We start from the raw sequence: 1,153,433 nt of genomic DNA on the forward strand, positions 1-1,153,433 counted from the left end.
GGGAGGCCGTCTTAAAATTCAGTTAGTGCTAAAGCATTTCTGTACCCTGATGAAGTAGAGTAGAGAGTGGAGGCGGGGGTGGGGGAGGGCATTCTTGAAATCCATCCTAAAAGTCTTGTTGAGATAGGACTTGGCAGCATTTCAGAAGTGACCTGCTAGGACTCTGTCATTGGAGCTGTCCTCCCCCACGGCACACATCGCCTGAGAGCCAGGGGAACCAGAAATACAAGCTCAGAAGTATACAGGGTGCCTCAAAATTTAAAACTTCTCTGCATCAGACACAACACAGTGAAGTGCAACCTGTGGGATGGGAGCAAATGTTCGCAAGCCGTATCTGAGGGATTCATATCCAGAATATATAAAGAACTCCTACAAGTCAACAGTACAACACAGACAACCCCATTGAAAACTGAACAAAACAGACCCTTGTTCAAAGAAGATACACGAATGGAAATAAGCACATGAAAAGATGCTCAAAGTCAGTAATCATCAGGGAGATGCAAATCTCAGCCACAGTGAAATACTACCTCACACCCACGAGGGTGACCGCTATAAAAAAAAAAAAACAAACGGTAAAATTAAAGAAAAAACCCAAACCCGCAAAATAACAAGTGTCGGTAAGAACTCTCGTGCACTGTTGCTAGAAATGTTGGCTGGTACAGCTGCCATGGAAAACAGTGTGGCGATTCCTCAAAAAATTGAACAGAGAATTATCACATGATCCAGCAATTCCACTTCTGGGTCTACACTCCAAAGAGCTGAAAGCAGGGACTCAAAGAGATATCTGTACACGCACCTTCACAGAAGCACTATTCACAATAGCCCAGGGCCGGAAGAAAGTCGGAAGCCCACGAATGGATGAATAAACAAAGTGTGGTGTATACATGCAACGAAACACCACTCAGCCTTCAGAAGGAAGGAAATTCTGACACGTGCTGCAGCACGGATGAACCTTGAGGACGTGATGTTAAGTAAAAGAAGCCACAAGACACATACTGTGTAATCCCACTTAACGTGAGTAGCCAGGGGCTGGGAGGAGGGGCGGTGGGGAGTCACTGTGTAATGGGCACAGCTTCGAGTTGGAAAGATGAAAATCTGGAGATGGAGGGTGGTGATGACTGCACAACAGTGCAAAGTATACAACGATGCACACTACACCACCGAGCTGTGTACTTTAAAGCGGTTAAAATGGTGACTTTATTTTTTTTTTAATTTTTTTTAATGTTTATTTATTTTTGAGACCGAGAGGGACAGAGCATGAACGGGGGAGGGGCAGAGAGAGAGGGAGACACAGAATCTGAAACAGGCTCCAGGCTCTGAGCGGTCAGCACAGAGCCCGACGCGGGGCTCGAACTCACGGACTGCGAGATTGTGACCTGAGCCGAAGTCGGCCGCTTAACCGACTGAGCCACCCAGGCGCCCCAATGGTAACTTTATATTTTTGGTATTTACCACATTTAAAACTAGTGATTGAGAAATGCCAATCAAGCTGGGCTGCTTCCCCCCCCCCCCCACCCCCCTTAGGCAGTTCATTCTGGAAAAAAATGGTTAGGAGAACTGTGGAAGGAAAAGAATAATTTATAGACAAATGTTTCACATCTCAGGGTTTCCTAAGAAATGTCAGTGACGCAAACTTTAATACCCGTATTTTGTTTTCAAGTTCTTCTCTGGGGAAAGAAGGAAATAAATATTGGCCAGATCTCAGTCACCTCAAAGACTTGCTGAGATACTCTCTGCCATGTCACAACCTACCAGTCTTCCAATGATGTAAGGAGATCGCTTCCCAAAACAAAGAAGATCAGCATCATTTTGCAGCTACAGACGTGAAAGAGACGCTATACAATATGATGATTGCTCAGTGGTCTCTGGGTGCTGCTAAAACATTTAAAGCTTGCAATTTTTGCCCAGCGATAGACGAGCCAAAGGTGCCCTGTAAGAGGGCTTTGAAAGACATTCACCCTGATGTCTCAGGCTGGTTCCCTCTGCACTGAAAGGTACAGAAACAGACCCAGCGTGAGGCTGACTCTGAAGTTGAGGGCGCTGTGTCGGGGGAAGTATCCGCCTAACTTTCCTGAGCACCCGACCGGAGGGCCAGTTCCGACTCCCAGAGTGAGTCCTGCCTTCTAACGCTTCCTCCACCTCTAACCTTGCAGGTTTGCTTCACCTCTGTGGGGCCTTAATGCACTTATGCCAAATTGGAAAAATAATGAAACGCCAGTGGGCCACGGTGTGTTTGGCCACACTGGTCCCACGTTTCTATCTGCCAATTCACTCACTCAGCAAAGTACGGTGGGGGTGAGAATTCTGTGTCAGGTGCTCTTGTGGGTGCTGGGATGTAGCAGAGGTGAGGCAGCCTGTGCTTAAGTCAACAGATCAATAGGATCATTACAGAAAATGATAAAGGCTACGAATAAAGCAGGGTCGGAGGATAGAGACTGATGGTGGCAAGTGGGGACGATGCTATCTTTGTAGAATGTCCCAGTTTGCCACAGGCCACACCGTGCCATATTGCCCCACTCACTACAGTCATTTACTGCCACCTTCTTGGCAGTTGGGGGCATCTGAGGTTGTGGGCTCTGCAATAAAATGGGGGAAAATATCATCAAGAATTTAAATTAGGGGCAGGGGAAATATAAAAAAGAATAGAATGACAAGGCCCAAAGAAATAGGAAGCAGGTATGGATGCCACACGAGCCTACATGATTGGTACTGTTGAGCATCAGATTTAACGCTGAGCTTCCTGGAACTCAGAGCCAAGGGAGATATATTCAATGACATCATTCTCATTTTCAGAAAGACAGAGAAATATTCCTTTCTGGGTACAAAACCTTTGTCACCTGAACTTGGAATAGAAATCGATCCTGTTAGGCTTTCTAAAGGGACCTCTGAGTGATAAAGTAAGCCACAGTCTCACCAACACAGGCACAAAATTAGGGTATTTTCCACCGTTTCAGCCATTCATCCAAAACACAATTATGAAGGCACTAACATAAGCACGAAAGATGCAAAAATGCCTGTTTGTTTTTGTTTTGCCTTAGTGTCCACAGATAACGGACAAGGGCATACCTCATCTAAACTAAACTCGATGAAGGTTGTAGGAGAGGTCAGGCTAACGCCATGCAGACCCCTTGTTCTGGCTGATCTCAATTCACAGAGTGTTCAGCAGAATGAGCAGAATGCCTGTCACTCAAACTGTCTTCCTTCCATAAATCTGTCTTCTCTCAGCTGGTGAGACAGAATTAACAGCTCTTCGGGACATTTCTACTCTTAATACTAAAGGGCAATTTCTGTGGCCTTTTCGACCTTTTGATGGAAGTAAGTAAAATCTCCTTCCCTTTTCTGCGATAGCCCGGTGGGGAAACATGGATGGTTATGCACACTGACTCCTTAATGCGGAGAACAGCCCATCTAAGGGAAGAAAATTCCTAAATCCATTTGCTCTCTGGACAAGAAGACTCTGCCACATTCCTGGGCTGGCAGGAGATCTAGCCTGTTTTCTGGAATGTTCCTAGGGAGCTTTTTCATGGCGCTAGGGTCCAAAGTCTTATTAGAGTTCCCTTGCCAAAGGAGGCCAAGGGCTTCTTTGTGTTAGCTCCACTGTGAATCCCCAAGAGCAGAAGCTATCTGTACCTTTAAATGCATCTCCTGCCCGGTGAGAAAACACACAGGCAGAAATGCAGTTGAGTCAAATTTTCTGTCCTTATTTTTTGGGCCAGATGCCGCCTGGCTGAGTCCTTATCACCTGGATTATCTCTTGGCTCACTGGCGATTTTGTGGGCTCACTCTCCCGCACTTGGCAAAGAATCGGGGTGTTGTCTGAGGGCCAGAACCAAAACATTACTTCTCCCCCCACTCTTTTGAAAACCGAGAAGAGCCTTTTGACTGCCGGTTGTAATCCTTACCCAGACTTCCTCCACTCCATTACCACACCTCTCTGTACTCTGATTAAATATCCCTTTTGAGCCAACCTCACAGAACTGGTTCTCTGGGTTTGCAACAATGACCTTCCAGAAACACCCTGAGCTCAGTCTGGCACGAGCCTCACAGCCTCTGCTTGGCCGTCTGGCAATGAAGCCCTCTGGTGCTGAAGTAACCGACCCTACCTGAGATGTTATCTAAGTCACTGGACACGGGGCCCTGCTCCATCCTGGGACGGGAGAGCCCTAGAGTTCCCAAGGACTTGCTGTGTGAGTCCCAGTTAGCGCTGTGTTTTCTGACAAAGCTCATTGTGTAAATTTCTTTGCACAGACTGTAAACAAATATACACACATTCACAAATACCTCAATATATGACACAGTTTTAACTCAACTCCCTTTTCATTCATTTCTGTCATCACTGCAATGAAGCACAAAACACAGTGAGTTCAACATATCCATCAGGTTTTGTTTCTGAGGGGTGAGGGTTATCATTAAGGCTTTTAGAGGCAATGTCTTTTCACAGACTAACGAAAACTTGTCACCAACTGGCACTGAGTGGTTAAGAAAGACACCTGACAAGGTGCTCTGTGTCCAACTGGGGCTCAGTTCATGAAGGGATAATAACCACAGCCACTTTGGGCCAGCCACTGTCGAACCCTACATGGCCTGGCTTGTTTCATAATTCTAAAAAATACTAAGGGTCTTCCATTTTTCAGGTGGAGACACTGAGGTTTAGAGAGATTAGGTAGATTGCCCAGTCACCATGCAGTAGGACGGGGTTTAAAAGCAGAACTCCTGGAGGGAGAAGAGAAGGGGGAGAAAGGCCGTGAGAGCATGAGAGGCCTTGGGCAACCTGTTCCTCCCATCCTCTCACGCTTCCGGACCAAAGCTCTATGTGGGTATTGCAGCACTCATCTGCTTAATGAACAAAGAACCGCTTTCCCAGAACCTGTGTCAGTTGTTTTCTCTGTCCATTCTGGTGGACACCTGGGGAAATCATCAAGACCAAGGTTTCTCAGCCTCACCGACACTGACGTTTGGGGCCGGATAATTCTTGGTTGTGGGGAGCTGTCTTGTGCACTGTAGGATCGACAGCAGCATCCCTGGCTTCAACCCACCGAAGGCCAGTAAGAGCTCCCAAGTTCTGACCATCAAAAATGTCTGCAAATGACTCCAGAAGTTCCGTGGAGGCCAAGACCACCCCCTACAGAGAACCACGGCACTAGGTGCAACCAGCCGTGAAAGGAGATTGAGGTTCCTCAGAAACGATGGTGAACAAGCCCAGAGGGTGGGAGCTTCTGTGTGCGTGCCTGGGAGGTCTCTGGGATCCTTCGAGTGAAGCACGCCGCTCATAGCACAGTTCTGACTCAGACGAAGTGGGAAAGGCCAAGACTCTACCAGCCCGAAGGAAGCCTTTGGTCCCAAAGGCTCTCAAGTGGGTTGAGCAAGGGGTCCCTCCAAAGGGCCCTAAAGGGCCATGATTGGCGTTCCCCATGTTACCATCATGGCAGGAAATGGTTGTATACCTGGGAAATGGTCCTTTCTTATAGAGCCATCTCTGTAGCATTCATTTAGCCCCAAGCATAAGTGGGTATACCGAGGTGTATCAGAAGTCCTCCAACGTGGTGCTGGTCTTGCGTGGCCTATCATAAGATGGCCAGTGGCCAGGAGAGCCCTTTATCTTAGTCCCCACATCAGGCCTCAAATGTAAAATCTTGACATCAGGGTCACCTGGGTGGCTCTGTTGGTTGAGTGTCCGACTTCGGCTCAGGTCATGATCCCACAGTTCGCGAGTACAAGCCCCACATTGGGCTTGCTTCTGTCAGCCCAGAGCCTCCTTTGGATCCTTTGTGCCCCTCTCTCTGCCCCTGCCCTGCTTGCTCTCTCTCTCAAAAATAAATAAACATTGGGGCGCCTGGGTGGCGCAGTCGGTTAAGCGTCCGACTTCAGCCAGGTCACGATCTCGCGGTCCGTGAGTTCGAGCCCCGCGTCAGGCTCTGTGCTGACAGCTTGGAGCCTGGAGCCTGTTTCCGATTCTGTGTCTCCCTCTCTCTCTGCCCCTCCCCCGTTCATGCTCTGTCTCTCTCTGTCCCAAAAATAAATAAAAAAACGTTGAAAAAATAAATAAATAAATAAATAAACATTAAAAACCTTTTTTTAAAAAATCTTGACATCATCTCCAGTGTTATACTCATGCTGAATTTTCACATATGGTCAAAAGCACTAATGTGTTCAATATATACATTTAAAATATACCATGCTTTTCATATGTCTATTTTGAAATTTATTTCATTTTTAATATCCCAAGAGCCTCCAAAAGTAGATGTGGGCTAGGCCTGTCTGGATTTCTGGCAAGACCTGCTTTCATCATTATAAGGCAGAATACGGCACGTAAAGAGTATTATCTCTAGGGGCTAGAAGGCCCTGAGCCCCCAAATTGTTCCCCACATGCTCTGATTAGTGCTGAAAATTCTATGAAATTTTTCTTTGCAGTGTCTTACATTCCAGGATAATTCTTGAAATAAAAAATATCCCTGGGAAAAATTGTATAATGACCTCTCCAAACGCAATCATGAGAAAATAGACAAGCCAATTTAAGAAAGGCTCAAAAGATTTGAACAGTCACTTAGCCAAAAGAAGATATACAGATAACAAGTAAATACATGGAAAAGAAGCTCAACATCATTAGTCATTAGGAAAAAGCAAATTAAAACCAGAATGAGATATCATTCCGTATCTGTTAGAATGGCTTAGCCTTAAAAAAAGACTGACCTTAGCAAATGTTGGTAAGGGTATGTAGGAATCGGAACTGCTAATGGGATGGTGAAACAGTACAACCACTTTGGAAAACACATTGGCAGTTTCATAAAAAGATAAGTGTAGGGGTGTCTGGGCGACTCAGTCGGTTAAGTGTCCAACTCTTGGTTTTGGCTCTGGTCGTGATCTTGCGGTTTGTGAGTTTGAGCCCCGCGTTGGGCTCTGCACTGACAGTGCAAAGACTTTTTGGGATTCTCCCTCTCCCCCACTCCTCCTTGCCCCTCCCCCACTCACGCGTTCTCGCTCTCACAATAAACTTTAAAAAAAAAATGCTTCAAAAACTTAAAAAAAATTTAGATGTCCACCTACCATTTCATCGAGCCATTGCGCCCTTAAGCATTTACCCAAGAGACATGAAAGCTTATACCCATACAAAGATGTGTGCACATACCTTCCTAGTAGTTCTTTTTGTAATCGGCCCAAACTAGAAACAACCCAAATGCCCATCAACAGGTGCATGAAGAGACAGGCAGTGGTACGTCCACCCAGTGGAATGCCATCCAGCAGTAAAAACAAATGAGCTGTTGATACACACAACATAAATGAATCTCAAAATTATTGAGGCTGAGTGGGAAAGGCCTGACAAAACAGAATACATACTGCCCGACTCCACCTGCATAGAATTCTAGAAAAGGCAACTAATCTATAGTTACAGACAGCAGATCCAGGCTTGCCTGGGGACGGAGATGGAGGGGGAAGTGAGAGGGAGAGATTAACAAGGGGCACGAGGAACCCTCTGGGGGTGATGGACGCGTCCATTAGCTCAGTTGTGGTGATATTTGTATGGCCGTCTCATCTCCAGATGCCGAAATTGATCAGACTGGACACACGAAATATGGGCATTAGGAAGGAGCCCTGGAGATAGGGAGCTGTGTGGGGCACCGAGGCACGGTCATCGGTTAGACGCACTTGGGTGGTTTCTCCACTTGCTTCTCATTGGCCTGAGCACAGAGGTTGTAGTCATTGCTCTTCAGCACTGCCTGGATGGTGTTACTGGAGTGAAGTGTGAGAAACTCCTAACGCAGCAACTTATGGGTGGGTGAAGCCCAGCCGTGGCACCCTCTCGTACAGCCTGAAGGGCACCTCTTATCTGGGTAAGCCCTCTTGGAGCCAGAAGAGATTAGACCAAAATACACTGGATATAATCGCATGGCAAAATCCCTTCTTCTTAGAGAGCAGAGAAGAGAGAGTGCCTCCCCACACAGAACCGAGAAAGCGACAGAGCGGCTTGGATCCCCTCCAGTGTATTCAGGCCAAAAAACTGAGCAGGATCCCAGTGTGCATTGAGGCAATCAACTGTGCGTGCACACACAGCAACAGCGGCCCCCCGAGCGAGCCGCCTCTGAGGCCGGGGTCTGCAGGTGCAACTCCAATTAGAGCAGCCGGCCTTCCAGCACCTTTTCATATCGAACAACGGCTGGGCCTCAGCCCCCGCCAGGGATTGAGGAAGGCCCCGGAAGGACTGCCGACCAGACTGGGGAAAACAAAGACCGTCCAAATAAAGGCAGCTCATGCGAGTCAGACCTGAAACCCTAGCTTCATTTCTGAAACCTCTTGTGAGAATCAGCCCATGCACAATTTTGTGGAGAATCAGCCACTGTCCACAAGGACACAAACTGTCGTCCAAGATCATCCACTTCCTCTGTAAGTTAATGTGAGGAGTTCTGTTTTGCAGACCAGCCAGGCGCAGTGTTTCCATAATGGCACCATCTCCTTGGTCGCTCCCAAGGTTGACAACAGCTCCCCCTAAACGCACGGATTTTTCAGGACGACAGATGCAAGGTGGTCCCTCTGTAACTGGTGGCTCTTCATCATTTATATTACATCAAGGCTTAAAACAAAAGACTCGGACTCTTAATTTTAGCAAGGAGGTGTGCCTTCAACCTGCTTGCCAATACCCTATCTTCAGCAGAAAAACACTAAGATCACAGACTCATTTTCTCCATCCCCCTCTTCCTCCTCCCCTTCCACCCCCCTCCTCCTCGTCTCCCTCCTCAGGTTTCTTTTATTGACTTTTTAAAGAGGAGGGTAGAAAGGTCGAGAAGCTTATACAGAGTTCTGTGTTCCTCTAGAATCAAGTGAGCTTATTCCACAGCCAAGGAAACACTCCGAGGACAAGGAAATCCTGCAGGCATCACCCCCTGGGGGGCTTCCTGGGCTGCTCTGCCCCCCACCACCACCCTCTGTCTGGGGCTGCCTCCTCCCTTCCTGACAGTCTTTATGGTTTGTAACACAAAGCTCTAAAGAAGTGCCAACAATTAGAAATGTTAACAAAATAATGTTAAAAACCCCTATCTTCTCACCACTGCTGTCATACTATTGTTCTGTGTTTCCCTCCAGATCTTGTCATTGGGCATCCTTTTTTTTTTTTTAAGTGTTTATTTATGTATTTTGAAAGAGACACATGCTCCATGAGCATGAGTAGGGGAGGGGCAGAGAGAGAGGGAGAGAAAGAGAATCAATCCCAAGCAGGCTCTGCACTATCAGCAGAGAGTCCGATGCAGGGCTTGAACCCACGAACCGTGAGATTGTGACCTGACCCAAAATCGAGAGCTGGATGCTTACCCATCTGAGTCACCCAAGCACCCCGGGCATACTTTTTTGCCTACTTAATATGTGTGTGTGTATTTACATATATGCATTTATGTGTGGGTATGTATATGTATATATATGCATGTACATATACAGGTACGTATATATATGTGTATATACACACACATAAATGCATATATATAAAACTCCTGATTATTCCTGTAACTTGACCTCTCCACGGGACTCACGGCCATGAGATGTGAATAGTGGGAAAGTTAGCAAGAGAAGAAATAGTCCTATTGACGGTTTAACATGCAAAACAGTCAATTCCCATTAGTGAATACTAAGCACTCACAGGGGAAATACAGAGTTAGGTTCCTGTGAGCCTCTGGTTGAAACGGTCTCATCAATGGATCAATCCATAACCTTGTTTTATGTGTGTTTCTGTATAAAGACATCTTATTTAATATGTATTGTGTACTTATTAACATTGAATTCATGGCCAGCGGCCCAAGTAACACGTGCTTCTGTATAAAGACATCTTATTTAATATGTATTGTGTACTTATTAACATTGAACTCATGGCCAGCGGCCCAAGTAACACGTGCCTGAATGAACTGTATCTAACACACCTGCATTCTCTGTAAAGGCACAGCACAGCCTTCTCGTGCATAGGACCCTGGACGGCACATCTGAACGACATTCGGGTACCAAATGTTAAATACCAAAAGCCCCAAGAAAAGTCACAAAAATGCGAAAAATGTGGCACTAACTAGACCATAAAAAGGACACTTGTTTCAGTACAAGTGCTGAAATAAGCACTTTGTTTGACCTCAGCTGGTAACTCATATTTTCGCTGTCTTCAAATGACTGTGACCACGCAATGAGCGTTGATTTGGGGGTCGCAGATGAATTTCAGTGCATAGGTGCATTTGCAAATATGGAATTCAGGAAGAATGAGCATTGACTGTACCTACGTGATATCAATGCCGCATATTGGGAAGACAGAGGTGGTTGGCCCTTCCTACTTCCCTTTGAAAAAAAAATCGGTCATTTCTTGCGAAAAGTGCTCTCGTGATGACTGCCACCTATCATGACAGATCCTTTCCTTCTAAAGTGGCACTTTTAGGAGTACCTGGTAAGAACCTTCTATCTTGGTTCCAAGATGATCTGCAAAACCGTAGGTGTGTTTGCACGGAGCCCATTCAGGTGGAAGGTCAGGAGGTCTGAGTGCGAGTGGGGTTTCACGCTTCAGTCTCCGGGAGCAGCCTGACCTTGAGTAAGGCTTATGTTCCCTCATCTGCAGAAGGGAAAGTCCATAGCTCATTGGTTCCAAGCACTCATTCTTTCACATTTTTAACGTATCTAAATGGTCTCTTTGCTTTATCGCTGATGATGTGTTGTGGTTTCATTGGCAGCACTGTTTTCTTTCTGGGTGGTTCATCAAATAAAGGTGCATATTTCCACCCTTTGGCATCTTAGAAGTGATGAACTACAGTAATAAGGGTACCTACTTCCGGGTATTGTACGGATTGAGCAATGCTACAATGTCACAGGTGGTTGTGAAAAAAGTGTACATGGCAGGACAGCCATGGTGCAACCACTCGCAAACTAGGGAATTATTATCATGACTGGGAGTGTTTCCTTGCTCCTGGAATAGGTCAATCTCTTTACTTTTGCAGTTCCTCAGGAAATTTCATAAAAGTTGTACCATGGCTCTCTATGACCCTGATTACATTTTTCATGCGATGGTGATACAAACAGATTGGTTTGGGGGGGGGGGGGCGTCATTACATTTTTTGTCATTGGAAATAGATTCCAAAAAGAGTCTGAGAACTACCGCCCTGAGGAAAGCAAAACACAAGTTTCATGGAGGCTGGAGGGGTCCTTGTTCCATGTTTATAATATGGCAGCTGTGGGGTTGTATGTGATCCAATGATGGGGATTGTCTCGCTTGCATCACGAGGTTTTTGACAGTACAGGTTGGACTTCCTCTCATTAAACGGCTTTGGCATATGTTCTGTCCTTTCAGTAGTAAAAGGAAAGTGAAACCCTTGAGGCAATAATTCAGTCCTAAGTTCTTTTTTTTTTTTTAATTTTTAAAAAATGTTTATTTTTTGAGACAGAGACAGAGACAGAGATAGAGCGCAAGCAGGGGAGGTGCGGGGGGTGGTGGGTGGGGGGTGTGTACAGAATCCAAAACAGGCTCCAGGCTCCGAGCTGTCAGCACAGAGCCCCACGTGGGGCTCGAATTCACAAACTGAGATCATGACCTGAGTCGAAGTCAGATGCTTAACCGACTGAGCCACCCAGGCGCCCCAGTCCTAAATTCATAATATAACCCAAGATTCTTCCGTCTGATCATCCACAGCATCACTTCAATTGCTCTTTTCGTGAGGGAGGGAGGTTACCTAGATTCTGTGTACAAGCAAAAGCTTATAATATCTTCACTTCAAAAAGATGCTTTAAATGTGGATTTTGACCACGTTTCCTTGGATATGTTTGTTTGTTCCTTGAGGCAAAGGGTCAATATAAATCCGAGAAATCTGTCTGGAGTCTGGATAGGGGCCTATGATGGGAACAGCTAATTGGGTATTAGGGCTGAACGCCTGCCTCCCTGACAGCAAAACACGGACATGCTTTATCTGCTGTCCTCTTGCCAAACTCCTAGCAAAATAAGTGAGTAAATGGAAGAGGGTAGAAAACCAGGATCCATCAAGCTGCTTCTATGTGCCTTTTGTCAGGTGCTTGTGTAGAAGTGTTTCAACACACCTAAATATGGGCGCTATCATTTCCAGTTTGCTGTTATCAGCACCTCACACACCAAGGTGAAATAATTTGTTTAGGTCACAGGAGTAAGGAACAGAATCACCTGAACACCCAAGTCTTGCCTCAAAGCCCTGTTCGTTCTATTCTAAGGGGCCAGTCAATGCCTCAGAGATGCTGTTACCATTGCTCTGCCGTCCACTTTTCCCGTGATCTTTGAGAGGAACTGCAAAACCGGCTACTTTATTCACACTGTTGTCTTCTTACCACAGTGACACGCATCGACAGGTACTTGCTAATGTATTTTTGGGGGGACAATGAAGCTTTGTTTCCCCTCAAGCCAGGGAAGGATACATCCCTTCGGCTTCACCATGCCTCCTCCCTTACAAAAATAAAAAGAAAGAAAGAGAAAAAGTAATGGATGGGCGGTCTCAGTGAGACTGCTCTTTGATTTCCATTCTGAATAGCAGGTATTGTGCTCAGTAATGATTACTTTTGGGGTGCTGGCCAATAAAGATTAGTATCTCCTTTTCTTTTTTTAAAAATTTTTTTAACTGTGTATTTATTTTTGAGGCAGAGACAGAGCATGAACGGGGGAGGGGCAGAGAGAGAGGGAGACACAGAATCGGAAGCAGGCTCCAGGCTCCGAGCCATCAGCCCAGAGCCGGATGCGGGGCTCGAACTTACGGACCGTGAGATCGTGACCTGAACTGAAGTCGGACGCTTAACCGACTGAGCCACCCAGGCGCCCCCATAGTATCTCTTTTTCTTAAATGTAGTGCTGGAACACGGATATTTTAATTGACCTGCCCAGACTCACGCAGGAATTAGCAGTGGAGCCAAAAGTGGGGCCCAATACTCTAGTTCCCCTTCATTGGCCCGTCAGCCCACACTGCCGTCTTATGCACACTTAATAAATATTTACAGCTTTACATAGCTTCCCAGCCACAGTTAGGACAAGAAGTACTTGCATATATATGTGTACATGCATGTGAAACAGATGTGAGAAATGAAAAAGTGAATGAAATGGACACAACACCCCTGATAGTTAAAGCACTAGACTAAAACCAGGGAGACCCAAGATTTAGGACTTCTACTTTGTTTTCTCAGTCTCTTGGTTGTTCTTTAATGCTCTGGGCGGAGAGTACAACCCGATCTAAAGGGCTGTGGCCACTTAGAAGCACACCCGTGAGAAAGGAGGAGGAAAATGCTCACGCTGACAACTCTCCCGAGTTTCTGATGCTCTGAAACACCCTGTCCTGGAAAAAGTCGTAAAAGCCTGCTACAAGTAGGCTTGTTTTTAATGCAAGATCAATAGAATATTGATCAAATCATGCCCCCGCTTCCCGGTAGACGTGTTTCATATTAAATCATATATAACGTACGCCAAGATATTGCCTCTGTTTCTCTTTATGATGATATTGTAATAATTGAATGGACTCGGTCTATTCTAAATTTTTTTTTTTTTTAACGTTTATTTATTTTTGAGACAGAGAGAGACAGAGCATGAACGGGGGAGGGACAGAGAGAGGGAGACACAGAATCTGAAACAGGCTCCAGGCTCTGAGCTGTCAGCACAGAGCCCGACGCGGGGCTCGAACTCACGGACCGCGAGATCGTGACCTGAGCCGAAGTCGGCCGCTTAACCGACTGAGCCACCCAGGCGCCCCTGGACTCGGTCTATTCTAAATCACACATATTCTTTAATATAAGATACTTGAGGAAGGAAAACACCTACCTAAATGGAAATTTATATTTCTTAAGCAAGTAAATTCTTTAAACATTGTAGTGAGTTATGTAAAATGACAGCAATTCAGACTTACTAGAGAAAAAGAGGGGCTTCATTGGCTCGCAAAACTCAGGAAGCCCAGAGTGGGGACCCAGCTCAAACAATGTTGGTGCCCTCTTTCTCTCCCCACTTCTGGCCTCTGCCCTCTTCTGCTGTATACTGTATTGCCAGCATTCTTTCCGCATGCCCTCCCACCCCAAGTGACTAGAAAGATTGATGGCAGGCCTCAAGCTCACTGCTTGTTTTCAGAAAGGTGGAGGGCTCTACCTTTCTCCCTCCTATTCCAGAATGCTAGTGAACAATTCTGATCGACCTGATAAATCAGCCACCCCTTGGACCGATCCCTGTGACCAGAGAAGGGTGGACTATGACCAGCAGGGCTGGGTCTCGCGCCCACCCTTCCTGCAGGGGTGTAGTAGTGAGTCAATTGGGCAATGACGGGCTATGGTTACAACCCCGCTAGGACCAGGGAGTGTAGAAGGAGGTCCCCAGAGGGAAGGGCATACCAATGCCAGAAGAAGGATAGAAAAATGAGCCAGGCAGACAAGAAAGTATTAATTAGCTCAGCCTGTCTCACTGGGCTTAGGATAACAATGGTTATTGTAAAAATCTAGTTGAGCGGCTAGTATTGGGTGCTCAAGGCCAAGGTATGACTTTCAGATTTCCCACCATCTTCAATGTAGAATGTTACCGTGACACATATTGTGATTTACAATATACTCCATGCCCTACTGAGTTACTTTGCAATGGTTTCAATGTTATTAACAAGAACATTGATAACTAACTACATTGCTCTCAGTCGGTTTCTGCACAGGGTTCCAGTGTTTCCCACATAATATTTTATGAATTCTAGGAGGCCCCATGTGAAGTAGCTGGCACATGTTTTGCTTTATAGCCTTTCTGGTGATGGAGAAACTGGACCCTAAGGAGGTTATGCAACCTCCCCAAAGTCCCATGACCAGTTTGTGGCTGAGCCAGTAAACTCTTGCCTCATGTCCCAACTGTGGGGATCAGCTCCCCTCTGGTCCACCATTTGGCCCAGATGAGGAAGATTGATGGTGATGAGGGTTCTTATGTCAAGTACTAGTGTGATTGGTTTTTAATGGTCATTATTTTCACCTTACAAGGAAAATAGCATATCCTTCTCTGGCTAAACGTTGTTTTAGTAAAAGCCACAAAGCAGCCCCCGGAGTCCTGTTTACAGAACTGAGCCCAACCTAACTCTGCTGAGCTGGCAAAAACTGATAACCTCACTCCGGCTTCCAGCTTCCCTGGCCCTGGTCCACAGAACGAGGATCTGTGTTTCTGGGTATTGCTATGCATCTTTCTTCATTTATCATGGCTGGGGGAACTGAAAAGCAGTGCAGAAAACAAAGAAAAGAGATGAAAACCCTGGGGAAAGGAGATGGTAAAAAGAATATATAAAAGGGGAGAAAGAGAAAGGAGAGACTAGGAAAACTGTAATGCACAGATGACCAAAGAGAACAGCGGAGAAATAAGTTCGGAGGAAGGTGGAGCCACAGTTCCAGGAGGCAAGGGAAGCGGACGTTAGCGAATCTCTATCATGTGCCATGGACATTCACACCCATTCTCTTATACTTGTGACCTCCTTGCAAGCGATGTGTGGCCACCCCACGTTATATAGAGAAGGAAACAAAGGATCATGCGAATTGATGGGTTCATGCAGCTAAGAAGTGATAAAGTTGAGGATGAACCCAGATATGGCTGACATTCTTTCCACCCCACATTCCCATCATCCACATACTGTGTAATCACTACTTGTCTTAGGACAGGTTATTTAGAAGCAGAGCCTGAGACAAGGATTCTTGTACTTCCTGAGGAAGTGTTCTCAGGAGAAGGGGAGTGAGGGAAGTGGGGGAGGGCAGGGGAAAACCCTAAGCAGGGATATGACTCAATTACTCCAGCTTTAGCTGGTCCAGCAAGGAACATGCATGCCCTTCAGAATGCATCCCATCCCAAGGCAGGGGAGTCAGACTTCGGCACCCCTGCCAATCAGTCATGATCTGTGGGCCATCCCTCTCGGCCAGGGTGGATGTGAGACATGTAACATCTCAAGGGAGTGGCTGTTTAGAAGAAGGCAGGTCTCTGGAGGAGGAGGTGGCTGTATGCCTTTAACTGTTGGAAGATGGGTAGACAGCCCAAGCAAGGCAATCTGCACCAGGGCAACAATATCTTCTCTGCATTCTGCTACCAGTCTCCGACTGTGCAAGGGAAGAGAGAAGGGACATTCAGAAGAGAAGTAACCACTGCCCTCGTGGTCACTGAAGAGCCCGTTCTGAGTGCCAGTGTCAGTTCTGAAGGCCCGGCCCCCATGGTAGCTGGTCTCACAGTCAATCTGCAGGCAGCAGACCTCACACACCCGGAGGTTTCTGTGATAATGTGGTCCTATATCTGCCCCCAAGCCATATTGCTCCCTTCAACGGCCCCCTGCCTCCCCACCAGGTCAAGGTTCAATGGTTTCTGAAAATCAGAGGACCCAGGATCCTTGACGTCCCCTTCACCACATTCATATAGTTGTCACCAACTCTCTCTCCACATTCTTCTTTGCTTTTCTCCAGCAGATATTTTTTAATGTTTATTTATTTTTGAGAGAGAGACAGAGACAGAGACAGAGTGCAAGTGGGGGAGGGGCAGAGAGAGAGGGAGACACAGAATCCCAAGCAGGCTCCAGGCTTCAAGTTGTCAGCACAGAGCCTGACGCGGGGCTCGAACTCATGGACCATGAGATCATGACCTGAGCCGAAGTCGGACGCTTAACTGACTGAGCCAACCAGGCGCCCCTCTCCAGCAGATTTTATCTTAAAATTTCAAACACATAACTACAGAATCTCACTAAGCCAAAAATTCTCGAGGACTTTTAAAAATACATGTATCAATGCCAAGGCTCCCTCTGCCTCCCGGGAGATTCTGAATCTATTAACTTGGGATTTCTTTGAAGTCCCTGGGTGATTCTGACTGCAGCCAGGATTGAGAATCACTATACCAGGCATTCCTCAGTCACTTTGGGCCTGTGTGCTAGAATCACGTAGAGCATTTAAAAAAATACCCACGCTCAAATCCCATCCCCCAGAAATTCTGATCTGTTGGGTCACAGTAGGTATCCGACATGAAGGGTTTTTTAACGCTCCCCAGATACTTTTCACACGTAGCCAAGGTGGGGAAACACTGGCTTGGGGATTTATTCAAATTGTTCCATGGGGAAGCATGCCAGGATAGGGAGATTTGGAACTGTGTTGGGATCAGAGTCCTGTTCAAAGGACCAGAAGCCTCCAGGGACAGTAGCAGTAGAGGCGAAAGGAGAGATGCTCACTATTAATTTGACAATGAGCAGTCAGTTGGATCACATTTGCCGCCGAATGTAAAGTAGATCCTACATTTTTCAGGGATCTTTGTTTCTTCAGGTGTTCCTCGGCATCTCTCTGCTGGAGATCTGCTAAGCAGCTTCTCCCACAACTGGTGAGTGGAAAAGGAGATCACTGTGCCTGAGATTCAACCCAGAATTAATTTACCCAGTTAAGACAGCTCGGGTATTATCCTATCCCACTCCTGATCCTCGCCCTACAATTGTGTCCTATAAAGTCAACTGCAAACACTAAATTAGCATATACTGAACTATGGCTCCTAGGGGACACATAGGGTTAAGCTCCCTGCTAGCTTCTGGTCACATTTTCAGCAAACAATCAATATACAACCTTGTTTCATATGTGTTTCTGTTTTCAGACACCTTATTTAAATATATATCATTGAACCATTAACATTGAACCCATGGCTAACGCACTATCACTCATGCCTGAACAAAGCTTATCCAAGACGCTGATGTTCTCTGTAAGGCACATCACAGCTTCCTTGTCCTTAGGGACACTAGAGAGCACTTCACAATGCTTAGGGGCCATTTTAGACAGGAAATTACCAACAGAAAGCACAAAAACTGTGGCACTAAATAGACCATGAAAAGGACACTTGTTGAGCTGAAACAGGAAGGAAGATATAGCTGAACATGTGCATGAAAGAGTGTTCAAATACCACAGATACTGAGATCGGGTTGCAAATAAATTTTAGCAAGTAGGGAAATTCACAACTATGGGATCCACAAATAATGAGGATTGACTATATAAGCATCCAGTTCTGAGTGACAAGATGTTTTCACACCTTACTATTAATTTAAAAGCCTCTGTTTTAAGCTAGCGCTCCTGAAATACTATATAGTCAATTACATTAAAAAAAAAAAACAAAAAAAACAAAACTACAGTGCTGCTACCCCACTTTTTTTTTTTTTTTTAGCCAAGTAACTATTTTCATGGGAAAATATTTGTTTCCAAAAATAATTGAAGATTTTTTATTTGTTTGTCACCAGGACCAATGGAACATAATAGACAAAATCAGACTAGGTGCATTATGTAGATTCTTGCTTTTCAGTAGAATGTGGTTTGGAGGAATGACAGAAATAGACATATTTATGGTCTTTATCTTGGATACACAGAGAGGGGCTTCTTTTTCTTTTTTTCAAAAATGGTATCATCCAGGGGCGCCTGGGTGGCTCAGTCGGTTAAGCGTCCGACTTCAGCTCAGGTCATGATCTCGCGGTCCGTGAGTTCAAGCCCCGCATCAGGCTCTGTGCTGACCGCTCAGAGCCTGGAGCCTGTTTCAGATTCTGTGTCTCCCTCTCTCTCTGACCCTCCCCCGCTCATGCTCTGTCTCTCTCTGTCTCAAAAATAAATAAACGTTAAAAAAAAAAAATGGTATCATCCATTTAAAAAATTAAGCAAGGTGTGCCTATAATGTAAAACAAAACAAAACAAAACAAATAGCTCTGTTCAAGCCAGGGGTGTGGCCTCAGGGCTGTCTAGCTGAGATGTGCTGGGAAGAGTCACAGACTATTACCACTCTGATCAACCCACGGATTAAGCAAACATGGTGAATGGGTGTCTTTTCTCCCAGCTCCCAGGTCTGAGCCTCTCTCCTACCTACCGTCAAGCTTTGTTACTACACCCCTAGGGCAAATAACTTGGCTGCTGGTTCAGAGCACCCTTGGGCAGGGTTGCAGCCTATGTGCTGACAAACCATTAGGAAGGGAGACTTTGTCTTTTACAACACACTTTCTTTCCAGATCTTAGAGGGAACCCATGCTTTGGCACAGCCTGGGACATTTCTGAAAGGGCCAAAACAAGGGCGGAAGGAGCCAGGGAGCTCTCGGCACTGAAAGCCTACTCCTCTCTAGAGTTGGCATGAATTTGGTCTGTCTCTTGGTGGGGAGGACCTTGTGGCCCTCATTCTGGCTTCTGCTAAGGACAGTTTCTGGTCCTATTTTTGTTTGTGGATGCACCGAGGGAGGGCTAGAGGCAAGGAGGAGGGGGCTTTGCCCACACCCCCATTTCAAGTAGCCCCTTAGTCAGCCCAAAGAAACATTCTGTACCTGCGTGCTTTCCATGTGGATACAGCTTTAAGAAAAGTCTTCTGTTTGTCCCCATTCTTCGGGCTCCATGGCTGTCCTCAAGCTTTGCCTAACAGAAATCCTGGAGATGATCCTGTTACCAGTGAGTTTAATTTTCACTCCCACTTGACAAGAATAGCCTCAAGTTGGAGTGTTATAAATTGATAGCCATGGTCTGTCTTCGTTGCTTCCTAAATGCAGTTTCCCTCAGAGACTTGTCAGGTCAGAATGATATAAACCACAGGTCCACTTGACCTGAGCTGAGCGCTCCCACTGAACACCCATCCTGGAATAATCCTGTGGGAAGTGCAGGGGGGGAGGACTGGCTCACGAGGAGGGTGCAGGACTTCTCGACAGAAGCACCTCCAGATCCTTGAGAGAAGGAGCAAAGGCAGCGGAGGCTTAACAGGTTCTGGTTCCACTCAAAGCATGAAATCTGAACAGATTATGGCAACCATCCTCAGAGGTGCGCTAACTCAAGACTGACCTACCCATAAGCACATTTAAAGAAGCGAAATCAATTACCGCACGTCCGTGCATTCATTCAACCATTGTTTGGCTTTTTTTATATTTAAATTGTATTTTCTTTAGCATGGGAGAATCCAGTTTGGGATTATTTCATTTATCATTTATTGGAGTCGGGGTGCATCAATTCAAAGCAGAAAATCTTGTGTTGTTGATCTGTGATTATTACTTTCAACATAAGCGGTCACTGTTAGAAGGAGTTTTCATGGAAATGCTAATATGAGAGGCAACCCAAGTTATTTGGAAGGGAATTAAACTTTCAACAAGATTGCTCAACTCTGTTGGAACCTGGTTTTTTCAATTTATTTTTAATTTATTTTAATTTTTTTATTCTTTTATGAAATTTATTGTCAAATTGGTTTCCATACAAGACCCAGTGCTCATCCCAACAGGTGCCTGCCTCAATGCCCATCACCCACTTTCCTCTCCCCCCCACCTCCCATCAACCCTCAGTTTATTCTCAATATTTAAGAGTCTCTTATGGTTTGCTTCCTTCCCTCTCTGTAACTTTTTTCCCCCCTTCTCCCCGCCCCTGGTCTTCTGTTGAGTTTCTCAGGATCCACATGTGGGTGAAAATGTATGGTATCTGTCTTTCTCTGCCTGACTTATCTTACTAGCATTACACTCTCCAGTTCCATCCACATTGCTACAAATGGCCAGATTTCATTCTTTCTCATTGCCAAGTAGTATTCCATTGTATATATAAACCACATCTTCTTTATCCATTCGTCAGTTGATGGACATTTAGGCTCTTGCCATAATTTGGCTATTGTTGACAGTGCTGCTGTAAACATTGGGGTACAAGTGCCCCTATGCATCAGCACTCCTGTATCCCTTGCATAAATTCCTAGCAGTGCTTGGCACAAAAACAGACACATAGACCAATGGAATAGAATAGAGACTCCAGGGGTGCCTGGGTGGCTCAGTCGGTTGAGCGTCCGACTTCAGCTCAGGTCATGATCTCGTCGTCCATGAGTTCAGCCCCACATCAGGCTCTGTGCTGACAGCTCAGTCTGGAGCCTATTTGGGATTCTGTATCTCCCATTCTCTCTGCCCCTTCCCTGCTCACGCTCTCTCTTTGTCTCTGAAAAATGAATAAACCTTAAAAATTAAAAAAAAAAAAAAAAAAAAAGAATAGAGACTCCAGAATTGGACCCACAAATGTATAGCCAACTAGGCTTTCACAAAGCAGGAAAGACTATCCAATGGAAAAAAGACAGTCTCTTTAACAAATGGTGTTGGGAGAACTAGACAGCAACATGCAGAAGAATGAAACTAGACCACTTTCTTACACCATTCACAAAAATAAACTCAAAATGGATGAAGGACCTGAATGTGAGACTGGAACCTGTTAATGTAACAGGTTAGGGCTTTTCTTATAAATGTTAATGAGCCGTTTACATGGGAAAGGATGATAAATATATCTGCAGGACTCCTCTGGACCATCAAGGACCATGATAAGAGAGTCAGGAGGATGGGGAAGCTCCTGCATAATCAAAAATTCCAAACCTGATGTCCTTCACAGCATTCAGGGAAGTCTTATTACACGAGTAAAATCTTCCTTCTCCCTGAAGACACCACTGGCCTGTGAGACAAAACCAGACACAGAGCTTCAACTCTTCCCTACCAAAACCATCTTAAACCCAGTGAGCGTACATGGGGCATTTGTAGCTGATTTCAAGAGCTCCCGTTGGAGGTTGTGGTGATCCTACATCCCACTCTCGTCTAACCAAAGTAGCCTCAGATCCTTGGCCAATCTTTATATAGTGTTTTTTGTTTGTTTGTTTTTGTTTTTTGGGTTTTTTTTTTGGTTTTGTTTATTTTTTTTTAATTTTATGTATGTATGTATGTATGTATCGTCAAAGATGTCTGAAGAATGAAGGCTCAGTCTTCCAGACCACTTGCTATTCTTCTAGCTTCACTTTCCATTTCAGACTCTTGGCAAAGATGAGTGTATGGTATGTTTTTCATTAGATTTCAAAAGTAAAATTAATACTCGAGTCTTTGGCTTTTATGACTCTCAAGCTCTTTTCTGAAGTCCTTAAGAAACCTTGGAGCATTCTTTGGATCAGAATGAGCTGAAGAAGAGCTTGTTTCCTGTCCTTGGTTTGTCGATTTATGATGAAAAGAATGTAAAGACGGGACTTTTTTTTTTTTAATGTTTATTTATTTTTGAGACAGAGAGAGACAGAGCATGAGTGGGGGAGGGGCAGAGAGAGAGGCAGACACAGAATCCGAAGCAGGCTCCAGGCTCCGAGCTGTCAGCACAGAGCCTGACGCGGGCTTGAACTCACGAACCATGAGATCATGGCCTGGGCCGAGGTCAGACACTTAACAGACTGAGCCACCCAGGCGCCCCAAGATGGGACTTTTAACTGAGAAGACATACGATTCTCTCTTTTGGCTAGCTCCCAATTTTGTCAACTGTCCACGTGGCTTCTGGTTCCCTTCCAATCTGATCTCCACGTCGAGGCTGGGTGATCTTTGCAAAATGCTGTTATGCCTAGCACCTAATGTTGTCCCTGGCTCAAAGCATGTTCCACAAAGATTTGGTGAAACAAATGAATGCGGAAATGAATACTAGCTTTCAGGTAGCTAATCTCTACTTATTTTTAAAAAGCTTTTTGAGTTATAATTCACATCTCAAAAAATTCACCCTTCTAAAGGGTAGACTGCACCGTCTTTTAGTATATTTGCAAGGTTGTGCCATCATCACCAGCATCAAATTTCAGAACACCTCCATCACCCCGAAATGGAACCCCAGAACCAGTCGCAGTCCCCATTTCCCTGCTGCTCAGCCCCCGAAAACTACTAATCTGTCTTCTATCTTTATGGGTGGGCCTATTCTGGACATTTCTTTTTAAAGGACCATATGATATGTGGCCTTTTGGGTCATATGTCTTTCATATAACATAATGTTGTCAAGGTTCATTCATTTTGTAGCACAGATCAGTACTTCATTCTTTTGTGTTGGAGAATAATATTCCATTTTGTGCATATACACCAGACCGTTAATCCATTCATCAGTTCATGGAAATTTAAGTTATTTCTTTTTTTTTTTTTTTTGGCTATTAATTAGAAAGCTGCTATGAACTCCTGTGCAAAGTATAGACATATATTTTGTATAGACATATATTCTCTTGGGAATACATATACCTAGGAGCAGAATTGCTAGGTCATATGGTAACTCTGTTGAACATTTTGAGGAACTACCAAACTAAACAATGGCTGCACTATTTTACAAACTCAACAATAGACAACGGTTCCAATTTCTTTCCGTCCTCACCAGCACGTTTTGTCTGTTCGTCGGCTTGCTAACGTGGTTTTGTTTATTTAAAAAAATTTTTTTTTTTTACCATTTCCACAGTTCAGTGGCATTAAGTACATCAACTAGTTGTACAGCCATCACCACCATCCCTCTCCAGAACTTATTTATCTCCCCAAACTGAAATTATTTATTCATTAAATAGAACCTTTCCATTCCTCCTTCCCTCAGCCTCTGAAAACCACCATTGCACATGCTATCTCTGTGAATTTGACTACCCTAGAGACCTCACCTACGTGGAACCACACAGGATTTGGGTTTTTGTGACTGGCTTACTTCACAGAGCATAATATCTTCGAGGTTCATCCATATGATAGCATGTGTCAGAACGTCCTTTTGAAGGGTGAATAATATTCCATTGCATGACTATGCCGCATTCAGTTTATCCATTCATCCATTTATGGACACGTGGGTTGCTTCCACCTTTTGGGGATTGTGAACGATGCTATGCACCTGAGTGTACAAATGCCTGTTTGAGTCCTGATTGCAATTCTTCTACAAATATACCCAGAAGTGGATTTCCTGGACCGTATAGTAATTCGATGTTTAATTGTTTTGAGGGACTGCCATACTGTTTTCCACCGCAGCTGTACCATTGGACATTCCCATCACCAAGGCTTCTAATTTTGCCCCATCCCAAGCAATCCTAGTTATTTTGTTTCGTAAAAAGAATAACCATCTAAATTGATGTGAAGTGATACCTCATTGTGGACCAACATCTGTATTGTCTTTTTTATTTTAGCTATCCTAGTGGGTACGAAGTGGTTTATCATGGTTTTGGTTTGACTTTCTTCTAATAATAATGTGAACATCTTTTCCTGTGCTGTTGACCATTTATAGATTTTCTTTGGAGAAGTGTCTATCCAAATCGTTTGCCCAGTGTTTCTTTTATTGTTTGTCTTTTTACTGTTGAGTTGTAAGAACTCTTTGCATATTCTAAATACAAGTCCCCTATCTAATACATGAGTTGCCAATATTTTCTCACATGGGTGTCTTTTCATTTCCTTGATGGCGTCCTTTACACAGAGACAGAGGGAAACAGAGCATGAGTTTTTAGTTTTTAGTTTTGATGAAGACCCATTTATTTTTTTCCTTTGTTGCCTTTACTTTTTGTGTCATTTCTATGGAACTATTGGCCTAATGCAAGGTCAGGAAGATTGACTGTTATGTTTTCTTCTAAGAGTTTTATAGCTTTTGCTCTTACATTTAGGCGGATTCTTTTTCTATTGAGATATAATTAACATAGGGGAGCCTGGGTGGCTCAGTTGATGAAGCATCCAACTTCAGCTCAGGTCATGATCTCACAGTCTGTGAGTTTTAGCCCCTTGTTGGGCTCTATGCTGACAGCTCAGAGCCTGGAGCCTGCTTCCGATTCTGTGTCTCCCTCTCTCTCTGCCCCTCCCCCACTCATGCTCTATCCCTCTCAAAAATAAATAAACATTTTTTTTAATTTAGAACTATAATTAACATATAACATTATATTAATTTAGGTATATAACATAATGATTTGATATGTATGTATATTGTAAAATGATTACCAGAATAAGTTTCATTAACATGTATCACTGCTCACAGTTATATATTTTTTTCTTATAATAAGTACTTTTAAGATCTACTCTCTTAGCAACTTTTGAATATATAATGCAGTATTATTAACTGTAGTCATGCCCGTGATCCATTTTGAGTTAATTTTTATATATGGTATGCCTATACTTTTAAAAAATATTAGTCTAAAAATATCTCAGTCTTTATAAAAACAATTAAATATATTCATTACTCTGCAAAAGAGGGCAGTTGCTGCAGTGTTGAGCAGTTTCCTTAACCAAAGTCATTTTCTTATGAATTCTTTAAAAATATGCAAGAATGTTCATATGTAGAAAAAAGTTCTTCTCTTTAGCCATACATAGATTGTATTTATAAATTCAGAAGATGTTTGAATATTTTATTTACCCAATCATTTAGTAAATTTTTGTGTCTAACGTGTACATGTAGCTCTCCAAGAAGTGGATAGTCTTCAGAGTGAAACAGTATAGAAACGTCAAGGTGAAGGACAACTAGGAGAGGCCTTTGGGCCTTAGATCATAAGTGCCCTGTGAGAGTAAAACTCCAGCAGACTGGGAGGGTGGCAGTGAGGGCTATGAAGTCACCGCTAAGAAGCTGTATATTATAGAAAGGACAAAAATGGGATAATTATTAAAAGGTACAAAAGAAGAAGAAATTACCCAATATAAGGGACACCTGAGCAGGTGTGCACTGAGAAGAGATAACTGATAAGGAGAGCCCGAAGAAGCCAAGAGAAGGAGGGACTGAGCCCAGTCCTCAGGGGCAAGCACAAGGGACCGCATGACTTAATTGATCAATGCAAGATTGTGGTTTAAACTAGAGAAGTTCAAAACCTTCAAAACTGGAGCTCCACGTGCAGACGGACCCAGATTTAAATTCTGGCTTTGCTTCTTAGCAGCTGTGCAGTCCTGGGCAAGCTGTGTAACCCGTCTATCCTTCACTGCCCTCTTCCATAAAGTGGCATCAGTAATAGACCCACCTCATCAGGTAGTTTGAGTGAGGATTACACGAGCACTACCCGTAAATCTCTTGGTAGTTACAAATTCTCAGGAGCTCTAACAAAAGTAAAACACATCCATAGTACTGCAACTGAGAACTCAATCGGTTACAGTTGTGTTCCATTGTAACCCTCTTCCTACCACTTGGTCTTGGGAAATACCTGAGAAGCCCATATGGTTTGTATGAGAATTGTTGGTGACTTCTCTTCCTCCTGTTATGCGGAGTTGAAGCTCTTTCCTCTCCCATCCTCTGGTGTAAAATGCATGAAATTAGCATGCCTTTTAGCGCAGCCATTCACATTGGCGATCCTGAATGATGACATTAGCACACCCATTTTGAAATCTCCAGCTCTGAGCTAGGATAAGTGATTGAAGCTCCAGATGACTGAATATCTCCATACAATGTTTTCCTAATCTCTGGGTAATAAAAGGACAAGATGTTTCCATCTTTCTTGTGCAACCGAATTCACTCTGGGCAAAACTCATTAACGCTCCCCTCCCAAAGAATATTTTACAACCAAGAGAGACAACACGGTGAAAGAAAACGCTGCTGACTTCCAGCTCTATCGGTTAGCTTTTAAACCCCTGTGACACAGACAATGATGAGCCACCTTTCCGGTGACATAGACGTCAGCCTCACTCCCATACCCGAGTCTCTCCGGCAGTGCTGGGTTTTCCCCGGGAAATACAAGCAAATGTGACTGGTGGCTTGTTTTCCTCAGAATGTTTTTCTTTTACACTTAAACCTTCTCCCTCTCATGAGCTTCCGTTTTTGTGTTCTTTACTGTATCCTGTTGTAATAAGAGGATTTTGTTTTTATACCGATTTGGAAAACTTCCTTCCTGGCATTCAGATTCTCGCTTCAGATGTCAGACTGAGAGATAATGGTCCATTGCTAGCCCTGGGGTCGGGGGATGGCGGAGGAACAAGGACAACTGTAGTCTCCATGGGCCGATCAGGTTGACACGCTTCGTGTGTGAGAGGGGCCCAGTGTGCACCAACACTGCCGCACTGTTCACGTTCACGACACCGGGGCATTAACATGCAAGGCTGGTATTTTGAAAATTGTCAGTCTTTTCTAATCTACGCACTCTTTGAAATGTCAGGAGGTTTTCTAAAGAACTTAACCACTCGGAACAAGGTTGGATTTATTGCGAATGCCAACTCTTGTGCTCAAAACCCGCCATTCCTGGCTTACGACGTACCTACGGCTTTCTGAAGCAGATTCCATTCAATAGCTGCCTTCTTGTGAAAAACTGCAAATATACAATAAGTAACGTTTTTAAGAATACCCAGGCAAAGAGGGGAAAACATATAAGTGAGTGTAACTCGCCTGTAAAAGCGATTCTGAAAACCTTATTACCCTCCAGAGCCCCATTTGAATAAAACCCTAATTTCCAAAACTTGCCTACATACCGACAAATAGTAGAATTCTAGTGGTTAAAAAGATCTCTGGTGGGGCCGTGGGGAGACCTATGGGATTGCTTTGTCCAACTCCCTCATTTATTAGTGAGGAGACAGAGCCCAAGGATGTGAAAGGAGAGGCCCAAAGCAAGGTAGCAAGGAACTGAATTTAGCACCCAGCTCTCAACCCGGTGCTCATTTCACGTCACTTCCTTCTGTCTTCTGAGGTGAGATCTGGTAAATAAAATATAACGAGAAACCATAATGTAATTCTTTTTTTTTTTTAGAGAGAGAATGTGAGGGAGGGGCAGAGAGAGAAAGAAAGAGAGAATCCCAAGCAGCCTCCACACCCAGTGTGGAGACCAACGCAGGGCTCTAGTCCACAACCCTGAGATCATGACCCAAGCTGAAATCAAGAGTTGGACACTCAACCCGCTGAGCTACCCAAGTGCCCCAATATAAACTTTTTAAAAGTAGAAACTAGATCTTTTTAACCTCTAGCCATTTCCCCATCCCCCCCCCCTCCCTGCTTTCCCTAGCTCTGTCTGATTCTTGCAGGTACCAGTGAGACTGACCAGTGTCTAGAATCGTGTGATGTAGTATCTACCGTGGGTAATTGGCACATCTCATTCGTCCACACAGTGTTCTATCAAACGAGCATCGACTAGACATCCATTACATGCAGGGTAGCAAGTAGGTCCTGAAGCCCTGCAAATTATATAGTAAAATGAAACAGTCTCCCCGTCCTTAAGAAGCTCATGAACTAGTACTGCAGACAAACAGGTAAAAAAAAAAAAAAAACAACCCTCAGCCAGCGTGCTGTCTTGAAAGGATGTCCAACTTCTCCGGGGGGGGGGGGGGGGGGGTGCAGAGAAGGCCAAGGAGGGAAGGGCATTCTGGGCAGAGGGTACTACGTAGAGAATATAATTTGGCAGTTTGGGAGAATTGCGAGGTCCTTCACAGTAGCTGAAGCCAGGCTTCTGAAACTTTAACATGCATACAAATCACAGAGGGCTCTTGTTAAGATGCAGACTCGGGTTGTGCGGGTCAGGAGTGAGCTCTGAGATTCTGCAATGGTAGCAAGCTCCCAAGTGATTTCAATGTACTCCACGGCCCCTACTCTGAGTAGCGAGTTGCTAAAGAAGAGATAAAGATGGGGTCATAAGCAGGAGCCGGTGAATAGTGTTCTGAAGGTGATGCTATAGAATTTGGATTCTCTCTAAAAAAGAACAGGGGTAACAACGATGCTTGGATAACTTGAAACTGACGTTGGCTTCCTAAGTTTATCGGAAGCTTGAAAGTCATTCCCACCAGACAGCTTTCTCACCATCCCTGGGCAGAGCATCACATGCATATCTTAGTGTAGAGCCTGTTGCCCTGGAAGGTAATGCTGATTCACCCATCTATCTATCAGATTCCCTTGACTTTAAGCACTGGGAGACCAGTTATGTCTTTTTCGCACTGAATCCTCAAACTGTATGCACCCCACACCTACCGCTGTACCTGACCTATACAACCTTTTTCCATAAACCTTGGTCACACGATATCTTCGTTCTAGATCAGTGATTTTCAAATGTTAGCGTGTGTCCCAATCACCTGGATGGCTTTTTAAGGCAGATTGCTGGATCCCACGCCCACGGTTTGTGATTCCGTACGTCTGGGATGGAGATTGAGAGTTTGCAGTTACAACATGCTCCCAGGTGACGCAGATGCCACTGGTCTGGGGACCACACTTTGAGAACCACTGGTCTAGAAGAATCACTGGTTACTTCCTACGAAGTGGTGTTAACAAAAGAGATAAAGTAAGTGAACGACAAAAAGCATGTCCTCGAAGCTGTGGAATCGTGGGCAAATTAGTTAACCTCTCCAGGCCTCAGAGTGCCCATGCACAATGAAAATGATGATAGCACCTACCCCCTAGAGCCAATGTGAGGGGTCCTACTGAGCGAATGGACAGAAAACACGCAGGAGTTGCAAATACGTATTAATTATCACTGCAAAAGGAACACAACTCACTTGCTCATAGAACAGAGAGAAGAAAACAAAACAGCTTCTTAACAAAGCCACGGTATGTTTCTTTACAAGTAAACTTGGCAAAGGTAAGCTTAATCCCCAATCCTTTAAATCTGTAGGAATGTCATAGCCCCTGCTGCATTTTTTGTATCCACAGTTTTTATACGTTCTTCATCGGTGAAAACACTAGCTGATCCCTGGGTTTGTTCAGAAGTTTTACACTTCACACCCCTTGGGATGGCTATAATAAAAAAGACAATGATAACAAATGTTGGAGAAATTGGAACCTTTGTCTATCGCTGGTGGGAACGTAAAATGGTGCCACCACTTGAGAAAACAGTTGGGCAGTTCCTGTCAAACGTGGAGTTCCCATATACCTGGCACGTCCAGGTATACCCCCTGGAGAATTGAAAATGTGTGTTCTTACAAAAACTTTTACATGAATGTTCATAGCAGCCTGGCTTATAGTGGCCAAAATGTGGAAAGAACCCAAAGGCTTGTCGGTTGATGAAGAGCTAAAGAGAATGTGGTATATATCCATACAGTGGAACAGCCCTCAACCATAAGAAGGAAGGACTGATCCGATGTCTGGTACAAAGGCCACATGTTGTATGACTCCATTTATAAAAAGATGTCCAAAATAGGCAAATCCATAATCCACAGGCAGATTAGTGGTCTTGCCAGAGCTGGGGAAAAAGGGAAATAGAGAGTGACTGATAATGGGATGGGATTTCTTCTGGAGATGATGAACATGTTCCAGAATTAGATGATAGTGATACACGTACAGTCTTGTGAATATACTAAACACCACTGAACTTTACGTTTTAAAAGGTGAATATCATAGTTTGTGAATTATATCTCAATGTAAAAAAAAATTTAAGACCCTAGAATCCTACTTGGTGAGAATAACATTTTCATCTTAGGGTTGTACTATCTAATAAGGTAGCCACTGGCCACATGGGGCTTTTGAGCTCATGAAGTGTCGTTAGTCCAAAGTGAGCTTTGCTATAAGTGAAAATACAGACTAGAACTCAAAGACTTAGTTTAAAAAGAAAAAAAAAAAAAGGACATACCTAAATACATAATTACATTTTTGATATTGAAATGAATATATTTTGAATATATTTGGTTAAATAAAATATAATGTTAAAATTAACTTACCTATTTACTTTTTAATTTTAATTTTATTTTTTAGATTTATTTATTGTACTTTTACTTTTTTAGATGTACTTTTACTTTTTTCTAGAAAATTTAAAATTCTGTATGTGACTCACATTATCTTTCCACTGGCCAGCTCTGCCTTCAAGTTCACCCACAGCAGGTTGGTGTCTTTGCAGAGGCACGTGAAAGTGTTTGCATCTGGAGGTTAGTGAATCTGAAGCTGGTCCTTTTCCTTTACATAAAGGGCTTTGTCCCAGGGACTTGATTAGCTCTGTTTCATTAGCATGACTCAACACATGTACACAGGGCAATTCAATGGATGTTTCCAGTTTTTGTTCTTTGAGTAGAAGGCCACCTGCAAAAACAGAACCTTGTTATCTCAAAGAACAAGGTTCTGGGCCATTATTATTTTAGAAAGTACTTTTTGTGTCTCTTGCTAATGAACTACACAGCAAATCATCTGAAAAAGGAATTTTTTAAGGCATCATTTCTTTCCTGCTCCCAGTGACTTATTTCCAAGACTCAAGTTCTGTGTCAAAATACTCTTAGCCTTCATGTGCGTTTCTAGATATAAGTGAAAACAGATCATAGGAATTCTCCTCAAAGGGAAATTGGTTTTAAATGAACTGAACACAAGTATTTATTTAGTAGGCGCAGTAGTTAAGAGCAAAATATTTAAGTAGTGTAGGACTGTCCATCATTGAGCAAGTTAAGTAAGCTGATTGCTTTTTAAAAAATCATAGTATCTTTTTATTATGAAAATAATGTATGTTATTTTGAAAAATTCCAAAACCACCAAACAACAGAAGTAAATAACCAGCACTCCTAATCGCACAGCCAGAGACAATCATTGTTAATACGTAAATGTCTGTCCCTCCCTTGGAAAAAATGGCCTTGAGGAGTCAAAATTATTCTATATAGAGTAAAGCTGACAAAAAATGTTGTTGTTGACTATTGGATGACACATAGTAGAACGTTTATTTTTCAACCAATCAAAAACAATTCTATTGGCATTCTGAATTTTCAGAAGAAAACTCCAGTTTGTATAGGTCTGGTATATAACATCCCTGTGTTACAATTTTGTGGCTGAGCTAAATGTAAGCCTTCGGTCCTTACTTCAGTAAAACAAGAAAGATATTTACACTGCACATGTAGAAGATATGGGTGGGCCTATCTCTGTACACCTTTTTTTCTATTCACCAACAAGACTATATAAAAATATTTACTGCTTTCCTATAGGTTCATGTGTGTGGTGTTGTGTCCACGTCATGAGACAGAAGGATGGATTATTCACTGGAGTTTTTATGGACCCACATTCAAGTGTTTCCCCAGCTGTGTTTACAGCTTTGGGTTTCTAAGCCTCTTGAGAAGTAATCAGTTTTGATTATCTTAAATCCCAAAGTAAATTTTCTTTTTTTTGGAGATTATTCTAGTTGCTAACACAGGTTAGCCTGGCCCATTAAACCATCTTTTAGTGCCATGACCTTCAAAAAGAAGGTTGTGGTTTTGCTTCGAGGAGAAAGGACGATTTGAAATATGACTCAGATTCTTCCTTGTAAGAGGTGAGGTCTCAAAACTCCTTTGCTTTTTTTTTTTTTTAAGTCTTGTCCTACTCTTTTGTCACTTCATTGAAGAAGTCTGGTCTCTTTAAAATAGTGTTAAGGACTTGTAGAGCCAAGATTCTTATAGGATATTGTTTTTTGTTAATTGACAGGTTTATGACTTTCTGTGTACAAGCACAGACATATATTATGCTCTCAGTAATAACTTGGTTCTTGGCTAATGACAAGTACAAGTGATATCTAAAAGTTTTGGAGATTATAACTCATTGGTGATTCCTTGTTAGGTAACTTTTACAAATGGTTGTGTTTAAAGGGTCCTTAGTTTAAACCTTAGCTAAATATTCCTTAGCTATAACCATATAATTAGCCACATTAAGAGCCAGAGCATTTGCTAAGAGCTAAGGCTCTGCCTTTTAACTGTCAGCTTGGATAGAACAGATAACACATCTGTGCCTCAGTTTCCTTACGGGTATGACAGATAACTAATTAAATTAGGTCAATTCATAGGAAGTGAATGGCATAAATACTGGCATATGGATAGGGTGTCAGTAAACGTTAGCTGGTGCTCCTGTCACCCCTGCCACGAATGGATCCGTGCCACTACACTCCTTCTTGACCAGCACCCCCGGGAGCTTCCACCCCCTGGAGAGATGCTCTCCGCTTCCAGGCTGGGATCTTTGGGAACGACCTATTGTTTGGAAAAGCGAGGCAACAAGGGTATATCTGCAGGGCCGGCCAGGGAAGCCAAACCGACCAGACATTTGTTTTGTGACACGTGCAAGTACTAAGAAAACGAGGTGAAAGCAGGATCAGGTATCCCACGAGATACTTCATTTGCTCAACATATGCTGATCTCCCCCTGGCCATCCGGTGCTTTCTGGCTGCGGGGTCCTGAAGACTAGACAGAAGATCCAGCGCGTGCACAGTCTTGTCTTCGGGGAACTTTTTTTTTTTTTTTTCAATATATGAAATTTATTGTCAAATTGGTTTCCATACAACACCCAGTGCTCATCCCAAAAGGTGCCCTCCTCAATACCCATCACCCACCCTCCCCTCCCTCCCACCCCCCATCAACCCACCTTCTGGGAACTTTTTAAAGTGGGTAGTACTTGGGAATTACTTGCGTCCACGTGGGGAATGTGTTTTCCGAGATTTCTCAGGAAAAAAAATAGAAAAGGAGTCTCATTATACACAGAAAAGAGAAAGATAGATACTGAATTAAAAGGTCCAAGCCTCTGTATTAATCGACTATTACTGTGGGATGAACCACTCCAAAACCCAGTGACTAAACCAACCACCAATTGTTATTTGTCATAATTCTGGAGGTTGGCTGACCTATTTCTCTGCCGGTTCTGTCTGGGATCCATCGTGAGACTGCCTTCCGCTGGAAGGTCCAACAGCCCCACTCCTGTATCTGGGAGTTGGTGCTGGCTAAAGGCAAAAGGCTCTTTTCCTCCCAAGGTCTCTTGCTCACCAGTAGGCTGCCCTGAGCTTCTTTACAGCACGGCTGCCTCAGCGTCCGAGAGGGCAAGAGAGGAAGCTGCAAAGCCTCTCAGTGTCCAGTCTCTGGAACTCCCACAGAGTCCTCCGCCAGCCCAGGCAGATTCCCAGGGGTGGGCAAACGGTCCCCTACTTCAGTTCACTACTGCTGCGTTAAAATATATATGTATATAATAGCTTAGGGGTGCCTGGGTGGCTCAGTTGGTTGAGTGTCCAACTCTTGATTTCAGCTCAGGTCATGACCCCAGGGTGATGGGATCGAGCCCCACATTGGACTCCATGCTTAACATGGAGCCTGCTTAAGATTCTCTCTCTCTCTGTCTCTGTCTCTCTCTCTCTCTCTGTTTCTCTCTCTCTGTCTCTGTTTCTCTCTCTCTCTGCCCCCTGCCCTTCTCCTGCATCCAGCTCCCACTCTAAAAAATATAGAGCTTAAAAGAATCTTTTTAAAATTTCTCCATAATTCATTGGGGGCCATCATCGTACTAATCTCCCACAGCCTATTTACCACTCTTTAAATTGTGACATTTTCTCTGTGGTGGCATCTTTATCCCTCCTCTTTCCTTCTGCAGTTACTCAGTTTGAAGTGTCTGTGATTTGAGGAAAAAGGAAAACTGCATTTCTGTCTCACTCTCAGAGTTCAAAAACAGATGAATGAACTTAGGAAGGGCTCCAAAAGTCATCTTGGGATAAGATGAAGAGAGTACATGTTTTAGGAGAGAAAAGGAGCCAGATTCTGAGGCGGGACCACACCCCTCGAGCCTTCCCCGCACCTGGAGTTTCCTTTGAAGTGAAGGAAATTGCTGTACCACAAGGAGGCTGAAGGAGGCCGACAGATGTGAGCATGAAATGTAAGACCAGTAAACGTTCTATAAACACAAGGAGGCGAGGGACTCATGAGCAGTAAACAGCGTGGCTGACTAAAGGTATCTCAAGTTAGTGTTCTTCTTCTATTTACCTCATACCGGATCCTGAGGAAGTTCACAATGTAGACAAGGCTATAATTCCAAGATGGATGACCTAAAGAATTGGTCATTTCCCCAGGTACCCATGGTGGAACCCTTCACCTTCTGCCTGGAATTGTGTGATCCTCCTTACTTAGAAAGGTAACCTGGCAGTCAAGAATGGAAGTGTGGACAAGAAGGAACAGAGGTAGAAACACCTTCATTACTAGAAGGATGATGGAGACTTTGTGAGTGCTATTTCTGAGAGGAAACACTCTGTCATAGCAGAGGAAGTCTTAGAATTAAATATGGGAATCCCAGAATCAGAAAATCTTTCCTGGAGAATGTGTTGGTGCAGGGGTACAAATGGAATAGCAAATTTGTATTTGGCCAGATGAGTGCTTTGTGTCCAATAGCACACATTCATACATTTTCACAAACAAATGTATGTGATTCAGTTCAATCATAGGTACAAGTGTGTGGTCATGTGTGGGTGGTCTTTGTGTTTGTTTTCTCCTTTTTGGCTTGGTGCTTCCTTTTCCCTTCCACACATGTTAATTCCCAATCCACCCACCTACCCAGATAACCCATATAAATAGTCTAATGTGTATCTTTCCTATTTTACCAATGGCTATGCAACCATATACATATGCACACACACGTACACACCCAAGTGCTTTCTGATAATCATTTGTTTTATAAAAATAAAACCATAGTACACATTTTTTTGGTCTGCATTGTAGTTTACTCAGTCCATAACATGTTCTGAAGTTCTTCCTGTACATTCTTTGTGATGGCTATATTATTCCATCCTATGGATATCCCATAGTTCAGTCAACCATTCCCTGTTGCTGGAAACACACAAATAATTTGCAAAAAAAACCAAAAACAAAAAAAAAAAAAAAAAAAAAAACCCCGAATTTTAAACACCTAAAATAACCCCTCGTTTACCAAAAGAGTGCCTTTCTATGAATCCTTTAGTTCTGGCGATTTCATTTCTGTGGGAGAGGTTCCCAGGAAAAGAACTGTTGACCCAAAGAATATATGTATTTTCAATTTTCATACCACCATACTGCTTCCCCGAGAGGCTGTAACATTTTTCATTCCATTCACACTGCATGAAGTGTTTCCTTTCTTATAGTGCCTCCAAACGATAAGCATTGTAGATCTTTTAAATTTTAGACAATCTGATATCTCAGATTAGTTAGTTTAATTTGCATTCCCTTCACTTGTGGGAAATTTGAGGACATTTCCGTGTTTCTTGGCATTCGGATTTGCTTTTCTGTGTATTGCCCATTCATATTCTTCACCCATTTTCCTATTGGTTTGTTCTTGTCTCTCTTGTCAAATTATAATAAATCTTTGTAAATTATAAAAATTAAATATATTATCTGCATTATATATATTTCTGCAAATCTGTCATGGTCAATGATATTTTTATGACACCTTTGCCTTAAAAAATATATTTTTTATAGTTAAATATGTCCATCTTTTCTCTTGTACCTTTTGACTTCTCAGTTTTTATCAGGAAAGTTTTCCTGTACAATATAGTACATATAATCTACTAGACTTTCTTGCAAGAGTTTTGCTTTATCTTTGGGGCACCTGGGTGGCTCAGCTGGTTAAATGTCTGATTTCGGCTCGGGTCATGATCTCATAGTTTGTGGGCTCAAGCTCCATGTCCGGCTCTGTGCTGACAGCTCAGAGCCTGGAGCCTGCTTCAGATTCTGTGTCTCCCTCTCTCTCTCCCCCTCCCCCACTCATGCTCTGTCTCTCTCTCTCTCAATAATAAATAAACGTTAAAATTTTTTTTTTTAAGTTTGCTTTAACTTTATATTTTTCATTCATATATTTGTATTATGTCCTTGGAGGTGCCATAAAATTTGGATCCAGTAAGGTTCCAACTTGAATATAATGGCTTTATAGAGGGTTCAAATAACTGGTGAAGAAGTCCCCTGCCCCACCCCCATTTTTCCGAAATTATTTGTCTTGCCTTTGGTATTTATTTTTCTCTAGAAACTTTAGGATCACTTTATCCAATTGCCAAAACAAACAAACAAGAAATACCCACATCATTGAAATTTGGGGGAATTTTTATGGTATTGAGTCTTCTCATCTAAGAATTTGGTACATCTTTCTTTCCATTTCTTCACTTCTCCTTTTACGTATTTTAGTATGAACTTGTTGTTTATTTCCTTTTTTGTTATATCTATTTCTAAGTATTTCACAGGGGTTTCCTTTTCAATGTTTTAAATGGATTTCTTCCATTCCTATTCTTATTGCCAGAGTAAAGAAAAGCTACAGAATTTTTTTTCTTTTTGCATATTTTTTATATCCATCTACTTTACCAAATTCTCTTCTTAATTCTGGGAGATTTTTACTAGATTCCTTTGGGTTTTCTAGGTTTACAATCATGTCATCTGCAACAAATAGATCATTTTTCCTCTTCTTTGCCAATGTTTTTTCCAGTTTTAAAATTTGTTGCCATAAAGTTTCATATTCTATTCTCTTTTAATACTTTCAGTCACTTTAATCTTTCTACTTCTTGATCTTTTATAATTTTGCTTTTTATTCATTTTAAAAATCAAAACTTGTTTAGCAAATGTATGCATTTTTAATATAACAAGATTTTAAATTTATTTACCTATTTTACTGCTTTTTTCTTTCCACTTCATTAATTTAAGATTTTAACTTTATTAATCACTCTATTGTTTTTTTCTTTTTTTGCTAATTTTTTTTCTGTCTTTTTAATTTTTATTTGAGAGAGAGAGAGAGAGAGCGAGAGGCCATGAGTGGGGAAGAGGGATAGAGGAGAAAAAGAAAATCCCAAGCAGGATCCACACTGTCAGCACAGAGCCCGATCAGGGGCCCAATCCCATGACCCTGGGATCATGACCTGAGCTGAAATCAAGCTCAACCAACTGAGCCACCCAGAAGCCTCTTTTTTTTTTGCTAATTTCTTAGAATGTGGTTTTAGTTTCTTTATCTCTCATCTTCATTATTTCACAAGGACAGATTTTGACTATAACATTTTTGATACAATCTTTGTAGTGTCTTAGAGCATATTATAAAGTTCTCTTTTTTTGTAGCTTTCAAAATGATCAGTGATTTCTCTTGATTTCTTCTTTGAACCAAATTATTTTCTAAGTATCTCTTAATTTCCAAGTAGTCAACTTTTTTGGTCATTTTAAAATATTTTTTTTTCTTAGTGAATTAGGATCAGATCACATAACCTATAACATTTTTACTCTTTAAATTTGCTGAAGTTTTCTTTGTAGCCAGGTATAAATGTTTATGAATGTTCTACAAACATATGAAAATTCTCTTTACCAGGAATGTAGGGTTTCATCCAATTATGGTGTTGGGAGGCAGCATGGCATGGAGGTTAAAAGCAAAGACTTCAGAGAAAAATATGTCTACCTCCAAATCTTTACATTACATACGACCTTGAGCATATCTATAAGAGGTGAATCATAATAGTGTCTACCTCATAGAGTTCTTATGGGAATTACATTATTTCATATTTATAAAGTGTTTAGAATAGAAATTAGAACATAGCAAATGCCATATAATTAGTTGTTATATTAATAAAAAATACTTAGACAATTCATTTGTGTCCTTATCGCTTTGTTTCTGCAGAATTACCCAACACAGTCCAAAGAGATTTACCCAGTGAATATAAGTTTTTTTGGTGTTTTTGAAGGTGGCTTGTGGGTTAAAACATTACTCTGGTGCACTTTTATTTTTTATTAAATCTTAAAATGTAATACTTCTTTAGTCTTTTATAAAAACTATGTATTTTCAATGCTCACCTTACTTTCTTGGATTTTTCTTATCTTTACTACTTATTTATTTTTGACACTTGACCACACTTAAATTAAAAACTTTGCCCTTTCAGGATGCTTGGGTGGCTCAGTTGGTTAAGCACCCTACTCTTGGTTTCGGCTCAGGTCATGATCTCACAGTGTCATGATTTCAAGCCCCATGTCGGGCTCTGCCCTGGCAGGGTGGAGCCTGCTTGGGATTCCCTCTCTCTCCCTCCCTCTTTTTCTGCCCCTCCCCCACTGGCACTGTCTCTGTTTCTCTCAAAATAAACTTAATTTTTTTTTTCTTTGCCCTTTCATAAACTGAATTCCAATCTTGTTTTTCCTTAACAGGTTGCCTTTCCCTGCACATAGCACATAAAGAATCATTCTTGTTATACTTTAGAATGCTAGATTTTCTTCAGGGTATTTTGTGCCAGATAAAGGAGCCTACGAAATCAGATTGGATTAGAGGTGTGCTCCCGGAATGGCGTTAAGTGTACCAACCTCCACAGTCCATTTATTTTTACCATTTCTAGTGCCTTTCATTTTTTTATGTGTAAATCCAGCTTTCTGTCCCCTATCATATTCCTTCTGCCTAAAGAAATTTCCTTTAAGACTTCTTATAGTTCATGTCTATTGGTAATGAATACTTTCAATCGTGGTGTATCTGAAAAAGTCTTCATTTCTCTTCATACTTGAAAAAACTTTTTCACTCGGTATAGAAATTTGGGTTTACAATATTTCCTTTTCAGTACTTTAGAGATGCTCCCTCGTACTCTTCAGCTTTCATAGTTTCTGATGAGAAGTCTGCTAACATTCTTATCTTCTTTCCCGTCTTTCTCCCATCTTCTATCCTGCCCCAGTCTTTCTCATGAGTACCTGCTGTGGTCTGTGGAGAAGAGCCTGTGAGTGAGTGCGAATCTTCCTTTTATCTCTGACTCCCAGGATTTCTAGACTTTCATGATAGCCCACACTTGACTCTAGAAATTCTTTACAGGGACGCATGGGTGGCTCAGTAGGTTAAGCGGCTGACTGCAGCTCAGGTCATGATCTCGCAGTTTGTGAGTTCGATCTCTGCATGGGGCTCTGTGCCGACAGCTCTGTGTCTCCCTCTCTCTGCTCCTCCTCTACTCACCCTCTCTTTCTCTGTCTCTCTCTTTCTCTCTCTCTCAAAAATAAATAAATTTTTAAAAGAAATTCTTTACAAATTTTAGCTGGAGTTTTCTTACCTGCTTTTATGCAAAATCTGTCTTCCTTCCATACTTGGCTTCACATTAGCTAGTACTCATATTACATTTCTCCTCGGAGGTGCCTATTTTTTGCTTAGATTTCAGGCTAGTTGGTTTCCCTACAACCTCAAGTCTTGAATGGACCCCAGAAAAACTATAATTTTATAGATTATCCTGCTTTTATTTTTCGTAGGGTGTGAGTGATGCTCTTTCCAGATTTTTACATTGTAAGAGAAATCCGTTTACTGAGATTTTTAAGTTTAATTCACAAATGTTTAATCTATAAATCTAGCAAAAACAAAAAGCAGTTCCTTCTTAGGGTACTTTTGTAAATGAATTTATTAAATGCCTTTAAAATCTTCAACTACGGGTGCCTGGGTGGCTCGGTTAGTTAAATGTCTGACTCGATTTCTACTCAGGTCTTGATCTCACAGTTGATGAGTTTGAGCCCCATGTCAGGCTCTGTGCTGATGATGCAGAGCCTGCTTGGGATTCCCTGTCTCCCTCTCTCTATGCCCCTCCCCTGCTTGTGGGCACTCTCTCTCTCTCAAAATAAATAGGCATTTTTTAAAAGAATTAAAAAAAAGAAGAAAGTCTATGGGAGCAAACAATAAACAATACACATAATAAATAAACAATCAAGGGGCGCCTGGGTGGCTCAGTCGGTTAAGCGGCCGACTTCGGCTCAGGTCATGATCTCGCGGTCTGTGGGTTCGAGCCCCGCGTCGGGCTCTGTGCTGACCGCTCAGAGCCTGCAGCCCGTTTCAGATTCTGTGTCTCCCTCTCTCTGACCCTCCCCCGTTCATGCTCTGTCTGTCTCTGTCTCAAAAATAAAAAATAAATAAATAAACAATCAACAGAGCAATTTAGAAATACTAAATGCCATGGAATAAAATAAAAATGGAGCAGGGTATGTAGGATCAAGAGTGTAAGGGGAGGTTTGCAACTGTACATAGAATGGTTACGAAAGGCCCCACTGAGAAAACGGCATTTGAGTAAAAATCAAAGGAGGGACAGAGCTGGCCATGTGGACATCTGGAGGAAGAGTATTCCAGGGCAGAAAGAATAGCTAATGTCAAGTTGTAGGATAGAGTCATGCTTAGCGTGTACAAGGGAAAGCAAGGAAGCCAGTGTAGCTGGAGTGGGGTAAAGGGGAAAGTAATAGATGAGGGCTGAGAATTGTTGTGGATTGGGCAATATGGATGTCATTGGCTGAATATGCACAGTTTTGGAGAAATGGGAAGGAAATGCCATGTTCTTCGTTCAGCACAGTGGTGGATATACTTAATTCCGTTACTTCTCTCTAATTTTTTTAATTTTTTTTTTTACGTTTTTTTACACTTTTTCTTTTTCCTAATTTTCAAAAGTTTGACCATTCTCAGAGGCAAGATACCTCCAGTCTGAATTTCTTGAGTTTTCTGGTCTCTAGCCTCGTCTCATTTCTGCCTCTACCTGCTACAAGGAGAGGCGGGGAATTTCAGCTATTTTTTCCAGTAGGCCCTGGGCACGGAAAGAGGAAAAGGGCTGTGTGTGATTTGGGGCCACTGTGGCAGTCTGGGCAGGAAACAGGTGTCATTGTCATTAGAGGTCATCAAAACAGCTTACTGAAGGGGCCACTCGGAAGGTGTGCACAGTGATGGTGCGGTACTCCATGCAAGTGAGAGAGTGTGTTTCAGTGGCAGGGGTGGAACCATTACCACATAGGAGAATAAAAGCAATGACTTAGAACTCTGAGGGTTTGTGCCCTACGTTGGAAAATCAACCACTACATTAATCTGGGAGGGGAGTTTAAATGCACATAAGATAGCATGTCACTGCCTTTGGAATCCTCTGCATTCATAGCGTTGTCTTTTTTGGTTTCCGGTCCCTGCATCCTTATTTTCTTGGACGGGAAGATTACAACCTGCCATCCTCACCCAAGAAGTTCAACCCACCCTAGACATGAGAACAAATCTTTAATCTTGGAGAATTTACTTTCTAGTTCATTAGAGGAAAGACAGGTTAATCTGTCTCAGACTTTGGATTGCTATTCGTAATGCACTTTTGGTTACAAAAAAAAAAAAAAAAAAAAATCCAGGTAGCCTAAGTATATTCCAGATATCAGGTGTGCCCCCTTGCACATGGAGATTTAGTTAAACGTGGTCTGAATCCCAGTACCACTGCCTGTGAGAATTCAGCCCTCACCACCATCTCCATGGGTTCCCGGGTCACTTTCTCTTGTTTCTTCCTGCCTCCACACTCCCACATGGGCACAGGCTGTGCCAGTTCTGCTTCTTGTCTATCTGGCCGTTAAGTCTAGATTTTTCACCAGTCTCCCCAAATATGCTCATTACTTCAGCATTTTGTGAGGATAGAAACTTTAATGACAGGTCACTTTTCACTGTCTCAGTTCATTTTACCTTCAATTACCTTTCCTGTTTAAGGAGGACGTACAGTGCTTATGAAAAAAAGAACAAATAGGAAGTGCACCAGATTTAGTTGCTAGGATATTTTTAGTGGGGCAAGGGGAAAAGAGTAATATACTTTCTTTTCTAGGAAGAATAGAACAAAAGCGACTTTGAATATGGGCATACCATCAGTTTCATAAACCTCCCTCCAACAAATCCACAGAACAATAAATAAATTCTGGCAGTTCCCTTTGTTTCATAGTTCTCATCTATGAGAATTTTTTTTAAGTTTTATTTATTTATTTTAACAGAGAGAGAGAGAGCATGAGCAGGGGAGGGGCAGAGAGAGAGAGAGAGAGAAGGAGAGAGAGAGAATCCTAAGCAGGCTGTGTGCTGTCAGCACATAGCCCGATGCAAGGCTGGATCTCATGAACTGGGAGATCATGACCTGAGCCAAAGCCAAGAGTCAGACACTTCATGGACAGAGCCACCCAGGCGCCCCTCTATGAGAATTGCTAATATATATGAGAGTCCTATGTTGCAATGAAAAGGCCATCAGAAATAAATTTTTCCATTTGTGAAACCATAGCCAAATATTCCAGCCAATATGATAGCTTGTATAACTTGGGGTCATTTTCAAAATATTTGACAATCAGTACAGGACAGGCATCGACCAGCAATAGACCAGACCAGTTGGACGAGGTGTCAGGAGTCAATACCTAGTACAGCCCCGTGGTAAATACCAGCTGAATATCTACCTTCACTACAACCCAACAGCAACTTTGCTAATTCACATCATTTTGTTCCCAGATGTTCCTTTTCTCTTTCCATTCCCAAACCAAACTTTGTTCATCACTTATGCAACAAAGACATTGTTAAACTTCTTCATGTGCCCTCCCAACATTTCTCAGCTCCTGTCCCATTGTTGCCCCCGTAGGTATTATCCCTAATAAAGTCCATGTTTCATCATACCTTGGCATCTGTTTCTCCCAGGACCCAGACAAACCCTCTAATGGTTGTATCAAAATCACAGACAGCAGAGCTCACTTGTTACATCTGGATTTATCCCTGGGTCACTGCAGAGGTTGATTTCATTTCCATTACTTTTGGTATGTACCTTGGCAGATTCTGAGTTTATTTCTCACTTTATCCCTCTTTCCATCAACCAGCAAAATCCTAAGACTTCCTGATGAGGATCTACTTTTGCTCTTCCATAAAATCTCATGGGATCATTTCCAGGGGAGAACAATGGTAGGAACACAAGTCAGCCATTTAAGCAGGGGTAAAGAGGGTGGATGGTGTATGGACTCTATAGAATGGGGAGATTTGGGGGAGAGGGCATGGGGGACAGGGAGAAATAATGATAATCAGTCTAGAGAGTTTGGCTTTGAGAAGACTGACACTTGGGACTAACCCACTGGCGACCCCTGGCATGTGGTTCCTGATTTCTTTATCCTGGAGGAGATGCCACCTTGAAATGGGCTGAAGGTAGGCCAGGAACGTCACGAATCTTCTTCTGACTTCAAGTTCAAAGGAGTTAGTGCGTGCAGCAGGCCCTAGGGGCAGAGATGAGGAAGGGACATCCCATCACCACTGCTGTCCCTCTGCCCAAACTTCCCAACTCCATGACGTTGAAGAACGAGCATCTCACAGTACCTGGCTTACTGCCATTCTCACGCTGTAGTCACAGCTGTGAGTTTAATGGGCAGAAGGAACATGAACAGTGTTGATCCAGGTGCAGCCAGATCACCTGGAAGGACTGGCCACCCTGGGGAGACACTTCAGTGAGAGTCACCCAACACGGGGGTGTGAGTATGCCTGTGGCACAACATGTCAAAGCTGCACATCCAGTCCACCTCCTGGGGCAACTCAGAGAAAGTGGGATTGGACTGGAAGGGTGGCCTCTCCTCTTGCCAGATGGACCGCACCACTCCAGGGGGACAACCTGAACTGGAAGAACCAGCCTGGCCACCCTGAGCTGATGGCCAGCACTGATATCGACAAAGCCTCAAATTAAGACGGTACAAACAGGGAACTTGGCAATCTGGGGCCTCTATTACCCAGACCAGTTAATAACGCTGCTTCTGGCTCTGAACTCTTCATAAATGTTCAGTGGACTGACATGAAGGGATCTGAATACAAAATGCAGGCCTCTTCTCAGCCGTTCTCACATCCCAGCAGGAATGATTTCCTGCTGCCTCACCTGTACCTTGGCCCCTGGCTTGCAGTCGAGTCAACATTTCCAACTCAGGATCGGTTGAGCTACTCAGTAATGGAGGGCTCCAGGAAAGGTCTGTGATGATAACTACACACCCCCCCCCACCCCCCAGTCTTGCAGTTGGCAAAGGACAGGTGGTCAAAGTATTCATTACTCAGTGATCATCTACACTTTGGACGGGAAGGACAGCTTCCGCACTGACTTTGGGAGGAGATGGCTGCTCCTGGGGCAGAGTTCCCGGAACTGGACCTGAAGAACCCTCCCTCCACATAGCCCAAACCCGTGTCCACTGCCCTGCTTCGCTGTGGCTTCATGACCACCAGGAGGTCTACCCTTGTTTAGTCTAAGCAGCTTGTCATGGAGAAGTGACAGGTAGCCATGGAATTCAGCTCTAAGAAAGACCTGAAAAGGCACCCATCCAGATTCATCATCCACCCTGAAAAGGAGTATCTTCACCTGCTCAGGATTCAAGAAAAGTCAAAGGAACTTTCCTTTGCTATTAGCCAGAATCTGACTGAGAGGCCATCTCCTCGTTGATGGTGAGTGGTCTTCATGATATTCTCTTTCTTATATTCTTTGACTTAGGAGAAGTAAAGGACAGGCTTCTTGGCAGTGATCCCCATTTTTGAGGACCTGCCCTTTCTTGGACAGAAGTGAAAGTTCACTGAGAAGGAAAACACAGCCCCACCTAGAAAGTTGGCTTCCTCTATACTTCTCGCACCAAGGAGGCCAGCAACGTGATCCCCCTCTCGATTTTGCCTTTTCCACTCCATCTCACTGGGACATTTTTGTGGGTGTGTCTGTAAGTCATTGTAAGTTACTAGTTATTATGAATTTTCTACTCCCTCCGGAAAAAGTTTGAAGAAGTCAGGCTCTTAGGCCTAAACAAGGCTCTCAGGCCTGAACTCTATAATACAGCAGAAAAGATAGCAAATATAATGGAGAGTTGTGGGGAGGAAAATGCTAATTTGTTCTCCACTGAGGACTGACAGCACAGAAAATAGAATTAAATGGGAATTTAGATATGTGACACTTAAAAAGCTTATGAGGTTTGAGGTGGGGATCTTTAAAAATGGTTTACTGAAGTAAGCCGACTCCACTTTCAAGGAATTTCAATTCTACTGATGTGAATATCTACAGATGTTTCTGTCGCCTGTAAAGAACGGGCCTTTTTCAAATTCTGCCCAAGGTGCCAGCAATTCTGACAGTGGGCGGGAAACCCAGAGGCCACATTTGAGAATTAGTCTTTCTACCCTCTCGGAGAACCCGCCCCTACAATGTGAAATTTGTAAAGCTGTAAGAGGCCACGAGTTCTCTGGGGTAACATACATAGACTCTAGAAGCAGGCTAGGCTCCCTTTCTTGTGGACTCACTTCTCTGCATGGCCCTACAGAGCTAAGGGCCACCACGAGGCTGTGTGGGCACCCGGGAAGACTATGAACCCTAAAATCAAGAGGAACTGCACTCCAGTGTTGGCTCTGCCATTTATTAGCTGGGCAAACTGGAGCAGGTACTTTTTAACTGGGAGCCTCTAGATGAGAAGAAAAAGCCTACCCCCTCCTTCGTCCAAGTGCCCCTGCGCTACTCCTCTGTTATGGTGATTCCCACCTTTAGTTGTTTAATCACTGGCCTTAAACTCTACTTCTCCTTTGATTATGAGTTCCTGAAAATACTCTTGTTCTCCTTGACCTTGCCTCACATATTAATGGTGTTTCATAAGTTTGCTGAAGAAGCGAGTGAAAGAATTAATGAGTGAACAAGGAATGTCTAGACTGTAGCATTATTGTAAAATTGAAATGGAATACAATCAGCTCCCTGTCCAAAGTCAACAGGCCTAGACTCCTGGGAAAGGAAGGGAAACCTCAAGATTTAATTTGATGTGAATTCCTCCATCCTCTCGTCCTTTCCTTATTTTAGATTCAACTTTTATTTATTTTTTTTAATTTTTTTTTTGTTTTTAATGTTTATTTATTTTTGAGACAGAGAGAGACAGCATGAACGGGGGAGGGTCAGAGAGAGAGGGAGACACAGAATCCGAAGCAGGCTCCAGGCTCTGAGCTGTCAGCACAGAGCCCGACTCGGGGCTCGAACCCACAGACCGTGAGATCACGACTTGAGCCGAAGTCGGAGGCTCAACTAACTGAGCCACCCAGGCGCCCCTCAACTTTTATTTTTAATGTTTATTTATTTTTGAAAGAGAGAGAGAGAGGGTGAGTGGGGGAGGAGACAGAAAAGGAGACACAGAATCCGAAGCAGGCTCCAGGCTCTGGGCTGTCAGCACAGAGCCCAACACGGGGCTTGAACCCACAGACTGCGAGAGCATGACCTGAGCTGAAGTTGGACACTTAACCGACTGAGCCACCCAGGCGCCCTGTCTTAGATTCTTGTTTAGTTCTTTGAACTAATATTTATCACAGGCATTGGGCAATGGGCTGAGGCCTGGGCATCTATGAAAAGCCATGTTCCCTACTTGGCTGTCTAGAGAGGAGAGAGTCTTTAAGAACTGACAATCAGTGACAGAACCGCTGAAGTAGAGTGTGTGGTAAGCACAAGGCAGGCACAGATATCCACTCAGGGAGGTCACAGAAGTTTCTGTGAAGGAGATGGCATTTGAGCTGAGCCCTATGGATGGAGGAGGAGTTTCCCAGGCTGAGGGAGGAGTAACACCTGAGTCTCGGGTCTGCCTGTCATCATTTGGGCATGTCGCACAAGTTACGTCACCTTCCAGAGACTCAGTTTCTTCATCTGTTAAGTAGAGTCAGCTCATGGGATTTCTGCCAGGAATCTGTGAGAGAACACAGACAGCGTGCATACCATCCATCCAGGCAATGGCAAATGAACAATGACTGTTAGATGGCCTCGCAGGGGTGAGAGCCTAGACGTGAGAGACCTTGGTTGTTAAGGGAACCACAAGCAAGTTTTGGGGGTATGCAAGGAGAACCGCCGTAAACAGTGCCTCTTTCCAAACTCGGGTCTGGGATAATCTGGAAAATATTCAAAAGAATAATGATGGAGGCAAAAATATCACCTTTTATTTTTTTTTTTTAATTTTTTTTTTTTTTAACATTTATTTGTTTTTGAGACAGAGAGAGACAGAGCATGAACAGGGGAGGGGCAGAGAGAGAGGGAGACACAGAATCTGAAACAGGCTCCAGGCCCTGAGCTGTCAGCACAGAGCCCGACGCGCTCAAACCCACGGACCGTGAGATCATGACCTGAGCCGAAGTCGGACGCTTAACCGACCAAGCCACCCAGGCGCCCCAAAAATATCACCTTTTAAATGGTAGTGGCTAAATTGGAGAACACCCGGGACAAGGGAAAACAGAGCTTGAAGACACCCGGACCAGGCAGACCTGGGAGTGGCGGTTTCTCAAACAGAAGGCCGGCCAGAGAAAACTCAGAGCACGGCAGCGCAGCACAGGGAAAGTCTGCCTTGCTCCCAACACAGAAAAGGGAGGAGCAAAGCCGAGGTTACCTGGTTGTTCTTTCCCGTATTTCCAGTCGGGGACTCCCAGAGGCAGAGGGGGGAAAAGTGTGGAGCTAGTCAGGGCCTGCTTTGGAAACCACTTTCCCGTGGAAGTGGGGGTGTGAGGGAGTGCTCCCCTCTGACACAGAGTTACTCGGGCCTGGGGTCTGGGAGGTGGATGGTGTTCTGCGGATGGAAAAGATAAGAAAGATCTTGACGAGTTTTGATAGGCAGGCAGGGGCCAGATCGTGAAAAACCTCAAGTGCCAGGCAAGGCGAATAAGCTGAAGGTGGGGTGACCACCAAGAGGGAAGGGAGAGACACTGAGCAGAAGTGTCAAGCTTAGTGACCAGGACAGCAGGACATATCTAAATAGTGGGTCTAGGCTTCATGCTTATAGGAGGAGGGAAGGTGGTGCCATGGTCCTGCCAGGTCACCAGGAAGTCGAAGAGGCTGGCAAGGAAGTTGAATCTGGGCCAGATAAGCTTGAAGTAAAACCTAGGGAGCAGGTATTCTTGGGCAGCCTCCAGGAAGCAGGGATCACAATCAGTGCAGAGAAGAAAGTGAAGTTTGAATAAGGGAGTGAAAAACCTGGAGGGTTGAGAATAGCATTCTCTGATTTTTTGAAATGGAAGATTTGGGGGTGATAAGAAGATCCAACGGGTAGCCCTCAGAAAGGGTAGCCTAAGAGGAGTCGAGGTCAATGTCCTTATAGTTGAGGGGGTCAAGGATGCTGGAGGGGTCATCTACAGTGCCATGAAAGCCCTCAGAATGAAGCCAAAGTTAGCAAAGAGAAGAGACATTTTCCATTTTCCATTTTCCATATATGGTACTAGGTCAATCATTAGAGCTGTGTATGAAGGAACCAGTAAAGAAACAAAGACATGATAGCCTCCAAAATAGTAATAATCATCACCCAAAAATGGAGTAACCCACCTGGTTTATGCAGGGGTGGAGTCATATACACATAAAGATATTTACAGTTCCGGAATATAGGCCTTGTGATAATTATAGTTGTGTATATGTGCTGAAGCAGAGTATGCTGGCCACAAATATGTGCCAAGTTCACAAAATACGTGCCACATCCAATACCTGATGCACTACCTCTCCCCCAAATAGCACGCAAAGCAGAGAAATGTCTGCTCCTAACCTGTAGATCCATAGCGTGTCCTAGAAGCTCATCTGCCAACCAGGCAATACACAGGCTGTGAGTTTGTGGGAGAACCAGAATCTCTTGCACATACACAGAACCAGATGGCATCTATCACATCAGCTGATAGTTGTGATTATTACTATTATTTTCCATAATTGCCCTTGTGGGATCTGCTTATTTGCATCATGCTAAGCACTTGTAATTAGCCAATGAAAGATTTGGGGCTAAGCTAGTTTAAAAAAAAAAAAAAAAAAAAACCTGAGGCCAATTTGATGGAATGTATACAGCAATTCCATCTCATAATGCTGAGCACTTTCAGCCAAAGAAGCTTTTTCTAGAGATGTGTTTATTAAAATCAGATGGGATATGTTTTTGTTGTGGCATTTAGTCATCTTAGACAACTCTACAAATATGCCATGAGAAAAAAAAGGAAGCAAACAGGGGCAAAGTAATTCTGACGAATCACGAGGCATGGTCTTAGCAATGGGTCCATTGCCAGGAGGAATCCTTGAGGATGCCAACCTTCATTGTGTTGATCTAGAAGGAAAGAGCTTTGAAAACAGACCTCCTTTCCCCCCTTAGATTTCCCTGTCAAGACACATAAAAGAATTCAAACTAATCAAAAAGCCCAAGTGAGCTGGCTGGTTAACTAGGACAGGCCCAACCTTGAGTTCAGAGGGATTTCTAATGTGTTCCACCTGCCCTTCCAGACAAAGATGTTTACGGGCTATAACGACTGCAAAGGAGACGTGCTTCTAAAGAGAAAGAAGACCATAAAGTAGCCAAAATGGCACATCCTGGAAGTTTAGCTCAACACTGAAACCATTGTCACTCTTTATTTTTTCTAGATAAGTGTACTCTTGATCCCCTTTATCTATTTCATCCCCTTCACCCGCCCCCCCCCCCCCCCACTCCCCACATACACACCTACCTTCTGGCAACCTTCAGTTCGTTCTATGTATTCAAGAGTCTGTCTTCTGGTTCGTCTCTTAAAACATTGTCACTCTTGATAAATTACCCTGTGCATAAGATGCTGAATTTCTTTCTTCCTTTTTTTTTTTTTTTTCAATTAAAAAAGCTGTTTATTCATCATGAGAATAGTAGCCAGCAATACCATGGAGACCAGAAGCAGTCAGCCCTCGAGGGGCTTCATAATCTGGTCCTACAGTACCCATCCAAACTTAGCATGTGATGGATCCTCTTCCCCTGCTTCCACCTGCTCCCCCACCACACCTTCCTCCCCACCACACACAGGCTGTGATCATTCCTGCCTCCATCTACACGGCCACCCTGTTTAGAACTGTGTGCCCTTCTCACCATCTCACCAGATCCTTCAAGGTTCAATACGTTCTCCATGAAATCTTCCCTGATGGCAGCAGCCAACACCATTCTTTTCCTTTCCTGACTGTCTTGCCGTCTTCTGTGAAACTAGGCATAGAAATTACATTGTCCTTGGACTTACATCTTGAAGATTCTAAGGTTACCTCTCAGCTCGAGGGCACCATGGCCCTTTAGCAAGGACTAGAGACTACTCCGTATGGTATGGGGGAGAAGAATGGAGCAGTGTGCATCTGGTATTTGCCAACCCAGGTCTCCATCATCCGTCATGGCGGTGGTGGTATTGGAACTTAATTTTACATGGTCTCATATTACCCAATGGCATGTTGTTCCTTCCATGTTCTTAGGGCTGCCCTGATAAGATTTTCAGATTTTATTTATTTATTTAAAAAAAAAATTTTTTTTTTAATGTTTATTTATTTTTGAGACAGAGAGAGACAGAGAATGAACGAGGGAGGGTCAGAGAAAGAGGGAGACACAGAATCCGAAGCAGGCTCCAGGCTCTGAGCTGTCAGCACAGAGCCCAATGCAGGGCTTGAACTCACAGACGGTGAGATCATGACCTGAGCCGAAGTCGGACGCTTAACCGACTGAGCCACCCAGGTGCCCCGATTTTCAGATTTTAAAGGCACTGACTGTTGAAGTTATAGAGAGAAATAACCATAAAAGGTGCCATAGACTTACAACTGATCGTTCTAAAGGGATCCATCAAGTTGATCTTCCATTCTCCAGTTGATTTGACGGGCTTCGAAAAGATGATTTCATACTTCAAAAGTACGATTTCATGGATTTCCTGGTGCGTTTCGCATAACTGTATGTAGAAATACATGCACGTGTGTATATGTTCTATGCGTATATACTGTACGTATAAACCAGATTAGTAATTCATCTGTAACTGAAGACACTCCTTCCCAGAAACTACACTCCCCCAGGGCTACTTCCACAAGATACTTCCTTCTGAATAGGGAACGGGTGAGAAGCTTCATTAGTGTCCACGAAGTTGCCCCATGAGCATGAAATTAGAAACTTTCCTCCCCTTCTTTCCGCTGGTTAAAACTGCTCTGGGCCTGCTGCTTGCAGGCTGGTCCGTCCTTAAGTAACTTCTCAGCCTTTCTATATGCCTGGGTTTCCCCAGCTTTGAATGCACATAGCACCTAACTTAAAGGGTTGTTGTAAAAAAAATACTTAGAACAGTAAGTAGCACCCGCTAAGTGCCTACTCAATGTTAGTTTCTTACGTTTCTGATTTATATCTTTTCCACAACACTTTAGAAATGTCATTTCCTGAATAATGCAACGACAGCCCCAATGGAATAATGAAACCCATATTGATTTTTTTTTTTTTGTAACCGTGAGAGATTATTCTAAATCCAGGAGTACCAAGATGCCTCTTACTTGGGATGGCTAATTGTGTGAAATTCATCTACTTTTGTCTCTTTCTCTTCGTGTATACACCATACTAGGGTGTGAACTCCACTCCTGCTTCAACTCTTGTTCTTAATGTTTATTCATCAGGCCATATATGTAGATGGCCGAGTGTATGTGACTATAGCAAGGGAAGCCCCATAGCCTGGGAGCCTTTGGATAAAGCTTTGTGCCTGATCACTTCCTACCAATTCTTTTCCCCTGCAACTCCCCCACCAAAACCAAAACAAAACAAACAAACAAAAAAAAACTGTGATTCTGCCCTCCGAGGACAGATTTGGTGGCCCTAGAAAAAAAAGGTGAGGCATGACTGACACACAGGAAAGGCAGGTAGCTTCAAGACTGCCAGAGGCTCGGCCTTCTAGATGACTCATGGGGTTGGCCACTCGCCCTGCCCTTCTCAGGGACAAGGGGACACCCTGTCAAAGTGAAGGAGAAGTCTTTCTTTTGTTGTTTCTCAGTTGAGTCTCAGCTGGCGGACCAGGTCTTTTCCTGAAAGACCTAAGTGGCGGAAAAGTGTTTGCAGAGTTGTTTTGTTGTTAATACGACAGGGGAGGCCACGCCTACCTTAGTTTCTATTGGATAAAAATGTGAGTGGGGATTTTTTATTTTTTTTTATTTATTTTTTTTTTTTAAGGCTTTTCATTCTCTTCAAAGCGCACCCAGCTCCCAGGTGGGGAAGGTGTAACACAGCAGTCTGGGATGGCTGGGGGAGGGTGGCCAGGGAAGTATCCAGAGTCTGCTCTGTACCTCAGGCACTTAACTAGAATTTCTCCTCCTTCCCTGGCTGATCATTTTACAAGGTATTGAATGACCGGCTGCACTCAGTTAAAGTGGAGGCCAAGAGAGCAGAATCAAGACCTCCTTCCCTCCCTCCTCCCTCCTCCCTCCTCCCCCTCTCCTCGATTCCTCTTCCTCCACCCCTCCCCCAGTCAGGACGCCAACCTACCCATCGCAGGACCTACCGAAACCCGCTAAAGTAGTCCAATGTTAGAATGTGTGGAACCAAAGCGTTTCCAGTATCAGAAGAGAGACACAGAATGGGGGGGGGGGGCAGGGCAGGGAGGGATAGGAATTTCAACACTTTTTTCTTAAGGGGTGGGGGGAGGAGGAAATGTCTCTGCCATCTCTTGGAGTGAGGACGGACAGTATCCCCAGGTAGCACTCCAGAGAGTGAATAAATTGTTGAGAGATGCTGGATGGGGACCACAGACATATAGGACGTTTAAATACAATGAAGGGAGTTGTTTACAATCTTCTGGAAGATGCCAAAGCGTTTAACAGTCAGTCCTAATAGCTCCCAGCTGCGGCTGTGGTGCTGGCGGAGCTGAGCTGTGGAGTTACTATCTTTTCCTGCTGGAAAAACTGAAGCAACACAGCGACTTGCCCAGGGTCACACACCAGGCTTGGGACAGAAATAATCCTGACTCCTTCTTCCTGGCTGTAACCGGCAGACAAAGCCACCTTATTACTGTACTATCATTCAAATCTGAATCATTTAAATTGTTCCTAATTGCAGGCCTACAAGTGAAGTGTCAACTCCATGTGACTAAGACGCCAGGCAAGCCGAGGTAGGAATGACCTTGAAGTTTTACAAACTCCTGAATAAGGGCTTAAAACGCTGCCCTCCCACTGGGGCGGGGGTAGGGAAAAAGCATTTGAAAACGTGACCTTGAAAATGCCAACAAATATCATATTAAGATTTTTTTTGAATTTGAAGGGATGCCTGGGTGGCTCAGTCAATTAAGTGTCCCAACTTCGGTTCTGGTCATGATCTCATCATTCGTGAGTTTGAGCCCAGCGTCGGGCTCTGTCCCGACAGCCAGAGCCCGGAGCCTGCTTCGGATTCTGTGTCTCCCTCTCTCTGCCCCTTCTCCGCTTGCACTCTGTGTGTGTGTGTGTGTGTGTGTGTGTGTGTGTGTGTCTCTCTCTCTCTCTCTCTCTCAAATAAAGTGACATTTAAAAAATTTTTAAAAAGATGTATCTGGAGAGTCACCTCCAATTTTTTTAAAATTAGAACACAGAAACACGTGGGATTCAAATGGATGCCATTCAAAAAGGCATTTGAGGGTGACTCTCAAATATTTTCCAAAAAGTCAGTCTTCACACTCTTCTTTTTATGCCCACGAATTTACTGTCTTGATTTGGTGGTTCAGTGTCTTTTTTAAGTCTTTTAGGGACAGCTACTTGGGACGGGGTGGGAGGAGGGGGCCGAGGAAACAACCAGGCTTTTAAGTTCCAATCTGTCCACGGGGCTGGACACGTGCCGTGCTCAGGAAAGAAAGTAAATTCCAACCGGCAAATTGCTCTAACTGATTCATTTGTCCGAACCGAGACGCCACCTACCTGCTCACAGGTATTCAGGTAAATGACAGGTGGGCGGGACCTATTGACTGTTTCAGTAGCTAAGGTCCCAGCAATGTTTTATCTGTGAGGCTCCCTGTGATGTCACACATTTCCTGCTCTCAACCAACCAATGCCTTCCTCCTTCCTTTAGGCACCTGTACGCTGAGGTTGAGCCTGGTCACTGCTCAGGCAGCCCCACGAGCTGCTGGATTCACCCACAAGGCATGGAAACTTTGGGGCTGCTGCTGCTTTGAGAGCCCCAGACACACACTTGAAAAGGTGAGTTGAAACTCTCCATTTTTCTCCTTTGACGTTCAGCCCCATGGCCCCTGAGGGATCTGAATGAGGAATTTGAATGAAAAAAATACATAAGCTGAATGGCTTAGCTCTGAGTTTGTCCCACAGGGAGAAGCCCTTTTGAGAGGGAAGAGCAGAGAGATGCCTTTGACATTTTGGTTGCACAGGAAAATTCTCCCAGGCCAGATATTTAATCCTTTTTGTTTCTCTTAATCATTAAGCCAGCCTCTGCTTGTCTGGGAAGTTGATCTGATTTTTTTTTTTTTTTTTTTTTAAACCCTGCAGTGGAGACTTTTTTGAAACTGAACTCAAAGGTTCAGACCTGTCCGGCCCGTTTAATGGGGGTTGGGAGGCCAGTGCCGACTGAATTCACGGTTGCCTTATTTTTGCCTTACTTTCTGCATTTGTCTCCCCAGAGGTAATTTCCATCTGAACCTAACATGTCCCCCCCACCACCAGAAGTCTGTTTCTCAGGTGAATCTTGCTGCCCCCCTCAGAAGCCCTGGACTCCTTTTCCTTCCTCTTTCTTCTCTAAAAACTTCTTCTGTTTTCTTTGTTCTTTGTTGACGCTCTTAAAATCCACTTTGCAGTCTGGATTAGAATTGTTTACATCCAGACCTGGCCTGGCTGCCTGCTGACCTTTGATTTAAAGAAAAGATCATTTCCTCAGTGCTTACAAGAATGTAACTTCAGGTCTGATCTTTAATTGTTGTTGTTGGTTTTTTTTAATCCTTCCACTTTTTTCCCCCTTTAACAGCAAATCTTTATTTAATATTTTTAATAGCAAATATATGGAGGAGATTGTTCTCCCTGGGACCTGACTTTTTTTTTTTTTTTTTTTTGAAGAAATTTTACTCCTAGGATCCATTTTTGTTTTCTTACTCCTGATCCCACAGCCTATACTCCTTCTGTTCTTGACAGCCCAAGAGCCCCACTCTACATCCAGCAGAGAAAGGAAAATATATCCCGTTTTCCTGCTGAGCTGAGCTGGAAAACATGGAGGGGAGAAATCAGCCTGTGAGGGGACCTTTCATTCTGGATTCCTTCATGGCTGCTTTTCTGAGATTTCAGTCAGCCAGTACCTTTGCAAAGGAATAGCCTGTTAGGGGTTATGCTCATATTCACCCCCCCGAAATTCAAAGTGCATGTCAATTCTCCAGAAGTCGAAATTGAAACAAGCTGAGAAGAGTTTTGTCGGACCGCTGCTTCTCACTACTGACATTCTGCCCTGGCCTTGTTGCCACTTTCTCGCTTATTCGGTGGAGGCTTGTACTGTTCTTGAACTGACCTTCGTGGGTTCTTTTCCCGAGTGGTATGTCTGGATGGTGGTACCTTACCTGTGTGTTTTCTCACTTGATTCGGAGCTTTGTCAGCAGAGGACAGAAAAAGAGCTCTCAGGTCCTGAATCTTCTGGAACAAAATATGTCTTTAACGTCAGAAACCTCTCCACGAGACGCGTTCCTTCTGGATTACCATGGTCTGTTAGATCTTTGCACCGTAATTTATGATTAAGTACCCCATTTCATCACTACATGTCAGGGTCTCTGGCTACTAAAGGAACAAAGCTGTGGGTGCCATGCCCCCAGATATAAGAAAGGAAAGAAATTACAGAGGCTGGAATTCAGAGTCAGGTTATCTAGACTGCAGTTGGCCTCTTGGATAATTTGTGCACAAATATTGTCCGAAGGGATCAACGCCCCACGGTGGCTCCCTACGTGTGGTAACTTCATCTCTTGGTTCAAGTGGCAATAAGACCTGTCTGGAAAACATACGGTGTCTCTCCACTTACATCCTTGAGCAAGTGACTTAGCCGCTCAGGCCCTCAAGTGTCTTCATCGGTAAAACAGGAGCTAATCCCTGTGATACGAAGTGATCATGAGAAGTAGTTGAGGTAACAGAGAGAGAGAGGGTCATGTGGCCAGTGTCTAGGGCCACGTGGGTGCCAAACAAAGGCAAGATCCCTCTTGAAGGCATTCTCCTGGGTGCTTGACAGAGATAGTCTGACCCTAGCAAGATAAGAGATCTTCCGTGGCCGACGTCGTTAGAAACTCTGATGGTTCTTGTAATGGTTATTAATTGTACATAATTAACTCCAACGTTAACAGTTCAGAGAAAGAAAACAGGCAGGAGGCAGGAGGACACTACTTCAACCATGTCATACAAGCTGGGGCAATCTGGTCTCTGCCAGCTCCCGGACATGCTTAGGAGCCGCCGGCCGCTGCTGTTCCTCCGGCCTTTCCCGCCTCAAAGCTGTTGCTGCACCACAGACCCAGCAAACGTGGTTCTCCGCAGGCCTGCGGGGGACATGTCCTGTTGTCGTTTGCTGTAATCTGACTTGGCAGGCAGCCCTTTCTGCTTTCCACTGTGCTCTCTCCAGGGCAGACTGGGTGCTTGGTTTCCTCCAATCTTGCTGATAAACACCCTCCGCCTCTGTGCCTCGCCACCCGGGGCGGGGGGAGGGAGGGGGGTCGGGGCCGTCCGGAGGGAGGAGGAAACCGGTTTGGAGCCTGCACTGCCCTGGGGAAGGGGGCTTGGGGATCCCTTGGATATGATTGCCTCACTAATGGATTATCCTGTACCCTTCGATGACCTTTAGTCATTGCTTAAGAGGCTCCCGGGCCTTCTCTAGATCTCACCCTATCCTGAAAAGCTAAGGCAGGTTTTCTTCATTCACGAGCAAGGTAACCGCCTAGCGGATGGAGGACGGGTTCATAACCTTGACCTTACTACTGGTGTGCTTCTGGGATCCTGGGGGAAAGCCTCAACTTCCCTGCCCATCAGTTTCCTTATTTACCTTTCCCCAAAAAGGGATGCTAACATAGTATACCTCACGAGTGGCCGGGTCCTCTAGCAGAAGCTAGGGGGGCAGCATACCTCGGTAAATCAGACCGACTGCAGGGGAGTGGGTGATGCCTCACCGGGAAATGCTCCTCTTGGGTAGTTCTTGGTGGAACAGAGCTACTGCTTTAGAATAGTGGTTTGGCCTCTGCCATCAGGTTGCCTGGGTTCAAAACCCAGCTCTACCTTATACTAGCCGGCTGGGGGGGGGGGGGGGGGCTGGGACAGGTTATTTAACCCCGCTTTACCTCAGCTGGAAAATAGGCTTCTTATGAAGAAGAAACAACTGAAATGTGTAAACTCTTGGAATTCTACCTGCACAATGTGAGCTATTGCTAGTAGTGGGTTTTTTTTTTTTAATTTTTTCAGTTTATTTATTTATTTTGAGAGAAAGAGAAGAAAGGGAGAGAGAAGGAGTGAGAGCGAGAATGCCAAGCAGACTGCACTGTCAGCCCAGGGCCCAAGGCAGAACTCGAGTTCATGAACTGTGAGATCATGACCTGAGCCAAAATCAAGAGTTGGACGCTTAATGGACTGAGCCACCCAGACAACCCCCTCCCCTGAATACTGTTTTTTAAAAGGAAAGTAGAATCAGATCTGGGTTCGAGGCCTGGTTCCACCAAGTAATTACTAGGCACTCAGTACCTCTTTGTCTTATGTACCAAACCCCATGCTATTGTGAAGAATAACTGACATGGTTTCGTGTAAAATGCCTGATGTATAATATAGCAGGTGCCCAATAAATGGTAACTCTTGTTCTATTATTACAGGCATATATCTCTTGTTATATTATACACAGGCATATATCTCTTGTTATATTATATACAGGCCTATATCTCTTGTTATATTATACACAGGCATATATCTCTTGTTATACACAGGCATATATCTCTTGTTATATTATATACAAGCCTATATCTCTTGTTATACACGGGCATATATCTCTTGTTATATACAGGCCTATATCTCTTGTTATACACGGGCATATATCTCTTGTTATATACAGGCCTATATCTCTTGTTATACACGGGCATATATCTCTTGTTATATTATATACAGGCCTATATCTCTTGTTATACACGGGCATATATCTCTTGTTATATGATACACAGGCATATCTCTCTTGTTATATTATACACAGGCATATATCTCTTGTTATATGATACACAGGCATACTTAGCTTTATTGCATTTTGCAGATATTGCATTTTTTACAAATTACAGGGTCGTGGCAAGCCTCCCTCCAGCAAGTTTTTCGGTGCCGTTTTTCCAACAGCATTTATTCCCTTCATGTTGCTGTGTCACATTTTGGTAATTCTCACAGTATTTCAGACTTTTCATCACTATCGGATTTGTTATGGTGATCTGTGATCAATGATTACGACTCACTGGAAGCTCAGATGACAGCATTATTTAGCAGTAAAGTTTTTTATTTTGAGAGAGAGAGGGAGAGCACAGGTGCATGCAAGCGTGAGTGGGGGAGGGGCAGAGAGAAAGGGAGAGAGAATACGGAGCAGGCTCCACAATGTCAGTGCAGAGCCCCACGTGGGGCTCGATCCCACAAACCGTGAGATCACGACCTGAGCAGAAATCAAGAGTCAGAAGCTTAACTGACTGAGCCACCCAGGAGCCCCTAGCAATAAAGTATTTTTAAATTAAGGTATATACATCATTTTTTTTTTTTTTTAGACATAATGCTATTGCACACTTAATAGACTGTGGTGTAGTGCAAACATAACTCCTATATGCACTGGGAAACCAAAAAATTCATTTGACTCGCTTTATTACAATATTTGCTTTATTGCGATACTCGCTTTTTTGTGGTGGTCTGGAACGGAACCCACACTGTCTCCCAGGTGTGCCCGTGTGGAAAACAATTATTATGTTGGCTAAAGTTAGACTTCTTGGGTCGTGCTACAGTTTGGACATAATAACGTTGGAAACAGTAGTAAGTTGAGGGCCAAAGGCTCTTTGAGAAAAACAGATTTCCCGAAAGCCCCCTCCCTCCCCGAAGGTTTGGAAAGAAAACCTGTTAACAAAGATTATCTTGTTTATCTTGGAGCTCCAGGGTAGGGTGGCTGCCCGTTGAAATGCCTGGTCTTTTGCAGACCTGTGGCAGTAGGACTCTGTGAGGTAAATAAACAATGGATTCTCCTGGAGCAGTGATTCCTAGCTTCCTGGCCTCTGGTGTCTCCCTACTGGATGTGAATTCCTCACCTGGAGTGCAGAAAATAGGGTCTGCTGGGATTCTGACTTCTTGAAAGGCCATGTAAAATGCCTGCCAAGAGAGCACGTACAAGGGAGGCTCTGAAATGTGTCTGCCTCATCACGTCAGTATTCATGGAGCTCATCTATTCACGGATCTCCTGGTGATGACACAGAACTATGCCTGATATTTACGTGCTGGCATCGTGTAGACTCACTTTTATGTGGGTGGCATATTTATGGTCCTCTGACAGTGCCTCTAAACTATCAAGGGCTTTTCAAAACTATCTGGAAGGAAGACCACATCTCTCTTCCTGGGTTAATGGGATTTAGCTATCTGCTCTCCCCAGGGACTAAGGGTCAACATGAAAACCATGCAAGTTGGTAAGTATAAAACGTGCACTTAGCTGAAATCAGAAACAGAAAATGTTGGTCGCCTCCTGTGAACCTCTTACATTCACCATTTCCTCTAATCTCATTTTGTTCCGAGTGAACAATGACACCATAGTGACCTATTGCTTAGTTATCTGGAGACACACAGCTCATCAATATAAGAAAGAATTTTCTTAAGAATTAGAGCTGTCCAAAAATCCAGGAGGTTGCCTTTTGGGGTACTGAGATCTCCGTCACTGATGGTGATCGTTTTTTGGTGCATTTGTTTACTTGGCATATTTATATGTGCCTGGTGTGTGTTGCTAAAAGAATGAATGAATACCAGAGAGAATTCGTGTTTCTTCAGCAGATCCTATATTCATCTCTAAAGTGAAGGTTATCGTTGATCTCGTAGCATTACTCCAACAATTAAGTGAGAAAATACATGTAAAGCACCCAGCACAGTATCTTGCATCTAGTGAACTACTCATTACGTAGTAATAATGATTATGTTGTATTTTCTACCGTATTCTAAAAAGGAGGGGGAAGAAGCGAATCCTGCTTCAGGTAGGGAGTAGACAAGATGGCCTCCAGATTTGAGATTTGTAGTTTTTATGAGAATCCCTTCATTTCTATCCTTTTCATCCCTGATCTTCTTCCTCTGCCTTTCTAAAAGAAAGGCGCTTGCTCGTGGGAGCCATGCTCTTTGACATAGTAGGTTAACCAGTACACTTTTAACCGTGGCAGTAGGTACTGTCCCAGTTAACCAGGGATGTTGTTGTTGTTGTTGTTGTTATTGTTCTGTTTTGTTTTTTACATCATTCATTTGTGCCTTGGAATGTGTGGATTCAAATTCCACCATGATTTTCCAGTGACTCTTATTTGCTTCTTATGTTTGATGCGTTTGTCACAGGCACACAAAAGACTTCACCAACAGCAGAATGGAAACTCTCCAAGAATTTTCTTTAATAGCCTCTTGGCACAGCGCATGGCAACAGCACTGCATGATGGTGAGGTGGAAACATGCCATTGCTATCTGGGAGATGATTTGCATAGCTGGCTTATGACTGCGTTTGTCAGTCACGTGGCCTTTTTTGACTAGAACGCTGCACGTTTTGGCTCCTGCGTTAATACATGAGTCACCTCGTGTTTTCAAACTCCTCATTAAGTATTGTTGTTATGTGTGTACTATGTTTTCTACAACACACACAAACTCAGCTATTCCATCTGTAGTCTTGGGGCCCTGGCAAATTTGGTGTAATTGTCATCGCAGAAGACATCAGTATTCCAGCTTAGTAGTGGATTGAAAGAAGTTGTTACATTTTTATACTAGGGCAGAACTGCCATCCCTAAGCACAGAGCGGTCTAGGGGCGTCCGGGTGGCTCAGTCAGTTGAGCATCTGACTTCAGCTCAGGTCATGATCTCACGTTTCGTGAGTTCGAGCCCCGCGATGGGCTCAGTGCTGACAGCTCAGAGCCTGGAGCCTGCTTCAGATTCTGTGTCTCCCTCTCCCTCTGCCCCTCCCCTGATCTCACTCTGTCTCTCTCTCTCTCAATAATAAATAAACGTTAAGAAAAAAGAAAAAAGAATGGAGCAGTCTAAATGGCTGCCATCCCAGCCTATTTTCCATTTCCTTAAGCTACAGAGAGAAGTGTTGGTGTGGATCTTTGGGGATATTTCCCTCAGTCCTGGGAGAATGCCCCTAGAAATACATAGCCTTCTGGGTTACTTTCCCAAGGCTGCTGTAACAAATCACCATAAACCCGGTGGCTTAAAACAACAAAATTTATTCTCTTGCATTTCTGCATTCAGAAGTTTGAAATGAAGGTATTGGCAGAAACTCACTTCCTCAAAAGGCTTCAGGGAAGAATCCTCCCTTGCTTCTTCCAGCTTCTGGTACCTCCAGGCATTCCAAGGCCTGTGGCTGCATAACCGTGATCTCTGCCTCTGTCTTCCTATCACCGTCTCCTGTGTGTGTTCTCTTCATCTGTGTCTTATGAAGACACTTGTCATAGGATTTAAGGTAATTTAGATAATCCAGGATGATCTCATCTCAAGGTTCTTAACTTAATGACATCTTCAAAGACCTTTATTTAATTAAAGTCATATTCAAAGCTTTTGCAGGTTAGGACAGGGCCATATCTTTTGGGGGGGGGGAGCCATCATTCTACCTGCTATACCCCCTAACTGGCACTTACATATGCAGGCTCCTCCCACTACTCATGGAGTGATTCCCTGTCTGTGTGGAGGCTGAAATATTGGTCATTAAATAGGTAAGGAGAGTTAGAATTGACACCACTTACCACCATTTATTTCTACGTTCAAGGCACAGTAGTGTTTTATGTTTTAAAGACCTATTGAGTGTTTTTGGTCAATAGCCTGATGTATCTACAAAAGCAAATCAGCAACGGCTGTCCTCCATTGCTTTTAAAGACAAGTAGTATCCTGGTTAAGAAACAACCGCTCCACTGAACCACTAAACCACAACTGGATAAGTGTCCACTTCCCGCTGTCATGTTTTCAAAGGGACTTTAACAAACTAGCGAGTACCCTGGGCAGACCCTTTACCCTGGGTCGACCCCCCAGGAAGACAACGGAAAGAACCAGAGACAAAAAGGAGACAGGAGAGAAACCACCCATCCTCTCTTTAATTCGGGGTGGCTGCCATGTTTAGAGGGAGTGACTGTGATCTGTGTCACACGGCAAGGTCAAGGTAACAAAAGGAAAGCAATCGGCTGTTGGGAAGCTGATGAGCTCCCCATCACTGTAGGTGTTTCGGGCAGAAGCTGGTAGGCCAGCTCACAGCCACGTTGTAAAGAGGATTCCTATACTTGGGGAGAAGCTAAGATTCTTACCCAACTCAAAGTCCTGTGATTTCTTCAAAGGTAATTCTAAAATCTCAGAGACAGATCATCATGTGACCAAACACTAGCATGTGTATTTCTCTTCCTCGACTGGGGGATTTGCTCACGTTCTTCCCCTACCTTGATTTCCTCCCACTTGTCCATATACCATGAAGCTTTGATGATGTGCCCTGAGGCCCAACTATTCCATGAACTTTCCTGGCCATTCCGGGTCACATTATACTGTTCTCTTGTCTCTTTGTCTCCAAAACTTGTCCCTGGCTCCTATTTGGGGGGGGATCATACCCCTTGCCATACTCAATATGTTCTTTTTTTGCAGTGCTTTTGAATTTTTCTTCTATATGTAAGCTCCATTTTTCTAATTAGACTTACACTCGCTGAGGATAACATTGAATTCCCTATGGTGTAGCAGGATTCTCCCACAGAGAGTCGGGACGCTGAGGCTTTTCTTTCCAGGAAACAACTTTATTCCTGCCGGCACCGCTCCATTGGGTTCGTGCCCGAAGAACTGAGCCCTGAACGCCACATGGCATAGTTTTTTATATATTTTCTGTTTCTTTGTCTCCCATAATGGTAACATACAAACATGTAGTCTGATTAACTGGTCGCATGACACAGGGTCCTGAGGGATGTTGTCACATACGTGTATAACCAGGTGGCCTTGAGGTGTTTTTTCCTTTTGCTTTCCTTAGGGAGGGGAACCCTACCACAGTGGGAGCTCCCCCAGAATCTAAGACAAATGCCAGGCATATAATAGGTGATCAACGAACATACATAGAATTGAAAAACAGCAGAAACAATGGTGAGAATTCAAATATCTTCCTTCACCTTGTCTTTCACTCTGTAAAACTTGGTTATCTGTTTTAATTTTTTTTTTTTTTAACGTTTATTTATTTTTGACACAGAGAGAGACAGAGCATGAACGGGGGAGGGTCAGAGAGAGGGAGACACAGAATTGAAACAGGCTCCAGGCTCTGAGCTGTCAGCACAGAGCCCGACGCGGGGCTCAAACTCACAGACCGCGAGATCGTGACCTGAGCCGAAGTCGGACGCCCAACCGACTGAGCCACCCAGGCGCCCCATGGTTATCTGTTTTAAAAAAAATCCCGAATATGTTTTTCAGCCTTGGGTGGAAGAATGTCAGCTTGCTTCCCCACATTTCTCCTCTGAAATTATCTCTTCCCAGGATCCTATGGCGCTTCTTTGCATGAACAGAACCCTTGGTTAACACAAAATACTCTGCCTTCATTTTTGTTGTTGGCAGGGGGTCAGCTCCATCTCACCATGTTGATAGACCAGGAAACGAAAGGACATCTTTTCTGGGACAGAGTTCTTACAAAGAAACCCAAGTATGAAAGGGGTGCCATGACACCCAGGGGAAAAACAGTAAATCTTTAGTCAAGGGAGACAAAGCTCTTCTCCAACCAGCTTGTAAAAATCTTCCCTGGGCTTCTAGAACTTGTATCTGATTGGCTAGCCACTTGGGACGCTTTTCACTTAACTGCTTTTCTTGTTCTTCCCACTTCCTGACTATCTACATTCTCAGTCATTGACTCCAGACATGGTCTCCTTTTAGTTCAATTCTCCTTTAATTTCCTGAAGATATTTCGACCTCTTTAAAGACCACTTTATATATTTGTCCTTTCTAGTGGTGGCAACACTATCTTTCAGTGGCAAGTATCTTTCAGTGATCCAATTAATGAATTGCTTGCTCCCTCTTGGGGATCGTTGATTTAGATATTAAGTAGATTCAGAACCAACCCTGACCTTTGCAACAGTCCATAAGCACCTGCCTTCTTTGTGTTCTCTCTCCTTTTCCTCTGCAAGGTATATGACTCCCCTGCCTCCTCAGCCCCCACTTCAAACCCTCGTAAGTTAAAAGACAGTTTTTATTTCATGTGTGACCGTTTTAATTCAGGTCACTAAAGCACTTAATTCCTCCCTATTACTGATGTGTCTGTAAGCTAAGGAATAGCCCACGGAGCATTCGTCCATCCTCTTAGTTCACAGTTGGTATTTATAAAAAAATTGATGGCACGTTATTGCTATCTCCAAGTTGCACACAGTTTATCTATAAAGTGTAATTATAAATGTACTTTGTTTAATAGACAAAGAGCTTGCCCTAACTTTGACAATTGCTTTCCCTCCAATAATCTAATTTAGGAGTTCCAGCCAGTGCCAGGGCAATGGTTAGACAAATACGCCCACAGATAATTGTTTAGAAAGAGAATGAGGCCATCGACGTGAAGAATTTACCAGCACTATTCCATTTGATTCCCACATGAGTTTATTTCTGGTGTCCACAGTCCAGGATGAGGTTCCTGAATGACTGTGATCTCTGTGCTGAGGTGTGGCCTCAGTGACCAGTGTGAACCAAGTTCTGAACCAGCCTGCATAGCTTCATCCAAATTGCAAAGCATCATCAACGATGAAACACCTTCAGCTCAGTTTCTAGAACCTAAAAGTTACTTCAGAAATCATCTGGTATAGGGGTTCTCAGTCCTTATGTGTTTTTTTTTTTAATTTTTATTTATTTTGAGAGAGAGAGCGAGAGCGTGCGTGAGCGGGGGAGGGGCACAGAAAGAGGGAGACACAGAATCTGAAGCAGTCTCCAGGCTCTGAGCTGTCGGCACAGAGCCCAACGCGGGGCTCGAACTCGGGAACAGTGAGATCATGACCTAGGCCAAAGTCAGATGCTTAACCAACCAAGCCCCCCAGGCGCCCCCTCAGTCTTTATGTGTTTGTGTAAAACATTAGGGTTCGGGGAAGGGATTAGGAGATTTTGAAAAAAACATGAAATAAGCCAGCAAAAATTAGGAAGCAAACACAGCGAGGGTAAGGCAGAGCCCCACGCTGTTTACATAGTGGTGGTGGCCTTGCTGGAGAGACTGTTTGTGTCACTTGACTGATAGGCACTCGAAACAGTGCTCTTTCGGGATCCAGTCATCCAGTGATCATTTTGGGGCCTGGCTTCAGATTACACTTTTTTCTTCTTGTTTGAAATCTTCCTCCTTTGTATGAGCCCTCAGTGACTGCTCAGCTAACGGTGCCAGGTGACTAGGACACCACCTCAGACACTTTTCCTTTTCTGGTACTTGTGCACCAGAAGTTCTTTTCGCTTTTCTTTTCTCTTTTCTTTTCTTTTCTTTTCTCTCTTCTCTTCTCTTTCCTTTCTTCTTTCTTCCTTCCTTTCTTCTTCCTTCCTTCCTTCCTTCCTTCCTTCCTTCCTTCCTTCCTTTCTTTCCTTTCTGAGGATCATCCAGAGCTTTAGGACTTTCAGTTCATCTCATGGCCCTTCCATTGGCTGCCCATGGCCTGTCGCTTTTTTAACTTTTTCATTTATTACTGAATATCAGTGACAGTTAATCGATGTTGTGTTCTGGATGGGAAAAAAAAATTGTCTCCGATTTGCCATTTGTTTAAATGGTTTCCATGTCTCTTTTCTCGTGTTCATTTTGTCAGTACATTCTAGATCACCATTTATCAAAATATAGGAATGCTTATAAACAAATGGGAGACTCCCAAACCTCAAATACCACTCATTCTTGGGATTGGGTTATACACTGAGGATTCCAATACCAAACTGTTTAGCCACGGAGGAATTTCTGTTTATATAAATCCACCTAATACCACTAAATATCTTTGCATTTTCTAAACTGTGTCCCTAGCTGCTACTTTTATACTTTATTACCCTGGATTTTTTTTTTTTTTTTTTTCCTTCTCGGTGCTCAAGAATTGCTAATAGCTTTCTCCAGGCCTCAGGGCGGTGTCTCAGTCTTGCAGCAGGGCAGATCAGCAATGACAGCAATGGCCTTCTACTGCCACCAAGAAAGCAGACACAGTCCTAGGCTCTGAGTGCCGTTACTCCATTCCACTATATCCTAGAGTTTGGGGGCTCATTCTACCCATACCTCGTAGGAGGGACACTGAATAATCTGGAAAGTTGCAGAGGATGGTCAGCTTCGCAGAGTATATGGAAACTTGAAGGAATGCCACATAGCCCAAGGCCGCTGGCCCCGGGGGAGGAAAAAGGTGTCATCCAACAATTAAAGGACTTAAGGAATTTGATATATTCTAAGTAGCTCCCGGGATACATCTGGCACCCATGGAGGGGTTGGTGAGTTCTAGAGAGGGATTTTTTTTTTCTTTTTAGAGAGGCGAATTTTTGCTCTGTATATGGACTGTCCCCCCTAGTAGTTAGAGCTCTCCAAAGCAGGATGATCTATTTTATAAGGTAATAAAGGCCTGTTTCATTTAGGGAGCTTCTCTCAAGGCTCCCTTTCAACACCAAGAATCTATGGCTCAATGTTTCGTCTTTCTCAAGGTTAAGGTCCCGATGTGGGGCACGCTGCCATGGACTATAAGATGAATTCTTTTTGATAATATGAAGTCCCATTACTATTGTTGTAAAAGTGTGACTCATGCAGCCATCCAGGAGAAGCTCTGGAGTCAAGTCTTGTCCTTGGAGTGAGAAGAAACTGTGACATTGTCAGCGCAGCCTGCCAAGGGATATGGTTATCCATTGCCTTTCCAGTGCAGTATATGGTTTATCAAGGTCACCTTGGGTAACCACCTTTTATAAAGCCAGCGTGCATTTAAAGGAGAATTAGCAGAATAGTAGCACACCAGGGACTCCATTGTTCTGGTAGGTTATTTCATGCAGACAATTTTCCGTTTCCAAACAGGTTGTACCCCAAGGGCTGTTCTTAAGACTATTGGATTTTTAGTGCAGGTGACCGTATACATATGACCTCTAACGACCTTCTTTGCTTGCAGACAGCGCCGACTCACTTTGCTCTGGAATGCATCTCTGTTGTCAGCCACCGAAGTTTTAGAATTTGAAAGTTAGGTCGAAGAACTTCTGTACAAGTGTCGGGCATGACCACAAAGTGGCGGAAGAAAGGAAGCAGGGATTAAGGAGAGAGATGGAGATTTTGAGTTTTCCTGGCACTTTTCACCACTGCGTTGGTAGGCCACCTGTATGTCTAAAAGTCATCTTGGGCCTCTATTGCACCCCAAATCACAGGAAAGACAGAAAAGATGGTTCCTAAGCCACCATAGGGGTCTACTGAGGAAGTGTAAGATTTTCATCCCCACTCCTACCCAGCCCCCCATATACACCCAAGGAGGAAATCTACTTCCCTTCTCTTTCTCCAAACTGCAAAAACGCCAGGGCCAGAAGTGCCGAGGGCTGGTACACTCGATAACAGATGGACTCAGCTAACAAGCCCTCTCGCTGACATTTGGAAGGAAAAATCGTTTACCTTTCAAGCCTTAATGATCTTTGATCATTTCTTCTCAGTTCATGTCTTAAAAACATGATACATCATACAGGTTTATAAGATGTAAACTGGAAACAAGAAACCTTGCATAAATAATGTTCATGGTATTTTTTTATTTTTAAAAATTTGTTTAAGTCTATTTTGAGAGAGACGGGGGCAGCACAAGTGGGGGAGGGGCAGAGACAGAGGGTGAGAGAGAGGATCCCAAGCAGGCTCCACACTGTCAGCTCAGAGCCCAAGGCAGGGCTTGAACCCATGAAGCCATGAGATTATGACCTGAGCCAAAACCAAGAGTCAGACACTCAACCAACTGAGCCACCCAGGTGCCCATTAATCATAATTTTTCTTTTTTTTTTTTTTAAGTGTATTTATTTTTGAGAGAGAAAGAGAAAGAGGGGACAGGGGAGGGGAAGATAGAGGGAGAGAGGACAGAAAAATCCCCGGCAGGCTCTGCACCATCGGCTCAGAGCCCAAGGTGAGGCTCAAACCCATGAACCGTGAGATCATGACCTGAGCCGAAACCACGAACGGGACACTTGACCAACTGAACCATCCAAGCACCCCATTAGTCACATTTTTAAAAGCCTACCTAGTTCTTTCTTTAGAGCCCAGACTGCTTTTTTGCTTTTTTTGGCCAATTATCTCATAATCTGTGTCTATTCATATAGGCTTTATTTAGTCTAAAGCAAAGTTGGAAAATACCAACAGCAGTGTTTACGCTAATATTATGTTAAGGATCTGGTGTACTCGTATGGGCAAGTGCCAGGGAATTCAAATTTCTCTCAGAAAAACAGGAAAGGAAAGAAAAAAGAATTGGGGCTGGAGCTAGAACCTTGCCGGTTTTGTTTACCTGTTCCATTCATTTAGTGTCCACCATTTTGGCACTCAGTAAAGTCAAAGAATATTTTTAATCAGAGCCTTGGAAAAACCTATTCGCAATGGTCCTAAAGAGATTTTTAAACCCAATTTCCTGGGGCTCTTCTATTTGCTTAGTTGCATTCCAAGGAAGTCATGATGATGGGGCTGGGGGGAGATGCGTGGCCACAATGTAGCAAAATAGGAACAGAAACTAGAATCAGCACCATTTCTTGGTTTGTTTCTTTTTTGGTGTAACTGGCAAGTTACTTACATGTCACACACTTCAGCTTCCTCATCTGTTAAATGAAAACAAACAAAGGGCACCTGGGTGGCTCAGTCAGTCCAGCATCAGACTACGGCTCTGGTCATGCTCTTGCGGTCTGTGAGTTCAAGCTCTGCGTCGGGCTCTGTGCTGACAGCTTGGAGCCTGGCACCTGCTTCAGATTCTGTGTCTCCCTCTCTCTCTGCCCCTCCCCTGCTCATGCTCTGTGTCTCTCTCTCTGTCAAAAATAAACACTAAAACAGAATTTTTTTTTAAATGAAAACGAACAAAACCGAACAACCCTGGGGATTTGTGTGGATTAAATAACATACTGTATATAAGGCCACCAAGTACAGTGCCGGGCACATGGTAAATGCTCAAAACTTGTCAGAAAGCAAAGAAAAAAAGATTCTCCCAAAAGCCAACTGCCCAAAACAAAGCAAAACCCTCTGCTTTATTAGCACAGAATCCTCTGTGCTGAAACTCTGTTTCTGAAAGAGATTTTATAGTATCGATCTGGTGGCTTGCTTTTTTTTTGTTTTTGTTTTTTTGTTTTTAAGCTAGGGCTCTTCTACCAATAAGGAAATTGATGTGTCAGAGACATAAAAATGGAGCTGGGACTGGGTGGGGTGGAGAAGTGGGCAAATCTCTACCCCACCTGCCTTCCTTCCGTCCCTCCCATGGAAGGCTCTCAGGCACCTGCCACTTTCTAGAACACAGTCTGAAAACCAAACATCTGGTCCAGTCACACCATTTCACCCATAAAGGCATGGCCCAGAAATGGGAAGCTGTTTTTTCAGTGGTAAGACCAGAGCGACAGCTGCATTCCTATCACTTTTCAGTATAGCACAGGGAGGAGGAATGGAGAGGACCCAAACACGTGGGAAGATTTGACAAAACTCTTGTCAAAGTTCAAAATATGTGAACTTTTTTTTTTTTTCCTCTAGTGGATGATAATCTTTCGGGTGGCCCGTTTCCGTTTTCATGTTTATTTTTGGACTGTTTTTCATGCCACTTAAAGCATTTCCTGTGTGGTTCCAGTACCTTCTATCAGCCTGAGGACGAATAGCAACTGTGTATGTTTCCATGAAATTTGACTAGAAACCACTTCACCCCCTTCTGCACTCTCTACCTTAGTCTTCTGTGTTCTCTTTTGATGCTAAATCAAATGCTATGATCTAAGTGTTTTCACATTCAGGGCATTTTATTTCAACCTTCTGACCAGAGTGTTCTTTCAGGCACATTAGCACAGGACAGAAATGTAAACACGAAGCTGACCCACTGAAAGCTTGAAGTCCATGTATTTTCTTTTGGAGATAAGGCTGTACTCCTACAAACAACCTTGGACTTAATTTGGAAAAGAAAAAAGATACAACACAGTTTATGACTCTGGTGTGCCATATTTCCAAATGCAGCTAGTTTCCTGTTAGGTTACTCATGTGTCTTTATGTCTTGTGGAACGCTTGATGTCTTTTCGTTTACTTCCCAAAATGAAGAATGTTGAAGGGGGTTGGGGGAGGGTGCAGGATTTTTATTTTTATTTTTTATTTTTTTTTATTTATTTTATTTTTTTTTTAAGTTTATTTATTTTTGAGACAGAGAGAGACAAAGCATGAACGGGGGAGGGTCAGAGAGAGGGAGACACAGAATCTGAAACAGGCTCCAGGCTCTGAGCTGTCAGCACAGAGCCCGACGCGGGGCTCGAACTCACGGACCGTGAGATCATGACCTGAGCCGAAGCCGGCCGCTTAACCGACTGAGCCACCCAGGCGCCCCGATTTTTAAGTAGGCTTCACGGCCAGCGCAGAGCCCAACGCGGGGCCTGAACTCAGGACCCTGAGATCAAGACTCAGACGCTTCATTCACTGAACCACAAGGGGACCCCATGGGGTTCTTAATTCTCATGAGAGATGACCCAGGGTCACCTCGCGCACACTTCCGGTTACTTGTGCCGTCTGTGTCCCCTGGACTGGTGACCCCACGAGAGCAGCAGTGTGTTTTTAAAGCTCTCTTGAAGGTCTCCTCCACACCCAGCTTACTACCTAGCTCAGAGCTGGCGCTCAAAAAACATTTATGGAATGATTCCAAGAGACATCCTAGATGTTAATCGGGAACGTTAAAAACTCCATCATTTAGACACCTATACGAGAGGAAAATCCATAGTGTGATAGTATTCTGCTTTGAAATATATATATGATTAAATAAAAGAGTACTGTTAAAATGAAACAAAAAGACCCCTTGTAGGAACTATAGCTTTCAATTTCTAGGTCAAGGGAGCTAGACTGGAATGAATGCAGTAACAAATGCATGTAAAAATAGTAACTAATATTGGGGCACCTGGGTGGCTGAGTCGGTTAAGTGTCAGACCGCGGCTCGGGTCGTGATTCAAGCCCCGTGGGTTCAAGCCCGGCGTAGGGCTCTGTGCTGACAGCTCAGAGCCTGGAGCCTACTTTGGATTCTGTGTCTCCCTCTCTCTCTCTGCCTCTCCCCCAGTCGTCTCTCAAAAATGAATAAAAGTCAACAAATTAAAAAAAAAATAGTAGCTAATATTGACTGAGCATGTACTATATTCCAGATATGATGCTGAGAGCTCTCTGTCGCGTATCTTGTGCAATCCTCACAATAGTCCTATGAGGCCGGCTACTGTTATCCTCATTTTCCAGCTATGGATTAAATGGCTGGCCCACAGCGGTGGTGGGATTTGAACCCAGGCGGTACAGCTGGAGAGCCCGCATAACTGCCAAATGCCCGATTGAATGAATGAAATGCATATGGAGGGAAACATGCTCTCACCACAGTAAAAACGCTACAGACTCCCCAGTTCTCGGTTCTTCTGACGAGAGTTGAAGGCTCTGATGTCCTACCTTCTCTGAGTATTAGAGAAAGTTGGGAGGAAAGATAAGAAAAAGCCATTAGAGTGTTCACTGTTTTTCTTCTTGTCCCGATCTGACAGAGCAACTTCTAAATCTCTAATTTATAGTCTATATAATTTATGGTCTAATTTAATTTTACTAACAATTTATATCTCTGGGGATTTCCCGGATAGTCCCCGATGGTTTTTACCACCCAGCGCGAGGATGTTAAAGGCCAACGTTATTCCCACCAGGATGGATGGTAAACTGAGGCATAAGGAGGCCAAGTCACTTGCCCAAGGTCATGTCAGTCACCAGAGGGGGCAGTGAGCCCTGGCCTTCTGAATCCCAGCTCAGTCCCCCGCCCGCGGGCGGCAGGGTGTCAAGTCCATTGCTTAGTCTCCAGTCTCATGGAAACGAAGATCAGCTGTCTTGTTCTCTTTTAGGTCTGTGGATGGCTCCTGGAAGATCGTGATTTTCTCCGGAGGAAATACTGTTGCCCTGGGCTGGTTTCCTGCCATACTGTCTCCCTAGTTGACCATGAGCCAGCCAGACCCTGCCTGTCCCCCTGACCCCAGCTCTGCACCCCTGTGTGTGGTGTGTGGCCAAGCCCACTCCCCTGAGGAAAACCACTTCTACACCTACGCAGAAGATGTGGACGATGACCTCGTGTGCCACATCTGCCTGCAGGCTTTGCTGGACCCTCTGGACACTCCCTGTGGACACACCTATTGCACGCTCTGCCTCACCAGCTTCCTGGTGGAGAAGGACTTCTGCCCCGTGGATCGTAAGCCTGTGGTGCTGCAGCACTGCAAGAAGTCCAGCATCCTGGTCAACAAGCTTCTCAACAAGCTGCTGGTGACCTGCCCGTTCCCGGAGTACTGCACCGAGGTCCTGCAGCGCTGTGATCTCGAGCAGCACTTTCAGACAAGGTAGGGCCTCCCTGGTTGGCCGGCTCCGAGCCGCCCGCCCTCCCTCCCGGGGGCAGCTGGCCTCACCTGCCTCCCAAGAGCAGGGCCGTCCTTGGGGCCGGGTGCTCCGCAAGATGCCGTTTCTCTGTCTTCTTTTTTTGCAGCCAGGGCAAGCATCCGCTCAAAGGAAACCTTTTAGGTGTTTATAACCGTGGTTCAGGGTGAGAGAACAGCCTGTGATAGAGTTGGGGTGTGCAGGTGTGTGTGTGTGTGGTGGGGGCGGGGGGAGGGGGGGAATGTTTTCTCGTGGTAACATATGCATGACATTCGCCATTTTAACCAGTTTTAAGAGTACGGTTCAGTGGTATTTAAGTGCATTCACACAGTTGTGCAGCCATCACCACAATCCATTACCAGAACTTTGCTCACCTTCCAGAATCAAAACCGTACCTATTAACCCCAGATTCGCCATTCCCTCCTGTCCGGCCCCTGATGACCACCATGCTGCTTTCTGTCTCGATGAATCTGACTGCTCTGGGAGCCTAAGAGAAGAGGAATCGTACGATATTTGTCCTTTTGTGGACTGGCTTGTTTCATATGGGCGCGTTCTGAAATGTCAGAGATCCTGGAAAGGTCTGATGAGCAGCTTTCTCTGAGGCTCATGGCCCCCAGAAGATTTCCTGATGGGCATTGCTTACCTTTTCACATCAGAAAAAAAATGTCTCCCAGTTTGGTCCATGATTCTTAAGATTTCTTCTGTATGGGAATTGACAAAGCCCACTGTTCTTTAAGGAGATGTGAGGTATTGCCAACTGACTTTTAAAAGGAGAAACGTACAGGGGCACCTGGGTGGCTCAGTCGGTTAAGCGTCCGACTTGGGCTCGGGTCATGATCTCGTGGTCTGTGAGTTCAAGCCCTGCATCAGGCTCTGTGCTGCCAGCTCAGAGCCTGGAGCCTGCTTTGCATTCTGTGTCTCCCTCTCTCTCTGCCCCTCCCCTGCTCACGCTCTCTCTCTCTCTCTCTCTCTCTCTCTCAAAAATGAATAAACATTGAAAAAAATAAGAATATTAAGGAGAAATGTAGGAAACTTCTGTCTTCCGGAGAATTTCTGCTAAATTTTCAGCCAGGGTACACACCGGTGGCAGACCAATGGTGTGACCACCCCTGCTGGTGGCGAGCAACAGGTCCACTCCACTTATCTGCCTCTCATTTTGTCCACTTACATTGTCACATTCCTGGGCATTCCTGTGCGGATGGCCTCAGGGCAGCCCCGGGTCTTGCTCCGCAATGAGGTGCTCAGAACATTTCAGGTGGTTACGGGAGGATGAACAGTAATACCACAATTATTTTGTACAAGGAAATTTGGAAGCTGGTGTTTATCTTGGTTCCTTGGTCATGACGAGGGCAAGAGGTAGGTGCCGGTGTTTTTTTCTAAAGGTCACATACTTGAGGTTGTGAATCTGAGTGTTTTTCAGGACAGGCAGATTCTCTAACATAGAAGTTTGCATCGAGGGGGGCACCTGGGTGGCTCAGTCGGTTAAGCGTTCGACTTCAGCTCAGATCATGATCTCGCGGTTTGTGAGTTCGAGCCCCGTGTCAGGCTCTGTGCTGACAGCTCCTGGATCCCGCTTTGGATTCTGTGTCTCCCTCTCTCTCTGCCCCTCCCTGCTCGCTCTCTCTCTCTCTCTCTCTCTCAAAAATAAATAAACATTAAAAAAAAAAAAGTTTGCATCCAGGGCAATGGCCTGGGTGTGATGCTTAGCATTTGGTTTCCGTGGTAATTATGTCAGCAAACTCGCTTTTCTTCCCAACACGTTGAGTGAAAGACATCTAACTCGGGTTTGCGGGTTGCCTCTGACCCTCTGTTGTTGCCATCTATTGTTGTTGCCTCTGTGGTTGGCATCTGAACTAGGGTGCCCTTCTCATTGCCCAGAAGGAGGTGTGGCCAGAGGAGAAGAGGGTGCGGGGGTCTATTTGTGGCCTTTGCTGGAAGTTTGACCTGGGGAGGAGAGGCCCTGTCTGGAGGGAAGGGGTCTGGGATAGGTCAAAGTGAGGCAGATGCTGACAGATGCTGGCACAGAGTCAGGGGCCAAGGCTGGGGCCATACTGGCTGAGGGAGGTGAGAAGCGGTGGAGAAAGGGGAGAGCTCCCTCTACACATCACATTCCCATGCTCCCGACATTTGCACCCCTTACCTTTGTGTTTGAGAGCTGTATGAGTTTCCTATCGCTGCTGTAACAAGTGATCACCAACCCAGGGGCTTCAAGCCATGCGAATGTCTTATCTTAAGGTTCTGAGAGCCAGAAGTCCAGTGAGAGGTGCATTGGACTGACATCAGGTCAGAGAGGGCCAATTCTCTCTGGTTCTAGGAGAGAATCCCCTCCCTTTTGCCTAGCTTCTGGAGGCTGCCTGCCTTCCCTGACCTGTGGCCTCATTCCCTACCTTCAAAGCCAGCAGTGTAGAATCTTCCAGTCTCTCTGCCTGCCTGTCTCTGCCTTTCGTCTCTTTCTCTCTCTCTCCGTGTCTCTTTCTTTCTGTCGATCTCTTTGTCTCTCTCTCTCTCTGTCTCTCCCTTTCTCTCTCACCCCTCTCCCTCTTTCTCCCTTTCTCCCTTTCTCTCTTTCTTTCTTTTCCTTTCTTTCTTTTCTTTCTTTCTTTCTTTCTTTCTTTCTTTCTTTCTTTCTTTCTCCCTTTCCCTCTCTCTCCCTCTTTCTTGCTTGCTTGCTTGCTTGCTTGCTTTCTGCCTCTCTCTCTCTCCCCCTGTCTCCTCTTTCTGTCTGTCTGTCTGCCTGTCTGCCTCTCGCTCCTCTGCTTCCATCATCACATCTCCCTCTGTGGCTTTGGCCTTCCTGCCTCCCTCTTCCAAGGACACTTGGCGACTACATTGGGCCCAGTTGGATAATCTACAATCATTTCTTCACCTGAAGATCCTTAAGTTAGTCAAATCTACAAAGTCCCTTTTGCCATGTTAAGGTAACATATCCCCGGGTTCTGAGGATTGGGAGACGGCCGTCTGTGGGGAGAGGCCTTGTTCTGCTCCCCACGGGGGCTCCACAGGGGAGGGGTAAGAGAGTGGAGAGAGAAGGAAGGAAATGGAGGTGGTCTCTTGAAGGAACATGAACACACAGCAGCTCTTCCTCACCTCCTCATCAAGAACTGGTTTCGGGCCAAGAGTACCCCCAAAACACTGGGTGAGATGGCGTATGGATGGGAGGGTGAGTTCACAACAGAAGTGGGGCAGCAGAAGGGCTGGGAAGGGGCAGGTGGGTCCTACGGGGCCTCCGGGAGCCCCTCAGCTTCCCAGACTGGGAATGGCCTTCACCTGCCCACACAGGCCGTGTGACCCCCACACCACAAGAAGCCCAGGAAAAGGTCTGGACGAACCCTCGGCCGATAATGCTATGCACAGTTGGAAAACAACAGGAGGAAAGAACGCAAAACTAATTGAAATCACCTCTTCACACGGAGGCCTCAGAGTTTTTCACAGGCAGCCATCTGCAGCTCCCTGGGGAGAGGAAAACTCCCACGTGAGGGAGGTGAGGGCCTCAACACCCGTTCTTGATCTTCCCCCACACGTCGGCTCTCTAAGTAGGTTGAAACCAACGTTTCCAAAAATATGTTGTATATATTAGTCATCAAATGCTTAATATACACTTCCGCCCCTCCCGCCCTCTGGCCGTCTGATTGGCAAGGATTCGAAACTTGGAGCTAATCCAGGACTTGACTCTGGAGCCCTGTTAGGCGTTGGGCCAGCAACTGGGCTAGTGGACTATCTCTTCCTCTCCTCAGAAGGGATATTAAGATTAAGTCATTACTACTCTGGAGTCCTCCCCCTTTTTTAAAATTTTTTTAGTATATGTGCTGCCGAAGCGAGCACTTTAAAATTTTTTTAATGTTTATTTATTTTTGAGAGAGACAGACAGACAGAGTGCGAGCCAGGGAGGGGCAGAGAGAGAGGGAGACCAGAATCGGAAGCAGGCTCCAGGCTCTGAGCTGGCAGCACAGAGCCCCACGCGGGGCTCAAACTCACAAACCATGAGATCATGACCTGCGCCGCAATGGGACGCTTAACCCGCTGAGCCACCCAGGCGCCCCTGGAGTCCCTTCAATTGGGAAAAACCAAGAGGTGACCAGGAAGCAAATGTTTTCCTTATATATCCATAGGAGACCTCCAGGTTGGTGGCTGTAGCTGCTTCACCCATTGGTCCTAGAAGATAGCTTTGCTTATCAATTTTGCATCTCAATTTCAAGATTTCACATGCAATGAGTTTTAAAAAAATATTATTTGGCCTGTGGCGTTGTAATGAATATGAACGAGGCAGGCTCAGATCCTACCTCGTACGGAGAACTTAACCATAAATCTGGCTGAGGATTGCCGTATGACAGATGTGGACCCACACATTCCCTACCAGCGGGTCCCAGTATGCTAACAGTCCCAGGCTTCATGGGCGAATCCAGACTTAGGTTTCTCTACCTACAAAATGGGCATTTATTTCAATTAGCTCCTTGAACACAAAGCTCTTCAGAAATGAGTCACATTTAGAATGTCACCCATTGTCCCTCCAGAAAAGAAGATATGGTAGAGAAATACTTCCAAATACTTCCCCTCCCCCCCCCCCCACCCGAGCTGAGGTCTCTGTTCATGACCTGTCCAGAGGACGACTAATATTAGCAGGTGACCTGAGTCAGGAATGCAGGCAGGCAGCATCATGTCTTTAAACAAACGCTGCCTGTTTTCTCCAAAATTCGTGTCCTTTGTAAACATTATTATCCAGCCGCTTCAGACCCCGAGTTGAATGTAAATCCTTAAGCAAAACATTTCGGATTGACTGTGGTTGTACACGGTTGCCTGCACCAGTAACTCCTTGGACAGCTGTTCCTGACTTCAGACGAGAGGGTTCTTCCATGAGAGTAAGCCCGAACCTGTGAGCTAATGTCTGGAATCTTCGGGCTAATTCCGTTGACCTCTGTCCTCTTAGACGCTTGCAGACTCCCCTCGCATGGGTCTGCTGCAAAGAATTCCCCCGCGGGTGATATAGGCTTATGTTGAGTCAAGAGACAGCCTTCCTAACCAAGGACATTGACAGTGGATGTGGTAGAGGTGATGCAGGGGCCAGTCCACTGCGTCTCTCTTGACCTGGATCAGTGATGGGGTGTGTGGGAATATAGCTGTTACTTCCTTGATGCTCGGTGGGTGTCATCTTAGGCTCCAGACCACATCTTCCTTGTGTAATATCGTCATCTGCATGCATCATATTTATCAACGATCCACTGTAGGACAGGCCCGGAATGAGAGAAAAATCTATACACACCGTGATTTCTGCCTTAGGAAATGACCCTTTAAGAGTAGAGAAGTCGAAACCACACACACACACACACACACACACACATTGAATTGTTTCAATTGTTTCACGGGATAAGTGCCTCTGGCCTTTAGCTTCCTTCTTATGGAAGATAATAACAATGGGAGATAAGAAAGCTGACCCTACTGGCAGGAACAAAGAGATCATTGTTGGATGTTTTGAAAACAGCCCTGCATGAAAATGCATATTTGGCCCAAGACTCACCTGACTGAAGGCTCCCTGGGTTTATTGTTGTTGCTTTTGTTGTCGTTTTTAATTAAATTTGCACCCAGAGTCCTGGAGTTTCTTCTCCAAAGACCAACCCTGCAGGTTCTCTTGACCTTTCCTCCTCTCAGGTGGCTCTTTTCTGTAGTTTGCCCGTGGAGCGTGCACACAGTGACTGTCTGTAGTGTCCAGAAGATGGTGCTGCTGGAGGGAAGGTCTAGGGGAGTCTTACCCTACGGAAAGATGGGGAGGTTACGAGTCTCGTTGGTCATGTCAGCCAGGCTTGACCTATTCACCATAACTGTTTTGACATTCATTCTTCAAGTGACATCCTAGTCTTGAACCCAACTGTTGCCTGGCTCCTACCTGGCTGAGAGCTGCTCTCTTCACTCTCCCGGGCATGGAAGAAATGAGGCAATTGTCCTGCATTGCTCCCTGAGGGACCCATTGCTTTTCCATTACGCTCCAAGCAATCTGCTAAAGAAACAACATTCTCCTGGGCGCTCGTGCCCAGAAATCTTCTTTACATATTTCCTTTATTCCTGGACATTTATTATCTCTCTGTACAAACACTTGACCCCTCCCGTGGCTCTTGGCATGTTTGAAGTCCTGAGATCCTTTTGTTTTGTTTTGCTGCTTTGCCTCTGATCAACAAAGGTTGGTCCCAAAGTTGACTCTGTAACCATGTTCAATTTTATGTCATTCAGTATTTATTGAGCATCTATTGTGTTCTAGGCACTATGGTGAGACTATAATAGAGAACAAGACCAGTAGACTTCTGCCTTCAAGCAGTTCCTGGTTTAGTGAAGAGAAAAGAGACAAGAAAACAGGAGCTTATGGGTGATATCTGAGATGACATTTAAGGATAACTTAGCTGGGCAAAGGGGACAAAGATTAGGGTTAGGGCTATTTACTGGCAAGGTAGCTACAGAATATGGCCATTTGAAGGTGAGATTTCATCTGCGGGGGGTTGTATTAGGATTGTAGCTAATGGCAGGTATCAGAAAATTGAAGTTACATTGGTTTCACTTTGTAAAAGTTTTATTTTTCTTATATAACAGAAACTATGGGTGTATGAAGTCCATGATTTGTATGATGTTATCGTGATGCCATCAATAATCCAGGCTCTTTCGGCTTTGGGGATTAGCTTTCAGCCTCAACTTGTCACCTCTTGGTTCCCAAATGGCTGCCTAATCGCCAACATCATATCCAAGTTCCAGGCAGAAATAACCAGCTAGGAAGAACCAGGCAGGGAGGGCAAATTGACAATATGCATACTGAGACTTTTCCTTTAAAAAGCTTTCTGGGATGCCTCACCCAGTAATTTCTGCTTATGCCTCATTAGCCAGTATTGTGTTGTATGGCCACCCATCTGTGAGACAGGCTAACGTGCATTACCACCGTGAGCTAAATGTAGGCTCCGTGAAAAGGAAGAAGAGAAGGTGAGATACTGGATAGGCAACCAGCAGTTTTTGCAGTAGTGACATAGACAACCTCAAAAAACAATTCCTTTGTTTTTATATTGCATTCCTTTCCATTAATGGATTTTATTCTCTTGAAATGCAAGGAGGTAAAAGGGCAGACATCCTTCTTTTGTCATAGAGACTTGGAGGAACAATCTGACATGTCCAAAGTTATCAGAAATACAATCTAGCACACTATGAAACCCACAGCATTTATTATTTTCCAGGCTGTTTAGGAGCTGTGATCTATACAGCAGATCCCGGGCACTCCAGAAAAGCATGTCCCAGGACTCTGTGAAACTCCATATTCAGGAACAGACTGTAACATTTCATGCCCCTAATAGTGCAGAAGGGAAGAAAGGACGAGAAGAACAAAGCCTCTGGGAGGTGGGCGCTGAGCTGCCGGCAAGGCTCATTCACTGCTCTTAGTGGTTATTAATAACAATTTTTATAACAATAGCTAACGCTCATTGAGCCCTTTGTTCTTTATAGGCATTATCTCATTCCACCTTCATAACAGCACTATGAGTTAAGCACTATTGTTATTGTCTTTCTTTTACAGAGGAAGATAGAGCGGTTCAGAGAGGTTGAACAACATGCCCAGTGTCACACAGCCATCATGTGGCAGAGCTAGGGTTCAAAGTCATCTGTTTGACTCCAGGAACTAAATGCCAAACCTAACTTCCGTTTTACTGCTATTTCATGGTACTTCCTTCTCACCAGCCCTGACTCACTCTTGCATACCAGACTGACAGGGAATTGAATTCAAATTAGAGTCTCAACAAAACTATAAAGTAATACAGGTCCTGCTTTACTGATATTGCTTATCTCTGATCTCAACTGTAGCAGTTAAGCCTGTACATTCGAAGGATCTACCGTATGTAAACTCTTTCAGTCCTGCCTCAGGTAAATGCACCTTCTCTGAGGCCAAACCCCGCTTACTACATAGCTCATTGCACTTGGTCTCATTCCGCAGACTTTTCCCTGGTCTCTTTCCCGTCGAGTCTAGTTTGCTGTAATTGCTTGGTTGCGTTAGTGGAACAATCCTTTTAAGCCGTGTCTGTTAAGATTTAGGCCTTGAGTTGCAAGGTCCACATGGATTTTAGACTTCTTGAAGATGGGGTAGAAGGAGAGGAGTCCCGGGGGCTTCTGGCACATCATGGGGCTTAGGCATGCTAGAAGTCCTGTGAAGACTGATAGCATAGGCTGGAATCACAGATCTTAAAGCTGGAAGCAATGATGTCCAGCGCCTGCTGGACCCAGCAGGTAAGGCATGAATAGAGCTCCATTTCAGAGATGACGTAGCTGAGGCTCGGGAGCTTCAATGAAATGCCCAGGGTCCTACGACTAGCATCAGAGCTTAGTTCTGCCACTCGGGGGAGGAGGAGGAACGGAGTGACTTCTTTCGTGGCGGAACAGGAATTTGTGCATCATTTGGACAGAATCTTACGTCTGTCTATCAAGGCTCTTTATTCTCAAAGAGAACGACGCAGTCTATTCTTGTAAAGGGCCAGTTGTCCAAATTAGTGGAGAAGCCATCACTTTGCTTACATCTGCCAGTGTAGTCAGGACAGGGATAGGTAAAATATCTGCCTATTCTAAATATGCATCGAGACGTGGAGTTGGTTCATAATTAACCCTCGTCTGTCTCAATGTCTGAAGACTCACTTGGAGCTCAGATCCCCAGGCTGTGTTCCAAGGATGCTGATTTCTTACAGTGTCTTCCTCTAGCAGACTGTGGGACAGCTTTTGATGATTTGCGCATCCACACCGCGGGGTCTGACTGTGCCATGCTCCTGCCCTCTTCCAACACAGTTCAGCTTCCAGCCCATCTGCTCCCGGCCGGTGATGTAAACGTACCAGCTGCTTCCCAAGAACCAGTCGGCATCCTGCAGGAGGGGCAGGTCCCTTTCCCGGGCATCAGCCTGCTTGCTCTCAGCCTGAGCCCTCTTGCCAACCATGGTGGGTCCCTCCAGTCTCCTATCTCCCCATCCGAGAAGCAGAGGGCACGATCCTCTTACGAGCCCATGATTTATCAGCGTGGCTCCATCTAAGGGCTCCAAATCAGGTGCCATTGTGGGGATATGGCAAGGTTTGTTTAAGGGAACTGAGCTGGGCTGGGCCCCTGCAGCGGACAGAGAGAAGGTGGCCAGGAAGAAAGCAGCACCCTGCTCGGAAAATGAAGGCGCTTCTGCTGCTGGTCCTGCCGTGGCTCAGCCCTGCCAACTACATTGATAATGTGGGCAATCTGCACTTCCTGTACTCAGAACTGTGAGTCCCTCTATAACGCTGCCTGCCTGTGTCTGTGTGTTGGGGCTGTTGGGGGTGGAACCGGAGTCAGTTCCCTGGCTGGGGTGTCTGCTTAGAGGAGTCAGCCCCACAGGAGCTAGATGCACTTGGACAAAGCACCCTGCCAGCAGTCTGAAGCTGCATGCTTAGGTCTGTGACTTAACAAAAAAACACCATCTTCCTGATGCAATGCTTTCCCAGCAAGGCATATTTTTTCCTGCTTCTATGCCAACCCTGCCCTTTTTTTTTTTTTTTTTTTGGTACTCTACTTTTTCTCGATAGATGTGTCTTCTCTTCCTTCCGTAAATAGAACCAAAGAGCAATTACGAACCGAGCTTGCGGGCACAAATCTGCAGCCTGTCAGGCATTTCTAATTGGGAGAAGACAACTCCCTCTATTCAGACAATCAGCCTTCATACCTGCAAACACAGATAGCATCAGTACAGCAGACAGATAACCCTAAATGGAAAAAATATGCATCCATCCTATTTTTGGTTTTGACCCTTTTCAAACGTATGGGCGAGCAGAAAGAACTGTGCAGCGAGCTCCCATAACTCCGTCACCTCGGTCTCGTGATTACTATTTTGCCACATTTGCTTCACTTCGTTTATTTTTGTTGTTATTGAAGTGGCCTGGAGTAGACTGCAGTCATGACATTTCGCCACCAAATACTTCACTGTGCATCTCTGAAAAATAGACGTTTTCCTATATGACCCATGTCCATTTTGTAAGAGGAAATCATTCATGCATCCAAACTCTCCAGTGACAATTTTCTGGCTCCTCTTGTTAGTAAGCTTTAAAAGAGTATTGCAGGTAGGGTGCCTGGGTGGCTCAGTTGGTTAAGCGTCCGACTTCGGCTCAGGTCATGATCTCACGGTTCGTGGGTTCAAGCCCCACGTCGGGCTCTGTGCTGACGGCTCGGAGCCCGGAGCCTGCTTCGGATTCTGTGTCTCCCTCTCTCTCTCTCTGACCCTACCGTGCTCATGCTCTGTCTCTCTCTCTCTCTCCAAAATAAATAAACATCAAAAAAAATTTAAAAAAAAACCAAGAGTATTGCAGGTGAATGTGAACAGCCTCTAGCAAACATATAAAAAGTGCTGTGGTGTGTGCCTCAGTGTTTGGAGCATTTACAAAAATGTATTCTTCTGGGGGCACCTGGGTGGCTTAGTCGGTTGAGCGTCTGACTTGGGCTCAGGTCATGATCTTGCGGTTCGTGAGTTCAAGCCCCACGTTGGGCTCTCTGCTGTCAGTGCAGAGCCTGCTTTAAGTCCTTTGTCTCCCTCTCTCTCTGCCCCACCCCCTGCTTGCGCTCTCTCTCTCTCTCAAAAATAAATAAAACATTAAAAAAAAAAAAAAAGAGGGGCACCTGGGTGGATCAGTCAGTTAAACATCCGACTTCGGCTCAGGTCATGATCTCATGGTTCATGGGTTTGAGCCCAGCATCAGGCTCTGGGCTGACAGCTTGGAGCCTGGAGCCTGCTTCAGATTCTGTCTACCTCTCTCCCTTCTCTGCCCCAGCTTGCTTGTTCTCTCTCTCTCTCTCTCTCTCTCTTTCTGTCAAAAATAAATAAACATTAAAAAAAATTAAAACAAACCAAAAAAAGAATTCATAGAGCCCAGACTAGAAAGCTCAGCTAGTCATATTTAGGTAGAAGTAACCTTGCCCCCCAAATGTGTACGGTAATAATCAGGGTCTGTTTTATAATTAGCCAGACTAACCAATTTGTATAGCATAGCAGATACTCAACAAATTCTTAATAGAGGAGAGAACAAATGACCTAGGTCCGTGGAGGCAGATGATGCATCCTGAGGACCCTGCATTTCAGGGTTAGCTGGGCCCATCCTTTTGGAATGTAAGCCCTGTCCTCCTTAGATGCGAAGGTTCAGTGGGGAAATATCAGGCTTAAGCCTGCATGGTGAGCATCTCTGGGGTAATAATGGCATGTGGACATTTTCTAGAAAAATATGCAACAGCGGGGCTACTTGGGATTGTGGCAAGTCTCCTCCCTGGATGGTGTCTCTGAAATCCAGTGCCCAAGCGCTCCTCCCCACCCTCGCCGCCCCCACCTGCTATCCTTGTTGGTTACTGTGTTCATTTCCTGGGGCTGTGGGGACAGTGACCGCAGATTTGTAAGTTAAGACAACAGAGGTCTATTCTCTCACAGTTCTGGGGGCCAGAGGCTTGAAATCAAGGTGTCGACAGGACCACACTCCCTATGAAGGCTGTAAGGGAGAATCCTCCTTTGCCCCTTCCGGGTCCTGGTGACCCCTTTCTTGGCTTGTGGCCTCGTAACTCCAATCTCTGCCTTTGTCTTCAAGTGACCTTCCATGTGTGTCCTTTCCAGTTCCCTTGTCTTTCCCTCCTCTTACAAGGATGCTTCTTATTGGGTTTAGGGCCCACCTGCATAATCCAGGATGATCTCATCTCGAGATCTTTAACTGATCTTTTTCTAAATAAGGTGAATGTTCACAGGTTCCAGGTGCACATCAGTGAGGGACCACCACTCAACCCCACTGCAGGTGCTCCTGAGGAGGCTTTCCACCAAGTTACTTTCAGTTTTGCAGCCTAATTAAAGGAAGGCTCTTCCTACTGGCTTATCAGTTTTCTTTCCTACAAGTACGTGCATCAAGGTAAATTTTCTGTTGAATAACTGGACACAAGTTCCACAACGTGAAGCAATCGAGGAAGCCTAATGCCAGGAAATTGCCAAGACGGTGTTCCCAGACTAATTTGCTGGAACTTTCTGGAAGTTTCCAGTCGCTGGGGATGATGATTTATGAGAGAATTCTATGTAGCTGTTAGCTGGCACTAGTGTGATAATGAACTAATCAGGAAATTAGTGACACATTTCAGGTGCTGTGGCAGTGCTTTGAGCAATACAGGTGGTAAGAAATGAGGCAGGGTACCCACCCTCAAGGAGCTGACAATTCAGTTGAGATGATGAAATTTATACACATAAGAAATATTAACAATGATTCAAGGCAACAGGGGCTATGTCATTAAAAAGTAAGGTAGGGAGTAAGTTGAGAGGAGGTGGAGGTCGCCCATTTCCGTGAAATTGGTCAGGGAATACAACTCGGGGAGTTGGGGGTTTGAGCTGGATTTTTGAAGTAGTTAGGGAAGGATTAAGCAGCAACGTGGATGGAAAGAGAAAGCATTTCAGGCAGAGTAAATGGCACTGCAGAAAGGTTGCAAGGTGGCTGTGGTTGTCACCAATAAATAGGACTCCTGGGCCCCTTCACTGTTCGTGGAAGGTGGGGGGCATGGGGTGGTGGCTGCATGTTCTTGAGGTGAAAAGACGCTTCTCTCACTACCACAGGCCGCTGGGATCTTGAAGGCAGGCTGTGCTGGGTGGATTCACTGGAAAGCACTGGGAAGCCAGGCTTCCTCCTGCTACCCTTGTCTGGGCTTGACCTGTGTTCCCGCACTTCCAGCTGCAGAGGCCCTCCCGGATTGGCCAGGGCTCTCTCAGTCTGAGTCCTGCTCCCTCAGAACCCAGCTGGAAACTTGGATCTAATCCAGTAAACAGTGTCGATTACAGCATGTGGCCCTGAGGGTCGCAAACTCAAATGCCTACAGGAACCAGGCAGGAGTTATGTAAACATGTGACTCATTCATGTATAAGACAGAAGGAAGGGGTGAGACCTCTGATCAACTGCAGTGTGTGTGTGTGTGTGTGTGTGTGTGTGTGTGTGTATAATTTGAATGTTTTTAGACACTATAATAAAATATATATTATTATACATATGTATATAATATAGCATATATCATAGTATATGTTTTTACTATATTATATACAATACATATTATATACGTATAATGTCTACAAGTATTCTAATTCAATTTAAAACAAAATAAAACAAAAACACTTGGTCGAGCCCAGCAGGTCACTTCTGCCTGCCCAGTTTGGCCTTGAAGTCAACAGTTTATGACCCTGAGCAGCTCCATCTTTAAACATGTCCATGGTCACCTATTGCCTTGACCCAGAGGACAGCGAATTCCACAGAAGAAGCCCCAAACCAGGGCATGTGATGTGGAATCCCAGTCCACGGGTCAGGGGCAGGGCGTGTAGGATGGTTCTCAGGCCCTGCAGAGGGCACAGCATGACATTGAAGGGCATACACGGGCACTGCAAAACACACTCCTGACAAACTGCACCGCCTTCCTGCAGCAAAAACATCCACTTTGGGGCTTGCAGGCCAAAGAGCATCTTAAATCCCTTCCAGCTGGGCATTCCGGGCACTCAAGTGAAGATTGTCGCCCTTAGTCTTGGGCGGCACTCATTGCGCCCTTGGTCCAGCTCTTCGAGTTCCCCTTCCCCAAGAGCCCTCACCTTCACACTTCCGCCAACTCTCTGAATTGCCTAGACCCCGAAGTGAATGTAGGAAATAGACTCTAACCCTCAGGCATGAGCATCGATACGGCCTTCTCACCTTTCCGGGCCTAAGTGCAGCCCCACACGTGGGGAGACGTAGGTGAAGTCTTAAGAGCAGCGTCAGTTCTGAGCACCGCTCACGTGAGAGCCGAGGGCTGTTTTTTTTAAAATGCATGGGCTCTAAAACCTGCAAAAACAAAAACATTTGGCAGGGGGCATCTGTTTCCATTCTTACGCTCCACAGGTGACCCTCTTCATGCTGAACACGCGCCTCAGGTGATCCTTGTGGCCACTACAGTACACGCAAGCGCTCTTAGCTCCCCACCTTCCCCTGTGGAGAACCAGCCCTCCACTCTCCGGGTCTGCTCCCTATCTCCGGCAGCTTTCCTGTCTGTCTCCTCTACCTGGTGAGTCCTCAGAGGGAGAGCTTGAGAGGTGTTCATTTCTGCACGCTTCAGGCTTCCGTGAAGCTGAGTGACGTGAATTTGGTTCTTATCCTGGCCAATTCCTAAATACGGCAAGGCCTGACGAAGGATGACCCTGGTTTGGCTTCCGTGGAAGGGAGTATCGATGCAAGACAGCCTCACCCCAGGTGTTGCACAAAGCGGAGCCGTGCTGGCATAACAGAAATGGACACCGCTCTGGTCATTGGTCTCCCGTGGCTGCTGTAACATTTCTCTACATATTTCGTTTGGCAAGAATCCCAGGAAGAAACCTTAGGCTCCGGTGGGTGGTGAGATGTAGTTTATGATACATGCCCAACTCTCAAAAGCCGTTTACAGAAAACACCTTTACAACTTGTAGCTCCTGTCACCCTCAGAAATACTTCCTACTGGCACGTCCTGGGGGTGGCGGGTGTGGTGTTCGTGCCCTTGGTGTTAAGTCTGGGTGCGTCTTGAGTCCTACTTTTCAAAGCAGGAAACTGCCCTCTGTTTTAGGGATGCGGTTACCAGTAAGGCAGGTAGGCATGGTCACTGCAGGCTAGTGCTGCTGCCATAGCGGTGTGACTTCTCAGGAAGTCAGGAAATGTTGGCACTCTTTTTAGCGCATGTAAGAGGATTTGGGGTGTGTATGTGGCATATCTGTGAACGGTGTTTGTGCCAGCATCTGGAGGGTGAAACTCCACTCTGACCCATGATGGAGATAGCAGTTCTAAGCAGGAAAAGTTTATTCCCCCTGGGGTTCTGTGCTTGGGAAATTAAGGTGAGCGACTCTGATCCCGTAACTTGAACCATGTAGGGCTATGGACAGATGAGGTCTCCTGGGGAAGCTGCCAGGAGCAGCAGGAGTTTTAAGGAGCCTTGTGTGCATCCTTCCTGGGCAGTGGGGTAGGGCCTGGCATTCAGAGATGGAGAACACCCACCAAATGTCTTAAGTCCAAGGACTCTAACCACCCACCACCTCCCTAGCAGAACTTTCTCAAGCCAACCTGTGAAACACACTCCTGACAAACTGTACCGCCTTCCTGCAGCAAAAACATCCACTTTGGGGCTTGCAGGCCAAAGAGCATCTTAAATCCCTCCCAGCTGGGCATTCTGGGCACTTAAGTGAAGACCTTTCGCCTTAATCTTGGACGGCACTCATTTGGCCCTTGGTCCAGCTCCTCGAGTTCCCTTTCTCTAGGTCAAGGCTATGCAGAGGCCCTGGCCTTAGTAACTTCTCTTCTCCCTGCTGACTTCAGCTAGACATGGGCTGGGTATTGGGCCCTGAGCCGCAGAGCTGGGGAGAGCATCCTCTTCTAAAGCTGTGTACCACGTGGAGCTCTGCATGAGGTCCATCTATATGGTTGCAGTCAGAGTCTTTCTTGCAAGAGTGAGGAGGGAGGGGAGCATACGGGGATTACCTCAGCCCCCATTTCCTCTGCACTTAGCTGTGTTAACTACTCCCAACACTTTCCAAGTTTAAACCAACGGAGTGAGCTTTATGGATTTGCCAGTAAACACTTTCCAAGTTGAGTCTCCAAGTATTTGCTGGTTTTTCTTCAGAACGGAAAAGGAAAAAAAAAATATTGCTGATCTCTGGATTTTTCTTGTCCTGTGTTTTGAGAATCTGAAGTCAAGTTTGGATTAGACCTGGAAGGAAGGAGGTGGGGTTTACAGAGGAAATGGAGTGAGATCGAGAAGTTCCTATTCCAAGGGAGAGGAACAACATCCAATGTGAGGGAGCAAAGCCAGGGCCCATTCGGGTTCAATGACTCTCCATGTCTTTTGAAGCATTACAGTTTAGCACATGTTTAATAGAACACTTTTCCTTAAATCTACAAGTGTGTGTATTTGGAAGGAAATTGAAGCTGCATGTTCCTGGTTCCTTTACACTTAACTCCTCAAAATGTTGCTTTGTAACTGTTCTTTGATGTCCAAATTTCACAGGGATCCTACCTAATGGTCTTATTTTGTTCTCATTGAGAATCAGCAAATTCTCTTTTGCCAGCAGTAAAGCAACTCCAGTCCCAAACCATGCGCTCTCTGGTCTAAAATGCGAACCCTGGGAGTTTCAAGATCTCACTCTAATGCTTGGCAAATTGTGCTTGCCTTTCTTTGGGTCACATGTCAGGTCCATGACCAGCAAAGTGAGGGTTTCTTTCACCTCAGGACTCCTTGATTGCTTCATGCTTGGTTGATTTTTACTTTCTTCATTTTAACTTCCAATGAAAACCTCAAAGCAAACACAGAAAAGTATAATGAATCCCCATGTACCCTATTCCCCATCTTAAATAATAAGTCAAGGGTATCTTGTTTCACCTGTATCCTTGAGTTGTTTTGAAGCAAATCACAAACACCATATTTGTAGACCTTTTAGTATTTCTCTCCAAAGGGTAAAGCTTCTTAACCGTAACACTAATATCACACGAGAAACCATCAGTTTGTTCATTAATATCAAATATCCAGGAAGCTCAAATTTCCCCCATTTGTCTGTCTTTTCGTCTTACAGGCTGTTTGAATCATGAGCTAAATAAGGTCTACACATTGCAATTGGTTGCCCTGTCTCTTAATCCCCCGCCCCTTCCACCTCCATCAACATAAAAAGGAGTTCTTGAAATAAAATTTGAAGAAGATAGCTTTGGCAAACTCCTAGTACTAGGTAGTAGCTGGAAAAAGAGAAAAGGTAATTAATTTACTATCAGGTTGAAAGGAAATGTAAAGGCAAGATCCGAGGCAATCTTTCACCGAAATGAGTGGTTTTTTGATAATCTTGTCACCCAGAGCTTTGAGGTGAATTTAAAGAGCATGGAGTATCTTCTCCCCAGGGTGACAATCTTACAACTTCTTGATCACAGACTTTTATCAATGAAGAAATGTGTCCATATGCCCATCTGATGTATAATTGTCTGCTTACCCCTGGATTACTGTATTCTACCCGTTAGAAACCCTAACACAAACACTGGTAAAGGATTTACTACATAAGAATTCTCTTAAATCCTCCCACATTCCTTATGGGTATCTGCACTCGGGAGACCACGGCAGAGTTACAGGCTCTCGGGCCTTGTTGGCATTAGAACACCACCCCTTCAAAGTAAACAGAGTAAATTGCCCACTGCCAGTCTGTGGGATTGGCCTTGGAAGGAATAGGGCAGGAAATGGCCCGTTCTTGCAGGCCAATGAAAACTTGTGGGCCAAAGAACCAGACCTCTTTTCTTCGTCATCTTTCCCGTTTTGGGGCCATCACTTCTTTGTGTGGCCCATGTGGACTCGACTCTCCCAGCTTCCTCCACTCTCAACCATACCTGCTTTCATAAACCTCAAGAGCAGAGCTTGGGGCTGGGGTGTGGGGGGTGGCCAGGGTTGTGAAACCTGAAGGATTTAAGAGTTTGAGGAGTCTTCTTTTTAAGACACACGCATGAATTCATACTGGCTAGGTCTCCAGTCAAGTCCTGGGAAGGCTTCTGCATGCCTTGGGGTGTAATCATCAGTCTTACAGTAACCCCCCTCCCTGTATGAACAAAGACATCCAGTCTGTGTGCCCCCATTTCTCTGTTTCCATATAGAACCAACTCTTGGAATTCTGGTGCCCGCTTTTCTTGTGTCTAACTCTTCTGTGTCCAGAGTTAAGAGTTTTGCAAATGCTCCATGGGCCAAGGAGGTACCTGTGGCCACTTCTCCATCCTCTTCTTCATTAGCCTCTCTACCTAGAGTGAGAGAAGGAGAAGGTGGGGCCCCAAGACAATGACTGAGTCCCTTCATCTTCCTGAGAACCATAGCCAAACGGGCCACCACTGGAAGGTCAGAGGTGAGAGAACTTGGGGACTAAAGGCAAGTGCTTTGGAGTCAGGCTGACTCAGGTTCCTATTCTGTCTCTTCCAGCTGGGCAACCTTCGGCAAATTACTTTAGCCTCTCTGAGCTTTCCTCATCTATAAATGGGGATAATAAACCCTACCTCACAGGTTGTAGTAAGTATTGAATGAGATTGTATAAAGCATGTATGCAGTTCCTGGTACATGGCAAACCCTTAAATTATAGGTTTTATTAATAGTAGTCATAAGAGCGTACTTTATCAATTCTAAAATAGTTAATATTCTGAGAGCAGGCTGCGTCTTCTCGATGGTGCCGTACAAAGATAACGGGCAGTATTTTTCTTGGTAATCTGTCAAATAATGGTGCACCTACAGTAGAGATGGAGTCTTTGATTTAATGAAATTTGATAGTAAAACCCCATCTACAGTGAGCACAGATGGGCTGAAATCAAGAAAATGGAATTGCTAAAACCACGCAGTCCCTTTTCTCTTCTCTCCCTCACTGGAGAGGCTGGTGGGTGACTTGGCTGAGCTGAGAAAGCATGTCCGGTGTCTCAGGGTGAAGCCTGGGAGAGGACTGAGCCATTTGTTGGTGGATGAGAGCCACTCCTCCTTTGGGCGGGTCCTTTACCGCACCCCCTTCTCTCTACTGTCTCCCACTCTTCTTCCTGGTGTCTCCCTCAGCCACTTAGCGCCCTTGCTTGTTACCTTGATGCCACGGCTCCTACTTCCTTCCCGTTTCCTGTCCATCTTCCCCCTTCCCCACTGTGAAGAGGAAGGCCTAATCCAGCATGTCACTCGGCTGGTAGAGTCTGTGGTCCAGAACCACCCTTTTTTCAGGGCCAAAGGAGGCAACAGAGATGGTCTGGCCCAATCTTCCCATTTTTATGGAAGAAACTGAGGCACAGTAATTTATCTGAATGCCTTGGCCCTGTCAGTAATAAACCATGTAGACCTTGAACATGTCATGACACTTTTGGGGGGAAAATGGTAACTCGCTTATTTTCATGTAGCCTCAGGAAACAATAAAGCTAGATCTAATTAACATTTTAAACTAACTGCTTTGGGCAAAGCAATGGCATCGATGTGCACCTGACCACACACATCGCCTATTAGGGATTGAGTGTCCTCTGAGGGGAGATGACCAGATGGGCATGCTCAGAACGCTCTCCTGGGACTTCCTTGACCAATTTTGTACAAATGCAAACTGGGGCCACTTGATAGCAATAAGGCTTTATATTTGAATAGGGCATTCCAAGGATTTCATTTACAGCGAATGGCAGCAGAGAGGCAGGGCTGAACCCAATCATGAACCAGTTACAAGCTTCAGCTTGCAGTAATTAAAAAGGTAACCTCTGAAGTCCCTTGGATCTGAGTTCAAATACTGCTGCCTCCCTTCCCAGCTATGTAACCTCGGAGGGATGAATTAATTCCCCTCAGCTGGGCTGCAAGTATCTCATCCTTAAATCTGAGCTTTTATTGATAGCACCTACCTGATGGGGTAAGAATGAAATCTACAGATGGAGCACTTATGGACCCCTGGAATATCGCCAAGTGCACTGTAAACACTAGGTGTGGTAATGGTAGGTAATGACCTAATGACCTCATTTGAACTTCACAGTAAATGCGGTAAATCCCCATCTTACTGATGAGAGAACTAAGATCCATTGAGGTTAGGATGTGCCCCTAGAGGATCCAGCCAGCCTGGGACACAGGCATCCTGATTCTAGGACCAGGGCTTTTTTTTTTTCCCCTACCACATGTCCCTTTGTTGCTATGACGATGGTGTTGCTGGGGGTGGGTGTTGAGTTGCTGTGGGTCTTTATGATTCACTAGGGCCAGGTTGGGGGACTGAAATGGATTCTGCACCAAAACAAGTAAGTTGCTCTATAGATGCAATTTTTCTGGGCAAAACATTCATGTAGTTTCTCTGGCTAGCTAAAATTATGCTGAAGATGGAGCTTTCTAGAATGTATGTATTTTTTTCCCACTGAAATAGAAGAGAGCTTAGCCAAAAAACATCGTTGGCCTCCTGAGCTAATCGATGAATGAAGGGGCTGTTGGAGGGATTCTGTGGCGAATGCATCTGTGATAACCCTTTCCTCCAAAATGCTGCAGTTTTTGTAGAAAAACATCTGGGCGACCATCAAAAGTAGAAGCCCTGGGGGTGCCTGGGTGGCTCAGTCGGTTGAGCATCTGGCTCTTGACTTCAGCTCAGGTCATGATCCCACGGTTTGTGGGTTGGGGCTCCGCGTCAGTTTCTGTACTGACAGGGTGGAGCCTGCTTGGGGTTCTCTCTCTCTGTCCCTCCCCCACTCACGTGCTCTGTCTCTCTATCAAATACACTTAAAAAAGTAGAAGTCCCTTCCCCCCCCCCCCCCCCATGACACAAACCCTGTGAGGATCTGAGGGGTATGCAGGTCATGTAGTGTTATGATCATGAACATGGGCTCCACAGCCAGCCAGCCGCTGGTTCGGTCACTTACTAGATGAATGTCCTCAGCTGCTGTAACCTCTCTGAGCTCAGCCTTGTGGTGTTAGTGAGGGCCACCCGAGCTCCTGCGTATGTAGTCTCCGTACTAAGCCTGGCACATGGGCATTGTTGACCGATGTTCGCTATTTTTGCTTCCTCCTTTGCGACTCTACAAGCCAACGTCCTCTTTAGAAAAGAGACCCAAGTGGTATTAGGTGGCGGCGGAGCTGGAAGCTCTTTGCTGACTATCCCTCTTTTGGCCACCTCTGGCTCTATTCAAGAGGGCGGCCCAGCCCCATCAGAGAATTAGAATTCCTTTAACGTCGCAAAAGAACGATTAAACACTTGAGATGCTGACTCTCCATAAAAAGCCTCCAAATACTTATGACCTGTTTCAGAGAATTTAAAACTCTAAATGGCAGCTAGACAGGAATGGTGTCTAGGGCTCAAACATGGAACAAGGGAGGGTAAGTGAGACGAAGAAACAGTGCGCGCTCTAACCTAGGCATTGTTTCTTTCATTACAAAACGGCCAGATGATTTAGGTTATTCTGTGAGAAGTGTGGTCAGTTTGGTTTTTCTTTCAAATCCCTCATCAGCTGCTTTAGTGTCATCAAAGAAAACATGACGACTTCTCCACTTCTCTGTTGGCTTCTTTGTACGTAGATCCATCTTTCCTCTTACTTTCACGGTGGGGTTCGTGGGGTTGGGTTGAGACACGGACCCCAAAGGAGTTCAGTGGTTTGGTTCTCCTTCAGATTCTTTGTCTACTACTTAACAAATGAAGGGTATTTCTATTCATAAAGTCAGTATGTTACAGAAACAGATTGTGTCGTCCAGTAGAAATAAATCCATGTTCTGGAAAAAATCCAGGAAGACCTTTCCCACTCCTTACAATTCTTCCCCTCTGAGTGTTTTATAAGTGATTCCCCACCCCCCCCCAACTAGGCAACTCACTGGTAGATGAATTAGTAAAAAGAAAGCACTTATTCCTGAGGAGTGTATAATTTAATCGGTATTTATCAAGTACCAATGAAACCTGTAGCACGTTCTAAGGCTCTGAGGATCCTGCAGTGAGTGTATATTCCGATGAGAGGGCAATAAACAAGCAAACATCTAGCATATCAGATGAAAATAAGTGGTATGAAGTAAAACAGCATCCCCTGACCCTGGCTTCTACAAGAAGGCTTCTGAGAAGGTGCCATTTGAGCAGAAACTTGAAGGAGGGGGCTGTGAGGGTGCCTGATATCAGAGAGCAGGAGTTTGGACTTGGGGTCCTCTCTGACGACCCCAGATCTCACACGGCCTTGTTCCATGTCTCCTTATGTGGCCTTAACCCCCCTGAGCCTCTGCTGTCTCCTCTGTGGAGCAGAAATGAGGATTCAGACAGCACAGGACTCCCTTGAGTAGTGAGACCCCTGGAAAAGGAGCTGGTGCCTGGCCAGGCTGGGTGAAGGGGAGTTCCTGCCACTTCCGTTTTCACCCTGGCTGGATTATTTCTGAAGGAGGGTCGGGGAGGACTTTCACCTGGTTAAACATTGCTCTGGGTCACACACTCCCAGTATAGTTCTAAAACGCTTTCTAAGTTTCTCCAGCCTGTTCATCTCTGTTTCCAGTAAATTCTGTTCGCAGATGTGTGTAACCTGGGTTTCTTGCTTCCTCTGGTCTTGGGTCTTCTGTGGTGCTCCCCACCTGAGCATCCTCCATAAATTTCATGACACCCTGTCCTGGGTCCTCCGTCAGGGTTTTGAGTCAAGGTATTGGTGGGTCAGAGTATTGAGTCAAGGCAGATTAAGATCCTGTTCTTGGAACACCTCTCCGTAACTGGGCCTAATACCTTGTTTGTTTGGGATTCCCATCCATTTTCAGCCTCCGTTTGGAATCTTTGGACCGGTGGAAAATAAAATCTTTCCCAAGACCCACGCGCATTCAGCTCAGTGCCCTCTTCCCCATACCTTTATGTTCTCAACTATAAAGAGAACCGTACTTAAGTCCTCAAGATCCTCTCCTAAACATGTCTATGGGGCTTTAAATGCAGATCACTCTTTGTTTATCCATCTCTGGTATTCTGACCCTTCTGAATTTTGCTGCCCTGATCTTTATTCCACAACCAACAATGGCCTATATCCTACATGAATCTCTCCCTGCCCTTTCTGTTTTCTTTCTATATCACTATCATATGTTGTTGGTCTTTTTCCAATCTTCTGACATCCCCCTGTGTGCAAGGTAATTTTTCAGAAATAATTATTCACCTCTGCTGCACCATTGTTCGGTAAGCATGTTAGTCAAATTCCCTTATTCCCTGAGGGCATATGTCATCTGGAGCAGCTGATTTATGTATGTTTGTGTTTGCCAAATAGGCCCGTACCTATTTTTTGTCTGAACTTCCGCACGTGAGTTTATAACTCTCGGAATTTCACTTATTCTTATATTTTTAAAGGAGTTTAGCATTTCATGTCTTCACGTTTTTATTTCAGCGTTTGCCTCTTTTAAGAACCTAGTAGATCTGTGTTCTTTCAAGATTCTTGGCCTATGCTTTATGACTCAGGGTGAGCTTACAGATTTTAAAGCTATTGCAGAGTGTTAAGTTCTTTTGTTTCAACTTGTTTTGTTTGGTTTTTCCTCTGAGCTTAATTGATATGGTCCGTTGTCTGGGCATCTTTTCTTGTCTCAGGTATTCAGAATTGTTTGGTGACCCTAAGTTTCTGACATGGCTGAATAGGTGTCCACTTTTTTTTTTTCTTAATTTGATCTAGAGACTGGAATTAAAGAATTATGAACTATAAATTTCAGGGGAAAAAAATAGCAATGGAATATGCTGATCTGCTTTTTAGAAACCACCAAGTCGCTCCTCTTGCCAAAGTGTACAAGTTTCCACTATGTGAATAGTTTGGCACTAATTATTCACTCTTTTCCTCAGGGAAATAATTTTCTTCCACCCAGCCTATCTTCGTAAGATGGCCTTGCCAAATCAACATGATTTTAGAGAACATTTTTCTGAAGTTTATTCAATTGCTATCTGTATCCTGACTTGGTCGATCCCTCCACCCTCCCACTAGAGACTCCTGAAGTCACAGCACACATTCCTGCCACTTATTTTTAGACTATAATCCAACGCCCTTGTTTTACTAAAGACAAATGTTTGACCTCAATAAGCAAGGACATGTAAATCTGTAACCACTCTGTGCCAATGACTACTCCAACAGAAAGCTCTGTTTATAATGCAATAACCCTCGTTCTTAACAAGCTTTACAAGCAATAACCCTTATTCTTAACAAACTTCACGAGCTGGTGTGGCACTTGACTTTGAAGCTGGTATTGAAGTACGTTCAAGTGAAGCCCCATTGTCATTTGGAGCTGTTAGCAAGGACCATGTAGTTACTGTGCCAATTTTATTTTATTCAAGCGGCATTAGATTTGGTATTGATTAGTAACTTGAGCAAAAATGAGCGCTGAAAACTAAATTTCCAGTCTTAACCGCATGGCCATGTCCACCTTTGTCATGGATGCCCCATGCCAGGATGGCAAAAATTAAACTCTGATGGCAGCTGGTTGCAAAGAGGGACCAGCCTTGCTCTGGTGGCCTCCCCCTGCAGCTTACAAGACGCGGGTGCTGTTTTCTGAAAGCAGACTTTGAATCTTAAAACCCGCAGTAAGCAATGTTTTTGATAGCATCCGTTGAGGTCTCCGCCGTCCCAGTATCTGGAGACATATGTATACATTTTCTCTAAAGAGCTCAGAGCAGAAGTTAAACCAGTTGGAACGGAACCATTTTCTGCAGGCGAAAGAATGTATGAATCATAGGCTACGAGAAGAGAAATTCCAAAGTTCTAAAATCTTCAGAGCCATGGGAAGAGGAGGCACTAGGAAACACTGGAGTATTTTGTCAGTACAGACCACTCGGTGGGTGAATCTACATATGATGCCACTCTGTACGGAGGATCAAATCCCTTCCCTACTTCTTGAGGTTTCTGCATGATTAGAGGACCCGAAGGGTAGGAAATCTTGCTGGAGACCTTCTGGGAAGGGAGCAATGGACATTTCTCTAGTCCAGACCCTGGTCTCGGGCATCTGACAGTTCCACTTGGCAGAGGGCCCTTGTGGTCCCCTTGGTACCGGAGGGAGCCCTTGATTTCTGTAAAGCACCAAGGACTCCTTTGATGTTGCAGGATGGCTACATGGCTGATCCAATTTTAGTCAGGAAATCTACCTTATTTAAAGTGTGGCTTTAAAAACCTTTAAGACAGATTAAGCCCTTGGAACGGACCCCACTTTCAGTGGGACTGAGTTGATTTAGTCCTCTTTCTGGACCCCCTTCAACTGCTCGGATGTCCCGGACTTGGCCAGGTGGAACTGTCTGTGCACGGATGGTAATGGGCTGTTTGGCTCGCTCCCTCTGATTACTTCCAGAAGTTGCAGAACATCTTGTCCCCGTTGAGGGTCTTCAGTTACCTTTTTCTTTTTTCTTCCTCTCTACCCCCAAAAGGGCCCTTGTTTCAATGCGTTCACGTCCAGCCTTTCCTGGCCATGAAAATTACGAGACTGGACACTAATGGCCGCTGCATTTTAAATCTGTGTGTAGCGTCCCCAGCGAGCCGCACACCTGCAACTTTGAAGGCTCTTTCAATCACAGCTTTTGAGTCCCAGATGCATCACATGAGATGCGGGCTGTGCGGGGAAGAGTTTTTAACCACACACGTGCCGGGATACGAGGCTTAAGCCATGTGGCAGAAGGAGCAGATTGACTGCCTTTTCTAAAATGTAAAGCCTTCTTCAGATCGATTGGACCTGAGTTGTAATGTAGTGGTTTTCCAGAGCTGAACCCTAATCCATTCAGAAAAGAAACATCAGGGTTCTGATCTCTCACCCCCACCTCCTCCACGCATTCCCCTGGAGTTAGGCGCCTCAAACGCAACACAACTGCATCCGGCTGGCATTCTAGGGCCGGCAGCAGTGTTTTTCTCTCGCTGCCGATCTTGGCCCTTAGGTCTCGAGACTAGGTCCCACTCAACCCAGGGGTTTTGTGGGCAGTGTAGTAGAAAGTACGGATGAGACACAGGCACGGTGGCTTCCCACCCAGGGGCGAGCCAGACACCCACACTTCAGGCTTGTGTTAAGCATGTTCTCTCGCGATGTGTTCCGAGTGCCAGGCTTGGAAGTGGGTTTTCAGTGGCATTTTGCTGGTGGTGGTGGTGGTGGATTCTTAGGAGACCTTTGTATTTAGCCAAGAGCTGATTGAAACCAATTGCCATGAAATTTCTTCACATACTTCGCGTCCTCTGATAGTTCTCGTTCCAACTGAGAGTAATTAGGGAAGCACTTACGAACAGTAGACAAGCCCCACCCAGCCTCAGGAGACTCTGTCCCAGCTCACCCAGGTCACTGACTCCCCCACACCATCATCCCCAAAGAAGGAACTGGAGGCACCAGGTTGTGTGTTTAATGAGAAAGGAGAATGTTGTTCACTGAAAGCTCCCATCACCCACCCCCCCATCCCCCCCATTTTTCAAAGACCTTCTCTTCCTTGGCTGTGTGGTCCTAGGCTTTTGTCAGGTGGAGGGGAATAGTATAAGGGAGGGTGCCCGGGACTGCCCACAGGTGTGGGGCTCAGGCAGATCTGAGAGTCTCTTGAGTCTGACGGCAGAGTGAGTGTTGGGTACAAAGTTGGGTTAGAGAAAACGGAGAGAGGGAGAGGGTGCGTGAATACTAAAGGAAGCTGAAAAGTGACCACTCCTTTGTAACTACTCACTGTGTACGTGTGTTTGTACGTATGAGGCCACTGGCTACCTGTTGATACAAGCACTGCAGTGTGCCTCCCTTTTCTATCCAGGTACAAGGCTGGACATGGGGAGGGCTAGAACTCCGCCCTCGGACAAAAGATTCAGTTGATTAAGAAAGGGCGGACTTCTGGCCATTGTACACCTGTGACTTCAAGGGTGGTGGTTACCGTTTCAAAGCTTTTATAAGCATGCTCGTAATTCCTCCACAGTCTGCTGGCTCTTTGACTCCACTAAAAAGCACCGGGTATTCATGCAAGTTGGCTGCCTTTAAAAAATTATACACCTTGTCTGCCTGTTTTGAGGCAAATCACTTTTTGTTTAAAATTTTTTTAATGTTTTTATTTACTTTTGAGATAGCAGGAGCTGGGGAGGGGCAGAGAGAGAGGGAGACAGGAACCGCAGCAGGCTCCGCACTGTCAGCAGAGAGCCCGATGCGGGGCCCGAACCCATGAGTGATGAGATCGTGACCTGAGCTGACGTTGGACACTTAGCTGGCAGAGCCACCCAGGTGCCCCTAAGGCAAATCACTTTCGACAGGAAAGGCTGTATACTTTGCCCACCACCGCCTTCAAATGTAAAGAAAATAAACCTGGAAGTGAGTCTCTTCACCTCATAACGTGCCAGGATGACAGCTGGTTTGGGATATAAACAAAGCAATAAACAAAATGTAGATTTTCCTAGGAAATCTAAAGCCACGTTGGAGACCGTTCGATTTTGCTACCAACAGTGAAAAGAATGATCCCTTGGTTAGAGTGGAAAGTCTGCATTGATGCTATTAGTTGTGTTCTCACGTCATAAATGCAGCCTACCGCATCTTCTTGGTGTTTTTTAACCAAGTCACTGCATCACTAGGTGTAGAAACAAGCAGAGGAAGAGAACCAGCTACTTCTAGAAAAACAAAGAAGTGATTTTTTTTTTTTTCATGAACACTTTATGCTTCCTCCGTGTAATCAAAGGGTCTCGAGGGGCATTTAGAGCCTTCATCCAAGGAAGCTGTGTCCCAGCAGGATCTGTGGAACTCTTTGTAAATAAGCGATGTGGGAGCAGAGGTGCTGCATTGGGAATGGAGTGGCTCTGAGATCTACCCCCCGAGTTGGTAAATCGGTCCTGCTGAACAAGTTTTTATAAGGCGCATTTGTAGAATCCGCTGTGTTCTTGGACGAAGATTTAGGAGAATGGGGGAAACCTGAGGTCAGGAGCTGGCTGTGGTCCAGGCACCATTCCACTTAGTAACATTTCTAGATACTTGACTGTGACCGTTTTTGTGCTTGCCCTCCACAGGAAGAGTCCCTCAGGGGACAGCTTTGGTGGCTGTGCCCTTTGTGTTGGGATCATCCTCTGAAGGAGGCAAGCAGTGACAATCTCCTCACAGGGTGATAGAAGGCTTCAGTTATGGGAGAAAATCCCTGTTAGGCATTTCCCAAGAGATTCCCACGAGTGTTGGACTTGAACTTGAATATAGGAGGTAGGCTGGACTTGAACTTGAATATAGGAGGTAGGCTGGACTTGAACTTGAATATAGGAGGTACATTCGCAGATGAAGGGCATCCTGTTAATGTGGTTCTCCCTACCCATTTCTTTATGGTTAAATAAGGAAAATCGTGCTACCTTGTTATGTGGAATAACCAAGAAAACCATGATAAGATCGTTACAGGGTGTTGTAAAATGCTTGTTTAAAAATAGGTGCAAAGACTTCAGCTCAGGGGCAAGGGATTGACCCACAGAGCTTACACTGGTGCAGTCCCTGAAAATCTCTCAGAAGTAGTGACCTTGATAAAGTCTAATACTTTGGCATTGGAGCTTCTCCATGTGTAAAATGGGGTAATGGTGCCTTTGTCAGCAGTTATCAGATGCCATGCCAAGTGTAGAAGGTAAAATAGTCCCAGCCCTGTGTGCTTCATGAACGAAGCCAATAGATGAAGGAGGAATAATCAAGGAAATGAAAGCAGGAGGGAAAGAGCATAAAGAGGGGAGATTTTTTAGGGAGTACCTGGCATCCTCATGGCACTGGGTTTGGGGAGCCGATTCAGGATCTGGGACTGATCATTGAGTCGACTCCTCCTTTCTTGGCTCTTGCCCCCTCCCCCCAATTTCTATAAAGAGAGCACCATGGTTCTTGTTATAACTGATAGTAACATTTACCTCTGAGGACATAAATATGGTGTCTGAAAGTTATCTGTGAATAGAGCCGGAAGAAATTAACATTTCGCTCACAAGGCAACAGGCCAATTTATTTTATTAGATTGATTTCTTGCGTGCCCTTGCCGGTAATCAGAATTAAAGATTTCTGTTCTGGATGGAGGGGGCAATATTTCACTTGTAGCTACATCAGGATGCAGGGTTTGTGTCACGGAAATAGCATTTCGGGAGAAAGACCCCGATTGCAACAGAATTTGCAAAAAGGACCAAAAGAATCATGCTCTCACCAACCAAATAACAAAGCCTGGTCTGTTGTTTATGGAGTGTAAATAACCTAATGAAATAGGCTTAGTTTCTAATGGAAACAGCAATATTGGTGAGTATCATGTAACTTGGATGATATCCTTTGTGTTCCTTAAAGTCGAAACCTTTGAGTTATGCAGAAAGAAAATTCTATTTCTCTTCTGACTCAACCATGAGGATTCATTATATTCCAAGATTGACAAACACCTTTTCCATCCATGACTTAATAGAAAACCATTTTCATTTACAGCAGGTTAACACTACTGGTTTCTTACCTTCCACACTGAAGCACAATCTTTTCTTTCCACTATAATGTTTTTAAAGGCCATTTCTTGGTCATTTGCTTAGCAATCCTTACAGCATTGCAGCGAGTTAGGTCAAGCATCGTCATGGGCAAGGACACCGAGGCCCCCAGAGAGAGCAGCCTGGCCAAAGCATATGGCTGATGAGTAGAGACCAAAAGAGCCCAAATCATTTCACTCTTGATATACCACTGTCTTGAGCTCTAGAAGACAGTTGAGATGCTTCTCCTGAACTTTTTCACCTCTTTTTCTAAAGACCGGTTCTCTTAGCCTTCGGTTGCACACCAAGTGGCCAAAAGACAAGGCCTGCTCTCCCCTTTTATCAACTTCTGACACTTAAGGTTGAAGGTCGGACCTTACCCAGAAGCATAGTGCACTTGGAAAAGGCCTTGCGAACACTCTCAAAGAATCCACAAAGTCATGAAGGAAACGATGGGGTGATGGGGGCTGTCCTGTGCTCTGTAAGATGTTTACTAGCCTCCTGGCTCCTACCCACTAGATGCCAAGAGCAACCTCCCCAGCCGTGGCCATCAAAAATACCTTTTAGATATTGTCAAATGTCTCTTGGGAACAAAACTGCCCCTGGTCGAGAATTACTCTTATGGACCCTAATTCCTAAGGGGAGAGTGGGGCCCAGGTTCTATTTTTAATAAGCTGCTCTGGCAAATCTGTTTCCTGTGTGCACTTTATTGGGCCCTTTCCTTTCAATACCCCATGTCCTCCAGCCCCTGCTTCCACAGCCACCTAGAGTATTAAAAGTAAGTCTCATTTCTTCCTTTGCCAGGCTTAACTGTGCAACCCAGAAAGCAATACACTAAATAAACAAAATCCCGCCCTGTGCTCATGAGTGATCCTCTTTGCATCTAGGGAGCATATGTGCTCAATAACAGTCTTTGGGGGAGAATGTTCCTGCTGTTCTTTTATAAGCCGGGAAAGCAATAAATGAGCTCCCCTGCTGGGACTTTTACCCCCAAAGGAAGAAGAGAAGGTCAGTGTAGCAGGCTGCCGGAGGGGGGTGGGTGGAAATGTTGGGAGCAGAGGATGCCTGGCAGCTTTCCATGAGCAAAGGCTGCACCTGAACTTGCCCGCAGTAGGGCATCCTCAGCAGAGACCCACCAGCCTGCAGTCCGGCACAAGCTGGGCACTGGCAAGACTGACTCTGATACCTGTGTTCCAGCATGAATGACGTGGAGGCTTTCGAGAATTCCACTGTTTATTCTGTCCCCTGTGGCCAGAACTTCCTCCCCAAATGGTCTTATCGGGGATATTATTCCCCAGCTGGCATGAGGAAAATTTCCTCCGGGGACTGTCACGGTGCTGTGCTGTGGAAGAGCTGGCCCTTGTGTGGGGATCTTTATGGAAAGCAAACGTTTTGTTTCAAAAGAAGCCTGGTGGCAGTCTGGCAGCTCAAGGGCTTCCGGTCTGTGAGTTTCCTTGGGGCTTTCAGCTCCGGTGGCTGATGGCCTTGTCGCAACAGGTGCTTTCTTGAAGAGGACACTGAATGTGTTCATGGTATTCGTATCCTGCATCCATCCCTTCCCTAAGTCCTTGCACAGTCATATTTAGAAATAACATTGCCTTTGTTTTCTCATTCGAAGACATCCCTGGGTGCTGGGGGTGTCAGCATGTGGCTTGTATATTTCCTCAGCACAGCGGCCAAGCCCTTTAACTCCTTTGCAGCAAAAAGAACAACTGAGACAGAAAGGGGTTTCCAGTCCTCAAAGACACCGCACTGTGTCTGTTCCCTAAACATTCCTGAAGAGAGAGAAATAAATACATCACCAGGATGTTGTGATAGAACAAAGAGCAGCAACACCCGTGTCTGGAAGGACTTGTCCTAAGATCTCTTAGAACTCCAAGCGTTCGTTCTGGTCCAACATCAAGAAAAATGAAGTGCAGAAATTGTGGATCACCAGCAGTTTGGTTCAAACGGATTACAAATGTGGGGCATTTCAGCCTCACGTTTAACCCTTGCTCACGGTTTACACAACAATTAGGAGTTCTTTCACCTCCCTTTACACTGTCTCCGGGCTTATATGTTTACATGGCGGGGAAACATCAGAGCAGGCAAAACCAAACAACCAGCGTCAAGCTAAAATAATTTATACTAAACATTTTTTTTTGAAAACTAAATATTATCCCAGCCACCGTCCGTTCTGTGTGCCTCATCCAGGGGGCTATGGGTATAGAAGGTGAGGTGGAGCCTGTGTCTGAGCCAGGCTGAGCCACAGAATCTTAAGATTTTCTTAGAGCCATTGAAGATGGTCCCATTGAAGCCTCTCACTTTATAGGGGAGATGCCCTGAAACATTACGTGGTTTGCTTAGGAGAAAACAACAAGCTGGTGCAGAAAAAGGGCAGGTGGCATATCTTACTTTCTGACCTCGTTTTCTGCAAATACTAGAATTCTGTTGCCCACAAAGTGTTCCCTACCTCATGTCCACAGAGTTTCCTTGCTGGACAGAAGTGCAGAAGTTCTTGACGGGTGCCAGTTGAGTTTAACTTCTTCGAAGAAAGAGTAAGAAGGCTGAAAGCTCTGTGTGTTGTGATGGGGGGTGGTTGGAGGGGACCATGACCTAGTCCCACAGACTAGGGGGAGTAAATATCAGAAATGTACTTCCTCACAGTTCTGGAGGTAGAAGTCCATGATCAATGTGCAGGCAAGCTTGGTTTCTTCTGAGGGCCATGAGGAAGGGATTTATTCTAGGTTTTTCTCCTTGGCTTATAGATGGCTATCTCCTTTCTGTGGTTCACATGGTCTTGCCTCTGTTCCTTTCTGTGTCCTAATTTTCCTTCCTTATAAGGTCACCAGTCACATTGGATTAGAGACACCTGAGTGACCTCTTTTAACTTCTTAAAAATTTTTTTTTACATTTATTTATTTTTGAGAAACAGAGTGAGACAAAGCATGAGCGGGGGAGGGGCAGAGAGAGAAGGAGACACAGAATCTGAAGCAGGATCCAGGCTCTGAGCAAGCGGTCAGCACAGAGCCCAACGTGGGGCTCGAACCCACAAACTGTGAGAGTGTGACCTGAGCCGAAGTCGGATGCTCAACCCACTAAGCCAACCAGGCGCCCCTAACTTTCCTTCTTCAAAGGTCCTATCTCCACACAGAGTCCTATTCTGAGGTACTGGCGGTTAGAACTTTCACATCAATTTTGGGGGGGTACAACTTAGTCCATACAGCGTATGTACATGCACATTTTTGTGCAAAATAGGAAATGAGAGCAACGGAAGGAGGGAGAGAAAACAAGAACAAGAGTCCCTCAGAGACCTGTCGAGAAGCCGTAAATTCATGCCAAGACCGTGGCAGGAGATTGGAGAAAGAAAAAGTGAGGAAAGAAGAGAAGATGGGGCTTGTACCTGGCCAGATCCTGGGACCCTTAGAACTTCCTGTCCTCGCCCGACGGGGCTTCGGGTCTTCCGAGAGGCCAGGCTGAGGGTTAGGGCATCTTTGTGTGCCCCAGTTTGTTTGGTTTGAAACTAGACTGCCCAGGAGCCCGTTACATAAGGAGAGGGGTTGAAGAGGGCTGGCGCTGGATTGTCTGTCCATCCTGGTAGCCACTAGCTTCACGGGGCCACTACACAGTTGAAACCTGCTGCTTCCGGGCGGAGATGTGCTCCAGCATAAGACATACGGTAGATTCCAAGGATTAAAAAAAAAAAAAAAAAAAAATGTGAATTATCTCCACTTTTGCTCAGATGGTGAAATAGTAATATTTTGGGGGCTGCTGGGTGGCTCAGTCAGTTAAGTGTCCGACTCTTGATTTCGGCTCAGATCCAGATCTCCTGGTTTGTCGGGCTCTGTGCTGACAGGCCGGAGCCTGCTTGGGCTTCTCGGTCTCCCTCGCTCTCTCTGCCCCTCCCCCACCTGTGTGTGCATGCACTCTCAAAACTGAACAAAAATAATAGTAATATTTTATATACTGCGTTAAACTATATTAAAATACCTGCTTTTGAAAATTTACGGAACGTGGTTGCTAGAAAACTTTACTTATTGGCTCTTACTAAACTTCTACTGGACAGCTCTATGCTCTAAACTATGCGTGGAAAAAGATGGGAGGGAGTTAGGCTTGAACTATTTTGAAAGGTTAGAAACTATACAAACGTGTGTGTATATAGATAGACAATTTTTCTATCTTGCATTTATTCATAATCACATTTCTCTTATTTGCTTTTTTTTTTACAAATATGTTTTTAAACATGCAGGGTAGGATTTTGCAAACGTACACAATAGTAGAAGAGTAGAATAACTTTCCCATTTTAACAGTTGCAAACATTTGATAGTTTTACTTCCTCTGCAACCCCACCCCTCCCTTTTTTTGCTGGAATATTCTTAAAATTTTTGGTGTTTATTTATTTTTGACACACAGAGCGAGTGCAGGCGGGGGAGAGGCAGAGAAAAAGGGAGACGCAGAATCTGAAGCAGGATCCAGGCTCTGAGCTGTCAGCACAGAACCTGACGTGGGGCTTGAACTCACGAACCACGAGGTCATGACCTGAGCCAAAGTCCAACGTTTAACTGAGCCACCCAGGCGCTCCTGGAATATTTCTAAAATAAATTCCAGAAATTATGTAATTTTACTCAAATACCTCAACAAAATGTTTTTCATGTACTGCATATTATTCTGACTTTGGCATGTCTTACTCGATTAAACTATTCTCTAGACATAGGGACATTTTTCTTCAACATAAATTTGCAGATTTTCTCTATCGTGAGTAATCTGTGATGAAGATTTTTTTTTTTTTTTTACCATAAATCATTTTTAGGCTGAATTCTTAGATTGAGAATTTCTTATTCAAAGTAGATCTTTTAAAAAAATATTTGATACTAAGGCCAAATTGTTTTCTCAAACATTTATACTCTCATCTGCTTTTGGTCAACATGTTTCATTATAAACCCATCTACCAGCCCTGGATATGATCCCTGCTAATTTGATACATCAAATACTAGGTCAGCGTTGTTTCTTTAATGGTAACATTTCAGGGCGCCTGGGTGGTTCAGTTGGTTAAGTGTCTGACTTTGGCTCAGGTCATGATCTTACAGTTTGTGAGTTTAAGCCCTGTATCGGGCTCTGTGCTGACAGCTCAGAGCCCGGAGCCTGCTTCAGATTCTGTGTCTCCCTCTCTCTCTCTGCCCCTTCCCTGCTTTCAGTCTGTCTCTCTCTCAAAAATAAACATTAAAAAGAGAATTTTAATCATAACATTTCACTTTAATTTACAACTGAGGTGAACAATTTTTTCTTATTTTCTTTTGTCACGTGCATTTCAATATTAGCCATTTTTTGGTGGAACTTTTGGTGATTTTAATATATTTTATATTAAAGAATCTTTTGATTATATATGTTGAAATTGTTCCATTACTCTTTTATTTATTTTGGGGGGTAATGTTTAAAGATACGTTTAAAGATTAATGATTATAATTATATTATAATTAAAGATTAATTAAAGATTAATGTTTAAAGATATATGGAAAGAGGGGAACGTGGGTGGCTCAGTTGGCTGAGCGTCTGACTCTTGATTTCATCTCAGGTCATGATCTCACGGTTCCTGAGATCAAGCCCTGCATCAGGCTCTGTGCTGACAGTGCAGAGCCTATTTGGGATTCTGTCTCTCCCTCTCTCGGCCCCTCCACCCCTTTCCCTTTCTCTCTCTCTCTCTCTCTCTCTCTCTCTCTCTCTCTCTCTCTCTCAAAAATATTTTAGGGGCACCTGGGTGGCTTGGTCGGTTAAGCGTCTGACTTCGGCTCAGGTCATGATCTCACGGTCTGTGAGTTCAAGCCCCGCGTCGGGCTCTGTGCTGACAGCTCAGAGCCTGGAGCCTGTTTCAGATTCTGTGTCTCCCTCTCTCTCTGCCCCTCCCCTGTTCATGCTCTGTCTCTCTCTGTCTCAAAAATAAATAAACGTTAAAAAAAAAAATTTTTTTTTTAAATATTTTAAAAATCTATGGAAAGCCAACCATAAAACACATTTGGAAAATAGGGAGCACAAATATTGTTTCTAACCAGATTGCACTAATACAGCTATTGTTATTTTCCTGTTTTGCATATGAAAGCAGGTATTTTGCATAATTCTAATCAGCTTAGAATATTTGTGGATGGAGTGTTTAATCTTGTTCAAACATATCAACCTTTGCCTCTTACATTTCTTTGAGGTTTGGAAAGTTCTTCAGGCTGAGGTCTGAAAAGCATTTACGTTTTCTTCTAGGCTTTGCAGCATTTTCCACAGCCCCATGTTCATGTCTTTCTTTCTCCATCCTGGAATGAGGGATGCTCTTCCAAGAGCCCTTGTTCGCCCTGGTCAGTGTATGTCCATTACTCTCAGCCCTGGTCACCGTACTTTTGGCAACGAGGCCAATGCTCTCTGAGTCACAGCTCCTGACTAAGTTAGGCCCAGGGCTCTCCCTACCAGGTAATAAGGTCTGTCCAGCAAGGACGCTCCGCCACGCTCTGGTGACAGCTTGTGCAACCAACCCTCCAGCTTCTCACACTCTGGCAGCCCACGGTGGACACCGACCCGTCACATGCCAGCTTGCTCTGCACCCAGCATCTCCCTGCAACTGTCTCTGCCCAGAGCTTCATGCATTACCGAACAACTGTCTCTCTCAGGATACAACGTGCCCGTCCTCCCTTCTCCCTTGACTTTTGTTCTCTCGCTTCTTGGGAATCCCAATCTCCACATGGATGTAAAAATAAGTGAATGTGATAATGGCAGCTTGTTTGTCTCAAAATCGTAGCACCCACAGTACTCTACTTTTCACCAGGAATAACCTCTCTGTACCAGAGAGCAGACAGAGGCACAGGAGACGTGCCTCCTCCACTCCTGGAAGATTCTATAGATTCTGTCCTGTTCCATGAGTCCAGCGTGGAGCAAGGGTAGAGCTGTTGGGTTTCTCAGTTGGCTCCAGTGGCCCTGTCTCCTAGATTGTGTTAGTTCATTGCCTGCCCTTCTAAGTTCTCTTCTCCCCCCTCTGTCTCCCCCCTCTGTCTCCCCCCTCTGTCTCCCCCCTCTGTCTCCCCCCTCTGTCTCCCCCCTCTGTCTCCCCCCTCTGTCTCCCCCCTCTGTCTCCCCCCTCTGTCTCCCCCCTCTGTCTCCCCCCTCTGTCTCCCCCCTCTGTCTCCCCCCTCTGTCTGTCCCGTCTGTCGGGACTCTTTAGGTGCCAATGTCAGTAAACCAGCAAAAACAGAATGGGTCATGAACTGAAACCCCAGGCATCACTGGATCTCGTGCCTTTCTCCCCTGGCTGTTTTTTCATCAGTGATTGCTTCTTCCACAGGCAGCTTCTTGCCACAGTCACGCACAGTCCCAACTCGGATCTGACATGGGTCACGTATGCACTCTGGAACCAAGCCTTTTGACTATGGATATCCTGACTGGCTAGGTTAGCTCATGTGCCTCACCCTCCCCCCCTCTAAGGGAGGCTGTGCCCAGGGCAGGCAAAGGCAGCCGGTCCACTTAGTCTGGGTTTGGTTCACGCTAGTCAATCATGTCCACTCATGGGTTGCTGTGTAGACTGTACTTGATTTTTAAATGTTTTGGCTCTCCTCTCTGGGTGAGTTCACATAATTGATTGGCAGGCCCTGCCACTCTCAAAGGGAACATGCTGAACAGACACAAGAGGTTAGACAATGACTTTTGTGTTCTAAAGAATTTTAGGAGACAGAATGGCAAAGCAATTGAACATGGGTGCTAAGTTTAGATCAACTTAGAAAACATAAAACTTTATTCCCAGGACTTGGCACATAGTGGGCTCAAAATTAATATTTCTTGGGAGGATAAGTGAATGAAAGAAAAAGTGAACTATATTAGACCATAAACATCACTTAATTGTAGGGGGGAGTTTTGCTCATGTAATGGGCTTAGAATCCCTCCACTTCCTCTCTTGATTATTGGGGAACATCTAAATCTGTCAGTGAGGGGTGTCAGCTTTCACAAGAGATCTGTCTTCGCAGAGTCTGGTAGCTGACAGCCCTGGGTGCCCCCTACCCCTGCTGAGGCTCTCTGTTGCACTGTATATTACCCTCCACGATGGATCCGTGGCCATGGGTTTTACCACTGATCCAGTGGGGAATAAGGTTTCAGGCTTACTGAGTAAAGGGAACAATGCTGATGAACGTAAAAACACACGATACGTACAGAGAAGGCCAAGCATTTCCTATGAGTAATGAAGTGTATGGAAGCGAGCGTGCCTCCAAAACAAAGCCAAGAAATGTTCTGGAACTAAGAACCTTTATAATAATTGAGCCAGCACAAGACTTGTGGAAACGGATATTGGGTGTGGGGAATTCATGCAGACCCACTCTCGAAAAAGATTTTGAAGCCATCAGATAGTACCACACCAAGGTAGGAAAACGCATTTAAGTCAACAAATTCCTAAAAGAGAAGAACGTTAGTTATGGTGGATAATTAAATAAGTTATTTTTCTGAGTCACAGGTTCTTTGCACCATGAATCTGGGAATTAGCTAGTCCATTACACATACAGAATTAAAACTATACTCATTCACTGAAATTCTGTCTCGATTTATAAAGATGAAATGAAGTTGACCTTGCTGCTGAGAATATAGAACTGGATTTTTAAATTCCCGATGATGTATTTCAGTTGCTGCTAATGTCTATAAACACACTGGATTTTTTGGGGGGAGGGCCCAGGGAGGGGAGTTGGGGTGCCGAAAGAAGAAACCTTACTGACCCAGTGTGTATTTAGCCCCTAATTCATGCATTCTCTATCCCTTATTTGGCTTTTATTTTTTTCCTTCTTTTTAATTGACGTACAATGTTAGTGTCAGATGTGCAACACAGAGTTTCAACGTACATGTACATTATGAAATGATCACCATGATAAATTTAGCTTCTGAAATCTATACAAAGTTGTTATATGCTGCACATTACAACTGAATGAATTATTTCTTTTATAACTAGCACATTGTATCTTTTAATCCCCTTCCCCTATTTTGTCCTTCCTCCACCCCCTCCCCACTTTTAACTACCAGATTCTTCTCTGAATCTATAAATCTGTTTTTGTTTGTTGTTTTGTTTTTTTTTTTTTTTAGATTTCTCATATAAGTAAAATCATATGGTATTTCTTTTTTTTTTTTTTTTTTTTTTAATTGTTTCACTTAGCATAATAATCCCTAGGTCTATCCATGTTGCCACAATGGCAAGATTTCATTCTTTTTTTATGGCTGAGTAATATTCCATACTGTGTGTGTGTGTGTGTGTGTGTGTGTACATATATATATACCATATCTTCTTTATCTATTCCTATGTTGATATACACTTAGGGTGTCATAGCTTGACTGTTGTAAATAATGCTGTATTAAGATAGGGGTGCATATATTTTTTTGAAATAGTGTTTTTGTTTTGTTTGGATAAATCCCTAGAAATGGAACTCCTGGATCATAGGATAGTTCTATTTTTAATTTTTTGAGGAAACGTCATACGGTCTTCCGTAGTGGCTGCACCATTTCGCATTCCTACCAACAGTGCAAGAGGGTTCCCTTTTCTCTGTATCCTCACTAACACTTGTTATTTCTTATGTTTTTGATTATAGCCACTCTGACTGCTATGAGATGGTATTTCATTGTGGTTTTGATTTGCATCTTCCTGATTAGTGAATTGACCATCTTTTCATGTGTCAGTTGGCCATCTGTATGTCCTTGGAGAAATGTGTATTCAGGTCCTCTGCCCATTTTTAAACTTGGATATTTTTTTGATGTTGAGTTGTTTGTGTTCTTTATCTATTTTGGATACTAATCCCTTGTCAGTTATATTGCTTGAAAATATTTTCTCCCACTCAGTAATTTGCCTTTATGTTTTGTTGATGGCTTCCTTTGGTCTGCAAAAGTTTTTTAGTCTGATTTAGTCTCACTTATTTTTGCTTTTGTTGCCCTTGCCTGAGGAGACAGACCCCAAAAATATGACATCAAAGACTGGCATCAAAGAGTTCACTGACAGGGAACATGGGTGGCTCTGTCAGTTGACCATCTGACTCGATTTCAGCTCAGGTCATGATCCCAGAGTTGTGGACTGAGTCCCACATCAGGTGCCACACTGTGTGTGGAGCCTGCTTCAGATTCTCTCTCTCTTCCTCTGTCCCCACCCCTGCTTGCACATGTGTTCACTCTCTCAAAACAAAAAACAAAACAAAACAAAACACTCACTTCCTGTGTTTTCTTCTAGGAGTTTTATGGTTTAGTCTTACATTTAAACCTTTAACCATTTTGAGTGTATTTTTGTGTATACTATAAGAAAGTGGTCCAGATTCATTCTTTTGCATATTGTTGCTTAGTTTTCCCAGCACCATTTATTGAAGAGACCATCTTTTCCCCATTGTATACTCTTGTCTCCTTTGTCAAAGATTAATTGAATGTAGAAGCTTAGGTCTATTTCTGGGCTATTTTGTTACATTGATCCATGTGTCTATTTTTGTGCCAGTATCATACTGTTTTATTATAGTTTGTAGTATAGTTTGAAATCAGGGAGGGACACCTGGATGGCTCAGTCGGTTAAATGTCCAACTTCAGTTCAGGTCATGATCTCATTGTTCGTGAGTTCAAGCCCCACATCAGGCTGTGTGCTGACAGCTGAGAGCCTGGAGCCTGGTTCGAATTCCGTGTCTCCCTCTCTCTCCCCCTCCCCCACTTGTGCTCTCCCTCTCTCTCCCAAAAATAAATAAACATAAAAAAAAAAAACGTTAAAAAAAAATAAAAAAGGAAATCAGGGAGCCTGAAACCTCCAGCTTTGTTCTTTCTCCAGATCGCTTTTGCTGTTTGAGGTCTTTTGTGGCTTTGAATAAGTTTTAGGATTTGTTCTAGTTCTGTGGGAAAAAAAATGCCATTGTAATTTTGAAGGGGATTGTATGGAAGCTGTAGATTGTTTTGGGTAGTATGAACATTTTAATGATAATAATTCTTCCATGAACACAGACTGTCTTTCCATTAATTTGTGTCTTCTTCAATCTCTTCCATCAGTGTTTTAAAGTTTTCAGAGTACAGGTCTTTCATCTCCTTGGTTAAATTTATTCCCAAATATTTTATTCTTTTTACTGCAATTATAAGTGGTATTATTTTCTTTTTTTTTTTAATTTTTTTTTTAACGTTTATTTATTTTTGAGACAGAGACAGAGCATGAACAGGGGAGGAGCAGAGAGAGAGGGAGACACAGAATCTGAAACAGGCTCCAGGCTCTGAGCTGTCAGCACAGAGCCCGACACGGGGCTTGAACTCACGGACCGTGAGATCATGACCTGAGCCGAAGTCAGACGCTTAACCGACCAAGCCACCCAGGCGCCCCTAAGTGGTATTATTTTCTTAATATATCTGATAGCTTGTTATTAGTGTATAAAAATGCAACAGATTTATGTATATTGATTTTGATTCTTGCAATTTTATTGAATTCACTAGTTCTAATAGTTTTGGGGTGGAGTCTTTAGGGTTTTTTATATATAGTATCATATCATCTGGAAATAGTGACAGCTTTGCTTCTTTTCCAATTTGGATGCCTTTTATTTGTTGTCTGATTGCTTTGGCTAGGATTTCCAATTCAATGTTGCATGAAAGTAGTGAGCATAGGCATCCTTGTCTTGTTCCTGATCTTAAAGGAAAAACGTTCAGCTTTTCACCTTTGAGTATGCTGTTAGCTGTGGGTTGGTCTTATATGGCCTTTATTATATGGAGTTATGTTACCTCCATACCCCCTTTGTTGAAAGTTTTATCGTAAATGGATGTTAAACTTTATCAGATGATTTTTCGGCATCTGAAATTATATAATTTTTACCCTTTGTTATTTTTAACATGTATCACACTGATTGATTTTTGTGGCTATTGAACCATCCTTGCTTCCCTGGAATAAATCCTACTTGATCATAATGTATAATCCTTTTAATGTATCGTTGAATTCAGTTTGCTAATATTTTGAGGATTTTTGCATCTCTGTTCATCAGGGATATTGACCTGCAATTTTGTTGTTGTTGTTGTTATGTCTTTGGTTTTGGTTGTCAGGGTAACGGTGGCTTTGTAGAATGAATTTGAATAGTTTTTTTTTTAATAGTTTGAGAAGAATTAGATATTAACTCTTCTTTAAATATTTCATGATTTTCACCTATAAAGCTCTATGATTCTGGACTTTGGGAGTTTGGTTACTGATTTCATTTCATTCATTGTAATTGGTCTGTTCAGATTTCCTATTTCTTCATTATTTAGTCTTAGAAAATTGCATGTTTCTAGGAATTTATCCATTTCTTCTAGGTTTGTCTTATTTGTTGGCATATAATTGTTCTTTGTAACTCTCATCCTTTGTATATCTGTTGTATCAATTATAACTTCCTTTTTATTTCTAATTTTGCTTATTTGGGCCCTCTTTTTTTGTTTTTCTCAATGAGTCTGCCTAAAACTTTCTCAAGTTTATCTTTTCAAAGACCCAGCTCTTAGTTTCACTGATCTTTTCTGTCATCTTTTTAGTCTCTCTTTCTTCTCTGATCTTTATCTTCTAACTTTTGTCTTTGTTCTTTTTCTAGTTCTTTTAGATGTAAGATTCGATTGTTTGAGATTTTTGTTTCCTGTAGTAGGTCTGTTATCACTATAAACTTCCTTCTTAGACTGTTTCTGCTTCATCCCATAGATTTTGGAACATTGCGTTTCCATTTTTGTCTGTCTGTTACTTTTTTTTTCTTTGATCTCTTCATTTACCCAATGGTTGTTTAGTAGCATGTTGTTTAGCCTCCACGTGTTTGGGTTTTTTTGGTTGTTTTTCCCAGTTTTATTCTTGTAATTGATTTCTAGCTTAAGACTGTTGAGTTGGGAAAAGATGCTTGATATGATTTCAGTCTTTTTAAATTTATTGAGACCTTTTTTGTGGCCTAACATATGATTTATCCTGGATGAAGGATGTTCTATGTGCACTTGAGAAGAATGTGGATTCTGCTGTTTTTGGATAGAATGCTCTGTATATGAAGTCCATCTGGTCTAACGTGTCCTTTAAGGCCAGTGTTTTCTTATTTATTTTCTGTCTAGATGATCTATTCATTGATCTAAGGGAGATGTTAAAGTTCCCTATTAGTATTGCCAATTCTCCCTTTATATCTGTTATTTGCTTTATGCATTTAGGTGTCCTTATGTTGGGAGTGGTATGTGTGTGTATGTGTGTGTATTTACAATTATTATGTCCTTTTGTTAGATTGACACCTTTATTATCACGTAATGCTCGTCTTTTCTCTTGTGGTAGCCTTTGTTTTAAAGTCTATTTTATCTGCTATAAGTGTTGCTACCCCAGTTTTTTGTTTTTGTTTTTTATTGCTTCCATTTGCATGAGATATCTTTTTCCATCCCCTCACTTTGTATGTTTTTTTAGGACTAAACAGAGTCTCTTGTAGGAAGCATATAGATAGGTCTTGTTTTTTATGCATTCAGTCACCTAATGTTTTTTTTTGTTTTGTTTTTTAAAATTTTTTTAAATGTTTGTTTATTTTTGAGACAGAGACAGAGACAGAGTATGAGCAGGGAAGGGGCAGAAAGAGAGGGAGACACAGAATCTGAAGCAGGCTCCAGGCTCCGAGCTGTCAGCACAGAGCCCGACGCGGGGCTCAAACTCACAGACTGTGAGATCATGACCTGAGCCGAAGTCGACGCTTAACCGACTGAGCCACCCAGGCGCCCCACCCAATGGTTTTTTATTAGAGCATTCAGTCCATTTACATTTAAAGTAATTATTGATAGGTATGTATGTATTGCCATTTTGTTTATTATTTTCTGGTAGTTTTGTAGTTCTTTGCTGCTCCTTCCTTCTCTTGCTCTTTTCCCCTGTGACTTGGTGACTTTCCTTAGTGCTATGTAAGAATTTTTTTCTCTTTACTTTCGAAGTATCTGTTCTAGGTATTTGGTTATTGATTACCATAATATTCATATATAATATCCTATGTATATGGGAATTTACGTTGATGGGTGTTTAAGTTATACTATATTTTTTACTATGCTCCCCATGATTTCTGTTTCTGATGTTCTATCTTACGCTTTTTTTACAAGGTGGGCTCCATACTCAGTACAGAGCCAAACATGGGGCTTGAACTCACGACCCTGAGATCATGAGTAAGTTAACTGACTGAGCAACCCGGATGTCCCCATTTTTTTACATCCCTTAACTAATTATTGTAGGTCTAGATGATTTTACCACATTTGTCTTTAAAGTTCATATTAGCTATGTGGGGGTTGATCTACTACTTTTATCATATGTTTACCTTTACCAGTGATTTTCATAATTTTCTTATTTCTACTTATAGCCTGTTCTTTTCCATTTAAAGAAGTCCTTTTAATATTTCTTGTAAGGCCAGTATAGCAATGAACTCCTTTATCTTTTGCTTGTCTGGGTAACTCCCTGTCTTCTTCAGTTCTGAGAAATAAACTTGCTGGGTAGAATACTCTTGATTGTAAGTTTTTTTTCCTTTTGGCACTTAACTATATTGTGCCACCTCTGGCCCTTCTGGCCTGTAAAGTTTCTGCTAAAAAATCAGCTGACAGTCCTTTGGGGATTCCCTTGTATATAACCAGTTTTTCTCTTGCTGTTTTTTAAGATTCTCTTTATCTTTCACTGGTGACACTTTGATTATAATGTGATGTGTGTTGGTGGGAGTCTTTTGGGGTTTATCTTACTTGAGAGACTCTGCTTCTTGGGCTTGGATGTCAGTTTCTTTCACCAGGTTAGGGAAGTTTTCAACCATTATTTCTTCAAATAGATTTTCTGTCCCTTTTTCTCTCTCTTCCAGTGTCTCAGAAATGTTAGTGTGGCTTAGTTGTCCCTTAAACTATTCTTTTTACATTATTTTTGCTGGGGTTCCTGGGTGATTCCATCGGTTACCCTCAGTCTTGATTTGGGTTCAGGTCATAATCTTACGGTTTGTGAAATCAAGCCCCCTATCAGGCTCTGTGCTGATGGTGTGAAGAGCTGCTTGGGATTCTTTCTCTCTCCATGTCCCTCCCTTGCTCGTGTTCGCTCTTTCTCTCTCTCGAAATAAACAAACATGAAAAAAATTATATTTTTTCTTTTTCTGTTTTGATCGTGTGAAACATTAATTGCTGCTATCTTCCAGATCACCAATCCATTCTTCGCCACTTAATCTGGTCTTGCTTCCCTCTAGTGTATTTTTCATTTCAGTTATTGCTTTCTTCAGCTCTGATTCTTTTTTTTTTCTGTCTTTATGTTGAAGTTCTCACTGTATTCATCCATTACTCTCCTGAGTTCAAAGAGCATCTTTATGACCATTACTTTGAACTCTTTATCTGGCACATTGCTTATCTCTGTTTTGTTCTTTTGAGTTTTTGTCTTGTTCTTTACTTGGAACGTTTCCCTCTGTCCCCTCACTTTACCGAATTGTGTTTCCAAATATTAGGTAAATCAGTTACATCTCCCCATCTTAAAGAAGTGGCTCTATGTAGAAGGTGTCCTGTGGGGCCCAGTAGTGCAAAAGCTCCTAGTCACCCAAGCTGGGTGTTCCCAGGGTATCCCCTGTGCAGACTGCATGCACTCTTCTGTGGATGGGCCACAACGGTTATGGGTGCACTAGTGAGCTGGGCTGGCTGAGAGACCCAGTCGTGACTGCTGGTGAGCACAGCTGGCTGTGAGGTCTGGCTGTGACAGTTGTAGGTGCTCTAGTGTGTGGGGATGTCCCCCCAACACCCCCCCCAACCTCCCCATACTGCTTGGAGGGGGCTCCAATGATGGCTGAGGCTGCCTGCCAGGTGTGGTGGGATGGGGATCACTCAGGAGGGGCTCTGGCTGGGGCAGGTGGGTTGAGTACGGTGAGTTCTCAGGGGGACACTGGGGGTGGGACAGGTGTTGCTAGCACAGTAGATAGAGGGCATCAGAAATGGCTCTGCGAGTGCCAACCTAGGTAGAAGGGGAGTTAAAAAGAAAAAAAGTGATGCCCGCCAACACTTCATTCCCCAGAGAATGTTCCGGTAGATCCCTCCCCCTCTGGCACATGCCCTAAAATTAGTCAATGGATCTCCTTCATGTGTACCCCAGGTGCTTTTCAAACTGCTGCCTCTGTGCTGGGACCGGAGTGGTGAGACTGTGCGTGTGCCCTTTGAGGCCAGAGTCTCGGCTTCCTACTAACGTCCGGCTCTCTTGGACCTGAGCGCCACTGGTTTCCAAAGCCACACGTTATGGGGGTTCATCTTCCCGGTGTGGAAGGCTCTTCGTTGCTCAGGGAAGGCCTCTATGGTTTGATAGCCCTCCCGTGCACAGTTAGCTGGGTCTAGGCTATGGTCCTGACTAGACTGCATCTCTGCCCTCCAACCTGTTTCAGTGTGGTGTTTTCTTTATATCCTTGGTTGCGTAAAACAATTTCCTGTGAGTCTTCTCATTTTCAGAGATAGTTGTTCTAAATGTAGTTGTAGTGCTGGCTTGTCTGTCAGAGGAGGTGAGCTCAGGATCTTTCTCCTTGGCCCATCTGGATTCTGCCCCCAGCTGCGTTTCATTTTCTTTCTTTTGTCTTTTCTTTTTTTTCCTTTGTCTTTTCTTTCCTTTCTTTCTTTTCTTTCTTTCTCCCCCCGCCCCACCTCTCTCTTTCTCTCTCTCTTTCCTTATCTCTCTCTCTCTCTCTCTCTCTCTCTCTCTCTTTCTCTTGGTCTCTCTCTTTCTCTCCGTCTCTCTCTCTCTCTCTCTCTCTCTCTCGCTCTCTCGCTCTCTTGGTCTCTCTTTCTCTCGGTCTCTCTCTCTTTCTCTCGGTCTCTGTCTCTGTTTCTGTCTCTCTCTCTCTCTGTCTTTTTCTTTTTCTTTCTTTTTTTTTTTTTAATTATTTTTAGGGAGAGCACAAGTGGGGGAAGTAGAGGGGGACAGAGAATCTGAACCAGGTTCTGCACTGACAGGCTGACAGCAGCGAGCCCGATGTGGGACTCGAACTTGCCAACTGCCAGATGGTGACCTGAGCTGAAGTCAGACGCTCGACCGACTGAGTCACCCACGTGCCCCTAAGTTTCATTTTCTATTACTTTAGAATGATGAGTTATCTAGTTTACAAAGAAGAACTTGCTCTGGATATTAATTTATTCCACAAACATTGGCAGCCTTCTATGGAGCCAGCTGCCGTAGAAGCAAAGATGTTAAGCTGGACCCTTTACTGTTAAAATGCTCACAATTTAACTGGGGACGTTGAGGAATTTCCAACTGAGAAGTGCCAGAAGCTCCAAAGGTTCAAAAGAGAAGGATAATTTTATCCTGGGGCTTACGAAAACCTTTTAAGAAATGACCTTTAAGCTGGATCTTGAAGTGGAGTAGGACTTTGTTGGGCAGAGGAAAGAGGGGAAAGGGAATTTCGAGCAGAGACTAGTGCAGATAGAAAGGCGCAGAGATGGTTGCAATTCCTGTCCTGAGCAGGACAGGTCGGGTGGGGCTGTGATCGCTGAAGCCTGGGGCCGGTTTGTACTGTATCTTTACCAGCTGCTTGGCCAACGCTTTCCATTAGGCTTTAAATTTCATTCTGAAAGTAGTCCTTCTAATATGAACTTGCAGTATTTGGTTTCCCCACTTAGTGCCAGGGATTGGGGGGTTGATTATTGGGTAATTCAGACACAAGAATTCAGGAATATGGAAATCGCTCCCAAGTAGCTGTTGTGTCTTGCTTACATAGCAACCAGTACTCATCGTTTTACATCAACATGTGCAAATTCCCCAAATTGGATTTCTGATATAAACAAGGGGATGAACACTTAAGAATATGTCCAGTGACTGGGTTCTTTGTTTGTTCATGTTACCATTGATTAGAAGAAGTTTCTTGCCCAACAGGACTTAAATTATCCTGGAATCTTTATTAAATTTTTGTTTGTTTCCTAAAAAGTCTCCAAACATGCTATATAATGCTTTTCCTTCAGGCAACTTGCAAACAAATGACCTATATTTTAAAAATCAAATGTCAATAACCAAGCAATTATTTTGATTAAATAATAATTGGATACTGGCAATTTGCACGGTCCAATTTGCAAATTACCCCTTACCCATTTTATTAAATGATAGGGTACAAGCTAACCCTGATCAGGTGGTATTTCCTAAAAATGTGAATGCTAACAAAGAACTTCATTATTTTAACCATCAGATCAGCTTGCCATTGTCTTCCCCCAGACACCCCCTTTCCTGGCATTCCACATACTCTCCCAGAGAGGGAGAAGCTTTCAGCCACAGGATAATAGCATCGCCTACCATGCTTTTTAATTTATTTTTTTTTAACATTTATTTATTTTTGGGAGAGAGAGAGAGCATGAGCAGGGGAGGGGCACAGAGGGCGACAGAATCTGAAATAGGCTCCAGGCTCTGAGCTGTCAGCACAGAGCCCGATTCTGGGCTCAAACCCACAAACCACGAGATCATGACCTGAGCTGAAGTCGGACGCTTAACGCACTGAGCCACCCAGGTGCCCCAACCTGCCATGTTTTTGATTCAAGAAACTTCCTGATTCCATCCATCATTAAGAACTTAAGAACACTGGAGCTTTCTCCATTCATCCGCCTGACTGACTGTTCTCTCCCCATGGTGATGGCCAGGAAACTTTGACTGGGGGTCAGAAATATTTCTGTGATTTGCTGAGGTCAAAACAGAGCTGGAATTGCAGCCAGGAAGTCAAGCATCTTTGTGTGTGTTTCCCTCGATAGGCTAGTTTGGGCTGAAAGCAGGTACTGCAAAAATAGGAGGTGGGAAAAGACGTCTGTTTGACTCTTCTTGGCTTACCAGCTGTATGGTTTTGGGCAAGAGACAGAGCTTTTAATTCATTTTCTTCAGTGTGTAAGAAAGGGGAATCACATCCCACACTGAGTGGCTATGGAAGTTTGAAATGAGCGTGAAAGAAGAGTGAGGGCGTGTGAAGGCCCTGTGGCTGCAAACAGCTCTAAAGCGTAGATTCCTATTTGCGCAACACAGGAGAGCTTTCTGGAAACATCCAAATCCAGCACAGATCCCACCTGTACACCCTAAGAGTCCTTCCACGTGAGACCTTTAGATCACGCATAGATAAGAAGAAAGCACCCCCTTGGCAAGTGGACAGAGCTTCCCCCTCCCAAAGAAAGGGCCCCTTTCTCTTGGCCGTTGTATCCTCTGCTGACACTCAGCTCAGAAAGCAGAGCACTAGCTGAATGTCAGCCCCCTGAACCCTCCGTTGACCCCCTTTGTGCAGGAGCCAAACTGTCCAACTCTGTTTATTTCCCCTAAACCTTATAATCTCCTCAGAAATGCAATTAACTTTCCAGGAATTGGATTGGTCCTAGAAGTAACGTTTACTGATAGAAAGACATGGGCGTAAAGCCAGACAGACATTTTTCATGTTTTGATCTGCCATTTACTAATCGTGTTAGAATGAATGACTTCAAGGAAAAGCATCTTGGTGGTCTTGTTATGTGACCTTGGATGCGTGACTTAGCATCTCTAAATCGGTTTCCTTATCTGTACAATAGAGAACACCCACACGTGCGTCTCCAGAGTTAGTGATGAGTATTAAATGTGAACGATACCATGGATGAAAGGGTAGCATAGGGCTCAATAAATGTTCTTTTCCTGGAGTGCCGTTTCTTCTGCCACTTCCAGATTTGGCTCTTTGGTTATTTCTGGGACAGGAGATCTCACTCTTGATCACTAGCTCTTCAAATCACAATTTCAACAAGATCATGGTTTCAGTGCTAACAAGGTCCGATGAAAACCTTGTTGACTGTCATTTCAAAACAGGGATAAAAACACACTTCAGCTTAAACCTTAGGACTGTTATCAAACCATGTCTTCTCAAAACAAAGCAATACTATTGACATTAAGGGAGTAGACATTAGCCAAATCTGGTTTTCTGGTGGAGCAAAGACCCTTATCCAAAACGGCAGTATTATGTAATCTAATTGATGGTCAATTTAAGAATAGGCTGGCCAGCCGGATTACAATTAAGTTGCTAGAAAAAGTTGTCCTCTGAAAAGCAGTTCTCAGTATCCTAATTAACAAAATCCTCTGCTATAATCGACCAAATCCTCTGTCATCGACAGGCAAGCAGGAAGATGGGGAAACGTGTGTCAATGTATTTTGGGACAATTGGCGGAGTAAAGTGAGGCACTAATTGTTTCGAGAATCTGAAACTGCCTGAATCCACAGTGATTTCTGCAATGTTTTGGGGTCTGTCCTCATTCAAAGAGGCCAAAACTAACCTTCCAAGTTCACCTATGAAGCAGAAAATTAATGGTCTCCTTCTAGTAGACCACTGATGTTATGAGATGTGCATATTTTTATTTGAAAACTCACTGTACCGCTTGAGATCCTAAATCTCAAAGTTCAAAGTATAGGGGTCTTTCTCTATAATAATACTTTTTCTTTGCTAGGAACATAAACCCATGACAAGGTGGGTATTTCCTTGGAAGATTTCTAGAGGGTCCTGTTGTTTAGTCTAGCTGGAGGTCTACTTGATTATTTATCTGCATATTATGACAAAAACTCCTATTATTTACATCTTAATACAAATATAAAATATCTAGAAGAGTTCAGATCCAAAGGATGTTAGCACCAAATTCTATCACATAAAGTTGTAGGTCCTTGCATTTTGTGATAATACTCTGTAGCTTCACTTCTAAATCTCTTGCTTCTATTTTTGGTAGATGGGCAAAAGCTTGATTTGAACAACCTGAAGTCCACATTGTCTTAATAAATCTGGGAGCTCCATTTATTCCCTCTAGAATAATTGGACAGATTAAAATGTTTGACCTCAGTGGTTTCAGTGCAGTTCTTTGGTGATAGATTTTAGTCGTGAATAGGTTGAGTGATAAATTGGATGGTTGGCAAGTGGCCAAAGTTTAAGTTTCATTTATGGGTTTTTTTTTTTCCTATTCCCTTTCTTTGCTTTCTCTTCCCTAGGGATGGTTGAATTCCTAGAGAGGTAAAATGAATAGGAATCAAATGGATTGAAACCCAAAAGGCAACCTTAGAGCCCACAAGTGACAAAAAGTAGGAGCTAGGGCCAGGTTCAGGATTCAGTACGGGTAAGAGGAGTCAAAACTAAACACTGACGTTTTGAAGGGTCAGTAGTAACGACAGAACCTTTAACATGTAGGCAAACCCTAAACTCTGTTTATCAAAAATCACTAAGAACACATGGTGAGCAAAGTAGTACTTTAAGACATTGACTCACCTCAAGGATCTTAGAATCTTAGCATTCATGGTCTGTGAGTGTGTTGGAGAAGCAAGTATGGAAATGAATGATAAAGTAGGGGATGTTATTAAAATTATTTCAATTTTTACATAAAAGTGCCAAGCCAAAATCTATCCAGCTTTATTAAAGATACTTTTGATAAACAGTCATGGTATTTCAGGTAGGACGTAGGCAGAGGATTGTTAACAGTATACAACCTTCCAACTTCCTTCTTCAATGAACTACCAAAATCAGAAATGCTATAAAACCCATGGAATAGGGTAACATTTTTACATAAGTAGTTGGAATCAAGAATTTACTTGTTGAAATCTTCCTGCTTCATTATTCAATAAGTGTTCATCAAGAGCCTCCTATTTACCACACACTCAACATAACTCCCAGTAGAGATTTATCATTTTAGGCTTACAGTTAGAGCTAAAAGAGAATCCAGTAGGTTCTATTTAAAGGTTTTAGCCACTTAAGGTAATAGGAAAAAAAAAAAAAACAAAAAAACTTGAATGGCTTGTTGAAATTCCTAGGAATCCATCATTGTGTTTATTGAAGTGGTATCTCAACTGATCCCTTGAGTTACTTATAAGTTTTGGGAATATTTCATGATCATGTTGGCTAGCCTTTGAGGGGTGGTTTGCCTGGTTATACCTTAATTATATCATGCAAGGAAACAAAACTAATAATTCAACTGCTAGCGTTTCAGATGCAACTTATTTGTGCCTCCTTATGCTACTTATGGTAGCCTCCCACACATACTATGGATAAGCGAATACTGTCCAGGGGAGGAGATGGCAGTGAGTCAATCTCTCCCCTTATCCAAGTCCAGATGATTTCAGCACAGAAAGAAACCCTATGGTACCTCATCCCCTGGGGGGACAACACAACCAAGTTCTACTACCCCAGACTTTATCCTAGACCATTCTCTGCACAGCACTTAAGGAGGGATGAGGGAGAGGACTCAGCTACCCTGCAGACAAGGACACCTGGCCACCCAGCCATCAACGATGAAATGGCTTCAAGAATTCACATGGCAGTGATTGGTCAGTGGGCAGATTGTGCAAAGCAGATTGTGTAATTCAATCAATTAAAATTTGTGAGACAGGAAGGATTGGGCTAGTAGTTCTCAACCGTGGCCACACATTGGGCTTGCCTGGGGAGATTAATGAAAACACCAATGTTTAGTAGACCCACCCCAGAGGTTGATTTAAGGGGTCTGGAGTACCTGATAGGCTGGATTTTAAAAATCTTCTCAGGTCATTCCATCGTTCAGCTAAGGTTGAGAACCACTAGGGGAGTAAGCATGTTGATGCACCAATGGTAGGGTTATTTAACAATCTATCTCAAAAACCTTAAATGTGCATCTACTTGGTCTTGGCCCAGCTATGGAAAAGCAGGACAAAAGCAAATACATACGTACTTGCACGTCTGTGCACTGAAAAGAAATTGGAAGGATAAACCGATTAGCACGAGTTTTAATTGGGGATAGAGTTAAGAGGTTGTTCTCTCTTTTCTCTATTGTCAAAAATATCTTCCATGAACCTCTGTTGTCTTTTGAAATTAAAGACCATTTACATTTGATTCTAGTAACACGAAGAAGCATTTCATGAATGCATCCTGTCTTCACCCCCGTATGCAACACATGATCTCAGGAAGTGTTGATCTAGTCAGAGAAACACATCACTCCGTGTCGATATGTAGTAAAACACTGAGGTCCTGGGGTAAAACTAGTTCCTACTATACTTGTTTGCCTGCCTGTCTTCCTTCTGTGCTAGATTGCTAAGAGGGAAGTCTTACGAGCACCTAGCCTTGTGCCTTACATTTGGTGGACTTAAGCCATCGCTCACATATTTGTGGAACGAATGAATGAGAGAAGAGAGATTCCCCTGACACCTCAATGGAGAAAGTGGGATTAGGGGCAGGTCTTGGGGAAATGAGTTGGATTTGTTTGAACGGCAGCCACTCCAGGTGGGGAGCCAGCTCAAACAAAAACCTGTGGGAGAGGCCCGTGTGACACGAGGAGGGACAGTTTGTAGTGTGCTGGACTGCAGAGAGCCTTGTCTAGAGCAGCGACTGTGCCCAAACAGAGGAATCGAGCAGAGTGATAATCAGAGGGGGGCCTGGAAAGAGAGATGGAGAAAGGAGAGGCTTTCCGTGACCCTAGAAGTAAATAGTAGAGTCCCTCACTTTCCCTTCCTTCCATTTGCATAACACAATTTGGGGGAAAGGAAATCTGATTCACAGGAGAGGAAAGGTGATTTCCTTCCAATATGTTGAAAGGGAAGAGGAAGCTCAATTAGCAAATAGAAACTGGCTGATAAAGTAGAATTTTTGCGTGTGTTTCATGCAAAACGATTTGTCACAAGAGTGCCAAATATCTTTGCATGACACGTTCTCAAACAGAATGAGGGAGAACACACTTCCTCAACATCCGAGTGCCCAGTCGTATGTCCAGGAGGCCTCCTGACACCCAGCTCAGAAGGGGCTCGGAGAAAGTCCAGCATTTCATAGTTTCCCTAAGAACCGGAATGGAATGCACATTGAGGAATGAAGGAAATGCTTTAACATGTCGTCTGGCAATGATTTCCACTCGCATGCCATGCCGTCTTCTCCCGCCCCCACCTGCATGCCAAGCCGTCACCTCTGGACAGGCGCTGGGGTTGTGCAGGCTTCACAAAAACTCGAGGTGTTCAAAAAGACTCCTCGAGCAAGTGGAAAGCTACGCTGCTTTCAAAGCCAGCCTGAAAACCTCACTGGGCAGCAGCGATATTTACAAACCCATACCACTATGAAATCCACCCTTTCCCAGTTACCCTAAAAACATTTCCTAGTCGATCCTGAAATAGAAAGTACAGTTGATCCATAGCCCGCTTTCCCGAAAATGAGAAGCTAACCTTTAGTTAGTTCCAAGTGTTTTAAAGGTAAAGATGATCATTCTGAATGGAACCGAGAATGGCACAGACCAAATGTTAACCAAAAAAGACAACCTCCCCCTTCACCACCACCCCCCCCCCCCGCCACCACACACACACCCTTAATCCATGGACAGAAAGCTCAAATCATCTGTGGCATGAGAACTGTCTGTTCCCTCCCCCAAAGTGTCCAGGAAAACAACTCTGTGACCCCGAAGATGCAGGAGACTCAGGGAATGGATAAACTATTCTGACGTCTCTGTGAGGAATTGACCTGGCATCTGGACTGTGCCCGAGCCCTCAGCCATCCCTCATTAAGCACTGTCAAGTTCACATCTGGCTGTGGCTTTAGAACCCTGAGCATCACCCCAGGGAGCAGCACTGGTATTTATCAGGCACTGCTGGCTATCAGCTGGGCTCCTCCTAACTGAACAGTGGAGTAGATTCTCCTGGTGACTGGAAGCTCTGGAATTTCACGCGGTTTGGACGTGCAAGGTGCTGTACCAAGTCAGCAGTGAGGGTGGCCCTGTGGACCCCCTTCTAAGAGGGTGTCATGTGAGTACGTGCGGGGAGGCACCCGAAACCACAGAAGCCCCACCCAACTCGCTTCTGTTTCTGTGAAATCGTGGCAAAAATCGATGACGAGCGTATTATTTGGAGTCAGAGCTCTGACTTTAGGTTCTGTCTCTGCTACTTGCAGGGTGAGTGGCTCATCCTGGTTTACTTGGGGGGCTCACCTGATTTTAAAACTGGAACCCCCTTATCCCAGGACCCCAGTCAGTCCTAGGCAAACTGGGATCACTGGCCACCTTAGCGACTAACTGCTTAACCATGGGCAAGTGAACTTCTGGATTAAGTTTCCACATTCGCAGCATGGGGATGATACTATTCTCTACCCCATTATGTTGTTGGGAGGGTTGAATGAAAGCGGGTGAAGGGCTTAGGGCTGCCTGGCCCGTGTCAAGGGCTATGTGTTTTAGTTATTCCAAGAATAAAAACTGGACAGCTACAGGGTTTAAATTGACCACACAGGGGCGCCTGGGTGGCTCAGTCGGTTAAGCGTCCGACTTCAGCTCAGGTCACGATCTCGCGGTCCGTGAGTTTGAGCCCCACGTCGGGCTCTGGGCTGATGGCTCAGAGCCTGGAGCCTGCTTCGGATTCTGTGTCTCCTCTCTCTGCCCCTCCCCCGTTCATGCTCTGTCTCTCTCTGTCTCAAAAATAAATAAACGTTAAAAAAATTAAAAAAAAAAAATTGACGACACAATCCCAGACAGAAGAAATATGTTTGACTTTCAGCTCCTTGGTTTACTGCTGTGTCCTCTTGGATAAGTTACTTAACTTCTCTGAGCCTCCTTTTCCCCATTTGTAAAATGGGACAACTATCATCCAGCCGGGGCGGTATCTTGACGGCGTAAGCCACAATACCGTGCCTGGTGAAAAAGACCAAGCACACAACAAATAACCCCCCAGGTGGTTGCTGTTCTGGCTTGCTCTCAGCAGAGAAGATGTGCTCCCAGCCAGCGTGGGCTGCGTGGGTCTGCCTCTTTTCTCCTTCTGGTAGTACCTGCTACCTGCCGGGGATCCATTCCCAAACCCGGAGTGGAAGCCTGAGATTGCTGGTGGTACCAAACCCTCTCTGGGCTGTGTTCTCCTGACATCCATACCTAGGAGGAAGTTTCACTGCTACATCAGGCCCCAGTTAGAGCTCAACAACTGATCATAACAGAATTGAATTGTAACCACCTACTGTCATTTATGTGAATGGCCTCTCAGATTCTTGTACTCCACTCCCCCTTGTTCTTCGTGCGACGATGTCCGATGGCGAAATGCCTCTGGCACCGTGAGGTGAATGGTGTGGGCGTGGTGGCCTAGCATTAGGCCACTGCTAACCTTGTAACTATATGCCGGAAGGGGGGTTCTGCTTCCTGGCTGCAACGACGAGTGCTGTGTCTTTATACTGCACATTTGAATCTGAGTGCCTGGACGAAGGGGCTCTCTCTAGAAAAGGAGTGAATCCCTTAGAGGTGCTCACATACCCTGACAAGATCCTTTTAAGCCTCTGCCTCCTGGGATGCTGGGGGCCACACCTATTCTCAGAAACAACTAGGTCTTTTTAGAGAGGAAGAATGGCAGGGAGACAGCACGTCCAAGGGCATGTGGGGACCACCGTACCTGCTCCCCCCACACGCTAACCCACCGAGAGTACCCTACAGACACGGCCTGTTGATGTGGCGGAAGTGAAGCCATATGGCGACGCGAAGCTCCCTGCTCCTCCTGTCAACTGTAGGCCTGAAGATGACCGCAGGGCCACACTTGCCAGCTCCTGCTGTTTCCATCGGTCATAGCCCGCTCAGCAGCTGACCATGAACGGTATCTGCAATAAAGAATATAAGGTTGTAAATAACCTGCTCCTAAGGTTCCTTGCTTTCTCCCTTCCTCCTACGTTGCCGTCGCTCCGAATCCTCAGCCACCAGGGGGCATGGTATCTTCTAGCACTAGGGTGCATGCCTCAGTTAAAAGTCTTGGGTTAGAATGTCAGTGCCTCTACTTACCAGCTGTGTGACCTTAGGAAAGTTACTTAATCTCTCTGTGCCTTAATTTCTCACTAGCAAATGACGGTGGGGATCTTCCTCACTGACATGACGGGAGGACTACGTGGGCCTACTGGTCCACGGTAGGGATACTGTAGGTGCTGGCTGTGATTATGTTATTCACCTGTGAGTTGAGAATTGAAGCCACAGATGGTCTTCCAGACCTAACGCTGTAAACAAATAGAAAAAATAGAAAAGGAGAGCCATTCACATGAGGTTACAGAATATCTACTTCTCGCCTGCCTCCCCCAAAACAAAAACTGAGCCCGTGCAGAGACTGGACAACTGTTTCTAACGTCTGCAGGCAGTGGGTGATCTCCCCCATAGGTCAGTGTAGGAACATATCAGCATCTTGGGTAAACTGAGTCAAGCGTGCTTGCTTAAGTTGTCGCTCGGGCACGTGTGTTTCCTGAGCCAGTTCTACCTTAAAAGCACCCTGCACCTCTCCCCACTTCCCCGTGCCCAAGAGGCCGGCGTTACAGCTGCCCAAAGCTTGGCCTGCGTTTCCCTGTTGCTTTCCAGTGTGTTTTTAATTTTCCCTTTCTGGTATTCATTAACAAGTGAGGCAGGGGTGGTTGGAATTGCTGGGGACATTTTCCCTAGTGGTTTGGAGGCAGACGAAAGGGACTAATGAGAGGAAGGAGTATGTGGTTGGTGGTGATGTAAGAAGTCCATGGGCTCCCCAGGGTAAGGGCCTTTCAGGCTCAAGTTCATACTCAGGGTCTAAACGAACTCCCAGAGGGTGGGCTTGACCAAATGCTGACCTCTTTTACTTATTAACTGATGTTTACTTCACTCGTGGCTACACAAAAGTGCTAATGACTTTTTTTCACTTATGGTTTCTGATAGCTTTGTGAGCGACCACGTAATTTGACCCCAGGGAACGTGGGTTTTAACTTCAAGGAGGAGAAAAAGTCATCCAAAGAAGGAAAAATGACTTTACCTAGCATTCTTAGACCAAAGAGAGATTATTTAAGAAGCTACGGGTATACTGAAAGAAATACAGAAAATTTCCAGTCTGAATTCAGGAAGGAAGTTCCCTAAGGAAGTCCTGTGCTCAGGACCAGGCTGCCTGAAAACCAGAGGAATCATATTAATAGAAGTTGTGTTACTGTTACTTGAGTCTCTTCCAAGTAACATGATCAGGATTAATTCGCAAGGGTGGGTCCTGCTCGAGGGTGGGCTCAGGGAGCTCAGATGGGACTGTTTTGGAAGCTGATGACTGATGCATTTATTTTTATCTTGAGCACAAAGATTTCTAGTGCTGTGCATTAAGAGGATCATGAAATATTAGTTATCATGTATTTAAAATATACAGCCCGCCTTCTTCGAAGAATAGAAGGCAGCCTGCAACGAATAAAACACATCTGGGCCAGCACAATTAAAAAGTATAAACAGAAAGCATCAAATAAAAGGAGCAAGGAAAAACACAGTGCAGGGCACTATGCTAAGTGAAATAAGTCTGACAAACACAAATACCGTGTGATCTCGCTCACATGTGGAATATTAAAAAATAGAGATAGAACAGATTGGTGGTGGACAGGAGGGGGTGGGTGGGTGTGTTAAATGGACGAAGGGTGTGAAAAGGTGCAAACTTCCAGTTATAAAATAAGCATGGGGATTCACTGTAAAGCATGGGGACTATAGTTAATAATGCCGTATCGCATACTTAAAAGTTGCTCGGAGTAGGTCTTAAAAGTTCTCATTACAAGGGAAGAATTGTAACTGTGTAGGTGATGGAAGTTAGTAGACTTATTATCATTTGATCACTTAGGAGATCATTTTGAAATGCAAACACATATCAAATCATGTACACCTGAAACTAATGCTATTTGTCAATTACACCTCAATAAAACCCATCAAAAGAAAAAAAGCCATCTGGGCTAGCACAATTGAAAGTATGAATAGAAAGCATCTAATGAAAAGAATAAGAAAAAACTGTTGTTCCCCAAATCTCTCGGGCTGCTGACCCAGCCACATCCATGAGAGCTGTTAGCACAGTATTGAAAGCTCATGGTGAACGAGACGAGCCAGACTTTTACTCTCGTGGAATCTGTCTTCTTTGGGGGAGACACGTATTTGGAAAGGAGGCGAGTAAACCTACAAAATAACTTCCAAAGATGTTAAGGTGCCAGGAAGTGAAAGCAGGTGCTGCTGGGAGAGGTGGTCTGTTTTAGATTGACGGGGTCTCTGAGGAGGTGACTTTGAGCCTTCCACTGTCAACTTCGTGCCTCTGGCTCCCTCCTACCCTCTCCTGTGTTGGCATCAGGTCCCTCGCTTGTGGGCATGGTGTAACCCTGGTGGACCTCAACAGTGGTTTATGGACTGGTAGTCAGGCGTCTTGGGTTTTATCCCCAGCTCACTCCTAGCTTCTGCCCTCCTCATTGGTCTCACTTCAGCTCTGCTTTTTTCCCTGTCAGTGTCACTTGGGAGAAAGTCTACATCGAACCCCATGAGGCTGGTACCTGTCATGTACTTGCATCCTTGGGGCCTTTGAAGGTAGCATTTGTATCTAGACTGCTAGATCAATGTCCTTCATTTTTCTAGACTCGTTTCCAAGTTCACCTCTTCTGGGGAACCTTCCCTGATTACCTCCAAGCAGAACGCACGGCCTCATTCCTCTGATCTCTCAGCACTTGGCTTGTACTTCTGTCTCTCTCAGATAACGTGGCCTGATGGTTTTTCTGTTTCCATGTTCCTTTCCTCGGGTGCATACACTGTAGAGGGTGTTTTTGTTTTTGCCTGTTACACAATAATTATGTTAGTTACTGTTTATTGCTACTGTATTCCAGGTCCTGTTAGGCACTTTGCATGAATCTTTAAATCTTACAGTAAACATCATTGTGCCCATTTTATACCTGGGAAATGAGGCTCAGGGATTAAGGAACTTGTTCAAAGTCACGGAACAGGAAGGTAGCAGACCTAGGGTTCCCGCCCATATGTTTTAAACTTGAAAGCCTGGGCTTTTTCCACCTTGCTGTGTCATCTTTCTCAGGAAGGACTCCATGAGTGTTCATTGAATGAAAAAAAAAAAGTATTTTAAAATCAGCCCACTCTACCAGCATAATCCATCAAAGGAAGATGTATGGTAACTATTACTTCTATGTGTGTAATAGTTTTAAAATCCATATCAAATGAGATCCTATTAAAGTTACTAGGGAAAAAGAAAAGAGGAATAAAAAAAATGTCTTCCCTCCTCCCTCTCCTTTTTCGCCTCTTCAGTTGGGATGAGGGGAAGGGAAAGGAACATCATGAGCTTGCTGAGGGAAAAAGACTGGGATGCTATTGCAATCAACCACGATAATTATGTGTTATCAGGGCCACGGGGGTGAGTCCATCCATTCCCAGTTTGATAATTTCAATAAATAGAATGCCAGAAGGGTGACTGTTCAGTTCAACTCAACAAATGTTTGTTGCGTGCCTGCCCTAGGTAATGTACATGCTATTCAGACCTTCCGAGAGGCACCTCGGTAAGCAAGACTTTGTCCCTTTAAAGCCTCTGAAACAAGACTTGCCCAGAGCTAACTGGTCAACCAAGGCTGAGCTAATGTGCCTGGAACATAGGCAGGCGGCGGGGGAGGGGTGGTGATGTGGGAATCCACAAGCTAACTTCCCCCAGCACCAACATGAGTACCAACGAGGAAGTCATCACTCATTGAGGGACCGAGATTTCAGAGTTTGGCTCTATTGGCTGAATTATGCAACTAGACTCTTTCCACCTCCCTTTGGAGCTTGCATTCTGTAAAGAAAAAAAAAAATAATAAGCAGGATGATCCAGAGAAAGCTGCTTTAAATAATAGGGTAGTTATGGGGCGCCTGGGTGGCTCAGTCGGTTAAGCGTCTGACTTCGGCTCAGGTCACGATCTCGCGGTATGTGAGTTCGAGCCCCGCGTCGGGTTCTGTGCTGACTGCTCAGAGCCTGGAACCAGTTTCAGATTCTGTGTCTCCCTCTCTCTCTGACCCTCCCCCGTTCATGCTCTGTCTCTCTCTGTCTCAAAAATAAATAAACGTTAAAAAAAAAAATTAAATAATAGGGTAGTTGGGGAAGGTGGATTTTAATCACAGACCTGAAGATAAAGGAGCAGACCAGGTGGGAATCTGAAGAAAGTGTTCCAGACAGGGGCAACAGGATGCAAAGCAGGAATGTGCTGGGCCTGGTGAGGACCAGCAGGGGGTGAATGAGTGAGGGGTGGGGTAACCGGACAGAGAACACAGGCTCTGTGAGCCATTGCAAGCAACTTACGCAAATAGATGGGGAAGGGAGAAATGTGTAGAAGCAGGGATGCCTCTTAGGAGGCTGTTACGATAACCCAGGCATGGATGGTGGCCGTGGAAGTGACGAGAAGTAGTTGGATTCTGGATATATCTTGTTGGTTGTATTTGGAGTGTTGAGAGAAAGAAAGGAATCGGGGATGGCGCTGAGGGTCTTGGCCTGAACACCAGGAAGATATATGGTGTTGTTCAATAAAACAGGGAAGATGTGGGAAGAGCTGATTTGGCAGGGAACCTTAGGGTGTTTGGATATGTTAAGTCCAAGGTGCCTATGAGATGAGGAGGTGAAAACATGTCGGAAGCAGGTTGATATATGAGCCTGGAGTGCAGGGGGAAGTTCTGGGCTAGAGGCCAGGCCATGGGAGGGGTGAAAGCATAGAACCCCACAGCCTGGATTCAAATCCCAGCTGCACTCGGGGAACCCAGACAAGGCTTCCTTCCCTTCTGGCTTCCACATCCTCATCTGTGAGGAGTGGAGGTGGCCTAGTGAATGTTCCCTTCAACCATTGGGAAGGTTGAAGAAGGCCACGTATGTAGAGCGTAACACAGTACGTAGCAGATCGATAGGTAATAGCGGTCTTCTTTCCAGCCCCCTCCTGGGCTGCCAGACCCTGTAGTGAGCCCAATGACCCACACAGATGAGGCAAGGCCCAGAATGTCGGCCCGAGGAATTGAGACAATCCGATAAGCAGTGGGAAATATTTCTATGGGAAATTTTTTGAGTAAAAAGAAATTGTGTGGGTGAAGTTAGGATGGAGTGGGCGGGGGGGAAAGACTGGTAGGAGGGGGATGGGCCGGGTTTGTTGCAGAACAATGGAGGTACAGGGTCAGGAGGGCCAGGGTGATGGCACAAGAGAGGGAGTACATGTGACTGAGGGCCACCAAGCACCTTGACAAAGGCTGTCTCTGAGGATGCACTGTGGCTTCCTGAGAATCTCGGTGGCCTGTCCAAGGACACAACAGGGAGAGCCTGTCACTATGTCATGGTGACCACGTCTCTTGCAGCAGTCTCCAGGCCTAGCCCCGAGGACCTTGAGCAAAGTTTGAGTCACTCATCCTGTTCAGTGGAGCAGCTGAAGCCTAAGACCCAGCTGTGGGCGGGGGAACTCACTTCCCTCCAGAGCTTTCTGATCTTGGTTCTCCTTGCCTGAAAGAGTGAGTACATCCATTAGGGTTGAATGGCTCCCTTTCCCATTATGTAACGACTTAGGGCAAGTAATTAGCTCTCCCAGGAGTGAAAGGCCAACAGTTGAGAATTCAATGTCTTTCTCCAACTTGGATCAGAAATAGGGCTGGGGCAAATGATGAAAGGGAAGCCCCTTTGAGAGCCATCTCCCCTACGCATGCCAAACACAGACCGTCACTCAAGTGGGGAGAGAGGGAGATTGGGGAGACGGTAAAAGGAGAGCCCTGCCTCAAAGAGGACTGATAAGAGAGAAATGGGTCTGACCTACTGACGTTGACAGGGTTATTATTTTTTTTTATTTCCAGGGGGAGAAATTGTCATCCCTTAAGATACATCTGACCTTCAGATGTATTTTGGCTCACGCAACGTTCGTTAAAGTGGTGAATTTGTTGTCAACTTAAAAAAAAAAAATCAAGAGACTGTACATTTAAAACTGGATTTCAGCTTATGAAGTTTTCACCCCAGCCACACTGGGCTTTTATTTTTTTCTTAAGGTACAGTTGACATAGATTAGTGACGAATTTCCGGTGTACAACATAACGATTTGATATTGTGAAATGATTTCCACAATACGTCTAGTTAACATCTATCTCCTGCATAGTTACAACATGTTACTTTGGAGACGAGAAGTTGTAAGATTTACTCTTACCCACCTTCAACTATGCAATGCATTATTATGAACTATAGTCACCCTGCTGTACATCACATCCCTATGACTTCTTTTATAACGGATATTTGTATCCTTTGATCCCCTTTACCCATTTTACCCACCTCCACATTCCCCTCTCTGGAAACCCCCAATCTGTTTCTATTACTTTTGGGTTCTCTTGTTTTGCTTTTGCTACTGTTGTTTTATTTCTTTTTTTTTTTTTTTTTTTGAGTTTATTTATTTATTTTTGAGAGAGACAGAACAGGAGTGGGGGAGGAGGGAGAGACAGAGACACAAAATCCGAAGCAGGCTCCAGGCTCTGAGCTGTCAGCACAGGACCCAACGTGGGCTTCAAACTCCCCAACCACGAGATCATGACCTAAGCCAAAGTCAGACGCTTAATCTACTGAGCCACCCAGGCCCCCCACTACTGTTGTTTCAGATTCCACAGATCATATGATATTTTTCTTTGACTTACTTCCCTTAGCATAATGCGCTCAAGGTCCATCCATGTCACAAATGGCGAGATATCCTTCGTTTTTCTGGTTCCGTAATATTTTATCATATTGTATATGCCACATTTTCTTTATCCATTCATTCATTGATGGACACTTGTTTCCATATCTTGGCTTTTGTGAATAATGCTGCAGTGAACGTGGGGTGCAGATGTTTTTTGAACTGGTGTTTTTGTTTTCTTCCAAAAAATCCCAGAAGTGAATTGTCGGATCATATGGTATTTCTATTTTAGTTTTTTTGAGGAACCTCAAAACCTAGAGTGCCTGCAGCAACTTACATTCCCACCAACAGCACACAAGGTTACCTTTTCTCCACGTCCTCACCAACACTTCTTTCTTGGTCTTTAATAATAGCCATTCTAACGGGTGTGACATGATATCTCATGATGGTTTTCATTTGCATTTCCCTGATGTTTGGAGATGGTGAGCATATTTTCATGTACCTGTTGGCCATCTGTATATGTTCTTTGGGGAAAAAAAGCCTATCGAAATCTTTGGCCCATTGTTAATTGTTTTCTGTTATTGTATGAATTCTTTCGATGTTTTGGAGATTAACCCTTTATGAGATAATATGATTTGCAAATATCTTCTTTCATTTGGTAGGTGCCTTTTCAATTTGGTGATGGTTTCCTGTGCTGTGCAGCAGCTTGTTAGTTTGAGGTAGTCCCACCAGTCTAGTTTTGTTTTTACTGCCTTTGTTTTCGGTGTCAGACCCAAAAAGTCATCCTCAAGACCAATGCCAAGGAGCTTACTGCTTATGCTTTTTTCTACGAGTTTTATAGTTTCATGTCTTACATTTAAGTCTTTAATCCATTTTTCATTAGTTTTAAGGCTTTTTTTTTAATGTTTATTTTTGAGAGAGAGAGAGAGAGAGCATGAGCAGAGGAAGGGCAGAGAGAAAGAGAGAGAGACAGAGACAGAATCCGAAGCAGGCCCCAAGCTCCAAGCTGTTAGCACAGAGCCCAACGTGGGGTTCGAACTCATGCACCATGAGATCATGACCACAGCCAAAGTCAGACGCTTAACCAACTGAGCCACCCAGGTGCCCCAAGTCTTTAATACGTTTTGAGTTAATTTTGGCATATGGTGTAAGACAGGGGTCCAATTTTATTCTTTTGCATGTGGCTGTCCAGTTTTCCCGGCACCATTTATTGAAGAGACCACCCTTTCTCATCGTATGCTATTGACTCCTTTATCATAAATTGACCACATATGTGTGGGTTTATTTCTGACTCCATGCTGTTTCCTAGATCCACATGTCTGTTTTTATGACAATACTGTACTGTTTTGAAATCGGGCAGCACAAGGTCTCCAGGTTTGTTCTTTCTCGAGATTGCTTTGGCTATTAGAAGTCTCTTGTGGTTGCATACAAATTTTAGGATTGCTTATTCTATTTCTGTGAAAAACGGCATTGGAATTTTGATAGCGATCGCTTTGAATCTAGATTACTTTTAGATATTTTAACAATATTCTTCTAATCCATGAGCACAGAATGTCTTTATTAGCATCTTCTTCAATTTCTTTCATCAATGTTTTACAGTTTTCAATGTATAGGTCTTTTACCAATTTGGTTAAATTTATTCAGAAGTATTTTCTTTCTTTTGATACAATTATAAATGGAATTTTCTCAATGAATTATCAGAAAATGTTCATGTATAGAAACACAACAGAATTCTGCATATTGATTTTGTATCCTGCAACTTTACTGAATTCGTTGCTTAGTTCTAATAGTCTTTTGGTGGAGTCTTTAGGGTTTTCTACAATATCCTGTCATTTGCAAATAGTGACGGGTTTACTTCCTCCTTCCCAATTTGGATGTGCTTTATTTCTTTTTCTTACCCCATTGATCTTAGGCTGGTCTTCCTGAGACCTAGATGAGTGAAGTCCTATGACGGCTGCTGTACCCTTGAAATGGAGCAGAGCTGTTCGCCACGGACCCCAGCTGGCCTGACCTTCCCCATTTCCTCACCTCACTTCGCTAGCATATGAGTTCACAAGTCTCGGTTTAAAGTAGGCTCACACTGGGCAATTAATGAACTTGATGTGAAGAGCAGACTTGATGCTTACCTAGTTCAGAAGTAAACCAAGATAGAACGTGAGGGAAGTTAGATCAAAGGGAGGTTGTGTAGTTAGGCAGACTATTATAATGAGGGCACTGAGGCTCTCTTTCTTACAACTTCTGCTATCACAAGTGGGTAAGTTCCCTGTCAGAAGGTCCACTGCAAAGCAGCTCATGTCTCCTTGTTGGCTGAATTTAGCAGGACACCCCTTTAGAGCCTCTGTGAATTATGTTGGGGCCTATCCTGCTTCAGGTCAACTCTTGTTAGCAGCAAACTCATGGACTCAGGAATTTTTGCAAGAAGGGAGTTCATTTTCTCCCCATGCCCCTGCAAAAAAAAAAAAAAAAAAAAAAAAAAAAAAAAAAAAAAATTCCACGGAACATCCATTGTCCACATTTTTATATTTAGACTGATTTGCCTTTCAGTCAGTTAAGTGTCTAACTCTTGATTTCAGCTCAGGTCATGAGATCAAGTCCCATGTCTGGCTCTGCACTGACAGTGTGGAACCTGCTTGTGATTCTCTCTGCCTCTCTGTCTGTCTGTCTGTCTCTCTCTCTCTCTCTCTCTGTCAAAAATAAATAAACTTACACACACACACTGATTTGCTTCTGCTAACTGATATGGGAGCTCAGGATCCCAACTCCATTATTACCAAAACAATTTGATTTTCAGAGTTCTTTTGAACAGATAGCATATCCAAAATGAGTGATTTGGTTGAAATATGTTTTTTGTTTTTTTTTTTTTTATGTTCCCTGTATTCATCCTTCAAGTTCATGGCCATCACCCATCACCACCTGAGAGTACTTAGTTCTCAGGATAACTAAAAGGGAGAATAAATCCTGCTTGCTTTGAACACAACCCAGGGTTCACCATATGTTCCTGTCCTGGCCAATGCTAATCAGCTCTTCCCCACTCCTCCCCTCTTTTGTCCTTATAAATCAAGAGCCCTCAGTGTTAGTCACCACAAAAGAGATAATTAGTGAGTACAAGCTGCTACCTTCATAGATCATTCCGTGCCTCGGATTCCAGCTAAGCCAAGAAACTGGAACGAGCACCATCACATAATTATGAGTTGCTTTAGCAGAACATTTTTTATACAAGGCTATGAGTCTGAACGTTTAAATCTGGATTCTATACACCGCCCCCTGGCTGTTGTAAGGATAGCTATGATGTGGGGCCAAAGTGAAGTTTACTTACCCATTTTATAAGGTTTTTCTTTCCTAGACTAAAAACTGTCTCTAGAACCCCAAGGATTTGGAACAGCAGGCGTTTCTTAATGTCATAGCCTTCAGATTTGGATATTTTAAATACCTTGACCCTCCACGTGGATGTGGCAGCAAAAGATATCGTCCCTTTGTTCCACTGGGGATATGCTGTATCCCCCCAGAAAGCCATGGCTTGTGCCCTTACCAGCCATTTGTCCAACTGGAAAATTCATTTCATGCTCTGGCAGGACCCATGGTCAAGGGCATTGCTGCCCCAAGAAAAGAAAGACTGTTTCCCGTCCAACTAAATAGTCTAGGAACTTCCTTCCCATGCGTTGCTAACCAAATATCGCTGGCTTGCATAGCAGTGTTCCGCTCATGTATTTATGACTTTGGAGCTGTTCAAATGCATGCTGGCTTTTATTTTTTCCATCACACGGTGGTTCTTCCAATTTTTTAGTTTCCCATATCAACCACTTTGCTATTTTTAAGCAGAACCATTTCAAGCCTGAGTAGCTAATCCGAACAGTGAAACCTTACCAATTCAAGCAGAGAGCTTGTATTCTTCCAGTGAGGGAAAGACTAACATTTAAAACTGGAGGCCTATTTCATTTTCTATAAGATAAGGGTATAGGATTGTATAATCCAAGTTCTTCCTACTAATATTAAAACCACATTTCATCAAATCTAAGATGCCATTGATCATAAGGAACATATTTTCTATACCAACAGTTTTAAAACTTGTCACTGGTTAAATTATTCCAAAACACTTTTAAAGATTTCCCTGCAATGTGTGGACTGGTCCCATCAGACTCCTGTGGCTTTGAAATCCGTTCAGACAAATCTGGTGACCTCTCCTGCCCTCTAGTTGTATCGTTTGGCACGAAATAGGCCAATCCTTTTGAGTGATCTCAGTAAGGAAATGTAACACCACTTTTTATCTCCTTGGGAGTATCTGTGTTTCTGAGCAAATAAAGCATTTGCTGATCTCTTTGCAAGAAAATACAGAATTGCTGTCCTCCTACTAAAGATTAACATTTGCTTCATCAACATCAAACATTTACATGCCGCTGCTCTGTTTTTGAGACTTTTTACGTGTACACTAACTTTCCAGACCAATGCTGAATCCTAATGTAATCTTTTCTAAGACATTTAATGGCAGTGAAATTCAATGGTGTAGTCCCAGGAACGGACACCTGTGACTGTTTGCCACGCTCGGACAATGGCATTTGCATCATGACTGCAGCTTGGCAACAGAAGCTGCATGACCCCTCAATCATCTGTGCATTCTAATCTCGGGAGATGTTAAAGTTTGCAAAAACAGGCATCCTAGAATGGATCCGTTATGGAAGTAGCTACAGTCTATTGATAACTTACTGCATGTCTGGTAGGGTATTAAAATCTGGACAAGACTTAATATTGACCTGACCTCACCACTGCCCCAAATGTATGTCTGGATCAGGAAATTTAACCAGGTTCACAAAATTGCCCCCGACTACACCGGTAAACTTCAGAGCAAGGATTCTGATTCAGACAATAAGCCATCCTATCCACCAGCTGTATTTCTTCCGGCTCTATAAATCGTGTACTCATCAACTGTAGACTGCTGTTTGATTCCATTTACTTTCAAGAACGTGAACCATTGTTCCAAATAAGCACTCAACCTATATTTGTTTAAAATAGTTACTTAAAATAGCTCAACCACGGCGAGCCTGGGTGGCTCAGTTGGTTAAGCGTCCGACTTCAGCTCAGGTCATGATCTCACGGTTTATGAATTTGAGCCCCGCGTTGGGCTCTGTGCTGACAGCTCGGAGCCTGAAGCCTGCTTCGGATTCTGTATCTCCCTCTCTCTCTGCGCCACCCCTGCTCTTGCTCTGTCTCTCTCAAAAACAAAAATTTTTAAAAAGCTCAACCACATAAGATTTTTCTGTAATGAATTGATAAAAATATCTTATAATTAGCATATCCGTTATGAGCAAAATGGCCATTTCTTAAAGGGGCTCCCCCACGTGATTTCTGCCTTCACAACCGCTGTGGGAGCTGATGTGGCCGTCTGCAGCTACTTCTCACCAGAGTGCAAGGAGATAGTTAACTCATCACCATTTTCTGACCAAAACCCCACTTAAGAGCTGGAATGACTTGTTCAGTAGCACATGGGCACACACAGCAAACTATGGACCGAGATCAGCTTATATCTTGGTCTCTTGGCCCTTGGGCCTGCTCCTTTTTTTTTTTTTTTTTTTTTAATTTTTTTTAATATTTGTTTATTTTTGACAAAATAATTGAGAGAGACAGAGCATGAGTGGGGGAGGGGCAGAGAGAGAGGAAAACACAGAATCCGAAGCAGGCTTCAGCCTCTGAGCTGTCAGCACAGAGCCCGACACGGGGCTCGAACTCACAGACCACAAGATCATGACCTGAGCCAAAGTTGGACACTCAACCGACTGAGCCACCCAGGTGCCCTTGGGTCTGCTCTTTAACATGGACGGTGAATGGTTATAGGCAATTACGGCTTTAGTGTTTTTTTAAAGACCTTTAATGTAGTTTTACTTTCCTAATGTTAGAAGACCAGACAACGAATGACATTTTTAGTGGACAGGAGTCCCCAGCCCCTGATGCTGGCTACCAGCCCAGTGGTAGAGAATGGAAGCCGGGAGCCAGCTTGCCTCTAGGGAATAGTGCTGCTAAGCAAATCCCCGTGGCTTTGTGGTGATGGCGATTCTGTTTCCACAGACAGTTAAATACGGAATCTGGGAGGAGCTTTGTATTTATGTTCAGTGCTTTGGGAACCAAACCCAAAAGAAAGGACTGAGTGTGACTAAGGGCTTTCGTGGTCAAAATAAACACCAACAAGAGGGAATTACCAAGTCCAAACAGTTGAGGAGTGCCAACCTCAAGCTCTGGTCTTGTAGATACCATGACCACTATATAAATTTGCATTCCAGGGACTAGTGGAGTGTTTTAAGAGAATGCAAAAAACATCTTTTAAAAGTTGTTTTCTCAAATCACTAATTCACTCGGTTGGTGACTGCATATTGAGTACATACACATGATACAGGGAGGGGGACATAGGAGTGAACAAATCACGTTCTGAGTGTAGCAAGCATGTGTACTTGAAGAGGCCCAGTTGAACAATAAGCAAAGCCGGAGACTTTTCTGACCTCCCGCTGGTTTTGTGACAGCTGTAAAGGCGCTTCCCACTACGGCCTGACCAAAGACAGGAAGAGGCGCTCTCAAGATGGCTTCCCGGATGGCTGTGCGAGCCTCACGGCAACAGCACTCTCCCCAGAAGTCTCTGCAGCTGCCACCGTCTCCTTAATGACAAACGAGCCTGGCCTAGACAACCCTGCCTACGTGTCCACAGCCGAGGATGGTCAGCCAGCAGACGGCCCACTGGACTCTGGCCGGAGCAACCGAACTAGGGGTGAGTCAAATGGGTGGTTTTCTGGGAATGGGCTCCTTGCCTTGAAATCGCCCTCCATGGAATATTTACTGTAGAAGGTTCTAGCAAATTTTTTTTTTTTGTTTTAAGGGGAAATCATTCTGGTAGTTTCAGCAGCAATCCAACGTCCAATTCTCTAAAGTGAAATGAAACCACAAGTACCTCAGATTGTTAAAAATGTGTAATTGGACTTGGTGGAAGGGGCGAAGTTAGGCCTGATGATTCACCACCCCTTCCCATCCTTCTATCCATGCTGCCCAAGAAAAGTGCTTCCACATTCAGTCCAGCCCAGCGAGAAAGAAAAGCAGATTTTTCAACAAGCCATACATAGTTCATGGTAGAAAACAGAGACAGTACAGGGAAGCAAATCCCATGTTCCTACCACCTAGAAGCAATCACTTCATGTTATTGTATATATCTGACCAGACACATACATAAAAGAGGATTTCTGTGAGTGAGTAGCTACTGTTTCTCCCTTCTCACTTGTCCTCAGCACGGCCTTTTGAGCGATCCAGTATCAGGAGCAGATCTTTTAAAAAAATAAATCGAGCTTTGAGTGTTCTTCGAAGGACAAAGAGTGGAAGTGTAGTTGCCAACCAAGCTGACCAGGGCAGAGAAAATTCCGAAGGCACCGCTGCCTCCGAAGGTAAGTGAGCTCCCTGTGAGAGTGGACGTGGTGCTGGGCTTCCAGAATGACTTCAGGGGTGATGACACCTGACCACCACCCGCTTTCTAGGACACCTCCCCTCACGAGGGCATAAAATATTTTTTACCTTGATTAGCTTACTTCTTACATAAGTAACTAAAGGCAGAAGTGATTGTTCTCTTTTCACGGAAGTTGAACACACAGGTTTTGGAACCCTTACCTCCAGGTGCTAGCTTAACACATACAGAACATAATAATTATTAAGTAAAAAGCATTTAGAATAGTGGCTGGCATATAGTAAACACCATGTAAATATTTTATCTTATTGCAGCTATGTATAACGTGTGGTTCTGAGTGTGTTTTTCATGCATTTACTTAATTCTCACAACAAACCTATGAAGTAGCTGCTATTATTACCCCTCTTTTACAGATAAGAAAACTGAGGCACAGGGAGATTACTTAGGGTGTTTAACTTTAAATCCAAACTTGAATGTGGCTCCAGAATCCGGGCAAAGGAAGTTATTGGCTCTTAGATCTTATGTGGTTTTGCCAATATTAGTGAAGCTGAGGAAATACTTCCTATCTTACGTTAGAGCTTTAGAGCAGTCGCAGTAACTTTTCTTTAAAAAATGAAGCTTTCTCATGTTCCAGGTAGTGTGTGCCCTAAGTCATTTAGATGTCGCAATGCTAAGGGACAGGGATTATTATTCTCATTTCACAGATGAAGAAACTGAGACCCAGAGAGTAAACTAGCCCAGAGTCACCCAGCTAGAAAGTGACAGACACAGGAGCTAAACTCAGGTCCTCTGGCTCCAGAACCCACCCATTAACCACTGGGTGAAGTGCCCTCCACTCCTGGGGGGTTGAGAGGTAAATCCCAAGCCACTGTCTTTATCCTGCCTTCAGAGAATCCATGAGCAGTCCTAGAAAATCCCTCTTGTCTCCTTATCACCTCTCCCGCTATGCGCACCTGTACTGGCACATGCACGCACCCATACACACACACCCACACACCCACACACCGACACACACACACACACACACTCTACATCCTCTAACTACTCTGAACTCATTACAGTCCTGCGAATACTGTGTCTTTCTCTCCCTTCCATGCTACTATACAACCTTCACGCCCGCACTCCTTTAGCAGGCATTCTGATTCCTCCTTGCAAGCTGTGCATGGGCTTTGCCTCCTCTTGGAAGCCCTCCCTGACTTCCTCAGTCCCCTTTCCTTTGTGTTCTCCATGCACCTGCATCTTGATTACAGTGGTGTCACCTTTCATTGTAACCGCATCCAGAAGAGCAGGGCTTCTTTTGATGAGTCTTTGTATTCTCAAGATGATGTGCAATATCCAGCACATATGATAGTGTTCACTGAATGTTTGTGCAGTGAAAATGGGATTACAACTTCCCTTCTGCCATTTCTCTCTCTTATTAAAGCATCCTGAGTTCTCCAGGTAAAGTCTTCTCCTGCCTGAATAACACTTTTTTGCATGTTTATAGCAGAAACCTTTTTAATAAGAGATACTATGCGTAAGGTACTGGCCTAGGCTCTGTGATATTATGTAAAGATTACAAAATCCAGTTTCTGGCTTCAAGAGGCTCATTCATAACTGAAAGAAAAGAAAGCATCATGAAGAGTGAGATATAAATAAATGGCAGCGGCAGCCACAGGGAAAAGAGCATCATTTGCAGGTAGGGTGGCAAAATCTGTGTTTAAGGGGCGGTTTATGACCTGGATGGGCACTGGGATCTTGGCTGTGTTAGAAAGTAGCAGAAGCCAAGGTTAAGGCTAGATTAGGAGGGTCTTGAATGCCATTTGGGCGTCTTGATTTGGGGCAGTGAACACACCCGGGAGCTTTTGCAGACTGTTATTGCCGAATCTGTGCTATGATCCAGGAACACGAAGACGGCTGCCATGTGAGGTGTGCAGGGGGCTTAGAGGGGGAGAGAATGGATTTCTTCAGATGCTCCAGGAAGCTATTACCCAGAATGGGATGAGGTGTTAAGACTGAGCAAGCCTGGTAGTGATGTCTTTACAGGACTTGTGAGGCAACAAAACTTTCAAAAATGGCCTTCGAGTCTCACTGCTCCAGCAACTTGTGGCTGGTCTGGTGACCCTCGTGGCGTGACTTATCCATCCTTTTCACGTGGGTAAAGAGGCTCCACTGTTGGTTGGCTGGGTGGCCCTGGCCTGGTTATTTAACGTCTCTGAGCTCCAGCATTCTGTCATCTAAAAACAAGGATAATAATAATCTACTTCATGGGCACCCAGGTGGCTCAGTCAATTAAGCATCCAACTCTTGATTTTGGCTCAGGCCGTGATCTCATGGTTTGTATGTTCAAGCCCCACATCAGGCTCTGTGCTGACTGTGCAGATCCTGCTTGAGATTCTCTGTCCCTCCCCGACTGGCTGAAATATGGCCTTTTGTAGCAACATGGATGGAACTGGAGAGTGTTAGGTGAAGTGAAATAGGTAAAGAAAGACAGATACCATATGTTTTCACTCCTGTGTGGATCCTGAGAAACTTAACAGAAGACCATGGGGGAGGGGAAGAAAAAAAAAAAGGGAGGGACCCAAACCATAAGAGACTCTTAAAAACTGAGAATAAACTGAGGGTTGATGAGGGGGTGGGAGAGGGGGGAAGGTGGATAATGGGCATTGAGGAGGGCACCTGTTGGGATGAGCACTGGGTGTTGTATGGAAACCAATTTGACAATAAATTTAATATTAAAAAAAATAAAAAAAAATTTAAAAAACAAAAACAAAAGCCAAAACAAAAAGTAATAATCTGCTTCATAGGGTTGTTGTAAGGACTAAATGCAAAAAAACATGCACACAACTGGCTGGCTTGTAACACCCTTAGGTGAGGACATAATTTTGAACAACCCTGTTTCATTCCAGACCAGCACAAATTTGGCAGTTGAAAAATTATTTTAACTCTTCAAGGTCACTATGGTCTCATTGGCGTGGTTCTAATTAGCATTATGTACAAAAGTGACTGGGCGTGTCTTTTCAGACTCTCAAATGCCCTGAATAGTCCAGGTTTGGGAAGACAGTTTTTATAAATCGGTTGGGGAAGTGGGGGATGGACAGGGAGGGGGAGGGAAGCATGAATCAGCAACTTGGATGATTTATTTCTAAATCTTTCTTTGTTCGAAGTGGTTTTTTAAAAATCACCATTCCCTGTCCCCAAACCTGTTCCAACAAACGCTTGTGGTAGAACCTATTTAATGTAATCAAAGTAGTTTAAACATCCATTGAACTCAATCACCCAAGTACTTCGAGCACCAAAAACTGACAGATTAAGGCTGTTGCCTGTAGCCTTACAGCAAAGCCAGCCGCTTACATTAAATTACATCCCAGTGGACGTTAAGGACCCCCATTTGCAATGTCTCAGGCTTCCTCTGACTGCTCAATTGCCTTGTTTATCCTATTCTATGCTTCGAAGTAATTTTAATTCTTTCTGTATTGTTCCTGGAGAGTTGAGCCCTTCTTAATGAACTCAGAGTTCATTAGGGAAAATGGACGAAGGTCATGGGTTTTGAAAACGGTGCCTTGTGCAGAACCAGACCTGCAGAGGACTTTCCCAGATGACTTAACGAAGAGAGAATCTTAGGGCAAAGGCAGCTGTCAGCAGCTACGGGAGACAAAAGCGTTTCCGCCCTCCACGTCCAAACTCCAGTAACCCGGGAGGACCTGCTATCAGCAAACTAGGTGTAGGTTGGGCAGTATTTCACGGCGTCCCTTCCACACACTTTTCCCATTAACGGGTCTATATGGCAAGTCCCCCGTGGACCTGTTGTGAATCCCTGGCTCTACAGAAAACCCGAGGGAGGACACAACTGTCTCTGTCGAGCCAGGCAACTAGGGAAGCTCTTGTGTGGGCGCAGTGGTGGTGGGGTGGTGAAGGGACCTGTGAAAGATTTCATACAGAAAGAAGAGCCTTCAGTTAAAAGTTAGAGTCTGAGGCATCCGCCTAGGTCTCTGGGCCTCCTGTTAGCTCCGAATTCAGCTAGATCAGGGACGAGGTTCTGGAAGCCACATCCATCTCTTTGTGGTCATGGATCAGGCTGCTTGACTTCCCTTTATCGACCACAATGTCTGGTAGAGAGGACTGGTAATTCCCTAAGCCTGAAAAAGCAGGGACTTCCAGGCAGAAATCTTCAAAAGGGACAGAGAAGAGCAGGTTCGTTCTGTTGTGTTCGTGGATAAGTGATAAAACTGCAGTTGATTCCATCACGACCCTTCATTCATTTTCATTCACTCCTCCACCCTCGGGAGGCCCTGCCCAATGCTTGCGATCTGTGCACGCAACCACGGAACAGTCAGAAGTGATGTCCTCAAGGATTTTAGAGTCCAGGAGAGGCTGTAAGAAGTGAGCATGGCTAATGAAGGCTCAGTGCTGTGAGAAACAAGTTTCGGGGAGAAATGGGATGTTTAGACAAAACAAGGAAAGTGGGATCGGGGTAGCGTTTAATTGAAAGGGATCATTTCATGCAAGTCTTGAAGAAAAAAGTTGGGCCGAGGCCTAGAATGAAAACCATTCCAAGCAGAGAAACTTATCCTGGCACAGAGGCAGGAAAATGGAAAACATGTATGGGGAACGATGAATAGTTTAGTTTGGCTGAAACCAAAGTTTGGCAAGAAGGAGAGTGGTTGGAAATGTCCGTTGGGTCGGTGTCTTAAGTAAATACTGTCTTTGTCCATTTTAGTCTTTCCAAGGTTGTATCACCTGATTCCAGATGGTGAAATTACGAGCGTCAAGATCAATCGAGTGGATCCCAACGAAAGCCTCTCCATTAGGCTTGTGGGAGGCAGCGAAACCCCACTGGTCCATATCATTATCCAGCACATTTACCGTGATGGGGTGATTGCCAGGGACGGCCGGCTCCTGCCAGGAGACATCATCCTGAAGGTAGAGCCCGTCTGTGGGGCCGTGAAAAGGGCTTAATAAAAATCACTTTGGAGCAAGTAATTGGATGGATGAAATGCTGAATCAATATGGAGCGGCCACTTTCCATATTTATTATGTTGATAGGACTCTTCATCTGAGATTTGTCATTTAATTGAGATAGGTCTTTGTCCCCCTCTGTCTTGTTCTTCTGGTCTGTCCCTCTTTCTGTATATAAGTATCTCTCTGTGTCTCTGTATCATTTTGTCTTTTCCCCTCCACCTTTCATCCCCCCTGCCCCTTCTCTACCTCCTTTCTTCTCTTCTACCTCTCTCCTCCTTTCTGCCCCCTCCTCCTACTTTAAGTAACAATAGCCTAAAATAATATCAAACTGGAGCATATATCTTCTTATATTGTTTTTAGAGCAGATTAATGGAACATTTTGTATTTTATCTAATCACTCCCATTCACACAACCCTCTAAAGTAAATTTCCCGTAGCTTAATGGCCCTCCGTGAGAAAACCCAAAAAGTATTCCTAAGCTATTCCACCAACCCATAGGCATTCCAGGGAAGGCAGGTGATAGAACAGCACACCCTGGGCATTTCTGTCCCCTGAGGCTTGGGTGAGAGGAAGGACGTTAGGGAAGAATGTTGAGAAGAAAAGAAAAGGTCAAGGAAGAGTTGCTTATCAGAAGTCAGACGTGTGGCAGAAGTGACAAGAAAACCCTCCCTGGTCACACATTTCCTGTCTGATGCCCGGATGGGGGTTTCATTCCATTCCTTCTAGGTCATTGAGGGGCGGGCACCTGACACATCATGAGCTATTTCTCTAACAGAAATTCTTATTTTGGGGGTGATAAGAGGTGAAAGAATTTAAAGCAGGTGTCGTTGCAATACTGAAAGTCCCGCTGGTCCCTGAGGTGGAGCACGAGGCGAGGCCCATCCCCCTCCAGAGATGGTCCACGGCGCAGTCAGCGACAGTGCGCGTGGCTCCCCTCCAGCGGAAACTGCTGCCGGTGAGGGTTGTATAATACGCAGTTGTGATTCTTACAGTCTTCAAGTGGCCCTGGCAGGCAAAATGCTGCCAGAACTGTCTAGGAGATAACCCCGGCCTTCTCTCGGCCTGGGTGCGATGGGATGACCAGACGCAGACGTGACAGAGCAGAGCAAGGGCTTTGAGCTCACCTGTGCTTGGACAAAGGTGGTGAGGCTTGTCTGTGCATGAGAGCCCCCCTCCATCCCTGGAGAGGCAGCAAAAAACTGATGACTGTACGTGCAGGAGGGCCTCTTAAAATCTCACGTCACGCCTCCACTAATAATCGACTGCGAGTACGAGAAATCTTACCAAACCATAGACATTCAAGAAGGTTGTCTCTCTTCTGTGGGGCCCCTGTCCTTCAGACACTGCACAGCGGGGTGCCAGAGCGGTGACTACCATTAGGGGCTGTAGCCTCCAGGCTGGGCCTGCTTAGCCAGAGTAATTAAAACCAGAGAGCCCCATGTGGCATCGGCCCTACAGATAATTAACGAGGCACAAATGAGAGGGTTGAGCTTGAGAACATTTAAGTAGCATAATAAAGTGATCCAGCCTTTCAGTAAGAGCCTAGAAACGCAGTCACATCCATTTGTTTGACACTATACAGAGGTTGTTTTTCTCACACACACACACACACACACACACACACACACACACACACAGTGATGGGGCCTGGAAGTTCAAGTTCCAGGATGGAGGCCCCAGGGAGAACAATTCATCTGGAGCTCTTTGGAAAGAAAAGTGTCAGCTCAGTTTGATCTGAAGAGTTTAGTATAATCATTTGAACTTCATGGGAAATGTTCTTCTTTTGCCTTTTCCTACTTTTTCTTCCTTTTTTCTCCACCCTCCTCTCCACCTCCACCCCTTCGGCTGAACACTAAGTTTGGCAAGCAACAGGAATGAGGGTTGGGACTTGTACAGATAAATCCAGGGGCCTGTCCAAGAACGAGCCTGAAGAAAGATGGCGTCCAGCGAGACAGATCTGAACTGGAGGTGCGAGTGATGCTGAAGGAAAGCAGGGTTAGGAGTAATGTTGGAAGGCGGGTGTATGCAGGTATTTGGACAGAGGAGGAGGTGGGAAACCAGAGCAGTCTTTAAGGAAGGATGCTGCTGATGCTGTGGGCCCGGGGCCTTTTAGGAAGTGTTGTGGCAAGTGGAGCTGGTTGATTTGTTCTGACTTCCGGTCTCCCCCTGCCAGGTCAATGGGATGGACATCAGCAACGTTCCTCACAACTACGCCCTTCGCCTCCTGCGGCAGCCCTGTCGCGTGCTGCGGCTCACTGTGCTGCGAGAGCAGAAGTTCCAAAGCAGGAGCAATGGACAGGCACTGGATGCCTATGGACCCCGCGATGACAGTTTCCATGTGATTCTCAACAAAAGCAGCCCTGAGGAGCAGCTTGGAATAAAACTGGTGCGCAGGGTGGATGAGCCCGGGGTTTTCATCTTCAACGTGTTGGATGGTGGGGTAGCAGACCGACATGGTCAGCTGGAGGAGAACGACCGTGTGTTGGCCATCAATGGACATGACCTTCGGTACGGCAGTCCCGAAAGCGCAGCTCATCTGATTCAGGTGAGTCACAGGGCATTGCCAAGATCTCGGCTGGAAACTGCCATCAGGAGTGGTATGCTCATTAACCTGCCCTACCTGCCATGTTACTACCACATGTAACGTGTAGTGCCCCCCTTCCCAGGAATCAAGATTGAAGGGCCAGGTAAGAACATTACTCAAGCAAATGATGTGTCTCAGGTTCATGGACATTCCCTAAGTGTCGCCAACCATGACTGCCTATAAACCAATGACTGCCAACCAATATGACTGCCTGTAAACACTTAGGGTTATGTGCTGCAACCTGACCAGGTGAAGATCACTTAAGGTCATCCTTATAGCCCGTATGTTGTTTGCAGACCGAAGGGTCGTTCAGATACATTCTGGACATACCCAAGTCCTCTAGTTGTACTAACTCCCATGAGAAGCGGTGCCATATGCCCTCCAGGAATCCTGTGGACAGAGACCACTAGGGAATTAGCTAATAATCCCCGTCTCCATGGCTGAGTCCAGCCACTTTGGAAAACCCACGGAACTCAAGTATGAACCTTTAGGAAGGCCTCTCAAAAGAGAGGCAGGCAAGTTATGTTCCCAATAACCTGATGTTGGTTCAAATTAATTCACTTTCCTGACTGGTATACCATCATCAAGCCCCAGCATGTATCCTGTTGGCTCTCCCTGGGTCACCATGGTTTTCTAATGCATGATGAGCTGCCATCTTTATTCTTCGAAGGACAGGCTTTGTTCTGTGCTCTTGTACTCCTAATCCATTTATTTATTTCATTTAGCCAAAACACGTTAAGTTTCTGCTGCTTGCCTAGCCATGCATCAGGTACAGGGAACACAGAGATGATGACCTCTTAGGCTGCTCTCTCAAAGGAGCCCACAGTGTAGTATGGGGGATGGACTTTTTGTAAATAATTCCCATATGGTGTGTTAGTACTATAACGGAGAAATTAATAACAGTGCTGTTTCACGTGAAGGAGAGATTATTGCTTGCATGGGCCTAGGAATTCTTAATAGAGGAGAAGACCTTGAACTGGGGCTTGGACGAATCAGTAGAAGGCCTCTAAGTAGACAAGGAAGGAAGGGTCATTTGAAGGGGATACAACACAAAAGAACATTTCCCGAAAAGCTGGTTAGGAAAAGGGTTAATACCAGGAACATGGAGTACATTAAAAAAAACAGCCATAGACGAGGCAGGAGTGGCAGGCAAGGACCAGACCCTAAGAAGCTCAGACTGTATCCTCAAGGCCATGGGGTGTCATTGGAAGGGTTTAAGAAAGGAGGTGACATGATTTTCTTGATTCCTCTAGAGGCAGTGGAGAGCGGATAGGAGAGGGGACAGATTAGAGGACTTATCTTATGAAGCATTTGCAATTACCTGGCATACCGCGTCAGCTTCTAGTTAGTGACTAAAGTATTAATACTTCAAGAATAGACAGTGAGTCAGCAGTATATATTTGGCTGAACCTTGTACCAAGTTCCACTGAAGATGACAGAAGATTGAGCCTGCTTTCAAGAATTGGTCACCTAAGCACACACTGACCTCCCTACCCGGGGTTCCGGCCATGGACTTCTTCCGGGTGTCGGCAGCTCTCTTCACTGTCGTGTGGAGCATCTTCTGCCTCTTCCTTGGGGAGAAGCAAGTGGTAGATGACACTGTCCTTTTGTACGTGGACAGCATGAGGCAGAAGGGGGCAAGGGGACTCTCCCTCCGTCCCCTGTCCACCGGGAAAGGAAGCACATGTGCTGTCTTGGCCCCCGAGCTGTGGATCTTGGTGGTGTTCCACTTTCAAGGTGATTAACAACCTGATGGATGTTTATCTCCCTAAACAGGGCCTAAGGCCATGGCCTGTGGATCAGGTGGAGAACAGAATCAGAGTGACAGGAGGCATTTCCCTTCTGGAGTTTGTGCCATCTAGTTTCCGAATTCATATGTCCAGCCTCGACTTCTCCTCTGAACGCCACCCTTCTAGAACCGACTGCCTGCTTGGTATCTCCATTTAAAGGCATCTCAAACTTAATGTCTAAAATCAAATCCTTGACTTCTCCCTACTCTATTCCTTGTCAAACCTGCTCTTTCCTCAGCTTTTGCCGGCCTCTAGAAATGGCACCATTTGCCCAGTAATTTGGGCCAGAAGAATCCCTTATTCCCTTCCACGTGCTCTTTCTGTGATCCGTTCCTCACTATGTCCATGGCTCCCATCAGGCAAGCTACCATCAGTGTTCGGTCTCCACCAGAGACCTTCCAACTGGTCTCCTTGCTTCTGCGCCCAATTCTCTACCTCTGCTCTCTACATGGCAGTTAGATGGCCACTTTACAATGTCAGTCCCATCATGTCACTCCTGTGGTCAGCTCTCTGATGCTTCCCAAGACACTTAGATTAAAATTTCCAAGTCTTGGGGTACCTGTGTGGCTCAGTCAATTGACGTCTGGCTCATGATTTTGGCTCAGATCATGATTCCCCAGGGTCCTGGATTGAGTCCCATAAGGGGTTCCATGCTGAGTGTGGAGCCTAACTTAAGTTTCATTTTCTCTCTCTCCCCTTCTCCCCCCTCTCCCCCCCCCACCTCTTTCTCTCCCCCCCACCTCTTTCTCTCCCCCCCTACCTCTTTCTCTCCCCCCCTACCTCTTTCTCTCCCCCCCTACCTCTTTCTCTCCCCCCCACCTCTTTCTCTCCCCCCCACCTCTTTCTCTCCCCCCCACCTCTTTCTCTCCCCCCCACCTCTTTCTCTCCCCCCCTACCTCTTTCTCTCCCCCCACCTCTTTCTCTCCCCCCCACCTCTTTCTCTCCCCCCACCTCTTTCTCTCCCCCCCACCTCTTTCTCTCCCCCCCTACCTCTTTCTCTCCCCCCCTACCTCTTTCTCTCCCCCCCTACCTCTTTCTCTCCCCCCCTACCTCTTTCTCTCCCCCCCTACCTCTTTCTCTCCCCCCCTACCTCTTTCTCTCCCCCCCTACCTCTTTCTCTCCCCCCCACCTCTTTCTCTCCCCCCCACCTCTTTCTCTCCCCCCCACCTCTTTCTCTCCCCCCCACCTCTTTCTCTCCCCCCCACCTCTTTCTCTCCCCCCCTACCTCTTTCTCTCCCCCCCACCTCTTTCTCTCCCCCCCACCTCTTTCTCTCCCCCCCACCTCTTTCTCTCCCCCCCACCTCTTTCTCTCCCCCCCACCTCTTTCTCTCCCCCCCTACCTCTCTCTCTCCCCCCCTACCTCTCTCTCTCCCCCCCTACCTCTCTCTCTCCCCCCCCACCTCTCTCTCTCCCTCCCTCTCTCTTTCTCCCTCCCTCTCTCTTTCTCCCTCCCTCTCTTTCTCCCCCCTCCCCCTCTCTCTTACTCTCCCTCCTTCCCTCTCTCCCTCCCCCTCCCTCTCACCCCCCTCCCTCTCTCTCCCTCTCTTCTTCTGTCTCCCCAGCACATGTGTGTGCGCTCTCTCTCTCTCTCTCAAATAAAATAAAGTATTTTTTAAAATTTTCTAAATCTTAACAACGGCCCACAGAGCCATACATAATCTGGCCTTTAGTTATCCTTCCAAATTAATTTCTTAAGCAAAGTAGAAGATCTCTGGTATTCTCACCCTTGCCCGGCCATCCTCAGTCACATTGCCTTCTTGCTACTACTTCTCAAACATTTCAAGACCTTTTTCACCTCAAAGCTGGCATTCTCGCTCTCCCTCTAACTGGAAGAATCTTCCAAATAACTGTATAACTGCCATGCTTCATTCAGGTGTTTCCTCAGACCTCACCTCAGGGAGGCCTTCACTGACAGGCCCACTTAAAATAGCTTCTCCCACCCCCAGCTCTAGATCCCTTATTTAATCAGCTTTATTTCTTCCCACCAACGAATTATTACCTGTCAACATAGTATAGAAGAATACAATATGGTATCTCAAGCACTTAGAGAAATGCCTGGCAAGAACAGACACTCGATAGTTGTTGAATGGATACATTGAGCCAAGTTCTAAAATTGTAAATATATAGAAGAGCGGATTTATACATTCATCCCATCTCCTAGGGATTTTTCATCAAACCATTTACCGAAGAACAAACACCAAATCAACGTTTACATGCTGTTTGTCCCCAAGATGGAATTTCTACATTTTGTCCTTTTGAATTTGTTCAGTTATTACTGGTGGAGCACCTTCTATGTGCCGAGAGGTGTAGGTTACAGTGGAAAGCGAGACTGACGCAGTTCCTGGCCTTCTAGGGCTTGGAATGTATTCCTATCTCTGATCTCCAATAGAATGAAGTCCACGTTTGGCAGGTGGGTGTAGCCTGTTGTGTCAATGGGTGAGAACAGAAAATAAGACAGTATTTCCGAAAACATTAACCCATGGACAAGGAAGAGCCTTTTTCCTCATCACGAAGAAACTGCACACTAAGCGTGATTTTTTCTTCTTTGAAACTAGACTTTTAGGTGATCGTCAATTTTCGTGCACATTGTGTTTGTCAACTTCCTCTGCAGGTCTGTCTGTGCAGCTCATGTTCTAGAGGTAATCTGCCAACTACACTTGGCAATAGGCAAAAGAAAAACGGTCTTACTCATGCCATTTGGACAAATTTTTGATTACATATGGCATTCTACTTTTGTAGATTAATAGCAGAAGAGGAAAAAATTTTTTCCCTGAGAAATTTATGAAGTAAAATCTTGCTTAACAGGGGGACTTCCTAAAAGAGTCTTCTCACAAAGCCAATGTGCTTTATAAGCAGGGGAAAGGGGAAAAAAAGATCTTTTAAAGGCTTGGGCAAAGCTAGTTGGAAAAGAAATGGAAAAAGTAGAGTGCTGGGAAAACCCAGTTAAGCAATCTCAAGAGTGGATTTTATTTATGTGATACTTGTAACGCACACCAGGCTGGGGAATTAAACGTAATACCCTTCAAAGGTTGAGACTCAAATTACCAAGCGATCCTTAGCTGCATGGCCCTTGTGTATCTACCCCATGAATCATACTTGCCTGAGAAAGAAATTCCCAGACAACATGTCCTGTTGGTCATGTTTTCTCCCACAGTACCACACTTTTGCCTTTTTTCTCCATTATTTCAGGGAAAAGTTATTACAGAGAAGCCACAACTGTTTTAAATTTGACCAACTGACATATGCGGAGTCCTAACCCCCACTTACTCAGCAGCCCCGGGTGCCAGACCCCAGGAGTTAGTCGGCAACTCTAGGAAGAGAAACCCTAAGGACACAGAAGTTTCACGTAGGGAGGAGTTGACTGACTGAACAACAGGACGACTTTATTCCCCCCCCCCCCCGTTGTCAGTTTCGTAATTCTTTGAGCGCCATATCTAGAATAATCGTAGGAAGGAGACAGCTTTGTGAAACTGTCTGGTGTCCTACCTAAAATCTGAGAACCAAGAAATACAGAGCGAAGATTTGAGACCCTGGGAGAAAAAAGAGATCTCGACTTCCCTCACCATGGCGATTCAGCATCTCTCAACCCACCAATCAGTGTGCAAATGGATTAGGCTGACAGATGTACCTATTTTGAGATGCTCTCCTCTATCTGCAATTCTGGAACAGTGAGTTACGAACGTATGTGGGAGATCAAATATATGCAATTCATAAACGAAGTAATTATGGATTTCAAATTTGAGTATTGCTCTCGTGCCTTTTGTTTCTAGGCAACCCCCCCCAGACTTGAGGCAGAAGCTGAAAAACAATTTGAAGCCATTTGTAGAGGTGGTGACACACAGGTTTTCCTTAATACTAATTTCATAATGCACACATGTGTGATTTTTTTTTTCCCTTTGCATGAATTAATATTTAAATGAGAAGTGATTTTATCAAGAACAACCAACAACTAGGCTCTACAGACTTTTAAAAAGAATGTGAGAGGCCTCTGGACAGAGCCAGAAAGCAAATAATGGACTGCTCATATTACCGACATTTGTTCTGAATACGTGATTCCAGCTCGTGCGTTCTGCGTAACTGGGGGAAAAAAAAAAAAAGAGCACTTCTGTCCCTTGAAACCAGGAAGAACTGCCAATGAAATAAGACCTGATAGGTCAATGTGCTTTTTACAGATCAGCACAATACAGCACTAATACAGAATCAAATCCCCATTTCAACATATTTTCTTACCATGGCATTGTAATAAATGTAATACAATGGTTAAAGAATGCGCAGATTTAGTAACAGTCTTCTTGAGCTGAATTCTTAAAGTCCAGATAAGTTTTATATACAGCTCTAAATCTCATGCATTCCTGATAAAGCATGACTTGGTAAACTGTACAGCTTTTCAGCTTTGAATTCTTGGAGTGAATCTCCTACATCGCCACATGCTGCAAATATTAGAGAATCTTGGAACTTTACTGCCCTTTCTCCAACTCCATACCCCCCCACACATGAATTTTTTTTTTTAACACCATGGAACAACATTAACCACGAGAGTAACTTCTAGATACCATAAAAGAGGGGCGCCTGGGTGGCTCAGTCGGTTGAGCATCTGACTTCAGCTCAGGTCATGATCTCGTGGTCTGTGAGTTTGAGCCCTGCATCGGGCTCTGTGCTGATGGCTCAGAGCCTGGAGCCTGCTTCAGATTCTGTGTCTCCCTCTCTCTCTGCCCCTCCCCACTCATGCTCTGTCTCTCTCTGTCAAAAATAAACATACATTTAAAAAAAAAATTAGATACCATAAAAGAAGTGATGTTTGAGGCAAAGGACTTGGGTCATTCTGCCAACTCAGCAAGCAGCAGCCACAAGAACTAAATTCTTATTTTGACCTTGTCGCTGACCTCTGTATGATCCCATGTACACCAGACTGTCGTTAATATCTTAGCGCTTAAAGGAAGTGCTTCTGGCAGCCTAAGGATGAATATGGAGCTATGGTCAAGAGGGAAAAAGAGACCAAATTGCTGTCTCAAATCTCTTTTTCTACCTCGGTCTAGTCCTAAGGTCCTATTTCACCACTTTCCCTCAACCCCTCCTTAATTTTCTTTTTCCTTGGTCAGACTCCTGCTCTTTGCCCACTAAAATAGCTGCTGCCGCCCCCATAGAAGATATTCTTGAAGTCTTCTTTTAAAATTGTGGAGCACCTGGGTGACTCAGTCAGTTGAGCATCTGACCCTTGATTTCAGCTCGGGTCATGATCTCGTGGTTTTGTGGGATCGAGCCCCGCGTCCAGCTCTGCGCTGATGGCGAAGAGCCTGTTTGGGATTCTCTGGCTCCTCCTCTCTCTCTGCCGCTCCCTACGTATGTGTGCACTCTTGCTCTCTCCCCCCAAATAAATACGCATTTTAAAAAAATGCATCAGGCTCTATGCTGCTAACTCTCTTCTGATGCCTCCTGTTGTCTGTATTGCCACGTATGGTCTGTGTGCCATACGTGATCTCAGAGTTAGGTTTCATTGATGTAATGTGTCCCTTAGTGAGGGCATCTTTTAATCCATCATCTTTTAATTAATCAGTAATCTTTTAATTAGTAATAATGAAGACAGACCTCTATGGAGTTCTTGGCTTCATAGGGCACAGAGATAATCGCGTCTGCATATATGACATGGCCAAGTGGGCCCATCATGGAGGTCCTGGGGGCAGCTGGTCCATCAGCAAAAAGACTACTCTGTATTGGATCTTCCAGGTCCAATTCTGCAGATACACGCCCCACTCAGCTTTATTAGAGTGAGTCCAGACTTTGTCAAGCTTTTGAGATGACTTGAAAACATATGAAATATTAAAGAAACTAGAAATACTTGACCTGGAAAGGAAAGGAGCCAAGGGAGAACAGTGAATGTTATCTTCAAATAAGTTTGTTACATGGAAATTGATTTGGGGCTGCCCGAGAGAGCATCACTGGAGCCAATGGGTAAGCAAGAAAATGGTACATTTAGCTCAGCCTGAGGACAGACTTTCTAATTAACGCCAAGTATGGCGCAAGCAGCCTGGGGACGCAGTGAGTTCACTGTCCTTGGAGGCACCGAAGCATGAGATGGGTGACAACGTGACAGGGATTTTGTGGGGGAATTAGAATATGGGTTACAGAGAACGTGTTGGATTAGATGATGCCTGACATCTCTTCTGTATATGTGACTTTTTTAAAATATGAAATGTATTGTCAAATTGGTTTCCTTACAACACCCAGTGCTCATCCCAAAAGGTGCCCTCCTCAATACCCATCACCCACCCTCCCCACTCTCCCACCCTCCCCAGTCTCCCACCCCCCATCAAGCCTCAGTTTATTCTCAGTTTTTAAGAGTGTCTTATGGTTTGCCTCCCTCCCTCCCTTTTTTTTTCCCCCTTCCCCTCCCCCATGGTCTTCTGTTAAGTTTCTCAGGATCCACATAAGAGTGAAAACATATGGTATCTTTCTCTGTATGACTTATTCCACTTTGCATAACACTCTCCAGTTCCACGTTGCTACAGAAGGCTATATTGCATTCTTTCTCATTGCCACGTAGTATTCCATTGTGTATATAAACCACAACTACTTTATCCATTCATCAGTTGATGGACATTTAGGCTCTTTCCATAATTTGGCTATTGTTGAGAGTGCTGCTATAAACATTGGGGTACAAGTGCCCCTATGCATCAGCACTCCTGTATCCCTTGGGTAAATTCCTAGCAGTGCTATATGTGACTTTTTAATTACATGGAACCAGTGGTCCCCAATTTCCCAAGGCATTGTGAGCCCAGGATAGATGAACTGACCATGATACTTGAACAATTGGTGGAAGGGAGCCCAAGAGGGGGCAACCCCAAACGGTATAGAGAGAACCATCCCCACGACTATACGTTGAAACCCAAAGCTAGACTGCCTAACTCTGGGATCCTTGGAAAAGAAGCTGGTGGGGAATGTGGATGCAGGATGAATTATTTTTAAAGAAATTCTCATTAAAATCTTTGTTGATGGAGCACTAAGTACAGGCAAGTTCACGTTATTATAAATGCAACTATAGCTCTCACTTGTCTCTCTAACAAGGGCTGTTTCTCAACACTGCACCCAGCTGCTGCTGAGGCGAGAGCCAGTACAAACACATTAGCCTAGTTTCCACCTCACAACTTCAAACACTGGGAGAGAAAGTGCAGCCAGTAGTCTCCCTGAGAACAATTTGTAAGGTGGCCGGTAAGAGCCACAGATCCAGCCTTGCGGAGAATGTATTTCCAAGCAAATGGATACCAGGCTCGTTTATTGGAGGGTTGTTCCTGCCGGCAACTTAATGCCAAAGTCGACATTTGAAAATCCAGTGAGAAATTTGTGTTTGCAAATGTGAATTAAACAGCTCTTGCAGGCTGCTCCTTGGCATTTTGAATTTTGCCTGGCAAGTTGATTTGATATGAAAAGCTCAGATTTTCTCCATTCTTAGGAGATGCTTAGCACACATGACTGCTCACGTTCACAAAGTGAACGTGATGGCGATGTGCGGGCCAAAGACAAACCCCCTGCTGAGATCCTTCAAAACATTGGACTTTCCCTGGAGATAAAGAGCAAATTTGGGCTCAGCAGTTGGAGTTTTGACTTGAGTGTTTTGCTGCTTATCACTAGGAATTTTTGCTTCAGAAAGTTCCTAGCGATAACCTCATTAGGAAAAGTGAGGCTTACAGGATAAAGAAACATTATTACAAAATACTCTTCCAAGAATTGCATTTAGTTGGCTAATACCACAGTTCTTCATGTCAGCTTGCCGCATTATTGTTTCCTGAGCTTGTTAGTTTTTGTTCTGATGCAAGCTTTTTATGTGATGAGAAATACCAAGGGATTCAAGAGAGGCAAGGAACAGAGGAAAGGTGTAGAAATACTGATTACGTAGACCAGCAAAAGTGATGACTGGGCTTTATGGGAAGGAAAATGAAGAACTTGAACTTGCTTTTTGGGCCTGTTCAGTAGGATTTTTGTAATTTATTTGAGATGAGTCAACTCAACTGGCCCACCATCCACCTTGACGTTCACCATAGCCACATTTAGTGGACTTTAGCAGCTGTTTTTAAAAGTTCATCTGACTTACAGCTACCCAGTTGATGATCCCTAAGTTTCAAGAGAGCCCTGAGAAGAAATGTTTATTAATACAAGCATGCAAAATCATGAAGGTTTGGGCTGGGCAGTGTTGGACAACCGTGGGGATTTCACTGACGAGGTTTTGATTGCTTCAGGTTTTAAAAACAAGGTCCTCCTGGGGCACCTGGGTTGCTCAGTCGGTTAGAGTGTTCGACTTCGGCTCAGGTCATGATCTCACAGTGAGTTCGAGCCCCGCGTCGGGCTCTGTGCTGACAGCTCAGAGCTTGGAGCCTGCATAGGATTCTGTGTTTCCCTCTCTCTGCCCCTCCCCCACTCACATTCTGTCTCTGTCTCTCTCAAAAATAAACGTTAAAAAAAAAAAATTAAAAACAAGGTCCTCCTTCACGACCAGATTTTTCCACAGTCTGGCAGCCATACCTGTAAATGGAGAAGGCAGGCAGGCAATGTCCGTCTCTGCGGAGGTGAAGGGTGGTCAGCGGATGACATGAAGAGAGGAACCCCCAAAACGTACTCCTCTCTCCTTCTCGTGCCCAATCCTAGTCCTTCCTGGGGACCTTTCTAATCCACTCCGGGCCATCAGGGAGCTTTGTTTATCTGCACTTCACAGGGCTAATTAATGTCTCCTCTATCTGCCCCGCGGATCTGGGGTCTCAGTAGTCAGCAATTTGCGAATAACGCTGAATGCTCTCAAGCAGATCTGAAATTCATCTGTGGCACAAATCCAATTTGTAAATTTACGATGTGGAATAGACTCTCCCCAGTAAGCAACGTACTTGCTCTCCGGAATGCTGTGTGCAAGCATCGATGTTGATAGCTGAGGGGAATAGTAGTCAAAACTGGGGATAGCCACATGAAAGATAAAGGCTCAGGGTAAAGGCCCTTAAGCGGGTTGCATTTGCACTATGACTCATCCCTGTATTTCTAAAGTGTTCCTCCTTTCCTGTGCCCAAATGTTGAATTCTGTACATGCGGGATTTCTACTCTTACGTTGGTAGCATTGCCACCACCAACTCTGTTCCTTTTTCTGTCCTGCTCACCTTTGGCCTGGGTTTTAGACTGAGCTGCAACTTTACGCCATATACTCGGTTCTATCTGGAAGGCCCTTCAGACGTGGCTTGTGTGCAAAGGAGCCATCTCTGAAAAATAACCATGTTCGATGATGTCTTTTCAAAAACTGTTGGATGCATCAAACCTTCCCTAGTTTTTCCCTTGAAGTAGGTTTCCTTACCTGATTTAAAGCTAAAGGAAGGGCACCTGGGTGGCTCAGTGGGTTGAGCATCCAACTGTCGGTTTCGTCTCGGGTCATGATCCCAGGGTTGTGGGATCAAGCCCCGAGTCAGGCTCCATGCTGAGTATGGGGTCTGCTTAAGATTCTCCCTCCCCCTCCCCCTCTCTCCCCCATTCATTCTCCCTCCCTCCCTCCCTCCCTCCCCTCTCCTCTCCTCCTCTCCCCATTCTCTCTCTCTTAAACAAAAATTTTAAAAAAGTAAAGGAAATGAGTCTCATGCTCTTGCCAAATTATAAAATGGGCACTGCCATGAGAAATACTAGACACCATTTTTTTTTTTTCCTCTCTAAAAAAAGGTAGAGTAAAATTTGCATCCTGGTAAGCCCCTGGTGCCCAGTGCTTTGGATGGAAGCTCTGAGGGTGGCTAACGTCTGTGTCTTCTTACCCAGGCCAGTGAAAGGCGCGTTCACCTCGTCGTGTCCCGCCAGGTTCGTCTGCAGAGTCCTGACATCTTTCAGGAAGCCGGCTGGGACAGCAACGGGAGCCAGTCCCCGGGGCCGGGGGACAGGAGCAATACTCCCAAGGTGAGCCCCAGCCAGGCTATGTCCACTCCTCCTGCAGGAAGCAATTGCTTGGGAAGGCTGAACACTTTAACATTTCTAAGCGTACTCTCTGGACTTCATCACTTAAACACTGTTTGACTTGCCTTGTGAAACAAAAAGCCCGAGGTCCCATCTTCAAGACCCAGTGAGATAACAGGTGTCTCCCATCCCAACAAGAGAGAAGAAGGTGCAGGCAAGTTTTGAAACCTGATCTTGCAGACTCCATATGGGGACCTAATTTCTAGTCTAAGCCAAAGAGATGTCATGTTTTTCCAACAGTCGCGTTGCTTGAGGACCGTTTTCATTCGTTTTGAAATGAAACAAGAGATTCGCTTGGTTTTTGGTTTTTGAAGTTCCCAATCTGCCTGAAAATTAAAATAACAATTCCCCTGCTAATTTTAGTACGTTCGTTTTTTTGTTTTTTTTGTTTTTTTGTTTTTTTTCAGAAGAACTGGGAAGATCATATATACACTTGGAGTTCATGTAACATTAGGGAGTGGTGGGGAATGGGGCGAATGAGAAAGCATATGCCCTGTGTTGTGGCATTTAAAGTCAGAGAAAAATGTAGGACGATGTGAATGAAGCAGAGTGCACCTACAGGCTGCTTGCGTCCTTCAGGTCAGCAATGTGCAGCTTCTCTTTCAATGAGGTGACTCAGCCCAGTTTGTACTCCTGTCGGTCTCTTCTGTCAGAGGCAATGCCATCACCTCTCCATTTGGGTGGGTATCGAAAGCAACACAAACCTTGCTTAGCCCAAATTCAGAGTCCTATAGCCTTGGGTTGGCATCCTATTGTGATGGCAATGGATTTCTAGCCAGTTCTCCTAAATCTGATTGCATTCAATCACTTGTAATTAAAACAAGTCTATAGGTAGCCTGCTCTTGTTGTAACAGAGATTACGGAGTGCCTGTCTGAGCAATCATATCAGACTATGCTTCAGTTTGGGATAACTCACAAGTCTGGGTTTTTGAGTAATGTATGCAGAAACAATACTCAAAATCTTGACTTCTTTTTTTTTTTTAATTTTTTGTTTGTTTATTTTTGGGTGAGACACAGAGCACAAGCAGGGGAGGGCCAGAGAGAGAGGGAGACACAGAATCCGAAGCAGACTCCAGGCTCTGAGCTGTCAGCACAGAGCCTGACGCCGGGCTTGAACCCACAAACTGTGAGATCGTGACCTGGGCTGAAGTCAGACGCTTAACCGACTGAGCCACCCAGACGCCTCTCAGAATCCTGACTTTTAATAACATAGCCTACAAGGCTACAACCCTCTCTTTCCCCAGCCAGCCAGCCGTACCCCATATATCCATAAATTCCAGGCTTTTTTTTTTTTTTTTTTTTTTTTTTTTTTTTTTTTTACAATAAGCAACCTAGACAGACCAGGTGCCTCCTGCTAACACATTTTATGGGTAAGGGCTTCCTGGTATCTTTTCACTAGTAAATAGCATTAGTGTGTTTAAATTAAGCTAATGGTAAATAAATAAATAAACTAATGGTGTTTACTAATAGAAAACTAGTTTATTAGCTTAGTTAAGGTTTAATCTAATTAACTAATTATAGTTGGGTTACCCAGACCATATTGTAGTCTAGTCATTAAGCCACCAAGAATGAGGCTTCCACCAGCTCTGTGGGTCCGTAGTCCCTTTCACCTAACTGCTACGAATCACGGAAACAACCGAGATGAGCTGATCAAAGTTTTGCTGCAGTCTCTGTCTTGTATTTAATTCCTGGGAAACATACCGAACAAACTGGCCTGGTGGGAAATTATAATAGTCTCATTTTAATTTGCAGGTGTGTCTGCCTTTTGAGATGAGATGCGCGCGTGCACACACACACACGCACACACACACGCACACACACACAGCCTATTTAAAACAATACTAAGACATACGTGGCTCTTCGATTAGTTTTTTTATGATCCTAAGCCTTGCTTTATCTAGGAAACAACATGGGTTTTTAAAGTAGGAGCTTAAATGAGACAAAGCTCAGAGAAGGCAAACCAAGACTCGGGAGACAGAAATGTTTGTAGCCAACTGAAAAGCAAAGATGGAAAGGCATCAGATGGAGGCGCGCAGCTGCCTCTGTGGGACAGGAAAGGGAAAGTGACCAGAAAGAAATCACAGAGGGACTCCACCTGTACTGGAGCACGTATTTCCTACGCTGAGTGGCAAGGTACGTGGGAGGTCATTATGTTCATCCTTATACTTGTTTTTATGTCTAAACTGTTTTAAAGTATTTTTATAGCTGAGTGATGAGTAGACTAGTGCTCACGATGCTTTTCAGCCAGCTTGAATTAGTTCGTACCAAATTATGTTTTCGAACATCAGGGAACATCCTCAGGTCTCTGAAGCAGGGAAGGCGTTTGGGAGAAAACACAGATGGAAAAGAGGATCTCTGTTGTATTTCATTCTCCTTCTCCTCAATGAGGATTAGGCAACTCTGGGTGTGAAGGGTTCGTGGCGGTACTTGTTTTTTTCCATTGTTAACGTGAGTCTCTCTCCCTCTGGTGTGGAAGGCAGATGGCTGTCCAAAATACAAGGGACACGTTTCCTATTTAGGGGGTGCCCAGTCGTGTGTGTTGAGCCCATAGGTGCTTGAAACATCTCTTTGCTCAGTACAGCAAGGCTGTTGGGTAAGCACTGATGACGTGTGGAGGAAGATGCTGCTCTCCAGGAACTTGGATCTAAAAGCATAAATAACCTACCTGTGCAGCCAAGAGAACGTAGGTTTCAGCAGTCAGATCTTATATGTCAGGTCTTTTATTTGACAGGATTGGATTTGAGTTCTCTAGTCAATGAGATAAACCTTTCATTCTTGGGTAACTGATTCTTTCATGTGTTTTTTCTCACAGGCACCTGAAAATTAATAGGTTAATTTTTTTTTTTTTTATCACGTGTTAAAATATTGCCTCTGAAAGCAGAGTAGTGTGGGCAGGGAGACCATGGATTTACTCAGATCTCTTGGGTGTCAGTCCTCAGTTTCCCCCGGCCAGCTGTGCTTCCTTGATCAGAAATTGTTTTAAGGTTGAGTCTCAGTTTTTCTGCCCAAACACATTTAAGTAGATAACCAACTGTATTTCTTTCTTTTTTCCTCAAAGAGTATCTGGCCAATCTGTGCATTGTTCCAAGAATATTTATTCACAACAAAATAATCACAGCCTCACTTTTTATTTATTTATTTATTTATTTATTTATTTATTTATTTATTTATTTATTTTGAGAGAGAGAGACAGAGACAGAGACAGCCAGCCAGCACGGGTGTGGGAGGGGCAGAGAAAGAGAGAGACACAGAATCCCAAGCAGGCTCTGTGTTGTCAGCTGTGGAACCTGATGCGGGGCTTAAACTCATGAACTATGAGATCGTGACCCGCGTCGAAACCAAGATCCAGTCACTTAAGTGACTGAGCCACCCAGGCGCCCACAGCCTCTTAATTTCTATTATCTGGTGTGGCAGGTGAGAAACCATTTCTGGAATCTTTCATGAGATAAGTAAGTTTTCTACTTTCAAATGAATTTAGTGACCCATTTTTTTTTTAACTAAAGGATTCTCAGGTCAAAGGTATATCTTCCATTCCAGATGCATTTCTTCCCATCACAGGGCTGCCCCAATGGGCATGCTTACCCTCTTCATAAATGAAGTTGGGGGAGCTTGAGTGATGACGGTATTACAAGATCAAAAATGCTGTTACTGTTAGAAGTTTAACAATAAAACGTGTTTAAGCTTATTACCTAGAAAGGCAATTATTTGCAATCTTCTGTTCATCTGGGCAAATGTTGTAAATACTGATAAAACCCAGTGTTGGCAGAATTGTGGGAAATCAGCGTTTTCACAAGGTATTGGTGAGATTATAGACGATAGAGCTGTGTCGTATGTATCAAAATGTAAAATGCTCAGGTTCTTTGATTTAGCAGTTGTACTGTTAGGATATTAGACTAAAGAAATATTTACACAAGCGTACGAGATATGTGTTGTCTAAGGATGTTCGCAGTGACACTGTTTAATTTTTCACAAGACTTATAAACAACCAGAATGGTCATCGATGGGGGATATGACATATACACATGATGAAGTACTAGGAAGCTGTTCAAGAATGCAATACAGTGTGTATGTGTGTGTGTATATATATATATATATATATATATATATATATATATATATATATGTTAATTTTTCATGTTCATTTATTTTTGAGGGAGAGAGAGCGTGAGAGGGGAGAGGCAGAGAGAGAGAGGGAGACAGAATCCCAAGCAGGTTCCAGGCTCTGAGCTATCAGCACAGAGCCCAATGCGGAGCTCAAACTCATGAGCCATGAGATCACGACCTGAGCCGTAGTCGGACGCCCAATGAGCCACCCAGGCACCCCTGTGTGTACATATATTTTTTTAATGTGAAAAGAGGTCCTTGTTTTCCAGAGCATTCCATACTGTGTTTTAGTCATCACCTCGGGAGATTGATCAGCTGTCCCAGCAGCATGCCTGGCTTCCATGTGGAAACAATGGAGGAAAGACCTTATTTGTGATTTGGGAGTGAATGTTGTACGACTGTCCCCAAGAATGAGCTGAAGAAACAGAGCAGCCAGTAGGAGTCTCCAGGTTTAGAACTTAGCCCTGAGTTGGGTGCATTTCAGAACTGTCTGCATCTCCAAACAGGGCTCTTTTGAGAGATGTCTGTGATTAAAGGCAGAGACATCCTACATCTCATTGCTTTGTGGACGAGAAAAGTTACATACTGAGAACGGACCTTGAGAGCACCTCCAGATCTACTCTGGAATGCTAGAGCCACTGTGTGCACACTGTTACTTCTCTGTTTTATTTTGAAACTTTGCCCTGAAGAAGGTCCCATTTCCGTTTTGCAACCCGCGTCTGATAACCAGTCTCTTCAAGGTTCTGGGGGTTTAGAGAAACACACAACCCAGACCTTGTAAGCACTAATTGTAACAAATACCTTGCCATAATAATTTGCAATCCCTATTTTAGTGTTTCATCGCTGCCAAAAACAATTTGTGTCAGCCGTAATTTATCACCTGTTTATTCGACAAACACATAGTTACCATCTTGAATATGCCAAATGCTATGTTCAGTGCTAGGGATACAGTCAACAGGCCGTTACTGGATACAATAAGGCCATTAGAACAGAGGTGGGTAATTTTATACCATAGAAAATTGTGAGATAATAAATACACACACAAAAAAAACCCCTAAGCTTATCTTCATAATGACGCATTAAAAATGGACTCATGCATTCAGGCAGTAATTCTATATGATGTTAACCATCAACTTTACAGAAGTTTAATTATCATTCAGTGGATTTGTTGGACAGATAATCTATTCCCAGGTTTCAGAAAATGGAGATGATACAGGAAGGAGCCCCTCACCCATGCTTGATCTGTCCAGTTCCCCTCTCCATGCCCAAAAAACCTCTTTGTTTCCAGAGTTTCTTCATGAAAATGCAAATATTAATACAAATTCTCATTCCTACACCATTTTAAACAAAAGGTAGTGTGCTTACACTGTCTTTTGTACCCTGATTTTTTTTTTTTTTTTTTTTTTTTTTTTTTTTACCAGATGTGTTTTCTAATTTTCTTCCTTTAGATACAACTGTAAACTCTCTCTTGAACCAGAGACTTCTCTGAGGTCTGATCAAGTATTATAAATATTTATTTGCAGGGCACATTCCCGTTTAGTTCCCAAGTCATTGCACAAGCAGGGAGGAGAATACATTTTTAGGAAAGTATGTGTTGAGGGGCACCTGGGTGGCTCAGTCAGTTGAGCTTCTGACTTCAGCTCAGGACATGATCTTGCGGTTCATGAGTTCAAGCCCTGCACCAGGCTCTGGGCTGACAGCTCAGAGCCTGGAGCCTGCTTCAGATTCTGTGTCTCACTGGCTCTCTGCCCCTCCCCTGCTCACACTTTGTCTCTTTATCTCTCTCAAAAATAAATAAACATTAAAAATGTTTTTAAAAAATAAAAGTACATGCTGATCTGTATTCATTGGTAAACAGTGCCCTTGACCAACTCTTACTGCTTTAAGATAACACTGCATGCAGCTTTGACTGTTTTTGGTCTAGAGTTGTTGAATCAAAATCACAGTTCTCTTATTTTTCAAAAGTTGGTCTTCAATGTATGCTATACAATGTTTATGCTATATTTTTACATAATATCATTCAAGGGTAGAACTGCATATTTTTCAGAGATATGTGAAGAGTGAAGATGCCGACTGGGGAGAACCCAGTTATCCATTGAATGGGATATCTATGAAATCCATTATTTTTTTTCTTTAAGGAGTTCTATAATTGACTTCCTCTACCTAAGTTAAACTGAAGACTATTTAATTACAGTTCCTTTTTTCAATTAATTTTTAAATTTCATTTAAATCCAAATTAGTTAACCTACAGTGTAATAATGATTTTCAGGAGTAGAACCCAGTGATTCGTCACTTTCATATAACACCGAGTACTCATCCCAACGAGTGTCCTCCTTAATGCCCATCACCCCTTTAGCCCATCCCTCCACCCACCTCCCCTCCAGCAGCCCTCAGTTTGTTCTCTGAATTTAAAAGCCTCTTATGGTTTGTCTCCCTCTCTGTTTTTATCTTAATTTTGCTCCCTTTCCCTTATGTTTATCTGTTTTGTTTCTTAAATTCCCCATATGAGTAAAATCGTATATTTGTCTTTCTCTGACTTATTTCACTTAGCATAATACACTCTAGTTCCATTCATGTTGTTGCAAATACTTTTTTCTAATTTAGAAAAAAATCCTGATTCTCATGAATGACAAGAGTTTTAGGAAATACTCCCTGCTATCAGGAATGAATGAGTCACTTGGAATATTTGGGATGTAGTTCACTTTGTGTGCTTAATATTTCTGCAGCGGTTTCCAACCTGTTCCTCTTCCTTTTTTTTTTTTTTTTTTTTTTTTTGTTTCCATTTCTATTTGAAATGTAAACTTTCTCTGAGCCTATAGAGTTTGGGATAATGCAACTCTGTTGAGGGTGGAGGCAAAGTGTGGGGGGTCTGAGCGCGTCTTTCTCTGTGAGGGCAAGGACTACCATCCTGTAACTTATCCAGCTTTGGTAGCTTTTGTATGTAGGAAATGCAAACCCGCTTGTGAACAGATATGCCGTGTTTGTTTTTCTGTGCCTTTAGCCCCTCCATCCTGTGGTCACTTGCCACGAGAAGGTGGTAAGTGTCCGAAAAGACCCCAGCGAATCTCTCGGCATGACCGTTGCAGGGGGAGCATCACGTAGGGAATGGGATTTGCCTATCTATGTCATCAGTGTGGAGCCCGGAGGAGTCATAAGCAGAGATGGAAGAATAAAAACAGGTAAAAAGAGACTTAAAGTACCGGGGCAGCAGAGGGTTAAAAATGAATTAGCAGCTTGCTGGGTTAGGGAACTGCTTCCAGAATTAACAAGAGAATGAGACGTTGATCTGCCCAGGACCTCCGTTACCCGTCGATCTTGACTGGTTGGGGTTTAGTTGCTGGACTGGGTTTCACCCCTCTTAGTTTACGTGGGCCGATGTGGGCCCCTTGGCTTGCTAATAAAGTGGGCACCTGCAAACTATGCCAACAAGTGATGGAGAAGTTCTACAGTTATGAGCAAGTGGCCTCGACTAAACGGCATAATTTGGTTCCATTCTTCCTAACTGATTCTTTTGCCGGATTGATCCTGTGATGAACCTATTCATGAATTGTTCCATTTCGTGGGTTGGATGGGAGAAATGCTTTCATGGATTTTGAGCCAATGAATATTTACCATTTACATTATTTACCGTGAAGTAATATTTATCATGAAAGTACCATGCTAGGTTCTTTTCCACTGGTTAAAAAAAAAAAAAAAAAAAAAGTTTCATTATCTAAAAAAATTTTTTTAACGTTTATTTTTGAGACAGAGAGAGACAGAGCGCAAGTAGGGGAGGGACAGGGAGAGTGGGAGACACAGAATCCAAAGCAGGCTCCAGGCTCTGAGCTGTCAGCACAGAGCCCGATGCGGGGCTCAAACTCACAGACTGCGAGCTCATGACCCGAGTTGAAGCGGCACACTCAACCGACTGAGCCACCCAGGCACCCCTAATTATTTTAATCTTATGTGTCCTGGGTTACTCTGAAGGAAGGAAGGTGATGCCAAGTATGTATCTTTAATAATATTGTCAATTCCCACGAAGGGGTAGCTCAGATGGTTGAGCAATTAAGTCGTTGAAGGAGATTCCGATTCAGATCATGTGAAGTTCCTGAAGTACAGCTGTTCAGCCTGAGGAGCCATGGGTGGGGGCGGGGCGGGGGGGGGGGTATGGTAAGGGATTTCTTTGGCCAACCTAACAGTGCTTCTTTTGGGGTCAGGCAGGGCTTGGGCTGGTGGTCAAGCCTTTCCCATCTGTCTCTTCCTATCTTTTTACTCTTGCTATGGTTATTCTGTGTGAAAAAGATGAGAGTCAAAGGAGGCAGGAGATTAGGAGAGAGATCAAAGAATAGAAATTGGAGGTAGGAGAAGTATGTCTTTTGGTTTCTCTTGCTCTTTTGCACCCAAGCACCTGGGTGGAGAGTGATGAGGTCCGCCAAGAAGTGGCTTGTTAGCGAGAGAATGCGAGCAGAGGACTGTGCGGGATGGTGTGTGGAAATGGCCCTGCACATAGTAGGTGCTTAGCAGATGGAAGTTACTATCACCTTTGCAGTGAACCACAATGTTAACTCCTTTCCCCTCTTTAAGAGCATCGCTCCAGCTCGTTTTTCTTAACTGCTGTGTTCTCCTCTGCCAGACCCTTTCAGGGGTGGTCTCTTCTTCAGGCAGTCCACATTTGTTGGGTGCCCACTGCATGCCAGGCTCCATGTGGGTACTTGGAGCTTTTGCCAAATGCTCTCTCTTGTGCTAAAACCAAGAAACAAGAAGTGAAGAAGTAGGTTTTCTTTGATTGAATGGTAAACGAAGCTAATTTATCTACCTGCTTTCCCTTTTTGTTTTTTAAATTTTTTTTTTAATGTTTATTTTATTTTTTGAGACAGAGAGAGACAGAGCATGAGCAGGGAAGGGGCAGAGAGAGAGGGAGGCACAGAATGTGAAGCAGGCTCCAGGCTCTGAGCTGTCAGCACAGAGCCCAACGCGGGGCTCAAACTCACAAACTGTGAGATCGTGACCTGAGCCGAAGTCGGACGCTTAGCCGACTGAGCCACCCAGGTGCCCCTGCTTTTTGTTTTTTAAAGGCAAGAACCAAACACTAACGAGTATGCTTTAGAAACCTCCAAACATAACTTCCCAGAGCCGTGAAACACCCACACGCTAGCCATTTTGCTGTTGGAGAACTCAGCCTCACGTCAGTGCAGGAGGCTAATGACATGGCCCTTCACCCTCCTCACCTCCCCACATCGCAGTCAGCCCCTGCCCCTTTGCACTTTTCTAGAAGTTCCTATTTGTGCTCTCACTAAAGATAGCTTCTGCTTCTCTGGCCATCAGGTGACATTTTGCTAAACGTGAACGGGATTGAACTAACAGAGGTCAGCCGGAGTGAGGCAGTTGCATTATTGAAAAGCACATCCTCCTTGGTGGTCCTGAAAGCTTTGGAAGTCAAAGAATGTGAACCCGAGGAAGCGAGCAGCAGCCCAGCAGCCCTGGACTCCAACCACAATGTAGCCCCGGCCAGAGACTGGTCCCCGTCCTGGATCATGTGGCTGGAATTACCACGGTGAGTCCCAACTTGACATCCTTGCGGAGATGTGGGAGGAAACCGTTGCATTTCCCGGACCACTCTTACTCTCTCGGCACTAGCCACGTTCGTGGCACTAGCATCCTTGTGAGCCCCACGTTTGATTGTGAGACCATTTGAAAGAAGTCTGTCCTCCCTTCTGTTACTGAAAACGCATGCGGAAATCCCAGAGCAGGATAAAAGCCCGGATGTGGAAACATTGTTAGACACTCACGTTGAGGAGCTCCTGGGCTGCTGCCCTTGTATGTTGTATGGCTCATGCAGCAGAGAGAGCTCAGCTGACGGGGGCAGAGGGCTAAAACCCAACCAGGCTCCTCCACTCTGGAACCTTCCCTTACTTTGCTAGTGGAATCCTCAGAACTTGCAGAGGTAAAACCCTTCAGCAGAACATCTTGCGTGTACCCAGATGTTGAAGCATGTGCTGGTTGAGGGGCATGTCTCAAGACTCTCTAGTTCCTACTCTTGTAAAGTTCTAGAAAACTTCAGGGAGCAGCCGGGTTGTCATTTCAGTGAGACGTAACCAGAGCCTTATGTGAAGCCAGTAAATTGTCTCGCACAGACACGTCAGGACAGTTTTTAAGGACATTGTAAATGGCTAGATGCAGAAGTTAAATTCTTGAAGAACAGATAAATTGGGGTTTGCACACCTGCAGCAGAGCACAAACTCTTGACCTTCAAAGGATTGCCTTACAAATTCCAACTGCGTGATGTAAATGTTAAATATTAGAGTCACCGAAGATGAAATGCTGCCGTTGGATTTAATGAATAAAAGTAGGATGTTTGGTTTTAGGACATTTTTCTTGAGGGTGGAGATAGGACGGTCTCTTTGTCTTTTTTTTTTTTTTTTTTTTTTTCAAATTTCAAATGAGGTTTTAAAAAACATCCCTGCCTCAGATACACTGACCTAGATTCCTTTTTGAGCCTTTCCTAGTTGATTATTTTTAAAATAAGGACATTTTTAAACAGTTGAAAATTGAGCATTGAGGCAGTTTGAAAACCTTCAAGCATTTTGGACTGAGCCTGAGTGGAAGAAGAGTTACTAACATTTTTTAATCTTTCTGAAACTGGAGTCTATGAAAGCAGGGTTTTTTTGTTTGTTTTTTGTTTTTGCGTGCTTGAAAGCTATTCATCATCTATCAGAGTTCCTCATTCGTGGTAGACAGGACAAATGCGAGATGCTTTTACTCCAAATATAACCAACCGAGTGGCTTTCTCTCCATTTTTTTGTCACCTGGCCTGAGGCAGCGATTCTCTGCTCCTGCCAGAAGTGGAGTCTGGATTTGGTTCATTTCCTTTAAAAGGAGTAGACAGGAAGTGCGAAATGATGCCAGCACAGACAACGCTGGTCTTCGGTCACCCTGGCGGCCCTTAGTTTCCTTTGGCCCCTCGTCCCCTCACAGTAATATAATCACAGAAGAAATTCTGAGGCACCCAAGGGGAGAAGGGTGCAGGGTGAGTCTCTCATGCCTGTCCCCTCAGATCCACTCCCCTGAGGTCATCACGGTGACCAGTTCCTTGTGTGTTTTTCTAGGAAAAGTCAAAGTCAGGGGTTGGCGAACATTCTCTGCAAAGCGCCGGAGTTGAGGCTTTGAGGGTCACACCATAGGCAGCAACTCCAGGATTGCCCTTCAGCTTTACAACTTATCAGATGCTCTTCAACTCAAGGGGACTCAGAAATCACCAAAGACCTTCTGCTTCGTTTTCTGTTGGCTCCCAGGGCCACACTCCACATCTGGAAGTCTTTCAAAACATGCTCTCATCTGGACCAGTAGGATAGGGGAGAAATGAGTTAATGTGTGTTACTATTCTACAGGCACAGGGTGCTGTGGGAACCCAGAAAAGACTTCGGGGTGAGATAGTGAGAAGAGTAGCAGTATTTTTTGCCAACCTCTTTACTCTTTGGCTTGAACAGAAGATAACTGGACTCTCATATCTACCTCTGCATTCACTCTGTTGCCAGATCACCCATCCTGTGTTCTCTGAGCTTAATAAGCTCATGAGAAAAATGAGAGTTTTTAAAACGGCAAATAATGTCTATTACGATAAAATTATTTTGTGATCTCTGGACTCCCTGAAAGGCAAAAGGAGTTTTTGATCTCCAGACACTTTGAGAACCACCCTTTGGTAGTGTAGGGAGGGGCTCAGCGAAACACTGAGGTCTGCTGAGAAAAGGGGAATCCTTGGAGACTGAGAAGGAACAGCCAGTGTAACAAAATTTTACAGCTTCTTGAGCAACCCAAGACTTCACCATGGTCCTTAACATGGAGTTTATTTTTTAAGGTAACCGTAATTTTCTCACTGGGAGAAAATTACTAAACTCGTTGCTATTTTTTTAAATTATCCAACTCTTCTTCAATGAGCCCTAAATTTAGAGAGTTTCAGAATAGGAAAACTCACATTTATAGAATTTAAAGTCGCTTAATATTTCAAAGGTGAATCCTCAGCATCATTGATCAAAGCCAGCTTCCACATTTCCCAATGGGGACTGAAATCATTTAACTTGAGAAAAAAAATGCCCAGTACTCCTCAGTTCCAACTAACCAAGGTCTGATTTTGAAGGGGTTTACAGTACTGAGTTCTTATGCTACAAAGTTAAACTACTCAACACAAAAGTAAGGAGAGTACTTAGTGAAAAATCTCTCAGTCACATTGCCATCTATGTGAATGCACGGCAGAGTGGTCAGGGGTTTTTGTCTGTTCACTGATACCCCAAGTGCCCAGAATGTGGTACACTCCATAAACATCTGCTAAAAGATGATCCCGATACTTTCTCTCCAGCATCAAAACAAGGGTCTAGGAAAATAGACACAATTCATTCACGTTATGTTGAAACTTTTACACTAGAACAGAATTTTTAGATGGTGAGGTTTATAGCTTGTCCACATGAAATCAAATATTCAATAAAAATTAAAGATCCAAGGTGATACTCCATGAAAAAATCCAGTAGTCAAAGAATGAGAAATACTGTTTCAAGTATTGCTCTAGGAAGGAATGATGGCTGGGAAATGGTAACAGATACTTGCTGATGACCTTGGGTAGGAATCACCAAATTCTTCATCTGCTTTCTCCCCAGTACTGGGCATAGGTAGGAATGTAATGCCGTGGGGTGTCTGGAGAACTGTTACCTGCGTTGTGTATGAGCTAGTCAGTGAACCGCTAAGCAAATGTGGTATCTAACGCGCCACGGATCCTACAGGGTGAATATTTCACACCAGAGGTCTTCCTGTGAAATACAGCAGATGAATATTTTACAATCAAAATATGGTTGTTTTATTAAAATTGTTATTTTTCAGCTATCAGTGAAAGAAATTACTGTAAATTATGTGTGACAACAGATACAACACGAAACAGAGTTGAATTTTACCACTACATTTTAAAGTTATCCACCAAAGTCAAAGCTTATTTTAAGTTGGAATCAGCAACATCATGAAGTCACATTTACACTGATTAGCAAGGTCAGTAACAAATAGAATGACCAACGTCATCACTTAACAAAACCTTTCACATGAGACAGTTTATTGGTTTTCCAAAAGGCAGTTAATATTTTAAGGTACAGCTTATAAACAAAACAATCATATCTTGATTTTTACCAATATGAAAATGCTTTCTTTTAAACCAGTTCCTCAACTGGGGGGTTTTAGTCCAATCCAGTTCCTGACACACAACCTGTCACAACTGTAACACAGTTTGCACTTGCTTTGCACCTGTGTCAACACTGGTCCAGCTGCCACCAAATAGTTCCTTCCCTCTAACCTCTATGAGGATTGCGCCCATTCACAGAAGACCTGTGGCCTCTCCTCCTCCCATTCCTTCTGTACCTTGCTATTCAGTTTACTTTTTCTCCTCCCTTATGAATCATTCTTCTAATCTCTAGAAGTACGTTGATTTCCATTCACTTTATGCCTGCATACTTCTCTATAACCTGTCAAGCATGTAGAACTACATTTAAACTGGTATTATTTCAAGAGTCAAACTTTGGCAAGTTAGGGTTAGGTTTAAATTTTTTTTTCACCGAGATTAATCATTTAAAGGATTTTTGTCTGCATTAAAATTATATCCACAAGTAAATAAAAATATGTCGCTAAGTAGGCTTGAATTGGCTCATCAATAGGGATTTAGGCATTTCCAACTTTTTAATATAAATTGAGACATTGAATCTTTAAGCCAAAAATAGGCTTATTTTTCCCACTAAACATGTAAACAGAACATAATAGTATTTTTTAAGGGGTGTTTAGCAACAGAAAACAGTTCAATTGGAAAAAGCCAGCTAACAGCACAAAAGGTCGCTGGGCTATGACAATTTTGAGTAAGACCCATCCAATGCTAGTCTGAAAAATGCCAATAAAGGGCATGGGAGATGAATCCTAATTATTACTAAGAGTTCAACCGATCTGTGCAGATAAATTGCTTACATTCTATTTCAGGTACCTGTTTAACTGTAAAGATGTCATATTACGAAGAAACACAGCCGGGAGTCTGGGCTTCTGCATTGTAGGAGGTTACGAAGAATACAACGGGGACAAACCTTTTTTTATTAAGTCCATTGTTGAAGGAACACCAGCATACAATGATGGAAGAATTAGGTAATAATGATGGCTTATTTCCAGTGTTTTATATATGCAAAAGCATGGCCCCATTAGAAATATCGCATGTATTACATACCTTGTTTTATTGGTAAGAAAAATTTACATAGCATTTAATTTCTAAGAATTCCCTGGTCCCATACAGCAACTTCCCATACTTTTAGCATCCTTTCTAACAGAAGCTGAATGGAGAGAGTGTGCAGAATTCAAGTGAGGAGGGGGAAAAGCCTTCATTAGAAGGTTTTTTTAGAATTTTATATAATTAAGATTGACAGATGTAGCAAGAGCTAGGACCACCAGATACACTTGCATTAATTAACCTTAGCTACAGACCAAAATGTTAATCATGGGTTGTTTTATGTTTTTTAGATGCGGTGACATTCTTCTGGCTGTCAACGGTAGAAGTACATCAGGAATGATTCATGCTTGCTTGGCAAGGATGCTGAAGGAACTTAAAGGAAAAATTACTCTTACTCTGGTTTCTTGGCCTGGCACTTTTTTATAGAACCAATGATGGGTCGTAGGAAAACAGAAAACCACAAATAAGCTAAGTTGAAACAATATATTTATCTTGTCAATTTTTATATTTAAAGGATAGACTGTAAAAATGTAAACTAATGTCAGGAAAGTGTGATCTGATGAAAGTCCATTACACCTCAGAAAATGTAATTCTCAAAATATAAACATTAGTAATAGTTCTTATTCAGCGTGGAGGATTTCACATTACAACTCTGTTTATATTTTTCTATTCATTAAAAAGCTCTTACATGGCTAATTTGTATGCCCCCACTGAATTCAAATCCTATCATTAAAAATTTGGTATATGCTGAGGTGTGTAAAGTGTACATTATGGACATTTAAAAACCAATTTACAGCCAGAGGATTTTAAAAGTGCACTGGTGAAGAAACTGTTCATCAAATGAGAAATAAATATTTTTCAAATTATAGTTGTCTTTTACTATGTGATATTAAGTTCATTTCTACCACCACTACTTACAGGATCCTAGTAACGGATTCTCTCAAAACCATGTTGTTACCATGACTGACAAATACATCCTAAGGCTTATCCCTAAAAATGCTCACAGACTAGTATAAACCTGTATTCTTAGATTCAATAGGAAATGACTAATGCAAAGCTCTTGTCTTTTCATTCACAATCAGCTAGTAACTATGTAAAAACTCCACGTGCTGCTCAACCAATGAGCCTTGGAAAAAGCATCAAGAAAGGCCAAACCAGCTTGACCCTGGCTCCTGCAGATAGCCGTGAAGCAGTTCAACTTTGTGTCACAGTGACGGGTATCTGTCCACGTGCCTGCTCTAGAAACTACACTTCGGGCAGGTTATTTCAGACACCACCCAAAGGCCTGTAGATTTTACTAATTTGGATATAAAAGTTCCCCATTTAGTTCCACTGAAAACCCATCAAAAAGTTGTGACATCAAGACCGTGTCTTGAGGTCTTCAGCCGCAGCAGTGCTGACAAAGACTGCCCTTAACTTTTGGACTCAGAGGTGCCTGTTGTAGCGCCATCTCTTAAGAGACTGGTATTTGATTAACTCAAGAAAATGATGGCCAAGGTGGAACCCTGACCTTCATCAGATACTGTGTACGTACACAGCTCTTTAAAATTCCCTGCTGAGTGACTCATTCACATTACTTTCTTGGATACAAAGTCATTGCTGTCTTTATTTTTTTTTAAATATTACAAGACAAAGATTTTTAACTTAACATGAAAAATTCACTCTTTTATTTTGAGAAAAAGTTAACTTTTCATACTAACAGAACAAGATTAAAGGTAAATTTCTTAAACATCATCCAGAAAAATAACAAGATTTATGGTACACTTCTGGCCCTGGCAGACACACAAGGCCTTAGCCACGCCTATTCGGCAGGTGCAGCTTCGGTGCTCTCCTGTTCGGGGGCAGGCTCGCTGCCAGCTTCCTTTCCTTCTTTGCTTCTTTTAGATTTTTTGTGCTTGTGTCTCCTGTGACTGTCTCCTTCTTCACTTTCATGGCGACGTCTACTATTACTGAAGGAAAAAAAGGTGTGTTCTTAAGTAGTGAGAAAAAAACCCCACTTTGTCTAGGTAAATTCTAGGTAAATTCTCAATATAATAATGGGTTTTAAACCATTCTTTTTCTCAAGCACATTTTGAGGAGTAATCAGTTTCTGTGATTTTTATACAGATTATATTTACATTACAAGCTCCCCTTCCTGATATTATCCTAGAGTCTCAGAGCCCATATACTTTATTCAGAAAAACTATTACAAATTAGAAATGGAAGCACTAAATCATAAAAGGAAATTATTTCTAGGGTTGACTTCTATGCCTATTTGCCCAAAGAATTTTTTAAGACTATTACTGGTTCACATGCTAAACCAAACCCTCTCCCAACAAGACAATGCATCAAGTCTATGGGTATTAAATGCAGTCTTGTTAGATTTCAAAACCTCTGTTGAGCCTGTAAGAACCAACTGTTTCAACACCCTATTCTTAATCCTCCAACGAGGAACACATATGGTCTACCAGTTATTTGGAAATGTTTAACTTTCCAACGTCACACCAACATCTCTTCGCTTCCAAGTGACTCACTATAAGAGAACAAACCTGCGAGATGACTTGTGTCTGGTGTCCTCCTTCTCTCTGTGTCGTCTCTCTCTGTGTCGTTCTTCTTTCTCTCGACTTGCTCTGTGACGCTCATACCCTCTTTCCGCATACTCCCTGTATCTGTATCGTTCTTCGTCACTGAAATTGGAATAAAAACTTTTCATGACAACTGGACTAATTGAGTCTAAACCAGAAGCCTCCATGTTGTTGTTATTAGCATCTTATACAGAATAGATGCAAAATACATTTGTTGAACTGAGGAAAATGATGCCATTCCCCAATTATTACTAGATCTAATATAAAACAATTACATGTTAAAGGTCCAATTTTGTGCTTTCACAGTTATTGAGTAGAAATTTTATGTAACAATGAGGGTTTTTTTCCCCAAAAAACTGGGAGCAATAACAGATTTAAAATTTCATTGGCTTCATTTTCTTTTGTTCCTTTTAAAATTAACAGCATGTTTGTGTATCTTAGCTTTCCAACCAAAACTCTTATATTTTTAGAATCTCTGTGTGCCTAAGATTTTATAAGTAAAAATACCTGGCTCACAATGGCTACAAGTGGAAAGTAGATGAAAGTGCTTAAGTCCTTCAATCACATGAAGAATACATTCATCTCATGAAGAAGTATGTAAGCCTGAAGAACAGAAGAACATCAAAGCAGCTTCCACAATATCCACACACAATGCAGGCAGAACTGCTTGTGGACACACAGTCTGACATCCCAATTGCTTAATACTGTGGGTACGTGTGTGGCTGGGGACGGGCAGAGTCCCCTGGATGACAGCAAGTGCACACACCTCTGCTGCCGCTCCATTTCCTGACTTTAGCTCGAACAGACTGGTGAAGCTAGGACTCATGGCTAGAGTTGGATGGTAGTCTCTCTTTTTTTTTTAACCTCTCTAGACTGGTCCTCTTTTTGCGTCTTCTCACTTACGGTCTTCCCTCCAGCTTTCTCTTAATCTTTCCAATCTTTTTTTGGTTGTTGTTCACAGAGGTCAACACTTTCTACAACCTATTATCAGTAAACTCCCTTAGAATAAAAGTATCTTCTAGAACACTACACACTAAAGGGCTCTGGTTTCTAGAAAGGTCTAATACAAATTATTAAATCAGTAACTTGCATGACGCATCGAGATGTTAAGGCATATAAGTAAAAGTAATAGGACACAGAATCAGTTAAAAGTATGAGCCACATGAAAGAAAAAGTCAACTTATTACGGTCTCCTACCAAAAGTAATGATTCAGTAGTGCTACAACTAACAACTCCTATTATTGACCAAGTTCTTCCTGCCTGAGATACAGTAAACATTTCAAAAACTTACTAAAAAAAGTATACTGTATGTACCCACATGGATCCACATTTTCTGACCATAAACATATACTCTGTATTTGGACAGTGGAAGCATGGGGCCTGAAATGCAATGCTGCGCTGCATTAAGACGGGAAGTGCAGAACAGACCAAGGACCACATCTTGATCCTGCTACTGACTAAATGTGTGACCCAGGGTAAATTAGTTAACCTCTCTGGACCTGTTTTCTCATCTGTAAAACTGGCAAGTGTCATTTTCAAGGTTGTCGGAGAACTGGCACAACAGTGGGTCCTCAATAAATGGCAGCTAACATGCAGGCTCTCCCCATCTTCAGTTAATTCAGTGCTCAATTTTTTAGAAGCAGAGCCTTTTTCATAAAAGTGACGGACTCTCTTGTAATGTTTCTGAAGGGGAATTACCATGACAAACGATTATCATAAATAGTATCCTCCATAAAAATGAGGCCTTCTTTGTATTGGGTTTACATAAAAATAACTAAGGTCAATTATCGCAATTTGTCATTTGTAACCTTCTTTTCTCTCTCATCCTAACACCAACTCTTGTTAGCTGTGAGGCCCCTAAGATGCTGAAGACAGCCACAGGATGTGGTGACGGAAGATTCGGCCTCACACACAGAACATAATGAGGATCTGTCCTTCCGTCCCCTTCTCTGATAAGCAGCTGTGGCGCAAAGGTTTCTCTAGGCCTGGAAATCATTACAGCTCACTTCAAACACCCTAAAATGACCAGCCTTCTTTCGGGCCCACACTTAAGCGGCCTAAAAAACAGATGTTGAGACTGGTCTATAATTTTCAAAACAATGACCCTGTAATTTGTAAGATAACACACACTACATGCCTTATTTCAAAATGTCAGTCTTTAGGAAAAATGGCCCTTACTTTTATACTTCACTGGGGTTTTCCAGAGAACACTATTCCTGGGATAATCCAGAACACAAAATTCCTCTATCTTTCGCTGCTCTGTCCTTGAACTTTTAGTCAGATTTTGGTAAACACTGACTCCTGACGCCCTACAGCTTACCAATATGAAAATCAAATGTGGTTTAACTATTAACCGTTTTAAGTTTCCATAAAAACTCAGTAACATCTGTGCATGCGTGTATTTGAAACTGAAGAATCAGAGAATTTAGCCTCTATAAATGTATTATTTACACAAAGAATTTATGAACTCTAGCAAAGCAATTCAATTTAGTCTTCTTACGTATATCAAGTTTACATTCAGCACCTTGTGAACATGTACATTCCAGAAATAACTGTGCTATCTCAAATATATCCATTTGAATTACATAAGAAAAAATTCAGCTTCTGGGGCGCCTGGGTGGCTCAGTCAGTTAAGCGTCCGACTTCAACTCAGGTCATGATCTCACATTTTATGAGTTCGATCCCCACATCAGGCTCTGTGCTGACAGCTCAGAGCCTGGAGCCTGCTCCGGATTCTGTGTCTCCCTCTCTCTCTGCCCTCCTCCTGCTCATGCTCTCCCTCTCCCTCTCCCTCTCTCTCTCTCAAATAAACAAAAAAAATTTTTTTAAAAAAGGGAAACAATTCATTGCCTGAAAGTAATGCTCTTGAATTTAACAGAATTACGCACTATGTGGTCAAGGTTAACAGCACATATCCCATCACACTATATTCATACCGAAACACAAAACCTACACACATACTTATGGTATCAACCTTTACTTATTTATACTTAATAAAATGTTATCAGCTCCTACAGTCACTATTAGGAGCTATAGGAAGGAAAAAGATGAATAAATAAAAGATGAATAAATCCTATTATTTCTTATGGCACTTTTTTTTTTTAGGTAACGCTTAAAACTACTAACCCGTCCTAGTCCCCTTGACAACATTACATGCTTAAATCTGTAAGGATAGTGTGTGAGTATTTCTGTATCTTTAGCACATAGCTCTGTTCCTGGCATGTAACAGGGATCAGAAAATGTCAGTTACATGAATGAATGAATCACCTCCACCCACTGATAAAGAAAGTGCATACAGAGTAATAAGAAAAATAAAAAGTAACAGAATTTCTTAACTAATTTCAACACTAAAAAGGATTTTAAGTAATATCTCAACCACTTTTTTCAGTAGCCCGTATAGCTCTCTACCGTTGTCTTAATTTCTTCACACATCCATTTCCTCATCTGCCAAGTCAAAATTTAGATTAGATAATCGCTAAGGACCTTTCTGGAGTAAGAAGTCTATAATTACATGATCACATCTAACAAAACAAATGATGCCTGAATCAAGTATATGCTCACATCCTTAACTGATCTAGCAAAATCAGAAAACTGTCTATGTACATTTATCCCATCCATAAAAATAGCTGGTATAAAAAAAGTTATTTTGACTCATTTCATTCTATATTGTGATGGTACCAAGACTGTATATATATTTTTTTAATGTTTATTTTTGAGAGAGTGTGTGTGTGCATGCATATGCAGGGGGCACAGAAGGGGTGGAGGGACAGAGGATCTGAAGCGGGCTCTGTGCTGACAGTAGACAGTTCCATGCAGGGCTTTAACTCTAAACTGTGAGATCATGACCTGTGCCAAAGTCGGATGCTTAACTGACTAAGCTGCCCAGGCACCCCACCAAGACTGATATTTTAACGAGATGCTAAAATCAATGCTTTCCTAATGATAAAGTTTGATTTTTCTTAATTTCAAAATCTGCCTAGCTAAAACAGAGTTTCACACAACAGCTTTCAAAACTGTCTTTACTATATTCATCTTCCTCCCCTGCAACGTATGGCATTTTATCATTGCATGTTAGGCATTAACTATACAAAGTACTGAGAATACAGAAATGGAAGATGGTGGCCAACACCCTTAGACAGGCTTGCTAAGAAAGACATGCTTTAAAGAAGATACGCTAAATACTTAGAGAGCAAGTGAAGGAAATAATTCCATTTTTGGGGGGATTCAGAAAAGCTCACAGAAGCCAGGAACAACATGAACGAGTATGGAACTATGGGGGATTTCCAAAATACCATCTAGTTCAGCATAGCTAAAACATGGGATATACTGGCTTGAGAGAGAACTGGGTGTTCTAAAATGTAGGAAGGTGTACTGGCCTGGGACCTGTGGATCATTAGGAGAATTCTGAATTATTCTCTAGACCAGCACACGTGCCAGTACCACGTCAGCGTATGAATTCTTTCCAGTGGCACAAAACGTTCTGAGGCATCGACTGCCACCCACAACTTCCAGAAACTTTCCTAAACGTGAACTGCGTAATGATACATACCAGCGGGTAAAGCATCATGCCGCTTATCCAATCTCTTCTCTCACAATCAACTTCCTAGCCCTTTACAAAAGGCATTCCTTTTACCGATTTTACTCTGATACATTGACTCAGGGTGCAAACACAATCATGGCATTAAAAATATCTAATTTAAGGGGTGCCTGGGTGGCTGAGTCGGTGGAGCGTCCGACTTCAGCTCAGGTCGTGATCTCATGTTCTGTGAGTTCAAGCCCTGCGTCGGGCTCTGTGCTGACAGCTAGGAGCCTGGAGCCTGCTTCGGATTCTCTGTCTCCCTCTCTCTGACCCTCCCCCATTCATGATCTTTGTCTCAAAAATAAACATGAAAAATTTTTTTTTAGATATCTAATTTAAAATATTAATGTCAGATCTATTTTATTCAAGGAATAACAAAGCTTCTATAAGGCTTTCAGTCTTCCTATCTGACACATTTTTCTGTCAAGGATAAAATACGGAGTAAGAAATGGGAGTATTCCGTCTTCTGGGATGTCCTAACTTCAGATATACTGTATGTAAAGTAGTGTGGTGGAAGTCATAAACAATTTTCCTTGACCTAGTTAAAACAACAAACAAACAAAATCCATTGAAGTCCCTCTGAAGAAAAGCAAATCAAAAGTGTTGAGGGGCAGCATCTTATACTCATTTAAAGTGAACAAAAAAATGAAATCAGACTTCTTTTCTGATAAAAACTTGTGATTTGGCTGTCAGGATTGATGAGAGCTGTCTTTTACCAATTAAGTTATACGGTAGCTATTTTCCATAAATGGAATGAGGAAAAATTGCAACTCCAAAGTTTGCATGAAAATATTTAACAAAGTCTGTTTTAAAGGCTATCTGCAAAGATGTATTAAAATGAGCAATTCTTTCTGAGCATATTAAGTTTGAAAAGATGCATCTGGGGCGCATAGGTGGCTCAGTTGGTTGGGCCTCCGACTTTGGCTCAGGCCGTGATCTCGCGGTTTGTGAGTTCAAGTCCCGCGTGGGGGCTCTGTGCTGAGAGCTCAGAGCCTGGAGCCTGCTTCGGATTCCATGTCTCCCTCTCTCTCTGCCCTTCTCCCACTTACACTCTGTCTGTCCGTCTCTCTCTCTCTCTCTCGAAATAAATAAACATTGAAAAAATTAAAAAAAAAAAAAAAAGATGCATCTAAAAGAAACTTTAAACGGGTATAACTGGAAGTTTTTTGAGAAGTCTTAGTAAAGCCCTTTTGGTGTTCTTTCATAAATTCTAGTTTTCTCAGTTTAAATTCCTGAATGTACTGGGTTGAATTGTGTCTCCTCCCGCCCCCTGAAAAAGATGAGTTCAAGCCCTAACCCCTATATCTGCGAATGTGACTATTTTGGGAAACAGGGCCTTTGCAGATGTAATTAAGTCAAGGTGAGGTCATACTGGATTTGGTTGCACCCTAATCCAATGACTGATATCCTTATAAACAGAAATTTGGACAGAGACACAGAAGGGAAGATGAGACATGAAGACAGAAACACAAACTGGGGTGACGCATCTCAGAACCAAAAACACCGAGGACTGCTAACAACCACCAGAAATTACAAGAAATGGAACAGATCATTCCTCAGAGCCTATGAAAATGAGGAAGATAGGCTGGCACCTTGGTATCAGACCTGTAGTCTCCAGAACTGCAGAAAGGATACACTGTTGTTGTAGTCCACCAGTGTGTCGGACTTGGTAATGGCAGCCCAAGGAAACAGTTACACTGAGTAACAAGTACTTTCACAAACCAGGAGGTTTCCAATTCTCTGCTTTCAAAAAAGTTGAATAGCTGATAGAGCCGACAGATCCTTAAAAATAATTTTGATGAGGGGCACCTGGGTGCCTGCTGACAGCTCAGAGCCTGGAGCCCGCTTCAGATTCTGTGTCTCCCTCTCTCTCTGCCCCTCCCCTGCTCGTGCTGTCTCTCTCTCTCAAAAATAAATAAACATTAAAAAAAATAATAATAGTTTTGATGACAGGTTACCTATGTAAATCTGGCATATCACTGAATCTACAGGTGCTCAATTAATTAAACGACAGAGCCACAACAAAACTCCATCAATTCTCATTTAAGTATTTTATGTGAACAAGGCTTATATATATATATATATATATATATATATGTGTGTGTGTGTGTGTATATATATATATATAATTTTTTTTTAGAAGAAACATAATTAATGGAAAAGTCTGTTTTTTCCTAGCCACAGTAATATTCACTCATGAATACATATACTTAATTGGGGATGGGTTTTGGAAAGTCCTCCATAACATTAGGGGATGTAGTTCCACTAAATTATTTTCAAAGGTTGCTCTATCTATATATATTTAAATAAGTACTAATTAAAATGAGGGGAAAATTTTTTTAAATACTTAATCTTACAGTCATAAATTTTTTAGACGTTTAAACTTACCATAGGTATGCTGCAAGAAAAATGGATAGAATGATCCATTTTTAAAAACTTATTCAAGAATAAAAATATTTTACAGAGGAATAAAATTCTTTGGGGAAAGTTGCTCAGAAATAAGAGTTCAAACAGAGAAATGTGAAATTTCCAACTGTTAAAAGAGAGTCTGTTACATGCATTTTTACAAAATATGATGACGAGGTTTAGCAAATCACTATAATGCTCTTAACCCACTGGGTATGTTTAAAATTTGAGTGATTTTATTTTAAAATTGTAATGTTTATAATATACTGGAAATTATCTCTTGCCAACTATTTAAACTTAAGATAAAAATCTTAGATGAAAAGATAAAAATATTTTCAAATTCCTTTAAGGAAGAAGTGAACAAATTGAAGATTATTATTTTGCATAATGGAAAGCATCTAGGAATTTAAAAAGCCTTAACACTTTTCATTGGTTATACTAACTACTCTTAAAGCAATCCTTTCCCAAGTGAATTAGATTTTCCATCCTTGCACCAAATATAAATTCTAAAGTGTACATGAAACACATGTGTACGAATTCCTGCACGTTCAACAAACCTGTTAAAAACACTTGGTGTAGGACTGTGATCACGCTCCCGCTCTCTCTCTCTGGTGCGCTCTCTTTCTCTGTCTCGATCGCGGTCTCGCTCCCGGTCTCGGTCTCTGTCTCTATCTCGGTCTTTCTCTCTTCTTGCATAATAGTCCCACTGCTTGCTGGTATCCACAAGACTAGGCCATGAAGGAGCAGAACCAGGAAGGTGGGGAAAGGCAACTAAAGAAAAAGACAAAAACATTTCAAAACAAAAGTTATGGCACTTAAACGAGACAGACAAAACTCTACTGAAAAACAAGACAAAACTCCCACCAAAAATGTTTCATCTATAGATTATAATGGAAACCTAGGTTATAAATAGAAAAGAGAAATAATGCATGGTAAATACCCATAGTTTGGGGTAACATCCAGAAACAAACCTTAAAGCCCTAACATACAAAGACAGGAACCAGAATTAGATACACCACAAACTTTCCAATACTAAAAACATAAACCAGACATCTTCAAAGTGTTGAGAGAAAGTAATGGTCAACCTAGAAAGATATCCTAAACAAAATTAAATCTCAAGAATAAGAATAAAAGACATTCACAGATTCAAAAATGAGCAAAAGTGGGGGCGCCTGGGTGGCTCAGTCGATTAAGCAGCTGACACTTGATTGCGGCTTAGGTCATGATCTCATGTTTCACTGAGTTTGAACCCAGCATCAAGCTCTGCACTCACAGCACGGAGCCGGCTTCAGATCCTCTGTCTTCCTCACTGCCCTTTCCCCTTCACACGCATGCTCTCTCCCTCTCAAAAGTGAATACACGTTAAAAAAAATTTTTTTTTAAATGACCAGAAGTTTTAACAGACTTCACCAAAAGAACTTCTATGAAATATATACATAATACATTCCAAAAATAACCACTAAAATAATAGAAACAAAATGTATAATTTCAAAACACTACAAGGAAAAATAGAATTTAAAAAAATATCTGAAAAACTCAGTTCAAAAAGACCTGGAAAGGATGAGGGTTAGAGAAGACAAGTTTGATCAGTTCAATAATCACAGTAATTCAAGAGACTGAATTCACTAGTTAAACGAAAGAGTTTGATTAGTACTTTGAAAAACTATGAAAACAAAAAAACAAAACCTCTAATATTCTGAACATAAAGGACATAAAAACAACAAAATGGTTGAAAGCAGAAAGATGGGAGGAACAGGAAAATACCAATCCCCCTAATCTCTGTAGCTCTTCAGAAACAGCTAGATTAACAACAAAGCAGACTCACAAAGAAGGATTACCTGGACAGAAAGGGCCACGAAAAGGGAATAGACGATGCATCTCACCAAGAGACAGAACTAAACTTCCAGGTGGCTAACAAACAAGCTTAAATTTTTAGAGAGTAAAATAGCTTGAATATATAGAAATAAAAAAATCCACCTTGATCATGGAAGATTAACACAACTGCTCTCAATTACTGCCAGTATAAGCAGACAAAACAATTTCACTACAGATAATAGAAGATTTGAGCAAAACACTGTTAACAGGCTTGATTTAATGAATATAATAGAATACTGCCCAAAACAGCTAAATAATAATCATTCTTCTCAAGCACATATGAAACACTTATAAAAGTACATTATGTACTTTCATATGTAAAATAGACAACCTAATCTCTATACATTTCAAATTAAAGACATTTCTGAAAATGCAGGGGTAAAAAAAAATAAATTTTAAATCATTTAGGAACTGAACATAAAAATATGACATCAAAAGTATAGGGATGCAAACTGTTCTGGAGAGAAATTTAATCTTAAAAAACATTAGATGCATTAGAAAAGATGGAAGTCTAAAGCTTAAGAACTTAGACACAAACAGAATAATCATACAAAAAGGAGATAATAAAGATAAAGTAGAATAGAAAAGAACCATACAATAAGAAAAAAAACTGAAAGGTGGTTTTTGAAGACTAGACAAAACATAACAATATTCTGACAAGATTAAGAAAAAAAGAGGCCACATAATCAAAACCAAAAAAAACCCACAATTACAGATGTTACAGAGATTAAGAATACAGAGGATATACTTTATACCTATGCATTTAAAAACTTAGCTGAAATGGACTAATTTCAAATGATCAATCAATAATTTACCAAAACGTGACTCAAGAATGGAAAGAAATCTTCACTGCTCCCCTAACTATGAAAGACATTGATCAGTAACTTGAAACCTTCCCAAGAGACTAGATCATTTTTACAGTTGAGTTTTACTAATTTATAAGGTACAGACCATTCTAATGTATAAACTTCAAAGAATAGAAAAAAAAGATTATTCTCTAACTTATCCCACGTGGCTTGTTAATACCCAAACCAGTTAAAGACAATACAAATAAAGAAAAATTATAGGCTAATCTTACATGTGAACACAGATGTCAAAATCCTAAATCAATCAATGTTTATTATTATTTTTTTAAAGATAACTAATCATGACCATGTTAGGTTTATCTTAGCAAATAAACAGTGACTTAATGTTAGAAAAATTTAGAAATTTACCACATTAGCAGATTAGAGAAGAAAAACGGTATGGTTATCTCAGAAAGCATTTGATTAAAACTCAAAATCCATTCAGTTTAAAGGCTCTTGAAAACTTTCCTTGATCTGATATAGGACTCCATCAAAAACCAAATAGCAAAAAAAGCCTGGTAGTAAAAATGTAAAAGCATTTTCCTTAAAAATAAAGGGCGGGGGGGAGGGGGGTTATAAGACAAGAACTCCACTTTCAGTACTCCAACATTATAAAGAGATGCTGGTCAGAACAGTTAAGAACCCTCCCACAAAGCAAACAAACAAACAAAAAACAGGGAGGGAAGCAAGAATCTGAAAAGTAACAAAATCATTATCTGCAGATATGTATTACAGGCTAAAAAGCCTTTATAGACAAATTATACTGAGTTCAACAGATAACTGGCTACAAGATCAATATACATATTGATTACTATATACATACTATATGTATAAATAGAACAAATACCAATCCTATTTCTAAATACAAGCAAATACAAAACAGGAAGTTCGAATGAATATATCACTTAAAACAACAAAAACATTAGATACCAATGACTAAATCTAACCAAAGATGTGCAAAAATTGTGTAAAGATAATTATAGCACTTGACTGAAATGTATTAAAGAACATCTCCATAAATAAAGAGAGTCCTTGTTCGTTGATGGACTCAATGCTGTAAAATACAAATTCCACACAAAATGATCTAAGCATCAATGTAATTCCAATCTAGTTTACAAACAGCAAGGACTCTGGAGCCAGGCTGCCTGGTTTCAGCTCCTGATTCTGCCACTTATTCTGTGGTACCAGGGAAACCACTTAATCTGGCTGTTCTTCAATTACTTCATCCATAAAATGGGAATAGTAACAGTACACCTGCTTTAAAAGCTGTCAGGACTACATGAGTTAACAGCGTTTTGTCTAAAGTAAGCATAATATAAATGTCACTAATCTAAATCTCAAAACAGTTGTTCATGGAACTTCCAAAGCTGATTTCAGAATGGATATGTAAGAGCAATGGCACCAGAATACTTCTGAAGCAGAATAAGTAGGTAGATTTTGCTGAACCAGATAGGAGATTTACTATAAAACTCAGTAATTAAGCTAATGTGGCATTATTAGCAAAGGAGAGTTAGTCAAGTCTAAGAAGCCATGAAACAGATTCAAGCGTACATGGAAACCTGATGGATGGGACATTATAAATCCCTCAAGGAGGATAAACTATTCAACAAATGACACTGGGACAATTATATCATTACCTTATAACACAGGCAAAAATGAACACCAGATGGCTTAAGGACATACATGAAAAACAAAATCTGAAAACATTTTTGGGGAAAAAAACCTTGAGATGGAGAAAGTCACAGTTCAAATGTGAATCCAATTATATTTTTTTAAGTTTATTTATTTGAGCAAGTACAAGCAGGGTAGGGACCGAGAGAGAGGGGAGAGAGAGAATCCCAAGCAGGCTCCACACTGTCAGTGCAGAGCCTGATGCGGTGCTTGAACCTACAAACTGAGATCATGACCTGAGCTGAAACCAAGAGTTGGATGCTTAACCGACAGAAACCACCCAGGCACCCCAAATATGAACCCAATTAAAATGTAGTATGATTTTACAGTTGATGAAGTCTAAGAAAAAAAAAGGTAATTTCAATTTGCCATTGGAACTTTCTCCTTTACAGGGCTTGAGTGTTATAATTATCTCTATACAATATTTTTATAGTCCTAATAATGTAAATATGGTTTATTGTTTAGCTTTCAGAATAAAAAATTTGTCAGGGCACAGACAGTTTGGGTTATAGGACAGAATATAAATGTTCCTAAGCAGAAGTATGGCTGACCAAAGCTGGCAGGCAGAGGGGGAAGAGGTGAAGGCCTGGAAATTTGCCTGGTGATAGGTACTTGATAGTACATGAAACCAAGGACATGTAGATAACAGAAAGAGGTACAAAAATAGTCATAACTTCACTGGTGGGGAAAAGAGAGGGGTAGTGATGGTAAGTGAGCAAAGTACACATCTATCATAAGAGGATGATAACAGATGGTATATAAATCAAGAAATAGAGTGATAAGCTTATATACAAATGCTATGCAGACCATCAGAAGAACTAAAAAGCATCAAAAATGCTGGTCTCTGCAGTTCTTTGATACTTCTCCCAAATACTTTTTAACTGGGTCTTACTTTATAAGCACAATATATTTATTCATTTTGAGAGAGAGTGTGTGTGAATGTGCATGAGCAGGGGAGGGGAGGAGGGAAGGGGGGGGGAGAGAGAGAGAGAGAGAGAGAGAGAGAGAGAGAGACAGACAGACAATCCCAAGCAGGCTCTGTGCTTTTACCGCACAGCCTGACATGGGGCTCAATCCCATGAACCATGAGATCATGACCTGAGCCAAAATTAAGAGTCAGACGCTCAATCGACTGAGCTACCCAGGTGCCATGAGCACATTCTTAATATATTAATATGCACATCAAGAAAAATTAGTAAGCAGTGTTTGAGGATAAATTACAAAATCCTAAAATAAATTAACAAAGGTAAAACAGAATTACCAACATAGAGGAAGATGGATCATCATCTTCATTCCAAAGCTTTGTTTGATTAGGATGAAGAAAACTCCTTTCTTCTCATTAATTTTTGCAATATGCTTTATAACTGTTATTACTAAAGAAGTCCTTCATATTTTAAAAAAATGCTTCTGAGAGAGGTGTTGGGGTTGGAAAGAGTGAAAAGAAAACTCTTGCTAATATACTGATTAAAAATTTGCATGTATTACTTTGAGAAAAAGCTAAATGCTTAATAAATACTAAATAATGAAATCTTCCACAAGGAAACTGTATAGGTAACCTCAAGAATGAAGTCTTACTCCTTCTGATATGGGCTATTCCTCATGTTTATGTGTACGGAAACAAATACACAAGGAATCTCACGAAAAAGAAAATGACAAGTGCCTTAAAAAAAGGTAAAAATAAAATTTTAAATAATTAAACAAGTAATGGGTGCCAAGGCCTTACATATTATGGGCATTGTGCTGAGCCCTTTATGCTCAAACTTTATTTTACAGAGGAGGAAAAGGATTTAGGTTATTTAAGTTATCCCAAGTTACAAGGATAAGATAGATGCAGGACCCACCCCCAGGCTAACTGAAGGGCCTGTGCTTTAACAATCAAGCTACCCTGCCTCAAACTGCAGAAAAGAGAGAGAACTCGGAGCTTGCTGGAGATGGTGGGGATCATCATAAAAATCACAGCTAATATTTGAGGGTTTATTAAATGGTAGGATGAAGGTGCTTTAATGTAGTCTCACTAAGTTTAATAGCTGAAGATCTATGAAAGTCACATAAATAATGAGAGGGAAAAGTAAGACTCCAACCTAAGGAGCAGGACTTCCTGGGAGCCCAGCAAGAACTAATAAACAAACCAACAAACCAATAAAAGGCTGTATAATCACTGAGACAAGTCAACAGAAACAACCACCTTTTGATGTGAATAAAGGGCATACATGTAGTCTGGACAAGGTGGGTCTGAAGGACAGTACAACACCCCGGTACAGATACCTACCTGGTAAATGGATGTAGATGACTGACACTTGACCTACTACCAAGATTTATAACTTCTACTGTGCAAATGCCTTTGGGGGATTTCAATGTTCTCCATCCCCAGTGGTACTACCTGAATACAAGACACCATCATCATTTCTTCCCCGGATTATTCCAGTAGGTTCTTGTTCCCCAAATCAAGCAGCATTTTTGCCATTCCTCCTTCCATCCACCCTACAAATCCACAATTTCCTCACAGTAAGTAGCCAACATGGACCTTTTTCAAATGTAAGTCTAGCAATTTCATAGCTCAGCATAGAATAAATGGCTCCACACAGCCCTCTGAATAAGGTTGAAAATCTATACAGCATGGCTATCACACCTTGCACAACCTCCTATCTCCTCTCTAAACATTCATCATGCAATCTCTACACTCCAGCCACACCAGACTTCTTTCAGTTCATGCCTACCAGGTTCTCTCTCACCCCTATGCCTCTGAACATGATTTCAATCTCAAATAACATTATCTCCCTCTCCACCCCTTCTGGAGTGGGAGACCCCCTCCACTATGCTCCCATAACACCTTCTTCTGTCACCTGGCTGTTCCTCACCAGGCTATAAATTTGATAAGTGTTTATAGCTTACTGTATCCCTAAAATTAGTGCAGTGCATAGCACTTTTAAAATAAATGAATGGATGATCAAGAGATCTAAGCAGAAGGCGGTATCAGAAGCCCCTAGAATGGATTACTTTGCAAAGAGTGAACAGGAAAGAAGACCTAGCCAAAAGATCTAGAAGAAAAAAACAGGGGAAGAGGAGAACAAGGTTAGCTGGATGACCTGAAGCAAGAAACAAAAAGATTATGAACGAAGTTTGAGACAATTTGCTGACAAATCCTAAATCCTTTTAGGAAAAGGCAAGGTACAAATATCCATGCTGTCACCATTTACTAATTTTTAAGAGTACAGTTGATAAAAAATGAAAATTCTTCTGTAAAGTAACCTAGAATGTAAGACATAGTTATTCTTTTAGTTAATATTTTTTAATTGCTCTATAAGATAGTACTTTAAACCATAGAAGTATGTTTTTATTGCTTTAAAAATATTTAAATACTGGTTCAGACTGAATCTGGGCAGCTAAAAATAACACTTACCATTGCCATATGGAAAAGCACGTGCAGAACGACTATCGTAACCAGAGGAATGTCCACTGTTGAAGAAAAATGTATTTTTATGTGTTGCAAATAAGTTCTAAATTTTAACAGTTTGGTGCAAATGCAAAACATCAAGGCAGAATTATGTCTTTCATTTAACTACCATATAATGATAAACCTTAATTCTGTAATTTAACTTTATAATACAAAAACAGGCTTTTAACCTGAAAACATATTAAACCTAATACCCACTTGTAAAAAAAATATAGCTTCCTAGTACTTTTAATGTGAACACAATTCAGCTTGATTCCCAAGATAAAAGAAAACTTTGAGACTAACAGAGTACTTGAGACTTTGCTAAAATTTAATCTTAAAAAAAGAAAACAACAGGTTTTGGGGGCACCTGGGTGGCTCAGTCGGTTAAGCATCCGACTTTGGCCCAGGTCATGATCTCACGGTTTGTGAGTTCGAGCCCCACGTCGGGCTCTGTGCTGACAGCTTGGAGTCTGGAGCCTGCTTCAGATTCTGTGTCTCCCTCTCTTTCTGCCCCTCCCCAGCTCATGCTCGCACTCTGTCTCTGTCAAAAATAAATAAACTTAAACAACAGGTTTTAGGGTGCCTGAGTGGCTCAGTCGATTAAACGTCTGTCTCTTGATTTCAGCTCAGGCCACTGTCTCGAGGTTCATGAGACTGAGTCCTGCAACAGTCTCCATGCTGAACCTGCTTCAGATTCTCTCTCTCCCTCTCTCTCTGCCCCTTCCCCACTTGTACTCTCTCTCAAAAAAAAAAAAAAAAAAAAAAAAAAAGGGTTTTAATGATTCAGAAATTCAGCCCCACTGACAGGATAAACAAATAATACTTTTTAACATTTGTTGATTGAGAAAAATATTTAACAAGGACGTAATAAAATTAAATCCTTATATTCTCACAATTAAGACTGGGCTTTATCATTTCCTTTTTGAAAATTATGCGTGGTTTGATGCTATTGATGTAAAGTTCTCACAATTTTTCTATTAATAGAATTTGGATCATTTTTCAGAAATACACTATTTTCATCAAATTTACTTGGTACTTTAGAGGAAATAGTAATGGCTACCATTTTTTATTGATTTCTATCTGCCAAGAATGTGCTGATTGTTCTATTCACTCGCTGTTTTAATCTTCACAACTCTATCTAAACACCATTTGGCAAAAGGGGAAACTGAGTCTCAAAGAATAGTTATGAACCTTGCCTAGCAGCACAAAACTAGGGAATTCTGAAGCCAAACTCTGAGCCAGATCGGAGACTTCCAAAACCTATATTGTTCAACACCATATTGCCATCTATGTAAATAAATGGCATCTCTGTAAAGAGGTAAATACTCTCTAGTACAGTACTCCTAGTGCTGCAGGGCATAAAAAATAAGGCTACTGCCATGTAGAATGGATCCAATCTTCCTTTGTGAAAGCTGAGTTCCTGCAGGCTCATAAAGAATCGGGCAGCTTTTATTATGGTCCCCATTAAGAACTGTTCTTACTTAATCATAAAACAGACGTGCATTATTCATGATTACTAGTCATCTGTAGACACCACAAAAATGACTACAGCCACGTTTTTACCAATCTAGGAATTTCTTTCATCAGTGTGTCATAAATCAAACCAAGATATTTCAAAATACTATCATTCGGTTTTCTCTGTGCTGTGTTGTTACGGGACTATAGGTCCAACGTCTTACATAAAAGTAGCTAACCCAGATCTAGACTCAGGCACTACTTCATGTTTACAAAATTAAATCTCTGAAAATATCACCAAGATACGTATGTGACTTTTCTGTCAAAAGTCTACAAGTGATAAAAAAGTTTTATACTATCCATACTGATTTACCTTTCTATTGTTGGGATAAGAGATGGAGGTGGAGCGCCTGGTGGAGGAGGAAAACCTGAAACATTCAATCATAAGATAAAAAAAGTTAATAGAAAGTCCATTTAATGTCAAGTATGAAACAAAGTTGCTGCGTATCACTAAATTTCTCTGGGGACATAACGTGCTTCTCTATGTTATAATGGACAGAAAAAATGAAGCTTAAACTTATAAACAGATTTTTTGAGCAAGAAAACTTTAAATGAACAGTCTGGTCTAATACACAGAGCACAAACTGGGAGTCAGGACACCCGGTCATATTTTCAGCACCACACACAGCCCATTTTGTGAGTATGAGAAAGTTAATCTCAATGCCTTACCTTATCCATATATAAACAGTAGTAGTGTTGCCACCAGATATGTTATACTTGAAATACTTTTGAAGAAAAGCAAATAAAATAGCATTTACCTCTTTCAAAAAATATTTTGTTTTAGATGTATAGAAATTTCCTTAAAATTATAATTTTTAAATAAAATCTTACCAGTAAATATATAAATGCTTAAGGCTGAGAACATCCATCATAAAATATGTTTTAGATAGCACGACCCTGAAGAACTATTTTACAAAGAAGGGCACATAATATAGTTTCTGGATTAGTTTGGAAGGAAAATAATTTGTATCTTTATATCATGAGGTCTGCATTCTCAGTAATTCATAATACCTAAATGAAATACCACAGAATATGGCTAAAAGGGACCTTAACAGTTCATCTACTCTGCACTTGCAAGTTCAGATGGTCAATAAAGCATCCCAACAAAAGACTTTAAGATTCTACAACTTATGATACCAATTCCTTCCAAGTTCTAACAACCCTCACTGTCAGGAAATGATCTAAATTACGTGACTTACATCTCTCACACTACAATTCATATGCTGTCCTGAATGACAAGAAGCAATCCATCGTCATATACTCTCTATCGCCCTCTACATATTTGAAAACACTTCCACTAAGCCTCCTTCTTCAGTCATTGATGTAAAAATGAATCCCAGTTCTCTTAACCCTTCTCAAAGTCCATTTAAATCCATTTTCGGCCCTGCTGCAAGTTGTTTCAAATTCACCATGCTCATCTTCACTGCACCCAGTGTCAGGATCTGTAACTTCTCTATTAAACATCTCAGAACTGTGAAGTTTAGCAATTAATGCAGGAAAAAGCCTATCTTATACACCCTTTCAACCACATTTCTTTGTAAACTAGACACACCAATGGCTCCTTTAGATGACTTTTCCTGATAAGCCTTTTTCAGCCACACTGATATACAATCAGTGACTCACTATCCCACAACTACATATGCATACTATCCTCTGCTACCTAAACTTCCACGATTTCTGTTTATCAAGGTCATTGTGAATCCAGACCCACCCTTCCGAGCAATGTCATCTCTTCTTTTTATATTCCTTGGCCTGTAATACTGAACTCAGTAAAACACTTGCTATCACATTTGCATCACACTCCAAAAAAATATTTTTAAAAAGGCAACACTGACAAAGTATCAAAAAACAACCCTTGGTCACATACAAACTATTGATCACACCATTACAACAATCAACAATTTAATGACCACCCTAAGAACAATCATCTGACCAGTTGTCAATCTACCTAATTGTAAGGTTCAGAACGTATTTTCTCAAGATACTGAGTTATGCCAGCAGGGTAAAAAAAATCAGAAACCATGAAAAAGTCAAGATAAATGATCCTTCTCTTCTCTTTGCAGTTGCTTTAGCATATAAAAAATTCATTGGTCTGAAAAAACTTTTTCATACAAATATTTTTTTATATCCCATACTGTTTTCTTCAACAAATTGATATGGTGAGAATTTTCTCAGACTCTCTATTTCTACAAAAAGTGGGTAAGACAGGTATAAGAAAACTAAATATCTTAATCAAAACTGGAATGAAGCAAAGGCAGAGCTGAAAATAGGACCTTGAAATCCCAATAGCCTATTCCATAGTCTAACCACATCGACACTGTCCCTCCTGGAACTGTAAGCTTGAAATTTCATGTTTATTAACAATGATGGAGAAAACATGAAAAAAGTTTTACCTGGAGGTGGTACAGTTATTGGAATACCTAAAAAACAAGTGATGAAATTTAATATAGTAATTGGATTTTATAACCTGTTATGTATTTATGCCATCACCAAAAAAAAAAAACCTTTGAAATAAACCCCTCGCCTCATTTCCTGGCTTATTCGCTCAAAAGAAGCATTCTGTTTTCTTGCAGAGGACCAACAATTCCAGTATAACATCCGACTTCCTGATGAAACCCCAGTCTAACAACTTGGTAACAAGATTTCCCCCACTAGGTGTAATCACAAAGTTAGACATCAGTTAAAAAAGCACACTTGTGCATTTTTTGTGCACAAACATCAAACTCCATGAAATTAACACTAAGTTTGATAATCAACATCTGATCTTGTTATTTTAATAGAAAAATTGATCAACAGGCTCTTTAATACTGTACTTAATATGAGATAACTCTGAAGATGATGAATATTCACTTTAGTAAAGCTTTGTGGGACCTTCAAATGTTGCTGTGGATTGTTTTACTGCTGTTGACAGGATTGGGGAAAGGTTATTATTTCCTTTGATATGTGGGAGTAGAAAAGGGGGATATAGCCAATTCATATAGGTGTGTGTGTGTGTGTGTGTGTGTGTGTGTGTGTGTGTATGTACACACACACACACACACACACACACACACACACCCAGGGCACATTAAGATAAATGTGGACAATTTACTTCTATAGGAGTCAGTATATACTAATCTGAATGACTCTCATTCATTTGCACATTATAAACTTTAAGAAATAAACTATGCATAAATAAACATTCCTAATTTACACTGGTCAAATGTGCCCTTAAATCCTAATGTAAAACTTATGTGGCATACAAATTCTATTTTTTGTATGAAGAATAATGACATTTCTAATTAGGAAAATAGAAAAATTTTTCATGAAAAATTTTATACCATAATTTCAACAGTCAGAATGGTTTACTAAATCCTATCTTAAAAACTGCATCAAAATTCGTCCAAAAGAGGGGGGGGGGGGGGATGTCAAATTCATTAATTAAATGCATGGGGAAAAATAATGAAAACAATCACTTTCAAATGTTTTCTTGTCAATGGAAACATCTGCTAATAATTTAAATTTTTTCTGCACATTTTACCAGAATGAGAGGTTTATATAAAAAAAATCTAAAGGTAGCCAGAGGCTACCTTTAGAAATGGAGAATGAAGCACCTGATTTAACTGCCCACACAATAAAAGGATATGCTAAACTTACAAAACCAACAAGACTGAAAAAGATATATAAAAGACATGTAAGCCGTTATGTTTCGAAAATTGTTAGACCTCCAAATGTCTACTAACTTCATCTACACCTCATGGCAATTCTGGTCCATCCTGAAGTTACCTTGCTGCTTCCTACATTACTAACAGAATCCAGCAAACAATACAAGCTAGCAGAGTCCCAGACACCATACTAAATGGGAAAAGTAAGAAAGGCAGAGCATATTAAGTGTTCTCAATATCCATTATTACCTGATTTTCTTTAGAACAGTATGAAGTCTTCAGAGCACTGTTTAACTTCACTATGTGGCCTAGTTTTTACATTTAACTACATGATTGCTTTCTTAGGGGTATAGTAGTCCCTCCTCAGCCATGCTTTCTAGTCTCAGCCACAGTCAACCACGTCTGGAAGCAGGTGATTCTCCTGACATACTGTCTGAAGGTCAATAGTAGCCTAATGCTATGTATGTCACAGTGCCTATGCCCTTCACCTCACTTCATCTCATGACGCAGGCACTGTATCATCTCACATCATCACGAGAAAGGTAAGCACAATACAGTAAGATATTTTGAGAGGGAGAGATCACATTCAAATAACATTTTACAGTATATTACTACAACTGTTCTACTTTATTATTGTTGTTAATCTCTTGCTGTGTCTAATTTCTATATTAAGCTTTATCACAGGCATGTAAAAGTGGGGAAAAAACACCGAAGATATAGGGTTCAGTACTATCTACCATTTCAGGTACTCACTGGGGGTCCTGGAATATATCCCTTGCAGATAAGGGGACGGCTACTGTATAAGACAAAGAAAAAAACTGTATGCCAACTAGGCAAAGAACTCTGTAATCCTACTAAAACTACTTAAATGGATACATGAGCAACATGCATCACTTTGGCTAACACTCACTACAATGTACTAAAACGTGAATTCATGCAAAATAACTAAGAAATTACTAGTCAGCCCTCTCAAAATTTAGAATTTGAAAACATCAAAGTTGTCAAATTTTCACAAAACATAAAGATAAAAGTTATAAACAAATTATTAATTATGCTATGAAGGTTGTTAAAATTAGTCTTTTTTTCTAATGTTTGAGAGAGAGGGGCGCCTGGGTGGCTCAGTCGGTTAAGTATCTGACTTCAGCTCAGGTCATGATCTCACAGTCCGTGAGTTCGAGCCCCATGTCAGGCTCTGTGCTGACAGCTCAGAGCCTGGAGCGTGCTTCGGATTCTGTGTCTTCCTCTCTCTCTGCCCTTCCCCTGCTTGTGCTCTGTCTCTGTCGGTCTCAAAAATAAATAAAAACATTAAAAAAATCGAATGTTTGAGAGAGAGAGAGAGAGAGAGAGAGAGAGAACACGAGTGGGGGAAGGGTAGCGAGAGAGGGGGACAGAGAATCCTAAGCAGGCTCTGCATTGACAGCAGCAAGCCCAATGTGGGGCTCAAACTCACAAACCATGAGATCATGACCTGAACCAAAATGGGACTCTCAACCGACTGAGCCACTCAGGCGCCCCAAATTACAATCTGCTTTTAATTTTAATCTTTCTATAATAGTATCATAGGGCGGGCTTTTAAACAATCAACTGTAAAGAATTAAGAACAAAAAGAAAAATCATGCCATATCTAGATATAGATATAGATATAGATATAGATATAGATATAGGTCTTTCTAGTCAATATCTACTCATCACAATGTTAGTATGAGAACCAGAAAAGGCCCTTGTGAGACCTCTAAGATATTTCAATGCAAATCTTTATTGGTTAATGTTTACTGAACCAGAACCACAAGGTTGATAAAACACAATACAAATCAATTCTTTGGTGTTATCAGGTATATTTTCAAAATGCAACTACAAAAGTTTAATATGTGATATAATGTTAGGTCAATAGAATTCTCATATAAAAATCACTATTTAGTATTTGACTTTTGATAACAAGAGAAACAGTAAAGAAAGAGATAACTGGCCTCCAAAATTACTGTCCTCATCTTCAACACTCCCACCTTCCTGGCTACACACACACTACCTAAGCAACAGATATGAATTACACAGGCAAGTATTGTGTTTTACTGTTTCCTTTAACTGTAAAATGAGTATGAAAAAAGTTTATTATTTCCCTGGAAAGCCTCGCATAACAGTAATAAAAGTAAGATTTCTAGTACTATAGGCCAAAGCTTTTAGAAAACTAATATTCAAGTTCTAATAGGACTGAGTAGATTAGGTTTTGAAACTTTAGTGACCACCAGAAAAACCTGGAGAGTTTGTTAAAACACAGATTGTTGGGTCTTGCCCCTAGAATTTCTGATTCAGTAGGTCTGCGGTATGGCCAGAGAATTTGCATTCCTATCAAGGAAATGATGATGATGCTGAGCAGAGACCATACTTTGAGAATCAATGCATCAGATCCTAAACTTCTCTATGGATTGCTGCTCAACAGCTCAATATTCAACACACATGAAATAAATTCCATTCCAAATTTTTATGAAACAAACAGAACATGTGACACTTTGAAGTAAAATAATATAGCTGTAGGACAGCCTATACGATCTAGCATCCTCAAAAGAAAGAGAATCGGATATAAGTTTTCCTGTAACGCATACTCTTCCATGTAAAGCATGGGGGTGGGGATCCTGAAATCCTATTTGGGAACTGAAGAAATCGAGACAAAGAAATAGAAAAGCAGCAGCCCTGTGATACTTATTTAAAGGAATTTACTATATTTTTAGTATTCGCACAAAATTAATAGAGGCTCTGTACTCAACAACAATAACAATGAAAACTGTGTATGAACTCATTCTCAATGTAGCCCATCATTATTTTTCTAAGGCAGAAAAAAGTTACATGCTAGATAGCCTGACATGGCTTCTAATGATCCCTGCCTCTTGCTGATTTACGCCTTTTTTTACATTTGGTATTCATACCCTCCCCTGGGTGTGGACTAGATAAATGACTTATTTCTACAAAAAAGATCTAGCAAAAATGACAGGATGTCACTTCTGTGTCTAGGTTAAAAAAGACAGTGACTTCTATTTTGCCGGTATCCTCTACTGTCTTCTCAACATTCATGCTTTCATGAACCAAGTTGCAACATAGGAAATGAAATGAATCTTGATTTCAACAAAGAGGTGACTGATCTTGAAAGAGTAATTTCTCAGTCAAGCCTTTGAGATGACCATCTCAAAGTCTGTGGCAGACTCTGAAGCAGAGACCCAGCTAAGCTGTCCCCACTCCTAACCCACAATAACTATTTAATAATAAATGTATGTTGTTTGAAGCCACTACCTTCTGAAGTGACTTGCTACTCTGCAACAGCTAACCAATATGTATAACTACCTATCATTTCTCTATTAAGTTCAAGTGAAAGAAAAAAAAAAGCATGGCAGAAGTATGCAAATTAGGCTTCCAAGTTCCCACCAACTTCTAAATTTCATTGGCACTATTACGTTACAAACAGATAAATTTGATTATTTTCCTTAACACTCACTGATTTCTACTTCTAAGTCATCAAGCTTGTAAGTAAATTCTGCACAAAGAAACTGAGTACCTAGAGTCAAGGTTTATAAAAATTTTTAAGTATTACCTTCCACACTACATGCTTTTCTATGCATCAGTATTTTTAAGATTATATATACACACAAATTGTCTACCATCTACCCTGTAAGAAAAGAAACAGATGTAGAATACCATACAACTATTTAATGATGAAAGTAAAACAGTTCGTTACAGGGTGCAAAAAAGGATGGAGTAATGTTTTTAAAAATTTGTTAAAAGGTGCTATGGTCACAAAACTTAAAGCAACAAAGTTATCAGTCTACGCCATACCTAAAAGGTAAACAAGACAATTTTATGTTAAGTATAAAGTGAACTATTTTATCCTTATTAGGAATACTTAATCCTCTAATTTATAAAATAATCTAAAGCCTACTGAACACGAAAATCCTACATTAGACAAATAAAAATATCTCTGAATAGAAATGTCAGTATTTTTACAAAGGAACTGGTCTCTATAAGCTCCAATGTAATCACAAAATGATTGGAAGAGTGGCACAAACAAAAGGCAAATATTAAACCATGATTAAATTCTATAAAATGTAGCATCCACAGTACATTCAAAATGTAACTATTATAAAGGGAACACCCATGAGAAAAAAGGACATTCAAAAATCATCATTGTAGAGAAGGTTTTAATATCCATGAAGCTTACATTTAAATTAATTGTGCCAGAAATGTTCAAATGGAAAATAATTACAGATAATTAGCATTATTCCCTATTTTTAGTTCACTGAAAATATTAACCGGCTGTTGGGGGTTTTCTAATATAAAAAAAAAAAACTTAAGAGAAAATGAGTACAGTTCTCAAAAACTTCGAGGAATATATTTTTAAAGGTACTTCTGGAAAAATTATTTTGGGCAAACAGCGTCAGTTAATAGGCAGACTTACTGTATAAGACCAAAAATCTTACAGAACTATAAAAATTAGCCTAATAAACATCATATTCGTAAAACAGCTTCTCAAAATTGTACCTTCTCAAGGGTACAGATAATATTCACCCAGTATAGGCCAAGCTTTTGCCAAAGCAGCAATTCTTCAAGTGCTATCTGGAGATTCCCAGGGGTCTCTACCCTTCTAAGGAATCTGCAAGGTCAAAACTACTCTCATAAAAATACTAAGACGTTATTTGCCATTTTCATGCTCATTCTCTTACAAGTGTCCAATAAAGTTTTCTAGAGGCTACACAATGTGTGAAACCACAGAAAGATTTAAGGCAGAAACAAACAGGAGAATTCAGCTTTTTTCTATTAAGCCACACAGTAATATTTGCAAAAGTATAGAATAAGGCCACTCTTTGCACTAAATGGTTTTTTGTTTTGAAAAAAGTATTTTTCATACAAATGTTGTCTGAATGCTAATATGTAATAGACTTACTAAGAATATTTTTTTAATGATATTTCTCAGTTTTAATTTCTAATACAAAAAACAGATAAACCATGCATAAATAAAAGCTCTTTGGGGGGCTGTATTAAGTTTAAGAGCCACTGTGCTGGAACCAGACTGCTAACAGAAAGCTAATCCAAAATGCAGACCTCAGAAGAAATGCAGCAAGACTCCAGAGGTGAGCTGCCTTTCTCCCTAATTCCCTGTATCATGGCTAACCCAAAATCAAGATATTTAAGGAATTCACACAACCTTTAAGTTCATATAATTCACGGTACTACGTGACTAGTGATACACTAAGGTACTTGACCACAGTCTTTCAGAATGAATTTAGGAAACCCTTCTTAACTGCAGAACCCTATGCGTTTTCAAATCTAGATAAACAGGTAAACCTTATATACAATTTTAAAAGCAGGGATGATTTTTCTCTGTGGTCTGAACTAGTTGGACTACAGTATTTCAGTAAAGCAAAAAGCCTTTTTCAACTTAACAGAATTCTACTCCTGAGAGTTTCAATTGTTCTGAAGACTTACAGAACCATAGTCACATGACCCTTAATTTTGATTAATGTAACAAGAAATTAGTTAAAATGAATCTGCCTTCTTTCAATAAACTCTATTTTCAAAAATGAAGATAAAATAGGATGACACTAAAGTTAATCAACATTTAAAATTTTAAATTAAAAGTCTACAATAAAATGTAATATAGTTTGAACATAGTTTAAAAAAATATTTTACAAACATTAATTAAATTATTTTAAAAACAAGATAAGCCAGACACAGGACAAATACTGTATGATTTCACTTACATAAAGTACCTACAATAGACAAATTCATAGAGAAAGAAAGAAAGAGAGGCTACCAGGAGCTGGGGTAGGAGGTAAGAGTTATTGTCTACTGAGTACAGTTTTGTTATCAATAATGAAGAAGTTTTAGGTATAGACAGTAGCGATGGTTACACAACACAATGTATTTAATGCCAGTGAACCATGCACTTATAAATGGTTAGAATAATAAATACTATGTACATTTTACCACAATAAAAAGTACCATAAAAATCAACTGTACTATATAGCATTAATCCTTCCAATGTTACAATTTTTCTTCCAATAAACAAGTACATCACAAGTATATATTCACTAGACTTAACACAAATCAGGAAACACAAAACAGCAAAACCTCAGTTAACTAGATTTACAAAAAAAAAATCTGGTTCCTCAACCTCCCTAACTTCTCTATCCACAAATATATATGCATGCACTTCAACATGAGGGAAATACAAAAAAAAAAAAAAAAAAAAAAAAAAGAAAGAAAATAATAAAAATTAAAAATTAAAAAAAAAAAGCTTTTCAAAGACATGATATTGAGGTAAATACACACAATGCCATACATAATACAGTTTTCTCGACACAGGTCATGATTCATTTCAACACAGGTAACAAAACAGGCTTTCAAGCAAAACTGCCTACTGGTTCTGCTATTTTCTTTTCTTTTTTTAATTTTTTTTTAATGTTTATTTATTTTTGGGAGAGACAGAGACAGAATGCGAGTGGGTTAGGGGCAGAGAGAGAGGAAGACACAGAATCCAAAGCAGGCTCCAGGCTCCAAGCTGTCAGCACAGAGCCCAACACGGGGCTCAAACCCACGAGCTGTGAGATCATGACCTGAGCCAAAGTCAGTCGCTCAACCGACTGAGCCAACCAGGTACCCCTGGTTCTGCTATTTTCTAGGTACTACTTAAATGCCTTAAACCCCAGTTTCCTCTTCTATAAAATTAGAATAATATCTACTTCAGATGTTGTCAAGAATCATATAGAGTTAATACATGAAATGTGCTCAGAAAAGTGCCATCAATAGTAAATAAGCATTCAAGAAATATTAGCTATTATTAGCTATTACAAGTGACCCTTAAACAACATGGGTTTGAACTGCACAGGTGCACTTACATGTGGATTTTTTTATAGTACAGACCTATAAATTCATTTTCTCTTCTTTATGATGTTAACATATTCTTTTCTCTAGCTTACTTTACTGTAAGAATATAGTACATAATACATATAACATAAAAAAACGTGTTGACTGTTTATGTTATGAGTAAGGCTTCCAGTCAACAATGGGCTATCAGTAGAAGTTTCCAGGAGGTCAAGTTATATGCAGATTTTTGACTGCTTAGGAGGTTGGTGCCGATAACCCCAGTATTATTTAAGAGTCAAATGAATTTCTACTATTACTCCATGAAACCATGAAGCTGTACTAATGCATTTCTGAGAAATGTAACACAATAGAAAGTAGTGGGTGGTTCAATAAAAGTAACAGACTTTCTGAAAGTTAAGATGCTGAATAATCAGTGTTTTCAAGCTACTGTTAGTATGGTAGCAGGAAACCACATTAAATACGTTTTCATGTAAAAAAGCTAGTCCAAATGTCATGACATTCATTTAGGACCAGAGGTCCCTTACATATTTGCTATACTCTCCCATTCAAAACGTTCTCCACTGTTCTTACAAATCAATTGTGGCAAATATTTTATTGTTACTAACAAGGTTTCATGTATGTTTGTTGATGTGTGTTTCAGGAGGGTAGGAGGCAATACACGTTTCCTTCTCTGCTATTTGACAGTAAAAATCCCTTGAATACATGCGACGTCTATCACCTCATCTTTGTTAAGGAGCCCACTTAATGTGATGAGTCATGCCTGGAAACCTCCAAAAACTGACCATAATTTTTTTTCTTCAAACCAAGGCATTTCTGAGAGTGAATAGAAATAGTTATGCTGAAATAAAAGGTATAGAAGTAAGACCCATTCCAGGGAAATCTGGATATACAGTCACCCTATTTATGAAAAAAATCAGCATCTGAAAATATAGGCATTATAAAATGATTACTATCTTTGTCCCATCATATACAGGCCTATAGTCTTTAAAACTTCTGCATTTCAAAACAAATGTTAACAAAGAAAACATTAAAATACGTTTAAAGTTTCAAGGGATAGTTTTTCCTTTCTTCCTTTAGTATTTCTCCAGAAAATCCAAGGTTTCTCTAAAAAAAATGGAGTAATTTTTAAGGCAAACATGAAAAGACTCCTGGGCCACAGGTTTCTTCCATTAACTGCTTTTAATTCTTAAGGTGATCTAAATTACAGTGAGCTCTATAGAATGTACTCTAATCATGTGGTTCTGTGGTAAATGGTAACTGAAAATGTGGCTTTAATCAAGGCCAATATTCAGTTGGTATACATCCATATGTAGCCATACTGTTATTGAAAGCTAGTACCCACTCTGACTGGTAAGTGTCTGACTGTATCAACTGTCAATCTGAAAATCTCTCTGGTGTTATGGATACATAAGCATGTTAACTCAATCAGCTATCTTATTTAAGGAATGTCAAGTATACACAAGATCTTTGTGATTAGCATTGTTGAGAAACACAGGTGGAAATGTGAGCTATGTTCTCTCCCAACAGCTCATGAGCTGGTACAATTAAATAGTAATTCAGATAGTCTCAATTTACAAATATTTGGTTTTAGTATCAATTGGTATCTCCCAGCCACCAGCAAATATACCAGTTAGGTACTGCTTTAACAAGCATCAGAATTCATCTAAATTAGTATTCTTAAATGCTGACAGGACAGCATGGCAATTCTAAGAATAAGCCATCAAAGGAAATCCAGACAGGTGTTTAAAATATGGAAAGCATGTAGCTGAAAATTAACATTACAGGCATACCTCATTTTACTGCACCCACTTTAAGCACTCCGTAGTTACCGTGCTTTTGTTTTTAACAAACTGAAGGCCTGTGGCAACACTGCATCAGCAAGTCTACTAGAGTCCTTTCCCAATAGTGTTTGCACATTTCATGTCTCTGTGTCACATTTAAGGTAACTGTCACAATATTTCAAACTTTTCATTATTTTATTTGTTATGGCCATTTGTGATCAATGATCTTCTGATGTTACTGTTTTAACTGTTTTGGGTCACCACAACCTCAATCACATATAAGATGGCAAACTTAAATGATAAATGTTGTTTGTGTTCTCTCTCTCTCCTTCTCCCCTGAGACACAACAATAATGAAATTAGGCCAGTTAATAGCCCTACAATGGCCTTGAAATGTTCAAGTGAAAGGAAGAGTTATAGGTCTCTCACTTTAAATCAAAAGCTAGAAATGATTAAGCTTAGTGAGGAAGGCATGCCAAAAGCTGATAGGCCTCTTGTGCCAGTCAAGTTGTGAATGCAAAGGAAAAGTTCTTGAAAGAAATTAAAAGTGCTACTCCAGTGAACACACACTGATAAGAAAGCAAACTAGCTTTACTGCCAATATGGAGAAACTCTGAGTGGTCTGGATAGAAGACCAAACCAGCCACAACATTCCCTTAAGCCAAAGGCTAATCCAGGGCAAAGCCCTTATAACTCTCTTCAATTCTGTAAAGGTTGACAGAGGTGAGGAAGCTGCAAGAAAAAAAGTTTAAAGCTACCAGAGGTTGGTTCGTGAGGTTTAAGGAAAGAAGCCATCTCCGTAACGTAAAGTGCAAGGCAAGGCAGCAAGTGCTGATACAGAAGCTGCAGCAAGTTACCCAGAAGGTCTCACTCAGATAATTCATAAAGGTGGCTACACTAAACAGATTTGCAATGCAGATAAAACAGCCTCCTATTAGAAGAAGATGCCATCTGGGACTTTCACAGCTCAAGAAAAGTCAAGGCCTGGCTTCAAAGTTTCAAAGGACAGGCTGACTCTTTTCTTGTCAGGGGCTAATGCAGCTGGTGACTTATGCTCATTTACCATTCTGAAATCCTAGGGCCCTTACGAATTATGCTAAATCCACTCTGCCTGTGCTCTGCCCTAAAGTGGAACAACAAAGCCTGGATGACAGCACATCTGTTGACAACATGGTTTACTGAATATTTTAAGCCACTGTTGAGACTACTGCTCAGAAAAAAAGATTCCTTTCAAAATATTACTGCCCATCGACAATGTGCCTGGTCACTCAAGAGCTCTCTGTTGGAGACACACAAGGAGATTAATGTTTCCATGCCCCATAACAAATATCCATTCTGCAGCCCATGGATCAAGGAGTCATTTGACTTTCAAGTCTTATTACTGAAGAAACACATTTCATAAGCATACAGTGGTCAGAGACCATGATTCCAGTTGTCTGGCAGATCTGGGCAAAGTAAACTGAAAACATTCTGGCAAGGATTCATGATTCGAGATGCCATTAAAAACATTCATCCATGATTCATGGGGAGAGATCCAAATATCAATATGAAGAGGAGTTTGGAAGAAGTTGATTCTGAGCCTCGTGGATGACTGGGAGGGGTTCAGGACTTCAGTGGAGGAAGTCACTGCAGATGTGGTGGAAATAACAAGAGAACTAGAAGGAGAAGTGGGGCCTGACGTTGTGACAGAATTTCTACAATCTCAGGGCAAAACATGAACAGATGAGGGGCTGCTTCTCATGGATGAGCAAAGAAAGTGGTTTCCTGAGATGGAGTCTACTCCTGGTGAAGATGCTGTGAAGTTTGTGGAAATGACAGCAAAGGAGTTAGAATACAGAATATTACATAATCCTAGCTGATAAAAGCAGAAGCAGGGTTTGAAAGGATTGACTCCAAGTTTGAAAGTTCTACTTTGGCTAAGATGCTATCAAACAGCATCACATCCAAAAGAGAAATCACTTGTGAAAGGAACAGTCCACAGATGAGGCAAACTTCATTGCTGTCTTATTGTAAGAAATTGCCACAGCCACCTTAACCTTCAGCCACCACCACCCTGGTTAGTCAGCAGCCTTCAACATCAAAAGACACCAAGATCAGCAAAAAGATTATACTCACTTAACGCTCAGATGATGATAAACATTTTTTTAGCAATAAAGTACTTTTCAGTTAAGGTATGTACACTGAGTTTTAGACATAATGCTATTATTGCACTCTTTAATAGACTATAGCATAGTATAAACATTAACTTGTACATGCACCAAGAAACCCCCCAAAAACATAATTTGATTCATTTTATTGCAGTGGTCTAGAAGTGTAATATCTCCGAGGTAAGCCTGTAAATAAATAACTTAAACAACAGAAAAATAATCAGTGTTACTCTATGGTGTAATGCTATAGATGACCTAAATATTATTAAAAGATACTAATCCTTATAAATAGAAGTTATATGGCAAAGAAATGGAGTAGTTTTATGATTTTGGAAAAAGTCATACTTCCAGATAATGCCAGTGCCTATGAAGAATATCCTACAGAGATTCTAAATATTGTATCAATAAGGTATTTATATTTTCACCATTTTTCATACCACTTACTCTCTCACAATAGCTAGTGTTGACTATATAAACTATATAAAGCAATCTGGGGATATACTGTATTAGCTTAGCAATAAAAAAAAATTCTTTCAAATCACCATTAATACCTAGTAAAATTAAGATTATCAAGCAATATAGCATAAGGACTATTATAATGTACACTGACTATCTTGTAATGTCACTAAATCAAGTGTGTTCAGAATTAACTATTTATACATTTTATCTTTTTCGGTAGACAAAGGACTCATCAATGAATCACTACATCCTCATTCCTTTCCCTTTTCCTTTAGTTAATTCTCACCATATTAAAGACCTAAGAATCCTGGGTCCCATCACAACTTCTGAATGGTTTATGCTCCAAAACAAGAAATTTGTTGAATTTTAGAAACAACGTTGTCTGGAGTAAGCACTTCCAACCTATCCAGTCTTCTCTTTCCTCTATTTCTGAGACAACAGAATCTCTAAAACCAGACACTTTTCATAATTCTTATCCTTTTTTTTTTTTCTTAATTTTTTTTTTTTCAACGTTTTTTATTTATTTTTGGGACAGAGAGAGACAGAGCATGAACGGGGGAGGGGCAGAGAGAGAGGGAGACACAGAATCGGAAACAGGCTCCAGGCTCCGAGCCATCAGCCCAGAGCCTGACGCGGGGCTCGAACTCACGGACCGCGAGATCGTGACCTGGCTGAAGTCGGCCGCTTAACCGACTGCGCCACCCAGGCGCCCCCCCCCCTTTTTTTTTTTTTAATTAATTCTTATCCTTTTTGAAGACAGAAGTGACAATGGAAGGGAATCAAAGTTGTTGTGGCTTTTGGGCCAATTAAACAGTTGATATTTAGAGACCAAAAATGAATACTATAGGGAAGGACTATTCAGACCCTTAATGTGCCTTGGTACTCTTATCAAAACTGGTACCTTAAAACGAGTACAGCTCTCTTGAATTGCCAAGTAACTGAGTGGACGTGGCTCTTTAGTATAAGTTAACTTTATTATTTAGTATAAATTGATATTAACTTATTTATAAATTTAAGAAAACTTTATCTCACATATGTAGTTATAATTATGAGCAGGAGCTAGTTTTTATCATTTACTGCTGGTATTCTCCCTAGGAAGAAAGTAATTATTATCTCAATCAGTCTTGCTGTTTCATCCAAAACTGATTAAGGGGAATAAATACCAGAAGCTTAATGGAAATAAAATAACAAATGCCACTGGATGTAAGGTTGAAAATCTAAAAATCTGGGGATTATTCATGAATTTTTTTCTATTGCCACCGATTACATAAATAATCAAAGTGGCTCAAATATGTTAAAACTAATTTTCTGACTTTTTAAAAGAAGTAAATACCAGGTATCTGGCACCCAGAAGAGGTCTACTAAAAGGAAATCAGGATACAAAAAAACGACCAGGGATTTTCACTTCAATCTCTTCACAGGATATATTTTTTTGAACCTACTCCAATTCTGAAAGTATCTTTAAACCTTTTCAGAACAAGTTAACATGGTTAATGTATACATAAGCTATGTATACAATTAGCAATTTTAGTGATCACTATCATACCTTGGATCACAATTTTCATATCTGTCCAGTCTTCTCTATTAGTATATTCTTTGCTGTGCTGACATAGCACATACAGATTTGTTTTCACTCCGAATCTATTGAAGATTTAACATAAGTTTCCTATCTATTAATTATAATGCAGTGCAATCAGTGAAGACTTTATTTTCAAATATATATTTTAATTATTAGAATTCAAAATAGAAGAAACACTCATGGTTATTTTTCTCTCAAAATCAAATGTCTTATTTACTATTTACCTGGTGGTGGAATCAGAGGTGGAGCAGTGCTGACAGTTGGAGGAGGTGGAAGAAATGGAGGAGGTGGAAGGTGGGTGGGAGGAGCTCCTGGAGGGAAAAATGGAGGTGGTTTGCTAAAATTGTTGTCTACTTCAGTAGCAGATCTTTCAGAAAGGACCTAAAATTAAAATATAGTTAATTTTAAAAACATATCTAAGATTAAAAACTCAGTAAATTTATTTCACTTAAGAAACAAAGTAAAAAGTTTTATTCACATAACACATATTTTGAAGCAAATTTTCCATGTCTGTGATTTATGTGTATGTGTACAGATGTGAGTATATACTCACACACACTATTTAAGATGTCCACATAAAGCCTGGAATAAATGATTAAATCATTACCAAAAAAACTTAGTAAGAATAAAAACATTCTGGGGCGCCTGGGTGGCTCAGTCAATTAAGCGTCCAACTTCAGATCAGGTCATGATCTCATGGTTCATGAATTTGAGCCCCATGTCAGGCTCTGTGCCGACAGATCAGGGCCTGGAGCCTGCTTTGGATTCTGTCTCCCTCTCTCTATGCCCCTCCCCTGCTCACGCCCTCTCTGTCCCTCTCTCTCAAAAATAAGCATTAAAAAAAACTTCAGAAAAGAATAAAAACATTCTCAATGAGAGTATTCATAAATTAAGTACTTTAAATTTTTTTTTTTTTTAACGTTTATTTATTTTTGGGACAGAAAGAGACAGAGCATGAACGGAGGAGGGGCAGAGAGAGAGGGAGACACAGAATCGGAAGCAGGCTCCAGGCTCTGAGCCATCAGCCCAGAGCCTGACGCGGGGCTCGAACTCACGGACTGTGAGATGGTGACCTGAGCTGAAGTCGGATGTTTAACCGACTGAGCCACCCAGGCGCCCCTAAATTAAGTACTTTATAAATATAATGTAATAAGTATTATCTTTGTTACCCAACCAAGTTACTGTACTCGCATTAAGGCAATGTAATCATTAGTCACAGATAGTAGCATTAAGAAATCAACATGGCAACAGAAGAGATCTTCACTGTACCAGGGTCTATCAGCAGGTGGTATGCATTAACAGGGTGCAAATAATAGGCAGCCCGATATATAAATAACTTTTTCATGTGAGCCTTGTAAATTTAAGAACAAGGGTTCATACTTGAAAAGTGGAAGTGTTTACAAAATAGTGATTTGTGTAAAAAGGTAAGGGACAGGCAGCAAACCTACAGGAGTGACACACAGAAATCTGGATTTTTGTCAGGCCTCCCTGAGGGATTCTGATGTGCAAACACATTTAAGAAAACAGCAGAAACAGACAACATAATGTGCTTTTAATGTACACTTCTAAAAATCCTTGCTGGCTGAAGGGTATCTTTTAAACATAATCCCTCTTTTCATTAACTTCTTCATTTTTAAGTATAGCAATTTTTGTAACACTTATGCTGATAAGCTATTTTTTAAAGTAGGGAACAGAATTATTCTAAGAAATCCAGGCATTTTAATGGTGGGGAAAAGAAGAGAGAACTATCTACCAGCTTAGAAATGATTTACCCTCAAGCATGCTAAAAACAAGATTAATTTATTAAAAGTAATGAGGATCAAAACACTTTGACATTTTTTAAAGCACTGATAAAAAGGAAATAATTTTTAAAAACGTATGATCAAGCTAATAGCTGAAAATCTGTTACTAAAGTTCTAACTTGAATTATCCAAGTTACTAATAACTCATCTCCTTTCATTATTTCACTTGAAAACAAAGAAAATCTACTTCCCCCCAAAATGTCACATTTAATAAATTATGTATGTCCGTACAATGAAACTATCATAAAGAAATTTTACATATTTTTAAGAATATGGAAAAATGCAAATGATAATTTTTTTTAAAGGATACACAAAAAAGAATCATAATAGTATATCATAATCTTGCTTGGTGACAAAGAGAAGTAAGTACCAGAGTGTTAAGAGTGGTTATCTTTAGATGCTAGAATTATCGGTAGTTTTATTTCCTTCTTTAAACTTTTCCAATATTTCCCTTTTTTAGTCCAATTAGCCTATATATTATGCTTACAGCAAAAAAAAAAAAAAAAAAAAAAAAAAGAGAAAGAAATCTTACTGAAAAAGATCTAAAGGTAATAACTTCTAAATAGAATAGCTTTTGTAATAAAAGTGATTAATTCCATATTTTAAATCTAAAATACCTAACATATAACATTGCACTATAAATGTATATCGAATAATTAAATTAGAACATGGATGTAATTCTTCAGTTTCAAAATTAATTAATTTTTAAAATACGAAACCTGTATGTTGCTGTTTTCGTTTGCCCGTCGTCTTCCTTCTACTCGGCTAATTGTTATAGTCTGACCAATAACATCGATTGCCCCAGGTAATCTCCTGTAACATAGAAATTGAAATCAATTCAGTTTCACCTAATTAGATGTTTGAAAAATAACACAAATATTAAGTGAGAAATAAAGTCTAAAACCTTTTGCAATGTACTTTATAAAATAAAATCAGAGGATAGTACACATTGAAAAAAACTTCACTAAGTTAATTAGATCTCACTATTTCATACTGTCATAAAGACTAAGCTTTATTTAGTAAGCTGGAACCTATATACCCAATGACGATCATGTTAAATTCACAGATTTTCTTTTAAATTTACTTTTTTAACAGTTTCCAACTGAATTTATCTTTGTGGAACTGAATCAGGTAGCAAATGCTAAGCAAATGGAAATAAAATTTTTTTGGCCACTGTAATTGTAACACGTATCATAGTTCTATTACAGAAACTTAAAAATTCCCCCAGAAGACTTGAAATGAAATAATACTCATTTTGATACACACTGTATTTTCCTTAGTGATTTATTCCAAGCATTAGAAAGCATACAATGGGATCCAGTTTTCCATTTCTGATAACTTGCCTTTAAATAGAAAAAATTAAATATTTAAATGCCTACTCCACCTCCAGTTGTATTTATAATCCATTAAAGAAGTATATGAATACATTAAAAACAGTCTACCAGAAAATGATGCTATAAATTTATCTAGGAAAAGCAAGTAAGTTAAATTTTAAAAAATAAGGTTAAAAGCCATTTAGTTAGTAGTTAAGGATTTTATGAAAGTATATATGCTTAACAAGTTACAGAAATCACTTGTAGGAAGAGGCAATGAACAATGGATGCAAATTAGATGAATTTCTCTTCATCTCTACTTTAGTTCTGAACAATTCTGCCTTTAAAACTTTGTAGAAGTAAAACAACCAAGTACCATGGATCTTTCCACAGTCACAACAGTTAGGTTCCCAAAATGACTAACAGCAGCTACCATTTGCCAAATGTCTACACATCATACCTAAACCTCACAATAAAAGTCTGCACTTACTGAATTACCGTATAATTGTGTTAGAGATGTTAAAGCCAGGGCCCACGGGGAGGTCACTGGCATCAGTAATAACTAAATGGCAAAACTCAACTTTCAAATCTGAGTCTTTCTGATTCCAAAGCCTACATACAGATCCCTTCCCTTGAGCTACACTGCCTTCTAGCAAGATAACTGGCTTTTGAGAAATTTAAGACTTCTGAAAACCAAAACTGGTGAAAGTTTGCCTCAAGGGAACCTTGAGACGCCCCATGATTATGTGCTCACAAAAACAAAGACCCTAGAAACAGTATATAATGGCATCTGAAATGTCTTCAACTACATAGTCAGCTCCTACTTATCATCTTGCCCACTTCGAACTTCTATTCTATATAATTCTAATATAATTTTTAAAAAGTTCAAGCTTTTCTGATTTTATGCCCAGGTCATTGACTTTCCGGATTTCTTCATGATCTCAAGGAGCGAAAGTGATTTTATTTACTTAACTTGTACCCCTTCAATATAGCTGGAAACTATCCTAACATTCACACATTAGAAAAAATCCAAATATCTCAGACATAAAACAAGTATCTCTCCAATTTTTTCCCCTAAAACTTAATTACAAAGCTATGACCACTGTAACTTTGTATCAAAACAGATGCCATCAGCCCTCTAATATCCACACACAACTCAGATTCCAACATCCCAACAGATACAGGTGCATATTCTGAGGCCAGAATTTCCCTTCACCATTTATTGCTACCAAGGCTTCATTGTAAAAATCTTTACCTCTACTATTTCCTTTTCCACTCTTTTCTATTCCCGATTGCTGGATTCTCCCTTCTAAAACTTATTCCACCTGAAGAACAAATTCTCACACGTTTGTTTGGATTTTCAACTTCTCCAAACTGCTGAAGTAGGAAAACTTAAATCTAGATCTAACACTCTAATGTCTTTCTATATACCATGGATTTGTAAAGACTTCTGCTTTCAAAAATTCTGGGACACATGAGAGTACTCACTTCTTAAAGTTTATCTTAAATATGGTCAATCTAATTTTTTCAGCTTTAAGTGAATTACTGAAGATTCAAAATGGCAAATACTAAGTTTCTAAAAACACACGTGGAAAATTAGCCTTAACAAATGTCCATCACTAAAAGAAATCCAGAAAACTACAATTTCTTACACATTATTTCCACAACAATACCTCTTTACCCAGGCATTTTTACCACACAGACTGATATATCTTAGAAATGTGAAGTTTACCATTTTGTTCAGAAATATTTTAGGACAAATGCATAAGCATATACCGAAGTAACAAACAGCACATAATATTTAACAGACATGATTAACTATCCAATGTTATTCTGATGCCACATTATGAAAAAATGACACTGAACTATATTATTCTGAAAATTTTTAATGACACATTTCTATTTCAATGCATAAAAAGATTTAGTAGAGCTTTACTATGAGGATCTATTATAACTTGAGTTTCCACATAGCACAAGTTTATCTTTTTTAACTTTTTTTTAATGTAACTTATTGTCAAATTGGCTAATACACAATGTGTACAGTGTGCTCTTGGTTTTGGGAGTAGATTCCCATGGTTCGTTGCTTACATACAACACCCAGTGCTCATCCCAATAAGTACCCTCCTCAATGCCCATCACCCATTTTCCCCTCTCCCCCACCATCCCCCCCATCAATCCTCAGTTTATTCTCTGTATTTAAGAGTCTTTCATGGTTTGTCTCCCTCCCTCTCTGTTTGTAACTATTTTTTCCCCCTTTCCCTCCCCCACGGTCTTCTGTTAAGTTTCTCCAGATCCACATATGAGTGAAAACATATGGTATCTGTCTTTCTCTGACTGACTTATTTCACTTAGCATAATACCTTCCAGTTCCATCCACGTTGCTACAAATGCCAGATTTCATTCTTTCTCATTGCCAAGTAGTATTCCATTGTATATATAAACCACATCTTCTTTATCCATTTGTCAGCTGATGGGCATTTAGGCTCGTTCCATAATTTGGCTATTGTTGAAAGCGCTGCTTCCACATAGCACAAGTTTAACTGGGCTTACACGTTTGTTCAGTAAGGCAGATAGCTAATATAGCTACCAAGATTCTCTTCTGTGTTGGACTAAACCATATAGCTAAAGAGAGACAGAAACTAACCATGATGGAGATCTGAAGTTTCATTAATCTACAAGCTTAATACAGGCAGTGGATGTTCACAAGAGCCTCTATCTTTCGTGAAAATGAAAATATCTCTGAAATTATAATGGAATTAAATTAAAATTAAAATGGCGTATTTTGATGATTCTGACATAAACTGCTTACAAAGATAAAACAAAATTTTTAAAGTGACAGAATTAGGGCCCAGGGAAGACAAAGAATTAATTATTAATCTTTTGCCACAAATTTATCTCTGAGCTTCTCATTTTTTACCAGCCAAAATAAAGGACATCTTTAATAACAAGTCTTTTAATGTAAGATAAAAACAAAGCATTAACTCTGAAGACTGCTCTTCCCGGTAACAAGAGCACCACCTACAATGTGCTAGGAAGCACTGTTCTAAGCACTTTAGATACATTTACTCTTCACTACTTCCCTATGAAGTAGCAATTATTATTATTATTATTCCCACTTTACAGAAGAGAATAAAGAGAAAAAAAATTTCTCCTGAGTCCATGTTAAGAGAAAGTATGATAGAGTACAGTTTTCAAACTTTTTTGACCCCAAAATATATTTAAGAAACACATTTTACACAGTAATCCAGTAAACACATATAAAAAACTAAAAGCTTCATGAAATAATACTTACACTTATTAAAAAGGAAAGAGTAACATTAAAATCAAATACGAATTATTAGTATTAAATATCACACACACACAAAAAACAATACAAACCCCAGAAATATTTGGTGGTTGAGACCACAAAATTCATTTCACACCCCACTAATGGACTGCAATCTCATGCTGTGAAAAACTGAAATAGGGACAAAGTCTCCAATTACTACAATGAAAACATAAGTGAATTTCACAGAACCGTTTCTCAAAATGTTCCTCAATATCGAGTGAAGCATAACAATGTACGATCCAATAAAAGCAATTCAAATCAGGGAGAGTAAAACCACGTGGTCTGAGTACATAGCCCTTTTGATGCAGGCTTTATCTAAAGATTTAACTGTACTTTTGAGCAAGGGTCCTTACCTAGCATACATGGGATACTGAGGGACCAAGAGGATCCTGAACTTAAATACATGCATGTGTACAAATGCATTTTTCAGTCAAGAGTCCACAGTTTGCAGGAAATTTTCAAAGAGGTTACTGCTTTAAGTACAGAACCACTACTCTAAAAGAATAAATGAATCATGTCCTTGAGAAACCCATGAATGTTGCCTTCTCACAATAGAACTTCTAATAAGAACTGAGGAGCAATAATTCATGAATGCATTCTCTAGGAAAAAACGTAGATGTGACAGTTTCATATTCCCAAGTTAAGACACATGCAGTAGTATGATTGCCTAACTCAGGTCAAACATCTAAAAAGATGGCTATAACAGTTTTGCATGGAAGTTGGTATAACATCTTTTTTATTTTACGAGTTTTTTGTTTTGTTTTAGTTTATTTTGAGAGAGAGAGAGAGAGAGAGAGAGAGAGAGCGAGCAAGCACAGGGGGTGGGGGAGAGACAGGGAGAGAGGGAGAGAGGGAGAGAGGGAGAGAGGGAGAGAGGGAGAGAGGGAGAGAGGGAGAGAGAGAGAGAAAATCCCAAGCTGGCTCCTCACTGTCAGCACAGAGCCTGATGTGGGGCTCAAACTCACAAACCATGAGATCATGACTTGAGCCAAAACCAAGAGTCGGACACATAGCAACGGAGCCAGCCAGGCACCCTGGTATAACATCTTTTAAGCTACTTTAGGAAAGAGAAGCATTGAAAGACATGAGGAATGAATTTAGCCACACAGGATGGGGAAGGGAGGACATTTTAAATGGAGGGAATAACATAAGAGGAAAATAATATTTGCAGGATTCCAATTTCCAATTTTACAAATATACTATCTACCAATCTATATGCAAAAGAAAAAGCATGATATACCTTTGATACTGGTTACCAACAAAAAGACTTTCAAAGAGGCAAAATATAATAAATTAAATGAGACTCACAAAAAAGAAAGTTCTATGAGGTTGTAAAATGCAATGCAAATGTTAGTGCCCATCAAAGCAAACTCTATCATTTTACCTCAAATTCCAAGGTGGTCACTAAACATTTCATTTTAATCTTTATGTCAAGCCAGAATCCGATCTCTCAATCAATGGTTCTCAATGTTTCCTACACATCAGAATCATCCGGGAGTTTTTTTTTTCATTTTTTTTTAATGTTTATTTTTGAGAGAGAGAGAGACAGAGCACGAGTTGGGGAGGGGCAGAGAGAGAGAGGGAGACACAGAATCTGAAGCAGGCTCCAGGTTCTTAGCTGTCAGCAGAGCCCAATGCAGAGCTCGAATCCACGAAATGCAAGATCATGACCTGAGCTGAAGTTAGATGCTTAACTGACTGAGCCACCCAGGCGCCCTTGGGAGCTTTCAAGAATCCCAATGCCCAGAGTACATACCAGACAATTTAATTTCGTCTCTAGGGCTTAAGCATCCATAATTTTTTTGAAGCTCCCTAGGTAATTCCAACACATAGCCAAAGTTGAGGACCACAACTAAAGACATGCCCAAGGAAGACACTTACATTGTATTCTCTCTAGAAAGAATTTATAGTTGATAAAAACCAATACTTATCTCCTTATTACTGAATAAATATAAAGTCGCACTGACCAAGGCCTGATAATTAAAGCAAGACTATCATTTGTTGCATATATATTTTTATACTGATATTGTGAGTTTCGTGGACTCACACAGTACTACTTCAATACTTTTTCCAACCGTTACAAGAATAATCTTCTCTAAAGCATATACAGTTTATGAAGAAAATGTAATCTATTTTTCAAGTGAAGATTAATCAAACATCCTGTGTTGAAAAATAATGTATGTTCAAAATAAAAATTAGAGAATTTAAAACTGTTTTCAGAGCACATAATTTATTGTCTAACAGTACTACAGTGAAAGAGACTACAGTGGGAGCAGAGATGCAAAAGGAACTAACATTATTGGGTGCCCCGCAACAGGTTCTTTTGCAGCCTTAGAAGCCATTTAATACACAAGTACTTGGTATAAGTCCAATTAGTTTCATTTTCACAGCTGTGGAAAAAGGCTCTTTTGTGAGTAAAGTGCCGCACCAAGATTCAGGCTCAGGTATGACTCCAAATTCTACTTCTTCTACTAAGTGTTTTCCATGCTAATTCTCTGGGGACTGAATTCTTAAAACGTTGTTACTTTTCAAGCTATCTTAAAAACAAAGACTTTGAACGCTTAAAGATGAACTACGCTAAACTTTGACTCAGTAGAGCACATAAATGTGTTCATTAGGAAAGCCAAATTTACTCACTTTTGTGCAGAGCTTGAAATAATAAAGCTTTCCCTACCATATTTATGTTTAATTTTATTTTTTAAATGTAGGGAAAGATATTCTACAGGGGATTTTTAAAAATAAAAGCCTTCATATGTCCAATCACATAAACTTACAAGCTACATAATACAAGCAATACACATTCAAAGTGCTCAAATGCCATGAAGGTACAGGTACGTCTTTCCAGTACATTATTTCACCAAGACATAATAAGCAGTGCAAGAACAAATGAAGAGGTCAATCTTAGACTGAATGTCCATTTAACATTCAGTTTTATTGTACATTTTATGTTTGACTATTGTAAGAAGTGCAAGGTTTAAATATTTTAGTAATTCTGCATTAAGCAATTTTTACTTTTCCTCTTTTAAGAGTCTGAATCAGTTAAAAAGCCATGATATGAAAAAACGAGCTAAGACAACCTAGAATATGCAACTACTTACCTAACAGATTTTAATATTATAAAATGAAAACAAAACACACAAACTGGACATTAGGATAAGATTACAGCAATCATCCTTATTGCCAATTTCAATTTTCTGTGTTCATTAAAACTGCTTCATTCTTCTAGCTGGCCTAATAAGTGTCACAAATTTTAATTTATAAAACAAAACTCACACCCAACAAAATGCCCTTGCTACATACAGTTATGAAGACTACTATTAACCAAAGTTGGAAAAATACTGTATTAACAGGAATATATGTGAGATAAGAAGTCCTGAGTCTCCAAATACAGTAACTTATAAAAAGGATTTCAATCATCGTTTAAGTGCTCTTACAAAGAGATTTATGCCATGTTTCAAAAACAAAACAAAGCAAAACACATTCCTCAGTTACACTAACTACAACGGGTAGAATCTCATTTTTTTATCTTATGCTGTAAAGTGTGTGTATGTATGTGTACATATATATACATACACACATACACCATTCAAAAGGAGAGCAGTAGCTTTAACTAGAGTTTTTTTTTCTTTTGAATTTTCAAAGGCACAAAACACGTAGTGAAAATAGTGTCAAATTTCCTATTACCTATATTCCCTAAGACTGATCACAAAGTCAGAATGGGATTTTTCTGTGTTTCCAAAGCATCTTTTATTGGGGGGTGGGGGTGGGCAAGTAAAAGTATAAACACTGAACTGTATTATTTCAGATATGAGAACTATTATTTTCTCTATAAACTACTTATCTTAATAAACCATTATATCAAAAGTACAACTATTTTAAGCAAAACATTCTGTCAAATGACTGATATAAAAGGAATTTTAGATACTAAAGTAGCAAAAGAAACAAAAGCAAAGTTTTAAATTACACTAAAACGAAGTGACTTAACTATATCTATGCCTTTGCTTATGAAAATCAAGCTGCCTGAATTGCAAGTATTAAAAGGCAGAAAACCAGGGATTCTAGCCCTGACTTTGCCTCTTAATTAGCCATAAATTTGGGGAGATTTCCTACTTTCTTAGATCTCCTTTTCCATGTAAACCAGGGACTAGCCAGAAAAAAAGAATTTCATGATTAAAAGGGACCTTCCTGATAACACAGTCTAGCCCTGTCATATTAAAAATGTAGACACAGAGGCCTAGAGATTTTAGGGAACTTTCCTAAATTCACACAGGCACAAAACTAAACCTAATACCCAAATCCAGTACTTATGCCATGAAACTGCTGTTAAGTTTAAGAATACAGCTATTCTTTATATACAAAGATGGCTACTGATTCGTTTCAATAGTACAATGATGAAAATTAAAGCTCTTATCATCTGGCCTTTTGGGGATCAGTAAGCAGACTGCCAAGATTGCTGACCAGGTTAAATAAGTATAAATCTAGAGTTTCTCTATGCACTGTGTGCTATAATAACCAAGTTTGTTATTATACAGAAATTATATTAGCAGCACTCTTCTTACACTATGGGATTTCACAGAAATAGTAAATGTGAAAAGATTCATAGACTCCACGCCACACTGATCAGATCTAACTTTTCTTTATTTAAAGTAACTCTTTTGAAATTTCTACTGGTTCTTCAAGAATGCCAGTTTTAAAAAATAAGACTGGGGCACCAGAGTGGCTCAGTTAAGCATCCGACTCTTGATTTCAGCTCGGGTCATGATCTCACGGTTCATGAGATCAAGCCCTGGGTTGGGCTATGCACTGTCAGCACCTGCTTGGGATTTTTTCTCTCCCTCTCTGCCCACCTGTGCACACACACGCTCTCTCTCTCTCTCTCTCTCAAAATAAACAAACATCAGAAAAAAACTCCTAAGATTAATAACATATAATCCTATGAAAAAGGTCAATAAGCACTTAATAACAGGAAGATATGCAAATTTTCATTCTATAACCTGCAACACATGCAATTGATACTATTCTAAGAATATAGGTAATATATTTCTATCTGCATCAATTACTATACTTACATTTTGGATATTCTTTAAAAAAGTCAAAATATTTTTGACTTTGAGATGAATAGCCACTTTTGAGAATGACTAAGCTTATTCTCTCCTAACAAGAGATCCTATCAAAGCCAAGCTGACTAGAAATTCTTACTATTCATGAAGAATATATAATGGAGTCCCCAAAGAAAAGGAAATCTGAAAAAATAAAAATTTGATTGTTTCCTCCCTTTGCTTTTCTTTTAGGTGTTATGATCAAAGATATCTGACCATAACTTACATATTTAAAAGTTTATAAATGAAAATAACTAAAAGCACATTAAGGTAAGAGCATCAACCTGCCTAGGAAGAAAGTTTAAAATGCTGGAACAACAAAAACCAACAAAATACCACCCCCACACCATTGTTTAAAACTTTAAATAGTAAATGAGGGAGGTATCTAACTCTGTATTTCTAAGTCAAGCAAACTGTAATTGCTCAGATTGATTACTATTGGCAATGCACTGTCATACCCTGACATAACTGCTTCTTACTACATCCCTTCAGATAGATTCCCATTTTACAGGCTCAGAGAGTATGCAGTATCCATCCAAAGGTGCACGCTTTGTAAGTGTAAGATTTAGAATACAGACCAGAATTCTGCAGAGGGGGATCAGGAGTAAAAGCATAGCAACAATAAGGGAAATACTAACACGTCCTAAGACAGCTGGTAGACTCAATGAAATGGCTGCTTTATGCACTATAGTTGAGATAAAACGTTTGGAAAGATTCAATGCAGTTCAATTTTACAGGTTCTAAATACTAGCTCAGAAGGCTAAATTTTATTCAACAAAGAGAAACACCCAGCAATTTTTTAATAGGGTGTGATATGAGAAAGAATTAAACCTGCAGCAGTGGGGAGAAAAAAAACGCTTATTGAGCTATTAGATGGTTCCACGCAATTTATAATGTAGTATAAAAGTCAGAGAGAGAAGAGGGAAGGTGTGAGCTGATGGGGCCTGACTCATGATTTTTAAAACCCTCAATTTCTGTAATAAAAAAGCATAATTGAGGGGGAAAAAATATGGTACAATCCAATCAAAATTTATCATCTTAGTAATAAACAAAACAACACTGATGACCTAAACATCAGGGAGTAGCCAATGTTTAAAAACAGCCTTACCTTAGGTCAGGTGATTCGGCCCTCCCATATCGGTCCTGCCACTTCCCAACGCTGGAATTGGCTTTTCTGGAGGCAGTACTTGTCTGAGACTGAGAGGAGGTGCTGTTTCTGGTGAGATAAATTTTCTATGTTTTTTCTTACATATTGTTGTCTCTGACCCCCCTTGTTCTGTCTTTTTTTTCCTTTTTTTTTGACATGCTTTTTCTAAAGTCCTTTAGCATGTTCCTATCGTATCATTTTCTTCAAGTCTCTGTGGTACTAAAATCACTAGTAGGTATTTAAGTATTAACGTGTTATCAACATTTTAGTAACTCTAGAATATTTTCAGAAATCTTTTTCAAAATAGTATGTCAAAATGCAGAAATAAGAAAAGAACCAAGGGCTTATCAGGTTATTATCAAGAAATAAATTTCTGTGCTTTTATGAGTGACATAAACTTCCACGGTTTCACAAAACCTTATTCAAAACTTTTGAGATTTTTTTTCCCCTACACTCTTCAATAGGTACAAATATTGTTAGTGTAGCAGTTAAAAGTAACACTCTGATGTGTCTTATAAAAACCTACACTAAATAAATGTATTTCATAAAAATTCCATTTCAAAGTAACTTTCAAAATAACATTCTAAAGAAAGTTAATTATATCCCTAGTGCAATACTCCATAGAAAGTTCAGCTATTTACACTCTTGCCAGTCCTTTAAAAGACTAATAAGACACTCTTTCAATAGCAAAGTTTTCTATAGGAAAAAAATGTATGCTTATGTATCTGTTTATTTTTGTAAAAAGAAACAAAGGAAGAATAAACTAGAAACTAGACACAATGAAGTTAATTATTAACAGGAGTGAAAGAAGCAGGGGAAAGAATGTACTTGGGACTCTCTTCAAAGTTTTACATTGGCAAAAAAAAAATGTCAATAAACATGGAGAAAAAGAAAAGCTAATATTGAATACAAACAGAAACAATGAATGTAATACTTTAAGTGATTAATATAACCACTCTAAAGGAAACTTCTGACTATTTTAACTACATACTCTCATCTTAAAAAAAAAAAAAAAAAAAAAAAAAAAGAATTCCAAAGAAATCTTGAATTCTATTTAATAGGTTTGGTTTTTGTAATGGTAAGTGCAGAAGTCCTAATCTGTTCTGAGTGTATTTTAGGATGAAGCGAAGAGTATATATACTGAAATTGTTGGGAAATAGGTTCTCAATGTGGTAAAACAGGGATGTAATCTGGATTAAGGAAAGGGAAGTAGAAACCTGTGATGTCAAATGTGAAGTAAAAGAAGGATGAATGATTAAATTCATACATAAGGCAATTTTATATTGAAATTGGCTGTTTTCTCCCAGCCATGAGTGCGGAAAAAGCCTAGAAACAGTGACACTCCAACAGCAATGAGGATAACTGGTGCCAAGATCTTGGTTTCTAATCATCATTTCCCATTAAAAGTCATCAAGGTGCTTTCAAGTCCCTGGCTGCTCCCAAGGAGGGGCAGAGGAAGTACAAGATAAGCATGGAACATTTGGTAAAGCTAGAAAGTAAAAAAATCCTCAAAAACAAAACAAAACAAAACAAAAAACATGATGGGGACATGTCAAAAGGGCACAGGAGCCACTCTGAAGAGGCTCCCATGAAGCAAGTCTGAAACAATTTGAGCATCGATATGAATTACAGTATATAAGTAGTATATATAGTTTATATACTACATATACAAATAAACCATATTTATAAGCAACAAATACACTCTCTCACATATAAAATAAAAATTAATGAGTCTAGATGATAATAAATAAGTGGAGGAGGTGGGAAAGCCCATTTTTAAAGAAGAATGCCAGCTAATTAATGTAAGAGAAATAACAGAATTAGATAATCAGTATTTTACAGTCATTACAGTAGTAACGGGAAAAAGCAAAAATCAACAATGGGATTTTAAAGTTTGGGAAGTTTAAAAAAGAAACAGGATATTTACCATCTCCTCACATATTATTTATTAAATACAAACAGTAAAAACAATAACTTTGCAGTGCAGAAACCCAAAGAACACCATTACAACTAAGTGATTAAAGTTATCATCTCTAAAAATGGGGAAAATGACATCATGTACCTCAAGGCTGATGCACTGAGGACAGAACATCACATATGTAGTTTCCTTCCCAAAAAAGCAAAACCTGAACCTAATAAAGAGGAAACATCAGGCAAACTCAGATTGAGGGAGATGACTTACAAAACAACCAGACTGCACTCTTCAAAATTCAGAGTCAACAAATACAAAGAATGTCTGAGAAACTGTCTCAGATGATAAAATAATGAGATAAAAGAGTTAATTATAAAGAATGACCCTGGACTGAACCCGAAATCAAGGAAAGAACTGCCATTAAAGACATCATTGAAATAATCAGCAAAATTTATGACTTGTATATTAACATACTGGCTCATTGTAAGATTTTCTCACTTTAAGATTACATAACAGAATGTCCTTGTTCTTAAAAAATGATGTTTACAATTAACAAATGATTCAAAAAGGAAAATATTTTGGGCAAATTATAAAGCAAATATGGCAAAATGTTAATAAATGATAAATTTGGGTGAATAATATTCAATGTTCATGAGTGTTCAGTTTGTGAAAATTTATCAAGCTGTACATTCTTGACATAATATGAAAAATTTTAAAGATATAGGAAAACGTTCTGATATATTAAATATTAACATTTTACTTAAGTATGCCAATTTGCTGGGCAACACAGAAAGTTAGAAACCCAGCATTTCCATTGATAAAGTACAAAGATCCATTTAAAAAAATTCTGTGCAAACATACCAATAGTCATCTACACATTAGTAAGGCAATCGAAGATTTTAAACAAAGGCAATACAGTGGTTAGGTCAGTAAGTAGTACAGCTCATTACTATTTGTTGGGCAGTCTCTATTATGTCTTAAATAGCATTCCTGTCTACTCCCTAAAGTCAGTAAAATTTTACTTTCACACAGGTCCTTCTAATCTCCATAAATACAAAGACCAAAACAGAAAAAAACAAGTATTTATTTTGGGAAATACTTCACAATGAACAAAAGTGTGCTTTTGATCAAGTGAAGAGGAACCCAGAAAACAAACTTTCTTAATGAAAAACAGGTATTGTTCTCTGTATCAAGAAAGTGACAACATTGACATGTTGGGTATGTTTCTATAGGTTATGGTAGCAATTATCCACTTTTTTTGGTAGTAGTGATAGATCGACTAACTTTTCTGTCATTTCTTTACCTTTTTACCGACCCTTTCCTGCCACTATTCTCCATCTCTCCTTCAGTCCATGGCCGTCCATCATTATAATCACTTTCTCAAGGACCCTCTCACCTTCCTTGCACCTTTGTCATATTTGCCTGGTATAACCACAACTCATATTAAATCCCACTCTAGCTAGTCTTCATAAACATACAAATACCTGGCAAGGGCAAGACAAACACATCCAAGCAAGCTGACTACTGGTCTCATTTTAAACACATAACCATCAACTTCAAGAAAAGTTGGAAATGTACAGTCTCTCTCCCTTTGTCAATTTTTTTGCTCTACTAATTCATTCCCACCAGCATATAAAAATGTTGCAATTTTTATCTTGAAAAAAAAAGTCTTCTTTTGACAGCACACTTCCCTCCAAGTACTGGCTACAATCTGACTCATTTCCCCCTAAGTTTATCCACACACCTCTAAATGACTATTTCAGAATTTCTCCTCTTGTCAAACGTTCAACACCCACTTCTACATCCTCACATCCACCAGGTAAGTCAGCATCCTGTGTTGTTGGGAAAAACCGACTCCCATCATTATCTTACCTACCCACCCCCCCTTCTCTCCTGTTATTGAGTGAACTGCCCATCTCCTTTTTAAGGCTAACTGTGCCGCTTCCCTTCCCCCCCCATTATATCCCGTCCCCTCTGATCTTAAGGACATTGTTCTAACAACTGTCCCTTCTTGCTTCTTGAATCATCAACTTCCCCTCTAGTAACTCATTCTCGTAAGTATACAAGCATGCTGTAATTTTCATTTTAGAAAAAAACAGCCTCCTGACCCCACATTTCCCTTCAGATACTGTTCCATTTTTCTGCCCCTCTCAAAAGTAAAAAGAAAAAAATTCTCCAAGAAGTTATACGTATTTTCTCATTCTAATTCCTCTCCTATTCTCTCTTGAATCCATTCCAAAAAGTCTTTTTTCAATCTTCACCTTATACCACTAAAAAGGATCCTGGTCAGGACCAGCAACTTTTATGTTTTAAAATCCAAAAGCCAGGGCGCCTCACTGGCTCTGTCAGTAGGGCATACGACTCTTGATCTTGGGGTTGTGAGGTCAAGTCCCACATTGGGTGTAGAGATTACTTAAAAATAAAATCTTAAAAAAGTAACTAAAATAAAATCCAAAAGTCATCCTCAGCCCTCTTCTTCTTGGCCAATCAGTATTATTTGGTAGTTAATTGTTCTTCTACTTTGAAACTACACTGGGTGTTCTTCCTATGTCAGTAGTAATTCTTCTGTATGGATCTCCTCCTCCCTCATTCTTATTTTTCTGACCTGCAAGGAAATGCCCCAAGGCTCTGTCCCTCTTACCACTTCTTTGGATACTTACCTCTTTTACAATCAAATTCAGTTTCACAACTTCATTTAAATACTACTTAAACACTGATCACTCCCAAATTTCTATCTCCGGCCCATACCTTTTCCCTCTACTGCAGATCCATAGATCTACTTCCTATGCAAATTTTCCACTTATATGTCTAATAGACAACTCAATTTTAGTGTATCCTAAACTGAACTCTTGGTCTTCTCCCTCCAAAAAAAGCATTCCTCTCGTAGTCTCTTCTATTTCAGATGTAAAAGATCTTTTACATCTTTTGAAATGTATCCAATATCTGTCTTCTCCTCACCATCTGCACCACAACCACTTTGTCCAAGTTACCATTATCTCTTGACTAGATCACTGTTACGACCTCTTAACTGGCTTCTCAGCTTCTGCCCTTAATCTCTCTGTAGTCTGATCTTAAATAAAGCAATGAAGACTTACGAAACCTACAGTAGATAATTTCATTCCTCTGCACAAACTCTGACAGTGGCACCCCATTTACTTTACTTATAGGAAAAGCCAAAGCCTGTATAACAGTACGATGCCCTACAAATCTGGCCCAAGGTTGGTAGGTTGGTTGGTTGGTTGGTTGGTTGATGGAGGGGGCAGTCCTGCTACTAATTCCTAAATAGTTTATTAGCAAATATCTATAGAGTATTACTTCTGTATTATTTTTCCAGAATATTTCACATAAATGAAGTCATTTAATATACATAACTACCTTGTGAGGGATGTCTTATTATTATTACATTTTACAGATCAGGAAATGAAAACAAGATTAGGGGATGTGCTCAAGGACACAGAGCTAGTAAGCAATAGAGCCAGAATTTGAACCCCAGAAGTCTGGCTCTAGAGTCCAAGCTCTTCACATCCTTCTCTACTGCAGAACACGATAAACTCAATGAGTAAGAGTGACCTCTTTTAAAATAGGAAAAAAAAAAGCAAAAGAAGACTACATAATAAAGGAATCAGTATTTCTCAGCTATCATAACTTCTTAGCCAAACATTTTATGAGACTGCATTTATTTAAATAATATTTGAAAATGTCCATGACTAATAATTGTTAGGATGAGAAGAGAGTCAAAATCCAAGATGGCTTTGTGACATTTAATTTTGGCTGAAAGTTTCAAGAATCTTTATCTTAAGGCTAAACCACATGTTCCCATATGGGCTCTTCCTGCATTTGTATATTATAAAATATAATCTCTTATAGCAATTCAAAATTGCAGAATAACAAAACCAGAAAACTGTATAAAATAAATTTAAGCAAGTAACGCAAAAGGTAAATGATCTGGCTGAGAACGAGTAACAGCTTGGTGACTGACTTGTTTCAGGCCCAGAGAAATACCTGATTTAAGTCATCTTTACCTAACTCAAAATTAAACTGCTAACATCAAACTTCCTTAGTCTCAGTTTATCCTTTACCATTTTCCTGGTAACAGGCTAACCATTTGTCATGTTTAAATTAAAAGGACATTTGCCAGCACATTTGTTTCTTACAATTGGTACCTCGTGGAACTTAAAGTTAGGTATTATCAAAATAAACCAAAGAAAGAAAAGAAAGTGGTTTTAATTGGAAAGACTGCCCAGGCTGAAATGCCTACCATCTTTTACTAAAATCTGTAAAACACATTTAGGCCAATAGATCTAGACTTAGGAAGTCCAATAATTCTTTATGTAAGAATAATAAGCACAGAAAACAGCAAGACCATTGTTATTGCCATCTCTCCTGAATGTAAGATTGTCTTTTTTACGGACATGTAACTATATACCATGCTTCATTTCTTGCTCACCTAAATGTTTTTTAAATGGGAAGGCACCAAGAAGAGTTTTTCACAAAGAACTCGTTTTGTATTAAAACAACGTGGAATGTTCTTTGACAGAATATTCAGCGCTTTTACATTTTATAGCACTAATACAAGATGAAGATACCAATGCCTTCAATAAATGGAGTTATTAATTGTCTAACTAACCTGCTTGGTGGGAGTCCAGTCTTGAACAAAGAAGGAGGAGAAGTAAACTCAGCTTTTGTAGATGGAAGTGCTGCTTCCTTCTCTGAATTTCCAGTTCGTCCTTGCTGTACCTTAAAAAAAAGGGTTATTAGCTTATTTAATAGAACACTCAAATATACTACAAGTAGTAAAATAAATTTGTAACATCTAATTTTAAATTAAATATGAAGAATGTTTTGTTGCTGAATATTTAATAAAATTACCTTATCTTAGAACAGCATTATGAGAAAGGCACCAAAGATGGATTATGGAATCAAAATGTTCCCAACTATTAACAAGTTCACATTAATGTTACTTAAAAGTCTAGTAAGCTCTAACTCTTTAGTCCTTTCATAAATTCCCTCAAACTGCCACAAATGAGCCCAAGATACATGGTTATGACCCCACATTTCAAAGTTCAAGAAAGGCCTTGAAGAATTTTCCCCTTCTATGTTTACTACCATTCTAAGAAAACAACCAGTGGCCATTTTCGCCATTCTGACCATTTTCTATTCAGACTGTGATTTGCTCCAACATGAGTATTAACAACTTTCCATACCATTTGTTTCCCCATCATCAACAGTACACTCTCCTGCCAGTTCAGCACACTTAAAAGCTTGATGGCTGTTTCCTTAATAACCTCTATTCCCTCCTTTATATTGACTTTCAAATCAGTTATCTACTTACTCCATAATTTCTCCCATATTGAGCCATCCTTTCTACTCCTATCAGATCTTTTGAGTATGGTCCAGTCATACTCCTTTAGACTGGTGAAATTTTTCCTTTATGTTCTTTTGCTTTTATACTCACCTATCTTAAATCATCATTTATTTATTAAATCTAAACAAACTACATTTACCCTACACTTGAAGAACATCACACCATATTTTATGCCCTACTTAAATTCTACTGTACAGTCTAAATTCAGCATCATTCTCTTTCCCCAGGAGACAAAGGCCAAGAAACCCTCAGACACTTTGATATACTCAAACCACTGATTCAATTCCAGAAACTATCTACCTTTCACGTAATCATTACATGAGAAAAAGAATGTATTTGAGTCATTAAAATCAGATCTCTTATTAATACTACAGAACCTAATCCACAATTGGTGTCTTCATACAATTAGGGTTTTACACGGACATTTTACTTGAAAATGAGTTCCACTCATTAAAAAAACTCATTTAAAAGGCCCAGATCCTAATGAGGTATGACTGAGGATCAGCACTAAGACAATGAGGATAGAAAGAAATGGATTTGATAGACACTTGACAGGTAAACTGACAGAATGTGGTGACAAGAGAAATAAAACATGGTTCACTCATCAAACATTAAATATCTATTGTTATCTAAAAATCTTTCACCAGAAGCTGAGATTACAGAGAGAAATAGAACAAAATCTCAGGCCATGGGACAAGACAGACACATAAACAACCAGAGCAATACAATAAATGCTATGAAAAAAGTATCTATGAGATAAAAATGCTATGAGAACACAGAAAAAGAAATGTATTATTCTTCCTGCATGTCAGGAATATTGAGAGTTGACAGTATAGTCTCAACTGTTCCCCTGAGCTCCAGTAATTTATATCCAACATCTTATCTATCTAATAAGCAACCCAAACTTACTGTGGTCAAAACAAAACTACTGATTTCCTACTATCCCCCATTCTGATTCTCCCCAATAGATATGACAATCCTATGTCAGCTGTATCTTTACAATATATACCAAATTCAACCATTTATTATGTCCACCCCTAAAACCCAGGTTAAACTTACCACTTCTCAACTGTTCTACTGAATTGTCTCTGCTTTGACCTTACCTCTAAAAAATCTATCCCCTGTATACAGCCAAGCACTGTTATTAAAAGTGTAAATCACCTCATGTCTCTCTCCTGCTCAAAATTCTCTAATAGTTTCCCAACACAAACAGAATGAAACCTAAATTTCTTATCATGGACTACAAGGATTTATACTGCATGTAGGTTTTATTCAAATCTGTATCCCAATACCTAAAAACAGTGCCTGGAATAAGTGTTCAGTATATATTTTTATTTGACTGACTGGGATTCACCTTAAATGTCACTTCAAAGTCTTTCACAGGACATGGAGTTTTGGCCCAATTATCTAATCAATCACGACTTTTCCCATTAAGTCAGAAAAACCCTAAGATCACAAAGTCTAGGTCTATAATGCTCACCTCCCCTCCCTACTTAAGTCAGAGCTGCTTCCTAACATAGTCAATGCTCAATTAAAAACTGGGGAGGGGAATGGGAAGAGAGTTGAAGAAGTAAAAGAGGAGGGAAAAAAAGAAAGAGCAAAGATAAAAAAAAAGAAAGAGGAAAGATGAAAAATTATTTACAACAGGGGAAAAGACATCAGGAAGACAGTACATTTTTAAACATGTAAAATTTGCTTCCGTTTCCTTAGTTTTCTTTTCTCCTTTATTTCCTTGTAAAATACTCTTACTAATTCTGAAAGTCCTCGCCATTTTAGCAAGTCTCCTAATCAACTTGCATCCACTTGTTTTTCTTCAGATGTTGCACTCAGGGTTACAGATAGAATTTGTTTAACCAGAATGAGATAATTTTTTAATATGACCTAATATTTTAAGAAATGACTATAAGATACTATGACAGGTTCTCTAAACACAAAGTCATGTCAAGTCTTACATATCAAAACAAAAGTTTGACTGAAGTCTGTAACCTTGAGAAGCTCAATATTTACCCAAATTATGCTACCAATGTACCAAAACTTAAATTATTTTATGAAATTTCCTTCAGCTACCCTTCACAGGTTAACCTTCCAAACAAAATATCTAAAAAGAAATTTGTTGTGTGTTACACCCAAATAATGCATCATGCAACTATTTAAAATGTTATCAAAAAACTTTAATAACCTAGAAAAGCATCTGCCACATAAATGTTAAGGTAAAAAAGGAAAAGTAGCAAACCATATAAATTACCAAAATTTTGTTTCAACCCACAAGAACAAAAAGACTGCAAACACAATAAAATTTGGGACTCTGAAAACAGATGAAAAGATAGTAACTGACTGAGCAGAATAAAGAAACCTGAATCCTAAGTCAGCAATAAGAAAATAAAGATACTATGATTCTCATGGCAGAACCCCAAAAGGTTCAGCAACTGGACAACTCCAGTTTCCAGAACATTTGAATCAGGTAAGTATAAACCCTCTAGGCAGGCCACTGGAATCTATTCCCTAAAAAATCAAATCACCACAAAAACAAAAAACAAAACAACCTAAAGATAGTGACGTGTGGGACTATTAAAAAAGCTTAGCCCTACAGAAAAGCCTATAGCAAATTTTATTCATATTCAGAGTTCCCAATCACCTTTTGAGTGGCCCATTCCCTTATGAGTGAATGGCCAAGGACCCACAAACATTTGAGAAAAGTCAGTCAAAGGCCAAAAACAACAAACACACTATGCAGGAAAATAAAACCTAAATGAAACAAACAACGTATCATCAACACAAATATCTTTTGAGAGACAGATGAGAAAAAAATCACTGTATCACTGCATGCATGAACAACAGCAGGACACTAAGGTTAAATACTAAAGAAAAATTTTCTTGAATATTAACAATATAACCACAGAAATGACAGTGAACAGAAGGGTTATAAGGTGGAAAAAATTTCCCAGATAATGGAAGACAAAGAGGTGGAAAGTAAAAGAGAAAAGAAAATTAAAGGACTGGTATAAGAAGTCCGATATTTAATTAAAAAGGAATTTTTAAAAAGGCGGGGGGGGGGGGGGGGGGAGGGCGGTGGTGCCTGGGTGGCTCAGTAGGTTGAGCATCCGACTTTGGCTCAGGTCATGATCTCAAGGTTCGTGAGTCTGAGCCCCACATCGGGCTCTGTGATGACAACTCAGAGCCTGGAGCCTGCTGCAAGTTTTGTGTCTCCTCTCTCTCTCCCTCAAAAATAAACAAACATTAAAAAAAAAATTAAAAAAAAAAAAAAAAAAAAAGGAGTCTGATACTTGAATAGGAGGCCCAGAAGACATTAGAAAGCAGAGAGAAAGTAAAAAACATAATAGAAGAAAATATCCCAGAAATGAAAGATACGTGCTTCCAAATTAAAAGGGTACAAATGAATGCTTGGTATAATGGACAATAACAGACACATAGTTGTGAAATTTCAAAACACAGCTTATATATACACAGAGGAAAAAAAAAATCATCTATGAATGTGTGTGCACATACAGACATAAAAATATTTTAAGAGAAGGTTGTGGTCAATTTTTTTTTCACACATACTATGTAACCCATTCCCACTAGTCACTCTTCCCTTGCCCCTCACTCCGAATTATAAAATTACACAACTGCTTTTATAACCAATTAAGTGACTTTATTTTTCTATTAAACTTCATCTCCTTTCATTTCACTGAAAACAAAAACAAAAATTAAGCCAAAAAAGGGGTCCCTAGGTGGCTCAGTCAGTTAAGTGTCTGACTCTTGATTTTGGCTCAGGTCATGATCTCACAATTCATGGTTCATGGGATTGAGCCCCACTCGGGTTCTGCACTGTTGGCATGGAGCCGGGCTGGGATTCTCTCTCCCTCTCTCTCTGCCCCTCCTCCACTTTCATGTGGTGCTGTCTCTCTCTCTCTCTCTCTCAAATATGAACTTAAACTAACAAGTTCATTTGTACTATTTTATCTACTTGTTGGTTCATTTGTACTTACTTGGTTCATTTGTACTATTTTATCTACTTGTTAATGTTTGAGAATTTACTTAACAAGAAAGTAAAAAAAAAAAAAAAAAACCAACAAAAATTTAAAGGGGCTGGTAGGTTGCTTATTTCTCAGTTGATCAAGGATGAAACAAGTATCTTTGCAGTAGACATGAAAAGAATTTAAATTATGATTCATAAATCTGTCCCCTTTGTTCATTCACTACTTTAAGATCTGGTCCTTATTCATTTCATTTCTACAGTACTGCAAATGCTCTGTATGTGGTCTCTGACTTCCTTTTCTCCTCCTTACATTCTAGAGAACACTTGTAAGTTCTTTTTCTAAAAACCAAATTTGCTCACACTATTCTACTCAAGAACTTTCAAATGGCTTCCTATTGTCTATACAAATGTCTGTAGACTAGTTTCAGATTAAGGTCTTTCCCATCATGGCCCCATTTCTGCCATTTCTAGGCTTCTCTCCTGTAATACCTCTCATCTACCCCAACTCTCCATTCATGCTATCTGGTTTTGCTCATACTGCTCTTTCTGCCTACAATGTTCTACACCCCGTCTTCTAATGAAAACTCACTCATCTTCCGGTTATCATGTTTGAATCCTTCTAGACTCTGTATCATAGGACAACCCACTCTATCCTCTCAACTCCCTACTGCACTTTGATAATACCACTAACATAACATTTCTCACAATATATCATGGTTAGTTCATACGTACACATCGCTTAGACCATGAGCTCCTTAAATACAGAGTCTGTTTTCCCACGGTATCTAGCACAGTGCTGTGCACATTAGAGGTGCTCAGACCTAACGGGAAAATTGGGGAAGTCCTTTTCCTTCTCAATCACCAATCCTTATAACTGTAGTTCAAACAGTGGATTAATGGGTAAGAGCTTAGACTTCCTTTTTTCAACCTTACACTGCTGCCAGAATTGTTACTTATTAGGTCACTTCCAAAATTATATTACTTGTATGTCACTTTCATGCTCACAAACAGGGAATAATTCCTCCAACTCATCCTCCTTGTTTCTAGGCCTTCTAGAATTGAACCACACCTCACAAAGCAATCTCTCTTCTATTCCATTCCGAAAAGAACTCATCCAATCAGGCTAACTTCTTAAATACTACTCTCATCCACTTCTACTCAACTGAGTTTCTTTCTTTGCCCAAGCCATTTCCTCATCCGCAATACTTTTTTGTGTGTGTTCTCCACACTCACAAGGCTCTGATCAAAATGGCATATGCTTTGGGGCACCTGGGTGGCTCAGTCGGTTAAGTGTCCAACTTCAGCTCAGGTGATGATTTCATGGTTCGTGAGTTCCAGCTCCACATCGGGCTCTGTGCTGCCAGAGCAGAGCCCGCTTCAGATCCTGTCTCCCTCTTTTCTTGCTCCTCCCCAACTCGTTCACACGTGCACCCACTCTCCCTCTCAAAAATAAACATTAAAAAAAAAAGCAGGTAACTTTAAAAAATAAATAAAATAAAATGGAATGGCAAATGCTTCTCTAACACTGCATCTTTACCCTTTTAAGAAAACACAGAAACAGAATGGAACTATATATAAACACTTAATGTTAATAATACCTAAGAAATTTGCCTCTGCATATTTGGGATACCAATTACATCCTTATAATATTTTTTGTATTCTCCAGAGTTGCAGGATAGATAATGAAAGACAACTCATACTTTTTCAAGAATAACAGTCCTACAAAAACCTGAACAACGATATTTCTTTATTTAAGGTGACAGCAATTCGTCTGAAATTTAATGTCAAGTAAATTGTGGCCTGAAAATGCCAAACACTCACATATAACCAGTAGTTGCAGATCCTGAGCAACATCAATAAAATATATCCTACAGACCACAATATGCATAAAAAATGTGAGCCATACACATTATTAAAATATACACCCTGTTCCCAAATCAGTATTTCTAACAGATGAATAATATTTAATGCCCATTATCAAGGCAAATAAAACCATGAAAGTATACTCATCAAATTCAAACGCTTATTCCTTTGGAAGCAAATGAATGAGAATGGAACAATGACCTCCCTCCCTCTCATATAACCCAAAGAAACTTCAAAACAATGTTGATAGCCCATACGTATATAAAAAACTCATTCATGGTGACACTTCCAAGAAGAGACCAGCCTCTAGTGCTCACTTCAGCAGCACATATACTTAAAAACAAAACAAAACAAAAAACAGAGAGAACTTGGGGTGCATGGGTGGCTCAGTAGGTTAAGTATCCAACTCAATTTTGGCTCAGGTCGTGATCTCACGGTGGTGAGACTGAGCCCAGAGTCAGGCTCTGTGCTGGGCATGAAGCCTACGTAAGATTCATTCTCTCTCCCTCCTTCTCTCTCAAAAAAAAGAGAGACCAGCCCCTAGGAATTTCTTTTTATTCCTTAGTTTTAGAAGTCTACTGCAAAAAGACAAAGTATACAGAACTTGGCAGATTTACAAAGGCACCTTGTTTTCATTTGTTAGAAAAAAATAAAAAGCACCACTGCAAACTATTTCATCATCAAGACAACTAGCTTTTCTATCTATTCATTGGAATCAAGTACAATATATTCAATCCCTGAAGAAGAGAGCACCAAAAAGAACCGGATGGCCATTTAAAATAGAATAGACATCATCACACACTTTCAAAAGATTTACAGCAGAACAAGAACCAAATACTTACCCAAAGTAGGATGTAAATTAAAATTAAATTCTCTACACAGAACTGTGTCCAGCAGAGCGGCTACATCTGCGGATATAGCACATGTATTGCATAAGGCAGTATTTTGGTGCCAGGGCTGCAGTCCCAAAAGGATCACAGGAAAGTTCCTGCCCACAAAGTTCCCTGAGTACACAACCCAATCTAAAAGCCACTCCCAGTCTTCATTCCAGTGTCGTTCAATACAAGAATCAAGAACTAAGAATTAAGGTAAAGGAAAAAGAGTACACAATCAGGTATTTTAGAGAAAAGGTTGTAGGTTGCTGTGTATTGCAGAAGTATGAAAATACGGTATTATTCTTTGGACTGGGTCTGTGATCATATGGAATGGAGAAGCCAGAATTCAGACTTGATACCCAAGTGGTAATAACAACCTGCAAGTCCCTACCTAAACCTAATCCTTTTAAGTTATTAATTTTACACATCAATGGCTTTATCCTATTCTGTTGAGTCTTTCTTAGAGACTCTCAAAAACGGCCAAGCTTCTTGAGACATCTCAAACTCTAAGACACATTACACCAATGATTTTAGTGTCATAAAGATAATAAGCAGTATGCCATCTTCCTTATCATTTTTTAAAAGAAAATTAGGAAAATAATTTCCCATTCTGATAAAGCATGATCTAAACTGAGAGCTTAGCCTATTGGCATGAACTTTTATGTCCCACAAGCAAACACATACTATAATTCAAAATAAAATCACAACATACAGCAAGAATAGTTTTACTTGGCATTTGTTAGTATAATAGGCTATAAATTCACATGCTTGCAAAGTGGAGATAAAACAACAATCAGCAAATTTGTAAGTCACCAGGAAGCTGAAGATTTGGAAAAAAGGTAGCTATTTCCACTTTAACCTCATCCCTTGAGTAGTGGTATGGGAGCAGACTCAAGAACAAAAAAATGAGAGCAACCAAGGATAATTTACTAAAATTCACCTTAAAAAGATTGAATCTGCCATCTTGGATCTCTGCACCTGGTGTAACTTCCATAGTACAGTCTTCGGCCTAAGTTAAATAACATATTCCCCATTAAGATACCACATAATTTTTAATTGATAGGCCACATAAAGACAAACTAGCTGTAGCTAGTCTGTGACTTGAAACTAAGAACATCAGATAATCATTAATATGAAACTCTGAAAGGGAAGGAAGGGAAAAAAAACAAACATGATAAAAAGAATGAAAATTTTAAACTATCTTATAGCATTTAACCACCTTTATGGGGAAAAAATGATTTATCTGGGGGAGTTTATTTGGGACTGTAGAAAAGGCTGGGGTATTCTGGAATATTTACTAATTACCGTAATTTTATTTGTAGTAGAGGTAACTGGTATAACTTCAAGTCCCATTCGTATCCTCTTTTGTTTTTCACAGTAAGCTTTCCAGGTATCTTCATTAAACCCGTAATTAAAATAATCAGAAAGATCAGCACCTAAAGATAAAACACAGTATTAGTGTATAAATATTTCAATTCTATTTTTATGCAGCATACAAAATATAAACTATAAAAACAAAAATTTAGTGTTCCGTCAGTTTTATCACCCCTTCTAATTTTCCCAATTACTAATATAAAGCAATAGGACTATAAAAATTTTTGATCACAAGTATCTCCTTTAAGCTAGAGAATATTATGCTAAGTGAAATAAGTTAGTCAAAGACAAATACTATATGTCACTCATATGTGGAACTTAAGAAACAAATGATCATGGTGGGGGAACGTATTTCCTTTAGAAATGGTGTCATGATAAAATAATATGCAAATAATAAGATTTAATAATATAGGTCATTTTACTCTTGTAATTAAGACAATAAAAATGACATTAAAAAATACTCTTCTAGTGACTGTTGATACTAAAAATCTTTCGAAACAGATACAGTCCACAGGAATCTTACCGGGTTTACGCCATGGTTTATCTTCAAAGGAATCCAAATCTACCTCCAAGAGTGGAACTCCGTTAATGCTTCCAGGTGCATCAAGGTCCACTCCCTTGACTTTTGTTCCTATTTTATACAATTACAAAATGGTGAAGGAGCTATTATCAGCACAAAACTGAGAGACACCACAGGTAAACAGAAATCATTGACACCTTTTTACCACTGATACCACTAAATATGGCAGAGGTTCCAAACACAGCATTTAGAGTAATATTAGCATAAATAAAAAGCGAGATCAAACTTTATGGAGTAGCTGTAAAATAAACTGGATTGAGAGATTAGGGACTTGTTACTTATAAGGAATTCCTGTACCAATAGGAAGTTGCTAACTTCCATGTTTTAAATCACTTTTTTTGTACTGCCTGTGAGCTAAGAAAAGTCTACTTTTTTAAAGGGCTGTAAAACAAGTAAACCAACCATGTGACAGGAGCCCTGTGACCCACACAGCCTAAATATTTATTATGTAGCCCTTTCCGGAAAAAGTTTGTCCACCTCTATGATGTATGGTGAAAAACTGCTCTTTTTAACTGAGGTATAATACCTCAACTTATGACCTATTCATACATTCGACTTATTTTCCTATTGATACAGCTGCAAATACAAGTTTTACCTGTAGTTCCATAAACTCTTCCCCCTGTTTTGATGTTAAGATTTACAGGTGCTGTACCATAACTCCTAAAAACAAAATAAAAATTATCCTGAGAAATGTAAACAAACAGCAATATATTCAACATGTACAAACTATACACCCACATAGTAACTAAACAGACTAATGACTGACACATTTTAGAAAATGTTCTAAACTAATTTTAAAAGTCTGTCACTTGCTCAATAAGAGAAAAAAATATTTTTTAAAAGTCTCAACTTGCTTTTCATCTGAAAACCTATCAGCCACTAAGTATCTCACTGTAACAAACTTCACAAGAAACGTGGCTAAGAGGAAATCCATCTCTATCACTTTCCTCACCTACAACATAACAGCAATCATGCAAGAATGAAATTTCTCCACTTTGTTCCCGAATCCAGTGACCTCCTTATAGTCCTTCCTACATTTGATATTGTTGATAATTCCTTTTCCAAATATTTACAGAATACTTTTACCCATAAAATGAATTCATTTATATTACACTTAAAAATAAATCTAGGGTGAAAGCAGAACAGTGTTTGGTGGTAGTCAGTGTTTAAGGACTGGGGAAACAAAGGCAAATTTCTAGAATGCTAATAATGTTCCATATCTTGACCTGGGTTGTGGGTTCATGAATGTATACATTTGAAAAAATTATTGAGCTATACTTTTTAAATGTAATATACACATGATAAAGGAAAAAAATACAAAATCTGCAGTCAGACCCCAGGCTCAAATATAAGTTTTGTCAATTATTAGTTGTGTAACCTTGGCTAAGTAACTTAAGACCTCATGGACTTTGTATAAATTTTCTGTAATATGGGTTTACAGACAGTTCCCTAACTTTTCCATATAATGCATTCTTGCATGAGGAGGAAAATCAAATATAATAACAGAGACTTACATAATTAGTAAGACGTAAAATAATAGACAATGTTCTCAATGATATATTTCTCACATAATATTCATGTTATTTAATTTGCTTCTTTACCCTCCCAAGTTCAGGCAACTGGGCTTGTAAAGATTCACTGTTTCTGATCTGCCTAATAAGTTCCATTTTTTTTCCCTCCAATGTACTAAATTTATGAGACTTAGGTTATTTACATTAGCACTATGATTTTTGTTTTCTGCTTAAAAATAAAATGATAAGGAAGCGTAATAAAATATTCAAGTAACTGTATGAAGCTCCACTGCTATAAATGCAAAAAGTATGAAATAGCCCGAATTAAACTGTTACAGTCAGGTGGTGCTACCATTACAATCTTGAAACGCTTCAATCACCTCATTGATATTAATTCCCATAGTAAATGATTAAACACCAACAATACATCAAATATGGCTCTAGGCTAAAGAAAGAGAATGAGGAACTGAACAAATATGCCTCCTGCCCCATGCTGCTTACATTTCAACAATCTAAATTCAGCACAGCAAAAGCACCTTTTGGTTATCTATATATGATGTACAAAAGTTCCAGCTGTTTACAAGTTAAATGCACAAAAATCAAGTACTATCTCTCCATGGTCTTCTTACAGAATTGCTAAAGCATAAAACAAAATAGTATTTATAAAAGGCTTAACCTTAAGTTCAATAAATGAATTTCTTTGCTCCCTACCTAACTACTTTCCCTTCCACATTTGCCTTTAAAACATCACTTTTGTTTTTAAAACTACTAAGGCTTTGTATTCATTGTGTTCAAAGAAGCTTAGCTGTTTGGAAAATTACACTTAAGCTAATATGATACCTTCCATGAGCCTCCCATGAGGTGTCAGGCTTCTCTAGGTGCTAGATCCTACATACTTGGATATCGAAAGGAACTTCAAAATTAATGCATAAAAAAAAATGTGTTTTAACCTACTCCTCCTACATTACCCACACATGCTAATATACGGTAAGGTACTCAATTAAGGGCTCTAAAACCTCTAAGTCATTGAGTCCTTTATCTCACTCTGCATCCACAACCATGTTATTTCTATTTATTATGCACTCAAGTATCTTTTTCCATCCATCCCTATACTACTGCCACTGGCTTAGTCTGCATTATCATCTCATGTGGACAACTCAAATATATCAACCAATTTCTATTTAATCCATCTCAACTACTGCTGCTAGTTATCTTTTCACATAACCTAACCTGCCTATAAACCTTCAAAGGTTCTAATTCCTGCCTATAAACCTGCCTATAAACTTTTAAAGGTTCTAATTCCCTAAAGTGGTTTTAACCATTTTTTCCCATCTATTGTATCCTCCAGCCATGTTCCTCTAAGCCAGGCTTCCACCACATCACAGTAGTGTCCCTGCTAAATCATCAGTCCTCTTCTGTCTCAAGAATCATTCAAACAAGTTCAAATATTACCACCTCTAGGATTTTTTCTTCAATACGTAGGCTTTTTAGCAACTCTCCTCTCAAAGCTTTCAAATCACCTTGTACATTCTATTCTAGCACTTAAACTGCACCGAAAGTATTTGCTCACATGTCTGTCTTCCTCACTATTTCTAATAAGGACTATATTATTACTTTTCATATTCTCATCATCAATTAATGCAGTGCCAAACTTTTTAAAAACTGTTTATTAAATGGATGGATGAATCTCAAAGGTAAGAAACTACTTCTCTATATGACTTAAATTATTCCTACTCTAGGGGCCCTGGGTGGCTCAGTCGGTTGGGCGTCCGACTTCAGCTCAGGTCATGATCTCGTGGTCCCTGAGTTCGAGCCCCGCGTCGGGCTCTGTGCTAACCGCTCAGAGCCTGGAGCCTGTTTCAGATTCTGTGTCTCTCTCTCTCTCTGACCTTCCCCCATTCATGCTCTGTCTCTCTGTCTCAAAAATGAATAAATGTGAAGAAAAAAAAAATTATTCCTACTCTAAATTTTGCTTTCTGGGGAGCCTGGGTGGCTCAGTCGGTTAAGCATCTGACTTCGGCTCAGGTCATGATCTCTCGGTTTGGGAGTCTGAGCCCCTCGTCAGGCTCTGTGCCTGACAGCTCAGAGCCTGGAGCCTGCTTCGCATTCTGTGTCTCCCTCTCTCTCTGCCCCTCCCCTGCTTGCACTTTGTCTCTCTCTCTCAGAAATAAGTAAACATTAAAAAAAAATTTTTAATTTGCTTTCCTTCATACCTTATAGAGAAAATGAACTTCATAACAAAAGTATGTTACCTAAAAAAATGCTATTTTGTACTTTCTAACAGCTTACAATAAATCCATTTAGTATTGTTCCCGGAATACAATCTGCTCTTTAAACTTGCTTCTGAAAATTCTGTGCACAAAATGTTCATCAAACTTCATTTTCTCACAAGATCTTTCAGTTTTCAAGGGACAGATCTTCAAATATCAAGGTTAAGTAAATTCTGTACCCTTCAGAAAGATCTATAAAAGTTACTTTGAAATGCATAAAAAACATAAAAAGTAGATCAACTGAAGAATGGGTGTAAGCATAGACAGATGGAGATATACACATTTACCCATACAAATGATAAAGCAGACCTAGCAAAATGTAAATTGTATAATCCAGATGATGGGTAAAATAACCATATTTCATGAAACTGGAAATTGCTATAAGAAATAAAGTTCAGAAAAAGTACTGTGGGAGTCTATATACATTTAACATTTGATTGCAATTCCTAACAAAAATTTGATATTAATAAAAAAAAAAACACCTCACCATTTGCTTTAATTGTTCTATAGATGCAGATACAAATAATTTTATGTAACAGTATTTACTAAACACAATGATTACAGCGTTCCTTTTGCATAATGCAGATGGCAAAGGCCTATCAGCATTATACAGAAGCCCAACACTACGTGGAGATGGAACACCAATCTACCCCTCATATGAAGAAGTCTCTTCTCAACCCTGCTCCCTAGAGTTTTAAGATTACACAGGCAGTGCTGATAATGTGAAACCGACCACAACAACAACTGAGTTACCTTTAAGCTCCTAAAATAACTGAACAAAATGGCTCTGCTATAGAAATAAAATACTCAAAAGTATTTATGTATATATTGCTTGATTCCAGATAAGGCTGCTTACTGAATTACAGTGTAATTAATGAAAAGTTCTATGTTCCTAATGCATAAGTACCACATTATACATCCAATCTGAAAAAACACAGAAAAAATATGGACTCTTATTCTACCACCATAACAAAATCACATTCTGTACTTTAATATATTCCCTTCCAACTTTTCTGGAAGATTCTTTATGTGCTCAACGAGCTAATGACAGTCGATTCACTTGATCTAGTTTTATAGACTATAAAACTTGACACAACATATTGGCTTAAAAAGCCTACAGGACAATGAACAACTTCAAAAATACATTATGAGGAGCAAAAAGAAACACTTTTGATACCATTTTTACTGGACAATAAATTAAAAACCCAAACACGGTTGTGGATAATATAATGGAAGAACAATGTAGGTGAATACTGTAATTCAAGGTTTTTTAACTCTAACTAAAGAATGTGTAGTATTCAATTCATTTATAAAAACACTTTAATTTCTGAAATCAAAAACAGCTGCTTCCACGTAATTTGCCTAATAAATTAACTTTATCTTTAAGAAAGATTTTCATGGTGAAATCTCTTTTTATCATGATAAAACTGACACAACACTGTATTAATTTTAGGTGTACAATATAATAATTTGATACTATATATTGAAAAATGATTAGTTAACATCCATCACCAGACAGTAATATATTTTTTTTCTTGTGACAAGAACTTTTAAGATCTGCTCTTTTAGAAACTCATGGTGAAATTTTAACAAGAGTTCTTTCATTGCACGGTAAGACGGAAAAATGTAAAAAATATGGAATCAACCATTACTGGTTTGAGATAAGCACACTACCTTGCATTGAGGCACGTAATCGTTAGTTAAAAATAACTTACCCATACTGTGGTGCTCCCGTTTTAATGTCTCCTATAGTGACATGAACATCATCCTCATCGTCATCACTGTCACTATCACTATCATCTTCAGTCTCGGTCACTTTCTATACCAACATAAACAATTACAGAATACATTCAATAATCCATCTCAACACCTAATATGAATAAGTGAAAAAGTAATCATTTTGTGTTTTTTGACGTAGTTTTAGAGAAAAAAAGTTATAATCTCATAGCACTGCTACCTCATTTATAACTTTTGTTTTACATGATAAAATGGGATAAGAATGTGAAATAAAATCTGTTTTCAGCATCTTTTTGTAAATAACACCTCATATATTTTTTCCTGTTATTTATAAATGCTTCTCTGCAAAACAAATCTAAGGCATTGTACTAAAATATCTAGAACATAAATTATAAAAAAAATCGAGTGAGAAATTTTTGGCAAGAATATGAAGAGGATACTGTTAAGAGTCACAGCGTCATGGTTAAAAAGCACCAAATCGTTATGGAGCAGCTCACTTAATTCTTGTTATTCATTTATAGCTAGACGAGGCCCAGGGTGCAAGTGACTGAGGAAATACTTGTTTCTAGGAGTAAAAAGTAGGACCATTTATGAAGGTTGTATTTTGGCTCCAAAAGGCTATTTTGTGGTCAGTCACATAACAGTAAATAAAAAAGTAGATCACCTCAGGCAAAATATTTTTTTTGTATTCAATTCAAGCCTGCAGAGTAAGGATTTCTTTCTTTCTTTTTTATACAGGAACAGAATGTTAAAATATTCGTAAGACCAAGAATACATGTTCAATCCAAAACACATCACTTTTAACAGTGATAACAGAGACTATCACTTATATAAAGAATTGTCTTGCTAAAAATTATGGCACTCAAACTTGTGCTGTGGGACTTAAAGTCTTCCTTCAAAATGAGTCTCATTATAATCTTTAGTTGAGCTACAATCATTCAGTTCCTTGAAAGGATTAAACTTCACGTCTTTGCACATGCTCCATTTCATCTGAAGTCTCTTCCCACTATTCTCATCACTATGTTTTTGATGGCAACAGATGAGGCTGGAGATATAAACGGGGCCAGATCATGCCGGACACTGAAAGTCATCTTAAATTTTTGGCTTTCTTCCTTAGTGAACGGGAAACTACTGATAAAGACTTCACATAGGGAAGTAACTGGACTTCAAAGCCTTGTGTTACCGGTTTAGGTACGCCGTTTTCAGCAGTTTCATCTTCAATTCCAGATGGAGGATTAGCACTATGAATAATAAAGATAAGCACGTAAGTCTGGTATTACTTTTCAGAGGTACAGACAGGATATACTAGTATTCTTAAGCTATGTCTGATAATTTCCTAAAATTACGGTCTCCACTGGATAAGAAAAAGGATGGCAAAAACTGCCTGTGTTATTCCACCATTCCTGCTGCCTTGCATAAAATCCAGACTCAACACTGAAAGTAGAATGGAACTGCCTCTACAATTTTTTAATGATATGAAATTTGCAACTTGACAGTGGGGTATAGTTCAAGTTTTTTAATATTTAAAAAATCTTCATCACACTTAATTTTACTTATCCTAACTCTTTACAACATCCACCATGTGCCAGGGACTACTAAAATTGCCTAAGGCTACAGAATGCACAGTTTCCTCCGTTCCTGCCGCCCGAGGAACTGAAGAACTTTAATATGACCACATTAACTCTACCAGTATTCAGTTAACACACATGCTTCGTTCTGGTTTTGTTTCACCTATCTTATTGGACACACGTTCTTTGTTGCGTGAAAAATACATTTTAGGATTAAAGAAAAGCTTATCTTCCTAGAAGACTATCTTCCAATTTGGTGCCAATAAAGAGCTCCAGACCTAATTCTGATGCATTAAAAAAACCACTTTTTTTTTTTTTTAATGTTTATTTATTTTTGAGACAGAGAATGAGAAGGGGAGGGGCAGAGAGAAGGAGACACATAATTCTTAGCAGGCTCCAGGCTGTCAGGTGTCAGCACAGAGCCCTACACAGGGCTCGAACCCACAAACTGTGAGCTCATGACCTGAGCCAAAGTCGGTCACTTAACCAACTGAGCCACCCAGGCATGGCCAAAACTAATAACTTTTTAAAGTCCAGTTAATACCTGTATTTGCCTTATTAAAGCAAAACTGATAAAAAAATAAACCCCTCTTTTCTCATGAGACTCAAGCATCTGGTCATTAACCATCAAATAAAACTTATAGTATTATAGTGTAACTGGCTTCCTTTTTTTTTAATGATTCATTTATTTTGAGAGAGAGAGAGAACACATGTGCTCACAAGAAGGGAGAGGGGCAGAGAGAGGAGAGAGAGAATCCCAAGCTGGATCTCATAAACCTTGAGATCATGACCTAGGCCAAAATCAAGAGTCGGATGCTTAGCAATCTGAGCCACCCAGGCGCCCCTGTAATTGGTTTCTTATATTTCAATAATTAGAATTTTGATAGTGGGAATTAACCATTAAACTCATTTTACAAATAAAGGCACTGAAGTACAAAGCAACTAACTCACATTTAGTAGGATTTCTGAGAACGATATCCAGATGTTGATATAGCTCAAACCTCTTTTCATTACATTTGTTTATCTCTTCTACGTTTTGTCAAGCAGTTTTATAGAAGTCAATGCAATCTCTATAGTGGTATTTTACAGTAGTACAATCCTCATATAAAGCAAAATAAAGATAATAATTGAAAATTTGAATGTGAAGTTTTCATTGTTTTACTGCTTGACCCAAGAAAATATGTAACTATAATTTTTCAGTACATTTACCTCCTGCTTAAGTAAGTTCCTAGGTAGCCAGAAACAAGTTTAGCATGCTTTTTATGCCATGGAACAGTGTAGTTAGCCAAACCTTGGACTAAACAACATGACAAAATTGGACACAGCATAATACAGTGGTTAAGAAGTTGTAACAATGAACTGGTCACAAAGAAGCTGGGGAGAACTCTAATAGCAAGGACTCTGATCAGTCCAAGCTGAATACCAGAACACGGGTTTGGTGAACATGCCTTACCCAATACTTCTAAAAGTTTTAATTCCCTATCAACATTAAAATGCTACAAATATAAAATTACAAGCTTTTTCTAGAAAAATTAAGCTTTAAGAGTAGAACTTTTCCACAGAGTGAAATAAACTTAATAGCTCTCCAAATAAATTTTTAATAAAGAATATAAAGACATTTTGACAGTAATGCTCAAGGAAGGTAGAGGCTTTCCTCCAATACATTTAATCACGCTAAGGGGCGTCTGGGTGGCTCAGTCAGTTGAGCCTCCAACTTCAGCTCAGGTCATGATCTCACAGCTCGTGAGTTTGTGGCCCACATTGGGCTCTGTGCTGACGGCTCGGAGCCTGGAGTCTGCTTCGGATTCTGTGTCTCCCTCTCTCTCTGCCCCTAACCCACTCACAGTCTGTCTCTGTCTCTCTCAAAAGTAAACAAACATTTAAGAAAAAAAAAAATCACACTGAGTATAAAAAAAATTAAAGGACATTCATTCAATCAAAAAATAGGCTTCAAGGATTGTAACCAAGAACCAATACTAACAAAATTAATGGAATAAAGATTAGCTCATAAAAAAAGGTATTTAATTGTGAATCTGTAGCATTATCCATTGATTCTTCACCAATTAAAAAGCAGTATGAAGAAGTTTTCAATTACTGTCATAACTATAAGCTACACAAATCAACTTTGTCAGTAACTGAGATTAGGGTTAGGAACTGGGTTGGACCAAATTTCAAAACTGAATGATAAAATTTCACATGATATAGCAATGAGTGAAAAAAAAGTCTTCCAATAAAGGGGATATTTTTAAGTGAGGAAATATAATTTCAGCATCCCTTAAGGTAGTTCTATTTCTATGCCTTACTTCTTCCCTTCATTCACTTTTTAACAAGTGCATACGTACCTCCTTTTATCATGCTTGGCTCCATTACACCTCACTTTACTGCACTTGCCAGATAAATTTTTTACAAACTGAGGTTTGTGGCAACACTGTGTCACCTAGCAGTGCAATTTTTCCAATAGCATTCGCTTACCTTGTGTCTCTGTCACATTTTGGTGAGTCTGGTAATATTTTACACTTTTTCACTATTGTATTTAGTATGGTGGTCTGTGATCAGTGCTCCTTGATGTTACTATTATAATTGTTTTGGGGAGCTATGAATCACAACCATTTAAGATGGTGAACTTAATAAATATTTTGTGTGTTCTGACCACTCTACTGACCAACCATCACCTCTTCTTTCTCTCCTGCTCCTTAGGCTGCCTATTCCCTGAACCACAACAATATCCACACTGGGTCAATTTACAACCCTCTAATGGCCTCTAAGTGTCCAAGTGAAAGAGTCCACAGGTCTCTCACTTTATTTCAAAAGCTAGAAATGATTAAGCTTAGTAGGAAGGCATGTCAAAAACCAAAACCTAGGCCTCTGCCACTGGTTGGCAAAGGTGTGAACACAAAAGAAAAATTCTTGAAGAAGATTAAAAGAGCTAAACTCTAGTGAAGCCACGAATGATAAGAAAGTAAAAATACCTTACTGCTGATATAAAGTTTGAGTGGTCTGGGCAGAAGACCAAACCAGTCACAACATTCCCTTAAGCCAAAGGCTAATCCAGGGCAAAGCCCTTATAACTCTCTTCAATTCTGTAAAGGTTGACAGAGGTGAGGAAGCTGCAAGAAAAAAGTTCAAAGCTAACAGAGGTTGGTTCGTGAGGTTTAAGGAAAGAAGCCATCTCTGTAACGTAAAGTGCAAGGCGAGGCAGCAAGTGCTGATACAGAAGCTGCAGCAAGTTACCCAGAAGGTCTCACTCAGATAATTCATAAAGGTGGCTACACTAAACAGATTTGCAATGTAGATAAAACAGCCCCCTATTAGAAGAAGATGCCATCTGGGACTTTCACAGCTCAAGAAAAGTCAAGGCCTGGCTTCAAAGTTTCAAAGGACAGGCTGACTCTTTTCTTGTCAGGGGCTAATGCAGCTGGTGACTTATGCTCATTTACCATTCTGAAATCCTAGGGCCCTTACGAATTATGCTAAATCCACTCTGCCTGTGCTCTGCCCTAAAGTGGAACAACAAAGCCTGGATGACAGCACATCTGTTGACAACATGGTTTACTGAATATTTTAAGCCACTGTTGAGACTACTGCTCAGAAAAAAAATTCCTTTCAAAATATTACTGCCCATCGACAATGTGCCTGGTCACTCAAGAGCTCTCTGTTGGAGACACACAAGGAGATTAATGTTTCCATGCCCCATAAAACAAATATCCATTCTGCAGCCCATGGATCAAGGAGTCATTTGACTTTCAAGTCTTATTACTGAAGAAACACATTTCATAAGCATATAGTTGTTAGAGACCATGATTCCAGTTGTCTGGAAGATCTGGGCAAAATAATCTGAATACATTCTGGCAAGGATTCATAATTCGAGATGCCATTAAAAACATCCATCCTGGGGCGCCTGGGTGGCGCAGTCGGTTAAGCGTCCGACTTCAGCCAGGTCACGATCTCGCGGTCTGTGAGTTCGAGCCCTGCGTCAGGCTCTGGGCTGATGGCTCAGAGCCTGGAGCCTGTTTCCGATTCTGTGTCTCCCTCTCTCTCTGTCCCTCCCCCGTTCATGCTCTGTCTCTCTCTGTCCCAAAAATAAATAAACGTTGGGAAAAAAAAAAAAAAAATCCATCCATTATGAATGGATAAAGAAGATGTAGTGCGTATATACATATATATATGTATATACACACACAACACACACACATACACACACAATGGAGTATTACTCGGCAATCAAACAGAATGAAATCTTGCCATTTGCAACTACGTGGATGGAACTAGAGGGTATTATGCTAAGAGAAATTAGTCAGAGAAAGACAAATATCTTATGACTTAATTCATATGAGGACTTTAAGACACAAAACAGATGGGGGCACCTGGGTGGCTCAGTCAGTTAAGATACGAAACAGATGAACATAAGGGAAGGAAAATAATATAAAAACAGGAATGGGGACAAAACATAAGACACTCTTAAATATGCAGAACAGAGAGTTATTGGAGGGGTTGTGGCAGGGGAGATGGGCTAAATGGGTAAGAGACATTAAGGAATGTACCCCTGAAATCATTGTTGTACTATATGCTAACTAACTTGGATGTAAATTTAAAAAATTAAAAATAAATAAGAAAAAAAAAGAAAAAAAAAACAAAAAACAAAAAAACATTCATCCATTGAATGGATAAGGAAGATATGGTGTATATATACATATATACACAATGTATATATTGTGTGTGTGTATATATATATACATATATATATATACACAACGGAGTATTACTCGACAATCAAAAAGAATGAAATCTTGCCATTTGCAACTACGTGGAAGGAACTAGAGAGTATTATGCTAAGTGAAATTACTCAGAGAAAAGTATATGACTTTACTCATGTGAGAAATTTAAGATACAAAACAGATGAACATAAGGGAAGCAAAAATAATATAAAAACATAAGAAACAAATATATAGAGAACAAAAAGAGGACTACTAGAGGGGTTGGGGGGGGGGGATGGGCTAAATGGGTAAGGGGCATTAAGGAATATACTCCTGAAATCAGTGTTGCACTATATGCTAACTTCGATGTAAATTAAAAAATAAATTTAAAAAAAATCCATCCATGATTCATGGGGAGAGGTCCAAATACCAAATATGAAGAAGAGTTTGGAAGTTGATTCCGAGCCTCGTGGATGACTGGGAGGGGTTCAGGACTTCAGTGGAGGAAGTCACTGCAGACGTGGTGGAAATAACAAGAGAACTAGAATGAGAAGTGGGGCCTGATGATATGACAGAATTACTGCAATCTCAGGACAAAACATGAACAGATGAGGGGCTGCTTCTCATGGATGAGCAAAGAAAGTGGTTTCTTGAGACGGAATCTACTCCTGGTGAAGACGCTGTGAAGATTGTGGAAATGACAGCAAAGGAGTTAGAATATAGAATATTACATAAACTTAGCTGATAAAGCAGCAGCGTCTGAGAGGATTGACTTCAATTTGGAAAGAAGTTCTACTATCAAAATGCTAACAAACAGCATCATGTGCTACCGAGAAGTCGTTCATGAAAGGAAAAGTCCGTGCATGTGGCAGAGGTCATTGTCTTATACTGCCACAGCCACCTCAACCTTCAGCCGCCACCACCCTGATCAGTCAGCAGAGTTCAATTTCAAAGACCCTCCAACCAGCAAAAACGTTATGACTTGCCAAAAGCTCAGATGATGGTTAGGATTTTTTTTTTTTTTTAGCATAAAAATAGTTTTTAATTAAGGTACGTATATTGTCTTTTAGGCATAGTACCATCTCACTTAAGAGACTACAGTATAGTGGCGTCCTGGGTGGCTCAGTCAGTTGAGTGTCCAACTTCCACTCAGGTAATGATCTCGAAGTTTGTGCGTTTGAGTCCTGCATCAGGCTTGCTGCTGTCAGAGCAGAGCCCACTTTGGATCTTCTGTCCCTATCTCTGCCTTCCTCTTTCTCTCTCAAAAAAAAAAAAAAAAAAAAAAAAAAAAAAAAAAAGTTGAAACTATTTTAAAAAAAAGAGAGACAACATTATAAACATAACTTTTATAGGCACCAGGAAACCAAAAAATTCATCTGACTCACTTTATTGGAGTGGTGTGGAACTGAACCCACAGTATCTCCAAGGTATAACCCTGCCAGCTTGAAACAGATTCATATGCACACAAACCATTCGTTTAAAGCAATCAACGGAATGACTTTTCGTATGTTTACAAAATAGTGCAACCATTACAACTACCTAATTCCAGGACATTCTCATCACCCCAAAAAGAAACACTGCGTATATTGATAGTCACTCCCCATTTTCCCGACGTCAGTCCTGCCAACCACTCTATGCATTTACCTATTCTCTACTTTTAATATAAACAGAATCATACCATATGTAGTCCTTGGGGACTGGCTTCTTTAAATTAGCATAATGTTCTCTAGATTCATCCATGTTGTTACAGGTATCAGCACTTCATTTTTCACTGCTATATAGTATTCCACTGTATGAATATACCATATTTTGTCCATCCATTCATCATTTGATGGGCACTTCTATCCATTTTTTGGCTATTATAAATAACGCTATGAACATTCATGTACAAGTTTTTGTGTGGATATGTATCATTTTTCTAAAGCATCTATGTAGAACTGGAATTCTTGGATCATATAGTAACTGTGCTTAGCCTTTTGAGGAACTGCCTGTTCTCCAAAGTAGCCGAACCTTTTTACAGTTCCACGATCAGTGTATGAGAGTTCCAATTTCTGCATGTCCTCACCAACACCTGTTACTTTCTTTTTGAGTACAGCCATCCTAGCAGGTGTAAAATGGTATTTTCTCTACTTTTTAAACCCAAATAATCTTTCAAAGCTCTTTTTTTTAACCATGCCTTCATTATGGGACATCAAGGCATTGATACTACATTTGATCAGTAATGTAAGCATGTCAACGGACTCCCATGTGTGAGTTGTTTCGAAATTTGGAGAAGTTTCAAGCTGCTTTTATGTGTTCTATAAACGATAGTCATGTATTTCTAGTAGTCTAACAAAGGGAATCAATCTTATAACAAATTCATTAAATATCTGACTTTAAATATTTTAAAACATGGAAATGATAACCAAAGTGCACTACACCATCAAAGGTATTGTGAAACTAGTAATTTAAAGGATTCTTTTTTTTTTTATCAAAAACATTTTTTAAAGTTTTTTCTTATTAGTCTAATGGTTATAATCGTATATTCCACTTCTGAACTCACTTAAGAGTACAAAGTACTTAATAGTGAGGAGTATTCAAACCCTTACCTCAAACACTTTGTCCCCTACACTAGCAAATAAACACAGAACTGATTAGGTCCTGAAATAGAAAACTCTAACGGATTCAACGCCTGCGAACTTTAAGTCAGTGTGCTGTAATTAAGCCAAAGACTATGAAATAAATTTGACAATGTGTTGACAGAACCACTGTTACCACACAATCTGCAGAAGTATCGACAACAAGTTCCACTAACCTGGCATTTTCTTCTTCTGGCCTTTCAACTTCATTTTCATCTACCAAAAAAAATACATAAATAAATAAATAAAATTAACAAACAAACCACTCTTAAAGAAACCAGTATTATGAAAATCTGAAGTGATCATCACAAGCACTAACCTAGGTCCTTTGCCAAATCACTGTGCACATGCACGTCCCATGGGCCTATAAGCACATCCAAAGTTAGATCACCTTATAATGACTTAACAAGATATGTCTTTTATGAAAAAAAAAAGACTTTACTTTTATAAAAGTAAGCTTAATTTAAGAGGCATTAAAAATTTCTAGATCTTTGTTAAGGAAACCCTACACATTTACATTCCAAAGAATATTACTAATGCTGAATCTTGCCACCAAAGACAATTTTACAGGTTTGTCAAAGCCACAGCATCAAGGAGCTGCATGGTGCTCAAACGTGCACTTTTACTACACTAAAGAATACATATTTTAGGTAAGGAATAAATAATTAACTTTCAAATCTACTTATCATTAACAGACAAGAGACTGTGACTTAATGAAAAGTTAAAAGATAGATGTCAAGTCCCTTTCAAGAGGGGAGTACAAAGTGCACTGAACCTATTTTGGGGGAAAAAGATATATACGAGATAACTGAAAACTATAAGGCTAAGGGACATGAGATACTTCTAATGATGTGGGTTAAAGAGCAGTCTCTTAAAAAAGAAAAACTTCACCTTAATACAGGAGACATTCGGGGTTTTCTTTATGGGCCATAATGTATTCCATCTCTTTCTCTCTCTCTCTCTTTTAATTAATTATTTTTAAAGCACGACTTTCAGACAAGGAGGTACCCTTGCAGGTGCATTCCATACAAACTGACCATCAAGAAACAAGACGTTAGTTTTACAGCATCAACTTTATTTAGCTATTATTACAGAAAGACTGTTTCTGAAAGAAAGGGGCAGGGAGGGCATCCTACAGCCAAGGGACAAGAACAGACACACCAACAGAGCTCAGAATCGAGATAGAACAGTAGGGGAAAGAGCGCGGAAGCGAGGCGGCCGGGAATCCCCGGCGGGGAGAACCGGGAGACGGGGTCCGGCCCGGTGCCCAGCCCCCGGCCCAGCCCGGCGGCCGCGGGGTGGCTGCGTGATGGGGGCGTGGGCTGGGCGGGAGGAGGCTGGGGGCGGGGAGGCGGGAGCGCGCACGCCGCACTCGGCCTAACTCTCAGGCCGGAGGAGGCTCCGTACCAGAGGCCCCAGGGGCGGCATGAGGGGCCCAGGACGCCGGCCGTTGACGGGCCGGGAGGGCAGGCCTGAGAGAACCCGGGAGTGAGAGAAGGGACAGGAAGTTCCGTACCGCCATAGAGCCACTCTTCCTCCTCATCCCCTCCGGTCCCGCCGCTCAGCTCCGACACTAGGCGCTCGACCTCGCCGGCCGACATGGCCGCCCCGAGCACAACTTAAAGGCGGCGATCAACAGCCCCCTCCAACCCCTTCCCAGCCTCGCTGCCCGGGGGCGCGAGAGGGGCGCGAACCCGCCGGCGAGCAAACGAAGAAAGCGCGAGACTCAAATCCAGGAAAGGCGGCCGCGGCGTTCAGCCTGCAAACAAGACGACTCCGGCGGCGATCCGCCTGCGCAGGCGCAGCAGCAGCACCAGCGCGCGGCGTCTTTAGGAGGCTTCGCTTCCGCGGCGCCGGCCACCTGGACCTGGTTGCGCATGCGCGCCGTGGTTGGCCCCGCCCCTGTGGAATCCCGTTTTGCCTTTTTAGCGTGGCCTTCTCCCCTGGCGTCCTGCGTCGGGGAGGTTTCCCCTCCCCCACCCTTTCCTCTGATAAACTGCCTATGCCGGCCAGCGTACTTTTGTTCCCTTGTCCTTTAACGCTTTCTTTCTCAACTTTTTTGGCTGTGTTTTAATCTTATTAAAGGCCTTGTATCGTTCTTCACATGTTGTATCACTCGACACAGAATTGTTACCTTATCACTCGTTTCTCATTAGAGAGGAAAACAATGCCTACTTTATTGAATATTTAATTTTAACAGCAAACGAAAGCCGAGCTCGTGAATGAATAATGCATTCTCTTTGTTAAAATAGAACATTACACATAAGGTCGAAGACCCCCCTCATCCACTACCGTCCTTTGCACAAGTATCCCTCGTTTTCTGTTTGGTGTGAATCCTCGGATTTTCTATATGTTTACTTCACGTGTATTGTTTTGGTGGAAGAACCTGAGATTAACGAATCTTAAAGGGTGCGATACTGTGTATCATTCTGCGGATTGCTTTTTTTTTTTTTTAATTTTTATGAAGGGTCTTGGAGATCCTTCCCATGTTAGTATACATCAAACTATTTCCATTTTTAAGTGCTTCCCAATATTCCATAGCATGGCTATCACAAAATGTATATAGCTATTTCCCTAGTGGTGTACATTTAGGTTGGTTTCAACTTTTCACTTTAACCACCCTCCCTAAAAACACTACAAACGTTTACAAAAGCCTTGTAAATGACTTCTTGCAGATTTTTACAAGTATTTCTCCAAGATCATAATGTTCAGTTTTTTAGTAAATAATGCCACATCATCAGGCTACTTTGAACACATCTTTTAAGGAGAAGGTCATCTATGATGGGTCGAAATTAGTGTTCTAGTTCTTAACTATAACTACTTAGTTGCATGACCTCAGGTAATTAACCTTTCTTTGCTTCAGTTTTCTCATCTACAAAATGGGAAAGCTGAATTTAATGGTCTCTAAGGTTTCTTTTGGTCCAAAAGTTTTCGAATAGGACACTCCGTTTTCAACAGGAAGTCATTCTAGTTTACAAATCAATCATGGGTTTACTCGCTGTCTGGTCAATAAATATTGTTCTTCATTTAACAATTATTGAATATCTGCTGTTTAAGAACTTGGAAAACAAAAATATGAATAAAGCATAGTCTATGCTCTTAAAATGCTATCAATTTATTAAGAAAGTCAGAAGTGTCTTAATTAGTTCCCCTACAAGGGAAAAAAGATGGATATGCTTTAATAGAAACACAAATGAAATGTTTACATCCCAACAATGCCACACCATCTCCCCTTATTTAAACAAATCATGTGGTTTTAATCTCCCCTTACCTTTGAAGACTCAAAGGCTATTCCCAGTCTCCCTTATCTGTTTAGGATAATCCCTTGCAGTCTTCTAAACTCTGTTGAGGTATCAATGTTGAGGTCAACATTGTGATATCTTTCCTGAATCCCACTTTATTTCCTTCCATTTCTTTGTTCTATAAATATATTTATGGAGGGTCTACCAAGTACCAGAGACTCTTCTAAGCTATGCAGATTCAGCAAGGAGTAAAACAAGGTCCTTCCTCTTGGTGAAGCTTTCATTCTAATGAAGGAAGACAGACAATGAACATATAAATGTACAGCTTTGTCAAGTTGTGATAAGGATTATAAAGAAGACTAAGCAGGATAGGGGGACCTAGAGCAGAGTGATGAAGAGGGATTAGGTGCAATTTTATAATAAGAGATCAGGGAAAGCTATTCTCATAACGTGACATAAGAATAGAGAGCTGAATGGAGGAAAGAAGTAAGCCCTTGTGGACTTCTGGGTGAAGCCCTATCTGACTAAGAGAATAGGAATTGCAAAGGCCCTGAAGCAGAAGTGTGCTTGGTGCATTCAAGGAACCCAAAATGAAATCGAATGGAGGGAGTAAGAAAGAGGATAGAGATGAGATCAGAGTTATTGGAAGGTGGGTAGAGCAGAGCTAATTACACCCTTCTAGACTCTATGCTGCTTCTATGGCATGTGTGTTTCACATCCTATGGTAATTACATCTACCTTCCTAGAACTCTTAACTAGATGAAGTCCTTCCTCAAACAGGGCATCTTCTTACATGCCACTTATTCATGAGATGGTGCCCAGCACTTAGATCTTGGCCTCTACTGACAGTAATGGAATGACAATTTTACAGTCTGCTTGGGAATATCTTAAGGCAGTCACTCATAGTCCTGTCTATTTATTATTCCATGAGTCTATAATGAACTTTGGTGCTTTTATGGAAGAACCAACTGCCTTCTGCCATGGATTGTCTTTCTCCTTTCGGCTACCTAAAATAAGCTTGTCTTTTAAGATGCTACTTAAACTGAACTGAAGAGTTGATGAATAATAACTGAGGCATCAGAATTGCCTTTACAGTGGAGGTAGCATTTCAGCTCAGCTTTGAAAATAAAGATTTTCACAAGCAGAGAAGCCCATAAATCACTAATAACCACTCATAAAAGGCCTCTTCCTTCCTTCCTTTTTATACTGAGTTCCTTGCCTGGATAAGCTTCTTTATCTCCCTACTCACCAGCAGAGTTTAAAGATAGGTAATTTGAAGACATGATATAAACTTAAGACCTCTTCAAACTACAATACTCTATATGTTATGATTATATTTGTTTTCCATCTTATCATTGTGTGTGTCTGTGTATGGGTGTGTGTGTGTGTGTGTGTGTGTGTGTGTGTGTGCAGTTTGTTGGTTCTTAGGAAAAAAAAACCCAAAATAACTAAGCATCAGTTTAAATATATCTCTCTTTGGGAAGTACTGAAAGGGATTGCTTAATAGATGATGATTAAAATGACGGCAAGAGGTAAAAATCAAATAAAAGTGCCTTGCTCAATATCTAGTAGATAGCAAGTACTCGTTAATGTGCTTTGCATGAATATGGCATTTAGGCCTGACTGTGTTATTCACTGCCAACTTTAGTTAAGTCCCTTAAATCTCAATGTTCTTCAGTTTCCTCATCAGTAAATTGATATATTAAAATATCAAATTACACCTGCATCCTGTAAAGCTAACAAAGCTAAAGTGAGGGTTCAAATGTCAATGCATGTGACAAGTTAGAGGCAAGATGGTGGTATGCTATGGTTTAGGCCTTTTGTCCTTTGAACAACCTGAATCACTGCAGATATGTAGAGTGCAGTTTGTTTCTTTCTAGATACTTCCTTTATAGGTACCTCAATGGGGAGTTAAGCACCAATTATCCATCTTCCTCTGCATTCTGACATATTTTAATACTAATTTTTATATTGCTATTTGTTTCTGGAAAATTGTGTCATCTCCTATTCAGCTCTATACTGTTGTGTAAACTGCATGCTCCTTAAGAATGAGAACAATTTTTTTTTATTTCTGTCTTCACCAGATAAGTGCTTAGTAAACCCTTAAGCCAAACATTGATCATCCATGTGGAGGGCTTAGAAATGAGGCAAAAGGAGATATGTTTGATTTTGTGAGGAATAATAATTGCTAATTATGCTGAGCAAAGAAGTACAAATCACATTGAAATAAAGTAAATCTGATTATCTTCAAGCATGCAATTTCAGCAGGAATTCTTTTGACTCCACTGTAATATCTGAGAGCAAGAAATGGATTTTTCCTGGATTCTCTTCTCTTTTCTGTCTACCTTGTCTCCCAAGGTCATTTCCTCCAGTCCCATGACTTTTAATACTGTCTATGTGATATATGTCACTGACAGCCAATGACTCCCAGTTTTGCTTCTGTAGTCTCAACTGGTCCTTGAGCTCACTCTGATGTTTCACTGATGCCTTCCTTGATATTGAGTAAGCATGTCAAACTTATGCCAAAAACAGAACCTGTGAGTTGCCCTCCCAAACCTCTCCTGTCCCACTGCCATACTCTCTTTATCAGTAATCATTATCCAACGTTGTTCCAGCCAAAACTCAACGAATTACCCTTGATTCCTCTCCTTCCCTTACGAATCCCTCTCATACCGAGGAAAACCTGTTAGCAAGGCCCATTAGTTCTTCCTGTAAAATATATCCCAAATCTAATTCCCTCCATCTCCATTGCCACACTGCATTTCGAGTAACACAAACCCTTCAATAGCTTCCTGTTACACAAAAAATCCAAACTTTCAGTATCCAAAAATGCAGTATACAATGATATAGACAATGGAATGTAATCCTGCCTTAGAAAGGAAGAAAATTCTGACTCATATGTTAGATGAACCTTGATGATATTATGCTAAGTGAAATAAGTCAGTCACAAAAAGACAAATACTGTATGATTTCATTTATATAAGATATCTAGAATAGTAAACTTATGGAAATAGAAAGTAGAATTGTGGTTGCCAGTGGGAAGGGGCAATGGGGAGTTCTTGTTTAATGGACATAAAGCTTCAGTTTTGCAAGATAAAACAGTTCTGGAGTCTGGTTTTACAACATTGTGCAAATAATTTACTGAACTGTATACTTAAAAATGGTTAAATGGTAAATTTTATGTATTTTGTCACAATTAAACAAATACATGTCCTGACTGAACTCAGTGAATTTATTCCCCAATCTGCTTCTCTTCTGGTTTTCTGAATCTCAGTGATCACTACTTAGCAGTCATCCAGCCAGGAAACTGGGTGTGAACCTGGAATCCTCCCTCTATCTCATTCTCTTTGTCAATCTTCGTAACATCTTTTTATATACCCCACTCTGTCTAGCCGCTTTGTTGGTATCCTTACCTGTTCTCACCCAGAGTTGTTTCTGTGACTGTTTTCTTTTCTTTTTTTTTTTTTATATGAAATTTATTGTCAAATTGTTTTCCATACAACACCCAGTGCTCATCCCAATGGGTGCCCTCCTCAATACCCATCACCTGCTGTGACTGTTTTCTAAATAATCTCCCTGTCCTAAATCTTATCACTCAAACTGTTTTCCATTTAGAATTCTTTCCCCCCTAAAACTCCAGATGTGAACAAATTATATCCACTCCTAACAACACTTTAACTGTACTCAATTGGCTGCTACTATTTAGAATCAAAAGTAAGACTCACTCTGATCTTGTCCCTTTTTTCTAGTTCCTAGCTCCTGTTTCAGCTTGGGCCTCTCTTCATACAATACACTCCAGCTATACAACACTGTGTGTATTTCCAGAGAATGTGTTGTATGGTTTCATGTCTCTATACCTTTGTCCATGCAGCCTCTGCTTGGGACTGCCAGGAATGCTCCTCCCTATCCTGTCCACCTGGTGAACACCTGGTTTTCTTTGCAGACAACTCAAAACTCATGTCTTATATGCAACTTCTTCTGACCACTTCCTTTTTTCCTTAATGCAATCAAAATTATTTTTCCTCTTTTGTAACTCTTATCCATTAAAAAAAAATTGCTTCTGTAACTGTATTGCATTTGCTTTCTTTACATGTGGGGGTCTTTTTATTTCAGATTCTTTTGAAGGCAAGGCTGTGCCTTATTTCTATTTATATGATCAATGCTTAACACAGTGTCTCAAATATTGTACGTGTCCATTAAAAGTTCATTGACTATATCATTTATTATATGGATATGATTGAACATTTATTGATCATTTAATCAACATTTATTAAAAACATGTTATTTTCTTGCGTTGGATATACCAGGCCTTTAAGTGTATAATGTTGTAGGAAAACAAGATTGTTAAAAGTTACGTCATGATATGGCAAATATTTAGCAGAGGTGAAAATTCTTCATGGATCAAGGAATTTATTTCATTAACCATTGTGCCTTTGTTGCCTAGGTCAGTGATTATACCTAGTAAGTGCTTAACAAATAGTGATTGAATTGAACTGAACTTGTGTAACATTCTGGGCTCAATCTATTGACTTAATTGTGCATGCATACACTGTTCTAGGCAGGGATTAGCTGGGGAGAAATTGAGAAATCATGAAGGATTTGTGCCATTACAAGGAGTCTGGCTGTATCCTATAGGCAACTGGGCCAGACTTGGTAGGACCAGCTTAGTTCATTAGGAAGAAAACTGAATTGGAGGGAAAAGAGATATAAAACTGGGAAATGATGGGGGATCATCGCTAGTGTCCAGTAGAGTGGTGACGGTGGATTAAGCCGGTGATGCCAAGGATGGATGGGCCGAAGGGGCTGGATTCTAGGATTTTTGAAGCAAATCCAGATTTAGTGCCAATGAAATGAGGGAAAGAAGATGGAGAAAGTGAAAACGAGACCAGTAGGTTTCTTATGAGGCTTGAGCGCTATAATGTATGTGACAGCAATCTATTAACTACAAAAATTACACATCACTTGGTTGTTTTCATTTTCTATTGGCGGCTCTGAGTTTAGATGAGCAAACCTGCTTTTAGAGACGTGTAGAGGATCCAAGGAAAATGCCAAATTTCGGATTCGCTTTTATTATCCCAGAGATTTCTCAAGACGCAGGGAAAGGTAACCTGAGCCCAGAGGGAGAGGAGAAGAAAACAGTTTAGTGAGGCCCAGCCCTTCCGAATCACCCAGGAGCCACACAGCCCTGCCCTCTTCTCCCCAGCCCCCACCGTCCTTCCGCAAGTTCTCCGCGCCAGCCAATCACGCTCCGCTACATCATCAATGTGCGCGGACACTGGACAAGTCAGAGGCAGCACCACGTGTACTGTGTTGACTGTCAAAGCCTTCAGGAGCCCAATTCCCGGAAGCTGTGAGTTCTGAAAGAAGTTCCTGCACTCGAGCGCCCGGAGTCTGCGAGCCCCCAACCATGAGCGCCCCGGGCGTGCTGTCCTTTACCCAGCAAGGCTGGGAGCAGGTGCTGGCCAAAGTGAAACGGGCTTTGGTCTACCTGGACGCCGCCTGCGCCGAGAGCCTGCACTGGGGCTGCGGATCCACGCGGCTTCTGGAGGCGGTGGGAGGTCCTGAGTGTCACCTGCGGGAGTTCGAGCCCGCCGCAGTTGGTGGTGGAGCCAAGCAGCCTAAGGCGGTGTTTGTGTTGAGCTGCCTGCTGAAAGGCCGGACCGTGGAGACCCTACGGGATATCATCTGTCGCAGTCACTTCCAGTACTGTGTGGTGGTCACAGCCGTGAACCACGCTGTCCACCTCACCGCTAATCACGTGCCGGCGGCTGCAGCGGCCGAGCTGGAAGGGCAGCAGCCGGTGTTCGAGCAACTGGAGGAGAAGCTGTGTGAGTGGATGGGCAATATGAACTACACCGCCGAGGTGCTGCACGTCCCGTTGTTGCTCGCCCCTGTGGCTCCCCACCTTGCCTTGACTCCAGCCTTTGCTTCCCTTTTTCCACTGCTCCCCCAGGATGTGCATCTCCTTAACAGTGCCCGACCGGACAAGAGGAGACTAGGAAGCCTGAGTGAGGTGGATGCCACGGCCCTGACCCCTGAGCTGTTTCTGCAGATCAGGTGCCTGGTGTCAGGCCTCAGTTCTCTGTGTGAGCATTTGGGGGTGCGGGAGGAGTGTTTTGCCGTAGGTTCCCTCAGTCGGATCATCGCTGCAGATCTGGCTAATTATGCCCCTGCCAAGAACAGGAGGAAGACTGCCACAGGCAGGGCATCAGTGGTCTTTGTGGACAGAACTCTGGATCTCACGGGTAAGTGGGGTTGCTGTGGGTCTTCCTAACCACTCTCCAAAGTTTTGGGACTTTCACTGATTCAGTATATGCTTTATTGACCTCTTACTATATGTCAAGTTGAGGATACAAAGATCAACTAGATGGGTACAGCTCCTGATCCTACAGAGTTTGTCATCTAGAGGGGAATACACACAAGCAAATTAGCAATTACAGTAGTCAATTTGTTAAACGCTGTAACGGGTAAATACATCTTTAACATGCACTGCTTTGTTAAACGCAACTACATCTAGCTAAAGATACTGGGGACATGGAATTATGCTGACATGGAGGAGAACTGTACACCTGGGAACTTTTTAGAAATGTGCAGATGCCAGTATTCACAGTAATGCTTCATAAGACGGCTCTAATTTGTGGGAGAGATGTTGACAGATGAACCAGTGCAAGAGAAACTGTACAATACATGAAATTATCACAGTTTAGTTTTAGGTCTCTTTAAATGAGTGGTAATAAACACTTAAATATCTTGTGATTAAATGCAATTGTATTTAATTGAATATCTTGAGATTAAATGCAATTGTATTTAATTGAATATCTTGAGATTAAATACAGTTGAGACCAACCACAATTGTAGAAAATATTTTCAAATGTTCATTGATTGATTCTTAGCTCTCATTCTATTGAAGATTCGATTGTATTTAATTGGATATCTTGAGATTAAATACAGTTGAGACTAACCACAATTGTAGAAAATATTTTCAAATGTTCATTGATTGATTCTTAGCTCTCATTCTATTGAAGATTTGGTAGGTCATCTCAAATTTTAATAATGTATCAATCATTTATATGTGTAGAGAACAAATGTAACCCTTAAAATAGATGAAGAGAAAACACTTTCTGATAGTGACATGTGCATATTTTCAAAGGTCAACTTTATGATTCTCTAATTAGGTAGATGTAATGTTACTAGTAGTATAGTCTGGCCACACCCAAATTCAGGGAGAATGATCAGGAAACTGACCTTGGCAAGCATTCTTCTGAGTAGATCGGAAAAACAGTGGAATGAAGTTGTAAAAACCACAATAGCTGTATTTGAGTCTTTGACCTTGTAAGATTAATTTTCAGATCATAAAATAGAAAGTAGCTAATGAGAATACTGAGATGTCAGCTTAATTATGTGACCAGAAAAAACAGGTGTCTAGTCTGTCAGTGCGATTTAAGTATAACTGTAACCACCCAGAACTCTTACAAGGATTAAAAAGCACTTGAGGAGTTTATGCTTGTTGAATTTTTGAGCGTATGGTGTATACTGTTTATACTTCTATTTCCTTACGCCCCAAATAGGACAGATTGTTTCACGATGAACTGTCATATAGTTTTGTGCCCCTCCCCCACTGTTCTGACTTCAGTTAGGCAAACTTTAGTGTCCTGGCTGTCCAGCATCATAGCGACAGTTCTGTTAAGTCTTAGGCATCTCTTTCTTGTATATGACTCTTGAAAATATAAGCCATCAGAAAACTTCCATGCATTCCCATCACCAAATGTGGCACATCTGCACCCACATATTTTTCTTTCTTTACTTTGTATTAAAAAGAGAGGTACTGTCTCTGCTGCTATCTAATGACAACTTCTTCACCTTTGCAGACTAGGTCCTTTCCCTTTTCACTTCTCTCAAAGATTTACCTCTGTTACGTACCCTCCCCTATTCCTAGATCATCATTAAAAAAAATCTTTTCTACTGGATTTTTCCAGTCAACTTCTCTCAAAGATTTACCTCTGTTACGTACCCTCCCCTATTCCTAGATCATCATTAAAAAAAAATCTTTTCTACTGGATTTTTCTGGTCAACGTACAAACAGAATGTAGCATCTTTTTTCTCAGCCCCTCATGGTCCTCCAACTTGTTTTATTTCTTGCTCCATTTTACAGCAAACTTGAAAGAGTTGTCTGTACTTGCTGTCTCTACAATCATCTGCTCCAATTTTCCCTTGAGTCCCCTTCAGTTAGGCTCCTTCCCCTCTAATTGCTCCCCCCCCCCCCCCAGTACTTCCCAGCAATTTCAAATCTCCATCAAGATCACTAATGGCCTCCATACTGCCAAATCCAATGTTCAATTATCAGGATTCATTTTACTCCCTCTCAAAGCAGCATTTGACACAGTGGAGTAGAGGACGCAGAGAGTTAAAAATATAAAAAAATATTAAGACATACAAAAGATACACGGATAATATAGTTTATTGTGTAATCCCCTTGAATATGGAAATCTGACATGCCATTTGGTTGCTGACCATCTTCCCACAGCCTTCCATCACACCCTCTGTCAAATCCAAATTCTTTACCATTGTTTTCAAGGCCATTACAAGACCTGCCTGCGCATACCTCTCCTACCTCCTCTCTCATTGATCTCCCTTCACACATTAGTCTCCCACCTCACTGGCTACCTGGCCATCCCTCAACATGCCAAGTATGTCCCAGCCTCAGGGCCTTTGAAGTTAGTTCTTCTGCAGCTCAGCTTGGAATGTTCTTCCTTCACGTATCTACGTGGCTTTCTTGTTGACTTTTTGGAATCTCTGCTCAGATTTCTGCTTCTCAGGCAAGGCTTCCCTGACCACCTTTTTCTAGCTACTCTGTAACCCTAATTGGGATTAGTTTGTTCTTGTGGTCCTAGTAATTTATAAATTAACGTCTTTTTATTTTTATTTTTAATTTTTTTAAATGTTTATTTATTTTTGACAGAGAAAGAGAGACTGTGCATGAGTGGGGGAGGGGCAGAGAGACAGGGGTAGACACAGAATCCGAAGCAGGCTCCAGGCTCTGAGCTGTCAGCACAGAGCCTGATGCGAGGCTCGAATTCACAGACCGCGAGATGATGACCTGAGCCAAAGTCGGACGCTTAACCGACTGAGCCACCCAGGCGCCCCCAAATTAGTCTTTTTAATGGATACCTTTTCAATAATCACTCAAATTGTCTTCCGGATGAACAGATTAATGATTGATTTGTATCAAAGATGTTTCAACATACTCTTATGACCTCCTGTTGGAAATATTCCAGACTGATTTTCAGTTGGTACGTAGCTGTGTTGTCAAACCTGTTTTTTAAACATTAAAATTCTGTACTAGTGAGGAGAGAGAAATCCTCTACTTTTTGGGACTGCAAGTCCCCCACTACTGTTGCCCAGTAGAGAAGAGTGATAGGACCTAGGAGAGTGTGGGAGTGTTGGTGTGGAGACAGCTGGTCCCCCAGAGCTGCTGAGGGTACTGAGACAGCGAGGGGTGGTGGCAGTGATGGCTGTGGGAATGCAACACTTGCCCTCCTCCAAGGTGGTCCCAAACTGAATGGGGTGGTAGGTGGATGGTATTGGTGGCATTATTGTTAGCATGGATGCTCTCTGTCGTTGGTCCAGTCTCTATGGTGTCCAGGAACATACCTGATCACCATGCTCAAATTTTTTCCTGATCTGTCTGGGATGTAACAAGAATAAGGACCTGGGAGTCATGACAATACATTTAATGGAGAAGCTATTACAAGAGTTTGGTGTGGATTCTTACATCAGATTGTGACTTAGATTGGTGCTTTGTTTATCCAGTAATATCTGCAGCATATAAAAGATTACACCAGGGACACCTGGGTGGCTCAGTCGGTTAGGTGTCTGACTTTGGCTCAGGTCATGATCTCGCAGTTTGATGAGTTCAAGCCCCACGTTGGGTTCTGTGCTGACAGCTCAGGGCCTGGAGCCTGCTTCGGATTCCATGTCTCCCTCTCTCTGCCCCTACCCCACTCACGCTCTCTCTCTGTCTCAAAAATAAGTGAACATTAAAAACATTTTTTTTTAAAAGATGATACCAACAATTTCTAAAAATCAAAAGATGATTGGAAATTGTTGGAATGAGTTGAATACTTTGAGTTTCAATTTAAATTACTTGACAGCAGTTTTAATATAGGGATCAAAAGGAAATACATTTTTCAGGGTTTGATTTAGGTGTTAATTTTCATGTACATGTATTTTTTATTAGTTGTTTAATATTTTGGATAACATCCTTGACAATTTACCATTAGAAAATTTATATGCTTATATACCTTCTTAGAATAAATTAGCACTACCAAAAATAACCTCCAATAATTCATAAATACCTGTCATTCTTAACATCTTGCTTACAGTACAGATAAATTTCTTTCTCATCTCTTGTCATCACCTTTGTGGAGAGTAATACTAATTTGCCTAATAGTTGGTATAAACATTTATTGAAGGCCTACTACGTGCCGGTTATTTTTCCAGGTATAGGGAAACAGTGATAAACAAGATAGACAATTTCCTTACTCTCCTGAAGTAGTTAATAAACTCTCCACTGTAGAAACACTGAAATGCAGTAGAAATACAGAAAATTTGTTGTAATTATTTGAGAAGCAAATGGCTGCTGATGTCTGTTTGCTATGATTTTGGCTTACTTTTGCCATGTCTAGACCACCCGGAAGCCTGGGTCCCTGCAGAGTGTGTCAGGCATGTTTGCACAGGGCATCTAAGTACAACATTCTATGGACTGTTCTGGCTTCCAGTTTGTTTCAAAGGAGAATTAAAAAGGTGGATGTGATTTATGAATCCCTAAAAGGTTTGAGTCTGTTTCCTTTCCATTCTTTTGTGGTTCTTAAGACTGACTAGAGTGCTTTGCTGATAATCTTCAAGTTCAAAATCGAAAGACAGGAGGTGGCAGTAAATCTGGGATTTACATTTCCTCTCCTGGTTCAATTCTTCTAAATTTTAGTTTCATGTAAACTTTTAAAATACATCCATTCGATTAAAGATTTACTTCCAATTCAAAGCGTGGCTCTTATTCCTGGGATTATGATACACTGATGCATTTATATTTGTTTTAAGATGTATATATTATTGGGGCACCTGGGTGGCTCAGTCGGTTAAGCGGCCGACTTCGGCTCACGTCACGATCTCGCGGTCCGTGAGTTCGAGCCCCGCGTTGGGCTCTGTGCTGACAGCTCAGAGCCTGGAGCCTGTTTCAGATTCTGTGTCTCCCTCTCTCTCTGCCCCTCCCCTGTTCATGCTCTATCTCTCTCTGTCTCAAAAATAAATAAACGTTAAAAAAAAAATTAAAAAAAAAAAGATGTATATATTATTTGTTAAAGTATTGAAATTTGAGGCTGTTAACAGCTAACATTTGAGAGCATATTACTTTTCTCACCACTCTGCATATCTCAGCTCCTTTGATTTTCACAATAGTTGTTTGAGGTATTATAATTATCCCCACTTTGCAAATGAGGACACAGAGAACTTGAGGAGTCATGTAACTTGCCCAAGATCACACAGTTAGTAAGTGGCAGTCAGGATTTGAACCTTGACAGTTAACTGCAGAGCCTGTGCTCATAACCCATCTCATATTCGTTACTACAGAGAAAAGTTTGGAAACTCTTGTGCTAGATAGTAGAGATGCTGCTGAGAGGGTATCCAGCTAGCAGCTTCAGAGACTGAACACAGTTGTTGGGCTCCGATCCTGCCATCGTGTTCAGAAAAGCGATTTATTCTTTCTTCCCCCAATCTGATTTCCCACAAAATACAAAATAATTGGCGAATATTTTAGAATTCAGAGGATATGGTTTAAAATAAAACACAAGTGTGAGGTATGATTGAGAAGACTTAGAAGACTGATGATGTTGCTGGTGTTAAATGCACCTCAGTATAATAACGTCAAGTTCTGGCTTAAGTGGCTTAGTTGCTGTTTGCTCTTCATTGACCTTTGAGGGTTTTCTCATTTGTGAACAGGGTAAAATGGTGACCTTGAAGTGCTGTTGGAAGGATATGAAATCATTCATTCAATATATAACTAATATAGTGGGTAAGATTAAAAAGTGATAGGATTTCCATTTTGCATAGCATAGCTGGAGAAGGCCTTTCTGAGGATGTGACATTTGAGCAGAGATGGAAAGAAGAGGAGAAGCAAGCTGTGTGGCTGTCTTGTTGTAGAACATAAAGACCCACTGGCAGGTGCAAAGGATCTGAGGTGGGAATATGTTTGACATGTTTGAAGAACAGTAGGAGGTCAGTGTGGATCCCTTCAGCTTGTCCTGCAAACACGGAAGGCTTGTGGTAGGAGATGAAGTTGGAGAGATCGGCAGAAGGAATGCACCGTAGGGCAGAGTAAGGACTTAGTGTAAAAGCCAAAGTATGATAGGAGAATTGGGGAGTTTCGAACTACGATGTGACATGATCAGACTTATGTCATACGGGATCATAAACGGAAGGAGTGAGGGGATTGAGGTAGAGCCTCAATATAAGGCTGCTGCTACTGCTCCCTAGGTTGTATAATAGGCATGAGTGGTTAGGTAGGGTGGTCTTAGCTCTGCCTCTTCCTAGTCGTAGGTCCTTGGGCAAGTGCCCAACTTCTAGGTCTCAGTTTCCTGATCTGTAAAATGAAGATACCCACTCAGGGTCATTGAGAGGGTAAAATAAGTTAACACATCTATCTCCTAAAACAGTGCCTGGTATATATTGGGCAGTGGAAAATGTTTCTTACTTTTAATAATTAATGATATGCATTTAAAATGACTTAAGTTTTATTACTTCAAATATGTGTTTTCTCCCTAAGGCTAAGAACATGAATACAAGAATGAGTTGTCACACATGTAACCCAGAAGAATTCTCTTACCTGACCTCTCACCTGCTACTAAAGGACATGAGAGTTGGTAAGAGCTAGCCATTTGTCAGGAGCTGCATTCTGTCATACCTAGAGAAAAAAACAAAAAGCAGAATAAGTGAGGGGCGCCTGGGTGGCTCAGTCAGTTAAGCGTCCGACTTTGGCTCAGGTCATGATCTCGCGGTTCATGAGTTCGAGCCCCGCATTGGGCTCCGTTCTCACAGCTTGGAGCCTGGAGCCTGCTTTGGATTCTGTGTCTCCCTCTCTCTCTGCTCCTCCCCTTCTTACACTCTGTCTCTGTCTCTCTCTCAAAAATAAATAAACGTTAAAAAAAAAAAGCAGAATAAGTGAGATTTCTATGATGATTCTGCCACATCGCTACAATTTTGGTCACTTAGCAAAGTGTAAAGAATGGTATGGATGATACCTGTTCATTTCATAAATGCTTGTTTAGCAATTTTTTTTTTTTAATTTTTTTTTTCAACGTTTTTTTTTTATTTATTTTTGGGACAGAGAGAGACAGCATGAACGGGGGAGGAGCAGAGAGAGAGGGAGACACAGAATCGGAAACAGGCTCCAGGCTCCGAGCCATCAGCCCAGAGCCTGACGCGGGGCTCGAACTCACGGACCGCAAGATCGTGACCTGGCTGAAGTCGGACGCTTAACCGACTGCGCCACCCAGGCGCCCCTTGTTTAGCAATTTTTATGTGCAGCTTCTGTGCTAGGTGATAGTGACATAAAGCCTCACTACTCAGTATGTCCTGGGGACTTAAAGCCTTAGCTTAACTGAAGCTAATTAAATATGCAGAATCTCAGGCCTCAGCCCACACTTATGAATCAGAATCCGTATTTTAACAGGATCTTTAGGTGATTTGAAAGTGCAGTAAAGTTTGAGAAGTGCTAATGGAAAGATCAGTCAAAGCTATTGTCCATGAGAGACTGAGAACCAAATGAAAATGCCCAAAGCTCAGCAAGTTTAGAGTGAATGACATGTGCCTTCATAAGGTTTAGGTACAAAATTCTCCTTTAAGGGGTCACAATTTCTAGGTCAGTGGTTCTCAATCTGGTTTCACCTTCGAACCACCCCAGAAAGTCTGATTTTTAAAAATGGGTCTTTATAAGAGACTCTTAAAAACAGAATAAACTGAGGGTTGATGGGGGGTGGGAGGGAGGGGAGGGTGGGTGAGGGGTATTGAGGAAAGCACCTGTTGGGATGAGCCCTGGGTGTTGTATGGAAACCAATTTGACAATAAATTTCATATTTAAAAAAAATAAAAATGGGTCTGGTGGGCAGGCTAGAATCAGAATTCTTTTAAAAGCTCCCCACATGTGCAAAGACATAAGAAGGGGCATAGGTTGTTCTGGGAATCCTTTTTGGATCATTTTTTATTAGGGCTTAAGGTGCATGAAGGTTGGGATGAATGAAGGAGTGGTAAAAGATGAGAAAGGGTGATGGGGATAATGAGGAAGGAGGTTAGGGCCATTTTCCAAAAGCCTTAAATTTAATGCTCAGTGAGGAGTCGTAAGAAATTTTTAGGCAGGCAAAGTACAAGCACACATTTCCTGTTGAATGAGTTTTCTGGTGGACATTGTCGGGGATGGATCTATTGATTCCAAAGTGGGAACTGAGAGGTGAGTCAGACTCTGATGGGGTGAGTTTTTTGTTGCTGTTGTTTTGCTTGCTTTTTTCCTAGTCCAGTTTATTAAAGCATAGTTTACATATAGTAATATTCATCAGTTTTAGTGTGTAGTGTTGTCAACAACAGACAGTCGTGAAACCAACACCCACAATCAAGACATTTTGGAGATTGATCAGAAGACCATTATAACATCTTAGGTGAGAAATGATGTGACTTTAAACTGAGTCAATAATGGAAAGAATGAAGAAAGGAGTCATTAAGTATTTAAATGAGAGAATTATCAGCGTGGTGGCTGATATAATGGAGAGAATTAAGAGAAGATATGCCAAGTTTTCTAGCCTGGGCAGTTGCAGAATCCATTCACTGCGATAGGGAAGGTAGGAGAGGATTCAAGTTAGGGGCAGTATAATGAATGTTATGTGATTCTCTTATCCAAGATTTCTGTGTGGGGAAAGGTATTTATTGAATAAACTTGTATATATACTGCCTTATGATTATCCTACCCCCAACCCCTTCCCCGGCAAAATCCTACCTGATAGTATGGAATCCTTGAGTGGGCTTTTGACGGGTATGCAGTATCTAATACACACCCTTTGTACTCGATTTGACTGATGTGAGACGGCCATAGGTAGTGTTAAAAAACAGTGGTGCCAGTAATACTTGTAATAGTAGTATTAGAGATCTGATAACCTAACACCGCTTTCCCCATCCAGATTGTGAGTCAACTGAATATGGGATAAGAAGTTGCCAGATGGAGGTGAAAATACTTGTTTTATTATGGATACAGTAAACATTAAGGAATGCGGCTTCTTATGTCTATGGACAAGTGACTTCCTAATACTGAATCCCAGAATTGAAAGGTTTACCCACACAACAGCAGGACTGAACCAGAGCGAGTCTTTTTCCTTCTTCCCAAGGGCAGAGCCCATCCTAGGAGTAGCAAGTAGAACAGAACCGGAGAGTCCAGGGGAAAAGTGATTGACTAAAGGACGTAAAGCAATTTTGGGAGTCTTACGCGAATTGTTGTCCTTCTACGTAGAAGGGAACGTTAGGAGTAATACATATATTGTTCTTACAAGACAGAACTATAATAAAATACTGAAACATCTCAAAATAATGAAAGAGAGTCACAGATTCTTGAGAAGGAATGATGGGCAATCAGCAAGGAAGTGAGTCTTTGAATATACTAATTCAAAGCGTCCAGTAACTCTATCTCAACCCAAAGGGACAATATGCACAACCTCAAAATATTCTGTTTGTGAGTATGTTAGAAAATGCTATTCTTGCATTTCTATCTTTTTAGCCTCAGTACAGTGTGACTAAGCTCTTGTGAGGGCTCGTATATGTATGTGTATGTGTATATGTATATGTATACGTATATATATTTTATTTTAATTCCAGTATCATTAACATACAGTGTAAATGAGGACGTCTAAATTCTTGCTTCTCACTTTATTCTGTTTGAGTAGAGGCGAGTGAAGATGTTACCTGCCTTATGATAATGATACTAGCATATACATTCACATATGATCCACAGAATAATGCAGGATTGGTATTTTTCTGGTGCTGTTATCTAAACGAGTTTAGCCCTTGAAGCAATTGACTTAACATAGGATTTCAAGTCTTGAGGTTTGAAGATATTTAGGTGTCAGTTGGACCAACTCTGAGTTTATAGCTTGGTAAGATAGTACCACATTTATGGAAGTTGCCTCAGATTACACAGGGAACTAGTGGACTGTGGGACCACTAGAACCCATGCCTCCAATTTCTTTTTCCTACACGCACCCTGGAAAAGATGGCATTGGGAAATAAAACACTCTGTGGCTATACTAGACCACATTGCCGTTGGCCAAAATAACTGGGTTCTGGTTGATTTCCATTCTTCAGCTTTTCAAATCATATTTTTAAATTTCTGTAATAAAGGAAAAATTAAGTTCTCTGAAAATTTAACTGTGATACAAGTCTTTCCATTTTATTCATTTCATAAAAGAAGAATCTGAAGTTATTGTGACATTGAGAGGCCCTGAATTCTTAGTCTTTTTTGGGTCATATAAGTAGCACTAGTTAAATGTAAAAAATGAATCTTGAACCAGAGAACTGAAGCCAGAGATGGAAGAAATTGTATTCAGAAGAGCAGGACAATTGCTTGAAAGCCCATACCTGCTTTATCTGTCATTATCAAGTATGCTAGATATACATATCCTTTTGACTAAATCTAAGAAGCTGAGTGATTATGTCTGTGTAAATTTAACATTTTATTAATTCTCTGATATAATAGTAGAAACAGTAACTGATAGAATGTAAATTATTTTTCCGGTTAGGTAAGTCTCATGGCTCCTTCTAGAAAATATTAGGAAAAAATGATGTTTAGGTACAGTTTATATCAACCAAAATATCCTACTATCCAAAGATAACCTTGTTAAAATGTTGGGGTGTGCGTGTGTGCGTGTGTGTGTGTGTGTGTGTGTGTGTGTAACAACATATTTTTTATTCTTTTTACAATAGGAACGTATATTCACCATGGGAAGTTTAGAGGCTATAATTAGAAGAAAATAAAAATCATAATTTGAGAACTGCTTCAATATATATACCATAATTGTAAAAAAAATTCTATTCTATTCCTTTACTTTTTCTTATTTTTAAATGTTTTATCTATTTATTTTGAGAGAGAGAGAGAGAGAGAGAGCATACAAGTGGGGAAGAGGCAGAGAGAAAGGGAGAGAGAGAATCCCAAGCAGTCTAGGTGTTATCATCCCAGGCCCAATTTGGGACCTGATCTCACAAACCAAACCATGAGATCATGCCCTGAGCCAAAATCAAGAGTCAGATGCTTAACCCATTGAGCCACCCAGGCATCCCTCCCTCCTTTGAATGTTTAAGATGTTAAGACATAATAATTTTAAGCGTATGAATGATACTTTGGCTCTGTAGAAATAACTATCAGGTTTAAAACTTGAGGAAAAATAAGTATGTTGTATTGTGACTTCTCATATTTGGAGAGTTTCAAGAGGGATGGATTAGTTAACAATTTGCAGAGGGTTTAATGTAAAACTTAACAAAGACCCCTGAGTTTGGCGTAGGGGAGGAGTGAGAAGCAGCCAGACTGTAGAGGCTTAAGAAATTGGGGAAGAATGGCAGCATATGTATACCACTTGTGCGTGCCATGTGTCAACAAATAGCAGTTGAAAAATAAGAATAGCTTGGTGCAGGGTTCAGATTTGGGGCACCAAGTTCAAAGAAATACTATTTTAATGATGAGTGGATATTTTCAAAAATTTTTAGTGAGTGATGAGGGAACTAGTGGAGAGAGAAATTCATGATGCTATGAGGTAATCCTAGTATCTCCATTCCAGACTTAAAGATATAATTCACTTAATGACCTCTGACCCCCATTTGGATCTCAGGACATTTATACTCACTAGGCATTCATTCAGCAAGAATTTATTATTAAAAAAAATTTTTTTTAATGTTTATTCATTTTTTTTTTAGAGAGAGACAGAGTGTGAGTGTGGGAGGGGCAGACAGAGAGGGAGACCCTGAATCTGAAGCAGGCTCCAGGCTCTGAGTTGTCAGCACAGAACCCGATGTGGGGCTTGAACCCATGAACTGTGAGATCATGACCTGAGCCAAAGTCGGACGCTTAACCGACTGAGTCACCCAGGTGGCCCTCAGCAAGAATTAAGTGAGCAGCTTGTAAGTCTGAGTGCTAAGGGGACAACCATAAACCTAGATGGCATAAATAAGATATGGTTCCTTCTAAGCCTAATAAATGAATATTCTACAGATGGTACAAGACCTCTTTCCTCTTTACCATTAGAAGTCACCTTAGAAGCACTCATGTTGGCTCTGTCTTAAGTCATTTTTATGGACTTGTTTTTGTTGTTGTTTTTGTTGTTAATAGTGTGGTTTTGGTGGTTTCTGCCTCTTGAGTTTGAATTCTTGCTCTGTATCTTGCAAGTTATATATTCCTGAGCAAGTTACTTAAGCTAAATCTTCTACTCTGTACATGAGCATAATACCCATCTATTAGAGTTATTGTAAGAATTAAGTGGATAATAAATGTATGGTATGAAACCTAATACCTGGTTCATCACAGGCTCTCAGTAAATATTAGCTATTGTGATGAAGATGGTGGTAATGGTGACGAGGATTCCTTGGATTCTTGATTTGTTGTTTTCTACCTAGTTCTGTCCAATTAATGTGATGTGGCAAGAAGAACAGATAGAGGTAGAGACAGAGAGACATTAGGAAACAAGAAGTTGACTGATTTAGAACGGGTGGGATCAAAACAAGACTTGCCAAGTCCTACCCCTTGTTGGAAGGAGGTCACCCAACGAATGATGGCTTTTGGAAAGATAACTTGGTTTCATGGAAAAAATATTACACTGTCTCATTAGTCTTGAATTTCAATTTGAGGTCCTCAGTTATTTGTTATTGAGAGTTAATGGATGTGAAGTACCTAGAACCGTGTGTTGTACGCAGAAAGCACTTTACAAATGCTTGTATCATTACAAACTGTTATCATTCATTCATTTAGTTTTCCCGTGATCTAAGAAATATTTAGCGAGAGCCTGCTAGCTGCCAAGTTGCCTGCTAGACATGCTGGGTACAGGGTGAACTAGATAAAGAGTTGCCATTATGAAGATAAGGTTCTAGCAGAGGGGAGAGTTGCTATTCTTGGTCAGGTCTCTAAGCCCTCTGCGTTGTGAAGTTTTCATCAGTAACATAAAGTTTGGCTCTAAAATCTTACAATAGTATCATCCAATGACACTATTTTCTTGGCTGAATATATGCTGATTATTTATTTATATATTAAATACCTATTGATACCTACTGTATATCGGCACTGTGCTAGCTGCTAGGAATATAGTAGTAGCCAGAGAAGACACAGTGCCTGCCCTCATGGAGCCTTAAGTCCAAAACACAAGGCATGGGTTGACTAGGTAATTGTGAGCTTGATTAGTCTTATGGAGGGCAAAATGCTAGGCTTGTGATTTATGTGACAGAAAGCATATATATGTATGTATGTATATATATGTGTGCGTGTGTGTGTGTGTGTGTGTGTGTTATTCTTGATGGAAGGGCCATTATAGAGCATTAATACAGCTTTTTTTGAGTTTTGTGAGTTTATGTTCTCCATTTTGTGAGTTTATATTTTTGTGAGTTTATATTTTGTTGTCTGCTTAAACAGGAGCAACTGGACATCATGGAGACAACTTGGTAGAGAAGATCATTTCAGTGCTTCCCCAGCTCCCGGGCCACACCAACGATGTGATGGTTAACATGGTAGAGCTTACGGCACTCCAGAATGAAGACAAGAGTCAGAATATGGTTGCGCCAGGCTGTCTTGCACAACCCAAGTAAGATAAACAGGGATTGTTGTTTGTTTGTTTGTTTGTTTGTTTTCCCTCATCCTTCTCTCTCTTCCCCTTTCTTTTTCGCTGAGACCAACTGTTTTTGTAGGAAGGAAACAATGAAGAATTGGACTGGTTGAAAAACTCATAGCGGATAGCCTTGAGAAAAAAGCATTTTTTCCTCTAACCTTGAAATAACCATATCCATTAAACAACACTAAGGCAAAAACTATGGAGGTATCATTTACAGAGGTGTCATTTGGATATAACTGAAGTTTGTTCTGAGGATAGGTTAAGTGAATCAATTTGTACATCTCCATTCCACAGGCAGTTTCACTTGGAAATGAGTCCAGCCTTACTCAATTTCTTTTTCCCAGTGGACTTTTTCACAGGACTCGATAATAGCCCACAAAGCTGTGAAACGGCGCCATGTTTACGCATGTCAACAATATGCTCTCGGACATCAATGACAGAAGTTTCTACTCCTGTGTATGTTTTTCACATGCTGAGAGAAATCAGTAATAGAAGATGGTGTACTTTATGTTATGCAGCGTTTCAAAAACAAAAAAAAAACATTTCTCTAGAAACATGACAATCAAAGGATAACAGTAGTTTTACCTCCTCTACTTTGACCTTCAATAATTCCTATGAGAAAAAAAAAAAAGGTACTAGAAGGTGAAAAAGTGTCTGTGAATCTGTTTCCCTTATTTCTCTGTTTTTAATATTTTTAAAAAAGAGGATCTTGTGCATTATTGTTTGAAATCTTAACAGTAACAGATACATTTGGAATTTCCTATCATATCTGGAATTAATTTTCAGCTCCTGAAGTTTTCAGCTTTTTTTTTTTTTTTTTAGATAATTAATAACATTTATTGGATGCCTGGTGTGTATAGGCCAGTGTGGGAAAAAACAGAAAGTTCTATACCCTGCCTTTTTGTATACTTAAAAAACATAGGCCACATGCCTGCTTTGGCAGTGCGTATACTAACACGTAAGCCTGTGGGCTTGCAGCTATATAAATCCAGAAGAAATTGTGATTGGAAATGTTTTTAGCTGGTCATAGGGCCTATTCAAAAGTTGCTCATTAAGAACTTACTATGAGCCTTGTCTGAAGTAAGTAATAGGAATAACATAAAATAACATAAAATATCATCCTTGCCTTTAGGGGATACGTTCCTTGTTGGGGTAGTCATTTTTTTTTTTTTTAATTTTTTTTTTTTACGTTTATTTATTTTTGAGATAGAGAGAGACAGCATGAACGGGGGAGGGGCAGAGAGAGAGGGAGACACAGAATCGGAAGCAGGCTCCAGGCTCTGAGCCATCAGCCCAGAGCCTGACGCGGGGCTCAAACTCGCGGACCGCGAGATCGTGACCTGAGCTGAAGTCGGACGCTCAACCAACTGAGCCACCCAGGCGCCCCGTTGGGGTAGTCATTTTTACACACAGGCTCAATTAAAAAAAAAAAACAATAGAAATTATGTGAACTCAAGACTCAGGTGTCTGTTACAGATTGTAAATACTACCAAGTATTGGTTCCACACGGTCTTTGTAGATCCATGTGGACCTTGTGGAAGTGGTTTAGTTTGACTTAATTATGTCTTGAAGAATTTAGAGAAAGAGAAGGGCTAACGTGAGCATAGGTTCAGGAACGACAACGGTCAGGGCCTGATGTGGGTGTGAGGAAGGCAGACAGTGTCAGCGGACCACCAGTGCCATCAGCATTAATATTTTCCAGGACTTACCATGCGCCAAGTGCACTTCTGGGTATTTTGGGAAGTCATTTAGCTTTTATAATAACCTAGTGAGGTCGGTGTTGTTATTTCCCCATTTTACAAGTAAGGAAATAGAGGCAAAGAGACCTTGAGTAACATCATTAGCAGGAGGTGGAGCTAGAATTTTGAGCCCAGAATGTTTGGCTTCAGAGCCACAGTCTTGACATCTGGGCTGCCTATGCAGGGGCCAGAGAGGAGCTAGGCTCACGAGTAGATTTAAAGAGACAGAAACAAAAATCAAGTTACTTGATGATTTAATTTGGAGAGTCCTATTCATTCAACATAGCAGTTACACTAAGAATATAATCCATTTTGGCTAATTTGAGCAGAAAAGGAGTTGCAGGGGGTCTAGAACTTGGAAAAAGCCTCTTCAGTGCCTTGACATCAGAGAGACTGACCTTTAACTGTTTTGTCATGAGTCATTCTGTTTAAGATTCAGATTCCAAGGGAAAAGGTGAGATTGACCTCCCTTGGACCTTGTGCCCACCCCTTGCTCAGCGCGGGACTGGGAGTGGTTCACACTGGCTGAGAATTATGCCAACATTGTATGTGGCACGGTGGAAGGGTCGTTCTTCAAAGGAAAATGGAAACATTTATCGAAAGAAGGGGAAAGGGCTATAGGCTAGCAGAAGCAGTAGATGCCGTTGAATATTAATAGCACACACTTATATGGGACTTCCTGGGTAACAGGCATTGTTCTGATCCCTTTATATGTAGCGACTGTCTAATTCTCACAGCCTCTCTGGAGGTGGGTTCTACTACCATCCCCTTTTACAGATTAGGAACATCCTAGGGTGACACACGCAGTTAGAAGTGGTGGGGACTATATTGGAACCCCAGCAGTCCAGCTCTGAAGTCAGTGCTTGCCATTACCCTGTGCTGCCTCCACAGAAGCCTAAAATAACTACAAAAAGATCAAGTGAGCAGCCCAGAGAAGTTTGCGAGGAAAGAGAAGAGGTGAATCCATCATTAATGAGCAGGAAGAAATCAAATTTCTGACAAGTGTCATAGGACAAACGTAAGAATCTCTTAGATCTGAAAGTTATGTTGTGATTACGGACAATTTATTTACCCTTGACTCCTCGGCACTCATTCTATCTCAAGCTTAGTCCAAGGCTTAGACCAAACCAGTCTTAGAACCCCATTTCCCTTGCTGAGAAATGGGGAGGTGGCAAGAGAGAAAGTCTTCTTAGGGCTTCTCGGTCAGGTTTCTTTGCTTCTGATAAGAGACTCAAGAAAGAGACATGCTTTCCCCTCCTCCTCCCACTCCTCCCCCAACTCCTAGGACTCTGACGTAAGTCCTGAAACTGTTGAGGCATTCTGCTGACAACCTGAAGTTGATGCTAACACGTGGAAGGTGGCGTGACCCCAATGTTGCCGAGAAAAGCAGGGATGGGATGCCGTGTCTGGACTTCATATTATGTAGGAGAGTGTACTTCCTTATTGTTTATGCCAAATTGAGTCTCTGTTTTCTGTAACTTGCAACCAAAGGCATCGTGACTGATGTATTTTTTTGGACCTCATTATTTCATCTATAAAATGATGGTGTTGGCCTAAATGACTTCCAAGCCTCTTGGTTTTAAAGCGTTTTTAAAAAAACATTTATTTATTTTTGAGAGAGAAAGAGAACCAGGGAGGGGCAGAGAGAGAGGGGGACAGAGGATTCAAAGCAGGCTTTCTACTTACAGCAGAGAGCGCGACACAGGTCTCGAACTCATGAACCATGAGATCATGACCTCAGCCAAAGTTGGACGCTTAACCAACTAAGGCTCTTGGCTTTAAAATAAAAATGGTTCCAGAGGAAGATGGCGGTGTAGGAGGATGCTGGGCTCACTGTGTTCTGCTGATCACTTAGATTCCACCCACACCTGCCTAAATAACCCAGAAAACCACCAGAAGACTAGCAGAACAGATTCTCTGGAGCCAAGCATAGACGAGAAGCCCACGGAAGAGGGTAGGAATGGCGGAGAGGCGGTGCACGCTACATGGACTGGCGGGATGGAGCTGGGGCAGAGGGGCAGCCCACTGGCAAAGCAGAGCCCCTGAGTCTGGCTGGCAAAAGCAGAGGGGCCGGATGGAGTGTGTTCAGACAGCAAGCGGGACTTAACATCTGGAAGGTTATAAGTTAACAGCTCTGCTCGGAGAGCGGGAGGGCTGGAGGACAACCAGAGGGAGAGTTGTTGAGCCCCAGACAGCGACAGAGCTCAGCTTGGCGGGGAACAAAGGCGCTCGCCAGCGCCATCTCCCTCGCCCATCCCCCAGCCAAAATCCCAAAAGGAACCAGTTCCTGCCAGGTAACTTGCTTGCACCGCGCAAACACCCAACGCTGTGCTTCTGCAGATCCACCCTCCAGATCTGACTCCCTCCCGGTGCCACAGGGCCCCTCCTGAAGTGGATCTCCAAGGGAAAAGCGAGCTGAGCCTGCCCCTCCTGCCCCTGTGCACCTTGCCGATCCACCCCAGCTAATATGCCAGATCCCCAGCACCACAAGCCTGGCAGTGTGCAAGTAGCCCAGACGGGCCACGCCACCCCACAGTGAATCCCGCTCTTAGGAGAGGGGAAGAGAAGGTACACACCAGTCTGACTGTGGCCCCAGCGGTGGGCTGGGGGCAGACATCAGGTCTGACTGCGGCCCCACCCACCAACCCAAGTTATTCAAGACAGCACAGGGGGAGTGCCCTGCAGTTCTGCACCACTCCAGGGACTATCCAAAATGACGAAACGAAGAATTCCCCTCAAAAGAATCTCCAGGAAATAACGACAGCTAACGAACTGATCAAAAAGGATTTAAACAATATAGCAGAAAGTGAATTTAGAATAATAGTCATAAAATTAATCGCTGGGCTTGAAAACAGTATAGAGGACAGCAGAGAATCTATTGCTACAGAGATCAAGGGACTAAGGAACAGCCAGGAGGAGCTAAAAAAGCTATAAATGAGCTGCAAAATAAAATGGAGACAACCACAGCTCGGATTGAAGAGGCAGAGGAGAGAATAGGTGAACTAGAAGATAAAATTATGGAAAAGGAGGAAGCTGAGAAAAAGAGAGATAAAAAAATCCAGGAGTATAGGGGAAAGTTAGAGAACTAAGTGATGCACTAAAGAGAAATAATCTACGCATAATTAGTATTCCACAGGAGGAAGAGAGAGGGAAAGGTGCTGAATGTGTACTTGAAGAAATAATAGCTGAGAACTTCCCTGATCTGGGGAAGGAAAAAGGCATTGAAATCCAAGAGGCACAGAGAACTCCCTTCGGATGTAACTTGAATCGATTGTCTGCACGACATATCATAGTGAAACTGGCAAAATACAAGGATAAAGAGAAAATTCTGAAAGCAGCTAGAGATAAACGTGCTCTAACATATAAAGGGAGACCAATAAGACTCGTGATGGATCTCTCTACTGAAACTTGGCAGGCCAGAAAGGAATGGCAGGAAATCTTCAATGTGATGAACAGAAAAAAATATGCAGCTGAGAATCCTTTATCCAGCAAATCTGTCATTTAGAATAGAAGGAGACATAAAGGTCTTCCCAAACAAACAAAAACTGAAGGAATTCATCACCACTAAACCAGGCCTACAAGAGATCCTAAGGGGGATCCTGTGAGACAAAGTACCAGAGACATCGCTACAAGCATAAAACATACAGACATCACAATGACTCTAAACCCATATCTTTCTATAATAACACTGAATGTAAATGGACTAAATGCGCCAACCAAAAGACATAGGGTATCAGAATGGATAAAAAAACAAGACCCATCTATTTGCTGTCTACAAGAGACTCATTTTAGACCTGAGGACACCTTCAGACTGAAAGTGAGGGGATGGAGAACTATTTATCATGCTACTGGAAGTCAAAAGAGAGCTGGAGTAGCCATACTTATATCAGACAAACTAGACTTTAAATTAAAGGCTGTAACAAGAGATGAAGAAGGGCATTATATAATAATTACAGGGTCTATCCATCAAGAAGAACTAACAATTATAAATGTCTATGTGCCGAATACAGGAGCCCCCAAATATATTAAACAATTACAAACATAAGCAACCTTATTGATAAGAATGTGGTAATTGCAGGGGACTTTAACACCCCACTCACAGCAATGGATAGATCATCTAGACACACGGTCAATAAAGAAACAAGGGGCCTGAATGATACATTGGATCAGATGGACTTGACAGATATATTTAGAACTCTGCATCCCAAAGCAACAGAATATACTTTCTTTTCGAGTGCACATGGAACGTTCTCCAAGATAGATCACATTCTGGGTCACAAAACAGCCCTTCATAAGTATACAAGAATTGAGATCATACCATGCATACTTTCAGACCACAATGCTATGAAGCTTGAAATCAACCACAGGAAAAAGTCTGGAAAATCTCCAAAAGCATGGAGGTTAAAGAACACCATACTAAAGAATGAATGGGTCACCCAGGCAATTAGAGAAGAAATTAAAAAATATATGGAAACAAATGAAAATGAAAATACAACAATCCGAACGCTTTGGGATGCAGCAAAGGCAGTCCTGAGAGGAAAATACATTGCAGTCCAGGCCTATCTCAAGAAACAAGAAAAATCCCAAATACAAAACCTAACAGCACATCTAAAGGAAATAGAAGCAGAACAGCAAAGACTGCCTAAACCCAGCAGAAGAAGAGAAATAATAAAGATTAGAGGAGAAATAAACAATATGGAATCCAAAAAAACTGTAGAGCAGATCAACGAAACAAAGAGTTGGTTTTTTGAAAAAATAAACAAAATTGATAAATCTCTAGCCAGGCTTCTCAAAAAGAAAAGGGAGATGACCCAAATAGATAAAATCATGAATGAAAATGGAATTATTACAACCAATCCCTCAGAGATACAAGCAATTATCAGGGAATACTATGAAAAACTATGTGCCAACAAACTGGACAACCTGGAAGAAATGGACAAATTGCTAAACACCCACACTCTTCCAAAACTCAATCAGGAGGAAATAGAAAGCTTGAACAGACCCATAACCAGCGAAGAAATTGAATCGGTTATCAAAAATCTCCCAACAAATAAGAATCCAGCACCAGATGGCTTCCCAGGGGAGTTCTACCAGACGTTTAAAGCAGAGATAATACCTACCCTTCTCAAGCTATTCCAAGAAATAGAAAGGGAAGGAAAACTTCCAGACTCATTCTATGAAGCCAGTATTACTTTGACTCCTAAACCAGACAGAGACCCAGTAAAAAAAGAGAACTACAGGCCAATATCCCTGATGAATATGGATGCAAAAATTCTCAATAAGATACTAGCAAATCGAATTCAACGGCATATAAAAAGAATTATTCACCATGATCAAGCGGGATTCATTCCTGGGTTGCAGGGCTGGTTCAATATTTGCAAATCAATCAACGTGATACATCACATTAATAAAAGAAAAGATAAGAACCATATGATCCTGTCAATCGATGCAGAAAAGGCCTTTGACAAAATTCAGCAACCTTTCTTAACAAAAACCCTCGAGAAAGTCAGGATAGAAGGAACATACTTAAAGATCATAAAAGCCTTTTATGAAAAGCCCACAGCTAACATCATCCTCAATGGGGAAAAACTGAGAGCTTTTTCCCTGAGATCAGGAACACGCCAGGGATGTCCACTCTCACCGCTGTTGTTTAACATAGTGTTGGAAGTTCTAGCATCAGCAATCAGACAACAAAAGGAAATCAAAGGCATCAAAATTGGCAAAGATGAAATTAAGCTTTCACTTTTTGCAGATGACATGATATTATACATGGAAAATCCAATAGACTCCACCAAAAGTCTGCTAGAACTGATACATGAATTCAGCAAAGTCGCAGGATACAAAATCAATGTATAGAAATCAGTTGCATTCTTATACACTAATAATGAAGCAGGAGAAAGACAAATAAAGAAACTGATCCCATTCACAATTGCACCAAGAAACATAAAATACCTAGGAATAAATCTAACCAAAGATGTAAAAGATCTGTATGCTGGAAACTATAGAAAGCTTATGAAGGAAATTGAAGAAGATATAAAGAAATGGAAAAACATTCCGTGCTCATGGGTTGGAAGAATAAATATTGTCAAAATGTCAATACTACCCAAAGCTATCTACACATTCAATGCAATCCCAATCAAAATTGCACCAGCATTCTTCTCGAAGCTAGAACAAGCAATCCTAAAATTCATATGGAACCACAAAAGGCCCCGAATAGCCAAAGTAATTTTGAAGAAGACCAAAGCAGGAGGCATCACATTCCCAGACTTTAGCCTCTACTACAAAGCTGTAATCATCAAGACAGCATGGTATTGGCACAAAAACAGACACATAGACCAATGGAATAGAGTAGAAACCCCAGAACTAGACCCACAAACGAATGACCAACTAATCTTTGACAAAGCAGGAAAGAACATCCAATGGAAAAAAGACGGTCTCTTTAACAAATGGTGCTGGGAGAACTGGACAGCAACATGCAGAAGATTGAAACTAGACCACTTTCTCACACCATTCACAAAAATAAACTCAAAATGGATAAAGGACCTGAATGTGAGACAGGAAACCATCAAAACCCTAGAGGAGAAAACAGGAAAAGACCTCTCTGACCTCAGCCGTAGCAATTTCTTACTTGACACATCCCCAAAGGCAAGGGAATTAGAATCAAAAATGAACTATTGGGACCTCATGAAGATAAAAAACTTCTGCACAGCAAAGGAAACAACCAACAAAACTAAAAGGCAACCAATGGAATGGGAAAAGATATTTGCAAATGACATATCGGACAAAGAGCTAGTATCCAAAATCTGTAAAGAGCTCTCCAAACTCCACACCCGAAAAACAAATAATCCAGTGAAGAAATGGGCAGAAAACATGAATAGACACTTCTCTAAAGAAGACATCCGGATGGCCAACAGGCACATGAAAAGATGCTCGACGTCGCTCCTCATCAGGGAAATACAAATCAAAACCACACTCAGATATCACCTCACGCCAGTCAGAGTGGCCAGAATGAACAAATCAGGAGACTATAGATGCTGGAGAGGATGTGGAGAAATGGGAACCCTCTTGCACTGTTGGTGGGAATGCAAACTATTGCAGCCACTCTGGAAAACAGTGTGGAGGTTCCTCAAAAAATTAAAAATAGATCTACCCTATGACCCAGCAGTAGCACTGCTGGGAATTTACCCAAGGGATACAGGAGTGCTGATGCGTAGGGGCACCTGTACCCCAATGTTTATAGCAGCACTCTCAACAATAGCCAAATTATGGAAAGAGCCTAAATGTCCATCAACTGATGAATGGATAAAGAAATTGTGGTTTATATACACAATGGAGTACTACGTGGCAATGAGAAAGAATGAAATATGGCCCTTTGTAGCAACGTGGATGGAACTGGAGAGTGTGATGCTAAGTGAAATAAGCCATACAGAGAAAGACAGATATCATGTTTTCACTCTTAAGTGGATCCTGAGAAACTTAACAAGAACCCATGGGGGGAAGGGAAGGGAAAAAAAAAAAAAGAGAGGTTAGAATGGGAGTGAGCCAAAGCATAAGAGACTCTTAAAAAATGAGAACAAACTGAGGGTTGATGGCGGGTGGGAGGGAGGGGAGGACAGCAACATGCATAAGGTTGGGTATTGAAGAGGGCATCTTTTGGGATGAGCACTGCGTGTTGTATGGAAACCAATTTGACAATAAATTTCATGTATTTAAAACTAAACTAAACTAAACTAAACTAAACTAAACTAAAATAAAAATGCTTCCTGAGCCCTTATTGTAACTTAGCTCTGCTTCTGAGCACCTACAACTAAATTCATTCAAATCTGTATTTCCCCCACAACCTGGTCTTTATTTTCACCGGGTGCCTTTTCCTCTTATTTGACTGTGACTGAGTGTTGTCATGGAATATGAGCTTTGAGTACCATCCAAGTATGAGAGTGTGGTCATAAATGTCAAAGGCAGTGATGAGTTTTAGAAGGATCTGAATAAAGAAGAAAGTGTTCATGAGAGCAGGTTTGGTGAAATAGTAAGAGTAGGAGTTAGATTGCATACGGTAAAGAGGTGGTGAGAAAATTATAAGAAATAAAGGTTTGAAGCAATACAGAAAAAAATGGTGGTTTCTTTATAATTTTGGGGATACTGAGAGAACTGTGCTGATTAATATCTTTGCAAAAGAGGAATTGAAATAAATTACAGCTTCTGTCGTATATACTACACTTCCATCAAGATAATAACAAACCACTACTACCTCCTGCACCACCCCCTGGAACTTCTCAGAGAAATGAGTGTGAGGATAAAGAAGTTAGTAGTAAAATGAAAACAGATGGGTGCCTGGCAATAAATAATGTGCCTGCAATGGAATGATCTTTAGAAAGCAAGTCTGCAACTACGATATAATCCTTGATAATCAAAATTTACTGCTAATATAATTTTTATAAAAGGCTGTTTATAATCATAGCAATTAAAGTTGCTGCCAATGCAAACGAGAAATTGATAACTGAAATTCATCATAACTTGGCTTTCTAGTCCTTGTCCGTGGGTCCCTGGATCACGTGGGATATTTTATAAAAGGAGGCAGAATCTTTTCTGTTCTTATGTTTCTCTTACGAAATGGGTATCTATTCTCGGCCCCAGCTCCACTCTCCCTAGGCTGTTACTCTTTCAGTTCCTTATGTCCTTCAGCCGATCCCCAGCTGCATTTGCTATGTCTGTGCTTGTTCTGATTCTGGCCTAACCCAGCACCCACGTTGCTGCTTGGTCCAGTGTCCACTTCTCCCAAAGCTCCTCATATGCCATCAGGTCTTTCTTTCATCTTAGCACTCCTGTTTCCCTTCCCTATTTTACTGTGTTTCTCCTCAGCCCTTTCTAATAAACTTAATTATGTTGTAGTTTTGTATCTTCCTTCCCTAGAGAGCTGGAGAGAAAACTCCCCGCTAGAGAGTTCCCTGAGAGGAGGGAGATTTGTCTGTGTTATTCATTACTCACTGTGATGTCCTTGGTGCCTAGAACAACACTTGGCACTCAAGGGATATATGTTGAAGTGATACAGGCAGGATCCATGCGTGGAGCGAGGCCGCTGAACTAAGAGAGGGTGAAGCCAAACCTGAGCACAGATGAGATTAATTTGCAGATGTATAGACTCTAATTATTGAATGTTTGAAATGCTCTCATTGTGTTAGGAAGCCATCACAAAATTGGCCCCATAATTCTACCTGTGGGACTTCTTTCGTAGATGTATCTGCATACATGTAGAATGATATGTTATATTCACTAATCACTAATTTGTGGTCGCGATGTGAAATGACTGTGCCCTCAGTTCAGTAAATCGTGGGACACCTGTGATGGAATAATATTCAGCTATTAAAAGAGAATGAAGAACTAAGAAGTTGTTGATATACTGATGAGCAGTGGGCTCAGTGACATCTTTCCAATGAAAGAAGCGAGGCGTAGCATGCCTGTTTGCAAAAAAATGGTGAAATATATTCATATTTGCTTTTGATGCACTAAATATATCTGGAAAATGTAGAAGGAACTGATGACATCGTCTTCCTCTGCAGGGCGATGCTGCAGGCTGGGGGCACACTGAGAAGTTAGGGAAGTGAATAAAGATGGAGGAAGGAGGGAGACGTCTGACTACCTGTATCAGTGTGTGTGCTCTGAGTTTTCAGTCCTGTGCATGTATCTCCTATTAAAAATAAATAGAAATTAGATTTACGTAAAAGCTAGATTTGCTTCTTAAGCACCTTAAACAACTTAAGGTGGGATTTTGTGCTCCCAGGAAGGAAAGTAGCTGCTTCCTACCTTGGAACCTCTAAAATGCTTCTTCCCCATTGTCTTCCCTCCCCAACAAACCCTCCTTTCTTTTAAAACTTCTATTAAAACGCCCAAACGCTGCACTGTGATTATTGGTTACATGTCTGTCTCTCCTACCAGATTGTAAATTCCCTGAAGGTAGTAACTGTGCCTGGAACTCTTAAGAGGTTCTAGGAAACTGAATAAAAGGATGAATAAATGACTGAATAAATCTTCATAATCAATTTGAGACCAAGTTTTAAGGTAATGACATAAATCCATGAGAAGCCATATCCACTTGACTTCAGCACTTAAGTCACTGTCTAGCGTTGTTGATTGGTATCTATCTAATCTATCTTATTTCTTCCATTAAGCTTCTTCTTGGTGCTTCTTTCCAAATGTACCTCATTGTCTAGGTCAGTGAGAAGGAAAGAAGACAGCACCAAATGCCTGAATTTTGTCAGGCATTATGCTAGGTGTTTTAAAATGCATCATTTAACTTAATTCTGTTAAATAACACAATTTCAAATGAGTAAATTTTAAAGAACTATGGACTTTATTAATGTATTCATGAACTGGGAGGCCTCAACCTAGCAAGTAGAGGGGAGCTCCAAAGGGCTATAGAAAAGGAAAGGTTTTAAAAGTACAAAGAGAATGGAAAAAAGGACACTGTTAGCAAAGAATCCATTGTTTTGGACAAGGTCTCCCTCCTAAGGGGAACAGGAAGGGTTTACCAGTAAATTTCCTAGTGCTGACCAGATTTCCACATTGACTAGTGAAAGGTTACATTTCTAGGCTGTTGGAACTGCGTTTACGTTAGGTATGAAGTCTTCATTTATCAACTTAGGGCCTCAACCTGAGTGATGCCATTTTGGGCCTCTGGTTTTCCTCTTGACAACTCTAAAAGCAACTCTACAAGGTGGATATTATTCTTTTTTTATTTTTATAGAAGTTTTGAGAAAGAGACTTAAGTAACTTGCCCTAAGCCAAACTTTCCCTAAGTGATTGAATCACGTCATTTAATAAAATTATTTTTTAACTTCAAGGCACATTTCTTTTCTACTATATCATGACTCTGATATATGCTTACTTGAATGAATACATAAACCAATAAATTCATAAAGAGTGGGTATCCTAGTTTATAAAAAGCAATATTTTAAGTCCAGCTTCTGTGTTTTTATTTTGGAGGTGGAAGTTTTTTTTCCTAAGACTACACAGCAATGAAATACATGGAATAGATCTTATAGATAAGAGACAAATGCCACAGTGGTTTCAACTTAAACAACGATAAGCCCGTGTTTTTGTTAACTTTTACACTGTTAGGTAACCTGATGATGATATATGTCAAAGTCACTACACCCACAAAGTCAAAAACAATTGTTAAATCACCTCTTAAGAGTCATACATCTTTCTCTTCCTTCCTGGGTTTCCAAATGCCAATTAAATATTCCTATTAGATACAACATTTTCAGAGGAAAGAAAGGTAATTTTTCCTAGGGCAGAACCAGAAGTACTACCTCTGATTTAAAAAAAAAAAAAAATTTAATGTTTATTTATTTCTGAGACAGAGCACGAGTGGGGGAGGGGCAGAGAGAGAGGGAGACACAGAATCTGAAGCAGGCTCCAGGCTCTGAGCGCTCAGCACAGAGCCCGACGCAGGGCTCGAACTCACAAACTGTGAGATCATGACCTGAGCCAAAGTCCGTTGTTCAACCGACTGAGCCACCCAGGCGCCCCAGTACTACCTCTGATTTTAAATTCACCTATAGATAGAATGACTGAACTTAGATGTGAACATCACATAAGGTATATTTAGTGTTAAGGTGGATGTGGAGAGCCAGCACCCAAGGGTGAAACAGGGTGCTGTCGGAAAAACCACCAGATGCCAAATAGAAGTGAGGCAAGATTTTATTCACAGCCAGGCCAAACCTGACCTCCTGATCTTAAGGAGAAAAGTGCAGAGAATGGCCCCGAACAAAGGTAGCAGTGAGCTTACCTGGATTTTAGCGAGTCAGAATACGTCATTATTTGGTTAACCAATTACAATTTACAGCATTTCATGGTAGCCAATTATATTGTGACACACAGACGTTAGTTTTGGCAGGAACCTATCAATTTAAAGGTCTTTGTCCTAAGAGGGTTTAACATGACCAATCATAGTTAGACATCTGAGATGCCGTAGGGCAATAAGTATGTGACTTTTTACATGTTGGTCTTGCCTAGGCCAGATCTTGGTAGAAGGGGTGGGGGAGCTTTTTTTGCATCCTAAGTTATCTATTTAGCAAGCAGGCTCGGTCACAGAAGCCAGAGAGGGCGGTTAGTAATTTCCGATAACCCTAATAGGGAACTACATAAACCTTTTATCTCAATTATTCATGAAAGGTGAGTTTAAGCTGAACTTATATACAATAAGCTTTCTGATATCTTATAAGCTGACCTATTACAAAGGGGATGTGTGATCACATAGCAGTGTTGTGAATGACCTTGCCACTGGTCCAGGCTGTGGCCATCTTCTCAGCCTGTACCAAAAAACAAGTGACATTAAAAAAAACTGTTTCATGGGGTGCCTGGATGGCTCAGTGGGTGAGCGTCCGACATCGGCTCAGGTCATGATCTCACCGTTTGTGAGTTCGAGCCCCACATCAGGCTCTGTGCTGACCGCTTGCTCAGAGCCTGGAGCCTGCTTCAGATTCTGCATCTCCTTCTCTCTCTGCCCCTCCCTAGCTCACGCTTTGTCTCACTCTGTTTCTCAAAAATAAATAAATGTAAAAAAAAAAAAATTAAGAATAAAACTGTTTCGGGGGGCACCTGGGTGGGTTAGTCGGTTAAGTATCTGACTCTTGATTTCTGCTCAGGCCACAATCTCACTGTCGTGGGTTGAGCCCCATGCCCAGCTCTGTGCTGGGCATGGAGACTGCTTGGTGTCTCTCTCTAAATAAACATTAAAAAAACCAAAACCATTCGGGGCACCTGGCTGGCTCTGTCGACTGGGAAGTGCATTGAGCCAACTTAACAACAACAACAACAACAACAACAACAACAACAACAAAAACCAAACCTGTTCAAATAAACACTGCAGTTTGAGTAGGAGGAAGGCCTACCTCTTCTCAGCATGCAGCTTGCTATATTTAACTTTTTTAGGGGAATTCTGAAGGTCATGTGGTCTCAGTTACAGGTTTAGAAAAAAGAATTAATGAATGATTTGTGGATGGTGGGGTGAAATAAAGCAGGGCTCTTTTCTGAAAATGAAGGGATAAATGTGTCTTCTAACAAATAGTTAAATAGTTTAATATGCCAGAGATAGTTAACTTCTATTTCTTGATAAAGATTTACATTTAATAGTTAGATTTTTTTTTTTTAGAATTCTTCTTTTTTTAATGTATATTAAGAGAAGAGGGTTTGAAGGTAGAAACTCTTTTTCTATAATTGCTCACATATTGCAACTCTGTCATGGTATTTGTTACTTAAGGAATGTGCAGGCAATCTCCAGAATCTTTTTCATATTGAAAAATTTAAAATGGTTTGTGGTCTCTGTGTTGTGAGAACACTGAACTCTGGGTCATTGTGGGTTTGGGATCCATAATTTAAATGGAAACTATGGCTCCTTTAGAAAAAGCTAAGAATTCTCTGAAGTTAGCTACAACAGAAAAGGAGGAATGGAAAGACTCATTACATTTGAATGACAAGTTCCTAATTAGGTTGATGTTAACTCTGCCAAGTAAAAGTCAACAAGTCCAAAAATCTAACTCCTTGTGAGTTAACCAGCCACAGCCTTTATTGGGGTGCTTCTAAATCTTTGGTTTTATAGACTAGAATGTCTTCAGTAGCATGGCAGAATTGTCCCATATTTGTGGCTACAGCTTTTCTCCCCTATTACCTGCTGGTATTTTTGCCTGAGGACTCCTTTGCTTGCTTGCTTGCTTGCTTGCTTTGTTTGTTTCTTTCTTTTTTTAATTTAAATTTTAGTTAACATACAATGCAATATTGGTTTCAGAAATAGAATTCAGTGATTCATCACTTACAGACAACACCCAATGCTCATCACAAGTGCCTTCCTTAATACCCATCACCCGTCTAGCCCATCTCCTACCCACTTCCCTCCATCAACTCTGTTTGTTCTCTGTCATTTAGAGTCACTTGTGGTTTGGTTCCCTTTCTTCTCTTCCCTCCACCACCCCCCCCCCATATGTTCATTTGTTTTGTTTCTTAAATTCCACATATGAGTGAAACCATATGATATTTGTCTTTCTCTGATTGACTTATTTCACTTAGCATAATACATTCTAGCTCCATCCACGCATTGCAAATGACAAGATTTCATTATTTTTGATGGCTGACTAATATTCCGTGTGTGTGTGTGTGTGTGTGTGTGTGTGTGAGACATATTTTTAACAAATATTTATTTTTGAGAGACAGAGAGAGAGAGCGCGTGCATGTGAGTGGGGGAGGGACAGATAGAGGGGGAAACAGAATCCCAAGGAGGGCCCACACGGTCAGCTCAGAGCCTGATGTGGGGCTCGAACTCATGAACTGTGACATGACCTGAGCTGAAGTCAGCAGTCAGATGCTTAACTGACTGAGCCACCCAGGTGCCCCTGTATACCACATCTTTATCTGTTCATCACTCGATAGACATTTGGGCTTTCTCCATAGTTTAGCTATTGTTGATAGTGCTGCTGTAAACATTGGGGTGCATGTACCCCTTCAAATCTGTATTTTGTATCCTTTTACGTCTGCCTTCTAATAACTGTGTCACACTGGGATAATGACTGGTGGTAGGGTGATTGGGATCAACAGGGTAAGGCTAGTTTCCTTTGTTTTAGGAAGAAGAAAATCTGAAGAATGAGATGGTTTTAGCAATAAAGAAGGCATTGTGGGGGTCCAAGGCAGGAGAGATCTGAAATCCAGAAAGTTCAGTGGGGTGAAAATTTAGGAAGCTCATCATGGGTGAAAATATGGAAGTAAATCCTCCGAGCATGTAAATGTGTGTTGTAATTTATTTGCAGTATTTATTAATTGACTACTGTGTGACAGGCACTTGATAAAGACAAGATCCTCATGGAATTTTTTTCTAATGGGGGAGACAACAAACAGATAAGTGGATATATAATGTCAGTCAGGAATAAGTGCTCTGAAGCAAATAAAGCAAGATAAGGGAATCAAGAGTGACTAGGGATTTGGGGTGGTGAGGAGGTGTATGGAGGAGATAGAAAAGATCTTTGGGAGATGTCTTTCAAGCAGAGACTTCAAGGAAGTAAATTATAAGTCTTGTGGATATCTAGGACTGGAACATTCCATCCTAAGGAAAGGACTAGTTGTTCAGAGATAACTTATGTTGTTAATTTGCTTTTCCCTAATGGCTAATTATGTTAAACATCTTTTCCTGTACTTACGTTCCATCTGCATATCCTTTTTTTTTTTTTTTTAACGTTTATTTATTTTGGGGACAGAGAGAGACAGAGCATGAATGGGGGAGAGACAGAAAGAGAGGGAGACACAGAATCAGAAACAGGCTCCAGGCTCTGAGCCATCAGCCCAGAGCCCGACGCGGGGCTCGAACTCACAGACCGCGAGATCGTGACCTGAGCTGAAGTCGGACGCTTAACCGACTGAGCCACCCAGGCACCCCTGCATATCCTTTTTTTTTGACAAGTAACCAAAGTACTATATTTTCCTCTTTATGTGTTTGTATAGCTGATCATATTACATATAATAGTATAATTAATTTAAAACTATAGATTTTTTGTTCTTTCTAAGTTTTTAAACTATAGTTAACATACAATGTAATACTAGTTTCAGGTATAGAATTTAGTGATTTATCATTTACATACAATACGCAGTGCTTATCACAACTGTTCTCCTTAATTCCCATCACTTATTTCAACTGTCCCCCACCCGCCTCCCCTCCAGACCCCAGTAACCCCAGTAACTCTTCTGTAGTTAAGAGTCTGTTTCTTAGTTTGCCTCTCTCTTTTTGTTCCCCACTATGTTCACTTGTTTTGGTTCTTAAACTCCACGTATGAGTGAAATCATATGGTATTTGTCTTTCTCTGACTGACTTATTTTGCTTAGCATAATACTCTCTAGCTCCATCCACATGATTGCAAATAGCAATACTTTATTCTTTTTTATGGCTGAGTAATACGTATATATGTCTGTGTGTGTGTGTACATATGTGTGTGTGTGTATACGTATATGTATATATGTATACCACATCTTCTTTTTCCATTCATCAGTCAGTGGACATTTGGCCTCTTTCCATAATTTGGCTATTGTTGATAATTCTCCTATAAACATCAGGGTGCATGTATCCCTTTGAATTATTTTTGTATCCTTTGGGTAAATACCTACTAGTACAATTGCTGGGTCACAGGGTAGTTCTATTTTTAACTTTTCGAGGAACTTTCATGCTGTTTTCCAGAGTGGCTGCACCAGTTTTCATTCCCACCAATAGTACAAAAGTGTTCCCCTTTCTCCACATCCTCGCCAGTCTGTGTTGTTAATTTTAGCCATTCTGACTGTTGTGAGGTGATACCTCATTGTAGTTTTGATTTGTATTTCCCTGATGATGAGTGAGGTTGAGCATCTTTTTATGTATCTGTTGGCCATTTATGTATCTTCTTTGGAAAAATGTCTATTCATGTCTTCTGCCCATTTTCAAATTGAATTATTTGTTTTTGGGTGTTGGATTTTATAACTTCTTCATATATTTTCGATACTAACACTTTATCAGATGTGTCATTTGCAAATATCTTTTCTCATTCCATTGGCTGCGTTTTAGTTTCGTTGATTGTTTCCTTTGCTGTGCAGAAGCTTTTTATCTTGATGAAGTCCCAATAGTTCATTTTTGCTTTTGTTTCCCTTGCCTGAGTCATGTCTAGTAAGAAGTTGCTGTGGCCAAGGTCAAAGAGATTGCTGCCTGTTTTCTCACCTAGGATTTTGATGGTTTTCTGTCTTACATTTAGGTCTTTCATCCATTTTGAATTTATTTTTGTGTATGGTGAAAAAAGTGGTCCAGTTTCATTCTTTTGCATGTTGCTGTCCAGTTTTCCCAATACCATTTGTTGAAGAGACTGTCTTTTTTTCCATTGGCTATTCTATCCTGCTTTGTTGAAGATTAATGGACCATATAGTTGTGGGTTCATTTCTGGGTTTTGTTTTCTCTTCTGATCTGTTGATCTGTGTGTCTGTTTTTGTGCCAGTACCATATTGTCTTGATCACAACAGCTTTGTAATAGAACTTGAAGTCTGGAATTGTGATGCCTCCAGCTTTGCTTTGCTTTTTCAAGATTGCTTTGACTATTCAGAGTCATTTGTGGTTCCATATAAATTTTAGGATTGTTTGTTCTAGCTCTGTGAAAGATGCTGGTGGTATTTTGATAAGAATTGCATTAAATCTGTAGATTGCTTTGGGTAGTATAGACATTTTAACAATGTTCTTGCTATCCATGAGCATGGAATGTTTTTCCATTTCTCTGTGTCTTCCATTTCTTTGTGTCTTCAGTTTCTTTCATAGTGTTCTATAGTTTTCAGAGTACAGGTCTTTTACCTCTTTGGTTAGATTTATTCCTAGGCAGCTTATGGTTTGAGGCACAATTATAAATGGGATTTATTCCCCAATTTGTGTTTCTGTTGCTTCATTATTAGTGTATAGAGATACAACAGATTTCTGCATGTTGGTTTTACATGCTGCAACTTTACTGAAATTGTGTTATCAATTTTAGCAACGTTTTGGTGGAATCTTTTGGGTTTTCCATTCAGAGTATCATGTCATCTGCAAATAGTGAAAGTTTGACTTCTTCCTTGCCAATTTGGATGCCTTTATTTCTTTTTGTTGTCTGATTGCCGTGGCTAGGACTTCCAGTACTATGTTAAATAACAGTGGTGAGAGTGGACATCCCTGACTTATTCTTGACCATAGAGAAAAAGCTCTCAGGTTTTCCCCATTGAGGATGGTATTACCTGTGGATTTTTTTTTGTCTCTGGCCTTTATTATTTAGAATTATGTCCCTTCTAACCCTACTTTGTTGAGGGTTTTTATCATGAATGGATGTTGAACTTTGTCAAATGCTTTTTCTGCATCGATTGAAAGGATCATCTGGTTCTTATCCTTTCTTTTATTAATGTGATGTATCATGTTGATTGATTTGCAAATATTGAACCACTCCCGCATCCCAGGAATAAATCCCACTTGATTGTGGTGAATGATTTTTTTTTAATGAATTGTTGGTTTTGATTTTCTAGTATTGAGAATTTTTACATCCATGTTCATCAGGGATATTGGCCTATAGTTCTCTTTTTTAGTGGAGTCCTTATCTACTTTTAGAATCAGTAATGCTGGCCTCATAGAATGAATTTAGAAGTTTTCCTTCTATTTCAATTTTTTGGAACAGTTTGAGAAGTCTGGGTAGGGGTTTATCAATTTTATTAATTTTTTCAAAAACCAGCTCCTGGATTCATTAATCTGTTCTATTGTTTTTTTAGTTTCTATATCATTTATTTCTTTAAAAAATTTTTTTTTACATTTATTTATTTTTGAGAGCCAGAGTGAGACAAAGTGAGAGTGGGGGAGGAGCAGAGAGAGAAGGAGACACAGGATCGGAAGCAGGCTCCAGGCTCTGAGCTGTCAGCACAGAGCCCGATGTGGGGCTCGAACCCACAGACTGTGAGATCATGACCTGAGCTGAAGTAGGACACACAACTGACTGAGCCACCCAGGCACCCCTTTGTATCATTTATTTCTGCTCTAATATTTATTATTTCCCTTCTTCTGCTGTGTTTAGGCTTCATTTGTTGTTCTTTTTCTAGCTCCTTTCAGAGTAAGGTTATGTTGTTTGAGATTTTTTCTTGCTTCTTGAGGTGGGCCTGTATTGCCATATACTTCCCTCTTATGCCTGCTTTTGTTTCATCCCAAAGGCTTTGGAGTATCGTGTTTTTGTTTTCATAAGTTTCCATATTTTTAAAAATTTCTTCTTTGATCTTCAAGTTGACCCATTCGTTATTTAGTAGCATGTTGCTTAACCTCCATGTATTTGTGGTCTTTCCAAAGGTTTTCTTGTGGTTGACTTCAAGTTTCATAGCATTATGATCAGAACATATGCAAGGTATGATCTCAATCTTTTTGTACTTGTTGAAACCTGACTTAGTATGTGATCTATTCCGGAGAATGTTCCATGTGGATTGAAAAGAATGTGTATTCTGCTGCTTTAGAATGAAATGTTAATCTATCTGTTAAATCCATCTGTTCCAGCATGTCATTCAAAGCCATTTTTCCTTGTTGATTTTCTGCTTAGATGATCTGTCCGTTGTTGTAAGTATGGTGTTAAAGTCCCCTACTATTATTGTGTTACTATCAATGAGTTCCTTTATGTTATTAATTATTTTATATATTTGGGTGTACTGTGTTGGGGCCATAAATATTTATAATTGTTAGACCTTCTTGTTGATAGTACCCTATATTGTAATACAATGCCCTCCTTCATCTCTTGTTACAGTCTTTAGTTTAAAATCTAGTTTGACTGATATGTAAGTATTGCTAGTCTGGCTCTCTTTCTTTTTTTTTTTTGTTTGGTTTTGTTTTCATTTATGTTTTGAGAGAGAGAGAGAGGGCATGAGCAGGAGAGGGGCAGAGAGAAAGAGGGGACAGAGAATCCGAAGTGGGCTCTGTGCCCAGAGGCTGACAGCAGTGAGCCCAATGTGGGGCTCAAACTCTTGAACCCTGAGATCATAACTTGAGTCAGAGTCAACCGATGGAGTCACCCAGATGCCTCTGGCTTTCTCTTGACGTCCATTTGCATTCTAAATGTTTCTCCTCACTTTTATTCTACATGTCTTTATGTCTAAGATGAGTATATTGTAGACAGCATATAGATGGGTCTTATTTTTTTCTAACACCCTATGTGTTTTGATTGGCACATTTAGTCCATTTATGTTCAGAGGAATTATTGATAGATGTGTGTTTAGTGCCATTTTATTACCTGTTTTGCCATTATTTCTGGAGATTTTCTCAGTTCTTTTCCTGTCTTTGTCACTTTCCACTCAAAGAGTCCCCTTTAATATTTCTTGCAGAGTTGGTTTAGTGATGATGAACTCCTTTAGTTTTGTTTGTCTGGGAAACTCTTTATCTCTCCTCCTATTCTGAATGATATTGCTGGATAGAGTATTCTTGGCTGCAAATTTTTCCCATTCAGCACATTGAATATATCATGCCACTCCCTTGTGGCTTGCCAAGTTTCTGTGGAGAGATCTGCAGCTGGCCTTATGGGTCTCCTGTGTAAGTTAGGGACTTCTTTTGTCTTGCTTCTTTTAGGATTTTTTCTTTATCACTATATTTTGCAAATTTAATTATAATATGTCTTTGTGTTGGCCTGCTTTTGTTGATTTTGATGGGAGTTCTCTGTGACTCCTGGATTTGGATGTCTGTGTCCTCCCCCAAATTAGGGAAGTTTTCAGCTATTATTTCCTTAAATAAATTTTCTGTCCCCTTTTTTTCTTCTGGGACTCCTGTGATATGAATGCTATTACATTTGATGGAGTCACTGAGTTCCCTAAGTCTATTCTTGTGATCCATAATTTTTCTTTCTCTCTTTTGTTCAGCTTCATTATTTGCCATAATTCTATCTTTTCTATCACTTATTCATTCCTCTGTTTCTTTCATCCTTGTGTTCATTATATTCAGTCTGTTTTGAATCTCACTTATTTAATTTTTTCATTTATGACTGTTTTAACTCTTTTATCTTTGTGGTAAGGGTCTCCCTGATGTCTTCCATGCTTTTCTGAAGCCCAGTGAGAATTGAAAATGTTGCTTTAAATCCTCCATCTGTTTCAATTAGATCTCTGGCTATGATGTTATCTTGTTCTTTCATTTGGGATTAATTCTTCTGTCTTGATATTTTGTCTAAGTCTGTGTCTTCTTCTCTGTATTAGAAAAGCCTGTTATGTTTCCTGCTTCTGAGAGTAATGGCTTTATGAAGAAGAAGCTGAATAGTGTCCAGTGTTTACTGTATTTACCTATATATATATATATTTTTTTTTTTTTTTTTAAATATTTTTTTTTTCAACGTTCATTTTATTTTTGGGACAGAGAGAGACAGAGCATGAACGGGGGAGGGACAGAGAGAGAGGGAGACACAGAATCGGAAACAGGCCCCAGGCTCCAAGCCATCAGCCCAGAGCCCGACGCGGGGCTCGAACTCACGAACCGTGAGATCGTGACCTGGCTGAAGTCGGACGCTTAACCGACTGCGCCACCCAGGCGCCCTTACCTATATATTTTTGCTTATTATGTTCTTCCTTCCTGATGTTTCAAGATTTTTTTTTTCTTTTCTTTTTAGAGCTATTCCTTTTGTCATTCTTACAGAATACTAGGTTTTCGAGTGATGAAATCTCTTAGTTTTCACTCATCTGAGAATATTTTTACCTCCCCTCACATTTGATAATATTTTCACTGGATCTAGTATTCTGGGCAAACAGTTCTTTTCTTTCAATACGTGAAAAAGGTGCCACTTTTTTTCTGGCCTCCATGGTTTCTGATGAGAAATCTACTTTCATTTGAATTTTTTCCCACTGAAAATAAGGTATCATTTCTTTCTTACTGCTTTCAAGATACTTCCTTTCTCTTTAGATTTTTGAAGTTTAATTGCAATGTGTCTTGGTGTGGATTTCTTTGGGATTGTGTTATTTGGGGTTCACTCAGCTTATTTATCTGTAGGTTTATATCTTTTGCTATTTGGGAAATTTTTAGCCATTATTTCTCCTAGTACCTTTTCAGCCCCACCCACTTTCTTCTCTTCTGGAGCCAATGATAAGTGTATGAATTTTCTATTGCTACTGTAGCAAATTACCATAAACTTAGTGGTTTTAAAACAATACAGATTTATTCTCTAGTGCTCTGGAGGTCAGAAGTCTAGAATCAGTCTTAAAACCCTAAAATCAAGGTCTTGGCAGTTCTGGTTCATCCTGGACACGACAGGGTAGTTCCTGTTTCTTTCTTTTTACCTTTTTTAAGTTTATTTCTTTATTTTGAGAGAGAGAGAGAGAGAGTGTGTGTGCATGAGCAGGGAAGGAGCAGAGAGAGAGCCAGAGAGAGAGAATCCCAATCAGGCCCCTTGCTGTCAGTATGGAGCCTGATGTGGGGCTCAAACCCATGAACCATGAGATCATGACCTGAGCTGAAAACAAGAGTCAGATAATTAACCAAATGAGCCATCCAGGCTCCCCTAGTTTCTGTTTCTTGCCTCTTTCGGTTTCTAGTGACCGCCTGTAGCCACATGATTCTAATCTTAACCTCCATTATCATGTTGCCTTTTCTTCTGACCCTGACTCCTTTTGTGTCCTTTTATAATGATGCTTATGATTACATTGGACCAACCTGGATGGGTTTTTTGGAGCAAAATTTATGACATTGTGAAATGCACAAATGGAATCATATAGTATGTACTCTTTTGTGTCAGGCTTCATTCATAGCATAATGATTTTGAGATTCACCACATTATTTGATCCCTTTTTAATTCTGAATAGTAATATTCCATTGCATGAATATATCACAGTTTGTTTAGCTATTTTCCTGTTGATAGAAACCTGGTCTCTTTCCAGTTATTTACTATTATGAATAAAATTACCATGAACATCATTGAACAAATGTTTGAGGGAAGATACACTGTCATTTATTTTTCCTTTCAGTGGAATTTCTGGGTTATTCTTTCATTTCAGTGGAATGGCTATGTCTTAGGGTTGGTATATATTTAGTTTAAGAAAACCTACTAGATGGGGGTGCCTGGGTGGCTCAGTCAGTTAAGCATCAGACTCTTGATTTCAGCTCAGGTCATGATCTCACAGTTCATGAGTTCAAGCCCTGCATCAGGCTCTGCACTGATAGTATGGAGCCTGCTTGGGATTCTCTGTCTCCCGCTCTTCCTGCCCCTCCTCTGCTCACAATCTCTTCCTCTCTCTCTCTCTCTCTCTCTCTCAAAAGTAAACATTAAAAAGAAAAACTAAAACCTACTGGATGGTTTTCTAAAGTCGCTGCCCTATTTTACTCTTTCACCAACAATGCATGAGTTCTGATTGATCCACATTCTTGCTAACATTTGGTATTATCCATTGTTATATACTGAATTGTGTCCCCCCCCCCCCCCCCCCCCACTCAAAGTCATGTTTCTCCTCTAATCCCTACTACCTGAAAATGTAACTGTATTTGGAGAAAAGGCCTTTAGGTAATTAAGTTAAAATGAGTCCCTTAGTGTTGGTCTTAATCCAATAAGAGGATTAATCTTATAAAAGGAGAAGATTAAGACTTACTAAGGGACACCTGACACAGAGAAAAGGCCTTGTGAAGACACAATTAGAAGATTGACATCTGCAAGCCAAGTGTAGGGCCTCAGGAGAAACCAGAACTGCTGACACATTGATAGTGGACTTTCAGTCTCCAAAACTGTGAGAAAATTAATTTCTGTTGTTTAAGCCAATGGTCTGTGGTATTTTGTTATGGAAGTCTGAGCAAACTTTTTAAAAAAAATTTCTTTTTAATGTTTATTTATTTTTGAGAGAGAGAGGAGAGAGAGAGATAGACAGATAGGCAGACAGACAGAGCATGGGCAGGGGAGGAACAGAGAGAGAGAGGGAGACACAGAATCCAAAGCAGGCTCCAGGCTCTGAGCTGTCAGCACAAAGCTTGACGTGGGGCTTGAACCCACGAACCGTGGGATCATGACCCAAGCCTGCATCAGACGCCCAGCTGACTGAACCACCCGGGTGCCCCTGAGCAGACTTTTAAATTTTAATTTTAGTCATTCTTTGGTGTGTGAAGTGGTTTCTCACTGAGCTTTGAATTTGCGTTTTCCTCATGACTAATGATACTGAGCACTTTTTCATGTAGTTATTGTGTAGAGAAATTGGAACCCTCATCCGTTGCTAGTAAGAGTATAAAATCATGCTGCAATTGTGAAAAACAGTTTGGGAGTTCCTCAAAAAGTTAAACATAGAGCTAATATATGACTTAGCAATTCTGTTTCTAGATATATCACTGACCCTTGAACAAGGTGGGAGTTAGGGGTACTGACTTCAGCAGTCGGAAATCTGTGTATAAGTTTTGACTCCCCAGAAGCTTAACTACTAAGGGCTTACTGTTGACCAGAAGCCTAACTGATAATATACACAGATTAACACCTATTTTGTATGTTATATATATTATATACTGTATTCTTAGAATCAAGCAAGGTAGAGAAAAGAAAGTATTATTAAGAAAATCATAAGGAAGAGAAAATATATCTACTGTGTGAATATTTACCTAAAAAAAATCCACGTATAGGTGAATTGAGACAAGGGTTAAGAGACATTATATCTTTCTCTTTGCTTCAATAGCTGGCAATGTTGAGTCTGGATCCTAGACTGGAGATGAGACACACCATAGTAAACCTAAAACACGAGTAGAAAATACATCTTTGTTGTTGAGATTTTTGGAGTCCTTTATTACCACAATAAAGGACCGCAAGCCCTTTATTACCTTTATTACCACAATATAACCTAGCTTATCTTGATTGATATATCAGGTAATAAAATCCCAGGATGGTGGAATTTAGGTAACTTTTTTTTCCTTTTATTTTTATGTATTTGAATTCTTTAAAAATAAAATATATAATTTATATATTCAGAAAAAAAAATAAAATTATTTTCGTTGTGGAAAAAATTTTAAAAGTTGAAAAATAATTAGAGGCCATATTTGTTGCTAGTAATCATTCATAAATTGCTAATGATGTTTTTATTGGTAACAATGAACTCATAGAGAGTAGGAACTTTATTTTATGGATTGAATGCATTACCCTCACCACTTCTGAGTTTTAATTATGATTATCTCTATTTATGATTCCAAGTTTTTTTTTATAGTAGTATAACTTTAGAATATCTAGAGTTTAAATTAATTAGTTAATTAATTTTTTCCATTTTTTTTTCTTTTGAGAATAATTTAATTTTTTATTTTTTAAAATTTACATCCAAATTAGTTAGCATCTAGTGCAACAATGATTTCAGGAGTAGATTCCTTAGTGCCCCTTACCCATTTAGCCCATCCCCCCTCCCACAACCCCTCCAGTAACCCTCAGTTTGTTCTCCATAGATATGAGTCTCTTCTGTTTTGTCCCCCTCCCTGTTTTTATATGATTTTTGTTTCCCTTCCCTTATGTTCATCTGTTTTGTCTCTTAAAGTCCTCATACGTGAAGTCATATGATTTTTGTCTTTCTCTGACTAATTTCACTTAGCATAATACCCTCCAGTTCCATCCACATAGTTGCAAATGGCAAGATTTCATTCTTTTTGATTGCCGAGTAATACTCCATTGCATGTATATGTGTGTGTGTGTGTGTGTGTGTGTGTGTGTGTGTACCACATCTTCTTTATCCATTCATCCATCAATGGACATTTGGGCTCTTTCTATACTTTGGCTATTGTTGATAGTGCTGCTATAAACATAGGGGTGCATGTGTCCCTTCAAAACAGCACACCTGTATCCCTTGGATAACTGCCTAGTAGTGCAATTGCTAGGTCATAAGATAGTTCTATTTTTAGTTTTTTAAGGAACCTCCATACTGTTTTCCAGAGCGGCTGCACCAGCTTGCATTCCCATTCATTAATTAATTTTAAGTAATTTCTATACCTAACATGGGACTTGAACTCATCATCCTGAGATCAAGAGTCGCACCCTCTTCTGACTGAGCCAGCCAGGTGCCCCTAGACTATTTAGTTTTCTTAATGACTCAGTTTGTCAAGTATTATTTTTTCCATTTTTCTAAATGATTATGAAATAATATTCTTTGGCAGAAACACTGACCCCCAAATTTAGATGTCTCTTTATTTTTTTTATAACTTAGATATTTTGCTCTTCTGTGAAAGAGCAAAGAATACTTCATAAAGGCTTAGTATGCATTAAGGATTAGCTACCTTACTTATGTACTTGATGTAATCACCCAATCCTTAAAGTGAGTATCATTTTTATGTTAGAAGGGGCAAAACTGAGGCTCATAGAAGTTAGTTACCTTGTTGAAGGTTATAGAACCAATAAGAGTACTCTGTATTTTGAGGTCAGATTCTCATTACAGAACTCATCTTTATTTTTTTTTCCCCCACATTAAAAGCTGCCTCCATATTTGTACTTTATTTACAGAAGGCTGTTGCTTTTTTTTTTTTTTTTTTTTTTTGAGAGAGAGAGAGAGCATGTGTGCAGTTGTGCATTGCGTGTGTGCATGAGCAGGGGAGGAGCAGAGGGAGAAGCAAAGAGAGAATCTTAGGCGGGCTCCATGCCCAGAATGGAACCCAACCTGGGGCTCGATCTCACAGCCAAGAGATCGTGACTTGAGCCAAAATCAGGAGTTGGTTGCTTGACGCATTGAACCACCCAGGTGCCCGGCTGTCATCACTTTTCTTTTTCTGCCAGAATTATGCTTAACTTTTTCTTTTCTTCTTCTGGGACTTTATCACTGAGTACTATTGCATAACTATTCCAATTATGGCTTTTCCAATATTAGAATTAAGTTTGGATAATTGTTTTATGAACCATATTAATTGTGGGATGAGCAAAGGGATTTTCAGAATGCAGCCAAAATCCGTTCATACCCACCCGTAGTCTGTGACTAAATTTCTCCTTTGCTCTGAGGAGCGCAACGTAGTCTCTGAGGGCTTTCCCAATCCAGAGTTTGGCTTTGCTTATTATTTAGGATTTTCTTTGTTTCAAGGATTCCCATGCTTTAAAAAAATGTTAGGCTTCACATGGAAGAAGCCACAGGTCCTCAGAGCATATATTTGATACAAAGATTACCCTGAGCATTTTGAATTTAAATTGTTTCAGCATCTCCCAGCGTAATTTTTAATTTAGGATTAGGGTTGTGAGCATTTAGGTGCTTGGTATTGCTGAGCTTTCTCCTTTCATTTACTTAGTGTTTCCAAACTTTCTTATTTGGAGAGCACCCTATTCATTTAGTGAACATTTTTTTTAATGTTTATTTTATTTTTTTTTGAGAGACAGAAAGGGACAGAGTGTGAGTGGGGGAGGGGCGGAGAGAGAGGGAGACACAGAATCTGAAGCAGGCTCCAGGCTCCGAGCTGTCAGCACAGAGCCTGACAGGGGTCTCTAACTTTCAAACTGCGAGATGGTGACCTGAGCTGAAGTCGGACACTTAAGCGACTGAGCCACCCAGGCGCCCCTCATTTATTGAACTTTGAAAGCTGCTTGAAATTTTTCTTTGAATTGATTGATAACTTCCTAAATTTATTTCAAGTAATTTCAAGCATCCAAAAAAGTTACAAGAATAGTACAAGAAACTTTTTTCCTCCTTGAACCATTTGAGAATAATTTGCTATACCCATCATTTCCTAATACTTTAACATGTATATCGTTCAAAGGGATATATTCCAATGTATCACTCTCAAAAAATTAATATTGATACACTACCACTATCTGATATACAAGTTTGGCCACTTATCTCCATATCCTTTACAAAAGCAAAGGGATATTGCTCAGAATCACACATTATATTTATTTGTCATATCTCTTTCATCTCTTAATCTATGACAGTTTCTTAGACTTCCTTTGAGATTCATGACCTTGATACTTTTGAAGAATACAGGCTGGTCATCTTGTAGAATGTCCCTCAGTTCATATTTGCCTCATGTTTCCTCATGAGTAGATTCAGATTATATGCTTTTGACAAGAATATCAAATAAGTGATACTGTGTTCTCTTCATTGCATCCTATCAGGTGGCACATAATTTAACCTTGTCTACTCATGGTGATAACTTTGATCACTTGAGTGAAGGAGACATTTTGAGATTATGTGAATATGCTTTTCCTCATCAAACATTACCCCAGTGGCTTTAGCATCTATTAGTATTTTTTGGCTAAATTATTTCCATGATGGCTGTTCCTTTTGGGGTACGTTCCAGATACGTTGTACTTGTAATCTCTTCATTTTGGGTTTTTACTCCAAATTCCTATCTCCTTTTCTAACAGTGTGATTTTGGCTGCCGAAATCTAGAAGAAAACCTGAAGATTGCATATTACTCTGTTCCTTAGGTATTGAGCTTTGTGAAGTGGTTTCCACATTTTTGCATTTCATGGAACAGAAAAATTAAACAACAACATAGGGCTTCCTACTCTTTATTAGGTGAGATCTTCTAGTTTTGCTACACAACACACACACACACACACACACACACACGATTATTTATCTTACAATATTGAAAACACTTTAGGTCAAATAACTTAGCTTTATGAGAAAACCTACCTCATCCTTATTCTAAGTAAAAAGTGTGTGCTTGCTGTGCAAACGCAACTTTAAAATAAATCTTTTCTACCCCTAAACAGATGGTGGCCCCTAACCCCTCCTGTGGAAGGAACTATCATATGTCCTGCTCTCCTCAGAGTTGTGTCCCCATTAACACTTCAACACTGTTCTGTATTTCTAAGGTGTCAAGGAAGATGGGAGTTACATGGGAGTTCAGATGGTAAATAGTACGAGCAACACAAATTGACTTTCCACCTGAACCACAACTGAAAGCAAAACTAGTGAGGAATAAAATAAGACTATAATTCTATTAAGAAATCAAGTTTTCCCAATTTAGCATACATTTATATTCTGGAAACAATCACGCAGATTTTCTATCTATATATATGTATGTATAGATAAAATGGTGTCACCAATGGTGAATAGAGTAATAAATTCTGGAATCGCTGTATAATAATAATAGAAGAAAACATTATGCTGATTTTGAAATGACCCTTCTTCACGGAGTGGTGTGGGGAAGTGATAAAGTGACCAGATGAGTTTGCTTCTAGGAGCATCTATAAAACTGTCACTACCTCCTTTTTTTTTTTTTTAATGTTTATTTAAACATGAGCATGAGCGGGGGAGGGGCAGAGAACGAGGGAGACACAGAATCCAAAGCAGGCTCCAGGCTCCAGGCTCCGAGCTGTCAGCACAGAGCCCAACGCGGGGCTCGAACTCACAGACCATGAGATCATGACCTGATCCAAAGTCGGATGCTCAACCAACTGAGCCACCCAGGCGCCTTGTTACTACCTCTTTATCTTAGAGTTTCTTGCCACATGAACCAATCCTTAACTTTTCAAGTCTGGAATTCAAACCAAAACACACAAATGTGGTCCAGCCTGGAGTTCCCCAATGGAGCCAAGTGCTAGCCTTTGGAATGGGTCATGGAAGTAACCTACAGGAACTTGAAGTATATCCTCAGAGTCAGAAAAATGTGCATAGAGGGGATATGTGGTTGTTAAGTAATCTAATTGTGTTAGTAATTTAAAATCCTCATAATTGAGTTGATCTATTTATGCATTTAGGAATCCTTATGAAAAAGTCTTTCCTATGCTTTATTGTTTGCTGTGAAAAAATATGAATAAGTTTGTGTTGATTATGGTATTATGAGTAATGAGCTGGTAGAGATAGGAATGAGAAATGTTTACCTGTGCTGAGATGAAATTCAATTACCTGTACTTATTTTATATGATGGTTAAACAGTTTTGGGGTTATGTTCTGGTCCATTTTTTCCTCCACTTCTATTATGGTCTTTATTTATTTATTGGACATTGGTATTTAAATACTGTTTTCCAATTCTGCAGGATTTTTTTTTAAGTTTCTATTTTAATGACCCAGTGCCCATCATGACAAGTGCACTCTGTAATCCCCATCAGTTCTATTCCATGTTGCAAGAGGTTTCATGGGCCTGTTGCAGTGCTGAATGAAAGCACCTCACAATGAAGGATGAAATGATGAAGTAGAGTATTCGCTGGAAAGAGATGAAGCTTTGATTATATATCAGTTGGAGATTGGTCTTTTATTCCGAGCACTATAAAGCTTGTATTTATCCTGGAATTAAACAGTGTTTTATCCTGGAATTTTTTGTTTGTTTGTTTCCTTAACAGGTGGTTATGATTTCTGCACTGTTAAAGACATTCCAGTACATTTATAATCTGGAAACAATCACACAGATTTTCTATTAGCTGTGAACTGGGACAGAAGGAGCATGCATTTTTAGGACATTTGTTGTTTCCGCATACCAAACCAAGAGTATATAAGTCACAACAAGATTATTATGTTAATGAAAAGTTTGTAACACACAATACATTTATTCATGCTTTTTAAAATGACAGCTTTTTCTTCAGAACAATAAAAACCAAATTTGTATGGTGCTTTATTCTTGTTGAGCAAATAATGAAAATCACTTCTCTGTAGTCTAACGAGTCTATCGTATTAATGACTTGATGGGCGCATACCAGTGACTCTCTCCAAGTATGAACTGCATCAGGGTCTGTATTTTTTCCAATCTACTCTGCTTCTTCCCCCCAAATATACTCCTATGTGATATTTGAATTAAACGTTTTTGAAGTGATCTTACCTCTTTCAGGAATATATTCGATAGTTATGAGGCTGTTCCTTAACAAATGTAACAGCAGATACAAAAGCTCATTGAATCAGTCTCCTCCTTTCAGTTGTGGAACCACAGGAGACTTTCTGTTGATGTGATTTTTTTCAGTGTCCTTGAGCAGCTTCTGGGCAGTTTTCATTTTCTAGTCCTGATTGTGGCATAGTTGCTTTTCCACCAAAACCTCATGTCCTTGAACAAGGTACTTAATGTCTCATAGTCGCAGTTTGCTTCTCTGTAAAAGTGAAGCACACTAGGTGATTTGTAAGGAGCCTTTGATTTGAATTCCTCTTACTTTATGATTTCCATGTGCTGTGCTCAGAAAATAAAGTCCAGAACAGGAATTACACGAAGACAGTGGCTTTGTGTCTGTTTTGTTCACTGCTGTATCCCGTTACCCAAGAATAGGGCCTGTGCATAGTAGGAACTCATACTTGTTGCATAAATGAACAAAAGCCAACATACGAACCTCTAGTAAGAAGAAATGGATGAATTATATCTCCATTAAAATTATATTTTATGTTCACACTTTGAAAGCATTATAGTTTTAGAGTCTAGCTGGGGGTTATTTTTGTAAGACTGGCTGTGTAGGTGTGCAGTGCAAGTAAGAGTACATCTGATTCTAACCCTCCCCTGATAAAATACTTCACTGGCTCTCCATTGCCTTCTGGGTAAAGACTATCACTTTTAACTTGTTTTTGAAAGCCTTCTTAAATCTGTGCTCTGCTGACTTTTCAGCCTTAATCTTGTCTATTTTTTCCTGCTCCCTCCTTCCTTTCCCTTCTATATGTTCACACGCTTGGCTGCAGCTACACTAAACTTCTTTCAGACCCTCAGTCTTCTGCTGTCCCGCCTTTTGATCATCCTACATGTTGCTCTTTCATTCGCCCCACCCCATTGTTAGCTTTGCTTCCAGAGAGGGTACCTTTTATTTCCTGTATCAGCTCATAGTGTATTATCTTAAAATTACTAGTTTAGGGGCGCCTGGGTGGCTCAGTCGGTTGAGCGGCCGACTTCAGCTCAGGTCATGATCTCGTGGTCCGTGAGTTCGAGCCCCACGTCGGGCTCTGTGCTGACAGCTCAGAGCCTGGAGCCTATTTCAGATTCTGTGTCTCCCTCTCTCTGACCCTCCCCTGTTCATGCTCTGTCTCTCTCTGTCTCAAAAATAAATAAATGTTAAAAAAAAAAAAATTACTAGTTTAGGGGCGCCTGGGTGGCTCAGTCGGTTGAGTGTCTGACTTCGGCTCAGGTCATGATCTCACTGTTTGTGAGTTTGAGCCCCGTGTCGGGCTCTGTGCTGACAGCTCGGAGCCTGGAGCCTGCTTTGGATTCTGTGTCTCCCTTTGTCTCCGCCTCTCCCAGCTTGTGCTCTGTGTGTGTCTCTCTCTCTCTCAAAAATAAATAAATGTTAAAAAAAAATTTTTTTTTTTAATTACTAGTTTAATGTCTCTTCTGTCCAACCAGACTTTGGGAGCTTGCTCAGAAAAAGTCTGTGCCTGACCTGTTCACTGTTATACACCACTGCACCTCTAGTGCGCGGCACTGTCTATGGCCCATGAGGTGTTGGTGGTCTGAGTGCGACGCCACCCATGCACCCAGGATGCTAACATTCTGATAAAGCCAGAATGCTTCTGTCCTTCATATCCTGTGACCACTTTCACTCCCAGCTCATGAAAACAAATTCTCTTTAATACTACATAATTCGAGTTAGTGATAAATGTTATAAACAAAATAAAATGCGGCAAGTGGGATTTGGAATAAGAAGTGCCACGTTAGCAGGTGCCTTGGTGACCGGTCATTAAGCATCTGACTTCGGCTCAGGTCATGATCTTATGGTTTGTGAGTTCGAGTCCCGCAACGCATGAGCTCAAGTCCTGCTTCGGGTGAGCACGAGCCCCGCTTGGGGTGAACTCAAGCCCCTCTTGGGGTGAACTCGGGCCGTGTTTGGGGTGGGCACGAGCCCCTCTTCGGGTGAGTTTGAGCCCCACTTTGGGAGAACTCAAGCCCTGCTTCAGGTAAAGCATGAGTCCCGCTTTGGGTGAGCCCTGCTTCTCTTCCTCTCTCTCTCTCTCCCTCTGGCCCCCCTGGGATTCTCTCTCTCTCTGCCCCTTGCTCAATTGCACCCTCTCTCTTTCTCTCAAAAAATGAAAAAACAAAAGGAGTGCCACATTAGCTAGCTAGAGCAGTCAAGGAGTGAACACTTGAGCAGCACCTAGAACAGAACTAGCATTTAGTAGGTGTTCAGTAAATGTTTGTTGAATGAATGAGACCTTATTAGTGAACATCTGGAAGAAAAGGGTTGTAGGCAAAGGAATGGTTGGGAATACGCTTTGACCCATTCAAGTAGCTGAAATCAGGCAGTGTGACTGAAGGCTAACAGACAAAGCTGAGAAGGTGAGAGATGAAGTTGTCGATAAGTAAGGAACTTGGATTTTAGTGTAATGGTAGTGGGAAGCATGGAAGGGTTTTGAGCAGGAGAATGATATGACCTGATGGCTTTGGGAAGTCACTCTAGGCCAAGCCATCCTCAGTTCTTGCTTGGACCGTGTAGCAGCCTCTCACCCAGAACTCAGATTCATTCTCTACAGTGAGTGATCTTTTTATTTACAAAAACAATTTTTTAGGGGCACCTGCGTGGCTCAGTCCGTTAAGCCTCTGACTTCGGCTCAGGTCATGATCTCACGGTTTCATGGGTTTGAGCCCCAACGTTGGCTCCGTGCTGACGGCTCAGAGCCTGGAGCCTGCTTTTGATTCTGTGTCTCCCTCTCTCTCTGCCCCTCCCGCACTCATGCTCTGTCTCTCAAAAATGAATAAACATTTTTTTAACGTTTATTCATTTTTGAGAGGTAGGGGAGGGGCAGAGAGAGAGGGAGACAGAGGATCCGAAGCGGGTTTTGCACTGACAGCAGAGAGCCCTATGTGGGGCTTTAACTCACGAACCTCAAGATCATGACCTGAAACTGAAACGGAGAGTCGGATGCTTAACGGACTGAGCCACCCAGGTGCCCTTATGGTGAGTGATCTTTTAATAACGCAAATGTGATCGGTCAGTTGGTTGCTAAGGACTCTTCAGTTGCCCTTGGAAGAAAGTCTACAATCCTAGTGTGGGTTTACCAGGCCTTGGGTAAGATGCCACTGCAACTGAGGGCAGTGGCATACTAGGTCTTCATGCTCCGTTCATTTCCCTGAAAAGGTCTCATATTCTCCTCTCAGGCCCCCTGCCCATGCTGTTGCTCCTGCCTGGACTGCTGTTGCTCAGGTCTTTAACTGGCCACCTCCCACTCTGCTTTGGGGGCTCCCTATCACATCCTCAGCCACCCTCTGACTGCCACCTCCACACCTAGACCGGGTTAGGTGTTGCACTCTCCCAGAGCCGCCCCCCTGCCCCCCATTCTCTGCTTTGTCACCTCTGCGGGAGCATGCTCAGTTCCAGCCTCCCTGCCAGACGGCTCGCCCCCTGAGGGCAGGGCCCTGGAGGCTGCCTGCAGCTGTGGATGCAGTGCCTTAGTGAGTGCCTGGCCCACAGCAAGAGCTTTTATTCTGAAATAAAGAGCCAGGGAAGGGCTGTTCTCCCGTGCCAAGGGCCTACTTCATATGTCTTTCTGTGTTCAACTGCTTTCTCTTCTATTGAGATGAAGGGTAATGGACTATTTTGTGAGATGTGAGGTAATTGTTTAAAAAAGAGTCAGGAGGACAGATGACTGTTGAAAGCTCTATGAATAATTTAATTAACAACCCTACCTTCAGAGCTCATTACGCTCAGCACGGATGGAAGCCATTATTCCCTGCTGTGGAGAACTATGACTCAGATTGCTCTGCGTTTCAAATTAGTTGAGGATGCTTTGTTGTTGTTGTGATTGTTATTGTTGTGTTTATGTTGGAGCACTCTGACTGTGACTGCAAATCCTGTGAGTAAGCATAACGTGCCCTGCACTCCATGAAGAAGCCATTTCTCTGAGTTTGGTCACAAGATAATGGCGTGCGTTCGCATTTCACCCTTCGTCTCCTAATTGCATGCCTTCCGCTTGCTTGAAGTAGCACCGTGAGTCAACATTGAGCCATCTCTCAAAAATTAATGCTGTCCTCTTTGTATTTTATTTGGTGATGAATATTTCCTGTTAGGTTCTAGCAGACTGCATTTGACATTTTGTACATGCCAAACCGAGGCAGCTTCTAAGATTTCATTCCTAGTCGAGTAATTCTGGTGAATAAAGAGCCAGGAATTAACTGAAAGGAGCGTGTCTTCATGAACAGAAGTCTCCTGACACTTAACGCTAATTCTAGCAGGTTATTGCGGTGTGTCTATTGTTGGCCTGTAGTCTTCCTCAAACATGACAATTTGTCATAACAGTTTCATTTTGAAGGATACAAGATAATCGGCTTAGCAAAAAAAGAGCATACATTTTGTATGTATCCAACTTTTATGTAGTTACTGACAATATTGAAGCTAATTAAATTTCATGGCAATAAAATGGATCTTTTCATAGGACACATGTTCTGCCTTGTGTTGTATATTTCAAGGCATCTATTGAAACAAAATTGTGTTCTGGTAGGTACGATGAAATACAGTTAATCTCATTGGAAAACTTGACTTTAAAAACAGAGAAAAGGGTAGAAATTGTTTAATTCTATAAGTTTTGGGGAATGTTCTTTTGTTGGCTTTTTATTACTATCACTGGATTTGTGAGAAAGGAAAGGATTTTAGTAAAAGAAATAACAGCATGGAATACTCACCCGTCTTTTACTGAGTTTCACAAAGTTAATCAAATTGATACCTATGAACTTGGAGCACCAGAGCATAATGGAAACCATATAAATGTAGCTTGTTAGAAATCCAAGAAATTAGCATTCTAGTTCAAGCCTCTTATTTTACCGAATGGTGTAGGATCATGGTTAGTAAATGGATTTTGGAGTTCACCAGGGCCTGGGTTCAAATTTGCACTCACTGGCTATGTGATTTGGGCAAATTATTTGATCTCCTTAAGAATCTGCTTTCTCACTTATGAAATGAGGCACTGATATTTATCCCGGAGGGTTGTGATTCAATGAGATAATATAGTCATATTGCCTGTGACATAGTGAGTTCTGAGCAAATGAAACTAAGAAAGATTAATTGAATTACCTCAGGTCATGGAAGCAGTCCATAGCACTTTGGTGGCCCCAAGCTCTAAACCTTGCCTCCTTTCTTATTAACAATGGGTGTTAGGCAAGTGGTTTCATTCTGTCTCTGTTTTATCAGGGGTCAAATAGATAGAGGCCATTTTTCCTCTCTTTCCCAAGGATATAATGAAAAGCAAATAAGAGCTAGATTGGAAATAATTCCTTGGGCATTTTAGACTTTAGTGTTTTGTTTGTTTATTTGTTTGTTTTTTTGCCTTTTCAGCTATATAAATGGTATTTATGCAGAATGGTTTAAAATTCAGCAAAGTCTTGGAGGGAAATGGTTAGAGAAAGCTGAATAAAAGTGGAAAGTGGCATCGTGTAGAAGAGTGACTGTCAATGTCTACAGATGACCTACAAGGGGAGTATTATGATATTGTTTATTTTTTTAATTTTTTAATTTTTTTTTAAATATGAAATTTATTGTCAAATTGGTTTCCATACAACACCCAGTGCTCATCCCAATAGGTGCCCTCCTCAATACCCATCACCCACCCTCAAAGAGAGAGAGAGGGAGACACAGAATCTGAAGCAGGCTCCAGGCTCTGAGCTGTCAGCACAGAACCCAATGGGGGGCTTGAACTCACAAACAGTGAGATCGTGACCTGAGCTGAAGTCAGACACTTAACCGACTGAGCCACCCAGGTACCCCTGATATTGTTTAAAACAAAAAGTGGAAAATCCTGACAGTGAGCATTTCCTGCTTCATGAGTTAATATAGATCTACTTATTATACTTCCTTCTTCACTCTGTTTCATTGCATCTTATGTGAGGCGCACACATAAAAGAAGAATAGAAGATATATTAAGGATTAGAAAAGAAAACCAACATGGAAACTTTAAAATTATTGATATTCTATAAAATCAGTTCTCTTTGATGATTTGCATAATACAGGCCTGGCATGGTTTAGTAGGTGGATGACCAAGCTCAGGAGCCAGTTGCCTGGGGGTGAGTCCTGGGTCAGCCACTTACAGGTTGAGTGTACTTAAGTAAGTTGGCTTCTCTGAGACTTTTTAAGTTGGTGTGGCCATCATGGCTTAGCTCAGGGTGTGAGGATCAAATGAGACATAAGAAGTTGTGTTGTAGATTCTGAAATGCTTCTAAAATAGAAAATAGTGGTGGTATTTCAAAGTATTTTTAAATACTGTATTTTACTTGCCTTTCAAAAATCTTCCCTAAGTTAGCCATGAAAAAAGAAATAAGCTGTTTTTGGGTGGGTACGATTATTAAAAGATGTTGTCCAGCTGTTCCTGAACGTAAGACAAAAGACGAAGCAAGACGAGGTAGGTTGATAGACAAGCATAAAGGGTTTAGATTCGGTGTGATGGGACCTAATAGCAGTTTGATTTGTTTGAAGCCATAGTGGTTTTCTCAGGCATATTATAGAATTTTCTTTAGGTGTCTTCGAAATCTAAAAATAGATTTCCACGTGTTTGTGTTGGGTGAGGCAGTGTCTTGATGAAGATGTAATTTACTACGACCTCTAATGTTCACTTCTACCCCAAAGTCGTACATCCGCTTGATAAGTCAGTCTGGAAATATTTATGGAATCTGAACTCCTCATAAAAGTAACAGTTCTCATTTTAAAATATCCCATTGTGTGCATCCTGTAGAATTTCAATATAATTAATGAGGTAAGAAGCTGGCATAGAAGTCATTGCTTAAAAACCTTCCTTCCTCTTAGCCATTCTGATGGGCATGAAGTGATATCTCATTGTCGTTTTGATTTGCATTTCCCTGATGATGAGTGATGTGAAGCATGTTTTCATGTGTCTGTTGGCCATCTGGATGTCTTTTTTGAAAAAACTGTCTACTCATGTCTTCCACCCATTTTTTAAAAAAAGTTTTTTCATGTTTATTTTGAGAGCGAGAGAGAGCGCACAAGCAGGGGAGAGGCGGGGGTGGGGTGCGGGGAAGAGAGAGAATCCTAAGAAGGCTCCACACTGTCAGTGCAGAGCCTGACTTGGGGCTCGAACTCACAAGCTGAGGTCATAACCTGAGCCAAAATCAAGAGTTGGACACTTAGCTGACTGAACCACCCAGGTGCCCCAATCTTCTGCCCATTTTTTTTAATGTTTATTTTTGAGAGAGAGAGAGACAGAGAAAGAGAGAGCGAGCATGGGCAGGGGAGGGGCAGAGAGAGATGGAGACATAGAATCTAGAGCAGGCTCCAGGCTGTGAGCTGTCGGCACAGAGCCTGACGTGGGGCTCGAACTCACAAACTGTGAGATCACAACCTGAGCTGCAGTCAGAGGCTTTACTGACTGAGCCATCCAGGCGCCCCTCTTCTGCCCATTTTTTAACTGGATTATTTGTTTAAATTTTTTTTTTGCTTTTGATAGCTGTAAGTCTTGAAGTAATCTATAGTACAGTTTCTTATTTTATTCTTGCAAATCACAATTCTGTGCATCAATATGTCATATGCGGGAGGATTGCTTGAGTTGGAGTTTTCAGTGTTTGATATGTATCATTATGAATTCTGTATTGTGTACTGTTGATCTTTTCACATTAGAAAATGAAGCTACTGGGGGCACCTGGATGACTCAGTCAGGTAAGTGTCTGACTTTAGCTCAGCTCAGGTAGTGATTTCAGTTTGTGAGTTCAAGCCCCACAATGGGCTCTGTGCTGACAGCTCAGAGCCTGGAGCCCGCTTCAGATTCTGTGTCTCCCTCTCTCTCTGCCCCTCCCCCACTTGTGTTCTGTCTCTGCCTCTCAAAAATAAATAAAACCATTAAAAAATTTGTAAATACATAAATTGAAAAAAGAAAAAAAAAAGAATGAAGCTATTGGCAGTGTTTAGTCATATATGTATGCAAGTAGATAGAAAAGACTAATGCATTTCCCAAATAGGCTTCCTTGTATATCTTATGAGAAAATTCTGACCTTTGATTTTTTAAATTACCATTGCTGTTGCTACCACTGCTATGTTTATTGAGCACTTAGTATGTGTTAGGCATTGTTTCAGGTGCTTTAGATATATTAACACATTCAGTTCTCATAATAGTCTACTGAACATGTGCTATTACCATCCCCAAGTTAACAGAGGAAGAAACATGTACAGAGAGGTTGAGTAACTTCCCAGTGACATAGAGCTAACAAGCAGCAGACCCAGACCCTTTATTGTTTGGTTCCAGAACCCATACTTCTACAGTCCTGCCTACCACTGGTCTGTTCACTGGCCCCTTTGCAATGGCACTCTGTGTATTGTTTAGTCCCTCATCAGGAAAACGGAAAATTTGTACAGTTGGAGAGGATAAATAATTGCGTAAAATACGCTATTATCATTATAGCGTGGATTTCAGTCAACTTCTCTTGACTTACCAAATTTGACATCAGGAATTGATTTCAGGTGAAGCTTCAATAGTGTGAAATAGTCTATTGGATCAATCTTGTGGGCAAATTAGAGCAAGACAGTGATTAACTCGTACGTTCAACTCAGATGCTGACATAGGAGTAAGTGTGTAAACCACCACACAGCAGTCCCAGAGAGACTTGGAGAAGAGGTGAGTGCAGGACATAGAGGGGCTGCCGGTAAGTACAATGTGGTCTTCTTCGGTGCCAGTCATTCAGAGAGCCAACATCAGTTCTCGCGTGTTCCCTTGGTAAACTTAAAATGACCGTGTATGATGGGGGGGTTGGTTGGGTGCACTTAGGAAACTGTTTTGTTTAGGAAGTAAACATTAGAAGCTGTCACACATATCTAGACAATCAGAATTGTTTCTATCAGCAAAACAATTTTCAAGGAAACATGACCTGACTGCATCAGTGTTAGAGATCATGGAAACCTTATGTATTTCTTGTAAAATGTTGCCGTGAAAAAAGCCAGAGAGTACAAGCTCCAAGTGACTTTAGTACGTATAAGCAAATCAGGATTGTATGGAAAAAAAAAAAGACTTCCTGTCATTAAGTGAATTAACTGAATATCTTACAAACCCTTGAACACATTGAATTTTAAGACAATTATCGTTCATCAGCAATAGTAACAACCATCATAATGAATGAACACAACTACTCATATTTATTGTGAATCCTGAAAGTGCTTTCTGTGCATTATCTTTTTTAACCCTTACCACGGCGCCGTGAAGTAGTCACTATGGTTACCTCTGTCTCACAGATGAGAAAACGGAGAAAGAGAGTTACGTGCACTAGATTATACAACCAGCAAGCATTATTCGTTTGCTTATTCAGCATTTATTGAGTAGACCTCCCGTGAGACCTGGCGGTGTTCTTGGTAGTGGGGACTTTGCAATGGGTAAAACAAATCCCCTACTTTCGTAGAAGGACCTTACCTTCTGTGAGGGAGCTAGACAACAAACAGATAAACATGGAAGCCTATGATCAGTCAGATGGTAATAATGATTACATAGGACAGCAAAGCCCAGGAAGGGAGAAAAGGAATACGAGGGTAAGGTGCTGGGATGGGCTCTTTAGTTTTTTATGTGTGTTTTAGTAAAGCAGGGTGGGGAGCTCTCATAAGGCGATATTTCAGCAGACAATGGAAGAGAGAGAGGGATATGTGTAAGAGGAAGACCATTCCTGGCAAAGGAAGAGAAGGGGTCTGTGTGCTTGGACTGCCTGAGGAAGATCCAAGAGGCTGTGTAGCTCTTGGGTGGGTGGGCGAAGGGGAGAACAATCAGAGTTTGGACCCCAATTTGATCAGACCCCAGAGCCCACATTTTAACCACAACACTAATCCAAGGTGACAACCACAGCCTTGACCTAGTGTGATTTTGGAGGCACTCTGTATTAGCAAAGTACACACTCGCATAGAAAAGAGGATGGCAGTGACGTTCTACTCTAGAAGTTGTGTGTAGTGTTGAGAATATGTGAGAAATCCCTGTGGTTTGGGGAGAGGTGCTTTGGAGAACAAAAGGAGGGAACGACCGTGGACCATAAACTTGGGAAACTGGGAGTATCCCTGCTCGGAATACTTTAGTGGTTCTCTCTTGCCTTCAGAGCTTTGGAGAAATGGCGTAGCTTTCCCAAAGCCCCATAGGAAATAGACCTAGTTTTGAATGATGATAAAGACCGTTTTCGTTACTGCCAAGCTATGTTGCACTTTTCAGAATGTGAAATTGACTGCATACTCCTTGACTCCCTGTCACCTACCGAATCATAAGCCTTGGCAGTGAACATGGGGCCCTTGGAGAGTAGCGCCTTCCTCTTCCCCTTTGCCCTTACATCTACTGCCCTCCTCTTGCATGTCAGCATGGAGCAAAACAATACTCTTTAGTGCCACGTACGGGGGACTTTGTACTGAAATGAAATGCCTGTAATATCCTTCTTCCCCTTGTTTTCTTGTTTTGTCATGAAGATATTATATCTCCCTTGAAGACTTCACTATTTTCCTTCCCAGACTGAGTTACAGCTTCTTGCCTTGGCTGCTTTCAGAGCTTATAGATCTCTGTACTTGCTTATCATTTCTCTTGGAAATCATTCTTTGAGTCCCTGTCCTCCTACCCAGGATTAGAGCCCTTGCTCTGTGCTACCAGAAGACTCTATGCAAGCATGGATCTGCCTCTTATCACATTTTGGGGGTATTTTGTGTGTGTGTGTGTGTGTGTGTGTGTAAATATTTGCCTCTTCTTTCAGGCTCTAAAGTCACTGAAAACTTGTGCCTCCTTTTTATCTGTATTGCAACCACTGAGAAGAGCACTTGGCATATAGTTTACAGGCAAATTTAAATTGAACTTAGAATATTGGATGCTGAGTTATAACGATGACAGTTTCGATCAGAGCAAAACAAGCAGAATATGTTGAACAGTGATGGTGGTTCACTCAGAAAAGAATACATAGTAATAAAAACAGTACTATTTAATGAAAGATTATTGTGTGCCAGGTTTTAAAGTCAGTGCTGAAACACATCATTCCATTATTTCAAATGAAATTCAAACTTGAAAGACATACCCTATTAAGTATAACTTTAAAGCTAAATTAATGTCATAAAACCAAACTATAAAAAATACATTCATTTTCAAACTGTTGCTAACTGGACTGTAGGAAGGGTGAGTGGAGCTTTAAGTGGAGGAAAAATGCCCTTGGAAAGGGACAGAAGTCATCTTTGTTATTTTAGACTCAGTTTATAGAACGTTACTACAAATGTGTATACTTGGCTACATGCAGAGATCTTCCGGAAAGAACACTGTACTCATTTATAATTTGGAGGTGGCGTGGTGGGTGAGACAGAGGGCTGTTGGAAAAGTGAGCCCAGATGAGACCCTGCATAATGCAGTGCTTCGTGCTGTATCAATGGTTAATTGTAAAGGCTGCAGAAGTACCAGCCTTAGAACCTAAGGCCCAAAGTGGGCTACTTAAGGCCATGGTTACTTCGCCTAATTCCTGATTTTCATTCAGTAGAAAACCCATTCATTGGGAATTCTATTGAGTAGTTTTTGAACACTAATTCTCATTGCTGATTGCTTTGTGTTCCCCTGGCAAGTATGCTATCTCAAACTGACATGTTTCTAATCACCGAGAAATCATTTTTAGACATGCCTTTAACTTTGGCTTACAAATCATATATATGCTAGTCTAGCAATGTTGAATTACACTCTGAAATATTTTTAAACGCAAACCTCAAACAACTTATCATATGTTTTTCTCACACTTCTCAGCACACTGTAGCTTTGCTTCCCCCACTTTTTTGGGGGGAGGTGGGGGCTTGATTTTATTATGTCCTTCATTTCTCAATATTTTGTGCTGATTAAAATGGATTAGATACGCTTTATTTCGTCTTAATACTTAAAGCCTATCAGTAGGAAAGACTATATTCGTGCTCAGAAGAGATATTTAAGAAGTTATTTTGTTTTCAACTCTTTTCATTATCCAGCAGAAATTTATTCTAAAGCTCTTGTGTGGTTTCGCTGCAGGGACGCGGCCGCCAAAGCCTTGTGGGAAGCCTTACTGAGCACCAAGCACAAAGAGGCAGTGATGGAAGTGCGGAGACATCTAGTGGAAGCAGCAAGCAGAGAAAACCTGCCAATCAAAATGAGTATGGGTAAGCGCTTCCTCTTCTCTGAGGGCAGGAGCCACAGGCTCCAGGAAGTGGATTGAAGCTTGCTCTGAACTGCGGGCCAGCCTAGCCAGCATGGCTTCCCGAGGAGGGCATTCAAGGCATTTGTAAACGGTTGAAAGAGTAGGGAAGGAATATGGACACACTGCCCTCAGGGCTCAGCAACGACCCCTCCTGTTTTAGAGTCAACTTTGGGAACTCCAGGAGAGTCCTTGCTTACAAAGACTAATTCTTCTAGTTTCTTTACTAGATCTGGGGCTATCAAAATTGGTCTGGACCTCCTCCCCTCCATTCTATTCCATTCCTCCCCCTCCCCTAACCCCCCCCCCCCCCAACTCCCTTATTGTGGATGAAGAAAGGGTCTTTTATTGGTTTTCAATTAATGACTGAACTACTGTGCTGAGCAGGGGAGGGGCAGAGAGAGGGAGACAGAGGATCCGAAGCAGTCTCTGTGCTGACAGCAGTGAGCCAGATGTGGGCCTCGAACTCACGAACCCTGAGATCATGACCTGAGCCAAAGTCAGGCGCTCAACTGACTGAGCCACTGAGGCGCCCCAAATTTGTGTTTAAAATGGCTTTTTCCTTTTGATTAAAAAGTCAGAGAACTTGTGTTTTGATCGATTTTAAAAAATGAATTTGATGTTTTACTTATTTTTAAAATTAAATAATTTTATTAATATGGAAATATTTAAAATGGATATTGAATCTGGTTAATAGGTAGAATTTAATTTTGGAAACTTGCAAAAGTTTCTTTCACTATTTTTAAAAATAATGTTTTTCTTGGGGCACCTGGATAACTCAGTTGATGAAGCTTCCGACTTAGTCTCAGGTCATGATCTCATGGTTCTTGAGTTCAAGCCCTGCTTTGGGCTGTGTGCTCATAGCTCAGAGCCTGGAGCCTGCCTCGGATTCTGTTTCTCTCCCTCTCTCTCCCTCTCTCTCTCTCTCTCTCTGTCTCTATCCCCTCCCTCGCTTGTACTCTGTCTCTCTCAAAAATAAATAAACCTTTTTTAAAAATTAAAAAAACTAATGTTTTTCTCTTGTAATCTGCTTTTAGGTATTCAATTAATATTAGTACATTTTATTGGGTGGGAAAATTTTTCTTTGCTGAGATTCATAGTCCAAGTTCTTGATTATTTATGAGTACAAAAATCAAACTACCAAGTTGAAATAGAAGAACAAAATTTTGAAAGTGAAAGAATGTGGATGAAACTAAAAGGAAAAAAGGTACAGGATCATAATAAGAAAAAAAATCATGATTCTGAGTGTGTTAGGTGACTCCATATGAGGGCTTTTTGGAACATAATGATGATAGAAAAATGAAGGTAACTAGTGTTTATTGAGTCAGGTTTTTATCTCTTTCCCTGTGTTAATCTTATTTAATCCTCACAGTAATTCTGCCAGATGGGGACCATCAGTATCCCATTTTCGGATAAGGAAACTGGAATAGAGAAAAACTAAGTTGCTTAAGGCCATATATCTGAGAAAGGTTAGGAGAATTCACATCAGATATTCTGAGATGAGAGGATATGTTTTTTATTTATAAAATCATCCTATTTCCATATAACCAATGCCAGAGGTCTATGTGTTATTTTGGAATAGAAACAAGGTGCTACCTTGAGACTTTGAATTTAACTATTAATTTTCCTCCCTCCTTCTTTCTGCTTCCTTCCTCCCTCTCATCCTCTCTTTCCTTCCTTCCTTCCTTCCTTCCTTCCTTCCTTCCTTCCTTCCTTCCTTCTTTCCACAGTTCTAGATACACATTAATAACAAGTGTATTTACTTTTTGGAGTTCCTTATCCATGAGAATGTTGAAACAGGAACAAATTCATATTGTGAATCAAGAAAAGTAGGATTGCACAAAGGTCTTGGTGATAAGGTTCATTTATATTGCGGTTCGGTGATGTAACCTTACAATGCTATCACAGAGCATAAATCAATTTTTATTGTGCAATATAGGACTCTTGAAAGATCAACACACTTTTCTAGAGGACTATATCTTTTAAAAATAATCAAAGACAAATAAATGTTTTAAAAAGACAGGTAACCCCATAAGGAATTAAAATTCAAATGTTTCAGTTTTTGGTTGACCAAACAAACAAACAAAAAACCCACAAAAAACACCCATAAGCCTCAGATGAAATGATTTGCATTGTCCCAAAATTCCAGAAAAAAAGAAGGAAAGAAATAGATAATGGTTAGCAAATTTTGGTTGTAAGAAGGACCGAAAAGATTGGCCCAAACCACACTTTATTCATGTGCCAACTATAATTTGGTAAAAGCTTAACAGTGTGACTCCCCATTTCTGCTTCATATCAACTAGTCAGAATTTATGCTGAGTCTCATTTTCATATACCAACGGATAGATAAGCATGAACGGTAAGGAAAAGATCTGGAGCTTAAACGTAATAAAACATTGGTATTTGAAAATTCCTTATCATTTAGCTTATCATAAAAAAAAATCAGGGTCTGGTGTCTTACGTGGCTGCAATGCTTTTTCCAGCATCACTTAAAACTATGAAATATGCTTTAAACTATGTACTCTTCTCCCACTCCCTACTGTAAATTCTACCAAAGTATACATTTTTCTGTAATAGAAGCTTCTAGTACTTTTGAAACATTAAACAGAAATTTTAATTCTAGATTGAGGAGTCTCTCGTATTTAAATTCACTGAGAGGGATCCTATGATTGAAGCCTCAGATCTTAAATGTAAAATTTCTCAGTACAAGGTGAGTTCATATTAAAACATTATAAACACCGACAGAAAGAAACATCCTTCTGTTAAAGGAAAAAACGCTTAGTTGCTAAAACAAAGAAAAAATTCATTTTATCATTTCACATATAAACATATGCTGTCTTTCCAAAATCTTATTAAGTTGTCAGTTAGCTAAATAAATGTGTCCCAGAAAAGTGATTTTTGAAACATCGTAAACTGAATTGCATTTTCAAAATGAAAAATGTATCCTGAAAGTACAGAAGAAATAGACTCTAAGAAACCCATTTGTTTGGATACGAAATGACCATTTCCAGAAGAAATGACCAGAATAAGGCTGTCTCCGTTTCTACATTTTGCATTTTAAACGGAGACTCGGTTTCTCTGGAATACGTCTGTGGTTGGAGGACCTTCACCAGTGTGCACTCTTGCTCTCTGCAGAGTGGACGTCCTCCCCAGTGTTTGGCGGGGGGCAGGAAGATCACATTGGAGCTGAAGGAAAACAGATCTCTAGAACATCGTTTTTTCTTTTGAGGTCAGATTTCACGAGAAAGTATTCTACGCTTGATGCCTCTGTGTTTTCATCGTTTTCTTGCTTATTAATGTAGTGCGTCTGGCTTCTGACACTTCCTTGCTAAAAAGTCTCCCAGACCACTAACCATAAGGAGGTTTCCTCTGTCCTCATTCTTCTGGACTTCTTTGCAGCATTCACTGCTAGACTCACCGCTACCTTGTGCGTGTGCCTGTTCTGTGACTGTGATGGGGTGCGAAGTCAGTTATGTCTGGTTCTGCCACCAAAGAGCCAACCTTCAATTTCTATGTCCATAAACATAGGGAAAATATCTATTTCCTAGAATATGGAAGGAGGAAGAAAGCCGTGAGCAGAGTGAAGCTTCTGACCGAAGCAGTGCTGTGTGCTTCAGCTGTAGAAGCTGAAGTCTGAGTGAGTGAATCTACATGGGAACCTAACAGAAGAAGGTTGTTTGATGAGAGGGAAATCAAAGCAAACAAACCCAGTTAGATGATTTTCCCCTTTCTTTCTGGGAAATATGCTTACTCATTCTTTCCAGTTCACTTGTCCTTTTCTAGTCTTTATGCTGAGTGTCTGCCTTTTGATAATGCATTCTTTCTTCGTGCAGAATTCTAAATAGTTTTCCCATGTTCAGCTTAGTTATGAATCCATTGAACTCTGTTCACTCCCCCCAAATCACCTTGCTCGTATTTGGGACTTCCAAGCTTCTGTGGTCACTTTTATAGAAAACTCTCTTGAGCTACGTTTCCAGATGACAGTGTGGGCAGGGTCCGTTATATTGAGCTACTTCTTAATTGACTCTCCTGGTCCTGGGGCACAGTAGTGTCTGGTCCATATACTCATTATGAAGTGGGGTGAGTTCTTTCAACCATTTGTGAGAAGACAGGCCTTTCCCACCTTTACCATCGCAAATGCTCCAGTTCCAAGCCCCAGACAGACAGAGCCCTGGTTTGCTAACGTCCCTCCTACAATGTGATGTCCAGAGCTGAGCACAGATGTCTTAGTCTTTACCTCTGTTTGGACACTAGACTTCTCCTAATGAAGCTCCAAATGAGATTGATGGTTTTTGGTTCCCACCAATGCCACACTATCATGTCCCTCTTTTACCGCATAATAAAACTGGCTTGAGAAAATTTTACTCAAATATACTTTTTTCACCATCGTTGAGAATACTCGCTTCCTTTATTGGTACTGGAGTTCATCCAGTTCTGACTGGATAACAACTATGTTTTGATCATGTTTATATCTTTTACCTTCATTTTGGAGAATTTTATCTGGAATTAAAGGGAACATGCACAGCTGCTGTGTGTGTGTGTGTGTGTGTGTGTGTGTGTGTGTGTGTGTGAAATTGTCAGACTGCACAAAGGATAGGTTAAAACCCAAATAAGACCCTCATACCATGTGATATATGGTAATTTATAAAAGATGAGAAAATCTGGATGCCTCATAGGACACACACACTGATTATTAACTCTCACACATCCTTGTCTTCATATAGAAGCTGTTACCACAATTTGGGGAATGAGGAAGTGAGTTGGTTTGTTTTTTTTTTTTTTTTTTTTAAATTTTTTTTTTCAACGTTTTTTATTTATTTTTGGGACAGAGAGAGACAGAGCATGAACGGGGGAGGGGCAGAGAGAGAGGGAGACACAGAATCGGAAACAGGCTCCAGGCTCCGAGCCATCAGCCCAGAGCCTGACACGGGGCTCGAACTCACGGACCGCGAGATCGTGACCTGGCTGAAGTCGGACGCTTAACCGACTGCGCCACCCAGGCGCCCCATGAGTTGGTTTTTTTTGAATCACTACTTTATTTCAGGTGCCCTAACAGAGTTTTACATAATTTGTTTCATGTAATCCTTTCAATAATCTTACGAATTTGATACTTTTTATTTTACTCCCATTTCACAGGCAAGGAACGCCGAGACCCAAAAAGATGCAGTTTCTTTTCCAGGATTACTGTGCCCGTTGTTGATTTGCTGTCTCTCAGATGTAAACTCACCCCTCCGCTCTGTAACGCTAACGAAGGCAGGGACTCTGCAGACCTCGTTCTGCTCTTCCCGCTGGCTCCCTGCTAGAGAGAGACAGCAAAGCCAGAGGGGATGTCCCTCTGGTCCCTTCCTCTCTGCTTCCTGTGGATTTTCCTGCTGCTTGTCAGGGTCATGCCAGCTCGACTTCACCCCTGCACCGGCAGGGTCTTCCTGTGGTAGCAGCCGAGTCTACTCTGCAGTTCTGCCATCATGTGCAGAAGCAGCTTTATGAGCCCGGGTGCCATTTAGGAGCCTGGGCGCTCCTCCGAGGTGCCAGTCCAGTCGGGGAGAGCCCCGTTCTCAGAGGACTGAGTTTTACTGCAGAGGGTCCTGGTTTCTAAGTTTTGATAATTCCAACCTCTTCCCTTTGTTCCCTCTGCCCAGTAGTGGTATCTCCTTCCAACAATTGCTATGACCATGATACCTTGGAGATTGTATAGTATTGTATTGTATTTTAGAGAGCACGAGTTGGGGAGAGGGGCAGAGGGAGAGAGAGAGAGAGACAGAGAGAGACAGGCCGGGTGGTGGTGGTAGAGAATCTCAAGCAGGCAGAAGCAGGGCTCGATCCTATAACACTGGGCTCATGACCTGAGATGAAATCAGGAATCAAACACTCAACTGACTGAGCCACCCCGGTGCCCGAGTTCTCTTTTTATCCTTTCAGTTACACAGTTAACAATTTGTATGTTAAATTTTCTCTGTTCAGATAACTGCTCTGTTTTCTGCCTTTCTGGGCCCGGACTTATATACTTTTACAGCAAGTAATCCAGGATACAAGCCTGGGTCTGTTGACTTCTGTATCAGGCCTCTTGTGAGATAGAGGACTCAAACTACTGAGGACAGGAGGAGAGCGAGAGGGGAGCGAGAGGGGAGTGGGAAGAGAGCGGGAGGGGAGCGGCTACCAAGCTACAAACACAGAGACGAGTGTGTGGTTCCTGTGCTTAAAACCCTTTGCTTCAAGATAGTGTTCAGACTCCTTACCATGCAGATTATAAAATTCTTCTGCCTTCTGGCTGGATGCTTCCCCCATCATTTCCCATTGCCTTGCCTCCCTTCTCCCCATATTCCAGCAGGAACCTCTGCAGAGCCAGGTCTTTCTTAGCTTTGCCTGAAATATTCTCCTTTGATTGTCCCTGCAGATCCATTTCACACTTCTGTACCGTGCTTCTGGGGGGCTTACCATTTTGGACTGCCTCAGCAGCCTTTCCTGTCCTCTACCTCGCATGTGGAGTCACGGGCGGGAGTTTGAGCGGGTGAGAGGACAGTGTGGTTGAGGTGAGGGTCGCTTATGTCCCTTTACTCTTCCCTCATTGGTTTCCTTGATATTCTTGATCTTCCTTAGCCTGCGTTCTTGCCTTATTTCTCCTGTTCGAGGGTGCCGTCCTTCCTGCCAGGAGCTTGACTAATAGAACCACTCACCTTCCAGTGCACGTGTGTGCGTGCACACGCGCGCACACAGAGTCTCTTTCTTGTCAAAGTCCATCTTATTTTTCATGATCTAATACAGAAGTCACTTGCTCTGCAAAACCATATTTAATCTCCTTCTGCTCTTCTTCCTAAACCCTTCCTTGGCAGGCTGAATTGATTTCCGTGGCTTCTGAGGACCCACAGCTCTTTTTCTTGTTGCACTTACCACAGTGCGTTGCAGTTAGATGTATGGATCTGAAACCTTTGTAGGGAGTGTCCGTGTCATATTCTTCCCTGGCTCTTGAGCTTGGCACATAGCCGGTGGCTTAGGACTTGTGAATGGATTGCTTAATGAGTGTGGATGAGTAACAGAGGGGCAATGACTATTTCTGTCTTCACTTACATGAATTGGTATTTCTTTTTTTCTTTAAGTATTTATTTATTTTTGAGAGAGAGCAAGCATACATGAGAGGGAGAGGGGCAGGGGCGGGGGGACAAAGGATCCAAAGTCGGTTCAGCACTGACAGCAGAGAGCCCGATGTAGGGCTTGAACTCATGAACTGTGAGATCATGACCTGAGCTGAAGTCGGATGCTTAACTGACTGAGCCACCCAGGCGCATCTGCATGAATGTTTCTATTTGTAGATTTCCTTTCTGATAGTTCTTGTTGCTCTTGATGTCTGTGTGCATCTAATCATGTCTTCTTCCTCGGGTTCTTTTCCCTTTGTCACTCTGCTCTTCTGATTATCTTCCTCTTTCTGGTAGTTGTTTTGTGCCTTCTGTTCCTTACGTCTAGTTTCCTAGAAGACTATATATTTTTGTATCCCCTGTTGTACCTTGTACATAGATACTCAGTTAATGATTGCAACTGATCTCAAAGCCTTACCCTACTTCTTTCCCCTTCCCCACCCAAACTGAAACACCCATTCAGTCTCCTGGCTTTTAAAATTCTCATCCAACACTTTTTCCATCATCTCTCTCATCCCCTTCCATCCTCTCTAACACACAACATCTTATATCCCTGTCAGTACTGTTTTTGTTCATATTGTTATTGCAGCAGTTACTAGCAAACCCTGACTAGTTGGACCTGAGAACTCTTATCTATGCTTCTTGGTATTCTCCACACCAAACCAAGACCTTGAACTTACTCTATACCCAATAAATGTTCATGAAATTAATAAGTACATTTTTAAAATTTTTCAAAAATGTTTATTTATTTTTGAGAGACAGAGACAGAGTGTGAGTGAGGGAGGAGCAGAGAGAGAGGGAGACACAGAATCTGAAGCAGGCTCCAGGCTCTGAGCTGTCAGCACAGAGCTTGACATGGGGCTTGAACTCACAAACAGTGAGATCATGACCTGAGCCAAAGCCAGATGCTTACCCGACTGAGCCACCCAGGTGCCCCTTAATAAGTACATTTTTGAATTAATTCTGTTAGTTCAGTTGATGTTTATTATGTATTTATTTAATGGATTGCTTTTTCTATCACTCTCTTGTGGAGTCCAGGAGTGACATTGATTTAGAACATTGGTTCTCAAACTTTTGGTCTCAGGAAGTCCTTTACATTCATTTTAAAAAATTTATTTAATTTTTAGTTAACATATAATGCTATATTAGTTTTAGGAGTGGATTCTGAGAGTAACATTGATTAGAGCATTAGTTCTCAAAACTTTTGGTCTCAGAACCACTTTAAATTCTTAAAAATTGTCTAGGACCCCACAAGCTTTTGTTTATGTGGATTATATCTGTTGTCTCTTTGAAAGGAGAAAACATTGCATTAGAAATTCAAGCAGGGGGGCGCCTGGGTGGCTCAGTCGGTTAAGCATCCGACTTCGGCTCAGGTCATGATCTCACAGTCTGTGGGTTCAAGCCCCGCATCGGGCTCTGTGCTGACAGCTCAGAGCCTGGAGCCTGCTTCCGATTCTGTGTCTCCCTCTCTCTCTGTCCCTCCCCTGCTCATGCTCTGTCTCTCTCTGTCGCAAAAATAAAATAAAAAACATTAAAAAATTAAAAAAAAAATTTAAGAAATTCAAGCAGGGACGACTTTTTAAAATATTTATTTATTAATATAAAAATATGATAAACCTATTATATGTAAACATGAGTCACATTTTTATGAGAAATAACTGTTTTCTAAAACAAAATAATGTAGAGTAGCACTGCTTTACATTTTTGCATACCTGTGAGGTCTGGTTTAATGGAAGACAGCTGCATTCTCATATTTGCTTCTTCAGTTAACCTGTTATGATATGATATTTTGGATGAAATGTTTAAAAATAAAATGGCCTTACACAGATACATAGTTGGAAAAAGGAGGACTATTTTAATACCTTTTAAGAAAATTGAAGATATTCTTCTTTGACGCCAACTTTACAAGAGGCAGTTTCTTAGATTTAATGACATTGTGGAATATGATACCAGATCATGGAATTTTCCATCCTGTTACATTTAAACCCATAGATCTCTCTTGTACATTAAATGGATCTGTTACACATGCATTATTTTATACCACATACAACTTGGAAAATATTTGTTCTCTAAATTATGCATAACTTCCAGATATTGACACATATTACATAATATAAAAAACATACTTGTTGATATCCCCACGGATATCATTAGAAAATGTTTAATTATTTGGAGTGTAGAGATATAGGGGCAGATGCAAGTATTCCAGAATTGTAATTTTCATATGAAAACTTGACCTTTGTCATTGACAAGACAACTGTCATTTTCCTTGGAGTGACAGGCTCACTTCACTCATTTTTTGGGAAAATGTACAAAGAACCAGAGTTTCTCAGTTGTTTCCTCCATAAGAATTATGTGGCGTGAAAACAGTGTCAACTCAAGTAATCACAGCAGTGCTTTTCCTCCAGTCATTCACTGTGTTACAGTTGGTACGAGAAGTGCTTGTCGTATATTTCCCATTTCTTTACACAGGATATTGATGTTTTCTTGAGGGTTGAGATTTGATACAAGTGACCTCTAGTTTTCTCGTGACCATTCTGAAGTGAGACTGACCACTTGTGTATTTTGGCACCACTGCCTGTGTTGGTGCTAAGGCCCCAGCACTTTTACCTACCATTGTTTTTGTACCATGTGTAAACACTGCACAGTAACAAAACAAAGAGCATCTTAGTATTATTATTAAAATAACTGACTTTTTCGGCTACCCGATAGTGTCTCAGGGACCCAGAGGTCTGTGGAACACCTTTGATAACCATAATATGAAAAAATTCCATATTTCCTGGGGTACAAGATTGGCACAGTTTTCTAGAGATCAGTGGAATCATAGCTGGGTGTCAAAATACAAGGAAAGAAAGCTCATTGAAATTTTTTTCTAGATATTATCCAGATCTACAGGTAATAGACAATCATGTTTATTCATTTAAAAGATATTTGTTATCTGCTCATATTATATATTAAGTCTTTGTAGGGAATAAGAAATGTATAAAATATTGTTTTGTCGGGGCACCTGGGTGGCTCAGTCGGTTGAGCGTCCGACTTTGGCACAGGTCATGATCTCACGGTTTGTGAGTTCGAGCCCCATGTTGGGCTCTGTGCAGGCAGCACAGAGCCTGGAGCCTGTTTCAAATTCTGTGTCTCCCTCTCTCTCTGCTCCTCCCTCGCTCATGCTGTGTCTCTCTCTCTCCTTCAAAAAATAAATAAAAAAAACATTAAAAAATTTTTAAAAATACTGTTTTGTCTTCAAATAAGTCATTTAACTTTTCTGAGTCTGTTTTTCTGTCTGCAAGATGGGGGGTTAGCAGATTATCTGCTTATCTGATAATTAGATGATTTATATGAAACATAGCATTTATGAAATTCAAAGTATTCTGTCAAAGAAGGGCATATGATGGAATTATTTATTGTCTCCTGGGCATGTAAGACACATTATAAACATAATGACCAATGGTTATGTAACTGCATATGAAGAGTATTCTACCCAATGTAGAGGTGGAATTATTCTGTCTGAAGGATTTGTTCCCTGATCATTTCAGTTGGAAAATGTGTGGCTAGAGTAATGGTTTTCAGAAGCAAAAGTTGAGATTTGGGATTTAGTTACCTAGTGATTATCTCGAAGCCTAAGTAGTAAATTTCTAAAGGAAATAAAAGGTTGACCAACTAGAGAGAGAAGGTAGAATAGTTGAGAAGGGTGGAGGGCAGAACCCTAAACAATACCTCAGTTTAAGGGTACGAAGCAAATAGAGAATCTTAGAGAAATGGACAGAAAGTTTTCATTGAATTAAAAATAATGCCTGAAAGCTTTTAGGTCATTAAACAAATGCTTCCCTATTACACCTCATGTAACTTGATTTGCCTCTGTTTCTCGGTGTCCCTCATTTGCAAAATGGGAATCTGAATTTTTAGTGTCCCTTCTTCAAGCATCTGCCCTCTGGCCCTATATTTTTAACTTGAATTGGTGCATCTTTTTTCTCTTCTTTTTCCTTCCTCTGCCTCTTTGTCTTCTTCCTCCTTCTCTTCCTCTTCTTCCTTATTTTTATGTTTTCTTCACATAAGGGATCCTCAACAAGAGAATAAGGGCCAGGAGTTTAAAAACCCGAGAATGATATGATGAGAAGGCTCATGGCTACAAGATGGGAGTTTCTTTCCATAGAGGCTTCCCTGAGAGCAGAAATTCCTTTCCAAGTGGGGGTAGACCCACCAAGGAAATGCTCCTTCCCTGGCGGCCTAGAATACTGCCCTCTAGAAAACAGGGGTAGTCTATCTGTTCCCTTCCATGCTTTCTGCTGAGTTTATAAATGTTGATGCAGTGTTTAAGTTAGCCTCAGGAAGGCTGCATTTCCAAGGAAAACCAAACCATAAATGTTTCTGGTGGTTTTATATTTCACTGTTTTGTGTAACTTTTGGGGAAAGCTGTTTATTTCCTATTTGTGACCCCTGGTCCCACAGCAGTTATGCTTTATTCCACACCATCTTGAAAACATATCTTGCAATAAAATTCTAAATTTTGGAATGATTTGATTAAATTGATTTGCCTAATTAAAATGCTCTTTTCACATTAGTTTCTTACTCTATCTTTGTAGTGCCATAGAGCTCAAAATTTGTGTTAACAAGAAACATACGCGATCTAAAGGATAGCCCAGGAAACCTTCAGTATATATAGTGTGATAAAAATGGACATCAATTTCCAGCTGGACTTTATCCAGGTTTCACTATACAGATGGCTGTATATACTGCCCTTCAGATCCTTACGGGAGAAGATTTATAATGTCTTCCCTTTCCCTTCTTTAATAACTTGTTTCAGCGTCTAATGGTCATCACGATCGTGAAGTTTGTTTCTCATTTCTGACTAATCTCTCCACCTGGATGCTGACCATATTTCTTTGCCCTTTGACCTCAACAGAGGTGGGAACCTGGCAGTTATTTTTACTCTTCTGTTTCTTTATCCCTTGAAAGTCAATGCTTCATCCATTGTATAAATCAGTGAGAGTGATAAACTCAAATTTCCCAGACAAAAACACATATCTGTTTATTTTACCTGAGGCATACGTGATTTTATTTCAGAATTAAGAGGCTATTTAAAAAGTAATACTAGCACCTGCTTCTCGAAAATTCAAATCATAATGTACATGAACTAAAAAGTGAAGGTACACCCTCCCTCCCCACTATTGTGCTCTTCAACATAATCTTTGTTCCTAAATTACTTTCTTGCTTTCCAAGCCTTTTTCTATGTAACATGGGTAAGAAAGTAAGTAAATAAATATGAAAAATATTATGAGAAAAATAAAATAAAGAAGCATACTAATCATATGACAATATAGTTTCCCTTGTGATTCTTTTCCCTCATTCTTTAAAAAAAGTTTTTTTTTTAACGTTTATTTACTTTTGAGAGACAGAGAGTGAGCAGAGGAGGAGCAGAGAGAGAGAGAGAGGGAGACACAGAATCTAAAGCAGGCTCCAGGCTCTGGCTGTCAGCACAGAGTCTGAAGCAGGGCTCCAACCCATGAACGGCAAGATCATGACCTGAGCCGAGGTCAGACGCTTAACCAACTGAGCCACCCAAGCACCCCTCTTTTCTCTCATTCTTATTAGTGTTTTGGCTAAAATACCAGAAGGAAACTTAGTCATACAGTTGTGCCTTATTTTATTTTATTTTTTTTAATTTTTTTTTTTTTTGAGACAGAGAGAGCATGAACGGGGCAGGGGCAAAGAGAGAGGGAGACACAGAATTGGAAGCAGGCTCCAGGCTCTGAGCCATCAGCCCAGAGCCCGACGCGGGGCTCGAACTCACGGACCGCGAGATCGTGACCTGAGCTGAAGTCAGACGCTTAACCGACTAAGCCACCCAGGCGCCCCAGTTGTGCCTTATTTTAAACATTACATGTACACTTTAAAAATTATGTAAAATTGTTAAAATTTTAATTAAAAAAATTTTAATGTTTATTTTTTATTTTATTTTTGAGAGAGAGAGAGAAAGAGAGTGAGTGGGCAGGAGTAGGGGAGGGGCAGAGAGAGGGAGACACAGAATCTGAAGCAGGCTTCAGGCTCTGAGCTGTCAGCCCAGGCAGAGCCCAGCGCGGGGCTTGAACTTGTGAACTGTGAGATCATGACCTGAGCTGAAGATGGACGCTTAATCAACGAGCCACCAATGGACGCTTGAGCCACACAGGAGCCCCAATTAAATTGTTAAATTTAAAATGTGTGAAGATATTGCTACACCTAGAAAAGTGTTTCAACGAAAGCTAAATATACACCCACCCAGCAAACACATGGGCATATAGCCAGTAGAAATGAATGCTTACATCCACCAGTGAGTGCTTATGTCTAACATGTGTTAGAATGTTCATAGCATCATTATTTATAATGGCTCCAAACTGTAAAATATAAGCAGAATAGATGAAAAAGCAATCAAAGCAGAATAGATGAAAAAAAAAAAAAAAACCCAGTACAATCATTTAGAGCAATAAAGCACATTTAAAAAAAAAAAAAGATCGAGATTCTGGATAATGTTGAACAAAAGCTAGACACAAAAGAGTACATATGTGTAATTTCATTTATATGAAGTTCAAAAGCAGTTAAAAAAAAAGATCTGTGCTGGTAGAGGCAGAAGTAATGGTCTACCTTTGTGGGATTACTGACTGGATAGGTATACAAAGGAATCTTCTAGAGTGTTGAACATATTCCATACCTTGATCTGAGTGGTGGTTACATGGTAGATATATACGTAAATATCAATTGAACTGTACACTTAATATTTGTATGCTTTACTTTATGTTATATCCTCATTTTCCACCTGTTTTACCTGATGCTCCCGAGCCTGGAGTTGCTGGTGTCTTCTAGGGAGGTGGCTCCCTCTTTGTTGCCCTACCTTTTCATGGCAAAGCCTTTTATGGGTGGCTGAGGTTAGGAGGTTTATTTTTATGGTTTGTTTTGCTCCATCATTTAGTATACTTCCAACCCTCTTTTACCTTCCAGGAATTTATATTTTAGCTAAAATTTTTTTAATATGATAAACATGACAATAGTATAAAAATAGATAAAAATGACTATATATATATATATATATTTATAAAGTTGGAGTTCACTTACAGTTATCATTACTTGAATATTCTCATTTCTGCTGTTTCTCAGTTATAACTAAGTACAGTTATGTCTCCCAGTGGAAAATTTCATTCAGGTTATCTTCTGATTTATATGGATTTATAGCAATATCTTTTTCATAACTAAGGGAATTTGGGTATGAGCTTTCTCTTGGGGTGATGAGAATGCTAAGTGTATAGTGGTGATGGCTGTACAATTCTGCCAAGAACTGCTGAATTGTATATTTTAAGGGTGAATTGTATGGTACGTATCCAAACAAAATTTAGCCAAAGGTTAAACATAAGTCACGAAACTCCCCTAAAATGTAGAAAGAACAGGACATTGAAAAGTTGGTAGAAAAGATAAAAGATATAGAGAACCAATCTAGGAGGTCTAAGAACGATATTTGAAGTTTCAGAAAGAAAGAGACAGCAGAGTATAAGAAATTAGCAAAGGAAGAATGAGACTTTCCCAGATGTGAAGAAAGTCAAACTGAATAGGCCTCCTGAGAAGAAAGTGGAAAGAATAAAAGACTTCTAAACTAGACATAATCACTGTGAGTTCTTAGAGTACAAGAGAATAAGAGCCTGGGGGCCCCCAAATGGAAAAAAAGAATCTCACCTACAAAGGGACAGGAATGAGATTGGCACACATTCTTTATTAGCAACCATGAAAACCAGGATGTAGTGAACAGCACATTATTGGCAACCTAGAATTGCAGACCCAGACAAACTATTATGAAACTCTGAGGGCAAGAAAATGCCTTTTCAGGGACACAAAAACTCTGCTTTCTTCAAAGTTTCCTTTCTGAGGAAGTTACTTGAGGATGTCCAGCAAAACAAGGCAGTATACCAAGAAAGAAAAATCAAGGATTTAATGAAACAGTTCCAACAGAGGAGAGCAATAAAAGCAGTTCCAGGCTGCTGGCTGTGCAGAAAGGCCTAGAAAACAGTCTGCCCATGTTGGAATGGGACCATGAAGGGTTTGACAGTATTGAGGAAGGAAAAAACCGCACAGACTCCAAAGGTAAGAGAGTGTATTTGAGGTTAGAAAACGTTAAAGCTTCGGTGAAGGCAGATAATACCTTATCAGAACAGAGAGAGACAGAGAGAGAGAGGAAGGAAGGAAGGAAGGAAGGAAGGAAGGAAGGAAGGGAGAAAGGGAGGGAGGGAGGGAGGGGAAAAGGAAGAATGGAAGAAAAAAATATGCCATAGAGCATTTTAGGAGCAGAGTATTATATGCATAAGGAAATGTAATCATAGCACTTAATTTGGCTCTGTCAGTAGTAGTTATATAGTTTATAATGATGTAAGCACTATCGATTGATTTTGAACTTTTCTAATGAAACCATAGAAAGAGCACATAAGACTGTGTTATGGCTACAGAAAAAAATATAAATGCCTGTCATCGTGACAAGGTACAAATATAAGTATTGGTGATTTGAAAGATGAAAAGGGGAAATAAGTAAAGGGAAGTGTAAGGGGGGGGTTGACTAATGTCCTCTTTTTAGAACATGGAAAGCTGGAGGCTACCATCTGCAGTTGACAGAACAAAAAAGAAAGTTTTAGTATATAATGTAGGTTACAAAAATAACCAACAGATGGGGGCAAAATGTTTGAAATCTTTTGTCTGCATATAGACTATCTTACAGTCTCTTTGTTGTGTGTTTCTATCCCTTTTTATTTTTTTCTGGCATTCTGATGGAGTAAGGAAGGGATATAAACCTATTTGTTCAGTCTACTCTCTGAGCCTTTTGTATGTTATTTACAAATCTCCTAAAGCATCTTTCACGCACAAGATTCAGGCTGTCTTGTGTTAACTGTTGAATTTTTCTCTGATGGTCCTGCCTACTGACCTATGGTTTCATTTTAGTAGAGCTGTTACCTTTATGTATTGTTGTGGGTGTTTTTGCTATAATGTGTATACATTCCTGGAAAAGTTGTTTTGCAGAATCACATACTAGGAATCAGGATTCATGATAAAAAAAAATACCATTAGCAGAGGCCCATTCAAAAGTCTTTGCAAATTAATAATCCGAGCACTGACAAAACCAGTAGGAATCTTGATAAAATACTAGCATAGATAAAAAAGGTATGCTAAATTTCTATACAAAGGGAAATGTTACAGCATATACAGGACTCTATGTGAACCAGAGAGTTGAAGGTAGCTTACTGGAAGGGGATGTAAAGAGGAGGAGAGGCTGTTTAGTTGTGCCGAAGATTAGGAGAACAGGAAGCACTTCCAAGGCAGGGGCACATGGCCAGGCAGAGCCCAGAGAAGGAGCTGGAAATGCGTGCGCACTGGGTATCATGGTTTGTTTCGTCTTATGGCTTGCAGCGTTCAGCTCCTGCTATTAGGTGGCACAAAATGTTTTTTTAAAAATTTTTTTTTCAACGTTTTTATTTATTTTTGGGACAGAGAGAGACAGAGCATGAACGGGGGAGGGGCAGAGAGAGAGGGAGACACAGAATCAGAAACAGGCTCCAGGCTCCGAGCCATCAGCCCAGAGCCTGACGCGGGGCTCGAACTCACGGACCGCGAGATCATGACCTGGCTGAAGTCGGACGCTTAACCGACTGCGCCACCCAGGCGCCCCACAAAATGTTAAAATAATGAGAAAAAATGACAAATGAACAGATGTGACTTTTGTGTAATACTGAAATTATTCCGTTTGCCAATTGTGTGTGAACAATTAAGTTTTAGCAGGACATACTGTATCTAAATATTTTAATGTACTGTGCCTTTATTATACTAGAAAAATGACTGAAGAAGAGGGAAATGTTATGCTGATTTCTGGGAACGCAAGACTTAAAACACAAAAGTTTGTTTATTCAAATTTCACACACTGGGTTTTCACGAAAATGATGAATAAAAAAACATGCAATGACAGTATTATTATTTCTCATACCAAGAGGTTTTTAAAAAATTTACTAGTAATATGCTGTTTTAGACAAAATTTCTGATGGTAGTTGCTTTCTACCATTAAGACACAGTTCTATGATTAAATCAAGCCCAGCACTGACAGAATAAGATGTGCAGGAAAGATTTACCAGACTTGCATCTAAGTTCGGCCCCATTGCCGCCTTCTTGTCCAGTGGAGAGAATCTGGTGTTCAGGAGTTTCATCCACAGTACCGATGAATGGCAGGAATGCAGTCTGAGACCCTGGAGAATGTTAAAACACTTGAAGGACTGCTATAGGCAAAAGTTGGAGCTAGAGGCTCTGAAGGAGTGAATCTTCAACAGGCATTTTGTTTCGTTTTTCTTACAATCTCTAGTCCTTTATGAGATGGGGCTCTGGGTCTAGGTCAAGGCAACCACCCTAGTAAAAATGATGCCAAACATTTTCTTCTGATGCCTTGTCTTCCAGGTTTGTTTGTTTGTTTGTTTGTTTGTTGCCACTCCAGTTCTCCATAGGTTTTTATTTCATGTAACAGCCAGCTTTTATCTTCATGAATATTGTCATGAACCCACTGATACCAGTGATAAGGTTTTAGCTCCAGTCATAACAGATTTCTCCTCCGACTTTCTGTACACACGTGCACCATTAGAAATTTTGCCTTTTTGCTTCTTCGATTGTTATGTCCTCAGTCTTGGAGAGGCACCCTATTTTGAGCTCACCAATACTTACTGGTGTAACTTTATCTGAGAACTTATTTATGGGGCATTGTAGAATTACAGGATAAACTCTACTAGCAATATGGCCTTGGCCAGATGGCTTAACATCTGCGTCTTTACTTGTGCAATGTAGGTAATAGTTTCAAATTTGCTGTTGTCACCATGTTGTTTTAAGAATCACAAAGGCTTAGGAAAGCTCGCCGTCAACTCTGAAGTTCTGCCCAGTGCAAGGCAGTAGTATTACTGATGACATTCTTCTCATGATTTCACCATTGATAAATTATTGTTTCTCCAGGGAGAGTCACTCCAGGGCAGCTCCTGTCCTATATTCATCTGTTCAAGAACAACCTCAAAGCTTTAGTGAGTCACTGCGGGCTCCTACAGCTTGGGCTGGCCACAGTTCAAACTCTGAAACACCCACAGACTGCCAAATGGGACAACTTTCTGGCTTTTGAAAGACTCCTTCTCCAGGTATGTTGCTATGGGAGTTTCTTGGGATATTAATAGTTAAAATGTTCACTTCTGGGGAAAAACTTGGATTTTTATTGTAGTCTTAATAATAAGTCATATTGTTGACATATGCTCTATATCATATTCTCTAAGAACCTCCAAATTAAAATTACACTAGGAATTTTCCATACCTTTTTTTTTTTTTTTTTTTTTTTTTTTTATAGTGACCTCTTTGGCTTTTCACTCAATATCAAGAATGTCTTTTGAGCATTTGACTAACCTTTGGGAACCTCTTCAACTTTATGCCATTTGGACCTTTCTTGATCTCCATGGCATCTTTATTCAATCCTTGCTGCTTTTCTTGTAGAATATTGCTACTATTTACATTTCTTCTGACACTAATCCTCAGATAACATCTAGCATGTGGTTTAAAATGATGTTTAGTAAAAGATGAGGGAAGGCAAACTACATTTGTGAATGTGGTGAATTTGAAGTGATTTGTATTGGGTCAGGACCTTTTCATGATTGATAAAACTTAAGAAGTTATAAAGCATTTCAAACTTAAATAAAATAATATGACATATCCACATATTCTCCACATAGAATCAGAATAATTTACCATTTTTATGTTTACTTTATATCCTTTTTCATTAAAGAAATAAAACTAGAAATAAAGTTGAAACATTTCTGATACTATTCCCTTCCTTGCTCTGATTCTCCTTTTTGTTTTCCCAGAGGTATTCACAAACTCAATTCCTTGTTTTTATATTTTATTAAATACTTATTTATCCATAAATAATACAGAATTTTGGGCTCTGGCTTTTACTTTTTATGTAAGTAATATTATATTATAAATATTCCTAAACAACTTGTGTTTTCCTCTCAACATCCTACTTTTAAGATAGTTCAAGCTGACATGTATTGATCTAGTTCATTTAAACTATACCATACTATTTGATTGTATGACTATACACACTTTATTTATCCAATTCAAATATTCCATATTTGTATGTGGGCGTGTGCATGTGTGTGTGTGTATGGAGAGGGACAGAGAGAGTGAGAGGAAATTCAGTGGAGAGAGAGAGAGAGAGGGAGAGAGAGAGAGAGGGGGAGGAGAAATAGAGAAAAAAGAATATGGTGAATCTCCCAGGACATGTTTTTTGGTGTACATGTGAAAGAGTTTTTGTAGGATACATACCTTGGAAAGGATGTTAGATTGTTGACCATGCATATTGTTGAGTTCACTGAATATCCCAAAAGCGATCACCAAAGAGTTTGAACTAGTTGACCCTTGCACTAGGCATGGATGACATTTTGTTCCCTTACATAGTGTCCAGTACTCAGTTTTATCAAATTAGAACATTTTTTTTAAATAGTGGAGTCAGTGCTATTTCTTTATGTAAGTTTGCAATTCTCTGACTCCTGATGAGGTTGGACATCTTGTATAGTATTTATTGGCTTTTCAATCTTCCTCTTCTGTCAATTACTCATTCTTTTTTGTTTTTTTGTTTGTTTATTTATTTTGAGAGAGAGAGAGAGAGAGAGAAAGAGCAAAGGAGGGCAGAGAAAGAGGGAGAGAGAATCCCAAGCAGGCTCTGTGCTGCCAGCCCAGAGCTCAACGTGGGGCTTGATCTCATGAAATGTAAGATCATGACCTGCCAATATCAAGAGTCAAACGCCCAACTGAGTGAGCCACCCTGTCAGCCCTCAATTGCCCATTCTTATATTGTGCCCATTTTTATCTATTGGGTAACAGAAAAACTGTCTCATATCATGCAAATACTTCTCCAAGGATGTGGTTTATCTTTTAACTTTAATTCCAGTATATTGTACAGAAGTCTAAAATTTTAATATAATCTAGCTGGTTAATATTATCCTTTATGATTTGTGCTTATTTATGTTTTATATTAGAAACCTATTTATACCCCTAATTTCTAAACATGTTGTTCTATATTTTCCACTAAAAATTTACTTTTGACATGTGAAATTTTAATGCACGTGGAATTTATTTTTGTTTATGGTATCATTCAGATCTTTCTTTTCTTGTTTTGAGAGAGAGAGGGCACAAGTGAGCGAGGGGCAGAGAGAGAGAGAGGGAGAGAGAGAAGTGGGGCTTATTCGGGACTCATGTTTACCCGAAGTGGGGGCACGAGCTCACCCAAAGCAGGGCTCGTGGTCACCCGTAGTGGGACTCAAAGTCATGAGCTGTGAGATCATGACCTGAGCTGAAGTCAGATGCTTAACAACTGAGCCACCCAGGCGCCCCTAACTTTCTTTTCTTCCATATGGATAGTCTAATCTCCCCACATTATTTATGAAATACTCCAAGTACCATAAATTATTTATCTAAGAGTCATTTTCCTCTTTCTCGTGTTGGCAAAGCATCAGTTTTGTTCCAGTGTCTGCTCTTTTCTCATGTGATTCAGGCAAATCCTGATTGGTCTCAGAATACATTGGCATTTTCATTTCCTTACCTGATGATTAGTTTAGCAGCTCAAGCCAAAGATAGGCGAAGGGTAGTCTGCTAGACTACCTACCTAGAAACACTTCTAGGAAACACTTCTAGGAAACACTTCTAGGAAAGGTTTTCTTTTGCCCTGACAGAAGATACATAATTAGGAAACAATTTCCTTTTTCTGCCTCTTGATGTATGTTTGTGACATGAGCAGTTTTGATAATGAAGGGAGCTCACTGAGATCCGAGGAAGACAGAGTCTGGATCTTTGATGACTTTGAACCTTAGCTCAAATATCTTGTTTTGTGATATAATTATTCTTCTCATTGTTTGAGTCATTTAAAAAATGTTGGTTTTCTGTTATTTGGAGCCAAAAGATATTCATCCTTTTCCTACTAATATATGATATGCTAAGACGCCACATAAAAGTGAGCATGTTTCTTACTTTCTAGTCCGTTCCAGGTTAGTCAGTTTATCCATCACAGAATTAATACTACAATGTTTTAAAATCAGTATGTCCAGTTTTATGCTTTTCTTTATAAAAGAGAATTACAAGATTTATTTGTGGGTATTTTAAAGATTTTAATACCATTGTGAGTTGAATTTCTTAAGGTTCAATTTTCTAATTGTTTGTTGCTGGCACACAGGAATACTCTTGACTCTTGCCTGGTGATCACATGTCCAAAAACTTTGCTTTTGCATTATATTTGTTTCTTCCTTTCTACACTGGACACCATTTCTTTCTTAGTGCACTGACCAGATACGAGGATACTGCTCAACAGAGGCAGTGAAAAGAGGTATCTTCGTCTTATTCCTGAGTTTAAAGAAAATGTTCTAAAATTTTACCATTAAATATTATGTTTGCTGAGGTTTTTTTTGTTTTTTGTTTTTTGTTTTTTTTGTTTTTTGTTTTTTTACTTTTTTAAAAATCAGGCTAAGAATGTTCCTTCCTAAACCTAGTTTGCTACGTTGTTGTTTTGTTGCTGTTGTTTTTATCATATGTGAGTGTTGGATTTGATTTAATACAGATTATGAATTTTTTAGATGACTATGTAGGGTTTTCTCACCCTTAATTGTTAACGTGGTAACTTGTAGTCATAATTTTTTAATGTTAAAGAATCATTACTGTGTTCCTGGATAAGTTCAACTTGGTCCTGCCCCACTGCTGGATTTAGTTTGCGAATACTTTACTTAGCTATTTGCACTTATGCTCCTAGGTGAGATTAGCATATGATTTTTCTTTATTGTGGTGCCATTGTCTGGTTTTAAAACAAAGGTTATGGTACTTTTTTAAGAATCAGGATAAGTTTCATTTTTATATTTTCTGGAGCTATTTGTATAAGAAAGGAATAATCAGTTGCTCAACAGGGAGATATCTCTAAAGAACCACCTCCCCATAGCTTTGTTGTTGTTAGATTTAGATTTTTATTTCTGATTTAATCACTTAAATATTTCTAGATCTATTTAATTTCCTGTTTCTTCTTGAGACTTTGGTAGTTGATATTAGCTTAAGTTGGCTATTCATTTGTATTTTCAAATTTATTGGCAGAAATTGATTCATAGACTTCTCTTAAATATTTAAATCTCCTTTGAATATATAGTTATATTCCATTTTTAAATGTCTAGTATTTTATTTTTATTTATTTATTTTTATTTTGCTCACTTTGTTTTTTATTTTAGTGTTAGTGGAATTTTATTAATCATTCTAAAGATCCAGCTATCTGTATCTGCATCTGTCTATCTCATGTATACTCATACCTATAGCTATCTATTAAAGGCCATGAGTTCATACTAACCACAATTCTGATCTAATACCACAGGGTTATTGTAGCTTTTTCCCTTTCCCTGTTTGTAACTTCCCTCTCTGACCATGAAGAACCTGTCTCCCCTTACCCTCAACATATTGAATGACATGATAGATTCCCCCCTTATGTAACCAATTTCCCATTAGAATTGCCGCGCCTCTCACGCCCTCCTCACCTCACCTGGGCTCTGTCTTCCTGCTGCAGGCCATGGCCAAGTCCACATAGATGTTCTCTTTCGCCTCCCACACAGGCAGTCCTCCTGAAGCTGCCACGTGCATGCCCTTCTCGCCTCGCTGGAGCTCTGACATCTTGCCCTGTGCTCCCCCTGCCTCGCCCTCGTGCATGGGTGCCCTCCTCACTCCTCTCAGGCTCCGGGACCCACCAGCAGACCCCACTGCTGCCCGCACGGCACAGACACCTCCTCATTCTGCAGGCTCTGACCCCAGCCAGAATATTGCCTTTGCCACTCCCCTGTTCAGATGATCTCACCTTCCTGCTCAGGCTCTGACATGGTCTTTGGAGACTGCTCTTCTCCAACTTTCAGTGAGTGCTTTTTTTCACCTCCTTTGGTTCTAACAACCTGTAGACTTGTTACTTCCCCCCTGGATCCCTGTATAGTCCTTTAGGCTCTGATAACCTGCTCCAGGCCACTGCTCCAACTCCTTCCCTCCCCACTGCCCTGCCACACAGCTTCCTCACCCTCTGCTGCCCACCACTTATGTCCTCTAAGGTGATTCTCTAGCTCCAAAGTCTAGCAAAAGTGTTTTAACACAAGGCAGAGCAGTTTTCTCCCAGGAATGATCATCTTTCAACTCACTAGAGGTTTCTGAAGAAACTTGATCCAGTATTAATGCTAAGCCATCTTATATTTGTAATTAAGTTTTAGAATCCTGTTCCATATTAGACTGCCTCAGATGTGACCACAGGACTTGGTGTGGTTCTTTCAGCAAGTGGAAAGGAATAAAAACACTGGGGAAAAGAAGTAAGCGTTTAAAATGCAAAAACCCTACTTCTTATCATAATTGCACGTTACCCGGCTAGCACTGTGTTCTCCATCATTTTTGGATCCTTGCATGTTAGTGTTGTAGCAGAGGCAAACTTGTAGACTGGCCGTCATAATTGCTCTTTGTATATGGACATGCTTATTTTATATAGTATACATTTACCCATTAGTGTAACAAGTCCTAATATACGGTGAGCTATCCCTTTTACAGACATTAGTTTGATAGTAGAGCATCTAAGTTTATTTTGAGGACGAAGGCAACTTCTAGCATTTCCCAAAGAGCTTGAGAGCCACTTAGATGCAAATCTCAGTCAGCACGGAGAATTGTTTATTTCTTTGGAGACTCATTTCCACCACTTTCTACCAGGCCTTTGTCACCGGGACCTCAATGTTGACTTTATGGCCTAAGTAACATTATAGACAATCTTGGTTAAGAAAAAGAAATTGGTCCTGGAAATCTATACTTAAATACAGGTTACTGCATTTCCTCTACACTACCATCTTTTGGTTCAGTGGTTTAGGCGATTTTATGACAAATCAGCAACAGATCTGAGTACAATTCATAAGACTTATGTTTGGCTGAGGCTTCTGAAAATGACAGAAAGATCATGTTGTGTGCTCAAAAGAGAAACTTTTTTGAGTGTTGTTGGGGAAAAATCTAATATTTATCAGCAGTGAATATGCTTTTAAAGACCAAAGGAGATAAAACAGCTTCTCAACTCCTTTTCCTCTCCCTTATCTCCAAGGTCCAATATCACAGTCTGTGTTTTAGGTGTTTGGTACATGTGTGCACATTGCCAAATAATTGTTTCTGTTTCAAGTTTCAAATGTAGGAAAGAGCAGATTTAATCTGAACATGGATACATATGTGATTCTATTCATGAATGTATTCACTTGTAAGAGTAGCTTTGCTTTATTTATTTATTTATTTATTTATTTATTTATTTATTTATAATATGAAATTTATTGTGAAATTGGTTTCCATACAACACCCAGTGCTCATCCCAACAGGTGCTCTCCTCAGTAAATTAAAGTACAGATTTACTTATTTTGGATAGTCGTCTACGAAGAAATCTCTTTTTAGAGTGGAGCAAGAGAGATTGATTTCGTCACCTCATCTAATTAAGATCAAATTGCCTACCTCATAGTGTCTGCTATTGTTAGGATTGAATGCAATTATGTACGTACATCACTAAGTACAGTGCTTGACATTTAGTAAACACTCAATAAATAGTAGTTATTTATTCTTTCAGCTGAACCACAAATATTACAAATGCCAATTTATTTTATAAGAGCAATGCCTTCAACATACTCTCGCCTAGACTTTGTTTTTCTAACTTAAAGTTTGTTAAGGAAAAATGAAGTTGTTCCTTAGGACAATGTTACTGCCTTTTTGTATTTACTGTTTGATAATATTTAACAGCATTTTTCTTTAAAGCTAGATGTAAATCCCAGTGTCTCTAATCTGCATGTCTGATGTTTTTGTGCTAATTGTCACAAAGAAAAACTTTATTGACCATAATTTACTGTGGTTATGAAACAGTAGCAAGCTCTGTGGTAGAAGAGGCAGCTGTGTTTATATTTCCTAAAATAATATACTTTATACATATGTGTTACCCATCTCCAGTTATTTCTTTGGGCAGAATTTACATTTCTAAATTAAAATATCACACTTGGAAAGGGAGTTTGAAATCAAATAAAATGAGTTACAAAGCCACTCAAGATAACCCAGGTACATGTTGCTTTAGTCTTAAATTTCACTTGCCTTTGCAGTGAAAAGTAGCTATACCATTTTACTAGTTGTCAAACCAGTTTTTTTATGGGTAGAATGAACTCCTTTTATGAGATACTAAATTTCAGAATATCTCTTCTGTAACAAATCACATTTCCCTTAGCTAAAGAGTATGCCTGCTTGTGCTGTAACAAACTGGGGGTTCACCTTCCCAGTCCTCTAGAGCTTCTGTGAGGTCCCCAGCCATGTGGCGCGGCTTGGAAGTAATGCCTCATTTCAGTTCCATGCCTGACCACACCGACACCCTGGGAGGTCCCGTTTTGTTGTGACTTGTCACTTGCAAAAGTGCTGGTCACATCATTTGGATAAAGAGTGAGGTACGAGGCAGAAAAAGATGATTCCCAAAGCAGTCCTGAGTGCCGTTTACACATTAAGGAGATTTTTCATAGGATTTTTCCTGAGAAGGAAAACTGTGGAGCATGTTTAAAAGAAAACCTCTTATTTCTTTTATACTCGACTCTCAACAGTTCTGACACCAAACATGTAGGACTCCCTACACCAACCAATCCTCCAACTCTAAACACCAACTGGGTGACCTACAGTTCAATCATGACACTAACTAAATGGAGCTAGTGCAGACCCCACAGGTTGTAGGCGCAGTCCCACAAGACTCCCCCCCTTCCCCCCACTTTAGACATCAATTGCAAGTCTGGGCTTCTCATACTTCTGACCAACCGGTTAGATATCAGGTCGCCCATAACCCCTTTCTCGGGCTTGATATTTGGTATAATGGCACACAAAACTCAGGGAAACATTTATTTAACTTGATCAGTTTATTATAAAGGGTATTACAAAGTATATAGGTGAACACTCAGATTAAGAGGTACATAGGGTGAGGTCTGGAAGGGTCTTAAGTGCAGGAGCTTTTGTCCCCATGTGGATGGGATGTGCCACCCTCCCAGCACATGGATGTGTTTACCAAACCAAAAGCTCACTGAACTGTATACTTGAAGTATTTTTATGGAGGCTTCATCATGTAGGCATGATTGATTATTAACTCAGTCTCTAGCCCCTCCCCCTCCCTGGAGAAGAGTGGGTAAGGCTGGAAGTTCCAAGCTTCTACTCATAGCTTGGTCTTTCTGGTGACCAGTCCTCAGGAACTATTCAGGAATCCACTAAGAGTTACCTCATTAGAACAAAAGATGCTCCTATCATCCAGGAAATTGCAAGGGATTTAGGAGTTCTGTGTACCAGGAACCAGGGTCAAAGACCAAATATTAGAACAAATGATGATTCTAGAATTTGTATCGCTCAGGAAAATATAAGGATTTTAGAAGCTGTGTGCCAGGAACTGGGGGCAGAGACTAAATATATAGTTCTTATTATGTCACAGTGTTTTTTACAGTATTACATCAAAATAACTGCAAAGGCAAGTATTAGAGAACAACAACTTTCCCCCATTCCAGATTTCCATGAGGTGGGTCTTTGTAGGCATGCTCTTAGTCTGTCTCTGACCCTTTACATCCTCCTCTCTTGGGAAGAGGACTGTCTTTTCTAGTTGGCAAATTTGGGATGATTGAATGGGCTCAACTCTGCCTTTTCTCCTCTCGAGAGGTGCTCTGTCTGTGGAGAGCACTGTGGTACTCAGCGGTTTCAGCACCAGAATCTGCCTTCTTCTTTCTCCACTCTTCTTACTCCTTAGAGCAAGCTGGCAGCAGGGAGTAGGTGCTCTGCCCTGTGTCTCTATGGGAGGGCTCCCTGGTCAGAGCTTGCCCCTGACCCGGGGGAAAAGGCTGTCTGATTCTGGAGCTCCATAGGAACAAGCCACTTGGCTGACAGACCTAATATTCTATCACCCAGACTGGCCTTTATCACTAAAAAAAGGCATGTTTCGACTCATGCCTTTACTAAGGTCTGCTTTATTTCTCAACTTGTTCAGAAGAGAGGTGTGGTTTTTTTGTTTTTGTTTTTGTTTTTGTTTTTTTTTTTTGGTGGTCCCTTTGGAGAGCCCTACAGTAATCAGTTGTTTTGAATGAAATGTCTTAAATATTTTGGGAGAAGAGTTAAATGGGGATTTATTAGTTATCTCTTTGGACATTTGTATTAAGCAGTTTTGTACCTATAAAGAGATGTAACATAATACATAGGAAAACTTTATTTTTTAATGATTGGGTTGAAAATAACAAAGGTAATTTTCCATTCTGAAAATAAAAGGGGCAGATTTGGTCAGAAGAATACTACCATTTTTCATTGATTCTAAGATGTCAATTTTTCCCCACATTTTAGTATTTCTGAAATTGGGATGCATCCTGAAATTCATGGTATTTCTTAGTTTAATGGCAGTATTGTTTCTTGCTGGAAGTATATAAAATAATGGTATATATTATTTGGTAATAATCGTATATATTATGATCAGTGGTATCTTAGAGTCAATAAAATGGGGCTTTGAAGGTAGGAATTCAGACCTTAGGTTTGACTTGGTGTCTTCCTGACTGCTGTATTGCCCATTGGGTTAAAATAATGTTATTTAAATGGCAGTTTTCCTTCACTGGCCATGACTATGACAAATGCCTTGGCACATGAGGTATTCATTTCACTGTAGCACTTTTCATAAATTGAGGAGGTTTCCCGCCCCGCCCCCCCCCTCCCAGGCCCCCCCCTCCCCCCAGTAAGTTTGTGCCTAGTGCACTATGCTGTGAATACATCGTTACCTCTGGGGTAATCCTGCTGCCATGTAAGAAGTCTAATTGCCCTGAGACCTCCATATTTTTAATGTTTTTTAATGTTTATTTATTTTTGAGAGAGAGAGAGAGACAGAGAGAGAGAGATAGAGACAGACAGGAACGGGGTTGGAGAAAGCATGAGCGGGGGAGGGGCAGAGAGAGAGGGGGGGACAAAGGATCCAATGTGGGCTCTGCGCTGACAGCAGAGGGCCTTATGTGGGGCTAGACCTCATGAGCCATGAGATCACGACCTGAGCCGAAGTTGGATGCCAGACTGAACCATCCAGGCACCCTGAGACCTCCATTTTTGAGATGACAAGGGCTCTTGTAGAATCCCCAACCTTGCCTACCAGCTGTGTGAGGGAGCCATCTTGGATGCCCAGCTCATGGAGCTTTCAGGTGGTTGTAGCTCCAGTGGACATCTGACCACAACCACACAATGTTCCAAAACAGGACTGCTCGAGCAAGCCCTCCTCAAATTCCAGATATGACTCCAATATTGTAATTAAAATAAAGTGTTTAATTCAAGTAGAAAAAAAATTTTTTTTTCTGTGTGGATTCTTGATAGCTTAAGAATGTGTTGACTTAGCTTTGGTCCCTAGAGTGAAATATAACTTGTATAATATTTTAAATATAAAAACACTGCCTTTACATTGCTAAAAATTGTGACAGATTATCTTAATTAAACCCATGATTAGTGTTTTAAATCACTACTGATACATAAAATTTAATTATTGAATTTTCCTACTTTTTACCTATCTTGCATGTAACTCATTTTGATTAAAAACATGTGAGACATTTTATTCACAACTGCTGATTACCCATTATGAACTAACTAAAATTTAGTTAGAACAACCGACCTGAAATTAGTTAATACTATTTAAGAAATACAAACACCAAGAAACACTACTTAGAACAAGCGAAAAAAATAACTCCTGAATACAAAGATTGCATGTTCTCACAACTTTTCTAACCATTTTCTTTGTTTATCCTCCTTTCCCTATAAATAGCTGTAGGGCCTCTTTCTCATGGTTCTGGAGAACCACATTATGGCCACATTATGGCTAACTCCTAAGTATTAATTTCAGTATTAAGTTATAGATCTCCTTTTCCCAGCCACATGCACATGCACATGCACATGTGAACACGTGCATGCGTACACACACACACACACACACACACACACACACACACACACTTCTTCCCTGCATAACAGGTCAAAAAAAGAAAAATAGAGCTGAAGTAACATTGATTCTGGTAAATAGGAAAACTTGGGACTTTAAAATATTAGGGTTTTTTTCCCCCAGCTTTTCTGATGGCTGGTCCAGATCAAAACTTCAATGTCACGTCCTCAGGAAAGCCAAGCCTTCCCTGAGTAGCTCTGTCATCACTTTAGTTTAATTTTGTTTCTCCTTTGCTGATAGTTTTTGTTTACACACTCATTGTCTCCCTTGCTAGACCGTAAGATAAGTGAGACTAGGGACTTTGTTGACCCTGTTTACAGGTATGTTCCAGAATGTACATTCTTCATTTTCATGCTGGCCATAGCAGGCTTACCTGCCTGCCTGTGGGAATTTGAGAAGTTTGTTATAAACATGGAGTTCACTTGCCACAGAATGGCACCTGAATACGAATAACTACTTAAGTCCTTTATGAGAGTTCAGAATGATGCTTTGCATAGACATAGGACTGAAGCTTTTTATGTTAACACCTATTCTGACTTCTTACATAGCACATAGCCACCCAAAATAATGGCTGTCCTTCCCAGTCACCTTTGCAGCTAGGTTCTGGTGAATGAGACACAAGCACAAGTGAGGTGGGCCGCTTTCAGGCTGTGCGCGGAGAGGGTAGGTACACACGCCTCTTACCCTTTCTTCCTGCATGCTGAAATGCAGCCGGGATGGCAGGAGCCAGCGTGGCCATCTTGGGTCGCGAGAGGAAGCTGTGCGTTGGAGATGTTGAAATGAATGATGGGAGGACCATGGTTGGTTTGCTGAAGATGGTGTGAACACTGTACCAGCCCTGGACCACCTACCCGGACTTTACGTCACTGAGAAATACATTGTCTTCCTTGCTAGACTGTAAGATAAGTGAGACTAAGGACTTCGTTGACCTTGTTTACAAGTATGTCCCAGAATGTACACCCTTCATTTTCATGCTTGCCTATCTTGCAAGCCACTATAATTTTGGGTCTTTGTGACAGTAGCTAACCTACATTCTGATTAACATGGTCGTCTCTTGCTGCCGTTTTCATAGCAGTGGTTTGTTCTGTGAGCCTTGAAATTCTGATCGTTTTATGATCTCATGAGAAAGCGGTCAAAGTAATGAATTGTCTCAATGCCTGCACTCTTAAATGTCACCAGTTTCTGGGATATTTGGAAATAGTGTATGGGATTTAGATTACTTAAATGCAGCCATAAATTATTAGAGCTTTAAAATTTTCCAAACAAATTTGCTGAATAAGTCCTAGATGAAAGACATTTGGAATTAAAGAGATCTGAATAGATTAACATGTTGGTCCCTCAGGGGCTCACATGATTAGACTCTTTATTAATTGACAAGACTTCTACCCCCTCGTTCCCCCCACAATTCTGAATGCCTGGGGAGACACTGTAACTAAAACGTCTCTGGTTTTTAGAAATACAAATCATCCCTTCATCACCTTTTCTCTTCTCCCGGGGAAGCCCCTGCCTTCTAGTTCTCTGCCAAGAAAGGTGTCACTCCCCAATGGTGGAGGGAAAATCAGCTGAAAAGACTTTTGCAAAAGAAAATATTCTATTCATTCCATGTAATAACAATCTGTTGAGTCCATGCTGCCTGCTGGGCCGTGAGGTTACCGATGGAAACATTTATGGCTTCTTGCATGTGCACAGTTTATCATGTAATGTCGATTGGCTATCAGTGCCTGAGCACCATTTGTGCCATGGCCGGAGATCTGGGACCAGATGGGATTTTCTAGGCTTGTCTGAATATGTGAGTGCTGAACCTGTAGTATTGCGTCTGTGGAAAAAGTAAGTCCTAGATTCTTCTCAACCAATTTATACATACACTTTTGGAACTGCTGATGAAGACTGGGGGACTGCATAGCAGAGTCTGGACAAGTTATGAATTTGCCTATGGTCTTACTGCTAGCAAGTATTGGAGCCAGGTTAAAACCCAGATCTGATTGAAACCATGGGCTTCACTAGTGTGTATGGCTGGAATATTTGTCCTGGGGCAGAACGTCCGAATAACTATTGGCCGTTTAAATCTTATATTCCACGCATTCTTGTTCCTGGGCATTCAGATCAAAAAGTTTTCAAAAACACAGTAGGATCTACATAGGCCATGAATTAAATCTTCAGTTTATATGCATTTATTTGATAGCTTTGTATGCATTTATTAGATAACTTCATCTGTGAGTACTGAGATCATTAAAATGCAACATTTCCCACTAATTTTTCTTTGATATATCCAGAAATTTGGCAGCCAGCTTGGATTTTCATCTTGAGTTTTACTCCTCAGCAAACCTTTTACTGAAACCTCATGAGACCTATACGTTTCTCCATAAGGATACATAATCTTCATTTCACTTTTCTCCTGCAGAATATTTTATTTTAATGTTGTTGTTCTTCTCTATCACATTAAAGTATTTCTGAATAATAAAAAAGACAAATGGAAAACATAAAAAAAAAATACCATGCATGAATTTCTTGTTTCTTTGCCTAGGGAGGGCACATCGCCAGATTTTGGAGTTAGGTGAATTTGTGCCAACCATCTGATTAGAAAGTGAGAGTCGAATATATGGGCTGAGGAAACTTGCTTTTAAACTGGGCTTGCCTTAGAAGCAATGATATCATATGTTATTCCAGCTGGAAGCTAGAGTTAGGGATCAGGCAAAGTAAGTTGAAGGCTAACAATTTTGGTCCTTAGTGTTCTGTGGGTCTACCAGAAAAGTTTCAAATACGCATTTATGCCAGTGGCCAAAGACACATCTGGGTGGGTCTTTGTTTTATGAAAACCAAGAAGGGTTACAACCATTCTGGTTTGCATGACCAGAAGGGAAATAATCATGATTTGTGCTTCTCTGTGCAGACTGAGGGTTCTGTCCTGAGCCACTCCCTCTCTCTGTTTGTACTATGCTGTCCACCCCAATGCTTGCTGGGATTTTTTTCCCCCTTTTTAAACATCTGGGTTCCTAAGAATGGAAGGCAGTAACACTGTTTAATTGCTTTTCTTTCTTTTTTCTTTTTTTTTTTTTAATGTTAGTCAGCCTTGGAGAAACCAAGTCTTATTTATGCTCATTCACAGGAAATCTTGGGTGTAACTTAAGGGCAGGTCTTTCTGAAGGAATCTTGTACCTAGGTTGGCTGAATATCTAGAGGATCTTAACACTTTACTTTTTTTTTCTTTTAAGTTCATTTATTTATTTTGAGAGAGAGCAAGTGCAAGTGGGGAAGGGGCAGTGAGAGAGGGAGAGGGAGAGAGAAAATCCCAAGTAGGCTCCATGCTGTCAGTATGGAGTCCAATGCGCGGCTCGATCCCATGAACCCCGAGATCATGGCCTGAGCAAAAATCAAGAGTCGGACGCTTAATAGACTGAGCCACCCAGGCACCCCCACTTTACTTCCGACTTAAAGATTCTGAGAGAGCTAGAGGTTAGCTTGACATTAGTGGGTACCTGATACCTGAGAGAAGGCTTGAGCCTGGGTATGGATTTCTCCCGCAACTTCTATTTTTTACCATTCTCAAAGGACTAGATAGGATGAATTATTTATTGAGGGCTTACTTGTTTTTGTTTGTTTGTTTTGTTTTGTTTTTGCCAAAGGGGCTGCTAATCCTCAAAAGTAGGAGAAATATTTGTTCAGGATCTCAGGTTTTTTTCTAGCAAGGGACTCTGTGAGGATTTGGCCAACCTGCGCATCTTGACTAAATGACTGTGCCTTGGTACCCCCTTCTGTTCCTCCCATTCTTTACTTCTGAATCAAGGGACTTAAAGCAGAGCGGGATAGTGCTGAATGGAAGCTGACCAGTCTGTCTCTTTTTCCCCAGAATGGGTTGGCACTGGGAGCAATAAATGCTGAGTGAGGAATGTCACATGATCCAAATATCCTAAAGACATACATTCTTTAGGAGAAGCATTGTATGTGGTTTCCCTCAGCCCTCTTTCCGCAGACTTTTCCAGTAGGGGCAGTGATAGCTTATAACTTGTAGAATAGTGTTGCAGTACCATTTTACAAATATTATAGAAATACTTCTCTCCTAGAGTAATTTATGTCATTTTCTGTCTGTGTAGGAGGAAAAAAAAAAGATCCACAGCTGGCGAATTGCATACTGGTTATACCCTATATTTTTGAAAGGGATATTTCCTAACAGCATGCAGAAACGCTGTTTTTATCTTTTCAATATCTTCATTTTGAGCTCTTTGAAAAGAAACAGTTGAGCAAAACAGAATTGAAAAAAGTCTAAGGGGAAAATACGTGTTAAAAATTGATAAATTATCATCCTGCCACATAGAGCTATTTCTATTATGATCCACTCCTGTGATTTTTAAAAAAAATATTGTGGTTTGACAAGAGTACAAAAGATTCCTTTTTGTACTTAGTCCATGTAGAGTTGGTATAGTCTTTTTTTTTTTTCAGTGAATTATTTTGTTTTGTTTAGTGTTGCTGTTTTGTTTGATATATTACTAAGTATTTTGAAGTTTGTTTTTATTGTACCATTTTGGATCATAATTAAAAAAAATTTTAATGTTTATTTATTTTTGAGAGAGAGAGAGCAGAGAGCACACACATGAGCAAGGGAGGGGCAGAGAGAAGGGGACAGAGGATCCACAGCAGGCTCTGTGCTTAAGCACAGAGCCTGACGCGGGGCTCAAACTCATGAACCGTGAGATCATGACCTGAGCTGAAGTTGGACACTCAACCAACTGAGCCACCCAGGTGCCCCTGGATTCATACTTTTTAAATAGAAAAAAACGAGGAAATAAAACTGGAAAAATTTGGGTTTGGTATTCTTAGTTATTAACTCTTACTGAAAAATACAGAATTTTTCTTCTTTCTTGTTGGATTCATGATACCCATACTTTATAACTGCATTCTTTAACTTTAGTTTTGGTATAAAAACATTATAAAATATAAAAACATTATAAAACTTATACATGTAGAGTATGTTAAGGTGTTTTGGGAGTAGAAGGAAAATACATGCCACTGTAATATATATGTAATGTTGTTAGTTATTATTTTTTAGGTGACTTTTGTTTGATGCTTTTGTTTTCTTTTGCTTATATATATATATATATATATATATATATATATATATATGTGTGTGTGTGTGTATATATATATATATATATATATATATATATATATATTTAAAGATCATAGTCTAAGTGAGAAAAAGAAAAGAAAGAGGTATATTAATAGTTATCCTATAAATAAAAGATTTTAGAGGAAAGCTGCCAATTTAAATATGATAAATACACTAACCAAGGCATACTCCAGAAGCACTCTTCTCTCTACTGACCAGAATAATTCCTAGTGGCACCCACCAGATTTAAATTCTCCTTACGGGGGCCCTTGGGTGGCTCAGTCGTTAAGCATCTGACTTTGGCTCAGGTCATGATCTCACGGTTTGTGAGTTCAAGTCCCACATAGGGTGAGCTTGAGCCCCGCCTCTGGTGAGCCCCACGCTCTCTCTCTGTCTCTCTGTCTCTCTCTCTGCCCCTTGCTCACTTGCGCCCTCTCTCTCAAAAATAAGTGAGTAAATAAATTGTCCTTATGAATAATTAGTATTCTGATTAGGAAAGTGTGTTCACACTTCAGTGTGTTCCTTCTGAGCATGACAAAAGAATAAAGAAAAAAAAGAAAAGAAAATACAGACTAAAGTTTAAAAGCAAAGATACTTCACTTTTGTAGGAATGCTGAGGAAATGACTTCTAGGTGGAGATTATTTCTTAAGCAGCCACCAGATAAAATCCATCCTGCTAGCCAACAATATTTATTGAGCATCTACTACACACCCACACACATTCTTTGGCACCGAGGCTGCATTAGTAAATAAGAAAAACAAGGTCTCTGCGATTGTGGCGCTTAACGTTATACAGTGAGCAGGGAAGCAATAAATAGTTAAATAGTAAGGACTGTGGTCAGCACAAATTTTGAGCACCTATTGGATGTGAAACACCCTATTCAATATTAAAAAGGGCTTTTCAGGTGATAAAGGATGTATGTCTTAACACACGAATGATTTCTTTTTTAGTGTGCCATAGCCCCTCACACATGCATCCGTAATAACGCGTCAGTGACAGCATGGTTCACAGTTATTTGTGTCCCCCTCCGTCTGCCAGAGCTGTGTCTATACTGACAGAGCAGCCTCTTATAATTGATTTATCCATGCTTTCCCTTCCCTTGGAATACACCTGGGGTATAAGAAACAGTGCGTGTTGGTTCAGTGAGTGCGTAGTTCCTTATGGTTAGGTATTTTCATCTGATTTGTCTCAAACTGATCTACACCATACCCACACAAGAGAATAATTCTATGGTAGAAGCATAAAAAGATAAAAGAGTTTAAGTGACTATTTACAGTCAGGAGGAATCTATGTGTTTTTTATGTGCCTGTGAGAGAATCATGGATCATAGGTAACCTTGCTTTAAGAATGCTAATTTGACCTCTGATTTCCCTTGTTGTGAAAGGTCATAGAGGAGGGTACAGCTGATCCTGTCTGTAATTTGATTTAATCTTGTCAAATCTGTGAATCTCACAAGAAACATTTATCGTCTTTCCTTTGCCAAACCACTCCCACTTTGATCTTTCGCTTTGCGAATACCTTCTCAAGTCTGTACAGGATGTTCGGACTGAAGTTATAAGATAGCTGCCCCTCACTGCCATCTCGTCCACCACCACTCAGCTCGGAAGTGCCAGGAGCCAGGCTTGTGTGCTTTATATGCATTGTCTTATTCAAACCTTACAATTCTGGGAACTGTTTTCCAGATGAGGAATCAGAAGCTTGGAGGTTAAGTATCTGCCTAAAGTTACGTATGAATGGCGGAGCCTGGATTCCAACCTGTCTCTGGCTGACCCCAGAGTCTGTGCACTCAATAATTATACACTGACTTAAAAGGCTCATTTGAAAAATAAGTTAAGTAAATGTCATTGTCAAGCTGCGTATTTAGTAGAGAAAAAGCAGCTCTGCTTATTTAGAAGAAAATCACATGCACATCAATTTATCAGGAAATATAGTCAGAGCCATGATTTTTATTTTTTTGCAAAAAGAATTCTTTGCTTTTGCTTTATGAATAAGTAATACAGCTTTGAATGTTTTTCGGGGAGAAGTCTCCTCCAGTACATCTAATTTATTTTATTTGCCACTTTTCAGCCAATAATGCATATAGGAAGAGAGGATTTAGGCTCCCCAGTGCAACACCCAAAGACTGGATGTTCTAGTGTAATGAGGTTTCATCCAAACAACAAACATAGGTACTGAGTTCTTGCAGAGACTTTGTGTTATTGTTATTTGCATTTTCTTCAGAAATCTCAGCCATGGTTGTATATACCAACCATGGACGCTCATTGTTGGGAAGTGCTTTAGCAGTCATCTTTGTAAGAATTCCCTCTATGGCCCATCTTCTCTAGAGACAGCTTGTGTGAGTCTATTTTAGACCCACAGTTCTTTCTACACACTGGGCACACAAATGGATTTTACCATGTGGTTTGAGGGGAAACAGAATCCAGAGAGTGGCCTATTTGCTTTTTTTTTTTTTAACCTCTTTATTTAAAAATTTATATTGGTGTTCCTCATATACAGTGTTCTTTTCTCAAACTGTACTTAACTTTGTCGTCCTTCCGTGGCTGAAATTATAGTTGGTGTTCTTTTTTACAAAATTATTGAGTGGTGATAGGAAGGGTCTTTATTACTGAAGGACAGGGGATGTTCAACAAAGAGGCCAGAAGAGGTGCTCGCAGAGGTCACCCATACCAGCCATTTTTAAAATTCTGGCAGCCGTATGCTCTATTATCTTCTTTAGGAAGACAAAATGGCAGAGAAACATGAGATCTAAGACGTCCTTTACAGCTAGGAGATCTCTGAAATGTAATTCCATCAGGCTTCTGGGTTTTGTTTAGAGTGATTAGGGGTAAATAACCCACAGCAAAATGTAATCACACAACAACTGCACAGAGTGTTAAAAATAATTTAGTTAGTGATAGGTTAGTGATAGTTGTAGGTTGGTTGGTTTGCGGTGGTAGAGGTGACTGTTTTAATGAGATATCTGGCCATAGTGACTTTAATATGCAAATCTGATTATTTAATTGTCCTCTGTGGTTTGCACATGCTGTTTTCTTCAATTGGATCACTCTCGTTACCTATCCAGAATGCTTTCTTTTATCTTGCCTGTCCAAATTAGCTGCCTTTCCCAGATGCTTCCCATCATCTCGCATGATTATCCTTTGTTTTTATTGCCTAATTTAGTTGTTCCTCAGCTTTCTGAATGTGGGGTCCCATGTGTCTTATTCATTGCTGTTTTCCACCTGACATGTATTAGATGTTAAATAAAAATTCTGCTCAACTTACGAGTTTAAAGCAATGTCAATCAGAATTCTAGAATCCTAAAAAAAAATCATTTTTAGAATTTGATGAAGTTATTCTAAAAAATAGCCAATAAAAACCCCAAAACAATAACGTCGAGTGAAAATTTTAAGCCCACATTATGATATTTATCAATATTATGTATCAACATATATCAATTATATATCAGAAATGCTTATGAATATTTTCTAGGGATTTTTTATTTTTGGTTTTGGTTTTTCTATTTACCCTTTTAATTCAGTAATAACCCCCAAACTTCCAATCAAAAATAACTACTAGTAATGTATTACTGCTACAATATAGTTAGGAGACAGGTACAGGTATTTTAGTAACTTAATAAATTTAGTGTATTTAATGTATTAAAAGCAGAGGGAAATGTAGCAGAGGGATTACTGTATTAAAGGGTAAATTAAAATCCAAAAGAAATCTAATATTAATTATTAGTAATATGATTTATCTTGAAATAGGGAAGACCATTCCAGACATAAAAGCCATGGAATCAATCACAAAGGGGGAAAATCAGATATGATAGCAATATGGCTTAGTAGTTAAGAGAAATGACTTTAAGATGATATGGTCCTGGAACTGAATTTTGCCCCCCAACACTTACTGAGTGATCTTAATGGGAACTTATTTACTCATTAAGTCTCAGTTTCTTCATCTGTAAATTAGAGGAGATAATAATAATAATAGGAAGCTCATTAAGCCTTTAGATTATAAAAGCTTATGTAAAGTACCTGCCCTTTGCCAATCACATAGAAAACACAATAGCCATTATTATTACCTTTAAAATTTTTACAGAGGGTGCTGATAAATCAAAATACCTTAAAAGGATGGCAGAATAGCAAAAGTATTGCCATAAAGACAAAGATTGATATACATACAGGACATGTGATGAATCCATTCATATGGATAAGAAAAACATAATTGTTCAACAGACATCGTTAAAAAAAATGTGGCCAAGCCATTTTATAGAGGAAGAATAACGGTGGTTCATAAGATATGAAAAAATGTTCACTTTTCCTTGTCATAAAAAATGTAAACTCAAACTACATTGAGAAGCTGTTATGGAACCAGGCTGGAACGCTCGTGGAAAAACCAAGCGGCACTCGGAGATCTTGGTGGATGGGAGATTTATTTAACACCAGCGGGCTCAGAGGAGACCATTTCTCCAAAGATCTGAGCTCTGAATGAAGGGGGGAAGGGCTATTTATAGTTGCCAGCTTCCATATCTGTGGCGGGTTTTTGTGCGCACGCGGCAAACAGGGCAAGAAGAACCTGGAAGAGGGGTCTCCAAGCTAGAGACCAGAGCTTGTTTTAGTCCCGTTGGCCATCTTATGGTATAAAACTTTATTCATTTTCCCAACAAAGCAATTTACCACTTCAAATTAGCAGAGATTGACAAATGCTAATTTAGTGTTGGGCAGAGCTTAATAGCATGGTCATCAAGACATATTACTGTTGGGAGAATGAATTTTGTCCTAGCACTTTGGCAATATATGACAAGACCCTTGAAAAGGTTTATACTTTGCCGGGGAATGTCACTTCTGATCGATCATAAGCATTAAGAACACAATCAGAGATACTCATATGATTTACTTTGAAAGATGTTCATTACAGTTTTACTTATAATAATGAAAAATTAGGTGCAATATAAATGTTCCACCATAGGAGAATGGTAGAACACAGCATGCAGTCATTTAAGTCAAGTTATTGAAGAATATTTTTAATGAAGTGAAGAAATGTTAATCATGCAATGTTATTAACATTTTAGGTATATGGATGTGAAAATCAAACTGCATTTATAGTATGAACACAACTGTTAAAGAATAACAAGGAAAAAGATGAGAAGTAAAGGGAGGTTAGGTACATAGATAAAATTAGAAAAAAATGTAGGAAAATACACGAAAATGATTGTCATTGTTTCCTCAGAGTAGCGGGTTTTCCAGTTATCTATTGCTGCACAGCAACTTGCTCCAAAACTTAGTGGCTAGGTTATAATTTTGTGTGGCAGGAATTCAAGCAGAGCTCAGCTGGGCAGATCTTCAGCTCCGCGTGGTAGGTGGTGAGGTGACTTGGTGGCAGTCAGCTGGGAGAGGGGCTCATCTAGAGGACCCAAGATGGCATCAGTCATGTCTGGGCCCTGTAGGTGAAAGCTGGAACAGTGGATCCAGTTGCAATGTCCACACAAGGCCTCTCCGGCATGGCCGTCCCAGAGCAGTTAGGCTTTTGAGGTGAAGGCTCGGGTCTCCCAGAGAAAGTGTTCAGAGGACATGGTGGAGGCTGCGAGACTTCTGATTCTTAGAACCTAGCCTCAAGAGTCCCCGAACATAACTAGTATTGACCCGTTGGGGATCAAGGGGAAAGAATTAGACTCCACTCCTCAAGGGGAGGAGAAGCATCCTCTTCTTTAGTCTGCCTCAATTTATAATTTATAACCATCTTTAGTCTGCCTCAATTGGATTGGGTGATTTTTATGTGTTTCTGCACAGTCTGCGAAGTCTGTAATGCAAATGTATTATTCTTTGTACGTTTATAAGAGCTCTTTATATGTAAGCCTTGAATTAGATAGTTTGCATGAAGTACTTAACATTGTGGCTGGCATAAATAAAGCGCTGTGTAAATGTCAGCTGCCATCAGTATTATCTTTATTCCTTTCTCATTAGAATAGAAATGTGTCGGTGGGTTTATTTTCAGTGGCTCATTCAAAAAGGCATTAAAAACGCATAATTTTGCCTGGGAAAGCAAACAAGATTTCATGAGCAGTTAGTTGATACTTAAACTAGGTTTTGAAGGGTGAAAGGGAATCTACCAGCTAGGAAAAGGCAGGAAAGGCTCTCCAAGTAGTCGGAGCTGCATATTCAAAGACGTGAAGTTCAGATAATGCAATGCATGTTGCAGCATCTTTTAGTGTTAGCAGGGTTCAGATATAAGATGCAAATTTGTGGAAAAAGGGCCGAAGCTTGGGGAGCAAGGATTCAATTCAAGAGGTAATGCAGAAACAGAATATACAAGACTTAGTGACTGATTAGCTGTAACAATTCCTTGAGAGTTACTGCAAATAAAATTTATCTGTTCACGAAAGCAATCGTGCTCTCTGCTCCTGATTCAGTTTGCTTCTCTCTTTTAATTTCAACATGAATTGTATGCGAAATGGACAGAATTCAGAACAAGTAATAAACCACACATGGATACATTTCCTTTGAAACCCCCAAAAATAAAGAGTTGGAGAAAATGACTGGCCAAGTTGTATTTCTGGGTTTAAAAATAGAGTGATTTATATGTATCCTTTTTCAGAAAGTCAACAGAACCAAACATTTGTCCGTCATCTCAGAGTGGTTGCTCCTGCCTGTTGAGCTTATTAGCTCCACTCTTACTGTCCCAGGGCTCTCATGTTCGTGTGCCATATGGCCTCCACATCTGGTGACCAGTCCAGGCTCTTTTGGGGAAAAAAACCAAAATTTCCTTTGAGGTACTACATAAATATATTTCTGTAGAATCTGCTACTGCCCACGTCTACAAATATCTGGGTCCCAAATTAAACGCATAAAGCTGAAACGATTACTTTTCAGAGATAACAGTAATGAAATAAGACAGAATACAAATTAGAGCTCGAAGCTCTTTGGCACCGTTTTTTTCTTCCAGCATATTACTTGCATTGATGTCCCTTTGATGTTTTGACATATCTCTGAAATCATGATTAAATATGGTAACCAGAACGAGCACTGACTTATTGTACTGGGCAAGCCATTCGGAATCAATATTATAGAGGAACAAATACGCTATTTGGAATAGCTTTTCTACTTTTAATGAATCTGATTTGTGTTGAAGCTCTAAATCTTATTTTTTTCCCCTCCAGAACTGTCATTAAAGCAGTTATCTCAACAAGTTATTAAACCAAATAAAAACTGTAAATAGAAAAGTAACTTCAAGCTATTATTAGCAAATGTTTATCACTTAATATTTTTAAACTTTATTTTAGACAGATTTCCACTGTCCCGTGGATAAAAATGACAATTAGGTTTTTTGGCAACCACTCATTTCTTCCATCAAAGGTTCAAGAAGGCTGTTGGAGCATGTACATGTGCGATCCTGCGTTAGTGACACAATCAGGATTCTGTGTTTCAACACCAAGGTTTTTATTCTTTTCTTAACTCATTGAGTCATTGTTGCTTCTCTCACTGTTGGAGAACATGATTAAAATTTGTACCGTTTTCCTGTGTTAAAGAAACAAAGCAAGGAAAAAAGGAAGGACATAATCCATGTAAGATGGTTGTATAGGAACAGATTTTCAAAGTGTTAACTGATGTTGTGAAAAGCTGTTTTAGTAATAGGCCTAATGGGAAAACAATGTGGTCAGGAAACTCGGTGATACTGAATTTAACTCTTTCAAAGTAATGTCAGGTACCGGGAACAAAGGAACACAATGAACAAGATCAGTCCCATGTGTTGTTAAACAGTTTTTTGTTTTGTTGTGTTTTGTTCCTCTGCGGCCTCTTGTAGCCTTTCGTGGTGTTGACGGTGATCAGGGCCTGGAGATGTCTCCAGCTGCGATAGAGCTGCTGGGTTTTGCCTGTTCCTCAGCAGTTAATCGCCAGCTTCCAGCAAAGCCATCCTGTCCTCCCTTCCTCTAACCTGTCTCCTGGCAATGCCATTTTAATCTTAATTTTTCTTTTCTAGAGCAATAGTCTTGATTTTGAAGTTCCTGTGAGTAATAAGAAATAAGAAAAAAGTAAACGAGCAATCAACGCAGTCATATTCCAAAAACTGTGGTAAAACTCTGGACAATATCCATTAGTCGTCATTGAAGATAGAGATGGAGAGGCATAAACATTTCAAACTGTGGTACTATTGCTGAGCATAGACAGCTCCTAGCAAGGTCTTTTTAATCCGTTAGATTTGGATTGAATGGGGTTTTGATTTAATTTTACAATTTTTGTTGCAAGGCAACGAACGTCTCAGCAAAAGTAAGAACGCATGGGGTAATTTAGTCTCCATTGACAAAGACTCCTGTGAATGGAAGGACCTGATTTTCAGTCTTTGAAATCCTTTGTCTCTTAGTTTCTTCATCAGTCAAACGGGGATATTTTCTTCTCTCCTTTCCTTGAGGAGATTCTGTGATGGTCAATATTACCTTACTCTCAAGTCTCCAAGGAGAGTTGCTTGATCTTTCCAAGCCCCTTTTTCTCATTTGTGCAACAGGGTGGTTCTGGGCATTAGAAATGAAGGATGCATTGCACTCTGCCCAGTGCCCGCTAGGTCATGGGTCAGAGCAACAAAACAAAACACAAAAAACACTGTTTAACACCACATGGGACTGATTCTGTTCATTGTGTTCCATTGTTCCCGGTCCCTGACATTTGACTGTTGTAGTTACTACTGTCACTTTTGCTCTTCTGCTGTTACTAGTACTCATTACCTTCGTATTTGCCAATTCTTTATCAATACTAGTACTTTCCTAGGCTTAAAATAAGCACTGTGATACAGCTGAGATTCATTTCTAGCACTTTTGGCATTCAAAATTTTGTTTTGCTTTGTTGGAAGGAAAGAGAAGTTAAACATTTCATATATCCCTGCATGTAATTTATATTAGGGTTTAAAATTTTTTTATTTTAGTGAAACATATTTATTTTGGTAGAGAGATTTGCCCTCCCTAGACTCTTAGCAGCAGACTCAATCAGAACTGGGTGGAGTCTCCCGGGTTCTTGTATGTGAAGCCCTGAAGCTGACCTCTGAATCATCAAAGATACCAGTTATGGTTAGCAAGATGTTATTACTGTTTCACTTTATCTAATGTTGTAAAATTGTACATGTGTGTACATTTATATGGTCTTTGAATAATTCATTGCCACATTTAACATAAGACTATTCTGTGTACTTCTGATAAATTGTTAGAATATATTAACATATAGACACACAGCAACTACTGAGTTACTTATGTCAACAAATAATTATTAACAACTGTACTTTATACTGTGTTGCATATTTGAAAGTTGCTAAGGGAATAGAGTTTAAAAGTTTTCATCATAAGAACAAAAATTCTATAGCTATGCATGGTGACAGATATTAACTAGACTTATTGTGGTGATCATTTTACAATTCATACAAATATCAAATCAGTATGTTATACACCTGAAGCTAATATAATGTATGTCACTTATACTTCAATCAAAAACAAACAAACAAACAAACAAACAAACATATACTTACTGAGTGTCTGCTATGTGACTAATAGTCATGCTCCGTGTGGTAGGAATAGATCAGGGAATATTACAAAGTCCCTTCCCTCATAGAACTTACATTCTAGTTAAGAAGACAGAATATGTATATATTAATTATATATATATATTAAGCATGTTGGGGTAATAGCATGTATGATAAGGAGCTTAGAAATTGATCAAGTTGTCAAGCATCTGTTCATTGATCAGTGCCTTTGCTGTAGTGGCCCCTAACTAATTTGAATATTACTATTGTTGGTAAGTGCTCTGATGAAAAAGAAATCGGGGTCATGGGGATAATAAATGGAGGGAGGTGTAGGGGAGCTACCATAGACAGTGTGGTCAGGCTTGGACGTTTCTAAAGATGTGACATTTGAGTGGAAACTTGAATGAAGAGAAGGAGTGAAGCTTGTGGTCATCTGGGGACAGTGTTCTAGGCAGAGGCAGTGGGAGGGGCCAAAACCCTGAGGCAGGTTGGATGACACTGCTGGGGTGTGAGGGTCAGGAAGCAGGGAGATGTGCTCAGAGAGGTGTGCTGGGGAGGGTGGGGGACAGAGTTTGGGGACTTGCAGGCTGTGATAGTGGTGGTGGTAGTAACCGTTATTATCATTAGTTGGTATTTTGGTCTTACTACGTCTTATAATAATGTCAAGCATTGAAAAAAAAAAAACATGGCACTTTTATTTGGATGAATGAGAAGATTTTAAGAATGGTTTGAGGGGCGCCTGGGTGGTGCAGTCGGTTAAGCGTCCGACTTCAGCCAGGTCACGATCTTGCGGTCCGTGAGTTCGAGCCCCGCGTCAGGCTCTGGGCTGATGGCTCGGAGCCTGGAGCCTGTTTCCGATTCTGTGTTTCCCTCTCTCTCTGCCCCTCCCCTGTTCATGCTCTGTCTCTCTCTGTCCCAAAAATAAATAAAAAACTTAAAAAAAAAAAAAAAAAAGAATGGTTTGAAGCCGAGTTCCACTGGTACTCTTACATGCTGCATTATGGGGTTGCACCTCTTAATTTTTGGATTCCCTTTTTGCTTGAACTAGCCTGCAGTTTTGTGTAAAAAAAAAAAGAAAAAAGCTCTTCAAAAGAGCTTTTTTACAGGCCTGACTGAAAGCAGGTAGGCGTAGGCTCCGGAAGAGGTCTCCCTCATTCTGGTTCTAATTTCAGCCCCCTCTTTGTATCAAAGTCAGGTCCCTAAAAAGAAATGAATCTAAGGCAGAGGTTTTTTAGAAATTTTTATTTTGATCCAATGAAGATTTTGGAGTTTTCATTTTGGCACTGTGCATCTCCAAGAGGACTTTTTCCCCCATACATCTGCAGCGATTAGATATAAAGGGATAGTGATCTTAAGTTCTACATTCCATTTATGCTAGAGACTATTATATCTAGAGTCTTCTATGCATTTAGGTTGTCTTCAGGCATTAAACTTTATAAAAAGGTAGTGCTTTTTACACTAAGACAAATAAATCTAGAGTAATCATCATTATTAGGAAGTATTTATGTGTCCCATATGTGTTTACACACACTTCATTTATCATTATTACAGAAGTGTTTCAGTATTTTAACAACTGGAATAGCTGTAGTGATACATACAAGCTGTCTTTGGCCCACTGTCTACCTACACTCAGTTATGCATAGATTTTTTAAAAAATCAACTATATTTGCTAACAGGATAGAAAAAGTAGAATATGCTGGTTAAAAAAATTAGTGATGTTGTCATTGCAAAGAGTTAAGGTTCACCCGTGAAGCAGAATTTGAATGGTTCCATTGATTTCCTTTTAAAAACTGCCATTTCAAGAGAACAAATGATCCCATGTAGCAGTTACATAAAAAACCTACTCAAAAACTGCACGTGTATGTGAGCCATCCTCCTTGTACCTTAATTAGTATTAGTCATTTGTCCATAATTCTTCACCTTCTTTCCCTCCATTGCACGCATGCTCATGTACACACACACACACACACACACACACACACACGCACGCACGTGCAAGTAGCTTTTTGCTTACTTTTGATTTGGATACTCTCTCCAGCCTGTCCTGGACTGTGTTGTTGGTTTGGGAGGTGAGATGGGCAAATACTTGCTCACAGGTGATTGCTTGCACCATGGCAATGTCAACTTGGGCACACTGAAACACCTACCTAAACATTCTTCCCAAATTTTGTATTGCTTTGACTCCTGCAAATCTTGGTCCTTTTGAAGCTATGATATGTGGTTCATTTACCAACTTTGGGGAAGGAAAGGAATACTTGGTTTTGAGGGGCATGTTTCCCCGACAGTAAATTCTGTTAGGTTCTAGAAACTTCTTCCTCACAGGAGGAACAGAAATGCCATAAATGATACTTTAAAATTCAACCAGAGGAAATTTGTCTTGGGAGTATACCATCCATCCAATATAAGGAAACTGAAGGAGGGAAAAAGATAAGTGAAGGTGAAATAGCAATAGAAAGTAGAAAATAACTTCATTAGGCCTAAAATTCAAGCTCTTTAGTTGACACTTTTGGTTTTTTGGTAAGTAGTTTAAACCAGTGAATCTCAAACTTCTTGGTCATAGAGCCCCTTTATATTCTTGGACATTATTATGGACCCCAAGAACTTTTATTTATATAAGTTATACCTATTAATATTAATCATCTTTGAAATTAAACCTGCAAAATTGTGAAAATACTTAATTTGTTAAAAATAATGATGATAAATTCATTGCATGTTAATAGATATGATACATTTGTAAGGAAAAGTATACTTTTCAAAACAGAAACATTTAGTGAGAAGAGTGGCATTGTTTTACATTTTGCAAATCTCTTTAAAACGTCTGGCTTAATAGAAGACAGCTGGACTCTCCTATCTGCTTCTGCATTCAATCTGTTGTCATATCACACATTACATTACTTCTGGAAAACTTCACTGTATGCTCCTGAGAGAATAAGAGTGAAAAAAGGCAAATGATGTCTCAGTATTATTATGAAAATAATTTTGACCCTGTGGATCTGCTGAAAAAGTTCCCCAGGGGTCCCCTGACCGCAGTTTGAGAACTGTTGGCCTCAATACATCTTTCCAGTCACACTCTTGTGTCAACCCCCCATGCAGCCTTTTAGTGTCAATATTTCAGCCTGTTCTCCCCACCCCCGCCTGTTTATTCTCCTAGCTGGTTTAGAGACCAGACTCTTAAGCATTAAGTAGAAGCTATTTAGTACAGGGGAGTATCATCGAAGTGTTCAACTCAAGATATTAAGAAAATAGCCAAAGGGTTAATTGAGAATGAGCGAACCCACTTTCTGACATTAAAACTATAGCTGACGTCTTATCCATGGAGCAGGCCCTGAAGATGATTAAGAAGGCAAATTGAAAAAGCATTTCAAAATAGAGCCATAAAAAAAGACCTACACGCATATCAACATTCTTTCACTTATATATAGTATATCCATTTATCCAACCTTTTGATGTAGTGCCAGATCTCTTCTGGAGTGAGGATTTGCTGATTAGAGCTTCTTAAGACCAAGGACTGTTTTGTTATACTTTTCCTAGTCTTAATACAGTGCCTGATGACAGTAGATATATTCCTGCATGGTTGCTAGTTGAGTGCATAGTGAGAGCATGCATCCATGAATGAGTGAAGTAGAGGCTGTGTAGTGAAATTATGTTCATTATAAATTATCTCTGACCCCATTATTAGCACTCTAGGGAGGTGTAGTCATGTGGACATTCTTAGATTCACAGAGGAACAGACCATTAGTTTTGTGCCTCCACTGGATCCTTAAAGAAGGTCCCCACAGTCCTACCCCAATTCCAGCTTTGAAAGAGTACATTGGGCACAGTTATTAACCAAAAATCTGACTGTTATTCAAAGGGGAAGCCTTGGTGGCTGCCATAACCTCATCTAGAATTTTTTTTTTTTTTTTTTAATCTGCCATGATCAAGGACCTTGTAGGATGCGTTAAGCACTCTTTGGATTGCTGGTATTATGTGGGTACCTATATGGACTTTGACCTCAGAGAGTGAGAGCAGAAAGGCATAGTTTTCGTTGTGTATCCCCTGCTGTGATATAACTTTCATAGGATGACCAACTTACCCTGGTTTGCCTAGGACCTTCCTGGTTTTAGTACTGAATGTCATCCGTTTGGGGATTTCCTTCAGACCAGGCAAACTGGAAATCCAGAGTTGATTTATCGGGTTGGTAACCCTACCTCTACCCTAAATCTGTGGTTTTAGGAAATTAGGGTTTTTAGGAATACAAATATTGAATATGTTACTGTGACAAATTCAAACTGCCTCTGTAGAACACATTTGTAGTAACCTCTCTCTCAGAGTCCCTTAGTTCCCCAAGGCAGACTCCCAAATGGCCAGACTTCTTCTGGTTCGTCTGTTCCACTGGAATCTTTGTTTGCCAAAGATCACAGGAACATTTCCCACTCAATTCATCATTTAACTTGCGATATACTTTTGATAAGATAATTTGTATGACTTTTCCAGGTCTTCCTTATGCTTCATTCTGAAAATGTCCAACTGCCCATTTCTTTGGAATTGTGTCAGGTGGTTATGGCTTTGATTGGGAGGCGAGGCTACTGCCATAGCTTTCGCAGCCATGGCACAGTGTGGTACACGTGGCTTGGAGTCAGGAGACTGAGTCTGCACATTGGCTCTGTGACGAACCCAATGGTGAGGACATTGGATTGGTGATCTGGTTTCACTGAGCCATGCTTTTCTATATAATGGCAGAGATTAGAATGGCAACATCACAGCACTGTTCTGACTGAAGAGGTAGAACTCACAGGAAAACGCATGATATATACTGAATTATTCAATGAATATTTGTAGAACTGTTGCTGATTAAATCTGTCGTGCCCAGTTGTTATTTCAGTGATAAACTAGTTTACTGCTTCTAGTATTGTTTTAATTTTACAACATAATATATGTAAAAAGCAATTATTTCCTGATATAGTTAATACTGACTTTCACACTGCTCAGCCACATTTTTGCTGATCCGTGATCCAAACACTCCTGTTGTTTAAGTTTGACCTTTTCTGGACATTAAGGAGTATTGGTTTTGTCAATACAGCAACTTAGAAAAGCATGAAATGTGAACATTTTTTTTAAATCCTTCCTCTTCCCTTCATAGGAAGGAATTTTTTAGCAAAAATATATTAAGTCTCCAGATTTTGCCAGGTTCGGTGTTAGGCACTGGGAATACATGGGTTAAAGGTTCCTGTCTTTTTGGAAATTTCTATCTATTCACATCCTTTGTTTTACTTATTATAAGTTTTTTGGATATTTAAGGCTTGCAGACAAAGACAATAAAGAACCAATGAAATAAAGTTATGGAGAGGCAAGCGATATGGAAAGAACAAGGCTTTTGGAAGCCCAGAACTTGGATTCATGTACTTTCACCACTTCCTGGCTGTGTGGTTCTGGACACATTACTTTCACTTCACTGAGGCCTTTTTTTTTAATTTGGAGAAACGAAATAAGCGCACTTGTCTGATGTAGTTGTTTGGAGCAAAAATAAATAGTGCATCCACCAGCACTTTATTCATAACTAACACGTTTATCATGTTCTGAGAGCCTTACACTGTTCTAAGTGCCTTACACAGATTAACTCATTTAACTTTCTCAAAAGCCATGAGGTGCAGATGAGGAAACTGAGGTAACAAAAGCTTATGTGACTTGCACAAGAACGTAAAGCTAGTTAATAACGGACTGGTGTTTCGAACTCAGGTAGTCTGGCTCCAAAATCCATGTTCTCAATTACTATGCTATGTTGACCTTCACAGTGCCCTCTTTAAATGTTAATTATCTAGAAAACTTTTTAAAAATTAGAGATGTCTTGAAAGGTGATGTGTTGCCTGAAAAGATTAGTGGACACCTTTTCACCAAAGCTGTTGTAGTTGTGTGAATCTTACAGAGAGAGGGTCAAGATTCATACAGAAGGAGGTCAGGATTCTACGTTGGTAGTTATTTTCTTTACACAGCTTCAAAATGTTCCACTGTCTTCTGGCTTTCATGGATGCTCCTGGAAGTCAGCTGTCAGCCTACTGTCTCCTTTGAAGGTTTTTATTTTGCTTTGTTTGTTCCTGGTTTCTTCAGCTTTGTGTCTACAATTTCGTTGTGATGTCTGTACCTGTGGATTGTTTTGTAATGTGTACTGTTTGGGAATTATTGAGCTTTTTCAATCTAAATATTGACATCTTTTTAATTTGTTCTGGAAAATTTTCAAACATTATCTCATTGAGCATTGTTTCTGTTCCATTCTCTTTTACCTTTCCTTTTGGAATTCTGATTAAATATTTGTTAGGACTTCACATTTTATTTTTTTCCCCTTTCCCTTTTATGTATTTCTATCTCTCTGGGTTGCATTATGAATCATTCTTTGACCTATCTTACAAGTTCAAATTCTCTCTTCAGCCATGTCTAATATGCTATTTAAATGTGTCCACTGAGTTTTTCTTTAGATTACTGTATATATATTTTCAATCTGGAGGTTATATTTAGTTCTTTTTCAGTGGGTTAGGTCACTTTGTATAGTTTTCTATCTTATACAAATACAGTAAACCTTGTCTTTTATTTCCTATGTGTGCAAACATAGTTATTTTATAGTTTGTGTTTAGTAACTCCAATCTATAGTGTTTTTAGGGTCTAACTCATGAGTTTTGATTTCTAATGTTATTATTTTTTACTCTTTACTACCCAATGTATTTGAATAATTATAATTATTTGAGGGATGTTTTTGATGCTTTCCTGCAAAGAGAATCAGATTTGCTTCTACTAGGTACCTGAGAACACTATTCTCTGTAATACTTTAAATTAAAAATCATATATCTAGGATTTTTGGATGACCCAAATTAGTGAATTCAGACTGCCAATTTGGGCAACGACCAGCTTTTGATTATAATTTCTCACTAATATATCTCCCTTCCTGTTCTTTTCACTTATAGTCCTTTGAGGGTAGAGATAGAGTGTTGCATGTTGACTTTTGGTTTCCCCTTACATTCAGTGGGGAGCCTTCTGGGACTCCAACCTTCTCATTAAATGCTCTCTTTGACCACTCCTAGGAGTGGGTTCTGGAATTTGATTTATGTCCCCACTCCCTACAAAACCATCAGATCATAGCTCAGGCATATGCCTAAAGGCAAAAGTGGCTTTTATGCTCTGCTTATATCTTTGGGTTCCCTCTTTCTTAGATTTAGGCTTGCTAAATCTTTTTCATCGGGAGAATTGATCTAAACAAATTATTGGTCCACAACATTCTTCTGGTATAGATGTATTTTCAAATGTTTATTTTGTTGCCTCATTTTACTTTTCATAGTTTTGTGACCTTTAAAAATTTTATATCAAAAAATTAAAAACTCATTTATTCTTGGTTATGTATATAAAAGGAAATGAATATATATTTAGCACATTGTAATTTCTTTTTAAAAATTTTTGAAAATATTTATTTATTTTTGAGAAGAGAGAGAGAGAGAGGGAGAACACACAAATGGACGAGGGGCAGAGGGAGGGAGACAGAGGATCCGAAGCAGGCTCTGCACTGTTAGCTCAGAGCCTGATGTGGGGCTCAAACTCATGAGCTGTGAGATCATGACCTCAGCTAAAATCAAGAGTCTGCGGATTAACTAACTGAGCCACGCAGGTGTACCTTTTTCTTTTCTTGTTTAAGAAAAAATTTTTTAATGTTTATTTTTGAGAGTGGGGGGCAGAGAGGGAGACACAGAATCTGAAGCAGGCTCCAGGCTCTGAGCTGTCAGCACAGAGCCCAATGCAGGGCTCAAACCCATGAACCACCAGATCATGACCTGGGCCAAAATCCAACTGAGCCACCAAGGCGTCCTCCCTTTTTCTGTTTTTATTTTAATTCCAGTTAACCTACAGTGTTATGTTGGTTTCAGGTGTACAGTATAGTAATTCAACAGTTCCATGCATCACCCTGTGTTCATCATAACAAGTACACTCTGTAATCCCTAATATCTATTTAACCCATCCCCTACCTACCTCCCCTTTGGTAACCATCAGATTGTTCTCTATTATTATTTCCTGCTTTGTCTATCTCTTATTTTTCCCTTTGCTTATTTGTTTTGTTTCTTATTTTTTGTAATGCTTATTTATTTTGGGAGAGAGAAGGGGGGGGTGCAGAGAGAGGGGGAGAGAGGATTTCAAGCAGAATCCACACTGTCAGCCTGGTGCCTGACATGGGGCTTAGTATCCCAAATGGAGAGATCATGATCTGAGCCAAAATCAAAAGTCAATGTTTAACCAACTGAGCCACCCAGGCACTTCTGGTTTGTTTCTCAAATTCCACATATGAGAGAAATCGTATGGTATTTGTCTTTCTCTGACTGACTTATTTCACTTAGCATTATACCATCTAGTTCCATTCATGTTGTTGCAAATGGCAAGATTTCATTTTTTTATGGCTGAGTAATGTTCCATTATATATATACACACCACCTCGTTATCCATTCATCAATTGATGGACACTTGGATTGCTTCCATATCTTAGCTAGTGTAAATAATGCTGCTCTAAACATAGGGGTGCCTGTATCCCTTTGAATTAATGTTCTTGTATTCTTTGGGTAAATACCCAGTAGTACAATTGCTGGATCATAAGGTAGTTCTATTTTTAACTTTTTGAGGAGTCTCCATACTGTTTTCCACAGTGGCTGTACCTGTTTGCATTCCTACCAACAGTATGCTAGTGTTTGTTTTTCTTCACATCCTGCCCCAAACCTGTTAATTCTTGAGTTGTTGATTTTAGCCATTCTGCCAGATCTAAGGTGATATCTCGTTGTAGTTTTGATTTGCATTTCCCAGATGATAAGTAATGATGAGCATCTTTTCATGTGTCTGTTGGCCATCTAGATGTCTTCTTTGGAGAAATGTCTGTTCATGTATTTTGCTTATTTTTTAATTGGATTTTTGTTTTTTGGATGTTGAGTTGTATAAGTTCTTTATACATTTTGGATAATAGCCCTTTATCAGATATGTCATTTGCAAATACCTTCTCCCAATCCATAGGTTGCCTTTTGGTTTTGTTGATTGTTTCCTTTCTTTTTATTTTGATGTGGCCCCAATAATTTCTTTTTGCTTTTGTTTCCCTTACACTGTAATTAAATACATTATAAATATTGAGAATCAAAATGTATTTCTTCTTATTTTAATAAAAAAATTATCAAGAATAAATGTTGGAACATTGCTGGCCGCCTTGTTTTATAACTTAAAATATGGAGCAAGCACCTTTTCTATGACTTGGCGATACGTCATCTTCCTTTCTAGGTTTGGATCAACTTCAAACATTTTATCCTTTTCACTCTGAATGTTTTGAATATGTGGTAGTTTCTACATCCCTTCCTCTGGAACATCTTCACCTCCTCATCACAACCACTTTCCTCATTTCCTCATTTACGTGGATGAGTTCACCTTCACTAAGATCCTCTGGCTGCATAAGCAGAATCTCTTGAATGGCAGCAGTGTTAACATTCTCACAGTCAGTTATTTCTCCTATAATGACGTTTGCACCCTGTTTGAATTTCACTTCCAGTGTTACCACTTTTTATTTGCTGCATTTTCTTTTCTCTTTTTCTTTTTGTTGTCTTTCTCTCTTTCTTCCTTTTTTCTTTCTTCCTTCCTTTCTTCCTCCTCCTCCTCCTCCTCCTCTTCCTCCTTCTTCTTCTTCTTTGGCTAATTTCTGTTTTCTGTTATTCATTTTTGTGAAATGTCATGTGAGTTCATCCCTGGGAGATGAGGAGGCAACATAACTATTTTGTTGTCTGTGTGTGAGCCAAATGACAGATGTGTAGTGACCAATCACCAACAGGCTTTGGAAGAAGTGATATGGCTGGTCACTGATCATGATGCGCATCAGTTATTTATGTGGTGATTTGTGCACCTAGGAGCTAACAGTGAAGTTTGTACTTTATAATGTTACTCACAGTTAATATACAAGGTAATGGCAATTTGAGCTATGTTTTGAGGAACTGGTGTTAACAATTAGTGTTAGTAATACCTAGACAAATATCGTTCACAGATGAGCTTTGTAGTAGTGTACTATGATTATGTTAAATTTTTGTGTTCTGGAATTAATAACTTTTTTTATTTGTTAAGTCTGATTTTTACCTATTACTAATTCTTACATATAGTACAATACCTTTCTTTTCTTTTCTTTTCTTTTTTTTGGTTCTGTAATTTTCCATAAGATTAATCGTATCAGAGTCAAGATTTTAAGCAGTGGGCTGTTTGTTTGTTTGTTTGTTTGTTTTAGCCTCATTTGCTTTCTCTCTTAGTATGCCCAGTTCTCATCCTGGGCATCATCATTCTTTGCTGTCCTCCTTTTAATAGCATTTGCTTTTTTTCCAGGAATGAAGTCACTTTTTCTTGGATCTCTTTATATCTCTTTGTTTACTTCCTTGTTATGGTGGAGCACATCCTCCAGTATTTTGTCAGTTAAAAGAATGGTTCAGCAGCAAAAGCATCATGATGACAGCCTTTTAACGTGCTTGTCTCCTGAGTCATGCTGCTCCAGTCTGGATTGCTTGTCATATATGCCTAGTGCACAGTTGTGATCCTAAGTTCTTTATATACCATCAGCAGATTCTCTTCTCTGTTTAGAATCTCCTGTTTTTTCTGTATCCCATGCATTCCTCTGTTTATTTTTTCCCTGTCTTATAGAGTGCTTATTCTAGTAATTTCTTGAGAAGGAGGACATGGGTCATGTATCTTGAGACCTTGAATAGCTGGAATACCTGTGTACTACCCTCCTATTATGTTGATAATAATTGTTATATTGACTAAATATGCAACTTTAGCTTAGCAATTATTTTCTTTTGAAATTTTGAAACTGTTGCTCTATTGTTTTCTTGCTTCAGGTGTTGCTTGTGAGATATTTGAGCCTATTTTGATTCCTAATTCAATGTAACTTTTTTTTTTCTCCATGGAAATGTACACAATCTTATTTTTATTGTCAATATTTGAAGCTTTCACAGTTAATGTGCTATGCTGCAGATCTATTTTGCCTAGTACTCTACTTTGCCTGTCCTTCAGCTCTGGGACATTTTCATGTTTTTTGTTTTTGTTTGTTGTAGGTTTTGGTTATTCCATTTCTCCATTTTTCCATGTTTTCTTTCTGAAATTCATATCATTTGGATGTTTACCTCCCCCCACTCTCCCCTGCTTAACTAGTCTTCTCATTTTTAAATATTTTTTTCTCTTGTTTTCTATTTCTTCTGTGTGTTTGTTTTCTTTTTTGCTCTTCTGGAAGATATTCTCAACTTTATCTTCCAAGCTTTTTATTGAGATTTTTTATTTTTGCTATCATATTTTTAATTTCAAAAGTTCTTTGCATGTTTATTGTGTACATGTGTATCCTCTATATATTATTATTTTAAAAAATAGTATTTTGTTCTTGTTTTATGGATACAATATCTTTTCCCTGCAGGGTTTTTCCACTTTGTTTTTTTTTTAAGGTTTTTTTTTTTTTCTCCATCTTCTATGTTAGAAGCTTTCCTCAGATGTTGCATAATTCCTGATTATAAGGATTAAGAGTAGATGTCTAGGGGCGCCTGGGTGGCGCAGTCGGTTAAGCGTCCGACTTCAGCCAGGTCACGATCTCGCGGTCCGTGAGTTCGAGCCCCGCGTCGGGCTCTGGCCTGATGGCTCGGAGCCTGGAGCCTGTTTCCGATTCTGTGTCTCCCTCTCTCTCTGCCCCTCCCCCGTTCATGCTCTGTCTCTCTCTGTCCCAAAAATAAATAAAAAAAAAAAAAAAAAAAAAAAAAAAAAGAGTAGATGTCTAAAATTTCACATGCTGAACCTATGGTGGGCTTTTAGATTCGAGGTTTACAATAGGTGATCAGATGAATTGTTTGCTGGTGAGCCATCAGAATTAGTATTAGGTTTTTTTCTCTTGTGCTAGAGGTATTCCCCAAAGAGGAATACCTGCATATTCCTATAATTTCCTGCAGAAAATAGAAAAGGTCTGGATGAGAGCCATGTAAAAGAAGGGTTGATGTCTTTGTCTGTTTGGGATGTTTTAACAAAATGCCACACACTGGGCAGCTTGTAAACAACAAAAATTCATTTCCCATAATTCTGGAGGCTGGGAAGTCCAAGATCAGGGTGCCAGCATGGTTACATTCTGGTGAAAGCTTTCTTCCAGGTTCAGAGCCAACATCTGCTGTCTTGTCTGCACACAGTAGAAAGGTGTAGGAACCTTCTGGGGCACACTAAAATCCCATATGTGAAGGCTTACCCTCATGACTTTAGCATCTCCCAAGAGTCTCCTCTCCAAATATCATCATCGCTGGAGGTTAGAATTTCAACATACGAGTTTTGGGGGATCACAAACATTCAGACCATAGCATGTGGGTAGTGTCAGCATCCAGTTTTTGATATACACTCAATTAATTCCCAAGTTTTTGCCAGACAGTCCCTAGATCACAGTTCTGTGTTTTACTCTCTCCGCAGAATAAACCTCCTGTCTCCTGCCAAGGTGAGGTAGGGACAGTTGCTAAGTGATATGGAGTGCTGGAGAGGACTTAGGGATCTAACTACTTCTCAAATAGTTTCAACCCACTTCTTATAAATGTACCCCAGTTTCCCCCCAACTTCAGAGGAAACTTTTGCTGCCATTTCCTGGGCCTTTTATGGTTTCTATGGTGTAAATAGGGTTGTTTCTCTAATTTTCCTCCAGTTAGGATTTGGCTTTCTTAGTTTCTTCTATGTCCATTAACAATTAAACATTGACTTTCAAGTTTCCAAAATTTGTTGCTGTTATTTCCTCTCCAGTTTTCTTTGCATTTGTGGGTTTATTAAAAAGAAAAAAAAAAAACTTTTTCCCCTGTTTTCTTTTTTGAATAATTTTAGTAGGCTTTTGGGAGGTAGCATATTTACATGAATATGAATATAGTCTGCCATCCAAACTATAAGTTCCTTTGATCTTTCTAAAAGTGAAAATACTAATTACAAATCTTCAACTACAATTCCCTGATCTGACTGGAGTCAAATACAAACTAAAGGGAATATCTGACCATACTTTTCTCTTTTAAAAAACTGTTTCTATTATTTATAAATGATAATATTAACTATATTTTTCCAGCAAATACTCAAACTTTACTAAATTTTTTAACTTTTGATTTTGAGAATGGATGTATATGTTTCTAATGAATAACAGGGAAATGTGCACAGAAATGAATGACTGAAGCGAATTCACTGAGTATGTGTTTGTTGTGTGATGACATTAAGTCTGTTAGAAGCTACACATATCATAATATAACTGAAATTTATGCCGTTAAGACAAAATATACTTTTATCTACACTTATCCCTCACAAGTAAATATATAATCAGGATTTTATCTGGACACATTTTGCTGAACCAGAGACTCTGTTTCCTGGAGGAAAACTTCTTTCAGTTATTAGCAGAGCACTTACCCTATGTTTCCAAACTTTCTTATCCCAACTTTCCAAACAGGAAGCCCCAATCTTCTTTCCACATACCGATTATTGCTTTTACCTTAAGGAGAGAAAAAAAAAACCTCTATGATTAGTCACAGAAACAGTGCTTACATTTTCCTTTCAAATATTATTTTATTAGGCTGCTATGGTAATTCTTTTCACTTGTAATCCACTCCAAGAGTTCAAAGTTTTCGAGATTCATGTTCATAACACTTCTTATGTGGGGTGCTTCAAGCTGGCGATGTAGGAAGATCCTGAACTCACCCCCTCCCATGGACACCCCAGATGTACAGCTGCCTATGCAACAGTTCCCTCTGCCAAAGACCTGAAAACTAGCTGAACAGCTCTACTATAACAGAGGATAAAAAGGCCACATTGAGAAGAATAAGAGGCAGAGACATGGTCTTGCCAAAAGGCCCTGGTGTGACAACCCACAATTAGAAGGAATCTCACAAATACAGAGTTTCTTCCTAAGAAGCAAAGGGTTTATGCCCCATGTCAGGCACCCCAAGCCTTGGGACTTGCACTGACTTACGCTAGAGAGATGAGCCTGCAAAATGTCTGGCTCTGAAAATGAACAGGGCTTCCAGGAGACCCAGAGGGCTGTAGAGAACTTAGAAATTCTCCTCTTAAAGGACTCAGGCAGACACTCACTCGCCCTGGGACCCAATGCAAAAACAGCAGTTTGGAAAGCACTTAGACTATGAAGATTAATTTGCTTACCTTCGAGTATCTGCTGGAGAGGCTTCTTGGGACTCTCTCAGGAAATCAAGGTACTGGTGGGTGCCAGTTTTGCACACTCCCACTGCCTTGCTGGCATTGGTAGGTGTGTGCAGTCACAGCTTTCCCCAGCTTTCCCACTAACCTGGGGGTGTGCCCCACCTCTGGGCTCTACTGCTCCCTTGCTGAAGACATCTGGTGTGCCCTAGCCCTGCACTCTCTCACTGCCTTGCTAAGTCAGAGGACACATCTGTCCCTGTGCTGTCCTGCTGCCTTGCCAAAGCTGGCATCTGTGTGCAGTCCATAAGACTCTTAGAAGAAAAACAAGATGGTAAGCTTCTTGACATCATTAGTCTTGGTGATGATTTTTTTTGCATCTGACTCCAAAGGTAAAGGCATCAAAAGCAAAAATAAACAAGTGGGACTACACCAAAATCAAAAGCTTTTGCACAGCAAAGGAACCATCAACAAAACGAAAGGGCAACCTACTGAACAGAAGATATTTGCAAATGATACGCCAGTTAAGGGATTAATATCTGAAATACATAAAGAATTTATATAACTCAACACCAAAACAATAATCTGATTAAAAAATAGGCAGAGGACCTGAGGCTCCTGGGTGGCTCAGTCAATTAAGCATCCGACTTCAGCTCAGGTCATGATCTTGCAGTTCATGAGTTCAAGCCCCGCGTTGGGCTCTCTGCTGGCAGCTCAGAGCCTGGAGCCTGCTTTGGACTCTGTGTCTCCCTCTCTCTCTGTTCCTCTCCACTCACGTTCTGTCTCTATCTCTCTCAAAAATAAATAAACATTAAAAAAAAATAGCTAGAGGACCTCAAGAGGCATTTTTTCAAAGAAGACATACAGATGGCCAAACAGTGTATGAAAAGATGTTCAATATCACTAATCATCAGGGAAATGCATATCAAAACCACAATGAGATATCACCTCACACACGTTGGTATGGCTATTATCAAAAAGACCACAAGTAACAAGTGTTGGCAAGAGCTAGTGTTGTGGAGAAAAGGAAATCCTTATATATTGTTGGTGGGAATAGAAATTTGTGCATCCCCTCTGGGAAACAGTATGGAGGTTCCTTAAAAATTAAAAGTAGAATTACCATATGATTCAGTAATTCCACTTCTAGGTGTTTATTTGAAGAAAAAGAACACTATGTTCACTGTAGCATTATTCAGAATAGTGAATATATGGAAGCAACCTGTGTCCATTGATGGATGAATAAAGAAATGTGGTGTATATATATAATGGGACACTCAACCATACTCAGCCATAAAAAAGAATGAAATCTTTCCATTTGTGACAGCACGGATGGATCTTGAGGATATTATGCTAAGTGAAGTAAGTCAGACAAAGGTCAATACCATATAATTTCACTTATATGTGAAGTCTAAAACCCAAAATGAACAAACAACAAAAGTCATAGGTAAGAGAACAGATTGGTGTTCATCAGGAGAGAGGGGGTTGAGGGGCGTTGGCAAAATGGGTGAAGTTAAGTCAAGAGGTACACATTTCCAGTTATAAAATAAATAAGTCATGGGGATATAATGTACACCATGGTGACTGTTGTCAATAATATTGTATTGCATATTGTATTGCATAATATTGTATTGCATATTTGCTAAGAGTAAATCTTAAAAGTTCTTATAAGAAAAAAGTCTTGTAACTATATAAGTGTGTGTGCATGCGTGTGTGTGTGTGTGTGTGTGTGTGTGTGTGTGTGTGTATCTACTTCTACATCCTACAGTGAGTATTTTGTTGAGGTGAGTGTCGAGTTAGAGAAGTGGAAAGAGGAACAGAAGTTGCTAGGTAGGAATTAGATGAACCTCTATTACAGTGAATCTAGAGTTGACTCAGTTTCTTATACCCTGGTTTAAAGGTTTTACATGCAGAATAGTACCCACTCATGCAAAGAAATATTACATGACTGCAAGTTGTATTTCTGATTTTGGCCAACAATTCAGTTCTATAGACTGAAGTTGTCCCCCTAAAATTTATATGTTAAAGCCCTCAAACCTCCAATATGACGGTATTTGGAGATGGGGCATTTGGGAGATTATTAAGTTTAGAAGAGATCATGAGGGTGGGACCCTCAGGATGGGATTAGTACCCTTATAAGAAAGCAAAACAGAGGGCATGCTGTCTTTCTTTCTGCCACATGGGGACACAATGAAAAGGCAGCCGCATGCAAGCCAGGAAGAGAGTCCTCACCAAAACCCAACTGTGATGACACTCTGATCTTGGACTTCCAGACTTCAGAACTGTGAGAAAATAAAGTTCTGTTGTTTAAGCAGTCTGGTCTATGATATTTTATTATGGCAGTCCAAGCTGATAAGACACTTGGAAAGTCTGTGATTAGTCATATGGGAGATAGCCTGTCTTCGACGCATCCCTACTCTGGAAATATAGCTGGGGATGTTTTCTCACACCAACCAATTCTCCAGTTCTTTACATACCAACTGGTTGTTCAGTCACTCAATTTAGTTCTTCCTCTCTCTACCTGAGATCCCCCAAGTATCCTCAGTCCTACAAGATGCCAATTGCGGGTTTGAGGCCAACCATACTTCTGACCAACGAGCTACAAATAAGAGTTCCCATGATCCCTTTTCAGGTTCAGTAATTTACTAGAATGGCTTATAGAACTTAGTTTCAGTGTGAAAAGCATGTCTCGCTCTTGGCACTATTGCAATAAAGGATTAGAGATTGGTGCACAAAGTGGAAGCAAAAAGCAGCCTTATTAAGGACAGTACACTCTCGCGGTGGGAGAGTGGGCAGGCCCTAAGATGGAAGCCCAACTTCAGGAAGCCCAACTCAGGAAGCCCAACTCAGGAAGCCCAACTTCCCTGAGGCTACAGGGGTCCTTTCCTTTCATATGAGTGGGGTGTTGTGTCTTGGACACAGGTGGTTTCTAATGGTGGCTGCTTCCAATCATTTGGAGACTCCTCCCACAGGTTGGGAGGAGGAATTTTTGACCCTACAAACTTGGTATCAGAACTGTCCTGGCAGCCTTTCTCCATTGGGGCAAGTTGGCTATAACCACAGCGTAAATGCATTATAATGAGTCTAGGGGTTACCCTGAGGCAGACGTGGAAGAGGAGAGCTCCTATTCTGCACCCATGGCTCTTGGCCTCTTAGCCCCAGGGTCTCTGAAGCCACAGTCAGGATGTTGTGCCCTTAGGCTTCTAATGTTTAATGTATTTATCATCATACTTGCCTCTAGCTCCTGCCCAACTGCCTACTCATCATTCCCCACTCAAGGACTTGGGACTCTGTAATCTTTCAGGTCAAGGGATGAAGTTTCCTCAGTTCTTTTGGGTGTTCCTTCCACTGCTCATATCTAGCTTCTACCTAACATTAGGAAAACACTTTATTTACATTTACCAATTTATTATAAAGAATACAACTCGGTAACAGCCAAGTGGAAGAACTGAGAGGGAAGAGCATGAGGGGTTTGGGAGGACACAGAGCTTCTCTGTCTTCTCCAGGGCACTATCCTCCCAGCAGGTTGATGTGTTCACCAACCCAGACACCCATCAAATCATCAAATCTCATTGTTGAAGAATTTTTATAGAGCTTTAATCTCCAGCCCCCTCCCCTTCCCTTAGGACCGTGGGTGGGGCAGAAAGTTCCAACCCTCTTATCCCATGGTCTTTCTGGTGACTAGCCTAAGTCACCTCATTAATATAAACTCAGGTGTGGCCCTATAAAGGGGCTTGTTTTGAATAACCAAAGACATTTTTGTCACCTGGAAAATTCCTAGGGTTGTAGGAGCTCTGTGCCAGGAACCTGGGACAGAGACCAAGTACAATTCTTTATTATACTTCACTTCCCAAAGGTCATACTCTATTGGTTGTGGATCAGCTCCTCATTCATCAGGTGTGTTAAAAAGGAAGGGAGGCATAAAAGCAAGTAAACATTTATGCGGTGTGTCAGGATGCTTTCTGACTATAGGTGACAGAGAAATGGCTTCAAGAATAAGGAAAAATATGCAATTAGGAGAAAAATGCTGTCCCCTTCTCTGCCACAAATGCCAGTTTTCGAGGTGAAATAATGTTTGCCTTTGGAGGAACTGAGCGGTTACATCGGCTTTGCTACAGAATACAGAACTTCAGCCCCTACATACTACTTAAAACAACTTTGGCAGTGATATGTTGGCTGGTGAGAAACTAATTAGAAGATGTGACCATTTTACATACTCTTCAAATGACCCGGAGTTTCCACAGATGTTTCAGGGAAATGCATACCTGGTACTCTTCCATTAGCCAATTACTTTGTTGCAACTGTCACAGGCTCTTTCATACAACAATTATAAAGAATTATGTCCCTACTGGCAACTCAAATGTACACTGTTTAGCTCAATTTGAGGGAAATTTGGTGGTAATTATAGGCCCGGGTTGTTTTTTTTTTTTTTAAGTCGTTAAAGGAAACTGTCACAACAATTGAGAAGACTTTGATGAAAAGGCATAGGCAGACCACATTCTCCAAGAAGCTTACATGTTAGACTCTTGTAGAATCGTGTGTGCACACACACACACTTACACATACCCACACACTCCCTCACACACTCTTACACACTCACACGCAATCTCTCTCTCACACACACACACTTACACCGTAAAACCAAAAAAGCCCAACTCCAAAACGATTTAAAGAGAAATGGAGAAGTAGAGAAAGAGTGAGGAATAAACTATAACATAACTTAAAGTACTGTAATTTTAAGTTTATAGTGTTTAAACATTGATTACATGACTTCTTGCTGGCCTCTTATGATTTTTCAATGATGTTTTGCTTTTTAGGATCTCTTTTTGGACACTTAAAATATTAGCTTATATCACATAAAGGAATCATTTTAATATTGAATTTTTCAGTAGAATTACTAGATTGGAAAAAAATTCTTATTTGAATCCATAGTACCTCACTCTCTTAAAGTAAACCTCTGAGTTGAAATTAAAAACAAGGATAAGCATAAGCACTTATTAAGACTGTGTGAAGCTTGATTCTTTTAAAGTCAAGTAATTATTGTTTTGTTTAGCGACTTTAAGGCTTTCAAGTATTAAAGTTTTAATCACTCAAATTTATAGGATTTAGAGAAAGTCATATGGGTTATCATTATATATGATAAAAAAGATCCCATTATGTGTCTATAGGTTTTATTCTTGGGATCTGGCAAAGAATTTGCTTTTTCCCTCTGCAAACTCCCAAAACATTGTAAGTCATTGGAAGCCAAGCATTCAGTACAAACAGTTTCAGTTTCCATATTTCCTATCAGTCCAGCCAAGAGCCATCCTAAGCAAATGGGAAGAAAAAGTTTATTTCTGGAAAATATGAATAAATTCTTGTACTAGTAAATATTTTCTTACCCCATATTTTGTATATTACCATCAATTAGCATGGGTCACATTGACTTGTGTTATAAACCAGCTCTGCATTTCATTTTAGACCAAGATTAAATATTCATTCATTTTTTTTTTTTTGCCATCTCCCAATATGGTATTATATCTGCAGTAAAAAACATCTGGATATTTGCAGTTGGAGATGTCTTCACGCTTTTGAAATATGACATTCAATAACTAGTTCTCCTTTCACTGTTAAGTAGCCATCAGCATGTCTCAGATATTTGGGTAGGTTTTGCATAAAAAGCATTTGCTTTTTGTATCATTTAAGACATTTTAATATTATAGGTGAGTGGTGCAAAAGCAAGTTGGACTTCAGCGGGAAAAATCTAGAATTTTGTAATAAATTAGGAAATCATGCCAACATCGTTAAACCTTAATGAAGAATAATGATCTTTTCTTCCTCCTCTGGTCAGGCCTTGAGTGTTTCAAGTGTGCGCGTGATGTTCCAATACTGCCCCCTACCGTTAAGATTTCACTTGGCCCTTCCAAAGGAACGTCAAGAAAAAAATAGGAAAACTGAACAGAAGACTTGGGACAATTATGTCTTCTCACATTTGGCATTTTAAGAGCGAATTCTGATGAATAGTTTAGGCCCTTTAAGCACAGAAATTGAGAATAATAGTACAATATATACTTCTGTTTCTCAGTTTGTTTTCTTTTGAATTAATGTCGTTGCCACTCTGTTCCTTTGAGTTAAACAGAGGAAACTTTCCTCCCCTGACATACTTTGAGATGATGGATCTCACTCTGGTTTTGTGAATGTGTTTTTGTTTTAATTAGCACTGGTTTCAAGGAATTTTGCCTCTTTGAAAAAGCACACAGGGTATCTTTGAGGCTGGATAAAGAATGATGCTTTTGTCTATCTTCAGTGTAGCTTTGGTATTTTTAATAATAGGAACGAGTCCGTGGTAAAGTATATCAACTCAACAAATCATATCTTGGAATTCATCCAGTCTTAAATCTAACTGTCTGTAAACAACTTTGTGTTCTTTTGCGTTGAGCAAAACTACAAATTCACATGAACAAAACTTTGGCATAAATAAGATTTAGACTGCCTCTTTTTTGGGGGGGAGGAGGGTTGAAATTTTCTTCCCTTTTTTATGGGTATTGCTTTAACAAAATGATTTTGATGACATTTCTTTTGCCAATGCATATTTTCTGACATTAAAAAACAAATCAAAAAACCACTTATCATATGAATCATTGTTAAAGTCAGCAGTAATCCACTGTGTAAAATCTCCCTGTAAAGACACAGAGGCTGGGGGCTTAAACCTGGAGCACATTAAATTAGTTCCAGTCTCTCGCGAATGGGCTTTGCCTGGCTTGCTTAGGCAGGCAAAACGGAAACAGGCAGTTTATAACAAGAAGTCTGCTTTAAAAACCACGGGGTTCATTGGAGAAAGATTTATATCCCCCACTTATATAAACATTACGAATGTGGACGGCAAGTAGGAGGGAAACCTTTATCGAAATCTCTTGAAGAGGTTTTTCATTGTGAGTAGAATGGACAGCTCGCACTGTTGTTTGAAGACACGCCAGCATTTCGACAATCATCTTTTTCACTGCTTTGCCTGATTAAAATGTAACATTGTGAAGACTAACCAGACCACCTACTTTTAATTTATTTTCATGACGAGACCATGTTGGCATCAAAAGTAGAGCCAACAGACTCTGTGCCCAAGGAGAAAACTGTCATGTCGGCATTAAAGAAAAATAATAAAAGACAATATAATTGTATAAAGTGTTGGTTAAGGGGAATCTAGATGTCAATTTATATCGTCTCCTGATTTAAAATGATTTTTATAGATAAGCGCTATTTTAGATATCATGTTATCTTTAGGGTTATAATAGGACACAGATGAGGCTTGAAATGTTTGTTCCAATAAAATGAGAAAGACTGCAAGGAAAGATTACCATGGGAGATTAGAGTAGCTATTTATTTGATATTTCACATATGGTGATTTCAGGTCCATGAGCTACATTTCTGTTTTCCTCTCATTTGTTTTTACTTCATTTTCAGTAACTTGAAAATTGCCATAGAAGTGTACTTTATTTTGCCCTGAATACGTCTAATGCTTACCAAGACTATCTTTTTCTTTAGACTCGTTAGCAGTAGCCACTATTTGATTGGCCTTAGTCGCAAGAACCGGTTTTTCGGTAGGATTTCTTTAGTCTGTCTAAAACATAGCACGTGTGTTTTTAGCCTCCTTGGCTGGTTCCAAACATAAGGTTATTTCAAATGCACCTTACAAATCAGGACTGACTGTAAGATGTGACATGGTGAAAGCATTTGAAGGACATAACATAAAACCAGGACCTGCAGGAGTGCGGGGGTTAACATCTCCGGGAGCTCTGCCCAGGAGGGCCAGCAAGGGCTATTTGCCCACCAGGCCTATTAGCCATGACTGCAATTAGAGATAAAGGCAGATTTCTGAAAAGGAAGAACATTCATTTGACTTCGCCAGGTGTGCAGAAATGGAAGATGTGATTAGGTGCAACGTAAAATTAGCTCTCTGGCTAGGAGTAATAATAATAACAACAATAATAATAATAATAATGTTAGTGGGTCTGATTTATTAAGGTCTTATTATATGCCATGTGCCATGCTAAATACTTTACCTGTATCATTTATTTTTCATCTTTGTACCAACTTGATTTCTTGTTTGTCTGTTTTTTTGTTTTGTTTTGTTGTTTGTTTGTTTTTTTGCAACGACTTGATTTCTTCTGTTACTTTTTTTTGATGTTTATTTTTGAGAAAGAGAGAGTGCGAGCATGAGTGGGGGAGGGGCGGGGGGGGGGGGGGACAGACAATCCGAAGCAGGCTCTGTACTGACTGCACAGAACCTGTGGTGGGGCTTGAACTCAACAGCTGCGGGATCATGACTGGAGCTGAAGTCAGACACTCAACTGACTGAGCCACCCAGGGGCCCCACAACAACTTGATTTTTTAAATGAGAAACCCAGAATACAAAGGCTTGGATCACATGCTCAGGGCAAAAAACTGGCCCTTGAAACCAGGCATTCTGATGTAGGGCCATGCTCTTAGCTTGCTTACCCATGAATTGTTCTTTTTTTTAAAGATATTTGACATGTCCATATTATATCTCTAATTTATAAGCCACAATTCTCAGATCAGTGGCCCTGAGCATAACAACAAACTTTTTCCTGTTGTGAACTGGGATGGAGGCAGAAGGGATACAGGGTGATTGGTGCCCAAGGCTGTCAGGTAATGATGTAAAGAACTCTGGTCAGGGGAGTCTTATGCTCTGTATAGAAGGATTATGATAAAGGATGATTCTTGCTAATCTGTAGCTGGTCCATGATCTGTCCTTCCAAACAATTAAGTTATTTTAACTCTGTACTCTTTTCTAGTGATAGTTAGAATTCTGTGGAAGGCTAATTTCAAAGATAAATTGACCTGAAGTTAAAGGCATTAGTATTCTTAATCACTTACAACTACTGCTTCCTTTGTTGAGTAAAATTTGGTTGAGAAATTGGACTTATGTACCTCTGTGATATGAAGAACAGAATATATGTGTTATTAGAATGAATTTTCGTAATGAATAGCAGTGAATCTTGAAAAGTAAGGCAGAAATTCACCACTGACAATAACAGAATTTTAGGTTCCAAAGAGGTTGTGATAGATAATAGTGAATTTCTTCTTTACGTAATTGGAGTAAAGTGTTGACCTACAGGAAGAAAAACGCCAAAGTCATAGCTAACATAATGGCAGTGGTACTGAGAGGAAGAGGAGAAGGAAAAGCTTACTCTTGTTAGTATGTTTGCCTGAGAGGTAAGGATCTGCAGTCTATAGTTGATTAAAGAAGAGACAGAGTTGCAACTATGGTATTTATAGTATTTCAAATGAAGAAGGTAATCAGTAAAGAAGCCTAAGTTGTGATATAAATGGGTGGTGTGTGTATGTGTGGGGCTGTATGTGTAGGTGTGGGTGGCAATACCAGTGAGCTAAATTCTGTTCTGGTATAATAGGAAGTCCATAGATAATGGCAAAAGCTTATTTATGAAAGAAGTGGCATGATTATAACTCACTATTAAATGACTTGATGATAATCCCCATGTAAACTGAAACTAAAAATCAACCGAAAGTGGTTTGCTCTGAGAAGTGGGAACAGCTTTGAGAGGGGGTGAGGCGGGAGGCTGTTGTTTTCCATTCTAAACCCTTCTGTACCACTTGAATCAAATCTTCTGAACCACGCTCATGTTCTACTTTGATAAAAATAGACATGCTTTTAACACAATGGTGAGAGAAGCAAAATAACACTCAAGGTTCTGCTTTAAAAAGAGCGAGAAGAGAAATCCCTTCATGTACCCCATTGCACTTTCCTTTCCCCCGCTAAATGGGAATCTGAAAAATTAAGTAGAACACAGCATATAAGTAACTGTTCTTGGTTTTGTTTAGTCTCAAAAATTCCCTTTGTTGGTAAGGTGAAGGTTTCCAGAGAAGACATTTTTCAAATCTGTTTGGTTAATTAGGCCAGCTTTTTTGATGACTAAATAAACCTGACCAATGACCTGTGGACCATTTGATAAATTTCTGATCCCAAGTTACTGAGGTCCATACATTTAAGTGATGGATGTAGTGCTGCGATGCCTCAAGGACTTCTTAGATTATCTTTGCCTTTTCCTTACCCTTACCGGAATGTACTTGCATTCTGTAGGTCTGTTTCTTTGTAAAAGATAATCACAATAACCTTGACTGTCTGGAATCTTAAAGCTGGTTGACCACTTATGAAATCCTGTTATGTTCTCTTTGGAGGTGGTTGGTAATCCCAGCTCATTACATACTTTTTCATATCAGCATTTGTCTTCATTTCCTTTGCAGACTATTTTTGCTCATTTCTTACATCGTCATTCCTAGATAGACTTTTTTGATCATATATATTGTTCCTGAAAACCTTATTTGGCTGAACTTATTTGACCTTAAACTTATCTTTAGTTCTCAGGAAACTTAGTCATTTCCCAGTTTAGCAATCTGACAAGTTAGAAGTTATTTATGTCTATAGGGTTTTTAAATAAGGAGATGGTTTTCAGTCTCTCTCTCTCTCTCTCTCTCTCTCTCTCTCTCTCTCTCTGTGTGTGTGTGTGTGTGTGTGTGTGTGTGTGTGTGTAAATATATATATGTATATATATTTCCTGAGTATGTAGTCTTAGTCTTAGTAATTTCTTTTGTGCCATAACCATGAATGGAAAATCAAGCTTTCTTAGTATACCATCCTTAAAGGTTCATATAAGATACTGTTGTTTTGTAATATTTTAAAAATGTACTATCTTATCTAAAGATAAACGTTTACTATATGGTGACACTTTTTTCTGTAGAGCACTTTTATTTTTTTATTTAAAAAAAATTTTTTTTAGCATTTATTTAATGCTGAGAGACAGAGAGAGACACAGCACCTGCAGGGGAGGAGCAGTGAGAGAGGGAGACACAGAATCCGAAGCAGGTTTCAGCTCCAAGCTGTCAGCACAGAGCCCGATGCGGGGCTCAAACTCACAGACCGTGAGATCATGACCTGAGCCGAAGTCGGACACTTAACCGACTGAGCCACCCAGGCGCCCCTGTAGAACACTTTTATATCCTTATCCTGTTTAGTTATCACAGGACCCCTCTAAAGGAGGCCAGGGAGGAGTCATCACCCCCATTGCATAGACTGGAAGAGGAGCAGGGGAGTGATTTGCCAGCAGTCCCACAGTTAGTGGCAGAACAGCTCTGTGCTCTCTACTGGACTTCATGTTATGCAGCAGGATTTAAATCTAGTGCAGGGGCCAGGGCTTTCATGAAATAAGCTGCAGAATGCCACAGTCAGGGTTTGTGCTTAAAACCATAAGGAGTTGTGTTGGACTATGCAGAGTGGGGCTTTCAAACTGCACTAGGAGCCATGCAGGTAATATAAATGAGGTGTGTGACCCTGGGGAGTTTCAAGGACGGTAGTGATACTGAATGCAGGTGCCCAGAAATGCAGGTGCCCAGAGGGGGCAACTACTCTTTAGATCTTCCTTTTATTCAGCAGTTTAACCTCAATGTTGCTTTAACTTGCAGTCCGAAGTTTGAATTTTTTATGGGAAGTTTCCCAATTTTCACACGCCCTTCTTGCTAAATAAAATATTTGACTCTTAGGGCCTGTAGCTTAGGACCCCTGACATAAATATTACCATTCCTGCTTAGGCACTTACAGGCAGTCAGGGCCGAGGCCATTCCAGGGGTTGAGCTCATTTTTCCGTGCACCAGGGGTGATCTTGCCTGGTAAGGAGACCAGGAAAGGGGTGCTCTTGGGACAGAAGAGATTACCGGCTGTAGACATAGGACCTTGATACATCCAGGAAACCCCTTTCTAACTGGTGTTTTCAGATTTTCCTATGGAAATACCTCTTTGGAGTGACAAAACATCAGCCTATTGTTTTCTAGATATTTATTTATTTCTGTTAAGAGACCACATGACTATGTTCATGTTTGATGTATCTAGGAAAAAATAATTCATGAATATTTTCAAATTTGATTTTTCTGTTAGTAAAGATTGGTCAACTTTATATTTAATATTGTTCTAGATATAAAGCAAAGTAAATGCAAACCTTATACTTTTTGTTTATCCAGTATAGTTTTTCTGTGATAACATAGTTTTGTTCTTAAATAATATTATATGTCTGTTTCTGTTATGTTGAGGACCTTTTTATAGCAACTCTGGTTTTAAAAACATTTATAGCAACTCTCTGATCTCAACTTCTGGAAGAGTTCACAGACATAACCTGCTACAGTTTATTGGATAGGAAAATATTCGTATTTAATTTGAATCAGAGAATTTAATAATCCAGTTCTGGTTATGTTGGTTCATATGCCTTCACCCATTTATTTGGCATCGATTATTTCCCTGTCATTGAGGGTTGAACAAAGAGCAGAAACACAGAAGAAATCTCTGCTCTCATGGAGTTTATCTTCTAGCATAGAGAGAGAGATAATAAAGAAAATAAAGTAGTTAAACATGTATTGCATTAAAAGGTCAAATGCTATGAAATAGGAAGTATTCGTGGTGGTGAACTTTATGACTATAAATAGAATGTTCAAGAAGACCTCACTGAGAAGGTGACATTTGGGCAAAGAACAAAGGGAGATAAGGGAGTAAGCCCTGTAGATCATCTGCAGGCAGAAGTTATAGCAAAAGCAAAGGTCCTGAGGTGACAGGTGCCAGCTGTTTTCAAAGAAGAATGAGGAGGCCTGTGTGGCTAGAGCAAAGCAGACATGGGGAGGAGATGAAGTCAGAAAGACCCATAGGACCTTATAGGCCATGATAAGGACACATACACAACACACACACACACACACACACACACACACACACACACACACTCATCTGTCTCCAGTAAAACTTCAGAGCTGTTTCCCCAGTTGGTTAAATGCAAAAGGCCAGTGATTAGGGATTATTTTCTATTATTAAAGTATTCTGTGCCTGTTGAATGTTGGGCTAAAGAGAAGATGAAGGAATAGGTTGGCTGTATTAGGAGAGATTCAGGTTAATTAAGGGTTGGAATGTGGCTCCAGAATCTCTAGTTTTCCATATAGAATTAGACCCCACCTATGTATTTTTGTACCATGTTGCTGATACCTTCATTACAGCGTTCATTTTATTATTTATATTGAAGATAAGTACCTAAAGAGTTAGTTAATTTGCATACTAATTTTCCAACAAATATTTCTTGGGTGACGTTATGTGCCAGGCATGGGCTAGGTTTTGGGGTAAGAAGTGATTTGCACTTAAGGATATAGCCAACATTCTAGTGACGGATTCTAGCCCAATGAAGGTTATGCAGATGTGCTTGAAGGTAGCATAAAGTAACCTCCTCCAGTCTACCTTTTTGTGTGTCTAAAAGCAATTTACGTAGCATTATAGATTGAATGTTTGTGGCACCCACTGCCTCCATTCATGTGGTGAAGACTTAAAACCCCTAATCTGAAGCATTTGGAGATGGGGCCTTTTGGAGGTGATTAGGCTTAGACGAAATCATGATGGTGATACCCTCTCATGGGATTAGTGCCCTGTGAGAATAGACCTCACACCATGTGAGGATACAGCAAGAAGGCAGAAAAGTCCGCAAGCCGGGAAGAGGACCCTTACTATAACCTGGCCAAGCTAGCACCCTGACCTCAAATTTCCAACCTCTAGAACTGCGAGAAAGAAATGTCTCCTGTTTAAGCCAGCCAGTCCATGGTATTTTGTTAAAGCAGCCCCAGCTGACTAAGATAGGTAGACAACCTATCTAACCTTTTGCCATATTTGTTGTCTCCTTTTGGTTTCATGTGACAGAAATTTAAATCAAGTGGTGATGAATGATTTCATCATGGTTGGCTCTAGCTTTTAAAAATAGTTTATCAGGGGGCGCCTGGGTGGTTCAGTTGGTTAATAAACCTTTGACTTTGGCTCAGGTTATGATCTCATGGTCTGTGAGTTCAAGCCCCTTGTTGGGTTCCGTACTGACAGCTTAGAGCCTGGAGCCTTCTTTGGATTCTGTGTCTCCTCTCTTTGCCCCTCCCCCACTCGCACTCTGTCTCTGTCTCTCTCTCTCTCTCTCTCTCTCAACAAATAAATAAACATTTAAAAAATTTAAGTAGTTTATCAAGAGACAGTTACTGCTTCTTGGTTCTTTTCCTTTCTTTATTAATGTTTAGGTACATTCTTCCCAGGTGATAGCAAAGGTGTTCCAGCAGCAATAGGGTATATTCCCTCAGTGTGGAACTAGAGAAGAAAGAACATGCTTCCTTCCCAGGAACTTAAAGAAAATTTTCAATGCTGATGATCTTTGCCCTCAAAGGACCTGGCTTGGGCATTGTGGCTACTGAATATTCATTTTGTCTAGGGGGATGAATATATTGCATGACCATTCCTGGGTTACTCTTAAGTTCCTGAAGTTAGCAAATGAAGTCAACTCTACCGTATGAGCCAAAATGTGAGCAGTTGTCCCTCAAAGGAAAACTGAGTGTTGTTAACTAGAGAAGGGGCAGTGGATACTGAGCAGGAAAACACAAGTGATCCACATCTGGGGTGGACCATGGATATCAATTTAAGCAGTTATTTACTTACTCCCATTTTTTTAATTTTTGTTTTTAATATTTTGTGTTTTTTTGATATTTTGTGTTTAATATTTTAGTAGATGAAATGAAGAAACTTCAATTGAATCTGTTCTCTCATTGGTTTTAAAGGGTCACATGTCAATAGGCTGCTCTCAACACTGTAATACTATGGCTATACTCTTAACTCTTTGGATCTTTGCTCAGTAATCGTTTTAAGAATCAATCAATGCACAATCTGGAAACACAGTGCTGGGCCTGCTCCCTCTTTTCCATGGCAAGCGGATGGATAGGGCTAAATGTATTCAGACTGACTTCATTATGAGATTGGACCTTTCTTAGATTTATTATGAAGTTGGAAAGCCATTAAACACACACACATGCCATTTTTGAAGCATAAGGACTTTCTCTTTTTGCCTATTACAGACTGGTTGAATGGATTGTTTTCCCTTAACCATGACCAAACATTTGAACTGTCAGCCAAGAGGTCCCTTTAAATTTGCAGAAAGCAATGAGTTATAGCATAGATAAATGCACACTGGAAGTGTTTCTAGTGTTGTAACCATGCAGATCACTAAATCTTCCATAATTAATGTTTGTTTTTGTTTTTTTCTTTTTGCTGCTGAGTAAGCATGAGATTACGGTTTTAGTTTTAGCCAGTAGTGCTGAGTTTTGTTTTTTTTTCCGCCCCTCAATATTATTTAACCCTCAAGCTTATGATGTTCCTCTGAGTTGCTCTGGTGTTTAACTGAACTTTTCCAGTGAGCTACTTGAACTGCCTGCATATCCATAGAACCTGAGGGCTGATGCTCATTACCGTATGCCTCTTCTGAGAGGACAGTGCGGCCACTGTTGAGGATGTATTCTAGTCTCAGGGTATCTGAAGTATGGGGCAGGACTATCTTCTTATGTTAAATTTTTTTCTGTTGGAAACAGTAATTTCTATTATTTTCTCAATTATAAAAATATATTTATCATAAAAAATTAGAATAGGTTGTATCTTCCCAAAGTCACATATAATTTAATTATCTGGAGATAATCAATGTCAGCATTTTGTATGTTTCCTTTCTGATCTTTTTACTCTATTATTGTGGCTTTTTTTTAAATTTTATTTATTTATTTTGAGAGACAGAGAGAGACAGAGAGGGAGTGGGGGAGGGGCAGAGACAGAGGGAGAGAGACAGAATCTCAAGCAGGTTCTGCAACGCCACCATGGAACCTGTCACGGGGCTTGCTCCCACGAATCATGAGATCATGACCTGAGCCAAAATCAAGAGTCAGACGCTCAACTGACTGAGCCACCCAGGCGCCCCTATTTTTTATTGAAAATGGAATCATGTAATAATGTTGTTCTGTCCTTTGTATTTTTCATTCATGGCATTAAATATCTTCCATGAGATCATAGTATTCAGAGTGTTAAAAAAGGTATTATAATTTACTAATCATCTTGCTGTTGAATCACTAGGTTATGTCCAGTTTTTCACTCTTATAAACAAGGTTTCAGTTTATATATTTCTGCATATCAATAATTACTTCCTTGGTATAATACCTAGATTTCCTAGGTCAAAAGGTTTGTACGTATTAAGACCTTTGATGCTTACTGAATTTTGTTAGTCTCTAGATATGTGCTAATTTAAGTTCTCCAAAAGCTCTAGAAGCATGCCCATTGCTTCATACCATCAACAGTATTGTTAATTTACTGTGCAATATTTTTATTTCATTTTAACAAGCACCTTCTGATCAATTAAGAAAGGTGTTTTCTCGTGTTTGCTCATTTCATTGTCTGTATTCATATTTTGTGAAATGCTCAATTATGCTTTCCAATTCTTTCTATTGGGGTTTGCATCTCATAATTTGTAAAAGTTCTACATATATTTATGATATCCATCTTTTTTCATCCTGTTACTTGATATTTATTTGTATTTTTTTTATAAAGTTTATTTATTTTGAGACAGTGAGAGAGAGAGCAGGGGAGGGGCAGAGCCCCTGCACTGGTCAGAGCAGAGCCTGACGCTGGGGTCAAACTCACAAACCGGGAGATCGATGACCTGAGCCAAAATCAAGAGTCAGATGCTTAACCAACTGAGCCACCCAGGTGCCCCTATTTATTTGTATTTTTTAAAAATACAAAGACTATTTGTATACAATCAAAGCTATTTTTTCATCCTTCGTCTCATTTTTTAACATTTATGGAATATATTGTATCAGATGTTATCATAAGAACTTTACAGTGATTATCTCATTTATACCACCCCAAAAATTATATGAGTCAGGTATTATTATCAGTCCCATTTTACAGTGAAGAAATTGACTTCACAAATGGCAACTTGGGAATGAATCCATGCAATTTGACTCAGAGCTGGCTCTCGACCAGTTGTCTAATTCCTCTCTTGCTGGATTTTGCTTTTGGTGTCATGTTTAAAAATGCCTTCTACCTCTCGAGATTATGTATCCATTCCCCTGTATTTTCATTTAGTATAATTATGGTTTAATGTTTGCCTATTATTTAATCTAAATGTTTTTATCCCATAATCTCTGGATCTCTTTTGTTCTCTTATCTGCAGACACAGAGAATAATTGCTTGTTGCTTTCTTATTCAGGACTCTGTTTTTAAAGCTACTGCTAAATTCCCTTCTCTTTTCTTACAAACAAACAAACAAACAAACAAACAAATAAATAAATAGCAACTAACAGTGTTAGTTCAACAAACATTTGCTGGGCATGTACCTTGTGCAAGAATCTCTGTTAGTCACTGTAGGGATAACAAAAGTGATTAAGGCACAATTTACCTCTCCAGAAGCTTGTGATGTAATGGCAAGAAAAAGAAAGAATTTTAAGGTGAACTGTGATAAGTCTTATGAGGAAAGATACACAGAATAGCGGGAGGGGAGAAGCGGAAAATAATTTGGTGAGTAAAGAAGGAGTGATTAAGGAAGGACTTAATGAGGAAGTGAAATTTTGTTTTTTTAAAATATTTTTTAAATGTTTATTTATTTTTGAGAGAGAGAAACAGAGCGTTGGTGGGGGAGGGGCAGAGAGAGAGGGAGACACAGACTCTGAAGCAGGCTCCAGGCTCTGAGCTGTCTGTACAGAGCCTGATGTGGGGCTCGAACCCACGAACCGTGAGATCATGACCTGAGCTGAAGTCAGTTGCCCAACTGACTGAGCCACCCAGGTGCCCCAAGGAAATGAAATTTAAATCAGACCTTGAAGGATGGGAAAGACTCAGACTCCACTATGAGGCTGATCATGGAACCGTCTCATAGGGCTGTTGTAAAGATCAAAGGAGTTAATACATGTAAAGTGTGTACAACAATGTCTGGCATGCAGTCAGAACTGAACTCAATGTTGAGCATAAGTCTTCATGATCACTACTTGAACAAGATCTTGAAAAATGCTGATTGTAGAATAAGTCCTACCTTCTAGATGTGTATTTATATGTCAGAGTATCTCTCTTAATTTTTTTTATGTTAGTAGTTGCTAGTTTGTATGTTTCATGATTTTCTACCAAACTTCCACAGAGCTATTCATGTTGCATTTGGAGGAGGGTAGGCTGTTTATAAAGGAAAATAAGTTTAATTAACTTGGAGCCAGTTTTATTAACTTGTATATATCATACTTTTATTTTGAAAATTGTTCATTTGTTACAAATTAACCTTAGACTTCTTTTTAATTAAGAGAGTCTGATAGTCTCATTTATAGATTGTAATCACAGTTAAATTGAAATATCTTCAAACAATTTTTGTGTGTGTGTGTGTGTGTGTGTGTGTCTGCACATGTGCTTTATATTAGCCTTAGTAACTAAAACAATAGCTTAAAATAAGTGTATCGTAATAATTCAAGTTTAAATCAGGGAGTGCATAGAGTTTTAAAAAGTCATGTTTGACACCTTTGCTTTTAGGTCACTTGGGTGCTTGGGGGACTCTCCCAATTGGAGGTGTGCCCCTGCCGGGAAGCAACGGTCACCTCCGAGGTTAGGAAGTAGGAAGCTTGAAGCTCCAAATGGAATCTTGGGAGCAGCACTGTAGACCTGTCTGAACCCCAGGACCAGGACTAGGTCAAATAGATGATGACTGCTAAGCCCATCTCTATTTTACTTTGAGAGCAGAAGCCAGTCCCCAGGGCTTGAGGGCAGGCTAGGGCAGAAATTCAATGTAGATGGACCAAGGGCTAGTTGTAGCTTTTCATGATCTTCAACATTCATGGAGCACTTGAGTGGGACACAGTGAGAAACTAGATCATCTCCCTATTCCTCTTCTTTCTATCCATGCCATTAGAATCATCACTTCCTTCTTCACTGGGACTAATTGTCCTTGTACCTGTGTGGATTTGGAGAGAGAAACATGGAAGTGCCATAACGATACCTTTAGAGGAAGAAGAAAAGGCTGTTCTTCCTCAAGACTCACTTTTGCTTCTGCTGGAAAATTGTCATAATCAGAATAAAAATCTATGACGTTTATGATTTTGTGTCCTCCTTAGATGTATAGTGTACTGCTTATGGTACATGCCCTGCATGTTAGGGAAGAAGGGAGGGAAAATTATAAAGACCATTTTGAAGATACTTTTCATCCTTGTGGTCTTTTATCTTACCACATAACTTTATCTCCTCTGTCTTCCAGTAGAGGGGCAGTTGACATTGTGGACTGCACAGTTTTTTGTTGTGTACAACCGCCTTGGGCACTGAAGGATATTAAGTGTTCCTGGCCCCCTTTTCATTTCCTACACTGTATGTCTGCGTTTCTCCCCCATTATGGTCTCCTCCCAAAACACCACTCCCATTTTCAAATGCCCCCTGGAGGGAGAGTATCATTCAGGGTTGAGAACCTCTACCCTGGCCACACAGTACTATCCTTTCTTCAAGATGCCATCTATAAGGGCTCACCCTTCACATCACCTCCTCTGTGAATATTTCTGGTTTTCTCTCCAAGTAGAATTGATCCCTCCCTCCCCCCACACACTCCTATTATATTGACACCTATTAGGGCAAATACAGAACTACATTGTGGTTGGGTTTGGGGGCCTCTCTGTCCCCATTAGAGAGGGGATTTGAGGTGGGGGATGGATAATGTTGTCATCTTGGTATCCACAGAGTCTGGCACAGTCCCGGCATCTTCTTGAGAAGCTTTTCCTCTCCTTTCTCTATCAGGTCAAGTAAAATTGTAATTTCTGAAAGCGTTTTGCTTAATGAAGTACCACTTGAAATCAACCAAAAAAGACATAGTGTATTGTAATTCAAAGTATTTGGGAATTGCTTCTAATAATGTATCTAAAGTGTTAGTTTCCTATTCAGACCAGGATTTTGAAGTCTGCCAAACTGTTGGTTTGCTAGTGTAAAACATTATCCTAGGTCAAAGTTGCCATGGTTCTCTACCACTTAATGCAGCAAGATGTTTTGTGATCTAGTTCCTGCATAAGCTACTTGTCTTAAACTTAATATTGAAAAGAATTATCATTTCCAGAGAATTTCATCACTGTCCATACTTTCCTTTGTGTTGTGTGTTCCACTGAGTCAGTCGCTGTGGTCTGAAGTGAGTATTTTTCTCTTCCGTCACTCTATAGTATGTGAGAGTCAATTAACTATGGGTGATGTCCAATGGCTTCTGTTTGGGAGGGCATTTTTATATTTCATCTGATTTGCTTTAAATGTTTTTTTTTTTCCTAGCAGGAGATGAGTCAAATTCATCACAATAAATCTCTCTACAAAAAGAATCTTTGCTTATCAGGAAAGTTAATCACTTATAGCTGCTATAAAGATTATTTCATGGTTGGCGAAGGTATATTAGAGCAAGAAAAAAGTTCCCAAGCTTCTGCAAGGACTCATGATAACAAACAAAGGTTGTTCTTTCTACTTAGCACCATTGCCATTTGACAAGAAACAAATGATAAGTACAAAAGTGAGGCATTGATGAGGTGAGTTCTGTGTTGCCAAAGTTTGCTTAGGGTTACTGCACCAGCCACCTGGAAAGGCCTTTGGACACACAGGGCAGATGACGGTTCAGTTAGTTAAGATACATCTTAGATTGCTATAATAAATAGACTTTAAAATGTAGTAGACACAAGCAAGATAGAATTGTATTCATTCTCATGTAAAAATCCTCATCAGTATTCAGGGGCTAGTATTACAGCTTCTTGGTGCTAGGGGCCTAGGCACCCTCAATTTGGTTGTTTTGCTACACACACTTTGATTTTGTGGTCTCACATAGCTGTTCCAGCTGTTGCAAGCATTTCCTTATTGCACAGATCAAAAATAGGGACAGAGAGTAAGTGATGGGTACAGCATGAGCCCTTTAGAATCGTGACCCAGAAGTTGCCCCTGTCACCACAGTTCACCATCTCAGTGGCCAGACCTTAGTGGCATGGCCATACCTGGTTGCACGGGGGACTGGGAAATGTAGTCTTTTTTCTGGGTGGCTGTGTGCCGGGCTAAATGGGTGGTCATGTTACTAAATGAAGTAAGGAAATTGAATTTGGGGCCACAGGAAACAAGGTCTGCTAAAATGGCTCTTGCCATAAGTTCTAGCACTGAAAGTCAGTGAAATGAATTACGCATTTTGATGAAACCTTTCTTTGGGGTAGAATACTTTTCCTAGCTCATTTTATAATCTTTGAAAGGCTCATTTTATCAGGCAATGCTGATGAAATTGGCTACATCATTGTCCTTGCTTGGATCAACTGTTTTGTTTGCTCACATCAACTGTTGTGTGTGACTGTCATGTGGATATGAAGCCAGAAGCAGGCAGCCTGTCATACTCCCAGGCCGCCTGTGGCTGTAGAAATGGAAGCTACTACAACTTTGTTCTTCAAGGCATCATCTTCTACCTACTAAGTAATCTCCATCATCCTCATCACCAAAATATAAGGGAGATGGACGATTTCGTGAGTCCCAAAGTTTAGGCACTTATTATAATTCTATTAAATGTTAGTTTTCATTTCTTAAGGTGTTATTTTTTTTTTCAGTTTTTGCTCAATTTACTTTGACTTCCAAAAAAAAAAAAAAAAAATCTTAATCCCGTCTCCTTTCTCTTAGTTCATTCTCTGTCTCTCCGCCAGATTGTGTGGGCTTTACTTTTTCTAGCAAACTTTACTTGATCTCCCAATTCTGGATTGGGTACCCCTAATATACTCTAGCATAACACCAGGAACGCCACTTAACTGTCTTCAAACCAGCCCTCTGTATTGTAATTGTCTATTCCTATGTCACTATCCCCACTAGACTCCGCGCTGTGCAAGGGATGGACCGTGTTGTTCATTTCCCAGGATATTTCTTCTATCTAGCATGCAGTGCCTTAGACACACATTTGTTAAATAAAGGTAAGAGTGAATGGATGAAGAAAAGGAAGAAGAGGGAGGAAAATCTAACAAAGAGGGAAGAACTCTTAATGATACAGAACAAACTAAGGCTTGATGGAGGGAGGTGTGTGGGAGATCTGCTAGATGGGTGATGGGCTTTAAGGAGGGCATTTGTCCTGATGAGCACTGGGTGTTGTATTTAAGTGATGAATCACTGAATTCTACTCCTGAAACCAATATTGCACTGCATGTTAACTAACTAAAATTTAAATTAAAAATAAAGGGAAGAAGAAACAGAAGAGAAGGAAGTACATTTGATTTCATTTATGTTCATATGTTTGCAAGCGGTTTCTGTCTGATCCACCAGCTGGCAGCCTCCTCACAGAGCAGTGAGAACAGTGGTCTAGAAGGCTTTGTTTCTCAGGTGCCCACTCAGCATGGTAGTTGTTCCTTTTCCCCTATTCAGGGCCCTCCTCTAAGCCTGTGGTAGGAAGCAGAGACGACATCAGGTGTGGTGGGAGTGAGAACATTTCTGTGTTGGCTCACTGGCCTGCTGGCCAAGGTAATAGTGCCATTTCCTCCCCAAGCTGTCTCCTCGGGTCACTCCCGGGGGCTCCAGGAGGATTATGGAGTGTGTAAGTGGTGTATTTCAACCATGTAGTATATTCTGCTGGTTCACAAATGTAAATTTCCTTTGGCTGTCATCTGTATCTTCAAACATTACTAATTTAGGGGCGCCTGGGTGGCTCAGTCGGTTGAGCGGCCGACTTAGGCTCAGGTCATGATCTCGCGGTCCGTGAGTTCGAGCCCCGCGTCGGGCTCTGTGCTGACAGCTCAGAGCCTGGAGCCTGTTTCAGATTCTGTGTCTCCCTCTCTCTGACCCTCCCCCGTTCATGCTCTGTCTCTCTCTGTCTCAAAAATAAATAAACGTTAAAAAAAAAAATTAAAAAAAAAAAAAACATTACTAATTTAAAAACCTATCCAGTAGTCTCAGACTTAACAAAATATATTCGACTAGTGCTTTAAGTTGCAGACCTTTGAAAGAAGTTTTGTGTGTGTTTGGCGGGGGGGGGGGGGGGGGGGGGGGGGTGGGGTGGGCGTTGTTTCTAATCTGTGTTATTTAATTTAAACTAAGTAATTCCTCTCCTCTCCTCTCCTCTCCTCTCCTCTCCTCTCCTCTCCTCTCCTCTCCTCTCCTCTCCTCTCCTCTCCTCTCCTCTTCCAAGAAAATGAATCCCAATGTGGGGCTTTGATCTCACAAACCGTAAGATCATGACCTGAGCCAAAATCAAGAGTCGGACGCTCAACTGACTGAGCCACCCAGGCACCCTCATGTTATTTAATTTAAATCTATAAGTTTTCAATGATACATTTTATTATAGTGCATTTCATTATTATCTTCAACATTGAGAGCTCTTTCCCAGTTTAATGTGCCTGCTCTATAAAATAAAGTGAAAAAGTATAATTTGAATAGATAAAAATCATTGAAATTGGGCTATTATGTGGAAGGTAGAAAGAGATACAAAACGGGATAGGTGAAAAAACATTGCTATGGTTATGAATTCACAGCCCTGGTAATAGATTCTTAATGAATAATTAAGGAAACTGGGGCTTTGTATTGTGGGCTTGTAAAGCTGGAACTGAGAACCTTGAAATCCTCTTGTGCCGTGTTCCCATTTTGCAGATCAGGAGAGAGCCCAAGTCACATATTCAATGTCCCTGAAAGTGGCTATTGTCTTTGTTGCTTGTTAAGTGCTCTTCAACTTTTAAAACTGTCATGGCCTGTAATCATGTGGCCTGATAAAGTATTCCATGGGGCAAGTTTAAAAATGCCAAAGTATTCTATGTCCCTGCTCTTTTTCACTTTAAATCTTTTGGGGGGAAGAAAGACTTTTTTAAAAAAAATACACAAATGAGTGGCACCTGGGTAGCTCAGTCAGTTGGGTGTCCGACTTCAACTCAGGTCATGATCTCGTGGTTCGTGGGTTCAAGCCCTGCATCGGGCTCTGTGCTGACAGCTTGGAGCCTGGAGCCTGCTTTGGATTCTGTGTCTCCTCCTCTCTCTGCCCCTCCCATGCTCATGCTCTGTCTCTCAGTAATAAATAAACGTTAAAAAAATTTTTTTTAATACAGAAATGAATAGTAACTATAAATTTGATTCTTGGTAGTATTTCAATCATCTTTGGAGTTAATTTTAATCTACAATGAATGCTAAAGAAAATGGAAAGATTTCATAAGAACACAGTTAGCATATCATGCACTGAACTACTTGCAGATTAAACTAATTATTTAGTCTCACTCCACTCACAAATGAAATTTTAATTTAGTAAGATTTTGGGGGGTTTATATTGGAATAATTTGGAAAATATTACAAATTTGTCTCAAGTGGATTTGCGTATCCAATTTCTTAGTCTCTGAACACAGGAAATTCAAAAATTCAAATATATCACGTTACATGGCTTTCTTTTAAGAAATAAAATTTATTTCTGTACTAATAATATTTGATTTTTACTTAAGTGGAAAAAATATTAACTCTAAAAGTGATTTCACGGGACATCTGGATGGCTCCGTCAGTTAAGCGTCCAACTTAGGCTTAGGTCATGATCTTGTGGTCTGTGAGTTTGAGCCCCACGTTGGGCTCTGTGCTGACTGCTCAGAGCCTGGATCCTGCTTCAGATTCTGTGTCTCCCTCTCTCTCTGTCCCTCTCCCACTCATGCTCTCAAAAATAAATAAACATTAAAAAAATAGAAGCGGTTTTAAATATTTGCTATTAGTTATCTTATGAGTTCCTGAATTGCAGTTCAAATTCCTATGCATTTCTTTGGGGACACCTAAATTATATGCAGCCATTGTTGGGGAAGAAAGTTTGATCTGCAGTCAGCAAAATGTGAAACCCCAAAGTAAACTGAAATTGGAGTTGAGTAAGACTTTTCCTAGTCAGTATGGTACAATGGTCTGTTGCAAACATGCAGAACAATCATCTGTCTATGCTGCACAGCAGAGACAGCAACATTTGCATGGATGATATGAATCTTTATTATAAACAAAAACATTCCATGCCAACTGTACTGAATAAAAGGCATTTCTTCTGACTGAGAACAGGGGGTGAGATGTGGGGGTGTAGGGACTCACTGTTTCATATTAGCAGATGTTTTTCACTTTGTGGTGGATTTATTGGTGTATTCTCCCACCCCAAGATTCCGGAAAAAAAATGAAGAAATAAACCAATTTCAGATTTCATTACTGAGTCTTGTTTCATTATTCCTGGTGACTAATCATTTAATTGGAGTAGAGATGGAAAATAGAGTTGATTTATTAAACCAGCATTTTCCAAACACTTTAGGATGTACTTGGCAATATGACAGGAGCTAAGTGTACAAAGATGGCTGGTACTCGGGATGTTGACAATATTTTTTGTTCTACTATATCCAGCTTCTGTTGTTGCCATTGGGACATCTGTAGTCACTGTTAATATAATTCCTTTGAATGTGATCCATTTTTCTTTGGCTGATTTTCAGATGTGTGTGTGTATACCTGTGTGGATTTTTTTTTTACAATCTCATTACAATGTTACAGTGTCTAATTTTGGATGTCTTTTTATTTGCCATGCTTGATATACATCGCATTTCCTGTATCTGTGGATTTCTCTTTTTCTTCAGCTTGGGGTAATTCTCATATATTATCTCTTCCAGTACAGATCTTCCTCAGCTTAGGCTGGAGTTACAACCCATAACCCATTGTAAAATGAAAATATCATAAGTCAGTCGGGTTCCTGGGTAGCTCAGTCGGGTAAGCATCCCACTCTTGATTTTGGCTCAGGTCATGATCTTGTGGTTCATGAGATCAAGCCCTGGATCAGGCTCTGCACTGACAGCATGGAGCCTGCTTGGGATTCTCTCTCTGCCTCTCTTTTTCTGCCCCTCCCCTGCTCAACTGTATGCATGCTGTCTCTCAAAATAAATAAATAAACGTTAAAAAAAGAAAATATCATAAATTGGAATGTATTTTCATACATGTAACCCACCAACCATCATAGCCTACTCTAGCCTACCTAGGTGCTCAAAATAATTAAATTAGCCTGTTGTTGGGTAAAATCATCTAACACAAAGCCCGTTTTATAATAAGGTGTTGAATGTCTCATGTAATTTATTGACTGTTATACTAAAAGTAAAAAGCAGAATGGCATGTAGGTACAGAATGGTTGTAAGTGTATTGATTATTTACCCCCATGGTTGTGTGGCCGGCTGGGAACTACAATGCACTGTCCTTCCCCAGCATCACTAGAAATCTGTTACTACATATTGCTAGACCAGGAAAAGGTCAAGATTCAAACTATAGTTTCTACTAAATGGGCATGAATTTCATACCTTTGTAGTCAAAAAATGATCAGTAAGTTGAACCACTGTAAGTTAGGGACTGTCTATATTGTCTCTTTTCTATTTTTTTTTCATTCTGGAACGCCACTGAAATATGTCTTAGACTTTCTCATTCAATCTTCTTTTCATATTTTTGTTTTTGCTTTCTTTGCCATATTTTTGGCAACATCTTCATATTTATCCTCTAATGATTTTCATGTTTAGTGTTTGAAGTCAGCATTTTTTAATTTCAAATATATATATATGTATATAAATATATATATATACATATATATTTATATGTATATATATATTTATATATATTTATATTATATTTTTATATATTTTATATTTTATATAAATATATACATATATTTATATTTTATAAAATATATACATATATTTATATTTTATAAAATATATTTTATATATTTTATAAAATATTTTATATTTTTATATATGTATATTATATATACACATATATATTTTTTTACTTTTAAAAACTCAGTTTTATTCTTCTTTTTAAAAACGATTTTAGTTTATTTTTGAGAGTCTGTTTTTCCCACTTTAATTTTTTGATCTTCATCTTTTGTGTTTTTGAACATTTTATATAGTATTAGTTTATATTCTTTGATAATTCCACTCTTGAAGTTACTGGGATCTGAATCTACTATATAGTATGTCTGCTGATTCATACATCACTTGCTTCCTCATATGTTTTGTAGTTTTTGGTTGTGAGCTCATATCTAGTAGAATCATCTTTTGTAATTTTACAGGTGTAAATGAAGGATATGTTCTTTCAAGGATAATTTGGCTGAGCTTTTCCCCTAGAGCTAGGGTCACTAGGGATGTTACCGATCTGTGACTCGTTTAGCCCGCTTCAGTGTCCTGACTTAATATAGAAGTTGCAGGTTCAACTCTCCTACCTTGAAGGGTTCCGAAGGCCGAATACTTAGATTCCTACACAGAAGCCAGTGGTACACCAAGGCAGTACCAGCTTTCTGTTGGCTGTTATCCAGAGTCTAGTTTCAGCATCCTGGTTGATTTGTGTTTTAGTGTTTTTGTCTGTACAGGCTTTCTTTACCTTCTTATAAGCCAGGAATGAATTAAAAAGAAAGTTTGTTATCATACGTGATTGTATTGCATGTGTGTGTTATTGTAGCAAGAGGGCTTATCATAGTATTTATGCTGGTGTTACTCCAGGACACTGTAATACACCTTTAATTATACCCTACCAATAATCTGTGTTGGTAAGAAAAAGAAACATATGACATAATTAATCCTGAGAAATTTGAATAATGAGGCACTTTCATGTGGGGAAACACTGTCAGTTAGAGATTAGTCCCATGTGAACAAAGAACTCCTCTCCTCTTGGTTTTGGTGGACAGTATATCAGTGCAAAATCTTAGCCTTTGACACTGTCTTTATGCTAGGTTAACAAGGTATTTTTACATGATTTTTAAAACAAAATAAACACCCAAATCAAGTGTCTTGGTTTACTTTCAAGATTACAGATATGGACTAGCTCATTAAGTAGCATTTAGAAATGCCTGGGAGCAACAGGCCAGCTGGGTATTTTGAAGTGAGACTGTTTCAAGGGTTGGAATTTTTTGACCTGTTATTTATACTTTGGTCATATCAGTGTTCCTGCTGAATATTTTTTTAAAAAAAAATTTATGTTTATTTTTGAGAGAGAGAAAGAGTATGTACAAACATAAACCTAGAAGTATATAAGCTTTTTAAGTCTATATGATATTATAGCTTACATATTGTTCTACAACTTTCTTTTTCTGCTTAATATGTCTTAGAGTTCTTTCCAGGTCACCACATATAGATGTGCTTCACTATATATATTTTAATGTTTATTTATTCTTGAGAGAGAGAGAGACAGAGCATGAGTGGCAGGGGCAGAGAGAGAGGCAGACACAGAATCTGAAGCAGGATCCAGGCTCCGAGCTGTAAGCACAGAGCCTGAAGCGGGGCTTGAACTCATGAGAACCGCAAGATCTTGATGTAAGCCAAAGTCAGACACCTAATCGACTGAGCCACCCAGGCGCCCCCCCCTGCTGAATATTTGATTGATTCTCTATAAGTCTGTTTTGCCTCTCCCATTATTCTTCAAGTTCTGCTGGATCAATTACCATTAAATGTTGACCTACATGCAAATGAAACATGGGCCTTGGACATGGAAGTCAAATAGGAAAGTCATGTACAGAAAGAATTATAGTGCAATAGGCTAAGTTCCAGAGTAGACGACGGTACAAAATATTATGGGCATCCACGGGACAAACATCTGTGCCTATGGTACAGAGGGTCTGACCAGTCTGGGAAAACTAAACAGATGAGGGGACATATAAATTGGGTATTAAAGAATAAGTAGGATTACCAAGTAGAGAAGAGGGAGGATGACAAATTCCAAGCAAAGGGGTTGTTATTAAATAGAACAGATTAGAAACACTTTTCAGACAAAGAGGAAGAGATACTTAAAGAGATGAGTATAAAACATTCATCTTATTACAGGGAGTAAAACCCATTGACATTATAGCTCCCATTGACATTATAATTCCCATTGGAATTATAGCTCTTTTATTCCTCATATTTACCCCCTACCTCCTTTTCCCAGTGTCACTAAATACTTCATCTTTTTAGATGCACCTAGATTATGAAGAATCCACCATGTAGAGATTCTTTCTTTGTGGGCATTTTCTGATCCTTAGACTATGATCTCTGGTCTTTCTAGCTTCTTTAGGCCAAGTCTTGATCGCGGGCTGCCCTTTTTGTGAATGGGTTCCCCCTTGCTTCTTGTGTTCATTTACCATGACTTGCAGCAGGAGTAGGGAGAATACTTTGCTTTACTTCAGGTTGCCTAACCCATTTCTTTCCCTCGTTTTTAGAAACTGTGCCTTTTTCAAGCTGGAGAATGACTTTTGTCTCAGTTTATTTTCTCTCTTTTTTTTTAATTTAGTTTTTAACATTTATTATTTTTGAGAGACAGAGAGAGACAGAGTGTGAGCAGGGGAGGGGCAGAGACAGAGGGAGACACAGAATCCACAGCAGGCTCCAGGCTCTGAGCTGTCAGTACAGAGCCTGATGCGGAGCTTGAGCCCACAAACCATGAGATCATGACCTGAGCTGAAGTTGGATGCTTAACCAACTGAGCCACCACCCAGGTGCCCCTCAGTTTATTTTCTTATAACTTTTCTCTTTCCAATATATCCTCTAGCCTTCATCCCACTCTGTGTACCTTGTCATAGAATAGGCCTATGTCACAAGCTTGAAGGAGAAAAGTACACCAGGCATTACCAAGGCAAAATTAATACTTTCTATTCTTCAAGTAGTTTAGTTTGCTTCACAGATGTTTGTGTGTGTGTGTGTGTGTGTGTGTGTGTGTGTGTGCTGCTAAGGCAAAGAAAAGATATTAGCACATTGACTTCTAAGGCCTCATCCTGTTTTACTTGCTATGAAAAGTGCACCTGATACACCCTTGTTCGTAGTAGCATTGTTCACACTAGCCAAAAAGTGGAAACAACACAAGTGTCTCTCAACAGATGAGCAGATTTTTGTTTAATGTTGTATATAGATGCAACAGAATATTATTCAGCCTCAAAAAGGAAGGAAATTCTGACACATGTCGTAGCACCAATGAATATTAAAGACTCTATGCTAAATGAAATTAGCCAGACACAAAAGGACACATTATTGTATGATTTCATTTATATGCAGTACATGGAGTAGTCAAATTCATAAAGATAGAAATGAGAATTGTGGTTTCTAGGGCCTGGGGGAGTGGGGGATGGAGGGCTATTGTTTAATGGGTATAGTTTCAGTTTGGGAAAATGGAAAATTCTGGAGACGGATGGTGGTGATGGTTGCACAACAGTGTGAGCGAACTTCATGTCATTGAGCTGTACACTTAAAAATGTTAATTGAATGCCATGTATATTTTGTCACAGTGAAAAAAAAGGACATGTGAGAAAAGGTGACTGGGAGGAAATCATATTATGTCAGGGGTCACTGTTTCAGAGACTTCATTGATTCAGTCACTCATCCATTCAACAAATACTGAGTTCCTACCAAGTACCATGTATGTTTTAGACACTAGGGATACAACAATGAACAAAACAGACAACAGTCCTAGCCTCCCTGAGCATTTTTGTGAGGTGAGAAAGAGAGTGAACAAAGTAAATCGGTTAAAAAAAGAACTGGAGAAAAGTTCTGTGGAGAAATTTAAAACTGAGGATGAGGATAGGATGAGTTGGGATTAGGTGAGATCTGTTAAAATATGTCAGGTTATTTCTGAGAAGTGGCTTTTACGTGCAGACTTGAAGCTGGTGTGGGGTCAGCCATATGAATATTTGGGGGGAAAGTATTCCAGGCAGAAGGAACAGCAAGGATAGAGGCCCTGAGATGGACTTACAGTAGTAATAATAGATTTAACTTGCTGAACACTAGTTTTATATAACTATTAATCTTTAAAACAATTCCACAAGTAGTCTTATTTTCCAAATTGAAGTTCGTATAAGTTAACACAATTTGTACAAGGTCACTTAGCATGTAGCAAAGCAGGAATTTGCAACTATGTGTGTCTGACTAAATATCCCTGTCTTTCTGCTTTTTCATATAGTCTTCTATGGCAGAAAGGTAACAATATTAATTGGGCGTCCTCAATGAATCAGTTGCTCCACATTTTAAAACATTCCCTTAGAATATCATGTGAACACTTTTAAATTCTAGTTTGTGATCAGGATGATAAAAGTCACACAAACAGACTTCCAGCTTCTGTTTCCACAAGTAAGGAGCTTGGAAACTGCCCCTGTATCCTAACAAGTAAGAAGCTAAAGAGACTGAAAAATCAACAACTCTTCTTGGATCCGCAAGAGAGGAGCGCACATAGGGCAAACTGTGCCCTAAGATTGGAGAGACAGAGACAAATACAGGGAGTCCCAGCTTCTCAGAGCAGAAATGGACAGTGAAAACTCTCACAAGAACCAGTCTAGGTAAGGAAACCTGAAGTGTAATTGATGAATTGCTAGAGGCTCAGTGCAAACAGTTCTGAGAGTTAAGAACTCTGGGGGGGTACCCAGTTAGAGGGGGGACCCCACAGCATTGTGAGATTCACCTCCAGGTGAACTTGACTGCATTCACACAATAAATGCAGAAAAAAAAATCCCCTCAGGCTTCTGAGAGGGAGAAGGAACTATTTTGAAATATGCCAGAGCACTCTCTTCTTCTCAGCAAGGCCTAACCTCAGGGGAAACTAGTTAACCAGAGCACAACCTGCTGGGGTTTTGTCAAAGCCTAACTGACCTGGGAAAGTGAAATATCCAACTCCAGCCCACTTCAGCCATCCTGTCCCAACGAAGAGGAAAGAAAAAACAAAACAAAACAAAAAAACAAAAAACACAACCACCTGAGAAACACTTGTGAAATTTACAGTTCAGAGGCATTGGCTCACTAAAACCCTGAGACCTAATCATAGAATTATAGAATACTTCTCTAAACCCCACACCTCACTACCACATTACGAAAGGTCAATTTATAGCAGTTCCTTTTATCCGGTACTTCATATGTGGCTATCACAAAAAAATTACAAATGTGCCAAAAGGTGAAAACACAATTTAAAGAGACAGGTCAAGCATCAGAACCAGATATGGCAGGGATGTTGGAATCATCAGATTAGGAATTTAAAACAACTATGATTAATATACTGAGGGCTGTAATGAATAAAGTAGATAGCATACAAGATCAGATAAGCAGTGTAAGCATAGGGATGGAAATTCTAAAATGCTAGAGATAAAAAAAAAATACTGTAACAGCAATGAAGAATGCCTTTGATGGGCTTATTAGTAGACTGGAGGTGACTGAGGAGAGGATCTCTGAGCTAGAGGATTTATCAACAGAATCCTTGAAAACTGAAAAGTGAAAAGAAAAAAGAATAAGAAATAAAACAAATAAACCAAAATCAGAAGAGAATATCAAACGACTGGGGGATGACTACAAAAGTATCACATATGTACAATTGGAATATCAGAAGGAGAAGAAAGAGAGAAAAGAACAGAAGAAACATTTGTAAGAGTAGTGACTGTGAATTTCCCCCAAATTAATGTCTGACAACAAACTGCAGATCCAGGAAACTCAGAGACCACCAAACAAGATAAATTCAAAAACAAAAACAAAAAGAACCTGAGCATTTTCAAATTATAGAAAATTTAAGATACAGAAAATAAAATCCTGAAAGAAGCCAGAGGGGACAAAACCCACCTTACCTTTAAAGGAACAAAGTATTATATCTAACTTTTCCTCGGAAACCACACAAATAAGAAATGAGTGTAATGAAGTATTTAAAGTGTTGAAAGAAAAAGACCCATCAACCCGGAATTCTGTAACTCCATGAAATTTTCCTTCAAAAGTGAAGGAGAAGTAAAGATTTTCTTTTCAGACAAAACTTGAGGGCATTTGTTGCCTGTAGACTACCTTGCAAGAAATCATAAAAGAAGTTGTATAGAGAGAAGGAAAATAATATAGATCAGAAAGTCTGATACATAAAGAAAAGCTTCAAAGAAGGAATAAGCCAAGGTAAAAGGATATTTCTTATTTCTAATTGATGTAAGTAGTAACAGTTTGTTCAAAAAGATAGTAGCAATATATCAAATTTTGTATGCTTATGCATAATTATATTTATGTATGCTTATATATATGTGAGATAAATGATAACAATGATACAAGGGAGGAAAAGAAAGAAGAATTAGGGTTATTTTGTTATTATAATGTACTACCCATAAAGTGGTGTAGTGCTATTTGAAAGTAGACTTGTGTTAGTTGTGAAAAGAACTTTTTTTTTTAAAATTTTAGAGAGAGAGAGAGAGAGAGAGAGAGAATGTGTGTGTGTGTGTGTGTGTGTGTGTGTGTGTGTGTGAGTGGGGAAGAGGAGCAGAGGAAGAGAAGGAGAGAATCTTAATTCTTCATGCTCAGTGTGGAGCCCAATCAATGCTCCCAATGCAGGGCTCGATCCCATGACCATAGGTTCATAAAAGTGGACTTGTATTAGTTGTAAATTTATATTGGAAACTCTAAGACAACCACTAAAAAAGGTAAAAAGAAAAAGAAAAGCCTAACTGATATGCTAATAAAGAAAAAATTGAATCATGTAAAATGTTCAATTAAAAGCAAATGGCAGAAAAAGATTAGAAAATAAAAATAGGAAGAAGAAAGGCATCAAATAGAAAACAGTAGTGAATATGGTAGATATTAATCCAACTGTATCCATAATCACTTTGAATGTCAACGGTCTCAATGCACCAATTAAGAGAGATTGTCAGAGTGAATCAAAAAACATATGACTCAACTATATGTTTTTTACAGGAAGCCCACTTTAAATATAAAGACCCATATGAATTAAAATAAGTGGATGGAGAAAATATATCATTCTAAAACTAATCAAAAGAAAGTAACAGTAGTTATATTAATTTCAGACAGAGCAGAATTCAGACTAAGGGCAGTTATCAAGTATAAAGGTGATTATGTAATGATAAAGGGGTCAGTTTCCTAAGAAAACGTAACAATTCTTAATGTGTATTGATAACAATAGAGCATTAAACTATATAAGGCAAACTGAGAACTGGAAGGAGAAATAGATGAATCCACTATCATAGTTGGAGACTTCAACACCCTTCTCTCAGAAATGAACAGATCTGGGACGCATCAGTGGCTCAGCTGTTTGATCATCCAACTCTTGATTTCAGCTCACGTCATGATCCCAGGGTTGTGGGATCGAGCCCTTCATTGGGCTCCACACTGTGCTTGGAGCCTGCCTAAGATTCTCTCTCTCTTTGCTTTGCCCCTCCCCCCCCCCCCCACATTCTCTCTCCCTCTCTAAAATAAAATAAAATAGGGGCTGCTGGGTGGCTCAGTCAGTTGAGCGTCCATCTTCCGCTCAGGTCATGATCTCGCAGTCTGTGAGTTCAAGCCCCGTGTCGGGCTCTGTGCTGACAGCTGAGAGCCTGGAGCCTGCTTCGGATTCTGTGTCTCCCTCTCTCTCTGCCCTTCTCCCGCTCATGCTCTGTCTCTCTCTCTCTCTCTCAAAAATAAATAAACATTAAAAATTTTTTTAAATAAAATAGAAACAGATGCAGTGCAGGAAATCAGTAAGAATATAGTTGAATTCTACAACATCATCAATCAACAGGATATAATTGAAATTTGTAGACTACTACACATTTTTCTCAAGCTTACATGGAAAGTTCACACATCTGAGTGTTAGACCACAATCTGGGCCATAAAACATATCTTAACAAATTTAAGAGAATAGAAATCATATAGAGGTGCCTAGGTGGCTCAGTCAGTTGAGCATCTGACTCTTGATTTTGGCTCAGGTCATGATCTCATGTTTTGTGGGTTGGAGCCCCATGTTGGGCTACTTGCTGACAGTGCGGAGTCTGCTTAGGATTCTCTCTCTCCCTCTTTCTCTGCCTCTTTCACTCTCTCAAAATAAATAAATAATAATAATAGAAATCATATAATGTCTGCTTTCAAACCACAATGGGATGAAACTAGAAATCAATAACAGAAAGATAACTGGAAAATCCCCAAATACATGGAGAGTAGAGAACACATTTCTAAATAAAACATGGGGTAAAAAGAAATCTCAAGAGAAATTTAAAAATAAAGCACAACTTATTAAAATTTGTGAGATGCAGCAAAAGCAGTGGTTAGAAGGAATTTACAGCTTTGAAGGCATATACTAGTAAAGAAGAAAGATCCAAAATCAATAATCTAAGTTTCCATTTTAGGAAAGTAGGAAAAGAAGAACAAATTAAATCCAAAGTAAGCAGAAGAAATAATAATGAGAACAAAAACTAGTGAAGTTGAAAATAGGAAAGCAATAGAGAAAAATAAATGAAACCAAAGTTGGTTTTTTTGAAAAGATCAATAAAAGTGATAAAGCTGTAGCCAGGCTAATTAAGAAAAAGAGGTAAGACAAGAATTACTAATACCAGAAATGAAAGAGGAGACATCACTACAGATCCCATGGAAATTAAAAGGATAATAAAGGAATACTATGAACAACTCTGTGCCTACTAATTTGATAACCTTGGTTGAAGTGGACCAATTCCTTGAAAGATACAATGTGCCAAATTTCACACAAGAATAAATAGATGATCTGAATAGGGCTGTACCTGTTAAAGAAATTGAATCAATAATTAATAATTTTCCAAAACAGAAAGCACCATGCCTAGATGGGTTAACTGGTGAAGTCTACCAAACCCTGAAGGAAGAAATTGTACCAATTCCCTACAATTTCTATCAGAGGATAGAAGCAGAAGGAATACTTTCTAACTAATTTCATAAGGCCAGCATCACCTTAATATCAAACCAAACAAATATATTACAAGAAAACTGGCAATATCTCTTATGAACATGGATGAAAAAATCTTCAACAGAATAGTATTAGCAAATCTACCCAAAAATGTATAAAATGAGTTACAATTTAAGATTGATCCTAGGTGTGCAAGACTGATGCAACATTTGAAAATCAATTATATAATCCATAACAACATTGAAAAATCAATTATATGATTGTATCAATAAATACAGAAAAACATTTGATGAAATCCAATACTCATTCATGAAAAAAAAATTTCCAGTAAACTAGGAAAAGAGGGGAACTTTCTCAACTTGATAAAGACAATTGACCCCAAATCCTACAACTAACATCATACTTAATGTTGAGAAACTTGAGGCTTTCCCACTAAGATCAGATAGAAAGCAAAGATGTCCTCTCTAACTACTTCTGTTCAACATTCTACTGGAAGTCCTTGCTAGTACAAGGCAAGAAAAGGAAATAAAAGGTATACAGGTTGAGGAGGAAGATGTAAAAGTGTCATTGTTTGCAGTAAAAAGTCAGAAATAATTGACAAAACACTCCTGGAACTAATAAGCGATTATAGCAAAGCTGCAGAATGCAAAGTTAGTATCTAAAAGTCAGTTGCTTTCCTATATAGTAAAAATGAATAAGTAGAGTTTGAAATTAAAAACACAATACTATTTACATTAATACCCCCCAGAATGTAATACTTATGTATAAATCTGATCAAATATAGACAAGATCTATATGAGGAAAGCTACAAAACTCTAATGAATCAAATCAAGGAAGAACTAAATAAATGAAAAGATATTCTTTGTTCATGGGTAAGAAGACTCAATACTGCTAAGATGTCAGTTTTTCCCAAATTCATCCATGGATTCAATGCAATTCTAATCAAAATCCCAGCAAGGTATTTTATGGCTATCAACAAAGTGATTCTAAAGTTTATAAGAGACAAAAGACCCAGAATATCTAACACAATATTGAAGAAGAACAAAGTTGGAAGACTGATGCTACCTGACTTTAAGTCTTACTATAAAGCTACAATAATCAATATGTGTGGTGTTGGTGAAAAAACAGACAAATAGATCAATGGAACAGAATAGAGAGCCCAGAAAAAGACCCCCATAAATATAATCTGATCTTTGACAAAGGAACAATGGCAATGCAGTAGAGCAAAGGTCGTCTTTTTAACAAATGGTGCTGGGACAACTGGACATTCACACGTGCCCCCCCCCAAAAAAAATCTAGATAGAGACCCTACACTCTTCACAAAAATGAGCACAAAATGGATCATAGGTCTAACTATAAGCTACAAAACTTTAAAATTCCTAGAAGATGAAATACAAGAAAACCTAGATGACCTTGGGATGATGATGACTTTTTAGGTACAACATCAAAGACACAATCCATGAAAGAAATAATTGATAAGTTATACTTAATTAAAATTAAAAATTTTCTTGTGAAAAATAGTATCAAAAGAATTAGAAGACAAGCCACAGACTGGGAGAAAATATTTGCAAAAGACTCATCTGTTAAAGGATTATTATCCAGGGGTGCCTGGGTGGCTTGGTCGGTTAAGCGTCCGACTTCAGCTCAGATCATGATCTCACGGTCCATGAGTTCGAGCCCCACGTCGGGCTCTGTGCTGACAGCTCAGAGCCTGGAGCCTATTTCAGATTCTGTGTCTCCCTCTCTCTCTGCCCCTCCCCTGTTCATGCTGTGTCTCTCTCCGTCTCAAAAATAAATAAACGTTAAAAAAAAAAAGGATTATTATCCAAAACACATAAAGAACTCTTAAAACTCAACAATATGAGAATGGGTTGAAGACACCTCACCAAATAAGATACACAGGTGGCATGTAAGCGTATTAAAAGATGCTCTATGTCAAATGTCATCAGGAAAATGAGAATTAAAACAACAATGAGATAGCACTACACCACTGTTAGAACTGCCAACTTCTGGAACAATGATGACACCTAATGCTGGTAAGGATGTGGGGTATACATTGTTGGTGGGAATGGAAAATGGTATGGCCACTTTAAAAGTCAGTTTAACAGTTTCTTAGAAAACTAACCCTATTCTTGCCATACCATCCAGCAATCATGTTCCTTGGTATTTATGCAAAGAAGTTGAAAAAAGGTACATAAATACATCTGGTATAGTAGGTCCATTTTCTAAATAGAAGCATTGTTTTGGAGAGGAAGGTAATAAAATAGTAATAAATATAGTAGTAGAAATGAATATGGACTCTTTTATAGTTTATAAAATAACCATCTCATTTATATCCCACAAAAGTCTGAGACATGAGCTGAAAGTCTGGGGTGAGGTATTATCCTCCTTTTTACCATGAACTTGAGGCCCAGAAATGTCAAATGCCTTGCTACAGTTAAGGGGTAAGGTGGGACTTAAATTACACCCTTTCACACTGGGCGTTTAAGGAAATGAGATGTTTACTTTCTGAACTATTCTAGTGCATTTTCAAAAGAGGAGGAAAAAATAGTAATATCTTGCAGTTAATTTCTGTAAAATGTGATTTGAGGTGCTCCAGAAAGGCTTTCTAAGACAAATTTCTGCCCAACTACCCCTGAACCCAAAATTTAACCATTAGTCATCTCACTCCCTCCTAGATTCTGTCTCTCTTCTCTGCTAAAATGCAGAATTCTCTTGGAAAAGTTGAGCCATTGAGTCATTCATTTCTTAGAGGAGGAATGCCTCATTTACTGGTGCTGGCAAGAGGCCAGTGAGTTCTGATTCTTGGTCGGGACAAGGTAGGGGCAAAGTCAGAGAAAGGAAAGTAGAGACCACTAAAGTCAAATTTGCTGCCTTCATGATTGTGCCTTTGGGTCCCCACTCTGGCATTAGGCCTTCTCTGGAGTTTATCCAAACTTCCCCTCCAGAGCAGAGTGTTCCGGAATCGCTTCTGAGCGAGATGGCCCAGCCTGCTGAGATTCTGGCTGGGATGCTTGTAGGAGAAGGGGCTCTGGAGCCTTGTCCCAGATCCACTGAGCTCGCAGGGTGATGCAGGCAGGTCACGAATGTGAGCAATGCTGCTTTGTTCCTGCATAGAATTTCCATGCTGCTGGTCACTCATGAGAGAGCCTGAGGCCTTGGGCAGCGCAGTGCCCTTCTTTTTCTTAATTCCTGTCAAGTGGTATGAAATTTGTAGTTTCATCTTCTCACATATCCCTGATTTGCCAAAATGTTACTCCTTTGCAGGAGTCAGCAAAATGACATCATTTCAGTTGTCTGCTAAGAGTTGCGAAATTGTCACTTAGCCAAATTAAAAAGAAAGCAGGAGGAAGAAGGAAGGAAGGAGGAAAGGAGAAAAAAGATGAGTTCTTAGATAATATATACATTCTATAGAATATTTGTTATTAGAGGCAGAATTTACTGAGAGCTGAAGCAAAGAATGGACATATTGAGTTGGTGCTGATTGGAGGAGTGTAGATATTTTTATACAGGCTTCAGAAAACCCAACATTGACCTGTTTTTATTATTTTTATTGGCTCCCTTGATGATAGACAAACTGGCCTAACCTGGGGCCAACAGAGCCAGCAGGAAATTTAGGTCACGGATAGTTGCATTTTAAAAACTCCAGTTTTTAGAGGCTGCTCAATCATTGTAATTGATTGATGATAACATGGCAAAGAGAGCTCTTAAATCATTAAAGGTGGCCCGATAAAGACACATGGCTAAAGATTTTGCTAGATGCACAGTTCCCAACTCTCTGTGGTGTTCTGTTCTGCTTTCTGAAGAAGTAGTTTGTCTCTCATTTTGTGTGACTTACGGCCCAGCTGGCCTGTTTACAGAAAACAACCTTTTAAACTTGGCAGTTCTGTTTGAAACATAGTGTAACATCATTTCCCGAGAGATGGGAGGAAAAACACATTACAAAAAAAGTTTGTTTCCCTCCTAAAACATATGTGTGTTTTAAACTGAAGAGCCATTGAAAGTTGCTCTTTTTGTCTTTCTCTGAAATCAAGGCCTTAGCCTTTCCTTCTAGCTGAAGTTAAGGGTGGCTGAATTAGATTATTTGATAACTCCTGTAAGCTTCTTATATGTTCCTGCTCTTGCTTTGGATAAATGCTAATCTGTAATAAAAACTCTAAGTAGATAGCTCTGTTCTTCCCAGGACACAGGAAATGTGGCCCAGTGTAATGGCATTTTAAAAAGATTTTATTGAAGTAAATATAATATGAAAAAGTACAGCTCAATGAAGTTTTACTAACTGAAGACATCTGTGTAATCAGCACCCAGATCAGGAAACAGAAAATTGCCGGCAATCCTGGAAGCCCCACTTTTGCTGCCTCCCAGTTACTCCTTCCTTCCAGTGGGTAGAGACTTCTGAAAGTATAGATTGGTTTTCTCTGGTTTTTGTGTTTTACGTAAATGGAATCATACAATGTGTTCTTTTTCTATGGCCTTTTTCGTTCATCATTGTCTTTGTGAGATGAAACTATTGTTGTTTTATAAAATTATCGGTCACTCTTTATAGTCGCTATGTAGTATTCTATTGTGTGACTACAGCATAATTTTTCTGTAAGGGCATTTTCAGGGGGAGAGAATGTAGAACCTGTTTTCACTTCCACTAAGGACTTTGCCATTTCTCAGCCCCATTGAATCATCTGCCCCACAGACACAGAATGCAAGCTACTTTCAAGTGCCTCTTACAGGGATAAATTTGGGGAAATACTTTCTGTGTTATATTACATTGCTTTTTCTTTCTATTAAGCCTTCTTGATACATTCTTCTAGCTTTCTCACGAATCACTCATGCCATTATTTTTTTTTTTTTTAATTTTTTTTTTTAATTTTTTTTTTTTTCAACGTTTTTTATTTATTTTTGGGACAGAGAGAGACAGAGCATGAACGGGGGAGGGGCAGAGAGAGAGGGAGACACAGAATCGGAAACAGGCTCCAGGCTCCGAGCCATCAGCCCAGAGCCTGACGCGGGGCTCGAACTCACGGACCGCGAGATCGTGACCTGGCTGAAGTCGGACGCTTAACCGACTGCGCCACCCAGGCGCCCCACTCATGCCATTATTTTGCTCACTCTAGAATCTTCCATTCATTCTGGGCCTCTTTTTCACTGTCCTGAGTTTAGACATCCCCCTTTCTGAAATACTTACATCTGTCCCATTCTTACATTTTTCTCCAATTCTACCCTCTCTGTTGTCTCCTTTGAATCGCCTTGTTTTACTCTGAACCTCCTTTCAAAAACTTTGGAATAATTCTATACTTGTCTTTTCTCTCATACTGTGTATCTAATCCATCAGCATAGCGTGCTGGCTTTAGCTTCAAAATATTTCCAGATCTAAGCATTTCACATTACTTGCAATGCGCCACTGCAGACTAAGCCCCATTGTTTTGCTTGGATTACTGATTGCTTCCTAACTGTGTCCCTGCTTCTAGCCTTGCCCCTCCATAGTCTGTTCTTTCAACACACCTTGCATGATAGCCTTTTCCAACATATATCTGATCATACTATTCCTCTGCTCCAAACTCCTTTCATCTGGGAACAAAGGCAAAAGTTCTAAGAGTGGGCTCTGTGGCCCTGAACCATCCGCATTCTTCTTTGCCTCATCTTACCACCTTCCCACTTCTCTTGCAAAGGCAACTGACCCTGTCCATACAACTTCCACATCATTGGTCTATCACACTCTCTGCTGCTTCTCTTTTTGCGCATATCTCTTCAGTGCATCCTATCCTTTTCTTCACATAGTTGTAGGTACACATAGAAAACTATGGTGTTTGTACAGAATATGCTGGGTTAACAGCTACACAGAACCGGAGGCCACTTGCCCAGTGGTCTGGCTGCTTCAGGTTCCAGCCAGTTGTCACTTGGGCTTGGAGTGTAAGGTAAACATAGCATGGTGACACCCTGGATGAAAAATTCTGCCTTAACATTTGTGGCTAGAACTACACATCCCTCTACCAGAGCTGTTTAACCTTGAATGAGGTTCTAGAACCTGTGAGGTACCTTTTTGGGGGACTCTAAGGAGTTGCAAGTCAATAGATCACCTCTGATTTATCTCATCTACTGGGTTCCCCTGATGATTTGTCCCAGTCAGAATCCTGGTATCATACTTTGTCTCAAGCATCTGGATTTCCCTTCCTCACAAACTCTGGATTCCCTCTGACTGGGAAGCACTGGAGAGTAAACGCGTAGTAGCCAGATACAGGTTTTGGAGAAAGACAGTCCTGAGCTGGAGTCTAGCTCAACCACCCACTAGCTGATGTCCTTGACAAGTAACCTTTCTCATCCTCAATTTCTGCCTCTGAAATAATAATACCTGTGTTACAGGGTAATCAGGAAGATTAAATGAGATAATCTATAATTGTATCTTTGTAAGTGTTCATTTCTCTTGTTGTGGTGTCAGCTATTTCATCATAGAGGTAAGTATGCTTTTGATACTATGTTCAAAGAAGTGAATTAGGTCCTGGAGATAGCATTAGGAATAAGTTGTGCTTCTTGCCACCAAGGATTTTTCAGTCTTAGAAGAGAGCTAGACATGGATAATTAAATTCAGGGTGATAAGAGCCATGGTAGAGGGAAATAGAAGCTTCTCTAGGATCACAAAGTAGGCGTATTTAACACATCTAGGGAAGCTCTGAGGAGATAACGCTTGAGTTGAATCAGGAGACCAGGTGGAGAAGAGGGAAAAGAATTTTCCAGGCAGAGAGATAAGCACAGAGGCAAATGCAAGTAGTTCAGGCAAACCTGTAAGGAAAGGATTCATGATAGATGAGGTTGAACAGTTATGTGAGCTATGAAGCTAAGACAATAACAACAACAAAAACCCATGTCATATTCAAGGCTTTATCATTAAGGCAGTGAAAACCATGAAATAATTTTAGGGAGATCAACTTTTTGGCTTAGAATGAGATAAATCATAGCTAGAGAAAAGGGTAGTTGCAATTTAGGGCATCGAGGAAGGAATAAAGAAGAGATGGATATATCAAGTTGTGGGGACTTGGTGGCTGATTTGATGTGGCAGGGACAAGAGAGAGCTGCAGTAGAGCCCAGGTTTCTGTCTTGGTCAACTGGAAGAATAATGGTCCCACAAAACAGTATAGGGTACACAGAATGAAGAGCAGATTTGGCAGTAAAAATATTCATTTCAGTTTTAGATATGTTGAGTTCAATTTGCAGATGAGATATATAAGTGGAGAAGGCCAATGGACAATTGACTCTATGGGTAGGGAGCAAAGGATGGAAACTTGGCTGAAGATACAGGTATATAAGTTGTATTAGTTAGTATTCAGATTAAGGTGAGATACCAAAGGAATCCACAAATACAGTGACTCAGATAGGATATTTCATTTCCCATACACACAGCCATCTAGAAGTTCTTGGTTGGTCCAGTCCAGATGCCGCTCAAATGTGGTCCACCTGACCAGCAGCATTGGTGTCACCTGAGAAGCGGTACAAAGTACAGAATCTTCAGGCCCCATCCCAAACCTAATGAGTCAGCATCTGCATTTGACAGATTATCTACATGCACATTACGTTTTGAGAAGCTCTGATTTAAAGAAGCATGTTGTTCTGTGTTTCTCTCAAAGAATGTAGTTGAAGCAATCTTGCCACTACTTTATCTGCATTTTAGCCATGATAAGGGGAAAAGAGAGTAGAAAATAATGAGCTTTCTTTTTAGGATATGAGATCTTTAAATTGATAATTATTGGTATATACCATATTAGAAATTCAAACTGAGAAAACTTTGTTTTTGATTCCTTTAAAAATAACAAACCTGTTAACATGCTAACATAAATAACATATTTTTATGAAGAATAGCTATACTTCTCAAACCAGAAAGGGTAAGAATGGCGTTGGTTTTATTTTTGCAAATCTCTTTAATGTGTCACTGAGTAGAAAACAGCTGGGTTCTCATATTTGCCTCCTCATTCGGTATGCTGCCATATGTTGTTTTGGTTGAAATTTATGAAGAAAATCCAGCTTCATGCAGATACAGAGCTGGAAAAGGGAAGCATATTTTGATAGCTTTTTCAGATATTCTTTTTTGATACATGCCTAGACTCTACAAGCAGTGATTTCTTTCAAGGGTAAATTGTAATGTGGAATCTGAAAGCATACAAATGAGCTTTTTGTACTCTTTTACATTAAAATCCACTGGTCTACCCTGTATTTTGGATAGATCGTTTGTATATTCCTGATTTTCTTACATCATACGTTGGTTATTTGCAAATATTGGCTCACTAATGTATGCAAATCTTCCAAATGTTGACACAATGCATTATGCAATTGAAAATAATCACATTTTTTAATGTCACCATTGATCTCATTGTGTAAGTGCAGAGAATCTGCCAGTGGTAGATACACATTTTCCAAAATTTGAATTTTTGATTAAAAGCCAGAATTTTATCATTGGCAATAAATATATCAATTGTTTTTCCTAAAGGAGCAAGATTACTTTGTTCATTTTTGAGAAAATGTTTGCCAAATACATGAGTCTTAATAATCATAATTTCTCTGTCATTCTTTCAAGTAACAATGGTTTTACATGACAGAAATCATTAGTTCGGTTCACACCCCAAATAACTGCATAGGTGTTTTTCCTTAAGATAGCCATTGTGCTTTAGGGTACAGAAGTGCTTTGTGCATAGTTCCTACTTTGTTACATAAAATATTCAAGAAACATTTATTTAAAGGTTGAAATTTTATAAGAGTAATAATTTTTACTTCTTACTCCATGGCATTCTTAAGTGAAGCTGGCTTTTAAAAAATTCCATCTGTGAATACATAGTATAGTGGCAAAGAATACAATGACTGTTAGCGTAGTTTGGAACCATTTTCCTTGGTCTGTTAAGATCCCAGCAATTTTATCCACCATTATTTTTACACTGTTAATACAAATGTCCACATAGTCAAAAAGGCAAAGAATGTCTTAGTATTGTTATAAGAGTAGTTTTGACATCCTGAAAAGGTCGCTGGGATCTTGGGTCTATAGACCACACTTTGAAAACCGCTGTCTCATATGATTATTCTGAGCTTGATGTATATTGGCTTATATGAGATTGCATGGTTTTTAGACTGCTTAGTTCTAGAAAAAATTGTAAAGTGGAAAATTTTAAGTTTGGTGTGTGTCTATTCTTTTCCTTTCTGTGACAGCCCTGGAGGCACTCCCCAGCACCCTAGTGGGACAGAGGGAATGAGTACCGAGGGACCTCTTCATGCTTGCTCTTGTTCGTCTGGCTAGTCATTGGACAAGTATTGATGGAGCCCTCTCATGGACCAAGTTCTTTGTCTGGCCTCTGGCCCTGATGCAGAGCTTCTCATCCCCTACCTCACAAAACCGCCTGTATTCGTTTCCTATTGCTACTATAGCAAATCAAAACAAACCTAGATGCTTAAAACAACGTAAGTTTACTACCTTACAGCTCTGTAGGTCAGGAGTCCAACACCGGTCTCAGCAGGCAAAAATCGAGGTATTGGCAGCACTGCATTTCTTTTTGGAGGCTTTAGGGGGGGCATCTACCTCCTCACCTTTTCCAGTCTAGAGGCCCCTGCATTTCTTGGCTTGTGGCCCCCTTCCTCCACCTTCAAAACTGGCAGCATTGTATTTCTCTCTGTATGGTCAGAGAGAAATAGCCATAGCCAGGAAAGGTTCTCTACTTTAGGGACTCATGTAAGTAGACCAGACCCACCCAGATCATGCAGGATCATCTCCATCGCAAGATCTGTAACCTTAATCACACTGGCAGAGTCCCTTCTGCCCTATTTGCTTATGACATATTCTGGGAATTAGAATATGGGCCTTTCTTGGGGGAGTCATTATTCTACCTACTACACACTCTTCGTAAGTGTGTGTTAAATATTTGTTGAAGGAGTAAAGGAGCTATCTTATCCCATTGGTCATTTCTCAGAGCTTTGTTCCTCCCTGATATTGGTCATTATTTAAGGCTCGGTTGAGGTACCGTCTCTTCTGGGACTTGGTGTTCCTCTGTTGTCTTTTCAAAGTGAATGAAAACTTCTCCTAAAGCACTTACTTACTGCTTCTCCACTACTGTTTACTCCTACCCCTACCCACCTGTAAGCTCCTTGACTCTTGTGTCTCGCCTTGTTCTTTGTATGCCCAGATTATAGCACAATGTCTGGCACTTAATATGTGTACGATAAACATTTGTTGATGAATTCCTGAGTGCATCAATGAATTATCCTCACACATACCAAGTTAACCAAGTTACATTTTTGCGTTTTGCCTGGGGCATATACCAGAAGTCCATTTCCCGCAAATAAGCAGAATGACTTTCATCATGGGCATTTAAAACCTGTATTAATGGCAAAACATAAGAGACTCTTAAAGATAGAGAACAAACAGAGGATTACTGGAGGGGTTGTGGGAGGGGGCATGAGCCAAATGGGTAAGGGGCATCTACTCCTGAAATTGTTGTTGCACTATATGCTAACTAACTTGGATGGAAATTAAACAACAGATGAATTAAAAAAAATAATAAAACCTGTATTAATGGTATTAATGTAGGGATGGCCAGTGATGTTTTGGGGTAGAAGGGTCTTAGGCACTCCCTCAAGCCCCTGGCAACATTTACTAGGCTGCATCCAGGGACCCAACTATACCTGGGAGGAGTTGCAGAGATGGGTTCTCCAGCCTCAGGTTAGAGTGGCTTTGAGTTTCACTGAGGTTCTGCAGGCCGCACCGCAGAGGAGCGAGGACGGAGCCAGCCCTGCCCGCTCTGTAGCCACAAAGCAGATGGCCTGTGTGCTCCCGTGCCTGCAGACGTAGCCCCCCCAGGGCCTGACTCTGACTCTGCAGAGGTGTTTCAGTTCAGCCAAGAAAAAAAAAAAGGCTTTTCTAAAGACAACATGCATTTTACAGAGAGCCTTTTGTATGGAGTTACTGGGGACTCACTCAAAAATAACAGGAGCTCCAGACTTAAAGAATTAAAATTAAAAGAAAGTTCTGTCACTCTAGACACAGCTCTAGTCTCCCACCTCCTACTAGTTGGCTCATTTATATCAAAATGAGTGAGAAATTTAATCCCTGGTACTTTATAAAGAAGCTTTTTTTTTTTTTTTGCTTTGGTTGTGGTTTGCTCTGTGTGTGTGTGTGTGTGTGTGTGTGTGTGTGTGTGTGTGTGTGTTTTAATGGCAGTGTTTAATAATGTTTATATTGCCTTTAACCTTTGACTAACTTTGCAGTTACGTTCCCAGATGTGGTGTCACATCCAGTACTGGTAGGCTGCCCCTCTCTCCTTCGAGACTACGAACTTCTTATTCCTAGAAGGTTTTGAATTCCCTACCAGTCATCTTAATCACTTCTACTGGGTAGGAAAGGAGTCCATGGGGTAGGAGGTCATAGTAGTAGCAATCGGTTCATATGTGTCAGGGGCCATGCACCAGGCACTGTGCTTTGTGACTTACTTCTGTTATTAAATCTGGAGAGCAACCTTGTGAAGCAAAAGCTATGGTTGTCTCTCTTCAAATGTAAGGTGAAGTGTTTTCCCCAAAAGCAACCCTCAGAAAAGAGGGTGTCCTCTTATGCCTGAGTCCTCACCAACACAATCCCCCATCGTGGGGATTACTCTATTTAAATCACGAAGTAGTTTACTGTTTGGGCATTTGTGGTATTTTGCCCATTTTGCAGGTGAGGAACCTGGGACTTGCAGAAGTTAAATTAAGTTGCCCCAGGTCACCCAGCTGGTAAGTGCAGGCATCTATTTTTATTCCCATACTCTCATTATTAATCCTACTCAGATTCTTTCTTTCACCTTTAGAAAGGTTTCAATCCAGGGTGTCACTGATCTTTTCCTTCTTCTTGTTGAGGTTTCATTCTAAAAGCAGAGAATATCAGAAAATGGATATATATCCAGTCTGGAGCCATGCTTTTATGGGTAGTACTAGGAGGGTCTAGTTCTAAGCCAATGTGCATAGGATTCCCTCTGGTTCATCCTTGCCAGACAATCCCCCTGCCTCCCTTTGCCATTGATGGAAAGTTCATTGCTTCCTGAGCCAGTCCCTTGTCTTGGCTGATGGCTCTGTTTGTGAGGAATTCTTATCAGCTGAAATTGTCTTTCCTGGAATTTTCAGTCTGACTGAAGGAGATCCAAAAGTACCTGGATTTGTCTCCCTTCCCTCGAACTCCCTTCTCCTCCCCTCTCCTCCTCTGGCCCTCCCCTTGCCAATGAATGTTTCACTTTAGAATATTTTTAGATTTATAGAAAAGTTGTCAAGATAGTAGAGAGTTCTGTATATCCTCACTATATTGTTAACATCTTACAGTACTTAGCAAAACAAAGAAGCCAATATTGGTACATTATTATTATTAACTGTAAACTCCAGATTTTATTCTCATTTCACCTAGTGGTTTTTTGTCCCCCTAACATTCTTTTTCTGTTCCAGGAACATTTTGTAGAATGTTCCTCAGTTGGTATTTATGTGATGTTTTTATTGTGGGGTTATGTGTTTGGGAGAAGAATACCACAAAAGTGAAGTGCCATTCTCATCATATCATATTAGGGGCACATAATATCATTTGAGTTTATCACTGGTGATGTTAACCTTGATCTTCTAGGGTAAACTTCTCCTCCCTCTTCTTTCCATACACAATTTTTTAGAAGCAAGTCACTATGTACAGCCCACACTTAAGAAGAGGCGGGATTAAGCTCTACCTTCTGGAGGGGGCAGTATCTACATAAGTTATTTGGAATTCTGTAAAAAACATCTATCTGTTCTGTATGTATGCATGCATGTATGTATGTATTTATGCCATCACTTATTTATATCAGTATGGCACAAAGTACATTTATTTTGGACTTTGAGTTATATAATCCATTACTAGTTTATTTTCTTGCTCAAAGTGTTTCAGCTTTGGCCACGGGGAGGCCTTCCAGTTGTCTCTTGTGTCCTTTTGACATGCCCCATCCTTTTGCTTTTTATGGACTTCCTTACTCTCTGGCACAACAAGATCTTCCAAGTTCTTCTTATATTTTCCCTACCTTATCCCTAGAATCAGCCATTTCTCTGAGGACTCCTGATTCCTTTTATTTGAGAATGATGTTAGAAACCGAGATCTGACCCCCAGCTGTGCTCATTGCTACCAGGGTGTCATTACTTCTAGATTCTCACAGTGGCAGAATTAGGAAATAGATGTATGTATATCAGCCCATGTCATACACATATCTATGATATTTCTCTATCTACATTTGTTTCTGCAGGAAAGCTTTTCTTTTTTGAGCATTGATATTTTTCTGGGTAGCCAATAAGGAAATATGATTCACTACCTACTATCACCAATGATAATGTTTTTTTTCTCTTTAAAAAAAAAAGGAGAAAAAGGTGAAAATGGAGACCTTGGCATAAATATGGCTTAAGAACTGAGCCATCTCTAGTCACATCATGTCATTTCAGAGATGAAGAGATACGAGTTCACTGGGATCCTACGAGGTTAAGGAGCTAGTTAGTGGTACAGTCAGGTTTGGATCTGGGTGTTTGAAATGGAGTCTCTATTTCCACCACATCACATGCCTCTTTAAGACTGATTAGCAAATATTCTTGGCTTTGTATTCAACTCAATAATTAGCTTTTGGGAATGCTTGAAGCAGATTAGAATGTAATTTTAGAAATTAGGGTGCACAGGTATTACCTAGCTAACAGAAGTTTGCTAGAGTGTCATTAGTGAGGGAGCTTGTTCTCTGGCAATGTATTTTAGATCAACAACTTGAAAATGATGCTCTCATGGCCAGATGTTGGTGGGTAAATCTTTTCAAACGATTATGGTGATTACTCTATGTTGTTTTACTTTTTATAACTATCTTTTAAAAAATCCTTTTGCTCTGGGAAAAGACTTAAAAGGGCTCCCGTAGGCTAGATACTTGGTGCATATACCTGTTTTTTAGAAATGGGATATAAAGCAATGAAGGAATCTGCTTAATGTTATCCAAGATGTTGGTGATAGGGTAAAAAGGAAAAATGAAAGCTGTAACCCCCGTGGCCCCACTTCTAACAGGCCAACCACACAGCTCCTTTATTATAAATTGCTCTGGGCAGCTTGTAAAGCAAAGAACACTTGAATGTTTGTCTCCAGAGACTCCTGAGGCAATAGGACGGTCCTAGGATGTCTTCAAATGTTTCAGCCATTTCCTTTGAGAAGTGGGCGTGTTTATACTTGGTAAATCATGTCTTGTCACCATGTAGCAGTAAAATCTTCCTGTTCTTTTCCATTTGAACCTATTCATTCCAAAGACTTATCATTTTGTTTTTGTTTGGTGCATTGTGAACATCCAAGTTTTTTAGTGGAAATAAATGGTAACAGCTGTTTTTCGTGTACCAAATAATATAATTGTGAACCTTAACCTTGAGACGATATATCCAAATTTTTCCAGGTGTGGAAATGACTTGACTAGAAAAGTTCATTTTGGAGTAATCATCCCAATATAGAATCACATCCAGCTGCTCGCCATCAACTTCATTCAAAGAGAGAACATTTCTATAGGCCATTTTTTTATTCCAACACTCCCTTCATAACCTGGCTTTTCCTTTTAAAATATTGCATTTTCACACACTTAAACACACACACACGCACACACGCACACACCCTAAAGTCTCATCTTTCTTCTCTTCTGCTTTACTCTTCTCCGTAGCTGTGCCCACCATCTAGTATACTATATATTTTACTTCTTTAGATTTTTAATTGTCTGTTTCACCCAACTAGAATGTAAGGTGTGTGAGAGCAGGGAATTTGTTTTCTTCACCGCTGCATCCCTAGACCCAGAATAGTACCTGGAATATAGTAAGTGCTTAATGAACCCTTTTGAATGAATGGCATGAAAGTTGCAAGTTGTAGTCATTTGCTCCCTGATTTTAATATAAGTACAAGTAGTTGAGTTTTATTTTATAGGATTATTTTATACTATAGGTTAAATAAAACATATTATTTAAAATGGGGATTTATCTGTTTATGAAAAATCTCAGAATTTGTATGAGACATGGTATAGTTACTTGGAAGTTATTAGGTGACTCCAGAAATGCAGTACTGTTATCATATGCAAGGAATTTTGAAATTCTCTGCTAAATATCACTCATGAAATTAGTGGAAGAGCTAAAAGGAAAAAAATTTTAAGTTTTAAGATAAATTATCTTCAGATCCACCCAAAGATACCTTGAACCTTAAGTGACATTGCCCAGTTTGATCCCTTATTCTATTCACCAGATTTAGCAGAAAATGACTTTTCATTGTTATAAAAAAATCCTATGATCCAGTAATTGCACTAGTGGGTATTTACCCAAAGAATAAAAAATATTAATTTGGAAGCATATATGCACCCCTATGTTTATTGCAGCATTATTTACAATAGCGAAATTATGGAAGCAAACCAAGTGTCCACTGATAGATGAGTGGATAAAGAAAATGTGGTATATATACACAGTGGAATATTACTCAGCCATAAAAAAGAATGAGATCTTAACATTTGCATTGACATGGATAGAGCAAGAGACTATAATGCTAAGCAAAATAAGTCAGTCGGAGAAAGACAGATGCCATATGATTTCACTTATGTGTGGAACTTAAGAAATAAAACAAAGAAAGAAACCAAAAAACCAGACTCTTAACTATAGAGAACAAACTGATGGTTACCAGAGGGGAGGTGGGTGGAGGGATGGGTGAAATAGGTAAAAGGGATTAAGAGTACACTTTAATCATGATGAGCACTGAGTAATGTATAGAATTGTTGAATCACTGTATTGTACACTGAAACTAATATAACACTGTATTTTAACTATTAGGAATCAAAATGTTAAAAATTTAAAGACTACATGAAAATAAAAACGAACTTTGATTTTGGAATTAAAAAATCTATTCTCTAAAAAAATTTTTTTAATGTTTATTATTTATTTTTGAGAGAGAGAGATACAGAGACAGAGTGAGAGTAGGGGAGGATTAGAGAGAGAGGGAGACACAGAATCCGAAGCCGGCTCCAGGCTCTGTCTGAGCTGTCAGCACAGGGCTCGACGTGGGGCTTGAACTCACGTATGATGAGATCATGACCTGAGCCGAAGTCAGACGCCCAACCAACTGAGCCACCCAGATGCCCCCAAAAAATCTATTCTGACTACTATTTGCCAAACATAGAGAATATTAAAAAGAATATGCTGTAAAATTTAAGGCAATTCCTCTGAATGTCAGCATGTGTTTACATATATAGGTGCTGACATGTTTTTGTTTTTAATCATTGCTTTAAAAATACATTTTTTAATTTAAAATTCTAGTATCTGAAGTACTTACACTTATAAAACTAATGGGTTCTTACTTGTTTAAGCAATATGTGAGATTATATAAAAGGTTCTGCAACTTGACTAGTGCAGTGTTACAAACTATATCATTCCAAACAATCAATCTAATGCCAAATCTCTTGCAGCTTTCTCTCCAGGACAAGAAGCAAACAAATAAAAGACAACATAGTCAGTGAACATCACAAACTTGTTTGCAAGATATCTTTGGACTGATGCGATGCATAAATTACATCTTTGTATAAGAATGATGTATTTTCATATTACCACCTTTTATTCCAGAGCATTGGGGAGTCAACCATGTCTGTTGTGTTAAATCAGCTGCTGCCCATGATGAAGCCTTTGAACCAAAGGACCAACAATGATTACAGCCCTGAAGAATTGTTGATCCTCCTGATATATATTTACTCTGTTGGTGGAGAGTTTACAGTGGACAAAGACCTGGGGGAAGCTGAAGAAAAAGTGAAGAAAGCATTGGCTCAGGTCTTCTGTGAAGAGTCTGAATTGTCACCTTTGCTGCAAAAAATCACAGGTGAGTGTTTAATAAAAAATACAGGACATAAAAATCACTGACACAGAAAAGGGTTTAAAAATAAAGGCATTTTAGGAAGAGGATGTAACCATGTTCATTGGAGTTGTCTGGAATTTTACGAGGCCCGATGAACGCTAGCCAGCCTTTAGGACTAGGTTTTCATTGCAGTGTTCCCCCCCCCCCCCCAGTTGTAGTGAAATGGCCTTCTAGTTGCCTGCCACAGCTCCTATTTTTAGAGCCTTGTTAAAATAGCAAAATTCTCACGGGGTATAATATCTTTAAGAAAAAATAAAATGCAGGGAAGCCTATTCAAAAAGGTTTCTGTTGACATATTTTCTTTGAAATAGTCATTTCAAGCTTTAAAAAAACACACACCGATGCACAAACCTGCCCTAAGATGCTACCCAATGTCATAGGATTGAAAATAGCAATTTTCAAGAGTACTTTCATACTTTTGACTTCTCATCTTTCGTTTTGAATCTGAATTAATTGGTAGTATCTCAAATAATATCTAAAACATACTATTAGTGGCTGATTTGGGGAAAATATATAGTTAAATATCACAAAATGTAACCATTTTACTATGATGTAACTCATGGAGACATTCATTTCTGTGTTTCTTATCAAACTCCATATCATTTATGGGTTTTTTTTTGTTTTTGTGGGTTTTTTTGTACAAAGTTTATTTCCATTGGTATGGATTGAGCCCAGGTCTGTTTAAGAGTGAGAAATTGTTGAAGCTTACATGCAAAACTTAAATCCTTTAAAAACCTACCGAGTTTCCATGCATTCATGAATGTGTGCGTATAGGTGTGTGTAGACCTCTCCATTCAGGAAGGCTCCGCGGAGGCACAGTATGTATTTTCCAACTTTTCCTCCTGTTGCCTGTTGTGCCTCCCTGACAGAATTTTCCAGATGGCTCAGCAAGAGCCTGTGTAGTTGTTGACCTTGGTGCTCTATGCACGTGTGCATACCTGCCGACCTTTTCTGTGTTTGGTTATGGCAAACAAAACCCTGACAAGACGGAAACCCAGTGAAGTTTCCACAAAAATAAAACATTTTCTTGCTTCGCATAGAACCTATCTGCCAACTGAAAAACGTGCTTAAGGAAAACTTGTGGAATTCGCTCACGTTTCATTAAGTTATAGCACTGTATGTGATTACGTGTGTTTGTTGGGCTATAAATGAAGATTGACTTAGAAAAGTTTAATATGGTTTATATAGTGCCTTGAATAGTAGTTTGATTCAGAGTAAATTTCAAAGCTAGGAGAATTTAGTTGGAAATTATTCTTAAAACGCACAATTTCAGAAACAGACAACAAAGATGGTTTGTTTTAGCTGAGGTTATTTGGATGGCTTTTCTGTAACGTTAGTATGTTACTATATTATTTTGGGAATTGAAATCATGCTGTAAGAGTATTCATTTAATATTTGTTCAAGGTGTTTATTGACCCAGCATTTCACTCTTTATTAGTTTCTCTATTTATGATTGCTTAGGATATTGCATTTTCTTGCTTTTAAATGTGATTTCACATTTAAAAACACCTCTGTACATTCATGCTTGTATCAAGGAAATGAGTAGGTTTAGCAAATGAAGCTTCAAAATAAGAATTTGTGAGAGTTTCAGTATATTTAAACAATTTAGAGACATTATTTTGCTATACAAAGTATACATTCCTACCCAGATTAACTTTGCATGTAAAGTTTAAACAGGATGGATAAGATGCACGATTTAAATTTGGCATAAGTGAACTTTCCAGTGGAATACGTATGTGTTGATCAACCTCTGTGGACACCAAAAGGCTTTATTTATGATGATAGACTTTTCCTTGGCCATAGATCTGCCCCTTATTAAGTATGTTGGCTAGTCAGATGTCCTGAGAAGTGTAGTGTTTATGTTACCAGGTAGCTACTGATGAGACTCTTTATATCTCAGGACAAAAAGCACTAGGAAGGTGTTGGAGTAGCCGTGACTCAATCTTGTAGAAGAAGGTGGGATGTTCCAGTATATATTGAAAGAACAGAATTGCCTTCCAGATTGCCTTCCACACGCTTGGCCTGTTGTGGATCTAGGTTGACCTGGCGTTTACCATGAACTTGCAGACAGTGTTGCGTTTATGTTATTCCAGTTTATAGTCTTGGCTCACTTGTTACTGGGTGGCGGAATTTCTTTTATGCCTTGTGCACGTTTTGGGGTTGGTGACATTTGGTTTAAAAGTATTATTGAAAGCAGGCAATTAATCAGTAGAATTCCACATTTTATATTGTAATTTTACTAATCTCAATGTTGAGAGAATCAAGAAAACAATACTTTTTCTGTACTGAAAACTCAAGTAGGGGATCATCACCCAAAAGTGAAAGGATCAGGATTTGGTCCCAGGTGTGCTAGATCTGGAGCCCAGGCCTTTAAACAAGAGATTCTAAGTCTGCCACAGGCTCACTTCCATAACCATTGCATTTATTATATCTTGTAACTCACGCTTGCTTACACGTACCGTTGTATGCCATGCATGCTCGATCATTCCATCATGTTATTTTATGAACGCTGAATTAATATTTGGTTAATAATGTAGATATTTGCCTGTGCTTTTTACTCTGTCTATAACAGCTGCTGATAGATGTTTCATCCTACCTTCCTATTTTTGTGCATGTATCCTCTTTGTTTCTGCATTGCTATGAAGAAATGAAGATGTTATTTCTAGTCATTGAACTCTATTGGCCGTCTAGCTTTCGAAAATAGGAGTAGCAAACTTAAATTCTTTATCTTTCAATAATATCTCTTGATAATAACTGCCCTGTTTGAAGTTCATGTGTTTTATATGTTGAATATGTAATTTGCTTTTGGCAATTTCTTTCATTTCTCCCTCTTCTCCCCTTTTATGGAAAGGACAATGAGAAATTGTAGTTGGCAAAACAAACCAAAACTTAAGCATGGTCAATGGCAGCATACTATTTTCCTTTTGATAGCTATGTTTTAGGGAGGGTGGTGGGCAAAAACTCTCTTTTCTACTCACACAAAATAACCAGGACTGGCTCTCTGAGTGTCAGGAGTAGAATCTGTAAAAAGAAAATTGGTATGGCCTGAAAATGTCAGTTAGTGTGCTTTCTGAGTCTCGCTGAGTTCAAAGAGAATATCAGTTTCCAAATACGCTAGTGTTTGCATAGCAGTCACAAGAGAAAACAAAGGAAAACCATTTGAACTTTCTTCAGAGAATGAAGTCAAAATTCTAATTTTAAAGATCTGTGTCAACTTGGAATGTCATCATACAATGGGGTGTATCAGATAAAGCGTAGAGCTAAGCTGTAGAAATCCTTGATTCAGAAGTCCCGGCTCTGTCATTTCCTAGCAGTGTGTCTTAGTCGGCATATCATCCGTCTTTGAACCTTGATAATAAACATAAGTGCCCTATTGACCACTCAGTGAATTTACTAAAAATAAAAGGATGCTATACGTGTGAGTTAATTTCCAATCCATACGCACTGTAAATAAGTAGCTTTCTCCCACTGCTGTTGTTATTTGTATAACATCTAGGTGTCACGTAGGGCAGTGCTTCCCAACCATATTCCCATTGTGACACACATAGACAACGAGTATGTTTGCATAGTGTACCCAGGTAAGTGGACAGAACTTTTTCATCAGAAGCAACCACTCCCAGGAGCTTTGACCACTTCAATGCCTCCCTACCTGACCTGTGAACTGAGATGAAACAGCTTGGCACACATACAAGCTATGAGGAGCAAATTAGTGCTCCTAATCAGGTGTGTTGTTCAGAAGGCTCTGGAATCAGAAAACAAAGAAAAAACAAAACTTGCATATAGTTTTGACACCCAAAACCCCAAATGGATAAAGGACCTGAGTGTGAGACAGGAAACCATCAGAACCCTAGAGGAGAGGGCAGGAAAAAACCTCTCTGACCTCAGCCACAGCAATTTCTTACTTGACACATCTCCAAAGGCAAGGGAATTAAAAGCAAAAATGAACTACTGGGACCTCATCAAGATAAAAACCTTCTGCACTGCAAAGGAAACAATCAACAAAACTAAAAGGCAACTGACGGAATGGGAAAAGATACTTGCAAATGACGTATCGGATAAAGGGCTAGTATCCAAAATCTATAAAGAACTCACCAAACTCCATACCCGAAAAACTGGAAAGCACTCTTCTTAAGGACATGGGGTAGGTAAACATAATCTAGTGAGCTTTCAACTGGGTTCCCTTGCATCCCCCAGAGGAAACCTAATAAAGGAGAGTTTCTTCATCAACTTCAAATGAGGAAGCAGTTAAGAATTTGTTTTTCCTTTTTTTAAAATGTTTTATTTATTTTTGAGAGAGAGAGAGAGAGAGCGAGCATGAGCAGGGGAGGGGCAGAGAGAGAGGGAGACAGTGGATCTGAAGCGGGCCCTGCGCCAGACAGGAGAGAGCACGATGTGGGGTGCGAACCCATGAACCGCAAAATCATGACCTGAGCCGAAGTCAGACGCTCAACCGATTGAGCCAGGCTGGTGCCCCAAGAATTTGTTTTTCAGTGGGTTATGGAAGATACCTCATGGTACTTTCAGATCTACTTTCCAAATGGAAAGCATTTTTGTGCCCTTAACCATAGTGAAACAAAGCCACATTCTACAACCAACAGTGAAAATCTCGTTGCAATGATTTATGACAGCTTTCCTCTTTTGAAAAGCTCAGGTAAATACAGACCATATAAAATTATTATTGCTATTCGTGTCTGCCACTTTATTATAAAAACTTTCATCTCTGTTACCACAGGCAGAGACATTTTAGGATGTTAGTGGAGATATATCTTTCAAACAAAGCATTTTTCATAGTTGGCCAAGTGCTTTTCCCAGCCTTGTAGAAAGTTAGTCTTCGTAATAAAATATGAAGTACTTCCAAACAGAAAATTGTAAAAGATGAGGAGTCAACAAGAAGTTCTCCTCTTACGCTTCCTTTACTCTATCACCTCTGCACTTTTTTCCTCATCTCACGGGTTTACCTCAGTAATTAATCACATTTCAGACTATGCATTTCTGCAGATTACTGCTCCTAAGGGCACTATTCCAATTGAAAAATAGTTTTCAAATTTTCAAAACTCGTTCCCTTGAGAAGTGGTTCCTTAGACCTTCAGCATCCCTCCTGGTTTGGCAATGACAAGGCTGTTGCTATAGTAACTGGAAGAGTGATCCTAAAAGCTCATCACCAATCTTCACGTTACCCACACTTGAATGAAAACTTTAGCTCATTACAGTAGGTGATAGTGTATAAAACCATGATTACAGAATTCACCCATTCAGCTGAAGGAGTTCAGGAAGTAAGGTAAAATTTATTTTAGAAGAGATTCTACCTTCATTCTGATTTATGGATTCTCAGTTATTGTGGCGTTTTTAGACTTTTCATTAAGGTATACACCTTCATCTCTACTGTGTCAGGTTTTTTTTTGTTTCAGGGCTGTCAAAACAAAACAAAACAAAAAACAACTTTAAGATGTTGTTTTCTATTATGGTTTGCAACACTCTTTGGTATAATAAGGTCTATTTTTCCTCTTGATTTCTAAGATTTCTGCTGGAAACTCTGATGAAGAACACATGTCTGCCCTAAATCTCTCCCATGAGAAATGTTGGAACTGTTACATTTAGTTTTACTGTCCAACATATTAGAATAGTTAACCACAGCACATATTACAAAACAGCTATATCAAGTGAGGTTTAAAATGTTTATTTCATATTTAAAGTACATCATAAGCTATGTAGAAAGATATTTAGATCTGCCTATTAAGGTAGCTAACCAGTTAAGTAATGTTGCTAAATACTAAGGGATCACTACAAATTTCTTTCTTAAGTACTTAATTTTTTTCATGTCACATTGTAAAAACTCTCATTCTTTTTTTTTTTTAATTTTTTTTAACGTTTATTTATTTTTGAGACAGAGAGAGACAGAGCATGAACGGGGGAGGGTCAGAGAGAGGGAGACACAGAATCTGAAACAGGCTCCAGGCTCTGAGCTGTCAGCACAGAGCCCGACGTGGGGCTCGAACTCACGGACTGCGAGATCATGACCTGAGCTGAAGTCGGCCGCTTAACCGACTGAGCCACCCAGGTGCCCCAAAACTCTCATTCTTAACTAAGACCCTGGAACAGATATTCTTGCATTAATGTGTATATATGCACAAATGTATAAGTCGTACTGTCCATCTCACTAATTTTTGTGTGTGCACATGAGGTCAATAGTAACAATTGTTAACGTGACAGATGGAGATTAATTATTGCTGATTCTTATTAATTGCACATTACATGGGGTATAAATTTCTCAATTATGAAAGAGAAAAAATGGAGTGCATGGAGTACAAGAATAGTTTTCTTGAACGTGTAGCATGGATGAAATAGGAGAGATGGGGTCATGTGGTTGAAAAGAGTACAGCTGTGAGGGGTGCTAGTTTTTACTCCTAAATATGCCTGTATCATAAAGCTAGTATGAAGGTTAAAAGACAAATATAGTAAAAATAACTATGATTGAAATGACACTCAAGATAAAAAGATGTTAAATGTGATATCAAAAACATAAAATGAAAAAAGAGAAAAGAGAGAAACAAACCACAAGAGACTCTTTATGACAGAGAACAAACTATGGGTTGACAGAGGGGAGGTGGGTGGGAAATGGGCAAGATGGGTGATGGGTACTAATGAGGGCACTCGTTGTGATGAGCACTGGGTATTGTATGGAAGTGATGAATCACTGAATTTGACTCCTGAAATGAATATTGTACTGTATGTTAACTAAAATTTAAATTTAAAAAAGAAAAAAAGGAGAAAAATGGTCAACCCTCCCCCCACAAAAAAAAAGAAAATGGAGTGGGGGAGAGTAAAAATGTTGAGTTTTTTTTTTTTTTTTTTTTTTTTTTTTTTTTTTTTTTTTTTCAACGTTTATTTATTTTTGGGACAGAGAGAGACAGAGCATGAACGGGGGAGGGACAGAGAGAGAGGGAGACACAGAATCGGAAACAGGCTCCAGGCTCTGAGCCATCAGTCCAGAGCCTGACGCGGGGCTCGAACTCACGGACCGTGAGATCGTGACCTGGCTGAAGTCGGACGCTTAACCGACTGCGCCACCCAGGCGCCCCAAAATGTTGTTTTAGAACAGGATCAAACTTAAGTTGTCATCAACTTAAAATAGACTACTATAGATACAAGTTGTTAGATGTAAGCTTCATGTTATATGTAAGCTTCATGGTAACCACAAAGCAAAACCTATAGTAAATACATAAAAGATGAAGAGAAAGGAGTATAAACATACCTCTAAAGAACGTCACCAGTCAACAAAGGAAGACACCAAGAGGAGATGAAAGGAATGAGGAGGAGCTACAAAAATAGACAGTAAACAGTGAACAAAATGGCAATAAGTAATACTTATCAATAAGTACTTTAAATGTAAATGGACTAAATTCTCCAAATAAAAGGCATAGAGTGGCTGAATTGATAAACAACAGTAACAACAAAACCAAACAAGCAAACAAGTAAACAGAAACAAGACCCCTGTCTACATGCTGCCTATATGAGACTCGCGTTAGATGTAAGGACACACACAGATTGGAAATGAAGGAATAGAAAAAGATATTTTATGAAAACAGGAACCAAAATAAAGCTGTAGTAATTGTACTTACATCAAACAAAATAGACTTTAAAACAAACTTTAAAGAGACAAAGATGGACTTACATAATGATAAATTGGTCAGTCCATCAAGAGGATATAACATTTGTAAATATTTATGCACCTGACACAGATGCACCTAAATATATAAAGCAAATGTTAACAGACCTAAAGGAAGAAGTGGACAGCAAGACAGTATGGAATTTTAATACCCTACTTACATCAACAGATAGATCATCCAGACAGAAAATCAATAGGGAAATACTAGCATTAAGTAACACATTAGAACAGATGGGCTTTACAGATATATGCAGAACGTTTCATCCAAAAGCAACAGAAAACACATTCTCCTCAAGTGCATATGAAACTTTTCAGGGTAGATCATGTGTTAAGCAACAAAACAAATCTTAATAAATTTAAGAGGATCAAAATAATTTCAAACATATTTTTCCAATCAAAATGGTAGGAAACTAGCAATCAATTACAAGATGGAAACTCAAAAATCACAAATATGTAGAGGCTGAACAACATGCTACTGAATGACTAGTGAGCCAATGAAGAAATCAAAGGAGAAATTTTAAAAAAGAAATTAAAAAAAAATACATAGAGACAAATGAAAATAATATATCAAAATTTATGGGATATAGCAAAAACAATTCTAAGAGGGAAGTTCATTATGATGTATGCTTCAAGAAATAAGATAAGTCTCAAACAATGTAATTTCAGACCTCAAGGAATAGAAATAGAAGAACAAATGAAGTCCAAAGTTAGTAAAAGGAGGGAAATAACAAAGATTAGACTAAAAAGTGATTAAAAAGACATTAGAGAAGATTGGTGAAACTAAGAGCTGGTTTGTTGAAAAGGTAAAGATATTTGACAAGACTTTAGGTAGACTCACCAAGAAAAGAAAAAGAGAGGACTCAAATAAATAAAAGTCAGAAATGAAAGAGGAGACGTTACAATTGATACCATAGGAATACAAAGGATTATAAGACATTACTGTGAACAACTATATGCCAAAATATTGGAGAACCTACAAGTAATGGGTAAATTCCTAGAAACGTACAATCTGAATCATAATGAAACATACAAGACTGAATCATAATGAAATAGAAAACTGGAATACACCAATTACTAGTAAGGAGGTTGAATCAGTAATCAAAAACCTTTCCCAAAACAGAAGTCCAGGACCAGACACCTTCTCTGTTGAATTCTACCAAACATTTAGAATTAACACCAATCCTCAAATTCTTCCAAAAAATAGAAAAGGAAAGAACTCTTCCAAACTCATTTTGCAATGTAAACATTACCCTGATACCAAAAGGAGACAAGGACACCACAAGAAAATTAAAGGCCATATAATATTCCTGATAAACTTAGATGTAAAAACTCTCAACAAATGTTAGCAAACTGAATTCAACAATACATTAAAGGGATCACATGCCACTGTCAAGTGGGATTTATTCCAGGAATGCAAGGATGGTTCAACATCCACAATGTGATACACCACATTAACAAAATGAAGGATAAAAATTGATATGATCATCTCAATAGATGCAGAAAAAGTATTTGGCAGAATTCAACACCCATTTATGATAAAAATTCTCAACAAAGTGGGTATAGAGGGAATGTACCTCAACATAATAAAGGCCATATGTGACAAGTCCACAGCTAATATTATACCCAACAGGAAAAGCTGAAACTTTCCTTTAAGATCAAGAACAAGACAAGGATGCATACCTTCGCTGCTTTCATTATATGTAATATTGGAACTCCTAGCCAGAACAATTAGGGAAAAAAGAAAGCATCCAAATTAGAAAGGAAGAAGTAAAGCTGTCACTATTTGCAGATAGATAACATATTATATATAAAAAACCCTAAAGACTCCATCAAAAAACTGTTAGAACTAATAAACAAATTCATTAAAGTTGCAGGATACAAAATCAATACACAAAATCTGTTATATTTCTATACACTAATAACAAACTATTGGAAAGAGAAATTAAGAAAATTATCCCATTAATAATTGTGTCAAAAAGAATAAAATACCTAGGAATAAATTTAACTGAGGAGGTGAAAGACTTGTTATATTGAAAATTATAAGACATTAATGAAAGATTGAAGAAGAAATAAACGAATGAAAAGATATTCTGTGCTCATTGATTGGGAGAATCAATATTCTTAACATGTCCATACTACCCCAACCTACAAATTCAGTGCAATCCATAACAAAATTCCAATGGCATTTTTCAAAGAAATATAACAAATAATCCTAAAATTTGTATAGAAACATAACAAAACCAGAATAGCCAAAGCAGTCTTGAGAAAGAACAAAGCAAGAGGTATCATGTGTTTTTATTTCAAGCTACATTACAATGCTCCAGTAATTAAAACAGTATGATATTGGTGGAAAAACAGACACATAGGCCAATGGAACAGAATAGAGAGCCTAGAAATATACCTATGCATATGTGATCAATTAATTTACAACGAAGGAGCCAAGTATATACACTGGGGGAGGACAGTCTCTTCAATAACCGTTGTTAGGAAAACTGGACAGCTGCATGCAAAAGAATGAAACTTGACCACTATCTTACATATACACAAAAATTAGCTCAAAATAGATTAAAAATTTGAACATTAGATCTGAAACCATAAAACTCCTGGTAGAAAACATAGGCAGAAGCTTCTTGATGTAGATCTTGGTAATGATATTTTTAATCTGACACCAAACTCAACAAAAGCAAAAATAAGTAGGACTACTTGATACTGAAAGCTTCTGCATAGCAAAGGCAGCCATCAACAAAATAAAAAACACAATTTATTGAGTGGAGAAAGTATTTCAAATTATGTATATGACAAGGGACTAATATCCAATATATATAAAGAACTCATACAACTCAATAGCAAAAAAAAAAAAAAAAATCAGATTAAAAAATGGGCAGAATACCTGAATAGACATATTTCTCCAAAGGAGACATGCAGATGGTTATTAGGTGCATGAAGTAATGCCCAACATCATTACTCATCTGGGAAAGGCAAATCAAAGCCATGATGAGATATCATCTCATACCCTTTAGGATGGCTATCATCAAAAAGATAAGAAATGAAAAGAAAGAGAATAAGGGAATTCTTGTGCATTATTGATGGGTATGTAAATTGCTGCATCCACTATGGAAAACAGTGTGGAAGTTCCTCAAAAAATTAAGAATAGAACTACAATATAAACCAGCAATTCCAGTTCTGGGTATTTATCCTAAGAAAATGAAAACACTGGCTTGAAAAGGTATATGTACCCCTATGTTCATTGCAGCATTATTCAGAATAGTGAGGATATAGAAACAAAGTGTCCATTGGCAGATGAATGGATAAAGAAATTGTGTATACATATATATACAATGCAATATTATTCAGCCACAAAGGAATGAAATCTTGCCATTTGTGATAGCATTGATGGACCTCATGGACATTATGCTAAGTGCAATAAGACAGAAAAATATCTCTCTTATATCCAGAACCTAAACAAACAAACACAAAAAGACAAGGTTATAGATATAGAGATTGGTGGTTGCCAGAGGTGGGGGTTAGGAGGTGGGAGAAATGGGTGAAGGGGATCAAAAGGTAAAAACTGAAAAGAAAAAAAAAGAAGAGAGTACAGTGGGGAGAGGGCCTAATTTTTAATGCCTAAATATGCCCATAGGTATGTAACCTGAAAGTAAGTCACTTATCTTGTTTTGGATTCAGGATCCTCATCATAAAATGAGAGTCTTATTAGGTGACTGTAAGGTCTCTTCTTTTCCTACAATTCTGTGGTTCAAAATTTATATGGTTTTTATTTTAACTGAATCAGTATACTCCCTTCCCTACTTCTAAATCAGCTTCTCCCGCATACCATTCTGTCTTTTTTAGGATATCACTGTCATCTCAGTAGGAAAGCCATGAAGTCACTGACTCAACTTCACCCTCCATATGAGTTGGCTACTCCTGCAGTCCACCTCTATTGTCTTTGAGATGCTGTTTACATCTGTCCAAAGATGCTCTCTTATTCCCAGGCACATATTGGCCATGGCCTTCTCTTTGTGCCTACCCACCCATTCATTATGCCATCTGATGCCAGGCTAACATTCTTTAATTTTATATTTTAAAATCTGTAAGGGTTTTCCTCTGCTATTGAAGTCAGATTTTCTCATTGTAGAAAATTTGGAAATAAAAAGAACAATGTAGAGGCCACATATAAATTTAATTTTATTGAGTAGTGATGGAAAACAGATTTTGCCATTTGCATTTAATCTTTTGTGAATTGCCTGTTCATGGTCCTTTCCTTTTTTTCTACTGTATTATTCATTTTATCCTTAATGATTTGAAATCAGAGCATTTGGATTATTAAGGTTATTAACACTTAATCGTGTAATTTGCTGATATGTTTTCCTAGTTGGTATTTGTTTTTCATATTGACTCATCTGGGAAGTCCAAAATTAGAACTATATTTAGGAGAGTTGGGGTAGGGACTCCAACAAGTGTGATTAGGATTCTTTGCATCATCTTTTTTTGGCCTCATTCTTTCAAATTACAACTGTCTCTGTGGACCTCTCATCTCCCCAGGCCATTCCTGGCTTATGTCATTCCAGAATAGCAACCCAGGGGAAAAAAAAAAAAAGGGCTTTTCTGATCAATCCTAGGAAACAAAGCTGACTGAATTTCAACCATTGTCGCCAAGAGACTGGGGTTCCCTCTGGCCACATTGGGTCATGTGGCCATAACTGTTTTGGGAGATAGAAGGGAGGGAGGCAGAAGCAAGGATTTGGAGAAATGTACAGTGGACTGTGATTGACAGTCCATCATTGCCTCTTAGAATGGGGATTGGAGTGATTCTACAAGGAATCGGACTTACAGGACCGACATACTGACATATGCTTCTTGAGAACATTCACTGATAAACCAGTTTTACATCCTTAGAATTACAAAAATACAACTATCTTGTCTTCTGGCTCTGGTAAAATTTGGTATTTTACCTGTGAATGGAAGAAGTTGTCATTGACAACTGAATAAGTCATTTTGAGAGTAAGAATTTGTATACTGAAAAGTAATTGTCCAGAATTGTCACTAGTATCTTAGAAAACAGCATCAGAGCAACTATCAACTAAAGTAATTCTTAGACATAAAGCTGCTTTCACCATATGATTACCCCTCCACACTCAAGTACAGTAATTGTACCTATCGTTCATAGCTGCGTAATTATTTATATTTCTTTGAATATAAGCTTTAGAAGGGTGGGGATTGTCATTTGGATAAATTATAAAGTTCCATTTATGTTATATGTTCCTTAAACTATCTACAATTGGATTTTTCCTGACTTCAGAAATCATTTGTTCGTTGTAGAATACTTTAAAGAGTGTTTGCATCTTCACCAACAGAATAAAATTAAATATTACCCATAAACCCACTACCCAGAGAAAATATTCTTAGTATTTTGATGTGTATTTGATGATCTGCTGACTAGAAATTCAGATTCTGCATATGCCTCACAAGTAAAGGTATCAGGTAGGAATTTGTTTTAAATCTCTTAGGCAGTTTATCTATTAAGGTCATAGTGCCTAGAATAAGGAAGGTGTAGGTATATTGTCAACATAAGGTTTTTAAAAACTAACATTGGAAACAAAGTTGTTAAGAGTGTTTGTGCTGAATCCCTGTCCCAGGTTCTAGGAAACTGTGTCTCTCTTGAAAATAAAATTACCTTTAATCAGAATGTAAAGGAAGGTCCTATGAGACCAAAAGGGGTTCTTAAAGACCTATTTTACCTTGGGTAAAAATAAAAACATTTAGGTACAAGCAGTTCAGCCTACTATTGCAGCAGAAGAAAATTAAAAAGGGACACAACAGGCTGTAGGCTTTGGCTTATATTAGTTTATTATGTGAGAACAAAAGATTAATATTTAAAAAACCAGAAGGAGAACATATGTGCATAGCCATGGCGATAGTGATTTGTATTTTGAAATTTAGTTTTAAATGTAACCAAGAATGTAATTCCCATAGAAGCCTGACTTTTTCTGCCTTCATGTGTTGCCTGTTTATTCTGTCTTTAGCACCTGGACTGAATTGGTCCCAAAAGGAATGGTAATTTTCACTGAAGTGTTTATAAAACAAAGCCCCCTTCTCCTTTTTTTCCTCCTTTCATTTTAAACACAAGACATATGCCTGCACCTCTTCGTCAGGCTCTTGACTTGTTGCCAACCCAACAGAGAGCCATCTGGAACAGGAAACTGATATGATGCAGTGTTCATTAACAATTTACATTTTCCACCATGCAAATGTTTTGGGGTTTTAATTTTAGAAGCTGTGGTTTTGTCCAAACTATACTCTAATATAATTGGACTCTTTATTTCCTTATTTTTGTTGTGGTAATGAAGAAAAACAGTTAACTCTGGTTTGTTCTTTTCATACTGCATTTGGGGTTTCTTCACTACAAATCACCAGCTCACAAAGAATTTAGTCCTTGGCCAAGAAAGATTTCTTCCTAGTTAAGATGTAGTTGGACACTTCCTAACGGGGAGTGCAGACCCTTTCTGTCAAAGTATAGAAACCATGCACGAAGTAAACAAGAACACTTTAGTTAGAGCTCACAGTAAGTTTGGAAATGTCTTTGATGTACAAGAAGTGAAGCATATGTTTTCATCTATTTAAAAAGCTTAGAATGCTTTCTTCAAATGCTTAGAATTTCATTCTGATTTCAAGGCAGAAACTGATTTCAAGGCACGAAGTGATTCTGTAATTGTATCTTTTTTATTAAACTTTAATCTCTTGCTCACCATCCCCTTTCTTCCTTCCTTCCTCCCAATCTCACACATCTATGAGAGAAATCAGAAAGCTGGTCACCTTGGGACTAATATTCCTTATTACTTCACGTTGTTCTCCTTGAGAATGCAGAAGCCCAGACAAAATGACATCATCTGAGATGAGTGTAACCTTTTATTGCAGAAATGGATATGTAATGGCTTTTGACTTTAGAATGATTATAGCAGTTCAGAGCAGTGGCCCTTCCAGATATTAGAATGCAAGTGCTGAAGCTGTTAGATGTCCAGAGAGCAATGTACAGAGTTCAGAACAGAACAAAAGCCACCAGGGTATATTCCTTAGAACTTTTTGGTGGTGTATGTGCAACTTAACATTGAAATATCAAATTCCTATTACTTTCCTATTGGTAGTATCTTTGCAGTTCTTTCTTGAGCCAATTTATGCCTACATTTATTTATTTCAAATTCAGATTCAACGTGAAAAATCAGTGAAAAAAAATCTGGGAGTGTGTGTGAGTGTGTGTGTGTGTGAGTGTGTGAGTGTGTGAGCGTGTGTGTTCATTGGCTTTTTTTAAGGCCATGGCTCTTGTTTAGAAGTTTGGCAGTGAAAAAAAAATCTGTATTTTGCTTAAAATAATAGAATAGCAAAAGTGGACATGATCATGCTGAAAAAAATCTGGGTCATTACTCTCCTGGGTAGGGAGGAGCTCGAAATGATTACCAAATAGTGTGCTACACCCACAGTATTCTCTGTGTCTGGACGAGAGCGACACATCCTCTGCACTGTACTTTTCAGAGCAGTAGAATGTCATTTTTCCGTGATCACCTTTTCACTCAGGAGGCTGCTTTATTCTTTCATACCTTTTGTTCCAGCCACAGGCTTTTCAGTTCCTCAAACACATTACAGTCCCTCTACACTTGAGGTCCTTGCAAAAGCAGTTCTCTCTAGCTAACTCCCCCACCACAAGCCCTGTTAACCCCTTCTTTTTTAAAAATTATTTTTATTATTTTTAATTTTTTAAAATTTACATCCAAATTAGGTAGCATATAGTGCAACAATGATTTCAGGAGTAGATTCCTTAATGCCCTTTACCCATTTAGCCCATCCCCCCCCCCCCCCCCAATCCCTCCAGTAACCCCTTCTGAGCTCAGACCAGACTGCAGGGCCTGGGGTCAGCCTCCTCTGACTCTCCACACGAGCTCAGAGTCCCTCACCTCCATCGTGTGTCTAAAGTGAACAGTTTGTTATGTATTTGTGCGCTCATTTGATTAGCGTCTGCCTTCCCTCGCAGACAATAACCTCCATCGGTTTTGCCCACTGTTGTATCTCGAGTGGAGGCTGTGTTTGGGGGCACGTGGAAGGCTCCTCGGGATTTATCGCATGAATGCAGGATTAGGGAAGACTCTAACTCATCTGCCCCCTTTCATCTGACACTTTGCCACTTGGCAGACATGTTGCAGCTTTACCAGAGGAACTCAGAGGTGGAGAGTAGAAAGGTTGGCTGAAGAAGAGAATGGAATACCAAAAGAAGCCAATGCATAGAAATGAGAGTTTTGAAATCCCAATGTTTGAAATGCAGCAAAGATAATATTTCACACAGTGAAAACAAATATCAGCCATTACTAAGGAGCTGTTGTTTCCTGTTTTAGGATCTTTATGCTACCGGATTTTAAAATTTGGAGGGTTTTGGTTTAATTGTTTCTTGCCCCCATTTCCCCCCCTTTTTTTTTTCATCTTTATTGCTTTGCTCTTTGTCTCTTTTGTCCCCTCGTCTTGTTTTCGTAGCCAGCTACCAAGCATGCCATTCAGCCACACCTGGGATGCAAAACGTCTTTATAAGCATAGCTTTTCAACCTCTGGGTCTCTCACAGCTCTTCTCCAACCTGAGTGTAACAAAAATGAACTTCGGCCTGTGGAAGGAGGCTTGGGGAGCAGGGGAGCGTCCTCTCAAGATGGCGTTTCTTGGGAACCCCGCTTTCTCTTCCACACAGCTCATGCTCTATAGTTAGGTGGGCAAATGATTTGTCCTACAGTGTATGGTGGCTTCAAAGGACCCATTATGTGAAGGAAAGTAAGCCGTGTGTAGGCACCATCATTTGAGAACCAGGAGGATATAACCTAACACAATCTACCTTCGCCCCCTCCTCTCTTCCTTTTTTGTTTCTCTCAATTACGATGCAAGAGTGACTTGGGCGTCCCTCCGAGGTCATGCTGAGTATAAGCAGTGCCGGAGGGACCGGGGAGGGAAGGTGTGTGTGGTCCTGGGGTTTATTTTAAGCGGGGAGTATCTCTCTTCCATGCCACAGAGACCCCTTAGTTTTGGCTTAATTTCCCTCAGACCCCCTCAGCATGATTCCTGGACAGTAGGAATACCTGTTGGGAATTTCCAGTTGTAGCCTCTAGCTAACTTCCTAGCAAATCTCTGCTCATCCGGCTTCTGTAGTCCTTTCTGGCTGCTCTCCCAAACCCTCCCAACCTGGACTGAACCATTTTTCCAGAAATGTTTTCTAAAACAATTTATTTTTGTACAACATCTGCACCCCCACCCCGACCAGTATCAGGTCCTAAACCATAGGAGTCAATCATGAAATTAGCATTCCTATATTATAGCATTGTATTTTCTATAAAGACTTAGAGTATATAATGTTTAATATAAAGTGGAGGAGAGTGTTTGCCCTTAGCCCCAAGTATCTCTTTGTCGCCTTATGTGTAACTTGGGGCCCCATCATTAGGCATCCATATCCATCGATAGAACCGTGAGCATGCATCCTGGCTTCTGAGGTTAGCTTCTCAACAGCAGGAGTTGACTAGCCTGAGCACCACCTTTTGCTTTTTTCATACACATAGGAGAATATGTGATAACTATTTGTTGCCTACAACAAATTGGGAAATTACAAAATTCTAGTGAGGGAGAGGAGAATGAGAAAGGTTTTAGATCTGGGTAAACAATATATTTAAGAAGTCTTTGGTTTTCTCTTCCAGAGTTTAAGTAATTTTATTTCCATCTCTACAATAAAGTATTTTCCAACTGTGCTATATTTTAATACAATTTCCTATACCCAAAATACACCTCCTGCTCCCCATTCTTACCTGTGAAGCTCCCACCTATTCTTTAAGCTGTAGCACATCATTGCCTTTCTTATTCCTCCCCTAATCTTCCCAACCCACAGTGACCCTTGTCCTTCAGTACTGATTTGTGACCATCCTAGGACACTTGTACTGGTGTTGCATCATACGGATGATATTTGTATATGTGTGTTCTTCCTACGTGGTGATCTTGAACAAGCTACTTAATCTCTCTTTGCCTCCACTGCTCTGTCCTTAAAATGTAATATAATTTTATATTATATAATATATATAATACCTATCTCATGAGGTTGCTTTATGTAGCATTGAGCTGTATACAGCCATTGTTGGTTATCTCTTCTATCACATTAAGCTCCTTGAGGGCAGCAACCATTCATTATTCACCCTTGCATTCTAGTTCCCCTTGTGAAATGGTGTTACTGAATGAAGAGAGGGATGCATACCGGGTTTTGACATTTTCATGATGCTCTTCACATTTCCTCTTTTCCTTGACTTGGTTCAAACTGAATGGAGACTTTGTACTAATAGCTTACTTTTCAGGGTCTAGAACTGGTTCTGAGATGTATACGCGGTGATAGAAGTATTTCATAAGGATTCTTGTTTGTAAAATCTCCTTTCTTTATAAAACTCTGTTTGCTGCATTGCAGAAAAATTTTTCTTCTATTCCTGAGAAGCCAAATACTATAAACAATATATCATCTTCTTGGCAGTAAATCTAGATATTCTTCCCCAAAGCCACTTTGCTCATCTAGAAATTGAGTCTTTTGTTTTTCTTTCACACATACATATTTGGAACTGAAATATATATTTGTTTAACTTCATAAGAAAAAACCATTTAACCAATGCCTAGTTAAGATGAATGTACTTTCTGTTCTCTGAAGAAAACCTTATAGTTGGGTTATAATCACCTGACCGTCAGCTTTCATTGGCCCTGCCAGGTATAGTTGGATTATCAGACACCAGTGCATTTGCTTACATGAGAAAAACAGCAATGATAGAGTTAGTCTCTCTTTCTCGAACACACTTGGTCCCATGTTCCTAGCACACCAACCAGTACTCATAGGAATTAATATTTATTTTATACCAAAAATGTCTAGGCATAGCACCGAAACTATATTGTGGGATGATCTAGCTCATTGGGCTCATAGTCTAAACAATAAATTAAGGTGTTGGGCCTCTGAGAAGACAAAGCCCTATTCCAGCAATATTCTATTACAATAGGCTTATCATTGAGGCACACAAGCCTTTGGTCTCCTGCTCCCCAGGATGGGAATTCTTAGATTGCTGTTACCACAGATATACCTGTGAAGATCCATTTGACTTCTTCCCTAGAGTTGTTTCCAAGCACCGTTCTGCAAACCAGTTATGTTAGAATAACCTGAGAGAACTGTTCCAACATGGAGCTCTGCAGATCCTACCCTAGACCTACTGACACAGAAGGTTGAGTGAGGGGTCATCTCTGGGGATCCATATGGAAATGGAGCAGTGTTTCTATCTGGAACCTCCTCCATCAGGCATGGGAAGGGGTTTCCCTTGAGATACCATCCCACTCAAGGTATCTAGGACCTCATTCTCTTCTCTGAAACACTTAAAAATGGTCCTGGGCTATCAAATGGGGTAAGAATTAGCCACTTGGAGTGTGTCAGTTGCCAGAATCTTGGGTATAAGCAAGCATCACTTCATACAGGCACTGAACTGGTTGTATCCATCAGTGCCCATCACAGAGCTATTGAGTGAAGGAGCTAGAATTCAAACCTAGGCCCCTCTGGGGACAAGGCCAGACTTCTTCATGTCTGTACCATGTTGCCTACAAATTCCAGACTACTCTGCTCCAGCCACTCCTTCCCACCTATTTATTCTGCGTATTTCTCATTGTTTACTGTGACATCGCTGTTCCATTTAACGGCTGAAGTTGTTGCCAGGACAGAGTTTTGCTGGAACTCTTCCTTCCTGTTTATGGTGAGTGAACTAGAGCTTGTCAGCATGTCAGGGTTCAGAAGTCACAGGCCAGGATTCTTTTTTTTATTTGGCACCAAAGTAAGTGAGTCTTGGGAAGTTATTCCTTGGGTGATCCCATTAGGTCAGAAACTGGTTTAAATGGATAATAGGATGTGATGATGGCAGCTGAAATAGTAAAACAACAACACATTTTGGAAAAGAAGATAAGAAAAATGAGAGCAATCTTTGTAGCTACTTATATGAGTGCTCTTGATTAATGTCTGCTTTTAAAAGAATCAAATTGCTAATGCATCTCTAATCGCTGTACCAGTCATAGCCACAGAGTTCTGTTTATGTAATATTAAACAGTACACAGGCAGGGCTGGCTGGAATGTCACTTTCTTCCACGAAGGGGGTCAGGATTACATGCCTTGCTTCTGTTCTCCATACCTCGTCTTTGTAGCACACCATTCTGGTTGTGACCGGGTCACAGCATGGCACTCACTCAGCTCTGCCAGTAATTCACGGTTGATTCTTTTGTGGACTTGGAAGGGAAATGGAATTGCCCATGACAGCATTCTTCCAAGTCAGGCCGCTTCTTTCCTGCTACACCTCAGAAGCAAACTGAATTGCAGATGCAAAACTAGCAAGCCTTAGCTGTTCTGTGGCACTATTTTGTTTGGCCTATTCAGTGTTTGTGACAACTTTCAAATGAAAGCCAAATTGGAACCCCAGAGAGACCTCACGTTGCTGGAGACATATATTTATATTGATTTCTCTTTGAAAAATGTGAAGAATGGCAGGAATTGGAGCTGAGTCATGGCTGCCCCCTGAAAAGGAGCCTGTGTGCTCCAGCTGTCCTACCACCCATCCCTTGCCTCATTCTCTTGTGTGACCTGGGGGCCACAGATGCTGGGGGCCACAGACACACAGCAGTTTGTGGCCTCCGCTACCTTCACTGCCTTGTTCTTACCCCACCTCCCTGTTAGTGGAATGAACAGGGAATGAACAGGGAATGAACAGTGGAATGAACAAGGAATAGCGGTTCTGACCAATTTGCACATGGTTTGCTTATCATTGTGCATTGTGAATTCACTTTTTTGTGAATGGAAACTCAAGATGCACACATTTCTGAGGGTCCTTAGAGGCCTAGAAATATATCAAGCACAGACCGTGGCTCAGAGTAGCCCCTTAGTAAACACCTGCTGAATGATTGAATCTGCAACTACAAGTCCCAGGTGTGTGGGGACTCGGGGCCATTTGTTTGGCTGCAAGAGGAGACATCATAGGGCAGCTTGGGGATATTAATGGCACTCTTAAAATACACACAGAGCTTGGATGACAGCGATTTTTTCAGTTTCCATGAAATACAGGACTTTATTTTTATTTTGTGATGGAATACCTTGGCCACTTCATATGTAAGCCTGGGGACATTAAACTTTAGTGACCTTATAAAATGTCAGTAAATTTTCTTTCTTCTCATCCAAGCAAACAAGTCCTCTTGGATTCAGTTGGGTCTGACAGTTTCCCTAACCTGATACTGTCTGTTTCTCCCAGTGTAGGCTATGAAACAGGGACTGCATTCCACATCTCTCTTATCTTTATGCTCCAGAGACATTTGGAGTTAACCATAAATTCTTGTTGTGTTACTAACACCCAGGCTCTGCCCCACCAGGCCACACACATGTTATTGATGCCCCTATCATAGTACTTTAGGACTAGGTTAGAATCCTGGTTCTGCTACTTATTCATTGTGTGGCTATGCAAGTTATGTGTCATTTCTGTGTCTTCATTTTTTTCACCTGCAAAATGAGTATCCTGGTAGCGCCTACATTGTAGCATTGTTTAGAACACATTGTGAGTGCTCAATAAACAAGAGCTTTTGTTTTGGTGGTGGTAGTGACAGCAGCAATAATATCCATCTTAAATTATAAGAATGTAGCCACTAAGAACTTTTGTATGATTTAGCTTTGTCTTAAATGCATTTAATACTTTGAGAATTACAAAGTCCTTTTGTCTCCAGACTATAAAAGTGTCAAACAATATGGAGGTTCCTCAAAAAATTAAAAATAGAACTACTCTACAACCCAGGAATTGCACTATTTAGGTATTTATCCAAAGGATACAAAAATGCTGATTCAGAGGGGCACATGCACCCCAATGTTGATAGCAGTGCTATCAACAATAGCCAAACTATGGAAAGAGCCCAAATGTCCATCAATTGATGAATGTATAAGGAATATGTGGGAGATATATATCTATATATCTATATCTATATCTATATCTATATCTATATCTATACACACACACACACACACACACACACACACACACCATGCAATACTACTCAGCAATCAAAAAGAATGAAATCTTGCCATTTGCAACAATGTTGATGGAAGTAGAGTGTATTATAAGCGAAATAAATAAGTCAAACAGAGAAAGACAAATACATGATTTCATTCATATGTGGCATTTAAGAAACACAACAGATGAACATAGGGGAAGGTAAGGAAAAGTAAGGTAAAAAGAGAGAAGGACTCTTAAATACAGAGAGCAAACTGGGGGTTGCTAGAGGGGAAGTGGGTAGGGGAATGGGCTAAATGGGTGATGTAAGGAGGGCACCTGTTGGGATGAGCAGTTCTACTCCTGAAACCAATACTACACTGTATGTTAGGTAACTTGAATTTAAAAATAAATTTAAAAAATTAAAAATAAAATAAAAAGTATCAAATACTTTTTTCCCCTTAATGTATGATCAGGTTTTATTTGATAAAACAGGAACCTTTCAACTATGCTTACAAGGCATCCACAGCTTTCCTGGTCATGAAAGGCAGATGAAGCCTGTATGAGGGAAGGTAATTCTCTTTCCATAGTCATTACAATTCTATAAAACCCACCACTCTCTCAGCCCTGATTACTGGAGGAAAACAAGACTCTGGTTTCCTTGGGAGCTCCTTGTAGTAAAGGCTACCTTTGGAATGTACTGTGATGTCTCTGCTGATTGGCCACAGGGATCTGGGTTTCATCTGTGTTGTTGGAATACCTCAGTTTATCTGCTTTCTACAGGGGATTATAGTGCTCCTCGGGGGTTTGGAAAGTTCTAGAATGAAAGCATCCTTCAGGGGTAAGACATGCCTATTGCAAACACTGGCAGTCCCCAGAAGTTTAACAGTATGTGTTAACCTTAAGGAACTATCTTTTTCTTAGTCATCAAAGCACAGGACTTTTAAACTGGCTTTATTTATTTATCTTCCATAATGTCTATTAATTTGGTATGTTTAGACCATTTATATTTATTGTAATTCTTGAAATGTTTAGATTTAGGTCTACCACTATATTATTTGTTTTCTGATTTTCCCTTATGTATTTCATTCTACTGTTTTCCCTTTCCTTCATTTTGGGTGGTTTGAACATTTTTTAATATTCTATTTGTATAGTGTTTTTAGGTCGCTCTAGAGATTACAATATACATATCTAATTATTATCAATATTTTGCTACAAATGGAACATAAAATACTATTCATATATCTTAGTCCTTTTATGTTTTAGTTCTCATGTAAGAAAAGTACTTACATCAATGTACATTAAAAACTTCATCAGATGTTATAATATTTTATTTTAATCATCAAATATATTTTAAAGAGTTCAATACATCAAATGTATTTTAAAGAGCTCAATAGGAAATGTATTTTAAAGAACTCAGTAGGAATCTATTGTATCTACCTATTTACCATTTGCAAGGTTCTTCCTTTATTACTGATGTTCTAAGTTTTCTTCTGATTATCATTTCCATCTGGTACCAAGTTTCCTTCTGTCTGAAAACTTCCTTTAGCGGTTAAAAACAGGTCTGTCAGAAAGCAATTCTCTTAATTTTCTTTCATCTAATAATATTGATTTCACCTTCAATCCTGAAGAATATTTTCACTGAAATCAAAGTTCTTTTGGCATTAAAAAAAAAATGTTTCACTTCTTTCTAGCCTCCATGGTTTCTGATGAGAAAACTACAGCCATTCTAATTGAATTTCTGGGTTTGGGACAGTGTTGAGTTCAAGCTGGGGGAAACAAGAGTAGGGGATACTTACCATCAGGTTGATAGGATTTCAGAGTCTAGTCTCTCACATTCTGGTTTCATGCATTCTGTGCAGGTTTTGTAGTTGCACGTAGTGGGAGAGAAATAATGGAGTGTGTTTAACTCATCTGACCCGGATCTTCTCTATGCATCTCTTTTGGGGAGGACTGGATATGTAGTTCTATGGGAGCTGCTGAACCCCTTTTAATATTAAGAAATTGTGTGTGGTATGTATGCATATATATATTTAACAAACGTGTATTACTTACTATGTGTCAAGCATAGTTTTAGTTGTATTACAATTTATTTAATCCTTATGACAGTCCTGTGAGGTGTATACAGTTATTGTCCCATACTTTACAGGTAAGGAAATTGAGGGTCAGAAAGCTTAAGTTAGTTGTCCAAGGCCACATAGCTAGTAACTGGGGGAGCCAGGATTTAGATCCCCAGGGAGTCTGGTTTCAGAGTTCAAATCTTAATCGCTACACTAAACTGTCTCTAATGAAACTGTTATAATTATGTAATAAAATAATAAATGAAAACAAGAATAAGAAAAGAAGAAATAATATATCATCATTTTTGAGCACTTTCTATATCTTTGTTCTATACTAATAATTGTATACACATTATCTTATAGAATTAATTTGCTCATCGTTCCAGTTTTTATTGAGAATTATGTTCAGTACTATGCTAGGTGCTTAGGCCCCAAAAGTAAACAAGAAAACAGTTCCCTGCCCTGTTGGAGGTTATATCTCAGCAGGAAGAGAGTCATTAAACAAATGACTCCCAAATAAGTATGTGATTGCAGTTATGAAAAGTGTCACAGAGGAGACTGTTAGTGGGGAGGACATTCTAGTGGGGTTTCTAACTTAAATCTACCAGTAAGTATATGATATATTATTTTGAAAGAACAGACAACCTCAAAATTTTAGTGGCAGAAAGCAATGAAAATTTATTTCTTGCTTATACTACACGTACATTAGGAGTGGGCTGACGGCTCTGTCCTACATCATTATTTTTGTCCGCCTCAATCTAAGACACAGGCTGACAGAACATCCACCAGCAATCACATCATCATTCTTAGAAGAAGAGAAACAGAGCATAGTAAACAGGACTGGCTATCGAACCTTCTACCAAGAAATAACACAGTAGCTTCTGCTCACATTTCATTGGCCAGAGTAAGGGTATGGGTGACTCCTAACTCACAGGGTCTAGGAAAAGTGCAGTCCTACCATGACCTAAAAGAAGGAAACCCACAAATCTTTGGGGAACAGCACTAAGAGCTACCAGGCTGATCTTGAGGTCAGGGGAGTTTTCCTTAGGAGATGATATTTGGGTTGAATTCTGAGGCAAAGGGCAAAAGGATTAGGGTTGGGAAATAGATGGAAAGGCGAATGTGGCCAAAGGGATGAAAGGAAATAAGATTGCACAAGGCCTTGTAAGCTAGTTTAAGGGCTTGGGATTTTGTCCTAAGAGCTATGGGAAGCCAACAAGAGGTTTTGAGTAGAGATAATAATGATATTTATATTTGAGATGGGATCCTATGACTGGTGTGGAAATGGATGGAATGGGAGGGGGTGGAAGATGAATCAGGATAAGCCAGTGGAGAAGCTGTTGTCCTACTATGGGCTAGAGAAGATGATAACTTGGTTTAGGCAGTAACAATTGACAGAAGGGGGTGGTATGGAGAAATGGGGCCTGGAGATTGTTGGGATAATCCTCCAAGATCCCCTGAGGTGTTACTATTATCTCCATTTGAAAACTAAAGTTTGAAGAAATAACAAAACTTTGCTAGTGAGTGGCAAACCAAGAATCCAAACCTGACCTGATTCTAAAACTTGTACTCTTAACCACTGTGTCATACTGCTTCAGGGGAATGTATTGACAACATTTTATACCCCTATAATGGAGAAAGGATGAGAGAGAGTATAGTGCAAATTTTCAGGGCTCCCACTTGGCCCAGTACAGCTTGCAGACCTTTTGATGGCAGATACCAGGACTCTTATTGTTCGCTGCTTGCCTTATAAACCTGGGATCCTAAGCCCGACCAGCTATGCAGTAAATCCCAGTCAGGTTTATGCTGGTGTGATGTGAAAGTCAAAGTTAATAATAATCTTATGTAAATGCTTTCATTTAAATTAATGTATGCATTAATGCTAGAGGTATGACATTTTAAATTTGGTTAAGGTACTTTAGAAATTTTAGTGTATCCTAAGTTCTTCCTTCCCTCATCCTTCCCTTCTTCTATTCTGTGTTCCTTTTTTCTTTCTTTTATCCATTCACGTGGTCATCGGTCATTTTCTGAGTGACATTTATTGTAGGCAATATAGCAAAGTGATTCATAATTTGGACCCTAAAGTCCTTACTTAAAAACCATTTCCTTACCTTCCATTGACACCAGAATTCCAGGCCTACCTCAGTATCTACCAGTCCATGAAGCCTTTTCAGCCTCTGTCAACCAGTTTCAAAAGACTTTCACTTGTAGTTATATTAGGTGCAATTTATCTTAGACTAACCCCCTACTGCTTTCTGTAGTCTGTTCTCCTTGAGAATGGGAAGTTCATTCTTTATACTTCCCTCACTTTCCCAAATGTACTGATCACGGTGCTAAGTACACAGTTATTTCCTAATACACTCGAGAATAGAAGAATGAAGGATGTTTTATCTTAATCTTTATATGGCATTGACTTTGGAACATGATAAGCTGTGAAACACAAGTGGTCTTAAAATATAATCAGTGATAGAATTTCCTATAACACAGATCAGAAACCAAACTAATATATTTAAATATGAAAAAGTTTAAGTGGTAAAATTTTATCAGTGTTGCCTAGTATCCTTTTTCAGTTCCAGGATCCCATGCAGGATACCATATTACATTTAGCCATCACAGGTTTCCCTTGGCTGTGACAGTTGCTTAGACTTTCAGTATTTTTGATGACCTTGACAGTCTTAAGTACTGCTCAGATATTTTGTGGGATGTACCTGAACTGGGATTTTTCTAATATTTTTCTGATGATTAGTTTGGCATTATGGGTTTTGAGGAGAAAGACCACAAAGATAAAGTGTCTTTTTCATCACATGGTGTCAAGGGTGCATACTGTCAACATGATGTTGACCAGGTGGCTAAGATAGTATTTCTCCTGTTTCCCAACTGTAGTTATTGTCTTCTAACCCTTCATGTATTGACCTCTTTGGAAGAAGTCCTATATGCAAGAGGGGGAGCTATTCTGCTCCACCTCCTTGAGGGCAAATTATCTACATAAATTACTTTAAATTCTTCTATACAAGAGATTTTCTCTTCTCCATGTGTCTATTTATTCGCTTATTTATTTATATTGATATGTCCTAATGGATATTTATTTTATATTTGTGGTTATAATCCAATACCACTTCATTTTTTTTGTTGTTGTTCACATTGTTCCAGTTGGGCCATTGGGAGCTCTTTTAGTTGGATACACCTTTATGAGATTTATTTTGTTTTGTTTTTTGAGCTCTTCCCTACTTTCTGACACTATAAGATTATCCAGACTCATCTTTACATGTCATTCCCTAGTCTTAGAATCAGCTATTGCTTCAAAGAGCTCTGGTTCTTTTTACTGAAATAATATTAGAAATCAAGATCTGGTGCCAGATAAGTTAGTTGCTATTGGGATGCCATTGGTCTTTTAGACCGTCTTGGCTAACAGAGTAAGGAAATACGTGTATGTATACAAATCCATGTAAACATACATATTTATAAATATTTCTATTAGGAGACCATCAGTATTCCGATTAAGCTAAACATTTGTTTACACTGATGTCACTAGCTCAAATCCATTACCACATGCATCATTCTGACTCCACTCCCTTGTTTATGTGTATACTTCCACACCAGCAGTTAGAAACTTGGCTTTTAGTATCCACTTACTTAATTGTTTAAATTCAGTTTACACAGCTCTTCCTCTAACCAGAATACTACATAAGTGAAGTTGTAACATTCTCAGAGTAACATATCCAGAGCCATCCTTTTTCAGTTGTAATGTTAATTTTGATCTCCATGTCAAGGTATTTTTTGGATTCTTCCCATAATATAATTACTATGTTCTCTCTTGCAACTGATAAGCAATTTATGGTCATTTACTTGTGAGACCATACAGATCTACTACTCCACATAAACTTTCACCATTGACTCTTGCCCAAACCAATCTTACAATGATGGTTGTAAAAGAGTGATTTTCATCTCCACTATTCATCAGTTGACATTGTATTAGAAAGAAAAGCTCTCTTTTCCCATAGCTATCTATGTATATATTTATTTATTATCAGTATGGGCTTATGGATTCTTATTTAATTAAATGTGTTGTAATTCATGAGTTTTGGTGCCCAGTTGACTGAGATCTAGCAAGTGTTAGCGTCTTCAAGCTGGCTTCCCTATGCATTTGACATGCCCCATTATTTGTGGACAACTTCTTTACTTTCTGGTACAATAAATGTTCCAGGCTCATCTTATTACCTTTCTTCCTTCATCCCTGGAATCAGCCATTTTTCAAAATTCTCTGGTTCCTTTCAGTGGGGGGCGGTGTATAGAAACCAAGATCTAGTCACTAGGTGTATTCATTGTTATTGGGGGTGTCACTGTGTGTGTGTGTGTGTGTGTGTGTGTGTGTGTGTGTGTGATATTATATTTCACTTTTTCACAGTAAGAGCCTTGGCTCTCAGCAATGTCAACATATTTACTCCATTTGCTTAATCCTACAGCACACAAAGAAAAAGTAGTTTCAGAATTGCTATAGTCATACCACTGTGAAAAAGAAGCCTACTAAAAATAGATCAGGATTTACTTACAGTTCTTTTTTTCCTAGACCAAGGGTATTTATCAAAGCATTGTGTTCTAAAGTTACTTGGATCAGTTCTTCCCTAGTCTCCCCCTACCCCCATGTGGTTCTGTTATTCAGTTGGGATCATTTATTGATTTCTGTTTGCATTCAACTTTTAAGAGTTATTTCCTGTGGTTATTAGTTTAGTTGTATTTTTTCAATATATGCAACATTAACATTCTCCCAAATTTAAACTTACATAAAAAGTTGTATTCAGAAATGTCACTCACTCCTCTATCCCTTCCTTGTTCCTCGTGCTTCATTTATCTCTTTGTAGGTGAACAATTTCATTGGTTTATGATTTATTCTTCCTCTGTTTCTGCTTGCAAAAATAAGTTGGGAAATGTGTGGTTTCTTATTTCTCCCTTTTTCTAACTCAAAGGCAGCATACTATATGTATTCTTTTGTACTGTGCTTTATTTACTTAATGTAGCCTTGAAATTATTTTGTATTGGTTCATCGGGAACTTTCCTGCCCTTTATGATATTTGTCTAGTATTTCATTGTTGGAATCTAGGTAGTTTCCAATACTTTATGACTACAGATAATCATGCAGTAGATAGCCCTGTGTATGTGTGTTAGAGATATCTGATCAGGATAAATTCCTAGTTGTGTTACTGTAGTCATGGATTTTCTGGCTCAGGAATAAATGCATCTAGTTCTATTAGAGATTGCCAAATTCCCTTCTATAGGGGTAGTACCCTTTTGCCTTTCTACCAGCCATGTATGAGAGGGACTGTTTTCTTTCAGCCTCACAACAGATAGTATTGTCAAGCTTTTGATTTTTGTTAGTCTGATGAGTGAGAAATGGTATTTTAATTTTTTAATATGCATTTCTCTTTAATTGAAGTTGAACATTTTATCCTATTATAATGTCATTTATATCTTCTATGGGAACTTTTTATTCGTGTCTTTTATGCATGTTTCTATAGTATTTTTGGACTTCTTTTCAACAATTTTTAAAGTTCTTTATAAATCAGGGACATCAGTTCTTTAGGATATATTCACACATACTTTCTTCCAATTTGTTGTCATTCAATTTTGCCGTGAATTGCCATGAATTTCTTTTAGATGGTTAAATATATCAATCCCTTTTTTAAGCATCTGGATGTTTTAGTCATAATTACAAAGCCTTTTTAACCTTTAGATTATAGAAAAATTATAGAGGCATTTACACATTTAAAATTGTTTAGTATTATTTTTAAAATATCTAGTCAGTTTGGAGTTTATGCTGATGAACAGCATGAAGAATGAGCCAAAATTTATCATTTCTCAAATGGCTATCCAGTTGTCCCTCCACCATATATGAAAAAGTACACCTTTGCCCTCACATATTGAGAAGCACCTGTATCACATACTAATTTCCATCTGTGGTCACATCTCTTTCTGGACTTGCTGTTGTGTTTCACTGGTCTGTGTACTCATGCTTCATGACCATACTGTTTTAGTTATAGAGACTTTGTAGTAGGTTTTAATATTTTGTGTGGTTATTCCTCTTTCACAGCTCTTCCTTAACATTACTTTCCTTAGATAATTTTGTCTTGTTATTTTTTTTCCATATGAACTTTAGTATTTAGTAAGGTCAGTTTGTTTATTTCCAGGGGGAAAAAAAAGTTTCTTGGTAATTTTATTGGGATTTCACAAAGTTTAGAAATGACCTTGGAGAGCACAGACATCTTTGATGATATTGAGCCATCCTCACCAAGAACCAGGGATGTTTCTCTATTTGTTCAAGTCTACAATTGTGTTTTACAGGGGTGCTTTAGACGAGTGTTTTCCATATGAGTTCTACACTCTTCTTTTTAAGCTTATTTCTAAGTATTGTATCTTTTTCATTGTTATTGTCAATAGGATTTTCTCTACTATCAGCCCTCTTAATTTCAATCAGTGTTTTTAAAAATTCTGTCTAAAAGCACTGCTTAACACGTTTTTGGTTTTCATCTTAAACAACTGTCTCAGCACAGCCAGACTGTGTGCTATGGATCAAAGATACTTGTTCCATGAGTAACTTCCTCTATGTCAGCAAAAAAGTTTAAAACTTTACACATGTATTGTGGACTAGAACCCCCTGGAACCGTCACCACCCAGAATCTAGAAGATCAGTTGTTATCAAAAGGAGAATAATTCTGGAAGCTCTGTGAGTTGCACTGTGGGTTAGTACAACAGGAATGTTGTAACCATGGTCAGTCCATCAATCAATCAATCAGTCAGTCCATCAATCCATCAGAGATCAGCAGCAGGTCTCATTGGGACATCAGCATTTGGACGTGCAGCTTTCCCGCTGGGTTTCTGTACAACATATGAGTGACCAGTGCAGCCCCATAAAATCACTCATCCTGAGTTTCTGCAAGCCAATCCTTTTCATAATGCGTGAGGGTGAAGTGCGTTAAGTATTTTACCAGACAGGACATGTTGGTAGTTTCTTGCTTGTCCATGGGAGCTGCAGTGCTTCAGTGTGAACTTTGTGTTTGACATATTTCTGTCTCCAATGAGGCATTTGAAGCGGTGCCAGGAGTGAAGATCTGTCTTTTCTATACTTAATCTCACAGCTGTGGGTTTTCGGGATTCATTCTACAACACAGTTGGGCGGGGTGGGGCGGGGGGGTGGTGATTATTTATGCTGAGGTTCTGAATATTTGCATAGTCGTGAGATTTTAATGGAAACTTACAAACCAGTTTTTACAAATGACTCCCAGCATTGACATATTTTATACTCACTGGAAAACACAGATACTAGAAAATACTAAAAAAAGAAAGCAGATTTTCAGGGCTCCAAATAATGCTGAAGTAAAAGCAGAGGTTCAATTTCTGTAATCTCTTGATATTTGCTGAGTTTGGGGTGAGGCCATATGTGATTCCATAGGGAACCTTGTGTATCTGTTCATCTATGTGTATTCATCTCTTGTCCAAATCTTATTCTCACAGGATACTTTGTCAGAATGTCTATTAAAGCATCTTTTTCATAATAACAACTTGTAATATAGTCCTAATGACCTTTCGATACCTAATTTAGTGAAGGCAATTAAATTTTGCTATCTTGCAGGGATAGATAATGGCTATTATGACTAATTAAAGAATTAGATTAACAAAACATTTGTCTTTTCGTATATACATGCATGCATGTGCATACTTTATTTATTTATTTATTTATTTATTTATTTATTTAATCTATTTAGTCTTTCACAAGTGTGATCGAATTTCTGATTCCTAGTAACCTCAGGACCATCACCAAATATGCTAATATTTTTAGAATATAATAAATAATAATAAGAGATCATATTTATTGTACATGTCTGTGCCAGGCACTATTCCGAGCAACGTATTTATTTCTCATAGGGGCCCTATTAAGTTGTTGCTATTATTATCCTGCATTGAATAAATGAGGACACTGAGGCCAGCTCACCCAGGTAGTAAGTATTGGTAATGTAGTTACTGGGCTCTTCACCAGCACAAAAGTAAGCACTTAGCAGAAGTGAAGGTTAAGAGTTCGGGGTGTCAAAAAAAAAAATTAAAAAAAAAAAAAAAAAAAAAGAAGGGGCGCCTGGGTGGCTCAGTCGGTTAAGCATCCGACTTCGGCTCAGGTCATGATCTCGCGGTATGTGGGTTCGAGCCCGCGTCAGGCTCTGTGCTGACTGCTCAGAGCCTGGAGCCTGTTTCAGATTCTGTGTCTCCCTCTCTCTCTGACCCTCCCCCATTCATGCTCTGTCTCTCTCTGTCTCAAAAATAAATAAACGTTAAAAAAAAAAAATTAAAAAAGAAAAAAGAATTCGGGGTGTCAGTAAAAAAGCCAAAATCCATGCAGCTTCCTACAAGGCCCTTCGTGATCTGCCCTCCTTGTTTTCTCCACCTTCTCAGCCTTTCATCAGTACCTCCTGCTCCTCTCTCCTCCCTTATCCAGCTGCGCTGATTCAAACACACTGGGCATCTGAGCATGCTCCTGCCCGGGGCCTTGCCCTCCCATCTTGTGCTCACAACCCACTCGGCTAACTCTGACTTCCTTCCAAGCAGCCTTTCTGACCATCCTATAAAAAAAGAGCGATAGCCCTCTCCCCATATGAGCCCTCTGCTTTTTCAGTCTGCTTTATTTTTTCCCACTGTACTTACCTGACATAGTATAGTTTTACTTTTATCATGTCTACCTTATGTCAACCATTAATCTGTTCTCTGCCTTTGTAGTTTTATCATTTCAAGAATGGTATATAAATGGAATCATAAAGTAAGTGAGCTTTTGAGACTGGCTTTCTTTGTTCAAATGGACTTGAGATCTAACTTGTGGCATGTATCAATAGTTCATTTCATTTTATTTCTGAGTAGTATCCCACGGCATATATGTTTCACCTACGAATGGCCATATGGGTTGTTTCCAGCTTGGGGCTATTACAAATAAAGCTGCTATGGACATTCATGTACAGGTTCTTCTTTGGGTATACATTTTTATTTCTCTAGGATACATGCCTGCCAGTATAATTGCTAGGTTGTAGGAGAAGTGTGTATTTAGTTTTAAAATAAATTGCCAGGGGCGCGTGGGTGGCTCAGTCGGTTAAGCGTCCGACTTCAGCTCAGGTCACGATCACGTCAGGTCACGATCACGTGGTCCGTGAGTTCGAGCCCCCCCGTCGGGCTCTGGGCTGATGGCTCAGAGCCTGGAGCCTGCTTCCGATTCTGTGTCTCCCTCTCTCTCTGCTCCTGCCCCGTTCATGCTCTGTCTCTCTCTGTCTCAAAAATAAATAAAACGTAAAAATAAATAAATAAATAAATAAATAAATAAATAAATATTAAAATAAATTGCCAAACTATTTTCCAAAATGGCTGTACCATTTTACATTTCCACTAGCCATGTAAGGCCATTTCCTTTTTAAGATGTAGAATATCCATGGAAGTTTTTACGGTGTGTTGTATTATTATGTGTCTTATCAGACAAATTGTAATGTAAATCCATCAGAGGCTGGGACTGTGCCACTCTGTCTCTATCTACATGTTTGTAGCACAAAGCCTGGCGTATTCCACTCTGCAAATATTTGTTGGATGAAATGAAGCACAAATATGGCTGCAATTTACACAGTGCATCACATGGCAATTTCTAATTTAGCTTTTGATTCCCTGGGATTTAACATTCTGTCGTAATTTTGATGTCTCCTTTTTCGCCACACATATTAAAAACCTGCAGTGATGTTGACTTTGGCTCTGAAGGATTTATATTTCTTTAATTATAGAGTCATTGCATCTTTTGAGACTTTTGATATCCCAGCAGAATATAAACTAAAAGAAATGCTTTTAAGAGAGAAGCTATAAATTATTAGAATTGGAAAAGAAACCCTGAGCTACCATGTCTTAATAGTGAAGATGTGACATTGCTAAAATGGATTAAAAAGTCCCAGACTCCTTAGTCATATACTGCAGAGTGTATCTTTTCTCACAGAAGTCCTCAAGTCTGTTGTGCTGTATCACAGGTCACCTAAGCAGTCTTTATGAAAGCTATGCCCACGAGACTCAGGAGGGACTTTCAGTGTTCTAAATTTGAACTGTTGAAGGTTGAACTAAACTGACATTAGATGGAACAATAACTTGTAATTAGTTTTTTTTTTTTTTTTTATATAGCAGTAAGATTTGTGTAGATCTTCCTGGAGGGTTATGTTAATATAAGGTATTTTCCAGAGTCTGAATTACTGAAAGACCATCAGAAATAATGTACAGTTGAATGGTTTTTCAGTTTTTTTTACATCCCCAACCTCTCGTTAGTGATCACTTTGTGACTTACACACCTCCCCAGCATAGAGTTTGCCCAATTTCTTCTTTTACCTCTTTTCCTCTTTTCCCTGCGTGCGAAAGGTCAGTTTTTTGTCCCTAATGAGAAATAGCACTTTTCCATCTTAGAAAAACTCAGCATCACTCCTTCCCCACATAAACATCTCTTTTAACTCCGTATCTCATAACTCCCTCCTCTCTCCTTTCAACAACCATCAGAGACACAAAGTTCCCTTTCTGACTTCCACGGATTGAAACTTTACAAATCTCGAGGCTTTCTTTCTCATCTATAAATGACAATAGCGCTGTAACGTGGGGCACCATGGTCTATCACTCATTTGTCTCATTGCCTTCCCAAATTAAACATGACATAGCAACTATAAGATTGTGGTGTTAGAGTCACAGGGTGAACCTCTGCTGGAGGGAAGATGAGAGGGTCAGTGGTTAGCAGAGCTGCTTTTGAGTCACCGGTTCCTGGTTCCCAGCAAGTCTCTGGACCTAAACCTCAGTTGTTCCATCTGTAAATGAAACAATAGGACTTATGTGAAGATCAAAGGAGATAATACATATGATCTCTGAAGACGATGCTTGGCACAGTTCTGTGCCTCCTGAGTATTCGCTTTTAACTGTAAATTCCGTGAGGGTGGGGATTCGGTCTGTTTTGTATATAGCTGTATCCCCAGCACCTAAGACGATACCCATTGTAAGTTCACTAATATGTGCTGAATGAGTGAAGGAATGGTCAATAAAGACCTCACTCTGGAATACCACTTCCACCGGCACTATGCATCCCTAATCCCTAATCACATACTGTAGGTATTTTCATTCCAGCTTATTTCTCTCCTCTCTGGACCATACCATCCATGGTATGGACCATACCCTAAGAGAAGGACCATACCTTCTCTTAACATACTTACCCTGAGACTGTAAGACTACAGAGTGAAGAAGACAATCTCTACCCTCAAGGAACTTCTGTCTTATGGGGAGCACAACTAAACAGACAGGTTGTTTTCCTGGTTCCCTTTCATCCTTCATTCTCTCTCTTTTGGCATTTTTAGTGAGTTTAGCGTGTGTGCAGTTTCTAAACGTTATTGTCATGTATGATTTGAATCCACCAGAAAATCTGTTTATGGGGAGATGTTTGTTTTGGGCTTCTTTTTTTTTGTTGTTTGGTTGCCAAATAGTTTTCACTTGTTATCCTCTTTTGACCGGCTTCCAGTAGAATTTCAGATACAAAGCAACAGATGGCTGGGAAGAGGGTTTCACAATGTCCCCTGGGCCTAGTGAAATCCCACTTGCCACCCCAGGCATTGTAGTTTCTGACAAACCTTCAAAGCTTCTCCAGCTTGTTTTCCATTGCAAAAGTATACAGGGCTTGGAAGTCACCATAGCATATTTTATTATTACCCTAGCGAAGTTCTGGTTATTGCAGCTCTCTGTAGAAGAAGCGAATATATCATAGATATTGGCACAGATGTCTTTAAAATTGATTTTCTTTTAATGATTGAGAATGTTTTGAAATGTCACAGGGGACATTTGTTTGTATAACTCCACATCTTCAGAAATGACGCCAAGAAATGTTCTGTGAATTAATAAAATTAGCATTTAGTTTAGATACAGATTCCAAAACATTGAAAAATATGGAAATTCTACCACAAGGCCATCTACAGATGGCCTAACTTCTATCCATCATCAGAGAAGTTGCTCATATTTATTTTGATGCCTTCTCAAGCAATTTTACCCTAATTTGTACAGAAAAACATTTTTTTAAAATTTCTGTGTCTCATGAAAAAATGCATTTGGTGTCTTATGACTACTTAATCTGTAATTTGTCTACTTCATAGATACTGTCTCTTTTATAACTATAGGATTAAACAGAAAATAAATTAAACCAGAATCCTGATCATTAGCATATCTCTTAATTGAATAAATCAGCACAATTGGACTTAGTCAAAATTAAAACTTGTTTGTTTCAAATCAAGAAAGTGAAAATACAGTCCACAGAATTGGGAGAAAATGTGTGCAAATCATATATTTGATGATAGTCTAGAATTCAGGATATATAAAGAACCCTTACAGTTCAATAATAAAGAAGACAAATAACCCAATCAAAAAGTGGGCAAAAGAGTTTCATAGACATTTTGCAAAGAAAATGACCAATAAGCATATGAAAAGATGCTCAACTTCACTAGCCATTAGGGAAATGCAAATCAAAACCATGTTGAGATATCCCTTTACACCCACCAGAATGACTATATTAAAAAAGGCACAGTAACAAATGTTGATGAGGATGTGGAGAAATTGGAACCTTTATACTTTGCTGGTGGGAATGTAAAATAGTGTAGCCTCTTTGGAAAACACTTGGCGGTTCCTCAGAAAGTTAAACATAAAGTTATCACATGACCCAGAAATTCCACTCAAGAGAGTTGAGGACATACGTTCACACAAAAATTGAAGACATCTGTTCACATAAAAATTACTAACTGTTGTTAGTAATAACACTTATAGTTGCCCCAAAGTAGGAACAACCCAAATGTTCACCAACTGATGAATGGTTTGACCAAATGTGATGCATCCATACAATGGAATATTATTCAGTCCTAAAAACAGATGCAGTACCGACACACTCTACAACCTGGGTAAACCTTGGAAACGTTATACTGAAAGAAGGCAAACACAAAAAAAAAAAAAAAAAAAAAAAAAAAAGAAGGCAAACACAAAGGGCCACATATTGTATGGTTCCATTTTAGGAAATATCTGGAATAGGAAAATCTATAGAGATACAAAGCAGATTAGTGGTTGCCGGGGGCTGGGGGAGTGGGGAAAAGGGAGGACAGAAGGGAATAGGGAGTGGCTGCTAAAGAGTCTGGATTTCTTTATGCAGTGATGAAAATGTCCTGGACTTAGATAGTTGGTGACAGTTGCATAACCTTGTGACGATACTAAAATCCACTGGATTGCATGCCATAAAATGGCGAATTTTATGGTATGTGAACTGTGTCCCAACTTTAAAACATTAGCTCAGAAGACCTATTAAAAATTGCTTAACAAGCTAAAAATCAACTGATATGAAAATACAATCGTCCAAAGTTGTGATTTTCTCTTTGAGATCTTATTAAAAAATTGTTTATGTCCACAAACATCCCCCCTCCAAGGATCTAAAGAACAGATTTTATAAAAATCAACCAAAACTTTATTAACCCTCACCCTCAGATAATTGCCTAAAATTCTGCTTTAAGGGTGGTCAAGTGTCCATGTCAACGTGTATTGCATTTATAGGGCGTTAGGAGGTAGACTGTAGTTTGCAGTACTAATTGAAATAAGATAGTGGATAACCCCTGAGACTACTGAGACTAGAACTATCACATACTTAATGTATTTCATATACCCAAAGACATACTTTTTTTTTTTTTTCCAAATTTTAACATCTTTGGAATGTATCTTTCAAGTGATGATGTCTTGGATTTGAGGAAAGATGGCGGTTTTGTATTGTGTGTGTTTGCTTTTAATGCCTCTCCAGAGTGGTTAGCCATACAAGATTAACTTTGCTCTTCCCTAGGGGGCTATTTACATTAAAATATCATTGCCAGAGCACCCCCAGCGGTATGTTTATTTGGAGGGTTTGAAACTCAGTTGTTGACATATCTCCTAATTGCATAAAAAATCGTTCTCAGACGTTAAATGAAAACTTCCCACAACACTCCCTCCCTATCTTTTTGTATTATGAGTACTAAGAGTGGTCTCCCTCCTTTGTTTCTTTACGAACTAGAAAGAGAAAGGCCTCTCAAGTTGTCCAACCTTCTTATTCCCTTCTGTCATGTTGGGCCTTTTGAAGGAAGTGAAAACTTGAATTAATCAGACATTTAAAAAAAAATCCTGTCTGTCTATATGACATTTTGATTTGAAACTTGGAGAATAAAGTCTTCAAAGCTTCTATAATAGACCATAATGTAATAGTTTTTAAAATATTGCTGTGTGACCTCTTCTAATCATCCGATAACATCCTACAATAGAGGATAGTCCAACTTTTGCCCAAGTATCTTCTCTAAGGTCTTTGGAGCCAGAAGGTTTTGGATTCCTGAGTGGAGATTGGGAGGATATTGTTAATCCATAGTTTATGAAATGTTTGTTTTACTCCTAAACACAGAGAGAACCTGATAATTACAAATGGCGATACTTCTTAAAAATATAAACATGAGATGAAAACTTAGAGCATACTAAGCCTAAGAAGCAGTTGTCAAAGGGAATAGAGAGGGAGGGGATATTTTCATTATTAGAGCGCCTGGTTCTGTGTGATAGTATCCTTTTACAAAGGCAAAGCTTTGCTGACATTGCCTTTAAACAAATATGTTAATCCTAACCATCTGTCTATATGTGTTATACAACAGGAGTACCTAACTATTCCCATAGTGAAGAAAGGAATTTCTTCATGTATATATTAAAATGTATATTTATGAATATAAATATATTTTCATGTATGCTTTTTATATAGCACAGATATTTATCTATGTATGCCTTATAGCCATTAAATATTCTCTGGGGTCTTAGCTCAATGGTGATTTGTAATGGACAGAGTGACTTTCTCATGCTCTTGGTTGAGGATTTGAAATTGGTTAGTGCGTCCAAGGTACAAAGCACAGTGTGAGGGGAGGAGAAGCATTTAGTAAGAGCCTAATAATTGCTTTGCCAAAACCGTATGATAATAATTACTGGGTATTCCGAATACTCTTTTCAGTTTGGATTCCTGTTGTTCAAAATTTTTTTGTGTGCTGGGATGAGCAGTCTCTCGTCTGGACAATCTCTCCTCTCCCACTTCCTTTCCAGCGCTGTTCAAACCTCTCCTGGTAAAAGAGGAGTAGCTTTTAGAGGACAGGTTCAACCACAAGAAGTCAATGAACTCTCAGTTTTTTGTTTTTTGTGTTTTGTTTTTGAGAGAAAGAGAGAGAAAGAAAGAGAGAGCAAACAGGGGAGGAGCAGAGAGAGAGAGAGAGGGAGAATCCCAAGCAGGCTCTGCAATGTCAGCACAGAGCCTGCTGCAGGGCTTGAACTCACAAACTGTGAGATCGTGATCTGAGCCAAAATCAAGAGTTGGATGCTTAATGACTGAGCTACCCAGGGGCCCCAGCAAACTCTCAGTTCTGTACCTATCTAGCTACCTATGCCTAGGCATTATAGCCAGTGATGGCACACATGGCCTAATTGCAGGATATCTTCTTGAAAAACTCACTTCAGACCCAAGATAAGGCAGTGTTCCTGCTTGACTTACGCCTCATTCTGTGTCTCATCTTTACTCAGTGAGTACATATAGAAGAACGGGTTGTTGGGGCACCTGGGTGGCTCAGTTGGTTAAGCGGCTGACTCTTGATTTCAGCTCAGGTCATGATCTCATGGTTTGTGAGTGTGAGTCCCTCATCCGACTGTGTGCTGATGGTGCAGAACCTGCTTGGGATCCTTTCTCTTCTTCTCTCTCTGCCCCTTCCCCTCTTCCTTTCTCTGTCTCTCTCTCTCAAAAGTAAATAAACTTAAAAAAATATATAGGTTGTAGCCATTTGACACATTGATTGTGTTACTACATTAGGCAATACAGCATTGTGGATAAGACCACAGACAGTGGAATCAGATCAAATGGGTTTATATTCTGATTCTACCATTTACTAGCTGTGTGACTTTGGGTAAGTCATTTAACCTCTCTGTACCTTTGGATTCTTATCTATACCATTTGGCTAGCAATATAGCATGTGCCATGTAGCCGTATCATCATAATGAAGTGAGATTATATATGTGAACGACTTAGAATATTACCAGCACACAGAGTAAATTGCTTCTTGATTTGCTATAGAATATAGGATTTCTAATGTAGACCTTATTGTTTAGACAAGTACACAATATGCAGAATAAAAATTGAAACCTTGGAAATGTTTTCTCACCCAAGTTTTAAAAAATGACGTAAAACTATAAATTTTCTTTTTGTCAGAATGGAACCTTTAAGATCAGGCTTCGCAAAAAAAAAAAAAAAAAAAAGGTTTATTAATTAACCAGTTATGATTGCTCTCTTTCCATTTCTAGAACTAAAATAGATTTCTGACCTATGAGTGCTTTGGTAATTTGAATTATTTGCTATTAAGTAAAGGATAAGTAAGACTAAAGGCAACTAACTTAGTGTAGTAGAAAGAATATGAGCTTGAGAGATATGAAGACCTGGTTGTAAAATTCCATTTCACCACTTACTGCTTTGTGATCCCAGCCAAGCACTTAACTTCTCTGAGCCTTGGCTCCCAGATTGTAAAATGACACTAATAAGGCATTTGGTCTATCATAGTTCAAGGGAAGTGATGGCGCTCAGAAAAAAAGTTCTTGTAATTCAACCAACAACTAGTTTCTATTAACCATGCAAAAGATTTTGAAAAATCACCAAAGTCTTATGATAGTTCTAGTGGTGGTGATGCTTTATCATTATTATTATTATTACTATTATTATTGAAGTATGGTTGACATACAGTATTATGTTTCAGGTGTACAACTTAGTCATTTGACAGTTACATGCATTACAAAGTGCTCACCACAATAAGCATAATTACCATCTGTCACCATACAAAGTCAGTATGATATTATTGACTATATTCCCTATGCTGTACTTTTCATCCCCATGACTTATTTATCTTATAACTGGAAGTTTGTACTTCTAAATTCCCTTCACCTATTTTGCCCACATCCCCGCTCCCTCTCCTCCTCTGCCTCTCCTCTGGCAACCACCAGTTTGTTCTCTGTATTTATGACTCTGTTCCTGTTTTTGTTTGTTTTGGTTTTCAGATTCCGCATATAAGTAAACACATACGGTATTTGTCTTTTTCTGTCTGACTTATTTCACTTAGCATAATACCCTCTAGGTCCATTCATGGTGCCATAAATGGCAAGATTCCTCTCTTTTCTATTGCTGGGTTATATTCCATGGTGTGTGTGTGTGTGTGTGTGTGTGTGTGTGTGTGTGTGCCCACGCACACGTGCACATGTGTGTGAGTACACGCTACATCTTCTTTATCCATTCAGTTATTGATGGACACGTAAGTTGCTTCCATGCCTTGACTATTGTAAATAAGGCTGCAACAAGCATAAGGGTGCATGTATCTTTTCAAATTAGTGTTTCTGTTTACTTCAGGTAACTACCCAGCAATGGATATTTACCCAGCGATTCCAGTGGTGATGATCTTGATCTTACAATGCTCCTAAACATGCTGGTGATTAACAATGATCATGGTGCATCTGGCTGAACCTGATGTACACAAGCTCTCATGTAGTATTTTGGCCTGAAAAGGGAGACAAAGTATATCACAAAGACAACTGGTATATATTTTAGAGGTAAACTAATAACGATAGCTGATTATGTGAACTAGTGCAGGTTACTTAATTGTTGTATGTCTCATTCTTGATAAGAGATGATTGGCCTAGATGGCTTTTGAGAAGCAAATGTCCATGAAAGATGGAATAAGCTTTAATACCAGAGGGATGACTGAGCATTTATCAAACTGGGATATAAATATTGCTGGAGTTCGCCATGATTTTTTTCAGAAAACATGTGGGTATGAAGAAGGGAGGAGTGATAATTGGATCTTAAAACTGATTCTAAACTGTGAAACAATCAAGCATGTAAAGAAATCCTATGAATAAAGTTTTGAAAGCACTGATCTAACATTGAAATAACTACATGTAGAAAACTTCTATTTTTATGTTGTTATTTTTACCATCATATTGTGATATCTTAAAATTAGATGTGATCACACTTAGGGTGATTAGCTACATACATACCTCACAATACTAGATTTCCTCAGAAGGACAAAGGAAAGTTCTTTCTTAGAGGAAGAAAATCCGCGTAAGTTCCGTGATGGTTCTGTTGGATGTTAGGACAATCTTATAGCTGAAATGTATCCCTATACCTTTTCTTGGCAAAGTTTGAGCAATAAACAAAATGTTTTCTGGTGCATTTAAAAAGGGTAATTACCAAGCCTATTCCTCCTGGTTCTACTCTGCTGGTGAAGGAAGAAATAATTGGTTCTCAAAAAAAAAAAAAATCAAAACAAAACAAAAGGCAAATAGGGACAATGAGTCCTGTGGGATAACCCCAGGGTGCCAGCAGCCAGCAGCTCTGGGCCAGCAGAGAAAAGCATTGCTGAGGAGCCCCTGTTTGTCACTATTAAAAGGTTCATCAAATTTGATGAAGAATTATATTTAAATGCTTAGAGTTGGCAGGTCTTCTTTCCTCACAGCTTTTAAAATTACTTATTTTGCCACTGATTGGTCCATCCACCTCATTTTCCTCCTAATATTTCACTAGCACCTCTGCCCCTGACAGTTATGAGGACTCAACGCCAGCCAGATATCAGTAGGCTCGCTCAGCCCGACAGTGGCTCTGGAAGGAGTCTGGCCAGAGTGGGATGCAGAGGATTTGCATGAATAATGCTGTGTTCTTGTCAGTGGCTTGGGTCCTGGGAGGATGCTAACACGTTTCCATAGCAGATGGGTCAGCTCTTGCCTGCCATTCTGTCTTTTGAACTTCCTGTTCAAGGGTATGGTTTTCATCAATCTTGATGCTGTAGAGAACACCTACTTTATAAGATTGGATTTTTTTTTTTTTTTAGCTAAAAGAAAATAACTGAATGCTTTTGTGTATAAGAGGTTTCTTTAGAAAAGATTAAAAGGGGGTGGAGTAACCAGCCCAGATGTCCAAGTGAAAAGTTGTAACTGTGATAGAAGCTTTTTTTTTTTTTTTTGTAATGCCTGAAAATTAAGACTGAGGAGAACAATCTTCCAGGCTCAGATTTCATGAAATGCCATTAAGAAATTAAACCTTTTGCTATAAAACTGCTTTGCCTTATTTTTTTTGTAAACAGTCCCTGCACATATATGTCACTTTGCCCTGCTCATGTCTACAAATCTTTTGGCAGGAAAAATAATGTCTTCACCTTTTCTTTCCAGCATCTTGATCTCATTTTCAGAGGGACAATCCAAATGTGGTGTTTGTAGGGTGAGCAGAATTTGGAATGCTTGGTATGCTGGCCTCATTCAGATGGTATTTGCTGTTGGGGGCTAAACATGGCTCAGGTAAATTATAGGGACCAATCAACCTTATTAAACCCATAAAATTAGCTTTATTCAAGCAGTGGAAAGTGAATAAATCTCAAAGCTTTGTACATTTCCAGAGGGAAAAATAACATTTCTGTCATGTCTGTGTGGTAGAAACACAAGTATGTCCTACTTTAAGGAACTCTAATAAGTAAAAATAGAGACAGTAAAAACATATAAAGTAGGTAGTGATTATATACCGTTCTGCATTTATGTTGAGATTATTATTACTTGACAATAAGCGGCAAGTAATACATGATACAGTGAGAATGTATAACACAATCAGAAAGATCTGATTTTATTGTGTTTTTTGATAGCAAAGGTCTGTATGAGATTTTAAGGTCAAACAAATCTGAGGGAAAATACACCCGTTAATTAAAATATGATTCACATGTAATTTTTGAAGCAAAGACACATCTGTCTCTACAGTGGTAGTCTGCTGACCACCAAGAGCCCCAGCCTGATCTGCTATGCCTGATTGGCCTAAAAAGGACCCCACACTACAGATCTGATATGGAACCATTAAGGAAGGCAATGGTAGTCACTTCAGGGGTGAATTTTTGTTGCTCTTGTGTTTGGATATTTAGCGGAAGGGATGAGAAGCCTAAGTCCTGAATAGGCATTTACTGAACACGTTGTATGCCGTAGACTCTATGCCTGGTGTACTTGAGGTACAAAGCAGTGGTGGAGAGTAATTATCGGAGAATTACTACTAATCACAGAAGAAGGAAGAGTTAGTAGCAAGAAGCAGAAACCCATCCAAACTAGATTACATGAAAAGGGGATTGATCATAAGCAAAGATGGGAAATATGGAATCCAATTGCATGAAATACAGCCAAGCTTAAGACAAGCTAAAACATCTTTGAGTGTTGGATCTTATTCAGACAGCCCTGCTGTCACAGTCTCTTGTCTTGCTTCTCTGCACACATCTTCCTGTCCTTTTCCTGGCAGATCGTTATCTTTTGCCCTGCTCTTGGTTTCTGCATCTCTGTAAGCTTAGTCAACACAGAGCTTTGATGCGCCACGTAGAACTCTGTGGCTGTGGTCTATACAACACTTCACTTACTTAGAGCTTACGCTTCTCTTTCCCACAGCTAACTAATTCAGTTTTTGCATCTGAATTTCAAATTCCCAAGAAAGAGAATCTTACTGAGCCCAGTCTCTCAATTTAGTTGGCCTTGGACCCACATTATACAAAAAAATCACTATGTGTTGAGGGTTTTACTGTGCCTGGTCCTGTGTTAAACACTCTACAGATCCGTCCTGTCTCATAGAACTCTCAACTCTTCCGTCTGCAGCCTCTCATTTAGTCCTGCAAAAATAATACGTGCCTCATGTGGTTTTGGAGGAAATAAAATGAGAGGATGATGTATGTCTGTATAGTACATTTCACAGAATCTGGCCTTCATTAATAAGGGCTTCATTAACATTAACTAACAATCAGAGTGGTATGAATGAATGAGATCTGGCTGCATTAAGGCTCTGAGGACTTTCTTGTTGTGGTTTTTGCCAGCAACTCTCTCTCTAACCTTCGCTGGTTTCTACTTCATCAGAATATAAGAAATGAGTTTTTTTTTTATAAGTATCATACCGGTATTATGATTGTGTTTTTAAAAGTCCTTATCTTTTAAGCAGACGTACTAAAATATTTCTGGAAAAAATCATATGATATCTAGAATTTACTTCAAAATAATTTGAGAGGAGTTGGTTTGAGGTGAAAAAGATTGGCCATGAGTTATACTTGTTGAAACCTTGTCAGATTTCATTACACCAGTCTTTCTACTTTTGTATAAGCTTGAGATTTTCCTTTTTTTTTTACTTTCTTTTTTTTTTTTTAAGTTTTTATTTAAATTCCTGTTAGTTAACATCCAGTGTAATATTATTAGTTTCAGGTGTAGAGCTTAGTGACTCAACACTTCCATACATCACCTGCGGCTCATCACAACATGTGCACTCCTGAACCCCCACCACCTATTCCACCCATCCCACCACCCACCTCCCCTCTGGTAACCATCAGCTTGTTCTCTGTAGTCTGTTTCTTGGTTTGCCTCTCTCTCTCTTTTTCCTATGATCATTCGTTTTGTTTCTTAAACCCCACATATGAGTGAAATCATACCGTATTTATCTTTCCCTGATTGACTTATTTTGCTTAGTGTAATACACTCTAGCTCCATCCACGTTGTTGCAAATGGCAAGATTTTGTTCCTTTCTATGGCTGAGCGATATTCTTTATATATATATCTATATATATAGATAGATATATAGATATATAGATATAGATATATCTATATATCTATATCTATATATCTATATATCTATCTAGATCTAGATCTAGATCTAGATCTAGATCTAGATCTAGATCTAGATCTAGATATCTCATGTCTTCTTTATTCATCAGTCTATGGACACTGGGTCACTGTTTCCATAATTTGGCTATTGTAGATAATGCTGCTATAAACACTGGGGTGCATGTATCTCTTTGAATTCATATTTTTGTATTCCTTGGGTAAATACCTAATAGTGCAATTGCTGGGTCATAGGGTAGTTCTACTTTTAATTTTTTGAGGAACTTCCATACTGTTTTCCAGAGTGGCTGTACCAGTTTGCGTTCCCACCAACGGTGTGAGAGGGTTCCTCTTTCTCCACATCCTCACCGACACCTGTGGTTTCTCATGCTGTTGATGTTAGCCATTCTGACAGAACTTTTATGTAATAAAAAGTAAAATAAAAAAAAAGAAAGAAATAGATTGGAATAAAATCACAAAAGTCTTTCCAACTGCTTTTTTTTTTTTATCCCGCCATTTAGAACAATATAACTCCTAGCCGGTGTTTACTCTGAATATTTAGTTCATAAAACTTGTCTTTGAGTTTTATACAACTGATATTTTTTAATTCTACGTGTAATGTGAGATAATTAGAAATAATACTAACCTCCACCATTCCCATTCCCAAATTCCCACTGTTCCTACAGTAATCCCGTTATCTTTACACACTTTTTTTCTGTGGTCATAAGAACATTTCTGTACAACATAGGCTTTTGTGTATTTTTGTTTGTTTTGTTTTAAAATTTTGGGGCTACTTATTTATCACTTTATTACCTAACACATCAAGGGAGGGTGTCTCTAATAAATAGGCATGGATCTAACTTCTTAAAAAGAGCTGCAAAATATTCCATGACCTATGTATGAATGGGGATATACATTTGATTTCTCTAATATTGGCTTAAACTATCATAGAAACTTCTCTTTCAAGTAACAGTTCAGAAAAGCAGTCAGGATTGGACAGCAGCTCCAGCATGTTAGGGGTCTAGGCTGCTTCTGATGCATTGTTCTGCCATTTCTGGGGTGTTTTCTTCATCCTTGTGCTTAAGGATGGCTCGCATTGTGTTCTAACCAGTTAGAAGGAGGGCTGGGGCAGGGGGAGACACGATCCTTCCCTCTAATGGCCACAGCCAGAAATTACAATCATTGCCTTTATTCATGGCACAGAATTTAATCATGTGGCCACAGTCTTCCCTTACTGACAGATACTCAAGTGATTTTCATTTGTTTTCTTGCCGTTACAGACAATGCTGTATTAACACTCTTGTACATAGATGCTATGTAGTTGCATTGTTATTTCAATAAGATAGATCCCCAAAAGTGGAATTGCTATAAATCTGCATTTTTCACATTTTGAAGTAAAACGCTTAAAGGAAATTTGTCATTAGATTCATATTTTAGTTGATAAAGATCTCTAACTCTTGACGGAATTGTCTTATACTGAGCAATCCTGTTTTGACAATATCACCAGATTTGTTCAGCCATGTTTTGACAATTATTTGAATATTTTATTGTGTGTCATTACTTATAAATATTAATGAGCAATGAAAAAATGGAAGTTTTGCTGTTAGTGAGATTGCTGCTGGAATTTAATAGAATATGAAATTCTGAGAGCTGGGGATTTTGTCTTTTTTGTTCTCTGCTTTATAACTGACACCTAAAAAAGCATAATAGACTCTCAGTACATATTTGTTGAATGAATGAAGAAAAAATCAATGAAGGAATTTTCATTGAGGCAAATTGGAAATGATTAGGAGCACTAAAAATAGTAAATGTTTAGGCTCATTTAGATACTATCCTTAATTGATCACCTGAATGTTCATTTGTTAAAGAACAGAACAGGAAAGAAAAGAAAAGAAAAGAAAAGAAAAGAAAAGAAAAGAAAAGAAAAGAGAAAAGAAAAGGCAAAAGAGGGTACACAAAATGCTAGAAAGATGTCATTGAAGATATGGTGATTGAGGGGGGGCTTAGCTAACTTGACAATAAATTATATTAAAAAATAAAATAGGTAAAAAATAAAATAAAATAAATTATGGATTCAAAATGTCACTTTAGTGTTTCAAATGCTGAAAGAAGTTAATGGAATCATGGCATGTTGATAGGGATATGGTCCACTGTAGAATATTTTGCCGAGAAAAGAAGGTAGTTCAACATTTTCATGACAAAATTTTACAGAAAGTTAAAATTATCAGAGCTAACATCACAAAATTCCCATCAGCACGTTCCAAGTCTCAAAATTAAAATTGTTCTTTTCTTACTTTGTGTCTATTTTGTCCTTGAAACTGTTTATTTCTGTAAGGTCAGGCACCATGTCTGTTTGGCTTACTATGGTATCTTCAGCTCCTAGCCCAGTACCTGGTATACAGTTGGTGCCTAATAAATGTTGAGTGAGTACAAGAATGAACACTTAGGAATTTAATTTAAATTATGCTTAACGTTTTTATTAGTATTCTTTTGCTGGCAAGTAACAGAAACCCAGCTCTAACCAACTACACAAAGAAGTTCTTACTAGGAGGAGACAGTCTAATTGAAGACTATAGAAGCTGGGGCAGCTTAGACATCTTGGGCACTAAAACTGGGGTCTGGATTGCTGGCAGGACTCTTTCTTTCTCTCTCCCTCTCCATCTCCTTCTCATTCTTTGGTCTCAGTGTCTTCTTACCTGAAATTTTCTTTAAATATCTGAATCCCTGGACTTATATCCTAGGAACTCACCCACCAGAGAAGAAATGTTTTCCTACCAGCCGCTTTTAACGTTGGATTGGTCTTGTCATGTGCTTTATGCCATTGAGGAAAACATCTATCACCAGAAGAAAGGGGGGCAGTGGTGTTGGGGAAGCATTGCACATTAAACAAAGATATTTTTTGTGGTTTTTTTTTGTGGTTTTTTTTTTTTTGTTTTTTTGGTTTTTTTTTTTTGCTTTTTGCATTTTAAATAATCATATGCAGGGGCACTTGGGTGGTTCAGTCGATTCAGCATCTGACTCTTGATTTTGGCTCAGGTCATGATCTCATGGTTTGTGAGTTTGAGCTCCCTGTCAGGCTCTGCTCTGACAGTACACAGCCTGCTTGGGACTCTCTCCTTCCCTCTCCTAAAAAAATAATCATATGCAAATTGTATGAATATCTGGTGCTTGAAAAAGTAGAAATGGGCACCTGGGTGGCTCAGTAGGTTAAACTTCCGACTTCAGCTCAGGTCATGATCTCACGGTTTGAGCTCCATGTTGGGCTCTGTGCTGACAGCTCAGAGCCTAGAGCCTGCTTCGGAATCTGTGACTCCCTCTCTCTCCGCCTCTCCCCCAGTCACGCTTTGTCTCTTTCTGTCTCTCAGAAAATAAATAAAGGTTAAAAAACTTTTTTAAAAAAGTAGAAGCAATTTGAACAGAATTAAGAAGTTTATAATGCCTAAAATTTTGTTTCGTTATATGAGAAAAGAATCACCCCTTTAGAACGTAACTCTTACTCTTAAGTTATATATATTTAAATATATATTTAATTTCCTTCTATGTTTTTATGAATGATTTTTTTATAAAAGTGGGGGATGCCTGCACATGTAATATAGTCATTGGGATAGTGGTAAGGGTGTGGGGTTTGGAAATATTCTCCTTGGTTATAGTTTTTACTCTATTATTAATCTTGGGCAAAAGATGTACCCTGAGCCTCAGTTTTGTGTTTCTTCTTGCTCGTGAATCAACTTTGTGGGTGTTTGTTTGTTTGTTTTTAAATCTATACACTGATGAGATTAAAAATAATATTTACAGGATGATTGTGAAGATCAAGAAAGATAATGGATGTGAAAAAAATTTTGTTACAGAGTACAAACATGAAGTGATTATATTGTGTCATATATATATGTATATATATATATATATATATATATATATATTTACTATTTATTGGCAAAAATTTTTTTATGTAAGTGTTTCATTAGGATTCTTATAATGAATTTAATCTTTATCAGTCAAATAGATTTACTTATAGAACTAGGAATTGTCAATAATTATACCTTTTTAAGATATTTTTAATTACAATCACTAATATTTTCTCCATTTATTTAGGTGAGCATTGAGTAATGTATAGAATTGCTGAATCAATATGTTGTATACCTGAAACTAATATAACATTGCATGTTAATTGCACTTCAAAAAAAAAATTAAGCCCAAGCCTTCTATATCACTCTAAAATATTAGTGAAAAAATATATATATTATGTAAATATATATATATATATATATATATATATATATATATATATATAGTGTGTGTGTGTGTGTGTGTGTGTATATATATATATATATATATATATATATATATATACACAGTGATATTCTTAAATTGGGATCCATGGACCCTCCCACTTCCGAAATTACATGTAAACTTGTGTTTATACTTGTATCAGTTAATACTAGTTTTAGCTGTGAGTAACAGAACACAAAGTAATTGTGGCTTAACAAAATATGTTTATTTCCTTCTCAAATATACAAAAACTCCAGAGATAAGCCATCCAGGACAAAGTATAGCAGTTTCATAATCATTAATGGCCCAGGCCCCTTTCCTCTTATTGTTTTGCTTTACTACAAGACGCTGATTTTCTCCTCACAGTCCAAAATCACAGTTAAGCATTCAAGACACCAGTAAAGAAAGCGGAGGAGTAGGAAGAGGTCATGATCCTTACCTTTAAGAATACTTCCTGGAAGTTGAGCATGGCAATTGTGCTTGTATGTCATTGGCCAGAACTTAATCACATGACCACATGTAGCTAGAAGAGCAACTAAGAAATATCTTCTTTATTCTGGGGGTTTCATTACTAAAGCAAGAAAGGAGAGTGCCTAATGGGAGACTCTTGTATGTCTGCAATACTATGGATATATACTATATATAGGGAGAGAATCAATAACTTTCATCAGAAGCAAAGAGATCTATTATAATGTATAAACACTAAAAACAAAACAAAACACTGTTCAAAGTGGAATCAGGCATTTTATTATGGGAACTTATAGATAGGGATATCTTTCTAGATCATCTTCTATCTGTGCTGTGAGCAAGAAAGTACGAAATAATCAGTCAGTCAAAAAGCATAGATTTGGTGCTCTTGCCTGCACAGTGTAGATAACATTTGATAACGATGGTGTATCATTTTAATTCACCCTCTTAAATCAATCACTTTATATATCATAAGTCATTGACTTCTTTTTCATAAACTCTACTTATAATGTATCACTTAAAAGATTTTTAAACAATTTAAAATTTTGTCTATACTCTTTTCTTCTTTCATCATTTTGGATACTAATCATGATTCTTTTTTTGAGAATTAATTGACTTTTGTTTTTCATAATTAATTTAATTGCAAATTAATAAAGCCTAGTAAACATCTTTCTTAGTTTAATTGAATTTTTGCTTTTAAGCTTTTGCTTTGTACAAATCATTTCATCTTTTTGTTTTTACCTCGTTTTAAGTAGCACATGTTGAGCAACACATAAAATGTCAAAAATTCTGATTTAATTCATTTCAAAAGTAAACAACTGATAAAACCAACTCTAAGAAAATAAACAGTTTTAAGACATTTTAATAGTTTTATTTTTGTTTTTATTGTGCATAGTCTTTGCTTATGCAGTCATTTGTAGCTATAAATGGTTGGGTTATTTATTTTAATTAATGTCTACTAAGAAGTTTCTCTCTTTAGAAACAAGTCAGATGTCAACATTAAACACATGACCAAAAAAAGGTCTTAACTGTCAAAGTAAAAATATGTCAGGATTTTTTAAAGGATTAAAAACAATTATGCAGCTATAAAAAAATCAATCTTGATTGACACAGAAAGATGTACATTTATATTGCTGAAAAGGAATGGAAGCTTATAAAGCAAGTATGTCTAATGTGTTTTTTAAAATATTCAAGTGTCAGGGAAAAAACTCTCACAATAAACCAGCTATCCAACCATTTAGTAGCATCTATCTTTGGATGATGGGATTAAAGGTGGTTTTTACATTCTAGAGTACTCCTTTCCATGTTGTATGGATTTTTATAATATCATGTTGCATTATGTTTATTTCTGCAGGGGAGTGGGGGAACTAACTACCAAGCTTTTCTAATTTTGGAGAAAAGTTAGTTATAATAAAATGAATAAACAGAGGTAGCATTATTTTCACCACAGGGCTCTATCTTTAAAAATAAAATCGTCACTTAGAAGGTAAAATTATATACTCGTGACTGACTAGTGCAATTTTGCAGCATAGCATTTGGGAAATTTCCCAGGAAATTTGATATATTGCTACTTTTGTTGAAGAAGCTTCTTTGCATTGCCTGTGGTGGGCTGATAGCTGCCCTGAATTGCAATGGGATATGAAAATGTAGTAACTCAATGTGAATTAGAAATTTAGTCTCCTGGATATCCTTCCCTTCAGAATCACTGACTCAATGTTAATGAGGATGTGTGTGTATTACTTATCTCAAGGTGTGAGATTAGCAGATGACTGCTGGGTAAATAAGTAAAGCTTTTGTGCACTGTGCAAGCAAGAATAAGCCAGCTATTTTAACCCAAGCTCAGGCATTGCCTTCTCTGGATTCCCTAGCGGATCTTTCAGCTGAATCTGAGCCTTAAAAATAAAGCCACTTTCTATGCTTCTCTGTGCATACTGAGAATCTTGCCAAAGCCTTCTATGAGGTATCTGTGAATTTACCCTGGGAGAACACCACACAGTGTCCTTGGCTTCCTGTTCTAAATGATCCACTCCAATGACACACTGTAATACTACTCAAGGTAGGGAGAATGAGCTGCCAAAACCTATTTATCACTTTGCTGGCCTTGAACTGGGCACATCCGTCCAAAGTTGCACAAGGGTCATAGGAAGAGCTTTTCTTCTCTCCCGCCTTGCCAACACTAGTATCTTGTATAAAGATTAAAATGAATTGTCTAGTGTTTCACTGCATTGGTTTTCCTACCCTACAAAGTGCCATTCTTTAAAGATGTATACGATAGTGAATTTGGGAAAATGGATGCTGGCACTTACACAAATAAATATTGACTGTCCAAAGCTACAAGGCATTGGTGAAATAGATGATGGTTATTCATAAAATGGAATATTATGCTACCATTAAAAATAATTGTGAAGAATATGCCATAAATATGCCCAGCATATTCTATTGGATGGATGTGTTTGGCTAAATAATCATGTGTTTAACTAAAATAATGTGTAGAATATTATCCCAGTTTTTAAAATTAAAAATATATACACAGGAAAAAAGTATAGAAAGATACACACCAATACATGTTTTGTAGCTACTGTTGAGTGAAAGGATTATGTTTGAAATTTTCTTTCCTTTCCCCTTTCCTTTCCTTTCCTTCCCTCTTTTCTTCTTTTCTCTTCCTGCCACCTCTCATCAGTATTTAAATTTTCTACTGCTGAAATAAACTGAAAAGTTGTTTAAAATAAGTTAATTAGGGGCACCTGGGTGGCTCAGTTGGTTGAGCATTCAATTGCTGACCTTGGCTCAGGTCATGATCTCATGGTTCATGAGACTGAGTCCTGTGTCAGGCTCCGTGCGATTCCCTCTCTCCCTCTCTCTCTGCTCCTCCCCTATGTGCTCTCTAAATAACTAAACAAACAAACAAGCAAATAAACTTAAAAAAATAAAAAATAAAATAAGTTAATTAGTGTTGATCCTTACCTAAAATAGAAAGTTTGCCAATTACCATGAAACAAAGGGGATGGATTTTAGAGCAATTTTGTTTCTGACATTTAAATTTATATTTTAAAAAACATGTTTTAGAAACCAGGGAGGGGAGGCAGGGGTGATATAGGAACTCTGTACTTTGTCCTTGATTTTCCTCTAAACCTAAAACTTCTCTAAAAATAAAATATATTAATTAAAATTTTAAAATCCCCTTTACACTTACACTACTTGGCCATCTTTTATTTTGTCACCTTCTCAGGTTATGTTGGTTAGCCCCTGTTACATTGATACTTGAATTTGAACAAGCCGCAGGGCAGTGTTTATGAACAACATGGTTCTGGCTCTAGTCTGGAAAGCAATGAGGGCTCGCTGAGCCCTCCAAAGACTGTAGGGCCAGATACTGTGGATTTCTCCCTCTGACTGACTGACTTCTCCTGGCTCTTGAACCTCAAACTCCATCAGCCTCCTCCCCATGCTAGTCATAGACCAAAGCAGACTTTTTGCCCCTTGGATTTCTGTATGAAATGGTGATGACTCCTGTCCTTCCTCCCATCATCAGTGGCTTTACTGAGAAATCAGTTCAACACCCACATGGGTTCCCAAAGATTGCCACAGTGCCATTACAGATTTTTAAATTTTTTTTGGTTATGATCCAACCTCCAGAAAACCTTTATTGAAATGTAAGTATGAATACTGACTATATTTGGCCAAGAGCAAGGTGTGAGGTCCAGGATGACCTGGATGAGTTTGAGATGAGTATAGGAGCAAGACGGCCAAGATACATAGGATTGAGATCTCCATCCCAATCCTGTATATCTTGGTCCGTGTTCCCTGTGGCATGAGGCTACAGGGAGAAGGAAGAGAAAAGAAGGTAGAAGGAAGCCAAGTAACATTGGTGAGGGGGATACCACTCTCCTGTGCTTGGCTTAGAGTAGAATCCTGGTCATTATTTTTACCTAACCAACCAGTAGTGACGACCTTACCAACTAACTATAGTTACTTCATCCCTTTCCCTTTCATCATTCCATAAACACATATTAGAACAAATATTTGTTAGAACAAATATTTACAACCCCCTTCCCTTATGAGGCTTACAATTTAAGGGAGAGAACTGGTCAAATAGCCACACATAAAAACGCATCGTTGCAGCTGTGACAAGTGATATGGAGGAGAGCTGCATTTACTGAGGGGGAAGGGGTGAATCTAGAAAGTCAGGCAAGACATCCACAAGGAAGTAACACTTCAGCTGAGATCTGAAGGATGAGTTGAGTGAAGGAGGCAGGGAGAGTGAAGGGTTTTCCAGACAGAATGAACAGCATGTGCTAAAAGCTCTACTTAATGTTTGGTAGGGGGCTACTAGAGCACTGAGCAAAGCCTTCAATTTTTAATGTTCTGACTCCTGGACACCCCAGGGGACTCGTTCAGGTGCAACTGAATGTTCTTCTAAACCTATGATACTCATTTTTTTGTGTGTTTTGCTTCAGCTCTAAACTTTGTTTTTGCAGCTGCACTTTCTGGTACAGAATTTGCACCCGTATCATAAAACGGTCACAAGGAAAGAGTACACATACTGATTGTTCTGATTCTGATTACTAAATGGCCGCTGTCACCCAGCAGTTATTTCGTCACCTTGATAACTGTAAAATAAGCACCAAAGGTCAGGCTCTCAAATTGAGACTGTCTTAACAGCATGGTTCTCGTACACTTTTTAATTTCGCTTAACGTTGCAGCTTTAATTTTAGGTACAAACTAAATTAGATCGAGCTTTGCCTGCAAGTTGTTTTCTTTGTAATTTCTTGATAAGGTGAAGAGTTTTGTCAAGCACTGTTTTTAATGCTGGAATTGAGAGAACTTCAAAGACAATTAGTCCTGGTCAGAACCTTCATCTGTGATTATTTTCGTGGTGAAATGGTAGTATTAAATCTCCTGATGTTAAGAGAATGATTTTACTTCAAAGCACAGTTCCAGAATATTCTGTCTGGTCTTGCCACAAGTTCATGTTCCTTAAGGTTTTATTCTTGTAAGAGCTGTTCAGTGAATACAGTAGCAAGAAAATGGATGAAAAACATATGGTGTTCTTGTTCAAGGGCTTGGTTGGTCATTTTCTTTCTTTAAACCTTCAGTCAGTAACCTTATTCATTTCTCCAGTGTATAGGATGGTACTGGCCTGTGTTAAAACTGCTGAAAAATGATGAAGCATATAGTAAGGTAGTGGGGTGGCAACAGGAAGCATTATGTCTATTTAATTATTTGAGTTAGAAAGACACCAAACTCTGTCTTGATAAGATATGGTAACAGAAACCAAATGAAAAGAGAGAAAATTATTATAAAATAACCTTTTTTTTTAAACGTTTTATTTATTTTTGAGACAGAGAGAGACAGAGCATGAACGGGGGAGGGGCAGAGAGAGGGGAGACACAGAATCGGAAGCAGGCTCCAGGCTCTGAGCCATCAGCTCAGAGCCCGACTCGGGGCTCGAACTCACGGACCGCGAGATTGTGACCTGAGCTGAAGTCGGACGCTTAACCGACTGAGCCACCCAGGCGCCCCTAAAATAACCTTTTTAAGGCAAAAAAAAAAAAAATTGGTGTAGAATGGTAATGTTTTTGGAGAATGTTGACCTAAAAGGTAATATGACATATTTTGAAGTATGGCATTACTAATATAAATGCAAAATAACAGTTAATGTCTTTAAATACAACTAAGTGTAGTTGAAGAAAAACAATAAACTCTGTTAGATGAACCAGAGTATTATTGATGGTTTGCTGGGATAGTTTCTCAGCAGGATTGCAAAGATTCTCCATGCTTTCTCCAAATATGACATCTGACTTATTTGCATTATAAGCGTTCTTACAGTAGAAGTATTCATTTTCTTTCCAGACTTCCCTTTTGTATTTAGACCAAAGTTTGTCTCTGTTATCCTTTTCCCCAGGTTACTTCCCTGATCTATATCCTTGAATTAATTTATATACGGCATAAATATTCCCAGCTCATAAGAGCCATATTGAATTTATTGTGCTAACTGGTATAAGCAACCTATGACCACTGCCAGTTATATGCCTGTCACTCGTGTAGTAATATTCTACTGAGTGGAAGCTTCACTGCCACTCTCAAGGTATCTGTTGCCATGACTAGAGGTCTCTTCTCTCCCTTTCTCTCTTTCTGTCTGTTTTTGCCCCCCCTTTTTTTTTTTGCCTTCTGTAATGATTGGGAAAATGAATCGGTCATTTTCTAAAAAAGAAACATGCTTACATAAGTAAGCTTCTAGAAACACTCATCCTCATGGAAAATTGTAGACGGCCCCCAAGAACATATTTATGATATTCTAAATTATAAATCATAATTTGTTAAGCATTTCCTACGTGCCAGGCACCAACCTAATACTTTACATGATTATCTAACTGAACCTATGAAATCAGTGCCTTTTGAGTGCCTACTTTTCAAATAAGAAAATTGAAGCTCAGGTAAGTTAAGAAACTTACTCATGGTTTCATAAACAATAAATACTGGTTCTAGAATACAAACCTCATACGGGCATATTTTAAAGCTGTGGTTGTTTCTTTTTCCACGTAAATATGTCATACTTCATTGCATTAAGGAATCTTCTGAAAAAGAGCTTCTTCAATAACAGAGTTTTTACCCCCAGCCATTACAGCCACTGTCGCATGTCTGCTTTCAAAGACTTCAGTGAGCTAGGAGTTTCTCCTGAATTGTTCTCAGAGTTTCCTGAGATCGATGTTGAAAGTAAATAATGTTGTTTTTTGAAGATGAGGCATGAGTGGGCTCTGTGATATCTTTAGGACATCTGCCCAAGTAATAAATCCCTCCCTCCATTTATAATTTCTACAAGTTCATTTGCATTACAGGATATTGTTAGAAGTGTAATAACAGCTTTCCCATTGCATTCAAGTGTTTGATCAGAAATGGATGTGTTAGGAGCTATTGCCAAAAGAAGGCAAATTTGAGATAATACTGATACTGTATATAAAGAACAAACTTCTTAATGAAGGAGGGAAAAAGGAGGATGTGATTGCAATTTGTCTCAAAATTAGCCACAAATGGTAAAAGATCCGGGATGGAGAGCTGATGCCTTCAGCTTAGCTAGAATAAAATTTTGATAAGCAGAGAATTTGCCATAGGCACCCTTGTCTAAGAACTGTTTATATTCATCTGGGGTGGTCCTAGAGGGTTAATTCAATCAAGTAAATCTAATTTTAGTGATTAAGGAAGTCGTTTGAGATGAAGAGACCTTGAATAAATTCTGAGCACCTTCATCGAATAACAGTGAATCTTATTCAAATCATATATCAGCCTTTCACTTGAGACATAAGCAGTCATGTCCTAGAATCAGACAGATATGGATTTGAATTCTAACTTCCCTGTTTGTCAGGTTTGAGAATTTGGACAAAGAATTTCACCTCTCTGAACTTGAATTTTATCTGTTAAAAGGAAAAATAGTATTTGCTCCTAAGGATCATTAGATAAATTTGTGAATGTGAGATCAGGCTCCTCTCCTTTGTTTTCTTTGCGTCTCCTTATAAAATGAGAATTATTTTCAATGTAATGTATGATACCTTTTCTCTAAGGAACTAGGCCTCCCTTACTAGCTCTGAGGAACTGTTTCACTAGGGGATAAATTGCATACAGAATAATTTCTCTGGGTCTCTTTTTAAATTAGGGCTTCAAATATAAAGATTGATTATACCATTTTATACTTTTAAAGTGAAAAGTCATAAAATCAGTCTTTATAAGTAAATTATGAATTAAGCCTGACAAAAACATTATTCCAAATCCTATTTCCAATTGTGAAGATGAAATTTCAAATTAATTTTCACTGTCTTATTAATAAGCATGTGTTAAGCTCCCATTACTATATGCAAGACTTTATCGTCTGTATTTTAAGGATGAACATAGATTTTTATAAACGTAGATTTTTATAAATGAAGCTTCCATTTATGTCATCTCAATATGAACTCAGAATATTACCAGATGAATGGTTCTTTTTAGTAGGCCAAGCTCATTTCACATTTGTAATTGTGTTTTCATATCACTGTGCTTCTGTTACATTATGTGTATTCCGTGCAACGATAGCAGCCTTGTTTTTCACGAGACTAAATTCCTGGAGTGCACCCGAAAAGCAAGTTTTCTTCTGTCTAATCACACGTGTGATATTACATCTCTCACTTGAAGCAAAAATACTTTCTTTTACTGTGTGTCAGAGTTGAATCATAATTTTATCTTGTAATTTTATTACATTTATATCACGGTAGGAGAAAAGTTGTAATATTTGAATAAACTTTTAAAAACATAGGTAGGCAGAGCTCTTGATTTGGGGTATCAATCAGAATATCATTCTTCCCATTCCTCAGTTCCCCGACTGACTTGAAATATATTTTTGCTACTAGGTATGTATGTTATAATACTTAAGCAAAAATTACCTATCATTTAAAAAACTTTTTTCTAACATTTTTTTTTTCTTTTGGAGAGAGAAAGAGAGTGCATGCACAAGTTGGGGAGGGGCAGAGAGAGGGAGACAGAGGATCCGAAGCAGGCCCGGTCCTGTGAGCGCAGAGCCCAATGTGGGGCTCGACCCCACGGATCATGAGATCGTGACCTGAGCCAAAATCAAGAGTCGGCTGCTTAACCAGCTGAACCACCCAGGCGTGCCATAAAATACCTATCATTCTTTGTTTGGTTCTCCGATAACTAGAAGCTGAGTTTGAACAGAAATGAACAAAATTTCCAAGTCAGCTGTTGTGTACACAGAACTAAATGGACTGACAGAAGAGACCCTCTTGTATCATTGTCTACTAGTATTGCTTTTCCTTTTGAAGTGCTGAGGAAGGACGGAGAAAAGCTATCAGATTTGCATAATGGAAATAGGGGGGCATATTGCCTTTATGAGAATTTCTTGCGACACACCTCCCCAGGGAAAAAGCCCTTAAAAACTACCATCTGATCTCCCGCCCTGAAGCACTTCACACACAGGGGTTATTTTCCAAATGAATAAATAACACAACTGCAGTAAGCAGAACTCTGCCCTAGAGGAACCCACGATGGAAAGGCAACAGAAGGCAGAACCATGGACTCTCATCCACATCCCATCATACTCTGAAAAGTCTTGCTGGTTTGTATTTCCCGTTTCATTTGTGCTTACATTGCCTTCTCTTCTGTAAAGTGGGAGAAGAAGGTTCCTAAGACAGGAATGGGCTGGGTACGTCCTAGTGGTTTAGAGCAGGGGCTCTGAAAACAGACTACCTGGGTCCAATCTCAGCTCTCCCACTTACCCGAAGTCTGAGCTTGGACAAGTCATTCTCTGTATCTGTCCTCGTGGTGAGGACTTGCTGAGAGAACAGGCGGAAAACACTTAGAAATGGGCCCAGCACAGAGTAAGAGCTCAATAAACATTAACCATTAGAATTGGCAATGCCAAAATGTAGGAGTTCAAGTTTGTGTTTTCTTCACTGGTGGGTGTTCGGAATTCAAGAAAAGCCTAATGTTCTAAAAGCTTTCAGCACATGTAAAATAGAGAAATGTCAAAACAGGCCTGTAAAAATTATAGCATGTTTTAAATATTGATATTTCTATTATATTCTATTTCTATAAAAGCACTTGGTTAATGTTTTTAACCAAAAATATAATGCAGTGTATTTTTGCTACTCACAAAATAATTACAGGATAGGTTCTGAATTCATAGTGCACTCTACGTGTTATGAGCCAATAAGGCAGCAGTTCTTGAACTTTATGGCCTTTTGGGACCTCTTGACATTTTTATAAATAATTCGGAAACCACAGAGAGCTTTGTGTACGTAAGTTTTATCAATTAGAAATTAAACTGGACAACAACCAACCCATTACGTGTTAACGTATAACGTGTATTTCCAAAAATAACTATATTTTCAGTAACTATATATATCTATATAGATATATAGATATAATGGAGTGGCATTATTTTAAATTTTTGCAGATTTCTTTTAATGTCTTGCTCAGTGAAAGGCCAGTGGGTTCTCCTGTCTCCTTGTGCACTAAGTCTGTTGCATTATCCCAGCAGGCAGCCACTGTGTTCTCATGAGACAATGAGAATGAAAAAATAATAATAATAACGTGTCATGCCACATATCCACATTTAGAGGTCCTTCATGAGTCAGAGGCTGCACCAAATGGCCCTTCACAGTAGCCCTGTGACAGCTTTGGGTAATACAGAGCACAGTAAGTTTTTCGTAGAGGAAGTAGAATTACCTAGGCTTCTATTTCCTTAGCACTCTGACGTAACTCTACAACTCTTTTTTTTAATTAAAAAAATTGTCCATTCTTCATTAATTACTGAGCAAGGCATATTATGTTGGCCTAAGTATTATGGAAAAAATTGTTTCTGGCTCATTTGAAGGAATTATTTTTGTGGACCTCAGTGTCCCCATTTGTAAACAAAGAAGAAAATTACGCGAAATGAGCCCAAGAATCATTTTGGTGTGAAACTCTGTTTTTCTCACTGAAAGTGGAAAGATTATCATTAAAAAAGGAAGAAAGAGCTTGCTTAATGTGTCTAGTTACTGTAGATCTAGGGATTTCTTACCACGTACAATTTCAGGTTATAAAATTGCAAGGAGCAATAGGTTTGTTCTGAGAGTTACTGAAATCACACTCAGCCTCCTGCCACGACAAGGAGTCTTGAATCGAGTTACACTGCCCTGAATTAGCTTTTGAAACTCAGCTATATGGAAGAAGGGGCTTACACATTACCCCTTCCCGGTCTGTCAAGAAAAAGAAAAGGAGATTTACCAAAAGGCATTTGCAAAATGGAGATGAGTCAACTGGGCTCTGCTTGGTTTATAAGTCAGTGGGCAAGTGATCAGGCAGGCTCTGAAGTCCAGTCCAACCAGATCCACTCTGCCACTTGGCACTGATGGGACCTCCGTTTCCGCATCTCTAAAATGCCTACTTCGTATGGTTGCTGTGAACGCTGGATGAGACAAGATGTTGTCGTGCTAGGCCCATAGGGGTTCCAAATGGTGGCTCTCTGCTTTACTGAGTTTCTTTGTCTGTAGAATGGAGCTAATGACACCTCCCTTTTTCACAGTTGTGGGAGGATTTAACCAGCACAAGGCCTAGCGTATAGGAAGAGTTCGATCAATAATAAGACTTAATTTATATATTATAATATATAATGTACATACTAATATTATAATAATTATAATATATATAACATAAAATATATATAAATAATATAATACATAATATAATAGACAATAAATTATATGTTATTACTCTTATTTACACAAGTATTCTGCAACACCTGAAGCATTATGCTATTGTGTACCATACAAAAGACATCTTATTCACCACTTAGTGTGTTTATTTGTCTGTTGTGGCAGACAAATCCCCAGACTGGGGCTAGGTGAGATCCCAGATGTGGGCTAAGAGAAGGTGGAGCTATAATATAGGTCCCAGGGTGGTCTAGTGGGCTCTCAAAGCTGGACAGTCTCCTCCATTCATCTGTTGCTGTTCAGTTTCATTCCCCTGCAGGGAGCTGAGGCTGGTCAGAGACTGTTTGGTTTTCTTGAGTAAAAGGAACATTTGTATTTCTCCTTGGGCCCCCTGCCTTCCTGTCTGCCGCTATCTACCAGACAGCTGCCCACTGCTCCTTCATTCACCCCCCACTCACCTCCAAAATTACTTCTTCACTTTGCTCCTTCTGCCCACCAGGTGAATGCTGAGCAAGATAACCTAGAGATTCTTTATAGTGGCAAACATTTCGCAGTTGTTACTACTTGAATGATTTATCCGAATGTAAGTGAATGGCATCTAGAGACAGTGGGACGTTCAACGTTTTGCCAAAGCAGGGTGTCTGTTCACTCTGCTCTGGAAATGTTAACTCAGATGAACAGAAAAAGACCCACCTATTCAATTGCGTGAAAAAAATCTTTCTCAGGATTGCTTAGGGAATTCTGTTTTCATCCAATAAGCCGTATGTTTCTGCGGTAACTATCTGGAAGCGTGTTCTTCATTCTTGTATTATTTCTTTGATACTTCCACATTTTTGTTTCATCTCTTATTGTTCACGTATTGAACTTCCCGGATGATTCTCTAAGGATTTTTTTCTTTCTACTTCATTTCCCTTTTTTTCTAGGTGTAAGATCACTTCGGCTTTACCTTTCAACACTTCTTTTGGCTTTTCAAATGATTTCTGTTATCATTTTGAAATTGTGAGAGCTCTTTCTTGTTCTCTGAATGTTATAAGGCATCCTCTCCTTTTTAAAAAAATTTTTTTCAATATTTATTTATTTATTTTGAGGGAGAGAGAGAGAAAGAAAGAGAGAGCCAGAGAGGGGCAGAGAGAAGGAGAGAGAATCCCAAGCAGGCTCTGTGCTGTCATGCAGAGCCTGACGCGGGGCTCATTCCCACGAACCGTGAGATCATAACCTGAGCAGAAACTGGGAGTCAGTCGCTCAATTGACTGAGCCACCCTGGTGCCCCAGGCATCCTGTTCTTATTACACTGATGTAATTCTCTTCTCTCTGAAGATATTCCTTATCATTTTGGTAATGCCCTGCATTATTTGTATATCCTCTGAATTGCTTTATTCTGTTTGTTTTGATCTCTGTCTTTATGTTGGAGGCTTGTCTTAGATTTTTGGTGAACTTATTCCTATTTAATGGTTCTGTGCATGGGTAGGACTCTGCTTTTGGTGCCTGGTGGGCTGTACCAACTAGCCAACAAGCCCCTGAACCTGAGCAGAAGTATCTGTGGGCCTTTTCTCTCACGTTGGTCCAGTCCTCCAGAGTGGACTCTTCCAGCCCAAGTCTTCTTAGGTCTGTAATCTAAGGTTTACTTTTTGTATTTATAATTTTTTTTTTACCAATAGCAATCAAGGTATGTTTAATTATGGTATTTTTGTTGCAGGTATCTTGAGGGATTATTCATACTCATTGCTAAGTTGAAATATAGCAGTTTGGGACCTAACACTAGATCGTATTATTTTATAGGACAATAAAAAAGCGCATATATCACAGTTTTTGTCCATTTGGGGAATTGCATTTCAATATAATTAGTTTTCTTAGCAATCTTATTTATTTTATTTTATGCATTCAAAAACATCATTCTGCACATGTTTCCATAGGCTTCACCAGACTGCCAGAGATGCCTGTGGCACACAGGGACAAACAAAGTGGTCAAGAATTCCTTTGCAGTTAAAAAAAAAAAAAAAAGAATTTCCTTTCATTCGCCTTTCTGAAGGTTTAAGCCTTACCACCAGCATTCCCAGAGCTGCTCCAGGACGAGGGGCGAGCTAGGTATCACCTTCCAGTATCCCCCTGTTTTCCTTGCTTCAGCTTCACTCTGCTATTTTTGGTGTCCTGGGTTCTGGGGGCTCTCTATTTCATTTTATCCAAGATCAATCTCCTTTTCCTTGGAGGGAAGGGAGAGATCCATCACCTCGCGGGAGTTGGTCTAGGGAAGATATCTGATAGTCTTTCAATCACTTGCTGCCAGTACCACTTACCTCCACTCTATACCCTGGGCTACAGCGGTTTCTGGTCCCCCGATTTCCTGAATGTTTCTGAGCTGTTGTGGCTGAATGACTTGCTACTCAATGTTTTTCTTGCCATGTGCTTTTTATCTTGAATCAGGCGCATCTCCTGTCTGTCCTATTTTGTGTCCTTGTGAGTTAGTACCTTTTTTACTGCTTTACTGTCAGTTTTAGAAGCTTGTTAGACAAGCCAGTATAAACTTGTATATTCAGTCTTCAACATATAACTGCAAGTTCTCAGCAATTATTTCTTTCTTTTTTTAATTTTTTTTAACGTTTATTTATTTTTGAGACAGAGAGAGACAGAGCGTGAACGGGGGAGGGGCAGAGAGAGAGGGAGACACAGAATCGGAAGCAGGCTCCAGGCTCTGAGCCATCAGCCCAGAGCCCAATGCGGGGCTCAAACTCACGGACCACGAGATCATGACCTGAGCCGATGTCGGATGCTCAACCGACTGAGCCACCCAGGGGCCCCATCAGCAATTATTTCTTAAGCAATTGATAAAGAATGCAAACTCAGACATCCAAGCTGAAAGATTCATTAAGGGCAGCAGGTTAGGGGTAATCTTGCATTCTATTTTGACAGTAGTTTTGAATTTTGACTGCAAATTGGAATCACCTGAGGAGTTTTAAAACTATTGGTGCCTTCATAAAAACATGCTCAACATCACTCATCATCAGGGAAATACAGATCAAAACCACAATGAGATACCACCTGACACCTGTCAGAATGGCCAACATTAACAACTCAGGCAACAACACATGTTGGCGAGGATGCAGAAAAAGAGGATCTCTTTTGCATTGTTGTTGGGAATGCAAGCTGGTGCAGCCACTCTGGAAAACCGTATGGAGGTTCCTCAAAAAACTAAAAATAGAACTACCCTACGACTCAGCAATTGCACTACTAGGCATTTATCCAAGGGATACAGGTGTGCTGTTTCGAAGGGACACATGCACCCCCATGTTTATAGCAGCACTATCAACAACAGCCAAAGTATGGAAAGAGCCCAAATGTCCATCAATGGATGAATGGATAAAGAAGATGTGGTATATATATACAATGGAGTATTACTCAGCAATCAAAAAGAATGAACTCTTGCCATTTGCAACTACGTGGATGGAACTGGAGGGTATTATGCTAAGCGAAATTAGTCAGAGAAAGACAAATATCAATATGACTTCACTCATATGAGAACTTTAAGATACAAAACAGATGAACATAAAGGAAGGGAAGCAAAAATAATATAAAAACAGGGAGGGGGACAAAACATAAGAGGTTCTTTTTTTTTTTTTTTTTTAATTTTTTAATGTTTATTGATTTTTGACAGAGAGAAACAGAGCATGAGCAGGGGAGGGGCAGAGAGAGAGGGAGACACAGGATCTGAAGCAGGCTGCAGGCTCTGAGCCATCAGCACAGAGCCCGATGCGGGGCTCGAACTCACAGACCGCGAGATCGTGACCTGAGCCGAAGCCGGATGCTCAACCGACTGAGCCACCCAGGCGCCCCAAGAGGTTCTTAAATATAGAGAACAAACAGACTGTTACTGGAGGGGTTGTGGGAGGGGGGATGGGCTAAATGGGTAAGGGGCACTAAGGAATCTACTCCTGAAATCATTGTTGCACTATATGCTAACTAACTTGGATATAAAATGAAATATCAATTAATTAATTAATTTTTTAAAAAAGAAAAGAAAAAGAAACACACACAAAAACAAAAACAAAACGAAAACAAAACTATTGGTGCCTGATTCCACCTTGAGAGATTCTGATGTTATTGGCCTAAGGCGTGGCCTGGGAATAACAAATTTTAAAACTCTCCAGGTCACTGTAATATGCATCTAGTTCACTGCTAATTTAGGCTTTGGTCCTGAAATTCTGCATCTATTAAAAAAAGCCATTTTCCCTGAGACATTAAGTGTATTGGAACCGAAGACACAGTCAGCTATCTGTGTGGTTATCTGACTGACTTGGGTAGTAAAAGCATACATTATTATTTTTTTTTTTACTAAATGTAAGATCCGTTCGTATGTTTTCTGAAAATAAATGAATCTCCTCTACCTTCCAAAATTATGTAAAAACATACTAGTGAAGAATTACGTATAAATGAAATAGGACTCTATTATTTAAATAATATATTTGATAGCAGTATCATGGAATTCTAAAATTACCAGCTCTGTCTTAGCATTGTTATTGAAAGTAGACTGTTAAAATTCATCATATTTGTGGGGCACCTGGGTGGCTCAGTCTGTTAAATGTTAGACTTCAGCTCAGGTCACGATCTTATGGTTCATGAGTTCAAGCCCCACATAGGGCTCTCTGCTGTCAGCACAAAGCCCACTTTGGATCCTCTATCCCCCTATCTCTTTGCCCGGCCTCCACTGGTTCTCTCTCTCAAAATAAACTTAAAAAAATATTTCAAAAAAATTCATCATATTTGTAACTACGTTTGTAGTTAAGTTAGTAATAAATCCAGCTGTCTGTTGAATGGTCCGATTTCATCTGATGACATTAGTGACACTCGGAAGTTAGGTGCTGAGGGCGCGGGCGGGGGGGGGGGGGGGAGGTGGGGAGAGATGCCTTTTACTTGAATTCCAGAGATGGCTTGTAGGATAGTAACGAGTGCTTCTCCACTTGCTAAGCTACCTCCACTCTCTACGCTGGGGTCAAGTTCCTGCTAGTCTCTGCACTGCCAGTTAGCTGCTTTGTATCCGTGTTGATAACTTTCTGGCTACAAACACAGCGCAAGGTATTGTACGACTTTACGTTTATGCTCTATCACATTGGAAAACTAATGAGAGGCTTCTGTTACCCTCCCTCTCAGCCTTAGGTGCCACATATCTTCTCCCAGCTTTACTGAGCTTTAATTCTGCTGTAATTCCTCTTCCCTTTCATCACTGTGTTCCAGTATATGGAAGGATCTAGAACTGAAGGAGAGAGAGGAATGAATAGAAACATATATTATTACTGGCTAACCATAGTTCTTTACGAGAGCAGCTGAACAATTAGAAACACATCATATATTATGGAAGATCCTGCCTTGAGGAGGGAGTCACGATAGTCCCCACTACTCGTTAGCGTTCAAATTGTATTTCATGTGTGATTGTGCAATTTAATTGAATAATATTTAGGAAAAAATATTAAATATCAGTCTCTTTGTGGTGGATAAAACAGAATCAGCACTTTCCTATAAAATCTGCTCTTTTTCCTTCACTTAAGTCCAAGAGCTGTCATTTCTTTGAAGGCCAAAACATACATTTGACGTTAACATTTCAAGAGTCATCGCGGGACCCCAATCTAAACTGTGGCTGAGGCTGAGTGCTCGAGAATTGCCGTAAGAATGGACATCCCCCGGGCCTTCACCTGAGGTCATTAAATTGATTTAGTCTGGGCCCACTGGTTGTATTTTAATGCAGCTTAGCTGTAAAAATACAAGGCCCCTTTGTGTAATACAGGCAGTGCATTGTTATTTTTCTAGGCCTGTCAATGTAAAAAATGTGTCTGTTTGCCTTCCCTTATGACCTGAAAAAAAATTTTTTTTTTTTTTAGCTATATTACAGAGTATCAGGACACCCTGGAAATGTTGGTTTTGGAAGGTCCCTTGAGGAATAACATATTAAAAAAAAATCTGGCAGCATCATTTGGTGCGGGTGCCAGGGATACACATGTGCGTTTGGGGGTACTTTATTACCCTTTCCTTTTAGTTAAGTACCAGGACCAGGAGCGAACCACATGAAGAGTCTCTTACAAGGCTGGTGGTTCTTCTGATGGTGGTCGGCCGTGGCCAGAGCAGTCGTTTTGCTTGTAGCCAGCCAGGAAAGAAGCCAAGCAAAGGGACACATGCTCCAATACCCAGAACCCTAGGAAGCCACACTAAATACACTGTGCCCAGCATTTGCCCAAAATAAAGCAGATGGCATCTGGCTTGCCAGGGCATTGGCACAGTTTGTTGTGGGTCACTCCAGGACCCTCGTGTCTGTCATAAGCTTCTGTCGCGACCCGGTGTTTCTCCCCCCCCCCCCCTTTTTTCTTTTTGGCATGGAGACGTCGGTAGCCGCTGCTTTAAATATGTCTTCTTGTGGGTTCCTTTAGGGTGGTTCTGTTTTATCCTAGTAGGTATTGGGATGAAGACCTTACAGGGAATTGCCACACACCCTCATATGTGGTTTTGTAACGGACCTGCTGTTTGGCTACTTTCCATACCTCTGGGACTCCCAGGCATTCTTTCCTCAAGGGTCGGTCTCTGGCTGTGGACATTTCAATGCTACGAGTGGACACAGGGGAAAAAGGCCATGTTACTTTTCTGTCAGTCACCCTGCTGTGGTGTGGCCTCTGAGACGCTCTTCTCAGAGTGTCCTTGGTCCCAGTCTCACTGCCTCAGGCTCCGGAGTTTTGCAGGCTTCAGTTGGAATCCGAACTCCACCGTCTCCTGTCTGTGTGATCACCAGCAGGCTACTTGACGTCTTGGAACATCAGTGTCCTAATGTGTAAGATGGAGATTAATAGCAGTCCTTCAAGGGGGTGCTTTGAAGATTAAATCCAGTAATGGATGCAAATTGCCTAGTCGATAGTAAGTGTTCAATAAATGTTAGATACCATAATTAAGTGTTATTACTGCTATTACTCTGAATATCCTGACCTTAGCCCATGCCCTACACCCACAAATACAAAACCCCTAAATTATCCTCATTGGCACTTCCCTTAACCCGTTAAGTTTAACTTTTTAAAGTTGGACTTAAACAAAAAGCTTCATTTTTGATGACCAAGCTACTCATTGTAATTCGTTACCCCACCCATCTCTGGCTTCTTAAACTCTCAGAGGCTAATTTAGTTTGTTTGAAATAACGTTGGTTAAAATGTCCTCTTGTGCTTTGCTACCTGTTAGATGGATTTTGGTATATTTTTCGATTCAAGATTCTTGCCCTTGAGGAATCTTAAATTTAGTGGGGCAGCAGACATGTAAAAACTGAACTAAAATACAGAATTATAGGAGAGATGAAAAGTATACAGGGCACCAGGGGGAAGATGCTCCTGGCTAAGCCCCAAGGAAAGCCAGGGAGTGTTCCGCAAGGGGGCAGAGCAGAGCTATTTTCTGAGGAGTAGGAGGGTGCCAGGTACACAGCAGGCTGATTCCTCTCTAGGCAAGGGAACAGCAGATGGCGGTGAGCAGTAGAGCAGCATCCTTAAGAGTTTCAGGAGAACCGCGTGACTGGAGCACATTGTGCAAGCGTGGAACCCCTGGACTGAGACAAGAGCTTCTGGGGGTGGGGCAGGGCTAGATTACAAAGGGCTTTGTGTCCCCTCCTGAGGAATGTAGGCCTGGTCCTGTAGACCGGTGGTTGAGTGAAGGGGGGGTGGGGTTTTCAGCAGTGAACTCCTGGTTTTCCTGTTCATTAAAGTACCACCTACGTAAAGTGCGCCAACCAGAAGTCTGTAGCCTAATGAATTTTGCATAGGTGTGCACCTACGTGTACAGGCCGTGTTTCCAGCAGCAGCTTCGTACATCCTTCCATCGATCTCCCAAGAGGTAACTGCCATTCTGACCTCCACCACCACACATAAGTTTTATGTAGCTGGACTCAGACACTATGTGCTCCTTTGTGCCTGGCTTCTCTTCTTCAACATTTTGTCTGTGAGACCCATCCCTCTTTTTGCATATGGCGGTTGCCTGCCTTTTTGAGTGCTGTATAGTGGTGCATTGTACAGAAATACCTCTGTGGTCACTTGCGACTACTGGTTTTTTTTTCAGTTCTTATCCTAAAATTACCTGAAAGTGGATCAAGAATGGACTCCTTCCCCTCTTTCATTTTTGCCCTTTTCACAAAATGTTCATTGTGTAAGTCCCAATTACCATTTGGCCTTTAAGTTGGGGCTGTCCCACTATCACACCTGAAGGACCAAAGATCTGTCAGTAGCTGCAACATTAACACCTTGAACATCTCAAATAAACATGGCTCAATGATGTCCTAGTTCATAATGTAAGGCTTTTATTTTTTTTATTCTTTATTGCCTCCCATGACCTTCTACCTTATCAGTTAACAACTGATTATTGAGAACTTACTGTGTGCCAGACATTAGGACATATGACAAGAAGTTTGTAGTTAGTCAAGCAATTGTCTTGCAATTAGTCAAGATTCTGCCCTAATATGGAGGGTTGGAAAATGCTTCCTTTAAAAAAAAAGTTTTTTTAATGTTTATTTATTTTTGAGAGAGAGAGAGAGAGAGGGAGAGAGAGGGAGAAGGAGAGAAAGAGAGACAGAGCATGAGTGGGGAGAGCACAGAGAGAGGGAGACAGAATCCGAAGCAGGCTTCAGGCTCCGAACTATCAGCACAGAGCCTGACATGGGGCTCAAACCCATGAGCCATGAGATCATGACCTGAGCCAAAGTCGGATGCTTAACCAACTGAACCACTCAGGTGCCCATGGAAAATGCTTTCTTAGGGAAATGACAACAGATCTGAGAACTGGAGGGTGAGCAGGAGTTGGCTAGGAGAAAGGAGGGGAACAGCATAGGCAAAGGCCTTAGGGTGGGAAGACACCCTTAAAGTCCCAGAAACTAAAAGAAAGCTGGTATATCTGGAATGAAGAGGGAAGCGGGGAAAGGTGACAGAGTTGGAGCTGGAGATGTAGACAGTGACCCAGTTGTGTGAGAGCTTGTGGTCCCTTAAGGATCTTGGATTTTATTATAAAGGCATTGTAGTGGCACCTGGGTGGCTCAGTCAGTTGAGCGTCCGACTTGAGCTCAGGTCATGATCTCACAGCTCGTGGGTTTGAGCCCCACGTCGGGCTCTGTGCTGACAGCTCGAAGCCTGGAGCCTGCTTCGGATTCTGTGCCTCCCTCTCTCTCTGTCCCTAACCCACTCACATTCTGTCTCTGTCTCTCTCAAAAATAAATAAACATTAAAAAAAATGTTTCAAGGCATTGTAAAGCCTTTGAAAGATTTTAAGAAGGGGAGTGCTATGATCTGTTTCATATTTTTTTAAATAATTAGATTCCCTAGGGCACTTTTATTAAAAGAAAGGGGGCCTACTGCCAAATATCTATGTGACCTATAGGTTTGGGCCCCATAGGAAAATTAGCTCTAATTGAGGGACCAGTCATTATTCTTTGATGGCTTCATCTCCCTTTCAACATGTTTGTGTCGCTTCTGTATGTTTTTTTTCCTCCTCCCATCCTAGACTTTCAGAACTTCCTGCCTTTTGACGAGGATATGAGGGGAAGAGCTTGGCAGGACTAATTTTAAAATCCTTACTTTCCTCTTTAATTGAAATCTTCTTTTAAAGGTGGTGCTTCAGGATCTTAACTTTAGAGGGGATAAACTTTGATACGTCTCTAGTCTACTTCAGTGTCATTAGCTTTACTCTGTATCCAGCCAGAGAAACGATTTAGTGACATAAGCAATTGTATTAACCAGAGTAATCCTAGCTACTGTAATTAAACACACACACACACACACACACACACACACACACACAACATTCCCATGACTTATTCATTAATGTAGTCAATGGTATTATAATAGCATTGCATGATGGCAGGTTGCAGCTATACCTGTGATGAGCATACATAATGTATAAAGAAGTTGAATCACTATGTTGTATACTTGGATATAGGTATATAAATATATATAGGTATATATACAAGGATATATATAAATATAAATATATATAGGATATATATATATATATATATATATATGGATATATATATAAATATATATATAAGGATATATATAAATATATATAAGGATATATATAAATATATATAAGGATATATATAAATATAAATATATATAGGTATATATACAAGGCATATATACAAGGTGTATATATACAAGGCGTATATATAAATATAAATATATATAGGTATATATACAAGGATACTTGTATATAGGACATCACCATGTTGTATACTTGAAGCTAATGTAACATTGTGTGACAGCTCTATTCAAATAAAAAATATTAAAGAATAAAAAACATATAAAACCCCAAATCAAATGGCATAACCTAACTACTCATTTTCTCTACTCATTTTCTCACTCACCCAGGCCCAGTATAGTTGTGATAACCCTCCTCCGAGAAGTCACTCAGAGACCTGGGCTCCTTCCCTGAAGTGCTTCCTCAGAGTCTCAGAGCCTTTAGCTTCCAACCACACTGCTGGGGAAAAGAGTGGTGCGGAAGATTGTGTGGGCTGTTATGTTGCTGGTCCTCAGTGGGGCGACCATCATGTCTGCTCACTTCCATTGGCCAGAGCATAGTCACATGCCCCTAGAACCCAGCTAGAAGGAAGGGAGGCTGCGAAATGTCCTTTTCCGTACCAGGAAGAAAAGGTAGAAGGAGTCAGCATCTAGCCAGTCTGCTGCAGTGATAAATAAAATGTGCCAAAAGTTTGTTGCCTTTTGTAAATTAGACTCATGCATCCTTTTAGTCACTAAGTGTCATGAGTACCCTACAGTGCCAGGCTCTAGGAATACACTGGGGAGCAGGAGAGCCAGTGGTTTCTGCTTCATGGAGCTAGCGGTTTAACCAAGAGACAGACAGAAATAAAACAATCACACAAATGGGTATTTAATTATAACATTGTAACAAGGGCTGTGAAGGAAAATAGCCTGATGTTATGAGAGAGCACATACTGGAAGAGACCTGCCCTAGTTGAGAACGGTTTGGACAGGGCCCCTCCAAGGAGGAGACAGTTAAGATGCCACCTGACAGATGACAGGAAGTGGAGAGACCGAAAAAATGAGCAGGTTTCAGAGGGAGCAAAAAGGGGCACTGGAAATTCCAGGAATTGAAGGAGGCAAGGCTGAGGCCCAAAGAGAATGGGGAGCCAGGAGCCAGATGATCCAGAGCCTGTGGGCCGTGAAAAGAAAACAGCTGGGGAAAGAAAGCAGTAGGAAGCCATTGAAGGATTTTCAGCCTCAGAATAACATGATCATATCTGTGTTTTATAAAACACCGGCCTCAATGTAGAGAATGGATTGGAGCGAGGCCAGAGATGGTGTTGGCAATCGGGAGCGTTATCTGTGTGGCTTTTTCCTGGTTTCTGTTCTTCCTTCAAGCCTCCCACCACTGTACGTAAAACTATCAGGCTCCAATGGGAGGGCTGTAATTTTCAGTTCCAGACATCGAGATGTTATCTGTATTATTGAAGTAGAATAATCTAATCTAGTTCTGAGCTCTTTGTCATCTTGAAATATTCCTCATGGCCACTAGTGTCTGCTTGAGTCAGTTAATCATCTCAGCTATTTAGCCAGACTGTTGCTGGCAAGGTTTGTCGCCACTTAATCTGGAGCTGGTAGAAAGCAGTGCCCATGACTTCTCCGTCTGCCATTTTGAAACTGTCTGAGCAGCACCTCATTTGTCCAGTGTTATTGGCAAAAAGCTGTCCCTCATAAGATCTTGTGTCTCTTAAGGACTTAGAGTTCCTTTTAAGACTTTAAAAATTTTCTGATTTCAAAAGTGGATATAGAAACAATATTAAAGGTAGAACTTTAAAGGAAAAACTTCACTTAACTCCATTATATGACATTTTTACTTTTGTGTATCACATCAGAGTAATTGTGGACCTGTGTACGTATATCGAAATATCTTCTGTTATTTTTTCTTTTTTTTTATATATATATATTTTTTTCTTTTTTAATCAATACGGTGTCTTCTGGTCTGTAGCAGAAATAAATAAATACTTGTTGGCTGAGTCAATGAACATATGAATGAATACATGTTAATTGAAGAACTTTTTTAAATGCTGAAAAACTACAAGAAAAAATTTGAATGACCTAAAATAAACTCAACAACAACAGCAAAAGAACCCATAATCCCTCCCCTGAAAGACAGATTCTGCTTGTGCATTTTTACACAGTTATAATAGACCATTTTGTATTCTGAGTTTGTAATGAAACATATCAGTGGCCTTTTTCCTAAAGTATTTTATATAATTTTCTGACATGAGGTAGAGCAGATACCCTTATCAGAAATGAGACCGAGATAAACTCAGACTTAGATTCGATGGAGGTGCAAGGGCAGAGCCAGGCAAGTTCCCCTGATTACAAACGACACATTCCTCCCACTCGCCGTGTACTGCTGCCTCTCTGTTTACTCTTATATGTCATCCTGTCACTTGGGGACAAAATGAGGATGGGGAGGTGGCTAATGGCAGTGACACATAGTGGTTTAGAGTACCGGGAAGCCAGACTGCCTGGGTGTCGATCCACTTCCTCTGCGTGAGCTTGCACAAGGTACTTAACCTCTGGAAACCTACCGCTTCAGACTGTCCTGAGGATTAAATAAGTTACTACAGGGTATGAAAAGTACACGGCACACACGTGGCACGTGGTGTGCACTATGTGAGTGTCCGTTATTGCTGTTATTATTACTCCCGGTGATCTATATCGAGATCACTGTATATTCCTCATCGCCAGCCACCTACATACATTAAGATCATGAGTATGCCAGACAGAGCTCCATGCCATCAGATTCCTAATGGCAATGATGGGCGGACGTTGTAGATAGCTTGGGTGTGTTTTTGCTCTCCCTGGTGAATTCCAGATTCACAAAGGTAAAGATTTGTCCCTTTCTGTGTGGAAATCCACATGTGATGTCTCTTAGGCTAAATAAACTGAACTCGGATAAAAGCAGGTACTCTACTCCTTGGGGCTCATCTTTGGGACATGTCTTCGAATTCTCAGTTAGTTGTTCATCTGATTCACTCTTCCAGCTAAAAGTGTTCCCCAAGATTGTTATGATGGCTTCTTTCCTTCTTTCTTTCTTTTTCTTTCTTTCTTTCTTTCTTTCTTTCTTTCTTCCTTCCTTCCTTCTTTTTTTTTTTTTTTTTAGGTCAAGACAACACCACAAAGGTTAAAGTAAGCCACTAAGTTTTTATTAGACTGTTTGATCAGAGTAATTTCAAGCCCTCACCCTAGAAGCCCTGGCTGCATGCCCGGCCCACATTCAGTAATGTATACTTCCTTGGTATACTTCCATGTGTATACTTAATGTACATTAATATACATTAATACTTAATGTATACTTCCAGTGTGTATACGTCCTTGGATACCATCATTCAGAGCAGGAGGCCTGTCAGGGCTAGACAAGCTAGCTGTCCCATTTGCAGAATTAGACACCTCTGTAGACTAGTATCGGTTTAAACCCAGGAGGGTACCCACCCTGAGATGTCCATTTCAGAGAACATTTCAACCTCATTTCTCTAAGGAGCCAAAATAGCAAAACATTCCATGGGGCCCTTGGGAAGAAATAAATGTGTCTCATGGCTTTCTTTGGGTATCAACAACCTAAGTAGAACCCCAGAGTCTAAAGATAGGAGAAGGTTTTAGTCGCAATTTCAAAATTGTGAGAAGGTGGGTGGGAATGTGCACATGTGCGTGCACATGTGTGTGCATTGAGGGGTGTGCGTACATGTGAACAAATGAGGGTTACCGTCGGGAGAGAGAGTTAAAGGGTCGGGAGGAAACATAACCTATAAAGAAAATGCTTGGAAGAGAATTGTTTTTACTGTTTTGAGAATAACAGGGAAGAAGTGTAATGACACATTCATATTAGGTGGGTCTTACTTTGCACAAAGCACTGGATAATAAGCTCCATGGGAGCAAGAAATTTGGTTTTTTGGAAAATTCACTATCTTTAAGTTCTAAAAGAATTCTGGAAGTATAGTAGGCATTCAACAAATATTTGCTGACTATGAAATATGAAAAGAAATAAAGGCTTGGGTAATAATTACCATACACATCACGGTGAGCACACCCAGCACTAAAGTGAAAGCGTCCGGTGCCACTAAAACCGGAACTTTCTAGTTCCTTTTAAAATGTTATTTTCTATTTTCTTATTTTATAATCTTCTGGATATCACAAGAAAATTGTATGCGCTAAAAAAAAAATGACATATAATTTAGTATCCTCTATGCCACTGCTGAAAATTTGTTCTGAGAAGTTTTTTCAGTATGTATTTTTCAACCATAGAATAGAAGTAAAATCTGAACTGAAACTCTGGAGAACTAGATTCTGGTCCCACTTCTGCCCCCTAGTAGCTGTGTGATCTTGTATAGTTAAGTGACCTCTCTGATCTTTAGCTTTCTCATCATTAAAAAAAAACAATTTTTAAGTAGGCTGCACGCCCAACGTGGGCTTGAATCCATGACCCTGAGATCCACGACCGACTGAGCCAGCCGAGCACCCCTCGTTTTCTCATCTTTAAAATGGGGTGGTCAGCTAAATGATTTTGGGGAGACTTGCCAGCTCTACAAAGCTGTGATTTTTTTTTTTATTCTGTGGATAGTCAGTAAACATTTATATTTTAAGAAGTTGGATTAAAACAATGAATTAGTCTCTGAAGAGCATTTCAAGGCGTATTAAAGTTTTTCTTTGTTGATAGGAACTTAAGTTGAAATAACCATAGACTATTTTTTATTTTCCAAAATGTGGAAGTAATTAGTAGATAGATCAATTTGTTTACTCCTTCAGTAAGCATTTTTGAATACTTGCTGTATATATGCCAGGTATGATGTGCAAGCATACAAAGAAAAATACATCATTTGGCAGAATATAAGATGTATACATGTATATGATGCAATCTAATTTTACAAAGAAATTTGAGGGTAAATACAATTTTAAGTATGTTTTACTATATAGAGTGAACAAAGATATTATTTTATTCGTATGTATATATTTCCATAGTGTATGAAATCATAAGTTCTGGATATATGGTAATATGTTACCAACCCTCAAAATTGTACTTTTAGAGCTAAATTACATATCTAATAAATATTATTGGCCATGGAGTGTTTAATCAGTGCTTTATCATGAAGGGTATTTATCAGTGCAATTTGCAAGCATCCTAATGGGGCTAGCAAAGCAAACACCAATACCACACTGAAGACGAGTGACTAGAAAGTCACCCAGTACAACAGAGGTGAATGACTTCTAGAAGGCATGCAGTCAAAGCAACAATATGAGTAAAATCTAGTACAAGGGAGATGGTAACATGCTATAAATGTGCCTGAATGATTCTCCAGGTAACCTACTTGTGCAAGTCACCTCTTTGCAGCGATGTGTGGGGGCACACGCTCTGTCACCGGAGGCAGCCTGACGCTTCTGCTACTATCCACCGAATACAGCTGGCAGACTGCCAGTTAAATTTTCTATTGCAGTAAGTAACTTGGCGGGGTTTCAGTAGCGGGGTTTCGTACCGCGTGAACTATAAGCTAACGCAGCTCGGTCCAGGCCCAAGGCAGGTCTGCTTTTGTGGGGAGAGGACGTAGAAGTTGGTGTGGGGAGGCAGGTGGATGTAGTGTATGTTCTGGCAAAAGCAAAACAAAAAAGGGACCATAAGAAATGTTCTCGCCTCCTACTGCCCTCACTGTCCAGGAGGGGGTCAGAACCGTAAGCGTATAATGTGATAACCGGCCTCTCTAACCCTGGCTGCACTGAGTCTCCGAGGGAGCTTTGTAAAATTCAAAAGAAGGCAGAGAAGGAAAAGGGAGAAGGGGAAATGAAATCTAAGACCTACTGAATCACGATTTCGGCAGTTAGGGTATTTTGAACCGCTTTTCTACGAAGGCTAGATAGGATATGTGAGCGCAATAGTGAGAGCCGAACCTGAATGGCTAAACAAAATCTACTTTGTGAAGAGCCTTGTGCGTCCTGCTAAGCAGAATCGATTTCGTCCTGTAAACTGTGGGGAATCATAGACGCTGATGACTACCGTGATCGTATTTGTGTCTCGAAAAAGTTGCCGTTCCTGAGAGGCCAAACTAGAAACAAGGCCCCCTGTGAGCCGGCTTCCAAAGGTGCTGAAGGGGAAGGTCGGCAGGCTCTGCTGTGAGTTGTAAAAGGTTTCTGGATTGGGCAACGAGGTGTCAAGATTCCCAGCTAGGTGTTAAGAAGGAAAGAATAGGTAGAGTAATCCAGTGTGGAAAGGGCATAGTGGCTAAATGGAATGACTGTAGAACATTCGTCTAACAGGAGTAATGATATTATCTCCAAACTGGTCTCCCTGCTCCTGCCTTTGTTCCTTAGTAATCTTTCCTTACCACAGCAGGCCCGATTGTCTTTTAAAAACATAATTCAGAGGATCTCATTCCTCTGCTCAAAAGATTCTATGGCAGCTTCTCACCTCACTCAGTAAAAACCAGTCTGTCAGCCCCACTTGCCATGTTCTCTCTGACTTCACCTTCCATTCTAACCTTGTTCACTTCACTTTAATTACATAGACTTCCATATCGTCCCTCAAAAGGACCAGGACTGCTCCTGCGTCAGGACCTTTGCACTTGCTGTTGTTTTGGACTATGTTGAAGCCAAAAACAGGCACTGGCACCTCAGCAAGTGAAAGAATGGCTCTTTCCCTTACTTGCTTCAGGTCTTTGCTGGAAAGTCTCCTGCCCTATTTAAAATTACAAGTGCGCCTCTCTTGGCACGCACTATACCAAAATTTTCGTGTTTAAATCTCCAGCCTACATAGCTTTTCTGAAGGCAAAACTGTATTTAGAATACCACTCATTCATTCATTCATTCATCCAACAAGTATTTATCAAGCACCTACTGTGTGCAGGACACTGTTATAAGCACTGGAGATGCAACAGTGAACAAAATACAAACACCCATGCCCTGGTGGAGATACATTCGAGCTGGGGGGAGACAGACAATGAGCAAGTAAGTGTAATATCTATTATTATGGCATGGTACTTTTTATGTCATCTTTTCAACAGACCTGACACAGGACCAAGAGGAGAGTAGAAGGGACTTAACTCCAGTTCAGATTTAGCAGGAGAAGTTAGTGACAAGGAGGAGGAGAAGAGCTAAAATACTGGATGCTGAGGCTTGGGCTGGAGAAGGAAGAAAGCTACTTCCTCGAGACCACAAAAAAGCATAAAGAAGAGAGAAGAATAAATCATGCTCCTTTTGCCCACACAGTTAAACATTTTCACTTACTTCTAAAGGCTCAAAAATGTCCTTCCAGTTCTTACTGAAGAAGACACAGTGCCAGACACTGTCACAGTCTCTAGAGAAACAGTTCTGGGAACACCATGGAATTACAGGGTTGGAAAGGACCTTTGAAATAGGTTAGTCTGAAATCACCATATTTTATAAATCACAAAACCAAGCCCCCAAAAAAACGAAGCAGTTTGACGAGTGTCCCAAAACCAGTTAATAGCAAAGCTGGAATTCGAAATGGTCTTCAGAGTCAAAGCCAGTGCTCAGTCTCCAACACCATACTGTTCTCCTTTCTTGGGATCAAGCCTTTGAGAGACATGAAATGTTTTAAAGACATAAACCTGTCATTTTATGATGAAAATGACTGGGAAGATGATATTTTCCTTATACATACTTTCTTTTCAGCTTGCTTTTCAGGAACCTCCGTGAAATATAGTGCACGAGTAGTCTAGAAATGAGAGACCCGGTCGTTGATTCTCCTAGTTAAGAATTGTAGTTATAATTGATAGAAATCTACTCAAGCTAGCATACACAATATAAAGGGGCCAGCCAGAAAAATTTGTTAAAGGTTGCCATAGTGATTGATGTAGCTTGGAGTGGGGGTCTGCTCCCTATACAAACAATAATGCCAGGACAAAGCTATATGGTAAAAACAAAGCTTGGCAAGGGATTATGGGGGGAGGGTGGAGAGAAGAGTTCACCAAACAAGAAGAGTCCTTGTAAAGTGTATAGAACCCCAAAAGATGTTTCTGTTGACTGGCTCCTCCAGGAAGCAGGTGCTGAGACGGAGTTAGAGTGCAAGAGCTTTATGGGGTAAGGCGTAATAACTTTGAAAGATACAGAGGGAAGGGAACAGAAAGGAGCAGGGCAAGCCTTTGACTAATAGGTAGTTCTGAAAAAAACTGCGGCATGGAAGAAGGGGAGGCAGCCTAGAGAGGGAGAGCCTGACACCATGATGCAGGTCTGACAAAGGTGAGACCGACCCAAGGGGGCAATTTGGGAGTACAGATTGCCTGTCAGATTTCTAGGAGAAAATGGCCAGGCCCTGGATGATCATGCCTGCACCATCCTCAGCCATTGGCTGGTAATGTCCACGATGAATGCACTTGGCCTTGGCTCAGACCAAGGAGTTTGCCAATGACGCAAGAGCTGAAGGCTACCCATTAATTGCACTCCTTGCAGCTCAAAGGCAAGTTCTTTCTTGAAGGGAGATCACAGTGACCCCCCCCAGGATGGCCACAATGTCTAACATTAACTGTGGCGTGTTTTACTTACAAAATGCAGGAAGTGTATAATCCGCATATCAATGTCAAAAAATAAAAGATTCCATACTTTACAAAAATACATTTGGGGAAATTTGCTTTTATTTATTTGTTTGTTTGTTTATATATTTGTTTATTTATGCAAAAAGCTGTTTCTGTTGAAGTACTGGGACAGGATCCATGGGCAGAAATGCTATCTTTTAAAGTTTTTTATTTACAAAGGGTATGGTTTCAAAGGGTTTTTTTTTTTTTTTTTTATAATTTAAACATGGACGCACGCAAATGTTCTCTCAGTTACCACTTCAAACATCAGATGTGTGTCCTAACAAAGTTTTTTCTCTGCCATGTATATTTGTATACTTTCTATATACAGAAGTGGAATAATATTAAGAGTGGTATTAAAAGTGACATTGTGCTAGATAATATCTCTAGCACACTTTAACATCTTTCCTTTGCCCTAAGCCCTATGTTTTGTTATAATTGTCTAGAAATTTTCTTCCGGATAATTGTTATCGTTCCATTTTATATTTCTTCGATGTAATTAATCTTTCTTTATAAATGCATGAAATTTCACACAATATGGCCAACAATTATTTAGAGTTTAAGCATGACTGGTTTCTTTTCTCAACAGTACTTCTTGTATGCCCAGTCGCCCTAATTCATTTGTATTTGTTAGTTGACAGCCACCTAAGATCTCCAGACTAATCAGATGCTTTAATTTTCTGCCATCTGTTTTCAGCCTCTTTTTTGGCTCGAAGCCATCACTTTTACTTCCCTCTGCGCTGGTGTGGGCTTCATCTGACTTCCCCACAGCGCCTTTCCTGGTTCCATTTGATCTGCTCTTGCCTTCAGCGTTTTGAAGCAGAGCTTTGCAGAGATGTTTTCCTAGCTTCCTTCCCTCTCAGACGTGTTTTCTTTAATAGGATGTCAGTTGATTAATTTATATTAAAATTGTTTTTTTGTTGTTGATAGCTAAGCCCGCTGCCATGGTCAGAAATGGTGAGGTGGTATTTATTTTCAGAAATAGTGCCTGTGACCCCATTATTGTTCTAACTTACAGAGTCTAGGTGCTTTCTTGTTTCTCTGTCCTGAAAGACAGAAGTCCTAATATCTCAAGTTGTGAGTATTGTGCCCAACCTTGCTCCAAGACAAACCAGAAAGAGCATTCGGATAACAATCATGTAGTCCTGAGAAGGAGCTTTAGGAGACCGCTCCAAGAAAGGAGGCGGTCAGCTCAGAGTGATTCCGGGGTTCCATTGGGTTCCTATGTCTGGAAATCTAATATCTGCATAAATGGGTGAAATTAGGATAAAAGGTAATATTCACTGGAAAAAAAAAAAAAAAAGGCTGGGAAAATATAAAGAGGAAACTACTTTTGAATGTGTTTTATTCCCCCTAAGAGTGTTTTGTCTTATGCTAGAAATTTTCCATATATGTTTTCCGGGATACATTATTTTATTTATTTATTATGCTATTTAGATCCTGCCTTAAAGTTTCAATCTCTAGGAAATTCGGTACATACTGCCTTTCTTTTTTGTTGGATTGAGAAAGGCAAAGGACATAATGTGTTCAGCCAAGCTGAAAAGTTTCTTTGTTTTAATTGGGTATCAGTACATAAGAAGATTAATAACAGACTCACTATGTCAACAAGATGTTTCTGGTTCTTTTTAACTATATAGGTCCCAGTAGAAAGTCTTTTGTTTGGAGGCCAACAAAATTCTCATGAAAAACTCTCTAGTGTTTTCCTTCAAATGTGACATTTTTTGAAATGCATGATTAAGGTCAACATATTTGGAGGGACATTTCACTCCTTACTGATCAGTTATCCTTACTGATAAATACAATTTGAAGAGTGTCCACTATACATGTTAAGTTGTGGATAAGGCTTTCCTCTTTGACATGTGGTAGCCAGCCTTCAAGATGGTGCTCAGTGATTTCCACTTCCTGGTATTCACGCCCTTGTGTGAATACCCACACTAAAAAGGACAGACCTACTAACTAACAGGGTATTGCAGAAATGACACAGTGTAAGTTCTGAGGCTAGGTCGTAAAAAATACTGTGACTTCCGCCTTGCCCTCCCTCGATCATTCCCTCTCAAGGAAGCCAGGCATCACGTGAGGACATGTGGACAGGCATCCTGAGGACAGTCAGTGATGAGGGAGGTCTACATGGAGAGGAACTGAATCCTCCTGTCATACTCAGCACCAACTGCCGGCAATGTGAATACACTATCTTGGAAGCAGAGTCCGCAGAGCCAAAACTCCCAGCGAAGCCACTCCTGAATTCTCGACCTATAGACACTGCGAGATAAAATATTGGTTGTTATTTCAGCCTCTAAATTTTGAGGTAACTTATTATCCAGAAACAGGTAACTAACACAGGTAATGTCAAACTCCTGACATGTGGAATTGAGACACGGAAGTGTGGCCACATGTTTTAAATCCATGTTTTAGCCCCACACGTTATTGTGAGTTCTATGATTTATCGCCTCATGTTCCTTTTCTAAAAACGGAATAAAAAACAGGATTCGGGATGCCTGAGTTGCTCAGTTGGTTGTCTGACCCTTGATTTCAGCTCAGGTCATGATTCCAGGGTCATGGGATCGAGCCCTGCATTGGGTTCTGCACTGAGAACGGTGCCTGCTTAAGATTCTCTCTCCCTCTCTATCTCTCTCTCTCTTTCTCTCTCTCTCTCTCTCCCGCTTGTGCTCTCTTTTTTCTCTCTCTAAACATACATCTTTAAAAAAAATATATATCAGGATTCATCCATTCTTTTAGGATTTCTACAGCTCCTGGGAATTCTTACCTATTATACCTGTGGAATGAAATCAATGAAATAGCATGGATTTTATAGCTATGGTTTCTACTTCTTTGTGGCTTCAAGGCAGTGGTCTTCCTTTTGTTGTGTCAAGGGAAATACTGAACTTATTATTGAATTTTATGATTTTATGGATCCCTTCATATAATCTAGTCTAGTGATTTTCCAACAATTTTAGAAGTGGAATCCTTTTTATTCCACACAAATTTTATCTGGAGCCCTAATACCTGAACAGAATAGATTACTGTTTCATTAGTATAAATATATTTTATAACTTGAAACATGAATATATTACAAAAACAATCAGTAATAGCAATGAGGCATTTAAGAATTCATAAGTTTAAGGGGCGCCTGGGTGGCTCAGTCAGTTGAGCGTCCGACTTCAGCTCAGGTCATGATCTCACAGTTCATGAGTTCGAGCCCCGCGTTGGGCTCTGTGCTGACAGCTCAGAGCCTGGAGCCTGCTTAAGATTCTGTGTCTCCCTCTCTCTGCCCCTTCCCCACTCATGCTCTGTCTCTCTCTGTCTCTCAAAAATGAATAAATGTTAAAAAAAATTTTTAAAGAATTAGTAAGTTTAATCTAAGCTTACTGTGATGCTTGTAATGAATTAAGGCATTTCGATGACTACAAAAACTTGAAGTTATGCATTATGGATGGCAGTTGCTGTCATCTCTGGCACACAATTTACTTGTTTATCTTGTGTTAGTTGTTGTATTAAAGCTAAGTTACACTGTGATAACCAGTGAATCCTGTAGCCGCAGTGGCTTACTGCAACAGAAGCTTGTTTCTCACTCACCTCGAAATCTGACATGGTTAGATTCCCGACCTTCCCTTTAATAGTGACTTGGGGACCCAAGTGCCACCATCGTGAGGCTCCACCAACTTATACTTGCAGCAGGCAAATGAGGGAGAAGGAGTGAGGAGCAAGGGAGACAGAAAGTAAAGAAGGAACACATACCCTTAATCATCTTAGCCAAGAAATTACCCAAATAACCTTCACTAATTTTGGTCAGAATTAGTCACGTGGCCAACCTAGCTCAAGGGAGGCTAGGGAATGTAAAAGAGCATGTTGGTACTGTTGAAAAGCAACAATTTCTGCTAAAATTGCAAAATATTGCCAAAACACTGATACACATAGGCAAGCAAATGTGTGTGTGTGAGCTTGCGTATACATATATACATATATATACACATGTATATACATATATATACATATACATTTTGTAAGTGGCTTTTCTTACAATACCTGAATACTCTTCAACTAAACACTAGTACTCTTTTTTTTTTAATGTTTATTTATTTTTGACAGAGAGAGAGACAGAGCATGAGCAGGGCAGGGGCAGAGAGAGAGAGAGACACACAGAATCTAAGCAGGCTTCAGGCTCTGAGCTGTCAGCACAGAGCCTGACGCGGGGCTCGAACTCACAGACCGCGAGATCATGACCTGAGCCAAAGTCGGACGCTAAACTGACTGAGCCACCCAGATGCCCTGTCTTTTTTTTTTTTTTGAATGAGGAATGAACTTTTATTTTCACCCAAGTACAAAATTAAATCAGAATCACACTGATTGCATATGTCAGAGAACAAAGATGTTAGTTGCAAGCTCACGATGGGCAAATTATTTGCATTATATATTTCATTATGTAGCAATATGCTTATTATGGAAAAGTTTAACTGCATAAATAAACATAAAGAAAATATAAAAATCATCATTATTCCTACCACACTTACATAATCATGGTTAACCATAGTCTGTATCATTTGAAAATTTATACACACATATATATGGATAAGTGAATATATATGACAAATAAAGACTATATACAGCTATACTATGTGTGTATATATACTATGTATATATACTATGTGTATATATGTGTATATATATACTATGTATATATGTGTATATATATGTATATATGTATGCATATATGTATATATGTGTATATATATGTGTATATATACTATGTATATATACTATATGTATATATATGTATATTTGTCTATGTCAAGTTTATTGTCTATATGTTATTTGTCTATGTCAAATCTAAACATGTCATATCTGGAAATATGTATGTGTGTATGCAAGTATACATATATGTATGCATATTGATATTTTCTGTGTAGGACTAACTCTTTTATCTATGTGGCACATATAGGTGCTTTGGTGAATTCCAGTTGGCATGTAATACTTACATATTTTGTTTTTTTCTGGACTTCCTATGTTTTGATAACATAAATCAGACACTTATGGACTCCTTGAAAACTAAGGCCTAGAAATGAGACTAATGCAACCAAGACAAGAACTTGGCATCTCAGCCAATCTTGTGCTTTTTCCTCTGCTTTATTCCCCGGTGTTCTCAAACACATTTATGCATTCAATGGCATCCTAAAATTAGTCATAGATCCTGGTAAAAGCCAGGTTTGGTCTGATTTATACAAATATGGAAATCATAAGAGTATAAGGCCTTGTGCAATGTATCTTACCCTAAATTCTGCAGAGATTACGGAGTCAAATGCCTGCAGGGACCAGACAGGTAATGACACGGGAGAAGGGGACCTGAGTCATGCCACAGAAGCTGAACACCCCTGCTCGCCTCTAGCTGATTGTGGCCATGCGGGAGTCAGAGCCCAGTGTGCTCAGATCTTGGTGGGGGGAAGGTGGTTTCTTGTTTTTGTTTTTTGGCTTTGTTTTTGTTTTTAGGAGAAGCCTGATACTATCTACATAGAAATAATGTCTCTAATATCGGGTTGTTGAAACCAGAGCGATTTTGTGCACTTCCCGATTTGGGCTGGGGAACTGATGGCAGTTTCTCTGCCATGGCATATAAGGAACCAGAGAAAATCATGGTTGATGCTTGTAAACCACGTCAAGGTTCTCACTGACCGAAGGGCCTAGAAGCCATCAGAAGTACTATATGGCTCTGCTGAGAAAACCCTGTCCATGAGACCGGACGTAAGAGACATTTTATCTTTTTGACATAGTCTGTTTGTCCTTCAGCTCATCTTAACAAAGTAGAGTGTGCCTGCCCCGTGCTATAATATTGAAGGAGGACAAATCCAGAAAGAAGGAAATTCTTGAGGGCAGCAGTTGATAGAAATGAAGAGCTAGGTAAGGCCTGGGAAAGAGAGCCCGGCTGCAGAATACCTGACAAGAATGAAACTCAAGTACTTTGGCACCATCAGGGGCAAGTAATTTTACTACTACTGAAACAGTGAAGCTTGGTTTTTGAAGCCGCAATTTGTGCCTATCTCAAGAGCTGTGCAGAGCCAACCCTAAACCACATGTACAAAGCGGCCTCTTCCATTTCCAAAACCAGAGACAACGTGTCTCATTCTCTTTGTTCCTCTCATCACCCAATACTTACTGTAGCAAAACGAAATTCTCATACTTCCCAAAGTGCTGGTCCAAGGCACATCCGTTATTCACTTAGTTACTTACACGGGACATCTCATCGCCTGATATAAACGCTGTTTTACTGTGCACAAGTGTGGTAAATAGGTAAATGTAACGCGATGTTAGTATAATCTGCATAGGTTTGGCATTAGAGTAACTTGACGCCATAGAAACTCTTGAAGTTTACCAAATTAGGTGCAATGACTATAAATCCCTATTGAGTGTAGAACGTGGTTTACGTACCCTCTAGACTCACCAACACCTTTGTTTCCATCATCATCAGTGAGAAAGTCAAGCATCTGTAAAGCTATTAGAGACAACATAAGATGCAGCAATGCTGAGGGTTCTGGAAACAACCCCCTACTATTAGGGATCCCACAGATGGTTGCACAACCCCTTTTAATTATCATATCATTGACCCAATATTAGCTTCTTCCGAGGGATGTGTTTTATATTCCAGCCCACCAGCTGGCATGGATATGCTGCTTGAGGATCGCATAAAAGTCTTTACGAAAACGCACACAGCATCTGTCTGGTAGCAGATTTATAGATGGAATACTCCCTGTGGTTCTCTCTCTCTCTCTCTCTTCTTACCAAATAAGGGAAATGAATAAATGCCCAAAACCTGAGCAAATATTAGGATTCCGCAAGGGTTGTATCTTTCTCACTCATTCTCATATCCACAAGTTTAAAATCTTAACCTCTGTTTTCAAAATTGGTTGTCTTCACTCTTAGTAAAGATCATTTACAAAATTCATCAGTAAGAGATGAGCCATTAAAGAGGCACAGTGCGGGGGCGCCTGGCTGGCTCAGTCGTTTAAGCCTCTGACTTCGGCTCAGGTCATGATCTCACAGCTTGTAGGTTCGAGCCCCGCGTCGGGCTCTGTGCTGACAGGTCAGAGCCCGGAGCCTGCTTCAGATTCTGTGTCTCCCTCTCTCTCTACCCCTCCCCCCACTCATGCCCTGTCTCTCCTTCAAAAATAAATAAACGTTAAGAAAAAAAAAAAAAAAGGCACAGTGCTTGTTGGCAATGCTGGAAGTTCCATAATGAATTTGCTACTAAGAAGCAACCAGCAAGCAGTGTGCATTGGAAGAACTTAATGTGGCTGTGGTTTGCAGAAAAGGTAGGAAACTCAAAGAACAGAGATATTTATCATTGCTTGCACAATTTAGAGCCTTTTACATGTGATCTTAGCCAAAGGCCAAGAAGTGATACAATTTAGAGCATTTTAAAGAAACTTTCAGCCAAAGTAGTCAGGGCAAAATATCTATGTGAAACACAGCTATACGCTTTCCATTTTTCACACTAGCAAGCTTCCATAATGAAATGTTTTGAATCTCAAATCATTTCCTTTTGATTGCAGTGTAGAAAATTAAATTTTGGTTTGAATGAACCCCATATTATGAGATTGACGTGTGGTTAGAGAAAAATATATCAAGTGCCAAAGTACATTGTTCCTAAATAAAGATCCTTCAGATTATTTACTTATTCTGTGTATTCATTCATTACTTTATTAATTCTAGAAAACTGATATTAGAGCAAAGCTCATCTCTCTCATCATATCCTTTATGAGTCACCCTCCCTGGCAGATATATAGGCTAAAGACAGAACATATATTACTTCATCTGATAGCATTAACTCAGCAAAGAGTGCTTTTAACAGAAGTAGGAAGCCAGGGGAGAATCTAGTTCAAGAGGGAATATATATGTAGGATTTCAGGCCACGCCCACCCATTGAGTCCTTGTGACATGTCCGCAGACAGCACTGTGCTAGATGCTGGTGGCGGTGGGTTGTTAGTAGGGTGAGGTCACTGTCCTCTAGCATCCACGTTGAGAAAATAAGCACAAGTGGACATGTCATTAGCCGCTCAAGGTAGAATGAGATTGTCAAATAAGGGATGCCAACGTAAGTCTGGACAAGCTTCTGAGCAGAAGAGGTAGATGAAGGCAACACAGAGACAGGGAGAGAATCTCTCCAGTCAGAGAATCTTGTTCTCACCATTCTGTAATAGCAGTATGGTCTTCAGTCAGTCTCACTGAGTTCCAATTTCCCTGCCGATAAAATAGAGATCAAAATAACTTCTTTACCAGTTGTTTTGATGGTGAAAATAGATAATGCATGGGAAGTGCATGACTGGTGCAGGAGGACCGAGTACTTGGCAGCTATTGCTGTGGTTCTTGTGACCTAGCAGAAGCAGGAGTGGGGCAGCCAGTCCTCATGCAGAAGGTATGCTTTATCAGGAGGGCAGTGAAGGATTTGCTTCGGGCCTGCCATTTAAAGACAGGAATCAGTGAGAATGCTGGTTTACTAGAAGTTTGTCTAAAAAATAAGCTAGAGTCAGAGTGGAGTCAGATTACAGGGGGCTGCCACTACATATTAGAGTATATCAGAGTCAGATTACAGAGAGCCTTGAATGCCAGGAAGAAAAGTTCAGACTACATTTTATGGGCAGTTGGGAGCCACTGGAAAATTGCTGGATGAAATTGATGTTTTAATGCTCTTATTTTGAAAGATCTGATAACTGGATATGCAACCTGGATTGGAAGTTAAGAGAGTCAAGAGCTGGGGCACTTGGATGGCTCAGTCGGTTGAGCATCCGACTTTGTCTCAGGTCACGATCTCGCAGTTCACAAGTTCGAGCCCCGCATCGGACTCTATGCTGCCAGCTCATTGCTGGAGGCTGCTTCAGGTTCTGTGTCTCCCTCTCTCTCTGACCCTCCCCCACTTGTGCTCACTGTCTCTCTGTCTCTCAAATATAAATAAACATTAAAAAATTTTTTAGAAAGAAAGAGGCAAGAGGTAAGGGTGAGGCAGAGAGAGAGAGAATGAATATTTATTAAACACCTATTGTATATGTTTTAGACCATGGCCTGAAAGCCAATCTCTGATTCCAAATGGATTCTCCACTAAGGAAGAATCAGGCAATTTCTCTTCCTCTGTAACGAAATGGAAAGTGAAAACATAGAGGGGCTTTTGAGAATTCTGAGGGGAGTAGACTAGAGCAACCAAACTTCCATCTTTAGTGGAATAAGAGAGAACCGTGGTGCTGGAAGAAGGAAATTGCAGAATGCAAATTGTTTGAAGGAATACTTTGGACAGTATTAAAATAGTATAAATATATGGGTTTTTTTATAACAACTGAGAATTTTCTATGTTCTCTCCCCCTATCCTTTGGTACTTAGAGTAAAAATCATAATGGAGAAGATTCAGAGGCTTCAGATGTAAGGCATGATTGCCACATAAAACTCTCCATTCAAATCCATAGTCATTAAAATCAAACTGTAATAAAACGGAAGCTATTTAGGACACGCTCTTCTGTGAACATTTGAACATCTGTAAGGAAATATAGAGGAGCCCAATTATCAACCTGAAAATTGTGTCCAAAAAAAAATCCAGTTGCCTTTACAGTTGAGGGTGAGCCAAGGAAAAGTGACTTCATTTTGGCAGACTCCCTGGTCTATGGAATCCTCTTCTGACTCATGAAAAGATTGACCAGCTCTGGAGTTGGGGGCACAGGAGAGGGTGGTGAAGGGGATATGGAGCACCCACAACTATATCGTTAGAGTTCTCTTACTGGATTCCCGTTAATCCCAATAAATAGCTTGGCAAATCAGAAAGCAGGAATTTTTCTAGATTTGTATTCATTCTTCTTTTCAGAAGTATCTCTTCAACATGCTGTTCTTGTTAAGAAAAATTCTGGGAACCGTGTGACTCTTGAAGAGCCAGTTTGTGCTTCCAATTAACATTTCCAAAAAATGTTACACCTAAAGCCTAACATTGGCCAACACTCTTAAAAATTTCATAGTACCGCCATTTTATTTTCACTGAATGCAATCTTAATAAAAACTTCCATATTCTGGCTTCCATGGAAGTGGAATGTTCCAAGAAAATACCCACGGTCCCACGGTTTGGTTGAACTGTGACATTATGTTCATTGTTGGATTGTTCTGATGTTTATCATAGATTTTCTTGCCTCGCTTGGCCAGGGTGAGTTCTCTGGCCTGTAACAGATAGATGTGGTTTTGAAGCGATTAGACATTTTTCTGTGAAGAGACAATTTTATAACTGAGAGAACGTTAAGTGTTTACAAAGCCCTCAAGTTCGGACGCTGTAAAAAGCTTTGACTTTACATGCATTAGCGCTTATAGGATGTGTCTTGTGTTGGTTTGCCTTTTTCATTTGGTTACATAAAATGTGCTTTTCAACCTGGCAGGCAATTGCTGACTGGCAACACAGATGCTGGCTCAAAGGGAAATAAATGGCCAATCTTACCTTCTGATCGGACTCTAAACTCAGAATAGAGCTGCCTGGAAGAAAAAAATCACTTAAATTCTGTGCTCTTATGGGAAAATAACATGAATATCTTTAGCTCAGGACATCAGATTTTATATCTTTATGATTTTGTATTACGAAAAAAAAATCTGTTTAAAAACTCCATAAATTATTATGGTATGGAAATCATAGGAAATGAAAGTCCTTTATCATTCTCTTGCATTCTCAAATATCTTTCTCTGACTATTTTGGGGAGTATTTCTCTGCATTTTTTTTCTAGAGTTACTAATGCATATGCATATATTCATTAAAATGGATTGAATTCACCATTCGGCTATACTTCTACAACTTATTTTTCTCTCACACATGTTTTCTCGCTAGTATGTACAAACCTACCTTATTCTTTTTTGATATAAATGTTTTAGTGGGCCACTTTATGAAGTGGACCATAATTTATTTGAATAATCCTCTGTTGATGACATTTACATGGGACGTTCTTCGTTTACTTTTTAATTCACATACAGGAAAGTTCACTGTTTTTGGCGTAAAGCTCTATGAGTTTTGATGAATGAGTACAGTCACGTAACTACCACGACAATGGAAATGCAGCATGTGCATCAATCTAGCACTTTCCCCATACTTTCCTTTTGTGGTCAAGCCTCTCCCTCCTCACCCACCATCCCCCTCCCACCAGCCCCTGGCAATCACTGATCTATTTTCTGTTTCTATAATCTCACTACCTCTAGAATATCATACAAATGGAATCATGCAGGATGTAGCCTTTTGAATATGGCTTCTTGCACTTAGCATAACGTGTCTTATATCTATCACTGTCACTATGTGTACTACCTGTAGTTCATTTATTTTCATTGCTGAATATATTATCTTCTTTTGTGTAGAGGTGCCAGTTTCTTTATCCATTCACCAGCTGAAAGACATTTGGGTTGTTTCTAGTTTGTGAAATTATGAATAAAGCCACTATGAATATTCATGTGTAGGTTTTGGTGTTAATGTAAGCTTTAATTTCATTTGGATAAATGCTCAGGACTGAGATTACTGGGTCACATGGTAAGTGTATGTTTACCTTTATAAGAAACTGCCAGATTGTTTCCAAAGTACCTGGACCACTTTGCATTCCCACCAGCAGTATGTGAGCATTCTAGTTTTGTGTGTCCTCACGAGCACTTTGAATTGTCAGGTTTTTGTTTTGTTTTGTGAACCATTCTGATAGGTGTATAATAGTGTCTCTTTCTGGTTTGAATTTGCATTTCCCTAGTGGCTAATGATATTGGGTAACTTTTCATGTATTTATTTGCCATTCATGTATCCTCTTAGGTAAAATGTTCAAATCTTTTCCCATTTTCTCATTGGATTGTTTTTTTATTTTTTATTTTTATTTGTACTTTTCTTAAATGTTTATTTATTGTTGAGACAGACAGAATGTGAGCTGGGGAGGGGCAGAGAGAGAGGGAGACACAGAATCAGAAGCAGGCTCCAGGCTCCAAGCTGTGAGCACAGAGCCCCATGCGGGGCTCGAACTCACAAACTGTGAGATCATGACCTGAGCCGAAGTCAGACGCTTAACCGACTGAGCCACCCAGGCACCTGATTGTTTTTTTATTCTTGAGTTTTAAGCATACTTTGTATTTTCTGGATACAAGTTCTTTATCAGATTTTGTTTTGCAAATATTTCTCCCAGATTGTATTTGTCTTTCAGACTGTATCTTTTTACAGATCAGAAGCTTTGTATTTTGATGATGCGCAATTTATCTCTTTTGAAGATTATGATTTTGTTGTCATATCTGAATCTTTGCCTAACCTAAGACCTCAACAATTTTCTCCTGTTTTCTTCTAAAAGTTTTATAGTTTTATCTCTTACATGCAGATCTTTGATCCATGTAGAGTTACTTTTCATATAAGATGCAAGGTATTGCAGTTCATCTTTTTACTTAAGAATGTCCAATAGTTTCAGCATCATTCACTGAAAGATTATCCTTTGTCCATTGAACTGCTTGCCCATTTACCAAAATCAATTGATCGCATGTATGTGGTTATATTTTTAGACACTTTATTCTCTTCCCAAGTTATGAATTTTAAAGGTCTGCCATATTGCTGCTAAATCCACCCCAAGAAATGAAGCTACCAAATCCCATTTAAACTATGCATTTGTTTGTAGCCTAATGAAGTCAAAGTGAACACATTTCATAGTTAAATTCAGGTCATTAAACACTTGCCTTGTTTATGGCAGAATTGGGAGAACAAAGTTAATGAGAAATAATGTGTGCAGCCTTTGGTTTAAATAGTTTAGTAGTGTTTTTCCAATGATGAAGATTGGTGTTAAACTTCTCCAGATTCTTCCTAATAGGGAGTGTGTAAAATTCCAAAAATGATTCCCCCTTACATTCAAACACGCACATGCACACACACATACACATCATGCGTCAGAACGAAAATTTTATAGCTTGAAAACGTTTGATAGTTGTGTAAGCTCAAAATAATAGACTCTTTTTATTACTAAGAGCTTGACTTTCTTCCTGTATTGGGACAGAGTATTAGAAACTGCCTTGTTTGTTTGTTGTTCATTCGTTTCAACCAACAGGATCCTGAAGCAAGGTATAAAATACACATAACATGTCTTTATCAATGAAATGGTTCAGAAAACACCCCCCCCCCCCGTCCCATCTGTCTCTCCTCTCCAGATTGCTAGCTTACTATATGCTAGCCTACCTAACCCTCAAAAGCCCTGAGGATATTTCATCAAGTAAGTGAACCAACACTGTGGTAGAGAAATTAAAAAAACAAAAACAAAAACTAGCAAACCTGAAAAGAGCCAGTCAGGCATTCCCCATATATTAACCCATAAAATGCTTGACCAGGGAAAACTTAGAACCCTGGGGAAGACCTTTCTTCCTTTTCCTTCTTTTTCCCTTCCTGTATCCTTCCCTCCCTTTTTTTTCTTTCATCCATTTCGAATAGGTGACATTGAGCCATGTCAAGAAGGAATATGACAATTTCCCTCTGATAATTTAATTGCACAGAGAATATGTATCTGTAGAGCATAGAGTATGATTTACAAAGAATTCTACAGAACCAAGTTTCACCATGACACATTGATATTTTTTTTACCAGTAAAATAAGATAGTGGCAGTCTTTGTCTAATTAGCCCCCCCAAAAGGAAGTTAATATATAAAATTTTCTCTCATATATTTTTTTACAACTTTAATGCTTGCTACCATTAGTCTATCTTAGAAAAACTGCAATCTGGATTAGCACAAAAATATACTTAGTTTTCATTAAATATACATATAATAATTATTCGTACTCTTCTACAAATCACCCCCAGATTCCAGGTAAAGAATTTAAAGAACTATCAGGGTGCCTGGGTAGCTCTGTCGGTTAAACGTCAGACTTCGGCTCAGGTCATGATCTCACGATTTGTGGGTTTGAGCCCCATGTCGCGTTCTGTGCTGACACCTCAGAGCCTGGAGTGTGCTTCGGACTCTGTGTCTCCCTCCCTCTCTCTGCTCCTCCCCTGCTTGCTCTCTCCCTCTCTCTCTCTCTCTCTCTCTCTCTCTCTCTCAAAAATAAAGTGATGAAGCCCAAGAATGCATGGAATCATAGACATTGGGGGCTGGGAGGGAATCTACCCAAGCGTGTCAGGACACCAACACTGGGCAGCCTCACCCATTTTACTGAGGTCACTGCCAGGACACTTCACAGCTGGACCAGTCCTTTCCCTTAAGTAACTGCATAAAGAGTACGCCAGACCATCTTAAAGGAGAATGTGGGCCTGAGTGATGGAGCAGGCCCCAAGAAGGAGCAGACAGAGGCAGCTTGGAAGTGGGGAAGCTGGGTAGGCTGGTGATGTGTTTGCAGAGCTCTTGAGTTTGGAGCACTCCAGGCCAACAAGTGCCCGGTTTTGGATGAGACTGGCCCCGATTAGAGACTGGCCCTCTCAATGCTGCTCTGGTCAATAGGGACTTAAGAGCCTCTATTATGTTGGCTTACATCGATTCTGTCAGGTCATTAGAGCCACAGTTAATAATACACTGCTGTTTCAAAAGAGTGAAGTGTGTACGTCTCATTTGGTCAGAGAAGTCACAACTTCACACTCTTACTAGCAGGAAAAGTCTGGAAGAGTTTAGTAACCATTTTCAACTTTGGAATTTGTCCTTCTCCATTCCTGGCTTTTTTTTTTTTTTTTTTTCTAATGGGTTACATTAGAAAGTTTGCATTTCATTAGGTTTCTTCTGTTACCATGGACCCCACCCTCTTCCAGTGACCCTGAAGAAGCAATTGTCACTATGCTGGTTGCCTGGCAGTTATGGCGTGGGTCAGACAACAAAAAGGATCTGGCTAAAAATTAGAAGTGAGGAAACAGCAATATAATGGTAAGCCAGTAACGATTTGTAGGCTTCTCAGTATAAATTCATCCTTGTATCCACAACCAGCAGGAGATTAATTCAGCCCTGGAGATGCCCTGATGTCCTTATTTCCCATTTAGTGTATCACTGCAAAACTGGTCTTGTGGCTTGGTCATGGTGCTGTAGAAGGACTGGTCAGGGAACTCAGAGATGGCATTTTTAGCTCCTGGCAAGTCCTCTGTTTCTCCATCGGTGTCTATTGAATGTCGATCGTGTGCCACGTATCGTGTAAGAGGTTGAGAACATGGTGTTAGTTCCTGCCCTAGTGGAGCTTCAGTTACACTCAAATTAGCAGTGAGCTTTGGGCAAGTTTCCCCTTCTGTAAATGAAGAACCAGGACTAGATGTTCTGAGAAGGTCCTTTACAACTAGAATGTTCTATCCCTGAAAGCAGAGCATTCCCAGTATCTCTAGGTGAACTGACCTGCAACTTAAGCAGCAGGGAAATTGAACTCGTAGTGTAAGAATTTAACACAAAGATGTGGGGGGAGAGTAATTTTGTTTTAGTGGTGATAGCTTACTTTCTGGGAAGATTTTATAGAATTATCCTGAGAAAAAGAAAGAAGAAAACGATAAATCTTTGTGGTTTTATCATCCTTGTTAATTCAAGTAGATGTTGAGCACATAATTCAGTCTAAGTAAAAAGATTTTCTTGAAATATTTCATATATGGAATTGTCTTTGTGCCAATCAAATCCATTTACACTTATATTTAACAAAAGTTAGATTTTGACAAACTGCTATTTAAAAATTAGATCTATGAACCCAATAATACTACTCCAATTAACAGATTTGGTGTCTCCTATGGGACAGCAGGCCACATGGGCCAACAGAGGTGAATGAGAAGGCACAGTCCTTGTTTTCAAAGAGCTCACAGTGTGGTAGTTTCTCCTGCATGAACTGAGTAGCTTTTTTAAATTCTTTATATATATATATATATATATATATATATATATATATATACACACACACACACATATACACACACACACACACACACACATACATACATACACTCAAATCTTTAGCATTTATAATGGAAATATGATGACCTTGGCCATATCAGTAGGGGTATGGGAGGTGTGATACCGAAATAGAACATGCCAGGAAAGCTTTGGAAGTGAAAACTTTGACTAAATCATTGGAGATTGGAAGAAGCTGTCTCCCTCCTGGAAGGGTGAACTCTACATTGTACTTCCTAGGGCTTTTCTGTCAGCGGCAGAGAGAACATTCAGTTTTCTTTGATATATTTCTTGGTTTGGAAGTATCAGTGCCGTTTGGCATCAATTAAACGAAAAAATGTTTTTTTGTGGACTAGCAGAAATGTTAACTTTAGTGTTGATTTTCTAATTCTGGTTTAAAATAGATACCCCATCTGTGTTTCATCCAGGACAACTTGGAAATAAAGATATTTTTAAGTGTATAAATGTGATTTGAGAATTTGAAAAACTTAGTGTGGTGTTTATATGAGCAAGTATAGATTTCTTTTTCAGAGGTGGCCACCCAGAAGGGCTAAGCCACCTTCCCCTCTATTCTCCCCCTTCTCCTTTTCATTCCATTCCTCTGATTCCTAATGACAATCATAGAAGCTTCCAGCAGAGCAAATGCAGCAGGGCTGTGGAGATGCTCGCAGGATAGATCAGTCACAGGTGCCCTGCTCAGCCATGAAGAGATAAGGTGCACAGCATAACCAGTGGGTCCAGTATACCAGATACAGAGTCTAAGCAGATATTCTGAGAGGAGGGAAAAAACCCACAGTTTTAGAAGCTGTATTAATGCCTCGGTTACCGAGGACTGCCATCTTCAAACTGCTTGGGCTTGGGATAACGTGGGCCACTGTGTGATTGTTCAAGCGGTGACAGGACAGAGGCAAAGGGATACTGGAACTCTTCTGTGGTAACATAATTCCGTAGGTCAACTAAGAACCGTACTTGGAGTGACTGAAGGAAAAGGAAATGGCTATAGGCATTTTAAATAAACTTTTAATGAAAATACTATTGGTGATTGCTGGGGGGGGGGGGAAATGGAATATTATATTTTTATAATAAAATTTATAAAATTTTCACAGGAAGTAGTGGTCCCAGTTTGGCATTAGATAGCCACTCTTCAAAACAGGCCAAACTAAGAGTTTATAAAGAACCAATGGTGTCCTAGCCTACCATTTATTCATTCAACCTTTTATTCACCAACTATTTATTAATTGGCGATTTTATGTCACTTTTCCTCAACCTTCCCCACCCCCCCCCCCCACATCTTTTTCTTCAATATATTCCTCCAAGTCAATCTTGCCATTTTTTAAACAGGGCTTTAAATCTTGTTACCCCATTGCCTGGAACATGTTAGGTAAAAAGCCTTTGGTTTTCAATGTTTGTTAGCCTCTTTGAATTGAATAAGAAAAGAATTGAGGCAGCTATCACCACTCTGGAGAACTCTTTTGGCGCCAAAATTTAGCCCAGAATCCTTCATGTTGGGGAGGTTAATTAATCTTCAAGTCTTCATGTTTCCTAATGAAGGCTAAGACCTGCCATTATGGCTTTAGAAACACCGCTGCAAGTATTTAATGAAAGCAGACATCTTGAAAGCAGGATTCCATTGGTTGGTTGTTTCCACATGCACAAGAACAATGCTGTTTGCTGACTGTGGCATTTATGTTCCAACTTGGCCTCAGATTCATTGGAAGGAGAACTCTAGAACTCGGACGTGTCATCAGCAGGGCTTCCCCCCCCCACCACCTGCAGTCTCCCACCTGAACAGAGAGATGTTTTCAATGTTGGGGATGAAGTTTTCCCTTGAGTGACTAACTTCACTTGGTAAGGGTGTGCCATGGCCAGGGGTGACGGAGCGCACACACTACAGGTTCACACTCATCAGGTTTCACTCCACACCGGCAGTTGGAGTAGCATCTATGAACATTATGCTGAAAGAGATCCAAAGTGGTTTCAGAGAAACATGCTACAAAAGCAGTGGTAATGCCAGGGCAAAAAGAAAATAAGAGTGGAAAATAAAATGAAGCTAAAGGTAAGATAATCATTGCTATAAACTCTAAAAGAAAAGCCACAAGGTCCTGTGTAGTTGATATTGGTCTACGTTTGGCACAGAGCTTCCTAACAGACAAAGAAACACGAGAACAAAGATGAGTTAGAATTTGGAAGAGGGGACTGATGTCATAGCATTCTGCCCACCCAGACTCCACCTTCTCAGAAAGGGCTACGTATCCTAGATTCCTGGAACATCCTGTAGCCACACTGTTATTTTCAGGGCCAGGTTCACATGGGTCTGTAATTCCTTTTCCCAGAGTATGCTTTCGTAAACTAGGGTCCCGATGGTCCCAATGTACTGTAAGAGTCGGGAGTTCGTTGAACTGGAGCCGTAGCTGCGGTTTTCCACTCATCTCAGCAATTCTCATCTTTTGGTGAGCAAATTCAAATCAGAAAGAAGGAATGGGAAGTAGGGAAGTGAACTAGTCGTTTGAAATGAAGTGTAGTGTCACCAGAAAGGATTTTTCCTCTCTGGAGTCTAATTCCACTTCTAGATCCATGTACCCGTGGATCTAAATATTTGTTGGGCTCTCTATGCACAAAGGTCTCAAGAAGACACAGCTACCCACGTGCACCATAAATTAAATCAGTTGCCTATGATGTACTACAGAAGTTTCATGCATCTTTCTTTCCCCTTTTGGGTAGTTTTCAAAAGGCACTGCTTAATCTGCAGATTTACCTGGCCCCATTTTTTATCACTTACACAATAAATAATTCTTGCCCTCCAACTTTGTGCCAGGCACTATGCCAGGCACTGGGGATAAAGCAGTGAGTAAAAATGTCAGAGTCTCTAGACACATACAGTTTCTAATTATTATTTTGCTGTTGTTACTTAATGTTAAGAAGAAAAACTTTACTCTTGCATTTTTTCTAGCTGACCCATCAGTCTCTTAAGTATTGTCTCATTTCTATTTTGATCTCTAAATTACCCTGTGAGGTAGTTTGGCAGGAATTAATCCCCCCTTTAGAGATCAGGAAAAAGTTTAAACTTGCCAAAGTCATACAGAACTGGGATTCAAAACCAGGTCTCCCAGCTCTAATGCCTAACCTTTCTTGAATACACCATTCTCTCGATTAGGTATTTTCACTTAATTTTCTGACCTCCAGTTTGCTAGATGGAAAAAAAGATACACAGTTCTCTGTGACACTATAAATATAGACATATACGTTTCTCAGAAAACCAAGCAAGTCAGGAGAAATAATCAGAACACAGGGTTTCGTGGATTTGTTGGCTGCTTTAATGTCAGCCTCCAATAGCCTCGGAGGCACTGTTTGCATTGGGTCAGGCACATTTTCAGGGCTACCTTACGGGTAGAGAAGACAGAAAGATAACTGTGTTCTTATTCCTTGTCACTATCAATTTTAAAAACTCAGGCCCCAGTAAAAGAAAATAACATTTTTCATTCTGTTCCTTTTTGTATGCGCCTCTCAGTAGTTAACTTGCTTTCGACATCTTTTTGCTGTGCAACCTCCTTTCCCAACCTACCGGAGATCGTATCCTTCCTACCCCCAAACTGAAAGAATAAGAAACTATGGTAGAATTTCCGACAACACCACAAATCACTTGATGACAGCGTCCCCAGTGGCGTTAACCATCATGCTTTATGATACATGGACCTACGGCCCCTCCTCGTTTTTCACATTGGGATGCTGGCATCCAGTCACCGGATTAGAATTGGCCGGTAATGGTTTCCATCTGCTCGCCTGGCATCGATGTCACCTGGGCTCTGTCTGACGGTCTCTAGGGCCAAGGCTAGAGACACTACAGAAGAACAACTACCTTACTCATCTGTCGGCACTGTTTATGTGAACAAAACAAGATTTTCCTGAAGTATATAAAAGAAATTTGCTGGAAAGGAAAAACCTAGTCAAAAAGGCCTGAAACGCTTTTCCCCACCATCTCTCTTCCTCTCCTCTCCCCAGCATCTTCACATTCTGACGGATCTCCAATGTTGCCTTCTCTGATGACCTTTTCCCAACACCCTCACTCTCCGCCTGCCCCTGGAGAACTTATTTCATCCTGCATTATATTGCCATTATTTATTTGTATTTCTGTCTCTCCCACCCGACTGCAAACTCTTCAAAGGAGAACAGGCACTACTGTATCTTTTAAAGCCCATCATACCATACAGCGTGTTTCCATTCAGGGGATGATTTGCAAGTTTAGAAAAAAATCAGTAATCTCTGTTAGTTTTAAACTAAATCTATAGGAATAAAATATGGCGAAAGTTGCCATTCTAAATAATGAATTAGTTAAAACCCTTTTCCCTTTTATAAAAAGTTAGGAAGAGGAAGTGTGGTGTTAGGGTTTTAAGATCTCCGTTTAAAGACAATTGTTAAAAACAACTGAGAGTTGTTATTGTGGAAAACCAACAGGACATTTGAAAGCATTTGACGTACTTTAAAAGTGACCTTACACATTTGACAGGTCTATCATCAATTAAATGGCCCAATAAGTTATGCTTATGGCTCTAAAATGGGTTTCTGCTTTAATTAGAAAACATTATGCATAATATGAAAACATTATGAGGGTTTCATCATCTAAGTGAAACATAGGTTAGTCTTGGTAGAAATTATTTCTAAGAGAATAAAGCGCTTTTTAAGTGTATCATGTTCACGCAGAGTTTGAGTTTAGGGAAAGACGATGATGGGGCTACAAGAGAAATTCTGGAAGGAAGAATGTCTGGGACACAATTTCAACTCAAACGAAAGCCAGACCATCTACCCTGGCCTTAGGACCCTCCACACCAACTTTTCATCAAAAGGCCAAGACAAGTATCCGTGATTGGTTCTCTGAATAGTGACCTAGACACCCAGGCTCCATGTTCTTCAATGCCTGGTTACTATGGTCACATCTGGAGGTCTCTGTGGGCGAGGCATGGCAGTGGTACACATCACTTGTGCCCAGGAAGGAAAGGAAAGTACTCTGGGGAACAGCTATCTTCCTCTGAGATCTGAATTTATCTCTGTAGGAACCTAGACCCTAGCACAGAAGAGTGGCAGGGAACTGGAGCTATTTGCACGGGAATTCCTAGGACTTGGTGACTGACTGGATAGGGAACTATAAAAGCACGAATAGCCCTGACTGTTGCCTCACTTCTCCCTGTGTCTGCCCTTTGTGTCTTTAGGCTCTCTGAAAATTATTTCTGAAAAGTAACTGGACAGAGTTCTGAATAGTTTGTCTGTTATTTAGTTCTGCATGAGTGACCCGTGAATTCGCAAGATGTGTAAATTGGCTTTTTACACCTACTCTAGACCATAGGAATGTTTAGCGGAACCGTAGTCTGAGTTGAAAGAGAGTATTTCATGTAATTAATGTGAATCAACATTAGCAAGGATAGTACTGTTACAAATGCATTAAAGGCCTTTACAGTGAAGGAAAGTCATGAAATGGCATGCTAATTTAGTGTGTGGGCACCAGAAAAACTATTATCTATTCAAAAATAGTTGTGAAAGAAAAGAATCAACCAAGACAAGCTGGTTGCTAATGGTTTTGGCGTGGGAGGGAGAACGGCATTGCAATTCTTGGCTCTGAGGTAGGGTCAGGAAGGTCAGTAGCCCAGGGTTGACCTTTGTGTTTGGAATCTTTCATATTGACTCACCAGACTCTTGTAATTTAGTAAGGCAAATAGCAGAAATGTAGACGGCGGTCTCTCGCCTGAACTTTAAACCTCCCCGGTCGCTAGTCCTTTATGATAATAATTAGCATTGCTTGCGATCCAAAGCAGGGTAGCCACGTTAAGACCTACTGTATTAATCTAAATTAAATCAAGGAGTGACCACCAGAGAACCCGCCAGGAAGATGGGGGTGGGCAGCTGAGCAACAGAGCTGCATAAACTTGTATTTGGTTTCTTTGGAAGCTTGTTTGGAGGTGAGTTTTTACAAGAGTGATACGTCTGAGAGAATGAGAATTTCAGCCACGGAGATACGATCACAAGCTTATCAAGTGCGGGGGTTTCTCCACCCCCCTTAAATCCAAGCAGGCTTTGTACTCCTTATGTCTTCTCCTGATGATGTCACTTGATAGTCCAGTGGTATTTTTCTTAAAATTAAGACATATCTGTTTATGGTAGTACACTATGAAGCCAAAAATTTTGAATCAACTTTAAGCCCATCACCGGAGATAATCGCTGTAAATATTTTGGTAGGTTTCTCTCAATTCATAGACATGTGTATATATAAATATATGTATACCTACCTATACAAATAAAACTTAAATGCAAATTAACCTTGATATCAGGAGTTCTCATCAAGTTAGTCTCAAAAATTTCCCTTTAATAGTTGCATTATATTTTAAGAGCTACTATTATTTATTTAAGCATTTCCTATTTTTGGACGTTTCAGTTGTTTCCAGATTTTGAACACATCCTTCTGCATAAATCTTTGTCCTTATCTTTAATTACTTCCTTAGGATAAAGTCATAGAAATGGAATTACTAGGTCAAAGGCCACAATTCTTTTTAAGACTCCCGATGAATATGAGTCACACTGCACCCCAGGAAATTTGCTGCAGTTTATTCCTATCATCTGGGTGTCAGAGAGCCTGTGTGACTGCAGTCATCTCAGCATTGAGTATTATTCTTGCCTCAGCAAGCGAGGGTTGGAACATTGCACTGGACTATCGCGTCCGTAGCTTTATTGGCTGTTCTCCTTAACAACTGGCCATCTTGAGAACATAGTGCAAGAGGTTGTTACAACAAGACTTATTGTGGCTGCCCTTAGTCTAAAGGCTAGTAAGAATGGACACAGACAACCTGAGGCGTGTCCAGCATGAGCACACGCATTACACAGTTCTTAATGAGCAAAGTCAGGCAGGTATGGGTTTTGTGATATTTATGTGTCCTAAGCATCCTTTGGGAGGGCTGTGTTTGGTCTACAGAGTCAGTGTGCTGGGACTCTTCCCCAGAAATGTCTGTCTAGCAATGAAGGAACTTATAAGCATGAAACCTGCACATCATGGGCCCAGTGGAGTTTTCCTGCTGACAAAGAATTGATTGACTGAATATAAATCCCTCTGACTTGAGTGATTCTGTCTACTCAGGATGAATTGGGGAGAAATCACCAGAAGGAAATTGGCCTCTGAAGTGTGAGAACATTGGATTATTGCCGTCAGGAGCAATGCTTGTCAGGAGCATTGCAATTTTGCCTTATTTTGCAACTCATGTCATTTGGAGCAGTGTTGGAGTACTGTAAGATTTAGGTCTAACTTTCTGTAGGTGTACATGATCTACGTGTATCCTTTTCCATTTCAGAAATCTACGAACAATAGATTTATAATAGTTGATTTAAGTTTTTAAGGCTTGGTTTATTCTGTAACGATATCAAAATTTCACCAGTTTTTAAATGCTTAACAGTGTCATATAAATCAATTAAATCATTCAACGAATGTGAGTGGCTGGGGCTATCACCCTTCCTGGGCTTAGGACAATGAATGTAGCCAGCAAATCTCTGCCACCATAGAGCTTACATTCTGGTGTGGGAAGTCCATAAACACAGAGTATGTCACATGCTGATTATAGCTTTGGAGAAAAATAGAGCAGGGAAAGTGGGCAGGGAGGGCACTGAGTGGGATATATGGGTATGCCATTTTAAATGGGATGGCCAGGAGAGGCCTCCCTGAAAAGGAGATGTTTGAGCAGACCAAAAGACAGCAAGGCAGTGAGCCTTTTTGATATTTAGGGGAAGGACTTGCCAGGTAGGAGAAACAACAGATGTAAAGGTCCCGAAGCCGTTGCTTGCTTGGTCTATTCCAGGCACCACAGCCAGAGGGTTGGGAATGAGCAAGTGGGGGCAGGAGGAGAGACGGCCGAGTGCAGAGCAAGGACCTGGTCAGCCTTCATAGAGACTTTGGCTTTGGCTCTGCGTGAGAACAGGGTCTCAGGGGTTTTGAGTAGAGAAGGCATATGATTTGCCTTCCGTTTTTGCCGACAGCAGAGGTGGCTTATTCACCAAAGCAGGAGGGAAGCCAGAGTATTGTGGGCACAGGTCCAGAGCCTGTAAGGTGGGAGGTGGGAACTGGTGGAGGGCCTCCCTGATGGTTTCTGGTTCCCAGTGAAGGAGGAAGTCAGGCCGCCCGCCAGCAGCAAGGTTGAGGGAGGAAGCCCTGGAGGCTTGAGGAAAGGAGAGGGTTTGAAGCTACAGGTCTGGAAGGATGGGAGACTGAATGGAGAAATGTGGGAGGAGTAAGAATTGATATGGCCATGAGCACGATGACGATTAATAACTTGAGTAAAGGACCAGCTGTATCAATTATTTCTTGAAATCGTTTTCAAATTTTCCTCTAGCCAGTCGCCTCTCCAGTCTTCACCCTGTAGCCTTGGCCGATTCTCTTTGCCAGTCATGGTACATTACAACTCTAAGAGTCTGATTATGAGAACTAAAATCCTGGACTGATAGAGCTGGAAAGGGCCTCAGAAGTCATGTGGTCCAACCCCTTCATTTTACAGAAAATCCACCAGTGAAATAAAGCGACCTGCCAAGGGCACAGGACTCATGCGTTGTGAAGCTGACCTCAGATCCTGTCTCCTGATTCCTAATCCAGGGCTTTTCATATTATAACAAATTGCTCTTTATTTTTTCCGCCAAATTAGTTATTTATTTTGAGAGAGACAGAACGCAAGTGGGGGAGGGGGAAGAGAGAGGGAGAGAGAGAGAGAGAGAGAGACAGAGAGAGAGAAAATCTCAAGCAGGCTCCACACTACCAGCGCAGAGCCCAACCCGGGGCTCAGACCCACAAACCACACGATCATGACCTGAGCCAAAATCAAGTCAGACACTTAACTGACTGAGCTACCCAGGTGCCCCCCCCCCCGAAATTAATTTTAAACGAACTTAATCTTACTATTGTTGAGTATTTTAAAGTCCTTATTCTGATGGACTGTAACTGGTTTAACTTTAAAAAATACAAGAAAGGGCAAATACTTTTTACAAATTGGATCGAGGTTTGTACAACCCGTATATCACTTACTATTTTATCTTCATGTTTAGTATAGATGTAAACAGCATCATCATCATCCTCAGGAATTTGGGCGAGTTGCTTTGCTATTTTGCACAGCATGTTTTTATTCATCCTCTCTCTCCTGGTCTTTTTTACATGTGATTGAAATGTTTTCCACATTTGCTTCCAGCGGGTGAAGTGTGGTCCATGTGGTACCATTGCATAACCACCCGTCCCCCTGGATAATTGCCCTCCTTATTTTTAGGAAGCAGAAAATAGCCTATTGTGTTATAATTAGTCAATGGTGCCCACCCAAACTTGAATATTATGCAAGAACTTTTGCTTCTTTTCTCTTTTAGGAGAGAATGGGGACGGATGCGGGAGGGAGGATAAGAGTTTGATCATTTTTTAATGTCCTGAAATACCATCTTGGGAAAGATGTGCGGTTTTCAGGTTCCCTAAGATACTTAAAAAAAAAAAAATCCACACCAACCCAATTTAAAACTAAATGTTTCAGAAAGTAACAAGTATGTGTTTTTGTTCAACCATCTTCTAGTTAGAACCTCTTACTCATTTCCAACACAATTCACTTATGTTGTCTAGTTCAAAGAAAATTTAGTAAGCGCACTCACGGCTAAAGACCCCAGGAGTTTTAGCTAGATTAAAATCCTGTGGAGTTTTGAAAATCTACATAAAGATTGGAATATTTCTTAAGGATGCATATTATAACAGTATACGGTTTGTCCAATATTTCTTAACCTCTTAACCCCTAAGAAATGAAAATGTTAGCTCAGGACAGATAGGATTTTCTTGCTCTCTGCTCCTGTATGATCCAGAATGGTAACCACAAAGCTAAATTTGCGACATTAAATTGATTTCCATGACAACTGACTGGAATATCACAGATACTGGATTATTGACTGATTCAGGATGGAGGTTAAGGAAGATTCCTGTTCGAACAGGATCATCCAAAACCAGCAGCAAAGAGAATATCAGAACTGCTTCCATGCTTCCAGCCGTGTGTCCTTTTCAAAAATGTTCTCATTATCCTGGGAGCTTTGTTTTCTTTTACGAGGATTGTTGTTGTCGTTGTTGTTGTTGAATGTTTTAATTTTGTCTGTTATTTATTTATTCCCTTACTCCCCCAGAGGTGATCGGGTGGAAAAATGGTTATTTTTAGTAATAGAAGCCCCCTCTCTTAAGAAGCAGTCTCTGCCTTCATTTAATTTTTCCTGCGTAAATAAGATTTATTTTGGCCCCGCAGTCAAACACATCTGTACTTTGTGCAGGACACATCTGCCTTTCTACAAGAGCGGCTGGTCCCCCTGGTGTTAGATAAGCCCCCGTTGCTCTCTAAAAACCCCTCACGGAGAAGAGAAGGGAATGTTGAGTGGGAAAGAAAAGCCCCCTCATTCTTTAGCCCAGAGTGCCTCTTTGTGGCCTGAACAAGTTATTACAGCAGGAAGATGAAAGAATCCAAACTCTTTACCACTTTGCTCTTCATTTCCCCACCTCCCCCAAACTTAATATGTTTTTAAAGGCAGATGTACTTTGATGAGAATATTATTTGATGAAGTCGTCTGAATACAAAGCTTCTGAGATCACACGGCGCTGCGTTACCACCTCGGAAGATAAGCCAGCGTGAGCGCTCTGACTCAGTTATTTTGCTAATAGTGATGGAAAACATGTGCTGGTCAGTTTGCAAAGTCTTATCTGAACTGCCTGCTGATTGACAACACTCACTGGAGAGACCTAGCTTCTCCTGGGAAGCCCGCCCTCACTCTCATGCTGCTTCCTGCAAAGGCTGGGTTAGTTGCAGTCTTTTAAAACTTACTTCTCTGTATCCTTTACCAGGTTGTAAATTCCTTCAAGGTAGAGCTGTCTTATTCCTCACCTATGTATTCCCAGGGCATAGTGCAGTGCCAGGCACATAGTAGGTCTGCAATAAACCCTGCATGAATGATAGGTGTTTAAGGACTAACTGTAGTGGATCAGAGCCATAAAATCCATAATCTTGGTCTGTGTCCTGACCATCTGAGTATACGGTTAGTCTTTATTACTGGGTTTTTCCGTACTTACGCTTTGAAAACTGCCTTAAACATAGTGAGTTTTGCTTAATGAAAAACTGAGGTAGCAAATAGTAGACCCTGTAATAATGCTGGATGTTTTGACATAGTTCCTGTTCTCCCTCCCGAATTGCTGGCTTTGGGTTTGTTTTGCTAAATCATTAGCTTGTAATGTCTGCTTTTTATTCAAAACATCTGCCACCCAGTACACCAGGAAAATTTTCTAGTGGATACTATAAGCTTAGAGAAAGAAATAGTGCATGTGCCCTAATTGCAGGGAATGCTGAGTTATGCTAGTTTGCGGTAAACAGGGACCCCTAACCATTTTTTGGTTGTCCACTTACCATCTGCATTGAAACATGCTATGTAGGAAACCCTTTTCTTTTTTTTTTTTTTTCTTTTTGGTGTGCTTAACTATATTTTGAGAATGGAGCTAGGTCCCACCGAACACGTACGTATCATTCACAAACCTTTGTTGATTTCCTATTCTGTGTTTGGCATTGTGCTAGGATTACAGAAGTAGGTAGGATTGAACCCGGCCTCCCTGGACCTCAAAGGAAGACTGAGGAGCCCAAATGCAGTGTGATCCATGCTCTAACCGAACTACGTCCTGTGAGAGCTGAGGTAGCACAGTACAGAGAGTAGTGCATATGAGGTGCTTGATAAATGCTGGATGGATTGAATTCAGGGCCTTTTTAAAGTAAATGGAAGCACCTTTGTGTATGGCAAAGCTGAACAGAGAATAGTGTCTTGGGTTACAGGGCGAATAGCCAGGCAGATAATGTTGCATACCACACTTAAAAACATTGAACTTGGGCAAGGCAAGGAAGGAACGCTTGGATTTTAGGTGTGGCTGGTAAAAACCAGAGACTCTAGCTATAATCCCTTTCTTACCTCCCCACCAGTGTGGACCACTAATATCGACTCTCCAAAAACTCTGAGACTTTCTTCCCCAGGGTTTTATAAAGGTTGTTCCTTCTGCCTGGAAGAGTCACTGTCACTCTGTCTCCAGAGCAAACGTCCCCTTCATCCTGGAGGAGCCTCCCTTCTCTCACAGAGCCTGTGTTCCTGCGTTTGAGCACCTATACCGTTCTGTAACGTGAACACATTCACCTATTTCTCTGCCTGCCTCCCCTCCATGACCCGGAACCACATGGGAAAACGTGTGCGCCTTGCTTTCCTCAGGGCTTCCCACTTGCTTGGCACAAGGCTTAATAAAGGTGCGTTGATCAAAATAGTTAACCGATGAATTCCCAATAGCGCTCTGGTATATTGGATCCCTGTATGTGACTTCAGAAGACCAGGCACTTTTCAGTTGACCTTTTTGATTTTATGCTGGAAGAAGAGACAAACCCTTCTCATATAGATGAGGGGAATATAAAATCCCTCACTGCATAGAATCCAAGCAATAATATCCTTCCCTGCAATGGGAAACAGGGGAAGTTGCTTAGAGTATTGGAAAGTATGTTTTTTTAAATAAAAAGGATTTACCCTTGAGCCTGTTTCCTCATCTATAAACAAGGGGTTGGACCTGATGATCTCAGAGGACCTTCCAGCAAAAGTTGTTCTAGGAAGCCACACCGTAAATACTATAAAACCATCTGATTCCTGCCAAAGTTCCACATAATGTTTATTAAGACTTTGTAGAGTGCCGAAGAGTAGTTTAGAAAGAAAGTGAAGAGACTAACCCTCCAGTAGCTCCTATCTAGCACACAAGAACTAAGCGATTTTTGTTGGCTGAATGAATGAGAAAACAAAACAAAACACATGGGGGGAAAAACAACCCCAATAGTTAAATAAGAAGTATACTTACTGTTGATGAGATTTTCAAGAAGGAAAGGGAGAATTGTCTGCAAGGGCACAAGTGGACATTTATTGTGAAAACATGTCATTTAAACAGTTCCGTTATTTATTTACATGGGAAAGAGCCCATGAATCCACAGTGAAAAATCCTCATCATAAAGGAATTAGGCCATGACATTAGCATAGCTGTAGGTACAGGCCAGTACTTGATAAATGTCACCAACTCATGACCTGGTGAAGTACCTTTTTGCAATTTAGTAATACGGAGTGCCAGGAAGGTACTAGAAAGGTGTGAGGGGGAAATGGTGCATTCTCAACGGGTTCCTTTTCTCGTCCCTATTCAGACGGCTGTTTTTCTGGGGCTTCTGAGAGCTTCCAAACCCAGAACCGCAAATGTGTTTGTTGTCAGTGAGGCCGCCATTTGGAACTGGTGCTGGAGCTCTGCAGCTCCTTTTCTGTGTAACAGCCCAAGTGTGGTGCGGTTCAGTCTAGCGAGGGCCCCTTCCTGTCATAAATAAGATTACTTTCATTTCACTTGTGGAGTGTGCTATTCCTCAGAGTAATGAATTTCCTCTGTGCCTTTGAGCACATAAACATGGTTTGCATTAGCTTTCTCTCTTTAAAAAAGAAAAAAAAAAGGGGGATAGGGAGGTGGAAGGAGGAGAGAGAATCTGAGCAAAATTAATAGACATCAATTAACTCCATAAATGCAGATGGATATTTTGCTGACTGGCTGGAAACAGGCTTGTGAGCAGTACCAGGAAATCGCTAGTTTGTCTCTTCTGGAAAGCTATGAAAATGAACAAATTTTATTCTACATGAGCAAAGGAACAGAGAAAGAGAGACAACATGCTTTTTTGAATCTCGTTTTTAAGAATTGTATCAAAAAGTCCATCAGAGTGGCCATGAAGTCCTGACAAATTGCCCTGGGTTCTTCTGGAATTATCAAGTACGTCACAGAGGACAATTTACGTGGCCAGGATTGTAGAGCGGTTTCTGCTTCTACCTTCCCTGCCTTTGCCGTGTGTGTGTGTGTGTGTGTGTGTGTGTGTGTGTGTGTGTGTGTGTGTATGAGTGATTTTAGACTAATAAGATATCCCAGCCTTTCCCAATTTCAAATTTTCCCCATTGAGATTTGTAAGTTATGTAGTTCATAGCACTAAATACACAGTTGTTCATTTTTATGGCTGGGAATCTCTTGTCAAGAGGTGATTCATTATAACGTGGCTGGACATTTCTCATTGTTGGAGGTGCATACTTGAGCCTGAAAGCTATTTAGGACCCATTGACCCTTTGACTTCTGCCAGGATCTTTTTTACTGTTGTTTTTGGAAATTTGCTGGCAGAGAGTTGGGGCATGGGGTATTTTCAAATCATCCAGGAGGAGTTATATCATTAAGGTGGGGGGGGGGGGAGTCTAAGATTGGTTTTCCAAATTACTTACTCTTAATGGAAAATCCACAGATTTGTCTTTTCAGAACCTTTTTCTGTCTCTCCAATTCAATGTCTATTTCAACCCCCAATTCATAGTATATTATGTGCTCATTTAGATCTCCAGGGAGGAAGAAATAATAATGTCCTGAGAGCATCAAGGAACTGAGTTTCAGGCCACAGGTTGTCACTGACAATTCACTACAGATAGACTTTAACTGAAATAAAGATACTTGATGCATTTCACAGGGAGGTGTCGTCCAGCTCAGCGTTGACCTCCTGCATAGGTGCTCTTGTTACAGTTGAGAAGTGCAGCTGGTTTCCATTTGAAATGGAAAGGATGGAGTCATTGAAGGAGCCAGTGCCTCTTCTAGGTGAAGGTTGCTTTGCTGAAATGTGTACAACACACGACAAGGAACCTCAAAAACAAGTTTCCATTTCACTTGACTGTAGCACAGGAAATTGTTCCTGGCTTGTTTTTGTTATGAACAGAGAGAGCATTGCATATTAAAAGTTCCCCGTAGTTGTTTAATATTTGCTTGGTAGTGTGCTAGTCCCTAATCAGTCCTTCTCCCCCGTAAATCATGTCAACTCTGTCACTGTTTTCATTGGAAGCATGAATTGTTACGTTGAAAATCTCCCAGGACGGTAAACCTCTGCAGCTGTGGGAGGCTGGAGCCATTTACTGGTATTATTAAAGGAAGCTGACTGAGTTCTTGGTCAGCTTGGGGGGGGGGGGGGGGAAGCTGAGACGGAGTGAAATTCATAAGGTGCACAGAAATTTAGAATGAAGGTTCTATTATGAGCACAGCTCCATAACAGTATCCTCACAGAAATAGATACATAATAGTAACAACTGTTCCATGAATTGGCACACATAATATTTTGCTATCTTTGTGCCTTTTTTAGAGGGAAAAATTGAATCCAAATGTGAAGTATAAAATTAGACATATCTGATGCTGTAGAATAGTGTTTGAATTGAATGCTTTTTAAAGGTATTCTGTACACAGAAATGTCACCTTTGTTTCCTAAAGGCATTTTGAAAGGTTTGCCAATAATGGCTTTATAGTCTTAATTCTCCTTGGAAATTGAAAATTGTCATCATCCAAAGATGTGACTGACTAGATCACCTCCTGCTTTGTGGGGATCTGAGGAATGTCCTTAGAGTAACAAAGGATGTGTTAAAGGGGCTGGATTTCCAGGAATGGGAAAAAGAACAAAAGACACTGGCTTGGCTGCTGAGACCAATATCATGCCTAAGACATTTCTTTTCCAGGATGTTTCTTTGTTCGTTCGTTCCTTTATTCAATCATTTGTTCCTTTAAAAAATGTTTATTGAGCATCTACTCTGAGCCCAGAACGATACCGGCTACTGGGAAGTCTAATTTAAAGACAAATTGCCCACAAGCACAGGGCTCTCTGCCAAGAATGTTCTGTCCTCATTGCTGTAGTATAAGAAGCAGCTGGATTCCCCAATTCAGCCTTGACATTCAGCCCAATTCAGCCTTGACATTCAGCCCAATTCAGCCTTGACATTCAGCCCAATTCAGCCTTGACATTCAGCAGAACTCAGTATGTCTGCATCTAAGAGCACAAACCGGTTTTTATTTTTGTAATTCAAGTATAATTAACACTGTGTTATATTAGTTTCAGGTGTAAAATATAATGACTCAACAATTCTATAGCTCACTCAGTTAAAAGCACAAACCTGTTTGCTTGGCTGTTCTTTTAATTGCCAGCATTTTTGCTATTGTGTAAAAGCCATCATTTGTTTTAAAGGCGATTTCCTGGGGCGCCTGGGTGGCTCAGTCGGTTAAGCGTCCGGCTTCGGCTCAGGTCATGGTCTCACGGTTCATGGGTTCAAGCCCCGCGTCAGGCTCTGTGCTGACAGCTCAGAGCCTGGAGCCTGTTTCAGATTCTGTGTCTCCTTCTCTCTGTGACCCTCCCCCGTTCATGCTCTGTCTCTGTCTGTCTCAAAAATAAATAAACATTAAAAAAAAAACTTTTTTTAAAGGCGATTTCCTAATTGGATAGAAATCTTTGTCGTATCTAGAAGAAGCAGACAAGGACCTAAGATACAGTTTATAGAAAATATTTTGAAGTCATTTGAAGAAAGTAACTGTAAATTTGGAATAATTCTAAAGTTAGCTGTCAGGAATAAGTATCAAGGTCCTGCAAAGCTATAGAAATCAGTGAATGTGTTTGTTTTCTTTGGGGCAAGAACAGGATAATAATTAGGGAAGGAACTTCTAAAATATCAACTGAGCAAAGCAAATGGAAGACTTTGGGGAATCATATGGGGGGGTGGACACCGTGGGAGATATGGGGTGGGATAGATGATCTCTAGCCTAATCTAGGGCGGGAAGTGAAACACAAGCCCTTGACTTAGAAGATGATGTGCTCCAAGCTATGGTGCAGCCCCAGAAAGTACGATGAACACTACAGTGAACACTCAGTTCCTCTAGGTCAGAAGACCAATGAAATGTTGGGTCCTTGACCAAGTTATAGGAAAGCAGGCTGAAGACATGTACAGAGCCATCCTGTGTTCCTACCTGGAATGTGCATGATGTTTCTGGCCTTGTTCCTCAAGAAAGACAGTTGGGCAAGGCTCAGAGAAAGGCAGCTGAGGTGCTGAAGGGAGCAAGAGGTGATGGCAAGACAGGACCTGTGCGATATTAGGAGACAACAAAAGGGATGAGAGGTCAGATGGCTTATGGCTATACAAGAAGGTTGCATATAAGGTCAGCAGTGAATCTCAGTACTGCTAGAACCAGGGAGCACATCAGTTGGGAGCACAGTCCCCTTCTCTGGACCCCAGTTTCTTCTTTTGTAGCCCACATTCTATAGTGTGTTCAACAGCACATCTGTCCCGCAAGAGCTCATTGAAAGGAAGGCATTCTTTCACCAAGTAAGTTTGAAAATCTCTGCTTACCGTATCTTCCTCCAGTAGATTTGCCATTGGCACTTGATATGAAAAGCTTTTCCTTAAGGAAAACCTATTTAACTTCTGTGAATCTCAACCAGTATTTCCCAAACTCTTTTGACCATGGAACCCTTTGTTCATTTAGTGCCTATTAGGGCTTTTAGAAATGTTTTTGGGAAGACTGGACTCCAGGATCTTGGAGGTCCCTGGAAAGAAGTTAGTCCCAGCTAGAGCAAGTGCTCCCTGACAGGGTGCAACTTTTTACTTCTAGAGCCCACACAGGAAGAACGTCATAGTTTGCAAGGAGGAGTTTATAGCTGCTTATGGGCGAAGGCAGGTTTATCAAAGGCAATTGGGAGGTGAGGCTCTCAGTCCAAAGGAAAGCCACTGCACTGCACACAGTGCTTTTTAGTGCTGCTATTGAGACCCAGGACTTCGTGTTAGGGCTCAGATTGTTCTATCAGAACATCATATGCACCATCAAATGAAAAAGTATGTAAAGCGGCTCATTTAAGTTTTGGCTGAATTGAGCTGATAGTTCTGCATGATTTTTTTTTTTTTTTAATTATAGACAATTGGAAAACAGTTTTCTGGGGCTTTTGGGCCAGTCACTTTCCATTATTTAAATTTTGAGGGCATGTCCATTAAGACAATACCATCTACTTTTTCATTTGATGGTGCATATGATGTTCTGATAGAACAATCTGAGCCCTAACACGAAGCCCTGGGTCTCAATAGCAGCACTAAAAAGCACTGTGTGCAGTGCAGTGGCTTTCCTTTGGACTGAGAGCCTCACCTCCCATCATCTACTATAGCTTGTCTCCAAAAACCTGGCTAAGTCTTCAAGTTCAACACTTCTGTAGACTTGTGTGCCTGTTTTTTCTTTCTCTAGAAACCTTACGCTATTTTGAAAAATGTTTTATACATGCACCTCCCCATCCCCTGAGCTTCTGGCCGACTGTTCCTCCTCTCTCTTACTTCTCCACCTCACCGAGCATGTGTGTATAGCCTCAGTGTCCTTCCAACATTGTAAAACGCTTTCCTGTTATTTCTTGGACTTCAGGGACAGCAAATGAATGTGATAGATTGAAAAACGAAAGCTTGAATAGCTTTCTTGCTCTCTGACACATTTTAAGCCTGACTTTCTTTTTTAATGTTTATTTATTTTTGAGAGAGAGACAGAGACAGAGAAGAAGTGGGGGAGGGGCAGAGAGAGAGGGAGACATAGAATTCCAAGCAGGCTCCAGGCTCTGAGCTGTCAGTGCAGAGCCCGATGCGGGGCTCAAACTCCCAAACCGTGAGATCATGACCTGAGCCACAGTCAGACGCTTAACCGACTGAGCCACCCAGGCGTCCCTGGCCTCTGTTTCTTTTACTTCATCTTTCCCATTTTGCTAGGTATTGTCCTCACTCTTCACTCTGCTTTGTGCAGGGATGGGGAAGGAGAGGGGGAGGAGGGAGGGTCATCCTGTATTGCCTGTTTCAGTGGGCTCCTTTGCCTGTGGCTCCTGGTTGGCACCAGCTAATGGAGAGGCATCAGCTGGAGATTTTAGGAGAATGAAGTTTGGGTATTTATGGCCCCACCTGCTGTGAGGCCACCCCACCCCCCACCCCCACCCCCAGCTCCTTTGTCATGTTCAGGATGCTGCCTCCCTCCGATTCCTCTTCAGGCCTGGGCATGGCCTCTGTGGCTACTAGCCCTGGAGTGCTATACCTCCTTGTTCATTTCCTTAAGCCCTGCCCACTCTTTGCAAATAGCTCTTTTATTAAACTCTTCTCACATTTCCCAGTTGGAGTGTGGCATCTCTTTCCTGCAGAGACAGAGATTCTGACTGAAATCCCCACTTTTCTTTAACCTGTCTTTTTGCTGTCCAGCCAATAGCACTGTTCAGTAGAGCCCAGCTCAGGTTCACCCTCAAGAAGCCTCTCCATTCCACATGAATCTCTTCTTGTGATGTCCTGGCTCTTATATTCTGCCCTATTTATAAGCACCTAAAAATGCTCTTTTGTATGTGGACTTAAATGCCCTAAGACTGATGTTCTTTATGCTTACAGCTGATGCTTCATGGGTGTGCAAGAAGGCTGGCTACTGTTGGCCAGTTATCAAACTTTTATAGAGTGCTTCCAGACATCTCAAGCAGGTTACAGAGTTAGGAGGTGGGTACTATTATTATCTCCATTTTATAAGTACAGATGCTGACACAGAAAAGTTCACTAGTGTGCCCAGAACCCATACTGAGTTCTGGAACTAGGATTTGAACCTAGGCAGTTTAGCTCCAGAATCCATGCTCTTAACACTACACTAAGCCACCTCTCACAGTGTTTTTAAATGTTTTGAATTATCAGTTATTTAAAATTCAGATTCCACTTTACAATGTGCATTTCTAATATCTCTTGAGAAAATGGACTGTCCGACTATTAGGACCCGTAGGCCATTGCAACACTGGGCCAGAGGTAAGTGGAAGCTGCCCTGTTCAGCTATGGGGGTGCTCTCCAGCTTTTGAGAGTCTCTACCCATCCTGGTCCTGCCTTCATGCTCCTTCCAGACATCTGCACGAGAGTGATTTTTGTGTGTGGCCTTTTGGAAACCACTCACGTGCCCTGAGTCTTTATCTCACACAAACTCCGGTTTCCCCAGGTAGATAAGGTTTGAGGAGGGTAGCATCTGTATTTCAGGCTTCTCATAACACCTAACACAGACTAGGGCGTACCTGATTAAAAAAAGAAAATCTGTGAGTTTGGAGAAAAACAATGTGCTCAAGTTCACCAAGTTAGCTAAGCAAGGTGATTCTTGCACTTGGATTGCACTTGGATTGGGTTTAATCCCTTAAAACAGTTTGCCTATAAAGCCTAACAAGTAAAATCTCTCATATTCCTACAACATAGCTGCCGATGTCAAAATTGCTACTACTACTGACTAAAGAATATCAGCTTCACCTCCGGCCCCAGTGGCTTGAAGTTTGTGGCAGAGAAGATAGCCACTACTTGCGAGAGCTGTCGGGGAGGGGAGAGCAAGAAGGCAAAGGGAGGTTTCGAAGAAGTTGAGAACATAGGGGATCTTAGTGCCGATGGACATGAGTTCCAGAAGGCACAGAGATTTGGAAATTGGGCAGGGGGAACTGGAGGCCGAGAAGGGATGTGCAGAGCCATCTTGAGAGCAGGAGTGATCAGGAATGGCCTTGGGTGACAGGTGTGAAAAGGAGTGCAGAGCATGTTGGCCTTGTCCTGATGCTCTCCAAGGCAGAGTGTTGTGGCGAGACTGTATGCACTGAAGGAGAGGTGGGTATGGGGGAAGGGAAAGGCTTTCTCAGAAGCACACAGACCTCTGGGCCCCTCTCCCTTCCTCTTTCCTCCTGGAGCAAATGGTAGATGTGTGACGTACAGAAGTACCTGCTCAAAGGCAGGTGCCACTGTGAGTGTGCAGCAGAAGACCCCGTGCAGGGTGATGCTTTTTACGTTTGTGAATGCACACAAGATCTGGAAGGTTTCAGTGGAGTTTGGATGTTGTTATAAAACACAGCTACGAAGCTTGCTTCGGTCGTGTTAAGAGCATATCTTGTCTTTTTCAATGTGCTGCTCTGAGGGTCTCTGATCACAAGTTTTCTTATTACCTGTTATTATAGTTTCCCCTGTCCTTATGGGACCGAAGGATCTCAAGAAATAGATGCCAGTTTAAGAAAATGAGTCATCTTTCCTAAGACAGGGGGCTGGTGCATTTATCATGGTATAATGGACATACGTGCTGAGTTTGCAGATGTCTCTTTGGTGTAACGGCCGAGGAGAGGGGGCCTCACAAACCCTTCCTCACGAGCAAGAAACACTGTTGGTGGTTGGGGGCCCAGAGTTGGCCAAGACTTGGGGCTCTTAGTACTTGCCGAGCGGGGTCAGGTGCCTGACCTTGAGCAGGCAAGCCAGGGACTTTCCCATCAGCAGAGGTCCACTGTGGTGGGTCACGCTCGTTCCCTCCCCTTGGGGTTTCATGGAAAAGTACAGAATTTGAAGATCTCTTCAATGTCTCTTGCATCGGCCTCTATGGATTTGGGGAGGGGAGTCATAGCAAAAGTTAAGAGTAGAAATCCCCATCTCCCAAGAGCAGGGAGCTTTCAGGAAAAAAAAAAAAAAGATACTTAAACCCTGAAAATGTGCCCAACCATGAGCAGTGCTCCTGACTCTCCACCTTCTCACTTCCAGGGCTGTGCCAGGGTGTCAGGAAGGTCACCTGGAGAAGTTTCTGTGATGCCCCCAAAAGTTTAAGCTAGGGTTGAACCTTCCCACCTCCTGCCCCCGCCATGGCCCTTCTGCCTCCAACCACACTTGGCATAAGACCAGTGTTCACTGCCAGCTCTACCACTTACTAGTTAGTTGTGTGACCTTGGGCGAGTTATATACCCTCCCTTGTGCCTTAGTTCCTTCATCTGTCAAAAGGAATCATCATGGTACCCATCTTGTAGGGCTGCTATAAGAATTCAGCGAATTCAACAGTGCCTGGCATGTAATAAGAGCTATCTTAAGTGTTAGTTGTGGGGCTTGCTTGGATGACAGTGACAGTGGGGCCCTGACCAGCCAGCAAGTCACCTTTAAGTAAGATGTAACCAGGTTTGCCCTGATGCTTCCCTGTAAGCAGACGTTGGTAATTGAAGTCGGCCTGACCTGGCCTCCGCACAGCCCTTGTTTACGTCTCTTTCCACACTCTCCAATCTTCTGGTTCTCAAGGAGCTGAGATCCCCACTGGATTGGCCAGCCCCAGACCAGAGCGAGCCCGAACCAGACCCCATAGGTCTCCATCACTGACCACATACCGTGTGTATGTTGTTATTCAGTTTCCTTTCGTGGCTAAGGGATGGACACCTAAGTACTGCTTCTTTTTATAGAAGGCTCTGACTAGCATATTTGCTGATTAAAAGGGAGGCTTCACAGAACACTCATTTTGAAGAGCATGGTAATAGTTACGAACGAGGACTATTTCAGGCCTTTACTGCAAAATGTTTACTTCCTAAAATAAAGAGGGCATGCGTTCTGTTTACTTCCTCCTAATGAGAATTCGTCAGGAGTTTGAAGGCTGTTTTTGTGCCCCCTCTGTCTTCCCCCACGTTTCAGCCTTCCCCGTCCAAGAAGCAGCTGACCGGTGCTACCATTAAAGTTTGCATTTGACTTTGAAAGGAATGCTCTGCCACTCTCCCATGAGAACTGTAGCAAGCTGCCTTCGTTGACCAAACATATATCAGAACCTTTAATGTCTTTCAAATCCTGTCACTGATTCCTCTCTCCTCGGGGAAGGTGTTCCTTGACCCCATCGTACTGTGTAAAATAATTCCTCCTCTCTGCTTTTTCTCTACTGGCTCGTGCCTTCATCGCTGTGCTTATTGGACGACTTTGACATTTAACGACTACTTAGTCGTACCTATTATATGCCAGGCACGGTGCTAGATCCTAAAGGTCTAACTACAAATGGGATTTGAGAACAGTGTTATCTGATAGAACTTTCAGTGGTGATGGAAGTGTTCTGTATCTGCACTCTCCGCTGTGGTAGTCACTAGACACATGTGGCTGTTGAGCACCTGCTGTGTGGCTAATACAACTGAGCAACCAAATGTGTGATCTTGTTCATTTAAATTCCCATTGAAATAGTTAGGTGTGACTAGTGACTACTCTATTGGACAACGTGGCTCAAGATCATAGCCCCGTAAAAACACAGCCCTTCTGTTTATCACTGTGCTCCCAGCACCCAAAACAGTGCCTGGCATTTGGTATTAAGGAAGGAGGGAAGGGAGAGGGGAATGGGCGGAGAGAGGGAAAGAGAGAAGGTCTCTGTCCTCACAGAGCTCAAGATATAGTAGGGACCTATTTGTTTACAGATCTTGAAGTCCAGAAGGCAGGGATTGTCTTTTCGTTGCCTGTACCCTTAAACCTATGGTCTAGAACCGTATCAAGGCCACTGGAGGTGCTCAAGAAATGTAAGTATAGGGGCGTTTAGGTGGCTCAGTCGGTTGAGCGTCCGACTTCAGCTCAGGTCATGATCTCACAGTTCACAAGTCTGAGCCCCACGTCGGGCTCTGTGCCGACAGCTCAGAGCCTGATGCCTGCTTCAGATTCTGTGTCTCCCTCTCTCTCTGTCCCTCCCCCGCTCACGTGCTCACTCTTGTTCTCTCTCTCTCTCTCTCTCTCTCTCAAAAATAAATAAAGACATTAAAAAAAAAAAAAAAAGAAATGTAAATTCAATTGAACCAGATGCTGAAACAATGGAAGAGTGGCAATGATGGGAATACTAGTCACCGTAGTGGTTATTGCTGTTAACAGGAGAAAATGGCGTAAGCGTGTGCTGCTCTGTCTGACAAGCGGTGTTGGTGCCTCGCTGTCGTATCCCCTCCAGACCTTCTAAGCCAGCAGGCAAATCTGACTCTTCTGGCCTGTCCTCACCTTTGGCTCCGTGCGACTTGGACCTCCAGCCACATACCAATTAAACCTTTATGGAGAGAAAGAAGGAACGTGATAGCACCGCCTCCCTGGGGGCCTCTCCCTGCTCAGAAGCTGCCTTTGTGGCACCACAGCATTCTGGCCTTCCTCTTCCTCTCCTTCCCTTCCTGGCAGCCAGACTGGTCGGCCGATCATTCAGCGGTCCCATTGACCGCAACAGCCTATAGCAGAAAGAACGCTGACTTCAGAGTTAGACCCCTTAGATTCAAAAATTAGCTGTACGACGGACTGCCTGTGTGAACTTGGGCCACTTATAACACTCTTAGACCTTCAGTTTCCTCATCTGTAAAATGGCGGTAACAATGCATTTCTCGCAAATTTGCTGTGAAGATTAAGTGAGATGTTGTCTGTAAGTACCTAGCACAACGCTTGGGGTTCAGAAACTGTTAGCTCTCTCTCTCCTCTAAGAACATACCTACATACACACATTCCTTAACATATCACTAGTATGAATGTAAAGCCAATTTGGGGTGCTCAAGTTTTAATTACACTTCACCCCTTTTGGATTCTCCTATGTACAGTTTCCACTATTAAAAGATTAAATTACTAAGATAATAAGCTAAATAGTTTACCCTTCATCTGGAAAACTGGTTTAATTATTATAATAAAGGTAAGCCTCGTCTGAGTGCAGCATAGTGGAAACCCCATTCACAAGTAAATAAAAGTCAAATCTTCTTCTTTTTTCTCCACTGCAAATCAAGCAAACCATGTAATTAAGCCAAACAAACAGAGAAAGAGGAATGAAACAATGGAAAACCAGTCAGTAAAAGGCTGGAAAGTAAGTAATTAGGGTTAATTTCTATTCCACTGTGCACTGTCTTTGCTGTCCTGGTAGAACGGGCAACAATTGACTCACATAAATGATACTGTAGAACAGCCCTGCGAGGGAGCTTATCTATGGCTCTCCACGGCTACCATGTCCCTCCCCCCCCCAAAACAGCATGAACAGCAAACAGCCCTTCAGCAAACTTAGTCCTTGAGGAAGCCACACCGTACCACACAACTGCAGTTAGTTTTGATTACTATCTTGCAAGATTATATTTGAGGAGTAACAAAAATGCTAGTGTTTTGCGGTTTTGGTTTTTTTGGGTTTTTTTTTTTTTTTTTTGGTTTTTGGTTTTTTTTATTTTACAGTGAAGGCAGCCAATGTCATAGCATTTACGGCAACACCCGAGATTTAATGAAGAATTCTAGATCCTTTCAGATGAATGCTGGACAGGCTCGGTTCTAGTCTCAGTTCTGCCATCAATTAGCTGTGTGCACTAGGAAAGCTCTTTAGGCTTCAGTTTCCTCATCTGTCAACTGAGGAGGCGGGGAGTGTAGCTGTTCACTATATAATCTCTCGTATGGCATATCTTTGTGACACTCTACTGTAGTTACTCTGAATGTGCAATTGTAGTGTAGATCACCTGCAGATGTTTCTTTAAAAAATATTTATAACTGATACAGACTAGGTTATTGGACAACTTCCGTGTCCGCATTGAAAGGCAGCTTAGGAGTTACAGTCCATTTGCAGGCATGGGAAGTAAAGAGATGGGTTATCTTCATCTTGGGATGGAGAATTATTTTCATGTTTCCCTTTTCCCTTTTTAGAACCTTAATGACTTTACAAAGTTTACTCATACAGGGGCGCCTGGGTGGCTCAGTCAGTTAAGTGTCCGACTTCAGTTCAGGTCATGATCACACAGTTCGTGAGTTCAAGCCCCGCATCAGGTTCTGTGTTGACAGCTCAGAGCCTGGAGCCTGTTTGGGATTCTGTGTCTCCCTCTCTCTCTCTCTGCCCCTCCCTCACTCACACTCTGTCTCTGTCTCTCCAAAATAAATATTTAAAAAAAATTTTTTTTTAAAAACAACAAAGTTTATTCATACAATAAATACGTATGACATTCCCTGCATGGCCTAAAGCAGAGTGCTGAGCGGTGTGGAGTTCAAGATGAGAGCACAGCCCTGTCCACAGGGGCTCAAAGGCCAGAACAAGAGATCAACAAAGCGCCCTAAAGCCCTGCCCTCGAAGTCAGTGATGTTCTCCCCGGGGCGGGGGGAGTCTTGGTGACTGAGTTTTCCAGGCAGACAGGGTGTTGGAACACATGCCACATTCAGGGCCGTGCAAGTTGCTAAGTAGTGGTGTGGTTTTCGTGTGTGTGTGTGTGTGTGTGTGTGTGTGTGTGTGTGTGTGAGAGAGAGACAGGAGGTGTGGCTCACAAAAGGCCTTATATGTCAAATCAAGGGCTTTATTCTGGAAGCAGTATAGAGCTGCTGAAGGCTTAAATAAGAGGAAGGGCCTGATTGGATTCTCAGGGCCTTGGTAAAAGTGGAACCTTTCTTTTCAGAATTTGTCCACTTTGCCTTTTAGTGCCTCAGCCACACATCTCCAAAGAGAAGCATTACCTCTTCTGGAATAGGACCTCGAATTCTTCTCTTTTACCCTGTGTGTGATTTTTATTAAATACTAGAGATATTGCCTCAATGTAAAAGCATCTATCCAATGTAAGAAAGTCAAGAATGTGGTGCAATGTGCATATTTTATCTATTTTAGCACAAGGAGATATTTATCATTCAACAAAGTTATCTTGAGTAGTTACTATGTTAATATACTATGTTAGTAAAACAGTCCTATAATAACTAGTTGCCGTTCCCTTGAGGGGACCCTTCCTTCTCTCTGCTGGCATCATTCTACCAATGCTGCTCAAAGGATGCAGGAGGCAGGACCAGGTTGGCCTGGAAGATAGGCCAGAATTCTAGGTGTTGTGATGCTCGGTATTATATCTGGGAACTTCAGGATTCAGGTTTCGGCTTTCAGTTCTCCCGGCCCCTCTGTGCACAATCCAGCTGGGCCCCTAACCTGTCCTCCAGTAGAAAAGGGCACACTCAGATGCCTCAGGGACCGCACAGGTAGTATGAACACAAAAGGTGGGTAGTTGGGGACTGTATCCCATCTCAAAGGGGTGACTGCTGCCCGGCTCCAGCTGATTGTTGCCAAGCTAGAATTGGGCCCAATGATAACAAGATATAACTTCTTAGAAGAAGATGGAAATCCCTATTTGTATATGAAATCTTTCAATTTTGTTTAAATAGTGGAGGCAAAATCTTGTTGTGACCCCTGGTAGAACTCGAGTATTTATCACCTGACTACTTAATAAGCCTTGCAGGTATGGACCTCCTCTGGCCTTTCCCACCCTGTGCTGTCCTCACACGGGGTTCACAGGGGGCACCCCGTGAAAGCACTTGCATTTGGAGGCCCCACCTCCCCAGCATTCACGGAGGCTGTGCTGTGCCTCAAGCACTGTGCTGGGGTTTTGATGCTGAAAGAAGGGCAGAGATTTGAAAAATGCAGTCCCTTGTGTGGAACATACAGGTAAACAGACCATTTGTGACACGCTGGTCAAAGGAGGGTATGTAGTGTTCTGGAAGTTCAGGGACTGCTGTGAGGGAACAGCCCAGCAGGGACCAGAGAGGGCATTGAGGAATTCATCTCCGACACCCTTCTAGACTATCTGCGGTGACTTGACTGAGTCATGCTGACCATCAGCAGGTGGCCTTTCAGGTGATTCCAGAAAAGCTTAGTGGACTCAAGAATTATAGAAGCAGAGTGCCGAAGGTCAAATGGACCAGAACATGACACAGAGACTCTTCCAGTGTTAGATGGCAATAAAATAAATCAAGAGGACTCATTTGTATTTCTGATGCCTTTTGTAAAATAGATTTTTCTTTTGCAATATGTGTGAGAGGTGTAGAGGCAAAAACTCCTGCAGTATAACTTTAGTGTTCCTCTTTATTATCCACATGCCAGGGCCACCATAAGATTTCTGCCAAAGGCCTGCAGGATAGGCTTCACACAGGTGAGAGCCGTATTTGAGAGATGAGGGGACTCTAGCCTCACACCTGGAATGAGGGGAACAAACAAAAACATGGAAACCAGCTAGCTACTCTCAACCAGATTATTACACAAAGCATGACTTGCTTTGCAGAGAGAAAAGAAGGCTCTTTAATTTCCCTGGCATCTGAGTTTGCCAACCTTTAAAAACTAAAAACCCTTTCTACTTTCTGTTGGCTTCCACGAACTTCAGAACGTCAGTTCTCCTCTCAAGAGAAGGGGCGTGGTTTCCCACACAGCCCTGGCACCTCTTGGTGCCACAGAGTGAGTCAAAATCAGTGACCGGTGGTGCAGGTGGCACACTATTAGTTAACAGTGTACTTGTTGAGCACAATGTCTGTGGGAACAGTTGGTGCAAACTCTGGTTAAGATCTTTCCAGTGGGTTCAGCTATATTCAGAACTTAATGAGACCTGGGGTCCATGGAAGGCTTCCTGGAAGAAGTGACATCAAAACTGAATTTGACCAGGGGCAGGGTGGGGACGGGGGCAGTTGCCTGGATGGCTCCGTCGGTTAAGTGTCTGACTCGACTTTGGCTCAGGTCATGATCTCACAGTTCGTGAGTTTGATCCCCAGATCAGGCGCTGCACTGACAGCAAAGAACCTGCTTTGGATTCTTTCTATCTCCCTCTCTCTTTGCCCCTCCCCTGCTTACTCTCTGTCTCTCTCTCAAAATAAAATAAAAATAAACTTAAAAAAGAACTGAACTCAGCGGGTAAGTAGGAGTTAGCCAGATGTAGAGGATAAAGAAAAGAATGTTCTGGGTAGTGGAAATAGCATAGCAAAGACCCTCTGAGGGGAGAAAGTTCAGAGCTGGCCACAATTTGAATGTGGGATAGAGAGAAGTGAGGGGTAAAGCTGAGTGTGTAACCAAGGGGAAGCTCATGAAGGGCTTCCATAAGGCACCCAGAGTTTACCCTGAGGCTTCCCACCTTCCCTTTGAATAGGAACAGAGCACAAATGTTACAGTACATGGCGGGGGGGGGGGGGGGGGGGGGGTTGGTTAGTGGGGGAAATGGCCTCTTCCACATGAAAACATGATGTTCCCCTGCTTCCAGGATCCAGAGACGAAAATGTGACCGTGAGACATATCTGTGTATGAAGTCAGCTATGTTGAATACGAAATATAAGTCTTTGTCCTATTAGTTTTTACAAATAGTTAGTCAAGGTAGAAACCAAAGCAAAGAAAAATAACGGCCCCATCTCATGAATAGACCTCCCATAATTCCTTCAGATTGGTGTTACCTCCCCCTACCCAGCCCTTTTATTAATGCTGTGCCTCTGACAGGGAGAATGGAACTATCCTGCAACCTAATGAGAATTATTAAATAGAATACAAATGAGTTAATCCATAATCTAGTGATTTTGAAACTGTGGAAATTCATATTAGTAATGGACTGAATTTTCTTTCATTCTCTGAAATAAGGGATTCAAAACAGTGTAAACAGAGTCTTAGGGCACAGGTGACTGAGATGCTAACTCTATGTAGTCCTTGTCAACTTAGCCAGTCCCCATGGATTTTGCTTGCCAACATTCTTGTCAACTTGGAACGGTCATCTAATGTTCTTGAAAGTAATAATAATTCCATTATTTATTTTAAAAATTTGTTTAAGTTTATTTTTATTTATTTTTGAGAGAGAGTGTGTGCGCAAGCATGGGGGAGAGGTAGAGAGAAAGGGAGAGAGAGAGTCAGGTGCTCAACTGACTGAGCCACCCGGGCACCCCAGTCGTTCAATTCTTTAGAAATCAATTCCTGATTGTTATTCCTTTATTGTTAATTCAAGTTTCCATTCAAATTAAATTTCAGAGGGAAACCGTAGGAAGCATAATCATGGTTGGATTTACAGAAGAGGGTAAGGTACTTTTTGCCCCAGATGAGGATTTGTCTTCTGGACATCTTTTCTCCAGCCCTATGACTCAGGGACAGTTGGAAGAGGTTATGATGCCTAGAATGTGTTTATTAGGCCAAACAGTCTTTAATCACATTGTATATCATTATGATTCTTTTTATTATTCTTACCACTACTATTATTCAAAGACATTTCAAATGGAATTTTAAAACATCTACATTTTCAACTATTGCAGAGTCAAAATGCATGGCACATTTGTGACTCTGTCCATGTCAGTGATGGCCGAACATCTGTCTTCTTTTTGTGGGATCCCACCAGAAAGGAATTCCTGATGATGGAGAAGGGTGGCTCTCATCTACGGTTATTTCCTTGGCTGAAGATGGAGTGGTGGGCACCAGGAAAGCTGAGTTAGCTCTTCTGAAATTAATACTCCTTTTCCTTCTTCATGATACGAGACTACACATTTGAGAATGAACAAGAGGGATTTAATCTCATACCACTTGGAGACTCCAATAGCTGAGTGTGCCTTCAGCCCAGTGACTACAACTTTCTTGTGATGTGAAGTGCTCAGAGGGACACCCTGCAGATAAATTGATTCCTTCTGGAAATACAGCGAGCCTTGCTGCCATTTCCCATTGTTTGGTAACATCTCTTGGGAGGTCAGAGGCCATGTCTGTCTTACTCGGCACTGCAGCCCCACAGTGCCTGGTACGTAGGAGGCCCTGGCTAAATATCTGATGAATGATTGCTAAGACTTTACCTCTTCGGTGTCAAATGCTTGTTGATGACCCCAGCCCTTGCTAATAACCATAGGTTTCTTTGCACATTAGTCTCAGTTTCACTACTAACTAACAATGTGACCTGGTTAGATAATCTCTCTGGATCCTAAACTCATTTATCTCCAAAATGAAGAAACTGAGTTTCACCCACTCAAAAGTCCCTTGGATTTATACCAATGTTCTACCGAGTGTTTGAAAGGATTAGATCGTCTAATAAGGAACAATATAGGGAAAATAACATTATTTACTATTGTTCTTCATTAGCAGACCAAGATATCATCTGAACCTTTAATTGTGTCTCTCTTGACAAGAGAATTTACCAGCATCCAAGATCTCAGAATCCGAGAGCTGCCAGGGATCGAGGCTTAGGAGATCCTGTGGGCAAAGGCATTCTCTTCCCGAAATAGTTGGGCTTTGGCCGCAATTTCTTATCTGACCATCTACACTGGTGACCCAGTTACACCATACAGGAATCTCTCTGAGTCTCTTTCTGCTTAAGGCCTATTTCCCAAGAAAGAGGCCTCTTTTCCCCAGGCCAAAATGCTGGGCTTGGCCTTTTCTACATTTTACCATGTAGAAAATTGAGAAAGTGATGGCAGGGACATCAGAGAGCCTTTCTCTGAAGGCTACAGGGCACTCGCATGCATGGTCTCCTCCAGACCCCCTCCTCCTCCTGGTTCTGCTCCAGAGTGGGCCCCACATAAGCAGGAGGCTTCTCTCCACACCTGCTCCTGGGAAAGACCAGAGAACATACCACAAAAGGCTTTTTGTCTTTTTATTCCTGCCGTGGAAAGTTCCAAATGCCCCTACCACCAGGGCCCACCCGTGTTCTCCCAAAGCTCTTTTATTCCTTGATCCCACTCCAGGGGGCCCCTGTCTTGGGGGTTGAGTGGGAGGAGGGGAGCCTGGAGCTCTCTTCCAAAGCTCATTTGGAGCCAATGATAACAACCTGCTATGTACAGGCAAGGGTACAGGGAAAAGTTGCAGAGCCGGCTCGGAGGGATACAATCCTAACAGTCTCCAGTGCTGCAGCATAGAGAGGTCCTCGCTTTGGGGAAAGAAGGTCACGGTCCCCTGAGCCAAAACTAGTCAATACTTGCCCTGAAGTTATGCATACCCCCTGAAGCAAGATAAAAGTTAAACATTTGAAAGGTCCCCAATGGCACTGCTATTCTGATTTTTTAGACACACAAATGCAACCCGGTGCTTGTTCTGGATTTTGAAAAAAGATTTGATCGTGCTTCCAATGAGCAGCTTTTCCAGTAGAAGCTCTGGAATGCAGCCTTATCTTCCCCTTCTCTTGGACTGATCCTTTGTCCTGGCTGCTGACCTCTCTCCTTCCTCACAGGAGGCAGTCGCTTGATTGAGAACAGTAACAGATGCAGACAAGCCTAATTTGTCCTTGGCAAGAACCACAATCTGCATTTCTGTGGGGTCAGGAGAATCGTAAATAATTCATAGGGTTCTGGTTTTCTGAGATGGGATGGGCCAAATTAGCCAGAGTTTCATTCTGTTCTCCCCAAACCCCATGCACTCCTGAAGCTGCTTTATCCCCTGAGCCCGCATCTCCCCTTTTATTCCTTAGAAGGGGAAGGGAGGAGAGCTCTCTCCAGATGAACATAAAACACATTGAGTTGGTATGCGAAGATGCTGTGATGCAGAAACAAGGACATCTTGAAAGACGAAACGTAAAACAGCGTCTTTAAAAGGGAAAATAGCTCCAATGTGTTTCCAGTATGGGCCGCACAGGAAACGGGAAGGAGGCTCCAGCTGGGGGGCTTTTATCCTTGCTCTGTGATCATCCGGGCACCAGGTCTCCAAGATCTTTTTTGTTCCAGCTCCAGGAGACAGCGGGTCCTAATGGCCAAAGAGACTTGGAATGCCAGCGCGACCCTGTGGGCCCCTCTGTCTCTTTGGCATTTAAAAATTCAAGTAATAAGCCTGGTCCGACTCAGAGCTGTGAATGTGTGAACAAGCCCTTCCGCGGTCCGGAGCGACTTTTATTTGAGACTTAATGTCTTTTAACCAGAGACTGGGGAAGAAAGTGGCTCAAAAGGCAGACCTCAGTCTTCTGTTAAATGTCACGTAGTCACAGAGTGGTGGCTAAATAGGATCAGAGCGCCACTTTGGCCAGATCTGGGGTGCAGAGAGACCCCAGCTAAGTCTCTACAGCCATCCACAGGGACATCCACTGTCCCGGCTGCTGAGCCCTCAAGCATGGGGGTGGGGTGACCTCCAGCGGTACGTGTGGGAGACGAGTCAGCAGTGGAATGCACAGGGACTCCCGCGGTCATCCACTTCTGTCTGCCTTCTCTACTTCAGGCTTTGAGTTTGTCCAACACGGGCCTCCCCCACCTCTCCCCTCTGGCATGCTCTCCTCGCCCCTTCCTTGGAGACTGAGTCAAGAGAGGGGTCAGTCCCTCAACGCGGGCAGTGCTTAGCCCTTTTCCACAAAGGTTTCTTGGGAAAGGCTGAAGGAGAAGAAAGGTTCTGGGATTATTGATGAACTTTATTTCTCTCCCCATTTTACTGAGATCAGGCATCATGCCAATCACGCGCTGCTCCAACAGCATCTAGAAAGGAGACCCAGCAAACACAGTAGTCACTCTGTGGCATCAGTTTGCTTCCTCTCTTACAATAGGTGTCATTGGGGGGTACCTTAACTTCTCCAGCAACAGATGTGGGTGGGATCATTAACACAGTGGACCTTTGTAAAGTTTTTTACAACATCGATGACAGTGATAAATATGCTTCCTGATATTATGCAGCATCTCTCATTCTTTGCTAGCATTGATGAGGGGAATGCCTTTGCCTTGTCAACAGTGAGGGCAGAGAGGACGTCAACTTCCCGGGCTCTGCAGAAGATTGCAGGCAGATAGGGATGGAACCGGGCAGCAGCACGTGAATGTGGACCCTGGGGTGGAGGAGGGGCAAGCGGGGGAGACAGCGCACAGTTCCCACCCACCACCTGAGGTTCCCACGGCTGATGCGTGCCTACCCGGCTCTCCAGACCCGCCCCTGTGTCCGTGGGCCACATCATCTCTTAAGTTCCTCACTGAACACTGGGCCTTGCGGCCCATCCTCTCTACCTTTGACGGATCAAGACGCTGTTGCCGGAGAGTTTAATCACCTCGTCCGAGGGCAGTACTAGCAGAGCCAGATGTAGAACCCAGTTCTCTGGCTCCAAGTCCCCTGTTCTCTTCACGTCCCCTCCATCATTTCAGGGCGGCCAAAGGCAGTGTAAGATAATGGCAAAATGCTGGGGCTTTGCGGAGCAGTAAAGTAGCAAGGCGATGTGAAGGAAAAGTCGGCATTCTCAGAGTCTGGACACAGTCCACCCACAGTGTGCCCAGAACACCTGGGCTTTCTGATACATCCAGCTGTGATCTGCGGCCCTTGAGGTACTTGTCACCTCCCTCCCAACCATTCAGGGCAGTCACCCACCTGAGGGTGCCAAACCCAGCTGTCCCGGGTCAGGCCAGCCTTGGGACAGGGGGACGGACGGGGGTGCCAGACAGGCACGTCTGTACCCCAGCTCCCTCACCGTGGCACTCCCAGCAGACCCACGTTGGGCCACTACTCATCTTTTTTGACAAGCCCACGTGTTTTCCATGCTTCCTTCTGTCCCCAGCTCCTTTTCTGAGAGTACAGCTCTTTTTCTGTCAGGTACAAAGCAGCCCGTGAATAATTTCAGTGTCAAGGTGGGGGGCGGGGGGGGAAGGTACCTGTCTTCGTTAAAAATGGCATTTTGTTGGGGCGCCTGGGTGGCTCAGTTGGTTAAGCGTCCGACTTCGGCTCAGGTCATGATCTCGCGGTCTGTGAGTTCGAGCCCCGCGTCGGGCTCTGTGCTGACAGCTCAGAGCCTGGAGCCTGCTTCGGATTCTGTGTCTTCCTCTCTCTCTGACCCTCCCCCGTTCATACTCTGTCTCTCTCTGTCTCAAAAATAAATAAACTTTAAAAAAAAATGGCATTTTTTGTTTTCACCAAACAACCCGTATGTTCCAGCCCCTCGCCACTGTCACTGTTCTTTCAGTTTTCTTGAAGCAGTCATTTCGAGGAGAGAGACAGCATATGTAAAAAATTACAAAGAGCCGATAAACATACATAAAGCCAAAGCATCGAGCTGCTTTCAGACGTGCATCCCAGCAAGCCACTGAAAGTCTTTTGATGATTTAGTTGCAATATGTAAATAAAAGATCTGATTAAAGAAAAAAACACACACATTTGTTAAGGCTGCTTGGAGAAATGTATCCACTTGTACAGACATGCACATTTTTTGAGTGCGTACCCTACCTCATTCCAAAAGGATTTAAGATAGCTCCGGGTCACGTATTGGCAGATAGAACAATCTGAACTCAACATCTTAATGCCAGCATTAAATGTCCTGCCTGCACAAGACGCGCATTTCCACAGCTACAACACCACCCCAGGCTCTGGAACCAGAGAGAATTAAAGGTGCTTCCTTCACAGGGCAGTTGGGTGGAGCATTGCAAAGTCACCTTGAGGCTGGTTCTGTTCCGATGTGGGGCGGTGGTTAGCAGGCTCTTAATCTGTCTCCCACGATCAAGTCCTTTTGCCCGACCTCAACCAAAGTTCTGTCTCCGTGCCAGTGTTATTCGCCCAAGCTGAGCTCTTCCTCAAAAACCGGTGTGGATGTCCTCACCCTGCAGGCTTGGAAGGCTTCCATCTTCTCCCTAGTTCTCTTCTTCTCCCTCTGAACCCTGATTCCCAAGGATCTTCCCTTGAGCTGCAGTCTCTCCTCCTAAGGTAGAAGGGCAAGAATGTGAATTTTGGAATCAGCAGATCTGGGACTGAATCTAGAGTCTGCCTTTTACTATCCTTAAAACCCTGACAACTCACTTCACTTCAGTTTGCTTCCTTTGAAATGGGAGGGATCATAAGACCAACCCCAGAGGTTTAGTAAGGATGAAATGCGAGAAGTCTATAACACTCAGGACCTGCCTGACACAGAAGTATTTAATGCATGGTTGCCATTGTTATTAACTTACATCTCCCATGCACGCTGGACATCAGCCTTCAACCTCCTTCCTGAACCCCCAGTATTGCCTATAAACAAGCAGGCCAGATCAACTTGGTCCTCCCAAGATACCCCCCAATACTCCTTACTGAACCTCCCTCCTTCCTCCAGCCCATTCTCTACCCTAATCAGTATGATGTCCCGATTCTGCACACCAAGGGCCTGCCTTGCATTGCTTCCCCACACACACGTCTGCCCCACAATGTCAGGTGTGCGTGCCCAGGCTCTAACACACTCTTGCCACCACCTCAGCCCTGTTCTGATGGAAGTGAAGGAAGAAATAACGCTTAAGAATTAAAACAGTGGGCTTTTTCTTCTAGATCCCTGCATGTCTCCTTTGTTGGAAAAGCCAATCCTTTGGGTGCTTCATGATTTGCACCCTCTATGTTTTCATTCATTCTCAAAAGGGTAATTCTCCAAGGATAAGCAAGGTAGACACAGCACCTGCCCTCAGTTTGCTTACAGTTTAGTAAAAGAATAGTCTTCAAGTGGTAGATTACATGTTTGTCAAATTTACATGGTTCTTCCACTTGGGCAAGTTGCTTAACTCATCTGAGCCTCGTTTTCTTCATCTGAAAAATGGAACAATGAGAGTCTCCACCTATGGTTTGACAAGCAGCCTCAGCTCACCCCTCTGCCGGACCCCTAAGGCAGTGCACAAACCTCACAACTGCATGAAGAGCCTTGAATTAGTTCACTTTAAGTCACTAAAACGAGGCTGGCACCTTGTAGGTGCACAAGAGTAAGTCGTTATTGATTGCGAAGGTAACACGGGGCTAACACAACACACTGGGCTTACAGGGGTCACTATCATTCAGTGCCTTGTGTATCTTAGCAGTGGCTTTGTCTCTTGAACATATTTGTGGTCATTCTTAGACATAAGAAGACAGCTCTCTTATTAACTGTTGCCAGTTCCTTTTTCAGGAGCTGCTGAATAGGTAAGATGTTTCTTTCAGTTGTGACCCCTGCTTCAGCACTCCTTCTAAGAGGATAATAAATGAGCATGGTAAATTTTCCTGCTGCAGTTAACTACTGTCTGAGAGCTGTGTCAAGAGATTATCTGAGAGCGTTGGGATAAATGATAGATTGCTTGGAGGCTATTTATAAATACAGCATAATGAGGAACCACTGAAAGAGGCATGAAGGATGCGCAGGAGGGAGGAAAGGGAGGTGATGCCAGAACGTTAACAGTGAAGACAGAGGAGGAGGGTCAGAGGAGGGAAACATACAGGGAGGTGAACAACTGGCCTGGACACATGAGAGCAGAGAGGGCAGGAAGGGGGTGCCGGGAGGTGAGGGGACAGGAACATACAGGGAAGGAGAGATCATTGTCAACCAACAGGAAAGGATGAAGTTTGAATAAACAAAATGCATGAGGCAGGTTGGGAAGAAGGCAGAATAAAAGAAATGGAAAAAGAAACTCAGGCTGAATATAATTCAGTGCAGAAATGGAAAATATACATTAGATTATGATTATTTTGTTTAAACAAAGGAGCAAAAGTTTTGCCTGATAGAGGTTACTGAGCTTCTCTGAGGTCACCCCTGTGAACATTCCGTGGCGGTTTTATCCCCTCCCACACCTTTTTGTTTTTGTTTTTTGCATTATATTTGAAATGGACACACAAGGGAAACTTAGAGTGTCTTTATCAGAGTTGAACTCCTAAGTTATAGCACTTCAAGTACAGAAATCATAATATGATATGATGATAAGAAAACCATCAAAGAAATGATAGTATGGATGAAAACAAAACAGAAGTTCTATTGATACTAAGATTTCCGTCGCCTATCCTTAGAATGCTTGATCAACCATGGCATATCCATCTCATATCATAATCCTTTAAGATGAATAGAGGGAGGTAGTGTGGTTTTTATTCCACCAAAAAAGCTTAAAGTGCTTACTTTAATCCAAAATAATCCCAAATAATTTTAAATGATTTAATTAATAATCTCAATCCAAATAATCCCTACTTGACCTCTCCGAGATTCCATTTCCTCCTTCTACAAAATGCGGGTCCTGCTACTTCCCCCCCCCCAAGGTTATTATAACTATTAGAGATAAAATATATAAAGCATTTGGAACAAGTAGATGGCCAACAAATTTTAGCTATTATTTTCATGCAAGAGAAAATAGTAATATGCATCTTTATAGCTAAGAAAAAGTATCATTGCATTAGCAAAAAAGGTAGGGGAAGTAGGGTGGAAGATTAAATTGAGGAAGAGAAAGAAAGTAGTCACACGAAAAAGCATGCTGGCGTCAACTTATTATATGATGAAGGGAAATGTATTCCTCTGCTGCCTCTGGGTCACTGTGCCTAAATGGAAATAAATACAGAAATGGAATAAATCCCGCCATAGACTTCATGAGCTGCTAGTAAAATGGGGGCCCGGCATCCCTCAGAAGTTATTTTGATTTGTACTTGAAGGTAATGAGATAAGTGGGAACCACGCTGTAAAAAACAGCGTTACACAGATAGAAGCCTGGGGTTTTGATGTTAAAAAACCTGAGAATTAGCAGCAGCCACACCCTCCTGGACGTGATGGCTGAACTTAAGTCCTTTCTAGAGCCCCAGGATACACAGGCCTTCTATATTATGTTTGGAACTAGTGTGTTGGATAAACGTGGCTCATCAAGTCCAATCAAAAAGCAACCCATTTTGTGTCTCAGTGTTATTTTATTCAATAGGGGTTTGGTTCTTCCCCTATCCCTGGGTGAATATTTGGGCAAGTTCATAACTTTTCTGCTCACCCTTGAGAAATACAGTCTTGGGGCGCCTGGGTGGCTCAGTTGGTTAAGGACCCACTTCAGCTCAGGTCATGACCTTGCGGTTGGTGGGTTCAAGTCCTGTGTCGGGCTCTGTGCTGCCAGCTCAGAGCCTGGAGCCTGCTTCCAATTCTGTCTCCCTCTCTCTCTGCCCCTCCCCTGTTCATGCTCCGTCTCTCTCTGTCTCAAAAATAAATAAACATTAAAAATTTTTTTTAAAAAGAGGAGAAATACAGTCGGAATTTAGTAATTGGTATGTCCAACCCCATGTAATAGGGCACACCTTCAAGCTTGAATGAACAGTAAGGCAATTCTCTCTCTCCCAGCATCTGTCTGCTGCAGCTGAAGAAGGGATGTGTGACTGGCTCTCTCTCTTCCCTCCTGGGAGGTTTCTCCTCCCCTTCCTCCACCTCCTCCTCCTCCTCCCCTTCCTCCTCCCAGAACTTAGATAAACTGCAGTTTCCACCCTTTGCAAGGTTTGAGTTCAGAGCGACAGGAGAGGAGTGAGGGGGAGGAAAGTCCCTTACCTTCCTGACACTGTGTGAGCCAGCGTGACGCTGTCTGCTCGTGGCAGATGTCTCAACCTGCTTGTTCTCTTATACGCACGATGGTGGGGTCTGTGGAGACACCCACATCACCGGTGACTCCCGTCTGCAGTTTCTTCTGTCCTAGCTACTCCAGTCGGTCAGTTTGATGAGCAGGGATTGCACCGTGGTGTTTATTTTTCATTTTGGTAAAAACAGGTAGTTGCGTGCCATCACCTTCTCAGTTAACAGTATAAAAACCATGAGGGATCATTCAAGTAAATGAAAAGATGGAGGTAAGTAAATCCGAGCAGAAATACTACTGCTTGGAGTCACTTCAGTGCAGAACTTATCACTTATTACAATTTATAGGAGGCGCTGATGACACTTGGCAGATTGCCAGTCCCCGATGTGCTAGGTTCCCCTTCTCAGATGGGATGACTCGCTTCTCCATGAGCTCTCTTTATTTATTTATTTTTTTTATAAATGTTTAAATGTTAAATTTATGTTTGAGAGAGAGAGACAGAACGCAAGAAGGGGAGGGGCAGAGAGAGAGAGAAACACAGAATCCGAAGCAGTCTCCGGGCTCCGAGCCGTCAGCACAGAGCCCAATGCAGGGCTCGAACTCACGAACTGTGAGATCATGACCTGAGCCAAAGTCGGTCACTCAACCGACTGAGCCACCCAGGCACCCCATAGAAGAGTGTTGTTTTGAAGAGGAAAACACTTGTGAAGAAAGAGAGGGCCATTGAAAATGAGTTCATTCATCTGTATTTTAGAAAAATAAGTCATAATACAGTGAAGGGAGAAATGGAGTGATAACAACTGTTCATTTTAAAATCATTTCAAACTGTTGTGAGTTTGCAACTAAGTCACAAAGCATTATGTCTCAAGCTCTAAATTCTCACCAAGTATTAGTCCAAGTAATATGAAATTGCAATTCTATACATTTTTAAAATGTTCACATGTTGGCAATTTCATTTGGTTCAGACTTTTCTTAACCTCTCACCACTACTACCGAATTTCACCTTGTAGTTGAGAAAATGTGAAACTTAGATCAGGTGCCTGTGTAACCCCACAACCAGACCCTAAGCTTCTGGAGGTGAGCGGCATCGACTTGCTCACTCTTAACGTTCCCTGCAGTACCCGGTACACAACAGAGCTGAGAGAATACTCACCAACTCTTACCACAGACTCAGACTCGTGCTTGAAATGGAGCCATCAAGTTATTAGCCACCGAATGGCGCAATTAGATCCTAATCATTGGTCCTCCCCTCGATACACAAAGTGGAAGGTATGAGAAGTTTACGAACCTTACATGTGATCAGCAACTTCAAGAAAACTTTACGATTTCTCCCCTCTAAATTGCCCAGGGAAAGGAGAAGGATGGGAAAAGTGACATCTCCTCCAGGATGCAAAGCGGGTCAGCTCTGGAGGGAAGAGGTTAGGTTCAGCCTCCAGTCCCAGACTCCTGCCAAATCCACGGGAGGCAGCCATCTTGCCCATGCCCCTCCCCTGATGTCAGGCAGGGACAAGAGCTAAAGCAGGGCATCGAGAGGAGTCATACACCACTTCTGCCCACTCAGTGTCTAAGGAGAGATTATTTCTTGGCAGTTGCTTCAGCATTTTTAAAACTCCCAGCCAGAGCCCTCTCCCTCTGGTGTTCTTCTGGTCTGACTGGAAATTCCCAGATGTGTTTAGGGCTTTGTTCTAGAACGGGTGAACACTCTGGATTTGCAGGGTATCATCTGTTGAATATTCGGAGAGAATTTTTTTTAATGTTTTTTATTTATTTTTGAGAGAGTGAGAGACAGAGCGTGAACAGGGGAGGGGCAGAGAAAGAGGGAGCCACCAAATCCAAAGCAGGCTCCAGGCTCTGAGCTGTCAGCGCAGAGCCTGACACGGGGCTCGAACTCTCGAACCATGAGATCATGATCTGAGCTGAAGTCAGATGCTTAACCAACTAACCACCCAAAAGCTCCGAGAAAGTTTTTCAACCTAACTCAACATTAACTCTGCTGACTCTGACATAGAATTTCAATCAGATATGTGGGTCTTCTAAAATCATAAAGTCTTCTAAAAAAAAAAAAAAGTCATTTGATGTTTGTGTTCCTGAATTATTGTTTTATGTTTTTAATTAAAAAAATTATTTATTTATTTATTTTGAGAGGGAGAGAGAGGCAGCAAGCAGGGGAGAGGCAGAGTGAGAGAGAAGGAGAGAGAGAATCCCCACCAGGCTTCACGCAGAGTGTGGAGTCTGATGTGGACCTCGATCTCATGGCTGTGAGATCATGACCTAAGCCGGAATCAAGTCAGATGCTTAACTGACTGAGCCACCCAGGCGCTCCCTGAATTATTGTTTTAGTACAAAAATATTTACATCTGGCATTTTGAAATCTTCTAAAGGAAGTTTTTCAGACACCTTGGGGGATGTGATTTCTTAATAGAAGAAAACTGCCACGGTTTTGTATAAGGCATTAGACACCACTCCAAAATACCCTCAAATTTATCAACACCCAAATTCCCAAAGTCACAAAGACCATATTAGCATTTCCTTATAAATGCATTTGGGATCCTCAGTAACTTGAAAGACTTCTATTTTAGTATTTAGGATGAAACATAAAGCTAATTAATAAAATACGGAGCTAAGCATCATGCCAAATGAAATCAATATTTATTGTAAATAACTGAAACAACTTTGCTGTAGGAGAAAGGTCCTAAAACTGTGCTCGGAAAGATGCTGAATACGTTCCTATATTTTCACAAACGCATGCTGGGTATTACGTCCAGCCTCAGAGCTGCATTGGAGAAGAGCAAGGATCACCCCTAATGCCAAGGAGCAGTCACACAGCCGAAGAACATTGAATAAGCATTTTATAATTGATACCCCTAAAGCCCCAAGAGAAATTTTAAAACTTAAATTGTCTGAGGCTTAGCTGTATGGCTCCCAATTAACAGAATGAGTTGTGTTTTTAAATACTCATGTCCTGCTGAAAATTCCCCATGGCTTTTTTAAAAAGCTATAAAATGTGTTTCTGGCGACAGAATTCACCTTAATAAGTTTCAGAAGGTTTGATAGTTCATTCACACGTTAGCTTATAAATGATGTAGGCAAGTAAGCAAAATCCCTTTTCCCATCTTCTGCATTTTTGGGAGGAGTACAAAACCCAGCTGCATTTCATTACAGTGATTTTGGAAAGCCCAAGACAGTGCATGAGGACAAGAGGACTCAAAATTCAGTACTTGAGGGGCGCCTGGGTGGCTCAGTAGGTTGAGCGTCTGACTTCGGCTCGGGTCATGATCTCACGATTTGTGAGTTCAAGCCCCGCATCGGGCTCTGGGCTGACGGCTCGGAGCCTGGAGCCTGCTTTGGATTCTGTGTCTCCTCCTCTCTCTGCCCCTCCCCAACTTGTGCTCTGTCTCTCTATGTCTCGCAAAAAATACATAAATGTAAAAAAAAAATTCGGTACGTGGAACCTGAGGTTACACATTGCATATGGTTCTCTGTGCTTCTCTCTCTCTCTGTATCAAATGCTAGATAATTTTAAGCCTCTGCTGACCTAAGAGTTTGTCACTGACGATTGAACAACAAGAACTATTTAGACCTATTTAGCATTTACAATTTATAAGCCACTTCCTATTCATTCTATCGCATGATGGTAACTTTGAGTTCAGCCGTGCCCCCAAAGGGCCTTGATCTCAGAGCAACTTAAACCTCTGTAAGCTCTTTTATGAGTCTGATCCCATCGGAAAGCATTGGATTCCAGTGACAATCACCTTGTGGCTCTTTTGTTTCCCTGATAAAGAATTAAAAGCAGGTTGGATCCTCCTAGCAGCGTTCGCCGCGCACCCTTGACAATAGTGGCTTTGTGGCAGCGTTGAGGTCATCATTTTATAAAGCAGCACAAAAATGTGCTCTTAGCAGCAAAGCCCACACTCAGATTCTTCAACCGGCCATGTGAGTGATTTTAATTTTATGCACGTTTCCTCATTTTCAGTATGAATACGGTATATTCCACACAGCCTGTGCCGCTCAGTTTTACAAAAAAAAAAAAAAAAAAAAACGCCTTTGAAGTAACTCACCAACCGGGGTCATATTTACAGTGTATTTCACTGGCTTCCTGTTTGGGGGCCTGGCAGAGGCAACAATGAGTAGGCCTAAGACATGCTTTGAGAAGGTCCCTGGTTCCCCTTCTTCACGCACGCGAGGCACTTCAGATGCTTTGCAGAGAAAGGGTAAGCTAATAACCCTATTTATGCAGTCACAATGCTAGGTGGAGTCCATATTTGGAGAGAGACTTTATCTTAGGAAAGCAGATGTCCAACGAAACAGCCTAAATTCTCCAGGATAGGTGAGATCAGATGGAGTATCAATTGTAATGAGTGTCTGTTTAGTAGCAGGCTAGGCTACTGGGTTCCCTCCTGAAGCAAATCTGAATATTGCTTTTTCCATGTTCCAAGTGATGGAACCAAACCAGAGAACAGGAGAGGGTTTGTGACTCCAATTCGTCTTGAATTTTCCCAGCGGAGGTCACCTTTTTCACGATATAGATGGGTTTCAAGGTCTTAAGCAGGTTAGTTTATAAATTACAACTGACGAATTATCGAAAGGAGCCCTCAGTTTCTGGAACTGAGAACAGACCCTTTACAAGCCACTTTATTCTGACAAGAAAGAAAAATAGCAGTTGTTTAGAAAATGTAGGTCATTTGGGGCACCTGGGTGGCTCGGTCGGTTAAGCGTCCGACTTTGGTCCAGGTCATGATCTCACAGATCGTGAGTTCGAGCCCTGTGTCAGGTTCTGTGCTGACAGCTCGGAGCCTGGAGCCTGCTTCGGATTCTGTGTCTCCCTCGCTCTCTGCCCCTCCCCAGCTCATGCTCGCACTCTGTCTCTGTCAAAAATCAATAAATTTAAAAAAAAAAAAGAAAGAAAATGTAGGTCATTTAATATAGATCGTGGTATGTGAGGTAAGTCTCCTAAACTAAATACATCTCTTTTAAACCTTTGTGGGGTGCCCGGGTGGCTCAGTCGGTTAAGCGGCCGACTTCAGCTCAGGTCATGATCTCGCGGTCCGTCCGTGAGTTCAAGCCCCGCGTCGGGCTCTGTGCTGACAGCTCAGAGCCCGGAGCCTGTTTCAGATTCTGTGTCTCCCTCTCTCTCTGACCCTCCCCCGTTCATGCTCTGTCTCTCTGTCTCAAAAATAAATAAACATTAAAAAAAAATTAAAAAAAAAACCAAACCTTTGTGCACACATGCACACACACACACAACTATTGTTGTAAAATTATCTTGGCTGCTTTAAAATAGGGCTTTTCTCCATTTAAGATATTTCACACAGAAGAAGAGTCATAAGTATTACTTTTTGCAAATCTCTGCGGTACTGTGATTTCAGTTGTATCTACCTCTGAAGCCAATTTTATAGGCATTGAAAATGACAAGTGCATATATTGAACATTTGAATTTAGTTTTATGGGATCTGGTGCCCTTAACTGGCTAGGCAGAGTTGTCATTCCCTTTTTTCCCCTTCACTTGTGAACTTTCGTAGACTTTTATCTGGCAAGCAGCCAGGACTTATGTTAAAGGCATTAAAACAATACCTTGTGTAGGTTGAACCATAACATTCTCGAAAGCCTTTATAATAAAGCAAGGAATCAAGTAGTTCACACTGTAAGTCAATAAAAATACCTTCTTTAAGAGAGAAGAGGGAGTAACGATGATAAATAGTGCCCAACGGAAATCCTTGCAAACGGATTGTCTAAAAAACCTTTGTTGCCCCACATGGATCATTATTTTGACTATTTCTGTCATATAAATCTCTCTAAAATCAATTGGGATGAAGCGCAGAGAGTAAAGGTTGCTACTTGTGCCCCAGTGGATGGCTATGTGTGCAGTTAGCCAGTTGCTGAATAATGTTGACCAGTAGGGAGCAGTAGAGGAGTGTCGGAGCACAGACCTGGCCAAAAATCAAGATCCTGGAAAACAAAATAAAGACGTCTTCTCTTAAAATGATGTCAAGTTTCTCCTGACAGCAAAAGACATTTTTGAACTATGTTGCAAACGTATCCGTTTTTAGAGAATGGATAAAGAACATCCAAACAATAAGCAATTATCAAACGTGAATACCAGTAATTGTACTGATGTTTATTATAAGTTGAAGCTCTTTACTTTGGAGGAGTGGAAAAACTCAGCAACAAATTCTGTACAAGCTTCAGATCACCATTAACAGCTCTAACCCAAAGCAGGTCTCAGACTTGTCCTATAGGAGGGTCACCAAAATCAACGTCGTTTCTACAAATGCCAATTTATACCGAACATTCACGACACTCACATCGATTTACCAATAAGTGTGTGTGTCACTCACTACACAGTCAACTAGCCTGTGTACGAACTACATCAGAGTTTACAATATAAATCTCTTTTCTCCTTGGCCTTAGTAACCCCATTGGCGTGGTACTGAAAATGCCAGTGATAAAAACAACACTATCAAGGCCACCACACTTACTCTGTGCCAACACTGTGCATTTCACAACTATTACACTGTTTCCATTTCAAGCCTGACTTTACTACATGTTCAAAACTGACTTCTTGGTTCCCTGTTCGTATACCTGCCCATCTCATATAGAGTACCCCCTCCACCCAAGCCACAAACATAATAGTCACCCTTGATCCCTCCTTCCTTACCGCCCACAAGTCCTCTTGATTCTGATTCCAAAGTATATTTCATCCCCAATTCTAAAATATATTTCATCCTTATTCTCTTCTTTCCAAGTCCACTGTCACACCTTCACCTGGGTCCCTATCATCTCACAGCTGCATCACAGTAAAAGCCTCCAGCTGGTCTTTATCCTTCCAGCAGAAGTTTGGTCTTTATATTAGAAAACACGGGTCAGATGCCAGCATTTCCCTGCATGCAACCCTTCAACTGCTGCCCATTGAATGTGAAATGCAATCCAGACCCCTTCAGATGGCCCCCCAGTCCCTGGCCATCCATTCTGCCTCACCCCACACCCACTCCAGGTTCTCTGACTCAGGACCTTCCCACATGATGCTGCCTCCGCCTGAAGGCTGTGTGATTTCGGGAAGTCACCTAACCTTCTGGGCCTTGGTTTTCTCCTCCATAAAAGAGGGAGCTTGGTCTTTTTCCAGCAGTGACCTTCCTGTTCCCTTTGAAAAGACAGAAGTTCTCTTGAATTTATCTTTTAATAAATTCTACCAAGCACTGATCCTGAAGTCATATGAGAGGTTAGCCACATGCCCATTGGAAAATATTTTCCAAGTGTAGTACAGAATATAAAACACTTTGAAACTGAGATGTATATGTTAACCAGCAATGTTCCCAATTAATAGAGGGATGTTTATACCATGTGAGAAGCCTTAAAGCCTAAATTACAGCAGGGTAGGAGACTTAATCCTTAGAAAGTAAATTTCCTTTCCTCTTACTAGGTTCTGTCTGAACGCACCAGTTATGTGCTAAATTGGCATTTTAGCCACCCTTTATTAAAAGTGCATTTTCAAGGTTTATGCTGTTGTCATCAGCAGGACAGTATTTCCAATTTCCTATTGTCGGGCACCCAAACTGGGGTTCCGGGCCAAATGTCCTTTCTTCCATTGCCTGTAGGAGATAATTAATAATAAGATGCTCCTAAGTCAGTGCACCACAGAAAGGAAAGATGAATTCTTGACATATGTCTGTTTATAAACTGAGCCAACCCCACCCCAATCCAATCCAGTTCTGCAAGCGTGCTTGAATTTCTACTAGATGCCGGGTCAGGTTCCAGGTTGTGGTGAGTAGATCCCGGGCTACACGCCGCAGCAGGCAGACTCAGACAGAAACAGATCGTGTCAGAGATCTGGTGAAATAATAGAGGACAGGCTGTAGGCTCTGGGGCAACCAAGTGCTTGTCTCAGTGTGGGGGCATCAGGCAAAATGTGATAGACGAGTAGTGTTTACCTGTTACAGAAGAAAAAAGCATTCCAGAAAAGGGAGTCAGGTAGGCGGACAAATAGGGCTGCATTAGCAGTGTCCTTTGGGCCAACAGCCAGGGCTCAAGAGGGTCTGTGGTCAGAGACAGAGCTGGAAAGAGAGGCAGGCAGGCACCATGCTGTGAAGAGGCTGGTGCGAGCCGCCTGCTTTCCACACAGCCTAACGGCATCCAGACGTACCCATGATAATAGCCACACTAGATAACGTACTCAGACCTCACGAAATGCCACTTTCCACGAAATAACTCACGCCATGCCCTGTAGCCCAGCTCTCTTCCGCCCTGCTGTGCACCATCGCGTAGAGAAAAGGAGACTTAAAACTGCGTGACCCGGGGCTAGTCACTCAACACCTCTGAACTTCACTTCCTCATCTGTAAAACGGGGACGACTGAGTTGTTGTGAGAACTAGCCAAGTTGAGAAATGCGAAAGATTTCGTTGGCACCATGCCTAGCACACGGGTGTACCTGCTGCCATTCTCGTGTTCAACGGCGTCACCGGGATTCATTTCTAAGATTGTGAGAAATGGAACAAGCTGACCAGATTTGCGTGTTCAAAGGTGTCTCAGGGGGCCGAGCCACCTTATTGCCAGCTCCAAGGGGACACCGTGCACTCTGAGGTCAGTATAAATGTGCCCCTCGGATGTGGGCCGTGCGACAGCTCTGAGAACAAGACAGGAAGTAATACGGAGATGATGAAAACTCGAACTGGGGGGAGCAGAGAAAAGGGGGTGGCAGTAGGGGTGCAGAGACTAGTGACCGAGCAGATAGGGACTCTAAGGAACCACCAGGTTTCTGGCCCGAGCGGGTGTGTGGAGGGAAGACGTGGGGTGTGGGAATTGACTCCGATTAGGGTCTGTTTCTGAAGATGCCTCTCCTACTTCTTTGCAAAGGCAAAACAAACACAATTTTGGACTAGTGATTTCTTCCCGTGAAGTGTGAGTTCCTCTCAGGAGTATAAAGAACGGGGATCGAGTGTGTTCTCAGTAACCTACCCCAGGGAGGCACAGTGCCAGGGCCGATGTCAGAATCCTGTCGTGATTTGCCGTTCTAGCAGTCTTGTCCGGTGAGACTATTTCTGCATTAATGATTGCAATCCCCTGAGGCACCTTTTCGGTGAAATGAGGTACCTACAGCTGAAGTCTCCTAGTAGCTGGGAGCAAGTTCTTCACTTTGCTCATGTCTGTTCAAATGTACGTCAACACAGCGTGCGTGAGTGTGGCGCTTTAATGACACAGAAGAAGAAAAATCTGTACGTGTGTCCTTCTGTAAAGACAACCTCAGCACATCCTGAAAATGAGAGACACGGCAAAGAGCCCAGCTTGTGTCGCTGCCTTGGCCGGGGCAAGCCTGCACAGCGGCTCTAGAACTCACACCCGCAGCCCCCAGGGAAGGCTCCATCTCCCGGAGCAGGTGGGCGTAGGGCTGCAGGGAGAATTTCCTTTGCCCCTGTTGGGTCCCCAAATGTCTTTTCTAGTTTACCTTCCTATTAACCACTTTCAAAGAAAAACAGAGTTCGTTTAATAGCTCACATGAAATACATTTTTGGAGGGGATTTCATTTTTACTCCCGCTCTCCTCGAGTGCGATACCTATCAGATATGCGTGCCACATTGTATGTGTAGCTTCCCTCCTGGGGGCCCAGGCCGAGAGCGCTGTTGACACCTTGATCGTCCAGGGTCCCCTCCGCAGAGCACACGTTTGAGCTGAGATTGATGTCACACTGTTTATCCTTTAGCCACCGTTCCTTCCTTTTCTTTAAGTTAAAAAAAAAAAAAAAATTTAATGTTTATTTTATTTTGGGGAGAGAGAGAGGCAGAAGGGAGACAGAGAGAGAGACACAGAATCGGAAACAGGCTCCAGGCTCCGAGCTGTCAGCACAGGGCCCGTCGCGGGGCTCGAACTCATAAACCTTGAGATCGTGATCCGAACCAAAGTCTGCCGCTTAACCGACTGAGCCACCCAGGCGACCTGTTCCTTTTCTTTGTTTTAAACCAAAATATACTCTTATATTTTTCAAAACAACTACTCATAATAATCTATGAGTCAAAAATCTAAAAACAAACTTTAAAGAAATAAACCATGTGTACAATTTGATACTTTAGTAATAATTAATGGGGCGCCTGGGTGGCTCAGTCGGTTGCGCGTCCGACTTCGGCTCAGGTCATGATCTCGCAGTCCATGGGTTCGAGCCCCGCATCGGGCTCTGTGCTGACAGCTCAGAGCCTGGAGCCTGCTTCGGATTCTGTGTCTCCCTCTCTCTCTGCCCCTCCCCTGCTCATGCTCTGTCTCTCTCTGTCTCAAAAATAAATAAAAACATTTTTTAAAAAGTTAAAAAAAAATAAGAACAGCGGCTACCATTTGTTGAGCCCTGATCATATATAAGTGTTATGCTATGAACCTTATAGCTGTTACTGTGTTTAATCCTTACAACCACCATGGAAGATATATTCCTTCCAGGGCTCACTTGAGAAGGCTGGGCTCAAATGGACGTAACCGGAGCCTTACTCCCAGACACTGAATAGAAGGTCTGTTGGAAATGCCTAGAGGCCTGAGAGTCGGAACAAAGGCCAGGGAGCCCAGTGGCCCATGACTCCCTTGCTCCAGAGGGACTTCCCATTACTGCCTCAGCCTGATTGTTTATAGCTTCTGGAGCAAACTTCCACGTTGGGCTGTTGGCCTTGAGCCTTGTGGTTGAGTTCCTCCTCCGTTACGATGACCGTTTGCTCTACCCTGGCGCCCTCCCCCCAGTCCTGCTTTCACCCCTACATTTCCTCTCTTCTGGCCACTACTGAGCACTTTCCATGTGCCAAGCACTGACCTGAGAACTGGACTCACAACAGTGAGTAAAAACAACTGTTTTGTGTAGGGCTCTGTTCTGTGGAGCTCAACTCTACTGGGCACAGACCCAAAATAAACAAGAAATAAGAAATCACCTGAATCTGGCTTTGAAATCAAACCCCTTTCCATCTCAGACGTGACTCCGGGGTTCTGACCAACCACACACCAAAGCCCCTTGCAGGGGCTCTTCCCCTCCGTGGTTGGCAGTCTGGTTCCCCTTCTTGGGCTGTCAGAATTCACTGAAGGGATAGCCCTGGCCTCAGTGTGCCTCATTCACAAGCCCGGATAATGAACAAGGTCGTGTCAGTCTAATTCCACCCTAGCAAATTCCTCTTTGTTATATGTTCAGCCTCCCAGTAGCTACCAGAGAAACTAGCCAGTTATACAGTCTTTACTCCTGAACTGTCTGCTTCAGATCTATCTTTAGCTGAGTGGAATAATCTAGAAGGACACCTGATGGCCTCTCTTTTAGTCCTTCCTTGCCAGATGCCTGCATCTTTCTTCCGTCCTATGGTCTGGCCCCTTGAGCTCTGGAGACCCAAAGGCACCCTCTGCTGCTGTGGTTATCCTCTAATGATCCTGGATTGTCACTCTTCCCACAAAGTTCTCACCTCCTCAGCCTTGTAAAGGGCAAGGAGGTGTGACTGCCTCTCCACCTTAGGGTGGAATATGGCAGACCCTTAATATTCTTACAAACCAGTCCCTAAGCCCTTAGCCCGTGTTCAGGTTCATAAACGATGCTGTAATAGCACATAATTTCTCCCATAAAGTGCAGTCAAATGTGAAGTGGCCTCTTCAAAACCTAAATGATGCTATAAATATTAGACAAAAATATTTGAATTTCTTCTAAGAATTGTCAGGTGTATACAACTCCCGCTTCTCTCCACTTCCAGTACAAGGAGTGCACTCCTGGGGGGCAGTTTTGTTCCAAGCAAAGCGTCGCCACCTCACAGGGGTTACAGGGACTGCAGGCAGAGTAAAAACAGCAGTAGGGTAATGAAAACCGACCCAGCGCTCCCCTCACGGTGTGTGAGGGGCTCCATGCTGAGAGCTTTACCTATGTAATTCTTAATCCTCCGACAACTTGTGAGATGTTTCAGAGGAGAAAACTAAAGCACAGAGAGATTGCATAACTCACCCCGATTTCCAGCTAGTAAGTAGTGGAACAAGGATACAGATTCAGGCTGCCTGTCCCCAGAGTCAATGCTGAAATCTCAAGTCTATAATCTCTCTCAACATGAACCAATAATAAAGCTGGGATGAGCTGTAGGTACAGAGTGGTTGGCTGGGCTCACTCACTGTTGAGTGGAGCTCCCATATCCGCCGCTGCTGTGTGGCATTCAGATCCATGCTTTGGTCAATGGCAGATTGTCACATGTCTTAGGTGTTTGGGTCCCTAAGAATGTGAGCTCCTTCAGTGCCAGGGGCATGGTGGCATTCCAAGGTCACTGAACCTGCTTCCTGCCCAGTTCAGCAAGCTTTATATTTCTAGTTTGTGGCAATCCCCTTCCCGTCCACCAGACTTTTCCATATTTCAGGAGGAGGTTAAGCCCTGGGAGAAAGATCTGAGTTTGGAGATAATACTTCTGATTCAAGAGAAGGCTGTGGGGACAGAAGCAACAATTTCCTGTGACTTAAAAGGATGAAATTAGGGTGGAGGAGAGGGGAAAATGGGTGATGGGCATTGAGGAGGGCACTTGTTGGGATGAACACCGGGTGTTGTATATAAGTGATGAACCACGGGAATCTACCCCCAGAACCAAGAGCACACTTTACACACTGCATGTTAGCCAATTTGACAATAAATTATATTAAAAAAAAAAAAAAAAGGACGAAATCATTCTTTACCTGACTCTGGAAGACAAGGGAAATGTCTTCCCCTAACAAATTGTGTTTATTGAAGCTGCTAGGTGAGGGTTACTTAATTTAAATACAATAGCACCCTTCGGCAGAATAGCTGGAATGTATTCCCAGTGCTTTCTTGCATAAAGTCTTCTGCTATAAATTCAAATTTGTATGAGAATAGAATCTTAGAAACAATCCATTGTTTCTTTCATGTTCCTTGAGCTTTCTATCCTCTTTGTAAGTGAAAAAGAAAAACGAACACTGCTTTTCATTTTTGCCTGTTGTCTTCCCTTCCAGGCTCAGATTATTAATGTGTTTCCTTAGTGTCCTTGCAGCGCGTGTTAGTAGAAAAACTCCCACAGCTCAGGGGCTAAACACGACTCAGTCACATCTTACTCACTGTGCATCTCTAGTTCAGGTCAGCAGAGGGCTCTGCTTCTCATAGTCGCTCAGGCACCCGCCCGCCCGCCCACAGGATCCAGACACACACTCCCACCGTCACTGAGGCAGGTAAAGGGGGACAGCAGATCACAGACAGGCTGTTACAACTCTGTATGGAAGTAGCCCGTTCCCCCGTTCCCTCAGCAACTTCCCACCAGCCAAAGAAGTCCCATAGCCAAGGCAGTTTCAGGGACGATGGGGTTGTACATGTGCTAGGTGCCTAGAAAGACAAGAAATGAAATGTTAGAGAACAGCCCTTATGAATTCCATAACTGTGTTATATTCTACCATGAACTATTTTTTTGCTAAACTATGTTTCTCTTGTTAAATATTTTGGGCGGAAGCAATGAATTTATATATGATTTTAGAATATGTATTTGAATGTATTCTATGGCACTGTCCCCTAGTAACATTTGGCTGCTCCTATATGAGGTCCTTTGTACATGTGCACACACATGCACACATATACACATACACACACAGCCTGCTACCAATCCCCACACCAGCAGCTTCCTCCCTCCCGCTTTCCAGTTATGTTTAGTAGCAAGAGAAGTATAAAGCAGAGGTCCCGTCTTACTCACTTTCCTGTATCTGGGTTCTTGACCACCTCTGTGCAGCGTTCCTCTTTTGTGGTAAAGAATTTGTAACAGTGTCTATCTTCCATGCCAGCCAGCTGCGCAAATGCTGAACACACACACACACACACACACACACACACACACACACGCACACACGCCTGATCACCTGTTTGCCCTGAGGCCACAGATTGGAAGATCAGACCCAAACAAAGCTTAGCTCAGCAATACAACCAAATGTGCCTGCATGTTCTGATTTGCTCCCAGTTAAGCTCAGATTGCTGTCCTGTGTACCTTGTCTCCTCCCTGCTGCAGCCTCTGACTCTGTGCCTTTTTCTAAGAATGCCTTTTGTGCCCAGCATGTAAAAAGCGTACTCGACACAGCTAAGTGACAGCAACCTGTACCCTTGGCCCTTGGCACACAGCAGTCACGTCCACACGAGAACAGAGATAGATGACTTTAGACGCGAAATGAGGATATGTGAAAGGTGGAGCCACAACCCAGTTATAAAACTTTGTCTATGAATCCAGGTCATACGACCACTGTGGCTTTTGAATTGAATTATCATGTATTGCCAGCCTCGCAGATTATAAGGTGAAATGTTAGCGGGACACGAGAGCCACCTGCCCTGTAGTTGAAACTTACATTTAACATAAAGATTAGTGACTGAGAGGCTCTGGCTGAAGATGTACTGGCACTGGAAGCAACTCGACACCTATGGGAGTAAGACAGAGAAGGGGAAGGGACAGAATGGCACATGGCACGAGCCAGAGGCTCCAGAGCCTAGGCGGTCCACAGAACTAGGGGACAGAGGGCTTCAGGAGCTCAGACCAGGCTCAGGAAAACACTGGTACCACCAGGCCCAAACTGGCAACCAGGGCAACAGTGAGAGAGAGAGTCCAAGAAAAGTCAGCAGCAGCTGAGGAAATGTGTCCATTTGTGAGCATATTAGGAGTAGAGAGAACTGAACGCTTCCCTGATGGAAGGGAAGCCAGGGTTGGCAGGAAGTAAGAAACATTAGAGGATGTTCTAGGGGTGCCTAGGTTCTAATTCTGGGACTGTCATGTGTTAACTGTATTCCTTTGACAAGTTACTTTAACCTCCCTATGCTTATTTCCTAATCTGTGGAATGGAATTAATGATACCTACCTCAGGGGGATATTGTGAAGAGTCGACAAAAGACTATGTGTATCTTATTGTTATAAATATTGTATATGTGTATAACATTACACATATTATATAATATGTATATATTGCTTAGAATGAGAGCTGAAGCATAATAAGTGCTTTAGAAAAGTTCGTTCTAGCAGAGGGTCTTGGGCCCCAAATGCTAAATAGTATTTAGGACAAAGTCCCAGAAATAGAGGCAAGCTAGGATTCCTTGTAGAAGAGACCCAACTCCACACTAGAGAATCAGAACGTAGATAAGCCATGGCAGAAAGATTAGAATATGCAGGAACATCCCTTTTTGAAGTTGGTTGAAGACGGATGACGACGGACAATATAGACAAGCCTTGAAAACATTATGCTAAGTGAAATAATGTCACAAAGGTACAAATTCTGGATGATTGCACGTATATGACGTATCTAGCAATAGTCAAATTCACAGACACAGAACTTAGAATGGTACTTGTCAAGGGGTGGGGGCAGGGGGGAGTGGGGAGTTAGTGTTTGTTTAATGGGCACAGACTTTCAGTTTTGCAAGATGGAAAGAAGTCTGGAGGTGGCTGGTGGTGATGGTTGCACAACAGTGTGAATGTGCTCACTGCCACTGGACCACACACTTAGACATGGTTATAATGGTGAATGCTATGCTGTGTGTGTGTGTGTGTGTGTGTGTGTGTATAAAATATATATATCATATATTTTATATATATATATATATATATATATATATATATATATTTAGCACAATCTTTTAAAAACTAAGGAAGTCTGTATAAAATATGGACTTTAGTAACAATAATGTATCAGTTTTGGTTCATTAATAACAACGAATATATCATACTAAATATAAGATGCCACTAGTAAGGGAAACTAGATTCAGGGACATGTGAGAAATCTCTGTATGTACTATTTGCATAATTTTTTTGTAAATCTAAAACTGTTCTACAAAATTGAGTTGATTTAAAAAAATATAGCTGTAGAAGATGGTAAGAACAGAAGCAGAGAAAGAGCTGCTTTGGCTAGAGTAAGTGATGGCTGAGATTGCCGGAATGATGATTATGAGTCTAAAAACGGATCGTAAGTATACTATGGCGAGGTAATATGAAGGTATTATGGTGAGCGGGGAAGGTACTGAAGATTGGGAGATTGGTCACAGTGTCCGGGGAGCAGATAGATGACTGGATGACCATGAAATGACTGGGAAGGGATTTAGGTCATCATGGACCTGTACTCACAACGATCCCACTTTACACATGTGCAGGGAAAAGCCATATAAACACACGTCTAATCAGCTGAGCATGTTTCCGATTCCAAATGAGGAAGGTTACTAAGCCCACATTCTTGGACATTTCCTCAAAGCCAAACAATAAGCAGACAAGTAGGAGTGCATAGACTGGCATAGAGCAGGGCATGAGGCATTGGCCCCAGAGCCCAGGTGGTCAGATATGTAAACATGTCAGGACTGAACTGTCCAGTGTTGATATTAGGAATTAGATGTCATTTTAAAAATAAGATTTACCCTTTTTAAATTCTTGTCATGTCTAAAAGTTCCTAAAAAGCCTTTATGAATCAGATCCAAGTTCAACACATTTTTAGCACCCATGGAGGTCTGTACTGGAGCATTTACCCACGCTGTTTTAATTCTCGTAACTACTAGTGGTTTTACCGTGGAGTATTATGTGAAAAGACTCGCATCAAATCATCTGAGTATTAAATGATAAAGGAAGGAATCAAACTAAGATCTTCTCACCATAACTGAAAGGATGAAGGGTGAGTGGCTAGGCTCCTTCTATAACACTGTCAAATCAAAGGAAATCGAATCCTATGCGGTGGTGAGATGTTTGCCTAGAGGCGTGATCCAGCCAGACATCCTGGCTACAGAAAGAGGTGCTAGAGGGGGCATCGAAGAGCAGAAGTGGGCACAGAACAGCCCTTTTTGCAGACCGTGTGCCCTGCTCTACCCCCAGCAGCACCAGGTGCTCTCACGTCAGCAGCATTGACATCATGTTGAATAAGTGAGCGTGCAGCAATTCTAACCAGTCTACATGGGAAGAGGGTGAAGAAGCTGTGGGGGGTGCCATAATCCATGTCGCCGTGTAGGCAGAATGACGGGGAAATGACGGGGGCCTAGTGTGACGGGGCCGGAATGAAGGGAACAGACACTCAGCAGCAGGAGGAAAGTGAGCATTGGGGTGGGCCACCAGAAGGACCCAGGGCCTTGGGCTGACGCAGATCGGAAATACTGCCTATGGTAGAAACAAAGAACTCTTTAAAAGCCAGTCACATGCTATGAAAATGTCAATGTGAGATCCTTCATGTTTTTTGAGCTTTCGTATTCCACACCATTTATTGGGATACTTTTAATATGGCTCCCAGAGAGGGGAAGATGTGCAGCAGGATGCAAAAAGAGTGTGGAAAGATCAGTGTGAAACGTAGCAGTCTCCAGCTTGGACTCCACTGCTCATGATGGCTATGGCACACAGGAAGTGCTTTTTGAATAGTTGCAACATGGAATAAATGCCATTAACACTTGCACGCGCGTGCGTGCGTGTGTGTGTGTGTGTGTGTGTGTGTATCTTTGTGCAACTTTGGTTACTATGTGAAATTTTTTTCTAATGCATCTATTTACCATGTATATTCTGCCTTTGTGGTCAAGAATCATGTAATTAATGCCATCTTTGCAAGCGTTAATAACTTCTGTGAGGCTTTTTCCATCGTGGTATGAAATCTAAACTGTACAGTTTTCTAAATTATGGACTAAGGTTACACAGTGTTATTTTGTTTAAAATGCTTACCTTAGAGCATCATTTTTCATGCTGGCCCATCATTCGAAGCCCTGAAGTAAAGACTGGACAACCAGCTACAGTAGCCCCCCTTATCTGCAGTTTCGCCTTGCATAGTTCCATTTCCCTGCGGTGAACCATGGTCCAGAAGTGGATGATCCTTCTGATGTATCGTCAGAAGGTCAATAATAGCCTAACACTATGTCACAGCGCCTACATTATTCACCTCATTTCATCTCATCACATGGGCATTTTATTACCTCACATCATCACAAGAAGAAGGGTGGGAACCATACAGTAAGATATTTTGAGTGAGAGAGAGAGAGAGAGACCACATTCACACAACTTTATTACAGTGTATTGTTACAGTTGTTCTATTATTAGGTGTTGTTGGTAATCTCTTACGGTGCCTAAATGATAAATTAAACTTTATCATAAGTATGCATATATAGGAAAAAACATAACACATAGAGGGTTTGACACTCTTCGTGGTTTCAGACATCTACTGGGGGTCTTACCACAGACCCCCCCCCCATGGATAACGGGGATGACTATACATTGGATGGGAGCTGGGATTAAAAGATTCAAGGACCCCTTCTGACTCTGAGCCCATATTTCTGTGACCCCCATATCTTCCAAGGTCAACATTCCCTTTGCAATATGAGGTGGGTTGTAGTACTTGGGTACCTCATCTTCACATCACAAACCAGTATTGTTTATCCTGAACCATTCAGTCAGTGAAATGAAAACTCAACACAGTTGCACTCTTGTAGAATGTGCCTGGGAACGTGGATGCAGGTAAGTCGTGTGCTCCAGGGGCCACTGGAAAAGACTTTGGTGTTAGGAAAGTGTAAGGCTGCTCTTAGTATAATACAGTATCTTTCTTTAATATTTTGGATATCTTGGACTTCACGGCTAAAGCCATTAGTAGTCACTACTAATGACTTAACACTGAACAATTCCAATCTGATGGTATATACTTTTCATCCTCTACTAACTTCTTGTACCTTCAACCAGTCCCAAACTTAAATAACAAAAGGCAAAAAAATTCTTGACCTAGTTTTTGAATCTTTTACATGATGCATAGATAAAAATAATTTCTTTGCACTAATTAACTGAAAAGTCTTGGAACGTAACAGCTTGGAAGCTTTCCATTTCTAAATTTGGTGCCCAGAACATAGCTAAGTGGTTCATTTGAAGGAAAGATGTGTTAGTTTTAATTAACCCATCGTTGAGCTTTTCAATGGAAATAATTCAATAAAATCTTTGTATTACTCTTTCTTCCAATAATCACAAGAGAATAATGTAATTTGAGAAAGACAAATGTAAGACTAATCCTTCACTCCCATGTCTAATTTTTCTTATACAGCTTTTAATTTCCATGTATTAGATTAACCATTCAGATAACAACACGACATGGGACTTCATAGTTCACAGTTATTGCTTCTTCTCTTGTCCAACTTATGATATCAGAAAGCAGCATTTTCTCCTGACCACCACCTCTGTTCTTATCAATAGCATATCTCGTGGAGGGTGGAACAAAAGTTGGAGAGAAGAGACAGCTCCTCATTGGGTTTACAGAAGAGATACATGTCTCAGAGAAGCCCCTCTCCCCTCTTCCTAAGAAAAACAAATAGATAGTCATGGTCAGAAGGGAGAGGGTTTGATTTCATTTGGGGGATAGACTTTTGAACACAGCTGAATTTGTAACTGTACCTTAGATACTTGTATCTGAAGTAGTTCAACGTAGGATAAGGAACACTGGGCCCCGAGGGGGACAGGATCACAGAAATGAAACGTCAAGTCAAGATCATGGGTACTCTCAGAAAGATAAAGTGCCTTTTAGAACCTGGCTCTGAGAAATGAGGACAATGCAGTTCAAGGATCTTACAGCAAATGCAAAAGAATTAAGTGTATATAAACATTTTTAAAGCAGTAGGGTGAGTGACCCTAAATATTCCTGCTGCTCCTCTGACCTTATGTTGCATCAGAAGAAAACAGCAATAGCAAAAATAATGATGATGGAGAGAAATATTTTCTTTTTTCTTTTTTTTATTAAAAAATTTTTTAACATTTATTCATTTTTGAGAGAGCGCAAACAGGGGAGGGGCAGAGAGAGGGAGACACAAAATCCGAAGCAGGCTCCAGGCTTCGAGCTGTCAGTACAGAGCCCGACGCAGGGCTCAAACCCAAAACTGCGAGATCATCACCTGAGCTGAAGTCGGTACTTAACTGACTGAGCCACCCAGGCACCCCAATATTTTCTTTTTTCAATCCAGAAAGCGGATGAACTTGTATGATCCCAGTAGTAATCTCACTTGTAATTTTCTTTCTTGATTAGTGACCAGGGCATTTCTGATAAGTTGCAAACTCAGGAAAATACATTTGTTCTTTTAAAGGGGGGTAATTAGAGCACCTGGGTGGCTCAGTCAGTTAAGCATCCAACTTTGGCTCAGATTCTCATGGTTGGTGAGTTCGAGCCCCATGTTGGGCTCTGTGCTGACAGCTGGGAGCCTGAAGCCTGCTTCAGATTCTGTGTCTCCCTCTCTTTCTGCCCCTCCCCCACTCATTCATTTTCTCTCTCTCTCTCTTTCTCTCTCTCTTTCTCAAAAATAAATATTTTGAAAAATATTTTGAAAAGGGGGGGTGGTAATTAAAATGCTTCAGCTGCTTACTTTGGAGATTTAAACTTGGTCAAACCCGTGTTTGTTTAGTAAATTCTTGTTTTAAACAAAGCCATTGTGTGTGTGTGTGTGTGTGTGTGTGTGTGTGTGTGTGTGCGCACGCGCGCACGTGCATGGTGCTGTGGGAGGAGGAAGAAGGAAGCCAATGAGCTTGTGTATAAACAAGTCACTTTTATGTGAATTTGAGGCCTGGGGCCTCCTTTTTATTCTCTCTCCTTTTGGGATCTCATTCAAGCTCGGAACCTCAGCAATATTATACGTGGACATAGTTCATTTGGAAAAGTAAGGTTCACAACGACCGTGATAGTAAAATTGTGGATAGTCTGTTCTGGGTAAAAGGGATTAGGCTTCATTTCAGAGCCCGATTCCATCATCTGGGAAGTCAGCCTGGGGAAGGGGCAAGTTCCCCACCAGTGATTAAAGGAGAGGGAAAAGATACAAGACTCTACAACTTCTGACTCCTTTCTTACTCTGTCTCATGGTCATGCTGGTTCCCCCAACCTGTTTTCGTCATTCTTAACACAGCTGTCATTTTAACATATCACTTGTAGAAGAAGAAGCAGACAGGAGGAGGGCCACTTTTTAGAGTGTGGCCAAGGAAAATGACCTCGGCCATGCTATTTTCCAGCCCAGCTGTGTTCCTCTTAGCTGTGTCACCTGCAAGCAGAAATACTACAACCTGTGGCTTGAACCTACAGGGAAGTCCTTTTCAGCCCCCCTGAAAGGAATCATTTTATGTTAAAGCCACCTGGAAACGAACTTGATGTCCTTGAGAGCTTGTAAGGTGCCGGAGTAAAAAGTATTCAAGGTGAATGGCTGTCTTTCAGAACGTCTGGAAAGGAGATCCCTGCTTTGGGTCAGAGCTTATGCTCGGGACCCTACGAGGTCACTAAGAACTGTGAGTTTCTGTCACTGCTGAGTCTGCACTTCGAGTCCTGACCTTCCTACTGAAATCGGCAAGCTGTAGAATTGTCCATGACTTCGGAGGCTATTTTCTCCAACCCTGTTCAGAGAGGCTAAGGGAGTACCACGGCCCCACTTGAGCTCCAGTCCCACTCCTTTGAATGCTGCCCCCTTATGTCCCAGGGGGAGACTTCATCCCCCCTTTCAAACCAGTTCCACCGCTACTTTCTATCGGTGGAACCGCCGTCCTCCCATCTCAGAGGTACAGACACTCTGCCACAGCTCGTCACCAAAGCGATAGTTCTTTTCCAGTGTCATCCCAGGCCTCCTTCCCTCCTTCCTGCCAGCCCCTCTGCGGCATCTCCTGTCAGTAACTGCCTTGGGAACATCCCTAATTCCAGTCTCACCCCCTCTATGCCATACCGCAGACTATCCCCAAGTACTACCATCCGCACACAATCCCAAGGTTGGAAGAAACCAGAGAATCCATCTTGTTCTGCCACCTATCTCATGCGTGACCCGTCCTGGAGCATTCCCCCTTTCCTCAGGCTTCCCTCTGTCCGAAGTCATCAGTGGCTTCTCTTGCCTGTAGGATATAAAGTTCTTACGCCTTAGCTTGTGTTCATGCCCCTCCCTTCCCATCTCCTGCCAAGTCTGCTCGCAATTCACCCTTCCAGCTGGTCTCCCAGCATCAACCAGTGAGGCTGGTGTTCCCACTCCTCCAAGAACACCATTACACACTTCTGCCTCCGAGTTGCAAACGAGAGCTGGTCAACCATATTAGCTTTAAAAAACAAAAACAAAATCAGTTTTCCTCAAGCAAAGAGTCCAGAGATCGAGCTGATTTCCTCAGTCTTTGTCCTCAGGACTCTGTCTGTATCTTGGTTCTGCTTTCCTCCATGTTGGTTTCACTCCCAGGGCACCCCCTCCATGCAGTAGCAAGAAGACTGCCAGTAGCTCCAGGATTATATCCTCTGAGCAAATCACCAGGGGGAAAGGAGAGCTTCTCTCTACCCATGGTTCCTGCCAAAGTCTCCAGATCAAGTCTCATTGGACTGATCTGGATCGTGTACCCATTCTGAACCCTGATGGTGACCAGATGGATAAGGTGCTTTGGTTTAATCGGTTCAAGTTCAGCCCCACCTGCATCACAAGAGCTAAAGGTAAAGTTCAAGAAAATTAGGGTGCTGTTATCAAAAGAAGGAGGAATGGAGACTGCAGTCATTCCTTCTACCCAACGGGTCCAGCCCAGTCTCCTCAGCTTCTCCTCCACAGTCCAGCCCAGGTCCCACTTCTATCAGGCCACTTTGTAACCAGCCTATGCGCTATGACTCCTACAGTCTTACCATACCTGCTTTCTGGAGCATTCCGAGTCTCCATGGGTGCTAAGGTGGTTGAAGGCTGAGGCCACATCTTATGCGTCTTTCCATTGTAGTTTTCCTCATTGCACCTAGGACTGTGCTTTGCATAACTGATACATAACAGACTTTCGTTGTGGTGGCAGTGTGCATGCCTCTGTGTGTGTGCGTGCACGTGTGTGTGCGTGCGTGTGTGTGTGTCTCCAAGTGGGCTGAGGTGCATGGGAAAAGCAGATGTGCGTCTCCATGGAAACGGATCAGCAGGCAGCCCCTGGGCCTGGTGGCCGCATGATTGATGCAGGCATTTGGCCATCTTGGTAGTCAGGGTTGAGGCCTCAGCTGAGGGGATTTGCATCATTCCATGCTGGGCAGTAAGATGATGAAGTTACAAGGTGCACCGAATGCAGGCTCTTTTGTCGCCCTGACCTCAACTTCAGCAGGAAAGGACAAAACGAATAGACCAAAAGGCAAATTAGAGTTAAGAATGAGGACAGAGCGGTAAGAGGGGCATTTTGAGGGGAAATAAGGCCATAAATTAGAAGAAAAAGTCAAGACCATGGCCAAAGGTGAGACGACCTACTCGCTCTCAGTGAAAATAAAGCTCATGTGCTCTTACACTCTTTGCTCACAGCCTAATTTTACCTGATTTCCTTTGTGTGTACGATCTGAGTGTATGTGTCTGTGCGTGCACGTGCACACACACACATGTGTTTCTAAAATTTAGCCATCTCTCTCTCTCTGTCTCTGTCCCTGTCTCCCTCTCGCTTCCTCCCCTCCTCTCATTTACTGTCAGTGTTCTCTGGTCCGGTGACCCTTTTCTTAGTAACTAGTTCCATGTGTTTATTGGCTTCTATTTGTAAAATAACTTAATTAACTAAGGTCATGTCATCTTGTCCTTGCATTCCTTATAAATGGGAGGAATTTGTTTGGTATGGTTTAAACATTTTAGGGAAGAGAGAATTTGCTTGTGTCATATAAGAAACAAGATCTTGTGTAAAGCTGATCTAAAGAAGATGTTCAGGATACTTGGGGGTTAACTCTGGGTCCAGGGAAAGAGAAAAGCTTGCATTCTTGAAGAGTCTCTAACAAAGGGAAACCATGGGCCATTGTAACAGAGCTGGCAAAGGTTTTGGAATCCTATACCTGGGTTTCTCAGACTTCAATATGCTTAAAAATCACCTGGGGTTCTTGTTAGACAGATAGATTCCTGGGCCTTACCCCAGGAATTCTGATTTCGTAGATCTGGGGTGGAGCCAGGAGCCTGCAATTTTTGCTTGCACCCCATGTGACTCTTCAGAGTGGTCCAGGCACCACACTTTGGGAAATACTGACCCAAGGCCAACCTCCTGCTTTTAGGCATGAATAAACTTCAGCCACGAGTTGTGAAGTGACTCTACTGGGTATCCCACTGCTATGATGGGCTTGCCTTCTGTGAGCCCCGGTTCCTTCCTCAGTAAAGCAGGAGTGTAGCATTATCTATTTCCAAGAGTTATTGGGAGGATTACATATGATAATACGTGTAAGGCACTTTGTATAACACCTAATACATAGTAAGTTCAGATTAATGCTTAAGTATTATGATCAGCTTGTCGTTATTATTTACGGCAAATTAGTTCCCCGCTGGAACTGTATTCACCAGTAGAGCTTGCCAAAAGGTACAAGGGCCATTTGGGATGGACTGCCAAGACGTCTCTGGGTAACACGAGGGGCTCTCCAGAGCCGCACAGAGGGATACCTTCCTCAGCTCTAGCCACGCTTGGTCCCACAGTTCTCGCGGCAGGTGACTGACGTAGGACTCGACCGTCTCCAAGGGAAGGCTGCCCACCTGGGAGCTTTTCCTCTGTCCCGCGGTGGCCATGAGGGAGGTGGTCTGTCATAGACACAGAGATTTTGGATCAGATGGTAAGCGGACAAAAGTCAGTTGTTGGGGTGGGGGTGACACCCCAATGAAGGGTCAGTAACGAGAACTTCTCGAGCACATAAAAAATGGCGCCGCATTGCAGGATTGTTAGTGCTGAAAGGAACCTCAGCAAACATCTTACCCAGCACCCTTGCCTTCTCAGTTAATAAGTGAGAAAAGTATCTGGTTTGAGACAGAGCTGGGATAAGAACCCAGTTAATTCCCTTCCTGACCAGAAATAAACAAACACGTAGTACCTGCCTTATAATATTAACAAAAGGGCCTCACAGCCCAGCCAGATTTTAATATGTAAGCCCAAGTTCATAACCTTGTAATAAAGACCAGGATCGAGTGTTTATGCATGGGCCTACTTTCTAATTGCTCTGAGCGTCACGGCTTTTCCTCCCCACCTTAGGGAGCAAAAATAGCCCTTTTTAGTCTGAAGGATCAATTTTGATGCAATGGGAGAAAATGGGCCTTTTTTCCCCTTTGTGTCTGACTTCATTTCTCACGTACAAAGAACTTGTGTTTCGAGTAGTGCCTGGAGATGGCTATTGGGATCATAACAATCACGTTTACTGTTCAACTGCACAAGGGGACCGTCTGTCAGGTTTAATGGTACTCTCTTAAAAACAGCAACAACCCGCCAGTTAATAAAAAACAGCCTGTGCCGAGTCCTGCTTGAGCTGGTTAACACAGATTCATATTAACAAGTGAACATACAAGTATAACCTCGGTGTGATGTGAGCACAGACCTCTAGCAGGCTTGGGGTTGCACCTCATCCTGGGGCGCCTGGCCCAGCACTTCGCGCCGCGTGTTGAAGTCTGGTCCCTGCGGACACGATCAAATGAGGACCGAGTCAAAGAAGTCAGGCGCAAGGAGAATACTTCTGCTGAGCTCGCCGCTGGGAGCCTTCTCTCTCTCTTCCTCTGTTTGTGGGACCTGATGTGTGCCTGCATTGTGAGGCTGCGGAGGAGAGGGAACAAAGTCTCATAAACGTGCTTGGTGAGCGGTGGCCATTGGAGCCGCTTGGTATGTGGGCCTCAGCCTTTGTGACAGGGTCAGCCAGGATTTGTGAGAGCCCGTAAACTGCCACGTCAGGAAGAACCCGCTGCTATTCTCAGCGGCCGAGGGCGGGTAGCAGCTGCCAGGAGTGTTGTTTTAAACCCAGACCCCATACGGCTTCTACCCTGCTGATTCTTTCCGTGTTCCTCTCAGACTGGCAGATGGTGACAGTTCCCCAGATGCTGCGGCTTTCATGTTCATCTGATGTTTATATGGCGTGCCAGCGTTATTTATGTCCGTGGAATTGCACACCCGGAGCGTGCAGACCCAGGTGGCGCACTCCCCAGGCCGGCCATCGGCGTGGGCTCTGAGCTACATGGGCGGAGATGCCGAGTCTGGGCAGGGTCCCTTACGGTTTCCAGCCCTCCTGCCATATTGTGGTTGCATCCCACTCCTCTGGAAGGATGACCTTTGCACTTGAACCCCAGAACGGTTTCTGCAACTGTGGGCTATCACTGATCCTCTTGCCTTCTCCCTTATAGGACTTTAGCCCCCCCAGGCCATGTAAGCTCCCCAGAACCTTGAAGGCCTGAGATGTGAAGAAGTGTTTCATTCTGACCTCCGAGCCGTTTTGGTTTTCTTTTAAGCAAACCTTAGCCCTGATGCGGAACTCGAACGTATAACCCTGAGATCAAGAGTCCTGTGCTCTACCAGCTGAGCCAGCCAGGCACCCCTTCTCCCAGTCAGTTTTGCTAGGACTTCGGCAACTCTGTCTCCTTTGTTGCTTCCCCCTTGGCCATCCCTCCGTTTGCTCACCCTGCAGCAGCTCTCTGGAGTACTGCAGAGGCCGGAGGGCCCAGGACGGCAAGGTCCATCTGTAGACATCTGTGATTGTCCTCCTTCATGAAGAGCTGCTCTTCCTTTATTTACTTTCAGTGAGGGCAAGCTATCATACGACTTCAACTTATTGGCCACAGAACTGAGCCAGTTGGACTTCCTGTCTAGGAAGTCATTAATTGCCGTGAAAGGAAGAGCATACCTTCTTAGCCATGAAGCTAGGAAGACATGACAGCTGCTGGCAGCCACATTTGCACGTTTCATAGACGATGCCAGTCTGCAGGGGAATGAAGCTGATCATCAGAGCGAAGAGACAAGAGGCAGAAGGGGCGTGGTGGGTTCCAGGTCCTGTCCCAGGACCCCGCTGGCCACCTACTCTTCCTTTGGCTTGGTTACTTCACCCAAAAAATTCCCCTCTTTGCCTTAAGATATTTAAGTTGGATTTCTGTCACTTGCGACCAAGAGTCCAGTCTACTGTAGTGTCCTTGATCTCTGTTATGAAGTCACTCCACTCTCCTCTGGCCCCTCAGCAGCACTTCCCCTTCCAATCTACAAGGGAGAGAGGTTTTCCTTCCGGGGGTGACGGGTGGATCTGACATGCTTCTGGGGAGACAGCCACTGTTTCCAGAGATGACAATTCTTTGAGCTCCTAAAGATGGTCTTGGGCTTCTTTCAGACTCAGAACTCTGGCTGTGGAGAAGTGTATTCCAAGGCCCCTTGTGATATCTCAGAGACCTTGAAGCCAGAAAGGAAACTGGGCCCCCCCATCACCTTCACTTCACCAACAAATCTGAAGTCCCTATAGCGTTGCTGACCATAGCGGCAGGTATCTGAACCTAGTGCGGGACACCAGGATGATATGCTCATTTATCTTCCATGCTTGGGAAGTGTTCCCGCAGCCAAATAGCTGCCTGTCCTTGAACACAGCATCCTATTTCAGGCAATATAAGGAATATTTTTCTCAGCCCCAAATCATTACGGTTGACCATTGCCTTTGTCTTGAAGTACCATCATGGAAAGAGCGTATGGTTTTCTACTTCTGGGTATGGAAGTATGTTATGTTTTCCATTCCAGATCTTGAGGTGGATTGAAGTGGACTCTGTTGCCAGGGTCTTTTCATGAATATCCCACAAGGTTATGGCAAATAAGACCGATTCTCAATGGTATTTAGAGTAAGGCTGAGATCAGGGGCTCTGGAGTCCAGCTGCTTCAGTGGACTCCCAGCTCTGTCACCTACCAATGGCCCCTTAAGCAGATCACTTAACCCTTCTGTGGCTCAGTTCCCACATGTGAAAAATGGGAATAATAATATGATAATAGCACCTGTTTTACAGGGCCATTGTGAAGAGTGAATGTTCTAAAAGACTTCAAAGGTCTGGCATAGGTTCTATCACATTAGTAATCATTCAAAAATAGTAGCAACAGGGGCGCCCGGGTGGCTCAGTCGGTTAAGCGTCCGACTTCGACCCAGCTCATGATCCCACGCTTTGTGGGCTGGAGCCCCACGTTGGGCTCTGGGCTGACAGCTCAGAGCCTGGAGCCTGCTTCGGATTCTGTGTCTCCTTCTCTCTCTGCCCCTCCCCTGCTTGCACTCTGTCTCTCTGTCTTCCCAAAATAAATAAGCATTTAAAAAAACATTTTTTTAAATAGTAGCAAGAAATAATAATAGTTGTTTCACATGGAGCCCATGAGAACTGGTTTCTTATACGGTGGCTGTATATTTTGTTTCTGGGAATGGATGTGGCGAAGCTGGCAATGAGAAGACCAGTGGGTATAGGAAGAGAAAGATGCTGCTATGATCTCTTGCTTGTGTTGACACCCACCACCCTACGCCCTGCCGTCCAGTACAAGTGCAAAGGGAAAATCCTCGAACACCAGCTGCTAAGTAGGGAAGGCCTGGCCGTGTATCTGCTCACTGCTTCCTCCTCAACAGAGCTGCCTCTGTGGGAGAGAGGGGGTGGAAGGTGAGCCTTGAGGGCGGGAGGCAAGTAGCCGACAGATGGAGTGAGGAAGTCTCCAGAAGAGCATACAGCGTGGGAGAAGGTTTGACGTCAGGAGCAGGAGGGGTGGGTGAAGAGGGTGGGTTGAGATTCTCTTTTGTGGATCAAAAGGAGTGGGGAAGAAAAGCAGTGGATGAAAGAGGAGTATGTGACCATGCAGATAGGAGCGGGCTCCTCAGGGGAGGAGACAGAGCCCCTTCCGTGTCTCTTTTATGGCCCTAAAAAAAAAAATCCCTCCTCTTCCCACTTCTTAGTCAGATATGTACATCCGCAAACCCACCGGCCCCTTGAGCTAATGTTTGTGTTTAAAGGACATGATTAGATCCTGGACTTAATTTATGCGCTTCTTTGATACCGATGCAGCTGTGTAAGCCTCGGTTATTTTATTTACGTTTCTTCAGACTCTCCTTTTATGATTTTTACTAGACTGCTTGTTCCTTTTTTCTTTTTTCTTTCTTTTTTGCTGCTTTCTGAGCCTTAGATCTGTTTGCCCATATGTATTAGGTTGTCGTATATGAATCTGCCAATCCCCCCCCCCCATTTTGCCTATAAAACAGCAGTTTCGTATGCTTCAACTGAATTTTTTCAAGTTTAGGCTATAACTGTAAGTTTCCATAGGAGTCAGACCATAGCCACCTGCACTGAGTACCTCCGCTGAGGTATAGCCTTAGTGTGACAGAAAGCTGCTTAACTGTCAAGATCAAAGAATGGGGGCACCCGGGTGGCTCGGCCAGTTAAGCATCCAACTCTTGGTTTTGGCTCAGGTCATGATTTCATGGTTCATGGGTTCAAGCCCGGGTTGGTCTCTGTGCTGACAGCATGGGACCTGGTTGAGTTTCTCTCTCTCCATCTCTCTCTCTCTGCCCCTCCCCTGTTCATTGCTGTCTGTCTCTCTCAAAACTAAATAAACTTTTAAATAAGATCCAAGAACAGACATGAGACCAGCTCACATTAGACGGTGGCCTACCATGCCAGGCACTGCTCGTGTTCATGCTCGAAATCCTCCCGCCAGCTGGTGGCATAGGCATAGGTCCCCAGAACATCCCCATCTACGATTAGATTAGGAGGCAGAGGCACAGAGAGGTAAGGGAGCTTGCCCACAGTTACATAGCCAATAGGCGGCAGAACTGGGATTTGAACCCGGATAGCTTGGCTGGGAGTCATCAAACGACCACACTACAGAACGTTTGACTAGTCAGTAGTCGACAGTACTCATCTGTCTGTTGTTGACCGCTACTGTTATTATTCGCTAAATCTTCCTGCCCAGGCTTTTCAGCTGTTAGATATCCTGATATTGTTGTTGGCTTGGATGAAGCTGTTTTTCTTTTATTTATTTATTAGTGCTTATTTATTTATTTTTGAGAGAGCAAGAGTGTGCACACCCACAGTGGGGGAGGGGCAGAGAGAGAAAAGGAGACACAGAATACGAGGCGCACAGAACCTGACGATGGCTTGAACTCATTAACCGTGAGATTCTGACTGGGCCACCCAGGTGCCCCTGAGGTGGTTTTTCTGAATAAACTTTGATATAAATCCATTAGGAATTACCTACTTGGGGTTTTTGTTTTTAGTTGGTAATTTACTGCCTGCGTCCCCCACCACCTTTCCTGTCTTCATGTGCATGGTTCCTGAGACTTCACAGAGCCTTTCCATATTCCTCTCCTCATTCACCCCCACACGTCCCCGTCTCCCGGATGAGGACGTCCCCAGGTCACGCAGGTGACTTCTATCTGCAGACCAGCATTGGCCGTGATCCCGTGTGAGGCTCTCCCCAGAACTCACCTGGTAGTGTTGAAGACCTGTGAGCCCTCCTTCCCCCCCACTCCACCGCTTAGGACTGTGTGAGGTGATCCACCCTCTCTGAGCTTCTATATTTTTATTTTTAGAAAGATTGGAAGTATTTATTCCTGGAAGGACTGGCATCCAACACTGTCCATGAACTTCTTTACATAGTAGACATACTAGAGGTTTCCTTCCTTCATTTCTGTGCCACTCTAGGCCGGCTGCCCTGATACTCAAGTCATGGTCATCGGCGTAAACTGACACCAGGACTATAGGGTGTGAAACAAACCAACCTAGATGCACATTCTCTCCCACTCTGTTGTCGTAAACTATTATAGTGAAATGACTGCTTTTAGAGATTTTCATTTGTCAGATGGGGACAATTGTAATAATAACTCCCTCCAAGTTTCCTTGTCAAGTTTGAAGGAGATGGTGGGTCCTGGCACTCTCAGAGCACACAGATGAGTGTGCTACTAGCACACTAGCTGTACTACAACAGCTACAACATAGCTGTTGTAGTTGTTCCTGTTACTTGTGCTCGTGGTACTTTTCCAACAGGCTTTTAGAGTCGACCTAACCAGCCGAGTACGTTCTGGTCCTGTGGGACCTTGTAGGGTGGTAAACACTTTTCTGTTATTCTATGGCTACTAAACAGAAACTTTTACTAGATTTCAAGATGCCAGCCGTCATTTTATCATTGGTTGCCTGCTATTTGATGACTTTCCCAGGGACTAGTTAGGTCACACGAAGATTTCTGTTCTTATCTGGGGAAAAAAAGTGGGGGAGAATGTAAGTAACGTTTTAGGGAATGGAAGGATTGCCATTTTTCTAATGGACCTGTTTCCAGCATGTATCCCCCTTATCACTAACAGATTGTAAAGCTGTAGACCTTCCTGCTCCACACTAAATCATGAGGTGTGTATCAGGAAAGAAAAATACCTTTAGCAATCTGTACAGCAGCTCCCTAATGCTTGGTTCACTTAGATGGTGCCCATATGTGGTTACTGCTTACTTCAGACGATACTTTAAAATTAGCTGTTGCACTAATAATGGAAATATTTTAAACTTCATTCCAGAGGAGAATTAACCTGACCTTGTTTGCTTCTTTGCTTTGTTTCTCTCACAAGGTTGTTAGCCTTCAAAGGCACTAAGTCTGAAGCAAGGCGTTCCTTTGGAGTAGACCCCAGGGGGGGCTGCGGACTGGAAAGCAGCTACCTTTAGATTGCCCCCCAGAGAGATCCCTGGCTGTGGTGTGTTACCGGCTGGGCCCCACATGGGAAGGCCTGGGGTAGGGGGTGGGAGGTGGGGGTAGGGAGCACCTTTTGGCCTTTACTCAGGGAGGCTGACAGGAAGTGGAGGTGTGGCCTCCCTGCCTTTCTGCTCTTTTCTGCCCCCAGTTAAGGCTTCTTTTTACCAACCTGGCTCCCGAACCCATGTCTAGGTACTCTCTGTACAGCTACCACACTACTGCCTGTCACCCCACCGTCTCTTCCAGGAGGTTGTTCTCGAAACACTGGCCACCTGGGCGCAGAGAGCCTTCTTTTCTGAACAGTGTCGGAATGCGTTTTTTAAAAACCCAACTTGGGGCGCCTGGGTGGCTCAGTCGGTTAAGCGTCCGACTTCAGTTCAGGTCACGATCTCACGGTCCGTGAGTTCGAGCCCCGCGTCGGGCTCTGGGCTGACGGCTCAGAGCCTGGAGCCTGCTTCCAATTCTGTGTCTCCCTCTCTCTCTGCCCCTCCCCCGTTCATGCTCTGTCTCTCTCTGTCTCAAAAATAAATAAACATTAAAAAAAAAAATTAAAAAAACCCAACTCCCCCTTCTCGTCCATCATCATTATCTCCGGCCTTCAGGGTGTTCTGTTTTGCTGTAGGAACAAATGACCCCAGAGTTCAGAGAGGTAATTCAGTTAGGAACTCACTTCCTGCCCCTGTCACACGTTCAGTGTGGCTTGGTGGCCTCACTCTTCCACACGTCTCGTCAAAGACCCAGGCTGACGGAGGCTCAGACGTCTTGAAGCTACACCCCCGGAAAGAGGAGGCCTCTGTGGACATGATGGGGAGGAAGGACCAGAGCTGAGCTGGAAGGCCACGCAAGCTCTAGGAGTCTCCCTTCGCGCAGCATATTGGCAAAAAACAGTCATGTGGCCTCTCCTAACGGCAAGAGGGCCCCTCCCCCTCCTAGCTAAATTACCCAATCTTGATGGTAGAAAGCAAGGGCTTGGAGTTAAAAAAAAAAAAAAAAAAAAAAAAAAAAAAAGCATTGCTAGAATTCAGCAGAGTACCTGGCTGTCTGGCGGGTCAGGGAGAGAAGGAGGGAGAGGCGGCAGAAAGGAAGGGAATAAAGCCACCTCTTAGAATGAGTTAGTCATAAACTAGACTCATCTCTTCCGGGTTGATCTTTACCCGCATAGTGGGCGCCAATCTCAGGATAAACGTTTAGGGATATACCCAATGCAACCACACAACTTTTTCTCTAACTTTTGATTTGCACTGCGCCCCCATTCCCCTAGTGGCAGAAACTTACTGTCCAGCCATGCCAGCCAGTCTTTTCCAGGGCCATGTCTAAGTTCTGGGGGCTGAGGCTCTAAGGAGCTGGTACCTGTTCTACAGGTCCTCTCTGTCCCCGAAGGCATCCCCCAGCAACATCCTTCAGCCCGTCCCCGCCCCCCCTTCCCCCCCCCCCCCCACTGCATCCCCACTGTCAGTCCACAAGGTTCTGGCAGGTGGCTGTTGGGAAGCTTTCTGTGCCCTTGAGCAAGGGCCCAAAGACCTCTACGAGTCTGTTGGAAGCGTCATCTATAGCCATGCCACTCTGGGCCGTGTGCAGTGCTGGGCCGGGGAAAACTCTTGTGACCTTGCCTGGCACATGACGTAGCCATTTCTGCTCTGGGTCCTCTGCTTTCTTGGGCTCCACTCAGGAGGTGACGTTCTGTAAACCTACAAATGTGTCCAAGTTCTCTCACTCTTTCCCAGGGACCCTTCTGCAGCCTTGGGAGCTGGAAGCCTACCTCTGCCATTTTCCGTCCCCTGGGTATCTTCAGGCCTAACTTCCAAAGCTCAACCCAGCTGACTAGGAGGAGACGGAGTGTAGGGTCAAAAGAAATGTGATTTTTGTGCACGTATATGACCCATTAATATTTAAAATATTCTCTTGCCATGTTAATGGCACTCTCAGGGGTAACTCACTTCTTTTGTCCCCGTATGTAATCTATCCAGGGCCATTTTCAGTCTTGTCCCATATCCTGTCCACTGGTGTCTGCCATCCCGTCGGGTGTACAGATGTATTTTGTTGAGGCCACCACTTCTGCCCAGAGCAGACTCACACTCAGCTTCACAGAGCACTTTCGAGAGCCTGCTGCAATTGCCAGACTACACCTGCCCAGTGTGAGACTCTCCCCAGAAGCTGGACTTCCCACTGCCCTCCTGGATTCTGCACCAAAGTTCAAAGACATCTTGCCCAACCTGACATTTTGGTGGCACAGACCTGGCATATTTAGGCCCTACACCAAAGGATGAAAGCGTTGCACTCTCATTGTTTCCATAGACTATTTAGGTCTGGCTCTTATGGTTTGCCCACGTACCCCTGCATCTTCCAAGAAGCAGGAAGTGTCGAGAAGTCGGGGTGGTCGCAACAGACCGCAGTCCCAACAGCGGAGCCGGGGGAGCCGGGAAAATATATTTCTCTGTGCCCCTCGGTAATCATTTAAGAAAAACTCCATCTGCCTGGAACCCCGAGGGAAGACAGCCCATCACGAAAAGAGTCTGAGAACACCTGTTGGTTAAGTCAAAAATGAAAGTAATGGGTCTCAGACATCAAAAGGGAAAGTGACTGATTTTGGAAACAGCTGGAGCTGAGGACAGTGTACCCAGAAAGAGCGGTCCTGTGTAGTTCCAGGGCTCCTTGGCTCTGAAACCTGAGCCAGAGTTTCATAATGTACATATTGGAAAAGATCCCACCCCAGTGTTAAAACATAAACATATAAATGTGAGTGTTAAATATAAATGTGTGTGCACAGAGTGAACTAGTGTTCTGAGGGTCTTTTCATGTCCTATAAGAACTTAGGATGAGAAGGTGGGGCCCCAAAGAGGTCATGTGGCTTTGCCTCGGGTCCCATAGGCAGCTGTTGGCTCAGCAACATCTAGCAAAGTCCAGCCTCCTGGCTGCTTGTCCTGTGTTTCTCCTCCAGAAGCCTTTGTGCTCGGAATTTTAACTCAGCCTAATGATGCAAGAGACTCTTTTTAAGCCGGATCTTAAATTACCTGTTTTTTAATAAATTGGTATTAAAAGTGCCTTGTAGAGGGAAGAAAATAGAAGGCAGGATGTGGGAGAAAGAGAGTGTACATTACAGCTCTGGAAATAGACACAGAGGAAGAGTCAACCTGCCCCTTGTTTGAAATCTAGCCTGTCCACCCCCATGAAGGTTACACACTGGCAGGAAAAAAGAATGGAGCCGCCATTTTCTCCTATTGGTTGCTTGCGCTGGTGGGGTCCTGATTCCTCCACGCAAGCAGGAGTTGGAAAGGCAGATGCTCTTTCTGGGCGAGAACCATTGATTGCAATGAAGAGACCTGGCACGTGACCCCCAGCAGTGGGGCATTAGTGCTGACTCCCCTTTGTGTGCCTCTGTCCAGTTTAAGCTGCAGTTTCACTGGCCCGTTGGCATCAGCGGGGTCACGTCAAGGTCGCTGTAGTTATCTCTCTGCAGAAGAGGAAACCGATGCAGAGTCAAAAACCTGTGCAGAGGTCCACAGTAAGTCCGGGTCCTCTGACTGAAAGCCCCCCCTTCCTCCGTGGCACTGCGGCGGCCTCTGTCGTGGCTTCTATGTTTTAGAGAGGATGGACCACGTGAGAGTCCTAGGGAGGCAGGAGCCCGAGCCATGAGGCGAAGAGAGCACATGTCCGGAGCACCTGCTGTATTCGGGGCACTGACTTCCTCTGATCTCTCCGTTGTGTGTATGGCATTGCACAGCCTCTGATGTGGCTTCCCTGATGGACCTGGCTGGTACCAGACTTTTAAGTCCCTGTCTTCTCCTTTCCCTGATTACGCAGCAAGTCACATATATATGCTTGTTCTTCCCGCGATTTTCTTCTGTGATTTGCCTTCTGTGATTTGTTCGGATCCTTTGCCTATTTTTCGACATGCTTGTTTGCCTTTTTCCCATCGATTTTCTTATTGCTTTCTTCATTTGTCCATGTAATCCTTTCCTGGTTTTATATGTTACAAATATCCTCCACTAGCTTCAGGCTTGTCTCTTCACCTTGCTTATAGGAGCTTTCAGTTTTTCTAAAGATGTGAAAATTGTGGTTTTTCATATTTAGGCCTTTTAATACCCTGGGATTTTTTTTTTTTTCCATACAATTTATGCTAGGGATCAAAGTTTATATTGATTACATCCAAACACCACTGTGAGTAGTTCATTCCTTCTCCACTAGATTTCAGCATCATCTTTTTGGGTAGCATGTGGCACTGTTTTCGGTACCCACGTGGCACTGTTAGTGACACTCTGTTTTATTTCATTCTTCTGTCCATCCCTGCACCAGGACCACACTGTCTAAGTTACTATGCATGTATAAGGAGCCTTGTTAGTCTTCCAGTTTGTCTTGGTTCTCTTAACCTTTTGCTCTCCCATAGAAGTTTTAGAATCAGATTGTTAAATTTCATATACGCGGGGCGCCTGGGTGGCTCGGTCGGTTGAACGTCCGACTTCAGCTCAGGTCATGATCTCACGGTCCGTGAGTTCGAGCCCCGCGTCAGGCTCTGTGCTGAGAGCTCACAGCCTGGAGCCTGTTTCAGATTCTGTGTCTCCCTCTCTCTCTGCCCCTCCCCTGTTCATGCTCTGTCTCTCTCTGTCTCAAAAATAAATAAATGTTAAAAAAAAATTTTTTTTTTAAATTTCACGTACGCAGACGCCCTCACTTTTGTGATTTTCACTGAAGGTGTGCTGAGTTAACAGATCGATTTGGAGAGAAGTGCTAGTTTTACGGTCTTAATCCCTAATGGAACTCGAGTCTGATCTGCCACAGGTACATGAAGACCAGAGCTTGTTCTGAATAATACGATGGCACCCGGCTTCTGTCTGGCAGTTTCCCTGTGAATGGAGAGTCCTTTCCAAATGGCCACCCTTGACTGAACTTTGGGTACATTACAACAGATATTTTTTTTTTTTTCCACGGTGAGCCAAGGCGGGAAATGATTATTCTAGTGCAATTTGCCAAGATGTTTTTTTCTAGCTGAGTGATCAAATATATGTAACTAGGGAAAAGAGAGCATGTGAGAACAGTACAAGGGTCCATCTGATAACTGGCCTCCCGTCACGGCCTGCCTGAGAGCATTCATATACACCAGGGCACGGTGAATAGTCCTCACAGGCTGGAAACTCTGCCAGCAAGACAGAGATGCAGAAGAGAATACTGAGAAACAAGAAAGTGTCTTCAAGCCTGCTCAGTTTCCCATGTCCCAGCCAATTGCTTTCCAAAGATTATTACTCTTTCCTGTCTGATGAGTACTTCCTGTCCCTTCCAGCTCTCCTACCATAAATACCTACAAAGAAAAACAATCTCTGAATTCTGAAGAACAGGAACGCTAATCCTCTCTTCTGGAAGTCTCTCGTACTGTTACATGGGGCTTTTTAAAGGATGACAGCCTATTCCTTTTGATCTTAAGATTTTTCAAGAAAATAAAATAAGTAGCCTTATTACGTTAAACTACAAAAACACATATAATATTTCTAAGGGTGGGGATGAAAACTGATTGCTCATGACTTCCGTCACGGTCACTGTCACAGTAAATCATTTGTAGTTCCAGTTATCATGAGAATCGTAATACTCCCTTCTCTTTGTTCAAAAAAGAGTAATGAGTTTGAGGTTTGGACACCAAACATGTTTTTTTAGAAGCAAGGGAGACAGATCCTCCCAACCTTTTTGGAGTTGGAATACTAGAGCCTTTGTTAATTTGAAACATAGTGTTTCCAATTCTTCTGAAAGTACACAATGGAATATATTTATTTTTTAAAAGGAAAAATTTTTAATATTTTGCTATGAGATTGTGAGGGCATTTGGGGAATCTTTCTGAGATAAACCTGTCGCATCCATGAGTGATCATGATGTCTTTGAAAGATGCATTTTATACCAAGAAGGAGAATGGACCCAGCTGACCATCAGAACCTACTATGGCTAAAAGTGCGGATCCCCAGGTCCTACCCCAGGAGACTCAGTAGGCCTTTTGTGACAATTGTCTATGCTTTTTAAAGTGAGTCTCTTATTCTCTCAACTTCTTACAAGTAAAGGATTCCACTATTCCAAACTCAATTTTGCCTGAGTTCCAAATGTATATGTTGAGGGGGAAAGAGAATTTAAGGAAAGAAAATCTTTTTTTTTTTTTTTTTAATTTTTTTATGTTTATTTTTGAGAGAGAGAGAGAGACAGACAGAGTGTGAGTGGAGGAGGGGCAGAGAGAGAGGGAGGGAGGCACAGAATCTGAAGCAGGATCCAGGATCTGAGCTGTCAGCACAGAGCCCAATGTGGGGCTTGAACTCATGAACTGCAAGATCATGACCTGAACCAAAGTCAGATGCGTAACCAACTGAGCCACCCAGGCGCCCCTAAGAAAGAAAATCTTAAGTGGGGGCTCAGGCTATAGAAATAAGGAGACGATCAGATTTTTCTGAGTTAGGCTTTTAGTTCTGTAAAGAAAGATAAATTAAATGTATAATTAAATGAAATTCAACATCCAAATTCCAAAATCCACATGCTTTTATTTTCACCTTAAACTATTAGATCTGGAAGATGATTTAAAAGGATGAAGCATTTGCTTTTAAAATCCAGTTAGTTTAAGAATAAGAGAAGAATAGGATAAAAAATACTGGATACATAAATCCCAAAGTCATTCTTCCTTCTTGAAAAGGGAAAAAAGAATATTATAATTCTCATGAGTCTTTCTATAAGTGAAAGGTTGGAGGAAAAAAAGAGAGAGCGAGAGAATTAAATTTAAAGCCACAAAGGAATCACTCCATTTGAAATTTGTATAGTTTTACATTTCTTGGAAAATATGCCCAGGAATATGTAATTACTGAAGCCTGTAAGAACGCCATGTTCTATTAGGAGCTCTGACTTTTGTTGATAAGGAATTCTGTCCCCTTGGTTTTGTTTATTAGTGGTGGTGTTTTGGGATTTGAGATTTTTGCCCTTGACTTTAGCAGAAACACAACTCATTTTCTCATGGATTAATACTAAGATGAAAAAAGAAACATTTATGAAAAGCTCTGCGTTACATCCTCATATTTATTTCCATGACAAGGATCCAGGATAATTTTGCTTAAGTTCCAAATGTATGTGGGGTGGGGGGAGGATTTAAGGAAAGAAAATCTTTAAAAAAAATTTTTTTTAACATTTATTTATTTTCAAGAGACAGAGACAGAGTGCGAGTGGGGGAGGGGCAGAGAGAGAGGGAGACACAGAATCCGAAGCAGGCTCCAGGCTCCGAGCCATCAACCCAGAGCCCGACGCGGGGCTCGAACCCACCAACAGTGAGATCATGACCCCTGAGCTGAAGTCGGACGCTTAACCAACTGAGCCACCCAGATGCCCCATAAAGAAAATCTTAAATGGGGGCTAAGGCTATAGAAATAAGGTGGCAACTAGATTTTTCTGGGCTAGACTTTTAGTTCTGTAAAGACAGATAAGTCAAATGTATAATTAAATAAAATTCATAACACTGTAATATATGAATACAGTCTCATTGAACAAAAGTTAAACAATACAGATAAAAGTAGAAGTTCCTCTTGATGACCTTTTATCTAATTCCATTTGTCTTTCCATGAGCAGCCCTTGTCATCAGTTTGGATACAATCTTCCACACCCATTTCTAAGTATTCACATATAAATATATGTGCAAACATATACCAAGAAGTATATAGGCTTTTTAAGCATATGTGATATTATAGCTTACATATTGTTCTGCAACTTTCTTTTTCCACTTAATGTGTCTTAGAGTTCTTTCCAGGTCACCACCTATAGATCTGCCTCACTATATGCATTTTTTACACCTTTTTTAAAAAATATTTTTTTTATTCTTGAGAGAGAAAAACAGAGCATGAGGTGGGAGGGGGCGGAGTGAGAGAGAGACACAGAATCCGAAGCAGGCTCCAGGCTCTGAGCTGTCAGCGCAGAGTCCGACACGGGGCTTGAACTCATGAGCGGTGAGATCATGACCTGAGCCAAAGTCGGACGCTTAACCGCCTGAGCCACCCTGGCACACCAGCCTCACTATATTTTTAATGGCTGCGTAATATTCCGTGCTATTAATCTAATCATATTTCACACGTTAAATAATCGTCTCAAAGGTCGGATCACCTTTGGGTCGCGCAAGACAGTGATTAACCGTGGGAAGGGACGTGGGCAGGAGGACAGTTGACCTGGAAGTTACCTCACCTCACATCCCCGGAGGGATGTGTCTGATCAAGCTGACAGAACCCAGCTAACCAACGAAACTGTGTCTTGAAGGAGCTGAAATAGCCCTTTGATAATGATTAAGACACATGAGAAGTAAGGCCGACAAATTGTCACTGAGAGCAAAGTTCAGATGAGAAATGTGTCATTAGTACAACAGATACGGGCAATTAGACTTTGTTTTACAGAAGAGTCATGGCATCTATTTCTTTGTGTTGCACGGTTCTCTGAAAGGGACTCTGAAAGACAGGAAAAATACAGGTCGGTGTTATTCTTTTTGCTTTATGGTCTCTTCCTTCAGAGTTTAAACCTATTTGTCAAGGCTCTACTCTTAAATTCCAGATATATGTGGCACGAGAGGAAGCTGAACGTTTTCAAGACACGGTTTTTATAGAACAGTATCATTTTCATTGTCTTCCCCCCCACCCCCACCCCCTGCCCCAACCCCCCTACCCCCGGCTATCCTCCTGGGTGTTGAATTCTATAACATTGTTGCAGCCTAGAGATCTTTTAAAAATGAGATAAATAGTAATATATCATTGGTGTGAATAAAGAAATAAAAAGAATTCTCAGTCTTGGTCTCAACTGACAAACGAAGTACTGAGAGGTCTTATGCTTAATTAATGCAGACACAACCAGGGAGACAGAATGTGTTTAAAATGGCAAGTGCAATCGCTCAGTCACGTGCTTGCGGAATATTTTTAGTGCGCATCGTCCTTATCCGTTTCTAAGGTTTATCTGCTGAATAATTGTCCGCACCACTGACATTTTGACATCCTGGAGCTTTTACGTTTAAGCTCTCCTTTCGTCGTATTGTTTGGTAAATAAAATGTTCTGAATAGGCTAAAAATAAAGGTGGGCCATGGACCTGAATTCACCCCTCCCTGTGGTTCTATTTTAGGCACCCCGAAGGGTTGGAAAGATCAGGGGAGATGAGGTGGACCGCCAGAGCCATTGCACCGTGAGCTCAGGGACTTCTTCATCCCGGCCCCGTTACACCAGCTTTGGGCTGGTGGATAAACCCAACGCCTGCGTTCAACAGGGCCTTTTTTTTTTTTTTTTTTTTTTTTTAACAAAACTGTGAGTGACTAACTTGGTTTCTGTCGTATCAGATGTTTAGAATTCAGCACACCGTCAGGCATACTCTAGATCACTGCCAGGGAAGCTGGGGCGGCAGGCCGCCTTCTCGTGTTAGGAGCAGCATCTTTAATCACTGAGCTACTCTTCGTTTGCTTTTCATTATTCTTTACTATTTTAGAAGATTTTCTTTAGCAGCAGCAGGGTAATCTGAAATTCAAATAATGCCAAATTCCCTTCTGCTTCACGCTTTTATTTTTCGGCTTTCCCCTTCCTTGGTAGATTTACGTGAGCCGTATCCTCGGCTACGTGAAAGCTGTGTTACATCGGCACATCTTATTCTGATGAGGAATGCTCTCGTATGAAAATGCTCGGGAGAGCTAAAATATCTCCAAGGCCAAACCAGTGGCTCACTTATTTTGAGTAGTATTCAGGAGAGTGAGATGCTTCATCCCTGGACTGCAGCCCTCTCCCTTCTGTACCACTCCCCTCCCTTCTCTACCACTCACCCTGACGCTCACTGAGTACCGCTTGAAGGCAGTAATAGCGATAGCTGCCTTTCGTCGAACATCAGGCGCTCTTTCAAAACCTTCCATGTATTTGCTCATTTATTTCCCTCAACAACCCTCTGAAGGAGGCCCTGTGATCACTCGTGTTTGATTGATGAAGCCCCTAGAAGTTAGGTGAATTGTCCAGGCCCACGCTTGCTAGTGCTTGATGGAACCAGGAATCACACTGGTCTCCCTCTTTCCGGAGCCCATGCTCCCGACGGCCACATGAGCCCTCCCCTCCTAATGCGGCACGCCCAGCCAAGATGCTCGTATCTCTCCACATCAGCTCCCAGCAACTCTCGGATAGCATTAGCTCTAGATTCAGAGCTCCCAGCTTCCTTCAAACTAGAATACACTTTCTCACTTCTCCGTCAGGCCTCACATCCCGCCTGCCGCTTAGGGAGTTAGTTCAGAAGCCAGTCTTTTTGCCAATCTTCTGCAGTGTCTGCTCTCCACTTTCCTTTTTCTCTGGCTACCAACTTTCTACTATCTAGAATCAATATTTTATTTATATATATTTATTTATTTGTTATTTATTTATTGAGCCAATATCTTAACCCTTCACCTCCACCTCCTGTGCACTCTAGTCCTGACACACAGGGACACTAGAAAATATTTCCTGTCACATCCTATTTTCATCAAACTCTCCCCCCTGCCGAATTACCAGCAGTGGCTTCTCTTTAATCTCCAGTGTTAACATGGCCTCCTACCATTCACCGTCCAAGTGGGTAACTTGTTCTCATGACCTAACTTTCTGAATTGCCCTCACCCCTACCAGAGCAGGTCTTCTGTTTAAGCCAGGCAGCATGTCTCACATGGAGCCATTTATTCTGCAAGCATTTGGCATGTGCCTCCTGTGTGCCAGATAAGCAAACCAATGTGAGTGCCTGACTTCTAGAAGCTCCATGTCCAATGATGGAAACAGTTGGGTTCAACACAATGGGATGATGTTCTGATGTGCTATTTCTGGGGGCTTTGATCTACCATAGAATAGCATGTAAGCTAGTGGGAAAGAAGCCCTGAGAAGTGAAACATTTCGTTTTCCAGCCTCTCCTATACAGAAAACCCACCAAAAGAAGCCGGGAGAGATGTCAGGAAAGCAACCCACCCTATCTGCCATACACTGCTTTGTTGTATTCATAGCATTTAGTTCTTCTGAACATTTGTTGTGGGTCTATTTGTTTATAGTCTATCTCCTTAATTGGAACGTAAGAAGACTTAACTAGAATGTAAGCATACTCGATGAAGCAGGAGTGTTGTGCTTGTTCATAAATGCATCTCCTGGAAACTGCACCTAGTTCATAGTAAGTTCTCTGTAAATATGTGTTTCATTTGATCAGCTGGAAGTAGCTTTCTGGGACTGTGCTAAGAAGGGGTGTGAGGCTACCTCTCACTTCTGCAGGGAAAAAGAAAAAAAAAAAAAAAAAGCCAGGATTTAGAAGTGCCATTCATGGGCTTGGAGAGAGGGTCTCAGCACCCAGGTTATAAAACTGCAGTCTGGGGCCTGGGGGGAATTAAGGGAGACTGCATGGGAAAGGTGATGTTCGAGCCAGCACATCAAAGAGAAACCTAGTTAACCAGGCACAGGATCCTGAAGGATGTTTCTAACAGAGGGAAGAGCATGCCTGAAGCTCTAGAGAATGCGCTCATCCCCCTGCCCCTTCCCATAGAGCGACATGTCTCTTTCCACCGTTTGAAACCCCCTTTCCTCCCCAATTTTCTATCAGTTTGTTTTCTCCTCCTTAGTCTTTGGTCCTACAACAAGAGACCTCTTGCCTGTTGCCTCAGGACAGACTGCCGCCTGCCCTCAGAGATCATAAGGCTTAGGGACACTAAAGTGGCCTTCTGAAATTTAAACATGAAACAGAACTTCATGTTTCTTCTTTCAGCTACATGCCTCCTTCTAACTGCAGTTAGAATCTCCACATTGTAGGAGCCCTTCCAGATTATCTTTAGTCTCCTATTTGATGTGCTAAACCTTCTATAGCTGGATTTTTAAATTGCCCAAAGTTAGAGACTATACCGTTAACTTCCACAATAGGATTTGTTTCTCTCCCTAAATCCCATGGGCCTGGACTGTGGCCTAGCAGTCTCTACCCTGACACATCCACCCGGGAGAGCCATTTATTTCCGAATTTCCAAATGGGAGAGATCTCCTTCTGAAGCTCAGAGTTCAGCCCTGCGTTGCTGAGATAGTCAGAAGGAGCCTGAGCGAATCTGAGGTCCGTTACTCGTTGTCGAGTGCTGTTGTTCCTCAGTGGCCTCTCAGTTTCCTTAAAGGCCTCTTTGCCTCCGCTGCTTCTGTTCATTCTCTGTGAGGTGACCGGTCAACACTGAGTGACTATTGCCTGCCAGGCACTGTACATGGCTGATGAGTATGACCAAGTGTCGCAGATGAGCAGGGAAGACCAGAGAGCCACTTGCCCTCGGTCGTCCTGAGTTGGGCTGCCAGCCACCCCCGGGAATGTGTGTCGCCTGCTTGGGTTTGCATTCCTGAGCCAGCTGGGTGGGGGGGCTATGGTTATCAGGAAGGCAGAACTGCCTCTCTCGGCTCTCAAGGATGCCTTTGATGTCATCAGCCAGTGGCCGTGTGCCGCCATAATTGCGCATGCCGGGGTGAGGCCTATGGCAGATTCATGCCAATTGTGTGCAAATCTGAGCAAGACTAGAATTATGCAGATGATACTTCTTTATATGGCTGTTATCTCTCATTTGCTTTCCCTTCTCTGCTGCCCGCCCCCCCTCCCCACACATTTTCCTTCTCCTCCCCTGGCTCCTCCCCTGGCTACTCCCAAGCCACACCCATCCTTACCCTAGCCACATAGCTCTTGCTACACTGATTGAAACCGCCACGTTACCCATCTGTAGCCTACACTACACTGTCAGCTCCTCAAGGGCGGGGGCCCCATCTATCTTTTTCATTCTGAGGATCCTACTCCAGTGCCTGACACATAGTTAAGTACACATGCTATGTGTGTTTAGGAAATGACTGAGTGACTGAATGCCTTTCCCTCCTGGTGTTCCTATGCTTGGCTTTTTTTTTTTTTTAATTGAAGTGTAGTTAACATACAGTGTTCTATTAGTCTCAGATGTACAATATAGTGATTCAACAGTTCTATGCATTGCTCAGTGCTCATCAAGATAAGTGTACGCTTAATCCCCTTTATCTATTTCACCCATCCCCCCCCCCACCTCCCTTCTGGCCACCACCAGCTTGTTCTCTGTATTTAAGAGTCTGTTGTTGTTGGGGTGCCTGGGTGGCTCAGTTGGTTAAGCGTCCGACTTTGGCTCAGGTCATGATCTCACGGTGCTTGAGTTCAAGCCCCGCATCAGGCTCTGTGCTAACAGCTCAGGGCCTGGAGCCTGCTTCAGATTCTGTGTCTCCCTCTCTGCCTCTCCCATGCTCATGCTCTGTCTCAAAAATAAATAAATATTTTTTTTTAAAAAGAGTCTGTTGTTGTTGTTTTGGTTTGTCTCTTTTTTCTTTGTTCATTTGTTTTGTTTCTTAAATTCCACACAAGTGAAATCTTAGGGTCTTTACCTTACTCTGACTTACTTCACTTAGCATTATACTCTCTAAGTCCATCCAGGTTGTTGCAAATGGCAAGATTTCGTTCTTTAATATGGCTGAGGAATATTCCATTGTGTGTATATCACATCTTCTTTATCCATTCATTGACGAATGGACTCTTGGGTTGCTTCTGTATCTTGGCTTTTGTAAATAATGCTGCAGTAAACATAGGGGCATATATATCTTTTCAAATTAGTGTTTTATCTTTTTTGGATAAATAATCAGTAGTGGGATTACCGGATCATGGTATGGTAATTCTATTTTTAATTTTTTGACGGACCTCCATACTGTTTTCCACAGTGGCCGCACAATGCACAGTTTCCTTTTATTCCACATCCTCTCCAACACCTGTTAATTCTTGTGTTTTTATTTTAGCCATCTCTAGAGTGATATAGTTGCATATGCTTTTTGTAAACTGTGTAATATAATCACAAGATTCAGACAGACTTGAATTTGAAACTCACCTCTGTCACTTTCTAATCATATAACCTTGGCTAAGTCCCCTTCTCTTTCTGACCCTCAGTTTTCATGTCTGCAAAACAAAAGTAATACCTACTTCTCAGTGTTGCCAAGACGATTATTGTGATAACATGCAAATATCAAATCTACAGTAATGATCTGTGTTTGATTTCATTTCCCTTCTAATTGGCTAGGTAGCTTTTTTTATTCATTTTCCTTTTTCACTCAAAATTTGGAGGCTTGGTATTTGAATCAGTTAGGTTGAGCTAAAGATATCTCAAATATCTCAAAATATATCTCAAATATATAACCCCAAATATCTCCGTGGCTCAAAATAACAATGGTTAGTTTCTTCTTTGGGCTTTATGTCCATGTCAGGTTCATGGGGGCTCTGCCAGACAGCCAAAGACCTCCTCTTGACACAGTCTTCCTTGATCACCAAAGAAGGGGCAGTGGTAAATTACATACTGGCTTTATAGGGTTTTTTTTTTTTTGTTTTTATGTTTATTTGAGAGAGGGGGAGGGAAGAAAGAGAGGAAGACAAAGTATCCAAATCAGGCTCTGCACTAACGGTGCAGAGCCTGATGTGGGGCTCAAACCCACACACCATAAGATCATGACCTGATCCGAAGTCGGATGCTTAACCGACTGAGCGATCCAGGTGCCCCCATGCTGGCTTTTAAAGGCTTCTGCTCAGAAACAGCACTTTTTCTGCCACTCATATTCTAGGGCCCAAAGTGAATCCTACGGCCCATCTCACCTAGGAAAGCATGTAATCCTACCACACACCAGACAGAGGAGAACTGGTTGGTATATTGTTGAACACCAGAGACTACCCCCAAAAAATCTAAGGTGAGTTGACTTTAAATTACAATGAAATCTTAAGTTACCTTGACGTAGATTGAGAGTGAGGACTTCAGAGCAAATGAATAAGTAAGCAAATGAATCAGTAAGATTGTAATGGCGACTGTAAGACCTTCTTGAGAGAACAAATTACTTGAAGGATATTAAGTGTTCATTATTAGTACAGGCACTGAGTTGCAATCCAGTCTTAAATATTCATCACAACAGGCAGCGAGCAAGCTGCTTGTTAGTAGATTACCAATCAGCCCTAGTGTCAATATGCACTTGGCAGTAATAAAAGTACATTTCTTTCCAAATAAACTGGAATCTAAGCTTGTCATAATTTAAAATGACCTTTCTCCTGGCTACTTGCTTAACTTTGGATTATTTTACTATGTTTATACTGCATTTTTTTTTATCATAATCACTCAGTTGTTTATTGATTGCTTGCTCTGGTAAAAATGCAACATCTAGGCTCTGGATCTGGACTGCCCGGGTTCAAATTATGATTCTGCCATTGTCTGTGTGGCCTTGGGCAAGATACTCAACTCTCTGTGCCTCTTTTCTCACCTGTGAAATGGGGATGATGATAACACATACCTCATAGGATAGTTCTGAAGATTAAATCAATTAATATATAGAGTACTTAGAATAGTACTTGGCATACACTAAGTAAGTGCTTGATAAATATTAAATATCATCATCATTTTTAGGCACAGTAGAGAAATGCAAAGGAAGTTTGATGCAGGCAGAAATTTTTATATTTTGTTTGCTATTGTATCCCATGTTTAGAACAACCACGTATCAGGCACTCAGTAAATATTTACTGAGTGAATCAGTGAATGGGCTCTACCCTCATGGAATTTAAACACCAGCCTAATCCTTGATTCCTTTCTTGGATAATAAGAGAACTCCCTTCTCTTTAAACTATCTTGACCAACCTTGAACTTTCAGTTAGAACCAGGCCCTGACCTCGCCAACTGAGGGTTTGAATTTCCCCTTCACTTGCTAACTCACTCAAACAAATTTTGGCCACGAAGCCACACTCGAGTTTTGCTGACTTCTCTTCATACCATCAATTGATGATGCTGGCGTTACAATATCGAACCTCTCACAGCAGAGGCTGGTGACAGTGAAGTCACGCTAATGACGATCTGGATGGTTGTGATGTTATTTAATGTAGCTTTTTGCCCTACTGAGTTTCCTGTGTTCTTACTGTCAGGAAGGGATGGGGAGACACTGAAATTGTTTGGGCATGTGAACTTCAAAGCTTATGTGCTCTCTCCCCCCAACCAGCCCCCCTTCCAGATGACCTCTGCTGTCCCAGACCCACACATTTCACCCAAATCCACTCATCAGCGCGCGTGCGTGCGCGCACACACACACACACACACACACACACACACACCTTCCTTTCCAATCTTCATCTGTGTGTGTGCTCTCTCCTCTTCCCCCTTCCGCTGTGGACCCTGTAGAAGGCCACACATGATCTGGCTCTGCCTGCCAGACCTTTCTCTGACTTCCTTCACCTCCCTTTTCCTCTTACTACTCCACTCCAGCCACTCAGCTTTCTGGTTCTCTGAAGCGTCCAAAGCACCTTTCTGCCTTCTGCACTTGCCGCTTCTCTGCTTAGAAAGCTCTTTCCCAGGTGCCTGCCCACTCACTTCAGAAAGGTTTCTGCTAAAATGCGACCTCTTCCAAGAAGCCGTTCTTGACCATGTCCAGAATAGCTCCTGGCTCCATTTTCCTTCTGAGCACTTATCTCTAATGACACATTATGCTTTGTTACTTACATGTTGTCTGTCTCCCCCATTGAAATGTAGGCTCTATGAGAACAGACACTGAATCTTGAGTCCCTAGTTAGCACTCAGTAGGTGTTTATTGACTGGAAAGCAGGAGGAGAGGAAAGGGAAGAGGAAGGGAGGGAAGGAGGGAGAAAGAACAAACAAGGAAATGAATGTGTGTGTATTTATAAATGTTGATAAAGTGCTTTAAGAGAGACTAAAAGTAAACCTGATATAGATGGGGAGATCAGAAAAGCCTTCTTTGAGGAGATGCTATTTACTTACTTATTTTTAATGTTTATTTAATTTTGAGAGAGAGAACATGCGGGAGTGGGGGAGGGGCAGGGAGCGAGGGGGGCAGAGGATCCGAATTAGGCTGTGCACTGACAACAGCAAGCCTGACGTGGGGCTCGGACTCACAAATCGTGAGATGGTGACCTGAGCCAGAGTCAGACACTTAACCGACTGAGCCAGCCAGGTGGCCCAAGGAAATGCTGTTTAAAACAGAGACCTAATGTGTGGTGAAGACCAGAGCAGGTGGAGGCGAAAGAATGTGCAAGGACCCCAAGCTCGAGGTCTGCTGGGGCACGAGAAGGGCAAGTGGGCGGGGGAGGCGTGGGCCTGGTCACAGTGCTATAACACAGCGACAGCCCTAAGGGGGCTCATCTGGAACAAAGCAGGTTTGCACAAAGGTGCATTTCGAGGGTCAGGGGGTCATGAAGGAGACGGGAAAGCAGAACCATTCTGTAAGGCACCTGCCTCCATGGACTTCTGAAACCACGAGGCTCTTTCCCAGCTCCTTTGTGGGTTACTCGCCAAACAAGCCACCACAGCTTCCGTTCTGTCATCTGAACGGTGAGCATGATGACACCTACTCCTGTTGTCGTCAGCGCGGTCCCTGGCACCTGGGAGCCACCTCATCACCGTTGGCGCACTCTAGATTTCCCACACGCAGCGCTCACAGGGGAGAGGACCCTGCCACTGAGTAGCACAGGGACGTCTTATGGAAGGACGCGTGCTCCTGACCCGCGTGAGAAGAACGTCCTGGGGCCGGGTATCTGAGGGGTGCACTGGCGGTCTGCAAGAGGAATTCAGGCAGATGCAGAGGAACATTTTCGTTTTCACAGTTATGTGTTTTCTGATGCATGTTACAATAAGTATTAGCACATCAGGTCAGCTGCCAGAGAACTCATAAAGAAGTTGGTCTGAAGTTAGCTCACAGGAAAAGGCCGTGGATACTGGAACAGGCAGCACATAGAAGCCGCAGAAGTGAAGGTGACGAAGGGTCGGCTGACGTTCGAGAAGCACAGACTCAGCAGACCCAGTGTCTGTGAGCTGAAGGAGGCAGAGGAGCGGAGTGGCCTTGAACCACTTTCAAAGTCAGACTCTGCAGAAGAACCGATAGGACGTGGGCTGGAGAGGCCTGGCGTGGGAAACCAGGCAGTGGCACTCCTACGGCTCGTGGAGAGAACTGAGTGGGACTTGGCAGGACCCAGAAAGGCAAGCAGACCTGACGGTGCCCAGGGGAAGAAAAGAGCGATCTTAGGGTCTTTTTCTAAGATGCCTATTGACAGAAAGGTTGTCTAAATCAGGGCTATGGCTGAGCTTGTAAATAACAAGGAAGAATGTGCCTGGGCCCACATTTAATGGCAGAGTCAGTCTTGTCTGTCAGGTTTTCTTCCCCACTAGAAATACACACTCTGCTGCTGACCTTGTCAGAGATAGGGAAACCCTGAAGACTGTGTTGAAGGTTGAAAAGTAAGATTGAGTGTGTGATTTCTGCCATGAATCAGCGGCAAGGGGACGAGGTTAGGCGGGTGGGACTGTGGCACTCAGGCATGTGCATTTGGAGAAGGTCAGTTCAAGGAGCCAAGAATAAATTACACCGCTGCCCAGGGGCCAGCCTTCTTCCTCGCCAGCCAAAGGGAGAGGCATTTGGGGCAGCCAAGGAAAAGAAAAGGATGTGTGCTGCTTTTCCGAATGGGAATACCTTTATCGTTTTGCTAATGTGAAGCTTAAAGTACATGCTTATTTGAAAAATCAAAATGATACAGAAGTACATAAAGTGAAAAGTTGAAGTCTCTCATAATTCTATAGATAACGACTCCTAACATCCAACAGCTGTTTATAGAGCACCTACCACATGGCAGGCACAAACATGATTTTAGGAGCTTCAAATATATCCATAATTACAACAAAGATCTTTGTCCTTATTGGGCTTATAGTCTAGAGCTGTGCTGTCCAATACAGTAGCCACTCGCCACAGGTAGCAATTAAATTAATTAAAAGGAAGTACAAATTAAAAATTAAAGTTCTCCAGCCAGACCAGCCACATGTACATAGCCAGGTATACATAGATTTGTGTACATACATATGTGTATATATACATGTGCATATACACGTACACTTGTGTTTGTATGCACGTGTGTGTGTATACTTGTGTGTGCAATTATGTGTGCATGTGTATAGATATACCTGTATGTGTGTATGTGTGTGTGTATATATATATATGTATACCTATGCATATATGTATCCATGTTTATATACATACTTGTGTATGGATGTATGTATGTGTGTTGGGTATATGTATGCATGTATGGATATATGTATGTGTGTGTGTGCATATATATTATATATATACTCGTGGGGCACCTGGATGGCTTAGTCCATTAAGCATCTGACTTCAGTTCAGGTCACGATCTCACGGTTTGTGAGTTCAAGCCCCACGTTGGGCTCTGTGCTGACAGTGCAGAGCCTGCCTGGGATTCTCTCTCTCCCTCTCTCTGTCCTTCTCCCACTTGCACTCCCTCCTCCCCTCTGTCTCTCTCTCTCTCAAAATAAATAAACTTTTAGAAATGTATGTATAGGTGTACCTGGGTGGCTCAGTCGGTTAAGCGTCCGACTTCGGCTCAGGTCATGATCTCACAGTCCGTGAGTTTGAGCCCCATGTCGGACTCTGTGCTGACAGCTCGGAGCCTGGAGCCTGCTTTGGATTCTGTGTCTGCCCTTCTCTCTGCCCATCCCTCACTAGTACTCTGAGAGAGACTAGTACTAGTCTCTCTCTCTCTCTCTCAAAAATAAATAAAAACATTAAAAAAAGTTTTTTAAATAAGAATATATGTATATTCTTGTGTGTATTTATAGACATGCACATGTATATATATTTGTGTATATACATGTGTGCCTATGTGTATGTATATGGACATATCTAGGTATATGATAGTATATAGATTATATTGCATATATGCTGTACCTACTGTTCAGAAACGTACTCTTATCACTTACCAATCCAGTATGGGAATCTTCCTTTATCAGTAAATAGATCAATCACATTAGTTTTTATCCTCATATTGTTAGATGCTTAATTTCAATTTTCCACTACTATAAACAGTATAACTGTGACCGCCCTTGGAACTTCTATCCTTGTACATTTCTCTTAACATGACTTCTCAACATGACTTCCGTGAAGTGGACAGAGACGATGCGTGTAACCTGTGGAGCACCCAGTGAGAGCTCGGTGCCAGGAGGACTGTGCCAGGCTGTGCAGAAGGCCCTAGAGTGGCCATTTCAAGGAGCCGCTGCCCCCTCCCTAGAAGGGGCCCTGAGGCTTTTCACAGCCCGCAGAGCAAACTGCCCTCCTTGGCCCTGCAAACTTAATGCCCAAAGCTACAGCCAACAATTCTCCATGGCGTTTTGGCTTGGTTGTTTACTTCAGAAGACTCCCACGGTCTGGATGTAGCCGCGTGGTGCATTTACTAGCCACCGCCTGGGTACCTGACTCCGCATGAGGCGCCAAACCTGTTGAGTTCTGAGAACCCTCTCGTTTTACGAGCTCACAAAAAAGCCTTTGTGGCAGCGCCACTGTTCATTAAACCTGGATCTGAGCTATCCACGCGGTTTTGTTTTGTTTGTTTGTTAACAAACAAGAGGCCAGGATTGGCGTGGAAAGGACGGCAATTGTGGGGTGGTGTGTGAAGAGCGAATGCAGTGTTATCAACCTGGACAATCTGGGTTGACTGGTTTTTGTTTCCCCAGTGGAAGCCCAAAAGAAACTCTAACCATTTGGGAGTTTTTATTCCTAAACTAACTCCCAGCTCCCTTGCCCTTTCGGAGCCGAGGAAGCGGAGACGCCCCGCTGTTAAATGTATAAATTCTGCCTTCAGATCAGGGAGCTCACCAGCTCTCCGACCCCTCCCCCTCCCCACCCTTCCGGGGAAAGAGCTCCCACTCACTCCCCCTCCATGACACGTGGTGGGTATAGAGTCACCGCTAACACAGCTGTGGGCTCAGGAATGTCCCTACCTACAAGCAAGTGAAAGCCTAGAAACCCTAGGACTTTGTGATCATTTTTGTCACCCTGTAGACATGTAATCCACCTGAGCTGTCTCCGTCAGAGGCTGAATGGGATGACAGAGAGACACGATAGGAGCCTAAGACTGGACTGGGGTCGGGACTCATACAAAGCAACTAGAAGGCTTTGTACGGCCCACTCCAGGATGGGGAAGCCTGGCCCCATCCTCTGGGTAAATATATGGATGTGTGTGTGTGGATATATATTATATATATACTTGTGGAGCACCTGGGTGGCTCAGTTGGTTAAGCATAGGCAGGGAGGAGGCAGGGAGAGCAGCCGCCTTCCCTCCTGCCCCTTCCAGGCTCCCTCCAACTTCAGTGTGACCCGAGCCCCGAGTTGCAGGAGGCAGACATCCGCCTGTACACTTGCCTGAGTTCTCTGCATGTGTTCTCTGGGGTCCACCCTCACGGTTCCTCCTTGCCTCAAAGAGAGATGAAGGAAACACGGTCCTTTTCCCCTTCCCCCTCCTGCCCCGGGCCCCCTGGCAGCCCTCTCTGGACTTCGCCCCGTCTCTGACTCAGGCATGGCTAACCCACACACTAATCCACACTGCCTCCGAAACAAAGTACAGAAAAGTGATAGATCAGAGGCCTCATTTAATGGGAGCTTAAGTTTCAGGCGTGGTGCTGCTGGCTCAGTTCAATGGAGATTTACAACAGCAGGTGCAGGGGAAGCTTAGATTGAGGCAGAGGGATTTCATGTGTTGGGGGAGGGGAAAAGGAGAGGGCTCATTTGATCTGTCTGCTACTGGAAGAAAAATAAACTCCATTTGTTCTTTTATTCTTTTAAGAAACAAAAGGGATAAAAGAAATTTTAGGCCAGTAAGCTTCCCTTTTATTCTTCCCTATTTCTCAAATAGATCAGAAAATGATCCGTATTATTAACCACCTAGTCTTCCCCCAAAATATAAATTAAAAAAAAAACAACAACATTAATGTTCCTCCATACTTACAAATCTCATGATAGCAAGCTCAGCAAGGCTGGAGCTCAAGAAACACAATGGAAAAGAAAAGACTTCGGTTTTTAAAAAGCTCCTCTGAATGACTATGAGAACAAGAGGCAGACAGCAATTTGAGAGGCTTTTAAATGTGCCGTGAGTTCGACTTTTGATTCCATCCTTTTCTACACATGGACAATTAGCCATAGCACGGGTTTGTGTGATTAGCAGACAAGCCGAACCCTGAGTGATTTAGCCATTGTAACTTGGGTAAGAACGCGTTTCCCAGTGACCCATCCCAGCCAGAAATGACCCCATGTTATTTCCACACTGTCAGTTTTTTTGGCATTTCTAAAATAAAGTACAACTTTGTCTTTTACAAACTCCCTCATGGGCAAGGAACCTTCGGTACTATTTGTAAAACCAGCGACAAGACTGGACCTGGGCCAAGATTCTGAAAGGAGCAGAAATAGTATAGCTCGGTGTGGTGTCTCCCAGCTTCCTTCTTGGCCTGTACCTCCAGGAAGCCTTCTGAGCGATCTTCTGGGTGGAACTCTGGGCCTGGCCCCCCAACACTGAGGAATAGGGAGGGTCACGGGTACAGGGCTGGCTTCAGGTGGTAGCACATCAGACACACGTCTTGGGGGACAATTGGCCTCCGGCAGGTCCTGGAACAACTATCCGTGGAAGGAGCATCTGGGCTTCTATTTCCCTTTCTTTCTGAAATGTCAGATTGGACCATTGGTTCTGAAACTGCACAGTCCCCTGCTAAAATAAAATGATGGCTGTCTTTCCCCATGCAAAGAAAAATCAATGAAGCAGATCAAATTTTCCCCATCGTAAGTTTATCGAGCTATTCAAAACCACCAGAAATGTCAGCACTTTGAGAGGGGACTTCGAGTAGAAATGGCAAGTTTATAATTCAGTAGAATGGATTCAACAGGGTGAAAACGATGAGCCTGTTGGGAAATGCTCGTATTGAGACATGCTGGTCCGTGCACTTGTCTGCGATCACTGCCAGGAGCCCATGTGCTCCTTGGGAACAGGAGGGTTTGTGAACACGAGCTCTGGTGTGAGTGGCTCTGTGGGCACTTCCCGCACTTGTGGACAGGTCTCATTCCTGGAAAAGGGGCCCAGAGTCGAAATGACAGGAGAGAGATCTGATGTTCCAATAACAGGGGATTATATAACTGATCAAAACTCAATGCCTGCCCTCCTTCTCTCTCTGCACCTCCCCCACTCGCACTTTGTCTGTCTGTCTGTCTCTCTCTCTCAAAAATAAACATTAAAAAAAAGGGGGGGCATCTGGGTGGCTCAGTCGGTTGAGCCTACGACTTCGGCTCAGGTCATGATCTTGTGGTCCATGAGTTCGAGCCCCATGTCGGGCGGGCTCTGTGCTGACAGCTCAGAGCCTGGAGCCTGCTTCGGATTCTGTGTCTCCCTCGCTCTCTGCACCTCCCCCACTCACTCACCCTTTGTCTGTCTGTCTCTCTCTCTCAAAAATAAACATTAAAAAAAAAAATCAATGCCTGCCTTTTTAAAGAAATAGCCTCAAACATGGTATTTCAATTACTCTGAATGCTGAACTTCAGGATCTCTTTGTCCAAGGTGATTTGGCTTGATTTGATAGGGGAGCATATTACCCACATATGAAATCCTATTACTTAATATGATACAGTATCACTACAGTTTCTACAAAGTCCTTGGTGCCTCCCTCTGTAACCACATAATCTGAAGATAAAGAAACTATGATAGTAGAGCTAGGGCAGTCAGAAGAGCTGCCTTGGAGAGATTTTTCGGAGGCATCTTAGAGGAAATGTTTCAGAACAGTAGTGGCTGTTTCCTCGTTTCAGTGATGAACCAGGGCTGTCCGTTTCGCAACCTCCTTGGCACTTCCCGAAGCTGCGCACACGCTCAGCACCAGGAGCTGTTTTCCCACCGGCTGCATCCTGCTTTCTGGGCCTCACTGCCAGCTTGACCTTGCATCCTGCTATTAAAAATGCAAGATCCAAAGCATATTCCTGACCGGTTTTCTTCCTTCAGGCTTTCCCCCAACGTGTTTTCACACACACACACACACACACACGCACGCACGCCTCAGATCTCGGCTAGAATTCTGGGCAGTCACATCCTCTCGTGACCGTGCAAGTCCTTCCCAGTCCACGACACATCCCAAACCCGCCTGATGATAAAAGATCACAGCTGTCATCTCTTCCTTTTGTCAACTGTTTTCCAAACCCGAGTTTGCTGGAGGCTTCAAAAGCAGTGTGACTGGTTTTCGTCTTATTTTTTAAGATGGTGGCTGACACATGTAAAAGATCATATGATACATATGTTATAAAGCACAACTGCGTAATAAATACCCATGGACCCAGTGCTGGCACCTACTCCCACCCTCAGAGGTAACCACTTTCCTGACGTGTGTATTTATCATTCTTTCTTTTTAGAACTGTTTCTTCTCGTACGTATGGCTGTTGAAACCATGTAGCGTTCAGTTTTGCTTGTTAAACAATTTACACGGCCAACTGAAGCTGCTCTCGTGAAGTAGCCTTTTTAGGACTCGATCCGCTTCCGCACATAGGGCCGAAGTCACTCAAAACCATCAGGGAGCTGTCTGTCTGGCATTTCCTGCAGAGACAGTTTATTGGCTCCTCAAGAATCAGTGCTATTGCTTTACAGCACATTTGGTCTGATTCAACTCTTTTTTTCCTATTACATCCCTGTTTCCGCCATTCACATATTGGAGAAATACATAGTGGGTGCCTTCTACGAGCCACGCGCTGGGCTAGAGATCAGCGGCAAACCAGGGGGAGCCCCTGCTCCTGCTGGAGCTCACGGCCAGCCTCCTCTCCTTCCCTCCTCTGTCACGTGAGCCATAAGTGCAGGCCGCAGGCTAGGAGAGTCCAGGCCCTTGAGCCACATACGGCGAACAAAGGGGCCATGGGACCAGTGGGCTGAGAGCCCAAGGGGAGGTTTATAGAAGGACTTCAGGAAATGGTCAGCCTCCATGGGCCCCATCCTGGGCCCTCTGTGGCCTCACCTGGATATTCCTGACTCTGGATTTCTTTGATAGGCTCACACACTCTCCCAAGCATATTTATGTCATTAGCACCACACCTGCACAGGAGGCCCCGCCGCGGGGTATAGACCAAGGGCTCTACAGTGAAAGAGGAAATCAGCCCTGTCAGCGCTAGAGTCTGACAGATGACAAAGATACAATTGCCTGGGTACAAAAAGATACAATGGAACCTGGCGAATATATATACTTTGTAATTTTTATATGATATAATGTAGAATATAAATATAATGAATCCAAAGGATGTATGTATAATTCATGTAGTCTCACCCAGCTTCCACACGGGCCACCCACCAGAATAACTGACATCCTGCAATCCCTCTATAAAATAACATGGCTAATGCCAAAACCCTGACCCCCCTCAGCCCTGGGGCCCATCTCCACATGCCGGCATGTCTGTTCTTCCTACTTGCCTTGTGTGATTCCCCAGAGTCCGAAGCCTGCGCTGGCCACTTGTACTCTATCGAGTTGCAAGCTTGAATTAAATGTTCCTACATACTGATGAAATACGAATTCAGAAAGAAAATCATGTCAGTGAAAACCGAATTGAATGCTTTTGAAAGACTTCAGTCAAGATGAGTCACTTAAAAAATGCTTTTGAATTAGGTGTGAACAACTTGAGTGTAAAAGACTGAAGGGAAAAAAGTTAAAATGTAGAAGAATTCTGCTCTCCGATTGTGCAATGGGTGTCTTTAACTTCTTATTCCCCTTGAAATGGACTAAAAATGGAAATTGTGCATGGTACGTACTGGGTTTTTTTTTTTTTCTTTTTAAGACAGAACTCTGTTCAGCAGACAGTACTCAAGGAAAACACCTGAGCTTTCCCTCAAACATTAGTGAATAAATGGACATTTATGTTTTAATTCTAAATAAAATTTTATGCATATGTGAATATACAACATACAATGTAAACTATGTGTGTGTGAGAGAAATTGATTTTTAATGATCCCCTTCTTTGAATGACTCTCAATCACCTTCAGTCCCAAGCACATTTGAAAAAGAGGACTTCTATTATAGTTTTGCCTATGCACTTACCAGGACTGCCCTACTCAAGGGTGGATTTATGGTCAGCCAACCTCCCTGAAAGATTTCTGATGTGATGGCACTTGCTGAGGATGATTTGGCTTTTTATTTTGTTTGGTTTTGTTTTCACTTGCCAAACATTTATTGAGAGCCATGAGAAAAGACCCTATTTTAGAAACAATGGTTTGAAGAGAGAGAGAAAAGGCAATGTCAGACTGCTGGATGGATGAGGGAGGTCATGACCTCCCAAAGCTCTGCCCTTTCTGACCAGTCACACTCCCAGTCGACCTTTTCTCTAACCACCCCGGGAGCCAATGGAGCCAGGACCCCTGCTCCAGGGCTTTGCTGGGCGGCAGGAGGGCAGGGATGTGACCTGGAAGGTGGCCGGATGTTCCCAAACTTCAGGCAAGCAGAAGGATGAAAAGGCTAGCCTTGAGTAACTTGGGTCCAGATGAGAAAAGGGCCCCTTGACTAGGCTCAAATTATATTTTTTGACCATAGTTCTTCCCAATCAGTTGTGAGGAGCCTTTCGAACTGTGAATAGTATCACTTAAAAGGGAAACATTTCAAATCCTATTCGAGCATGCCCCCCCCCCCATGTATCCAGCCATGCAAGTGACGTGCTTCTGCTTGAGTGCACGCATGCTCACATGTGTACGTGTGTGTGTGTGTGCGTGTGTCCTCTCATGTGTGTGCTTTGGAAGGCCTCCGATGAGGGCTGCTTCAGCACCAGTCCAGACAAAGGCCTTGGACACAGCGGCCTCCTGGTACGAGATGCTTGATTTTGCTCAGCACCTAAGGAATAAAGCCAACCTTACGGAAAATAGATTCTTTAGAAAAGGTTCCCCGAGCACCAGAATGATTCAAGCCTGCTCCCTGAGAGAACACACAGAAGAGAAGTAGGCAGACTGGAGTAGGAGTACAACTTCATTTCAGCCGTCCCGGGAGGATCATGTGCTATTCAGCCATCTCTCCATTTCCGCTTTGTTGTTGCTGGAAACGTGGGTCCCTGCAGGGTACAGAGCCATGGAAACCACTCTTGCACTCTGCTCAAGTGCAGGGACTTCAGTAAGTGGAGACGGGGAGAGGGGAGCAGAGAGAGAGGTAGCATGGACACAGGAGCCCTATTTTGTTGCTCCAAGGAGTAACTGGACCCCTGCCCAAGAGATCCCCAAGCCCTCCAGAGAAAGAAATTGCAGGGGCATGAGTCATCCCCCATTTTAGAAGAACACAGGGGTTCCAACCCTGAGGGGGTTGGGAGCCTCCCTTATCAAGACTGGGCAACTGGAGTACACAGATCGTGCTTGGTTAAAGGCTGGGATCAGCTTCTGGCTTATTATCTATTTAACTAAGTGGATTAAATGAGAATTGACTGGAATTGTACACTTCGAGTTCCCTTACAAAACACCGTTATCTCATAAGCTGGCTTAATGGAACAGGCTGTCGGGCTTATTAGAAGTAACTGAATACAGCGCCTCACAGAGCAACGATCCAAAGGAGGGTATACAGAAGGCTGGGAGACCTCACACCTTGTGCGGCTACAAAAGACAGGCCTGAGGTGTGACTGCAAACCACACTCTTTAGCATCCACACCGGGGGACAGGCCCAGGTCTTCCCAAGAAGAAAGGCATTTGCCACTCATTCGGTTTAAAAGCATTTCTTCCAGGGGTGCCTGGGTGGCTCAGGTGGTTAAGCATCTGACTTCAGCTCAGGTCATGATCTTGCAGTTCGTGGGTTTGAGCCCCATGTCGGGCTCTGTGCTGCCAGCTCAGAATCTAGAGCCTGCTTCCGATTCTGTGTCTCCCCCTCTCTTTCTTCCCCTCCTCGCCTTGTACTCTGTCTCTCTCTCTCAAAAAAAAAAAAAAAAAAAAGTTAAAAGCATCTCCTCCATGTTATGGCTGAATTAAGTCTTTCATTGCTCTTTTATATGTGTGGCCTCAGCACATATAAAAGATAGCAGAATGGAGTGGCTAACAGGATCATCTTTGGAGTTAGACTGTAAGACTTTGAACCTCAGCTTTGCCACTTACTAGCTGAGTGACGCCGTGTTCCTTAACTTCTCTCTGGCTCAGTTTCCCCGGCTGCAAAGTGGGTTTCTGCGGAGATGCAACAAGCTGATATGTATACACCTCTTAGCATAGCGCCTGGAATAAGTGATGATCTAAGTGACCGTTCAGCGATTGTAACCGTTACTCTTGTCACAGAAAAAACTTCATCGCATTTCATAGCTCTTGTGCCCACATCTCCTTCCGCTGTTAATTGCAGCGTGAATTTGGAATGAGCCACGTTCATGGAGGAGATTCTGGATGGGAGGCCTCGGGCGTGGAGGAGCTCAGGTCTGTGATCAGCAGGACATTTTGAACCCTGACTTTGCCAGGGATGGCCATGTGACCTTACACCAGTCATTTATCTTCTCTGATCCACGTTTCTAAAGTGTGTGTGTGTGTGTGTGTGTGTGTGTGTGTGTGTGTGTGTGACTTTCACTACAGACTTTGGGTAAATGAATGTAAATCCTGCTTTGGGTGAATGTTGATGTAATTATGAATAATGCTCAGAGACTGGCGTGCTCTCCCAGAAACATGCACATTGTAGAATACTTGCTTTGAGGGTGACAGATATGTTGGAAAGAGTTGATGGTTTGGATGGAGGTCGCTCTTGTGCAGTTCTCTGTGCACAATGGAAACAATGGAAACAATGGACTCTTTTTGAGGGAAGTTTTACTTTAGTTGTGAATTTAGGACTTTTTATTTTCCACCCAGCATTTGATAGCCTTATTTTCCTGTTGTGTTCATTTGAGTTTAATTTACCAGTAATCTGTAAACACTTCTGTCAAACAACCTGCTCTACAGTTGACCTAACTCTTTGCAATTACACGGCCTTTGCTTCATTATCTCCAAAGCAGAATGTACAATTGCCATGAATAATCGATAAGTTTCAGGAATCGATAGTCCAGTAGATGATTCTCTTTCATTCAGTCTAGTGGATGAACATCATATTACTCACTTTCCAAAAAAAAAATTGAAATAAACCATATGAAAAATTGGATGAATCTTTCTGTTTGACGGAAAATGAATTACTTTAAATAAAAAATTTAGCCTGTTTGGGGTGCCTGGGTGGCTCAGTCGGTTAAGCGGTTGACCTCAGCTCAGGTCATGATCTCGTAGTCTGTGAGTTCAAGTCCCACATCGGGCTCTGTGCTGACAGCTCAGAGCCTGGAGCCTGCTTCCATTCTGTGTCTCCCTCTCTCTCTCTGCTACTCCCCTGCTCATGCTCTGTCTCTCTCTCTGTGTCAAAAATAAGTAAACATTAAAAAAAAACTTATCCTGTTAGCTGAATTGTGCACCTTGTGTCTTCTTATTTTCATGCCTTTTTTTGTTTGAAAGACTAGTAGGGAATATTCAACACTCAGATATAATTGATATAATTTCCCATATTTTAAATGGCTTAGAGTGAGGGTTTAAGGAAAGAAGTTACATGATTGAGTGAAAAGCCATAACCTTCCAGGGCTTCTTCTGGTTGGTTATTGACTAGAGTGAAAAGCCATAACCTTCCAGGGCTTCTTCTGGTTGGTTATTGACTAAAGGACAAGCTGGCATAGCTCAGGTAGGGTTGCAATGCCAAGGGTAAGCATAGTGTGATATCAATCCCTATACCTGTGGATCTCAACTCTTTTTGGTTATGAGTCCCTGTAAGAATCAGGAGGAAGTTATGAACATGCTCCTCAGAAAACAACACATTCTGTCCTTTCCACAAAGCTTGGCATAGAATTCTGGGGAATTCACATGAGCTCCTGACTTCCCTCCATCCACTCCACTATTACCACAGTTCACGGAACATGGGGAGGCTTCCTCTCACTGCTCTTGACCATGCTGATTTTTTTTAATGGCATGAATTGGACATTTCTGGAAACCAGAAGTTTAAAACTAGCCAGAGAATTTTTATGATACAATAAGAAATATCCATATTGGCCTTTGTCCCCAGTTCCTGGCACACAGCTATTAGAACCCTTGGAATCTCCAGAGTGGTAAGAGTGTCCAGTATGCTAGGGGGATGACTGGTGGTAAGGGCCCCCCCTCAGCTGCAGGATGGAGGGCTGGTTGCCAGAAAGACAAAGGCAAGGCATCTCCTCATTTCACACCCACTAGGACTGATCCAGATGATAACCACAAGCAGCGTTGAGGATGTGGAAAGATCGCAATCCTCTCACACTTCTGGTAGGAATGTCAAATGGTGCGGCCACTTTGGACAACAGCCTGGCTGTTCCTCAATAGGGTAAACATAGAGCTTCCAATTCTACAATTTCACTCCTAGGTATATACCCAAGAGAAACGGAAATGTATATCTCTACAAAAATTTGTATATGTAAAACTAGCAGCATTATTCATAATAGCCAAAATGTGAAAATAACCTAAATGCCCATCAACTGGTGAATGCATGTGTGAAATGTGGTATAGCCATACAGTGAATATTAGTCAGCAATAAAAAGAAAGGAAGCACTGATGCATATATTACTACAACTCGGATGAACCTTGGAAACCTTACTCTAAGTAAAAGAAGCATGACACAAAAGATCATATATTCTCTGGGTCCATTTATATGAAATGTCCAGAAATGGCAAATCCATAAAGACAGAAAGAAAGCAGATTAATGGTGCCAGGGACTTGGGGTAGAGTGAGAAAGTTAACAAGTATGGGGTTTCTTACTGAGGTGATAACAATATTCTAAAATGGATCATGGTGATGATGGTCGTACAACGATGTGAATATACTAACAGCTATTGGATTGTATGCTTTAAATGGGTTCAGTGTATGGTATATGAATTATACCTCAATAAAGCTGCTCCCAAAACAGAATACAGGCTCTGGATCCAGGCTGTCTGTGTTTAACCCCCGTGGAAGTTCTGGAAGTTCAGGTACTATATTCGGAAAGATGTTTCAGGAAGCATAGTCAGGAAGTAGGGAAGTGAGCCAGGGAAGGAAGGAAAGCCAGTGAAGGGGCATTAATGAGTGAGTTATTCTTGTGGGCAGCTGGAGCTCCATCCTCCCGGGACTGAGCAAAGGCTTTGGAGACCACACTTCGGAATTGTCCCTCTCCAGGGGGTGAGGAAGCGGGGCTGTGCCCACAAGTGCTAACTTCCTAGCACACAAAGGCCAAGCATGCTTCTATAACCAGAGAAAGCCCTCAGACAGGAAGAGAGACAGAGAGAAACAAAGAGACAGAGAGCGAGAGCCATGCAGGTACTTGAGGTAGGAAGCAGTCAGAGTTTGTTCCACAGACCAACAGGTGACATCCAGGGTGACTGAGTGGGTATGGACAGAGCGTTGGCAAGGTCTGCTCACAGGGGTATTACTTAACCTCTCTGTACCTTGGTTCCTTCATCCTTAAGATGGGAAAATAATAGCTCCAATCTCATAAGGGTACTGCAAGGATCAATGAGTTCATGTATCTGAGTATTGGAGACAGCCAGAAATACTCATCTTGAACCTTTCTTTTTTAAACTTCTGACTTATCTGTGATCATTTCACTTCTGAATTGGCTTCTAACAAGATAGAGAATAAATCCAGCTATTATAAGTGTCAAAGAAAAATAGAAGCCTTGCCGAGAATAGTCTTCTTATTAGGCTGTCTTTGTGTGTTATCAGCTTTGAATGGCTGCCTTTTGAAATACACCATATGCTTTGTTAGCACATTAGGCAGATGCCCAGCCCAGCAAGTTCTGTTACTGGAGCAGCTCTGTAATCTCTCATCCTTGCTATTCTATTTTACGGAAACTTGGTGGGATTCAAGCAAGAGAGGTTCATCATAGCCCTCTCTGGTACTTTTCTTTGTGTCTCCCCATTTTTTTCCCAAAGCTATGTTCTGAGGATAGTAGGCCCCAGGGAGCTCTCTTTCTGTGAAACTTTTACAGAGAGGGACTGAAGCCAGTGGCTGCCATCCCAGGCAATTCTGAGTTCTACTTCTATCAAAGGCATTTATACTCAGTACGTTTCATTGCTCATGGATGATTGAAACAGCCCAGTGGGGGAACAGCCAGGGAAAAATAGGGTTAAAAAAAAAACCCCAACTGTGTTACATCGAACTCAAGCTGTCATGATTAAAATTTAATTTAAAGATTTGTTCACCCAAGAAAATATCTCTGGATTGTTTCAGGCTGTGACTCTTCAATTAAGCTGACTTTTCACAAATCCAAAATTGCCGTGGATGAGCTCTTTACTTCGCTTCGGGATATTGCTGGAGCTCGGAATCTCATGAAACAGTTTAAGTCTGTGTATGTTCCTGGAAATCATACCCACCAGGCAAGTACATATGTTTTAAAGTAACCGTCTAATCTGTGTTGTATTTTTAGGATTCAGAGACCACAAAAAAAAAAAAAAAAAGTTTCCATTTTAGCCTCCCTAAAATGAGGGATTTGTTCTAGATGAACTCCAAGCCCCCTTCTAGTTGAGAGTTCTGGGTTCCCCTGAATCTGAAAGCTTCTTGATTCGTTTGTACCACAGGCTTGATGCAGGGAGACGAGCACTGGACTGGGGGGTCAGTCCCTGCTCTATTACTGTCACATACCTATTTTATAACCTTAGGCAAGTCCCTTCCCTTCACTGGGCCCCAGTTACTATAGGTGCAGGTAAGGGGCTGGCCTTATGTGATTCCCAAGCTTCTAGATCTAAGCAGTCCCTAAACATTCTGAACAATTAGAATAATAAAATTACCTAATAATATCATAGCAAGGAAAAAAGAAGTTGGTGATCGCAAAACCTTTGTCATTTAAAATCCCCTCACCACTTCCTAAGGACGGTAGGGGAACTCTAGAAGGATGTTTTGACTGGTGACCAGGAAGGTAGTATCAGAACCCAAGATTAAAAGCTCAGTGAGGGAGGGGCCCCAGAAAGAGCCAGGAAGGTTAAGGAGCAAAGAAAGGCTGGTGTCGTTGAGGCTGGGTAGTGTCCGTTGGACAAGGATGGAGACAGAACTAAGGTTTCTCGTGGTCAAAGATGAGCCTTCCAGGAAGAACACATGTTCCTGACGGAAAAGATGATTCGTGGGGTGTGTGCAAGCATCTCCTCCTATGTATCCCTGTGAAATCTCAGGAAAAGCCACTCCATTTGCCAAGGCTCTTTGGGAAGTTGAATGTGCTGTCAGTGAGGGTCAAGTTCAGCATCCAGATGCTGATGCTTTAAGGTGGGCATGCAGACAAGAGCTAAGGTTATCTGCCATAGCCTAGCAAAATCCGGACTCTTCCTGCCATGTATCCTTATAGTAGCTGATACTTGAAGAGTGCTCTCACATTTGGTTTGTCCTTTGATCCTTGCAGCAACTAAGCTAGGGAAGCGTTATTATCCTGAGCTCTAGGAAGGCCATGTGACTTGCCACAGGCACACAGGTGACCAGGGCCGGATGCCAAGTTTTGGCTGCCAACACAAAACCTCCTCCCTGCTATACCGTGGATCTCACAGAGACTCTGGAAATACTGATTGATGGTGCTGACGGGCATCTGAAACTGCCCACCAACATATGAAAGACCTTAGAAACTGGCACTCAACTTAGTAACATCAATTCCCATCTTTGGTTCAATGATCTGAGAACACCACTACCACGAAATACAGACAAAATCACTCACAGAATTAATCGTATACAGTGTGGTTGTTAAAAAAAAAAATCACCAATCTTGGGGCGCCTGGGTGGCTCAGTCGGTTAAGTGTCTGACTTGGGCTCAGGTCATGATCTTGCGGTTCACAGGTTCGAGCCCCACATTGGGCTCTGTGCTGACAGCTCAGAGCCTGGAGCCTGCTTCATGGATTCTGTCTCCCTCTCTCTCTGCTCCTCACCTGCTCATTGTCTCTCTCTCTCAAAAATAAATAAAAAACATTTTAAAAAATCATCAATCTTAAATACAGCAATATGGACTAGTTCTAGAAGACACAGAACTGGTGATACATGATGAGATTTAGACCAAAGAATTCCAAGAAGCAAGTTGCTGCTACATTTGGCAAAGTGCAAATAAAACACTAAATTAATAAGCTCTTTTCGATTTTATGATCAGCACTGTGACTAATTTAGCCAAATTCACATAAATGTGTATTAGCTATAAATCTTGGGCATGATAAGGACAATGACAAATTTTCTAGACGTTATGGCCCTGCTGCCAACGCTGCTGTCATTTCTCCAGACCTCAGAACCCTGTCCTGCAACCATGGCCTTCACAAAAAGAAATTTCCCCTTATTGTATAGACTCCCTTACGGTGAGTCAATAACGTCAACCCATTCACTGAAAATCCTAAATGTCAGTGAGTGGGATGTGGGGGGCAAGGTGAGGACTGTGTGTGTATCTTCAGGGGATTTAGTAAATAATGATATAGACACAGGCTGTGAAATACTGTGAAACAATTGAAATGAATGGGGCAACTCTAATGTGCTTAATTAGCGGGACTGTGAGTAAATCCTCGTCTCAGGCTCTACTTCTTGGAGAACTCCAACTAAAACGGAGGTTTCTGATCTGTTAGATGGAGGGAAAAACACATGTAATGTAGATCATTCTGTGAAGCTTTTTTCTATCTTTGTTTGAAAACAAAACAAAATAAAATAAAAAGTATATGCGTATGTATATTTCATAAATTTTTACAACTAAGAAAAAATTTATGATGGTTATCTTGTAGGGGTTGAGAAGGGTTGGATGGATAAGGAAGAACCCTTTGACTGCTTGCTTTATATTTATGGGGATAGAGAAAGAGTTTTTGATGGGATTATGGGTCAGTTTTACTCGTTTGGGTTTCTTAAATATTTTTTGAATTTAAAGTTCTCAGTCATAGAGGAAAGCCCAGTAAGGACAGGGATTTTGATCTGGTTTGTTCACTGCCATATCCTCAGTGTCTAGAAGACACTTAGCTATAGTGAAAGCTTAATAAATATCTGTGGAGGGCATCTTGAATGCAATACCTATATCTTTATCATATAGCAGAGGATTTGTTGGCATACAGGGTATGTATAATGAGAAAAAGACAAATGTCGAAACTAGACTCAGAGTCCAGCTGTGTCTAGTTTTGAAGATGGGCCTTGACTAGGCAACTTTCTATCCATCTCTTCTCCCAACTTGGTCCTCAGCCCTAGATAGAAAGTGTGCTTTCTATCTAGCTCCATGCTGTTTGTATACAGAGTCTAGCTGAGATGCTTTGGGCTCCCTGGGACACCCAGGAAAACACTAGACCTGGTCTACCTCCAGATTCCTTTTCTAGCTCTAAGCAGTGCTGCACATCTGGGCTCTCTTCCCTGGATCCCAGGCCCCCTCCCAGAAGCCCTCTCTCCTGCTCCAGGGCACAAGCTGGCTCTCAGAGCTACTCCGGTACCCTTGCTAGCACTGGAGGCACCTCTTAGTTCACCTTCATCCTTTAGTCTTTCAGGAAGATGCGTCAGCCACAGCCCCGAGAACACCACTCTCGTCATTTTAAGGGAATGTGATTTCATACAAGAAATGAAGTACATATAAAATCTCTGGAAGAGCTGGGAGGAGTGGGAGCTAGAATGTATCTCCAGAAATGAGCCCAGAAGATCACCACACACCTGGCCCTCCCAGGGAACCAGGACCTCAGCTATAGCCAGGAGAGTGGGCATGACTGGGGATCATGAGGCTGCCATTGAAGCTGTTGAATTACAGAACGTACTACCAAAGCTGGAGACAGCATCCATGTTTGTTCACCATGGTATCTGCAGAGCTCAGCTCAATACTTGCTACCTAGTGGGTGGGTGGATGGATGGATGGATGGATGAATGGATGGACAGACGGAAGGCTTCTGGACTGTGGGACCAGACGGTTCCATCCACAATGGTGTTTCTTATACTCTTAATGCTTAGTGAGATGGATGTTAGCAAGGAGGTTAACAGCAGCATTTGGGTTCATAGCCCAGCATAGCAGCATTGGGTTCATAGGTCCATAGTCCTATTGACTGTGTGGTTTTATTTTTTTAATTTTTTTAATTTTTTATTTTTTATTTTTTTAATGTTTATATTTGAGAGAGAGAAAGGGCAGGGGCGGGGAAAGGAACAGAGAGAGAAAGGGACAGAATCTGAGGCAGACTCCAGGCTCTGAGCTGTCAGCACAGAGCCCGACACAGGCGTGACCCCACGAGCTGTGAGACCATGACCTGAGCCACAGTCGGACGCCCAACCGACTGAGTCACCCAGGCGTCCTCAACTGTGTGATTTTAGGCAGGTTACTTCACCTCTCTGTGCCTACTTCCTCCTCTGTACAAAGAAGTTAATAATAGTACCTCCCTCATAAAGATGCTCCAATGATTAGGTGAGTTGGTACCTGTGAGGCTCTTAGGGCATGAGCTGACACAAACAGCCCTATGTAAGCATTTGCTGTAACAGTTGTAGGGAAGGACAAAATAGGCCTTTTCTTAGTCCTCTTTCGTAGCATTTCGCCTTTCCCTTTGCTAGGAAAAGAGCCACATAGAAGGGGAGTCGTTCTCAAGCTGACTACACCATTAGCTGCTGTGTCTGGGAAGAGTTTGTTGCTGACTCCCATTTGTCGGAGGAGTTTGTGTCCATAGACTGTGTTGAGTGGAAACCGAAGCCCCCGGTTTTGCTTGTGAAGCAAGTCTTCTGCTCTCGTTTCTTACTGCAAACGGTCCGGTTCGGGGGGGAGGTTTCACCTCCTCCCTGAATGCCACAGTGTTTGATGTGCTGCTTTTCCTCAGCTGCAGCATCAGGAGGCTATTAGGCCGATGTCTCAGGGCGAAGAGCGTCTGCGCCCTTTCAGACAAAATACTGTATGACTCTCACATGACTTGCTTTGGCAGAAGTCTCAAAGTGCTGTGCTGGGCTGCGCTGGAGAAAACTTTCCACAGATGTGTACTGTCTCCTGTGCCTCTGGCACACGGAGCAAGAGCATTGAGAACCAGCAGTGCCCAAGGAGGCTTGATTCATCTGGTGCCTGGTGAAATAAGGCTCTCTGAACAGTCCGTAGGACCAGTCTCTTTGTCAACAATCCCCAGCCCCGGCGGCCCGAGTTCTTTCCAAGTGCTAAGCTCTCTTCTTCCTCCTGATTCTATCTACCAAACTCCAGACCTGCTAGCGTCCTTTTTGAAAGAATCAACACAAGATGGGACCACACTGGGGACCAGGAAACTTGGCTCTGTCCTGTCGTCTACTTCTAACTGCCTGGGTGAACTCAAGCAGATTAGTTAATAGCTTTGGGCTTAGGTTTTTTTCGTATTGAAGTTAAAGGGACTACACTCAAAATTTTACAAAGTAATCTGCTTTTGGGTTTGAAGGAAGGATGGATGGATGGATGGATGGATGAACAGATAGGCAAATGAACCACTTTTCAATCTTCAGAGCAACCATTTCCTTTTAAGAAGATGAAAGGAGAAAAAAAATCAGTCATAGTGTAGCAAAATATAAAAATAAATAAGCCATGGAACAGACAAAGCCATCAGCACTTTTGAACAGATGTTTTTCTGTACAGTCATGGATTGAAACAAAATGAACAGTCTCTCTACAAGTCTAGTTTTCCTGAGAAGTTGGCTGTTTAGAATCAAGTCTGCATAAAAGGGAGAGGCATCTTCAGTAACAGGACTGAGAGGGTCCGTGGCTGCACCAACACCAATCAACAAAGCCAAGGGCAGCAGTGCTGATTGATGGGGATGTGGTTGTGGCAACAGCTTAGGTTTTCTTGGATTCTGATTATCTTGGACCATCTTTAAGGTGCACCAAATTCAAGAAGATGTTGGAGTTGGACCGGTTTCTCAAAATGGTCTCTGACTTACGTATAATGTCTGCGACTGCTGCTGTACTCAATACGTTCGTTCAAGAACTCCAATCAGGTCAATAAAAGAGTCTTCTGGACCTTCTCATACATTAAATCTACCATAAAAGAGTAACCAGAGACATAGACACAAATATTTTATTTTTCACATTTTGATTAAATACAGTATTTTTAAGAGTCCAGTTTGTTCTGGAAGACATACTGGCCATTTAAAGAGAGGGTTTCTGGTATAAGACCAATTTTTTTGAAACTTCCAACTTTTTCATGTATAATACCAATCAGAGATCTCATTAGGCTCTACTAACTCTACCAAACCTTCAGGCTATCTCCATGAGCCTGTCATAAAGGGCCATGTTGTGATGTACGTGGCCCTAGTCACTTTTACCTTTATGGACCCGTTCCTCTATAAAAATAAAAAAATATTAAAATTTGTATTGTATGGGGGTGCCTGGGTGGCTCAGTCGGTTAAGCATCCTCCACTTGGTTTCAGATCAGGTCATGATCTCCCGGTTTGTGAGATTGAGCCCCATGTCGGGCTGCACGCTGACAGCATGGAGCCTGCTTGGGATTCTCTCTTTCCCTGTCTCTCTGCCCCTCCCCTGTTCACACTCTCTCTCTCAAGATAAATAAATAAACTAAAAAAAAATTTTTAATTGTATTGTACAATTGAATTGGTATAGAGACAATATTATATATCAAAACATCTTTGACCTAAAAGTTCATTTTTTTTCCTTCTGATTTTAAACTAATACATTTTCATGGGTCCCTGCAAGTCTGGTGGGCTCTAGGCATTGTGTCTTCTGTGCCTAATGGATTAGCTGGCCAAGTGGTCAAGGCCCCCACTTGGCACCAGTCTGCCTAGGACAGGGACATAGCTGGCCCTCAGGGAGCAGTAGGCGATTTTCTTCTCTGGAGTAGTCCTTGTGACCATTCAGGAAGCAGTCCTTGCAGTTCCCTGGGAGCTACTCAGTTTGGTCCCAAGGTAACAGCTCAGAAGTAAGGGAACTAGACTCATGGGGGGAGGGGGGGCGGGCAGAAGTCCCCTGGCTTGAAAACTTCACATCCTATAGGAGCCAGTTTCTCTGGAACAATTCCATAGGCAGCCTCCAGCGTTCCTCCAAGGGACATGCCCAGTTATACAAGAATCATCGTACTCAGACAAGCCCAAAGCTCTGGCTTTCTATCCAACATTTAGAGCTTTCTCCAGTCTAATGCAATTCACTAAGCAGGGGTCAATTTTATCATAAGCCATCTTGCCTGGCTACAGTTTGACATTCTTCTCTTATCAGGTTTCCAGGGAAACAGAGCTAGAAAGTCAACCAAAGGTCAAATTCTTATGCAGAAGAAGGGAAAAGGGTTTAATAATCCTTTGCCTATAACATGCAACTTGCCAGTTAAGGAAATAATTATATTAATGTTTCAATACAGACTTTACAGGGTGTCTATGGCAGAGACAATGCTCTGTGTTCCCCAAACTCCATTTCCTTTTCCTCCTGGGCACAGTTAGGCCACATTTTCCAGATTCCCTTCTGGGTAAATGTAGGTTTGTGACTAATTCTGGCCAATAAACGGTGGGTAGAAGTGATACAGAACACTTTCAGCCTAGGCCCCTAAAATCTCCCCGGAGGTCCTCCACGGTCCCTCTCTTCCTTCATCTGTTGATGAGATGCATAGGCTTCCGTGTGGGATTCCAGTGCCCTAGAGAATGTTGGAGCTACTCAACAGAAGGGACCTGGCGAGTGCCTATATGGTACTCTTGGGGGGTGGGGCATAGACCCTCCACTACCAACACGCACCAGAGGTGATATAAGCAAGAAATAAATGACCCGCAAGAAAAGGAAAGAACGAATTTGCCTGTGTTCTTAACCCCTCTCCTCCCTACCTGCCAAAGGTGAACTGACAGAGATTGTTTGACTGGGAAAGTTAAATTACTATGCCCTCCTCTCTTAATGTGGAGGCAAGCCACACAACGGATCTCCCCTCCAGCCCTCTCTAGCATGGGAGGAAAACTTTGAGCCGAGCACTAGGGGAACACATCTGTTTCGCCTATCACCACCTTCTACGTGGTCCTTTGCTGAGAAGTGGGTGGCTTCTGGCTAAATAGAAAATTCCATGACAGTCAGAGGTTTCTCATCGAAGAAGCCATTGCTGAAGCAGTGCATTCCGATCAGATTTCAAAGACATGATTTGAGACACAAAGCAATCCAACCTAAGTGGCTGAGAGGAAGGAGCCAAAAGCTTTCATCATTAAAACCCTAATTGGAAAAACTAAGAAATGGGTTTGCTAAGAAGTCAGGAGGCCAGTACTGTGTTATGCCTGAGAAAGTCTTTCCCAAATTTTCCTCTTTAAATGGACAAAGTTAGGGGCGCCTGAGTGGCTCAGTTGGTTGGGCATCCAACTTCGGCTCAGGTCACGATCCCACGGTTTGTGGGTTCGAGCCTCCCATCAGGCCCTGTGCTGACAGCTCAGAGCCTGGAGCCTGCTTCAGAGTCTGTGTTTCCCTTTCTCTCTGCCCCTCCCCCACTCACCCTAGCATGTGCATGTGCGTGCTCTCTGTCTCTCTCAAAAATGAATAAACATTTTTAAAAAAATTTTAATGGACAGTGTTATTTTGTTGTTCTGTGCTTAGTAGTTTTAGTAAAGAATTAGAGGTCTTCTTCTATATATTTAAGCAGAAAACCTTATCAAGGTCTCTTTTTTTTTTTTTTTTTTTAATGTTTATTTATTTTTGAGACAGAGAGAGACAGAGAATGAACGGGGGAGGGTCAGAGAGAGGGAAACACAGAATCTGAAACAGGCTCCAGGCTCTGAGCTGTCAGCACAGAGCCCGACGCGGGGCTCGAACTCACGGACCGTGAGATCATGACCTGCGCCGAAGTCGGCCGCTTAACCGACTGAGCCACCCAGGCGCCCCAACGTCTCTTTAATAAAACATGGGTTAGTGTGCTTTTTGTTACAAGGGAAAATAGAAAATAAAAGAAAAAAGTTCAAACTGGCTTAAACGAGAAGGTAATTTATTGGATCCTGTGACTTAAAAGTCGAGAGAAGGGACAGCATCCAGTAGTGAGGAACCATCAAGGGGGTGATGCTGGTGGGAATAGCGAATCAACGGGGAAGAGCACGCGCTTGCTCTTCCTGCCTCCAGCATCCCTCTAGTGCCCCCTGTTGGCGGAGTCCAGCAGGTCTAGATGGCAAAGCACACATGTAGTCTATGGAGTCACAGGCCAGCGTCACAGAATTAAGTACAGAAGACAGGGTTTGGAGCGGAGACACAATAGCTTAATCACTGTCACATCTCTATAGCAAATGATTTTTCAAAACTGCTGTCAAATGAAAAGATAATCCGAGAGAATGCAGTCAAGAGATCTAAGAAATGACTATCATGGAGATACATCAAACAGTTCATTAATAAAAGCACCTATGCTATTTTGCTAGATCGTGTGCGTGTTTGCTGTTATTTTCTGTATTGAAGTTGTAATTTCTTTTCTCACTCTAGATAAATGTTACCTACGTACTTTAGGAAAAATAATAAAATAAAAAGCGTTTACAATCTTCCCCGGTAACATACAATGATCACAAAATCCCAAGAATGAAGCTATTAAGGGAATAGCCCTTCCAAACCTCTGCTCACCCCCAAGGGGAACCCCAGCTCAATGGGTATCTTCTCCCGGGTTCTTCATTCCCCAGAGCTTAGCTGAAAGTGGAAAAGGGGAGAAGACGAGGTCCCCGGGCCCTCCAGGCTTCCTTGTCTCTGCTGTTTGCACAGACTGCACTGGAGAGAACTATCCCATCCTGCCTGGCCCACTGCTTCTTGCGCAGAGGAGGTACTGAGTCAGCATTTTAGCTGGATTACAGACTTTTTCCTGTCTGAGCTCCTCCCACCATCACTACTCTTTCCCCCTGCAGGAAGTGCATCCTTTGGAGAGCAACAACCTTTTTGTGTTTTTTTGTAGGTTGGGGGGCATACTCTCTCCTCTCTTAATCATGACAGCCTAAATGTTATTTGTCTGGGTTTCTGTTCAAGTTATTCTATATAACTGTATATAGGCTCATAAAATAAATAAATGTAAGCTCCTGGAGAGAAGGCATGGCCTGTTTCTTTATATTCCCTTTGCACTTCGTATCAGTTAGAATTTCATTCCATTTCAAGAAACAGAGATCTGAAAAATAATGGCTTAAACATAGGACATTTTGCATTGTCATGTAGAGTAGGTCGATTTAGTCTGTTCATGTTATGGCCCTGCCAGCCGTCACCAGCTAAGGTTTCTTCCAGCTCTCTGCTCCAGCATCTCGAAGGAATGGATGGCCCTGTATGCCACTGTGGCTGTCAGAGCTCCAGACATCACTTCCATGTTCCAAGCAGCAGAACAGAGGAAGGGAAAGAGCATACCCCTCCCTTTTAAAAAAGGAGACCTTTGCAAGTCCGAGTACCCTTCTGCTTATATCTCGTTTTCCAGAACTTAGTTGCATGGCTGTACCCAGCTGTAAGGAAGGCTAGAGAATGCAGTCTTTTAGCCAGTGGAAGATATGCCGAGCTACAAATGAGATGATGTTACTAAGGAAGAAGTTGATGAATATTTGATGATATTGCTGGAAAAGGTAACAGAATATTGGTAAAGGACTTCTCCTTGGGGAGCAGTTTAAAGAGATTAAAGTTTAAGTTGAAGATTAAAGTAAAATTTAAACGTCCAGAAAGGCTGAGATGACAAAAGGGCTCTCAAGACAGTTTACTCAGAGAGGAAGATTTGCAACATTCAGAGGCCGTTCCCCGCCCTTGGTTTTTTTAACATTGAAAATATCGATTGGATTATCTTATGATTCCAGAAGTCTATCTGTGAACTTTAGAAAATTTAGAAAAAGAAAAAAATAATGCCATTACTCCCGGAACCTAGAGACAACCCTAATTAATATTTCGGTGTGCTCTACGTGAGTCTCCTCCAGGCATAAATAACGTTAATTTTTAACAAGTAAAAGAAAAACTCACTCTTGTTATTTGTAGCGGTGGGGTTGTTTTGTTTTGTTTTGTTTTGTTTTGAGAGAGAGAGCATGAGTGAGCAAGGGGGCAGAGAAAGAGGGAGAGACAGAGAATCTGAGGGGCAGAGAGAGAGGGAGAGAGAGAGTGTAGAGCCCAAAGTAGGGCTCAAGCTCATCAACCTTGAGATCATGACCTGAGCCGAAGCGGGATGCTTTAACCGACTGCACCACCCAGGCGCCCCTGTCGTAGTGTTTTAACTGTGTTTTTTGAAAAAGAGATATCTTGAAGTGTTCCCCAACCCCCCACACTGCCTTCGTTCCTTGTCCTGCCCTCCACTCCATGATCACTGCTCATGGCAGTCTCAGTAAATCACATCGCAATTTATCTTTCGCATATTTCCGCAGCTGCAAGCTTCCAAATCCCCTGTGACACGTTTTATACAAATGCCGGCCCAGCACACACTCTGTTCCTCACCTTGCTTTTCCCACCCACACTTTATTCTGCCCTGTGCTTTTTGCCAGATCAACACGAGGGCGTCCCTCTCTGCTTTTGTGGCATTTCTTGCAGTGGAGTTACCCCATTTATTAAACAGCTCCTACCAATGGGCACGTGAGTTGTTTCCAATCTTCTCTACGACAGACAATACACAGCCCGTTATGGGTCTCATTTGCGTGTGGTAACATATTTATAGGATAAATTCCTAGAGGTGGGCTTGCCAGCTCAAACGCACTTGTCATTGTGATGGGAACTGCCAATCGCTCTCCACACTGACTGCAACAACTTGCGCTCCCACCAGCAGCACGTGAGAGGGTCTGGTTCCCCGCGGCCTCATCAAAAGTGCGTGTTTTCAAACCTTTCCCTTTTTTGCCTGGGTGATAAATTTTTAAAACAGATCTTAAACAGCTTTATCACGGGGAAAGTAGACTCCTTATTTTTGCTTTTGTGTTTTTAAATTTCTGTCTTTTAAATTCCTGCTCAGTGCTTTACCTTTCATGAACATTGACCTGTGAGATCTCTGGGTTAGATCAGTAGTCAGACGGACTAATAAATATGAAGGCTGCTCCCCTCAGCTGAGTAGTTGCTATTTCTCCCTGTGTTTTAGCCCTGATAAATGCGCCTATTATGTCCCAGCTAAATAATTGTTTATTTTTTTACCATTTGATTTTTAAGTAATGTCTACACACAGCAAGGGGCTTGAACCTACAACACATGATCAAGAGCCACGTGCTCCACTGACTGAGCAGCCGGGCGCCCCTAAATAATTGTTTATTATTTTGATGGTTTATACCCTGCTTTAGTTCAAAGCATTTTTTTAAGTTTCTTTATTTGTTTTGAGAGAGAGACAGTATGAGTGGGGGAGGGGCAGAGAGAGAGAGAGAGAGAGAGGGAGGGCGAGAGAGAATCCCAAGTAGGCTCTGCACTGTCAGCACAGAGTCGAATGCGGGGCTCGAACTCAGGAAACCCTGAGATCATGACCCGAGCTGAAACGGAGAGGTGGGCGCTCAGCCAACTGAGCCACCCAGGCACCCCTATTCCTAAAACATTTTAGGTAAGAAAATTGGAATAAAGGGAAAATAAGAGTAAAAACAAACAAACCCCCCTTTCCCCCCCCCCCAAAAAAAAAAAGAAAAAGAAAAGGCTGTAAGAAAAGCAAGATGAAGCCAGAAATGAAGTCAGCTCACCAAGTAGCCTCAACACTTGCCAGAGTCTGGTCACAGATTCGGCCAATGCAAAGAGACAAGGAGTTCGAAACATGTAGGCAGGGCTCTGTCAGAGCCTGGCTTTTCTGAGGCTGTGGTAGTCATCAGACTGTGTGGGGAGGAGACATTCCTGCTTTCGGCTTTCACGCTCCAGACTCCGGTGCCCTGTGGGACTAGAGCAGCTGAGACGGCAGCAGGAGGGAGGAAGGTGGTCAGCCGATGGGAAGAACAGAGGCGGAGAAAGAGCACGGTAGGAAGGAGATCAAGGCCGGAGGGGAAACATGCTCAGAAAGCACACCGGTCAGGGGCGCCTGGGTGGCTCAGTGGGTTAGGTGTCCGACTTCTGCTCAGGTCATGATCTCACGGCTCATGAGTTCAAGCCCCGAGTCGGGCTCTGTGCTGACAGCTCAGAGCCCGGACCCTGCTTCAGATTCTGTGTCTCCCTCTGTCTGTCTTCCCCTCCCCCGCTCATGCGCTCACACACTCTCTCTCTCTCCCTCTCAAAAGTAAATAAACGTATAAAAGAAAAAAAAAAAAAAGAAAGTGCACTGGTCAGAGGCCTCCAAACGTTATCTAAACGTGCACAGTCAGAGCGCTATTTTATCAAACTGTAGGAGCCGTGGCAAATCAACATCAGCTTCATTCTACCGAAATTCTTATGGTGCCATGTAGCCTGCTTTGTCTAAGCCCTGACCTTGGTCAGATTCCTGTTTGGCACCTTGGCTTCGTTTTCTGGCCAAGTCCTACTTGGAGATGAGCTCCACAGAGGAAGAAGGGATTGCTTGAGGCTGCGTTCATGACGAGACGTAATGAGAAAACATTCCAGTTCCTCGCCCAGGGAGGCATAGGTCTGAGGATGTCGAGGAAAACCGGAGACCCTCGTCGTGTCCGTATCAAATGACGATACTTTGCTTTCCTGTGTTTTTCGTACGTAACATTGTCACTTTAAACCCTGATGAAAAAACTAGTTGTACGAGGCTTACCGCTCTGGTAAGAGATACTTGCTTGTGGGAAGGGCTAAGACCAAAAAAAAAAAAACAGTGCCAGAGTATCAGGGTGAACGTTACCGAAAAACAAAACAAAACAAAACAAAACAGTGTTGTTCTAATTGTCTTTTCATACACACAAAATCACCGCCCTTGCCTGATGTCAAAATAAACTTGTTGTGTTTCATCTGGTGCAGATAAAGCTATCTTTGCTCCGGACAAACCAAACAAACCCTTTCACTGACAGCACAATATTTTGTCTTTCCAGGCATCCTATAAGCCATTGCTGAGGCAGGTTGTGGAGGAAATATTTAATCCTGAGAAGCCAGATCCAGTGGATATCGAACACATGTCTTCAGGCCTCACGGATCTCCTTAAAACTGGATTTAGCATGTTTATGAAGGTAAAGTAACCATGAAGAGGTAATCCTGACTGTAATGCTCTCTTTGATGGGCACGAAAATGCGGGCACCTTGCTCACCCTGGTGAGGACCGTATAAGATAACAGCCAGTGTTTTGGCTCTTCTGAAATCAGGTACAATCTTTATTTAACTTTGGTTATAAACAGCCTGACCTGCCGGCCTCATCCAGCTTCTTTTGACCTAAACGCTGTGGTCTTTTCCAGTATGAATACAAGCCCTCCAGGATAGCACTAATGAAAACTTTTCTCCTCCTGGCCCACAGTTTCACTTAATCCATATACTAGTCACAGGTCTTACCGATGGTCTATTGCTCTTAATTCCAGAACTTAGGTAGGATAATGAATAACTCTGCTCGGTCATATGACTAGCATCACCCCAAAATCCATTTGAAAATGACTTTTGTCTTAGCCCAGCAGACTCCCAGGTGGCAAGTGCTAGACATTCTCTGGCTAATATCAAGGGCAGGTCAAAAATGACTGAACCGCCTTTGCCATGGGGATAAAAGGATGGAAAGTACACAAATGAGACCTATTTTTAACTTACTATAAAGTTTCTAAATTTAAAAGGATCTAAACAAGATTACAGGCTGGCCTCCCAGTCTACACCAGGATTTCAGTTGTAATAACTCTTGGAAATAACAGAATGTTTTGCCTACTTCAAAGCGTCTTTGAAATCATGAATTAATCTACATAGAAGATCTGGCCTTTTCAGAGTTCAATAAATGCATATGCCAGGAAAACTGGTCTACTCTAAAAGCCAGAGGACAGAAGCCAGACAATCAGACTCTAGACAAAGCAGTAAACAGGCTGGAGGGGCCGCCCGGGTCTCCTTCCTGCTGCCCCCAGTTATCAGCTGTGTCTGCTGCACCCATGGCTGGTGGATTTTCCCTTCTTTCTTTTCTTTTTTTGTTTAAATAACGTATTACAGATCAGCTTCTGGAACATGTTCGCGGGCTCCCGTGTTGAATGTAAGTCCAAGGTTGTCCAGTAACCCTTCACGATGGCCAGTTTGTGGAGAAACTTCCAGGCTAGGCATGGTCTCCGAAACCTCCTCCAGTCGAGCACCCTCTTCCTTCATTCACAAGCTTGGACTTGGCCCTGAGGAGAGGCTGAAATAACACGTGTGGACTTTCAGGCCCTGGTGAGTGAGGTCTGAGGATGGCCCGACGGGCTGCAGCATTCATGTTTGTGGTTGGCCAAGGGCATAGTGAAGGCTCCAACCTGTCTGCACCCTGCTCACCATACGTGTTTCCAGTTTGCCCAGTGGCATGATACAGGCCAGAGGAGGCCTTCCAACTCGCTCTTGTCCAGTGATGTTCCATAGAAACAACTGTTTCTTAGCAAAAGGATCCTGTGACCAAATATGTTTGGGGAACACGGAGTGAGACAACAAATTAAATTGCTTCGGAAGGCACAGTGCCTTTAATATGCTAATGGACTTTGCAACTGTCAGGCCAACAGAGCCTCCCTTGTGAGAGACCAGCCACTTGCGTTTTCCATTACTGTTTCATAAACTGTGACACATCACGTTTTTAAATTACCCTTTTAAACTCTGCAGAGTGTTTTCTGCAGCTCTTCCTGGAATCAGAAGCTTCACTGTCCTAAGGATTTGGCCTGGGAAGGTGTTTGGAGCCGTCCTGGCCTGCTCTGTTTCTCTCCATTCATATCCCTGGAGTTAGGGCCCGTGAAGAAATGCTCTGGCCCCTTGAGACGGATCTCAAAAGGAGGTTTCCAAGTAATGGATTTCAGAAAAAGGGGGAATTCGTGTTTTCCCGGCAGCTGTCAGAATCCATTCCACACCACCAGCTGCCAGGCCTCTGCTGTCAGTTGCCAGGGGATGTCATCTGTCTGCAGGGGGCAGGAAGAGTCTCAGTGGGCTGGCCACAAAGCCCTCCTCACCCTGGCACCCCAAGGGAGGGTCCTTTTGTTCTGTTTCTACACGGGCTTCAATGGCTTCCAACCCCACCTGTTCTGGTCATCTCTTGCTGCGTAAGAAACCATCCCAAAACATTGACTTAACATGCTGTTGGTCATTGACTGTGTGCATGAATCTGCACTCTGTGCACAGCTCGACAGAGAAGGAGTCACCTTTAAGATGGCCTAGTCACGTGGTCAGCAAGTTGATGCGGACCGTCAGCCGGTAGCTCAGCCTGGCCGGTGAGCCGAGGCACGCAGTTCCTCTCCATGGCCTGAACTTCCTCACAGCATGGCGGCTGCATTCCAAGGGCAAGCATCCCGAAAGAGAGCCAGATAGGAGCCTCAGAAGTCTTACGACATCCCCTCCACAATGCTCTGTTGGTCGAGGCAGTCACACATACCCACCTGTGTTCAGGGAGAAGGGACTTACTCTCTTCCTCTTGAAAATATGTTGTGGCCCCTTTTGGAAAGCACAGTCTGCTCTCAGCCTACATCTACACTTGGCTGTCCAGCCTGACAGGGTAGTGTTGGGCCAAGTGTAACAAGTTTTTCCTCCAGTCCAGAGGACAGAAAATTCACTCATGCTCCTGACCTGGTTTCAGAAGAAGTGCTTCCAGAAAGGCTTGGACAATGGAAGACCTGCCTGTTTGCCATCATTTGTTTGAACAATAGAATCTCAAATCCGACCAAACAAACAAAAACGAAACCAAACCTTCCTGAGTGCTTAGACGCTGCACAACTTTCCTCTCCTACTTCCCTCTCTCTCCACTGTGTCAGGCCCTGGAAGGGAAGGCCCACAAGCTGGGGAGAAGAGGGAGTATGCCCACAAGATTATTCTTCAGGCAGTCCTGAGAAAGTGTTTCAAGTCAGCCAAAGGCACTCCTCAACCGGAGGGTAGACTTGTACTTAGCCACATAAAGCTCTGGGCTTCAAAGGGCAATGCCTGCGGGGGGAGGGGGACCCTCAAACTGGGGAGAAACGGCTTTGTCAGAACCTGGCATTCGTCAAGCAGCCAAGCATTTTTCTAAGACGCTTGTGCACGGAGCACCTTGATCTCCTTACGGGAAAGCTTGATAGTGATCTAATACATAAATCGAAACATACCTTACCCCTCTCGCTTCAACGTTAATTTAATTTAAAACTAGCATGTCTAATAGGCAGCACTCTTAAAATGCATTTCTGGAATTTGCGGTCTGGAGTTCAGCCTCCTGAAAATAACATATCTTGTATCTACTCCATGTGTTTGGCCCCCAACTTGTTTTGACTAAAGGACACGATTTGTCAAGATGTTTTCTCTGTTGGGATTGGCATGAGGAGGGTGGGTTTTAACTAATGAAATTGCATGAGGCCCTTTTACCTCCTGTCATGTGTTTTTTAAGAAGGCTTTTGTTGTTGTTGTTCCGTTTCCTATGTGGCCATGCTTAATTGGAAAAAAATGAGAAGATTTGTGAAAAAGACTCGAAGAAGACCCAGAGCTTGCCTCTGGGCCTTTCTCTGAATTGATAGGAGAGCTCCGTTGCCTTGGGTCCACAGGAAAAGTGGCTCAACAAGCCCGGAAACGCTGGTAGTGGAGAGGGGATCAGAACTGAAATTCTTCCAGTTGAAGTGAAGATGTTTGACAGAATCATTTACTGGGGATCATTTATTGTGAAGACCAAGGAGTGTCTCAGGGAACTCAAGGCAGCAATGTGGTGGGCCTCAGGAAGGGTTGGGACTGACATCAGGGAAGCCCCTGGAAACCAGACAGTTCTTTGAGACTCGCCCTGGCCAGCAGAAGATGCAGAAGAACAGTGGCCGGCATTCCGTAGGTGCTCGGGATTCGTCGAATGAATGGCCGGGGAGCTGTGCCACAGCTTTGGGCTCAGCTTTGACTGAGCCTCATCTACCTCGGGTCAAGTCTTGATTCCCAGGGCAGGGTCTCGAATTGGCCCAGCCTCGGTCAGCGGCCCGTTCCTGAACCAGTCTGAGGGGCAGGATCACACCCCTCAGTCACGGCATGGCTGCCGGAAGCCCACCCCACAACCATGAGGACAAAAGAGGCCATTCACGTGTGTGTTGGACAGACACCTGCAGAGGCACCCACAGCAGGGGTGGAGGATGCCGTGGGGGCTGAAGGGCAAAAACGATGAGCCTCAGGTGAGACCGGATGTCAGACCCTTGGACTATAAGAGCTAGGCATGCCTGTGGATCATCTAGTCCAGCTCTTCATTGTTTGCACAGGAAAATGAGACGGAGAGATGAACTGTTGGCCGAGGTCCATTCTACTCGACGGCATTTCTGACAAGAAGAAACCCTGTTGGCATCCGTTGATTAAATCAGCACACGGCCTGGAAGTTCTGTCTGCGACACTATTTATAACCATTGTTTATGTTTTCTCCTTCTTAACTATGCTTCATACTATGAAGTAAGGCTTGATTTTTTTCATCTAACACTAGCTAAATACGATCCGTAAGGTCTAGTGAGATGGATTCTCTCACGGTAGGAATCATTAAGCAAAAACAAAAACTTGGTTCGGGCAGTCTACGATCTTTGTCTGCCTGTGAGCAATTATCGAGCAAAAATCTCTTGTGTGCTCGCCGCTGTTGTGGGCAAGGGAGTCATGGAGACAAACGAGATGCCCCGCCGGCCCTGGCAGAGCTCACCTTGTGAGGCCTGTAGTTTGTTAGGGAGATGGCAAGAAAACTGAGGAGTGCGGGGAGGAGGGAGAAGCGGTGTGCCAGATGGGATGGGAGGGCACAGAGAAGGAGGAGCCAGGCAGGGAGTCAGAGAGGCTTCCCAGAGGAGTTGAATGCCGTCAGAGCAACAGAAGTTAGGAACAGAGCCATCAGTGCCATTGAAGGAATCGTGGATGGCTCCCAAGGGCTGGAGCTGAGGGTGGGTGGGGGGAGTGGAAGACTGTGAAAAGCAGAGAGATAAGCAAAAGCCAGATCAGGAAAGACTAGAGGTCTGAAATTTGACCAAAACACTGAGGTGCCATCGAATGGTTCGCAGGAATGTATAACCAATTTGTATTTTACAAGGGTGGCCCTGGCGATGGCAAGTGAGGGGGGAAATGTGGCCAGACCCGCATCAGGCAGCAGAGGGAAGGTGAGAAGATGGGGAGATCTGGGGGGCTCAAGCCAGGCTGGGGGCCTGAGGGCAGGGACACAGTGCTGGTGGGTTCCACAGGACAGGGTGTTGCTTAGATGTGGAAGCAAATGAGAAGACACCGTCTAGGGTCGTTCACCTGGGGTGGGGAGACTGGATGAGTGGTGTTAATGTTCCTGAGAAGCAGGAAGGGAGAGCAAGATAAGTTGCATTTGAGGGTTTAGCTTTGCAGCTCAGCAGAGCCTGGGCTCTGGGGTAGCAATCTGGGGTCGCTGGTGCAGGTGACCCATGAACCATGGGCAGGGCCCGGGGCACCCAGGGGGGTGTTTGGGAGAAGAGCAGGGACCAGAGGCCCGAGCAGTCAGGGACACGATGTGTAATGGAGCAGGCCAAGCAAGCAGAGCCCTCTAAGGAGAGAAACCTAGGGGGCTTAGAAACAGGACGGAGTGGGGGAAGTTTCGGGAAAGAGGAAACCACCCACCGCAGCAAATGTGACAGGGGGGTGAAGCCACACCACAGAGTGGCTCTGGGAGCGTGGAGACCTTCTGCAGTGTGATCCAACGAGTAAGTTCCACCTGGAACCTGGTCCTTGGCTGATGCCGCTGAAGAATGAGAAGTGCGGCCTTAAGAGATGAAAGCTAGTGAAAATTCTTTCAGTCTGAAGAATCGCTTTGTAAATGGGAGTGTGTGGAGCGGTCTGACTCCACGGTGAGGCAGACGTGGCTTTCAGCCTCAGCCCTCCAGCTTGGGACGAGTTACTCAGCCCCTTCAAGACTCACTGTCTCTGTAAACCAGAGCCTCTATCTACTTCACAGGTTCTCGGTGTTACATCGAGTCACGCTGGCCCCACCCCCTGCTCTATTTCCTCCCGGAGCCCTTACCACCTTCCTTCCTTGCCAGTTTCCTTACCTCCTTTGTCATTCTCCCCGGCCGAAGCATAAACTGAACACCAGCAGGGATTCTTCTCTGGTCCGTCCACTGCTGAATCCCAGAACTCCCGGAGGGCGCCAGGGACACCGGAAGCAGAGGAAACCCTGCTCGGGGAAACCAATCAGGACATCAAGGAGCTCCTTCGGGGCCCAGAGCTGCGCAGAAGGTTTTGGCAGCCTGCGCTTCGGAGGCTCCGACGGATGGACGGTGGACAGAGACTGTCTTCTCCGTCCAGAACCCATGCCTGAAAATCACAGCCAGCAAAGGCTTGGAAAGTGAAGACAGCGGGGAGACTGACTCGCCTTACTAATCTATACATTTGCGAGGGCAAAAATAATGCTTAGAGCTTTTAGCTTCAATGCGCCTTACGCCACGAACTCGCATGCATGCGGGATGCAGCCGTGGAGGGCCGGTTATAAGGAATGTGTTATTCTGATGGAAAAGACTTTGAGAGACCCCGCCTCCCAATAGCCTGCCCACTCGACATGTTCTAGAAGGAAAGTCTGGTATCAAAACATAAATCTAAACAGAAACCACAAGAGCAAACGGCAATGCGTATGCATCAGACCCTTTTATTTGTACCAAAACCAACATTCCCTCAACTCCTTGGCCCCAGGGTATTGTTCTATGTTGTTACTGTTCTTTGTTTCCTTTTCATCTTTCAATATATCCTTCCAAGACTCTTGCCAGTGTACTTCAGAGTCCAGACTCTCTTATGGAAAGCATATGTTTGGGGGAACATACTGTACCACTTGAAGTTCTGGAGCCAGTTGTATTTCTGTTCCAGGATCAAGTGAGAAACCGTTATTTACAGGGCGAGAAGGAACCTCAGGTTAGCTATCCAGCCGCAAGACCCACACGTGAAGCAAAGAAAGACTTTCTAAAAGATCTCTAAGAACTAAGAAGGGCATCTCCAGCTAACCCATGCGTCTCATTCATTCATCTATCCACTTATTTTATTCGTGCAACCTCTGTGGAAAGTTTACCACGAGCAAGGTCTATGCTCAAAGCCACAAATACCAAAATCCCAAGATAAATATGATCGGTCTTCCCCCTCCAGCAGCTCACTGGCCAGGAGAGGAGACAGGCAGGTAGGTATATCAAGGCAGCAGTCCAGCTGGACAAGGCCAAGGCAGAGGTGTGTGTCAGATTCGGGTCACGGGACAGGAGTCAAGAGACAATTAGAACTTCCCAGAGGAAGGGATGCTTTTTAAAGAGACTGAGAGGGAAGGAGGTAAAGAAGAGAAGGAGAGGGTACTTTACACAGAGGAAACTACACGTGCTACATAAAACAGTATGATGCAGTGATAGTCAAGATATTTAGTAACCGTAGTTCCATGGCACAGAGGCCAAAACCCACTGGTATGGTCCCAACCAGTGCCTGTGGCCCACGATCTTTCCTACTAACATGGAGAATCTCCAGGGTTTGTAGAAAAAAAAAAAGAAAAAAAAAAAGTACGATGTTGAGTGCTAGAAGTCAGGGTGGTAGTTACCCTTGGTGGGGCCATGACAGCAGGGCGGGGGGTGCTAAAGTGGGGCTCAGGATGCTGGCTTTCCGTTTCTTGATGGCTTTGTTTACCTTATGAAAATAACTCAGACCAAACACTGTGATAAATTCAATTTTCAGTGCCAGTGTTCCATAAACGGACATATATTTACCAAAATGTTCAAAAAAACCCTCAAATACCATGCAGTCAGGCACAGCTCAAATTCTTGTGAATGACTCCAGGAAACAGTATACACCTGAAGATGGAAATAGAGACGCGAAGCAAAGCCACATTGAAAGAGCCATGTATGCTGAGTTAAGGAGTTCGAACTCCGTCCTCAGAGACTCGCGGAGAAAGCAAGCACAGGAGAGGGCTGAGGGGCGTTTTCAGAGCTATCGCATGTAAACTTAAAACTCTCCACCTGCCCAATGCGGCTGTGAATTGCGTTTGCCTCCAAAAGATATTTTGAGGGTTGAATAAGGTACTGCACAAAAATATTTAGTGGAGTGCTCACTACATTCCGCAATAAATGTGTGCATTTTAGAAAGCTTCCTCAGGCAGGAACGAGGAGAATGAATGGGGGGGGGGGGGTGGCCACACCGGCACAGGGAGATGAACCAGAAGGCTGTGGCAGTGACCTAGTAAAGACGGAGTGAGGACCCGACCACAATAGGGACAGTGGAACTCAAGGGGATCAAGGAGAGATCCACAAATTTGGAGGGGGAGGGGGGCGGGTACAAATTAACAGGCTTGATCTGGGAAATGAAAGGGAGTCAAGTCCAAGGTGACCATCAGGTGTCAGGCTGAGGGGACTGTGAAGATGGTAATACTGTTAGAAAGTCAGCATGGGCAGGGGCACCTGGGTGGTTCAGTTGGTTAAGTGCCCAACTTTGGCTCAGGTCATGATCTCACGGTCCGTGGGTTCAAGCCCTGCATTAGGCTCCGTGCTGACAGAGTGACAGAGAGTGTCTCCCCCACTCGCACTCTGTCTCTCTCAAAAATGAATAAACGTTAAAAAAAATTTTTTTAAAGAAGTCGACATGGGCAATAGACTAGGGGGAAGATCATGCATCAAATGTGAAACCTGTTGGGAGACACCCAGGTGGGCATGTCCACAGGAACTCAGTAGAGGTGTTTGTGCTAAGGACATACATTTGGGAAGTATATAGAAGATTGTGGAAGGCAAAGAGTGGTGAGGTCCTCATCTCAGGGATGCTGCATTGGAGTGAGAAGAGCAAAGGGCCAAGATGGAACCCTGAGGAACATGGACATTGAGAGGGGCAGACCAAGAAAAGAGACTCATGAAGAAATTTGAGGAGAAAATGATCAGAAAGGTTGAAGAGCAGCCAACAGAGAGTGCTATTGGAGTAGCCAAGCAGGGTGTCATCGATTGTGACAGATGCCACAGAAATGACCTCTTAGATGAAAACAAAGTAGTGTTCCTTGACTCCTACATGTGCTGGCCGTGATGGCCTCAGTGAGAGCAAATCCAGGAGAATAGGGTGACTAAAGCAGGATTGTCTTGGGTCTATGTTACGGGGCTTGGAAGAAAGCAGTCAACAAATGCATTCCAGGGGAAGGAGAGCTACAGGGCAAGAAGCTGGGGGGGGGGGGGGGGGCGGGAAATGAGAGACCATCTTTTCTGGAGATCAGAGCTCCCAGTATTCACCACCACCCATTTCGGCAGAAAAGGTTAGATTTCTCTCTCTCTCCCCCTCCCTTTCCCTCTCCCTGTTCTTCTCCCTCTCCTTCTCTCCCCCTCTGTCTCTCCCTTCCTTCTTTCCATTCTGAGTTTCCTCTCCAGAAGCCAAAGAGTAACTTATATAACTGGAAACGCTGAATGTATTACCTTTTTAAATGTTTTTAAAATAAGATGTTGAGAAGTGGGTATATTCAGGCAAGGGAGCCAGAGGAACCCAGCCGAGAAAGGAGCTGAAGCAGGGGCAGGAGAACGGGCCTCCTCTGGGGCTGCTGGCCACCCTGCTGCTCCTGGGGACCGTCTGCACGGCCAGAAGAGGGGTTGGGAATTCGTGTGAATGAGTGTATACGCCCCTCGCCTCCGTCGACCCTCCTTCGTGGAGTCAAAGCCTGTTTCTCCCGCCTCTGGCTGAGGTGGCCGTGAGGGCAGTTGGCAACATGCTTCCTGCAATGACGCCACTCGGATGCAGGCCCCTGCAATGATGCCAGGAGCAGGCCCCCAGCCTGCTCCACCCAGCGGATGACCATTTGCTCTAGAACCTGGGTCACACCACTTCTCCTGCCCACTCCTCCCCAGACCTGCGCTGGCTTCCAGGTAGGGCTCAAAACATAGTGTCTTCGGAAACTTCCAGGTGGGCCCTTCCATTAGTCACTAAGCCTATGTGTTGGTCATCTTGCATTTCCCGGGAGGTTCTGCAAGTCATTCTAATTTTAGTGTATAAGACTTGGCCTTATGGGTGAAATCATAAGGCATCCAGAGAATTCTCCACGACATCTGGGGGGCCATTCCACACACCGTAGGTTCTCAGCTAAGGTTGGCTTGCGGAAGTAAAGGGTGCGACGCCTGCACTGGAGTATAAGCTCCCAGGCCAGGTGCTGGGCCCATGCCTCTTTTTACCCTCTCCACCACCAGCCCCCCGGGGCTCTGACCATCCATCCATCCCACAGGTATTTACTAAGCACCTCCCATGTGCCAGACTAGGTCAGCTGAGAATTCAGCAGTGAACCAGATCCCCAGTTCCAGAAGAGGACACGGCCAATAGGGAAACAAACAAACCAACCGATCCGATAACCACAGGCTGTGGCCAGCTCTTCGGAGGAAATAAACAGAGCTCTGTGACGACTGGGAGGCATGTTTATGCTGACACCTGAGAGCTGCCAAGGAAGGAGTGAATAAGTTGCCCCTCAGCCTTCTCTTCCTATTTAATAGCCCCACTACCTTAACCTTTCTTTCAACAATGTATTCAAAGGGGTATAACACGGTGACGCGGTCTGCGTTCTTCTGGTCGGTGGGTTCACCGCGCGCTAACATACCTGATCCCTAATGAATCGCCCTCTCTCTGGGAGGCTTGTTTTCGTCCCCTGCCCGAGGGGGCGGCAGCCCTGGGGTCTCCGCGGAGGGACAAGGGGCAAGGCCCCCAGCTGCTCAGCGCTCTGCCACTGATGCCCGCGGTTTGTTTTGCAGGTGAGCCGGCCCCATCCCAGCGACCACCCTCTCCTGATCCTCTTTGTGGTGGGCGGGGTCACAGTCTCAGAAGCCAAAATGATCAAAGACCTCGTGCCGTCCTTGAAGCCAGGAACCCAGGTACTGAGACCTCTGTGAACGAGGGCCCTGAGGCAGAAACAAGAGGGTGGGTGGGGGCCCTTCCTTCCTTCCTTCAGCTCCCTGGCGCCTCTCCCTGTCTCCGTCCTGCCTTTCGTGTCCCACCCACCCCTCCCTGTCACGTTCCCCCTCCCTCTACTTCAGGGCCAGCTGTCCTCCGGATGGGGGTGGAGGGAGAAGAGCTGTCACCTATGGTCCCCTCTTCCGCCTCTGGGCTTCAAGGGCTAAGGTGCTATTGTCCCTGGTCCTGATTCCTGAGGGGCGTATATTCTCGTGTGTCCTGAGGGGTATATAAACCTTTAACTACTCAAGAGTTTTCACTGCTTTGCAGGCTCCAGATAACGAGGGCTGCTCCCAGGGACCATCTCCCCACCGTGGCAGTTAGAGGCACATTGTCGAGGCAGTGACAAATGTGGTCTCTTTCTCCTCTGTTGCCTCCTGCCAGGTGCCTCTCATTCCCCCTTGTAAGTGGCCCCGTGGTTAAGAACACCAGCCTCTTGATCTTCTAGGTCTGTCTTTGAGTCCTACCTCTGTCCTTCACTAGCCAGCTGATCTGGGAGGGCAAAGCCTTCAGTTTTCTCGCTGATGGAACAGGGCCAGGGTGGCTGTGAATCTTAGATCAGGTAAGGGGAGAGGGTGTCATTCCTAGCACAGTGCCTGACCCTTAGCTCTCAGTAAAGGGTGGCTACTGTTGTGAGCAGCAGCCCCCTGCCCTGCGGGAGGGGTGTTAGCCGCTGGCCTGAGGCCGGGCGCCCAAGGGGAGAGGCTTCGGGAGAAGGCGAGCCCCCTGCCTGCGGATCTGCCCGGGGAGGCAGAACCTGCAACTCAGTAAGACTCCAAGTCCTTGCCTTACTGTGGGTTCCCCAACACAGGCCATGTGACAGGGACGTGAGAGCAGCTTACATGATCCCAAGAAGCAGAAGTGAGGGAATCTGAAAAGAGACCGTAGAGAGAGAAAAGCCAGAGAAGCACGAACTGCTGGGCTGGTTCACGCCAGGGGCAGCTGAGGCTTGTCCTCTGGGAACCCGAGGAGCCCCTGGACGGCATACGTCATCTTCCCGTTGCCTCTGCCCCCTCGCCCCCGTTTGAGACTCGCCCCCCGGGGGGTCATCTTCGGCTTTGTGCCACCTCTGCAGGCCACTGAGCGGCAGTGTCGAGGATCCATTTCGTGAGCAATTGTCTTTTTGAGCAAGACGTTTTTAAAATCCGAAAGCACACTTCTCGCTGCCCCTAACGAGGTGAACCGGATGCTTAGCTCTCCGGAACGGTGCTGCGCTGTGACACCCCGACAGACATGTTAATCCCCGCTCTGAAAGGATGAAGTGCAGACGTTTCCAAAGCTGTGTGACCTGCGTTTGACAACCCGGACCTGGAATCTGCAGTGGCTTGGCTATAATCTGACCGTGTGCTCAGACCTCCGCAAAGGGAGCTTCTCAAAGACTTCGGAGCTTAAGGAGCAGCCTGGTTTGCTCTGTTGCCCTTGTGCCACAAGTTCCCCCGAAGAGCTAAGGGGCCCCCAGGAAGACCCCAAAGGCAGCAGGGAAGACCAGCGGAAGAGGCAGGGGCACCAGAGTGCCGTGCATCTCCGAGCTTCTGCAAGGAGGTGGATCACCTAGATGTTTGTGGAGCGACGCGCCTCAGAGGCAGATCTCCCTTTCTCGCCCTCAAAAGACACAGCTGCCCTAGTTCTGCAGCCAACTCTGCCCGGATCTGGGACATGAGCAGCTAGCTTTCTGCTTTTAGAAGTACAGCGGATGTTAGGCCTCGCTGCTCTAGCCGTACACGAGATGGCACGTGGACTGGTGCCATTGTCGGCTCAGACTCCCTCGTCTGCTGGAGAAACAGGTGAACTGATTGAAAGGAACAGGTTCTACCGAATCTACGTCCCCAACAAACCCTCAGCCAAGAAACTAACTTGGCTTGACTGTCGACGTAAGCAGCGATAATATACCAAACGTTTTTTTTTTTTTTTTAACGTTTATTTATTTTTGAGACAGAGAGAGGCAGAGCATGAACGGGGGAGGGTCAGAGAGAGAGGGAGACACAGAATCCGAAACAGGCTCCGGGCTCTGAGCCATCAGCACAGAGCCCGACGTGGGGCTCGAAATCACGGACCGCGAGATCATGACCTGAGCTGAAGTCAGATGCTTAACTGACTGAGCCACCCAGGCGCCCCACCTATCTAACACTTATATTCTGTCTTTCCTATCCAGCCTACACTTGAACATCTCCAGAGATGAGGGTTTGCCCCCTCCCCCTGCAGCCTGCCTGAGTCTCGGCGGCCCTTACTGTCTCCCCTAGATGCATCCAAATCTGCCTTCTAGAGCCTCACTCACTAGCGCTGGTTCTAGCTCCTGGGCCCCACAGAATTTACAGGCAAATCAGGTTCGTCCCTTTTCCACATGTTCTCCCCTGGCTCTGCTCTTCTCCAAACCGAGGCTTTTCGGTCCCACGATACTCATCTGGGAGTGCCCTGGCGGTGGTGGTGGCTCTCCTCAATCCCACTCCGTCTCTCCCTCTCGCACTCGGTTAGAACGGAGAGCCATACCTCAGTGTGGACTGGCCAGTGCAGAGGCAGTTGGGGCCGCCTCCTCCCTGTCCCCACCACAGCCTACAAGGCCCAGCCCACAGTCTGCGGGATGGATTCTTTTGGCTCGGTTTTCACGGTTCTAGATATACCGACATCAACTGAGCCTATAGCCTTTTCTCTCCACGTTCCTCAGTCCTGCCAGCAAGACTTAAGCATCCTGGGAGACTCCTGCTAGCCCTTACCCTTGCCTGCCGTTTTGGCTCTGGAAGGACCACGGGGGCCGGCAGTGGTGGGGGGAACCGGCAAGTCATGAGGGCAGGAGAAGGGCCTTTGGCCCACTGGCCACACAGGCCTCTACCGCCTCACAAGAGTGGACTGCCTCCCTTCGGGTCTTTTCCTGCCACTCTTCGGCCTGCTTGCTCCCCTCCAGCGTCAGGACTTTGGGCTTTTCTTACTATTTATTCCCAGCACCGCAAACAGAGTCAGGATTGCTGAGTGTCATGATTATTCATTCAATGTTGAATATTGAACGCTAGAAACTTCACGTACAGTATTGTAGTATGAGACAAAAGTAGCTCTTCTGGAGAATTCACCAACCTGTCAATTCATTCTGAGATTATGGACAACTAAAACCAGTCTGACTCTGGTAACAGCTGCTGTTAATCCATACGTTCTCTATATCTACATGGGTGCTCTTGGGACTCAAGTACAGGACTCTGAAATCACATCTACTAAGTGGGATTAGTTGATTATTCTGTGAACATTTGTTGAATGGCTGCTGTTGTGCCAAGCACTGTTCTTGTGCTAAAAATAGAGCAGGGAGCAAGCCAGACTTGTGCCTGCTCTCATGGAACTTACGTTCTAATAACGAATGACTGATGTTAAACATGAAAACTCCAGCTACAGATAAGTGTACTGAGAAGACGTGCTGTGGTGGGAATAAGTAGGGGTGAGGGGTGGTTCCTTCATCTGGCACAGCTCCTTATGGAGGAGAAGGCCTGTGGGCTGAGGTTTGAAAGGCATTCAGCGACCAGCTCTTCAAAGGAAACAGAACCCATTCAAGGCACATCTAGAAATGAATTCTCTTCCACAAACAGTGACAAGGGGAGCGTGAAACAAGGAATCCAGAAACCACACCTGCCACCTGCTAGTCTTACGGGACTGTTGTCATACTCCAAAACTCCACTCCCTGCCCGTGGTTGTTGGACAACGTGCCGAGGAGAAAATTGGGCCGCTGCAGAGGCCCTCTGTTCCGACTACGAAAAAAAGAAGGATCCAAGAGTCAACTCCCCCCACCTCACGCCCACCCCGAGCAGCCACCGCCGTGAGGTGGGAAGCTTGGTAGGCTTCCCCTCGCTCTGGAGTGCGCGCGCCTGGCACCGGCCTCTGTCTCGTTCGCCGCCTGGTGTGGGGCCCCGTGCCCAGACGGCTCTGCAGGCGAAACTCTGGTTGGATGGTGGCCAAGAGGCCTGCAGAAGCCTGAGATTATGGGAGGAAAATAACAGGGAAGGACCCTTCCAGAAAACACAGGGAAAGGCCAGCTCAGGAGACAGAGGAAGGCCGTGTGGGCAGGTCAGCCCCTCCGTCCCCTGCTTTTCATAGGCAGTGCACGTTGCCCCCCACACACGCTTTCTAGCGGTTCTCCATTTCTGGAGCTGAGTATTTAGTGAGAATGTGCTAGGACAAAAAGGAGGCTGAGAAATATGCTCCTACACACAGAGTTTTGCATAACTTCAGGGTTCAGGATACCTAAATCTTGGCTCTAAAAACCTCGCTCCAGGTTATACTAAACTCGATTGAAAGCCCCAAGGAGAGGAGTCCTGTGACCTCCTTTTTTTTTTCTCTCTCTCTTTTCAGTTTAGATATATTTTATTCTGAAGCTTCTTACTGTGAGGAAAACATCCGTAGGATTTTAAGTTTATCTTTTTTTTTTTTTTTAGTTTAATGTTTATTTATTTTTGAGAGAGACAGAGACAGAGACAGAGTGTGTGCTGGGGAGAGGCAGAGAGAGGGGGAAACACGGAATCCGAAGCAGGCTCCAGGCTCCGAGCCGCCAGCCCAGAGCCCGACACAGGGCTTGAACCCACGAACTACGAAATCGTGACCCGAGCCGAAGTCAGACGCTTAACCGACTGAGCCACCCAGGTGCCTCAGAATCTCCCAAGTTTAAAAGAAAAAAGGAGAAAAACCATTGTTATCCCCTGCTTCTTTCAATGCACAGTGTTAGAAATCAGCTGGATGTGGAATCTAAATCCCGGACTGCCCCGCTTCCTCCGTGTTCAGCAGAAATAGAACAGGAAGATGCTGGCACCTACAAATTATAGTGGTGGCCTGCAGGAGTGGAAAATGGAAAGAAAGCCAGAGGGCTGGGTCAGTGTCGCAGGCTGGCCTGCGCCTGCAGGAGCCCCAGCCCATCTGAGAACAGAGACTGAACCCTCCTCTTCCCGCTGGAGCGCAAAGGGCTCTAGGGCTTGCTCGGAGGCTCTGGGGGCCCTGGTGTCACCCCCCCCCCCCAATCTCATGGATGAAATCCTCATCAGTGCGCTCAGCTGCCTGGGAGAAAACTAGTTCTCTTAAAGGAATTCTCTCGTGCTTAATCTGCCTGATATCACACATCTGATGGTAGTTTATATAATTTTAATTTTATGTCTAACAGGCCGATTTCGGGCTCTCTTAAGCATTCTCTTTCTCATTTTTGACTGCCTTTTTGTCCCCCATTTGGCTAATTCTTTAGAACGTTTAGAACTATTTTAATCAAGTAATGCAGAAATGCCTTGGACTAAAAACCTCTAACAGTGCTCTGATGAGTCTGGAGACCGAAAGATCCCTAAGATGTGAAAATGCTTAAGGACCATCAACTGTTACAGTATAAATGACGTGTTAGCCATGCAGTCCGGCTTCCCAGTGAGAGCTTTAGACAAATAGTTGAACTGATCTGGAACAATTTTCCCGGAGCTATTTGAGCTGTCTTTTACTAAAGCCTCCCAGCGTGAAAAGATTCCTGCCGACCCTCACCAAACTCACTGCCTCCTTCCTTGTCCGACCATCTTTGTTCGTTCATGTAATCATTCACTAAGTCACTATATCAAGGACCTGCTACGTTTTCGGCACCGTGTTCAGACACAGCGGAAAGTCTCGGCTAAGGCAACAAGGAATATGGTGTGAAACCAACAGCCATGGGAACACACTCCGTCTTTGGGAGGGGTGGGCTTGGAAGGCTTCCTGGAGGTGGTGATGCACGAATAGATCGATGAAGGACTGAGAGGTCTTCAGGCAAAGAGTAGGGTAGGAAAGCATTCCCAAAGTTCCACTGGCGAAACTGCGAATAGTGGAGGGTGGCCGCAACGTAAAACTCTTGGGGGGAGGGGGCTGCTGTGGCAGCGAGGGGGTGACATCTGGAGTGCTGAGCAGCCATCGGATTCTACAGTCCTGGGATGCTCTCTAGGAGGGTTGGGTTTATCAGAGGACAGGGAGGAGGCAGTCAGGATTTTAAGCCGATGAGTAATACGGTCAGATTTACACTTGGGTAAGATGGCTTTGGCACCTCGTCTCCCCGGCACTGGCCCGGGGACTGCTGTGAGCTGGAGGGAGGGAGTGCGGCAGAGGACGAGAATAGCCCGGATGGTGATGATAATGAAAACGATAATAGCGGGTACCATTTTAAGCCCCTCTAGAATCTGTCAGCTGTGCTAAATATTTTATGTATATGTTCACGTGCGATCTGCGTAATTATCCTGTTGGGGGAGGGGTGTCATTCCCACTTTACCGATGAGGAAATTGAGGCTCAGAGTGATTAAGCAACGTCTCCAGAGTCATTCCTCCAGCAAGGGGCCCAGCTAGGTTCCAAGTCAGATTAGGCACTCCTAAGCCTGTGCTCTTAACCACTGTACCATCCGGCAAGGGTCCTTGGTCTCGGCTTTCTCCTCTTCTCGGAGACCCCCTAGCTCACTTCACACACAGATTTGGTTTTCCGTATGTTTCTTTTCAGCCCTCCACGAAACACGTCCCAGACACCCTCTGGTTCAGCCCTCATGCTAAATACTTGCCTGTTTAGATATCAGAGGCCTGGTCTTTGGTTCCAGCTCAGTGGAGGTCAGGGAAGCCCCACCCCACCCCCCACCCCCGTCTCTGTCAGCCGTGGCTGGAGGCCCAGCACCCGATCTGAGGGATGGATTCTTTCGGCTTAGTTGTCACTGCTCTAGAAGTGTCGACATCAGTGGAGTCTATAGCCTTTTTCCTCCAAGTTCCTCATTCCTGCCGGCAAGACTTAAGCACCCTGGGAGACTCCTGCTAGCCCTTACCCTTGCCTGCCATTTTGGCTCTGGAAGGACCACGGGGGCCGGCAGTGGTGGGGGGAACCGGCAAGTCATGAGGGCAGGAGAGGGGCCTTTGGCCCATTGGCCACACCGGCCTCTACTGCCTCACAAGAGTCGACCGCTAGAGAGCATGCAAAGCACTTTGGTTTCCGTGCACACACTCTTAAAAATGTCTGAAGAAGGGTTTCTTACCTTGTGGTCTATGAACCCTAGTTGTACACAAACCTCACCTAAAACTATATTCCGAATCTCGTGTGTGTAAACAGACACGTGTTTTTCTAGAGTGTTCTTAGCTTTTATAACATTCAAAAGGAGACCTATGACCCAGTCACAAAACCACAATAAAAGAGCAGCTCACAACTGCTGGGCACCCCCCGTGTTCTACGCACTTGACTTTATCTAATCCTTGCCACGACGCTGCCAGCTCAGGGCTGTTGTTTTCCTCCTGGGACACGGAGTGTGAGGCTCCAAGTGAAGTGACTTTCCCTGGGGCGTAGAGCCAAGCAGCAGCGGAGCCGGGCTCTGCGGGGGTCTGGGGAGTGGGCGGGCCTGGGACCCAGCATTCTCCCCCACCTAATGGCTCGGCGTGGAAGACGCTGAGGAGTCAGTGGAGACCCTCGCCAGAGCCACACGTTGAAATGGCGTCTACACCACGTGTGCAGATGACAGGGGATGCTACTATTCACTTGCTGCTCTCAAACTCTCATCACCTGGCTTTCAAGGACAAATGTGAGCACAGATTTCAGTGTATTTTTTCCCCCCGCCCGAAACACACCTTGGCTGACGTGAACCATGTATTGTTTCAGACCGTTCCCTTTCGAGCAAAAGTAAAACAGCAGCTTTCCAAGGCTAATTGTTGCTTTAAACAGAAAACGTGTTAATAATCCCCACTTCTTTAACAAGAAGAAGAAGAAGAAGAAAATTACAAAATGCTTTCTTCTCTCCTTCCTCCTCTAACTTGGGCCCCGTCTGTCTTTCTTCCACACTGGGGTACGGACTCCGTTCTTGACCAGTGAGCTGGCAATTGGTTAAGTCCTTGGTTTAGGTGCACCCAGAACAGTTTTGGGCGGCAGGAGGGGAAGATGGTGGAATGTGTGGCACCAACCGGCACGTGACCGGTGGCAGGTGGCTGGGCGAAGCCCCGTCCCGCCGCCAGCCTGGCAGTCCCCTTTGCTGAGGCGCTGGGCTATGGGATTCCAGCTCTAGCCTCCCTCCCCATGTCCACAGTCACCTCCTCACCTAGTCGCCTGTGCGAACCTCACCAGCCCTTACCCGGCGCATCACGGAGCCAGCGCAGCCCTGGGGAACAAGTCGTTCCGGTGCTACAGAGAGAAAGCCACCCCGGAGGAAAGGTCCAGAATGAAGGAAGCAGGAAGGGTCACCACAGAGACGGGCCAGAAAAAGGGGGGTAAAGTGGCCTGGCCCAGACCCCTTGACATGACAGAAGTGACCAGATAGGCACTTGGGCCCTGGACTCGGCCTGCTTGGGTTGGAATCCTCACTCAGCTATCTCCTGTCTGTCCTTGGACAAGTGATTGAACCTCTCTGTGCTTTATTTTCCTTATCTGCAAAATAGGAATACTACACCTGTTTCATAAGATTGTAAGGAAGATGAAACGGATATCAAATGAGATCATCCTGAGTGCCTGGCATGTCATAAGACCCGATAAACATTAGCTGCTAGCATCATTATTCCATCGTTGTTATGGGTTGAATCGTGTCCCCCTCCCAAAAGATATTGAAGTCCGAACACTGTGAGGGTGACCTTATTGGAAATAGGTCTTTGCAGGTGATCAGATTCAGATGAGGTCATTAGGGTGAGCTCTAATCCAATATGACAGTGTCTTTATAAAAAGGGGAAATTTGGACAGAGAGACAGACATGCATAGATAGAGGATGGGGTGAAGACACAAGGAAGCTGAGAGGGGAGCATGAACTGATTTTCCCTCACAACCCTTGGGAGGAACTACCCTTGCCAACACCTTGATCTTGGACTTCTGGCATTCAGAACTATGAGACAATAAATTTCAGTTATTTAAACCACCCAGTTTGGGGTACTAGGAAATGAACAGAGTCACCATCATTAGCACCCACAAGGACATCCACCTCTTGGGTGTGCCTTCTCGGGGGCCCTGAAGGAGCAAAGGCTTCCTGGAGAAGAGAGAAACTTCTATATTGAGGTCAAATTACTGGATCACAAAGCTACGGTATGACTGGATTCAGTTCAGCAGTAAGGCGGCGGCTGGGCACGGCCACTCTCGGTGCCAAGCGGTCAAAGGCTCAGTAAACACAGCCCCGCTGTCCCACGGGCCATCTCTTCCCAGGCTGTGCACCCTTCCTTCCGCCCAGGACTCTAGTGGCGTTCAAGCGGCCGCCTTCTGCCTTATCTCCACGGTATTCCCCTCCGTGCCTTTCCCCATAGAAACACACTGCATTTTATTTCTTGTCATCCGATAACCTGGGATTGGTATCCCTAATCGTCTGTGGTGTGTTTGTCCCCTCCTGCTGATAGGTTATCGTGCTGTCCACGCGACTCCTGAAGCCATTTAACATTCCTGAGCTGTTATTTGCGACTGACCGGCTGCATCCAGACCTTGGCTTCTGAGCATCTGCAAGGATGAGACTTACCTGAGCTGGAAATACCGATACCGTTATCCTGTCACCGTTCAAGATATGCCTCCCAAACCGGTGTCCCCTTGCTAACGGTGGCCATGACAGAATTCTGCCTGAAGGGTCTTGGCAACCATGCAGCGAAGTACTCTGCTCAGATTCCCAACAACTTAAAAAAAAAAAAATTACTTTCATTTTTCTAAAGGTGTCAAACTTTCAGCTGGCCACGTTTGACATCATCCCCGTTTCTCCTCAACCCTCTCTTTGTGGTCCTGATTCCTGTGATCCCGGATTCTGTGATCCTGGAATCTTCCTGATTCCAGCCGCAAGCTCACTCTTTCTAAATAAACGCCTGTTGGCGAGTGTTGGTAGATTACAAGCCATTTGATCTGCAGTTGCTCAAGAAATTAGACATGCTTCACATGAGGAGTGTGAAAAAAGTTTGGTTTTCCTTAAGATTATGTAACTGGGGGGTGGAGGGGGATATTGCAAATGGGATCTGAGACCTTGCTGAAGAGGCGAGGAAGGGAGGGGCGGGCAGCACTTAGGAAGGGGCTGGGGGTCCGCCTGCCGTCACAAAGTCCGGCACCCTCCCGGCGTGCTCACCAGGCCGGCCCACGTGTCTACTCGGAACAGAGGTGGGAGACAGGCTGACTGGAGGCCTGTCCCTGCCTGTAAAAGGTGTCCTCCCCTCCCAAAGGAAGGCCCCATAAAGATCCCCTGGTCCAGGGAGTCGAGACTGGAACCCCATCCCCTGGGACTTGTATTCAGTAGTGTTGCTGTCGAAATAGAGAGCTCTCTTTTCTGTTTGCCTAACTTTCCCTTCTGGTCATATCAGAAAAACCCGGTGAAATTGTTTAAGAACTCTGGCAAAAAGCAACTGCTTAATCCACACGCTCGCAGGTGTGTGGTTCACGGACCTTTCTGGCATCTCCAAAAGATGTTTGTAATAAAGAGGGAAAGCTGACAAACAGTTCGAGAGAGGGCCAAACAGGTAGAGGAAGTCAAAGGTAGATCAAAACCCTCACGTGCCTCTGATTCTAGTTCTCTGTAAGATAATGTTATTTTAGGAAAAACCTGTGAAGTTGGAAATCATTCTGAGATGCAATCAAAGCAGTTTTTATAGACACCGATGTTTTGGGGGTGGTTGTTTGTTTGTTTGTGATCCAAGTGTGTTTTCCACCTGAAACCGGTTCTTTCATGGTGCTGAAATACGGAGACCCCAGATGCTTCTTTCATTCCCCTAACCCAGAAGTCTGAACTTGACTAAGGAAGCAAATGGCAAGCCCAAAAGAAATGATCATCAAGGCAGACATCGCTATTTTCTAAAATTAAAAAATTATGTACCCTGTTCTCTGTCTCAATGTACATTCATTCATTTGTTCAGCCATTCATTCATTCATTTCCAAATACTGAGAGGCACGTCCCGGGCACCGTGCTAGGTTCCGGGCCATGCTCCTGAAGGAGCCAGCCGCACCCCTGACTCTGTGGCTCTCACAGAACAAGCAGCTGGGCCTTCTCCCGGTGCCCCCGCCCTGTGTGAGCATCTGCTCCAGGTTAAGCGGTAAACCATATGTCCGTATGCAAAGGAAACTTTCTGGAAATACAAAAACCAAACTGCTAACAAGTAGTTACCTCTGGGAAGGAGTATGGGTGGGAGGGCTAAGAAAAGGGGGAGGGGAGTCTCACTCTTGGTAGACTTCTGTGTGGTTCGAATTTTCTTCACGGCAAACATGTAGTTGTGTACTACTTTTGAGGCTTTAATGTAGTCTTACAAGTTAATTTTTTCTCTAAAAAAAGGATATTCAAAAGCTGCTAGTCTGGAATTAACAAAAGAAGGACGTTCCTGATTGTAAATGTTGTCCATTAGCATTTACCATGCCCCCCAGATGCCCTCAGGACTATATTAAATATGGTCAAAGGCAGTCTCTGTGTGCGGGGAATGTCACAAGTTAGGTTTATCACCATCTTTTTCCATCTCTGTGGTCACTGGTTGGAGGAACTGAGCGAGACAGGCAATCAGGTAGTGGGAGGCTTTGGAGAAAAGAGGAAGTTCACGGTGGCCGGAATCTGGTTTGAATAAGAAGGTAGGAGACACAGGACAGAACCCCGTCCCTTGCATTAAAAAAGCAGGAACCTAATGGAGACTTGGTATAAATCCTGCAAAGGGCCTTCGTCAGATAAGGAAAAAGAAGGGACTCAGGAAATGGCACGTCGGCCCCCTTGTTAGAACCTCCTAAAACCTCCTTGGTGTCGCCTTCTTCTTGTGCTCACTGCCGGGGAGTGGGAGAGGACAAGGGAGAAAGGGATTGTGTTCTTGACCTCCTGTGAAGGTCGGTGAACAGAGTTCCAAAGTCTTCCCTGGGTTCGGTCTCCTCTGTGCTCACAAACAGCGGTTGTGGCCCTCGCGGAGCCTCGGTGCCTCCATTTGGAAATTACGCATGCTCACGGAAGCTACCTACCTCACGAGAGAAGCTGCTGTGGACGGAAGCCAGCCCCGACACAGCAGCTAGCACGTGATGGCAAGGACTGGGCCTTTACCAGCGAGGACAGCAAAGAGGTCTCCTCGCGACATGATAAAGTCTCAACAGGAGAATAATGTCAAACGAAGAGAAAGTTCAGAGGCATTGCTGGGAGCCACGAGATGAGGAAATAGAGGAGGAAGAACGCGTTGGTGCCACAGATTTCCAAGACAGGAGAGCCCAGAGGCCAGGCGCCGATGGCCTGGGTTCCAATCCCACCTCTTCCACGCTGCAGTTCACTTCTTCGGTTCTCAGCGGACCGTGGAATCGGACGATCATAGGGCCGACCTCATCGGGTTGGCGTGAGAAGTAAAATCATAAATCCGTGTGAAGCACTTAGGACATGGCACATGGCAAAGCTGGCCAAGAGCCTGTAGGAATCCCCATTATTGGTGGTAAATGTCTAATGATGGCTCATTCAGGGCCTCATGTTGTCCCCGACAGCAGCTTCTCCATCACGAATGAACGTTAGCCCCGAAGTCTGGGTGGATCCTGAGCTTGACCTCCTTGAGGCTGACACCCGATTCAACCACATGCCAATGTACCAATTCTAAAGGGATCTGGGCTGCCTGAAGGTGGCTTACAAGATGGCAGGGCTGTCGTGCTGGTTTCTTCTCTCTCGGGCCTGGGTGTGAGTGTTGCCACCTGAACTCTGGCTGGCGGAGACAAAACGAGCACACACAGATGCGGCCCTTCGCCAAGGACCTCACAGGCCACTCTCTCCAAACACAGTTGATAGAGGTGTAAATACTGTGCAGCAATTGACTTCTGCCTTGGTGAACCTTCCGTCTGGAGTCCGCTTTGCGGCAAACAGCGCGGGCACGCTGAGCGTTTGGAAGCACCCCGGGGGCCGTGTCCACCAAAGGTTGTCCCCAGAGGGCCAGGGCTATGGAAATGGCTCTGTTTACACCAGGGCCCCTTCCATTCCAGTGTTATCCCAGTAACAAAGAATTCCATCAAGCTCCCCTCAAGACCACTCTTGTTTATATTACCTTGGTTAGCAGAACCAGAATTTCAGTAACAAATACTCCAGTATTATAAATGTCTGCCATCCCTCCTTAAGAAACATTAAAAAACTCCTCGGTCTCTCTCTCAAAAGGAATGTTAAAAGACAAAACCAGGGGCGCCTGGGTGGCTCAGTCGGTTAAGCGTCCGACTTCAGCTCAGGTCACGATCACGTCAGGTCACGATCACGTGGTCCGTGAGTTCGAGCCCCGCGTCGGGCTCTGGGCTGATGGCTCAGAGCCTGGAGCCTGCTTCCGATTCTGTGTCTCCCTCTCTCTCTGCCCCTTCCCCGTTCATGCTCTGTTTCGGTCTCAAAAATAAAATAAACGTTAAAAAAAATAAATAAAAAAATAATAAAAAAAAAAAAAAAAGAAAGACAAAACCAGATGATGGAGGGTATTTGAGAAGGGAGGGGGGTGGCTGGGATCTTGCCACAATCAGTAACAACCCTAATCCTGTTCTCTTCACACCAAGTTAGGGAAGTAAGGAGGACGGTAAGAACTTCCAGGAAACTTCTAAAGGGAGTGCAGAAAACATCAGGTCTGCGTAAGAACTTCCCGGAAACTTCTAAAGGGAGTGCAGGAAACATCAGGTCTCCTAGTGCAGTTACTGTAATAAATAAAGCCCTATGATTCCGTCTTGGCCATCCCCCGAGGGCCTGTGTTAATTTACCGGCAGAGACTCTTCGGAGCAATCCCCACACCCCACCACTGCAGGGGCAGGACCAAGAGTTGCCCAACTGCTCTCCTGTGACGGATCTGCCCACAAGCCTTTTCGGAAAATGCCTTTGTTTTCTCCCTCGGGTCCAAGTGGCCCGTGTCTCCAGAACGAGGGGCGCCCCGTGGGCACGCCCACCTTCCAAGCAGGCTGGGGGCTGGCAGGAGCCCCGGGGAAGCCAGGAAGGTTCTCCCACCCGGCACACCACGCAGCCGGCGGGCCGCAGAGCACTCGGAATGGTTTTGATTTGAGGCGGGGAGGAAACTGGAAAGCCAGACAGCAAGACAGGCCCGGATCCGGTCGTGAGGCTGACGGGCTGTGGTTGGTGCTGCCCCACACCCAGCCCCCCCCCCCCCCCCCCCCCCCGCCCCAGCCCCTGCCTGCGTCTTTATTACCGAGCTGGGACTGGAGGCCAGTGAGCCAGGCTGATGGCCACAGCAGATGTGGCTGGCCAGGGGGCCTGGGGCCGGGGAGGAGCCCCAAACCCAGGGCTGCCACAGGGGGATGGAGGAAAGTGGGCCCGGGCAGGGAGGACCAGGGTCCGCCAAAGAAGAGGAGAGCACCCGGGGGCACTTTGCTTGGAGGAGGGGAGCGGGGAAGCTTGGGCCGGCTGCCCAGGAGCTGGGCTGTGGCTCCAGACGGGCGTGGGGGGGGCGGGGGAGTCCTGAATCCGCTCCTTAGGAGCTGGACCAGCTCCTTCATTCTTCGGCGCCTCCCTTCCGCCTACCTGTAGAAGGGACTAAAAGTCGTCTGTGGGGTTGGTGTGGGGAACATTATTTCCGATACCCGCTACAGCCTGACACAGGTTTCAATAAACAGGAACATTCATTGTTACTACTTGTGTGGCCCAAGCAGGTGATGTACCCTGAGCCTCAGTTTCCGCATCTTTAAGATGGGAGTGCTAGTATTACCTTCCTCAGAGGACTCTTCAAAAGATGAAAGGAGAGCATTTATAATCGGGCACATTACAAATGCTCAATGAATTTTAATTCCTTTCCTTTCTCCATCACCCCCCCACCACCACCACCGATCCCTCCCTTTCCTTCCCCTGGTGGCTAAGGAGGCGGTCCCCGTCCTACGAGGGAGACGCGGTTTCTCAGTGCCATATGGTTGCAGTTCAGAAATGTTAAAACCAACACAGAGGGATTAAGAAACACTAATAATGAAAGAGATGCGCAAAGGTAATGAAACATGAAGCTAAATTCGTGAGGAGAAAATATGGTGTGTTCCTTCCAGAACTATAAATATTTAAGTTAGCCTGAGACGCTGAGCAGAACTGGGACCTGGGAGGTTTCCCAGCAGGGTCTCTCTCACAGACACTTCATCCCCCTGGATGGAGGGCAGCTCTGAGACCCCCTTCCCACCTTAACTTCCGAGGTAAAGTAAGAGCGACGGAGTCCAGCATAGTGGGAAAGTGAGGGGCAACCATGAAGTGCCAGGAGGTCAGGACGTGAGGCTCACAGGGAGGAAAGGACTGCCCAGACGCCTGCAGGCTCGGAGAGCAGATGGACGGGGGTGGGGAAGGCAACGGTGTGCCCGTAAATTGATGGCGGGGCAGCGCTACTCAGCACCTTTCGGAGATAAAGCCCCCAGGAAAACTTTGTGTCTTCGTTAATTCCAGAACATGGGTAGAGGACCTCTGCTAGGTATATAAAGTTTAACCTCTTGGTCACTGGACATTGTTAATAGAACCACAGAAAACGAATGAAACCAAAAGCAAGCAGAAAGCCCTTGGAGATGATGGTCAGTGCCTTTGAACTGAGGCGTTTTTAGAATCTCACACGAATACCATTCCTCGCCCTGCCCCCCCACACCCATCACCTTCTCAGAGGTTAGGTTATGGGTAAGTGTGGACAACTGCCCTCCATATCAGGCAGGTTTGGGGTGTCACCAGAAGCCCTGTCAAGAGCAGGCAGGGTAGGGGCGCCTGGGTGGCGCAGTCGGTTAAGCGTCCGACTTCAGCCAGGTCACGATCTCGCGGTCCGTGAGTTCGAGCCCCGCGTCAGGCTCTGGGCTGATGGCTCGGAGCCTGGAGCCTGTTTCCGATTCTGTGTCTCCCTCTCTCTCTGCCCCTCCCCCGTTCATGCTGTCTCTCTCTGTCCCAAAAATAAATAAAAAACGCTGAAAAAAAAAAATTAAAAAAAAAAAAAAAAAGAGCAGGCAGGGTATCTACCCTGTGGGAAAAGAGATTTGGAAGTCTGGCACCATAACGCAGTAGGCCCTCAACAGCCGGCCATTTTGACTGCTTGCCTTGGTCCCATGGCCAAGCAGTGCCCTGTGCATGAAACATTATGAAGAAATAAGAACATGGCATACATTCAGAAGCCGTGGACTCCTGTCCTTTGTGCCACCTTGCGGACATCGCTCAAAACTCAGAGCCTGTTTTCCTCACCTGTAAATGGTGGTATTTCCTCCCCTCCCTCCTCACAGGGGTACCCTGAGGATTCAATGAGTCCATGTACGTGAAGGCCCTCCTCAGAGGTGTTGTTACGGGCCCGTAAAGATGGCAACTCAACGTGGCCTGCATGAAAGGTCTCCCAGTCCCAGATGGAAGCAGGGGAGAGAAGCCCGGCGGTTTCGGCACCTACGTTTGTGGCAGCAGCAGACGCAGGAAGGGCTCCTGACCAGCCCCAGATCAACAGCTCCGAGCTTCTACAATGGGAACAAAGCACGTTTTTTGAAAGCACCATACCCCAGGGAGTTTGCCAAATAAGCCACGTGTCTAGAGAGAAGCCGTTATCTTGTACAGAAGCGTGTTATCTTCGACGCTTCGCCAAGGTGTCCTAACAGCCTAAGACACAGAGCTGGACGCTTGTCTTCTCTTTGCCTGGAGGGTCGTGAAGGAAATGAATAGGAGACACGCTAGAAAGCGGCAAAATACAGTTCCGGCGCTCCCAGGCTGGGTGGGGCCTTTGACAAGTTGGTTAGCTGGTCTGTAAGCCTGTTTCCTCCTCTGTAAAAGGGGGTGAAGAGAAGGCATCTCGTCGGTTGGCTGTGAAACCAAGAGGTAACCCTAGGAAGCCGTAACGCCTCACTCAAAGTGCCCAGTAAGGACAAGTCACTGAGGGACACTTTGAAGGACAGAAAGTGAACATTTCAATGGAGACCAACCAGAGGTCTACGCTTTTAAAATGAGATTTATTGTACATAAAATAAATTAATTACAGTTTAAGCCAAAGCATGAGTGGCTTCTTAAAGTGCGTCTGTGTACGGGATTTGGCGGTCGCCCCTGTATCCGTGCACTCGCTGTAAGACAGTGTTTTCCGTACTTAAGCCACACTCGGCCAGGCCTAGGAAACAACCCAACGTCATTGCCGTGTGCCATTTACACAAATCACATCAAAATCAATGAACACGGTTTTCTTTTTTTCCTGTACCTGATGCAACAGCTAAAAAAAAAAAAAAAAATTATACAGTCTCACAATTACTCAAAGTCTGGGGCTGAAGAGTTTGAGTTCTCAACCATTTAACACATGCTCAACTGAACATACTCCTCCTGTGTCAGGAGGAAGCAGCCCTTCCTGCAAGCCATATAAGCTTCCGGATGTCCGTCCATATACATAACATCTGGCCCATAAACCCCACCCTTTATTGGGGTGGGGGTAGTATTTTCCTCCTTGTTCTTTAAAGAAGAAATCTCGGGTGTCCTTCAGGTTAGAAAGGCATTCTGTAAGGAACAGTGTTCCAGAGATGCGAATCAGACTCGTAAGAGAAAAAGCAGTCCTTCCTCTTGGGGGGGGGTTGGGGGGGGAGGGAGAAAAGGGAAAAAAGAAAGAAGAGAGAAAACGTGGAAAGGCTGGGAGTGGTTAAGCTGTTCTCTCGTTCCCACCATCAACCACATCCATACAGTTGCGGAAACTACAACTGACCTTCATTTACAAGGTCAAGAACAAAATCCAAAGCGGTTACGCCGCCCTCCCCACTCCAAAGGAAAAGACGTGGAGCACATTTCACATACTCAGAGTGGCTCAGTGGGCTCATTCCAGCCTCATCAATCCTGTCCCCCCCCTCCCCGGCTCAGAACGGAAGTTTCTGTAGCAGTTCCACAGACCCTCCTGGCCGCTCTGCTCCGGCTCCTGCTGGAACCGTGAATGACTGCCAGCACCCATCATTCCTGTGCTGCAAGAACCTCAGGCCCTCTTCCTGGGAAGACCAAACCCCCCCGAGTGTCCCTGCTTCAGACGGAGGTGACAGTCCTCACTTTGGCAGAGAGGGCTTGCTTGAACCTCCTCTTCAGGTCCTGCATGTTGGGGGACTTGGGCCTGGGAATGAGGGAGGTTCTCCGCTTCTCTGGTGTGCTGCTGGGCTGCTGTTTGTGACTCACTTCCTTGCACAGGACGTGGAAAGCGTTGTAGACGTCGTTGTAATTTTCGCTGACCGACACTTCATAGAACGAGCAGCCCAGCACGCTGGCCAGCTGCAGTCCGAGCTGAGGGTCGACCTGCTTGATGTGCAGCAGGTCAGCTTTGTTGGCCACGACCACCACGGGCAGCCGGGCGCCCAGGTGCAGCTGCTGCACGTGCTGGTGGAGCTGGCCGATGAGTTCATAGCTCTTGTAGTCAGTGACGGAGAACACGATCACCACGGCGTCTGCCCAGCGAATGCACCGATTCAGCTGCTCGCCGCAGCTCAGGCCGTTCTCGTGGACCTGAAAGAGAGGGGTGACGGCAAGGCGAACGGTGAGGGCCGGAAAGAGCCCTGGCCTGGCTGGGCAGCGGGTTCAAAAGCGCCCTCGACGGTAACGCCAGGCTGCAGGCCATCAACAAGTTATATCCGCACACACTCCGGCTTTCTTGACGCTATGTTGATCCAGCTGCACACGGTTGGAATAAATAACAGTGCAGCTCACCACACTCGAGTGGAAAATTGACCTGCAGAGAACTCCGTGCGGAGAGACTTTGTAGTTGCACAAAATGGGAAATTAACTGGCTAGACAGTAAGTCTGGGGAAGTAAAGATAGGAGCTGGAAGCATTTAAACCTGGAGAACTGCCCAGTTCAAGAGGGAAAAAAACACACACATACACCAGCATGGCTCTTTTGTCTATAGAGTAACTTTCCACAATATAAAAGTGATCCCAAGCATTTGCAGACTACACCTAAATGTTTGATTTTTAATACCAAATACACACATGTAAAAACCACTCTTTTTAAGCACAGCAAGGAAACTGCCAATTCCAAGCGTGGTTTGGTCTTTCCTCCCAGACAGAATCCGCCTAAGAGAAGATCTGTGCCCCTGAGCCAAATCTCCCAAATTAAGCCAGGCAAAGACTGACCAACGGCCAAATAACACGGAAGTGACAAGCAACATGGAAAGGCCTAGATGGGACTCCCCCAAATTTCTCTCCTCTTTAGCATGAGGCATCCTGAGAACTGAACAATTCCACAGCCTGACTTAGTCCCGAACCTCAGAGCTTCTTACCTGAATACCTGGCGTGTCTTGAACCTGAATAGCCAGGGTTTCACCTTCTATTTGGACTTGTCTGGTATAGAGATTACCTATAAAGGCAAAAAAAAAAAAAAGAAAAGGTTTTCCCTTCTTGTACAACTTTTAAAACATGGTGGGATTTTTTAAATAGAAAAGACAATATAACTTGAACCAATGCACAAAAATAAGTTATAGTTTATTCTACTTAATGAGCTCATCTCAGTTATTTTGTTTTTAACTGCAATGTTAACCCCAGATTTGTGGCTTTATTAAATCCAAGGCAAGTTTTGCAGGATTTTGAAACTGATTTGTCGAATTTCTTCCACATCTAAAGTATTTCCTTGAAGTAAATCTTCTTGTTCAGCATGCATGGCATTTGTTTTTGTTTTAGTACTTCACTACTCTTTGATGTAAATTTAATCATTAAGTACAATAGCTTGGTAGGCAAATATTGTTCGTAAATGCACAGCCAACGTTATCAGTTGGAATAAAAACGTGACTTGATGGTAGCCAAATCTACATCAAAGCAGAAGGCTGCAATGCCTTATCTTGGGATGGTTTATGCAGCACAGTTCGAATAATCCCCTTAGGTACTAAATATGGTCTAAGGATTTAAGCAATTTGCTAACAGAGCATAGGTAGAAAGCCCTTAAGCCTCCCCAGTGGCCATCCTTAATCAGAGACATTGAAATAGTGTCTTCTCATTTATTCGGGAGCCCTCCTCCTCACATTCTACCATCCAGTTATTTTTTCTTTGTTAAGAAAAAAGAACTTTAGGTTTACAACTGCTTTCCTTTGGCCTTTGCTTTAAAAGGTCACCTCTGAAAGGCAGCCAACAGAGAGGGAGAGGGGTGGGGGGAGGAGTTGGCCATCTTTTTTTTTTTTTTTTTTTTATGACTTTTGCAGGAGTGTTTTGAAGGGGGAGGCTCTTGAGTACAAAGGGTGCTTCCAACTGGGGTCCCTATAGTTAAAACATACCAAGGAGAATACTTTCAGGCACTTGATAAAATGATGAATGGGCTTGGAATGGAATGAGGCCAGATGGCAGTTATGGGAGGGGGGGGGGAACACGGGAGGGGGCAAGCAAAATTGGAAGTGGCAGGATCCTGTCGCCCAGACTGTCACTGTGAAGGAGCCTGCCTGGGAGACCCCGCAGTACTGTGCAAGCTGAGAGGGCTCTCCCCAAATTTTGCATCTGCTCACCTGCGTTCCTTTCGTAGTCACCAATGAATCGTTTGGTGAGGAAGCGGACCACCAGAGCTGCAGGGCAGAAGACAAAAAGGAGAGTTCACTCTGGCATGAGAAGTTACATTGGTCTCCACCCCACCCCCAGCCCGGGAAACAGCTCTCCCAGAGAAAGCAAGACGGGCGGCCACCAAGTGAAATTCCTACCCTGCAGCTCCTTGACCCTTCTTCCAGACACAACGGAGAGGGGCTAGAAGGCATCATGAATTATGGCTCTGTCCAGCTGGAAGGGTCATTTGGCCCACCCGCCTCCTCTGAGCCCGCCTGAGCCACACCTAAGCCTTCCAAGAGACGAATGTCTTTCCCAACCTTAAAGTCCTCCAGGAGGGCTTCCGTTCACTAAGTTCCCTTTCAGTTCCAGGCACTGCCAGAGGCTCAAAACCCCCAAAGTTCTAATCCCAGTTGCGCCGGTGGTGCCCAGAAGGTGGCCTGGCCATTCAGGATCCCCGTTTCCCTCATCTGTCCAAGAAGGGAGTTGGAAGCAAGGCTGGCTCAGGTCCTTCCGGAGGGGCAGCGGATCAGGAGGAGGGGACGGGCGGTCAGCTGCAGCTCCCACCTCTCCCCCACGCCTCGGTCACACGCAACTCCTAGGGGGCCGCCCCCGTCCAGCCCCGGGGACTGCCGAGCACGAAGACTCACCGGTCTTGCCCACACCACTGGCCCCCACCACCGCGATCTTGACCAGGCGGCGGCCCGCCGCCCCCAGGCAGCAGTCGGCGGCGGCGGCGCTGCCCGGGGCGGGATACTCGGCGATGGTGCACATGTTCTGAATGAGGCGCATCGCCGCTCCAGCCGGGGCTGCACCACGCGGCACCTGCGGGGCGGGAGGACGCGTGTGCTGCGCTGAAGTCGGTGGGAGGACCCTGCCCGAGGGGTCCGCGGAATAAAGGCACCAAAGCGCAGCCGCGCAGCTGCTCGGACTAGCTCCAGATCGGGACTGGGACGGCCTCCGGGCTGCGCGCGCGCTGTTTTCTCCGGGGCTCGCCCCGCCCTCTGCCTCCCGCGGCCAATCCCGGGGCGCCCCCGCGAGGCTCCGCCCCCGGCGCCGCTCAGCGCGTCCCGAGCCCCTAGGGGCGCCGGGAGCCAGTGTGGGGCCCCGTGAGGCGTGCGGAAAATGGGGCTGCGGACCCGAGACTGGGCAACGTGTGGGCGCGAGACGAAGGCGCAGCCAGTGGCGGCCGCGGAGGAAGGCAGCGCCGGTGCCGACCGGGGTCCCGCTGAGCGGGCACGCGGCCGATGCTGTGGCTGCGTGATTGGGGGCGCCTCGGGTTCCGGGAACCGGACGGGGCTGGGCCTCCGGGCGGGCGCGGGGGATGCGGCGGCGGCGGCGACGAGGGCCCTCCAAGAGCAGATCCTGGGCAGCCCCCCACCCCCCCGGGTGCCCATCCCGTGCGCCTGCTTCTCGAAGCACGCTGCGGGGCCTCCGGCCTGCACGCCCACGCGCGGTGGGGAACGTGCTGGCCAGGGCCTCGGGGTGTGAGCGCTTGGGGTCGGAAAGCGCGCGTCCTGCTGCCTGGCCCCGTGCAGTCTCCTTCATTTGAGGCGTGGTTGCACTGACTTGAGTGCGTCCGGATCGTAGATCTGGCTGTGATGGCAATTAGTTACAAAGACCCCGTATCCGCTCCCCTGAGATGTGACATTTACCATTGGGACAAAGTAATGTCACCCATTTTGTTGTAGACCCACGTTCTCCGACCCCAGCGCGCAGGGTCGTAAACACACGCAGCGCGAGAACACACAGCCGGTCGGGTGGGTGTACTGCGCGCTCAGAGGCAAATCAGAAGGTAATTATAGAACAAGCTTTCTAGCGCTTCACACACAGTCACACCTCCTCAGAGAGCTGTGAAATGGAAAGAAAACAGTAACCCCAGCTGTTTCTGGATACCGACTGGGTTGGGAGACTGAACCCGGAAAGGGTCCGCAGCCCTTAGTTTTGTGGTTATAAGGAAAGGCAAGATTCTTGGTTAACTGACTTGATGCGAAGGAAGACGTGGGCTGGCACTCATTAAATCCCAAGCTCAAGCCCCTTACGTTCTTTTTAGGGGAAGTCTTCAGTGGCAGGCCCCATCCGGGCGACATTCTGTAGCTGGAACAGACTGCAGAATGTCACCGAACACTCCGAGACACTCCCTCTCTCGGCTAACGGCTCTCCTCCCCACTGTTCTAACCTTGTGGGCCCCCAGCTGTTCCAGAGACTTTTATCCTGGGGGCATATGGCAGCCAATGGTGTGGCTTTGTGTCCAGGCCTCCACTAAAGATTTAAATACAAAAAGTAAAATAAACCCATTCTTTTATCTATATGTGTCAGGCATCTAGTTTGATTGCCCCGCATGCCCTGAACTTAACTGACCAGGTATTTGACAGTTCATTAAACTGACCCAGCTCAGACTCTTGAGATGAACCCTCTTGCCTTTCCGTTTAGGTGTTTGTGGGAATTCGACGGGGAGATAGAGGGGGTAATCTCAAACTGCCTTGGTAGCAAGTGGAGGAGGGGAAGCTTTACTAAGACACACAACCTTGGCAATAAACATGATAAAAGGTTGACTTCTAGGAAGATCACAAGAATGAAATTAATTTGCCATTTGAGTTGGAAGGAAAAAGAGCATTTCCGATATGCATGAGGTCTTTCTGCGCGATTTAAATCAAACTTGAATTTTGTTTTCTATAAAAGCAAACGTAGCAAGACTATAATTACAGGGAATCATGTACTTTTTAACCGCTCCCCCGAAGAAGCCTGTAATTCTATGATGCTTACATCGTTAAATAATTGCATCAAGTTTTTAACTGCTTTTTGCACACACATGCACACTCATACACAGACATGACAAAAATTGTCAGGGGAATTTTGCTTTGGATCATTTTCGCTTCTGGAGCTTGATTTTCATGACCATGAGCCTGTACCAAACCTATGATTTTTCTGTCTGAAAAATCACACACACAAAAGGCTGGATTTGGTATTCTTATTTTAGGTCTAAATGATCTGGCTGTGCTTTAAAGAACACAGAAAAGAAAGACACAAGAGAAAGTTAGAAAAAGAAAAGGGAGCTCTTCAAATTAAAAAAAAAAAAAAAAACAACAAAAAAACGCCTAGCAAATCGCCCACCTCCACCCTGCTTGCTTCAGATAAGGGCACTGAGAGTTACCCCTTCTTGGAAATGGGTAGAACTGATAAAAAGGAAGGGGGAGGGGCAGGGGAATTGATACTTACTGAAAGCTTGTTTTATTCCAGGCAGCAGACTAGGGATTCAGCATATAAGAATCTCACTTTACCTTCACAGCAGTCCCAGGAGGTAGATATGATCATTACTTCCACTTGCAATTCTGTATTGCTCTTAGTAAACCACACCAGACCTTAGTGGCTCACGGTTCTGTGGGCTGACTGTGCCCTGCTGGGCAGTCCTCGCTTGGGGCCTCTCATGTTGTGTAGTTGGATGGCAGCTTTGGCTGGAGTCATCTGAAGGCTCATCGGGGCTGGGTGTCCAAGATAGCTTCTTCATCCACACATCTGCATTTCAGCTGGAGTGGCTGGGACAGCTGGAACTAGCTGGCGTCTCTCTCACCATCTGACCTCTCTCTGTGGTTAGCTCGGGCTCCCCCACAGCATGGCGGGTAGCTTCCCTTAGTATTCTAATACAGGAAGTGGAAGTTGCCAGTCTCTCTCTTTTTTTTTTTAAATGTTTATTTTTGAGAGAGAAGGAGACACAGCATGAGCAGGGGAGGGGCAGAGAGAAAGGGAGACACAGAATCCCAAACAGGCTCCAGGCTCTGAGCTGTCAGCACAAAGCCAGATGCGAGGCTTGAACTCCTGAAAGGGGGGGTGGGGTGGGGGGTGGGGGTGGGGGGTGGGGTGGGATTCATGACCTGAGCCGAAACCAGACACTTAACCTACTGAGCCATCCAGGCACCCCAGGAAGCTGCCAGTCTCTTAAGGGCTGTGCAACAGATCTCTTCTGCTATATTCCATTGGTCAAGGTGCAGAGACACAGATCCCACCTTAAGATGGGAATAGTGCAAAGGAATTTGCGGCCATCTGCAAGGCCCCATGCTTCCAAATGAGAAAACAGAGTCTTAGCTTAAAAATTCCTCTAAGACCACGTATCATATAAGGGACAGGGCCAAAGTCTAAGAAGGATGAATAACATAGAAAATAGCCAGGATGTTCACAGTGAGATGGTCTCCTGTGACACAATGCAGCAAAGTGGTCTGAACTGCTCTCTCTCTGTTTTGTTTGTTTGTTTGTTTGTTTGTTCCAGTTGAGCTAAAAGAGATGAGGATGGGAGGTGGGGAACATGAGAGACCTAGGGAGGAAAAGAAACATTTTGCCAAGTCCCAGTTTTGCCTCAGCACCTGGAGTTTCTATCACCTCCTTTGATCTTTAGAGCTGATCTTTCATCTGAGAGCTTCTGAGACAATCCAATTTCTGCAAGCCCTTAGAACAGAAGAACATAGGGGCTCCTGGGTGGCTCGGTCGGTTGAGCGTCCAACTTCAGCTCGGGTCACGATCTCGCGGTTCATGGGTTCGGGCCCCGCGTTGGGCTCTGTACTAACAGCTGGGAGCCTGGAGCCTGCTTGGATTCTGTGTCTCCCTCTCTCTGCCCCTCCCCTGCTTGTGCTTTGTCTCTCACTCTGTCTCTCAAAAATACATGTAAAAAAAAAAATTTTTTTTTAATTAAAAAGAAAAGAACAGAAGAATATAAATTCAATGTTAAATGTCTGGGCATGGGTATAGCAGGCACTATGCCGGGTCCTGGGTCTACACCGGCAAACAAGGCAGACGCGGTCTTTGCCATCACTGCAGTTACATTTAACATGGGAGACAGAGAAGTGAATGAGCGATTTCAATACAATGTGAGAAAATGCTTTGAGAGGGAAAATTCGGGAGCCAGATGATTACATGATGGATCAAAACACCTGGATTGTGGGAGTCAAGGAAGAATGTGAAAAAATTCAAGTCGTTGAAAATGTTGTGTATTGTGTACAGGCACATGCGCGTGTGCAAGTGCACGTATGCATCTGTTTGAGCGAGTGTGAAAGAGACCTCAGAGGTGGGGAGTGTGGACTGACATGGGTTAGTCTGCAGGGGAAACAGCTTTGGCCAGTAGACAGTAGGTGCTCGGTAATAAAAGCAAAAGCCTGGGGCGCCTGGGTGGCTCAGTCGGTTGAGCGTCCGACTTCGGCTCAGGTCACGATCTCGCGGTCCGTGAGTTCGAGCCCCGCGTCAGGCTCTGTGCTGAGTGCTCAGAGCCTGGAGCCTGTTTCAGATTCTGTGTCTCCCTCTCTCTGACCCTCCCCCGTTCATGCTCTGTCTCTCTCTGTCTCAAAAATAAATAAACGTTAAAAGCAAAAGCCTTACCTTGAGAGAATCCCGACGTTCAGAGGGAAGAGTCCTGGTGATTTCCAAGGACAGGCACAGTTACTGACAAAAAAAAAAAAAAAAAAAAAAGCCCCAGAAGTAGCGTGTGTTCCTCCCTTCTTGTGTGGGACCACGCCCCAGGGAAGTCAAATGACCTTCTCCTCTGCTCACGTCAGCAAGGGCTGCTCTCAAATCAGATCTCCCTGAGCATCCAGACCTATGTTTTAGACTTTTGTCAACTCCGCCTGTTTAGATCCAATAAACAGATGCCTCTTTAGCAATTTATACAGAAAAATCATCAATGTGGGGAGTTACCTGCATTCGATGTTGTCAGAAGGCCTAGAGTCCTAGCCTGCAGAAATGATGCCCAGAGCTGCGGAACTGGCCCACCCAGGGAGCCCTATGTCTTCCACTCTACTGTTTCTCAAAAACCACACAGCTAGTGACTGGACAGGGAAGAAAAGCCCAGAATCTCCACAATGGAGCCTGACAGCAGAAAACAACCAAGCCACAGAGAGATGGCGTCCTCCCTGCTTCTGCCTTGCAAATCTTATCTGAGAGCATCTAGTTTGATAGGGAAAAATCTGTTATAAGATGGCCGACGGGGCTGATAGGGAAATAAAATGACCCCTGGCAAGTTATCAGTCCCTAACTGAAGACCCCCCCCCCCACCCCCGCCATTCTTCTTCCCACCCCACTTGCCGCAGGCACCAAATTACTACTAATGCGGAATGCGGAAGTAACAGACTAGAAATTGTCCCACGTGCTTGTGCTCAGGCCTCAGACCTCTGGAGAGTGATCTCCTCTGAGCGGGTTGGTGTGAAATAAACCTCCTGCCTTCCAAGATCCCCGAGCGCCGCTTGGTTCTTCCGCCCGGTGATCCAGACCAGGTTCTGTAACATTTGGTTCCCTGACCGGGAAACCCAAACACATTGGCCTTTTGTTGCCACCGGTTTGGGAAAATGGCAAGCCGGTGACAGAACAAGGAATCTCAATGGAGAAGGCGAGCTCTGCTTGATTTTTGGCAGTCTTCCGCTGGGTCGCCTCAGGCCGGCCCCGCTCCGCAGTTTCCCCCAGACTCAGGAGACTTGGCAGGTGAGGACCTGGACCCGACATCCATCGGAACTGGTAAGGCCTGGGGCCCCACTTCAGTCTGGCCCACCCATAGGGGTGGAAGGGGGACCTGATCACTCCCTGGAGACCTCAGTGGTCTCACAGGTAGAAATTCTGTGGGAGGGAATGTGATAACCTCTGGTATGTATGTGAGTGTGAATGTGCAACTCGGTCTGGTTTGCCTGTCAAGTTCGATTCTGTGGCTCCATGGGTGGGCACCCTTAAGGTCCCCAAAAGCCCAGGGAGTCTGAGTGGGCCCCGCGGGTCTGCGATTCCGTGGTGAACAGCACACAGTCTATGGTAGCATCGGAATCGTTTTCTGATCGTAAGTTACAAAGCTGAGACCGCTATGGCTAAGCGTCACCTGAATTCCTTCGGGACACGGCCAGATGGGCATCTGACTCGTCTCCTCATTAGAGGGGGCACCCCTACCACTCTGTCTTTGCGACGCTGTGTCACGGGAACATTATGGGGTCAGGACAGAGCAAAGAAGGGGTTTTCGGGAGACTGTAGAATTAAAATGACCCCGGCAAGTTAAGGACCCTATGTGAGTTAGAATGGCACACTTTTGGTGTAGGATGGCCCTTGGAGGGAACCTTAGATGTCCCAATGGTCCGCCGTGTCTGGAATGTTGTCACCAGACACCCAGGTTACCCTGATCAGTTCCCGTATACAGACTCCTGGTTAGAGGTTGCCCAAACCCCTCCCCCTTGGGTGCGATTTACCTGCAACAAACAGGGACAGACTAGGGTCTTAGTCACCTTGACAAAGTGGCCCAAGGAAGGTCAACAGAAGTCTCGACCTCCACAAATTCTCACTGGTGATCCAGGGGAAGAACCAATCTTGCCCCCACCATATGAATCCCTTGGTTCCCAATACTCCACCACCTTCGGTCTCCCCACCACGTCCGGACTTGGAAGATCCTCTCTCCCCTGGACCAGTGGCCAGATTGTGCCCTTAGCCAGGCACAGGCACTCTCCAGATGCCAGTCCACAGCCACCGGTACCAAGAGGCTCTCCTCTGGGGGATCCAACAAGGGGCTAAGAAGCCCATTAACATGCCCAGCAGCAAGGGAAATCCCCCAGGGATTATTATGAAAGGCTACACGATGCTTATACCCCGTGGCACAAGAGTGCCACGACAAAAAGACGGGGAAGGTCCAGCCACCAAAAGGGGGAAGGCCCAAAACCTCCTTAGCAAGGGATCACTGCACCTACTGCAAGGAGAAAGGACATTAAAAGAATAAATGTCCCAACCGGGGAAATGTCCCCAAAACCCAGCGATATGCACAAGAACCCTGCAAAAAAAGACATCACAGGTCTAGCAGAAATAGATTCAGAGGGCACAAGGGTCCTCCTCCAGCTCCTGTCGGACTCAGGGTATCGGGTCTCATGAAAAAAGGCACAGATCTGCCAACAGCAAATCTGATACTCAGGCTTCCTCCTCACCCAAGGCAAAAAAGCACCAGGGCCAGAGAAAAAGGTCATCACCTCCCTACCCCAGCCCCAAACTAAAAGGGGGCTACGAGAATTCCTGAGGGCTGTGGGATTCTGCCAAATCTGGATTCCCAGATTCCCAGCAATAGCGAGAATCTCTTGGTAGGGCCAGATCGAGAACCCCCTGTCTGGACAGAGGAGGCCAAAGCCACTTTTCTAGAGATAAAGGCCACCTTGGGGCAGGCACCAGTCCTTGGCCTGCCAAATATAGAAAAGCCTTTTAATCTCTTTGTGCATGAGAAGGAAAAGGTCGCAGACCGTTGGCCCTTGGCAAGGCCAGTAGCAGTCGAAGAGGCTGGACCCAGCGGCAACAGGATGGCCACAGTTCTGCTCATTAAGGAAGCAGATAAACTCACCCTGGGACACGAACTAAATGTCAAGGTCCCTCATGCTGTCGCATCTCTCGTGACCACTCAAGGACACCGCTTCCTCTCCAACTCTCGGCTAGCACAATACCAGGGGCTCCTCTGCGAAAATCCACGGGTCGCTCTTGAAACAGTGTGGACACTAAACCCCGCAACTTTCCTATCTTCTGAGGCAGGGAAACCAGACCATGACTGTTCTAAAGTGACTGATAAAGTATTCGCCAGCCGCCCAGATCTGCGTGACCAGGCCCTACAGAACCCAGACTTCACCTTGTTCTGTGATGGTAGCAGTTTCATCACAGAGGGCATTTGAAAGGCAGGGTATGCAGTGACAACCACAGATGAAGTCCTAGAGGCCAATGCCCTACCTGTGGGATGGTCAGCCCAACGGGCTGAATCACATGCCTTAATCCGAGCCCTCACCATCAGCAAAGACAAGCGAGTCAACGTCTACACTGATTCTTGGTACGCCTTTGCCACTGTACAGACACATGGGGCAATCTACAAGGAGAGGCATCTCCTCACCGCAGCGGGAAAAGCCATCAAAAATAAAGAACACTAAATATTCTAAATATTAAATACTAAAACTCCCTGAGGCTGACTGGCTCCCAAAAAAGGTTGCAGTTCTACGCGGCAAAGGACATCAGAAAGGAGACGACCCTATGGCAGGAGGAGATCGCCTGGCGGATGGGGCAGCTAAAGTAGCAGTCATTAGGGAGGCGGACAATGTCCCCTCCCTTACCATGGCCCTGACACCCCCGGCAGATACCCCTCCACCAAAATATACTAAAAAAGAAAATAAATGGGCCAAAATCGAGGGGGCCACCCAGACCAACAAGGATGGCGGAAACTGCTAGATGGGCGCATCTTCCCCCCAGCGGCCCTAGGAGGGCATCTAGTAGGCGAAAACCATCGACTTACCCATCTAAGAAAAACTGCATTAGAGGCCCTCCTCAAAAAGCAATACTACATCAGCCAGCCGCCAGCGTTATGTCGAGCAATAAGCGAATGGTGTGTGATTTGCGCCAGGAATAATGCCCCATCTGCACCGCGACCCCTGCCGGGTGTCCAAAGGGTAGGAGCTACCCCCTTTGAAGATCTAGAAATAGACTTCACAGATGTCCAGCCAAGCCGAGGATTTAGATACCTCCTGGTAATAGTCTGTACGTACTCTGGATGGGTCGAAGCTTTCCCTACCAGGACAGAACAGAGCCGGGAGATAGCTAAAGTCCTCCTGAGAGAGACTGTCCCCGGTTCAGCCTACCGGCCACAATCCACAGTGATAATGGACCTGCGTTTGTGGCGGACGTTACGCAAACTTTAACCAACCCCCTCAACATCCCTTGGAAGCTTCACACTGGTTACCGGCCTCAAAGCTCAGGGAAAGTAGAGCGAATGAATCACACCCTCAAGGGAAGCTTAGCCAAGTTCTGTCAGGAAACAGACGTCCCGTGGCCGGACCTGTTGCCCCTGGCCCTCCTGCATGTCCCATCGCACACCAGGAACTCAAGGTTCCTCCCCTTTTGAACTAATATATGGGAGGCCCCCTCCATGTCTAGGGAGCCTCCCAGGAAACCTACACCAAATAGAGGATAGGGGATTAAGAAAACAACTTCAAGCTTTAGGGGCCACCCTAATAGAGTTACAACGATATACCGTAGAGAGGGACTCAATCTCTTTAGGATCCCCCCGTACAGCCTTCTCAGTCTGTACAGGGGACTCAGTCTGGGTCAACGATTGGAAAAAAAGACCCTCTCAAACCACAATGGACTGGGCCTCATACCATTATTCCGACCACCCCTCGAGGTCACAGGTATTATTCCATGGGTCCACCACTCCAGAGTCAAGAGGGCCAATCCTGAGAAGCCCCAGACTTGAAAGACTGGTAGTGGGGGGATGGGGGTGGGCGTGGATACCAGTCCCTAGTTTCAGAAATGGATAACAGTAAACCCCAGGGATTCACTCAGGGCTGGGCCAATGAAATCCCTCCCTGAGAGTTTGGCTGGTAAAAAAAGGATGCTTCATTTGCCCTGATATTAATCAGCTGGTAGAAAGTGAGCCCCAAGTTCCAGGTAGCCATCACAGCAGCCTTGTGCGGGAGTCTGCTTGAGAACAATACCAACCCAGAAGAAAGCATGGGGACCAGCACACTGATGGAATCTTTTCTAGCCCTGTATTAAGTCAGGCCCCAAAATCCAGACTTACCCATTGAAATTCCCAGTCATAAGAGTCAAAAACGGTCACTTTTGAGTCACTTTAAGTTGGTTTGAGTTAGATCTCCGCCACTTGTACCGAACAAGCCTTCACACATCCTGTTTGCGTGGAGTCCTGGTCTCTGCCCAGGCCACATTGAGACTGACCCCTAGTATCGGCAACATCCCTCCTTCAGAACTCTGAGGCTCAGCCGCTCCTCCGTTGCTGAAAGTCACAGCTATCAAGCAAGCTGTCCCTTCCTTTTTATTTCATCTCTGTGGATACTCTATCAGTGCTATCCTGCAAACTCTAGAAACAAACACACAATTGAAAAGGATATTAGTACATCCAGACAATGGAACGGTCAGCACAAAAAAAAAAAACAACAAACAAAACTGTCACAACACAAAAAGACATGGAGGAAACTTAAATGCATACTATTAAGTGAAAGAAAACAATCTGAAAAGACTGCATACTATTTATTCCAACTACATGACATTGTGGAAAATGTAAAACCAAGAAGGTAAAAAGATAAGTGGTTGTGCGGGGGGGGGGGGGGGGGGGGGGGGGGGGGAAGCGGGGGAGGGGGGAGGGGACAGAGATGGAGGGATGAATAGGTGTAGCACAGGTGACTTTTAAGGCAGTGAAACTACTCTGTGTGATACTGTAACAGTGGATACAAGTCACTATACATTTGTCCAAACCCATAGAATATACAACGCCAAGAGTGAAACCCAATATAAACTTTGGGTTTTGGGGGATAGTGATGCGTCAGTTGAAACTAACATACCACTTTGATGGGGGATGTTTAGAGTGGGAGAGCTATGCATAGGTGGGGGCAGGGGCTATATATGGGAAACCTGTACCTTCTGCTCAATTTTGACATGAATCTAAAACTGTATATACAATAAAGTATCTAGTCCAATTCCTTTTTTACAATATTCCTACTAAGAGATTGTCCAGCCTACTCATGGATGCTTCCAGTGATGGGGGGACTCCCCACCTTTATGCTGATATTGTATCTTTTCTCCTGCAGCTTCCTACCAGGGAGACTGACGTTGACTCGCCACTCAGGAGCTTTCCAACCCCCTGATCTATGGCTCCTTTGTCATTTTCCTTTGGGGAGGACTAAAGCACTGGTAAGGGAAAAGGAAAGGCAGATGCCTGTGACATGGAATTGTGAAGGAACCGCAAACACAGGAGGCATGTCTCCTGCATCTGTGTTGAGGATGACTAGTGTTTTTAACGTTCAGTTTTAAAAATGAAAACGACCTGGCTGAAAGGGGGAGGAAATAAACTTAAAACTGCTTACTTTCTAAGAGATCTCTGAGTACGCAAATAGAAATAGATATAACTATCTGCATAATATAAGGTTTCACCCAGTGGCTCTATGCAGTGTGTGTTAGATGTCTCCACTACGTAGAGCTATGCCTGGTACACAGCGGATGTTCAATGATTTTTTTTTTTAATTGTCAACTTTCCCTTTAGTTGAAGCTGTACTGAAAGACAGAATCACTAGATTCAAAAGGCAAAGTAGGAGGGAAGGCAAGTTGGAACTCAAAACTCGATTAAATAAAAAGGATACACACACTCTCACACACACACACACACACACACACACCTTGCCATCACAAAGATCACCTATTGACTAGAACACTTTAACTCTGAAACAAGTAAGAACCTTAAGTTCCTGGAATGGGCCTCCCCTCCCCCTCCCACATACTTTGGTTGGTTTCCATGGTAGCAAATGGCCCACATTTCCCCCTTTCCACACTCAGGGAAAAAAGAGGGACTAGTGTTCTACAATTATATTCCCTTGCTACTCTATCAGATGTTATCTTTCTTACTCTGGATGGTTTCCTCCACCCTCTTTCTTTTTCTCAATGCAATATATAAGCTGAAAGTAAAAGAAAAGGTGAAAAATCATCCTTTTTTCATTCAGGGCAAAGTCTGATATTTTCTTCCCCTTTCACTGATTCCAGTCTTAACAACCCAAGTCATTTTTCTGGGAATCTAGATGATGAATTTGATAAGAAATCTGATGACCATAACCCAGAATAAATTCAAGTTTTAAAAATTACTTGGAACAACTAGTGAATCTCCGCTGTGTTTTCACTGAAAGCAAGAAAGCTCATGGCGCCCATTTTCCCAAAGAACATAGAACATCAATGTCCAATGTCATTGTCGATGACAATGTCCAATGACATTATGCATTATTAATAAAACCACTGTTAGGAGTTCCTTTAGTTAAATGAAACGTGATAGTGCTAATGTTCTTGTAGGTAATTTCCTTCTTTTCATGCCTACAAGCGCTCCCATCTGCCCGTTCCCATTTCTCACTCATCCTCTGTGCAGAAAACAAAGGAACAGGGAGAAGTAAGTATCAGCCTTGGTTCCCCAGGAATGAGCACTCTTGGGACACTCGACAAGATACTGTGATCAGGAAATACACCCAAGCAGAAAGGTTCAGAAAGATTCAGACAATTGAGCCAATTGTTTGACAGAATCTTGGGTTTCAAATTCCTAAGTAGATCGGGCACACCTAATATCTGCCCTCGAACTTCCCCTCAGGGTGCCTTAGAGGTCGCCAAAGGACACCCTAGCCATCCTTATTTGTCTATGCACAGAGGGCAAAGCCTCTCCCCGCAGCCTCAGCTCATTAGCATACTATGCAAAACTAAAAGGAAATCACAACTCTCCATAACTACCCACCTGTGTTATGAGGAAAGACCCAGCTTCCCGTCCCTCCATTCCTCAAATCCTCTAGCCAGTGGAATGGAGAGGAATGAAGCCTTGTCTGGGCCCAAAGACACTGATTCTCATTGCTTTATCTAGCTCTCAGAAATACAGTAACCACCAAATACTTTCCAAGCCCTGATTAGCACCACCGTGTCAGGCCATTCAGCAATGTCTAAAGCATCACAGGCTATGGTGTGAATTACAGAGGCGGAGCCCCAAGTCCGCAGAGATACAGGTTACCTGGTCAGTGAAAATGCAAATGGTGTCGTGATCATTTCTTAAAGGACTGTGAAGCTTGGCCACTGCCAAAAAGGATTACCATTCTCACCGTAGTCTGTGAAAATTTAGGATTTTCATCAAGATACTCCCTTCCAATTTAAAAAGAAAAGAGACTAACAGAGGAGAAAAATTTGATGGGATGGCTTTCAGGATATGCACAAATGACTCATGTACTCACTTGATTTGACAAGGTTTCTATATAAAGAAACAACTTCGCCCCAAAATAGAAGTTGCCCACAGCAGAATGTAGCTCGTAGAGGAATTCTACATCCAAAGCATGAGGAACACGAAGATGGGCCGGAGCATTTCTGCCTGGGACGTTATGTGAAGCCCATTAATGATTCATCTGGAATGTAAAACTATCCAATCCACGTCCTTAAGTTTTATAAGACAGGAAAACTCCAGTGTAGTCTGAGAGATTTCGTAACTGGCTCGAAAACCAAACAACAAAAATGTACCTTTTTTTTTTTTTTTTTTTTGCACAGAATGTGTACCCCCATGCTAACTGGAAAATATATTTAGCTCAATGGCAAAAGAATTAGAACAGATGTTGTGACATACGATATGTTAACTATCCAACGAGATCAGGCCTATGAAAGTGCCTTTGATTATAGAGCTTTGATATCTTCAGTATGAGAATGAAGTGAAGAGTTCTTGCTTCAGCTGGATTGTCCCTTGATCAGTTATGGGAAGTAGCGTATTTATAACTCAGTCAAATCCCCTCCCAAATTCTTCCTTACCTGGGCCCAGATGAAGAGATAGGCTGGAAAGAGCAAGGGGCAGCCTTTCTTGTGTTCATTCGCCAAAACGCGCAGGAGAGCCAAGAGCTGGGACACTCCTCTGCTCCCTATCCGCAGGCAAGAGATGGAATGATTTCTTTTAGACCGACTAGTGCACTGCATTAGCAACCAGCCGCACCACGGGTCTTAGGGCAGGAAGCGCAGGTTCCTTGCGGTCACAGGGTCCATCAGGCCCAGGAAGGGGGCGGAGAGCGATTTTGGGACTGCTGCCCTGTGCACTGCAGGCTCGGGGAGATTCTCTCTCCCCGTGATGACGCAGCGTGACCCTGAGGAGGCCCCTTCCTTAGCACAGGCTGCCGTGCTCTTTCCCTCCATCCTTCCCCTTCAGTTCACTCCCCCCCCCCCCCACCGCCAGTGCACTTGATTATATGCTCCAAGCTCTTTACGCCCTTCACCATTTGACATGCTGCATTACTTGTTTGTTTATCGTCCAGCTCTCCGCACTAGAGTGTAAGCTCCATGAGAGTCGGGATCTTGTTTTCTTCTCTGCTCTAACTCCGGAACCTAGAAAAGTGCTTAGTACAGGGCACGTAGTAGCGCTTAATGGGTGCTTGTGAATGAGTGAGTGAATGAACGAATGATTGAATGAACGAATCTGTGCATTTCGTATGCTTTGAGAAAGGCAGCAGTGGAGAGGGCCTGAGGAAGCTAGACGTGTGGCCAGGGAGGCCTGGGGGAGTCAGGACTGGAGGGATGGGGACGAGAGCACAGAGGTGAGAGAGGATCTTGGGCTGCTCCACGCAAGGGCTCAGTCTTGGCTCACTCCTGCCGCTGATACCAGCGGACGGACAAAGGGGATGGGCTTGCAGTTCTAGGTGATGTCGAGGTGAAGGTGGACAGGGGGCTGCCGATGGCCAGCTCGGGTATCAGAGGAGCGGACTTAGGTCAAGGGCCCAGGATGGGAGGCAGGACTCGGAAGTGGCAGAGGGGAAGCGGGGAAGGCTTGGGAGACACCGAGCAGGCCAGTTACATGCACCAAGCATGCCTTGGAGACGAACCACAGCTCGAGCCTAAATGACAGAACAGGAATATAGAGTGTGTTTGACGTACCAAAGTGCTCTTTGGGGAGATGGGAGCAGAGAAAGGGAGTGGTGTCTCAGGGAGCCAAGGAGGTGACTTTATCAGGATTTGGGTGGGTGCCTGATTCTGGAATCTAAGTGGGGAGTGAATCAAGGATGCCCGTGAGGAGCCCGCCTGGAGGGAGAGCTGGGAAATAATTCCTGAAGCTTCCTGTGGGCCAGCCACAGTGCTACATGCCAAGCGACCAGCGGCTGCACACCACACACGAAGACAGTTAAGGAACAAGCAGGCTGGACTGTAAGCTCACAAGGGCAAATACTATGATTTTTTCCCCCACCCCTGTATTCTCTGCATCTAGCAAGTGCCTGGCAGATACCAGGTCAACAAATAGTTGTTGACTAATATAAATGAACAGAGAAGATTCTGTGTAAGAATTGGCAGATGTGGTTTTCCATTGTTCGCGGTCTCATGTGGGTCTTAGGGGACTTGCATGCCTTCCCCTACAAGGAGAATTAATACTGATGATACACATACGGCGTCCCAGGCACTGTTCCAAGTGCCGTCTACATACTGACTCATTTCATCGTTCCCACAAACCTACAAGACAAGGTCAATACCATTGTCACGCCTGCTCGCAGATGTGGAACTCAGACCCAGGAAAGACAGGCGGTTTGCTCAAGATGACACGGGTGGGAAGCAGGAAGAGCTGCATTTGAACCTAGACAGTCTGGCTCCAGACCCCTACAGCTCACAACCTTCTGCCCACTTCTCAATAGGTTCTACTGTCTAGTTACCCTGGGCAAAGTCCCCACTACCCTCTGCCTTTATCTCACCTTTTCATCTTTGCCGCAGCTTGCAGGTGGAGGAGGTTGTACTTGGAATGGAATGTGTGAAATGTAAGGATGAGGAGGGCAGCGGGTTGGCGGAGGGCTGGCGTCCCCAGCTGTGCGTAGAGGGGGGAGCTGGGTAGAGGCTGCAGTTGTTAAAAGTGACTTCACATATAACCTGTCGGGGTAAGAGCATGTCTGCCCAGAGCCATGTGGATCACAGCTACAGGACCGTGATTTGACCAGGAGGTTACCTACGTGGATTTTGGGTCAGAGCATAGGAAGCTTAGGACCAGCTACCAGGAAGAGCAATGCCAAAGCCAAGAATTTCAGCTCATTCCTAGTCGGGGAGGAGAAAAGAGTATCACTTCTTGAATTTAACTTAAGCATTCGATTCAATCAGCTCTTCATTTTGCCCAGGAGTCTCAAGGCCAGAAAAAGAAATCACTGAGAATCAAGTCTGCAGAGTGGAGTTCAATTTAACTCCAAGGTACTCTGCAAAGTTGCAAAAATGCTTTAAAAAAAAAAAAAAGTCCAGGGCACCTGCTTGGCTCAGTCGGTTGAGCGTCTGACTTCGGCTCAGGTCATGATCCCGTGGTCTGTGAGTTCGAGCCCTGTGTCGGGCTCTGTGCTGACAGCTCAGAGCCTGGAGCCTCTTTGGATTCTGTGTCTCCCTCTCTCTGCCCCACTCATGCTCTGTCTCTCTCTCTGTCAAAAATAAATAAACATTAAAAAAAAATAAAGTCTGTGTCTTGGTGTTTTGCTTTTCCACCTTCTGTCTTTCTATTACAGAACAGCAGCTCCATTCAGAGTAGGGATAATGCTTCACAATAAGCCCGGCACAGTGACCAGCAGCACATTTGCAACACTGGTGGCTGTTGACAAATGCCACAGCTCCACTTGAGCATTTAATCATCCACAAAACCTCCGATTGCTTCGTATGTTCTGCCCATGTGACCATTATGTATAGAGAACGCGTTCCAGCAGGGGGTTGGAAGAGAGGATTCTATTTCTGTCGTAGGCAGAAAGTTCGTTCTGCTTCCCCTGCAAACTTACTTACCTTCAATTGTCCTTATCAACATGATGTTGAAAAGTTGATAAAGTTGGTGCTTTTGCAAATACTAAAAGTTTAAAAAGAAGATACTCCAGAGATACTAGGTGTTTAGCTATGAAGTAGGGTTAGTCAAGTTCATTGGCTCAGTTGCCACGTGTATGAGGCCATGTGAACATCGTTGAAATTATTTGACACAATTCCTGCCTCCAAGGAATGGGTAGTCTAGCTAGGAAGACAAGATCTACAGGGGAAAGAATGGATGATTTGCCATGATGCCTAAAAATCTTGCCAAGTCGAGGGCACCTGGGTGGCTCAGTCGGTTAAGCATCTAACTTCGGCTCAGGTCATGATCTCACCGTTCGTGAGTTCAGGCTCCGCATTGGGCTCTGCACTGACAGCTCAGAGCCTGGAGCCTGCTTTGGATTCTGTGTCTCCCTCTATCTCTTTCCCTCCCCTGCTCATGCTCTATCTCTCTCTGTCTCTCTCTCTCTCTCTGTCTCTATCAAAAAATGAATAAAGCATTAATTTTTTTTTAATCATGCCAAGTTGTACTTAAGGAGAAAGAGGAAAATCAATAGGGCTGGAGTAGCCATGGGAGGCTCTTTGGAAGAGCTGGACGTTGAGTTGGACCTTGAAGGAGAAGTAGGGACAGATGAGGGATTGCATTTGAAGGAGGAATTAACATGGCCTCATGGAGAAAGTGGAGGAGGCTTCACTGATGGAATGAATCATGTTGGGATGGGCAGGGGGAACTCAGAGGGATGAGTAAAATGACACCAGATTATGGAAGGATTTGGAAGCTAGAGAGCAGAGCATTTAGACTTGAGTGTTTGGTATGTGGTAGGGCCCAAACTCAGTGGTGAACCCCTCTCACAGTAGCCAGCTACCCCGACTGGCAAGACTGGGGCCCTCCAGAGCCAGCAAGAACCAAAGGATTTGAGGGACCAAAGGAACCAAGAAAAGAAACATTGTGGCCACAGCTAATGTCAGGAATGGACCATGATGCAATGACTGACTTGAATCATGGTCCATTTCTGACATTTGTTACTGCACGAGAAACAAGGAAGCTAACGCTACTGATCCTGGTGCCTTGATGTTCCAGGGGCAGAAGCCCCTGCAGTATCAAGCAGGAGTAAGAGAAAGATGGGGGAGAGAAGGTAAAAAGTGGCCCCCAATCTGGAGAAGGGGGATGATGAGGGCCAGGAGCCTAAGGAATTGGCTGGTTGAGCAGAACTTGCCCAGAGGCTAGAAGAATCAGTGAAATTACTTACATGGAAAGCAGATATGGGAACAGAATTAATCCAGAGGCTGATAACTCTTAGCCACTATTTATAAATAGAATTTAAAGGCAAGCTAGGAAAAAGGAGAGCCCTGGGTGTCCAAATAGGGAAGCCAAAGTATGACCAACCAGGATTTCTTTCATTCATCCATCCATCTATTCATCAACAAAATTAAGTGCAGTTGCCTAGTTGTCCAATTCCAAGGGGCCCCATTCACCTTGTTTTCTATATAAATGGCTCCCTTCGAGTACCATGTAGAGGAAACTTAATGGTGACTTTGGAGCTGTGCACCGGGGCGGCTGGATTCCATGCCCACCACGTGCCTGGCATTGCTATAAGTGGAGATGAATATGGGTTTCAGGGTGAGTCCAAGAATAAGAACCAGCCAACCAGCCAAGGTTGGAGGCTGGAAGGGCAGAGAAAGACAAAAAAGCAAGACACATGTGCACACAGCCCCCAGGCAAATCCTGCCAGACCCCAGGACTGGGCCGGTCTTATTTGCGCCCACTCATTCTTGTCCTCCCGCTTAGAACAGATGTGAAGAAAGCTGAAGGCAAAGAGGTCCAAAGAAAGAGGTGAAAATTGGAGCATATTTATAGACACATGCTAGATTCATAAAATCTCCTCAATGGAGCCTCCAACCGGGTGGCCTTCCTTCCATGACGAAAGGTCAGCATGTGTACAAATGGGATCAGCCCCCCAGGAGACAGACCAGACATCAGAAATGGCTTGATTGCCAAGCCCGTGCTGTGGAATAGATAAATGGCTTTACTCCCCCTGGAAGGCTGCTGGTGGAGAATAATTTCAGACCTGTGATGACACCTTTCTCTCTACCTCATTAAACACTTACTTGACTGAGAAAGGTGAAGTCAGTAAAAATTTATGGACTGCCTTGCCCTAATTTCTGCAAAACTTCAACTCTGCCTTCTCATTGGCTGTATGATTTACTGAACGTGAGCTAACAGCCACAAGCCTGCTACCCGGAGAGCACAGGGATGCTTTCCGGAAGTCGATACCAATGGCACGTTGATGGCTTATATAGTAGTGACCTGGACATAATACCACAGCGGATGTCTAATTGCTTAAAACGATGAAAAGAGATTTCATTGAATAGAATGCCTGAGCCAGCAAAGCAATAGAAAGCCTGAGTGTTTTCCACAGAAAGCCTCTGCTCACAGCTGTCTCTTACTCAAGCTGAGATCCCTCGATCCTTGGGTCATTGTGGGAGATGGGGTCAGTCACAGTGTCAACCTTTGCTGCTGAAGAATAGTCCACGATGCCATTAGCTAAGAGAGCGGGACTGGTCTCAGCTAGGGAGCAGAGGAACAACAAAGCTGGTTGGAATGGTTTTCATTTTATCTAGGGAGGATAGAAAAGAATCTCTCTTTTCAAATTAGTCAGAATACTTCCTGCAGAAAAAAAAAAAAAAAATGGCAGAAACTTAATTCAAACTGCTTAAAGGATCAAAATGGAATTTCTGGGCTTGTGTAACTGGAAAATCCAAAGGTACATTTGGTGGTTTCAAGCATGGCTGGATTTATGGGCTCCAACAACATCCATAGGTCCACAGCTCTCCTGTCGGCTTCTCTTCCCTTGCCTGCCTGCCTTCCCAGGCAGGCTCTGGCCAAGTGTTTGTCCTTGGAAGCTCCAGGCTTACATCAGCCACACAGCTAGAGACTCTTGGCTGAAAGAGAAGACCTCTTTTCCAGTAACGCCAACAGAACTTCCAGAACTGAGTCTATTTGGCCTGGCTCAGGTTACACGCCCAACCCAAAATCAATCGTCTTGGCCAAGAGGATAGAAAATGTGAATTGTCCAGGTCTAGACCACATGCCAGCCCTGCAGCATCGTGGGTGGGGTCAGCCCCTCTGAATTGCCTGCACCAGGGGTGAGAACACTCCTGGTCATAAATGGGAAGATGGACGCCCAGGCAGGTCAAAGAGCAGATCTCCAACTTATGCCCTCCTCCCTACATAAATGAATAATCTCTTCTGGGGTCCTGCCTCCTGATGGTGAAACAGAATGGGGTCTACCCAGGCCAGGATGTGCTGCCATGGAGCCCTCAGGGAGCTTTCTGATTCTCTTGCTTGCATTTAGGTGTGTGTCTCTGAAAGACAGGAAAGTGGAATTAGATGGCATTTCTAACGGCCGGCCCACAGGCACTGGACAGTCAAACTGCATGGGGCAGTGAGGGAGGTGATGTTTGCGTCTCCAGATCTAAGTCTCACCTCTACCACCTGCTTCCCCTGCGATCTTAGGTTAGTCTGAGAAATTACTATAGACTCCCTACCTCCAAGACCGGTGAGGGCGTGAACACTTGAAATTATGAGAAAGTGCTGGATGGATTATTAGTAGTAACAACAATAGCTGCAATTCTCTGAGCCCCTACTATGTGTCAGACAATACATACATTATTGATATTACTTGCACTTTATTTTTATTAAGATTTATTTATTTACCTATTTATTTTGAGAGGCAGAAAAGGCGCATATGTGCAGGAAAGAGAGAGAGAGAGAGAATGGGGGAGGGCCAGAGAGAGAGGGAGACAGAGAATCCCAAGCAGGCTCCACACAGAGCCCAAGGTGGGGCTCGATCTCACGACCTGTGAGATCATGACCAGAGCCAAAATCCAGGGTCTGACACTCAATGGACTGAGCCACCAGGGTGCCACTATTACTTGCCTTTCAAGTTAGGAAAACGGGCAAGCCACTGTAGAGCTGGATTTGAACCCGGGTCTTTTTGACCCCGAAGCCTACCTTCCTTCCACCAAGCTCTGTGATCTCTGTGGCAGTTTCTATAAGTTGTCCCTACACACCAAATTCTTCCCCCACAATCCTTTCTTCCTAACCAACAAGATCCTATTTTGTTCTGAGTAGAAGTGTGCCCAGCCTGAAAGAGTGCATCATGATAAATCGTTGCCAGCCATAAGTATCCCCTTTCCTTCTGCTAGGTATTTACTTTCCCAGGCTCCCTTGCCACCGAGAGTGGCCAATGAGAGATAACAGAAAGCTTTTTGGAATCATCTTCTAGCTGGATAAAAGAAATATACTTTTGTTTCTCGCCCACTCCTGCCCCATTCTTTTCTGCATGAGACACTGATGTGATGTCAAAATGCTTGGAGCTGTGGCAACCATCTGGTGATCAGAAGGCAGCAAGCGCGAGGATAAAAAGTTAACTCAGTGGCAATGCGAAGGCTGGCCCTTTGTTGTTAGCTTTGGGCCAGTGAGGAAGGAATGAAAGCATCTCCCTCCAAGACTTTCTATAAGTAACCAGTAAGACATGTCCTTCCATTTTAAATGATTGCTGCCAAGGGCAATCCAAACTGGTACGGCCTCGAGTTTTCATTTGGATCTGAAGAGTGAAGGAATAGAGCAAACAACGCAGAGATAAATTGGGATGACAGAGATGTGAGAGTAAAGAGACAAGAATTCTGGTCGCACTGACTGCATGGTAACTTTGGTGGTCACGTCTCTGTACCTTACCCTTCTCGTCTGTAAAATAAAGTTGTTGGATTAGAACATTTCTAAGATGTCCCCATGACTCTGACTTTCCCTGATCATCAGACCACTGACCCAGGGCTGTTTGGGGGCCCTGGAGAACATGGGGTCGGTCCAACAGAAGGAAGGAGGGATACTTAGGGATATTTCCAGAGGCCTTGGCCTAAAGAGGCATACTGTGAAATACGGCTCAGGGGGCCAGGTACTGCTCGGCTGAGTTCACAAATCTGTTTTAGTCAGGAATGACATTGGAAATATTTATCAACCTGAGGCGTCAGAGTGACCTGTCAGGAGGGATCCTGGCTGCCACACAGGACACACAGGACGCCTGTCAGCCCTGACTGAAACGTAGCTTCCCTGTCACATCTGCTGCCCTCTGCTCCCACCAACGCTTGTTTTCAGCAGAGATTAAAATCTCTTGCCCCTACCCCAGCTACCTGGTCCTTTCCTGAAAAAAAAAAAAAAAAAAAAAAAAAAAGTTTTTTGAAGATTAATTGTTTCTTAAAATTGCTTTATAGCTTCCATGACCTCCATCATTTCCATGTCCATTCACCCTCTCTGCCACCACTGTATCCCATCTCCTCTACAGCTGCCATTAAGACCGCCATAACCACTGAAATGAGCAACAGGTGATGTATGGAAGTGTTGAATCACCGTATGGTGCACCTGAACCTGATATTACACTCTGTGTTAACCAACTGGAATTTAAATAAAAACTAAAAAAAAAAAAAAAGAGTATAATTTAAAAAAACAAAACAAAACACCATAACCACTGAAGCTTTTGCCAATCAGGAAAGTGGTTCCATCAAAACCACATCTCAAGCACCACTGAAGAGTCCACCTTGGGCTGGGTGAAGCGTTGGCCAACCCTCAGACAATGCTCCCCTCACTTCACAGCTGGGGTACTTCTGTGGCCATTTGCTATGTGGTCCTGAATAATAGCTGGATTGACAGAATTATGCTCAGTGAAGGTTACCAAAACTATGGCATCTCTCTCATGACTTCAATTACTTTGATCTTCTCATACTGCTAAAAAGAAACTCATGAGAGGGGTTCTTCAGGGTCTTCCTTAACCAAAGACCTTTTGTGCAGGTCAATGGGCCTTTGAGAGTCTTCTTTTGAGACAGGCCTCTTTGGCTCGCCCAGAGGGTTTCTTGTCCATCCACCTTTGTGCATGTATGGCTGCCTTTACTTCTTACACGGTGGCATCGTGACAAAGGCAATGCCCTTGGAGTGCTTGTTGTCTGCTTCTTGTAAAACCTCACAGTTGATGAACGTTCCCCAGTCGTTCACAATGGCTCCTCAGGTTCCCATTCATCACCTCCTACTTCCGGTCTCTAGTGAAGGTCTGCAGCCATGTGGCTTATTCATGATACCAGTTAGAGTAGACACTGCCATGAGCCTTCCTTGGGGCTTTCCTTGACAGAAAGAAGCTGACCAAGATGCAGATCTCAAACTTTGCAGATTTTATGAACCACGTCAACGGACCGGTGAGACGCCCTTTCATTCTTTAATGACAACCACACACCATCACACACCCTAAGAAGTCCAGCTCTGAGACTGAAGGTTAACAGGATGCATATTCCTTTTCCTGAATATTCTGGTGTAATTATTTCACATTTTCATTGCTAAGCTTTTGTTCTCTTTTTTTTTTTTTAATTTTTTTTTTCAACGTTTTTTTATTTATTTTTGGGACAGAGAGAGACAGAGCATGAACGGGGGAGGGGCAGAGAGAGAGGGAGACACAGAATCGGAAACAGGCTCCAGGCTCCGAGCCATCAGCCCAGAGCCTGACGCGGGGCTCGAACTCACAGACCGCGAGATCGTGACCTGGCTGAAGTCGGACACTTAACCGACTGCGCCACCCAGGCGCCCCTTTTGTTTTCTTATCATTGCTTTAATCAGTTCACTGTTTCAATGCATCTGTGTCTCTTTTAATAAACCAGTCTAAATTCCCAATATTAAGAAGGAGTTGAAGGAATAAGAGGAAATATCCAGGAATCCTGAAGAAAAAACATAAAACCCAACCCACACACTCACGTTCAGTTTGCAGGGATTGAGACTGAGACATTGGATAAAGTAGTAGTTAGAATGTCCATTAAGGTTGACCTGTTGAGCTGGGGTTGGGAAGTCGAAAGGCCTGGAATAGCTGCACCACTCCCCTTAGCCTGGCTAGAAAGCACTCCGGCACCACGCATGACTGTGTCCATGGGGGCCCCACACTTTGAAAATGGAGGGAACCTCCAGCAGAACAATATACCATACAGGAAACCACTCTGATGGCATGAACGAGTCTCAGAATAAGTCTGTCCTTGTGGCAGACACTACTGACCGTTATCCAGCGGCCAGTCCCAGCCCCCTCCCCTTGCTGCTTCTGCCAAGGAAGCAGAAAAGGCTAACCTCTCATTTCTGAGTGTCCTTTGCAGCGAGGAGGATCTAACACATTTCCAGCCGATGCAATAAAGGAAGTGGAAGTTTGTTGAGAGTTTCAGGAAAACCTTTTGCCTTGATGCCGCTGACATTGCCTCCCCCTCCTGAACAGGGGTAGGTCGGCACCCCGGTAGCAAAGCAGGGAGGGGAGGGTGCAGGTGGGGAAACATGTGGAGTACTGTTCCAATGGCTCCATTCTGGTAGTGAGGCAGGAAGCAAGACCATCGCCTGAGCGTGAGGATAGGGAAGGAGGCGCTGGGGAATGGAGGAGGGAGGCGGAAGTGTGACTCAGTCACGGGGCAGCTGGGGGAGGTCCTAGCAACACATACGGGGATTACCGAGCAACCTCAGGGCTGACCTGAGGTTAGTGACCAAGAATGTACAGGGAAAGTAGCCTCCATGGATGAGTGCTTTTCTCTAGCCTTCTTCATCAGCCTGATGCGGACATGGAATAGGATTTAAGTAGGGTTCGTTTTTGCCAGGAAAGTACATTGAAAAGAGAGAGAGGAGGAAAGGGGTTGAGGGGTTTTCTACGGAAGTGACTATAAACATGGACCGTGGATACTAAGCGGGAGGCAGAATTTGGAAGAGGAGTGAAGTGGGGCAGTAAACTGCCTAATGGAGTCTCTACCCCCAGAGGCCAAAGAACGGTTTGAGACGAGCTACCGGAGGAAGGGAGCAGGAGAAGTGGAAAGTGGTGGTCAGAGCGGGACTTGAAATGGAGATGAAGGAGGTGAAGTTGTTGGTCACGCGACCAGATTGTGATAAAATACCGCGTCCAGTGTTGAAAATGCAGGCAAAAGACTTAACGTTCTCCTCCTTCCTGGAATCTCCATATCCAGACCTAAGGCCTGAAACCCCAAAGGCACTACTATCCTTCCATTTCCCACCAAACTGACCCATGTACGCCATTAACTGGAAGCTCTTCTCCAAGTAGAGGAGCTTCAAGACCCTTCTTTCTTCCCTATCCCTGGTAGCGAACTCCCAGCAGGAGCCTGGCTCTGGAGGAATCCCAGTGCCAGAAGGAGCAGCAGGGCAGGGCCTTGGATGAGGAGGACCTCAGGGGGTGGAGGGGTGGTTCTGGTGGAAATGGAGGCTTAGTCCCAGAACAAGGTGAGGGCTCAGGAGTGAGAAACGGTTGCAAGATCAGGCACAGCCAGGCCTCCTAGGCCGAGGGCATGTTCTTCAGGGCGGAGAATCCCTCCCGTTGCTTCAGCTGGGGAAAGTCCTGAGTCCGGGGCGGGGGGGGGGGGGGGGGGGGGGGGGGGTGAAAGCCGAGGAATGGGGTAGAGCTGTGTCTGGCTGTAAAGGTTAGAAGCTGGTGCATTGTGTTCATAATCAGGATTCCGGAGCTGGAAGGAACTTTACAGAGCAGCAGTTATGGTTAGACGTGGCTACGCACAACAGAAGTCTTGAGGTGGCCATCTCAGGTGGGCTCCACTGGATGGTCAAGGTCACTCCACGGCTGTCAGGGCCCTGGGCTCATTTGTTGCCCAAATGCACCACCGTACCTGTGGCTTCCATTCTAGTGATGTTATCTGGGGCAAGTAGCTTTATCTTTCTGAACTTCCGTTGCTTCATCTGAAGAATAGGACTCATAGCAGGATCTACCTCATGATGCCAATGAGCGGACGAACTAAGGTAACTGATAAAAAGTGCTTTGTGCCAGGGCCAACACGAGAGAGCTTAGCTGTTACTTATTTTGTTCAGAACCAGTCCAGTGCCGGGTATAGAGTCGGAGCTCAATAAATACGGAGCTCACTACATCTTTGTGGAATCGAACAGTAATTATTGTCATTATTGTTGTGGACTTGATTCAGTACTCACAAGCTATGTCCAGACCCGCTCCATTTACACAGCACTTAGGAAGGACCCGTCTTTATTTCTGGATGACCATCGCCTGAGTTGAAACGGGCCTGGGGAGCAGTTGTTGAAGGGCAGTTGAAGGACGGACCAGCCCACATCTGCCCAGCAGAGTCCAAGGACAGCCGCTTCAGCCAGACCAGACGCTGCTAATGGCTTTGGTTCGCCTGCCAGATTCCCCCTCCCGTCCTCCTATGGGAAAGAAGCAGACAGGAGACATGACTGAGTCCTTGGGAAGACAGGGCATGCCAGAGGCTGGGAGGCTGGGAGGCTGGGAAGGAGGGCAAGGAGGTGGGCACCAGAGGGAACTGTTCACACAGGTTCTGCACTGACCCGGGAGGCTTTCTCCTTCCTTGTACCCTTGACTGACTCTGGGTGTGCAACCTAAACTTCAGATGGCCTGCACTTCCTTTCTCCCGGAGTCACAGAGGGATTGTGGCGAGAAAGCTCACGGAAGTCAACACAAGCCTGGTAATATGAAAACCATATGAAAACTTGGCGGGGCCCCATGTCAGCCTAATGGGCTTTTCCAGACGTCCCGAGCCCACAGACATTGGCCCTTTGTGAGGTCGGCGGGAGAGGGGGGCGCCTGGCTCCCTCGATCCCATTCCACGAAGACATAATTGAAAAGGAAAGAGAAACAAGAAAGGCTGCCAGACTCTTCTCTCTCATCTCTGTGCTTCGAAGGCCTTAGACATAGGGCGATGTCAGGCGCGCCTTAAAGGATGAATATACATGGAGCGCTTGCTGCCTGCCAGGCTCGCCCACGGTGGTTCTCGTTACTCTCACTTGATCCCGGTGATACACCTTACGCCTGTTTCAAACCCAGGTCTGTGAGGTTTGTGTGGGTCAAGTAACCATGGTGACACACCCAAGACCCGGTGGGGCCCGTGCAGGCCCATCTGGCTGAAAAATCTGATCTTCCCTTATTCAGAGCTGCGTCCCAGATGACCTTCCGGTTATTTCAAACGAATTTACCAACATTCAAAATTTTGCCTCAAGGCTTAGCTCTCAGAAAAAGACGTTTCCAAAATCCAGAGAGAAGCTGAGACATCATTGTTTTCTCTCAGCCTTATTAATCTTTGAGCCACCCTCTGACGTGCCAATTGTTATTTATACCTGAAGTTACTGCATCGCAAAGCCTGTTGGGGTGGAAGGGAGACTATTTCTTAGAGCTGTCGTTATGTGGTGCTAAAATTAAACGTTCTTCCAGGGCAACCGGGAGAAAAAAAAAAAAAAAACAAAACAATGAAATCAGAAAGTGAGATAAATGGCTGTGTAAGTTTAGTGGCTTGTTCTTCAGATTCCCAAAGACCAGAAAAAGCGAGCTCGATGTGCATGTACGTACGCAGACCATAATCTGCCTGTAATCTACAACTGTTCAGACATCCAAATATATCTCCTTGGGGTGGTGTCTTGAAAATAACTTAAAGCTATTTTGAATGTTTATTTGAGACAGAGTGCAGGCAGGGGAGGGGCAGAGAGGGAGGGGGACAGGAGGCTCCACACTGACAGCAGCGAGCCCGATGTGGGGCTCGAACTCGTGACCCCGGAGACCATGAGCTGAGCCCAAGGCGGCCGCCCAACACACTGAGCCATGCAGGCACCCCCGAACGATTGTAAAACTCGACCAACCTGTGTTAAGACCAACCAGCCCCAGGCGTTCCAAATTTCTTGCCCGTGGACTTGGGGGACCACCCCCTGGAGGTAAAGCCTGCTGCCACCAGGGTTCACCTGAGCCCGGACCATCTCAGGGCACACGAGGATCTGCTTCCACTTCTTCGTGAAAAGATTCATGAAGGAGTCTCGTGCCGAACTGGGAAGAGGGAAGGAAAAAGAGCGGCAGGAGCCAAAACTGTCAAAATACAGGGGGTGAAACCACCCAAGGGCCCCGCAGCAGGAGCCCCATTTAAGGAATCTCCGCACCACTGACAGAGGGGCGCTATTCAGCTGTTAAGAAGGAGCTCGACCTACAAGGATTAGTGGAGAATGAGGTTTCTTATTGTTTTTCCATTTATAACACATCTTTCTATTGCACATTTTTTTTAAATTTTTTTAACGTTTATTTATTTTTGAGACAGAGAGAGACAGAGCATGAACAGGCGAGGGTCAGAGAGAGAGGGAGACACAGAATCCAAAACAGGCTCCAGGCTCTGAGCTGTCAGCACAGAGCCCGACGTGGGGCTCGAACTCACAGACTGTGAGATCATGACCTGAGCCGAAGTCGGACGCTTAACCAACTGGGCACCCAGGTTCCCCTCTGTTGTACATTGTTTAAAAGTAGCGACCAATATATGATATCTACTGTGGGTTTTTTTTTTAAATTGGAAGTTACCTGTATCTATAGCTCTCTGTCTCTCCATTTGTGTATATCTATATTAGTATCTATATACACGCACATGCTTTGACCACCCCTTGATCCATAGCTAATAAGCTGGTAACGATGGTTGTTTCTAGAGAAATTAGACTTTGTAGAGAAATTTGACTTTAGAGGTCAAAAAAAAATTTGCTTTCCACTACATATACCCATTTATGATATTTGAATTGTAAAGCTTTTTAAAAGTGATTGCTAACAGTTTTGGCACATATCCCGTACCAGATCACATGTATAACCTCATTTAATCCTCGCTATACCCAAAAGAGGGAGGAATATTGTGACAATTTTACAGATGAGAAAACAGGTGCAGAGAAGCTCTACCTGTAGTAAGTGGTACAGCTGGGCCTCTGACGCCAAGCAGAGAGGCTCCAAATACCGTGGGCATGTAATGCTTTTAAAACAAGGTCAAGCCACTAAGTTTTTATATGTCAGGGGGAGCCCTTGCAGCCATTTCTGACCTGGAGGGTGGTGCCACCCCTGGGTCCATGACTGCCGGGTCCAGGTCCCAACAGGTACAGGGAGGGGTGGGCGGGATTTGGAAGGAGGTGGGAGTGGTGAGGACCCTGTACCCAGCGCCCAGGTTCCCCAGGCTCCTCAGAGAAGCAGCTGGGGATTCATTTTCCAGCAGCCCTTGATCCCCATTATTCTATTGCTAATTTAAAAATAAATAAAGGAGATTTTGCTTTAAACCTCCATTATGTTAGCATACCAAGAGAAGGAAATTAAAGGAGAGCCCCGCCTGGTCCCCAATGGATGGAGGGAAACTGAAACCCACCACCGTTTCCCCCACCGCATTAAAGAAGCACATTGTGTTGTCTAAACCGGTCTGGGCCACAGTGAGAATGGCACTCTCCCCAAAGTCACCGCAGCCCTGAATCGGGTCCGGCTGGCAGGCCATCTGGCCGCAAACCCCACAGTACTCTACTTACGTTCAAAGCAGTACTAATTGCCTTGTTAACAAAGCTCCTCTCAAGAGAATGAAATTTAAGCAGAGGAATATCAGAGCGTGATTTCAGGAGAAGTGAGCTGATCCAGAGACTGATAGTATTTCCAGCAACCGAGTCTCCGAAGGCCCACAGAGGAAATAAAGAACATTTTAATGGTGCTGTCAGGAGGATACGACTTGTCAAGGCAGATTTGCAAACAGGAAAGGGGCAGGGACCATTCTTGTCTAGACATCTGATTAGTGGGAAATTGTAGGCTTATGAGGAGTGTGGATTTTTCTGGCCGCTGTTTCTGAGGAGGTCAGGCTTTCCTGCACAAAGGGCTGGATGAGAGAAACATTTGTCTGTGGGAGAAAATGTTGACTGGTCCTCATCCTCCCTTGGGTTCCAGCAGCCTATTTGGGACAAAGAGAATGCACGGGTAGATTTAAACCTGCTGCTGCTTGGGGTGGGGCAGCGTGTGGGGAGGGGTCTGGGGCTCCAACAGGCTCTGAAAATCCCAACCTCTTCCTGACCTTCATCATCAGTCTCAGCTTGCCTCCTGATCATGCTAGTGGATGTCTGGTTCTGCTAAATAACAGTCCACCTTTTGTCCCACCCCCACCCCCCACGGTGCCCCAGAATACCACGGGAGCCACAGCACTGCCGGGGTGGGATGTGGAGGGCGGATGGGCAGACAAATAATGCTCGCTGGGGTAGCAATGAGGCCAGGTGAACTGGGTGTGTGTGGAATAATCACATGGCCTGGGCAATGGGGGGCAACTCTGGAGGTGACCAGTGGGTTCTAAAAGGAATAGAATCACAGGACGCCTGAGTGGTTCAGTCGGTTAAGCCTCCGCCTCTTGATTTCGGCTCAGGTCATGATCTCACATGTGGTGGGATTGAGCCCCACGTCGGGCTCCCCACTGAGTGTGGAGACTGCTTGGGATTCTCTCTCTCTCTCTCTCTCTCTTTCTCTCTCTCTTTCTCTGCCCTCAGCCTCTCCCCCTGCTTGTGTTCTCTCTCTCCAAATAAATACATAAATATTAAAAAATAATAATAAAATGAAAGGAATGGACTCAAACCGAGAAACTTGGGGTTCTAGGATAGGTTCCTCATCTCAGAAGTGAGGGTATTAGCCTCACTATCCCTGTCCCTGTGCCACCCGAGGTCTTACCGTCCTCCATCACTGCCTTCAGCCCTGGGCTGCATACTTTGGCTGTGACCTAAGACAGGGCCAGCCAAGCACAGCATGGACGCCTTTTGTGGTCCCTCCCCACATTGAATACGGCTGTCCTGATCTGAGTGCTTGATATATATTAACTTATTTAATCCTTCCAATAATCTTGTCAAGTAGGTACCCGTGAGCCTTGTTATTATACACATCTTAACACAGGAAATAGAGGTCTGAGAGCTTAAGCTGACGCAGCCGAAGATCACAAGACTAGCCACCCCCTCTCTCCCACTGTCTCCCTGCTCCTGTCTCAGTCGTATGGTAAACAAGGGAAATCTATTCATCTGCATACAGGTGCGATTTGAAAACTAGGCGCATGAGGAAAGGTAAGAGGTGGAAGGGCATCCAGACAAGCCGTTCTTCCTTGTTGGGGTGAGCGATCAGAATGTGTGATAGAGATGGAAATGGCCAAGGACAAAGGGGAAAGTTCCTTTTCTCTCTGGGTTGTAATCCTGCCAAAGCAAGCCGAGAGCCATTGGCTAACTCGTTCTAAAGGTTAAGTCGGGCACAACTTCACAGGGGGTGCTGGGGTTGTGTTCCAGCCAGGAGTGACTACGGGGCTGGAGCTGCAGAATCAGACCATCCAGGCAGGGCTCAGATCGGGAGGGTTCCGCACTACTGACTCATCAGGGACCTACTTGGCTCTCTGGGCTTGGTTTCTAGTCTGTCTATGTTGTTTGGCTTTAATAACCGCAAATGCTTTCCATGATGGCATTCCTGGCTGTGGGCACGCAGAAGCGAGTAAGGAAGGGGCTGCAAGGGCAGGGCAGCCAGCACCTGTTCATCGACGGCAATTCTCCAGAGAAGTAGGGCATCTGGGAGCCATTGGCAGCCGACGTTCACAGCAGCTTGGGGTGAGTGCAGGGCTGGGAGAAGAGTCGGAGTGGGGCAACAGTGGCATCTACCTTGGAGGGGAAAGGGCAAAGTGCGGGCGGAAGGTAAATTCTAGATAGGATGGACAGGAAGAGCTCACTGAGAAAGTACCTAAAGGAAGTGAGGGAGCTGGCTGTGTGGCCAAGGTGGGGAGGGATGTGTCGGGGAGACATTCAGGAAGAGGAAAGAATTTCAATCAATGCAAGGGCTCTGGTGTGATAGTGGCCCCGGGTGCTGAAGGAGAAGCAAGGAGTCTGGAGCAGAGCAGCATCAGGGGATGGGAGCAGAAGATGAGGTTTGCCATGTCGTGGGGAGGAGAGGCACATCATGGGGGTGCTTGTGGATCCTAGCTAGGACTATGGCTCTCTTCCGAGGGTCAAGAGGCCACTGGAAGTTTCTGGACAGGGGACTGACATAATCCCACTTGTATTTTAACAGGTTCATTCTGGCTAACGTGTTGAGAGTAGACAGAAGAGGCCAAGATGGAAGCTGGGAGACCAATTAGGAGGTCACGCAATAATCCAAGTGAGAGAAGAAAGCGACATGGATGGACCAAGGCAGTGGCAGTGAGGGTGGTGAGAGCGGTCAAATACTGGAGATAGCTTGAAAGTTGGACCAACAAGAATTTCTGAGAGTCTGAACGCTGGGTATGAGACAGAGGGAAGTCAAGGGTGGCTCCAAAGCTTTGGACCTGAAATATTGAACGATGGTTTCCATTAACTGAGAAAGGGAAGCTGTGGGTGAGGTCTTTGCAAGGGGGTGATTGGAAGTTCTATGTGAACATGTTGAGTTCATGGTGTCCATTGTCCACGTCAAGATGTCGACGGAGTGACAATTGGACATACGTGTGGGAGTCAGAGGCAAAAATATGGTACGAAAGCAACGAGATCATACAGGGCATGAAAAGAGATAAAAAGGAAAGAGCAGCCACTGGTGTTTGCTGACATGAAGCACAGCCGAGCTTGGGGCCCCCCACGGGATATAGGGGTGTCTCCCTAACGGCCCAGGCCACATCTACTTTGATGCCCCCAGAGCACTCACCTATGGTGATGTCACAAGGGGCACTACTGATCCTCAGAAGCCCCCACCCTCAGAGCATCAGAATATGTTTCAGAATCATAAATAAAGAGGTATTCAGATTTAAACAATACTAATATCAAAAACTTACATTTTCAAGAAAGAGAAGGTAGAAGGTGGACGGTTGACGGTCGGTTTTGTAGATGCGTCACCACAGACCTGCTCTCAGTCAAGCTGCACACACAGAGCTCTCAAGCATCAAACAGGATCCCGTCTGTAAAAATAATGCACCAGCTTTTTATCAGGGCACCTGTTGCCTAGTGTTTCACCTGTGTAGATACTCAAGGGTCATCTGCTCACATCACCCCTGGGGAACGTGTCACCTGCCAAGCTGCCCATCAAGGCCCTCCCTGCCCGGGCAGAAGAGGAGAACAGAGCGGGGACCGAGGAAGCAGTTTCTCCTGCCTCTGGCACCCTGTCCCCCAACACGACGTGTGACACCATCGTGTCCCTGAAGCCTCTCTCTTCCGGTCACACACAGATGGAAGCACACCACTGCAGGAAGACACTAAAGAAAAGAAGTGCCTTTCCAAAAATTGCTCTCATTTGGAAACCTTTCCTAAAGCCCCTGTGCTGTGGTAGAAAGAACACGGAACTGAGTGGCCCTCCACCCAAGTTCTGCTGTGAACCGGCCAGGTGACTCTGAGTGTGTGTTTCACCTACTTGTGTCTTTGTCCCCACATCTAGAACACCGGAATCTGAACGTCCCCTGTGGTTGTTCTGAGGACGAAAGGGCAAGGAAGAACGTCACAGAATGAGCTATTATTTTATTGCGTGTTACGTTAACGACATAACTCTTAGTTGTTGTTATTATTGCTGTTGTCATTCTTGTTACTGAATTGGCTCTGTGCCGAGTCGCTCTGTGATCTTGGGCAAGTCAGTTCACTTCCCGAAGCCCTGGGCTCCTGTGTCCCACAGAATAGACGCAACGCACCCCATTCCAGGGTTGGAGACCAGGGGGAACCCACATTGCACATTCAGGCGGCACAGCGGCCGATGAGGCGCACGTGTGAGGGAAATATGAAGGCGCCATCGGAAGCAGGAGCGTTGGTACGGGAAGGCCAGGGATTTGGGGACTGGCGTGCCTGCCACGTCCTGCTCTGTCTCCCTTCCACGCTGGAAGGGTATCTTCTCCATTTTCCTCCGTGTCTCCCTTGAAGCCCGGATCCCTGGAAGAGCTGTACAAAGGGCTTGGAACATCCTATTCTGGTGCTGTTCTTGTCCATCATTTCAAGGAAACAATCACGTCTCATCAACTTATTCCAGGAAGCAAGTTCCGTGATGAACCAAAAGGTCCAACTTCCTGAGAGTCTCCATTTGCGGTGTGTTAGGGTCTTGCTTATGGTTCAGTTTGCCCTGCTGATCACTCTTTCAGCACTCCAGTCTCCTGTTGCATGCAGATGCATTACCTGAGACTGAGTGCACCTTGCTAAGTTAGGAGGGAATCGCTCACGGGCAGCCCACAGGAATCATTGGGTACCTGGGGCTCTGCCGACATGGGAAGAGAAAGCAGAGGAAGGTGGAGTAAGGAGAGTTCTGGGCTAAGGGCCAGGAGCAGAGCCAGCTGAGGCATACAGCAACCCAGGCAAGCTAAACATTTGGCCCCAACTCAATTGGGAATAGTATTTAGTTGCTAGTATCAGAGACCTGACCATGATACCTTCAGCAAGAGGTTTATTCCTCTCTCACTTAACAGTCTAGAGGGCTTCTGTAATGGCTCCACAAACTCAATAGGACTCAAGTTCCTTGTAGCTTTCTGCTCCACTATCCTAGTTCATTGCTTTCATCCTTCAAGTCGGCCTCATGACCCAACACGGCTGCTGGGAGCTCCGGCCATTACATTCATATTCCAGGCAACCGGAAGGAGGAATCAAGGCAGGGCAAAAAGAGGGGCGCCCAGGTGGCTCGGTCAGTTAAGCGTCCGACTTTGGCTCAGGTCATGATCTCACGGTTCGTGGGTTCAAGCCCCGCATAGGGCTCTGTGCTGACAGCTCTGAGCCTGGAGCCTGCTTCCAGTTCTGTGTCTCCCTCTCTCTCTGCCCCTCCCCTGCTCACGTTCTGTCTCAAAAATAAATAAACATTTAAAAAATTAAAAGAAAAAAAAAGGAAGGGCAAAAAGAGTCTGCACACCCTCTACTTTTTATTCAGCCCTCCCAGAAGTCCCATAGCAACACTACTCACATCTCAATGGCCAGAGTCCAGCCACACAGCCGCTCCTGACTGCAGAGGAAGCTGTGTTATACATGAAGACACCGAGGGTGGTTTGCAGGAAAGGAGAGAGTGAGGACTGTTAGTGGTAGCTCAACCTCCAGTTTACTGTCCTGAGCAATTCTTCTCCAGCCCCAAACTTGCATGCCCACCTACCAAACAAAACAAAACAAAAAAACACGTCATGAAGCAGCATACTTAACTTGTTACTCCAATGTCCCCTAGAGAATATCAAAAGATAGTTTCCAAGCATGTTATACTATACTCCTCCTCCAGAGGAGTTCTAGTAAATTGAGTTTGCTCCATGTTGCTACATTTCCAAGGATGCTTTAGGTTAACAGCAATGTTTAAACTCTCTTCAAAACCCAGGGGTCTGAGAAGTTACCTGGGAGGTGCACTCAGAAGTCTGGCTTTGGCTAGAAGATCGAGGCCTTAGTCTTAGCAATGGTGACATCTGTCTGGACCCTTTATCCATCCCACAAACATTTGCTGAACATCTAACCTGCCTAAGACATTGTGCTAGACATTGTGGACCCAAGAACCAACACAGTGCTCACAGTCCAGTGGGGCTTCTAGAAAATTCACAGGCACCTGTTATGTATGGTGGGGATGTGCTGAGGGGCCAAGTGTGAGGCTTCCTGGTAGTCCACTGGCAGCAACCTTGACCCTATCTGGGAGTGTCACAGAAGACTTCCACAGAGGTGACCTCCAAGTTGAGAGCCAGAGGCCAAGCAGAGGTCATTCAGAGTGTGAATAATAAAGGAGCCACCAGATCAGAGCATGAAAGAAACTTCTAGCAAGAATGCAGAGAATGAATTGGAGAGGGGCAAGTATCGAGGCGGGTGTAGCTTCATCCAGGAGAGCAGAAGAGAGCAGAGACGGCTGGATGAAGAGAAGGAGAGAATGCAAGAGCCATTCTGGAGGTGGCATTGAGGAAACTTGGAGACTAGTTGATGGGGAAGACCAGTTTGGGCTGGGAGGAGGGGTTCGAACATGATGGCGGGTTTCTGGTTTCAGGAACTCCGGATGGTGATATATAGCGGAGCTGGAGAACGCAGGGGGACCAGTGGCCAAAGCCTGCACTCCACCTGCACCATGAAGAGCCCAGCCTGCAAGCCCAGCTCCCCCGTGCCCTCCCACAGCTGCCCCTGCAGCGGAGTGCACCCTCCACGGGACTGACCAGGGCCGGAGGGCTGCACGACCCTGGGAGAAGTTCAGAGCTGTGTGGGCAGGAAAATCTGGGGTCGTGGAACATAAGCAGGGTTGGTGTGGGTGCTGGGTGAGCATGTCCCTGAGGGAAGGGGCCTAGCCCAAAGACAGCAGGAGAGAAGGGCTCCAAGCGTCCCTGGGGCAGGGGCCCGGGACAGTCTAAGGGAAAGAGGAGGGAGCAGGAAGATGCTGAGCTGAGTTCTGGGCAGGCTTCATTCGAAAGACCCATGGGGACGACCAGAAGGCAGGCAGACATGTCATTCCGGGCCACGAAAAGAGATTTGGGACTCACAAGTTGTCCTGTCCATTTGCCACCCTCGGTGTCACATTTATAAAACAGGACCGTGCTAGGCTGTGTGATGTGGTCCCTGAGCCACCTTTCTCGGCCCAACATTCTCTGTGCCACAAGCTTCCCAGACCTCAGTGCCTCGCCCCAGGGCCAGTGCACCATGTAGGGGCAAAGCATGAGGAAGTCAGTCCCAGGCGCCCAGCCTTGGCCTGATTCACCAAATTCTTGTAATCAGTTTAGTTACACAACAAAATTCAGATCAGAGTGAGGATTAGCAGAGGCAGTTTGCGAAGGTGCTTTGAACTTCACAGAGGAAAGCCCCCTCCCCCATTCACACAAAGAAATCCCGAGGCATTAAAGGTGACATAAACACATCGCCACCTCCTGGCCCCACCATAGGCCCCGGGCAGCCGGCTGGGTGATCAGTTGGCATCCCGAATTGCCTTCCCCCATGACATTCCACCTGGGTCTCCCAGAGTGGGGGAAATGGATTCTGTCCTCAGCCTGCTGGTCCTGGAATTGCAAACATTCAGTGAGCTGACCCCCCAGAAGGCCCGCCTTCTCCAAAATTCCCAAGTGCAGCCCATAGTGGGGACGAACACTTCCCCACCACCTCCCCAGCTCAGTGGGAGCCCAGAGCAGAGGGGAAGAAGAGGGGGCCAGAGCCGGGAGGCAGAGCAACCTTCCTCCCGGCCTGGTCTGCAGCTCGCAGGTTATTGTTCCCAGATGGAGACTGTCAAACCCTGTCAGTCTCAGATACACGCCGAGAGCGCCACATCCGCATTCCTGGAATGTGTAACTGCCCGGCTTCACCTTTTGTGGCCCCCAATTCAATAACATGTCAAGTTCCTTCAGTCTCACCAGAGCTAAAATCCTCTCACCTACTCATGGGCTTTGCATTCGAAGCATACATGCACTGTGGCTGTCTAAATATTTAAGCTGGGCTGAGGGGAGGCATATTTCCTCAGAACTGATTACACTGAGTCGTCTGAGCCAAGTGGGTCTCACCTGTTTGTGCTGCTTTCATGATGAGCTTTGGAAGCCAAGGGCCACGGACTGTGCTTATGAGGCCTTAGGACTGATGGTCACGAATGCTGTCCCCCCGGGGGTCGGCAGGTTGTGGTACTTCGGGAGAAGGAACGTGGCCACTTGGCTGACTGCTCTTTATTTCAGGGCCTGGCTGTTGACATCACAGGGGTCCTGCCAGAGACTGCTGGAGGGATCCCGCACCCTTCGTTCCCCATTCAACATACCCAATCCGCCATGATAGGAAGCCCTCTCCTGTCCTGACATGGCCTCTGAGTTGTGATGCTGCTTCTCCCCTGGTAGACCCTTTCTACCATGAGTATATTCACTGACTAAGCAGAAACAAATTGGGCTCTTGTTCAAACTGCATTGAGTCTGCAGGCCACAAGCATTCCTGAGGGGACAGATGAGGGTACCTGGGGCCCAGGGATGGTAAGTGACTTGTTCAGGATCACACAGCAATGGGTGATAGAACTGGATCTATAGTCCTAGGCCTTTGGCTTTCTATCCATTATGGGTTGAACTGTGTCCCTAGAAAGGTATGTTGAAGTCATAGCCCCTGGAGCCCGTGAATATGATCTTACCTGGAAATAGAATGTTTGTGGATGTAATCAAGTTGAGATGAGGTCATTAGGATGGACCCTAATTCAATATGACTGGTTTCCTATAAGAGGAGGGAGATGTGGACCGAGCCACACACACGGAGGAAAGATGGCCATGTGAAGATGAGACAGAGATCGGAGTTTTGCAGTCCCGGGCCGAGGAACACCTATATGAAGCCACTCCAAGTTGGAGGGAGCAAGCAAGGTAGGGTCCTCCTTTGAGGCTTCAGAGAGAGGGTAGCCTTGCCAACTCTTGGAATGCACACTTCCAAGCTCCAGAACTATGAGAGCACACATTTGTGTTGTTCGGAGTCATCAGTTTACGGTACGTGGTCACAGTAGCCCCTAGGAAAGCGACACGCCATCCAATAGCATTTCTGAAGCAAGGACTGGGTGAAATTCTGGATGCAAATGGAGTTCCTTGGAAGTTAATGAGAGATGGCTTAGTTATGGGTGTAGGACTTCAGAAGACCTGGCAGGTTATGTGCTGTGTACAAGTCCTCTCTGGGGAAAGACCCACCACTCTGTGCCTCCTCTTATCCTGAGACATGCCCTCCTCCATCAAAGCCCAACGATACAGGCTCCTTATCCATTTTTAAACTTTCATTTATGAGTTGATGTAAAATCAGAGGGACTTTTCCTCTAAATCCTTCTCTAAGCTGCCCAGCAGAACACTGGTCATTTGCTTTTAAGTGGCCTTCCCATCTGAGGAATTTCAAGGCACTTACCAAACTCTGTGACCCATGGGGAGTGTCCTCTGGGGTTAGGAATTTCTGGTTTACATCTGCCCTCTGACCTCACCCTGTCCCAATGACTCCATTAAACGGAGTCATTTAGTTCAGTGCCTTCAGTAAAGATAAGAGCTAGTATAAAAAAATACCGTGGCTCGGGCTTAGGGCTGACTGTGGGTTATGGGTTTGGGGAAGTGGATGCTTTGCAATTAACCTTCATTGTCTATCCTAATTCTCAAGAGATGGAGATTATGAGCTGGCAGTTTTCTGAGAATCCATTGGCCAAATCCTTGAGTCTGTAACAATATTGCTTACAAGGCATCAGTTGGTGGTTTGCCTCCAAGGATGGCTGTGTTCATAACCTAAAACCCAACAAAACCAATCCAAGAGAACCCTTAAGCTCACTACCTTCTGTTAACTTCACACGTTGTCTGAGGTTGGTTGTCCAAACCCAAATCTCTTGATTGCATAACTGTGGGAGTGACTGTCCTAATAAACATGTTCTATTTTCTTGCCCCACTGCTCTTCTCTGAAGCTTCTTGTTTACTATGGAATTGCTAGGAATCTAAACACGTCAAGGGACAGTTTTCCCTGCCCCTCAAGGCATGAATTCAACTAAGTGGAACCATACCTTTGCTTTCTTCCCAAATCCATGGGCGGAACCAATTTAAACCTCATGATCATGCAACGCATATACGGAAACTCCCCTGTGTTGTTTTCATGTTTCTCCCAAGGACATAATGTTCTTGCCTGAGTTTTATCTACCAAAGACAGGCCCCACTCTCCAAGGACTATTGGCCTAAGCATTGGCCACTGCTTAAATCGATTATGGTACCCATATGCAGCCACAGAAAGTCATGCTTTGGAAGCAAATTTAATGACATGGGGAAACATTTATGGCCTTCTATTAAGTGGAAAAGGCTGCTTACAAAACAGAGTGTACAGTATGAAAGCAATTATGTAAAAAATATGTATATATCCATAGAAAATCTGAAAAGCTATATTCCAAAATGTAAACACTGATGAAATACTCAGGGCTGTGAATGTGCAGGGGCTATTTGTGCAAAAGGGCATCCACTTGAGAGAACAGCAGTGGTGGACATCTTGGCACAGAGCTGTGCCTACTGAGAAGGTCCGTCTTTTTCTTTTCTTTTCTTTTCTTTTCTTTTCTTTTCTTTTCTTTTCTTTTCTTTTTTTGATGTTTTTATTTATTTCTGAGACAGAGAGAGACAGAGCATGAGCAGGGGAGGGGCAGAGAGAGAGGAAGACACAGAATCCGAAGCGGGCTCCAGGCTCCAAGCTGTCAGCACAGAGCCCGACGCAGGGCTTGAACTCACGAGCTGTGAGATCATGACCCGAGCCGAAGTCGGACGCCCAACCGACTGAGCCACCCAGGTGCCCCGGTCTGTCTTTTTCTAATCATGCCCGGCACCAGATAGATTGGCAGCAGCCTCTGGGATGATGAATGAGTCTAAGTTTTTTCCTCTATGTGCTTTTTCATATTTTGCAAGAGCTCCTCCATGAGTATGTGCTACTTTTGTGCCAAGTTCAAAAGCTGTAATTCAGCCAATGTTTAGGAGATAATTGTTGGAAATATGAGCGCTGACTGCATATTTGACGATATTACAGAATTATCTTTAAGTATGCTAGTAATATTGTTGCTATACTTTTAAAAGACTCATTAGCTTTTAGAAATGCAAACTGAAATGTATGTAGATGACATAACGTGATGTCTGAGTTTATTTCAAAATAATATGGGAAGTAGTTAAGTGGGTAGGAGTAGAACATAAAAAAATGTCGTGAAATATTCATTGTTAAAGATGAGTGCTGGGTATATGGGGGATTGTAATACTATTCCATTTTTTTATATGGTTTAAATTGCTGTAATACAAAGTTTAAATAAAACCAGAAAACTAGTGTGGGTCATGTGGCTGAGAGTGACCTGAAGTTTTCCGTATCTTTGCTTCTGATAGAATGGTGCAAGTCCACAGGCTTCCTGCGTGTGTCTTCCCATAAGGGGAGGGGGGGCAGGGGTATGGCAGCTAGTGGGGGTACAATGCCAGTGAGGCCAAGAAGGAAAGCAGCAGGACACATGTCACCTAACCACTTCTGCCAAAACTGCCCGGATTTGGCAAAGTAGTGACATTGTCACCATCCCAACTGAAGACAGGCAAATAGGTTCCATAAACTGGATTCCCAAGCAGCTTTACAACAGCTGTCACATGTTTAATGGGCTTAATTGTGCAAAGGTTGGTAACCAACAAGTCTTTGTCTCCGCTGAGGGAAAATAAGAGGGAAAAGGATTAATTTGCAGTGGAAGAAACTGGATTTAGCTGCATGGACAAACTAAGTACTAGTAAGAAAATGTTAAATACCCATAGGGCTATTGTATGATCTAAGAATGATTTCAGTGGCCACAAAAGATTTGTCATTAGTTAACAAGTAGTCAACATTTACTCCCAGGGTTGGTTCTGCAGCCAATAATGATATCAAGAAGCCAGGTGCCTTGTTCCTTGTTTCTGTCTTTGTTTTTTTTTTTAAGCAGACTTTTTTTTTTTTTAACAGTGGGCTTGTTGCCTCATGGTTACAAGATGGCTGCAGACGTCCAGACATCACAGTCTTATGTGAGCATGTCTTATGTGAGCAGAAGGAGGAGAGCAAAAAAAATAATAAAATAAAATAAAATAAAATAAATAAAATAAATCTCCTGTGTAGCTTGCTCTTTTCTTTCTTTCTTTCTTTCTTTCTTTCTTTCTTTCTTTCTTTCTTTCTTCCTCTCTCTCTCCCTTTCTTTCTTTCTCTCTCTCCCTTTCTTTCTTTCTCTCTCCCTCTTTTTCTCTTTCTCCCCTCCTCCCTTCCTTCCTTCCTCCCTTCCTTCCTTCCTCCCTTCCACCCTTCCCCCCTTCCTCCCTTTCTCTCTTTCTTCCTTTCCCAGAAAGGAAAACTCTTGCCTTTGTATCTTACTGGATGGTACTTTGTTGCCTGGTCACCTCCAGCTGCAAGGGGACTAGGAAAATGAGTATATGGCTCTTTAAGGCCCAACAGGAAAGATGCAAAGGACTGAGAATGGCTGGGTGCAGCCCACCAACAGTGGCTCCTGTCACTTGGAGAAAGAAGGTGTGGAGACCTCAAGGCTATCCCCTGGAGGGAGAGGACACCAAAGGAGGAACAGTGGCTCCCATAGTTACGGAAGAGAGCTACATAGAGTATCTTTCCTCATTACTGAAGCAGTTTTTACTCATTCTGGGAAAACTGAACAAATGCAGGAAACTGCTATAACTACATCACCCGAAGAAATGCACTGATAACATTTTAGTGTCAGGAATAGCTTCTAATGGAGCTGGATCTCCTAAGCCAAGTAGAGACAGACAGAGGGTCTTCAACCGAGGCCTTCCGGGTCTGTCCTAGATCTGTGAGTCGAAGTACAAGGTTCCATCTTGACTCCTTACACTCCTCAGGAACGGAGAGAGGGGACGCGGCTAGTTTATCAGTTACGTATTGCTGCACAATGAGCCACCCAAAACTTGGTCACTTTAACAACTCTTCATTATTGCCATGATGCTGTGGGTCAGGAATCTGGGCAGGGCTCAGTGCGAGTACTCGAAGAACCTGTCACAGTACTCGTCATGTCACAGAGGCTCAATAGTGGTGTTTTTATGGTTCATTCCACATGCACCACTATTCCAAAGGTTTTGCAACGCCCTAGGAGGCCCCACATGCTCTGTCAGCCTGCTTTGGTTTCTCTGTTACTTCCTTGTCCTTGTCGCTCCCTATGCCCCTTCCTCTGACCCGTCCTGCACCCCTTCCCTGATAGCGGGTCATTCCCTAGGCCCACAGTCCTGCCCCTGGATATTCACACAGCAGACTTCCCATATCCTTTAAGACTTCCTCAGACACTACTTTTCCATGGAATCTACTCTTACCATCTGTATTCATGCCCTAGGACTACCAATTACCACAACCTGGGTGGCTTAAAGACAGCAGACATCTATTTTCGAACAGTTTGTGGGGCCAGAAGCCCCATGTCAAGATGCTGACAGGCCCACACTTCCTCCACAGGCCCTAGGGGAGGATCCTTCTTTGTCTCTTCCAGCCTCTGGTGGCTGCAAGCATTCCTTGGCTCGGGGTTGCCAACTTCTGCTTGTGGACTCTTTACCTGTCTACGTGTCTCATACTTCTCTCTGCCTTTTCCTGTCCTCCTAAGGACATCTGTCATTGGATTTATGCCACTGGAGAATCCAGGACGATCTTATCCCAAGACTTGTGATGGTTAACTTTCTGCATCAACTTGACTGGGCTCAGGGAGGCTCGGGGAGCTGGTAAACCATCACTTCTGGGTGCGTCCACGAGGTTGTGTCTGGAAGAGAGCAGCATTTGAATTGGAGGACTGAATAAAGCAGACGGCCCTCCCCAACACAGGTAGGCATCATCCAATCCACTGAAAGCCTGAAAAGAACAAAACTGCAGAGAAAGGCAGATCTGCTCTCTCTCTGCTTGAGCTGACACATCCGGCTTCTGCCCTTGAACTCTGGTGCTTCAGTGCTTAGGATTCTGGACATACACCAGGCTTTACACTATCAGCCCCTTGATTTTTAGGCCTTTGGACTCAGACTGAATTACACTACCAGCTTTCCTGGTTCTCCAGCTCGTGGAGAGTGATCATGGAACTTCTTGGCGTTTATAACTGTGTAAACCAATTCCTACAATAAATCTACTCTCCTGTCTATCTGTCTGTCTGTCTCTCTATCCATCCATCTATCCTACAGGTTCTATTTCTCTGGAGAATCCTCATACAAGACCCTTAACTGAATTACAGCTGCAAATATGGTCACTTTTTTACCAAATATGGTCACTTTCACAGATTCCAGGGGTTAGGACTCAGACATACCTCTGGGGACCATTATTCTACGCACCATACCACCCTATTTAATAATTACAAAATTAGGGGTGCCTGGGTGACTCAGTCGGTTAAGCATCTGACTTCGGCTCAGGTCATGATCTCGCGGTTCATGGGTTCAAGCCCCACATTGGGCTCTGTGCTGACAGCTTGGAGCCTGGAGCCTGCTTCAGATTCTGTGTCTCCCTCTCTCTCTGCCCCTCCCCTGCTCATGCTCTGCCTCTCTCTCCTTCAAAAGTAAATAAACATTAAAAAAATATTTTTTAGGGGTGCCTGGGTGGCTCAGTCAGTAAAGCGTCCAACTTCGGCTCCAGTAATGATCTCGTGGCTTGTGAGTTCTAGCCCGACGTTGGGCTCTGTGCTGACGGCTCAGATCCTGGAGCCTGCTTCAGATTCTGTGTCTCTGCCCCTCCCATGCTCATGCTCTGCCTGTCTCTGTCTCTCAATAATAAATAAATGTTATAAAAAAAAATTTTTTTTAAATAATTACAAAATTGTGTCTACACACATGTGGTCCTCCTGATGTGCCTTCCCGGTTTTTATGTTCCAGCGTACTTGAAACCTTCTAACATACTATATCATTTGCTTATGGATAACTTTATGGTTCTTCTCCCCTTGCACTGGAATGTAATCTCCCAGTAGAGTGAAAGTTTTGTTCATTGATGTAACCCATGAATCTAGGCCCACAGTAATGTTTGGCACACAGTAGGGGCTCACTAAACACTTAACTGAATAAATGAACGAATGAGTGCCACATGTTATGGTGAACCAGTGGCCTACATAGCTACTGGCATCCAGGCAGGAGTCAATAAACTCCTGTCGAATGAAATGAGAGTAAACAGTCGTGAACCTACTGTTAGGAGAACCCTGGTAGGTCCTATCTGGAAAAGCAGAGCTACTCCCTTCCCAAGCTTACTTATCTAGTTTTTAATGTCTTTTCCTCATCATATTTCCAAACCCTGTGCTGCCCACTTTAGGAGCAGTGATTCCGTCCTGGTGATTCAATGTTAAAACAGTTCCTGAGCTGGGTGAGCTGAAAATTACTCTTTCCAAATTAGAAAAGGTTACACTTCCAGAGAATAAATTCTGGTCTCCTAATAAGGTATAATTAATCACACCAATGAGCATATTGACCAAAAATAGTTTCCAAACAGCAACTTAATGCCAGATAATTATAAATCAGAGGGTTTGATAAATTCAAGATACTGCTAGATGAAGCATTGATGACCCAAGAGGAGCAAATCAAATATTCCATGGAAAGATAAAAATGGGATGTGCCGTGTGCCTGCTTTCCAGAATGCAGCCGCCCTGGGCAACCCACTCATGCTTACTCTCACTGTCCTCTATAAGCTACTCTGGGATGCACTCATTTCTTTATTTCCTGAAATGATGACCTTTAAAACTAAAAAAAAAATGAAATTACTGGCTGCTAAGAATGCAGTGTGGGAGTTTGGGTTTTTGGTTGTTTCATCTTATTTCAATTTGGCTTGGGTTTGGTTTTTTTGGGTTTTTTTTTTTTCTGCCTTCTATAGAGTTCACAGCACAACTGAAATCTTTAAATAAAAGTTTATTTCCTATTTTTAATAAAGGAGTAGGAAACGTTTTGAAGGATGTTTAGAAAACTTGGATGAGCAAAAGGAAGAAAGTAGGGTTTTGTGTGTTTGTTTTTTTGGTTTTTTGGTTTTTTTTTGGTCCTGAGATCCAGAGTCACATGCTCTATGGAGTGTGCCCATAGGCGCCCCAGGCGCCCCAGGAAGAAAGTGTTTTAATTGCCTATAACCCCACTGCCCAGGGACATCTGCGGACATCTCGCACACTGTGTCCCATCTCCACCTTTTTGCATCTCATGACCTCCCTCACGTCCTGCCCATCTCACTCTGTTCCCAGGTTTTAGCTGTGTTTATTATGGTGATTTAAAGGTGACACGTGCCACAGTAAGCAAACAAACCAGTGACGCCCCGCTGACTCTCCTACCCTTTCTCTCATGCTGTGTCCTCAACTCCTGGGGCCACTCCTGCGGGAGAAGCCATTTTCTGCTTGCATTTGTCTTGCAAGCATTAAATCACAAGCCTCCAGTAAGGGTGGGGTGGCTCAGGGCGGGAACTGCACCCTGGAAGACACTTTGGCTCTAGGCCTGTCTCAGAAGTACTGTGGGTATTTAGCTGCAACGATCAAATAACGAAAAGAATAAAATCCAGCCATCATCCATCGTTACTGACTGCCTACCCATGCCAGTGTTCACATTATCTATTGCTGGCTGGCAGGTTATCCTTTTGAGTTTCTCATGGCTGCCAGCGGACCGTGGCTGGGCCTGGAGTCGTCCAAAGGCGCATCTGGGCTGAACCACCAAAGGCTCCCTCACATAGCAGGTGACATGGTGCTCCACGGACTCTCCTTCCCTCTTCGTGTAGTGTTTTACCCTCTAGGCCTTCTCCACTTGCCTGGGGCTTTGCAAGGCACGGTGTCCACAGGGTATTTGAGCTTCTTATGTGGCAACTGGCCTCCAAGTGGAAAGCAGAACGTGGAAAGCTGGGCCGGGTGAAGGCCATACCTAGAACCGGTACTGGGTCACTTCTCCCACTTTCTAGGAGTGAAAGCTGTCACCAGGCCTACCCAGATTCCAAGAGGCAGAGAAACAGACCCTACCTCTTGCGGCAGGCCGCCCTGCAAGAGGGGATGTGGGATGGGAAATATTGTGGCCGACATCTTTGGAAACTACAGTCTGCTACAGCTGAGCCCTGTGTATGACCAGAGTATAGCCCTCCATCCTTAGAGCTAGCATCTAGTAGGCAAGGAAGACACGAAACAAATAACCACACAAGGGAATACCTATTTTCACAGTGAAAAGCTACAAGGGAAAGGAACAATGAGAGAGGTGTTTGGCCAAGGAGTGTCTCTCTAAAAATGGAGCACATCGACCGAGACCCCAATGATGAGGAGGAACTCTCCAGGGCAATATCATCCTAAGCAGAAGGAACAGTGTGTGGGAAATAAGAGTAGGGTTAAAGTGTAGGGGCCAGAGGAAGATGGGTGCAAAGTGAGGTTGGAAAGGTAAGCCAGGGATAGGCTGTGTATGGCCTGACAGCCCTCATTGAATAATCCGGGATTTTTTTTTCTTGGTACAAAAGAAAAAGGTTAGGCTTGTTTAGGTTAGGCTCAGCTATAAATGACAGAAACCCAAAATAATAACTCTATTAAACTAGGCACAAATATATCTTTCTCTCACATGTGCTAAGTTTCATGTAATCCATCAGAGGCAAGGATGCCTGTCCATAGTTTCAGAGACTAGCACCTTCTGTCTTCCATCGGCCAACCACAGAACACAGTTTACCCCACCTCATGGTTCAAGAAGGCTGCTTGGGGGCGCCTGGGTGGCGCAGTCGGTTAAGCGTCCGACTTCAGCCAGGTCACGATCTCGCGGTCCGTGAGTTCGAGCCCCACGTCGGGCTCTGGGCCTATGGCTCGGAGCCTGGAGTCTGTTTCTGTTTCTGTGTCTCCCTCTCTCTCTGCCCCTCCCCCGTTCATGCTCTGTCTCTCTCTGTCCCAAAAATAAATAAAAAACGTTGAAAAAAAAAATTTAAAAAAAAAAAAAAAAAAAAAAAAAAAAAAAAAAAGAAGGCTGCTTGAACTCCAGCCATCACATCCACATCGTAGCAGGCAGAAAGGAGGAAGGAAGATATGTTTTCTCCCTTTCAGGATACGCATCATTTCCACCAACTCTCATTGGCCAGAACTTAGTCAATCATGTAGCCAAACTTGTCTGTTAGGAAGACTGGAGAATAGAGGGTGTCTATGTGCCTTGTTAAAATTAGATACTTTATTATAAAGGAGGACAGAAAGAGTGGATAAACTGCAGCCTCTGCTATAGGGCTGGAAGACTTTAAGGAAGGGAATCTTTCTTACATTGCCAAGATGTGTTATAACATAGGACACTGGCTTCATTGTCAAAGGTCCTAAGTTCCAGTGCCCCTCCAACACACATAACTGTTCTCTGGGTGACCTTGAGGATTTTCTTAACTTCTCTGGGCCTTCGATTCTCCATTTGCAAAAGGGAGGCTATCTTGCCCGCGTCCTAAAAGTATTATGTTAACTGATGAGGCCATGATAATAAAAGGGCTTACCGGGAGTAGAAGTCATCATTTTTACGGAGGATGTTAATTTTATCCATTCTGTGAACTATTTAAAGATTTGGAAATAAACAGCGCTCTGTCTTTCTGATGTTCATCCTGTAACCTGGCAACCAGAAAGAAATTTTTAAGCGCACAGCAGTGGAATGATGCTCACTGCCCTGGCGTGGACAGAAGTAGGCTTCCTCAGAAATGCCAAAGTTAAACTGACCTGCGCCCTGAGCAGAGAGCGGTCATGAGCCTTTGGTCTCAGAGCTCAGATTTCCAAAATAAATGACCAGAATGTGGTTTCCAGTAAAGCCGGACGTGTTCATACGTCACATAGAGAGAAGCAGGATTTAGGATGAGTCGGTCTCTAAATTCTGGATTAGAGGCAAAGTAGAGACAGAACTGGAGCCCATTTGTTCTTGTTCTGAAAAGCTCCCTCTACCAAATAATATAGTAAGATTAGCTATTGTTTATGAACTGCCTACTAAGCTAAGCAGCAGACTCCAGGCTAAGCTCTTTAAATAATTCTCATTCATCACTCAACAGTCCAAAGAGGTGGGGACCAATCACGCCTCCATTTTCCAGATGAGAAAACTGGGGTCTAGGAGGCCACTAACAGCAGGATCTGTCCCAAGAAGTCTGGCTCCATAACCCTCGAATGCAAACCACCAATCACCCTGCCGCCAACTACCTAAAGCCTTAAGATGCTGCACTTCCAATTCAACACACAAGTCTTGAAGGCCTCTATGCGCCAGGCTCTGGACTGGGTGTTGGTGGTGTAGAGGAAAAAAAAAAAGACACAATCCTAATAATCCTCAAGGAGTTCACAAGTTGGTGAGGAGGGACCCTGGGTAAAGTCCTGCTGGGCATGCTGAGTGGTTGCTGCATATATTGGAGGAAGGCCTAACCTGGTCTGGAGGCCATGTAAGAAGCAGTCGGGGAGGGCTTCCTGGAGGAGGCAATACCTGAACTGAGTCTGATATCTCTGATTTATTTATTTTTTAAAAAAAAATTTTTTTTAACGTTTTTATTTATTTTTGAGACAGAGAGAGACAGAGCATGAATGGGGAGGGGCAGAGAGAGAGGGAGACACAGAATCAGAAGCAGGCTCCAGGCTCTGAGCCATCAGTCAGCACAGAGCCCGACGCGGGGCTCGAACCCACAGACCGCGAGATCGTGACCTGGCTGAAGTCGGACGCTTAACCGACTGAGCCACCCAGGCGCCCCAGATGTCTCTGATTTAAATACCCTCGAATGTGTCTGAAATAGTATACATCACACACACACACACACACGCTACTGCTTTATAATTACTCCTTTCGATCTATCAGTTTGATCCCAATTTATTTACAAACAGAGCTGCAGTACCATTAGTAAGGATGGCTGGGTGGGCCTTCTTGAAAGTCAGCCCACCTATTTTATGGCTCAGGTGTTTCATTTTAGGTTCCAGCAGATTTTAGAGAAAAGGCAGCCTCGCGTAAGAGTTCAGAGGATGACAGAGGCCAGGCCCACATCTGCTCCCGCCCCACCCCTGTCTGGAGAGCTGGGTCCCTGCTGTGATCCAGGTCATTCTTTCTTCCGCTCACACTTCCTTACCACAGGCCTCTTATGACCCATCTTTTATCCCCACGAAAATTGTTTCCATGGAGAACGTTTTGTTCTATTGGAAAATGGAAACCTTGAAACAGAAAACAACTAAAGCACGTGTTCAGTTTTTTATCGCTTTTCTGGGGGTCGTCACATGGGAGGGTCCGTGTCCTGCCTGTACCCATCTGAATACTCTTTCTCTCTCTTTTTTCCTCATGGGGTAAGAAAAATGAAAATGGGACTCCATCCCATTGCAAGGAAGTAAGATCCAGAAAGAGTGCGGCGGGAATGGTGGGGCGGCCTGGGTCCCTGGCCTTGCCTCCTGAGAGGTGTGGTGTTCTGGATATTCAGCTAGTATTTACTAGATGCACAAGAACGTGGGCTTGGCACAGAACTTGTGCAGTGGATGGCAGTACAGAAGGGGTGTGGCAAGGGCACCTGCTTGGAGCCCGTACTTGACATTCATGGAGAAAATTTCACAGGTTGCTGTCAGAGATGATGGCAGGCTGGATATGGTGAGGAAGGAGTTAAAGGCTTCCTTCAAGTTTTGAAGAAAGAGAAGATCAAGGGAGTGGAGGGAAAGAATGAGTGGACAGAAGAGAGAGAAAGAAAAAGCAAAGTTAAGAACTAGGGTTCCCAAAACCAGCTTCTCCCAGAAATTCTTGTCACCATTTGTTAAAGGTCTAAAACCCACATTTCATGAAAAACTGTCAACGTTTACCATTAAGACTAGAACTCCTATGTGCCATGACAGTGTGGGTTAAAGCATCTGAATCTTGGGGAAAAGCAGAGTTATTATTATTTATTTTTTAAGTAGGCTTCATGCCCAGTGAGGAGCCCAGTGTGGGGCCTGAACTGCTAAATCAAGACCTGAGTTGAGAGTCAGATGCTTAACTCTCTGAGCCACCCAGGCTCCCCAAAGCAGAATTAATTTTAAATTCCTGATGGTACTGCTTCTTAGCTGAGTAACCTAGAATAGACCTCAGTTTTCCTTGTGAGTAAAATGGGTATGAAAATACCTGAGTAGAGGCAAAAATGGCTGGGTCCATGGGTTGCAGGCAGGGGCTCTGAGAGAACTGTGGGCCTTTCCTTCTCTTGCAAGATTAGAAAACCTGATGGCCTGGCCCGACTGCTCCCTACAGTCATTCAGTGAGAGAGGTCTCCAAGGAAGGCAGGTCTGGCTGCTGAAGGGCTGGAGCAGGGCCTGCCTGAGGGGAGAGTGGCCCGGTCCTGACAGCACAGGAAGAAACGTGTAGGCGGAGTGTGGGTGAAAACGGAGGTAGGTGACCACCAGTCTTCCAGCTCCGCTCAGTCATTCCACTGATAATCTCTGGTCCATGGGGTTCTCACATATTAATTACTTTTCTTCTCTTATCCCTGTGTATAGCCTTGTGATACTCTGGAAAACAATGCACCTGTCCATGAATTTATGCCCTATATTCCTGATGTGGAGCTTTCATGCCAACGTACCCAGTTTTTTTTAAGCAAGCTCAACGCCCAACACAGGGCTTGAACTCATGACTCCCAAGAGTCACATGCTTTACCAACTAAGCCAGCCAGGCACCTTTGTCCACATTTTTGAAGTTGATGGCATTTATGTTCTTTCTTCAATAGCTGTCCCTTTCTCTTATGTTATGTTGACCTGTGTGAACTCACCCCCTTGAGCAGGCATTTAATGGCTCATATTCAAGTTCTCAGAACTGAACCCAGTTTGCTGTAGGGACCGTGTGAACAGTTGGGTGTGTGTGCACACATGCACGTGTGCACGTGTGAATGTGTGCATGTGCATGTGTGTACATGCAACCGTGCATGCACGAATGTGTGTGCATGTGTATGTACCTGTGAATACATGTGCATTATGTGTACAGGCATCTGTGCACACATGAATGTGTGTGCATCTGTGTGTGTACTTATATACATGTGCACACATGTGTGCATGCATCTATGCACGCCTGGACGTGTGTGTGTGTGTGCATGTATGTGTACACGCATCTGTGCATGTGTGTGTGTGTGTGTGTGTGTGTGTGTGTGTGTGTGTGTGTTCCCACCCAGCGTGGCACCTTCTGTCAGCTCTTACACTGTATTACCAACCTCTCTTTTAATAAATTCATCCCAGGGGCGCCTGGGTGGCTCAGTCGGTTGGGCGTCTGGCTTCGGCTCAGGTCACGATCTCGCGGTCTGTGGGTTCGAGCCCCGCGTCAGGCTCTGTGCTGACAGCTCAGAGCCTGGAGCCTGTTTCAGATTCTATGTCTCCCTCTTCCTCTGACCCTCCCCTGTTCATGCTCTCTCTCTCTCTGTCTCAAAAATAAATAAATGTTAAAAAAATAATAAAAAAAATATATAAATTCATCCCAATCCTTTGACATATTTCATCTTTAAATCCACAAGAATGTTAAGATTCTATCTGGGCTTCAGAAAATATATATTTAAAAAGTCACTTCAAATTGCATGATCATTAATCTGGGAACATTATCCTTTTTGAATCGTTCAAGTTGTTTCACAAGCAAATGTGTCCTTTTCCCTCTCTGTTTAGTAAGTTAACTAATCATTCTGGCATTGTCCTGATTTTTGATGTTTAGAAGCCCCACAGTACTTCCTTGCATTATGTAGATTTCTGACAGCTCTTAAAATAGCTTGTAATCAGAAACAAAATGATATTCTCCAAGATAGGCTTTAAAGAATACATTCTCCAGGGATGGCATTAAAAGAAAAACTTATATATGTAAGCAATTGCTTAGGAATGCACTTTAGTACAGTAATTTCTTAATGTGATGACACGGTCTAAATATGTTTTATTTGCAAAGTACTTGAAACAACTTATCAAGGTACTTTGTGCTGTGGAATGAGTTACTTCTCTCCAAGTCAAGAGATCCAAGTGCTCTAAGGAGAAATAGAATGTAATGCCTATTTGGAGGGATAGCTCCAAAAGAAAGGAAAAGAAACACTAAACCTTATTAAAACTTGGAAAATGTAGTGTGCTTAAGGGAAATGGTTCATTACAGTTGATCTTGATAAAGATATCATAATGCAGTGAAACTACTTTAGTCTTGGATATAATTGTAACATTCTGACTTCTTAGAACCCATTCAGTATTTCACAGGAATCTAATCGTTGATTCAGCTATTCAGGTATGTTTAGTTTTGTCATAAAATTTACTAATGTATCATATACATAGAAAAGTACATTTTAATGTTGAGGCAGTGTTTCCTTGTAAAGACAACATTTTTCCCATTATGAAATGTTACACACACACATGCACACAGTTAACACAGAAATTTCTAGAGATAATAAGAATCACCCATAATCACACATTTAAGGACAACCACTATTAACATTCTGGTGTATTCCTTCCAGCCATCTTCTCTGCATAAATAATCTAATTTTTCAAAATTAGGGCATCATAACACGTCTACAATTCTGCATCCTGGTATGTTGTCCCTGGTGTTTCTTCCAGACACATGCTGGGGAGCTTTCTCCACTTCAGCATACATCCTTTCACACCGTCAGCAGCGTTGGCTACATCGTCTTCCATTGAATGAATATACCATGATTTTTAAAAAATCAGTTCCCAGGTATGCACTGCTTACAATAGTGTGGATAGGTCTCTGGGCACATCTGTGACTAGTTCTCTGGACCAAAGGGTATGAATATCTGTAAAGCTGTTCCCATATAAGGCTGAACTGCCCTGCAGAAAACCTGTGCCAATTAATGTGCTGGGAATGTGTAAGGATAGTGGGGAAGGTGAACGTGCACACTCTGGGTTCGCGTCTTGCCTCTGCCCCCTCCAGTTATGTGATATTCCTCAGACCTTCTGAAAAATGGAGGAGATAAACATATGTCGTGCGACTCCTTAGAGGATCAAATGAGATGGAGTGCTTTGGCTGGCAAATGGCACCTCATGACCACCAGCAGGAGACCCTGACAACCAGATTCTTCCACTTGCTGATTCAATTCTCTCTGCAAACACTTGCGAGTGTTCTCTGGATGTCGGGATCCATTCCTGGTACTTGGGGTGCATCCGTGGACAGACCGATGAAGATCATGGCCCTAGCAGACCTCCCGTTCTAGTGGGGGGAGGAGACGGACAGCAAACAACATGAAAGCAAGCAGACGAATCAAACAAGTAATTGCACAGCATACGAAGGCAGTGGGCACGTTGTGGGGGAAGAAGCAGAGCACAGTGAGGATTTCCAGGAATTCAGAGGGCTCAGGCTGGAATTTTAAGAAGGGTAATCAGAATAGGCGCCAGTGAGAAGGTGACAGTTGAGGGAAGACTGGAAGGGGGTGAGGGGGTTAGAGCGGCAGATAACAGGAGAACGCGCTCTAAGCAGGAGCGCGCCTGGAGCCTTCCAGGCAGGTGAGGGGCAGCGTGGGTGGAACCCAGGGCTGAAGGGGAGGCTGGGAGGAGACGACGTCAGAGACGTGGCAGGGGCACAGACCACATAGGTCTTGCGGGAGGCTGGGGGGCCAGGAGCCACTGCACAGTTCTGAGTAAGGGAGTAACGTGATGCTTCACGTTTTGTAAAAATCACTCCGGCCGCTGTGTTGAGAACAGACTACAAGGGTCAAGGGTAGAAACAGGGAGCCTGTTAAGGGGCCTCTGCCATGGCAGGTCTTGGTGACTCCACCCAGGGTGGGAGTAGCTAAGGTGACCACAGTGGTCTGATTCTGGACATGCTGTGAAGGTACCACCAGCAGGATTTCCTGTGGGGCATGAAGGGAGTGTGGGGTAGGAGAGAAATAGGAGTCAAGGATGTATTCCATGGCTTTGACCTGAGCACCTGGAAGGATGGAATTGCCTTTGAGAGGAGTGAAGATCAGGACTTGAGCTGGGGAAGTGCTGAGTTTGAGGAGGCTGCCAGACAGCCAAGTGGGGATCCTGAGAAGGCAGCCAGGTAGATGGATGTCTGGAGTCTGGGAGAGAGGGCTGGCATGAAGATATAAATTCACGAGTCACCGGCATATGCATGGTCATTTTACAGCTCCAAGATTAAAGAAAATCTCCAAGGGCACGTATTTGGAAAGAAAAGAGGAAAGGGTCAACGACTGAACTCTGTGGGGGTTCCAACTTTCCAAGATGAGAGCAAGAGGGGAAAACCACAAAGGGGACTGAGAAAAGACAAAGGCTAGCCCCGAGATGGGCCAAAAGCTAGGACAGTCTGACTGATGTCCTGGAAGCCACATGAAGGAGGAGGAGGAGTTGGGGTGCCTGGGTGACTCAGAAGGTTGAGTGGCCCACTCTTGATATCGGGTCAGGTCGTGGTCTCCCAGTTATGGGATGGAGCCCCGCGTTGGGCTCTGTACTCACAGCCCAGAGCCTGCTTGGGATTCTCTCTCTCACTCAATCTCTGCCCCCACTGGCGATCTCTCTCTCTCTCAAAATAAATAAATAAACATTAAAAAAGAAACAAAGAGAGAAGACTTGGAGGCAATGAGTACAGACAAGTCTTTCAGGAAGTTGGCTCTAAAATACATGCGGAGCCAGCCTGGGCCTCCTGTTCCTGCTGCACTCTCCGTAGCTGGTGCTGCCACTCTGGCCGTGGCCACTCACCCCGACTCACCCTCAGGGCTGCAGCCGGACAGCCACCTGCTGCGGAAGGCGGGGCCCTGCACCCTGCAGGCACCCGGCTGCCCCCCACCCTACCCCAACGCCTGGGATCTCCCCGGCCACCAGATGGCCAGCGCACCGCGCCCAAGTGGGCCACTACCAGCACCAGAGGCAGATACGGTAAAAGGAGTGATAAAGAGAGCTGCCCAAGGAGCTGGGTCGTTGTCGTTGGACAAGAACGGAGACCGGGACTTCGCTGTGTAGACCGAAGAGATGGAGGTCTAGAACCTGATGTTTGCCCACTCCTTGCTGCCCCTACACCTGCTGCAGGAACCTGAAGTCTGCCGCCCACCGTCTCCCACATCGCATAGCCCATGGGGACCTTCTCTTTCCCTTTGCACCTGCCCTCTTGAGTCTGAACCCCTAAGTGAGGTGATGAGAGACCAGGTATGGGTGAGGAATCCTGGAGATAAAACCAATTACATTTCAAACCCACCAAAAGAGAGAGAGAGAGAGAGAGAGAGAATGAGAATGAGAGAGGGTCCCCCTGGCTCAGGAGGCCAGCGTTCCGCGAGGCCTCCTTAAAGAGCGGACCCAGGAGCGTATGGCTGTGGCTCTCTTCAGTGGTTGAGGAAGTATAATGAAAAGAAGGTGGGGTGTGTGTGTGTGTGTGTGTGTGTGTGTGTGTGTCTGTGCGCACGCACGCATTACAGAATGGGAAAGATAATGGCATGTGTGCAAGTGTATGGAAAGGGTCTTGGAAAGAGAGAGAAAACTTTCTTACGTAGGAGAGCGGAGAGCTGCGGGAACAGCATCTTTAGTAGGCAAGAGTGAATGCAAGTGGAAAAATCCGTCTGAGATTGAAGCATAGGAAATTCACCTACACCAAGGCGTGGCTTCAGGCTCTGGTAAGTGGTAAAGGAAGTCTGTGAACACTATCTTCCCATTGCCACACGTTCTCATGCATATACTGAGCATCTACCGAATGCCCAGCACTAGGTTGTTCATTAGGTCATTTTACCAGCTCCTTACGTTATTGGCATGCCTTTACCTCTCCAGAATAGTCAGGAATGTTTAGAGGATTTACAGGGTTTCAAGTGGCAGGGGTAATAGTCCCCATGGTAGCCTGAAGGGATAAGCATCTTTCCAAAGCCCTCCCTGACTACATGAGCCCTTCCTGGGGTCAGGAATTTGAAGCAGTTGCCCTATCATCCATCCCTAAGCACTGATAGAAGCTTGAGCTAAAAATAGTTGTGCTAAAAATAAGAAGTCCAGTCTTTGTCTGAATTTTGTCAACTAAAAAGCCAACATCTACATCTACATATTTGGAGACATTTGCAGAAACCCTTGGATATTTGGAAACATCAGAAACCTTGGCATCATTTGGCATTTGCCAAGCTTTATACTCCTTATCTAGGTATTTTGGTTTTGTGTAGACAGAGCCAGGCAGCGTGAATGATCCATTTAAAATCAAGCCTCTGTCCACAAAGGTCTGTTTCCATCCTCCTGGAAGCCCTCACTAAGGAAGACGACAGTGCTCACGGAACCATGAGAAACAAAACGTCATCTCTGTTTGACCTTGATATTGTCCATGAGAATAAACACACCCTTCTATTTAGGGGTAAACTCTTTCACCAAATTTTCATTTTGTGCTTTCACTCTCATGCTAAGCAATTAAACTATTTTGGTTTCTTCCATTAACTCAAGCAATTGCATCTTTCTCCCATCTTCTTTCTAAAGTTTGATGAAATCTTAAACCTGTTGTGGCTGATGTGTACTATTCGGGTTCTTATCAGGCCTCGTGGTTAAGTCAGTGCTGCCTTTGTTGCCTTTGGATGAGGTTACTGCAGTTCGTTATGAGTTTTTGGATAAGATACTGCAACATAACTGACTGGAAACTAAATCCAACGCACTGTGCGGCTTTTCAAAACACCTGTGAGTCTTTGAGTCAATTAGGTATTAAGTTCAGCTTCCCTTATTTTTTCAAGGTATCATGATAAAAGATAGGCAGATGTTTTATCCACTTTTCTTTCCGTCCTTAATAGCACTTTGTAATCCGTCGCCCCATGTTTATACATACTTATTATGCATGAAATGCCCTTCAAATCAAGAAAAAGCAAACTTCTCAGTAGCTAGCTTCAGAATCTCTGATACCTCTTTGTCCCTCTGGTGTAGTAATAATTCAAGGATGTTTCAATGACTTTCTATATATGGTCAGATTCCACGTGAACGAAAATGTTCAGAGGCAGCTAGTGAATCTGCCAGCTTCTTACTCCTTCGTCTGTGGTTCCTACAATATCCTTTTATGTGATGTGAATTTTGAGAGTTAAAAATCTGTGAGATTGCTCATTGCTGTAGCTAAACCTTTGAATCTCAGAAATGTTATATTTTTTCATCACATATGTATAAAAAGAAGAGGGTAAAATTATAATTATTGATGAGTATGTATAATTGAGTTGTATTACATAGAGTAACCCTATTAGTTGAATCAGATAGAATGCTGTAACAAACCCCAAATGTCTGTGACATAGCATTACAGAAGTTCATTTCTTCCTCATCATTGTAGGTGTCTTGCTCAACCAGTAGCCGTTCGTCCCCATGGTCATTCAGGAACCTGGGCTCCTTCCAAAATTGTGGGTTCAAGAGGCCCTGTTAATTTGGAGTCCTCTGAACCTGGCTACCAGATGGTGGAGGGAGCATAAAAAAGGCACACCCCATTTCTTACAGGTCCCAGTTTTTTTTTAATGTCTATTTATTCTTGAGAGAAAGAGAGACAGAGTGTGAGCAGGAGAGGGGCAGAGAGAGAGGGAGACACAGAATCTGAAGCAGGCTGCAGGCTCCGAGCTGTCAGCATAGAGCCCGATGTGGGGTTTGAAGTCACTAACTGCAAGGTCATGACCAGAACCAAAGCTGGATGCTTAAGCAACTGAGCCATCCCAGTGCCCCTAAAAGTCTCAGTTTAGAAGAGATACACCACTCTATTCATACTCCATGGGTGAGAATTAGCCATACGTCCTGATTTGGATGCAAAGGAGGCTGGGAAATGTAGCTTCTGGTAGGGCAACTGCATCTAAGTGATAACTCTAAGCTAAGGAAGGGGGTAACATGAGTGTTAGCCATCTATCTCTGTCATACTTGTATAACGTAATTACATTCAAAAAGTATATTCCATAATGACTCCTACTATTAACATTTGAAATACAGTTAACAAATAGAGTCATGCTATACATACTGGTTTATTAACTAGCTTTTTATTAACAATATATTGAATCATACAGCTGTCACATGTATTTTAGATGTCTATCATTTATATGAACAGAGCATGGTTACAATTAGCAGCCAAAGCATTTTCTGGTCTGTCTGTTTGGTAGTTAATATCACAAAGACAGAGACCAGTATGGAACTGTGTAGTAAAAGAAGGTGACTTCAGGGCTCGGGGTCAAGCATATCTGGGCTCATGTCCGAACCCTTGTATTTACTAGCTTGTCATGATAAGGAAGCACTTTCCTTAGCCTGTAAAATGGGGATAGGAACTTCAGTTTTTCTGTCTGTAAAATGAGGATAGTAACTTTTTTAATTAGGTTTCTGTGAGGGCTCCAATACTGACGACTATATTTTTCAAATATTATACATGACTTTATATGATTTATATGTTTTTTATTGAGATATAGTTGATGAAACATTCTATGAGTTATGTTAGTTTCAGGTGTACAAAGGGATGGTTTGGTATTTGTATAAATTGTGAGATGATCACCACAATAAGTCTAGTTAACATCCACACTGCACATAGTTATTTTTTTCTTTGTGATAAGAACTTCTATCATCTATTTTTTAGCCACTTTCAAATATAATACAGTGTTATTAACTGTGGTCACCATGCTGTATGTATATTACATCCCCAGGACTTATAACTGGAAGTTTGTGTCTTTTGACCACCTTCACCCGTTTCACCCACCTCCCCCACACCCCACACCACCTCTGGCAACCACCATTTCGTTCTCTGCATCTGTGACTTTCAAGTCTCATAAGAAAACTTTTATACTGTCAGCATTTTACGGCCTGGTGAGGTGAACGAACAAGTAAAGCCAAGTTTAGACTGTATCGCATCACTGGGGATCTTGATGCTGATGCAGTAGGTCTGGAGCAAGACGATGAATCTACATTTTTAGCAATTCCCCAAGGTGATTAATATTGTCCAAAATTAAGGAACACTGATATAAAGACTCTATCCAGACAGTATCTCAAGAGGCAATTTGGGTGAGACAAATTTTCATCGTAGGGGGTCATCCCAAGCATTGTAGACATTTTGCATCTCTGTCCCCTGCCTGCCAAATACTGTGATAATGAAAATGCCCCACATTTTCCCAAATATCTCTTATGGGAGCAGGACCACTCATGGTTGAGGACAACTGATCTAGTTCAAAAGCGTCACCTTTTCAGATGAGGAAGGTGAGTCCTAGAGAGGTGAAGGGACTTGCTTATGGTCACACAGCCAACGGGTCGTGTGCTGGGAGTAAACCAAGTATTCTGCTTCACGCTGAGGGCTAGTTCCACCATGTGACCATATCAGTTTAAGATGCGTTTAACTGCAAGTCAGAAAGTCCAATTTGATCTTACTTAAATAACAGGGAAATTGATTGGCACACTTCACTGGAAGTCCAATGGTAGAGCCCATTCAGAATTATCTGAATCCTGTGGCTATGATTCTGTATGCTTGTGGCTTAACTGGCTTTGCCTTCCTCTGTGTCAGTTTCATCCTCAACCTGTAACGAGATGCTAGGCAGTTCCCCCGGGTGAGAAGGAGAATAAACTCAACTAGTCACAGAGAAGAGTCAAGGACCCAAGCAAACAAAAGGAGTGGCCATTCAAGTGTAGACTGTCCATTGTGGCTCATACTGCCAAAATGAATATTAAGCACACTCAAAGAAAAAAGTCTGGGAACAAGAAAGTAATTAAAAAGTAACAGTAGTCACTAATTGTATTTTCAAAGGCCAATATAGGAACCTGAGTCAGATACCACAGCGACACTTCCTTATGGTCTCAGGGCTCCTACTCATCCATAGTCTGACACTACTTCAGAATCCTTATGTTTCTCTTTCCTGGAAGCTTTATTCTCTTTTCTCTTTCTTCCCTTGTCTCCTGCCCTGTCACTCACACACATTCTCTCCAGGTTGAGTGCCAAAGACCCAGAAAACAACAAGCCAAGACAGGACTCACCACAAAGTTGGAGGTAGGAGAAAAGCTGAGCAGACAAAGGCAAAATCATGCCATAACTGGAGAGGGCACCATTCTGCTAGACACTGCTATTTGTAGACATTTGATGCTATTTCTCATACCATTGCCACACACACACACACACACACACACACACACACACACACACATATATACTCTCTACAGCGTCCTTGATTCTTTGCTGATTTGCTTCAGGCTTAAGATCCTAGGCAGGAGAGTCCCATTAGCTGAACCAACAGCATATTCCCATGTCCTAGATGCTAAAGGGCAGAGGAAAGTGTATGTTTGAGACAGGTGCTGCCTTTGGCCAAGATTCATACAATAGGGAATTGTCCAAACAGGAAGGTAACTCCGATGCTGGGCAGGCATCTGAACATGGCAGTGGATGGATGGTTGGTTGGATGGATGGATGGATGGATGGATGGATGGATGGATGCAAGGATGAATTTGGTTGTTCTGATGGGCCACACAGAATTCTTCCCCCCCCCCTTTTTTTTAACATTTATTTATTATTGAGAGACAGAGACAGACAGAGCATGAGCATGGGATGGGCAGAGAGACAGAGACACAGAATCCGAAGCAGGCTCCAGGCTCAGAGCTGTTAGCACAGAGCCCAATGCGGGGCTCGAACTCCCACACCACGAGATCATGACCTGAGCTGAAGTCGGACGTTTTACCGGCTGAGCTACCCAGGCACCCCAAGTTCCTCCCCTTTTTAATTCCCTATTCTTTTCTCCTGAGGCTTTAAAGCACAGCAGGACTTTCCCAGGGATTGGGCAACCATTCTATTGTTCAAAGTCTAAGTACTACTTTCACCTCCTTCTATGTATAAAGAGAGGATAAATTAAATTAAGGTGAGGATAATGTTTGTGAGAGAGCCAGAAATCATCCGTGCCTTTGTTAATCTAACATGTAAAATAACTGTAGTTATGTGTGTGAATAAACAGGTCCTCAGGTTCTCCCCCAGATCTCCTCCACAACCTTTGATGAGTCATGTCTGACATCTTCAGACATCTGTGGCCACGAGGATAGACGTAAGCCAGTATTACATGAGGACGACCTGGGCAAGCAAGGCATTTAGTACATTCAAAGCCAAGACATATACCTTGAGACTTCAGAGTCAAAATTTTGTGAAATGACTATTTTGCTCAAGATCAATGTGTCTACAGTTCTGAGCACACACTTATATATGAGGCACTTAACTATGTCATTGCACTTAATCCTGACAACAATGTCAATATCCCCCTTTTGTTTATAAGGAAGCTGAGAGGATGTACTTCTCTTGAGGGCACACAACTAGTAAATAACAGAGCTGGGATTCCAAGCTGCGCCTGTCCAGGTGCAAAGCCTCAGCCTTGTCCAGGACACCCAGCGGTCAGACTCACAGCCTCATTCCCTCCCACACCAACTGTACTAAAGCGAGTCCTTTCTTTGCCTCTTTGATACACTTGACTGCAGTCAGTTAACCCGCTTTTTTACATAGACTTTCTTAATGGATGGTAATGCTGCTGTTCTAGAACTAGTTTTCCCTCCCAGGAACGTTTCGAAGTCACGCTGAGCAGTAGCAAATTACATTTTCCTCAACAAATTTCTCACGTGGTCATAAAATGATTGTGGATGTTGCCTCTGTATGTTGGTGTTTATGACCTGGCTGTGAGCAGTAATTCAGGAAAACATCAAAGTTTTGTGGGTGACAAAGAATCACCTCTGATCTTCACTTCAAAGACAACCAAACAAAAACACCTTCCCAGCAACACCTTTGAGATTAATGTCAATCAGGTTTTTCCTCAACTTGTTGATACAAGTATGTGCATTATAATGAATGAAGCTTGTTAGAAAACTATAACCCTCCTCTAAAATGGCAGTAAAAATGCCCACAGGACACACACAATTTTTTTTCCTGATGTATTATAAGAGAATTTAGCAAATGGACACTTTTTTACCCCTTAGCCCTGATTCTCTAACACCTATTTTAAAAGGGTGCCAGCAAGTTTCCATCACAAAGAGGGCTGGTGCTCTTTCTAAGCCCGAAAGTCTAAACACCTGACATCCTCTGTACTGTTTGCAGAACTTTCCTTTCCTTCCTCCTCTCCAGAACCCACAACTAATTATCCCTCTTCTCCTGACTACATGCTCAGCTTCACAGCGCCTTTTGGTCTGGGTCTGGGGCCTATTTGAAATTCTCAGTTCAATCTCCAGCTCTTCTGGAACATGGCAACTTGAGAAAGGAGGCCTTGCTCCTGGCACACTTCCCAGGCTGCTTCGACGCCTCATTTTGGTGCCCCACAAGTGCCCAGTGCGACCTCAACCACATCACTGACTGTACGACATCATCTATGAGCTCTCAGAGAGGCAAGACCATGTCTGGATCATTTTTGTAGCCCAGACACATAGCCCGGTGCCCAACACACAGTGGGTGCTCAGTTAGTGGCTTCTGTCCAATTACGTGACTGAATGGAAATACAGACCACCCTTCCTGCATATGGCTGAAAAAGAGAGTCCCCAGGGGTCTAGGAAAGGAGAGCAAGCATGTTGGGGATAGGTCAGCTGGAGCAAGGATGGGCAGTTGGAGTATGTGACATGGAGAGGCCCAGGGAGTCAGAAGAAGTACACTTACTAGAAAGGAGTGCATTAGGCACAGGCTAACGGTGACAGAGATGGTAATACAGCCATTGTAGGGCCCGGGATAGAGCTTCAGGCCCCAGAGGGCTGGTGGTATTTTCTGTGTAATCAGTGTCCAGATGGACTCTATCCTTCTTAACTCTTTCCATCCAGAAGTGTGTGGCCGGGATTTCATATTTCTTTGCTATGTGTTTATGTGAGGTCCAGGTTAATGTGGTAGCACCCTCAATTGGGGGACAGCTTCCTCAGTTCTGCACACCCATGGCCTCCATGATGAGTCTGGCCCAGTATAAGCTGGATAACACCCCCTGGGGCTTGACAAGATCATCTGTGAGTAACAGACTCTGCTATTGATTGAGGGCACTATGAAATACCTGAAAATGGTTTCGAGATATTTTCAGTCTCAATACCCTGAACTTAGTAATTCATTACTCAACAAATATGTGCCGAGTTTCAGATACATGTTAGCTACTGTGCTAGATCAAATGATACGGCCTCACACAGATCACAGTTGTAATGAAAGCAAGAACAGCAATGGTCAAATGTAAAAACATTACACTTTTCACATTCACTCTGTGCTTCCACAGCCACAGGAGAATGTGAGCAAGAGCAAAAGACAGAATATTTGCTATGTTCAATTTCATCTGAATTCCAGCACATATTAAAAGGGCAATTTCTACGCTGAGTTACTGAAATGAGGTGAGAGTTGATTTGGGAGAATTTTATGAAGAGAGATTATTTCAATTTTTATGTAACATTCATCCCAGAGTCCAAATAACAACCATGGGGATCCACACAGCCAGAAGCATGAAGCAAATATATTAGAGGGATTCAGTTGCAAAAAACAAAATTCACATTACGTCTTACAGGTCGGCCGGTCTCAGAGTCGTGGGGGGAGGCTGCCCATCGTAGCCCAGTTCCTTCTTCAGACTCATCAGTGAGAGAAGGGACTCCTTCCTCCCTGGAGAAGAGTGAGGAAGGGGGCAGAGACAGACAGGTATGTTATCCTACTGGAAACACCTCTACCTGGAACCTGGAGGCGTGGGGAATCGCGCACTTTCCAGGAACCAGCTCAGTATTTGAAGTAATCGATTTCATTCCTTGTGACGCTGACCTGGATGCTGTCTTTCAAAACCAAGTCAATCACACGTTGTGCCTGACCTAATCACCGCAATAAGGGCTGCCCACGCCCACAGCATGTAGACCAGTAACAGTCGCCTAGCATGGATACAAGAAGCTTCTGATGAGCTGGAGCTGTGCAAAATCCCCAAGCGCAAGAGTGTTTTCTTGCCTCTTGTACCGTCAATCCCAGGTCTACCGCGTCAGCATTGGGATCCATACAAAGATCCCAGAGTGGTCAGCAATCACTCTAAAAAGCATATTATCACAAACTTCTCAAACTGGTAAATGCCCACGGATACCACACCCTGACACACCAACTCTTGACATTATTGTTTTCCAGCAAGTCAGCTTCATTCAACATAGGCTTTAATAATGTATTTCAGATATTCTTACTCATCTTACTGAAAACAGAGTGCAATTTTGAAAACAAAATGAACAGACCTCCATTTACAAGGCGACTCTTTCACTTCCTTTCTACTGTTTTGATTATCACTTGAAAGATTTATCTTATTCTCCTTTTGTTTGAATTTGGAAACTGGAATGTTGAAGAGCAGCTGATAAAGCACATATTCCAGACTTTAAAGTTTTAGCTTAATATTAACTCATCAGGGGAAAAAAAAAAAAAGTATGAAACTAACCGATCTCCATTTGTCATGAAAATATGGCAATAAAAATGCACCTGCAGTTACAAAACAGGTCAAGGTCATTTGTGGCGCTTATTAATCCTGCCACTCCTGTGAAAAAGGCTAAAAGCACTGCCTACATTTATTTTGCAAATGGAAAAAAAGTAACAGGTTTCATCTTGCTCTGGGTATAATAGCAAAGCCAAAAATAGAACCTGAAAGCATTCATGTTCCTTTTTTGATATAGAACAGGACTCAACCCAAGCAGTCTCATTAAAATTGTGCTACAGAAGAAGGAGGCTGCCTCTTCATTCAATTTTCCTTAATAGAATTAAATAGTTCATCATGGCTGTACTTTCAAGTGGGTACCTAATGCTAATTAGTTTAACTGACCAACCAAAACTCATTTATACAGTAAGTTCATAGGCTACATTGGATGCTAAACAAAATAGGTAGCATGTAATCATTTTAAAGAATTCCTTTAAGAAAAAGCAGTATTTAAAATCCAATATAATCAAACACGAGAGGACCGCAGCACGATTGCTTAGGGTCAGCTGGTCAACATGCAACCTCTAATATAGGTGCCTTACTACAACTCTGGATTTTAAAAGAGTTCTAAATTAAATCCCGCAATCACTTTTAAGAAAAAGCACCTTCCAAGTTTCAGAAGTTGAGAATTCCATGCTGCCATCCTGTGTCCACCATCTGGCCACTGCAGCTATGATTTTCGTTTCCTCCCCTACGTTTGTGCGTTTATGTATGAGTGTTGCAGTGGAACTTAAGTCAGTGTTGCTAGTGTTTTGCATGTGCTTAGGAACCCTAACGTGTCCACCAGCCACCTATACTACTAGACTGGGAATAGAGTAGTTCTCACAAAATATTAGCAATATGCGGATCCTCAGGAACAAAATGAGGAATTTCATCACGCCTGCTGCACCCAGTGGGCAGGTAAAAGGATTAAATGAGATCATCTATGCGGCTCAATACACATACAGAGCAGGTAGTAAAGGGCGCCATGAAGGTTAGCTCTTAATATCTTTAATACGCTGGCCTGACACACGCCAGCCTTGCCAACAGCAATGTTTTATTGACATACATCTATACAACACATTATCAATAAGCATCATTTACGGACTTCAGGCTCTGGCATATTCTGGCAGCCACCGGCATCTCCGGCCACATCCCCCACTGCAGCCCAGTTTATACCATGCCTCGTCCTGTATTTCTCTCCACACACCCCCTCCCGCCCCCCACCCTTGGCGTTTTGTGCAGAAGTCACAGCAGCCTTCCTGCAATTCCATGAAAGCACTGAGCTCTTTCCTAGAACACACACTCTGCACATGCATTGCCCTCTGTGTGGAACTATACCTGAGGGTCCTCTCCTTTGCCCCATAAACTTGTCTTCAGTTTTCTGCTTAATCAAAAGCTGAGTCTTTGATTACTATTGTAACTCTTGTTAAGTGCTAATTTTACGTTTTTGATGTGATTCTTGTATTAATGTCTATTTTACCCACTAGACCCTTCCACCAGGGCGAGGTTCACATTTTGGGTTTTTTTTCCCCCCTCACTATCTATATACCTCCAGGTCTATCGCAGCGTTTGGCCTATGTTAGGTTCTCAACTCATATGGGTTCTATAAATAAATAAACAAACACATCCCAATAGGAGGCTACGGGCTCCCAAGGACTGAGCATGTCTCTTTCCACTTTATTTCATAATTGCTGTTCCCCTTACCCCTGGCCTTAACTCTATTATGAAAATATGCATGTTTTACGAGGTTAAAATAACTTGGGAAAAATAAAATGTAAATTTAAGTTTAAAAAGAGAGGGAAGAAAAGAGATAACAATGAGATAAACACAGAAATGGCTGGTTGGTCAACATTAGCAAGGGGCAGTTTGGATAGCAGTTAAACCACTGCTGCAGGCTCATTCAGGGACTGGGAGGAAGGACTGGGAAGCCGAAGGGTTTGAAAAGCCCTATCCCATCCCCCACAACATTCTTCTTCTTAATAATAAAATACTTACGTTTTTCTCCTTAGCATTTGTCACCCTAAGATATATTGGGTATTTTTGTCTTGATTTTTCTTCTCCACTGTAACATCTAAGGCTTTTGTTTCATCCATTTAAGGATTAGAAACGTGCATGGCACACAGCAGGCACTCAAATGTGATAAAAATGTGGCACAGTAAAGAACAGCTCAGGGCTTTAGGAGGCTGTATGACCCAGAGCTGTGGCCCAGGGGCTGAGCTGGGGAGAGGTAAGGGCCAAAGCCTCTCCAGGACAGTCCCCGAGGAAGGAACGTTGGCCTGAGAGAACCACATCCACGAGGGTCTTGAGGGACGCCATTCTCCCGCCCCGGTTGTCAAGCTCCAAAAAGGAACTAGACTAGTCTCCCAGTCTAAACCAGAGAGGAAAGTCCCAGGCGGTGAGACCTTGGGCGCCAATGACCGGGCCCGCCCCTTTCCGCCCCCGCCCTCTCGAGGACTGGCTGCTCTCCCTGCGACCCCGCCCCAGGCCTCCCTAGGATTGGCTGCTCTTCCCCCCGCCCCCGCCTCGTCCTTTCCCCGCCCCCTTCCCGGGGATTGGCTGCCTACTTTCCAGCCGCGGCCTCTGGCTGGGTCTCTGGTGTTCGCGGGCTTTTGTGTCTCACGGAGTGCGGCGGTGAGTGGGGCTCGATTCTCAGGTCCCTTGCGGCGGGGAGAACGCCCGGCCTCCGGGTCCGGGTGGGGCTGCGCTCGCCCCGCATTCCTTCGAGCCTTGCCCGCCCGGAGCTCCGCTGCTCCCGGCGGCCAGAACGGAGGGGTAGAGCAGCCCTCGGCGGCCCGGGGGGCGGGCGGTCCAGCCCGTCCCGGGGCCGCGCGAGGCACAGACGCCGCGCGGAGCCGCCGGGAGGCTTCCCCGCGGGCAGGCCCGGGCGCCCTAACCATCTTGCGCTTTGCTCCCCCAGGGCGCAGCTGCGGCCGCTTTGCGGGGGGTTCGGGGCCCGGCCTGCCTGCGGCTGTGGGAACCCGACCTGGAGCCTGCGGAGTCGGTCTCCGACGTGTGCGGGGCTGCAGCGGCCTGACTTCCAGGCGCAGGTATGTCCCCGTCCTGGAGGGAAAAGCGAGGCGCTCGGCCCGGAGCACGTGGCCAATGGCGACCGGGGGTTCCCACGTGCTTGGTTCCAAGGCCCCCCAATTGGCTGCCCCTTCGGATAGAGGGCATGTAAGTTCCCGACTCCCCCACCCCCTGCAGGACAACTGCTTCCGGTGGGTTTTCGGACTTGGCCCCAGAAACCGCCGAGGTGCAGGGGGTGTTGTCGGGAGAGGAGAGCAGGGGTCGTAGAGAAGCCTGTAAAACCTCAGACCGCCCTTTCCTGTGCCCTTTTAAGGTTGACGCAGTGCCTTAAGAGGCTAACACAGAAGGGTAAAGTAAGTCTCCATAAAACCCGGGGACGAGACTGTAAAACTCCTCTCTGGATCCTGTCTGGAGTCACAGATCGCCAGAGGAAATTTTTCTTTCGGTTCAAGCACCCTTGTGATATTTTAACACATCTCTGAGCACAAATGGTGGATTCAAACTTAACATTGATGGTACATTCAGTTCAAGTGTTGGTATTTGTCACTGAAGGCAGGAACAGCCTATGAGAATGAGACTGTAAATTGAGAACATCTGAAGACACTGGCTCACAAAGGTCATAAAGCCTCTGGAGCCACACCTCACTGGGTAGAAACAACGGGTCCAGAATACTTGAAATTGACCCATTTTTGGTCACCCCAGGGCTGCTTCCATTCCTTGTTTGGGTGAGCATTATGGACCCTTGAGCGAACGGTACTTAGACAGTTATGTAGAAAGAACTATTGGAGCATATCATCAACAGGTGAAAAACACATGATCTTCACTTCCTAAATAGCCTCGCCATACCTTTCTACCAGGGGTTGGAGTATCCATCAAAGTTTTGAGAAGAAAACATGCATTATGACCTCACTGGGAAGAGGCCTTAGGACGACTGCTAACACTGCCCTCGAAATAAAAATCTTCCTGGATTCACATGAGACACACCAAGCTAGATCCGGATCAACACCTACATGATAGTGAGAAGGCCATCCATACGAGTGACCTCAAGTTGAGGATTTCCAGGCTCCAGAAGCAGATGACACCATGAAGTAGGCAGCTTTGTCCAAGATCTTGAATCAAGAATGTTGTCTTCATTTATCTTCCCTTGAAGCCTCTCTCCCAGACTTGGGAAGTTCTGTGACCTAGAAATTAAAAACAAAAACAAACCTCTTTTATTTATAGAAAGATTGGGTGGAGCTTGCTTGTCTTAATCTTGTCTCCCTCTGTCCCTCCACTATGGGCTCCCTTTCAAACTGTGTCTTGCTTCAGCTAACCGTTATTGCTTTTTCAACAATTCTAGCACAATCCCAGTACCCACTCCCACCCCTCTTCCAAACCCTGGCCACCTTAGCTAATTTATCTGACTGCTGGTTATGTCAACACCTAGATAACGCACAAGAACCTGAGTTAGTTTTTGTTCCTGCCCATGCAAGCACCTGGTGGACCCATTCTGGACAGTGGATGCATAAAAGGGAATGGTATCCACAAACAAGAGGACACAATCACTCTACTTCCTCCTATGGTAGAGTACTTTGGCATTGGGAAACTTCTGCGGAAGCTCAAGGTCTATCATTAACTCAGGTGAGCCTTTTGGAGGGAAATTTTTCTGTTTGCATTGAAAACAAAAATGGCACTGGACCCTTCCTAGGTGACGTACCAAAACAATACTGTAATCAAACAGTATGGTTTGATTCCACAGATGGCACCTTCAGACCTTCTATAGATGTTGCAAATGAGTCCAAGACTGATTATTATGATGCAAATGTTTGCCTAGTCACTGGACAATATTCCTGGTTTGCAGGCCACACGACCGGGACCTGGAACAGCTCACCTTTTCCCCTAGTCGGTCTGCCCAATACCCAAGACTACATATGGGTGGACCAAAATTCTGGAATGACCTGGTTAGGTAATGACACCTATCTCTATAGCTGCCAGAATCAAACCAAAGGTCTTCTATACCAGATATTTCGCAACTTGTTTTGTTCTTATAGGCTGACAGAGGCACATGGTAAATGGAGATGTGCAGATGCCAACATAACTAATGACAAAGGTCATGGTGGACACCCGATGCCAGCCTGGTGGGTCATACGTTCCACTCTGACCTTGTCCGTGAACAACTCTGGTCTTTTTATCTTATGTGGTAATAAAGTATACAAGGAGTTCCCACCTAACTGGTCAGGGCGATGTGGACTCGGATACCTGGCACCTTCCGTCAGCCAGTATCCCGCTTTCAATGGTAGCCAAATTACAGATGTGGGCTCCTTAATACATAAAGTAGCACCACACAGACGTACCCAAAGAGACGTCATAGACCATCCACCTGTTTATCACAACCCCAATTCGTTAAGGGCCCTTTTTTCAAGATTGGGAACTTCTGATCTAGAAGAAGCAATTCTAAACATTTCCAAAGCCACCGAACAAGGATTGACTGCCACGGTGCAGACCTCAGAGGCGCGCCAGTCAAGAGTTAGCAGCTTACTCTCTGCCCTCCAAAATCACCATCTGGATCTACCGGCTGCTCAACAAGGAAGACCGTGTACGGTCGTTGGCAACCAGTGCTGCCTGTATGTAAACAAGTCAAAAGAAGTGAGGTTTCTTTTGAACAGTGTGAAGGAACGGATCGACAGTCGACGTCGAATGAGGGAATTAGCCTTTCATTGGACTGACCTCGTCTCAGGAGTGAGAGACTGGTTCAGTGGACATTGGGGCCACATGTTTGGATTTGTTCTGCTCGGCTTCATCATTGTTCTCAGCTGTGCTGCCGTTCGCAGATCTCTCACCTCCCGAGTTCCTGCCCAAGTGTCCTCTTCACAGCACTACACGGGGCTCCTTGCCTGTGGAACTTCATGTGAGGTTTCAAACAAGGAAACCAGGGGACCAGCCCCACCGGAAGGGCATAAAGACTCCTTTGCACTGACAGCATCTGAACAAACAGCAGCTGCAGAAGGAGGCCTACTTCAGACTTCTCTTTGATGAGTAAAGCAGGCCTTTCTGAGAATTCAGCTGTCCTAACCCTCTCTCCAGGGAGCCTTGTGTAAGGGAGGAGCCTGACTTGGTATCTGGGCATCCGAAGAATTGTGTAAATAAGTCCTAACTGCACCTTCCGTACTTTCCACTGAAGCCTTAATACCCACTCCCCATCCCATTAAGCTGGTATATAAAACCTTATCCCTGGCTATTCAGTGGCGGCCCTTTACATGCTTCCACATACATATATGATAAATGTTGCTCCTATCAATCTGTTAACTCATAGGCCCTTAACCATTTGAACCTGTATGTTTAATAACTGAAGACTTTCCCTTCAGGAGGAAGCTGTAAACCATTTAATAGCTGGGAGGATTTGATGTGCTCTCCTGATTGCCCGTGTACGTTTACTCTCCAGTCTAAAGGGGAGGTTTGTCTGGGGTGAATGGTAGCCGTCTGATTTCCCATGGGCAGAGGCAGGGGATAGGATTGTAGAGACGGGGCAGCATTTACTGTATTGAACGCGTCATCTGCCCAGTCCTGTAGTGAGGTCCTTACATTTTTCTATAGAATCCTCTCCAGTTTGTAGGTGAATAAACTCAAAGGGTAGATGACATGTTAAAGATTACATTATTACTAAAAACAAGAGCAAGGTGCACAACAGGGTATCTGGTGCACTGCCGTTCATAAAGCAGAGGAAATAAAGTATACATGTGTATATATGTAGATTTACTCAGTTTTGCAAATAGACCACTCAGAAAGGATACGTCAGAAGCTAATGAAAGTGATTACATACAAGAGGCATGGGCAGTGAAAGTCTCACCCCCTTTTTTAAAAGTTGAATATAAACAAACTGATGAACATTTTAGCAAATTGACAACTTTTTCATAGACAGAAAATAATTCTTACAAGTTATGCAAAATAAACCCAGTAATTCTGGGTACATCTTAGAAGTGGGTTTATTGTTCATAGTAGTGTTGTCAAAAGATTCAAGAAACAGCCTAGTCCAGTGAGACAGAGCGTAATAACAGTTCCCTCCCTGTGTGTGTTAAGCAAAATGTGGCTGAACTCTTGGCACTGAAACTAGAGAAGCCACTGGAAGATAAGCATGCAGGGCTCAGCATCCATTGTGGTATGTGGATCATAAGGCAGATGACGGATGCAGGGTGCTATGTTAGAGTGGCACGAGTGTTAAGCTGTCAAGGGAAAACATGGGGAAAAGAAATCTAGATTCATAGTAACCTCAATTTTCTTCTGTAAAATGGAATTAAACAGTAAGGGTGGGTAGGGCCAGTACTGCTTACTTACCTTTTTTGGCCATAAAAATGAGTCTGTTACTAATTTCATAATAGAAGGCTGATAGCCACTGGCCCTTGGATTCAGTGTTCATAGTCAGTGTTAAAGAGGTTTAAGACAAAACTAGATTATTTGTTTGCTTGTGTGCCTGCTGTCTGCTCCCTGCCAGAATGTCAGCTTCACAAAGACAGGTGTATTTGTGGAATCACAGTGAAGAGGGTTGTGGTGAGATGAAAGAATGCATGCAAAGCCCTCACAGTTGACCATGGGCATTGCTTAACTAAATGTAAGATTGAGTTCACCTGTAGCCAATATGAGTCTGGCAGATTTGAACTTTTGCATTGACGTTTGTCAGGTGTAAATTTGAAAACTTTTGAATAAAGTTGATTATAAAAGTTGGAGTTCTTGTTCTGGCTTGCTTTGTTCCCTTCAAGTAGTCAGGTACATCCGAAACCTCATACGTACATGCAAATGTATTTATTGAACGCTTATTCCACAATGCCAATGACTGAGTGAAGGGAGAGTCCGGTCACTGGCATGATAGAAAATGTCTGTTGGAAAGATAGTCTCATCAAATAGCATGAATGGTTCTGAAATATGTTAAGCCCCACATTATTGGGTTAGAAGATAGGCTTTCCTGCTTCCATATTTAAAGTTTGTAGGGGATGGACAGTCCTAGAAAATAGTTTCAAGTTTACTAATGATGGACCCAAAGACATTTTTGATATGTGAAACTTACAGGGAAAATATCCATTATTCAGCCGAACACAATACATTGGTTGGGAAAAGAGTTCATTATTTATTAGCCAACTCAAAAGGCCCACCAGATGTTTTAGCAATTCACTGAATTATTTATCAACATTTACTGAGACTCAAAGATGCCACAAATCAAGAGCCATTGTAATCAATTCTTTTAGTATTAACACTAATCCTCCAAATGATTGTTACAGTGGTGAATGATTTCAATGTCTTAAATCTACAACTAGGACTAAGGTGGCTCTCCAAAAGACCTTGTTCTTAAGTGTTTTGTTTGCCAGTTGATACCATTTTAGAAGTTTTGGTAGCCTGAATTGAAAACATCAAAATTGAACTATTGTGCAAAATGCCCTGTTTCTTTTTAAAGTTGAACTGTCAAAATTGTAGCATTAACAGTAGATCATGCCACTGCAATTATCACTGTGGCCTTTACGTGGTGGTTTTCTACTTCTCTGTTTATTAATTGAAATTCTACTGCAAGTAAGATTTCAATCATTTTTATCAGTATGGACTCTTGGATATATACATTGTTCTTTGGTTGTAATGCAGGACTGTCATTTTTACTATTGCTCAAATTGTCCCAGCTATGTCCTCTGAGAGCTCTTTCAAGTTGGCTCCCGCATCCTTTTGACATACTCCTGTCCTTTGTTTTATGTTTCACACTTCCTTCCTGGAGCATCAAGATGCTCCAGCCTCACCTTATGGTTTTCCTGCCCAGCCTCAGGACCCATCATATTCCAAGGAACCATGGTTCCTTTTCCTGATAATGCTATTGAGAAACCAAAAGCAAGGTACAAGGTATGCTCATTGCCACTGCTGTTAGGGTGCCCACCCTTGATGGACAAAGCTAGAAAATCTGTGTCCATGAATCCATGTGTATGCGTTGGTACCTATATTTCTATGTCTAGACATAGTAAAATAAATTAGTTCATATTGATTTCTTCAACTCCTCTGTGATGTGGAGAACAAAGGCAAAAGAGATACAGAAAAAATTAAACTTCCTTATAACTTGCAGCCCATTGACAAGTACTTGGGACAGGCAGAGTGACCTTCCTCAAGGAGCTAAGCTGCCTCGATGTTAATACTTTGCTAGAGGAAAAAGGCAACTTTAGCTTGACATTAGCCCAACCTCCAGGATCATGTAAAAAAAAATCCCTTTAGAAACTTCCTTTAACTCTACCCACCCCACCAAGATATATGTTAGCGATCATCCTCCATGTACATGTATATGTATATGGCCCACTGATACACATCTGAAGGGTCTCATGACTAAGGTTTTGCTACAGTAATAAATTACCTTTTCCCAACAACACCCAGCCCTTCAAGGTCCTGGAAACCTTGCTTCCAAATTCCTTAGAGACTTATGCTATCCCTAACCCCCTCCTAACTTAAAAGTGTGTAATCAGCCACTCCTCACATCCCCAGTGCAGCTCTTTCTGCCCACAGGTCCTGTCCCCTTTAGGAAGACCAACTTTTTGCACCAAAGATGTCTCAAGAATTCTTTCTTGACCACTCACTCCTGAACCCCAGCTTTTCATGTCAGTCTATTTTTTTTTCCGGAAACAACTATTTTATCATATATGAACAGGTATACACACACACATACATATATATATATATATCATAAATGAATAGGTATATAGATAACCTCTTTAAAAGTTGATCCATCATTGGGATCTAGATAATCTAAGTACAAAATGAAAGTGATCAAGAAAACCACTTAAATTACTTAAAGGAAATGAAGTCAGTTCCTCACTCAATTCTGTGTTACACAGATGGAAGACTGGGGAACAAATACTTTTTATTGTGATGATTACATTGTGACTTTATAGAAGATAGAGTATTTAAATGTAGCAGTCTTAACCAGCACTCCTGCAAAGGAATATTTCAGGAGGAACAGTTGCATTATTACCTTGCAACAATTTTGTAGAATGTAACTTTCAAACCAAGAGATCTGCAAAAATCAAAGATTAAGAGGATGTCCATTGAGCATTAAAAAAAATTATAGCACAACGTAATAACAACTGTGGGAAAACATGTATAATAAAAATAATTGTTGGGGCGCCTGGGTGGCTCAGTCAGTTGGGTGGCCGACCACAGCTCAGGTCATGATCTTGCAGTCTGTGAGTTTGAGCCCCGCGTCAGGCTCTGTCCTGAGTGCTCAGAGCCTGGAGCCTGCTCCCGATTCTGTGTCTCCCTCTCTCTCTGCCCCTTCCCTGCTTGCTCTCTGTCTCTCTCTCCCTCAAAAATAATAAACAATGAAAAAATTAAAAAAAATAATTGTTAAGGAAAATGTGGATGATTTTCTCAATTTTCCAAAATTTCCAAATTTTTCCAAATATTATTATATTTTCAAAATAATCTATTTTTGAAGGAGATCCTTGTGGTGACATAATTCTGTGTCTTGCTTGTGACGGTGGTTACATGAATCTACACATGACAAAACACATAAAACCATGGAACACTGTCATGCATATACCAATGTTAATTTTCTTGTTTCTAATTTTTTTTTAATATTTATTTTTAAGAGAGTGAGCATGCGAGCCACAAGTGGGGGAGAGGCAGAGAGAAAGGGAGACACAGAACCTGAGGCAGGCTCCAGGCTCTGAGCTGTCAGCACAGAGTCTGACTGGGGGCTCCAACACATGAACTGTGAGATCATGACCTGAGCAGAAGTTAGATACTCAACAGACCAAGCCACCCAGGCGCCCCCCAATGTTAATTTCCTGGTTTTGATATTATAGTTTTGCTACTGGGGGAATGTGGGTGAATATTTTTGCAACTTTCTGTGAATCTATAATTCAGAGTAAAAAGCTGGGCTTTTTTTTTTTTTTCCAGAGTAAACGCTTGAACGAGAATTTTGAAACGATCCTTTTGTCCTTTCGTAATCCTGTATGTTTTCTTCATCAAGTTCAGCAATTTCCTAATTATCTGCTTATTTACTCATCCATTCATTCAACAAACGGTAGTTGAGTATGTGCTAGCCATTGTTTTAGGTTCAGAACACACGGCAGTGAACAAAACAGAATTAAGGCTCACATTCGATCAAGAGAAGAAAAACAAACAAACAAATCACACTTCAAAAAAGTAAAAATAAAAACAGAGTGATGTGATTATGAGTAGTTGGCAGGCTACCTTATACCCAGCAGAGCAATTAAGTGAAATCTGCGACAAGCTAGTCTTTCAGTTATATGGGGATCTTTGCATACCTTTGCTGGGGATTCAGTTTCCTTACTATAAGATGGGAATGATAATAAAAATAAAATCCAGCTTCTCGCCGAATGCCGCCAGCACAGCATTTCATGGAGATTGGCCAGGGTGGCCTACGTCTCCCTTGGGCCTCACACTGGGAAGCTGTTCATGATCGTAGATGTTATTGACCAGAACAGGGCTTTGGCTGATGGACCTTTGTGTCAGGTGAGGAGACAGGCTGTGCCTTTCAAGTGCATGCCGCTCACTGACTCTGTCGTCAAGTTCCCTCACAGTGCCTGCCAGAAGTATGTCTGACAAGCCTGGCAGAAGGCAGATATCAAACAGGGGCAGCCACGAGATGGGCCAAGAAAATTGAAACCAGAGAAAGGAAAGCCAGGATGACAGATTCTGATCATTACAAAGTCATGAAGGCAAAGAAAATGAGGAGCAGAATAGCCAAGCTTGAAGTTAGGAAGCTACAAAAAGCAACTCTCCTGAAAGCTTCTCCCCAAAAACGCAGTTGCTGCTAAGGGTGCGGCTTCAGCAGCTGCTGCAAGGGTGCCAGCAAAAAAAGATGGCTGCTGTGGGCAAGAAGGTTCCAGCCTAGAATGTTCCTGTCCTGAACGCTGCAGGCCAGAAGGCAGTGCCTCCAAAGGCTCTGAAGGGTCAGAAAGCACCTGTTCCGAAGGCATCTGGCAAGAAAGCATACAAGCATAAGAGGCTATTATAAATAAGTAATAATAAACGCTCTTTTTGACAAATAATAAACTATCTCACTGGGTTTTTGTGAGATAGTATGAGCTTTGCACACAAAGTGTCAGAAAATGCCTGACATATAGAAGAATAATTTATAAATGTTAGTTTCATTATTACTTTAAGCTGGGGTCTCAGATAAGGTTTTGTGGAGGAAGAAAAATTTAAGCTGAGGTCCAAAGGACAAAAAGGATCCAGCCTTATGGAGATGGGGGCCAGGAAGAGTATTCCAGGCAGAGGAAACAGCTGGTATAAAGATTCAAGTGGGACAGTTCAGCCACTGAAACTAGGTAGGAGAAGGTAGAGTGGTCATGTGCTGTGTCAGCCTGACTAGGGGTTGTGACTTTTATTTAAGTGCTTCAGAAAAGCAATGATCCTTTAAAAAGGATCGCTCAGGGGGCACCTGGGCGGCCTAGTCAGTTGAGCACCCGACTTCAGCTCAGGTCATGATCTCAGGGTTTGTGAGTTCGAGCCCCGCATCAGGCTCTCTGCTGTCGGCGCAGAGCCGGCTTTGGATCCTCTGTCTCCCTCTCTCTCTCCGCCTCTCCCCCACTGGTGCACGCACTCTGTCTCAAAAATAAATAGACATTTAAAAAGTAACAAAATAAAAAAAATTAAAAGGATCACCCAGCCTGTCTTGCCGAGAAAGGAGGCAGCAGATACACCAGCTGGAGGAAGGGTTATTTCAGAGGCCAAGGTAAGAGATTCTATAGCCAGGATTGTAGAAGTGGAGATAAAGAGAAGTGAGGGATTAACTTTGTGTCAAACTTGATTTTCAAACCTCCCGTTCTGCTATTGTGCTTTTCTTTTTCCATTTTATAGATATTTAAAGTTGTAATAGATATTCAGATATTCCAGCCCTTTCTGTTGAGTTCTTCAAAGCAGAGAGAAATGGACTTTTCTTCCACAGATGTGTTTCAAAAATTGTCTACTAAGAATTCTCCATAAATTTAAGCTTTTATATTTAATTTCTTACCTATAGACTATTTGTTTTCAAATTTTGAATCAGTTATCAAAATATATTCATTAGTTTTCCTTACCTTTGTGATTTTGAAAAATCTTATACAACCAGGTTTTCTGTTTCTCTTTTAAATTGGAGCTGTGATGGGGCACCTGGGTGGCTCAGTCCATTAAGTGTCTGACTTCAGCTCAGGTCATGATCTCGTGGTCCGTGGGTTCGAGCCCCGCGTCAGGCTCTGTGCTGAGCGCTCAGAGCCTTGAACCTGCTTTGGATTCTGGGTCTCCTTCTCTCTCTGCCCCTCCTCCATTTGCTCTCTTTCTCTCTCTCTCTCTCTCTCTCTCTCTCTCTCTCAAAAGTAAATGAACATTAAAAATAATATTACAAAAATAAGTATGTAAATAAATAAATAAATAAACTTTAAAAAAGTTTAAATTGGAGTTGCATCTCTTTCTGGATTCTTTTTCACTGAAGCAGACTTCTGCTATACCACTGCTATTCTGAAATGGCTCCATAATAGGTTGTAAAAGCTGATAATAGCCCTCTGCTCCTCTGGGCATTCTTTTATATTCTAATCCATGTGAATTAAAAAATAAATTTTCGGGGCGCCTGGGTGGCTCAGTTGGTTAAGCGTCCGACTTTGGCTCAGGTCATGATCTCGCGGTCCGTGAGTTCAAGCCCCACATCAGGCTCTGTGCTGACAGCTCACAGCCTGGAACCTGTTTCAGATTCTGTGTCTCCGTCTCTCTGACCCTCCCCCATTCATGCTCTGTCTCTCTCTGTCTCAAAAATAAATAAACGTTAAAAAAAATTTAATAAAAAAAATAAATTTAAAAAAATAAAAAAATAAATTTTCTCTTTATATTTAGCATTCTCTATATATTCAATTGGGCTTACAGGAAAATAAAAATTGCATAATTTATACACGTGTATGCAGTGATAAATTCAAGAGGGAAAACAGACATAAAAATATTTAGCATCAAGTTTCAGAACCTATTTCTTACATACCTGGTCATCCGATGTTTATTTATTTTCTGTCTCCCTCCATCCTTTATTCCTGTAAACTCACTCTATTTACGAATATGCTGTGTGGAGCACCTGGCGGCTCAGTTGGTTAAGCGTCGGACTTGAGCTCCATTCAGGTCATGATCTCGTGGCTCATGGGAACAATTCTGCCTCCCTCAAGCTCTGTGCTGACAGCACGCTGCCTGCTTGGGATTCTCCCTCTCCCTCTCTCTCTGCCCCTCCCCTGCTTGTGCTCCTGTTTGCGCTCTTGCCCTCTCTCAAAAAAAAAAAAAAAAAAAAAAAAAAAAAAAAAAGTTACAGGTCTCCATCTATTCAATTCCTTTTTCAAAAGACTCCCAGTAATAAAGTTAAAAGCTAACACTGAAAGGATACTTACTATGTAGCAGGGACTGTTTTAAGCACTCTATATTTTCAACTTGTAACTTTCCCAGCTCTGTGAGGTAGGCACTATTGTTATCGCAATGTTACAGATAGATAAACTAAATCACAGAGAGGTTAAGTAAATTCCCAGTTTCTACAGCCACTAAGGGTGGCAGCCTGATTTACAGGCCAATCTCTGAGGCACTCCCCAATATGGTTTATAACTACACGAATATATACTACATCTTTTGTTGTTTGAAGTATTTTATATTTTTGTGACTGTTATAGATTAGATCTCTTATTGGTCTCTTAGTGGTCATACAAGGATCCTATTGACTTTTATCTTTTTTTTTATTGCCATTTACCTATTTTTATATCTCCAGGATATTTTCCAGCTGATTCCTTTGGATTTTCTAGGAATATCACCTACATCACATATGAATAATGGTGCTTTTCTCTTTTCATGTTTCATTATATTAACACGGAATTTCCAAAGCAATATTGAATCATTGTGTCAGTGGGAATACACCTTGAGTCCTGAAGTTAAAGAGGATGTGTCTAGGGTTTCATTATTAGATCAAATTGCGTAAGTGTTTTTAAAACATATTTGAATATATTCATCTTGTCTCCGATAAGAGCAAACATTCCTTTAATGATGTTAGGTAGATCTGAGATTTCCCTCCCATTCAGACTTAAATTATATTGTTAATTAATGAATTAATTAATTATTAATTGAAAGTAGGCTCCACGCCCAACGTGGGGGTTGAACTCATAACCCTGAGATCAAGAGTTGCGTGCTCTACTGACTGAGCCAGCCAGGCGCTCTTCACACTTAAATTACAAAGTGAAGTGCTTTGGCTTAGCAGATCTTGAAAATACAAAAATGGAGTTAATTCAGCTAAATTGGATTTGAAGGTCTAGGAATGCCTAAGTATGATTTAGAGATTATAGGGAAAGGAAACGAGCTTGAGGTGAAACCATGTTTACCAATATACTGTTCAGGGCACTAGTTCTCAAGCTTGGCTGCTCATTAGAATCAACTGGTAAGATTTACACAAGATGCTGATTCCTGGGTCCCATTTCCAGGTAATCTGATATCAGTCTGGAGTGCAGTATGGGCATTGGGAATTTTGTTTTTTAATTTTTTTTTTTTTTACATTTATTCATTTTTGAGAGACAGAGAGAGACAGAGCACAAGCAGGGGAGGGGCAGAGAGAGAGGGAGACACAGAATCCGAAGCGGGCTCCAGGCTCCGAGCTGTCCGCGCAGAGCCCGACGCGGGGCTCAAACTCACAAACTGCGAGATCATGACCTGAGCCGAAGTCGGATGCACAACCGACTGAGAATGGGGAATTTTTTAAAACATCCCAGGTGCTTCTAATGGGTGGCCAAGTTTATAACCACGAATTTAGGGGAGACTTTAAACCTGTTTCTCCTACTGTGCAATTTCTGGTTATTAGGGTTTTGTAGGCTCCTACTAAAACACAGTGTGTACGCCAATTTTCATAGCAGTGTTATTCACAATAGCGAGAAGATGGAAACAACCCAGTGTCCACTGATGGATGTGAATAGATGAAGAAAATGTGGTGTGTACATCCTGCGGGAGATTATTCAACATTAAAAAGGAATAAAAGTCTGCTAGATACTACCGCATGTATGGACCCGGAAGACATCATGCTGAGCGAAATAAGTCAGAGGACAAGTACTGTAGGATTCCACTTGTATGAAGCTCCTAGAATAGATCCATAGAGACGGAAAGTAGAACAGAGATTACCAGGGGCTGGGAGGAGAGTGGATGGGGAGTTATTCTTTAACGGGTTCAGAGTTTCAGCTTGGGAAGATGAAAAATTTCTGGGAGCGGATAGTAATGATGGTTGGACAACATTGTGAAAGTTCCTAATGCCACTGAATGATACGCTGAAAATGGTAAAAAGTGGTAAAATTTTGTTATGTATATATTCCAACAATAAAATAATTCAAGCAGAAAGAGTTGCCAGTGGTGGGATATGAGCCACCTTTTCCAGCTAGGTTTAGAGTATTAATGTTAAGGAGTATAATTCAAGGTGGTTTAGTAATTGGCTTAATAGAGTTTGTCTGGTGGTACTTCCCCACCCCGCCCCCCACCCTCCACACACACCATTTTCAAAGAAGTTTGCCCCTTACTTTCTTAACAGTTGGCTGTCATAAAACCTTCCCACGCGTGCAGACAGGTGGAGGCGTGATGCTGAAACCGGCAGCACAGCACTGGGTGGCCTATTGTGTGGGACCTTTTGAAGCAAAGACCAGAGGCTCCCGCCTGGACTGCACATGGACCAAACAAAACCGAGACATCAAAATCACCATTTTTATTAAGTGAGACGTTTATCAAGAGGGGTATCATTTGTATCTGACTTGATAATGCTTTTAGTGTTCCAAAGAGAAAGATGAATTGAATGGAAGCATCTCTGATTGCTGTCAATTTTCATGAGATAAACGAGGCCATTTAGAAATGGCCTCGACTGAAAGAAACGGATCACAATATCAGAGAAAGGCTTTGATTCACAGTAGTTGTGATGATGTGCTTCAACAGAAGATACGTGAGCTTTCTTGGCTTGGTTTTCCTATGCAAAAGAATTGTATCCCAAACCCATGTTGGATACAAGTAGCAAATCACTAATACTTAGAATTTCTAAATTTTGAAAGATGCGGTGTCTAGATCTATCATAGATACTTCCTCACCAAGCAGAGGATTCTAGAACTGCACTGTCCAGCAGCATGCTCCTGAAACGTGGCTAGTGCCACTGTATGAATTTCCTACAGCTGCTGTAAGAAATACCACACATGCAAGGGCTTAAAACAATGCATGTTTATTGTCTTACAGTTTGAAATCAGTTTCACGGGCTAACACTAAGCTGTCTGCAGGGCACATGTCTTTTGTTGGCTCTAGGGAAAAACCCATTTCTTTGGCTTTTCCAGCTTCCAAAGCTTCCTTCCCTGCAGTCCTTCCTCCATCTTCAAAGCCAGCAGCATAGCCTCAGCTGGAGCGCTATTTTCTTCTGTTCGGCTGTCCAGTCACTCTGTGTCTCCTTCTTATAAAGACACCTGTAATTACGTTTAGGGTCCACTCAGATCAGCCAGGATCATTTCTCTGTCTCAAGATTTTTAGTTTAGCCACATCTGCAAAGTCCCTTTTACCACATAAAGTTCACAGGTTCTGGAGATTAGGATGTGGATATGTTTGGAAGCCATTATTCAACCTACCGTATCGAGAAACTGCACTTTGAATGGAACGAAATTTGATTTTATTGGCCATGTGGATAGTGGCTACCATATTGGACAGTACATTTCCAGACTCACCATAAGTTCTATAGACCCCGCTGCTTTACAAGTCATCTAAAAGCCAATATCAGTTATAAAATAAATACGTCACAGAGATGAAAAGTACAGCATAGGGATTATAGTCAATAATATTGTGATAATGTTGTGTGATGACAGATGGTACATACACTTGCCATGGTGAGCACGGTGTAATGTATAGAATTGTTGAACCACTATGTTGTGCACCCCAAACTAATACAACATTGTATGTCAACTATACTTAAATAATTAAAAAAAAATGTTTCAAGCTACTCATGACTGAAATGGAAAAAAAAAAGGGGGGGCCAATCCCAGATGCTTCATTTCATAGCCATCTTGAGTTTATTGTTGGTCTGCTCTTCAAAAAAAAAAAAAAAAAAAAATCTACATAAGTGTATTCTTCAGAGATTTGGAACACATCATCCCATCGATAGAATGAGGAAAACTCTTAGTGATCCTTCACCATTGAGCAAAATTTAATGAGTATTTATGATGGGCCAGGCACTGACCTCCAAAAGTAGTTCACAGTCTACAACGTAACGGATCTACATTGTGATAGCAGGAAGCACTGGGAGCATGAGATCAGAAACTGACCCCAGGGAGGCCCAGGAAGGAATTCTGGAGGATGTGAAACCTAAGTAAAGGGATGGCCAAGCCAAGAAGGATAAGAAAGAACACAGGCAGAGAGAAAGGGGTGAGAAAGCTACTACGAGGAGAGGAGGAAGCACGCCCAGAGGAGAGGTTAAGAGAGGGATCTGGGAGGGCAGTAGTGCTATATGACTGAATGTGTGGGGTCAGAAGGGGCAAGGCAGGAGAGAAGGAGGGGGCCAAATCTTGATGGGCCTGGTAGGTCATGATGAGGAGTTTGGACTTTATCCTGAGTGTCAGTTAGTATTGGCTTTAATGCAGATAAGACACAGCCAGTATGTGCCTAAAACAAGGCAGATGATTATCTTTATAGACACCAAGGCTGGTGGGGATTGTGCTCCCTAAAGCACCTCGGGGGCTCAGATTCCTTCCACCTCATTTCTTTGCCATCCCTAGTGTATTTATTTGTTAGGGCTGTCATAAAAAAGTACCACAAACTGGGTGGCTTAAACAACAGAAATTTATTGTCTCACAGTTCTGGTGGCCAGACACCCAGGATGAAGGGGCTGACAGGGTCAGTTTCTTCTGAGGACTATAAGGACGAATCTGTTCTAGGCCTCTCCCAAAGCTTCCGGTGGATCTCTAGAAACCTTTGGCCTTCCTTGGTTTGTAGAGGCACCTCTGCTTTCATCTTCATGTTCATATAGTGTTCTCCCTGTGTGTGTATGTCTCTGTGTCCAAATTTCCCTTTTATATAAGTACACCAGTCAGATTAGGATGATACTTCAGTACAACCTCATCTTAACCAATTTACATCTGCAATGACCCTGTAAGATCACATTCCAAATAAGGTCACGTTCTAAGATACTGGAGGTTAGGACTTCAACATATAAATATGGGGGGCAGGGGATGGACAGAATTCAACCCATAACACCTAGGATGTGGTCCTTATCCTTATGGTCCAAGATAGCACCAGAGACCCAGCCACTATGTTCAGAGGCAGAATCTTCTTTAAGGGCCCATCCTTGCGGGTCCTTTTTCCACATTGACTCAGAGATTTGCTCTGGAGGTACTAACAGATTCTGGTTCTGAGCGATCATTGGAGTGTTGTACTCCTAAAGAGGGCACTGACCATTTGTTAGCAATGCCTCTTCCTCAGACGTAGGGTCAGAGAATAGCTTGGCTGCAGAATGAAGACAGGGAGAGGAAATGTTACTTCTCAGATCATCCTAGAAGGAGTTCAGGAAGAAGAAGAGATTTCAGGACACATTCACAAGACCAAGTTGCTGGGCAATGTGGCTCATTTCCCACAGGTTGACTACATGTACATCCCCCTGCCTTTTGTAATGTCTGTTCTCCTATGGGTTGTGGTTATCATGTTTGTCTCCTTTACAAGACAAGGTGTTCCTTGAGAGGAAACAAAGCTCCTTTGAAGTCTGAAGGGTCTCACAGAGGTGGGAGAGAGGTTAGGGATTCAAAGCTTAAATCTCAGCTCTAGCACCTACTGGCTGCAGAAATTTGACCTCCCAAAACCTTAGCTTTATCGCCTGAAAAATGAGATAACAGTATTTACCTTATAGTATTGTTATGATCATTAAAAATAACAAATGCAAGTGTGAGAGCTCTCATAGATGCTCAGTGGTAACTATTATCTATTATTCATCATAGTGTCTCTCCAGGGCCTCTCTCAGGGCACCTCGCAGAGTAGGTGCTCCATAAATACTCGTTGCCCCAGTGGAAATGTAGACTGCCAGTAAAGCCCTGTGCTATACTCAAGTCTGGAAATTGAAGACAAATTAAAATAACCATCACAGGAGGTACCTGGGGGGCTCAGTCAGTTCAGGGTCCAACTCTTGATTTCAGCTCAGGTCATGATCTCATGGGTCGTGAGTTCGAACCCTGCAATTGAACTGTCAGCACAGAGCCTGCTTGGGATTCTCTCTCTCTCTCTCTCTCTCTCTCTCTCTCTCTCTCTCTCCCTCACCTGCTCACACACACATTCTCTCTCTCTCTCTCTCTCTCTCTCTCTCTCTGTGTCTCTCAATAAATAAATAAACATTAAAAAAATAAAATAAAATAGCTATCACACTACTATAAAACAAAAGACATTAAAAAAGAAAGTTTTCAAATTCAAGCATTGTAGGGAGAAATAATACATCTACTGTAAAAAGTAACACCTGAAGTACATAATAAGTACATGTGCATCATTTTATGTCACAAGACTGGTGGAATAAACAGGACAAAATGGTTTGAGGAATTCCTTACACACAGGAGCCGGATCTGACTCAGCCTTCTGATGGCAGGTGTAAGGGCAAACTCTCTCAAACACAGCTGTGACAGCCCAGAAAAGACCTCTAAAAGAGAATTAAGTGTGACCTTGGACCAGAACAGATAGTAAACTACATGTAATGGTGCTACACAGGTATCTTTTCATATGATTTGGGGCTACATATTTTATGGTGTCTCATCATAGGAAATGTCTCCCAAAGCATATTTTCATTGCTAAAAGTGCAAGGTCAAAAGAGCTGGGTGTCTTACCTACATGTGGGAAGATGTGTTTTGAATTTCTAAAATGCGATTATACACAGATATTTTTGAAGAGCAGTCCAGCAATAAACTCAAAATGGCCTTTCTGATACGGAGGATCTGGTATTGGGCTCTGGATGTCTTCCAAAGCAGTACTATCAACAGGACCTCCCATGGGGATGGAAACGTTCTGTATCTGTGCTGTCCAATTTGGTGGTCACTAGCTACATGGCTAGTTAGATCAAATTTAATTAAATCAAAATTTCAGTTCAGTGATGTACTATAAAGGGTCATTATACAGCAAATAGTAATGAAGACTGGGTGGTCTTGATGCAAAGATAGACAAAGCAAATGGATCAAACACAATAGCAGTGCAAAATAAGTCTACACATGGCTACCTGATTTATGACACTGCAAGTGGGGAAAATGATCTTTTATTTTTTTTTTTAATTTTTTTTAACGTTTATTTATTTTTGAGACAGAGAGAGACAGAGCATGAACGGGGGAGGGGCAGAGAGAGAGGGAGACACAGAATCTGAAAGAGGCTCCAGGCTCTGAGCGGTCAGCACAGAGCCCGACGCGGGGCTCGAACTCACGGACCGCGAGATCATGACCTGAGCCGAAGTCGGACGCCCAACCGACTGAGCCACCCAGGCGCCCCGAAAATGATCGTTTAAATTAACACGTTGGATTAATTGGATATCCACATGGAAAAAAAAGCATCTGGATCTACTTCTAAATCCCACCACTTACAACAGTCAATTCCAAATAGTTTACTGTTCTTAATGGGCAAATTAAAATAGTAAAATTTTTAGAAGAAAACACAGGAGAAATCTTAATGACCTGGAGTAAGCAAAGACTTCTTACATCAGAAACAGTCAACATAGAAATCAACAAACTGGAAGATTACAATGAAGAACTTGTTTATTTCTCAAAAGACTTCATTTACTAAAAGAATGAAAAGAAACCCAGAATTGAAGAAGATATTTGCAACACATATACCTGACAAAGGATGCATACAAGAAAACCGCTTACATATCAACAGACTGTGGTATATGTGTCCAATGGAATACCACTCAGCAATTAAATAGATTACTGACGTATGCAACAACATGGAATGAGAAATACAGTATGCTGAGTGAAAGCAGGCTTACACAGGAGTACACACTGTTCAATTCCAGGATTATGAAATTTTGAAACACATAAAGCTATATAGTGGAGAATAAATCAGAATGGAGGTTGTGCCCAGGAAAGTGGAAATGAAGATTGACTGGGAGGAGGCATAGAACTCAAGACTCACTTGCTCAAAACTCAGCAAATATACAATAAAGATTTGTGAATTTAATTTCACGTAAGTGATATACAGGCTAAAGTATTTAGAGGACATGTATTGCTATCTGCAATTTACTTTGAAATGCAACAACATTCAGATGGATAAAGGATAGAAATGTAATAAAGCATGTTTCATAAAATGTTATTCATAGAATCTATATGGCAGATTTATGTATGTTCATTGTAAAATTCTTTAAACTTTGCTAAGTATTTGAAATTTTTTGTAATCAAACGTTAGGAAAAATACAAATAAAAAAGACACTCAGCTGACAAAAATGAGTAAAATTTTAACAGACACTTCATAAAATTATAAACAACTAATAAACATATGTAAAGGTGCTCAACCTCCTTAATCATCAGGGAGATGCACATTAAACTCGCATGAGACATGATTATCATCCACCAAAATTGCCAAAATGAAAAAAGATGAAAAATACCAAGTGTTGATGAGAATGTGGAAAAGATGGAACTGTCATATTTTGCTGATAGGAATGTAATTGGTGTACTTTGGAAAAGTTTAAAAATATCTAAATTTGAACACGGCACAACCTATGGCCCAACATTTCCATTTCTAGGTATATATCCAAGAGTAATGCATTCATCATGTTCATCAAAAGATTTCTATTACAATGTCCATAGCAGCCATATTTTTAATAGCGCCAAAATATACCCTATTCCAATGTCTATCAACAATTGATTGGGCAAATTGTGGTGTATTCACACAGCGAAATGCAATACAGCATCCTCATGAACAAACTATAAATGTAGTTAACGTATGGATGAACCTGATGAACATAAAAGTGAGTTAAAGAAACTCGACATAAAAGATTACATGCTGTACTGGACCCCTTTGTATAATGTACAAACACAAGGATGCTACTCTACTGACCACTTAAACAATTCTAAGGATAGTGGATAACTCTGAGCAGGGAAGGAAGTGGTTAGTGATTAGAAACACTTCTGGGATGCTGGTTACATTGTTTCTTGAGCTGGCTGCTAGTGTGATCTATTTGTGAAATTTTAGCAGGCTGCACATTTATGATTTGTGTACTTACCATAGATATGTCATATTTTGATAAAAAGCAGCTTCTGCCAGAACCTGTGGACAACACAGGGCCACAGAAGGATTGACATTTGAGAGACCTGAGAAGGATTTGAGACATGATTAGATTTGCATTAGAAAGTTTAATCCTCGGCTTTGTAGAGGATAGCAAGGAGAGGAGCTAAGGGGCTGTTTGTAGAAGTAATCCAGGAAAGCAAATACGAAGGCGTGAATTAAAGTAGGGCAATAGGGCTGACAAGGACAGTAATAGTACCTACTTCACCGGGGCTCTTCTGATGAGTTAATGGGAAGGCACAATGGGTTTAATTATTGTTCCAAATCAAACAAACAAATCAATGCTCCTTGCATACCATGCAGAGCAAGATATAAGGTATTCGGATTAGAAAGCTTTAAGGGAAACATCTTAATTAGTCCATGCAACCTTGCCTTCTTTCAAGCACAGGTAAAATCACCTCCCTGCCTAAGACCGGATAGTGTGGAGTACAGAGTAAATGGCCGAGGTAAGGAATACCACGGAACATGTCAGAACCTGAGCGTGACCTGTTCCTATGGTGCCCCAGGTAAAGGGTTAGGACCATTCGGGCGCCTGAGCTCCAGCACCTGGAACCCAGCGCTACTGTAGGCGTTTCCCTTCCTCCTAACCCACTCAGTTCAGAGGTGGGGCCATTGAAGGGGGCGGGCATTCCGGTCGAGGGGTGGAGTTGGGGCCAGAAAAGATGCCAATGGGACGCGAGCTTTCCCATGGTTAGCCAATTGAACGCGCCCTGGGACCGCCCCCATCCGCTGATTGGCACGACGAACCTCCCAGGACTCTTGTGTCTCGCGAGAGTCCCGGTTTTCGGCGGTGCTTTGTCAATTGGTCTGGCTCCTCCGACACTTGGAGCCTTTTGCCGGGTCGAGGCTGAGTTGGGGGCTGTCTGGTGTCGTGGGTACGGCCAGGGACCTTGACGAGGCGCAGGCTGGGAGCTGCGTCTCCTCCCACCCTGGAGCCCGAGGCCCAGGTGAGGCGCGGCCCGGGCACTGGGTTCTCGGGCTGGACCTTTACCTGCCTTCTCCTCCGCCAGAGCGGAGATGGACTGGCAGAGACGCGCTGCTGCCACTTGGCAGAAGGACGCCGTGGTAGGAAAGCGAGACCCGATTAAGCCCTGCCAGGTACTGACTCACTCCACCTATGTGGAAGGGTGTGCAACCTTGAAAGGAACATTTGGATTAAAAATAGTGGGTGAACTTGTGGTTCTAATGCTAACGCCCTTTTTAGTTCATGGAGTATACAGTACAGTATACTATGCTTCTAGGGTTTAACCGCCTTACTTAAGTGTCCCAGCCCGTTTTTAACACGTGCTTTTTCTGCTAATTTACAGAGTTCAAGTGGAGTCACACTTACATTTTGAACTTCGTTTCTAATGCAGACACTTAAAGCAGCTCTATTCACCTCCCAAAAAGGTAATGCGGATTCCTCCAGTAAAGGAGCATGTCAGTATTTATTGAATTCTTGTGCTTGTCAAAAACCACAACATTATCTGTGTTTTCACTGAAGGAAAAGCACTGCCAAAAAAGCGGGGGGCCTGGGGAGATGGGGAGGCAAAGGAGGATTGGGAAGCAAATACTTAACCCTATAGATACCGGAATTTTCACCCACCGGTGTGAAAGTTTGTAGAAAATAATTGTTGGTGAGGATATGGAGGAATTGGAACCCTTGTGCATTGCTTGTGGGCATGCAAAATGGTGTAGTTGCTTTGGAAAACAGTTTGATGATTTCTCAAAAAATGAAACACAGAGTTACCATATGATCTGGCAATTCCACTTACTGGTATATACCCCAGAAAACTGAAAGCAGACACTCAGTTACTGGTACATCCATGTTCACAGTAACATTGTTTCTAATAGCCGAAGGGTAGAAACAACCCAAGTAAATGTAGAAAGGAATGGATAAACAAAATGTGTATATACATGCAATGGAGTATTTAGTCAACCTTAAGGAGTCAGTAATACCTGCTACAACATAGGAGAATCTTGAAAACATGCTAAGTGAAATAAGCCAGACACAAAGACAAATACTGTATGATTCCAGCGATATGAGGAACTTAGTCAAATTCATAGAGACAAAAAGTGAAACAGAGTTTACCAGGGTCCAGGGAGAGGAGAGAATGGGGAGTTACTATTTAATAGGTACAGAATTTCCGTTTGGGATGATGGAAACGTCCTGGAAATGTGATGGTTGTACAACATTATGAATGCAAGTAACGCCTCTGAATTACACACTTAAAAATGGTTTATGGCCTGTATATTTCACCATACACACACACACACACACACACACACACACACACACACACGGCAGAACTCATCAAATACAGTCTATATTTGCAACCAATCATTGGATAACTTTAATTCCAGCATTTGGGTTGTACAAACATAATTTGTGAAACCTTTCAAGTTTTGATTTGAGAACTAAATGAGAGAAATTCATGTTCAAAGCTTACAAGATGCTGTTTTTCAGTGTATGTGTGTTTGTTTTAAATTCTGAATACACTAGATAGTATGTGCAGGATGAATATAGGTAACGATGTTTAAATGTTAGAATTCCTAAACACTCAACTACATACATTGTATTATACACACTGGAGACAACCAAATCTATTCTCATTATGTACTTGGAAATAAACTATTTTGATATCTTACATTTGACCTATCAATCAACATCATTAGAAAAACCATAATTTCAGGGCACCTGGGTGGGTCAGTTGGTTAAGCATCTGACTCTTGGTTTCAGCTCAGGTCATGATCCCATGGTCATGAGATCAAGCCCCCATCAGGCCCTGGGCTGAGTGTGGAGCCTGCTTAAGATCCTCTCTTTCCCTTTGCCCCTCCTCCCTGCTCGTACTCAAAATAAATAAACTTAAAAAAATAAAGTGTTAAAAACAAACAAAAAAGCCCCATAATTTCAAACTAGCTCTTTCTAAACATACAGCCAAGACAAATGGCATCTTCCATACTGTTATTAGGATGGATTTTATCTTAGGGTTTTTTTGGGGAGGTGGGGAGGCTAAATGCTCCCTGCGCATAGTTCATATATTTCAAATACCATTTTCTTAGCCATTCGACAAGTAAGAAAATGCTGATTTATTTTCTCCCCTTTTGTATATGGGAAAATACAAGGTGTTCAAGCTGAGATGGTATATATATGATGCTGAAACCTTCATCAACTCCTCCAAAGATTGTTTGCACTCTTCTGTTTGGACTGTTTTTCCATGTGTGGCTTGTGAAATCACAGGAGGAGTGACTGTTGCCCAGGTATGTGTTTAGCTGGCACAGCAGTGCTTTCCAGGTTGCGCACTAACCTTGTGAGTACATGTGAATAGAATTATTCTTTTTTCCACCATCAGAATGAGTGACCGTTATTTAGAGCAACCAATTCATGTTAAGTTTTGTGTAAAGTTAAATAAATCTGCAAGTGAGACACTTGAGATGTTAAAAGTAGTTTATGGTGAAGAAGTAATGTCGAGAGCAAGAGTTTTTGACTGGCACAAAAGGTTTAAAGAAGGCAGAGATGATATCCATGGTGATGTGAAAAGTGGCTGTCCAGTTATCCACAGAACACAGGAAAACATTGAGAAGGTCAGAAATCGGGTTGGCTCAGATAGCTGAAAAGTGAAATGTAGACTAAGAAACAAACTCATGCTGAAAGAAAACTTGCACATGAGGAAAGTTTCTAGGAGGATTATATCTCATTCTGTTGTGGTTCAGGACCCTGCCGAGGCCAAACGATAACAGAGCTGCACATGAACCTGACACTTGGGTATATATTCAGGGCACAATCCTACATACAGTTTAGTTTCACGGGTCTTGGAGTAACTTGTATCTGAATCTCAAGTGAGCTGAGCTTTTTCAAACGTGTTCCGTTGGCTTTGTAGGTACATGATTTGAGCAGAGTCAAACCTGTGGAGTTGAGTGTGACAAAGGAGAGAGCGTGGAGCCTAGAGGTTTATTGGGAACCTGGCCCTCTGTTACCGCAGTACCTAAATTTCTACCTTGTCTTTTCAGGGTGAGCTCATTTGAATAATCAGTAGGTTACCTACAGTCTGGGCAGTTAAACTTTCAACAGGGAGCTGGACATCAGTGTTACTCTGTATGGAAATACTTCATGTTATTTTTTTAATGTTTATTTATTTTTGAGGGAGAGAGTGTGAGCGGGGCAAAGAGACAATGGGGGGACAGAGGATGCAAAGCGGGCTCTGCACTGACAGCAGTGAGCCCGATGCGGGACTTGAATTCATGAACCGTGAGATCATAATCTTAGCTGAAGTCGGATGCTCAACCAACTGAGCCTCCCAGGTGCCCCTTTATGGTAGGTACTGTTTCAACAACGATAAGAAAAGAATGGCCATCTTTAGGCAGAAATATTCAGACGTGTAATAATGGAATTTTTGTGGTGGGAGATTGAGGTCAGATGTTGGAAACTGGAATTCAAATCTGTCAGCAAGAATGAAACAGAAGAGGCTGTAGGAATAGTGGGCAGTTTTAGTAAAAATATACTCTTCCCTTCCACTCCCCCCACCCCCAAATCAGGACCTGATTTTGGTCAAAAGCCCACAAAACTTTCTATTCTTTATGTAATCTAAATTTTAGTTTCAAATGGATTCTTACATATAAACTGTTTGGGTCTGGAATTTGGTATGAAGGGTAGACAAATAGAGTTCAATTTTGTTCCTAACTTCTTTCACCAGGAGAACGAGATTCCACGCTTCAAGTTTTGAAAGGCGTGACTACAATTAGCAACGTATGAATAACAACATACACAATCTCTTCATCAACAACAAGGAACTGCATTCTGACCTTCACATTGTCTACGTGTGCTACTGAGCGTGGGGTCATATCCTAAGCTTCAGCTCTAATAAGCATTCATCAAAGGGAAGGTATGATCTTGGATATTCAGTTGGCCACAAATAGCTTTAAGTACATTATGGTCAAGTCCAATGGTAGCTTTGCTGAAACATTAATAGAAAAGCATTGGTAATTCATGTCAGAATGAGATACAAAATAATAGGTGAAAAATGATTTCACATAAAAGAAATTTTGATAAACCTAGAAAACAATTTATTTTTGTCCATTAACATTAGCATTTTAGTTTAAAGAGCTACTTGAATCACATGTTGTTCCTTCCCATAAGAAGAGATTTTGAGTACAACAGGATGAATTTCTCATTGAGAAACTTGTTTTTGCCCCAATTTCCTTCTAGTCTCCAGTAGGACACTGTCATCATTCAGTATTGGTATTGTAGCAACTTAGATGCACCAAATTGCAACATATAGGACTTAAGTCAGAGCCCCATGGCAGTGACTCTGAAAAGACTAGTTTTGTTATACTATTAAGGGTTTTTTGTTGCTGTTTTAAAAGACTCCCAGAAATCCAAATTTACATTTTGTGGAACATGAGCCAAAACTAATTGAGGTTGTTATGGAAAAATGGTCTCATTTTAATGGTCTATATTACCTCTGGGACCCTGCTGGTCAAAGCTGTGTGGCCCACAAGGCAAAAATTAGAATGATGTTTTTCATATTATCTTAATTTTTTATTACTGACTTTGTTACAGCTTGATCTTTGGAGGTGCTTTGTACTGTGTAAATGAAATTTACTGAAAATGTACATAAATAACTGACGTCCCAATAAACCATAAATTGATTTTTATATTAGTGTTGATCATCTGTGTTGTTTTATGAGGCATTTGCTAATCCTCCATATTTTAGCCACCTGCTCAGGTCTCTAATGGTTTTCATCTAAATAAAGTTTAACTTCATTGCCATACCTCAAATTTTTTAAAAATCGACTAATGGATAGATAAGATCTAACCCCCCTGACCCGCAGACCCATAACCCATAATAAAAACACAGCGTAGGAGGCAATGTGGTGAGGTTCCAGCTCCAGCTAGACTTGTGATCTGAAGCTTTCAGTCTAAAGTATTAGTTACCAGAGGCTAGCTACTGCAACCAATTACAAGCTCGGTGGCTTAGAACAACAGAAGTTTATTCTGTCAGTTTTTGAGCCCCAGAAATCAAGTATATGCTCTGGGGAGGAGGGGGTCAGTTGCTTGAGTCTCCCAGTTTCTGGCGGCTGCCAGCCTTACCTAGCCTGAAGTTGTATCTACATCATCTTCAAGGCCAAAATCAGATCTTTTTTAAAAAATTTTTTTTAAATATTTATTTTTGAGAGAGAGGGAGGGAGACACAGAATCCGAAGCAGGCTCCGAGCTGTCAGCACAGAGCCGAGGTGGGGGTCAAGCCCACGAACCATGAGATCATGACCTGAGCCAGTCAGTTGCTTAACCAACTGAGCCACCCAGGCATCCCTAATCTCTTTCTACTTGTCTTCACACAGCCTCCTCCTTTGAGCATGGAATCTTCTGCCTCCCTCTTACAAAGGCATTTGTGATTAGACTTAGCGCTCACAGATTATCTAGGATAATCTTCCCATCTCCAGATTCCTAATCTAATCACATCTGCAAATCACCTTTTCCAAATACAGTAACATTTACAGGTTTGAGATTAGGACTCGATTATCTTTGGGAGTCATTATTCAGTCCACTATCCCATAGATTTTTTTCTGTAAAACACCCTATAACCTCTAGAACAGTACTGCCAATGAAACTTTCTGTAGTAATGGATATATTCTGTATCTGTTGCTAGTACAGTAGCTTCTAGCCACTTGTGACTACTGAGCATTTGACATGTGGCTGACACAACTGAGGAGCCACATTTTTCATTTTATTCAGTTTTGATTTAAATTTAAATAGCCCCATGTGACTAATGGCTATCACACCGGACAGTGTCTACAGTTCTAAATCCTGGTCTCTGTGGCACCTTAAAAAAAATGAGTTCCCTATTTTTCCGCACTGTTTCACTGCCTGGCTTAAGACTGCTTACATTTTTCACCCAACTACACACACACACACACACACACACACACACACACACACCCACATCATCTCCTTCAGGTTTTTTATCATCAGCACTCCCTGGCCAGCCCTGTCTGAACTTATAAATGTCCTCCAGTCAGTGCAAATACATGTACTTCCTATCCCCCCTCCCACTTTTTCCCCTCTAGCAATTTTGGCCTTCTAACACATTTGTTGTGTAAATTACCTAAAAATCACAAGGCTGGGTTTTACAATGTAATAGGTAATATTAAAAAATGCAATTTAGATACAAAGGCTGCAACAGTGTTATGAAATAAGCATTAAGAGGGATTCCAAGGTGGGGATGTCCGGGTGGCTCAGTGGGTTCAGCATCCAACTCTTGATTTCGGCCCAGGGCTGTGGGATCAAGCCCTGCATGGAGATCCGAGCTAAGCATGGAAAGTGCTTGAGAATCTCTCCCCATCTGCCCCTCAAAAAAAAAAAAAAAAAAAAAAAAAAAAAATACTCCAAGGTGAATATTAATTATCTTTATTTAAAATTACTGGAAAATGAGGTATTTACAGACAATCAGGGCAGGTCAGAAGGAAGAACTAGCTGATACTAGGCTCTGTTCATCTTGCTACAGTTACATTTCTCCCCATACAAAACCTTCCCCCATCACTCCAGTGCAATACTTTCACGTTCTAACAATCTAGCACAGTCCTGCCCTTTAAATCCCCCCTTCATAGCCGTTCTGCTCATTCATCAAAGCCACCTAACATGCTGACAGATGCTCCCTTTGTGCCAAATTGCAACTTCTGTAGGTTCAATGTAACTAAATACTATGAAGAGCTTATATTCTTAATACCTCTGTGCTCTCCCCTGACCAAACTGGCCTCATCTGTTTCAGCATTTCTACAGTTACACTACAACATGAAATGCCAAGAGAGGGAAGTAACTTTCCAAGAGGTCACATAGCCAGAAAGTTACATGAGGATCCGTGTTCAGGGCTACACATGTGACAGGACCTTGAGTCAGTACCTAACCTGTGGTTGCTTCCATCTGTAAAATGAGAGCACAGCGTCACCTTCACAAAGTTGTAAGAACTAAATGACAAGATGAGAAATCGAACACCTGCTGTGCTGCCCTCACTGCCAGCGCTGTCCTGCACTGGATACATGGTTGCTACAAGTGAAAGAATATTTGACCTCATTAGAGGCATGTGTATGTTGTAAACTGCAGAGTTGGGATAAATCAGTTAAAATACCAGCATTAGAGTATTCCAGCTTCCATGGCTTGTGCCTGTAGTTTTCAACCTACAAAAAAGAAAAATTTTCAAATGACCTTTTACATTTTAAACAGAAAGCAAATTTTGAGGTACATTCTTTTCAGTTTGTCTCAAAGGTGGCGCAGGAAAAAGCCTTGTATGCACTGTTCCAATACCCAGGTTTCTCACCTTTAAAAATAAGCTGCCCTTGGGGCACCTGGGCGGCTCAGTTGGTTAAGCATGGGGGTCAAGATTTTGGCTCAGATCATGATCTCACCATTTGTGAGCTTGAGCCCCACTTCTGGCTCTGCGCTGGCAGCGGAGAGCCTGCTTGGGATGTTCTCTCTCTCTCAAAATAAATAATCGTCAATAAATAAATAAATAAATAAATAAAAGGCATCTCTGAAGGTATCTTCAAAACTAAGGTTAAGGTTAAATTTATCACTGTGCTATTATTAACCGTATAAAAATATCACAAAGGTGCTGAAACTTCAAGAAAAATTTCCTCTGGTTCTGCTGTGACTCCAGACAGGATCCAGAGAGGAGTTTTACAGTCTCGTCCCCGGGTTTTATGGAGACTTACTTTACCCTTCTGTGTTAGCCTCTTAAGGCACTGCGTCAACCTTAAAAGGGCACAGGAAAGGGCGGTCTGGGGTTTTACAGGCTTCTCTACGACCCCTGCTCTCCTCTCCCGACAACACCCCCTGCACCTCAGCGGTTTCTGGGGCCAAGTCCGAAAACCCACCGGAAGCAGTTGTCCTGCAGGGGGTGGGGGAGTCGGGAACTTACATGCCCTCTATCCGAAGGGGCAGCCAATTGGGGGGCCTTGGAACCAAGCACGTGGGAACCCCCGGTCGCCATTGGCCACGTGCTCCGGGCCGAGCGCCTCGCTTTTCCCTCCAGGACGGGGACATACCTGAGCCTGGAAGTCAGGCCGCTGCAGCCCCGCACACGTCGGAGACCGACTCCGCAGGCCCCGGGTCGGGCTCCCGGATTCGCAGGCGGGGGCCGGGCCCCGAACCCGCCGCAAAGCAGCCGCCACTGCGGCCGCGCCCTGGGGGAGCAAAGCGCAAGATGGTTAGGGCGCCCGGGCCTGCCCGCGGGAAGCCTCCCGGCGGCTCTGCGCGGCGTCTGTGCCTCGCGCGGCCCCGGGACGGGCTGGACCGCCCGCCCCCCGGGCCGCCGAGGGCTGCTCTACCCCTCCGTTCTGGCCGCCGGGAGCAGCGGAGCTCCGGGCGGGCAAAGCTCGAGGGGACGCGGGGCGAGCGCAGCCCCACCCGGGCCTGGAGGCCTGGCACCCTCCCCCATGCCCACCGACACTTACGGCTCAGCTCCGCGGGACTGAAGCCGACGCCTCGCGTGCGGCACAGAGAACCCGGCGGTGGCGCGGCGACGAGGTCGGCGGCACAGCGGGAGGCGGGCAGCCAATCCCCTCAAGTCTCCGGCCAGGGGGCGGGGCGGGCCCGGCCATTGGCCCCCGCGGTTCTCGGCCCGCCCCGGTCTTTCGGGCTCCTTCGGGCTCCTTCGGGCTCCTCCGGACTCCTCCGCGCTCCTCCGCGCTCTTCCGCGGGCGGAGGATGCGCTAGGCCTGCAGGAGCATCTTTCTCGGAAGCTCCGGAGCCCTAGCGCCTCCCCTTGGCCCTGGGGGACGTGGTTCTCGCAGGCGCTGTGCCTTCCTAGGGGCCCCTCCTAGGGAGAGTTCGTGGTTACTCTAGGGCTGTGCCAGGATCCAGATTCCCTTTCCTACAACTACACCAGTCCAGTATGTGTCTTGAGTCTGTCCTGCTAATCTGGAAGCTTAAAGAGAACCCGGACCTTGTCTCTTTGACCAGGCGCACCCAGCGGCTCCTCCTAAACCTGAAAGGACCACTGTTCCTTCATTCGTTAACCGCGTTCAAAGAGCGGACTTCAATCAGCAAGCGGTTGGGGAGCACCATAAACCTTCCCTAGGTGACAGACTCACACTTGACAAACAAGCGGAATAAAATCGGAGTATGTGCTAAAGTAACTTGTATTACAGTCCTGAGTTTACCATCCGTTGTCAAATTTCGTCCTCAAAATATCTTATCAGCCCCACATTTTAAGTGGATAAACAGACACACTGAGTAACTTTCCAAGGTGACAAATTAGCTAGTAAGTGGTGGACCGGGGATTTCAACTCAAAAAGTCTGGAAGTATAGCCCCTTAAAACACCACACTGCCTTTCCACAGGTGTGTAAGGTGGGGCGGGAAGGCAAACGTAGCATCTACATTTGATGGGCTGATCAAGATAAGCCGCCTATGTGGTTGGGGTCCAACAGGCACAAAGAACAGCTTGTGGAAGAACAGGAAAGCACTTGACCCGTTTAAGGAGCCCAGAATGTAAGTGGAACTTAAGGATGTAGGAGCAGAGTGGACTGAGATGAGGGTGGCTCCGGTCAGACGAAGCTTGAGGCCCTGGTGGAAGGCATATGACATGCTAAGAACAATGGAAAGCTGTTCTAGCAGTTTTTAGGAGTGGAAATGATAGGATCTGATGGAGGGTGTGGTTTGAGAGTCAGTAAGTTGCTTTTGCTGAGAAGAAAAGGAGTAAATTTTATTAATAAATCGTGGCAGCCAGCCACTACTTTGCAGATATTCATAAGATCAATGTAAAATGGGTTAAAGTGGCAGAGGGAACACCAGTTTGCTTGTGCGTTTACCTTTCTTATCTCAGATTCTTATGAACATGTCTCTGGTTTCAAACCTGTTCTTGTTTTAGTCCTTTTGGATGTCTGAGAGGCATTAACCTTTCCTTCGATTATGTATGTCAGTGAATGTGGACAAGTTGCATGGCAAGAATCTTAGGACAGAGAAAGAAAATCTCAATAAAGAGACTAATGTAGGAATCCAGTGGCGATCTAGTGGGGTTGGCAGTAGTTGTGCAGAATGTCTTCCTCCCCAACCAGGTGATAAAAACTGAAAGAGGTTATGAAATCATTACAAAGAGTGTTTAACTTGAACTCGGGGAGAAACCCACCTCAGTCCGAAGGCTTCACACAACTCTGGCCAAATGACAACTGCAGCTCATTGGAAAAGGCGAAATCATTCATTTTGTGTAGAGGAAAAATGGCTTCTCAACTATTAAAAAAAATTAATTAATACAGAGACGATGGAGTAAAATTAACTCATTGTATAAATTCAGGGTAATCTGTATGTGGTATTAAAAATGCTTCTAATTCGGTTTAAAGAAAATGGAACCAATTGGCTTTATTGCCAGATCTGATTGAGAGAAATCTGTCCCATCTGAGAGAACTTAGCTTGATCCAGAGGACCAGGGACCCAGGTGGAAAGGCACAGGAGACCTGATGGGCTTCTGCTGTCTTCCTAGTTCCCCAAACTCCCTCCTCAATAAATAGGTTCATCTTCCCTAGACCACCCTGAAGTCCCTGCCCCTGAGCTCCAGGCTGCATTCTTGCCAGCCTGCCACAGCCTCACAAGCTATCCATTATTTTGGGGTTTTTCCCCTTCCTGTCTCTTCTCTCACTTCTGCTTGGCTCTTAGCTTCTCTATGTATATATACTCTCTCTCTCCCAACCTGAATAAACCTTCCCTCCATCAAATGTCCCCCAGTCCCCCAAACCACACTCTCCTCCCCTTCCTAAGAGACCTTCAGAAAGACTACACCAACACAGGTCTCTAGCCTTATTCAGCCTCAGCCTCATGCAGCCCTCAGGTCAGTATAGTCTGACTTTCCTCTTCCCAATTTCCCTGACACTACTCTCCAAGGTCACCAGTGACCTCTCAGCGACCAAATCCAATGCTCCTTATCTCCTCTAGCTTCTCTGTGGCATTGGGCATAGCCGACCACTCCTTCCTTGATTCCTTCTTCCCTCTGATTTCTAAGTCTCCACTCTTCCCTGCTTTTCCTCCTACACCTTCCTCCTCCCTCTTTTGTCCTACCCTTTCCGGCGACATTCTCTCTCAACTCTCTTGCCTTTTCGCTGTTTGCTCTTGCTGACCCACCTCCCAGGAATGATAGTAATACAACTCATTAATTGAGTATCAGACACTTTATACATGCCGTCTCTAATTCATAAGACAATTCTGCAAGGGAGATAATGAGAATATTATTAGTATCACTGAATGAGCTTATGAACCAGTCATAGTGTTTAGTCTTTTACATAAAAATATCATTATCATCACTTTAGAGATCATAAACGGAGACCAAGAAAGCTTGAGTGATTTTCCTAGACTGCACAACTTTGGCAGAGCTAGGATCCCCATGCCGGGCTCCCAGCCTGCCTGCTTCCCCCCTCACCCCCCCCCCCCCACCCATGCAGAGGTGATCCCTCAGCCAAGACTGCTCTCCCCAGCTTCAGGTACCAAATACCCACAAGCCCTGCACACATCCTCATCCGGTGGACCCAGAGACACCACAGATCAGCTTGTCTCAAGCAGTTCGTTCTCTTCTTCCAACCCCACACTTTTGCGTCCTCTTGATGAATAACACTTCCTTAGCCCCCGCGGTCCAGGATTCAGCCCAGATGACTTCCTCTTTCTGCCTCCTCTCCAATTCTCAGCACCCTGCTTCCTCACCTCCTTTCATTCGGTCAGTTCTCTCTATGGATCATCCCTTGAGTCTCCCCTCTTGTACCCACTCCCTGTTAAACTTTAGTTCTAGCTTACATCATCTGCTTTCTGGCCCACTGCGGCAGCCTCCATTCAGCCTCCCTCCCTCCAGTCTTCCCTCCCCCAGTATAATGCCCACACTGCTATCATCTCCATTGGAAATCCTTAAATGGCTCCACACTGCCACCAGGATCAAGACCAATGCCCTATCTTTCGACCTCCCCCCATCCCACGCACCTGTTATGATCCAGCCATACTGAACTATCTGTATTTCCCTGAATGTTCTGTCCAGCACTGTTCCATACAACTCTCTGTGATAATGGAAATGTTCTATAACTGTGCTATCCATTATGGCAGCCACAAGTGGCTAGTCAGTCCTTGAAATGTGACTAGTACAACAAAGGAATGATTTTAAATTTTTATTTAAACTAATTTATTTTTAAATGTTTTTGTTTATGTTTCAAGAGAGAGAAAGCATGCAACTGTGTGAGCGGGCCAGGCGCAGAGAGAGAGGCGGTCAGAGGATGCGAGTCAGGCTCTGCACTGTCAGCAGAGAGCCCAATGCGGGCCTGGAACTCACAAACCATGAGATCGTGACCTGGGCCAAAGTCAGATGCTTAACGGACCACCCAGGCGCCCCTACTTTTAACTAATTTGAGTTTTTTTTAACGTTTATTTATTTTTGAGAGACAGAGACAGAGAGCCCGTGGGGGAGGGGCAGAGAGAGAGGGAGACAGAATCTGAAGGCTTCAGGCTGTCAGCACAGAGCCCAATGCAAGGCTGGAGCCCACAAACCTTGAGATCATGACCTGAGCTGAAGTCAGACGCTTAACCGACTGAGCCACCCAGGCGCCCCTAATTTAAATTTAAATAGTCATGTGTGACTGGTAGATACCATATTGCATAGCACAGCAATTTATATCTCAAAGATGTCCAGCAGCGTGGACATCACCTGAAATCTTGTCAGCAGTAAAGGCTCTCAAACAAACAAACAAACAAACAAACAAAAAAAAGGATCTCAGGCCTGATCCCTGATCTGCCGATTCATAATCTGCATTTCAATCAATGTAATTTATATGCACGTTGAAGTTTCAGGAAGCACTGCTCTAAGAGCTCTTGCTTCCTTGCCTTTGCACATGCCGTTTTGTCTGGACTGCCCATCACATCTCCTCCTTTGTTCCTTGATTCCTATTTGTCCCTCAAGACTCATCATCTGCAAGCACAACCTATTCTTAGTATGGTTTTCTGGAGGACAGAGAGTGGTGGGGAGGAGTGAGAAGGAGAGAGAAAATGTCTATGATAAAACTACATGTGTCTTGTAATCCCAAGTATCTATGTATCTGTATCTATGCTCGTATATACACATATTATATATAGTCCGTGTGTCTACATGAAAAGATGGTTACTGTTGGTAGTGCTTCTCTCAAGATGGTGGGATTTCACGTAATTTTTTGCTTTCAAATATTTCTGAGGTGTCATTCAAATTCTTTACAATGAGTATATATTATTTGTAATCAGAAAATAAAACAATAATCAGGGGGTGCCTGGGTGGCTCAGTCGGTTGAGCATCTGACTCTTGGTTTTGGCTCAGGTCGTGATCTCATGGTTCTTGAGTCTGAGTCCTGGGCTCTGTGCTGGCAGAGTGAAGCCTGCTTGCGATTCTCTCTCTCTCTCTCTCTCTCTCTCTCTTTTTTTCTTTCTGCCCCTCCCCCACTTGTTCTCCCTCTCTCTCTCTCTCCTTCTCTCTCAAAAATAAATATTAAAAAATTGTTTAAAAATAAAATAATAATCATTTTCATTACAGAAAATAAAAGAAAGCCTATTTTACCCTTCTGTAGACACCTGTATGAACGTGATATCAGAATAGAGTACAGTGGAACCTTGAACGATGTGGGGGTTAGACGCACTGACCCCAGCATGGTCAAAAATCTGCATATAACTTTTGACTCTTCCAAAACTTAACTACTAATAGCCTACTGTTGACTGGATGTCTTACGGATAACATAGTCAATTAACACAATCCTGTATACTATAGGTTTAAATATACTGTATTCTTTTTTAAATTTTTTTTTTAACGTTTATTTATTTTTGAGACAGAGAGAGACAGAGCATGAACGGGGGAGGGTCAGAGAGAGGGAGACACAGAATCTGAAACAGGCTCCAGGCTCTGAGCTGTCAGCACAGAGCCCGACGCAGGGCTTGAACTCACTGACTGTGAGATCGTGACCTGAGCCGAAGTCGGCCGCTTAACCAACTGAGCCACCCAGGCGCCCCTATACTGTATTCTTAAAATAAAGCTAGAGAAAAATGTTACTAAGAAAATCATAAGGAAGAGAAATACGTTAACAGCATCACACTGTATTTATCTTAAAAGTCCACACAGAGGCAGCCCTGGGCAGGCCAAACCTGTGTTGGTGAAGGGACACCTGTATAGTGCTTTTCAAAAGGACAGCTGACACCTTCCACAGTTAGAGACGCTCATTTGATTAATGGCTGGGAGCAGCAGGGCAACGGCTCACTGAAATCAGATGAAGAGAACATCATGGTCTTCCTTGCGACGCATTTGCTGTTCTGTCTCATGTCTACCCTTGTGCCCCAACAGACATGATCCTAACAGGATAAAGACAATCACTGCATCCCCTGCCTGGGTTCCTCTCTATGGCTGCAGCCTCAAAGCGGGGTCAAGTGTCCCGAGAGGGTCACCTCGACTCATTACAGGTATCTGCGGAGGCATTTGGGCACCTTGGGTGGCATCTTAGCTGGCCCGAAGCATCATGGATTTGCTCTATTAAGAACCGGTGTTTTTGTATATTGCATTCCATTCTTTTCTAAGTTTTGGCGATGTTTTCTTCACTGGAAACAGTGTGACAGTTACCTATAGAGGTTATTTTAAATTCGTGGCAAAATGTGTTTGCTGAGCAGTGGGAGGCAATTTCTGCAAGGCTTAGTGGGATCAGCTGTGGAAATCAATGGGGTCCAGTTATAGAGTAGGGCCACAAAAAGCCATCAGCGCAAACAGAGGAGGCAACATAGCCTGGGGCCAAAACACTCTGCACAGCAATTAATCTGCAAAGTCAGAGAATATTGTGAAATTTGATTAAGCAGCAAGATGAAGGTGGCATTTTTTAGATTAGAGAGCTACCTATTTAGGGTATGATGCAAACATTCATTCAATTCTAAAGACAGATTAGAAGAAAATTTATAGTCTTTATTTTGGAGCAAAGGTGTCTCATCTAAGCGAATGACACCATTTAAAGTCAGCCTTTTTAACGTGTACGATCATATTTATGAGTCTATACCCATTTCTCAATTTCCCTGCTGTCAGCACCCATCTGGCCAGATCATGGTGGCTCCAGAGATATAATATGACTTGGGTACCAGATGGAGCCAGACTTTAGGAGGCCTGACAATGAGACAATTTGAGTGGTCCTTCTTAAGGAAAAGAAGGCAAAAACATCCTACTCTCATGCATTGAACAAAAATACTCAAACATGCGAACACATCGTAGGGCCCCTCCCAAGCCTGGAACCTAAACTTTAGCAGCTTCATTCTAAACCGGCCTGTGTTGCTCGGACACGTGAGAAAAGGTAAGCTGTGGCTCTCCTTCAACAACATCCCTAGCACGGCACAGCTAGGGAGAAAATTCTGTGTTCGTACCGCAAGGCCTTCTTGCTGAATCAGCAGAATAATGGCCAGCTTTTATTGCACACTTATTATTATGTGTCGGGCACTGTTCTAGGTTTTTGATATATGTGGTCTCCTTGAATCCTCATGTTAACACCGAGAAATAGGTAATGTGATGGTTTCATTTTATACATGTGGAAACCGCGACCCAGACAGGTGATCACTTGCCCCAGAAGATGAACCAACTGTGTGTTGAAACGCAAGTAGAGGCGGGAACTGGTTTCTAGCTTTGGGATTCCTGCTGCAGTGCTCTCTCTGCCTGACTCCAGAACTGGTGGGAGAGAGCACACTGGGTCACCACGCTGAGATTGACCACGTGACCCTGGCTCTAGGAAGAATTTGGTAAGAACGGGCAGGTCTCCAAGTGACCAGATGGGTCACTAGAAGGTGGACCCAGTTACCGGAACTGGGCAGAAGGTCTCAGCCAAGTTTGGAGGGCAGGTGTGGAGAAGCTTGGTTTTGAGCTCCAGGAATCTCTCCTACACAAAATGAGATTGGTTTTAGAGGCTCCGAGAAGATGAGTCAACCTGCAGAAAGGTTCCCTGACAGCCACAACCTCAAGCATAAAAATGGTCAACTGCCTATACTCTCTGAACAGCCACCAAGCCCTCTGGATAAAAAAAGCTGCTGGGAATGATTGGGGAACAGTCTGACACTGCTTTTCTCCGCCGTTTGGGATGGAACATACCTCACACACTCGTCTTGCATGCACGTGCGTGCACACACACACACACACACACACACACATTACTCTCAAACCATCTCTGTAAGGCATGCTTTTGGTTTCCCAATGTAGGAAAGTCCTAATAATATATCGAAAGCCCTCTGAGTCTTGCTCTCTCTCCATTCTTTTTTTTTTATGCTTATTTATTTTTGAGAGAGAGAGGGAGAGGGACAGAGTGAGTGAGGGAGGGGCAGAGAGAGAGACACACACACAGAATCTTGAAGCAGGCTCCAGGCTCTGAGCTGTCAGCACAGAGTCTGACGTGGGGCTCGAACTCAGGAACCTCGAGATCACGACCTGAGCCGAAGTCAGATGCTTAACCAACTGCGCCACCCAGGTGCCCCTACATTCGTGACATTTGTGGTAAACCCCAGCTCTGTTCACAGGTGATAAATGTCAGAAGGGAGCCAGACATCCATATATAAAGGAAGAAGGCAGTAGTACAAGTTAAAAAGTGAAATGGTGTTACCCAAGTACTTGAAAACAATTTGTAGTTATTTGTAATATTTTTTGTATTTGTTTTTGTATTTGCTTATTTGTAATTTATTCCTTCTTTCTTTCTTGTTTATACCCCCATGTTAGTCCAAAGAGGACTTGGCTGTAAGTTTACAAGAATACATTGCAATGAGATTTAAAAAGGAAAAAAAAAAGTGAGGAAATCGGAGTGGGGGGTCTAGCACACAAAATATACCCATGAGGCTCTGTACACTTTGCTGGAAAAAGGCCAAAAATTTTGCTCTGCACTGCCTGGCAGTTGATGCAAAAATCAGAAAATAGAAACCATTCACTCAAGAGAAACACAAATATTCCTGAAACAATTTCCTCCATGGCTCTTCATAAAGAGGGCACTGGAACCAGCCTCCTCAGTATCAATAACCTGAAAAGAATGTTTATGAGCTCTCAAACTTACACATGTCCAAGATTTTTGGTGTCCAGGTAGAGTATTTCCTAGTCGATGTTTTTTTCCAAAGCCTAATTAACACGTGGCAAGAGGGTTATCAGTCAGGCCAGATGACATTGGAGAAGAATCTGGGATTTTGATTACGAAGCACATAGGCCACCCTCCCCTGGCACACTGAAATCAGGGGCTGAAGACACATGGTATGCTCCCATACGAAAGATATGATAATCTGGGTGAATTCCCTGGTCAAAAGCCAGCCTTAAGTTATATACATATACATATATAATTTTATATAATATTAAGTCATATATGCGTGTGTGTGTGTGTGTGTGTGTGTGTATACAGTGGCAGGCAGATCTTTGAGGCACGTAAATGTCTCTAGTAAGACTGTAAGAGTAAAATTCAGTTCTGAAGCAATCGATCACCACAGGAAGTCTTACACAATAAAATGTGGAGCCCAACCAATTAGACACAAATTGATTTTCATGTGAAATTAACTCGTTGCTTAAAGTATCAACTGAATAGTTAACAATAATTTCATCCTCTTAGAACTTCAAGAGGCTTGGGAGGAATGTGAATAGGTGTTTTCTTTTTTAAAATGACCAGAGAACTTTGAGCCCAGTGCCTTTCTATTTTGTCCATTCATTTCTCTGAATTCAAGGAGGTATTCAAATTCTCCCTTTGGCCTTTCCTTGCTGGAAAGTTCAAAACTAAAGACTTACCTCTAATATTTTCCCTTTAATCTCATCCTGACACTGTAGTGTGTAATCCTACAACTGAAAGTTTTGGAATCAAAAAAGTGAAGATAATCAAGAAACCCCAAGTTCCTTTATTCTTAACTTTTTATCGTGAAAATATCCAGGGGTGCCTGGGTGGCTCAGTCAGTTGAGCGTCCCACTTTGGCTCAGGTCATGATCTCACAGCTCGTGGGTTTGAGCCCCAAGACGGGTTCTGTGCTGACAGCTTGGAGCCGGAGCCTGTTTCAGATTCTGTGTCTCCTTCTCCCTCTGCCCCTGCCCCCCCCTTGTGTGCTCTCTCTCTCTCTCTCTCAAAAATAAATAAACATTAAAAAAATTTAAAAAAAGAAAATATCCAACTATGCACAAAAATAAAATTCAACACACCCCTGTGTATTTATTTTTCAGTCAACAACTATCAACTAAAACCATTCATTTTGCAGGCTAATTTGCAAAATTATTTTAAAGAAAACCCAGATATCATGTTATTTCACCCCTAACTATTTCAGTATTCATCTCAAAAGAAAAGACATAATCATACCTAACAATACCAGTATGATTGCTAAGAAAATAAACAATAATTCCAAACTATATTCAACTTTCCCCATTGCCTAAAATTGTCTATTTTACAATTTGTTTGGATCAAGATCCAAACAAGGTCCACTCACTGTATTTGGTTATATTTTGTTTCTTTTAAGCCTCCTTTAGTCAAGAAAAAAAAATGCCCTTTTTTTCCACAGCACCTTTGTCAAATGACAAAATCAAAACAATTTATTTTTTCTAACTTTTTTTTAACATTTATTCATTTTTGAAAGGCAGAGAGAGACAGAGTGCAAACGGGGGAGGGGCAGAGAGAGAGGGAGACACAGAAATAGAAGCAGGCTCCAGGCTCCGAGCTGTCAGCACAGAGCCCGACGCGGGGCTTGAACTCATGGACTGTGAGATCATGACCTGAGCCAAAGTCAGCCGCTCAACCAACGGAGCCACCCAGGTGCCCCAAAATCAAAACAATTTAGTAACAAGTTTGATGTCCTTTGTTCAAGGGAACACAGTCCATGGTTTGGGGGAGTACAAGAGTGGGGCACTCTTCCCAAAGGATTTTGGGCAAAAGTGAGTTTTATAGAGCCTTAGAAAGGGCAACAGAAACAGGGCATGAGTGGCTAGGAAGTCAGAGATTTTAAATAAGACTAGCAGGTCCTATTTTGTAGGATAAGGTAAGCTCACTGAGCCCGAGTTGGAGGGTGATGACTAGAGTGGCCGTTTACGTTAGGTTTCTTTGACAGGTGCTTCCTGTCAAAGTGCAGGTTGACCTAGGTTTTGATTCATGAGGAGGGCCAGGCCCCTGGGGTGGCTTCCGTTCTGTGGGTCCTGATATAGGAACCAGCTTTATCAACTTCGGCTTTTCTATCGAACGGTTTTTGAGACATAACTCAGATACAATAAAATTTATCCCTTTAAAATGCACAATTCAGTGGGTTTTAGTATATTCATAGACGTGAGCAATCATCAGCATTATTTGATTCCAGGACATTTTTATCACTCCAAAAAAGAGACTGATCCATTAGCAGCCACTCCCCAGTCTCCCTCCCCGTATCTTCTGGCAACCACTAATCTACTTTCTGTCTCTATGGATCTATGTCGGACATCTCGTATATGGAATTACACAACTTGTGGTCTTTGGTGTCTAGCTTTTTTTACTTAGCCTGATGTTTTCAAGGCCCAACAGACAGGAGTACCGCTAGGCAGTGCTGGACTCCTTCATCCCTACTGATGGCTGCGTTGATTGGATATACGGCATTTTCAAATGTATTTACCATGTTGTATGGAAACCAATTTGACAATAAATTTCATATATTAAAAAATAAAAATAAATAAATAAATAAATAAATAAACAAACAAACAAATAAAATGTATTTACCAGCCGGTGGCTATGCCTTTGGATTTTTCTAGAAACCAGGCCAGTTGTCTTGCAGAGTGTTCGGCCAGCTGGCTGACTGCCTCCTCTTGATACCGGTTCACTTGTTTCTCTACCCTCTGTTCTTCTCATAAACTTGAAGAGCCACCTCCATTCTGGAAAGTCTCGTTGTCAAATTGTGTGTGGAAGAACCACCGGGCACTCTTGCTTTAAGGAGCAGAAATCTAGGCCCCAGCAGCAGCAGAAAGTCTCACTTAGTAGACTTGAGAGGGGGCCCGGTTCTGCAGATTTGAACACACTGGTTGATCCCGATGAGGGTATTACCAGAGCACATTCTGCGAAACTCTGCTCATGTCCTTAGAACTTGGCTTTAATGGCACTGGATGCCATAAAAGCAACCGGTAGGTCATTGGCTGAGATTTTTAAAAAAACAAAGTTGGAGGTATTATGGAATTGCTCAAAAGAGCCTAGGTTAACATCCTAGCTGATGTCTGGTGGCTTGGAGATAGGCATTTGAAGGAATCCTGGCCAAGAGAATTGTGCTGTGGGTGTTAATTAGCCGCCCCGAGTGAGCGAAGCCGCCAAATGTGGCTGGAAAGGCAATGAGTGCCAGAGAGCCTTTCAGAATTAAAGTACTGCACGCATCTTTACAGTATTGAGCTCAAAATTTACAAGTGTGCCCAGATAATTAGAGTACTTTTTGGTTCAGGGATTTTTAATTCTTAATCTGAAGCTATCATCTTTTTGGTGACCAAGAGGCAAGTCCGTTGTGTATATTCTAAGGCGGCTCTCCGTGTGCTCTAGAAAAAGAGCTACAACAAAGCACGAACACTTTTGCTTCACTCTTTTCATTATCTAGTGCATTTTACACCCAAAACTCCTGAGTGGGAAGAGTTGTCTTCCCTTAACTTAATGATGAGTTTTCTTTCACTTAACAGATGAGTGATGCTTTTAAAGGTCTTTTAATGGTTCTCTAGCAGTCAAAGCAGCAAATGAACTTCCATTTATGCTCTTTGCCTCATCAAGCTATCACAGAAGAGGGTAATGTGGCCGAGGAAACACCGCTGTGCTTTGCTGGGCTGTGAGAGGGGAAAGAAAATGGACTTCTGGATATGAAAACTGAGTTTTCACTTTCAAATGCCCTTCTAAGAGCGTTTACAGGGGAGTTATCCTTAGAAAGGAATGTTAATTCCTAAATAATAATCACCCCTGCTTCTTGACTTAGTAGCCTGACTTATAGGGGGTGAGTGCCGACAGTAAAAGTATGAGTTTTTTTTTTTAACGTTTATTCATTTTTTTGAGAGATAGAGACAGAGCATGAGCGGGGAAGGGGCAGAGAGAGACAGGGAGACACAGAATCCGAAGCAGACTCCAGGCTCTGAGCTGTCAGCACAGAGCCCAACGTGGGGCTTGAACCCACCAACCATGAGATCATGACCTGAGCTGAAGTTCTATGTTTAGCTGACTGAGCCACCCAGGCATCCCAGCAAAAGTATGTTCTTAAAAAACTTTTTATGGTGGAAAATTTCAAGTATTCCCAATAAGGAGAATATTGTAAAGCTTCACATACCCAGCATCAGGCTTCCGCAATTAGCCATGTTTTGCCAATCTCGTTTCATCCACCCAAGGATTTAGCTTTGCTCAAGCATTTTCAGGAAAATCCCACACATTGTGTCATTTCACTTATAAAAGCTTCAGTATGCATTTCTAATCTATAAAAACATTCTTTTTTTTTTTTTTTTTTTTTTTTTTTTTGAGGGAGAAAGAGACCGAGTATGAACAGGAGAGGGCCAGAGAGAGAGGGAGACACAGAATATGAAGCAGGTTTCAGGCTCTGAGCTGTCAGCACAGAGCCTGACGCGGGGCTTGAACTCACGAACCATGAGATCATGACCTGAGCCAAAGTCGGACGTTCCACCGACTGAGCCACCCAGGCACTCCTCGATAAAAACATTATTGAATGTAATTGTATGTTACTTCCACACCTAACCATACTCATTTTTATCATCGAATACCAGGTCCATACTTAGATTTCCCCTATAGTCTCTGAGTAGTCTTTTTACAGTTAGCTTCTTCTAATCAGAATCCAAACACAACCCATTTGGTTATGTCTTTAAGTCTCTTTTATTCTATAACAATCCTCCTTCCTCACCTGACCGCTGATTTGTCACAGAAATTGAGTAATTTGTCCTGTAAAACGATGGCACTTTCCGGATTGTCTTCTTTCTTCCCTTTGGTGTCACTTAACTTGTTTCTTTATTTCCTATAAACCGGCTTGATGAGATTTGAGTTGAATGTTGGGGCAAGAAAACTTCACACTTCCTAGTGCATCACATCATGAGGCACATAATGGCACAGTTGTGCCATTTTTCTAGGCTTCCTTAGTGGGTCCGGATGGTGTCCATGCGATTCCTCTGTTACAAAGTCAACAATCACCCTTTACTTCATGTCTTAAGCTCCCACTTATAAAAAAACAGTGCATACAGGAAAGGCAGGGCACGTTCTTTTTCTTTTCCTTTATTTTTCGAATTTCAAAGTAATACAACCTCTAATAAGAATAAGAAGGTTTCATACTATTATGAATTCAGGATTTTTATGTTTTACATTTCTTCAAAAGTAAGTTTTTAAATTGTTGCTGGGGATGGAATCCTGAAATGTGGGCATCAGCCTTCTACGATAGCATTTCTTAAGGTATGGCCACAGACCATACATACATCAGAGTCCCCTGGGACATTATGTAAATACCTGGTCCCCACCAAGACCTCCTGGGTTCGAGTCTTTGGGAATAAACCCTGGAACCTGCATTCCTAAAAAAACTCCTCTAGGGATTTCTAAAATAGCTATGGAATGGATAGCCTTTTGGGAGCACCTCATCAGAGTTTGGGGACAAAGCATCAAAGTGGGTACACACCTAAGCAGTTACTCCAAAATAAGAGCATGAGATTAACCACTGATAATTCAGGAGAAGGGAGGGTGGGATAAATTAAGTCCCTGAAGAAGGGCTCGGCAAACACGAGGAGTGCTATGCAGTGCTGGCCTCCCTACACAGCTTTATCTTGGTTGAGACAGTCTGGGTTCAGACTACACCTTATAATTAGGACTCTGGGAAACTTTCATAACCCTAAATCCTGTACAGTGTGGTTCTACATGGCATTGAACTAATTCCTCTTGTGGATTCCCGTGGACCTCTGTTGTTCACACCCACAGCCTCAGATCCTACACAGCTGCTGTCCACTGGGCCCCCGAGATTCCCCCTGTGTGATTTGTGTCATCTCATCAGGGAACACAATTCCTCATCCATTAGGACATGGAGTGCCATTCATATTTGAAGTATCAATTAGCACTGTCCTCATATGTTCTATTTTTGAATTGCTCATCTCCTCCAGGGAACTCACTTTTAATATTTTATTAAAGTCCCCTAGTGCCTGACATTTTAAGCAAAACATTTGTTTAGTTGGTTTTCCATAAAAGTGATGATCCATTTTTGTAATTTCATTTGCCTCGATTTATTGAATATTAAATAGCGTTGTTGAATGCACTGACCCACGGGGCGGAAAATACAGATGTTTGAAAGAAGAAGCAAACTTGTCTGTCAATTGAATTTTTCTGCAGATTTGGAGACCATTAAAACACATCACTCAGCACTTTTCTGCCCTTGTATCTGGAAAGAGAGAATGGGAATCAGGGTCCTAGAGCACAGTGGAAGTCCCAGATCTCCCTCTGAATGAAATCCCACTGTATGCCGGTGAAGCTCTGTGTTGTGCCAGTATCCTGCCAACAGAAAGGGTGTGGCAAAGGACAGGGTTGAGCGATCCTGCAGGGAACCAGAATTATTATATGCAGCCTGTATGGAGATTCTTCCAGCTGCTGCCCATGTCTAGCATTGTTGCCTCCAGGCAGAATCCTGGGCTTCGGAGGCTATTTGATGAGGGCAGGCTTCGCAAACCCAAATGCCTATGGGGGCCAGGAATAATGGAAAGGAGTGAAGAGACTTGGATAGGAGACTGGTGAGTTATGGAGACTTGTCTCTGCTGAAACGGGTTACTCCATTCAATTTCTTCTGGCTGTGGCCCGGAATGTGGACCCTGAATGGCTAGGACTTTTGACATTTTGAGAGGAGCCAATAAGCTGAATTTTTATGAGAACTGTCTAGATTTCAAATGTTGGCATTAATTCAAACAGGTTTTAAACATAGCGATGATTAAAGTAAATATACCCATGGGCCACTATTTTCAGGCTTGTGATTTAGGGGATACAGTACTTTGAATTAATACCACCGTGAAACAGAAGAGAACTTATGTTTCCCAGATCAAGATGAGTAAAAGTTAAGAGTCTAAAGCCAGTTTGCTGATGCCATTAGCAGAGACTTAAACCATAAATCTTATAGGGATAAATTAGCTCTATTCTGGTCAGTGGCCAGAGGCTGGAATTTTGCAGTTGTGTGCCATTTGTCACCTAGAAGCTCTGGATGAATGCTTATGGATCAGGGCAGAGCCACGACTCAAAGTTCACACTCTAATGATTGTGGGTCAGGGGTGACCTCTTCCTACAAGAAAGCGATCATTACAGAGCTGGCCCCCCTTTTTAAATCCTCGCAGGAAAACAGAGCTGAGCATGTAGGCTGCTTTCTTAAAACCCAAAGGTCTGACTTGCAGGAAAAGAAGGCAGTGGGAATTTAGACGGAGTGCTTTCCTCTTTCTGAAGAGTGAGAGCCAGATAGCGTGTTCTGCTGGGAGTAGATTTCAGGGTCAAGTTGTCTTCTACTTAGTCAGAAAGAGAAAGCATGACTATATAATTACTGCATATGGACTGTTCAAAAGAAGCAACAGGTCCAAAATGGAGTCGCTAACATTAAGCCCCACCAAGACTTAATACCTTAATACTTAGTGCAGTTTTGGCCTCTCCTTGGAGTAGAATTTAAAACTCATCAGTCTGGAATTTCCTGATCAGCATTAGTGAGGTAATCTGCCTAAGACCTCCTGTTCTTCTCCCTAAGGGAAGGTGACCTTGCCTGAAACAATCCTTTTTTTTTTTCTTTCTTTTGCAGATAACTTTCTTGTCCTGCCCTATTTGTGTGTATGAAAGCCTTCCATTTTCTATAGCTCCTTGGAGCACCCTTCTAAGGGATGCTGCCCGATTCATGAAACATTGAATAAATCCAATTAGATCTTTTAATTTACTGGGTTGAATTTTTATTCTTTAACCGATTTGGTGGCAGGGGTGGGACTGAAGAGAACTGGCAGATTTGGGAACAAGAAACACAGGCGTGGCACCTGCAAACCCTTTGAGTTCTCCTCCTGTTTCCAAGGGCTGTTGCTAAGTTCTCTGTTCTGATCTCTTTTCTCTTTGCATTGAGCTCCTGATCTAATTGACTTTTCACAGTTCTCTATTTGATTGGAAACCCCAGTCCTTGGTTCTAGCCCTTGACCCCACACTGAGACCTGTTGGTGGCAGCTGTCTGGAATCAGTCCACAGTCCTGTTCTTTGGGATCTGCTGGTTCAAATCTTTCCCTGGTTCCTAGGTTCCATACACGAAACTGTTACTGGTTACCAACCAAAGTTGGACTGGGTCCAGGATCAGACTGGGTCCAATTTGGGCTAGACTGGGTCCAGTGGGAGGCCTTAGGTGAATATTACACAAGGGCTAGTTGCTAATGGGAATTTCAGAAGTCAATAAAGTTGGTGGGCACGGATCCAGCATGTAAAGGTGGATAGAGGATGTGCCACCTCAAGGACTCCTATGATAGACCCTCTTCGGTATTAGTTTGGCTCCAGGAAATACAAAGACCTAGCTAAATTAAGAAATGGGATCCTTGGGATGCTTGGGTGGCTCGATGGGTTAAGCATCCAACTTCGGCTCAGGTCACGATCTCATGCTTTGTCAGTTTGAGCCCTGCATCCAACTCTGTGCTGACAGCTCAGAGCCAGGAGCCTGCTTCAGATTCTCCCTCTCTCTGCCCCTTCCCTGCTTGCACTCTGTCTCTCTCTCTCTCAAAAATAAATAAACATTAAAAAAAAAAAAAAAGAAGAAGAATATTTAAACAAAAAAAAAAAAAAAAAAAAAAAAAAGGAAATTGGATCCTTTAGGGGCACCTAGGTGGCTCTGTTGGTTAAGCATCTGGCTCTTGATCTCGGCTCAGATCATGATCTCAGAGTCCATGAGAGAGAGCCTTGCGTCAGACTCTGTGCTGACAGCATAGGGTCTGCTTGGGATTCTCTCTCTCTCTCTCTCTCTCTGCCACACCCCCCCCCCAAATAAATAAATAAACTTGAAAGAAAATAAAAGAAAGAAATGGGATCCTTTATATCCAAAGAGTTGAGGGCACCAGCTTATGGCACACCTGCTGATTTTATGTTTAAGAGCTATACTCCTAGAAGCTGCACATATCTAGCAAAATGGCAAAACTTTACTAACGATAACCTAGAATTACAATGGCCACTACAGGGAACATCCCAATGAGACAAGATAGCTCATTTAAGAAACACACTTGAGAGCAAGGGATCCCAAGTTGAACAAACAGAATGGGATGCCTAATTTAATTGGTGAGCAGAAGCTTTCAAAAGGCTTTAAGATTCCAAAGTAGCTTCATTAAAAGACTTTTTACAAGGGCTAATAAAAAACTGAAGACACAAGAGGCACCTTAAACAAAAAGATAAAAAGACTGATGTGACCCCCCTCATCCTTTTTTCCCTGAGAACCCACATTTCACTAATTGTCTGATCTACCCTTCCATTCTGAAGAGATTATCTGACAGTTACCTTGTAAAATAAAACTTTGCGGCTGTAGGTGAACCTCCTCAGGTACCTTTCACCCCTTGGCCAAAGGCTGAACTAACGGCCATAGTTAAAGAATGTCCTTAACCTGGGGAGGAGCCCCAAAAGTGGTTTGAAGAATTTAGAGTCATTATCAGGGTCTATGACCCCAGGTGTATACAGCTCGTATACATGTTGGTAGGACCTGGTAAAGGCCAAATATGGATGCAGGAAGCAAGATGGCAAGACGCCAAAGATGATATTTGAGATCTTTGGTCTACAAGGTCTCAGGGCCCAGCAAAAGCTCACAAAATAGCAGCTGAACTTTTACAAGCCACTCCTAGAGTCTTTCCTGCCCGTCCTCATTGGTCTATTATACAAACTGGCAAACCAAAAAAAAAAAAAAAAAACCCAATGAATCTCTGGCAGACTTTGAAGGCTGTAGCTCTTTCTCTATGGCATTTGGGGTTCCATGCAATAAATAGGGTCACCCAACCTGTTTTGGCTGCCCTCTTTGTACATGGATTATCTCTTGAGATTAGCGGATCAATAAAGAGGCAGAAAATAGGATGGGAAGCCACTACTCTACCTGAACTCATGACTATAGCTGAGTATTTTGAAAGCACCCTGGAGCAAGATCATCAACAGAAATCCGCCAAGCGATTAGCTTTACAGCTCCAAGGCCAGAGACCCAAACAACACCTGGGCGTCTAGCACTGCACCTTCCTAGGGGTCCATTATCAAAATGCTGGTCCAAAGATTGATGTCGCAGCTGTAATCAACTGGGGCACTGGAAAAGAGATTGTCCTCAAAGGTCCCATGCAAATTCTTCTCAAATGCCCTCATACTTACCTTCAAAGGGGGGCCCCTCACAGAGTTGAAGGGACTCTGAGGGGTTCTCTGCTAAACTATTACCAGAAATTCCCTTAAATAGCCAAGGGAAAACTAATGTTAAAATTAATAGGAAACCTTGCCAAATTTTAATAGATACCGGAGTTATACGTTATACCTTAAACCCTACCCTCAAAGCAAAGAGGAGGTTTCCACAGTTGGAGGAGAGGGTGTCTAATAAAGTTCAGAGAGAATTTTTATCTCAACCAGTACAAATGATTCTGGGACCTTTTACTGACAAACATTCCTTTTTACTGTGCCAGTCAGTTCCAGATAATCTATTAGGTAGGGCTCTCCTTTCTAAACTAAAAGGGCTAATATATTTTGCCTCCAATGGAGACTTTGTCTTAGAATTTCCTGACCCACCAGAACCTGATCTTTAAATTTTTTTTTTTTTAACGTTTATTTATTTTTGAGACAGAGAGAGACAGAGCATGAACGGGGGAGGGTCAGAGAGAGGGAGACACAGAATCTGAAACAGGCTCCAGGCTCTGAGCTGTCAGCACAGAGCCTGACGCGGGGCTCGAACTCACGGACTGTGAGATCATGACCTGAGCCGAAGTCGGCCGCTTAACCGACTGAGCCACCCAGGCGCCCCCAGAACCTGATCTTTTATGTTCCTTATAGTCTGTCCTTGACACAGGAAAGGAAGAATTCCAACAAAAGTCCCCGAATTTAATGGAGGAGCCCGAAAATCTGTGGACTACTTCTGATACTGACACTGGAAGAATAAGAAGTATAGAACCCATAATGATTCAGACAGATATAAATAAAACTCTCCCTATGTTGTCTCAATGTCCCTTCAAGCGTGAGGCCATCCAAGGCCTCACCCCACCTAATAGAAGGCCTAACTGCCCAGGGGCTAATCATTCCCTGTACCAGTTACTATAGATCTCGTCTGTTCTGAAACCCCCAACGGACAGAGAGGGCAATTCGTTCAGGATTTGAGAGCTATGAATACGATGGTCATTCCTGGTTTCCCAGTTGTTCCAAACCTGAACACCCTCATGTCCCAAGTTCCACGTGACTCTGTTCATTGCTGCTTTTGGGGCATCTCTGGAGACATCATCAGCCAGTTATCTATTTGCCTTTACTTGAAACTATCAACACTGGACCCGGGTAGTTATGCCTGAAAGGCTCACCCAGGCCCCTTATTTCTCTCAACTAGCTTCACTGAGCTCTAAGTACCCTCCAGTTCCCCGGGAAACCGAGCCTTTTATGGTATGTAGACAAACTTTTTGCTGTGCGTGGTTACCAAAGAGGGATCCTCTATCTATTTGCTACAACAGTTAGCTGAAAAGGGACAGCAAGTCTCTAAGGAAAAATTACAACGATCTCTAGACATTGTTTAGTACCTAGGTCATGATCTAAGCTCTGAAGGAATTCAGCTGTCTCCAAAAAGAACTAGGCCAATTCGGGAATCTTTTAGACTTACAAGTTAAGTGACAGCTTTGTGGATTTATTGTAGACTGTGGGTTCCTAATTATCCTCTTTTAATTTCTCCAACTCCGTGAACTCCCTAAAATTTCAGTCCCTGAACCCTTTGCTTGGAAAGACAAATGTGAGAAGATTTTTATAAGACTAAAACAAGCTCTGTAGGAACCGCCTGCCTCAGGGTCACCTAACTATTCAAAACACTTCACCTTATTTGTACAAGGAGGGGATAATGAAGTCGTGGGAATGCTCACGCACGGACGTAGTGGTAACGTAGGCCTGCCGCCTATGACAGCATACAGTGTGGCTCAGTTGCTCGCCCCTGTCCCAGCTGATGTGAAGCTAGAGCCACAGCTGCTAGGGGAGTGGAAGCCTGCGTGGGCCTGACCCAGGGGAACGACATCTACTTGGAAACTTCACACTTTGTCCAAAGTCTTTCTCGCTCTGCACTGACTCAACGTTTCTCTGCAAGTCGACTGACTTCCTGAGGTCCTTCTGCTTTGACCACCTAAACTACATCTTCTACGTTGCGACACCCTTAATTTGGCTCCGTTACTACGTCTATCTGATGAAGGTGAGCCCCCGGACTGAGGTCTTAGCTCCCGTTTTGTGACGCCTCATCCTGACTTACGAGATGCCCCTTTAATCCTGATCTAATCTCGCTTAATTGATGGGTCATCCCGTAGAGGCAAAAAAGGAAATTTTCAGGCAGGTCGTGCTGTTATTCCTCAATACGACCAACCAGAAAGCAGAAACCTGTCACAAGCCAAATCCACAGAGCTCCACACCTCACCTGAGCTCGCCAGTTATCCGAAGGACAAACTGTTAATATTGATATGGAGAGCTGGTGTGCCTTTGGAGTCATCCATGATTTTAGAACGTTCTGGAGACAAAGGGATTTTTCTTGCGTCCTCCGGGACTCCGGTCAAAAATGGGCAGCCAGTAAATGATGTTCTTAGTGCTTGCTATTCTGCCATTCTCTTACCTTCTGGAATTGCTGTTGTCAAAACTGAGGCTCACTCTGAAGGCAGGGAGTATCGGAGCATGCCCTGGCTGGCTCTCGTGCAAAGGCAGAAGCAGCTGAGTGTACAGATTGTGGCACATGTGGAGGAAGTCCATTCTGCTTCTGTGAAAAATGGCTCGGCATTGCCATAGTTTTGCCATCCCGATGTCCTTGTAACATGGCAGCGGTCTGCTCCTGAGTCAGAGAAATGGAGATGGGTAAATGATGGCTGTAGATTAAACAAACAGTCGGAGCTAAATAAACCAAACCCCGTTTTTCGGTTTCTGTATTCCTTCGCCCACCTTAGCGCATTTAGGATGACTCAAGTTATAGACTGATATTGGTAGGGACGCTTCTGCAAGATTGCAAAAAACAGTCTACCAGCAATGCCTGGCCTGCCACGGCCATAATCCTGGCAAGATATTTTTGTCCCCGGAAGCCTCAGCCCTCCTTCCTCTGGACTCTGAACACCCGCAGCTGCTCTCCATTCAACTGCTACTTGGTACGGGTTATCGATACGTTGTTATCGTAAGTGTGTTTTCCAGGTGTGAGGAAGCCATCCCCTGACATCGGTTGGTGACCTCACAGCGGCAAAGAAATTGTTGGAAAGTGTGTTTCCCACTTGGGTTATACCTTCTATAACTCCAGTGATCGAGGCACCCACTTCACTGGGTAAACCATATGAGCCTTAATGAATACCTTGCAGACCTCTTCGGAAACCACTGTGTCTATCCCCCTCAATCGTCGGGCAAGGTTGAGAGAATCAATGGATCCTCAAATGTAAAATGTCTAAACTTGCAGAAACCACTGGATTTCCATAGCCTACAGTATTGTCTTTGGTCTTGCTGACTGTTCACAGCACTCCCTTCGGGAAAATCCGTCTACACAAGATAGTCATCGGCAGACCAGTGTCTATTGTTATACAACCTTCTGCTGAAGATACACAACTTTCAGGCTAGTATGACCAGCCACAGTGAGTCTTAGGTTTGTCTTATGTTTAAGCATATCGTCAACAGATTAAAGAAGCTTTCCCGGATCCCATTTCAAGGGATCCTGTAGTTCACAGTCTAGACCCTGTTGATTATTCTGGAAATGTCATCAGAGGAAGACAACCCCATTGTTCCTCATTGGAAAGGACCTTAGCAAGCGCTCCCAATCACACACTACTGCAAAACTAGAACACACTGAGCCTTGGGTACATGTTTCACCGATAAAGAAGGTTCCGCCTGACATGTGGGCAGATGATGCAGACCTACAAGTTGACTTGACAAGGAAGAGAGGTAGCTGACATGGAGGTAGACTGCCTTCACTTCACCCAAGACGCTGGATCAAGATTTTATACTTTAAACATGAAACCCTTTCTCCTTTTTCTTTTCTTTACTCTGGCATTGGCATGGAGAGACAATGCTCTCATTCGTACCCCCCAGGCCATTGCTAAGGGGGGTAAACTCTCAGACTGCAACATTTGTCATGATGCAAGAGATCCTCCCTGTGACCAATTTCTCTTCAATTCCCAATGCCAATGCAAACTATGTCTGAGACACCCCCCTCCCCCCACCACTTAGAAGTATGTACCAATTAGACATGTTTACCTATGTGAATCTTAGCACATTTGGACCCTATGTTCCCATGATTATCTAGACCAGATCTGCCCCCGGTCACCGAGAGATCTCACCAGCAGCACCTGTCTTTCTAAGGCACTTAGGATGACTATTTCAGGGTTGGAGATTCTCTTTCCACACAGGCTAAAAACCTGACTGACCCCTAGTTTAGGAGTAAATACAAGAAAATGGTTTGAGCCCTCTCCTTAACTCTTAGACACACTGTAGATTCTGTTGCTAAGATGCTAGCTGCCCAGCAAAGACCCTTATACTCTGGCCAAAGCTCTTCTGAGCAAGGAGGTGTCAGTGCTGTAGCCAACACAACGTGCTGTACCTGGATTAACACTCCTGTGGAGGCTGCAACTCTGTTATGTAAGATCAGTGGGCAAGCCACATGGCTTAAAAGGGGGACTTCTTCAACGGGGTCATTCTTTGATTGGTTTGGTCTTGGGGACCATGGCTCTGAAGTGCACTCCAAATGTTGGGACTCATCCTGCTTAGAGTTATAATGATCTCCCTGTATGCTTCATCCTCCTGAAAGACTTCCATGCGTTTTTGCAGCCACTAGCCACCAAGGAAACGATGTCCCTAAGATTGGGATAACAAAAAAGGAACAAAGAAAATGAGCAACTGGAAAATCGCGAGCCTGAAGTCATGACCTGTGAGTACCACAGAGTCAGCAAAATCCAGGATGAATGAACGCTTCGAGAACTAGAGCGGCCACTGAGAGAAGCGCTAATGCCTTAAATTTTGATCACCTCTCTCAGTGGGGCTGAGAGTTTGATCAAAAGGGGGGAACGGTTAAAAGGAAGCAACCGGCCCCAAATGGAGTCACTGGTGTTAAAGCTGCACCAAGACTTCATGTCTAACCTGCCGTTTCAGCCTCTCTTGGTTTTAAACTCAGTCTGGAATTTCCTGATCAGCACTAGGGAGGTGATCCGCCTAAGATCCCCCTGCCCTTCCCCCTAAGGGAAGGTGACCTTGCCAGAAACAACCCTTCCTTTTCTTTTGGTGGGAACTTCCTTGTCCAACCCCGGTTCTGCCTATCAAAGCCTTCCATTTTATGCAAGTCCTTGGAATACCCTTCTGTTAGTTAGATGGGATGTGAATCTTAGATAAAGCCACGTAGATGTTTCAACTTACTCCACTGAAGTTTGTTCTTTAACAAGATGTGGTGGTCTTTTTCATGGTTAACTTAGCGCACCTAAGAAATAAATCTGAAGTTGAGGAAATCAAATTTAGTTCAAAGAGAAAGTATAGATTTCAGAAAGTACACTAAATAAAATTCTAGGTATCCTATAAAAGGCTAAGGGTGTACGGACCAGAATTTTACTTCTGGCTCTGTCTGCAACTGAACCAGAATAGTAACAAAACAGCATACAGCATCTTTAACTATTTACGTAGGACTCTTGAAAGTTTTGAATTCATTTGCTTGGTTCATGCAGCTTTTGAAAGGTCTATTCGATGAATACAGCATTCTAAGCCAAGCAGTTGCTCACGGCCTATCTCTTTTAGGCCATCCTGATGGTAAGTGATAGGTAGGATGTGGACGGTGTTTTACGAGGTAACAGCATCACATCCACTGCCATGCTGCTCAGGTGGCTTTGTCAATGGCACCCTGAATCTGGCCCTCTGACTCTGTTCTCCAAAAAAGGAATGGAAGAGTAGAGTCTCTTTGTCCCTGAATGGGGACCAAGCTGTATAGTAAGCGAGTTCAGGATGGTCGTGTCTTGTTTTCAGTGGCTGCCAACTCTCTAGAAGGACAGGACCAAAGAGGAGAATTATAGGTACTGCCCCTTGAAAGGAAACTCATTTCGGGTGCCACACGTGAATCCCTGCCCTCCTACCAGGTGGTGGTGGCAGTGGGGTTTGTTAAAGCTATGGAAGTGATCACATATGGGCTGCTAGGGCAGGAGGGTATAATTTGGCAAAAAGACCTATGTTCCCTTTATTGAAAATAGTGTTTATGAATGGAAGGGATGTAAATGCTCCCAAAAAAAGCCTGTGCTAAGTCTGATCAGACTATAGAACAAATCACCTGACTTCAAGAGTCCATACTTGGACTTCTTCCAGTCTTCTTTCAAACACATTCAATCCTATCCCCATTCAACACTTTATTGATCACCTACTATGTCTGGTACTGTTCTGAGGGATATGGCAGTGAACAAAGCAGTCAAAACCTCTTAAAAGTGATGGAGCTTATATTACTCCTTACTTCACTAAGAAGATGGGGGTTATTTCATGTTAATTTCCGCAACCTAACAGATGGATTTTCCAAAGCCCTAAGGCTTCTGATCTGTCCCTCTACCCTTCTAATAACTACCTTCATCAAGCTGCACTGCTGGGTTCACTAGCCCCTCATTTTTTGATGACAAACATACACAGGGTCTCCCCAGACTAATAGTCATGAAAAAAGGGACAAATAATATGATCGAAACTTTCCACTGTTCTCTTGCCTCCCTTAAGCTGCTGAGATCTCTCCTTATTTTATCACCAAATCTCTCTAGAAAATCTCATTTCTAAGGGAGGCTCATTTGCTTCAACTTCTTTACTGCCCACTTACCTTCCAAACTCTGCCTTCCCCGCACCCAATGAAGGCTGTTGGTTCTATAGAGTTCAGATCAGAACCTGGAGAAAAGAGAAAACCACCAGGAACACAGGATGGTGAGGAAACAGTCCTGACCAAGTGAGCCAAGGGTTTCAGGTAAAATAATTACCTGCTAATTATCTGAGAGCCTCCTGTTGTATGCCAGGCATTGTGCCAGGAATGTTAGGTTTCTAGCGAAATACAAAAAGTGACCTTTGATGAAAAGTTACAAGGAAGACGCGGCTGAGAAGACTTCCTCTGGAAGTAAGGTTCGAGCTGAGTTTTTGGGAATGGGTGGACTTGAAACCGAAAGAAGAATAATTGGCTGAGGGAGGGTAGAGGGGAGCCATGAGCCTGAGGACCTGGAAGCAGGAAATGGGAATGCTGTGCTAGTTTGGTTTAAAAATTTGGCAGAGACACATTAGGAAAGTCCTTGCAAACCAGGCAGAGCCACTCACTAAAGGTACCTTTGAGCGCTTCAATCTTCTACTCCCCCATCTCTCTTTCCCTTCAAAACCAAACGTCTTTGTCTTCTCACTTCCCTTTCACTCACCACCCGGTTCCAGTATGTGTTCTCTCCTAATCATTCCCTGCAAACTGCCCTTGAGACAATTCAAAGGACTCCTGAGTAACAGGTCCTGCTGAGAGAATACGTACACGAATCAGGGCACATTACTTAACACTCTCTGAGCCTCAGTTTGCTCTAAAATGGGAATTATAATATTGTCTTCCTCAAAGGGTTGTCAGAAGGATTAAATATATCTTAAAGCCTTGCTCAAGAATTGATCATTGCTACTATTTTTATCTTCCTTGATCCCTTAGCTCTCTCTGATGCATTTGACTGCTCCCTCCATCTTGAAACACTCTTTGGCTTTTGCAATGTTGCACATTTGTTTGCTTTCCCTCTACCGCTTTAGTTTAGTTTAGTTTGTGTTAGTTTTCTTTGGGTCCTCTTCCTCCACCTGGTCCTTCCATGGTGGAGCCCTTCCTGACTTTCCCCTTGTCTATTCTCACTCTAGACACTCTCCCTACACAATTTCACCCATAAATGCATGTCCTGCATTATCTTCTATGTATTAACTACTTTTAGATGGATCTCCTCCAGTACAGACATTTCTTCTGAGCCCCGGATTTGTACTTGATATAACTATTCAGGTTTTTCATGGTTATCTGAAACTCAACACCTGTGAAACCAATGTCACTTCTTCCCAACCATCTACCCCTGAACCTTCTCCATCAGCATTCCCTACCGTTAAAAAAAAAAAAAAAAAAAAAAAAAAAAAAAAAAAAAGACATTCTTTTTCATCCTGGTCGGAAACTTGGGACCCATCTTTGCCTCATCCTCATCTCTCATCCCAGTCCATCACCAAATTCAGCCGACTACCTCCCAAAAGCGTCTGCAATCTGTCCACTTTTCTGTTTTTCCACTGCTGCTACTTACATGGACTCAGGCTACCAACAACTTTCTTGCCATAGATTTCTTTTTTTTCTATCTTTATTTTAAAGTTTATTTATTTTGAGAGAGAGAGAGAGAGCGCACATGAGCAGGGGAGGGGCAAAGAGAGAGAGGGAGAGAGAGACCCAAGTAGGCTGTGGGCTGTCGGCACAGAGCCCAATGCTGGGCTTGGTCTCATGAACCCTGAGATCATGATCTGAGCCAAAATCAAGAGTCAGATGCTTAACCAACTGAGCCACCCAGGTGCCCCTTGCCACAAATTTCTAAATAGCCTCACAAAGAGAGCTTTTGCTCTCCTTCGACCCTTTCTCCAGATGGTAGCCAGCTTTCTTTCAGTCAATCAAAATGTATAAGCAAAGAGCAATCTAATCATGTTCCAACCTAGTTTAAAAATCCATCCATGGAGTTTTCACTGGGCACTTCAAAATAAGACAGTTGTTCCAAAGGCTTAGGGAATCTTTTTTTTTTTTTTTTTTTTAATTTTTTTTTTTTTAACGTTTATTTATTTTTGAGACAGAGAGAGACAGAGCATGAACGGGGGAGGGTCACAGAGAGAGGGAGACACAGAATCTGAAACAGGCTCCAGGCTCTGAGCTGTCGACACAGAGCCCGACGCGGGGCTCGAACTCACGGACCGCGAGATCGTGACCTGAGCCGAAGTCGGACGCTTAACCGACCGAGCCACCCAGGCGCCCCCAAAGGCTTAGGGAATCTTAACCACCCATAGATACACTCATGATCTTCGATGCACTTTCCCTCTTGTAGGAACTCTAAATTGATCTTCACTCCAAAGTTAGCTTGTCCTTATGTTATACTAATTGCATGCAAAAAGTAGCAAAGACATCCATAAACAGTGCCAATGAACACTGCATTAGAAATCAAACAGTGCAAACACTGTGACTGGCTTCTTTTATCCTAGGATCACCAGTGGCTCACAAAGCTTCTGGCACAAGGTATGTGTTTAGTAAACAGGTGTCTGATACATGGTGAAAAAGGAAAAAGGCTGCCATAAAGTTCCTCACAGAACTGAAATATAATCCACAGAAACCACTTTGGTTGCAAACTCTACAGGCAGCAAAATATTTTCCCCGTGGACAGCCAAATGTTTACTAGCATTTGCATAGCAAATGAGCCGCAATAACCTATTTGGCAATGAGGAAAAAAAGAAAGGAAAGAAAGCACCAGGCACAGTGCCTGAGGCCGGATGAGATTTTTACAAACTTGCAGACGAGCCTCCTCCCCTCCAGGAGCTTCCAGACCACTTGGAGAGAGGCAATCGCCCTAAAATTTAATATTCACTCTCTTGACTCTCCCTATGGATAAGGCATTGTGTCTTTCTTTGGGTGTAAAATGGTGAATGAAAACAGGTCTGTCTCTCAGTCTCCTTGTGTCTGATAAGGATTGGGAATTGGACATTAATCAAATAATCACATGTGCAATAATAGCAGCTATTCTTGGCACGGTGGTGAGTATGTGCCAGGCATATTTTTAGTAGTCTACATAAATTAATGCAGTCACAGTCTATGAGGGGTACTCTTACCACCTTCATTTTATAGAGACAGAAATTGCAGCAAAGAGAGGTGAAGAAACTTACCCAATGTCATACAGCCAATGCCATACAATGTCCAGGCAGTCTGGATTCAGGGCTCATTTTTTTTTTAAATTTTTTTTTTTTTAACGTTTATTTTTGAGACAGAGAGAGACAAAGCATGAACGGGGGAGGGTCAGAGAGAGGGAGACACAGAATCTGGAACAGGTTCCAGGCTCTGAGCTGTCAGCCCAGAGCCCGACGCGGGGCTCGAACTCACGGACCGCGAGATCATGACCTGAGCCGAAGTCGGCCGCTTAACCGACTGAGCCACCCAGGCGCCCCAAGGGGTCATTTTTTTTAGCCACCCATTCTACTGCCTCCATGCTGTGTGCTATACAGCAAAGACATATTTACAAATATGAGGTCCATGAAGGGAAGATGGATAGTGCTATAAGGACATGTAACAGGGCATCTCAATTTTTCTTGTCTTATCTAAAGGCTGAGTAGTGGTTGTTTTTGAAAATTTTAAAATTTTATTTTTAGATAAAGAGAGTGAGAGAGCACGAGAGGGGATAGAGGGGGAGAGGGAGAGAGAATTCCAAGCAGGCTCCAAGCTCAGTGGCCGAGCCCCATTTGGGGCTCCATCCCATGGTCCTGGGATCATGACCTGAGCCAAAATCAACAGTGGGAGGCTCAACCGAGTGAGTGGCCCAGGCACCCCTGAGGGCTCAGTAGTGTTAACCAAGCAAAAAGGGGAAGTGGGAGAGGGAAAGACATGAAACTGGTCACAACGGAGGGGAGACTATGGAACCACCTGGATATAGTGTGGTTCATTGGTAGCGGTAGTGGGTGGGAGGAAGGGATCTGGAAGGCCTCATGGAGGAGGCAGATCTGAAGGAAGACCTTGAAATATTGGTTTAGTTTGTAGGGCAGGGAAGAAAAGGAAACATGAATTCAGATTGAACCTAATTAATTTGGGGGACAGGAAGACACTGGTTTTTAGGATTCTTTCAGTTGCGAATAGCAGACACTCAATTTAAACTGGCCCAAGAAAGCAATGGCTTTACTAGCCTAAGTTGCTGAATAGTCCAGATTATAGATCTAGCAGCAAGTAGATAAAGATGTTGTTAGGATCTCTCTTACATTCCTCAGTTCCATTTTTCTTTTTTTTTATTTTTTTTTTCAACGTTTTTTATTTATTTTTGGGACAGAGAGAGACAGAGCATGAACGGGGGAGGGGCAGAGAGAGAGGGAGACACAGAATCGGAAACAGGCTCCAGGCTCCGAGCCATCAGCCCAGAGCCTGACGCGGGGCTCGAACTCACGGACCGCGAGATCGTGACCTGGCTGAAGTCGGACGCTTAACCGACTGCGCCACCCAGGCGCCCCTCAGTTCCATTTTTCTACATTGGCTTCAGTCTCAGGCATGGAAATATGGAAGCTCTAGACTTTATCCTATCAGTTCAGCAAACTCAGGAAGGGGAGCCCTTATTTTTCCAAAGGCCCGGGGTAGACTCTCATTGGCTCCGCATATATTACATTCTCCTTGTTGAACCAATCACTGTGGCTGGGCCATGAGGCGCTCTCATTGGCCAGCCCTGGATCATGTGCTTTCCTCTGGAGCCAGGGGGCAGGGGCAGCCACACTTGAACCTTAGGTTCTGAAAATGAGAAAGTTTCCCGAAGTAGAATCTAGAAGCTGGACAGGTAAACACTGGGAATGGCACCACAAGTGATTGGCTGGAGCAGTGCTCCTCACACTTCATTTATTTAAAAAAAAATTTTTTTTTTAATGTTTATTTATTTTTGAGAGAGAGGGAGACACAGAATCTGAAGCAGGTTGCATGCTCCGAGCTGTCAGCACAGAGCCTGTCACGGGGCTCGAACTCACCAACCGGGAGATCATGACTTGAGCAGAAGTTGGACACTTAACCGACTGAGTCACCCAGGCACCCCATCTCCTTGCACTTTATATGAAGAGTCTCATTTAGTAGGTCTGGGATGGGAACCTAGAGTCTACACTTCTTTCTAACAGCCTCCCAGGTGAGACTAGTGCTATTGGTTTATGGACCACACTTTGTGGAGCAGGGCCATACGATCTGGAGTGACTGCCTCCCTCAAATTTACTTAGACTGTTTAGGACTAGCCTGTATCCCATCCTTCCATTTGCCCACTCTCCTGTTTTAACTCCATACCTTCATATTGGCTGGCCTATATGTGAAATGCTTTTCCTCAAATTTCTCTCATTAATTTGTCAACATTTTTATGACTTTACCTCTATCACCTCCAAATGTCTCCTCGATGAGTGACGCTGAGGTTAGGATTCTTCTTCAACTGATGCCTTTTCCAATTTAGACCTGTGAACACTAACCTTGTGGCAGTATAAAAATACATTTAATTATTCATGAGTCTGACAAGATCTGCGGTGTTCATTGATCTGTTGTGTATGTAATTCACTGCCTGAGTTTCAATCTGGGTGTTTGTCTATATCGAACACTTCGGTTTTAGGCTATAGGCTGTTAAAAGGCATGCAAAAGATCCTTGGAACTTGCTGATATAGCACTCAGTAACCGGATGATGTTCAATGCTCATTATGTCATTGGTGTTTTCAATCCTCTGGCCTTTGCAATCCACTGTGCCGATGTTGGCAGAAATAATGCCTCTAGTATGGTATAAAATTTCCATATCATTTAAGGCTTTGGATTAATGCCTTTAGAATGGAATGTCTGTGAAATTGAGTCCTGAGGCCTGAGTTTTAGCCTCAAGTATGCTTCGTGCACTTATTTTGTGACTTCCTCCAAGCCTTCAAACCTCTTTAGGCCTTTTACCCAACTGGCCATATTGGGTGTCTTGTGGTCCTCTTCTCTCCCATGGTGCTCTGCCAGCTTTTCAGACCTGCTTCATCTGTAACGCGTGGGTGACACCATGGCGGTAGGATACTTGACCCTCTGAGTCTTATTTTACCCACCTGCAAGAGGCAATAATAATCATCTGATAGCTATGGTGGTGACTGACGGCCATGACTGCATGGAAGATCATGGCTGATGATGGTACGACGTCATGGTCGGCTATTGCCATCATCAGGATCCGTTTGGAAACAAGATGCTGCCAGGATGACTTAACATAAGCAGGAATATTATTCCTTAAATCCACTGAAATATACAGAGCGGGGGGAGGGGGGGCGCCTGGGTGGCTCAGCTGGTTAAGCATCTGACTTCATCTCAGCTCAGGTCATGATGTCACCACTTTTGAGTCCAACCCCAATGTCCGGCTCTGCTCTGACAGCCTGGAACCTGCTTGGGATTCTGATTCTCCCTCTTTTTCTCTCTAAATAAATAAATAAATAAATAAACTTAAAAGGAAAAAAAAAAAAAAAAGAGAACTAAACAGAGCCAACAGGATCCCACAGAACTTCAGGCAGCAGTTGTCCGTGTTCTATTTCCACCTCAGGTCCTCGAGATCCCAGCCCTCAATGCTCTCATCCCTGGCAGTGAAACACTACGGAAATAATGGAGGTTTGGAGGCATGGTATTTTGCCAGTATGTCAGCCTTGGTTAGTAAAAAGCTACCTTCAATTGTATTCGTTTCTCTTCTAATTCGATCTGTCATTAAAATACATCGGTTTCAGAATTATCACGGGTTCCACCTCTGTAACTTCTCTGTTGAAAGCACTGAACTGCAACTTTGTAGAATTGTTTCACTCATTCGGAAAGCGGCTCCCCCACTATAGGCGAACAAATCGGCTAAGCGGTGTAGATCCGCATTTTGAGCCACCAGCCACGACCTTTTATGCCGGAAAGGAAAGGAGGCAGCACCCTCACCAAAGCCCAAAGAGGCTGCGTGCCCGAGAGGTCTGTGTTTCCTGAAGATGCGTAAAAGTTTGGTTCCCATTCTATCCGTATTCAAATCGCTCCTTGGGCAGTCTCTAGTCCTCGGCCAGAACCCAGACTTCTCTTTTGTACCTGCTAATGTCACAAATTGCCCGAGCGCGCCGTGGCTGGCCTCCGCCCAGCCCCAGATTCTTGTCCCCTCCCGGCGCCTTTTACCAGGCGGCCGGCCCGCTGCCGGCCAGGGCTTTCCAACAACCCCATGACCTGACCCCATTTACTTCTTGGGTCCCCGCCGGTGCCATCTGGCTGGAACCATGGGGAGAAACCAACAGTTGGACGTGGTCATCCCTGCCCCTGGCTTTCTCCACTCGCCCCAAATGAAAAACCCGGGGCTGTTGGGGGGGGGGGGGGGGACGAGCGGCAGGAAGGAAAAAGCGAAGACGGGAGACGGCCCCGGGTCCCCGCCGGCCCTCTAGGCAGCCCCCGCCTCCCCGGCCCTCGGACCGCGGGAGGCGCGGCCCCTCCAGGCGCCCAGCGCCCAAGGCGGTCCCCGGTTCCCCGCGGGCCCCGGACGGCCGCCCCCGCGCCGGAGTCAGCCCGGGGGACCCGCGCGGTGTGGTTGCTGCAGCCACGCGAGCCAGGGCCTGGCCGTGCGCTCCAGCCCAGAGAGGGGGAAGCAGGAAATAAAGAGGCCACGAGAAAGGCCGGGCCGGGTGGCCGGGGACGCGGGCGGGCGGGGAAGCGGCGCGGGCGCGGCGGGGGCCGGGGCCGGGCGCGCGGCGGGAGCGCTCGGAGCGCGGGCTGCACGCGGCGCGCTCGGGCCGCCCCTCCTCCCCGCGCCGCCGGCCGCGGCCCAGGCTCCCTCGCTCCGCCACTCCCCGCCCCTCCGCTCTCCCTCCCGCCTCCCCGCCTTCCCCGCCCTCCCCGCCTCCTCCTCCTCCTCCCCCTCCTCCTCCTCCTCCTCCTCCCTCCCGGCCTCCCTCTCCCAGCCAAACTGCTAGCCGGACCCCAGGCCGCCTCCCCGCAGCCGCCGCCGCCCCGCCGCCCGGCCTCCCCGCGAGCGCTCCACCATGGACAGTCCTGTTTTCACCTTATAAAGATGGCGGTGCGGGATCGCTGCAACCTTTAGACTAATGACTGTCCGAAACATCGCCTCCATCTGTAATATGGTGAGTGGCGGCCACCGCCGCCTCGGGGGTCGCGCCCGAGGCGCGACGAGGCGAAGAAAGGGAAGCCCGAGCCGCACACCCGCGGGGCGCCGGGGTGGGGGCGGGGGCGGGGGGGGGCGCGCCGGGGTCCGTGCGGCGCGGCCAGAAGTTCCCGGCCCCTGCTCTCGGCGGGCGGGCCGCAGCCCCCGGGGCGGCCGCGGGGGAGGGGCCCGATCCCCCGCCCCCCTCCCAGCCCGGGGACCCGGGAGCTCGCCCGCGGGTGCCCGGCCGCGCCGCCGTGCCTCCGCCCTCGGGCTGCGGTGGAGGCGTCGGGGGGGGGGGGTGGGGGTTGGGGGTTGGGGGGATATGCCGGGGATCGGAGGCACCCATCCTGCCCTTGCGGTAGATAAAGCCCTGCCGGTCTCCCTGACCGCCCTCATCTCATTTTGAGTTCACTCCTTCAACTGTATTTAAAATTCACTTTGCAAAGGCAGCCGGTTGTATCTGGAGAAATTTGAAATGCAATAAAGCTGTAAAGAAGTGCAGAATTGTAGGTACAGAAGTGAACTTCTACCTGGTTGGGAAAGCACGGTAATTTGTGGTGGATGCCTCAATTTCCCCACCTGTGAAGGAGGGTCAAGGTTATTGGCGGTAACGCGTGGAGGCCCAGAGGGTGGGGCGGTCTTTGGGCCTGGAGGAGGTCTCCAGGGTTATCCTGCCAGATGCACTGCCAGACCCAGTAGAGGCTGGTGAGCAGGGGCGCAGGGCAGCAAGGGGACGCCATTGGGCTCTGGTGGGGCTGGGTCCATGATGTGGTGCTCACTTTAACTTGGGTTTCTCCCTTGGCTCTCCCTACCTTTTCAGTTTCTGTGGGAACAGCCTCCAGCCCTTTGGGTGCCCAGGGTGCGTCCTGCTGGCACCCCCCACTTGTCAGAGCTTTGCGAAGCCTCAGCTTGACCCCTGGCATAAAGCATTGCCCTCCTGTGCAGGGTGAGAGACTGTGCTTTGCTTCCATTCTCCAGGGTCCCCTTCCCTTCCATCAAAGCGTCTCACCCCCCCCCCCCCCCCCCCCCCCCGCCAAGCTGGAACATGTGTTCTTTTAATGCCAGTTGGGGGAGAACCTCCCTTGAAGCTAATAATACAGGCCCCTAAAGGGAATCTGAGAAGGCTTGATTGAGAAGCCTTGGGGTAAGGTGATCTGGCTACCCTGCCCCCGTCACACAGCTTTTTAAATCTTCTGTCCCACATTCTCCTACAAGATTAACACATGGTCAAGGAGCATTACGGAGCCCTGGGTTGTTAGCTCAGGACCCACTGGCCCTGGCTTCGGTTTTCAGCACCGTTGGACGTCGCTGCTGCCTTGGCCAGCAGAGCAAAGGCTGGGGCTTCCCAGAGTGATAGCTGCAAAGGTATTGGCCCAGGACCAGTTAGATGTGGTGGGTGGCCCCTGAAGCCGTTCCATTTCCTCCCTTTTCCTTCCTTCTCCACGCAGAGATGGGTCTCCTGCTCCTTCCTGTCTAGTGGCATTAACGTTGCTTGGTGCAGTGGAAAGGTGATGCCTTTCTTCTCTGTTTCTCTCTCTGCGAAGACCAGTTCCTGAGGGGAACTGTGAAACCAGAGCAGCTCTAATACTCTCTCGTGCTTGCTGTGTGGCCTCGGGCTTACAGGGCAGTGAGGCATGGTCCCAGCCCTTGGTGGCGTTCCTCTCCTGCTTGGATGTGGTGACACCTCTCTGTATTGAAGTAGGCTGGGAACTTGAGAGCTTACATGTCCCAAGAGGAAGCCAGCCTCCAGCTTTCCTCCCTCCCCCCGCCCCTCCGTGCTGCTGGGGCTTCTTGGCACACCTGGGTGGAATGTCACAACCAGTTTCCAGTAAAACTCAGGGAGGCGGACTGCAGGGAGGACGTGAGAGGTGCAGGCCAGTACTGTGTCTGGAGAGTCGACACCGTAAGTGCAAACAAAGGCATCAGGGTTAGCATCATCACCCGGGTGAAATGAGGATCCGGTAATTCCTAAAAAAAGGATTTTTCCGCTCCTGTTTAGACACTGTCTTGAGCGAGTGCAAGTCCTGGCTCTAACATGTACCCGTTTTTTGTCCTTGAATGAGTTGCTGTCTTCCTTATCTAGCAAAAGGGGATGACAGTGGCTCCTACCTCATCAGGCGTTGTATTAAATGAGCTCCTGCACTACACGGCCTGGTACCTGGCAAGTCCTCAGTGAGGGGCAGCTGCTATTATTAAGCTCTTTGTCGCTATTATGGCACCTTCCAATGGTTTAAAAGACCAATGAAGATGATGCGTTCTTGGACCTGGTGGAAGCAGCCACTACTGTAAACGAGCCCCAGGATCATTTATGCAAACCAAGCCGAGAGACTGTATGGGAAGGCTGGGATGGGAGTCCTTTACCCCGCCCCTTGTAAAAGGCTGCTCAGATCACCCCTGTCCCTCCCAGTCTTCCTTCCCACGCGAAAAGGCTTGCTGATGAGGCGGCTGCTGTCTTTTCACCTGGCCGCACGTACCTTTGCACCGGATCCCCCTTTAAATTCTTCACGATTATGAATTGTTTCCAGGTAGGTGTTGTCTGAATCTCTCTTCACTATTTAGCTTCTCTCTGGGGCTCTGACTGGTCTTTTCCACTCCGAACGTGGCTAGGTCCTCGCTGGTTTGAGTAGTTGTAGTAAGAGCAAGTGGCAGCTTCATTTTTTTTTTTTTTTTTTTTTTTTAGCAGGTCGTTTGGCATATTTTAAACAGGCTGATGTGTCTAGAAAGGGTGTTAAAAGATACCATCCATCCAGGTAAGACTTGAACAAGCCAAAACCTAGCACTGAAAAGTAGATTTGTTTCCTCTACCAGACAAGAAAGGACCCAACAGAGCAGAAACTAAACTTGGAGCAAATCCTTTATGTGATTGAGAAATGATCACCTTCTCTTTCCCCCCCGCACTTCTCATGCCGGTTTTAGATACAGGCGTTCTGGAGAATATCCGCACCCCTCTGCCTGTCTCCTTGCCCGCTGAAATTTTATTGTCTCTTGCAAGTTTCATGCTAGTTCCTATTTGTTTTCCTTTTACTTCCATGTGAACTCCTGCCGTAGTGATTCTTGATCAGCTTGCTTGTGTCAGCTTCGCCACACCGCGCATCTGGTTCAGAGAGAGTAAAGCTTGTTTGGCTGGTGTGTTGTAATTTTGAAAATGTACTAGCTGCTGCCAAGCATGAGGAAATGTCCCTCGTTGATAATCCTCTGATTTTTATCCAGATCAATGGATTTAACTTCCTGTGTATTTTTATGGCTCTACGAATGGAAAGGTTTGGTGTGGGTTTGTTTTTTTTTGTTTTTTTTTTTTTTTTTTTTTTTCCTGTTTTCAGTTTGAAGAGCTTGAGAAATTTTTCTAAAGAGGAAGCATTTGTTAGGAGAAACCAAATGTGCCCTCTAGAAATGGGACTTGTACCGATGCAAATTGGTCTGAATCATTGAATCTTCATTTGTTGGGAGCGCTCTAAGATGTACCATAGAGAAAATGCTGTGTGTCAAATAGACTACAGTTTCGTTCGCATAAGCAGCCATTTGTTGAGGACCTGCTATGTTTGGGTTGGCATAAACTATGTGTTGGTGCTTCATGAATGAGGGGAGTCCCTATCCCCACAGAGCTCAGCAATTTCGTATTTTGTGGGCATAACATTGGTAAAGATGAAACAATTTGCATACGGTGTGGTATCTGCACAGATGAACGTTGAACAGAATCTCAGAAGCAATACAAAGAAAAGGCTGATGAACACAGCAGGATGTTTCTTTAACGTAATTTGCATTTGACCAAAGTTGGGTTATTTTTTATTTTATAGTAGCGTAGCTTAGACCTGGCATCTGTTCCATGGCTGTCTCTTTTTTTAGGCATGAGTCTAAGGGTGCCTTTGGACAAGTTGTCGTATTTCTTGGGACCTTAGTCTTTCTCACCTTGTAAAACTCATACACTTTTTGGGGTTGTCCAAAGCTTCTCAGTGAACGGTATTTCTTAGAGTCTTTATAAAAAATCTCCATCTCCTAATTGGTTAGCAACCATTTGAGGACCGAACCAGCTTATTTAAAACTGTGTGGAATTTACCACATATTAGCATTTTTGTATTCATTCAACAGTCCCAGGATATTATTGGACACCATAGTGAGTGCCGTATTTGAATTGTTTTGAATAAATGAAGTCACCTTGTTATGAAGGGAAAGTAAATTGAGTAGCAATTTGGAACAGAGCTAGAGAATTTTATAGAGATCATTTTATCTTGCTAAGTCAATTGCCTGAGGCAGTATTTTGAGACTAGTTGGAAAAAATTTTTTAAACTATTCAAAAAGTATGTACATCTTATGATATGGGAGAAGACATAACTTATCTCTTCCTCTAGTACTGTTACTGTCGTTTCCCCTTCCCAAAGAGAATTGGAGACTCAGTTTAATGTATCAGCTAGGGGTCTTTAAAGTCATGTGTGAGGGTCTACTCCGATAGTGGTCAGAGTTTAGAAATTGCAGCCTGGGGTGGGGTGGGGTGGGGTGGGCTGAGGTTTAAAAAAAATTCTCATCTTCTGGCCTCTTGGTCTAGTATGTAGATGTTTGTGTTGGATCAGTACCTGACAATTAGGCCTATAGATTTTTCTCTGTTTTTTCTTGGATTCCTATATGAAAACAAACTTGAATGCCAATATTTAGTTAGCGTTATAGATTATAATATTATTTTCTAAATATCAACTTTGTGTTCCAGTTCACCCACAGAATAAAACCTGTTTTTTCTTTTAATGTTTATTTTGAAAGAGAGAACATGAGTGGGAGAGAGGCAGGAAGGGGGTGGGGGAGAGAGAGAGAATCTCAAGCAGGCTCTGTGCTATCAGCACAGAGCCCAACGTGGGGCCTGAACCCACAAACTCGAGATCATAACCTGAGCCGAAATCAAGAGTCGGTCGCATAACTGACTAAGCCACCCAGCCGCCTCCAAACCTATTTATTTTTTAACTAATGTGGAATTTGGGTATTTGGGGTTGTAATTGAAAGTATTTTTCAATTTTGATTCTCTTAGCAATTAAGAGAAATCTATAGTCACGTTTCCTTTTTCCCCAGCTTGTTTGTTTGAATGACTTCAGGCTTTATAATCGTGTTCAATTCTGTGGTATCAAAAGGTGTCTCTGGGTGGTTTTATCTCTAGCCTTCTCATGGAGCTAGCCCAAAGCAAACAGACTGGAAGAGTTTGGTGTATTTTAGTCTAGTTAGTGCTCTGGACCAAATATTTTAATGCAAATTAAATTGCAATTGTGGTGAAACCAATGCTAATCTAAGGGTTTGAAAGGCCTTGCTGATCTTTTAAGAGAAAAAGCCACTCCAACATGAACAAGCAGATACTTTTTTGAGACAAATAAATTCTGTATCAACAATCAAACCTGGCATTAAAGGCTTTTTGGAATGTTTGTGTTCGGAGATTGTTGCCAAGAATTTTGGGTATGTCATAAGTCCTCTACATGAGATGTTAGTTACTACAGTTTTAAGAATGGTTATTTGTGCTGGATATTTTTAAGAGCGTGTGGATGGAAACCTTGTTGGTTCCCAAAGCTTCACGTTTCACCTGTCGGTCCATTCTTCTCCCGCCCGTCCAGTTTTCATGCCACTTGCAGAGCCTGAAAATGCTTTAAAGTTGTTCAGACTTGGGACTCTTTTTCTGGGTGCTTACCTGGGTGGTAAATTTCAGGCACACAGAAAAATACGGAGAATACTAGAGTGAATGCCCGTGTGTTTCCATCCACCACCCAGTGAAGAAATAAAATATAAATACAGGCGAACCCTTCCTCATTTCACTCCCCCCTGCTCCAGATGGTGACCACTCTTCTGCATTTGGTGTTTATCCCCCGTTTGTATACTTTTACTAGATACGTGTATGTTCATCAACCACATGTAGTGTCACTTCCTCATGTTTTAAACATGCTCCCTGATAGTGAGATTGCTTTTGTTTTAAACTCTGATTTCGAGGGGCGCCTGGGTGGCTCAGTCAGTTAAGCGTCCGAGTTCTGCTCAGGTCGTGATCTCGCGGTTTGTGAGTTCAAGCCCCGTGTCGGGCTCCGTGCTGACAGAGCAGAGCCTGGAGCCTGCTTCAGATTCTGTGTCTCCCTCTCTCTCTGCCCTTCCCTAACTCGTGCTCTTTCTCTCAAAAATAAATAAACATTAAAAACAAAACAAACAAAAAAAATAAACTCTGATTTCGAGATTCATCCATTAAAGTCTACATGATTCTAGGTTATTAACTGCTCTCCATGCGTATGCTACAATATACTCACTTTATTGTTGATAAGCACTTGGCTTTACACTTTTCTGTGTTTGTCGTGACATTTTGAACTTGTCTCCCTGTGCATATGTTTGAAGTTTCTCTGTGGCATATACGTAGAAGAGAGATTGCTGGGTCAAAGGAAATGGGCATCTTCAACTCTTAATATATTGCCTGGTTGCTCTCCAAAGCAGTCGTGCCGATTTGCATTCCAACCAGCAGCGCTGGGGAGCGCCAGCGGCTGCACGTGCTTTCAAACACCCGACATTGTCAGACTTGATGTTTTGCCAGTCTGAAGTGGGATCTTTGTGGTTTAAAATGTGCACTTTCCTGTTTACTAATGAGGCTGGACATCTTTTCGTGTGTTTATTGTGCTGGGTTGTTTTTCATCCAGCGACTCCAGGGCAGTTTTCCAGGGCTTGAAAGTCAGGATTGCATTGGTTTTGTCTGAAAATAAGGAAAGGGAGGATGCAGGGGGAAAGTGGGGAGACCAGAGAACAAGTTGAGAACGGTACGGGTGGAGTGGAAGATACAGGTTGACGGAATGATAGAAAGGGGCTGAAGACTTGCAGCGACAAGACTACAGACTAGAAGGGAGAAGATACGTTGAGTGTTGAGAGTAAATTCGTGATACGTCGCCGGTGAGAACGACAGCGAGGCTGGACTTACAGAGTTTTCCTGTTTACCCAGTTGCTTTCGGAAGTTCTTTTAGAAAGGCAGTGTATTTCTCTGGAAACAGTGCTGCCGTGAACGTGCTCACGCCTGTCTTCTTTGCACACGTGCCTTCGTTTCTCCAGGATGTAGGCCTCGAAAGGAAAGTGCTGCTCTGGGAGTGTGCCCATCCGGGGCTTTACTAGGTGTCGCCAGATTGCTCCCCAAGGTGGTTGCATGAAATGGAGCTTTTTGGATGTGTAGCTTCTGGGGCCCTAGTCTCAGAGTTTGTGACTGTACAGAGGTGTAGGTAGGTCCGCGGTGGGTTTTAATCACCCGCGAGTTTTTTAAGTGCCACCGCTGATTCTGAGGAACATCCCAAGCTTAGACACCAGGGTGTTAGATTGGCGGCTCCTCAAGGTTATCTTCTTCACCGGCATATTCAGCGCAGTGCCTGGCACATACGTGCCAGAGGCTCAACCAATGATTCCTGGCTGATCGAATGAAGAGCTGGAGCCTGGGAGAATGGGAGAATTGCCTCGGAGGGAGGTAGTGCTCCTCGGATTTCGGATTCCGTCGTCCACCGGAATTCGCTGGTGAGCTTGTTAAAATGCAGATTCTGATTCGGGAGGCCTCTAGTGGGGCCTAGATTTTGCATTTCTAGCGTGGCCAGATTGTCCTGGTTTGGGAAGCACACGTAGAACGGCAAGTCCCCGGGGAAAAAAAGAAAAAAAAAAAAAATTTTTTTTTTTTCTAAAGTGAGGAGTTTGGGATTCGGAATCCTGCTTGGTAAATTTCAAAGCCTGTCTCCTCATCTCTTGATAACACAAAAAGGCAGGTGATAAAGTACCTTTCTCACAGCATTCTGGGGAAGAATCAAAGACGATCTTGCTGCCTATGGAAGCATTTTGTGAACTGCGATGCCCTCACACATTCTACTTTTCATAATTATTCTCGTTCTTTTAGGGAATTAATGTTTTCCCTCAGGTTACCCAAAGCACAAAGCTGTTGTTAAAAGAAGTTGAACGGCTTTAGGGAAAGCAGCTGATAAGTTCAGGTAGTTTATAGATACACTGAAAACCACAAAGGATAACACACTGACGTCTGAGAATCACTGGTTTGATGGAATTCTGCTCTCATTTGACCTGCTGTCTACGTTTAGTGGGCATTTTGGGAGGAGTGGAGTTGGGGGAAGGAGGTCAGGCAAAGAGCAGAGGCAAAATTCACCTTGTGTGGTTCTGACTGCGGTGCTGGGATGTGGGGTTCCCTCTTCACTGGTTTGTGGTAAGGGGAGGAACGGGACTAGAGAGAGGCCCAGAACTCTCTCCCACTCAGCTCTGCACTGTAGCAGGTGATAGGACAGTAGGGAGGCTCTCTAGTTTATTTCCCCAAGTCAGACACTTCTTACAGTGAGAGGGGGATGCTCTAAATAGCTATTAGGCATTAATTGATTTACTGTAGGTGTAATCAAAGCTATTCAGGGCAAACCAGGCCTTGTGGTCAACCCAGGGTTAAGCCACCAAAGGACACTGTCATTTAAATGCAGCATTTCAGGGTGCTTTATTTATTGGGGATACTGCCTCATCCACCTGAGAAGAGGCAGTGTGGTGTAGAGAGAGGAGGGCAAATAACAAATAAAATAAAAGGGACATTCAGAGCTAGTGTGTATTGTATGCTGCAGTTTTTTTTTGTTTTTATTCCCAGTCTTCACTGTATCTTTTTTTTTTTTTAATGTTTATTTATTTTTGAGAGAGAAAGAGAGAGCGAGAGAGGCGGTGGGGAGGGGCAGAGAGAGAGGGAGACACAGAATCCAAAGCAGGCTCCAGGCTCTGAGCTGTCAGCACAGAGCCCGACGCGGGGCTTGAACTCACAAACTGCGAGATCATGACCAGAGCTGAAGACAGACGCTTACCAATTGAGCCACCTGGGCACCCCTTCACTGTATCTTTGAACCACTTGAATTTAGTAGTAGTTTTCCTTGAATCTGTCCAACTTTTAATTTGGTCTCATTCTGTGCTAAGACATCTGTGAAGTAATGGGTTTGGTGAGCTAGTTATATGCTTTTGTAATGCATATCAGAAACATAATCGCTATAGATACAAATATCAGATCATTATGTTGTACACCTGAAACTAATTTAATGCTGTATGTCGATTATACCTCAATAAAAAATGCATAATTGCTAGAGTTAAAAGTGTTCATAGTTGTGCCACCTAAGATTATCTAACCTCCCACTGGGATTCATGGTTCCTAGTTTGGGAGGCATTGGCTCAGATAAGAGGTTCTTTATGGTGGTTCAAATAACCGACTATTGGAGGAACACTTGTGGTTTTGTTGTTGTTGTTGTTTGTTTGTTTGTTTGTTTTTTAAGTAATCGCCATGCCCAATGTGGGTCTCCAACTTATGACCCCAAGATCAAGAGTCCCATGCCCTACCGACTGAGCCAGCCAGGCGCCTCTGGAGGAATACTGTTACAGTGGTTTGTAGGTTACAGGTTGGCGAGCTTCCTTGGGGGGCAGGTTAACAAGTGGAGTAGATCTGGTTGGGGTTTCCACACTGTTGGTGGTTGAGTGTGAGAGTTGCCAATGCTCCCCTTTCAGAGACTCTGCTTGTCACCCATAATGTTGGTGGCAAGAGAACTTCCCTCCCTGTGGTATTGTGGGGCTGAAATGGACTCATTAATGTCTGGTGCTTAGCCCAGAGCCTGACCATTTTACTACTCTTGCCTTCTAGTGCCCCTGTTTTTCCCACTAGCACTGCAGTCCAAAGGATGGAGTGGAGATTGCCTTGGGATCTGAAGTCTCAGGTTCCAGTCTTGATCCTGCCACTTTGTAGCTTTCCTAACATGGGCAGGTGACTTAGACCTCTTTGGGTTTGCACACTGCAATCTAGCACGGCTTCCAGTCAGAGACTGGACTTGTGGGGAAAGCCGGGAGGGGACAAAAGGAGGAAGAAGCTGTGATTTCCCACTGAAAGGTCCTGGGGAGGCACAGTGCAGGCAAAACTTTTGTAATCATCGGTCAGGATACAATGTTTTTCCCTTTCCTGATAATGAGAGAGGGTCATCTAGTCAAAGACTTTTCATCACCTAATAAGTGTCTAACATACCCTCTTGTACTACCTGGCATCTGCAGTTAGGTGTTCCTACCTGAGAAATACATAAGTAACTGAGCTCAGTTTCTTTTTTAAAAAAAATTTTTTTTTAAGTTTTTAAAAAGGTAATATGAGTTCCTATGGTAGAAATTTCAAATTGTACAAAAGGATATATCTTGAAAATATAGCCAGCACCCAGTTGTTATAACTGGCCTGATTAATATTTGCAGTTTCTTCTGCTTCCATTCAGACGTATCCTATGCATATACAAACGAATATGTTTATATTTCTCTCATAGTTTTTATTTTTATTTAAAAAATTTTTTTCAATGTTTATTTATTTTTGAGACTGAGCGAGAGCATGAATGGGGGAGGGTCAGAGAGAGAGGGAGACACAGAATCTGAAGCAGGCTCCAGGCTCTGAGCTGTCAGAACAGAGCCCGACATGGGGCTCGAACTCGTGGACCATGAGATCATGACCCGAGCTGAAGTCGGACACTTAACCGCATGAGTGACCCAGGCCCCCCCCCTTTTTTTTTTTTAATTTTTTTTTAACTTTTATTTATTTTTGAGACAGAGCATGAACGGGGGAGGGTCAGAGAGAGAGTATTTTTGTTTTTTAAAAAATGTTTATTTATTTAGAGAAGAGAGAGAGAGAAGGGGCAGGGGAGGGACAGAGAGGAAGAGAGAGAATCCCAAGGGGACTGACTGTGCTGAGCGCGGAGCTGATGCGGGGCTCAGCCCCATGACCTGGAGTTCATGACCTGAGCCGAAATCAAGAGTCGGGCGGTCAACCAACCGACTGAGCCACCCAGGCGCCTCTATATTTCTCTCATAGTTTTTAAAAACACAGGTAGTACCTCCGGCATATACTGATCTATCCTGATCTGCCCCTTGCTTTTATGCCTTGAAGGTGGGTCTGTGCTAGTAGTAAGCGAAGAGCATCCTCATTCTTTTTTAATGGCTACAGAGTATTCAGTTGCTTGAATGTATTGGATTCACTTAAGCACTAATGGGCATAAAGGTAGTTTTCCACCCTTTGGTTTTTACAAACAAGGCTATAGGGAACGTATATCCTTATGTCCATAAATCATTTTACATGTGTGGGAATATAGCTGTCGGCTTACTTCTCAGAAATGGATTTGCATTTGTAACTTTGACGGATTCTGCCAAATTGCCCTCCACCAGCAATATGTGCGACTCTCGTTACCCACAGCCTTGCCAAAGCAGTGTGCTATCCAGAAACCTTTTGATCCTTGCCAGTCAGGGGAAAAATGGAGTCTTAGTATATTTTTAGTTTGCGTCTCTCTTGTTAGAAGTGAGCTTGAGCAGCTATTCACGCGTTCAAGAAAACCAGCTCTATTTCATTTAACTGTTTTGTTGTTGGCAATTACTTTCGAAGTCTGTAGAGAAGGACCAGTTTTATTTTTATTTTCAATCTGTGGCAGACTGATATTTTTATAAAATACAATAAAAAAGAATTATTAGCAAAACAGAGTTAAAAACTCCAAAGATACATAAGCACACAAACCCCTATTTTTTTTAATGTTTATTTATTTTTGAGAGACAGAGCACGAGTAGGGGAGGAGCAGAGAGAGAGGGAGATACAGAATCTGAAGCAGGCTTCAGGCTCTGAGCTGTCAGCCCAGAGCCCTATGCAGGGCTCGAATTCACCAACCATGAGATCATGACCTGAGCCGAAGTCGGACACTTAACTGACTAGGCCACCCACGCGCCCTCAAAACCCCTATTTTTTATGATTAACTTGACAGATACAGAATTACTCTATCCATTCATTATATCTGTTTTTACTTTCTGAACTTAGCTCATGGCACTATCAACACTTTGGGTAATATTGCTGTAAAGAACTCCTGTCGTTTCTTTTTTTCCATTGCAGCCCTGTTTGGGGATGAGAGAAGAGAGCACAGAATTCTATATTTTATGTTTCACAATCAGTACTAGATGTTTTCGCTCCATGAGAGTAGAATATCTCTGGTGGTGCAGTACTGATCCAGAAGGGCAGGGTGCCATGCAAACCCATCGGGTACCTTAACCCCTTCGGTTCTCCCAGGCTGTAACATGGAATACTGGTGTCCTGGTTTTTCACTGGATGAAGACCTTGAACTTGAACTACTAGACAGGGTTGGGTGGAGCTCAAAATCACCCGATTAGTCCAATTTGCAGAGTTGACCTCTATGACCTGGGATTTTGCCAGTATCCCATGCCATTCATGCTGCTTTTCTAGGAAGTGATGGGAGGGGTTCCTGGGTGAAGTAAGAGCTTAAGAGACCTCATAATCAAGGTGGCACATTGGTGGCTTTGCAGAACGTTGGATTGGGGATGAGTTTCTCTTCTAGCACACTGAGTTAGTGACTGTGGGTGAAATTTCCTTTTTCTCCCCCTTCAGCCAGAATATAGACACAGACCAGTATCTTTTGTTCTGCTTTTGAGTTGAAATTTTATCTTTGCATGAGGACTTTGTTGCGCTGTCTCTAGGCATGCGGAGAGCTATTTTACAAACCAGAGTCTCTAGCTGCTCTTTAATGTCCCTTCCTGTGATGACTTGGGATCATTATGTATCCCAGGGTCATCTTTCTTCAGTAGCAGACGTTTTTGTTTTGTTGTGTCATGATCATTAAATTAAATCCTGTTGAGATGTTTTTCTGCGTGTTTCCCCCTACCCAATATCATAGAGGGCATGGAAATGTCATGCTATCGTGGTGCAGAATGAAGATGTGTTCTCACTGCCTTCCGTGGATGATGGCTCCCGGGGAAAGCCGGCAGAGGTCCGGGAGGCGGGTTAGTGCTCGTGCCAGGAGTTGGGGCTGCAGCGTGTCAGGATTTAGGTCGTGGGTTCACAGCAGACCTCTGCTTCATACTAACACCTGACCTTGGCGAGTTCCTTAACCCCCCACTAACCACATTTCCCTCACCTATGAAATGTGGTCCCCGGGAGTGGTTTACCTGGAAGGAGAGTTTGGTTCAGTGTTGCTCACTGGGCCTGGGTGACCTGTCTGCTCTCTAAGCAGAGAGATGTTGCGTAGTCGGTGGTTAGCGTTCGATGGTTAGGTGATGAGGTGATGTGTGACCAAGGGCCAGAGAGCACGTGCTCAGGAACAGCTCTGGCTCCCTGCCTAGTCCCTATAATCTGCAGCTATGGAATTATGAAAAATACAAATGAAAAGATCATCTCCCTTGCCTGGGGGTCAGGAGTTTGGGCTCTGAATCTGAACGGCCTATGTTCAAGTTCTGTCTCCTTTACAGACTGAGTGAAGGTGGGCAAGTTCCCTCCATTTCTTCATAAGTAGAACAGGGGTAATAAACATAATCTGGCTTGGGCTAGTGGACAAAATTAAGTGAATATATAGACATGAAGTTTCTGAATGAGTGACACCTACCACTTACTCTTCCCCATTTGCCAAATTTATTCAATTAGCAAATTTATTTAAGTGCCTTTTATATGCCAGGTGCTCTGCTAGGTGCTGGCAAAGGAATCAGATGTAATAAGAGTCTGTTCTTGTCGAGTTTATGGTCTAGTGTAGAGATTAGCAAGCTTTTCGGTAAAAGGCTCCATGGTAAATATCTTGGGCTTTCTGGGCCATAATGTCTTTGTCACAACTACTCTACTATCATATTGTGAAAGTAGCTACAATAAGTAAATGGATGACTGTGTCTGTGTTCCAATAAAACTTTATTTACAAAAGCAGTTGTGCCAGATTTGGTCCATTGATCATCACTTGTCAACCTGTGGTTCAGTGGGAAAACATGTTAAGTAAGCACAAATATGTTATCAGAAGTCTTGATAGGTTTTATAAAATGGAAATCTCACAGGATTACATAAGAAAAAGGTCAAGAAAGGTAGCTTTGAAGAAGTGACATTGAAGCAAAATGGTAGGAAGGTAGCCAAAGGAAGAAAGGGCAGCTGCAGCAGGCATAGCTCTAGTGGCCAGTTTTAAACTTGCCACACCAGTTGTTAGCTAAGAGGCTCAGAATTACAGCCTGCATTTCTGTCTTTTGGAGCACATTGGATATTTTGAAGTTTTCTTTGAGTTAAAACAGAAATGGGTGTCTGACTTTGGCTCAGGTCATGATCTCACGGCTTGTGGGTTTGAGCCCTGCATCGGTCTCTGTGCTGACAGCTGAGAGCCTGGAGCCTGCTTCCAATTCTGTGTCTCCCTCTCTGTCTGCCCCTCCCCCACGCATGCTCTGTCTCTTTCTCAAAAACAGGTAAACATTAAAAAAAAATTTAAACAGAAATGGGAAATTTCCCCTGAAATATAATTCATGCCACTTGTCTTCCCCTTCCCACCTCCCTAACTCCTGTTATAATCTTAACACTGAGAGATGAGCTGTATTAATATATTAACACATTTTGGGGCACCTGGAGCATGTGACTCTTGATCTCAGGCTTGTGAGTTTGAGCCCTACATTGGGTGTAGAGATTACTTTAAAAAACTCTAAAAAAGGGGCGCCTGGGTGGCTCAGTCAGTTAAACGTCCGACTTCAGCTCAGGTCATGATCTCGCGGTCCGTGAGTTCGAGCCCCGCGTCGGGCTCTGTGCTGACAGCTCAGAGCCTGGAGCCTGCTTCTGTTTATGTGTCTCCCTTTCTCTCTGCCCCTCCCCCATTCGCGCTCTGTCTCTCTCTGTCTCAAAAATAAATAAATGTTAAAAAAAAAAAACTCTAAAAAAAAAAAAAGGTGTAAAAAAAGGTGTGTGTGTGTATATATACACATATATAAGAGATCTATATAAAGTATATATACAAGGTATACATATATACATATAAGGTATATATACACATATAAAAGATATGTCTGTATATATAAACAAACACATTTTGTTATGCATTCTTCTGATAGGTTATTTTCTCTATGCAGGTGTTTTCATTATATTGTCAGTATCTAAAAATTCAGAAGTTAGAGTAGTAAGATTGCACATTATTTCATTATTAGGTATAAAACGTTTTACCCCTTAGAACTCATTTTTACTTTTTGATGTAGTTTTTCTCTTTTTGCCTGGTTAAACTTAAGATTCTTTTCTTTTCCTATTTGGCTAAAGATTCACAGACCTTAAAACCATTTTGGGAAAAAAAATCTGTTTTCTTATTGACTACATCCTGAGTTTTTCCCGATTTCCAACCTCAATTGTACATTTCCTTTAATTTTTTTTTTTTTAACGTTTATTTATTTTTGAGACAGAGAGAGACAGAGCATGAATGGGGGAGGGCCAGAGGGAGAGGGAGATGCAGAATCTGAAGCAGGCTCCAGGCTCTGAGATGTCAGCACAGAGCCCGACCGACATGGGGCTGGAACTCACAGAGCGGGAGATCATGACCTGAGCCGAAGTCGGACGCTTAACTGACTGAGCCACCCAGGCACCCCTGTACATTTCCTTTAGACGGGTTGTACCATCTTACAGTATTACGTAGAGATTTTACGGAAAAGGGCACGTATGTTGCTCACTATGGACTATTTGAAGGGGTGCCTCAGAGTTAGGGGTTTGTCTGTACAACTTTGTGACCCCGTCAAGTTTTCTCTTTCTGCCATTCTGGGATTCCGAGGGGACTCTGCCTGCATGAGAGTCATTGCAGTGCAGTGTTTAGGAGCATACTGGTGTGAGTTAAACCCAGTTCTGTTCCTTGACTGTGTGAACTTGGATCAAGTTACTTACCTTCTCTGGGTCCCAGTTTTCTTCTCTTTAAAATGGGAACAATCGTGGCATTAACCTCATGGAGTTAAATTTAGAGGATTAGAGGAGTAAAATGAGTAAAATACACATCAGGTCCTTGGAGCAGTGACTGCAGTAGGGAGGATGATTTGTGTTATCCGTTGTTATTATTACTAGTTACAGCTGGGGAACCAGTGGCCCTATTCCTCCTTAACCATCCTTGAATTCTGGCAAGTGGCTCCTGACTCATCCTGAGATCTTGGGCTGTATCACTTCATTTTTGTTTCACCCTCTGTGTAAGGCTGTAGGAGTGACTTTAATCAACAGAAGTCAGGGAAACCTAGTTTTTTTGAAATCTAGTTCTTTATGTACTTTTGTACTTGGAAAACTTACTTGATAAGTAGAATAGCCTTTTGAACATAGACCTAAAAGTATGTCTTTGGCAACAACATTATCTTCTTCTGTCACATATTTTATTTTATTTTAAAAAATTTTTTAATGTTTACTTATTATTGAGAGACAGAGAGAGACAGAGCACAGCTGGGGGAGGGACAGAGAGAGGGAGACAGAATCCGAAGCAGGCTCCAGGCTCTGAGCTGTCAGCACAGAGCCCGACGCGGGGCTCGAACTCACAAACTGGGAGATCACGACCTGAGCCAAGTCGGGTGCTTAACCGACTGAGCCACCCAGGAGCCCCTCCTGTCACATACTTTAATTCCGGCTTTATAACTGATGACTTATTCTGTGTATACTTGGAGATTTTTACATGTTCTCTTTGGCCTTTTTTGTGTGTGGCCCTTCTTTACTTTGTAAAAACTTGAAAGAGAGGTTGCCTAACCTAGGATGCCGACAAATGGGCTGTCCTGGGGTTATCTTGGCCAAGTAGGCTTACTTCTCTGGGCCTTGAGTTTTTTCATCTGTGAAATGGGTCTAGATGATCTCCAAGGGCTCTTCCTGGTCTCTGTGGCTTTTGTTCAGGCGCTCCCATAGTCTGGCAATATTCTCATTAGCTTTTATAGACCTTGCAGTGCTGCTGTTCTGATTATACCATCCTCCTGAGCAAGATTCTATCTCCTTTTTGTCCCCCACTGGAAGAAGTCCTAATATGCTTTCCTTATAAACTGCCTTTAAAATCACTTTAAAAAGAAATGCCTTTCTATATCCATCTATGCATTTACGATTCATCCTTCCCGGTGGCGGTGGTTGTTTATTTGGTGGTTCTGTAGCCCCCCCTCGGCAGGCACAGGATTGCTCTCAGAAGTGCTCTGAAGAGCTAACATTACAGTCTTCTTGTTGGAACTTGTCCCAGTTCAGATTCTATTTTTAATAAAGTGTGGTGCATTGTTTTTCAAAGGTTACCAAATTTTTTACTGATGGAAATAAGATCTTTATGTTTCTATACCTCCAGACCCTGTGATTTACCACCATTGATAAGTTCTTTTGTTCAGCATCTGGTCATGGAGTAATTATTCTCAGTGCCTCCCACTTGCCTTTTGTGCCTGTGGGCTGGGTGCTAGCAGTGGGAGTGTAGGCGTTGGGATTTGTAGTGTACCTTGCAATTTGCATGGTGCTGATGACATTTCCAGTTTTGCTTGATTCTCCCTGTTACCCTGAGTAGTGGGTTGGCCCGATTCCAGCTCCTCCCCCACCCACACCCTCCCCAGCCAGGAAACCAAGGCCAAGAGACAAGAGTGACCAAAACCAAAGGCAAATTCACACCGGGAGGAAAAAATGGCCAAATACAGTCTGAATTGTGTGCTGTGGGCTCGAGATAACTGGTCTGCAGGATATTAGTTTGCTAATTTTCACTAACTTTCTTTTTTTTCTTTTAAAATTTTTTTTCAATGTTTATTTTTGAGAGAAAGAGACAGAGTGTGAGTGGGGGAGGGTCAGAGAGAGAAGGAGACATAGACTCTGAAGCAGGATCCAGGCTCTGACTTGTCAGCACAGAGCCTGATGTGGGGCTTGAACTCACAAACCATGAGATCATGACCTGAGCCTAAGTCAGACACTTAACCGACTGAGCCACCCAGGCGCCCCCATTAACTTTCTTTAATGACAAAAATAACAATGCCCAGTGTAAAAAGGGTGAATAGTTGGGAAGAGAACACGAAAAGCCCCTTGGTGGCCTCCTCAGTTCCCAGCCCTGCTCCTAGACCCTGGTGACTAGTGTTCATAATTTCCCAAGTATTCTTGAAGGGGTTTCCATTAGAATGTAGGCACGGAGGGGCGCCTGGGTGGCTCGGTTGAGCATCTGACTTTTGATTTCATGATCGTGAAATCAAATCAGGTCAAATCGGGACATGATCTCTCAGTTTGTGGGTTTGAGCTTCACATCGGGCTCTGCGCTGACAGTGGGAGCCTGCTTCGGATCCTCTCTGTGCCTCCCTCGCTCAGGCACGCACATGTGTTCTCTGCCTCTCTCTCTCGTTAACAAAAAAGAAAAAATGTAGGCATTAAACACAGGCCTGGCCTGCGTGTGCTGTGTGCCTCAGATATAAGTGCTGGGCACAAAGCAGGGCTCGGTGTCCGTTGATTAAATGAGTGGCATCTCCAGCATCATCCTGCACATTGTCACTCGCCAGCACGTTTCTACAGATTTTCATAGCGGGACTTGTATGGCAGCTTTACTTCTTTAAATAGCTGCATGGTATTCCATTGTATGGATTACTATAGCTTTTTAACCAGTTCAAGCTGTTTCTAACTTTTTCTGTCACAAACCTTGCTCTGAGGGCCCTCTGAGACATTGACTGAGGGCCCTCTGGGGACAACATTGGTTGTTCCCCCTGGTATCCATTTTCCAGTTCTTGTTTTGTTTTTTGTTTTTTAATGTTTATTTATTTTTGAGAGAGAGGAAGAGAGAGAGAGAGAGAGACCGAGCAGAGGAGGGACAGAGAGAGAGAAGAGGACAGAGGATCCAAAGTAGCCTCTGCACTGACAGCAGACAGCCCGATGCAGGGCTTGAACTCACAAGCCGTGAGATCATGGCCTGAGCCGAAGTCAGACGCTCAAACGACTGAGCCACCCAGGCACCCATTTTCCATTTCTGATGTTAGCTGGTCATGGCCACTCACACCTGCCAAGTCCCCTTGCAGTAGGTACGGATACCATACAGGGTCCCCGGGTGGGGGGTGGAGGTTGTGTGGGTGAAGTTTCCTATTGCTGCTGTAAAAAATTACCACAGACTTCAGAGCTTCATTTGAAGCTCCAGAAGTCAAAAATCCTAAAGTCAAGGTTCGGGCTAGCAGCACACCTTCTAGAGGCTCTAGGAGAGAATGCGTTTCCTTGCCTTTTCCAGTTTCTAGAGGCTGCCTACATTCCATCGCCCAGGAACTCTCGGAACTCTGCTTCTGTTGTCATGTCTTCTCACTGACTCTTGCCTCTCACCTCCCTCTCCTGAGGACCCTCCCTTGTGGTTACACTGGGCCCACCCAGATAATCCAGTGTGATAATCCATCTCAAGATCCTTAAATTAACTGTACCTGCACAGTCCCTTTTGCCGTGTAAGGTAACAGATTCACAGATTCCAGGGATCAGGGTGTGGAGGGGCCATTATTCTTTCTGTCACAGGGACTACCAGAGCCTGGGGGTAGTCAGTGAAGAATGCCCTGAGAAGGATGATGGGGTACAGCCAGGTGAAGAAGCTGAGGAAGAACCTTCAGGTGGTGAGTGGGATGGAATTTGAGGTGTCCTGATCTGTATGAGGAATGGAACGAAAGGCTGTTGTGACAGCCAAGTGTACAAGGGAGTGGGTGGTGAGAGGTGACGCTGGAGACAGCAGGGGAAGTCACTGGAGGGTTTTAGAGTAGCTTTGTATTTACAAAGAACACTTGTGCTGCCATGATGACGGTGGGGTTAGAGGTGGGTATGGAGGGTGTTGGAGGCCACATAGGAGGCTGTCGTAATTCAGGTGAGAGATGCTGGGGGCCTTGCCTTGCTCGTGGCAGAAGATGAAAGAGAAGCGGATGGCTCTGAGAGATTGAAACCACAGACATGGTAGTGGGTGGGTCGGGCAAGACCCCCAGGCTAGACCAAGCGTCGGCCAAGAAGGTGGCAGCATTGTCATTTGTGGGGAAACACCAGGAAAGTGTTGGAATTGGGGGGAAAGAGAAGGGAATGCTCTAATTTGGAGTAGATTGATTTTGAGGGCCTATGAGACAAACCAGTGGAAATGTCAATATTCATCCAGTCTGAATGAGCTCAGAAGTTTTCTGGAATGAAGATGAAATTGGAAATGGTAGCTGCTGATTGATGCCACATGAGTGGTTATTGCCTGGACCCTACAGAGAGGCATGGAGAAGAGGGGAGAGGGCCTCAGTGCTTGTAGAAAGCCCAGGGTAGCTAAAAGCGCCCTCTGTAGTTGGCAATGTTTCGAGCTCATCAGGGGTGAAGTGGCGATAGAATCCAGATGAAGAAATGTGGAGGTGAAGAAACAGAAGAATCTTAAAGAGTATTATGGAAAACTTCCAAAAATTGTATTAGCTTCCTATTGCTGCTATAAGAAATTAGGATTGACGTAGTGCCTTAAACAACACAAATTTATTGTTTTATAGTTCCGGAGGTCAAAGACCTGAAATTGGCCTCCCGGAGCTAACATATAGGATGTATAAGTTTGAGTTCTTCCTGGAGGCTCCAGCAGAGACTGTTTCTTGCCTTTTCCAGCTTCTGGAGGTTGCGTGTGCTCCTTGGCTCCTGGTCCCCTTCCTTCATCTTCAGAACTAGCAAGGGCCAGTTGAGTCCTTCACACATGGCATCACTCTGATCTGTCGGTCTGCGTGTTTCCCACTTTTAAAGATGCTTGTGATAACATTGGGCCCGCCAAGATAATCTGGGACAGTCCTCCTATTTTTTTTTTTTAATGTTTATTTATTTTTGAGACAGAGAGAGACAGAGCATGAACGGGGGAGGGTCAGAGAGAGGGAGACACAGAATCTGAAACGGGCTCCAGGCTCTGAGCTGTCAGCACAGAGCCCGACGTGCGGCTCGAGCTCACGGACTGCGAGATCATGACCTGAGCCGAAGTTGGCCGCTTAACCGACTGAGCCACCCAGGCACCTCCAGTCCTCCTATTTTAAGGTCAACTCATAAGCAAATTAATCCCATCTACAAGCTGAATTTTCCTTAGCCACGTAAGGTAATGTATTCACAAGTTCTGGGGATTAGGACATAGATATCTTTGGGGGATCATTACTCTGCCAGTACACATGTATGTTAACGTATAAACAGAATAGTATAACGAGCCTCACGTACCCAGCACTCAGCTTCAACAACACAGCGTGTCCTCACTTCTCCCCACCTCACCACTGGTTATTTAAAATAAATCTTAGAAGTTATCTGACTCATCTGTAGATGTTTCAGAATAGAGTTCTTTAAAGAAGTTGAGCTTTCATGGGACAGTGATGAGGGGGAGGTCACTGGGGAGATGTGTGGGAGAGTGTGCACGTGTGCGTTTTTAGTGGGGGAGGCAGTTAGGCATGCTAAATTCTTCACTTTGACATTTGCAGCACTGGGCAGAAATCACATCATGTTAACACCCTCTACGGGGCCCTGTAGTAGGCATGTTAAATTCTGACGGGAAGGATCTAACAGTGGAGGAGAGACGGGCTTGGACAAGAGACGTGTCCGTCATTAACAGAGGGAGGCATGTAGGTTTGAAGGTTTGGGAATGAGAGTTCCTCTCTGCTGGTTTAATTTAATCCAATTAAAAAAAATGTTCCCCTATTGAGTAGGAAGCCAGTGAGTGGGGCAGAGGGGAACTAGGGGATGTTGAAGATTTGAGGAGCTCCAGGAAAGTTGGAAACAGTCACTGTGGAGAGAATGAGTGCACTGAAGAGACATTATTGGAGGTGGGACATGTTCGGGGCCTGCTTGGTGAATTCAAGTGAGTCCAGCCGGCATCGTTGTGGGACTTCTTCCGTTAGCATTGCACGTCTCTATGGGTGTATGTTCAGAGATGGCGGACCATTTGGCTCCTACTGGCTTAGTTTTTTGCCAGGTGGTGTGACCAGAGGACAGGGTTTTTAAGAGCAATTGAAGTCATGCTCCCTGGGCTCTATGCTGAATAAGAAAGAAGAGGCGTGACAGGATCAGGTGGGGTGAATGTAGCCATGGTGCTGGGATGCTTAAGGAAGCTGGCAGGCAGAGCGGAGCCTGGATTGATTGTAGGGTGGTGACCAGGTCCAGAGGAGCTGGAGTGGAGTGGAATAAAAAGCCAGCTGGTAAAGAGGACATCCAGTTACCGAGAGAGCAGGCTGTGGGAATGCTCCTCCACGGGGGTATTGAGATGACCCCGGATGACAGCAGGAGGCCGAGGGGAGGGTGAGGTCGGCTGTGAATGGAGGTCAGCCAAGAAAAGGAGATGGGAAGGGCCTTGCACAGACCTGGGAGGTGTGGACCTCAGGAGGGCAGGTGTTTAGCACAGGTTATTCCTCTTAAACATTGCCCTCCGTTTGGGTAATCACCTCCCCAACTCTCTCCCTCCAGTGGGAAAATATTAAGTTAGGTAGAAAAAAGCAGACTCGATCCAAGAATTCCTAAATAGCGAAAATCATGGATTAACTTGAATATATGGCTACCTCATAAAAAGAGATTTAATGAGCTCTGTCTCCATGTGCTATACTTTTATATCTGAAATTCCTCCCGGGCTCTAAGCCATATATTCTAATGTTGCTTCAGATATGGCCGTGGGTGTATTTAATATGCATTATTTATATTGATTTATGATTGGGATGTGGCTTTTTTGAAAAATTTTATTGGTTTTTGTCTATACCATAAAATCCTGCTGTAATATTATAACTGCTGTTTAAAAGACTCAGCCTTGTATATGGCGTCGCTTATTGTGAAAGGTGATGAAAACCGCGCGCGCGCGCACGAGAAGACAGTGAAACTATCAAATATGCACAAATGACCACTGAGCTCAAAGTCTCAGCTGACAGGAAAGGGAATTTAGATTGGTGGGCTGTATAATGGACCTAGAAAACACATGAAAACAGGATGTTATGATAAGGGAATAGAATTGGCCATTTCTGCTGCAGTCCCGTTTGCTCAAAATTGGGTTATTTTACATTTACCATTTTCTTGCTGACAAGTGACCATTTTTGTCTGGTTCTCAGTCCACCTTTTGGCCATTTCTTCCCATGACAGGAGATGCCAATTATATGGATCAAGAATAGATATTAGCAGCAGATTCATTTTTTTTAGAAAGCACAACGGTGTCTCTTCCTGTCTCCCAGATCTTTGAGATTCTCTGAACGGAGTCCTTCTCTGATAGCCTGAGAACGAGAGAAGGCTATAGAATGATGACAGAGCCACAGGTATATGTGGAGCCTGATCCTCGCACCCCAAACAGCTTACCTTGTCGGACTGGACTTCCGTCACTTTTCCTAATTGCAGCGGGCCCGTCTGGGCCTTCCGGGAGAAATGGGTGTTGTGTCGCTAGTGGCCACTTTGCCCTTAGCGGTGCGTTCGATTGCCCTGCATAGCATTTGGTTAAGCTCAGGGGCTCCCAAGCCTGACTCCTGGGTTCAAGTCCTAGCTCTGCCGCTTACTGCCTGTGGTTCTTGGGCAGATTTTTAATCATTGTAAACTTCATGCTCCTATCCGTTAAGTAGGCGTTGTAACAGTACTTACCTCTAGGATTGTTGTGAGAATGAATAGTGCGGTCCCTGGCACTTAATAGGAGTACCCAGTAACTTCTCATCATCACGTTGGAGCTTTCAACTTGGGTTCACATGGCTTACCAATCTGATGCATTTGGGAAGGGTTTTAAAGTATATCGTTCCATTATTCACAGTATTCCTTGGACGTTTCACTTTCCCAGTTAAGGCATTTCTCTGAGCGCCACATTTAAAGCTTCAACTATGTACACTCCCCCCCCCCCCGCCCCCCACCTTCATTTCTCTCCTCCCTGAGGTCCACACCCTCATTTCCTGATTTGTTGTTCATCACTGCGCTTACCGCCTTCCTGTATACTGTCCATTGTATTTGCTTTTTCTTTCTGGCTGTCTTCACTAAAATGTGAGCTCCGTGAGTGTGGGCTTCCTTGTCTGTTTTGTTCACTGTTTCATTGTCACTGCCTGGAATAGTACCTGGCACATAGTGGGCGTGCAGTAAATCGTTATCAGAATGAAGACGTTGACTTTGAGAGTGGTGATATGATTCTCTACACCACCAAGTATTATAAAAGCTGCTGGGCTTACAATGTTTTATTCACAAGCTCTTAATGATAATTTGCTTATTTGCCTATCTCAAACCAACTTTACTAATAGAAGATCATCGAAGTCAGGTAGAATGGGTTTGAAGGGATGATTACATTGGATGAAGAGAAGAATAAGGCTGACATTATTAATTCCTTTACCGACTTACTTCTGACACTTTTTTTTCCCAGCACAAACAGCACTAACCACCACGAGGGCGAGAGAGATGCTGATCTCAATAGTGGACTCTCTTAAGAGTCTATTGTCCATTTTATGTACAATAGAAACTTTGTTATTTTTCTCTTTCAGGGCACCAATGCCTCTGCTCTGGAAAAAGACATTGGTCCAGAGCAGTTTCCAATCAATGAACACTATTTTGGATTGGTCAATGTAAGTATATAAAGATGTCTTATTTTTATCAAATGTTTTAGAGTACTTGAAGCAACTCCATGGCAGTTTCTCTTATTACCAATTTTTAAATAATTGTTCATGCGCCCTAGTTCCTAGAAATGGCAGGTGTTGGGGAGGAGAAATTTAGTTCAGTTTTTCAAAGTGTCAGTTGTCCCAGAAAAAAGGGTTTAATTACTGCATTGTTGGGTCACATTCTTACTTTTTTCCCCGGTGCTCATGAGATTTCCTTTGTAACTTTTGGAATAATTTTATTAGCCTTTATGGCCAAATCTGCTTGTATCATGTGGGTGAGCTGGTCTTTGGCCAGTCTCTGTTTCAGTATGCATGAGTACAGAGTTTTAAAAGTGTTACCAGCTCATCACCAGGAACTGTTTAACAATCAAACTTGATGCTGGTACTGAAAGCAGGGGTGGATTGTGGGGGGGGGAAGACTGGGACCAATTTATCTCCCAATTCCTGGGCCTTGTCTTATCTGTGCTCAGCAATGCTGCCTTGCATGTGACCACACTTAGGCTCTGCCTCCTTGATGAGTTGGTTATGACTAAGTCGTTAGGCGATGTTACCCAATACCCTTGTGAGCTTTCTTCCTCACCTGATCCGTCCCCTCTGGGGTAAAGGTTTTCCACCTCATAAGCACCTGGTTTTCTGGTACAACCGCTCTGAGCAGAATCTGTCAGTACCCAGGTGTAACAGCTAGTAATTTCCACTGGGGAAGCCAGAAGTATTCTCAGTGAACAAATGCCCCTTGTGGCATAATGGAAAGAACATTGGCTTTGAAGTAATATAGCCCTGAATTCTGCCTGTGCTGCTCACTAGCTGTGTGATCTAGAGCAAGTCACTGGGCCTCTTTGAGCCTCCATTTCTCCATCTGTAAATTGGACACCATAATAATATCTTTCTCTTGGGTTATAATGAAGGATCAGTGAGCAAGCTCCTACTGAAGACCCTGACACAAGGCTGAGGCACATTGTGGACACTCCGTAAACGTTAATTTCTTTTCCTTCCCAGAGTCATCCACTGGATCGGGGCCAAGTATTACTAAAGGGTGTCTAGGCAAAGGCGGATACACTGAGTCAAAGAGAAAAGGATGGAAGAAGGAAGGCTAAAGTACTAGAATATAGGGCATTCTGTTGGCGAAATACGGACTTCCAATTTGAAATGTTTTTTTTTTTAACATTTATTTATTTTTGAGAGACAGAGAGAGACAGGGCGTGAGCAGGGGAGGGGCAGAGAGAGAGGGAGACACAGAATCTGAAGTAGGCTCCAGACACTAAGTTGGCAGCACAGAGCCCAACGCGGGGCCCAAACCCAAGAGCCGTGAGATCATGACCTGAGCCGAAGTTGGACACTCAACCGACTGAGCCACCCAGGCGCCCCTGGACTTCTAACTTTAATACAGTTTTTTTAGCCATTATGCACAGGCCTCTGCTGAGCTCTATGAAGATAGTTGTTCAAGTTGTGGAAAATTCTGCCCTGGCTGGGGAAAATACAAACGAGGAAAAAAAGAATTAAGTCCATTTCCTAGTTTGTGGAAGCATTGTGAGATTACATTTATTAATAGCTTCGTTTATGTTCACTTCAAATGGTAATTCATGAAAGTTCCAGCTTCTCTTTAAAAAGAGGTTTGTCTCCTATTACATAATTATGTCAAAGTAGATTAAAATATGTAAAAATAGGAAATGTTCTCTCTTAGCATACGTAGAAATGTCACATTAAGTATGGCGGAGCATCTGTCTCACCCTTGGGAAAATGACACACAAGCCAACAACCAATCTTGAGAAGATGTTCATGTTCTATTTTAATCTTACAAAGGATTTTGAGATCTATGTTATTAATCTTGTGGTTTCTTTAGATTTTTCCCTTTTTATTTTCCTCTCTGTGAAGATTCCTAAAGTGATAGTCTGGGCTGTGTTCTTCCACAGAGTTGGTGTCACAGTCTGTTGAAAACCACTGAGATGATGACTTTTCCCTTCTTTAATCATAATCTGAGTATCCGTGGTTTTTGAGAGGAACAGAATATTAGGGTGTGAGTCCTAATGTGATTGTAGGAGACCAGGAACTGAGTGCCGTTGTGTTGGGACACTTACCATCATGGCAGAAGAAAGACTGAGGGTGACTCAGGAGTTGGAGGGGAAGAAGCTGGTGGGATGACCTAGGGAGGCACCTCTTTGCCCCATTGCTCTGGAGTAAGTGAGGACATGGGGTCTGAAGCAATGCGCAGGGGTGCCAGAATCTTGGGAGAGTAAGACTAAAACAAGTCCCCATGTAGATGAGGCTGCTTCAGCTGACCAACTGGTTCTTTTTCTTGGATTCTTTCTGATTTGGATTTTTATTTTCCACCATAGGAGTTTAGATATGTCGTAATGTGGCCTCTCTTATTTATTTAATTATTGTTACTTTTCAGTGTTTATTTATTTGGAGAGAGAGAGAGACATACAAGTGTGAGTAGGGTACGGGTAGCAAGAGAGGGAGACACAGAATCCGGAGCAGGCTCCAGGATCTGAGCTGTTAGCCCAGCACCTGATGCAGGCGCTCGCACCTATGAACCATGAGATTATGACCTGAGCTGAGGCTGGTCGCTCTACTTACTGACTGAGCCACCCAGGCACCCCCTACAACATGGCCTCTCTTATTTAGCCAGCTACTTTCCTTCGTCACCATATTATGTCAAGTTTTCTTCTTTTCTTTTTAAGCACCAGAAGCTCCCCTTAGATTTTTTGTTTTTTTTTTTAATTAAGGCTGAGAGCTTCTTATCTATTTTGGGGACTTTCATGGGCTAGAGAGGCACCAGGCTGATATAAACCTGTATTCGTTTCCCTGTTGCTCAGATAGTCACTGGTGTGTGTTTAGAGTGGTTTGCTGGTTTTCTAACATGGCGAGCAGGCCTCCGATACTGGGAAATCTGGGCTGGCTCCTGGAGGGTGGGCTTCTCCCTCTTCCCACCGGAGGTGGCGCGTCTCCAGACCATGAACTTGAACCATCCCTGTTGTCCTTTGTCAGTTCGGAAACACGTGCTACTGTAACTCCGTGCTTCAGGCATTATACTTCTGTCGGCCGTTCCGGGAGAATGTGTTGGCATACAAGGCCCAGCAAAAAAAGAAGGAAAACTTACTGACGTGCCTGGCAGACCTTTTCCACAGCATTGCCACGCAGAAGAAGAAGGTTGGCGTGATCCCACCAAAGAAGTTCATTTCGAGGCTGAGAAAAGAGAATGGTGAGTAATGTGTTTGAAGGTCCGAAAAAAAGAGTATTCATAGTTCTGTGTATCTTCAAAATGTACCTCCCCTCTTGCTTTTTTTCATGGGAAAATGGTCTGGCCAACTACTCATAAAGGCAGATATAATTCTCCTTTTCCACCACGTATACGTAAAATAAGACTGGATAAAAAATATGCTTACAAATTCGGATTTATCATTTCGTTTTGGAATGGTCTTTTTATTTGCCGTGCATCAGGAGGGGCTTTTTTCTGGATAGGACCCATGTAAGAGAAAACTTGCCCAAGGCAGCCTTCTAGGCCGGCACACTGATTGGAATAAATAAGTTGATGCAGTAATTGAATAAAATGGTACTCTTATAAAGTTGTCGTAAGTGATTAAAATAAATGTATATTCTCTAATTGGAGACTCTGCTCTTTTAAAAATAATACCTCTGATTTTTATGCCTGAGACAATTGAAGGATATTAAGTTGATATCTGTATACTATAAAAATGCCCGGCTGTCACCTGATTTTTTTTGTCTTCTGATTTTTTTTGTTTTGTTTTGTTTTTTGGGTTGTTTGTTTTTTTTTTTTTTTTTTTTTTGGTTTTTTTTGGGGGGCGGGGAGTGGTGGTGGGGACTAGGTTATTCCAGAAGATTTGCATTGGTAATTTCTATGACTAGAAATAGTTGGTATGGCAACTCGTGTTTATCCTAGATTTCAGCCTTACTCCAACAGACTTGCACAGTTAATCAGATGTTTGTTTTATAAAGTCTCATTTAATTTGATTGCTGTCTCTTAACGTTGTTGTAGTTTATACGTGCCAGAATAAAAATAATGTGAGCAGGAGGCAGAGCGCCCCCGAGTCTTGTCGCGAACGTGATTAATAACGAAGTTTCACAGCTGCATTCATCTCTTGATTGTCCCTACGGCAGGGAACAGCAGTAGGCTTCTGGAATCACTCGTATTTGGTTTCAGAACACTATCAGATAGACACATATATCCCTCATCTCCCATATGTGTTTCGTTTAAGCTGCTTCCAGTCTGGTCCAGGGCTTAATATGATCTTTGGGAAGAGACCCCTTTCGCTCTAGATAAAAAACAAAATGAATAATTGATCATTGGTGGTCACATCATATTAAATATTGATATTTTATCAGGGAGCTTATCAAATAATTTCTTGGGGTTTTTTTTTTTTGTAGAACAAATAAAAATTTTGGTAGCTTTTTATATACATGATGACTTTTAGGAGACATGGGAAATTTAGTTCTTGGTGGGTGGTGAGAAAAATGAACAAGATTCTTTTAAAATGTACCCATTAAAGTTGGAAAATAGAGATGAATATATGTGATACCTGTCCACTGGACATTTCAATATAGAACTGAAGCGTGGTGTGTAAAATGGAGGATCGTGTTTGCTTTTCAAGAACCAGAGACTGAAACGATGACCTTCTCTTTTCCAGATCTCTTTGATAACTACATGCAGCAGGATGCTCACGAGTTTCTAAATTATTTGCTAAACACTATTGCGGACATCCTGCAGGAAGAGAAGAAACAGGAAAAACAAAATGGAAAATTAAAAAATGGCAACATGAATGAACCTGCAGAGAATAATAAACCAGAACTCACCTGGGTCCATGAGATTTTTCAGGGAACGCTCACCAATGAAACTCGATGCTTAAACTGTGAAACTGTGAGCATTATGAGGGCTTTCATGTAATTCGCTTGTGCGTATTTGTACAGGCCGTGGTGTGTGTGAGTGCATTGTCTGTGAGTGTAAGCACCTGGCACTTGTCTTCAGGATATGCAGACAGTTCTGTTTATGTATATGAGCAAACTTGTGGAAGCGTGTCTCCATCCAAGATGTCTCAGCTGTGGCTAAAGTAGACTGATGAGGGAAAATCTCAAAACTTGGATGTCTTTGGATCATGGGCAGATTAAGGGTGCACATATTGAACAAACTAAGGGTGCACAAATTAAGGGTGCCAATTAAGGGTTAAACTAGACTTCCACCAGTTACCTTGAAAAGATTTTGCTCGTGCGGAGGTCATGTGAGGCTTAGAACAGACCATCCCTCCAACTTGAAAGGAATCAGCTATGGGATGGTGAACTTGAAGTTGGAAGTCGGACTCGGCTTCTGATCCTGCTGCAGTTAGCTGGGTGTCTTTGGGGTGGGTCCCTCACAGCACTGTTGCAAGGGCTGGGTGGGTTCATCTGTCTGGAGGAGTCTGGCACATGGTGGGCACTTACTGTTAGTTGAATTTGAAGTCATGGTCTCCGGAGTGCGACTCAGGATGTCACATTTGCTTGGTATATTTGACTTAACTCTATGAATGGTCTCATAATTGGGAAGTGAAAAGCCCAGCTCTAGAGCCGGGCTGCTGAGTTTGTATGCTGGTTCTGCCATTCCTCAGTTATGGGACCCTGGGCGTATTATTCAGCCTCTCTATCTTCACTCTCCTCATCTGTAAATTGGGGACGATGAGAGCACCTATGTCATAGGGTTGCGTGGGAGGGTGAAATGAGTTAACAGTTGGAAAGCACATAGGGCCATGCTTGGCATGTAGCAAATATGCCATAAATGTCAGCTGTTATTATTTACTATAACTGCTAACAACGTAGAAGGCCTCCGAGTTCGTTAGGAATCTCAGAGTTTCTTCACATCATATGAAAAATTCTGTAGGATTGTGCATTTTTCTGGGGGGAGAGAGAGAGTCGCTCTCATTAGTTTTTGCTAAGGGGCTAGGACCCAGAAATGGTTAAAAAATGTGGATTTAAGTGGGAGGTTCTTTGGTTTTTTTTGGCAGTCTTTCTTCTGTCCTTTTAAATAATTTTTGAATCAACATTCTGATCTGTTCATTGTAGAAACAACTAGAAAGCATAGCTAAGCAAAAAGAGAAAAGAGACTAAAAGTTACCAGTGATCTCCCTACCCAGAGATGATAAATTTGTAACATTTTCTAAAAATTGTGATCACATTTGCCCAGAGAGAACCACTTGAACATTTTGAGATACATCCTGCCAAAACGTTTTCTACACATACTTTTCTATCTAGAGATCTTTCCTCCCTCCCTTTCTCCTTCTGTCCCTTTATATTTTATATTCCAGTACAATCCAAATGAATACGGAAGTAGAATAGTAGAGTAAATCCCATATGAGTATTACTATGATTGTTAACACGTCGGCCTGTCTTGATCATTTCGTTTCATGCCTCCCCTACTCCCCCCCCCCCCCCCCCCCCGACCCTTGGCAAACTGGTCATTTTAAAGCAAATCTCAGATAACATATCACTTCCTTTGTAGTTCCTTTACTACTTTGTTACAGATCTCTAGAAGGTAAGAAAAAACATTTTAAACAAAAGTACAATACCGTTATCACACCTAAAAAGAATTCCTTTAAATCATTATTAACTTAGTGTTTAAGTTTCTCAGTTTATGTCTCTGTCTTTTTTTTTTTTTTTTTAAAGCAGTTGGTTAATTCACATCAGGATCCAAATGTCCACACACTGCATTTAGCCAGTATGTGTCTCAATCTATAAATTACCACCCACTGTTCCCCTTCCTTCCTTCTTTCCTTGCAATTTAGTTGTTGAAGAAATCAGGTTTGTCTTGTAGAATTTCCCACATTCTGGAAGCATCCTGGGGTGTTAACAGGTACGGGAAAATGGCAGTAGGTTTCTACCGTCCTATTCTTTGTTCTTATTTAACCCTCCTATTTTATATTCCTTTTTCTTCCTTCTGTTCTTTTATATCAATGAATTCTTCTCCCCCACCCCACCCCCCTTCTGCATCTTTTGTATTGTTAGTTTTAACTTCTCTCAGAGGTTACTCTGGACTCCATGATATACATCTTTGCCTTAATTTTTTACCACTTTCCCAACATGGCTAGAACCTGTGGCATACTTCATTCCCTTTTCCTTCTTTTGTGTTACTGTTTTCTGATGAACTCATGAATTTTAGCATTTTACATGTTTTAATCCATTGCAGTTTTTTATTCTTCTTGGTAATGTATTTTTAGAATACCTTCATGTCTTTTAAACATCAAAATTAGAGCTATATTGTAAATATTATAATCTGCAGATGTATAGTCTGTTTCTTTCCTTCTTCCCTCTTTTTAATAAGGGAGGATTCCTTGGTACCATCGTCACCTTACCTCTCGTATCTGTTCTGTCATCAGGTTCTGTCTGTTGTATCTCTTTTTTCTTTCTTTTTTTTTTTAAAGTTTATTCTGAGAGAGAGAGAGAGAGTGGGTGAGCAGGGGAGGGGCAGAGAGAGGGGGAGAGAGAGAATCCCAAGCATGCTCCGTACTGTCAGCACAGAGCGTTGTATTATTATTATTTAATTTTGATTTTATCTTATTTATGTAAGTAAATGTATTTATTTATTTATTTATTTATTTATTTATTTTTTAATGTTTATTTTTGAGAGACATCGGGGGGCGGGGTGCAGAGAGGCAGGGGGACAGAGGACCTGAAGCAGGGCTCTGTGCTGACAGTGGAGAGCCCGGTGCGGTGCTCGAACTCACGAACCATGAGATCATGACCTGAGTCGAAATCAGATGCTCATCTGACTGACCAGCCAGGAGCCCCAAAATGTTTATTTATTTTTGAGAGAGAGAGAGAGAAAGACAGAGCATGAGCAGGGGATGGGTAGAGAGAGAGGGAGACACAGAATCTGAAGCAGGCTCCAGGCTCTGAGCTGTCAGCACAGATCCCGACTCAGGGCTCAAACCCACGAACTGTGAGATCATGACCTGAGCCAAAGTCAGACGTACAACCAGCTGAGCCACCCAGGCACTGCTCTTTTTAATCCTCTACTTCTCTCAGCCCCCACTATCACACCCTGGCTCAGGCCCCCTCAGCTCTTGGCAGGTGGTCTCAGTTAAATTGCAGTAACTTCCTATTGGGATTTTCTGCCTTTTCTCTTGCCTCCTGCGTGTTACTGTCCTACTAACCTATAGCAGTCTATCGGTGCTTTGAGTGTTTGGTAGAACTTGCAACTTACTTTTGCATCCCTAAAATGTATCATTCCATTTGGCTTTTTTTTTTTTTTTTATCTTGATATGAATGAAATCATACAATATGTATTCTTTTGTGTACTGTTTTTTGGTTTTGCATTGTTGTATCCCTGGTAAGATTCTTTTGTGTTGTTGCAGGATTCTTTAGTTCATTCATTTTCATCACCATATAGTATTCATTCCATTGTATGAATATACCACACACCACACACTTTACTAATTCATTTCACTCTTGGTGGATATTTGGTTGTTTCCAATTTGGGGCAACTCCGAGCAATGCTGCTGTGAACCTTACAGTACATATAATCTAGTGGACGTAAATCTCCCTCTCTCTCTCTCTCTCTCCCCCCTCTCTCTCCCCCTCTTTCTCCCTCCCCCCCCTCCCTCCACACACACACACACACACACACACACACACACACACACACACACGTATATGTATGTATATATCTATGTATTAATCATACGGTATGCTAATCAGAAAATGTTAAATCCCCAAAATGGTTGTACCATTTTACACATCCAGTATATGACCATTCTCCTTTCTCCACATTCTTGTCTATATCTACTATCCTTTGAGAGAGCCTTCCTTAGATGGCTTCACTTTGGATAATACAGTGACTTTGTAGCTGAATACTCTTTTATTACTCTCCCCACCCCCACCCCCCCCCAACCCACCTCACATCTGCTATGTAAAGTCACAGATACTGAGGATATAATGAGAACCTTGCCTTTCTGGAACTTTCAACATGGAAGACAGGCATTAATAACAAAATAAATAATTAGTTTTGCAATTAAGATTATAAAATGCTGTGAAGGAGAAGTACCAGATACTCTGCGAACTTATGCTACATGAACCAGAACAGTGGGGCATCGCATGTCTTCATTTAGCCAAGAAGCCTGCAGCAGACAGTGTGGCTGGTCTGGTCCTTTTGGTTATCTTTGAAATTAACACGGTTACTAAATCTATCTTGTGGAAAACTAAGTGAGAGTTTTCAGGAAGGCTCAGATAATAGGCTTAGTCACATTTGTAGTTTCTTTTTTTTCTTTTTGTCTGTGAACAGTTATTTGAGCCCAACAAATGCAAATTCCGCACTCTCAGACATTTGTATGGCAGTAACTATCACTTAGCCTGTTATTTCCTAAAGGGTTACCATAGATGTGATGCCTATGCCCAAAGATACCCTTCAGAACTTTTGGGTGATGGGTGCCTGGGTGGCTCAGTCGGTTGGGCGTCTGACTTTGGCTCAGGTCATGATCTCACGGTTTGTGGCTTCAAGCCCTTTGACGGGCTCTGTGATGACAGCTCAGAGCCTGGAGCCTGCTTTGGATTCTGTGCCTCCCTCTCTCCCACTGTTCCTCCCCTGCTTGCACTGTGAGTCTCTCTCTCTCTCAAAGGTAAATAAAGATTAAAAAACAAATTAAAAAAAAATTTGGGGTGAGACCAAATTTGTTTGGGATAATGGGATTCTAATTATACAACCATTATACTTGGTGGAAGTGAATGTGAATGTGTGAGTGTATCGTTTTGTTTTGTTTTGTTTTGTTTTTGTGTGAGTGTATCTTTATGGAGGATGGCACACTCTGAAAAACCTGTGTTTTTTAAAAAGGGATTCGATTTGTGGCAGGAGTTTTCTGTGGAGTTCCTTAGGTGGTCACCTTCATTTCATAGATCCTTTAACTGGATGGGATCCTAGGAGTCATCTAATCCTTCCCTACCAGTGCCCGAGTCCCTTCTGTGACATCCTAGCCAGTTGGTCACCAGCATCTGCTTGGACTCTGTCCAGAGATGGGGAACTCAATCTTCCCAGCAGTGCATTCCATTTTTAGAAAGCTTTAATTGTTAGAAAAGCCCTCTACTTTCTAAGAAAATACAAAGCCTGCAGGCTTTGTTGTTGTTGTTGTTGTTGTTGTTGTTGTTGTTGTTGTTGTCGTTGTCGTGGTCATCGTGTTGTAGTCCTCGTCGTTGTAAAATGTCGAGGACTTAGTGTAAAAGAAGACCTAACATTTAAGTTTTCCTTCACTGGCTGAGAAATAGGGGGCAGCCTTTGAGTCAGGTCCTCTGCCCAAGGCAAGCAGCCTTTAGATGGTGCTTGAGTCACATTTGTGAAATCTCACAGTGGGATTCAACTGCACTAGATCCTAAGCGGCAAATGAGCCCCTGGGGGAGCAGGGAGGGAGCCTTGCCATTGTAGCCACCTCAGCCAATTGTGCAAAAAACTCTTTGTGCGGGCTTTCATGCTTTTAGAAAACAGTGATTGTTTTTTTTCTTGGTCTTACCCTTTGTGAATGTTGCTTGTGATTGCAGTGCAAAATGTCAACTGCGAGATTTATGGAGACAAATAGTTTCCCTCTTCAATAGACTTGGAGAAACTGTTTTAAGGGGGGTAATTCAGTGCAGACTTTCCCAGATAACCTTGATCTAGGCACTTCAGAATTGCAGCATGGGGATTTTCCAGCCTAGTCTCAGTGCTCCTTTGGTTGTCCTTTGCTTGGTTTATAAGATTTGCTGGGCCATTTGGAGCTTAATTTTGTTGGTGTTAATTTCCCCCCTTTCCATTTAAGCTGGGGTTTTGCTTTGCAAACTGGTGGTTTTTAGTGCTTCTCGGGGGCTTTAAGGCACATTTATATCTGTCGCTGGAGCCAAAAGGGTGTCTAAAGAACTGCTTTATTAAGTACCAATTGTACGGCTCCTTCTTGCTTATTTGCAGAGGTTAACACTGATTCAGTAGAGCTTCTGAGCTCCTCTGTAAGAGGAGGAGTTGGGGTGGGTGGTGCGGCCAGGTGACATCACTCACTGGTGCTTCTGAGTCCCTCAGGTGGGCTTTTGTTACCACTTTTCCTAAGCCCACTGCTTTGGCACTGCTCTAAGGTAGCACATCTTCAGTTCCTGGCCGATGGGCGTCGAATAGCCCCCTGGCCTTTTCCAACAGGCCAAGGAGAGGCATCTGGGGACTCGAAGCACATTTGAATATGATGTTAATTACTTAGAGCCCTTGGAAAGCTCCTAATTTATATGTATACCTTATATATTAATTTGTTTTATGAATTGATTTGTGATTTGTTAAAACGAAGAGCAGGTAGGGTCACTTAATTTTCCTAGATACCTTTTCAACTAGTTTTTGGGGGAACTCCATGCCCAGAACTAGGGGAGAAGAAAGGAGAAGAAGATGTAGCCTGTGCTTGCTGAGAGTATTGGAGCCTTAGTGACATATATGTTTCCTTGGAGACAAGCTGTATTTTCACTTAGACCACAATGAGATCCTTGTGTGTGGGAAGAAAATGGTTTCATTATCTGGCAGCTTTCTGGGAAGATAGAAAGGGAAAAAAAAAAAAAAATTGCTTGATCACCCATTGCTTTTGAGTATGTCAGTCTGAGTCAGAGGGAAGAAGAATCCTGATGGAAGTGGTTTAGAGCCATTTTTTCATATTCCCCACGGGGATGATCTACCTGAGCGGTGCTTTCTGACACTGTAAATTCTGGAAGCAGGTTACACTGGGAATTGGGAAAGTTACAGTAAGCTTCTTAATTTCTCTAATCAGGCTTGTACCTTTCTCCGCTCCCTAAAATAATTAAGTAGAGAAAAGATTGGCATCCAGCAAGAAACCATGTTTCTTTGTTTTTGCCCCCTTCAAATAAAAGCTTTCTTAGAACCTGATCCTCCCTCTCTAAATGATGTATGATTTCAGTTAGCCGCAAATCTGTTTATTTTCTCCCAGACAAGGACCATTTAGGTTTAAAAAGTTTTACTAATTAAAAAAAAAAAATGCAATACCTATGGATTATTATTATTATTTATTTATTTTTTGCAAATCATACACAGGCATGTTTAAAATGAAAATCATTTATAATTCTGTTTTCCAGATGCCACTATTGGCATTTAGATATCTTTCCACTTGTTCAGTTATATATTCATTCATTTAGTGAATATTTATTGGGTAATAAATATAAATATTACCCAATAAGTATTTATTGGGTAATAAATGCTGGAAATTATTTTAAGTACTAGGGATATAGCATTTAAAACAAGCTGAAAAGATAGTCCCTGCTCTTTTGTTTACTAAGATGCACATTTAAACCTATACATTTCCCTTTACTGCTTTAGCTAGATCCCACAAATTCTGATTTTTCTTTGTCATTAGTTGAGAATATTTTCTAATTTCTCTTGTGCTTTTTTCCCTTTGATCCATACATTACTTAGAAATGTGCTGTTTAACTTGCAATTATTTAGGATTTTCCTGGACACCTTCATTTTATTGATTCAAAACTCAATTCTCTGTGGTTAACGGGAAGATAGCCTGTGTCATTTCAGTCTTTTAAAATTAATGTGACATGTTTTGTATCCTAACACATGGTCTATCCTAGTAAATGTACCTGAAAACGAGTCTCTCAACCTTGGAACTATTACTATTTAAAGTCAGATAACTCTTTGGGTGCTACCCTGTGTATCATGGGATGTTTAACAGCATCCCTGGCTTCTACCTGCCAGATGCCAGTAGCATTCCCCAAGATGTGACAGTGGAAATGTGTCCAGATGTTGCCAAGTGTTCCCGGGAAGGAAAAGTTTCCCTTGCTGAGAACTACTGGGTTGAACAGGATATAGATATTGCAGTTATTGGATACATTATTCACATAACAGAGTTCTTCACATTTTCTATGATTTTTCTTGATTTTCCCGACTAACCTTTCTATCAGCTGCTGAGAAAAGGGGTTTAAAATATCTATGATTATGGGGTTATTTTATTTCTTCCTCTAATTCTGTCAGCTTTTGCTTCATAAGTCTTTTACTTTTTAAAAAACTTTATTGAGGTATAACATGTGCCATAAAGTTCATCCATTCAGTAATTTTTAAAGTAATTTGGTGAGTTGGGGTACCTGGGTGGCTCATTCGGTTGAGCATCCGACTTTGGCTCAGGTCATGATCTCGCGGTCCGTGAGTTCAAGAGCCTCGTCAGGCTCTGTGCTGACAGCTCGGAACCTGGAGCCTGTTTCAGATTCTGTGTCTCCCTCTCTCTCTGCCCCTCCCCGACTCATGCTCCGTCTCTGTCAAAAATATATAAACATTAAAAAAAATTTTTTTTTTAAGTAATTTGGTGAGTTGTGCAGCTATCATCATAATCTGGTTTTAAAGCATTTCTGTCACACTAGTAAGATCCCTTGTGTACCCAGCAATTAATCTCTGTTGCAAGCCCCAGGCCACCACTAATGTTTAATGTAATTATTGGTGTGGTTGGGTTTGGGGCTCCCATTTTATTATTTGTTTTCCATTTATCTCCCCTCAGTTTTTTATTCTTCTGTTCCTCCTCTGCTTTTTTTTTTTTTTTAATTTTTTTTTTTTTTTTTAACATTTACTTATTTTTGAGACAGAGAGAGACACAGCATGAACGGGGGAGGGGCAGAGAGAGAGGGAGACACAGAATCGGAAGCAGGCTCCAGGCTCTGAATCATCAGCCCAGAGCCCGACGCGGGGCTCGAACTCACAGACCGCGAGATCGTGACCTGAGCTGAAGTCAGAAGCTTAACCGACTGAGCCCCCCAGGCGCCCCCCTCCTCTGCTTTTAAAAAAAAAGTATTTTAATACATGTATATGTTGAGTATATGTACATATACTCATATGTTCATATATGCTTATATGAACAATTCCATTTTAATCTTCCTCTTAGTGTGCACTTGTGTGTGTATTATGGTTTGGTTGTTTCTCTAGAGATTACAATATATAAACTTTACTTTTCACAGTCCACTTACGACTAATAATGTCACTGTGCACATAAAACATAGCTTGTTACTGTACAGGCATATGCCTTCCGCCTACCCCCACCATACCTTGTCCTTATGCTGTAGTTGTTATATGTTTTACATTTATGCACATTATAAACCCCACAGGGCAATGTCAAAATTAGTATATATTTTTTTAATGTTTATTTTTGAGAGAGAGAGGGAGCGGACAAGGGACAGAGAGAGGGAGACAGAAAATCTGAAGCCGGCTCTGCGCTGAGAGCAGAGAGCCCGACGTGGGGCTTGAACTCATGAACTGCGAGGTCACGACCTGAGCTGAGGTCGGACGCTTAACTGAATGGAGCCCCCCAGGCGCCCCCAAAATTATTGATGCTCTTCACTCTGTCTTGAGGCTCTGGATTTCCATCTGGTATCATCTCCCTTCGGCCTGAAGAACTTCCTTTAGCCTTTGTTGCAGTGCAGGTCTGTAAATAATGAATTCTCTTTGTTTTACCTTCATTCTTGAAAGATCTGTTTTTGGACTCTTAAGAGTTCTGCGTTGACAGTTTTTTCTTTTAGCACGTTAAAGATGTTGTTCCACTGTCTCTGGCCTCCGTAATATCTGATGAGAGAGCAGCTTCCAATTGAATCATTATTTTGTAATGTGTCATCTTTCTCTAGATGTTTTCAAGATTTGCTTTTTACCTTTGGCTTGTAATGGTTTGACTGGGATGTGCCTTGGCTGGCCTTCTCTGTATTTATCCTACGTGGTCTTTGTTGAGCATCTTGAGTCTATAAATGTATATCTTTTACCCAGTCAGGAAATATTTAGCCATTATTTTTTAAATAGCTTTTCTGCCCTATTCTCTCTCCTTCCTTCTGGGACTCCAGTTATATGTATGATATTTTCTAACAGTTCTCTGAGTATCTGTTAATTTTTTATTCCAATCTACTTTTTCTTTATTCTTCTCATTGGGTAATTTTCATTGATTTGTCTTCAAATCCACTTTTTCTTTCTTCTGTCATCTCCGGTTCATTGTTAGGTCCATCTCACATATTAATTTTTCAGTTCTGGAATTTCCATTTGATTCCTTTTTTTTCTTATTTCTCTGCTGAGATGTCTTGGTTTTTTTCGTTCATTGTGAGTATATTTTACTTTACTGAGGATAGTTAGAAGAGCTTCTTAAAAATTCTTATCTGCTAAAAAAAAATTCTTGTCTGCTAATTTTAACATCTGCGTCATCTAAGGATCGGTGTTAGTTGTCTTAAGAATGTCTCCCATTTTCCTGGTTCTTCACACACATTGTAAGTTTGAGTGATATCTAGGACACTAAGGATGTAAAATTTGAGAGTCCTTGGGTTCTATTATTTTTTCTTCAGTGATTATCGTGTTTCTTGAACTTCAGCAGGCAGTTTTTCTTGGTTGGACTCCAACTACCGATCTGTTTCTTACAGCCACTTGAATCTTGGGTCAGCCCTTTTGTCTGTAGCCGAGTTGCTGAGAGTGTATCCTGTGCATAATGTGCTCAGGAGTCAGGCAGAGATGAGGACAGACAGAGTCGGGGATACCTTCCCAGACTCATTCCCTTCTTGCCAGTAGACATGGCTTCCCAGATTCAGTTTTCTGGTTCCAAAACCAAACAGACTGCATTTGTTTCCCAGATAAAGGCTGTGAAACCATAAGGTTATTGTATACAACTGTCTTCCTTCAGGTACGGACTTCCCTGTGTTTACTCTCTTAACACTTTCAGGTAGCTTCTTTTATTTATAGTTCTCTGAGCTTTATATAGTTTTCTGGAGGAGCGTTGAAATCATAAGATTTTAGTCATTACTAGAGCCAGTCTTGAACTTTCATTTTAGTGAGGGAGAGTCAGACAATAAAAAAAAAATACAAATAAAACATTTATAATGTGAAGCAGTTGTATCAGTTATCTATTGCCTTGTTACAAACCACCCCAAAACTGAGACTTGAATCAACTCTTGTTCATTGTAATTCATTCAACTGTGGGTTGGCTGAGGGTCACCTGATCTAGGCTGGACCTGGCTGAACCCGGGTATTTCTGTTTCAGCTGACTCACTTGTATGTCTACAGGCTAGCTACACGTTTTGTTCTAGCCTGGTCTTGTCTGGGGCACCTTAGTGAGAACGGCTCTCTTCCATGGGTCAGTCTCTCATCTTCTTCCTGGGGATGGTGGGCTACCCTGGGCTTATCTTTCTTATGGCGCTGATAGAAATGAAGTGAGTGATTTCATAAGTCCTTGTTCAGGCTTCTGCTCATAACGTGTCCTCTAATATCCCACTGGCCAAAGCATTCAGATGGCTGAACTCAGAATCAAGGATAGGGAAGCTTGTCTCTTGATGGGAGGATCTGTAAAGTCATATGGCGAAGAAGCCAGTATAGGCAGTGGTGAAGATCTGGGGCTTTTTATGCATCCTACCGTAGCAGTAACAAGTGCCATTAAAAAACAAAGGGGGGGGGGGCAGAATGACGTAGTGTGTGTATATGTAGAAGGGCATGTATATGTGTGTAGATGTATATGTGCCTTTTTTATACAAAATTGGAATTAGCCTATAGATGGTAGTATAGCCTACTTATTCATTTAATGTGGTACGCACCATGCAGTAAACCTTTCCCAGCTCTTAGACCATGTTAGGCCATTTATAGTTTTTATACCCCTCTCTGACTTAGTGACTGCTTTCCTTTTTTTTTTTTTTTTTTTTTTTTTTGTAAGTTTATTTATTTATTTTGAGAGAGAAGGAGCACAAGCACGGGAGGGGCAGAGATAGAGAGGGAGACAGACTCCCAAACAGGTTCCGTGCAGTCAGCGTAGAGCCTGACGTGGGGCTTGAACTCCTGAACCGTGAGATCATGACCTGAGCCGAAATCAAGAGTTGGACACTTAACCAACTAAGCCACTCAGGTGCCCCGACTTTTACTTTTGAAAGCACTTTATGTGTGTTGTTTTATCCTTTCGACAGCCCTATGAGATTGATATTCTTACTGTCCCCACTTTACAGATGAGGAAACTGAGCTACACCGAGGCTAAGTGGCCTTAAGTCATCCACTGCATGGTGGCAGAGACAGGATATGGAACTGGAAAGTTCATATCTTGCCTCAATACCCTTCCTTGTGTATACTAATGGAAATATAAAAGAGTGTGCCCACACTCTGAATATTTCTGTAGAGAATGGCCTAGCGGTAGAGTGTTGGGTCATAGGGTAAATGCCACACTTCAAGGAGTGTTTTCTCATTTGGTTGCCAATTGGCGGAACACTTCAAGGTTGTTGCTGAGCTAGTTTGCTCCTCCCACTGCAGAGAGTAAAATGCCAGGCTGCCAGTGAACTTCTGGCAAGTGCAAGCACTTACTCGGTGAGCTTGGATAGTACGAGAGCCAAGATCGGTGTGGTGTGAACCGTAGGGGCTGACAAACAGCTGGGCCAGGGAGCCAGCCCCTGAGAGCAGGCCGCAGCACGGGGCCCGTGTGAGCCAGGGCCCCCGGCCAGCTCCGGGCCCAGCTGTTACCACAGACAGCACAGGGCTCTGCAAATGATGGCCACTTCCCAAGCTGAGAGACAGGTGCACGTGCCGTTAGTGTGACTGTCCAGCCCGGCTCACACTAGGCTCCCTGGCCGCAGACACAGTTTGGATGACGAGGTGCAGGAGCGAGTGATTTCAAGGGATTGGCAGTTAAGCGCAGACAGCGTCACGAAGAGGTGACCCTCTGAGCCGGGGGTTTTCAAAGTCTCTTGTCCTTTCTCCATTTCCGTTTTTATCATTGTGCCAGTCTTGGCCATGCGGGTGTTTATTTGATAACTTCCTACTTTGAAATGATGGGGAAAATGAATAGAGAGGAAGAGACATCTGGTTGAGTGTTCCCTGCTAAAAGTTCTAGATCAAAGCTGGAATGGGACCGTGGGTAAATTGAGAATTTGCGATTTTCTCTAGGTCGTCTTCAGCGTAGCTGGTTGCCAGCGACTGTACAAAACCGTACATGGCTGTTTCTGCAGTCGTGGGGTTTGGTTGCCTAGGAGCATTCAAAATTTTATCTATGTCTATTATGTATTTTCTACCTAATACTTTTTTTTTTTCTTATTTTGCTTCAGGTTAGTAGCAAAGATGAAGATTTTCTTGACCTCTCTGTCGATGTGGAGCAGAATACATCTATTACCCACTGTCTGAGGTAACCTCATGAATTCTGACTGTGATCTGAGATTTGGATCAGACCGGTAAATAAGTGGGGGGGAGGGGGGGAGCGGGGAATCCTGTATTTCCTCAGGAGGTAATCTTCCTTTCTGTTAAACCCATATAATCCTATTATTTTCTGTTTCTTCTTTCCCAAGAGAGATTAAAAATAAATATATGTGGTCTAGAGAAGGATCCTGCTCAGAAGAAAGAGGATCAAGTGGAAGTCATTAGTCATTAAGTTTAAAAATAAGTTTTAGTCTTTAACACAGATGTGGGCTTTCGGCTTTCATCAGTTTCTCTCTCTCTCCTCTTTGTCTCCTTGACACAATCACACAATTAATAAATGCTGCACATACCTACCGTTACCCTTTTTTTTGTTTTTGTTTTTGTAAGCTAATATTAAAAATTATGTACTTTTGAGCGGAGACCCGGTGAGGGGAACTGCCTCTCCTCCACCTTTTGGCATTCTGTGGAGATCTTTAATAGAAGGAATTCTTCCTTGTTAGGGTTGAGAGAAGGTATGAGCCTGGAATGCAGGAACAGCTCATGTCCAGGGTTCCATGCGTGTCGTGTATTGACTTGAACATTGGAAATGTGCCCAGAGTTGACACGGAGACACGATTCCCTTTTCCCTACTCCATCCCTTCTTTCCTGTCCTGTTTTCAGTAGGTCGGGAGAGCTTAGCAGCAGCCTAGCCCTGCTATAGCCACTAGGCATGGAGGAGTGAGTGGCAGACACATTCCGGGCCCTCACAGCACTTACATCCTGGGGGGGATCCACAGGCAACGCTTGGTGCCTCGAAGAAATTTAACAGGTCCACAGAGTGCGTGGTCATGGGGGTGCCAGTGTAGATAGACCTCGTGGTCAGGGCAGGCTTCCCCGTTGCTTAGGAGCCCAGAGCTCTGAGACATTTTATAGTGTCTAACAAGGCACTGTTGATTTTTACCAATGGTGATTGGGTGACAGAGGTGTTAGTCCAGGTTACTTGGGACCTTTTAGAAGGATAGGTTAAGGGGACTCGCTGTGGTGGTTGGCTGTTAGAAAGTCATCTTGCAGGGCAAAGGCACCAACGTCAACATGGGAGAGTTTCTTGCTTCATCTGGGTTTCATGTTTTGTGTGAGCGGGTGGGGAGCTGATTGCTTTCTGATTTCCCAGGGCCCCAGGTTCCCCTCCGCTCCCGCATGAGTGACCAGTTACCCAGCCCTTCCTGTTGGTGTGGCCCACCGGCCCTTGTTCCAAGTGCCTCAGGCCCAGATGTCTAGGACAAGTGTGTTAACTCTTTATTTGCAAAGTGTTTTGTAGGCCAGGGTGGCCTCTTTCTTCTGAATGGTTCTGTTTATAGCATGGGTTCCTAATATTCCTGTGACAAGGAGCCATTTTTTATTTCCCCAAGGTCTTATGATCACAGGGAGTGGGGAAAGTTATGATTTTGCCAATGTCAGTTGCAGACGAAGGACTGGGAGGAAACGTATCACTTGCCCATCCCGCCCCTTTTTATTTTATTTTTTTACGTTTACTTAATTTTGAGAGGAGAGAGAGCACAAGCAGGGAAGGTGCAGAGAGAGAGGGAAACACAGAAACCGAAGCAGGTTCCAGCCTCTGGGCTGTCACCACAGAACCAGGGCTGTCAAACCTACAAACCCTGAGATCATAACTTGAGCCCGAGTCAGACGCTTAACCACCTGAGCCACCCAGGTGCCCCTCATTCCCTGCCTCTTTTTTTTTTTTTTTTTTTTTTAAACAAGTGGGCGTTAGGGAGCATTTGGAGTTAGATTGACTGCTTCCCCTTCTTAGAAATTCCTGGGCTGCTCAGAAGGGCAGATGGCAGTGTCTGTAGCTTTGAGATCTCAGTCAACCAGCTAGAGGAGGGCTAACTTGTTAGTTACAATTTTAATCTTTGGGGAACCTTGTTATAAAGAAATGTAACCCAGATTACGTTTCTATTATTATCATTATTATTTTGAGAAATGTGTATGTTAGTCATGCATACCTGATGTAGAGGTGTTTGGAGATGTTAAAGCTGGGATGGATGAGCATGAAATAGCTTCAGAATGCCTTTTTAAACATTAGATTCCCATCCGATTGGGCTTTCCGGGCTGACATTCCCGAATTGCCTGCCCTGCCGCCATTTTACATCATCCCTAAAGTAGACCTTGACTGACTTCCCCACGACTGACTTCCCCACACCTGCTCTCACGCAGGCAGGCCTGACATCACCCCCACAACAGGAAGACAGGCCCTGCCAGGCCCACCCACCCCCACCCTCACCCTCCCAGAGAGTATTGTGCTGGGACTGGCGGCTTTCTCATCTGCCCCAGAGGAGTGAAGGGGGGAGCCAAGGCCCCAGGGGAATAAATGATATCAGCTGATCGTTCGCATTTTCTGTCTGAGACAAGGGAGAAGGAATGATTACAGATCTTGATCTTTTGGGCCCCATTCATGGTTTAATTTCGTTTGCATTCTTAAAGGTTTGTTTTTAAAATTAGAACTATGAATTTTCTTTTTATGTTTGCACCTCTTCTGATATTTTATCTTTCCTTCATTTTGATGGCCAAAAAAAAGTTAAAAATCAAGCTAAAATTGTAGGACTTTTTTTTAATGTTTGTTTATTTTTGAGAGAGAAAGAGCGTGAATGGGGGAGGGGCAGAGAGGGAAGGGGACCGAGGATCTGAAGTGGGCTCTGTGCTGACAGCTGGGAGCTCCACTTGGGGGAGGGGGGGCTTGAACCCAGGAGCTGTGAGATCATGACCTGATCCGAAGTAAGACCCCTAAAATTATAGGATTTGAATGTAGGGCCTTTGCCACCTCCTTTCAAGGGACTTTAGATGACCGATTACGGTGTGTTTTCACTGCTTTTGTTGCAGAGAAATGATGAAATAGTGGTTCTATTCAGGGTACAGGCCTACAGAAGCCATTAAATCCATACTGTAACTGACCTATATTCCAAATATTTCATATGTCAGTGCTTTGTCTTAGGCCCGGGGAGCCATCGGTATCAGAAGTGAATACCAAGATAGTTTTTTCTTCTTTTGAAAAGTTCAGGGATGGCCTCAGGCAAAAACTTCAAATAAGTGAAGTTTATCTTAATTACCCTTCTATGGCCTTTTGGGTAGTTTTTGTCTTTCACTTCAGTGCCTTAGTCTCCCCTGTGGCTCCTTTACGGAAACGTTCTCCACTCTCTGAAGCACCTTTTTTCCCTTCCCCTGTCCTCCTCTCATATTAAATGTCCATTCTTCCAGCGCTGCCGAGGTCAGCTGGGAGGAAAGTAGCTTTTCATTCTCCCGTAGCTGTTTTAAAAATGTATCCTCTCTAAAACGAATTATTTTTCTACTTCTTTTGGAAAATTTCTTTTAAGTACTAAGTTCATATATCTCCTGTCCCCACCACACATCCATTGCTGCATGCTTGTTTATTGGTTTCTCTGTTTTGTTTCTCTGACCTGTGTTGGGTTATTACTGATATAAAGTATTTTCTAATAGTTGACATCTAAGTGTTTCTTGTGGATTTCTTTTTTCAGTCTTCTTTAATACTCTGCTCATTGGTTCTCAAACTTTGGTGTGTATGAAAATCACCTTGGGGAAGTTTATAAAAATGGGGGCCTAGCCAGTATTCAACTTCAGTGAACCCAGGCCTCTCTCTCCCTCTTTTTTTTTTTTTTTTTTTTCCTTTTCAGAGCCAGGGCCCAACAATGATTTATTTGTTTTGGTCATCATATCCTTTTTTTTTTTTTTTTTTTTTTTTAAGTTTTTAATTTTAATTCCAGTAGAGTTCACATCTAGTATTATATTAGTTTCGGGTGTACAATATAGTGACTAAGCAATTACACAACACCCAGTGCTCATCACAACACTTGCACTCCTTAACCCCCATCACCTATTTCACCCAGCCCCCCACCAACCTCCCCTTAGTAACCATCAGTTTGTTCTCTGTAGTTGTGTCTTTTTTTCCTTCCTTTGTTTTGTTTGAGTGAAATCATATGGTATTTGTCTTTTTTGACTTATTTCGCTTAGCATAATACACTCTAGCTCCATCCATGTTGTTGCAAATGGCAAGATTTCACTCTTTTTTATGGCTGAATACTATTTATGGCAGAAATACACACATACACACACACACACACACCACATCTTCTTTATCCTTCATCAATCGTTGGACACTTAGGCTGCTCCCATAATTTGGCCCTGGCCCTATTCACCTTCAGTGAGCCTTGGCCACTATTTTTAATTAATTTTCTTGGTGATCCTAATACCACCAAAGTTTGAGATCCGCTGCTCTAAATCTTTGCTACTCAAACAGTGGTCTGTGGGCTAGCACCATTGACATCACCTGGGATCTCATTAGAACAGCATCTCAGGTCTCCCCCAAGAATGAATGAATGAACCAGAATCTTCATTTTAACAGGATCTCCATGTGATTCAAGTGCATGTTAAGGTATACAAAGCACAGACCACAGTGGCTCTCAGACTTCGAAGCATATTCTTAAAGGGAAACTTTAAGAACAATAATGCCTGGATTCTACCTGGAGAGATTCTGGTGTAATCAAGTGGGGGCCAGGGGGAGGAATTAGGCATTGAGTGTGTTTCGAAAGCTCCCCGGGTAACTTTAATGGGCAGCCCGGAGACCCGCTGATGTTGCCGATGTCAACCCCAGAACAAAGTTTCCCAGCTGGTGTGCACCAGGAAATAGGTTATAGGTGTGGATTGATCCCCTTGGCTCCTGGGAGGTCAGGCACAGCCTGGAGCTGCTCTGGGCTAACTCTTCTACAGGGTAACCTTTTCTGTGGGGATCATGACAGGACACTTATCGGGAAGTGTTGTTTGAGAATTAAAAAAAAAAATCAATTTCTGAAGTATTGCATTGAGTGGAAAAGTTAAGACTGTACTAAAAAATGTGTCAAACATGGACATAACCTTGGACACAACGGCTGTCTTTACAACAGTCTTTCCACCCGGAAACATAGTCTTTCTTCAGGTTTTCAAGTTTTCTTTCATACATTTTTCTAGAATTTCATAGTTTTCTTTATAAAGACTTCTATTTCTTACTAGATTCATTTCCAAAGTGTATTTCTGAATGATGTTTTATTGCTATTGTAACTCTTTGTAAAGAAATACAGAGTTTTGTGCTTTCCCCTAACCTTACCTCTGTGCTTTGGTCATTTATCCTGAGCATCAGAAAGGCCTCTCTACTCTCTCCCTCCTCTTTGACTTTCTCCTTGAAAGGTTTCCTCACCCCTTGTTGCCTGCTTTGATTCCAACAACTGTACAGCCTCTATTGACAGACCTGCTCTGCCTCCGAGTCTCCTGCTGGGGTCAGCCCTTTTCCCTGATGTAGCCTCATTTTCCACTTCTCAACTCACAGATGCCCCGGAAGCATTGCCCTGTGTCTCGTGGCAGTAAGCCCCCAGCCAGCCGGGGTGTGGCAGGATGGAGGTGAATTTTAAATCAGGTCTTTATATTAAGTACTAACTTTTGCTATATTTCCACTCATGTGGGTCTGCAATCACTTCAGAAAACTTTCTTTGAAAAGTAAGAGTAGAAAGTATTTAATTCCTTATTCACTGCTGTGCTTGCCTTGGTTATTCTGGCTCTTGAGCTGGATAAAGAGCTGTATCTGTGGTAGAAATCCCATGGATATGAACCTCCACCATCACCTACCCATACTCTCCTCCCCCCCTTCCTTGTCTACCCCAGCCCCATTCCACCCCAACCCTGTGCAGGCCAAGAAAGGATTTCACATCAGTTACTTCATTAAAGAGTTAGTCTGGGGGCGCCTGAGTGGCTCCTTTGGTTGAACATCAGACTCTTGACCTCGGCTCAAGTCATGACCTCACGGTTCGTGAGTTTGAGCTCCACGCCGGGCTCTGCGCTGACAGTGCGGAGCCTGCTTGGGATTCTCTCTCCCTCTCTCTGCCCCTCCCCTCCTCATGCTCGCTCTCACACTCTCTCCAAATAAATACATAAACTTAAAAAAAAATAAAATAAAAAGGAGTTAGCCTGTGTTCATTCAGTTAAGTGTGAGTTTGTATTACGCACCGAGCAGCTGAGATCTGAGATTTGAGTATAATTGTCTTCTAAATCATTTTCTTGCCTCTCAACACCTCCTGTCCTTCCTCTGTAGTGCTGCCAGAAATGGTTACTCTAGAAAGCACTGTCTGGTTACATCTTTTCCTTGCTGAGCCCCATCAGTGGATTTCCAGAGTCACAGGGTCCACACCAGCTTCTAAGACACACCCACACCTTGCTTCCGTCTCCCTATGCTGGAGCGTTCCCTCTGTCTGGAATGCTTACCTCTTACCCACCTGCACACTTTCCTTCTTCGAGAGCCTGACTTCCACATCACCGCTTGGAAACAACTCACATTACCCCAAGTTCATTTCTCCCTCCTCTGTGCTTTCCCCTGGACTTTATACACGTGCTTCTGTCTTCACTCAGCCAACAAATATTATGGAATGCCGTGCTGCATTGGGCCTCTTCATGGTGCTGGGGCTGCGGCAGTGAGTGAGACAGAGTCATTGCCCACATAGAGGGAAGGCATGTAATCAAATAGGAGGATGGTTTCAGATAAGGGTAAGTGCTCAGAAGAAAACAAGACTGCAAACCAGATAGAGGCTGAGTGGGTTTGGAGAAGGTGGACAAAGAAGTCTCCCAGGAGGTGACATTTGTGCTGAGCTCTGAGCAATGGGCAGAGGCAGCCATGGAAGCATCTGGAAATGAGCTGTTAGTGCAGAGGAAGCAGCACCTGCAGAAGCCCTGAAGCAGAAAGGGTATGGCATTCTGGAGGGACAGGAGAAAGCTGCTGGTGTGGCCTAAGCCAGGTGAAGGAGGTGAGGCAGGGTAGGAGATGAGGTCAGAACAGCTAGGGGTATGGGGACTGAGGGCCTACTGGCCATGGCAAAGAATTCGAGTTTCATTCTGAATTGCACTAAGGAACTGTTGAAGCATTTTAGGCAGGAGAATTGTATGAAATTATTATTATTTTTTTTTTTTTTTGAGAGAGAGATGGGGGGGGGGGGGGGCAGAGAGAGAGAGAGAGAGAGATACCACAAGTGTGGAGCCTGACTTGGGGCTTGATCTCACAAACTGTGAGATCATGACCTGAGCCAAAATCAAGAGTCTGACACTTAACCAGGTGCCCCTGAAATGATTTTTCTTTTTTAATGTTTACTTATTTTTGAGAGAGAGAGAATGAGTGGGGGAGGGACAGAGAGAGAGGGAGAGAAAATCTGAAGCAGACTCTTTGATGACTGCAGAGAGCCTGACACGGAGCTTGAACCCGCAAACCTTGGGATCATGACCTGAGCTGAAGTCGGACACTTACCCGACTGAGCCACCCAGGCGCCCCTGAAATGACTTGTTGACCTGCACTGAACACATAAGCGGCTCGCTCTCATGTGTGCGTGTTAGACTGTGAGCAGTGTGAGGGCAGGTGCCTCTGTGAACCCCTGGCACCAAGCCCAGAGTGCTGTCAGTAAACATTTGAGTAGTGAATAAATGAGCAATCTATGTTTTCTTTTGGTAAGCTCTGTTTATGTGTGTGAGTCCATAACACCATGTAAATAACACTTTCTGTTTAATAAAATCTGATCATTCTGGTGCTAGGATACTCCTATGAATAAAGAAACATCACAGGCTTTCTCAAGACTCTAGGGTATTATTATATTCTGGATGTTCTTCTCAGCCTTTGAAGCGGTACCACAGGAATGTTAAGTAGAATCTCAATGACCAGAAAAGAATGAAAAGCCATGACATTTAAAAAAATGAAAACTTATAAGTAGTGCAGTAAGTCTCATGATAGGGGTGAATACAGATATAACATCACAATGACATTTGTTCTCAAAGGGAGCCGGGTGGGGGGGGGGTGGGGGCGGGGAGCTGGGGATTGTAGAAAGCTGGCATCTCCTGCTAATTTGGGATTTTCTTAGTTCAATATAAGGGCAGTTGTATGTGATTTAAATTTCATTATCTTTACTTTCGTAATCTTAGAAAATACAGACTCCTGAGATACCCTGTTTTTCATTAACTACACAATAATGTCACCTTGCATTTTATGTGATTGAGGTTTTTGGACCTGACTTACAGTGTAATGATGGACGTTTACAATAGTATTTTCTGTTATAATTTTTAATCTCCAATTTATAGGTAGTCTTGTTAAAACTTGATATTTTTTTTAATCAGTTGGAAACTCTAATTTATATCTATTTGTGTCCCACTTAATAAAGCTATCCTTGGAAATCTCCAAAGGTGAAACCATAACCCAGTCCAGCAGACATGCTGTAATGGCAATCATAGCCCCTACTCATAAGAAAAGTCTTTTCTCATTACTTCTTTCCCTGCATTCACTTAAAAATTACCCTGCAGGTGATAAAGGGTTTAAAACATGGTGTATACTAAGTACATTTTGGACTGTTTTTTGAGTTGAAAATATTTTTCTCTGCAGAGACTTCAGCAACACAGAAACACTGTGTAGTGAACAGAAATATTATTGTGAAACGTGCTGCAGCAAACAGGAGGCCCAGAAAAGGTGTGTAAAAGGGTTTAGCCCAGAGGGTGGCTTGGTTTTGAGGGAAGGAACCATACCTGATTTTGAATCCCAGTTCTGTGGGCTCGTGGCCAAGTAGCTTTGAAGAAGTCAATTGCCTTCCTCCCTGGATAAACTAGGATAAGAGTGCCTGCCTTGGAAAGTTGTCCATTTGTCTGATCGTTTGATCATTTGTTCATTCGTTCAACAAATATTTATTGTGTGCTGTGTATCAGATACTATGCTGGGTAAATGAGTGGTGGTCAGATATAATTACTATTTTCTTGTGATTAAAGACAGATTATAAAAAGGATTTAGCATAGAGTATAACACATAGTAGATATCTAGTAGAATTGTTACTTCATATTGGAACTTCTTATTTAGAGGCACAAGAGGTTTAAAAAGTTAATGATTTAATGTGGAAACACGAGGAAATCAATAACACATCAGTTGCATGGATAGGTGATAAGAAGCATCACATTCTGAATTGATACAGGATCCATGGTTGCCTTTTTACCAGCACCGGCAAGTTAGAGCCCGTGGACAATGTGTGCGAATCAGTGATTCTCTGTTATCTGCCCCCGGAAGCCAAGAAACTTGATATTTTAATTATCGTGTGAAGCCTTACTGTGAATTGAATTTACCCTGCCCATGGTTGTGGAATATTCAGAATAGTTCACAGAAGCTCATTACCATCATCTAAAACCTTCAGGGGTCTTGAGCTGAGGTTGAAATCATTTCTCTGCTCAGCCTTCCCTGCTCTTCCCCCCTAGACATGCACACATGCACATCTTTCCTTGCTGCATCAAAACTTACAAAAGGTGACTCCTTGTGGCAGATGGGAGTGCAGTGATAGCTGGTTAACTTTTGTGAGTCATCAGGGGAGCTCACTTCTCCCTGTCCTTACAATCTCAGTCAACCCAAGGCCAGCCCAGGCCTTCCTATATGGCATGAAGGCATATTCATTAAAATAATGTGTGTTGCTGTAAAACATCAGGCTTCCCATGATTCTTCTGTTTCTGCAGACGTTATTTTGCTTATTTTTACAAACAGGGTTTTACCTCAATAGATTCCTGAACAACAGTCTCTTAAAATTTGTCCTTTTCAAATAATATGCATTGAAAATGTGTGCATGCTGAACAGCATTGACACTGACTCAGGGCATTCCTAGAATGGGGGTCCCGGAAGGGGACCAAAGGTCTCTATTCCAGCAGAGTTGGTCTCCATAAACTATTGTTTTTATGAATTTTTTTTTTACCAAGGAATATTAATGGTCACCTAGTGAAAAAAGATTTCTGTGTTCATGTAAGTTTGGGAACTGCTACATCAGACAAAAGAGAACAGTTCCTTTACTGTAGGATTTCTCAGAACCTCTCTGCCAGTGCACAGGGAGGAACTTTGAAATAGAAAGTAGCTGTCCAAACTTGGCCCCAGGAACCCCGCCTCTGCTGATGTCTCCAGTGCTCCACAAGCCCAGTTTGAGAAGTGTGGCCCTTAAGCCAACCCCTACATTTTACGAGTGGGGAAACCAAGAGCTAGACGAGGGGAAGGACCGACACACGAGTGAGTGAGCATGAGCCCAGCGTGCTTGGTTTCCCCAAGCGCCCCCCCGTGGTCCTCAGACCCCAGAAGTCCATACCGCAGCCTTCTGCTTGTCCTCTTCCCAAAAGTGGTCACCCCTCCTCTCCATTATCTCCAGGCGGGGTGGAGGGGGGGTGTGGCTGTCCAAATATTGTTCCTTTCTGGAAGGCAGGGGGCAGTAATGGAGAGCAGTTACACACCGTATTTGCACTGGTATAAAACTTCAGGACTGTCTCCTTTGGCCAGAGAGAAACAGAGCTGCTGTTGTCCTCCTCTCCTGCTGGCTGTGCCCGGTTAGCCGAGCAAGCAGGATAACCAGCTGTATGTGTGCAAGCATCCTTTTATTCTTGCGGGCGGTGTGGTTACTTGCTGACCTGAAGTCTGTTAGACCCCTTCTGCTCTCCGTTTGTGTGGCAGCAGTGTATTCTGCCCCCCAACAGCTCTTAGGGGGTATAACTTCTTTTCTATTTCGTGGTTTCTTAGGATGAGAGTAAAAAAGCTGCCCATGATTTTGGCCCTGCACCTAAAGCGGTTCAAGTACATGGAACAGCTGCACAGGTACACCAAGCTGTCTTACCGGGTGGTCTTCCCGCTGGAGCTCCGGCTCTTCAACACCTCCAGCGACGCCGTGAACCTGGACCGCATGTACGACCTGGTCGCTGTGGTGGTTCACTGTGGCAGGTGAGGGCAGGCGGAAAAGCGGGCGCACGGCGGGGTACACGTGAGAAGGGTGCCGAAACAGAGGCAGCTATGCCTTTCCTGGGCTGTGAGACTCCGTAGTAATGGGACTTCTGAGAACGTCTTCCAGGCTCTTACCCATCATCTCAAAATAAATCCAAAATGTACTCTTCAAGATATTCTTCATGCAGTTTTTAGCCCTTCCCCAACCAGAAAAAAGAGAGTAGGAGAGAAGGCTCCTAGATACGGAGAAGAAAAGTGTTTTGCTGAAAGTCCTTTGAGCAGATATTTTTTTCTTCCATAGCTATAGATACAAGCATGGAAAAGTCCACTGAAAATACACCTGTTTGTTATCCTTTGCTCAGCTGGAAGAGATTTGTGTTCTGTCGTTCCCCTACCCTTCTGGGTTTTAGGTAGGGGTGTGTCACTGAGCAGGATTATTTTCCTCTCCATCTGCCTGGATTGGATTTTCGTGCACAGACCATAACAAGAGGATGCGTGGTTCCACGCAGAGGAGTAGACTGATTTCCTTTTCCCCCTGCACGGCGGCGGATGCTTCGCCTCTGAAGCACCTTATTTGTCCCATGCAGAGCGGACTTGAAGTCACAGGATCCTTTCTTACATTCCCAGTGTTCTGTGTTTTGGTCTGTTATAAGCCAGCTCTGTGGTTTTCCTGAAGAGGAATTCCACCAGTTATTTTTCTAAAGAACACATGAGGCCCGTGATCTGGAAACTAGCTGTGAATGCTGGGTGGGACCTCGTGGCAGGAACTGGAAGGTCTTAGGGCTGGCAGAGCCCGGTACCTGGAGGGCATTGTGGCCGAGGCTGGCAGTGGGCTGATGTGGGCAGGTGATGGGGAGACAGAAGGTGCTCAGAAGTATATACCCGTTTTCAGTACGGATCTCTGTGGGTGATGACTAATCCCTAGAGCATTGGTGAGGATAAGGCGGCGACCCCTATAGGGGACCTGGAGGACAAGTGAGGTTGGGTTGCAGAATAGTGACTTTCTGTAATGAGGGCTCAAGGTCAGAGCGGTCCTGGCAGCGAGGGCCAACTGGTGCCGAGTCACACGTGCTACTAACTAGCATTCATTAAATTCTCCCCCACTAGAGACAGGACTGTCCTCCTACACAGAGCAGGGCTGGCCTTGCACACGGGGATCAGGTGGCTCTGGGCCGTGGACGCTGGGGATCTCCGAGGCTGGGGAGCTGAGCGTTCCCTCATCCACGCCAGGACCTCCTGGCCCATGGATGCAGCTGGTGCGGTCTCATTCTCTGATTTCGACTGCAGTTATTCTCTGAACAACTTGGGTTTCTTGGGTTCGTAGCAGAGTCTGAAGGTACAGCAGTGATGAAGATCCACGGGCCCTGTTCTCATGAAGCTGAGCCTCTGGCGAGAAAGATAGATAATTAGCAAGTAAGCACACCGCCTGTCAGCACCAAAACAAAAGTACTGGGAGATGACTTCGAGTTTGAGGAACGCTATGAGGAATGAACAGGGCGCTGAGAGAGAGCAGTTGAAGGTTCCTCTGCAGGGATGGGGACTGGTGAAGTGAAGCTACCAAGGTGACATTGGGGTTGAGGCCTAAGGGCTAAAATGAGCCAGGAAGGCCCACATCGGAAGAGGATCATTTCGGGCAGAGTGTCTCCAGGGCAAAGGCCTGCCGTGTGAAGAACGGGAAACCTAGGGTCCAGAGCCCAGGGAGGGGAGAGAGTGGCTGGATGGCGTCGGAGAAAGGCAGGAACAGTTCGCATGGCTGTCTTGTATTTAAAGAAAGCGGACAGGGTCACCTGGCTGGTTCAGTCAGTACAGCATGTGACTCTTGGTCTTTGGGTTGTGAGTCGAGCCCCACATTGGGCACAGAGGTTACTTAAAAAAATTAAAAAAAAAAAAAAAAGAAAACAAAGGCAAATTTGGCTTTTGAACTTTAGTGGTACATTGCAAAAACAAAACGGAACTCTAGATTTGGGGTTAAATTCCCTCAGTCGTGCAGATCTAACTAATAGTAACAGCTGTGTAGTTCTACTTTTTCCCATATTATGTGATACATACCTTTTCCTTTGAGCACGTGTTATTCTATATTATAGTTTAATATATTTCTAAAACTTAGATGATGCCACTCCTCAGAGTTCCCCAGTGTCTTCCTGACTGACTCACCGCAGAGTCCAAAATCCAAACCACAATACCCCATGCCCCACCTCTGTGGCCTCCTTCCTCCCCCTGCCACCCCCCGCCCCCCTGGGCTCAGGCTTCCTTGCTCTTCAGTGAACCCCGCAGGAACCCCCCCACCCCCCACCCCTGCCATGCCCAGTACCTTTGCACCTGCTGTAAACTTCCATCACATGGTCACATGGCTCGTCACCATCACCTCGTCTCTCAGGGAAAGTTCCTTCTGCTCAGATCTTGGGTTAGCAGAGGACTGTCACCATTGTGTATCAAATAGTACTTCCCTCTGTCACTCACCATGCTTTATTCTGCTTTATGTTTCATGGCACTTTTTTTTTTTTTTTGAGTTTATTTATTTTGAGAGAGAGCAAGCGAGAAGGAGGTGGTAGGGGCAGAGAGAGAAGGAGGGAGAGAATCCCAGACAGGCTCTGCGTTGACTGTCCGTGCAGAGCCCGACGTGGGGCTCAAACTCATGAACTGTGAGATGGTGACCTGAGTCAAAATCAAGAGGCAGACACTAGACTGACTGAGGCACCCAGGCGCCCCTTCATCACACTTAGTATACATTGAAATCTATTTTAGTTTGTTCAGTGCCTCTCCAGCCCTCATCCCAAGAAAGTGGGGACACTGTTTTCTTCACTGCTTTTTTGTCTGACGGCCAGAAGAGAGTCTGGCACATAGTAGGTGTACGGTAATTATTCATTTATATCTGTTGAATTTGAATATCTGCTTTCCCCACTGGACTGTGGGTCTTTAGAAGCCTCACTTTTTTGCATCTTTGCAGAAGATTCCTTTATGCTCACCACAGCACCACCACGTGGGTCTTCCTCCATAAATTGTGGCCAAATAAATGTGGATATAGACGTGACCTATACCCATTCTCCTGCTGAGAGAGGTTGTTCAGGTAGATCACTGCCTAAAAAGAAGTACCTAGTTTTTGAAAGAAGTTAATGTTAACTTGATAACTTGTGTTTGTTCTTTTCCAGTGGTCCTAATCGTGGGCATTATATTACTATTGTGAAGAGTCATGGCTTCTGGCTTTTGTTTGATGATGACATTGTAGAGGTTGGTATGCAGATTACTCTATAATGGGGCTGCAGCGTAGACTGTATTTGGGGGAATGTGTATGTGCGGACATTTCCTAAAATAGGCCTGTTTTCCCATAACCTGGCTTAAAAACCATTTACATTTCTCTCAAGACTAAATTCTGCTGTTCTTTATTCTCTATAGAAAGGGAGAAAGGGGTGTGACTGGGGACTAATGAGTTAACTGCGTTCTTGTTAACTGATCAGCCATAGATGTGGGATCTCTTTGTCCCCTGAAACCGTATTCATATGTAAGTCTCATTTTCCACTGTGATTAAAGCCCTCTCTACTACAGACCAAATAATAAACTCTTTATTTTCATTTTTTAAATTTTTATTTTTTTTTAACGTTTATTTATTTTGGAGAGAGAGGCAGACAGGGTGCGAGCAGGGGAGGGGCAGAGGGAGAGGGAGACACAGAATCCGGCTCCAGGCTCCAGGCTCCGAGCTGTCAGCACACAGCCCAATAATAAACTTAATAAAAAGCTCTGTAAGCACTCTTTCATTATGCCAGATTCTTCTTGTATGGATTGATATTTAAAAATATGTTTTCAGTCTGTTGGACCTGGAAATCTTTATATTACACTCAAGTGTTCCCATATATTGATTTTGTTGTAAAGGAATACTAGCCAGAGAGAATTCCACACTCAGACAAGGTCCGTTTTAGCTCAGAGGGTGACACTAATGGGAATGAAGTCTGACGACCTGCAAGAATTAAGGTTATTCCCCAGACCCCCCAGTTTACCATTTGAAAGACGGGCGTCCTGGCTGCTTCAGAGCATGCCCACATATGTTTGCCGATAGCTTGAAGGCTGGCCTCCCTCCTCCAGGATTTGCAACATATGTAATCATGCCCCATTGCCAGGTCTGTGGAATTAGCTGTTTGCTGTTGAAAGTTCCCAGTTGTGATTTTGTAGCAAACAGTGTTTGCTTCAGTCTTCTCGTTCATTCCATTTGTTTTTCTTCCCTTCTCTCAGTCATCCCATTAAACAGTTGTATTGTTTTCTTTCTCTTATTGCAGAAAATAGATGCCCAAGCTATTGAAGAATTCTATGGCCTGACGTCAGATATATCAAAAAATTCAGAGTCCGGATATATTTTATTCTATCAGTCAAGAGAATAACTTGAAGAACTGTGGGACGAATTCACATGGGGGGAACTGTTCACAGCACTATTCCCTGGTTTCTCTGCAGACTTTCCTCCCCAGTGGCCCCGCCAGTGGTACTACGCCAAGTGTAATGGTCTGGCTGGGTTAGACTTTCTCTCCCTTTGGTTTTTTACATGCAGCACTACTTGTGGTTTTATTTTAGTCTGAGGTAGAGTTAACTGCAATCAGATTGTAGTAAGATTTGTATGAGTAACAGTTGCTAATTTTAGGATTGGGTAAACGCTACGCCACCGGCTATGTCTGGCTGAATTAGAGTGACATTTCCTACGGGAAGGTCTACAGTCTGTTTTGGGTCCCTGCTAAACGTCCCAAGTGGCTTCCGGGATCTCATGTCAATGCATTCCTTTAACTTGTCCCGGGAAGCACTGCTACCCATTTGTAGCTTCTCTGCCTCTTTTCTGACGCAAGGACAGAATCGGGTGGAAGTTCACCTGTTAGGGCTGCAGCTATAGCTTTAAGTTTGTGCAAGTGAAAACGTTTAAAAGTGAGTAACCTCAATACTAAAATCATCCTCCAGGCGGAACAGGGTGGAGAGAAACTGTTCACGGTGGCTAGCGCCTGCCTGGGGCTGTGCTCCCCTCGCCGCCCGCCGCCGTTAGGACCCCAGAGGCTAAGAAGGCACGGAGCTCAGGGCAGGCAGAGCCCAGAGGAGGACGCTTTTGTGGACAGTGAAAACTTACTTTTCTTACCTTTCTACCAAAACCACGTTTCAGGAAGATACCCCTACGCCATTTGTTTTTAGTGATGCTCTACTTCCGTAAGGTCCTGTGAGTTGTATCTGTCCTTTATCTGGCGCTGCTAAGCTTTCCAAGGCATCCGCCCGGGCCGGCTGGTGTTCTGCAGGCTGTGGCCGCAGGGCTGGGCTACCGTGGTGACTGCTTCCGGCACAGCTCTCCTTAGCCAGTCAGTACCCACCACCTTCTCGGTCAGGAAGGACCCAGACACTGCAGTGTCACCACCATTGGCCGCATTGTACAGCTGTTCACCTTTTAACATTTCAGTCTGTTGACTGAGGCGCTGGCGAGTCCCAGGACTAATAAGGAACCTTCCCTAGAGGGACCACTGGAGTCAGCTGGGGGTGAAGGTGGGTCAAAGGAAGTGGGAGCGGGCGGGCGGAGGAATGAACAAAATGGCAACTTTTCTTTGGCTCAGACTCCTAGAACGCTTGACAAGACCGTTTTTTGGAAGAACCTCATCTCACTGTAGTTACTTTTACTTTTTTCACTTTTGTTATGTATGTATTTATTAGATCACTTGAGTATTGGTACCTTTTATTAAAAGGGTCAATTTGGCGTTTTGCTGTTGAGCTGGTTTTTGGATTCTTACAAATACTATGAGGCATAGATCTTGGCTTCCTTTGGGAAGTCGGTTGACTTCCATACACTTCTAAGATACTGTGAACATACTATTTTGTTACCTAATAAATCAGCGAATGAACATGCAAATGTTTGGCATAATGTGAACTAAAATTGAAATTGGAAATGTTAGCAGCCATTTTGTAACAATTAAGAGCATAGCACTTTATCTAGATGAAAACTGGATTTCTTGTCTTTAAGATATCTTGAACTGTTTATTGCTCAGAACTTAAATAAGCATGCCAACACTTCATTTGTTCATGCTTGAAGTGAAATGTTTTACTTTTCACTGGAGAAGACAAAAACAGGGTGATCTTCACGTTATTTTATACAAGTGATGAAAATATACCTTGCCTTATTTAGAGGCAAATTCATATTTATAAATATTTTGTCTTTTTTTTTTTTTTTTTCCTCATGAAACATATGCAGTAATCACTTACCTGGAAGGTGAGTATTTATTCCGTTTTTAAGAGGAGACACTTTGCAATTGAAGGCAACTGATCCGAGGAACTGTTTGTACTATATATAACCCATATATTTGACTGTAGGTTGCAAAGTTTTTTTTTAAAAAATGATGGTTCATATCTAATATATTTGGAGCTGGTTCATAAGAAAAACTATTAAAATTATCTTTGGAATGACTCTTGAGGCTAATTTGTTAGAGAAAGAAAGTTTCAATTGGAAGCCTACAGAGGTAACATCTAAATGCTAAGTCACAGATTCACTACTGTTTTTGTTTGTTTGTTTGTTTGGATTTTTTTGTTTTGTTTGGTTTGGTTTTGGGTGTTTTGTTTTGTTTTGTTTTGTTTTTGGTCTGTATGTGTGAAGAGTTTTTCCCAGTGACTTAACAGAAGTAATTGAAAGGGTCAGTTAAAATTCTGAATTCATGGATACAGTTTAGGAATAAAAACAAGTATGGAAGATAAAATGCGAAGGCATTAAAATGGTTGTGTGATGCAGGAGGAGAAGCTTGGAGAAAGACCAAAACACACTTATCCACCAACACTCCATCAGAGCTTTTAAACTTAGAGCTATCTGGTAATTTCTTTCCTCTTCAGTAAATGGAACAAACACTAGGCAGCTACGTTTCCCCAGAATCATTTCACTTTATGTAAAGACAGTAGCATGCAAACACTTTCTCTTTCACCCTTGTTCATCGTGCAGGGCAGGGAATGGTGTGAGGTAGGTGAGACCATTCTGAGGTCAACGATAGCACAAAGGCTCAGCAATATTCCCTCAAATGGCAGGGTTTTTGTGGGTCCTTTTCTGGCAGGAGTGAGTAGGCCTGCTGTATTTCTTTTAACTGCTGCAGGGTTTTAAAATAAGTTACAATGTTTTACACCTAGAGAAGAGAAGAGTATTTGCTCTATTGGTGACTTACTGGCTGAGCATCTAGATTATGGTACAGTTTGCTAAAAAGGCATTTGTTTAAAAGTCACTTTTTGGCAAAATGAGCTGACATCCAGTCCTGTTACGTGGATGCATTTTTCCTTCCAAGGCAACATCAAATGGACTGGTTCTCAGAGAGCCAAGGAACACAATGCAGGAGGGTGTTGGTTTGACTCAGAAGCCAGTCATATTTGGTTTTACCGCCTGGTATATTTTGGATTTCAGATGAAATGGGAAAAAAAAAAAAAAATGACAGGAGTGGTCCCTATGCATTTATTTTCATGGATATGCTTAATTTCATGGGCATGCCTAACAATGAACTATGTTCTAACTGGAGCTTAGGGCTTATTTTAGATATTGGAGTGTAGCTTTATTACAGATGGATTTTATCTTTAAACATTGCATTTTGATCAACTTTGTATATTTACGTGTATTAAAATATTGTGCACTAAATGTTTTGCCCTCATTTGCTATTATATGGTCAAGGCATTTATCGGCACTATTGTGATTAACTCATGTAAATGGCATGGGTCAGGGAAAATTATTTCCTACTTTTCTGCCTAATTAAATTTCTGTTTTCCAGTATTACATTAATTTATTTTTGGCTTCCATTTCTTTGTAACCAAAATAGTTACTGTATTTGTGTGGCATTCATTTCATTTTGTTGCTAAAGAAAACAAGTTTAGTTTTTATTTAAAATGATCTGTACCTTAATCTTTTTTTTTTTTTTTGTAACCAAGTCAAGCACTTTAAGCAATAATGTCAATCTTGTGAAATTTCAATCAGTTTAACACCCTGCCTCTAAAATTGTTTGCAAAAAAAATAAATAAATAAAATAGGAATTCCCTTCCTAGAGAATTATATCTTGGTAATGTTACACACATGGACTTAAAATCCTTTTTATAAAATGTGAGTTATTGGCAAGTCTCATGTCTGGCTAATCATTCCAAATGTAATTTTGAAGCGGTGGAAATGTATAGAACATTCTGGTCATTGTGACGTATAAAGGCAATGCTACTGTCAAGGTTCTGGAGGTAACTCATCCCTTGCGCCGAGTAAAAAAAGATCAACAGAAGTAATCCAGAAACCTGTATTTGGGGAATAGCAAATTGAGGGTATCAGTGGGTAGGGGGTGGGGAGAATTGGGGGCAGTATATTAGGCATCACAGTGAATTCCTTAGCTGGGACTCTGCATATCAACACGTCCTTTCCCAGTTAGGAAATAAAAGGTCCGTTCCTTAAGTAAGAAAGTAGCTTCCGGCTTCTGGCTTCTAGGCAAGAGCAGGCAGTGTGGCCCTGGCCCTGTTGTATTGACAGCCAGCCCCGGACCTCTAGGTGGTTTCCAAGCTGAGGTGGGAGGGACCCCAGCGAGGTGCACACCACTGCCTACACTGGCCTGCCAGAGTAGGGGCAGTATGTGGCTTCCAGCCCCAGACTCAAGGTTGCTGTTAAAAAGTTCAAGGCTTCCCCACCGCACCCCAGCCCCCCGCCCCCAGCCAGTCACTTCAAGGGGCCATGTGTGGGCAGGAACTTGTCATCTGAATGCATCTGTCTGGGCCCAATTATGAGAAATGCAAACCCACAGGCCAAGAGTGGGACAGTGTGCCATTAAGTCTCTCAGCTTCTGTCCCTCTTCTCTCAGGTCAAGTCAGCTGAGTGCCCGAGCTGGAACAACAGAGGCTTGTGGGAAAGTCATCTGTATCCTCCATGAAGGCTGTAGGAAGGAAAGACCTCGGGAAAGCCTTTTTCTTTTCTAGGCCTGGTGTTGGCCAACTGTTAAATGGGGTCTGTAGGATAGGTCTGTCACCGCCAGAGGAACCCAGTTCCTGGGGAATAAGGAGTGTTCTCCATTTATCCTCCATTTCTGTATTTTGATTCCTAAAACACCTTTAGCAGAGAAAGAAGTCTCCCTTTGCCTCCTATTTACATGAAGATAATATCTGCTAAGTAGGGAGGGTTTTGATTGTGGGGGTAGTACTAAAAACAAACCACTTAGACCTGTCCTAGAGATGCCCCCAGTGGAGAGATTTCTAATGAAGCCATCATTTAGCACCTGTTACATGCCAGGTGTGTTGGGAGTTAGGGGACAAAAGGAGGAAACAGAGGATCTCCTTTCTCATTTCTTAACCTCAGAAAGAAAAGATTTGTGGAAAAGAGATTTAAATTGTGGAAGTACTGTGTGTGAGGGGAATTCACAACTGAGCACAGTTTGGCTTTTGGCCTGGGTCTCCAGGAGCAGGGGGGCAGTTAGATAAGGCAGGCGGGTTCCTCTCTCCCCTGGGTCCCATTCTCGGAGTCCCAGGTTCCTCTCTGCCTGCTCCTTCGAGGGAGGGACAGCACATCTTTAATTTTTTTTTTTTAATGTTTATTTATTTTGGGGAGAGACAGAGACAGAATGCGAGTGGGCTAGGGGCAGAGAGAGAGAGGGAGACACAGAATCGGAAGGAGGCTCCAGGCTCCGAGCTGTCAGCACAGAGCCTGATGCGGGGCTCGAACTCAAGAGCCGTGAGATCATGACCTGAGCCAAAGTTGGACACTCAACCAACTAAGCCACCCAGGTGTCCCAGCACATCTTTAAAAACAGTGTATAAATCTGTTATGTTGCAGCAATGGACTTGAACATTTTGCCTCTTAATTTCATGTCAAAAGAGCCAGAATTTTGAAAGTCTTAACAGGATTTTTGAATAAGATAAACAATCCCTTTACATTATTACCAAATAATTGGAGCCTGTCTGAACTTAGCAAGACCGATCAGGGCAGGAGAGTTTCTAAGCTATGCGACTAATGACTTTATTGACTTCTCAACTGTGTTCCCTTTTTTGAGTTCCTTTATGTTTTATTATTTTTTTAATGTTTATTTATTTTGAGAGCAAGGGAGCACAAGCAGGGGAGGGACAGAGAGCAAGGGAGAGAGAATTCCAAGCAGGGCTTCGTGTTCAGCGTGGAGCCCAACGTGGGGCTCGATCCCATGACTGCAAGATCATGACATGAGCCGACATCAAGAATTGGACGCTAAACCAACTGAGCCACCCACGCATCCCAAGTTCCCTTCTGTTTTACAAGTGCTTTGAACAAAGCACATTAGGTGGGAGCTTACAAACAAATGAAAAGCTCCATTTTGGTTGTGAGACACCAGAGTCAGAAACGACATTAAATGTTGTAAAAAGGATTCCTAATTTTGTGCTTATTTCCCACATGATCATTCATGATAAAGTTTTTATTGATGACCCTGGCGTCGCATATCCGCGTCGTAAGTTAACGTGGACGCATCTTCACAAGCGAGCACACAGGTTCTACTAAGGCAGTGTGGGATTCCACAGAAACTCCGAGAAGGTTGGGCGCTTGTGTTGTGGGTTGAGTTCTTACTTTGTTTTTACCTCCTCCTTCTCACAGGAGGGAGCTTGGAGAAGAAAACAGATGTAGATTTGACTTGGCAAGAGGCAATGTAATTTAATAGTTGAAGCCACCATTTCTGTGTATTTAACCAAGTCCTCCTGAGATCCAACTCAACTGTATTTGTATTCAAGAGGCTCTTAATCCACCTTACCTGAGAGAACATTCTGTACTGGGATAACTGAAAATAAACACACAATTTAAGAGTGAGCCTTCATCCTTCCTGTAGCAAGCTGAGTCTCTTCACTAAGGAAGTCTTTTCCAGGTGAAAATTCCCTGTTTCCCATGCTGAGGGGTAGAAAAATATCTTTTTTTTTTTTAAGTTTATTTATTTATTTGGAGAGAGAGAATTCCAAGCTGGCTCCGCTCTGTTAGTGTGGAGCCGGACGCGAGACTGACCCAGCCAGGCACACTGGAAAATATTTTTAATGGGTGATAAAAGCTGCGGGAAGACTCATTCACCCCCACCCCCAGAATAAATTGTTTGGGAAAACTCTGAAAAGAGGTTGCTTCTGCTCATTTTTCCATCTCTGCAACCCCAAAGCCCAGAGAACAAAAATAAGTATGAGCTGCCAACCTAAGTTGGTCCTCTGTGCCAATCTGGACTTTGAACAGAAGGAGGGGTGAAGGCTGTGGAGACGATCCCTCTTCCTGGATGTTCATTGATTGACCTGGTCCCTCAATTATGTCCTCTGAGGAGTCTGGAAGTTTGTGAAACTTACCTCAGAATCTGTCTTCAAGTGGGAATTTGTACAGAATGTAGAAGAATAAGGGGGTGTGGCTCTCAGGAGGGGAATAAGACCCATCTACCAGTCTTCCAGCCTGGGTCTCACTGCTGCACCTGCCCCAATCTGCATTTGCCATGCAGGATTAGATGAGCCCCAGGGAACCCTACAGGTGCCTCTGGCCCATGTACAGCCTACAGATGCTACGCCATTTTCGTTACTGTCCTGATCTCTGACGAGAGAATTTTAGGCTCAGTTCAGTGGCAATGTGGAAAGTCCTCCCGGACTCGGAATCTGCTCCAGGTTCTCGTGCGGGTTGGTCGCCAGTTGGTGCCCTCGGCAGAGCATGTGGGGAGAGCAAGGGATCAAAAGCCATAAAATCTTTTTTTTTTTTTTAATTTTATTATTATTTTTTTAATATATGAAATTTATTGTCAAATTGGTTTCCATACAACACCCAATGCTCATCCCAAAAGATGCCCTTTTCAATACCCATCACCTACCCTCCCCTCCCTCCCACCTCCCATCAACCCTCAGTTTGTTTTCAGTTTTTTTTTTTCTGACAAATATGATCTTTTTTTTTCAATATATGAAATTTATTGTCAAATTGGTTTCCATACAACACCCAGTGCTCATCCCAAAAGGTGCCCTCCTCAATACCCATCACCCACCCTCCCCTCCCTCCCACCCTCCACCAGCCCTCAGTTTGTTCTCAGTATTTAAGAGTCTCTTATGCTTTGGCTCTCTCCCACTCTAACCTCTTTTTTTTTTCCTTCCCCTCCCCCATGGGTTTCTGTTAAGTTTCTCAGGATCCACGTAAGAGTGAAAACATACAGTATCTGTCTTTCTCTGTATGGCTTATTTCACTTAGCATCACACTCTCCAGTTCCATCCACGTTGCTACAAAGGGCCATATTTCATTCTTTCTCATTGCCACGTAGTACTCCATTGTGTGTATAAACCACAATTTCTTTATCCATTCATCAGTTGATGGACATTTAGGCTCTTTCCATAATTTGGCTATTGTTGAGAGTGCTGCTATAAACATTGGGGTACAAGTGTCCCTATGCATCAGCCCTCCTGTATCCCTTGGGTAAATTCTTAGCAGTGATATTGCTGGGTCATAGGGTAGATCTATTTTTAATTTTTTGAGGAACCTCCACACTGTTTTCCAGAGTAAAAGCCATAAAATCTGAGTTCAAGTCCTAACTGCCATCCTAGTTGGATGGTGCTAGAGATCTGTCGCCTAAGTCAGACGTCGGACACAATGTTGGGGTTAGGGTGCTAATGAATGGTATTTGCAAAGGGGCCCTTCTCCACAGGCCTCTAAGGCAGATAAAAACACAACTGCTGACAACAATGGAAAGCATGTAATTGCTAGTTTAAAATTTTTTTTTAATGTTTATTTATTTTTGAGAGAGACAGAGACAGAGCACAAGTGGGGGAGGAGCAGAGACCGAGGGAAACAGAATCCGAAACAGGCTCCAGTCTCTGAGCTGTCAGCACAGAGCCCAACGCGGGGCTTGAACCCACGAACTGTGAGATCATGACCTGAGCTGAAGGCAGATGCTTAACCGACTGAGCCACCCAGTTTCAATAATTAAGTTCTGGGATACCATGCTGTACTACTTTTTTTTTTTTATCTAACCACATCTTCCAGACGTGAAAGACAAGACTAAACAGAGCTGAGAACAAGAAAAACAGCCCGGACAGGCGGGAGCTAGCTTGCGACAGATAGCATTTTAGATGTTGTTAGGAGCTGACCTGGCACTCCGGCTGGGCCACCGTGTTTTCTGGTTGGACGCACCCAATGTCACAAAACACCAACCTCAAACAAGGTTATGCCGTGACCGCGATGAAGTGACACAAAAAACAAGACCACGTCATAATTTTATCTAAGCCCAGGCAAAAACAAGGTCACTGCAAGCCACAAACTACCAAACATTCATTTCTCCCACCGAAGTCTGAGTCACTGCCGCTGCTCTACTGGTGACAGCATTAGCTTTGCTCTCATCTGTCCTAGGTGAGATTTATTGTGATACGCCATCAAAGAATTATCCCCACTTCCCGACAGCACTCGTTCCAGAGCAAACCCCTGTTCCTTGGACCTTCCCCCAAATTACCAGACCAAAGCCCCAATCCCACTGGATCTTTCTACACGCTGTTCCCGAGGGCCCCACGCTTCCGCACCATGTGTGGTCTTGCTGCTGTGAACATTAAACACGATCCATTCAGCTTCAGTCGTGTTCCTGGTGGTCCGGCTGGAGAGCATCCACACAGGAGTGTCCTACACTGACAGATACGCCACTTCCTGGGGTTGGCCTGCATCGGCTAGCCTCCTGGCTGGCGAAAATGAGCCACACACGTTCAAGGTTGTCATTACGGGAACTTAACAGTTCCTATAGAGGCTTCTTACAAGTGACTTCGGATAAATCTAGACCTCAGTTTTTCCTAACCTGTAAAATGAAGTTAGAGCAGGACTGTGATGAGCAGAAAACCACTGGAGAGTATGGTAGGCATACAACGTGGGGATTATGAGCAGGATAGGATATATATTGCTCATTGTTCATGGATCCCTGGTACCTGCATATTTGCCCACACTTAGAATTTCTCAGGCTCAGGTATGACTCTCTCCAGAGCCCCCTTGAGTTCACCCAAGTGTCAGAACCCCTATTTTGAGGCAGGGTCTGAAAACTCGTGAGATGGGCCTGAGTTCCATCTGCAGGGAGGGTGCAAACTCTACTTGAGGAATTCCCATTCTCACCAACGAAGAAGGTCTCAGTTCTGTCTGGACCTTGTTATGTATGCTGAATAGCTTTTTAGAATTACAGAGGCAGTGAGGGGTGAGGGCCACTGAGAGGTGGGGAAGCCCAGGGTCCTAGAGGTGATTGAGAACCTGGTGCAGGGTCCAGTGCCCCCTAATGGGAATGACCTAAAAATACTCCTGAATTTTCTCAAAAGAATTACTGTTTGTCTGCTTTTATTTTATATACGTTATTTGTCCATGGGTTTTTGTTAATTACAAACAAACCCTAAACCTGACAACAGTTACGTTGAATCCACATCGAGGCTTTAGTTAAACAGGCCCTCACTTTTCTGCAAGATGGCGCAGTGGAGCAAGGTATGGGCGGGGTCACAGGAGAGAAGAAAATGATCTCTTTGGAGACAGAGGAGTGTTGCTTTCACATCCGAAGCTTCGTGCCTGGAAAAGGCTGTAGAGTGAAAACAAGCGCTTGATATCAGGCAGGAGCTAGAGGAGAGGAACCTAAGACAGGAGAGCAGAGGGCAGTTGATTCCTGGTCCTATGTAGCTTGTTAATGTTACGAAGCAGGAAGGGAAGAATAGAAAAAGAAGAAAGGAAAAAATATGGCATCACTGAGGAACTGATACAAAGAGTTCAGTGAAACATCTGACGGCTACTTTCATGTTTGGAAGGTAAAAGGACGGAGTGCCCCACAGCAAGCCAGCTAAGGTGACAAGGCGTAATTTTAATCCTTACAGTTTTGCCCAAGGGAAAAGATACTGTTCTCTCTTTTTTCTGCTATTCACATTTTGGTGAACGTTCTTTGCAAGCTATTGATTTTTGTGCACAAACACTGTAAGACCTCTGCAAGGGTGATATGGGGGTAGGGATTCATTTATGGTTTTAGAGTTTCTGGAAAACTCTTTTGCATTTGGGGGCAGCCTTACATTATTTTTTCTGGAGGTGTGTATTTGTAATCATGTCTGCTGACCCTCAACTATAGGGTACAGACAACAGAACTTTAATTACAATTAGGTTCAGGGTTTTTCTCTTCTGCATTTAGACAAATGAGGGAGTGACGTATGGACAGAACGTCTATAGTGACATTTGGGGACAGGAGCTGTGAATAAGAGAATGAGGTGTGAGAAGAACATCCAGGAAGAAAAATTGCATCGCGGAGCCAGAGGGAACAGGGAGAGATAACGGTTATTCCTCTCAGGCATGGCTGGTCAGTGTGTGACTTCTGTCACACTGAGATTCAGATGAAGGTGACTGATAGGACCTATTCTAAAAGAGATTTCAGGGAGGATCTATTCTAAAATAGATTTCAGACTTATTTCAGTACAAATAAATACATTTATTTAAACTTTATTATAAGAAAACTTAAAGATGTATAAAAGTAGGATAGAATACTGAACCTCCATGAACCCACGACCGGTCTTCAGCAGTTAGTTATGGCTGGTCTTGTGTTAGACTGACAGAGTTTTCAGATCGCACTGGAAAGTTACCCAAACTCACAAGCCTCCAACTCTTCTGGATATCTAATAAATATATGAGGCATTAGTACAGTTCAGATTAACAACCTGCTCTAAGGGATTACCTGTCTATCTTGTCATTCCTCTAACGTCATTCCTTGAACCTGAAATGTTTCTGCATACAAGTGGAGACATTTTTGCAATACAGAGATTTATGGTGGAGGTAGGCTTAACTTGTATAATGGCTAAATAATATGAAATATAATGCTGAAGCTGCAGGGTTTGAGGGTGACCACATTTATTTGGAAAATAATGATGAAAATAATGGTCCTTCTATTAGTTATAAACTAATCTAGATTTTAGAAGACGGTCCTCCGTATGTTTATGCAAAAGTGAAAAGTTTTATGGCTCCGATCTCTCTCATACGCCTTCTCTTCTAGGTCTTCACTTTTCCATCTACCCCTTCTCTTTCTGGAATTTTCCAGAGAAATGGGGCCCGGCTCAACATTTCTATTTGCCTCCATCCTTTCCTGTTGGTATTTTCCCTCCCACAAGCTCAAGAACACATCTCGCCGATAAGTGGAGTAAACGGATGAACGCTAACGTGGAAAGGAAGTTCCGGGTTAACAAGAACTGGAAGCCCTGAGCTCTTAGCAAGACTTGCTTGGTTTGCTTTCCAAGCCGGTGTGGCCTAGCGTCAGGCAGGAGGGGCTGGCCGCAGACAGGACCTCAGAGCTGCAGGGTCTGAGCAGGGAAAGAGAAACAGGTGGTCTTAGCAGTCGGGGTAGAGCAGAGACCTGAGGGTCTTGTGCATGAGATTTCTCCCTCCCCACCCCTTGTCCAAATGGGCTAGGGCTGAGGTTTTCAAACTTTTCACTTAGTAGCACGATCTTTTCTGAAAAATAAAATCTTATGTAGAACCTCACTGTGGGTGTATATAGTAGTTTATATCACATTTTATTAGTCTACATTCCTTTTATAAGTTAGCTTTATAAAGCTAATGAGAACAATGAGACTACTTGATGAACCTGGGATTTTGAAAGTGGCCGCGTTTTATTGGTCCCGGGACCCAGCTTTATGAATTTTGTTTTGCTTGCATAGGATTAAGAAAATCCAAGCTCACACAGTTATATGATTACAAATAATGTTTTGGGTTTTGTTTTTGTTTCTTTGTTTCTGTTGTTTTTTAAAAAGCTGTCTTGCAAATTCCAGTATTCTTTTCAGTAAAGAAAGTGGGGGAATTTTATTTTTGAAATCTTCATAAAAATAAGTTAACCTCTGAAGTTATTTCAGCTGGAAGTCTCCAGTGAATTTAAATTTGATTTATAACACACTTGAGTATGTCTGTTGATTATTAAACCACATTATATTTAAAAAGTAAAATCCTAATGGGGTGCCTGGGTGGCTCAGTGGGTTAAGCATCTGACTTCAGCTTAGGTCATGATCTTGGGGTGAGCTCAGGCCCCCATCTGGTCTCACACACTCTCTCTCTCCCTCTCCCTCTCTCTCTGCAACTCATGGGATTCTCTCTCTCTTCCTCTCTCTGCCCCTTGCTCACTTGTGCCTTCTCTCTGTCTCTCAAGGAAAAAAAAAAAAAAAAAAAAAAAAAAGGAAAATCCTAATGAAAACATTTCTGGAACCCCTGAAAGCAGGGTTGTGTGGAACACAGTTTGAAAACTACCAATCTGGTCTTCAAAAAGTAAGGCTTCCTTTATTTCCTTACCCAAACGTCTTTCAGCCTTTAATGCTGCCCTTTCATGGCTCTCACCCCCCCCCCACCCCCAAGATTAGCACATTGAGCTGATTTTCCCCAAGCTTTATTGAAATGTAAATGACGCACAACACTGTATCCATTTAAAGTATACCAGGTAAGGGGCGCCTGGGTGACTCAGTGGGTTGTCAGACTTTGGCTCAGGTCATGATCTCACACTCTGTGAGTTTGAGTCCCACATCAGACTCAGTGCTGACAGCTCAGATTCTGTCTCCCTCTCTCTGCCCCTCCCCCACCTACGCTTTGTCTATCTCTTAAAAATAAACATTTAAAGAAAAAAGTGTACCAGGTAATGATATAATACACATATATGTGGCAAAATGATGACCACCATTACCTTAGTTAACATCCATCACCTCAAATAGTTAGTGTTTGTTTGTTGTTGTGAGAACTTAAGATCTACTCTCTTAGCAACTTTCAGATAAGGTTGATTGAGCTCATTTTGACTGTTTCCCTAAGATAGCGCTGTTGGTCAGAGGATGGAAAGGAGGATAAAGTAGTCAGCTTGCTCTGCCTGGGTGGGTTCCAGGGCCAAATAAATCAAGTAGGTGAACTTGATTCCCATGGCTTCTTCAGTCCTTCCATCAAGACCCTATTTCTGCACAGAGTTTGTTGGCTATCCTGGTAAACCCATTTGGCTGCTGTGTCTACTGGTACCCTTTTGTAAGTACTAGTTATTTGTATTACATATTTATTGAGCAACTGCTATGTGCAAGATACTAAGCCAAGCACATTACATGAGTTACCGCCTTGGGTTCCCACAACAACCCTGTGAGATGGGGTCTAGTATTATTCCCATCTAGGGATGGGAAAACTGAGGCTGGCACTTCTGAAGCTTGCTGTTCTGCCACCAAAGCTACCTGGTTCGAATTCCAGGTACAAATAATGAGGTGGTTTAGAACCAAGCTTTTGTTCATCTGAAGAACAGATTTTCTTTCAGTAACAGAGCAGTTAAGAGCACAGGCGTTGAAATCAAATTACCATGAATTTGAATATAGGCTCTGCCACCTACCTGCGGTGTGTTCTTTGTCAATCTCAGTTTCCTTATCTGTAAAATGGGGATGAGGATAATAATAGTACTTATGTGTAAACATTATGCAGATTAACTGAGATGAAATATGTCAGACAGGTAACACAACTCTTGCCTCTGAGTTCAGTGCATTCAATACATTCGATACTATAAGTGTTCAGAAAGTATTAGTTATTATTTTGTCATTATTAATTCATTAATAGGTCTGGACTGGCTGAACACGATGGTACCAGTCAAGTCTTCCACTTATGCACATATTTAAAATAGGAACAAACGAAGTTGCCTGGATTAATTTCAGAGAAGAAGTGAGACTATGCTAATACCATTTAGATGACTGGTTTTATTCTTTTAAGGTATGATGGCCTCTGAGAGATGCTAGCTCATGTTTGGTGTCTTCTGTGGCCTAGTTCCTTTTTGTCCTTATAGTTTTTTTTTTAACATTTATTTATTTTTGAGAGGGAGAGACAGAGCATGAGCAGGGAAGGGGCAGAGAGCAAGGGAGACACAGAATCAGAAGCAGGCTCCAGGCTCTGAGCTGTCAGCATAGATCCCAACGCGGGGCTCGAACCCATGAACTGCAAGATCATGACCTGAGCCGAAGTCGGATGCTTACCGACTGAGCCATCCAGGTGCCCCTGCTGTGCCCTAATTCCAAGGTTACCGCTCCTCCTCCATACCCGCCATGTAAACCTTTTGTTTTAATAAATAAAACATATTCATAGCTCAGATTTTATTTATTCATTTTTAAAATATTTATTTTTTGAGACAGAGAGAGAGTGTGAGTAGGAGAGGAGCAGAGAGAGAGGAGAGGGAGACACAGAATCCAAAGCAGGCTCCAGGCTCTGAGCTGTCAACACAGAGCCCGACGCGGGACTCAAACTCACAAACCACGAGATCATGACGTGAGCCAAAGTTGGACACTTAACTGACTGAGCCCCTCATAGCTCAGATTTTAAATCACATTTACAGATGAGGAACACTTCTGGGCCCAAACAGGTTAACAGTGAAGCTACTATTACTAGAAGGAACGCATGCCCCTTCCCCCGACCCAGTGCAGTTTAAGCCTAAAGAGCAGAGACTTAATGTCAGAGAACATAAGGTTAGTGTTTTATGTCTTCTTTTCCTTTAGGGCAACAAAGTCAGCAGATCAGCGTCTGGGCATAGGTGCTTGCTGCTCTGGCCAATCCGTGGAAAGAAAGGGCAGAAGGAGCTGAGGTCATCAACTCATCATTCCTGTACTTGAAGTGAACTTGGCCCGTGAGCAGCTTTGGGACAAATTTTGCGCCCCTGAGAGCTGTTCGTGCTGCTGGTGTCTAAATAAGTCAGCATTTTCTCCATAAGTGCCGTTTCTGCACTTGGGAAAGGACAAGGGGCCTGCCGGTTGCTGGCTGCCCTCGTGCATGCAGCTGAGCCTCAGCGGGGCTTGCAGAGGCCCTGACTCACAGATACTGGGATCTCTCCCTGGCCTAAAGGGACAGTCACGGGGGCCCACGTGGAAGGGCTTCTCACTTCCTGTCCATCCACTGAAGACTGGCCCAGCTGCTCCAAATCTATAGCAATTTTGCAGCCCCTTTTCTGAGCCATTTAGGGATCTCCTACTGGGCTTTTTTTTTTTTTTTTATTAAATTCAGAAACACCCTTGCTTTCCCTAGCTCCGGTCAGATGTGTTTATTGTTTTTTTAAAGAGATACTTTACCTTGGGGCACCTGGGTGGCTCAGTCAGTTAGTTCAGTGTCCAACTTTGTCTCAGGTCATGATCTTGTGGTTCGTGAGTGCAAGGCCCTCATTGGGCTCTGTGCTGACAGCTCGGAGCCTGGAGCCTGCTTCAAATTCTGTCTCCTCCTCTCTCTGCCCCTCCCATGCTCATGCTGTGTCTCTTTCTGTCTCTCAATAATAAATAAATGTTAAAAAATTTTTTTAAAAGGTCATTTCCTATAATTCTACAACATGGATATATCATAACTTATTTAAAGAACAGTTATGTTCTTTACTTGCTATTATAAGCAACCTTGTAGTAAGTATCTTTGCAAGGGACTCATTAAACTTTTTTTTTTAAAGAGATCTCTATGCCCCGCATGGGACTTGAACTCATGACCCCTGAGATCAAGTGTTGCATGGTCTACGGCCTGAGCCAGCCAGATGACCCCTGTGAAACCTTTTGGACAAGAACTAACACTGAACTTCAGAACTATTTGGGCTTACGAATGCCCAAAGAGATATTTTAGTTTCATGTTTGTTTGACATACACAGACCCTGGAGCTATCATCTAAGGGTAGTAACCGCAGACATAATTTTAAGATTACTGGAACACAGTATAAAATGGGCTTGATGTCTATTCTCATCTGGTGTTTGGGATTCTTTCAAGTGTCCTAGAGCCAAAAGAGGCTTGAAAGTTGATTATGTGTGTTTTTCCATTGTTACCCTTTCACCAGGGTCTAGAATTTCCAACTGGTTCAATTGTGAGACTTATCTTTTTGCTGAAATGTTTTTCCTTGATTTGGGAGTGGGTTTTAACAGTTGCCAAAGTCACACGATTTAAATTACAAATGCCGCAGAGTGTATTCTCATCCTGCTATTCTTGAGATAAAATGTGGGGGATCTGAAATTTGAAGAGTAGGCCTTGGAAAGGAGCAGGTAGGACTTCAGAAGCTACAGTTTCAAAGTCTTCATGCAAGTGATGCCATCACACGTTGCTTTGACTTTAGACTCTCTTGAATAAACTTGTTTGTCTGTCAGACCATCACTGGGACAACGATTAATAAACCCCGTCCAGCCCGAGTGGAGGGTTACTCCCAAACACTGAGGGAGGTGAACACAACAGGAGTCAGAGACTGAAGTCCAAAGCCAAGACTATGCCTGGAGCAGTGGCTCTCCCACTGACTGCGTCTCAGGGCCAGTGGGAAGCTTTCAGCAGCACCGTGTCCCGGGTCTCACCCTCACGTACCCCACGTCTAACTAATCACAGACTCCAGGAGTGGTTATGGCTCCTCCATGAACATGTGTTACATCAGTGGGAACAAGTTATGAGTATGTAGTCTGCAATAATTACATGAATGATAACACTACATTTATGTTTACGGTGACCTTAAGGATTATCGTAATATATTGAAAGATAATATTATGCTGATGGGTCAACTCGAAAGAAACTGACATGTAGACTTGCGTGACGATGACAAGTGAAAATCTGATACCTCTGTCTCCTCATGCCGCAGGCCTATTCCTTCACCTTCAAGAAAAATGTCAACCACATGGGCGTCCCTTCACGTCCATTGTCAAATGCCTAGACCAAGCCACGTTTCTGTTTGCCTGGACCAACCTTCTGGATTGCTCCCTCCAGTCTATTCATGGCACAGCAGCCTGAGGGATTGCCTTTACCTTTTTACTTTGAAAAATGGCAAACCTGCAGAAAACTTGCAAGAATAGAATAATAAGCACATATATACCTTTACCTAGATTTATTGATTGTAATATTTTACCGTATTTGCTTTATCTCTTTATATATGTGTATCTTTTTTTAAGTTTATTTATTTATTTTGAGAGAGAGAGAAAGAGACAGAGAGAGAATGAGCAGGGGAGGAGCAGAGAACAGGGGAGAGAGAGAGAGAATCCCAAGCAGGCTCCGCATTATCAGTACAGAGTCAGATGTGGGGCCTGAACTCACCAAGCGGGGAGATCATGACCCGAGCCGAAATTAAGAGTCGGATGCTTAACCGACTGGGCCACCCAGATGCCGCTATATATGTGTATCTTATTGCTATCACTATTACAATTATTTATTTATTTATTTATTATTTATTTATTTCTTGCTGCTCTACTTCGAGTATGCAGGAGACATCATGGCCCTTCACCTCTAAATATTTCAGTCTGTATCCTCCAAGGTCAAGGGCATCCTCTTCATACCAACTACATACAGCCCAATGATCAAATTCGGGAAATTTGACATCGATTCAATACCATTATTAATAAACGGTCCACATTTAAATTTCACCGATTGTCCCCAGAATAGCCTTTATAATTTTTTTCTTCTAGGATCCAATCCCCAACGTACATTTAGTGGCCATGTCTTTAGGCTTTCTTAACCTCAGACTTTGTCTTTCATAAATTAGGATTTTTGAAGAGTGCAGGCCAATCATTTATAGAGCACCCCTCCTTTTGGATTTGTCTGAGATTTCCTCACGAGTAAATGCAGGTGATTCATTTGGGTAGGCTCCTTCCCAGAGCATCACAGCAGGGATCCGACAGACCGTTGGACAGCTGGTGCTTCTGTGGGTTTGTCACCCTCCGGTGGCCTCTCCCTCAGGTAACCTTTCCACGCCCTGGCCACAGAGCCCCGCACGGCCTCATGGCCACTTCTCTTTACCTTCCCTCCCACTCCACTCCCATCCTCTCCCTGCTCTCCCGCCTCACTGGGCTTCTTCGAGTTCCTTGAGCCAGTCACCCCTGTCCCTGGGAAGCTCTTCCCACCCCATTCTACTTGCATTTGGTCAGTCTGTACATTCCAGGAGTTCAACTATAGCAGAGAGAGACAGAGAGAGAGAGAGAGAGAGAGAAGGAATCACCATTATTTTGAAATGGAAGTCACAGCAAGACGATTTTTGTCAAAAACATTTTACCTCCCTAAGGCTACTTGTCTTTTGTTCTCTTCGCTTCAGTTTTTAATGCCAGATTGCCCAAAAGGCAGGCTGAGCTATAACTGGGACTTGGAACACGCTGATGTACAACCCCAACTCCGTGTGACAGGCTTAGGTTTTGGTGGAGTGTTTTTTGTTTTTTTTTTTAACAACAAGAGAATCTAAAAGGCAGCATTTTAAAAATCAACTTTTAATTGGACTTACAGCAAGGTTGCAAAGATTGTCGAGAGTTCCTGTAAATCCCCTCACTCCTTCCCTCTGTTAACATCTCACCTTCCCTTGGTACTTTGTCAAAACTAAGGAATCAAGACGGCCATGTTATTTTTTGTTTTTTTAATGTTCATTTATTCTTGAGAGAGTGGGAGAACGCGAGTGGGGGAGGGGCAGAGAGAGAGAGAGGGGGGGGGGAGACAGAGGATCTGAAGCGGGCTCTGCGAGGACAGCAGAGAGCCTGATGCGGGGCTCGAATCCACAACCTTCGAGATCACGACCTGAGCAACAGTCTGACACTCAACCAACTGAGCCACCCAGGCGTCCCTGGCCTATTATTAGTAACTAACCTCCTGACTTCATTCAGATTTCCCCACTTGTGCCACTAATGTTCTCTTCCTGTCCTAGGATCTCATCTAGGACAGGACAACACATTCAGTTGACATGTCTCCACAGCCTACTCTGATCTGGAGTAGTTTTGCGTTTATTCCTTGTTTTTCATGATTTTTTTTTTAAAAAAATCATTCAACAAACTTTTACTGATACTTTTTACAGAGTACAACATGGGGACTCAATATATGTATGCATTGTGAAATAATTACCACGGTCAAGTTAATTACCATGTTTTTCATGATCTCGACAGTTTTGAGGAGTACTGATCAGATATTTTATACAATGTCTTTCGATTTCAGTTTTCTGATGTTTTTCTTTTTATTAAAAAAAATTTTTTTAACATTTATTTATTTTTGAGAGACAGAGAGAGACAGAAAATGAGCAGGGGAGGGGCAGAGAGAGAGGGAGACACAGAATCGGAAGCAGGCTCCAGGTTCTGAGCTGTCAGTACAGAGCCTGATGCGGGGCTCGAACCCAGGAACCGTGAGATCGTGACCTGAGCCGAAGTCAGTTGCTTAACCGACTGAGCCACCCAGGTGCCCCTGTCTGATGCTTTTCTCATCATGGGATCAACGATATGAATTTTTGGAAAGAAAACCTCAGAGGTGAGGGGTCTTCTTATTGTCTCCAGTCAATGGGTGTGTCCTACCAACTGGACTTACCACTGTCGTATTAATCTTGGTCCCTTGGCTAAGGTCATATCTGCACCCTTCACCACTATAACATTATTTTTCCCATTCCACACTCCATTCTTTGGAAACAAGTCACCAAATCCAGCTCACATTTGGGGGTGGGGGTGGGGACAAAGGCAGCTTCAAAATTGTGAGCGTACGTGCTAGTTTCGCCATTTAGAATTAATTTTTTTTTTTTTCAACTGCTTCTGGGGTCAGAGGGGCTATATTCTTTTGAAGTGTTGTGATCAGACCCTGCTCCAATACCTCCCTGATGCTAATTCCAAATGCTTTAATATGATTTGGCATTTCCAAGCTGGTTCATAGCCAGAACTAACAAGGTTTGGCCGGGAAGTTTTTTTTTTTTTTTTTTTTTTTTTCACTTTTTTTTTTTTTTTTTTAATTTTTTTTTTATTTTTGGGACAGAGCATGAACGGGGGAGGGGCAGAGAGTGGCCGGGAAGTTTATATTGAAACAGTTTTAATTTTGTAAAGATACCTCTATATTCACATACTTATTTAATAAGTAGATATTTATTGAGTGCATCCTATGTGCCAGGCGGTGCTGGGGAGTCATGGACACATTTCTTCACCCTGCAATTTGGCATGGGGGAATAAATAGAATCACAACTACTTATGGGGGGCCTGGGACAACCTAGACATTGGGTTTGGGTGCCCTATATCCCTAATGAAATCTTTTCGCAGTCCTGCCAAAAGTAAGGTTTCACTATCCCTGGTTGATTTTATTTTAAAAATTAATTTGTTTTTTAATCAGAAAAGCTCAGCATCAAAGATTTACGATGAAATTCAGGAATTCATCACCCATAAGCCATGCAACCCCCAGAAGTAATCCACACTCACCTGTTCTAGCCATTTCTCTTGGTGTTTACCTCTGGATTTGTAAATAATACGCTTGCATTATCATTAAAATTTAAAAGATGCATTTAAGGCAAAATAGAATACAGACACAGAGCACCACACAAAGTCAATGAATGGTTTAATGGGATATAGTGAACCAAACACCTTGTAACTACTAAGACACGAAACAGAACTTTGAGACACATCCCTCCTTGTGCCCCAGCCTTATCATTGTCCCTCTTTTTCAAGAAGTGACCACTCTGCTGACTTCTCTTGCTATCACTTTCTTGTGTTTTTAAAATAGTTTCATCACCTGGTGTGCATCCTTGGGCACTATGGTTCGTTTATTTTTCATCATTTAAAAAAATCGTTACATCTTTTGAGTTTCTTTTAATCTAAAGTTTCTTCTTATCCTTTTTTTCCTCCCCACCAAAATCCACAGTCAGGATTTTCTTGGTTTTAATCTTGGAGGGTGTCTTTGACATGACATTGCCCCAGTGCCTGGACTCCCTTGTATACCAGCTAGCTATGCAAATAGAGACAACCTGCCCTAAGAGACATTTTTACACCTATCATTTTTTGGAGAAAGACATAAAATATAGTCCAGTGATCATTTTGGAAGGTAGGAAAATGAGGGTGAAATAGAAGTGTGGGTGTTCAGTAGAGGCCAGCGGGGGTTTACCCAACATTTTGCCTTTAGCAGAAAAATAACCACTATTACACGTATAGTTTTGAAATAACAAAGACCTTAAAAATGGCATACTGGGTGCCTGGGTGGCTCAGTCTGTTGAGCATCCGACTTCGGCCCAGGTCATGATCTCGCAGTTCACGAGTTCGGGTCCCACGTCCGGCTCTGTGCTGACAGCTCAGAGCCTGCAGCCTGCTTCTGATTCTGTGTCTCCCTCTCTCTCTGCTCCTCCCTCAGCTCATACTCTATCTCTCTCTCTCAAAAATAAATAAAAACATTAAAATAAATAAATAAATAAAAATAAAATCACCGTTTAAAAAAAAAGTTGCATACTGATTAAAAGTAGGTGCTCTGATATGTGCTTGAGTTCCAATCCCAGCCTCTACTGTCTGGCAGCTTTGTGACCTTGGGCAAGTTACTTAATTCCCTGTGGCCTCAATATTCTCCTCTGCAATATGGGGTGATAACTGTCAGGGTTGTGGTATGCTTTGAGCTCTTATTATTCTTTGCAGTGGGAAATAGATTGAAAATGATCAGCTTAAGTATGATGTACATGGCCAGGATTTTCAACTCATTTGCTTTTCCTCCTGGTACATTTCCAGATCTTGCTCATGTGACTGGGGATAAAATTAATTCATCCACAGCTGTTCTTTAATCTCTGGTTATTTTCTGACTCCTTGGCAAGTAAATTATCAACCTTTAAACTAAACAATTAGTCCTAGCTTGAAAAAATTTGTATATATCTCCAAGGCTATGCACAATGAAATAAATCTTTTGTTTCCTCTGTTTATACATAAACTGTGGGTTGTAACTTACTGAAATCTCTGCTCTTCTCTATGGTATTTCGGGAAGGAGAAAAAGACTATCATAATTAATGTTTAGCAACAAAGAGAAAACTGATGCATTTCTGCGTACATCCTTAAAACCCAGAAAGTCTTTCCCTGCAATCACATTTTCTAATATGAGTATCTATTCTCTTGTAGTGGATTGAATGTATCTCCCCAAAAGATGTGTCTGAGTCCTAACGCTCTGGTACCTGTGAATGTGAACTTATTTGGAAATAGGGTCTCAGCAGATATAATTAAGCTAGGGAGCTAAAGATGAGATCATCCAGGATGTAGGGTGGGCTCTAAATCCAATGACTGGTCCTTATAAGGGACAGAAAAAGAGACACAGACACAAGGGGAAAGACAGTGGAGACTGAAGTAAAGCTTGGAGTGACATGTCAGCAAGTTAGGGAACATCAGGGATTTCCAGAACCTAGCAGTGGGGCTCTGGGGGTGGATTCTCTCAGAACTTCCAGAAAGAACCAACTCTGCCAGCGTTCTGATTTCCGACTTCTGGCTTCTGTAACTCTGAGAGAATAAATGTCTCTTCTTTCAAGCTGCCACATTTGTGGTAATTTGTTATGGCAGCACTGGGAAACTAACCCTCATGATAATAAAAAGCATTCTGAAAAAATTTCATTTTAGTGTATGTGCTGCCGAAGTGAGCACTCTTCTGGAAATTTTTAAATCAGAAACTGAAGAAAACTACAGTGTAGACCTAGATATTCTACTTCTGCTAGGACAAATGACACCCCTTCCTCACACACTCACCTTTTATTTATCCTAAATAAAACATAGCTAGAAAAAGAGCAGGTTCTGGTTCAGACGGTGTCCCATACCAGTATCTGTACATTTAAGGAATCCAAATATTTAAACTACGCTGCACATAAACGATTCGCTCTTGGATGATTCAGAAGGCACTGCATATTTTTGGAGGCCCAGAAGTTACCTGTGATGTCCCCATCACATTCACCCAGAAGTTACCTGCGGCCTCCCCATCACATTCACCCTGATGTCCAGTTAATCGCACGGGCCTTGGACGTTACCTTCGAAATACCTCTCGAATGCACCCACTTCTTTCCAGTCCTCTGTCACACTCGCTATCTCCCGCCTGAAAGTCCCCCCTAGGCATCTGGGGCTCTTTGGACAAGAGATCAAACTCCTTGACAGGAGAGACTTTGTTTTCTTTTCTTCCTTTTTAATTTTTTTAAAAAAGTTTATTTATTTATTTATTTAGAGCAGACACATGAGCAGAGAGAGAGGGAGAGAGAATCCCAAACGGGCTCCGAGCTGTCAGGGGAAAGCCTGATGCGGGGGCTCGATCAATTTCACAAACCGTGAGATTATGACCTGAGCCGAAATCAAGAGTCTGACGCTTAACCCACTGAGCCATCCAAGCGTCCCGAGACTTTGTTTCCTTTTCTTCTCTATTTCAAAGCCTAAAACAGTGCGTGGCCACAATAGGTACTCAATAAATGTCCATGGAATGAATGACTTAAACGATGCTTTGCATAATCTAGCTCAGAATCTAGCCAGGCCCCACGTGTGCTGGCTGCGTGACTTTGGGAAGAATCACTTTAGGAAGAAATTCTCAGGCTCCCTCCGGGGCCCTGCTGTGCCTGGCTCACTATGCCTTAGCCACACTGAGCCTCTTGGGTCTTTGCATATGTTGGCTTTCTTCCGTCCTAAAGAGTTTTTACCAGGCAGTTCCCCCCTCTTTCTCATACCTCCTCTCTTACTTAGCATCTACATACCAAATGACACTTCCCAGGTGAGGTGACCTCTCCTTATTACAGAATCTCATAGGACTTTATACATTTCCTCCACCTTGCGTATGACTGTATTTACGGCTAACCCTTGAACAGCGCGGGTTTGAACTGTGTGGGTCCACCTATATGCAGACGTTTTCCCCATAAACACAGTACGGTGCTGTAGATATATTTTCTCTCCCTTATGATGCTCCTAATAACATTTTCTTTTCTCTAGCTTACTTTCTTATAAGAATACAGTTTATAATGCATATGACATACAGAATCTGTGTTAATTGACCACTTACGTCATTGGTAAGGCTTCCAGTCGACAGTAGGCTATGAGTAGTTACATTTGGGGGGAAGTCAAGAGTTCTGTGTGGGTTTTTGACTGCACAGTAGGTTGGCACCCCTGACCCCCGCGTTATTCAAAGGTCAACCACACATATTTATTTGTTGATTACTTGTTTGCTCTCTGCCTACCCACGAGGCTTCAAGTTCCATAAGAGGAGAGATAGGCTCCACCATATTTACCACTGTATCCCCAGAGGCAGGCACGGTGCCTGGCATATAAAAGTTGCTCCATAAAGGTTTGTGGAATGAGCGGGTTGCTTCGTGGTGTCTCAGCCTTGTCATGATGACTTGCAATGTGCACAGCATGCTTCTGGCTTTGGGGTTCATGATACATGAGCATTCACAGTAATGTTCACTGGGACCCAACATGGGTAGAAGATTCTATGTGATATGAGGTCCCCCGTGGGCTCTCTGATGGTGTATGACAAGCGGTGGTGGAGGGGGAGGCGGGGAGGCAGGGGTGGTGTGTGGCCAGCAAGCAGGATGGAAGAGGAAAGGTACAGAAAGCAGCAAGAAAATCAGGGCTTTTGTCCCACCCCTGCCTTTTGCACCTGGAGGTCCTGGGCAGATAAACTACTGGTCCCGGTAGAAGGAACAACAGGACAGGGTCAGAGGGAGGAGAGAGGGCAAATCCACACAATGTTTCACAGAGAGACAAGCTAGAGAGACATTGAGCCTCTTGGGAAACACTTTTCCAAGTCGATACTTCATGGTTCCCCTGAAAAATGAAACTACGTTTAATGGTGCTTAAAACTTTCATTTTCTCCCTGATTCAGCTGTTATGATGTTGTAGTATATCACCAGGCCAAGAAACTGCAAGGCAGGTTGGGAAACAACACTTTTTGAGAAACTTTAGAGGATCAGGTTCTGTGCTGACATTTGTCAGCTTCTTTCTCTTCCTTCTTTCCTTTTTCTTTCTTTCTTTCTTTCTCTTTCTTCTTTCTTTCTTTCTTTCTTTTCTTTTCATCTTTCTTTCTTTCTTTCTTCCCTTTCTTTCTTCCTCCCTCCTTCCTTCCCTTCGTCTTCTTTCCTTCCTTCCTCTTTCTTTTTCTTTCTTTCTTTCTTTTCTTTTATTTTCTTTTCATCTTTCTTTCTTTCTCTTTCTTTCTTTCTTTCTTCCCTTTCTTTCTTTCTTCCTTCCTCCCTCCCTCCTTCCCTTCATCTTCTTTCCTTCCTTCCTTCCTCTTTCTTTCTTTCTTTCTTTCTCCCTCCCTTCCTCCTCTTTCCTTCCTTTTTTCTTTCTTTCTTTCTTTTCTTTTCATCTTTCTTTCTTTCTTCCCTTTCTTTCTTCCTCCCTCCCTCCTTCCCTTCGTCTTCTTTCCTTCCTTCCTCTTTCTCTTTCTTTCTTTCTTTTCTTTTCTTTTCATCTTTCTTTCTTTTGCTTTCTTTCTTTCTTTCTTTCTTTCTTCCCTTTCTTTCTTTCTTTCTTTCTTCCCTTTCTTTCTTTCTTTCTTTCTTCCTCCCTCCCTCCTTCCCTTCGTCTTCTTTCCTTCCTTCCTTCCTCTTTCTTTCTTTCTTTCTTTCTTTCTCCCTCCCTTCCTCCTCTTTCCTTCTTTCTTTCTTTCTTTCTTTCTTTCTTTCTTTCTTTCTCTTTCTTTCTTTCTTTCTTTCTCCCTTCCTCTTTTCTTTCTTTCTTTCTTTCTTTCTTTCTCTTTCTTTCTTTCTTTCTTTCTCCCTTCCTCTTCTTTTCTTTCTTTCTTTCTTTCTTTCTCCCTTCCTCCTCTTTTCTTTCTTTCTTTCTTTCTTTCTTTCTTTCTTTCTTTCTCTCCCTTCCCCTTCCTTCCTTCCTTCCTTCCTTCCTTCCTTCCTTCCTTCCTCCCATTACCCAGCACTGTGTTAAGTCCTGGGAATGCACTGATAATTAAGACACGCACAGTTCCTGCTGCCATTGGGCTCACCCTTTAGCTTTTATAAATTTAATTCTCCCAACCATCCACTGCAATATATATTGTTTTCCTGGTGGGGAAATAGGCACTAATAGGTTAGGGGTCTTTACCTTAGAAAATGGCAGAACCGGATTCAGTCTTGGACCTACATCCCTATCGTAAGCTATTTCTAACCCCTTCCCTCTCAGGCAACATGTGGTGCCCTTGGGAAATTCATAGTCCTCACCAGGGCTGCACCATGAGGAGTCAGTGACAATAGGTTGGGGTGATATTGGGGTGAGGGAGGGGCTCCTGCAGGAGCCTCTGGTCCCACACAGGAGCCTGGCAGATGCTGTTGGCGCCCCACCCAAATCCCCTCCACGCTCACCATCCAGACTCGTGGCAGAAGCATCCTACTGCCAGCCCCGGGGATTCTCCACACAAAGGTCTGCTCTTAGTCTGGGCATGAGGTAGGTTGAGCGGGCCAGGGAGCTCATGCCCTTGGAAGATCCCTCAGCCAATAACAGAGGTTAGAGGATAAACATCCCTCAGTGTCTCCCAGAGCTTCCCAGCAGGATGAGCCTCAGTTGCCCACGGGGGACACTTTACTGGCTTCCTTCCCTTTCCTCTCTCATTTCTCCACTTCCTGGGATCACCTCTAACCACTTGCTTTCAAACCCTCATCTCAGAATCTGCTTCTGAGGATTCCATACCGAGAAAGGCAGTAACACTTCATATTCTGGCATATTCCAGTACTGACCAGGCTCTTCAGTAGCCGTATAGTTTTGGAAAAAGTGATTTTTTCAAGGTTCTGTTTCCTTAGCCTTAGAAATGGGGAGTAATAACATCTTCCATGTCTCCCTCTTGGGGGACTTGTGGGACAGTCAAATGAGAAATGCCTTTGTAATTGACAGAGTTCACAGAAACTTGGTGTAGCCTTGGTATAGTTAAAAGTTACCTGTGGTGTTGAAACAGTTGAAGTGTTTGTACGCCCCAAGTTCAAAGGCCCCCTTGGGTCCCCGGAAAGGGTTCCTTGTTCAATGGCCCCTCAGAAGTAGTTTCCAGTTTTGTAGCCTCCCTGTCTGGGGCGGTGGGGGGCAGAGCATATCGTGACCATTGCGGAAGGACTGACATGACTGATGGTCTGGGGAGAGGGCCCTAGCCCCTGGGTCCCTCACCAAGTGACAGAGGGCACCCCTTTGTGGTCATGAAAATGAAAATGCAGCCAGAAATGCTTTCTCTCCATGTTAAAATGAAATTCGAGAAAATGTTCTGCAGTAGGAAACCCTGGAGGTGTAAGCAGGGGCCCTACGAGAGTCTGGATGTTTTTAGTCTCCTTCCCACAGCGGCTGTCAGCAAGTCACTGTGGATGTTTCTTAGAAGCCGGGTGCTTTGCTGGGCCCGTGGCCATCACCACCCGTGCCCCCACCAGAGCCCTATGAGGGAGGCACTTCTCCATGGCCCTGTGCTGCAAGGCTGGTGCCAGAGAGGTCCCCAGCACGCCCCGATCGCTGGTCAGCTAGCGCCGGGGCCCCCATTTCGGCCAGGCACTCTGGCACCACAGCCAGGTCCCTCAGCCTGGTCACCGCGCTGCCTCCCTGGGGGACAGTGCAGTTGGAGCCAGAAGACCTGGGTTCGACACCCAGTGGAGATTACTGTTTGGTGCTCCTGGGCTGCTGGGGAGGATTAACTGAAAGAATGCGCAGGCAAGGGCTTTATACAGTGCGGGGTATTATGCAAATACTGTGATGTTGACGAGGAATACGTGGAAGATGGAGGGAGAAGGCAAGCCATTGTACTGACATGGAGTGCCGAGCAAAACAGAGGTAGCAGAATCAGCTAGAGCTCCCCAAACCCAAACCTCCTCTTCTGGGGACAGAGCAGGGTGCATTTCTCAGTCTCATCTGTGGGTAGAGAGACTTCTGCCTCTAAATCGTCCTGCGCATGTGTCCTTAGTCTCCTGCCTTCCATGTCTGCTGGCCAGGGCCAGAGGGGTCTAGTGACAACTCTAAGGCTCAGCCAGAAGACCATGGCACCCACGAGACTGCCTGCCCAATAGTCAGTTGAGCTTTGCATGAGTAAGAAATAAAATGGTCTCAAGTTAAGTCACTAAGATGGGGGTTATTTCCTGCTATTGTGCGTGTGCCCTTCATAACAGAGAGGATGAGAATATTTGCCTTGTTTCCTTCTCTTTTATTCTTTTTTTTTTTTTTTTTTTTTTTTAACCTTTTTGCTCAGACCAGTAGAAATCACACTCTGGAACTCAAGGGGTACATCCGTTGGCTACAGAATGCTTTGTTCAAACTGACCCAAGACGGAATTCTCGCTTCATATTGTTCTAATTAACAAACAAGCCAACAAGTAATTTGCACTCCCTTTAACGTCATTTTCTAACGAAATGAAAAACGGGATTTAAATAATAGTACTTCTTAGAAACTTGGGGAACACATATTCTGGTTATTAATCCTATTCCCAAATCTCATTATCCATGGAGAATCCCTGACAAAATTTACAGGAGCTTGAGCTCTACTTAAAAGACAAAAGTGCAATCATCTCCTTAGAACAGAGGCTTCTCCTGGGGGGTTGTGATTTGTGGAATGTGGTTTAAGTTAAGCTTTCGCGGCAGGGGTCTCTCATATGAGCAAGGATTACTCTGTCGGCTAAGCTCCTTTGGAAGGTCACCACGGTCAGCGGCCAAGGGCATCATACCCATTTTAGAAACCGGGCCCAAACCTGGAATCGCAGGAAAACACAAGAGGAAACCTGACCACTCCAGCAGAACTGGGGCACGTTGGTTCTGGATGCTAGACCAAAACGGAGGTTCTGGAATCTCAGCTATAAAGATCGCCACAGCAGCCTCTGGAAAACCAGAAAGGTTTGGTCATAGCATGAAAGTTAAGTAGACACAACATGGCAGGAGCCCTCTGAATATCAGCAGCGCGGTGGTGATTGTTAGGGACTGAATATTGCCCCCTCCGCCCCCCTCCCCGTATATTGAAGCCCCAAACCCCAAAGGGATGGTGTTAGGAGCTGGGGCCTGTGGGAGGTAATTAGGTTTACATGTGATCATGCAAGTGATGCCCCCATGGTGGGAGCGGGGGGGGCAGTACAAGGAGCGGGGAGAGACACCAGAACTTCCACCTTCTCCATCGAGTGGGGACCCGGTGAGAAGGCCCCATCTGCAAGCCAGGAAGAGGGCCCTCCCCGACCCCGACCATGCTGGCTTCCTGATCTGGGACTTCTCACCTTCCAGAATGTAGAGCAATAAATGTCCGTTTAAGTCCCAGCCTGTGGTGTTTTGATATAACAGCCTGAGTTAATACAGGGGTTTACTTTGTACCTCAGTTTAAAAAGAGGGTTGTTTGGAGGGTGCCTGGGTGGCTCTGTTGGTTAAACATCCGACTGTGACTCAGGTCCATGACCTCAACGTTCATGAGTTCGAGCCCCACATTGGGCTGTCCGTGCAGAGCCTGCTTCGGATCCTCTGTCCCCCTCTCCCTCTGCCGCTCCCCAGCTCCTGTGCTCTCTTTCTCTCTCTCAAAAATAAATAAACATTAAAAAAATTAAAAAGAGGGTTGTTTGGGATTTACAGTGCAGGAGCTGGGTTCTTTCTCTTGACTCAATGATCTTTTGATGAATCCATAGAATTGAACCCTATGAGAGTCATTTCCTTTCTGGAATCTGAGAGACCCAGGAAATCTACCCTATTAGGCAGTTGTTATTCTTCTAAACGTTTTTTTAAATCTTTATTTATTTTTGAGAGACGGAGAGACAGAGTGCGAGCAGGAGGAAAAGAGAGAGAGGGAGGCACAGAATCCGAAGCAGGCTCCAGGCTCCAAGCTGTCAGCACAGAGCCCGACGCGGGGCTCGAACTCACGAACCGCCATTTGTGACCTGAGCCGAAGTCGGACGCTTCACCCACGGAGCCACCCAGGCGCTGCTGTTATTCTAATTGCAATTTCTCAAATCCCATGTCCTCCCACACTTACAAACGAGTAGGCGCGGTGTTGCACGACACCCACAGAGGTATCTTCTTTCCAAGCTCTCAGTCCCAACTCGCGGAGCACGACCGGGGGAGTCTGCCGCTTGCACATCGTCTCTCCCATCCCACCCGGCTGTCCTGGACCTGTTCTCCTTCAAGTCACTTCAGCGAGGCATCCATTCCCCCTACTCTGTGTGGTAGGTAGCTGCCACTCAGCTCAACAACTAGGCTTCTTTCTTTGCAAGTGACCATAAATACAGTGCCAACTGGCTCAAGTAGAAACGGGAGATCGTTGCCTCACGTGATGGAAACGTCAGGGCTCTATCTTCGGCTTCTAGCACGTTTGGCCTAGGGTTCAAAATAATACCACCAAGATCCCATCTGGTGATCCCTCTTTCCTTTTATATCTTTCATCTCTCTTACTCGTCCAGCTTTTTTCTCTCGGAGTTAGCTCTGTTTTCAGTGCCCACCTGTTTCAAAGATGGCTGTGGCCCTCCAGCTTCCAATGTGAAGTTCAGCTTCAGGAGGAAAGAGCGCGTGCTTCCTTGCAGCATTTCCGCAAAAGGTCTCATTGTGTCCCCCCCCCCCCCCCCCCCCCAGCACTGATTAGAACACCTGTTAATACCTTAGACCAGTCACTGTGGGGAGCGGGTGGGGGGAGCTGAATGAGCTCCTTCAATGAAGTCATGTGTTTCATCATTGGTGCTTTGGGAGGTGATGGGGTTAGGTGTAAATGAGAGGCGGTGTGCATCTGAGCCCCAGGGCGTAAGAATGAGAACAGAGCCTGTTAATGGAAGTAGCTTGAACGGACACCGGATGACCCCAGATCAGCAAATGGCTATTGCCGTTCCTGTCTAAACCTGTCCTCTACATTAATATCACCAAAGAAGTCTGTAATTCCCCAAATGGTAAAAGGAGACTTCAAGTTTCCCGATGTTTTTGGCTCAGGGTTGTCTGAGAAGTTTTATCTAGAGTGTAAAATCTGAGTGCTTTGGGAGAATAAAGTTCCGGACAAGCAGGGTGTTTCTGGGAATGTGTACGTGTACTGACTGACAGCCTCGAACGACGAAAGGCAGAAAAGAGGACAGATAATTACAACAGCTGTAATATCAGCCCTTAGACTTTGAGCACTGTGTTCAGCCCTTTATACGTGTTTCTGTAATAGAGAAAATGCAGACATTAGAAATTAGGACCTTAGATCTCCAGCTCTGCAATGGATGGGGAGGGACATCTAGTCCAGACCTCCTTGGGGGTCAGGGAACATTGCTGGATCTTGCTGTGCCGCTCACCTGGCCTTCTGCTTCCACGGGGCCGTTGCCTTTACTCTTCTTGAGTTTCTTACGACTTACAAGCCCAAATGAATCTCTTCTTATCAAATTAGAATGCATGGGTAGATCTTTCCTAAAATTGGTCCTGCTGCCTTTCAAGATAAGCTCTGCGTCATTCCCACTAGAATGTAAGATGTGGAAACCCTGCTCCTTGCTCATCTCCACCTTAAGTGATGAATATTCCTCCCCCTGTTAACAACTTTCATCAGAAGGTAGAGACCCAAACCCCAGGTTCAGCTCTCTTTTGAGCTCACCCGTTCTCACATTTCCAGAGTGTACTTTCGATTTAATAAACTTTCCTGCTTGTACTGCTAATCCACTGTGTTGGGTCTGTCCTTGAATTCTTTCTCATGACCAAAAAAGGCCTTTGAGGGCATCTTCTGGACAGGCTGGGTTGAGGCCTCAGGGCGTGAGGTCTCCCCAGTCCACCTACTAACAAAATCTTCCTGGGTTTGAGTCTGCTTGGGGGTCAGCTTGGAAGGCTGTCACTCTCTGAGGACACTGGAGGGACTTTCCAGAGATGATGACCACAGAGAAGGACATGAGGCACCCTTAGCAGGACCCTAGCCTTTACTCTAATCTGGAGTAGCCCTTTTGAGGAGGGGGACCAGACCATCCTGGCATGCTCCCATAATCTCCCAACAGTGGTTCCAAAGACTGTGACGTCTCTAGTGATTGGGAGTGGCTTAGAATCTAAATGGACCTTTTCTGCAACTCTCAATGATGGATCCTTTTATTTTATTTTATTTTTTTAATTTTTTTTATTTATTTTATTTTATTTATTTTTATTTATTTATTATTTTTTTTTAATATATGAAATTTACTGTCAAATTGGTTTCCATACAACACCCAGTGCTCATCCCAAAAGGTGCCCTCCTCAATACCCATCACCCACCCTCCCCTCCCTCCCACCCCCCATCAACCCTCAGTTTGTTCTCAGTTTTTAACAGTCTCTTATGCTTTGGCTCTCTCCCACTCTAACCTCTTTTTTTTTTTTCTTCCCCTCCCCCATGGGTTTCTGTTAAGCTTCTCAGGATCCACATAAGAGTGAAACCATATGGTATCTGTCTTTCTCTGTATGGCTTATTTCACTTAGCATCACACTCTCCAGTTCCATCCATGTTGCTACAAAAGGCCATATTTCATTTTTTCTCATTGCCACGTAGTATTCCATTGTGTATATAAACCACAATTTCTTTATCCATTCATCAGTTGATGGACATTTAGGCTCTTTCCATAATTTGGCTATTGTTGAGAGTGCCGCTATAAACATTGGGGTACAGGTGCCCCTATGCATCAGTACTCCTGTATCCCTTGGATAAATTCCTAGCAGTGCTATTGCTGGATCATAGGGTAAGTCTATTTTTAATTTTCTGAGGAACCTCCACACTGCTTTCCAGAGGGGCTGCACCAATTTGCATTCCCACCAACAGTGCAAGAGGGTTCCTGTTTCTCCACATCCTCTCCAGCATCTATAGTCTCCTGATTTCTTCATTTTGGCCACTCTGACTGGCGTGAGGTGGTATCTGAGTGTGGTTTTGATTTGTATTTCCCTGATAAGGAGCGACGTTGAACATCTTTTCATGTGCCTGTTGGCCATCCGGATGTCTTCTTTAGAGAAGTGTCTATTCATGTTTTCTGCCCATTTCTTCACTGGGTTATTTGTTTTTCGGGTGTGGAGTTTGATGAGCTCTTTATAGATTTTGGATACTAGCCCTTTGTCCGATGTGTCATTTGCAAATATCTTTTCCCATTCCGTTGGTTGCCTTTTAGTTTTGTTGGTTGTTTCCTTTGCTGTGCAGAAGCTTTTTATCTTCATAAGGTCCCAGTAATTCACTTTTGCTTTTAATTCCCTTGCCTTTGGGGATGTGCCGAGTAAGAGATTGCTACGGCTGAGGTCAGAGAGGTCTTTTCCTGCTTTCTCCTCTAAGGTTTTGATGGTTTCCTGTCTCACATTCAGGTCCTTTATCCATTTTGAGTTTATTTTTGTGAATGGTGTGAGAAAGTGGTCTAGTTTCAACCTTCTGCATGTTGCTGTCCAGTTCTCCCAGCACCATTTGTTAAAGAGACTGTCTTTTTTCCATTGGATGTTCTTTCCTGCTTTGTCAAAGATGAGTTGGCCATACGTTTGTGGGTCTAGTTCTGGGGTTTCTATTCTATTCCATTGGTCTATGTGTCTGTTTTTATGCCAATACCATGCTGTCTTGATGATGACAGCTTTGTAGTAGAGGCTAAAGTCTGGGATTGTGATGCCTCCTGCTTTGGTCTTCTTCTTCAAAATTACTTTGGCTATTCGGGGCCTTTTGTGGTTCCATATGAATTTTAGGATTGCTTGTTCTAGTTTCGAGAAGAATGCTGGTGCAATTTTGATTGGGATTGCATTGAATGTGTAGATAGCTTTGGGTAGTATTGACATTTTGACGATATTTATTCTTCCAATCCATGAGCAGGGAATGTCTTTCCATTTCTTTATATCTTCTTCAATTACCTGCATAAGCTTTCTATAGTTTTCAGCATACAGATCTTTTACATCTTTGGTTAGATTTATTCCTAGGTATTTTATGCTTCTTGGTGCAATTGTGAATGGGATCAGTTTCTTCATTTGTCTTTCTGTTGCTTCATTGTTAGTGTATAAGAATGCAACTGATTTCTGCACATTGATTTTGTATCCTGCAACTTTGCTGAATTCATGTATCAGTTCTAGCAGACTTTTGGTGGAGTCTATCGGATTTTCCATGTATACTATCATGTCATCTGCAAAAAGCGAAAGCTTGACTTCATCTTTGCCAATTTTGATGCCTTTGATTTCCTTTTGTTGTCTGATTGCTGATGCTAGAACTTCCAGCACTATATTAAACAACAGCGGTGACAGTGGGCATCCCTGTCGTGTTCCTGATCTCAGGGAAAAAGCTCTCAGTTTTTCCCCGTTGAGGATGATGTTAGCTGTGGGCTTTTCATAAATGGCCTTTATGATCTTTAAGTATGTTCCTTCTATCCCGACTTTCTCAAGGGTTTTTATTAAGAAAGGGTGCTGGATTTTGTCAAAGGCCTTTTCTGCATCGATTGACAGGATCATATGGTTCTTCTCTTTTTTTTTGTTAATGTGATGTATCACGTTGATCGATTTGCGAATGTTGAACCAGCCCTGCGTCCCAGGAATGAATCCCACTTGATCATGGTGAATAATTCTTTTTATATGCTGTTGAATTCGATTTGCTAGTATCTTATTAAGAATTTTTGCATCCATATTCATCAGGGATATTGGCCTGTAGTTCTCTTTTTTTGCTGGGTCTCTGTCTGGTTTAGGAATCAAAGTAATACTGGCTTCATAGAATGAGTCTGGAAGTTTTCCTTCCCTTTCTATTTCTTGGAATAGCTTGAGAAGGATAGATATTATCTCTGCTTTAAATGTCTGGTAGAACTCCCCTGGGAAGCCATCTGGTCCTGGACTCTTATTTGTTGGGAGATTTTTGATAACCGATTCAATTTCTTCGCTGGTTATGGGTCTGTTCAAGCTTTCTATTTCCTCCTGATTGAGTTTTGGAAGAGTGTGGGTGTTTAGAAATTTGTCCATTTCTTCCAGGTTGTCCAATTTGCTGGCATATAATTTTTCATAGTATTCCCTGATAATTGTTTGTATCTCTGAGGGATTGGTTGTAATCATTCCATTTTCATTCATGATTTTATCTATTTGGGTCATCTCCCTTTTCTTTTTGAGAAGCCTGGCTAGAGGTTTGTCAATTTTGTTTATTTTTTCAAAAAACCAACTCTTGGTTTCGTTGATCTGCTCTACAGTTTTTTTAGATTCTATATTGTTTATTTCTGCTCTGATCTTTATTATTTCTCTTCTTCTGCTGGGTTTAGGCTGCCTTTGCTGTTCTGCTTCTATTTCCTTTAGGTGTGCTGTTAGATTTTGTATTTGGGATTTTTCTTGTTTCTTGAGATAGGCCTGGATTGCAATGTATTTTCCTCTCAGGACTGCCTTCGCTGCATCCCAAAGCGTTTGGATTGTTGTATTTTCATTTTCGTTTGTTTCCATATATATTTTAATTTCTTCTCTAATTGCCTGGTTGACCCACTCATTCTTTAGTAGGGTGTTCTTTAACCTCCATGCTTTTGGAGGTTTTCCAGACTTTTTCCTGTGGTTGATTTCAAGCTTCATAGCATTGTGGTCTGAAAGTATGCATGGTATAATTTCAATTCTTGTATACTTATGAAGGGCTGTTTTGTGACCCAGTATATGATCTATCTTGGAGAATGTTCCATGTGCACTCGAGAAGAAAGTATATTCTGTTGCTTTGGGATGCAGAGTTCTAAATATATCTGTCAAGTCCATCTGATCCAATGTATCATTCAGGGCCCTTGTTTCTTTATTGACTGTGAGTCTAGATGATCTATCCATTTCTGTAAGTGGGGTGTTAAAGTCCCCTGCAATGACCACATTCTTATCAATAAGGTTGCTTATGTTTATGAGTAATTGTTTTATATATCTGGGGGCTCGGGTATTTGGCGCACAGACATTTATAATAGTTAGCTCTTCCTGGTGGATAGACCCTGTGATTATTATATAATGCCCTTCTTCATCTCTTGTTACAGCCTTTAATTTAAAGTCTAGTTTGTCTGATATAAGTATGGCTACTCCAGCTTTCTTTTGGCTTCCAGGAGCATGATAAATAGTTCTCCATCCCCTCACTCTCAATCTAAAGGTGTCCTCAGATCTAAAATGAGTCTCTTGTAGACAGCAAATAGATGGGTCTTGTTTTTTTATCCATTCTGATACCCTATGTCTTTTAGTTGGCGCATTTAATCCATTTACATTCAGTGTTATTATAGAAAGATATGGGTTTAGAGTCATTGTGATGTCTGTATGTTTTATGCTTGTAGTGATGTCTCTGGTACTTTGTCTCACAGGATCCCCCTTAGGATCTCTTGTAGGGCTGGTTTCGTGGTGACAAATTCCTTCAGTTTTTGTTTGTTTGGGAAGACCTTTATCTCTCCTTCTATTCTAAATGACAGACTTGCTGGATAAAGGATTCTCGGCTGCATATTTTTTCTGTTTAGCACACTGTAGACATCGTGCCAAGCCTTTCTGGCCTGCCAAGTTTCAAAGGAGAGATCAGTCACGAGTCTTATAGGTCTCCCTTTATATGTGAGGGCACGTTTATCCCTTGCTGCTTTCAGAATTTTCTCTTTATCCTTGTATTTTGCCAGTTTCACTATGATATGTCGTGCAGAAGATCGATTCAAGTTACGTCTGAAGGGAGTTCTCTGTGCCTCTTGGATTTCAATGCCTTTTTCCTTCCCCAGTTCAGGGAAGTTCTCAGCTATAATTTCTTCAAGTACCCCTTCAGCACCTTTCCCTCTCTCTTCCTCCTCTGGGATACCAATTATGCGTATATTATTTTTTTTTAGTGTATCACTTAGTTCTCTAATTTTCCCCTCATACTCCTGGATTTTTTTATCTCTCTTTCTTTCAGCTTCCTCTTTCTCCATAACTTTATCTTCTAGTTCACCTATTCTCTCCTCTGCCTCTTCAAGCCGAGCCATCGTGGTTTCCATTTTGTTTTGCATTTCGTTTAAAGCGTTTTTCAACTCCTCGTGACTGTTCCTTAGTCCCTCGATCTTTGTAGCAAGAGATTCTCTGCTGTCCTGTATACTGTTTTCAAGCCCAGCGATTAATTTTATGACTATTATTCTAAATTCACTTTCTGTTATATTATTTAAATCCTTTTTGATCAGTTCATTAGCTGTTGTTATTTCCTGGAGATTCTTCTGAGGGGAATTCTTCCGTTTGGTCATTTTGGTGAGTCCCTGGCGTGGTGAGGACCTGCAGTGCACTTCCCCTGTGCTGTGGTGTATAACTGGAGTTAGTGGGCGGGGCCGCAGTCCGACCCGATGTCTGCCCCCAGCCCACTGCTGGGGCCACAGTCAGACTGGTGTGTGCCTTCTCTTCCCCTCTCCTAGGGGCGGGATTCACTGTGGGGTGGCGTGTCCCATCTGGGCTACTTGCACACTGCCAGGCTTGTGTTGCTGGGGATCTGGCGTATTAGCTGGGGTGGGTAGGCAAGGTGCACGGGGGCTGGAGGGGCAGGCTTAGCTCGCTTCTCCTTAGGTGATCCACTTCAGGAGGAGCCCTGTGGCAGCGGGAGGGAGTCAGATCCGCTGCCGGAGGTTTGGCTCCGCAGAAGCACAGAGTTGGGTGTTTGCGCGGAGCGAGCAAGTTCTCTGGCAGGAACTGGTTCCCTTTGGGATTTTGGCTGGGGGATGGGCGGGGGAGATGGCGCTGGCGCCTTTGTTCCCCGCCAAGCTGAGCTCTGCCGTCCGGGGGCTCAGCAGCTCTCCCTCCCTTTGTCCTCCAGCCTTCCCGCTTTCCGAGCAGAGCTGTTAACTTATGACCTCCCAGACGCTAAGTCGCGCTTGCTGTCGGAACACAGTCTGTCCGGCCCCTCCGCTTTTGCCAGCCAGACTCGGGGGCTCTGCTTGGCCGGCGAGCCGCCCCTCCGCCCCGGCTCCCTCCCGCCAGTCCGTGGAGCGCGCACCGCCTCGCCGCCCTTCCTACCCTCTTCCGTGGGCCTCTCGTCTGCGCTTGGCTCCGGAGACTCCCTTCTGCTAATCCTCTGGCGGTTTTCTGGGTTCTTTAGGCAGGTGTAGGTGGAATCTAAGTGATCGGCAGGACGCGCTGTGAGCCCCGCATCCTCCTACGCCGCCATCTTCCGGAACCCCTGATGGATCCTTTTAATCCCTTGGGAAAATACTAGGTTAATACAGTCCAAGGAACTACAGGTAAGCTGAAGAATAATAGCTTTGGTTCCAGTACAGAAAGTTCATCGTGTATTCTCTAGGTCATATGGCTATTTGACATTCCTGCTCATAGAATCACTTACAGGAGGCTAACTTCTCCCAGACATCACTGCAAAGACTTGCCATTAGTCACAGAGTGTTGAACACGTACACTTACCTCATTCTACCACCCCACCCTGTCACCAATATCTTGTGAAGGGACAACGAAAGGTGAAATTGCAGGAAGACACCAAGTGAACAGTGAATACCTTCAATCGCAAACAAGTTCCCTTTCCCCACTGGGTTCTGACAGGGAAAGAGGCTTTGTACCCTTCTCTATCCTACGGCAGAAAATTGGAGGATTCCTGTCTGGTAAAACCAAGCAGCTCAAGAGAAAAGAATTGATGATCTCTAGCCTGATATCCTACGAGAGAAGCCCACCCGTCAACAAACGTTGTGTTCAGAGTTTCCGTTTTTTTCTCACTTTGTTCCCGAATGAAGTTTTGAGGACTTGAAAAGAATAAGGCAGAGATGTAAAAGGGGTCAGCAAAGAGGCTGTGCACAAATCGTAAAGGCACCCTTGCCATGGGTGGGTCACAAATTTGGCTCTCTCAAAAGCCAACCCTGAAATAGCCACAAGCTAAAAGCCAATCTGTTGCTCCTGGCTCCCTTCTCTTTTACTATCCCCCTATCTCCTAGGGATGGTCGCCATGGACTCTCTTTTGGACTCCACTTTTGTAGATTGAGTGTCTGTCCTTGGGGGCATCTCAACAAAATGCCCGTAGCTCGGGTTCTGTTTGAATGGAAGTCGCCCTGGCCGTGTCTGTCACTCCCACGCCCAACACACACACACTTCCGATTTCATAACAGCTGATGAACGTACCTCCTGGGAAAATGCTGTCACGGCTATTGACTTCTAACCCACCCATCCAGTAGGTCCCTAAAGAAGATTAAAGGGATGATGGGGATTAATTTTTAAAAAAGAAAGAAAATTTCATTTTAAGGGTTGACTTCTAAAGCTTTCGTACCCCACAGGCAGGAGGTGGGGAGGCGTATTGGCTCAGATACCTGCCTCTCCATGGAAATTGTCCTAAAGGGGCATGGGTTATTTGCATTCTCTGGGCCTTTGGTTTGGAACTTCAGAGTGCCCTTATGGAAGCAATCATGCTATTAAACTCAATTCAAGGTATACCCTGTGCTCTGCAAATTTCTTACATGGAAGCCTAAAACCTGTATCTTCTTTCTCAAAAGCCTGCAAGGACTCCCTTCCAGTATTCCCCAAATATGTATAATGTGTAAGTACAGTCATCTTTTCTTGCCCCAACGCGACCCACGAAAACAGAGCTTTATCCCTTTATTAAAAATGGATGGAAAAGGAATCCTGTGTTCAAATAAGGTAATTTTATTTTAGATATTTTATTGCACTTACCCGCAACAGATGTTGAATATCCACTATGTGCCAGGCGCGGTGGGATACAATACAAATGAGGGGATACTGGGATGCTGGGATACAATAACAAATGAGACTTTCCTCAAGGGGTTCATGGTCTCCTGGGGAAATAGACAGACAGAAACTTCACCATCATATACATCTTGATCAGTACTTTGAGATAGGCTTGTACAAAGTGCTGTGGAAAGTACGTGAAGGGTCAGTGAATTCTTTCCCACAGGGATGGGGGGTGAGAATGAGGAAGGGTGATATTAGGGAAGACGTTGTGAAGCTCATGCTTATCTTTTCATTTTTATACAAGGACGGGAAAAGAATAGCCAAAAGAGTTTAATTTGAGCATCCATTGAGTGCTGGAAGTGGATATAGGCAAAATAACATGGAGTTTTTGGCCCTGAGAAATGTCTTACTTCTTTTGGGTCTGAAATCTATTTGGTTTCCTATAAACAGCATTCACTAGGAAAATACGTATGTCACATGCGTTGAAAGTATCCAGGTGCTTGATCTAAAGACTAAAGGGGAGATGATCGGCCCCATCTGGAAAGGGAGAGTGTGACTCCTCATGCTCAAGGAGTCATTGATGGAACAGGCATCGGGCTTATTAAGTGCAGCTTGGGGGAAACTACCTGAAGGCAGTTGTGAGTCCATTCTAAGAAAGATTTATTTTTCTGACATTTAGAACTCTCTAAATCTGGAAGAAGATGTCTGGTGGAGTGGTGAGTGCCTTGTAAAGCAAATATAAAATAATATTCAGGTGCTATAAAAGACTGAGCCAGGGGCGCCTGGGTGGCTCAGTCGGCTAAGCGTCCAACTCTTGATTTTGGCTCAGGTCATGATCTTGCGGTTCATGAGACTGAACCTTGTGTCGGGCTCCACACTGGCAGTGCAGAGCCTGCTTGGGACTCTCTCTCTCCCTCTCTCTCTGCCCCACCTCCACTCATGCTCTCTTTCTCTCTCTCTCTCTCAAAATAAATAAATAAACTTAAAAAAAAAGATTGAGCCAAATTCATTTGTTTAACAATTATCTGCCATGTGCGCAGCATGCTGCCGGTATCTAGGCATTTAATAATGAGTAAATCATAAACCTTGCCCTCAAGGAAACCGACAGGTATACAGGCAGTACATAGAGTATGGTGCATAGCAGTAAATTTAACGTACTGGAGGGGATTATGGAAAGCTGGAGGCATCACATTTCTGATGTCAAACTGTATCACATCGTAATCCAAACAGTATAGTATTAGAATGAAAATGGACACATAGACCAGTGGAACAGAATCAAGACTCTAGAAATAAACCTCTGCATATATGTGAGCTAATATTTGACAAGGGAGCCAAGACTGCTTAATGGGGAAAGTGTAGTTGCTCAATAAATGGTGTTGGGAAAACTGATACTCACTTGCAGAAGAATGAAATTGGACCCTGATTTTACACGGCTCACAAAAATTAACTCAAAATGGATTACAGACTTAAAGACAAGATCTGAAATGGTAAAATTCCCAGAAGAAAACCTAGAGGGAACGGTCCCTGACATTGGTCTTGGCAATGATTTTCTTTTTCTTTTTCTTTTTGTTTTCTTTTTTTTGCATATGACACCAAAAGCACAAGCACCAAAGACAAAAATAAAGAAATGTGACTGTATCAAACTAGACAGTTTCTGCACAGCAAAAGAACCAACAAAATGAAAAGGCAACCTACCAAATGGGAAAAAATGATTACAAACCACCTATCTGCTAAGGGGTTAATATGCAAAATGTATAAGGAACTCCTACAACTCAGTTTCAGGAAGACCTAACAATCTAATTTAAAAACAGGCAGAGGGATTGACTAGACATTTTCCCAAAGAAGACATACAAGACCACCTGGTGCATGAATAGATGCTCAACATCACTCATCATCAGGGAAATGCAGATTAAAGCTATGAGATATCACCACCTCACACCTGTTATAATGGTTCTAATTAAGACAGGAAGGAAGGAAGGAAGGAAGAAAGAAAAAGAAGGAAGGAAGGAAGGAAGGAAGGAAGGAAGGAAGGAAAGAAGGAAGGAAGACAGGGGCACCTGGGTGGCTCAGTCAGTTAAGCGTCCAACTTTGCCTCAGGTCATGATAACACAGGTCATGAGTTCAAGCTCCATGTTGGGCTCTGTGCGGACAGCCCGGAGCCTGGAGCCTGCTTCAGATTCTGTGTCTCCCTCTCTCTCTACCCCTCCCCAGGGCATGCTCTCTCTCTCTCTCTCTCTCTCTCTCTCTAAGAAAAAAAAAAGACAAAGGAAATAACAAGTGTTGGTGAGAATGTGGGGAAAAGGGAACCCTGTGGGCTGTTGGTGGGAATGCAAACTGGTGCAGCCACCATGGAAAACAGTATGGAGGTTCCCCCCAAATTAAAATTAGAACTAACTTATGATCCATCAATCCCACTTCTGGGTGTAGATTCAAAGGAAATGAAATCAGGATCTTGAGACATCTGTACTCCTGTGTTAACTGCAGCCTTATTCACAATAGCCAAGATATGGAAACAACCTAAGTGTCTGTCTGTGGATGATTGGATAAAGAAGATGTGATATATATAGGTAATAAAATATTACATATGTCATATATATGAATATTATTCAGTCGCTTGAAACAGTATGGATGGATCTTGAGGGCGTTATGCCAAGTGAATGAAGTCAGACAGAAAAAGAGAAATACTTTCTGATATCCCTCACATATGAAATCTAAAAAAATCGTAGAAATCTAAAAATCATAGAAACAAGAGTAGAACAGTGGTTGCTGGGGCGGGGAAGTGTGGAGTGAATGGAGACCTGTTGTCACAGGGTAAAAACTTCCAGTTATGAGATGAATAAGCTCTGGGGATCTAATGTGCAGCATGGTGACTAGAGCTAACAATACTGTATTATATCCTTGAAAATTGCTAAGAGGTATATCTTATTTAAAAATTTTTTTTTAATGTTTATTCATTTTTGAGACACAGAGAGAGACAGAGCGTGAGCGGGGAGGGGCAGAGAGAGAGGGAGACACAGAACCCGAAGCAGGCTCCAGCTCTCGGCTGTCAGCACAGAGCCGGACGCGGGGCTCGAACCCACGGACTGCGAGATCATGACCTGAGCCGAGTCGGCTGCTTAACCGATCGAGCCACTCAGGTGCCCCAAGAAGGTATATCTTAAATATTCTCACTACAGAAATGGTAATTACATGAGGTGATGGAGGTGTTAGCCAACCAACTGTAGCAGTCATTTTGGAATCTACGTGTATCAGCATCATGTTGTACGTCTTAACTTACACAATGTTATCTCAACTATATCTATAAATTTGGGGAAAAAAGAAATAAAGCACCACCGCAATAAAGAAGATGAGTGAGTCAAATAAATTTTTGGGTTTCCCAGTGCATACAAAATTTCCGTTTACGCTATGCTGCCGTCTATTACGTGTGTAATAACACTGTGTCTAAAAAAATCCTTTGTGTCCATTGTGTCGTTAAAAAATCCTTTATTTTTATACTAAAACTGCTAACCATCACCTGGGCTTTTAGCAAGTTGAGATCACTGACCACGGATCACCATAACAAATATGATAATAATGAGAAAGTTTGAAATATTGTGTGTCAAAATGTGACGCTAAGTGAGCAAATTCTGCTTGGGAAAATGGGGCCAATAGACTGGCTCCACACAGGGCTGCCACAAACCTGCAATTTATACAACACACACACACACACACACACACGCACACACACACACGCACACACACGCACACACACACATACACACACATACACACCCATACACACGCACACACAGTATCTGCAAAGCCCAATAAAGTGAAGTAACATAACACGAGGTCTAAAAAACAGATTGAAGTTCCCCAGACACTTTCTTAATCCCCTGCTCTCCCCCCACCCCAGAAGTAGCCATTTCCCTGGACTTGGTATTTATCTTTAGTGTGTATATGTTAAGACCAGGGTTGTTACGTATGTATCCATAAACAAAAGTAGTTTTGCCTTGCGTGTTTTTTTAAAATGATACAAGAGGACTTGCTATTTTTTTTTACTCACCGTTACAGTTTCGGATCTATGTTGACACATACATGTTTCATTCATTTTAATCTATGTACAGAATTCCATTTTGTAAATACACCACAGTTTATTTTTCCATTCTCTGGTTGCAGCAACCATTTTAGCATGTCTTTTTGTTTGCAAAAGTGCAGAACTCTTTAGTGTTGTCAACCAAATGTTTGTGTCCCCCCAAAATTCATATGTTGAAGCCCTAGTCCCCAGTGTGATGTTATTTGGAGGTGGGAACTTTTGGAGGTGAGGTTATGAGGGTAGAGCCCCCATGATGGGATTAGTGCCCTTCTAAGACGTGGAAGAGACCACCCTTCTCTCTCTCTCTCTCTCTCTCTCTCTCTCTCTCTCTCTCTCTCGTGAAAACATAACAAGAAGGCAGCCTTTTGATGAAGGAAGAGGGCTTTCACCAGATATTGAATCTGTTGGCACCTTGATCTTGGACTTCCCAACTTCCAGAATTGTGAGGAATAAATGTTTGTAGCTCAGCCCTCAGTCTGTGACACTTTGTTATAGCAACCCAGATGGACCAAGACACCCAGAGAAGCCTCTGATCATCAGAGAATGAAGAACTGAGGCGTTCAACCCCACACTTCCTTGGACTTTCTTGGTGTTCTTGGTTGCAAAAATATAGACTCCGCTCTAGCTGGTTTCGGCATGCATAAAAGGGATCTATTAGAGGATTTTGAATCAAACAGAAGCTTGAGATGGGGCAAAGCAGCAGATTTGGAAGCCTGTAGTGAGGAAACATATCCACTGTCTTTAGGGGTGCTGCTGTTTGCCCGTGATGCCAGGCTGGGATGTCATCACTAGGAATTCTACGTCTACTGCCTCCAAAGGGCCCATGTCACATCATCCCCCATGCCAGAATCAGTGTCACCCTATTCTTTTCTCAATCACAGGTTCATCTGGGTGCATCTGAATGGGGAAGACTGGGTCATATCCCTCAGCTTTAGCAGCAAGGGAGGCTGGGAAAGAGAAGGCAGGCTTTTGCCCAAGGGACATGGAGCTAAGGGTAGGAAATTCCTCCAGTGGAGGACAGTTTTCAAAGAGTGTTTGGTGGCTAAAAAGCATAATAACTGTTCACTATGATACCCTAAATTAGAACTTTGTGTTCGAAGGCAGGCATAGCTTCTGCCTAGTAGATATTGCTGAATTGCTTTCCAAGTGGTTGTGTTACCATTAGAAATGTATTAGTCATCTATGGCTGTGTAACAAATTACTCCAAAATTAACAGCTTAGCACAACAAATATCCATGGTTTCACAGTTTCTGCAGGTCACGGTGTTACTCATGTGAGGTCCTCTTGGTCAGGATCTCTCATGCGATTGCAGTCAAGCTGTTGGCCTGGGCTGTTGAAGCACTGACTGCAAGACGGTCTTCTAAGCCCACTTGGGGTCATTGCTGGCAGGCTACAGAATGTTCATTTCTAAGCCAACTCACATGCCTATTGTCAGGTCTCAGAACTTCTCTGGAGGCTGGCTAGAGGTCTCAGTTTCTTGCCCTGATGGGTGTCTCCATAGGGCTACTTCCAACATGGCTGCTTGCTTCCCCTAGCATGACAGATGACAGCAACAGAGTGAGGGCTTTTTAAGGAATGGATTCACACAATAGTGGAGGTTGGCAAGTCCAAAATCTGTATGGTGGCTGGAGACCCAGGAAAGGGTTGCTGCTTGAGTCCAAAGGTGGGCTACTAGCAGAATTCCCTCTTCTTCTTTGTTCTATTAAGGCCTTCAACTGATTGGACGAGGCCCACCCGCATTATGGAGGGTAATCTGCTTTACTCAAAGTCTCTGGTTTAAAATGTTAATCTCGGGGTGCCTGGTGGCTCAGTTGGTTAGGCGGCTGCCTTCGGCTCAGGTCATGATCTCATGGTCCGTGAGTTTGAGCCCTGCATTGGGCTCTGTGCTGATAGCCTGGAGCCTGCTTCTGTTTCTGTGTCTCCCTCTCTCTCTGCCCCTCCCCCATTCATACTCTGTCTCTCTCTGCCTTTCAAAAATGAATAAATGTTAAAAAAATTTTTAAAAATAAAATAAAATGTTAATCTCTTCTAAAAAATGCCTTCACAGAACTATTTGGAACAGTGTTTGGCCCAACATCTGGAGAGTGTGGCCTAGCTAAGTTGACACATAAAATTAGTCATCACAATGTGTGTGTGTGTGTGTGTGTGTGTGTGTGTGTGTGGTGGGGGGAGGGGCAGAGGGAGACAAAGTGTGGAAGAGCAAGAGGGGGTATAGTTTCTCTGTAACTCCTCTCTCCCCTTTTCTCTTATTTCCCAACCATACACATCACTGTCTCACCTGTACCATGCTCCTGCCGGGATTGGGCAACAACTGGGCATGGACTGACTCCAAGCAATGGCTGGAGAGTCGGTGGCGGGGGAGGGGAGGTGCAAAGTGTGGCTCCATCAGGCTTCGGCAGCCGCCAAGAAACTTGGGCAACGGAGAAATGTGTATTTGCTCTGCTTACTCAGACCTCCCCCTCACTGCACCCGGGGGGCTTTCTCATTTCATCTAAGGTCACACCTGGCTGGGGCAACTCGGTGATGAAGAGAATTCCAAAGGGGGCCTTAAGTGTCTTAGATAGACTCCTCCACCCCCCTTTCCACCCTCCACCGACGAGCTATATTCAATCCCCTCGCAAAATCCATAGACATACACTTACCTATTGTCCTCTGTCATTCCTACAGATCCTTCAAATCTCCTGGCTGAACACTCGTTTGGGAGAAACACAGCACCTAATTGTTGGATTCGCTTTTCCTCGAAAAAGGTTAACCTCTCCTGGTAGAATAATCCAGTTTACCTTTATGTTCAGTTTATCCTTCCTGTTCAGTCTTGCTCTCCACACGCCTTTTGAATATTAACACCCAGAGCCTTCGGGTAATCATGTATATTTTTTTATCCATTGAAAAATGCTTAGAGACCCTTTCCGCTTAGAGCAATTGTCTATGCGGCTTTATTATTTTGGAATATCTTAGAGCCATTTCTTATTTGAACACTTTCTATCTATCAAGCCCAGGACTGAATTGGAGAAGAGAAAATGGGGTTTGACAGTTCAGTGAAAAATTGGTAGCATTTTCCCCTCCTGCCCGGGAGAGAGGAGCGCTGTGCTAGGGAGGGGCTGGGCATTGTCTCTGGCGCGGATACTTCTTTGTGTTATAAGGTTACTTTGTTCCATTTTAATGCACTGGAAACTTTTTTGAATCTGAAGAAATTTACTTCTGCCTTCACCCTCTCCCTTCACCCTATTTCTCTGGATATTTAAAACACTGAAATTTAAGGGAGTTCTGGAGAAGGTAGTCTTTATGTTTCTGCAGATCATACAGTAACCAAGTAGGATTTTCAAACTTACCTTCCAATTTCTGTTTTGAAACCAAGGCGGATTTGGGGGGAAAGTCTAGTTTCCCTGCCTCTGACCTAGTCCTATCCAATCCATTTCCCACAAGCACCAGCGTTTTCTAATAGGCCCTAGTATTTTTATTGAATTAAACAGTAATTAGGTGGCTGCGTGTGTATGTGTATGTGTGTGCGTGTGTGTGTGCACGCGTGTGTGTGCGTGTGATTAGTGACAGTTGTGAAGATGTGGCATAGGAATTACTACGCTCTCATTCGCCTTCTTTCTCTGTCCTCTGCTTTCCGTGTTACTGACCAAATCAGTGTGTTAGCTGCAGTGTTTCCACGACTTTCTACGGCTCTGAGTTGCATAACCTGGTGCTGCCTCCATTGGCAACCTCATCTGGCATCCTGAAAGGACATGATGTCTAAAGCGCTTTGCTGTGCCGAGCTATGGTAGGCACTGCTGGTGGTCTTCCCCCAACTTTTCCCAAGCCCCCTTTCCCTTGCCTGTGTCTCAGATCCTCACTTTCCCAGCATCCTCCTTTCCTGCTCCCATCCCAGCTGGGGTGGCCATGTGACTCACTTATGGTAACTTCCCGCCTTTGGGTGTGGTAGGAGAGAATGTGGTGCTTGTGATGCTTGGAGCCATTGCAGCCATTTTGCAACCACGAGGCATCGAGATGAAAAACCAACATTTGGAGTTCAGTGTATTAGAAGGATGGCAAGAGACTGGCTGGAGATGGCAAACCATTTCTGAGACTGCCCACCTCTGATTTTCTCACTAAGGAAACGAGTCCCTATTGTTTAAGCCGAATTTTTCTGGAGGTGGGATTTGCAGCCAAAAGCAATTCTAACTGATACACAAGTGGAGCAGGACAGGACTCAATATATACTTTTTGGATGAATGAGTAAAAACCAATGAATGAAACTCCTACCTTTACCATACCCACTTGCACTCCAGTTGTACCTGACTGCTGACAGTTCCCAGATTAGCCCTTGCTCTCTGGCCTCGGTATTTTCCACACTCTATTCTGTTTCTGGTAGACTATCTATCTCCTCCTTGTCCCTATGTATCATCCTTCAGGATTGAGTTCAAATATTAGCAGCTCTTCACAATCTTATATGACTTCCCTAGGAAGGCTGAGAATTCCCTCTATGATCCCAGAGTGGCTATTCCAATTTTAACAATCTACCTTAAAACCTAGTGGTGAGAACAACCATTTATTATGCTCCTGGATTCTATGGGTCTGGAATTTGAACACAGCATAGCAGGAACAGCTTCTCTCTCCTTAGCTGGACACTTGAAGACTGGGCTGGGATCATCTGAGGACTTGTTTATTCACTTGGCTGGTAGTTGTTGCAGGGGAAGGGCTGAACACCTCGACGACGCTAAAACAGCAGGAGCCCCGAGGCTCTTTCTATATATCTCTGTTGCTTCCCTACATTCAGCATTGCAATTTTAAGGAAGCTGGACTTTCTACAAAGTGACTCAGGGTTCCAAAGGTGCACACTGAGAGAGCGAGAGAGAGAGAGAGGAGAGGAATTGAGAAAGCTTGTATTCTTTAAATGATCTGGTCTTAGAAGTCCCTGAACATCACTTCTGCTTTATTATATTGGTCAGAACAGTCACGAGCCCATCTAAGTTAAAGAAGAGAGGAACTAGATGTCCCCTATTGATGAAGAGTGGAAGGTCCTGGGTGGTTCTGGAAAAGCATGTGGAACTAAAAATACTGCCAGACCATTTTTGGAAAATCCAATCTGCTACCATGCCCTATGCATACCTCTATTATAAAATTTACCTTTTAATATAATTAGTTTCTTTCATGTTATCATTTTAACTAAAATGTGAACACCTTGAAGAAACAAAAATAATATAAAAACAGGGAGGGGGACAAAACTTAAGAGACTCTTAAATGCGGAGAACAAACAGAGGGTTACTGGAGGGGTTGTGGAAGGGTAGATGGGCTAAATGGGTAAGGGGCATTAAGGAATCTACTCCTGAAATCACTGTTGCACTATATGCTAACTAACTTGGATGTGAATTAAAAAAATAAATTAAATTAAAAAAATGTGAACACCTTGAGGTTTTGACTGCGTTTCATTCACTTTAATGTCTGTGGCACCTTTTAAAATACATGTTCAACGAATGGCTTAAGCTAACCTCTCTCGGCCTCATCTGATTTTAAAAAAAGCATCAGGAAGAGTAAGAACGTTGATGTAGCTTGCCAAGGTCCTTGCCAACTAGGACATTGTGCGAGTGCCTCTCTTTAGGAGCGTACGAGAAGAACAGGTCTAGCTGGTGTAGATATTGATGGGTATTTGCTTTTCCACCTGTCAAGCTCTATAGCCGTGCTGCCCTACAGAGCTTTCTGGGATGATGGAAACACGAAATATCTGCACAGGCCTCTACGTCACATGTGGCTATTGAGCCCTTGATGTGTGTATAGTGTGACTGAGGAACTGACTTTTAAAGTCTATTTAATTTCAATTCATTTTAGCTAATTCTAGATAACGCATGTGGCTAGTGGCTGCCTTATGGGACAGCTTAGTTGTAGAGGGTCAGGTTTGGTCATTCGGTCTTGACTGCGGACCGGTACCACTGGCTTTCAGCAAAGTGCCAAAAGTCACAAAGCCTTTTTGTGCGTCCGTCCCTCCCCACTCCCTGCCACCAAAACACTCCTTTAAATTCCCAAGGTAGCTCTTAGTAGCTGGTTTCAGCAACTTTCCCCCACTCACATTCTGTCTTTATTTCTCTAGCCTTTGGGGGTGCCTGGGTGATTCAGTTGGTTAAGCGTCCGACATGACCTTAGGTCATGATCTCGCAGTTCGTGGGTTCAAGCCCCGTGTGGGGCTCTGCGCTGGCAGCTCGGAGCCTGGAGCCTACTTTGTTCAGATTCTGTCTGTCTGTCTCTCTCTCTCAAAAATGAATAACTATTTTTTTAAAATATCTATTTCTCCAGTCTTTCAACCAGTTGGTCATGACATACAATGCCTTTCGTCCCCATTTTCTTTTTGGTACTTGGAAAAATACTTCCTCGGGTCTAATCTGCATCAGTAGCACATACACTAATGTGATTATCTGTGGAGAAAGGTGGTTGATGTTACATAAGCTGGTTACTGCATTCCTGCACTTTAATGAAACCCTTTAAACGTTCGCGATTGGTTGTTGTTAATTGTGTTCCTGTCATCTGGCTTCTCCAGCCACCTTGTCTGATTCCAGTTGGCATTCTCTGTGCGCTTCCCTTTGGCATGTCCTGTGTTTTTAATAAACTGTTACTGGAATGTTCTTCCTCTTAATGTGGCTTTTGGGGAGTAGCCAGCGTTGTGTCTTTCATAGTAAAGAAAGGGGGCGGGTGGTAATCTTTACTGACAAACGTGTGTAGCCTTATAACCCATTTCTGAACATTTTGAGAGTGAAAACAGGCAGGTGTTCTGCCCGAAGCCCAGAGGTACTGCCACGAAGAGAGTCTAGGAAGCATGACTGGGGCTCTGGAATGTTTACATTTGGAAGGCAAACTTTATTTTCCTAAGAACAAGTGTGAAATTGGAATCTGGAGTGACCTGGGGATTTAGGTTTTGCAGCAAAGGCACTTTGGCTGCTCTGGAAAGGAGATGCCACAGCTTGCTGGAGGCCCCTGCAGGAAAAAACTGGAAGATCAGGACAGGATACCTGCATCATCGTTGGACTGAACCCAGAGAATGGCGACGGTATGCTTGGATGGGGAGAGCGGGAGAGAGAAAGATAAACACGCAGAAGACACAACTTTGTTCTATTCACTCTTGTACCCCAGCACCCCAGCACTCATTCATTCATTCACCAGATATTTAGTATGGCTTACGGGCCAGGCACTGCGTCAGTGAAAAAAACAAACAAACAAACAAAAACCAGATGAAGATTCCTGCCCTTGTGGAGCTGAAATTCTGGCCCGGCATGCGGGTGTGGGAGAAAGACACAAATTAAAGACAATAAGGAACTACATTGTAGTATGTTAGCGGGTAACACTAACATAATTTGTTACAATACTTTCAATACTTGCTAGTGCTGGGAAACAAAGCCTACAGCAGAGTAAGCTATGTGGGGAGGCTGTGCTTTAAATCGCAATTTTATTTAAAAAAATTTTTTAATGCTTATTTAGTTTTCAAGGAGAGAGAGAGACCTAGGGTGAGTGGGGGAGGGGCGGAGAGAGAGGGAGACACACAATCTGAGGCAGACTCCAGGCTCTGAGCTGTCAGCACAGAGCCCGATGCGGGGGCTTGAACTCATGAGCCGTGAGATCATGACCTGAGCAGAGGTCGGATGCCCAACCGACTGAGCCACCCAGGCACCCCAAGATTTGGTGATGTGTTTCAAAGCCAGAGGAAAAAAACTGACCTTGCTGAATTTACTTAACCACGCACTTACACAGTATTACCATCTCCAACCGGAACTTTCTCAAAGTGTGTGAAAGCGAGTCCTGCAAAATGCACGTCTGTGTCCACTAAACTGGATACTGCACAGTGAGGTGACGGTGGTGGGGGGAGGGCCGTGGAGATTTGCAGAGTCAAATTAGAAAAGCCAAGCTTCCCTGGCTTCACAGTTTTGCCTGGGGCCAGGCCTGTGGGACAGTTTTAATAATGAACATTCTTCATGGCTCTGAAGTTATTTAATTTCATGGTGATTTTACAACTCCCATTTTCAGGCTCGAGACACAATGAAAGTAGATCATTTGTCTGAGGTTCTCCAGGGTGAAAACACTAAAGCCCATAAAAAGTTTTGTGTTGCCAGAAGCCTAAGCTCTTGTGCTAAATACTAGATCCAAATGGACTGGGTTTAGAGAAACACGGAGTTGATTAAGTAATTCATTCATTGATTTGAAAAGTATATTTGAGCCCTGTGTTTGAGCCTCCGAGACCGCTGCCAAAGATTCTTGCCTCCTGCTATTCGTGTTCTGTGTCGTTCCTGGCTACAAACACTAGGGCGGACCTGGGAAACCCACAGGACATTGTGGAAATGACACGGTGTGACTTATGAGGCCCAGACACAAAACACATTATAGCTTTCATCTTGCTTTCCGGGGGCACTTGCTGGGAGGGGAGCCATTATGTCCCAAGCAGCCCCCTGGAGAGGTTCAAGTGGCAAGGAAGAGAGGCCTCTTGCCAACAACCAGCACCAACTTGGCAACGGTGAAGTGGAGCTTTGGAGGTGGACTTCTGGGCCCAGTCACGCCTTCTGGTGGCCGCCGCCTGGCTGACGTCTTGACTGTGACCTCACAGAAAGACTCCCATCCAGAACCATCCAGGTAAGCGGCTCCCTAAGTCCTTCCTCACAGAAACTATGCGGTAGTAAACGTCGATTGTTGACTTGTTTTCACTCACAACGCTTCTGAGGCCAAATGTGTGTGGGTTTTCCATACCAACACCAGTTCTCCCGTTCTCTGCACACCAGGCGGGTGTTGAACCGTTCGCACTTCAGACGCCAGCCCCAAGTCTGGGCCTCTCATACTTCTGACCCATCAGCTTATAAATTGGGGTTCCCACAACCCCCTCCTCAGGCTTCATAACATGCTCGAACTGCTCACAGAACTCAGGAACACCCTTTACTTGTTATTTTTGGTTTATTATAAAGGATACAACTCAGGAACAGCCAAGTGGAAGAGATCCACAGGTCAATGTATAGGGGAGGGGATGGTAGGAAAAGCCTTCATCCTCTGCCTGGGGACGTCACCCGCCCGGCAACCTTGTTGTGTGTAACAACCTAGAAGCTCTGAACCCCATTGTTCAGGGGGTTTTATGGAGGTTTCGTTATATAGACATGATTGATTAGATCATTGGCCATTGGTGATTGAACTCAACCTTCAGCCCTTCCCCCTCTTGCCCCCCCACTGGTTGGCATTGGGGTATAGGAGGGGCTGAGCCAACTTGCTAATTATGCCTTGGTGTTTTTGGGGCCAGCTACCATTCTGAAGCTATCTAGGGGTTCCCCGGGCCACCCCTCATCTCATTAGCATATAAAGACACTTATCACTCAGTACATTCCAAGGGTTTTAAGAGCTATGTGTCGGGGACTGGGGGCAAAGACCAGATATATATTTCCCATTATACCATGATTGTTTTAAGCCACTAAACTCTGAGGTGATGTTTTTACTCAGCAATTGGCAACCAATGTAGATATCGGTACTTGGAAGAGGGATGACGTCATAACAAAATCCTGAAAATAGGAGTGTGATTTTTGAGTGGGGTGGTGGGCCAAAGGACGTGGAGAGGAATGTTAGCGAAAGCCTGAAGAATGACCAGAGACACTTGAAGTCAGGCTCCACTGACATCAGGCCGTAACTACATTTTCGGAGCATTTATTCCACCGAACCCCAGATGGCTGCTCCTTTCTCAATGATCCTCTCGTTTGTCAGGGAAAAGCTTTCTTAGATAATTTCCAGATGGGTTCCCAAAATGAAGGACTCCTAAGCACCCGGACTGGTACAAAGCCGAAAACTATCCCCATCCTTCTCTTTGCTTTGTTCATGCGTTCCACAGATAACTGTTCAGCACCAAACACATGCCAGGAGTGATTTTAGGCACTGGAGATAGAACTGTGAACGAGACAGGCAGAGGCACCCATCTCATGAAGCATACATCCCATTGGGAGGAGACAGAGACAAAAAGAAGCTCTTGGTCACAGTGACTTCAGGGGGTGATGTAAATGCCCTGAAGAAACAGTCTATGACAAGAGTAACCCTGATAAATGGCCCCCTTTGATCTCTGATGACCCCTTTGTCTCCCGCTGTTACAACTTCTAGATTCCAAGACATCTGCCCACATCCCACTTTTTATCCTACGGTGCACCAATTGCCAAAATCTGGAAGCAACCGAGATGTCCCTGGCCATAAATGAGAAAGTTGACTCTCTGGGAATAGAACTCTTGAATTAGCTGGTTCTTATGGAAGCAGTCCACACCCAAGTGCAGACAGAAGAATTTGGCTCTAGGGCATGAAGACAATGGGTGGGCAGGCAGCAGGGACAAGCTACTTAAAAGACTTTACAAGTAGCCTGTTCTGTTAAGTCCCAAGGGTATTCCAAAGGCTACCTTATTGAAAACCATTAAAAAATCATCCTCCTACCCTCCCCCCCTCCCCCATCCCTGACAACCACCGATCTTTTTACTGTCTCCACAGTTCTGCCTTTTCTAGAATGTCATATGGTTGAAATCATCCCATATCCAGCCTTTTCAGACTGGCTTCTTTCACTTAGTAATTTGCATTTAAGGCCTCTGCCTACCTTTTCATGACTTTACAGCTCTCTTCTTTTCAGCCCAGGATAATATTTATTGCCTAGACATACCACAGCTTATTCATTTATTCATCTACTCAAGGACATCTTGGTTGCTTCCAAGTTTCAGCAACTATGAGTAAAGCTGCTGCAGACATCTGTGTGCAGGTTTTTGAATGAACATACGTTTTCTTTCTTTCTTTCTTTTCAAATTTTTATTTAAATTCTAGCTAGCTAACATACAGTGCAATATTGGTTGCAGGAGTAGAATTCAGATCATCCCTTACAGACAACACCCAGGGCTCGTCACAAGTGCCCTCCTTAATTCCCATCACCCATCTAGCCCATCTCCCATCCCCCTCCCTCCGTCAACCCTCAGTTTGTTCTCTATCTTTAAGAGTCTCTTACGGTTTGTTTCCCTCCCTCCCTCTCTCTCTTTTACTCCCCCCCATATGTTCACCGGTTTTGTTTCTTAAATTCCCCATATGAATGAAATCATGCGGTATGTGTCTTTCTCTGACTGACTCATTTCACTTAGCATAATACCTTCTAGCTCCATCCACCTTGCAAATGGACATATGTTTTCAATTCCTTTGGGTAAATGGCAAGGAGCACAACTGCTGGGTTGTATGGTTTAGCTTTGTAGGCTTTGTTAGAAACGGCCAAATTGTCTTCCAAAGTGGCTGCACTATTTTGCATTCCCACTGGCAATGGGTGAGAGTTCTGGTTGCTGTCTTCTCCAACATTTGGTGTTGTTAATGTTCTGGATTTTGGCCAGACACTGTACCGGTATCTTATTGTTATTTTAATGACCCTAATTAGAAAAATTAATATAATTTATGTCGTAGTGCATCTTAACTTTTAATCCATCCCATACGTGTTTGAGTACCCGTGATACGGACGTCACTCATATTTAGCTTGATAGGAAGATAACAGGAGTCCACAGGTAAAATAGACATTAAAAAATGTAGCCAGATCCTGAATGCTGGGCACTAAGAACTAGTGGCTGTCGTGTGGGTCATCTTGCTTCAAAACAACAAAGAGAAGGCTCTGTCACATACCAGGCATGCCCTACACGGCAGGTTTAATTCATGCTGGGTGATGGCTGTATCCTGGGATTAGTGTATGAAGGGGTCGGAGAATTGCTTTTTTTCCTATTTTCTGCTTTACAGAAAGGAGAGTCCCACCCCCTGCCTCCTGCCTCTCTAACAGTTGACAATCTCCAATGCATACGGATAAGTTTAAAAAAAAAAAAAGCGACATGCAGAACGGCATATATTGCAAGTAAATGCATAAAATGGGGGAAACTATTTATGCATAGCTATACATCCATCATTAATATTATCGAATCCTACCATGTAATAGGCATTTCACTAGGTGTTCAGGATGCAGAAGTAAATACAACAGATGACACTGCTATCCTCGGGGTGCTTTTACCCTAGGAGTGTAAACAGAATTGGTTTATTTTAGAAGCAGCTAGTTGAAGTATGGTACCTAGTTTGTAAGAACCAAGTAAAGGAAACTTCTTCCAGTTGGGTGAACCAGGGGAGAAGGGTTTTTGGAATGATGAAATGAAAGCTAGTGCCACTACTGTTTTGACTATATGGGACTCTTACTAAATGTATCGAAAAGACAACTCAAGCTCTCTTAACCGACAGCAAGTAGCAGGGTTGGGAGAGGGGAACGCAATGGATTTCTCTCAGATTTCAAGGAGAAGCTGAACAGCCGATCCCGAGGCCTGTGTGGTTCACCAGCGATGACATTAGTGAAACTCAGGTCTCAGCTCCCAGTTTCTGTGTCCCTTCATTTAAATTTTTCAGAGAGAAAAATCATTGCACTGCGACGCAGAGCAAGACTGGTCCACTTGCTCAGGAGCTAGACTCCCCCATTTCTCCTGAGAGAGTGGGATGAGCCTCACTTACTTCTAGGTATGAAGAATGGATCAGGTGGGGTCTGTCAGACTCTTCTTTTAAAGATCTGAACCCTTTCACCCCCACCCCCCCTTCATTTAGCCAAAGCAGCCCAGAATGGCTTCCGTACCTGTCCACCCTCTTCCCGTGGTCATGGTAGAGCCTGAGGTGGTCCAGGGCGGTGCTGGGGAAGCAGCCTCAAGCACTTGGCAAAGTTTCTAAGTCCTTTTTCCCCACTCCTGGTATTAGCCTGGTTCCACTGGGTACAAATGACCAGTATCGCTCCCTTCCAAGGGCTAATATGACATAGAATCAACAATACCAAAAAATTGTGCAGCCTTGGAAAGTGTGGCCTTTCCTGAATTCCGGGAACTTGCTTTAATTTAAAGACGTTGTATAGTTTAGTGGTTAACAACTAGGACACTGGAGCCAAATAGCAGTGGGTTCAAATTTCAATTCTGCCAATCACTACCTGTGTAGACCTGGGTGGGTTTCATGACTTCTGTGTGCTTTAGTTTCCTCAGGGGTAAGTTCGACGTGGAAATAGCAATGCTTATCTCACAGGGCTGCATAGCACACACTTGCCTCTTGGATGCTACAGCTGGACAGTCTGGGGTGGCTTTGTTACTGGCCAGCCATATGACCTTGGCAAGTCATTTCCTCTGTCTGTGTCTCAGGTGTCTTATGCAAATGGGGATAAATCTTCTAAGAACGTATCTCAGAGGGCTTTGGGGAAGATGAAATGAGTTAATGTATATGAAACGGGTTGGATTTGGTCCCCCAAACAAGAGATGTTGAAGTCCTAACCCCTAATATCTCAGAATGTGACCTTATTAGAAAATAGGGTCACCGTAGATGCAATTAATTGAGATGAGGTGATTAAGGTGGGCCTTAATCCAGTGTGATGGGTGTCCTTATAGATGGGGGGGAAGCGCGGACATAGATATTCACGGGGAGAACGCATGTGAAAATGAAAGCAGAGATTGGGCTGATGTACTTACAAGCTAGGGAACGCCAAGGATTGCCAGCAAACCACCAGAAGCTAGGGGAGAGACAAGGAGCTGATTCTCTCTGGAAACATTTAGAAGAAACCAACCCTGTCAATACCTTGACTTTGGACTTTCATAAAACTCTGTGGTGTAAGCCACCCTGTCTGTGATCCTTTGTTAGCCCCATAAAACTGATACAGTAAGTAAAGCACTTGGACAGAAAAAGGGCATTAAGTGAGTTACTACGCGAACCCCAGGCGACTGTAGTTAAGTGGTCAGGGAAGGTCAATCATTATTGTTAGAACAGAAGACTCAGAGGCTGGGAATGACAAATATCCTCATCACAGATTCTTCCATGGAAGGAAGACTCCATCAATAAAGGGATGACACTGCCTCCTTTTAGGGGTCATGCTTGTACTTCAATGCAGTTAGGATGAGGCTGGGTCAAGGTGTGCCTGCAGCGCGGCTCACTGTTGAGTGAGAAACCCTCACCTCAGAGGTCACTGCCAAGGGCTTTGAGGAAGACAGGGAAGCAGCAGCCCCAGGGAGAGGTGGTTGGAGGTGTGCACAAACATTGTGCCTGTCTCCATGCCAGACAACAATAACGAACAAATCTCAAAGGCTGCTGCTGAGGAGAGCAGAGTGTGAAACATCCACTCCCCAAAAGGGACACTGGCGTGCACCTCCATCTTTACTGGGAAGGAGGGGCTTGGGGAATTCTGAATCCACTCCTTGCTGTGCCCCGGTTGGCTTTGACTGTCCGCCATTTTGATGGCAAGTTTAAACTGCCATTCTTTCCTGAGCACTTGAAAGTGACTTGAAACTATGAAAGCTGTTTTGTTTATTCGAAAGAGCAATCTGCCTGACGTGCTTTATTTGTCCTCAAATAACACACTGTGATTACGGCCTGCCTCTCCCATCACCTCCTATGAAAAAGGGAGGGCAGCTGTACAAAAATTGTCGCTGGTGTTTGCAGTACTGGGGAAAAAAAAATATCCATTTGTTCTCAGCTGGCTTGATGAGATCTTATGAAACCCTCTGGCTCATGGAGTGGGTGGTCCCTCTGGGAGTAAAACAGAAGGCCTCTTCCACCAAATTCCCATTGGCATTGACCGGACAATGTCAACTTCAGTTCATTGTTTAGGAATAATAATGTTGCAATTATCATGCGTCCTTCTGGGGTTTCTCTGAAGAGGAGAGGGGAAGTTAAAGGCAGGTTCTTTTGAAACAGGAAGCTCCTTCTGATCAAAACTTATCAGTCCATTATACTCTATTTGTATAAAACATTTCTCCAGGGGGCTCTGGAGTGAGTGTAAATGTGCAGTGTCTTTGCAAGGTCTAGAAGGAATGTGTTGTTCAGTTCTGTTCTGTCCAATACGGTGGCCATTCCCTGCGTCCCTGCGTGTGGCTACCAAGCACTTGAGATGTGGCTAGTCAGAACTGAGATGTGCTCTAAGTATAAGATACATACCAGCGATCAAAGACTTGGTATGAAAAAAGCACGTGAAAGATACCATTCATAATTTTTTTATTGACTACATGGCAAAATAATATTTCCGATATATGGGTTAAAAATTAAAGTACCATTAAAATTAATTTCACCTGTTGATTTTTACCTTTAAAAAAGTTTCTAGCAACCACTTTAAAATTGGACACCAATTTGACAATAAATTTCATATCAGAAAATTACAAAAAATTACCTCTATGACTTAACATCTGGCTTACATCATATTTCTGTTGCCCAGTGCGTGTCCAAAACGTTTGTGCACGTGTTTCCTCTTAAAGGCTATTTGGGTATTTTTTTGACAAGTTGTCTTCTTGTTGAAAGTTTAGTCCTGCCTTCTAGAAACTGATACCCAATATTGCATTCAGATATTTTATTTCTCCTTCGTTGCTTTTTAAGTTTGATTCAGGTGACTTGGCAATTTGCTACCAAATGTTGAAATATGTATTTGAGTCTCTTTTCCTTTATAGGGCCTATTTATTCATTTTTAAACTGGAGTGCTAGATAGGATATAATCCGAAAGTCTCCTTCTGGCGTTGGGGTATTATGACTGTTTTAAAATTATTATTTTTTTAATGTTTATTTACTCATTTTTGAGAGAGAGAGAGAGAGAGCATGAGCAGGGGAGGGGCAGAGAGAGAGAGAGAGAGGAAGACAGAGAATCCCAAGCAGGCTCAGTGCTGTCAGCGCAGAGCCTGATGTGGGGCTCGAACTCATGAACGTGAGATCATGTCCTGAGTCAAGAGTTAGTCACTTAACCTACTGAGCCACCCAGGTGCCCCTAAAAGGTGAGACCTTAAAAGGAGGAAGAAAATCTAGATTGACCTCAGAGAGTCTTGACATTGGCGGCATGATGGTTTTCCTAAGATAAAATCTTTTTTCCATTTCTAGTCCTGCTGAGACAGAAGCCTGGAATCCCAGCCAGTGGGGAGGCCAGGCCTAGCAGGCAGAGGGAGACAATGCTGCCCCCTTCTGGGCTGGAGGGGAGCTGCAGGTGTGTGTGCATCCACACACAGCTGCTGCTGTGCTGGTCACAGCCCAGAGTGAGACCCCCAGGCCCCGCAACAGACACAGTGTGTGTGTGGGGGGGTCCCAACAACCCCCGGCAGTTTGCCCAGTCTGCCCCCCATGCCTTGCCACGGGTCTAACATTTGACGCAAATAGGAGCTGATGGCTCCCTTCTGGTTACATCGCTCGCTCTAGGGATGTCTGGGGTCCAGGCTGGTGAAGCCGCAGGGATGTGAGTGAGGGCGGGAGCCACCCCCTCACGGTTCCTGCCTCCGGCAGACAGCAGGCCTGTGAGAAGATACCCGACGAGCCATCAGAGACCAGCCCCAGAGGTTAGCCCGAACTGAGCTCCTGCCCTTTTCCACCGAGAGTCCCGAGCAATCAGCGCAGGAAGTGCTTCCTTAGAAGAAGATGAGCTGACTTTCTGAGTAAATATAATAGATGAAGGATGTGAATGGAAGGGATATGGGCCCTTTTCTCTCTGCATGCAATATATTTAGGAGAAAGGGAATCTGACGGACACAGGAGGCCAGACTGGTGCCAGACAAAGTGTGAAAAAGCGCCAATGAGTTTGTCCATTTCTGTTTTACCCCCATTACCAGGGTCTCCTCCCCTAGAACCCTGCTGTCCCAAATTTATCACTGCTCTGGTGCCCGCAACATCCTTTTACGTCTCATCTCATCTTGCCAACCCACTGCACGCTGATGCACATTGTACACACACACGCACGCACACACACACACACTCCACTCTTCAATAGCAAGGAATACAAAGGAATATACTTACCTGTGTCACTTCAAGTTAAGGTGGGTATTGCTTGTGTCTTCATGGGAATAAGAAAGACCGGAATCTCAAGCTTGTTGCCGGGCCATTTGGGAATCGAAGTAAAGCCATGCAACCTGTCTAGAGGAGTAAGAGCCACCAGGAAGCACAGCATCACAGAGCCCAGAATGGATTATGGCACCAGGAAGGTCATTCAGTACTCACATCGTCCTTGAGACCAGTTACCCTGTTTCCAGACTCAGCTCCTGTCTTCTCCTTCTGAGAAGCTGGAATGTGTTGATCTTCAAGTGGTCAACTATTCTGGGGCACCCCTCCCGTTTGTATCTCCAACCCACTGTGAATAGCTACTTACTTCTCTACGTGCATATATCTTGACTTTTGTGTCCCCATAGCTTCTGCTTCCTCGAGTTTCACAATTTCTGCTTTCCCTTGACCTTCTAATATTTGTTTCCAATCCTGTTTGTCCTTTCCCTGTGTTGTTTGTTATCCTTCTCTCTTGCGACCAAAGACAGACTCTCTTCTTGGCTTCATTTCATATTGCTGAGAAAGATAATTTGATGCCTTAATCACCATCATCTCTGAGGGAAGCCATTTCTCACCAGGCTTTCCCATAGACTGCTGGTCAACCCTAAGTTGACTACGTTGGGTTGGATGTCCATTTCTGGTTCGATAAGCTGTGAGTCTGGAGGCAGGGCACAGACATGGCCATTTATGCTTATGGACCAGCATCTCAGTGAAGTGAGGAACCTTGTGTATAACCCTTTATGAGGGGTCAGTGGGAGTGGTGCGTTCCAAGACTTCTCCTGTCCCATATACACCCATAGACTGCCTCTAACTCCCACCTACAATGACATTTTCCAGTCTAATGCTCATCTTCTTGGTCTAAGATCAAATTTTTAAAAATTATTTATTTATTTTTATATTTTAGACAAGGAGAGAGAGTGTGAGTGGGAGGGAGGGGCAGAGGGAAAAAGAGAGAATCCCAAGCTCCACACTAAGCGTAGAGTCCGACACGGGGCTCGATCCCACAACCCTGGGATCATGACTTGAGCCGAAACCAAAAGTCGGATGCTCAACCCACTGAGCAACGCAGGTGTCCCCCAAGATCACATTTTATAGGTTGCCACCTTCATTACTTGGACAGAGCCCAAGTGTTACTTTTCTCTTTAACTGGGAGTAACAGATGGGGTGGTGGAGAGCTGGTATGATTTTGCTTCTTTAATAAAATTAAAAAAAAAAACTTTGAGAAGAAGGAAGTGTTTCATGGTGGTGTGAAACAACACACACATCTTGTGCACCATCGGTGGCAAATGCAGTATGCTGGGACTCTTCCCAGAGGAAGAACTTTCTGGGGAATGTGGAGAAGTGGAGCGGGGTGGGAGGTATTTGAAAAGAAACCTTAGGCGTCTATCCAAACACTGTTCTTTTCCCTCAGGCATCTATCCAGACACTGCTGGTATCCCGGGACAGTGCCAGTCTGGGGGGTCACATGGTTCAGTCAGTCTTTTTATTTAGTGCAAACCTAGAGTTTCTCCCATCTATTCAATATCAATTTTCCATCTCTTTAAATAGCAGTCAGTGATCGTGCAAAGAAGAATCTTCTCGGAGCGTGGCTGCTCTCCTCACACGTACATGGCCTGGTTTCTACTGTTTCTAAGTGAAATCACTTCCGGTCATTCTGGATCTGGATGATTTGATTTGTGAAATCTAAGGAGAACTGAAATTGGAGAAAAATGTTTTATATTTTCTTCCTGGACGTAGCATTCTTATGTTTTGGAAATTTCAATCACTACATTCATCTGTAAAATTCCGGAGTTTGTTTAATTCCTGCATGTTTTTTTAATTTTTATTTAAAAAAAAATTTTTTTAACGTTTATTTATTTTTGAGACAGAGAGAGACAGAGCATGAACAGGGGAGGGGCAGAGAGAGAGGGAGACACAGAATCGGAAGCAGCCTCCGGGCCAGCAGCCCAGAGCCTGACGCGGGGCTCGAACTCACGGACCGCGAGATCGTGACCTGAGCTGAAGTCGGACGCCTAACCGACTGAGCCACCCAGGCGCCCCTCCTGCATGTTAACGATGACCCTTACTCTGCTGTTTAAACACCAGGCTCCGTTTTCTAGTGAAATCTGGGGTTCTGTGGCCATGAGTTCCTACTATGTACCCGGCACTGCTGTAGGAACTGTAAGTTCACGATGATAAAGACAGATGTATTTGTTGATGTAATTATTCAATGTGTAGCAAATATACCAAATATACTCAAGAGTATGTAATGGCTCAGATATGATGGAAGTTCATTTCTTCCTCATATGAAGTTCACGGTGGGCATTGCTGATGAGTAGATGCCTCATTCAAGTAGAAATTTGAGGACCCGGATTTCTTCTTCTTGTGGCTGTGACATTTTCAATATGCGGCTTTCAAAGTCTCAATGAGTGTGGAGGATTGCTTGGGGGGAGTTTCTATGCACCAGGCCAGGACGGGAACACACGACTTCCATTCACATTGCATTGGCTAGTGCCCAGTCACACGACCTCCCCTAACTGCAAGGAAAGCTGGGAGATGAGACAGGAGGTTAGGTATGTGCCTGGTAAGAAGAGTCTTTGATGCAAACACAGCAGTTTCTGCTACAATAAATGAGTTCCTTGTTTTTGAGAAGCATGCACCTGTGATTTCAAAGAAGGAAAGATGCTTCAGAGTGTGACAACTAGAACCAATGGGCCAACTAACATCCCTGGCTTTGACTACTGTTTGCCAGGGACATAGCCATTGATCACTTGGCTTCCACAGATTTCCCGTGGGGAAAGAACGCATTGATGAAGAACACCAGAACTCTAGTCCGGCATTCAGAGAGCACCATAAGGACAGGGATCAGGTATCCACAACTTTAGTTCTGATAACAATAGCTAATATTTGGAAACTTCTTCCTGGATGCTAATCTAAGGATGTTACAAACATAGACAGAATAGAAGATTGAGACTCTACAGGAGGGGGAACACAGTCTTCGCTTTGTGCTAAAGGACTAAATAAACAGGCTGACTGAGTCTGTGGCCCCAGTCGCACAGCTAGTGAATGGCTCATGCCCGGATAGTTTGACTCGGGAACTGGTGTTAACCTTTTGCTGTATGTCCTTGTTAAATGGGTGAATCAGTTATAAACCAAACCAACCCCTGCCATTGTGTTTTATGCACTGATCTCTTATGAGTTTAGTTAGGGTGAAGCTTGACCTTCCAAACTTAGTTGTCCTGTATACACAGATGACATTACGTTTCCGGATGTGCAAAGTGGGAAAACTGACTGTCTCCTGCTAGTGGAAAGGCTTCCTCCTCCCAGGGGGCAAGAGCTTCCTTCAAGGACCTCCTTCTCTGGTCTATTCCGTTGTCCAAGCTTTGGTTCCTTCAAGACTTTCTCCCTACTTCTTTAATAAAAGTCTAGATTGAAACTCAAAGCTAAGAAATGAATCATTTGTTATAGGTCAAAGCTGCCTTCCCACTCCTTGGTCCTAGCCAACGAATTAAAAAGAAAAACAAAAACGCAACCCCTTCTGAATTATTAAGAAGGGAAAATACTTAGATCCCACAAAAAATGATACTGTCGTTCTGTGACTTCAAGAAAAATTTCAATTATCTCTGCTTTTAAAGGGAAGCACAAAAAGTCAACTATAAGATTGTTTTCTGTTTGTTAACAAGTTCTGACTATGTGTTAGGCATGACAGCAGATTCTGGAAATATAAAGAGGACAATGATGTGGGCTAGGCAGGGAGGGAATGATGAGTTGCTATACATGTTAAGCGCCAAGCAAGTGTAGTGGGGGGCTAGAAGGCAGAGCGACTGCTTCCATCTGGGAGAAGGATATACCCAGGGTAAATGATAAAAACCAGACCATGTTCGATAATACCATTATTAGGCTTCTTGATCTTAGTGGGTATGCCCCCAATATTTCACTGTTAAATATTTGTTAAGATGTTTCCTCTCTCCCGCATTCAGAGAGTATTGATGTAGTCCATCCATGGCTTGTTTTTGAAGGAGACAAATTGAATGGCATTTAGAGAATGATTGGGTATGCGAGGGAGTTAGTGTGTGGGGCATGAGGCGACAAATAGAGGCCATTTCCTTCAAGCAGCCTGAAGTAAGGAGGACCAGAACCAAAGCAGAGGCAGTAGGGGGCTGGGGCAGATAGGTGGAGATGCAAATCTAGAAACAAGATTGGACAGAGAGCTCTGGGCACCATCAGTGTGTGCGTTGTCTGTGGTAGGCAGTGAAAGTCATGGGACTGGGTGAGGTTCCCTGGGTAAGTATGCAAAACAGGGAGATAAATGAAACCCGATGTCAACGGTGCAGGCAGAAAGGGCCAGCCAGGCAATGAAACCAACAGGGTGCTTATCAAGTCTGATAACATCTGGGAGAGTGTAATAATAGCTACCATTGTTTTGAGTGCTTACTGTATGCTTGGCACTATGCTAAATACTTTTTCATGCGGTATGTGATTTGATTCTCACAACAACAAAATGGTTATAAAGTTGGAATTATGCCCATTTTATAGATGAGGCGATCGAGGTCTAGAGAGAGTAAATAACTCACCAAAGGTCACACCGTTAGCCTGTGGCAGACCTAAGATTTGGACCCAGATTTGTTATACTTCAGAGTCTTTGTTCTTACCTCATATGGCTTGCAGTGCTAGCATCTGGGAAATTGAGCAAGGAGGGAGTTCAAGAAATACGGGGGGTGGGTGTTGGAGACATTGGCGGGAGAACATATTTGCTTGTCCAATTCTGTCTTGTCCGGACTAATATCAACAACAGTATGCAGACTCCTGTCTTTGGATAGTTGAGTAAAAGAATAAAGACCCCTAATGTGAAGGTGTCATGAGATCCCATGAGACCCTCAGTTTGGAAAGGAACTTGAGGGCAATTCGATCCCTGAAAATTCAGGCACCAAAGAGGCTGGAGGCAGGCGGTAGGTGAAAGAAACTAGAGCCTCTGACCAAGTTCCAGATTCCACTCTTGAAACACGTCACGATTGCAGCCAAGTCTTTCTTCCCGTGGCTACCAATTCAGATTTCTCTTTTCATTGATTTCCTAATTCAGAAAAACCACGGTCCCTATCCTACCCTCAACACAAAAATACTAAAAGGTGTGAAACATCTACTCTGTTAGTGCCCTGAAAGTTAAATTTGCTGAAATGATTCTTCATCTCTAGGCCAGTAATAACTCTTAATGGTTATTGAGTCTTTACTTTGTCTTTTCTAGGGAATGATTAAAGGGTTTTATGTGCATGATCATTTTTAAGACACATCAATCCTGACAGATAAGCATGACTTTTAGGCTCATTTTACCAATAAAGTCAGTCTCTGGGGTCTGCCCTCTTAACCCCTGCATCCCCAGGACAAAGGATACTGACTGGCAGCTGGGTGTTTTGCAAAGCCAAGGAATCTTCTCTTGCTTCTCACTGAATGAGTTAATGTTGATTCACTGTATGTAGAGGAGAATTTGCCATAACAGTTGTAATCTACATGCATCAGAAAAAGTTGAGTTTTGTTTTCAGCTCTTTCATGAACTTTGTACTTGGGTCACTTTGCAGACTTCTTTGCTTCTTAATGTTCCCACTGTTTTTATTTTAAAAACATTATTGTAAAACATACCTTACATACAAGAGTGTATAAAACATACCTGTACAGGGGCGCCTGTGTGGCTCAGTCGGTGAAGCATCTGACTCTTGATTTCGAGTCAGGTCATGATCTTGTGGTTCGTGAGGTTGAGCCCCACGTTGGGCCCTGAGCTGACTGTGGGGAACTTGCTTGGGATTTTCCCTGTCTCTGTGCCTCTCCCCTGCTTTTGCTCTCTCTCTCTCTCTCTCTGAAAATAAATAAATAAACTTAACAAAATACTTCTACAATGTGAAGAATAGTAACACAACCTAAAAGTGTCTCCTACCTGGGCCAGGAAATACTATGTTCTAAAGCCCAGAAGCTTCCTGTGCAGTTTTCCTGATTGAATTTCCCTCCCTTCCTCTGGAGGTGACCATTGTCTGAATTCTCTGTTGATTAAGTCTTTGCTTTTCCTTATAGCCTTATCACCTGTGATTGTCTCTAAACAGAGTATATTTTAGTTTTCAATGTTGTAAACTTAGGTTAAATGGAACCATACTCTCATTCTTGCTTCTCTCCCACCATCACGTTCTCGAGATTTCTTCATCATTGCGTGTGCTGTGACTCACTGTCTTTCACTGACCTGCACTGCACGGCTATTGGAAGGCCCCATCATTTATTTATCCATTCTTCCATCACGGGCTGTTTCTGGGTCTTGCCCTCACTGACAATGGAACTTTCTACATTCTGGGACAAAGTTCCTGTGCGTAGGTACGTGAGTTTCTTTAGGGGTGGAATGGTTGGATGTAACTGCCCTTTTGCCTGTAACCTTTGTGATTTCTCTTCTACGGGGATGTTAGGAAAACTGATGGATGGGGGCAGTTACAATTAAGTGATTTAGGCTTGCCTGCTCTAGCATCAGACTGGCTTGGTTCAAATTCTGGTGCCGCCACTCACTGGCCATAGGTTCTTGGGCATCTCTCTGAGCCAGTTTCCAGATTTGCCCATCTGGTTAAATGAGAGAGCCTAATTCACAAGGTTATTCGGGGAATTACGTGAATTAATGCTTGTTAAGGAGACGATTAGCACAGTGCTCCAAGACAAGAAATGTTGGGGAAATGTCACTTTTTGTATTACCAGGTGAAGGGACTTCAGGAATCTTTCCTCAGTCACTACTTCTTCCCCTCCCCCTCCACCGCCCAACCCCTATCCAGAAAGACAGCAGAGTGACTTCTCCAATACGGAGTCGGGGAGAAGAAATGAGCCTAATGGCTCAGTCACTGTCATTTCAAACAAGCCAGGCCACAGAGGGATGTGTTCTGGTCTGTCTCCGCATGAGGTAGGTTAAGGGGGACTAGCTCTGCCCTCAGGGGGAGGGGTCTGTGGTTGTGGAGTGTTGTCTGTAATTGGCGATCCAGTCCAATTCAGGGATCAAATATATACATTTGCTTACTTGTGTATGAGCTAAAGCCTTGTCCTGTGGCCACTTCATCAGTAGTAGGGCTGTGTTCTGGTCTCCATCTGTCCTTCTATGTTTCACTGCTCAGGTTCCAAGCTCTGGAGTGGGAAGAAAGAGGGTATCATTTCTAGACTCCCAAGACATCAATGCTGAATGCTCCATACACATTACTTATGACAATGCAAAATGTTTGGGGAGCCTCTTAAGTGTAAGATGCAGGGCAAACTCCCTTGTGTGCAGGACCAGAGTTGAGCTGTTCAGGTAGGTTCTAAGACCCAAGTCCCATCTGGAAATAATCAAAGATACCCAAAGAATCTGGTTAGTTCATTTCATGGTATGAATGAAACAGTGTTGCCCAAGGACAGGCAGCTGATCTGGGGATTAAAGCTTCCCCAGCTATCAGTACATCTAGCTTTCAGAAAGGGATACATCCTGGCAGGCTGCTGCCTTCCTGATTTGGCAGTCAGCTGAAGATCTCCAGTCCCGAAGTCACAGTTGGCAGTGTGGTCCTGTAGATCATACGGGGATCAAGCTGATGTGTGTGTGTGTGTGTGTGTGTGTGTAATGTACATGAAGGGAAGAAGAAGTGAATGAATGCTGAACATATTGAATGTCTGTTGCTATTGAAAAGCATTATTGTTTTGAATCTTTTACAAATAGTAGAGCTTTCTAGATTTGCATGATTCAAACAGTGAGAGACAGAGAGAGAGAGAGCACAGAGCACAATAGAAAGAGATGGGGAGAGCGGGGTAGGGAGTCCTCAAAGCCTCTGGATGCTCTGGTCCTGCTTTTACCTCCTGTTACATGCAATTTCCCTAATGACATTTATAAGATGAATGAGTTCTTTTCAAAGAGACCGAAAACATCTTTGGGGGAAACACAGATGGAGATCTGGGTTTCTAAGTGCTGCATAAGCTAAAAGCACTCCTGCTCCCACTGCCTTCCCTGGCCGCTTTCCAACATGTTCCTCCGGCATCTGAAGGCAGAAGGTCATCTCGGTTCTACTGGGAAGTGCAGCTGCAGACTGACGGCTGCAAACAGCCGGTGTGTGTGGGCAGATGCTGTCGGTCCTTCTTCCTTGCTCCGGGTTCCAGGGACCCTGGCTCTCCTGCTGGTGTTTTCCATCACTGTTGTTTCAAAGAGCAACGCGGTATCAGGAGAGCAGGATCCCGCCACGTGAAAAGCTGTGTTTCAGATCTGCTCCCAACTGGTTGGTGACAGTGAAGTTCCTTCCGTAACGGGGGCCTCTCTCGCTCCCCTATCCGAGTTCTGGCTCCAATAACTGGTGTCTTGCCATCTCCTCCTGTCTTGCGGACTGGAGTCCGACGCGGGCCCCGTGGCTGGGCTGTGATTTGCTGCCCGGCGTGGCTGTGCTGCCGGTTTGAGTATCCGTGGGTGGGACACCCAATCCATCTTGGCCCTGTCGCCCACCTGTGGGGCCTCTATCTCTGGCAGAGATCAAGGACAAAACCCTACAAGGAGTGTGGCGGGGTTGGATCACAAGGAGGTCAGATAAGTGAGGCTGCCAAAGAGGCTAAAATACTGAAATATTTCCATAGCTACTATCCCAGGTCCCTCGGTGTCCTTCCACTGTTCCCTGCTGCCCTCAGCTGCCCAGGCCCCTGCCTCCGGACTCCCAGGATCCAGCAACCAAAAGGGTAGAACCCATACAGTCTGGGCCTCTGAGACCTCACTCCAGGTCCTGGCACAGACAGTTCTGACCGCTCATTTGCCCGTAAGTAGGGCAGGGAAGGCTGGGGTGTCAGACTGGCTACAGGTTGGTGAGGTGCCCAGACAGAGATGGGGGGCTGGCAATGCCCTGCAGTGGACAGCTGGGAGCAAGCAGAGGTGGCCACAAACACTCCTGCAGTTGGCACGCCCTGGACGACACTGTCACCCACTGGGGAGACAGCCTGCTCCTCGGGAACCAGTCACCTCTGCAAACCAGAGCTCCCCACAATGAATTATCACAGATTTAGGTTGAGAATAACACAGATTTCTTCCCTCGCAGTGCTGGAGGTCAAAGTCTAAAATCAACGTGTCAGCAGAGCTATGGTGCTCTGGAAGCTTCCGGAAAGAATGTTGCCTTGCCCTTTTCTGCATTCCTTGGCTCATGGCTCCCTTTTCACATCATGTTGACCTCTTGCTTCCACCATTACATCCCTTATTCCCCACTCTGACCCTCCTGCTTCCTTCTTATAAGGACCCCTGTCAATCCATTGGATCCACCTGGATGATCCAGGATCACCCTCTATCCCAAGACGCTTACCCTAACCACACTTGCAAGGTCCCTTTTACCATTTTCACAGGTTCCGGGGATTAGGGGGTGGACATCTTTTTTTTTTTTTTAATTTTTTAAAAATGTTTTATTTATTTTTGAAACAGGGAGAGACAGAGCATGAACAGGGGAGGGTCAGAGAGAGGGAGACACAGAATCTGAAACAGGCTCCAGGCTCTGAGCTGTCAGCACAGAGCCCGACGCGGGGCTCGAACTCACGGACCGTGAGATCATGACCTGAGCCGAAGTTGGCCGCTTAACCACCCAGGCGCCCCATAGGCGTGGACCTCTTTGAGGGGCTGTTATTCTGCACAGCACGCTCCTCCTCAAGCTGCACAGTTCCCCAGGCATGCCAGATGACAGAGTGGTCCCCACGTGTGGTGGCTTCGCGTGAGCCTCACGTACAGGTGCACCTGTTAGCTCCCAGAGGGGAGACTGGAGTATGAGTCAAAATTCATACGGCGGTATGACAAATAGATTCACAAAGTGGGTCACGTGAAAAATGTGAACTTCCGCATGTGAAAGTATGAGAATGACACATGTCAGCTGTGCATTGAATAGTTTTATTGAATGTAATAATAATGAAGTGGAATTGGGGGGCACTCCTGGAAAACAGCAGCGTATTTGTAGAGTATGGTTTGCTCACGGCACAAGTTCCTTTTACCGCAGTGTGCCAGGCTGCCAGAACAAAATACCACAGACTGGGGGGGCTTGGCACCATTCATTTTCCTACACTTCTGGAGACTGGATGTCTGAGATCAACGTGTCAACAGGGTTGGTTTCTCTTAAGACGTCTCTCTTTGGTTTGCAGAGGACTGTCGTCTCCTTGTGTTTTCACCTGGTCGCCCCCTTATCCACACGCCTCTGGAGTCATCCTTTTATAAGGATACCAGTCATATCGCATTAGGGTCCTACCCCAAAGGCATCATTTTAACTTTATCACCGTCTTTAATGTTTTTTAAGTGTTTATTTATTTATTTTGAGACAGAGAGAGAGCAAGTGGGGAAGCAGCAGGCAGAGGCGGACAGAGAGGGAGAGAGAGAATCCCAAGCAGGCTCTGTGATGCCAGCACAGAGCCCGAGGCGGGACTCGATCTCACCAACCGTGAGATCGTGACCTGAGTCACAATCAAGAGACGCTTAACCGACTGAGCCACCCAGGTGCCCCTTCATCACCTTCTTTAAAGATCTTATTTCTAAACTTGTTATATTCTCAAGTACTTGTTATATTCTTGTGGGACTTCAACATTTGAATTTTGGGGGTATATAATTCATCCCACAGCATCCACTCTGCCCAGATTCCTACCACTGATCCTTCCTAATGGTCTTTTTCAGGAGATTCATGTTTAACTGGGTTTAGACATTAGATAAACCCAGGAAAGGTTGTCACATGAGGAACTGTGACTTATTAATCTGATTTGTGAATATAGTACATGTTTTCTTTAAAAAAAATTGGAATGTACTGAAACGCTTATAATAGTGAAATAAAAAATACCTTTAAAAATCGTAATATTAAAAATTTTTTTAATGTTTATTTATTTTTGAGAGAGCGAGAGAGAGAGAGAGAGAGAATGAACAGGGGAGGGGCAGAGAGAGAGGGAGATAGAATCCAAAGCAGGCTCCAGGCTCTGAGCTGTCAGCACAGAGCCCAACGCAGGGCTCGAACTCATGAACTGTGAGATCATGACCTGAGCTGAAGTCAGATGCCCAACCCACTGAGCCACCCAGGGGTCCCCTTTTTTAAAAAAAATGTTTTTACTAACATTTGAAATATATCAATTATGGACCTTGCATGGCACATGATCTGATTTAATTTTCTTAACTCCGTGAGACAGGTCTACTGTACAGACAAGGAAACTGAAGCCCGGAGAGATTATGGGACTCATCTAAAGTGCCACAACTGGAAAACAATGACTCTGTCAAACCTTGGAGCCCACCTTCTCAATCACCCATGAAGTGATGCTGCCCTTTGTAATTTAGAGAGTTGTTACTTTCCATCTCCTCACCTGATTCTGCCAACAACATGGAGGGTTGGGCATTAGTATACCCACATTATAGACGAAGAAACTGAGGCATAGCTTCTTAAGTATCCTGCCCAAGGTTGTTCATGGGAAACAGGCAGTGAAAATGGGACATGAAGCCAAACTTGTAACTTCGAAACCCTCATCACTATTTTCAGAATGCTGCTAGCTTCTGAAAGGGCTGTGGCCAAATCAGTTACCATAATGTTCCAGATGCAGGCATGTCAGTAAGAGGATACATGGGTTCACAGAAGCCAGAGACCAGGTCCTTCAGTTGTGAGACACATAGAGAACTCCAGAATGGACCTAAAGCTCTAGGCCCTTCTTGCTCAAAGTGTGGACCAAGCATCAGCAGCCAGTATCACCCAGGAGCTTGTTGGAACCACAGAAGGTCACGACCCACCCTAGACCCATTGAACCAGAATCTGATTTTAACAAGATCCCCAGGTAAGCCTTGCACGCATGAAAAGCACACACACATACACACACGCACACACATTGATACCCCATATCATAGGACAATCTGTGGTCATTTAAACTTCTCTTCTAAAGAAGAGATAACTGGCTTGGTGGCCAGTATCACGGGGGTGGCATCCCAGGTTGTAGGTTGTTTTTGTGGTGGTTGTTTTGTTTTGTTTTAAGTAGACTATTTTTCAGAGCAGTTTTAGGTTCACAGCAAAATCGAGGAGAAGGTGCAGAGATTTCACATATGCTCCTTGCCCCCCCACATGCACAGTCCCCTATTAGCAACATCCCCAACAGATGGTACCTCTGCTACAACCGATGAGCCCACATTGACTCATTGTAACCCAGAGTTCATAGTCTACATCAGGGTTCACTCTTGGTGTTGAACATTCTGTGGGTGTGGACAAGTAAAGTCTCCCAAACTGGAAAATCCTATTCAATTGTCTAATTGATGCCGACATTTACATGTCTAGTGTGCACCTCAGACTTCGTGTGGCCCACACTGCATGCCATCACCCAAGGACGATCCCCCCAGAGGCCTCCCATCTCCATAGTGCGACTCCACTGGAGTGGTGGCAGTCGTGGAGACAAGCCACGCCCCTCCTCCTCAGAGCCCACGTTGGTCAACCAGAAAAGCTCCTCTGCCTTGTCCTCAAATATATCAGAAACCTGAGGACTTCTTTCTGTTGTCTTCTTTAGCTGTTGTTAAAATTGAACGGTCAGACCTCAGTTTTGTTTAGGCCAAGGAAGCCGGACAAATCGTTCTCAAATTCATTGTGCTTTAGAATCACTCAGGACACCCGCTAAAAGCCCACAAGGCCAAGTCCCCTTCTCACAGATTCTGACTTGGTAGCTCTGACGTTGGGCCTAGGAATCTGCGTTTTTGCGAGGACCACGCCCCCACCCCCAGTGGATTTTGGATGACGGTTGTTCGTGGGTCGTGTTTTGGGAATTATATCTTTACAAACGCTATTTTGTGACCGCGGTGGGGGATTTTAAGTACACATTTCAGAAGCAGAAAATGTTAAAGAGACGAGAGCGTGGCATCTGATGCAGAAAACTTAAGAAAAGAAGAGAGGGTGGTGTTAAATGTCGCCATTTCCTTCAGATCTCTGAGCTCTATTGAAGATTGTGATCAGTGTCCGCTGAGACCAAATCACCATTTTCAAGGTCAACTGTGGTCAAAGCATGTTGCCTTCTGTCTTCCTGCTGGTTCCCCACTAAAAGAAAGAACGTTTTATGATGAAGAGAGGCTATTTCACTCTCTCAGCCTAGCAGACTTGTGTCAAATGTCTTCCCGGTTAACTTGAATGATAAAGTACAGGTAGCGATACCATCTTCAGCCAGGCAGTCCTGGGAAAAAAGACAATTTCATTTGAAAAAGAATCTTGAGTCAGAAACTTGTTGGACTAATCCAAAGTTAAACACCTGTTGTATTGAATTCATGCGCTGTGAATTGTTTCTGTGTCACAGACATTTTGCAGGTTTGGTCTAAACTTGAGGGCAGCAAAAACTTGAGATCCAGCATGATGTAAATGCAGAATAAACATCCGCCTTGTCTTTTGTGTGTAGCATGACACTCATCTGTTTTCAGATTTCCCAGGGTCTGCCTTGGAGGCCCAGTGGAGAAATCCTGGCAGGACTGTGGAGCGTCCAGCCCCCTTCCCTTGTGGCTGGTAGGTTTCCGTGTTCCGGGTCTCAAAGGGAGGGAACTGCGGCCATGATTATGTTCTCCTCTCTATGAGGGTAGATGAAAGTCATGTGAATAGACGAAAATTGCTCTTCTAGTGGTCCCCTATTTGGGGCCCCCGAGACTGTGCAGGAAAAGAAATAGAACAAGGGTGGTTGATGTTCTGAGTTGAGGCTGATGATAATCGAGAAGCTGTCATTTGGAAGAGCCTCTATGTAGAGAGGAAAAGTACCCAAATGAAACCAGCTCACAAAAGATGTTCAAAGGAGCAAAATGTCACATTACCAGAAGCTTAGCCCTTCAAGCACCAACCTTCATTTTTAAAGCATGTCTGAGGGGCGCCTGGATGGCTCAGCTGGTTAAGTGTCCGACTCTTGATTTTGGCTCAGGTTATGATCTCAACGGTTTGTGAGTTCGAGCCCTGCACCAACATCCTCTAAGCCCTGAGATCCTCTCTCTCGCTCTCTCTCTGCCCCTCCCCTGCTCATGCTCTTTCTCTTTCTCTCTTTCCCTCAAAATAAACAAATAAAACTGTGAAGCATATTTGATGAACATCTTTCTGAAACCTTATCACATGTTTTCCAAAAGTGCTTTAAATGGGGAATATGGAGCACAATTTAACGTCAGGGCGGGGAGGGCTGATAGAAACTCAGACTCTAACTCAGTCCCTCTGTTTTGCAAGTGCAGAGCTCAACCCCCCGAAATGCTGGGGGACTCACACCAGGCCACATAACCCATTCACAGTAGAACCAGGCTTTGAGAAATACTTGGAAAAGTCTTTCAGTTCCACAATTCCACTCTTCCCTCCCCCTTTAAAGTGTTATTACTCTCTTATCTAATATTTTTAAAAAATAAATAATGGGGGGCGCCTGGGTGGCTCAGTCGGTTAAGCATCCGACTTCAGCTCAGGTCACGATCTCGTGGTCTGTGAGTTCGAGCCCCGCGTCGGGCTCTGGGCTGACGGCTCAGAGCCTGGAGCCTGTTTCAGATTCTGTGTCTCCCTCTCTGTCTGCCCCTCCCCCGTTCATGCTCTATCTCTCTCTGTCTCAAAAATAAATAAACGTTAAAAAAAATTAAAACAAATTAAAAATAAAAATAAAATAAATAAAATAAATAATGGCTAAGGAAACTTATGCAGACCTTCCCGTCAGGTGCAAATCTAGTGTTTGGAAGGTCAGCACAGACTCACTAAGGACGAAGGTAAGCTATCACTCAGACCCACGTGTTCTGTCTGCTCAAGCTTATTGATGCTTTTCTGCACACTGCTTCCAGATAAAGCCTCTTGCTTCCCAGACTTTATCTCCGTGTGCACACCACCCTCCCTTTGCCCCTTCAGTCCTGAACCGGCGGCTGCTTCTATTACTTTTGTTTGGAGCAGAGTTCTGCTCAAGATTTATCTTCCCAGTGTTCACATCTTGTTTCTTATTTTCCTAACAAACAGGAGACCGAGTGTGGGAAGTACTTGTACAGTGATTGCATTGCCCGCCAGAGAGGCCATTGCACACATGGTTAATAGCACGAACAACCCATTCTATTCTTTCTTTATAGAAACCCCCTTAGGGTTTTGTGTTTTGTTTTTTTTTTTTTTTTTTCAGATGGAGAAGATAAAAACTGTTTTCCCTGCTTCATTTTTCCTAACCCACCAGATTTCCGGAGTGGTGTAAGGGTAGCTGATGAGAAAAGTTAAGACTGCCTGGAACATGTAAAATGTATTTTTTTTTCCATATGAGAGAAAATATAGATTTCTGGACAAATGATTTTAAGACCCCTAATATGGTGATGTGATGATTCTTTTAAAGACTATTCATGATTCATTACTGTGGCAGTGCTATTAATTTCCACTCCCCTAGGGGCGCCTGGGTGGCTCAGTTGGTTGAGCGTCCGACTTCAGCTCAGGTCATGATCTCGCGGTCCGTGAGTTTAAGCCCCGCGTCGGACTCTGTGCTGACAGCCCAGAGCCTGGAGCCTGTTTCAGACTCTGTGTCTCCCTCTCTCTAACCCTCCCCCATTCATGCTCTGTCTCTCTCTGTCTCAAAAATAAAATAAATGTTAAAAAAAAAAATTAAAAAAAAAAATTTCCACTCCCCTATTTCATGGTGGCTTTGAGCCTAGTCTAGAAAAGACAAAAAATGAGAAGAACCATTGCTTCCACCACTTAGGCTTTTACTTGGAATGGCTGCATTTACTTTTCTATTGTGGCACAAAAATGAGCGCCTGCTGAAGTAGACAAAGCAAGACGTACAATTGTAAGTAGGGAGCTCCATACATTTTGACATACGTGTGCACTCACGTAGCTATCGCTCAGATCAAGAGAGAAAAATCTGCAGCACGTCAGATCGGTTCCTTATGCTCTCCCCTGCCCGTGTGCAGCCCCCTACTAGACGTGACTACTCCTGATTTTTATCACCGTCCGTTAGTTTTGCCTTCTGGTGGACTTCATATCGACGGGAGCACACAGGGTGTGTCTTTTGTGTCTAGCATCTGTCGCTCCACATGTCTGTGAGGCTCATTCGTGCTGGTGCTTGCATCAGTGGATTTTTCTTTCTTAAACTAGGTAATGCATTTCATTAGCTGACTATATCAGAATTCAACCATTCTCCGGTTGATGGACATGTGGGTTGTTTTCCATCTTGGGTCATTATAAATAAGGTTGCTAAGGACACACTGGCATATGTCTTTTAGTTGGCACAAGAACTCATTTCTCTTTGGTACATACCCGGGAGCAGAATTCCTGGCTCAGAGGGTATATGCTTGTTTAACTTTAGTGCTCATGGCCAAATGGTTTTCTAAAATGGCTGAGATCCCATCAACGGTGCGTAAGAATTCCAGTTGTATCCATAGTACATCTCAAATTAACTTTTGAGTGTGACCTGAGGTAGGGGTCAGGGTTTATTCCTTTTCCTTCCCTGCCGTATGAATATCGAATTGTTCCAGCACTACTTAATGCAAAGGCCATCCCATTTCACCGCGGTATGGTGGCATTTTTGTCGGAAAGCAAGCGACAGCGTATCTGTGGGTCTATTTCTGGATGGAGGAATTCTACTGTTAGTGTATTCACTGCATATGTTGTAGTGGGTGCAGCACTGAATGGGCATCAGGAGCCTCGGCCTCCAGGGCTGGTGTCTCCAGGGGGAGCCAGGAGACTTGGAAGTAGAGAACAGATTGATCCATTTGCTGCCACCCAACCCTCCCTCTTGGCTTCTTGCGCCCCATCCTATGTGAGAGGTGAGCACGTCTACCTTCGTCAATGCTGATTACACCATGGGGGACGCCTGATGCAGACCTATCCAGCTACCTGATGGCCTTCAGATTCTCTCCCTCTTGGTAATTTGGCCTGGGAGTAACAGAGACTAGTAATTTGCACTGACAGGTGCTACAGAATAAGTTTTGTGGCCCAGTGAAGAGATGCCAAGGCCACAGGGCAAGTTTCAGTTAAGGGAGAAGGTGCAGAAATGGCCCAGTGAGAAAGCCAGCTGAGCGAGAGAGAGAGCAAGGGAAAGAACGGAAGCAAGGTACAAAGAGAAATGGTGGAGACACCAGACGAGAAGGCGACATTCAGAGAAAGATTACTTGAAAGCTCTGTGAGAGACCCTCTTAATCAATCTTCCAACAGTTCCTGGAGAAAGAACAGGAAAGATGCACAGAGGGGGTCTTTGCCATCAAAACACCCTCTCATCCTGAGGCACAGCAGAATGCTTTCTATAATTGAACAAAAATCATGTACAGATATATTTTAATGATTTCCTTTTCTTCTTAGACCCCCCAAGTAACTTTGAAGGGTGTTTTACACAAGATCTCACGGATTTTGGATCCATCGCTGCAGGCCTGGGAAAACCCTGCTCTTACAGCTCTCCCTTCCTCCCACCCCTGCACTGGAGTCAGACTGGATGTGCTTTGCCTGGGTGAGGTTTGGACTTAAAAGCTTCAGTTTCCCATAGGTTGTGTATCTTTGTTAGGAAGTCTTATTTTTATTCAAACTAGCTTGGGTATTTCTTGCAACCAAACAAATTCTGGCTAGATCCCTTGAAGTGTTTGTTACTTCTATTGTCCTAGGTACTCAAGAGGGATGTTGGCCGCCATAAGTGGAACTTGCCAGAGAAGCTAAACACACACATGACAGGGCAGGAAGCAGGGGAAGAGCAGCAAAAGGAGGCTTCGGTTTGGGTTGTCACCCCCCACCCCCCCAGGAATTGAAAAAGGGGAATAAAATAAACAATAACACCCAGAACATATTTTTTTTCCTACTGAAAACCAGGTATTATTATCCATTCATGAAACTGTCGTGCTAACGTGCTCCCTAAAACCTGGAGAAATGGCTGCCCTCAGTGTTTCTCTAATAAAATCCACGTGCAATGAACATGACTGTTGTCTCTGAGGGTAAAGCAAGAAACTGTAAGTGAGGGCTCAGAGAATTTGGGAACAGCTAAAACTCCAACTCCAATGTGATTTGTCATGAGAAAAAGGAAGTCGAATCAATCACATAGTGTCCTGTGAGGAGAAAGGGTAGGTAAACAGGAAAGGGCGGGATCAGCTTGGAGTGTGCAAAGTTGTCCGTGTGTACCTGGTGCTGTCCGGATGAGGGAGATGCTCTGGGGCAGCACCAACTTTCTGGTTCCTGGAGAAGGGCTCTCTCCTGGCACAGGGACCATGACCTGGAAAAACATCTGGGTGACTATCCACTACCTTCCTTTGATCTGATGCCACACACATGGCTCACTTCTGATCACCAGTTGCCAATATGTCTCGCCAATATGTTCTGTGAGTGGGAACACCATGCCTCAGATAGGAGTAGCAGTATTTTAGCCACTAGCGAGAGATAACTCCCACTGTCAAGTAATACGTCTGTAGTTTGGTTCATATATTTCAGTGAGTTTCAGCGGTAAAAGTCAGCATTCTTGTTCTCACCCAATTCTGGTACACTAACAAAATTAAGAGCACGATTCCAGTCAGCTTTTTCCTGCAAATCACCTACGTGGTTGTCCCTAAGTTACTCTATATCGCCATGAGAGTTAAGGGCCATAGGAATCATCTTGCGGGCTATAATTTCTAAAGGCATTTACAAGAACTTTGCAGTGGGTACGTAAGAAATGCCTTTGCAGGGGTGCCTAGGTGGCTCAGTGGGTTAGGTGTCCAACTTTTGATTTCGGCTCAGGTCATGATCTCACAGTTCGTGAGATCGAGCCCCACATCGGGCTCTGGGCTGACAGAGTAGAGCCCGCTTGGGATTCTCACTCTCTGCCTCTCACTCGTGCTCTCTCTCTGTCAAAAATAAATAAATAAATAAACATTAAGGAAAAAAAAAGAAATGCATTTGCATCAGAAAGCCCTCATATCTTCAGAATTTTCAGCATTTTGTGATTTTGATGGATCAGATAGGAACAGAAATAGAGCATGAGAAATAAGGTCATGTCTTAGTTTGCTAGGGTCTGCCATAATAAAATATCACAGACTGGCGGGCTTAAACACCAAAGATTTACTTTCTCACAGTTCTGGAGGCTGGAAGTCCAAGATCAAGGTGCCAGAAGGGTGAGTTTCTTGTGAGGCTCTTTTCCTTGGTTTGGAGATGGCCACCTTCTCACTGTATCCTCACATGATCACCCCCGTGTGCACTCACCCTGTCCTTTTCTTATGGTCACCAGTCATACTGGATTAGGGCCTCACCTAATGGCCTCATTTTAACTTAATCACCTCTTTAAGACATTATCCCTACATACAGTTATATTCTGAGGTACCAGGCTTGGGATTTCCAACATATGACTTTGGGAAGATACAGTCCAGCCCATACAATGTGGTAAAATCTATCCTGTCAAGGCAGCAAGCCTTCTTGACTAACCTTTCTATTGTTTTGGTGAGTTAGAGTAAGGAAGAATTTCTGGGGATTGGTAGACTCCCCCAACGTTAGCACTCACACCAGGCAGGCGAGGTTACCTTACCTGTCCTAGAATGTCCACCCCCCGCCCCCACCCCACGCCAGAGTCTGTTCTTACAGAAAGCATCATCAAAAGTCAACTTGTAATTATTGCGTTTCATGGACAGATGCACAGCCAACATAAGATGTCATGGTTTTAATCTCAAAACCAGTGGGTAGGTGAAGAATATACATATCCTAAGCAGTGCAGGGGTATTGGTCTGATTTTAGTGAAATAGTTGTTGTTTAGGAAGAAGAACTTTTCTGTGGGGAATGACCAGTCAGCAGGCCAAGAAAGGGAGAATTAGTACTTCCTGTGCTGAGACACAGCTTCCCAGAATTCTGAGGATTTTGCCAGAGTCCAGCTGGTTCTCGGACGAGGTTGTTAGACTTCTCGGGGGGGGGGGGGTACCTATCAAAGGTCCCTCCTCTAACTGCTGGGCAGCCAGAGTCCACTTGTTCTCTGCCAATCTCAGCTCCAGATTTATGAATGATGAGAGGAAGCAGTTGAGTCCAAACTAGCTGAACCATAATCTCTGTTGCCCTAGCAATGCCCCTAGGGGTTCCGATGATGGACTGTGTTTTTCCAAGCACGATTTCCTTCACATGCCACTGTCAGCTGCCAGGATAGGGTCGCCGTGAAGAGGGTTGTAAATAAACTGAGGTTTGGCAGGATAAATGGCCTCAAATAAGAGTTAGAATGACCAATGCATTTATTTGTTTATTTATTGAGCACCTGGTAGGGTCAGGTGTTGTTAGCGGAGCTAGGGATATGCTTCTGATAAAATAGATAACAATCCCTGCTCTGGTGGGGCTTTCACTCTATTGGGAAGAAACAGATAACAAAATAAAACCATTAAATGAAATATATCCTATGTCAGATGATAATGTATGGTTAGAGAAAAATGAAGCAGGAAAAGGGAAGGGTCCCAGGTGGTTGAGAGTTTCACAGTGGTAAAGGGTGTCCAGAGAAGGTTTCACAGAGAAAGTGACATTTGTGCAAAATCTTGATGAAATCAAGGAAGGAAGCTGTACAGCTATCTGGGGGAAGAATGTAGTAGGCAGAGGAGATGCCCAGCTCCATGACATGAGACACATGCAGGAAAAGTAAGGAACCCAGTGTGACTAAGTGAAGAGAAGGGGGGGGGACAATAGTAGGAGATGAGGCGGTAAGGCGGGGCTAGGGCAGGCCAATCCCATAGAGCTTTGTGGGCCATTGTAAGGACTATAACTTTCCCTTTGAGTGAAATGGAAGCTGTTGAAGACTTTTCCCCCTTAGCTTTATTGAGGTGTAATTGACAAATAAAATTATGAGATAATTAAAGCATACCCTACGTTTGGTACATGTATACATCGCGGAAGGGTTCTCCCTTTGAGTTAACACATCCATGAAGGTCAACTGGTGCAGCCACTATGGAAAACGGTATGGAGGTTTCTCAAGGAATTAAAAATAGGACTACCATATGATCCAGCAATCCCGCTTCTGGATGTTTATCCAAAGGAAATGAAATAATTATGTGGAAGAGACATCTGTACTCACATGTTTGTAGCGGCATTATTCAAAGTAGCCAAGATATGGAAACAACTGAAGGTTTTGGGCAGGAGTAGCATGACCTGAAAACTTTAAGAACAGTTGAGCACAATTCCAAGGGAGGAAAGCATGGAGGCAGGGAGATCAATAAAGAAGCTACCGCAATTATCCAGGAAACAGATGGTGTTGGCTGGGACTGGGGTGGTAGCCGTGGACTGGTGAGAAGTGGTTGGATTCTGGATACGTTTTTTTTTTTATAAATTTTTTTTATGTTTGAGAGACAGAGAGAGACAGAGCGTGAGTGGGGGAGGGGCAGAGAGAGAGGGAGACACAGAATCTGAAGCAGGCTCCAGGCTCCAAGCTGTCAGCACAGAGCCCGACGCGGGGCTCGAACTCACGAACTGTGAGATCATGACCTGAGCGAAGTCAGACGCTTAACCAACTGAGCCACCCAGGGGCCCCGGATTCTGGATATGTTTTGAAGGTAGACTCACTGGGATTTACTGACAGCTGGGATGTGGGGTATGAGAGGAAAAGAGGATACAAGACTGACCTCAAGGTTTTAGACTGATGAAAGCTTGAAATCTGGTGCTGAAGTGCCTAGAAGTATTATCGGAGATATTCTAATCAAATGGATAGACTTTGGAGTGTCTGATACTCAGACATCATCGTAGACTCCTCTGGGATTACTGAAGTATATAAAATGCTAAAATTCTCCATTCTCACTTCAAAGTGACACCTCTAACTCCATTCATTCTTTCATTTCCTCATTCATTCCATTCATTCAACCTTATCTCAGATGCCAACCAGGAACTCCCTATTCTTTGAGATCTACATGAGCTTTATTTGAACACCACCATCCCATGCTATGTGCAAGTCCAATGGTTTTCCAGGGATTTCCATCAAGTATCAGGGGAACTCTGGCTCTTCTGGCCTCCTCTGAATCCTGGATACCAGCTGCCCCCAATGCTGCATTGGTTGTGCCCTCACACTAAACATCTGTGGGTGTTAGGCACTCTACTGATGATTTGGGATGGGACACCCATTTCTCCATCTTTTCTAGGAGTAAGAATTATTTCCTTCATTGTCTTCTGCATAGCAGTTTAGTGGACATGTTTGTGACTTAAGCTTGGACTTCATCCCAAGATCTTATCTTAGAAAAACCATGTCCTTAGATTAATCTGAAAGGTTCTAGGCAAAACTTGTTTGTTTTCTCGAGGTTTCTCTGGCTGTTGGTTGGAATAGGGACTGAAGGTAGATGAAAGTGTGGGAAGGTCCATGCTCCTTGCCACCCCCGTCACCACCCCCCCACCCCCCAGTGTCGTTGTCTGCACTTGCATTGTGCTACACTCTTTGTTTTGTTTTTAATTTTTGTTGTGTATTTATTTTGAGAGAGAGAGAGAAAGCACAAGAAGGGGAGGGACAGAGAGAGAGGGAATGAGAGGATCTTAAGCAGGCTCTGTGTGCTCAGTGAAGAACCTGACGCAGGGCTTGAACCCATGAACCATGAGATCGTGACCTGAGCTGAAATCAAGAGTCAGACACTTTACGGACTGAGCCACCCAGGCACCCCTGTGCTACGCTCTGTTAAAAGTGCCCTATACTAGTGCTGCTTGGGGTCCAATTACACACATCAGCCAAGTAGCTATTATGGCTTTTACTTTGTTCTCTATAACCCTGGCACCCAGCTATGGGTTTGGATCAGAGAGGGAACCAAGCTACAACCACCGTGCTGTAAACAGCCTCCTTCCCCTCTACTCACAGGTGTGTTTATTAAGCCCTGCTAGTTTTATCCAGTATCTTCTTCTGCCAGTCAGTATTTGGCAGACCCACACGGCCACTTTACCAAATGTGCCCAGACATATCCGGCTGTCATTTAGACTCCATCTGGGACCTACGATCTTATGAATAAGCTTCTTCATGACACTTTGACCTCAGTCAATGACATTTATATTGGTCTCGAGTAAAACTACTTTTGCGTAGAAAGGATATCCAGAACCTGAGATGAACATGGTCATAGTTAAATAAACCATGTGTGATCATTTGTTGTGTCTTTTCGTTTCCATACTCAAAACAATCCCCTTACAAAGTAGTTTCTAAGTATCCTGGCATTGCCAGTGAAGGAAGCCAGAATATCCCTGAATTCATGCATCACTCAGTCAACGCTAATTTCGGCAGGTACCTGAAGACACGGGCTCCATCCAGTCACTGCCCTGTTGGTTTGTGGCCAATGTGGAGAGTCTGGTCGGAATGCACTGAAACCCACCGAAAGCTTGGTCAGACTTCTTTGTCAGACAGGAGGCCTTTGTGTAAAAAGAACAGGGGAAAAAATGCTATTATACTTACTAAAATATAAAGCTTTTTCCATTAAAACCACTAATTACTTATAAAATGCAATAGGAGGAAGAGTGATAAGTGAGTAACAACATAAGCTTGCAAGCTGCAAAGAATATTTTTAGTGTTATATTTTTGTACAATATTCTACATAATAACGCTTTATTAATGTGAGAACTTGACCATAAGATTTTTCTTTCCTGGCTCAGTTTTCTGTAAATGTATTAGCTCATCACAATTTATACTTTTGGCAGCTTTATTTTCAATTGATATAATTGAAAGACCTCAGTTGCTTTCGACCAATGCGAGATTGTAAATCATTTTTTTTTTATCATTTTCCATTTTGAGAAGGTTCTTTCTGCGGACAACCATGATCGCAGTTACTAAGATTCCTTTATAGTTTGAACAATGTGACCTATGTGTTGAGAATTCTTTCAAAATAGAATTTTTAGCGCATCTAGAGCTGATGGTTCTCGCCGACCTATTTTTCTAAAGGGATTTGACCCTTCATCCAAATCTGCGTTGAGTAAGTCTGAAATGATTTAATTTTCACTGTTAATTTGTACAATAGCATTTTAGTCTTTCTCCTGGTGGTTCCTGTAGCACGTGGAGGCAGGGCAAGAAACAGAAAGTGTTGTCGTGATACAGACATCATTCCAAAAGCCTGTTTTGCTTCAGTGCAGCAAAAGTTCATTCTAAAATCGTCTTCCTCAAAGATTGGTTCTTCTGAAACTTTATCTGAAAATTTCTCTCTTTTCTATCAGCTGTGATGATCTTTACATCTTAATTTCTAAGCTTGTGCGTATTTGCTTTGTGATGTTGCATTAGGTTTTTTTTTTTCACATTTATTTATTTTTGAGAGACAGAGAGAGACAGAGCATGAGTGGGGGAGGGGCAGAGAGAGAGAGGGAGACACAGAATCCGAAGCGGGCTCCAGGCTCCGAGCTGTCAGCACAGAGCCCGACGTGGGGCTCCAACTCACGAACCGTGAGATCATGACCCGGGCGAAAGTCGGACGCTTCACTGACGGAGCCACCCAGGCGCCCTGATGTTGCATTGGGTTTTAAAACTGGAGTTTCTTTCAAGAATTAGAATAACTCCCTGCTTATCTTTATTGCAATATCCACGTGTATGTCTCTGTTTTGTAATAAGTTATCGGCAGAGGTCACTGCCCGAGAGCTAGCAGTTCCGGTCCTGGTGCTCAGGTCCAGAAGTTGTCTGTGCTGATGTTGCAGGGGTGGGCTCCAGAGGTTGGATGGACCAGCCGGCCTCCCCCTAAGGGTCTCATTGTTGCCCTTCTTCCTCCCTCGGCCACATGCACTGTTGCTGCTGCTGCCTCAGTTACCGCAGTCAACCTGTGGCCAGGTCCCACCTCCCTGAGGTACGCACATGCGCTCCAGGCTGCAAGGCCAATTGCTCAGACCCCAGCTTCCCCCCTGTGCCTGGGAGTGAGTGTGGCCGTCTGGTGCATCTCTGCTGCTCACAGGCATGCCCCATTTCCCCATCGGACTTCACCTACAAAGCACAAGTTCAAGGATAAAATTCTTAGAAGTCTCAAGGCAGTGACGGCTGAACATTAAATTAAGAATGGGATCTTTTTGAGGGTGGGTCCTGTCCCACTACACAGATTGTGTGCCTGTAAAACTGGCCCTGGTGTCATGTGACGTAAAGCAACTCTATGTTGCAAGGTGACTACAGGGAGGAAAGAGTAAAGGAGCTTGGATGGCCGAAGGTATCTCATGCTTAAGATGTCCAAAATGGAGCTCTTTGTCTCCTCTGGCCTCCAAATTCTGGCCTTCAGCAGGCTTCCCCGTCTCCATAAATGGCTATCCCATTTTTCTAGCTATCCAGGCCCAAGTCTTGGGGTTAAATGCCACCCCTTTCTCTTATACTATCTGACTAGCTCTTCCTTTAAAGTATATCCCTAATCTGACTGCTTCTCACCTCTTCTGCAGCTCCTGCTCTGGCCTGGTGCTTGGGGTTCCATGCTTCTGTCTGTACCTTCTAATGTCCATTCTTAAAACATCAACTAGAAGGGTCCTTAGAAAACATTCAGTGGATCATGTTATTCATTCACTGGGTCAAAGTCATTTGATGACTTCCCATCCTAGGCAGCTTAAAACCCACTGGCCCACAAAACTCTACATGGTATGCTCCCTCCTCACTTCTGATACTACATTTTCCTCTCCTCACCTACCGTCCTCCAGTCACACATCCTGCTTGAGGTCCTTCCAATGAGCCAAGCATCTAGTGCATTTGCACTTGCTCCTCTCCGAAGAAATGCTCCTCCCACAGATATTGCCCAGTCAGCTTTTTCACTTTCTTTAAGCTTTACCTCAAGCATCTTATCAGGGGGGCTTTCCTGACGCTCTGTTAATGGAGGTTCCCTCCTCGTATCTCCATCTCCCAACTGTGTTTTTCTGCATGACACTTATCATCATCGGGCATCCTAATTATTTATTTTTTGTTTGTTTCTGGTCTGTCTCCCCCCCTCCCCCGAATATAAGATCTAAGGGGGCAAGGCTTATGTTTCCTTCACGCTCTTCTCAGCACCTAGAATTGGAGCTGGCCCAAAGTAATCACTCAGTAAATATGTACGAGATGAACGAGTAGGACTCTGGAAGCTTGACTGGTTTTAAGGGCACACTGATTTCTAGGCAGGATGATGAGAGTCAAGCACAAGCATTGTAATTTCAGTCTAGGGAAGCAGTTCTTAAAATGTGGTCTGTGCTCCCATAGGGGTCCCAGAGACCCCTTTTCCCTGTGTTAACATTTGGACACAAAGTTCAGAAACAGTGGGGAGTAAACCTGCAATGGCATAGTACACATTAGAGCAGTGGCACCAAACTATTAGCAGAGCACTCAATGTCCAATTCCCTGTCATGCCCTCACCAAAATAGAAGGACCAGTGTCACTTAAGAATGTTCTCGATGTGAGGGGGCCCCCGGGTGGCTCAGTCGGTTAAGCGTCCAACTTTGGCTTAGGTCATGATCTTGCGGTTCACGAGTTCGAGCCCTGCATGGGGCTCTGTGCTGATGGCTCAGAGCCTGGAGCCTGCTTCAGATTCTGTGTCTCCCTGTCTCTCTGCCCCTCCCCTACTCGCACTCTGTCTCTCTCTCTCAAAAATAAGTGAACATTTAAAAAAATTTAAAAAAAAAGAATGTTCTTGATGTGAAAACTTCCTCTACTCAGTCTCAAATCCTTGGAAAAGAACATTTTAATATGTGGTGTGATGGGATGAGAGGTATGCATGAAGCACTTTTGCTGTCTACCAAAGGAAGATGGCCGTCTCCAAAAGAGCCCTTGTGAAATGGTGGAGTTGCAAGCTGAACTCGCCACTAGCCTTAGGGGAAACCATTTTTTTAAGAGAATAAGTGACATAGAAACTATGGGTATTTACACAATGGAGTACTACATGGCAATGAGAAAGAACGAAATATGGCCCTTTGTAGCAACGTGGGTGGAACTGGAGAGTGTGATGCTAAGTGAAATAAGCCATACAGAGAAAGACAGATACCATATGGTTTCACTCTTATGTGGATCCTGAGAAACGTAACAGAAACCCATGGGGGAGGGGAAGGAAAAAAAAAAAAAAGAGGTTAGAGTGGGCGAGAGCCAAAGCATAAGAGACTTAAAAACTGAGAACAAACTGAGGGTTGATGGGGGGGTGGGAGGGAGGGGAGGGTGGCTGATGGGTATTGAGGAGGGCACCTTTTGGGATGAGCACTGGGTGTTGTATGGAAACCAATTTGACAATAAATTTCATATATTGAAAAAAAAAAGAAACTGGATATTTAGATTTGAATGTTTGGCAGGCTTCTTCTTCTTCTTCTTCTTCTTTTTTTTTCAGAAAATGATTGAAAGGAGGCTGTTTTTTCGAGAAAAACAATGAATAGCATCTGCTGCCAATTCTAAGACTTGAGTTTTCAAGGGAAAATTAGGAGCTTTGGAAAAGTTGTACTTGCCACAGTGAATTTGACAGCTCTCCAATACTTGAGGACTTTTTGATAAGATCAGTGTCTATACTCGAAAACTCTGCATAACTCAGTGAGTCAATAGTTTCCAAATGACCGATGCATGCTATAATAAAACTACACATGGAAAAAGATCCCTTCAAACTATAAAATGAATCAGGGGATTTTAACATAGCAGAGTATGAAAAACTCATTAATCTGGTTTAAGATTTCACACCGCAACTAACTTCTAAGAAAGTACCACTTGTCAAGTTTTGATGTGATATCAAGGAAGAATATCGACAAGTACTTGAGAAGGCTATTAAAATATTTCTCCCTTTTCTCGCTATATATTTGTGTGAAAATGGATTTTCTTTATATACTTAAACTAAAACGACATAATTCTACATATTAAATGTAGCAAGCAGATATGAGAATCCAGCTGTCTTTTATTAAGTGTGACAAAACAAATGTGCAGAAATATCAGGCAATGACACCTTTCTCACTAATTTTAGAAAATGTCATTATTTCTTTAAATGGATTTATTAAGGTATAATTGAAATACACCAAACCACCCATGCTTAAATTCCACAATTTGATAGATTTAACATATGAATACATCTATGAAGCTATCCCCCCAAATCAAGATAATGAATATAACCACCACTCCCCAAAGTTTCCTTCTGTTCCCTTTTAATCCCTTCCTCCCTAGCCTGCCTCCCTCATTTCTAGAATATCACTGATCTTTCTGTCACTCTAATTTAGCTTGCAATTTCTACAATTTTATATGAATGGAATCAAAGAGTTTGTGCACTGTTTTATCTGGCTGTTTCCACAGGACCATTATTTTGAGATTCGCCTGTGTTTTTACACGTACCAGAAGCTCATTCATTTTTATGCCTGAGCATTCTTCCATTGTACGGCTATAGCATAATTTGTGTCTCCATTCACTTATTGCTATGGTCTCAATGTTTGTGTCCCCTCCAGTTTCATATGTTGAAAACCTAATACCCTAGGTGGTGCTACCAGGAGGTGGAGCCTTCAGGAAGTGATTAGATCATGAGGACAGAGCCATTATAAATGGGATTAGTGCCTTTATTGAAGAGGCTCCAGAGAGTGTGTTGGTCGCACCAACATGAAGATAACACTGTGAAGTCTTCAATCAGGAAGAGAGCCCTCACCCAACTGTGCTGGCACTCTGATCTCAGGCTTTCAGTCTCCGGAATTGTAAAAACTAAATAAATTTCCATTGTTCATAAACTTCTCCCTCTGTGATTTTTGGTTATAGCAGCTCAGATGGACTAAGAAAATTGCTGATGGGCATTGGGATTGCTTTCAGGTTTGGGCTAGTACAAATCGAGCTGCCACGAACTATTCATAAAGAAGTTTTTGGATAGACATATGCTTTCATATCTCTTTGGTAAATACCAAGGAGAGAAATGATTGGGTCATATGCTAGGTGTCTGCTTAACATTTTAAGAAATTGCCAGAGTTTTCCGACGCGCCAACAGCGCCCAACTTATAATAAGTCGACTTGACATTTTTCAGCCTTCCAATGGTGCGAAAGTGATACGTGTTCAGTAGAAATTGACCTTTGAATTTTGAGTTTTGATCTTCCCCAGGCTAGTGATGTGTTGGTACAGACTCTGCTGAGGTCAGGCGGTGACTGTGTGGCACTTCCCAGGCAGCCGCGGGGCGTAAGGGCAAACAACTGTTACACCGGCAACCAATCCGCTTTCACTTTCAGTACAGCAGTCAATAAATTACACAACATACTCAAGACTTTCTTAGAAAATCGTGTCTCACACGATTTTGCCCCACTGGAGGCTAAAGTAAGTGTTCTGAGCACGTTTAAGGCAGGCGAGGCTAAACCTACCTGATGTTCGGTAGGTGAGGGGGGTTAAAATGCATTTTCAACTTACGACATTTTCAACTGATGACATTTTTCAATTGAGATGTAACCCTCTCATAAGTCGAGGAAGATCTGTAGTCGTACCATTTAATTTTTTAATTTTTTAAATGTATTTTTTGTTTTTAAAAATGAATTCATTTGGGGGCGCCTGGGTGGCTCAGTCGGTTTGGCGTCCGACTTCGGCTCAGGTCATGATCTCACCGTTTGTGAGTTCGAGCCCCGCGTCGGGCTCTGTGCTGACAGCTCAGAGCCTGGAGCCTGCTTCGGATTCTGTGTCTCCCTCTCTCTCTGCTCCTACCCTGCTCATGCTCTGTCTCTCTCTGTCTCAAAAATAAATAAAAACATTAAAATTAAAAAAAAAAAAAGAATTCATTTGTTTTTTAAATTCCAGTGTAATTAATGTACAGTGTTATATTAGCTGCAGGTGTACCATATAGTGATTCAACAATTCTGTACATTATTCAGGGCTCATCACGGTAAGTGTCCTCTTAACCCCCTTTACTAATTTCACCCTTCCCCCGGCCCAGCTCCCCTCTGGTAACCATCTTTTTGTTCTGTACGGTTAAGTCTGTTTTTCAATTGTCTCTTTTGCCTTTGTTTTCTTTCTTAAATTCTACATGTGAGTGAAATCGTATGGTATTCATCTTTCTCTGACTGACTTATTTCGCTGAACATTATACCCTCTAAATCTATTCATGTGGTTTCAAATGGCAAGATTCCATTCTTTTTTTTTTTTTTTTTTTTAATGGCTGAGTAATCTTCCATTGTGTATATACACCACATCTTCTTTATCCATTCATCTATGAATGGACACTTGGATTGCTTCCATATCTTGACTATTGTAAATAATGTTGCCATAAACACAGAGGTCCAGAGGCACTTGGGTGGCTCAGTTGATTGAACATCTGGCTCTTGATTTCAGCTCACGTTATGATCTCATGGTTTGTGGGATTGATCCCTGAGTGGGGCTTCATGCTGAGAGCACAGAGCCTGCTTGGGATTCTCTCCCTTCCTTTGTCTCTGCCCCCCACCCCCAACACTCTCTCTCTTTCAAAATAAATGAATAAATTTAAAAAATAGAGGTGCATATGTACAGAGAAAGACAGATACCATATGGTTTCACTCTTATGTGGATCCTGAGAAACTTAACAGAAACCCATGGGGGAGGGGAAGAAAAAAAAAAAAAAAAGAGGTTAGAGTGGGAGAGAGCCAAAGCATAGGAGACTCTTAAAAACTGAGAACAAACTGAGGGTTGATGGGGGGTGGGAGGGAGGGGAGGGTGGGTGATGGGTATTGAGGAGGGCATCTTTTGGGATGAGCACTGGGTGTTGTATGGAAACCAATTTGACAATAAACTTCATATATTGAAAAAAAAAATAGAGGTGCATATATCTCTTTGAATTAGTGATTTGTGTAGTCGTACCATTTTAAATTCCCACCAGCAGTGTATGAGAGTTCAAGTTTCTCCACATTCTCACCAATGCTGGGAATGGTTGTTCAATTTTGGCCATTCTAACAGTTGTGTATTGACATCTTCTTGTTGTTTAATTGAATGACTGATAAAGTCGAGCATATTTTCATGCGTTGATTTGCCACCTATATATATTCTTTATTGAAGTGTCTATTCAAATATGTTGTATACTTTCCATTGGAATGTTTTCATCATTTTCTTTTGAGTTTTAAAAATATGTATCTTAGATAAAAGTCCTTAATCAGATATGAGATGTGCAAATATATTCTCCCAGTCTGTGGCTTGCTTTTTATCTTAACAGTGTCTTTCAGAGAACAGAAGTCCCTAATGTTGAAGAAAACTTACTTTGTCAATTTTTTCTATTTTGAATCATGCTTGGAGTCTTGACTGAGAAATCTGCCTAATTCAAGGCCGCAAAGATTTTCTCATATTTTCGTCTAGAAGTTTTATAGTTTCAGGTTTTACATTTAGGGATATGATCCCTTTTTAGGTAATTTTGTTTATGGTTTATAATGGAATTCATTGTTTTGCATATGACTATACAATCCTTCCAGCACATTTGTTAAAAAAAAACATCCTTTCTCCACTAACTTGCCTTTACACCTTTGTGGGAAATAAATTGACCACAGAGGAGTAGGTCTATTTCTAGACTCTACTCTGTTCTGTTGACCTATTTGCCTATCTTGATGCCAAAATCACATTGTCTTGGTCACTTGTCTTTATAATAAGTCTTAAAGTCAGGTAGTATAAGTCCTCAACTTTCTTCTCCTTTTCCAAAAATGTTTTGGCAATTCTAGGTTCTTTGCCTTTCCATATGAATTTTACAATCAGCTTGTCAATTTCTACAAAAAATCTTCCTGAGATTTTGATTGTAGTCATATTGAATATATCGAGAGATTTGCAGAGAACTGTATCTTAACAGGACTGAGTCTTCTAAGAATTTTTGCACAGATGCTTTAAAAAGATATTGATCCATAGGGTTGTGTTTTGTTTTGTTTTGTTTTTTGGTGATGTCTTCACCTAGTTTGCTAACAGGTTAATACTGACCTTACAGAATGAGTTAGGAAGTGATTCCTCTTCCTCCTCTATTTTTAAGGAGATTTTTAGAAAGACTGGTATTAATTCTTCTTTAAATGTTTGATAAAATTCACCAGTGAAATGATCTGGTCCTGAATTTTCCTTGATGGAAGTTTTTTGGCTGACTGATTCAATCTTCTTACTAGTTATAGGTTCATTCCGATTTTCTATTTCTACTTGAGTCAGTTTTGGTATGTTGTGTGTTTCTAGGAATTTGTCCATTCCGTCTAGGTCATCTAATTTGTTGGCACATAATTGTTTAGAATATTCTCTTATAGTCCTTTTTACCTCTGTAAGGTCATTAGTAATGTCCCACTTTTATTGCTGATTTTTGTAACTTGAGTGTTCTCTTTTTTTTTTCTTGGTCAATCTAGCTAGAAGTTTGTTTTGTTGATCTTTTTTAAAAAGCAGCTTTTGTTTTATTGATTTTTCTGTTGCTTTTCTATTCTTTATTTCATTTATCTCCACTCTAATCCTTATTACTTCCTTCTTTCTGTTTTCTCTGGGTTAAGTTTGTTCTTCCCCCCTGCCCCCCGTAATTATTTAAGGTGGAAGGTTATGTTAGAGATTTGAGATATGTCTTGTTCTTTTTGTAAACATAGGTGTTTAGAGCTCTAAATTTCCCTGAGTGTTGTTTTTGCTGCATGTTTGGTATGTTGTCTTTTAGTTTTCACTCATCCCAAAGTACAATAAAACCTTGGATTGCAAGTAACTCATTCTGCGAATAGTCTGCAAGATGAGCAAACATGTCTAATAAATTTTAACTTGATAAACAAGCGATGTCTTTCAATATGAGTAGCACATGACACTGAATGTCACATGACCACAACTGAGCCAATGGTTCTCCCTCCCTCCCTCTCTCTCTCTTTCTGTCTTTCTCACTGCAAGATTGTGGGTGATCGTCTCCCATGCTCTGATGCTTGGTCTCAGGCAGTGGTGTTTGGCAGAAATCAGTGATTTTTCAGATCATTGGAAGGTGCCCACAACTGACACGAGTGTACTTTTTGTTGCTCCAAAGCACCTGTGGACAGTCCTTTGCTTTTCCACACAAAAGTAAGCTTAGGAGTGCTTTGCTTCATTCTAGGTCAGGCTGCCTGCAGATATAGACCCTTTCCTCTGCTGCCTTATTGCCCGTTACATTAGATACAGTATATGACAAGAGTTCATTAACCCTGAACTGTAGTCAACATCCATGCAAGTGTATACAATGGCCCCCATGTAGAAAAAGATTCCTTTGAGCCAATAGACAGCAGTGATTCCGTTAGTGATAGTGAAAGTCGTCCTACATAATAACCCTCCTCTCTCTTGTCTCCCTCACATCAGCCACGAAGGTTTTCCAAGGCAAGTTCAGGTTAATTTGTTTATTTTTCTTTATATTTGTATCACAGTACAGTAATCATTTTTATGTGAATATTTTTGGGTTTTGGAATGAATCACCTGAGTTTCCATTATTTCTTATAGGGAAATTCCCTTTGATGTGCAAGCGTTTTGGATTATAAGCGTGCTTTTGGAATGAATTATGGTCACAAATCAAGGTTTTACTTTATTTTCTACTTTTTCTTGTGTTTTCTTCTTTGTTTCAGAGTGTGTTGTTTAAACACACTGTCAAAAAATTAAAAGCTGAACTACAATGGGATCTAGCTACTTTACTTCTGGGTATTTATTCAAAGCAGATGAAAACACTAACTTGAAAAAATATCTTCACCCTCATGTTTTCTGCAGCATTGTGTGTAATAACCAAAGTATAGAAATACCTTAAATGTCCATTGATGGATGAATGGATAAATAGATCATGATATCTATCTATCTATCTATCTATCTATCTATAATGGAATATTATTCAGCCATAAAAAAGTAAATAAGTCAGAGAAAGGCAAATGATCTCTTTTACATGTAGAATCTAAAACAAAAATAAAAACCAAAAAGACGAGCTCATAGATACAGAGAACAGATTGGTGGTTGCCAGGTTGTCAGAGGCAGGCAGGTAGAGTCGTGGGAAAAAACGAGTGAAGAGGGTCAAAGGTCAAAAGAAAAAAGAAGCAATGCCAGGGATAGTCTGAGTTAGCAGTGTATTGTTGGAACTAAACTGGGCTTTTCACAGTAGGTGAGCAAACAATATTTGCTGAATGAATTAGCTTGCCAACTTTTGGTTTAAAACACAACAACAAAACTTCTTTACTACATGCTTGATATTAAACATAGGGAGTGGGAACTGAATGGTGCAGAAATAACCTATAAAACCTGAAAACAAAAACAAATAAAAGAAAACCAAGATAATATCTAGAAATATTCATCGTTAGGCTTTTTATATCAGATCACTTGAAAGTTAGTCACCCCTAGTCAGTCAAAGACAACATATTGTCGGGGTGCCTGGGTGGCTCAGTCGGTTGAGTGTCCGACTTCGGCTCAGGTCATGATCTCACAGTTCGTGGATTTGAGCCCCGTGTCAGGCTCTGTACTGACAGCTCAGAGGCTGGATCCTGCTTTGGATTCTGTGTCTCCCTCTCTCTCTTCTCCTTTCCCGCTCGTGCTCTGTCTCTCTCAAAAAATAAGTAAACATTAAAAAAAATTAAAAAAGACAACATATTGTCTATAGAAGGGATTAGTATGGAGGGAATAAAAGCTATTCAATGTCAAAGTTCAAGCTTAAAAAATAAAACAAACTTAACAAGTAGACTTTCTGAGGCTCAAAGGCAAATGTTGAGGAAAAGCAGGCATGGAGTATATGACATAACAATAGAACTAGGAAGAAAGTAGGCATATAGAGGAAGAGAGAGATCATTATGCACCTTCACCTGGGCTTGGGTTTGGCATGGAGCAGATGAATCTTATAGGAGTTGGGTGGGGGCATCGAAGGAGATCTGACTTGGTGGGAGGAAGGGGACAGAATGCTCCTGACACAGGCCCTCACTTGTTGGCTCACACCAGGGAACCACCGAGGGAGAGCTTAGCCAACATCCATGGACCATGACATTGCCCTCAGAGGGAAGAGTGCACACTGTTCTAGAAGAAAAGCTAGAGCTCTTTGCCTGCTCCTGTGGGTTGTGGACCTTCCAATGATGGCTACCAGCATACTTCCCATGCATTCTCCAGCAGGTGTTGACCTCACTGTGACCTGACACTTGGCTGATCCCCATGGGACCTGCTGTATGTAGACAACATACTCATTTAAAAAAAAAGTGTGTCGTTCAATTTCCACATATTAGCAGATAGTCCAGATTTCCTTCTACCATTGATTTCTAACTTTATTCCGTCATGGCTGGGGAAGATATTTTGTATGGTATCAGTCTTTTAAATTGACTGAAACTTGTTTTGTTACCTAACGTACCATCTATCCTAGAGAGTAGGAAAGAGAGGGTATACAGTGTCAAGGGAACCTGTAATGGAGGTTTGACCTGGGCTGGAGGGTCAGGGAAGACTTCCCTGTAAAAGTGACAATTACACTGAGAGCTGAGAGAGAGACATGTGTTAACTCGGTTAAGGTGGGAATAAACAGGAATTATCTTCATTACTCCATTTGGCTTTTCAGAGACTGACTCGCTAGTCTTTCGGTCTTCTTCCTTCCCCTCCTATTCTTCCTTATTATCTTTCTTTTCCTCTTCCTTCTCACTCTTTCTTTCCTCCTCCCCCTATTTTGCTCTTTATTAACTTGGAATAAATATTGAAGTCTTTCTCATTTTGACGAACAAACATTAGAGCTTTTGTGCAGAGAAGGTTGATAAGCAACTGTAAAATCTGTGCTCGTGTTGTGTGAATTGATGAAGCCCAGAAAGAAGCCAGGTATTCGGGGTTTTGATGATACGTGCTTACTGTTGCCGGTGGAGGGTGGCAGCGGGGTGAGAAAACAGAAAGGTGCTGGGACCAATCAGATCATAAGCTGAGCCACTTCTGGCAAGGAAATTTAATTTCAGGAAAATAACTAAATGCACTCTGTATTTACATTTTAAGCACACTTGGCCTATCCACCTTAATGGAGAATATGAAGATGGGTGTTAATGTCCCAACAGGAGACAACATATTTCTTTGTTAGACTTTTGTCTTTTACCATGAAGGGCCTTTCAGGATTCTGTAGCATGAAAGAATTTATCTCCCCAGTAACCACATTTCTGGAGTTAGATTCCCTTTGGCACGGTACCAATATTAGCTGTAAAGTGCAGCAATGCCAACTAGAATGGCAAGCCCTTTGGCTTCTTAGCTGCCCAATTAAACATCAGGTTCTTAGTTTGACTGGGATATGTGATCTTTCCAAATGAAGCAGAGCTCTGGCGTAACTGTAAACCCAATTTGTCTTTCTTATCAGTGAAGAAACAGGCAGAAACCAGGTCAAAGCAAAGAGACCTCCTCCGCTGGGATTGTTAAAAGCTATTGTTCCATAATTACTGTGACTAAGGCAACAAACAAACTCTATTGAAGTTGACAGCCACATTAGATCCATGCAGCTGAATTTCTGCAGGTTCTTCCCACATGTTCCCAATGAAAGTATAGCATGTTTTCACAGAGAAAGCAAAAGAGGACAATAGACTATTATAACCCCAGAGAAGCTATTGTAATATATTGTGCCAACGTGAAAGGGGATGCATTTCATTTAGGCTTGTTTTGAAATGTAGCAAAACATCACCATATTGGGGAAAGACTATTCCCCATCCAAAATAATAAGTGCAAGAGAGTTAAAAACGAAGTGCATTATGCATTTAAACTGGGCTTGCCTAGACTAGTCTAGACTCCTGGAACTCTAACCTAGTCGAAGACCATGATGGAGGGTATTCATTTTTTCCTCTGTTCTTCCGTGGCACACATTCCATAGTGTCTATTTGAGAAATGTTTCTTAAATTGTACTCAGTTGAGCTAGTTTCAGTTATCCAAATGTTCTCTTTTCATAGGAGAACAGAATAGGGGAGCTGTGGCAGTCTTTCTCACCCCGTGACATAGTCATTCTTGAAATCCATTTTATCATGGCCATCTCTCTGCATTAGAATAGTAGTCTCATGCAAGCCAGCCACTGGACATGGGTATGGGAGCTCCTGGAAAGATTTTTTTTTCTCTCTCTCTCTCTATTTGATGGGCTGCAGACTCACAGTCTCATGAGTGCATTAGTGGAGGCAGATATGAGCATCTCGTCTACAAGTTTTTGAGTACACATCCCTTGATTTCCTATCATTGCAAATTTTCCTTTACCAGATGACAGAAACGTTTTAAAAGGCCATAGTCAAAGAAGCCCTCATTCTTTAGAAAGATATTCCCATCTTTCACCATGAAGAGCTTCTCAGAATTCTGCAGCACAAAGGAATGTATCTTTCCAGGAGCCTAATTTAGGAAGAAGCCATTATATACTATGTCATTGAGAGAACTGGTTTGCTTTGAGGCACTTATCAACAGATAATAGAGATTTATCGACTACTTAACTGCCAGGCATTGTTATAGATGATACTATGATGAATAAGATAAAGCCATTTCCCTTATGGAGTTCAATGATGAAGACAATAGAGAGGGCTGAATCCTAACCACTAGACCACCAGGGACAGTCAATGATGAAGACAATAGAAAACAAACAAATATATATACACTATAATGGTTAGTGGTGAAAAATCTTATGAAAACACAATGTGGGATAAGACATTAAAGACCAACAGAGCTGTCAAGGAAGACCTCCTCGAAGAGGGGACATTTGTACTAAAGAGTGCATGCAAAGACGACGAAGGAGCTTGACTTACTTGAGGAATAGTCACAAGGCCAGTGTGGTATAACGTTAGCAAAAATAAAACAAAACAAACCGAAATTTTGTGGGTAATACATAACTGAGAAGCTCAATAAGCCTAAAGAAGACAAATACGAAGAAAACCAGACCTGGGCACATTGTAATTAAGCCGCCAAAAACCAAAGATGGAAGGAAAAATCTCAAAAGCACTCGGAGGAAAAAGTCATATCGCATACAGGAGAACAGTAACAATAATGACAGTTAATTTCTCATCAGAAACCATGGAGAAAGAAGGCAGGGAACAACATCTTTAAAGTCCTGAAAGGAAAATAGCCTGTCATTTGCAAATTCTTTATTTACTAAAAATAGTCTTCAACAAGGAAGGTGAAATAAATGTGCTTTCATAACAGTGAAGGCTGAGAGACTTCTTTGCCAATAGACTCATTTATACTATAAGCGATGCTAAAGGAAGCTTTTCAGGTAGAAGGACAATAAGACCAGTTGGATATTCAAAAGCAATGAAAAAAACTACATGGATAAGATGTGGGTAAATATAAAAGAATTTTTTTTGTTTAATTGTCTTATCTCTAATGATTTTAAACTACAATTGGTTATTTAAAGCAAAAACATGTATTTTGAGCTAGATAACAAATGTAAGTATAATACTATAATAGCATAAAGGATAATAGAGATTACCAATGGAATTTTACTCTTGTAAGATTCTGACATTACATGTTACATGGTATTATAGTAACTCAAGGTAAATGATGAACTTTAAGGATACATGCTAAACTCCCTAGGGCAATCAATGGGACCAATAGAAAACATACTAAAATAGTAGACATCAGCACAACCATATAATTGCAGTAAATTGACAGTAAATGCTAATGGTCTATATACTCTAGTTTAAAGCAGAGATTGTCAGACTCATTTTTTTTTTAAAAGAAAGAAACATTGCAAGGATTTGCTTTGAATATAAAGACTAAGATTTTGAATACAAAGACTAAGATAGTTTGAAAGTAAAAGGATAGAAAAATATCATATAAACACTAATAATAAGAAAGCAGATTTGGCTACATTAGTGTCAAATAAAATAGACTTCAAGATGGGGAGTATTAGAGATAAAGAAAGACTTTTCATAATGATAAAAAGGCCAATCCGTGAAGAAGTCAAGTAAATCCGAGATATGTATGCACTTATTAGCGATACGAAGCAAAACTGACAGAGTAAAGGAAGAAATAAACACCCCACAATTGCATGTATTAACATGTGTTTCTCAATAGTTGCCAGAACAGGCAACATCAGTCCTTGCTAATAGTCATCTGAGCAGTGGTTGCTTCTTCAGGGGCAGAGGGGAGGGAGGTTGACTAGAAAAGATTATGAGGGAATTTTCTGGAATGACAAAAGCGTTCTACATCTTGATATCTTTTATAGACAGGTATATACATCTATCAAAACTTCTCAAAGTTTATATTTAAAAATCAATGTATTTTACTCTAGGTAAAATATACTCGGTATTTAAATTGAGCATCAATTTATAAAATTTAGTTGTAGATATGTTATGGCTCAGATTCTTATTTGATACCAAGGTGGGGATGTTAAAGTGACATGTAAATTGGGCATGTGAGTCTGAAGTGCAGGTTGGTGCTGAAGTTACGCATTTGAGTCATTACGTAGACATGGTGTTTAAATCCACAGGACTGAATGAGATCACTCAGATACTAAAAGTACAGAAGACAGAGGACCAAGGCTTTCAGGGGCATGCTGACGCTTAGAAGTTGGGGCAGTAAAGGAAAGCCAGCAAAGAACACAGAGAGTTATCAACTAGTGAGATACAAGAAAACCAGGAGGATGAAGACGTCAAATTAAGGAAGTGTTTCAAAGAGCACAGAATGATCATGTCATATTCTGTTTAGAGATACAGTAAGATGGGTGCTAATAACCGCTCATCCATTTTTTCCAAGATGGAAGTCATTGGTAACTTTAAAGGAAGAAACATGTAAGAATGTCACACTGCCAAGAATGAGATTGTGCCATCTGCAACAACACGGATGGACCCAGAGGGTGTTGTGCTAAGTGAGGTAAGTCAGGCAGGGAAAGACAAACACCATATGATTTCACTTATATGTGGAATCTGAAAAACAAAACAAAATGAACAGACAAATGAAAACAACAGAAAGAGAAACAGACTGGTAACTACAGAGAACAAACTAGTGGTTTCCAGAGGGGAGGAGGGTGGGAAGATGGGTGAAATAGGTGAGGGAGATTATGAGGTACAAGCTTCCAGCTATAAAATAAGTAGGTCATGGGGATGAAAGTCAGTAGTGTTGTAATAAATTTGTGTGCTGATGGATGGTTACTATACTGTTGTGGTGAGCATATCGTAACGACTACAACTCATGAATCACTGTGTTTGTACACCTGAAACCAACACAACGTTATGTATCAACTATACTTCAATTAAAAATAAAAATTAAAGCAAAACTTTAAAAATGAGTGGTAGAATGTGAGCCTGATTGAGGTGGGTTAAAGAGAATAAATGAAGGGACAGTAAAGTGCAGAACACTTTCCAGGTGGTGTTTTCCGTGTTGATCAGATGAGATGACATAATGCTCCTTGTATTTGAACAATACTGATGGGTCTTGCATGCTGTTTTCTGGAAAGAATATACTAGAGAATGATGATGCTGGATGGGGGCTTAAGAACCATATCCTCCAGTGATTGTTTTTTTTAATGTTTATTTATATATTTTGAGAGAGAGAGAGAGACAGAGTAAGATCCCAAACAGGCTCCTTGCTGTCAGTGAAGAGCCTTGATATAGGGCTTGAACTCATGAACCGTGAGATCATGACCTGAGCTGAAACCAAGAGTCAGACACTTAACCGACTGAGCCACTCAGGTGCCCCTATCCTCCAATGATTGTTATTTTTTCCCCTAATATATGCATACGTATATTCATGTGGCACAAAATTACATATACACATACAATCTGCATGCTGCATAATAATTTATAAATGATAAACAATTAATGACAATTACTAGGTATTACTTTCTACAAAATCAAGACAAAATGTTACAGCTTTTCCCTTCATTAGTTACTCAAAATGAAAACCACCAACACCTTTTACACTAACACTTTATTTTTAATTTATTTCTTTAATTTACATCCAAGTTAGCTAGCATATAGTGCAACAATGATTTCTGGAGTATATTCTTTAATACCCCTTACCCATTTAGCCCATCCCCGCTCCCACAACCCCTCTAGTAGCCCTCTTTTTGTTCTCTATATTTGTCTCTTATGTTTTGTCCCCCTCCCTGTTTTTATATTATTTTTGCCTCCCTTTATGTTCATCTGTTTTTTATATTAAAGTCTTCATATGAGTTAAGTCATATTACATTTGTCTTTCTCTGACTAATTTCGCTTAGCATAATACCCTCTAGTTCTATCCATGTAGTTGCAAATGACAAGATTTCACTCTTTTTGATTGCCGAGTAATACCCGATTGTGTGTGTATATATATACCACATCTTCCTTAACCATTCATCCATCGATGGACATTTGGGCTCTTTCCATACTTTGGCTATTGTTGAAAGTGCTGCTATAAACATTGTGGTGCATGTTCCCCTTCGAAACAGCACACCTGTATCTGTTGGATAAATACCTAGTAGTGCAATTGCTGGGTCATAAGGTAGTTCTATTTTTAATTTTTTGTGGAACCTCCATACTGTTTTCCAGAGTGGCTGCACAAGTTTGCATTCCCACCAGCAGTGCAAAAGAGATCTCTTTTTCCGCATCCTCACCAACATCTGTTGTTGCCTGAGTTGTTAATGTGAGCCATTCTGACAGGTGTGAGATGGTATCTCATTGTGGTTTTGATTTGTATTTCCCTGATGATGAGTGATGTTGAGCATTTTCTCATGTGTCGGTTGGCCATCTGGATGTCTTCTTTGGAGAAGTGTCTATTCACGTCTTTTGCCCATTTCTTCACTGGATTATTTGTTTTTTTGGGTGTTGAGTTTGATAAGTTTTTTATAGATTTTGGATACTAACCCTTTATCTGATATGTCATTTGCAAATATCTTCTCCCATTCTGTAGGTTGCCTTTTAGTTTTGCTGATTGTTTCCTTCACTGTGCAGAAGCTTTTTATTTTGATGAGGTCCCAATAGTGCATTTTTGCTTTTGTTTCCCTTGCCTCTGGAGACGTGTTGAGTAAGAGATTGCTGCGGCCAAGGTCAAAGAGGTTTTTGTCTCCTTTCTTCCCAAGGATTTTGATGGCTTCCTGTCTTACATTGAGGTCTTTCATCCATTTTGAGTTTATTTTTGTGTATGGTGTAAGAAAGTGGTCCAGGTTCATTCTTCTGCATGTCGCTGTCCAGTTTTCCCAGCACCACTTGCTGAAGAGACTGTCTTTATTCCATTGGATATTCTTTCCTGCTTTGTCAAAGATTAGTTGGCCATAGTGTATGGGTCCATTTCTGCGTTCTCTATTCTGTTCCATTGATCTGAGCGTCTGTTTTTGTGCCAGTACCATACTGTCTTGATGATTACAGCTCTGTAATACAGCTTGAAGTCTGGTATCCTCAAATGATTGTTAAGAGGAGTTCTAACCAGGGGGTGCCTGGGTGGCTTGCTCAGTTAAGCGTCTGACTCTTGGTTTTAGCTCAGGTCATGATCTCATAGTTCATGGGATTGAGCCTTGTGTCTGGCTCTATGCTGACAGCACAGAGGCTGTTTGGAATTCTCTCTCTCCGTTTCTCTCTGCGCTTCTTTCTTTTTCTCTCTTTCAATATAAATAAATAAACTTTTTTTAAAAAAAGAAGAGTTCTAACCAATCTGTAGAGCTGCCCCTCAAGATTGGATGGGGGCACATAGTCACTTATACCTGCTAGTACTTTAGTTTCTCTTCATAGTGATATTTTTAAAACCTTTGTCTAAATTTATTTGGAGAAGAAAGTGAGCTTTATCCTTTGTGGATGAAGTCACAAAGTCACTGATGGTCATTATCAGTCTCTTTGGAAGCAAGTGGTCTAGCACTGACCCAATGCACCTACCTCACAGATGTAAAATGTCTCCATTAAGCATGTTCTTTATTAAGGATCTCACTTTTCCAAATATTCCTTCTAAACATACATATTGTTCTCCCTTAGAGAAATTCCGGTAGATTCATTTTTCTGTTAGGCTATAATTTCAATTCCATGTAACCGAAACAAAATAACAATGGTGTAAATTAAATAGAAGTTTCTTTCTCTCACACAGAAAAATCTGTGCTGACATAGCAGCTTTGCACCGCAAGATCACTGGGAACCTTGACTCCTTCTCTCTTCTTGACCCACCAACTGTGTGATGGTACTTTCATCCATATGGTGCAAAATGACTCACCGCCATGTTTGTATTCTGGCCAGTTAGAATGGGGAAAGAGGAAGGAGGATGTGGATCCTTTTCTCTTAAGGCCAGGGCCTAGAGTGGCACACATTTCTTCATTCTCATCCTTTTGCCCAGCACCCAGTCACAAGGGTGCCTAGTTTATATAGCCTTTCTTCAGAGTAGCATTATGCTCAGCTAAAAACCACCATGGGTGATAAGATGGGTACTGATACAAACCTGGCAACTATTTCCTTTTCCTATGATGTTTTAGGTTTTTAGTGCTCCCTTTGAGATAGGCACTTGGACATGTGGCTGTCCTGCCTCTTAGTCCACATCCACCATTGGGATCATCACAGGATGAGGAGACAGGGTGACCCTGCCATAAATCTTCCAACAGGTGCAGCATCTCCTTCCATTTGTTTTCCATATTTGACTTCTGCATTAGATACAGTTTGAACAAAGAGTTACCCACTTGTGGTGTTAATTTTGTGACTGAGCCACAGGTGAGTCCCTCTATGTAACAGATGAGAGAACTGGGGCACAGGATCACTGTGGCCCCCACAAATCAGCTAGCCACGAAAGTAGGACTAGACCTACTTTTCTAATAGTCTAATGTTCTCTCCATAGAACGTTTCCTTGTCTTTCAGGTCACATCACAGACGAAAACACACTGGGTTCCACTAAAAGGCATATTCATATACTGCTTCTCAAGTAAAGTTGATCTTAAGCTTCACATTATTTGAGCAATCTCCATAGGAACTGTAAAATAAAAATTCCCTTTTCATATGAAGTTTTTCCCTGAGCTAAAATGATGGGAAGATGTGGAAAACAAACATACTGAGCTATTTTAATGGTCAGCCCTGGAACAGAACAGCGTTTAAAACCTGTCTGGTAGCTGAATTGGTGATTGAATTCCACAAGCAAACGCCAACATCACTAAAGTAAAAACTCAAGTGTTAGAACAAAGAAACACTGTGAGCATTTTGCATTAAGCAGACTAAAATCCAGATTTTATTTTTCAAAGCTCAAAAATAAATTAACCTCTTGCTGTGGCAGAGTTTGTATAAGTAACACCATGCCCCATTCTCCCTCGTGTGTGGGTGGGAGAGGACAACTGTTGGTCTGTCTGGGGGAGATGTTGGGAACAATCATAATTTCTATGGATGCAGAGACAGTATTTTCCATTCCAAAAATTAAGTCATGTCAGCAATGGCTTTTAGCAAGGAGCTAATAGAAACTCTAGTTTGATAATGACTGAAGTGTTCTGGGAATTTGTGCCAATTATTCTATTGCTATATTACTAAGAAATCCACCTTTTTTTGGAGATATGATTCACACAGCATAAAGTTCACTAAAACCTAAACTTCCGTGGAGTTTAGTATATTCACAATGTTGTGTAGCCATCAACACTGTCCAATTCCAGAACACCTTCCTCACCCCAAAAAGAGACCCCTTATCTATCGGCAGTGACTCCCTATTTCCTCCTCTCCCCAGTTGCTGGCAATTGCCAATGTACTTTCTGTCCATTGGGATTTGCCTATTCTGGACGTTTCATACAGAAGGAATCTTATAATATGTGGCATTTTGTGTCTGGCTTCTTTCACTTTGCATGTAATGTTTTCAAGGCTCATTTACATTATAACATGTATCAGAATTTCATTCCTTTTTATGGCTAAGTAATATTCCATGCTATGAATATACCACATTTTATTTATCCATTAATCAGTTGGCAGACATTTAGGTTGTTTCTACTTTGGGGCTATAAGTTTTGTGGTTTTAGTTCTCTTCAGTATATACCTAGTAGTATAATTGATGGGTCACATATTTTAATATTTTGGGGAATTACTGAATTGTTTTCTGGAGTTAACACTGAGTTTTTTAAATAGGTTCTTTGTCAGATACTTGTATTTCACGTACCTCCTTTCAGTGTGTAACTTGCTTCTTATATTTTCTTAATGTCTTGCGAAGGGGAGAAATTCTAATTTTGATTCCAGTCCAATTTATCAATTTTTTTTTCCTGTTGTGTTTTCTGTTTTTAGTGTCCTGTCTATGAAATCTTTTTCTATTTCAAGGTTGTGAAAACTTTCTTACGTGTTTTCTTTCAGAAGTTTTGGACTTTTAGCGTCTATGCCTAGGCTAATAATGCACGTCAAGTTCATTTTTCTATGTGGTCTGAGTTAAAAGTTGAGATTCCCCCAATATGGTATCCAATCGTCCCAGCACTTCTTGTAGCCATTTCCTTACTGAATTACCTTGACTACTTGATCAAATCAATCACCATTAAGTTCTATCTCTGGACGCTCTATTCTGATCTGTATTGATCTATTTGTCTAGCCTTTCATTAATACCATATGGTCTTGTTTTCTACAGCCTTATAGTAAGTCATGAAATCAAGTAGAGGAAGTTCTTAAACTTTGATCTTGTTTGCAAGATTGCTCTGGTTATTCTACATCTTAGCATTCCTATATAAATTTTAGAATCAGCTTATTAATTATTACAAAAAGCCTCTTGGGATTCTGACTGAGATTGCTTTCAATCTATGAACTGATGTGAGGAGAAATTAGATCCTAACAAAATCAAGTCTTCCAGCCTGTGAATATAGGATAACTCCCCAGTTATTTCAGTCTTTATTGACTCAGTTTTCAAAGTAGAGGTAATGTGTGTTTTTCATTACATTTATTCGTAAAGGTTTTAGTATTTTTTGTTATTGTAAATTGTATTGTTTTAAAATGCATTTTCCAGGTTTTTTCGATCACTGGTGTAAATAAGCAATATTTGATTTTAGTATATTGACCTTGTATTTTACAATCTTACTGAATTCCTTTGATTGTTTAAACATTTTCTATATATTTATTAGGATTTCATTCATGTCGTCTGTGGACAAAAAAGAGTCATACTTCTTCCTATCTTTCAAGACGTTTTGCCTTTTATTTCCTTCCGTTGTTGTATTGATCTAGCTAGAACTTTCAGGATGATGTTGGATAGAGTGGTGATTTTAGGCATCCTCATTTCATTCCTGATCTTAGGAGAAAGAAACTCATTCTTTCACCATTAATATCACGCTATTTGGGGGCGCCTGGGCGGCTCAGTCGGTTGAATGTCCAACTTCGGCTCAGGTCATGATCTCACAGCTTGTGGGTTTGAGCCCCGTGTGGGGCTCTGTGCTGACAGCTTGGAGCCTGGAGCCTGCTTCGGATTCTGTGCCTCCCTCTCTCTCTGTCCCTCCCCCGCTCACGCTCTGTCTCTGTCTCTCAAAATAAAGTGAATAAATGTTAAAACAATTTTTTTAATAAAAAAAAATCATGCTATTTGTAGATTTTTCTTTATCAGATGAAGTGTATTTTTTTCTATTTTGCTAAGGGTTTTTATCGTGAAGCCATGTAGAAATTTGTCAAAAGCTTTTTCTGCATCTATTGAAATGATCACATGATTTAACTCTTTTATTTCGTTATGCAGGAGATTATGGATTTTCAGATGGTAATTCTATCTTGCATTTCTAGTACAAACCCCATTTGTCATGACATTTTTTCTTTTTTTTTATAACTTATTGGATTTGTTTTAGAATTAAAAAAAAATTACACCTATGTTTTGGAGGATATTGATCTTAGTTTTCTTACAATGTCCTTGTCAGACTTTGGATATCAGGTTACACTGGCCATATAAAGTAGATGTACTCTCTCCTTCTCTATTTTCAGAGTGTGTGCAATATCATTATTACATCCTCAAATGTTAGAATTTACCAGTGTGGCAAGTTGAATTCTCTATAAGTGAATACTGAGATAGGGTTTGAGGGTGAAAGATGTCTCTTAGTGATCAACACCTATACTGGGAGAGGGAGAAGTATGGGTTTAAGGTAGAAATGAAACTTTAGTAAAGGCCTAGCAAGCCTTGGTCAACCTTGCAGGCAGGGAGCTTTGGGGCCAGTCTTGTTCCTGAGAGCTTCGGGCTTAGCCTTTATACCTTGACTTGCAGGTTGTTTCAAGAAGGCCCTGACAGTAGACAGGACAATACTCAGCAGCCAAGTTGACCCCCACCCATCTTAGCCAAATCAGAATCTGAAGTCTTTTTTTTTTTTAAGTTTATTTATTTATTTTGACAGGGTGGAGAGGGGCAGAGAGAAAGGTAGAGAGAGAATCCCAAGCAGGCTCCGTATTGTCAGCACAGAGCCCAGCGTGGGGCTCGATCCCACGAACCATGAGATCAAGACGGGAGCCAAAATCAAGAGTCAGATGCTTAACCGACGCAGCCACCCAGGCACCCCCAGAATCTGAGTTCTAATCTGTGTCACTCAGGTCTCAGAGATGGCCAGCATCCAACAGTGTTCTGCTTCCTGTGCTGTGGTCCAGAGGTGCCAGACCATCCGGGGGGCTCCCCTCGTTCACTTCCCTTCACTCGAGGATCACAGTTCTGCAATTCCTGTAGGCAAAGAAATTAGTTGTTCCATATATCATTGTCAGTTTTATACTTGTTTTCAACAGGGAGGTTGGTTGAAGACCTATTACTCCATCACATTGGGAAGAAAACATCTCTAGTTAGGCTTTTGACAGTCAGTTACATAGACATTTATTTTCATTATCGTTTTTAGAAATTTATTTTTGACACAGTATTATCATTTTAAGATCTATTTTTCCTTAGCTGCTTAAAAACGTTTAAAAATCTTGGAAATACAAAAAAAAAAAAAAATCTTGGAAATACAAAAGACAGCAATAAACCCAGATCACAGGTTGGAAGATTTTGCTAACGTAGATCTGTCTTCAGGTGTTCACTTCTCCTCTTACCATCATGATAATATCCTTAAAAAAGATCAAATGAATCCTATAAACATGTTTTAGGGCAGATTTCCAGACTCATCAGCCCAAACAGAAGAGATCTATTGTAGCTTCCTTCATGGTTGAGCTCTACTCCTGGGCCATTTCTTGTGAGCAAGAACCCTCACAAACCTGAGTGGTTGGGGCGCCTGCGTGGCTCAGTTGGTTAAGCAGCCGACTTCGGCTCAGGTCATGATCGCACGGTCAGTGAGTTCAAGCCCCGAGTGGGGCTCTGTGCTGACAGCTCGGAGCCTGGGGCCTGTTTCAGATTCTGTGTCTCCCTCTCGCTGACCCTCCCCTGTTCATGCTCTGTCTCTCTCTGTCTCAAAAATAAATAAAACGTTAAAAAAAAAATAGCACACTCCATAGTGGAGCTCTGGTGGTCTGCTCCTTCAGGCTCTTGGGATTCTTTGTACCTACAATTGCTGGTGGGCTGAAAAGTTAAACCCGTGAAGCTTTTAAGGTTCATGCTTTTCAAGAAAGAGTACTTGTGACGAAGATGGGTTGGCCAGAATAAAAAGGAAGCAAGGGATGGTATAGAGAAGGGAGGAACTTTGGGCATATTTCATTTTTATTTTCGTACATTGCTACGTATACAGTAGGTGTTCGTGTAGAAAACAGACACTTGGTTATTGGTGGGTACGGAATTTCAATATTCAGTATAACTGGTAATTTTCCTTTCTTAGCAGTCAGCTCATTTCAGCCCTACGTCTCCCCGTGGAAGGAATCATCGCTTTATTTTGGCACTTTTGAAATAATGGCAGACATTGTGAATGCAGAAGCAATAGCAACGGGATGGAAAAGAATTATCAGCAAGTGAGATTTCTAGTGTGGGTGTTGAAAACTGATGAAATGCTGTATTATTCGGTGTTCTGCTCTAGAGAACTTTTGATATTCTTCTTCTTTAGTTAAATTTGACTCTACTACTTATTATCATTGCAAAAATGTGAAGAATAAAAAGTTCGGAAGCCATTTGTGTTCAAATAGAGTGCAATTAAAAAGTCCCAGGCAAGCATAAAGCTCATAAACAAGAGAGCTAGCAAGAAGAAAAATTCAAGAAGCAAACGCTGAAGCAAGGTATAACCTGCCAGGTATGAGAAAGGCAATAGAAAGTCAGAAAGGAAAGAAAGGAACAGTTATGGCCACTAATTAGCAAATAGAAAAAGATAATTAGCCCCCCCCCAAAGGGCCGAATTATGAAAAATGCTGCTTCAGTTTCAATAAAGAAATTCCAGGCAGCGACAAGCTTTTAAACTTACAATGAGGATTGATGAATAGAAAAGAATTGCTATCAGGATATTTCAGGGAACAAAGAAAGAACTGAGTCCAAGATACAATTAAAAAAAAAAAAAGCTAGGAGGCCGAAAAAATTCTGCCAAAGGTAGACTATGTCACCGTATTCTCATACCCTCCTTTGTGTTTCCACAGCTATTTTGATTCTTTCATTCAGGTTTGCCAAATCTCTCATCGTTTCTCCAGAAGACACTTGTGTTTCGGCGATTGTTGGGTCACTGTCATCTGTCATAATCACAACCTCAAAAAACACACGAACAAACAGATCTCTTATGGATCTTCATTTTAAAAATGCTTCTGACTGGGGCACCTGGGTGGCTCAGTCAGTTGAGCAGCCGGCTTCGGCTCAGGTCATGATCTCCCGGTTCATGGGTTCGAGCCCTGCGTCAGGCTCTGTGCTGACAGCTCGGAACCCCGGAGCCTGCTTTGGATTCTGTGTCTCCCTCTCTCTCTGCCCCTCCCCTGCTTGTGCTCTGTTTCAAAGATAAATAAACATTAAAAAAAATAAAATAAAAAAAAGCTTCTGACTGGCCTCACCCGGGTCAGAAACCACAGGTCAAAGAGATTCAGGAACTTCCTCAACATCTCACGGCCGATAAGTGGCAGAACTGGACTCGACCCGAGATCTTCGTCACCAACCCACGTGCTCTCATCCTGACCCAATGTTGTTATTTGTGAGACCTTTTGCAGGGGTAAGTGCTTTCACGTGAGAAATGACAATGAGCAACATCTGATGACATTTTGAAAACAGCAGCTGTGATAAGAGAGAAAACAAAAAGAGTGGGGTTGAATTCCAAATCAGTGGTTAGAGTCTACAGTCAGTGGATAAAATGAAAATACGTAGCTCGTAGACAAAATAAATTTTGCGTGGCGGCAGTGGATTAAGCACACTCTACCCTAAATACATACGCAACTGTCTGAGAACTCTGAGTAAATAATAGTAGGCATCTTGGGCAAAAAATACAATCTTGAGGAATGACTGATACAGGCGTTTCTTTCTTTCTTTCTTTTCTTCTTTCTTTCTTTTCTTCTTTCTGTCTTTCTTTCTTTCTTTCTTTCTCATTCATTCATTCTTTCTTTCTTTCCTTCTTTCTTCTCTTTCTTTCCTTCTTTCTTTCTTCTCTTTCTTCCTTCTTTCTTTCCTTTCTTTTCCTTCTTTTCTTTCTTTCTTTCTTTCTTTCTTTCTCATTCATTCTTTCTTTCTTTCCTTCTTTCTTTCTTCTCTTTCTTTCCTTATTTCCTTTCTTTCCTTCCTTCTTTATTTCTTTCTTTCTTTTCCTTCTTTCTTTTCCTTCTTTCTTTTCTTTCTTTCTTCTTTCTCTTTCTTTCTTTCTTTCTTTCTTTCTTTCTTTTCTTTCTTTCTTTCTTTCTTTCTTTCTTTCTTTCTCTGAATCCACCATAACTTCTGGTTTATACTTGAGAGCAGACTGCATCCTGAAATTACACAGGAGGTAAGGACAGAGAAACCTCCAAGAAAAACCTTCGCTTTTTCTAGTCCAGGAAGTAGGACCTTTACAGAGCAGAACATGGGGAAGAAATGGCCCTTCATTTTCTCTCCTTTTCACTCTCCCAATCCTACTCTGAGGCAAGCCCCTGTTGTGAAGCTGTACTTCCATAGTGGCAGAAAAGGCTGTACATGAAATCACCAAGACAGTTAACCTCAGATCTAAAACACAGACTTCTAAGTCTCTGAGAGAAAACCTTTCTCTCTGACTTGCAGGCCCTGTGGTCTTGCACTGCTATGTCCTTAAGGCACTCAGACACAGAGAGGGTGACACCGTTCAGGGACGATAAACATCCAGGTTCCTACCTATAGGACCAGAAAAGGTACCCCTTGTTGAGGGAGAGTATGGTGATACCACAGGGAGAAGGGGACTGAACAAAGAGATGCTCTAAATCTGTGTGTCAAATCCTGGACCCATCGCGGAGTTGCACATGCATGAAACTGACCTGAAGCGGCCCAGCAAATGTTTGGGAAACCAAACCACAATATGAATCAACTCTCAGGTCCCAAACCTAGGAAGTGCTCACATGGGGACAGACTCAAGTAGTACGGCAAAGGCTTTGAAAACTAAACTGAGACAGAAACCACAGTGCACAAAGGGGCATCAGGAGCTGTACTCCAAATCTAATCAGATTGTTTGCTCGCTAAATCAAAACATCAACATTTTCCAGAGGACTTAAATAGGACCCAGAGACTCCAAACAAAATATTCAAAATGCCCAGGGTATTATCTGATATTACTCAACATACACAGAACCAGGAAAATCTCAACCATTTTCATGGAAATATAATCAACAGATTCCAATGCCAGGATGACCCAGATGTTGGATGTATCAGACAAAGACTTTAAAGCAATTATTATATAGATATACTTTATGAAGGGCAAACACTCTTGAAATGAAGGTAAAGATTAAAATTTTCGGCGAGCAAGTAAAAGAAAGAAATAAGAAAATTAAATGAATAGTTTAGACCTCAAATCTTCCAATAACTGAAATTAAAAAAAAAAAAAAAAAACAAAACCCGCAGAATGGTTCACTAGCCAAATGCAGATAACTCAGGAATCAGGGAACTTGAAAATGGATACATAGAAATTAGCCATGGAAAATTTAAAAATATTCTGAACATATCAAAATCTGTGCGATGCAACTAAGGCAGTGCTCAGAGGAAAACTTAAAACATTGAGTACAAATGTGAAATTTAGGGGCACCTGGGTGGTTCAGTCAGTTAAGTGTTCAACTTTGGCTCAGGTCGTCATCTCACTGTGCATGGGTTCGAGCCCCACGTCGGGCTCCCTGCTGACAGCTCAGAGCCTGGAGCCTGCTTCAGATTCTGTGTCTCCTCTCTCTGTCCCTCCCCTACTCACTCTCTCTCTCTCTCTCTCTCTCAAAAATAAATAAACATTACAAAAATTTTTTAAAAATATGAAATTTAAAACATTAAGGCATATTAATAAGAAAGGTCCCAGATAAAAATCTGATATTATACCTTAAGAAGCTAAGAAAAGAAAAATAAATTAAACCCAAAGCAAGCAGAAGGAAGGACACAATAAACAGCAGAAATCAGTGACATTGAAAACGGAAAAACAATAGAGGAAATCAATGAGGCCAAAGCTGATTCTTTGAAAAGATTAAGAGAATCTATGCTGAGCTGAGAGAAACAGAGGACATGAATTACCAATATCAAGAACAAAAGAGGGAATATCATGATAGACCCCAGTGACACTGAGATTGAAAATGCAGTAAGAGAATACGATAAACAGTTATATGCTTATAAATTCAGCAACTTTGATGAAAGATACCCATTATGAAAATGTATACAAGAAGAAGTAGGTAACCTGAGTAGTTATACATATTTTAAAAATGGAATTCATAGTCAAAAACCTCCTAACAAGGAAAACTTCAAGCCTAGATGACTTTACCGGTGAATTATTCCAATATTTAAGTAAGAAATAGTATCAGTTCCACATGATCTCTCCTCATTCTATGAGGCCAGCATAACTTGCTTGCAAAACTAGAGAAGTTAACAAGAAGAAGAGAAAGAAGGAGGAGGAGGAGCCTATGGCTTAATATCCCTCATTAATACAGGGACACAAATTCATAACAAACTATTAATGATTCAAATACAGCTATAAATAAAAACATAACATAACACTACCAAAGCAGGGTGGGGGGAGTGGTTTATCCTCGGAATGCAAGGCTGGTTCAGCATTCTAAAATCTATCAATATGGCCCACCATATTATATTAATAGACTAAAGAACAAAAAGTATAAGATCATTTCAACAGATGCAAAAAACAAATGGACAAAATTCAATGTGCATTCACGACAAAAACCCAACTGATAAAAATTATCGACAACCCCCCCCCCCCCAAAACAAAAACCTACTTAATGATGAAAGATTAAATGCTTTCCCTCTAAGGTTGGGACCAAAATAAGGCGGTATGCATTGAGAATTCATATTCAACATCATACTTGTCACTCTAGTCAGGGAAATAAAGCAAGAAAAAGACATAAAGACATACTGACTGAAAAGAAAGAAAAAAAACTGCCTTTATTCATAGATGACATGATTACTTACATAGAAAATCCCAAGAATTCTACAAAAAAGCTCCTAGAAGGAATAAGTGAGTTTAGCATGGTTGCAAGATACATAATCAATATATAAAATCAAGTATATTTATACCTGGAACAATTGGAAACAAAAATTTTACAAAAGTATTATTTTCAATAGTTCCCCCAAAATGAAATGCTTAGTTGTAAATCCAATGAAATATAGACAGGCTGTGTATGCTGAAAATTACAAAATGCTGATGAAAGAAATCAAAGACCTAAATAAATGGAGAGATATATTGTGTTCATGGATTAGGAGACTCAATATTGTTAAATGCCAAGTCTCGCTAAATTGATCTATAGACTTATTGCAATCTTGATCAAAACTACTTCAGATTTTCTTATAATATCAAAAGCTGATTCTGAAATTTATACAGAACACAAACAAATTACAATAGCTAAAATAATTTTAAGAAAGAAGAAAAAAGTTGGAGGGCTCAAACTACCTGATTTTAAGACTTACTGTAAAGCTACAGTAATCAAGAGAATGGGATATTGGTAAAAGTATAGACACACACATCACGGGAACAGACTAGAGTCAAGAAACAGATGCACACTAATATACAGTCAATGGAATTGATTTTTGACCAAGTTGTGAAGTCAATTCAATGAGAATTGCCTTTTTCTATAAAAGACACTTGAACAATTTGACAGTCATATTTAAAACAATGAATCTTGACATATACTTCACAGTTTATACCAAAATTATCAAAATGAATTATAGGCCTAAGTGTTAAAATGTGATACAATACAACTTTTAGAAGAAAGCATAAGAGGAAATGTTCATGACCCTGGTTTAGGCACGTAATTCTGAGATATGACATGAAAAGCACAATCTATAAATGAAAAGGACGATAAATTGGACTTAGTCAATATTCCAAACTTCAGCTCTGCAAAAGAAATTGTTGGAAAATGAAAAAACAAGACTGGGAGAAACATTTGCAAATCAAATATCTAACAAAGGACTTGTATCTGAAAATAACTCTCAAAAATGAAAACAAACAACCCAATTAAAAAACGAGCAAAAGAACATTCGCTTCACCAAAGAAGATACATGGATGGCAAATAAACATACGAAAAGATGCTGAACATCATTAGTCGTTACGGAAGTGCAAATGAGATACCATGGCACACCTATTAAAATGGGTAAAGTAAGAACAAATGGAGAACAGCAGTTGCTGGCAAGGGTAGAGCAATTGGAACTCTCATACATTGCTGGTGGGAATGCAAAATGGTACAGCCACTTTAGAAAATCGTTTGGCAGTTCCTTATAAATTTAAATATATACCTACCATATGACCCAGCAATGAGAAGTGAAAAGTTATGTTCACACAAAAACCTGGAGGCAAATGTTCGTTTCTGCATTATTCATAATCACCACAAACTAGAAACGACCCATCATTCTTTAACTGGTAGACGAATACACAGGAGACAGTTCATCCGTACAATGGCGTATTACTTAACAATAAAAAGGAATGAGCTATTGATACTTGCGATGACATGGGTGACTCTCATAGTCATTTTCTAAATGAAAGAAGTCAGACTTAGAACGTTATATACAGTCTGATTCCATTTACCTGATGTTCTAGAAAAGACAATACTTGAGGGATGGAAAACAGATCCATGGGTTAGAGGTGGGGGAGATTTGACCACAGAGCAGCAGCCACAGCAGGAGTAAATCTCCTTGGAGGGAGGGAACTAATCTGCATCCCGATTGTGAAGGTAGTTTCATAACTTCTATGCATTTTTCAAAACTTACAGAACCTTGCATAAAAAAGTTAATTTTATTGTATTTAGGTTAAAAATTCGTCCCCAAAACTATTCTTGTAAATTCTTTAAGTAGCCTCCTTCAAGTATATTCTTAGAAGACCAGAGCATTGGCTGCGAGTCCTGGAACACTTTGATAGGAACAAATCGAGCAGAAGCCTATGAAATTTTGAGGGAACACTGTCTCCAGAGGGTCTTTGAGATTAGTTTGTGACAAATCGAACGCCTAAAAAATCCCTAAGCCAACCTCTGTATTGATGGGAAATTTAGGCCACACCCCCCAATTCTTCATCTTTAACCTTCTAGTTCAAGGACTAGAAGCACAAGGAACTGTCTATGTGTTCCATAAGTGGCAATGTTAAGGACCGAAGAAAATAGAAAAGTAAGTAAGTAAATAAATAAAAAAACCAAGTAAGTAAATAGAGAAACACCTGGGATTAGAAGAATATAAACTAGATACAAGCACACTTTGTTCCTGGCGAGTGTGTGCCAACTTGAAGTCTTTATGTCAGGTATTAAGCTGAGATCTGGACATCCTCATCTGGCTTGGCATTTCCAGGTTTCCTCATGGCAATTTTTTACTGGATTTAACACGTCACCATTGGCACTGAATTTATGCAGAAGAAAAGTCTTCAATCAGTTGAGGATTTGGAAGGCGGAATCTTTTCTTCCATTAAAGAGGGAGAGCAAATATATTTGCACTTGATGCTTGTGGCTCTTCTCTTTGCAGATCTTCTGTTTTATGAATTTTCAATCTATGACTTAGTGATCTTTCAATACTGTTGGCCTGAGGTGAACATGCCAGCTTTCGTAGAGAACCAGGGTTCTGGAACTTGTGCGAGCACTGATCATCTTGGGAAGACAAGAAGTCACTAGATAGAGGGATTATGAAGACAACAGCCAATGGAGAGAAACTTCCAGATCACCCATGGTTGCTGTAACCTGAAATCATCTTTACTCAGGGATGCTCAGAGCTCCTTCCAGGCTGACAGATGATGTGCGAAGATGTTGATGGGTGTGGAGCCATCCCCTTCGTGGGAAGCGCGGCGCAGTTGCTGGCAACCATGACATTGGCTTCCACTCTCAGAGGACGACATAGGAGGCAAGATGACTTGAGAACATTTTCAACGTTGAAAAGCTGTCTTCTCGTAAGAGGATAAATTTTGCAATAGCGAATAGCACTTCCCTGGAAGGGAATAGGCGCAGTAATTATTTCTGCCCTGGCAGCCGAACTTGACCTTTGTCACAAGCGGAGTTGCTCCCACCAGCAGGGACATTATTTCAGCCCGTGTAGCGATAAGCAACAGCTTCCAGCAGCAACCCAGTCCTTCTGCTACATTATCTACTTTACCTGAGAAATGATGCTAAATGTTGTGGGGAAGATTCTGCTCATTTAAAGATAAATGCCGTGTGCTTCCCTGAGGCTTCACAGAAGTGGTCGGGGTGGTTTTAGCCTCAGCTGAATACAGAGTGGCCACTTGCAGAGTGCCTGAACCCACAAGGTCAACAGTCCTTGGTCTTTTGCTTGGGGGGGGGAACAGAAACTACCCTCGTCTCAGCTTGGTGGCCTGATGCTCACAGATCATTCCATCTCCTGGTGCTGCTTCCACTTGAAGACATGGTTGTAATCATGTCCGGACGGTGGCAGGTGCTCTGATGGTCCTCGTGGTAGCTCATGTTGTGCTTTTTTTTTTTTTCTTTAATGTTTACTTATTTTTGAGAGTGGGGGCAGAGGGGCAGAGAGAGGGAGGCACAGAATCCGAAGCAGGCTCCAGGCTCCCAGCGCAGAGCCCGACACGGGCCTCGAACTCACAAACCGTGAGATCAAGACCTGAGCCGAAGTTGGACGCTTAACCGACTGAGCCACCCAGGCGCCCCTCGGTTTATGCTTTTAACTTCACCTCCTCTTTCAGGTAACATTTCCTCTGAAAGCGTTAGTCAATGTGAAAAGGAAGAGATCTGCCCTGAGTAGTGACTGTCAAAGATAAGCTGAATTTCATGCGTAGAATGTGTTAGAACCAGTTGAATGATGAGTATAAATGCGTGACATTTTTATGGCCCCCATACAAATTCTAAATCATTGATAAGAATTATTACAACCTGGTTAACTGAGTTGCTTTCTTGCTATAAAAATGGAATGAGCGTTATACAGCACATCTTTTTTCTTGCTGTGTAATTTTAATTAAAATTTTATGGAATCAGAGGCTACAGCTGCGCAATATATGAATGCCGTTGGTTCCATCCCCTGTGTGTGCAGACACCTTCATTTCTCAGGTGCATTTGGCAATTCTGGGATACACACATGATTGTCTTTGTGTATTTGTGTTGCATTTTCTTCCATTCTCACGGGAAATAAATCTCAAGCTCCTCAATATTTTACACCTGCTCACTTAATGAAAGATGTAACTACCACGAGCAGGAGCATGTGGGTTTCGTTGACTAGCTCTTCTTAGCTAAATGAATTGAATTAGATGTTTACATAGATGTAATTTTCTCTTTGCCAGACAAAAGGAGCAAATCTGAAGCTAATGTCTTTCAGTAAGTAAAGGAAACTTTTTGAGAAAAGGAGGAAACGGCCCTTGCTAGTTTAGAAATATATCAGTTGTATCTTGACAATCTTAAACCAAGGAAAAGGTATTCTTTTATCCTTTGTAAGAGTCTTTTTTTTTTTAATTTAATTGAACTTTTAAATAGGCAGTTAAATTAGTGTAAGGCTATCTTCAAAGGAAAACTTATTGAGTAAGTATACATTTAACAAATAGAAATTCATTTTGGGGGCACGGTATCTCTAGTTTTTTGTGTGTCTATGTTTTACTTGGAAAGTGTGTGGGTAATTGAAAGCAATTTCCCTTTTATATGTCTCAGTGGAAATGAGATTTTCATGAGTAGTTAAGGTTGAGAGAGGTGATAAGATAATGCTAATGAGATTAAAAAAATATGGTGGTTAGATTGATTGTCTATAAAATTTTTGTCTTTCATTTCAAGGACAGGTATGTCTAAATTTGAACAAAGGAAATTATAAGGGATTACAAATGTATTTTAATTTTTTTTTAATGTTTATTTTTGAGAAAGAGAGAGAGACAGACAGAACACGAGTGGGGGAGGGGCAGAGAGAGAGACACAGATTCTGAGGCGGGCTCCAGGCTCTGAGCTGTCAGCACAGAGCCTGACATGAACCGGAGCTTGAACTCATGAAGCATGAGATCGTGACCTGAGCCGAAGTCAGTCACCCAGGTGCTCCATTATGAACATTTTTTTAAATCCAGAAAACATGAAAGAATTTTCCAGTGATTCCCCACATAGCCGCCACTTGGATTCCACAATTAACACCTTCCTATACTGGATTTATCACACCTCTGTCCACTCAGCCGATCCCCTATCCATCTGTCAATCCATTTTATTTTTTGATGCATTTCAAGGAAGGTGCAGACATCAGTATACTTCCCTTCATTTAGAATGCGTAACATTCACTAGAGCTGTGAAAATCTTTTAATAGCAAGAGTCTTAAAGATCATATTATCTGGAGAGAGAAATGATGTCCTTGGATCCTTGAAAAAAAAAAAAGATAAATTACCATTTGGACACTTGGATGAATTTCAGCGTTTTATAGCTAAGGCTCAGAAAAGTAAAGACAAACTGATGATACAGTTTATGATTTAAAAAAAAAAAGTCTTCTAAACTCCTAAACTTTCACCAATAGGAAGATGGCTTCCAAAGTTGTTCATCCCCCATGACAGGCATTTTTCCCTGCTCTGATACAACAGCAGAGCCTCTCTCTCTCTCTCTCTCCCCCTGTTAAATGTGGCCAAATCCTGACAAAACCAGGAGAAATGAAAAAGAGGTTTCTACCTTCTACCCGAAAAGGCAGAAAATCATTAACTGATGTGGCCATTGTCTCAGCATTCTGGATAACCTACTAACCAGCCAATGAACTCCCTAGAAGTGAGAGGCTGCTCCCAGCTAGTTCTAGGAATTTCTAAAACTCCAAGTGCCAGGGAAGGTAGCACTCTTAGCACTTGTACTGCCCAAATGTAATGGAGAAGTGGCCATGTAACAAGGAGTTCATTGATTTGGCGTCTCTGGATTCTAAGCACATCAGGACCATTCTGCATTTAGGCAAAAATGTTTAATAAGCTTTGAGAATGCTAAGAGGCACATCATCTTGATGTCAGTTTTGCTAATTCCAGTGTCTGACCTAACTGCACACACAGAATTTCCTCAGTAGATTTAACATCCAATGAATTTCGCAGAAATCCAATTTTCATTCCTAGACTTCCATTCAGTAATGAGCTCTGACCCATTTCCACTTACTGTTGAAGGTGGTGTCATAGAAAGGATGTTTCTTGGTTTTTCTTTTTGCTTCATTAAACTACCTTTAACACATCATGGAGAAATCTGTAAATGCTATCTGTAAATGGCAGAAATGGTGTCAGTTTCCTGGGTGGTCCAGGAGAGATTTCCACAGATTTCTGGGTGCAGGGTTAAAACAAGCATCTGTTTATTGACTTAGGTGTTTAAAGAAAAAGTGAAAGATTGAGTCGGGAGAGATGCAGGGAGAAAGGGAAGAAAGAAAGGAAAGAAAGGAAAAAACTCACCTATTAGTTTTTGTGTTTACACACAAACACACACACACACACACACACACACACACACACACTCCTCACAACTTATGAGTCCTTCAAAAATGACCTCAAAAGTGTGACTTATTTCTGGAACATAATGGGGCAGGATAATTGCAGTAGCCTAGTTCAGTACAAATAAGGTAGCTTGGGTGTAGGGGTCACAGAATGACTCTTTAGGAACATGAAGTCTAAAGTCAGAGCACATATTTGAAACCTTACCCCACCATTTGCCTGCTGAATGATCTTGGGTGACATTATTTGCCAAAACTCCTTATCTGTAAAATGAAGTTAACAATAGCGCCTCCCTTACAGAATTGTAGTGAAGTTTACATCAAATCATCCATATAGAGTAGATATCCTTGAATGCCTGCTCTGTAGCCGTTCTCCACTTCTTCCTTGCTGTTGGATCATGGTTTAATTTGGGGATGTACAGAACCACAGAACCACAGGCTCAAGGTAGCTAAGCTCTATCTCCAGGCTCAGGAGGCAAATTAAAATGATTTCTCTCCTTTAGTCAGAGATGCATAGGAAGTGATTCCTTATGTTGTTGCCTCCATGCTGTGATGTTTGGAGCTGTGGCAGCCATTCTGGAGCTGTGAAGGGAATTAGCTGAGGACAAACTAACCCACTGAGAATGGCAGAGTAGAAAGAAGAGAAGAACCTGCATGTCCAACCACATTGTTTAGCTGCTGAATCATCCAAACCTGAAGACGTTTTCCTTCGGGGCTTTTTGTAATCTGAGATACTAGTCTTGTTGGTTAAGCCATTTTAACTTGTGTTCTGTATATAATTGCAGCTGAAATCATTCCAAGGGGACACCATTCAGTAAAGCATTTAGGGCATAGTAACTATGTAATTATAAAGCACAGCCCGTGAAAGTGCATCAGACTTAGAGATAGGAGATGCAGTCTTGACCTTGCTTGCCTTGGACTGTGGTACTGACTGGATTCTTCCCACCTGAGCTGACTTTACGTAAACAATCTTCCCTGCCTGCATACTCCCCCGAGGGACCTCCTCCCCGTCCCCTGGCCCACCCTGTCCCAGAATTCTACCCCTTCCTGTGGAGTTCTGGCTCTATTTATGTCTGAGCAAGACCAAAGGATAGTATCACATTCCTGAACCACACTTGGAATTTCTTTCTAAACGAAGCATGAGAGTGGGGGGCTAAGAACTGACCCCCACACTCCCAGTACTCATAGGATTTAGAACAATCGTTCTCACGTGAGGGACGCAGTGAGGGGACATTCGGCAATTCCAGAGACGTGTTGGTCGTTGCAACTAGGGAATGCTGACTGCATCTAATGGGTAGAGACAAGGGAGATGGCTAAACATCCCGCAATGCAAAGATCCGCATCCACAACCCCAACAGACAATCATCTGGTCTAAAACAGCAATCGTGCTGAGGTTGAGAAACTCTGCTCTAAAAAAATGTGGAAATTTTAAAAAGGCATCACGTTCCAAGGCTTTCTTAGCTTTGTGGCATCGCCACCTTTCTTCTCTACCAGCAGCACCCCCACACCTTTCTGCTGAATTTCCCCTTTATATTCTGTGTTGTTCAGACACAAGAAGAAGCTTTCAGCACTCGGATGTTACTTATCTGCTTCCTCTGGACCCTTCTGGTTTTTAAAAAAGGACTGTATGAATAATGAAAGCTTACTTCGGGGACAAGAGCTTTTGATCCTTGGATCATTTCCTGTTTCCTGGAGAATTTTGCACACTTCTTCCTCCTCTCGGAAATAATTCTAAAACCAGAGAAGCCTGTCCTCAGTCAAACTCTCTTTGTAATGTTAGCAGACTGTAGCCTTAGGAAACGAGGCCATATCTTAGATCGATGCTGAGCCTGTTAAGGTTTAAATTTACAGTCTGCTCTGCTTTTGCAGAAACCTAACATCTTAACAGCGAGGGTGGCCTTCATCTATCATTTCGGTGAAACTTTATTTTTGTAGAATTTCCTTTCAAGAGGGTAGATTATTGTACATTCTGGGGCAAAAGGCAAGAGAGGAAAGTCCACCACTGATAGAAAAAGGAAATAACGGGTCTAATCTCTATGCGGTAAAATGAAAGTTCGAGTCAGGTCATTACATTCTTTGGATTAACTCAAACCTCCAAATTTATGAAGTGACCTCCAAGTCTTGAAACTTCTTAGCTATGAAAGATGAGAAGTTACTGCCCCCAAACAAGAAGAAACTCCAGCCTGTGCCTTGAAAGATGATGGGGTTGTGGGGCCAGAAGATCCAAATTGGGGGCTTAATTTTTACGTTCCATAAAATGAGGAGCTACTTCTGTAGCTATGACCTCAGATCTTACAGTGATTTAGAATTTCCCAAAGAGGGGCGCCTGGGTGGCTCAATCGGTTGAGCGGCCGACTTTGGCTCAGGTCATGATCTCGCGGTCCGTGAGTTCAAGCCCCGCGTCGGGCTCTGGGCTGACAGCTCAGAGCCTGGAGCCTGTTTCAGATTCTGTGTCTCCCTCTCTCTGACCCTCCCCCGTTCATGCTCTGTCTTTCTCTGTCTCAAAAATAAATAAACGTTAAAAAAAAAAAAATTTAGAATTTCCCAAAGAGATTTCGCCCACACGGTGATCTCCATCGCTTTTCATCACAGCGACCCCTTGTGGTAGGCATGTCAAGTATTATTACCCACACTGGGCCAAGAGAAGAAACGAGAAGCTATAACGGTTACGTGTCTTACTTAAGAAAAAACAAACTTAAAACCACATTAACTCACTGAGAGATGTGTGACTGTTGAACGTAACCAAATGTTTCAGATCTTCCCTGGGACGGTTAAGATTTAAGGGAATCTGGACTTTCTCCCAGTATGTTCCTTTATCAGACAACAGGCCCTAATTTTTTACTCAGAATACATAGTCACTGGTACGTTGACCTGGAGTGGCCGAGTAGGAATTTACGTATTTATCCTTCATTTATCCATTTAGCCCCCACTGATTAGTTTGCATGTGTTATGTGTGACGTTTTGCCCCGGGGGCTGGAGAGGGAGGGAGACAATGACACATGTGATATAAAATGTGGTTTTTGCCCTCAAGGGCTTAGTGTCTTCCACAGCATGCAGGCAGATAGACCTCCAGCAGTCATGTAGGCAGAAGGGGCAAAAGCCACCGTTTTGGAAACAGGGTGGAAGGAGAAGTTCATTCTGCCTGTGAGAGAACAGGCAAGGCTTCGAGGAAGGAGACCTAGCTCGTAGGTTGGGCCTTGAAAGAGCAAGATCCTCAAGATGAGAGAAGATAGGGCATACTACAGAGAAAGAAAGAATATTCACATTCCTGGGTGAATCTTCAGCCGAAGTTGGAAGCTTAACGTCAGCTCCCAATTCATTATGTGACAGGGCCTTAGACTGTAAATCTGCTGACTTATTAACAGCAACGGAAGCATTCTCTTTCCCTTCTCAGAAATGAATGTGCCTTTTCGTTAAGGGCACAGACCAAATGGAACTTTTGCAAGGGCAAGTTATCTCATTCCTTATTTCCATTTACAAGGTCACTGCAACCTCGGTCATTGCCTTCCCTGTATCTTCTCCTTGCACAACTTGGTGAAAGCGTATATAGATAGACATAGGTATAGACAGCTAGAGAGACAGATGATATAGAGCTATGTGTGTACGTACGCGTCCATATCTTTTTGTCTTATGTACCAGGCACTGGGAGCACATTATTAATCCTCACAGATCTGTGACTTAGGTGGTGTTATTATTGCTATTTTATCGTTACGGAAACTGAGGTTCAGTGAAGCAGAGTGATATGCTCAAAATCACACAGACGTTAAGTGAGAGACACAGGGTGGAGAGGTGTCTGTTTTGCTCAAAACCCCAAGCTCTCTCTACTCTACCCTGCTGCCTCTGACTAGTTCTGTTAAAGGGAATTCACACTGTGGCAGAGACGGATCGCTGTTCCACAGAATCTGTTCTCCTTTTTTTCTTTCTGGAGATAGAACTGCCTCCTTCCCACCCTCATCAGTTTCAGCAGAGCACATGGCCTCCCAGCTGTGGCTTTCATCTCCAAGGTTGCCTTGTAGCTAAATGTGACCTTCTGATTTAGTTCTCCCCAATAGAATGGGAGCGAAGGTGCCTGTAAGCTACCTGGGCATCACATCCTGAGGGCGAGGCTACCTGCTCTCCACTTTCTTTTTGCCCTTTGTGGCCAGAACCTGGCATGGTGCTGGTGGTCTTCCCTGCTATGGTGGATCAGCAAGTTTCTGAACATGGGTCCCTGGACGATTTGGCGGAGCGGCGCTTGGACTTCTGGGCACTTGGTGAGAGAGAAACTTCTATTCTTCTATTTGAGCCACTGTAATGTTTTTGTCTCCTAAATTATTCCCTAACTAATATAATGTCCATGATGTAAGAGCGCTATTCAAAGTTTCCTAAGGTGTCAGAGCTGTGCCATTCCAGATATACAAAAAGGGCCAGTGGTGATGGGTTGCCACTTAAGACCCCTTGGCAAAAGCTTATTTGCCTTCTGGTGTTACCAACCTTCGTCCCTAAACAGTGTGATCCTGGATGTCCCTGTTGCTTTAGAGGTCTACCACAACCTTCAGATGTCAGACCACGTCGTGCCCATACATACGTAACAACAAATGGCTGGAGACTGCAATCGCTCTAATCTCCGAAGATGTCTGCTTTCCCATCACTGAGCAGAATGGCTCAGATCATTACATTTCTCTGCAGCCTTCTTGTCAAATGTCTAGAGAAGGAAATGTGCCAAACGAAAGTGATCAGTTTCGTCCCCCGTATTCCTTGACAACACACTGATTGTCTTGTATGTTATCGTATCTCATGGACCTTGGCTTCTGAAGGATACCAGAGCAGATGTGATCTGTTTGATCACTACCTGTCTGAACCAGGGCTCCTGAATTGTACTCTCCAGCCCTAATGCTCCCTTGTAGCCCTCATCAGGGCACAGCAGAAGTCACACTCATGGTATGGCACCAATGGGACTGCGGCAAGAGGCCCAGTGGAAGGAGCTCAGGATTTATAGGGACAACGGGGGCCCCTGGATTGGCACTAACTTCCGATCTAGAAGACTACAAGCCATCCTATGGAAGTCAGACAAGTTGCTTAAGAGTGACTTGTCCTAAGAAAAGCTGTTGCTTGGTAGAGACACTCTGTACTTCAAATCTAACTTGTGAGTCCCAATTGTCCGGGGCCTGCTGCTTTGCTCTGCTTCTTATCCAGACCACACCTCTGGCCCCGACTGACTGGCTGGCTGGTCAATTGCCCCTCACTGCTAGTCCCCAGGAGGTCAGCATGAACGGATCACAGCACATCTGTCACCGCTAGACAATCAGAAATTAAACTGTGTAAGGAATGCTTCATAATCATTGGGAGTTATGCCCTTCTTTGATCAGCTGATGAAATCAACAACAAGAAAGGACATTTGCATACGATTTTGTATATCATATGTATATTAGTAGAGAATCAAGGGTGCTGGCTGGATACATGACTGCTCATAGTAAAGATGCCGTTTCCCCACCATGTTTGCAGCTGGGTGTGGCTATCTGACGAAATTCTGGCGGAGGGGTTGTGATTGATGTTGTATTAAATACTGGTGGGGGAGGGTATCTCTTCTCTTCTTCCTTTCTTCCTTGGTGCTGGTTGGAATGTAAACATAAGGAAGAGCCATCTTGGACCCCCCACAGTGAAGAGCCTGCGTTGTAGAGCTGCCCCACTGGTCCTGAATTGTTTCAGGTTCTTCAATCCCACCCCCACATTTGGAGATTTGCTAGAAGGACTCTCGGGAGTCATCACATAATTGTGCTCGTGGCTAAGATTTATTACGGCCATGTGGTAAGGATACACAGCCCGATCATAAGGAAAAAAAAAAAATCACACACACACACGCACACACATGCAGGCAGAGTCTGGAGGAATCCATATGTAGGCCTCCTTGTGCTCTCCTCCTCCCATTAGTGAGGGTCACGCAGAACTCAGTCTTCCCCCAGCAGTGAAAATGCAACAACACGTGTGTGATGTCTCTGCTCCGGGAAGCTCATTAGAGACTCAGTGCCCAGTTGGGAACTGGTCATAGTAGGTACCCCCTGCCCAGCACACACCAAAATTCCAAACCCTCACAAGGGAAGGAGACAGATAGTCGATGTACAGTGTTTAGTGGTATAAGATCCTTGATCTCAATTAAAAATATATCCCCCAGCATTTTCTCGCATTATTCCCCAATATCAGCTCATTGTTGACTCAGGACACCCAGGAGCCGAATTTCCAGCTGCCAGCTAAGGGCTGACCTTGCAGACAGACCTCTCCAAGGAGAGCAGTCTCACAGTTGCTGCTTTAACGTTTCTGCGCACGGATGATCTACATTTACCTGAAAGAGAAATCAACTTTCCACTGGTTTGAGCCAATGTTTCTCCGGGCTTTCTGTCGCCTGTAGCCCAGCCTAATTCTAATACCCTTCCTTCTTCGTGTACTTGAGACTTAGGTGGAACTAAAGCTCAGCGTCCGATTTAACGGTGGAGGTGGGACCCGCAGGCCGATTGGGATATGCGCATTTAAGAGCACATGTTTTCATAACTCCAAATCCGGCTCGACAGCGGATGGCATCAATTCACAGAAGAGCCTGAGTTCCCAAGGTTCGTTTGTAAACTGATTGCACAACGCAGCCCATGAAATGAAGCCAAGGTTGGCCTAAGGGGCATTCGGAGGGACCACGTTCCGGTGAGCCCCTGCAACTTGCTGTCTCTTACTTTTACGGATCCTACAGAGGAACAGACCATGACCATGTGCAGGGAATGGCTTGGGGATGACATCGCTCTGGCTTATCATAGACCTGATACATCACAGAGCCTCTTAACATTTCAGCCTCACCATGGTAGTTCACACTGAGAAACAACGCGTTTTATAGATTTTCTGCTGAATTCAAGCTCCAGAGGTTTGCGGCTTCTTTTTTTTTTTTTTTTGAACTGGAGATTCTCTAACTCATTTCCTCATCTTACCGAGGTAAAATGTAACACATCTCACAAGACCCAGCAAGTTAGTGAAAGCAGAAATAGAAATCTGTCATCGTGATCCCCAGTTCATACCACCCTGAATAATCAATCTCCTGTGATCACCTGCTCATTCAGCAAAACTAGGAATTCTGGATCCTCTAGGAAAACAGATCCGGGCACATGGGCAGTCGCTAAACATTGAATCACTGACCGACTGTAATGTCACTGACTCACCCTCCAGCTGTGTGGTACTTCCAGAAGCAGGAGGAAAAGGTTTCTAGTAGAGGCGTGAGGATAAACAGAAGGCACTTCACTCTATGGCATTACATTCGCTTCTTGGGTATTTTAAATGGCACCCGTGGGAGAGTAAAAATTCTCCTGGAACCCAGGAAGCAGCTGAGTACCTCTGTGTTGATTATAACTACAGGACTTCCCTTCAAGTCAGCTTCGGATACTCCTTCGGCAATTTCTTTTGAGGTGCTTCTAAGATACTTGTTATTAACATTTAAGCCACCAATTAATTTGCATGCACACCAAACAATACTGCAGTTTTCACATGCTTGTGAGCACTGGATAAATGTTACTTGGAGAGGCTAATATCTATTCATCAAACCAAAAGGCATTTTCCAGTTCCTGAATAACAACCCCTTTTAAAGAAAAGTATATATACTGGATGTGAAAACCCTAGCCTTAAAATCAAATGACTCGCTGGGTTTTCTGGATATTATTCGGAACCAGTGCTGGGCATTTGCTTTCTGTCCATCTATTTGGGATGTCTGTGCGCCAACCAGACTCTTGGGCAGCTTAATAACCAGATGCAGAAAAGCCATGAAATTGCTGAGGACTGCTCGTTATCACCTGATGGCATTGCTGAACAAAGCGTGGAAGTCCTTATGAGCACAGAGGAGAAGACACACACACACACACACACACACACACACACACACACACACACAATTCTGGAACACCAAAGATCATTCCCTTTATCTGGGGCACTGGGGATGGTGGGAAAGGCAGGGACTTGTGATGAACCTCCGACTAGCCTTTCACCAGCCTCCTTGAGCCTCAGCTCTAGGCACGGCTAGAATCACCTATTTAATAGGGCAGTTGTGAGGATAAAAATGAGAATGTTTATGGAAACACCCGTGGAGTGCTGGGGGGAGATACTGAGAGGCCTGTCACCCCTTCCAACCACTTCCCAGAGGGAAAACAGTGTTCTTCCTGTTGAAGACATGGTTCGATTCCTAAGGGTGTAAGAAATCAGCTACATAAATCGGGAGGCATATGTCAAGGTTCTGTGGGTTTTTTTCCCCAAATATAAAAGAAATACACATTTTTACATTTCCACAGACGATGACACCCCAGTCTTTCCACGGCTTCGCAGATGGTGTCCCATGAGCTGCCAGCCACCATGTGTTTGCTCATATGGGCATTTTCCAAAGCTCGTCGGTAACAAAGTGCTTTTTTTCTCTTTTTGATTTTTGACTTCTTGACCATGAAGTACTTACATGATCATCTATGGTTTCTTTCTTGCTAATGATACCTTTTTTTTTTAAAGCACAAGCAAAGGTATTTTTAGGAACAGCCTGTAGCCATCCCTCAGGCTTTGCTGTGTGAACAGACCCTGCCTATTTGTCTCTCTCCCTCCTTCTTCTCTTCTTTCGCTGCCTCTTCCCTCATGAGCCCATTATTCCCAAGAAAGAGAAGTCCCCAGTGTTCCAGGTGGGCAGAAACAACTCTTTCCTGGAACAGGGTTTCTGAACCGTGGGTTGTGATTTTAGGTGATTTTAGGTGACACGCAGATGTGTCATTAAGTTACATCTTATCAGGTTCTGAGAAAACCATTTTCATCTCAATTCTCTTTTAGTCCTTTCGATTCCATGAAGGGGAAAGTCTCCGGGTAGCACGATTATGCTTGAACATGTCTCTAACGTTTTAGTCTTCCTTTGTGACAAAGGAAGAACAGATCACATGTTCAGAGTCTTGGGCACACTGAGAATTTAATTACAGAGGGGTTTTTTTTTTGGGTTGCAGTTTTTAATTCCACTGGCGTTTTGAATTTATGCCAAATGATACACTGTTTTTATCTGTGAGAATAAACCATCGGGGTTCCTTTTAAAGATACATTTCCCTTTCATCACGATAAATAAAAATCTTTAAAAAAATAATATTCCTTGGATTTTAAAAGTGAGTGATTTAAAGAAGCAAACGGTAGTTCAGATAAGACGTGACTGTGTCAAAACCGTGAGGGTAGCCCTTGTATGGCTTCAGTTGGACCATTTGCCCAGGGCCGTCAAGAGAAGCTAAACGCTTAGAGAGGGCGGAGTAGGTGATGCTCAGAACACACGGATTCTCTCTAAAGAAACATATAAGCCATTTCCTCCTCTTCTTCTTCCACCAATGCCCACCAGCACCATCACCACCATAATCATCACCGCCCGTCCATCATCGCCTCCACAACTCATCGCCATCGTTAATTCACAGCAGCACCTCACCACCCTTCTCACCGTCACCCCCAGCCCAATATATAGCCCAGGTGCTTTCTACCCCAGGCCTCTATTACTGCAAATGCCCCCTACGTGGGGTCCATGCTTCCAGTCTTTCTTCAGTCCAGTTCATCCTGCACATATACACGAAGCCCACTTTCCTTCCACCAGTAAGGACTGTGAACTGGCCATGTTGCCCACTTCACTCCCTTGTCAAGTTTAAATTCTTCTGCCTTTCTTCCACAACTCCCTCGTCTCCCTTCCAGCTCTCTTCTTTTCCATTTTCTGTCTAGAAAATGGCAACCTCAATGAAGAAAAAGAAAACATTTCAATTAGAATCGTTCTATATTTTGATATGAAAAAAAGAATCCCATAAGGAATAGAGAATATCCTCCACTTGCCACAGTGGGCACCAAAACTCAGCATCTACAGGGAGAAAATATTCTTAATTTAAAATATTATGACCCCAGAGAGGAGTCCGTTGAAAAGGTCGGTATTTTTTTTTTTTTTTAATTTTTTTTTTCAACGTTTTTTATTTATTTTTGGGACAGAGAGAGACAGAGCATGAACGGGGGAGGGGCAGAGAGAGAGGGAGACACAGAATCGGAAACAGGCTCCAGGCTCTGAGCCATCAGCCCAGAGCCTGACGCGGGGCTCGAACTCACAGACCGCGAGATCGTGACCTGGCTGAAGTCGGACGCTTAACCGACTGCGCCACCCAGGCGCCCCAAAAGGTCGGTATTTTTAAACGTAGTAATTACGGCATCAACTATCTATTGCCACAACGATGCTGCGCGTAGCTAACCCACAAGCACACAACAGCTCAGCGACAAGTAACAATAGGTGTTTATGGTTCACATATGTGGGTGGTCAGAGAGGGGCTCTGCTGATCCTGGCTGGGCTTCATTGTTGGGGTGTTGGCTGGCTGTTCACTGCCCTCAGCTGGCCTTGGCTAGGATGACCTCCACTCTACTGCCTGTCACTGTTCACTAGCAGTAGACTGGGTGGGTTCTTGTGGTGGTTGTTCAAGACCCCACTCGTATCACATCTGTTACCATCCCACTGGTCTAAAAAAGTCACATGGCTGGGCCTAGAGGCATGGAGGGCGATGGCCTGACGAAGGACCCTGACAAAGGGCTGGGATACAGGGAGGGATGGTGAACTGGGGCCATTTTGCAATCTACCACAACCTTCAAGTGCACTTTTGACAATGATTTTAGACAATTCTTCTGGAAAATTGAAAGCATGTTGGAATAAACACATTCTTTAAAAAAATACCAGTGACAAAGCAAGATAAGCCAAGAGTCAAGTACATTAAAAGGAACCAAAGTATGTCAATATGTGTCAAAATAATCATTGTGATATTTTTTAATGATCAACAGAAAATAGTTTCTTATGTTGCTTTAAGACATATAAACATATTTTTAGTTTTTAAGGAATATTTTTTATATTTTGAAGATGATTTTTAGGCCCATTTTGTGGGTTTACCAGTATAACGAAACCACTGGTCAGTTAATAAATAACGATTTCAATGATCATATCATTTAAATTATTTTTTGTATCCCTTTTTATTTTCAAAGATGTTTCAGTTTAGGGGCGTTCTGGGTGGCTCAGTTGGTTAAATGTCTGACTTCGGCTCAGGTCATGATATCACAGTTTGTGAGTTTAAGCCCCACATTGGGCTCTGTGCTGACAGTTGGGAGCTGGAGCCTCCTTTAGATTCTGTGTCTCCCTCTCTCTCTGCCCCTCCCCTGTTCACACTCTGTCTCTCTCTGTCTCTCAAAAATAAATAAACTTTAAAAAAATTTTTTAACATTTCAGTTTGGATGTTAAATTGTATGGACACTACCCATACTCCCACTATGAGATATAGCCACTGTTAACAGTTTGGGGATCAATCCTTTCCTTATTATACCGAATTGTGTTTCTTCAACAAAACTGGGGGTGACCTGTTTTCTTTAACAGTCAACATGTTTTATTTTGAATATTTTTGTATGTCATTAAACGTTTCTTTAAATTTGGGGGCGCCTGGATGGCTCAGTTCGTTGGGCGTCTGACTTCCGCTTAGATGATGATCTCATGGTCTGTGAGTTCAAGTCCACCTCTGGCTCTCTGCTAACAGCTCAGAGCCTGGAACCTGCTTCGGATTCTGTGTCTCGCTCTCTCTTTCTCTCTGTCCCTCCTCTCCTCTCTCTCTCTCAAAAATAAATAAACACTAAAAAAATTAAATGCACGATTTTTTATAGTGCCAAAGTATAAGTTACAAGTGTTCCATGACCTATTTATTTAACCATCCCCTTATTATTAGATATCTTTGCTGTCTCCATTTTTTTATTGTAATGAACACAGCTACAGTGAAAAATTTTGTGTATGAACAGGGATCACACCTTTTACCTCTTTTTTGCTTCCTCGGCTAAAAAAGTGACCACTGCTCAAGTGAAACCTAAGGGAGAACAGAAGCATTCCAAATTGTCACTTTACACAGGACCTTGAAGAGCTGAAAAAAAAAAATTACTTTTGGATCTGATGATGACCTTGTTTCCTTTTCTAAGCAGAGAGCAAAGAGAGACCCAGCAGCAGTGAGATGATATGACTTTGCTCTTTCAGAAACCAAGAGAGATGTTTATTGCCGAAGTCTCCCAAAAGCTAAGATTATGATTGGAAGGCTTTCAGCCTCCTGCCTTAGCCTGGTAGCCTCAGGCCACAGGTCAGTCACGTGAGGAAGTGATGGCGTCTAGCCCCAACTATCTGCGCACCAGTGGAGATTGGAAACATGAGCGGCACTGCTTTGGAGAAGTAACTTATTTTTGTTTGATTGGGAGCCGGGGCAAGGGTGGTGAGAAGACAGTGCCCTAAATATGATATAATCCAGCTGTCCAAATATGTACAATTCAATTCAGCCAGTCATCCATTCTCCTAAACCCAGATGGTTGCCATCACGCACTCTCAGACTATCTTTCCTTATAGCCAACGTAACTCGTCCTAATCATGTGTGTCGAAGGGTTGCATTTGCTTTTAATTAGAAGACATCTATTTGGCTTCCCTGGGTTCTCTTCGCTTCAACTCAGAGACACAGCCTACATTATTAGTAAGCTTTAAACCGTAACTACCTTTGCCTTGTGACAAATCACTGAGGCTTCCCTTCCCTCTCTGAGTTCAAATAACAGAACGTCAGTATTACATACGTTAACACGATCTGCTGATTACAGGTATTTGTTAGCATATGGATAATTCTGTGCCATCTACGCGTTCAGCCACTGAGCTCTCATGATGGCGGTGGACTCTTCGTATCTGTGTGTCTTTGTGTTCAGAAGTCCCCAACAATGATGCTTGCCATTAGACCTACTTCAAAGTCTGGTCAGATGTGTGCTCTTGCTTAGGTCATTAACAATGCTTCTGAGCTTAATTTCCTTAACTGAAAATTAGAGGGTAATAAAATGGTGTGAGGATTACATGTCATAAAATATTTTTGAACAACCAGCAGAATGTCGATTATGCAGTATGTGTGCAAAGACTTCTGCTCCTTCCACCCTTTCACAAACCACTAGCACTCTCTAAGTGCCTACTCAGTCCTACCCCTGGGGGACTGAGACAGATTTTCAATGAGATTCGTTTTTAAGCGTTAGTCCTAAGTGAGCAAATAAAGTAAGAGAAAAATCCTATATGAACATTCTGGATATGCTAGAAGCAAATGAAGGCTATTCTATAATGGATCCCTTTCTTGTGAACTATACTTCAGGACCATTTTTTTGACCTGATACTTTGCTTACCAAGAGCATCTTCTGCTGATTTTATTTCTTAAGTGCATCAATAGTAGGTACCAGGGGAGCACGCATCTAGCCTTCATGACTTTGGAAAGATGAGTCTATTATTAAGAATAGATACACTGATTATATGATTGATTCTTTGTATTTTCACCAACTTGTTTCTCAGGAGTTTCTCTCCCAAAGGTGACTCATTATTGATGGGAAGACAAAAATCCAGACTCTGAGTCTATGAAGATGAGCCAAGCCCTGGAATGATGCAAAAGCACCAAGACAGGTGTTCTTGGGTCCCTGCTGGGTCCAGAGATAGCTTGTCCTCCTCCCTGTCCATCAGTCTCTCACTGTCTACCCCCTGCCCTGCTTTTCCTTTCTTTTCTTCCCCCTCCCCTCTCTTTTGAATTCTCTGCTATGCTCTGATCTGTTTCTTTTTCGTGGCTCCTGGCTTTCCCTCGCCATTAATACCTTGCCTGGTTTACACTTACTTCATTGCTTCAGTTCCCAATCTTTTCATCCAAACTGAGTCATACTTAAGCCAGGGACAGGTTCAGGCATAAAATAAATATTTACAGATGGAATATGAGAGGTCTAGCATGATTCTTCTTGCAAACAGAAAGAGGCATACAAAACCAGTTAACATTATTGCCCACGTACACCAGGTGTTCTTCTTAACTTCCTCACATGCAGTTATGGGCTCAACGTTTGCGTCAACCCAGAATTCATGTATGGAAGCTCTAACCCCCTCCTGTGTGGCTATATTTGGAGATGGGGCTTTTAAAGATGTAATTAAAGTTAAGCGGGGTTGCAATGGTAGGGTCCTGACCCAAGAGGATCAGTGTCCCTGTAAGAAGAGGCACCAGGGAACTTGAGCACGCTTACTCTCTCTCCCTCCCAGCACATGCATAGAGGCAAGTCCTAATGAGCACACAGCAAGAAGGCAGCCATCTGTGACCCGAGAAGAGAGTTCTTATCGAACTCTGGCACCTTGATTCTGGGCCTCCAGTCTCCAGAAATATGAGAAAATAAATTTCTGTTGTTAAAGCTACCCATTCTCTGATATTTTCTACGACAGCCCAAGGAGACTAATATATGCACGATTTCATTTCATCTGCTCAATAGTCATATTAAGTCTTATTATTCCAATTTAAAAGATGAGGAAAGTGAGGCATGTAAGAGACAAGTAGTCTGCTCTCAAATACTTAGTTATTATGTGGTGGAGATAAGAATTTGAATCCAGGCAATCGAACTCTAGAATTCAAGTTCTTAGCGGCCCCATGTTTTTGCTTGGCCCTATCACCATCCAAAAACAAATACACCCCGCTTAAACTGTGGAGAAAATAAGCTTCTCTCAAAGTGTGAGAATGGTGAAGGTAATTTTGGAAAAAAAAAAACTGTTTTGAGTTCAAAAGTGTTGAGTTTGACTTAAGACATAACAACTTGGCCCAAATGTGTGAATTAATAGTAAATTAAAACATTGACACAGAATTTCTGTTGAATTAAAAACCTCTTCGATTTGCATTATTGCACTTAATAATTCACTACTTTTCAACTTAGCAAATGTATTTTCAAAATTCCACTTATTGCTTTTAAGCCTTAAATCACTCTGCTATGGAGTCATGGCAGAAAAGACACGGTCCCTGCTTTGGAGTGCTCAGTCACAGGGTGGAGAGTAGACACTCTCACCCAGGACGTGCCCTGACACATTTACTCAAGAAATACTATTTGAGGCCTTACCATGAACCAGGTACCGTTGATAGACGGCTAGGAGATTTCCAGTGGGTAAAACATATGTGCAAGTGTGTGTGTGTGTGTGTGTGTGTGTGTATCATGGTGGTGGAGGTGGGTAAAGAAGCCATTCAGGAGGGGAAACTATATGAAAAGTCTCAGGTGAACAGATTGAGCAAGAATTTGTTCGTATGAGTTCGTGTGTGTGTGTGTGTGTGTGTGTGTGTGTTGTGTGTATGTGTGTGTGCGTGTGTATATGAGAATGTGTGTGTGGTTGTGTGTGTGTGTGTGTGTGTGCGTGTGTATATGAGAATGTGTGTGTGGTTGTGTGAGTGTGTATGTGTCTGAATGTATGTAGTTGTGTGTGTGTGTGAACAGTAGTGGACGTGGTGGGGGTAGGTACAAGGGGGCATTCAGGAGAGGAGAGAAAGATCAGTTTTTGCTTTTTTAATTCTTTTTTTCTTTTGGCATTTTCCCTTTGTAAGGGCCAATGTGTTGCAGGACGTATGGGCTGAACTTGTAACTGAATGACCCTGATTCTAAAAAATTATTTTGTGCTGTGCCTTTAAGCTTGACCAAGGCTTGTTTAATGAGAGAGGTGATGTCCAACATCTCAACTCCAGTCCTCGTGGCTACTTGCAAAGGGGAGATACCAAGCCAGGTGCCTGGTGCCGGCCTAGAGTGAGAAGCGTAACAAATACTTATCAAAGCAACGTGAGTATGTGGTGTTATAAAAATTATAAACAAAGACTTAAAACTTAAAGCAACAGTCCCCTGGTCAATATCCTGCCAAGATCAGTTCTCAGGGGTGGTTATGTTAATTTATTTAATAGTTTCTGTTTTGGATTCTTCCAATGGGTCCTCCATGTTGCTAAGTATATGACTGTATAACTTACCAATTTAAGAAATTATGTATTAATTTCTCCCTGAGAGAAGAGGGATTAGTCCACATAAAACAGTTCCCCCAAATAGTTTCAACACTCTTTCTAGTGCTTGCCTTGGTTACCTCTGAAAATTTATTTTATTTTATTTTTTTTTATTAAAAGTTTTTATTTATTTTTGAGACAGAGAGAGACAGAGCATGAATGGGGGAGGGTCACAGAGAGAGGGAGACACAGAATCGGAAACAGGCTCCAGGCTCTGAGCTGTCAGCACAGAGCCCGACGCGGGGCTCGAACTCACGGACTGTGAGATCATGACCTGAGCCGAAGTCGGACACTCAACCGACCAAGCCACCCAGGTGCCCCAACCTCTGAAAATTTAAACGAAAGACTTACATCATTATTTCTTGAGTTATCAAATACAAAGATCATCTCGATCTTTCGACTCTCCTCTTTATAAGATGAAAATAGTAATCTCCTTGCCCCAATTTTTGCCATAGGTAGTTTAACCTTTACATCCTCATGGTTGAAACATTTGGATTCCTTTCTGTGACCATAACTAAGCCATGTCTGTAGGTTAGCTCTAACTGTACAAAGTTGGCAAATAGTGCTTACGTTGTTATACCTCCATAAAGATTGTTCATTTCAAGGTCAAATGGTTTGCCTTGGTCCTGTTGCTCTGCTGTTTGTAGGTTTAGTCTTTTCTGTTGTTTCTAATTGCCTTTATTTTTTCTTAATTGCATTAAAAATTTTTTTTAAATCTTTATTTTTGAGAGAGAGAGAGAGAGAGAGACAGAGCATGAGCAGGAGAGAAAAAGAGAGAGAAGGAGACACAGAATCCGAAGCAGGCTCCAGGTTCCGAGCTGTCAGCACAGAGCCTGACACGGGGCTCGGGCCCACGAACTGTGAGATCATGACCTGAGCCAAAGTCCGACGCTCAACCAACTGAGCCACCCAGGAGCCCCTCTTACTTGCATTTTTAAGCCTTGTGCATAGTACTACATATCCAGAAACATCCACAAATCTTTTGTTTTCCAGGTTTCTATATGCCTGTCTTCCTGATTTTGGACTCCTTCATTTTGCTAGATCACATCTTCAAGTAGCTTCTGACAAAGGATATGAGGGAGGTAGTTTTTTAGAATCCTTGCATACCGGACAATAACTTTAATACGAAAGCACACTTTACTGGTATTTTGGCAGTGTATAGAATCGTGGTTTGAAAATAACTTTGGATTTGTTTTGAGGCATTGCTCATTCGTCCTTTAGTCTCTGATGTCGGTGAGAAGTCTTTGTCTAATTCTCATTTCTCTGTAAGTGAACTCTTTTGTCTTTATGAAAGCATTAAAAATGTCCTCTTCCTCCTTAAAGTTTTGAAATTTCACAATGATATACCAGGTATTGTCACGTGGGAAATTGCCTAGCTGCCATAGAGCTTCCAAATATACCTGCTTGCTCCACAAGTCGCAGAAGAGAAAGGCTTGCAGAACAAATTAAAATGTTCAGACCACATAGTTTATTAAATCAGTTGAAAGCATACAGCAAGAAGGTAAAACAAGTTATTGGGTAAGTTAGCCCTTGGATAAGTTGCGAGCAGGGTAAAAGAATGCTACTGATCCTGGGGTATGCGATGTTCCTGTGTCAGCACTCTCTCTCTCTCTCTCTTTCTCTCTCTCTCTCTCCTTCTGCCACTCCAACGTTCCCCAATGATGGTAGGTTATTAGGACCAGAGTGTTGAAGCAAGAGGGCTCACAGGTGGAAGGTGTCCTTGGCCAATAGTACAGACTTGTCTTGTTGGAAGGATGCAGGACAAGGATGCCGGGTCACTGCTAGAGCTAGCCAATTAGCCTGCTTAGTAGCCACGGATTTTATTATTGTTTCGTGAGCAGAGGACACATAGAGCCAGGACGGACATCACTAATGGCTGGTTGAATTAGGCCTCTGAATATAGACTGAATGCTTCATGCCTCACGTATATTCAGTGAATTTTGAGTATTTAGTGCCTGCTGTATATTCAATATATCACGAATATTTAGCATCTGGGCACCTTTTGTATATTTAGTTGCTCATGAATATTAGTTATCTTTTGGTTCTTCCATCCCTTCTATTTATGTTTAACACATACGTGCTCTGCTTACTACTTATCTGTGCTTAAGACATGTTATGAGTTTCATCCATCCTATTTATTTTCTTTTCTCCTATAGCAGGAATACATACTTTCAAACAATACAACAACTGAACATTACAGTTAATAATCTTTTTTTCCCCTCATTTATCCTTCTTGGCATTTGATACTTTTATTTTGAAGACTAATGTCTTATTTCATAAATATTCTTGTACTCTTCGATAATCTTCCCCCCACCTTCGTTTTTCCTTATTTTCTCTTTCTAGAGTCCATATTAGTAGTAAGCTGGATCTACCAAATAAATCATTAATATCTCTTACTTAATATTATTACTTTCCATTTTCTTGGTTTTTGTCTGTTTCATTTTGGAAAACTTCTCCAGTTTTCTTATTCAACTAGTCTACTGACTTCTTAAATTCAGTAACTACATTTTATTTATTTACAACAGTTTCAGATTTACAGAAAATATTAGAAAGATAGTACAGAGAGTTCCCATACACCTTGTACCCAGCTTCCTCTATTATTAATATCTTATTAGTACGAGGCATCAGTTGCAGTTAATGAACCAATACTGATGCATTGTTAACTCAAGTTCGTAGTTTATCTGGATTTCTTTAGCTTTTACCTAAGTCCTTTCTCTTTTCCTTGATCCCATCCAGGAGACCACATTACTCTGAATTGTCATGTCTCTTTTGGCTCCTGTCCACTATTGGAATTTGTCTGATATCTTCCTCATGATAAGTAGAGGTAGGGATTATTGGGAGGAAGACATACTCATCACATCACTATCAAGGGCACATTCCACCAGCATGATTTATGGCTGCTGACCCTGGCCTTGATCACCTGGCTGGGGTTGTGCTTGCCATGTTTCTCCACCGCTACCCTTTCCCTTCTCCCTTTTCCATATCCTGGTCTTCGAAAGGAAGTCACTATGCACAGTCCACATCCTGAGGAGTGAAGAGTTCTCCCTCTTTGAAGGTGAAGTACCTACATAAATTATTTGGAATTCTTCTGCATGGGAGATTTGTCTCCTCTGCTCAGTCATCAGGTATTTAATTTCCAAAAATTTAAACTTGTTCTCTGATTGTCCCTTTCTCATAACGTCCCACCCACATATGCTATATCTTCTCCACTTTTTTTTTGACGATGTCATTAGAAGGAAGGAAGGGTCTCATTCTCTGAATTTCTCTGTTTCTTTAGGAGTTGGCTTATCTTAGTCTTTCTCAAACTTTTCAGGCTTTTTTTTTCAAATTTCTGTAGATCCTTGGTTAGTTATTTATATTCAGATAGAAATCAATAAACAGGAGGACGCAGACCTTTGTCTGTGGGAGTTGGAGCTGGTTAGCTTACAGGTGTCACTTTAGGGTAAGAGAGCTGTTCCTGTGCTGGGGGCCCTTCAGAATACAGAGAGATTTATCTGACACACCAACACTCACAGTAGCTATCCTGGTAATTCTTAGACAGCTTATGTGGTTTCTTTATTTTTTTTTAATTTAAGCTAAGTAATAAAATATATATATTTTATTAAAAATTTTTTATTGCGGGCGCTTGGGTGGCTCAGTCGGTTGAGCATCCGACTTTGGCTCAGGTCATGATCTCACGGCTCATGAGTTCGAGTCCTGCATCAGGCTCTGTGCTGATAGCTCAGAGCCTGGAGCCTGCTTCAGAATCTGTGTCTCCCTGTCTCTCTGCTCCTCCCCTGCTCACACTCTGTCTCTCTCTCAAAAATAAAGATTGAAAAAAATTTAAACAAATTTTTATTGAAGTATAGTTGACATACAGTGTTATGTTAGTTTCAGGTGTACAATATAATGATTAAATAATTCTATACATTTCTCAGTGCTCATCAAGATAAGGGTATTCTTGATACCCTTTATCTATTTCATCCACCCCCGCCTCCCCCCTCCCCTCTGGAAACCATTAGTTTGTTCTTTGTATTTGAGAGTCTATTTTTTTTTTATTTGTTTGTTTGTTTGTCTTTTTTTCTTTGTTCATTTGTTTTGTTTCTTAACTTCCAGATATGAGTGAAATTGTATGGTGTTTTTCTCTGACTGACTTACTTCACTTAGCATTATACTCTCTAGGTCCATCCAGGCCATTGCAAATGGCAAGAGCTCATTCTATTTTATGGCTGAGTAATACTCCACTGTGTGTGTGTGTGTGTGTGTGTGTGTGTGTGTGTGTACCACCTCTTTTTTATCTATTCATCTATGGATAAATACGTGTTGCTTTCATGTCTTAACTACTGTAAATAAGGCTGCAATAAACACAGGGGTGCTATATATCTTATCATATTAGTGTTTTGTTTTCTTTGTGTAGATACCCAGTAGTGGAATTACTGGATCATATGGCAATTCTACTTTTAGTCTTTTGAGGAATCTTCGTACTGTTTTCCACAGTGGTTGCACCAATTTTCATTCCTACCAATGGTGCACAGGGGTTCCTTTTTCTCTGTCTGTGGTCTCTTTAGAGAACAACCCTCTATGTATTTCTGGGGGTAGGGGAGCTAGATGCCTGACTGCTGGTTGTCCTGAGCACACATTGGGGGGAGGGGTGTCATGGGAGGGTCATTTGTCCCATCTGACTCTTAAATAACGCCTGTGTTTTCTATCTCATTTCTCATTCCTGCCCTCCATTGTACCATATGCAGTTTGCAAGGGTGGTATGTCCTCGGGATGCTAGCAAACAAGATCCCGGATACACTGAAGCCTTTGTCCCTACGGGGCCCGCCAGGACTAGGTGTCACACTGTCCAATCTGCTTCATCCGCCAATATTCTTCCATCTACTTCCAGTCTCCTGGGAACTTGCTAAGATCTCTCATAATCTGTTGGGGTCCCTCCTGTCCTGGCTGTTAGTCTTTAGTGTCACTTTCCCATGATCATGGGAAAGAGTGGAGATCAGCATTATGCTTAGTTTGTCACCTTAAGCACTGTTCCATTTGTTTTAATTATAAAAACATGGTGTATCGTGTTGATTAAGGGAGGCTAAATTGCTGTAACAAATTGATCCTAGGATGCATTTGATAGATTATTTCACGTTAGGATAATAGCCCAAGGTTTCTGGCAGCTGCTGTCCTTAATGCAGAGATTCAGGGACCTCTGTGCCTTTGCCATCCCTAGCATGGCCTGCCAGCAGGAGAGAAGAAAGTTGTGGAAGAGGCACATAGGTTTCTCAAAAGCTTTGGGCCAGCAGCACGCATATCTTATCTGCTTGCGTTCTGTTGGTAAGAACCGATCCTATGCCCACAGCAAAATTCAAGGAGGCTGGACAAGGTAGTCCCTAACTAGGCAGCTCTTCTCGGCTGCATCTCTATGTGATGATGAGAAAGTTGGATGTGGTTGTCCACCTGGTCTCCTGCTGCACGTGTACGGGCCCAGAATGCAGGTGAGAGGCAATGATAAGAACTGGGCAGAATTTCCATCTGCTCAATGACAATTACTAGTCTATAACAGCAGTGTGGTATGATACCTTCATGCCTGCACGCTCCCCAAAACAACCACGCATCTCCCTGAGCTACCCTGGCTGCTCTGAAGGGAAACTGAAGGAAAACGATGCTCGTTTAATAAAATTTATGTGTCAGGCACTACGCTAGGTGATTTACATACAACCCAGACAACACATGTTCTCCCTGAGTCACAACAAAAGCTGTTTCTCTCTGTGAAATTTGGGCTCCCTGTGGGAAAGGCATAGTACTTGGGGATCCTTTTAAAGGAATAATCTGGCATAAAATCATTGCTTCCCCACAAGGTGTTAGGATGTCCGTGCCAGGTCTTAGGAGCAGAGATGGAAAAGGCTTCATCTCTAATTTTCAGGAGGTCAGCTTTCTCTAAAATGCAAACAAACAATCGCAGTACAATGTGATGCATGCCACAGTGAGAGGCAGGGGAAAGAGAGAATTTTCTCTGCCTAGAGAGGCAGGGTGGGCTGGGAGGAGGGGATCAGAGATGTCAGAAAGAAAGCATCTAGCATTTAAAGAGGGTCTTGAAGGATAGGCAAGAAATTGCCAGAAAGAAAGGAGGAGAGGGACGTGCGAGCAGAGAGACTAATAGATATCGGTCAAGATTCATGGGTTTCCCGGGGGGTGACTGGCTGATGCATGGGGCATGCCAGGAAGGTGAGGCTAGAAAGGGGAGGTGAGCATATGGCTCCCTCAAGACCAGGGTTTCTCCACCTCTGCACTATTGACATTTGAGGCCAGATAATTCTTTGCTGTGGGAGGCTCTCCTGTGTATTGTAGGACATTTAGCAGCACCCCTGGCCTCTGCCTGCTAGATGTCTATAGCACCTCCCAAATTGTGACAACTGAAAATGCCTGCCTCGACATTGCCAAATGTCTCCTGGGAGACAGAATGGCTCGGCTGAGAATCACGGCTTTAGACAGAGGTCACCTAGCTTCGATCACCCACCATAGAATTAAATATAGTGTTTCCATCTAGTAGGATGTCTACATAACTTGAGGACAGATCCCCTTTGAGACAAAATGCCTTGTTCCATCAGCCAGTAGCCCTGTGCTGGCTCAAAACAGTGTTCTGAGAATCACCCAATATAGAATAGTTACCCCTTACTTTATATTATACGGTTACCTTTAAAATGCCTCTTTTGCAGTAAATTGAAAGCTAATCTCATAGGTACTCAGTTTACATTTATTTTCTTAAATGGAAGGTCAGGTCACTTAAAAATAAACTGATTAAGATCTGAGTAGATTAAAAATGATTTTTTTCTTTTTTCTTTTTTTTTTCAGGCCAGAATGATCTCTTTCATGCTTTATGACCTAACCCGTAAAAAAATAATACTTTGCTCACTTGCCAATGTTCCCGCAGTCCGTCTGGGGAAAATATCAGTCAGGCTCCTACGTTTCTCAACTAACTGTTGACTTTGCTGCCTGCACATCTGGTACCTGAAACATATGGGTCACCCTTTAATCAACAGCCCAGAATATCATCACTTTGAACACCTGTCAGAGAATTTACCCAAGAACTGATTGCAGTTCAGCATTTGCCAAGAGCGGGACCGAGACATCTGATTTTCAAGGAGCCCATCTAAATGGCATATTAACTCCCTGTTCTTCTCAGTTCTCTCATTCTACCCCGGCCCAGAGTCAGCTCGTCAGAAAAACAACAGGTCTGGGCTCTGTTATTCAAGCTTTTCACAGAAGTGCCTTTGCCTACTTGTAATTTTGTCTTTTTTTTTTTTTTTTTTTTTGGTAGAGGGAAATATACGAAATACTCATCTACAAGAAAATCTGTCTTTTGAAAAATCACAGAGTTGTTGTCAGTTATAATCCAATGCCTGCTTCCTGAGAGTGAGCTGAGTTCCGGTTCCAGCAGTGAGATAAGAAAAGCCAGAAGGCGCCTTTGGACAGAACACGGCCAGGTTCAAAGGCCGGAACCAGGAAGGGCCAGAAGAAATGACCGTGGTGAGTGCATGTGAAGGAAAGAAGCATGCTCTGGAGTAACACAGCAAGCGTGGGGGCTGGGCTGGGCTGGCCTGGGCATCTTCCAAGCCTTCACAGTTGGTCCTTTGGACACAAGCAAGCCCTCCAGTGAAACTTAGGGAAGGAAAAAAAAAAAAAAAAAGACATGTTCTCTCTGAGATGGGAGACCTGAGACATTGAGTTTCAAATGAGTCCGAGTATACCAATGGACGGTGGCCAGACCATATAGAATAGAACTCTGCCCCACACCTGCAGCAAACGGTTCAGGAAACCAATCCTTTATTTAGAATAACCAGCTCAGGAAGCCAGCCTGCTGTGAGACCTGTAGGAGGTCAGACTGCTACTTCTAGCAACAATCCAGGAAGCCAAATACTAACTCCCATAACCATCAGTCCCAAAGGGCTAGGACTTGATTAATAACCGTCAGCTTCCCTAATTTTTGTCATCACTTCCAACTTAGGACCAGTCAGAGAAAGCTAAACATGCACTCTTTCCCAACCACATAGGAAGCCTGCTTCTAGTTAGGACCCTCCCTCCGGCCCCCCTCTCCGCGCCGCCTCCCCAGGCCAACAGCCTGCAGTCAGGACACAACTGAAGCTTGCCCTTGTTCCCGCTTAGAGCTTTCCTGCGGCTCTACCCGCCTGTGGGTCTTGGCCAAAACATAACTGATGGCAGCTTGACCATAGTAAGCGCTGAATAAATAGCTTTCGTTTGTTCTCATTTAGCTGGTCTTCATTTATTTCCATCGAGTGTTGGAAGTCATGTAGCCTAATTTTGAACCCCAAGCTAGTCAGGTCGTGGAGAGGCATGCGTGTAGCCTGCCCCTGCCCCTTCTGTGTCTGTGCACGCTGTGTTTTCTGTCTGGATGGTCCTGTCTCTTCTCTTCCCCCTGGAGAAATCCCACTCGTCTCCCCGGGCCCAGCACGAGTCCCTGCTTCTGCAGAGGCTTCTCTATCATTAGCAAAATCCTAGGAATTCTGCTCTTCCTCCAAGTTAGGATGACACAGTGGTCTGACGCTCAAAGTCAATGGGAGAGAAACCAATATTTCCCGAGCGTTGTCTCTGGGTATTTAGTGCATGTGTCATTGCATCAAACCTTCTCTTGACTTGGCGAAGAATTCCTCCCCCCACTTCACAGATGATGAAAGCAAGACCTTAAGTCATCATACAAAATTACAGCGGTGTCTGTTTTTTCTAATTAGATTTTGAGCTCCTTGATAAGATTATTTCTTATGCATTTTAACTCTTCACACAGAGCAAATGCTGGATTCATGAAAGATGTTTCATACAGGCTTGGTGAGTGAGTGAGTGAGTGAGTGACTACAGGCCAGGAAAAATGAATTTGTTGACAAGCCTAGACTGGCTTAGAGGACTAATTATTCAAAAGCGTGGACCATGTGGTTCCTATAGGTAAAGGGATATAAGTCAAACTTCTCTCTCTTCCCCAAACCCAGTTTTTCTGGACAGGAAATCAATCATTAGAAAATTCCAGGTAGCAGCTGCCAGTGTTTCTAGTTCTGGCTACGTAGGTTTGGGGGCTTTGATTGTCTGTGAGTCACGTATTGAAGATTTACCAGGCAGCAGAGGCTTCCCGCCTCGGTGAGAAGACAAATGTTCAGCAGGTGATCTATAACCTGTGCCTAAGCAACAGAGAAGGAATTTTCTCATGTAATCGCTGTATATGAGAGCGTATCATTTCACCCAGCCTTAGGGAGTCCACATCTTTGGTGCCTCGGGTTTACTTAATTATTTTAAACATTTTTGTTGAAAAGTTGTCATAGCGACCGCATCAAGAAACGTTTTGAAGGGACAAATTCTATTTCCAGCCCCCTCGGGTCGTGTTTCATCTTTGCCCATTATCTACCCCGGCTCATCCACGCGTAAGCATTTTATACACTTGCAACCACAAAGCAATGCCTGTTTTGCATTCTGCTATGTCACTTAGCAGCACATCCAAAACGGTTTCTATGTTTCCATAGCCTTCATATTGAAACATTTCAGTGTTTGCACAACAGTCCAGAGCTTACTAAATTATTCCTACATTGTTGTACAATTAGTTCCCTCCCTCCTTTTCATCGTTTTTTAGGTAACATTTGTAGGAGGCATCTTCTCGCGTATAATTTTTGCCTTCCCATGAACCTCTCCCTAGAACACATTCTTAGGAAGAGAATTTCTGACATCTTTGCGGCTTCTGCTACATCATACCACGTGGCTTTGCTGAGGTGCTTCTGCTAATTTAGAGAACCAGGTTAGAGCTCGAGGGGGGTGTCTTGCTATGAACCCTAGGCAGGTGTCTCCTTAGGGTGAGAGTCTGGACAACTGATGGATGAAGCATCCCCTTAAAAAGAATGAAAAGGCATCTGGTGAGACAGCCGTGTCGGCTGCACGTGTAGGAAAAATTAACACCAAGGCCGCCTTGACTGGAATTTTCTGAAGCAAAACTGTTCTTGCTCTGGTTGTGTGAACTCTCCAGATAATAAAACGTTCTCCTTCCCCGCCTTCCTGAAGCTTATGTCTCATACATGAAGGTGTGACTGGCTTTTAATAAACGCACTAGAGTTCTTATATATAAACGAGGGCCATCTTCCAAAGATCTTCCATAGGAACCTCTCATGTCATTGCTGCACACGTGAAACACTTCTTAAAGAATTGCACTCGTGGGGCGCCTGGGTGGCTCAGTCGGTTGAGCGTCCGGCTTCAGCTCAGGTCACGATCTCACGGCTCGTGAGTTCAAGCCCAGCGTCGGGCTCTGGGCTGACAGCTCGGAGCCTGGATCCTGCTTCGGATTCGGGGTCTCCCTCTCTCTCTCTGCCCTCTCCTGCTCACGCTGTCTCTCAAAAATAAATAAAATAAACATTAAAAAACAAAATAAGAATTGTACTCGTACCCAGCATCACAAAAGGAAATTTAGACTCATTTTACCTTTTTCCATACCACAAGAGGTAGTCACCCAGCTTGATGACCAAGCAGTGAAAAGCAGGCAAGTTACCTGTATAATCACAGTCACAGCTGCCATCTCAGGAGCACGTACTGTGTGATTCAACTAAGTCATTCAACTTAGTTGAATCTGTGCCCAGATTCAGGCAGGGGTAGCTGGGTCGTGGGTCTGGAGGAGTAGCTTTGCCATTCTCACCTGCTCCCCACCAAGGGCCTGAGCTCCGCTGGTGGTCCCCAGCCACGCACAAGCCTTCCAGATGACGTCTCACCTCCATCCCTATGGCTCTGCCTTTGCGGGAATCCCTCCACTTCTTCTTGGAAGCCCACAACAGGCCACTGCCTTCATCTTAACGCGGTCTTGCCTCATCCTTGAACACCGGGCATTACTTGCACAGCTACTATTCCACTACCCTCTTCTCCGGGCCCTGCCTCATGTCAGGTCCTGGCTTCCTCCTGCCCCCACCCCCCGTCTGCCACTTCTACAGCTGAGAGGTGCTACTTCCGAGAACCAGAAGGATGCTAACATTACTTACCTGTCTGCTCAAGCTCTCTTCTGTGAATCATACCTGTGCCCCGCCTCCAACCCATTCTAAAGTAGGCGGGGCTTCTTGCACTGGACCCTGGCTCCTTCCGCTCCCACCTGCGCCACGTCGTCTCCCTCCCCACAGGAACCTCATCCCCACACCCCAGTCCTGAGATATGTCACAGGAAACTGGAAAAATTTTGGAGACCAAAGCCTGGGATATAGGCAGAGAGCCAGTATTGACCGGGTGCTTGCCCGTTTCGCATATGTTATCCCTTGTAATCGTCACATCAACTCTGAGAGAGAGACAATGATTTTTTTTTTTTTTCTGCTTTACGAAGAGAAGAACTAAATTACAGTCAATTTTCCTCAGGAAAACCACACAGCTGGAAAACGGCAGACCTGGATTTGAATGCAGAATTTTGTCTCTGGAGTCCACTCTTCTCACCACTGTTCTACAGGCCATCTCTGGGTGGGGGGCTAATGAAGGGAAGGGAGTAGGGCAGACCTAGAAATGAATGGAGAGGCCCTGGATTCAGAACGAGGGTAACCCAAGGGAGAAGGATGACATTGGGGACAAAATAAGACATGTCAAATGTACCATGTCTTGATGTCATCCCCCAACCCTGATTCTCCCCAGTCTTTCCAATCTCAAAGGCAGTTCTATCCTTCCAGTAGTTGAGGTTGAGAACCTCAGAGCCTTCCCTGACTCTCCTCTTCTTACATTCCACCCATCAGAAAATGTTATTGGCTCCATCACCAAAATGCAGAATCTAAACACTTCTTATACCTCCACCATGCTCCCTGGACTTAGCCACTGTCATGTCTCATCTAGATCATTCCAATGGCCTCCTCACTGAGGGCCCTGCTTCCATCCCTGCACCCCTACAGTCTAATCCCCACACATCAACCGGGGTGATCTTCCCAAAACACAAGTCAGATCAGATCACCTTTCTGCCAAAACCAACCGATCGCTCATCCTTTCAGTGACTCTCTCTCTCTCTACCCCCCCCCCCCCAGTGATCTGCTCTTATCTCTCACTGCAGCCTCTCCCTCACTCCCCTCCAGTCTCACTGAACCCCTCATTGTTCAGCGAACATCTCCAACATGCCAAGCACACCAATGGGACATGAGTTATACATTGTATATTCCTGAACCCTCAGGGTTCCCGCTGCTAAGTGATGGGAACCAAACAATTGTCCTGGACTCAGATCGCACACCACCTTTCTTGTTTCCATCCTGTGAGTTTTAATGAATATAAAAGACATTCTAATAGAATCAAGGACTGTGGATGACACTGATATATGATCTGGAGAGTTTGGGGGACTATATATATTTTGTGTATTAAATATACCCCCCCGCCCCCGCCAATAGTCTTGACCAAAGGATGAGTTGTCTAAAGGATACAACCATGACTTTGCCTGTGTGACACTGCAGGAACTTTTAGGTAAGGGAGGGTATATCAGACACTCCCCAATTCATGACTTACGGTAGGGGGTGGCAACATTTTTTCCGTCAATGTTCAGTTAGCAAATACCCTAGGCATTTTTACACCATTGTAGTGTGAAAGCAGCTGTAGATGATATGTAAATAAATGAGTGTGGTTGTGTTCCAACAAAATTTATTTACAAAAAAAAAAAAGCGACCAGATTTGGCCCGCTGACCATAATTTGCCGGTGCCTGATCTGGGGACACACGTGGGAGCCCAAGCCACCATGTATGAGCACAGGTCAGACATGATATGTCCATAGGAGCGTCTGGCCGGAATATAAATAACATCCTGTTTTCTCTTGGACTCTCAGCATCTCACATCCCACCTGGCATATAGTAAACATTCCCTAAAACCTTTTTGGAATAAATGACTGAATGAATGAGGTATAGAGCTTGAAGTGGGGGGGGGGGATATTTTCTACACTTACAGAGACATCTTGTGCATTTAGGCAGTTATTAGACATTTATTCGGTGCCCCCACTTGCTGACTAACAAGATGGGATTTTCGTCAAACCTCACAGAGCCAAGTCTCCTCTCAAGAGGCAGATGTTCAAAAAGGAGTATCAGTAAAGTGTGAAAAGTGTCAGCAGGGGAGATTCAGGGGGGTTTGGAAGCACGTCGAGGTTTGGGGACAAATAACGATGTTCTGATCTCATTAGACTCTGCACCTGTCAGTCAAGCTGGATTTAGTTTCCTGAGTAGCAAAGGCGTGAGCCCACAGATGAGGAGACCAGAGCTGATACAGATAGACTTGTCATCTTTCCAAACACTGGTAAACTGTTTCGTGGCAGCACCTGTCTTCAATAAGGGAGGCGCAACTGCTCCCAGAACAGGGCTTTCCAATCATTTATCAAGTGGAAATTACTCTGTTGTGAAGGCTGCATGAGGAATTTTAGAGCACTATTTTATTTCTCTTCAAGCCTCTTTGAAGGAGTATTATGTTCAGAGCCAGCCTTTTTACAAAGCATTATATTTAATCTTTTTACCACTTTGATCTTTTTCTCTAAAAATTATTGTCATTATTCCAAGTTTCATTTTGCCTTTTCTGTATACCCTTTATAAAATTGTCGGTAAGAGATAAAGAGCACATTAAATGCTGTGAAGCTCCAACCTGGCTTTAATAAAGAAAGAAATGTGGGAGCCCTAACAGAAGGTCACTGCATTGCGAGAGAAGTGGATTGGTAGTGGGCGTGGCTTTCTTTTTGCGTACATGTTGGATACAGTGCCTGGTCGGGACTGCGTGAAAAATGGCAAGCCATCCCTGCAATTCATCAGGATGACGTTTCTTATACTAAAGATAGACTATAACCAAAGTTCTAATGTTCATGTCACCAGCGTCCCCAAAAGAGAGGGGCTGAAAAAGTACTTGAAGTAATAATGGCTGAAAAATTCCCAATGTGGCAAAAGACCTAAGACCATAGATGTAAGAAGCTGAGTGAATCCCAAACAGGATCAACCTAAAGGAATTAAGGAATTAAGACCAAAATACATTCCAGTCAAACTTCTGGAAAATAAAAGCAAAGAAAAATATCTTAAAATCGGTAAGAGGGAAGCAACACCCGAAACAAAGGGGGGAAAACGAATGCCATTGGGTTTCTCATCAGAAACCACGGAGGTCAGTGCACAACATCTTTCAAGCGCTGAAAGATGGAACTATGAATTCAGAACCCTATTCCCAGTGAAAATGTGCTTCGGGAATGTACGAGAAATCAAAGCTTTCTCAGGTGAAGGAACTAAGAGAATATGTCACCAGCATACCAATCCTAAAAGAATGGCTGACTAAAGTTCTCTAAACAGGAAAAAAAACCCAAAGCAACGAAACCAAACAAACAGTAATGGAATATACCTTGGATCATCAGGAAGAAAGAAAGAACACAGCAAACATACTAATAAATACAATAGGCTTTTTTTCTCCTCTTGTGTTTTCTAAATTATTTTTGATGGTGAAAGCCTAAGGGATAAAACTGTCTCCATGGTTCTAAATACATGTCTAGAAGATATCTACAATACTTACATTATAAATGTAAAAATAAATAAAGGGACATAAAGGAAAGTAAGTTTTCTACACATCCTGGTAGAGCTGGTAACACTACCCCAGTAGATTGTGTTGACTTCTGTATATGTAAAGTAATATAGACAGCAACCACTAAAAAATCTTTATTAATATACAGTCAAAACTACCATAGATCAATAAAAAATGTTCAAGGCATCCATAGAAAGGAAGGAAAAAGGAAAAACAGAGAGATGGAAAACAGCATAACTAATAAAATAAAAATTTTAATGGCACACTTACGCACTAACATCAATAATTATATTAAATGGAAATTGTCCCAATACACCAATTAAAAGATAGAGATTGACAGAGTGAATTAAAAAACAGGACTCCACTATATGCTGTCCATAAGAAATTCACTTCAAATATAATGGGATAGGCCACTTGAAACCCAAAGGATGGAAAAAGTTAATGTAAGCATTAATCAAAGGAAAGAAGGGGTGGCTGTTTTAATATCAAATAAAGTTGACCTCAGAGCAAAGAAAATTACCAGAGACAATGAAGAGCATACGTAATGATAAAAAAGGCCAGTCCACCAAGAAAACGTAGTAATTCGAAATGTGTATTCAACAGAGGTACAAAACATGTGAAGCAAAACTGATAGAACTGAAAGGAGAAATAGACAAATCGACAGTTCCAGTTGGTGACTTCCGTGCCCCCTTTGCACAACTGAAAAAATTGGAACCAAATCAGCGAAGGGATGGAAGAACTCACCACCACCCACCCAAGGTAGAATTGATATTTATAGAATCCTCTACCCCAAATAGCAGGACACCCATTATTTTCAAGCGCCCATGAAATACATACTGGGACAGACCACATCCTGGGCCATAAAACAAACCTCGACAAATTGAAAAGAATGGAATTCATACAGTGTTGAGAATGTGTTCTCCGACCACACAGGAATGAAACTAGAAATCGATAAAAGAGATAAGTGGAAAATCTCCAAACTCTTGGAAACGGCACACTTCTAAAGAATTGAGGGATCAAAGAGAAAGTGTCAAGGGAAATTTAAAAAACACATTGGATGAAAATAATACAGCATATAAAACTGTGTAAGACTATTTCAGTTCTGCGAGATGAGTAAGTACCAGAGACCTAATGTGCAGTAATATGACTATAGTTAACAATACTGTGTTGTATAGATAAAATTTGCCACGAAGGTAGACCTTAAGTGTCCTCCCCTCCACATACGTACACACACAATGAAAATGGTAACCAAGTGAAGCGATAGATGTTAATTGGCTTAATTTTGGACATTATTTCACAGTGTGTGTGTGTGTGTGTGTGTGTGTGTGTGTATCTCAGAATATTAAGTCATACACCTTAAGTAAATACAATTTTTATTTGTCAATTATAAGTCAATAAAACTGAAAAAAAAATGTGGGACACGGTTAAGCGGCACTGAGAGGGAAAGGTACAGCAATGAATGCATACATTAGAAAACAAAACACTCTAGGATGTAAATTTAAAAAATAAATTAAATTAAAAAAGAAAACACTCTCAAATAAATAATATAAGCTACCATTTCAAAAACCTTTGAAAAGAAGAGTCAATTAAACCTAAAGCAAGTAGAAGGAAGGGAATAATAAAGATAAGAGCGAAAATCAACGAAACTGAAACAGAAAAACAATAGTGAAAATCAATGAAAGAAAGAGCTGAGTCTTGGAAAAGATCAATAAACAAACCTTTAGCAAGCCTGACAAAGAGAGAAAACACAAGTTATCAGCATCAGGAATGACACAGAGAATATCGCTACAGACCCTGCAAACCCCAAAAGGATAAAAGGGGAATACTCTGAATAATCTCTACACACATAAATTCAACGTTTGTTGATGACAAATTTGACATCGTGTTGACATTAAGTTGATAAACTTATTCCTCAGAAAAACACAAACTACCATAACTCAGCCAATATGAAATAATTTGGATAGTTCTAAAACTATTAAGGAAATTGAATTTGTAATTTTGAAATTCCCCCAAAAGAAATCTCCAGGCACAAATGGTTTCACTGGAGAAAGCTACCAAACATACAAGGAAAAATTAAACCAATTCTGCACAATCTCTTTCACCAAACAGAAGGGAAGGGATACTTATGAACTCATTTTACAAAGGTAGTATTACCCGGATACTAAAATCAAATGAATACATAAAATGAAAGTTACCGGTCAATATTCTCCATTAATACATACATGCAGAAGAAAAGCAGGAGCTGTGGGTGGGGAACATGTCGGATTCTGAGCTGGGTAGGACATGGGACCGGAACGTGGCAGAGGCAGTCGTGAAGGTAGGTACTGGATTTGAATTATGACTTGTTTCCTCACTTACCTTCTTTAAAAAAAACTTTTTTTAATGTTTATTTATTTTTGAGACAGAGAGAGAGCATGAACGGGGGAGGGACAGAGAGAGAGGGAGACACAGAATCGGAAGCAGGATCCAGGCTCTGAGCAGTCAGCACAGAGCCCAACGCGGGGCTCGAACTCACAGACTGCGAGATCGTGACCTGAGCGGAAGTCGGACGCTTAACCGACTGAGCCACCCAGGCACCCCTCACTTACCTTCTTTAAAAGAAGAATGTGGCCATTAGCCTTTGGTTCTGGCATGGGATTGGGAATGGCCCACTCCAATTGTCACATGATTTTAGGGCTCCATACCTTCTACATGGAAAATATGTCAAAGAGCAGGACCAGTGACTTACACCTGAGAACATCCCAGTGGGAGGAAAAGAGAAATCATGTTTATTCCTCAGGAATACTGAAGTGCCCTGGGGTAAGCTGACATTCTTCTATAATAAGGTTATAAGTAATGCTTTAAACTCCACACATTGTTTATGTATTTGAAATTAAGTCAGTTTCTTGCTTTGTATTTTCTCTCTGGAAACTGCAAGGAGGTGGTCTTAAAAGAAATAAATTAAAAATAGGCAATATAGATATAGATATATAGATACAAAAAATGCTTAATAAAGTATTAGCAAATAGAATTCATAAAACATAAGACAAATTGTTGCTGAAATTAAAATTACAATGCCATTTATAATTGCGGGGGTTGGGTAGAAATACTTAGGTAAAAATTTAACAAAACACGTACAGGACTTGAATGCTGAAAACTACAGAATGTTGGTAAAAGAAACCAAAGAAGATCTAAATAAATGAAGAGCTATAACTTGTTCATGGATTCTAAGACTCAATAGCAGAGATGTCCATTGTCCCCAAATTCATATAGTTAGTGGTATTCCTATCAAAATTCCAGCAAGATTTTTTGGATATAGCAATATTATTCCCAAATTCATATGGAAAGACAAGAGAGGTACAATAGCTAGAACCGTTTTTGAAAAATAAAAATAAATTGAGGGGAATCAGTTTACTTCATTCCAAGAAGACTTATTAGACAGTTGCAGTTATCAAGACTGTGGTATTGCCAGAGGGATCAACACACAGATCAAGGGAACAGAATAGAAAACCCAGAATTAGATCTCCCAAAATATGCCCTACTAATTTTTTTTTTTTATGAAGGTACAAAAGTAATTCAATGGAAGAAATATAACCTTGTCAGAAAATGATGCTGGAGTGAATGGATACCCATAGGCAAAAAAAGTGAACCTTGACCTAAGTCTCATACCTTATACAGAAATTGACTCAAAATGGATTGTGAGTTTAAATGCAAAACTATAAAAATTTTAGAAAAATTAAGCAAGGAGAAACCTCCAGGATCTAGAGCTATACACAGAGTTCTTACATGTAACACCAAAAGCATGATCCATCAAAGGAAAACTGATAAATTGAACTTCATTGAAATTAAAATTTCTTCTCAGTGAAAGATCTGGTTAAGAGGTAAAAGAAAAAACCAACCAACCAAACAAACAAACCAAAAAACAAACCACAAAAAACAGGGGTGCCTGGGTGGCTCAGTCACTTAAGTGACTGACTTTGGCTCAGGTCATGATTTCACGGTTTGTGAGTTCAAGCCCTGTGTCGGGCTCTGTGCTGACAGCCCAGAGCCTGGAGCCTGCTTTGGATTCTGTGTCTCCCTGTCTGTCTGCACTGCCCACAGCCCCCCAGTCACGCTCTCTCTTTCCTTCAAAACTAAATAAACATTAAAAAAAATTTTTTTTAATAAAAAAGAAAGAGGTGGGAAAAACAAACTACAGCCTGGGAGAAAAATATTTTCAAACTATATAGCCAACAAAAAACTAGTATTTAAAAACATAAAGAACTCTAAAAATAGTAAAAAAAAAAAAAAAATCCCAAACAACCCAATGAAATCATAGACAAAAGACCTAAACAGACATTTCACTAAGTGGATGTACAGATGGTAAATAAATACATGAAAAGGTGCTCAACACCACTGGCCTTTGGAAATGGAAGCTAAGTCCACAAGATATCACCTCACACCCATCAGAATGACTAAAGTCAAAAATAGAGAAAACACAAAATGCTAGTAAGGATGTGGAGAAACTGGATCATTCATGCATTGCTGGAAGGAATGCACAATGATACAGCCACTCTAAAAAAACAGTTTGACAAGTTCTTTAAAATCTTAAAAAGCAGCTGGGGCACCTGGATGGCTTGGTCAGTTGAGCACATAACTCTTGGTTTGGCTCAGGTCATGATCTCATAGTTCATGGGATCAAGCCCTGCATGGGGATCTATGCTGCATGGTTGGGCTCAGCGCCATGTGGGGACTGCTTGGTATTCTCTCTTTCTCTGTGTCCCTCCCCTGCTCATTCTCTCTCTCTCTCTCTCTCTCTCTCTCTCTCCCTTTCTCTCTCTCTCTCTCTCTCTCTCTCTCAAAATAAATAAATAAACTTAAACAAATATTCATATGCAGCTACCATTCAACCCAGAAATTGTACTTTGCAGCAGTTAATTCTAGAGAAATGAAGACAGGTTTACAGGGAAACCTGTACACACATATTTATAGCAGCTTCATTTGTAATGGCCCCAAACTGGAAACAACTTGGATGTCCTTCAAGGGTTCAATGGCTAACCAAACTGACACATGCATAGGATTGCTCAGGAACAAGAAGCAAGGAAATGTTAACACATGTAACAACCCAGATCAGTCTCCATAGAATTATGCTAAGTGGAAAAACTGAATCCAAAAGGTTTACATACTATATGGTTCCATTGATATAAAATTCTTGAAATGGCCGAATTCTAGGAATGGAGAACAGATTAGTGGTTTGGGAGGCTAAGGAGGGAGGAGGGGCAAGGAGGAAGTGAATGTGGTTATAAAAGGGTAACAGGAGCATGGTCATGTGGTCATGGAAGTGTTCTGTATTGACTGTATCAATGTCATTATTGTGGTTGTGATATTGCCCAGCAGTTTTGTAAGATGAGAGAAATTGGGCGACAGGTGCATTGGATACCTTCCATATTATTTCTTAACAACTGCATGCAAATCTAAAATTGTCTCAAAGTTAAAACTATTATTTTAATTTAAACCTACTAAAATAATAGGTTTAACTTTGAAAGTCCCATTATGAGAGGTTTCAAAAATATCAAATCAGAAAATATTTATTGAACACTTACTCTGACCAGGGACCATTTTAGGCGCTAAGGATACATCAAGAATCAAAGAGTCCAAGTCCCTGCTCTCATGGGGCTTATAGTCTAATATAGAAGGGAAAGGAGAACAACAACAAGAAAAAAAACTCATCATGTTCAGCATTTGGCAAGTATTATTACTGAAAATAGAACAATTTCAGGAGGTTGTGGTTGGGGAAAGGACAAGAGGCTTATTTATGGAAGGTGATCCAGGCAGGTGTCTCAGGAGAAGGTGGCATCTGTGTGGAGATTTAAGACAGTTTTGATTTAGAACATGTTGCGCTGGGATGCCACTGGGTATACCAATCCAGGTAGAGATGTCCAGAGATGGGAATAGAGACATAGATTTTGGAATCATTTTCATGGGGATGAATATGTAGTAGCAATGCAAATAAATGAGGTAACTAACAGTGAGGGCATAGAGAGGACAGAAAGAACCAAACACCCCATCTTCACGAGTCAACATGAGCCTTCTCTCCCTTTTGGTGAACCTCGCTTTAAACTGGGCTGAGCTGGACCTTCTCGGTTTTCTCCGTGACTCCTTTTCTTCCAGCCCTCCTAAGTCTGGAGTTTATCAGCCTTCAGCCCTTGGATCCCTTTTCTTCGCTATCTCCACCACACCCTTCGAGATCTCATCTAACCTCAACCCTTCTCCTGAGCTACAGGTTCTTCTATTCCACTACCTATCTTCACTCCATTTGGGTAGCAACCTAATTTTCTGAAATTAAATTTGGCAACCTGGGGATGGATAGAGCAGAAATGCGGGAAATCTCGAACAGATCCTCAAGTCCAGTATCTTGAGTCGGAGCATCATGGCCCCAAATTTTATCAACAGGTTTTCCTTTAGGCTTCCTTCAAAGTCTTTCTGTTCCCATTGGCACAAATATTGTCTGTATACTTTATTTTTAGTCTATGTTTTACAGCTGGTCCAGAGCAAAAAATATATATAATACAGTACCAGAAAATGAAGTAACAGAAATGGGTGGGACGACCTTATTACCTCCTTTTCTAGTTTTGTTTCAGAGGCTTTTTTACAAAAAATGGATTTTGCAGAGGCAGATATCATCTCCTGAAATGATTCCTATTCCAAGCTCCAGATACGTTTTATTCTGAGATGTATGCATATTCCCCAGTCTGCAGTGAGCCATTTCCAAGCAGTCAAAGATATCTCACATGATTAAAATACTTCCAAATCACTTTAACATTTGGTCAGTTTTGTGAATTCTATACATTCAGACTAAAAACCCAGATCTCATCTTCATTTGTATAACCTCTGTATTTTGAAAAGACAGCATTTATTGTTTTCTACAGAAATTGTTTCATGTCTTGAGATAAAAGATCATGGATTTTTTTCCAGTTTGTATCTTCAGGGGCAGTAAAGTATGTATTTTGTATCTACTTCTGTGTAACAAATTACTCCAAAACGTGGTGGCTTAAAACAACGGTATTCATTGTCTCGCGGTTTCTGTGGGACAGAAATCTGGGCATGGCTTAGCTGGGTCTTGTGAATCAAGGTCTCTCAAAAGGTGAGATGGAAATGTCAACCTGGAACGCAGGTAACACAAGGCTGGACTGGGGTAGACTATTCTCCTGAGTTCACACACACAGTTCACAGGATTTATTTTCTCACCTCAGGAATCTCTCCATCGGACAGCCAGCTCACAACATGGCCACTTACGTCACCAGACTGAGCACGTGAGAAGACACCAGAGGGGCACAGAGAGACAGAAAGGGACAGAGAATGAGAGCAAGACAGAAGTCAGTCTTTTGTAATCCAATTTTGTAAGTGACATTCTATCACTTTTCACTGTCCTTTTTGTCAGAAGCAAGTCACTTGGCCCAGCCCACACTTATGTGAAAGGGGATGTATAAGGGTGTAGTACCAAGAAGCAGACAGGGGAGACATTTTAAAAGCAGACTGCCATAGAATGCTGGATATTTGTTGAACGAATGAATAACTGGATAAATGAGATTATATAGTCTGATGCCAATTATTATGAGAGAACAAACCAAATGATACCCTTGACAAACTCAGTCCATTTGGTTGAGACTTCTAGGTCAAAGCACCTTTCCATGAAGGTCCATTTGTGGGAGGGTCTAATTGTTAGAAAGTTAGATGTTCTTACAGCTTTGTTGAATGAGTAGGGCATGGAGAAGGCACTTCCATAAAATATTGATTTGCGTCTGGTTGGGTTTTACCAATCTGACTGGGGAAATCAAGCATTTCTCATGAGCTATTATTGACCCACTCAGAAAGATTCAGGCTTAAAAATATCTTGGGCTTATAAAAGAAAATATTTCCTTGATCAAACAGAAAAAGATGATTATCAGCACCCCCCCTCCCCATCCACTTTTGGAATTAATAAATTTTTCCAACAGAGATACAATAAACACTTCAGACCAGGGGTGCCGGGGTGGCTCAGTCGGTTAGGCGTCTGACTCTCAATTTTGGCTCAGGTCATGATCCCATGGTTGTTGAGTTCCAGCCCCACACTGAGCTCTGTACCCACGGTGTGGCACCTGCTTGAGATTCTCTCCCTCTCCTTTTCTCTCTGCCCCTCTCCTGCACTCGTTCTCTCTCTAAATAAATAAACTTAATAAAAAAAAATCTTTAAAAAAAGACTTCAGACTAATAAATGAGTATCAACATCAAATATCAAATAACTTGTCATTATCTATCTCAGTGAATCTGGTATGGAGGCTAAATGCAGAAACCAGGCCTAGACCAGCCTCAAAGTAGGAGCCGCTGGAAGCAAGAAATGTTCCTGTAAAAAGCTTGCAGCACAACTCTGAATGTTCCTGCTGTCTTCCCCCCAACCAGGAGTTGTGACTGTTGATTGCACCAGATTCCCAAAGCAAAGCCCTGCTGCATCCAGGTTGGCCCCGCCAGTAGCAAGGTTAGACGTTGACCACTCGGAGTCACTTGAAGGTTGAGGAATCATGGCCCTGCTCAAAGGGCCCCCAACCTTTCCCCTCATTGGTTCCCAATGGTCTCAGAGACCCCTGCCACCACCCCCTGAAGTTGAAACAGAACCTAAGTGGGCCATCTCCCCTTTAAACGTTATCTCTCCCGGGAGGAGGCACGTACCAACTCATAGGGAAAGATTAATAAATCAGATCCCAAGCAGAAACCTGGCAAACAAAACTCCTGAGAGTAGAGTCTGGGGCAAAGCAGTTGGGAAAATGCCTGCAAAGTTCTGGGAGCTCTGGATGAGTCCCTGGGGCAGCCTGCACAGGAAAGAGAGGCACCTCCACTGCATCACCCCCAACCTCTTGGCTGCACCCCTGTGGTGCACCAGCTGAAGTAAGAGCATGATTTCTGATCTGTCTCACGGTTCCATTAGGGATTCTCACTACCATTTTCACAAGGTTTATGGAAACTAAGGGACAGAGGAAGGTGAGCCAGGATCCGAGAGTAGTAGCATCATCTAGCTTTATTGTCATAGCATGACTACTATTTGGGGTATGTACTGGATTGAATAGTGTGTTCCCCCAAATCCAATAGATGTGATGCGTTACACTAAAATGAGGTCATACTGGATCAGGGTGGGCCCTAAGTCTGGTGACTGGTGTCTGTACAAGAGAAAGGACAGGAGATTTGGACACACAGACACATATATACAGAGAAGAAGGATGTGATGATGGAGGCAGGGATCAAGTAATGTAGCTACCAACCAAGCAATCCCAAGGATTGCTGGGAGCCACCAGAAGCTAGGAAGAAACAAAGAAGGATTCTTCCCTAGAAACCTCAGAACATGGCCCCACCAACACCTTATTTGGGACTTCTAGTCTCCAGAACGGTAGGAGAATAAATTTCTGTTGTTCTAAGACACACCGTTGGTGGTACTTTGCTATGGTAGCCCTGGGAAACCAATATAGATTTCTCGAAATGGACACAAGCCCGTGTCTTCCATACGTTTGTTGCCAGGATTTTTAATCACGCTGGTTACAGCTTAGGACCCCAAATAAACATGTCCCAGCCAGAACTCCCCACTACAATCCTTTTCTTTCCTGTTTCTCCTCATACTCTCCCTTCAGGTCCGAGGTCCTTTATATCAGGGTTTGCATTTTCACACACCTCAAGGATTCATGAGAGATTCTGTCCTGGACCACGTGCCCCTCCTCCCCGCTCTTTCCAGCATCCCACATCCCTTGTCACCCAGTCAGGTGAGTCTTACCTAAGATGCCCAGTGCTGGCTACCATACAAACCAAGTGCCCAGGTACTCCCAGCCTGTGAGAGCCGTGTTTCCAAATCATAGTGGCATGAATATAGGTTGTGAGATTTTATTCAAAGAGAACCATATTCTTTCCTCTTATCTATGGGATATTTCCTAAATCACATTCATATTACCAAGTTTGTGGACGTCACCACAGAGAGCCAGATTTTCTTTAAAAAGTCCACTGGGCTGCCTTCTTGCATAGAGCTCCCAAAAAAATGGCCGTCTAGCTATTGTTTTCAGTAGATCTTGTTCCAGCAAGTTCTGTATCCACTTAACTTTATGAATTTGGGTTCTGTGGTTTGGATCCAGTCCCTGCTCCCCTACCGCCCTCTTCCCAATTTAAACCTTTCTAATCTAGGATTTCAGACAAAGTTGGGGGTTGGGGTGGGGGAGCCAGAAGCTAAAAGCTGTATTATATTCTTTGTCTCTTGCTGCCCCCTGCTGGGCAAATCATTCTTTTCTGTTCTTTCTTTCTTTCTTTCTTTCTTCTTTCTTTCTTTCTTTCTTTCTTTCAACTAAGGAAATGAACTGAACAGGTTCCTAAGGGTGGATGAGTGAGGGAGACGCAAAGTGTCTTAGAAGGAGGGAGAGGGCCAGACAGTTTCCATTATTTGAAATTCTTAGTTTACTTTTTAAAAAACAAGAGATGGTAATTGTGATATTTGAAACATGTTTGTATTTTACTGCTTAGTATGTTTTTAAATTTTTTAATGTTTATTTATTTTTAAGACAGAGACAGAGTGTGAGTGGGGCAGGGACAGAGAGAGAGGGAGACACAGAATCTGAAGCAGGCTCCAGGCTCTGAGCCGTCAGCAGGAAGCCCGATGTGGGACCTGAACTCACAGTGAGATCAGGACCTGAGCCGACGTTGGCCACTTAAACAACTGAGCCACCCAGATGCCCCTAACTGATTAGTATTTTCAAACACACACAACTACAATATACTATAATTGTGTTTCCACAAGATAATTAGATTGTAAAAGTATCAATTCAAAATATGGTGGTAGCTGGCCTAGTGATGGGACATAGTGTAGTCTTCTCTCAATCTATTAGTACATCTTGGTCTGTGACTGCATCTGGCACTGCATCTGGGATGATGGCGAGGCCCTTTTCCATAGTGAGGTGAGGCAGAGAGGCCTTCCCACCCTCCCAATGATAGTGCTGAGGAGACTGACTCTCAGGGAGATTCTAGTGAGGGGGGCAGAGCAAAGGAAGGGGGAGGTGGGGAGTACAGAGTTGTCCCCCACCCCAGTCTTCCCAGTACCCCCACATGCAAGGTGAAATGTTGTGTACTTTCCCTTAGATGCCATGTTTGTTAGAAAGGTTCTCTTAGGGGTAGGAAGGAGTGCTTCTGTGTAGAGCTTCTCTGGGATGGTTGGTTACCACCAGGCACTGCCCCGGGGCTGAAGGACATCAGAAGTGCCTGGAGCCAGGCCCTGATCCCAGAACTCGACTGCAAGAGTAGAAGCAAGGCCACTGAAAGTACATCTCCACTGTTGGCTGCCCAACAGGAGAAAGTTGGGGTCTCCCTCTGCTTCCAACAGATGATGGAACAAGGATTTCTCTTCAGGTTTCAGACCGCAGACCTCCCCCTGGGGAGTCAAATCCTTTTGGGAAAATGCAGTTTCCTACCAGCAGGGGCCAGGGCACACACTTGCTGTGTATACTAGGAATCACACTGCTTCTAGGGTCTCTTCCACCCCTTTTCCCTCCCCCACCACACTGGCATTCAAGTCCCTCAAAGATAATTTGGTTAACAATATCATTCATTTCTTTTTCAAGTCTTTTGCAAGGAGCTTTATCACTTAAATTACTTGATCCAAGATGCTGGGACAATGAATCAGAAGCAGACTTAAGCTGATTTGGAGGAACTAATGGAAATAACAATGCATACTTCCTTTCCTACCTGAGTTTGTGGATTAAAATTCAAACCTACATATCCATTTGCCCTGACATCTCTTGTATCCTACCAGGTATAACCTAGTACTTCCAACACTGAGCCTTCCTCCAGACCTTCTATCTCATAACCTCCCTAGTGGTTAGCAAGCGAGGATAAAGGTCAACATTTTTTATTGTAATTTCCCCTTGCTGCAGCATCTACGTGCAAATCAATGGACTTGTCCCTTGGAATGGAGTAGCAGCCACCTGAGGTATTGTCATATCGGGGTGGTAGGTCACATGTGGCACGAGGGTGTGCTACTCACGCCCATTAGAATCACGTATCAGTCTGGGATGAACGGGGGAAAATCCAATCTTTCACTACCGATAGTTTGAGAAGCTTGGATGGGGGTTCTGTCACCTAAAGGGAGGTTACCATGGCCTCTGGGTATGTGGAGACTAATGTTTTTCCTTCTCTGATTAGATTGTGAGTCCTAGGAGACTATGGCTCTTGATGTCTTGTTTACTACAGAAGCCAATGTTCAAATGGTGATCAGCACATAGTAGGCGCTCGGTAAATATTTGTTGATGGGCTCCCTGCTTCTGGTTAGCAGCTATCCAAACCCAACACATTTTCCATGCTGCAATCTGAACAATCTTTGTAAAATTCAAATCTGATCAAGACCTTTCCTATTTAAGGCCCTTCAATGACTCCTCAGTTATCAAGGTCAAGTCAAAAGTCCTTAAGGAACCTAATAAGAGTCTTGACCTGTATTCCAGCCATGCTGAACTCACATCTTGCTGAAGGGCCATGTTTTCCGGCCTCCAGGCCTTCACTAGCCTGTTGCCTTGGTCTGGGATTCTCTTCACCCTCCTTGGCCAGTGATAACACTATCAGGTCTCAGCTCAGCCGAAACTCGCTCCGAGAAGACCCCAGGGTCCTACTGCAATTATTATTCTGTATGCCCACTGGAAGATGGTCTGTGCCTCCCTTATCTGCTGTTACATCCACTCCAAACTAAGGCAGTACTTACCACATAATTGGCAGGCAATAAATATAATGATGTCTTCATAACAGAGGTAAACAGGACTCTAGAAGGTTTCAGTCATGGGAAGAAGGGTAGTCACCTCTTACTCTTTGGTTGGTCAAGAGTGGCAAATAGGTTCCAATTTAGACATTCGCCAGTTGGGACACTTTAGGTAATATGCTTGTGCCTCAGCTACCATCTGTAACAGGGCTCATGATTGGACCTGGATAAAATGAGTTGGGGTCCTTATCTCAGGGCCTGGCCATTAGTGCTTAATTTGCATTTATTAAGTGCTGAATTAATATTGGTTGTGATTTTACCATTACTTCTGAGACCCCTGGCTTTCTGCTTTCTTCATTTTTAAGTTGCTATAATCTCCTCCAAGGGCCTCCCCCACATAAGATGAGGTGTAAACATCGCTCTTCCTTTTTCCTTAATAAGGAAAAATAAGGAATAAAAGTCCCTTAATAGGCCCTTCAGGGGAAGGTGATGACTGCGAATCACAATGCTAGCTTTAAAATAACGAATAGGAGCGTATTACATACAGAATAGACATCTTATGACACTCCTTTTTTTATTAAAAAATTTTTTTTGTAATTTTTTAAAATTTATTTTTGACAGAGAGAGACAGAGTGTGAGCAAGGGAGGGGCAGAGAGAAACAGAAACAGAATCTGAAGCAGACTCCAGGCTCTGAGCTGTCAGCAGGGAGCCCAACGCAGGGCTCGAACTCGTGAACCACAGATCAAGACCTGAGCCGAAGTTTGACACTTAACTGACTGAGTCACCCAGGTGCCCCCTATAACATTCTTAATTACCCACCCTCTTATATGATTTTCTGAAGCTCAGATCCTCCATTTTATTTTGAACGTTGGGGAAGAGGCATCGTGATTAAAGCTTATTCAGCCTCTCTTTTCAGGCTTTTTGGAGGGTCCCTTTTTTCAAGATTGGACGGAAAAAATAAGTGTGATGAGGAAATTCTTCTCTGTGCTTGCAAGTCTCAAGTGGGTGGTTGTATCTGGAAGCCCGCCAGGTGCCCACTGCCATGAAGACGGTAATAGCAATAATAAAATTAACAACCATAAACCCATTTATTGATGGAACTTGCTACTAAAGGATCAAAATTACTATTCTCATGTCATTGCTGGTAAGTGGCAGAAGCTGGCTTTGAAAGCAAGCCCGATCTTCTGTTGCACAGAAAAGATCACAGGATAACCTTTCCTCACCCAGTATGAGTTTGTAATAAGCAATGCAGTATCTCCTACAGGCCTCTCCCGGTCAACCAGCAATTTCTTCCTGTCCCGTAGGTCCAGGAGCACAGCTAGGGAGAGGCAATAGTCGCTTCATGGAATTGTGTGTGACAGTCTGTGCATGTGTGTGAATATGTGCATTTGTGCCCATGCACGCATGTACGTGTGCATTTGCTGTGGTTCAAGCCTCAGGTTGATGCTTGATCCCCCTTATTTTATTTCTAGTTCAATCTTTCAAAATTAAATAAATGTAGTTCTGGTTAAATAAATACAGTGAAATAGATATTTTAGGCTTTCAAAACTAGATCCAGTTGGGGCATCCACTGTGTGGCTTAGTCAGTTAAGCATCTGACTCTTGATTTCAGTTCAGGTCATGATCTTGCATGCAGTTCATGGGATTGAGCCCCGTGTTGGGCTCCATGCTGGTGGTGTAGAGCCTTGGGATTCTCTCTCTCTCTCTCTCTCTCTCTCTCTCTCTCTCTCTCTTGCTCTCTCTCTCTCTGACCCACTCATCTTGTGTGCTCTCTCTCTCTTTCTTTCAAAATAAATGAATAGACATTAAAAAAAAATGGATCCACTCTAAACTTGAATGGGAGGAATTGAGTTGGTTTGGAATCTGTACTTTGGGACACAGAAAATTCTCTCCATGCAGAAATTTGTACCATGACATATTTATTGCAAGAATAAAAATTTTCTTAAGCACTGCACCGAAAGAGTAAGGTTTAAAAAATACCTAAACGATGGTCTGACAGTGATTTAGCCCAGTGGTTCTCAAACTTGATTGTGCCCCTAAACCATCTAGAAGGCTGCTTTCTGGGGTGGTAAACATTCCCTAGAGTTTCTCATTCAGTAGGTCTGGGTATGGCTCAAGAAGCTGCATTTCTAACAATCTCTCAGGTGATGCTGGTCTGGGGAGGCACTTTTAGACCCACTGGTTCTGAGACTCAGCTATGTAAAAATGAATGATGCCCATGGTCCCCCACCCCCAGCCCCAGTGACTCATTGAATTTGACTGCGATTAAACTAGAGGTTTTCAAAGCTCCCGAGATAATTGCAATGTGCGGCAAAATTTGAGAACCACTGACACGGGAACAAAAACTCATATGTGAAGAATGATGAGGGCGTTAGAATCCCAGCGCACGTGAAGTGGTGATTGGCTCCTTCAGCTCGGCCTCCTTGGAAGGCTGAAAACTCTTCTCTGGGTTCTTAGCACTTAAAGAAGCTTGTTGCTAACTAGGCAGAAAGAGTTTGGTAAAAAGTTATGGAGTGATTTGAGGCTAAGCTTCCAGGAGCGGTGCACAAAACCAAGCCCAGGATGGCCTGATCAGGAAACTGCCACTGCTTCCCCATCAGACGTGGGCAGAACCACTGGGGTGACTGCCCCACCAGGAACTTGATGTTGTTGACCTTTGACACCTCTGGAAACCAGATGCCTCCATGCAGCCCTTACCAATAGAACAGGTCCCCTGAAATACAAGTCTCACCTGAGTGAGCGTCATTAAAGGAGTCCCCGTCACAAGCCCTGCTCTGGCTGTTATGGAAACCTAGGGATGCAGGTTCTTACTGAACTTGGCCATGGAAGTCAGGGAATTCCTCCAAACCTCACCAAGTTCTTCCACAGCCAGGGAAGGTGACAAGGTGTGGTTATTATTGCTGAGGCCCATTTTTCTTTTCTGAGCTGCCACCACCTTCTCCAGGAGTGCCCTCCACCCCACAAGCAGTGGTGAAACCAGTTGTCCCAGTGATCATCCTCCGTCCTTGGCGAGGATGGATTTTCTTGCCCATCACTGCTCTTTTTAAAGAGCAAACACGTAGTGACAGCATTAAAGAAAAGAACTATTGTCCCTGTCTTATGTGAAATGCCTCCTCTTTGGCCAGATAAAAGGAGATGAATGGACTAAACATTCTGGAATGTTGTTCACATGCAGATTCCCATGCACGGAAAGCCAAGGGCAGAGTCATTAGGAGTGCTATTGCCTGGGACTCTTCTGAACTCCTGATACAAACCAGAAAAGGGGTTTTGACAACCCAAATGGAGTCGGAACATATCTAACTGCTTGAGTGGTGGCCATGGGGCGGCCGGGCCATCCTCGGAAATGAGAGCCTATGGGCAAATTTCATTTGTTCCCCAGAAGCCACCTTCATGAGCTCCTTGAACACAGGGCATTTGTCCTTTGTTATTCCTCCTCAGGCCTGATGAGAGTGCCCACTCTGGTGAATAGGGCTCTGCACTATGCCCAGTCCTGCCAGAGCAGACACCTTCCATCAGCCCCTGTTTGCCTCCAAACAAGCCCAGAGTGGAAAGGATAAGAAACTTGCCCAAGTTCAGGAGCAAAGTGGTTCAAACCCTAGCTGACTCCAGAGCCATGACTGTTTATACCATAATAAAAATAATTTAGCATGTTTTTTTCTGATTATATTTGTATATTGTATACAATATTTCAAACATACATATTGTATATGTATATTTCTGCATATTTGTAAATATTGTGGAAATTCAAGCAACACTTGAAAATATAAGGGAAAGGGTCAAATTCACCTGAAGTCCCAGCACCGTGAGATTACAAACATCGTATTTCGGTAAGTACTCTTTCTTGCATCTGTTTATGCACACACACACACACACACACACACACACAGGCACATGCAATGTTGGACAAATGGAATCCTTACACTCCTGTTGGTTCCTGTAGCTCTTTCTTGTTTGCTGGTCAGTACAGCTCGACCAGATCATCTGTTTCCTTACTGAAATTATGATTGTGAGGTGAGAAGAAAGTTTGCCCTAAGTAGATAGAGCACTTGGTAGTGAGCGCTTTGCTGTGTATGGACTGGCAGGACGGCAGAGAGGGGAGGGAGTGTGGCACAATCAGGAGCATGGATGCTGGGGTCAGACTGTGAGGACTCTCTCACTTACCAGCTGTGCAACCCCAGGGAAGTTACTTAACCTCTCTGCATCTCAGTTCCACAGCTAGGAAGTGGGGATAATGGAGCCTACCTAATAGGGTGGTTGTGAGAATTAAATAAGAAAATAACTGAACTAAACATTTTGTGAGTGCCTGCTGTATACTGGGTGCTAAATAGAGACACAAGAAATGCAAAGTTTAATAACAAGAGATCTGCCCTCAAGGAGCTTATAATCTAGTGACTCCTTATGTTTCTTTATTGGAATCACACACACACACACACGCACACACATGCACACACAGTAAAGAGAATGCTTTTCCAACGTCAAGAGTCATCTGGTCTCATTGTTTTTGAATTTAAGCTGTAAGGTACACATGGATGAAAATTAAAGCCCAGACACAACCAAATTAACTACACTTGATTTATTCTGTTTGGTTTATAAGGACAGCAGGAGAAAAAGAATTTTAAAATTGAGTCCAAATGTCGACCACCCAATTAGATGGAGTGTAAGCTTCCCTCCAGAGTTATAAATCATACACGTCCCACTGGGGAGAGACACAGCCTTTATAAAAGTGTACTGAGACAGGAAGAGCCACCACAACCAGGCAGAGATAATTCCATTTTGCACGTGTGCCTTTGGAATACCAATTGAGCACTCCCTTATGACAAAGGGAAAAATGCTTGGTGGAATAGAGAATGTTTCATTCTTGGCCAAATCCAATCCCTTTTCTGGCTTGTTTACCTCAGTGGACAAGGAAAGGGTTAGCCAAGGTGTGTGCATGGGTTCCTAGTGGCTAAGAAAACAGATGCTAAGGGCCGTCAATGTTCTCCAGTGTAATTGGCTTAAACATGCAAACTGCTTAAGTAAGTAAACCAAGAGTAATTTAAGTAAACCCAGAGTATTTTAATGGTTTTCTGCCTCCTTCTAATCCCACAGTGTCATTATTTGCCTTATATTAATTACTTCTTACAGCAGAGTCAGCAACAATTTTTCTCTTGCTGGTGGACACATCATCGAATTTTTTGGCCAGCTTCATGAGTTTGGTAGTCAAACACCCTGGGGGAAAACAGAAACATTGGACTAAATATTAGAGGTGTTTTATTCTAGATTTTATTACTTACAGACACAAAGCTTTATGTCGATTTGAAAAAAAAAAACGTCTCTCTACTTTATTAAACTTGGGACTCCTTCAAGAAAATGTCACTGAACAGAATAAAAGCTATTATTGGCACAATTGCCTCTGTTATTGTATGGGAAAAGATCAACATAGCAATGGCAGCCATTAAAAAGAGCAAAAATCATTCAATTCTCTTTTTTATTGTTTGCTGAGTTCAGTTGTAACCCAAAGAGATGGTGGAGAAGCGGTATGTTGTTTCCCTCATTTCAGTGCTTGGCACTTGGGGTTCATTTGGGCTTTAATCAGACCTCAAGGAAGGTGCCCAAAGCAACTGGTCACAGCCACCTGCCCGCCTGCATTTGCTGCTGCACACTTTATATCTTGCCATGTTCCATTTGGCTGAGACCCCAATCTAACACCTTATAAAATATATCTTTTTCTGGAACATATGTTTCTCCTTTACATTAAATACACAAGAAAGAGGTCCAATTAAAGGAAGACATTTGACCAAAGCTAATTGTGTTTGAAGATGCTCCATTTCAGAGAGGTTGTGCTCCCCAATTAAATCAAACTAAACGGTAGTCTTTGGTAGATTTTAGGAGTTTCTTAAGATACCATTAGAAGTCTTTGTTTTTTTTTTTTTTTGATCTATGAAACCTTTAATGAGAATCTGTTTTCACAAGCGCCAGCATGAAGAAATAAAACTCTGTACATTTTCCATAACTCAAATTCATTTCTGACTCCATGCTTTCTTTTTGCTAGACTCAGGGCTGGGAGAGAGTCCTAGGCAGAGCGAAGATGTGTCTGTGTACCGACTGGTTACTGACGAAAGTTTTGAAATTAATCAGCTCTACTTGCTTAATTGTGGATAAAATTTAAAAATAAGTATCTTGACTTTGCTTTAGAATCTCCTCTTCCGCTCCTATTAATAAGCTTTTGTGAGATTAGTTTTTCTACTCTGCAGGCCAAATATACAAATAATTAAGATATATATTATCCTCTGTGAGGATCATTTGATGCCAAAGTGACTGCATAAGTGATATCAATGACTCAGCAAGAAGCAAGCTCATTTGGTAACATTAAAAAATTAACATGGACGCCTAGGTGGCTCAGTCGGTCAAGCATCCGACTTCCGCTCAGGTCATGATCTTGCAGTTCGTGGGTTCAAGCCTCGTGTCAGGCTCTGTGCTGACAGCTCAGAGCCTGGAGCCTGCTTCGAATTCTGGTCTCCTTCACTCTCTGTTCCTCCCCTGCTCACACTCTGTCTCTCTCTCTCTAAAAAATAAATAAAGTTAAAAAAAATTAAAAAACAATTAACGTATGTGGGGTTCATTCTAATGTGTGTACAAATATTTAAAATAGGTTATTCATTCACTAATTCTTTTATCGTGAGTGCAGAAAACAGAAATTTACAAGTGTAAGTGCAATTCTATTTTAATCATTTATATTCTTAATGAGCAACATTTACAGTTTTTGTGATTTTTTCTTTTTCTCTATATTATGTTTGTTATGACTACTTTTATTGAATTTTAATTTTACGTCTGTTGAACCTAATAGTAATAATAAAAGATTGATTATACATTTTGTATTTTCTCATTTAATTTTGCTAGTAATTAATTTTTATTGTGTTTATAAAAGTGTCGATCTGTGATGATAAAGAATAAAAAACAAAAAATCTAGTCCTTCATTACAAATAGTTTGAGAACTTACAAAGAACTCAAATTGCCTCATACCCTAAGTTGTATATGGCCATTTTCTCCTTTTCTTGAGAAATTTAGGGGGAGACAGCTTAGTGTGGCCCTTCTTAGCTCAGAGAGAGAAGGGAAGAAGCTTTGGCACCCCAGGTACTTGGCAGTTATTTCCGATAAAAATTAATTACTAGCATCTGACTTTCATGGAGGTTTGTCTAATCCCAAAGACCCAGCTCTTTGCAAGACACCACACTGTCTCCAGAAGGAGGCAGAATTTATGTATTCAGTAAATATTTCTTGGGCAAATATTATGTGCCCAGCTCATTCTGAACGTTGAGAAGCCAGTAGTAATTAAAACAAACAAAAATCCCTGCCTTTAGGGAATTTACACTCTAGTGGAAGGGGTAGGATTTGGTGATGAATGTTGTAATACACCCCAAATTAGACTTTTCTGTGATGCTTTTGTTTTAGTTTCAAGTTTTCCTATTAAAAACAAATGCCTGGGGCACCTGGGTGGCTCAGTTGGTTGAGCACCTGACTCTTGATTTCAGTTCAGGTGGTGAAATCCCAGGGTCGTGGGATCAGGTCATGGGGTTGAGCCTCACGATGGACTTCTTACTGAGCATGGAGCCTGCTTGAGATTCTCTCCCTCTCTCTTTCTCTCTCTCTCTCCCTCCTTCCCTCTGCTCCTCTCCCCCACTCACGTACACTCTCTTACTCTTCAAAAACAAAACAAGTGCATAAGAGATGTTTTGCCTCAGTTCGAGGATAAAGTTGGTTAATAAGAGTCACGTTCTCAATGTTGAAGATTTTACCCACGTTTCTTTTAAAGCTTCAGTACTAGACTCTAAGAAAAGATGGAAACTGATCAAAAGCCAACGTATTTTGTTATTTTATGAATATACTAATGTTTTAGGTTGTTGCATAATGATCACATGACCTTCAGGTACTTCGTCTCCAAGGAAAAGTTGGAGAACTCCTAATCATATTCTCAATTCGTGTACAGACAAAAAGGAAGTTGCCATCCTTCCCGCAAGTCAAACTTAAAGATGAGTAAGCTTACTTCTAAAGGGCTGGTGGGTTAATACCTTGCAAATTTATACAAATATTTAGCTCTTCTGGGGGCGCCTGGGCGGCTCAGTTGGTTAAGCTTCCGACATCAGCTCAGGTCATGATCTCGCCGTCTGTGAATTCGAGCCCTGCGTTGGACTCTGCTGACAGCTCAGAACCTGAAACCTGCTTCTGTGTCTCCCTCTCTCTTCCCCTCCCTCACCCACACTCTGTCTCTGTCTCTCAAAAACGAATAAACATTAAAAAAATTTTTAATTAAAAAAAAAGGAATATTTAGTTTTTCAGAATCATGAGGTACTGATATCAGAGAAACAGCCTATTAAAACCAGTCCTAAAAACCCTGGGAAAACCATCAAGAGAACATGAAGAGCAAAAACAATGGGTAATAAATATAGTTGAAAATGTTAGCCTGACTGGAAATGAGCAGAATGTAAACTAAGACTACAATAAAATATCATTTTTCACCTATCCAATGCCAACGCTTTAAAACAACAATGAAAGGGGAGCGCCTAGCTGGCTCAATTGGCTAAGTATCCGACTCTGGATTTCAGCTCAGGTCACGATCTCATGGTTCATGTGATCGAGCCCTGCATCAGGCTCCACGCTTGGCAATCTCTATTTCCCTCTCTCTGCCCCTCCCCTGCTCTCTCCCTCTCTCTCTCTCAAAATAAATAAACTTAAAAACAACAATAACAATGAATAGTACTCAACACTGGATAGAATGAAGAGACAGTTACTCTTTTGTGCTACTTTCAGGAGTACAAACTGGATGCAGCTTTTCACAAAAGCATTGCCCATGAACAGTTTTAAATAAATGCATAGTCTTTGTTCCAATCAATACATTTCCAGAAATCTGTAAAAAAGTCAGAAATGTAGGAAAAGGGTCATGCAGAAAAATATCGAGTGCCGTGCAACTTACATTGGTTAAAAAATGTAAACAATCTAAATTTTTCACAAAAAGAAAATTGAGAAGTATGTTGTGATCCACATGATTTAATTATATGGCCATGAACTATTCATAAAGTTAAGGGGCCAAAGTAAAACCATAGCATGATCTCAAGCAGAGGAAAATACACACATGTACTAAAAGAATACCAAAGGGTATTATAGTTAACATGGTGATTATAGTTAATGAGACTATATCGTATACTTGATATTTGCTAAGAGAGTAGATCTTAAATGTTCTTACCACAAAAAAAGTAACTGTGAGGTGATGGATATGTATACCAATTTTGTTGTGATAGTCATTTCACAATGTATATGTATATCAATTCATCTTGTTAAATATTTAAAACCTACACAATGTTATTTGTCAATTATATCTCAATAAAGCTGGAAACAGAACAAACAAATGATACAAAAAGGAACCCCACTAAAATTTTAACTGGATGCCAGTTTCTTTTTTGTTTTGTTGTTTTTTTCTATTTTTCTTTTAAAAAAAAATTTTTTTTAACATTTATTTATTTTTGAGACAGAGAGAGACAGAGCATGAACGGGGGAGGGTCAGAGAGAGAGGGAGACACAGAATGGGAAGCAGGCTCTAGGCTCTGGTCCATCAGCCCAGAGCCTGACGCGGGGCTCGAACTCACGGACCGCAAGATCGTGACCTGAGCTGAAGTTGGACGCTCAACCGACTGAGCCACCCAGGCGCCCCTCTATTTTTCTATATTAGCCAATTTTTTCATAATTATGATATACTACTTTGATAATTAAAACTTCTTTGGGAAAAGTCCAAGTATAAACCATTTTACAGTTGTCAGGTCATTAAAGATTTCCATAGGTAGGTCTTACTTTTACATGATTTTAGAAATTTTCAGTCCATAGCTGAAGAAAGAACCTGTAACAAGCACCCACATACACACACACATGGAAAAATCTGGGTGTGTAGACAGCTCCACCCACCAGGCACTGGCTCCATGAGCAAATGCCTCAGACAGCAGAGATGGAAACATTGAGTTTGAACAGTAAAGATCATTGCTTGTGTAACTCGCTGTGTGTTTAAAGAGATACTTTTCTTTATTAAAGAGATACTATACATTATTGTGAATATGGTACATTTATGAAAACACATAAACACACTGTGTGTACAAGTCTTATGCGTGTACAAGTCTTGTGTACCAAGAGGTCTTAACCTCAGCACTATGACATTTTGGGCCAGGTAATTCTTTGTTGGCGGGCTCTCCTGTGCATTGTAGGATGTTTAACCACATCTATGGGTTCTACTCACTAGATGCCATAACAGCCCCACCCCTAGGCATGATAATAAGGTAATGTATCCAGATGTTGCCCAATGTCCTTTGGGGGAGGAGGGCACCTTCCCAACTGGGAACAACTGATGTGCACCATAACCGGTGCCATGCAGAGATGCACCTGCATGCATAGATATGACTGTACGTATCCCCTAGGTCTGTACAACCAGGACGTCCACTTCATTGGTCATATGGCTGTGCCATACCTATTGTTAAAATTTTGAGTGTCACATTTCCATGCTTCACTTTATGGACTATTTAAGGAGGATCCAGGGAAAACACGGCTGTATGTGATTTTCCTTATGTGCTGATTTAAAAACCCAGCCCCGTGTAGATTGCATTGTAGGTAATTTTGTATGCAATCTTTACATTTTATGTAATCTTTAAACATAAGCATAGTAAACTCTACACTGCTGATGGATATACATCAAGTGTTAAGCTCTGGATGATAGGGGAAAAGTAGATATTACATTGTAAAAAAAAAATGGGCTTTAGAATCAAACAAACAAAATCCTCCAAAAGCAATTCATAACTGACTGTACTCTGGCTCATGGAGTGAATCGACATATGCCATAGAAACCAGGATGCCTCTCTCTCCAGCCATGGCTGGGTCAGCTCACCTGAGGCAGGCTAGAACCTTCCCACAGCTTTCTGTAGACTTTTGAAGGTAAAGGACGCTATTTCTCGGGAAAAAAATGTCTTATGGAAGGATGAGTTGGCAATAAGGAAAAAAATCACCCTAAGAAATCTAACTCAAACTTATGAATCAATAAAAGGTAGCTTTTATACTTCTGGAAGTTGTGTTTATTTGTTTACTAGAACACAGACTCACATCTGGCTATTTCATTCGTCACAGCACCAGCCTTACTGATAAAAGTTGCAAGTGGACCCACAGTGACCTCATGGAAGCAGGTTTGAATCTGCAAACATTTTAGGGCAACGTGACCCTGGAATAAATAATGAGGCTTTTCTGACCTAAACAATGGTATCTTCCTACTGAAGAGAGGATATTCAAACACCACACACACACACACACACACACACACACACGGGCCCTGCTGACCCAGGCTGGCTGTGTTCCAGCAGGAGTAAGAGCTCACCCACTCTATTGTAGTGGCCATTTAAGAGCCGACTCCGTTTGTCCACACTATCCCATAACTAAGCTGCTGGCCACCGAGACACAAGGTGACCCAGAAAGTGAGAAAGGCAGGCTTTAAGAAAGACATATCTGCTTTGATGACATTTATGTAACCTTTAAATATACACCTGGCAAACTATATGGTAAACAGCCACACATATTTATGTAAAACTATGAAATACAATTATAAGAATATACAACAGACTCATGGTAATGGTGGGAACGGAATTTAGAATGCTTGTTAAAGGGGACTTTACTACTGTTGTGTTTTTTTTCATTAAGAAATACAAATTGGAAATGTTATTAGTTTTAGGTGATAGGAAAAATATTAATTATTTGTTTGTTTGTTTGTTTATTTTAAAAATGGGCTTGACAGTCAAATAGATCCAGGTTTTTGTCTCTGCCACTTACTAGCTGAGAGGCCTTGAGCAGGTGTCTTGAATATACCAAGTCTCGGTGTCATTAAAAAAAAAGAAGATAATCATAGTACCTCGCTCCACGGACTGTTATGAGGATTAAGTGAAAGAAGTCAGGGTCAGGCGCACAGTACGTATTCAGTGCAAACTGGCTACTACTAAGATGACGGGTTCCAAGGTTATGAGCACTGCATGCTACGTTTCATAGCAGAACAGCTGTTGTCTTGATTTGTGCACAGAGAACTGAGAGCTTAACCCAGAACACACACGGCAGAAGCTCTGGCGGTTCCCAGGTTAGTCGTGGACCCACGTGCGCTGAGTTGCTATGGCAAGGTGGGGGACAGTGCATCTCACAAAGCCGCCCAGTGTGAATTACAGAACACATTTCATGAGAGGGAGGTTGTAAGTTAAGGGTTAGCAGGACAACGCGTGGGGTCCCATGATCTCTCTTCTTTCTACAGAGAGGTGTCATGTCAGACTGCTGAACACCAGGAGAGGTGTCCTAACCTCCATTTGCTCTCCGTTAAAAAAAAAATTTTTTTTAATGTTTATATATTTTTGAGAGAGAGAGAGAGAGAGAGTGTGAGAAGGGGAGGGGCAGAGAGAGGGAGACACAGAATCCAAAGCAGGCTCCAGGCTCTGACCTGTCAGCACAGAGCCCAATGTTGGGCTCAAACTCACAAACCGCAAGATCGTAACGTGAGCGGAAGTCAGACGCTTAACCCACTGAGGCACGCAGGTGCCCCTGCGCTCTGTTTTTGGAACTGAACTTGATAGCTGAACCCTAACTCTTTGAGTAGGAGTGGATATTGCCAGTCTGAAATAGATACCAGATGTTTAGGGGAGGCTGCAGAATGCAAGATGCTCATCACCTGGGTTCCTTGGGGAGCCATGTGGTGGGTGGTGTTAACATGCCTCCTTCCTGGGGAGAGGAAGCTCCCAGTTCTATGGAAAGTTTAGTTTGGGCACCGCTTGGGTGAAAACCAGCGCTGTTCCAGATACTCCATTGGCAAGGGGTCCCAAAGGAGCCTTATGGTCATTTCCTGCTTGATCCTCTACATTAGGATATATAGAGAATGAGAATGGCCTGCACAGCTATAGACACTGAGCCAACAGTAAGCTTCCTAGGGCATCTCTGAAGGCCGTAAGACTAATGTAGATCAGGTCTCTGGTTATGTCTTCCATAACAATGCTGTAGAAGGTAGAGGCTTTGGTAGGCTTGGAGAGGACATACTAGATATGGAACCCTTAAGCTGGGTCTCGAGGGATGGGGGAATTTGAAGGATGGAGGAGAGAAAATGCTGGAAGAACCGAATGAGCAAAAGCTTGGTGGGGAACAAGGGAAATGATTTTTAGAACAATAAGTAGCTAAGTAGTGCTCAAATTGAGAGTTTATTCGGAGATGGGTGGGAAAAGGTGGTGGGAATCCGTGGCTAAGGACTTCAGACCTTACTCCAAATGCAGATAAGGAATGGCTGCACCTGGGTGATAAGTCAAGTCTCTTGGTTGCTTTCCATCTCTGCTCCACTCTCCTGTACTGCCTCTCAATGTCCCTGTCTCCAGGAAGTATGTTGTTTTGCTGGGAAATGGGGTCATCTGGGCTCCGATTCAGGAAGCAGTTGAGTGCCTTGGACAAATCACGTTTCTGGGTTTCAGTTTCTCAAATCTAAAATGAGATGGTTGGAGCAAATATTTTCTAGCACTTCAAGAGGGAAGTAAACTTTTAGGAAAATTATTACAATTCCAGTGTGCAAAATAGTCTGGGAAGAGGAAAAATCTTTGATATCTGGGAGGATACCAAAATCGTGTTGGCTACGTGGTTTATGGTAAATACAACATAGCATCTTTCATGTAATGAACACTCTCAGCACCTCCTCCTTCCTTTTTTTAAAAACCATTTTAAGGTGCCATTGTGTTTTGATTTAATTTAGCATTCATGTATTGAATATTCCTTACTATAGGGTGAGTTTCATATGTAAAATATTTTCATTTTTAGTGAAGTTTAAGCTGGCTATCAAGCCCAATAGCTCATTGTTTTAACCTTTGTCCAACTTAACTTTTACCTAATTTCTGGAATCCATCCTAATGCCAAATTCCAAAGTGTCCACTTGTGTTTGTCTACAAAGGAGAAGGAGAGCAAAGCAGAGATCAGGAGAGGTAGCCAAGTGCTGGACCATATAAACTTTGTGCACTAAATTCTGCCAAACCAAGATCTTGGAGATCTTGAGGATCTCCAAGAATCCGAAACCATATATAAAATAAATAAATGCAAATGGCATATCTCCTAGTTACACCAGGTCTCCCTGGACTTCTTCAGGTCCAAGTGTTTCCCTTGTTCTTTCCTTCATTGGCGTCAGGGGGATCGGAGTCAGAGTCTGACCATTTACTGAAAGATTATACACAAGGAGGGAGGAAGAAAAGAATAATATTGAGTCAGACCCTATGGGGAAGTAAAAGTAAAAAGTCAGACCCTATGGGGAAGTAAAAACATCTCCCTAGAAAATAAACTCCTGCTCTTTCAAACCCCGGGATGCCACCTTTTCAAGAATGAGCTTTTCAAGCTCTGGAGTCATCCTTTAGAAGACCTTGTAAAGACAACTGGCCAAATTCTAAGGTGTACAAATCATTTCCATATTTTCATCAGTTACACATCTATTTATCTCATCTTGCTCACTGTGCTTTAAGACTTCAAAAGGCTCATTTTAATACGGACCCCAAAGCTTATTATACAGTACTATGTACATGTAAAAGAAAAGCCTCTTTTCAAGCCTCTCAACATTCCTGACACCAGATATGCAGGTTTCCCCCACACCAGCCAATTCTCCAACTCTCTGGACACCGACTGGGTATCACAATTCAATTATGACACCAGCCACCAGGAGACAGTGCACTAAGAGTTAGTGCAGCAGGAACTAAGGCACCAAGAGTTAGGACAAAAACTCAGTCCCACGAGATTACTTCCCACTTCAGATGCCAACTGAAAGTCCCTAGTTGTCACCTGTACTTCCGACCGGCTGACTGTATATTATGCTTTCCCACAACCCCCTTCTTGGATTTGATCATTTGTTAGGATGGCTCATAGAACTCAGGAAAGTGCTTTACTTTACTTACTGTTACCTGTTTATTATAAAGATCATAGTTCAGGATCAGCCAAATGGAAGAGATGGGTAGGACAAGGTATGTGGGAAGGGGCACAGAGCTTCCTTGCTTTCTCTGCCTGCGTCACCCTCCCAGCCCCTCAATGTGTTCATCAACCTGGAAGCTCCCCAAGTCCCTTCTGTCAGGTTTTTGTTTTGTTTTGTTTTGGTTTTTTAATGGAGGCTTCATTATACAGGCATGAATCACATAGGTATAATTAATTCGTTGGCCATTAGTGATGAACTCAACCTTCAGCCTTTCTTCCAGGAGGTTGGGGGGTGGTGTGGAAAGTTCCAACTCTCTAATCACATGGTTGGTTCCTGGCAACCTGCCCATATCTTCCAAGAGTCACCTCATTAACAGAAATTCAGTTCTGGTTGAAAGGGGCTTATTATGAATAAAAAAGATGCTCTTCTCATCCTTATCACTCAGGAAATTACAAGGGTTTTAGGAACTCTGTGCCAGGAACCTGGGATAAAGACCAAATGTATATTTCTTATTATACCACAATATCACAATATGTACATATACATATCTATTTAACCATCTATCTATCTACTTATCTATCTCAATAAATCCTGATGATTGTTTCAATTATTTATTGTCGCAGGACAAACCACTCTAATGTGGTGGTACAAAACAATAATTGTTTTGTTATGTTTATAGGTGTGTTGATCAGGCATTTGGACAATGGCAGGATAGCTTGTCTCTACCCTCTAATATCTGGGGTCACAGCTTGGAAGATTCAAATTCCCTGGACCTCTCGGGGCTGGTATATATGGAAACTTCTGCACTCAAATGTCTTATACCTGTAACTCGAAGTCTGACCCAGCAGAGACTGTTGACCAGAGTATCTACATGTGGTATGTCATGTGGCTGTATTTCCTCACTCCAGGACACCTCAGGATTTCTTACCTGGTCTAAGAACAAGGGTTCTATGGAACAACCTTGGGTACTAGAAAGTTCCATGACCTTTCATGACCTAGCTTTGAAAATCACATATCATTATGTTCACCACACTTCATTGGCCAAAGCAGACACAACCCCACCCAGGTAAAGAGGAACGGCTATAGACCCCACCTCTTGTTAGGAGGAATATCAAAGAATTTTGTATTTTAAAACCCATTGACCTTTACTAAATTGCCATTTAATTTGTATGCATTTCTAAGATTTCAAAACTCCTTGGACACCAATCGGTTTATTCTTAGGATATAGAAGATAGGTTGGTAATATAACCCACAGGGCATTCCCCATGTTTTCCAGGACCCCAGGATGGAGGTCTCTAACTGCCTTCAAAGGAGGGAACATGAAGGGAATGAACTTTAAAAGTACCTCCTCACCTGCTACCAAGAACAGAATGTGTATGGGACCCTGGCATGAATATCTGCATGTTGATGGATTTAGAAGCTATACAGAACCAGGGGTGGGAGAGAGGGAATCAGGCATGATGCCCTGATCTACTTCTTACCCTGAACCCACAAGGGACATTAATCGCCACATCAGGGTATGGCCTGGGCCTTAGGTGGGGCTGAGAGAAATCCTTTTTCCAGCCCACATTATAAAATCTCCTTGCATGACCTAACAAGAATGGGTCTGTTTTGCAATCACTTGTCTCCAATCTCTAAGATCCTCCCCTACGTCATAGGAGAGAGGAAAGAAGCCTCAGTTTACCTGGGCACAACACTACTGTTTTTATTTTATAGAGGACGAAAGGAGGCAGGTAAGAAGGTTCAAGGAAAGTCTGTTGTAAACAAGGTAAAGAGAATCAGGTCCGCTGATGGCAAGGTAACAGGTGGACAGGAAGTCACAAAGATGATTTTCTAAGTCATTATTTTTCCCAGGATCAGCCATGCTCCTGGTCTAATTCTCCTTCCCAGATGTCATAATACCTCATCACTACTAAAACTTAAAATTTGTAAGTTAAAAAGCCACCTGTTATACAAAGAGGCGGTTCCAGCCCGGTACTATCACTAACTCTGGAGTTGGTGCTGGACAAGTCACATGCCATCTTAGGTCCTTTGCAGCTCAAACCTACTATGATTCAGGACAGGTTGGTTTCTGGAAAATCTTGACCATGGATTCATAGTTAGATCAGAGAGGAAGGTAACCTTAATGTACAGGTACTAAATATTGTATAAGATCCATTATACTGAGAAGTTACTCATTGTTTATCTAAAATTTAGATTTAATTTTTAATTTTTATTAGATTTTAACTGAGCATCTCATATTTTTTTTAAAAACAAATGTTAATGTTTATTTTTGAGAGAGAGAGAGAGCATGAGTGGGGAGGGGCAGAGAGACACAGAATCTGAAACAGGCTCCAGGCTCTGAGCTGTCTGCACAGAGCCCGACGTGGGGCTTTAACTCACGAACCATGAGATGGTGACCTGAGCTGAAGTCAGACGCTTAACCGACTGAGCCACCCAGGCTCCCCAAGCATCTCATGTTTTTATTTGCTCTATTTGGCAACACCACATTAATAGAATGTAGATAGACTCTAGACCAAGGGTCAGCAAACATTTGCTAAAAAAGGCCAAATAACAAATATTTTCAGGTTTGCCATTGTAGCACAAAAGCAGCCATAGGCGATACCGTAAACGAATGAGTGAAACCATGGCCCAATAAAACTTTATTTGCAAAGCAGGTGGCAGGCCCTAGTTTTACAGATCCCTGTTGTAGAGCTAAACTACTCAGGCTTAAAGGCTACTATGCCGTTTATCAGACGTGTAAAATTAAGCCACTTCCTTAATCTCTTTGTGCCTCCGTTTCATACAGGCGATAATTGTACACCTGCCCCCTAGGGTTGCTATGACATAAAATGATCTCTCATGTGTGAAGTATTCTGAACAAGGCCTGCAAATAGCATGTGCTGTTAGGGACCAATGCATGCCGCTTCATGGGGTGGGGTTTCATACTCAGAGTGAGCTGGGACGGTGATAGTTGTCACTCACACAGCCCTTACCTCGAGGCCGGGCACTTCACGTGAGCTGACTTGTTTAATCCTCGGAACAGCCTAGGTTATGGGCAAACCATCGTTTTCATCATTATCATCATCTCCACTTTACAAACGAGGGAGCTGAGGCCCAGAGAGTCACATGGCTTGTCGAAGGTCACTTAGTTCGCAAGTACCCCAGCTGGGGTTTGAACCCTCAGAGTCGGGGGCCAGACGCCATTGGCCTCACCCCTGCTCTAGAAGGCGAAGCTAGGAGAGCAGCAGGCAGATCAGGAAGTGCCACATTAAGTGTCTGCACCGATGTTTGGCCGACGTGGGGACAGTACCTTAAAGATCAGTTATTTTCGAGAAACTTGACAACAGACCTTCCTCAGCCTTTGTTTGGAAGGTCTCTTCCCCCTCGTTCCTCCTCGGCTCTGAGGACAATAACTCACATCTGTGGTGTCCCACTGAATTCGTATTCATCCATGTGGCAAAACTGCCAACTCTGGGAACATCTCAGGTTTCAGGGGCGTGAACTCTTTTTCTTTCTTCCTCCTCTTCCCCTCCTTCTCCCTACCCTTCTTTCCTCTCTTCCTTCTCCACAACTTATTTAGGCCTGAATGGAAGCCAGAGAACAGATATTTGCTTTGGGAGGAGAAGAGAAAAATAAAAGATGCGTTAGCCACGTGAAAGAATAACTCCGATTTTCCACAAAGGGCTACTTCATGGAAAGATTGTGACTTACTGCTTTATAGTGACTCCCTCTCTCTCTCTTTTCTTTAGGAAAAACAAAGTTGATGTAAACAGCTGGAGACTGTAACTTGAAAAACCAAGAAAGTAAGATGAATAAAACTTCCTGTTTTCCTCTCCTTCCCGGTCTACAGGGGGTTGGCCTACAAGGCTGCCTTCCAAACCAGATGTTTGATTCCCAAAGCTTGTTTCAGAGTCTCTGCATATCAATTATTCTTTACACAGCACGACCAGACCCTAGATTCAATTACAATGAGCATGCTTCAGCCAAGCGCCTGCTGGGACACAGGTCCTCTTGGGAAAAGCAGTGTAAATGTGGCCAGCATATGACATGCGACCAACAAGTTAAATTCTCTACTGTCACAATCTAAATTCTATGCGACACCAACAGAGCTCCTCCTAGGTGCCAGGTACCACGGTAGGACTCTGGATTTAATCTCACCTAATCTACACAACAACCACACAAGGGAGATACTGTTACTACCCTTGTCCTACAGGTTAAGAGATGAAGCCTTACAGAGGGTGATTACCTGACCACAGGTTCCACTCCTAGTGAGGGTCTCCTTCACCCCTTCCCCACTTTCAGTCTTGCCTTGTTTAGAAAATTCTAATGCACGGAAGGGAACATAGGGATAGGGAAACCCTCCTCTCTGGAAAGGAGATTTGTTCGCATTACTCTCTGTCCCTGCCTGGGCTGCTGGACGCGTTGCTTTTCTCTTTGGCGGCTCATCCTTTTTGGAGACATGCTGTCATCAATGTTGAAAGTCTGTCTGCATCCTCTGAGATCACACCCAGCTGGGACCGGCTGCCAGTAGTAATGTAGGCTCCTTTCACCCCCCACTCAGGCTCTCTGGTCCTCACATATGCAACCCAGAGCAGGGAGGGCGTATCTTCTTCAGAGTCAAACTCTTAAGTGCTCAAACAGATCATAAAAATGAGCTCCAGGCAAGACACCCATCTATATTTGGTCTTTGCATGCCGAGCGACAATCTGCCAGGAGGATGAGTGGTGGGGCCATTATCACAGCCTCTTCCCTGCAAATCAGGACACAAAACATGTGCCTTCACTTGGAGTTGATTCTTGGCTGGTGGCGAATTATTAGTAGCTGGAAATACATAGTCATCTCCAATGTGGGGGCTCTGTCTGTTTTCTTTTTTTGTTTGTTTTGTGAGATCTTCAAAATTGTCCATAATTTTCCCACTGGGAAGGATGCCAGTTTGGAGCAATCTTTTCAACCAGTTAATGGGCATCCACGAGCACACTTCAGAGATTTTCTGGGTGGTCCACACGTCAGGTGCACCTTTGTGTCAACTGCCCTCCGGTCAGTCACATGTCACAGTGGTGGGAAAGCGCATCATTAGCACCCCAGGCTCTGCACCACGCTCTTCAAGGAAGAGTAGCCTTCCTCACTAAGGTCAGCCGCTATCATGGTGACCTCATTCAGCGCTTTTAGGCAAGGACACTGTAGGTCAGTGTTTCATGCCCCGAATCTGAAAATACCAATTTAAATGGAAAAAACAAACAAACAAACAAAGAGAAATCAAAACAGATTTCTTTACCATAGAACTTCTCAGTACCGTTAATATCCTGATGTCACTCAGTGGCCAAGAAGGGACGTGTATAATGTATAGTCTCCCAAACTTTGTTGACCTTGGTACCCCTCACTCTCAGCCCACTTATGACATTAGCATCCCATAGACACATTTTGGGAAACCACGAAGTAGCCACACGGCCACCGTATTCTCAGGGTGACCCATCTCAGACGAATGCTGGGTGCTCTGCGTACATTTTCTCCCTCATATTCATCACATCCTAAGCCACAGGCCTTATCACCACCACTGCACGGGCACAGAAAACCCAGGGGGTTAGAGGATTTCAGTTATTTGCTCAAGGGCACACAGCCAGGAAAGGGTAGCGCATGGGCAGAGGCCAAAGGTTTTGAACCCTACATTTTATGTTCTTTTTCCTTATTAAAAAATTTTAAATTAGGTTTTAAGTTTTCATTCCAGTATAGTTAACACAGTTTTATATTAGTTTCAGGTGTATAATACAGTGATTCAACAATTCTGTACATCACTCAGTGCCCATCATGGTAAGTGTATTCTTTTTTTTTTATTAAAAAATTTTTTTTAATGTATATTTCTTTTTGACAGAGAGAGAGAGACAGAGCATGAGCAGGGGAGGGGAAGAGAGAGGGGGAGACACAGAATCTGAAGCAGGCTCCAGGCTCTGAGCTGTCAGTACAGAGCCTGATGTAGGGCTTGAACACACGAATCATGAGATGATGACCTGAGTTGAAGTCGGAAGCTTAACTGACTGAGCCACCCAGGTGCCCTAAAATTTTTTTTCCATATAATTTATTGTCAAGTTAGGTAACATACATTGTATACAGAATGCTCTTGGTTTCAGGGGTAGATTCCCGTGATTCATCGTTTACATACAACACTCAGTGCTCATCCCAACAAGTGCCTTCCTCAATGCCCATCACCCATTTTCTCCTCTCCCCCCGGGATAGCTTCAGATCCCACCGGTTAAGGGCTCAGTCCTACAAAACCGCCCCTCACCCCCCACTTAAGACACCAATCACAAGTCCAGCTTGTCACCTGTGCTTCTGACGGACCTGCGGTAGGTTGAATTCCAACGATCTCCATCTTCAATTCGACCAATTTGCTAGGGCAGCTCACAGAACTCAGAGAAACATTTTCTTTTCTAGATGACCAGTTTATTATGAAAGAATATAACTCAGGAACAGCCAGATGGAAGAGATGATAGGGTGGATGTATGAGGAAGGAGTGCAGAGCTCCTATGCTTCCCCAGTGCTTCCTTCTCTTCAAATCTCCACATGTTCACCAACCCCAAAGCTCTCAGAACCCCATCCTTTTGGGAAGGAAAACTATGAGGTGGAGGATGAGGAAATTGGATAAAAGTGGTCAAAAGGTACAAGTTTCTAGTTATAAGATTAATGAACACTGGGGATGTAATGTACAACATGATGACTGTAGATAACACTGCTTGCCATATGGTACCTTTGAAAGTTGCTAAGAGAGTAGATCCTAAAATTGCTCATCACAAGGAAAAGAATTTTTCTTTCTTTCTTTCTTTTTCTTCTTGTATTTATATGAGACAATGGATGATAGCTAAATTTATTGTGGTAATCGTTTCACAATGTATATAAGTCAAATCATTATGCTGTACACCTGAACTTCTACTGTGGGCTGTATATCACTTATATCTCATAAAACTGAAAGAGAGCAAACTCAATGGTTTAATTGGAGAACTTTACTACAGATAACCAGCTAGACAGCAGGATGAATGAGCTATCATAATACAAATCACATACACACACACACACGTGCACACACACACACACACAGCACAGCAACAAGGAGTGATATGTAGACCTCTGCAGAAAGTCTCAGATTGTTCAAAGAAGAGTGGTAGGCAAATCTTTGATTACCATGTGGATGATGTGAACTCCCTCAGAAATCAGAAGAAATAATTAAGGAAATGATTCCTACGGACTCAATGTCAACCAAAAATGAAAGAAGACCTGGGGAAATGAAAGTGAGTCTGGGGAGCAAGTAATCATGTACCTTAGCATAATAATAATAATAATAATAATAAGAAGAAGAAGAAGAAGAAGAAGAAGGAGAAGGAGGAGAAGAAGGAGAAGGAGAAGGAGAAGGAGGAGAAGAAGAAGGAGAAGGAGAAGGAGAAGAAGAAGAAGAAGAAGAAGAAGAAGAAGAAGAAGAAGAAGAAGCATAGTAGTTATAGACAGGTATGTATGGACTCTAGAAAGTTGGAAAAAATGATAGCTATGATACCAGCGTCATATACTCTTAAAAGTTCAACTAAAAAGGGATCAGAGCCTCTAAAGTTGAGTTCTGGCAGAACAATGATCCAGGATCTTGATGAGGAAGACAAACAGAGCTATGTAAGGAAACCCTGACTCCACAAGAATCTCTCTGAGCCTACCTTTGAAAGATATGTAGAAAAGAAGCTATGTGGGTCATGTGACTAAGGCCGAGTATAAAAAGTAGAACACGGGAAGCGGTCCATGTGTCTATCAGAAGAGTGTCAAAAAGACTGTCTTCCAAAATGCGCTAATTATTCTAAATACGACATTGATCGCCAGGTCAACAGAACAGCAAGGATGAAGAGTGGAGGATGGGAGAGCTGGGATCATACACAAAGAAAGGGTTTTTAAACATTTTCTGTTGATTTTAATTAATTAGTGTTTTTGAGAGAAAGAGAGGGCGCGTGGGCAAGCAAGCAGGGAAGGGGCAGAGCGAGCAGCAGGTGAGGGGGGCAGAGGGAGAGGAAGGGAGAGAATCTCAAGAAGGCTCCACACTCAGGGCAGAGCCCACCTCGGGACTCAGTCTCACAACCATGAGGTCATGACCTGAGCCAAAATCAGGAGTCGGTCGCTCAACCGGCTGAGCCACCCCGGGTGCCCCACAAAGGAGTTTTTAGATGATGGTGGAAACATGAATCAGAAGAGCAATGAGAATGTGGGGATTGAAGAAGCCAGCTCTATGCTCTGAGCTAAGTGGGTGAGAAGAAATAAACTAGCTCCCCTCCTATGTCTCTGGTAACAATACTGAAAACCCCAAATTTGAAAAGGAAAGCTGGTTATAGAGTTCGTTTTAGTTGGTGATTCCTCTGACATTAGTGATTGTGGGAAGAACAGACATCAGTGAGAAGATGCAAGGCATATTAGGCAACGGAGCTTTTATGCATGTCCCCGCCCCCGAAATTACAAGATTCACCTTACATGTATGTAAAAATAGGTACAAACACACTTACATTTATAGAAATATATCATTAAATGTCAATAGTACTACCTCTGTGCAGTAAGACTATGGATACTTTAAGTCTTTCTTGAGGGCCTCCTGTGTTTTCTAAATTCTATATAATAAACATTTATTTTTATTTATTAAAAAATTACACAAGTGATATATAGCACATAAACATCTGCAAAAAACTCAAGCAATACAAATAAATGGAGAATCTCCCTTGACCAAAACCTGTGACCCTAGTCCTTTCCTTAGAACTAATATTCCCTATCAGGTTGGCATGAATCTTTCCAGATCCCTTTGTTTTAATACACTTAAGTTTGAGAGAATTTGTGGATTTATGCCAAAATAGAGTGGAAAGTACAGACATTTCCATATATTCCCTGCCTACACAAAAGACCAGCGTCCCCTACTATCAAAATCCAGTACCAGACTGGTGTATTTGTTATATACAATCTATGAGCTTGCATTGGCCCAGCATTATCACCCAAAGTCCATACGGCTCTTTTTAAAAAGCATTTATATACATATACTTAAATTGAGGTCATTTGTGTATATATATATATATATATATATATATATATATATATATAGTACCACACTGAACATTCGATTCTGCATTTTCTTTTTTCCCATAACGGTATTTCTTAGAAGCCTAATTTCATACCAATATTTTGTTTCGGTATATACAGAATTGCTTCTTTTTACTTTAGTGATTCATTCACTCAACCAATGTTTATTAAGCACCTTGGTAATAAACAGGCTCCAATGTTTGCTGTCATTTTGTAACTTGGGTTTGGGTTCCTACATCTTAAAATATTTTTCTAACTAGAGAAATTACAAAGTATGACTATATTACAGCATATTTACCTTTTCCCTATTAATGGACCTTTTGGTGGGCCGTTTTTCTGTTATAAAAAACATTGCAGTAAACATTTGTGAACTTGTGTTTTCAAGCAACTGTGGGAGTTTAACTCTAGACAAGAAATACTGTTGTGGTGGAAGGGGATATACAATTAACTAGTGAAAAAGCATGTTCTAAAATGATAGCCAGAAATATTTACCAATTTATATTACTAGTGTTATTTGTCATTTTCCTACACCTTGAGTAACAAGGATTTTTTTTAAATGTCTATTGAACATTAACTATATCTCAGACACTAAGTGCTCTGCATATATCAATTTAATATTCTTCAAAACAATGTGGTAGTTACTATTATTGTCCTATGATAAGGAAACAGAGGCCAGGAAAATCAAATAAATTTTTTTAGCGTTTATTTATTTTTGAAGGAGAGAGACAGAGTGTGAGCGGGGGAGGGGAAGAGAGGTGGGAGACACAGAATCTGAAGGAGGCTCCGGGCTCTGAGCTGTCAGCACAGAGCCCAATGCAGGGCTTGAACTCATGGACCGCAAGATCATGACCTGAGCCGAAGTTGGACGCTTAACTGACTGAGCCACCCAGGTGCCCCCAGGAAAATCAGGTAAATGTGCCAACTCACACAGTTAACAAGCAGTGAACTCAGACAACAAGACCCCAGAGCTTGTGTTCTGCCACTCAAATGGGAGGAAAATGGAATGTTGTGTCTATTTGAATTACCTTGTCCATTTCTTTTTATGTTTGCTGGCCTTTCATTTTCTTCTATGAATCTCCCGTTTGTAACCATTTCTTATTGTGATAAGCATTGGGCACAGAAGAAGATGGAACCCAATGATCCCCTCCTCCTAGTAGTCACACCCTGTGTGATCACCTCCCTTTGACCGTGGGCTGGCTGCACCTTATGACTCACTTCTGACAAACAAAATACAGCCAAAGTGATGAGATGTCACTTGAGAAATTAGGTTACAAAAACTGTGATTACTGTCTCAATGGCACTGGCTCCGGTTCTTTCTCATTTGCTCACTTTGATAAAGCCTGCTGCCATCTTGTGAGCTGCCCAAGTGGCAAAGATAGCCGGTGAGGTATTGAGGACCCCATCTACCAGCCAGCAAGAAGCTAAATCCTGCCAACAACCGTGAGCCATCTTGGATGTGGATCGCTGCCAGTCAATCTCTGAGATGCCTGCAGCCACAGTTAACAACTTGATTGCTCAATCTATCTGCAATTTACTTTTATGTGTGGAGAAAGTTAAGAATCTTTTTTTTTCTTTTTCCTCCAAGAGGATAGTCAAAAAACTATTTGTTGAATAGTCCAATATTTAGTCAGTGATTAGATGTCACCCTCATCAGTTATTATATTTTCATATGTATGTCTGTGAGTCTGTTTTTCATACTTTCTGTCTGACAATTGATCTGGGTATTTGTGTCTTAATTCTTGTCTTGATTTTAATGACTGACTTTACAGTATATTTTGACATCTGGTACTTCAAGTTCTTTTAGATTACTTTTTTCCAAAAGTCTATTACCTATTTTTTTTTCAGATGAAATTATAATCAGCTTGACATTTCCATGAAAAATCTTAATATTTGCAGTAGAAATGTATTAAATTTGTAAATTAATCTGGGGAGAATTAGCATACTTATAATCATGTGTGTTCCCTTTTAGAAACATTGTATATTACTTTCTACTTACCCAGGTTTTGTTTAATGTCTTTTCAGTGAAGTTTCATAGTTTTCTTCTGGTGCATTTTGAATATTTTATCGTTGCTATTATGATCATTTTCCTTCTAATAGGTTCGGAAAATCATTGCTCTGTAAATTTCATGCATGATACTTTCTGCTATTTTCTGGTAGTTGCTCCTAGTGTGTGTGTGTGTGTGTGTGTGTGTGTGTGTGTGTGTGTTTTAATAAGGGATGGCTGCTGAATTTTAGCAAATACCTTTTAGCATCTATCAAGATGTTCATATAGCTTGTATCCTTTAATCTGTTACCACAATGAGTAACATTAAATGATCTTTAAAATTTTGAACTGTATTTTTGCATTTTTAGGTTAAATGCTACTTTGTTAGAATGTAACATTCTTTCAACCCACTACTGGATTTGGTATGCCAACATCTTATTTAACATTTGACTTACTAACATTTTATCTAGAATTTTTGCATCAGTGTTTGAAAGCAAAATTAGCCTGCCATTTTCTTTCTCTATGACAACTGTGTCTGGTTTTAGAATCAGTGTTACGTTAGCCTTAAAATTGATGGAGTCTCAACTTTTTTCAGATTCTGGAACAAGTTTTGTAACATGGGAATTACACATTCTTGGAACATTATTTTTAATATCACCTGTAAAATCATCTGGTTCTGGTGCTTTTAAAGGGTTACTATGTTATTTTTACAATTAGAATTTTTTTCCATAAGTGAGACAGAAAAAAATTGCTTTATTTTTCTTCTATTTACTATATTTCTTTTTTAAGTTGAGGTTTAATGGCACACACTATTATATTAATTTCAGCTGTACAACATTATTATTCAATATTTGTATATATTGTGAAATATTCAGCAAAATAGTCTAGTTAACATCTGTCACCACACATAGTTACAGAATTCTTTTCCTTGTGATGAGAACTTTCAAGATTTACTCTCTTAGCAACTTTCAAATATGCAATATAACATTATTAACTGTAGTTGCCATGCTGACATTATGTCCCCATGGTTATTTATTATATAACTGGAAGTTTGTATGTTTTGACCCTCTTCATTCATTTTGCCACTACCCTCCTGCCCCAACTCTGGCAACCACCTGTAATCATTCTCTCTATGAACTTGCGGGGTTTTTTTTTACTTTTCTTTTTTCCTTTTTTCTTTTTTTTAATATTTCATGTATAATGAGATCATGTAATATTTGTCTTTCTCTGTCTGACTTGTTTCCCTTCAGAGCCTCCAGAAAGAACCAACCATGCCGACACTTTGCTGTCAAACTTCTGCCCTCCAGAACTCTGAGAGAACAAATTCCTGCTGTTATAAGCCACCAAGTTTGTGTTTATTTGTTATGGAAGCTTCAGGTAACTAATATACCTGGACGGGGAGCTCACTCTCTATGACTGGGTAAAACACCTCCCTCCCTTTCAGATCTTTGGTCCAAAATGTCCTCTTCCACTTCCCTTACCCATTGAAACAGTTTCTGAACTACCTCTGACTGCATTGATGTAAACTTGATGTAAACATTGATGTAAACTTTTTTTTTTTGAAGTAAATTCTACCCCCAATATGAGGCTTGAACTCACAACCCCAAGACCAAGAGTCGCTAACTGAGCCAGCCAGGTGCCCCATAAACTTTAAAACTTATTTGGTGGTTTCCCTTTTTAAGGAGTTTGTCAAAATTTGGTGAACATTAGGTGGGGAGCTAGTACTGAGCTGAGAGGTCCTCCTTTTCTTAGTCCAGGTGCCCAAGAATGGTCACTCCACCCTCTATGCTCTCTTCCTCACTACAACTTTCCCAGCAAAGAGGTTTAAAAAAAAAAAGTCTTAGGAGAGAGACAGTAGATGGACACTGAGATAAAATTTGGAACCAGAATAAATTAATCAAGGAAATTTATTACCTCCGGGATTTGACATAGAGAAACTATCTTCCTCAAAGTGGTTGCAATCATTCACAAATTTCAATACATTCCTTTGAGTTCCACATTGAATCCCACTTTTATTTCAATGGTTCCACTAGCTTCCATGTCCTAAAGGATGTGTTCCACAAAGTCAATTTGTAGAAGAGAGGTCACCTCTACTAACCACTTTGGAATGACCCATTTGAATCAAATGGCTAACCCGGAAGTGTAGTTTTTTTCTGGGAAGTGGTAAGGTTTAACAGCTTACTACAAAACTTAGTTCACAATTAACAAAGTTCAAACCACCCTGGTCTGAACTGAATGAGGCTTTGGGGTAAGTAGCAGTAAACAGAATGTAATGGAGTTCATCTCTGGTGTATAGACAGAACTATCTATTAAAGCGGGGAAGGGAATCAAGAGAGTAGCCTTCCTATCCGTCTTATTTCCTTCATTAGCAGAACTGGATTTGCATCTTTTATAAATAAATCTGATTTTAAAAAAATGCCTAATAATGTGTGAGAGGTGTTTATAAAAGCCAAATTCCAAGTGGCCAAATTGGGTCTTTTAATGATCTGACTTCCTCCCAACAAAATAATTCAAAGCGATTAAAATAATGATTTCTCAGTGCTTTACATATTATCAAAGGAATTCAGTGTTATTGATTGAATTGTGTATGTCCTTCTAAAAAAGAAACCCTAATCCCCAGTACTTCAGAATATGACCTTGTTTGGAGATATGGTCTTTACACAGGTAATTACATTACAATGACGTTATTTGGGGGCGCCCAGGGGGCTCAGTCGGTGAAGTATCTGACTCTTGAATTAGGTGCAGATCACGATCTCATGGTTCATGGGACCGAGCCTGGCATGGGGCTCTGTGCTGACAGCACAGAGCCTGCTTGGGATTCTCTCCCTCTCTCTCTGCCCCTCCCCACCCTCTCAAAATAGGTAAATAATTTTTTTTTTATGTTTAGAATGAAGTTATTTGGATGAACCTTAATCTAATATGACTGATGTCCTTATAAAATGGGGAAACTTGGGCACTGAGACAGACATACAGAGAAAACATAATGGGAAGAGACACAGGGATGAGATGAGAATTAACAAGCTAAGGAGAGAGGATTGGAACAGATCTTTCTCTCTCAGCTTCCAGAAGCAACCAGCCCTGAATTTGGACTTCCAACCTCCAGAGCTGTAAAACAATAGCTTTGTTGTTTAAGCTCCCCAGTTTGTGATACTTTGTTAGCACAGCCCAACCAACATCTGGCACCGAGGATACACCTCAGGAGCATCTGTTTTTAAATTTAAGAAAATTTAAGAATTTTGGAATACACACACGTACACACATACACATGTACATGCACACACAATTACTCATGGTTAAAGAGCTAAATAGTTCTGGTGTGACTTTTTTTTATGCTTTTAGTTCTGTTGTTTCTTTCTTTTTTTTTTAATTTAATTTATTTTTTTAATTTACATCCAAGTTAGTTAGCATATAGTGCAACATGATTTCAGTAGATTTCTTAAAGCCCCTTACCCATTTAGCCCATCCCCACTCCCACAACCCCTCCAGTAACCCTCTGTTCTCCATATTTAAGAGTCTCGTATGTTTTGTTCCCCTCCCTGTTTTTAGATTATTTTTGCTTCCCTTCCCTTATGTTCATCTGTTTTGTATCTTAAAGTCCTCATATAAGTGAAGTCATATGACATTTGTCTTTCTCTGACTGACTAATTCACTTAACATAATACCCTCCAGTTCCATCCACGTAGTTGCAAATGGCAAGATTTCACTCTTTCTGATTGCCAAGTAATACTCCATTGTATATATACACCATATCTTCTTTATCCATTCATCCATTGATGGACATTTGGGCTCTTTCCATACTTTGGCTATTGTTGAAAGTGCTGCTATAAACATTGGGGTGTATGTGCCCCTATGAAACAGCATACCTGTATCCTTTGGATAAATACCTAGTAGTGCAATTGCTGGGTCATAGGGTAGCTCTATTTTTAATTTTTTTGAGGAACTTCCATACTGTTTCCCAGAGTGGCTGCACCAGTTTGCATTCCCATCTGGTGTGACCTTTTAAGTGAAGACCAAACATTTTAAGGATGGACAACCTCCTTGGAAGCTCTGGTGTAGTACTCTCTACTTAGAAAGAGTGAAGTTTCAAGACACCTAGGTGGTTCAGTTGGTTGAGTATCTGACTTCAGCTGAGGTCATGATTTCACAGTTAATTTCATGAGTTGGAGCCCCACATTGGGCTCATTGCCATCACTGCAGAGCCCACTTTGGATCTTCTGTTCCCCTCTCTTTTTGCCTCTCCCCCACTTGCACTCTCTCTTTCAAAAATGAATAAATATTGGGGCACCTGGGTGGCTCAGTCGGTTAAGAATGTGACTCTTGGTTTTGGCTCAGATCATGATCTCACAGCTCATGGATTTGAGCTCCTCATCAGGCTCTCCACTGACAATGGAAAGCCTGCTTGGGATTCTCTCTCTCCCTCTCTCTGTCCCTCCCCTGCTCTCACGATCTCTCTGTCTCTGTCTCTCTCAAAATAAATACATAAACTTTAAAAAAATGAATAAGCATTTAAAAAATAGAAATAGTGAAGTTTGAATAGAAGTGAATAGAAATGAATAGTGAATAGAATGAAATGAAGTGAGTAGAAATAATGAATGAATGAAGGATGAATGTAGGTTACAAGCAAACTTATGGCCTTCAACATGATTTAAGCAATAATCAATTCCCAATCAATCAAGTGAGAAGTGAGTTACATTTCTATGCAATCTAGTTGGTCCTTTGACTAATTTAAGTTGTCAAGTAATGGAGTTTAAGCATTCCAAATTGGAATAGTAGATGAGAGACCACAATAGGACTTGAAGAGTACTGTTTTACTGAAGTAAATGCATTTTACTTCAGCTGGCAAATAGGTGTGATTCTAGATCTGTACCCCCCACCATCACACCCTTCACCATTTATCTTGTTCTTATTTGTTCATTCCATCGATCTTGTCTCTCTGTAATCCTTACAGTAGTTATTTTATTGATTGACATGAACTCCAAGCTTGCCACTTTCTAGACTCTGAAAACCTCATTTTCAACCTGGATTTGGCTCCTGAATGCCAGTCCCAGCTCTCCTAGTCTGTAGCATGGTTTTCTAAGGCTCATTCCTCTGAAACCACTACAAAGTATAGTGCCTGCCCTCTCATCTGGCGGTAGCTGCCTCTGGACATAATGGCCTCTTCTTCTAGTCTGACTTGCAAACTGGCATGAGTGTCTTTTATCAGCAAATCCCAGCCTAGAACCATTTGCCAGGAGGATTCTGGGAAATGTGGTCTCCAGAGAGAGCTAAAAGTGATGTTGCGTTGATAACAGATAATTAGAAAATTATTGTAAATCATCATGCTTCCATATAATAAAATACTATGCAAGAATTGAAAAGAATCAAAGGGCGCCTGGGTGGCTCAGTCAGTTAAGCCTCTGACTTTGGCTCGGGTCATGATCTCACGGTTTGTGAATTCGAGCCCCACATGAGGCTCTCTGCTGTCAGTGCAGAGTCCACTTTAGATTTTCTCTCTCCCTCTCTCTGTCCCTTCCCTGCTTGCATGCTCTCTCTCTTTCTCAAAAATAAATAAACATTAGAAAGAAAAGAATCAAGAAGCTTTACATATATGCTAATGTTGAAAGACACCCAAGACATAGTAAGTGGTAAATGGATGTTTACTATACAATAAGTAGAGTATAACCCCATTATTTAAAAAAAATGTTTGTATGTAGAAATACATTTTTGTAAATACAGAGAAAACCATCTGGAAGGTCACATACCAAATTCATAGCTGCGATTACTTCTGGGGGAAGAAAATGGAATTAGATTAACGAGGAAGAGCTCTCACTTGTGCTTTATATACTCCTTCATTGTTTGACTTTTTCATAAGAACTGATTCACGTACAATTATATAATTAACAGTGTTGAACTATTATATATATATGCATGTGTGTGTGTGTGTGTGTGTGTGTGTGTGTGTATGTGTATGTCTGTATATCCCCAGCTACCTATCTCTCTATCTTCATTCATACATTGAAATGTGCCAGATACTAGGGAAACAACAATGGCCAAGTGGACACAGTTTGGGTCTTCATAGAATTTACAGTCATCCCTTCTCAGAAACCTTTAATGAATTCCCACTACTGATTAAGCCCTTGCTCCTTAGCATGCCCTGCCTTACCCATTTGTTTTCTCCACCTATCCATTTGAGTCATTTATTCCTACCATGTCATCTCCCAGAGCCATTCTCCTCTCTTCTTGCTTCCATCTAAATTCTAGACTTCAAGGTTTAGCTCAACTCTTAGTTTCTTTGAAAAGTATTGTGAACCAGGGGCTCCTGGGTGGCTCGGTCAGTTAAGCATCTGACTTCAGCTCAGGTCATGATCTCACGGTCCGTGAGTTTGAGCCCCGCATCGGGCTCTGTGGCAACAGCTCAGAGCCTGGAGCCTGCTTTGGATTCTGTGTCTCCCTCTCTCTCTACCCCTCCCCTGCTCATACTCTGTCTCTCAAAAATAAACATTAAAAAAATATATATTTAAAAAGTATTGCGAACTGATGAGTGACTCCCAAACTTTAAGTCCCAACCCCATGTGAAGGTGGATGTCAAGTTTCTCCCTGGGAACCAATCTTCCTGCTTTGTTAATATTGTCAAGCACGTGGTTACTTATAACATGTTTAATAGACAAGGAAACAGACTCGGAAAGCCAGAACTGTTTTTCCCAACTGCATGAGGTAGGTGCTGTGAAACCACCTCTAACATCCTCCTTCCATCCTGAGATGAGAGGCTACTTGATGTCTGCTGTGTGCTGTTTTGAGAGGAAGCCTTGATGGAGGTGAGTTCCACCATATTTGCACAAGTCGGGATACTTCATACACAGGCACACCTTAGCCCTTCTGTTCCCTTTGTTAAATTAATTAAACAAGGAGGCTCTGAGGTGCCATGGCTGCCCATAAGCAAACCAAAACCTAAACCTGTAAATGCCTCGAGGCTACAAAAGTAAAACCTAATAACAACCAATAGCAGACAACTAGGATTTAAGTTATAACCAATCAACGGTTTTCTTATCTTGCTTCTGCCTTTTCTCTATAAAAGTCTCTCTCCGACCTCCTGTCCCAGGGGTACCCCCCAGCCACTTCCTTTTTCCACAGGAGTGCTCCTAGCCACTTCCGGTTTCCACAGGTATTTTTGTGGAAAACAAAGGCCTTACTTCCAACAAGAAAAAAAGAGGAAGCCCCCCACCCTTTCTCTGAAACCTTCCCAAATAACTCCCCTCTACATCCCTGTCCCCAGATAGGATTTACCTGAATGCTCCTGCTCCCTCAGGGTACCATTCTTCATGCGGCTATGGCATTAATCACACAGAGTTATGGTTAATTATAGGAGTAAAGATTTGACTCCCTTGTGAGATTGTGCTAGTCCCTGGAAAGACATTATGATAATTAAGAGATGTCTCTGGCCTCAATGAGCTCACAAGCTCAAGTTTCTCAAAAAATGTCACAAGAACTACAAGTTCCTTTGAGGCCTAAGCTTCCTGCCGGTCAGGCCTGTGCTACCCCAGCTTGACCAGATGGCACCAGCATGTTATTCCACCTCAACAAGATTTGTGTCCTTAAAGGCCCAACGTGATTCATATTCATCAGCCAACAGCTATTGATTGAACATGTACCAAGAGCAAGATGATGCAAGGGTAGGGATCCAGCGCTGCCGACTAAGACACACTCCGTGACTTCCAGACAATTGCAGACTAGAGGTAAGTTTACCTATTGTCATTATGACTCAAGGCTCTTTCTGCTTCTACTGTCCTCGCTATTCCTGTGGTTCTACAGTCTTGCAATTTTGAGTCTCTGCCATTGCCATGGAAAAAACACATCCAGTCAGCTGACTAGTGTCAGGGGAAAGATGAAGAAACTGTGGAGCAACGCTGAATGGTCCCATCCAAGCCCGAGCAAGATGGCTGACACACAACTAACCAGCAGCTCCGTGAGAATAAATGACGGTTATTTTAAGCCACTGAGTTTGGGGTTGTTTGGTATGCAGCAAATCTAAGCAGATAACTATATTATGTTATAACTGTGTGACCTTATACCCCATCCCCTATTTACAGGTTTTTGATAATTATCTTACAGGCAAGCAAGTTTCAATGTTCAGATAAACTGCACGGCCTGTTTTTTGTGTTCGCGCTCTACTCTGTTAAAATATTTTCCTGTAACAGATGACAATAACACTTGGGTTGGAAATCCACTTACAGTAACTGTTACACAGGCCTCATTAGCAGCCCGGGACGAGGAGAGTCTGATTGATTTAACATCTGATTTTTCAAGTGAAGCAAAATTGCAGCGAGCTTTCACTAAATGATTTTTGGAGTAGCCTAATTCAAGAGTACCCGAGCATTGCGAGGCGTGCAGTTCGTGTATTTCTTCTTTGGGCTACAATGCACCTGTGTGAAACAGGATTTTCATATTATGCTGGCAACAAAAACGAAATGTACGAAAAGACTTGATGCTGGGCCCCTGTTTGCAGATTTGACTTAGCAACATTACACCCAAGAGTGAGCAGATAAGTGATAAGAGAGACACAAAAACATTGTCTTCATTAAAATTATGTTTCATAAAATTTAGATGACAAAAAATTATTATACATGTTTGTACAGATAACTCTTGTATGCCATACTTTACAGACAGGATAAAAAATTTGCAAGGGTAGGGGGTGACTGGGTGGCTCCGTTGGTTAAGTGACCGACTTCAACTCAGGTCATGATCTCACAGTTTGTGGGTTCGAGCCCCGCATCAGGCTCCGTGCTGACAGCTCGGAGCCTGGAACCTGCTTTGGATTCTGTGTCTCCCCCTCTCTCTGCCCCTCCCCTGCTCACGCTCTGTGTCTCTCTGTGTCTCAATAATAAATAAATGTTAAAAAAAAAGTAAAAAAAAAAAGTAAAAAATTAAAAAAAAATTTACAAGGGTAATTTTGCTTAAATGAGATTTTTATGTACGCCCCGATTTTAGAACCTAACTCCAGTTGAAGTGGAACTCTATTATCAATAATTATTTAAGTTGTAAGCTCCTGGAGGGGAAGGTCTATATTATATTTATCTCTCTGTGTCTACCCACCCCCACTGCACTCTCAGGCTAGTTCAGTGTTTGTTTAACGGAGTTGTCTCGTAGTCATTAAGCATCTCGTTGCACAGGGCAGCATTTCAGGAGAGCTCTGGGGATGGTCTGTTGCTGCCAAAGGCTTGTTAGCGAAGGTGTGTAAGCAGTCATTGTAACACACACACACACACACACACACACACACACACACATACATTATTAGATATATCTTTTTAATTGAAAAAATTAAAATAAAGCCAGGAAACTCTGGTCTCTTGGGTGCACATTTCTCTTGCCAATTAAACCAACACAATTTTCTTTATCTCTGACTGTCAATCAGGTGCAAATTGGAAACAGGATATTTTGTGAAAATTTTTCCTTCCCTCAGATTTCATCACACAGCTGCTCTCAGCTCACCCACCCTGACGATCACAAAATGCTTCATGAACTCTTGCACTTGAAGGAGGCATACTCAAAGTTCTGGCCTGGTAACTGGGAATCTTCCCTGGGAGACCTGACCAAAGTTCCCACTCTGGCTGTAGGAGGCTACGGCCCATTTCTCTTCCCAAACCTGCCCCCTGTGTGATCTAGATCAATGCAGCCAATTTTCTCTGTTTTTCCAGCTGGACATTAGGGATAATGATACCTAACCACCTCACCAGGGTGTTCAGGAGTTCAACAACTATCACTTGGAGGCCTTTGGCTGAAGGGTGCCACAAAACATGGGCAGGAAAGAGAAACCCCCTTTGGCAGAAAAGCAAGAGCAGTGTGGCACAAGAAGCCCTCTGGCCAACCGGCCTTTCCCACCCTCCCTTTGGATCCTTCAGCAACCCAAATGTGGCATCTACATCTGCGACCTCAGCCAAACTGAGATAAGAAGCGTCCAGTTGTGAGAGACGCCTGGGTGGCTCCGTCGGTTAAGCGTCCAACTTTGGCTCAGGTCATGACCTCGTGGTCCGTGAGTTCGAGCCCAAGTCAGGCTCTGTGCTGACAGCTCAGAGCCTGGAGCCTGCTTCGGATTCTGTGTCTCCCCCGCTCTCTGCTCCTGCCCCACTCACACTCTGTCTTTCTCAAAAAAAAAAAATTAGAAAAATTAAAAAAAAAAAAAAAAGAAGCGTCCAGTTTTGATACCCTTTTGTTCTTCTGGTAAATTGTCAGCCTGGCAGGCACTTGATAAATTTTGCTGAATGGATGAATATTGCCATCTCTTTCTTCACAGTTTGTTTTGTTAATGTGTTTCGACTTTCCAACTAAAATTTAAGCTTCTCTAGGGTAGATATTATGTCTTGCACAGAGCAGGAACTCGGTCCAAGTTACTCAAAAGTGTGGTCCTGGGACCACCAGCGTCAAAGTTACATGAAAACCATTTACAATTCAAAATTTGGTGTTCCTGCTGTATTAACGGACTTGAAGCAAGGATCTGCATTGTAAGTAAGTTCTTCCAGTCAGGTGTATTTACACTAGGATCTGTCCCAGGCAAGAATGACTAAAATGCTTGGGAACAGGGGAAGGAGGCAAAGGGGACTGGGGGACTCAGTCTTCTCGAACATTGCATTGACAGGTATTTGAACAACATGTCTCAGTAGAAGTTGTCACCGTCAGAAGTACAAGTTAAGTTTTCCTTGCTTTCTTTTTCTATCTCCAAGAATAATCTGTACTTTTACACTGTTGAAGAAACAGATAAAACCAGTCTTTATTTATCGCAGCATGTATAGGAGAGTTAGTGTACTTTGACAGTTCTATGATGTTTCTAAGCATGATATTTTTTCCTTTCTGTATTTTGAGAAATGGACCTGTCCAACCCGTTCTCCAGTATACCACCTCCCCCAGACACTAAGTTTATTGTGGAAGTATTTGATTTCTTTGAGATTTCCTTCTATTTTTCTTAACCCAATGCCCAGCATGCATGCAGTAAATACCCAATAAATGTTCCAGGCTCTTGTCGAGATTTCAAGGTTTTGATAAGCAACTCAGTGATTGGTAGGAGAGAGCAGCAAACACAAAGCACTAGGTATAGGTGTTGTAACATACTGTCTTGAAGATCTTTGTTGGGAAAAGGATAGGGAATTATGTGGAGAGGCAGAGTCTGCAAATTCATGAAGTAAGTAGAAACACCTGGTGTGCAGACAGCAGTGGCTGTGCCGATATTTTTGTAAGGATAATCACAATTTCAGTTATTTTCCCAACACTACAGATTTTTCTACTGGCTCTTGCCCCTAAACTATGCACCTGGCAATCTTAAGTAAAACTTGTCTCTTGTCAAACTCCTCTTAAGTGTTGGACGGAACTCCATTTTTATTAGGGGAGATTTTATAGCCATTGTCTGGAGTGATGGGTAAATGCCTTGAAGTGAACAAGGATTCCCCATGGAAATGTTTCACTGTTACAAACTAGGAGCATTCAAGACACAGGGAATGAAGTCAGCACAAGAACAGGGTATCTATTTCTCCCCGTTGACTTAGTGATCTTTTTGATCTCTGCAGCAGATCATATTAAATTCTTTGGATTTGACCTCATATGCAAATTGGGAGAAAGAACCCATAAAAGATTGATTGTTAACTCTATAGTGCTATACATAATAGGATGCTGTATATTTGGACCTCTTCCGGAGTACAAAACTTGGAGTGCTTGAACCTCTCCTAGTAGATTAGAATATGAAAACAATAGAAAAAAATTAACAAAACCAAAAGTTGGTTTTTAGAAAAGATCAACAAAATTGACAAAACTTTAGCTAGACTAACAAGACCAAAGAGTGAAGACTCAAATGACTAAAATCAGGAATGAAACAGGGGATATTGGTGCTGACCTTACAGAAATAAAAAGAATTGTAAGGAAATATTATGAATAACCACAGTATCTGGATGAAATTCAGAAATTCTTAAAGAACACAAGATACCAAAACTAACTGAGGAAGAAATAGAAAAGGTAAATAAACCTATAACAAGTAAAGAAATTGACTTAGTAGTTTTAAAACTTGCTACAAAGAAAAGCCCAGGCCTAGATGATTTACCACTGAATTCTACTAATCATGTAAAGAAGAATTAATGCCAGTTCTTCACAAGTTCTTCCAAAAAAGTAGAAAAGGAGGAAACAGCCTCCACCTCATTCTTGGAGGCCAATATAATGCTGTTACCAAAACCAGAGAAGGACATCACAGGAAAGAAAACTATGGCCCAATACCTTTGTGAATATAGATGCAATAATTCTCAACCAAAAACTCACAAAGTGAAACCAGCAACATACAAAAAAAGGGATTATACACATGACCAAATGGAATTTATCATAAAAGTGCTAGTTTGGGTTAACATCCTAAAATTAATTCTGTAGTACACCATGTTAATAGAATAAAGACAAAACCATACAATTATCTCAATAGATGAAGAGAAAGTATTTGACAAAATCCAATGCCCTTTCATGATAAAAAACATGCATCAAACTAGGGATAGAAGGGAATGTCCTCAAATTTATAAGGCATCTACAAAGCATGAACACCTAACATCATACTTAAGGGTGAAAGATTGAATGATTTCCTCCTGATTCTTGTCTGTGGATTTGCAATAGGCATCTCAAACTATACACATCCTGAGTTGAGTTCTGGATGCTCACCAAACCTGCTTCTTCTCTACTTTTTTTCTGGCTTGGTAATTGGAATCACAATTCAGCTGATTGAGCCCATAAAAAACCCAAGTGTCATCCTCAGTTATAATCATTCTTCCAACATCGCTAAGCACGTCTTAGGTACACAACTCCAAAACCTATCCAATTACCTAAATTCCCTTCCTGCTCCCAACCTACTCCAAGCCACCAACATATTTCATCTAGACTACTCTGCTGGCCTCTGGTCTAACCTCCCGCCTTCTACTCTAAAATCCATTCTCTCCACAGCAGCAGGTAAACTTTTAAGTATATAAACCAGATTATATCATTCATTTGCTTAAAAATCTAGTGGCTTTCTGTGGTCACCAGCCTTTAAGATGGCCCCAGTGATATCTGCCTTCTTCTGTTCATGCCCTGTGTATTCTCTTCCCACGTCGTATAGGGCTGACTGATGCAACCCTTAGAATATTATGGAGCTGATGCTTTGAAAATTCCTGTGCTGTAACATAAGTCACTATGGCTTTCATCTTGCTTTCTCTTGTATCAGGTGCTCTGGAGAAAGCCAGCTGCCATGTCATGAGGACACTCAAGCAGCCCATGGACAGGACTGCATGACAAGGTACTATGGCTTCTCGCCAACAACCAACATCAACTTGACAGTGATTTGAGTGAGTGGGTCCTCACTTAGAGTGGGCACCATCTTAGAAGTGGGTATTCCAGCTCCAGTCAAATGGCTGCACCCCTCGCCAACACCCTGATTGTAACCTAATGAGAGACTGTGAGTGAGACTACCCAACTAAGTTGCTCCGGGGTTCCCACCTCTCAGAAAGTGGGTGAAGTGAAAAATATCTGTTCCTTTACACCACTATGTTTGGGGAGAATTTGTTACAGGGCAATTGGTAACATATATATATGTGTGTGTGTGTGTGTGTGTGTGTGTGTGTGTGTGTGTATAGGTGCATGGAAGTCAGGTGCTACCACAACAAAAGCAAAATGTGGGGGTCCCTTTGGAATTGGGAAGTGTGTGGAAGCTGAAAGAACTTTTACAAAAGCATGTTAGTGAAAGTGTAAGGTGTTTTCACTAAGTGTTAGCAGAAGCCCAATGGCCTTAGTGGATGCTACCAGAAAGGATATAAAGGAAAGGAAGAAACGTCACTGGAAGCTGGAAGAAAGAGGATCCTTACCACACAATGAAAGAAAGTTCAGCAGCAGTAAACTGTGGAAAGTAGAAAATGTACCCAATGAACTGGGTGACCCAGGTAAGGAGATTTCCGGGCAAAGTGCCGAAAGCACCTCCTGGTTTCTTCTTCCTACTTAAATGGAAATGCAAGAAGAAAAAGATGCAATCAAGGAAGGATTGTTAAAACAAAAGAAGCCTGGACTCACAAGTTTTGAAAATTTTCAGCTTCTTCTAATGACAAAGAATCAGATAAAGAAATAGCTTTGAGGCAAACATCAAACCTATTGCAGCCATCCACAATTTGTTACACAGCAATAGATTAATTATATGCTTTCCATCACATTCAGAATAAAATCTCCAATTCTTTACTATGGCCTTTAAAATTCCCCTTTATTTACCCATCTAGAAGAGTAACTCCTGTACCACTCTCCTCCCACCTCACTGGGCTCCAGCAAAGCTGAATTTCGCTTTCATTCTTTTTCTTTTAATGTTTGTTTTTGAGAGAGAGAGAGAGAGAGAGAGAGAGAGAACTTGGAAGGGGCAGAAAGAGGGGGGAGGGTGGGGGGGGGAAGGCAGAGAGGGGGAGGGGCAGAGAGAGAGTGGGGAACTGAGGAGCTGAAGTGGTCTCAGTGCTAACAGCGTAGAGCCTGCGGTGTGCGCTTGAATTCACAGAGATCATGACCTGAGCTGATGTCAGATGCGCAAACTTTTGAGCCACACAGGCGCCCCTGCTTTCATTCTTGAACACACCAGGCTTTCTTCCATCTAAGTGACTTTGTATTTTCCATTCCCTCAATTTCAAATGCTTTTCCTCCATATGTTCCTGGCTGGCTCTTGGTTGCCATTCAACGCTTCCATTTGTATGGAGATCAAATGTATTCAGATGAAATACAAAGGGAAGGATTGAATGGGGAGGCAAAATTTCTTTAAGGAGGTGACATTTCAGCTGTGATCTGAATGACAAGAAAGAGCTATTAGTGTCATTCAGTAGCTGATATTACTTTTAATTTATTGATTTGCTTACGTTTTAATTGCCTTCATATTACATCAGAAATGTCAACCCCATGAAAGACCTGCTTTTCTTGTTTGCATTGTATCCTCAGTAACTAAAACAGTGACCAGCATGTATCAGGAACCCAACAAATGTTTTTGGAATGAACAAATGAATAGGTGAACGGACGCCTAGTTTAGGTAACTGGGACTAGATCTCACAGCTAGAAAATGATGAAACTGGTAACCCATCCTCTTAGCCTCTCACCTCAATTATTTGAACATTTCCAATGAAATTGATGTTAGTTATACACATTGACACTACCTTTTTAAAATGTAGTAACAGAAACCTTCAATACACGCAGAACAAAACGGCATCATAAAATGTTAGTTCAAGAAGCTCTTATTGTATTGAAGATGTGGTTGAGGTGCGAAAACGTGTTACAATTTCATTTGGTCTTTCCTTTCTATATATTTTCCATACAAACTTCCTTTCTTCTGCCAGACTCAGGTAAGTAAGGGTTGGTATTTCATCATTTCTCCCTTTCTTCCTCTGAATAAATTTTACGGAAAGAAATATGACCAAAGAAAAACCCACCGTGGGGAATATGAACATTGAGGGGCCATATGGAGCCGCGTGGAAGCCATTAGAGTCACTTCGTCTTGCACGGGCAGTAAAATCACTCTGGCAAGTGCAGTCGTGACCCGAATCCGTTGGCACTTGGCAGCGAGTGTTCTGGCTGAGTGATTATTTTTGTAACTCCATCTGCCCGGCATCGCCAGAGCCTCCGAGAGCATGCTGGAAGTTGAGACCATCTCACCTGGGGGAGGAATCCAAGCTCTTTCATTATTGGGTTACTCCAGGGCTTCTGGGGTGTTTTCCAGCTGAGAGTTCTGTTTTGATCTCACTAGGGGTGAATCCATTACTCTCTCTGAGATGGCCCTATTGGCTCACTCAATAACCCTCAACTCTTTAAGCTACATATTGAACATTTTTCTTGAGCCAAAGAGGCAAGAGACACAAATAGCACCTGGCTTTGAAAACCGTGGACAAATTGTGTCTCATTCATCAGGCTTCTCACCAGTGAGTCTCACTCCACCCCCAGAATAATTCCTCAGAACACACAGACACACACATACACACATTCACGCAGATACTACGCACACACACACACACACACCACCCCTTTAATAGTGACACTTTCAAACTGGTGTAGAAACACACTTGTACCTTGCTAGGCTACTTTTTCATTTCCTGAATTTGTTCTTATTTTATATTTCTTTGCCTGTTATGTACTCAAACTTGAATGGACATTGCTCTCTTTCCAGGAGAGTCAACCAGGGTGTTAGAAGGGCAAGAAGGCTAAATGGAGGTGATAGCGAAAATACTTCCAATAGGTACGCATAGTCCCCAAGGCTTGGTCTCTGCCTACATGCTCAACCCCAACAAACCAGAGCAGCAAACTACAGTGCAGGTTGGCCGATATGGTGGGTGGTGGTGATGTAGTATATATCTATCTACACATGGAGATGCCCGATGCTCAATTTCTAATACCTACTGGACTCTCTGTCTGGAGCATTATTTTAACATGGGTTTTGGCATCAGATCCTCTCTGGAATAAACAGAAAGTGGTGTGTGTGTGTGTGTGTGTGTGTGTGTGTGTGTGTGTGTGTGTTGTACGAGAGAGAGAGAGAGAGAGAGAGAAGGAGAAAGAGAGAACCTGAGAATTTACTTCATACACGTTTCTAGGCCCTGACAGTAAGTACCCCCTGAAAAATGACTTAACATATTGGAAAGGATGGGGGTAATTGAGAGATAGCCCAGGCAGGACGCCCCTGCTCTGCTCATGAGTACAAGGCCCAGACCAACCATCGGAAGAACCTCATCAGCTTGCTCAAGCATATTCCTTAGGGAACTTTAGCCTCACTTGATCCCATAGACCAAGAAGCTTCCACAGTGACCAATTTGTTCCCAGGATACATAGATTTCATTAGCCCCAGTTGGGATTTTCAAAGCCCACAGCTGTACAAATAAATGTTTCCATGTCTTTTCTGGCCTCTCGGCCGCCACAAATTATGAAAACGCCATTACCTGGCACTGATTACGGCATGTTTGCAGACTGAGTAAAAGTTGCGTTATGTGATGGACAGTTCACTGGCCTAGGAATCAGAGGGCGTGTATTCCGGTCCTCTGCTACGTAAACTCGGGCAAATCCCAAACCTCTTGGAGGCTCAGTTTCCCCACCTTTAAAATGAAGACAATAGTAATATCTGCTCCTCCAAACACATAGGTCGGGATCATAGGAACTTGAATATGCAAAACAGCCCTAAAAAACGTGTGTTCCAAAAGAAAGGCATCACTGTGTTTCATGTCAGCTTCCAGTTCGCTTTAGGCAGCTGCATGGGGCCCAGCTGGAGAAATCTTAAATTCTCCCCCTCACCCCATGCATGCTGCTGGAAGCATGTTAGAGTATATGTTAGTGGTTCTCAACTGGAGGTGAGTTTGCCATCTGAGGGACATTTGGCAATGTCTGGAGACAGTTTTGATCGTCACAGACATTAGAGCGGGAGGGGAGATTCCATGTATTGGTACCTACAGGGCAGAGGCCAGGCATGCTTCTAAACATCCAACACTGCACAGAGTAGCCCCTCACAATGAAGAATCATCTGATCCAAAATGTAAGTAGTTGGGAACTTGAGAACCCCTCGAGTGTTCACATGCTTCTATTCTGTGCCTTAAGGCCAGAGAGCAGTTGTATGCCTTGATATGCTGCAGGGTCCTCTGGTGCACACCTTGAAATCATCTCCATCACTGAGCCAGGGCTAATGAAATTCCTTGCAGTAATCCTGGGGAGGGGGAAGAAAGAGCCCTGAAGTATCCAAATCAGTAGTTTTCAACGTGTGGTCCTCAGACCGGCAGCATTAGCATCCCCTGGGGAGTCTGTTAGAAATGCAAAGCACAGGGCCCCACTCCAGGCCTGCTGAATTGGTGGGGCCCAGCAATCTGTGTTTTAACAAGCCCTCCTGGTGATTCACCTCCATGCTGCAGCTTGAGAACCACTGATCAAACAATAGTCACAGCTCAGGTTTTGCCACGCTGCCCTTGGAAAGAGCATTAGCTTGGTAGCTTGGACCCAGCTGTGGGGACTCCTGGCTTATTTTCAGCCCAGGAATCTCCCCATTAGCAATTCTGTGCTTCAAGGAACTCAGGCTGCAGAAAGCAAAATGTCATTCTGACTTAGACCTCCTGTTACATGATGCCTGGTGGAGAATCAATGGGGCCGGTGGGGGGAGGCGGGGGGTGTAGTCGGTGGAGTGCAATGCTGCCAGATGGTACACATTCAGTTTTTATTAGGCGTTTTGGATGATGGGCTTCTCACGGCAGAGCTGAGCATTGGGCTTGACTCTCCCTGGGCCGGGGGCTGGCTCCAGTTTCCCTGGTGGGCTAAGTGCTGTGGCAGGTGTGAGGATGTCCTCTCTCTAGCTGGAAGGTCCCTGAGGGATGCAGTTGAGGAAGAAATGGGGATGGATAGGTATAGAACTTTCCAGAACCTGTGACTTTCCTTCCATGAGAGGCTCCTCAGTTTCCAGACATTTACTGATATGACCAGATTCCAACCCCAATGGGAAGAGAATACACTAAGTTCCTTCTGTATACTGGCAGGTATCTCGTCCTATAGCGGACACGTTCTCTGACCATGTGGCCCTGGGAAAGGTTAGTTAACCTTCTCTAGACCACAAATACATCATAAGTGACTTTGGAGTAGTAATACCTTTCCACTACTCCATCAAAATATTCATTCACTTAATAAACATGTATTGCATACCTACCATGGACCATGCAGTATGGAAATTCGGAACTGGGAATTAATGACGCATGACATAAAACCAGTTGGACACACACACACACACACACACACAATTGTTTATAATATGAGGCCCAGACAAGGAAAGCAGAAGACATCCGCCCAGCTTCATCCCACTTGCTCTGATAGCAGCACCTAACCCAGCCTCTCTCACAGACCCAGTCTTGGTTATCATGTCCATCAAGCAGCATGGCTCTCCCCTGGTTGGCTAGGCCCTGGAGCCCTGCTAATTCAGTCACTATGTCCCCGGAATTGTGTTTTTGAGCTAATTAAGCAAAGGCTGAAAAACATGTGAATCCTATTTTTGCTCCTGGGGAAGGTACGAGAAGACTGCCTATCTGCTTCTGTTTCTGAATCCCAGAGCTGCTTTCTGAGACTGATGGTTCAACTTTTCTTCAGTTCTGGGAGGACCCAATACACTGCCAATAAATGTCCTCTTGCTGTCCAGAGTTGTTTCTGTTGCTCACATCCAGAGAATTCTAACTAATACAGGGACGGTGAGACCAAGTGAGCGAAGGTCGATTCACTCTGAAGCTCTCTGAGCTTAGGCATCAGACCCCTTGCTTGCCTAAGCTCCTTCCAAGGCACTCAGATGAACCCTAGCAAGGGCTTGACTTCATCAAAGGTTTTCATTGCATTACAAAAGTGAGTTTCAATAGCAACTGGTTAAGACCACTGCTTCTTTCCCATCTGGCTTCCTTTTAATCACATTGCCCTTTGTCTTGGATGATAATGGGGTGACCACAGTCATTGTAAGAACTCAGCTAAGGCAAAGTCAAGTTAGCAATACTTTCAGTTGGGGTTTAATGGAATACTTATTAGATTTTCAGATGTAGTAAAGTTATTGCTAGACATTCCAGTATAGGAAAACCACAGGTTTTATGCATCCCAAGCCATCTATAATTTAAAAAAAAAAAGTAAATTTTAATCACCCGTGTTGGAGGAATGACTAAATTATATTGCTATTTCTTTATTGAAAATTATAAGTAATATTATAAAACTTGTTATAGGAAGAGGTGATAAAAAATATTCAGCCCCCAAAACGTTAGATAGAAAAGAAGGTAGAGGGATCTCAAGCAATTAATTAATAAAATAAATAAACTAATATAAAAAATAATGACTGTAGTGTAGTATTGGTCAGCTTTTAGTAACTTGAATTCGTTGTGATTTTTCCCATTCTAAATAAATATTCATGTTCACATCTGATTTTGTTCCTTTCTTAAAGAAGGCACCTCAAATTGAGTAAGGATCAGGTCCCACAAGACCTGAGCCGACCCTACAGATAAAATTATATATGGGATGGCCTTTTGAAAACTGTGACTTGTTGTGTCCATGGAAAGAATGATAATTCATCCAGCAAACTGGGAGCTGACTTTCTCCTGCAGAGACACTGAGGATCCAAAGTAGAAAAATCCAGTGGTTCCCAAACCCAGCCAGGGAGCAGAACTCTTAAAATATATAGATTTCTGGGAACATGGGGCACCTGGGTGGCTCAGTTGGTTAAGCGTCAGACTCTTGATCTCAGCTCAGGTCATGATCTCACAGTTCTTGAGTTCAAGCCTCATGTCGGACTCTGCACTGACAGCTCAGAGTCTACTTGGGATTTTCTCTCTCTGCCCCCCCCCCCCCCCACTAAGTCTCTCAAAATAAATAAATAAACTTTTCAAAAATATATATATAAAGACAGAGATTTCTGCGTCCAAATGAGACCCACTGAATCTAACTATTGAGATGGAGCCTATGAATCTATATTTTAAACAAATTTCCTTAAGTGATTTTTACGCAGCCAAAGTGGGATTGCTCCTCCAAGTAATCAGAAAGAACTGGAGTGAGACAGTGTCCTTGCCGCCTTCAAATTATTTAAATTCCAGTGGGAGAAACTGAGAATGAAGCCTATAGTTATGGATTTCGTGACAAAGACTATATCAGAGCTACAGAGGTTTGAAGAACAGGGACTTCATTTACGTGTATATCAGACCAGCAGGTTAGGGAAATCTTCATTGATGAGGTGAAGTTTAAGTATTACATTGGACCCATTTCAGGTTAAATCAAAGAAATTCAATTCCCCTTTTTTTCTTACTACAAGCTTGTACTTCCACATCCTACAATGAAAATGGCTGACCTTCATTGACTGCTTCCTGGTGTACCAGCACCAGCCAACGACGGAGGCCTATTATTGCTTTATGGTTTTTGTCTTTATTGACTTTGTTTATGTTGTTGGTTATTAAGTTTTTAATTTTAATTCCAGTACAATTAACCTAGAGTGTTATATTAGTTTCAGATGTACAATATAGTGATTCGACAATTCTATACATTACTCAGTGATTATCAAAAACGTACTCTTAATCCCCATCGCCTATTTTCCCCCACCCGCCTCCCCTCTGGCAACCAATAGTTTGTTCTCTATAATTAAATGTCTGTTTCTTGGCTTGCCTCTCTGTCTCTCTTTTTCCTTTTGCTCATTTGTTTCTTAAATTCCACGTATGAGTGAAATCATATGGTATTTGTCTTTCTCTGACTGACTTATCTCCTTGGCATTATGCTCTCTAGATCCATTCATGTCATTGCAAATGTCAAGATTTCATTCTGTTTTTATGGCTGAATAATACATATGTGTATACTATCATATATGTGTATATTATTATATGTGTGTGTATATATATACATATATTTATATAAATATATATAGAAATATATAGAAATATAATATATATAATATATAATACATATATATAATATATTTATATATATTTATATATATACATATATATGTATATATATACATATATAATATATTTATATATATTTATATATATAATATATAATTATAATATATATTATTATAACTTCTTCTTTATCCATTTACCTATCTATAGACACTTAGGCTGCTTCCATAATTTGGCTATTTTAAATAATGCTGCAATAAACAAAGGGGTATATGTACCCTTTTGGATTAGTGTTTTTGTATTTTGGGGGTAAATACCCAGTAGTGAGATTCCCGAATCATAGGGTAGTTTTATTTTTAACTTTCTGAGGAAACTCCATACTGTCTTCCACGGAGGCTACACCAGTTTGCATTCCCACCAGCAGGGCACGAGGGTTCTCTCTTCTCCACATCCTTGCCAACCCTTGCTGCTTCTTGTGTTTTTTATTTTAGCCATTCTCACGGGTGTGTGATGATACCTTATTGCCTCCATTTTCACAGATAAGGAGAGACCTGGAGAGGTTAAGCAGCCTGCCTGACTCACGCAGCTGGGTGTAGACTGAAGCCCTAGACCTGGGCAGTCTGACTCCAAGTTCATGTTCTTCCCACTGCAATACACACCACCTCCAATTAATTGCATACACAATGCTGGGGGGGCATCAGCATCCAGAACCTCACTATTCAAAGTGGGTGTGGGGACAGCAGCAGGGATTCATCGGGGGGTTTGTTACAAGTGCAAAATCTAGATCTATTGAATCAGAATGTGCTTTTTAAGAAGGTCATGGGGGATCAGTGTGCACAGTGGAGTGAGAGGAGCCCTGCACTGGAGAAGGGGGGCAGGTGAAAAAGAAGGTTCCTTGGTACAGATATGGGCCACCCTCATCCCCAGGGGCTCAGGATTTAGTGAAAACGTTCTTCTCTAATAGCCAGGCCCCTCACACATCCAGGAGAGGGAATTCCCAAAAATGTGAAAAGGGATACTATTCCCACTGAAATTCTCACTCAGAGGTTCTGTTTTTCCCACTGACCTTGTTTTGAACTTCTAAACCTGCATTGTCCAATATGGTAGCACATGCATCAACCGAGCCCTTGAAATGTGGCTAATCCAAATTGAGATGTGATGGAAGTGTAAAACGCACATGAGATTTTGAAGACTTATTCTGAAAGAAAATAAATATTTTTATTGATAATTGTTTATATTAATTGCATGTTGAAATGATAATATTTGGGGGCACGAGGGTGGCTCAATCAGTTAAGCATTGGACTCTTGACTTTGGCTCAGATCATGATTTCGTGGTTCATGAAGAAAGAAGTGACAATATTTGGTATACATTGGGTTAGATCAAATGTATTATAACAATTTATTTTACCTTTTTATTTTTTAAAATGTGGCTTCTAGAGATCATAAATTATATTTGCCAGAAGAAAGCAAGCATTTGTGGCTTATGTGACATTTCTGTTGGACAGCATAGTCAGCCATTCCCTTGAGATCGGGTTAGAATCCAAGCAAGGTGCCTTCCATGGGGACTGAGCCAGACAGAGTTTGGGCTTGTCTCTGTGGGTCAATAAAGTGGCAGGGCTGGTCTCTATGTGCATGAGGGCTTTGAACTTGGGGCTGAGAGAGGAGTCTGTTTGCAGCTTCTGGGGAGCAGGGCAGGAATTCTGGAGAAGGAAGGAGGTCTTGGGGTTCCGAAGGCCTCCACAGTGCTGGGGAAGATAGACGTATTTCCCATGCCTTGGTCCCTTGAAGACAACAACTCCATTTGCCTCCTTGAGTCCTTGGTTCAGGACAGCTTAGTTGTCTCACCACGCAATTTGACAGAGGATACATAGATGGAATATATATTAAATTGCGTCTCAGTAAATTGTTCACATCAAGTTTAACAGGAAAAATAAAACACAGAGCAAGGCATCTTTTCTATACAACTGCCTTTCAAACACACATGCTGGGATTATATACAAGGCAAACCAAGGGGGGAGAATGAGCTGGGCGCTTCCTGGAGACCAGAGCTGCAGACCATATGGAGCTTTTGAGGCCTGCCAAGGTCTGCTTCATGGTGAAATAGCTTTCAGCTGCTCCTCCGAACTGCTGCTCTCAGCCGGCTTCAACAGCTTGGTGTCTGAGCCCAAGAAGGGGGGAGATCCCTGAAGGCTGCAATTTAAAAACCAAAACAAAACCTTGCTAAATGTGTTCCAGCTTTTCCTGTCCTAACACAGACAGCTGCTTTGTGGAGCTCATGACGGTTGCTACCATAGAATATTTCAAATAGGAAGGGAGTTCGTATCATTCCCTACTGAAGAAGGGGGCTCAGCGTTTGGGGTTTGGTGAATTACAAAGTATTGACTGTATGGAAGACAATATATGATGTTTTTCATTACGTGATGGTAGTTGGGAGTAAGGGACAAAATACTGGCATCGGTGGATGAACCACAGACATGGTCTTTATTTTGTGGGTTGGATATGAAATATACCCAAGCAATGTGATAAGCTCTCCTGTAAAATAATTAGGGAGTGAGGGAGACCCTGTGCGCTCAGGAAACAAACAGAAATAGAGCCACGACAAGGCCTATCAGGTGACATAACTTGGCAAGATAACTTAGTGCTGGTGGGTAGAAAAGAAAATCCTTTGAGAAGAATTAAAGGAGGCTCTTAAGGTTTGCGTTGTTTGTTAGAACGTAGTAATGTCTTATAGGGAGTAGAAAAGTAATAATAATAGCTACCCTTTAAAAAAAATTTTTTTTATGTTCATTTATTTTTGAGAGCAAGAGAGACAGAGCACAAGCAGGGGAGGAGCAGAGAGAGAGGGAGACACAGAATCCAAAGCAGGCTCCAGACTCTGAGCTGTCAGCACAGAGCCCGAAGCGGGGCTCGAACCCACAGACCGCAAGATCTTGACCTGAGCCGGAGTCAGATGCCTAACCGACTAAGCCACCCAGGCACCCCATAATAGCTACCTTTGTGGGAACACGCTCTACCTGCCTCCAGACACACTCATGGTCTCATTCTGATTTTCGCATCAGGCCCGCCGGGTAGGTCCGTTTCATGTCAGTTCTCTTTCCAAAGACAGGCTCCATGGCTAAGCTGTGTTAATGGCAAGGGGTGAGGCCATATAGAGAGAAAAGAAATGTAAAAAGGCATCACATTTGTAGTTTTTTGCATGAATGTTAGGGTCTCGTAGGAAATTACACTCATGCCACAGAGAATCCTGTGAGACAAGCTATCCCAGAGGTCACGGAACAGAAGTCTTCACAGCCAAAATTAGGATACTTGAATGCATTTAGAACACGCAGCAAGTAGCCAGAGAAAAGGGATGGGAGAGGATAGCACCCGGGGGATGGGGTGAACGAAGCATGGCAGGACCACGCTGCTACGTTCCCGATTAGGCAATGTTTACATGCTGCTTCCCCCTCTGCCACATCAGCCTTTCTCACTGACGTGTGGCTGCTGAGACCAGAGTCGAGGTCTGAGCAAGGAAGCCCCGAAGGTGGAAAATACCTGGGGCCAAAATACATACTTGCTTCGAGGAACAGATGTGGGAATAAGTACCCTGGGCCACAGCGATTTCTTGCCAGTCAGCCTGAAGAGCAAATTTGGGTTGTTCTTGTGTTTTGTGAGCAGAGGGCACATGGGAACAGAATGGGCATCACCAACAGGAGGCCAAATTAAAACTCTGTGAATATTGAAGGGCCTCATGTGCCTCATGCGTATTTAGTGTTTCACGAATACAGGAAAACCTTGGCTTGCGAACTTGATTCATTCCGGAAACATGCTTGTAATCCAAAGCACTCATGTATCAAAGCGAATTTCATGACCCATTGGCTCAGTTGTGATCATGTGACATTTGGCGACATGTACTACTCATATTGCAAGACATCGCTTGTTTATCAATATAAAATTTATTAGAGATGTTTGTTCATCTTGGGGAACAAGTGACTGACAATCCAAGGTTTCACTGTACTTGGTGCCTCATGAATATCAGATGTCTCTTGGTCCTTCCATTCCTTTCTATGGTCAACACTGATGGGCTCTACTTACTAACTTAGGTTTATTTCACACGTCATGAATTCTGACTATGCCTCACACTCTGTTTGCTTACTCATTATGCTTAACGCACCTCGTGAGTTTCACATCTCCTATGGTAGAATAGAAGAATATTTGAGAATCCTCAAATAATACTGGAAATGCTCATCACAATTAATTACTGTAGATCATTCCTGTTGTGATGGATTCCTCTCTTGTTAGTCCTTGCCTCTCTTGTTTATTGCAGTATCTTTAACATTTCATTTCTTATGAGTGCTCTGTAAATTGCTGAATGAGTGAACGAACGTCTTAGAAATGGGGAAATACAGAGAGAATAATTAGGCTAAAGAAAGGGAGGATCTCATGAATCAAAATCTCCCTCTGCTAAAAAGCCATGGGTCCCAAGGCCAGTGGTCCCCTCCTTTTCTTTCTTTTTTTTTTTTTAATGTTTATTTCTTTTGAAAGAGAAACAGTGCAAGCAGGGGAGGGGCAGAGGGAGAGGGAGAGAGAGGATCCCAAGCAGGCCCTTCGCTGTCAGTGCAGAGCCCAATACGGGGCTCGAACCCACAAACTGTGAGATCATGACCTGAGTCGAAACCAAGAACTGGATGCTTCAACAACTGAGCCCCCCAGGCGCCCCTCCTTTTCTTTATGTTAATCAGGTCTTGTGCTTCCTCTAGAGCAGCAGCTCTCAAAAATGTGGCCCCAGAAAAGCAGCAGTAGAAATGCAAATGTTCAGCTCCCCAGACCGCTCCCCATCTACTGAATCAGAAACTCTGAATTTGGGCCCAGCAGTCCGTATTTTCACATACCTCCCAGGCTCCATCAGGCATGCTTAAGTTAGAGTCACGGTGCTAGGGTATGGTGGTGTCGTAGGGTTCTATTTCAAGACATTTTCCTTCTAGGAGGCTGTGTCTCTGCCCTCTGAAAACAGGGGTCCAGTTTCATTTGTTTATAAATAAAGCCACACATGTGTTTGCAGCCACCCAGGATGATGATGCTTCCTTGCCCGCAGATGCTATATAAGCAAGACCTGCATGGACCCCCACAGGCCAGACACGACTTACATGCCAGCTCTTTCTAGAGTGAAAATCTAACCAGGGAAACGGGGCAGAAGGAAAGGTGGAAGAGGGAAATAGCAGAAAAGCCAGCTACGTGATGGGATCTGTCTCTAAGGCTTGCCTGGGAAGCTCAGGCATGCACGCCCTTTGTAAAGAGCACACTGTTTTCAGCTCTCCAGTCTCCACCAGCAGATGCACTTGGGATCTAATTTGTGGTAACCCTTCCAAACAGAGAAAGAAGGGCCTGGAAAGTAATTCAGCGTCACGTGCCTAAGACAGCCAAGCTTCGTGTTTACCTTTCCGTGAATTTTATTTTTTGGAGTTACAAATACACTTTCATTTTTTTTATTTTTTTAACGTTTATTTATTATTTTTGAGGGATGGACAGAGTGTGAGCAGGGGAGGGGCAGAGAGAGAGGGAGACACAGAATCTGAAGCAGGCTCCAGGCTCTGAGCTGGCAGCACAGAGCCCGACACGGGCTCGGACTCACAAACCACCAGATCATGACCTGAGCAAAGTCGACGCTTAACCGACTGAGTCACCCAGGAGCCCCACAAATATACTTGTAAATAATACTCTGCTTAATTCTTTTTTTTAAGTTTATTTATTTATCTTTGAGAGGGGGGAGGTGCAGAGAAAGAGGGAGAGAGAGAATCCAAGCAGACTCTGCACTGTCAGCCTGACATGGGGCTTGATCCCAGGAACCATGAAATCATGACCTGAGCCAAAATCATAAGTTGAACACTTAACTGACTGAGCCACCCAGGCAACCCCTCTGCTTAATTCTAATTGTAAAAGTGATATGTTCATTGCAGAAAGCTGGAAAAACATAGAAAAGGATAAAAAGAAAGTTTAAATCATCCATTACCCACTGGCCGAAAAGGACCACTCTTAATATTTTGGGGCATTGCTTTGGGAGGATCCCCCAATATTTTGGGGGATTGCTTTTAAGATAGATAGAAAAATAAATAACTGCTTTTAGGAGAGCTAGACTCCACCTTCAGGTTTGCCAGAGATTTGCTGTGAGGTCTAGAACAAGTCACTTTTTCTCTCTGAATGTAAGTTTTCTCATTGTTAAATGAGAGGGCATAGGTTCTTGCATCTCAAACAGAAGTATTGTGCCCCTGAGTTAAAAAATATAAAGCATTACTTTTATATTAAAATAAACTCATATATATTATAGAGCAATTGAAAAACTGAGGTTTTTTTAAAGATAAAATACAGGGGCTCCTGGGTCTTAGTCTATGTTCAACACTGATGGGCTCTACTTACTAACTTAGGTTTACTTCACATATCATGAATTCTGACTATGCCTCAAGCTCCATTTGCTTAATTATCTACGCTTAACACATCTAGTGAGTTTCACATCTCCTATAGTAGAATAGAAGAATATTTGAGTGGGTGGCTCAGTTGGTTAAGCATCTGACTTTGGTTCAGGTCATGATCTCACGACTTGTGAGTTCGAGCCCCGCATGGGGCTCTGTGCTGACAGTGCAGAGCCTGGAGCCTGCTACAGATTCTGTGTCTCTTCCCTCTCTACCCCTCCCCTGCTCGCTCACTCTCTCTCTTTCTCTCTCTCTCTCTCTCTCTCAAAAAAACTAAATAAACATTTAAAAAATTAAGATAAAATACAGAACTTCCTCCTTGTATTTAGCCAGTTATATTTCTCCCCCAGACCTCCCTCAAGTTTGTGCTCACTATCCTTGGCCAGTAAGGGCATGTCAATGAAAAAGTCTGAGAAGAATTGGACTGGGTGATCTTGCATATTGCTTACAGCCTGGCTATTCTGTGCATAGGGAGTTCCTGGCATATAAGCTACAATATCTTTAGGACATCTTCCAGGTGTATAATTTAGTCTTCATCCTGGGATTGGGATATTTTCACACATTTTTCTATCGATCAGCTTAATGTAAATTCAGGTTTAAAAAAAATTCCGGAATGTATTTTATTTATTTATTTATTTATTTATTTATTTATTTAAATTCAAGTTAGTTAACAAACAGTGTGATCTTGGCCTCAGGAGTAGAACCCGATGGTTCATCTCTTATGTATGGCACCCAGTGCTCATCCTGAAAAGTGCCCTTCTTAATACCCATCACCCATTTAACCCATCCCCCACTGCCCCCCTCCAGCAACCCTGAGTTTGTTCTCTGTCTTTAAGAGTCTCTTGTGGTTTGCCTCCTTCTCTGTTTTTATCTTATTTTTCCTTCCCTTCCCCTATGTTCATCTGTTGTGTTTCGTTAATTCCACGTATGAGTGAAATCAGGTATCTGTCTTTCTCTGATTTATTTCACTTACTATAATACACTCTAATTCCAACTACGTTGTTGCAAATGGCAAGATTTCTTTTTCAGCACTGAGTAGTATTCCACTGTGTGTGTGTGTGTGTGTGTGTGTGTGTGTGTGTGTGTATACCCCATGTCTTCTTTATCCATTTATCAGATGATGGACATTTGGACTCTTTCCATAATTTGCTATTGTCAATAGTACATGTGTCCTTTCAAATCAGCATTTTTGTATCCTTTGGATAAATACTAAATAGTGCAATTGCTGAGTTGTAGGGTAGTTCTATTTTTAATTGTTTTAAAACCTGATCAATCTGCCCTTAGCCCACAGCTATTCCACCACACATCACACTGGTTCATAAAAGCTCACCTTCGTGTACTTCTTCACTCACACATTTATTTTTGTTCAACACTATTATGTGTCTGTGTGTCAGACAGCATTACAATGTCAAGTACAAAGATCAATAAGGTATCATCTCTATCCCTATCTTCTAGGAGTTAATCATTATTTCTCATAAAGCATCCCAGAAAAGACCCGATATCAATAGAGATTAGTTAAAAAAAGAAATGTTCACATCAAATATGTTTGGGCAGTGCTGAGTTAAATTGAGTTAAGCAGCTTTGTTTACTGGGGGACTTTTCAGAGCCTTTAATATACTAATCTGCATTGTGAAACCTCAACAGGGACATAAAACGTGCAGTGTTCTGAAAGTTATTTGTTCAGGAAACTCTTCATTTGTGGGGCATCTCCAGGAACTACAGACCCATGGCACACAATTTGAGAAATGCTGGTGTAGTAAAATCTGATCAGAGTGTTTACTCAACAAATAGATAGTACTTTTATAGATAAGCCATGAAATACAGAGGAAAGTGAAGACAGATTCTTCCTCTTGAAGAACTTTCAATCTAATAGGTACTTATATGTGTATGTGTATTTATATAATGTTTTTCTTTTAATCAGTAAGGATTTTCTTTTTTTAAGCACATTTATTTATTTTGAGAGAGAGGGAAACAGAGAATGCAAGTGGGGAGGGGGCAGAGAGAGGAAGAGACAGAATCCCAAGCAGGCTCCATCCCATGCTGTCAGCACAGAGTGGGATGAGGGTCTTGAACTCCTAAACCATGCAATCATGACCTGAGCTGAGGTCAAAAGTTGGTCACTTAACCAACTGACCCACCCAGGCGCCCCTCTTTTTTTAAATGGCAGACAGTATATCTTTGTTGAATGTACTAATTATAGAAAGTGCTTTCTAAGGAGTATAGGTTCTATTAACTGGAGAATCCTTTATTTTGCTGAGTCCTTGCAAAGAGTTTCCCAGTTTAGGGACAGGAACAGAGGCAGCTAAATGGATCTGGCAAACAGAGGGCAGAAGAATTTGAACTTCCCAGAGCAATCTTCGACTGAGGGAATCAGGAGAAGATCTTCATGGAGAAGAGGAATGAGGGGGCATCTGGGTGGCTCAGTCAGGCAAGCTGCCAACTCTTGATTTCAGCTCAGGTCATGATCTCATGATTCGTGCGATCGAGCCCCCGTGTCAGGCTCTGGGCTGACAGTGCAGAGCCTGCTTGGGATCTTATCTCCCTCTCTCTCTGCCCCTCCCCAGCTTGTGCTTTTGTCCTCTCTCCCTATCTCAAAATAAATAAATAAACATTAAAAAAAAAAAAAAAAGAAAAAAGAAAACAGAGGCGGGGAGAAGACCATTCTGGGTGGAGACTGACGTTGAGACAGGACTTTGGAGAACCTGAACATCTTCATTTTTTGGTTTTTTAATTTAAGTTGCTTGCCGTAGGATGGCAAGACAGACCGTCTCCGTCTCTTTTTCAAAGTGCTTTGCAAAGGGTGCCTCACTTCTGTGTGGGTAGATTCTTTGGTGGGGGAACTCGCAGAAGGGCTGAGTCCCTCATCGATGTCCACGCAGGGGGTACAGGAGGACAGCAAGTGGGTACACAGGAGTGGGAGAGTGAAGCAACAGGCATATGAGTGAAAGAATGAGAGAGATCCCTCTCCTGAAAGACACTCCCCTCTGTCTGGTGAGCGGAACTCCCAGGACTGTTTTAAAAAGCAGGTGGTTTGAACCCCTGGTGTAGAGTAAGTGGCCGCGGTGTGGATTGCCTACGGGCAAGCGCTTGTGCACGTCTCAGTTTTATTGCACATTTCCTGACGTGCCTTCCTGGAAGAAAACGTCTGTGACTTCTCACACGCTACCTCTCAAATGTCTAAAACTGCACGGCTCGCAAACTTTGAGTTTCGAGAACAGGTTCCTTTTAAACTTCATATCTAACAATGAATCCTGTCCGCTTTATAGCTCTTCCGTCCCCTATTTCAGATCTGAATTTTGTTAGGCAGCCAATCCAGAGTGGCTTTCGGCTCTCACGGGGCTTTTAGGATTTCATTCTCTTTTGATACGTGCACCTGCAGTCTACATCAGGATGAAAAGGAAACAGCTCTGTTTCCATGCCTGATGTCTACGTTTATGGCGAACGAAAACCGTGAGCCTGACTGAATGACTTTCGTATTTAAAACTGACTCCATCCTCCCGTCTTCCATCTGCTTGTAGTAGCAGAGAGCATGGTACTGGTCGCAGGACTTTGTGGAATTCCCTTTGTAAAAAAACTTCAGTGAAGCTAAAAGCAGCTAAGGGGCACAGTAAAGTGGCCGGGACAGCAGAGTTACTCGTTGTTGACCTACTGGGGAGGCTTGCTACCTCTCCCTCTCCACTTCTTCCCTCGCTGACTAAAGAGCATAATTACTCATATCCTTTATGAACATTTGAAATGTTGGTTCTTAAGGTTTCAAGAAGGAAATTGGATAAATTCGCTTTACGGCCACATTAAAATCCTGCACCCGTTCAGAGTGTGTTGATGTGACTCTGAACTTACTCTTTGGGGGCGCCTGGGTGGCTCAGTCGGTTAAGCGGTCGATTTCAGCTCAGGTCATGGTCTCCATGGTTCCTGAGTCTGAGCCCTGCATCGGGTTCTGTGCTGATAGCTCAGAGGCTGGAATCGGCTTCGGATTCTGTGTCTCTCTCTCTTTCTGTCCCTCCCCCATTGGAGCTCTCTCAGTCTCTCTCTGTCTCTCTGTCTCTCTGTCTCTCTCTCAAAAATAAATACGCATTAAAAAAAAATTAAACTCACTCTTTTATTCCTGTGAAGTTTTCCTTTTTATCATTTATTTAATTTTCTTATTACAAATATGATTCATAGTAACACAATAAACAACATAAAATATAGACAAGGCTTCTTGCCCTTTATATCTCATGACCTAATTGATCTTTTGATTGAAGGTGACGAGCAGTCTTCCAATGTATGGTGGTCTTTATTGTGGCTCAAACAACTGATCTACTCCAGTGTTTTCAAATATTTTCTTGGAATGTGATCATGATTTTGAAAATAATATTTCAGGTACGGAACACGTTTTCTCCCTCTCTTTCATAAAAGAAAACAAAAAGTTTCTCGAAAGAATACTTATTCTTCCCACATGTGCTAAACATTGAAGCCTCCCATTCTATTCTTTTACTTAAAAAAAATTCATTCTACCTCCCTTCCCATCTTTTTAAGATTAGGTTTTTAATGTTAATTCCAGCATGGTTATACTGTATTATACTAGTTATAGTTAACATACAGTGTTATGTTAGTTTCAGGTATCCAATATAGTGATTCAACAATTCTATACGTTACTCACTACTCATCATGATAAGTGTTCTCTTAATCCCCTTTATTTCCCACCATCCCTCCACCCACTTCCCCTTTGGTAACCATCGGTTTGTTCTCTGCAGTTAAGAGTTTGTTTCTTGGTTTCTCTCTCTTTTTCCTTTACTCCTGTGTTTTGTTTCTTAAATTCCACATATGAGTGAAATCATATGGTATTTATCTTTCTGACTGGCTTATCTCGCTTAGCATTGTGCTCTCTAGGTCCATCCATGTTGTTGCAAATGGTAATATTTCATGCTTTTTTACGGCTGAATAATATTCCCTTATGTATATATACCACATCTTCTTTATCCATTCATGTATCAATGGACACTTGGGCTGCTTCATAATTTGGCTATTGTAAATAATGCTGCTATAAAGAATGCATATATCCTTTTTCCTATTTGGGGGGGTAAATACCCAAATGTGAATACTGGATTGTGGGGTAGTTCTATTTTTAATCTTTTGAGGAACCTCCATACGGTTTTCCACAGTGGCTGTATCAGTTTGCATTCCCACCAACAGTGCAAGAGGGTGCCTTTTTCTCCATATCCTAACACTTGTGTTTTTATTTTAGCCATTCTGACAAGTGTGAGGTGATATCTCATTGTAGTCTTGATTTACATTTTGCTGATGATGAGTGATGATGACCATCTTTTCATGTGTTTGTTTGCTATGTATATGTCTTTTTTGGAGAAGTATCTGCTCATGTCTTCTGCCTACTTTTTAATTCGATTATTTGGTTTTGGGGGTGTTGAGTTGTATCAATTCCTTATATATTTTGGATGCTAACCTTTTATCAGGTATGTCATTAGCAAATATCTTCTCCCATTCAGTAGGTTGCCTTTTTAGTTTTGCTGATTGTTTCCTTCAGTGTGCAGAGGCTTTTTATTTTGATGTAGTCCCAATACTTTACTTTTGCTTTTATTTCACTTGCCTCGGGAGACATTTCTAGAAAACTGTTGCTATAACCAATGCCAGAGATATTACTGCTTGTGCTCTCTTCTAGGAGTTTTATGGTTTCAGGCATCACATTTAGGTCTCTAACCTATTCTGTGTTTATTTTTGTGTATGGTTTAAGAAAGTGGTCCAGTTTCATTCTTTTGCATGTAGGTGCCCAGTTTTCCCAGCACCATTTGTAGAAAGATTCTTTTTCCCATTGCATATTCTTTCCTCCTTTGTCAAAAATAAATTGACCATTAATTGTGGGTTTATTTCTGAGTTTTCTATTCTGTTCCATTGATCTATGTGTCTATTTTTGTGCCAGTATTATACTGTTTTGATTACTACAGCTTAATAATATAACTTGAAGTCTGGAACTGTCACACTTCTAGTTTTGTTTTTCCTTTTCAAGATTGCTTTGGATACTTAGGGTCTTTTGTGGTTCTATACAAATTTTTTAAGATTGTTCCAGTTCTGTGAAAAATGTTGTTGGTATTTTGATAGGGATTGTATTAAATGTGTAGATTGCTTTGGGTAGTATAGACATTTTAACAATATTTCTTCTTTCAATCCATGGAATTGGATTGTCTTTCCATTCTTTGGGTCATCTTCCATGTCTTCATCAATGGTTTATAGTTTTCAGAGTACAGGTCTTTCACCTTTTGGTTAAGTTTATTCCTAGACATTTTATTCATTTTGGTGCAGTTGTAAATGGGATTGTTTTCTTAATTTTACTTTCTGCTGCTTCATTATTTGTGTATAGAAATGCAACATAGTTCTGCATTTTGGTTTTGTATCCTGCAATTTTACTGAATTTGTTTTTCAGTTCTAATAGTTTTTTGGTGGACTCAACAGTTTTCTACATGTAGTATCATGTCATCTGCAAATAGTGAAAGTTTTATTTCTTTCTTACCAATTCGGATGCCTTTTATTTCTTTTTGTTGTCTGATTGCTGTGGCTAGAATATCCAGTACTGTTTAATAACAGTGATGAGAGTGGACATTCTTGTCTTGTTCCTCACCTTAGGGGAAAAGCTCTCAGTTTTTCCCCATTGAGTATGATGTTTGCTGTGGGATTTCATATAAGGCCTTTATTAAGTTGAGGTATGTTCCCTCTAAACCTGCTTTATTGAGGGTTTTTATCATAAATGGATGCTGTACTTTGTCAAATGCTTTTTCTGTGTGTACTGAAATGATCATATGGTTTTTATCCTTTCTCTTATTGATGTAATGTATCATGTTGATTGATTTGCAAATACTAAACCATCCTTGCATCCCAGAAATAAATCCCGCTTGATCATGGTGAATTATTTTTTTAATGTATTGTTGGATTTGGTTTGTTAGTATTTTGTTGAGGATTTTTGTATCTATGTTCATCAGAGATATTGGCCTGTAATTCTCTCTCTCTCTTTCTCTCTCTTTGTGGTGTTTTTCTCTAGTTTTGGTATCAAAGTAATGATGGCCTAAAAGAACAAATTTAGAAGTTTTCCTTTTATTTCTTTTTTTTTTTTTTTTTTGGAATAATTTAGGAAGAATAAGTATTGATTTTTCCTTAAATATTTGGTAGAATTCATCTGTGAAGGCATCTGGTCCTGGACATTTGTTTGTTGGGAGCTTTTTGATTATTGATTCAATTTCATTGCTGGCAATTTTTCTGTGCAAATTTTCTATTCTTCCTGCTTCAGTTTTGGTAGGTTATATGCTTCTAGGAATTTATCCACTTCTTCTAGATTGTCCAGTTTGTTGGAATATAGCTTTTCATAACATTCTCTTATAATTGTTTGTATTTCTATGGTGTTGGTTATTATTTCTCCTCTTTCATTTGTAATTTTGTTTATTTGAGTCCTTTCTCTTTTTTTCCTGCAAAGTCTAGCTAGATGTTTATCAATTTTGGTGATCTTTTCAAAGAACCAACTCCTGGTTTCATTGATCTGTTCTATTATTTTTTCAGTTCCTATATCATTTATTTCAGGTCTAATCTTTATTATTTTCTTCCCTCTGTTGGGTTTGTGTTTTGTTTTTTCTTCCTTCCCTAGGTGTTTTAGGTGTAAGGTTAGGTTGCTTATTTGAGGTTTTTGTTGCTTCTTGAGGTAGGCCTGTACCACTATCAGCTTTCCTCTCAGAACTGGTTTTGCTGCAGCCCAAAGATTTTGGATTATTGTGTTTTCATTTTCATTTGTTTCCATGTACTTTTTAATTTCTCCTTTGATTTCCTGGTTGACTCATCCATTGTTTTGTAGCATGCTATTTAACCTGCAAGTATTTGTTGTCTTTCCAGATTTTTTCTTGTAGCTGATTTCTAGTTTCATAGCATTGTGATTAGAAACGATTTGTGGCATGACTCCGATCTTTTTGAATTTGTTGAGATTTGTTTCTAGGCTAAGATGTGATCTATTCTGGAGAATGTTCCATGTGCACTTGAAAAGAATGTGTATTCGGCTGCTTTAGGATGGAATGTTCTGAATATATCAGTTAAATCCATCTGGTCCAGTGTGTATTTCAAAGCCATTGCTTCCTTGTTGACTTTCTATTTGGATGATCTGTCCATTGAAGTAAGTGGGGGTGTTAATGTCCTCTACTATTATTGTGTTACTATTGATTAAACCCTTTGTTTGTTATCAACTGTATTATTATTAACTGATGTATTTGGGTTCCTCCATATTGGGTGCATAAATATTTACAATTTTTATATCCTCTTGTTGGATTGTTTCCTTTATTATTATACAGTGTCCTCCTTTGTCTCTTGTTACAGTCTTTACTTTAAAGTCTATTTTGCCCAGTATAAGTATTGCTACTCCCCTTTCTTTTGGCATCCTTTTGCATGAAAGATGTTTCTCCACCCTCTCACTTTCAATCTGCAGGTGACTTTAGGTCTAAAATGGGTTTCTTGTAGGCAGCATATAGATGGGTCTTGTTTTTGTATCCACTCTGTCACCCTACGTCTTTTGACTAGAGTGTTTAGTCAACTTACGTTAAAAGTAATTATTGATAGATATGTATTGATTGACATTTTGTTACTTGTTTTGTAATTTTTCTCTCATCCTTTTTTCTCTTGCTTTATTTCATGGTTTTCTGGCTTTCTTTAGTGATACGCTTGTATTTCTTTCTCTGTAGTAGTTGCATATGTGTGACTGGCTTTTGATTTGTGATTATCATTAGATTTGCATATAACATATTGTGGGTATAGCAGTCTATATTAAGTTGATGGTTGCTTAAGTTTGAACCCATTATTTATTCCTTCCCCCCAACACATGCACACATTTTAGGTATATGGTGTCCTATTTTACGTCCTATTATTTTGTGACTACCTTTACAAATATACTTATTTTTACTGCTTTTGTGATTTCTACATTTTATACTCATTTGTGGTCTTTCCTTTCTACTCAAAGAGTTCCTTTAATATTTCTTGTAGGGCTGGTTTAGTGGTCATGAATTCCTTTAGTTTTTGTTAGAAACTCTTTATCTCTCATTCTATTCTGAATGATAGCCTTGCTGTATAGAATATACTTAGCTGCAGATTATTTCCTTCAGCACTTTGAATATGTCATGCCACTCCCTTGTGGACTGCAAAGTTTCTGCTGAAAAATTCCCTGATGGCCTTATGGGATTTCACATGTATGTAATTGTCTTCTTTTCTCTTGCTGCTCTTAATTTTTTTTTCCTTATTGGGGTGCCTGGTGGCTCAGTCGGTTGAGCATCTGACTCTTGATTTTGGGTCAGGTCATGATCTCAAGGTTTGTGAGATCGAGCTGCATTGGGCTCTGTACTGATGGCATGGAGCCTGCTTTGGATTCTCTCTCCCTCTCTCTCTGCCCTCCCCCACTTGCATGTGCTCTCTCTCTCTCTCTCTCTCTCTCAAAAATAAACATAATTTTTTTTAAAAATATTTTTCCCCTCTGGTGAAGCATGTGGCCCTGTTGGCAGTTATGTTTCAATCATGAAGTGAGACAGACATAAGATGAAGCCTATATCTTGGAAGGCAGAGCAAGGAGATAGAAAGAAACTGAGTCTTTGGTGACATATTTGAGTGGTGAAAACAAATCCCAAAGCCTCCCTACCTCTGGACTTTCAGAATCACTTTACATTTCAAAATGAAATGGTGGATATGGCATTATTTGTAGCAGCAAAACGTTGTAAACAACCTAAATATTCATTCATTCACTCATTCACTCAGAAAATGATTAAATAAATTATGCATCAGTATGTTAAAAAAATAAATTAATTAAAGAAATAAAAATATTTTTCCTTTATCACTACTTTTTGCCACTTTAATTACTGTGTGTCTTGGTGTAAACCTCCTTCGGTTGATTTTGTTGTGGGATCTTTCTGTTTCCTGGATCTGGATATCTGTTTCTTTACCCAGAATAGGGAAGTTTTCAGCTATTATTTCTTCAAATCAATTTTCTTCCTTTTTTTCTCTCTCTTCATCATCTGGGATTCCTATAGCAAATGTTATTACACTTGATATAGTCACTGAATTCCCTAAATCTATTCTCAATTTGAATAATTTGTTTTTCTCTCACTTGCTCTGCTTTATTGCTTTCCATTATTCTATTTTCCAGGTTGCTAATTCATTGCTCTGCTTCCTTTAGCCTGCTATTTATTCCTTCAAGTGTGTGTTTTAATTTTATTTGTTGGGTTCTTCATCTCTGATTGGTTCTTTTTTATCTCTTTGTTAAGGGTCCCATTGATGTCCTTCATTCTTCTCAAGTCCAGTGAGTATCTTTATGATCATTACTTTAAATTCTCTATCAGGCATATTATATCTGTTTTGCTTAGGTGTCTTGCTTTGGTTTTGTCCTATTCTTTCATTTGGGACATATTTCCCTATCTCCTCATTTTGTCTGTGTCCATTTCTGTGTGTTTGGAAAGTCAGCTACATCTCTGCTCTTGAAGATAATGGCCTTATGAAGGAGAGGTCCTATAATGCCCTGCAGTGCAATGTCCCCTGTTCCCCAGGACCTGGTGCTTCGGTGAGTGTCTCCTAATTATGTTGCTACCCCCTACTGTTGGGTCCTGGCCACTTTTTCCTTTAGTCCAGTCAGCTTCAGAGGCTCTCTTTTCCTGCTATGAGCAATGTTTTGTGGGATGGGGAGAATTTTACAAGACGCACACTGCTCTGCTTGTGAAATAAGTCCTGCTATCACAGCTGCCTCCAGAACCAAGGCCCCATAAGATCCATGTGGGTCAGAGATGTGATCTTGGCAGGGTTTGTGCCAGTCTTCTTGGGGAGGAGAGCTGCAATACTGGGACTTAGGCAAGATTGACTGGAAAGGGCAGATCCACTGAAGTATAAGGGGGTGGGGCTTTGTGTAAGCAAGTTAGGTAGTGAGTGCCTGAACTGTGCTGATTCCCGAAGGTGGTCATGTGTTTATGCTGGGGTGGGGGAGGGAAATGGTGCCTGCCAGTTCCTTTGTTCCTGGAGAGGTTTCCCTGCAATAACTGTTTCTCCAGGGCATGCTCTGAGATAAGTTAATAACTCTCTCTTGGGTATGCCCCAGAGGTTTTTCAAACTGCTGCTTCTATGCTGTATCTCTGAGGGTTGTTTGTTGTGCTGTCTCTTGAAGGGCAGGAACTCAGCTTCCTAATGCTTTTTGGGCTCTCCCAAAACCAAGATCTCTGATTTTTAAAATTCCAGGCTTTAAGTCCCGCTGGTTGTAAGAACTCATGAAATTCAGCCCTTCTCGCTTTCAAAGCCAAATGTTATGGGGATTCATTTCACCTGTGTGGGCTTCCCAATGTGATAGTCTATTTCTCGTCCTTCTCCTCACCTCTGGCTCTCTCCTAACTGTGCGTGTCCATCGTCCATTTTGCTTGCAAACCACTTCACCCTTCCTATCTCTTCTGTCTGGCCTCTTCTCTACCTTTAGTTGTGGAATTTGTTCTGACAGTCTTGGGATTGCTTTCTGGATTATTTATGCTGACATCAGTGTTACCTAGTTGTATCTCTGGGACGATTTGAGCTTAGGCTCCTCCTAATCTGCCATCTTCCAGCCTCTAACAACATTCCCTTCCCATCTTAAGTATTTTGTTAAATACACATTTCCTTGACCAAAGAAATGGTACAGAAATGATGACCAACCCAGAGGAATATAATAAATGTTAATAAAAACTACTGATTAAAAAGAGATACAATCAACGATAATTCATTGTAGGAAGTTATACAGGAAAAATGACCCTGTTCCTTTAAGAAATAAATCTTAAGGGTTAACAAAAGGAAGGAGAGAAGACCTACAGATTAAAAGAGACATCAGCCAAATGTATCATAGGGACTTTTTGATCCTGATTTGAGCAAACCAACTGTTTAAAAAAATTATGATGAAAAGGAAAAACTATGGAAATAGTAAAAAGGATCCATAGTTGCTAAGGGTTATGACTAGGCAGAGCACAGGGGATTTTTAGGGCAGTAAAAATACTCAGTATGATACTATCATGGTAGATACATGTCATTACACATTTGGCCAAACCTATAGAATATACACACCAAGAGTGAACTCTAATGTAAACTATGGATTTGAGGTGATTATTGTGAATCAATATAGATTCATTAGTTGTAACAAATATAGCACTCTGGTGGGGGATGGTGATAATGGGAGAGGCTGTGTGTGTGCAGGGGCAGGGGATATATAGGAAATCTCTGTATCTTTCTCTTAATTTTGATATGAATTTAAAACTTCTCTTACAGGGGTGCCTGGGTGGCTCAGTCGGTTAAGCGGCCGACTTCGGCTCAGGTCATGATCTCGCGGTCCATGAGTTTGAGCCCCGAGTCGGGCTCTGTGCTGACAGCTCAGACCCTGGAGCCTGTTTCAGATTCTGTGTCTCCCTCTCTCTGACCCTCCCCCGTTCATGCTTTGTCTCTCTCTGTCTCAAAAATAAATAAACGTTAAAAAAAATAAATAAATAAAATTTAAAAAAAATAAAACTTCTCTTACAAATCTTTAAAAAAAAAACAAAAAATGATGATAAAAGAAAATTGTCTATTTGATGATATTAAGGAATTATGGTTAACTTGGCTGAGTGGTTGTATATGTTTTATCTTGTAAATAAGGTTCTTAAAATTTAGAGATACTGCTTACAAAAGAACTTCATGTAAAAATTATAATTGCTTTGAAATTTAGTCTTGTGTTCGTGGAAAAGCAGAGAAGGGAATACATCTGTGTACAGATGAAATGAGATTGGCTCTGAATTAATCATTGTTAAGCTGGGTGATTGGTTCATGGGTCTAGTATAGGCTTCTTAAACTAATCTCCCTACTTTTGTAAATTTTGAAATTTCTGTAACAGCAAGGTGAAAACTGCCAAAGCCAGTATGTTTTAGATCAAGTTATCAAACAGCATCAAGAGATCCTGGAACACACAATGGACCAAGACTGGGGAAAATGACTGCTCAGGAAACGTTGACTGAGGCACAGCAGGCAGCAGGGATGAGGATTGCGCTTAGGCTAAGAGAGCAGAGATGGTGTATTACCCAGATTTGGGCCACCAGGGAGAGTCAGCAGACCTGTGGTCACCTTAGAATGGACATCTGCCAAAGGAAGGAAGGCACAACCAAAAGGAGGTGGGAGAGGTACCATCTGATGCAGAGCTGACAGGGCATCGGCAGCAGCCAGCTGAAGTTGCACTTGGAGGCCTCATCAAGGGAAATCAGAGTCCCAGATGCATTTCAAAAACAAATAAGGAAGATTGGAACACCCATCAGACTCAAAGGAACTCAGCTTTATACTCTCCTATCCTTGCTTAGGTGCCGCTTCTGACTGGCATCTTCACTTTGTGTGTAACGCAAAGCAAGATGCCTTCATGTTTCCTAGAGTCAAAACCTCCAATCGCTTGTCAAATAGCTCATATGTTGAAATGATGTTGAATGCCCAGGGCAGTGCCTGCCCACAGCAGGTGCTCAGCTGAAATGCTCTAAAGCAGATGGCTGGAGCACTACAGCAATTCTTCTTTTTTTTTTTAACCACTGACCACTCCCCCCACCCTGCACCCACTTTATATTTTGTTTCTTTATATGTTAATAGGCTATTATAGCCTTTTTAACATCTCTTTAGCACACGTTTCTTCAAGTATTCATGTTCAGTGTGGATGTATTACTCAAACTACAGTAAAACCTTGGTTCGTGAGCATAATTCATTTTGGAAACACGCTTGTAATCCAAAGCATTCATATATCAAAGCGAATTTCAAGAACCATTGGCTCAGTTGTGATCATGTGACATTCGGCATCACGTACGACTCGTATTGCAAGACACTGCTTGTTTCTCAAGTTAAAATGTATTAGAAATGTTTGCTTGTCTTTGGAACACTCACAGAACAAGTTACTAACATTCGAAGGTTTTACTGTATATCCTTGAAGTGCTCATGATCTCATAAGAGAGGAAACTATCATCAAAACAAAAACCAAAACACACGAAAAAGAGACTCAGCTTTATACTTCTGCCAGGGCTGGAGGAAACCAACACCAGATTCATGGGTGCCAGGCAAACACAGCTCCCCTGTCTTTGACTTTCCCATCTCCTCTTCTTCAATCCTAGAAGACCCAGGCAATTTGCACGCGGGGTGCCGAGCATTGACAGGTGAACCTCATCAAGCAGGTGTGTGGGAGCTGGGGAGGTGGTAGGGGTTGGGGAGCCTTCACTTCAAAGGAAAGAGAGTTTCCACTATGACCTGTGACTAAACAGTTTAACCACAAAAGTGCTACCATTCTTACAATGAAAATAAACAGATACATCGTGAGATCTAAGAAAAACATAATTCCACAGAACAAGTTTGAATAGTGAGAAGGGATAATAATTGGATGGTATTCTCCTGAACTCACCAGTTCTGCTGTCACAACCAGCACCGTTCAGCGACGTGTTACATGCAGTGTATTCCAGCTTAGCAAAGATACACTGCTTTGCTTTGGTTGCCGCCACCAAATTGAGATCGAGAAAATGTTCCTCCCAGATATTACTGTAGGGAGAGCTTTGCATTCATTTGGCAGGAATACTTGGATAACTCACTGGAGCATATTCAAACAGCAAGGGTGACTCTAAGCTCCTGGACAAGGAAAGGAGATGGGGACAAAGGAGACAAAAGGAAAGAGTGAGAGGTTGTATACTGTACAAAGTGACCTCCCACCCCAGCCCTTCAAATTCTTCATTGCCTAGAAGCTCAGTTAGGCCTGGCATTCCTCCAAAGAAGCAATGAAGGTCAAAGGTCAGTGTAGGACCCTCCGCTAATCTACCTGGCCACTTTTGTACAAATTAGAAAAGGAGGCCCTTAGGGTAAAACAAATTACAAAACGGTGTACCCTCGGGGTGGAGGAATTACCTCAGACCCTTCCCTCTGGTCTTTCTTCGGAAATCTGAACTGAAGCTAGCTTTAGCTGCCACCCTGCCCCTGGACAGGGCACCCGTGTGCAGGGTCCAACCTGGTTCTGCATCCTGGTGAACAGCTGTCCTGGTTCTCAGCCCAGGTTGATAGAAGAAGAGATGGCACAAATGGACAAGGAGCCAAAAGTCAGAAAAGGCTGTCAAAGCATAAGCCCTCAAAGCTTTGCAAGAAAAATGAAGAAGGGCTGTGGAGTTAGGATTTCAGGCAACCTCACACAATCTTACAAGTCAATCTGGCTATATACATGTCAGGTTCTGTGTGCTCTCTCCGTGGTTTATCTCATCTTGCCAAACTGTATATAATTCAGGGGATAAAAATCTCAGGACTGCCTCGTCTATCACTGTTCACCTTCCTAACAACTGGATAAAAGAAACTAATCAAAATGAACTAATGAGGTGTGTGGCCTGCCTTGGACTTTTTCTGGAATCCCCCTCTCCCTGCCACAGCTGGATCTTAGCCCCTCTCTGCCAGGCAGCAGCTTGAGCTCCAAGGGGCCCATGTGTAGACGATCATGTCCAGGGACCCCACCAGCTGCATCTGCACACTCCACACTTTGTTCAAAGCAGAACCATATGGCAGGTCTAGGTAAGGGTCCCCTGAAAGAAAAACAAAATGTGTAGGCAAAGAAAATAAATATAGAGGAGAAAGAGACAAAAGCAGCAAGTAAGAAGAGGAATGGGGATTTGCAGCTGCTGGTGGGAAAACGTGGGCATCTGGCTGAAGAGATGCCTCAAATGTAGATGGAGAAGACCCCCCGCTAACCAGATCGGCTTCTGCATCTGACGTGGAATCAAAGGTATTTCCTTGGGCTGTGAATTTGTGCCACGTCTTGTGGTCAGACTTAGACAACAACAACTCTCTGCCTTTACTGTCAAGCACCCGGGTGCATGGGGAGAAGGAAAGGAGAGTGGCCTTGAGTGGAAGGATGTGGTGGAGGGTGGCTGGAACCCTGGGAAGGTAAGTTTCACTCAAGAGGTGGATGAATCATGGCTGTGACGCTGGAAGAGGAGAGGGAAAGATGATTCAAGCCACAGATCACAAGAGGGAATACTCTGTGTTGTACTTTGGTGAGTGAGCTGAGCCCTTTTCTGACGTTCCTTCAGGTGCACATTGGGAGCAATCTCAGGGACTATTTCAACGATAGCAGGAACATAAATGTTGCAGCAGCTGGACAATGAGAAGAACATTTAGGAGTTGGGGCTTAAGGGTGTTAGAAGAGCAATCAATCAAGTGTGGATTGAGGGTGTAGGCAAGCAAGGTAAGAGGAAATATAAAATGAGATTCTCGACTGTTCACTGGGTATTCTGCTTTCCCACTCACTCCAGTCATGAGGAGCTATGGGAGCTCCCAATCCTGGTGGCCTGTGGTGTTCAAAGTGTTCTCAGATGAGGCTGCTTTCAGCTGCAGCTTAGGAGGAAATTCTACCTTCCACGGTGGAAACAATAGAAATATTTATAAACTCTCAGAATAATAAGACTGTTGGTAGGGCCTTCCAGGGTGATTAATTCAATGGCTAAAAGACTTCATCAAGGACCCAGGGTCTTTCCATCCTTCAGCTTGGCCAGCATCAGCATGAAGGCTTTGACCTCAGCCTGGCTTCCCACCTGGTGACAAGATGGCCTCCAGATTTCCAGCAGCCATATCCATGCAAGACATGATCCGGAAACAAAAAGATCATGTCTTCCATGCTTCTTTTTAAGTGTAGGGAAATCTCTCCCAGAAGATTCCCAGCAGATTTCATCTCACATCCTGTTGTCCAAGTTGTATCACATGTTCTGGTCTAAAACAGCCATATCATGGTAATGATTAGCTTAGACCAGGGGTCAGAATGTTTTTTACCTAGTTAAAAAAAAAAAATCAGTTCACTTTGGCAGCATATATACTAAAATTGGAACAATCCAGAGGATACTGGCATAGCCCCTGAGCAAGGATGACACACAAATCTGTGAAGTATTCCACATTAAAAAAAAAAAAAATCAAAAGAAGAATAATATTTCATGACATGTAAAAAGAATATGAAATTCAAATTTCCATGTCCATAAATAAAGTTTTATTGGAACACAGCCACACTGCCATTCGTTTACATGTTGTCTATGGCTGTCTGAGCCGAGTCAGAGGTGAAAATGCACAAAGCAGATTGAGAGTCGGCCAGTCTGACCAATTCTGTGGCCTGTAGGTGAGTCAGGAGACATCCAAAGTCATGTGAATCCCCTGACAGTTGATAAACAGGGGTCTGGCATGATGCCATTTGTGGATAGTATTATTATTACTTGGCCAGATTCTGATGCAGCTTTGTTTACGCATCTGGAATGTGTAGCAAAATTCTGAATTCTCTTTTACTACGTGTATGCTAGTAACCCTCCTTAGGAAAGTACTCAGTAGAGTTGAGATCATTTTTAATGTCCTTCCAAAATTATACATCAGACACTAAGTCAGAGTGACCAGGCTCTGCCCAGTATTACTGAACTGAACAAATCAGGGAAGCTCCCACACTCCATAATTCCCTAAGTCGGCCTTTTTGACACATTGAAAGATGAGGCAGGGAAATGGCTGGTCTCCTGGTAATTATCACCACCTGTTCTCCAAGTGGCTCTCCCCAAATAGAATAGTCTCCCCAGAGGGCAGAGAAGGAGGGAGGGAGGGAGGGAGCCGGACCTATGTATTCAGCAGTTCTGCCCAGTGAGAGTCGCTTCGGGAGACCTCTCTGCAAGGACACAGTCTCTGTTTTGGAAACTGGACTGGAGCTTGGCAAAACTGGGAAAAGGCCAACATTTGTCTTTGAGGCCTCCTGTCTCCGGTTAGTGGTCTCTTCTAAACCATCTTCCCCAACCTTCTACCTTTCTCGGGCTCTTGGAAGTGGCCCGGCGCAATTTTGCCGTCAAGATCTCATTCTTGTAAGCCTGCACAAAATACCTCATCGTGGACATGACTGGGAGCATGCCGACAGCCTCTGTTTAGCCTTCCTGTGCCCAGCTGCGGTCCACTCAAGGGACTCCTCCACGCTATGGCAGTCTGAGCTTTGGAAAACGTCATTGTGAGCCTGTAACCCCCTCCCACCTGGATTCACATCCTTCAAGGATCTTACACTGCCTATGAATAAAGTTCAAGTGCCTTGGATTGATGTAGACCAGTGGTTATTAAGTGTGGCCCCTGATCAGGAGCAGCATCACCTGGGCCTCCATCCCAGCCCTACTGAAATAGGGGTCTGGCCTTGGGGTCTGGAAATCTTTGTGTTAACAAGCTCTCCGGGCAGTTCTGCTGTAATGCCAAGTTTGAGAACCCACAGACGCAGACTCGTTGCTTGCTGTTCACTATGTATCCTGTGTTTTCATCCAGAGATGGCAAAGAGATTCCACCAAGTCTGTCAAGTCTCTCCAGGCTATAGTGGCCACCTCGCATGCTGTTGGAAGATGATGAAGCCTCAGTCTCAGCTTCTCAGGCAGGAGACCTACTCCATGGTTGATGAGTGACATCTACACGTGTGAGGGGTGGGGTAGGCAGGCACACGTCACGCACTCCCCAGTTCCCGCTCTAGCCACAGACATTCAGCTCCCACATGTCACCAAGGCTTGGCGTGGAACCATTTGGTGGAGATTCCAGCCATTCTGGCAGAAAGATGGGTATTTCAAAAGATGACACCCTAGGGGCACCTGGGGGGCTCAGTTGGTTGAGCACCGGACTCTTGATTTCAGCTCAAAGTTGGGATCTCATGGCAGTGGGATCAAGCCCTACATCGGGCTCTGTGCCAGTGTGCAGCCCGCTTTGGAGTCCGTCTGCCCCTCCCTTCTTGTGCCCTCTCTCTCTCTCTCTCTCAAAATAAGCAAATAAATGTTTAAAAAAAAAAATAGGGTTAATTTAGTCCTAAAGAATCGATCCCTAACAAGGAATTGGGGGGACCAAGGTGGGATTTTGAGAGGAGGGGATCTCTGCACGGGAGCTGCGCTATACCTTTTTCTTTGTGTGCTTAGCTGGAACTGATTAGGGGCAGGGAGAAGAGCTTAGCCACAGGGCAGAAAGGAGACACCCCTTGTGCGGCAAGCCAGCCTGTCATCTGTTGCTGGAGATGGATACTGTGGCAAGGCTCCTGCTCGGGATCCCCAAGTCCTGAGGGGGGATTTAAGTGCGATACTTAATTTTTCCTCCACGAGAGAGACGGAGGGCAAGAAGGCCAGACGGGGAGGAGCGAGAGGGGCTGTAGGAGCCAGCGCAGCTGGAAGAGATTAAGCCCAGCCCAGAAGGCAGCAGACAGGTAATAGTCTGGAACTGGTAGAGCCCCAGAAAGAAACCTTTGCCCTAGAAGTGTTTGGCAAGCCCTCCCCCTCTTCCACCATCTTGACTCCCTGTCTGCTATGCTGTGGAGGTTTCCACAGTGAAAAATGAAAACTGTCTAGCGAGTTCTTTGGCATTCTGGCAGTGGCGGCCATTTCTGTCCAATTCCCTTATGCAAGGAGCAAGATGCTCCCTCCAGACCTCCCTGAATTAAAAATAACAGAGTTGCGAATTTCCTGTGGACTCTCTTAATTCCCCGAAGTCTTTAAGTTTCTCGCTTGGGACATTTCAGCTGTACTTTCCTTCAGATGACTCTTCAAGGTGTGCTTGGTCCCTTTGCTTTGTCTGCTGACTTCCTCCCTCACCTACCTTTGTCCCCGGTCCAGGCCAAGCAGGGCCACTGTCACGGCAAGGAGGCCCCTCTCTTCCCTCCAGTTTGGGAGTTTTCTTCCCACTGCTGGAAAACTCTGAAGTTCGTCTTTCCTCCTGGACATTATACATCTAACTCATATTTTATTTTTTCAAGGAAATTTACTTACCAAAAACAGAGCCCTATGTCTCTCTTTGTTATGGGGGAAAAGTGCCATGGGACTTCTTTATACTGATCCATACGTGAAATATTGCAACAAGTCCTGCAATAATTCCCCTGTTGTAATACGTGAAGGAGGAACGCCAACAAGAAGGCGTTTGTATTTCATCTTAGATATTTCATGCATGCAGCTCCAGGAAAAAAGAACAAACTAAAATGCAGAGGCATTTTTAGGAACTCTGTTCAATGCACTGTTTCCCCTGAATTGAGCATGCTTTGCAGGAATGCAATCTGCACACCATTATCCCTAATTTTCTAAGTCCTTGCTAAGTTATATCAGACCTGCCACCCTGGCTGTTAAATGTCAGTTAAGACCTAATTAATTTAACTGCTCTGACAAGTTTAACTTAGTTCCCACAGAGACTGTAATTTGCCTTTTCCCAACTGATAGTGCTACAGGCATATTTTAAAATAACTCATTGTTTTAAAAGACTTTAGCCAAGTAGTATATGTTCATCGTAGAAGTCAGAAAATAAAAATCGAAACAAGATTTAAAAACCACATCATTTTGTCGTACAGCGATAAACACTATAAATATCTTATAAATCCTTTTCCTTTTTTGGCATCTGTAATGAAAGGTAATATTTCAAAAACTATTAATGAGCATTCCTCTTGCATTTTCATGTTCACGAGTCAAAATAGGATTTTGCAGACAGCCTGAAAGCCAGGTTTGGTTCAGAGAGGGAGGATTTTTTTTTTTTTTATTAAGATATAATTGATGCATAATGTTATACTAGTTCCAGGCGTACAACATAATTATTCAATATTTGCATATATTGGCCAATGACCATCACAGTAAGTCTAGTTAACGTCTGTCACCTCCATAATTACAAATGTTTTTTTCTTGTGACGAGAACTCTTAAGAGCTACTCTCTTACCAACTTTCAAATATGCAATACAGTAGTATTAGGTATAGTCACCATGCTGTGCATTATGCCCCCAGGACTTATGTATTTTATCACTGGAATGGGGGAGGGGGAATCTGAAGTCCACATACATGTGCTTATAAATTATGGAGAGAGTCAGGGAGAAAGAGGCTGGACTTGTGGAACTCAGTCTCCCTGCTCCAAGACAGAGGGATATGTCAGGTAGGATGACAGGAACTCCCAGAATAGAGGACTTTAGCTTAAGGAATACATTCTAGTCACTTAGTGTAAGACCGGATGTGGCCTTCCCTGACTGCGATCAGTTCCTCTCAGCTGCTGTTGGAACACTGCTGCTTTCATCCAGAGGCTCAACTCAACTATAGGGTCATTAGAAGGAAAAAAAGTTCTCTCCTAGAATAATCTAAGGTGAGTTTCCAGGCTGGCGGTCAGCTCTTCATTCAGGGACTCAGAGTAGTTGTCCTGCCACCAAGCCTAGCACGCTGTCATCAACTGTACGTGACTGCCACTGGGGGACTGCCATGTCTAGGTTTCATTTGGTAGGAAGGGAAAAGAGAGGGTAGAGGAGATACACCCCATGTCATAAGACTCTGGCCCAAAAGCGACAGACATCACTTCTACTCATATCTCATTGGCCGGAACTTGGTCACCCGACCTAATCTAACCACAAGGAATGCTGGGAACTTAGTGTAGCAAAGCAGCCATGTTTGCCCAGGTACAATTCTATTATCATGGAACAGAGGGAAGACAGCTTTTGGTCGCTGCTAGCGAGTCTTTTCCATACCTTGTATTATATATAGGGCCCTGAAGTTCCTGTATGCACTTTGAAGGCAACAATTTGAGAGCCATGGTTTACCATCAGGCACCGTGAAGCTGGGTGAAGTGACTTTCACAGCTGAGGCTAAGGCTGAATCACCTACATGCACAGAGGTCTACAGAATCAGTGAGAGATGAAATGAGGCTAGCCCCAAAAGGCCACACCATTATTTCTGACCAGGCTGAGAGAAACTAGACCATAGTTTATACCAGAGGCCAACGTCAACTGCAAAGCCCAGCCGGATGGGCAGTAACAAGACTGACAAAGAACACCCTAAAATCCAGAGGGGCTGGAGGCCATGTCATAGCTCTGAAGACCCATCACTCCAGTGCCTTAAATGCACAGTAAGCACCCTTCATACTCTGATTGCCATCTGAGGGACAAGAAGTAGATGATGAAGTTCTGAAAAACTGAGTATATAGACCCATAAAGGACTACCTGGACAGACAGCCCACAGAACAGAAGAGCTGATCAAATTGGATGAAATTCATTCAACCCCCATTTCTTTTTTTTTTAAATTTTTTTTTTTCAACGTTTTTTATTTATTTTTGGGACAGAGAGAGACACAGCATGAGCGGGGGAGGGGCAGAGAGAGAGGGAGACACAGAATCAGAAACAGGCTCCAGGCTCCGAGCCATCAGCCCAGAGCCTGACGCGGGGCTCGAACTCACGGACTCACTGACCGCAAGATCGTGACCTGGCTGAAGTCGGACGCTTAACCGACTGCGCCACCCAGGCGCCCCCAACCCCCATTTCTACGCAGCAGAGTAGAGAGCTTGTGAGAAAACCCAGATCAAGTCGTGAGTTAATAAAGAAACTACTATTTCTTTTCCTGCACATCTGAGTGTGGTCTGAGCGAATAAATTTTACGCACCAAAACTTACATATAATGTTGTCTTGGAAACGCCGGAGCTAGGATTGGAAGATGTAAGCTGATGATGTCAGCTGCTTCCCACCCCCACCCCGGAGCTTTGCTGTGCAGACCAAAAATCACTTAGCAGCCACAGAATACTTACCTGGACGTTGGGAGTCCCAGGAGAGGGCACTTGAGCTACGTAGAAGTGAAGTGCAGACATAGTGGGTAGACAGGGTGGGGACAAGGTCAGAGTTGACGTTTGATTTGAGGGAGAGACTCCAGGGCATCAGAAGTAAAGAAGGCCCCAGTGCTTGGACTGAGCTCAGCAGCAGGGCCTGGGGGTCAGAGGGAGAAGGGGTCCAGGTGCAGTAGGAGACCAGGTCTGAACTTACTACTATCTAATCTCTCCCAAGCCACAGTGGGTCCTGCCAAGGAGAGGGATGGACTAAGGGGTACACAAAATCCAGGAGAAATGCATTGAATTCCAAATTTCTTCAAAACAGTGAAAAAACCCCCAAAATCTGAGCAAAAAAAAAAAAAGTTTTTTCCAAGTTGGACACATCTAAACTAAGTTGAAGCCCTTTATGGGATTCTATTTATCCCACTTAGTATAAATATTCTTACATTTCACTGCAGACCTAATAATAACCCCAGACCAGGGGTGTTATGTAATATATAGTGTTTTCACCATGCTGCCTTTCTCAAATCTGAGACATTGTGAATTTGAAACACATCTGGCCAAGAGCTCATTACCAAGGCATTCATAACGTACATTTCAGAATTGTCCTTGCCACCACGCAATGCCCAGTCTTAACTGGCCAAAATCTTTGTTGTTCTGGCACTAGATTTCCTCTAATACTTAAAGCGTTTCATCTCACAAAGATACAACTGACATTTATTTTCTTCATCTGGTTTTTAATGCTGATTTTATGGATAAATGAAAATTCAGCCAACTTTTTATTTCTAGTTTATGAGGAAGTAGGAAATGCCATAATATTTTCCCCCATTTTTATTTACTTTCTTCCGTGTGTTTTTCTTAGATTGTATGAAGCAGTAATGTAATCGTACAGTGGGTCAATGGCTAGTTATGCAACACTAAATATTTGGGCATGCACTTTGGAACTGTATACTCAGGATAGAGATCATGAGGAAAAGGAGATTAAGACTGAGTGTCCACTATTTAGCACAATGTGTCCTATACCATTTCACATAATCCTTATTGCATTTATCGTTTAATCTATTTAATGGAATCCCCATGGAATGATAAAATAGCCATGTTACCATTACCATGTAATGTGATCCTCACGAAAAGTTTGTAAAGTAAAACTTCCCATGTGTACAGTTGAGCAAGATAAAGCTCAGAGAGGTTGAATCATTTGCCCAAGATCACACAGCCAGTAAGTAGCAGAGCCAGGTTTCCCTTCTCAGGAAACAGTTCCATCTAGGACCTGAATGTTCCCAATAAAACCCCTTCCTGCTTACCCACCACAGATACCAGTTCTCTGTTTTACCATAAATCCATTACCCATATCCTTGTCTGTGTTCTTTTTAATGGAAAGAAATACTCCCCAAAGCACTTCTTCATGCCCTACTAATCGTTTAGAGAATGAGATAGAATGGTCATCCAAGTTCTCAGATAAATCTTGGTTGGTCCCTTCTTCTACTGTCTCTGCACCCCAGACTCAAGAGAAGTGGGAGGCGATGGGGAGTTAGCTTAACCTGTCAGTTTCCCAAACCAGGGCATGCTGGATACCCCACCTCCTCCTTCTCCACTCAGCCTTGCAGGGTTGTAGACAAAGAGATTTGCCCCCAGACAATTAGACCCTAGAGAGATGTGAGGGGAGGGAGCATACTGACCTAAGAAAAACATCTAAAGATTCCTTTATTTAAAAAAAAATTTTTTTTAATGTTTGTTTATTTTTGAGAGACAGAGAACAAGCAGGGGAGGGGCAGAGAGAGAGGGAGACACAGAATCCAACGCAGGCTCCAGGCTCTGAGCTGTCGGCACAGAGCCTGACGCGGGGCTCGAACCCACCAACTATGAGATCATGACCTGAGCCGAAGTCGGACGCTCAACCGACTGAGCCACCTAGGCGCCCCAGGGTTCCTTTAAATATACAGTCCTTTTAGTATACAGGGCAATAGAGAAAGTATATAAGTAATTGTTTTTAAAATCAATATTCTATAAGCATATTTCTATAATAGTCTATAAGCCTATTTAAAATCAATACTCTATAAGCATACTTTAAAATTCCATTTCTGTTTTATTAACTTCTAATTACATTAGTATATTATAATCAACTAAGTGTTGGTAGCTGTATTCTCGTATGTCCATAATAAATAGATGCCTGATACTGATGACTGCTTAAGGAAATAGCTCTCCATCAGACATCGTACAATTCTATGCCATATTATGAAGATGACTTTTGTCATTCTCTTCCGTTATCGTCACCCCACCTCACTTCTCATATCCTTTTTGCTCAGTGAATTCTTCTGCCAAATGAATTCTTTTCCCCATTCTTTTGCTAAATGGAATCATTTTGTTCGGTGCTTTATAGAAATTGACGAATTTCAAAGACAGAAGAAAATGGGCTTTTTTTTATTTGCCTTCCAACAGAGGGTGCAGAATAGACCAGGAGACATCAAAATCTTTAAAACTACATGAACACTCATCTGAATGGTAATCCCATGGGAACCTGACCCCATCCGGCTCAACTTGGAGGAAATAATAGGACACAGGCAGAGCAAACTCTAACCTTGCCTCAACAACCAGGCAGGGCAGGGCCTCAAGGAAAGCTCTCTACCCCGCTGGCCTGGAGGCCTGGAGACTAACCTTTTAGAAGGCGAAGGCCCCCTCTGGGAAAGAAGGCTGCTCCCTGGCACCCTAAGAACTATAGCTTGAGGCTCTGCAGGCACACTTTCTTGCTCCAGAAGGCAGTGAGAGTCTCTTAGGACAGTGTGCAGCTGCAGGAGCTCATAAAGCCAGGGCCATGACTTCATCTCTGGCCTGCAAGCCGACTATTACACAGACCAGGAGCCACCCACTGGTGGTAAATCAAGGGGAACAGGACAGACTGGAAAGGACTGAAGAGTCTGTTTGCATGCATTAAACACTGTGCCCTACCAAGAATGGAGTAATTTTGCTGTTAAGTCAACAATATCTTGACTAAGCATGAGGGCGGACTGACGAGTGTGCAGACACCCGACCCAGGTTTCCTTTAACAGATGCCCAGGATTCCTCATCTGACTTCTAAATGGCTGGCCAAGCTCCATATAATAGGGCGTTTATCGTAGCTTTAAGTTGGTTTTGGTCTTTCCCTAATGTCGATGGGGTGTGTGTGTATGTGTTGAATGGTAACTATTTCAGTAGGGGCATATAATAATCTGTGCTGAGGGTTGGTTCTGCAAATGGTATTGGCTGTGGTGTTGTTGACTTTGAATAGCTAGGCATTTAAGGTCAAGGTCTCCTCATATGGTCACGTGGTTTTCTATAGCTCATGTAAATAGCTTTCCGTATTATTTAGGACAATACATTGAGTTACTCATTTTGGGGCATTATGCTAGGTACATATGTATTTGAATTCTAATTCTTTGTATTGAATCATATTTCATAAACACTAGGGCCATCCGTTATTTAAAGGATGCTTTGTGAATCCTTTTGTTTGGTGGGCCTGGGGAATAAATACATTCCTCAGATGAAAGAAATCTTCTATTATAATAGTAATCTTATTATTCATACAAATCAGAACTCATCAGTGTTATATATGAAGTCCTCCAATTTAAAAAAATAACATATTTTTCTTATCACCTATTAAAGATACACTCTACGTGGTAACATTTTTAAAAAACAAAGGTAGCAGAGGACAGCTCTCAAAGCATCGAGGTAATAAGTAATGGCGATGTTTTCTCATTTGTTTCTCAAAGTATCTTCATGACGTTGTGAAGTCCCTGACACGTCCTGGGCACTACAAGTTGACCATCCTCGCCCTTCTGTAGGTATTTCCGGTTAGCAAGTCATTTAAAGCAAAGGTTCCAAACTTAGGTGGCCCACCCCAAGCCAGTTCTGAGTCACCCAGTTGTTAATCTGCTGCCCCATGCCTGACCTTCAGGACTGGTGAGATGTCACCAGGGTTATCTCCTTCCCAAGTCTAGGATTAAATGGGGCTTTTAGAGTAGAAGTCAGAATTCTCCAACACGTCAGACTGCAAATCCTCAGAGGGCAGCTGTGAGGAGAGGGGAGGAGTATTTATCTAAGAAGCATCATAACCAACATGAGAATGAACGTCGGTGGTAGTTAGCAATCTGTGCTGCATACACACTACTCTCACAAGTAAGGAAACTGAGGCTCAGAGAGGTTAGGTGCTTAGTTCCAATGGCCAAAATATTTAAACACCAATTGGAGCCAAAAGGCACGCTTTCCTTTCCACCAATCAACATGTGATGGTTCCACAAGCAGTAACTGAGTGCCCTTCATGAACCAAGCGCATCAGGTGTCACCGAGAGGTGAACGGAGTCCCAGCTTTTGAAAGGTTTTGCAGTCCGGTGGGGCGGACGGCCGGGGGCCAGGCGATAATAAGCATTGCCATGTCCCACTGTTGCTGCTTCTCTTACGACGGCCTTCTTCCTTGGTCCAAGTTGAGATTGTTAACTTAGACTTGGACCAACTCCATCTTTCCATCCTATCTGGTTACCAAGGGACCATTACCCCAAAATGTGCCACCTTTTATTTCACAGCAGACAAGAGTGACCATTTGAGAGACATGGCTTTGAGTTGACTTTCTAGTGCTGGTGATGAGTTCATGACAACATTGATTCTGTCCATCTTTTGACTAAAGAGTCCTTTTATTTATTTTATTTAATTTTTAGTGTTTGTTTTTGAGAGAGAGAGAGACACACACACACAGAGTGTGAGTGTGGGGGGTGGGGACAGAGAGAGACGGGGAGACACAGAATCTAAAGCAGACTCCAGGCTCCGAGCTGTCAGCACACACACCCCAACGCGGGGCCTGAACACGTGAACAGCATGATCATGACCCGAGCGGAAGTCGCACGCTTAACCGACTGAGCCACCCGGGCACCGCTACCGAAGACGGCTTTTAAATAGCAGAAACTCCATAAATAATGACACATCAACCCAGCTTGGAGCACAATCTGGACTTCCAAATGGGGAAAAAAACCCCACAAGATAACAGCGGAGTAAGGAGAATAAAAACTACAAAAAGGGATTGTATCGTCCTCTGCAGCTGTTTAGTTCATTTTGTTTGATCTAATTCCCCAGTTTGGGTGAGGCCAAAGCTGTGCACACATTTAGCCACATTCCTGCTTCGTCGTGGAGCACCACCCTTGTTTTTCTTTCTCCTTTCATCCTTTTAATTTACGTTTTCCTGCTGTATACTTGATTCCCTATAAGCCTCCTTAAATCCTTTCAGGAACAAGGCAAAATAGAAATTAATCAATAGAGCAAAGAATAGTCTACAATCACGGTCATATTTTTCCATCTTCTCCTCTCTATTCACTGTACTGGCTTCCACCTCCTCTGTTCCCTTGTCACGGCTCTGTCAGGAGCCACTGCAGTTTTCCTTATGGCTTTTATCATTCTTCCTCTCTTTGCCAGCTCAGCCCATGGCTCTGGTCACCACCTTCTCTTCTTCCAGTGGGTTTTCATACTTGGTTCTCCCCTTATCTCTTCGTCTGCTGGTTTGGGGACCCTCTCCTGGTTTCTCTTTCTAATCCCGTTCACTAATTATGGCATCACTTGGAGATTCGGTTCCTGGCATTCCGTGTCCCTCTATCTCAAGGAGAGCGCATTTACTGACTTCAAGGTGACTATAAGCGCCTTGAGGACAAGGGCCATGTATTTTTTTAATACCACAGAAAGCTCGGCACATGCTCAGAGCTCAACACGCATCAGTGATTTAACGTGACAACACAGGACTTCTGGCTGTGGAGGTCTGTAGTGTCCCCCTAGAGAGTTTAGAGAAGTATTTTAAGGGAAAAAAATCAACTATTTATGGAATATATATAATTATATTGTCCAATGAAGTCCATAGTCTCTTAAACTTATGAAATTAAAATAGTCAAGAATCGGATTGGAATCTTTTATGTATAGTGCTAACTTTGGTACATCTTACAGGTGGCGACAAAGAGCCTGTGTCTTACTGGTTTTTTTCTTACACATAGTCTCTAAAACATATTCCTTCACCCCTCCCACTGTGCCACATGCTGCTTGCAGCCCTATCGCCTGTCACCTGGATGACAGCAAGGGACCTCCTACATGGTGGCCCTGCTGACTTCTACCCTCTCCGTGTTCTCTGCACAGCAGCCACAGAGACGTTTAAAAGCTGCAATCTGGATGTGTGATTCCCATGCTCCATAACTTTCCATGGCTTTCTATTGCTCTGTGGATATAGTCCTATCCTTTTGTGTGGACTGTAAGGCCCTTTCTCAGTCCCTGGGACACTCCACACTCCTGGCCCCAGTGCCTTTTCATGTGCTTCCTCTCTGTCTGGGATACTCTGAACCTGCCCTGAAGGGCTCAGCGTCATTAGACAGACCTGCCCTGACTCCTCAGATTAGTTCAGAAATCCTGATTATCCATTGTCTCTCCTCACCGTGCTTTTCCTTCATAGGTTTTATGACACCTGACGTGCAACGGCGTTTTGAGCATTCGTTTGCATAACGTCTGCTTTCCCTTGCTGCACGGGAATCTCTCCCGAGGCGGGCGTGGCACCTCTCTCGTTCGCCACTTTATTCAGAGCAACTAACCTGGCGCATAGGAGGGGCTCCATACATGTTTGTCGAGCACAGGAATTCATACAGATCGTGAAAGAATCAGACCCTGCTGTCTGGTATCCCAATAAGACCCTTGAGTTTAGAATGATGTGTAAGGGCATTGCTAGAGCTGGACTAAAGAGGAGGGCTGAGTCCTGGGTGTTGTGGTGAAGGAATACTTAAAACAGGGTGAAGGAGGGGCGCCTGGGTGGCGCAGTCGGTTAAGCGTCCGACTTCAGCCAGGTCACGATCTCGCGGTCTGTGAGTTCGAGCCCTGCGTCAGGCTCTGGGCTGATGGCTCGGAGCCTGGAGCCTGTTTCAGATTCTGCGTCTCCCTCTCTCTCTGCCCCTCCCCCTCCCCCGTTCATGCTCTGTCTCTCTCTGTCCCAAAAATAAATAAAAAACGTTGAAAAAAAATTAAAAAAAAAAAAAAACCAGGCTGAAGGAGCTGATTGGAATGTGAGTTTAATGAGGATGCACATGAATGTTGAGGAGAGTAGCCCAGTTGGGGCTTTTTCTCAGTTGGGGAAAACAAAGACCTATCTTACTTTCTCCACCTGCTAAGCCCACACATAAATCCTTGGCCCTATTTGTGTCTTTTTTTTTTTTTTTTTTTTTTTTGCACAGAGTTAGATAAATCTGTGATTATCTTCTAGGGATTCTGCCAGGTTGAGGCCAACACACTAAGCAAGTCACAAGTCATGATTCCTTTCAAAAATAACTACACATTGGGGGCGCCTGGGTGGCTCAGTCGGTTGGGCGTCCGACTTCAGCTCAGGTCACGATCTCGCGGTCTGTGAGTTCAAGCCCCGCGTCGGGCTCTGGGCTGATGGCTCGGAGCCTGGAGCCTGCTTCCGATTCTGTGTCTCCCTCTCTCTCTGTCCCTCCTCCACTCATGCTCTGTCTCTCTATGTCTCAAAAATAAATAAACGTTAAAAAAATTTTTTTTTAAAAATAAATAAAAATAACTACACATTGAATTTCACCTCACCTTTCCTTGGCTTCTCTTTGGAATTTTGACATATTTCTTAGCATTTCAGGATAAATTAAGAGCTTTGGGAAATGAAAGGCAGCATCTCTGGTTTGAGACATCCAAAAATAACCCATATGAAACTGAGCATCCCTACAATTCTCGACTTGACCGTTCATTTGGAGTCCCAGAGCTAAGGCCACCGCATCTTTCTTATATTCGGTAACGTCTATTTCATTATTATTATTTTTTTTTGCATACATTAACCATAGTAAAGTACCTATGTGAAGTTTTTAAATCTCAGAGTTATTTATTTCATTAAAAAGATGTAGGCTTTTTAATTCTGAGAGAGTAAATTTTGGTGGAATCTTGCAGGAACACAGAATTTGCCCAAAGATATGCATCATCTTTCACTCAAAAAGGATTTACTGACAACTGCCTACAACAGGCAGGGACGGGGAGATGGGCATTAAGAGACAGAAAAAAGACTCAAACACAGTCCCTGCTCTCAAAACACTTACAATTTACTCTGGGAGGCAAGAAAACTTGACACTTCTATTGTTTAGTGCACTTGGGTGGCTGGGGTAAGCGTCCGACTTCGGCTCAGCTCATGGTCTCTTAGTTCCTGAGTTCAAGCCCTGCATGGAGCCCCGCACAGAGCCCCACATCAGGCTTTGTGCTGACTGTGGAGCTTGCTTGGGATTCTCTCTCTCCCTCTCTCTCTGCCCCTCCCCTACTCCCTCCCTCTATATATCAAAATAATAAAAACAAATAAACAAACAAAAAACTACAGTTCAAGGAAGAAAGTTTTAAGTGTTGTTATAGAGACATGTATGCAATTCCAAGTAAAAGGATCAAATGAAAACCTAATATCACTACGTAGAGATACTCACTATTAGCACCCTTTTATCTGTGCCTATTTATGTGTCTATTATGTTGTTTTACAAAACTGGAATCACACACTATACAACACTCGTAACCTGCTTTCCCACTCAACAGTTCATCACAAACCTCTCCCTGTGTCTGCTTGTCAGTGATCACTTGAACACTTGGGCCCATTTTTTTTTTTTTAAGTGTATTTATTTTGAGAGAAAGAGAGAGCACGAGCAAGGGAGGGGCAGAGAGAGAGAGAAACAATCCCAAGCAGGCTCTGCATTGTTAGCACAGAGCCCGACTTGGGGCTCAAACTCGTCAACCAAGAGATCATGACCTGAGCCAAAACCAAGAGCCAGACACACTTACCCAGTGCGCTGCCCAGGCACCTGGGCACATGGGCACATTTTTAGTGAATAGGGGCAGGGAGGGAAATACCTAAATCTGAGCTGCAGGATCTTTGAGCACAAAGGTCTAGGAGAAAGCGCGGGCGACGCAGGCGAAGCCACGCTCTCGGTGACGGCCAGGGAGCTCCTACTGAGGACTCAGTCCCAACGTGACCATATCTTCCTTGGCATCAGCCAATGCTGGCTGCTCTTCAGAAACACACCAAAGCATGCCATCTCACCATCTGATTAATGCCCTGATCTACACAACCAGCCTGAGTGCCACTGAGGTATTCGGGGAAACACAAGGTCATTAAGAAAAACATTCTCTACTTGGTGAAGCAGCACTGTGGTCACCGTGGGGAGCGTCCTTGCCTTCTGACTCAGTGCCAACTGGAGCAAACGTGGCATGTGGGCGGGTATATTTTTACTGGGGAAAGAGCTGCCAACTGGATGGAAAAGGCCTGCAATTTTCGGAATGTTTATAATCTAGATGGGCGGGCGTGCTCAGGGTGCGGCCCGGTGAGAAGCTTAACGTTCCGTTTGAAAACGGACTAACCAAGGGTAAAGGTGCACAGACTGGTGGTTGTTTTTCTCTGAAATGGAATACGTGTTCAAGGGCCCAGCATGAATGTGAGGCTGATTCAGAGTGTCTGAGGCTGAGTCAGAGTGTTTGTCGCTGTGACAGTGTCTCAGAGAAGAAACGTCGGTGGGCCAAAGTGCGTGACAATAACGCGATGAATTTTTGGACCTGCTCATGTCCCACAAATGGAGACTATTAGTATCTTGAAAATAAGTGGCCTGTGTCCAGGTTGGAGGTGGCAACAACCTGCCCATGGTTTTATTATTCATCCTGCTTATTCTCTCTCTCATACTCTCTCTCTCTCTCTCTCTCTCTCTCTCTCTCTCACACACACACACACACACACACACACACCAATGTACCGAGTCGATTACTATGTGCCAGCCACACAGCAAAATCCCTCTAATGACAAAGAAAGGGCTTTCAAATCTGCCTTATTCATGGGAACAAACAGAGAACATGGTCCCTGGCCAAGCTTGGTCCGGTTACCCGAAGACCACTGCACAAAGAATCAAGACTGGACTGAACCAAACAGAGTGGGTGTGTTCGTACAAGAGGTGCACTGTGACTCCGTCCTGAGAGTTTATGAGGTCAGGGTTAGATGTTCCCACAATGAAAGAGCCCTTGGGGAGATCCCTTTGATTGATAAACTAAAGACTTCACGGGCAAAGCTAATCAAGGCTACCAGCTCCTGCCTGTCCTTTAACTGCCCCCCAGAGAGAGAAGGGCTTACCTCAAGACCCTCCTAAGAGTCTGTCCAGTAGTTGCTCCTACGCATGTGTTCTCTGCCTTGTGCTCCCAGAATGTGCCAGAATGCACCCATTCTGCCTCACCTGCAAGGAGTCAATACTGCTCATTGTTTCTCCAAGAGAAGTGTTCGTTCCTTTTCTTTGTTCCCTCCAACCTGCCTCCCAATTGTGCGCCTCAGGCCCACTTACTAAACTCCTCCTCCCCACCCTTTGTGAGAGGAACCTTTGTGACCTGTCTTTCCAGTCACACATTTATTAAGTGGGTGCCCAAGAGGTAGTCAAGAGGGCAGGCTCTGAGACGTGAACCGTATGAATCCACGTGGGTCCAAACGATGGCTTTGATAATAATTCACTGTGTGAACTTGAACAAATTATTTCACCTCTCTGTGACTCAGTTTCCTCATCTAAAAAGGAGGGGAAATAATATTATCTACATCGTAGGGTTATTGTGATTATAAGACACAATCACTGCGCCCAGTGAAGCATATGAGGGAGGGGAGGGGAGAGGAGAGCCAAGGGCATCCTGTACCTCCCAAGAGCTCCTTATGGTCTTCTTTGTGCCCAGAGGCAGGACGCAGATGAACACCCGAGAGGAGGGGTATTATGGGAGTTGCAGATGCCCTTTGGGGTCTCAGGATTTGAGGTATTATTTCAACACCGGCTGCAACACCAACCCCAAAGTTTTGCAGGGTGACATAAACCACCAAATCTTCCACCTTCGTTTTTATGGGGAACTTTGCTAAATGTTTTTCCTGTGCCCTCATGTCTGGACACACCTCTGTTTTGAGTCAGGAAAATGATCTCTCTACTATGACTAAAAGGTCCCAAAACATTATATTTAAAATTCGATCAGTGTATCACGCATTATTCCACAAGCCAGAATGGAGCCAGGGGCCAGAATGGCCCCTTTGGGGCTGTTTTTATCCCGGAGAAGCCAAAGGGAATTTGAGTTAGGTTTGAGGAGAACCTAACTTAGGTTGTGTTAGGTTTGAGTTAGGTTTGAGGAGAAGCCAAAGGGAATTTGGGCCTGCGGCCCAAATAGGTTTTTAATACTCCCCAGAATCTGCGAACCACTAAGTAGTTCATAAAAATGTTACTGAGAAATTTCAGTCTAATCCAAAATGCAAAACATTATAAAATTGCATGGTGGGTTTGTAACATAGTCTGGCGCAGAGATTATGAGTATTACCTCTGAAGGAGAATTCCTGGGTTCAGATCTTGGCTCCACTATTTATTATCTGTGCGACCTTGAGCCGATTAGTTGACCTTCGCTGTGCTGATTTCCTTATCTCTCATGTGAGGACCAGAGTAGCTGCCTTAAAATCCCATCATCCAAACCATAAGCTTCAGGCTCAACCTTTCTACCTCCTTCTTCACCTTTTATGCAAATCTTCACCAAGTCTTATTAGTTTTACCTCTTAAATTGCTACGGAAGCAGCTACTTCTATATGCGGGTACTTCAGTCCTCACTACCAGCATTCAAGTTCAAACTACTCACATTGCTCATCTGGGCCACTGCCTTTTAGCCAGATTTCCTGCATCCATTCTGGTCCCTCCAAAAATCCATTCTCCAAACTGAAGCCAGAGTACTCTTTTCAAATCTAAGTCACCTCCCTGCTTAAAATATCCAAATGACTTTTCACTGTTATTATTTTTAGAATAAAGTTAACTTCTTTTTTTTTTTTTTTTTAAGTTTATTTATCTGAGAGGCAGTGCAAGCCGAAAAGGGGCAGAGAAAGAGGAGAGAGAGAGAATACCAAGCAGGCTCCACACAGCCAGCACGGAGCCTGATGTGGGGCTCAAACTCACAAACCACGTGATTATGTCCTGGGCCAAAGTCCAACGCTAAACCGACGGAGCCACCCAGGCGCCCCTAAAATAAAGTTAACTTCTTGACTTCATAGTTCAGCGTGCAAGATCCTGCACGGCCTGACTCCACCCTCCCTTGCCTGTTTCATCTTGCCCTCCTAATTCACTTAGTCTTTCCTCTTCTGTCCTTCAAGCCTTCTTTCTGTTTTTTATATTCTTCATGATCCCTCTTGCCCCAGGGCCTTTGCACACATTGCCTTGAATGATCTTCTATACCTTCTCAACCTAAACAATGCCTACTTTTCTTTTCTTTTATTAAAATATATAATCTACTTGCCTTCATTTTCTTTCTTTCTTTCTTTCTTTCTTTCTTTCTTTCCTTATTTATTTAAATTCAAGTTAGTTAACCTACAATGCAGGATGGTATGAACCCAGTGATTCATCTCTTAAATATAACAACCTGGGGCGCCTGGGTGGCGCAGTCGGTTAAGCGTCCGACTTCAGCCAGGTCACGATCTCGCGGTCCGTGAGTTCGAGCCCCGCGTCGGGCTCTGGGCTGATGGCTCGGAGCCTGGAGCCTGTTTCCGATTCTGTGTCTCCCTCTCTCTCTGCCCCTCCCCCGTTCATGCTCTGTCTCTCTCTGTCCCAAAAATAAATAAAAAAACTTTGAAAAAAAAAATTAAAAAAAAAAATATAACAACCAATGTTCATCCCAACAAGGGCCCTCCTTAATGCCCATCACCCATTTAGCCCATCCTCCCACCCACCTCCCCTCTAGCAGCCCTCAGTTTGTTTTCTATAGTTAAGAGTCTGTTTCTTGGTGTGCCTCTCTCTCTTTTTTCCCCACTTTGCTCATTTGTTTTGTTTCTTAAAATCCACATATGAGTGAAATCATATGGTATTTATCTTTCTCTGACTGATTTATTTCTCTTAGTATAATACGTTCTAGTTCCATCCACATTGTTGCAAATGGCAAGATTTCATTCTTTTTCATCACCGAGTAGTATTCCGTTGTATGTATATACCACGCCTTCTTTATCCTCTCATCAGTTGATGGAAATTTGGGCTCTTTTCATAATTTGGCTATTTTTGATAGTGCTGCTATAAACAGTGGGGTGCATGTGCTCCTTCAATCAGCATTTTTGTATCCTTTGGATAAATACCTGGTAGTGCAGTTGCTGGGTTATAGGGTAGTGCTATTTTTAATTTTTCGAGGAGCTTCCATACTGTTTTCCAGAGTGGCCGAAACAGTTTGCCTTCCCACCAACAGTGCAAAAGTGTTTTCCTTTCTCCGCATCCTCGCCAACATCTGTTGTCTCGAGTTGTGAATTTCAGCCATTCTGACATGGTATCTCATTGTGGTTAATGCCTACTTTTCATCTCAACTCAAGCATCATTGTTACGGATCTTCCTTGATCTCCCTGATGTGGTTGACTTCTTCTAGTAAAGAATCTCATGACATCAAGTACTTCTCTTGATAGTATTTTATTAATTAAGTTCACTCAACAAATATTTATTGAGCACCTACCGCACGTCAAGTTGGGATACGTCACTGGACAGACCAAAGTGTCTTTTATAGAGCTGCCATTCTAGGATGGGAAACAGACAACAAACAAATCGATATAAATGTCACAGGGTAAGTACTCTAAAAACAAATAAAGCAGGGAAATGGGAACAGACACAGGGAAGGGGGGCGATCAGATTTGTAGTTTTCCATATGTTGGTGTGATTATTTGGTCAGTATTTGTAGCTTCCACTAGATTATAAGCTCCAGGGCTAAGTTTTCTCACTATTTATGCTCAGCAATAGCACATACACGTGAGATAGTGCCTATCTTATCATAGACACCCAGGAAAAATGACTGAGTAATTTTCATTCCAATAACAGCCATTTGTACAGAGTGGAATGCAACACGGTTGGATTATTTTACGTGAGTAGATACCAATAATTCTTAAGAAGTATTTTAAAATGAATACTTTATGTATTCATGCATGTCTCACTTCAAAACAATTCAGTTTTCTAAATCCCGATGTTTGAATGTAGCAGAGTTTTCTCGGGAAATTTCAGGTATTTAATCCTTTAAGTTCCCTTTGTTCTTAGAGGAAAAACAAATCATGAAAACATCCTGCATGTTCTTAATTTTTATGCTGGTAAATGATTTTTCAGTTTGAAAGTCAAAAAAGCAATTAATTAGTGAATTCTGCTGTGACCAAATAAGCCAGGGAAAACATGGACCTTACTTTTGGAAGGAACATCCCTCTCCTGAAAGACTGGACATGGGCTCTAAAGCCCATATGCTTTAGCTTGAGCTTTTTAGCTATTTCCAGGGAGCAAAAATAGCTACAGTTTCAAGAGATTTGTTTTTCTTTTCGGTAGAGACAGTCAGCAGTTTGGAAAAACAGAGGGTTCGCCTACTAAGCATTTCTGGTAACACAGAGCTTGTCTCTGCAATTGCTGCTTTATATCTCAATTAGAAGGAAAGCTAAAAAAAAAATGAAAATGAGGCAATGATAATAGGATAGTGAGAAAAATGAATGTAAACAGGATGTTTTGAAGTGACATTTAATTTTACAAGTGCTAAGTCTGTGTGCAATAAATATTCTAAATCATTTTGGGAGTTTATATAATGTTTTCTCTTCATTTTCACATGTTTTACTAAAGAAACTTCTGAAAGAATGATTTGGGGGGCAGCTGAGTGGTTCAGTTGGTTAAGTTTCCAACTCTTGGTTTCGGCTCAGGTCACGGTCTCACGGCTCATGAGATCGAGCCCTGCATCAGGCTCTGCTGTCAGTGTGGATGGAGCCTGTCAGGGATTCTCTCTCTCTCTATCTCTCTCTCTTTCTCTCTGCCCCTCCCCCTGCTCACTCGCATGCACACACACTCTCTCTCTCTCTCAAAATAAATAAACATTTTTTAAAAAGAATGATTTTGTAGGAATGCTTCCAGCAAATGAAAAGAGGGAGGCTCCAACGAGGCAGAAAATTGTGCCGAAACCTGAATTCTAGTCAATGGACATGAAGGCGGGTGTGGGGCGCGATACCTGAATTCATGGCCATTTGGTAAGAAATGCAAACTAAGCCAAGAACAGATCGTCCTGGCCAGGTAGTGGTACCAGTTGAACCATAGAGCTCTACTGACATCTAGTGCACAAAAACATAATTATCTTCTAGGAAATGAAATATTCTCCATAGTTCTACATACTACCAAGTAAAATATTTATGTATTAAATAGGTCAAGGGAAACTAAAGCAATCAAAGCCCTTCAATGAAAGCCTTTCTTACATAACATCTCATTTGATTCCTTCTACTATAAGCCTGAAAGCAAAGCAGAGAAATTATTACCAATCTCATTTCACAGATGAGGAAACTGAGGCTTGGAGAAAAAGACGTGTAGTGATTTTTCCAACATGACATGCCTACTGAGGGACAGAACCAGGACAAAAACAAAAGCCTTCTTTCATCTTAGACCTCTCCCTTCTGCAAATCTCTCTGCATCAACAGTTCTGCCTTCCCAGCTTCAGAGGACACTGAAAGACGTCCTGCAAAGGTAGGTGAGAAGGCCATTCTTCACTTGAGAGAAGCAGGGGAAATAGAAGCACAGTTTTATCTCAAACCCCATAAAAATTAGGGTTGAATATTCTCCCTGGATTTATGCCAGCCACCCTGGCGTCTGAAACTACAAGTTAGAAAAAATCCAACTCCTTAAGGGAAACGTCCCAAACTAGGGAGGAATTAGAAAGTACCAAATGTCCTTTCCCCCTTTTCAAATGAAAAGAAGACACACACACGCACACACACGCACACACACACACACATGCCCACACGCGTGTGTCCCCACATATAAGTTTTGAGCTATCTCTCTCCTACCACATTTTACACCGGTGGCAGATACCAAGCACCTAAATTTAAGTTTGTCCATTAACAGCAAAAACAAAAAACACGCAAAAACCCGGGTGGCCAAATGACTGGAAATAAATAGCAGAGAAATGACAAGAAGAGATGCAGGGAGATAGCCATCTTACCATCTAAGGAGTAAAGGTAACTTTATGTGAGACAGCATCTGCCTTCATTTGGGCCCAAATGATTTACTCGGGGATAACTACAGGCCCAATTCAGATTTCTGATCTGACCTCAGTCTTTCCAAAAGCTTTTTAAAATTTTAAGGTCTCTTATTAAAATTCTATGAAGTCAACTTATTTTGAATAAAATTTGATAAGAACTATGCTCTAAAAAGTGAATTTATATGAACAGTCAAATTATTTGGGGGAAAATATAACTTTCATTATTCACCTAGGGAAATAATGATTTGTTTAATGAATTTTATAGAAGGGTTTTTATTGCTGAAAAAATCATTACCTATGTCTTCATATATTTTAAAAACCGCAACCTTAATTCCTCTAAGTCTAACTTAAAGAGCAAGCAAAGAAAGCAGACATTTTTTTCTTCATCTGACCTATAATCAGCATTAAACTTTCCATGAAAAATTAAAGGTTTTTTAATAACTCATTATGCAATCTGATTATTTTATTTTGAGTTAGTTAGAAAAAAAATGTCCAAAGAACACTCTAGAAAATTTAAAATGAGATGCGGGAGTAGTTAGAATTTAAGGATTTTCCCAGGCATTCAGTTTTAGGCTTTGTTAAGATATATTTTCTTTTTTTGTTTGTTTTTTGTTTTTTTTTTTTGTTAAGATATATTTTCATTGGCGTCCTAAAAGCAAGAAAGGTTTTAATTCAGGTTATTTCCTGAAACAATATAATTGTTTGCTCAACCAGAAAATTACTGTAATTTCTTAAACTCCCATACAGCTCAGGATTTCATTGTCATATGTTTCCTTCGACATAGAAAATGAACATATTGGAAGCTTCTGAGAGATTTATTAGTCCATCTTTATCCGAGCAAAAAACCAATTTTGTGTATCTTTAGAATTTGTTTTGTGGCCATAGCAGTTCTAGCACAATAAGCAAAGGAAGGGTTTGACAACTGCTGTTTTAATTTCAACAACGTTGGAGCCAACTCAGGTCATCCTAGCTTACACAGCCCCCTACGCTGACTGAACTAACCTAATGCTGTACTTCCTCTGACAGGGTATACAATAGTCAAAAACGTAGAAATACAAACAGGAAAGAAGTTATGAAAACCTGGCAGGAGCTGTCGGTCTCCAGAAACAAACAAAAGCTGATATGGTCGTGACGTTACCTACAACAAGAGTTGCGAATGCAAATATCCTTAGGAACCAGACAGATGACACAGAGGGGTAGTGATGGCTGTGGTGATAACCAGGGGTCGTAACAAATGGGAAGAAGTGGACTTGCACACACCCTGTCCCCAGAGGCACCATCTACAACCCACCTCTAGTCCATTATACAAGATAAGAATGTGGGGAGAGGTCAGGAATCTGGAGTGTTAGTTGAAATCTTCCAATATCCAAGATGTTGCCTGTTAACTCCACCTAAAATCTCGGCAGGGGCCAAACCAAGAAGGTCTGTAGATTGCATTCAACTCATGAGTCACCAGTTTATTGATATCTAACATACACCATCTGGGCTGCATCAACGTTGCATTTTCTCAGTGTGTATGAATGTGTGTGTTTATGTGTATGTGTGTCTACAGACACAGATTTGCATACCTTAGACCTCCTAGTTATATATCCCAGCGTGAGTCAAATTGGCAAATTAAAATAACAGCCAAAAAAAAGTCAGTTGGCTTCGCTGATCCCTTTAAGCTATATGATAGACATTGTCAGGCCCCTACAGCACCGGTGAGGCCAAAAGGGTCACCCTCCATCAGACCCCCTCGCTTCCTTATTCTTCATGAACACAACCTACCCCCACACCCCATCTGCCACCTTGGCTGTACTTTTGTGTCCAACAGAGAGTGTTTGCAGCTTTTCTATACAAGACTACCTTAGACCAACTGGAACCACTTTGCTGACAGGTACAGAGGGTCAGAAGTACATCTCTCCAGGGCAGGCAGCCTTTAACTGTTGACTTTTAGGCAATGGGAGCATGAAAGTCCAGCTCCCCTGCCTTGGATTGGGGTGACTTTGAGCTATAACTTACACTCCAGAGATCCCCTGCAACATTAGGCTGATGCTCCCTTTTGCCAGACTTTGTCTCCATCGGACCTTTGTTTGGCTTCCTCCTCTTTCTCCTTCCATCTCTTTAGTCCCTACTGAAGCTCCCTGGAAACAAGCACTTCGTTAATCAATCACTTGCACACAAATCCTCATCTCAGAATTATGTTGAATCTAACCTGAGGCCACCAGTCTCCACTGGGCCTTAATTTCCTCTTCCTTAATATGAGGACAGTAATATTCCCTTCTGCATAGGGTGGTGATGATGATCCCATGAGTTAGCATGCATAAAGAGCTTAGAACAATCTCCAGCAATTACCATATAAGTAAGTCTCGGCCCAAATCATTCTCTCATGATAAGAGGATGCAAATAATAATGAAACCATCACATCTTTAAGCCAAGTTCTGTTTTCTAGTGGAAGCACATATTGATTTAAAATTTGAAGAGATATATATATATATATATATATATATATATATATATATATATATCAGCTCAATAGTATATCTTCTTGTTCTCCAAGAATCACACATGACTACCTGACCTGTCTCCAGGATGAAGTAGGACCCCCATATAACAAGCCTGACCTAAGCATAAGAATAGGGATGTGTTTGTATATAGGTGGAAAACCCACCAGACCGTGGCATGGGACATCTCTGACACCTCAGACATCCTAATGAAGCATTGCAATTGGTTCAGCTGCAGCCCATCTGTCAAATGAACAGGCCATGGTAAGCTTAACTCCCGTGGCCCATTTGTTTCTTCCATATTGACACGACCTAAGCTTCCTGTCTTTCTGCAGAAATAGGCGTCTCTTTCTCCATTGTTGTCAACAGCATCGTCATCTTTCTAATCCCTCAAGATTAGAAGCTTAGGATAGTTTATTTCCAACTTTATCCCCCAAACCAATCTATCATCATGTTTTGCTTATTGTTTTTTCACGAGGCCCAGCAGATCTTTCCCTTTCTGAAGCTGTAACTGTAATTAATATAAACCCTGGTAATGTCACGTTCAGGGATTCCCACTGCTGATTTGTTCAATACGTTCTTATTTCTTCTGTCTTAAAGTCATTTTCAGTAGAGCTGGTAGAATACTCCAACAGCTCATGAATTCTCTCCATAGCCAAAGAGCATGTGTAACCTGCTCACATAACTTAACGTGCAAGTATATAGTGCTGACTGTGTGCCCGGGACTGTTCCAAGTGCTTTACAAATAGGAACAACCCTCTGAGGTAGACGCTATTATTGCCCCAGTTTTATAGATGAGATGAGGAAACTGAGAGATAAATAACTTGTCTGGGGTTATAAAGCTAGTAAATGTCAGAGCCAGGACTCAAAGCCATGCAGTCTGGCTCTGGGGTCGGTACACTCACTGTCAGACACTTCTTACCAACACTGCAAAACCAACACTGCCTCTTAATCAGTGTTGGCCATCACCATCATCAACCTTTACCACTATCTTCTCCCAAACCCCGACTCCCAAGTTACACCCATTTCTGAGTTTGTGTCATTCTGTAGGCAAAATAAAGCAAGAAACATCCTGTGAGTGGTAAGAAGATAGCTCATCTGGGAGATCTAAACAGGGAAATAATAGGAAATCACACTGGGGTGGGGGTAAGCCATCTTGTTGTAAGGATGGCTAAGGGGTCCTCAAGCAAATAGGACCCTGATGGCCTGCCTAATGTCCCAAAGTCCCCCAATCAATGTGTACATTAGGACTATGGCCCCATTACACTTGAATATATATATTTTTTAGCTTTAAAGATTTGGTGAATTATAAGTAACTCTTCCATAATAACAACACTGATGTATATTTCATATCTAGAAGGACTGTCAACATTTTATTTCTCTTCAAACAAACTGGCTATGATGGTAGATCTTTAGTAATTTGCGAATCCTTGCCATAATTCCTTCCCAATTAATTTTCAAAGTAATTGCTTAAATGATCATTTATATCTTACTTAGGAATGCATTAATATTTGCTTAATTATTTAACCAAAATAGAATTACTAGGGGTGGTTTCCGTAAACGATTGCTGGACGGAGTGGTAAAAATAGACAACGCTGTCACATGTCCCAAAAGTTTCACAATGTGAACTATTAAACTGAGGAAAATAAATGAAACCCTTCAAAAATGGTGTTCAGTCACCATCTGGAATGGCTTAATATAGTAAAATGGAAAAACAAAAAAATATATAGAACACATCTTACTGTAGTTCTTCAAACTAACTCAATTATAGAGCCATAGAGTGGGAGCAGATTGTGGTTATTCAGTTGGGGGCAAACACAAGTTTTTAAATTATTGCTTTCATTTGGAGCCCAAAAGGAGATGACAGAGAATAGTTGGATGCTAATTCCTTTAAAGTTTTCCCTTGGGGGAGCACAGCAACAATTTCATTTCCTTATAACTAAGATGTAATACCAATATAGCGAATCTAGTTGGATCCAACATGACAAATGACAGGGTCATTGGCCACATATGAGCTGGTGGCATGAGATCAAAGCATGAAGAGGCAGAAGGTACTCAGAGTCAAGTTCTCTTGGCCAAAATTTCTGCAAACTTTAAATAATTCTTAAGATAATGTCTCAGGATTCAGAACAAGGTGACAGAGAGTTTATAGTCTTTTACAAAGTCCTGCCTTTGGCTGGAATCTTAATTCTATCAGTCACATATGGTCCACCCCATCACAGGTATCTGTATTCAATAATTCCTGGAGGGAATCTTCAACAAGAGATTAGTTAAGGATGCCAAAACCCATTTTAAAACATCAATACTCTATAAAGCTTTCCATACATTAATTTGGACATGAATAACTATTATTTACCCAAGCCTTAATGTATACCAAATCTCATTTTAAAAGGGGTGTAATTTATAATATGGAAATACAAATAAATGTAGAAAATTAGCAAGAGAAAATTCAGAGTAGGAACATATTGAAAGTCAGGGGCAAGGTTAGTACATTAAACTGTAATGTACTCTTGCTGGAAATAGGTAACAAAATTGTCTCCAAGTTTGGCTCCTCATGGCCAAAGCAAAGAGAAAAGTATCTTGATTTATGAGAGTCGCAGAATCTATAAACATAAAAACAGACCAGGTTTTCAGTGGAAACCCAGTCTCTCTTGGTGTTAAGACTTGAAAGGAATTTCTTCTATAATTCCTCATAAAGGAAGTCTGGTCAAATTCAGTTTTACTCATAGAATCTTCCTCAACAGTCAAGTACATGGGCTCGTTCCTATCTCTAAACGCTTCACATGTTAATACGTCTTTCACTCCAAAATATTTACTGAGTACCTGGCATTTGTGTCAGATGTTGGGAAGTAACAATGGTGAGCAGAACTTAATCCTGCCATTACAGAGTTTATAGTCTGGTGAGCCAGAGAGATATAAATTTTTCAGAAACCACATACATAAACATATATAAAATTATATTGTATCTCTAATACAATGTATAAATATATTCTAAACTATGATCAGTGCTATAAAGGAAAACGATGAGATACTATGAACACAAATGGTTTTTTGACCTACCCTAAGAGGTCGGAGAAGGCTTCCCTGAGGAAATGAATAAAGAATAAGGGGAAAATGAATAAAGCTATGAAAGGAGTTAAGTACTATCTCACTGAATACTACATGGTGCTATATTTTTTCTATTGTTTCAGGAGGAGGGAATCTGGGCTTTTCCCAATTTTCCTTGTGGACACTGGGCTCCTCTAGGCATAAATCATAATTCCTCCTTCTGTATCCCCCTCCTGCCTCAACCAAGCTAGGGACATTGAAGTACTCAAGAATCCTCAAATAGGTCAACTGTCGTTGAAGGAGAATAGAATATGGCTTAATACCACCACCAAAAAAGCTCAGCAAGAAAATATAACTCCCTTTAGCCTTAGTTCTTAGTATTCTCAACTAACAAATGTTTTAATTGACAGGAAATTCAAATACATCTTCCAGGCACTTTATTATTATTACAATTTTGAGGGGGGACTGGAGATCCCCTGGAGAGAAATTTAAGCTGGAGAGCTAGAAAAACCCATGCTTTGTAACAAACTGGGAATTTCTCTTCACATGCTGTTTTTCTCCTGCTCATGGTAACTGATACTTCAATATTCCCTCTGCAGCGAGGAAGCATACAGCACCTGCAGACCTGTTCTCTTGTTCCTGCCATAACAAATTTTTAATTATTCACAAATACCACCAAATTGTTTTAACACACCATTGAGGTCACCTGAATCAGCCTTGATTCTTCTCTTCCTATCTCTCCTTTTTGTTCTCCTTCTCATCTTCCTTCTCATCCTCCTCTTTTCTTTCCTGCAACCCTTACACTCTTCTCTCTCCCTCTCTCTCTCTACTGGCTCCCCTTCTCAAAATGTAAAAACAATAAAACCTGATGGTCAGATGCCGCATAATGACTCAAAGCCTCTGGAGGTCAGTGATTCTGTGTTTGATGACCTCACCACACCCCCACCTCAAGTCTTTCTACCCCCTGCCTGAGGGCTTTTCCTGCCTGGAGTTGCAGGACGTGGGGCTGGCCTTGGAGGGCACCTACATGTCTGTTGGGACCGCTTACAGTATAGATGAGGAAAGAAGGCCTGGCAGGACAACAGAGAACTGGTATCCCTGTCCTACATGGGGAGGAACAAAAAACAGGGAAGATAGAAAGAACAAAACCAATAGAAGTGGGCAGAGAGCAAGACCGGAATCCAAAAAAAGGGCCCTCAGTGGGGAATGGGCAAGGCCAAGTTAGGGAGGCTGACTTAGGAGACAGAATTTAGAGAAATTCCCAGAGCCGAGGACATAAGGGAGAGAGCTGACTCTCAGGCTGAATCTAGAAGGAAGGAATTGATATTGAGGACCATGACCTGTCCAGACATTGTTTTTCCCCCAGCTTTATTGAGATATAACTGACACACAACATTGTGTAAGTTTAAGGCACACAACATGTTGATTTGATACGCTTACATGTTGCAAAATGATTACCCACCATAGCGTTAGGTTCCACCTCCGTCGGGTCACATCGCTACCATAGCAAAGTGATGATAGCGTGTGGGAATTGACTGTAGAGCTCTGGACTCAGATGACCCAAATCTGAATCCTGACTCTGCTTCTTAAGCTATATGACCTTGGACAAGTGATTTACGTTCTCTAAGCCTTGTTGCTTAACCTGTAAAATGGAGAGAATGACACTGACCTACAGTTGTATTATCCAGCAAATGGCAGCTCTTTTTATTTCTTCTACCATTACTATTATAATAGTGTCTAGCAGATAGTAGGCACTATATTTTTTTGTTCTTGTTGATTGTGGAGGGGATATATGTGCTATATATGAGTAATCAGGATAGATTTTTCTCATAGAACAAAGCACAACCAATCGGCACAGACTTTAAACAACTTCTTTCACGTACCACAAATATTGGCTGGACATTAAAAGCTCACTGTAGCCTTGAAGTCTCCATGTGGCCCAAGGACTTTGCTTGCTTGTTTTCCTGGATGTCCTCCTATCATACAATCAGGTTTGCTTCATTCTTTGATAGTTACAACCTGCCAATGGAAACACCAGCATCTTCTTCCCTGAGGCCAGCAAGCTATGCTATAGAAAAGAAAACAGTACTCCTGACCTGCGCTGAGATGCAACCTTGATTTGGGACATCTAGGAGTTACGAGGCTGGGCTCTGTGTTGATGGTCCCTGGGCAAAGATCACATTTCCAATGATGTGGATTTCTAGCCACAATATGGCAAGAAAAAGGACTGCATGTAATTTGCACTCTTTATGACCCTGACAACATGATTGTTAGGAACATCCATGCCAATTTGGATGACCAAAGCAAATGAGAAGAAGCCTTAAATAAACCAAGCAGAGATGTCAAAATATTAGGATGATCAGATCCCATCTGGAATACTATGATGAATTTTGGAGACCATATTTTCAATGAATACCCTAAAGCTGTGTTCCAAGGAGAGCAGCATGATGAAAATGATAATGACAATTTAGGGAACACAGCACATCGATGTGTCAGGTACTGAATAAAGAGCTAAAACACTTTTTATAAGCATCATCCCATAAAATGTTCACTACAACCCTATAAGAGAGCAAATGTGGTCTTCACATTACAGATGAAAATGCAAATAGTAGGGAACCATACATAACTTTTCTAAAGTCACAGCTAAAAATCTATAAACATGGGTTATATCCTCAGGTCTTTTTCACTCCAAAATCTCTCCTCTTTACAATGATGGAGATTTGGACCATGACTTTTCAGAAGGAGCTGGAGGCCCTTAAGAATGGTTGAAATGGAGAAAAACTGATAAAGACAGAACATGGTATTTATCTTCAGGGTAAGAAAAACATTTTTGTTCTATTTAGTCATAGACCTTATTTCTAGGATGGAAATTACCTGGAAGCATATTTGACTTAATTGTAGTAGGAGTTCTTTAACAGCCAGAGCAGACTTTCAGAGAAATGCGCAGACCTAGGAGAGGTAACTCTGCATCGGGTGATGGCCAGACCATCACTTCTAAGGTCCCTTCGATGCCAGGAATACGCCGTCCTAAATTACCACTTTCACTGTGTCTTATCAGGTCACCGACACACACAAAATGGCCAGCTCTTTTGTACTGCAGTGTCTAAATGAGGGCTCTTCTGATCTCAAAAGATAGAAATCCCAACTCAAATTTGCCTAAGCAAAACATCATAAAAATGGAAATAAATAAACCAGTGGGCACATATTGGCTCAAACAACTGAAGAGTCACATGGATGTGGATGTGACTAGAAACGACTTTGGATCTAGAGTCACACATGAGAGCCCCTTCTTTTCATCTCTCTGCTCTGCTCCATTTCTCTTGAGTGATTCTAACACAGGCTCTCTCTTACTATTTTTTAATATTAAGATGGCTGCCAGAATTTCAGGAGGATTACACTTTAACAGCTTCAAACCCAGCAGGAAAAAAAAAAATCTGAGCTGAGTGTATGTATCCCAACATTTCTGATGAGTCCTGTGATTCTCTCTGATAAAACTGGCTTCAGTTCTGTGTGTGTACCTGGAACTTACTATTATGACTAGAGAAATAGGACGATCTGATTGGCTTGGGCCAGGTCACATGTTAAATTCCCAGAAGCCCCATCCAGACCACATGGACAGAAGTGGGAGAAGACTTTTGAGTCATTCAATGAATATGACCGAGGACTTACTGTGTGAATAAAGCATTGTATTAAGCACTGAAGAACATACAAAGATGACTAAAAAAAAATATTAAAGCTGTTGTGTATGACAAAGAGAAGGAAGGTTTATTTGTATTGGATGGCACTTAGGAAGTAGCTTATAATCATCATTCAGCGTTTGTATAGAAAACATTTTCTTATATTATGAAATCTGGGGAACAGTTACTGGTTCTTTACCAGGCAATTTTGTTCCCCAATCCCCAGCCACCTCCCACTCCCACCCCCACCAGGGGACACTTAACAAGAGATCTGGAGATCTCTTTGGTTGTCACAACCAGAGGAATGATCCTGGCATCTGGTGGGTAGAGGCCAGGGTGTTGCTAAATATTGTAACAATACACGGGACAACCCCTCAGAGTAAAGAATTATCCAGACCAAATAGCAACGGCGTCGACGTGAGAAAACTTGCTCTAGTGGAAAGCACAGAAACATGCATTTGCCATGTCTAGAAGCCCCTCAGCTACAGGTGAAACTCTGGAGTACTATAGCACTCGAGTAGAGTGCTAAAAATGGAGCTACGTGCCACATTCATGGTAGGAACAAAGGGTAGACTACCAGGCCGGGGCCCTATTTTATCTGAAGCACAACTAGTAATTACTTGCAGGTGGTTGGTCACCCACACCCTTATTCTAACTAAACCATCCCCAGCTGGAACTCATACCACATTACCTTCCAGCTCCCAGGCAGATCACCCAACAACCAGGGACCCAGAATCCCTAGGAATTCATACCTGCTGGAAACAAGCGGCATAGCTAATGAATCGCACAGGGTTTGTGTCAAACACACATCTTTAATTGGTCAAGAGACCTAACTTCATTTCAAAACTATTTGCTTGCATCTCAGATGGGTGTTCCAGATGTCAAGGACAGAACCCTGTTGATGATCCGGGAATGGTGCCAAAAATATTCTCTGGAAGCCCTCCAAGGAATTGACTTCACACTCTTCAGAGTGGGCTGGAGTCAGCCAGTGGTCGTGTTAGGATTATTATTGAATTTGTGCTGCACAGCCAGACCTCACAGTCCAGAAGCTTCATTAGCCTACAGTGAAACTCTTCCCATTTTAGTAAGTTTGAAGCAGACAGGCTGACTGAAGGATAGAACACAAAAGGACATGGTTGAAACGGTACTATTTCAAACCAATAGTTCTACCTCGCTTTGAATTTGTATAAACCCGCTTTAATAAACAAATCGACAATATCACCTGTAGACCATGTCTATTCAAAACCCCAACGCAATCATTTTACTTGTTCCATTTTGTCAATAGGGCAACAAGGCAAAACGATGGGCTAAATCAGCATTGATTTTACTTAAATCAATAGTTCTCCATCTTGACTTACCATTAGAACCATTTATAGACCTTTTATAAGTTCTGGTGCCCAGGCTAGCTCCTTGATGAATTATGTAAAAATCTCCGGAGGTGGAGTTTCGGAATCAGTAGTTTTTAAAGCTCCCCTGATTCTAAAGTGCTCCTGCTTATGTATCTCTTCTTTGCACTTTATGACCTGGCAGTTACAGATGACTTCGGGACTCTGCAATATAAAAGTGGTTTCCTATAATTTATGCAATTGGAAAAGAAAATCATAGACATTTCAGACCAGAGAATGTGGCCAATGCTGAGATAGATCATTTTCTGCTAGTATTACCCGTTTGCCCAGGTTAATAAAAATATTCAGTAATAGGCAACTGGAGGGTGGCAGGGGAGAGACTTCTGACTTTTTTTTTTAAGTAGGCTTCACATCTAGCCCAGAGCCCAACGTGGGGCTTGTACTCATGACTCTGAGATCAAGACCTGAGCTGAGATCAAGAGTTGGACACTTAACCGACTAAGCCCCCCAGCTACCCTAAGACTATATGAACTTTCATGTTAGTCAATCTAGGAAAGCACTGATGACTTCTGTATACATGTGTGGTGGCCTGAAAAGCAGGCCTCAGTTCTGTTATGGATCCTTGGCCTCCCTCGGGTCGTTAGAGCCAAGAGATGCCATCCACTCCCCTAAGAGTAGATTTTCCTAACAACGAAACGCAAAGAGATATGATAAGCTGCCTTCCTCTCTGGTGCAATTAGCTTCTCTGCAGGAACTAAAACTACCCTGAAAAACTTTATAAATTCTGCCCGAGGGTAATGGGGTTTTTTTTGTTTTTTTTTTAAACGTTTATTTATTTTTGAGACAGAGAGAGACAGAGCATGAATGGGGGAGGGGCAGAGAGAGAGGGAGACACAGAACCGGAAGCAGGCTCCAGGCTCTGGGCCATCAGCCCAGAGCCCGACGCGGGGCTCGAACTCACAGACCCCGAGATCGTGACCTGAGCCGAAGTCGGACGCTTAACCAACTGAGCCACCCAGGCGCCCCCCGAGGGTAATGTTTTTTAAATCCTAGGTTCCGAGTACAAACTGCTTCCTGAAATGAACAACGAACCGGAAAGAATGTATGTTTGGAGTCTGCCTACATGCACATCGTGTATCGATCTCAGGCCTAGATCCCCTTTTTCCTGGGAAAGGTGTGCTTCTCAGCCTCTGATATCTCATCACAAAATTGCTAAATTACTTGCCGTCGTTCCCAATGGACACAGGAATGTTTAATGCCGTTTCAAGCAGTGAGGACACTCAGAGGGCAGGGCAGACATGGAATAGGTGTGGGGCAGGTGGTCTACTCCACTGAGACCTTCCATCCACCACAGGCTTCATAGACACGCTCTTCATTTATATCCAAACCATAGAATTTGTAGCGTCATGAAGAAGAATGAGCAGGATTCAAAGAAGATGTTCATCATTAAGTTTAACAAACGCTCCATTCGCAGCTTACGGTGACTCCATTACACTACGAATCAGTGTTTTTATAAATCCTGAGTATCTTGTGAATAACATCATTACATGGCATTGTTTCCTCAAGGGTTGAAAGTGTTAATATAGGAAACGTGAACGTGTAAAATACGCTTCAGTTTTTAAAAACACATTTTGATATGTTCGTTTTTTAACGAACCCAAACTCGAACATTCTGAGAGGCCATGGTATCAGGGTGTACGGGAGGAAATGCTCAGCAGAACTCGCACAGAGGGAGAGAGGTCCTCAATGTGGCCTCTCTCGTCTGAAGTGGCTGGGCTGGGGATGGGAGTGGTAGTTCTTTGATCTCCCACTTGCTGACAGAACCGCATTTGGCTCTCCCTTGAGCTGACAGAAAGGAGAGACCAGATCCCCTTCGAGTGGCTCCCGCACAACAGAATGCAGACAGATGGCCTGCGGTGGGGGGCGGTGCCCCCAGCCGAGAGGACTACTGGAATAACTCTGGCGTGGGCTGCTGCTTCACACCTTCCCTGGTGAGCAGCCAGAGGCTGAGTTCAAGGGATACACATGAAGGGCCCCGGTCCCACTGGTGAGCACTCAAGGACCATATCCCAACATGCCCTAGACCTTGAGTTGAAGACTTGTAAACATGTGTCTACAGGTTCCTTCTCAGATGACAATTGCACAGTGGAAAATTCTTTTCAATGCCCCAGCTCCCTGGGCAGAGGTGTCATGGCTGACAGGAAAGGAAGAGTGGAGGTGGTTAGGCTAAATAAGGAAAAATAGCCAGTTCTAAACTGGTTGTTATCATGGTGCTGAGGGTAGTATCTTCATTTTCTATTGCTGCTGGAATGAATTACCACAAACTTAGAGGCTTAAAGCAACACAGATTTATTATCTCACAGTTCTGGAGGTCTGACTGGGCTAAAATCAAGGTGTCAGCAGGGCTGTGTTCCTCAGTGACTCTAGGGGAGAATCTTTCCTTGCCTTTCTCGGTTTCTAGAAACTTCCCACATTCCTTTCCTTCTGGCACCCTTCCTCTACCTTCAAAGCCAGCAATGGTGATGTGAGTCTTTCTCACACAGTATCTCTTTGATTCTGTTTTCTGATTCACTCGTCTGCATTTAAGGACCTTTTTGATTATATTGGACTTCCCAGATAACTGAGGCTAATCTTTCTATTTTAAAGTCAGATGCTTAGCAACCTTAATTCCATCTGTAACCTAACGTATTCATAAGTCCTGGGAATTAAGGGGTATATCTCTTTGGGAAGCCATTATGTGCCTACCGCAGATTGCACGTATAAATCACAATTAGAGTTCAAGCTGCCCTTTATTAACAAACATTTACTGAACACTAATTTGCACCAGGGACATAAACAATGGACATGAGTAGAGAGGGCAGTGTGATAAGTAACGTGAGGGAAGTCTTTGCAAAGGGGAACAGCTCACGGCCTGGGTGGGACAGACAGGTCCTCATGCTGAAGATGTTGTCTATCCAAGCATCTCACTTGTTGCCACCACTTCTTGGACAATCATATCCGAGCTTCACAAAAGGTGGACAAATCCTCATCATTGCTAATGTTAATTGAGCACTTACTGTGTCCAAGGTATAGACCTAAAATGCTGTACTTCTACTATTAACCCATTTATTAACCCTCATAACAATTCAATGAGGCAAGTACTATTATCTCCATTCAGTAAGGAAGGAAACTGAGGCCCAGACTTTATATAAGTTGCCTAAATTCACAGAACTAGAAAATACTCTCACTCTTCCTCCTTCAGGTGGCTGGATTTGACATTTGTGTGGCAAAAAGGCAGGAGAAAATAATAGTAGCCGTTGTAGTAATAGCAACCATGTGAATGTTTTCTTTTTAACTGTTTATCAAGTGTTTAACAGTTCTAAGTGGTCTACACACATTAACTCAGTTAATCCCAGCAACAATCCCGAGAGATGATTATTATTCCCACTTTACTAACAAATACATAGAAACTCCAAGACATCACCTTGACCGTAGTCACCTAAGTGGAAAGTGGCATCTCCTGCTTGCCTACCTTCAAACCCGGTGCTTGGGAAGAGGCAAGAAGACAAAGTATGGCACAGGGCGAGGCATCTCACACTTCAGCGTGCATCAGAATCACCTGGAGGGCTTGTTACAATCCAGATGTTTCTGATTCGGTGGGTCTAGGGTGAGGCCCCAGAATTTGCATTCCTAACACGTTCCAGGTGATGCGGGTCCTGCTTTGAGACTCATTGGCACAGGGCGATCAGCACGTGCGTTGGAATCAGACCTGGCTTTGAATCTGGCTGTGTCACTTACCAGCTGTGCAACCTTGAGCAAATCCCTAGCCCCTTTAATTTCACATCTGGATAATGACAACCAACCCTGCCCTCTTCGTTGTAGTGAAGGATTTAGGTGAGATAATACATGCAAATCACGAAGCAAAAGGCAGACCACGAGTAAACTTGGGCTTCTTTTCCCCACCAACCTCCACACTGGACATTGGAGGAAGCTCAGGATCAATGTTACCTGGAGGGCTGCCGAGGGCTCTGAGTTCCCAGGCCTGAGTCGGGATATCTCCTAACTAGTTAGATCTAGAACTCTGAGCTCTGGCTACAGAAACGACCGCTTCCTTGTTCTTTCAGCCTATCAGCTACGCTGCACTTTGACCTTTGTCCTCAACAATCACACAATTAACAAGTCAGTGGCTTGCAAAAACTCCACCACAGAATTGCCTTACGATACGATCATGGGTTCAGGCCTCCCAGAAACCTGGATAACAGTTGCATCTTAGGAGAATCATGCTAAGGCCAACAGCTCTATTCTCCTGGAACTTCTCCTGGTAACAGTGATGGGGAGAGAGAGCCCTCTGTGGCTGCAAAAACCGACCAAGAGCTTGGAAAAATGAACACTTCGATGATTGGATCATTACCTTTCTTCTTTAAAGGGGAAGCCTTGCCTCATTTCAAATGTTCCTCTTTCACTCATGTACTTGAAACAAAATCAGCACAGCACCTTTTGGATCTGGTGAAAGGTTGGCGTCATTTTTCCCAGGAGAAGTCCCATTGCCCTGCCAACCTCCTGGTCTCCACGGTGGCATTAACCACCAATCATGACCCTCTTCTCGCATTTTCTGATACCCCTGGTAGATCAGTTTCAAGATGCTAAAATCACCAGAAAGAGCCACACTCTGAGAAACTTTTTCGTTGTTAAGATATAATAACAAAATTGGCTTCTTGAATATTTTTTTTATATTATCTCCCTTGAACACAAAATATATTCCTGGGAGAGTTTAATCTCCTAAAAGAAAATGAGAAGCCAATATGTGATTCATTAGGAAGATAACCTTTCGACTGGGATGGGCAGTCCCATTAGGGTCAGCAAGGCCCCAACATGTCGAATCATCAGAATGAAGGAAATAAAAAGACACGATCAACACACACACACACACACACACACACACACAGAGCTGGGAAATTTTACGACACAACACCACATATCAGACAGCTGTTTAGTTTCGGGGTTGTTTCATCTACAGACCCTTTGTTGGTGACTTAGCTGTAGGCGTCTTTTGTCCCCCTGAAAGTAGTGGACGTGGCTGCCTTGTCTCAGCACGACATGTTTCTATCACCAGCAACATGGTACGAGGGGAGGCGGACTGGGGTTTGAGCTCACAGGGCCTTCCAGAAGCTGCCTCAGCCCTAAAAGAAAAGTGAGATCTAAATTGGGTGTAAGTCTGATAGGAAAGAAAAAAAGGCCCCAAAGACAGACGGGAATGCTGATGATAGCAATTCCTTATATCATGGGTGCAGAAAGTTTCAAGGAGTTTGGCAGACATAGATTTTCTCAATATTTTCAAGAGCCGAATAAGAGGCATATGGGATCTTTAGCATCTATTTTCCAGCACTTACATCCTTGCCCCTCTCTGATACCACACCCAGCCGACTCCCTCTCCCACCACTGATCTTTGGACAATCCCTCCCACCGACACCCCCACGAAGGTGGGTGTGTGACCCAGGTGCATGGAGCCACCACGCTGGAACAATTCTTGTCCTCCTGTAAGGGAAGTACTATTATTGTCCCTATTATAAAAAAAGGAAACCGAGGCACAGGACAATTAAAAATTTGCTCAATATCTTGATGACCTCTGGGTGGTAGAGCCAGGACGCTGCTGCCTGAGGCAGTCTGACTCCTGAAGCCCAGCTCTGAATCATTATTGTCTATTTTCTCTGGAATTGCTGACAGCTGCTTTCCCTGCTGCTTGGGGAAAGCTGATATATGGCAGAAGAAAATAAACTTTCCCATTAGGAATTGTTTTCAGCTGCATATCATAGAAAACCCAAATAACACAGGCTTCAACAAGATTTAGGGGTTTATTTTTCTCTTGCAGAATGTGAAGTACAGAAGTAGGTGGTTCACGGCTGGAATGTAGACTTTCAATATCATCAGGGATTCTGGCTGTTTCTATCTGTCTTCTCCACCCTTAGTGCCTGGTTTCCACCATCAAGGTTGCATCATCCAAAATGGCTGCTGGAGTGCCAACCATCAGGTTATGATTCCAGGCAGGAAATGGGAAGATTTGGGAAAGGGGGGAAGATGGTAATTGCATTAATAGCACCAACTCTTGAAGACCCACCCTACAGCTTTTGCTTATGTCTCACTGGCCACTCTGGACGAAGGGAACTAGGAATACAGCCTTCAAGGGGTATTCCTAAGGAAGCAGGGAAGATTAGATAGCAGCTCTCAGGCCCTGCCACAAATGCAGATATGTGCTAACAGGACATTAATGAGCAAGCTTCCACGTGTCCAACTCACTTGTTCATAGTTGCAGAATGGAGAAAAGACCTCAGTCTTCTGGACTCCAGCCCAGGAAATTTATCATCACACAAAGCACTCACCTCCTAAAAGCAGCGTGTAATGTTGAATTTGGCGTCCTTATAACCTCAGGAAAGCTGGCAAAATTTAGCAGAATCCACTGGCATCTCCATGTTATCTTGAGGCTCGTGGAAAGCCGAATGCAAGAGAACTAGCTTGTTAGAAGTGAAACGTGACGCCAGCTTTCTCCAGGGGCCACCAGAGAAAACCCTGACTGACATTTCAGGCAAATCACACAAGCTGGCGTTCAAGTTCTGCTGCACATTGCAACCCACCAAGGACTGAGACCACCAAATCCATTCCATAAAGAACCTAATCATGCAGTTATCGAAAGGTCCCCAGAGCAAATGAGAATGCTTTGTTCACAAAGTCAAATAGCCCTTGTAAACAGGCCCTGAAGTCAGACTTCTGTCTAAATTTATGAGAGCAGTGAAGTGATGTTATTGCATATATCAAACAAAACTGGACGGTTAGGTGACATTTTAAGACCCTTTCTCTCCTGTGTTATTCTTTCCTCAATATATATTCATATGTACACAGCATAGACTTGACTTAATCTTTAAGAATTACATAAAAAAAATGCAAGGGTGAGAGCATTGCTGGTAGTCAGCCCTAAACATCTCTCTGTCTTTATAAGATGGACGAAGACGCTGATTCTTTGCAGATGCGCACACACCCTATATACACATTCAGTTGGTCTTTAAGCAGCCTTGGCTGGCCCACACACACCCAGGGGGCTGTTTGTTTGGTTGTTTGTTTGTTCATTTATGCTTCCACGCCTTTGCACATTCTTTCCCCCTCTGCCCAAAGCACTTTTCTCCACTTTTCAGTCTCACGGACTCCAATTTTCCTTCAAAACTCCACTTAGATGTCACCTCCTCTGATAACCCTAAATTCTAAATTCCCTAAGATTCCCAAAATAAATCCATTCCTCTTTCTCCTGTCCCATGCAGGTACTTACCATAATTATCATAATAAAATGCTATTCATTTGTTTTCACATCTGTCTCCCTGACTAGAGTGTAAGCTCACCAGCAGGAACCGTGACCTATTTACTTCTGTATTCAGTACTGGGTACATAGGAAGCTTATAAATGTGCTCAAACTCTAAAATGAACAAAGCATAAGAGACTCTTAGAAACTGAGAACAAACTGAGGGTTGATGGGGGGGTGGGAGGGTCGGGAGGGTGGGTGATGGGTATTGAGGAGGGCACCTTTTGGGATGAGCACTGGGTGTTGTATGGAAACCAATGTGACAATAAATTTTATATTTAAAACAATTTTTAAATAAAATGAACTGAGTTGGATAATAGCTCCCATCTTATACTGGTTTTCCCTGGACTTACGACCCCATGTTATTATTTTCCTCACCCAGATGCTTTTGCTCTGTAAGGAATTGTGTAAAACCTCACAATGTTCAAGTTGCCTCATTTGCCTGAGCAACTGGGTCCAAAATTTCAAAAGCTTCACACTCCGTTTCCAGGAAATCCATTTTCTCTTTGCACGCTGGTTATTTTTACTTAGCTTCTCAGTATCAGAACCTGGAAAAGAGGCAAATATATCTTTTAACTCAGCAGTTAGAGATACAAATTTTAATTAAAACTCCCTAACTGGTCCAAGAAAACGAAGTGGCTATCATTGGATCAGAAAAGTTCTGTAAGATATTTCTTATCTCTAAATTAGATTGGCAAACTCTGAGCTCTGCTGGAGCCCATGGACTGTGGTTGGGGAGCTGTTTGTGGGTGGAGTGGAGGACTGGATGAAGGTGTTGGCAAGTGACATTTGAGGGAGGGTGTGCGGGAGGCCTGGGTCAGATGTGGTTCATGCACAAAATTTTTGGACTAAGTTTTTGGATCAAATTTCATACGGTTGCTGGATATAAGGAGTCCCAGCTTTGGAGTTAGCTTAAGTTTCAAATGATGGGGTTGTCAATTACTAAGCTTAATTAATTATTAAGCTTGTGAGCTTGGGCATATTCCAATGAACCTCAGTTTGGCCATCTGTAAAATGAAGATCTAACATTCACGGGTACCCATTGTGATGCAATGAACTCATCTCTTTAAAATATCTCCTGGTACCTAACTGGAACATAGCCAGCTGTGTATTTATCTCCTTTCTTATTCGAAAGATTTGGGTCAAGAGAGGCAGAGACCATCATCCCTGATTTCTCTCCCACTCCACCCTTCTCCCACCAACTCTGGAAGGAAAAGAAGACTTAGTTTTTATTTGCCATTGAATAGAACCAGTGTAGATGCTTTCATTCATTCAATGAATATTTAATTATGAGCTGGACTACAGTCCTTTCTCCCAAAGAACTCACACTCCAGAGAGAAAGATCAGTAAGGAGTTAAGATTTTGTCCTAAGAGCAAAAGAAAGCCATCGCAAAGATGATCATACAGGCATACAGTGTAGAGAATGGACCAGCGGCAGAGAGATGTGGCAGCAATGCAGGTGAGATTTTGTACCTGATGGAAGGGGTTGCAGTGGAGAACTTGCAGAAGAGCAGTTCGATCAAGTGTGCTGATTGAAGACACTTTAAAGAGATAGAGCTGACAAAACTTGATAGACTGGGCATAAAAAAGATGAGGAAAGGGGCGCCCGGATGGCTTAGTCTGTTAAGTGACTGACTCTTGAGTTTGGCTCAGGTCATGATCTCACAGTTTGTGACTTTGAGCGTCGCACTGGGTTCTGCACTGACAGCGTGGAGTCTGCTTGGGATTCTCTCTCTCTCTGCCTCATCCCCCTTCCCTCTCTCAAAAATAAACAAACTTTTTTTTTTTTTAAAGATGAGGGGGGGAAAGGAAACAATGTCTTTTCCTGAGATAGGAATACAAGGTAAAGCGTCTGTTGTGGAAACCGGGAAGAAAGGATGTTAAGTTCAATTTTAGACATTGAGTTTGTGATCCTGTGGGCCCTCCAAATAGAGATGTCTGGTGGGCAAAAATGGATGTGCCATCCTTAGCCACAGTAAAGAAATGTGGGGCAAAGCTGGGAGTCACAATATAGACAGTAAATGATCTTGACGAGATTATCTAAGAAGGATATGTAGATTAACTCTGCCTTTGATCAGGAAACCTAATAAATGATTTCCTTATGGTTTTTAATTATAAAGTTGAATATGTCTTTGGGACCTAAGGTTGTGTGGCTAAAATGTGGGCAGAGAGTAAGCTGCAAGCTCAGAAACAGGACCCTCCCTAACCACAGCTTCAAGAATCCACTGATTCTGTAGGGTTCAAAGATAGTGACTGTCCCCTTGTTCTCGGGGTCCTTCTTCACCAAATGTGTTTTGATTTAACTGTCATTCAGAAAAAGGCTAGAGATGCAGGTGAACGGATGCATGACAAACATAAGGGTCTCTCTGACCCAGATTCTCATCGCACCTTCATTTAAGGTGCAAGTGAGTATGGGCAGGTGCCATGAAGACAGAACTTTGTCCTAACTTGAAGGCAAGCTGATCCTTCTCCCAAACTTCCTATAAAGATGCAGTCTTGTTTATCCTGATATCTTCCAATTAGGCCTCTGTTTTTCAACATTCAGTTCAATGTGTCCACAGCCTGAGTTCCCTAGGTGCGTGGCGTTAGTTCTGCCTCGGCCATTTGGCCATGTAAATAGCATATAGGCAAGTCTCTGGGACAAGAGTAGAATTTCTTACCGTGAATTGTGTGTAGTCTTGAGATACCCTCTGGGATCAGATTACACAGAAAGATATCCACCCTGAGCATATAGATCCAACTTCAGCTGCTCCCTTCTTGGCCACAGGAATCTGTATGGGCATTTTTACAATTTCCATATATTGAATGATCGCAAATCTTAACACAGTGAGTCCCTGAGCTAGTTGTCTAAGGAAGCTAATGTTGGCAGGGCTATTCACTGATGTTTCTCACATCCAGGACAAGAAAATGCAGTTTATCATGGACACGAGTCATAGTAGCATACAACAACTACTTAGTAGTCAGAAGCACTGGCTCCGGAGCCGGACTGATTGGGTTCGATCTGTGGCTTCAATGTCTACTAGCTGCAAACTCAGGCTTCTGTTTTCCCACCTTTAAAATGGAAATAATAATCCTACCCATCTCGTTGGGTTATTATGAGAAACGGATACGAAGAAAGCACATGGAACAGTGGCTGGCACACAGAAAACACTCAATAAATGTAAGGTTTTATTATTTATATTACTATTTCCACATCCTTTCTAGAGAGAATAATGTGCTCAAACCTGCCTCAGTCTCACATAGGCATCCAAGGAAAACATCACAAATTTGGAGTTAATTGAGAAAAGGTGCATGGAAGTGTACCATAGAGTCAGCTTAGAATAGCTGGACTTGGAACACGAGCTACACACAATCTGGTTGGTGACGTCTTGCAGAAGCAAAGGTCATCGATGTGCTATGGAAAGACTCAGAGCACCACTTAGAGTCCAGTTAGCTCTGACCAACCACATCCTAATGACCTAGGTGCAAATGAGTCAAAAACACATGGACTAGATTTCCTGCCAAATACACATGGGTTTCAAAATTAAGGGGAAGGAGAGCTTGCCAATAGGCATTTTGTAATAATCACCGTAATAATGAATGGTTCACTGAGCCGGAAACATCAATGGATCATCTGCGATGCTCATTAAACCCACGAGGCAGCAGGTTGAAATACTTAGAAAGAGATCAAAGAGGTTCTGTCTCATCCGTGCTTGAAAGTTGAAATGTAAATAGATTTGGGAAGGAAAAAGATGTTTGTTAACTGCAGTCATGAGTATGGCCCTAGGAAGGAGAAAGAGACAGGTTGCTTCTCTGGACCGATTGCGGGATGGCATATTGGGAGACTGGACCCTGCACCCAGTTCCTTCCTTGGGCGAGTTCCTTCATCTCTTCAGGCCTGTTTCTTCCTCTGCAAACTGAGGATTCTGCATTCGATGTCTTCTAAACTTCCTTGCCATTCTGAACGTCAACAGGCATTTCTCGGCAGAAAATAAGGACATGAATCCTCTTGGTGTCCAGTAAGCAAAACCCACGTCTAAATTAGAAACAAGAAGTTAAGTATTTGAAGATTTGGAAGAGCAGTATGTTCAAGAAGAGAAAACTTTCCTGATAGTAGAGAATCTCTGCCTTTGCCAGTTGAATGCCTCATCGAGGAAAGCTGAAAAACTCACATCCAGACAGGAATGTTTTAACAAGGCAGGTCTGGCCCAGTCTCCCGCTGCTGCAGTCAACAGCAGTTTTTGCTAATGCGCTTTGACAGGATTAGAGATATTAAAGTAAATTAGAGATATGCCAAATGCACATTTTGACTGAATTGCAAATGTCTGGATTAAAAAAAAAACAAACAAACCAATATTCATCCAAAGCCAAATATCCTAATCAGAGAACATGCTTCTGGGATAACCACAATAAGTCTAAATTATTATTATTATTACTATTATTACTATTATTATTTAACCTTTATTAGCTAAATTTCACAAAGTTACCATCAAGATTCGGACCACTCATTTTTTAGCTTTGTCAGTTGCTTGATTGCTCCTGGGACTTGACTTCACGTTTGCTGTGCTAGTCATTCACTCTAAACTGATGGTGGAAGAGAAAGGAAGAGTTTTTTAGATACTTCATTTTTCTCCAGTACTTTCTTGTTTTCATTGTAGTTTATATTTCTGATAGCCAGATCAGCTATAATTTACTACGGATGCCGCTCTACTTGATTATGAAGGTTTTCCTCTTTAGAAAACTTTGAGATGGACAGATTGGCATTCTGCTTTTAATTCATTCATGGAAACTCTTAAAAATGAATTTTTTTTAGGTTTGTTTATTTTGAGAGAGACAGAGTGAGCGGGGGAGGGACAGAGAGAGAGGGAGACAGACGATCTGAAGCGGGCTCTGCACCCACAGCAGAGCCCGATGTGGGGCTTGAACACTCAAACTGCAAGATGGTGACCTGAGCCGAAGTTGGGCACTCAATCAACTGAACCAGCCAGTCATCCTCCCCCCACCCAGAAAAGGTATTTTTTTTGAAAGATGGTGAGGTTAAATCACTCAAAATTAAATAATTTATTTAAGAGTTTGCTTAACGTTACGAAAGCTAGTACACCAAATGATTCCACAAAAATTCTAATTAGGAATAAAACTGAGTTCTATTATTTGGCCTTATATTATTAATTTTTTTAGGCACTTGTTGGCTAGAAAAGGATGTAAAGTTCTTCCTCAACTTATTTAGCTAATAGATTCTCTCAATGTTCATACTGACAGTGAATCAATTTACCTATTTAGCTGTTTGGAAATTCTTATTGTTCTCGTGCATAAAGTTAACAGATTTTACAATAATTAGTAATTATTGCAATATTACACGCTTGAAATTAGTAAGTGTATACATGCTTCAAAGAAATAATAGAATTTCAACAGATAAAACACAGGAAGGGATTTTTACCCCCACAATGCTTCCCTATATTTAAAAGTGAGTATTCAAATGCTAATAGATTTGACTGACATGCTTTGTTCCTATCCTTGACTTTTGTTACAATGATTAGATATGATAGATGTAACTGGAACTTAACTGCTGACACAATTATTGAGGCTACCCAAGTGCAGAAAGGCCAGAAACGATACAAAAGAAGCAAACTTTGGCTGTTCAGCCTTCCAAAGGCGGCGGCCAATACTTAAATTAAGTGGGGACTTTTGGCCAAAGCCAACCAGCACTGCACTTCTGCGATGCTCACAGGGCTCCCGTGACCCCAACCAAAGCTCCTGAAGAGAGTTGCTTGTTCAATCCATTTCTGGGCCTTCATTTCACTCACCAGGGCTACGGTTAGAAATTGACTCTAGAAAAACCAGAGCTGACGTTTATTTACATGAGCCTGGCCTGGATCTGGGTCTGGAAAGTGGAAGTACAGGGTGAGAGAGATCAGCTGGGGTTGGAGAGAAAGAGACACAAGGGATTTTGAGGGGGAAGCAGCCGCTATAATAATCTTACGATTATTGCCTCCGCAACTCGGAGGCGAGAGAGATGTTTAAAGACAGTGTTTAGGAAATTATGCTGTGTGTTGTGTAGCAGTTTCCCATTTGCTGGCTCTTCAAAGAGACTTTCATAAATTTTCTTTCAAGACTTTGATGTGAAATTTCTTTTCCTTCGAGATGAATCACATGTTTTTGTTTTGTTGTTTTTAGAACAAGAAGACTATTTAAATGGCAAAGAAGAAAGCCAGTCACGCTGTCCTTACAACACTGCTCACATTTAAATACCTCTTAATGAGAAATGACAAATGGAAATATGCCTCAAGCGTATTAGAAATGTTCATTTTGACTCAGCAATGCCACTTAGAGTGATCTAGGATAATTAGAATATGGACAAAGATCTCTACGCACAGGTATTCATTATGCCATTATTTGTAGGAACAAAACACAGTAGGAATCTCCAAAAGGTAAATGGTCCAATAAATTACATACAATCACATAATGGAATGTTGTTTATCTATTAAGATGATGTTTACAAGAGCATTTTATTAATTTAGAAAAGTCTCACGTATATTTTAAGGGTTTTTTTTTTTGACACTACAAAATATAACTTTCTAATATAAAATATAAGATGATTGTGATGTATTTTTACCAGGATAAAGTTTAGGTAGGAGACAGGGGTTCTGTTTGCACCTTCCTGACAGTTTTCCTAGCTGAAACAGTTTTGGCCAGGCTAATGGAATAGAATTTGAAGCTTCAAGTGCCCATTTGTCTGTGATTTATAGTCCTTTGAAAACAATTTCCCCAAGCGAAAGCCCGGCCTTACTTGGGGACAAGCCACTTCTTCAGCTCACTTCCATATAAATAATGGAATGGCTTTCTGAAACAGTGAGTTAGATTAGACTACTCAGTCCTTCAAAGAGGATTTCAACCCTACCCTCCGTATTTCAACCCACAATCTCCACCATGGTTACCACCCAAATTGTCTCTTAAAACCCAAGGGTCCGTTTCGTGGTTCTCAAAAAGTAGTGCCCGAAGGAGTAATGCCTGGGAACTCAGATGCAAATTATCGGGTCCCACCCCACACCCTCCAAACCTAAGATTCTCAGGGTGGGCTGATAATCTAGGTTTTAATAAGCCTTCTTGAGATTCTGATGTAAGTTCACGTTTGAGAACCACTGATCCATATTTAACTCCCAAGGCTCGTTAGTGAAAAACCTCACCAGTACCTGATACTCACCAGTCCCTGGATGAACAACATTTCAAAACTATATTTACAGGTAATTAATTACAGTGACCGCCTTTCCTGAATTCCACTTGGTCTTTATTGAGGGATGCTACCAGACATGGACCACAGACTTCAACATTTTCCCCAGTTGGGATGTCTGCCACCCTCAATCCTCTCCCTCTACTTAAAATGATGTATTTTTCATGTACTCACTTGCTTATCGTCAGTTTCTTCCCCTACAATAGAAGATCGCTAACACAAAAACGTATTAACTACTGTCTTGCTAGCACCCAGAACAATGTCTGACCCAGAGTAGGTGCTTAATGATAAGGAAGTGATAAATGAACAAATAGCATCATTTGTCACATTATACAATGGCCTAGTATTTATAAGATTACTTTTGCCTGGTCATAATATCAACCATAGCAGTATTTCTGTTGATGAGTTGATCTGCTTTTAATCTCACGCACACTGAGAAGTTTGTAATTGATCAGACTCCGATTTTGGACGTGGTAGCATACAAACGTAGAGAAAACTTTGTAGAGTGCCAGAGGCCAGGATAAGGGTTTTTATGGCTTGGAATTTTAGTCAGTTTCTGATTTTATTTTATGGTCCTACCCTGGTTTTTTCCTTCTGCGGCTCCTGTTTATAACAGATGTTCCATCACTGCATTTCGTGACTTGGAGTGTGAGTGTTCTGGCTCAAATCCCAGTCTTGCAACTTACTTGTCATGTGACCCTGGGCAAATGATGTAACCTTTGTCTGCCTCAGTTTCCTCATCTGTGAAATAAAGATCCTAAGGCTTTCTACTTCATCTGGTACAGTGCTCAGAACAGCGCCAAGCCCTCAGTAAGGGCTGTCATGGTGGGGGTAGTAATAGAAACCCATCAGTCAACGTAGAGACATAGAGAAAATAAACCCAAGCGTTTATAGTGATTATCTCTAGGTGGAGGGGTTGTGGACTTATTTTCTTCATACGCTTTCTGTTGTTTTCAAAAACCTTAAACCAAAAAACATGTGAAAACAAAAAAGAAAGGAAGGAAAAGAAATGGCATATGGGATCCTGGACTTTTGTAACTGAATTAAAAAAAAAAAACAACATGACAAGAGAATTTACTCCAGTCAAATCCCTAAAGAAGCAATATATAGATCTGTCAGGAAACAATCAGCCCTCTGGTTTATCCTAAGATATGTGGATGGAGCCTACAACCGTGAGATACAAGGGAAGATGATTCAATCATAAAGATGACAGCGTTGGTTTATTTCCCTCAAGAATTCCTGAAATCTGACTATGGCCTTATATTTCCCTTATGTGTCTTTGACCACAACAAATGGTGTTATTTTAGGGTTTTACAGCCATTTCTAAACTTGTTGCACCCATTTATCTTTTTTATACTCAGCCTAGTTTTAAATTAGAAAAATAACACGAGGTAATAAGTAGCAAATGACAAAAGGCACAGCTGTCATAAAAGCCACTGAAAGTGTAAAGCTCATTTCTAGTAAAGACGGGCCACTGATAGTCTCTGCTCGCCCTTCCAGACTCCCCCCTTTATGCTGCTCTGTGTCCTGGGACACTGACCTCCATGGAGTTTATCGGGCGGGCTCCTGTGCCTTCTGATTTCTGGATGTTTTTGCCAATGACCATGCCTGGCAAGGGATTGTAGGGCAAAAAGAGAAAGGTGTTGGTATATTTGCTCCAGCCTCCTTCTCTGAAGGGCCTTGGATTGCCAGTGGCTACATGCCCTCCACCAAGAGCCAGAGCTCCGGCTGCCAGCCCTCTCCTCCAGTGGCAAGATCCTTCCATGTTCCAGCAACGGCTGCCTCTCATTTCTTCTCCAGGCCCGGGCTGGAAGGGTTGGCTACCCCTGGACAAGACAGCTGGCCTCAGAACATTCCACCATAACTTGTTGGTTTCCCTTGGCTCTCCCCAGATCTTCTTTCGTTTCTCCACAGTGACCTTACGTAAGGGTCAGGAGGTCTGACTGATACAAAGAGAAACATACCAGAAGAGATGCAGTGAAGGAAACTAACCAGACACCCATGAAACACAGTTCTGAGCCTCTTAGCAGCTGAGTCAAAAAGTAGACATGATGGATTACATGGCTCCCCTGATTATGACAGAAGGCAACCTATTAGGGAGCAGAAGACATTTTTTTGAAATCTTATTTTAGTTTTTTAAATGTACATCTGAATTAGTTAGCATACAGTGCAACAATGATTTCAGGAGTAGATTCCTTAGTGCCTCTTACCCATTTAGCCCCTCCCTCCTCCCACAACCCCTCCAGTAACCCTCAGTTTGTCCTCCATATTTGTGAGTCTTTTCTGTTTTGTCCTTCCCTGTTTTTATAGTATTTTTGCTTCCCTTCCCTTATGTTCATCTGTTTTGTCTCTTAAAGTCCTCCTATGAGTGAAGTCATATGATTTTTGTCTTTCTCTGACTAATTTCACTTAGCATCATACCCTCCAGTTCCATCCACATAGTTGCAAATGGCAAAAGTTCATTCTTTTTGGTTGCCAAGTAATATTCCATTGTTTATATATATACCACATCTTCTTTATCCATTCACCCATCGATGGACATTGGGCTCTTTCCATACTTTGGCTATTGTTGATAGTACGGCTATAAACATGGGGGTGCATGTGTCCCTTTGAAACAGCACACCTGTATCCCATGGATAAATGCCTAGTAGTGCAATTGCTGGGTCGTAGGGTAGTTCTACTTTTAGTTTTTTTGAGGAACCTCCATGCTGTTTTCCAGAGTGGCTGCACGAGCTTGCATTCCCTGAGCAGAAGACATTTTTCTTCACACTGAGCTCTGAGGGAATTTTTCACATGCATCTCTACACAATGGAAGACTTCTTAGTGTTCACGTAGCCCTCTGCTGTCAGAGAGCTTTACAACCTCACATAGGAAGAACGTGATGAGCATCAGGGTCAAATTAGTGGTCCAAGAGTGAAAAAGATTCAGCACCATGAGAGAAGGTCACTCTGTCTCACCAAGGTGGTAATAATGCCAGTGAGGTAACCAGACTGCCAGGAATTTTATCCTGTTCACTGTGGTATTTCCTAGAATAGTGCCTCCAGGCACTTAGAAGATTCTCAGTAAATAATTGTTGAATAAAACAAATGAATTTCTTAAAATCTTTGTCATATCACATTTTGGCCTTTATACATTCAAGCTTCTAAATGCCACATTTCCCTTAAGGAGGAGACATGATATTAGGGAACATGGTTGTCAAATTGGCTGTACTTTGGTATTATCTGAGGAGCTGCATCAAATACTGTGGCCTGAGTCTCATGCCAAGCTATTCTGACTTCACTGGTTTGGGGTTCAGCCAGGGCATTAGGATTTTTTTTTAAGTTCTATCCAGATGATTATGATGTGCAGCCCAGATTGAGTATGTGGTTTTGGAAAATGTTCTGAAACTGGAGTCAAGAAACCTGGGTCCAGCCCTCGATCTGTAAATGACAAGCAGAGAATTCAACTCCTCTGAGCCTCAGTTGTCCCATGTATAAAATGAAGATAAAAAAATATCTGCCCTGAATACCTCACAGGCTAGCTGTATGGAAAAGTAAAATTATGTCTATAAAAACTCTTGTAAATTCTAAAACACTCTGTGTAGATATCACCATCATCATTAACATGTAACATGACATAAGTTAACATATAAACATTAGTAACTCATAAACCTGCTCCTACTGTTGAATATTTTTCCTCAGGTCATAGTTTGAGGTCCCACAAAGTCTGTTTGATACTGAAGACTTTCTTGAGATATTACTATAAGTCCATAAACCATTATCCCTTGAGTTAAACAAAACACATCATATTCTGCAATAAGACTGATAGCTCAAAGTAGAGGAAAACTTTTTTCTCCAAAATTTGACAAGCTTGTAAAAAGACATGCCCTGATGGTGAGTTTCCATGGTCATTGGGCCACAGATGAGTTCAATCCCAAGCTATGTCATGTCAGAAAGTCCAACTGTGCCCAGGATGGGTGGACGTGACCTCAGCATAACTCCATTCTCCAGCAGGTGTGCATTCCACATGTTGATCATTATCTGGGGTTCTTAGCATTTCAGAATCCTCATGTCTGCTGGATCCCTTCCATTGTTTATTCACCCCTCAATGTATGTGATCATAGGAGATTACATTCCTTTTCCTTACTGAAAACCCCAGTAGATATTTATAAGAATTCAGCCCACAAAGTTGGTATTCCATGCTTTACAAGTATAATTCAATTTAAATCTAGTGAGACATTTGAATCTTTCTTTGGACTATAACAAATAGTAGAATTCCAACAATACGTTTTTATAAAACTATAGATGATATTATGTTCTGCTTGGAAAATCTATTTTCTTTATAAAGTGTTTAAAGTGTACTAGACCTTATTTATTTCTATATAATTTTCTAGGATCGGGAGTAGGGAGAGAAAAACCCATAGGTTTTTTTCAACCTAAGCTTTTCTTTAAATTCCCTTAATCATGCAAGTATTATGTTGGCTCATCACCACACAATCATTTCCTAGAGCAAAACTTTGTCAATCAAGTCTGAAGTCCTTAGGAAAACCCATCCTTGTTAATGCCATGATTTTAATTGGACCTTTGGCATCTCTTCAAGCTTACTCTAGGCCCAAATGTCAACTTATGAACTCAGACACTTCCGGGAAATGCTGAATTGGGATGGTGTTGATTTCTAAGGGGCAATAGAATTGTGAGCGTGAGGAAGGGGGAAGGTGGAAAAGGTCACTTTGCCTGGAGAATTTTCCTGAAAAGACATGACTACATGTGATGTAGATAGGAAGCAGAACAGAATCCTCATAAATTTCAAAAATATAAGCAAATGTGTTTAGAAAGGGAAGAGGTCAGCTATAAAGCAAGATAGGCTGAGGGAAATTCAGAAAGGCATTGACACATTTTTTCAAACATACATTGGAATGCTCTGATTCCTTGATAACATTTATCTCATATGCTGCAATGATTTTATATGTCCAACTTGGCAGCTTAACAATTAGAGAGCAAATCACATTGTTTTGGCATATAAAACCGCCCCCAGATAAAAATTATCCTTTTAAAGTATACAAGTCAGTGGTTTTTGTATATTCGCAGAATTCTACAATCATCATCATTACCTTACTATAAGAACATTTTCATCAACCCCCAAAAGAAACCCAGATCCATTAGCAGTCACTAATGAACTCTTTCCCCCCTTTCCCTAAGCCCTACCAAGAACTAATCTACTTTCCATCTTTATGTCCAATCGATGGACATTTGGGTTGTTTCTACTTGGGGCTACTGTGAATAATGCTGCTAGGAACATTCATGTACTGGTTTTGTTTAGACTCAGTTTTATTTCTCTTGAGTGTATGCATAGGAACAGAATTGTCCAATGATATAGTAACTCTATGTTTAACATTTTGAGGAAGGAACTGCCAAATTGTTTTTCAAAGTGGTTGCACCATTTTACAATCCCACCAGCAATGAATGAGAGTTTCAATTTCTCCATATCCTCACTAACACTTGCTTTTCTTGTTTTTGTTTTTGTTTTTGTTTTTGTTTTTGTTTTTGTTTTGAGAGAGAGAGAGAGCATGCACACAAAAGGGAGAGAGGGGCAGAGGGAGAGAAAGAGAGAGAATCTTAAGTAGGCTCCATGGGGCTTCCGGGTGGCTCAGTCGGTTAGGCATCCAACTCTTGGTTTTGGTTCAGGTCATGATCTCATGGTTTGTGAGTTTGAGCCCCACATCAGGCTCCATGCTGACAGTGAGAAGCCTGTTTGTGATTCTCTCTCTCTCTCTCTCTCTCTCTCTCTGTCCCTCCCTGCACGCTGTCTCTGTGTCTCTCAAAAAATAAATAAGCTTAAAAAATATTTTAAGTAGGCTCCACACTCAGTGTAGAGTCTGCTGCAGGGCTCAATCTCAGGACTGTGAGATCATGACCTGAGCTAAAATCAAGAGTCGGGCATTCAACTGACTGAGCCACCCAGATGCCCCTACTGTGGTTTTTTTTTTTGGTTTTTTTTTTGTTGTTTTTTTTTTTAATTTACATCCAAATTAGTTAGCATATAGTGCAACAATGATTTCAGGAGTAGATTCCTTCATGCCCCTTACCCATTTAGCCCATCGTCCCTCCCACATCCCCTCCCGTAATCCTCAGTTTGTTCTCCATATTTATGAGACTCTTCTGTTTTGTCCCCCTCCCTGTTTTTATATGATTTTTGTTTCCCTCACCTTATGTTCATCTGTTTTGTCTCTTAAAGTCCTCATATGAGTGAAGTCATATGATTTTTGTCTTTCTCTGACTGACTAATTTCACTTAGCATAACACCCTCCAGTTACAGCAGCACTATCAACAATAGCCAAAGTATGAAAAGAGCCCAAATGTCCATCGAGAGATGAATGGATAAAGAAGATATGGTATATATATATACAATGGAGTATTACTCAGCAATCAAAAAGAATGAAATCTTGCCATGTGCCCCTATTGTTTTTTATTTTAGCTATCCTCCTGGGTAAGAAGAACTACTTCATTGTGGTTTTGATTTGTGTTTCCCTAATAACTAATGCTGTTGAGCATTTTTTTCATGTACTAATTAGCCATCCATATATCTTCTTTGGATAAATGTCTATTCATATATTTAGCCCATTCTAAAATTTTGTTTTGTTTTGTTATTGTTGAGTTGACAAGTCCCTTATTAGATTGTGGTTTGCAACTGTTTTCTTCCATTCTGTGGGTTCCTTCTTTACTTTCTTAATGGTGTTCTTTAAAATACAAAAGTTTTTCAAATTTTGATTAAGTTCCATTTATTTATTTATTTTTCCTTTTGTTGTTTTGTGCTTTTAGTGTCATCTCGAAGAAACCAAGGGCTAACCATAAGTCATGAATATGTTACTCCTCTATTTTCTTCTAAGAGTTTTAGTTTTCACTCTTACATTTATGTTAATGGTCTCTTTTGAGTTAATTTTAGACTATATTGTTAAATATGGGTCCAGCTTCATTCTTTTGCATCCAGTTTCTTTACCCATTCTGAAACTTTTGCCATTGGATTGGAGTACTCAATAAATTTACATGTAATGTAATTACTGATAAGGTAGGATTTATGTCTCTGATTTTGCTATATGTTGTCTATATATTGTTTTTTTGTTGTCGTTGCTCCTTTATTTTTTTTTAAAGCTGACTTCTTGGTGGTTAAATAAATATTTTCTATTATAATGTTTTAACTCCCTTGTTGTTTATTTTCATATATATGTGTGTGTGTGTGTGTGTGTGTGTGTGAGTGTGTGTGTGTTTAGTTTTTTCCTCATTGGTTGTCCTGAAGATTAAAATTAACATTTTAGCTTTAAAATAGCCTACTTTGGATTAGAACCAATAATTTCCCTGATACACAAAAACTTTGCTCCAATAGAGCTGCAACACCCACCTCGTCCTTTGTGATATTTGCCATACAAATAACATCTTTATACATTACAAGCCCATCAACACAGATCGATAGTTGTTGCCTTATGCAATTATCTTTTAAATCAGATAAGAAAAGGATTTGAACAAAAATGCATGTATACTGTCTTTTATACTCACCAATGTAGTTACTTTTCCAGTGTTCTTTATTTCCTCAGGTGGCTTCAAGTTACTGCGTAGTGCCCTTTCATTTTAGCCCCAAGGATTCCCTTTAGTATCTCTTGTAGATCTCATATCTATGAATTCTTTCAGTTTTGTGTATTTTTTTAAGAACAGTTTCACATTTATAGAAAATTTGAGAAGGTAGTACAGAGTTCTTGTATACCCCAGATGCAGTTTTCTCTATTACTAATGTCTTTAATATGGTATCTTGATTACAGTGAACAAACCAGTATTGACACATGATTAATCAAAGTGCATAATTTATTCAGATTTCCTTAGTTTTTACATAATGTCCTTTAAAAAAATACAGTTTACTGTCACATTGGTTTCCATACAACAACCAATGCTCATCCCAACAAGTGCCCTCCTCAATGCCCATCACCCACTTTCCCCTCTCCCCCACCCTCCATCAACCCTCAGTTTGTTCTCGGTATTTAAGAGTCTTTTATGGTTTGCCTTCCTCCCTCTCTGTAACTTTTTTTTTCCCTTCCCCTCTCTCATGGTCTTCTGTTAAGTTTCTCAGGATCCACATATGAGTGAAAACATATGGTATCTGTCTTTTCTCTGCCTGACTTATTTCACTTAGCATAATACCCTCCAGTTCCATCCACGTTGCTGCAAATGGCCAGATTTCATTCTTTCTCATTGCCAAGTAGTATTCCATTGTTTATATAAACCACATTTTCTTTACCCATTCGTCAGTTGATGGACATTTAGGCTCCTTTTTATGTTCCAGGGCCCCATCCAAGATAGCACATTACATTTCATTGTCATGTCTCTTTAGGCTTCTGTTGGCTGTGACTTTGACTTAGTTAGAAGTCAGGTTTGGCTCAGTTCTCCTTGTGCTGGATGACCTCAACAATTTTGAAAAGTACTGGTGAAAGATTTTGCATTTTCCCTCTATTGGGGTTTGCCTGATGTGTTTCTGATGATTAGACCGGGGTTGTGGGTTTGCGGGAGGAAGACCACAGAGGTAGAATTCCATTCTCATCACATAACAAGGGTAGATACTTATCAACATGGCTTACCACAGTTAATATTGACCTTAATCATCTGGCTGAGGTAGTGTTTTTCAGGTTTCTCCATTGTAAACTTACTCTTTTCCCACCCTTTTCTTCTATATTCTTCAGAAGGGAGCCCTATGTGCAATCCACACTTAAAGGAATAGGGATTTATGCTCTGTTTTGCTGAGAGCAGAATATCCACATAAATTATTTGGAATTCCTCTGCAAAGGAAGTCTGTCTATTCTCTCCCATTTATTTATTTATTCAATTATTCACTTATATCAAAATGAACATGAATATTTATTTTGTACTTTGAGTTATAATCCAATCCTACTTTATTTATTTTATTGTCCAAATTGTTCCTGCTTTGGCTATTCGAGGGCTTATAATTGGCCCCCGTGTCCCTTTGACTTGCCATAATCAATGTAGGGGGTGGGTTTTTGTTTTTTTGTTTTCAGCACTTCCTTTTTCTGGCATTACAAGATGTTCTTCTTGTATCTTTCCTGCTAAGTCCTGGAATTAGCCATTTCTCCAGGGAGCCCTGACTTTTATTGGAGAATGATATTAGAAACCAAGATCTGGGTGCTAATTGCTAAGGATGCTCATTGCTACTGGGGTGTTGTTGCTTCTAGTCCTCTCAGCTGAGGGAGCAAGAGAATATGTGGTGGATTCTAACCTGTGCCTATACATGTATCTATATTAAGTTAACCTGAATTCATACAAATACACGTCTAATCCATTCCCATATGGGCCATTCTAGCCACCTCCACTTGCTTATCTGGAAATTCCCACCTCAACAGTGAGAAGCCTGACTCACACTATCCACCATATATTCATTTAATTGTTCAATTCCAGTATACACGTACAGCAGTTTTAGAATTATTAACCTGTACCTCCCTGGGAAAGACTTTATCAATTAGAGTACAGCGCTCATGGACAGTTTCTTTTGCCTTTGGTCTTACAAATTCTACTCATTTCCAAAGTTATTCAGCTTTCTCCTCCAAGCTCTTCCCATAGTTTGTTTCATACATTTGTAATATAGTTATATTCTCTTATCAGAGTCTACATTCTTTATTGGATCTCCTGACCCCCTAAATCATTTTTTTTAATTTACATACATCAAAGTCTGCTCTTTGTGTTATAAAGTCCTGTGGGTTTTGATAATGTCATATGTCACCCAATTATAGTATCACAAAGAATAGGTTCAATGCCCTCAAAATCACCTGCACTTCCTCTGTTCATCCCTTCCCATCTCCCCAGACATGTGGCAACCATGGATCTTTTTACTGTCTCTATAGTTTAGTTTTTTCCAAAATGTAACATAATTGGGATCATACAGTAGACAGCCTTTTCAGACTAATTTCTCTCAGTTAGCAATATTCGCTTAAGTTCATCCATGTCTTTTTTGTGGCCTCTAACTCTTTTTTTTTTTAAATAACTGAATCATATCCCATTATATGGATATACCATAGATGATTCATCCACTCACCTATTGAAGGACACCTTAGCTGCTTGCAGTTTGGGCAATTATGAATAAAGTTGTTTATTGTAAATATTTGCATGCAGCGTTTCGTAAGTTTTTGTAAGACGTAAGTTTTCAGACCAGTTGAATAAATATCAAGGAGCACAATCGCTTAAATGTATGTTAAGACTTTGTTTAGCTTTGTATGAAATCACCAAACTCTCTTGCAAAGTGGCTGCATCCCATCTTTGCTTTCATAGGATAGTGTTGTTGGATGTAGGATTCTTGGTTACATTCCTCATTCTTCCAGCACGTTGAAGATGTCATCCACTGCCTTCTGGCCTCCATGGCTTTTGATGACATTACATCTGTTAACTTGCTGAGGAGCTCTTGTGTGTGGTGAACCATTTTTCTCTTGCTGCTTTCCAGATCTCTGTCCTTTTGTCTTCCAGGTATGAACCATACTTTCTTGTTTCTTTGCATGTTTTATAATTTTTTGTTGGAAACTGGGTATCTTAAATAATAAAATGTGAAGGTCTCCCCCAAAAAGATTGCTCTCCTCCTTAGGATCTGTTGTTGCTTTTCATTGTTGTTGTTGCTCTTTGTTTGCTTAGTCACTGTCCTAACTAATTCTGTTAAATCTGTATTCCTCTATTTGCACCTCTATTTGTACCTTTTGTTCA

At 42.3% G+C, this 1,153,433-nt stretch overlaps 6 protein-coding genes, 3 long non-coding RNA genes, 3 other non-coding genes and 2 pseudogenes across 39 annotated transcripts; 9 read left to right on the forward strand and 5 right to left on the reverse strand.

Annotated features, from left to right (window-relative positions):
- Nucleotides 1-53,498: 53,498 nt before the first annotated feature.
- LNX1 (ligand of numb-protein X 1) lies at nucleotides 53,499-177,082 on the forward strand. Of its 6 annotated transcripts, none has more exons than XM_042936368.1 (12): nucleotides 53,499-53,911; nucleotides 66,985-67,176; nucleotides 71,909-72,394; nucleotides 141,010-141,251; nucleotides 141,763-141,915; nucleotides 146,632-146,834; nucleotides 149,046-149,417; nucleotides 161,021-161,155; nucleotides 168,318-168,495; nucleotides 170,621-170,849; nucleotides 175,295-175,453; nucleotides 175,823-177,082. In XM_042936368.1, the coding sequence occupies exons 3-12, from the start codon at nucleotides 72,003-72,005 to the stop codon at nucleotides 175,956-175,958; spliced, it is 2,199 nt and encodes a 732-aa protein (XP_042792302.1). In that variant the 5' UTR covers nucleotides 53,499-53,911; nucleotides 66,985-67,176; nucleotides 71,909-72,002; the 3' UTR covers nucleotides 175,959-177,082. The 6 variants fall into 6 exon arrangements, 5 of the variants coding, with proteins under 5 accessions (XP_042792302.1, XP_042792301.1, XP_042792306.1 ...); XM_042936371.1 differs by lacking the exons at nucleotides 53,499-53,911; nucleotides 66,985-67,176; nucleotides 71,909-72,394 and adding exons at nucleotides 133,021-133,031; nucleotides 133,218-133,367; nucleotides 133,704-133,892; XR_006201953.1 differs by lacking the exons at nucleotides 66,985-67,176; nucleotides 175,823-177,082 and adding an exon at nucleotides 174,164-174,325 and having other exon boundaries at nucleotides 175,295-175,368.
- A 94-nt stretch (nucleotides 177,083-177,176) lies between these two features.
- Nucleotides 177,177-255,747, reverse strand: FIP1L1 (factor interacting with PAPOLA and CPSF1). Of its 18 annotated transcripts, none has more exons than XM_042936374.1 (19): nucleotides 255,454-255,746; nucleotides 254,257-254,301; nucleotides 254,114-254,153; nucleotides 246,241-246,298; nucleotides 245,036-245,139; nucleotides 240,135-240,199; nucleotides 239,483-239,590; nucleotides 238,891-239,021; nucleotides 238,526-238,594; nucleotides 230,131-230,234; nucleotides 223,553-223,660; nucleotides 213,424-213,517; nucleotides 211,127-211,283; nucleotides 196,817-196,843; nucleotides 194,737-194,791; nucleotides 192,873-192,928; nucleotides 185,639-185,852; nucleotides 178,061-178,198; nucleotides 177,177-177,481 (listed from the first exon to the last, which is right to left on the reverse strand). In XM_042936374.1, exons 1-19 carry the CDS (start codon nucleotides 255,536-255,538, stop codon nucleotides 177,334-177,336), a joined length of 1,806 nt encoding a protein of 601 aa, XP_042792308.1. In that variant the 5' UTR covers nucleotides 255,539-255,746; the 3' UTR covers nucleotides 177,177-177,333. The 18 variants fall into 18 exon arrangements, with proteins under 18 accessions (XP_042792308.1, XP_042792307.1, XP_042792316.1 ...); XM_042936373.1 differs by having other exon boundaries at nucleotides 230,131-230,240; XM_042936382.1 differs by lacking the exon at nucleotides 223,553-223,660 and having other exon boundaries at nucleotides 255,454-255,747.
- A 6,754-nt stretch (nucleotides 255,748-262,501) lies between these two features.
- Nucleotides 262,502-663,515, forward strand: SCFD2 (sec1 family domain containing 2). 3 transcript variants are annotated; one of them, XR_006201954.1, is made up of 10 exons: nucleotides 262,502-263,424; nucleotides 276,876-277,044; nucleotides 321,057-321,184; nucleotides 339,339-339,514; nucleotides 431,188-431,437; nucleotides 629,183-629,328; nucleotides 642,724-642,858; nucleotides 653,460-653,579; nucleotides 653,929-654,061; nucleotides 654,470-655,522. XR_006201954.1 is itself a non-coding variant. In XM_042936396.1 (9 exons), exons 1-9 carry the CDS (start codon nucleotides 262,587-262,589, stop codon nucleotides 663,046-663,048), a joined length of 2,055 nt encoding a protein of 684 aa, XP_042792330.1. In that variant the 5' UTR covers nucleotides 262,502-262,586; the 3' UTR covers nucleotides 663,049-663,515. The 3 variants fall into 3 exon arrangements, 2 of the variants coding, with proteins under 2 accessions (XP_042792330.1, XP_042792331.1); XM_042936396.1 differs by lacking the exons at nucleotides 653,929-654,061; nucleotides 654,470-655,522 and adding an exon at nucleotides 662,956-663,515; XM_042936397.1 differs by having other exon boundaries at nucleotides 653,929-655,526.
- Nucleotides 663,516-670,416: 6,901 nt separating this feature from the next.
- RASL11B (RAS like family 11 member B) lies at nucleotides 670,417-674,896 on the reverse strand. Its single transcript, XM_042934030.1, has 4 exons — nucleotides 674,608-674,896; nucleotides 673,927-673,983; nucleotides 672,718-672,794; nucleotides 670,417-671,945 (listed from the first exon to the last, which is right to left on the reverse strand). Exons 1-4 carry the CDS (start codon nucleotides 674,747-674,749, stop codon nucleotides 671,475-671,477), a joined length of 747 nt encoding a protein of 248 aa, XP_042789964.1. The 5' UTR covers nucleotides 674,750-674,896; the 3' UTR covers nucleotides 670,417-671,474.
- A 66,610-nt stretch (nucleotides 674,897-741,506) lies between these two features.
- Nucleotides 741,507-746,281, forward strand: ERVMER34-1 (endogenous retrovirus group MER34 member 1, envelope). The gene is made up of 2 exons (XM_042936398.1): nucleotides 741,507-741,652; nucleotides 742,490-746,281. The coding sequence occupies exon 2, from the start codon at nucleotides 742,908-742,910 to the stop codon at nucleotides 744,642-744,644; it is 1,737 nt and encodes a 578-aa protein (XP_042792332.1). The 5' UTR covers nucleotides 741,507-741,652; nucleotides 742,490-742,907; the 3' UTR covers nucleotides 744,645-746,281.
- LOC122218851 lies at nucleotides 741,933-742,054 on the forward strand. The gene has a single exon (XR_006202160.1). It is a non-coding gene; the product is annotated as a small nucleolar RNA SNORA26 (small nucleolar RNA).
- Nucleotides 746,282-747,434: 1,153 nt separating the features above from the next.
- LOC122218514 lies at nucleotides 747,435-750,609 on the forward strand (annotated as a pseudogene).
- An 11,721-nt stretch (nucleotides 750,610-762,330) lies between these two features.
- LOC122217156 lies at nucleotides 762,331-767,507 on the forward strand. 3 transcript variants are annotated; one of them, XR_006201323.1, is made up of 5 exons: nucleotides 762,331-762,973; nucleotides 763,183-763,264; nucleotides 764,981-765,115; nucleotides 765,736-765,866; nucleotides 766,552-767,507. It is a non-coding gene; the product is annotated as an uncharacterized LOC122217156 (long non-coding RNA). The 3 variants fall into 3 exon arrangements; XR_006201324.1 differs by lacking the exon at nucleotides 765,736-765,866 and having other exon boundaries at nucleotides 766,549-767,507; XR_006201325.1 differs by lacking the exon at nucleotides 765,736-765,866.
- Nucleotides 767,508-769,243: 1,736 nt separating this feature from the next.
- LOC122217158 lies at nucleotides 769,244-771,396 on the reverse strand. The gene is made up of 3 exons (XR_006201326.1): nucleotides 771,305-771,396; nucleotides 770,897-771,034; nucleotides 769,244-770,029 (listed from the first exon to the last, which is right to left on the reverse strand). It is a non-coding gene; the product is annotated as an uncharacterized LOC122217158 (long non-coding RNA).
- On the reverse strand, nucleotides 770,495-770,616 carry LOC122218852. Its single transcript, XR_006202161.1, has one exon. It is a non-coding gene; the product is annotated as a small nucleolar RNA SNORA26 (small nucleolar RNA).
- Nucleotides 771,397-785,577: 14,181 nt separating the features above from the next.
- Nucleotides 785,578-795,432, reverse strand: LOC122218238. Of its 2 annotated transcripts, XR_006201956.1 has the most exons (4): nucleotides 795,357-795,432; nucleotides 794,548-794,801; nucleotides 792,595-792,807; nucleotides 785,578-786,192 (listed from the first exon to the last, which is right to left on the reverse strand). It is a non-coding gene; the product is annotated as an uncharacterized LOC122218238 (long non-coding RNA). The 2 variants fall into 2 exon arrangements; XR_006201955.1 differs by lacking the exon at nucleotides 785,578-786,192 and having other exon boundaries at nucleotides 792,431-792,807.
- Nucleotides 795,433-804,606: 9,174 nt separating this feature from the next.
- On the forward strand, nucleotides 804,607-865,966 carry USP46 (ubiquitin specific peptidase 46). The gene is made up of 9 exons (XM_042936399.1): nucleotides 804,607-804,785; nucleotides 828,968-829,048; nucleotides 832,070-832,283; nucleotides 833,728-833,957; nucleotides 847,100-847,176; nucleotides 855,619-855,702; nucleotides 857,764-857,961; nucleotides 861,111-861,189; nucleotides 862,230-865,966. Exons 1-9 carry the CDS (start codon nucleotides 804,750-804,752, stop codon nucleotides 862,329-862,331), a joined length of 1,101 nt encoding a protein of 366 aa, XP_042792333.1. The 5' UTR covers nucleotides 804,607-804,749; the 3' UTR covers nucleotides 862,332-865,966.
- A 148,833-nt stretch (nucleotides 865,967-1,014,799) lies between these two features.
- On the forward strand, nucleotides 1,014,800-1,015,265 carry LOC122217159 (annotated as a pseudogene).
- Nucleotides 1,015,266-1,095,872: 80,607 nt separating this feature from the next.
- Nucleotides 1,095,873-1,095,977, forward strand: LOC122218793. Its single transcript, XR_006202121.1, has one exon. It is a non-coding gene; the product is annotated as a U6 spliceosomal RNA (small nuclear RNA).
- Nucleotides 1,095,978-1,153,433: the final 57,456 nt, after the last annotated feature.

The sequence above is a fragment of the Panthera leo genome, chromosome B1 (genome assembly GCF_018350215.1).
Source record: "Panthera leo isolate Ple1 chromosome B1, P.leo_Ple1_pat1.1, whole genome shotgun sequence".
Classification (NCBI taxonomy): Eukaryota; Metazoa; Chordata; class Mammalia; order Carnivora; family Felidae; genus Panthera; species Panthera leo.

What these genes read in the sequence shown, in the direction of transcription:
- LNX1 (XM_042936368.1), top strand. Translation starts at nt 72,003, where the DNA reads ATGAGCCAGCCAGACCCTGCCTGTCCCCCTGACCCCAGCTCTGCACCC. An exon ending in ACAGGAGCAATACTCCCAAG is followed by an intron (nt 161,156 to 168,317) that starts GTGAGCCCCAGC and finishes CTGTGCCTTTAG; the next exon opens with CCCCTCCATCCTGTGGTCAC. An exon ending in ATGTGGCTGGAATTACCACG is followed by an intron (nt 170,850 to 175,294) that starts GTGAGTCCCAAC and finishes ATTCTATTTCAG; the next exon opens with GTACCTGTTTAACTGTAAAG.
- FIP1L1 (XM_042936373.1), bottom strand. Translation starts at nt 255,538, where the DNA reads ATGTCGGCCGGCGAGGTCGAGCGCCTAGTGTCGGAGCTGAGCGGCGGG. An exon ending in CCAGAAGAAGAAAATGCCAG is followed by an intron (nt 246,299 to 254,113) that starts GTTAGTGGAACT and finishes TATTATTCATAG; the next exon opens with TGCTAATCCTCCATCTGGAA. An exon ending in AATAACTGTACCACCTCCAG is followed by an intron (nt 194,792 to 196,816) that starts GTAAAACTTTTT and finishes TGAATGTTTCAG; the next exon opens with GTTTTCCTCCTCCACCAGGC.
- SCFD2 (XM_042936396.1), top strand. Translation starts at nt 262,587, where the DNA reads ATGAGCGCCCCGGGCGTGCTGTCCTTTACCCAGCAAGGCTGGGAGCAG. An exon ending in TTTGCTGCAAAAAATCACAG is followed by an intron (nt 431,438 to 629,182) that starts GTGAGTGTTTAA and finishes GGATTGTTTCAG; the next exon opens with GCTGTGACTCTTCAATTAAG. An exon ending in CTGGAAATCATACCCACCAG is followed by an intron (nt 629,329 to 642,723) that starts GCAAGTACATAT and finishes TTGTCTTTCCAG; the next exon opens with GCATCCTATAAGCCATTGCT.
- RASL11B (XM_042934030.1), bottom strand. Translation starts at nt 674,749, where the DNA reads ATGCGCCTCATTCAGAACATGTGCACCATCGCCGAGTATCCCGCCCCG. An exon ending in CAGTGGTGTGGGCAAGACCG is followed by an intron (nt 673,984 to 674,607) that starts GTGAGTCTTCGT and finishes TCTGCCCTGCAG; the next exon opens with CTCTGGTGGTCCGCTTCCTC. An exon ending in TGACTACGAAAGGAACGCAG is followed by an intron (nt 672,795 to 673,926) that starts GTGAGCAGATGC and finishes TTGCCTTTATAG; the next exon opens with GTAATCTCTATACCAGACAA.
- ERVMER34-1 (XM_042936398.1), top strand. Translation starts at nt 742,908, where the DNA reads ATGGGCTCCCTTTCAAACTGTGTCTTGCTTCAGCTAACCGTTATTGCT.
- USP46 (XM_042936399.1), top strand. Translation starts at nt 804,750, where the DNA reads ATGACTGTCCGAAACATCGCCTCCATCTGTAATATG. An exon ending in GATGCTTAAACTGTGAAACT is followed by an intron (nt 833,958 to 847,099) that starts GTGAGCATTATG and finishes ATTTTGCTTCAG; the next exon opens with GTTAGTAGCAAAGATGAAGA. An exon ending in GTGGTGGTTCACTGTGGCAG is followed by an intron (nt 857,962 to 861,110) that starts GTGAGGGCAGGC and finishes GTTCTTTTCCAG; the next exon opens with TGGTCCTAATCGTGGGCATT.